The sequence below is a fragment of the Mytilus edulis genome, chromosome 3, assembly GCF_963676685.1.
Source record: "Mytilus edulis chromosome 3, xbMytEdul2.2, whole genome shotgun sequence".
Classification (NCBI taxonomy): domain Eukaryota; kingdom Metazoa; phylum Mollusca; class Bivalvia; order Mytilida; family Mytilidae; genus Mytilus; species Mytilus edulis.
Window position 1 is genome coordinate 74,483,486 of NC_092346.1, and position 1,151,321 is coordinate 75,634,806.

At 32.0% G+C, this 1,151,321-nt stretch overlaps 29 protein-coding genes and 5 long non-coding RNA genes across 66 annotated transcripts; 18 read left to right on the forward strand and 16 right to left on the reverse strand.

Moving 5' to 3' along the window:
* Positions 1-7,106: 7,106 nt before the first annotated feature.
* LOC139517432 (protein trachealess-like) lies at positions 7,107-70,933 on the forward strand. 6 transcript variants are annotated; one of them, XM_071308441.1, is made up of 12 exons: positions 7,107-7,557; positions 26,793-27,031; positions 33,682-33,752; positions 38,946-39,035; positions 46,357-46,447; positions 51,096-51,188; positions 55,853-55,962; positions 58,086-58,279; positions 65,799-65,905; positions 66,874-67,021; positions 67,624-67,733; positions 68,420-70,933. In XM_071308441.1, the coding sequence occupies exons 1-12, from the start codon at positions 7,466-7,468 to the stop codon at positions 69,664-69,666; spliced, it is 2,592 nt and encodes an 863-aa protein (XP_071164542.1). In that variant the 5' UTR covers positions 7,107-7,465; the 3' UTR covers positions 69,667-70,933. The 6 variants fall into 6 exon arrangements, with proteins under 6 accessions (XP_071164542.1, XP_071164544.1, XP_071164547.1 ...); XM_071308443.1 differs by lacking the exon at positions 7,107-7,557 and adding an exon at positions 12,757-12,915; XM_071308446.1 differs by lacking the exon at positions 7,107-7,557 and adding an exon at positions 17,380-17,451.
* Positions 70,934-87,803: 16,870 nt separating this feature from the next.
* On the forward strand, positions 87,804-101,202 carry LOC139517435 (uncharacterized). The gene is made up of 6 exons (XM_071308456.1): positions 87,804-88,143; positions 90,798-90,865; positions 94,926-95,157; positions 96,652-96,780; positions 97,193-97,299; positions 100,931-101,202. Exons 1-6 carry the CDS (start codon positions 87,911-87,913, stop codon positions 101,011-101,013), a joined length of 852 nt encoding a protein of 283 aa, XP_071164557.1. The 5' UTR covers positions 87,804-87,910; the 3' UTR covers positions 101,014-101,202.
* A 9,015-nt stretch (positions 101,203-110,217) lies between these two features.
* Positions 110,218-162,897, forward strand: LOC139517433 (uncharacterized). Of its 9 annotated transcripts, XM_071308447.1 has the most exons (31): positions 112,095-112,593; positions 117,825-117,910; positions 118,426-118,666; positions 120,200-120,328; positions 122,465-122,571; positions 123,224-123,316; positions 124,195-124,245; positions 124,754-124,881; positions 125,571-125,668; positions 126,574-126,689; positions 127,077-127,183; positions 127,623-127,706; positions 128,139-128,228; positions 129,854-129,989; positions 130,483-130,565; positions 132,217-132,255; positions 133,714-133,746; positions 135,328-135,388; positions 135,761-135,823; positions 136,820-136,959; positions 137,878-137,964; positions 139,902-139,985; positions 140,359-140,433; positions 140,984-141,714; positions 142,598-142,627; positions 144,111-144,154; positions 145,015-145,059; positions 159,896-160,010; positions 160,292-160,388; positions 160,686-160,797; positions 161,468-162,723. In XM_071308447.1, exons 1-31 carry the CDS (start codon positions 112,283-112,285, stop codon positions 161,626-161,628), a joined length of 3,777 nt encoding a protein of 1,258 aa, XP_071164548.1. In that variant the 5' UTR covers positions 112,095-112,282; the 3' UTR covers positions 161,629-162,723. The 9 variants fall into 9 exon arrangements, with proteins under 9 accessions (XP_071164554.1, XP_071164548.1, XP_071164549.1 ...); XM_071308448.1 differs by lacking the exon at positions 142,598-142,627 and having other exon boundaries at positions 161,468-162,897; XM_071308449.1 differs by lacking the exon at positions 145,015-145,059.
* Positions 162,898-179,088: 16,191 nt separating this feature from the next.
* LOC139517407 (uncharacterized) lies at positions 179,089-181,003 on the reverse strand. Its single transcript, XR_011663138.1, has 2 exons — positions 180,819-181,003; positions 179,089-179,304 (listed from the first exon to the last, which is right to left on the reverse strand). It is a non-coding gene; the product is annotated as an uncharacterized lncRNA (long non-coding RNA).
* A 5,692-nt stretch (positions 181,004-186,695) lies between these two features.
* Positions 186,696-188,840, forward strand: LOC139515415 (uncharacterized). Its single transcript, XM_071304987.1, has one exon. The coding sequence runs from the start codon at positions 186,696-186,698 to the stop codon at positions 188,838-188,840; it is 2,145 nt and encodes a 714-aa protein (XP_071161088.1).
* Positions 188,841-190,702: 1,862 nt separating this feature from the next.
* On the forward strand, positions 190,703-224,946 carry LOC139517408 (BTB/POZ domain-containing protein 7-like). 2 transcript variants are annotated; one of them, XM_071308393.1, is made up of 9 exons: positions 190,703-190,913; positions 193,907-193,941; positions 213,381-214,559; positions 215,249-215,457; positions 216,866-216,941; positions 217,346-217,656; positions 218,139-218,310; positions 219,698-220,062; positions 220,758-224,946. In XM_071308393.1, exons 3-9 carry the CDS (start codon positions 213,431-213,433, stop codon positions 220,908-220,910), a joined length of 2,415 nt encoding a protein of 804 aa, XP_071164494.1. In that variant the 5' UTR covers positions 190,703-190,913; positions 193,907-193,941; positions 213,381-213,430; the 3' UTR covers positions 220,911-224,946. The 2 variants fall into 2 exon arrangements, with proteins under 2 accessions (XP_071164494.1, XP_071164495.1); XM_071308394.1 differs by having other exon boundaries at positions 190,717-190,864.
* Positions 224,947-231,526: 6,580 nt separating this feature from the next.
* LOC139517436 (serine/threonine-protein phosphatase 5-like) lies at positions 231,527-249,688 on the forward strand. The gene is made up of 14 exons (XM_071308458.1): positions 231,527-231,695; positions 236,858-237,027; positions 238,501-238,572; positions 239,144-239,285; positions 239,555-239,676; positions 242,376-242,441; positions 243,225-243,323; positions 243,904-244,009; positions 246,069-246,129; positions 246,887-246,968; positions 247,766-247,853; positions 248,241-248,460; positions 248,835-248,916; positions 249,478-249,688. Exons 1-14 carry the CDS (start codon positions 231,563-231,565, stop codon positions 249,532-249,534), a joined length of 1,500 nt encoding a protein of 499 aa, XP_071164559.1. The 5' UTR covers positions 231,527-231,562; the 3' UTR covers positions 249,535-249,688.
* A 7,107-nt stretch (positions 249,689-256,795) lies between these two features.
* Positions 256,796-258,170, forward strand: LOC139515416 (alpha-2Db adrenergic receptor-like). Its single transcript, XM_071304988.1, has one exon. The coding sequence runs from the start codon at positions 256,796-256,798 to the stop codon at positions 258,044-258,046; it is 1,251 nt and encodes a 416-aa protein (XP_071161089.1). The 3' UTR covers positions 258,047-258,170.
* A 9,970-nt stretch (positions 258,171-268,140) lies between these two features.
* Positions 268,141-809,340, forward strand: LOC139517441 (alpha-2A adrenergic receptor-like). Its single transcript, XM_071308473.1, has 2 exons — positions 268,141-270,361; positions 809,025-809,340. The coding sequence occupies exon 1, from the start codon at positions 268,239-268,241 to the stop codon at positions 269,493-269,495; it is 1,257 nt and encodes a 418-aa protein (XP_071164574.1). The 5' UTR covers positions 268,141-268,238; the 3' UTR covers positions 269,496-270,361; positions 809,025-809,340.
* On the reverse strand, positions 274,266-374,071 carry LOC139517438 (myosin-I heavy chain-like). Of its 8 annotated transcripts, XM_071308460.1 has the most exons (44): positions 373,699-374,071; positions 371,328-371,434; positions 365,851-365,913; positions 355,512-355,655; positions 352,043-352,151; positions 343,831-344,405; positions 341,948-342,097; positions 336,567-336,659; positions 334,630-334,704; positions 332,824-332,874; positions 331,696-331,932; positions 330,870-331,009; positions 329,950-330,067; positions 329,190-329,345; positions 322,421-322,532; positions 322,177-322,283; positions 321,458-321,615; positions 321,157-321,198; positions 303,934-304,153; positions 301,090-301,893; positions 300,088-300,204; positions 299,233-299,454; positions 298,878-299,009; positions 297,422-297,651; positions 296,518-296,707; positions 296,175-296,269; positions 295,843-295,930; positions 295,090-295,497; positions 294,130-294,266; positions 292,295-292,309; positions 288,343-288,542; positions 287,380-287,505; positions 286,495-286,661; positions 285,923-285,999; positions 285,278-285,359; positions 284,934-285,015; positions 284,619-284,636; positions 283,702-283,799; positions 283,320-283,439; positions 282,987-283,054; positions 282,312-282,480; positions 280,867-280,950; positions 280,449-280,568; positions 274,266-278,699 (listed from the first exon to the last, which is right to left on the reverse strand). In XM_071308460.1, the coding sequence occupies exons 1-44, from the start codon at positions 373,736-373,738 to the stop codon at positions 278,541-278,543; spliced, it is 6,705 nt and encodes a 2,234-aa protein (XP_071164561.1). In that variant the 5' UTR covers positions 373,739-374,071; the 3' UTR covers positions 274,266-278,540. The 8 variants fall into 8 exon arrangements, with proteins under 8 accessions (XP_071164561.1, XP_071164565.1, XP_071164567.1 ...); XM_071308464.1 differs by lacking the exons at positions 292,295-292,309; positions 321,157-321,198 and adding an exon at positions 291,404-291,430; XM_071308466.1 differs by lacking the exon at positions 321,157-321,198.
* On the forward strand, positions 374,043-397,133 carry LOC139517437 (uncharacterized). Its single transcript, XM_071308459.1, has 7 exons — positions 374,043-374,298; positions 379,825-382,821; positions 383,817-383,960; positions 384,167-384,281; positions 387,668-387,786; positions 388,941-393,717; positions 394,304-397,133. The coding sequence occupies exons 1-7, from the start codon at positions 374,128-374,130 to the stop codon at positions 394,381-394,383; spliced, it is 8,403 nt and encodes a 2,800-aa protein (XP_071164560.1). The 5' UTR covers positions 374,043-374,127; the 3' UTR covers positions 394,384-397,133.
* On the reverse strand, positions 402,235-410,678 carry LOC139517410 (ankyrin-1-like). Of its 2 annotated transcripts, XM_071308396.1 has the most exons (3): positions 410,530-410,678; positions 403,928-405,760; positions 402,235-403,093 (listed from the first exon to the last, which is right to left on the reverse strand). In XM_071308396.1, the coding sequence occupies exons 1-2, from the start codon at positions 410,535-410,537 to the stop codon at positions 403,957-403,959; spliced, it is 1,812 nt and encodes a 603-aa protein (XP_071164497.1). In that variant the 5' UTR covers positions 410,538-410,678; the 3' UTR covers positions 402,235-403,093; positions 403,928-403,956. The 2 variants fall into 2 exon arrangements, with proteins under 2 accessions (XP_071164497.1, XP_071164496.1); XM_071308395.1 differs by lacking the exon at positions 402,235-403,093 and having other exon boundaries at positions 403,248-405,760.
* On the forward strand, positions 420,097-430,581 carry LOC139517411 (solute carrier family 25 member 45-like). Of its 3 annotated transcripts, none has more exons than XM_071308397.1 (6): positions 420,097-420,398; positions 425,674-425,736; positions 426,927-426,970; positions 428,291-428,371; positions 429,155-429,398; positions 430,034-430,581. In XM_071308397.1, the coding sequence occupies exons 2-6, from the start codon at positions 425,691-425,693 to the stop codon at positions 430,504-430,506; spliced, it is 888 nt and encodes a 295-aa protein (XP_071164498.1). In that variant the 5' UTR covers positions 420,097-420,398; positions 425,674-425,690; the 3' UTR covers positions 430,507-430,581. The 3 variants fall into 3 exon arrangements, with proteins under 3 accessions (XP_071164498.1, XP_071164499.1, XP_071164502.1); XM_071308398.1 differs by lacking the exon at positions 420,097-420,398 and adding an exon at positions 420,844-420,945; XM_071308401.1 differs by lacking the exons at positions 420,097-420,398; positions 425,674-425,736; positions 426,927-426,970; positions 428,291-428,371 and adding an exon at positions 428,823-428,955.
* Positions 446,596-474,654, reverse strand: LOC139517412 (lysosomal cobalamin transporter ABCD4-like). 2 transcript variants are annotated; one of them, XM_071308403.1, is made up of 17 exons: positions 474,530-474,654; positions 467,530-467,648; positions 463,046-463,173; positions 462,290-462,426; positions 461,586-461,702; positions 461,094-461,219; positions 460,177-460,322; positions 459,236-459,357; positions 458,728-458,819; positions 456,675-456,764; positions 454,611-454,726; positions 454,130-454,240; positions 452,853-452,944; positions 450,791-450,827; positions 450,486-450,585; positions 448,826-448,902; positions 446,596-448,177 (listed from the first exon to the last, which is right to left on the reverse strand). In XM_071308403.1, the coding sequence occupies exons 1-17, from the start codon at positions 474,571-474,573 to the stop codon at positions 447,972-447,974; spliced, it is 1,860 nt and encodes a 619-aa protein (XP_071164504.1). In that variant the 5' UTR covers positions 474,574-474,654; the 3' UTR covers positions 446,596-447,971. The 2 variants fall into 2 exon arrangements, with proteins under 2 accessions (XP_071164504.1, XP_071164503.1); XM_071308402.1 differs by having other exon boundaries at positions 447,845-448,177; positions 454,611-454,765.
* On the forward strand, positions 474,442-485,791 carry LOC139517413 (adipocyte plasma membrane-associated protein-like). 2 transcript variants are annotated; one of them, XM_071308404.1, is made up of 10 exons: positions 474,442-474,508; positions 476,495-476,587; positions 477,521-477,619; positions 479,356-479,471; positions 480,398-480,490; positions 481,269-481,385; positions 481,807-481,978; positions 482,656-482,790; positions 483,352-483,532; positions 484,471-485,791. In XM_071308404.1, the coding sequence occupies exons 2-10, from the start codon at positions 476,496-476,498 to the stop codon at positions 484,684-484,686; spliced, it is 1,221 nt and encodes a 406-aa protein (XP_071164505.1). In that variant the 5' UTR covers positions 474,442-474,508; position 476,495; the 3' UTR covers positions 484,687-485,791. The 2 variants fall into 2 exon arrangements, with proteins under 2 accessions (XP_071164505.1, XP_071164506.1); XM_071308405.1 differs by lacking the exon at positions 474,442-474,508 and adding an exon at positions 474,653-474,725.
* LOC139517414 (2-oxoisovalerate dehydrogenase subunit alpha, mitochondrial-like) lies at positions 490,837-504,384 on the reverse strand. Of its 2 annotated transcripts, none has more exons than XM_071308406.1 (9): positions 504,200-504,384; positions 498,623-498,763; positions 497,756-497,951; positions 496,748-496,909; positions 495,709-495,853; positions 495,129-495,190; positions 493,981-494,122; positions 492,320-492,488; positions 490,837-491,684 (listed from the first exon to the last, which is right to left on the reverse strand). In XM_071308406.1, the coding sequence occupies exons 1-9, from the start codon at positions 504,293-504,295 to the stop codon at positions 491,508-491,510; spliced, it is 1,290 nt and encodes a 429-aa protein (XP_071164507.1). In that variant the 5' UTR covers positions 504,296-504,384; the 3' UTR covers positions 490,837-491,507. The 2 variants fall into 2 exon arrangements, with proteins under 2 accessions (XP_071164507.1, XP_071164508.1); XM_071308407.1 differs by lacking the exon at positions 504,200-504,384 and adding an exon at positions 501,386-501,462.
* On the forward strand, positions 510,127-526,455 carry LOC139517415 (deubiquitinase DESI2-like). The gene is made up of 5 exons (XM_071308408.1): positions 510,127-510,651; positions 512,873-512,945; positions 519,389-519,482; positions 520,394-520,535; positions 521,191-526,455. Exons 1-5 carry the CDS (start codon positions 510,613-510,615, stop codon positions 521,428-521,430), a joined length of 588 nt encoding a protein of 195 aa, XP_071164509.1. The 5' UTR covers positions 510,127-510,612; the 3' UTR covers positions 521,431-526,455.
* Positions 538,056-546,682, reverse strand: LOC139517417 (mannan endo-1,4-beta-mannosidase). The gene is made up of 7 exons (XM_071308409.1): positions 546,588-546,682; positions 543,739-543,787; positions 542,195-542,383; positions 540,414-540,834; positions 539,750-539,903; positions 539,028-539,099; positions 538,056-538,613 (listed from the first exon to the last, which is right to left on the reverse strand). Exons 2-7 carry the CDS (start codon positions 543,776-543,778, stop codon positions 538,386-538,388), a joined length of 1,104 nt encoding a protein of 367 aa, XP_071164510.1. The 5' UTR covers positions 543,779-543,787; positions 546,588-546,682; the 3' UTR covers positions 538,056-538,385.
* On the reverse strand, positions 580,903-585,527 carry LOC139517418 (uncharacterized). The gene is made up of 2 exons (XM_071308410.1): positions 585,056-585,527; positions 580,903-581,515 (listed from the first exon to the last, which is right to left on the reverse strand). The coding sequence occupies exons 1-2, from the start codon at positions 585,435-585,437 to the stop codon at positions 580,917-580,919; spliced, it is 981 nt and encodes a 326-aa protein (XP_071164511.1). The 5' UTR covers positions 585,438-585,527; the 3' UTR covers positions 580,903-580,916.
* On the reverse strand, positions 626,487-640,218 carry LOC139514944 (uncharacterized). Its single transcript, XM_071304529.1, has 8 exons — positions 640,066-640,218; positions 635,909-636,088; positions 634,135-634,446; positions 632,819-632,873; positions 631,296-631,378; positions 629,106-629,201; positions 628,406-628,495; positions 626,487-627,006 (listed from the first exon to the last, which is right to left on the reverse strand). Exons 1-8 carry the CDS (start codon positions 640,091-640,093, stop codon positions 626,576-626,578), a joined length of 1,275 nt encoding a protein of 424 aa, XP_071160630.1. The 5' UTR covers positions 640,094-640,218; the 3' UTR covers positions 626,487-626,575.
* On the forward strand, positions 651,363-654,038 carry LOC139515419 (putative nuclease HARBI1). The gene is made up of 3 exons (XM_071304989.1): positions 651,363-651,587; positions 652,639-652,858; positions 653,527-654,038. Exons 1-3 carry the CDS (start codon positions 651,363-651,365, stop codon positions 654,036-654,038), a joined length of 957 nt encoding a protein of 318 aa, XP_071161090.1.
* Positions 659,197-660,840, reverse strand: LOC139514945 (uncharacterized). The gene is made up of 2 exons (XR_011662762.1): positions 660,513-660,840; positions 659,197-659,561 (listed from the first exon to the last, which is right to left on the reverse strand). It is a non-coding gene; the product is annotated as an uncharacterized lncRNA (long non-coding RNA).
* On the reverse strand, positions 681,250-757,335 carry LOC139517440 (uncharacterized). Of its 4 annotated transcripts, XM_071308468.1 has the most exons (15): positions 757,182-757,335; positions 748,869-748,961; positions 729,050-729,227; positions 727,323-727,628; positions 725,188-725,242; positions 724,208-724,290; positions 719,857-719,934; positions 719,025-719,120; positions 715,677-715,772; positions 714,032-714,085; positions 712,842-712,895; positions 706,532-706,585; positions 705,345-705,398; positions 704,151-704,204; positions 681,250-683,243 (listed from the first exon to the last, which is right to left on the reverse strand). In XM_071308468.1, exons 2-15 carry the CDS (start codon positions 748,935-748,937, stop codon positions 682,756-682,758), a joined length of 1,719 nt encoding a protein of 572 aa, XP_071164569.1. In that variant the 5' UTR covers positions 748,938-748,961; positions 757,182-757,335; the 3' UTR covers positions 681,250-682,755. The 4 variants fall into 4 exon arrangements, with proteins under 4 accessions (XP_071164569.1, XP_071164571.1, XP_071164573.1 ...); XM_071308470.1 differs by lacking the exons at positions 704,151-704,204; positions 705,345-705,398; positions 712,842-712,895 and having other exon boundaries at positions 748,869-748,947; positions 757,182-757,298; XM_071308469.1 differs by lacking the exons at positions 704,151-704,204; positions 705,345-705,398; positions 706,532-706,585 and having other exon boundaries at positions 682,671-683,243; positions 748,869-748,947; positions 757,182-757,298.
* On the reverse strand, positions 761,158-762,153 carry LOC139514946 (uncharacterized). The gene is made up of 3 exons (XR_011662763.1): positions 762,006-762,153; positions 761,511-761,611; positions 761,158-761,249 (listed from the first exon to the last, which is right to left on the reverse strand). It is a non-coding gene; the product is annotated as an uncharacterized lncRNA (long non-coding RNA).
* On the forward strand, positions 807,354-815,229 carry LOC139517442 (uncharacterized). The gene is made up of 3 exons (XM_071308474.1): positions 807,354-807,436; positions 811,941-811,993; positions 814,062-815,229. The coding sequence occupies exon 3, from the start codon at positions 814,151-814,153 to the stop codon at positions 815,075-815,077; it is 927 nt and encodes a 308-aa protein (XP_071164575.1). The 5' UTR covers positions 807,354-807,436; positions 811,941-811,993; positions 814,062-814,150; the 3' UTR covers positions 815,078-815,229.
* Positions 815,230-829,613: 14,384 nt separating this feature from the next.
* On the forward strand, positions 829,614-831,968 carry LOC139515421 (uncharacterized). The gene has a single exon (XM_071304990.1). The coding sequence runs from the start codon at positions 829,614-829,616 to the stop codon at positions 831,966-831,968; it is 2,355 nt and encodes a 784-aa protein (XP_071161091.1).
* A 667-nt stretch (positions 831,969-832,635) lies between these two features.
* On the reverse strand, positions 832,636-833,949 carry LOC139515422 (uncharacterized protein F54H12.2-like). Its single transcript, XM_071304991.1, has one exon. It carries the CDS (start codon positions 833,947-833,949, stop codon positions 832,636-832,638), a length of 1,314 nt encoding a protein of 437 aa, XP_071161092.1.
* An 833-nt stretch (positions 833,950-834,782) lies between these two features.
* Positions 834,783-835,919, reverse strand: LOC139515423 (uncharacterized). The gene has a single exon (XM_071304993.1). It carries the CDS (start codon positions 835,917-835,919, stop codon positions 834,783-834,785), a length of 1,137 nt encoding a protein of 378 aa, XP_071161094.1.
* Positions 835,920-848,813: 12,894 nt separating this feature from the next.
* On the reverse strand, positions 848,814-907,608 carry LOC139517443 (uncharacterized). 3 transcript variants are annotated; one of them, XM_071308475.1, is made up of 12 exons: positions 907,276-907,608; positions 881,640-881,838; positions 878,658-878,963; positions 870,614-870,668; positions 869,963-870,042; positions 868,879-868,959; positions 867,589-867,639; positions 866,565-866,615; positions 865,176-865,232; positions 864,437-864,535; positions 860,634-860,789; positions 848,814-849,403 (listed from the first exon to the last, which is right to left on the reverse strand). In XM_071308475.1, the coding sequence occupies exons 1-12, from the start codon at positions 907,321-907,323 to the stop codon at positions 848,928-848,930; spliced, it is 1,659 nt and encodes a 552-aa protein (XP_071164576.1). In that variant the 5' UTR covers positions 907,324-907,608; the 3' UTR covers positions 848,814-848,927. The 3 variants fall into 3 exon arrangements, with proteins under 3 accessions (XP_071164576.1, XP_071164577.1, XP_071164578.1); XM_071308476.1 differs by lacking the exon at positions 866,565-866,615; XM_071308477.1 differs by lacking the exon at positions 865,176-865,232.
* Positions 899,604-902,139, forward strand: LOC139517419 (uncharacterized). Its single transcript, XR_011663139.1, has 2 exons — positions 899,604-900,823; positions 901,819-902,139. It is a non-coding gene; the product is annotated as an uncharacterized lncRNA (long non-coding RNA).
* A 13,786-nt stretch (positions 907,609-921,394) lies between the features above and the next one.
* LOC139514947 (uncharacterized) lies at positions 921,395-939,353 on the forward strand. Its single transcript, XM_071304531.1, has 8 exons — positions 921,395-921,489; positions 921,756-921,858; positions 930,688-930,761; positions 931,258-931,299; positions 932,735-932,776; positions 934,310-934,418; positions 938,232-938,272; positions 938,819-939,353. The coding sequence occupies exons 6-8, from the start codon at positions 934,315-934,317 to the stop codon at positions 939,217-939,219; spliced, it is 546 nt and encodes a 181-aa protein (XP_071160632.1). The 5' UTR covers positions 921,395-921,489; positions 921,756-921,858; positions 930,688-930,761; positions 931,258-931,299; positions 932,735-932,776; positions 934,310-934,314; the 3' UTR covers positions 939,220-939,353.
* Positions 939,354-991,009: 51,656 nt separating this feature from the next.
* On the reverse strand, positions 991,010-1,092,120 carry LOC139517444 (uncharacterized). Its single transcript, XM_071308478.1, has 12 exons — positions 1,092,005-1,092,120; positions 1,066,686-1,066,869; positions 1,064,554-1,064,871; positions 1,061,205-1,061,256; positions 1,057,550-1,057,614; positions 1,056,518-1,056,601; positions 1,055,628-1,055,699; positions 1,036,252-1,036,515; positions 1,034,937-1,035,014; positions 1,033,840-1,033,914; positions 993,835-993,939; positions 991,010-991,526 (listed from the first exon to the last, which is right to left on the reverse strand). The coding sequence occupies exons 1-12, from the start codon at positions 1,092,029-1,092,031 to the stop codon at positions 991,057-991,059; spliced, it is 1,794 nt and encodes a 597-aa protein (XP_071164579.1). The 5' UTR covers positions 1,092,032-1,092,120; the 3' UTR covers positions 991,010-991,056.
* LOC139514948 (uncharacterized) lies at positions 1,004,653-1,005,767 on the reverse strand. Its single transcript, XR_011662764.1, has 2 exons — positions 1,005,137-1,005,767; positions 1,004,653-1,004,909 (listed from the first exon to the last, which is right to left on the reverse strand). It is a non-coding gene; the product is annotated as an uncharacterized lncRNA (long non-coding RNA).
* Positions 1,038,467-1,042,699, forward strand: LOC139517420 (uncharacterized). The gene has a single exon (XM_071308412.1). The coding sequence runs from the start codon at positions 1,039,134-1,039,136 to the stop codon at positions 1,040,022-1,040,024; it is 891 nt and encodes a 296-aa protein (XP_071164513.1). The 5' UTR covers positions 1,038,467-1,039,133; the 3' UTR covers positions 1,040,025-1,042,699.
* Positions 1,092,121-1,151,321: the final 59,201 nt, after the last annotated feature.

Below are 1,151,321 nucleotides of genomic sequence, written 5' to 3' on the forward strand. Positions count from 1 at the left end.
AGTGGCAGCTGAGGGTGAAACAAACAATTTTTTTTTCTCAGAATCAAAAACAAATTATTTTTTTCTCCAAAAACTGGAAACAAACTTTTTTTTCCAAAAAAAAACCATAGCCCCCCCCCCCCCCCCCCCCCAGAAAATCAAATGGTTGCTGCCTAATGACGATTTTGACTTTTACCGTTCAGGAGTTATGGTTCTTGAAAGATTGTAAAATGGCGTTTCCATTCACGTTGTTGCATTTATGAACCATTCAATCTAAGCTTTTCAAAGGAGTGGGTCCGGTAAGGACCGATTTTGGCCTCAAATTTCAGGTTCATCTTACGAAAGATTTTGACCACTTTTTAAACACTTAAGTGTCTATTTCATTTGAATCAATTAATTTATGTGAAAGATTTTAACTGATTAAGTCATTAAAAACAACCCGATTCAAGCTCAAATATGAAAAATCTACCAAATATGTCGGAAAATGTCACTTTTAGATGATTTTTGTCAAAAATGAAAGTGGCCGCATCCGTGTTCATCCTCAACCTTTATATATTATCGTAGAGTGGTTGTATCGGACACAAATTAAGGCTTAGTAAATAAGAACGTCTGCTTGCAATGATACTTGTATTGAACTCTGAAAAGCTAACGTCACAACAACGGTGACGTCGTGTACATGGAGAGCGGTAGCGGGTACACCTCATGTGCAATTCTTAACATTCTGGGGGCCCGCAAATGAATTTAATTACAATAAAATGAAAATAAATTATGAAAATTTAACTTTGAATTACTGTCTCTGAAAACTTTGAATAGCTTTAACTGTCTTTGATCATGAACACGAATAAAATAAAATTATTTCTGTAATAAAGCACGAATAGTTAACAGTCCATGAAATTAAACGATAGTCTCATTTGGTCCACATCTTTATCTTTTCCTTTGCATCGGTCTTCGCTCGTCTGGCGGGTAGTATTTCATCACACGGTCCTGTGTATTCATTAGATGTTAGTTCTAGAGGATATAACTTGCTAATAGGTCTAGACGTTTGACCATTTTTAGTCCGTAAAATAGCTGATCTGCTAAACCCATCTCGTCCTTGAATCAATTTGTCGATGATCCCTACATTCCAAGTTGTTCTTGAAGTTTCATCATGTATTAGAACTACCTCTCCAATATTAATGTTCTGTTTGTCCACTCCTTTAGTTCGATGTTGTTCTCTAAGTGATGTAAGGTATTCACGTTTCCACCTTGTCCAGAAATTGTCAATGATATGATTTTGAATCTGTAACAATTTATTAGCTGATGCGTGTGTTAAGTTTTTTGAATTTTCAATGTTTCCATCTAAAGTTCCGGTGTACGGTAAACTCGTAATTCTTCTTCCGTAGAGTAAATGTGAGGGTGTCTAATTTTCGTACTTTCTGCACTGTCCCCGAACCCGGATAAATTTAAACTTTCTGTGCCAATTATTGATAACTGTAATTTAGCGGCTAAGTCTTCTGTGATGAACGACCTCTGTGCGCCCTCATCAAAAAGAATGTTGGCATCTAAAGATTGTAGTCCTGAACTTACAGGATTAATTGCGGTTTTGAGCATGACATTCGTGTCCTGCTCGTATCCTGGACATGGAGAGCGGTAGCGGGTACACCTCATGTGCAATTCTTAACATATATGTTATGTATTATCATAAAATACAACTTACATTTCAATATTAAGGATGAACACGAATGCGGCCACTTTCGTTTCACACGAAGACTGTCTAAAATTTAACTAAAATGCAAGAATTTTGAAGATTTCAGTAATTTAGCATGACTTAATGGTGCTAGTACCCGATATATGTGCATTGTATTGTCAAAAACAGCCCATTTTTATTTAGCAGAAGCATTCTACTGTCCAATAAATAACTAAAAGCTTACATTTTAACAATTTTGTAAAACTGCTATATTTTGGGGCCAAAAAGGGGTCTTACTGGACCTACTCCTTTTAATATGTTGATACTGATGACAAAATGGAGGTCAAATTTGATATTGACGATTTTCACTTTCACCATTCATCAGTAAGGGTTCTTGTGATATTGCCAGGACACAAATAAATGTTAATAAATCCGGTTTGCTGTCGTTGTGACAGCCTCTTGTTTATATATGGAACTATTGTTTAATATTGTAAAACCACAGACACATTCTTCTGAATATTTTGGTCTGATTTTAATGTCATAGGTAAGATTTAGTTTAAATACATCTTCCTTAGTTTACACTTGAAACATATAAAACTGGTAGAATAAATGTTTGCATATCTTGCTGTTCCTACACTGAGCACATAAGGAGTACAGTAGTGGAGCAGGAACTACTTATCCTTCCAGTTTTCGTTGTATATTAGTTTATTTTACCTTGGTGCTGTCTGTCTTTCATGTGCGGTTTTGATCATGTCCCATTTGTATGTCCTTCCTTCCATCCCCTTTTTTCACCTTGGCAAATTAAATGTAAAAGTATAGCTATATTAATCTTAACATTTACATTATTAAAATTACAAACAGACAAGTCATATCTCTGTGTTAACAGTTTATGAGTATGCCCTTTGTATTCTCTCCCGTCAATCCCGTTTTCCTCTCTATTTAGTTTTCAACTGCATGTCAGACGACTTCTGAAAGCAGTTGTCAAAATATGACGAATGATACAATTTTCTTTCGTTTTTGGCATATTTATTTCAAAACTATTATAGATAGAGAGAAACATTGAAAGCCAAAACTTTCGGCAACACAAAATCTACAAATAGGTCAAATGTTCGCTGACTGTAGTAGACTATATAAGAGTGAGTGCTCTTGAATGACGTTTTTTGTCTACCCTTATTTTGTTTCTTAGACAAAATATATAGAAGACAGAGAAGAAATGTTAACAGAAAAAGAATGATCAGCAACGCACGATCAACAAAAAAGAAGATTTGTCTTCAATTCTATTCTAGACTACAATATTGGAGAGCTTCCATTGTTCAAGGTGCACTTAGAACTACGTAATCGATACATGCTCTTGTAATGCTTTACCTTTAATATTCAACATTGTATCTACCAACCGTACTGGAAACCCTATGATTTCTCTTCTATCTTGACCGACCAACACCTGTGAAGTTATCACTGAGAATCTGCTTATAGATTCAAAAACCTACCACGTTATGATCTTAGACTGCTGTAATAATAGTACCAAGCACCTCACATGAAACTACCACGTTCAGGGGCGGATCAAGCCATTTTAAAAAGGGGGGTTCCCAACCCAGGATAAAGGGGGGGTTCCAACTATATGTCCCCATTCAAATGCATTGATCGGCCAAAAAAAAGGGGGGGGGTTCCAACCCCCGGAACCCCCCTCTGGATCCGCAACTGACGTTATGACCTGAGACTATTTTGGTAGTTGTACCAAACACCTCACAGAAAACTTCCGCATTATAATCTAAGACTACTGTTAAAGTAGTACCAAGAACCTCATATGAAACTATCCCGCTATGATGTGAGACTACTGCATAGTAGTACCAAGCACCTCACATGAAACTACTGTGTTATGATCTGAGACTACTGTAATAGTAATACCAAGCACCTCACTCGAAACTACCGCGTTATCTGAGACTACTGTTATAATTATACCAAGCACCTCGGATAAAACTATCGCCCTATGATCTGAGACAACTGTAATAGTAGTGCCAAGCTCCTCACATGAAACTACCACGTTATCATCTGAGATTACTTTCATAGTTATACCTAGCACCTCACATGAAACTACCGCATTATCTGAGACTACTGTAATAGTAGTACTGAGCAAATCATACGAAACTACCCCGTTATGATCTGAGACTACTGTAATAGTAATACAAAGCACCTCACATGAAACTACCACGTTACGATCTTGGACTGCTGTTATAATAGTACCAAGTACATCACATGAAAGTATCACGTTGTGATGTGAGACAGCTGTACTAGTAGTACCAAACACCTCACATGAAACTACCTCGCTATGATCTGAGACTGTTGTCATAGTAATACTAAGCACCTCACAGAAACTACCGCCTTATGATCTGAGACAACTGTAATAGTAGTACCAAGCGCCTCACATGAAACTACCACGTTATGATCTGAAATAACTGTCATAGTAATACCAAGCACTTCACATGAAGCTACCTCGTTATCTGAGACTACTGTAATAGTAGTCCAAGCACCTCAAACGAAACTATCCCGTTATGATGTGAGACTATTGTGATAGTAATACCAGGCACCTCACATGAAACTACCACGTTATGATCTCAAACTGTTGTAATAATAGTACCAAGCACCTCACATAGAACTATCCCGTTATGATCTGAGACTACTGTAATAGTAATACTAAGCACCTCACATGAAAATGCCGCATTATGATCTGAGACTACTGTAATAGTAGTACCAAAAACCTCACATGAAAATACCGCGTTATCGGAGACTGCAGTAATAGTAGTACCAGCCACCTCGTATGAAACTATTCCGTTATGATCTTAGACTACTGTAATATTAGTACCAATAATTTCACATGAAACTACCGCATTATGATCTGAGACTACTGTAATGGTAGTACCAAAAACCTCACATGAAACTTATGCGTTATGACGTGAGACTACTATAATACTAGTACCCATCATCTCACATGAAACTACCGCGTTGTGATCTAAGACTACTGTTATAGTAGTACCAAAAACCTCATATGAAACTACTGCGTTCTGAATTTAGACTACTGTAATAGTAGAATCAAAAACCTTACATGGAACTACCGCATCATGATCTGAGACAACTGTCATAGTAATACCAAGCACCTCAAATGAAACTATCGTGTTATGATCTATAACAACTTTGGCAGTAGTACAAAGAACGTCTCATGAAACGACCATGTTATGATAAGAGAAAACTGTAATAGTGAGTACCAAACACCTAACATGAAACTACCGTGTTATGATCTGAGAAAACTGTAATAGTGAGAACCAAACACCTAAGATGAAACTACCGTGTAATGATCAGAAAAAACTGTAATAGTGAGTACCAAACACCTCACATGAAACTTTGCGTTATAAACTGCGACTACTGTAATAGTAGAATCAAAACCTCACATGAAACTACCGCGTTATGATCTGAGCCAACTGTAATATAGAGGGGGACAATAGCATGTTAACAACACCTCGATTTTGGAAAAAAACAGTCAACTACAAATGCAGAAATACTGATAACAGTTAACACAGTAGGTTGAAAACAATTAACAGTCTAAATTTATTTTAGATAACAGTTAACAACACCTTGAAAAAGGCCAAAACAGGTTAACAAAAAAATGTATCCCCCCTTATCCCCCCACGTAATAGTTAGTACCAAAAACGTCACATAAATTCCCGCGTTATGATCTAAGACTACTGTAATAGTAGTACCACTGAAGAACCTCACATGAAGAGACAACTGTAATAGTAGTAACAAGAACTTCACATGAAACTACCGCGTTATGATCTAAGACTACTGAAGTACGAAGAACCTCACATGAAACTACTGCGTTATGATCTGAGACTACTGTAATAGAAGTACCAAATACCTCACACAAAACTACCGCGTTATGATCTGAGACTTCTGTAATAGTGGTATCAAGAAAATCACATGAAACTATCGCGTTATAGTTTGAGACTATTGTAATAGTTGTACCAATAACCTCACATGAAACTATCGCGTTATGATCTGGGACTACTGTAATAGTAGTACCAAGAACTTCACATGAAACTACCGCGTTATGAACTGAAACTATTGTAATACTAGTACCAAGAATCTCAGATGAAACTACTGCGTTATGATCTGAGACTGTTGTAATAGTAGTACCAAGAAAATTGCATGAAACTACCGCGTTTTCGTCAATTCTGACCACAATTGCAAGACTTTTTTAAATGTCCCCATGTGTAATAAAATCTAGAACCAATATGATGAAAGTGTAATACAGATGGAAATTTCATAGAAATTCCACATATCGTGCATTTACGAATCTCCAAACATAAAACGACTAAACTATACACGATAATGGGGTAAATAATTTTGACGTGGCCCAAATTTGTGTCCGCGTTGATTCATTTTGAGCTGCCACAGACAACTTTCAATGGAATAGGATTTAAAATTAAAAAGTACTTTTCTATGTAGCTATGATTAGTGTGGCGTTCATTATCACTGAACTAGTATATATTTGTTTAGGGGCCAGCTGAAGGACGCCTCCGGGTGCGGGAATTTTTCGCTATATTGAAGACCTGTTGGTGACCTTCTGCTGTTGTTTTTTTTTTCTATGGTCGGGTTGTTGTCTCTTTGGGACATTCCCCATTTCCATTCTCAATTTTATGAATAAGTTGTTCTCAGATTAAACTGATTGGAATGAATTATATCATTCGTGTTAAATTCTAAATCTCCTTCGGCTTCCGGAAATTCTCTTATTATATATAATTTCGTATTTAAAACAACTCTCACTGCTGTGACGGCAACAAATTTAGATAAACACAACGCAGAGGGGTCTTACATTCAAATTTTTTCAAAGGAGTATATTAATTTTATTCAAAGTTATAACAAAAACTCACTTTTAAATCTTTGTACTTGATTCCTTCCAAACTGTTGAAATGACATTTGAATGTATTTTAATTGATGAAAGTTTAAGTAATACGATTTATACAAGATTCAGTTTTTCATTTATATGGATATTCAAATAAAATTATAATAAAATGTTAGCGGAGTTGCGATATTAGTTCAGGAGATTTATTTTCTTATTTCTATCCTCCATTTAAATTAATAAGTTATTTAGCATAAGAAAACCTACTGACAATATTACATAACAAACAGAAAAGAAACCCTACAAAGTGTTTTACGTAAATCGCTCGGTCTGAAAATGCGCATTAGGCTATCTTTGATTGAATTATCTTTATATATTGAACATACATAAATTATGAAACTAAAAATCGCATCATGCTCGGTTTAGCGTAGTAATTTAATTTAAAAGTTTTGAAGTGCATTGAATTCCTATATTTGGCTATTGTTTGACTTCAAATGCGTCAGTGGATATTTTAAAATTTCACTTATCATGCTGAAATATATACATAATTCTGTTTTTTTTGTTAATGCAGTAATAATAAATGTATACAAAATATCAATGCATTAGTTTGTATAAATTATCAGTTCTTGATAATTTGCAGAAATTTTCTACTGGCTGTTTTGGATTTGCTTTGCCCAATTAGAATTGTTCAATCAATCAATGTTAATCAAAATACTTCTACTTTTGCAAGACTTGTCTTAGACAATGACGGAAAGTCGACCAAAACCTTGACAGTGCGCATGACTAAGGAAACTTGTAAAACATTAGAACTGTTTTAATAAGTAGTTTATTACTCTTTTTTCATCGATGGGTTTACTTTATACCGTGTGTTACAAAATGCTACCTGTTTTCTTGTAGTATGCACGGTTGAACGGAAAATTTTCACCATGAATGAACAATCATTTTTTCAATGGGATTTGGTACGCCAGCCTCTTCAGGGTCAAGCCTTTGGCATGGGGGCATCCCTTCTTGATTTCAGGTAAGCTTAGCGATAAAAAAAAATATATCATTTATATTAAGAGAAAATATCAAATATGTGTTTTTGAATATTTTATGAGAAAGCAATACAAATAATGAAAAAATGAAAATAAAAATAAAAATAAACATAGTGTACGAAACCTGCATAATTGCATTCATGTTCGATAAAAAGTATTAATTAGCGAATACAGTTGTAAATTAAATCATCAACGTCAGAAAATATCCAATTCAAATTTCATATGCTATCAACATTTATGGCTAAATTCAAATTTGATTTTCAAGTTTCACATATACGCAACTGGACAATTAGAATATCAATTATACATTAATATATTTTATGTATGTTAAGCCCAGCGTAATTTTACTCTAGAAAATTGAAAAATCAAACTCCGATAGTAAATTATATTTTTACGAATAAAAATAAGGAGACTTTCATGCACCGTTACATAGAAAACTGTCTTAATAAAACTGAAAGTACAATAAATTTTTAACCTTAACTAATTAATAATCGCAAAGACATTAGTTACATTGTCGTCAATTTTTTCCCCCAGTTATTTAAAACGATTGTAATTCCGAAAAGAACAAAAAATAAAAGTGTTAATTTGAAAGAAAAAGAAATATCAAACAACCTTTTACTGAACTTAAGACGAAGCATATATGTGCAAACAGAAATCAAATATTTCGTTTATGTGTTTTTATTCGAATTGAATTACAAAATTACATAAATTACTATAAAATACCCCTTACTTCTATCCTAAAAACTGGAATATATCTTTTACAACTGACTTAAGTTTTAACCTATATAGTCACGTTATCTTGGTTTTAACCTAACTTTTCTCCATTTGATATAGAATTATACGGACACTTCAATTTTTAACTGAGATTTTATGTATTTATTTCATGAGTATCAAAAGCATTTTAGTAGAAAATAAAACTGTTCATTTATTTGCTTTTATTGATTGACAAAATGGCAGTACCGATTTGTTTAAAAAAAAATCAGGATCAAGCACTGATTTCAGATTTTATTTTTTATTAATTTCTAAATAATATACAAAAATCTGATATGTAACTTAATGATTAATGAATTAAACACATTCTTCATTACATACATTAATGCCTTTCAGTGGTGTTGGTGAACTATGCATCGTTTTGTGACAGATGCATGTTAAAAGAAATTTTCTCGTTTAAAAAATGTAAATAAAACAAATTCCAATTTAACCTCAAAGATTAAACAATAATCCCACAAAGATATCCTCCCTAATTATTCATGTGTCCTGTATGTGTAATATCATTCATCTTTAAGTCAAATTTATTTTTAATGAGACAAATACAACGTATATATTAGATATAACAATTTTTGGGGGTTGAACCGCCTTACATTAACATTAAAAACAAACGAACCGTATTTTACATGTAAAAGTTTCAGCCTCAATTTAATTCCTAGTATTCTAATTTCTATGTGTTGGCATTTTGTACATTTTACTACAAAGATTGTGGTTCACTGTTTTTTTATGTATTTAATCTGCAGTTTCTATAAGTTATTGACAAAGCATTTATTATAAACCATATAAACTTTAATAAAGCTAAATGAAATGGCGAAGTGCATGGCCATTTGGAAAAATGTTATTTTAGAGGCATATGAAAAACCCTGCTTGTTTTCAGAATAATTTTGACAGTTGGAGAAATTATGTTTTATATCTCATCAAAACGAATACTTCGAGAAGGTTTTAGCTGTTATATTGGTGACATCCAATTGGGGAGGGGGGGTTCCTTCCTACCCTTACTTTCTTAAAAACATATATAGAAACACTACAAGAAATTGAACTCTTTAGTTGGTTAAGAAGGTATAGGTTGTATCCGTTGTGACATCTGCTGGCGTGTTGCATGAGTGGTACCACAAGGAGAACAAAAACTACTTATCTCATCCATAGATGTATTACATCTATGTCTCATCTGAGCCATCTCAACACATTACTTTACTCCAGGGAATTGAATGGGATTTGTTTTAAATCTATATATACTATATATATGGTTTTCTGTGTATTGTTTTGTCCTTCCGCAACGGAGTTGCATAACGTTCTTGGACGGATTTGAACTGTCCTCTTTTTCTTCCCTTTCTAGTTTGCATGCTTAAATGAATTAGAATGTGAATTTTGTGTAGAAAAAATGAATTTCAAGAGTTTTTTTTAAATTCATTTTCATTTTTGATCGTTAAACATTTTTTTTTTTAATTATTATTGATTTTATTCTAACATGTATTGCCTAAAAATAATATATTATACATATGCGATCTGGATTTAAAGATTTTGTAATTAAATGATGATTCAGTCACTCCCTTGTAAAGCTATCTTAATAAACAGAATGAAACAAAGATAACAGTTGTCGTTAATTTAACCCCAAAAAAATATTATAGAAAATAGAAGAAAATGAAACAACCACCAAGGTATACAGACAGAAAAATTAAAGTATTATGTCAGTGATTTGTTTTTTACTTCTCTGGAATTACACCACTAGAAGCGTTCAACTCTAAAAATTTGAAAGCAGAAGATTTAAAAATATTAAGATATTTTAAAATTCATTCGTTGTATGCTTTCATAGAAATAGACATGGTTTATTAAACACGGACCTGAAAAAGAACAAAAACACAGTCGTTTGAAAAAAGTGCCGTTAGCTCACATTGGAAGCAGGATACCAGGCGAGAATATTGGTACTATGAGAAGTTCATTACTATATTGGACTTTAGAAACTATAGCAAAGGAATATCGTATTAGTTTAAATGTTCACGTGGTCTCTAATGCTGTTGTTAAATGTACAATTCAAGTTTTAAAAAGTTTGATAAGTGCATGTTTGGTTTGGTTTGGTTTTTTTTAGGTTTTTTTTTTTGCGGACCGGTTGAAAAAACGGATGATTGATTGTTATTCATTTCAGGACAATGTCAGAAAAATATCAGCTTTGCTATTTGAGGCTTTGAAACATCGGAAGGGAAAGGTTTTGTCGGAAGCTCCATTAGAGGGGCGGGCACCCTATACCTACCCAAATCTTAAGTCTGGTTGCATGCCGAGAACAAATAAGTTTGATATTTTCTAACTTTGATCTAATATTTTTTTTATATCTTTTCTACAAGATCACTAGCAAACCATTCACAACTATCTTTTATTCCACTTCTCCGTATATTGAAATTTTAACTAGATATCGCAGATTTTCACAATTCATTTCTTTCTTCAAAAAGCTCGTTTAATTTCGCCTGTAATAGAAATAGACATTAAGCAAAATAATTGTTATAATACATACTCTTTGTGAAGGAATTATATAGTATGTGTCAAACTAAATGAACATGATTCGAAGCATACTATTTCAAAACATCGAAGAATTAAACAAACGGTGCCCCCTTTTCAGAATATCTTTATAATGTGTTCTCAAAATTTTCACGTTTTGGTCCAACCTGAGCAAAGCCGAAGACTTTTCAAATGTTATCTGAATAACTTTATAGACATGCAGTGTCCGTTTGTTCTATGATAAAAAAAAATATCGAAATAATCAGTTTTCAATTTAACATTTTCAACTTGAAATTGTGAAATATGTGTTAATATCCATGTTACCGGTACTTTCTTATCCAGAGGTACCACCAAATTTGAACTCAAAATGTGTAACTTTATAAATTATGAAATCCTATAATAATTCAAGGATGCAACCAATCTTAGATACGTAAAAATGACACAAAGTTGCAAGTTTAAAAGATTTTGTCGAATTTTTAGTATATATAAAACGAATAAGGACATCTTCAAATAATACCAAATATCTATCGGAAAATTCAGTTATGTATCAAATATCTTCCAGATACATGTTTATTTATAATGCATGTCACTCGATGTAAAATTGGAAAGATTGGTAATAATATGGGAATTTATATACATGTATACTGCATGCAATACATAGCATTTGATAAGAGTTCCAATAACGAATTTTGGTACAAATTTTTAAATAATAGTCCAAGTAAGCCTTTAACAATAGAATTATAAAGTTTCCTCAACTGTCGGAGTTTGATCCCTCAGAGAAAATCACAGTCGCATGGGCATGTCTCTTTTTGTCATTTGATGTTCTACACCAGGGACTGTCTATACTAATATTAGTATATTAGTATAGAAAGTCACTGGCTACACTGCCGGTATTTTCGACTTCACATCTTCATTTTTGTCTATTATTTCATTTATTTTTCGTGCTCTTGTAAAAAAAAATTATTCTATTATGGTAGAAGTTTATATTAATGTCGCTGCCGCTTGCTTCTTTTATTTCCCACACAATATTACTTTTTTGATAGCAGTTTATATCTGCCGCCACCTCTGCTCTTATGTTTTTACACAATCTTACATTCTTGGCAGCAGTGTTTGTATTTGCCCTCACCCTCTATTCTAATTTGTTTTTACACATCTTACATTCGTGTAAGCAGTTTATATCTGCCGCCCCAAATTTTATTTTCAACATAATTTTGCATTCCTGGTAGCAGTTTATATCTGCCGCCCGCCCCTCTTCTATATTTTCAACACTCTCTCTTACATTCTTGTTAGCAGTTTATATCCGTCGCCCCTTTACTTTTATTTTCAACACAATCTTGGATTCCTTGTGGCAGTTTATATTTTGAATAAAAAAAGGGGGTCTAAGCCTCAAGTGTCCAAAGTTGACAAACCCCATCTGCTCTTTCACACGAAACAGTAACATCAAATGTGTGGAACACTAATCTTTCTCATGGCTAAACACAACAAATCTCAAAGGACAAGCATCCCTCGAATATTTTCTATAGTGTACGTTGCCACTAGACGTTAGACGTCAACGACCATGCACCTAACTAATCAGTTCAAACAGGTATATTTCGAAACTACCTTTTGTAAGATACATTACTTATTTCTTATTGTCATCGTATTCTATTTGAATTTTCGATAGGTACCAGGAGGTTACTTTGTAAAATTTCAGGTGCATATAGGTCCTGATTAGAAATATAGGTAAAAGATATCATTTGTTTTATATTTGATCAAATCGACAAGTAAGTTCGGTAACTCTAAATGAAAGTTTCCTTATTCATTCAAATCAGCCATTATTAATGTCAAAATTTTATATTATTCACAAATGATTCCTTCTCAAATAAATGTGCAGTATAATGTATCCAAACATAGGATGTGGCTTTGTTATGTAAAATAGTATATTCAATGAACATTTGGAATACCTGTACAGGTGAAATAACTTTCTTTAGCAGTCTTATCTCTTCAAAGATGTGTCTATTAAAATGTGCCACTTTTTCTTAAACCTTTTACCTGAGATAAGTGGATTAAACCGTCAAATTTTCGTGTTTTTCTGGTCATTAAAGGTAAGATTTCCTCGTAGTTTAAGTTTCATGCTCTGTAAATAATACCTCTTTAGATTGAGTATTTGTGTACGTGATCAGTGCATACTACAGTAACTTGTTGTATGTAATGCTATCAATATTTGTATGTTTATTTTTTGGTTTCGTGAAATCATTGTATTATTCTAATCAAACTATAAAGAAACAATTGAATTATTCATTTAGATTTTATATTATAAATAAATTGATTGAGCTATAAAAGTGTTTTAATATAAAGCAATGCATATTATATAATAAACGTTTCAAATTCTAGTATAAATACTGTCACTATAATGTATAATAATGTTTAATAATTCGTAATTCTAGTGTTTACTTGGCGTCCAGTGGCGAGTATTTCACACCTGTTGTGAAAACACATTTAGCATAAATCAAAAGGCTTGTCATTGCCAAAAAAAATTTGACTGGACTGGGATGCAGGAGGGAAAACTTATGAAGAGAATGAGAGCGTCGTTTGAGAACGACCCGAAATGTCGCCTTGCAACAAGGCATCGTTACGGACCCCGAAAATATTTCTCAATGCGTCTTTATTTTACAATTACTGTAATACTCTTCCAAAACAGACCTTTGTAATAAATGCACCAATTCCGATTGGATATCACTGCTTGCGTATTTATGTTTTCACAATTCAAAGCGAAGCCCCCCCCCCCTAATTCCGAAAAAGGTCTTCATTATGTTTTCATATAACAACGTGAAAGCCCTCTATTTTAGAAAAGGTATACTGGTGGACGGCATCAACTGAAAGGACCTGATAGGAAACGCAGACAATTGTTTTTACTTCATTAAATTATATTTTGCCAAAATCCCATGACTCAAACAGTAGCATTGGTCAATTGACAAACCACATTTAACGTCGTGGAAGTGAGCATGGGTGTTTTTATCGACAGGTTGTGGGTATTCCTATGGTCACCAGTTGCGCACCTTTGAATACAGAGTACTGTTATTAATCACAGTTTATGGCCAATCTCAGTAAAGACCCGTCAAAATTGCATTTGATTAATAATTTCAACGACACTGTTCGTTACCTTGATGATATGTTTTCGTTAAATAATCAAGATTTCTTAAATTTACTGTCGAAATTTACACAAAGGAACTTATCTTTAAATAAATAGAATATAAACGATAAGAACTGTTCTTTCCTAGATTTTGATATTTTAGTTTTAAACGGGAAACTCTACACTATAGTGTACGACAAAAGGAACGTTTCCTATTGTTATTTTTCCTTTTTTGGACGGTCATGTTCCTTTGGTACCCTATATTAACGGTGTTTATTTACCACAATTCGTTCCCATACTGTGGTGACGTTTTCGATTTCTATATATTACTGGTAAATGATTAAGGCTGGGATTTCTTTACCACAAGTTACTCAATTCAATTCAATTATTTTATTACTTTGAGCAAATAATGGTATTACACCAGTCATTTTTGGGGCCCTATATAGCTGTTCGGTGTGAGCCAAGGCTCCGTGTTGGAGACCGTACTCTGACCTTTATTGGTTTACTTTTATAAATTGTGACTTGGATGGAGAGTTGTCTCATGCATTGGCACTCATACCACATCTTCTTATATCTATTATTTTTATATGCATATATGCATATGCATGGCTCTCCCTACAATCTGTCGATACCTGCATCATGCCTGTATCTTGCCATTGCAAAAGGTCATGTTTTTCAGGAGCACTTTTCACTGCGGCCTAATTTTGCAATTCTATTGAACTTGTACTTTTAAACCGACTGTGAATACAATGTAACTGCATACTAGAACATCACTTATCATTTGAGCACTAATTTTATAAATGGAAATAGAATCTTTTTCTTTTACAAATATCTTTTTTCAAATCTGCTTGACAACAGTTCGTTACATTTGCACTTAAAACGAATAAAGTAACTAGACATATGCTGATCTTTGTTCTCTTTCGGTCCTAATAAAATTGAGAATGAAAATGGGGAATGTTTCAAAGAGACAATAATCCGACCAAAGACCACCACGGGGTATTCAACACAGAGAGAAAATCCCACACCCGGAGGCAGGCTTCTACGGGCCCCTTAACAAAAATGTGCACTAGTTCAGTGAAAATGGACGTCACACTTAACTCCAAAATATATAACTATCTAAAATTAAAAATCATACAAGACTGTCAAAAGCAAGAGGGTCCTGACTTGGCGGGATAGGCGCAAACTTGCGGCGGGTGGAACATGTTGTTTGAGAGCTCAACCCTCCCCCTATACATATATACAACCAATGTAAAAAAAAAATGCCATTAATGGAACTAAGTCAGTCATGGGTAACTGGTAATGGAGAACAAATTTCCCATTCGTAGTCTTTATTTCACACAACGTGCATGTTTCACTATGCAGGAAATGCATTTTCTGTAGTACATTTAAATTGTCAATAGCTATGCTTTAACCAAAATTTTCAGTTTGTTTTGATTGGTCGATAGATGCATTAAAATGATCAATCAACGTGTCAGATTTTCTGTATTTGAATGATTATGTTTTATCTCATTTCCATCAATTTCTCAAAAAAGACAATAAATTTGAAATTCTTTCAACATGATACATCCCAAATTATCATATTTGTCCTAATAATTTTATAAAGTTTGATGAATGACATGAGGATTTTTCAATTGTCGAATTTATTTTCGAGGTGTTGATGAGTTTGCACTTATTTACATTTCTTCTTTGCACTTCTTACTGAAATGAGAAGTGCAGTAACTGAAAACCAAAAGTACATTTATTTGAGTTGTTCTATTTCATTTACTGAAATAATCTTTGAGAGTATACATAGAACTAGTCATTTCAATTTTATCAATCAAATGTTTTTTAAAACGAACATGGGTTTTTATTAGTTGAAATTGGGATTGGAACTAGCTTTGAGTTAAAGTTCGGTTGCTTGTGTTTTCTCACCTTTATGTTGCTGTTTGTCATAATAATTACTGTTTTTTTTTAAATGTTTTCAAATAAAATCGGGCCTTGTTTTTCTCTTTAAAATTGTATCACATTTTGTTGTTCTTGGGATCTTTTATAACTTACCACGGTGAACTGTATAGTTGTTAATATTCGTGTCCTTTCGTGTTTTTTTTTATAGGTAAAGTTGTCTTTTTGACAAGCAAGCAACATCACATTATGTGTATATGCTGCACTGAAGAATTGTAAGATTTCACAATTTATTTCTTGCACACGTTTTGGTGTTTTTTTTCCATTATAACCTGACGTCATCGTGAACATGACTTTACGCTTAGTTTTTATATACATTATAAATATCAATACCTGAATATCAAAAAATATTTCCATACCACGAGAAGATACATGGGGATTTTTAAACGTATTTATTTGAATTTTATTATTCTGTCTATTACTTTACTGCTCAATCCTGAGAAATAATATGCAAATTTGTGTGTAATTTTCAATGTATAAATTATTTCCATAACCTCTTAAGGTGCACTTGTTGCAACATATGAATTTTATGATTGATTAGACCAATTTTGGTGATTTATACGTATGTCCCTGCTATAAAATCCTCAGCTTGCTGGCAACATATATAATTCTGGAAATTATGTTGCACGTTCAGTTTTTTTTCTTATTTAGACGTGGTTTTTGCATAGCAATCGATTAGCATGTTTAACATTTCTTTGCATTAATTTGCTTATACTGTTATCTCATCAAACATGTGAGATCTAGTTTGCAAAGCAAACACAAACGATAAGATGGCATAAGAACTTTGAGATTATGAAAATCAGTCTTGAAAATGTTGCAAAACAAACATTTTGCCAAAGAGATATATACTATATACCAATGCATGTCTTTGGGTTTGCACACTGAAACACTTTTGCTTTCACAGTGTGGCAGTTTTGATTTCATAATTGAATCGTTTATTCGGATAAAAATCGAACACTATAACACTTATGTAAGCCACCAGGAGTTTGCAGTGATTTATTACCAAGTAAAATTACTTCAAATGCAGATCCAATAGGGACTAGGCAGTGTGAGGCCGCGTAAAGATTGGCTTTAATCAGTGGCGGATCCAGAACTTTTCCTAAGGGGTGGGGGCCGCTGACTGGCCTAAAACGGGGGGGGGGGGGGGGGGCGCTCCAGTCATGCTTCAATGATTCCCTATATAACCAACAAATTTTTTCCCACGAAAGGGGGGCCCGGGCCCCCTAGCCCCCCCCCCCCCTATATCCGCCTATGTTAAATAATGATCTTTAAGCATGGGTTGTCCTCAGCTTAAATAATAAAGAATATTCCGATAATTTTACCTAAAAAAAATCGCATCGCTCCGTTCGGCAAAAAAATCAATTTGCGCCCCCTAACCCAAAATACTGTATCCGCCCCTGATTTTTTTTATATTTATCTAAGGTTTTGACTCCATTCCAAAAAAGTGCCTGTCCAAGAAATGTGAATTCGTTAAACCGGAAAAGTCCATTTTCCATCTTTGGTCAGGTGCTTATAAAATAAGTTTCCGGTTTCTAAATTGATGCAGAGATGTGTGTATCTAGTGAAGGTAAAATGAACTTCCTGAAATAAGCTTGATATGTATTGATTTTCTTTATTCTCCGGAATAAGCAGTTAAATGTGATGACATGTTTCAAATTTCTAAAAACTGTATTAAAGCAACAATTTAGAGCCCTAAAAAGTCCAGAGACATATAATACAAAGGCCAATAAGAACAATAAGGTTGAAGAATTCCCTACCATACCAAGTAGCCTGTAGCCCAGACTTAGAAGCTTTAAAGTCTGGTGCAAAACCACATATGTATTGCTAAATCAAATCATGTTTTTATCTATATACAAAAAAATAAAAATAAATGTTTTTGCAATTATTGTAAATATGTTTAGGGAATTTCTCGCTACATTGAAGACCTGTTGGTGACCTTCTGCTGTTGTTTTTTTTCTATCATAGGCGGATTTAGGGGGGGGGGCCCGGGCCCCCCCTTTTTGGGAAAAAAATTTGGTTGCTTATATAGGGAATCACTGAAGCGTGACTGGATTGGGCCCCCTCTTAGGTCAGTCAGTGGGCCCCCACTTATGAAAATTTCTGGATCCGCCACTGCTTCTTGTAATCTTCAACATATTGAAGTTAAGAAGTATTATGTAGATGTAGAGAGGGCCACCATGTATCATCAGTACAGCGGATATAGGTACTAACCAAGCAGGCATGATCGGTTTTGACCTCACACGGTAACAAAAATCTTTGTTTTGTTCACATAATATCAATGTGTACCTCAGTCTTAACATAATTGTTCTTTTAAGAAATGATTTGGTGATTTGGTCGTAAGTTGATGATTAGAGATGTCTCAGTATTTTCCCAAAACAAGAACGATTACTAAAAACATGTGCAAATACTTGTCAAAGAAGTTGGCACTCCTCTCATCCGATATAATTCTATATTCATTGCAACTCTTTTTCTGATAGAAGGCCACTGTGCGTGTGTAATAAGTATAGTTGTATCAATATATTGGCATTGAAATATTTCATGCATATGTTTTTTTCTTTATTTTATTACGAAAAAAAGCGTTGTGTACGCTGACCAAATAAATCCTTCTGTACGGTGCATAGTTAAGTTGCTGTACACCTTACATAAAAACAAAATTTTCATACTCTTTTATCACCCAAAAAGTTTCAAGGAATGAGTAATCACAGGTAGGTTTATGATTGGTTACTATTACTTTTGCCCTGTATTAGCTTTCTTTCAGGTAAAACATGTAAATGTCTCGACAATTGTATCGAAAATTGAAAGTTGGTGTTGACATTCACAACTATTTGCACATTTACAAGTTAATTGTTCTTATTAGAATATAAAAGTTGTCTTATAAATAGGAAAAAATCGATGAGAAAATTATTTTTGAGCAGGAATTTCAGATGTTGAGAAATGTACACTAAATGTTGATAAAACAAAACAAAGATTTTCGTTACCGTGTCAGTACAAAATCGATCATGCCCGCTTTGATTAGTACCTATATCCGCTGTACGATGATACACAGTGAGGGCTCATGATTTAAAAATCTCTGGTTAATAGCTAAATATTCAGACAAGACTCAGAAAACTGATTTAACAGTTGACAGGAAATGCTTGCAACTCATGACATCAATAAGTTTATTTAGCTCAGTACTGAAATATTGTAATCTTAATATTTATACTTTTTTGTCTGTGAAATTTCGTTTTTTTCATTCAAATTTAATAAACATATGAACCTGCCCTTTCAAGGTGTATTTTTGTCTTCTTAAAATGAATATATCTCAACTCTACTATGCATCTCATGTTGACATACAATAGGTAAAGTATAAAAAAATAATCTATATACTAACAAATTTCAACTTTTGGTGTCTGAAATTTTGGACTTTAAATCTTTACTTTTATGCCAGAAATTAGGTGAATTTGGGTAATTAATCCTCGGGAGGGTAAAATAAAAAGTCTGAATTAAGTATTTGTTGCTAAGAAAGCATTATTTTGAAGTAAGAATTCAGACAACCAATCAAAATAAGGAGTCCAGGTGGTGTAGCATATCTTTTTTGTAAGCTAGTGTGTTTAATATCTGTCTTATCATTTCCATTACTTTCAAAGTGGCATACATTAAAACATTTAACCATCCTGAATGTTAGTAGTTTATACATCCAGCCAAGGAACTGCAATAACAAAATATAAATATAGATATAAGTATATAAAGAAAAAAGACCAAGCAAGAAATAAAAATAATTGATTCTGGTTTTATTTATTTTTCAAGTTAAAGACCAACGAAAATGAATGAGAATAGATTTATGTCACAGTTTTATTTGAAATCCTTTTTCTTTTTTTCTGTCCTGTCTGTCCAAAATTTGAAACACTTCCCAAATTAAAGATTTGTATTATTTTTATTTACCTGATACATTTTGTCTGAAATTTCAAGTAAACAGACAGTAAATATGTAACAGTTACAGAAGAATTAGGCTTCAAATATTTTTATTTTCGCAGATTATTTTGTTTTTGCACATACAAAGTTATGCCCTAATAAAATAAGTTTTAAAAAAATAAAAATTTTGCATATATAAACCAGTGGATTGTGTAATATTAGGAAGTTTCATACTCTAAATGATCTGGGTAGGCTAGTATGAACAGAACAACCGTTGACAAGTTTTGTTTGAAATTTGAAATTGTGTGAAATGTTTTCTCTGTTTCGCTGTTTGTATTGATTGACACTGCGTGTTACTCCTTCTTTTCCAGTAAATACAGATTTTCTCTTTATTATTGAAATTTAAACAAAGATTATTGGAAAAGCATTTTGTACTATTATCTATTTCTTTACATTAATTTCATTTCATTAACAAAATTTACATTGCCAATTTAGCACTATGGATTTCTTCTGATTTTCATTTAATCAGTTAAAAAACTTTGATACTTGAATAAAAGATGCTGTCGTTTGAACTTGTCAAGGGTCCTTAAGAACATGTAATTCAATAAACAACAGTAACGACCCTGTGACATTGCAACAAGACCTAGTAAAACACAAGTGAGGCTTAACCACATTTATTGTCCGTCATTCTGTGATCCTCAAAGTGACAGACGAGTTAAAGAAGAGCTTTTCAGTTTGTTGTGAAGATTTGTCTCAGGTCGAATGCATCATCTATCCAATTTATCTTAGTCAGTGATGATAATCCAATTTTGGAATTGGAAGTGAAAACTTGAACCAGTCCTAATGATATTGACTTGTTCTTTGTTTTTATTCAGTTATCCTAAATTGAACAAAGCACATTATCAGCATCATTATTTTATACCATTCCGATTTGCCAAAAATGATTTCCCAGAATTTTATCATTATGGTTGATAAAGGTATACAGGTATATGTAGTTAACTAAACAGAGGATATAAATAGAAATATTTTATAAAAAAGGTGACTTTTTCATACTTTCTCTGTACTAATTCAAATTTAAACTTAAATTAAAAGTGCAGCTTTTAATTGCAGAAAAATAGGCATTATGCATACATGCATATTTGATTGATATTAAAACCCTAAAAAATAGTTCTTTGAATTCTATCTACAATTTAGCGATTGCACACAAATTGCAATTTATGTAAATAATTGATGAATTGGTACAAATATTAAAATCATGAGTTGAAAGTTAAAGTGAAATGAGACGAAAAGAATAAAGGTCTTATGTACTTGCATGTTTTATATGTCGACTACTTTCAAGACCTTAAAAAAGAACTCAAGCGAAAAGAAGAAGCAATCTTTTGATTTGATGTCTGACCACCATTGACTTTTGATGTCAACATTTATTACTTTTTTTTAACAAATGTAAGATCAGCATTAAACCTATATAAATAAATCTATGCTACAATATGTTATTCTCCCGTAATAAACATAATGTTTATTCTTATGCCCCATGATTAACTGACATTTTGCTTAATGGGTTGTATAGTACTTGTTACACTTATACAGAAATATTAAGCTTTACTTCATTTAGATCCGTCTAGCATCCTTTTTTTTCTATTTTTAATTGGTTTTAAGTTAAAGGGCCTGATCCGAATTCAAATTGTAGGTTCATGATTATGTAAGCTACACTTGATATCAGTTCACAGCTTGTGAAAGGCATATGCATGTAGGTGATTTTTTCTTTCAAGTATCTGATTGCAGTTGGGATGCAAAAAAAAAGTTGAGAAAGATAATGAGATTGATAAAATTAAGACTGATTTGATTTCCTGATGTTTGAATTTCAAATTATTCTAAAAGTGCACATGTATCTAAATATTAGTCTTTGTATATAAAAAAAACCATTTAAAACACAAGACAATTTACTCAATTTCCGATGTTCTGAAAATAGTTTCGTCTAATAAATCTATGTTGAAGAAGATGTTTACATTAGAGTGTATAATTTGAATTTATTTTTAAAAATCTTAACTTCTTAATGTATCAAACTGTTATTAAGGGTGTGGCTTGTCAAAGCCCAATGACAGAAACATTTATCTGTGTCCCTTTTGTCTTTTGTCCTTCTTTGTACATGCAATTATTTTGCTGTCATGCTAATTTTATGGCATTATATGCTAATTGTGTTTTGACCATATTAATGCAAATTTTGTGAATAAATACTAATGCTAATTATCTGCCTGAACAATTAAAACATTTATAACTTTCTTCATTTATAGTCTGTCTCTTTTTAAAACAATCTTTTTTTAGAAAGATTACATCAATTTTTTTTTTAAATTGTTTCAACTGTAACTTCAGTATATATCACAGTTTGAGTCATGTGATCGTATACTTTCATTGTGATCTTTAAAAAGTTTTTTTTAGTTGGTCTATGGTCTATTTACAATGTGATATTTCATGGCTTGCCCTAAAGAAATAATGATCCTGTTGTTTTAGGTATCATAAAAGCTGGATGTTAAAGTTCCTTTTAAAAAATGATAGGGCAAATTAAAAAAAAAAATGGTTAATCAAATGTATGTAACTGAAAAACACACTCATTGATTTGCATGTATAAATGTTAAAGCTGGGATAAGGGCATTGCAGTCAAGGTCCCCCCAAACAATCTACAGGACTGGTTAATTGTTGAATGCTGTTTGGTGATATATAGCTGTTTACTTTCACTACCTTTGGTCTCTGGTGGATAGTAATCCCATCGGCAATATTTCCATATCTCTTTATTTTTATATACATCTCTAAGCAATTCAATAAGTTTTTATCGACCTTTGTTTATATGATTATACATGTATGTACAAATTGTATCATCAGAAGGAGAGGATACCTCTCACTGCGAGGTTAGAGGTTACCGACAAAAGATGATAAACGCTGTGTACAGGAAGTAACATTTGACTTCTTTTTAACTACGTTTTTCATCTGGTGTGCCATTATTATGTCTTCTCCCTACCAGCCTGCAATCACCTAAGTGACTGTTTTAGAGTAGTTATTGAAGCAAATTTGTTTAATGTACATGTATATATGAAGTGATGTGACAAATTGGTATCATTTTACCAAGTGAATGTATGCAATGTAACCTTAATCCTGAACGATGTCCAAATTCTCAATAGTCACTTGAGAAAGATATATAAGTTTGATCCATTTATGTACAATAAAATACATTAACAAGGGTTTTAAGTGATAGATAAAGTCAATTTTATATACTTTCTGAGGCTTTTATGTATTGAATGAATAGTTGGTATGAAGGATTATTATTTCTGCTTTGGCATTCTATCTGTTAAAGGTATTTATGTAATTTAAAAGTTTTAATTAGTATTTTTATAGGTTCAAAGCCATACACTATGATGGTTTTATAGTGATTTTACCTTCATGAAAATCTCTGAAAAATAACAGACTTTACAATTAAGTAGTCTTTGTTTGCCATTTTTTAACAAAAGATCATGATGTACTCATTTTTATACCCAATAAAAGTTGATCAAATCTATTAAATGTAGATCTGTCATAATACACTTTGATATTTATTAACTCCTGATAGTTAACAGAATATGTGTAAAATGACAGATTATTCTGTCAAAACAATCAAAGTATCATTTGAAATATGGAAAAATACATAACTTTCTATTGATATCCATAACTCTTGAAAATCATCAAAATCACTGAGACCTTTTTGGTATGAGCTTGTACCCTATATTAAAGATTCCATTACATCATTGAAAAGTATAAAATATTGTATTATGTTCAAATTTGGAGGGGAGGGGTGGGGGGAGGTCTAAGATGTATCATTTATGCATATGCTTTTTATTTCTTTTTTAATAAAAGTTAAAAGATTTGAATAGTTACAGTAAAATGAATATCCTAGTATTTTGATTTTTAAAACCAGATTAGCAAATGCACAAATTGCCGTGGGTATTGAATAACTGTCATCAACTTTGAACTGATAAAAAAACTGTGTTTCCAATTCCATAAAAATAGTGCATGCCTACCCATTATAAGCATTAACATTTTAAATGTTTGGCAAATGCATCACAGGTTATAAAAAGCAAGATATTATATTTTTTTGTCAGAAAAGCTGACATGAGTTTTTTTGACAAATAACATTTAATTTTTTATGTTCTCTGTCTTTTCTTGTAAAAATGAGCTCTTAATTGTCTAACAACCACGTAATTTGTTTTGCATATGTAATTTTTTCCTACTACCACAACATCGCTTCATTTTTCAATCATTTTGACATTTACTACCTGAATTTTAATTACTTTGATATAGTAGAAAACATTACAGTTGTGTTTATATATGAATATTCATTGATGAATTTATAGAAATAATGATGGATTCATTTCAACAGCAATTTTTAGATATTGTCCCACTTTTCTAAATCATAGGTTATAATATTTTTGAAAAATCTTCTTTTTTTGTTGATTATGACTTAAAATAAGAATGATTGATATTAAAAATTTTATTGTGCATTTCAGCACGTTACTTTGTTTATTAACAGAATAAGAGGGCAATGGACTTTAGGTTATTGTAAAGTGTAAACTAGATTTAAATGTGAATTTTTTAAAAGTGCATTAAACATAAATTGTCCTTTTGTTATTAACAAATCTGTAATCAAAATTAAGTATTCATTTTACTGATACATGCATGTATCAGATGCAGTAAATATAAAGATGTTACCTTTATAATTATCTCATTAAAGGCGTCTTTCGGATATTTGTATTGGTTGGTTTCTGTCTCCTTGGCATTTACCTAACATCTCATTTTATTCCTATTTGAATATAAAAAAGATCTTTAAGCATGTTGTATAAAAAAATAATTAGATGTTGACTTTACTTGGTGAAGAAACTTGCAACAAAAGAAGTGCATATTGACATTAAATCTCCTTTTATTGCAAATAGATTTATTTATTTTTACCCGTTTAAATGCATTTGATATTTTCATTAGAACATGTTACATAATCTATATTGTAAAAATGGGAACAGACTTATGAATTGCTTAAAGTAAGGTGAGAGTCTTGTAGAAATATTTGTATATTTAAACTTAATGTAGCAGTTAGAGTTGTCATAATTGCCACCTTTTTGTAATGTTTGTGGGGGGGTAGGGTGTCCACAATTCCATCCGAAGTAGGGTATAAATAAACGTCTGGGATAGTAGATTGATAGTTATTTCAGTTCAAAAACTACAAATTGAATTTATGTATAGATGATGATATTTTTACAAGATATTATGAACATGGTTTATTCAATTGAAGGATAGGTCTCTATATATTTATTACTAACAATAGGAATATTCATACACTTTATATGTTGAATAGAATAAAGAATGGTATTTCAAAGCAAAATATAAGGATTGTTAATTTTTATGAATGATTTTGTGATAATTTTAAATTTAAATTGGGACTTTATTAGATGATGTTTTCTTCTATCTAAAATTTCATTTTCAGAATATTATTTATTCATCAAATTTATTGATATCAAAAGTTCAGATGTAATATTAAATTTCATTTTCCTTTTCTTTTGCAAATGAAGTAAAAATAATGATTAGAGTCAAAGTTAACAAGTGATAGACATACTGTTTGGATGTATTTAATGTTATTAACCCACGAGTTGACTTACTTAGGCTTTGATAATTGATTTGTGAGGCGAGTAATTCTCGTTGATACGAGGCTGATCTAATAATAACATTGTGATGAACACAGTCATAATACACTGGCCGGTGCAATCCCGCGAGTTTAAAGCCAATCTTCTGTCAATATTTTTCATTGTCTTTTATAATCCTTTATCAACATACAAACTATTGGAATAATTAAATTACTCAATTATTGAAATAGAGTGAAAATAAATTACTGTCTTGTTTTTAGCTATGGTAATCTAATAAAGCAAACAGAATTACGCTTCATGCTCATATTGCAGTGTACGGTAAATGCCCATCAACTTGGTAAAAGAAAATAACATTAGGGATACAGTAGAAAAAATATAATCGTTTTATTTCCTGCTTGCTGATTAAATGGGGAGGAAGAAATTGCCACAAGTTTTTTCAAGGGCTTTAGATTTCATTATTGTGTCTCTCTATGATTAGGCACTGTACTTCTTATTTTCTCGTAAAACTTTCAACGTTTTGATTGAAAAATCCCCAAGATGCTCTGAATTTAGTCATTTACAATAAAATAGTACTTATGATATTCTTCAGATTTGCAGCTAATCTTGGTCTTTATGTAGTAATGTTCAATCTTGTTTCATCGTTAATGATTTAATTCAGTCACCAATATGGAAATGTCACTTTTCTCTAGACGGGTTTCACTGGTGACATTTTTAGTGTTTTGAGAAGTACATCCAGATCTAGTCATATACCCAGAAATTCATTATATTATTTTTATAAGTTAAATGTCCTGTGATATAACTGCACTATTGAGTGAGTGCCAATCTATGTGAAAAAAGTAGTTTTAGTTGGCAGGTAAACCTAATGAAATCATAAAAACTTTCCCTATATCTCTCATGATATTCTGGGTTGAAATTGATTGATATTATTTATCTTTCACCCCAAATGTTTTAAGAATTGTCAGCTCCAGAACCGTAAACTTTCCTGGTTAACAGAAATTTTTCTTAAAACAATAAGTGATACAACCATACTTGTCATAATGTCCAAACAAATAAGTCAGAAGCACTTACCATGTAAAAGAAGGATGAAAGATACCACAGTCAAACTCATAGATTGAAAATAAAGTGACAACACCATGGCTAAAAACAAACAGTCAAATAATAGTACAGAAGACACAACATAGAAAACTAAAGACAAAAAATGGGGGTGATCTGAGGTGCTCCTAAATAATATATTTGAGGCAGGAGAATTTAAGATTGAGTTTGGGAACAGTCCTTTAAAATTTGATGTGTGTCAGGTTCATATATCTATAAAAGGCTTTACTATAAACACAAAACTGACATATTATATCTTTCTTTTCAGCATCCTGGAGTTAAGAAAAGAAAAATCACGAGATGCTGCCAGATCAAGGCGAGGAAAAGAAAATTATGAATTTTATGAACTTGCAAAGTTATTGCCATTGCCTGCTGCAATCACAAGTCAACTAGACAAAGCATCGATCATCCGTCTTTCTATAAGTTACCTCAAATTACGTGAATTTTCTAATCATGGGGATCCACCTTGGAACAGAGATGCTTTACCAAATAATAAAAATTTAAAAGGTAGGACAAAGTTAGCAGATACTAAAATTTTTTATTTACTGTTTTGACTGGACCAAAGACCTTGTCTGCTGTGTCACTGGTTTTGTACCATCACTCCTCCTAAATTTTAGTGAAATATCTTATTTCCCATAGCATTCAACAAATAGGACTAACATATGATGACAGGGACTTGATAAAAGGACCAAAGAAAATAACTGTAATTACTTATTTTGATGGGCAGCGTTTATTTAAATCAGTTATTATTCTGGCTCTTTATTTCTTTCAATAATAATTCTTATCTTCAACATTTCAACATTGAATTCTATGGGTTCTTCGATACAATTGGTTCCAAAGAGGCGAAACCTTATCAACATTTCAGACAAATGCTCTGGTCTCTCTCTTTTAAAATACACATGCGAAACTTTCCATTTGTTGATATGCTGCTGTAATATACAGGTGCAATTTTATATGAAACTGTTCAGTCGATATGATCTGTACTCAGACTTGTAATCTGTCCAGTAGAATTTTATCTGTACTCAGACTGCTGTTCTGGTCAATAGATATGATCTGTACTCAGGCTGCTGTTGTGGTCAGTAGAAATTATCTGTACTCAGATTAGGGTTCTGGTTAGTAGAAATTATCTGTTATTGATATGGTTTTGGGTTAGTAAAAATTGAAACATTCTTAGACTTGTTTTTGTCAGTAGAAATTATCTGTACTCAGTTGAAATTATCTATACTCAGATTAGGGTTCTGGTCAGTAAAATTTGATCTGTACTCAGACTTGTTTTATAACAGTAGACATTATCTGTACTCAGATTCAGGCTCTTGTCAGCAGAAATTATCTGTACTAAGATTAGGGTTCTGGTCAGTAGAAATTATCTGTACTAAAATTAGGGTTCTGGTCTGTGAAATTTGATCCGTACTCAGATTTGTTTCTAGTGAGTAAAATTGATATGTACTCAAACTGGTGTTCTGGTTAGTAGAAATTATCTGTACTCAGACTTATTTTGAGTTGATAAAAAATTATTTATACTTAGACTGGTCTTCTGGGCAGTAGAAATTATCTGTACTCAGACTTGTTAGTTGATAAAAATTATCTATACTCAGACTGGTCTGCTGGACAGTAGAAATTATCTGTACTCCGATTTGTTTCTGATCAGTAAAATTTATCTGTACTCAGATTGGTGTTCTTGTTAGTAGAAATTATCTGTACTCAGACTGGTGTTTAAGTCAGTAAACATTATCTGTACTCAAACTGGTGTTATGGTCAGTAGATATGATCTGTACTCAAACTTGTTTCTAGTTGGTAGTGTAGAAATGGGTAATGAATGTAAATTACTAAAGTACACAATGCAAAATAGGTGCTATGATTAATTTTGCCTTTAAAATAATTTCTGATTCTCTAGAGGCTTGAAAAATTTAATCATTTGTGCATTAAATGGGGCTGGATCCAGTGATAGTATATTTTCGTCACTGGACAAATGTTAGCACTCAGAAAATAATATTTGTAAAGTCTGGTTAATTACTTGACGTGTGAATCTTACAACATTTATCAACTTTAATTAAGGTCATTAATAGATAATAATTAAAGCTTTGAAGAAGAATAAATAAGCAAGTTTAATATGCTGACTTCATAAAGGTAATGCATGTTCATGACATGGCATTTGACTTCAGGTTTAAATCAAGTTATAAGCTCTTGAAAAGATATTTAAATACCATAGATTTTAGAGGCAAGAAGTAAAAATTCTTTTATTTGTGTGTCAATTAAAAAAAAAGAATCCACTTAGAATATACAATTCTATATAAATTTGAAAGAGGTTATTATTGATAACTTAAGTCTTTTTATTCATCAAGATATATAGATATTGAAGTATCATATAAAAGATAGCTGAATAGTAAAGTAGTATATCTATTTAACCAGGTGTTTTAATTCCCACCCACTTTTTATTAAATCGGTTAAATTTCGCCCAGCCATGTAATTTTTTACTTGCAATTACATTGTTTGTAGATGATGTTACCAAAATTCCTATCTGGTCTTTGATACCGTTTTTTGTTTGATTTATCACTCAAGCATGTTATCTGATATGCCAGCAATCTAAATGAAGCGTAACCAATAGGGTCAGAGGTTGAATGAAACAGAAAGATGCAAATGTTTCAAGTTGTATAGCCTTTGCAGTTTTTCTTTGACCCGTAGGTAATATCTTTGTTACTTGGCATTAATTTGGTTGACTTTATTGACAGATAAATCCTTATCATATGTTAACATTATCTTTCTAACTTTAGAATTCAAAAAGTCACTGAAATGGAAGCTGGACTTCTGTTGTAATAGACCTACGTCAGAGCATAACAGATATTTTAATTGTAGATATTTGCATAGAAATCATTTACATGTGATGTTTCTGGGAGATTATTTGATCCTACATTGTTTTATTAGTATTTCAAGATTAAGTTTCAAAGTATTTATTTAATCTATAGATGCAGTACACCTGTCTTTTCGCTTTTTTTTTGCAAATGCATGCATTTCACGAAAAAACAATTGTTTCTAAAGTATTGCATTTCTCCAAAAGATCATATAATCAGTTGCAATTCATATTAACTCATTTTAATCCCCCTCTTTTTCACTTAATTTAGAGTAAATGCTAAATGCAGAGTATATGCTAATGAGACAGCTACCCGATGACACAAATTAGCAAAAGACATCTTTACAGCAAACTAATAATGATCATGAACGACTTTTGCACCATACATGTACATTTTGTTAATACTAAATAAATGTCTTTTCAGTGTTGCTTTGAGATGTCCTTTATCCATTTTTCTGTACTAAACTTAAATAGAAATTTGTTAAGCAAATATTTTCAGAGTAATTAGATCTACTAACAAGTCAAAATCATCAAATGAACCCTTAAAAGAGTTATTGCTCATGAAAGATTTTTTGTTACAATTTTTGATAATTTTTTTTAGAAATCCTAAAAGATAGCTTGCATAATCTATAACAAAGAGGAATAGTTATAAATAGGGAAAATGTTCAGCACAATAAGATCTACAATATTTAGTTATTTCCCCTAAGTGGTAATTTTTGTCAAGAACTATTGTGGATTTTTAGAAAATTTGACCTACCAATTAAATCTATAAAAAGTCCCTAAATAAGATAAACAAATAAGTAAACATATGATGGCAAACGAAAGAGAAATGCATATCAAAATGATATACAGGAGCAATTCAGGCTGTGGAGAGCTTCTTGTTTCATGTATAATCTTTGCAAAATCTGTAAATTTTTTCACACTCTGCAGCTTGAAAAAAGCTTTGTGACCATGTGTTAAGGTTAAGTAGCATGTTATCTCTTTTTGGGGTCATATTTACCCATCTCTTTTATTCCGGAGCACCTGAGATCACCCCTAGTTTTTGGTGGGGTTCGTGTTGTTTATTCTTTAGTTTTCTATGTTGTGTCGTGTGTACTATTGTTTTTCTGTTTGTCTTTTTTATTTTTAGCCATGGCGTTGTCAGTTTGTTTTAGATTTATGAGTTTGACTGTCCCTTTGGTATCTTTCGTCCCTCTTTTATTCATTCCTACAATAGATATTTTATAATGAATAGATTCCATTCCAAGAAATTGAATAAAAATATATTTTACTGGTCTACATATGGGTTATACAAATGTACCTGTCAAAAGAAAAATTTGATGGAGGTCAAAATATTTTTATATTTATTAATATTAATTCAATAATCTCCATAAAAATTACAAATGTAACTGAATAAGTTTTTTACTGTATACTGTGTTTGCTTAATATATAAATGCTTAAATTGTCTTACAGAAATTTTTATCATTAAATCTTTCTATTTCTGATAGAGAGTATTTCAATTCTTCAATTTTTAAGGGGTAAACCCAGACATTTCACCATATAGCCTATGTTTGGTTATCAGATTTCTCTTTCTTTTAATAAGTAGATCAATAACAATTTATCCTTTTTTTGACATTTTTAGATATATTTACATACAATTATACATTTGTAATATGTAACCAGACTTGTGGTTTAAGTACTAGATAATAAATGCATTATTGATCTTTTTACAGATTTTGGTGTGATTTTTTATAATGAACCTGGTTTACCAACTACTTAATCATTATATGTGAATTGGAATGACATATTTGACCTAAAAGGAAAGGATAATTAAACTTATTAACACATATATTTTTTATGTGGAAAAGGAAACCACATGTGTTTTAATTGATCACATCCAGTAAAAATACTTTTTTAACTAAAAGTTAAATTTTCCAATTTATCGGTACCTCACTGTGATAGAGGTATGGTGAGTTTATTATAATTCTTTAGAATCAATTTCCATAGGATTGGAAGTATGTGTGTTCCGTTTTTTTGTTATAAATGGGAAAAGAAATATGTGGTAGATGTACATGACAACATTCACAATGATGTTACACTGAAAAATAATGTTTTATAGATGTGTTGATACTTTTATTTGATCTTTTTGATTTGTTTAAACTTTATCTAGAAACACTTATGTCAAAGAGGTTCTATTTTTTCTGAATGCAGAAGTTCATTGCAAATTCAGATTGGCCGTTTTTTACAGGGATGTTCATTGCATTTGAAACTCACTAAAATTATCATTTTTAACCGGATTTTTGTGACAAAAATGTCGGTTATTGATTTGGGGATGTACGGCGGGCGGGCGGTCGGGCGGGCGGTCATTCGGGCGGGCGGTCGGTCGGTCGGTCGGGCGGGCGGGCGGGAATCAAATGTTGTCCGTGCATTAACTCATGAACCGTTCAACCAAAGCTTTTAAAATTTTAATATGTTGTTACTGACAACTAAATGAAGGTCAAGTTCAATAATGGCGATTTTGACTTTTACCGTTCAGGAGTTATGGTTCTTGAAAGATTGAAAAATGGAGTTTCCAGTCGTGTCCCTGCATTTACGCATGAACTGTTCTTCCTAAGCTTTCCAAATTTTAATATGTTGTTACTGATGACAAAATGGAGATCAAGTCCAATAATGGCGATTTTGACTTTTACCGTTCAGGAGTTATGGTTCTTGAAAGATTGAAAAATGGAGTTTCCAGTCGTGTCCGTGCATTTACGCATGAACTGTTCTACCTAAGCTTCCCAAATTTTAATATGTTGTTACTGATGACAAAATGGAGGTCAAGTTTAATAATGACGATTTTGACTTTTACCGTTCAGGAGTTATGGTTCTTGAAAGATTGAAAAATGGTGTTTCCAGTCGTGTTCGTGCATTTACGCATGAACTGTTTTACCAAAGCTTCCCAAATTTTAATATGTTGTTACTGATGACAAAATAGAGGTCAAGTTCAATAATGACGATTTTGACTTTTACCGTTCAGGAGTTATGGTTCTTGAAAGATTGAAAAATGGTGTTTCCAGTCGTGTCCGTGCATTTTCTCATGAACCATTCAACCAAAGCTTTTGAAATTTTTATATGTTGTTACTGATGGCAAATTAGAGGTCAAGTTCAATAATGACGATTTTGACTTTTACCGTTCAGGAGTTATGGTTCTTGAAAGATTGTGAAATGGCGTTTCCATTCACGTTGTTGCATTTACTCATGAACCATTCAATCTAAGCTTTTCAAATTTTAAGATGTTGATACTGATGACAAAATGGAGGTCAAATTTGATATTGATGATTTTCACTTTCACCATTCATCAGTAATGGTTCTTGTGATATTGCCAGGACACAAATAAATATTAATAAATCCGGTTTGCTGTCGTTGTGACAGCCTCTTGTTCATATTATATTCATGCTGATTGAAAGTTGATTTTTAGTATGGATATTTATAAAAGGGTAATTTTAGATTTTCTCTGCATTTGATGGTTGATGCTTTGTTCCTGCTGTATTCTCCCTTTGTTGAAGACCCATTTGTGGCCTTTAGCTATTTTCTACTCTTTGGTCGGGTTGTTGTCTCTTTGCCACATTCTCCATTTCCATTCTTATTTATAATTGGAAGAATAATGGCCTTTTAAGAGTTAAAAAAAACATACATACATAACAAATCATATGATGGTTCATCAAATGAGTAAGTTTGGTATTAGTGTGATGTTTGGCCTCAGATTTAAGTCCATTGTTTCCAGATTATAAATGTATAAAGTAAATGAAAAGACATACAAGAAAGTGAAATACAACTTTTTTTTCAGACTTATTAAGCTTTTGAACTCACATTCAAAATGGGCCAAAGTTTTATGTTATTTGTGACGTCATGAAGACAATGCTATTACATTTTTTTTTTAACTAATAAACCTATTTCCTATCTCGTAATTGTTTTAGCTATGATTTATTGTGATATGGGTCAATAAGTCCTTATTTTATATTTGTGAGAAAATTATTGGCCATATTTGTGCTTATTGAAACTGTCCTTTCTTTTCACAACATAGTTGAGGGAACAGTTTATGGCTGACATTATATTAATCGCTGTGTTTTGACCAATAAACTCTTCTTGATGCACATTTATATATACTATAATCTAATTCAATATTTTGTATTGAGTTAAAATCACAGTCATTGGTACTTTGACTTCCATGATCTAACATGATAAAAAAAAGTCCTGTAAATAATTGCTTCATGAAAAAATTATTCACAAATAAACATAACAAAAACAGCTAAATTTATGAATTTTATATGTTGTTTTTTTCCATCAGGGCATGGCAGACGACGTAACTTGACCAGTGTAGATTTGATTGAAAGTCATCAGGGGACACATATATTACAGGTATTTATGTTTTTTGAGAAGAACATTTTTTCCTGGTACATATCAGTATGATAGTTGGACTGCAAAACTTTTAAGGATATTTTAAAAGTCCCTGTTAAACTTTTGGTCTATTTAGCCAGAGAATCTAAAATTTCATTCCATTATTTAAAATATTTGAGTACCAATTGCAAGTCACTTATAAAAAAGAAGATAACTCAAATTAACTTTTGTTCTTCCTTTTTTACTTTAGACCTTTCTGGATAAGTAAAGCATACTTTTTATGGCCCCGCAACAAAGTTGTCGATGCCATATAGTTTTACCCTTGTCCGTAATTCCATCTTTCCGTCTTTCTGTAATTCCGTCATTCTGCATTCCGCAACAAACCATTATACGACGTTTTTTTCTAAACGCCTTCAGATATTTGGCTGATTTTTTAGTATGTGAGTTAACCATGATAAGTTACAGATCAAGTTTAAGTTTCATTCCGCTCCACTAATTTTTGCAGAAAATTACGGGCTTTGGACTTTGAGAAATTGTTGAAAATCACAGTTATACAGACTTTTTTTCTAAACGCTTTCAGATATTGGGCTGATTTTTGGTATATGAGTTAACCATGATGAGTTACAGATCAAATTTAAGTTTTGTTATGCTCTACTAATTTTTGCAGAAAATTACGGGCTTTGGACTTTTGAGTAATTGTTGAAAATCACAGTTATACAGACTTTTTTTCTAAACGCCTTCAGATATTGGGCTGAATTTTGGTATGTGAGTTAACCATGACGAGTTGCAGATCAAGTTTAAGTTTCGTTCTGTTCCGCTAATTTTCGCTGAAATTTCAGGCTTTTGACTTTGATAAAGTATTGAAAATCACAGTTATATGGATTTTTTCTCTATTCCCCTCCAGTTTTTGAGCTGATTTTTGATATGTGAGGCTACCATCATGTTTGTGTCCACATGTGTTTATATTGAAATTGCAGATTTTTCAACTTTTTGGGACGGGGCCATTCGTGTTGCTTTGACACATCTAGTTTTTAAACTTTTATAAACTATGAATAATTCATTTCAAGAAATTTGCAATCTCACACTGTAACAAAAGTGCACATAAATTATTTTTTTTATTTTAAAGTATGAATTTTATTTCTATATATGTCTACCCATATTAGTGTTTTGAAAGACTAAAGTTTTGTCAAGTCTAGAAAGTTGAAAGCAAATTAGAACCCTCTTCATTGGATGGACACAGGAGCATGCACCACCCACTTTGGACATTTTGAGTCTAGATTTACCAATAATTAATATTTAAATTCATTCTGACAGTGACAAATGATTTTTGTAATAAATGGTGATTATCAATAATAAACACTAATTTGTACATTATATTTTGTGAAAAAACAACACTTTATGACAAGTTAAAATATCTTTTTCTTAAAATAATTCTGTTATTGTCACTTCATTAATGTAGATTTTATTTTAAACTATGATTTGATAATTAGTATTAACATTAAAAGTTCAATCTTAATTCATCTTATTGACTGCTTTTTACAGGATTTTTGGCCCCAGTATGTATAAAAGTCTTCCACTTACAGATCAACTGGTGCATAAATATTTATTTAACTTAACAAATTTGTCTCCAACTGCATTCATAAATCACCTTATATATTGTCAAAAAAACATTTATATACACATTTTGATAACTAGAAATAAATTATGATTTCTTCATTCAAGATTGATTGATAAGATATCGTTTGTTGCTTTATATCCAGTGGTAAATATTTCATGCATGTTTAGATTGAGATCAAATAAACAATAAATACAATGTGTAGGTCCTGAAATAAGGGGATAATGGACAAGAATTTTAGAATGCTACTGAATAATGGGGCCATATTGGATAGATCAGACATGCAACAGACCACTTATGGACCTTTCGGTAAAGTTTTTTAAATGCAGAAAATATGGACTCCCCATTTTGGCGAGGTTTTACTGCAGGTCAAAAGATAATGTTAAGTGATTGGTATTCCAATGGAGACTAGCTGTGCCCCTTTTATCATTTCTTTGTTTTTTATACAAATAACTTCATGTTTTTTCATAACTAAGGGATGACATCAAAAGTTCAATGTATGATAAAAAACTTAATTTACATAGTTTTTTCACTCCCCCCTCCCCCCCCCTTCTTAACTTAATTTGGGAAAAATTCATTTACCAATAGGGATATATGTAAAAATCGATTTAGATATACAAAACTTGCAGAATTTTAACACCCACCCCCAAACTATTTGATTTAAGTTTTTTATCCTACATCAATCTTTTGATGTCGTCCCTAACATTATCTTAAACATTATTTTTTTCTAAGTTGGTCAAAACTATTCTAAATTGTTCAAAAATTCATTGGATCTCAAAAATGGAAACTTTTATAGAAAATAACTGTAGGAATAAGTGGTATTTTCACACCCAGATTTTGCCAGTAACATTTATAAATCAAACAAATTTAGGAATGACCTCTAAATCTATCATTTTGACTTAGCTAAGACCCATTGACAAAAAATACACTACTATCTTTACTTTCATGATAAAAATAAGAGTGTATTAGAAGATTGTATCATATTTTTTACTTAACAAGACTGAAATGACTGCTACACTTCCTTCGTTTTCTGTAAAAATATATCAATACATTTTAACCTTGTTTAGTCATATATGAATTCCACATCTAAAATAACCCAGTAATTAAGCAATACATTTTAAGTATGAGAGAATAATAGCATTATTTGTTTGATGCAGTACTATTTGTAACATTACAATGTTAACAATGACATATTCTGCCATTTGATTTTATTGAATTTCCACAAAGAACAATTTTCATTTCCTGAGACAATATTAGAAGCAATGATCGTGCTAAAGACCAGTATAATCCATCCTAATCCAACAAAGATCCAGTCCAATAAAGGACAATAACCATCAGCTGACCTTACAATTTAAGGTCAATTTACAATATCAATGTCAATGGCACACGATTCATGTGTCATTTGATGGTAATTTAGAAAAAAATGGGTAATAATTATTTTGCATCATAACAAAATTAACAAAAGGTATGAATGCCATAACAGCGGTTGCTGATTTCACTCAATTCAATTGTGAGGATATATCACAAAAACTAAAATGGTTCTTGATTTGGTGTTATTGTAATTTCATGTATGATTTCATTCCTAATGACTTTTGTACATATTGTATTGGGTATTTTAATGTATTTATATGAGATTTATGGGTTATTATGTTAATTTCTTTCTAACTTTGATTGCCTATTAAAGTCCATCTATTGTCAACTGATAAAAGTGCAAATGATAAAAAGATTTACTACATATTTTTTGCCTATTTTCTATTGTTTGATTATCATAGAAGAACCGTGTTATCATAGGCGTATCCAAGGGGGGCCCTGGGGGGCCCGGGCCCCCCCTTTTGTGGGAAAAAATTGGTTGATTATATAGGGAATCATTGAAGCATGACTGGAGCGGGCCCCCCCTTAGGTCAGTCAGCGGGCCCCCCTTAGAAAAAGTTCAGGATCCGCCACTGGTTATATACATTACAATGAATAAGCTACGGGTATGTATTTTACCTGTTTTAACGAGACATTCTTTCATTTTGTCAATACCCTGCATCTGATGCCTCTTTTCTAGGAATTTTAAACAAAGCATCTCCTCCTAGCCAATTGAAATCATACTTTGTTTGCACATGCATTCTTATAATTTAAAGTTTACTTAAAAAAGTATGTCCAATGATTCATATTCAAATGAACATGGTCACTTCATCTTAAAGTAGCTCACAAGGGTAGAATAAATAATTGTCTGATAGCTTTGAAAGTATAGTATGAAAATTCTGATTTGGTGTAAAAGCTCAGAATACAGACAACTCTTTATAAGAGTTTTGGTTTTAAATAATAATTTTTTTACCAATTTTTGCATTTTTGAAAAACTAGAGAGAAATTTTATGGTAGCCAATGAGAAAACTATACTCTGAAAACCAAAGAACATGGATGGGTTCAACTGTAATTAAGTCACAATACAGTCTTCACCAGTGGCGGATCCAGAAATTTTCATAAGTGGGGGCCCACTGACTGACCTAAGAGGGGGCCCGCTCCAGTCATGCTTCAGTGATTCCCTATATAAGCAAACAAATTTTTTCCCAAAAAGGGCCCCCCCCCCCCCCTAAAGCCGTCTCTGTTCACCAAACTATAAACAAAACTCATACCATATTGTAAACTATAAAATGATAATAATACTAATGACAATATTTTTTTTTATTTAACGAGGGTAAGCACAGTTAGTTACAATTGCTTATCTTTCCTGAGTCCTTCAGGTGAAAGGTTTTTAGATGGAAAAATATAACAATTATTCAAATAGAGAAAATCAACATATTGATTTAAAGTATAACAGCAGATAGAGACCAAAGACTACACTAGATTACAAGCCCTTTAATCACACCCTATTGTTTGCTATCATTCCAGCAGATACATTAAGGTCTGTGATCTAAATTGTCACTCTAAACAATTGTTGATATTGTGTTCAGTAGATGTGTCTGTTCAAAGGGTTTTGCTATCATTTTTTGTACAGCAGATTTTGATCTGTTTTACCTATTGCATCTGTGGTTCTGATAGCCAGTTTTAGGGTATATCAAAACATATTTACTGGTAAATTCAATTATAATGGTGCATATATTTGTGTCTATAAAAATTAGATGTTTGAGTAACAAATCACTTCAATTCATTATGTCAAAGTGTAATGTTGGGTCATGCTTCTATCTGTCTGTTACTTATTTATAATCTGAAAACTTAATTAAAATGAATTTTATGGACATATGTAAAAAATGTCTGCTTATTATCAAGTGCCACTTAAATTTAAAAATGATAGTTGGAATATAAGGATCATTTTCTTCAACAAGGATCTCAAGATAACAAGAGTATGGTTGGTTTTATAGCTGAAGATACCAATTTTACTCAGGACTAACAAAACAAAATTAACACAAAAGGAAGCAAGAAGACATTTTAACTTGACGTTATGAATTAGTGGTTTCAATGGTAGCATGCAATAGAATGTTCATGTCTTTTATTGATAAAAATATTTTTCAATTTGCATACATACATATTACCATATTGTTTATCTGTCAAAAGCATGTCAATTTAATTTAACTGTAACTGTGCATATTAAATTTGCATATATTTGTTTTCAGTCTCTTGATGGTTTTGCCTTTGCTCTTGGAAGTGATGGAAGATTTTTGTACATATCAGAAACTGTCTCAATATACCTAGGGCTTTCACAAGTAAGTTTTCTTCATTTGGAGAACCTTTTACCATTAATCCGTAGAGCTTAACAAATTATATGAACTCTAGAAACGAAATGAATTACAGATACATAGAACAGAACAAATTTGATTCATATGAATTAATTACAACATTCCTTTAGAATAAAAAAAAACTTGACATACAACCATGTAACTAAATACAGTTGTTCTATTGGCCGACTATGAGGTTGTCATGGTTCTTTTAAGTGCATATAAACGAAGAAAATGTTTAGGACAGCCATGAAGTGATAAGGATAACAAAAAGGCATATTAATGTCGCCTCTATGAAATTTATAAACACATGGAACACATTTTGATTGCATACAGTATGGTTATAAAAAAAATACATGGTCAGTTTCCATATAAGGACATACAACAGATTAAGTGTTCTTTTAAGAAATTAGGGTTGATATTGATGCAGTGGCATGACAGCACTAAAGGGGGTCAATTTATGCCCCCCCCCCCACCCCCTTTCTGTATTAAAAGTAATGTTCTGTTTATGCAGAGTTGTTGAAGTCAAAACTGAAGTAAAAAAATATGATAGTACAGGTTAACAATGCAAGCATATAACAGAAACTAGCTATTAAGAATGTGTTTAATATGAATTTAATTAAAATCAGATATGATGTGTGGTATAAATCAAGATACACAATCCTAAAGTCATCTGCATATTCTAGATTTGTATATTACAAAACTAGAACCATTTGAATAGATGCCAGTACTGTAAACATTATGTCTTAATGCCAGCGAATAATGTTTAAATAAGATATTTATAAGCCAGTGACCTGTTTTACTTTCTGCCTTTTTGGCAATAGTAATAAATATTATTGGCACTGATATCAAGAATGTAACATACCATGTAAAGTGAATGTTGGGAAAAGTTTTACGGCCTTGTCATAATTCAATAAAAAACATTTGTATTGTTTAGTCTTTCTTTTTACCGAACATTTGAACCTTGATCCAAAACTTGTTAGGACAGTATAAGGACTCCTCTATACTTTATACTATAAGCAGCCCTCTACTTGTTAAGTTCCCTGACTTAGCGATTTATAGAAAAATTATTTAAAAACTTTCAATTTATAAGATAATTTATGCTTCACATCAAATATAACTACAACCATCTACTATGTAAAGGATCCACAGGAAGATTTACATTTCAAATTGTTTCTTAGAAAACCATTCATTTAATTCAAACTTGGTCTAAATCAATCACTATTGCAGAAATTAATACACAAAAACCCAACAGTAGTTGTTAATTTTTTTGACTATTGTCTTGCAATGAACCTCAAAAAATGTTCTTGTAGAGCTGCATTCGTTTACAATATTAAGATACGGATGCCAAGCATCAAAGATGTTGAATAAACTATTGACAAAAATAGGTTGACAAAATTTAAAATAAGAATTTTAGTTTTTTTTCAATCCAAGCAAAACTGAATTTAAAGAGATGTAATTGAAGATAGTTTTTGCTTATTTTTGTTTAAAAAATATTCTACTTCATAAATATGATCTCCACTAATTACTCTAGCTGACAATCGAATAATGTTTTTAAATTATAAAGAAGACATGATATACATTTTTTTAAACTGTATATGAAATTGTTTAAGTAAAGAAAATTAATTTTAACATTTGCATATAAATATAATTTTATAATAAATGAATTTTAACTTTTTTAGGATTAATGAATAGGTTGTGAACTTTCATACATATACTAACTGGATATGATGATCTGTCATATTAAATTGTTTCATTTTATTTTATGCTTAGAATGATGTTATTAATTCAGTACTATTTTCAAGATAATTTTGTCCCTGGATTTAAAGAAAAGCTTTGAAAAAAGAGATTTGTGGGGCAAATATGATCTGAAGGCATATTGGGCAATATAAATGATGATTTGAGAAGTCATATTTTCTTTGTTTTAAATCTGTAAATTTCAAGAAAAGATTTAAAATGACAAATATATGTCATTAAAAGCCCATTTTTATTTGTCATAATTCAAGCTAATAAGACATTCTAAATAGAATTTTCTTTATCTTTCATTAGATTTCAGTATAAAATTATAAAGAAATAATGATTGCTAGTAATATTCTAATATGGAATAACACCGTTATAGATTAAAGGGACCTCATCTGTGGATGTCATTAACAGAGATCCTATGTTTATCAATGTCAGTCTTGCGGCAATCTGTTTGCATACAAATTGATTCGGACTAAATTAACAAAACACCACAATCATCATTTTACAATCGTTCAGATAAGTCGTAATGATTACTATCAAAATAATTTGTACTAGAAGTTGCCTTTTACAGTTTTGCATCTTAACTAGACTTCTTCAATTATGGAGACAATTTTGTTATTGTCAGTAGTGACTGGATACCTGTCAGTGACAGAGAGGTCATCCCCTAATGACTGTTCCCTCAGGGCTATAAATAATATCCTGTCATTTACAATTCAACCTCAAATTAAAACAATCCTCAAATTACAATAATTAATTTTCTCCTTTTATATACAAACAGTTTGCTGTTGACAGTTAAAAGTTTATTTTTTTATTTCATCAAAAAGGCTAAGACAGTTCAGGACAGTTGTCTCATTGGCAATCATACCACATCTTCTTTTTTATAAGATATATTAAAGCAGTTTCAAAATGCAGGGAAAGAAAGGATGTTTGCAAGAAAAGCAGTTTTTTTATACTAAATTTTTGGAGACTACAGAACTTTGGGAGAATTTTAAGGATAGCTAATAAAGCAAATAAAAACAAGAAAATGCAATGTAACTAAAAAAAAAATAAAGCACAAGGAAATACTACATGTATACCAATTTTTGTTACAAACCATTACAAAATGTGTTTTTGTCAGCAGCATGGATTAAGGTTTTGGATGTTACCATATAGATAAGTGTAATATCCAGTTAATTTTGTTTAGAAATTGAAAGAATAGATTTGTTAACCAAACATAGAGAGACGCTGTTATCCCCCTATTAGATCTCTTTTCAATTGTTTTATTTGAGGGTAGATGTATCATTAAAATTAACACCTGGGGTCCCTATTTTCGTTATAATATCTCCGGTCTAGTTTCAGAAACTCAAGTTTAAATGTAAGTTGTTAAATTTTAGCTTGTATGTCAGTGAAGCAATTTTCATTCATTGAAAATAAAAACATTGGATGGAACTAAGAATTTTTTTTTTAAGTAAGTTATGGTTATTTTTCATCCATTAATCACAAATCCTTAACTCTTTATAAAATATATAATATATAATGATTTTATAATTAGACCAGAACCTTTAATATTACACATCTGAAGGACACATAGGTCATATACTGAAATAGCCCTCGTTTTTATGATCACTGTATCTTAAAGTAAAATATTATAAAACTAAAGTATGAACAAGTAAAAGGTGTGTTGCTTTTACATATTTCTTAACTCTGCTTGATCTTTTGCTTACAGAAAAGATGTATAGAAATTAATAAAAGAAAATTACAAAAGTGATAAATACCAGTTAGAGAAAATCATTCAGTTATAAAATTAGTAACTGGGGGTTAATATAAATCCAGACTGTATCGGTGTAATATTTGAAAAGCCCCTTACAGCCTTTGTAATAGAAAGAAATATTATTGAAATTATGCTTTTAAAATAAAGAAAAAAAAAGTTTGACTAAAGGTTATGTTCAAGTGTATTTTCAAGTTTCAAGTCAGTTAAAAATATTCTTACAGTGGTGTCAAATTCAGAAACATACAAGCATGTTTACCTGTTTATATACATATAGCTGAATTGTTTGGTTACTGTTTTTATTGCATTAACGATTTTTGTAAAATAAGTTTTTCTCTACAGAATAAGCTGATGATAATTCCCGCACAAAAAAGCAAACAAATTAGCCGAATCTGTATTGTAGATTTACAGTTCAGTATTTGGTTTTATAAGAAATTTTAACATTTTTCAAATTACACTGATCCATGTTTAATAAAGAGATGTGGAATGACTGCAAAATTTAATGAGACCATAGTCCATCAAAAGACAAAATTATGTGACTGTGAATACACCTTATTATTGACCATTACTGGACACAACAGGAGGGAGCAGAACCTTTTTTCGGGACGTCAGGATAGGGTGTTTTTTAGCTTGGGATTTCGGGATTGATCCTTTATGGATCCGGGAATTCTTTTTTCAAGAATTTTGGGATGTCAGATTTAAATTTCGGGATCAGGACCCCCCCGACCACCCCGTCAGTAAATGGATAGTTAACAAAAGTCAACAACAGTAAAAAAAAAAAAAAATTTACAGAAATCAGCCACTGTAATGGCCGTTCCTTTTGAATTAATGTAGATGTCTAGAATAAAGTAAAATTTCTTTTGCTTATTTGTATTATATTTGATATGTTTTTATTCATGTAATGAGGTTGGATTACTCAGGTTTGTGACTAATATGTGACTCAACTGACCAACAACTGTGAAGGCTCAAACAAACCAACATATTGACAGTTAGAATAGACCACTTTCGAGATATGTCCTGCATCTGAAAATTTCCATCAATTATGAACGCCTTTATTAAGTCATTGACCAGAAAGAGGAGACTACCTGTATCCATGCACTATTAACTTTCATCAAGCGTCTTCATGATCAGCTTTATGCAGAATATACTAGAAATAATGCTTGTTCTGTGGGTACTTGAGCACTATTCTCTTGAGCTATTCTCTTAGAATGTAATTTGTGCAATATAGCAACAAAACAGCTCACTCAACATGGGAAGGAAGTGACAATGCTCCTATTTGCACAAATAATATTCACTAAAACCAAATTTTTTGACGAAAATGCAACAAATTCGAAAGTGGTCTTTAAATGGACATGGTTCTACCTCAGGTCAGGACTTCAGAAAAAACACACATCTTAAATAGTACAGTAGACAGGAAATATTGTCCCGAGATTACTCACTTTACAGGGAACTAATTAAAACAACTTAAGCAGACACATGGGATATATTTTCTAAGACTTTCATAGCTAAAATGACATAACTATTAAAATTAAATTATGCCTTGTAGAATCTTATACTTGTGACCTGTCAGTCCTAATAAAATAAATGTCAGTAACATAAGATTTTGTATGATATATTTTAGTTTTTTTGCAGTATAAGATTAATCATCAAAGATGTAAAAGCAGGTTGCAAGATCACCATTTATACTTTCTCTCACCTTGCGTTTCGTGCCAAAAGAACTATCACCATCTCTTTGGGTTTGTCCCCTTAAACTTTTTTCTATTTACTTTCTATGAAAACCACAAACCATATTCATATAAATTGCTTGAAATATTCATTAGAATATCTTAATCAAACTTTGTGGTTAATTTTTTGTCTGTCTGCGATAAAAGTTGCAGGATGCTTAAGAAAAGGGATTCTTATTCAACAGGGACTGTGACAGCTTTAATGATGTGTATAAAGCATTATATTTTGGAAGGAAGGGGACCTGGATGCTTACTTAAATTGTACAAGTATATGGAAAACATATGTTACAAAGTTTCCATCTGTCTTATATCCCTTGTCCCTGACCTCATTTTCATGGTTCAGTGACTGCTTATTAAAATGTGCTTGTTGTTTTATCATGTGCATTTCTCATGTGTTGGTATATTGGATCCTCTCAAGATCTAGATGTCTTATAGACACAGTTCATCTGACCTCATCTTCCTTATATGGTGTCAATATAGCATTTATTGTATCATAGATAAACAGAAACTTTAACAGTGGATAGATCATTTTAGTTTGTCTCATAAAAGTTTCAGACATTGTCAACAATTGCAGGTTTGCTCTGCATTTTTTTCCTTTTCAAAAAGGTTCTCAAGTACTCATTTGCATAATTTATGATTTAAATGTAAAGGTTTGCTTTTAATTGTTTATTTATTCTTAGATTTTTTTTCTAAATGAGCACAACTGCCCTTGACATCCATCTAAATATTTGCATTTTACATTTGGTCAAATTAAAGTCAGCTTAGTAAACCAATTAGATTTAAGATGTTTTTGTTAGAAGACAAACTACTCTGTGGTGAAGACATTTATTTCCTCATATCTGTGTGTAAGATTTATTATGATTAACTAGATTTATTACAGTATAATTAATAAAATAATTAGTGTTTATAATTATTGCGGACAAGTTGACAAAGAAAACATATGTCAGATGAGTCTAAAATATGTCATGTAGTGTGTTAATATTGTCATGGTTATGAATGAAGTTGGACTTAACCAAGACTATATATAGCACATGTGTCTTATAATTAGATATACCTTACATCAACTTATTTACAAAGAACTTTATTTAAAGCCTTTTACCAAGGTTGTCCGACATGATAAGGTGTTTATAATACAGTGTAAAAGAAATATTGATTACATGCAGAATTCACTTCACTTTGTTGCCCTCTGTCTTTTCAGCACTGTCATATTGTTGATATATGTTTGTTCAAAAAGACTGATTTAAATTCAACCTTGTCACACAAGTTTTCATTATGCATTATGATTGTGCAATGCTATTAATTACTGTAACTGCAGAATTAAATTAGTGCAATTATTAATGCAAATCTTCAACAACGAACAATAGTAAATGATTAATTGAAGCAATGCCCATACATATTTTACCATAATGTTACTAACAAAAATAAAAATTCATTACGCTGTTTGTTATATGTTTTTAATTAACAAAAAGATTGCATTTTTATTTGAATCTGCAGTAGTTTATCTCATAAGTTACATTTGTGAACATTTGAATATCCATGTGGCACTGAAGACGAAAGACAAAATGTTCTATGCTGAAACAATTACACAAAGGCCATTTAGATAGATAATAACCAGGTTATGGTACATAAACTGGAATACTTGTAGTTAGTCCTCCTGTCATGTGAAAAATGTTTGTAAAACTCTCTGCCTATTATATGACTGATTAAATATGATTATAAGAATATTTGTTAGGATGAAACTTAAATTACCCAATAACAATTTTGCCTCATATAAAAAAATGCTTGGTGCGGTCTAGATGTCTTAACTTCAATATTGTATGTGTATTTGCCTTCTTCAAGCTCTAGTTCAAATAACTTATGATGGCAGTATACAGAAGAGTTTTTAAGAAGCGCTGATTCTAAACATATTCTTCAATATACAGAAGAAGAGCTTTCAATATTAGCTCTATCCATAACTTTTAATATAAATTTGTAAACAGAATTAAGAGCTTATCACAGATTAAATTTGTGATAAAAAATCTATGGATATTTTTTTATTTTTTGGAGATCATAAATGTGCTTCCATAAGTTATAATTTGTATTTTTCTAATTTCAGGTTGAGATGACTGGTAGCAGTATTTTTGACTATGTTCATCATGCAGACCACAATGAACTGGCTGAATATCTTGGATTAGGCTTTCAAAACGGTTAGTTTTAAATATACATGTATTTGAAAATATGAACTAGTTTATCACTTACACATAGCAGCCTATTTTTAAAGAGTACTATGGTAGAGTGGAAGGTTGAGAAAATTTATAAATTCTGGTGTCCTGAGAAAAAGAAAATATTTTGGCCTTCCTTTACTTTAGGGGTCCCGACATTACTGTTGAAAAATGGAGGGTCCCACAATATATGTACACATTTTTATGTTATTTCGAATAGACAGAAAAAATAATACAATCATTTCTTATAATTTAATTCTAAACTCCATTTTAAACCGTAGAAAACCTTGAAAAAACGTTGATGACATCACCATCACATGACTAAATTATGTCTATGGTCTGATAACAAAATAACATCGGCTAATCAGAAGACGCGTTTCATCCAAAATTAAATTATAGGCAAATGCATCTTAAAACAGCAAAAAGACTGGATAATTAATCTAAAAATTAAATACACTTAGAACAGGTATATAGGGAACTTATCTTTTTATAGAATTACATACCCCAAACTTTTATGGACCGGGACCCCTAAAGTAAAGTCCAAAAGTGTCGGGACCCATAAAGTAAAAGAAGGCGAATATTTTGATGATTATTTTGGTGTGAGTGCAATTAACATGACTTTTGTCTACAAAAGCTAATTATTTTTTTTTAAATTTCCTTATCATAGCGCCATTTGGAGCAATTGCTTCAAGTCTGTGCTATATCAATTGTCACCTTTGAAATTGAAGCCAAACTTGGTAACAATCCTTTTTAGTGTACCTTGTTTAAAATTTATTCCTTGAGTTCCTACTGATAAACCAACATGACCACTATTATTTAACAAAGGTCCATTCAGGTTAAACAGGCAAATGGAAGACTTTAATGATCTATTTTATAACATTTGTCCATTTTCAGTTTTTAGTTGTAAATAAGTGGTTACATATAAACTACAAATATTGTCTAGTTGGTTTCCTTAGACCTAATTATGACTAGGACTAACACAATTTCACAATATTTCACCAAATCACTGCTAGCTTTTTTTAGATCTTGAAATGATGTAATACAGGGCATGTACATGTATATTTGAAATGAGAAATTACGGATAGCATTCAGAATTTTTCCCAATGAATTGATTTTATCATGAATCATAAACTTACTAAGACTTATTAAAATTCCTAGAAGAAAAAAATGCATGTCCTTCATAAGCATCATATGGGTGATTTGCTTTTAACCAGTAAAATCACAGGTTATAATAGATTTTTTGAACCCCTGATTACTTTTTCTTAAATTGGTTTTAAGAAAAAGAATATTTTTTGTCAATCTAATTAAAATTAAATCCTTTAATTGCTCCTGTTCTGATATGTCGCGCATCACCTTGATGCGCGACATATCAGAACAGGAGCAGTTAAAGGATTTACTTTTAATTAGATTGATTTTTGTCGAGCCTTCGACTTTAGTCGAAAAAGCGAGACATAGCGATCCTACATTCCGTCGGCGTCGGCGTCGTCGGCGGCGTCAACAAATATTCACTCTGTGGTTAAAGTTTTTGAAATTTTAATAACTTTCTTAAAGTAAACTGGATTTCTACCAAACTTGGACAGTAGCTTGTTTATGTTCATAAGATAGTATGCAGAAGTAAATTTTGTAAAAATAAAATTCTATTTTTTCCGTATTTTACTTATAAATGGACTTAGTTTTTCTGCCATAACATTACATTCACTCTGTGGTTAATGTTTTTGAAATTTTAATAACTTTCTTAAACTATACTGTATTTGTACCAAACTTATACAGAAACTTGTTTATGATCATAAGATAGTATTCAGAAGGAAATTTTGGAAAAATAAAATTCCATTTTTTCCATATTTTACTTAAAAATGGACTTAGTTTTTCTGCCAGGAAACATTACATTCACTCTGTGGTTAAAGTTTTTGAAATTTTAATAACTTTCTTAAACTATCCTGGGTTTGTACCAAACTTGGACAGAAGCTTGTTTATGATCATAACATAGTATCCAGAAGTAAGTTTTGTTAACAAATAAATCCATTTTTTGTGCATTTTACTTTTAAATGGACTTAGATTTTCTGCCAGGAAACAACGCATTCACTCTGTGGTTAAAATTTTTAAAATTTTAATAACTTTCTTATACTATTTTGGACCTGTTCCAAACTTGGACAGAAGCTTGTTTATGATCAAAAGCTAGTATCTGTATTTTACTTATAAATGGACTTTTTAAAAAAGTTTTAAAAACATACTGTATTTTTACCAAACTTGGACAGTATCAAGAGGAATATTTTTATTGATTTTATTCCTCTTTTGTTGAGCCTGCAATTAACAGCATAAGTAGGCGAGACACTGGGTTCCGCGGAACCCTTAAGAATTTTTTGTATATATGGGGAACATGTAATATATTTTTTAAAATCAAATTTCAAGTTTCTAGTTTATTCCATGCTTTTTTTTTTAAATCTACCAAGTTTGAGTCTATAGTTTTACTATTGTTATTGCATGCTTTTGTCCAACTTAGATCCTGTTCTGTTGGATTGGTTTCCTCCAATTGTGGTGCAATATTAAAAGGGGTATATAAGTTTCTGTAATTTGATGATTTTCACATTTGTCTTTTCAAATTCATGTTTATCTTTTTACTAAAATAATAGTCGTTTTGTCACGCACTTCTTCATGTCAGCTCCGCTGTTCCACTGAAATACTGGGATATCTGAATGACAGTTAAAGTGCTATGCAATATTATTTGCAGAGAAAGCCCATGGGAATTTATTTTGAGAAAAAACAATAGAAGATCTAAAATTGATGCAGGAATTACATAAACACAACCAATTGAATGATTTTTAACTACAAAAACCAAGTGCATCAAAATGTTAGGAATATTTTTTCAATTTATAAATTTGAAATAATATTGTAGATCTGTTCTTCTTTTTATGGCAATTACAATTTTAGATATATAATAACGTATGACTAATTTTGGATGAATATTGTTTTTTATTTAGATGTATGTTAATTTAAAAATGGCCAATTAAGTATAAAAGTGACCACTATAAAATCTGTAATTCTTAAAAATTGACAAAATAAATGAATGTTTTGGTAGTAAAATTTGTAATTTTAAGAATGTGAACATGTTATAATGAGCAGACTGACATATACTGATCGGTTAAATATGAACATCAAAGGTTTGATAGTCAGGTAAAACAACAGGTATTTACAAACTCTTTGATTACTCTTATTCTATTTTCTTTGACAACTTCCTGGGATTATTCAGTACATTTGATGTCAATTTTGTCATTTTCTTAAAAAGAAACACACATTTGCTCATCTTCAAAAGGGACAAAATGTACATATATGTTTGTGTTATTAATCAGTAAAAGTTAGCTATTATGCTTCATTGAATTCATATTGTCGTTCTATATGACAAAGGATTAAATATTACAGGAAACATATAAAAAATTACTTCCGAGGAATTTATTGAGAAGCCTCAGAATTCTGACATAATGGTGTTGAACACCTGAGTAATAGAATTTATAATGTGTCCACTTCTTTTTATATTTTGACATAAATACATTTTGTGCTTGTTTTATGTTTCCTAGTCAATGAAATTGAATTTATTGTTGAAATAATTTGCTTGTAATGGATAAGAGGGGGAAGAGATAGAAATATAAAAGTACATCAAAATGCACGTTTTATGAATAATTATGTTATGCATAACTCACCTGTGTGTGGTGACTGATAATATTTAAAAATTTGAAAATAAAGCTGTCGAATGAAAATTATTCTTTTGTATATTATACAATTTCATTCAAATCAAAAGGAGGATTTTCCTGATATTAACAGTTTTTTTGTGTGGTGATTGTAAAATTTAATGTTGCATTTAGGGTTGTAATGTGAAATCAAATTTCAAGACGATTTCCTAACAGCCAGATCATAGTGAAGCTTATACATGTATTGATATCTAGCATGACAAAATGTCAAAGCTATGTCCTTACATTTGTGGACTGATGCACAAAGAATTATCATATTTCATTGAAATTTGTTTAAGCTCTGTGTGTTATCATGTTTGCAACTTCGGAGCATATTTAAATGTATAAGTCTGAATATTTACATCACCTTTTGAGATTTGTCTAATCTGTGCAATTAGTACATACATTCATATATAAGCCTGTCCTGTCTGCTATTTGCCTTGAGTACATCTTTGTAAATAATGATTCTTTGTTTTTCACCACTCTAAGAATGCAAATAGTGAATAAAGTTAGAAAACTGTAGCAATTGAAAGTCAATGTTACTAAATATTGAATCTGTAGCAAAATATCAACAATTTGATTGAAGTTCTTCATCTCAATGTCACACTTGGGTTTTTAAGGTGCAGGAAAAGTTACACCTCACTACAAGTTTGAGACAGACCCTTATGCTTACCAGACAACCATTTTTTTTTGTTTCAACATGAAGTTGACATCAGATTGTTTTAAATTATTGCAAGATAGATAAATAATGTTTTAATTAAGTTATACATTTGTAATTAAAAAGAGTTTTGGTCTATTTTGGATATAAACCTTCTCTGTATTATTATGGATCAGTGTAAACACATCACTTCTCAGTAAAGTCCAAATGTTCATTATTTCTATGGTTGAATGATGGTTTGTTTGTTTTTCAGTTGTCAGTAGTGTTCCATCACCAGGTTCTACATCAGATGAAGGATCAGCACCTTCTACACCTCGTCCAATGTCTCCATCCAATCCTGATAGAGGTAATATATTACTTATTCTGCCTTGAATTATTACATACATATATATTCAACCCTCTATATAAGAAAAATGTGGAACCACAGAAAGCTACATGACCTTATTAAATAGGTGAACATAGGTGAACTTAAGGTTTGAAATGCAAAAGTATTACTACAATAGGCAAATTACAGGTTTTAGAATAATATATCCGATCTTTATAGTAGTTTTGACTACTGTAAATTCAGAAATTATTTCATGCATTTATTATTGCTATTTCATAATTTTAGACTTAAATGTGCATTTTTGGCAATAATAGAGACATCGCAATAATTTCTGAATTAAGAGTATATGTAAACTCTGTTATGATTTAGAATCTTCTATACATGGATGCCATAAATAGATTGCCATTGTCCTTTTCTTCATACTATGTTCATAGGAGCTTCTTTGATTAAACTCTGTTAAAAAGAACAAAATATTATGGCCAAAGTGTTTTTAATGTTTTCTAGTAAATGAAAATTTACCAATTCATTAATGAAAAGCCATAAAAAAACTTTTAGCGACAGAATGTTCATTAGCAGTCCAACTCAACAGCACCTCTTTAAAGTGGAAATATTTACACTAATAAAAATGAGTGAGAAAGTACCATGGGCCAGTAAAATGATAAAATAAATGTCAAAGAAAAGCAGACAATATCATGGCCAAAAAGAAAATGAGGAATAGACAAAAATCAGTCAACAAAACAAATTACAAAAATCCTGACGATTAAACAGTACATACCCCATCCAATACAGGGAAATTCAAATATTTAATCAGAACTAGAAGAAGAAGCTAATTTTCCCAGCAAATAAATACAGAGCCCAAAATGAGATATAACCAGAACTTCACCTTACCTTGGGATATTGCACTCCTCTTTAAAGCATAGAGAGCTTACACATTTTCCTGGTAATGACCTTTTTTCTTTGAATTGTTTTACATTTGTCAATTTGGGGCCTTTTATAGCTGACTATTTGGTGGGGGCTTTGCTCATTATTAAAGGCTATACTGTGGCCTATAGTTGTTAAATTCTGTGTCATTTGGTCTCTTGTGGAGAGTTGTCTCATTTGCAATCATACCATATCTTCTTTTTTAGCTCACCTGGCCCGAAGGGCCAAGTGAGCTTTTCTCATCACTTGGCGTCCGGCGTCCGGCGTCCGTAGTCCGTCGTCGTCGTCCGTCGTCGTTAACTTTTACAAAAATCTTCTCCTCTGAAACTGCTGGGCCAAATCAAACCAAACTTGGCCACAATCATCATTGGGGTATCTAGTTTAAAAAATGTGTGGCGTGACCCGGTCAACCAACCAAGATGGCCGCCACGGCTAAAAATAGAACATAGGGGTAAAATGCAGTTTTTGGCTTATAACTCAAAAACCAAAGCATTTAGAGCAAATCTGACATGGGATAAAAATGTTTATCAGGTCAAGATCTATCTGCCCTGAAATTTTCAGATGAATCGGTCAATCGGTTGTTGGGTTGCTGCCCCTGAATTGGTAATTTTGAGGAAATTTTGCTGTTTTTGGTTATTATCTTGAATATTATTATAGATAGAGATAAACTGTAAACAGCAATAATGTTCAGCAAAGTAAGATCTACAAATAAGTCAACATGACCAAAACGGTCAGTTGACCCGTTTAGGAGTTATTGCCCTTTATAGTCAATTTTTAACCATTTTTCGTTAATTAAAGTAATCTTTTACAAAAATCTTCTCCTCTGAAACTACTGGGCCAAATTAATCCAAACTTGGCCACAATCATCTTTCGGGTATCTAGTTTAAAAAATGTGTGGCGTGACCTGGTCAACCAACCAAGATGGCCGCCACGGCTAAAAATAGAACAAAGGGGTAAAATGCAGTTTTTGGCTTATAACTCAAAAACCAAAGCATTTTGAGGAAATCTGACGGGATAAAAATCTTTATCAGGTCAAGATCTATCTGCCCTGAAATTTTCAGATGAATCAGTCAATCGGTTGTTGGGTTGCTGCCCCTGAATTGGTAATTTTGAGGAAATTTTGCTGTTTTTGGTTATTATCTTGAATATTATTATAGATAGAGATAAACTGTAACAGCAATAATGTTCAGCAAAGTAAGATCTACAAATAAGTCAACATGACCAAAATGGTCAGTTGACCCGTTTAGGAGTTATTGCCCTTTATAGTCAATTTTAACCATTTTTCATAAATTAAATTAATCTTTTACAAAAATGTTCTCCTCTGAAACTACTGGGCCAAATTAATCCAAACTTGGCCACAATCATCTTTGGGGTATCTAGTTTAAAAAATGTGTGGCGTGACCTGGTCGACCAACCAAGATGGCCGCCACCGCTAAAAATAGAACATAGGGGTAAAATGCAGTTTTTGGCTTATAACTCAAAAACCAAAGCATTTTGAGGAAATCTGACATGGGATAAAAATGTTTATCAGGTCAAGATCTATCTGCCCTGAAATTTTCAGATGAATCGGTCAATCGGTTGTTGGGTTGCTGCCCCTGAATTGGTAATTTTGAGGAAATTTTGCTGTTTTTGGTTATTATCTTGAATATTATTATAGATAGAGATAAACTGTAAACAGCAATAATGTTCAGCAAAGTAAGATCTACAAATAAGTCAACATGACCAAAACGGTCAGTTGACCCGTTTAGGAGTTATTGCCCTTTATAGTCAATTTTTAACCATTTTTCGTTAATTAAAGTAATCTTTTACAAAAATCTTCTCCTCTGAAACTACTGGGCCAAATTAATCCAAACTTGGCCACAATCATCTTTCGGGTATCTAGTTTAAAAAATGTGTGGCGTGACCTGGTCAACCAACCAAGATGGCCGCCACGGCTAAAAATAGAACAAAGGGGTAAAATGCAGTTTTTGGCTTATAACTCAAAAACCAAAGCATTTTGAGGAAATCTGACGGGATAAAAATCTTTATCAGGTCAAGATCTATCTGCCCTGAAATTTTCAGATGAATCAGTCAATCGGTTGTTGGGTTGCTGCCCCTGAATTGGTAATTTTGAGGAAATTTTGCTGTTTTTGGTTATTATCTTGAATATTATTATAGATAGAGATAAACTGTAACAGCAATAATGTTCAGCAAAGTAAGATCTACAAATAAGTCAACATGACCAAAATGGTCAGTTGACCCGTTTAGGAGTTATTGCCCTTTATAGTCAATTTTAACCATTTTTCATAAATTAAATTAATCTTTTACAAAAATGTTCTCCTCTGAAACTACTGGGCCAAATTAATCCAAACTTGGCCACAATCATCTTTGGGGTATCTAGTTTAAAAAATGTGTGGCGTGACCTGGTCGACCAACCAAGATGGCCGCCACCGCTAAAAATAGAACATAGGGGTAAAATGCAGTTTTTGGCTTATAACTCAAAAACCAAAGCATTTTGAGGAAATCTGACATGGGATAAAAATGTTTATCAGGTCAAGATCTATCTGCCCTGAAATTTTCAGATGAATCGGTCAATCGGTTGTTGGGTTGCTGCCCCTGAATTGGTAATTTTGAGGAAATTTTGCTGTTTTTAGTTATTATCTTGAATATTATTATAGATAGAGATAAATTGTAAACAGCAATAATGTTCAGCAAAGTAAGATCTACAAATAAGTCAACATGACCAAAATGGTCAGTTGACCCCTTTAGGAGTTATTGCCCTTTATAGTCAATCTTTAACCATTTTTCATAAATCAAAGTAATCTTTTACAAAATCTCCACTGAAACTACTAGGCCACAATCATCTTTGGGGTATCTAGTTTGAAAAATGTGTCCGATGACCTGGCCATTCAACCAAGATGGCCGCCACGGCTAAAAATAGAACATAGGGGTAAAATGCAGTTTTTGGCTTATAACTATGAATTCAAAGCATCTAGAGCAAATCTGACAAGAAGTTAAATTGTAATCAAGTCAATATCTATCTGCCCTGAATTTTTCAGATGAATTGGACAACTGGTTGTTGGGTTGCTGCCCTCCAATTGGTAATTTTTAAAGAAATTTTGCCGTTTTTGGTTATCTTGAATACTATTATAGATAGCGATAAACTGTAAACAGCAATAATGTTCAGCAAAGTAAGATCTACAAATAAGTCAACATGACCTAAATGGTCAATTGACCCCTTAAGGAGTTATTGCCCTTTATAGTCAATTTTTAACAATTTTCATTGATTTGGTAAATATATGTAAATTTTTACCAAATATAGTTCTCTGTTACTAATGGGCAAAGTTCATTATAGATATAATTGTAAGAAGCAAAATCGTTCAGTAAAGTAAGAACTTCAAACACATCACCATCACCAAAATACAATTTTGTCATGAATCCATTTGTGTCCTTTGTTTAATATGCACATAGACCAAGGTGAGCGACACAGGCTCTTTAGAGCCTCTAGTTATATTTTGAAAAAAGTAAAGACATGTCAAACGATAGGTTACAAACTAGTTAATGTACCAAGAGAGCAATAGTGAGAGGTATATCATGTTCCTTGTTCATTCATCCTTAACACTTCAATTGGGAAGTCTAGCTAAGTATCAAATTTTACTTTTTTATTCTCTTCCAATAAGATTTTTTATTTAGACATTTACTATCAGTTTTGGTCATTATAATTTTTGGGTAAGGGGAGATAAGTCATATTGATATTAATAACATTGAATATAATATAATTTCAGTTGCATATATGATACCTAATCCTGACAGACCACTAGAAAGAACATTTTGTTTGAGAATGAAATCTACACTGACAAAAAGAGGTGTTCATGTCAGAACTTCTGGATATAGGGTATTGATATATTTTATATGTTTTTGAGATATTCACCGCTGATAAATAAATTGTTGAATGTGTTGTAGAAAGATGCATGACTGCCAATGAGATAAATATTCACCAAAGATCAAAGGAGTATTTAAAAAAAAATTGGTCACTGTGCACCTTTTACAGTGAACAAACCCCATATAAAAGGCAGTGAGAAGACAAAATGTGAAACAATTCAAAAGAGAAGAGCATCACTGAAGAGACATTGACTGTTGAAATGTGCATCTGCATACCTGCCAACTTTTTAAAATGCCCATGGGGGTTTTGCGTGCAAGATGGCTGTCATAGTCCTAAAAAACCTTCAAGGGGGCCTGCAAATTCATTCTTATGTTGTTATTTTGGCTTCTTCATACTTTTACGAGCCTAAAGTCATTGTAAAAGTAATTGTTTTGTTTAAATTGTGGACAAAATTGCTCTTTCAAAATTTCAATTTGGGAGCCTCCATGGGGGAAATCCCCCGCAAATAGTGACAGTTGGCAGGTATGCATCTGGTGCAGAAAATTGGTACCATTTAAGTTATAACTGCTTGATTTCAGCTATAAACAGTAAATGGTAAAAAGAATTGGCAGCACCAACCAACTACAAACAACAAAATTACAGGGAAAACGTTTGTTGTATTTGTGTGACAATTTGATTTTTTAATTATTTTTTACTATAAACATGTATAGTCAGTTTAACCATGGAAGTAATATTTAGAAGGAATAACAACGTCGTCACTTCAAAGGTTTCATCTGCGTTACCGCCCATCTTTCAATAACTTGTTAATTGGTTCAATATCTGGCGTGGAAGTTGATTCTCCGCATGTGATCGATCAAATCACTGACACTTATCGGTCATTTTCGTGTTCACGGAGAACTACGAACAGATAAGATTTTGTCGTTTATACGTGCGAAGTAACCTGAATAGTTCATTCGTTACATTCCGTTGATGTACGCTGCCGAAAGAGTCATTCGTTCAATTTTTATTATAGTCCAATTTTTGCCTTTTTTTGGTTAGTTTGATCATAATAGTTTAAACCGACAGCTATCACATAGAACAAGATTGTGTCATTTCAATTTTAATATTTACAGACAGTTAAGAAAACATTTCCGTAAGTTAAGAAGATGATTGTAAAAAAAAATACATTTGGACCCCCTTTATTTAATACGAAAAATCTAAATCCTTCTTGTATTTATAGTCAATTAAAATATTCACAATTCTAAACGGTTCTATCCTTCAATTTAAGGTCTTGATACATAAACTAATTTGTGTAAAAATGAATTTACCGTAAGACAGATAGATTTAAGCCCATTTCGTCGGTTTGTTATAATTTTTGCTGTATAGCTAATTATATTAATACAAGCATTCCACAATAATATATATTTACGAAAATATTATCCCCATTTTAGTTGTCCAGTTTCAATAATGCAATCAATGACATTTATGACATATACATAAATTTAGAATACTTGAAAGTAAATATTCTTTTATTCAATCTCGATTAACTTTGCACATTTCAACAGTAAAAAAATCTATGCCTACATTTGCCTACACTATTTTGTTTAACATCATGTGAAACCTGATCGATTCAACGGTATTTATCTGTTTAACTCGGGATCCGCTTTTAACCGGAAAATACTTTTAGAACAGTTTAAAACAAAAGGTAAAAAGCAAAAATATGCTAAATTAAATACAATTTTCCATGTTAAACTGCTGTAGTTTGAACAATTCTCGTCCGTTTTTCAAGTTTTTTACATCATACGACTTCATCTGAAGGCAGAGGTTTTATATGATACAGCGCCACCTTCTTATTAATAAACCTCGGATTTCACACAGGTACTTTAAAATTACCGGACTCGATAAAACCACGTGACTGATAAGAAATTCCAGATGCCATTTTACAACCGCGGTAACGCAGATAGTAACCAAAGGGGTCTTACCGCTGAGACTATAATTGGATGAAATTGTATGACTTTAGTACAGAGCTCAGCATGCTATAAATACATGCTAATTAGTCGTTGTTATTCCTTCTAAATATTACTTCCATGGTTTAACATTTGACTAAAATCCATGGAATGCATAGACCTGCTTCAACTCTCTGGGTTTTTTTTCAGGTGGTATATGTAACTGCCCATTTTCGTCCCCAGATGTGTTTTAACCTGAACAGAAAATCTACAACACAGTATTTAGGATTGGTTGGCATTGCTATAGCACTACCACCTCCCACCATCACAGAACTCAGGATAGAAAGTGACACATTCATAATGAGGCTGTCTCCAAACTTAAAAATCATATACTGTGATACAATGTAAGTTGTAAGCAAAGGAACCATTATTGATGCATCTTCATCATTCATTTATTTTTTCTGTGCACATCTAATTATTAGCTCACCTGGCCCGAAGGGCCAAGTGAGCTTTTCTCATCACTTGGCGTCCGGCGTCCGTCGTCGTCGTCGTCCGTCGTCGTCGTCGTCCGTCGTCGTCGTCGTCCGTCGTCGTTAACTTTTACAAAAATCTTCTCCTCTGAAACTACTGGGACAAATCAAACCAAACTTGGCCACAATCATCATTGGGGTATCTAGTTTAAAAAATGTGTGGCGTGACCCGGTCAACCAACCAAGATGGCCGCCACTGCTAAAAATAGAACATAGGGGTAAAATGCAGTTTTTGGCTTATAACTCAAAAACCAAAGCATTTAGAGCAAATCTGACATGGGGTAAAAATGTTTATCAGGTCAAGATCTATCTGCCCTGAAATTTTCAGATGAATCGGTCAATCGGTTGTTGGGTTGCTGCCCCTGAATTGGTAATTTTGAGGAAATTTTGCTGTTTTTGGTTATTATCTTGAATATTATTATAGATAGAGATAAATTGTAAACAGCAATAATGTTCAGCAAAGTAAGATCTACAAATAAGTCAACATGACCAAAATGGTCAGTTGACCCGTTTAGGAGTTATTGCCCTTTATAGTAAATTTTTAACCATTTTTCGTTAATTAAAGTAATCTTTTACAAAAATCTTCTCCTTTGAAACTACTGGGCCAAATTAATCCAAACTTGGCCACAATCATCTTTGGGGTATCTAGTTTAAAAAATGTGTGGCGTGACCTGGTCAACCAACCAAGATGGCCGCCACGGCTAAAAATAGAACAAAGGGGTAAAATGCAGTTTTTGGCTTATAACTCAAAAACCAAAGCATTTTGAGGAAATCTGACATGGGATAAAAATGTTTATCAGGTCAAGATCTATCTGCCCTGAAATTTTCAGATGAATCGGTCAATCGGTTGTTGGGTTGCTGCCCCTGAATTGGTAATTTTGAGGAAATTTTGCTGTTTTTGGTTATTATCTTGAATATTATTATAGATAGAGATAAACTGTAAACAGCAATAATGTTCAACAAAGTAAGATCTACAAATAAGTCAACATGACCAAAATGGTCAGTTGACCCGTTTAGGAGTTATTGCCCTTTATAGTCAATTTTTAACCATTTTTCGTAAATTAAAGTAATCTTTTACAAAAATCTTCTCCTCTGAAACTACTGGGCCAAATTAATCCAAACTTGGCCACAATCATCTTTGGGGTTTCTAGTTTTAAAAATGTGTGGCGTGACCTGGTCAACCAACCAAGATGGCCGCCACCGCTAAAAATAGAACATAGGGGTAAAATGCAGTTTTTGGCTTATAACTCAAAAACCAAAGCATTTTGAGGAAATCTGACATGGGATAAAAATGTTTATCAGGTCAAGATCTATCTGCCCTGAAATTTTCAGATGAATCGGTCAATCGGTTGTTGGGTTGCTGCCCCTGAATTGGTAATTTTGAGGAAATTTTGCTGTTTTTGGTTATTATCTTGAATATTATTATAGATAGAGATAAATTGTAAACAGCAATAATGTTCAGCAAACTAAGATCTACAAATAAGTCAACATGACCAAAATGGTCAGTTGACCCGTTTAGGAGTTATTGCCCTTTATAGTCAATTTTTAACCATTTTTCGTAAATTAAAGTAATCCTTTACAAAAATCTTCTCCTCTGCAACTACTGGGCCAAATTAATCCAAACTTGGCCACAATCATCTTTGGGGTATCTAGTTCAAAAAATGTGTGGCGTGACCTGGTCAACCAACCAAGATGGCCGCCACCGCTAAAAATAGAACATAGGGGTAAAATGCAGTTTTTGGCTTATAACTCAAAAACCAAAGCATTTTGAGGAAATCTGACAGGGGATAAAAATGTTTATCAGGTCAAGATCTATCTGCCCTGAAATTTTCTGATGAATCGGTCAATCGGTTGTTGGGTTGCTGCCCCTGAATTGGTAATTTTGAGGAAATTTTGCTGTTTTTGGTTATTATCTTGAATATTATTATAGATAGAGATAAATTGTAAACAGCAATAATGTTCAGCAAAGTAAGATCTACAAATAAGTCAACATGACCAAAATGGTCAGTTGACCCGTTTAGGAGTTATTGCCCTTTATAGTAAATTTTTAACCATTTTTCGTTAATTAAAGTAATCTTTTACAAAAATCTTCTCCTTTGAAACTACTGGGCCAAATTAATCCAAACTTGGCCACAATCATCTTTGGGGTATCTAGTTTAAAAAATGTGTGGCGTGACCTGGTCAACCAACCAAGATGGCCGCCACGGCTAAAAATAGAACAAAGGGGTAAAATGCAGTTTTTGGCTTATAACTCAAAAACCAAAGCATTTTGAGGAAATCTGACATGGGATAAAAATGTTTATCAGGTCAAGATCTATCTGCCCTGAAATTTTCAGATGAATCGGTCAATCGGTTGTTGGGTTGCTGCCCCTGAATTGGTAATTTTGAGGAAATTTTGCTGTTTTTGGTTATTATCTTGAATATTATTATAGATAGAGATAAACTGTAAACAGCAATAATGTTCAACAAAGTAAGATCTACAAATAAGTCAACATGACCAAAATGGTCAGTTGACCCGTTTAGGAGTTATTGCCCTTTATAGTCAATTTTTAACCATTTTTCGTAAATTAAAGTAATCTTTTACAAAAATCTTCTCCTCTGAAACTACTGGGCCAAATTAATCCAAACTTGGCCACAATCATCTTTGGGGTTTCTAGTTTTAAAAATGTGTGGCGTGACCTGGTCAACCAACCAAGATGGCCGCCACCGCTAAAAATAGAACATAGGGGTAAAATGCAGTTTTTGGCTTATAACTCAAAAACCAAAGCATTTTGAGGAAATCTGACATGGGATAAAAATGTTTATCAGGTCAAGATCTATCTGCCCTGAAATTTTCAGATGAATCGGTCAATCGGTTGTTGGGTTGCTGCCCCTGAATTGGTAATTTTGAGGAAATTTTGCTGTTTTTGGTTATTATCTTGAATATTATTATAGATAGAGATAAATTGTAAACAGCAATAATGTTCAGCAAACTAAGATCTACAAATAAGTCAACATGACCAAAATGGTCAGTTGACCCGTTTAGGAGTTATTGCCCTTTATAGTCAATTTTTAACCATTTTTCGTAAATTAAAGTAATCCTTTACAAAAATCTTCTCCTCTGCAACTACTGGGCCAAATTAATCCAAACTTGGCCACAATCATTTTTGGGGTATCTAGTTCAAAAAATGTGTGGCGTGACCTGGTCAACCAACCAAGATGGCCGCCACCGCTAAAAATAGAACATAGGGGTAAAATGCAGTTTTTGGCTTATAACTCAAAAACCAAAGCATTTTGAGGAAATCTGACAGGGGATAAAAATGTTTATCAGGTCAAGATCTATCTGCCCTGAAATTTTCTGATGAATCGGTCAATCGGTTGTTGGGTTGCTGCCCCTGAATTGGTAATTTTGAGGAAATTTTGCTGTTTTTGGTTATTATCTTGAATATTATTATAGATAGAGATAAATTGTAAACAGCAATAATGTTCAGCAAAGTAAGATCTACAAATAAGTCAACATGACCAAAATGGTCAGTTGACCCGTTTAGGAGTTATTGCCCTTTATAGTAAATTTTTAACCATTTTTCGTTAATTAAAGTAATCTTTTACAAAAATCTTCTCCTTTGAAACTACTGGGCCAAATTAATCCAAACTTGGCCACAATCATCTTTGGGGTATCTAGTTTAAAAAATGTGTGGCGTGACCTGGTCAACCAACCAAGATGGCCGCCACGGCTAAAAATAGAACAAAGGGGTAAAATGCAGTTTTTGGCTTATAACTCAAAAACCAAAGCATTTTGAGGAAATCTGACATGGTATAAAAATGTTTATCAGGTCAAGATCTATCTGCCCTGAAATTTTCAGATGAATCGGTCAATCGGTTGTTGGGTTGCTGCCCCTGAATTGGTAATTTTGAGGAAATTTTGCTGTTTTTGGTTATTATCTTGAATATTATTATAGATAGAGATAAACTGTAAACAGCAATAATGTTCAACAAAGTAAGATCTACAAATAAGTCAACATGACCAAAATGGTCAGTTGACCCGTTTAGGAGTTATTGCCCTTTATAGTCAATTTTTAACCATTTTTCGTAAATTAAAGTAATCTTTTACAAAAATCTTCTCCTCTGAAACTACTGGGCCAAATTAATCCAAACTTGGCCACAATCATCTTTGGGGTTTGTAGTTTAAAAAATGTGTGGCGTGACCTGGTCAACCAACCAAGATGGCCGCCACCGCTAAAAATAGAACATAGGGGTAAAATGCAGTTTTTGGCTTATAACTCAAAAACCAAAGCATTTTGAGGAAATCTGACATGGGATAAAAATGTTTATCAGGTCAAGATCTATCTGCCCTGAAATTTTCAGATGAATCGGTCAATCGGTTGTTGGGTTGCTGCCCCTGAATTGGTAATTTTGAGGAAATTTTGCTGTTTTTGGTTATTATCTTGAATATTATTATAGATAGAGATAAACTGTAAACAGCAATAATGTTCAACAAAGTAAGATCTACAAATAAGTCAACATGACCAAAATGGTCAGTTGACCCGTTTAGGAGTTATTGCCCTTTATAGTCAATTTTTAACCATTTTTCGTAAATTAAAGTAATCTTTTACAAAAATCTTCTCCTCTGAAACTACTGGGCCAAATTAATCCAAACTTGGCCACAATCATCTTTGGGGTTTCTAGTTTAAAAAATGTGTGGCGTGACCTGGTCAACCAACCAAGATGGCCGCCACCGCTAAAAATAGAACATAGGGGTAAAATGCAGTTTTTGGCTTATAACTCAAAAACCAAAGCATTTTGAGGAAATCTGACATGGGATAAAAATGTTTATCAGGTCAAGATCTATCTGCCCTGAAATTTTCAGATGAATCGGTCAATCGGTTGTTGGGTTGCTGCCCCTGAATTGGTAATTTTGAGGAAATTTTGCTGTTTTTGGTTATTATCTTGAATATTATTATAGATAGAGATAAATTGTAAACAGCAATAATGTTCAGCAAACTACGATCTACAAATAAGTCAACATGACCAAAATGGTCAGTTGACCCGTTTAGGAGTTATTGCCCTTTATAGTCAATTTTTAACCATTTTTCGTAAATTAAAGTAATCCTTTACAAAAATCTTCTCCTCTGCAACTACTGGGCCAAATTAATCCAAACTTGGCCACAATCATCTTTGGGGTATCTAGTTCAAAAAATGTGTGGCGTGACCTGGTCAACCAACCAAGATGGCCGCCACCGCTAAAAATAGAACATAGGGGTAAAATGCAGTTTTTGGCTTATAACTCAAAAACCAAAGCATTTTGAGGAAATCTGACATGGGATAAAAATGTTTATCAGGTCAAGATCTATCTGCCCTGAAATTTTCTGATGAATCGGTCAATCGGTTGTTGGGTTGCTGCCCCTGAATTGGTAATTTTGAGGAAATTTTGCTGTTTTTGGTTATTATCTTGAATATTATTATAGATAGAGATAAATTGTAAACAGCAATAATGTTCAGCAAAGTAAGATCTACAAATAAGTCAACATGACCAAAATGGTCAGTTGACCCGTTTAGGAGTTATTGCCCTTTATAGTCAATTTTTAACCATTTTTCGTAAATTAAAGTAATCCTTTACAAAAATCTTCTCCTCTGCAACTACTGGGCCAAATTAATCCAAACTTGGCCACAATCATCTTTGGGGTATCTAGTTTAAAAAATGTGTGGCGTGACCTGGTCAACCAACCAAGATGGCCGCCACCGCTAAAAATAGAACATAGGGGTAAAATGCAGTTTTTGGCTTATAACTCAAAAACCAAAGCATTTTGAGGAAATCTGACATGGGATAAAAATGTTTATCAGGTCAAGATCTAACTGCCCTGAAATTTTCAGATGAATCGGTCAATCGGTTGTTGGGTTGCTGCCCCTGAATTGGTAATTTTGAGGAAATTTTGCTGTTTTTGGTTATTATCTTGAATATTATTATAGATAGAGATAAACTGTAAACAGCAATAATGTTCAGCAAAGTAAGATCTACAAATAAGTCAACATGACCAAAATGGTCAGTTGACCCCTTTAGGAGTTATTGCCCTTTATAGTCAATCTTTAACCATTTTTCATAAATCTAAGTAATCTTTTACAAAATCTCCACTGAAACTACTAGGCCACAATCATCTTTGGGTATCTAGTTTGAAAAATGTGTCCGATGACCTGGCCATTCAACCAAGATGGCCGCCACGGCTTAAAATAGAACATAGGGGTAAAATGCAGTTTTTGGCTTATAACTATGAAACCAAAGCATCTAGAGCAAATCTGACAAGAAGTTAAATTGTTAATCAAGTCAATATCTATCTGCCCTGAATTTTTCAGATGAATTGGACAACTGGTTGTTGGGTTGCTGCCCTCCAATTGGTAATTTTTAAAGAAATTTTGCCGTTTTTGGTTATCTTGAATACTATTATACATGTAGATAGCGATAAACTGTAAACAGCAATAATGTTCAGCAAAGTAAGATCTACAAATAAGTCAACATGACCTAAATGGTCAATTGACCCCTTAAGGAGTTATTGCCCTTTATAGTCAATTTTTAACAATTTTCATTAATTTGGTAAATTTATGTAAATTTTTACCAAATATAGTTCTCTGTTACTAATGGGCAAAGTTCATTATAGATATAATTGTAAGAAGCAAAATCGTTCAGTAAAGTAAGAACTTCAAACACATCACCATCACCAAAATACAATTTTGTCATGAATCCATTTGTGTCCTTTATTTAATATGCACATAGACCAAGGTGAGCGACACAGGCTCTTTAGAGCCTCTAGTTTATGGAAATTATGGCACTCCAAATGAAAAGAATTTGATGACAAGAATGTATTGTAAACTTTCGGAAGTTGTTTCTGCTTTTCTTTGCAGATTTTGATGAAATTTTAATAAATTGTTCATGCATTTCAAGAATTTCAACAGCACCTTTCGTGTAAAGCTTTAGTATACAGAATCATTGCAACATAACATGTTTGTAATAAGTTAGTCTATCAGTTACTATAAATATTTGACTGTGAACGTTATTCATAGATCTATGTTAGCTAAACCTGGTTACTTAGATACTCAAATAGGACAAGATATAGGTCAATTAAATTTATTTGATGTATAAAATGATTTCAAAAGAAACACATGCATCTGATTATGCTAATCTGACATTGACCTCATTTCAATGATTCATTGATCATGGTATGTTTTGTTATACATGTAGTAAGACCCTTAGTCTCAAAGACTTTCAACATAACATTCAGTCATAATTTTTAAAGCAGGTGTGACATTGTTGCATGTGCTGTCTAGTCATGCATTTTTGGGATGTTTATTTTTTTTTACCTCACTTACATATACAATGACTTTTTAAGAACATTCTTTTATCAGAAACTTTTGCTTGTTGCAGGATAACAGAGTTAACAGATTGGAATAGTGATGATGCCAATAACCGAATGTTCTATGATTTCTGTCACGCTGGAGATGTTATAAGAATACTCAAACATCATGAAGATTGTAAGTTCCCATCATCAGGTATTTTCAGGAGAAAATATCAATAAAAAAACTTTACACCATTAAATAGTTTTTCCAAAGTTGACCTACTGCTATACCATGAAACTTTTAATTCAATAACATCAGATATGTTTTATTGTGCTAGGTGAAAATATTTTTGGGGAAGCCTGTAAAAGGGTTAATTAGCCATTTACTCATTTAATGGGGAGGAGAAAATAGTATGTGTGCATTTTTTGCTACTAGCGTATATCATTAAAAATCCCCCAAGAAATTCTTACAAAAAACAATACTCTTATTAATATTTCTTATCTCACAATAGAAGACTCCATGAATTAGTCACAAGTCATTTTTATGCCCCATTTATGAGCATTATGTTTTCTGATCTGTGCGTCTATCCGTTCTTTTGTCCGTTCTTCCATCTGTCCTGCTTCAGGTTAAAGTTTTTGTTCGAGATAGTTTTTGATGAAGTTGGTGAAGTCCAATCAACTTGAAACTTAGTAAACACATTCCCTATGATATGATCTTTCTAATTTTAATGTCAAATTAGAGATTTTACCCCATTTTCACAGTCCACTGAACATAGAAAATGATAGTGCAGATGGGGCATCTGTGTACTTGGGACACATTCTTGTTAAAATATAAAATCTAATAATGTAGATCATAATTCCCAAGAATTATTTGTATTTGTGAGACACATATTCAGAATGCTATAATATAACATTTAGAAACAATCAAATGAGAGCTTTAAAAAAACACACACACAAAATGATGCTCAGAGCAAATTTATGTCACCTTTCCTTTAGTTTTATAAGGCTGTAAACCAAGGTGTATATTAAGTGAAGGAAATGCAACAATTTTGGATATTATATTTTTGTTAAAAGAAATCAATTGTTGATAGTATGTACCTAACAGCTCTCAGAATTATCAAATTTGTTAATGGAACTAATTTGAGTCTATATATGTTTTTACAGTAATGCGTAAAGGCCAAGTTCTAACAGATTACTTCAGATTTATGAATAAGAATGGTGGATATGTATGGGTACAAATGTGTGCTACCACATTGTTCAGTTCTAAAACATCTGACGATCATACTATTCTAGCCATTATATATGTACTAAGGTAAGACATAAATCATACATAATTTTTATCTAAAGACATTTATTTAAAAGATGCTAAAAAAGCTGTTCAAGAGTTGGTTGATCCTTATGTTGAAAACAAAAGGGCCTGAAATGATGTCATTTTCAATCAACACCATTGTTCTTTATTAGTTATAAATAAAGTTGAATTCTTTGATTCATCATTTTTACATCGCGCCAGCAAACCAATTAGACCTTGTTATTTCAGTAGATTAGATTTATTTCAAGTACATTTGTGTATTTATACTTACCAGTACCAGTGAGAAATGATCTTTGGGATTATCTCCCCTTTCTATGTGCAGTTGATTTGTTTGACTGGTACTATTATTATACTATCTCATAAAATTGTGACATGAGATATAAATATTTTAATTTTGTGTTGTGTTGTGTCTATTGGGTTATTATTATGATGTTTGTGGACAAAGGGAGATAATTAGAAATCTGTTTTAAATATTCTATCCATGTCTATGAAGTTGTTATGTTGCCTGACAGCATTACATTTAGAAATCTTTTAGATGTCACATTAGGAAATTTCTCATGTCATATTTTGTGTATTAAATTAGTAATATATATTGTTAATTATAGTGGAATACTTCATCGAGGCTGTGTAATGGATCAAAATCAAACATCAGGACCTATAGGACATATAGCCACAGATCAGTCGGAACATCAAAGTGAACATGGATCTGACATAGGTATGCAACAACTGTGAATATCAAAGTACTCTTCTTTTTCTCTCTTCTAAATCCTTCACTTGTTGTATTCATCGTTGTTAGTATTTTATTAAAAATCTATTCCCCTGAAAATGTCTTTCTGGACCAATTTGACAAGAGTCATATTAGGGTATCTACATTTACATAATTGTTTTGATTATTCAAGTCACAAAAAAAATATGGCAGACATGGCTAAATTTAGAACATAAGGGTAAATGCAAATAATTTTTTCAAAATAAATGATTTATTGTAATATTTATATGCACAAGCATAAATAAGGCCTTTGAAGAATGCCCGTTTCCACCTTTAGATATTTTTTAAACTTATTTTCTATAGCTTGTCTTTATTATGGTTTAAAAATCACAGTTATTTTAATTTTGTTTGTTCACGTTACACAGAACACAAAATCAATAATAATTTAAGGAGTAAAAATTATCCATAATAGCCAATCCTTTTGATGAACCAGTAACAAAAGTATACCTTTAGAACAAATTTTACCAGTCTGTTGCTTTGTTTACCATAGTTAATGAAGTACTCACTTAACAAATAAGCTGACCTCTAGTTACTGACAACATAGTCAGATGTAATGGTACATCAATGATAAATAGTACTTAAAAATTCAGAGTTAATAATGGTGTTCTTAAAATTTTATTTAATATTCATTTTAGGTGAAGCCAAGTCTGACACATTAACTTGCCACAAGTCTCCATCACATGACCCCTGGGATACAAGTGTGACCTCTTCTACATCCCAGCCAGTAGAAAACTTACAGAACTCACCTGATGAACTTGACAACATTGACCTTGATAAAGGTCAAACTGAACATTGTTTGACACCTGATGATTTGATTGACTGTCAAGAGGAAGCTGCTAGAATTATTTCAGACAATTTACATGACAAAATAAGTGTAAACAAAACAGATTTTAAATATTCTAGACGAAAAACTGAAAAGCCGAGAAAAAGAAAACGAGATTACAGTGTTGATCAGGATGATGTTGATGGACATTGTGCTATATTAATAAATAGTAACTTAAGTCATGAAGATAAAAGTGAACGATGTAGCTCCACATCAAATGTAAGTAATCACAACGAAGACTATGAAATGTCTGAAAATAGTGACAATACATTGTATTCTGTGACAGAAGATTTATCAAGACGATCTTCAAATACTCATATTCGGGAAGAAAACCATTCTGACTTAGGCTGGCAAAATTTGGATGACATAAACCACAATTCAGTAGCTAGTTCTGTAAAGGATTTGGAGGATGTAATGAATCGTCATTTACCCGTTACTGGTATTGATAATGGGATGAAGTCTCCAACTGATCTCACAGTGCAGTCAATAGGTGGTGCTATCAACAGACAAAGGTCTGCCATTCAATGGGCTGGAAATAGTCACGATAGTAGTACACTTCCAGCATCAAACTTATTACGAACTTTATATGCCAACCGGGAATCTGTTATCCGTAGTAACACCCGTCCATCATATGTGAATAACGATCCAGTGAACTTATTGACTCCACCTGAAAATGAGGGTCACAAAGACCATTTGACCTTACATATCCCACACATAGTCATTAGTAAAAGCTCAGCTTTGCCATCATATTCTGGCTCGTCTGTCTCATGTAGTCTGCAAGATACATTTGACATTACACCGCCATCATCTGTGTCACCAAATGATAAAATTCCCTCACATTTATATGATGGACACTATGAACATAATGTTGCCAGTTCAAGTTTGGCTGCACCAATCCCGGTGAAATCACAAGCATTTTCACTATCATTTGTTTCTCCTAGTCCAGACTATAATAATGGAACAAAAATACATCCCGCATCATATCAAGTTGGTGAGCATCCACAATTCATTTATGGAGGAAATAATTCCTCTGGAGTTATTTATGACTCTTGGTATTAAAAGTCACTAAAACTTCTTAAATTTATTTCTTCTTTTATTTTGAATTTGCCTTTGTCTTTAGTATACTCTTTACAAAATTGAAAGGTTGAGAGAGTAATAAAACAAATTCAGAAGAATAAAGTTGTTAGAAGATTTTTTAATTTCTAAGCAGTATTTAAATGTTTTGTAATATATTCGTTATTATAACTTAGTAAAACTGAGTTATACATTTTGTATGTAATACTTGTATTAAATTTTATGCATATTGATAGGGTTTGCTTAGAGACAACTAACTAGTAAGAATTTCAAATTGTTTATAGTCTGTAAATGCATTGAAACTTGTATTCATTAAAGTACTTTTAAAAATCGTACCTCAGGCCAAAAATGAAATTAAAATTATTTGATATTGCCGACATATCTACCTAAAAAAACACCAAAGCACCCAAACGGAAAATTCATGACACAACTCATTTCCAATTTTTATAAAATAGAAACATGTAACTTATGTTGTTGGCCACTCCAAAAATTAAAATCCCTACCTACCTACCTACCTACCTACCTACCCATCCCAACATGGCATTGATAGGTAACATCTATTTTTTTTTTATCAAGGATGGGTTAAATGCTTTAGAAGTCTACTTTTGCTTTGCTGTAGTTACACCAGGTCATTAAATTTACTAAATTCAGTTATGCAGACTGTTTCAGGTTGAACTCTGTTTTATTTAACCTGGTTTTTTTCCCCAAAAAAAAGAAAATTATTTCTTTGGTATAGAATGTAGGATGGATATGTCATAAGCTACAAACTGTGCAATTAAATGAGAACCATTTAACTAGTTTTTTTGAAATATTAATATGTTATTTCTGAAGACAAAATGGAGGTAAATTCTCTGTTGCTGTTCATTAGTTATGGTCCTTGATTGATTAACAAGTTGTGCTTTTAATATGTCCTTTCCATGCAATAACATAAGAATTGTAAAGTTAAACCAATCCCATCAAATTTTAAAACATTATTTCGAGGACAAGAGAGTTCAAATTTGATTCTGACAATTTTTAACTTATTGTTTTGGGAAGTTATGGTCCTCTGTCTACTGATTGCTTTGTTAGTGACACTCATAAAATATCATTTGTATTGTGTTTTTTAATATACTGTTTAGGAATTCAATCGAAGAGGATGTGAAATTATATATGTATTGCATCTGAACATGCTGAAGTGATTATCATTTATGACAAACAATCTGGTTTGAGAAAGTTATTACAAAAGGAATACAAAAAGAAGAGAAAAAGAAAATATGTATGGATTATGCAATATGATTATCTACCCAATCCAAGGAAATTCATTGATGTCAAGTTGGATTTACATCTAAAATTAACAACATTATAATTCTATTAAATTTATAACACATATAATTTTTTGATATGTTTGAATACACTGTTATCAACCTAGCTGTAGACTGTATATTTTAAAATTTCTTAAAGGTTTTGACCACCAAAAAATACAAAACCCTAGGATTCCATTATCTCCTGTATAAATTTTACATTTTGCGTTTTTTCTGTCAGATACCACAGTTTCAAAATATGTCCTTTATGAAAAATTATCAGCCAAGGTGACTGTTCTTGTAAAAACACAGAACACTAGGGTTAATTAGGTTAATTTGTATAATGCAGCTATTTTTTAGTTGATAAAGAAATAATTCATAATATAAATTTAAGCTACAAGTTATGAATGACTTTTGTAACAGTGAATTTAGTTTTACTTATTATTATGACTACCTTAGCTTTTAATTCATAAACTCAAACGAACTTAAAATATTTATCAAATAACCACAAACTCTTACATGGGAGACGCCACTTGCAGAGACAAGCGCACATTTTATTATTGATATGAGTATAATATTGTGGAAAGTTCATATAAACACATAGGTGTTAAGCAGCTTGTACATGTACTGGTTTCCCCATACTAGTGGTCTACAAATCTGAAAATAAATAATATAATTAAAAATATTATTTATTTGGCAAAATGCTACACTTTGACGGCAATGGCTCGAATGACTTTAAACCACCAGAGTTCACATTTGCATGAACTCAATATCCAAATCTAATCGACCTACTATAAACTTGCAACATTTTTACAGTTGTGATTTTTGTACAACTTTGATAAATACATATATAACTAGGTTATTCAAACAGAAATTGTAAATCACAACTAAGATTTAATCCAGCGTAATTACATGGAACTAAGAGAATTTCATGAACATGGCATTTTTCTGCTCTGTATTTAGTCTTCCTTGACATATAGTTGTAGGATAATTTTTTTATATGAATATAGTTACATATCATATTTTGAGCTTGATTTTATTTTATCTTCTTTTGATCTAATTATTTACTATTGATTGCTCAGTTTTTATACATATTAGTGCTGATATTTGATTGAATAATTGCAGATAACATATACATTTTCATCACTTTGACCAACCTTTACTTAATTATTACACCTGGACTTCAATATGAATATGATGAGTATATATCAATAAGATAACTACCCAACAACACATAAGTCGATAGATATTGAGATGTCATGTATATGGTCTGCATCAATTAACAAGTGACAATGCATTATGCCAAGCTGTTACTAATAATAACACAGAGTCTATTAATAAGTCTTCCTAAAACTATGTGGTATAAATGTTTCTCATTGTTAAAGACTGTAAGGTGACCTAGAGTTGTTAACTTCTATGTTATTTCTTCTCTTGTGGAGAGTTGTCTCATTGACAATTGTGCCACATCTTCTTTTTATTATATGGATTTGATTCTTCAGAAGGTTTCTTATAAAGCTTGCTGAGATGGTGACATTGTGGTATCCAGCCTCATTTAAGTTTGCCATTCTCTGTAATGTTCTACTTACTGTTTGTACAATAGATACAATGCATAAAATGAATACAGCCAATAGATGAATGAGCTTTTCCATTTTCTCTGATTTAACTCCTTTTGTCTTACATTTTAGCATTAAAACAATAAATTTCCTACTGTGGAAAGTTTTTGTATATTTCCATCATAAGATTAAAAGATAACTGATATAAACACCAAAACTCTTTAACTGATCAAACAATCAGGAAATTCTAACATTAATCTGTGTTGCCATATTTTAACAAATTATTGTTACTGATACCTTGAAATTTTATTTGATAGAAGTCTGCTCACAGCAGCACAGTTTTTCGTTATTTTTGCCATGAGAATAAAGGTAGAAACTAATATTGTTAAGCAATGAAAACCAAAGTAAATAACATGTTTATTTTAACAGTATTGTTGTTGTTTCTTACCAATATAATTGGTATTGTATGATTGTTATCATGTACCTCATTACGAGTCTAAAATGAATGTTATAGATTTGTTAGCTGAATGTCATTACAGTTTTAATGAATGTTGCTTTATTGTCATCAACATTAAAAAAATCCATTTAATTTTGAGTTTTGTTACTGGCCTTATTTTATTTATATTGCTGAACGATGTTGTGTTGATCATCCTAAATATGCATGAAATATTTGCTACTTGACCACAAGCAGGTGAAATTATCAGTCATATTTACTCTATATGGTTATCTCAAAAATTTGAGATTGCAGTCCAAAATTCAATGCAAATTCTTAAAATGTACATTAATTTATTGATCGTTTTCTTCTTTCTAAAATGCTTGTAGTTCTTCTAAATTAATTATGACTAGATACAAAGTATTTTTGTAAGATGATTTAAAAGAACTTATTATATATAGTGACTTGAAACTGTCAAATGATTTCTAAACTAATAACAGAAAACTACAGCCTCCAATGAACACATTATATTTATACAATGCAACAAGAATATTTGTGTTGAATGGAAACTGGTTCAAAATTTTGTCTTGCTGATACTTCATGCAGCACAGACTTTCTTCCTATCCTTCATAACAGACAAAAGTTAAAAACATTGGTTAGCAATTTTGATTTAGGGACAAAAACTCCAGTAAGAAGTAAATTGACACGTTGAATCATGTTGACTCATTTGTGTATCTTGTGTTACTGAATTTTAGTCCCTGAACAGCAAAGCTGAAGTGCAGTCTGTCTGTCTGTTTGTCTGTCTTGTCCATCCTTCTGCCAGTCTAGCAAACAATTGTGTTGAAAGATTGATTTAATATTTGGTGTATAGTTTTTGTCATGACAAATTGCCGATCAAGTTAAAAAAGAATTTCAGTTTGTGTGAATTTTTAGAAGTTTTGGTCCCTCAAGAAAATTCATTGGTAAAAGTTAAAACATGTATGTTATAATAAGAAGATGTATCTTATTGCCAATGTACATATTTGCTTAATGCTACAATGTTTCTTATTTCAGCAACTTCAACAAAAACTATTGTTTGTTTCTCAAGAAAATTTATCATTGATTTTTGTGTAAAACGATCTTTATATTTGGTATATGGAATCTCGAAAGGTCAGACAATGTCTATTTAACATCAACCTCATTTCATTGATCAGTTATCAAGGTTAAACTTACATTATTTATAGGTCTGTTTCACCAGGGAAGTAATATTGAGGTCCGTCTTTGATATAACTTTTCAGAAAAGACGGGATGAATCATTTTGAAATGATAGGCCCGGAAATTATATTCTTTTGCAAATTTCTAAGTATTTTATAAATTAGTTATTATATTGAAAACTATAATACAAAGCAAGAAATTTTCCATAAATGACTATATAACAATCGGATCTTCGTTACTTATACTTGCCAACCGGCGTCTGTTGTTGTCGTTCGTCGTCTATTGAGTTTTACAAACATCTTTCTTCAATAAATAAAGGCAGTGGCTATTTGACCGGCACCGGCTAAATAGCAAATTTGCTATTTGACCGGCACCGGCAAAATACGGTGCAAAATAGCAAATTTGCTATTTAGCCGGCACTGAATAAAACTTCATTGATGTAATAAGTAGAAAATAAAAAAGCTTAATAATAATTTAAAATCATTTTATCACAATATCAAGCATTAAAAATACAGTACAATAAAAAATAATAATATTGAAGATGTGTAAAATCTATGGTTTAAATATCCTGCCATGCTATAAAAATAGTGTTATGTAAAACTACACCGTACATCTTAAAAAAGACAATATTAAAAGTTGTTTGCTACGAATTTCAAAAGGACACATGATTTAACATTTACAATTGTTACAAAACCAATTCTTTGCCTTTGGAAGTTGTTTTAATCTAGCACAAGATAAATGTTGCCACTCCAAACAGGAACTTCACATTACACTGGCTTCCTTTGAATCTGCATCATGTGTGCATATGTTGCATATGTAGGTAGGGTTCTTTTTCTTCTCTTTATAAACGCTCTTAATAGCTTCTCATGCATCTTTTCGACAATAATTAAATCAATGTTTACAATAGCCCATTTGCCAATTACCGATTTGATTCTATTATGACACACTTTTTAAGACTTTTGTTTGTTTGTTTCTCTGTCCTATATTTTCTCCTATTTATCTGTTTATTTATTGCAACCCTGTCGTGTAATGTTGTCATATTAATGTTATAATTAACCACGTAATTAACACTGCCATTAAAGCGGGAGGTTTGGCATGCCACAAAACCAGGTTCAACCCACCATTTTTTCATAAAATGCCCTGATTTCTTTGGAACTTTTCTTATGAAATGGCACACAATTGCTTTTTCGGGTACTCTTTTTTTTGAAGACCGATGACAGTTTGGGTCAAACCTTTTGGCCTTCCACGTTTCTTCATATTTGGTGGAAGTAATATATGCGAAACACACGATCCACAAAGTTCAACTGGAATCCAATAGGTGTTCTTCTTGTTGAGCAGTATCTCGTTCTTCTTCTTGCGAAACTAGTTTTCGTGATTTTTCGAATATTTGAACATTATCAGTATCATTTTCTTTATTGTCTGTTACATTTATATCATCATCATGTAACAGAATTTGTGTCTCCCTGTGTTTTGTGCTTTGAGAAATTTTTCTCACTCTTTTTGGTGTACATATGATAGAGCACACTGATGACTGGCAGTGGCGGATCCAGAAATTTTCATAAGTGGGGCCCACTGACTGACCTAAGAGGGGGCCGCCCCAGTCACGCTTCAATGATTCCCTATATAAGCAACACATTTTTTTCCCAAAAAGGGGGGGAGGCCTGCACCCCCCCCCCCCTAAATCTGCCTCTGACTGGTATCATCAAATAATCTATGTGATGTCCTGACTGTGTTAATCTTCCAACGATCTGACACTGCTTCAACAAACAAATTTTCGTGATTAACTTCTCTTAGTTTGAGTATATGCCTACACGGGAGAAGCACACTTTGATGAAAGATACAAGAGTAACTTTTTGAATTGACCCTCATTTGGCCTTGGCTTGTTGTAGCTGTCCATATAATCTCTCTTTCTGCTCCAGTTTTACTTCAGACCTGAGTGAAAACTGTTTCAGGATATATGCCCAAGCATATGGTGTCACCAACTCTTGATATCTATATTCAGGTGAATCATTCCGGAGAATGCTGAAACAGTCCTCTTTTGAAATATACCACTGGTCTTGAGGTCTCGTTCTGTTCGCAAAGAATTTAAGGCGATCAGAAAGTGTTCAGCAAAATCTGGTAATGTGGAGTAGTGATGTAGTACAGATTTTTTATAAATATTTTTTAGTAAAAAATATATTTAGTAATGTTACATACAAATGTGTTTGCTGTTGTTTTTTTATTTGGGCGGGTTGTTGTCTCTTTGACACATTCCCCATTTCCATTCTCAATTTTATTTCATGCTTTTAAGTAATATTATAAAGTTATAAATTATTTATTTATGAACATCTTCAATAATTTTTTTTATTGTACTATATTTTTAATGCTTGATATTATGATAAAATGATTTTAAATTATTATTAATCTTTTTTATTCTCTATTAATCACATCAATGAACAGTTTTATTCAGTGCCGGCTAAATAGCAAATTTGCTATTTTGCCGGTGCCGGTCAAATAGCAAATTTGCTATTTAGCCGGTGCCGGTCAAATAGCCACTGCCATAAATAAATCATCTATGCCCATTGGGGTTTATCGAGTTTATCGTGTCTGGGACATTTTATTATGGGTTGTTTGTTACAAACATACCCGCATATGTTTTAGTTAAAGTCGGACGATCTTGAAGCGTATAAACTCTAATGTAAACCGACTTTGTAAATTGTGTCTGTACGTCTGGTGCACGCCGGCCTATACGCTAAGTGTGACACCGGCATAAGAATTTACCAGCTATGGCGTGTGATTAATAAAGTTTTTGAAATTAAAAAAAAAATTTAACCAAAGACACGGACATAACAAACTAAATGTGGAATAAACGCAACATAAGATGAAGGGAAAAAATAACTATATTGAACAAAAGCTCATCTCTTTTGTCTTTAATTTTGTTAGTTTCTTGTGTGAAACTGAAATATTTCGGAATAAATGGACGCAATTAGTTCTCATAGGAATGCATAAAACCTGTTGATAACCTTCATTGCCAAAACGTTAAAAAAGTTGTTTAGTAGAAAATTTACAGATTTTGTCATCTCATCGGTGCTCCGATAAGTATATCTAGCATATCTCCCGTATTGCTGATTATTTTGAAAACAATAACAGACCCCTAATCCCCCCTCCCCCCCCACAAAAAAAAATATATCAGCAAGACAAAATTTAAAACAATTGTCAACAACATAGCCAATATTGTCAGTAGGAGCTATTGACATTAAATTGATTTTACACATTTTTTTGCATTTTTCATGATCACTGTGCTTAAACGGCTGTGGGTAACTTAAGTTACCCACAGCCCAAGATGGAGCCGCCTTGCGTCGGTTAGATACTTTTCTTCTATAGAATAACAATACCACGAATGCATCAATTAAACAACTGAATTTAAAAGTTGTATTAATCGTTTATGGAAACCCCTAAACTGGAAAGGTGATTAAATTCTACAAAATAAACGATCACAGCACGATTTAAAAAAACACTTAGGCTGTCCGTAACTTCAAAACATCTTGTCCGTAACTTTTTTCATCATACCAATAGAGATGTCCGTAACTTTCAAAGAATCGACATACGCGGATGTAATGTTTAAACTGATGATAGAGATTGCATCGAATACATATTCACAAAACGAAGTAGATGTCTAGTATGATATAATTTATTGTATCGATGGAAGACAAAATTGGGGAAAATATGAAAAAAATCACGATAAATCCGCAAAACTCGGTCTCATTTTGTATAACGTCGGGGTACCCGAATCGCCTATTTCGGAGGGTTGTTTCCGATCATAGCAGATAAATTGTTGAAACATCAGTGTTCGTTTTTATTTTTGAACAAGTAGACTACACAAGTATTTTTTACACATACATGTAGCATGTATACACTTACTGATTTTCTGCCAGCAACGACAAGGGTAGCGTGAATCCGGGATTTTGGAGGGGAACCCAAATTGCCCAGGCATTCAGTGGATAGACTATACGAGACTTAAGTGCACAAACTTTTCCCGTCGTTTTGAAAAAGCCAAAAACACTTTTCTCTCATCCCCACAAAAACAAATCCCATCAGCATTGACAGTAAAATAAAAGGGGTGTCAATCTGGACACACTGGGACGTTGCGCACGGTGATATTGCGGCACCCTGGCCAAGATTTACAGTAAATGGGAAAACTTAAAAAAAAAGGACATTTTATATAAATGAATAAACCTAGTTTTACAGCTAGCTGCATATTTCATTTGTATGCAAGTTGCAATAAATCTCATTAAACTGAATAAAACTAAAAGACACAATAGGTAAAAGTCAGTGACAACAAAAGGAAAAGAGCAGTCAACATAGTGTAACAATTCGACATAACGTTAGTATATAAAAATATAAATAACTATACGTAGGACAACAGGGTAATTTAATAGTTTCACAACCCCTGATACCATACAAAGAGAGAAAAAAAATATATTAGGAAACATATTCAAAAAAATCATAACACTATAACTAACTGGTGGGATGTATAAATACCGAGCCGCGTCAGAGAGTATTCATCAAAATACACATAGAAAGAAACAGAGGTGAAGGTAAACCGCAAAAATATAATTAAACTCAATACATTAAAGAGTATGGAAAAGCCTTGGTCTGACAAGCGAAAAACGTCGATAAGACGCACATCAGTAAAAAAAAAGTTCAAACCATAACCAGGATGGTGTACCACAAACCCCACATAAAACTTCTGTGGTGTAAGTATGATGCGTTAATAAAATCACATTTGGTGGTGTTTTATGCTTTACTCTGGCATAAGTAATTGAATAAAGTTCAAGTTAATAATGTTCTATTCTTCATAAAGTGATAAACACATCCACATGGTATAGTAACAATAAAACAAGAGAGACAAGATAAACTAACATATCATACAAATACGGAATGCAATCCGCATAGCAATACACCAAAGACTGGTTAAGGAGAGATAACTCTCATAAAAGTATGTTAACTTTACCAAACGACTTGACATACCAAACTGACATATAACATCCCCCCGAACAAATAAACAAACCCCGTTTGTTTTCAATGGTCAAGGCGTTTGGTCATTTAAAATTGTTCAAAAATCAATTATTTTCATAAAAAATAAAGATGGCTTATTTATGTTTTCCAAGCTATTATTCATTCAATCAATATCAAATCTTTGACTATACTCAAAATAAAAACCACTTCCTACTGCATATTCCACAATACAATTGGTTATACAGAGCAAACTTTAATAAATGATGACACCAGCAGAGACCCTGGCTCTTATTAAATGGAAATACAATTAAAGCAACACAATGGCCATATACGCTGCCTCAAAAAATACAACCATAAAAAATAGGTTATTTCTGGTATTGTACACCAAATTTGTCATTACAAATGACAACACTGTAAATGCTCCTTAAAACGCAGTATTTTCCTTTTAATTGCATAAATGCAATATTTGCTATTAATCCAACTTCAAAAATGACTATATCATTTGAAAGCAAACGTTAAAATATATTTTTCTTCAACAAAATGAATTACTTAAATTCAAAACTTTCTCTACTAAATTAACTTCTCTTCTCAAATCGTAACTGATCCGTAACTAAAAAATATACAATTAAGAATAAAACTTCAACAAAAAATCAAAAACAGTAACTTTGAAGTAAAAATCTTTTAAAACTGCTATCATAGCAATATTTACGAAAATATTCTCTCGATATTTTGTATAAAACAAATTCTTATTACAGAGTAATACTTCAACAAATCTATTTACAAAATACTTTTTCCGATCAACTGACACCCATTGATTACATTGTCAATATTTGTTTCCTTTTCTCACAAAAATTTCACTATCAATTTATACACATATTATTACTGTTAAACGAAATTACAATTAAACACATTGTTCTTTTAAAGAATTTAGTCCTTGAAATAGTTCTTGTCAAAATTAACATGGTTTTAAATGCCATAAAACATAATTTATTAATGTTCATAAAAAATACACAATTAGTCAGCACATGGCGGTGGTTTGGATTGTACCATCTTCTTTGTATGTTCATTTAGCTGTTCAAATGGAATCCACAACGCATTTTGTGCCGGTTCACCTTTAAATTGCACACGGTATTCAGTTTTTCCATTTATTTTACGTTGAGACAAAATTCTCTTAACTTTATAATAAGTGTCTGATTGGGTCGTAAATTCATCGGACGAGTTTGTATCTAAAGTGGAAAGTTGAAAACGAATAGGACGTTTTCTAGTTCGTGTTGAACGTCTGACAACCGGTTGAGTCTGTGGTAACGGTGGGAGAGCTTCTGTATGTTCTGAATCACTGTCTGTAGAAGGATCATCTGATTCACGGTTAATTTCGGCTGTATGAACGTTTGATAAAAAATAGTCTGACGGTTCGGGTGCACGAACATATGCAATTTTTAGTCTATCCAAATGTGTGTCATATTTAAGAATTTTGCCGGAAGATGGTTCTTTAAGATTCACAATGTGAGGTGATTTTATAGCGTTTACGATAAAGGGTCCACTGTATTTTGGTTGAAACTTTCGTCCTGGGCCACTCGGATCTTTAAGCATATATACATAGTCTCCAACAGATAAATACAACGGATTAGTCTTTTTGTTATATCGATCCATCATAAGTTCTCCTGATCGTTGTGCATTTGTACGAATTTCTTTTCTAATTATTTCTAACTTTTTGGCCTGTTTTTCTACATAGTCACGATAATCGTCAGGTAAAGTTGAGAAATCGGTTTGATGTGACAAACAAAGCGGAAATTTAGGTCTTGTTCCGTATATAATCTCATAAGGCGAATATTTTGTAGAGGAATTTATTGAGGCGTTCATTGAAAACGTAATGGCAGGTAGCACACTGTCCCATTGCGTTCCTTTTTGAATGTATGGAGTTAGTCTCTCTCGGCTAACGTTCGATGAGTTCTCTCACATGCTCCTAAACAATGATGTATCATACTGGGCGTAAAATTTTGACGAATTTCAAGCAATTTACAAACTTCCTTAGTACAGTTTGAAATGAACTCACTTCCATTGTCAGATATAATTGTATCACAAACACCAAATTGACAAAACATATCAAAAAGAGCATATGAAACTGTCATTGCGTCACAGTTTGGAATAGGCACATTATATACAAATTTACTGAACATATCTATAGCTGATAAAATGTGTGTATACGATCTTTGTGATGTCGGTAAAGGTCCATAGAGGTCAACTTGCCATATTTGAAATGGTCCAGAAGGTGTACGGTACGATATAATTCCAGTTTTAGTATGAGCTTTTGTCATTTTTCTAGATTGACAGTCATGACAGGATTTGACATATTCGGTTACAAGAGATGGCAATTTGTCGAAATAAAAATGCTCACTTATTAAATCTATAGTGTTTTGTATGCCTCCATGGCCTCCCATAGGCGAATCGTGAAAAATTTCCATAATTGGTCTTATGAGTATTTTCGGTAAAGCTAACTGATATTTTGGCTTGTGGTCTCTAGTTCGGTTGCACTTAGCATTTCGGTTGTGAAAAAGCAAATTATTCATCAGTAAATAATCTGCAGAACGTAGTATAAGCCGTCGTGCATCTCGTTGTAAATGTGGCAAAACTCCATTTTCAAGATAGTCAATAATTTGTCGTAAGTTAACATCATTTCGTTGCAATTCTTTCACACTGTCTGGACTAAAATCACTTCGCTTAAATAGTTCTATGCTTCGTTTTACAAGTTCGTCGTCACTTGAAACTATCGGAACAGGTTTATTTTCAATCGATGTATCGTCCTCTGTCGATATATCATTATCATTTAGACTTTCATTTGTAAGTTCATTGTCACTTTTTTCACCTAATAAAATTTTCTGCACTGCATTTACAGAAATGTCATTTAAATTGGAAGCATTTGTGAATTTCAACCATTCACGCTCGTGCAAGTTCAATGCGGAATTGCAATCTATTTCGTCGTTTAATTGTTCATCTTGTGTCTTAACTTTCAAAGGGTCAAATTCATGTAAAACATTGTCTTGAGTATCGCAATTATGAGCACTTTCATTCATCAAATAAGTTCCATCTATGGCTTCCAACGGTTTTAACATACTAATATTGTCTATGTTGTTTAGTGCAAAACATTGATCTTCAGTAATACATTCAATTTCCACCTTTGCTACGTCCTGAGCATCGGCGGAATGTTTACATTTTTGTTGCAACGTCGGTTTCAAAAGCGCAGTTGTATCTTCACACGGAGAATCGAAGTAGTATAAACGGCCGCGAAGGTTACAAATATGATGTTAATTCTCTTTTAATTGTTGAAATTATAATTCTTAAAATTTTAAATCAAAAGTTACCCACATCTAAAAATAAAGTTACGGACAGTCTGCTTAGTTTCGATCAAAAAGTTACGGACATCTTATGCATTTTTTAAAGTTGACCTTGCGCCTTAGTGAACTCTATATTAACAAATTTATGGTAATTGTTAGTCATTTCTTTATTCAATTATCCTATAAATATTTACATTCTGCATGAAAAACGTCGCAAAAGGTACATTTTGTATGAATTAAATATCAACGAGTTTAGAGTCCGCCATCTTGTAACTTAAGTTACTCACAGCCGTTTAAGCACAGTAATGATACTACAGCAGACCATGGAAGTAAATAAATCATTGACAAGCTGTCAATAAAATACTTCCATGAGCAGACAAAGAAAACAGTAAACAGCAAAAATTGTGAGCAAGACAAGGTTTACAAATAATTCAACATTGACAGGAAATTGTCCATAAATGACAATGTTGTCCCCTTTTTATGTGTTGGGCAAGAACTATAGAAGATATTGAAACAGCAGTTTACAACCAAAAAAATCATAAAAAGATCTCAAATTCAAGATCTCTTCAGTTCTTCATAGAAAAAAGTAATTGCCCTTGAATGACGATTTAATCATTCTCTGGGTCAAATTTAAAAAAAACTTGGCCACAATCATCATTGGGGTATATAGTTTTAAAAATGTGTCCGATGACCCAGTCAACCAACCAAGATGGCCGCCAAAGCTAAAAAAAGAACATAGGTGTAAAATGTAGATTTTGGCTTGTGTCTCTGAAAACCTGACATGGGGTTAATTGGTTGATGATCAGGTCTATCTGCCAATAATGTTCAAACAAATCGGATAGCACGTTGTCAGTGGGTTGCTACCCCTGAATTGGTAATTTAAAGAATTTTGCAGTTTTGGTTATTATCTTGAATTTTATGATAGAGATAAACTGTAAGCAGCACTACAGTTCAGCAAAGTAAGATCTACAAATAAGTCAGCATAACTTAAATGGTCAATTAACCTCTTAAGAAGTTATTGTCCTAAATACTAAATTTTTAACAATTTTTTGTAAATTTTTGTAATCGGACGACAATCTTCTCCTGTGAAACTACTTAGACAAATTTTACCAAACTTGGTCACAATCATTATTATGGTATCTAGCTTAAAAAATGTGTCCGATGACCCAGCCTGCCAACCAACATGGCCGCCATGGTTAAAAATAGAACATATGGGCAAAATGCTGTTCTTGGCTTATATCTCGGAAACTAAAGCATTTTTTGCCATGAGTGAACCTTGTCCTTTGACAGGGATAAAATTTTCATGAAGGGTTAAAATTGGCCCTAAATTTTTAACGTTTTTTAAATCGGGTCAAACAATTACAAATTTCAAATAGAAATACATGTGATAATTCTATTAAGACTAAAATATACTTTTTTGACACCTTGCTTTAAATTTTTTGAAGCTATGACCCTTTTAATAATATACATTATTTGAATTTTAGGTAAATTTTGGTCAATTTGGTTTAAAATTTTAACTGTGTTTTGCATAATTAACCTTGGCCGCCATCCACGATCCAAAAAGTTTTTATGTTGATGAATTTTATATCACATTTGGAATCTTTTGGTTACAAAACATTTTGGATCGGCTTAGGTGGCGGCCTAATTTTTCCTAAAGCTTTTAAGTCTGAAAATTTCCCAAAATCATCATATTTTGACAAAATGTCCAAGATGGGCCTAATTTGGAGAATATTATGTACTTTTATGAAAAGAACTAATTTTTTTGAGCATTAAGACTTTTGAAATAAACCAAGGATTTGTATAGTACTATACAAATCCTTGAATAAACCCATTTACGAACCAAATTGTGAACTTTTTGGTGTTTTATGATAAAGTTGGTATTTTGAGCCAAAAGTGAACCTTGTCCATTGACAGGGATAAAATGTTCGTCAGGTTAAAATTTATCTGTTCTAAAATTTTCAGACGAATCAGACAAGCTGTTGTTGGGTTGTTGCCCTTGAATTACTAATTATATTGAAATTTTGCAGTTTTTGGTTTTTATCTTGAATATTATCATAGATAAAGATAAACTGTAAACAGCAATAATTCTCAGCAGAGTAAGACCTACGAGTAAGTCAACATGACGAAAATGGCCCATTAACCCCATAAGGAGTGTTTGCCTTTTAAAGTCAAAACAATTTTTCGTAAATTTTTGTAAACTTTTACAAAAGTCATCTCCTGAAACAACTGAGACAAATTTAACCAAACTTGGCCACAATTAGCATTAGGGTATATTAGGGTATCTAGTTTAAACAAGAGGCTCTCAAGAGCCTGAATCACTCACCTGAATTTTTTTAGCCCAATTCATTCTCAATCACGATTTATATTTTTAAGTTATAATAGTGTTTTTTTTTTGTTTTTTTGGGTCATATATGCAACCAAAAACTGCAAAATCTCCTTAAAATTACCAATTTCATGGCAGCAACCCAACAATGGTTTGTTTGATTTGTCTGAAAAATTTAGGGCTGGTAGATTTTGACCTGTTTTTTTTACCCTATGTCAGATTTGCTCTAAATGGTTTAGTTTTTCAGATATAAACCAAAAACTGCATTTGACCCCAATGCTGTAATTTTACCCATGGCAGCCATGTTTGTTGATGGATCAAAACTTCGGATACAATGTATAAACCAGATACCCTAAGGAACATTCATATTAAGTTTGAAGGTATTTGGCCCTGTAGTTTCAGAGGAGAAGATTTTTGTAATAGTTTACGACGACAGACGACGAAATTACCAATTTAGTGGCAGCAACCCAACAATGATTTGTCTTAAAATTTCAGTGCTGGTAGATTTTGACCTGTTTAACATTTTTACCTCATGTCAGATTTGCTCTAAATGCTTTAGTTTTTTGAGATATAAGCCAAAAACTGCATTTGACCCATATGTTCTATTTTTAGCCATGGCAGCAATGTTGTATGGTGGACCAAAACTTCGGATACAATTTATAAACTAGATACCCTAATGAATATTCATTGAAAGTGTGAAGGTATATGGCCCAGTAGTTTCAGAGGAGAACATTTTTTAAATAATTTACTACGACGACGGACGGCACGTGATGGCATAAGCTCACATTGTGCCCTTCCGGCCCGGTGAGCTAAAATGTGTCTGATGACCCTGCCTGCCTATCAACATGACAGACATGGCTAAACATAGAATATACTAGGGGGTAAATGGAGTTTTTGACTTTTATCTCTGAAACTAAAGCAAACGTATAACGGATACATTATTATATGTATCAATTGTAAATAGAAGTATCGGGTGAGCGACAAAGGCTCCTTGGAGCCTCTAGTTTGTTATTTCTGTCATTTACTGATAAATGGACTTGTAATTAATCTAATATTTAAGTATGCTAAAAAATCCGAGTTTTTAAAATCTCAATAACCTTTATCAAACATTCATGGAATTACAGAAAACATTTACAGAAGATTTTCACAACCATCAGGATCAAACATTTGATTATTCTCTCTCCATTTTACTTACAGATGGACGTGGTTCTTTTAATTGCACCCAAGATTCAAGCCAATAAATATTAGAAGATGTGGTATGGTAGAGACAACTCTTCATCCAAGTAATAATTTGTAAAGTAAACCATTATAGGTCAAAGTACGGTCTTCAACACTTAGCCTAGGCTCATACCGAACCGCAAGCTATAAAGGGCTCAAAAATGACTTATGTAAAACTATTTAAACGGGAAAACCAACAGTCTAATCTATATAAAAACGAGAAACGAGAAACACTTATGAACCACATCAACAAACGACAACCGCTGAACATCAGGTTCCTGACTTTATATGACAGGTGCAAACAAATGCAGCGGGTTTAAACGTTTTTCTAAATAGATACCAACCCTTCACCTTACCTGAAACATCAGTGTAACATCACAAAATAGATAGACACATTATAAAATATCGATTGAAATGGCTTAACTCAATCAAAAGACATATTAACACAAGTGAACATACACTGAACGAATAAATTTGATCGATGACACACTGTAAATACAAAATCAATAAAATAAGGGTGAGATGTTTTAAAATTTCAGAAAGAAAACCCATAAGATATCTTTATATACTATATAAGAAATGTTATATACTATACTATATAAGATAAATAAGATATCTTCTATACTTTATAAGAAATGTTATATACTATACTATATAAGATAAATAAGATATCTTCTATACTTTATGAGAAATCTTCTATTCTTTATGAGATGTCTCTTAAAGTTTATAACATATCTCCTAAAGTTAATAAGATATCTTAGAAATATTTTTATATAAGATATCTTATGTACTTTATAAGATTCTTTCTGCTTTATAAGATATGTCATATAATTTATAAGATATCTTATAGAGAAAACTATATGAGATATCTTATAAACTAAAAAAGACATATCATAAACTATATAAGACATCTCATAAACTATAAAATATATCTCATAAAACTAATTAAGATATCTTATAAACTATATAAGATATCTTATAAACTATATAAGATATCTTATAAACTATATAAGATATCTTATAAACTATAAAAGATATCTTATAAACTATATAAGAAATCTTATAAACTATATAAGATATCTTATAAACTATATAAGATATCTTATGAACTATATAAGATATCTTATAAACTATATAAGATAGCTTATAAACTATATAAGAAATCTTATAAACTATATAAGATATCTTATGAACTATATAAGATATCTTATGAACTATATAAGATATCTTATGAACTATATAAGATATCTTGTATCTTACAAAGTTTATGAGATATCTTGAAGTTATAATAAATAGTAAAACGGCTTGCCATAAATAAATTCAAAAAAGCACGTTTGTTAACAATCACTGTTTTCCATCGCGTTTTTGCTGTGCCGAAGTTCTTACGAGAGGTCTCGTAGTTAAGGTCACCGCATACGGTAAAATATGGGCGAAATAGAGTATGAGAAGACAATAATCAGCTAAATACAGTACATTTTTGAAGATTTTGATAAGATAACGCATTTTATTTCACTATAAAGTCCACTTATATTTGTTTAAGCTATAGAAGCACTTAACCATTCAGTTAAGTATGAAATTAATCAGAACGATAGTTGTATATGTGAGTGTATGCGAGTGGGAGAGGAGGTTTTTTATTTTTACTTTATGTGATTACATGCTTGTTATGAGCGGCCTATGATTAGGAAATTAAATATCTTTATCTTTATCTTTATCTTGTAATATTCAAGTATTATATGACATTAAACAATTGAGTATAAATTATATATTATTTCCTTATGACATTATACAAAGGATTTAAACTGCACCAGAAATAACTAATAATTCAAATGATTTTATGTATCAGAACATAGTTTATATCATTACTATCTCTATTTGGACCATTCTATCTTGTAACACATATGTATATGTATGGACATCTGGGTTCTTTCGACGTTTCTGCATCTTGGGCCATTGAAAATTACCAGTTTTCATTTTCGTGGGTATTTTTGTTGATAATTGGGTTGTCTGTATTATGGAAGACCAAGAATATTGTGCAAAACAGAATATATCAAGAGGAGATAAGAATTCACAGAAAGAAAGCATTGGGACAGAGTGAAACAGCAGAATGGCTCAACTTTATTATAAATAGATGGTAAGAAATATTCAAAATATTGAAAAGGGGCGGATTCAAAACCTCTGTAACTGTGGGGATGAATCCAAGATTTCAGAGCTGTTTAATATATATATGTATATAAGCAATTATGGGATATGCTGTGGGGCCGAGGGGGTTCAGGTCTTTTAATCTTTTTTTGACTTATTATTATATAACCTGTAAACCCCATTTGTATACTATTATTTAGAAATTGAAACAAGAAAAGTACATTTTTATTGTATTATGTTATAAAAACAAAGAGTTATTTGAATCAGGAATAATTTAGAATTTTGGAAAATTGATGTATAATGTAAACTAACCCAATTAAGGAGGGTAGCCATGTATGCATTGCTAAGATGGCTAAGGGGGAAATTACTATATGTCTTTACACGAAAAAAGACCCCCACTATGGTTTCTGGGGAGGTATTTTTTCTAAGAACTCACTTTTATCGGATTTACAATGGAAGATTATGTTTGCTTGATTTTTATTTCTTCTTCTTCTTCTTCTTCTTCTTCTTCTTCTTCAAATTCGTGTATAAAGGGGAAGTAACTCTGAATATATTTTTTTATCTAATAAGGCTGAGTTTACGTTTTAGTTTGCATAAGAACTGTTTATCTAAAGATGTGTGTGATAGGAATGATAAACCGTTCTACTTTATCACCTATTATTGTCATCAAACGTACATACAAGAGAACTGACTAGTTTAATCTGGGACGAATAAACTTTTTTACAAATTGAAATAAGATAAAGGAAATCAATAAGGTTGAAGTTCAATTTGCAACCTATCCACGACTCCCCCCCCCTTCAACATACAACAAACGCATTCGGAATAAGATAAAGATTTGTTTTTAATATTAAATCCTTATAGAATAATAACATGCATATTATGCAACTGCCGTCGTCATAAAGTTACACAGGAACATATATATACTGTTCCCAGAGTTACACAAGAACTTACACAAAAGTTTCCAGAGAAGTTCTACATTCAATTCTATGTAATGTAAAAAAAGAAGATGTGGTATGATTGTCAATGAGACAATTCTCATCAAAATGCCAAATGACACAGAAATTAACAGCTATAGGTCACCGTACGGCCTTCAACAATGAGCAATCCCCACACCACAAAGTCAGCTATAAAATGCAATGTTAAACAATTTAAACGAGAAAACTAAAGGCCTAATCAATGTACCTAAAAATCAATGAAAAACAAATATGTAATACAGCAACAAATTACAACAACTGAATTTCCGGCTCCTGGTCTGGCACAGGCACATACATACAAAACTAGTTTACTGGTGTGTGAATTATTCCCATCATGACACGTGTACAGGGAATTAAAACAGAAGTACAGTTAGGAACACATTTAATGTGGGCAGGGGGCCCGCCACCCCCCCCCCCCCCCCTTTTTGAGAAAAAAAAATTGGTTGATTATATAGGAAATCACTGAAGCGTGACGGGAGCGCCCCCCTCTTATGCAGACAGTGGGCCCCACTTATGTAAATTTCTAAATCCGCCACTGGTGTGCACTCATATAAATCATTTTTATCGAGCCTTCGACTTTAGTCGAAAAAGCGAGACTAAGCGATCCTACATTCCGTCGTCGTCGGCGTCCACAAATATTCACTCTGTGGTTAAAGTTTTTGAAATTTTAATAACTTTTTTTAAACTATACTGAATTTCTACCAAACTTGGACTGAAGCTTGTTTATGATCATAAGAAAGTATCCAGAAGTCAATTTTGTAAAAATAAAATTCCATTTTTTCCGTATTTTACTTATAAATGGACTTAGTTTTTTCTGCGAGGAAACATTACATTCACTCTGTGGTTAAAGTTTTTAAAATTTTAATAACTTTCATAAACTATCCTTGATTTGTACCAAACTTGGACAGAAGATTGTTTATGATCATAAGATAGTATCAAGAAGAAAATTTTGTAAAAATAAATTTCCACTTTTCCGTATTTTACTTATAAATGGACTTAGTTTTTTCTGCGAGGAAACATTACATTCACTCTGTGGTTAAAGTTTTTAAAATTTTAATAACTTTCATAAACTATCCTTGATTTGTACCAAACTTGGACAGAAGCTTGTTTATGATCATAAGATAGTATCAAGAAGAAAATTTTGTAAAAATAAATTTCCACTTTTCCGTATTTTACTTATAAATGGACTTATTTTTTTTGCCAGAAACAAAACATTCACTCTGTGGTTTAAGTTTTTAAAATTTTTATAATGTTCTTAAACTATCCTGAATTTCTACCAAACTTAGACAAAAGCTTGTTTCTGATCATAAGATATTATTCAGAAGTAAATTTTGTAAAAAAAAAATCACTTTTTCCGTATTTTACTTATAAATGGACTTAGTTTTTCTTCCAGTACAACATTACATACAGTCTGCAGTTAAAGTTTATAAAACATTTATTAGATTCATAAACTATCCTGGATTTTTTTACCAAACTTGGAAGCTTCTTTCAATCAAAAGACAGTATCGAGAGGGAAATGTTTATTGATGTTTTTCCTCATTTTTGTTGAGTCTGCGATTAACAGCAAAAGTAGGCGAGACACTGGGTTCCGTGGAACCCTTATGAATTTTTATTCAAGAGTTCCATATTTGAAATGCATTTGTGTACTAGTTAATCTATATTATACTTGTAGGTGGGTGTTTAATGCTGATGCTATTGAAAAAGAAGTAAAGAGAAAACTTGACCACATATTATATGCGAGTAAGCCTTTTGTTTTAGGTAACATCAATTATTTCAGATAGGGATTACAATCAGGCGGCGGCGACGTCGACGGCGTAAACTTATACCCTAGTCCCACTAGGCCCCGATCGCAAGTTACGATCTGTGAAAAAAATGCAAATTTTGATGATCGTAGTGCGATCGTGTAGATCGCAGTAAGGTCGTATCACGGTCGTGGTGAGGTCTGCAAGATCGTGAAGAGCGTGGCCAACTTTGAACATGTTCAAAACAATCGTGGTGCGGTCGTGGCGAAATCAGGTCGTAGTAGAAGCGTAGTGAGAGCGCACTAAGATCGTAGTAAGATCGCATAGGTCGCTGTACAATCGTAGCGAGAGCGTAGCGAAAGCGTGATTCTATTCGGAGAGACTGCGCTACGATCGTACAGCGACGTTATCACGACCTCACTACGACCATCACGTTCTCACTGCGACCCAACTACGCTTCCACTACGACTATACCACGCTGTTCACGACCATAGTACGAGTCTAGCACGCCCTTGCCGTCCTCATCGCGCTCTTCTTACGACCTGACTACGTTCACACTACGACCATCATTCTCATTGTCATTTTCACATAAAAATATATAAAAAAAGCTCCCTAGATTTTGTTTGTTTGAATGTAATTATCCATTTGCTCTAACGGCTCAACCATGCTTCTCATTTTTATATAGATTAGACCGTTGGTTTTCCCGTTTAAATGGTTTAACACTAGTAATATTTTGGGTCCTTTATAACGTGCTGATTGATGTGAGCCAAGGCTCCGTGTTGAAGGCCGTACCTTGGCCTATAACGGTTTACTTTTATAAATTGTTACTTGGATGGAGAGTTGTCTCATTGGCACTCATTCCACATCTTCCTATATATATATATTGATACATCTATGTCATCTCTGCTATCGTTCACTAAAATATCGTCATTGAGCTTCATGGACCAGCAATAGGTTGTAATTTAGGTTGGATTGGTCGGTCCGACATCTCTGCTTGATCAGGATTCGTTACCTTGCTCCCTCTGCCTCTACATCAACTCCTACCACCATGCCCACGTGTTCTGGTAGATTTTGGTGGCATGACTACTGTTTCCGAGAAATCTACGATTTAATCAGAAATAGAAGGAATTGAACTGTATTGATATGGAACACGATGTTGATGTTATTGCTGAGAACGTAGTAAGATCGCGCTATGAACGTAGTATAATCGTGGTAAGAACGTGTAATAATCGCAGTAAGATCGTGTTGCAATCGGATAACTCGTGGTATGGTCGTAGTGAGAACGTGAAAGCGTAGAAAGATCTTAATAAGCGTAGTGAGGTCGCAGAATAATCGCGGTGAGAACGTGGTATAATCGTAGCGGGGTCTTTGTAGAAGCGTAGAGAAAACGTAGTAGCATCGTGAAAGCAACGAAAATTTACATTTTCATGCCGCTCATACCGCGACCTCACCACGATCTAAATTTATTTTAGATCGCGGTGAGCGTGGTGCGATCGTGGTCTAGTGGGACTGGGGCTTAAATGTAAACTAAATGTATAATGTTAGAAGCTACCTAAGACCTTCTGTTACTGACTTAATGTCTATCATATGTTGATTTTCTTTGATCTCATTTTCATGGTTAAGTTATTGTTAGAAAAACAATTATTTCAAAAAGTGAAATACTAACTTATTAAGATGATAAACATTTTAGCAAAATGTTTTACTAATGATACTGACGATCCACCACAATTTAATATAACAGAACCATACAAATACACATAAAAAGATGTGGTATGATTGCCAACGAGACAATTCTCCTCAAGAGACCAAAATGACACAAAAATTACTACAGTTCACCGTACAGCCTTCAACAATGAGCAAAGCTCATACCGCATAGTCAGCTATAAAAAGCCCCAAAATGACAATGTAAAACAATTCAAACGAGAAATCTAACAACCTTATTCATTTACAAAAAAAACAAATATGTAACATAAAACCAAACGACCACTGAATTACAGGCTCCTTATACCATGCTCTCAGATATCATCTTCCATAATGGCATTTAAGAAAAAATACATGACAAAATTAACTTTTTATGTGTTGCTCTCCTAGCTACAAAATGTATCCAAAATATCCAAAATCAAAGATGGGGAACATATTCTATAATAATAATATGGTAAATATTGCAATTAGTGTCTCAGTTAACACAGTAAATAACACCATATACGAAAAGCATAGAACTCCTTTTGTCAAATAAAACGCTGTCAAACATCCACACATATTATCCACACTCATCTGTATCCACACTTGTTAAGATGATAAATATACTTGGTATATGGGTTCCTTCCCAGGCCTACATATCCGTCAGTTAGAGCCACCTGCGCGTGACCTCGGCCTCATTTCATGGACCAGTGGACAATGTCAAGTGAAGTCTGTATTTCAGATCATATTAGCAGAAGGTCAAATTTATGTGATGTATTGAACAATGTTTTGTTTTTTGTGGTTTGGTCTCTTTCTCACATGCACTTAATTTTGTTATTTTATCATTGTAAGGTGTACATCTATATGTATGACTGGCAGGTTTCATCTGACCCAGATCTCATTTTCATGGTCGTTGGGCATTGTATTGTTTTGTGATTTGGTCTATTTTCCACATACTATAAGCAGCAGGTCAAATTGACTTGGTGTATGGAATAATTATTAGGTGTTCGTGTATATCTTGCAGGTTTCATATGACCGTGACCTCATTTTCATGATTCACAGGTCGCGGTCTTTGTGGTTTTTGTCGATGATCATAAGAAAGTATCCAGAAGTAAATTTTGTAAAAATAAAATTCTATTTTTCCGTATTTTACTTATAAATGGACTTAGTTTTTCTGCGAGGAAACATTACATTCACTCTGTGGTTTAAGTTTTTAAAATTTTTATAATGTTCTTAAACTATCCTGGATTTCTACCAAACTTGGACAAAAGCTTGTTTCTGATCATAAGATATTATGCAGAAGTAAATTTTGTAAAAAAAAAATCCACTTTTTCCGTATTTTACTTATAAATGGACTTAGTTTTTCTTCCAGTTAACATTACATACAGTCTGCAGTTAAAGTTTATAAAACATTTATTAGATTCATAAACTATCCTGGATTTTTACCAAACTTGGAAGCTTCTTTCAATCAAAAAACAGTATCGAGAGGGAAATGTTTATTGATGTTTTTCCTCATTTTTGTTGAGTCTGCGATTAACAGCAAAAGTAGGCGAGACACTGGGTTCCACGGAACCCTTACGAATTTTTTTCAATTTATCAGTAACTAAACGCAATATATTTGGTATATTGAATGATTGAAAGGTTTACATGTCTGTAAGGCAGGGTTCATTACCTTGATCTCACTTTTATGGTTTACTGGTCAATGTTAAGATTTTGTGTTTTTATTTGTTTCTCATGTATAATTAGCGTTAGAACCACTTTATTTGGTGTCATGGAATGATTGTAAGATATACCTGTCTGTCTGGCATTGTTCAGCTGACCGTGACTTCATTTTTATGGATCGTTAATCGTGTAAAGTTTATGTGATCCTTCTAGTAAAACCTTAAATTTATATTACAGACTTCCCATATTAATTCAATCATTTTAAAGTATCACCGGAAAGACATTTCAGCGTGTGCACTCTTGATGCGTTATATATTTGTTATTATTTTAAGTTGCATATTTTTTGTTTTTCTTTTGGTCAACGTAGCATTTTAAAGAATGAGTATGAGTTCGGTCATATGATAATAGTTCTTTTTACTAGAGACCAACGTAATTTGTTTTTCATAACGGTTATAAGTTCTTATTCCTTTTATGCTGAATCTCATGTTTTAAGTTCAGTGAAATTGAATTGAGAAGTATTTTAATCATTGTTTTTGATAGGTAAAATAACATAAAATTAAAATACACAATCTCTTATAATAAGTTGTGGAAAAGATTGCATACAAGTTATGTAATTCCGCAATATTATCGTAAAAAATGTTGTTTTTAGATTTTTTTAATTTGTTTATGATAATATTTTAAAGATAAACTTCATTATAAAGAATCATATTTTACAGATAATCTTAATTTAGAAGTCTTCACTTTTGGTGATCACACTCCCTCCATTAAATATGTCAGAACCTTCGAGTACGTGGACGAAGTCCAAAACCCAGCTACATGGCGTAATATCAATAAGACACCCGAAGGACTTGGCAAACTGTCATCATATCAAATTGGTTGTGAAGTGGATACACAGAATCTATTTGACCAGTTCAAAATGGTTTTTGTTGCTAGAGTGGGCATAGGAATGTAAGAACAAGTTTATTTAAATTATCGTGTTGAATATTGCATTTTTTATAGTGTATCCAATTGACGAGATACATTTTTTTGCTCACTGTGTCCTTAGGGCCAGTGTACGTTAGCTGTAAATTTGTTATTATTTGGCATCCGTAGTCTGTTGTCAATTCGCGTTTACAAATTCTTTCCCTCTCATACTCAGGACTACTGGGCCATTGAAACAGGACTCAGTCGCAGCAATAATTGTAGAGAATCCTGTTTTAAAATTATCATGCCTTCAATCCGTCTAAAGATGTAACAAAGGAGTGAATACAAGTACATCTAATACATTCTATCTTACAGCTAGAACATATCTGACTGGGGGGGGAAAAAAATCATAATTTCTACCAAAACTGATAGACAACACTTCGTATGAGTTATAGGCTTTTAACGACGATTTTTAACACTATTTTGCATTAATAAAAGTCTTTACCTTGAAAAGTGACTACGGTAGATCGAGAGCAACTGAATGATAGCAACTTACAATAATACCAAGTAGAAATTCAAATGTTACTTTCATCATATAAGTATAAATCGTTTTTCACTTAAAATGAATTTACCCAGATTTCGTATTTTTATGACCGTCGAAGTTCCAGTAAAATTACAAAAGAATGTTAATAAATCAAACAAAGAGCTGGTATAAAGCAAAAAATATTGAATATGTAAGATATCGCAGCAACGACGATGCTTTAATTTAATCAATTATTTTTTTTATTTTTAGCTTGAAAACTATATTGAAAAGAGAGAAAATTTAAAAGCTAAATTCACCAGCAAGACAAAATCAACTAATAATTGATCAAAACTGACATGCCCTTGGATGACATTTTTTGGAAAAACTGTACACAAATGTTCTTGTTTAAAATGTCTGGTTTGCGATACAGCTTCTTTTAGGAGATCTAAATAGTTTGAATACACACAACTGCTGAAGTAAATAAGCCTTAGAGTTCTCAAGATAAACGTTTGATTTTTCAAACTTTGTCACATATTTAATCACTCCCATCTTGCCTACTTGCACCTTTTATTTAGGCGAATGTCTTTTAAAAGGCAAGGTTAATATATTAAGAAGAGATGGTTTTCTAAACTGATCTGCAGAGGTTGCTGTCTATCAGATACCTCAACCACGATGATGACTGAAGCTTTGGCATGGTACATAAAAAAACTAAATGAAACTTATTCCACTAGTTCTTAAACAAAATAAAATAAAATAAAATAGGACGTTTACTTAGTTTAGGGACAGTTGTATCTACATCAAACAGAACCTGTATTCCATAAAATAATAAATGTGTCTTTGACAAAAAATGTTTGTAATTGCATTTAAAAGAATTATTAAAATGAAAAAAAAATATCCAATGACATAACTAAATCATTTTTTTTGTAGTATATTTTGCTGCTATAATTCTCAACTGAATCTAGTATATACATATATATATCAGATTTAGTTGAGAATGTATATATATTTATTTACAGGGCCAGTTTAGGGTTTAATATAGCAGTTGAACAGCTGAAAATGTCTGGAATTCTACAGGTTGTTTTACACATGTCAAAAGACATTCCATTCCCTCACATATTAAAAGCTAGTTTGTCATTCATTGATAAGTAAGTATAAACATTAGTTATTGTCATAGTACCCCCCTACCAAACGAAAAGGTAAACTGTTTTATCCCTGTTACGAAATATGTTTTGTTCCTTTAAGACAAGTCCCTTTTCAATTTAATAATTTTCTAAATTTTTTTGTACAGAATAATGAAAAAATATTAGTAAAGAAAGACAATTTATTCTTGCAAGTCTAGCTTTCTTATGCAGTAACCTTTGACAATGGTACAACCTGTAAATGCTTCTATTTTGATTTCTATATTTTTAGTTTTGTTTTTAAATGGTGAGAAAAGGGGAACAAGCATATTATCTTGAGTTATTCATATAATTGAAGAAAAAAATTGTTTCAGATTTAAAATATGTAGTGTTTTTTTTTTTAAATTTATTTTTAACTGTACCCTTTACCTTTGTACAGACCCGAAGTGCAGTTTGAACTTAAAGTTCTAAACAACACAGTCAACCTTACATCGATACCAGTGTTAGAGAATTGGATATATGATAAAGTGGCTGAAATAACTAAAGGTGCATGTAACTCTTATGCTAAATTTTATTTATATATTGAAGATTCCAATAATAATAAATCCATTAGTCTGCGTTTAGTATGCATGGATATATCGAGAGTTATATCACGCTTTTGTTTACAAAATATGAAAAATAAAATTGAGAAAGGAAATGGAGAATGTGTCAAAGCGACAACAACCCGACCATAGAGCAGACAACAGCCGAGGGCCACATACGCAACTATTATCAGCACCCGCAGTGCGCATGCGCTAAATTTGATCGCAATCGATATCGATAAATTTACTATAGATTATTAAAGGAAATATTGAATTTTGGTTAGCTGACAGTAAACAAAAATAAATGTCTTTTTCATTGGCATCACATTAGAAAATACATTTTCTTAGCTTTCTAATGACATATTTTATAATTGAATCGGGATAGCAGAAGTTACGGCCATTTTCATTTTAAAAAAAGTGGTTCATTCCCTATTACTTCATACAATTCAAAATCAAAAACGTTTGCAAAGGAGTTTTCATATATGATTACATCTTTCACTATTTTTAGAAATAAATTCATTGGCATAAATATATATTCTTTGCTTTATAATCTTTCCAATGATATATATTTGATATTTTAGAAAATTTAATGAATCGGGGCCTTTTTTATCCAAAACTGGAGTTGTTGTCATTGTTTGAAGATTGCGAGAAAAATTCTAAGTCCATGGAAGTATTATATTGATATAGTACTTCCATGGTCCTACCAAGTAAATCGCTCGATCACAAGTCACAAAACAAAGTTTAATCTTTTTGCACATAAAATATTTATACATTTAATACAATGTTTTATATCATGAATTTAAAAATTCAGTAAATAAAGTAAAAGAAGTGTAACTTTTAATTTAAAAGAATTTTTTTGTCCAGCCGTCAGTTTTCTTTATTTTTGATAATATAAAATCTTTCACTACTACATTAACTCAGACTTTAAATTTGGATGTTTTTCGTGAAGCGTACTAAAAAAAATTGAAATCCCATCTAAAATGATTTTTTTTTGCAATTTTCTTACATATCTTTTTAAAAGTTTTTTTAAATAATTAGGCGGCCGTAACTAAACAATGTTGATACTTAAACATGCTCATCTGATTTACATAGAAGTAATAGATACATATTTTATATATATTATTTTCATGTTCTAAAAAGATCAATTAGTTTTGATGAAACAGGAAAAGTGTCATTATCTTAAATTTTTCAGATGCAGTAACACTTTCAGAAGATCTTTTGTAGTAGATGGATTTGGAATGAAATCTTAAACGTCAAATTTTCTTTCATCAATTTTATACCTTTTCACTGCTTTTGATTGGCAATATGAATCGCTGTACTATTTTACATGACATGTGATGTATACGGTAAACGGACAGAAAGTCACAGGACAAAAAGTCACAGGACATAAAGTCACAAATTTGGTAGGACAAAAAGTCACAAATTTGGTAGGACAAAAAGTCACAAATAATATGTTGACAATTTTTTTTTAATATATAAGAGAAATATCTTGAAATATTTCCTTTTTAATACATATACAGCTGTATTCATATTAAAAAGTTTAAGCAATGTGTTATTATATTTGAAAAATGAAGATTTATTTAATTGTAATCATGCAAAAGGAAGATTTCTGGGCACCATGAAGCAATTTAAGTGCCAAGTCACTCTGACATTTTGTTTTTTAAACAATTATTTATTCATCTTTGACATTTTTTTGATAAATTTTGTTAACCAAGTTGGTTTATATACAATAGTTCAAGAAAAATACAAAACTATTTTTGTAAAATAAGCTTTTTTTATTCAAAGAAAATAATCAGAAAAAATGAATTGTGACTTTTTGTCCTGTGACTTTTTGTCCGTAACTTTTTGTCTGTGACTTTTTGTCCTGTGACTTTCTGTCCTACATTCGATGTATACTAGTCTATTGCTTGTTTGATGTACATTTTCCTTTTATCATTTTAACTGTTACTGAGAAAAATAAATCGCATAGAACAAAATAAAATTAATTTTAATTTGTCTCTCTCCTTTCAGAAGTTTCTATCGGGAAGTATATTTAATTTTATACTTGAACATTTATGTAAAATTTGCATTTTATTTTAATTATTGTTCTGTTAAGGTAAAGTTTACGGAGAGCTGTCTCATTGGAACTCATACAACTCATCCCCTGAAATCTTCTTGCATTTATATTGTATATGTTTTTGTATCGAATGAATGAGATAGTTGGAATCGTTAAAATTTAATATTATACATGCAAACAGATGCCTGCGACCCCTGTTGTTTCGATTAGCATGTTTTCTAAAGATATCCGTGTGAAGTTCACAAATTTCATCATTCATTTGATCACCTGTTGTGAATTTCAGATAACACTGTCAAGTTCAGTCAAATCCGAGGTTTAAAATTTCCTATACATATCAGTAATATTATTTTCCGGGTAGGGTATCCCCCCTTTTTTTTTATATATATTATACTCGGAACATTATTGTAAACACTTTTTCTGTGGGACTTTCTTTACGGTTTTAGGAAAATTTGAGAATATCAGTATATAAATTCATTAGTATGTGCTTCGATTGGCTTATATCTATATAAAAAAAAGTAATCTAAGACTATATCATTATTGTAAGTGAGAGAACTTTCCATCCATCAACGAACATTTGAAGCGTGTATAAATATTGTTGAAACTGAGAAATATGTATTGATATAGTGTCCATTCTAAGATCACCTGCAAACTGATCTTTTATAGAAAAACTTTGTCACTTCGGAACATCCAAACTTTAGAAAAACAATCCAATTTGAAAAATGGTCTATTGTTTTATAGGTAGCCAGTTGATGTACTGTAGCGTGTTTTCCATTGTGATTTATAAACAAACTGCATCGTCGCGGGCAAAAGTACTATTAAACTGCATCGTCGCGGGCAAACGTACAATTAAGCATTTAGTGTTGAAGGCCAATTTTTCTCTCAGAAATCATGGCTGAAAAATTAGAGCAAATATTAATAAACAAACAATTCTGGGAGGTAACTGAAAATAAGAGTAAAATCAGAGACTGAATTTATTCTTTTAGTAAAAAAGCAAAATGTTGCAATGAGTTTGTGTTTGTGTATGTATATTCAAATTCTACGCTGTCTCATATTCGGGTTTACGTCGAAAGATATATATATATATGTTTGGTAATCATGATCTCATATTTGTCCTTTTTCGACTTTTTATTTTGTATGCATGGTTTGATATTCGGTAAAATCGAATTGTATATCTTTCGGGAAATAAAGTCAGTTTATAATCTTTATACAACTCGTATTCATGCCGCGGAACCTAGCATGCTACAGTGTCATATATTTATAATATTGTTTACTTAGGGTAGTCAAATTATTTACGAGTGTCAACATTGTCTTTACAAACTCAGCATGTTGTCTTGATAAGATATCACACACAGAAAAGACTGATCAGACGGATAAGAAATCAAAATCATGCGCGATAACTCGTACTGGCTTACACTGAGGACAATAGTTGGCCATGACCAATGGGTCTTCAATGTAGCGAGAAACTCCCGCACCCGTAGGTGTCCAAGCATTTCATATTAGAATACTAGTAGTAAATTATACATTGAACTTTACCTTTCAGACATGGTATATCCTGGAGAGTTATCTGTATCTTGTGCTGTTGAACAGTTACACGTGTGTCAGTCGTGTTGTCGAGAGAAATGATCGTGAAAGAATAACTAGCGTTGGTCAAGCATTTTTACTTCAAAAATCTATGAATCAATCTGCTGTAGTTTCAAAAGTTGGATAAATCAAAGTACTGAAGTACTGAACATCGGATGACCGCAAGTTCTATGAATCAATCTGCTGTAATTTCAAAAGTTGGAAAAATCAAAGTACTGAAGTACTGAACATCGGATGACCGCAAGCTCTTGTGGATGGCCACAAGCACTTGTCTCAGAAAAAAATCGCATCTCTATGCCTGAAAGTGTATATATTAATATTTGTATATTACAGTTACATGTATACATAATTTTCATCCATTTGTATATCATCATATTCTACTATATTAATAATAGTGCAGTGCAAGTGCATGGTGGACACTCTTCTGTAATAATTAGATTTTTCTAATAGATTGGATTTGAGTAGGCATTCATATTTTCTTGCCAAACGTTCAATGTCCTATTCAGAGTTATCGGTATTTGAGAGAGAGAAAAGACCAATAACTCTGCATTGGAGATTGCAAACGTTCTTGAGATATTCTTCCGCATGCGTTTACACACTTTCTGTACGTGTACATAGATATTAAAGATTTTTAACTTATATAATTTTATATATATTTCTAACGACAAAGTGTTTTCATATTATTAAGTTATGTTCGAGTATCCATTGAAAAAGTTAATTTATAACAAGCGATAATGAATGTTATTTTACACTCGATAATATCCGCGTATTTATCATGTTTGTAGATCGGTTATTATCCCAACACGAAAGTTACGTAATTGAAATCAAGGCGACAGCAATACACCGGAATGCCCTCTCACGGTCATCCGATGTAAAAATGATGTCTATCAATGATTCAATAATAAAACTGTGCACTTAATAAATGGAAAAAAAATGCAGTACTTTTAAGAAAATACAAAAGGCGACACACAATTAAGAAAAATCACGTTTTGTAACTATATTAGTCACATTCCAATACTAGTATATCATGATTTATATAAAACTTAATCTTAAAAAGTTGGACAGTCAAGCAAAATATATTTATGTTATTACTTGAAACAGTTCATATAATTTAAAAAAAATTATTTTTGTTGATTTTTTTTTTTATCAAAATTGATCTTGAAAGATCATTGAACGCATTATTTGGATCGTTAAAGACAAGACGTGACCAGACTTAATGATAAGAAAACAGGAATTGTGTAATTACGTAAGAACGTAAATCATGGCGGCTTTAATTTTTGTTTAATATATGCGAAAGCAAATTTACAGATCTAACATTGTTGGGTTGATGTTTAGACGAGTTGTATATATATATATATATATATATATATATATATATATATATATATATACAGAGAGAGAGAGAGAGAGAGAGAGAGAGAGAGAGAGAGAGAGAGAGAGAGAGAGAGAGAGAGAGAGATTCTATCACTGCATAGAGAGAGAGAGAGAGAGAGAGAGAGAGAGATTCTATCACTGCATAGAGAGAGAGAGAGAGAGAGAGAGAGAGAGAGAGAGAGAGATTCTATCACTGCATCGAGTGTGATACGATATTTATCCACTAGAGACTGTTAAATTTTCAAACTTAAAACGCGAGGCTCACCCCAACAATATTGGTTGCAAATTTTTTTGTTCTTCTCTCGCCGGGATTCAAACTTATGCTACTGTGACTGCATCTTATACTAATATTCAGGATCCTTCACAATATATAATTCAGCTGATCTGTAACTATTCCATCTACATGCCTTATATATCATATACTGTGTTATGACGCTAGATAAAAACTGATGAGGAAAGGTTACAACCGGTCACCGACAGCTCTTTTTTAAGACTTAGAGCCTAGGTGGTCGAGTGGTCTAGCGTGTCGGTCACAGTGCAATATGATTTGGTGCCACGATATCTCAGTAGCATGAGTTCGAATCCCGACGAGAAAAGAAGATATATAACTATGCATAAAAAGCAATGGGCATCAGATGAGACAATATTAACTTTTCAAACAAAATAAAACTTATGCAGAACGGACAAACACCCTTATATTGTTATATTGACAAGAGTGCACACGCTGAAATGTCTCGCCTTCTTTACTTTTCATTGATATTATGTTGATAGTCCTAAATATAAAGCTTTACTACAACTATCACATAAACTTAAGAAATAGAGGTCAAGGTCATATAAACCAAACAAGAAACACAATAGATATAGGAAGATGTGGTGTGAGTGCCAATGAGACAACTCTCTACCCAAATAACAATTTATTAAAGTAAACCATTATAGGTCAATGTACGGCCTTCAACACGGAGTATTGGCTCACACCGAACAAAAAGCTATAAAGGGCCCCATAATTACTAGTGTAAAACCATTCAAACGGGAAAACCAACTTTACAATCATTCAATACACTAAATATAGTTGACCTATTGCTTATAGTTTCTAAGAAACAGACTAACCAAGAAAACTAAACATTGACCAATGAACCGTGAAAATTAGGTCAAGGTCAAATAGAACATGCGAGACTGACATGTACATCATAAAATATTGCCATACACCAATTATAGTTGACCAATTACATGAGTATTAGAAAAAAAGACAAAAACTCAAAAACTTAATCTTGACCACTGAACCATGAAAATGAGTTCAAGGTCAGATGACACCTTGCAAGCTAGACATGAACACCTAACAATCATTATATACACCAACTATAGTAGACCTATTACATACAGTATAAGAAAAACAAGCAAACACAAATACGTAACTATATCCACTGAACCATGAAACCTTGGTCAAGGTCAGACGTAATCTGTCAGTTGGACATGTACACCTTACAGTCCTTCCATACACCAAATATACTAGACCAATTGCTTATAGTATCTGAGAAATGGACTAGACCATCAAAACTTAACCTTGTTCACTGATCCATGAAATGAGGTCGAGGTCAAGTGAGATGAGGATCTTGCAAGGTACGCACATACCAAATATAGTTATCCTACCACTCATAATAAGAGATAAATTAACATTACAAAAAAAAACCCTTTTATTTCAAGTAGTCACTGAACCATGAAAATGAGGCCAAGGACAATGGACATGTGACAAGCGGAAACTTCGTAACATGACGCATTTATATACACCGCCGGATCACTATCCCTAAGCTTTCTACGACAAAAGTCACGGGCTTGACAAAATCTAGTCGGTGTGATATTATAAAAAAAAAATCCAATCCAATGGCATTGAACCATTATAGCCCTTTGACAAACAAAAGTGAAGTGGTATAAGTCAAGTAAATCCAATCTGTTGATATACTGATTAAAAACATAAATAATCACTTGTTTAAAGGAAGGTTCGAGTTTTTTCTTGGATTTTTTGCAATAACGTATTATGCGGCAACAGATCTTTCATGATCCTTTTCACGATAATTCATTTGCGGTAACCGATTTGTCACGATCCGTATCATATTTTTTTTAAGTTTCTGAATAAATAACTTTCAGAACAATAATATTGAACTATATTTCGAGAAGAAAGGAAGTTTATGCATTAACAATTTGAAAAAAAATCATGTCAGAGTGGTTTACAATTTTTTTTATTTTTTTTATTTCGAAGAGCAATCTGCCTTTTTTAGTTTTGTAAACACTGTGTAGGCCTATATATAAGCATTGATTTTTCTCGGCAAGCAATTAGAATATTGAACCCGGCCATTTTGACAGACATATTTGCTTTTCCAATATTTTTCACAATAAGTTAATTAAATACGATTATTTACTGACAAATCATGTGTCGTCTCGATAATATTTCATCCACGATCCTATACAAGATCTTTCACGATCTGATCATCATCGTCGTCAGTTAATTTTTCGCGATCATTTCTCTCGATAATCCGAATGACACCAACCGGATAGAATCAGAGCACTGAAATAAGGTATACATTTTGTAGTTTGATTAATGAATGTATTTCATCATATTCAACAGAAATCAGCAAATTGTTAGACCATGCTTATCTAACCAACAATGCATAGTAATCTATTAAACAATGATTTTTTTTGTAGTACAATTGTAAGCACAAGCACATAGAAAGAAAAAAAAAATATTACAGTCATTGAATTTCCTTAAAATAGATCGGAAAGTAGCTCTTTACATCGTTTCCGTTTAATAACTTTTGAACCGTTACGCCAATCCTTTTTAATCCAATGTTTTCTTACTGATGACTAAATGGAAGACAAGTTCAATTTTAATAATTTTTCCCTTTTATATTCAGGAGTTATTGACCATGATAGAAAACGACACTTCATGATGTCATTTGATTTCTAAAACAAATACAGAAAATTGTGCTGTTAGTTTGAGACCTCATTACTTGTTTTAGTTTGTTTGGGTTTTTTATCTTTTGATGTGTTTTTTTTTGTCTTTGTTTTGTATTCATATTAATGTATGTATATTATGATATTTAATTTGTCTCAAGATCTCGAAACTTTGTAGAATTAAGTGAATTAATTTTGTTCATTTATCAGCAAATAATGTTAATTGTGTAAATATTTCACCTAAATAAGGTTCACGATTGCATTTTTTTTTTTATTTAGAAAGCAACTTATTTCTATGTTTAATGGATGTATTGCACTGTAGGTATAGTGTCCGGTTAGGATCATGGCCGTTTTTCGAGTGAATCGGTCCACTTTTTTCGAGTGTGGATCGTGTTTTTTTATAGTGTAGATCTTTTTTTTTTAAGTGTAGATCTTTTTTTTTTAAAGTGTAGATCTTTTTTTTTTATAATGTAGATCTTTTTTTTTTAAGTGTAGATCGTTTTTTTCGAGTGCTAAAACATGCGATAAGGTCAATTAACTGTTATTTCTTATAATAGTTTTTTTTACACAACTATGCATCTTATTTTGATGACTTTACATATTTTGCATCTTATTTTGATTACTTTTCATGTTTTGTGCAATAAAGAAGCACAACTTACTTGTATCTAACCAAAAAAATAAATGTCTAATATTGTCTGTGTTTTTTTGAGAGCAACAGTGAAACCGTACGGTTTTTTTTTCCACAAATGGTCCGGTTTTTTTTTAAAAGAAAATCTGAATAAGAAAAAATGTATTCTTGACTTTAAATATATATGGCTTTTTTCTGGTTTTAACTGTACTGAATTCAGGGAAGTACAATATCATAAATATACTCCTAATAAATCACCAAAACATATATTACTGCGTATTTCAAAATTTACCTGTTTTAATTCAATGCAAATTTTCCGTTAGGAAAACGTTCTACCTCAACTACCCAATGGTAAATTAGAAATTATTGGATCCTTTATAAAAACGGCAGGGGACACAAAATCTTTTCAACTTCATTTCATACCCAGCCTATATAGACTTAGTGAGGCACTGAATATACAAAAAGCTATAATAATAATAATAATAATAATAATACTTTAGGCAAAGTCTTGTGTTCATGTAAATTATTTGTGAAGTTTCAAAATATAGTAAAATCTCATGCAAGTTAGAGTTTTAGTTTTAAAACCACCAGGATTAATCCACCATTTACTACAATTAATTAAGAAAATAACTGTACCAAGTCAGGCATATGACAGTTATTATCCATTCACTTGATGTGTTTGAGCTTTTGATTTTGCCAATTCCTTTAAAAAAAAAAAAATAGGGAATTTCCGTTAAAAGTGTTCCTCTGAGTTCGATATGTTGTAATTTTACTTTTTAATTAAGAGCTAAACATGATTTTGTTTTATTTTACATTTTCAGGATGGACAGGATAAAAAAAGGAACAAATTAATATTGGATCAATCGACGAAGAAATAAAAAAGACTGATAATGAAATTTGAACTTTGTATATATATATATAATCAAGGATTCATTTTTAAAGTTCGTGAAACTTTTGATTATGAAATATGTTAAACCACTGTGGGCATCACATATCAAGTCTAGTGGAAGTTAATATGAAAATTGATTGTTCAACATTTTTGTGGGATATGATTGCTGTCAAACTTAACCATTGACTCCTTTTCAAGACTCTCACGTCAATCGTTTTGTGCTTTATATTAAAAACTGTCTAAAACAGACAAACAGATTGAATTTTAACAACTTTCAGTTAATTTTCTTTTCATGTTTTGATATCTCCCTTTTTAATTTGTGTTTATTTTTCAATAAGGAAAATGAGCATGAAGTAGTTTCTATGTATTTAGGAGTCATTTAGACCTTTGTATATTTAAGCATAATGTCAAAATGAGAATTCGGCTGGTTTTTTTTATGGGTTTTGGGAATACTATGATGGATTGGGACAAACATTTATTCATTCTAATCAGAAGACGGTATCCAGAGCAAAATATGTTTTTCTTTCAATTTTTGAATATTTTAGTGTGTTACTGATAAATGTTGTTTGTTTGAAGTGAACATTTAGATAATTTTAGGTTTAAGTTTGTCATACATCAATAAATTGTAGGTGTTACTATATATATATATATATATATATATATATATATATATATGTTCTACAAACCTTTATTGAATGTAATGAACCTTGGACAGAAGATCTTTTTGAGGAAGAATTGCATCTGAAGAAAAAAGGTTTTTTTATTCTATACTGACTACAGCAAACGTCGGAATAAAACAAACTCATCAAGGCTGTATAAGTTGGTACGCCATGCAGAAGTGCGTTTTGGTTGCATAAGACACAGCAGTAACGCTAGAATCAAAACAGTTAGAACTTCCGCAAGTTATCTACTCAATAATTTATGCTCTATATAGAAAGATTAGGAATATATATCTATTCCAGTAGATCTAAAGCTTGAGCTATTTGATTCTTTAATTGATCCTGTACTTTTATACGGGAGCGAAATTTGGGGATATGAAAAATTAGACATATTGGAAACGATACACTCGCAATTTTTAAAGAAGGTGCTCTCTGTCCAAACTTCATGGTGTACGGCGAAACAGGTAGATATCCACTAGACAAACATGTGAGACTATATACGTATACTTAATTTTTGGGTAAAACTACTTTCGTATGATTCTAAACTGTCTACTAGTATTATGTATATGTTACTGTATGAAATGACTCTGTTCAGGAAATATGCAATCAAAATGGTTATCAAATGTGAAATCTATACTGAATGATGTTGGCTTATCGTTTGTATGGGATAGCCAAGAAATTGTTAGTAAACATAGTATAAAATATTATGTTAAACAAATCTTACAAGACCAATTTGTACAAAAATTGCACAGTATTGCTGAAAGTGCCTCGAGAGAGGAACTTTACTTATCATTTAAAAGGGATTTCTGTCTTGAAGGCTGCTTGATGAAATTAAATAAACAACGCAGAGTACACTCGAGTAAACTGCGATGTTCAAATTTGAAATTCCCTATAGAAGCCGGTAGATGGTTAAATATACCTCGTGAGGACAGAATATGCACATTATATGTGACATGGGGGTGATAGGAAATTAATTTCATTATCTGCTAGTATGTTGTAACCCTAATATTGAAAGAATTAGAAAAATACATATACCACGATATTATTTTGTGAACCCAACAGAGAACAAGCTATTTGGTTTGCTATACTATTGTAATATAAAAGTGCTCAATAATGTCGCATTGTTTTTGCAAAAAATCATGAAGTATTTTTGATAAAAGAAACTGTTTAGTACTTACCTTATCTAAGTTGTGTGTTATAATCCAATTAACCATATGATGTGTATTTCTTTGGATCGTTTAAATCAAGTGTCATACAACCGTATGTGACGGTGTGTTTGATGGCTTATATCAAATTGACCTGTATATGTCATATATGTTTATTTCAATTTTGTTCTGTTATTATACCACTTCTGTCAAGCTGTATATTATGTATATCTGCCTGTTGTAACAGTGTAAACTGTCAGAGTGTACAATAAAATCTTGAATCTTGAATCTTGAATCAATAGCTTGAAAAGAATATAAATATATAGAAAAGTTCGTGAGCTGGGTATACTAAAAGAAAAAAAAGGAGATGTAAAAATTACATTCTGATTAAAAATTAAAAAAAAATATGCATTTACAAATACAATAGCTATAAACAAAAATACTTACCAGGCGAAATGAATCTTTATAAATTCTTTTAGAAAAAAAACCCAACATGTTTACGTTAAATGTCAGTGTTTGTCATTCAGACGCACTGAAACAAATCATGACCAACTGTACATAACTGAAAAAATCGCTGAACTAAACGCTTCTCGATATGAAATAGTTATCAAAGGATTATAACTTAATACGCCAGACGCGCGTTTCTTCTACATATTAAGACTTATCAGTGACGCTCAGATCAAAATAGTTATAAAGCCAAACAAGTATAAAGTTGAAGTGCACTGAGGACCCAAAACTCCAAAAAGTTGTGCAAAATACAGCTAAGGTAATCTATTCCTGGGATAAGAAAGCCCTAAGTTTTTCGAAAAATTCAAAGTTTTGTTAAAACGTTACTCTCCATGTACCGGTATCCCCTAGAGTGCAAATGACTTGGATGCAAAAAGTTATTGGTACCTTGTTTGTGCCTTAGACAATAAGAAAACCACATACTGTATAGTTGAGAAAACTACAAAAGAGGGGCGAAAGATACCAGAGGGGCAGTCAAACTCATAAATCGAAAATAAACTGATAACACCATGGATAAGAAAGAAAAAGACAAACAGACAAATAATAGTACACATGACACAACATAGAAAACTGAAGACTAAGCAACACGAATTCCACCAAAAACTGGGGGTGATCTCAGGTGCTCCGGAAGGGTAAGAAGATCCAAGTTAACACAGAAAACTAACGGTTTAATTTGATACAATTCAATTTACGATAACTAAATATGATAGACAGTAAACAACATCTAACACTGAATTCCAGGCTCACAACTTGAGACAGGCTCATACAGAATGTTGCGGCGCAAAATTCCCTTATACATGGGACAGCACAACATATGTACAAATGGCTCAATCAAAAATTAAAGATGGGTACGTAACTAAAAGCTAATTCAAAACCAGTGCATCGTGTAAGTTCTCCAAGACTAAAGTATCACTCAGTACACATGCATCCAACAGATTTATATTAAAACGACATAAACAGTCTGAGAAACGCATACCTTGTGCAATGACAAAATGTAAATAAACAATATCAACAGATTTAAGATCATGTAGGTACGTTTTAATTTAAAGTATAAAATCAATGTTTAAACTGGTATATGATATTTAAAGACTTTTTGTAGATGTTAAAATAAGGGCATTTGAAAAAATATGTGTATTCAAAGAATCTACGAGTCCACACGGATAGTATCTATAAATGTACGGGCTCTAAAACATAACCGACCATGATTACAAGTAAGTTATTTTATTACCACAAATTATTCAAAATGTGTACTTAGTTCTTTCGTAGATACAATATTTCAGTATTTGGATGGAAATTTGGAAATACATGTAGAATACTTATTGGCCTTAAATGCAGATTTGACTAATTTTCTGCATTTTTTAATTTTCACGAAAACTCAGTAGGCCTATATTAATGCAGGAACATATATACTAGATAAACTGTTCCTAGAGTAGAGTATCAATAAACTGTAAAAACAATGAGCAAGAAAAGATATACAAATAATTCGGCATTACCTAACAATTGCCCTTAAATGACGATTTTGTACCCATTTTAAGTGATTGGAAACTATAGAAGACATCGAGAAAACTGGGGGGAAAGGATTGATTGATTGTTGGTTGCTTAACGTCCAGTAGCATAAAAAGTTAAATGTAAGAAAAAACTAGACTGACCACTGAACTCCAGTATAGCAAAGTCGATATAGGAATCTCTCAGTGATATATTATTGTGTCTTAACGACACAATTGATGCCCCCGCAGATAAAAAGTGTTATTTATTAAAATTTTAAAATACTCACGCTCAAAGTTGAGCATGGGAGCACGCTCCTCTTATGCAAGTAATTTATACTAAACAAAATGACAAAGTTCCTTGGTTCAACTGGCTATCCCCCAAAAGAGAAAATATCAATAAAAATCAAAACCCGGACCACAGACACACCTTCATTATATGTACAAACAGACGGGAAAACTTCCTAGGATTCAAACTGTTGGAGAAGTTATGCGGAATAACTATATACCCATAATGGGATGGACGACACGGGGGGGGGGGGGGGGGGGGTTAACTTTTAATAATTTCCTATTATTGGGTATACGGGGATGTGCCAAAAATATGGGTCATAATTTTGCGAGATTTTATATAAAAATGACCCTCCTTTTTAATGACATCCTATATTGAAATGCATTTACGTTTGATAACTGTATATTGATTTGGGGTATGATCTACATATCATAAATAAATATGCTATTGAGAATCTTACATTATAAATGGTCAATTATTATATTAAATTAAATCAATTCATTTGAAAGTTCACCTTTCAAATAAGTTCCCAAATGAACCCCGGAAATTTGTCTCCTGATTTGATCTTCAATAAACGATGTCAATTCATATATAAAAACTTAAGGGTAGCTGGTATATTTATGAATTATGAGTAATGATGAGTTAGTGCTTATATAAGCATGGGTCATATTTTAAATATTGTATATAAGTATAGGTCATTCTTTCTTAAATATTTATATAACTTTAGGTACTGAATTTCAGTGAATGTTATATTAAAATGGGTACGTTTTTTTAGGCAAAATTTGAAAAATGGCACACCCCTACCAAAAAAATATCGAAGTTACCCCCCCGTGATGGACGGACGGACGGACAGGGATACTGAAAACAATATATGCCCCAACACTTTAAGTTGCGGTTGCACCGGCAAAAACCAACACTAACTTAACATAAAAAAACGGTGGGTTAAATCTACTGATGATTAATACTACATTTGTACTTTGAGAAAAAAAAATTATGGTTTTAATATTTCCAAACCCTTGATTGCAGTCACTTGGGAATCAAACATTTTTACTACACTAAAATTAAACTAAAGTTCAATTATTCGGAATAGAAGACGATAACAAATGACTGAATTTTTCTACTGGCGTGTCATTTTATGTTTCAAAAGTTTTATTCATCGTCCTTACATTTTTTACATATTTCTCACCTGTGTACGATTACAGGTAGAGACGTATATATTGAAGGTGAAGGACGTTACTGGAGAAAAGTTGAAGTTCTAAAGCAAAGGATGCAATCAAGGAAAAAGTTTACTGGTGGTAGTGCATGACATAAAAGACAAGTCACTGGTGGTCAAGTATTTATAAATTAATGAAGCTTTGAAAATATTTAGCAAACAAGTTTTAAAACAGCCATGCGACGACAGAACAAAAATCGTGAATCAGAGATTGTAAACACTGAGTCAAGGGACACAACTCTATCAAAACTTTTAGGTGTCTATATACTTGTTTGTTTTGTTGTTTCTGCATCTTGGGCCATTGGACATTATCAGTGTTCATTTTTGTGGGTATTTTTGTTGATCAGTGGATTGTTTGTATTATGGAAGACCAAATTAACGAATATTGTGCAAAACAGAATGTGCCAAGAGGAGATAAGAATTCACAGAAAGAGAGCACTGAGACAGAGTGAAACAGTAGAATGGTTCAACTTTCTTATAAATAGATGGTAAGGAAAATCTTATAGAAAATTTAAGTATTTTTTAACGTGTATACAATCCTAAATTTACACTAGCATACCAGATCAATTTGTATGTTTGTATTGGTATTTATATATGTTCTGCATGCATAGTCATGTTTGTACATTTTGTATTACTTGAATCATAATAAGCAAATAAGGCGCAAGCATATGAGCAAAAAAGTACAAAAACAAAATAATTGCGAAATTTGTGTGCTTAAATTATGTTGGTAGGCCAGTCTGCACAGTTAACCACTAGTCCGATGCCCCAGACTAGTAAAATTTCATTTTGACTAGTAAGTTTTTGAAAAACTTTGTTTGGCCAAATAACAAAAATGTCAGAATATTGGTCTTCGGACTAGTACACTGTAGTTGAAAAAGTTTTTGATGCAGACTGGTAGGCTGTAGCAGACTTCTGATCTATAAACCACTGTGAAGTTTCTTCATACAATTGTTTCAGTGTTGATAATGCAATTTAATGAGGGCATTGCCTAAACATTCAGATAAATTATACAAATTTTCCCATTTTAGCTGAAAAATTCTAATGTAAGGATACCCTAATTGCACATATTTTAACAGTTATTTCTCCTTTGTTTTTTTATGATCTTTTATGATCCAGACAACATTTGTACTTCTGTGTTTATTTTGTACATTATAGATGTATCGTTATTACTTTTTTTCTTTCTAAATATTTGAACAAACTTCTATCAGTTGTTTTGTAAATGTTATCAAAAACACTTTTTGTACCTTTTGGCATGGACTGGCTCCAGCTCATATGATATACTTTATTCCAAATCAAAGGCCCACAATAGTCAACATGAGATTAAAACAATACACAAACAAATATTAAAAAATATAATAGAGATTGGAACAAAAGAACAATATGTGAACTTAAGGAAAGAATTGCTTGATTGATAGAATATAAAACTGAGACAAATAAAAAAAATTTTCATACATGTACATTTGTATTATTAATGATGATTAATTTGTCTTGTACACATACATGAATATGTTTTATATTAACATGTATTTGCTTATTTTCAAATATGCTATGATTGATTATGTGTTGTTTTGTTTGATTTCAATTGGTTACATGTATTTGAGCTCTAAAAAAATCATTTTCTATGTTATGTTTGTACATTGTATATACATGTATAAACTAGATGTGTCAAAGTGTCACAAATGGCCCGTCTCAAAAGGTTGAAAAATGTGCAATTTCAATAACACATGTGGACACAAACATGATGGTAGTCTCACATATCACGAATCAGGTCAAAATCTGGAGACATATAGAAAAAGAGTCAGTACACCTGTGATTTTCAACAATTTTCAAAGTTGTAAACCCAAAATTTTGGCCAAAATTAGCATAGCGAAACGGAACTTAAACTTGATCTGTAACTAGTCATGGTTTGCTCACATACTAAAAATCAGCCCAATATCTAAAGGCATTTAGAAAAAAGGTCTGAATAACTGTGATTTTCAAAAATGTATCATAGTCCAAAGCCCGAAATTACAGCACAAAAATTGCAGAGCGGAAGGAAACTTAAACTTGATCTGTAACTTATCATGGGTAACTCACATACCATAAATCAGTCCTATATTTGAAAGCATTATTAAAAAAAAGTCTGTATAACTGTGATTTTCAACAATTTATCAAAGTCCATAGCCTCCTATTTCGGCATAATTTAGCCAAGCAGAACAAAACTTAAAATTGATCTGTAACTGATCATGGTTTACTCACATACCAAAAATCAGCCCAATATCTGAAAGCGTTTTAGAAAAAAATCCATATAACTGTGATTTTTAACAATTTATTAAAGTCTGATTTTAAAGCCCTTAATTTCGTCAAAAATTAGTGGAGCGGATCAAAACTTAAACTTGATCTGTAACTCATCATGGTAAACTCACATACATGCATGATTTGTCTTATTTTGACCGAAGCGATGCGAACACTCAATATGAGAGTTATTTCCCCTTATGCATTTGATATAAGTGATATGCATTTCTATCTTGTAAACCATAAGTGATAGTGACCTACATGTAGGATATTTTGATTTGAGGTCCTTGGTCCAAAAAAATTAAAATTAGCTCAAGGTCAAAGGTCAAGGTCATATTAAAAATTTTGGCTTATTTTCACTTATTTCCAAAAACTGTATAAGATATCGACAAATTATTTTTACTAAATTTTTAGTTGCCACATGTCGTAACATTGAATTTTGATTGCAAGGGTACGTTGAATGTAAAAGGGAGTTTTCTCCCCTCTTGTATGTAAAAATATGTGTATGGTGATATAACTCATTAACCAAATATAATTAAGACCTATGGCCTTTTGATTTGGGGTCCTTGGTTTATGACCTTGAAATTAATCTCAAGGTCATAGCTTAATTTGACATTCTAGATTTTGACCTTTGCTTTTACCTTATATGTATACATGATAAAGCCATGAGAATTTTTGCAATAGGTTTCAAACTATTTAACCTTGAAAAATAAACCGGAAGTGACCTTGTTTAAACTGGAAGTAGCTTTTTTTTGTACTTTATTAATATATAAGTATATAGAACCAGATATTTTTGGAATCAGTGTCAAGTAAATACTCAAATAGTATCGGAAGTAACAAATTATCTCCCTTTTTAAAAAAATATTGCATAGAAACCATATATTTTTGGAATCGGCATACATTAATAAGCTATCATTTGACGATTGTAATGACACTTTAAATCTAATTTCAATACTTTCATATTAAAATACATGGTTTTTGGTGGAAAGACCTTCAATTGTTCTCTGAACAATTGGCTTTTAATTTAAAGTTATGTTCCTTATAAAAGTACAAATAACATTATACATGTTATAAGAACATGAGCTCTTTAATACCACCCTTAGAAATTTCCTTGTCTGATGGTGCCTACCCGTGCCTTGTATGGTTGGGTAGGTAATTAGGGAAATCTGTGTTGGCCAACAATATAAGTTATAAAATTGAGAAAGGAAATGGTGAATATGTCAAAGCGACAACCACCCGACCATAGAGCAAACAACAGCCGAAGGCAACCAATGGGTCTTCAATGTAGCGAGGATTCCCGCACCCGTAGGTGTCCTTCAGCTGGCCCCTAAAATATGCATAATAGTACAGTGATAATGGACGTCATACTAAACTCCGAATTATACACAAGAAACTAAAATTTAAAATCATACAAGACTAACAAAGGCCAGAGGCTCCTGACTTGGGACAGGCGCAAAATTGCGGCGGGGTTAAACATGTTTATGAGATCTCAACCCTCCCCCTATACCTCTAGCCAATGTAGAAAAGTAAAAGAATAACAATACGCACATTAAAATTCAGTTCAAGAGAAGTCCGAGTCTGATGTCAAAAGATGTAACAAAAGAAAATAAATAAAATGACAATAATACATAAATAACAACAGACTACTAGCAGTTAACTGACAAGCCAGCTCCAGACCTCAATTAAACTGATTGAAAGATTATGTCTTCATCATATGAATATCAGGTACAATCCCTCCCGTTAGGGGTTTAGTATCATACTATCATAAAATATATGAGAAGAACATAACCCGTGTCATGCCAACAACTGTTTTTTTAGAAATAAATGTGTTTAGTTCCGATGCAAAGACCCTATCAGTGAATCAATGTTAAAGCCAAAATATGCAATCTTTAATGACCTGACAACAGTATCGTAACTATATCCCCTTTTAATAAGTCTATTTAAAGGTTTTGTTAGTTTCTGAGGAGAATACTGACATTTTTGTGCTTTATAAAGAATATTTCCATAAAATTTTGGATGTGAAATACCTGAACGTATAAGATGTCTGCATGTTGAGTTATATTTACGAATTATTTCCTTATACCGGTGATAAAATTTAGTAAATGTTTTGACCAGTTTGTGATATCGAAAACCCTGGTGTAATAATTTTTCAGTAATACATAAATTTCTCTCGCTAAAATCTAATACATTGTTACATACACGAGCTAATCGTACAAGTTGAGATATATAAACACCATAAGATGGTGACAAGGGAACGTCACCATCTAAAAATGGATAATTAACAATAGGAAATGAAAAATCATCTCTTTTATCATAAATTTTTGTATTAAGCTTCCCGTTTATGATATAGATATCAAGATCGAGGAAAGGGCAGTGGTCATTGTTATCATTAGCTTTATTTAAAGTAAGTTCTACAGGATAAATTTCTTTAGTATACATACTGAAGTCGTCATTATTTAGAGCCAATATATCATCCAAATATCTAAAAGTATTGTTAAATTTTTGTATCAAATGTTGTTTTGATGGGTCTTTGCTAATTTTAGTCATAAATTGTAACTCATAACAATACAAAAACAGGTCCGCAATAAGTGGTGCACAGTTTTTAGAAAAGAAAACTATCAATTGCATGAAAAAATCTTTAAAAAAAATCAAAAAGGCTTTTTGTAATATTTTTTTTCCCGATGGGCTGCTATACAGCTGAGTGTAGGCAGGCACCATTTAAGTTTGAATTTTGTGCCTTACTGACTGATATATAGCTACATTTGTACATGTAAATAACAAAACCAATCAAAGAATAGCAGCAGATACATATATACATTTACAAGCAATAAAGGTTAATTATTCCAACGTTAACATGTTTATTCATACAGTTATGTTTACTGTCTTTTTTGACATACTAATCACATGTGATCACTAGCTAATAGCCTTAATCATTTAATTTACGAAAAACATCTGAATGACTGTATAGTTTTGCCAAGGGATGTAAAAATGTAAAAGTGACATAATTATTACATGTTTATTTACATATTTTGTACATAAAGACAAACATATGAGAAATATATCATTATGGCCCCTGAACTTGACCACCCTGGATCTGCCAATGACACATGTCCCTCCAATATTTCCTTTTTACTGTGTTCTGCTTGAGGGTTCATTCGATATTTCCCCTTTTCTAGACTGTTCACATGCCATGTTTTCCTATGTTTTGAATCATGTTTTGAATCAATATATTTATAGTCCCCTGCCTGACCACCACCCTCGAAATAATGTCACTGTTCTCCATTCCTAAATACGAAATTAATCTGCACCAGTCCTTACATCTATAAGTTCTTAAATTATCTAGTTTTATAAATATACATTTATTTCGCTGCAGTCTTTGAGTTTTATATTTGAAGTGTTATACTTGCTATAAACATGTATATATACATGTACATTTTACTTTCAGGTGGGTGTTTAATGCTGATACAATAGAAGAAGTTGTCAAGAAGAGACTTGAAGACAGATTATATGCAATAAAACCTTCTTATTTAGGTAGCATCAATTTAGATCATATTATTGTATTGTTTTTTTCTATTTTCAAGGATTTATATATTACTTTAAATATCTGACAGTGTGGCATTTTTTCTGTTCACAAGTTTTAACAAACATAGCAATATCTGTTATTTTATGATATTGTAGAAAAAAAAACATGAATTGTGTAGTGACATATGAAAAAAATACATGTGGTTTTTTTTAAAAGAGAGGTGAAAGATAGCAAAGAGACATTAAACTAAAAAGTCAAGAATAAACTGACAATTCCATGGCTAATATAGAAAAAGACCTACAGAAAAACAAAAGTACTGATTCACAAACACAACATAGAAAAGTAAAGACTGAGCAACACAAACCCCACTCAAGACTTGGGTGATTGATCGGTATCAGCAGACAGCTGGATGTTGAACAGTCATTCATACATTTATCTTTAATGCTATTCAAGGGAGATAATTTCACTTTATTATTACTTTTAATATTTTCTAGTTTAGAGTTTTTCTAATTTTATTTTACAGATAAACTTAGTTTAGAAGTCTTTACTTTTGGTGACCACACTCCCTCCATAAAATATATCCGTACCTTCGAGTACATGGATGGAGTGCCAGGAGGCAGAAAACCAGTTTCATGGGTTAATATCAATACCCCACCCACAGGACTGGACAAAGTGTCATCATATCAGCTTGTATGTGAAGTTGATACACAGAATCTATTGGACCAGTTCCAGATGGTTTTTGCTGCAAGAGTGGGCAGAGGAAGGTAGAAAAGTTTATCTAAATTCTTATATTTAAGAATCAAATGCTTCTTTTTGTAACTTCATTGGGGTGTAAAAGCGTTGACTGAAGTACATTCTAAATATGTGTGCACGGTCAACGCTTTTATAACGCTATGAAGATACAAAAAGAGTCATTCAATACTTATTATTACATTTTTTAGCAAGGAACATGAAAACACGATTTTATCAAGTTTTTATTTAATTCACCTGTGCACTTTATTGTGGGACGTCGTGTCATCATGAATGACAAATTTTATTGTGTAATGGAATAGGCTATTTGCCAATTCCCATAATTGACCCTATCATTAGAGACCTTTATTTTTGTAGTCTCCCTTTATGAGGGACATTAATTTTTTATTTACAATGGAGAGCTAGCAGAAAGAGCACATTTACCTGTGCGTAATGTGAGTAATCTATAAGGTTTTCAAATCTTTTAATTACATTAATTTGTTGCTAAATTGCTGAATACTTTTCACATCAGAAATTATTTTTCATGAAAAATTAGTTAAACCGCCGATACATCACTTTCAATTCATGATGCAATATAAAAAAGAAGATGTGGTATGATTGCCAATGAGACAACTATCCACAAAAGACCAAAATGACACAGATATTAACAACTATAGGTCACCGTACGGCCTTCAACAATGAGCAAAGCCCATACCGCATAGGGCCATAAAAAAATAGGTTTGTTTGCCCAAATGCTACCTACCCAGAAAAAAGCTGCCTACTCAAATTCTTTTATTGTCCTGATTTGAAGAAGTTTTTTTTTAATCAGATAGGCATGAAGACTAATAAACACCCGATACTTCAATTTCTCTTTTTGAAAAAAAAAAGAAAATGCCTACCTACCTACCCACTGTCTCAACCTTTGGGTAGGGTTTGGGCAAACCAAAATATTTTTAATTGTGGCCTAGTCAGCTATGCAAGCCAATTTTGTCCAGTATGGAACCAGTCTACGATTGACAAAGGGAAGTAATTTGTTTAAAAAGTGTGTAATAATAGAATCAAATCGGTAATTGGCAATGGACTAACGTGAGATGGTAGTTAGCCAATCAGATTAGCGTATAATAATGAAACAGTAATCTAATGTAATTATTGAATATAATACTCCAGTTTTATTAATTATCCAATTCTGATAACTGTTAGTTTCTTGGTTTTAAGACAGTTTTTTTCAGAAGTTTGAACAATTTCATGAAATACAATTTATAGAAATGGTCAGATAGATAAGAACTGCTACTGAGTTAGTTCATTCATTTTAAGAGCGAGGAAATTACATTAAATTTAGATTATTTTATAAATAAGTTATACAATGGTGACATATGTGATCAATTGATACTACATTGCATCTTTGGAATAATTATAACCAGTTTTGAAAAATGAATAGATGAAACTCATCTTCATGCATCCAGGACTCTGACTGGACTGAGTGAAAATCCTGGTAATTTTGTTTGTAGTTTGCTTATATAATTCACACATGAACAAGTTACATTATTTAGATATATATTTGTTTACAGGGCCAGTTTAGGATTTAAGATAGCAGTAGAACAGCTGAGAATGTCTGGAATTCTACAGGTTGTTTTACACATGTCTAAAGACATTCCATTCCCTCATGTATTAAAAGCTAGTTTGTCATTCATTGACAAGTAAGTATAAACATTTTCAGACATCAATAACTTTGTTATCCTTCATGGAATGTTTTGAAATTTGGACGCAAGGTTTCATCACATTCAAGAAATAGCAATTATAGGAAAAATTCATTTAGAAATAAAAAATAACGACAAATTGATTGATTGATAGTTAATTTGGTGTTTAATGCCACTTACAGCGCTATAAGCTATTTCATGATGGCAAGTTTTTATTGGTGGAGTAAACCAGATCCAGAGAATGCCAACTGTGAGCAGGAAAGGTGTCAATCCTAGTCAATAATCAAATGCACCAACCACATGTGAGTTCCCCCACCCACCCGAATAAAAGACTTGTCAATGCCAATATTGGTATTACATAGTCATCCGAAGACAGATGGTTTCCAGATAATAACTTTAGTATAAGTAAATAGAAATCAATAAAATTTTAATACAATGTTGATAACCACAAAAGGAAGGTTGGGATTGTTTTGGGGGGTTATGGTCCCATTGGTTTAGGAATTCGGGGCCCAAAAGGGCCCAAAACATACATTTCTCTAGTTTCAGGACAATAAAATGTGTATAAGTATTTCAATTTCTCTGAAATTGTACCACAATGTTCATACCATCAAGTAGAAAGATTGGATTTATTTTAAGGGTTATGAAGCAAACAGTCTAGGAATTAAGGGCCAAAAAAGGGGCCAAAAACAAGCATATTTGAAGTTTTGGGACCATAACTTATGTTTAACTGTATGGAACTCTCTGACATTGTACCACAAGGTTCCAAAAACAAGCATATTTGAAGTTTTGGGACCATAACTTATGTTTAACTGTATGGAACTCTCTGACATTGTACCACAAGGTTCCATATAATGAAGGGAAGGCTTGGTGTCAGATTGGGGTTAATATCCCTGAACATTTAGGAATAAGGGGCCAACAAAGGGCCAAAAAGAAATATTTTTCTAGTTTACAGACAATAACTTGTGTTTAAGTGTATGGATCTCTCTGAAATTATGCTACAAGATTTCATACTACAAAGGAAAGGCTGGAATTGAGTTTTGGGGTTCTTGCTCCATGGGGATTTTAATAAGTGAGGGGCCAAAAAAGGGGCCCAAATAAGCATTTTTGTAGTTTTCAGTCAATAACTTGTGTTTAAGTGTATAAATCTCTCTGACATTATACCACAAGTTTCCATACTACAAAGGGATGGTTATAAGGGGTAATGGGTCAAATCATTAAGCAATTAGGGGAAAAAAAAGGGGGGGAAACAAGTGTTTTTTCTGGTTAAAGGACAATTTAGACAATTTAAAAGCAGTGTAAGGGAGGTAATCCAATTCCAATTAAAATATATAGAATTCTGTTATATATGTTTGATTACTTGATTACCTCCCTTACACTACTTGGAATATATGTTGAAGGAAGTGACAACTGTCTTGAGATGTGTTGCTGTAAATTTATTTTTAGAAGTTACTGTTTTTTATTAATTTTAGTGTTATTAATTTTAACCATGACTGTAAGTTATTTTATATTTTAATATGTTATGATGTATTTAAATCAGTAGTTATTGTTGCCATCTTGAATTGAGATTATTTTTTGAATAAGGGATTGGAGGAGGTGACAAAAAATAGAGAGGGGTGAGGGGTACAATTATTTTTCTCATTTCAGATTCAGAAATTCATAAGAAATTTTCTTCAAATATTTTTTTTTTGAGGGGATTTATATTCAACAGCATAGTGTTTCACTCAAAAGCCAAAAAAAATAATTTTAAGTTCATTAGACCACATTCTTTCTGTGTCAGCAACCTTTGCTGTGTCAACTATTTAATCACAATCAAAATTCAGAGCTGTATCAAGCTTGAATGTTGTGTCCATACTTGCCCCAACTGTTCAGGGTTCAACCTCTGTGGTCGTATAAAGCTGTGCCCTACGGAGCATCTGGTTTTCACTGTAAGCAGAATTGTAAAGGAGACATAGGGTTCCATAGAACCCTTTTACATATTTTTAGGTTTGTTGTTCTGGAGTTTTGATGGTGAATAAAAGGGGGAAAGGCTTTTCAGTTTTATTTTATGAATAAATTTTGATTAAAGATTTTTTATGGAGACTAGAAATATGAATATGTTATCCAGTTGTATATTCATTTTGTCATTTATCTTTATAGACCCGAGGTACAGTTCAATCTAAATGTTCTTAAAGCAGTGAACCTTACAGAGTTACCATTGTTAAAGAATTGGATATACGATCAGGTGATGGATGGATTGGCTAAAGGTAAACACTTACTGCTACATGTATATGACATTCAGGATATACATTAAGTTTTGTACAAGTGTCTGCAGCTACCATTTAAATAAATAGGAAATAAAAAAGAAAGGTTCTATTATTACTTGTAAAAAAATACAAGATTAACATAATTTATAGTACCGGTACTGTGGACTCATTATTATTCATTGGATACAAATTTTCGTGGGTACAGGTGAACCACGAATTCAAATATTTGCCGAATATCATAATTTCTCATATAAATATATTATATATTATAAACCAAGGGTTTTATTATTTACAGTCTAATTGTATTGTGTTTGTGTATGTAAATTCTATGCCAATCAATGTTCTTTTTCCTTATACTTGTATTCTCTATATGCCCCTTGTGGGCCCTTAATTGGAAATAAAATATATCTTATTTATTTTCAACAGGCTTTGTATTCAGGGAGTGACAAAACCACGAAATCAAATATCCACAAATATACAATTTTTCAGCAATCCACGAAAATTGATACCCACAAAAATAAATGAATCCCCAGTATATGCTGGAAAAAGCCTTCAGTCCTTCTCCTTTTGTTTAATAAATAGTTAACAATTTGTTACGACAATTATTTTTACAATGACAAACAAGTAAATAACATTGAATTTGTGGTTTCAGCCATGGTAGACCCTGGACAGATAAACATCCCTATATCTAGAGTTGGTGCTGTACAGTTAAAGAAACCAGGGGAAAACAAAGCACAGAAATTAGGTACATTGTCATTGTGTGGTTCAAAATGAACAAAAATAAGCATATTGGTAGACCATTATTCTGAAAACATATAAATTTTAGCAACAGTCTTTTACACCATAATATGTCTATTAGTTGGGGTATGTATTATCTACATCATTTTACTCCTATATTTAAATTGCCAGATTGGAGTGCTGATTATGGAGAGCAACAAGAAGAAATAAGTTGATCTAACAAAGTTTGTTTCTGCCATGTTTTTGTCCTGACAAAATAGAGCAATAGTATGATGCAATTTTAATAATTGGTAATATGAGAATTATCTGTGTGAATAAAAGGTGATGGTTTAAGGACACATTTATTTTTCTTTTTTTGTTGTTGTCTACGAATATAGTCCCTAGTGTGAACATTGTATAGCTTGCATTTTTTTTTATACACTTTCCCCATTTATTTCTTGATATTTATTGCATGAAATATTAAGTAGGGGGAGAAAATTTTATGTTTAAAAATTTGGGTGGTGAATCTTTATGTTTAATGGTGATTTGGTTCAGTTAAAAATGGTCAAAAAGAATTGCACTACGAAATGACTGTGTTCTCAGGCCTGATGCTGGGTAAACGTCAACTAGACAGCAACCAAAGAACATCTATAATGAAAGGACATATTTGTGTCATTTCAAGATCACTATTTTTCTGTTAACCAAGTTTTTTTTACATATGGTCAATTCTATTTCAATTTTACTTAGATCTATTTATACTACATATATTGACACTTCAAAAAAGGGTCTTCAAAAAAATTGATTTAGATTCAACTTATTAACACATTATCTATTTTTGCTGTACACAATGTTAATCAGATTAATTTGCTATGACGAAAAATATTGATTCTTTATTTTTTTCTACAGCGCAAGGAGTTCTGACGATTCATATTCTAGGAAAACCAATTAAGAATGGAGGTATTTTAGCATTTTCATAACATTATATAAAAATACCAATTCATAGTGAAAGTGTATTGATATGAAGTTAATGACTAATTAAATGAATCATAAAAGTTGTGTCTCTTAACAATTTTCATGTGTCTTGACAAGATCTATCACAATTGATAGATTTAAGTAAACTTTGGATTTTTGACATTTATTTCAAATTACAAATCCAGCCTTGAATTATTACCATAGTATATTTAGGTTTAACTGATCTGTACAAATATGTAATCTGCTGCTACCTTCAAGTGTACACTCTTTGTCTTATGTAAAAAATGAAGAATAGATTGAGGCTATTTTTGTCGAGCCTTCTACTTTTGATGTAAAAGCTAATTGTTTTCCTCATTTTTGTTGAGGCTGAATTTCTAAACAGCAAAATTAGGCGAGACACTGGGTTCCGTGGAACCCTTACAAATTTTAGATATATTTAGAAAATGAAAAAAGGAACCAAAACTAAATAATATGTATTTGTTTTTCAATATAGATACAGAAGATGTGCGTTACTCCACATTACGACTGGGAGAACAGAAACGTACGACACATGATGAGTTGGCCATTAATGAATGGGATGATATCTGTTCATTCTTTGTTTATAATCTCAAAAAAGAAAAGGTAAAGTAAAAGTACATGTACAATAACTTTTAGCCAAGATAAAATTAACATGACTGTTTTTCTTTTTCTTGGTTTTTAATAAATTTAGAAAGTTTTCATTTCTCTGTGTTGTTTGTTTGCTTTTAGTTGACTGGTATTTGAGGAAGATTTAAGAATGTATATAATGTTTTTCTTCAAACTGTTTCATCCATTGAGTATTTAGGTTTCTTAAGACAAGCACCAAATATTGACATCTACGACCCTACAGTATCATACCTTATTGAAGGCAGTTTGGTTGTCTATAATTGCTTACATCCACTTCATTTGAACTTTGGTGGATTGTTTTCTCATTGTCAAGAATACCACATTTCCTTATTTTTATATCTTTACCTAGAGATATCAATAGAAATGCACGTTACAGACACCCTTGTAGATTTCAAAAAAGAGTAGGCTAATGCGGTTACAAGGCAGCACTCACACCCGCAAAGTGGAAAGGGATTAATATAAGTTGCAAAAACTTGTTTTCCAATCCACTATAAATAAATATGTTTAAATTAAATGAAATGTCAAATATATTTAAGGTTATACTGATCTGACAACATTCAATACATCTATACTATGGCTGAGAGTAAAGAATTTTTCATTAAGGGGATACCTAGAAATGAAAAATTTAGTTTACTTATTTTGAAAATGACAATTTTATATTTCAGATAACATTAAAAAGTAAATGTCACAGACTGTTAAGTAATGTCACATTACAAGAACATGTTATAGAGTTGTCTTCCTTTCCATTTAATCTGCAACAAAAGTAAGTAAATATGTCACACTGCAACAACATGTAATAGATATAAAAAAAGAAGATGTGGTATAATTGCCAATGGGACAAATCTCCACAAGAGACCAAAATAACCCAGCAATTAACAACCATAGGTAACCCTACGGCCTTCAACAATGAGCAAAGCCCATACCTCATAGTCAGCTGTAAAAGGTACCGAAATGAAAATGTAAAACAATTCAAACGAGAAAACTAACGGCCTAATCAATGTAAATTGAACCGAAAACAAATATGTGACAGATAAAACAAATGACAAATAGAGTTGTCTTCCTTGCCATTTCATCTCCAACAAAAGTAAGTCAATATGTAATAGTTGCTAACTAATACTGATTTGCTTGCTGCCTAAAGTTGATAATTAAATCAGAAATGTCCACTGAATAGAGCAGATGGTATATTTGTATTTTACTTTGATTAATTATTATTGGATCTATATTACAGCTAGTGAGCATCCCTGGGTAACTTTCTCCCTGTAATTAATATAGCAGGTATTTCTTATGATTTATTGATTCATCTGTGATTGATATAGCTAAAGGTTTGACATATTCATGATATATCTGACAACTGCAGCAACTGATTGAAGTCTTTGTATAAAGCTTTGTACTTTTTGTCTTTACACCATTGTCCCAGGTTAGGAAGGTTTAAAGGTGTGCACAAACATTTTTATCCCCGACACATTTTGTAGGTGGATTAAAATATCAATGTAAAGGTCAGTCAGAAATAAAGGACTTACATTTACGTGAAATAAAGTCTGAATAGCTGACATTAATTAAATGCATAACACTGGTAATGGTCTTAATTTTATCTCGTCAGTTGATGTGACCTTAAATTGTAGTAAATATAAATTGATACACTCAAATACTTGATTGTTATGATTTCAGTATAAATACAACTGTAGAGAATACTGATGGTAGTACATATGAACTAAAGTTGCAGTATACACCACTTCCTCAGGTAGATCTAGAAAAACAACCAGATGTACAAACATCTGATAACAGTAAGTTTCTCTTATATTACTTAATAAGAACAACAAATTAGAGAACGTTTTAATTCACGAATCAAGAAAATTAAGAAAAAAAAAGTAATGAGTTTTCAATGTAATCATTTACTTCTGTATGAAAATGCATTATACATTTTTAAATACTGAATTGACCAATGGAATGAAATAAAACAGGTGCATTGTTCGAAAACATTGTATATAAAATTAACTGTTGGTTAATTTATTTGTGGATTGAAAAAAAATTATATACTCTCAGATACTTGATGTGTTGTTCTTACAAATTTTGCATACAAGCCATAACACAGACATAAAAAATAATATAATTTGAATATATACTGAATCAGCATGCCTTAATAATAATAATGTTGTAATTTGAATTTTCAGAATCAGGTGTAATGTATATATGTATCCATGGAGCCAGTAACTTGATAGCTTCAGACAGAAATGGGACCTCAGATCCTTACTGTGTGGCATTCTGTGACAGAAGAAGAGTAAGTTCTAGCCAAATATTTATATGTCTATTTAAGGAGGTACATAACATTACAGGGAGATAACTCTGTAAAATTCAGCTTCATGTTTTAATCACATTGTATTGTTTAGGAAATATTAAGCTTTTGATGATCAAAATCAGTGATTGTCAAACTGCTATGTATATATATCCAATGAAATTTTCCCCATAAAAAGTATGGTTTAATTCTTTTGAAATTTTTATAACTTTCCCCTAAATCACTACTTTTGTTCTATTTAGGGGTGTTAATGTCAAAGTTTTATAAGAAAATCTCAACAAAATCATGAAAACATTTTAATTTCTCTGCCTTGTATGTCTATTTATCAATGAAATACATTTTATCTTGCGTTTTTCCAAAGACTATTCTTTACAAAATGATTTTTTCAATTCTCTAAATCAATTTTAATAATGTTTTGTTGTAGTTGTTAACCACGCCTTTTGTAAAGAATACATTAACTCCAAGATGGGATTCGAGTGTGGAATTTTTTGTCAAAGATTTTACAAATGTAAGTACAACCTTGTTTACCTTTATTACAATCTTTACTTTTAATTTATTTAATCTATATTTGACTGGTTCCTTTAGAAATACTTTAGAAAAAATGACAGTGAAGTCTTTTTATCTATCTATTTCTTTACAAATAAAAGTTAGAATTTTCTTTAATAGTTGAAAAAGATTTTAATTTTTGTGGGACTTATTCTTTATAGTAAGAGTAAAAAACAATCAGATACTGCATTCATGTTGTTTTTATGGTCATTGGTAGCTCATTGCAAAAAAATTAAATATATTTAGAACTTTAACCTAAAAGTGCCTGAAATAGTAGCTAAATCAAAAAAGACACCATTGCCTATCAGAATGGGTGCCAAAGTTTCTATTAAAAATAAGAAAAAATTCTAAAATAATAGTTAGAAGAGTAAATTTGTATAATGGTTTATTTCAGGTTGCGTTGTCATTTTATGTTTTTGATTGGGATGGAACCAATATTATAGAAGATGATTTCTTAGGATCAGCTTTCTGTACAGTATCAGAGGTAATTAATATTTATTAAATATTCAGAAGGACATCATGTGTTTATTTGAGTTTACAATCAGTTTGCTACACCACAAGAAATGCACTGAGTGAAGATTTGTATTGTTTTATAACTGTTTGTACAACGATAAAATGATCTGTATCTATATGCATACATGTTTTGTTTCTCATACAGAACATTTTTTACCTGTATAGGCAGAACCTGTAGTGATAAGGATTAACATTCTTGTTCAATAATTTACCTATCGGCAGAACCTGCAGTGTTAAGGTCTAACATTCTTATTCAATTATTTACCTATCGGCAGAACCTGTAGTGATAAGGACTAACATTTCTATTCTGTTATTTACCTATCGGCAGAACCTGTAGTGTTAAGGCCTAACATTCTTATTGAATTATTTACCTATCGACAGAACTTGTAGTGATAAGGTCTAACATTCTTATTCAATTATTTACCTATAGGAAGAACCTGTAGTGTTAAGGTCTAACATTCTTATTCAATTATTTACCTATCGACAGAACCTGTAGTGGTAAGGCCTAACATTCTTATTGAATTATTTACCTATCGACAGAACCTGTAGTTATAAGGTCTAACATTCTTATTCAATTATTTACCTATCGACAGAACCTGTAGTGATAAGGCCTAACATTCTTATTCAATTATTTACCTATCGACAGAACCTGTAGTGATAAGGTCTAACATTCTTATTCAATTATTTACCTATAGGAAGAACCTGTAGTGTTAAGGTCTAACATTCTTATTCAATTATTTACCTATCGACAGAACCTGTAGTGGTAAGGCCTAACATTCTTATTGAATTATTTACCTATCGACAGAACCTGTAGTTATAAGGTCTAACATTCTTATTCAATTATTTACCTATCGACAGAACCTGTAGTGGTAAGGCCTAACATTCTTATTGAATTATTTACCTATCGACAGAACCTGTAGTGATAAGGCCTAACATTCTTATTCAATTATTTACCTATCGACAGAACCTGTAGTGATAAGGCCTAACATTCTTATTCAATTATTTACCTATCGACAGAACCTGCAGTGTTAAGGTCTAACATTCTTATTCAATTATTTACCTATCGACAGAACCTGCAGAGATAAAGTCTAACATTCTTATTCAATTATTTACCTATAGGAAGAACCTGTAGTGTTAAGGCCTGACAGTCTTATTCAATTATTTACCTATCGGAAGAACCTGCAGAGATAAGGTCTAACATTCTTATTCAATTATTTACCTATAGGCAGAACCTGTAGTGTTAAGGTCTAACATTCTTATTCAATTATTTACCTATCGGCAGAACCTGTAGTGATAAGGACTAACATTCTTATTCAATTATTTACCTATCGACAGAACTTGTAGTGATAAGGACTAACATTCTTATTCAATTATTTACCTATCGGCAGAACCTGTAGTGATAAGGACTAACATTCTTATTCAATTATTTACCTATCAACAGAACTTGTAGTGATAAGGACTAACATTCTTATTCAATTATTTACCTATCGGCAGAACCTGTAGTGATAAGGACTAACATTCTTATTCAATTATTTACCTATCGGCAGAACCTGTAGTGTTAAGGACTAACATTCTTATTCAATTATTTACCTATAGGAAGAACCTGCAGTGATAAGGAAACAGTTGACCTTGGGATACAACAAATCATCAGAAGGTTATGTAACAGATGCAGCTTATGGAAAGATTGTTGTCTCTTTAGTGTTCAGACCTGTAACTTCAGTGGAGAAATCAGGTATGCAACCTTTTCATTGGTATCCTTCAATAAAACAAATAAACACCTCTCATAACACATTTATTAAAGCAGGTAATTAATAAAAACTGAAATAATTTTGAAAAATGAAAACTTATGGAAGTTTCTGGTCTATAAACCAACAAAAGTAAGTAGGGTTAGCTATGCATGCATGGCTTAAGGTCTTCATTGGTAAGCATAGAAGTGCATATGAAACTAGCTAGTCCCCTTAGTCATGCATGCATGTCTAAATCATACTATAATAAGTCAGAGTAGTTTCAGAACCAAACAATTACTTAATGTTCCAAATTCAAAGAAATCTTTATTCCTTTTTTGGAGGTCAATTTAACAAATATTTATGATATTATGTAGTTATAATTTAAACAAGAATTTAAGCCAAATAGTTTTAAAATATGGCAGTCATTTATTTATTCCTCCATATCAAAGTGTTGTACCTAGAAGATTTATATTCCTCATCTGTATAATTATTTTACAGAGAGATACAGGGTAGCAAGCCTGAGTGACAGTGGCAAAAGAGATTACTTGTATAATGAAGATCTTGTATCCCCTTCGTCTGCTGTGAGTAGAATGGAATATAAGCTAGATACTTTGTGAAATATTTAAGTGTTGCCTTTATAGTACTGGTAGTAAGCTTTGTATATTCCTAAATTAGCTTAACTTTCTATTTACAAACTGTTTAGTTTAATTTTAGGTTTCTGAACTCATAGAGTCACTTGCTATTGTGTTCAAAGTAAGCTTTCAAAAAATATTGATGGCTAACATTCTCATAAAATTTGTGGTTATACAACATTAAGCCATCATTATTCTATCAATTAATCAATCACAATCAATCAATCACAATCAATCAATCAATCAAAATTGAAGTCACACAGAATTGTTTCACAGATATATTACAGAAGCACAAACTGTATGGCTTTACTATTAAATGTTAAGGTACAGCTGAAAATTATACTGCTGTGTTTGCTATAATATAATTTATTCAAATGGAATTATTACCAAAAATTCATTTAAGGGACTTTAAAAACCAGATTAAAGTCTTTTTATTTATTTAAACAAAAATTGATAACTACCAGTATTGTCAAGTCAACACTAACATGGCTTTTCATTATCTTAAATATTAAGTTGACTTTTTTCTTTAAAGGAAATGTTGTTATTAAGATATTTTTACATTGTTCTCAAAGTACATTTGTATTTCAAATAGCATCCATAATATTAGACGTAATTTGTTGATTGCATCTTGTTTACGAAATTTAAAGCATATATAAAACCTGAAAGAAATTCACTTTGTCTAGGATTCTGTATTCTTTTTCTGTAGTTTCTGAATACTATTTTCACTGTTGATTTTGAACTTATACAGGAAGAATTTTAACTCAAAATGATGAAATTCATTTTAACCAAGAAACAGACATATTTTATAGCAATTAATGTTCAGTTAATGTAGTTAAGATAATCTGCTAAAAAAGCAGGTTATTTAACATACTGCTGATGTTTTTAAATAACGTTTTGAATTGTTTTGTTTTGTTCTAGCCTTGGAGGTTTTATACAACAAATCAGTAATCAATTGTTATTATCCTTTTCCAAAAATTAATTTCTTTTCTTAAAATATGAAACTGACTGTAAGATTATGATTTGATATAAAATAGCTACACCCTTTGGACTCTTTTTTGGATAGAAATATATAAAAAATTTAAGCATTAGTCTGCAAATATTTACAATTTATTATAAAAAAAAATAAGTATGCATTACGTACATCCAGCTTATACCTCTCCTTTTCCAATTTTAATTCCTAAGTACATGTCATGGAGAACTAGTCAAATGTTTATGTCAGTATGATACCTCCAGGTTCTAACTTTTGTTATACATAACTATTTGTTTGTGCGTTGGTTAGTTCTTAACTTATTGCATGGTTATTCCCCTTTAATGCACGATTCACTTACTAAATATCTCACACAAATAGTAAAAAGAAAACACAATTGAAAATTCTTTACTATTGTCTCTCATTTGATAGGTCTGCAGGTTTGTTGATAACAAAAAAATGAAAAGATAAAAACATTTTTTGTCTGCAGATCCCCTTGTCTTGTTACATAATGTGTATGTAATAAAAATATGATCACTAAAAGATCTTTAAAAAGGCATTTTATTTTTGCATGAATAACATTGATATTTTTTATTCTGATCATATATTTATACTGCTATATTAATTATTCAGCCTACAACATCAAGATCATCCTTTCATCGGAATGACCAGGTATACAGTATTCACAATATCAATGTTTTCCTACATACTCTTAAATTGAACTTGTAAATTTCAGCCGTCTTAAATTTAACTTGTTACATGCAGCCATCTCTTAAATCTTTTCTATACATTCTTGTTAAATGATATAAACTAAGAAGTTGTGTTATTGTCTCAAAGTCAAGGAATTTTTCATTATGCAAATAAATAAAATGGTAATTAAACAATTAAATTTTTCAAACAAAGAATAGAAGCCAGAATTGAAAACATTGGTATATATGGTACATATAAAAATGAATAAATTCCACTTAGTAGATTATAATAATGACAGTTAGGTACTTTTATATAACCTTAAAATAATTCCATATTTAAAAAATATTGCCTTGCATGTGTATTCAGAATAGCATGGTTTATGGTACATTAAATATATATATATTTTTGTATGGAGACTAAAAAAGTGACATTTACCTATGTACACCATTGCAATTATTTAGCTTATGATTTTGTTTATGCTGCTTTTTAGCTTACATATTATATCTAAATAAAATGTGCTTTCACTTGGTCCTTATTGTCCATAACAAGACATCTTTGTAAAAATAGAAATTATATGGCATAATTTATTACCTCAGCAACTGTCAAACGTTGTTTTCAAATCTAAAGTTAACCTTGAATTTTTTTCTGCCTGACTGAAAAATTGCTAAAATCAGTCAGTAGTGGTAAATTCCTTTTAGCGACTGTTTTGGAACCTCACTCGTGGTATGTGCTTTGAAACAATGAGTTCTGTGAGTCAATGTTACTTATGAAACAGATTCTTTTGAAAATTTAGTTACACCTTGTAGATAATTGCAGCCTTAGCCAAAAATGTACCAATAGTAATTTGTAACATGTTACACGGCTGCTTACTATAAACATGGTTAAATGTCACTGTTTTAAATTGGTATTATAAAAGCTTTGATCATGCATTAAAAACCTTCATTGCTTTGATATATCTTTTGATGCAAATTATATTTTTCCATAGAAGTACTTTAATCAGAGTTATTTCCCTTGACTGTCATCTTGCAAGGCAAACTGGTTCATTTTCTTTTTTTATTAACGAAATTTAAACATGTTGATTGTTTGATAACTATAACTAGATCACAATTACAAGTTTTACAAGATTAAAACAAATCAAATGTTTGTTTTAAAGTCTATCAGTCAGTTTAACAAAAAATTAATTTGGTTTCTTTGTCTGGGAATATGTGCTTATCTCCTGTCAACATGGTGATAAAGGGAAATAACTCAAATTAAGTCAATGAAAATCCATCTTTTATATTCAAGTTTGAGATAATAATGTAAAATTTATTTTTGATTTATTTACAAATTATTCATTTTAAATCTCCATTTTATCACTATCATCAGTTAATATTCACTGTTATACTCATATTTGTTTGTCATTCATATCATGTTATCATTATCACACTTTTCCCTTCTAAGGAGGAGATAACTCCCACAGAGGTTCACGAAGAGGTAGGATATTGCATGTGCTAAGTGTTTGTTTAGTGTATAACATTGTAGATACCAATGCAGTTAGAAGAATGAACTTGTTGGACTGTAAGAACATGATGTTCAATATAGGTTTGACATTAGGAAGGTTGTTGATATGTCATTGGTGTTTTGTATGAATGTTATGTCTGAATTTGTAACATACTGCTTTGCATGTTGGGTAAATTGTAGGCATTCATTAAAGAATCCAACAGAGCTATTGTAATACTATCTATAGTTCCTATGTTCCAATAGATACAATTGTTAAGGCTTTTTGAGGATTTCATAGTACTGGTAGAGTTGTAGTGTTTAAGTAAAAATGAATTTAATGTATTATTGAATTCATTTGTTAGGAAACTGCTAGTCATGCATCATTTAAAAAATATTGTTTCAAATCTAAAATAAAGATATTTCAGTTTTTTCTAAACTTTTTAAGATAAATGATTTTAAAAGTTTTTTTTAAACCCTTTATTCCAAAATCCTATGTGAATCAAGTATGCCAAATAAAACAATCTATTGGGGAAAGGGTAAAATAAAATGTGTATAAGCATTACATTGAACCTAGTAATCATATATGTAATGGAAAAAAGAGGATGTCCAAATGATTTCAAATCAAAGGTCCATTGAAACAAAATGCTTTATACTAAATTAGATTTGAATTGTGAATGGAGAGCTTTGGCATAAGTTCAGGTAGAGATCATTTAGAATTACTTCAAGCTCAGCACATAGCTATCTTCAAACAAATTTTTACAGAAGATAGTTGTGGACAAATGAGTTTAGAGGATTTCTCTTAAAAATCTGGATGCATTTTAAACAAATCTGGTGCTGATCACATATTGTGTTATTTTGTATAAGCTCTCTCATGATAATGCTATCCTCTAACATTCTAACTGTGATTTAAAATATCTAATAACATGTGAACTTATGTATGACACATGTATAACACCTGTACAATACCTGTACAACACCTGTACAACACCTGTACAATACCTGTATAACTTTGTCTTTTCTATAATTGAGAATGCCTAAATTCATGTATATGAACAGAAGGAGATGTGAGACAGCAATCAAATAACATGAAAACATCTTGTGAAATTAAATGGTTCTGGAATTTACCTTTAGAAATATGTCTTATAAATATGCAAACTAAACATGATGGCTACTTTGAACTGTTAATATATATCTATCTATAACTAAACAATGATAGTGATCAGTTTAAAAAAAAAACGTTTGGAAGAAATGAAAAAAAAATATGTTTTTTAGAATATTTATGCTTCTTTGAATTGTGTTTGAATACCAACATAGTGAACTATGATCCTTTCAAGAATATTAAAATTTGAAGTGTTTGTGTCAGATCAACAGTTTTATTGTGTTTGACTAAATGTTTTGCATGTACTGATGTTACTGTTGTTTTTGTTGCTGGTACCATTTTGCTGTTATGTTTTGCATGAAGTGAATTTAATGCTGTACTTTGTGTTGGTACCTTTTAATGTTTTACTGATATTACTGTTGTATGTTGTTGTTGGTACCAGATAACACCCTTATATTTCATAATATTTGTTTCAGGGAGGTGGACCAAATCATCAGACATCGAAGAAAGTTACACTTGCTGAATTATACCCAACAAGTTAGTAAATATTGATTGATTTTTTTCAATGTATAGTATTCACTGACAGCACAAATAGTGTTATTAAAATTCATATATCTCATTTCTTTTTCTATGAAATGGATGGCTAAAATGTTGCATTTAAATGACATTATTACTGAAAAGTAAGTTGGCAATTTGTACATTTGCCCTTGCAGGCTCCCTTGATATTCTTGCTGATAAAGTCAGTATAAAAATGCCATTATTATGTATACATATATATTGAATATGAAATCATTTTCATAAAGTTGAAACAAAGTACTTAAATTAGTTTAATTTTTTTATTTAACAGCTTTGGTATAGATTGACTCATGTGTGATTTGTATGTTTTAGTCTCTCTTCTTTTATTTTCAGCTAAAACTATGGTAGATTTAACAATTCTTCAAGGAAGAGATTTGATTGCAATGGACAGAAATGGTATTATTCCACTATTTATACATATTGATAGTTTATTCCATATTTGATTGGTTGAGACTATCCCAAGTGTCAATGAACAAATCTTCATATTCTCCTCTTAGTATCATATTCCCCTCTCAGCATCATATTCCCCTCTGAAATGTCGGGACTACATCGTGCGACACTACGTGCGGTTAATGTACATAACGTTTTGAACTTTATTTTTAAATAGTGATAGCAGAATCATTATCGTGTTCAAATATTTTTCAGACGTTAAAACAAAAAGCTTAATAATTAACTTTTGATCTGTACTGTTTATCAGTGCATTTGTCGTGTTTAGTAATAAAAACAAGCTGATAAGAAAAAAGTTTATGCAAACTAATACTTTATGTTCAAGTAAACAAAGCATTGGCACAAAGCATAGGCACAAAGCATAGGCAGTAGAATAAAACATTTATTTCCCTTGGCTTTGGGAGATATGAAGATTTGCTCACCCTTGAAAATCATATTTCCATCGTGAAATAGAATATTCTTGGGTGAACAAATCTTCATATCTTCCTCAGGCACAGGAAATAAATGTATAATGTTCTACTGAGATTTTGCAAAACAGTTATTATTTTATAATCATACTTCAATAATCAGTCATATACTGCAATGATTTTATATATTCTGTCTGTTTGTCAAACTCTCAATCTTTTTGTATGAAATGAAAATGTTCATTGCATATCAATAGACATCTGTATAATGGATTGATTATATAATTGGTCCTGAGCTTGAAAGTATTGCAATCCTTTTAAACATGATCTTTCTTGGTATTTGGTATATTATATACAGGTTTTTTTCCAAATAATCTTCATTAGGTTTGTTCAGACCAAAAGTTTGACAAGATAAATATGTGAAATGTTTAAAATCAACAACATATCTTGCACACCTACTTCTGTATTATTTTAAAACTGATGTAGAATTTCTGTGTTTTCATATGAAAAATCTTTGCTTAATGAATTATTGTTGATTTAGGGTTTAGTGATCCCTTCTGTATAGTAAAAATGGGAGAGAAGAGATTACTGAAGACCACAGTAAAGAAGAAAACTTTATTTCCTAAGTGGAATGAGAGTACAACATTTGAATTCAATGATGAAAGCCAAATGATTGAAATTGTAAGTTATTTTGATAGATTTATTTAAAGGATTGTATAGCTTGTTCCTCTAAACAGGCATAACATTATAATGTAAGGTATTGGCCTAAAATATTACTTGAAGTTTAAAAAAGAAATTTTTCAGAGAGAAAATTGAAAAAAAATATTAAAAGTAAGGGAAATAAATCTATATTTATGATCAATCTACTTAGGAGAAATAGCTGTCCATAAAATAGAAGTAAGTTTGTCCACTCAAAGTAAATTATAGTTTGATTTCACATAGGCTACTGTTTAAAGATGATTTGTTTTTGCCTCACCTCAACAATCAAATAACACACACAAAAAAATATTTAGAGATGAACAAATAAATGTAAATAGTATACAAATGCTCATACAATATGTCAAGCTTAACATCTGGTACAATTGTAAATAAAGACATGCTATACAGCAACAAACAACAACCTTTGAATTAGAGGCTACTGACATGAGATAGGCAGATATAGAATAGAAATAAGGAGATGTGGCATGAGTGCCAATGAGACAACTCTCCATCAAAGTCATGATGTGTAAAAAGTTAACAATTAGGTCAAAGTATGGCCTTCAACACGGAGCCTTGGCTCACACTGAACATCAAGCTATAAAAGGCACCAAAAAGTCTCCTGTAAAACAATTCATACAGGAAACCCAATGGTCTTATCCATAAAAAAAACAAGAAACGAATAATACTAATGAACCACAGGCTCTTTCCTGACTTAAACATTTATGCGGGCATTAAACTCTCCTCTAACCTGGAACAGTGGTGTAACAGTACAACATAAGAACAATTTTTTTAAAATCAGTTGAGAATGGCTAAATTAATCAGATCAATAACAAAACACAAAAACAAATAAAACTTTGTCATACATGTACATGATATTTGATAATTTAATGAAATTTTTAGCTGCTGTATGATAAAGATTTTATATCAGACGATTTTCTGGGAAAAGCTATGCTATCTCTTGATAAACTGAGAGAAATTTCTTACAAGGTAATTATGACATTTTGTTTTAACCTGATTTAAAGCAGAGGAGCTTGTTTACTCCTGTTCATCCTTCCATCTACAAATGTATCTATATATTTATTTTATCATATTTGTTTAAAACAGTGGCAGATCCTGTCATGCTTCAGTGATTCCCTATATACTCAATCAAATTTTTCCCACAAAAGGGTGGGGGGTGGGTCCTGGGCCCCCATGGTTCCCTTGATCTGCCTATGTAAAAGCTCATTAGAAATTCTGTTTATATATTTGATATCATGCTGAATTCAAATAAAGTTTCCAATTTCTGTCAATGAATAAGAATGACAAAGTTCATTTAGTTTCCATGTTTGAGGATGTAAGATGCTTCATCACCATACTGAGGTTAATATGTTGGTTGGCAATGTTTTCCAGGAGATTAAAGAATCTTATATAATTTGGACCAAGCTTGAAGAAGTCAAGTCATAGTATACCATGTAATTCACAGGTTGTCGTTTGTTTATGTGTTACATATTTCTTTTTCGTTCATTATTTGTACATAAATAAGGCCGTTAGTATTCTTGTTTGAATTGTTTTACATTATCATTTCGGGGCCTATTGCAGCTGACCATGCAGTATTGGCTTTCCTCATTGTTGAAGGCTGTATGTTGACCTATAGTTGTTGATATCTGTGTCATTTTGGTCTCTTGTGGAGAGTTGTCTCATTGGCAATTATACCACATCTTTTTTTGTATTTTTACATGTATTATCTTTATTATATATAATTATGATAACACAATTTAAAAAAAATGTATTATTTTATTTATTTTATCAAAGTTTCTGTAATATATGTAAACAAGTTTGTGGGAATACATTTTTTTCTTTTTTGTTTTTTAAACTCTTTGTGTTGCAAAATGTAAAGGATCATAATTGACTGATTATTAAGTACTTACTGGTTGCATAAAATTTATACAATATAAACTTATATTAAATTAAGCATAAAAGAAGCAACTTTCCTACTGACTCATGTTTTATTTTGGATTTTTTTTCTCTGTTAAAATCATATAAATTGTCACAAAATTGTCACTTTTATTAAAAATGATAATTAAAGAGAAAAAATGTTGTTAAAATTGCTATAAAAACACAGAGGTTTGATTTGTTTATTTAATATTTTTATCTAAATTCACTTAGTTTAATTCCCATCTGGCCTTAGTATATTTTTTACCTTTTTTACCTGGAATTCACAGCTAAGGCGAAATGAGAACACACCTTAAGAAGTCAACATATTAGCAACAAAAATAGACTAAATTTGTATTATATATAATGCTCTAAATTGTCAAATGTCTATCTTGCATTGTTCGTTTTAAGGATAGATTTCCTCACAACTGTGAATCTCATAGGTTTCAAATTTGATATTTAGCAGTATATTGGCAATTTGTAATGTGTTATGTACTTTCAAATTTCTAGTTTGAATGGTAATGTTTTTCCACGTCTATGTGACATGTTAAGCTCACCTAGTTCATGCGTTATAACAATCTGGAATTTGTCCTTTTGTATGATGTTTTGGGAAATTTCTCATTGACTGGACATCACAATGCAGCATGATATTGGTTAGTTGTTTGGTGAAATAGTTACAGTTGGCTCACCTGGTTTGCTTTATAACATTATTTACTCATCATGTTTCTACCAAATTTCTTTGATTATTTATATAGCAGATATCATAGCAAACAATTGTTGTGAGTTGTATTTCCCTAACTCGGTTTCTATATATTTTAAACATCTCTATATATGTGTTTACTTAATCTACAAGAGCATGCATGTATATGTTAACTCAGATGCAGTTTCTTGTTGAACTGGCTAGCACAGATTAAGGTAATAAGTTTCTTATAACATAGGTTTATGTCTAGCTGCTCTTTTTACATCCCACCTAAAATATACTGTGTTGTAAGTTGTCCCCCTTGATATTACAGGACTCATCAGAATGGATAAAGTTACAAAGAACCAAATCTGGTATGCTACAGATCAAGTGCACTGTTACAACTAATGGTGTTCCTGTAAGTTTGTCAATCAATCATTATGTTTCTATTTAATTATTAGTTTTAAAAATGTTTCCAGTCTTTCTTAGTATACCTCTATTAGAATGATTTTTTTTTAGTGTTTAACATACAACATTATCATGGTTTATAATTGATTTTCAATTGTCAGCTAATAAAGAATTACAAAAGGACATTTTGCTGTGATTAACTAAGTGAAGAATGCTTGGGACAAAAGTCTCTTAAATTTATGATAGTGGATAACAAATTAAAAGTAAAGCTCTGTTATGGCCAGATGGATAACTTTCAACGATTTACCCTGGTAGGTAAAAATATGAAGTTCAATTTGTTTGTTTCTATAATATATCACATTATTGTTTTGTCTTTTTTAAAGATGAAAAGAGATAATGATACCAATTCAAATCCAGAAAGTGAGGTCTTTAAATCTGAAACTACTCCAGTATTACAGGTATCTATTGACTTTTGTTAAGTTCAAATGTTTAGATATTGATATTTTGATTTCAAAATATGCATTATACTATCAAAATGACACAAAGGCAAGACACATCTCTGTGTCGACTGTTTATTTTGTTTAGATTAATAAAATTGAGAAAAGAAATGGGGAATGTGTCAAAGAAACAACAACCCAACCATAGAACAGACAACAGCATAAGGTCACCAACAGGTCTTCAATGTAGCGAGAAATTCACGCACCTGGAGGCGTCCTTCAGCTGGCCCCTAAACATATATATATACTTGTTCAGTGATAATGAACGCCATACTAAACTCCAAATTGTACACAAGAAACTAAAATTAAAAATGATGCATGACTAACAATGGCCAGAGGCTCCTGACTTGGGACAGGCGCAAAAATGTGGCAGGGTTAAACATGTTTATGAGATCTTAAGAATGTGTTTTGTACTGACATTCTTATTATTCCTTATCTAAAATTAGCATGTTAAAATTTATCATTAAAAATATTTAGTAGTTTGATTGTTGTCATTGTATTATTTTTGTAGGCTGTGCCTAATAGATCTACAGAGGAACAAAACCACAAAATGAATGGTCAAGTCAGGAAAGATATGAAACCAGACATCTTACCACATGTTGATGAACTTGATTCCAGACATCCTATCAAGGAGGAAATTGTTGTAGTGAAACATGATTCTAAATTGTCATCTCAACCACCTCAAAGTCAGGAATTGCAAGCTAATGGAGCATCACCAGAATCTAAAAAGATAGATACTTCACTACAAAATGGTGACCATGAAAATACTGAGAGCCCTCCTAAACTGAGAAAAAGTCAGACTTCCCCTCATCAGAAAAGAGTAGAGGGAGAGAAACAAAGGTCATCAAAACAGCTTGGAAGTCCTGTTCCATCTGAACAAAGTAAGTCACCCACAGAAAGTAGAGGTAGAGTACAGGGAAGAGGTAGAAACTCCTCCCAACATGTTGAATCTCAGGTAGATGGTAGTCCATATCAGCCAGGTCATCCTCATTACATTCGTCACAGTAGTCCATCACGACGTAGTCATAGGACATCAAGAGAAACATTGATTGATAATCCACCAACAGGTCCCTCCGTAGACTCATACAGATCATCTCCATCAGGGCAGAGAAGTCGTAGAGGGAGAGAGAATTCACAGAAATCACCATTGATGAGGTCCCAGTCAGACATGACAGTTAACAGTAGACCAGGGTACACATCATTGATGCTTCCTGATAGAGATGGAATGAAGCATGGGGACTCGTAAGTTTTTTACTACTAGGAAAATATAAGTAATACTGTAAAAAAAATTGTAGACAGAAAGTATTGATATTTTTTAACTCATTTCACTTCCTTGTATAAGTTTTTCAATATTCAAGAAATATTTTCCATCCCAATTTGTATCCGCTACTTCTTAACCAATTTACCGAATTTTGTGAAACTTTCACAGAATCTTGCTCACATGATATTATTTTTTGCACTACTTATTTAATTTCTTCATCTGATTGATCTTTCGGGTTTACTTTGGCATGACATGAACTTAGCCATATCTGCACACTACATTGCATATTTGTGTTCTGTAGTGGAAAAAGGGGTATTATTACATAACTCTAGCTATTTCTGGTTTATTCCCCTTTAATAAAGTAGCAAAGGAAGAAAGAATTACTCTTGTCCATCTGCTTAAGTTGTACATTTATGTCTCTTCCTTGTTTAACCTTCTTTTACAGATTTGTAAACTACATCTTTAAAATCGCTGACTTATTAATGCCCACCTGAGTGACTTCAGTTAACTTTGATGTAACTTTTGTTGTTTATTAGTGATATTTCACAACTACTAGAAAAGTAAACAGGAGCAATAATTCAATTATTTAAAAGCAGAGAGACAGATTTTTTGTTTATAATAAAAATCATTGTAAAAATATGTCAAATCATTTGGAAAAACTCCAGTTGTATTAAACCTTCAGATTAATTGCTTTTGAAGCATGATTGCATTTAAGTTTATTAAGCTAATATTTATCTGTTTTATTAACATACTAAACATACCCATGGTTTCAGATTTATTCCAGTAGTAATGCTGCAAATGTTGGATTGGTGTGATAAATGTAACAATGTGATTTATAAAAATGCTAACATGATTTAATTTCAGAGGGGGTAATAACTTCTTAATTAATAGATGGTAAGAAGATATGTATTGAAATCGTCACCTTTGCAGATCTGCGTCACTGCATTCCACAAATTGTCTTATTACTAATACCTACTTACATTATAAATACATATATACCATCCCATGCATGCATATTCAGAGAAAGTCTTATAAAAACATAAAATTACTTATTTTGAAATTCATGTTCTTCTTCTTGAAATTCTTTTAATATCATATAATATTTTGTTTTCTCTAACTTTTATTAAAACAACTGTGAAAGTATTCCATAACACTTTTATTGTTGCCAACGACACAAATAACATAAAGACATCTAGAGATCACTTACATTCTTCAACAATAGACAGATGTTAATACAAAATACATTTTATATGTTTGATGGTTGAACAGCTAGACAATTACATTTTCTTATTATCTATGGTTAAAAAAAAACATTAATCTGATCACAAACTTTAATGATGCAGGTAGAAACAGAGAGACAATTTTATTTTACAGTTTTTAATGTGATATAAAAACTGCTGTAGTATAGTATGGTGTAACTTTGAAATACATACTGGTAAAAAAACACTCAAAACTAACAATACTTGTATGAAAAAATAATAATTCTTGAAATTAAATAAGACTATTCTTTTAAAGGCCTCAGGTCAGTAAAACAACCTATACATGTGTTTAAATATGTTGCAATTGTTTTTAATTTTAGACCTAAAATTTCAATGCAAAAAATCTATTTTAAAAGCTAGAAGTACCAAATTATCTACCTTTTTAGATTAAAGATATATAAAAACCTTATATTTTTGGAATCAGTGTAAAGTTAGCTATCATTTAATTAAACTAGAAGATTATCTCCCATATTTCAAATAAATTCAATAACAAAAAATATATTTGTTTCATAAGCTTATCTTTCTTTTAATGACTAAAGTGAGTTTTCAACCTTTGTTAAGTTTTTTTTTTTTAAATTAAGTTTATTCACTTTATTTCACATTATATGATCAATAAGTGTGAGTTTGTCAGTGGAAAGACCTTCAATTGTTCTCTGAATGATTGTTTTTTAATTTTATGAATAATGCTTTAAAACCCAGTATGTTTGCTTTTATGGAAAACTGTATTGTAATACCTTGCTTTAATGCTTTATGTTCATGTATTAGGGAAGAATTAAATTTGTTCGTACTTTGATATTTTTTAATGGTGATCAAGTGAAAAACCTTGGCATATCTTGCAGTTTTGTGCAGAATTTTCCATTTTCCATGAAAAGAAAAAAGTGCTTTGCAAAAAACAAAACCCAACAGCAATGGCCTCTTAAACTTAAATACATGGTAGCAATCCAGTTTTTCTCATAATTAGTAAAAAAAATTGTGACTCTGTAAAGATTTGGGATTAACATTTTGACTTTTAATTGGATTAACCTTATTGCCCATTGTTGGTTTATATTGTAATGTTTAAAACTGTAGCACATTTATTGTCTCTTAAGTTTATATTGATACCTATTTTTATGTTTTAGGATGAATTCATTTACATATAGAGAAAAGGATGACTCGTCTGATGGTATGTTAAACATTGGATTTATTAGAAGTTGATTTTAGAATTAAAGTACAGTGGAGTCATTAATTTTCATAGGTACCAATATTTTAACGATCTAGAAAAATTGTATTTTCATGGGTACTTTTCAGTAATACTGCATAAAACCCTGCAGAAAATTTGTAAATTGTTGAACACTAAAATTGATGTAATCTTCATGGAAAGTAATGAAATGTTAATGCTTTATGAATAATAATTAATCCACAGTATTTTTATGATTTATATATTATATATAATTTTTCTTTGCAGTATTTGATATGCATGATTATATTAATCCTGCTTCTGTTGTGAGGGAAAAGTTTCAAATTGCTGTTTACCCCACACTTTAATTAAGGGACCTCTATAGGCCCTCTTTTAAGACATGTCAATTTCATTCAAAAACAATTTTTATGGTGGGAAGTAAAAAGATTATATGTTTGAATGTTGAGTTGAAGGATAAACACAATAAAGGTACACTATATGGTAATGTAAATTAGGATTGAAATCTCAAATCTCACTGATCCTCCCATTTTTTCTTGTTTCTAAAGTTTGCTCAAATAAATTTTATGTTTTCCTACAATGTGCAAATAGTGTATATGATTTAATACGTTAGTTTCTGTTGTCTGACTATAATTTGACCTTTCCGTGTATCATTTACCGATGATGCAGAAAGTCATGTGATCATTTTCACGATTTGTATTATTTTACCAAGAAACACACAGAAAGGTTTTTTTAGATGAACAATTGTTTGTTCATTGAATGCATGCATGTGTAAAGTCTGATCACCTTTTGATTGAAAGAGTTATTACAAGAAAGATTCAGAGTTTTTTTTATTTCTATGCTTATAGTGACCTCTAGTCGAGAGCCCTCTATTATAAGTACAGAAATATCAGGCAAGTACGCTTGGCTTGTGTATATGTAGTGCTTACCCAGATTTATAGATGTGATACAGTTTGTACTCCAGAAATTAACCAAAATCATTACTGATAGTTTTAGATATATTTAAATCATATATGATTATTTCAGTGTATTTAGAATAGAATTATTAACTTTTTATTGCTCTCAGTGACATAAAATATAGTATGTCACCATTGTATGAAGTACAACAATTAATAGTAGATAAATATTATTAGTTACACAGTGTGCAATTGTCCTAATACGAAAATTTATCGGGTCAATATAATTCATATCGGGTGAGGCGAAGCCAAACCCGATATGAATTTTATTGACCCGATAAATTCCATATTAGGACAATTGAACACTGTGTAATGAATTTATCCTGATTTTGTTATATAACATATTATTATATTCAAATTCAATGTTAGGACAATATCAATAAATATATTTTAGATATTAAATAAAAAAATGTGAAAAATAAAAAATATTATGACTACAAAGCAACTCAATTGTTTTCTGTTTTTTTTATTAGGTCAATGGTATAAGGGAGATAATTCCAATTGACGTAATAAATAAGGGAGATAATTCCAAGTGATAAAAAATTGTACTGAAATTTATTAGAACAATATCAGCCAATCAAATTGCAAGAAATTACTCTAAATCAGGATAAATATCCATACTCAGTGTCTGTAGGCTAATTGTACAGTCACTTTATATTAACTTTAATATGCAGACACTTTTTGTACCAGAGATTAATTATAGATTTCTGTAAAAACTTATCTATGTATGTAAAGAGACTGTTTCTTGGAATTCTTATAATGTCCACTCTATGTACAACATATGAAATATCAGCCAAAATATATTGTTCTAAATATTGGTAAGTATTACAGTTTATAAAAAAGATGGAGATTTCAAAGTGATATTCACACTCGTAAGTAAATAACAAATTGACAATACCATGTCAAAAACATAAAGTGACAATAGGACCAACAACAGTATGCAAAACACAGTATACTCAACAAACATAAAGTGACAATAGGACCAACAACAGTATGCAAAACACAGTATACTCAACAAACATAAAGTGACAATAGGACCAACAACAGTATGCAAAACACAGTATACTCAACAAACATAAAGTAACAATAGGACCAACAACAGTATGCAAAACACAGTATACTCAACAAACATAAAGTGACAATAGGACCAACAACAGTATGCAAAACACAGTATACTCAACAAACATAAAGTAACAATAGGACCAACAACAGTATGCAAAACACAGTATACTCAACAAACATAAAGTGACAATAGGACCAACAACAGTGTGCAAAACACAGTATACTCAACAAACATAAAGTGACAATAGGACTATCGTAAAGTGGTTTTACTAAAAACTGCATGTAATAACAAAGACGTCTAAACTGTATGAATTTGTATTGAAGACTAAAGATACAATATTAACGTCATAAGAACACGACGTCCGATCTACAATGATGGCGCGTTACGTTAACGTTCTTCTGTGCGTAATTTCTAACATTCTCCGGCCCACGAAAAGTAAAAATTTTAAAAAACTTGTAAAATAATTAAAGTCTCTCGGTTAAAATAATAAAATGAAATTAACTTTAAAGTCCATCATTAAAATTAAAAACTTTTACCACAGTTCATAATATAATGTCACTTGGAATTTAACGTTCGATTATCTGTTCATGTTCTCCCTGTAGTCCAAGTCCTGATTCGTTCTACTGCTACACGTTTTGCCTTGCGATCTTTCGGTGTGTTTGAATCATGATCCTGTTCCTTTGTGTCGCATGTGTTGACTTCATTCGTACTTATTTCCAAAGGGTAAAGTTTCTTTATTGGCCTTGATGTTATTCCGTTTTTCGTTCTTAACATAACTGACCTTATGAGTCCATCTTGTCCAAAAACAAGTTCTTTTATAATAGCTAGTTGCCAATTAATCCTGGGAGTTTCGTCGTATATTTGAACGATGTCACCAACTTTGATATCCTGTTCATTATTACCGTTGATGCGATGAAATTCGCGTAAAGCGGTTAAATATTCCTTCTTCCATCTACACCAAAAATGCTTAATTATCTGGCATTGTACTGTATAAAGTTTGTTTGAGGAAGAATGCGTAAAGTCTTGTACAAGGTTGTCGTCGACGTGTTGGTTGCTAGGATACGGTAATGATACGATTTTCCTTCCATATAATAAATGAGATGGAGTCAGTGGGTCCTCGTCTATCGGATCTGTAGATATGTATGTCAACGGACGGTCATTTAGAATCGCCTCTACTTCTATTACTGTAGTATTAAGTACATCTAAACTCACAAAAGATCGTCCTAAAACTTTCTTGATACAATTTTTTGTTAATCCAATGAGTCTTTCCCAAAAACCGCCATACCAAGGCGCTCGCTTCGGTATGAACTTCCACTCTGTCCCTTGACTATTCAATGTTGCTTGAAGTGTTGGTGATGAAGTTAGCCTTTCAATTTCTTTCGCTGATGCTACGTATGTTGTCGCATTGTCAGATAACATGATTTTTGGGAGTGATTTCCTACTTGAGAATCTACGGAAAGCTAAAATAAACTGTTCTTCTGTTAAATCTGTAACTATTTCTAAGTGTACAGCTCTGGTGCTAGCGCACGTAAAAAGACATATGTATGCCTTACTGTCTTTTCCATTCTTATTCCTTACTTTTAACGCTCCAGTAAAATCTACACCAGTAACAGTAAAAGGAGGCGCTTCGCGCAGTCTGTCTTTTGGTAAAGGTGGTGCTTCTGGGGTACGGTAATGTTGTCCTGTAACTTTTTTACATGTGACGCATTTACGCAAAATAGTTTTCACGTTTTGACGGATTTGCGGTATCCAGTAAGATTGTCTCAATAATGTAACTGTGCCGTTAACTCCTGAATGTAAGCTTCGCTTATGTGCATCTTGTATTATCAAATTTGTGAGTTTGTCATGTGCTGGTAAAAGTATCGGATATTTCGCCATATCGCTAATCGGTGCATTGTGTATTCTTCCCGCACAACGAACTAATTTGTCCTCGTCCAAATATAATTTAAGTTGTTTGAACAGAGAATGTTTTGACTTTCCAGTTCTTTCTAAATCGACGTAAATATCCAAGTATCTGTTTTGTTGAATATCTTTTATCCACATTAATGCTGATCTGTCTATTTCATTCACGGTCAATTGACTAGTGGTCCTTTGTCTTGTCCTACAATTTTCAATAAATCTGATGATGTAGGCAGTAACATGTAGCAACTTATTGTAAGTGTCAATCCTTGAAATGTCTACTATTCCAGAAATATGGGCAATGTTAATAGAATTCCTGTCTGTGTTATCCTCGGTAGTTTGTGTATTTTCTGTGTCTTCTAAATTTATAAGAATTATTGTTTCATTGCCATTCCACTTAGGCCACAAGTTTTCTTCGTTAATCCATGTTGGTCCTTTAAACCAGAGGTCGCTGTCGGCAAATTTATCAAAGTCTACTCCACGCGATAAAAGGTCAGCTGGATTTGAGTTCGTTGGGCAATATTTCCATTGGTATTTCTCTGTAAGTTTCTTGATCTCTTGTACTCTGTTTCTTGTGAAGACGTTAAGCGGTTTTGTTGTGTTCATCCACTGCAAGACAATTTGACTGTCAGTCCATAAAAATGCGGTAGAAAAATGTATATTTTTTCCTATATAATCCAATAACCTTGCGCCAATTACTGCTCCCATTAACTCTAGCTTTGGTATTGTTATCTGTTTTAACGGAGCAACTCTGCTTTTTGCCATAACAAGCGAACTTTGTTTTTCTGTCACAATATATGCGCATGCTCCGTAAGCTTTAGCACTTGCATCAGTAAATATATGTAGAGTTGAGTTCGAAATATCTTCCTCTCCTTGAAGGTACATGCGGGGTATTTCCGTTTCTAGCGCCTTTTCTGTATTTTGAGCGATTTCTGTCCATTGTTTTGTAAATTCTGACGATAACGACTGGTCCCAATCTAGTCCATTCTTCCATAACTCCTGTAAAAACATTTTATTTCTCACTGTGATTGGGCTTAAAATTCCCAACGGGTCGTATATTCTAGATGTCTGTTTTAGTACATCTCGTTTTGTAACAGCTTTGTTTTTATTACCAAGTGCATCCTTTTTAGCAAATGTAATTGTGTCTTTCTCAGCATTCCATTTTAAACCAAGTACCTTGATAATTTTGTCATTGTCCACAACACTGTCTTTTCTTGCAAATTCCTGCAATATCTCACTATTTGAAGCCCATGATCTAAGATTAAATCCTGCGTTGGCAAATAATGGTCGAGTCTGGTTGTAGTAATTTATTAAATCGTTTTCTTCTGAAAAACTTGAAATAATGTTGTCGACGTACAGGTCATTTGTTAACCTCTCTGTCCAGGTGCACACGTTGTCTTTCAAATGTTTCAGCAAAACAGCATTCAAAATAAAAGGAGAGCATGTTGCACCGAAAAGAACGGATTTAAAACGGTAAGTTACTAACTGTCCTGTTGGGTCTGTTGGGTTGCTGTACCAATAAAATCTTGTAACGTCTCTGTCCTTTTCTTCTAGTCCCACATTAAGAAACGCTTTCTCAATGTCTGTTGTTACTGCATATTTATGTAGACGAAACCTGAGAAGTATTGCAGCTATGTCGTTCAGATTTGGTGGAATGTTTAGTAAACAATCATTCAGTGAAGGAATATCAGGTGTTTCACGGCAACTGCAGTCGTACACTATTCTTATTGGGGTAGTTGCAGAATCCTTTTTCACCGGGTGGTGTGGAATATAATGTACTTTTCTGTCTTGTGGAATTTTGTCGTCAACTTTTTCTATAAAGCCTCTTCTCTGCTGTTCTGCGATGATTTCTCCATATTTTGTTAACATGTTTGGATCTTTTCTTAATCTATTAACAACGTTTACTGTCCGTCGATATGCAATATGTCTATTCAAAGGTAGTGTTGGGTGGTCCTCTTTCCATGGAAGTTTTGCAAAATAGCGGTTGTCATAGTAACGGATCAAAGTTTTTTCATACACGTCCTGAAATTCCTGATTAAACTTAAAATAGGCGTCCATATTCTCGGTCCCAGTTGTTTCTATCTTCCAGAACTTTTCTAGATCAAACTCTTCTCGTTTGGTTGAAACAATTACATTCATCATTGATGCGTTTGTGTTCACTGAGTGGGTTCCTTTCAGAGGTCCTGAGAGTAGATATCCTAGTTTGGACCTTACTGCTGTAGGTCCCTCGCCTCTGATGTTCTCATCCTCAACTATGTTCCAATATTGGTCAGCTCCAATAAGTAATCCTATTTCAAATGATGCATCTTTATTTACGGCGTGAGCTAATCTTAAATGTTGTAAATACGGCATAGTTTTGGCAGTATGAATGTAAGTCGTCAATGGTGCGGCTATTTTTGGTACAATTAAAACATCTACTGAAATATGGTCGCCATAAATAGTCTGTAACTTAACTGTTGCAGTATCTAGTTGTTGAACTCTGCTGTTCTTGTCAGTGTCTCCAAATCCCGATAATGCTATTGCCTCTCTTCCTGTTGGTCTTATATCTAATGTATCTGCTACTTGCCTAGTTATAAACGACCTTTGGGCGCCTTCGTCGAAAAGTATATTGGTGTCAATTGTTTGTCCTCTGTAGTTTAGTGGTGCAATTGCGGTCTTCAACAAAACATTTGGGCGATCACGGCCTAGAGATGAATATAAAACTGTTGTCTCAGATTCCTCCGCGTTGTGTGTTTGTACTGTACATGTACTACTTGTACTTGCAGTTTCTTTGTCGTGGTCTTTGTTGCATAGGCTTGTGTGGTGACGTCTTTTACATTTTTTGCAGTTTGATTTTGATTTACAATCTGCTACACTGTGTCGCCCTAAACAATTAAAACACAGTCTTTCCTTTTTTACAATTGTCATGCGGTCGTTTGGATCAGTATATTTAGTACATTCTGATGAATAGTGGGGCACCTTGCAGTATGCACAGTTTATGGTATGAGATTTCTGTGTTGAATTGGTTGAATTATTTTTTGGCCAGATTTTACGTGATTTTGTATTTGTGTAGAACGTAGCTGTAGCGCTCGGACTCTCACCTGTTTCTGTACTGTTACCAGACTCTAAAATGGCCAGCTCCTTAAAGATAGATCTCCTAAGATCACCGAGAAACCAATCTGTTGAACCGTGTTCACGAGTCAGGTTTTTGCGTATTTCACTGGGCATTTTGTTGAGTATGACTGGTACTAATAACGAGCCGTATGAGTCTTGAGCCTGTCCGAGAGATTCAAGGCCACGTATGTATGTTTCTGTCCTGTCGTAGTAGCTTCTAAGGTGCGTAAGCGTATTCTTTGGTGCGGGTATGTCTAGTAATGCTTGCATGTACGACTGAATTATCTTATGCTTTTGTCCGAATCTTTCATGTATGAGTTCAATAGCTTTGTTGTAGTTTGTGTGCGTAAGAGCAAATCCGGCAATGGTGTATGACGCTTCTCCTTCTAGTAAAGATTTTAGGTAGTTGAACTTTTGAACGTCGGTTAGAGTGTTGTTGTTGTGAATTGCGGAATCAAAAGAATCCCAAAAGGATTGCCATTCAAGTACGTTTCCGTCAAATGTAGGTAAATTCAATTTCGGTAGTTTATGAAAGTTGCTGCTATTGACGCTTGAATTTGAACGTAAAGACGTGAAATTGAGGTCAGTATTTTGTGAGTCATCTCTTATGCTATATACAGGACCAACATTTTGAATGGGTTGCAGTATCTCATTGTGTGGCGAAAAACTTCTAGCGGCTGCATTTAAATTTGATGTTTGAGCTTGAATAAATTTACGAATTTTGCGTATTTTCGTCTCTAAATTAAATTTATACTCATCTGTGTCAAGTATCTCTTGCTCTATATCCTCCTCTTGTACACTATCCAAAATGTTCTTATCCAAATCCTTTAGAATATCTTGCTTTTCCTTCAATGTATCCAAAATTGTTTCTAACTCGTCCTCTTCCGGTTTATCTTCTGTTTCACTTCTCTCCTCAAATCTTCTTAAAATCCTAGAAACTGCGCTTCTGTGTCCCGCTCGAATAGATTTAAGCTTTGTAGTCATCTTCATCTGGTCACGGTACCAATATCGTAAAGTGGTTTTACTAAAAACTGCATGTAATAACAAAGACGTCTAAACTGTATGAATTTATATTGAAGACTAAAGATACAATATTAACGTCATAAGAACACGACGTCCGATCTACAATGATGGCGCGTTACGTTAACGTTCTTCTGTGCGTAATTTCTAACAAGGACCAACAACAGTATGCAAAACACAGTATACTCAACAAACATAAAGTGACAATAGGACCAACAACAGTATGCAAAACACAGTATACTCAACAAACATAAAGTGTCAATAGGACCAACAACAGTGTGCAAAACACAGTATACTCAACAAACATAAAGTGACAATAGGACCAACAACAGTGTGCAAAACACAGCATACTCAACAAACATAAAGTGACAATAGGACCAACAACAGTGTGCAAAACACAGTATACTCAACAAACATAAAGTGACAATAGGACCAACAACAGTATGCAAAACACAGTATACTCAACAAACATAAAGTGTCAATAGGACCAACAACAGTGTGCAAAACACAGTATACTCAACAAACATAAAGTGACAATAGGACCAACAACAGTGTGCAAAACACAGTATACTCAACAAACATAAAGTGACAATAGGACCAACAACAGTGTGCAAAACACAGTATACTCAACAAACATAAAGTGACAATAGGACCAACAACAGTGTGCAAAACACAGTATACTCAACAAACATAAAGTGACAATAGGACCAACAACAGTGTGCAAAACACAGTATACTCAACAAACATAAAGTGACAATAGGACCAACAACAGTATGCAAAACACAGTATACTCAACAAACATAAAGTAACAATAGGACCAACAACAGTATGCAAAACACAGTATACTCAACAAACATAAAGTGACAATAGGACCAACAACAGTGTGCAAAACACAGTATACTCAACAAACATAAAGTGACAATAGGACCAACAACAGTGTGCAAAACACAGTATACTCAACAAACATAAAGTGACAATAGGACCAACAACAGTGTGCAAAACACAGTATACTCAACAAACATAAACTGACAATAGGACCAACAACAGTGTGCAAAACACAGTATACTCAACAAACATAAAGTGACAATAGGACCAACAACAGTATGCAAAACACAGTATACTCAACAAACATAAAGTGACAATAGGACCAAGAACAGTGTGCAAAACACAGCATACTCAACAAACATAAAGTGACAATAGGACCAACAACAGCATGCAAAACACAGCATACTCAACAAACATAAAGTAACAATAGGTCCAACAACAGCATGCAAAACACAGCATACTCAACAAACATAAAGTGTCAATAGGACCAACAACAGTGTGCAAAACACAGTATACTCAACAAACATAAAGTGACAATAGGACCAACAACAGTGTTCAAAACACAGTATACTCAACAAACATAAAGTGACAATAGGACCAACAACAGTATGCAAAACACAGCATACTCAACAAACATAAAGTGTCAATAGGACCAACAACAGTGTGCAAAACACAGTATACTCAACAAACATAAAGTGACAATAGGACCAACAACAGTATGCAAAACACAGTATACTCAACAAACATAAAGTGACATTAGGACCAACAACAGTATGCAAAACACAGTATATTCAACAAACATAAAGTGACAATAGGACCAACAACAGTATGCAAAACACAGTATACTCAACAAACATAAAGTGACAATAGGACCAACAACAGTATGCAAAACACAGTATACTCAACAAACATAAAGTGACAATAGGACCAACAACAGTGTGCAAAACACAGCATACTCAACAAACATAAAGTGACAATAGGACCAACAACAGTGTGCAAAACACAGTATACTCAACAAACATAAAGTGACAATAGGACCAACAACAGTGTTCAAAACACAGTATACTCAACAAACATAAAGTGACAATAGGACAACAACAGTGTGCAAAACACAGTATACTCAACACACATAAAGTGATAATTAGACCAACAACAGTGTGCAAAACACAGTATACTCAACAAACATAAAGTGACAATAGGACCAACAACAGTATGCAAAACACAGTATACTCAACAAACATAAAGTGTCAATAGGACCAACAACAGTGTGCAAAACACAGTATACTCAACAAACATAAAGTGACAATAGGACCAACAACAGTATGCAAAACACAGTATACTCAACAAACATAAAGTGACATTAGGACCAACAACAGTATGCAAAACACAGTATATTCAACAAACATAAAGTGACAATAGGACCAACAACAGTATGCAAAACACAGTATACTCAACAAACATAAAGTGACAATAGGACCAACAACAGTATGCAAAACACAGTATACTCAACAAACATAAAGTGACAATAGGACCAACAACAGTGTGCAAAACACAGCATACTCAACAAACATAAAGTGACAATAGGACCAACAACAGTGTGCAAAGCACAGTATACTCAACAAACATAAAGTGACAATAGGACCAACAACAGTGTGCAAAACACAGCATACTCAACAAACATAAAGTGACAATAGGACCAACAACAGTGTGCAAAACACAGTATACTCAACAAACATAAAGTGACAATAGGACCAACAACAGTGTTCAAAACACAGTATACTCAACAAACAAAAAGTGACAATAGGACAACAACAGTGTGCAAAACACAGTATACTCAACACACATAAAGTGATAATTAGACCAACAACAGTGTGCAAAACACAGTATACTCAACAAACATAAAGTGACAATAGGACCAACAACAGTATGCAAAACACAGCATACTCAACAAACATAAAGTGACAACAGGACCAACAACAGTATGCAAAACACAGCATACTCAACAAACATAAAGTGACAATAGGACCAACAACAGTGTGCAAAACACAGTATACTCAACAAACATAAAGTGACAATAGGACCAACACCAGTGTGCAAAACACAGCATACTCAACAAACATAAAGTGACAATAAGACCAACAACAGTGTGCAAAACACTGCATACTCAACAAACATAAAGTGACAATTAAACCAACAACAGTGTGCAAAACACAGTATACTCAACAAATTATAAAGTGACAATAGGACCAACAACAGTGTGCAAAACCCAGTATACTCAACAAACATAAAGTGACAATAGGACCAACAACAGTGTGCAAAACACAGCATACTCAACAAACATAAAGTGACAATAGGACCAACAACAGTGTGCAAAACACAGTATACTCAACAAACATAAAGTGACAATAGGACAACAACAGTGTGCAAAACACAGTATACTCAACACACATAAAGTGATAATTAGACCAACAACAGTGTGCAAAACACAGTATACTCAACAAACATAAAGTGACAATAGGACCAACAACAGTATGCAAAACACAGTATACTCAACAAACATAAAGTGTCAATAGGACCAACAACAGTGTGCAAAACACAGTATACTCAACAAACATAAAGTGACAATAGGACCAACAACAGTATGCAAAACACAGTATACTCAACAAACATAAAGTGACATTAGGACCAACAACAGTATGCAAAACACAGCATACTCAACAAACATAAAGTGACAATAGGACCAACAACAGTGTGCAAAACACAGTATACTCAACAAACATAAAGTGACAATAGGACAACAACAGTGTGCAAAACACAGTATACTCAACACACATAAAGTGATAATTAGACCAACAACAGTGTGCAAAACACAGTATACTCAACAAACATAAAGTGACAATAGGACCAACAACAGTATGCAAAACACAGTATACTCAACAAACATAAAGTGTCAATAGGACCAACAACAGTGTGCAAAACACAGTATACTCAACAAACATAAAGTGACAATAGGACCAACAACAGTATGCAAAACACAGTATACTCAACAAACATAAAGTGACATTAGGACCAACAACAGTATGCAAAACACAGTATATTCAACAAACATAAAGTGACAATAGGACCAACAACAGTATGCAAAACACAGTATACTCAACAAACATAAAGTGACAATAGGACCAACAACAGTATGCAAAACACAGTATACTCAACAAACATAAAGTGACAATAGGACCAACAACAGTGTGCAAAACACAGCATACTCAACAAACATAAAGTGACAATAGGACCAACAACAGTGTGCAAAGCACAGTATACTCAACAAACATAAAGTGACAATAGGACCAACAACAGTGTGCAAAACACAGCATACTCAACAAACATAAAGTGACAATAGGACCAACAACAGTGTGCAAAACACAGTATACTCAACAAACATAAAGTGACAATAGGACCAACAACAGTGTTCAAAACACAGTATACTCAACAAACAAAAAGTGACAATAGGACAACAACAGTGTGCAAAACACAGTATACTCAACACACATAAAGTGATAATTAGACCAACAACAGTGTGCAAAACACAGTATACTCAACAAACATAAAGTGACAATAGGACCAACAACAGTATGCAAAACACAGCATACTCAACAAACATAAAGTGACAACAGGACCAACAACAGTATGCAAAACACAGCATACTCAACAAACATAAAGTGACAATAGGACCAACAACAGTGTGCAAAACACAGTATACTCAACAAACATAAAGTGACAATAGGACCAACACCAGTGTGCAAAACACAGCATACTCAACAAACATAAAGTGACAATAAGACCAACAACAGTGTGCAAAACACTGCATACTCAACAAACATAAAGTGACAATTAAACCAACAACAGTGTGCAAAACACAGTATACTCAACAAATTATAAAGTGACAATAGGACCAACAACAGTGTGCAAAACCCAGTATACTCAACAAACATAAAGTGACAATAGGACCAACAACAGTGTGCAAAACACAGCATACTCAACAAACATAAAGTGACAATAGGACCAACACCAGTGTGCAAAACACAGTATACGCAACAAACATAAAGTGACAACAGGACAAACAACAGTGTGCAAAACACAGCATACTCAACAAACATAAAGTGACAATAGGACCAACAACAGTATGCAAAACACAGTATACTCAACAAACATCAAGTGACAATAGGACCAACACCAGTGTGCAAAACACAGTATACTCAACATACATAAAGTGACAATAGGACCAACAACAGTGTGCAAAACACAGTATACTCAACAAACATAAAGTGACAATAGGACCAACAACAGTATGCAAAACACAGTATACTCAACAAACCTAAAGTGACAATAGGACCAACAACAGTGTGCAAAACACAGTATACTCAACAAACATAAAGTGACAATAGGACCAACAACAGTATGCAAAACACAGTATACTCAACAAACATAAAGTGACAATAGGACCAACAACAGTATACAAAACACAGTATACTCAACAAACATAAAGTAACAATAGGACCAACAACAGTATGCAAAACACAGTATACTCAACAAACATAAAGTGACAATAGGACCAACAACAGTATGCAAAACACAGTATACTCAACAAACATAAAGTGTCAATAGGACCAACAACAGTGTGCAAAACACAGTATACTCAACAAACATAAAGTGACAATAGGACCAACAACAGTGTGCAAAACACAGCATACTCAACAAACATAAAGTGACAAAAGGACCAACAACAGTGTGCAAAACACAGCATACTCAACAAACATAAAGTGACAATAGGACCAACAACAGTATGCAAAACACAGTATACTCAACAAACATAAAGTGTCAATAGGACCAACAACAGTGTGCAAAACACAGTATACTCAACAAACATAAAGTGACAATAGGACCAACAACAGTGTGCAAAACACAGCATACTCAACAAACATAAAGTGACAATAGGACCAACAACAGTGTGCAAAACACAGTATACTCAACAAACATAAAGTGACAATAGGACCAACAACAGTATGCAAAACACAGTATACTCAACAAACATAAAGTGTCAATAGGACCAACAACAGTGTGCAAAACACAGTATACTCAACAAACATAAAGTGACAATAGGACCAACAACAGTATGCAAAACACAGTATACTCAACAAACATAAAGTGACAATAGGACCAACAACAGTGTGCAAAACACAGCATACTCAACAAACATAAAGTAACAATAGGACCAACAACAGTATGCAAAACACAGTATACTCAACAAACATAAAGTGACAATAGGAACATCAACAGTATGCAAAACACAGCATACTCAACAAACATCAATATTACACCAAAAACAGGGTGATCTCAGGTTATATCAATATGTAGCAGTTCTTGCTCCACATGTTGCACCCATTGAGTTGCTCATGTAATTACAAACTATGATAAGTTTTAGTGATGTCACATTGAAGGAAAAGATAATGAGATTATGGTTACAACAATTGGAACCTACCCTTATACAAACAAAATAAAATTCCAAGCAAAGTTTGAATATTTTAACATTTAGTGTATAATTAATAATAAATACTGTGGATTCATTTATTTTCATTATGTTTAAGGGAAAACTTGTATGTTTTCGAGGATATTTAATTTCCTGTTTTGTTGAGGTCTGCATACAAGCCCATAGAAAATTTGTCATTTGTTGAACATTTAATTTCTGCTTAACCTGTACCAATGAAATCCGTGTAACAATGAATAATAATGAATGCACAGTATTTGTACCAATATTATAAGTACAATTAAGATAGACTAGTCGTATCAGGCACCCATAATGTGTCTGTCTTTGTATCAGTTCAAATGGTCAATTATACCTTGATTCAAGGTAGAATTGACCTTGATGTTTTAGCTTGCTCTGCTGTTAGGTGGCTACCCATGTCTGAATGAAATGGTGACTGTACTAATCTGTCTATAATGATTAATTTTGCTTAAAAGGTTCAATTAGGAGGGTTAAATTCAGAGCTTTACATTATAAGAAATTGAATGATGAATCAGAACATGAGGGTAACTATATATAGTGTCTTGTGAGTAGTTGCATGTGACTCTAGCCAGCACTGCTTGTCTACACTGCAAAAAGGGTAACTGACAGCTTTCAAAGTACACACAGTTTACACAAAACACCCCAAAGAGAGATAATTTTTGTTTGTTGGTAATTTGAAAATATATATTATTTGTCTCTGAAAAAAGCAGTGAGAAAAATACACAAAGGATATTGACAGTGTTTTTAAAATGAACCATAGTACACAGTTTACTTATTATTTCACACATGTTTAACTTTGAATGAATGAGACCAGTTTTTAAAGAAATGAAAATTCTTGTTAATTAAGAATTTTTATACAAAAATAATTAAGATAAAAGTAGATTCAACACCTTCATTGAGTGTAAAATAATGCTTCTCTTTTCAAGACAGTTACCTTTGTTAATTGAATTATAGAGAGTATAAAAATATTATTTAGCTTTACGACTAGTGGTAGAATCTGTTTCTATAATGAGATTAAGACAAATGTGTATACATAAATATGCAAATTGTATCTGTATTTTCTCTATATTGTGTAACTGGCATGGCCTAATGTTTTTATGATATCACAAAAGCACAGTTAGAGGAAGACTAACTGTAATCAAGCATACCACACATTGATTATGGAAAAAATATCAACAGTACAGGGAAAGTATAAATTTGATCTGAATAAAAACAAAATATACATTTGAAAAATTGCTGTCAATAAATTTGAAAAAAATTTGGCATATACACAACAATATTTAGTCTTGATTATGACTTGCTTTTTACTTTAGAGAGTAGTAGTCTTGTAGACCATGATAAAATGTACAGTATTAGTGGTGAAGTTCTGGAAGTCAGAGGTCTACCCAAATCTGTTAGTAATTTCTACTGTAAAGTTAGGCTTCAAAAGTAAGTATTATAAGTACAAAACCATATTTTACCAGTATCTTTGTCTGTATAGATTAATTTTGTTTTGTCAAGTTGTCTATAGCAAGGATTGGCAGTAGAAAATTGATTTCTTGTTTTACCACATCAGAAACCTCTGTTGTTCAGAAGAAAAGTACAGAAATTTATTGATCCAGAAATAGATCATGTGAAATACAGTTTTACTTCCTTGACCAAAGTCAACAGAAATAAATGATATGTTTATTAAAATAGAAAATACATGCTGTTTTATTATTACCTTGCAGTCCACATACAAAGTTTAAATTTGGTTCCAACAGTAGAGTGATAGGAAAATCAAATTTAGTCAAAGCTGACAAACCTGAAATTAATGCTATATTTGAGGTAAGATATAAATCAATTTAAATCCTAAATAATTTGTTAAATAACTGTAACCATTGTTCTTTGTCTGTTTTCTGTCTCCCTAATGAAAGATTTCAGTGAAAAGAGTTTATTATTATAAGAAAAAGTTGATGTAAGACTGCAATAACTGTTAGAGGTTCAAAAAGTCTACCATACACATTTTTAAATTCCTCACAAAGTTAAGTAGTCAGATATTGTTCTGTTTGAATAAACATTTCTAAATAGTGAATGATGAAATGAAGACACAAGATATTTGTATTGTTTGATTTTTATTTACAGGTCGATAGAGGAGCTGGTACCAGTGTAGATGCTTTAGTTATATTTGATATAAAAGATGGCAAGAAGCAGCATGTGTCACAACATTCCTTTACGATTGGTCTGCTGTTCATGGGTAGGTTACAAATGAATAAAAACTGTCATATTCCTGACTTGGTACAGGCATATTCTTTTATGTAGAAAATGGAAGAATAAACCTGGTTTTAAAGCTAGCTAAACCTCTCACTTGTATGATAGTCACATCAAATTCCATTATATTGACAACGATGTGTGAACAAAACAAACAAACATAATAGGTAAAAATGTCACATTGAGTGGAACCTGAAATGTAAGGTATGCATCTGTTTTACCATTTGTTTATATTATTGCCATGATGGTTATTTGTCCCTCTGCCACTTCAGCCTTGAAATGTTTTGCACAGTTAACATGTTTGAATCTTGCCATTTTAAATTTTTAACATTTGCATTTCACTATCAAATTTACATTCAATCAAGACATATTTGTGTCAACAGTTTAGTTTATCTGTTTAAAAACCGGGAAAAGGCAAGTTTCTTTTTTATCATTATCATTTTACTTTTATCATAATAATACCTATGCCATATGGTATTGTGTGGGCATTTTACAGTTCTTTGTAGTTCTTTCTTCTCTGTGTCAAAAATATACACCTTAAAAAGTGTCCTACACATGTATAAATATTTGACACATTTAGGCAACAGCATTCTAAGTTTGCATTTACATGGTTAACTGATTTATATCATATTTTTAACTACTATTCTGTTAAATAGATTACCAGGAAGGAGGGATTAGCAAATGGTTATCATTGGGTCGTACAGGAGTAGAAGTATTGGTGAACCTAAAGAAAGGAAATCCAAACCCAAGGTTGATGAGAAAACATAATAGGCATAGTATGAGGATGCCAGGAGAGAGAAAATATCAGCAAAATTAAGATGATTACAGAAAACCTTTGAGCTACTGAGACATTGTTTATTAGGAGCATTAGATTCTGTCTATCTGTTAATTTATTGTTTGATAATACACTTGTTTGCATATTTAAAAGTTATTTACCAATATGTTTGATACAGTAGGATTTAGTTTGGAAAGAGGTAGATGTATAACAGTGAAATTGTATTGAAAAATAGAAGTTTTTGTTGACATAAATGGGAGACAACTGTGCATGTTTATTTCCATGGTTATGATTAACATTACTTTATGTATACTATCTTTTCATCCATAGAGGGGGAATCAAAAGACCACAAACAATTTAGGATAAAAAGCTTATCAATTTAAGCATCTGGCAGGCCCAGGGCCCAAAGTAGAAAAGTTGGGAGTGGAACCAGTAAAAAGTCTAGATAAACCATAAATATAGCTCTATTATTTGTAATAAAAAGTTTTAACGTTATTGACCAAAGAAACCAAATCATTTGTTTAGGATAAAAATAGTTGACCAATTTGTTGTAGACCAAGTTTTTAGAAGTTTTTGCCTAAAGCTATGGCCCTTTTGGTTATATTACTTTACATATTTACCCATTATTGCTTGTATCAGCTTTTGCATGGTTCTGGGCATTTTTAAAGGATTTAAATCCTTCATCCTTTGTTCTGGGCATTTTGAAGAAATATTTATTTGCACTACAGCACTTTGCATTTTAAATTGGTATGAATCCTTAGCTTTGAGCTTTTCTGATTTAGTTGAATCCTGAAGTACTCCAGGAACATGTTCAAAACAGTGTTTTTACTTTGAAATTATTTCTGCCAAAAAAACAAATGTTTCCTTAACAGAACAATCTTGTTACATATTCTTTAATGTTTACTTACCAGTTACTATCTATAGGTTTATATCATCAATAAGAAAACAGAACCAAAGAATGATGGTTTTTTTCTAAATTAAGCTTAAGTTGTATGGAGTTTTGTATTCATTTCTAGAACAGATTATTTTCAGGTAACAATGTGCAATATTGCTATTTTGTCACATATAGCTATATAAAACTTACTCAGGGCATTTAAAAAAAAGTTACAGAATACTGTAAGTAAAGAAATAAGAAAATTTATCAAAATTATAAAAAAAAAATGACCACAAGTCAAGAATGTGAAATGTCCATATGTTAATGTTGTAAAATAGGATAATGAAGGCAAATTGTAGTTACTTTTGCACAAGAATCTACACTGTTAACTATTGATGAAATTATATTATATGTATATGTTAAATTGTTAAAAGAAATTTATGAAAAAATATTTATAAAATTGAGAAAGGAAATGGTGAATATGTCAAAGCGACAACCACCCGACCATAGAGCAAACAACAGCCGAAGGCAACCAATGGGTCTTCAATGTAGCGAGAATTCCCGCACCCGTAGGTGTCCTTCAGCTGGCCCCTAAAATATGCATAATAGTACAGTGATAATGGACGTCATACTAAACTCCGAATTATACACAATAATACACACCTGTATGTGATATTTCTTGTGCTCAATTGTTAATTAGTGGAACTGCTGAGTATAAGTTGAAGATGATTTGAAATTAAGTACAGGGGCATGCTGCATTGTTGGTTTGATTAAATGAAATGCAAATTACTATGTAAATTAAAAAAAAAAATGGTTCATGTTTGTAAGATGTATGGAAGACAATGAATAAAAAACCTTAATATTAATCAATAAGACCTGTCATTAAAGATGTTGATGCCCAGTGATAACATACCATCCACCTGTTTATTTTTATTTTTATATATGTGTCATATACATTGTATTAGTCTTAATCTGTTAAAAAGTTTCAGAAAACGAGTCTTGTGAATTACTATTACTAGAATTCAGTGGTAATTGTGCAACTACATGTAACATTATATACTTTTATATTGTATCCAATCTTTCATTAAATAATGTTAACCATATTTGAACAAAGGTGGATTGTGTTGATTCAGGTATATTAGCCAATTATCATCACCTGACCTCATTTACATGCCTCAGAAGTCTTGTTAAGTTTCGTTATAGCTTTTGGAATGAGGTTTGTTCCTCAGTACGGTAACACCTAGTACATGGTTAACAGGATTTGGTATGAGGATTGGTTGTAAGGAGTATATACACCTTATCACTATTTGTCTGCCATTACTGGATATCACACAGGTTCCCGTAAAATTTTGACGTCATAAAACAAAATATCGGACGCCACAATGGAAAAGTGATTGTGTATAACGTCAAAAGTTCAAGCTGCCAGGTCAGCCGGGATTAGCGATAAGGTGTATTGGGCCTTTTTGTCCTCATTTTACACTCCTCTTGTTAGGTTTAAGTGTTCAAATAGAGTTTGTCAGAATTTATCATGATAGGTTGGCAATGCTTTGTTTGTGAATTCGTTTTAAGAAGCATGTTTAACTGAGTACTTAAGTGTTTTTATGATTTTTGCTGAAAGAAACATTAGATGTTAACCAATGAGGATTTATAAGAATTGCTATTTTTTTCTTAAAGCAGATAAAACTGTTTTAGCAATGATTTGGATAAATAAATGAATGGCACATTTCTGAAGTAAAACAAAAATTCTATAGACTTTACATAATAGAACAAAATTATGTGTAGATATCAACAATACAAGTGCCGTGTGTTACTTTGAACATGCATATGTGCTAGTTTATCCATCACATTTAAAAGATTGCATTACAAAAGTGTTGCATAATTGATCGAAAATACCGGTATATTAGAATGCTCTCTATGTTTTGTTCTTTAAATGATAGGCAGCAATTACAGATATGCTTGACAATAGTTAGTGAAACTTGTTCTAAACAAAATCTATTAATAATAAACCTTAGTAAAAATTATATATCTCCCTCGTATAGAACAGCTAATAAGTAGTTTAATTCATCATATGTTATTTTAACTTAATTATGTAGTAACGATTTAGCTTGGATGTAAAATTGGTTCTAGAATGAATTTATAAATATGTTTTTGTATCTTTTTTATTTATCAACTGTTAAGTTTATTTTGCTATTTATTGTGTTTTATACAATATTAAGCCTCATATTTGCTTTGTTCTGTTTGTAAAAAGGTTAAGTTTTCATAGTTATGTCTGTTTCTCAGGTACTATTACCCAATATGGCCAATAGGTTAACTATATTTGGTGAATGAATGAGGCATTGTGTTCATGTCATCTAGTGGGTTCATCTGACCTTGGCTTCATATTTATGGACCCTAGGTAAATGTTTAATTTTCAGTCAGGTCTGTTTCTCAGATACTACAAGCAATAAGCTAACTTTAAATTCTCCCTCGCCCTGCTCGTCCGAATTTAAAGCATTTAATTTCTAATTCAATAGGCTATAAACAAGACAAACACAGATATAGGATTAGTTGCTCGCAGTAACATCTTATTTTCTCTTGCGATACAATATTTTATTTTACTGAATTGTACATATTTCTTCAATCGAAACATTATATAAACACATGACATAAAACATTGTTCCTCTTTCGCATCGTTTCTTTTCCCCTGGCTAATGCCTCCAACGCCTGTACGTACAATAAACATAGCAGCAACTGCACATATACCTATGTGACCAACTTCAATCCGACGTAACTGCGAGCACCTTCGATACTAATACATTTAAATCCCAAACTTTATATAGTACCTTTAAACCCCACCCATAAAAACCGCCAAAACTTTCCTCGTGCCTCCTGCACCTAACATCAAACTTATAAATAGTACATACTGTTACAAAACCAGTATCCGAACTAGTTATACTAGTTCCCATCTGTAAATATTAACTACAAATAGCAAACGGGAAAAACCCTATTTCAAACGAAATAAAATACATATATTTGGTGTATGTTATAAAAGTAAATGCAAGTGGGACACTTCAGTGTGGCCACTCTAGTTTTTTTAAAGCAACAGAAATTGTTTTTGAATTATTTAAACAAATTTTAGATTAAATTGAAAGTTAATTGTCAAACTGAGATGAAGTAAATATTTAGTAGTTCTCTTTTCACTAAAATTGGTACTATATGTGTATATCTTTCTTTTATAAATGGTAGTTCTGCTTTTTTATTTTGTTTGTGCCATAAGAAAACAATGTCTCACATATTATTATTATTTATATAGTATTATAACCTTTGCATGAATACATTATGTTATAAATCATTTTTGTTCATTATGTTATAAATCATTTTTGTCCTTAGTAAATTTGCTTACAGTCATTCATATTCCAATCATTAATGAATCTAATTTAACTTTACTGTAAGAATTCTCAAATGAGACTTTTTACATGTCCTTTTTACTGAAACAAGTTCAATTTACAGGATTCTTATATTTTACCTCGGTAGATCTGTAATGAGAGAAACAGTGAGGTTTGTGTATTAAAGCAGGAGAAATATTTCCTAAATTTTCTATATAATACATTTTTATTTTAAGAGGTGATCTTAAACACAATGGTGATAATTCACTATAATGTAATTTTGCTCCCATATCCCATCTTTGACACAAATTCTTTGCACATTTATTTATTTTTGTCCTGCCTATGATGAATGTTTCAGATTGTTAGACATTGTTATTCTAATTCAGTGACAGCTTTAATTTACTGTATTAAAGCAGGTTGAAACAGTATTCAGGCTATGAATGACTTATGGTCTGAAGTTTCTGTTCTACATGTGACAGTTGACCTTGACCTCATTTTCATGATTCAATGCTTGCTTAAAAATTGTTACAGTTTTTTAGGCTATTTTCACAGTTACTATGCGTGATAGAATAAACTATTTAAAATTTTCAAGATTTTGTAAGTTGCACATCTGCAGCAGTCACTTAACATTGACCTCACTTCATGTTTCAGTTATCAAAATAAAGTGTTTTACTTTTGAGTTATAGGTGAACTATATTAAGTTTGTGGTATAAGATGTCCATCTGACAGAAGACCTGTTTTCTCTGGTTTGTGATCAATGTGTAGGTTACTAAGCTTTGATGAAGTTTTAGTTACTATGAAGTCTACATTTGATCAATATATATTGATATCTTATTGAGGCTTAACCTTATTTATATTGCTCCATGACCAATGCTTTTTATGCCCCACCTACCATAGTAGAGGGGCATTATGTTTTCTGGACTGTGCGTCCGTTTATCTGTCCAGCTTCAGGTTAAAGTTTTTGGTCAAGGTAGTTTTTGATGAAGTTGAAGTTCAATCAACTTGAAACTTAGTACACATGTTCCTTATGAAATGATCGTTCTGATTTTAATGCCAAATTAGAGTTTTTATCCCAATTTCAAGGTCCACTGAACATAAAATGCGAGTGGGGCATCCGTGTACTGGGAACATTCTTGTTTTTCCAGCTTTAGTAGGTATGATTCTTAGTTATTATGAGTAGTCTTCATTGTAAGGTGTTCATGTCCATCTAACAGACATCATCAATGCTAATGTAAGTGTTTGTCCTTTGGATGGTTTCTCATATAATATGCATTAAAGGAAAGGATATTTGGTCTGTAAACATTTTGTATGATCTATCGGTATTATGTCTGTAAAAGGACATGCTCATTGATTAATGTCAATTTCTTTTTTCATTCATGTAATGACATTGATAGTTTATTATTTATTCAAATGCATTATTTGTAGGAATTTTCAATTTTGTTTAATTGAATAATTGATTTATTTTCTATACATGCATACATTAGTGAAAAGGTTGCTTTAAACAAACATTTAAACTAGCTTTGAGTATATTAAATCAACTGACACATATTTACACATATCATTTTTTTTTTTTAAGTTTTTAGTTAAAAGGTGGAAGTCATATAAATTCCTAGGATTTTTTCCTGGTGTTGTAAAGAAATATTCAACTAAAGATCGTCTTTAATAGACAACTGATGTCTGAAGCAATATTTGTACATTTACAAATTTTTTTCTATATTGTTACTTTTTATATATTTACATTGTGATATTGTTTTAACCTTTCCATTTTGTGGTTGTGCCTTTTCATACATAAATTTATATAAAAGTGATACCCATTTCATATTAGAATTATATATATTTATCAAAATAGTTTTTCTTCTTATAGCCTAAATAATTTATGCAAGCTATTAATTGGCATCTATTCACATTTGCAAACAAAAATGTATCTTGTCCTCAAACCAGTAGGCTTTTTAAACCAAAGTTTTGCCAAAACAACTTTAGAATAAGTTTTCTGCTTTTTTAGCTCACCTGGCCCAAAGGGCCAAGTGAGCTTTTCTCATCACTTGGCGTCCGTCGTCGTCATCATCGTCGTCGTCCGTCGTTAGCTTTTACAAAAATCTTCTCCTCTGAAACTACTTGGCCAATTTTTACCAAACTTGGCCACAATCATCATTGGGGTATCTACCTCTGAATTGGTAATTTTAAGGAAATTTTGCTGTTTTTGGTTATTATTTTGAATATTATCATAGATAGAGATAAAATGTAAACAGCAAAAATGTTCACTAAAGTAAGATCTACAAATAAGTCAACAGGACAAAAATGGTCTGTTGACCCCTTTAGGAGTTATTGCCCTTTATAGTCAATTTTTAACCATTTTTCGTAAATCTTAGCCATCTTTTACAAAAATCTTCTCCTCTGAAACTACTGGGCCAAATTAAACCAAACTTGACCACAATCATCATTGGGGTATCTAGTTTAAAAATTGTGTCCCGTGACCTGGCCAACCAACCGAGATGGCCACCATGGCTAAAAATAGAACATAGGGGTGAAATGTAGATTTTGGCTTATAACTCTGAAACGGCAGCCTTTAGAGCAAATCTGAAAGGGGTAAAATTGTTTATCAGGTCAAGATCTATCTTCCCTGAAATTTTCAGATGAATCTGACAACCTGTTGTTGGGTTGCTGCCCCTGAATTGGTAATTATAAGGAAATTTTACTGTTTTTGGTTATTATCTTGAATATTATATTATAGATAGAGATAAACTGTAAACATCAATAATGTTAAGCAAAGTAAGATTTACAAATAAGTCAACATGACGGAAATGGTCAATTGACCTCTAAGGAGTTATTGTCCTTTATAGTCAATTTTTAACAATTTTCATAAAATTTGTAAATTTTAACTAACATTTTCCACTGAAACTACTGGGCCAAGTTCATTATAGATAGAGATAATTGTAAGTAGCAAGAATGTTCAGAAAAGTAAGATGAACAAACACATCACCATCACCAAAACACAATTTTGTCATGAATCCATCTGCTTCCTTTGTTTAATATTCACATAGACCAAAGTGAGCGACACAGGCTCTTTAGAGCCTCTAGTTTTTCACATGAAGATGTCTTGCCATCTATTCATATATACCATTAACCCTTTTATCTACATTCAAAGATCTTTCAGTACTGTAAATTCAGAAATTTTTGCTTGCATTTATTATTGTGATTTCTGTCATTTTGGACTAAAATATTTCAAAATGGGAGTTTAAATTATTGCGTTTACAACTCGGTCGCATTTTCCCCAATAATAAAAACCTCTCAATAATTTCTGTATTTACAGTACCTGAAACTAAATGCAAGTCTGATAGCTTAAGAATACTTCATGATTTTTGTCGAGCGCCTGCGCCTGATCCGGTTGCAGCGGCTGTGTTAGCTAACTTCTTAAAAGCTTTATATTTTAGAAGGTGGAAGACCTGGATGCTTCATACTTTGTATATGGATGCCTCATGTTACGAAGTTTCCATCAGTCACATGTCCAATGTCCTTGACCTCATTTTCATGGTTCAGTGACTACTTGAAAAAAAGTTAAGATTTTTTGTAATGTTCAATTCTCACTTATTATAAGTAATAGGATAACTATATTTAGTATGTGCGTACCTTGCAAGGTCCTCATGCCCGTCAGACAGTTTTTACTTGACCTCGACCTCATTTCATGGATCAGTGAACAAGGTTAAGTTTTGGTGGTTAAGTCCATATCTCAGATACTATAAGCAATAGGTCTAGTATATTCGGTGTATGGAAGGACTGTAAGGTGTACATGTCCAACTGGTAGGTGTCATCTGACCTTGACCTCATTTTCAGGGTTCAGTGGTTATAGTTCAGTTTTTGTGTTTTGGTCCGTTTTTCTTATACTGTATGCAAAAGGTCTATATTTGATGTATGAAATGATTGTTAGGTGTACATGTCTAGCAGGCAGGTGTCATCTGACCTTGACCTCATTTTAATGGTTTATTGGTTATAGTAAAGTTTTTGTGTTTTGGTCTGTTTGTTTTATACTATATGCAATAGGTCTAGTACTATATTTGGTGTATGGAATGATTGTTAGGTGAAAATGTCTAGCTGGCAGGTGTCATCTGACCTTGACCTCATTTTAATGGTTTATTGGTTATAGTAAAGTTTTTGTGTTTTGGTCTGTTTGTTTTATACTATATGCAATAGGTCTAGTACTATATTTGGTGTATGGAATGATTGTTAGGTGTACATGTCTAGCTGGCAGGTGTCATCTAACCTTGACCTCATTTTCATGGTTCAGTGGTCAAAGTTAAGTTTTTGAGTTTTGGTCGTTTTTCTTATACTATATGCAATAGGTAAACTATAGTTGGTGTATGGAAGTACTTTATGATCTATATGTCAGTCGCACAGGTTTTATTTGACTTTGACCTCATTTTCAGGGTTAAGTTTTTGTGTTTTGGTCTGTTTTTTTAAAACTATAAGCAATAGGTCATATATTTGTTGTATGGAAGAATTGTTAGCTGTACATGCCTACCTGGCATGGTTCATCTGACCTTAACCTCATTTTCATGGTTCATTGGACAATGATTAGTTTTCTTGGTTAATGTTAAGTTTATGTGTTATGTGACAGTTGTAATAAAGCTTTATATTAAGGACTATCAATATAATATCAATGATAAGTAAAGAAGGCGAGACATTTCAGCGTGTGCACTCTTGTTATTCTATCTGCAGTTGAATCTGGAATGTTGATTCATAGAAATGGAAATTTCACAACAGAAAGAACTGAAATCATAACATCTTGTTACCCATAAATTACAGCAATAGTAAAATAAGCTTTAATTTTTCATGCAAATAATACAAAAGTGTTATTACAAGAAGAACCATCAGACAGTGGAACACAAAGAAGCACAAATCTTAAATCAAACCTTAAGCAAAAACAATGCATACCTCTTAAAAACAAACATGCTGAAAGTATTGCATGGCAATACATACTCCCCAACCGGTTAAAAATTCATCATACTGGAACAAAATGCTAACTTAATCTTTAACTTCTAATGGTGTAAAGTATATAACATATATTAATTCAATATCATCAAGCCCAACAAAAAAAGTGTGGAAATCTGATAAATTAAGTGAATTTTCAAAGTCCAAGGACCATCACTGCACAAAATCGTCAGATCAAAACAAAATTTGAAATTGATCTGTTTATACTTGTAATGATATAACTATTTACCAATTATGAAATCAGTATCTTCAAGCATGATGAAGAAAGTAGAAAACTGATTATTTGAATAAATTCTTTTAAGTCCAATGACCATAGCTCTGCACAACATCATCAGATCAAAACAATAAAACTCGAACTTGATCTGTCACTTGTCATGATAAAAACAATACACCAAATATCAAATCAATATCTTAAGCTAAAGATAGAGAAAAGAAAACAATTTCAAGATGTATGGATGAAATTACGGACATACAGATTGACAAGGGTAAATCTAAATGCCCCCTCTGTCTGCGACTAATAAACAAATATAATATTGTAGTATAATTAGTACTATAGTCACAGCCTCTGCTAAGGCAGGGGCATAAAAATAAGGTTACAATTGAAGTGCTACAGAATACCATAGAACTTCTGCATAACTAGTAGCACCTATTGTTTAAATAGGATACTCTACCAGGTGAAATAATATTGGAAGTTATCCTGCAGCAGGTGTTTGTAGTTTTGAAATTGGTGTGAAATATAAAGATGAAATATAATGCTCACTGTAGATTTAAAATTTTTGTTTTTTTTAATTATTGGATTATTGCCAACTGATCAACAAAATTTGAGATTCAATGCAGTAAAATTTGAAGTCTATTAATTTGCTTTACTACCACATTTCATAAATACATAATAATACAAACATCCCAAATAATTTCTGAATTTACCAAGGACAATAACTCCAATACATATATTTTGATATTCTTGTAAACTTTTCAAATATAAATGTGGTAAGAAATGTCAGTTTGAGAGCTCACTGACAAGACAGACACACAAATATATTTGACCAGATAGAAATTTTGTATGAGGATTACTTTATTTATTTCTGAAGAAATCGGAGTACCTCAACATCACAGTTGTCAATGGCTTGTTGTCGAGACAAGATCAATACCTGGTCTGGAGTTGGTTGCTGCATGTAATAGCATGAAGAAGGGTGTACTACAACTCAACATTATCAAGCTGTAGATGAAATATGTGTCTTTGGGACAGTAGGAATGAGGAGCAATTGCTAGACCTACTTTCATGTTGTGACCCAGGTGAAAAAGGTGGGCATTTTTTTCATCTAGTGAATTTCAGTTTCAATGAATAAACCAGTCATGTATGTAAATGAAATAAAGTATACAGGTATTCTATGCATTTAAGGGGATGATGATAATATAAAAAGTCACAAAACCAATTCTCTCTAATTTCAGAATGGATAGAAATCTAAAAAAAATTCTGTAGGAAACCTCTAAAACTTAAACCTTTACTAGCATGGGAGCCACTGGGAGGGACTTTATGCTATAGAAAGAGGGGCAAGGATGAAATTTGAAAAAAAATAGGCAGGACAGGAGTTTTGAGTAAAAAAAAAGGCAGGATGAGACACTTTCAAACAAAAAAGTCAGGACGACAATTTAGGTAAAATAAAGTCAGGATAAACTAAAAAAAAAAAGGCAGGACTGAACAGAGTGAAAAATAAAAAGGCAGGACAGAGATTACAGCTAAAAACCAGATGCTCCGCAGGGCGTAGCTTTATACGACCGCAGAGGTTGAACCCTGAACAGTTGGGGCAAGTATGGACACAACATTCAAGCTGGATTCAGCTCTAAATTTGGATTGTGATTAAATAGTTGACACAGCATAGGTTTCTGACACAGAATGAATGTGTTCTAATGAACTTAAAATTTTTGTTTTCTCTTAGAGCAATTCACTATGCTGTTGAATATTAATCCTCTCAAAAAAATGTTTGAAGAAATTTTCTTTTTTATTTATGAAATTTCAAATGAGAAAAATTGAACCCAATTTTTTTAATCACATCCCCCTTTCCCTTATTCCAAAACTAATCTCAATTAAAATTTCTAATGGAGTTTGCAACAATAACTACTCATTTAAATACATCATAAAATATTAAGATGTAAAAAAACTGCTTGTAAATATCACTGAATGGTAAAGATTATTTTAATTTATTACATTGGTTGCAATAAATTACATTGATTTCCCAGTTAAATAAAAACCGATAATTTCACATGTGAAATAAACGTGGTTATTTCACGCTCTGACGTCATACAACAGTAGGCGTTGTCAAGACGTCGATAACGTCGGATCAAAACAAATTGTAAATGCGTAGGAAAAACATATAGTCCCTTACATTTGCTACATTAATTTCATAAAAAAAAACCATTTGACAATGTAATAAAAAGTATAACTAATCGCCGTATTTGAATATCAAAAATAAGACAACTTGTGACCGAACGCCGCTATGGATTAAACTCGTGCTGCGCACTCGTTTAATCCATGCGTCGTTCGGTCACGCGTTGTCTTATTTTTTGATATTCAAATACGGCGATTAGTTATACTATAATTATCAGTTGGTAGTAAAAAGTGAATATACATTGTATATTGTATATAACAAAGATTTAAGTTGATTCTGGACAAAGAAAGATAACTCCAATTAAAAAAAAATCTTGCTATTGCACAATATTTTGCAATTAGATATTTCTTGCTTACTATTCTGGACAAAGAAAGATAACTCTAATTAAAAAAAAATTGCTATTTCACAATATTGTGCAATTAGATATTTCTTGCCATTGCGCAATACTGTGCAATTGAAAAGACTTGCTATTGCACAATACTTAATATAATAATTTTAGATCCTGATTTGGACCAACTTGAAAACTGGGCCCATAATAAACCAGATGCTCTGCAGGGCGTAGCTTTATACGACCGCAGAGGTTGAACCCTGAACGGTTGGGGCAAGTATGGACACAACATTCAAGCTGGATTCAGCTCTAAATTTGGATTGTGATTAAATAGTTGACACAGCATAGGTTTCTGACACAGAATGAATGTGTTCTAATGAACTTAAAATTTTTGTTTTCTCTTAGAGCAATTCACTATGCTGTTGAATATTAATCCTCTCAAAAAAATGTTTGAAGAAATTTTCTTTTTTATTTATGAAATTTCAAATGAGAAAAATTGAACCCAATTTTTTTAATCACATCCCCCTTTCCCTTATTCCAAAACTAATCTCAATTAAAATTTCTAATAGAGTTTGCAACAATAACTACTCATTTAAATACATCATAACATATTAAGATGTAAAAAAACTGCTTGTTATCACTGAATGGTAAAGATTATTTTAATTTATCAGTTGGTAGTAAAAAGTGAATATACATTGTATATTGTATATAACAAAGATTTAAGTTGATTCTGGACAAAGAAAGATAACTCCAATTAAAAAAAAATCTTGCTATTGCACAATATTTTGCAATTAGATATTTCTTGCTTACTATTCTGGACAAAGAAAGATAACTCTAATTAAAAAAAAATTTGCTATTTCACAATATTGTGCAATTAGATGATTCTTGCCATTGCGCAATACTGTGCAATTGAAAAGACTTGCTATTGCACAATACTTAATATAATAATTTTAGATCCTGATTTGGACCAACTTGAAAACTGGGCCCATAATAAAAAATCTAAGTACATTTTTGGATTCAGCATATCAAAGAACCCCAAGATTTCAATTTTTGTTAAAATCAGACTAAGTTTAATTTTGGACCCTTTGGACTTTAGTGTAGACCAATTTGAAAACAGGACCAAAAATGAAGAATCTACATACACAGTTAGATTTGGTATATCAAAGAACCCCATTTATTCAATTTTTGATGAAATCAAACAAAGTTTAATTTTGGACCCCGATTTGGACCAACTTGAAAACTGGGCCAATAATCAAGAATCTAAGTACATTTTTAGATTCAGCATATCAAAGAACCTAACTGATTCATTTTTTGTCAAAATCAAACTAAGTTTAATTTTGGACCCTTTGGACCTTAATGTAGACCAATTTGAAAACGGGACCAAAAGTTAAGAATCTACATACACAGTCATGACAGTTAGATTCGGCATATCAAAGAACCCCAATTATTCAATTTGGATGAAATCAAACAAAGTTTAATTTTGGACCCTTTTGGCCCCTTATTCTGTTGGGACCAAAACTCCCAAAATCAATACCAACCTTCCTTTTATGGTCATAAACCTTGTGTTTAAATTTCATAGATTTCTATTTACTTATACTAACGTTATGGTGCGAAAACCAAGAAAAATGCTTATTTGTGTCCCTTTTTGGCCCCTAATTCCTAAACTGTTGGGACCTAAACTCCCAAAATCAATACCAACCTTCCTTTTGTAGTCATTAACATTGTGTTTAAATTTCATTGATTTCTATTTACTTAAACTAAAGTTATTGTGCGAAAACCAAGAATAATGCTTATTTGGGCCCTTTTTTGGCCCCTTATTCCTAAACTGTTGAAACCAAAACTCCCAAAATCAATCCCAACCGTTTTTTTGTGTGGTCATAAACCTTGTGTCAACATTTCATAGATTTCTATTAATTTAAACTAAAGTTATAGTGCGAAAACCAAGAAAATGCTTATTTGGGCCCTTTTTGGCCCCTAATTCCTAAAATGTTGGGACCAAAACTCCCAAAATCAATACCAACCTTCCTTTTGTGGTCATAAACCTTGTGTCAAAATTTCATAGATTTCCATTCACTTTTACTAAAGTTAAAGTGCGAAAACTAAAAGTATTCGGACGACGACGACGAGGACGCAGACGACGACGCCAACGTGATAGCAATATACGACGAAATTTTTTCAAATTTTGCGGTCGTATAAAAATCTAAGTACATTTTTGGATTCAGCATATCAAAGAACCCCAAGATTTCAATTTTTGTTAAAATCAGACTAAGTTTAATTTTGGACCCTTTGGACTTTAGTGTAGACCAATTTGAAAACAGGACCAAAAATGAAGAATCTACATACACAGTTAGATTCGGTATATCAAAGAACCCCATTTATTCAATTTTTGATGAAATCAAACAAAGTTTAATTTTGGACCCCGATTTGGACCAACTTGAAAACTGGGCCAATAATCAAGAATCTAAGTACATTTTTAGATTCAGCATATCAAAGAACCTAACTGATTCATTTTTTGTCAAAATCAAACTAAGTTTAATTTTGGACCCTTTGGACCTTAATGTAGACCAATTTGAAAACGGGACCAAAAGTTAAGAATCTACATACACAGTCATGACAGTTAGATTCGGCATATCAAAGAACCCCAATTATTCAATTTGGATGAAATCAAACAAAGTTTAATTTTGGACCCTTTGGGCCCCTTATTCTGTTGGGACCAAAACTCCCAAAATCAATACCAACCTTCCTTTTATGGTCATAAACCTTGTGTTTAAATTTCATAGATTTCTATTTACTTATACTAACGTTATGGTGCGAAAACCAAGAAAAATGCTTATTTGGGTCCCTTTTTGGCCCCTAATTCCTAAACTGTTGGGACTTAAACTCCCAAAATCAATACCAACCTTTTGTAGTCATTAACATTGTGTCAAAATTTCATTGATTTCTATTTACTTTAACTAAAGTTATTGTGCGAAAACCAAGAATAATGCTTATTTGGGCCCTTTTTTGTCCCCTAATTCCTAAACTGTTGAAACCAAAACTCCCAAAATCAATCCAAACCGTTCTTTTGTGGTCATAAACCTTGTGTCAAAATTTCATAGATTTCTATTAACTTAAACTAAAGTTATAGTGCGAAAACCAAGAAAATGCTTATTTGGGCCCTTTTTGGCCCCTAATTCCTAAAATGTTGGGACCAAAACTCCCAAAATTAATACCAACCTTCCTTTTGTGGTCATAAACCTTGTGTTAAAATTTCATAGATTTCCATTCACTTTTACTAAAGTTAGAGTGCGAAAACTAAAAGTATTCGGACGACGACGACGACGCCAACGTGATAGCAATATACGACGAAAATTTTTTCAAATTTTGCGGTCGTATAAAAAATGCAGGACAAAATTTTTCATCCTAGCCCCCCCCATAAAAATCAAACGGTAGCTCCCTTATATCTATATACAATGCGAAACAAATGGTAATGACAGAAAGGACATCTATACAATAAATTTTTCCAAATTATTCTCAAAAAGTAATTAAAATTTGTTACAGAGGATAAAAAAACTATAATTTGCATACTTCCTTTAGGGTAGAGCCATACAAATTTGATCTTGGAGGACAGAAGTGACATACCAAAACAGGTTTCTTTCTTTGATTTAAATATATTTCAAAGGAGCACAACTCATTTAACCAGGTGCTCTGCAGGGCACAGCTTTATACTACCCCAGAAAGGTCTAACCCTGAACAGCTGGGGCAAGTATGGACACAACATATACAGCTCTGAATTTGGATTGTGATCAAATTTTTGATAAAATATGAGTTTCTGACACAAAACAAATGTCAAGATCTTACAAATCTATTGCGCAATATTGTGCAATTGAAGATTTCTTCTTCACTTGGAATTTGAGAAATTTGGAGAATAAAAAAAATCAAAACTACTACCCCCCCCTTTTTTTTTGCAATTAGTCCAAACCTGACATTTCTTTATACATAATTCACAAGTAGTGTAAGGGAGGTAAATCCGAACATACCCAACATTTTATGTTAAATGTTTTTGATTTACCTCCCTTACACTGCTTTTAAACTGTCCATGACCAGAAAAACCTAGTTTTTCTCGTTTTTTTGCCCGTTTCCAAAACATTTTGAGCCATAACTCCCCAAAGTCAATACTAACCATCCCTTCATGGTATGGAAACTTGTGGTATAATTTCAGAGATTCATGCACTTAAACACAAGTTATTGTTTGAAAACTACAAAAATGCTTATTTTGGACCCCCTTTTTGGCCCCTAATTCCAAAACTTTTGGAACTATAAATCTCAAAATCAATCCAAACCTTCCTCAAGTGGTATTGAACCTTCTGGTAAAAATCTATAGAGATCCATTCACTAAAACTAAAGTTATTATCCGGACACTAAATGTGTCTTCGGACGACGATGATGCAGACGACATGATAGCATTATACGATGCAAAAAAATCTTTGCAGTCGTATAAAAATAGCTGATTGAACTCTACTGAGACATAGCTGTTATAAACCTTTGATAGAAGTTTCATAAAATCTGTTAAAATTTTAGGGAATAGAGAGAATTCATATTTGATGGCTGGATGTCTGCAGCCTAGTATACTATGTCCACTGGACCACATTTCAGTACAGGATAATTTTACAATAATTCAGTGGTTTTCTGTTGCGAACAGAGAGGTGTTGCAAGGTCAGGGTAGAAATTGTGAGATTTAAAATCATGCAAATTCACATTGAAAGAAAAGAATAATCAGGCAGACTGAAATGTTGATCATAATTCATGGTGTCATTCCTATTGTTGTTTGTGCCTGCTACATGTATGTTATATCGGATATGTTCCTTACGTCGTAACTACAATCCCCTTCCCTTTCATGAATATGACCTACCGAATTAGACTATTTACCGGATTTGTAATCACTTAAGCAACACGACGGGTGCCACATGTGGAGCAGGATCTGCTTACCCTTCCGGAGCACCTGAGATCACCCCTAGTTTTTGGTGGGGTTCGTGTTGTTTATTCTTTAGTTTTCTATGTTGTGTCGTGTGTACTATTGTTTTTCTGTTTGTCTTTTTTATTTTTAGCCATGGCGTTGTCAGTTTGTTTTAGATTTATGAGTTTGACTGTCCCTTTGGTATCTTTCTTCCCTCTTTTATGCCACAAATTTATTTGGTACACAGCTTTAAACATCATATATGGATAAATCCCATTTGACAAGATTCAGTTTTGAAATACATGTACGTATGAAAGGAATAATTTCATAATTGTTAACTATCAATTAGAGCTTTAGAGATTTTCTGCTTTAGTTACATATACATGTATGATGATATATTTCAAATTTATTGTGGTGTCTACATTTTCTTCCAATGGTACCCTTAAGGCTTTAAATCAAATACAAATCCTGAGTTTGCTTGAGGATGTGAGGTTATGTTGATCACCAAAGACACTCATGTACCAATAGTATTGTACAAAAACTAATGGCTCTGCTTGATTGAACTGATTTACATGTCTGCACTATCTGTTTCATTCTTGTCAGTTTATGATAACAATGATAAGGAATTACAAGGGGTACTTTATTTATTCACAAAGCTATTTTAATAAAACATGTACAGTCATTCTGTTCAAATACAAAATGTCAATGTAAAGTTATTCCATTTCTTTGATCCTGATTTATCTTTTATTGGACTCTTCTAAGTAAGCATCAGTGTAGTATGTCACCCAACAAATGGGAGCACAAACAGCAATTGTTGTAAGGGCTCCTGTTATCACTTTCTCCTGAAACATAAATAAAATACACTTTACTAAGCAGTCAAAAACTTGTATTAAAAGGATATTTTATTCCTATTCTCTTGCATTTTGTTTACATTTTTCTAAGTTTCAAGTTGATTGGACTTCAACTTCATCAAACACTACCTCGACCAAAAACTTTAACCTGAAGTGGGACAGACGGACAGACAGATGCAGAGACCAAAAAACATAATCCCCATAAATGGGGCATAAAAATCTCTGTGTAGTGATATATTGGACATGTTTCTATTTTTAACAAGTGACTGAGCTTAACCATTTGTGGTGATTTTGAAAGAAGAGGAAAATAGACAGGCCCGTAGCCAGGAATTTCCAAGGGGGGGGTTCGTTGGACTCACAAACTCGACTTTAACAGTCACAATTCGAACAGAACATTGACTTTAAACAGTGCTTATTTTTTTTTCAGTGGGGGGGGGGGGGTTCGTCCGGGGGTTCGTCCGAAACCCCCTGGCTACGGGTATGATAGAATAAATTATTAAAATGTGTAATAAACTGTTATCACTGAGATATGTCTCGCTTTTTTTTAATTTCCTTAATGCAAATTTATGTTGAAATTAAAATAGCAACACAATAACATATAAGTTTTGCAAATATACAAAGTCAATGAACCATGACTGAAGGTACATGACTTAAAGTCATAAGAAACCTCAAATTAAAAAAAAATATGCATATGTTTTTTATAACTAAATGGATAGTTTTCATTATACAACTTATGTACATATACTTTTTTCTGAGGAAAATTCTTTAATTTGTCCACATTTAGAAGAAGTTTAATTATTTTTAATTGCTTGCTTCCAGGAAGCAATTCGCCGACATATTTTCCGTATGCATAGTGACCCGAGCGTAACCCTCCTCGTAAAAATCCGGTAACCGCAATACGGATGGATCTGTATTGAAATAAACAAATATCTGAGTATACATGTTAAACACGTGCTCAATACCCATGCTTTTTGTGATTTGTTTACTATAAAGTGACAATCGTTAAAACTCGGCTTCAAAACACGACATTTAATGAGCAGCCATATTTTTTAAATCATAACAAACAGAGAGAAAAAAAAAATTGACGATTATAGGATATATTTGCGAAAATAATGATAAAATCGTGTACAGAGGACTAAGTTTATGATATATACATGCATTGGTTCAAGAATTGGATAAAAATTATTTTTCACCACTCACACGTTTCATATGACTTTAACAATCTCCATGGAAATGAGATGTGCCAATGCTAATATAACTGCCATACCAAATACATATATACAAATACCATTGACTTATCATAAGTAGTCCCTTTGTTATGATGAACCTTAAAGCGTTTTTGAGTAAATGTTCGACATGTTGACGACGGACCAGATTGATGGACAGACGGACAACGGTTTATCGTAATACGTCCCGTAATCAGGCATATAAAAACAAGCTTGTTTTGTCCTTTCGACCTTGTGCACTTGTGGATAACTTATTAACTATTCAAAACCCCTACTTACAGCGAAAGAAATTCTATATCTGGGAGGTGCTTCCAACATAGTTCTTTTCTGCAACATCAGCTGTTTTTGAATTGCTGAACTTCTTAATAAACTGCGACTAACGTTGCCTAACATTTTGAGTTTTTTCCTAAAGGCAACCGGAAGTCAAGAACTGAACCTGTAAGGATCGCAGCAAATGAAACAGATGGTCTAATAGAAAGTACTGCTTTACTGTTCACTCGTGGCAACATCGGAATTGTAATTCTCTCTCCCAATAACACAATTCGAATTTTTCAATCGTTATAGTGGAAGCCGTTGTAATGATGACGCAAAGAAATATGATACATTGATCTTTTTAAACCATTTAAAACTTGCATCTTATCTTTGCCCCCGGCGAGGTTGTTGAGAAAAAAATCCAAGAAATGGGCAATTTCGAAATAAGAAAGTCGAGTGCACTTTTTAATGTTCGGGTGTGATTTAGTTGGCTATTCTGTATAAAGAAAAAAATATTTGATACCTAATCTCCCTTCAGATTCTTTTATATTTCATGATATATTAGGCTAGTCTACAGTTCCGGTCTACAGTTTGATTTAATAACATCAAACATTAACAGAACTAAAAATATTAAATATATGGGTCAAGTGAAATACCTTTTCTAATGAGTCACAACAGAAGGTGTGTTCGAATACCAATTTTTTACCAACAGTTCTTGACGACAGACTTTCCAATTGCATCTTTAAATGATGCACGACTTCAAAATAAGTACATTTTTTGTGTGTGTTATCTAGGGTTATTAGACTTCAACCTATGAAAATTTTTAGTCTTGCCCCTCCACGAAATTTTTATTAGATTTTCCATTAATATTTTTGGACTTTCCACTTGAAAACTGATTAGACAATACTTTTAAGTTAACTAAATGCAGAACAGAACATTTAATATCTGATGCTGAATAGCTAGTAGATACATTTGTCTTTTTTTTTTTAAATACACTCCCAAGAATACACCTGGCCAGGGACACGGACAGTCTATACTAGTATAGAAAGTCCGTGACCTGGCATATACTGATCGTATTAATGCTATGTGAATAAATTTATCAGTTTTCAGTGATGAATGTTTGAGCCTATTAAGGAAAAAGACACTTTCATGTTTTCTGCATTAATTATATAGACGCAGAAACACTTTTGTCAAGGATTTGTATATGCTTGTGTCAAGTATGCCATTGAATTTCTATACGTTTCTCAGATGTTTATGAAATACGTCGGTATGGTTGCAAATGAGACAACTATCAACCAAAATTTAAAGGTAAATAATTATTGACAACTGTGCGGCCTTTAACAATGAGAAATACCGCATAGCTGACTTTAAAAAGCCCAGACATGCTTGTTTTAGTGTTGAGTTTTTTTTTTTTTTTTTTTTTTTTGCAGTCGTCAGTTGATCAGTACTATTTTTTTCCTGTACGTTTTTAGAAAATAACTGTATTAACCCTGGGAACAGTATATCTATATGTTCCTGATTATAAACCTGAATACGCGTAGCTCATCTCTAGCCAAGGGTTTAAACTGAAGTTCACATGCATACGGATTCAATGAGGTCGACTGAATTATTCACTTGCAAGTGGATAACTCATCATTGATGTTTCCTAGTTTATAGTAGTCATCCCTATGAGACTAGACCACTTTTCCCCCATAGACCCAATGTTAAAGCCGCCATTTTGTTTGGTGGAGGGAATTTTCGACAAGGGTCAAGTGGTCATTTTTTTTAATTTAGTAATATAATTAGGGAAATGTTGTGTTTTCTTAATTGATAATTAATTATGTCTTAATTAATAATTAATTATGACAATTAATAATGTAATTACGTATAATGATTAATTTTTAATCAAATATTTCGTGATGACAAAGTCTAATTCATATTAAATTGATTAATTTCTACTCGGGTAAATAGGGTTTGACCCAATTAATTAATCCAGACAAAACCTTTTTTTTTCTTGTTGATGACCAGTTAAAGAATAAACAGTATGCCATCCTTTGTATTTCAAAACATGTACAGCGTATTCCAAAATATTTTCTTCAACTTTTACCTACTAAGTGAACCGTACATTCAATGTTTACATGAGTATAAATAGATGTTTGTGTAAATGTTATTTTCATTGACAGTGAACGTTTATTTATTTTTTGTTTTTTTTTGTTTTGTTTGTGAAAGTCGGGTGATATCGATTATTGTAAATTAGAGACATTTGTTTCAAATGAATATAATCAAAAAGTGATCATGTTTACATTTTGACCATGTTAAACTGACGCTATCAATAACTGGATTATACCGGTTTATACCAATACATAGATAAACAAATTTCAGACCGATTCTCGCAATGTATCTTTTTTTTTTAATTAAGACTTAATAAACAAAGAAAATACACACAATAGACCCTCACACACACACACACACAAAACACCGTATAATGTAATTTATAAAGAAGTATAAAAGAAATCGGTAGACCTGACCAAAACCGACACGATTTGTTGATGTTTTTACAGAGAGATCCCCCGTTACGATAATAACTGGTCACTAAAATTAATCCATGTGAAATAAATGATAATTATTAACGCTAATCAATTCCATGAATAAATATTTAACGTTATCCGATAATTTGGGTCAGTTGCTAGATGTTCTTGAATTTTTCTACCTTGACGAATACTGTTCCATTTCTCATGTTTGTCCAGATTTGCTTTTGCGGTAACTAATGCCCTGGCACAACATAGATCATCTTTATTTCTTATGGTAAGAATACATTGCTTAGTTTTCATAAATCGCTCAAGATCAACGTATTTTCCTTGATTTCTTGTTCCACCAACAGGGAGTTCAACGTGTGTCATCTCTATTTCAAGTGAATCATCCAAAACAAATTGTTCATACGACTGCAATACCCTCTCTATTTCACGTAGTAATGTTTCAACGGACAATTGAGATACTTTCATAAACGGTATTGTTATAGGAAAGTCCAGCTCAGGACATTGAACTGACAGTCGTATAAGATCTGTTGATTGCATAAACTCTGTTATGTTATTGATAATGGATCCAAACAAAAGTCGTAAAGTTTTCAAAATCTGTGGTAAATCCTGCACTTCTAATTCTTTGAATGATACTTTGTAACGAGTCGTTGTGGTGTTGAATTTAGGTATAGGCTGAGTTGACAATACACGTAGGTCATAAAACTGTTCCGGATTGTCTTTCCTTGTAATATGTCGCTTTAAGACTGGGTTTTCATCATTCATGGCTTTTCTTTTTGATCCTCCTCCAGTCTGGGTGTGTTTTTCTTCTGTGTGACGCTGTAGACTATCAACTCTTGAACACAATAGACCGCATGTGTTACATTGGAATAAAGACCCATCCCGATGTCTCAGCATGTGACGATCCAGATTATCCCTTCGGCCGAACGTTTTCTGACAAATTGTACATGGAAAAGTATCCTTATGTCCAAATTGTCGACGATGATTGATTAACATCCCAACTTTGGAAAATGATGCACCACATTGTTGACACTGAAATCTATTAGGCATCATTCTTTCCTTGTTGTTTAAATGTAAATGAATGGATTCTGAAAAAACAAATTATCTTAAATAGTAGTATGTTTACCCATAATGCCGTATTATCAAATATAAATATATAAATTGAAACACTGGATAGATATATCAGTATACAGCTGCCTTCGTGAGAGAACAGATGGACGATAAAACGTGTCCCGTATGTAAACTTCAATTTTCTAGAAAAGACGTTATGATTCGACATCATAGAAACAAACATGGAATCACTGAACCATATCCGCAGAGCAGTCATGAAGACCCGCCGCCGCCGCAGAGGGAAGGAACATCACCGCCGCCGCCGCCGCCGCCGCAGAGGGAAGGAACATCACTTCCACCGCCGCCGCCGCCGCCGCAAAGGGGGGATCAGCAGCTACCGCGTAATGAGGATATGCCTCCGCCGCCGCGTGATGAAGATACACCGCCGCCTCGAAAGGAGGAAACAGAACACTTTGTTTTTAAACATCCATTCACGATGACGGTGAGCGGACCAACATCATGTGGCAAAACATTTTTTGTGAAACAACTTCTTCAAAATTTAAGATTGATTCAGCCCACTATTCACAGAATACTATGGCTATACAGACGTTGGCAACCACTCTACGACGAAATACAAAAGACGGTTAGACCATATGTTGAATTTATACAAGGAATACCAGTTGATTTAGAGAAGGATAGTTATATAGACCCAAGTGTAAGAAATATGATAATTTTGGACGATTTAATGTCAACATCAGCAAAAGATCCTAGAATCACAGACTTGTTTACGGAAGGTAGCCATCATAGAAATCTATCAGTTGTAGTATTAAATCAAAATCTTTACTTCAGTAAAGATCCTACACAGAGAAGAAATTGTCACTACTTGGTATTATTTAACAACCCTGTCGATAAACAACAGATAATGACTTTAGGCAGACAAATGTATCCTGGAAAAGGACCATACTTTTTAGAAAAATTTGAAGAATCAACTAGTCAACCATTTGGCTATCTTCTTCTGGATTTAAAACCAACGACACCCGAAACGAACCGACTGCTTGGAAACGTTTTACAGCAACAATCAGCAAAGACCAAAAAAGTCATTCCTACTTCAAATGATATAAGAACAGTCCAACATTCACCCGTTCCTTATTCTTACGAAGACGGTCCTGGTGAACAGACGTATGAAAAATGCCCTCCTGTGACGATTGTGGAGTAGTGCTTGACAGCATGCACGATTTACAAAGACATATTAAACATTGGTGTCCAGAAAACGAATATTTGAAAAGGAAAAGAGACAACGAAGACCTAGGAAATGAAAGTCCTTAAAAAAAATCAACCTCAGAATGGATTAAATATGATAGTGTTTCAGACGATGGTAGTGAAGATGTTAATATGGACGATAATGAAGGATATAAAAGCCTATTACATGAAGCCATTGATACAGCGAAAGATACTTGGGATACAAAATATGACAAGTACGTGAAAGAAGGTATGAATGAGGAAGATGCAATTCAACGAAGCAATGAAAAAATAAGCCATATTGTTCAACGTCAATTTTTTAAACGCTATACTAAATTGTTGAAACTGATAGTTCCCCCTAGATGAAAGCAAAGTGCACTCTGACATTGTACAACAAATTCAGGATATTGCTGAAAACGATACAGATTACGAAACTCAAATTCGGCGTATTCTCATGAAAAAGCGACATCAATTTGATGAATTATTTGATGATGATTACTTTGAAATAAATACTGACACTGAGGATAATGACGATGAGGATGATGAAGAGGACACTGACGAAGATATACAAGAGGAAGACTAGTCCTTTATAACGTACTGTATAACACGCGTTTCATTATATCCATTTTGATATTTGTGTTGACAACATGTCTGCATGGGAGAAATATCTAAAGGAAATTTACTTCATTCCGTCAAATCCTGCCAGTTTTTCTGGACCAGACAAACTTTATAATTATGTACAAAAAGAAGGGAAGTACAAAATTAGTAAATATAAGATACGAAAATGGTTACAAAGCCAAGAACCATACAGTTTACAACGACCATTAAGGAGACCACAGAATAGAACGGAAATTGTTGTTGCTGGCATAGATGACCAATGGTCTGCTGACCTTATGGATATGGTGAAGTTTTCAAAACACAACAAAGAATATAAATACGTATTGGTAGTCATCGATGTGTTTTCAAAGTATTTATGGTTACGAAAACTTAAAGATAAAAAAGGCGAGTCCGTGGCAACTGCATTTCAAGACATATACATACTCGTGCACATGTTCCTCTGCATAAATGTGGAATTGAAGAAATCAAAAAGTTTCAAGCAGTGATGTCAGAATATCAAATACATGTTGTTTCAAAGGAACACTTCAATGGAATCATATTCCAAGGTCCAGAGGCAGAAAAAAAGATTTATTTGTATTTTAACGACGAACACTTTGATGTGATTACTAGTATGCCTGCTTTTTTATCCCGTAATTATTATTGCCACACATGCAAAAAGGGATACCAGCATAAAGAGGAACACCGTTGCAATAACATTTGCACATCATGCCATAAAATCCATGAGAAAAAAGATGACGACTGGATATACTGTAACGACTGTAATCGTCATTTTTATGGTGAAGAATGCTATAGACTACATGCACAGACTACAAGGAAAGGAAACTCAACATGCAAATCATACATTAGATGCAAGATTTGCAGTCAAACTATTAATAAGAAAATGCACAAAAAAGAACATATATGTGGTGAGATATATTGTAAGACTTGTAAAGATTTCTACGAAGTTGGACATCTCTGTTTCATGTTGCCGGTGGAAGGTGACAAATTTACAGAATACACTCTAAATGACGATATGGACACTGTAGATGAGGATGAAACCAAAAACCAAGTTTATATTTTCTTTGATTTCGAATGCACTCAAGACGATTTAGTTGAATGTGAAGACGGGTTTAAGCCAGAACGAGGCACCTCGAAATGCAAGAATTGTAAAAAATCTAAATGTGGAACTTATGAACACAAACCAAACTTATGCGTTGTACAACAAGTATGCTTAGAGTGTTTAAAAGAGGATCTGACACCACTTAGTGTATGTGAAAATTGTGGAAAGAATGAACTTATTTTCAGCGGAATGAATACGACATATGATTTTTGTCAATGGCTTTTTTCTGGAGAAAATAATGGAGCCACAGTGATCTGTCACAATTTCAAAGGATATGATTCGTTTCCCATTCTACAATACCTGTACCAAAACGGTGTTCTCCCAAAGATTGTTCCGAGTGGGGCAAAAAACATGTCTATCGAAGTCCCGTCATGCAACATACGTATGATTGACTCACTTAATTTTCTACCCATGGCGCTTTCAAAACTGCCTAAAATGTTTGGTATCAAAGAACTACAGAAAGGATACTTTCCACATCTGTATAACAGAAAAGAAAACCAGACAAGCGTTCTTAATCAGCTGCCAGATGTCAAGTTCTATAACCCAGACGCAATGAAATCAGAGGACAGAGAAAACTTTCTTGAATGGTATCAAACTAACGTGAAAGTCATGTTTGATTTCCAAAAGGAACTTTTGAAATACTGCCGATCTGATGTAGATATATTAAGACGATATTGTTTAAGGTTTCGAGAATTGTTTATGTCTATGACTAAATCAGCTACTGGAGATGGAGGTATTGATCCGTTTGAAACTTGTATTACTATAGCTTCTGCATGTAATTTGGTGTTTCGCACTAAATTCTTACGTGCTGATACTATCGGCATCATACCAGCCCAAGGATATCGTCCTGAAGAGAAACACTCTGTTAAAGCCATACAATGGATTAAATATATATCACAAACAAAGGGGGTGGATATTCAACACGCTCGAAACGGTAGAGAGAAGATAATTGACCAATACAGAGTAGATGGGTTTTATGAGAACAGCGAGGGTGAAAAGATAGTATTGGAATATCATGGGTGTTTTTGGCATGGATGTCCAACCTGTTACACACAGCATACCATCAACACTGTCAATAAGTTATCAATTGAGGATTTGTATCATCAAACTATGGAAAAGAAAACCTACATTGAAAAACAGGGTTACATATATACATGCATTTGGGAATGTGAGTTTGACAAACATATCAGGGAAGACGAAAACATTAAAAAGTTCATCGACTCCTTGGATATTGTTACTCCATTAGAGCCAAGAGATGCCTTTGCAGGAGGGAGGACAGAAGCCTTTAATTTATATCACGAATCGTCCTTTGATGAGTCTATCAAATACTACGATGTAACCTCGCTTTACCCGTACATAAACAAAACGGGCAAAGCTGTAATAGGGCATCCTAGAATAGTAACAGAAAACTTTGATGATCTAACGATGTATGAAGGACTAATCAAATGTAAAGTTTATCCACCTAGAGGCCTACAGACAATGTCATATATTTGTATGTTTGGTCGATTAAACCATCAATTAAAATTCTGATACGCCAATTAACTGACCAAACAACCATGGTCTAAAACTATAATCAATCAATATGAACATTTGACCAATGTCGACGCTACATAGTAATTAGCAATATAATTAATAGACTTAGTAATATTATCACTGGTCATAACTAATTATTAATTAAGGAAACACAACATTTCCTTTATTATATTACTAATTAGAAAAAAAATGACCACTTGACTCTTGTCGAAAATTCCCTCCACCAAACAAAATGGCGGCTTTAACATTGGGTCTATGGGGAAAAAGTGGTCTAGTCTCATAGGGATGACTATACTGTTTATTTTGACAACAATTGAACCTGAGTTACACTACTGCATCACATAGAATAATACATGGCAAAATCCGTATCGCATGCTGTATCACCACGAGAAACCAATATCAGTCCCGAGGGCCGAAGGTTGCTTATATAGGGAATCACTGAAGCGTGACGGGAGAGGGCCCCCTCTTAGGCAGTCAGTGGGCCCCCACTTAGGAAAATTTCTGGATCCGCCAATGAATATGTCATATGTCTCTGTACTTACTATACAAATCATTTGTTCTACCTAGGACTAGTATACTAATAGTTAGTATAATAGACCCAGGTAATACTGAGCTATTTGTTTACCAATACAGATGATTTTTTTTTAACAGCTTTAATGATACTTAATTAAAATATTATATTTTGAATACAATATTTATATTTTTTAATAGTCTAATATTTTTCTCGTTTTATAAACCTTTAACTTCGTAATATGACTGTTATTTTACCAGACGTATTTATAGTGTCACTGACTTTTTTGATTTTTTTCAATATTTTTTTTAAATTTTTTTGATTTTTAATAATTTTTTTGATTTTTTTGATTTTTAATATTTTTTTTAAAATATTTTTTACAGTTCTGCGAATTTTTAATGTAATTAAATCAAACTGTAGCCTGAATATATCATCTTCAATTTCCTAGGATACATATAATACTAGGCATCTGATAACCATCTGAATGATTGGCGGATCCGGGGGGGTCCGGGGGATGGAATTTCCCCCCTTTTTTGGACGATCAATGCATTTGAATGGGAGCATATAATTGGAATCCCCCTTTACTCTGGGTTGGGAACCCCCCTGTATGTATGTATATACTGGTAAATGCCTCCGATATCCGAAGAACCCCTCGAAAGCTGCGAGGGTACAGTGGCATCCATGTACACTCCCTAACGGGATTAATGGAGATGTGTCACTAACGTATATTTATACGACAATTATTTTTACAAGGACAATTAATCCCCACCCAACACAAAGGGAGTGCTAGGACACCGGGAAGTCTGTTATTATGGTGGAGGAAGCCGAAGTACTCGGAGAGAACCACCGGGCCACTCGGTGGAAACAGACAAACCAGAGAGATGTCAGAAGATTGATCTCCAGGTCAAAGTAGGGGACAACTTTGACCAACCGAGGCCCCCAAAGTACCCATTCTAGTTTAAACTCCGGTCTGGGTACCAGAGATGTGTGTGAGAGGGTGAAAATTACCCTTCTGATGTACTGATATTTTTAGCCCCCCGAGTGAGAATCGAACTCGGGACCTTCAGCACTGTAGCCATAGGTCTTAACCACTAGACCACGAACTCACACACTTTTAAAATGGCTGGATCCGCTCCTGACCATGAAAACATATAACACGATAAACGAATCGTAAGCATATGCATAAAATGAACACTTTCATGTCATGAATCATAAAATATGTGGAGATATATATATGTATTTATTAAAACTTGAAATATTGACACAAATAATGTAAGTTTTATTTGTTTTATTCCTTCTAATTATTTTTAAATGCATGTGAAAAAAGACAATAAACAAAAATATATTTACTGCTGATTACTTACAGGTTCCAGGGTGAGGCAGTGTCAAGGTAAAATAAGTTTTGGTAGCCAACTGCTGTGATCATTACCAAGGTTATTTATTCATGAATATCGTGATAAATACTTTCTGTTTTAAGGATATTTGGATAATACCGACGACTGAAAAACTGGTAGGGACTATTCTCAACATTTCAGATCAATACATGACAAAATAAAAAGGTAAACATTGTTGAAGGCGTCATCATGATCATGATATCAACTACAGGTATCATCCTCAAGATCTTTACATTAAAATACTATGAGGCAGGTGTTGTATGAAACTTGCGTTTCTGTATAAACGTTTTTTTTTTTTATATTTTATTATTTTATTTGAATATAAATCACAACTGGGCATGGTTCTATAACGGCTAACAGTTACTTGGCATCAGTTTAAACTTGAAGATAGCCTCTAAAGTCCATGTACAAAAAATGTTCAAAGTAAGGGAAAACATGTAAATATGGTATAATACTAATATGTTCGCCCTCGGTCTGTTCCCATATAAATATATTAATGTTGATAGTATGCAGGTTTTCTACGTACATGTACACCCCGTACCTATGCCAAGATTTATTTACAAACATACATACATGTACAGTGGAGGCCACAGGGTCAGTGATATCACACATTACCTGATTTCATCACATCTGCAATGTAACACAAATAGAATTATTCTTGTCAAGTCAGGAGCCTGTAATTCAGTGGTTGTCGTTTGTTTATGTGTTACATATTTGTTTTTCGTTCATTGTTTTATATAAATAAGGCCGTTAGTTTTCTCGTTTGAATTGTTTTACATTGTCTTATCGGGGCCTTTTATAGCTGACTATGCGGTATGGGCTTTTCTCATTGTTGAAGGCCGTACGGTGACCTATAGTTGTTAATATCTGTGTCATTTTGGTCTCTTGTGGACAGTTGTCTCATACCACATTTTCTTTTTTATATTGTAATTGTCCAAAGTGACAGAAAAAATGACAAGAGTTAATTAATACCTGTTATAAATGCAATCCAATGATAAACCATAATTTTGCCAATTTCCATTAAAAATATTACATCATGAGAAGAAATTTGTCTCATTTAAATCAAATTTATAGTAGATTGAAATAAATTTTGCTCTGCATCCTTGACAGCCTGTTATGCACAAAATCACCAGACATTTGAAGAACTCTCAAAACAGGCCAGAGGTTTGCCTAACTTTGGACACACATTACACAAAATATTAAGGATAAAACCATACATCATGTACAGAAGATATTATGAAATAAAACTAAAGTACATGTATGTTACTATTTTTTTCACACAATATTGTCTGATTATTGGTTTTTACTGTTAAATAAAATGAAGTCATAAGTCTTAGGTTCGCTGTTACACAAGACTGCACTGCACCTGACATATATCTAAAAATACATCATTTAGATAATTTTGAATGCCAAATGTATGTTTTGTTGTGTGTTTTGTCTACAAAAGACTCGCCAGGGATGATCAATTAAAAAGTAATAGAAATACCAAATAATGTATGAAGTTGAAGAGATTGCATTGATCATTCATTAGATGTATAAGAATTAATATCTATTTTTTCAAGCAATGATTGGTTTCGTTGTAAGACATGTATTTATTTAGAATTAACTTTCAGTGGATATGACTATTGATTGTTTTTCTTATAAGGTACAATTATGATTTTTATTTATTTTATAACCTATCTGTAATTCTGTCATATGGCAAGGAACAGTTGTACAGACTTTTGCAAATGCTTTAAAACATTATTGTCAGAGCCATGCAATGTAGTCGGTCAGGTACATTGTAATCAAGAATACACAATTGTTCTTGGTCTTATCAGTGTTCAAGTCCTTCACAAATTGCAGTAGTTTTCATGGGTCTCTGTACATGCTGTAAGGCGAGTCCATGCTCATGAAAATCTTTCTGAACTCATCATTCTCAAAACTGGTGAGTATTGAAATTACTTCAACTGGTTCCAAAAATATCATTTATGACCGCAAGAATTAATGGTAAAGCAGATTGATTAGTACTGTTAGTGCCTACAAAAAGCATTGTTTTAAGAAGTGAAAGATCACAATTTGTTTTTTGGTTCCAAAAATATCATTTATGACCGCAAGAATTAATGGTAAAGCAGGAAACAGGTGTCTAATGATTTGACTAGCTACAAAAAGTCGACAACCAACTACATTTTTGTACTGTGACACTTTTTGTCTGCTCTAAATTTAAACATTGTGACAATTGCAACTACTCAAACATGAAAAAGGTGGTTAGCCAGAACTTAACAAGTATTACTGTTTTTGCAAAGTGTGTTTTCCCATTGTAACATAGATATAATTGTTCTTGTACATGGAATTGTTTAAGTCTTCAGAAAAACCCCAGAAAAAGTCAAAATTGATAAGCTAAAGCTTGTACAAAAATTGAGGGATGTATTTTCAGATTCATTGCTCAACCAGTACCACTCCCTATTTACTGAATTCTTATATATCTTTACACAGAATGGCAATGTGTGAAATTTTATTCACAATTCTTTCAGGAACTACAAAGAAGGTCTTTTCTTAAATTTATGGTCCAGCTTGATGTGAGCACACTAGCCTATACCTAGTGATGCATTTTCATATCTATTGCTTATCAACTTTCTTTTAACCAACTCCTTAAACAGGGGGTTTACAATTTGAAATTGATAACTCAAGAGTTCAACTTTTTATTTTACATGTCTAAGTGCCAGAGGGAATACATTGAATTATATACTAAAATTGATTAGTACTGTTGGTACCTACAAAAGGATTGATTTATTACTGTTAGTGCCTACATAAAGCATTGTTTTAAGAAGTGAAAGATAACAATTTGTTTTATTGTAAACCTTGTGAAAACATGCATATGGATCATGTGTACACAACGTAGCAATAAATCTATATACCTAAGATACATGTACTACCAATCTGTGAACATCTCAGTTTCATGTATACACAACCAATCACTTTTGAATCTTGTTTAGATAAAATTTGAATGAAGTTTGATTACCATATGGTTTTAGTTATAAATATCATCAAAAATTAGTATAAGTATCATCCAGATTATGGCAGATCGCTACTGATGATTTGTCCAATTACCAACATTCAGCATTGATTGTACATGATTTACTTTTAGAGGATTTGCTTTATCTTTTTCTTTTTAATTTCAGACTGCTAGAGAGAGATGTTATCAAGACATTAAAAGGTTGGTATTATAATGTATAATATTTTGATAATCAAGTTAACTTTTATTAAAAGTATTATTATTGAAGATTTATATTATATAGATCAATTTTAATTGTCTAGAATTCTAGAAATATACTAAGCTACATGTAGTCAGTGGATTATTTTATTGGCTCACTCAGGGGTTAAAATTCATACGTCTTGTATTATACAATGGTATACAATTGTGTGCATGTAATTCATATACAAAAAAATATGTTAAATACTGTAGCTAGATAGGGAAACTAGTGCAACCAAGAAGAATTGGTGAAGTAGCTGGGTCTTTCCTTTAGAGTTTGATAATCTCTTTGAACAGATTAATAATACTAAAGGAAATTCCATCAAACTGTATTCATGCCAAAAGGTAAAAGTGGACAAAAAGTCAATGACAACATTTAAAGAAATTTGCACATAAGTGAAAACTTCCATGCAGTAAATGATTTCTTTATTAATATTTAAGAATGTTTATCAAAGTTATCTGCTATCAAACATGGCCATTATAATTAAAAAATTGAAATTTGAACAAAAAGTTTAATAAAAATTGCCCTGAACTTTTGATATATCTAAATTGAGTCGATATTTGGTTTAAAATAAATAGAATAATGAGTATTTATAAATTACATTTTAATATGGTATTATTCCAGTTGAATCAATTTTGACCTGATTAATATGATTGAATTTGAAAGTTTCAAGAAAATAAAATTTGTATTGACAATTTGACATAGGCACATCTCACATTTAAGGATATCATTTGGCTCTATCTGTTTTGTAGTAAAAAAAATCAGATTGTTCAGATTCACCTTTATATATAACCGCAAAAATTTGTGCGGTCGTATATTGGTGTCACGTTATCGTCGTCATCAGCGTCGTCCAAAGCAGATGGTTTCCGGATAATAACTTAAGTATAAGTAAATAGAAATCAATAAAATTTCAACACAATGTTTATAACCACAAAAGAGAGCTTTGGGTTGATTTTGGGGGTTATGGTCTCTAAGGTTTAGGAATAAGGGGCCCAAAACAAGTATTTATCTAGTGTCAGGACAATAAGTATTTCAATTGTTCTGAAATTGTACCACAATGTTTAATACCATAAGTAGAAGTTTGAGATATATTTTAAGGGTTATGGCAGTGTTTTCCCCAGAAATTTTGGATAGCATCACATTTGGCGTAAAAAAAAATGTATTTTTTTCAATGTAATTTGTCGCGTTGTGGCAATGCTCTATTTCCATTATGATATATGCGTTATTGTTTATTACAAAATGTATTATATTTTTTGTATGCTATAGGTCCTTATTTGGTGAATAAAATATTCTTTTTAACCCTATTCTTTGTGTCAATATTGTTGAATTCATGACTGAGAAATTAATACAATTAAACTATAACCATGATAATAAAATTAACGGTACCAATTTTCTTGCACCAGATGCGCATTTCGACTACATGTCTCTTCAGTGATGCTCGTGGCCAAAATATTTGAAATCCAAAGCTTATATAAAAGATGAAGAGCTATAATCCAAAAGGTCCAAAAAGTATAGCCAAATCCGTGAAAGGAATCAGAGTTTTGCATTAGGGAGATACATTCCTTAATTTATAACTATTTTTAATATTTTGTAACAGCAAATTTTAATAACACAAAAAAATTTGTATTTTCATGCCAGATAACAGTATTCTCAGTTTATGTTTTCTATATTCATTTATAGTTCCAGAATGTTTTTTTCCTCTTGGGCCAAATAAAAATATATGTGTGGTTCCAGTTACCCTACCCAGTTAAAAAAAAAATCTTTATCATGTCTATGAAGTATATTGGTTCATGGTATTCAATGAATCAGTCCCAGTTGTTTCTTTTTATCAAAATGATATATATTCTTAACAAAGTTATCTAACAAAAAGTCTGTTAATGCTTAGTTTTCTCTTTAGGTATCATTGTTTTCTGTCTACTGTGCCATTTGTGCAAATGTAGTTATTATCGTAAAATACAGATTTTTGTCATATCTGGTCCGGTTTCGACCAGTAGTTTACACTAAAATATTAAATGGCCGCTGAAAGCAATGAAAAATACGAAAATAAACAATGTTTGACAAGACATTTGGATTAAATATGGCGTTTTTAATGCATTAAATGGATGAAACATAAACTAAAGCCAATTTTGATCACTTTCTCAAGAAAGACCAAAACTTATTTAGCTCATAATCAAACTTTTCACTCTCGATTTACAAAAAGTGATAGGAAGAGAAAGAAAGTAAATTACTACTGTAATATTTTGCAGATCATGTGGTATTAATTATGTGACAAGTGACAGCTTGGGATATTCCTATTCAAACAGTTATTTCCCAAAGGGCAATTAACTCCTATTTGATCACTCTTAATTGTCTATTGTCCGACTTGAAGGGATTAAAGGTGATATATTTTTTATGATCATAAGCAGTAATTAGATGAAAGTTCAAAATTTCTGCTTGGGGAGAACACTGGAACTTATGGGCCAAACAGTCTAGGAATAAAGGGCCAATAAGGGGCCAAAAACAAGCATTTTTGTAGTTTCAAGACAATAAATTGGAGTTATCTTTCTTTGTCCAGAATGGTTGTTGAATCATCTAAAACCAATGCTTTATGAAATATTCTTTGAAAATTGGAGTTATCTTTCTTTGTCCAGAATAGTAGTTGAATCAACTTAAATCAATGCTACATTGTATATACATACAATGCAATATTCACTTTACTACCAACTGATAAATTAAGCATTCAGTTATTACAAGCACTTTGATTACCATTCTAGGGTTATGCCCCTTTACAAGTGGAAAAATTGAAGAATTTTTTAGTTTCTGTTCTCTTAAATTAAGTTTCTCAACTCAATTTAATGAAATGTGTATATAATGCTTATTACCTCTAAACTCAGTTTAAATTCAATTTTTGGCAGCTTCACTTTTACAGTTCTTGAGTTATGTCCTTTTATAACGTTATATGCTAGCGGGGGCATCATCTGCAGTTGTATAAAGCTGTGTCCTGCAGATCATCTGGTTACATATGTATATATACATATACATCAAAAGTGTTCAACAGCTGCTTAAGAAGTTATTGCACTTAGAAGATGTTCCCCAATTGCATGCTTTTGTGTCTATTATCTTAAAACCATAATAGATTGAGAGAAACTTAAAATAGCATAAATGATCAGCAAGACAAGACTAAATATTTAGGCAACTCCTCTATTAAAGGGAATTATCTGTCAAATTCATTTTTAACACATTTTTTTACCCTTATTAGGTCTTTCCACTTTTCTGTGGAAAGACCTATTGTTTTTCTTCTGATTATTTTTTTTTTCCTTCCGCCTAATTTTGTTCTTGCGATAAACATTTGTTTCGCAATATGTCGCTTTGATATTTGGTATATGATATCGAACAGTTTATGCGCTTTTGAAATTTACCCTGCGTAACCGAATACTTTTCTTTGTAGGAGTTATCTCCCCAAACACTGTTTTCCTTGTGCTCACAACTCCTTCGCAACCGTAAAAGATAACGACAAATTTATTTTACAAAATTGCTTGTTATATCCTTTGCATGATTTGTCCTATTTTGACCGAAGCAATATGACTGCTCCATATGAGAGTTATTTCCCTTTATGCATCTGATATAAGTGATATGCATTTCTATCTTATAAACCATAAGTGATAGAGACCTAAGATCTTTTGATTTGAGGTCCTTGGTCCAAAAAAATGAAAATTAGGTCAAGGTCAAAGGTCAAGGTCATATTCTAATATTTAAATTTGGCTTATTTTCACTTATATCCAAAGACCGTATAAGATATCAACAAATTATTTTGACTAAATTGTTAGTTGCAACATGTCGTAACACATAAATTTTTATTGCAAGGGCACGTTGAACGTAAAAGGGAGTTTTCTCCCCTCTTGTATTTAAAAATACGTGTTTGGTGATATAAGTCATTAACCAAATATAATTAAGACCTACGGTCTTTTGATTTGAGGTCCTTAGTTCATGACCTTGAAATTGATCTCAAGGTCATAGCTTAATTTGACGTTCTAGATTTTGACCTTTGCTTTTATTTTATATGTATACATGATAAAGCTATGAAACTTTTGGAAAAAGGTATCAAACCATTTAACCTTGAAAGAAACAACCGGAAGTGACCTTTTGTAAACCGGAAGTAGCTATTTTTTGTACTTTATTAATATAAAAGTATATAGAACCAGATATTTTTGGAATCAGTGTCAAGTAAATATTCAAATATAATCGCAAGGCCACAACAATTTAATTTCTTGTTCTACGGAAATTTGGGGCGAGCGAGCGATTTGAAAATTTTAATAAAAAAATATTTAATTTGCAAATTTTTGAGGCGAAGCTTGAAAAGTAAAGGCGAGCGATTATAATTTTTTTTTGTAAACATAAAATAGTAGGTTTTGACAATATTAAAGCTTGATTTATCACTTGTACTTTGACATTTCTTTAATTTCTAAGTATTTTTTCCCTGTTCACCAAGAAATAATTAAATCTGGGTTATGTATGTGTGACCGACAATGAGACAATTCTCCGTCCAAGTCATAATCAGTTAGGGGACAACCCCTTAATATTATAAATATCCCTTTTACATGTTTTATGAGGGATCAATATAAGTTATAATATATTTGTTTGTACAAAAGGCTCATATTTTCTCAAAGAACTATACATTTTGTATATCTATCTGGTATTAAATGGTCAAAACATGTCTAAGAATTTTGTAATATTCCTGGACTTTAAAACCATGTTAACACATTTACTTTAACAGTTTAATATTATTCAAAATAAGTGGACCTCTTTTAGAAAAGTTGTTTAAAATATGATGTAAGTCTCCTCTTTTTGAGTACAAAATTCTAAGTTTAAAAGGTTTTGTATAGAAGAACTATACAAATCCTTGGTATTTCTATTTTCTTTTCTACATCAGTAAAATGACCCCTTGTCTGAGGGAGGGTTGTTCTCAACCTGATAATAATAAACACAGGTCAAAGTACGGCCTTTTACACAGGGCTTTGATACAGACCAAACAGCAGGCTATAAAGGACCCCAAAATTATTAGCGTACACAATTCGAAGAGGAAAACCAACATTCTAATTTATATATCATGTATATCCAAACGGGAAAATACCAATGAACAACATCAACAAACGATAACTGCTGAACGACAGGCCCCTGAATCAATCAGGACAGGTGCATAAACATGCAGCGGCTAAGGATAGTTTTGTTTCGCCAGCATACAATATAATTGCAGTTGAAGGCAAATCCTTCAGAAGTTCTTTGTACTTTATTCTAAAAACGAACATTTTTTAATAGGGAATATAAGTAAGGGGGAAAGTAACCAATTTTTTGCTCTTTTTATATTTACAAAAAAAACGGTGCGGGAAATGGACATTGTTACATTTCCGGATGCGAGAAGCGGGAATATAAAAAAAATAAAAAAATTCTGTTTTGAAAAAAATAGGTGCGGGCGGGTCCGTCGAACAAGGAATCAAATTGGTGTGGCCCAAGTAACATTTTTCAAACCGGAAGTAACAAATTATCTCCATTATTTAAAAAAAATGAATGGAAACCAAATATTTTTGGAATCAGCGTACTAGGAGCTATCATTTGACGATTGAAATGACATTTTAAACTTAGTTTCACAACTTTCATATCAAAATACATTGTTTTGATGGAAAGACCTTCAATTGTTCTCTGAACCATTGGTTTTTAATTATCATATATGGTTTCTAACATACTAAAGTATACAGAGGTATTCAGAAGTCCTAAAATGACAATGAACAATGCAATGACTCATTTAAGGATAAGGATTTCATGTGCTTTTTAGACTAGAAGCCACCTATTATATATCTGCAAGACAAGATCTATTAATAATTCAATATGGCTAAAACTGACAGATGACTCTCTATTGGAGTTGCTGCCCTTAAATGATAGAAGTTGAAAGAAACACTGAAATATAATTATTTCATTAGTGATTTCAACAACAAATAGAAGTTTTTAACGACCTTGACTGGCTATACAGCCCTTGCACGGTCGGTAGTGATTACACCAATCATGGTTCTGTTTTGATAAGATTGATTTACCAATATTAATAATCAGTATGCCAGTAGTGCTACATTTGCATAGGTGCATTATACTACTGTAAATTTATATGCAAATATTTCACAAGAAACACAAATCAAGTGTTTATTTAATGTGTTCGTTCAGTGGATAAATGATTGTTAAAAACAATCTGAAGCATAGTAGTTGTAATCCCATGATGAATTAATTCTTGGAGGAATGTCAGCCAACGTGAACTGAGTCAGTATATTTTTAGGACAAAAAATAATGTTTTTAAAATCAGTACATTATCTCTTTCAAAAACATATTGAGTTGGATAAAATTTATATATTTTTTACCAAAATGCTTTTGATACATGACACAACTTGGGTATTCACATACTTTGGTATAGAAATAAGATGTGTTTTTATATGAAAAAGATATATGTATAGATAAAATTATATACTGGATTACAAATCTCGAAACAGTATAATTTTGGTTCATTCAAAAGTAAAAAGAAATTCTTGTGAAGTTTTAAATGTAATAGTATTATATTTCTAGTTTAATTATGTGATTTGTTCACAAGTCAGTATTAACTTGAGATGTGAAAGATAAATGCGAGGGTGTTTCATTACAACTTTAAAAAGTAAGATCCTGTTTCCTTTGATTAAAGTGTTTGACTTGTAAAGGGAGATAATCAGTGTATAAAGATAACACTGTGTGTAATAAAAGATAACACTGTGTGTAATAGATGGAGTATCTAGGCTGGAGATACCAGACAATTATACAAGATATCTTTATTACCTCATGTCTTTATTTGCTTTCAACTACATAATTGTAGAAAACTAGGAATTTATTTTTTCAAAGTATTTAAGGTTTTCCAACATTTGTCGAAATGAATACCAAGACAACCGCATTAATAATCTAAAAATATTTGTTTCAATGCATGCTAGCTAGTGTAAAACTAAAATGATGCATCCTTAAACTTTAAAGAAACTTATATTAAAGAATGTAAAGTTAATGCCAATAACAACTAATAAAAAAAATCATATATAAGACTTAAATATCAATCAGTGCACATTCAACTTCTAATGGATTTAGTTTAAAGACGTCATTAACAGTCAGAGAAAAACCTGACCATGTGCTACAATTGTACTTGCTATAGATCTTCAAGTTATAACATTCAGGTCATTCAAATATATATTTCATGATTATCATGACTATTGCAAGAAACTGCAGACATTTTTACATATATATATGAAATAATAGGTGAAACATTTATGACTTAAGACTGTAGTTGGGGGTCATGTATGTCTCTTTTACTGTCAGAAAAATGTCTTTCTAGTATGAAATATCCCCTATATAAATCTACCTGACTTTTTAAAGATAAGTAAATAGTATACTGAGTCTACTGTATGTTGAGTGATAATTGAGTAAGCTTAATTATTTTAGTCCTGTTATTTATTTTAATTAGCGTATTTGGATTAATAAAGGGATATTGATTTTTTCATTTAAACATGATTTTAATGTACACCCATTTCAGATAGACTGAATTATCTAATTGAATTACAGAATATATATATGTGTTTTTTTCTGTTTAATGATATCAGTGGGTGTTGTCAGAATTATTTTATTACATCATATACATTAGTGTATATTACATGCTTAATGGACATTCAATTAATGTAAAACCTTTTACAGTAATTAAGCTATCAACACTCATACTTGCCATGTACATGTATGAAGTTGTTATTAGTGACAAGAATTTTTCCTCTAAGTAATTTTCTCATTGCTTCACAAGTAGTCATTTGAGTAGGTTAGAGGTCAAATAAGGTGTAAATGAGAAATGTATAACATAAAAATATGACATAAAACTACAGGAAGTAGCATAAAAAGGTCGGAGATCCATTGCTAAAAGAGTAGGTAAAGTAATTGAAGATGTTGTTGTGGTTATTTTTAGAGTTCCTGAATTCTTAAAAACCTGCTAATTGGTTCTTTTATGTCCTTTTTTTTTAGATTGAACAATGATGAATGATTATGAAAGTTAAACTCCCCTACAGATCATCAAATTGGTCATTATTGATTCTAAATCTAAATTATTTTGTTATAAATCTGATAAAAAGAATGCATTGTATGTTGTCTGATACCAAGTTAGTCGAGGTGAAACCATTGGTTTTGTAACACTGCTGACTGATAAATTTACCCATAGTTTTAAAAGAAAAAAAAATGATAAACATTTAAAAATATAATTTTTTATTAAAGTTAAATGTAATTATTCTGAGAATTAGTTTTAAATAATTATAATTATAAAATTTCCAGTGTGTTTAGCTTTATTTTTAGGTATAACTGTTACATGAAGGAATTGAATAAGCTTAACTATATGGTCTGTCATTTTATTGTGAAAAGTAATAGATTATGACTGAATAATTTCAAATGTGACATGTCTATCAGAAATCCAATCTTATGTGTTGTCAAACATTGTTTTTGTTGATTTGTTAAAGTGTCGATAAACAATTAAGTTTTAAAGATATTAACTATCAGTTGTTATATTTGAGACTTGTAGTAGCCTATAGAATAACAGTATGAAGAATAAGAATATTAAAAATTGACTTGTTCGAACTTCGATCATAATAAATTTAAAATAATATTCCCAATTATTTTTAACATGTTTAACATACTAGTAGTCTCTTGATCAATTACTTCTTCCAACTAAACACTAATTCAGATCAAGTGTACTTCTTGTATTTCAATCGTAGATCTTTTCATGAGTTGGGGATAATGATATAAAGCTGATACTGTGAATCAAATGAAACATAGATGGCGACAAGAAGTTTGTCTCGCTCTCATGCAGTTAAGAATTAAGAAAGGATGGATCTTTTTTTTGAGAAATTAACAATAATTAATCCTGTCTTCAAGTATGAGAGAAACAGACATCGTTTTCTGTGGTCGTTTTGGAATCAAATCTTCTCTATAACCAGGAGCAGCCTATCAACTTAATCAAGATTTAATTTTTTGGCAGAAATTTATCTTTTGAAATATGTTAACTTTCTTTCATCATAAATACACAAATTTTTTTCTCCCTCTGTATATCAGATCTCATTTATTTCATGGCCAACTAACTTCTGTTTGGTAAACATTATTTATTTTTCACATAATAAATTAATTGGAATTGAGCTAAGATCTTTGTTTCTCTGGTCTGCTGTTTGGCAAGACTTCTTGTGGATATAAGTTTGTTTGGTAAACATCATATATTAGTTTTGGCACTGGAAAATTAATTGTCCTACATAATGATTGGTAAAACTTATTCTGTTTGTGTGGCTCTTTGATGAGGGTGGGAAACAAAAGGTTCTGTATTCTCCACTATATCAATAATATTGCTACCAATATTTAATTAGTATTGCTTGTAATTGAAATCTCTTGTACTTTTAACTTGTAACAATTTATGATTATGATTTAAGTAGAGTCATTTTTTAACTGTACATGCTTTTTTTATATAAATAAGGCCGTTAGTTTTTCCGTTGGAATTGTTTTACATTGTCTTATCAGGGCCTTTTATAGCTGACTATGCAGTATGGGCTTTGCTCATTGTTGAAGGCCATACAGTGACCTATAGTTGTTAATGTCTGTGTCATTTTGGTCTCTTGTGGACAGTTGTCTCATCGGCAATCATATCACATCTTCTTTTTTATATGACTTTATAAAGCATAATATTGCTATTTGTCAAATATTGAAATTAATAGATTCTGACAGTTTTTGAGTATTTATCCAAAAACAATATGAAGGACATTTATAACCAAACTTTTATGAGAAGTAAAACATGTTTTATTTTTTAGTAAAAAATTATATTAAATTTAAATTTTGTTCCAGATGTGCTTCCTTGCAAACTTTTCCAAACACGTGAATAACTGAAGATGTGTGGAATATATGTTTACATTTTTGTAACTTATTGTCTGCAAAAAACAAAGTAAAGTGATTGATAACATTAGGATCTTATTGATATGTATATATTGACATTTATTTTGTGAAGAGACACACATTATTAACACTTTTTAATATTCAAATACCAATAGTTTATATTGTTGTAGATGTAAGAAAAACACTTACAGGGTGGGTTGGTCATACCTATTTGTTATTGTTGGTTAAAAGTTTTTGGGAATACATGTAAGTAAAGAAGACATTGTACTTCCTTATCCTTTCACCTCAAGATTAATCTTATGACAAATGTTAATTGTCACTGAATGTATGATATTTTTGTCTCAATTTGACATTTATTACACAAGTAAATAATACCACAGATATTTGCTGAGGTCATTGTCTAGGAAAGTAACCTCAATATGAATGATATTTCATATAAGGAAATACAATGTTTTCTGGATGTGGTTAAGAGGTTTTCACATAGCTATAGTGGTAACCTGAACGTGACTTTTATCTGGAAACTGATTATTGTGCTTTAGTACAAAAAAAATTGAAACTAAGACAATTGTCATGCTTTTTCTTCATTCATAATGTAAACTATTTAAATTACGTTCCCAGAAAATAGGATTTTGAAATTGACAATTAGACGTACAAATTATCAATTACAGTAGATAGATATATTTTGATGGGTACCAATTTTTGTGGATAGAGGAAATCTTACATCTTCATGGATATTTGATTTCTTAGTACAAATGTATTGCAAAAGTATGCTTCAAGTCGAAAGAACAAAAGTATGCTTCAAGCCGATACAAACTTTGTATTTCATTGAACATTTGAAAGTACACAGAATCCATGAAAATTAGTATCCTCCCGATAACAATGAATCCACAGTATACAAACAGATAAACAATTTAGCAGGCTAAGCTAATTGATAAACCATTCCATAAAAAGGACACTCCAGATTTTGTTGTTCCTTAAACAATTCTTTTGGGAGTAATTAATTTTTACAGGTTTTAACTTCAATCCTAGTCTGGCAAAAGCCATACATACATTTTATATTATTGATGATTGCATCTATTAGCAGTTATTTTTTTATTAATGGAAGATACATGTAGGATTTGATGCACCTGGATAATTTATGAATTCTGAATATTTAGGACTTTGTATGATGAAAATCAACAAATCAAGTGATATAGGTTGCACTTTGTAAATACAGCTGTTTCTCAAATTAAACCATGCTTCTTTTGGGGAGATTTAGAATATTCATAGAAAATTAATTTTGTTTACTTACATACTGGTTCCGAGTTATGATCGCTGTGTTCCATCTCATAGAGACATAAATTGGGAATGTTACCAGTAAATATTCAGGTGCAATTTGTTTATATTGAAATCTGTGGTAACCTTTTATTCCAGGAAGGCGTAGTTAAGAAAATTAGTGTTAGTTTAAACTGTGAGAAGTTCAGGGCATATAAATGTTGAAAATATGCTGCACAGCCCTATATTTTAACCTTTAAAAAAAATTGTAGTGCATTTGAACTTTCAATTCTAGGATAAGATTTTATTCAAAACTTCATAGTAAAAGTGGTACAGTTTTAGCTGTAAAAGGAGTTCCTATGGGAAATTGCAATATTTACAGAAATGCAACCTACATGGCCATAACAATATGGGTGATTACTCTGAAATAAAATTCTTGAGATGGGGTATGATTCATATTGCCAATGAAACAATAATCTGTCATAATCCTTAAACACCACAGGACAAAAATGTTGGCAATTTAAAAGAGTTTGCTTTCATGAAACCTATAATAAGTATTGGGAGATTTTGAACTACTGAGAATTCATTTATGTTTGTGGGTACCAACATTTGTAGACTAAGGAGGAATTGTACTTCATACTTTCATGGATACTTGATTTTGCGGTTTTGATGGAAGTCTGCATACAACAAGCCAATATAAGTCGGCATACAACAAGCCAATATAAGTCGGCATACAACAAGCCAATATAAGTCGGCATACAACAAGCCAATATAAATAAACTGTACTTTGTTGAACATTTGAATTTGTGGCTAACCTATAGCAATGAAATCCATTGAATTTGTGGCTAACCTATAGCAATGAAATCCATTGAATTTGTGGCTAACCTATAGCAATGAAATCCATTGAATTGGTGGCTAACCTATAGCAATGAAATCCATTGAATTGGTAGCTAACCTATAGCAATGAGATCCATTGAATTTGTGGCTAACCTATAGCAATGAAATCCATTGAATTGGTGGCTAACCTATAGGGTGCTATAAACAGTTTCGTATAAAAAACTAGGGGTTATTCCCCGACTAAAAATAACCATGGAGGGAAACCCCTGTTTATTTACTCAATTGGTGAAAAAGTATCATGTTTTTTGTATTTGATTGTAAAAATTAGTTAATTAGCTTTGAATTAAAACAGGTTGAATGATTGAAATAATTTTAAAAATTATATTAACTTTACATGTTTTGAGGGGAGACAACACTGTAAACAACCTGTTTTTTTGGCAGTGAAAATTAAAAACTTATTTGCAGCCACTGTAGCTCTTTTCGGAGCAGGAAACCGTACCCTGAAACAAGATTTTTTTGAAAGGCCAGGTAAAAACCTACAAATTTCATACAGTTTTGATTATGTAAAATGTGCATGGATCATGTCTTCATGGGTGTGCACATGACCAGGTTTCAAGTTTTTTATGTTCAAATTAGACCTTTTTTCCCCCATGTTCATTGGATGGAATATTTTTAATATATTAAAAGTACACATTATTTTTATTTCATTATAAACTAGAGAACATTCTGATTCCAGTGATATCTAGTTTTATACAAGTATCTTTATTAATCAGTCCACCACTAAGGGTCACTTATGCATGGTCCCTCAAAATGTGACGTCATAGAAAAAAACTGTTGATTGCACCCTTAAAGGGACAAATATATATTATAGTGATGTTTTCGCATAGAAATGTGTTCGCGAATGGAGTAAAACAATTCTGAAAAATATTGTACGGCACGTATACTTTAATTTAAAAGCATCAGTTTGGTATATTTAATGCAAATATTACAGATTTGTACATAGCAACCAGAAATAAGAAAACCAGACTCTGCGCGAATATTGAAGTTTTTTTCAACTTTTTGTGACGTCATGATATTTTATTCAATCTCTCATATATTTGAAACCAAAAGTTGCACATGCAAAGTGTAGATTTTTTCTACTTTGACCTGTATTTCTGATCAGTGTGACATAAATTTTAATTCATTATAATATATATTTGGTACTATTTAAAGTCATAAAAGTACAAGTGCCATCCCTAAGAAAAAAACTATTTCCATATTTTTCTCAACTCAGCTATAACTAAGTTCACATAATACTAGGGACAAAATATATTTAAAGTAACTTTATTCATGCTTATTTCATAGTTTTTATTCTATTTATTCAAAAGAAACCCTATTTTATGATTTATTTTCTTTGTAAAACTGATGAAAATGAGATACAGGAAATGTTTGGATTTTGCTGGTTAAACTGTTTGCCACTGGCCAATATGCCAGTACTATGCGACATGAAAAAAGAGCTGTATTTTCACTATTCGTGGTCACAATCCTTAAAGTCAGACATCATTTTAATCGGTATAGTGTACAGATTCAGAAAAGCTAAGAAATTTTAATATATCGCATATAAAGTTTTGCCTTAAAGGGACAAATATATATTATAGTGATGTTTTCGCATAGAAATGTGTTCGCGAATGGAGTAAAACAATTCTGAAAAATATTGTACGGCACGTATACTTTAATTTAAAAGCATCAGTTTGGTATATTTAATGCAAATATTACAGATTTGTACATAGCAACCAGAAATAAGAAAACCAGACTCTGCGCGAATATTGAAGTTTTTTTCAACTTTTTGTGACGTCATGATATTTTATTCAATCTCTCATATATTTGAAACCAAAAGTTGCACATGCAAAGTGTAGATTTTTTCTACTTTGACCTGTATTTCTGATCAGTGTGACATAAATTTTAATTCATTATAATATATATTTGGTACTATTTAAAGTCATAAAAGTACAAGTGCCATCCCTAAGAAAAAAACTATTTCCATATTTTTCTCAACTCAGCTATAACTAAGTTCACATAATACTAGGGACAAAATATATTTAAAGTAACTTTATTCATGCTTATTTCATAGTTTTTATTCTATTTATTCAAAAGAAACCCTATTTTATGATTTATTTTCTTTGTAAAACTGATGAAAATGAGATACAGGAAATGTTTGGATTTTGCTGGTTAAACTGTTTGCCACTGGCCAATATGCCAGTACTATGCGACATGAAAAAAGAGCTGTATTTTCACTATTCGTGGTCACAATCCTTAAAGTCAGACATCATTTTAATCGGTATAGTGTACAGATTCAGAAAAGCTAAGAAATTTTAATATATCGCATATAAAGTTTTGCCTTAAGGGTGCTATAAACAGTTTCGTATAAAAAAACTAGGGGTTATTCCCCGACTAAAAATAACCATGGAGGGAAACCCCTGTTTATTTACTCAATTGGTGAAAAAGTATCATGTTTTTTGTATTTGATTGTAAAAATTAGTTAATTAGCTTTGAATTAAAACAGGTTGAATGATTGAAATAATTTTAAAAATTATATTAACTTTACATGTTTTGAGGGGAGACAACACTGTAAACAACCTGTTTTTTTGGCAGTGAAAATTAAAAACTTATTTGCAGCCACTGTAGCTCTTTTCGGAGCAGGAAACCGTACCCTGAAACAAGATTTTTTTGAAAGGCCAGGTAAAAACCTACAAATTTCATACAGTTTTGATTATGTAAAATGTGCATGGATCATGTCTTCATGGGTGTGCACATGACCAGGTTTCAAGTTTTTTATGTTCAAATTAGACCTTTTTTCCCCCATGTTCATTGGATGGAATATTTTTAATATATTAAAAGTACACATTATTTTTATTTCATTATAAACTAGAGAACATTCTGATTCCAGTGATATCTAGTTTTATACAAGTATCTTTATTAATCAGTCCACCACTAAGGGTCACTTATGCATGGTCCCTCAAAATGTGACGTCATAGAAAAAAACTGTTGATTGCACCCTTAAAGGGACAAATATATATTATAGTGATGTTTTCGCATAGAAATGTGTTCGCGAATGGAGTAAAACAATTCTGAAAAATATTGTACGGCACGTATACTTTAATTTAAAAGCATCAGTTTGGTATATTTAATGCAAATATTACAGATTTGTACATAGCAACCAGAAATAAGAAAACCAGACTCTGCGCGAATATTGAAGTTTTTTTCAACTTTTTGTGACGTCATGATATTTTATTCAATCTCTCATATATTTGAAACCAAAAGTTGCACATGCAAAGTGTAGATTTTTTCTACTTTGACCTGTATTTCTGATCAGTGTGACATAAATTTTAATTCATTATAATATATATTTGGTACTATTTAAAGTCATAAAAGTACAAGTGCCATCCCTAAGAAAAAAACTATTTCCATATTTTTCTCAACTCAGCTATAACTAAGTTCACATAATACTAGGGACAAAATATATTTAAAGTAACTTTATTCATGCTTATTTCATAGTTTTTATTCTATTTATTCAAAAGAAACCCTATTTTATGATTTATTTTCTTTGTAAAACTGATGAAAATGAGATACAGGAAATGTTTGGATTTTGCTGGTTAAACTGTTTGCCACTGGCCAATATGCCAGTACTATGCGACATGAAAAAAGAGCTGTATTTTCACTATTCGTGGTCACAATCCTTAAAGTCAGACATCATTTTAATCGGTATAGTGTACAGATTCAGAAAAGCTAAGAAATTTTAATATATCGCATATAAAGTTTTGCCTTAAGGGTGCTATAAACAGTTTCGTATAAAAAACTAGGGGTTATTCCCCGACTAAAAATAACCATGGAGGGAAACCCCTGTTTATTTACTCAATTGGTGAAAAAGTATCATGTTTTTTGTATTTGATTGTAAAAATTAGTTAATTAGCTTTGAATTAAAACAGGTTGAATGATTGAAATAATTTTAAAAATTATATTAACTTTACATGTTTTGAGGGGAGACAACACTGTAAACAACCTGTTTTTTTGGCAGTGAAAATTAAAAACTTATTTGCAGCCACTGTAGCTCTTTTCGGAGCAGGAAACCGTACCCTGAAACAAGATTTTTTTGAAAGGCCAGGTAAAAACCTACAAATTTCATACAGTTTTGATTATGTAAAATGTGCATGGATCATGTCTTCATGGGTGTGCACATGACCAGGTTTCAAGTTTTTTATGTTCAAATTAGACCTTTTTTCCCCCATGTTCATTGGATGGAATATTTTTAATATATTAAAAGTACACATTATTTTTATTTCATTATAAACTAGAGAACATTCTGATTCCAGTGATATCTAGTTTTATACAAGTATCTTTATTAATCAGTCCACCACTAAGGGTCACTTATGCATGGTCCCTCAAAATGTGACGTCATAGAAAAAAACTGTTGATTGCACCCTTAAAGGGACAAATATATATTATAGTGATGTTTTCGCATAGAAATGTGTTCGCGAATGGAGTAAAACAATTCTGAAAAATATTGTACGGCACGTATACTTTAATTTAAAAGCATCAGTTTGGTATATTTAATGCAAATATTACAGATTTGTACATAGCAACCAGAAATAAGAAAACCAGACTCTGCGCGAATATTGAAGTTTTTTTCAACTTTTTGTGACGTCATGATATTTTATTCAATCTCTCATATATTTGAAACCAAAAGTTGCACATGCAAAGTGTAGATTTTTTCTACTTTGACCTGTATTTCTGATCAGTGTGACATAAATTTTAATTCATTATAATATATATTTGGTACTATTTAAAGTCATAAAAGTACAAGTGCCATCCCTAAGAAAAAAACTATTTCCATATTTTTCTCAACTCAGCTATAACTAAGTTCACATAATACTAGGGACAAAATATATTTAAAGTAACTTTATTCATGCTTATTTCATAGTTTTTATTCTATTTATTCAAAAGAAACCCTATTTTATGATTTATTTTCTTTGTAAAACTGATGAAAATGAGATACAGGAAATGTTTGGATTTTGCTGGTTAAACTGTTTGCCACTGGCCAATATGCCAGTACTATGCGACATGAAAAAAGAGCTGTATTTTCACTATTCGTGGTCACAATCCTTAAAGTCAGACATCATTTTAATCGGTATAGTGTACAGATTCAGAAAAGCTAAGAAATTTTAATATATCGCATATAAAGTTTTGCCTTAAGGGTGCTATAAACAGTTTCGTATAAAAAACTAGGGGTTATTCCCCGACTAAAAATAACCATGGAGGGAAACCCCTGTTTATTTACTCAATTGGTGAAAAAGTATCATGTTTTTTGTATTTGATTGTAAAAATTAGTTAATTAGCTTTGAATTAAAACAGGTTGAATGATTGAAATAATTTTAAAAATTATATTAACTTTACATGTTTTGAGGGGAGACAACACTGTAAACAACCTGTTTTTTTGGCAGTGAAAATTAAAAACTTATTTGCAGCCACTGTAGCTCTTTTCGGAGCAGGAAACCGTACCCTGAAACAAGATTTTTTTGAAAGGCCAGGTAAAAACCTACAAATTTCATACAGTTTTGATTATGTAAAATGTGCATGGATCATGTCTTCATGGGTGTGCACATGACCAGGTTTCAAGTTTTTTATGTTCAAATTAGACCTTTTTTCCCCCATGTTCATTGGATGGAATATTTTTAATATATTAAAAGTACACATTATTTTTATTTCATTATAAACTAGAGAACATTCTGATTCCAGTGATATCTAGTTTTATACAAGTATCTTTATTAATCAGTCCACCACTAAGGGTCACTTATGCATGGTCCCTCAAAATGTGACGTCATAGAAAAAAACTGTTGATTGCACCCATAGCAATGAAATCCATTGAATTTGTGGCTAACCTATAGCAATGAAATCCATAAAACTTGGTATCCAAACAATAATAATGATTACTTGACAGTGGTTCTTCTACAACAGTTATGGTTACAATTTCCAATCATTTAAACAGTTTGATTTAATTAAACAAATTGCAGTTTGGTCAGAACTTTGAATGAACTGCAATAAAAGTACAGCAACACTTACTACCAAGTAACTGTAATTAGAATTATTACGCCAATAGTTGTAATTATATTTGATGTATAAAGTGATGTTCAATGAACCAAGGATTAATACAATATTACTACCTACATGACCTATATATGACCTTGTTTAAACTAAAGTTTAGGAATAGGAGATTTTACATTTGCGTATAATATTGTTATAAGTGTAAAATATTCAATTTAAGATTGGATATCTTTATTAAAAACTGCAATGTTGAAGATTTTAAAAGAGTTGTTGCAAATATAGTTGATATTATAATACTTGCTATGTGTGTTTTAATTATGATTACAATATAATGTTAAATGTGTCACATAAATTGTCAATGTACAAATATGTAATCGTAGAAGAAGAAAACTCCACCCTTGTAAATGTGTAAAAATATCTACTCAATAAGTGGTCACAGGATGACTTCTTATATCAAACACTTAAAGTTTGGCGCTAATATAATTGAATGATAAATGATCTTATAAACATGATAAAATAGATAGATTTAAAAGATATATATATACATGTACTTTGGTCTTAGCTATGATTTAAAAAAATCTTAAGACGTTACATACAAATGATTTTTTTCTAGTACATGAGATGAGTTCATAATATTAGTCATAAAAAATAAATTTATGATTTAATTATTTTTTTTAAGTCATTCATAATGTTGTACTGTTAGCGGTTATGCCCTTCATTATCTCCTTGAATCATACAGATATAGGACAGGGTTTATATTATAGAAATGTCTTGCAAATCGTGAGCATAGTAACTACCTGTACCAGAGAAAAAAATAAACACACAGTTAAGAAAAAAGTACATGTACATGGGTTCATAAAGCAAGAATAAAGAAAATGAATTTCACAATGAATGAAACAACAAAGCAAAATGATAAGTTACACTAAACACCTGATTGCATTGGAACATATTACAACAATAAGCAAACAAATCAAACATTACACTTCTCCACCTGTATACAGGTATGATTTTACATCATAAAATCTAGGTGCATCTTTTGTTATCTTTGTATATATGTATGTAAATTCAGTTATATGATGCAGTTTTCATTTTTTGTGTTTTAGAAATAACTTTCAGTTACTGAGACCTATGCAGTGGCTGATAGTTCATTCAACTATGACATATAATAGCTAGTTCTTGTAATTTGACTAGATAAGCTTTATACAAATTGTGACTTGGAAGGAGAGTTGTCTCATTGGCACTCATACCACATCTTCTTATATCTATTTATAATATAAATTATTTTTGCCTTTTTTAGATCAACAAAAAGACTGAAATGTGACAACAGTATATAGATAACCTCCAAGAATGGGGGCAAATTCTTCCTACATGGATTCAAGTGGGGCATCAGGGAAATCCCCACAGTTTCCAAGGATAGGCAATCAATATACTGTTTCTGAAACTGATATAAGCGTGAAAGAGAAAAGGAAAAAAGCTTCAAAGTTTGCAACATTAAGAAAGAAATTAATACGTTCTAGACGACATAGTCGTTCCTTGGATTATGGAAGAGCTCTAAGAGATATGATTTCATCGTGGTCTTTCAGGGATGTGAACTGTTTAATACAGGAATATGAGGCACTTGCAGCTCTAAAAGAGCTAGCTTTAGCAGCAAACTTAGCTAGACCCCCTGCAAACTCCTTCAGACAAGATCTGTCACATTTGTTTGATAGCAAATTATGTACAGATGTTGATTTAGTTTACCGTGGAGCATGTTTCCCAGCTCATAGAGCACTGTTGTCAGCTCGTAGTCCATACTTTAGGAACTTATTACGCTACCATCCTTTTGGATCACAGGTTCCTGTCAAGTTAAAAACAGTAGGAGTTGATGTATCTTTGTTTGCAATTTTATTAAGATATTTATACACAGATTCAATTAATTTAGAAGAATTACGGAAGGACCATAGAGAAATTTTAAGAAAATTAGCTGAGGAATTTGGTTTACCAAATCAACTTGAATTTGATTTACGGACTTTATTGGAATCTGGAGATTACTGTGATGCTTTATTGGTTTTCTCATGTGACAGTGAGTGCTCCGATTCTTTATCACATGACCTACCACCAGAGGGGGTGTGTAAAGCTAAAAGTTTGGAATTACCATGTCATAAATGTGTTTTAGCAGCTAGATCTCAATTTTTTCGTAATTTATTATTAAGGCGTGCTAGGTCAGGGGAGGAGTTGACAGAAAGAACATTGCAGACAACTTCATTGATTGTTCTAGATGAAAGTGTGATTCCTCGTAAATATGCCCGTGTGTTATTAAATGCTATTTATCAAGACAGCGTAGATTTATCGTTAATATTACGTGGAAGTGCTAGTATGTGTAGTTTAAGTGAAGCTCAGGCAATTGTTGCGGGTAAAGGACAGATGACATTAGTTGATGAAGCAATGGAAGTTTACCAGATAGGGCAGTTTCTTGATTTCCCTATATTGTCTCAAGGTCAGTTTTACCAGGAATATACAACTTGTCTTTCATTTAAATCAAAATAGAAATTTCAATGTAAATAATCAAATATACGTCTTGTTTGTCTTAAATGATTTTAAACTATAAAAGAAGCTTATATCTATCAAAGAATTTTATAAGAACCTGTATTCTGTAATAAGATATAAGAAGATGTGGTATGAGTGCCAATGTCAGAGACAACTCTCCATCAAAATAACAATTTATAAAAGTAAACCATTATAGATCAGGGTACAGCCTTCCACACAGAGCCTTAGCTCACACCAAACAGCAAGCTATAAAGGGCCCCAAAAATAAGTAATGTAAAACTATTCAAACGGGATTTACTTTATAATATTGTTGTAACAATATAACATTTATATTTTAAAAAGATGTTACAGGTTTAGAAGTATGAAAAAAGAAATGGTAGTATTTCTCATACATGTCATAGTAAATTTAGTCATGATAGTAACTTGAAATAAAACTTGAAAATATCTGATGATGAAGGAATGTACCATGAAGTCTATAAAGTCCATGAAGTCTAGCTAAATGTATTATATATTTATCCCCTGTTGATTGACAATGGTTTCTACTAAATGATGTATTATAGATTTCAATATTCATATTCTATAGAGGGATACTTGTTTTGTGCAGTAATGATGTATAATTTATTTGTTGATTGTATTTAGGTTGTGAAGATATTATTACAGAGCATATATCTGTAGACAATATACTCAGTATACTAAACTGGAGTTCAGAGCCACATGGGTCTGAATGGGTTCACAGACAGGCTATACAGTTCATGAGAGAAGAATTCTTACAGATAATACAATCACCAATATTTTATGAATTAACCAAAGAACAGTTGATAGATGTAGTGTGTTCAGATTTCCTGCAGGTAAAATTTGAGATATACATAGTATAATTATATACATTAAAACCTATTGACCATGACCATACTTTGTACAATACATGTACATGTATTAAAATTGGAGAATTGTTTTGACACCCATGGCAGTTGAAATCTAATTTTTCCGGCCACCTTATGATAATACTTTTTTCAATTAAGTACATCACATAATAATCCAGTTTTCAACGGTACTCATCGTCTGGTCAGGTCTGATAGGTCAAAAATATTCAAAATTGCTTGATTCACAAATGTTAAATAGTTAATTGACTTAAATGTATACTGCAGAAGGACATGCAGCACCAAGTTTTCATAGTCATGATAGTATTTAACTATAAGTTTAATCTGATTTCGTAACATTATAACATATAATGACAAGTGCTATTATTCCACTGTTTATACATATTGATAGTTTTACCAATATCTGATTGGTTGAGACTATCCCACGTGTCTTTGAACAAATCCTCATATTCCCTTCTGAGGATCATATTCCCCTCAGAAATGTTGGGATAACATTGTGTGACGTTACGCACGGTTAATGTACATAACGTTTTGAACTTCTCATTTTTCTTTAAAAAAAGCGATAGCAATAATCATTATCATGTTCAAATTTATTTCAGACCATAAAACAAAAAGACTAATAATTAACTTTTGATCTGTACTGTTTATCGATAAGTATATGGTGTTTAATTTAATAAAAACAAGCGGATAAGAAAAAAAAATGTATGCAAAATAATATTTTTTGATAGTAAACAAAGCATAGGCAGTGGAATAAAACATTCATTTCCCTTTGCTTCGGGGGATATGAAGATTTGCTCAGGCCACAATTAAAAATATTTTTGTTTGCCCAAACCCTACCTAAGGTTGAGACAGTGGGTAGGTAGGCCTTTTTCTTTTCTTTTTTTTTTTAAAGAAATTGAAGTATCAGATGTTTATTTGTCTTCATGCCTATCTGATTAAAAAAAAACTTCTTCAAATCAGGACAATAAATGAATTTGAGTAGGCAGCTTTTTTCTGGGTAGGTAGGGTTTGGGCAAACAAACCTATTCTTTTTTATGGCCTCACCCTCTAAAAATAATATTTCCCTCGGACAAAGTCATGAATATTCTTGGGTTAACAAATCTTCATATCTCCCTCAGGCACGGAAAATGTATACGATTCAACTTTTGTTTACCTGATAACACGTTCATTGGACTCTTGTTTGTGTCTATGGATAAAAGGAGATGTAGAGTAAGCATCAATGAGGCAACAACCTAACAATAAAATTTCCAATAATAATTATAAATAAAAGCCAGAATTTATTGTGAATATAATTGATTTATTCTGGTGTATGAAATGAGCACTTACATGTATCAAATAACAGCTGCAGGTCATTGTTGATATTTATACATATTTTCAGGCGGGAGAGCTGGACATTTTATCAGCAGTGTTAAAATGGGGTGAACATCACCTGGTTAAAAAGATTGAAGAGAGAGGTAAGTATTTAGGAGTTAATAAATGCTGTAACCTTCCATTGACTGAAAAAATAAAAAATGGATTGAAGAACTAAATAAATTACTACCTTACAATTAGATATTTAAGGTTCTTGTCTCAGAGTTGACAACTTTTAATGAGATAAAATTGACTGTCATAAAGTAAATAAGCAGAGGTAACACCAATATTGTTAAAGCCTGTTTAGTTCAAACTGTGTCAGTTTATCCTCAAATTGACCTGTTTAAAATTTTACATACTTAGTGTATACATCAATAGGAGTTCTTATTATGGTAGAAAGACATTTTGACTTTCAATATCTTGCAGCTCAAAATAAGAAAATGAAATTATTTCATGAAAACTTGTTATTTCACACAATTGACAGTCATTTAATCACTTTTTATTTCAGAACCAAATATACTCAGCCACACAGCACATAGTATCAGTAAAAAAGGAGTGAAGAAAAGAGATTTAAATGACAATGAATTGAGAGACATTTTATGTGATATAATTTCATTGGTCAGAATAGATCATGTGATACCATATAATAATGAAATTTTAAATAGTGCAATAAAAAGAGGACTTATAAGCTCTCCACCATTACATATGATGGGAGATGAAACTTGTCAAAGTTTACCTGTGTCAACATGGATACGCACCAAATGTCATGGAACGTTTACACGACCAAGACTATTTACTCCATATTTTGAAGAATCAAAGGTACATTATCAATGAAATCTCACCAGCAACAAAAAAAGTTGAAAAACAAAATAAAGCCCAGAGTAAAGAGTTGAATTTCTGTCTAGGTTGAACAAAGATTAACACAGTTACTTTTGAAGTGTAAAAAAAGTCTGGAACAAACTCTAAAATTTAAATTGTCTGAACTTTGATCGCCTTTTAAAAACAACGAAATAAGTTCCAATAATTTCTAGGAATGTTGAAGATGAAGAAACCATGAATATGTAATATATTCAGAATATCATAAAAGTATTTTCATGAGATTATTCTCATACATTCTTTAACAATGTTTGCTTTGAAGTTGATAAGGGAGATATAATCAAATAGTTTATTATGTCATATGAATCTTAGTAATAAAGAAGTGTGTAAAAAAACTATGTTTTTTTAGGGAAATTGATTTAACACCATTTTTTGGAGGGTGAAAGAAAATTGTTTATTTTTTATGCCTTTTTTTTCATTGCTAGGCTGTATTGGAAGAACAGATGTCACAGGATCAGGATCAAGACTCAGGTCGTGTACGAACAATACAAATGTCATCTATACCAGACACACTGTATATGGTAGAAGACAGACAGTCCTATATACCGTTCAGTTCAGGGAGTTCTACGGTTGATATTGTTGCTGGTACTATTCCTGGTAGGTCACTGTGAGAACCCCAGAACACAATCTTCAAGCTAGGATAAGATTATTATCAGTTGTTAAATTTACACTCTGAAAGAAGGGGATATACTGGTTTACCAGTCTCATTCAGTAATCCTTTCACTTTATTTTCTGTTTATTTCCTACCACTATCATCAATATTTGGTAACAAATTATTAAATTATTGTGCATCATTTTTGGTGTAATTCCTTCTTTTTTTCAATGCATTTTTCCTCTGATGCATCTGATGCAGCTTTGTTTCTTTCTGGTGTCTCATAATCTCAGTTAAATCAAGAATTATTAGCATAATTCCAAGTACAAAATAGTTGCATAAAAGAAACACACTTGAAATTTGAAATGATTCATAAAAAAATCAAATTTGTTGATTTTATAATGTGCATCAAAAAGCATTTGCTTGATTAATAACTTTTCAATGAATTTGTTTCAACAATGAGAGTGCCTTGTTTGTTTGTTGTTTTCACCTTTATGACTGATCATTTGGGACAAAATATACATGTCAAACACATTTTACCTTGGAAATCTAAGGAACGAAAGAGTATTGATTAAGATGAAAAACCATTAGAATTTAAATTAGTCAATTAAAGTTATGGTACATGATTCAGACTGAACTTAACTAGATAACAGCTAAAAGAAATGCCTTATCTCCTAGGAAATGTTTCATTTGCAAACAGTTATATAATTTATTTTGAGTTGTCTTTGTAAACATTATTGTGCTGTTTCTCAGCCATACTTTTATGAAATAATTAATTTTTCAATTTACTGGGTTATTATGCTTTCTACCTTAAAACTTTCACCAATCGCTGCCTTGACAGAAGCTTCTCTCAGAAGATGGCTTCCCTGATGATTGTGACACAAGTTGGAGAAACCTTATATCAAATATCAATAAAAACTTTTTAGTAGTTTTTTATGTCTTTATTCTATTAAGATGCACACAGTTTTGTTTATGGTTTAATACATTTATGGCCAGATAAAAATTGAATTTGGTACATTTTGGCATTGAAATACACGATTCACAAAATTCCTTCTTTAGACCCAAAATCATAAATTTTCAACATTTTTACGAGGTTGTAAGAATTCCTTACATTGTACGATGTCCATTCTAAAGTGTTTTTGTACATAGAACAGCATTTAATGTCAAAATAGTTTACTAGTCTGCCTTCAACTCTTTCAAATTCTTCAAAAAAAAATTTCCCTTATTTCAAATTCCATATTAAATTAAAAACAAGATTTCAACCAGAAAAAACAAAATACTGTTATCAATATTTAACAATCAATGAATTCAAACAAAAGCAGTACTGAATATTTCAGCCATTTAAATTACAGTTATAAATCGTAATCTGAAATATTTGTTTTTCTTTCACAGTGCCTGATCAGACAACAATGAAAATGATGATTAAAAGAGAAAAAGAATTCCAAGAGAGTAAATTGACTATAAGAGCATTATCTCTACCTTATTGTGATCGTCGTGTTGTGAATTATCAAATACAGTTACGTATAGTGAGAGAATTTGGACTACCTGATAGTACTATTGAAATATTACAAAATAGTCATTTTTACCATTCAAACAATGTCCGACATCATCATCATCCTCAGCCACCGACACCTGTAAGAACCAATCCATTGTTACCGATAAAACGTAGACAGAGCCCACCACTCAGCAGGAGGAGTAGACATGGTAGTCCGACAAAACCTATACAGATGGTATCACCTACAAGGTCCCTTAAACAGGTACTGACACAAAACACAATTTATATTACAAAACCTATACAGATGGTATCACCTACAAGGTCCCTTAAACAGGTACTGACACAAAACACAATTTATATAGATATAAGAAGATGTGGTATGAATGCCAATGAGACAACTCTCTCATCCATGTCATATAGTTTAGACCAAGAATATTTTCCTTCCATACACTTATGCCAATATCTTATTTCTTTATTTTGATTTCTTATTCAGCATTTATTTTTCCGTGCAGAATAACTTGCATATCTATTTTGCACTGATATTAAAATATTAATAGCACAAAATGAAATTAACTGTAAACTGTTGACAACAATCACACAAGGGCAATATAGAAAACAGAAAGATAAAAGCAAAACTAAAGAAAAACACAGAAAATAATCACTGTGCAAAAGATACCCGGTAACAACAGTTACCACACAATATAAAAATGTTGTTTCAGAGACCATCACAAATAAGATAAGACAACAATATAAAAATCAAAATGATGTTCTCAAAGAAAAAATAGTAAGTTCATCAGACAAAGTAATGATATCAAGAAAGCCCATGGTCAAATATCTCGCATTCACTGATTGTAACTGAATGAGGATTTATTGACCTTCAGTATAGAGTCTATGGACTAAGGTAGAACATCATTGAAATAAATATTAAACGAAATTATGTTCTTTTTTTATTTTCAGCCTGATATTAACCCATGTCATGAAAGTGTCTTAAGTGAAACCATGCCTGATATTGCTATGGCAACAGCATCTGTAAGTCAAGTTCACCTACAGGATGAATTTGAGTTGGACATAGGTGATGGAACTAGTCATCCAGGAACCATGTACATCTGACCTATATGTGTTCATAACATTTTATTTCATTCTTTCACTATACAAAACCGGGTTAAGACAGACTGCTGTTTTATTTATACCTTATGGATACACATACAAATTGGTTCTTTTTTAAATGAGTTGTATTAATACAGTACAGATCTAAAATTTGTATACAGTAGTCTCCATTTCCCTAAGGAAATTATCAGCACCTATCAAGTGCATTGTTAAATTCTCTTCAGTAATATTACAATGTCATATTGAGCAGAGTATTTACACAATAGGGGGTCATTATGAGAGGGGACTACTGTTTTATAAACTGGTAAAGTAAAACAACTGTTTAAGGAATCTCAGGTTTAGCTGTACTAAAATAATTTCTCAAAATAACATATATATTTATTTACAACTAGAAAAATATTTGTATCATTAAACGATATGAGGTATATTTTATGTTAGAGATATTTTTCTTGTATGATGAGTATTTTTGGTGTTTATCTTATATTAAGAGTGTAATAATTTACTAAAATATTGCAGTGTTCTCTTCAGATATTGGATAGCATTGTGGTGAAACTTGCTGCTATTTGTTATCACCCTGACATGATTGTGCTTTGAAACCAAATTAATAAGGTACAGTCTAATAGGATGATATCCCCTTTGCCTGTTCTGTGCTCCCCTCTACTCTTATGGTCATACCTTATGCATTGATGTTTTCTAAAGGAAAATAAATAAGAATACACAAATAGTTTTGTATCCATCAAACATTTTTATATGCTCCACCTAGGGGCATTATGTTTTTCGGTCCATGTGTTTGTTCATTCGTCCATCTGTCTGTCCCGCTTCAGGTTAAAGTTTTAAGTCAAGACAGTTTTTGATGAAGTTGAAGTCCTATCTTCTTTCCCTTCTAATAGAACTAAAATTAAAATCATAAGTAATGTAGGCTAGCCATTTTAGTGTGTCCACTGTTGTGTTATACCTGCAGCTAATGCATAATGAATTTTATGAATGTTGTACAAAAATGTATAATTTATAGGGGTATATTTTAAATGAATCGCTAATGCTGTAGATGAACTGAAGTATTACAGACTAGGGGAATAGCTCTGGTAGCATGGATGGAGGCGATTACATACGGACACATAAAAATACATCAGCTTCCATTTCTACATTTTCATCAGACAAAGAATGACGTCACAAACATAAATACAAGATACTGGCAAAAGGGGAACAACTCTCTATTTCACACAGAAACATAATCAGACCATACATACTGATACATAACAGAAGACCATTTAGGCCATCTTTAAAGTACAGTAGCACCACATTGCTTTAAAGGTCTGGCGAGAACACTGTTATTTTGTTATGAATGTTGTTTAGAAAAAGTTAACCTATATCAGGTTCTAAGTCTTAACGATAAATAGTAGTTATCGCATATTTGATAAATTATAATGAAATGTTTTTTTCAAAGTTATCAACCCATAAGCTAAAATGTACAATTTATTGGGAGATGTATTGATTAATTATGTAAATTACCAGTCTGGCTAAGTAAGGTAATTATACCGTTACACATAGTATTTACCAAATTTAAAGATTCATTGAAGAAGTTGTCCATTAACTTACATGTTTTCAATCTCATTTTAACTTACATTACTTGGCATTCTTGTGATAACTTATATGACAATCAGATTTGAAATACACTTGTTCAGTGATTTCTGTGTAAATTGTAACATATGTTAAGTGATTCTTATATATCTTTACACATATGTGCTCTTAATGAGTTTTATATATGTGAAGTCAATCTTATAGATTGATGTTGGCAATACTGTACATGAATTTTTCTCACTCTTTGGTTGAAAAAAATTGTTACCAGTGATTTCTTTCTCTTGTAATTTTTATTTTCTTTTCGGTCAATTCATCTCTGTACATTATCTATGTATGTGTAATATTTATGAGAATGAAGCTACATGATTCATGATGTTTTCTTGACTTGGTTATTGATGCATAGCTTTAACTTTAGCATTTCTTTTATTTTGGAAAAAATGATTATCACAAAATATCTGCTTTTTTTTTTCAAAACAGAAATTTGGAGTTGTAAACCTAGTGATCAATACCTCCATCGAGGTTATATTGATTAGTTAATTGTAGTTGATTCGTGTTATAGATAATTCACCTGAAACTTTATTTCTTTAACCATGTTAACTATTATATTATTTTAAAAATTAAGCTCCCTATTTCTGCTGATTTCATGGGTATAGTTAAAAAAAACACACATTCATTTGTCTAATAAAATTAGGCTTCAATTACATAGTAAGTTGTTTTATTTTTACACAATTGAACAGCAACATCAGTTATTAAAAATGTCAGAAACCGTTTTCTTATTTGCTCAATGTGAAATAACTGGAATGACGTATTAGGTATATGTGTTATGATTTGTTGTTTTTCTTCTTTAACTAATCAAACTTTATTGTTAAATTTTGTACATAATTATTTTAGTTTATATATTACATGTCATATTACTAATAGTGCTGATAGATTTATTTTATGTAGATCTTTTATGTCTTAAAGTACCAATATGTAGAGAATATTCATTTATTAACATGTTTCTGGTTTTTTTTTTAAACATTACATATTTTGAAGCATTAAAAAATGTACTATAATGGTTTATCAAAACCAAATCAACTTAAAAACAAGAAATACTTGTCACAATACACCTTATCGCTATTTGTCCGCCATTACTGGATATCACACAGGTTCCCGTAAAATTTTGATGTCATAAAACAAAATATCTGAAGCCACAATGGAAAAGTGATTGTTGTATGCATCAAAAGTTCAAGCGGTCGGGTCAGCCGGCCGATAAGGCTAATAGCGATAAGGTGTATTCAAGTATTGATAGAACTTTCCTTTTAAAATCTGTTTGACCAAGTCATTATTTTGGAAAAAGTTATGAAAATATTCTTGCATTTTTTAAAGGCAAAGAATAACAAAATTCAAAAACTGAATTATTTTCTACATATAAGTATGTTTTTTCAGACTTAGCAGCAAGCTGTGATTATTTTTATGGATATAAATTTTATTTTCATTGAATGTAATTAGCTGAAAATGGGTTTTTACAAAGTAGGTTTTTTTTAATATTTATCCTAATATAAGCCCTCAGATATAACATTGTCCTTGAACTGACTGTATATCTGTTTTTGCATTGTGAACAGAAACATTTATGAGAGATATAACATCAAATTTGTAAAGTGATATTTTCATTCTCTAGCACTGCCTTTCTGTCTCTGTGGTTAGCATCAGTTCAGTAGTCAGTGCTTTTGTAATCTTGTATTATTACAATGTATTCTGAATAATACTTAAACCATAAAATAATTAGCTTTGAGCTTTTCTTTCTATAGAAAAATACTGATTAAAAGATTTTTATCCCCTAGCTTAGATTGTGTTTAACATTGGTAGACTTGGGCTGTTTTCTGCTCTTTGGTTTGGTTGCAGTCTCTTAGACACTTTCCCCATTTCTATTCTCAATTTTAAATGTGATCTTACCCTAGATAATAGAATAAGAGTGTCTGTTATGCTGAATACAGTTGTTGTTTTTGCAATTTGGTGTCACTGGTCAAATTGTAGTATTTATTTTTTGTTCTGCTTGTAGATCATTTTTACCATCAGAAGAAATATAAACATATTGTTTGCACCGATAATGAAAGTGTTGAGGGGGAGGGGAGGGTAATTTATATACTCCTTGATAATAAAAGTGTAAGCATTCAGGTAGTAAGAAGTTGTTTTCTATTGATGCAAAACAGAAAATCTGTGACTGATTATCTTGTACTTTTATATTTCATAAACTCTTTTACTGCAAATTTGTTTAATTTAAATGGCTTCATTCATGTAATATTTCATAAACAAATGTACTTGGGCGACAATTGTTCATTTAGCAAATTACATCTTGTGTTCTTGTATTGTTGAAATTTTCATTCCTTGATTCATGACAGATTGTTATGTATTTTCATATTTTTTGTTGCAGTAACTGCTTTAATCTGTTTGAAACATAAAGAATAAATTATCACTGATATGTTTGTGTTAGTTTAATTTCTGGGATTTTGTTTATCTCCCTTTAACCAAGTTGATTAGCATGACTAAGGTGTGCTGTTTTTGACCTCATCAACAATGTATGAGTTCAGTAAGCACTTATGATCATTTAATGGTAATTGGTGTGCAGTTGTATTAGCATTGGCATTTATCATTTCCATGGACATTTTTTTATCTGGATCTTCAGTCATGATTGACTTAAAATGTTTGGATGGTTCACATGTTCAAGTACTGCCATTTTAATTACAACAATTGCATTTTGTTATAAAAATTACATGAAGGTGAAACATATGTCTCTGGATACCTGGCAACAGTTTATCTTTCTGTGCAGAAGACTATGAAATATCGACCAGATAAAAACTAAGTGAATTCCAAGACATTAATGACAGCATTTACTCAGAAATCTAGTTAATATCAAAAGAGATGTGGTATGAATACCACAACTAACCACAAGAGACCAAATGACACAGAAATTAACAACTATAGGTCACCATACAGACTTAAACAGTTACCAATGTTCATGCCGCTTAGTCAGCTATAAAAGGCCCTGAAATGAAAATGTAAAACAATTCAAACAACAAAACCAAAGGCCTAATTTATGTACAAAAATGAACGTAAAACAAATATGTAACACAGAAACAAACGACAACCACTGAATAACAGGCTCCTGACTCGGGACAGGCACATATAAACATAATCTGGCGGATTTGTTTAAGCACATTGACCATAGTGAGTATGCTTAAATTTGTTTCAGGATATTGACCATAGTGACTAGGTTATACGATTGTTTGATTGTTTAACTTCACTTTGAGGACACCCAGCTACATAAGTGGTAGAGAGTGGGAAAGCTGGTGATCCTGGATATAGAACCATCAACCTCTCATCAGGAAAACTAGTGCAGTTGACAAAAAGACTGAATATTTAAAAGCTTTTTATCGATTAGAAAATAGACAGGTAACCAATGGATTCAACATAAAATGTGAAGACGAAGTGAAACTTCTCGGTGTAACAATAGACTTTAAACTGGATTTCAACACTCACATCTCAAATATTTGCAAAAAAGCTGCACGACAACTAAACGTTCTAAAAAGAATTGGCACTCATCTCACCAGACTTTCAAAACTTACAATATACCACTCATTTATCATGTCAAACCTCAGCTACTGTCCTCTTACATGGCACTTCTGCAGTGAACAAAACACAAAGAAAATAGAAAAAATACAAGAAAGAGCACTCAGATTTATTTATGACGATTACACAAATTCTTACAATACACTTCTTGAACAATCTAAGCTACCAGCACTAAAAATCAGAAGATTGAGAACCATGGCATTAGAGACATATAAAATAATAAATAAATCAAGTCCAGAATTCCTACATAATTTAGTAAATATCAAAGAAAATTCATATAACTTCAGGTACAAAGGCATAGCAGATATACCACGGCCAAAAACAACAAGGTATGGTAAGAAAAGCTTTAGTTATGAGACAGCAAAACTCTGGAACTCCTTGCCAGATGGCCAGTTCAAAAATTTTATCTCCACCTGGTGTTTTTCAGAAAAATGTACATGCAGTTCTTGTAAATAATGTACTTACTTGCTGCCCCATAACTTGATCTCGAAGCCTGCTGTTTGTTTGCTTTTTTTTTTTATGTTTTATCTTTTTGCAGTTATTTTTATTTTTTATTTAACCATTTATTTCTTTTGCTTATGCATTACCTTTGCTATAGCTGCATGCAGTCTTTTGTTTGTGCTTAAAGTGTTTAAGTTTGCATGTGCTATTCTTATATAAATACTATGTGCTACTATATATGTGCTGATATTAGACATTTGTTTTAATATATCTTGCTTAGCTTTTATTCTGCATGTGCTATCTGTGTATTAATATATATATGTGATGTCTGTATGTTTGTGTTGTATGTGTATCTGATGTTATTACATGTATGTTTTGTTCAGTCGGTTAAAGAGCTCTTAAGAGCTCATGTTCTTTGTTATTATGTATATATGAAACCCCGACTTTAAATAAAGATTACTTTACTTTACTTTACTTTGTACCGAAGGTACGGATGGTTCTCTCTGGGCACACTAGCTCCTGTCGTGTTGCTCGTGTTAATGTAAGGTGATACTCTTAATCGGTAATAAGAGGACAGGTGTGTGGTTAACATAAGAATATATCCGACTTCATCTGTGAAACATATATTCCATAACGGTCAATCAATTCGTGATGGTGTCCATAACATTGACGAAAGGATGACCTCAACTTTGCCACTTTAAGCCCTCATCTTGTTAGCAGGAACATTCACCAGGAAAACCATAAAAAGAAAACCCAAGCTCTAGAATATCGCAGTCGTATCAACAAGGAGACATTTCATATGCGGGCACTGCTGGCATGTCGCTACATAGAAAAATGGAAAGCTCACAATGAGAGTCGGTTGATAACAACACTTTTCAACAAAAAAGATGATTGATATCAGCTTTCCCAGTCTATGAGGCAGACTTGACTCTGCTGCATCCTTAATCCAAAGTTCGAGGCGAAATCTTCTGTACCTAGTCAATAAACATTAAAGTACCATTTATATAGCGAAACGTGAAGTATGAAGTCTGCATAAACTACAATAAGGAATCAAATTGACCAAAAGAGGAGAACAGTGGGTTTCCATGGGAATTTCGATTGATTGTTGAAAAACGCCCAAACGTAACACATGTGTTGTCCAACAATTAATCAAGCTTTGATAATGTCAATTTTAGACAATTCTTTTGGAAGTAGGATTTATCTCTTTCTTAAACAAGTAAGTATGCTGGCCATCTTATTTTATGAAACAACACTTATTTTAATCGGTTAGTAAGTTTGTAAGGTGTAAAATAAGTTTAAAGGGTAGCAAAGTTCAATGTTTTATTTATACTATTGCAAAAGGAAGAGATGTTCATGGTATGTACTTCAACGGATCTTAGGAATATTATTTTTTTATAGAATCGACATCTGATGCCCAAGAGAGTAGGGATTTTATAGAAACTCTGCAGCCCGGTTTGCATTTAAAACTAATGTTAATAGCTTGGAAAGAGATTTCGTTGTAGATCCAGCATAATACCGTTATTAAACAGGACAATTTTGAAAGGTGTGGCATCCAATACAATGAAAAATTACCATAGATAGTTGAAACTCCAAAGTAAAATAAAATATACCTTTCATTATCCAGGATTTCCTCTTGGATAAATTTCTTTGATGGTACATATTAAGTTCCAACTGAATTATCAATACGTGATATTTTATCAGTTTATTAAGCAAAATATGTGATGTGATTTACACTCAAACTCGATATTGTTTTGGGCTTTTTCTAAGGGGAAAATTAAATATGTGTCACTATACAATTACGTATACTAACTTGTACCTGTTGTTAATGGTAATGTGTATCGCAATTACCTCGCAGCCTTCATCCATATTGAAAGAGCATCTAGTACGCCTGTTCTGTAACGACTCATTGAAATGTCAGCAGGCCAAAGGAAATAGAGTGACAGATATCATATATTTTCTTTATTATTAAGATTTATGACCCCTTTTGTAGCTATGTGTATTACAGAAATAACATCAAAACAGCAAAGATAAAGAATAATAGAAATATAACATTTATTACATATGCCAAAAGGAAACTCTGTTCAGTTATTTCATTAAGAGGGGCACTAGCTACGAGATATTTAAAAAAAATCAAAATAAAATTTAATGAAAGTGAAATAATATTTCTCTTTTAGCAGTCATAAGGTTCAATTTCGTCAAAATAAGCTTTCAAAACTCGATCATGAATTACATGTATCACTTACAAGGGAATAATCACACCTCATTAAAGAAATCATTAAATCTGTATTCATGTGACCTTAAATTTTTTGAAACTCCTTAGCTAGAGAACCTAGAAAAATCCAATTGCACGATTTTCCTTTATATATATATCTATATTTATGGCCAACGGAGATCTTCGAAGATCAACTCGATAGTTAATTAGACTGCTTCTAGATTAAAATACACACGAAACGAAACTACATATTCTCGAGCCAATGATTGAGATGGCCCAACGCCGTGCAGCACGCTTTATCAAGAGCAATTACTCAAGAGAGCCTGGAACAGTAACAACTCTTCTAGAAGAACTAAATCTAACACCACTAGAAATAAGAAGAAAAATAGCACCTATAACGCTCTTTCATAAAGCCATCCATTAAAGAGTTGCTATACCTATTCCAACGCACATTATAAAACCAAGAAGAACGTCGAGACTCCATCAACCAAACACTAAAAGATACGTACAAATCAGGCCAAACAAAGATATCTACAAATACAGCTTTTTCCCTAGGACCATCAGAGACTGGAATAAACTACCAGATGAACTATTAGAGATCGAGAGCAGTGAGGAATTCAAGACCAAACTCACCAAGCTCCTCTGTAGTGGATAGCAACACAGTCAATCGATACTAGTAGAAAATGTTTTTAGCACAATTTTGGAACCATTGGTTGTAAATATAGAAAGTTTATTGTCATGTTGAAGGACGTCAAAAGTTAAACTATACTTGAGTGATGGGTCGAAGTACCCTTTTCGAGTGACGACATAGAAGCTATGTCGTAGATGTAGATGTAGAATGCCCTGTAAATTGTTTATTTTAGACTTTTTGTAATTTGAATAAATGTTTTACATTGTTAAGAATAAATATGAGAATTTGAGTCAATTCTTTGAACATGAATTTGAAAGTTAGTGCCCCTTTAAACAAACCTAGAAAAATCCGATTGCACAAGTTCGCCGCTATCATTTATATCTATATTTATGTTCATATCGCTTATATGACCATCGGCAGTCTACGGAGGTAAACTTGATAGTTAATAAGATGGCGCCTTGGCTCAAATGCACACAAAACGATGATTCATATTATCGAGCCCATGCCTTTTAAATTGTTTTTTTAAAGACTTTTTTTGGCAAATTAAACTAAGGTTTTTGCAGAAATTCCACAGACTTTAATACATAGATTTTCGTTAGAAATAGAAAACATCAACTGCTCACTTGTTTGTCCATGATGTTTTAACGTTTATTTTTTTTTTTTAAGTCCTAAACAACCTTTATCATTCCACAAAACCTGGTGCTGTGTCATAAAAGTCAAGCGAACCCTAGAATGTGGTCCATATTTACATTTGTTTAACCCAATATCTTTATTTATAAATATGTTTTAAGGAAATCATTGCTAGCACTGCATGCTATCCTCTCAATATCAAGTATCAAAGGAGTAGGTTCAGTAAGACCCCTTTTTGGCCTCAAAATATAGCAGTTTTAGAAAATTGTGAAAATGTAATCGTTTAGATATTTATTTCAAAGTAGAATGCTTCTGCTACATAAATATGGGCTATTTTTGACAAAACAATGCACATATATCGGGTACTAGCATCATTAAGTCATGCTAAATTACTGAAATCTTCACAATTGTAGCATTTTAGTTAAATTTTAGACGGTTTCCGTCTGATATGAAAGTGGCCGCATTCGTGTTCATTCATAATATTGAAATGCAAGTTGTATTTGATGATAATACATAATATATATAAAGGTTGAGGATGAACACGGATGCGGCCACTTTCATTTTTGACTAAAATCATCTGAAAAGTGACGATTTTTGGCATATTTGATAGATTTTTCATATTTAAGCTTGAATCGGGGCGTTTTAAATGACTTATAAAGTTAAAACCTTCCCCATTAACTAATTGAATCAATTGAAAAAGACACTTTAAGTGTTTAGAAAGTGTCTAAAATCTTTCGTTAGATGAACTTGAAAATTGAGGCCGAAATCGGCCCTTACAGGACCTACTCCTTTTCAAATAATAGGGAAAGGCTGTGGATTTTAGATAAAATCTCTACCTGTTTAGCATTGAAAAACAAAAGGGCACATAACCTAAATCTGAAAGTGAAAAAAAATAAAAAAATACACGACCATTAAATTGATTGGTTAGTTTTTGAGGCCCCTCAATTGGGGGGTCTAGGTAGTCACATTTATATCGCAAATTTTTTGCCAATATAGTCACATAATCATTAATTATTTTTTTAAACAAAATAATCAAATAATTAAAAATACAGTCCTATTTTATCAAATAATCATGAAATATTTTGTCTGATAATTAAATTATCACTATAAAAAGGCAATGAAATCACAAAATAACAATAAAAAAACAACGAGGAGACTCGTTTTTAATACCGCTTTAAGCACTAATGTGCTAATTCGTGCTTTATATAAGTTGAGTAAGCAAGAGTGCCCTGAAAGAACCATTGATCTTCGGTAGGAAAACTGACAATCCGGGCTTTTTTGTCAGTTTATAGGATTGTGGATTCGGGCGCACCTGCCACGTGCGGATCGACTAGTAGAAGTGCACAATAATAGTTGATTGCAATATCAATCCACCGAATTTGTTTATCAAAAGGTTAAGAATTATGATGAGATAATCTAATGTATTTGTTGTTGATATAATCCGTGTAGTACTTTGCAGGAAGATTTTTTCATTTTCCGAGACCAAGAAAATTGTAAGCCTGCCCTCCATACAAAGTTTTGTAATGAGTTCTTTCCCTTTGATGTAACTCTTTCATGTTACTAAGCATGGATGCTGAAAATGTGGAAGAGAAGGAAAAAGAAGAGGAAATACTGAACAAACAATCACCAGAAGAACTTCAAGCAGAAGCAGAAAAGCTGAAAAATGCGGCAAACGAGTTTTTCAAAAGTAAAACAATATTCACAGTTATCCTTACGTATTCTTTGTCAGTTCTGTTTGTGCAAAAGATCAGATCACGAGTCAAAGCGAAATGAATCCCCAGTACTTTGGGATCTGTCACATCACGCTATTCTAAACAATACTAGTGTAAAATTATATTCCAGTAATGTAGCAGTATTTCTATATTTCGTATTTTACTGCTCTGGTATTATATAATGATCACCAGGTAGGTCAAAAATGAAGACTAAATTAAGGATGGTGGCAAGTAATTTTGATTTTCTTGTAAGTCTTCATTTAATGATTATTTAAAAGATGAATCTATTTATCAGACTTTTCTAATACTACACACAAACTTTACAAGTCTACACATCTAACTTATATAGGCTCAATTAGGCTTAAAATTATTATCTCCCTTGGCAAATATTTCAGTGATTTTTGGGGAAAGACGGCTTCAAGCCGTCAATCCCCTATGGGATTGACCAGAGTGACACTCCCTCACATCATTCATTTTGATTTTATACATGTTATAGTGTGGAAAACCCCCCAACAAATCTTACTTAGATTGAAGAGAAGGAGACCCAGAAATGAATAGTTTGACTTTAAACACTTTTTTACACATTTCCCTTCTGTTTCTCACAAAATTATCGTATCTTGAACTCTCCTTTACACTATTAACGCTTATTCTACAATCCGGAAAATAGTATGACGAGATATTCTAAATATATCCAACCTACATTGCATTTTATAGTGACGTCATTCTTGGAAGGTATCCGGTCGTTCCGGCCCCAAACCGATCCGGCCCCAAGTCAATCCGGCCCAAAGTCGATCCGGCCCAAGTCGATCCGGCCCACGTCGATCCGTCCCCAAGTCGATCCGGCCCCATAATAAAATATGAATAAAGTATATTCACTTGGAGGAATTTGTGACAAATTTGAACAGTATAAACGGAATTAGCGAAAAGTGTCGATGATGGATGACAACAGGTAGTAAGTGAAGTATTGGAGTATACTAGTTAAAGAACTATTTTTAATCGATACGAAACTGAGTGTTATTGTGTCTCTTTTTATAGCAGCTCTGAGGGGGGATAGGACCTTTATCTGGACTCCGGATTGGGTGTTTTTAAGCTCAGGATTTCGGGATTGACCCTTTCGGGATCTGGGAATTCTTTTTTTCGAATTTCGGGACCTCGGGATTTCGTGTTTTTAAGCCCGTGATTTCGGGATCAGGACCCCTCCTACACCCCCTCCCCCTCAGCTCTAACATATTTTAAAAAGTGAAGATATTTTCCATGTTTTACTCATCATAATGTCTTGTGTAACCAAATCATTAGTCTAGAATTGGTTTGTTTATTCAACAATTGTCTGATGATTGTGAACTAAGGTGATGTCACTCGTAATCACTTAATTCAATCAAATCCTGATTAATTAAAGTTACGTAATCAACAAGTTCTTTATAGTTTGATCTTTTGTTTGGTGTATATAATAATAATTAATTGTATTTATATAATCAGCAAATCAAACAACATTTCTCAATTTGAGAATTTTTAAGAACTTTAAAGAAAAACAATATTTGTGGTTATGTATCAGCTTGGGAATTGGCTTGTATCGTTGTGTATGTAACTATTTGTTATTACACAAGATGAAAGACTTGTTAGGATCACAGTCAATTGAAAGAAAATGCTAAATACTGCTGATTAATGTTGATGTTTGAATTCTTTATATACGTTTTAATATAATTATACCCAATAATCTTGAAAAGTTGTACTAAAAACATAATCAACCTAGTTGTTTTATACTCACATTATAATAAAAATCATAAACATTTATGAATTACAATTAATATATATCTTTATTTTTATTCCTTATAAATTTTTTTTTTATTGGGGCCGGATCGACTTTACATATGGGCCGGATCGACGTGGGGCCGGATCGACGTGGGCCGGATTGACTTGGGCCGGATCGACGTGGGGCCGGATCGACCCGAAAGCTTCTTGGAAGAAGCAGGGATATCCTTCACCAGTTCACTGGTTTAATATTTCAATCATTCTTAGAGATCGTGCACTAATTACAAATTTGTATTTGTTAAATCTAAACATAATATTGTTTACTGTAGATGATTTAAACATCAACATACAATACTTTAATTTGTAGGTCAACAACTTTCAAAATCAACAAAGATCGTGGGGTTACATGAGACAGGGGAAAGAAATGATTTTATTACTTTTTTCGAGTCCTACTAATCAGAGACAAGAAGCGTCAAAAAGCGACAAGAAGCGTCAAGAAGACTATTTAGCGACAAGAAAAAAATATTCTTCTTGTCGCTTCTTGTCGCTAAAATTCTTCTTGTCGCTAATTAGTCAGACCACTTTTTCTGTAAAAATTCTGAGAATCTTCCTCCAATTCAGGAGCACCTCAATTGATGAGTAATTATCCACTAAAATAAAAGTTAATGTATTTAAACACTTCAAATGTAACATTTCATTGGATTAGTAGTCTTCTATTAAAACTAAATTTTTGTGTACCTACATAATCATTGTAATGGTAAAAAAAAAAATAATAAAAATTTGCATTTTGTAGTTTAAACATATTTATTATTTACAAATATTTCAAAATTAAGATTTGGAAACAAGCTTCACACAGTTTACATCTCTCATATTGTTTGTTTTTATTAGTACCTGATTCCCTGTGATGAGAGTTATAACTCCGAACTTCATAAAATTCATTGGAAATTTAAAACTGAATAGATTTTTCAGTCCACACTTTCTAAAGAAAAAACCTAAAAATCCAAGAGAACTGTCACAAAAAATGGAAAATCGCCCGAGCCTGCAGTTCAGTAGTACACAATCAAGATTTCAGAAAATATTGTAGTTGTTGTGAAATGACAGAATTCAGTTGAGTTTTATAATTAGCTATCAACTTTAATCAAATGTTTAGATTTAGAAGATGCAGATCTCTTTCATTGGTCCAAATTGAATCCTAAACTAAGGAAATGAAATTACATAAACAACAATTGATTTCAATATTGTCAACCTTTCTACATGTTCTAGCTGTTCTCTTTTTCATTCTTCATATGAAAACTATCAAAAGATACCCCCCTCCCTTTCCAAAAACATAATTAAATAGAAACAAGGGCTGTCTTTCCCCTCAGAGCTATTCAGCTCTTTGATTGTATTTCTTGCTTATACATCATTTAGAAGCACAAGTTGAAACTTTGCAAACTTATCATGGAAGAGATGCAGATATAACTATGCATCTTTTTTTCAATCTGTAAGTAGTTTGAAAAAATAATCCCATCTGATTCCCTGACACAAATGCCTGATTCCATCCAAATTTTGGTAAAAAACGGGACCATTAATATTGTATTAATGGACTTGAAATATGAGTATGTGTAAATATTTTTGCCCCACAAGAATAAATGTGAATGACTTTTTTGTGGGATTTTCTCTGTTTAAACATTGGTCTACTGTATTTCTAACTCTTACATGTCTTAGTATTGCCACATGGTATTAATGAAAACATTGACCTTGAAGAGGAATGATTGCAGTATGAGTGGTAAAGGGGAAATTTACAATATCTTATTTTGATAGTTTCATTATCTAGTATTTCTTGTGTTCATAAATTTATAGAATTTTCATTGTACTTTTCTTTGCAAATTATTCAGTGCTTTTAATTATGTAAGGTGCATTTTACAGTTGTTGTTATAAATTACCTTTAAATGGTTGAAAAGTGGATATCTCATAGGGTAGCATACATGTAGTATACTTTGTTTTTAATTTTCCTTATAAAAGCATCGAAAAATATGTGTTTTTTTGTAAAAATTTTTTTTTTTTTTTTACCTCTTCAAAGAATGGAGGATTTTTCTTCATCTTAAACACATCTTTTTTGTACCCAAATATACAAAGTCATGTACATGTAACATACACTGAAACTGTTATATTAAAATTGATTAATTGGTGCATGGTGATTGCTTTACACTGCATCAGCACAAAAAGACTGTTTCACGGCTATAGATGAAACTCAAATAAACATAAATTAAAATGTTTTATTGCATTTTATGAGTTTGGACCAGGTAATAAACAAATTGTGCACATTGTCTCTCGTGATAATTGTGACCCAATTATTGATTAAATACATGTACATATCAATTATTGATTAAATACATGTACATATCAATTATTGATTAAATACATGTACATATCAATTATTGATTAAATACATATCAATATTGCTCTGTCAGACTAGAATAGACCATCCTTCAAGTCTATTATTTACAGTACAGATTGTACAATCATCATAATACATCTTTTCTAAAAAAATCTAGTTCATGCATAGTAACTTATCTTTGAGACAAAATTTTCAGAATAACTGTATGTAGTGTAGATCGAAAGTTACAAACAAATAAGTACATGTAGCTCCTGGCCAGTATGGTATAAGGTTTTAACCCATTTGTTGGTCAGTCTGTCATGTCTGTGCATCAGTCCTGTTCTTGTTATTAAAACTCAACTGAAATTTAAACCACACAACAGAATTTCATGAAACTTAGCAGTTGAAAGGGACATATTATGTAGATGTGCATATGGACAGGAAATTATGATTCTATTTATCTAGGAGTTGTGCCTCTTTGAACTTAAAATTTTGGCCTTGATATTCTGATGCATCAATTTGTTGACCCTCTGAAACCACACAATAGAATTTCATGAAACTTTGTAGAAAATAAGGACATAATACATGTATGTCACAAGAAATTATTGTCAGTTGACTTAGTTAGAGTTATGAGTCTTTGAACTTGGGAATCTAGTGAGATTTTTTTTGTCACTGTTAATGAGAAGACGTGGGGTATGTGAGTGCTCACAAATATTCTTTTATTCATATATGTGTATATTATACACATGTATGAATAAAAGAACACTAAATCTATTGAGAGGCATACTTAAATTGCGATAAAAGTTTTTAAAAATTTGCTCAGAAGTATCCAACTGTTTCTTTAATATGCCTGAGAAGTTTCAGACTGTTATTCCACATATTAGTGCAGAAATGAAATTTCTTGTGGGCATGTTAAAGTTTTTTTATTAGCTCATTCAGTCTAGTACCATGGTTATATCCCTATCAAGCTATACAAGTATTATTATATAAAAACATGTATTGTGTTGATAATAGTTTATACTATTATAGATGCAGACTATGTAAAGGCAATAGAATTGTACAGCCAAGCTATTGAAAAATGGCCTCGTTTAGCAGCATATTATGGGAACAGAAGCTTTGCTTACATCAAAACAGAAATGTTTGGTCTGGCTCTAACAGATGCTACGATGGCATTACAGTTGGACAGATCTTACATAAAGGTTGGTTGTTTTAATAGTGGATTATAAAAATGTCAATGTTATTTTTATCTTATTCATTGGTAAGAACAGCCAATGAATCTTTATTTTCCTAAGTTTTACAATGCTAACTTTCAGTGCTTTGATTACTTAAAATGAATATATGTCAAAACTAAGTATTGACTTGTTAAAAACTTTACATGACTTGTATCAAAAATGTCATAATTATGAATACATTTCTAAATTCTTAATTAGGGATTAAGACATAAATACTTGTAAAATTATTTTGATCACCTTTCAAAATGTAAGATTATAAGCCATTTCCTATTGTAGATAGATAAAGATGTTTTATATTCTTACATAATTGATTTTTTTACCATAAAAGTGTTAATTAAAGAAAAGGTATGTAAGGGATCATAGTTTAATTAGTGGAATTAAAAAATACCACCCCCAGTTATGTATTTTGATTGGTTAGATAAATTATAAAAGTCATAATACGAAAAGGGTGATTGTTTGAAAAGTGTAGTTTTTTTGGGGTGTTTGAGAACAGAATGATAGCTTTGAAAAAGTGATATACTAAAAAGTTATATACAATGAACAACTTTTTCTTAATTGAGGATAGTATCAAACCATGGTGACTTAGAGATGTTTAATTCAAAGATGACATGCAATGTAAATATGTACAATATATCTATTTGTGAATAATTAATTTATACAAACATTCAATTTTCAAGTTTCATTTACCATTAATTATAACAGTATTGCCGAAAAAGCTAACTATGCTCTACCAACAACCTCTGTGTGAGTTCTCCTGCAAATAAAATGATCAGAGCTGGGCAACAGAATTATATCTAGTATTCTAGCACCCCAATTTATAGACCGGTGGTGTCCAACAAAATTATATCTAGTATTCTAGTACCCCCATTTATAGACCGGTGGTGTCCAACAAAATTATATCTAGTATTCTAGTACCCCCATTTATAGACCGGTGGTGTCCAACAGAATTATATCTAGTATTCTAGTACCCCATTTATAGACCTGTTATATCTAGTATTCTAGTACCCCCATTTATAGACCTGTTATATGTAGTATTCTAGTACCCCCATTTATAGACCTGTGGTGTACAATCATTATAATAATAAAACTTCTAAGACACATTTTACCAGAAATAACTTACTGGAAAACTGCTTAACATTTGCAGGTCAATAAACAGATTTTAAGCTCTCAAAAAAACATTATCTGTTAGCTTATAGGTCTAGAGTGAGATATTGCTTTCATTTAGTTTCTGTTTGTAGGCCTCGATTATTTCAAAATTTTCTCCTCTAAAACTTAAGGGTCAGTAGGAAGTTAATCATTCATAGTCTGTTTCTAAATACATGTAATATCTAATAATGAATACAACTTAGGAGATTTGATTTGAAGTGACAGTAGGAAATGTTACATCAATGGTTGAAAAATTATGATATGTTTTCAAATTCATCTATTTATTTTTTTCAGGCTTACTACAGAAGGGCATCAGCTAACATGGCGCTGGGGAAGTTCAAACTTGCATTGAAAGATTTTGAAGCTGTAAGCATTATAATTTAACTTTTAAAAACTTGATCTTCAATTAATATTACTATATCAAGTGAGTAAATGGTGCTTAACATTCGATAATACTATGATGTACTCTAAGAGGTAAACATGGCCTCTACTTTGGAAATATATCAGCATGGCAGCAGAAGGGGACATTCGGTTTATATTCTATGGTCAAATGTTGATATAGCAAATCGCCCTTCTTTTAGGTTAGTCATTACATGGGTCAAGGTACCAATGGTAGAATTAGGTGTTCTTTTTCTTTTAAAGAGTTATGCCTTTGGGAAATATTGAATTTATGGAAAATGGTCTTGGTTAGCGCTCACACAGGTACAATTCTTGCCAGATTTTTATAAAACTTATAGTGTACTATTGGTGAAGCCCATGTGTGTCTGTTTGAAATGTAATTTATTTCTTTAATAAGATAATCAATGATCTATTTCAGCAGTCTATAAAATAGGTGCAACACGGGGGACAATGACATTCTTTTATTTTCTATACTTTCATGTCCTTTCCTTTTACTACTGTTTATAAATCAAAACACTGTTATGCATATTTTTTTCAGGTTGTTAAAGTAAAGCCAAGTGATAAAGATGCAAGGGCAAAGTTTAATGAATGTGGGAAAATAGTAAAAAGAATAGCCTTTGAGAAAGCCATTGCAGTAGAGGAAAAGCCAGTGTCAGAAACTATTGACTTGGAATCATTGAGTATGTATAATAAAAGTTGTTTTAGGTATATCATGACCAAAACTTTCCGTTTGATTGAAATTTTTCATTCTTTGTCTTTATACAATTTGTAGATTTTATTTATTTTCATATGTGAAAGACTATCAAAAGAATGTGTTTTTGTTCTTTGGTAACATATTTATATGCATAGAATATTTTTAGAGAACTGTTAGAATGAATAGCATTGTCTTCCAATGTTTTAGGATCTTCTCCAACTTTATATTAACACCTGTATTTTTTTTTATCTGTAGCAATTGAAGGAGACTACTCAGGACCAGTGTTAGAGGATGGAAAGGTTACACTTAAATTCGTACAAGATTTACTTGATACATTTAGAGACCAGAAGAAATTACACAGTAGATTTGCATTCCAGGTAAACTATGTATATATTTCAAAAAAATCTATAAAAGATCCTCAAAGATCCCAATCATACATAGTTGAATTATAATATTCCACTTAACCAAATTATAGTAAATTGAATTACCCCTCTTATTCCATTTAGTTATTTTAGTTTATAATAGAATATTTCTTTAGTCTGTAACTTGATGTCTCTATTTACCTCCAAACTTTAAAAACTAGTAAAAATCCGGTAGAAAAGTGTTTCTTACATTATTTATCTCTGAAAATGCACCCAAAACTATCATGTCTAGCAAGTTCAAGTACTGATGAGATTGGATCAAGATTTTTTTATTGTTATCTGTTAAAAAAATTCAGGGTACTGAATAGAATATGCATTTGCTTGATACTTAAGATGAAAATGAGGTAAAGGTAACAAAAATATTATGAAATACATCAAAACAATATAAAGAACTACATTTTAACCTTTACTTGTTGAGAGCTACTTTACATACCAGTGGTAATGCTTCAGAATTTACCTTTGATATAACTTACTTCAATTTATGAATGGTCTTTTACTATCTTGTTGTTATCAATGGTATATTTAGTTTTTGTTCATCATAAAATTCAGTTTTATTTCTAACATACAAATATCTCTCACCAGTATCGTGTAGTCATCTGTTCTCGATAGTAATCAGTTCTCGATAGCAATGCACATAGTTTAAAATAAAAGTAGTTTGCGAAATCGCACATGTTTTCTATTTGTCTGTATTTCAAGGACAGAATAGAAACTTGCTTCAAGCAAGCATTAACTAAAAATTTCAAGTTTTCAGACATTTTACAACAGTAAAAATAATATTTTCCGATTTTAGCCTACTTTTCCTTATTCCCAAAATAACCCCAATTTCATCCTCTCGGTTCACCAGCCCAGTAGTCAGCACTTCGGTGTTGACATGAATATCAATTATATGGTCATTTGATGGTCTTTTTTATAAATTTTCTGTTTACAAAACTTTGAATTTTTCGAAAAACTAAGGATTTTCTTACCCCAGGAGTAGATTACCTTAGCCGTATTTGGCACAACTTTTTGGAATTTTGGGTCCTCAATGCTCTTCAACTTAGTATTTGTTTGGCTTTTTAACTATTTTGATCTGAGCGTCACTGATGAGTCTTATGTAGACGAAACGCGTGCTGGCGTATAAAATTATAATCCTGGTACTTTTGATAACTATTTACACCACTGGGTCGATGCCACTGCTGGTGGACGTTTCGTCCCCGAGGGTATCACCAGCCCAGTAGTCAGCACTTCGGTGTTGACATGAATATCAATTATATGGTCTTTTTTTATAAATTTTCTGTTTACAAAACTTTGAATTTTTCGAAAAACTAAGGATTTTCTTACCCCAGGAGTAGATTACCTTAGCCGTATTTGGCACAACTTTTTGGAATTTTGGGTCCTCAATGCTCTTCAACTTTGTATTTGTTTGGCTTTTTAACTATTTTGATCTGAGCGTCACTGATGAGTCTTATGTAGACGAAACGCGTGCTGGCGTATAAAATTATAATCCTGGTACTTTTGATAACTATTTACACCACTGGGTTGATGCCACTGCTGGTGGACGTTTCGTCCCCGAGGGTATCACCAGCCCAGTAGTCAGCACTTCGGTGTTGACATGAATATCAATTATATGGTCTTTTTTATAAATTTTCTGTTTACAAAACTTTGAATTTTTCGAAAAACTAAGGATTTTCTTACCCCAGGAGTAGATTACCTTAGCCGTATTTGGCACAACTTTTTGGAATTTTGGGTCCTCAATGCTCTTCAACTTTGTATTTGTTTGGCTTTATAACTATTTTGATCTGAGCATCACTGATGAGTCTTATGTAGACGAAACGCGCGTCTGGCGTATAAAATTATAATCCTGGTACTTTTGATAACTATTCATAAATAGCACATTTTCAAATGTAAACAAAACTTAGCTTGAAAAAGAAGGTCAAGTCCACCTACGTTATACACAATTGTAAGATGTGGTGTGACGTTGCTATGGAAAAAAATCTATGCAGTTTGGGTCATATCTTATCAACTATAAAAATTAATTCAATTCAATTATCGGAAAAGTAATGCCTTTAAGTATTGTTACTGTGACAGAAAATATTAATAACAGCTATGACAACATCTTTTAACATATAAGAATTGGTTCAATAATTTAAAATCATCTAAAATTAATATTCAATGCATATTTTTGTCCTTGAGTGATAATTCCTAGGATATCCGTTAAAGATGCCTTAATTGATCAATAAAGCTATAATGCATTAAAAAAAAAATGTTTTCTAGCGACAAATGATAGTTAATTGATGCTTTTCTTCAATTTGCGTAATTTTAAATCTTCTATTAATATCAAACATGCTTACCATACTATACTTTTCACAACTATCGAGAACTGATGACGTATTGCACACAATGTCAAAATTGAGCACAACGACAGATGTTTTGATTTTTCTTGATTTACGCAAGAGAAAATCGTGAGGATAATAGGAAATGAATAAAAGTATCTACTTAATTAACACAACCAGCTTTGACTACATTTATTTGAAGAACTGGCCCTACCGAGCAAACGTTTCTTACATTATCGAGAACCGATAACACAAGGATACACAAACCTTTTGCTGCAACATTTATACTCCCTGCATTAGCTGCATTTACTTTAGATAATATTGTCTGTGATTTACTTTCAGATATTATTGCAAATTAAAGACCTATTTAAAAATCAACCTTCACTGGTAGATATAGATGTGCCAAAGGTAAGGTCAACACAAGGCAATTTTTTACATCGTTAATTTCATCTTGTTGTTCTCAAAATAATTTGATGGTTGCAAACTATGAAAGAAAGTCAATTATTTCTACAATACATTTAAGATAGCCAATAAAAATATAGAAATACAGGAATAGGATTAAACATTGTTTGTATTGTAGTATCTGTGTTTTGACACTAAGTTCATGGTCTACAATATTAATTAATAGTCTATATAAAATTCTATATTATAAACGCTCAATGTTGCCATACCACCTACTAGAAGATGCCCACAAAATTTCGGTACAAATTGACAAGTGTAGTAACATAGAGTTTAAAAATATAGCATCAGTACCTCAAATGAGCATGCATGAAAGCATACAAGACAAGTATAGTTAATAGTTGGATATTTTCTCAAAAATTGGTGTTTTCTGTGGAAAAAAGATTTTTTTGTTTCAAAGACAAAATTAAGAAGTATAAAACACTACATTTATAAAATACATTCACAAATATTTCCGACTTTGTATAATTTCAGAGGGGCTCGATGAAATCAGTCTCTAAACATAGACACAACTTAAAATAAACAATCAGCATATATAGATAGTTAACTCATAATCTAAAAACTTAAAAAAAGGAAATATTTGAATGCAGTTCTCTAAAGAAGTCCACTTTGGGATCACAAATTAACAATAGATATAAAGATAAAAAAAAATCTGTATACCAGCTTTATGTGTGTCCATAATTGGTCTTAATAGAAATGATTTATAAATAATGAAATGATTTCTATTTTCAGGGACAAAAGTTTACTATATGTGGTGATATACATGGGCAGTATTATGATCTACTTAATATATTTAAGTTAAATGGTTTACCGTCTGTAGATAATCCTTATGTATCCTTTACAACGTCAGCTTACACAAATCTACAATGATAAGTGGTATTATAGAGTTTGAATGAACTATACTAAACGTATAAAAAATCTACAACACTAAGTGGTACTATAGAGTTTGAATGAAATTATAATAAATGTGAAAAATGCTGTATGATGCTAAGTGGTATTATAGAGCTTGAATGAAATTATGATAAATGTAAAAAAAATCTGTTTAATCACAGGGACTGATCAAGGTTTTTTGAAAGGGGTTTAATTGAAGATAAAAGAATATATGATTTTTTAAACTATTTTATTCTAAAAAATGATAAACATTAAAAGGGTCGTTAGAACCTGCAAAACCCCTGAATCCATCACTGGATCATATTAAGCTGTTATCTGTTGTTAAGTTACTATCTCACTGCTATCTAGATGTTAAAACATAATTTAAGACACAACAATGAGGTTTGTAAGAAAATATAGCATTGAGAACTAAATTCATATTCTTAAAAATATATTACCTTTTTAAGGTAAAAGAGTCTTTTTACACATGTTATATGGGCTGTAAATTTATGTTAGTAAAATTTCCTTAACCTTTGACCAGTTATTTAATGGTGATTTTGTAGACCGAGGGTCATTCTCTGTAGAATGTATATTTGTTTTATTTAGTTTTAAGCTTTTGTATCCAGATAGTTTTTATATGGCCAGGGGTAAGTTTTTAGATAAAAATGTATAATTCAAATACATTTTACTTTTAGTTTTTGCGAGAAGTATTTGGAGGGGGTGAGGGATGTAGGATAGAATTTTGATGTATATGAAACAAGAAATCCTAGGAAATAACTTAATTTATCACAAGAACAATGTCAACTGAGCAAAAACACAAAACATCTAATAAAAAAAAATAATGTCAAAAACATGCAACACAAAAAATAAAAATATACATGAGAATGTTGATGATGATTAATAGATGGTGACATCCAGAGGCTGATATTACATGCATACCAGGACTTACTAAAAAATGTTATTGTGGTGGTGTGTACATGAATCCTACTTTGTACAAGTCTGAAACAATGAGCTTGATTTTTATGGAGCTAGTTCACAAGTTGATAGTTAGCAAGAAGATCAGAACACATTATTCTAATTCCAAGTGTACATGACTGCTCTTAGCCTCTTAGTCAACAGTGACCATGTTTGTTAAGAAGCAGCAATTACAAAATTTCCAGTCTTTGGTTTGACCCTGCATCTGATCTTTTAATCCTTTTTTGACAATTATTTAAAGCTTTTAATTGATGAAAGCTTGGGATTGATTTTGGAGGTTATGGTCCTTAAGGTTCGGAATTAGGGGCCCAAAGGGGCCAAAACAAGCATTTATCTAGTGTCAGGACAATAAATTGTGTATAAGTATTTCAATTGTTCTAAAATTGTACCACAATGTTTAATACCATAAGTAGAAGGTTGGGATATATTTTTAAGGGTTATGGGGCAAACAGTATAGGAATAAAGGACCAAAAACAAGCATTTTTGTAGTTTCAAGAAAATAAATTGGAGTTATCTTTCTTTGTCCAGAATGGTTGTTGAATCACCTAAAACCAATGCTTTATGAAATCTTCTTTGAGAATTGGAGTTATCTTTCTTTGTCCAGAATAGTAGTTGAATCAACTTCAATCAAGGCTATATACAATATACAATGCAATATTATTCACTTTACTACCAACTGATAAATTAAAGCAATCTTTACCATTCAGTGATTACAAGCACTTTGATTACCATTCTAGGGTTATGCCCCTTTACAAGTGGAAAAAAATGAAGATCTTTTTAGTTTCTGTTCTCTTAACTTAAGTTTGTCTCAACTAAATTTAATGAAATGTGTATATAATGCTTATTACCTCTAAACTCAGTTTAAGTTCCTTTATAACGGTATGTGCTAGCGAGGGCATCATCTGTCCCTTTGGACACATTCCCCATTTATTGTTTTAGAAGTTACTATAAAGTTAATTAATATTAATTTTAACCATGACTGTATGACATTTTATATTTATTTAAATATTTTATGAAGTATTTAAATGAGTAGTTATTGTTGCAAACTCCATTAGAAATATGAATTGAGATAATTTTTGAAATAAGGGAAAGGGTGCTCATCAAGGTGAAAAAAAAATGGGGGAGGGGGGGTCAATTTTTCTCATTTCAGATTACAGAAATTAAAAAGAAAATTTCTTCTTTTAGGATTAATATTCAACAGCATAGTGAATTGCTTAAAATCAAAAAAAGTATTTTAAGTTCATTAGACCACCCTTATTCTGTATCAGAAACATTTAAACACAATAAAAATTCAGAGCTGTATCCAGCTTGAATGTTGTGTTCATACTTGCCCCAACCGTTCAGGGTTAGACCTCTGCGGTCGTATAAAGCTGCACCCTGTGGGGCATCTGGTTATTGATGGAAGAAGCTAGGGTACCTTGGGAGAACCATTGACCTTTGGAAATAAACCTTGCAATCCTTTTCAATTAAATTCAGTCTAACATACCTCGCCATATAGGGGTTTGAAAACTTTATAGTTGAAAAATTATAATGATCACTCTAGATTAACTACTTAGACCTCATATGCTGTTGACTGTGTCTTTTATTTAAGATATTACTAAGATATGCTCAGTAAATGTTGTTTTTATGTTTTGTACCGTAATATCTCCTGTTTTTTAAAAATTGTGCAAATAAAGGAAATGTAGATACACTATTGTAATTAAAACTTTTATGGTATTATTTTATTTTTAGGGAATCATGAAAGTGCAACAATGAATCAGATGTATGGTTTTGAAGGAGAAGTCAAATCAAAATATCCTTTTCATTATAATACCCCCGCTTTAAAAAAGTGGGGGTATACTGTTTGACCTCTGTCTGTCTATCCATCTGTTAGTCCATCTGTCAGTCTGTCCGTCCCATGATTATTTTCTGTGCAGTTTTCTCAAGAACTACAATACAAGGATTTCTGAAATTTGGTTTCAGGGTTTATATAAGTCAGCTATACCGTGTGATGCATTTTCAGGTTCATCACTCAACAACTTCCTGTTTACTGAAAACTTGTATCATTTAACACATGATAGCCAAGTTGACAATTTTTGTCGCATTTTTTCTCAGTAACTACATTACATGTTTTTGTGAAATTTGGTTTCAGGGTTTATATAAGTCAGATGGGTTTTCAGATTTATCACTTGACAACTCCCTGTTTACCGAAATATTTCGACGGGGATATCATCAGTGAGCAGTAGCTCACAGTTTTACTGGTTTTTAAACAGCTTTACTGTAGACTAAGTTATGCCCTCCCTGAGGTCAGCAGCCGGGCATTTAATATACATATATGTCAATATACACCATGACTTTTAAGGAAAAATCGCTTCACACAATATTATAAGATCAAAAAAGGCAATTGACCATCATTACCTCATGATAATGACACTTTACAATACTGGAATATTATTTAACACTCTAAAATGAATGTATTTTGTAAAACAAATGATAAAATGTATGAATCAACAATACTATGAATTATATAATGTATGTAGTTAATAATGATAATCCTTAACACATACCACATACAGCAGTAAAATGGCTGACCTGTTTACTGAGATATTCAATTTGCTGCCTTTATGTCACTGTATAAATAATAAAATTTTAGTAAGTAATTAACAAAATTAACAAAAGATTGTTTATAGAAAACTTTAGTCACCTTTCAAAATTTGCTTCAAAGGTGTCGATATTCTGCTAAACATTTCAAATATGTTAACAGGCAAGATTCATGAGGGAGTTGCCATTCATTCTATCTATCATAAATATAAATAGTAGTCTGTCAATCCTATATCAAGGATTTGCTTGTGTCGCATATATATGATTACTAAAATGAATAGGAATAAAAGAGGATGTGGGGTTAACACCAAAGAAACAAATCTATGACTTATAACAATCAAAATGGTGCTCTGTTCAATTGCATTACTTTAATCAAGAAGGCTTTCACACATAAGTGAGATTTAGAAATGTTTATGACAGAAGAATGCTGAAAGTTAGACAGTTGATTTTGAATTTTGAATGACTCCAGACTTTTAGAGGATTGAATGTGGAATTAATTGTAAAGTAGCATTGTTCATTTGTATTCCAACTCATTTCTTGGGATATGTCTTTTATTGAAATACAGATTGATATGATCAAAGTCATGGAGACATCTAAAAAAAACAATAAATGAATAAAAATGGAAACAAACATATTTTCTAAGGGCTGAGATTACTCATATCAGTCATAGTGGAGACTTCAAATCTTGAATGAGTCTATTATAAAAAGTAGAACCAGTTTAAATGGTTTTTTTATTTTGATGGTATGTGAGTTAACTCATTAAGTTCTCACATTATTGATGAGCACATATAATAGGGTTAACCACCAATAAACATGAACACAGTAATTTATAATGTTTAATATTACAGTTAATGCATGGAGGATTGTTCAGGGATGAAAATGTAACATTAGATGATTTACGGAAAGTTGATCGTAACAGACAACCTCCAGAAAGTGGTAGGTGTTGCTGTTTTTAATATAGTTTAATGTTTATTATAAAGTTTGATTGCACTGTAACATGATATAAAGGTGTTTGTAATTCAATGTGTAATAAATAAGTTTTATTAATTTGCTAAAACTGTAACAGTATGATACATTAGGCTAAAGTAAATATTGGTTAACTAACTGATATAAGTTTTTTAAGATTGTTAGAATGGGCATTGCAGTTATGTTGCCAGTAACTTTGTTAGAATTGAAATAGTTGAGAGCATTAACAGAAACAAAAATTGAATGATTAGCTCTTTTAATTTGTGATTTTTGTGGAAAATACTGAATCTTTTCATTGATTATACAGGACAGATATAATGTAAGATATAAAATGTCATTTTTGATAAATATTTACAGGAGCAATGTGTGAACTGTTATGGTCTGATCCCCAGATGATGTGTGGGACAAGTGACAGTAAACGAGGGGTAGGGACCATGTTTGGACCAGACGTAACAAAGAAATTTCTTCAGAAAAATAAATTGGACTATATTGTACGGAGTCATGAAGTGAAACAAGATGGATACGAAGTGATACATGATGGCAAATGTATAACAGTCTTCTCTGCTCCTAATTACTGGTATGTCACCATTAATAATGTTTTAAAGCACCTGATATTCTAAATCACAAGTTGATGTGCACAACATTATTATTCTTCAATGTTTTTGATGTAATATGTTCTTCATAAAAAGATATAACAATTTCTATTTTGAACAGAACAAAAGCCCAAGAGATAACAGTACAATTGCTCCCTGACAAATGACAATAACTTTCATTCTAGATCATTTTCCATTGTTGTGCATATTAATTGAATTTGATAAAGAAAGCATTATTTATCTATAAATTTGTTGCTGTAATACATTTAAGCAATAAAGTTTACCATAGAAGCATACAGTTTCAATTTGCAAAGTTGTGTACACATTTATCCTAAAATTTTAAAAATTTCAATTTCAGTGATCAGATGGGAAATAAAGGAGCCTTTATCAATATCACCGGTGATGACCTGACCCCCAAATTTACATCATTTGAAGCAGTGGTAAGTGTGATGGTCTGAAAATTGACCATCAATTAAAAATTCACTAAATATAGTTAGTTTTTGCCAGTTATTTATGAGATGGTCATTTATATTTACGTTAGGATAGTATTGGATTGATAGAGAGGACTTAATGAATGAACAGCAAACTATATCAAATTGAACAGGAAAATGAATGGCATACTGTTCTTTAATTTGACCTCCTTTTGAAAACCATGATACATAAATGAGTCTTTTTAACAATTATTATTGTTTAGTCCTATTCCTCTTCAAAAATAGTCATCCTGTCTAAAAAGAATAGGAAATTCGATCATAGAAAAATATTTGATATTTTGAGAAATCATGAGCTCCACTTATGGCTTTGAAACTTTGAAAAGATACATTTATTATTCTATTGAGGTTAATAACACTAACCATCCCAAACAAAGATTCTCTTTTAAATTATCAAACACATACTTAACAATAAAGATTAAATATTCAATAATGAAAATTTCATATTCTTTATGTTTACATGTAGTATTAAGTATCTTAAATTCTATATATTTGTATATTTGTATATTTCAGCCACATCCCAATGTGAAACCCATGGCCTATGCAAACCCATTATTTGGATTATTTTGACAGATGGAAGACTGTAGTGATTCTCAGGAAACATGGACATTATTTTATCATATCTGTATCAAATACAGAGCAAAATATCACTGTCTCTCTGTTATTTTGTCTAAAGGCCCTTAAATAAATAAATATTCAGACTATTCCTGTAAGTCAATCAAAACACAGGTATTTTATACTAATTGGAGTTTCCAGACTTTTGAAGAAATGTATTTATATTTGTCCAAAAGTAGATGGGTAAGATTAGGTTTTAATTCTGCAAATATATTGATAAGTAGAGATTTACAAAGTGTATGGTTGAATTTCTCATGAGGGGTGCACAAACTCTCTGAAGTGAGTTTATACAGACACCCCCTTTTTAATAACTAGTTAAAGTTAGGGAAACTAGTTCAGTCAATCTATTCTTCAGAAATGATAAGTGAATTTTCCAAAAATCTTCCATCGGATTGGATATGTTCCTTACGTTGTAACTACAATCCCCTTCCCTTTTATGAATGTGACCTACTGAATTAGACTATTCACCGGATTTGTTATAACATGAGCAACACAACGGGTGCCACATGTGTAGCAGGATCTACTTACCCTTCTGGAGCACCTGAGAGTTTTTGGTGGGGTTTGTGTTGCTTATTCTTTAGTTTTCTATGTTGTGACGTGTGTACTATTGTTTGTCTACTTGTCTTTTTAATTTTTAGCCATGGCATGTCAGTTCAATTTCGATTTATGAGTTTGACTGTCCCTCTGGTATCTTTTGTCCTTCTTTTTACACACTTAGACAGACTTATATTCAGAATAGTTTGGTGGTGTATGTATAAAATCTAACAAACTGAAATTGACTAAATACATTGCATTTTTCAATTTTGGACTGAATAAAGTCACATAACTTTGTAGTATCAAAAGATAAGGAGCCCAGTTTTCATTTGATTGGTACTAATCATGTATACCTATTTGTTACTTTTGTTCAGCCATCCTTGTATCATCAGGTATTTTTGATGATTGACCATTTCACAGTGGTATTTCACCTTTGAAGTCTCTTGTAAAGTACAGTAGGAGTCCTATGATCCACACTTGATTGACTTTTCTGTGTCTAGATTCATTTTTCATGAATCAGCAGTTATGGTTCCGGTGATATAAAACACCAAAACTTTCAGTTTTTGTCAAGATTGCAACATTTTGATGTGAAACCAGTATACAGTGTGTTAGTGACTATGTTGTCAACATTAAGATTTAGTCTATACGTTGTTAAGTATTTAGTCGAGCATCCACCAGCTAGAACATTCAGACTAAGATACATGAACCTTTCTCAATAAAAAATCACCAATCTGGTTGAATGATGTACATCTGTCTATTTTTAAACACAGTATGTAAACCGTGAGATATTTTTTGGTTATTTGTGTCATTTCATTTTTTTTCAATTGAAAATGTATGTAGGATATATTGGAATGAATTGGTGAATTATCTTTAAAAAAAATAGGCTGATGTACATTATTAAGCCAGATTTTGGTTTAATTTTGGGGATAAGAAAAGATTTCAAATGCTCTTAAATTTCATATTTGATTTTGGTTTTTAAAACAGTGATTCAGTTGCCACTGTTGAGTCTTATAAAGAAGAAACACACGCCTGATACTAACTTATAAGCCTGGTAACTTTGAAAGGTTTGTACATACGATAAGTCCATCTCTAAATTGTCTAAAGTCTAGAAAAGTTGTGAAACAGAACTGTCAAAGAATTGCCATCAAAGCCAAATCCATAGAAAAAACCAACGAAAAACGTTAATATATGACATAAAAAGACCATTTATAAAGATCTTGACTGGACAGTAACATTAGTATGTGGGCGGATAATCTATAAGTTTTTTTTTAAGATCCCACCCCTTGTATGATCTTGTATACTTATACTCTGAATTACTGTTAAGATATAGTCAACATTATTCTATCTGTAGTTTATCTGGTTGCTCAGTTTTGGATTTTTGAACTTTTTTTTTACATTTACTAGGGAACAAGACATCATCCGCAAACCTAATATTTGAATAAAATACTTAAAAGGTGCAGCTTAAATGTGTTTTAGTTAATCATCTAACCTGGTCATTTATGCAATATAAGCCAAATATTGCCAGAAAGATTAATGATAAATGAGCTTAGAAATGGAAAATTACTAAATACTAAACTTGTTCAAAGGGTATCCACACGTCTCAATCTTCAAAATCGGTTATCTAAAAATACTACCATCGCTAACATTTTTAACAATAAAAATCGTGGTTACCCTTCTATCGATAAGTGTCATGCCAAAAAATGACTTACATGTCCCCGTCTTTCCACCAACAATACGGTAAGGTCCACGTTTAATGGTCGCACATTTTCCTTAAATTTTGAAACTGATATAACTTGAAAAACAAACAGTATTATTTATTTACTCACATGAAACAAACCGGGATGTGGTATTCAGTACGTAGGAGAAACTGGACGATATTTATCTAAACGCACTCAAGAACATCTGTATCGTTTTAAAAGACCCAATAAATTCAAAAGTATCATTTACCAACACCTTAAGAAGCACAACCATCCTTTTAAATATTTAGCAGTTCAACCTTTAGAAGTAGTAAATAAGCAGCCTGGTGAATCGCTTTCAAAGTTTGTACGATCACGGAAAATAATTGAATTAAATTGGATTAAAAAATTACAGACAGTTTACCCTCTCGGTCTAAATGATAATATCATGGGAATTGGTAATATATCTAGAACCAATTCCGTTAACATTTTGGATATAGTTTCTAAAACTGTTCGTAAAAAACGTTCTCACGGTCGTAGAACAAATCGCAATCAAAGAAAATTTCGGGCCAATCATACCAATATTTCGGACCTAATTTCCATTTCAAAAAACAACGGCAGACATTATCTGTTAACAAAACTCTGTTCGTTACAGGTTAACAGGTTAAATACAATTTTGGAGGATTGCAACACAATTTCATATAGCAGTCCTAAGTATGAAATTGTTCAAATTATTATGGCATATTGTTATTCTAAATTATTTCCCAAATTTGATCGCCCTAAAGATCATAAAAAACATTTTATTAAAATTAAGTATGTCAATAAAGGCTTTGATTTTGTAAATATTGCCGGTATATTTAACGACCATTCTGTTAAAGAACAAATTCCTGGATATTTTGACAATACTGAGCTACCTCTTATTTGTTATATTTACAAGAAATCTACCCGGAAATTTGTGTTTAATTATAGTCAAATGTGTAAAGATGTTAATATCAGTGAAAATACACCTACTTCATGTAATTGCAGTAATTCCGAATATATATATTTATGGACCCATTTCCCATGTTATAACAGGAGATCTTAACATCGTTCAAGACCGAGAGTTAAAATCATTCCTCAGTAAAGGACCTAAATATCGTCCCCCGTCAATTATTAATTGGAATGAGTGTCGTAATATCATCAACGACTCACTCCATACTTACTGTATGAAATGGATAAAACGGGAAAAAGCTGACAAAAAATCTTTGGACTCTTTTTTTAATTCAGTAATGAAGATAGTTGATATACGTATTCAACATTTTAAAGAACATTTTACTATAAACAATAACCACAATAAACCTATTTCTCGTATCAAACATAAACTAAAAGAACTAGCCAAGGAATTTGTTTTTGTCCCGGCAGATAAAGCTGCTAATAATATTATTATTGTTTGACGTAAATTTTACATTGAGGTTCTGAAAAAGGAAATCACCAATTCACCAACATTCCAACTGACTCCATTTTCAGAAAACGAAATCTGTAACAAACATAAACTTTTAGCCACCGCTTTACAAGCAGAGCCAAATACAATGAAAGTCCCAACTATGTATTGGCTTCCGAAGCTACACAAAACCCCTTACAAATATAGATTTATTTCGTCTTCAAGCCATTGTTCAACTACTAAATTGTCTATTCTTCTTACCAGCACACTTGGTACAATTAAAAACCTGATAATAAATTGTTCAAATAAGGCCTTCGAAAATAGTGGAATAAATTACTTTTGGAGTGTCAAGAACTCGTTGGAAGTACTTGATAAATTGCATGCTTATATTGGTGATTTTGAATCTGTTCAAAGTTTTGATTTTTCTACCCTGTATACCACATTGCCTCACATTCTCATTAAGAAAAAATTCACACACCTAATTAAATGGGCATTCAAAAAATCAGAATGTGAATATATATGTTCAAACTCTTTTAGGTCATTTTTTAGTAGCAATAAACAAAAAAAACTATGTTAATTGGACATGCTTTGATACTATATATGCCCTTGAATTTTTACTAGATAACATTTTTGTTCGCTTTTGGGATTCCGTATTTCGTCAGATTATCGGAATTCCAATGGGGACTAACTGTGCACCACTTATTGCGGACCTGTTTTTGTATTGTTATGAGTTACAATTTATGACAAAAATAAGCAAAGACCCATCGAAACAACATCTGATAAACAAATTTAATAATACTTTTAGATATTTGGATGATATTTTGGCTCTCAATAATGACGACTTCAGTATGTATATTAATGAAATTTATCCTGTTGAACTTACTTTAAATAAAGCTAATACTAACAATGACCACTGCCCTTTTCTCGATCTTGATATCTATATCACTTATGGAAAGCTGAATACTAAAATTTATGATAAAAGGGATGATTTTTCATTTCCTATCGTTAATTATCCGTTTTTAGATGGTGACGTTCCCTTGTCACCATCTTACGGTGTTTATATATCTCAACTTGTACGATTTGCTCGTGTATGTAACAATGTTTTAGATTTTAACGAGAGAAATTTATGTATTACTGAAAAATTATTACACCAGGGTTTTCGATATCACAAACTAGTCAAAACATTTACTAAATTTTATCATCGGCATAAAGACATCATTCGTAAATATAGCTCAACATGCAGACTTCTAATACGTTCAGGTATTTCACATCCAATTTTTTATGGTAATATTCTTTATAAAGCACAAAGGTGTCAGTATTCACCTCAGAAACTTACAAAACCTTTGAATAGACTTATTAAGAAGGGATATAATTACGATACTGTTGTCAAGTCATTAAAGATTGCATATTTTGGCGTTAATATTGAGTCACTGATAAGGTCTTTGCATCGGAACTAAACACATTATTTTTTTAAAAACAGTTGTTGGCATGACACGGGTTATGTTCTTCTCATATATGTTATGATGGTATGATACTAAACCCCTAACGGGAAGGATTGTGCCTGATGTTCATATGATGAAATCATAATCTTTCAGTCAGTTTAATTGAAGTCTGGAGCTGGCATGTCAGTTAACTGCTAGTAGTCTGTTGTTATTTATGTATTTTTGTCATTTTGTTTATTTTCTTTGGTTACATCTTCTGACATCAGACTCGGATTTCTCTTGAACTGAATTTTAATGTGCGTATTGTTATGCGTTTACTTTACTACATTGGTTAGAGGTATAGGGGGAGGGTTGAGATCTCACAAACATGTTTAACCCCGCCGCATTTTTGCGCCTGTCCCAAGTCAGGAGCCTCTGGCCTTTGTTAGTCTTGTATTATTTTAATTTTAGTTTCTTGTGTACAATTTGGAAATCAGTATGGCGTTCATTATCACTGGACTAGTATATATTTGTTTAGGGGCCAGCTGAAGGACGCCTCCGGGTGCGGGAATTTCTCGCTACATTGAAGACCTGTTGGTGACCCTCTGCTGTTGTTTTTTATTTGGTCGGGTTGTTGTCTCTTTGACACATTCCCCATTTCCATTCTCAATTTTATGAAAGATACCAAAATAATATTCAAATTCATATGTCGAAAACAACTCGCAAATTCATTGCAAAAGACGAAAACAACGTTACGACAACTGTACAGCATAGAAAACTAAAGAATGAGCAACACCAAACCCATCAGAAAATGATGTCAAAGGCTACAGAGAAAAGCCTCATGGTAAATGAAAATCCATCCATATAAAATTGATCGTTTAAATTTTATTTGCTTAATGTACTGCAATTTCAAGCACATCTTTTATGATTCAATGAAATACTAGCAGCTTCAAAAAGTATAATGGACAATATCGATTTTGAAATCCAAGTTTTGCCGAAATGGTATAATACATTTACATATCGATGAGTGGATTAGGCTCTTAAGAATTATCAGATCTCGAAATACATGTTTTCCCAAAATAAATCTATTACCCTACTTTTTAGAAACAAAACGGTTTACTATTCAAGTCCCATAAAGGATATTATTGAGCTGTTTATAACAGCTAAAGAATGCATCAGAACCAAATGTTCACTTATGATATAGATAAGGCGATGTGGTTAACAAACGCAACAGTAGTATACCGCTGTTCAAAAGTCATAAATGCATTGAGAAAAAAACAGCATGGTTACAAACTAAAACCAAGGTAAACACGTTAACTATCAGAGGAAAACAATGGAACAACAGAAACACTGAAGTGCCACAAAAACGAACGCTAACATACATAGAAACAAACTATTTGATAACAACTGCCACAGGACATTTAAGAAAAAAAGAATGGTTGGTTGAACCTTGTTTTTTTCGGAAGCCAAACCTCCCACTCATTATTACCCGGTTTGTTTATTCCTGGCTTGTTTTGGTTTTTTGTTCATATTAGTTTTTGATTACCTTCAACTATTGTGTCGTTTTTGACTGGTGCTTATTAACATACATTAAATACTAGTATCCAATTTTAGTTTAGTTAAATAATTTGCAAATTGTATTCTGTAACATTTTTAAATGGACTAAAGCTTGTGAAGCACGTTTCAAACAGGACAAGCTCTGGAGGTTTAGCTAGCTATGAAACCAGGTTCAATCCACCATTTTCTACATAATAGAATGTCTGTACCGAGTCAGGAATGTGACGGTTGTTATCCATTCATTTGATGTGCTTTATCTTTTGATTTTGCCATTTGACTAGCGACTTTCCGTTTTGAATTTTTCTCGGAGTTCAGTTTTTTGGTGATTTTACTTTTTTTAAAACAGATAACTACTTGGATTCATAGATACGAGTCTTGTATTTGCATACTTGTTTGTGAATTAGTATGACAATCCCGGATCTTGCATGATATTATTAATCCCTTTGTAAGGTATAAATGGCTAAATTTCATAACTAAATCTCCGGATGTTTTAAATCTTACCACTCTATATTCAAAATATAGTGTTTGAGTAGTAAACATCTAGGACGGTGTCTTTAGATCATGAAAAAAATAGCAATTATTTTGATTTACATTGAGTAAAGTTGGCAATGGAATTTGATAACACGACATCACGTCTGGAGGAACTAAACCATGCGCAAGCGCTACGAAACATTCCGATAGTCGTGTATCTTGGATTAGTTGGAATCACGGGATGTATTGGAAATTCTTTAGTGTTTTACATCTATGCATCAATTTATACAAAATTAAATTCAAGAATTTTCTTACTTTTTCTTGCTGCAATAGACTGGAGCACTTGTGTCATAGATATTCCGTTGGAAATAATTATTGTACTTAACGAATACAACTTTCAAGATACATTGCTATGTAAATTTTCCAGAACAGGAAACGCATTAACAACCCTTTATGCTGGTGGAGTATTGCTTGCAATTGCAGTTGACAGATATTTGAAAATTTGTCGCCCAGTGGGATTTCAAATTTCAAACAGGACGGCCAAATTACTCTGTATTGCGTTGTTTTTTGTTACACTTCTTCTCATATGGCCTGAATTTGTTATGAATGGTTTGCAAACTGTTGTGATCAAGGGTGAAGGATTAAATGGAACGGACTGTTCTGTCGGGGATGATTATCAAAAAACAGCATATCCGACGGTCTTCAAGTTTTTCATTTTTATTCTATTCACTGCATCGTTGTCAATAATGATTGTCATGTATTGTCTGATCGGGAGAAAAGTGAGATTCTTTGCCTACAAAAATGAAAGGCGTGGAAGCCTGTCTAAGACTAATACGTTGGATAGCACCGAAAACTTAGACGATGTTTCTAATTTAAATGGGTTACATCTAACTGAGAATTCTAACACCGCTGCAATGAACGAGTATGTTCATGTGTCAATGAGTAAAAGTAAAGATAATGTAAACACGACTTATAACAGCAATGACAGTATTGATGACTTAAAATCTATGGATTCACAAACATCTGAGATCGGGACAATTGAGAGAAAGAAACCATTCAAAATCCAACTATCTACTACCCAGCTGGATCAAATAAAACGCAGAAGAACGTTGGCGCGAAACACAACATATCTTATGTTTATTGTAACGTCTTCATTTATCATTGCAGGCATGCCTTACATGATTCTTATAATTCTGAGCAATACCATCGACAACTTTGTGTTGAATTTGAATCCAAGTGGTAGGGTCGTATATGGTTTCTTCTTGCGATCATATTTTCTTGGTGCTGCTGTGAATCCTATAATATATAGTATATTTGATAGGCGATTTAGACACGCATGTAGAGGAGTGGCGAGGAAATTTAAATTAAAGGTCTGCCGAACAGGGTAGCTTGATGTCTAGTAAGCATATTTCATTAAACATTTGACGTTTATGATATGATATGTCTTGTGTTACTTTCTTTGTAATGCAATATTAGTGATACTAGCATAATTAAATTGGTAGGATTAATTAAAACTTTGAGAAAATAACAATATACACATTACTTGAATATGACAGTGTTTTATTTTTGACTTAAATTTTAAATACATTGTGGATCTTCTTTACTCCTAATCTATAAAGACAAGATTTTGATAAATATCAACGATGAAACTAAATGAAACTAAATAAATTATATTAAAGTATCAATAAAGACGGAGTTGCACATGGGTATTAACATTTCTTTTTTTTTTTGCATTTTAATTTTCCATTAATTTTTCCACGAACATTGCTTAATTTGTTTCTTACACTTTTTATGACATCTGTATGTAAAATCTACAATAACTGATAGATATAGAGTGTACGAAGGTCTGAATTCCCTTTCAAAATATGCAATACTTTGAGCATACCAGCAGTAACTTCGAACTTTCTTTAAAGCGGTTATTTCATACGGAACTTCTGTTACCCAACAGTGTTTTTTTTTCTTTCTTTAATGCCTTTATCTTTCAGCTCTGTATATTCTGTGTATTAACTTTGATATAATTGACGGACGTGCATTTTCTGGTTTTATGTTGTCTTTCAACCGTTTCAACTTTTCTTCCACATATTTTCATTGTATTAAAACATACCTTATTACAGTGAAAACATGGATATTAACGTATTTCTGTTGAATACATGGAGAACTGCGATTACGCATTACGTGTAACGCATGTATTGCAGGACACGCTTATCCTGTTGACTAACCCGGTCTCAATCCATTTCTTGTTCATGCGATTCCCTCAGTTTTCCCTTGTTACCTTAGTAAGTCTTCTTAATCGATTTATAATTTGTCTTAATTTAACAACTGAACATTGTTAACTTCATTTAGGCGAAGTACATAAGCTTAAGAGTAGACACTTGGAGACATGAATGTAAAATAGAGCTGCTGTCCAGGTAAGATGGCTATTTAGAATCAACTGTTTATACCCACAATTTTTTTTCTTAAAATGCCCTGTACCAAGTCAGGAAAATGGCCATTGTTATATTATAGTTTTTTTTCTGTGTGTGTTACATTTTAATGTTGTGTTTCTGTTGTGTCGTAGTTCTCTTATATTTGATATGTTTCCCTAAGTTTTAGTTTGTAACCCGGATTTGTTTTTTCTTTATGGATTTATGAATTTCGAACAGCGGTATACTACTGTTGCCTTTATTTAGTATACAACTTATAAACGTTGATATAAACTAAGAACTTCAATACAGCGGCTATTGTTTTAGTGTACCTTTTGGACAGAGTCACATATTGCTCGTAGCGTTTCTACGTATATATACCACACTTGTGAGTCTTATGTTGACAAAAACGCGTTTGGAGAAACGAATTATTAGCCTTGTATACTTGATGAGTCTCCGGGAAAAAAGGAAATAAGGAATGGGAGTTAGATTTAACAAAATAAGTTATCACTCTTTGTACTGGTTGTCTACTCTCCTTTACGTTTGTTGTTTATCATTAAGAATGTAAAAGAATATGCGATTTATATCTTTTGATATTGTATGAAATAAAGGCAACAGTAGATTACCACTGTTCAATAGTCAGAAATCGAAAAAGCGAAAAAAAACATGGTCACACACCAAATCCGAGGTCAACACATCAACTATAAAAGGAAAACAAGGGAAAAACAGAAACACCGAACTGCCACAATAACAAACGCCATATAAACGGTCTATTTGAAAACAACTGCCATTTTCCTGACTTGGTATTGGACATTTTGAGAAAAAATGGTCGGGTAATTTTATGGTTAGCAAAACTTCATGCTGATATGGAAATGTTAAAACTACTTTTAAATTGACATTACATGACAGGAATACTAACGCAATAACACTCAGAACAGAAAAATACATAAATACATAATTTAATAGTGCATTACAACAAACCATGGATAACATTGGACCCCACCTCTCATGAATTTACAACAGTACATCAGCATACCTCAATAGAATTATGAACTGTGTGCTACACGAATGTATCAACGCCACAAGAAATGAAGTAAAATAGAATTATACAATTGGAATTGAGGTTTTATTGATGAAATATTTGATTTGTAATGATTTATATGCTTTACATGCTCTAATTGGGTCCACTTTATGGTATGATGCAATTTCTAGCAAATTAATACACTATTCGAGCACTAATGTCAAAAACGATTGAAAGTTAATTTGCAATAATTGCAAAATTTATGCGAATGTAGAGTTTAAATTGAGGTAAGTGTAGTTTACTGATGTTCAATTATCATAAATCGATACAAATGAAGGTAATATGGAAATGCATGAGCACTAGTAGAGTCGTTCATCATCCGTCATGCTAATCCACACTCGTTCAAAATGTCATCGACCAGGAATTGTTAAAAAAACGGTAAAAATTACAGATCTTGCAAAAATTCATCATTCCAAGTTGATCAATTTTGAAAATAAAGCCCGAAAAAAGGAGCGTATCAAAATATTTGCTGTCATGATTATGAATTAGCTTGAATGAACGAGTTTGCATCTATACATTATGAAACAAGATTAACTTGAAAATATAAGAGTCACAAATGTGACCTACCGAATTAGACTATTTACCCCTATTTGTGACATTTTTACCTATTGTTTTTGTTGTTTTGTTCACACATCGTTGTCAATATAATGGAATTTGATGCGACTGTCATAGAAGTAAGAGGTTTAGCTAGCTTTAAAAACAGGTTCAATCCACCATTTTCTACATAAGAAAATGCCTGTACCAAGTCAGGAATATGACAGTTGTTATCCATTCGTTTGATGTGTTTGAACTTTTGATTTTGCCATTTGATTGGGGACTTTCCTTTTTGAATTTTCCTTGGAGTTCAGTATTTTTATGATTTTACTTTTTGTTTATAATGGGTAAGTGGTAATTTGGAAATCATTGAAATTAGTTATTGCAACACATTTTTCTGTGTCTGTTAATGCTTGAAATAATTTTTAATGGTTTTCCAAAATCAAAATGAAAAGCTACGGGTTCTTATAGCTTAATATAGAGAACACTCTTCCGTTGTAGTACTTTCGTGCATCATTTATTTCATGCTGATATTTTTTCGTTTACCATGTTTACTGGAGATATTCTATACCCAACACAAACTGTATTATGAATTATAGAATCGTTTATTTGTTTAGTTGCACCCCCTGATATTATCAAGAATATATTTAAAAGCATTTTAGCCGAGATCATGAATTTTAAAGTCGGGCCAGGATTGGCCAGTCAATTAGGAAAATCGAATTATTTTTTTCTCTTTAACTCTTATATTTTCAACATTGATCCCTGATCCTTCACAGAAAGATTGCATACATTTTGGTGCAGTTTACCTACTGTAAGGGAATTGTTTTAAAGGATTGTTTCTAATTTTCAAACTTTAAGAAATTGATATTTTTTAAGAAAAAATATTAAAGACGGTACCAATTTTGTGTAATCAAATTTTCCTACATATTCATTAAAACTTTTACGTCAACTCTCTTGAATTTCTCCTTTTTTCTATACTTCGGAACTTTAATATTATTTCAAGCTAAAAGATAGTTTTAATCAACTTCCCTGGAGTCTTTAAATAACATTACTTAAACTTAATGTATTTGTATAAGTATTTGTACAATAACTGATTTCCAGCACTACCAAGAGCTCAGAATGTTATTTGCTAAAATACATAAATTTTCAAGTCTTATATGAAATGCATTAGACTTCCATATACCCATGTTTTGAATCACAGCTAAGCCTAATTGGACACTGCTGTTGAATTTTGAAACCATGGTTCTTTAACTGTGCAATCCGATCGTTTAATTTGTTTTGTTCTATTGAACATTGGTAATTTTAAGGTTCTTCAGAAACGTGTTTCTGTTGATATATATATATTAAAAAAAAGAACAACATGAGAATGACTTAACCAATATTTTTTTTAATGAAAAGGGATAACTTTAACTTTGAATAGTTTGGTGTTCAAATAGTGAAAAAGCACATTTCTACAATAACTATGAGAATATACAAGATTGCATTTATCTAATCTAAAAACTGTGACGAGGGCTTCTAAAAAAAACAGCGCGACTACATTGTATTTTTTGTTTGTTACATATTTTTTAAAGGAGATATTAGTTAAGTGTTTTAGGAAATCATTCCCAAGTCTAATTTATTGGTGGAAAAAACTTCCCTATCTCCCTTCACAACTTCCTCTGTGAATAGTCAGCATGACTGAACTAAACATTGGTCATCATTGCTTTCTGTTGCAAAACGAGTCGGACAGATTTACTACTGAATTATTGTTTCTCAAGCAACATGTGCCATCGTGTATCTTCCTTGCGATATGTTTTGTGATTGGTGTAACTGGGAATGCATTTGTACTCTATATATTCTACAAACAATTTAAGCAATCAAATTACAGAGTATATGTGCTATTCCTTTCTGGTATAGACATAGTTTTCTGTTTTACAGTGATACCGTTTTATGTTTTCAATATGATTTACTATTGGAACTTTAATATTGAGGAACTTTGGCGTAAGTCACTGAATATCGTCTGCAAGTTGGGATGCTTTATGACGATATTTTTGTCATTGGCATCGTTAATTATTTTGGTGATCATCGCTGTAGACAGATATATCGTTGTTCGGAAACCTTCGCAGAAAAAGATAGGAGAAGTTCACGCATTGAAAAGCTGCATTATCGCTTTGCTACTTTCGGGGACATTATCTTGGTACAGCTTCTTAATATATGGAGTAAAGGAACGATGGGACAGCGATATTCAAATTGTAATACAAAATGTATCACAGTGTACATCTGTTCACAAACTATCATATATTAACAACTACATACTTTTAGCGTGCTCATTATTGCAAGCATCGTTTTTCTCTTTGGCATACGGTGGTATATGGTCAAAAATTAAAATCCATGCCCAGAGGTCGTCGATTGGTTTCAGCAAACGTCGAAGGACAATCATGATATATATAGCTATTACAGCAGTCTTCTCCATTTCTACTATAATCTCTTTGAGCCTACGTATCGTTACAGAGACCGTTAATAAATATCTGAATTGTCAAAGTGGATATATAGAAGAGTCTGCTTTTATGTTGTTTTCTCTTTCACACTGTATAAATCATGTCTGTAATCCTATAATATATTACTGGCGTGACATGAGATTCAGGAACGGAGTTAAAAGAACGTTATGTTGTTGGTCCGAAGTTTTAAAAATGTCATCGAGACGGTCGGACACTAATTCTATCAAAAGTATAACATCTAAAACAGTAGGCAATAATTCGATAAGAAGATGTGCTTATAGTGCTGATTCCATGACAAAGGCTAGCATCGGTGAAGAATCTTCGACGAAAAAGGAAACATTTCATGCTGAATTGTCGAATGAAGAAAATTTCACTGAATGATAAACATTGTAAATGCTTAGCTAGGACATTATTATAATCTTTATATATTTGTGACAATTTTTCTTTTTTTTAATTCAAAAGAAAACTATTTGCTTTCCAGGTATTAACACTTATGTGACTACACCGTGTAAAAAAAATTTGGCATTGCACAAGGGCAACGTTTTATCAGTACATGTTTATTAATTCTTTAATTAAACTTGATGGAGGTGTACTGATTGATATTTGTTTATAGTTTGCAGTAACAAGTTTATTAGTTGAAATTAGGAATTGAAATAGCTTGGAATAACTGCAAACTCGAGTACTCTTAGAACAGTACTTTTTGTCTTTAGTTTTTGTGTTTATTGGAGATCTAATGAACTTACTCTATTTCATCTGACCTGTATAGTTCGTTGTTGTTGAGTGTTTTAGCACCACTGTCCCTTGCTAATCTCTCATAACCATATGAATCCCCGGCACATTCTTTGTTTGTCTTCTCAAAATCAGAAACTCGTCTAGCAGTATTTTTGTTGGTTGCAATATATTTTTGTCATTAGTGTAGTATAAATCAGACCGTTTGTTTCTCTCTTGAAATGTTTTACATTGTGCCATACTGGTGTTGTCATAAAAGTGTCTTTTTCAGAGGCAGAACAAATGACGAGAGAACAATGGAATAGTCAAGTTCATATGAAAAAGTCGACACAATCAATAGTAAATCAAAGCCGATGAGGATTATGATTATTTTTAAACAACACTTGTATACATTACAAAAATGTGTTAAATTGTGTCATTAGAAATATACATGTAAACACACGATTTGTATGTTCATTATCAAACAAGATGATTGCACAAGAAGCTTGTGAAAATGAAATTCAAAAATTTTGACCTTTGCTACAAATTGTTAACAAAGTTTGAAAACTATATACGTACAAAGGCTTAAGAACTTTCACGTCATAATTTGTTGAGAATACCACATAGTCCTAAGCATGTTACAATCTATTTCATCTATTTTTCACATCAACGTTTACGAGTACACCATCCAGATCCTCTTGTCAAGTGGACTTTGAATGTAGAAATTTTTTCTTTTCGTGAATAAAACAATTCAAAGTTGTATCTTTTGCACATTTTCATGTAGCCTTCTTGACATATTTGCATGCAATAGTCATATTACAACAATGTCCGTCTGAATTAGCTGAATAACTTTAAATTTCAAAAGTTTTTATTTGCTGTAGATAAATCGAAAGTTTGGGTACTTTGTTCCTGCATGCATACATATACGGACAATTTGCATAGTCTAGAGAGGTATACAGCCAACAGTGAGTTGAAGTTGGTCCTCCAGAAATTTATTTGCAAAGCTTAATTTTAAACCAGTTTCACACACATCACCCATAGCTTACTACGAATCACCATGGCAACAAACCATAATAAAATATTTTGAAACTCTGCATCTTTATTTGCTTCCATGAAATGGTACATATCATGATGTTATTGTATCGTCATAACATCAACAATGTTATGTGATTTATTTATATTTCTCAGTGATGTTATTCATGCTCTTCGACTTTGTACTTGTTTGACTTTATAACTATTTTGATCTGAGCGTCGCTCATGAGTCTTATGTAGACGAAACGCACATCTGGCGTACTAAATTATAATCCTGGTACCCTTGATATCTATTTACACCACTAGGTCGATGTCACTGCTGGTAGACGTTTCGTCCCCCGAGGGTATCAATAGCCAAGCAGTCTGCACTTCAGTGTTGACATTAAAATCAATTTTATGGTCATTTTTATAAATTTCCTGTTTACAAAACTTTGAACTTACCGAAAAACTTAGGATTTTCTTATCCCAGGCATAGATTACCATCGCCGTATTTGGCACAACTTTCGGTATTTGTTTTTGTTCTCTATCTATACTCTTCAATTTTGTACTTGTTTGGCTTTATAACTTTTTTGATCTGAGCGTCACTGATGAGTCTTATGTAGACAAAACGCGCGTCTTGCGTACTAAATTATAATCCTGGTACCTTTGATAACTAATTATGCATTTCCAAACATTATGTGCAAATTTGAAAAAGCTCTCAAAAACTTTGTTTTCTTTGATCAAAACTGGGCCTAAATGCCTTAAGTCCTTTAAAGGGGCACTAAAACAATAATTTGACTAAAATTCTCATATCCGATTTATAACCTACTAAAACGTATATTTGAATTGCAATAAGTCAGAAATAAACAGTTACCACTGCATGTACTCGTTAATATTTATCAGTATTTCGTGTATAATTTAGTTGCTGCTTAGTTATATACAAAAATTTGGGGGGGGGGGTCAAATTTTACACTGAAGTAAGGAATGATTGCTTTATTTAGCAGAAAAAGTCAATCCCTTTTGGCATGATATCCTGGTAAAAAAAGTTAAATGTTGAAAACAATACTGATATTCTGGACCAGTCAATATAGCTAAACCCAAACATCCAAATGGATGGCAAGATAATTTTAAAGGTGACATATATTAAAAATTGTATAATTTTTATTAATGATCTTGTGTCAGATAATAATACATTATTCTCATTTTAAAAATAATAAAAAAAAAGTATAATATCAATACTAATTTTATGGAGTATTATGGTATTTTAAGTGCTATTCCAAAATAGACGGAAAAGTATGATAGAAGGTAGATGTAAACTTGACTTAACTAAATAGATTAGAAGATAAAGTTAAAATAGAATCAAAATCTTGTAAATTTTTCTATGAATTATTTCTGGAGGATAACAAAGTATTATCCTTATCTTCCTGTTATAAATGGAAAATAGATTTAAATATGCAGATTGAAGATTGGAGTGTTATATATTCCATGCCATTCATTATAACCAGAAAATTGTTTTTACAAAATTTTCAATTTAAGATTGTCCATAAGATTCTACCATGTAATTCTTTTTTATTGAAATGTAAACTAAAAGAAACTGAACTATGTTCATTTTGTTCAGAAATTAGAGAAAATATTTTTTCATATTTTTTGGGAATGTAATGTAACACAAAACTTCTGGATATCCATTATAGATTGGATTAGAAATTATGACATCATCTTTTCTTTCAGTGCAAAGATGTTAATTTTAGGTGTGTCTAGGGATTTTGTCAGCTGTAAAATAGTTAATGATATCTTGTTGATATCTAAATACTATATATATAAATGTAGATGTAAGTGCATATTGCCCACAAAACATGGTGGGATTGAATATTCAAAATATTGGATTAATATAGAAAAATACTCTGTATGTTTCTTAACCCCTGCACAAACAATACAAATGGATCAGAAGCGGCAATTGATAGAAGCAGCATTTAATTAACAAAATCAATTGTAATATGTATATCTTATTATACCATTAGGGTGTGATCGATCTTACAAGTGTTACTTAACTCTTTACACTTTGTGTCTAATACTGTATTATGTTATTTCACATATTTCATCTTAAAAAATAAAACAATTACAAAAAAAACTTTCGAGATGACCACCGGAGACTGCCGATGGTTTAATATATGACCCGATATAAACATAAACATAATGTAAGTACATATCAACCTCGTTCAGTTGGATTTTTCTAGGTCTGTTTGATTTCATGTAATAGGTTGAATAAAAAGTTTACTATCGTTTATACCTGAATAAGACTGTTTGTTTGTGGATCGAATCAGTCAACGAAATGGTTCCCATTCGTTTCACTTCATTCTTTTCCTATTAATGACTGACCACGATTTATGTATGTGTAAATAGTTATCAGAGGTACCAATCTTAAGATATTTGGTTAAACTGAAGGTCACTTGCATACGGATTCAATGAGGTAGAATTCTATCCTTGCAAATTAATTCTTTGCTGATTTTGACAAAATTGAACCAAGTTGGTTGCTAAAGACGAATTTTTTTTCTCATTATTTCACTTTATTAGTGATTGAACTTAACAAAATCATATTCTTTTTTTTTCTAAATTATTCAAAAACGACGTTTTTGGTGACACCAATAGAACATTTTGAAAGAAGGTATTCACATATAAACAACATTGGAGTGATATTGCACAATCGCTGCTTCGACCAGATGTGCTTCTGTTTTTAATATAAAAATGATGAAAGTATATTCTAGTAGATATTCGTATGTTATTTCTGCTTTGAAATTTAATAATTGCATTATTATTTACCACTCAGAACATTCTTTTTAGAGATGTTAACACAATTTGAATAAATGTTTTATTATTACTAATGTATTTCGAGTGGTTTCATGACGGTTTTTTTTTAATTGTTTATTGTTGGTTACTTTATTGTTATTTTTTTTGTAACATGCGTATCAATTCTGACCTGTAACCTTATTCTAGCTACTTTTCTTAGTATATAAGTACTGGTTCAAATACGCACTTCTAACTGTGCAAATAGATCCTTGCTACAGTTCGGTAAAACTTGTTTTGAAAAGTGTTAGCACTTGACGAGACACGTTTTAGATATACATGTAAGTATACTGGTTCAGGAATTGGACCCTTTAGACAGTCACTTCACCGGATCTGGTTTCATATATCAATAATCCATTTGTAAGTTATAAGTAGATACATTTCGTAAGTAAATTCCGGATATTACAAATCTTAACACGTACTTCATATTGTAATATATAATTTGTAAGTAGTCCGGAAGTACTGAAAAATGTCTTCAGGTTAAACGAAAGAAACAATTATCGTGATTTACAGCGCACAAGGAGCAATGGAATTTGATAACACGTCATCACGTCTCGCCGAACTTAACCATGCCGATACGTTGCGACATATACCGATAGCCGTGTATCTTGGCTTAGTGGGAGTCACGGGATGTATTGGAAATTTAATAGTGTGTTATATCTATGGATCAGTCTATACCCAATCAAATTCCAGAATTTTCCTTCTTTGTCTAGCTGTAATAGACTTGTGCACTTGCGTCATAGATATCCCTTTGGAAATTATTACTGTACTTAACCAATATAATTTCCAAGAGTCGTTGCTATGCAAATTTTCAAGAACAGGAAATTCATTTACCACTCTTTATGGTAGTGGAGTATTGCTTGCAATTGGAGTCGACAGATATTTGAAAATATGTCGACCGACAGGATTTCAGATTTCGAACAGGACTGCCAAATTACTCTGTATTGTCTTGTTTTTTGGCACAGCTGTTCTTGTTTGGCCTGCATTTGTTATGTACGGTTTGAGAACCACCGTTATACAGGGTGAAGGACTGAATGGAACGGAGTGTTCGATATCAGATTTCTATCAAAATTCCGTTTATCCAACAGTTTTTCAGTTTTTAATTTTTACTTTGTTCGCTGCGGCGTTATGCATTATGATTGTTATGTATACTCTGATAGGGAGAAAAGTAAGATTCTTTGCTTTTAAACATGAACGACGACGTAGTCAGTCTAATACATTGGATAGCGACGATAACTTAGACGATGTTCCTAATCTTAAGAGATTACAGCGAGTAGAGAATTCTAACGCTGCAGAAAAGAACGAGTATGTTAACATGTCACAAAGTAACGGTAAAGACACCGTGTTCAAGGACAGTTGTAGCAATGTTAACACGGATACTTTGAAATCCCTGGATTCACATACCACTGAAATCGGGACAATTGAGAGAAAGAAACGATTTGTACACCAACCATCTACTACCCAACTGGATCAGATAAAACGCAGAAGAAAGCTAGCACGTAATACAACATATCTGATGTTCATTGTAACGTTTTCATTTATTATTGCAGGTCTGCCTCATTTAATTCTTATAATTCTGAACAGAATCATTGACAACTTCGTGTTAAATATGAATGCAGGTGGTAAGGTCGTTTATAGGTTTTTCTTGCGATCATATTTCCTCGGTGCAACTGCAAACCCAATTATATATAGTATATTTGATAGGAGATTTAGAAACGCGTGCAGAAGTGTAGCTAGGAAATTGAAATCAAAAGTGTGCAGAAGAGAGGAGCATGATGTATAATGAACATATTTAATTTTCGAACTGCTCGTTGTTCATGATTTGCTCTTTATCTATTGTACATTTAACATGCATTTAATACTTAGTCTAATGAAATAACTAGCCTATACATTGCTAAGATAAAAAAAAATCTATACCTTTTATGACGTTTCCTTGTGATATCTTTGTAAGTATGAAAACCTGATTCCAGGAAAAATTCTTTGAAGAGGTGTCAAATATGATTGTCCTACTTTGTGTCTGTATGTGCATCAATGAAATCAACATTTTTTAGAATAATAAATTCATCATTGATACCAGGCTCAAGATTATGTACGCCAGACGCACAGATTCATTAATAACACTCATTAATTACGCTCGAATAAGAAAAAATCATTGATCATTCCGTAAGGTTTTAACATATTTAGCTAATTTGAATGAGTTTACTTTTTGCCAATTTCAGAGGCCAAAAAATGGCGCGTATCAAACCTACTCTTGGTTTGGTTGTATTCAAATAGGTACGACTTTATGAATATAAAAAATATTAGCAAAAATTTAAGTACCATACTATTTCCAACAACCATTTTCGCAATTAGAATTCAATTCACAAATTTCGTGCTTTCGCACCGCTTTTCTGTATTTTCTTATAACCATATCATATGCACGCTATTGATTTAAAAGGACGTCGAAACATAAGGAACTATATGACCGAAATAGACATGAAAAGAATAATAAAATGCATTTTAGGTCAACTTTGTCAAAATAATTTCTGAATATGAAAACGGGACATTTAAGAAATGTACGTTTGAATCATGCAATTACGGAATACTGAGTTGAGGATTCCCTTGAAAAGAGACTAACGGTCCACCAGCAACGATATCGACAATATGCTAGTAAATGAAAATAACATTAAATAAACCAGAGTGTCTGGCGCGCTTTTCTGGATTTACCTACACCAGGAACACTCAATTCTTAACATTTGAAAGTAAAGAATAGCGTCGAAATGTGAGGAGCTGTATGACCAAAAGTAACTTAAAAAAAGAATGACACATTGTTTCTTAAAGGGGCTACAAGATATATAAAAAATCTTAAGTATGATTTTTTTTGTTCAATCATTAATGAAAGTGAAATAATATATCGCTTTTAGCAGCCAGTATGGTTCAATTTTGTCAGAATAAGCTAAGAAGCATTGATGATGAATTATTCACTTGCAAGTGAATAATTCGACCTCATTGAATCCGAATTCATGTGAATTTCTTATTTAACCTCTTAGCTAGAGATGGATTATGCATGATTGGTGTGTGTTAGCTAGGCTATTAAAAGAATAGAATGTCAACTTTGAAAGTAAAACAAAGGTAAATCATTTGATTGACTGGGTCGATCCACAAAAAATCATTCTTATACAGGTTAAAACGATTATTTACACATCTTTTTAATCTTTGAAATATGAAATTAAACAGACTTATAAAAATCCAAACGCACGAGTCTGATATGAATTTATCAACGGTGAATTTTGAATATATATATTATCATGTTGTCATGAGCTAATTATACAGTTGATAAAACAATCCACAACTGCATGATTCCATTTATAGATCATATTTGGTAGAAAATCATTAAAAAATATTTGTTGCACTCTTTTCCATTATACCAGGAACATATATATACTGTTCCCAGATTATACCAACTTAAATAAAGGTAACAGTAGTCATGATACCGCTGTTAAAAAGTCATAAATCTATTGCGGGACAACAAATCAGGGAAACACATCAATTATAAGAAGCGAAGCAACAGAAACACTACAGTGTAACAAAAAACAAACGACAATGCAACATACATAGAAACGAACTATTAGATAACAACTGCCATATTTCTGACTTGGTACAGGACATTTTAAGAAAAAATGGTGTTAAAATTGATTCACAATTTCATTAAGGTTTAATTGCTTTGAGTTATAATTGGGCAAGTCATAAATTTAAGTTGAGATGGTTCTGGATATTATAGATTATATTTTGAATTTGAGTTCTTCTTTTTAACGATTTTTAATTGCAGTTATTGCTTGCGGACCTGATATGTTTATTTTACAATTGTGAGAAATTTCTGGTCCTCCTTATCATTATTTCGTCTACATAAATCTCATTTCATAATTAAGTTTTGTTTTTTTTATATTTTTGTTATACCTTTACTCTTAAAACAGTGATATTAGAAATTGTGTTAAAAATTTTTGTTGCAGTTTATTATTTTTGGTGGTCTCAATTACAAAAATCGCGTTTTCTTCAGTAATAGGTGCTTTAGTTAATTTGTATTTTGACAAATTGTTATTGTCATTGCTTCACTGATTACGCTTGAGACAAATTTTCATATTAACTCTTTTGCAAAAAAATGATTATATTTTTGTTATACGTGTAGTGCTATCTCTCATTACTGAAATCAAGTGTATTGTTTAATGTCATGATATAATCAAGTTATGATTAAGATTTTCCCTTATGATGGAAGAAATAGTTATCAAAAGTACCAGGATTATAATTTTATAGGCCAGACGCGCGTTTCGTCTACATAAGACTCATCAGTGACGCTCAAATCAAAATAGTTAAAAAGCCAAACAAATACAAAGTTGAAGAGCATTGAGGACCCGAAATTCCAAAACATTGTGCCAAATACGGCCAAGGTAAGAAAGACTGTATAACTCCATCTGATGGAATCTACAATCCTGAACAAATCTTTTAATATTCCAGTATGTTGGTTGGTCTTGGATTTATTAAGAGTTCCAACAATATCTTATAACAATATTTCACATAAAAGTTTATCATACTATTTCCCAATATTTTATTTTCAAATTCAAATTCCTAGCAGGTAAATCTGCTAGATAAAACCGATTTGTTAACCAATGCATTGAAAAAAATAAAGCCACATTTCATTCATTGATCTCTGATGAATAATTCTTTAAATTCCCCTTTCTCAAAATCCCATTAAAAGATTTTTGAGCACTTGAAGTTGTATCGTGTGATCTGTAATACTTTGTCTAGTTCCATCTACTAATATACTATATGTTATTAGATTTATCTCATGCTGGTTGATCGAGAAGATAGTGACAATGGAGGGAAATGTTATGATCTGCCAATCTTTCTGGATTAGATTTTGTTCAAACATGGTCATTATATTTATTGGCAACATGTCTTATTTGTTTAATCTAACTTAATCAGATGATCAAGAATTAGATTTCCTATACCTATCATATCCATAACTTCCTATTTTGACTCTTACTTTTTCACTTTTCTGATTGCACCCCAACTTATTTTATTAAGGTTTCTATACAGAGGCAATCTAGTTGGCAGATTCATGTGCATATTGGTCAATATATAGTTATCAAAGGTACCAGGATTATAATTTAGTACGTCAGACGCGGTTTCGTCTGCATAAGACTCATCAGTGACGCTCATATCAAAATATTTATAAAGCCAAACAAGTACAAAGTTGAAGAGCATTGATGATCCGAAATTCCCAAAAGTTGTGCCAAATACGGCTAAGGTAATCTATGCCTGGAACTGTTTACTTGAAAGGGTTTCATTGATGTAGATAGCGAAGTTTATAACTGCAAGCCATTGAATTCTAATACAAGAGGCTGTCACAACGACAGCAAACCGGATTTATTAACATTTATTTGTGTCCTGGCAATATCACAAGAACCATAACTAATGAATGTGAAAGTGAAAATCGTCAATATCAAATTTGACCTCCATTTTGTAGTCAGTATCAACATATTAAAATTTGAAAAGCTTAGATTGAATGGTTCATTAGTAAATGCAACAACGTGAATGGAAACACCATTTTACGATCTTTCAAGAACCATAACTCCTGAACGGTAAAAGTCAAAATCGTCATTATTGAACTTGACCTCTATTTTGTCATCAGTAACAACATATAAAAATTTCAAAAGCTTTGGTTGAATAGTTTATGAGAAAATGCACGGACACGACTGGAAACACCATTTTTTAATCTTTCAAGAACCATAACTCCTGAACGGTAAAAGTCAAAATCGTCATTATTGAACTTGACCTCCATTTTGTCATCAGTAACAATATATTAAAATTTGGGAAGCTTTGGTAGAACAGTTCATGCATAAATGCACGGACACGACTGGAAACTCCATTTTTCAATCTTTCAAGAACCATAACTCCTGAACGGTAAAAGTCAAAATCGCCATTATTGAACTTGACCTTCATTTAGTTGTCAGTAACAACATATTAAAATTTTAAAAGCTTTGGTTGAACGGTTCATGAGTTAATGCATGGACAACATTGATTGCCGAGTGCCCACCCTCCCGGCCGCCCGCCCGACCTCCCGGCCGCCTGCCGAACATCCCCAAATCAATAACCGACATTTTTGTCACAAAAATCCGGTTAAAAATGAACTGATAACTGTGCTGATCATATCACCTTTCATCCCAAAATGTTAACTGTGTTTTCCCTGTGGCATTCTGGCAAGATTCGTTATTCATCATTATAAAAATATGATTCAAAGTGACTTATTTAGGCTTTTATCTCATCTTAAATGAAAAGAAAAGTTTTTGTTTTTTAATGAAAATAAGCAGTGTAATCTTTTGCCCAGGTTTGTAGGTTTTTCCCTAATACTGCATATCAAAATTTATTTGATAATATATATTATATATGCATAATATTTAACCAAACATGGCCCAGCCCAATCGATCTTAAATTCTTACTTAAAATATGTTGATAAATTGTTTTCTTTAGGTATACACCCTACTGCTCTCAACCATAATAAACTAAGTACTACTACTATATGAAAATAAATTTATTGACAAGATTGTTACATCACATTAGTAAAACATTGCACATTGTACACTATAAATGAAAGAGATTCAAAGCTTATAGAGATTACAATACAAAATGTTGACAAAGTATATGTAATACTTAAAATTTATCATTTAGCACTTAAAATTGTGTATATGATTAATACTTTATAAAAAAGGTCATGGGGTTTTATTCATTTTACATTAACACTTCATTCAAGTATCATGAGTCTTTTGTGACAACTAAAAAATGTCTATTTAAAGAATTAAATTCTGAAAAAAATTAGTGATGATCTCTTTATAACCCTCAAAGCCTGCAATCGGTACCTAAATAAAGATTAAGAAGTTCTAAGATTGCATCATTAACATCACCATAAAATTTGTTTATTTTTTTAAGACATATAGTATCAAGTAATTTTTGCTTCATTCACCTTCCTCAAATCTAAATTGAGTATTGAGTCAACAATAGTAATATCATATTCATCATTCCTCTAACTGACAAGAGTCTGACCAAATATACACATATCTATGTTTATATGTTGAAATCCCCAATATTTGAATAAATAATTAATGTTAATATCTATATGAATTCTTCTGATATGCAGACAAAAACAAATCATTTAAAATAAAATCCCTAATTCAAAAACAAAGAAATTATTCTACAAAGTTAAAAAAATTATGCAAGTGTAAAATTTGATAAATATGCATAAAAATTGCATAGATTGTGTAATAAAATGAACACATTAATAAATAATTACATACATATTGGTAAATAACAATACAAATATAACAAAAACATATCTAACTGAAATTTGTCTAAAACATGAGTCATGAATCCGAAAAAGGCAACCAGAAAATAGAGTTATATTTAGGTTCATTAAATAAAAAAAAGTGAAATGTTAAAAAAAATATAACAATAAAGACGGAAACTTTAATTAAATTGTTTTAAGGACTTCCTAATTGTTGATTATTTTCTCATTCCTCACTTCCTTGAACAATTTTGAACTGAGAAGAGTGCAAACCATTTTTGGTCCAAATAAAAGACAAAAGTCCTCCATTGTAAAAAAAAAATCAGATGTTGTATGAATGACAATGAGATAATTATCCAACAGAGATGTAAACAACTTATGGCCTTCAACATTGAGCAAAACCAATACTGTATAGTTAGCTATAAAATAGGCTCTAGACTGACAAAATGTGAAACAATTCAAAAGAGAAAATCAATGGTCTGATCTATGCTTAAATCAGTGAACAAAAAACAAACAGGACTAACAGCTACCAATGACGACCATTCAATCACAGCCTCCCTACTTGGGGTCCTCTTTTGAATTAAAGATAAGAAAACCTATACTTTTTGCTGATTCATATCATTTCCAAAATAATTTTATTATTTCTATTAATGGAAAACAATATATAATAAGAAAAAATCCCAATAAGCGATGGATTTAGATAATGTATTTTTTTTAAGGAAAAGATAGCTTTTCAACTGATGCCTGCTTAATCCCACTATACTTTTACAAATTCAATCTACTAACTGATTTTGAAAGATTAGAGAACAACATGTGTTTCCTTTACATAAATAAATACACTTAGCATTAGACTGACAGTCTGTAACCAGTTAATTAATATATCACCAAATACGGAGGGATAACTAACTTGACAATAGATATACAATAATTTAGTATAAACATAAATAGTTATCCTGTATAGACTAGATAGTAAATCATTATAAATATACAAGTATGTTATATATATATAGGTTTTTAATCTGTTCTTGTTGTTTTCTCTCCTTTAAAGAGAAATCTTTATATTTCTACAGCATGACTTAGTGTAACTTGATTCTAACACCTTTTACAGGTCACATGCAACATTTTTTTCAAAGTCAGATATGGAATGTGTTGATATACAATCAGCCAACTCCAGGTTTGATCTGTTCAATTTTGGGAAAACATTTTGGCTTGAGTTGTAAAGGATAAAAGACTTCTTGGAAAGAAAGGGTTTCCATGATCAAATAATCTACATTATGGTCCTGAAAGATGGAATCAATTGGAAATTTGAATTAAATCAGTATTTAGGATCAATCACAGTCAATTGTATCATATACACAATTACTGTTAAAACATTGTTTCAAGCCCCTTACATGTACATCTATATCTGCTGAACTTTATGGCACTATGTGTGATGGTACTGCACAATAAAATACAAGTCTTTTCACATTTGACCCTAATTTGATTCTATGTTTGCTACTCATGGCCCATATGACATCATTCAGGATATAAAACAGGTCTAACAATAAAAAAATATTGCATATGACCTTTAAACACTAGGATAGAGGTGGTTTATTAATTTCCATTTGTCGACAGGAGATAAACAAATGTTACGCACATAAGGAAAATCTAGTTCAAAAGTAAAAATCTGATCTTTTTTCAGTGCATTAGTAAGTTCTTGAAGATCTTTATAGATCCACTATATAAAGAATAATTTATGTAACAAACTAAAAATTAGAAAATTTTGTCATTCTAATTGCTGTTTTGTCTCCATACTCAATGACCAAACCTTCCTTGTGTTTATTTGTTCTTTGTACTCACATTAAAGCTCAGTGACTGTCAATAGGCTGTGACAATCATACACCATAAAATGATATCAAATCAGCAATTCAATCCAAATTTTGTAACTGATTTGAAAAAAACTCATAAATAACAGTATATAAAGGTTATCAGTCTCCCACAAAATAAGTTATATAAACTCAATGTCTGGAAAACTTGTTTTAAGTTTTCTTTTGCACATGTAGAAATTCTAATTTAAAAACTAAATAGTTTTTTGGTTGTTTTACAAAATCAATTATTCAGTGACCAGTCACATTTAATGATGTCAACATCAGGAAAAAGAAAAAGATTTTGGTTGCAAGTGGAACAGATATGTGGTAATCTGTAACCATGATAATTCCATGACAAGATAGCTTCAATAAAACTTTTAAAGGGGGAGGAACTAAAACTTATATAATTGGATTCTTTGGTTCAGTAACTTTCTTGTGAGCAGCAACCCATCTATCAAGGATATCATGAAAACTGAAGCCCTGGAATATCAGCTGGCAGATTTTATATCAACCCATAGGCACTGCTAAAATTTTGCTGAACAGAAATGGAACATTCACAATGGGAAAATTTAAATCATCTCTTGTAAGTTTTAAGTCGATCCCTCATTGTCAAATTTAGATGTAACTGAAGATACCAAGCAGACTTAACTTAATATGTGGATAAGAAATAAAATATTGTACCATGAGGTGAAGATGATTGTAATGAAAAATTGTGCTTTGCTCTTGTTTCATAAAAAATATAATGTTTGAAACTTTAACAATCTGTTGGGGGAAAAAAGGGAGGTGAAGAATGCAAAATCATCATTTCCTATTTAAAAAATAAGGAATTCTGCCTATAGTTCAAAATGAAGTATAAAGTATATAAAAACCTAATATAATGTATACAAAAAAAGTAATATGACACTTTTTGGAAAAGGGAATATGCTTGAATGATATCTACGAAAGCTTTAGTCAATTCTAAGCAAATACTTAGTAATTTATTAAATACTTTATATTATGAATTTTGAAGGCACTAAGAATTCTTTTCTTCAATATGCACAACAACTGAAAAATAAATTATTTCTTTTTGATTAAAAAGAAATACCATATGCCTTCTTTTTTAGCAATAAAATCTAGAATGTTTCTTTCTTATTCTCTTATTTCAAATAAAGTATCTATTTAATATAATACCAACATGACAATAAATGACATCAAAATGTAACTTTAATTATTTCAATATATTTCAATCTTAGTTTAAACAGGTTTCACTGTACAAAAAAAACAATAGTCATCACAAAATTTTATTAGAAATGACTTAGAAAGTAAAATATTGCACTTTGTTTATAGTCTAGAGTATTTCTTTTAAAACAACTAGACAAATAGTTTAACATAATTTATACATTTGATCACTTAACTCACATAAATATCCTGGTATAAAACCATATTACTCCCTAATTATTTCATTAAGGATCCTTGATCAATTTTTAGACTGATCAATTTATTAATATCAATATTTTTCTGTTATGATTTATTTGCAATTTTTGAAGAAACTATGCCCTTTAAAATCAAAGCTTGGAAGCCAAATTACACTTGATATTTGATTACAAAAGCTGATCTGCCATTTAGATTAAATACTGCTGCTTTTGCTAATCTTATATATATAGGTTGTATATATCTAAATAAAGTATTATACAAGTGTTTGTAAGGTTTCAAATGTATGGTCATCAATGTAGACAGAAGACACACGATTACTTTGGTATAGACTTTCTGGTCGAGCCCGTGGTATAACACATCTAGCTTGTAATTCATCTATGTAGTCTTTGATTAGATGAGCTATCTCATAAGCCTAAAATTATATAAAAAAAGAAGCTGAAATTCATCTATAGATGTCATAAGATAAAATAAATAAATGGGACACAGATGATTCTTCTGCTTGTATATCATATAAAGTTATAAAGGGACATAACTGAAGAACAGTAAAAGTAACCCAAATTTGAAACTTAGCAGAGTTTTATGGTAATAAGTATTGTGTATTAGTTTCATTTAATTTGGTTGATGCAAACTTAGTTTAGAGAACAGAAACGAAAAATTCAACATTTTTTCCATTTGTAAAGGGGCATAACTCTAGAAAATTAAGTGACAACCCATCAATTCAAACTTGATCTGTATTTTGTGGTAATGAGCATTGTGTACATGTTTCATAGCATTTGGTTAAGGCAAACAAAAGCTAGAGAATGGAAACAAAAAAATCATCAATTTCTCCATTTGTGAGAGGGCATAACTGTAGAATGGTTAAAAAGTAACATCACAGAAATACTAAACTTCGTGGAAAATTCAAAATGGAAAGTCCCTAGTCAAATGATAAAACGCATCAAACGAGTGGACAACAACTGTCATAATCCTGAATTGGTACAGGCATTTTTAATGTAGAAAATGGTGGAGTAAACCTGGTTTTATAGCGCTAAACCTCTCACTTGTACGACAGTCTCATCAATTTCCATTATATTGACAATGATGCGTAGACAAAATGTCACAAATAGGGGTACAAAAACAACATCGACCCCAAAAGTGACTCTCCAAATAATTCAAACTTGATCTGTATTTTGTGGTAATAAGCATTGTGTATAAGTTTCATCACATTTGGTTGAGGCAAACTCAAGTTAGAGAACAGAAACTAAAAAATTCAGCATTTTTTTCATTTGTAAAGGGGCACAACTCTAGAACAGTTAAAGTAACGCCCCAAACATTCATACTTGATCTTTTATTTGTATCTTTTGGTAAATTGCATTGTGTATAAGTTTAATAGCATTTGGTTGAGGCAAACTAAAGCTGGAGAATGGAAATGAAAAATCTGTAAATTTTTCGTTTGTAAAGTGGCATAACTCGAACGGTTAAAAGGACGCCACCATATTTCAAACTTGATCTGTGTTTTGTGGTAATAATCATTGTGTATAATTTCATAACATTTGGTCGAGGCAAAATTTAATTGTATGAAAATGGTATAAAGTCATTGTTTTCTATAACGGTGAACATTACAATTACTTTAATTTTTTTTTTATCAATGAGTTATTTCAGTACTCATATCTTACTATTTCTGGACAAAAGCAATTATCTTCATTATTCTCATTTCTTCTTTTTAGGTAAACATGAGCAGAACCATTCATAATATTTTAACAATTTAAATCATTGCTTTGATTAAACAAAAGCTTGTACACTTGTGTATCACACAGTATATCCTTTTTTTTAAAACTCCAGGTGGGGGATCTCCTTCTTAGGAAATTTCTAAATTGTGGTTTGTTTTGTATACATATATTGTTTCATCATGCAATTTAACCCTGGCAATTTTGGCTACTTTTTTTTATTCTAAAATAGTTGTCTTATAAACAATTGACATATCTTTTGTCTCAAATCCACAACAAATCATTAAATATATGTTTCTGTTTGGGCTTTTTCCCTTATATAAGTGTTTCAAGTAGAATCGCACTTTATTACTGTGTTACATAATTATGTCAAGATGTAATTTACGGAGAATGAAATGACAAATAAATATGTTTGGGTGTTTTTTCATTTACATGATTACTTTGTGATTACTAACCTGATTTGAATTAAACATGTACTTTGATCCTGTTGCCATGTGACCTACTACAATCATAATACTTTTTATAGCTGGACTGGAATGAACCACTTCCGTGAAATCATGGGATTCTAAAATATCCTGAAAAGTCCAATTTTTTTTTGTTAAACACTGTAGAAAATGTTTGTTTATTAAAGACTCTTTTACTGTAAGAAAAAAAAAACAGATTGTGAGAACTAGGTAATATTTTGATAAAAAGATGCATATTCTCATCACACTGTTTTAGTTAATATTCAAAATTAAATTAAATTAATCATGTTCTTTCACTTGGATCATTTTCAAGTTTAAATCAGTTTTCTTTACAACTTGTTTATTATTTAATATGACTAATTAAAATAAAACATAAAATCATTTCATATAATTTTCCATTCAAACTTACGAATGTTTTCATCTCCAGTAATGAAACACCTTTCTGGTTTATAGCTAGGAACAGTAACTTGGGTAGTGATGTTGTATAAGATTGCTGGAAAAAAAAAGATGATAAATAATTCTAATGCAATTATTTTGTATCAATGGTTCTGATTGGATGACAGTAAGCGTAAAATTCTCTATCTCCTGGTCTGTAACTAAGGAAGCCGACATTTTGAATTGCTGAATGTATTGACATGTAATTTCTACAATAATAAGCCAAAAAACTCACATGTTGCACCTAAAAATCTTCTTTTTATCTAATTTTATTACATTTTGAAGCGGCACAGAAGCCAGAAAATGCACAGTGTTTATGTTTGACACCAGAAGCATACCTATGACGTCACCTAGTGTAGGGACCAAAAAAGATAACATCTTTTCACGGAATTTTCTTTAATGAAGACCTTACACTGAAATAATGATTGAAATTTAATTACGAACTTGTTTTGCTACGCGACAGTAAAACTACCGATGGACGTCCGCAAAGCTTCAAATACAATACAGTTATCTCTTAAACATACTGCAATATATTTATGGGTCCAAAATTTTGGCTGAATTTCATACATTTTATTCATATTTTAAAAGCTGTGTCGAAGGTACATCAATACTTCAAAAAATTCCATTAAAATAATTATGATGTTAAAATGTCTCTCTTAAGAGTTTTGTGAACATGTGTAATTTGATGTTTCAAACTGCATTTTTGGTGGCAAACATCAAGTGTTTGCGCCCGCTGATACAGGATAATTTACAAATGCATCTTCAAATATGGACCACACCTGCCTTATTAATATTTATATGGTTATTCCATGAAACTTATGTTTGCCACCACAAATTTTAATTTTATATTACATGTACAAGTTATCATTAGAATGACACTATCATGACATGGATGATGGTGATAGTTACTATATATCATACCACAATGTTGCATAAATATGTTCCACGTTTAGGGTATATTTTGCATGTTTCAAAATGAACATTTTATGAGTATAAGATTAGAATAGTAATAACTGCACTGTATTTGGAGAGATGCCAGTAAACATACTTAACTAACATTTGAATTACCAATTGACAATGACAACTCTTCCACAGTACTAATGTTCTATTGAAAACTTACAGTAAGGACTTGCATAGTATCAGATGAACACAGACATAATGTGGTGTAACTTCACTTCATCAGCCTAATAAAAACCTTGTGTGAACCTATTTCTTTGATTGTATCCTTACATTTCAGTTTTATGTTAGAGTGATTGAAAAACTAACTAAAATAAACATTAGTTCCCAGCTGTAGGAAAAGCAATCGCATATAAATTTAAATGTATACTTACCTATATTAGCAGAAGGGAAGAATGTTGCAGACATAAATTATCAAATTAAAATCTAAGCAAGAACTTATTTCTGGACTAAAATACTCACCGAAACCTCGAATAATGTTGATCCAAACAATGGCCATGATTTGAGCATTTCTATAAAGGTGAGGATTGCCTGGTTTGGTGTCATATCTAAAAGATTTTGGTGAGCTGCAACTATATCTTCCACTTTTATATTGGCCCTCATGCTACGTGGTAAAATTCTTACTACAGAACTGAAATAGAAATTTAAAATTGCCCAGCATGTAAAATTTCAAGTATGAAAAGTGGGTTTATTGTATCAAAATGGTGCTACATAACTGTTTTTCTTTTTAATATTTTGAAAATTCCAGTACACAGCCTCTATTACTACAGCTGATTAAAAAAAAAATCAGCTTTTGTTTTATAAAGTTTTGTAGATCTTTGAAACAACAAAATATATTGTACAGATTTCCACAGAACCCTGTGTCTAGCCTGGCTTGCTGCTCTTAGTGCAGAAGTGTAATGTTCATCGCAAACCCTTATCAGTAAAATAATAGATTTTTTTTTCTTCAGATGGTATTTCTTGATTTGAAGGAGCTTATTTTCAAAATTAATCAGATTCTGCAAGTATGCAGCATTTGAACAAAAAAATTGATAATAATAAACCAGCTTATCAAGTCTGCAGTGAAGTATGACCGATTTTTTAACCATTGATGGAAGGTTTATAGCTAAACTGTGTAGTATGCATATCAAATATTACCTGTAGTCTATATCTGCCGTCTTTAGTTCATCCATCTCAGACTGAATCTTTAAGGCACAAAGATGAACCTTAATATAAAAGAAACAGAATGTCATGTATGTATGCTTATCGCAAACAGGAAGAAGTTTGATGGAACAAAGGAGGTTATATGAGCTCCTTGATGGAACTAAAAATTTGTCAAAAAGTATGAAGCTTATTGCAATAGACATATAGTTATTGAGAAAAATGTGACAGAAATATGCTTTCCACAGAAGGAAAGAGGTAAAAGTGTAAACTTGCCAGCCTTTCAAATGTATATTCTTTGAAGTTATGCACAATACAGATTTAACTTACAGCATCCTCTACAGTTAGTGGTACTCTCTGTTCAAACATATCTTCTATAAGTTGATGGAAGACAAGATCACATTCCACTGGGTCTAGTGGATTAATGTAGGGAGAAATAAACAATCGTTTCTGAAAAATACAAAATATTGAAACATCACAATCTTCTCAACACCGTGGCTTTATGCCCAGGATATAATCATTTTTGAAAGAATGATATGTTAAAACTTTATATTCTATTTTATGGATATTATATTTTGCAATTTCATCTTGAAAAAATGTACAAATATATATTATCTCAGACAGTACTGAGTTATGAATACTAATCTTTTTATGGTATGTCTGACATCACTGGAAAGTCTTTATATAACAGAGTATCCTTTTTGTATCTTACCTTGAAAATTAATCTATTATCCCTAACAGCACCTCTGGAAAGTCTTTCCCATTTACTTAAGGTATCTGATAATTTCTCATCCAAATTCATACAGCGTTCTGGAATCAATTCAGCATTTAGATACAAATATTATCACATGAAGTTGTACATTTTTTTTATTGAATTAAAGAAAGAAAATAATATTAAGTTTAAGTTGACTCACCGAATAAAAGTGTTAATCATTTTGAATAATGTTAATATGGCATTCTTTCTTTTTAAATGTTTCCTTTATCAATAAGAACTTAAATTGGGATGGAGAGTTGTATCATTGGCACTTATACAACATCTTTTTTTATTTTTTCATATCTGTTGGGTGCATAATAATCATTCCTATATATAAATACTAATGAATATAAATATTGCAGATTATAACTGAAATGCAAAAAGTTTCAAATTTGAGTACAATTCATATATTATGCATCAATTATTGAAGCGTCCCACATGATGTCCTAGAGTATAGAGAGTGTGGGTTTGATCTATTTGCAGGGTCAAACTAAAAGGTGAAAATTGGTAAATAATGGTCAAGTTTTGTTCCTGATTTATACTATACATGTACATGCATAAAACCTATATTATAAATTAATACAATTGATCACTATTTTCTCAAATTGCCTTTGATCCTTCCCCGATCATTTTCCATATCACACTTATCAAGTGATATTGTATTTTCAATAAGAAGAAAAAGAATGTATGACATTATAAGCCTAGGAAAATAGCAATAAAAAGATTATCAATGGTCTTTCCAACTTCAGGATTTTTTCTGGTCTAAATTTCATCTCAAGGCTGTCAACCTCTAATGATATAGTAGCCCTGAGGTACCTTCTTGTTTAAGAAACCATTGATAATCTTTAAATATACGTGATAGGGAAACCTCATACCTTTGATATCATACAAGTCTGTAAAACAAAAATGTATGTGACTTTATCAAGACTGATTGAAATTAATACTCATTACTGTCATCTAAACATGAATTGCATAATTGGTTTATGGAATATAGGAATAGATAAAACAGCAAATTCACCTGAAGAAAAGTGATATTAACATTGCCAAAGCAAAACATTGTCATTAAATAATACTTTTCTCTTACAATATAGACTAAAGTTGTCACTGTCTTTCAATTTAGTAAATATGTGGTTTAATTGACTTTTGAAAACAGATATTCACTTCTGTTATTATCTTATAAATAAACTCACCAGACCCACCAATCTGTTCATAGAGAGCAAAACAATCAGCATCAGACCTCATTCCAATCTTAGCTTTTACTGTTTTTATAACCTACAATTTAAAAAGAATAGAATCACATATTTATATCCATGTTATAAGAGAAGTTTTCAAAATACAAATATGAAGAAAGTCAATGTTTTTCATTTCTTTTATAAACTCATAGCTTTCGAGGATATTGTTACAGCAGCCTCCCATAATTGATACATATCATTTTCAAGACTTTTTTTTTATATACACTTTTAAACACTTAAGACCTAATAACCTTATATTATAGGAATATCTAAATGCCCTCCTCAGTTATCTCATATCTTACCTCTTCACAAGTTGCTGCAGAATCAAATTCTATACTCCTGTTCTCACCATTCATAAAATATACTCTGTCATATATCTGTCGCCTGTAAATATAAAATATATAGTAATTCATCTATCCCTTGTACATATACAATATCCCCTTATCATATATATATCTGAAGTCTGTAAACCTATACTTTACTTACTTATATATTGTATAACAAATGCTGCTAAAAATGTTCTCATCCGAACTTATAAGGAATTTTGAAACCTTTTGGTTTGTGCAATGTACCATAATTCTTAAAGGAAACCACCCATATACCCTGTTACAGATTGCATGGGTATCAAATGGAGTTTATCTGCAACTTGATTAAAAGGCTCTTATTTTTGTAGATCTTATTACTAAGCAGAATTTTCAAATCATTTACCCCAATGTTCTATCTCTAACTCCTAAATATCATACAGGAGAAGTTTGATACCAAATATTCAAAGTTTATGATGAGCAAGTGATGACCTCAGTTTAAATCATGCCAGATGAGCAAATAATCAGAAGTTTTTATGCAGTCATTGAACTATGAAAATGAGGTGAAAGATGACAGACATATGATAGTAGAAAATATCTGATCATGGATCATCAATATACAAATAAAACAAAAACTTTACAAACCTATCAATAAGACATTTTATTTCCTTCCTGGATGGTGGAAACTTTCTCTTCCTATGTTCCAAAGTTCTGTTGAAGCACTAAAAATGTAACAAAAGTTTTATAGCATATAATTGAGTGTTTTTAATATGTCTTCTGTTTACAATTTTTTTGCTATTCTTAAAAGAAATTCAAGCCATTCAAAATTAATTTCTGTTCATCTATGGTATATCAAGGAAAATAATAGACATTAATAAACTTGTTAAAATAAATGATTCTAGAATACTTGAAGAATTTAAAACTAGCAATGAATTTTCTTAAAATTCTGGTATTGTGAAAATCCTGAGTTACTGTATAACACAGATGATGCTGAAACTTATTGAGGATTCAAGTTCATGGCTCTACAACACTCAAAAAAAGTTTCCTTTCCCACTCAAAACAGTGTCAGAGTATATATATAGGAAACATGGAACAAAGATATGGACAGGGTGTTACTCACCTGATCAATTATCAATTATATAAATTGCCAAACATATGAAATACGTTTTTCAAATAAAAATAAATGCCTATCAAGCAGAATTCATTGTGTATTTTACCTTGTGACAAAACCTGGCATATCTTCCTTCTTCACTAGCAGCATCTAATGAACACTTCCTTAGATGACACTGTATATACTTCTGTACACGTGTATTGGATGGGAAGGTACAACTTGCAGTTACTGCCATTAACTGCCAGTTCCTCTTGTTTACTTGACTGTTAGGATCTGAACAATATAATCATAATTTTTTTTTGAAAAAAATGTTTGTAAGCAAAGATTTAATAAAGATGAAGTGTTACCCATGTTAAATATGTGTGTCCTCATAGTCTGCAAGTCTATCTTTCAAAAATATACTATGTGTTGATTGCAATATAATTGCCCATATAAGCTATTTATGTTTGGGGAAAAAAGATAAACCATTCTTGTGTTGGTCTTTTTTAAGTGTTTGTTTCTCATTTGGCCTTTGATTATTTAACTGTGGTCAATTCATTTATCATTCATAACGCTTCTTTTAAACTGAATGAAAAAACAAAGTTTCATGAAAATTGGTTAAATTGTTTTTAAGTTATTGTCCGACAGGTTGATAACAGTATACCATAATACCTCCTGTAAACAGATGTATAAAAAATAATTAATATACACATTAAATTAAGAAGATTTAGCATTATCTAAAATGCTGACTTATGCCATTGTTATTCCATAATTTAACATGTATTTGTGCATGTGTTGTTTCTTGTAGTGTGTGTGTGTGGATGGGTGGATGGATATAGAGGCACTATATTTAGAATTTGATTTTGTATTCTTTTTTAAATGAGTTTTAAGAATCGCATTGAACTAAACATAAATCTATTTCTTTGTGGCAAGATATTTTTAAAAAGTGCCTTCATATCCTCATACCATACAAACAAATAAATATAAACCAGTCCTTATCTGAGATTCTTACCAGGATGGTCTGTGGTCTGTTTGGCTAGTTGTAGATAGAATTCATTACACAGCTGATCATTGTCAAGACATGTATTCATCAAACTTTGTACTAAACTCATCAAGTCTGGCTTCTCATCACCTTTACCTAAATAATGTGTCAATAACTTTAACAACAATAATCAAAGATCCAACATAAAATAAAACTATCAAAGGACAAAACTTTTACATAGTAAATATTACTAAAGTGAGATCCCTAACTTGTCACAAGGCAAATAAACATCAGCTGCATTTTAGACCCATTGGTGGTCATTGGTCGTTATCTGCTCTATGGTTGGGTTGTTGTCTCTTTGACACATTCCCCATTTCCATTTCCAATTTTATCAGTTAAAGTATTTTTTTACTTTATTTTTTGCTGAATATTTCAAGTACTGTATAATTACAGAACATAAAATCATAGTAGATTTTTCTAGGGATATCTTTCTTGGCTTCTCTCTTTCATTTCTTAATATATCATCAAATTAAGGTACATTTTCATAGATTTCTCCATAGATACCTTACTTGGCTTCATTATAGATCACTTTGATAGATTCCTCTGTATATTGACAACTTACTTGGCTTCATTATGAAGCATTCTAATATATTCCTCTATAGAAAAATTATTTGTCATCTTTTTCTCTCCATAATATATCCTTACAGATACAAATATAATTTAATCAGTAGATTATTTTTCAGTTCATAATACTGTAAACTAACTCAATTTTGTTTTGCTCTTTCTAATCCGGTTGATGTGATATAATTTTACGATTTTCAAATTTACCTGATGTAACAAGATAAGGAAAGATTCAAGTGTTAATTTTGTGGGGGCTATTCAAATTTTTCTACTGATGAAATTAGCAAAAATAAATTGCGAGAAAATTATTCAGTTTACAGTATATCATAATTGATTGGAGCATTATTCATAAATTTTAATTGCATGACCTACCTGCCTCCTCTACCCCACAATACATAAGTATACAATGGAACATTCTGATAGCTTTCTCTTCCATCTGTGGATCAGTCAGAGAAACAGTCAGTGGATGTTTAATACAAGATTTACTGTAAGACCAGTAACTATCATCAAAGTTCCCACTCCCTCCTCCAATCGTTGATTTTCTCATTCTCTCCATCTTAGATTTGGTAAGTCTGAAAAAAAAGATAAATGCACACTTATTATTTAAACACAAACAAGTACTTTCCAAATGCTAATCTTTCACATATAAGTACAAATACCGGTAGCATTCCACAAAAAAAGTGCACCTCATATAATTTCAGCGAGTACAAAGATACAAAATTACACTTCTCCCTGGTTGTTTAAAGAACTATTGCTTCAATGTGTACTTAATGTTTGTCTATCGGGGAAATGTATTTTATTTATTGTACCTATAGTGACCGTTGATCTACTTTGGCCATATTGGTCTCTTTTAGTTGACATTGTATATTTGCTGTCTATTTTTGTAATTTTATCACACATCACATTCACAAATATTGACATAATGGTAGAAAAACTAGAAAGAGACTAAATGATATCGACTTAAGAAGATAACTGAGGCTGAAACTACCTAAACAAGAATGTGTCCAAAGCACACAGATGCTCCACTCCAACTATCATTTTCCATGTTCAATGGACCGTGAAATTGGATAAAAAATATAATTAGGCATTAAAATTAGAAAGATAATATCATAGGGAACATGTGTACTAAGTTGCAAGTTGATTGGACTCCAACTTCATCAAAAACTACCTTGACCAAAAACTTTAACCTGAAACATGCCCTTTCATTTTCTATGTTCAGGGGACCGTGAAATTGGGGTCAAAAGTTTAATTTGGCTTTAAAATTAGAAAGATCATATCATAAGGAACATGTGTACTAAGTTTCAAGTTGATTGGACCTCAACTTCATCAAAAACTACCTTGACCAAAAACTTTAACCTGAAGCGGGACAGACGGACGAACGAACGGACGAACAGACGTACGGACGAACGGACGTACGGACGAACGGACGCACAGACCAGAAAACATAATGCCTCTCTACTATCGTAGGTGGGGCATTAAAAGATATGTGTTTAAAGTGATTTAAAATTTAGACAAGACTCCCTGAAAACCAAACAAAACTATTTGAAGGGACCATATTGAGGGCAACATGTGTCTTTACTAACTTAGGGAAACCATAGACAATAGAAGAATACATATATCAACATCTAAACTTGGTGGAAAGGAGGGGGCTTAGGTTTTGTGTAAGACATTTGAATACTTAGTACATATTAATAACTAGAGGCTCTAAAGAGCCTGTGTTGCTCAGCTTGGTCAATGTGAATATTAAACAATGGACACAAATGGATTCATGACAAAATTGTGTTTTGGTGATGGTGATGTGTTTGTAGATCTTACTTTACTAAACATTGTTGCTGCTTACAATTATCTCTATCTATAACAGTACTTTCTGTGGAAAATGTTATTGAAAATCTTCAAATTTTAAGAAAATTGTTAAAAATTGACTATGAAGGGCAATAACTCCTTAGGGGGTCAATTGATTATTTTGGTCATACTGACTTATTTTTAGTTCTTACTTTGCTGTTTTGCTGTACATTATTGCTGTTTACAGTTTATCTCTATCTATAATAATATTCAAGATAATAAAAAAAAAACAGCAAAATTTCCTCAAAATTACCAATTCAGGGGTCAGATTTGCTCTTAATGCTTTGGTTTTTGAGTTATAAGCCAAAAACTGCATTTTACCCCATGTTCTATTTTTAGCCATGGCGGCCATCTTGGTTTGTTGGTTGAGTTACCGGACACATTTTTTTAACTAGATACCCCAATGATGATTATGGCTAAGTTTGGTTAAATTTGGCCCAGTAGTTTCAGAGGAGAAGATTTTTCTAAAAGATTACTAAGATTTACGAAAAATGGTTAAAAATTGACTATAAAGGGCAATAACTCCTAAAGTGGTCAACTGACCATTTTGGTCATGTTGACTTATTTGTACATCTTACTTTGCTGAACATTATTGCTGTTTAAAGTGTATCTCTATCTATAATAATATTCAAGATAATAACCAAAAACAGCAAAATTTCCATAAAATTACAATTTCAGGGGCAGCAACCCAACAACGGAATGTCCGATTCATCTGAAAATTTCAGGGCAGATAGATCTTGACCTGAAGAACAATATTACCCCATGTCAGATTTGCTCTAAATGCTTTGGTTTTTGAGTTATAAGCCAAAAACTGCATTTTACCCCTATGTTCTATTTTTAGCCATGGCGGCCATCTTGGTTGGTTGGCCGGGTCACCGGACACATTTTTTAAACTAGATACCCCAATGATGATTATGGCCAAGTTTGGTTAAATTTGGCCCAGTAGTTTCAGAGGAGAAGATTTTTGTAAAAGGTAACGACGCTGGACGACGACAGACGCCGGACGCCGGACGCCAAGTGATGAGAAAAACTCACTTGGCCCTTCGGGCCAGGTGAGCTAAAAAACTTCCTATAATTGTTCAAACAAAAATGCTTTTGCTTGATATTTAGAAAACAAATTCAGTAAGTATTTCTTTTTATTGAGATATATAATTCTTTTTTTCATTTATGTTCAAATTATTTTTTTGTGTTTTTGTTTAAAAAGGGGTGATTTATACAAAAACTAAGAGCCTCTCAGTCTTTTAAGTGTTCATCTATAAAGGCATTTTGTTCAATCTATTAATGTGTCCTACATCACATCAAATTTAGATTCAACCACTTCAATTCATAGTTATGGGAAAACCTAAAGTAAAATCACACCAAATAACAACCTCCACAGAGAAATAATTCCTTTTACTACAAGCAATCGTCATGTATCAGTTAATTCATAAATCCAATGCTAGCTTTAGATTTGATAAAAAGCAAATATATGTTTAGGTTTACAATTGATTTTTCTCTGTTTCATGGTTATATATAAGCAGATTTAACAAACTTTTATATGTAAGCTCTGTTGAACTGTTAGTATAAAAACAATGACACACACCACTCATACCTAAATATACCAGCCATACAATTCAACCTGTTCCAAATAAAGTAATATCATGCATGTTAATCAATAGTGATTGGTATCACAGTATAAACGTGATGGGGGAATCAGTAGTATAACTAAGCTGCATGACATTCACAGTATAAATGTGATGTGGAGGGGCTCAATGAGTAATACAACTAAGCTGCATGAAATAGACCTCTTTTGATTCTGTTTAAATTAGCAAAAAACTGCATTTTTCCAAAATATTATTATTTGGAAACTTCTAAATGAGTGAATGGGTCATTCATTATTCTCAATATAATTCATGCACAAAATCAGTTTATTTGGCTCCTATAAATCTTTTTAAATTATCATTTATCCAAAATTCAATATTTTTCTATTGATTATACAAACTTGGGACAATTATGTTTAGGAAAATAGCTCCAATAATTGGCCTATTAGGACTCTATAGTAAAAAAGATGTGTCTTCAGAGGGATTAAGTAATCAAACTGATTGAATACAAAAGAAGGATTAAAATCAAATATGTTGTTTTCAGTATACCATTGTAGTTTTTATAAAGATCATAAGTTAATATTAAAATGAAGAAGTATTCTGTGGGTTTTACATGCATTTAAAACAACAGAATTACAATTGTGACTATGCAGTTGGTAATTTCTAAACTATTAATAATTTTTGAAGATCTATAGGAGTCAAACTCTTGTCTTCAATTATATGCAATAATAAAGCTAAATTAAAATTTGTAAACATGTTTGTGTCTTCATTTTCTATACATTCAATATACATGATGGTATGAATCATACAGACAGGTTAGTAGGGACTTCCTGTATAACAAACATGTTAGTATGGTGTAGGGCCCTTTGCTACAGGTCATGCCTTGGTTTTACTACACTTACTTATCTTTAACAATACTGTAAAATATAAGGGTTACAACATTTCACAACATTCAACTGTTGAGCTATAAAAATAGATTCAATTATCTCTGTAACTGTTTAAGATTAACCGAAAGTAATCAGTAGTCCATCAGAGCAGAAGTAGGATATTTAGGCCACTTTTTTTAAAAGCTTTTCTAATTTGAAAATCAAAATATATCAAACAACATTCTGTTCCAAAGTAACAAGACAATAGTCAATCAAAAACATAAACTGTGGCTTATGCATCTGCTTCATGACTTAAAAGCTTTTCATGCAAAGCTGCAAAAAACTGACTAAATAAAGTCATATTGAAATTTAGGCATTAATATTTAGATAATGGGTCAAAGTCTTCCTTATATCTATCTTTTTAAATACTGCCATAAAATGTCTTCAACAAAATCATTAGTGTAGATGAAAATTTTTTTTTGGGTAATGCCTCAGCTCTGTCTGATTTAGTAAATAACTATGATTAAATTTACCCTTTTAAGGTGAAATATGCCAATTTCAAATTGTCAATAGTCTCGTAGTGACTTCAAAAGTGAATCTTTGTTCTTAAAATTGTCTATTTTTATATTTGCTGATTTGTTTATAAATAGAAGAACATAAGGTTTGAAGAATATCACTATTTTCTGGCAATTTTCAAGGCCAGAAAATTGTTTTTATCTAAACACCACCCCTTCCAATTATCAATTTACCAACTGGTAAGGATTAGTTCTACATATAAATACTTACAACCTCATATAATTAGTGTTTCTTAGGAGAACTATCACCCTCTTAGGTAAGGAGTAGCCATGAATGTAAATATCTTCCACATCGGATAAGGAGTAGTGATGGAAGGGAATACCTATCACAACTAGTTAGACGTGGTGGGTATATTGGCATGCTTATCAAATAGAAATATTACTGTACATAAGGTAAAGAACAGTTTTATAAGGGAACATTAATCACATAACATAAGGTATGAAATAATTGTAAATAAGATGCTTATACCTCAGATGAAAAGTTTTATTTGATTGGTAAGCCATTTAAGTACAGAATGCTTGGTTTGTAACTATCATAAAGAGAGGAAGAGGATGACAATGTTTTACCCTTCCTATAATGAGTAGATGTGGATGGGATTCACCATGGTAATACTTATCTTAACCCAAGTTCAGGTAAGAAGTATTGGAGATTGGAGAAGTACAATATTCAAAACAATGAACTGTTATACCTGAATACTAAAAGTCTGCATAAAAATCAAATACATTAAAAAACAACTAACTTCTATTTCTTACTGAGATAAGTCACTATGACAAATAGTTTCCATTGCTAAACATAATATATGTCATTCAATACGAATGATTATAACTAAATATAATTCCTAACTCAAAAACCTGTTCAATTTTTTATTAAAAGTTTCATAATTACTGCTTTAAACTTCACTTCATTTTCTATCACTAGCTAATTGAACATTTTATCTTGACAAGTATGATATGTGGTAGTCAAAGTCAAGTTACTTTTGTTTAAACTAATAGTAAATACCCTCTTCTTGTTTTGTGGTTAAGGAAGCAGTATTCGTTCCACCTAGAGATAATTTGAGTGTTATCAAATTTCAGTACCAAAAATGTTATTTAAGGTAACATACCTGAATTTTTAACTTAATCTAAACTGAATTTTATAGTTTATATAATAATCTTGCCTGCATAGCAACACTTTACAAATAAAAGTTATTCAGATTTTTGACCATCTACTCTAATATTTCAACAGGGTATAGATTTCCTCACTTTTTTCATTAGGCAAACAAAACTAGTATAAGATTTTATAAAAAATGTACAAACCTTCTAATAGACTGTCTAAGGAAGCCAGCGTTTCCATGACCAGTTGGTTTCTGTAGTAGGCGACTATCTGATAAAGCTCTTCTACATCGAACTATTTCCTCATATAATTTTAGTTTTTCTTCATCTGTCATCTTAGACTGAATGAACATAAATAGAAATATTCAGAATGCATTTTCTAAAAATTAATGAGTCTTATTTCCACTTGAATACTTAATATTATTTTGTATAAAAACAAATCTTTTGGAAAAAGGAAAGTGTGTGTCCCTGTTTTAGTTTACTTGTTTAATAAGTAAAAAGGAAACCAACAACAAAATTTATCATTAGATTTATCTCCCTTTAAATCTAGTCTTTTGAGACCAGGTGAGCCAACACACTAAAACCTTCATACCATTGTGTTTAGAGATTTCCAAATCTGGAATCACTACTAAACTCAAACAATATATACAGTCAAACCTGTATTAAGCCTTCACTCATGAGAGCAATCAAAAGTGACCACTCAAGAAAGGTGACCTTTAAAATGAGGTTCTAAAAATTATACAGACAAAACATTTTGGAGGTTTGAAAGAGAGTTTACTGACATGTATAACCCCACCACATTCTCTATGTATGTGCCTGTCCCAAATCAGGAGCCTGTAATTCAGTGGTTGCTGTTTGTTTATGTGTTACATATTTGTTTTTCTTCATTTTTTGTACATAAATAAGGCTGTTGGTTTTCTAGTTTGAATTGTTTTACATTGTTATTTCAGGGCCTTTTATAGCGGACTATGCAGTATGGGCTTTGCTCATTGTTGAAGGCCATATGGTGACCTATAGTAGTTAATTTCTGTGTCTTCTCATTGGCAATCATACCACATCTCCTTTTTTATATTTAAGGCAGGTGACAGGTGAAGCGAGGTGACTGTAAAGGCAGGTTTAAGTGTACATACAAATTTAAAGCAAATACATTTTCTGAGAACCTACCTTCTTTTTCAGACTTTCATATTCTGGATTGAGCCATGATGCATGATTTGGAGAATAACTGGCTATGAGAGAACCTATATCTTCCTTACATTCTGTCTCAAACATAAAACATCTCTGTTGACAGTTTACATCAGCCGTGTTCTTCAATTCTAATGTCACATAATTATCATTAGGGTCAATTGTTATGGACTCTATTTCAGTATAATTAAACTGATTTATCACATTTTTGTCTCTAGCTTTGATAAATTTAATTCCATCCATATTGATAGCAATTAAAGCATCTCCTGTATGAGACCACAATCCTTTGTGAACAATAGGGAACAAAGTACATCCGTACAATGGAAACTGTCTCACTGCTGTTAAATACCAAACTTGTGCTTCTAGTTCAGTCTTCCCTTTACCATAATGCTGCAAAATAAAATAGTAGGTTAGGTTTTTTCAGGATGTTCTGAATATATCACTTTATTGCATACACACATATTCTAGAAAGTTTGAAGTTCCCAGTATGGAATCTACTGGATTTTTTGCACAAGAAGGCTCTATCAAGAATGTAACCAATATTTGACAATGTTTCATTATCTGAAAAATGTGTGAGTCTTTAAAGATCATGACTAAGGTGAAAAAAAATGTCAGTTGCTTCATTTTTACACAATGTTGTAAATCTTGGTTAGTTGTGTCTAAGGGAGATAACCATGTTTTTTTTACAACAACATTTCTACTGATTTTTGAAACTGACATTATGTTAATACTTACACTATGGGAAGCAGCCACTTCTTCGTTCCAGTCACGTCCAGGCATAGCTAATATCCTCTTACTTAAGAACTGCTCTGCTTCTTTGTATCTAAGGTAAAATATAAGTAGGGGATTATTTTCTAACAAGTCTATAAGAATTTTTGATATAATCCTATCTTGATAGAACAATAATCATACATTTGAACTTGGCTGTATACAAGAACCATTGATGTTGCTGTTATGATCTTGAAAATGAATTTATAGCATTCTCTAGTGTGTTAACATTTAGATTTTGAAGACTTTACATCAAATGCAAATATATCAAACATAAAGTCTTTTCTTCAGATACTTACCTAAAATCTTTTCCTTCCTCATACTGTCCAAAGGTAACCCTAGCTTGTAAACCAGCTAACTGTAATGCTACCTTATCTGATACTGGAAACTCATCCTGCAAAAGTCATCAGTTATCATTATAAAGGAAATGTTACAAATTCAATAAGTAGTTTAACAGCTCCATTTTAGTTTTTTCAAAATTGAATTTGATATACTAAAACACATAATGCTCTTTATTTATAGAAGATCAGTTATTGAAAAATTCCCCATATTTTTTGTCTTACACAGTGAAAATAAAGTAATCAAAATTTTGAGAACAGCTGATATAAAATACTTTTGAAGCTATCAATGTCTGATAGTTACCCTAACAACTTTGGCCACACATTCAGCATACAGCAGCTGGTATTCAACTGGATCATTTGGAATGTCTTTAATATGTTTATACACACGCTTCCTGAATATAAGTCTGGCATCGGATCCTCCTAGAGCCATCTTTGGTCCCTTCTTAGATACAGTGTCATATTTAGATAATTGAGCAGATTTTCTTTCTTGTCTGAAAAAGTGTAAAATTATTCTTTTTATTGATAAAAAGATATTATACTGAAAAACAAAAGCAAAGATGAGTGTTGTATTTTCTCATGTACGAAGTAAATACCTTACATTCAGCAAGTATTGCAGTCTCTTTAAGGATGTTTGCTCCTCCATTTTTTGACTTTTTGCCAGTTTTTCGGAATCCTCTGGTTTTATCCATGTATTGTCATTAAAATATTTTGCCCACTAACCCCTACTTTTCTTTTTATAATTTTATTACATAAAGTTTAAAAAGCCATATTTCAAAATTTTATAAAAATCTTGTTACTTTTTCATAGTGTTAGAAACAATAAGGTGCCAATGTTAAATATATGAAAAATCTAGAGAGAATAATTTCCCGCCAAATTTTCAATGGCTTATATCTTTAAAACGAGCACACGGACCCTCCATTTTTTTCTACTTTTTTAGTTTCATTATTTATATACTATCAATTCATAATAGTCTTTTAAAAAGCTTGTTATTTTTTAACAGAGTAGCGAACATCCGGAATTAAGGAGGCAAACATTATTGGCTATTAACTTACAATTGTAAAGCATGCTAAACTTGATTTCTTGCTTTTATTACAATTTATATCTAGCTTTTTTGTTTTTTTACCCTGCTGTTACATTAACATATATCCAATATTTCATTTTAAACAGTTATATTCAAATCTACAAAGATTGATTATCAGACTTACAATTCCCATTGTGTCAAAACATCAGCAATATATTCATAACCTCTGATATATCTCTCATAGTCTGTTGTCATCTCAAACAACGCCCATCCTTCTACCGATCGTAAACCTATCTTCCTTGCCACACTATCTAGAACCTCTGCTGCTGTATCTATTGGCATCATACTGATAGCCTTCGTCTTACCATCCATAAAGTATACTTTACATATCAATGGGCTTAGCATCTGCATACTCTGTAAATAAAGTGATAAAAAATATATTTCACAAAGAAATGATTCCATAAGATAATGAAGTCTTCTTACTATTGACATTTAATCTTGCAATTTGTTTCAAGATGATTTCTTTTCTGTCGTGAAAATTTGCTAGGACATTGCATAAATTGAAATTATAACTAAGTTACCCATAACCAAAGGTGAAAATATCCAACCTCTTTGTTGAATATTATATTTAAGGTTTTATTTTTTTTTAAAGGAAATTATATGTAAAATAGGCTATGCATGTTTTAGTTCTATATGAAAAAAAAAATGTCTTTCCAACAATTCTAAACAATTATTTGTCCATTGTTAAAGACCCTGTGTTGAACTTTACATGTCTTATGATTTTTTTTTAGTTGCAGTCTATTTTTATACATGTCTTAATTCAAGATTAACGTAAAGGTAACCAAATTGCACCTATTTTGACAGTTTTTTCACCTCCATTTTTTTATGATAAAGACAAAAATGTCCATTCTGTGTTTAATTTGTAGCCGTATCCTTCTTTATTAAATTGGTACACCAATTTGATTTTTAATCCATATGGAATCATAGAAAAATTGGTATAAACTGACCTCCAAACCATCAATGATTCTGAAATGAGGAGTACCCAAATTGCATCTATGCTTAAATTCGCATCGTCAAAAGTCTAATAACAGAGCTTTTGATTAATTTCTTCAAATATTTTGAACAATTGGATATCAGTCCCTGCTTACTCTTCATTTAAAAAAAAAAAGATACTTGTAACATATTGTATTTGCTCATTTTAAAAAGATGACATTTTGGTGACGTAGCATGGCAATGTTTCAGTACATTTTGATTTTTCAGTAAACACTTCATCTGTTGATAAATACGGTGAATGTTTTGTGCATATCTAAATATGTTTACCTATGTTGAAAGATGTGCATAGTATCAAATCATAAAAATACAAATGGTTTAGTCTCTAGGATATCTTGCAAGATTTCCGCGGCTATTTTTGCTAAATAGGTGCAATTTGGGTATCGTTATGTTAAGTATTTTATCCTAAAAGGAATCATCAAAATAACTATTTCAAATTTGAGGTGGCACTGAGATTTATTAATGGACACACCTATACACAGTTATCCAAAGATTGAGTTAAATGCTGATAATCTGCAACTGACTTTAATGATAAACAGCTGTAACGTATAAAACACTTGAAAAAACTATTTTCTAAGAAGACTTATTACCATAATTTCAGCTGTAGATGGTGGTAGATTTCTGGCTTTAGCTCTGGGCATTGTTAGATGTTTATGACATTGTAGAGAGTATTTCCCTATCATACTATCACTACAATTCTTCTTCACAAATGACAGCAAATACTGAAAAATAAAAATAACATGTAACTTACACACACACATATGCATATACATGTAGATAAATGTAATAATTTTCAAAGTACTATGAGATACTTGTTTCTTTGTTTGGAAAAAAGTTTTTTAATATAATAATATATGGTTCAATCATTTTGTTCCTTACAATCAAATCCACTACCAACAGGTTCATAGAAAAATAACATTTGATAGTTTTCCTATGATTTCTTACCTTGTGCAAATTTTTACTTGGCGAGAATGAGGCTGTGATCAAACACATTAATGACCAAGCTTGGACTTGATAACTTTGTTCAGGACAATCTGTACATTGTCTCATCATCTGACAGTAAATCTCATCTCGTAACTCTACATGCTGTATTCCAGCACCTACATAATTCTGAACTACTTTCAAAACATCGTCTTTAGACTCATCCTTTATATATTTAGTTATATCCTGCAAAATATTATAGTATAAATTAATTTTTAAAATTACTTGACTAATTCAAATATCTTCACATATTCACAACATTTTTATTTCTTAGCAATATACTTTATAATAAATGAATGAAATTTTTATTTCCAGTAATGAATACAACCAACCTTTTCAGTCCTAAAACGAGTACAAAATAAAAGTTTGATTTCAAATTTTGCTAAAATATACCTTGTTAAATAATGTCTTCTGCAATCTTTTATTATAGAAAAAAACATGACACAATTTGAACAAGAATGTGTCCATAGTACACGGGTCATACTCACACTATCATTTTCTATGTTCAGTTGACCCTGAAATTGGGGTAAAAATTCTAATTTGGCATGAAATTAGAACGATCATATCATAGGAAAGATGTGTACTAAGTTTCATGTTGATTGGACTTCAACTTCATCAAAAACTAGCCTGAAGCGGGACAGACCAACGAACGAACGGACGTATGGATACACAGACCAGTAAAAACATAATGCCCATAAATGGGGCATAAAAATAGTCACTACCTTACTAATCAAGGACTTCTGCAATCTTTTACTAAGGCAAAACATAGTGCAATTTGAAGAATAAAACTTTAGTAAGAAATCTGTTCTTAATTTGTACCTTAAATGAAGTACATGCTAAATGTACACTCTCTAAGTCATGGATATGTACATGTGATGTTGGTATATTTCCATTCTTACAAAACTTCAGCATTTCCTCCTTGGTTAAATAGCCCTTCTGTAATATAAATATCGTAAGTTATCCTAATACAACAATATGTTTTTCTAAAATGTATTTTGAATTCTAATATGAAACTCTAATTTTGCTATGAAATCAAAGTCATTTTCTAATTAAAAAAAACATGTATGTATGTATGCTTAATGTCAGTTATATTTTGATCAATGCCCAAGATCAAATGGACAACTTGTTGGTGTTGCTTGCTAGGAAAAACAAGCAATCATTCTAAAAGTAAGTCTACATGTATCTGTTCATTTCTACATCATGAAATGGTTGGTTTTCTACATGATTTTTTGCTTTATCAAGTTGAACCTGGCTTATCGATCAGGAATGAACTACAAGAGTTCTGAATTTGTTGTATAACTCCACCAATTTGTAAGTAGTTTATAATTGTTGTATGTTCCTTCAATAACACCTATAGCCCTTATCAATGGATATCACTCAAGACTGCAGCAGTCAACAGCTGGTTTTTAGGTGTTGAATTTTTATTTTTTTAGCTCTTAGCAAATGTCCTGATGATGAACAGTAATAAAAGCAAAATTCCTATAAAACATTGCATTGCATATGTGTTTTTTTTATTTTATTTCATTCAGTGTTTTGTCCATGAACATCCATCATATATACATTGTTTCCTGTGAAAAAATAACGTTTAAATGTTTATGTGTGTTCATCAAAATATGTTACTGTGAAGAATTAACCTTTATTTTTTATATTTTCAAGTACACAAATGGATTGGTAATCAATAACATGTTTCTTTTAGGTTCTGACATAAACACTTTTTTATATCAAAGAAAGTATTTTACAATACATTTTTTTTTATATTTAAGAAAGAATTCAACAATACAAACACCACAAACAATAAATCTATAATAATATGATCAATACCTCTCCAGATCCAGGCCTCTTTCTCAAGCTTTTCATGATGGTCCCACCCACTTCTTTAGGATGATCATTGTAATACTTCTCAGCATACTCCATCATATCATAATACACATGTTCATCTTCTCCCAAATCTTTAACGGGTACTGCATGACCATTCATCTCTGGTTGTGATTCCATGTCAAAGTTCATTAAATTGTGTAAGTTCTTCTCTATGGTTGGTGACAGAGATTCTATGGCTGTCGGTGTTGTTGGTTCTTGGTTGATATGATCTGGAAGGGGAGGAGCTGGGATGGTTGGTGGTGGTGGTAGTACTGGTGGAACAGCTACAGAAGTTGGTCTTGGTGGTAGTGGGCGATTAATATTGGCAGCCCCTGGTGGTGGAGGAGGTGGTGGTACTCCCCCAGGACCTGGTGGTGGTGGCGGTGGTGGAGGTATTCCTGACCCTCCTGGTGGTGGCGGTGGTGGAGGTATTCCTGACCCACCAGGAGGGGGTGGTGGTGGTGGAACTCCTGATCCCATCAGTTCACCTGCTGTAGTCTCAAACTGTGACAAGAAATCCTCTATGCCTGCGATTTCTGCCATGTTTTCATCATAGGAGTCAGAGTTTGGAGGATGAGGTGGCTTTAGAGAGGCTGATGGTGGTCTTGGTGGTGAAGACTGGACTCCACTTCCTGGAGGAGGTGGAGGAGGCAATGGTATATTTTCATCCAAACCTTCACCAGATGCATTCATCATTGGAGGTGGAGGTAATGGGTCTTCTCCTTCCTCAATTGATCTGTCAAGGTCATTAAGTACATCTTCAGTTTCCTGGAAAAAGTACACAATAGAAACTCATCAATCAAAACAATATAAACTATAAATTAAAGCTTAAAAAGTTGAAAAAGTCATTGTTACAGGAAGCCCTGTGTCTGCAATTGCTGCTGCCAGTGTAAAAGTGTAATGTTGACTGTTACAAGTAAAGTGCAATCATCAGTAAAATAAAGTGAATCCAAATAAATTTTATTTTTCTTCAGATTCAATTTTTGGATCATGAAGAAGACTCAATAATTCATTAAAGTTTTACTAAGCTATTTTTGCCAAAAAAATACTTGGAAGTTCAAACTGCACTATCAAAACATTAAACCTAAGACTATGTAAATGTTAAGTGCACTAATACTAAGTCCATTTATCCGTGAATACAGAAAAATAATTTTTTTCCCTAAATATTGCTTTATTTATTCTATCCTATATGAACTGGGCTAAGAGTCTTGACACATAATTTGGTCTTTGGTAATGAGGAGTGAAGTATATATTGGATCTAAAATGTTTGTGTTCAGATAATGGCCGTAATAAGATTTCTAAATAGTTACTGGATATAACTTGACTTTTCAGATATCATAATTGAAATAAGTCAAGACAAAAGCTTTCATATGATAATGAAATCACTTCCATAAAATATAACTAAGATTAAGCTAGCAGTAAATGAAATGTCCTGAAAAATAATTTTGTACATATATCATGTATATAGAATTCATAAACAGTAATCACAGAGATATGTCTCCCCTTTTTGTAATTTTGATTATGCAAATGTTGAAATCAAAATAGCAATACTTTAACATCTTACACACGTTATGAAAATATTCAAAGTCAATGAACAATGAATGAGTTACATGGCTAAACAATCTCCATGTAAATGAGATGTGCCAATGCTTATACAACTGCATACCAAATACCATCATGACCATTGACTCATCATAAGTTGTTCCCAAATCTAAATACAAACATTATATCCTCTGGTACTGGCATGAAAATACGGATTTTTTGTTTCATTAAAATTTGCTGTTACAAAATGTTACAAATTATTATAAATTAAGAAATGTATCTCCTTCATGCAAAGCTCTGATTCCTTTCACGAATTTGGCTATACTTTTTTGAACTTTTGGATTATAGCTCTTCATCTTTTATATAAGCTTTGGATTTCACATATTTTGGCCACGAGCATCACTGAAGAGACATGTATTGTCGAAATGCGCATCTGGTGCAGAAAAAATGGTACTGTTATTGTTATAATAACTTTTTTCCAAGCAGACAGTACAAGAAAACAGTCCAAACAGTCTCATTATGACTAACTGCATTTAACTTGCAAACCACTCCATTGGCTCAAAGTTATTGACAAAAATTAAAATAGAACATTGATTTTTCTCACCTTCAAACTAAATCATTATGATTTATTAAGGTTAAAAATATTAAGATCTATGTCTTTTAAAACTTTACAAGGTTAAGGTTTATGTCTTTTAAAACTTTACAAGGTTAAGCAAAATCAATGGTTCGCTATAATGTGTATTCAGATATTGCAATAGTTTGGACATAAAAACTAGAAGAGTATCACAGATAAACAAAATATGGACAAAACGAGGGCAAACCTTGTATTTACGTGGTGTATGTTCCAAGTCAGCAATTTTTTGTTCTTCTCATTTTCCCCTCTTTCTATTAATAGGGTCTTAAAAGGAGGTATGTGCAGGAACGAAAAGGAAAATGACCATTTCATGATGAACTAAGAATAGGATGTTCACACTCTTATTGACCACCAAATCTTCTCTTTACCACTGCATACTTATCTTTTGACTGTTTTCATATAAAATTAATTGATTGAGTGTTGTTTGCTTAAGTCCATTGGCATATCAAGACCAATTCATTAAACATATTTTCTATCACTTAATTTGTTATCTGTCAAGCTATAAGGATGTGCATCAGTAAATACTGTCTTTAAGTTGCACACACCATGGGATAGTGAAGTTTGTCAGGAAATTTCAACACCTGCAAATTATATCTACTTTTTAAAACACAGGAATATTTATTAATTATTACCATATCTTCCTCTAATTTGTCTCCTAAATCTTCAAACTGTTTGTATATATCGTCTAGTACTTGATTGGATGATTTGGCCGAGTTCAAGTTGTTTTCTTCCTGGACAAGAAAACTAAACATATCATCTAGATCTAGGTTAGTGGGGGAGGCATGTGGCTTGTACTGTGTCCACATAGAACCTATAAGGTTTGTCAAGGAATCTAACTCTGCCTGAGATGATCTGAAAGTAAACAAATAGAATATTCATTATATTTTTGTTTCTAGTCTTGTCAAATTTGCAAAAAGTTTACAAAAATTATGGAGATGTCTAAAACAAAAAACAAACTAAAACAAATCCTTTGAACACAAATGAACGTTCCATAGCATATCCACTCATTCTAAAGTCTATTTTATCCTCTTTTTATTTTACTTTCCATAAACCTAATTTGTGTAAACACTTTTGAAGGGTTGGCCACAGAATAGGTTATGGCTAACCAAGTTTTAGTTTTTTTGTCAAGAATGCAAATTCTTTTATCGCTCTATTCTCTGTCAAGAGCAAATTGACTGATCTTACAGTACAAAAAGAACTCTGAATATAAAGAAAACCAAATTTTATAAAAAAAAAAATCAATACATATATATATATATATATATGGAATACAATGCATACATGCTGTGCATTTTTTTGAATTTAAACAAAATTTTCAATAATAAGATACTACAATAGTTACACTGTTTGGTTTTTTGGTTATTAGGTTAAAGTTTGTATTGTATTTCGTACTTTATTGGTGTGCAGGAACTTCAGTGTAACAGTTCTTAAGTGACCTCCCCCATCCCCCCAATTTTTTTTATAAATATTTTATGTAACAGATTAAAACAATTTAAGCTAAAAAAAAATAATCAGATATTCATTTTATCAGTAAATTGTTAAAAATTTCAAAAAGAGTTTGAAATGGGATAACTAGTAAGTTGAAAATACAGGAGATACTGTTTAGTTTTTGAATGATTAGTTTCCAACAAGGAAGTATAAATGTCTGACAAGAAAATAGGTACTGTCAAAGGTAATGGAAATAAATGTTAAGGACAGTTAAATCATCGTAGAAAATCAATGTGATCTTGTCAGGCTAATAGGTTTTGTTAGTTCAAAGGGTTATCTTATATACATTAGTGCTCAGGCTCTTACTGTTATAATAATGTCCATCACATCATCAAAACATTAGTAAATTAAGGAACTTTCCTAACTTTGATTAAGCCTAGCACACTTATCCAAAATTCAATCTTACATTAATCTTTATTTTGGGAACTAAACCGGACACTTTCATATATATTTTTGTCCTTTTGGCAAAGCTAGTCCTATTTTTTTACAGAATGATAAAAATAAAAGATTTGTCAAGACAGAGATAAGATTAGTCTGCTTGATGGTCTCTTTCATACAAATACAAATTTGTATGTGCATTTTTTTTACTCAAGTAACTGAAGAGCAAGTATAACAGACAGACAGACCCTTTTACCACATATTATTCACTGTGTGTGTATGATACACTGTGGGTGAAAACTCTAGGAAGCCTGACTATGAATAATTATGAAGTAAATTTTTGAAAGAAATATAAAAAGTATTACAAGTGATGCAGGAATCCAATTATGGTAAAGCTATATCATTTAATACCAAGCAGCACTCAACTTCAATTTCACCAACTGACAATTTACTATGATTGAATACCCATCTCTGACAAAGTAGTGTAAAAACAATATTCTGTAATTGCAATTTATTTCTCGGTCCTGTAATCTGAAATCAATTGTCATATTTAGAGAGAAAGAGATTTTTGATATACATTAAACCTAAAACCTTGCCGATAGTTGTACATGGCACTTTAATCTTGTTTTTAGACAATATAGCACATGACTGGAATATAACTTCTGGTAATCATCTGATAACCAATGTAAATTCAAATCATTCTCTCATAGAACACTATAATTAAGTTTTTTTTCTTCGATTCACTCCATAATATTGCTTAAAGCTGCGATTTTAACAAAGGATTTCTCTAAAGCTTACTCAATTCAAAACAAATAATAACAAATAAATATAAAGTATGCCTGAAACAAACAAAAAGATTGAAAAACATTGTAAAAATATCATCATGACAAAACTGAATACTTAGTAATCAAATTTAGACAGCCACTATTCTTTTGCTGTATTGATTTTAAGTACAAAATAATTTGACATTAAACAAGTGTCAAATGACTTGAGCACAACTTTACCACTTGGGACTACTCGCTGAAAGGACAAACCATTGTCAACCAAATGGATTTTTTTTATTTCATTCTGACGAAAGTGGACGTTTTGTCTGTTTCGATTAAATACAATAAACACTCATGAACTATCCATTTTATATTCAAACATATATTGTGTCATATCATTATCTTTTTTTAGAATAATTTTGAATACTTGGTGCTGTCGCAGATTTTTGATGGCTACTGATTAATTATTATTTTATAACTTTTATAAACACAAGACGATTTAGAGATCAACATATTGCATTGATTGATTGACTGTTGCAAGCTTTCATCCACTGGCATAACATATATTGTATTTCCATCCAGTGGCATAACATATATTGTATTTCCATCCAGTGGCATAACATATATTGTATTTCCATCCAGTGGCATAACATATATTGTATTTCCATCCGACTGAAGACTGTAGATGGCCCCACAGTTATCTTTCAATCATTTTTATGATAGGGTTGCTGTCTCATTGACATACATGTATATCTCATGTCTCCATTTATTTACAAGGAAAGGTTCTGTAATCTTATAATTTTCCCACTTGAAACAAAGCAACTTACCATGCAAATTTTATTCTCAAACTTTTGCTACTTTAATATTGACGCTACAAACTCAGATAACTAAGATGTTATTGGTCTGATGAAATTTCTTGAGTGACAACATTTCAATGCCACTTATCCTGCTAATTCCAAAACATTTTAATCCATTAGAAATGAGATTGATTACACTATATAACAAGAATTAGACAAGAAATCAGGCATCCGAAGACTCATCAGACTAAAACTCTTCTTAGTTATCTGTCTGAGAGTTTTGGTTCTTTCACTTTATTCATTGTTATTCTAAAACTGATAAAAGTACCCATATAAGGACAATCCCTTCTAAAAATAGTGATAGTCTACTTAATTTATTGGCTTGTAAGTAGATCTTGCCTTGTATTTTTAAGGTTTAAAATGTATTTATTATAATTTTCATCATATAAGACTAAATGCAAAAAAGAAAAATGGAAAAAATGTCATTAAAAGACAGTAACTTCAATAATGGAGCTGTCGAACAATTTCCACCATAAATCTTAATTGTAGATCTTATTTTGCTGATTATTTTAACTTATTTAGGTTTCCATCTATCTATTCTCAAACTTGTACTATATTATTACATTGGTAGCAATGAATTACATCTATCTATTATTTTTTGAAGATACATGATACAAAAGTGGTAAAAAACATCATCAAAGGGCAATGAATCTAATAAGGAGTTGATGCAACCTGGCAGATGTATCTGTATAACATGCCTTGCTGATTATTTTTGTATTCAAAAGTTTCTTTTTATCTATTATTGTTTTCAAGATAATAGGCAAAAATGAAAAGAAAAGGCAAAATTTGTCAATTAAGGACAATAACTCCCATAAGAGGTCGTCAGACAGTTTTGACCTATATGAACATTTTTTTGCTCATGTAAATTTTTCTTTATTTATAAAAGTTATTAAAGTATTACCCCTATGACACATTTTTTAATCTAGATACCCCAATGATAATTTTGGTCAAGTTTGGATAAATTTTGTCCTGTAGTTTCAAGGAAAAGATTTTTGTAAAAGTTAACAGATGACAACAACTGAAAGGAGCCATTTAAGCTGAAGAGTCTAGAACACTACAATTTTCAAGACATATTCTATGTTAAAGGGCTGTGTCTATTCTGTAAAAAAAAATCAGTTAACCAGAACCAAAAACAAACTCGATTTGATAGTCAGCATTATATAAGAGCCATAATTCTGCAAAGTAGACCAACCAGAAAAAAAATGTAAACTTAAGGGCATACGATACAGTAGAGATCCCTCGTTGATTTTTTCTTGAAAGTTTGGTACAAGGTCAATTTTAATGTGTACTTTCGAAATATGCAAAGAAAAATATACCTTCATGACTTACTTTTTCAGATAATTTGGTTTGAAATTTGAATCTTTGAGGTAAAAACCCAGAAATTCCATAAATAAGGACTTTTACGGAAAGTAACACATTTGAACGAACAGTCATAACTTAACCAGGTTTTTTGTGAAATGATCCCTAGATCTATGGCATCAACATAATGTAACAAATTTAAGGTTAAACTAAATTGTTATTTTCTGAATTTATATTACTATTAGTGAAATAAAGAAATTGACAACATTTTTGATTCTATTCAGAGGTGCAGAAAAAATTTGATCGTTGATTTTTCCTTTAAATTTTGACGAAGCGTTCTTTTAACATTACTTAATTGATTGCAAAAGAAAAACCTGGGGGTCCATGTGCTTGTTTTTTCAATAAAAGCAATAACCATTGATTTTTAATGGCAAACGGGACGTTTGCCAATAAGGCGCTAAACTACGTTAAAATAAGTTTTAATCGCAACAACGTCATGATAACTATCCCGCCGGTCACAACTACGCTGTCAAGTTCAGTGGTATAGTCAAGATTTTTTTTCGAAAGCAATGATATTAATCATCAAAATTTATAAAGCTGGTTATCCGTAATATAGCATAAAATATTTGCCATACCTTTATGAATTGTTATGATACTTGGATAGAAAAATTCGTAAGGGTTCCGCGGAACCCAGTGTCTCGCCTACTTTTGCTATTAATAGCAGACTCAACAAAAAAGCAGAAAAAAAATAAAAATAAAAATATTTCTTTCGATACTATCTTTAGATTGTAGGAAGCTTTTTCGAAGTTTGGTAAAATTCCAGAATAGTTTATGAATCTAATATTTTTTTTTAAATCTTTAACTGCAGACTGTATGTAATGTTAACTGGAAGAAAAACTAAGTCAAATTATTAGTAAAATACGGAAAAACAGGTACAAAATGTAACAAAATTTCCTTCTAGATACTATCCATTGATCATACACAAGCTTTGGTACAAATCCAGGTTAGTTTAAAAAGTTATTAAAATTTCAAAAACTTTTAACAACAGAGTGAATATTTGTGGACGCATCCGACGACGACGGCATGTAGGATCGCTGTGTCTCGCTTTTTCGACTAAAATCGAAGGCTAGACAAAAAGTATTCTAGTAAATTACTTTTAGAAAAGAAACGTTTGAAAACAAAAAAGTTAAATCTGATAAAAAAAAAAAATGTGCACAAGTCCTACAATTTATGTAGACAACACAGCTGAGTATAATAGTTTTAATAATTCAAAAGGCCCCGACATGACACAATGTGAAAACATTATAATCAGGACAAATGATGAAGATAAATGAAGTAAAGGTCACTATATGGCCTGCAACAAAACAAAAACAAAAGCCACACCGATTAGTTAAGAATTGAATGCTTCTTTTTGTAAATTTATTTAAGAATTGAATGCTCTTTATTGTGGGACCTTGTGTCATCATGAATGAAAAGTTGCATTGTGTAGTGCAATTGATTACGGAATATCACGAGATTGCTAGTTAGCCAATCAGAATAACGTATTATAATGAAACATACATCTAATGTAATTATTGGAGTGTAAAAGCGTTGACCGAAGTTATTTCTAAGAATGTGCGCACGGTCAACGCTTTTACAACCCTATAAAGTTACAAAAAGAAGCATTCAATACTTATAATTACATTTTTTAGCTATGATCATCATTATTCATGAAAACACGTATTTTAAATATTTTTTTATTTAATTCACCTGTGCACTTTATTGTTGGACCACGTGTTATCATGAATGAAAAGTTGTATTGAGCAATGCAACTGCTTACGGAATAACACGTGATATGCAGTTAGCCAATGAGAATAAAGTATTATAATGAAACATACATCTAATGTAATTATTCAGTTTTAAAAATCCCCGATATGAAAATGTGAAACGATTCAAATAAGAAAAACTATCGGCCTACTCTATAGGCATTATATGAAAACAAAACCATACCCACATTAAATCGGGTCAACTTAGGCACTACTCTGAACATATATAAAAAGTGAATATAAAGAGCGGTCTTGAACAAATTTATGTCGTAATTATTCAACATAGTCCATTACGGTGTAGTTTAACATTTTATTGGAAGTACAGTCGTCGGTATTAGAGCATGAAATTGCATGATTCTGTATCATTAGATAATTCTCTTTTATTATGGTACATATAATTAATGACGTAGAGAGCAACCATTTATTAAGACATTTTTTTTTCAGTTTTCGTTTTTCGACTCTATCAATCAATTTTTTTTTCAAAATTGAACAAATTGGACAATATAGCCTAAGGAACAGGAAACATCTGGATTCAGAATTTTTAATTAATTTTGTCACCTGCTTGACCACAACATTTCTTTATGGGGAAAAACATTACCCCCCTCCCTTTCTAACTTTGACGTTAAATGGCCGTTCCCTTACTTTTCTGAATAATACCTCCAATCTAGGAGTAGGTGCAACCACATTGTTTGTCTGTCCGTCCGGTGGTCCAAGAAATATTTTTTTCTTATCTAAGATACTACCTCACAGAGTAACTTCATATTTGTTGTCTTTGGTCAGCAGCTTAACATCATGAGCTGCAACGTGCGAACACTTTCCTGGTTAGTCAGATACCTAATTCCTGAGTGCCATTTTTTTCTCTCAATATGTACATAAGGATATACTTAGCACATCAACGGATGCTTTGTTCTATAATACCGTGCTTATGACTGTTTCTTTTTAACTGACAGTTCTTCTACATACACATACACTTGGTTAAATTCTAAATTGCCGTTTAACGTTTTCAAGAATGTACCTATTCAAAGTCAGAATCAGTAGGAGTCGTTTTCTTTATTTATTATGTTATTTTGTCATTTCGTTGATAGTCTGTTAAATTTATCAGTGAAATTCTCCGTACGATTAATAGTTTGCCAAATAGTGTAGATACTAAATATTTATCAAGACAGTACGTTGATACCTAAATTACTTATTGGGCTTTTTGTGTAGTTGGGTTTCTGTCTCAGCGACGTATTATTATTTACATACCTTTTATTCATTTCCTATATGAAATAAAACACATTTAAAATTTTGTATGTGGATTTGATTTTTTTTCTCATTTCAAGTTAATACTGTTTACTTCTTAACTTTTATTAATAATGAATAAATATAACAATTCTTGTGATATGGACAATTTTTTTAGCAGGTACTTTTTTCAAATCCGGCCAACCGGGTTTATGACGTCAATGAATTTTCCGCAAATGTGAATACATCTAAAGCGACGTCGCAAAATGTAATCGTTCTTATTAGAAACATCGCGAAATCACAACGTTCTGATTAACAACGTCGCGGAAACAACATGACAAGTTTCGACAACGTTATTATCTGCCCCTGCTACTGTATCGTATTCCCTTAATCTGTACCACAAGTATCATTATACACCAACGTACCAAAAATACTATCAATACCGGCACTTGGCTGCAGGCATAACAAAAAGTATGATTTCAAAATGACTAAAGATAGAAATGATTAAAAATTCAATATCAATGAGTTCATAAAAAATCTGAATTATTAAAAAGTTATTCCATACTTACCATTTTACATTAGATTTCCTAGCAATTTATAAAATTTTCCTTGCTATCTTAAGAATTAAAACCAAGTTTTATTCACATCTAATATCCATAATAGAGTGATTCCTTAAAAGCCTGAAACTTCGTCAAATAAAATAGGAACCTCACTGAATACTTTCTTTCAGAAGTATATATCCTAAATATGTCTGCAAAGCCACTATCTTACTACTAACTGAAATCCCTGTGGAAAATCACGACTTATTTAATTTTACTGGAAAAATCTTCTTTATGACATTGAGCTCATTTTCTCTCTATCATTTAGATCATTCTATTAATTGTACCATCCTCTCAAAACATTTTTCTCATCAGCACTGTGAAAATGAAAACATTTTATCAATAAATTTTAATTTGTTTTTCCAGAAGGGATCATGTATCTACTTTTTCAAATGATGCTTGAAAAAATATCCTTCTCAAAGATTTCAGCAAAACCCAATGAGGAATAGATTTAATAAATCCTACTAAAAGGTTCCAATAACAAATACGATACAAACAATTTCTACATGGGAAAAACTAATGGTCATATATACAACTTCTCAAACGGAAATTTTTATTCAATAATTATTTTATTCAATAATTATAAGTAAATAAAGAAAATTTCAAACAGCTTTTTAACAATTATAAAATACGATTTTCAACCTATTTTCCAAATTACCGGTATTGACAATTTATAATATAAAAGAGAAAAACCTCCCAGAATATGGATCGAGAATTTTATCTATTATTTTAACCTATTGATTTTTCTAGGTTTGATATAAGTCTTTGAAGAATGCATCTTCCATTGTTTCCAAATCCGCTTTATGCTTTCCTTACTATGGCTTTATAATACATGTACTACTGTATTCAATGTACTGTAACATGATACTTGAATAGAAACTAAGCATCAGTTTCATAACTATTTATGTAGGGTATTGTAGCATTTAAATTGCAGATCGAGAGACTCATTTCATACTATCATTAGGTTCATTAATAATAAATGATCACCATTTTAATGATTAGAAACAATCAACTGATAATTCTTGGCTGGTAGAATAAGTACTATGAGGGTCAGATCGCTGATGATACCTTGTATTTGCTTTAGAGTAGAAAGAAATACATATACCAAACATGACAGTGTGTATATTAGTACATTTTATTTTTGAAAGATAATTTAAAGTTGATGTGATCAGCAGAGATGCACTAATCCTAAAGCATAATGCCCAACTACAGTCATGAGGTTAAAAAAAAGAATGGAGGTTTTAATTCAAATATGATGCTTTTAAAACTAATTTCTGAATATACAGTATTATTTCATTATTAAACAAGAGGCTGTCACAACGACAGCAAACCAGATATATTAACATTTATTTGTGTCCTGCCAATATCACAAGAACCATAACTGATGAACGGTGAAAGTGAAAATCGTCAATATCAAATTTGACATCCATTTTGTCATCAGTTTCAACATATTAAAATTTGCAAAGCTTAGGTTGAACAGTTCATGCGTAAATGAACGGACACGACTGGAAATGCCATTTTTCAATCTTTCAAGAACCTAACTCCTGAACGGTAAAATCGTCATTATTGAACTTGACCTTCATTTTGTTGTCAGTAAAAACATATAAAAATTTTAAAAGCTTTGGTTAAACTGTTCATGAGTAAATGCACGAACAACATTTGGTTGCTGCCAGCCCAAATGCCCACCGTACATCCCCAAATCAATAACCGACATTTTTGTCACAAAAATCCTGTTAATGATTCACAAAACTCAATCTGTGATGGAAAATGTAAAGAAATATTATTAATTTACAAGAAAAAGTTAAAAAAATATTACACAAATTGTAAAAAAATCATCAGTCCTAAAGAGCTTTAGTTGTAGTTCTGCAGCTAATTTGGACCTTTACACAAAAGACTGCTTAGATAAACCAAAATACAAACCAAATGTGAACCAATAGGGATAATAAATATTACACACAAAAAAATCTGTTTTTTTCTGTTACAAGTCAATACTACCAAGCTTTGGGTAACCAAACAAGATAAGCTATGAAAGCTGTGATTTCAACAACTTGTTAACATATAGTGCATAGATTTTATCCTTCTCACTGTAGCAAGTTAAATTGATATGATGGAATGAAATGTAATTATAGAGTACTTGATAGACAATCTATTTCCATTATCTGATCCAGGATAATCATTCTGTTGGAGGGACAGATCCATTACTTAATCAATGCCACAAATTACAGCGCAAAATTGGTTTTAAAAAATAACACTCATCAGTCTATCGGTGGAATGTAGGAAAGCATTCAAATTTTATGAAGCGTAAATTCTACAATTCCCAAACTGATCAGCTTGACACTTTATGAAGATGGATTTTTAAGTTTGCTTCAAGTTATTCATAATTTCACGCTTAGTGATCAGTTTACAGAGCTACTAACCTGATATGTATGTTATTTAAACAAGGCAACAAAATCAAAGTTCTTCATAAATATCTAATGTCTAAATAAGAAAAGTTGGTCATTAATTTCAAAGATGATAGCAGATATGCTCCTTATGTCGCAACTACAATCCCTTTCCCTTTTTACAAATGTACCCTACCAAATTAGACTTATTACTGGGTTTGTACTAACATGAGCAACATTACAGGTGCCATGTGGAGCAAGATCTGCTAACCCTACTAGAGCACCTGAGATCACCTCCAGTTTATCGTGGGGTTCCTGTTGCATGTTGTGTTTTGTGTACTATTGTTTGTCTTTTTCTTTTTTAGCCATGATGATATCAGTTTATTTTAGATTTATGAGTTGGAATGTCCCTCGGGTATTTTTTGTCCCTCTTTTATCTGAATGCAGCCAGATTAAAATTGAGTGTAAAATTAGATTTTTTTAAGAATTTACTGACTACCCTTTATTCTAGATGTTTTATCCCTGTTAATATTATATCAAGCTGACAAACAATTAGAATTCTTTAATATTACCTAAGGAGTCGAAATTTGGTGCAGAAAACATGACTAAATATGTGCCCTGTCCTTTCTAAATAATTAAAACATAGATTCAATGACTTTTCCTTTATTACATTTTCCATCCTTTCCTCCCATCATTCAAGAATTTTAAAATTAAGAAGTAATTGCTCACCATGCCTTGTGAGAAAATACTATCCTTCAAATGAATAAAATGACCTGTACCACAAAGGCAAATAAATATAAGATAATTTAGATTTTCCCCATAAATACAAGCTTTATCTTTCAATATTAAAATGTTAGCCTTAATGTCAAAGGGGGAAACTTACAATTTATACCTCATAAAGTGATTGTATCATGCAAATTAACCTGTAAAACTTCTAGCAACAGCAATATCTAAATGTATTTTGGAATGAACAATATAACTAATCAATCAACAGGTTATGTTCAGCATTCACCACTGAATAACCAGATGCTCCACAGGGCACAACTTTATACGACCGCAGAGGTAGAACCCTGAACGGTTGGGGCTAGTATGGACATAACATTCAAGCTGGATACAGCTCTGAATTTGGATTGCGATTAAATAGTAGACACAACATAGGTTTCTGACACAGAATGAATGTGGTCTAATGAACTTAATTTTTTTTTTTGCTTTTGAGCAATTCACTGTTCCGTTGAATATTAATCCTCTCAAAAAAAATAATATTTGAAGAAATTCAGATTTAATTTCTGAAATCTGAAATGAGAAAAATTGAACCCCCCCTTTTTTCACCTTCCATTAAGTTTAGTTGAGACAAACTTAAGTTAAGAGAACAGAAACTAAAAAATTCTTCAATTTTTCCATTTGATAAATTTAAAGGGCATAGCCCTAGAATGTTAATCAAAGTGCTTGTTATCACTGAATGGTAAAGACTGCTTTAATTTATCAGTTGGTAGTAAAGTGAATATTGCATTGTATATTGTATAAACCATTGATTTAAGTTGATTCAACGACTATTCTGGACAAAGAAAGATAACTCCAATTTTCAAAGATTTCAAAAAGCATTGGTTTTAGGTGATTCAACAACCATTCTGGACAAAGAAAGATAACTCTAATTTATTGTCTTGAAACTACAAAAATGCTTGTTTTTGGCCCCTTTTTCCTAGACTGCTTGCCCCATAACCCACAAAATATATCCCAACCTTCTACTGATGGTATTCAGCATTGTGGTACAATTTCAGAACAATTAAAATACTTATACACAACTTTTTGTACTGACACTAGATAAATGCTTGTTTTTGGCCCCTTTTGGCCACTAATTCCTAAACCTTAGGGACCATAACCCCCAAAATGAATCCTAAGCTTCCTTTTGTGGTTATAAACATTGTGTTAAAATTTTATTGATTTCTATTTACTAATACTAAAGTTATTATCAGGAAAGCATCGGTCTTCAGAGGACGACGACCTGATACCAATATACGACCGCAAAAATTTTGCGGTTGTGTAAAAAGTGCTTTTAACATATTTACCAGTAGAAACAGAACAAAAAGTTAGCTGATTACATAAATTTACTACATTTTAAAATCTTTTATAATATACATAAACATTTTTAAAGAACATATCTCATTAGACACATGTGTAAATGTTTCATAAGACAAAAGCAAAAAATCATTGAATTCCAACTTAACTAAGCGACAAACTCATAAAACATAGGAGAGACAGCAGAAGACAAAATATAAAAGTGCAACACAAAACCCATAAACACTTGGGTTGAATTGAAGTGTTCTTAAAAGGAAAAAAGTTCCTGTATCTTCTACTAGTGACACCTGGTGATCAGACATTTGTACAAATCATTCTCCAGTTACAGTATCAAGAGTACAAAAGCACTTTAGAGATTCAGTGTCAAGAGAACAAGTGAACTCTAGGCACAGTATCGAAAGTACAAAAGAACTCTGCAGTCTTGAGTACATGTATCAAGAGTACATGTGTTAAAGTGGATGAACAATTGAGGGTAAAATTTATAGCATAGGGTAGGTGCTTTTTTATGTTGATCCAAGAAATTGCAGATTTATGGTATGTTATATCAGGGTAAACTGATCAATGGAAAATTTTCCAATACATCATAAATGTTTTATCCACATAAATTTGTTCCTTGTGATGGCATTTATTAACAATAATGGATCTTTATCAAAATATGTCATCAAATAATTTATATATTAATTTGTATATAATCAATAAGACTAATTGTAAATACTCAGTAGAATTTTGTGAGTAAACAAATATTTCATTATAGTAAATGTGACCATTATCCAGAATCAAACATTAAATCCAAATGTAATCATTGATGTAGAATGCTTGTAATGGAATATTATTAAATACATCATTCTAATATGGCATAAACTCCTTTTTTCAATATTCATAGGAAATAAATAACTTGTAATTTTTTAACCAATCAAAATTGCCATTTAAAGAAATAAATGGGAAATGCCATGTAAGAATAATTTGATATCTGCCTGAAATATATCACGGTAGTTAAAATACTCAGATGCATGAGTTAGTATGTACTGATGTACAGGAACACTAATATTAAGAAATTAACCAAAAATTTTGGACAACTGACCATTTTGAATCAATCAGTTTAAAGATGAGTATAATGTCATCAATTTTCTTAAGTGAATTCATTGTGTGATTGATGGATTGGTTGTTGGTGTTTTAAAGCCACTTTTAATCGTCACTTTTGGGCTATTTAGTGGTAGTCAGTTTTTATGGATGGAGGAAGTCTAAGAGCCTGGAGAAAACCACGACCTTTGATAGGAAAACTGACAATCCTAGTCAATTAATTCATAGTGTGAAGACAGAAGGGTTATGTACAACTGACAGGCCTCATTTTCAAGAGTTTTACCTATCTAAATAATTTAATTACTGCAGCAGGTAAAACATTAAGTATGTTAGCTCTAAGTTTACAATCATGATATTGAAATTGAAAATCCACAGGTTTTATTAAAAATATTTGTTCATTCATTGCCTTATTTGAATCAGACAATATGACAGACATATACACCAGTGTGTAAAAGAAGTTTGACTGTAAGAGTACAGATTCAGTTTTACTTCAATTGCTCCATTGACTGAAAAATGAACTTTAATATTCAGAGAAAGTTTGATTCCAGAAACAATTGTTTGTATTTTGTTAATATTAGTGGTCCACAGCACTTCATCAAAATTTCAATGTTAATTTCAAAAAGGTGTTCAACCTGTTTTCCAGAAACCACAAAATTAATATTTTCAACGATCAAGTGCAGTATTTTTGGAATGGTTGATGTGATTTATATAAAAACCGCATAAAATACAGCTTATCACAACAACAAAAAGTAAAACTGGAAATTTTCAAACAATCGAAACCACAACTCTCAGAAGGAAATGAAATTGAATCTGTGTTAAAAAGACTAAAACCGTCCAGAAAAAATATCAATCATTTTCTCATAAATGGTTCTCAATATTTTATCTAGACACCACAAAATTAGAAATTTACATAAAAATAACAATTCACATGTTGTAACACAAAGTTTACAAGCACTATAATATAAATATAAATCAGCCTTTTTTGTCCCTTCATTTTTTGCAGTAATTTCTTTACTGAGAATTTTCCAATATAGTGTTTCTGAACTGAATTATTGATACATAATTTTGATGGACATTTGTTTTAGTATGATTCTAAAGGATGATTATTGATAAAACCAGTATTGACAGGAGGATGCGATAGTCAAGTTATTAAAAAACAGTTCAGTGGAGAGTAAAAAACGTCAGCTTTATCTATGTCTTCAAAGTAATATTTTTGTTATATGCATTATATTCCCGTAAGAACCCATAATGAGGCTTGCAGTTCTATGTGTTCAAATATCAATCAAGAAGCTCCTGAAAAATCTGTAATCGCTTATGAAATCGTCAGCATAAAATCAGTGTGTCAGTTTTCCCCCTGCTTTCTATCTAAACTTATAATTATCTTCTTTATTAAAGAGAACAGCTTAAAACTAATATATATCAACATAGGAATTGAGAAAATAATATTCAAATGATCAGTGATTACACCAAAATTTGGAATAGGTTCATTATTGAAATGTCATCTCTAAATTCTGCTCAAAGTAATATAAATTTTATTGATTCTTCAGTGTTTTTAATATATAAAATTTTAAAATCAAATATAACATAAATGATTGCAATACAAAATGTCTGATTGGTTGAATTCAATTCATTTGTAACTTGTGATTGTGTAAAACTATTATATATAAAGTACATAGATTATGGAGACAATCATATTGTAAACTATAGTCAGATTCTATATAAGATGTGTAAGCCTGTTTTAGCTTTGATTTTTATTGAACTCTGGCTTTCGCATATGCCATTTGAATATCAGCCTAATAACCTCAGAAAAGACAGATATATTTAAATAAAATATTACTAGCTTCCATAGCTGTCTTTGGCCACAAACAATTTCATAATAGTAGTGGCCTTATTTTAATATGTGTGCAATCTTTCATAAACTTTAAGGGATCTGGGTTGTAAACTGAAGGAGGAGTTAATTATACAAAATAGGGACACATCCAGCAAAAAAGAATATCCATAGTAATGGCTGTCAATTATCAGGAACCTCACTAGTTTTGTCTAAATCATATCAGTGCTTTTGTACTTTCCAGAATCTAGTGTTAATGACTGATCTTGTGAAGTCTTGTGGAGGAGTGTTGGGAGGGGTGATTAAAGCTTGACATTTAAAATAGACATTATTATTGGAGACAGAGGGTAACATAAGATGGTTTTAAGTTAAAATAGACATTATTATTGGAGACTGAGGGTAACATAAGATGGTTTTAAGTTAAAATAGACATTATTATTGGAGACTGAGGGTCACATAAGATGGTTTTAAGTTAAAATAGACATTATTATTGGAGACTGAGGGTAACATAAGATGGTTTTAAGTTAAAATAGACATTATTATTGGAGACTGAGGGTAACATAAGATGGTTTTAAGTTAAAATAGACATTATTATTGGAGACTGAGGGTAACATAAGATGGTTTTAAGTTAAAATAGACATTATTATTGGAGACTGATGGTAACATAAGATGGTTTTAAGTTAAAATAGACATTATTATTGGAGACTGAGGGTCACATAAGATGGTTTTAAGTTAAAATAGACATTATTATTGGAGACTGAGGGTCACATAAGATGGTTTTAAGTTAAAATAGACATTATCATTGGAGACTGAGGGTAACATAAGATGGTTTTAAGTTAAAATAGACATTATTATTGGAGACTAAGGGTTACATAAGATGGTTTTAAGTTGTTGATTTGCTATATTATTGATGTTATATCCACACATTTATACATTTCCTCTCAAATAATGGATTTTACTTTTCACCCTAAGATACAATATACGATAAATAAAATGCATAATCTCTTTGATACTACTTTTAAATATGAAATTACATGTACATGAAAAGTTAACATAATCATTTATTCATATGAACATTTTCTTAATCATGATTATGATTATGTTAAAAGTGATATGATAGTGAAAGTGATTGAAAGTGATAAGGAATAATGAAATTTGTAATGACTGTAAAATCTGTCACAGATATGAAATTTTAGAATAAAAAATAATCGTGCAAAGAATATCTATAAAATAAATGCATTTTTAAAATATCTGAACAAACCAAAATACCTCGGGTTCCTGAAAACAGATTCAAATTGATTAATTATAATTTTTGGTAAGATTAAGAATTGACCATGATTCTCATCTTGTTGAAGGGTCTACTGATAAGTATATAGAATTTGAAGATTACTTATGCAAAATAAGTAATCCACCTCAAATAAACTTAACATACAGTAACCTAAAAATATACACAATCTTTTCCTAAAACAGGTTCCAATACATATGACAGGAAAATAAATGATGTTTCTTAATTATCAATTCTATTAAGGTGAATGGATATGAAAGATGTAAATTATTCTCCATTTCTAAATGTATTTTGTCCTGCTTTAGTATTAATGTGTAAAGGGAGATAATCATAGTTTAAAAGACAGCTAATTCATATTACTAAAACACAAAACATTACAACATAATAAAAAAGGAACTAAATACAATTATACATTTTACCCTACCACACAAACACCACTTCAAGTGTTGGTTCACTTGATAGAATTACATGTATCAAAAAGGTCAAATTCTAAATTCAGCAATTTATTGTTTGTGTTGGGTAAAACCTGACTTCAATACTAACAGAACATTTTTGTTCATTATGGAAAGGAAGCTTAATTTGAAAAGTTGTTGATAAATTAATGTTTTTAAAGTTTTACAACTTAAGAAATCTTCTTCCATTGAACCGTACACACCTGTAGTATCAGATTTTCTTTACCAGGCATTTTACATGATGAGCAGGAATGAAAAAAATTAGAAAAACAAAACAAAAAGAAAAGACACTTTAATTAGACACACAACATCACACGAAAGCACAACACATTTTTTACATACTTTAGTTGTCTGATTAATTCTGATCTAGTCATGTTACTGAAACTATATAATGATTCATATCAAAATAAACTACTTTATTCTTTAATTCTTTTTATATATGTAACAATTTCAAAATCTATAAAATATAAGTCTCAGAAAAAAAAGAACTTTATATCATTTGGATCAACACCTGACTACTGATTATAGAATGTAGTTGAATTGAAATTTAAATGAATACTTTATTAATGTGAAATGAATAAGCTGATTAAAAGTATGGAATGATCTCAATGACAAATGTTATAAAAGATGATGCAATACTAACTTGATCATATTTTCAATAGCTTCATTATCTGCAGCTTCTTTCTCCCTGTCTCGTTTTTCTCTTTCCATTTCTTCTTTTCGTTTTCGTTCTTCTTCTTTCCTCTTTAGTTCTTTCAAACGAGTAGCCAATTTTCTTGCCAGGAATCCTCTAACATGACGCTTATGAAAAGAAATTTTCAAGTCAAGTATTTGTACTTTAGAAATATCATATAGGTATTCATTCATCTGCAAGATAACTGAAAACAATAATGGGAAAATCCATCAATTTACTTAATAACCTGATCTAAGAAATTAAATATTCAAATTTACTCTAGAACTTTACTATTTAAAACTTAAAAATTTAAAACCTAAAAGGGGCACTAGCTGTCAAATGCATGTGAACTAATTTGACTTAAATTCTCATATTAGATTTATAACAATGCAAAACATTTGTCCAAACTATTAAAAAAATGTAAATTTGTTTCGTGTGTATTTTAGTACAATCATTGACTATGATTAATTTTGACCAAAATTTGCTTCCCAGTCGATTTGATGGCTTTCATTTGGTTTAACAGTCCAAACTTAAATCCATATTTTCAATCTGAAAAAACATGTCTGATAAACAAAACTTGCAGAGATATTTCACTTTTAATAGTGATTGAACAAAAAATAATATATTCTAGGGTTTTTATATATCTCGAAGCTAGTGCCCCTATAAGAGATTTTGCCTTAAAGACATACCTGAATAACAACAGCAGATCTTCTCTGTCTCTTGAACAGTAACCTAGATCTGCAGGCTCTGAAGTAGGCTTGTAATATCATTACTGCTTCTCTCATCCTTAGGTATTCTGTAATTATTATCAGTCAAGAAAGTTAGTTAAACATAGAAAAATAATCCTATATAAATCAAGTTGGATAAAAAAAAAAAAGGGTTTGCTTTTACACTAAAATTCACCTCTTGATGAATCAAATTTTTATGACTTACTATGTCTACATGCGAATCCCTTCCATGTCCTCTGTATAAGTATTGCTTTCTTTGTTATGAAAATGATTCTTCTCTCTTCCAGTGGTTCAAATACTGAATTCCTCATGAAAATCTGAAAATCATCATTTATGTTAGAATAGCACAAGTAGGTTTAATCAAAAATAACTTTTTTTATTTTTTGCAAACATCAAGATTTCATCTAAATATCGTCTCAATGGATCACTAAAAATCAAATTTGCCTTCTAATATTTCTTATTACAACTGACATAACTATAAAACATTAGCTACTTAGACCCCAAGGTCCACTTGGCTTTATGTATTATGGTTTGTTGTGTGCTAATAATATAATTTTCTGCATCAAAGTCACTATGATCTTAACATTTATTTTATTTTGGTACGTCTAGCACTTCTTAATATTCTGTAGCATGGCTTTGTGACAAAGTTCTCCCCCTACCTGTCATGACATTAATTATTCTTTGTTTAATATTCTTTAAGAAACATCTTTTGGGATAAAATATTTGGTCCTCTTTTTTGTCCATAGTTTTATTATTCTATTTTGGTATGTTTGTTTTTGCCTTTAAAACTTGATGATGGTTAATTTGTATTTTATTTCTGGGAGACCGAACAACACTGATAATTAACTCATGCACTATTGGCATATGTGAATTAATGTGTAGTTCAGTCACTTGTTCTTCGATTAGTTATTCTATAATTAACTGATCAAAAGAAGTAAAATTTTTTTTGAAAAAAGCAGAAAGAGTCATAGTAATGGACTATTTACATAGCTTTTGTTCCATTTAATTATTTGCATAAACTACATTTCTTGATCTATCTTTAGATTTTTCACTTATAAAACACATTCCTACTAGTTGTGTAATCTTTTTCTATTTATGTCTTAAATAACACTTGTGACCAGGGCTTCCAAAAAATATTTGAGCCAGCCGGACATTTCATATCTGATCCCGATTTTAATCCCTTAAGACTCAGTCAAAAAGGCAATTATGGTAATCAGATGGCCATTCCAATGATTGACATTACATTAAAAAAAAACTTTACTTTGATATGATATGATTTTGATGTTAAGATGTTACTGTTAAATTGGCAGTGCATCATTCAAAGTGTGTACATCAGCGTGCTCATATCTGCCTTAGACTTTTTATTTGTGCAAAATGACATTGTCAAAAACTTTACTTTCGTTTTCAACCGGATGTTGACTTGACAATGGTAAAACATGGACCATACACGGATACGTAAAATCTGTGTACGTTTACAAAGCACGACTGAGAGAAGAAGCTCTTTCCACGTTATTTCTTCAACAAAATACTTGAATTGAACGTTAGATACAGGTATCATTGATAATTTTAGCATTTTTAAAGAAATGTAGGATGTATTATTAAATTTCCCACCTATGCACATGCGCACACGTGTTCTAGTTTATACGACGTAGTTCTGACGATTTTTTTTATTTAAAACCTTTTAAAATTTTTCATCAAATCATGTTGATAACTAATTTCTAATAATTTTAATCTTTTGGACTAAATCAATTAGATACAAACCGCTGAAATGTAAGAAAATAATTGTGAATAAACCGATCAATTTATACGATGTCCGGTGTCATATGGTATTTTGAACCCCATGGTAAATTGACCCCCCCCCCCCCATGGTAAATTGAACCCCTCCTGTATGGAAAATTGAACCCCCATGGTAAATTGAACCCCCCTGTTTTTTTCATCCTAGATGAATATTAGAACATTTTACATTATTCTAAAGCTTATCATAGATTAAAAAATCATTCATACAAGAACATGAAGAAGGGGAGGTACATTGTCCATGCTTAATTAAAAGAAATATCTTTGTTTGGTATAAGTGCTCTGAAATCTTTACCAACAAAATGTCATTCAAAATACTTATTGACACATTTTAACTAGACCATACGTAGCTTGAATGCTTTAATTATTTGTAATTATAACATATGTATATATATATATATATAAGGGTAGTTTTGATTTTCCATGGTAAAAAAAGGGGGAGGGGGTCAAAATACCATGGCAAAGTAAAATTTTCAAAATATCTTTTCCAGCAAGTTAAATACATACAAACTACTTATTGGTGAATTCTAACTACATAAAAGAGTTAGAATTGCCAGATTTTTGGAAATTAAAGGCCTAGAGTAGGGGGGTTCAGTATACCACAGGGGGGTCAAAATACCATGGCAAAGTAAAATTTTCAAAATATCTTTTCCAGCACGTTAAATACATACAAACTACTTATTTGTGTATTCTTACTACATAAAAGAGTTCAAATTGCTAGAATTTCTGAAATTAAAGGCCTAGAGTAGGGGGTTCAATATACCGCAGGGGGGTCAAAATACCATGGCAAAGTAAAATTTTTAAAATATCTTTTCCAGCAAGTTTAATACATACAAACTACTTATTAGTGTATTCTTCCTACATAAAAGAGTTCAAATTGACAGAATTTCTGAAACTAAAGGCCTAGAGTAGGGGGTTCAATATACCGCAGGGGGGTCAAAATACCATGGCAAAGTAAAATTTTCAAAATATCTTTTCCAGCAAGTTTAATGCATACAAACTATTGGTGTATTCTAACTACATAAAAAAGTTCAAATTGCCAGAATTTCTGAAATTAAAGGCCTAGAGTAGGGGGTTCAATATACCGCAGGGGGGTCCAAATACCATGGCAAAGTAAAATTTTCAAAATATCTTTTCCAGCAAGTTTAATACATACAAACTACTTATTGGTGTATTCTTACTACATAAAAGAGTTCAAATTGCTAGAATTTCTGAAATTAAAGGCCTAGAGAAGGGGGTTCAATATACCGCAGGGGGGTCAAAATACCATGGCAAAGTAAAATTTTCAAAATATCTTTTCCAGGTAGTTTAATACATACAAACTACTTATTGGTGTATTCTTACTACATAAAAGAGTTCAAATTGCCAGAATTTCTGAAATTAAAGGCCTAGAGTAGGGGGTTCAATATATCGCAGGGGGGTCAAAATACCATGGCAAAGTAAAATTTTCAAAATATCTTTTCTAGCAAGTTTAATACATACAAACTACTTATTGGTGTATTCTAACTACATAAAAAAGTTCAAATTGCCAGAATTTCTGAAATTAAAGGCCTAGAGTAGGGGGTTCAATATACCACAGGGGGGTCCAAATACCATGGCAAAGTAAAATTTTCAAAATATCTTTTCCAGCAAGTTTAATACATACAAACTACTTATTGGTGTATTCTTACTACATAAAAGAGTTCAAATTGCTAGAATTTCTGAAATTAAAGGCCTAGAGAAGGGGGTTCAATATACCGCAGGGGGGTCAAAATACCATGGCAAAGTAAAATTTTCAAAATATCTTTTCCAGCAAGTTTAATACATACAAACTACTTATTGGTGTATTTTTACTACATAAAAGAGTTCAAATTGCCAGAATTTCTGAAATTAAAGGCCTAGAGTAGGGGGTTCAATATACCGCAGGGGGGTTCAAAATACCATGGCAAAGTAAAATTTTCAAAATATCTTTTCCAGCAAGTTTAATACATACAAACTACTTATTGGTGTATTTTTACTACATAAAAGAGTTCAAATTGCCAGAATTTCTGAAATTAAAGGCCTAGAGTAGGGGGTTCAATATACCGCAGGGGGGTTCAAAATACCATGGCAAAGTAAAATTTTCAAAATATCTTTTCCAGCAAGTTTAATACATACAAACTACTTATTGGTGTATTTTAACTATATAAAAAAGTTCAAATTGCCAGAATTTCTGAAATTAAAGGTCTAGAGTAGGGGGTTCAATATACCGCAGGGTAGTCCAAATACCATGGCAAAGAAAATTTTCAAAATATCTTTTCCAGCAAGTTTAATACATACAAACTACTTATTGGTGTATTCTTACTACATAAAAGAGTTCAAATTGCCAGAATTTCTGAAATTAAAGACCTAGAGTAGGGGGTTCAATATACAGCAGGGGGGTCAAAATACCATGGCAAAGTAAAATTTTCAAAATATCTTTTCTAGCAAGTTTAATACATACAAACTGCTTATTGGTGTATTCTAACTACATAAAAAAGTTAGAATTGCCAGAATTTTTTGAATTAAAGGTCTAGAGTAGCGGGTTCTATATACCGCAGGGGGGTCAAAATACCATGGCAAAGTAAAATTTTGCAAAATATCTTTTCCAACAAGTTTATACAAAGATAAAGATAAAGATAAAGATATTTTATTTTCTTATCATAGGGCTCATAACAAGCATGTAGTAAAGTAAAAATAAAAAGCCTTTCTCTCCCACTCGCATACACTCACACATACAACTATCGTTACCTCGCCATGGTATTTTGACCCCCCTGTGGTATATTGAACCCCTACTATAGACCTGGAATTTCAATTTCATATTTTAACTCCTTAACATAGTAATAATACTCCAATAAGTAGTTTGTATGTATTTAATATACTGGAAAAGATATTTTGAAAATTTTACTTAGCCATGGTATTTTGACCCCCCTGCGGTATATTGAACCCCCTTCTATAGACCTTGATTTTCAAAAATTCAAGCTATTCTAACTCCTTAACATACATTGTAGTTATAATACTCCAATAAGTAGTTTGTATGTACATGTATTTAATATACTGGAAAAGATATTTTGAAAATTTTACTTAGCCATGGTATTTTGACCCCCCTGCGGTAAATTGAAACCCCTACTATAGACCTTCAATTTCAAAAATTCAAGCTATTCTAAATCCTTAACATAGTTATAATACTCCAATAAGTAGTTTGTATGTATTTAATATACTGGAAAAGATATTTTGAAAATTTTACTTAGCCATGGTATTTTGACCCCCCTGCGGTAAATTGAAACCCCTACTATAGACCTTCAATTTCAAAAATTCAAGCTATTCTAAATCCTTAACATAGTTATAATACTCCAATAAGTAGTTTGTATGTATTTAATATACTGGAAAAGATATTTTGAAAATTTTACTTAGCCATGGTATTTTAACCCCCTGCAGTATATTGAACCCCCTACTATAGACCTTGAATTTCAAAAATTCAAGCTATTCTAACTCCTTAACATAGTTACAATACTCCAGTAAGTAGTTTGTTTGTATTTAATATACTGAAAAAGATATTTTGAAAATTTTACTTAGCCATGGTATTTTGACCCCCTGCGGTATATTGAACCCCCTACTATAGACCTTGAATTTTGAAAATTCAAGCTATTCTAACTCCTTAACATAGTTTTAATACTCCAAAAAGTAGTTTGTATGTATTTTATATACTGGAAAAGATATTTTGAAAATTTTACTTAGCCATGGTATTTTGACCCCCTGCGGTATATTGAACCCCCTACTATAGACCTTGAATTTCAATAATTCAAGCTATTCTAAATCCTTAACATAGTTATAATACTCCAATAAGTAGTTTGTATGTATTTAATATACTGGAAAAGATATTTTGAAAATTTTACTTAGCCATGGTATTTTGACCCCCTGCGGTATATTTAACCCCCTACTATAGACCTTGAATTTCAAAAATTCAAGCTATTCTAACTCCTTAACATAGTTACAATACTCCAGTAAGTAGTTTGTTTGTATTTAATATACTGAAAAAGATATTTTGAAAATTTTACTTAGCCATGATATTTTGAACCCCCTGCGGTATATTGAACCCCCTACTATAGACCTTGAATTTCTAAAATTCAAGCTATTCTAAATCCTTAACATAGTTATATTACTCCAATAAGTAGTTTGTGTGTATTTAATATACTGGAAAAGATATTTTGAAAATTTTACTTAGCCATGGTATTTTGAACCCCCTGCGGTATATTGAACCCCCTACTATAGACCTTGAATTTCAAAAATTCAAGCTATTCTAAATCCTTAACATAGTTATATTACTCCAATAAGTAGTTTGTATGTATTTAATATACTGGAAAAGATATTTTGAAAATTTTACTTAGCCATGGTATTTTGACCCCCCTGCGGTATATTGAACCCCCTACTATAGACCTTGAATTTCAAAAATTCAAGCTATTCTAACTCCTGAACATAGTTATAATACTCCAATAAGTGGTTTGTATGTGTTAAACATGCTGGAAAAGATATTTTGAAAATTTTGCTTAGCCATGGTATTTTGACCCCCCTGCGGTATATTGAACCCCCTACTTAAAACCACAAATTAAAAAAAATGATAGCCAATAAATTGTAAATTAGTTTATCTGCAATACTATTTATCAAAAACAGGGGGTTCAATATACCGCAGGGGGGTTCAAAATACCATATGTGAAAAATGACCCTGGGGTCAAAATACCATGCGGTATAATGACCCCGGGGTCATTTTACCGCATGGTATTTTGACCCCGGGTTCACTTTTTAGGGGGTTCAAAATACCATATGACACCGGTACTGAACATAGTCCACCTGTCACCTAAACAGGTAGATTTCAGCTGTCCAACTTCTAATTAGCCTTGATTAAACTTAGAAAGTATTGAAGTAGGTGTTGTTTTGATAGTAATTAATCATCATGTCACATTTATGACCGGAAATGTGTTGATTTTAAAGGCAAAAGGTTGGGTCAAAAAGATCGTGAATTATGTAAAAATGACCGAAAAAGCCTTAAAAACTAAAAAGTATATGACCGTTTCATGCTTTGCCCAGCCGGACTTTTACCGGACATTATACAAATGACCGGAATATATGACCGTTTTGGAAGCCCTGCTTGTGACACAACTAATGTAGATTGTGTATATTCTCACCTGATTTTTTCCAACTTGCCATTCTGTTTTTGGAAGATCTAATAAGTTTAATATTTTTGTTGAGAGAGTTTTTGGTTCATCTCCTGGACTCAAGTTTGGTGTTAAACACTTGTATTTCTCTAAAAAGTTTTCATGAGGCACATGGATAGGATATCCCTAAAATGAAAATGTACAATCCATACAAAATCAGGGTTAGGTAAGAGACTGGTGAGATTACTTCAGGCTTTTGGTAGGGTTAATGTTTCTCAATCTTCAGTTTTCTGTTGTGTTAAGTAGACTGTTGTCTGCTCTATGGTCGGGTTGTTGTCGCTTTGACACATTCCCCATTTGCTTTCTCAATTTTGTTGTTAGTTATTTTTTGAAATGGCATTATCATTCTTTATCGACTTTTGAGTTCAAATATTCTCCCGATGACATCTTCCGCCTCCATTGAACAATGTACAAAAATGCAAGACTGTTATTGTAAATTCAGGAAAAGCAGCAAAAATAATGCTATCAAAATTTAAAATGCAAGGTTTTTTTGTGCGACTCCTATGTAGTTGCAATTTTTTAAATAACAAAACCATCACAAAAATTTCTGGATCTACAGTATTTAAGTGTATTTTGATCTGACATGTTATATGTATAACAAGTATAATGATCTCTATATTGAATTGCAATACCGTTGAGTGGTGAGTGATAATAAATATTAGGCACACAAGAGTTTTTAATTTGTAGTTTAAATTTTAGTGGGAAGTGTTCCAGCTATAGTATAAGTTACCTCTCTTTTGATCCTTATAATATCCAACATTCCAGAATAGCTGAGCTGAGTAAGCACCTCTTTGTCATTATATACATTGGCTTTCTTATCTGTGTTAGATTTAAGGCACCTTACATACCTAATAAAACAAGATATACTTTTTTCATTTAAACACTCAATTAATTTACAATTTCAATCTCAAACGAACATATGTTGCCTTTATAATAAAAATGACTGCTATCAGTTTTGCTAAGTTTGCAGATTTTCTCAACTTTTATTTTTCACATTGAGAAGTTTTATAGCAAATGGAACATCTTAACATTTGAGTGACTTGTGTGTTGTTGAGGAAATTGAGATCAAGGTCATTGGGGTGTGTCTGTTATATTATTTTTTGTAAACTGTTTTGTTATAGATTAGACCATTAGTTTTCTGAATTGTTTCATATTTTTCATGTTGGGGCCTTTTATAGCCGACCATATGGTATGGGTTTTTCTCAATGTTGAAGGCTGTATGATTGCTATAATTGCTTACATCCACTTCATTTAAACTTTGGTGAATAAGCTGTCTCATTGGCAATCATTCAACATTTTCTTATTTTTATATTGAGGTCAGGTTAACCCTGAATGACAGACATGTAGACCTTGCAAGGAATCCATATACAAATATAGTCAATCTATAACTCACGATCAAGCAGTAACTAAACCATCAATATGAGGCCAAGAATAATGGATATTTGACTGACAAAACTTTGTAACATAAGGTATCTGCATACAAGGAATGAAGCATCCAGGTCTTTTACCGGCCAATTGTCGCAGGCAAGACCAAAAAAAGCCTAGATATGCATTTTAAAAGTCCCAAATTTTGTAATTAGAGTAATTAATATCAATGTCAAAGTTTATAAAGTCAAGTGCATGTATGAAACTAAGATACAAAATACAAACCAAGGATTTGTAGTGGTCAGAATATCAACAAGAGCATTCAGCTGATGTTTGAATGTATCACCCACAGTTGGTTTCTTACTGGTTGTCCTAGAAATAGTTTGTCTTCCTCCCATATCTTCTAATTTTACTCCAAGTAAATCCTACAACAGGAGAACAAAAATATTTCACTCTCTGCATAAAAAGAACGATTTTGACAATCTCAATCTTAACTTATTTCTATATAAGTTATGTTTTGGTAGGAAACTTGTATACAATGTAAATAGTAACTGTCTATAATTCATAACAGACAAGCAAAAATTTATTTATTATATAGTATAATTCCTAAAAGCATAAACATATAAATATTTCACTACTACATGTTAAGAATTAATCGTAGGTTACATTCCACTGTATTGTCCTGATTTTTCTATGTTTCTGTTAGGTAAGAATACATTGTACTACCGTCCCATTGAAATTTTTCTCACATTTGTATTTTGAAATGTAAAATAATATGTTTAACTACCAGTAAGTCAGGTAAACAGGTAACTTTGCTTCATTATCCTATCCATTTTGATGTTTCTAGTAATATACTTCTGCTTAGGCACATTGGCCTTTATTGATTGTTTTGTTTATTAACTAAGTGTTGTTGAAAAATTTAGATTTTAAAACTAACATATTTTTCATTTATATAAAAAGGGGAACAAAATAAATTGAAAAAAGGACGAATAATTCTATACAGACATTTTCATTTATCGGTATTTTCAATTTAATCTTTCCATAAAGAAACTTCATATAAAACACCATGTTTATCTATTCTAAAAAATATATAATAAAATAGTTATCTTACCTGAAATCTGGTTAAATCTTGAACAAAAACATTAACAGAATTATGCATCATCTCAAACAGCATGTCTTGTTGTGTGTCTTTGTTTTTATCTAGGAAGCCCTTGACTTTATATGTAACAGCACCAGCATAATGTTGTATACCAAACTCTATCTCCCACATCCGACGGTCTCCTTTGATATAGCAAGGATGGCTCTCAAAAGCTTCATGTTGCTTTGTTATATAGGATTTGTCAGTACCCTAAAAGGAAAGTAAATTAAAATATCTTTAATCTTTTTTCCAAGAACATACTTAATAGCACCTATCTAATGAGACAAGCCCTTTAAAACTGATTTTAGTTTGATCTTAAGTTGTGCAGTTATATTGGATTAGGGAGGGATTCAGTGCCCACAAACATGTTTAATCCAGTTACATTCTTTAGTGCTTGTCCAAATAAAGAGCCATCAATCCAGTGGTTGTTGTTGGTCACCATCTACAATAGCTGCTTACTGAAAGGTATTAGTTTAACTGATTATTAAAGGTCTGCAGTACATGTAGTGCACTTCTTTGGGGTTTTTGGTCTTGGAGGATAGCTGTCTCACTAGTAATCTTAAAATATATCTTTTGTTTGATATTGTACAATTTGCTATATAATTAATTTCAATAGCTTATTCTAAATTATTTTTAGAAAGTTAAGCCTTTTAAAATATGTTAGTTAACCAGTTTTCCAAACAGCAACTGAAATAAATAACAAAACCTCTAAAATGATAAATACAAAAATGTATACCTTATTTTCAAAGTGAATAAAATCCAAAAACATTTTAGCTTACATTCTGGTGGGGTTATTGTTTCTTTGACACATTCCCATTAATTCTATTTACAGAGCATTTAAGCAGCTCTTCCATTCAAGGAAAGGTTAGATCAGAAAAATAGTTCAATATATTAAATGACAAAAAAGTCATTTTCTTATGCAAAAACCTCATGTATGCTCATTCAACCTCTTTGCACAAATCATGGGGTTTCTGTGGTGTCCCATTTGCTCTCATTATGGCCAGTTACGTTTTAGACATTCAATGTTTGTTTCTTTCCCTAGATATTTTGATTAAAAATTCTAAATTCTGATAAATATTTGTCTAAATCTTATGATCTTACCTGAGGAAATCTACATTCTTCGTCTACGCTTTTTAAGATACATCTTGGGGACTGAAAAATAAAAATAAAACCTTCTAATTTATTATATATCATGCATACATAAAAGGAGTAGGTTCAGTAAGACCCCTTTTTGGCCCCAAAATATAGCAGTTTTACAAAATTGTTGAAATGTAAACCTTTAGTTATTTATTGGACAGTAGAATGCTTCTGCTACATAAATGTGGGCTGTTTTTGACAATACAATGCACATATATCCGGTACTAGCACCATTAAGTCATGCTAAATTGCTGAAATCCTCATAATTCTAGCATTTTAGTTAAATTTTAGACGGTTTTCGTGTAAAACGAAAGTGGCCGCATTCGTGTTCATCCTTAATATTGAAATGTAAGTTGTATTTTATGATAATACATAACATATATAAAGGTTGAGGATGAACACGGTGCGGCCACTTTCATTTTTACCAAAAACCATCAGAAAAGAGACATTTTTCGGCATATTAGGTAGATTTTTCATATTTGAGCTTGAATCGGATCGTTTTTAATGACTAAATCTGTTAAAATCTTTCACATAAACTAATTAATTCAAATAAAATAGACACTTAAGTGTTTAAAAAGTGGTCAAAATCTTTCGTCAGATGAACCTGAAATTTGAGGCCAAAATCCGTCCCTACCGGACCTACTCCTTTACACAATTCAGTGTAATCTTCATCCTTAAAACTAGTATTGTATTGTCCTACAGTGGTAAGGCAGGTTGATAATATTTTCACTGTTATTTGCCTGCAGCAGTATAGCTTTCAGGTTGAAAACACTTATCTGTTTTGATGTCATATTATATCCAGGTTTTTCAACAGGAATGTAATATCACCTTATCATACCAAGCATTATAGAAGATTGGCTGTAAAACTAAAAAAATCATGCAGATGCTATATCTTACATGAGATAGTTTCATATTAAGAAACCTTTCAAACCTATAAATTACGTACAGCGTATGTTTAGAAGTAATTCCAGGCTTATTTTTGGCTTTTAACTAGTCAGTAACTGCAAGTACTTTCAAATTGTACTTTCTTGTTAATTTGACCTGTTCATACAATTTTTTATGCTTTTTTGTTATTTAATGTTATTTTTTGATTTTTATTTTTAATATATATATATATACCAACTTTGATAAGTGTTTGATATGACTACAAATTTTCACTTCTATTCTCCTATTATGAACATAATATTTCCGTTCTCAATTTATACTGTATACCTTACAACAAAATTTTTCATTTAACCTGTGCACATTTTTCAATATGGAGGCATTTTGTTCAAGATTATGGTTGGTTTTTTTTATTGGAAATTGATTAACATCTAACCCCTTATTTTATTGATTTTGTATTTACATTGAGTCACAAATCAAATTTATTTGTTCAGTGTATGTTCACTTGTGTTAATATGTCTTTTGATTGAGTTAAGCCATTTCAATTGATATTTTATTGGAATTTTTTTTTAGTTGTGATGTTAAGGTGGTACCTAACACTACAGGGAGATAACTCTGTAAAATGAACTAAACATTTTAATTATGTTGCATTGTGAATGCAATATTAAGCTTCTCAATGATCAAAATTAGTGTTTGTCAAACAGCTATCTAACCAGTGTATTTTTTCTTTAATATAAAACAGTTGGTTTAAATTTTTTGAAATTTTTATATTTTTGTCAAAGGGTCAAATGGAATACTTCGTCAAAATTTTTAAAAAATTAAACAAGCCAAATTGATTTTAGTGAAGGTGTTGGGTACCACCTTAAATTCTATTCAATAAAAACCTACCTTTTCAATGAGCTCTAAACATGGTGAATTATCAGTGAATGTGATGTGTGCAAATTCTATTTCTTCTTCTTTATACTGAAAAGGAAATAGTAAACATGGTAAACATTGAAAAAAATAAAAAGGATGCTAAAATAGATGCTTTCAAAAAGCCTGTGTAACTCAACTGGATCTATGTGCATCTTAAGCAATAGTCATACTCTAATGCTGTAGACTAGAATGTAATTCATGAACTGTTGATTTTGTACTTTTTAAATAAAAATACACAAAAATTGGGTAATAAACATAGTTCAAGAGCAATATCTCGTATTTCAGATATTTGACTTATTTGATCATCTGATTTTGCTGATCATTGTTACAGTTTCTGCAAAAAATACAAAAATAAATGATAACAAGAATCTGTTCATAGTACATGGATGCCCCAATCATTTTCTATGTTCAGTTGACTGTGAAATTTGGGTAAAAGCTCTAATTTGGGAATAATATTGGAAAGATCATATCATAAGGAACATATTTCCTAAGTTAGAAGTTGATAGGACTTCAACTTCATCAAAAACTACCGTGACCAAAAACTTCTGAAGCAGGACAGACGGACGAATGAACAAACAAAAGGATTCTCAGAACAGAAAACATAATGCCGATAAATGGGACATAAAAATCAGAACTCCAATAAGCTATTTCTAGTTTTGACAGCCATGTAGGTTGGCATATACTAGGATCATCAGACTTATTTACAAGACACACCAAGGATTATTGTGGCCAAGTTTGGTTTAATCATGCCAGGTTTCAGTATCCTATAATATAGATACTACAAGGGGTTTGAAAATTATAGATCTGACATTATTTGTTAGGGATGGACGCAGTTATGAGTACAAATATTCTGTTTTTTTTTTGTAAGCATTTACTCATTTAGCTGCTTTGACTCAGATGACCTTGTATAAAAGAGAACAATTTTTTTTATCTATTACTTTAAAAATAATATATAGGGAAGTTCCTTTTTTTTCTTGAATTTGGGAAGCTAATAGGATTTTTTTTTTTACATCAACCAAGAAAAAATTCTAAAATTTAAACATTTGAGAACATAATAAAAGAATGTGATTACTGAAAAGCTTCTTAAATTCAACAGTTATACAAAGGAGAAGGTAACATTTTAAGGCTTATTTGGTAATAAATTCTGCACTTTAACAAGATTGAGAAAAGTTATCGTTTTGTTTAAAGAAAATGAAAGTACACGTCATAAGGAAGAAATGACAGTTTTAGCAGAAAATTCACAATATAATTATTTCAATCTCATTCCAAGACTATAAAGTTCATTAAAAGGAAACTATTTTAAACAATCTTTCACTGTTTTATTAAGTACATTAGATTCAGTTTCATTCTGCAAATAAAAAAAAAAAAATTAAATAGGCCAATTTTACCACCCAATAAGCTGAGAGGTTGTATTCAAATAAAACAGAAGGATGTGGTGAGAGGTTGAATAAGAAAGAATTTGCTGTCATTATGAACCTCAGTAATGAACAAAGACAGTGACTTAGAAACAATGTAGAATTCAAAGAGGAATAACTCTACTGTACCTAAGTTTTTGAACTTTTGACCTTTTCAATTAAACAGCTTTAGGAAGCTAGGAATTTCCTTTTTTTTGTCATGAATATTTCATACATTTATTTTCTTAATTATTCATAGTTTGTTACAAATATTTGAAAAAAAAAAAAAAACAATTTTGAGCTTAAATATTTCATAAGGAAATACATTTTTGAATACAGGTGTGCCAAAAAATATTGTTATTGATAATAAATTTTGTCTACTTTGACTTAAAGTATATTTGGTTATATTTATTTACATCATAAAACCACAGCCCTGTACAACCTGTGGTTTTTATTTGACAGTACATATTTTACATTTATCAGGAGATCAAAGTAACACCTTATCTCTTCACTTACTATTTCCTGTTCTATAGCAAACACATAATGATTGAAGAATCTGTGCAACTTTTCGTTGGTATAGTTGATGCAGAGCTGTTCAAAACTGTTTATCTGAAATGAGATAAAAGGTACACCTGCTTAATCAGTGCAATATAAATATAAATATGCTAAAGTATTAGCCAGAAATTCATGCATTTTGGTTATTACCATATCAATAACCTATAAATTAAATTAATATTCAATATACAACTAATATTTATGAAAAATGTTTATTAAAAAAACAAACACAATGTGTTACTGTTTAACTGTATCTGAAATGGAGGTGATAATAAGTTCTTGGTAAAAAAAGGTAAAGCTTAGGACTAATTTATTTTAATAAAATCTCAATAATCTTTAATGAGAATAATATATGACAATATACATGCAATTTATACATTAAAAACATTCTATGATAATTTAAAATTTGTAAAGTGATATATAGTACTATAATGTATAAGAAAACTTGACATATTTGGAATTTTTTGTTAAAACAGTACATTTGACATGTGTATAAACCATTTTGAGGGCCATATGAAAACACCGATAATCTTTGTCTTTGGAAGATTAATTTTGCCATGAAATATTCATTATAAATACTGTGAATGGTTGAAATAAGCTGAAAAAAATCAGTCCTGTGACTAAACTAAACTGCAAGTAAAATTTCAGCTAGAACTGGAATGATTTTCTATGGCTTCATTCACTTAACCACAAATTATGTTATAGTTCTGTACATTTCATACCCAATACATGTATATTAACCATCTGCACAATGCTGTAAGAGAAGCCCATGAATTAAATAAGTCCCTGTATAATGATCATGGTATTCAATCATAGTAGGTAGACTGTATAGTTTGGCTCTAAATATATTTAACTCCACAAATAAAAACTGATTGTCAAGAAATAGCACAATACATGTAGTGCTGAAAGTGGCATTAAAAACCAATGAATCAATCAACTTTACAACATCAGTTACTTTATAAAACCTGGTTTTACAAATTCTCAACCATTTGTCAACAAAAAAAAGCTTTTAAATCCTGAATCTGAACTTTCAACAGTAGTTGGTGCCTTTAAAAAGCAATCTTTAGTTGAGATGTGAAAAAGAGGTCCATGTCCATCATAAGTTACTTTAATATTACTTTGTTTTTGGTTTATGTTTAAACTAACAATTCTTGACTAATAATATATTGTGTTATATTTTGGTGTTTTAAGCATGACCCATATAGCTGTAATTTTCAAATAAAATTACTTACAAGTAGCAACTACTATTGAAAGTCATGTAAAAATCTCAAGTTAATTATTCTTTCATATGTTTACCAGACCACAGATGGAATACAGACATTATTTATATGCTGATGTCTAATTACCTTTGTTTCTTACAAAAAAAATACAGAAAATTTAAGAAAAATAGAAAATAACAAAAATGTCCATGTCTCCATTTCTGTCCCCTCTAGATATGATTTACATCAACATTGGTAAACTTACAACTTACTAAAACTTAAACATTGCTTTAACTAATTTTTATTTTTATATTTCACATGTAATCTGTCAGTTACTTAATTATACAGGTAAGATATATGATACCTGTAAACTGAAGTCAACTAATTAAATACAGAAACATACATGCTTTAGGGATAAAGTATGAGCTAAATTTCTGATAGTAAAACCCTGGTGCAAATTCTTTTCATTTTCAAGATTACTTCTGATGAGTGATAACTAAAACACATTTTCCAAAGAAGATCTGCTTACATAATTTTTGCAATTAGTAATTATTTAAATAAATAACGTATTAAAATAATTAAAAGTAAACAATTTCACAGTGATACCACACAAACCACTGCCCAATTTCTTGTTGTGAATAAATATTTTGTTCAGATACCTATCGTGGATAAAAATGTTTCCTTGCAGGTTTATCAATCATCTGATAAAACTGATATAAATTTTAACTTATCAGACTAGAACATTCTATTGGTATCATGCTGTGATTCTTGTGCTGAGTTAAGTACATTGTACATGAGAGTTCTGAATGAATCTCTATCTGTTCTTTCCTGTTACTACATCCTCTGATAATATTAAAACAATATCCAAAGGAAAGTGAAAGGCGGAAACCTGTATTACAAAGTTAAGAAACGTTGGCATATTTAGAACAATAATCCATGTCCAAAGACTGAGATAGAGTGACTTGACAAGAGGCTTTAAGGGGTCTTCACTGCATTATAGCCTTTTTGCACTGATCAAGTGTAAAGAAAGCATACATCAACCAATAAACCAAGGAGTTTAAACAGCTCACTTCACAACACTCAAATCATGTTTACATATAAATTTCATAGCAAAGATCATGAAGATAGATGCCCAAATATTGTTGGTCAAATAGAAGAAAGACCCCCCTCCTAAATCATCATGATTATGGCAAACTATCATTCTCCATTGCCAATAATATCTTGGTGTAAATAAGTTACAGTAACACCCCTTCAGCTTTATTCCCTCAATGTGTATCTTATACTGTAAAAGTACTTTAACTTATGGGGTACTCTTTGTCAATGGTTTTACAAAAATAAACAAATGTTGTCCAATTTCAGACATGGAAAGATTCCACTGTAGGTTTGATTACATGGATACGGTCATATATAAACCAACACACTATGAACTAAATACATATTTTTTAGTCCAACTTCTGACTGGATTTTACACATTTAATCTTAAAAAAAATCTAAATTGTATGACCGTTAACCTTGTTATTCTCATCAAAATAAGTTTTGTTCCATGAAGGTCTGATTATGTGGTGATGATATGGGATATTAAATGAAGTGTCATTTTTTTCATAATTCTCATACGGAAAAAAAACCCATTATTATTTCAAATTGAGATATATGAAATAATTTAGCATAGCTGAATCAGGTTTCCAAAAAAATTTTATTTCATTAAAAATATTGTAATTTTTTTAAAGTAATAATGACCGGTCCAACGATTTACAGAAAAGAGCGACGATTTACAGAAAAGAACCGAAAAGAACCGAAAAGGACCAAAAAGAACCGAAAAGGACCGAAAAGAACCGAAAAGAACATACATATGATTATTGATTATTATTTAAAGTTAAAACAATGTATATATCTATACACCAATGTCCCCCCCCCTCGTAATAAAGGAATGTATAATTCAAATTTAGATTGTACATTTATATGGACATGTAGTCTTACAAAAAAGTTAGATTTCTCTGTATCAGATTAAGGCATTTAAATATTTTTGAAAAAAAAAATCAAAGTGTCAATTCCGTTGTTTTCGAAAATAGAATTGTAAAAAACATTTGAAGAAATTTTCAATTCCTGCTACATGTAAACCTTGGCAAACTTTACGATGTTCTTGATTCGTTTCAATTTCTTAATTCAATTTACGGTATTAAACGATGGGCTACATGGGAATAAAATGAGATTAATCAATAAAAAAAATACATCATTATCTATATATATTATAAATTTTGTGCAAATCACAGTCATTTCATTTCGTCTTTCAAGAAATATACATAAATGAAAAGCGTACCCGCTTTCGGTATAATTGATAATTGTTTACTCTTTATATAGCCGCCATAATAGCGTATAGATTAAAGGGTGTGAAAAAGTTAATGGCCTGTTGATTTCTATTAATTTTATCTAATAAACCACTTATAAAAACAGATATGTAGATTAGTGGAATGATGTCAGATGGTGATAAATGTTGGCCTGTGGTGATACATGTATCTATAGAAAAACTTGTGCATGGAGATAACGGGGCTTTTCCTTAACGAATTCAAATCCTTGACAGGTTTAACGTGTCAAAGTAACAATCATGATGTGTTTCCATTTAATACACGTACACACACACGAAAAGAACGAAATATTCGTATTTATTCAATAACTCCTGTAAAGTTTTCCGTCATGTTTTAAACGATATTTTGTTTTATTTTGTTTTTGTCCGATTGTCCGAATGTCCGTGTTATAATATATATTCACTGATGAATGAACACATTCCTAAAAAAATATAAGGAACTGTTGTAATGTTCGAAATGAATTAGCGACCAAGATTGAACAAAATAATGGCACTTAGCTTATAAATATACTTCACGTAGAACGATTGTTTGACAGTAATGAATTAATATCTTTTATTTTCTTGTCTGTTCTATGTTTTTTATTCCATAAGATAGGCATCCGACCCTACCTATAATATTTTACATGTACAGTAAGTTATTATATGTAGTCCTGTCGCAGTATAAGGTTTCAAAACCTAAGAATAAACTTTTGTGAAAAATATCTTTTTATTTATAATAGACTTATATAATTTTGCAATTCTTAATTTTCTTCGATTACAAAAAACTTCGATCTCCTTTTCGGTTCTTTTCGGTCCTTTTCGGTTCTTTTTGGTCCTTTTCGGTCCTTTTCGGTTCTTTTCTGTAAATCGTCGCTCTTTTCTGTAAGTCGTCGAACCCATAATGACAAACAAATGAGTGAATGAACACCTTCTTTCACAATGAAGCACAAAAAAATATAAAACAATATATATGTTTAATAATATATCACAAATATTTGTTTCAGAAGTCTAATCAAATAGGTCCTTTTATTTTTCCATTCAGAAAACTAAAACCCATGAAGATGTATCTTTTGCTAAAACCATGAAAATTCCGTCAGATAAAAGTTCTTTCACAGTAAATGCAATTGAATCTAATTTCAAAAATGATAATGGCCAAGTTTGGTCCAATTTACCATTTGGTTTTTGAGTAATTTATTTTTTATTAAAATAAAGTGAGGCCAGAAGCTCACAACTGCAAATCACGCCATGTAAGCAAATTATCATCAAGTATTTTTAAGGACACTTTCCTATTATGCTACACAACATACTTGAAATGTGTAACCTTAAAATAAAGATGTCATACTTGACAATTTATGACCTAATTAATAACCTGATTGATGTGTTCACAACAAATTATGCGTAACTTTACTACAATTATAATGTACCAGTTGCTACTCATTCTGTACTTAAAAAGTTGTAAGACTACTCCCAGTGTAATGCCTTATGATCAGTATCTGGTCATGCTAGGGTCCAATAGGGAACAATACCCATACTTTTTGAAAATGAGTAATTTAACATGGTTATTTAACCCCTTTTGTGAGAAGTAGAATTTGACACAGATTTTGGATACTGAATAGCAAGGAAAATTTACTTTCAAACATAACAAAAGAAAAGATTAAATAATAACCTATAGTGTACAAATTGTGACTTGGATGGAGAGTTGTCTCATTGGCACTCATATCACATTTTCTTATTCTAAGAAATGTTTATATCTATTACTAATTTCTATAAACTGTGAAAAAAGTTACAATAAATAAATATACCTCAAAGTTCTCAAATCCAAATATATCTAAAACTCCTAAAAATCTTGATTCATGTTGCCCTGGGTTTGTACATTTATTGATAGCATCTACAAGCCAGGCAAACGATCTCGAGTATAAGGCTTTGGCCATTGCATGACGATTTTCACTCGCCTAAAACAAAAATAAGACATTATTTAACAATGAATAACAAGTTTTTTTCCAGCATGGGATTCAATATCCATATGATTACGTTGTTCCTGTGAGAAACGTAGAAACTTATCACTTTATTTATATGTTTAAGTTTAGTGTGACATCCATTTTCACTGAACTAGTGCACAATTATACTTAGGGGCCAACTGAGGACCACCTCTGGGTGCATGTTTCTCGCTGCCTTGAACACCCATTGGTGGCCTTCCACTGTTGTCTGCTTTTTGGTAGGGTTGTTGTCTCTTTGACATATTCCCCATTTCCATTCTCAATTCTTATTAATTTAGCTTTTATGAAGTGATTCATTTACAAGAATCAGATTCATAAGTCTGCAGGCTCTGTTAAGGGAGAAAATAAAAAGGAATGCTAGATAACAGCCTGAATCCTCCTTTAAAAGGTAAATTAAAAAAAATAAGATCATAATAACTATTCTACTTTAATTTTTAGATAAAGTAAATTAAAATAATCAAAATTCCACAAGAGTACACACACAGTTAAAATGAAATTATTTCAGGTTAACAAGTGTGTCTACAGTTATCACGCAAAGGCTAAGCTCATTATCAATGATCACAAAGCTCATAATCACTGATCTCTGAAAATGAGGTCAAGGTTAGATGAAGTCTGCTAGATAAACATATATACACCTTACATTATTTGTTTTTCAGATGTGGGGCTAGAAATCACAACCTCAGTGCAGATGAACTACTTAGTTCACATGCTTTCTGAGAACACCTATTGAAATGAGGTCAAGGTTAGAAGAACTCTGTCAGACTGACATGTACACCTTACCATCATTTTATACACCATATATATATTTGATGTATTACCTGGAATATCTGAGAAACTAATTACTTAATCGTGAAATCATAATATTGACAAGTGAATCTTCAACCGTGAAAAGGATGTAAATGTCAGAAGAATCCTGTCATTAGGACATGTACACCTTAAAAACAATCTGTACACTTACATGTATCAAGTTGGAATAACAGAAAAGAAAAGATGATGTGTATTAATTCTTGATACAAAATCACTAGACACACATGAATAAACAATAAAAAAACAAAGGAATAGTGCTGTTATTAATGCTGTTCTTCATCAAAGTCAGTGAAGCCTTCCTCTCAGAGCAAAACCTCTCACATCATATCAAGTTCAAGAATACTGTAGCACTGGTCTTGACCTATTTCCATACTTTATACATACATACATATATATCATAGAAATTGACCTTAACAAGGAAACTTAGCATGACTAGTGAATCAAATTGAACAATGTACAGACATGTGATGTACACCTTATATAGTTGAATTATTACCAACAATTTCTGAGAAACTGACCAAATCTCACAAGTATAGACACCAACTAAAGTATCATCAATTTCAGGTCAAGTTGATGGAAACCCTGTAGGAAAGACATACATAATTTTTAATATATAGATTAGGCTGTTGGTTATCTGTTTGAATGGTTCCGCACTAGTCATTTTTTGGGCCCTTTATAGCTTGCTGTTTGGTGTGAGCCAAGGCTCCCAGTTGAAGACAATACTTTGACCTATTATGGTTGACTTTTACAAATTGTGACTTGGATGGAAAGTTGTCTCATTGGCACTCAAACCACATCTTCTTATATGTATGTTCATTAGTCCAGTATTTTGAACACCAAATAAGTTAGTTTTAAGTGATATCAAGTAGTTTTATATATACCTCTTGCACTTTAAACGGAATGCTTGTGACTGTTCCCCGAACCTGAATTTGTCTATATAAAAGAGAATCTGTTAATGGTTCTGCTTCAAATCCTAATAACATACAAATCATGTCTAATATCTCCTTATCCTTAGATGTCAAATCACTTTTTTCTCCTTCTACATCTTCAAACGTTAAATTACCTAAATGCAATATTGCGGAAATCACAGAAAATATTCCATCCACCATCTGATCTGGAATTTTTAACACATTCATAGCTAAACGTAATCTATCAAACATTTTTGTATCATTAACGCCATTTAAGGTTGTACATCCACTCTGGCTTAAATAATAATAAGTATTTATTGGCTGAACAAAAAACTGTTCCCTGAATTCAGCACTTGCATCAGCACCAGCAATAAACTGATAAAAGACATGGTAGTTACGTTCATTTTTGGATTGGAATGTAATCCTGGACTGTTCCAGTAAGTAGTCTTGTACAATACATCCTTTAATTTGTTGAGAATCATCAAAACACACTTGCATAAATTTTCCAAAACGACTAGAGTTGTCATTTCTTACTGTTTTGGCATTACCTGCAAATGTAAAAAAAAACACCACGTAACAAATAACTCTTAATTTTTAAATGTGACCCAGACAATGAAATAATTTGTTGCTTCTAATAACCTCAAAACATGATCCTTGCAGCTGTTGTTTCAATTGCTTACTCTAGTATAGTAGTAAACCAAACATCAGAAAAGAAGATGTCAAAATAAAAACTGGAGTTAACCTTCAGTATCTGATCAACATTAATTGGAATTTTGAAATGTATAAAAAAAACAAGAAAGTGTCCAAAGTCCACGGAGCCCCACTCGCACTATCATTTTCCATGTTCAGTGGACTGTGAAATTGGGGTCAAAAATATAATTCGGCATTAAAATTAAAAAGATCATATCATAGGGAACATGTGCTCTAAGTTTCAAGTTGATTTGACTTCAACTTCATAAAAAACTACCTTGACCAAAAACTTTAACCTAAAGCGGGACATAAAAAGGTGCTAGATGTACATCAATGAGACAGTAAACCAACAACATAATTATCTTAAAGCCATATAGAGGTCAGCATACACTGTAACAGCGGAAAAGTATAATTGCAATTCTTAGGTTATTTTGTAAGGTTGTAATGGAAGAGTTTTTGGTTTTAGATGTGTGTCCATCAATGAACATCATTTAAACTCCCTGTCTGTTTTCAGGAAGCGATATATCTACCTAGGACTTCTTTCAGCTTTTATCTAGGAGTAGAACATCTGATTGGATGTATAGGATTTATTAGCCAAGGATAAATCTAGTGAAGACATCTAATTGGGTGTATAGAGTATAGACTATAGGATTCATTAACCCCGAAGAAATATATACCGTATAGCGGGTTATAAATTTTCTCGGATAGAACAAATACGCCAAAATAAATTCTGCCAATTTAAAAGGGCATATGCAAAGGTATTGATAAAAGTTTTGAATCCGCCAAAATAAAAACCGCCAAAATTTTTCGTATAAATTATTCAATGAAAATCGGAAATTTTACTTCCGCAAAAATAACCCGCTGAATATAACCAAGGACTTGTAAATGGCTTGATAACAAGTATTTATTGATCTAAGTACAAATTTACCAAATTATTTTGCTTTGGTTTATACAAGAGATTTGTTTATCCTAATCATTATAAAGGTAAATTGGGTGTATACACATGATACATATACATTATTTGTGTTTGTAACTATGTGTTGTTTATTATATTTGTAAAAGAATATTATATTACAATGATATTATATTATGCTTCTTGTGAGCCCATTTTATGGAAATAAAGCATCTTCTTCTTCTTCTATACACAGATTTTTCCACCATATTCTTTAATCTTATTTACAAAGGTTTTTCAATTAGATATTATCAAGTTTTTTCTTACCAAATGTTAAATCTTCCAATGGCCCTGAATTGAGTGATTACCAGCATTTATCAAACCAAGGATATGCATCACCAATAATTTGTTTAGGAATTGAACAAGGAATTATCAATCAAAAGATATGTTTATCAAGGTAATTTAGTGAGTTATATTGAGACAAACAAAGTACTTAACTAAAGTATAACTGTGTTTTATACTGTCAGTGTGAGTCTTATATCAAATCTTTTCAAAATCAGTTCATAATTTATTGATTACCAATCTATCAATTTGTATTGTTAAACAGCATCTTTATATGCTTGACCACTTGGGGAATGAGGCTGGCTTAATTCTAAACCAATAAGGACATTTTAGAAGAGGAAATAAGGACATTTGAGAAGAGGAAATAAGGACATTTTAGGAGAGGAACTTGTATAAGTGACTTGTTTTCCAATTCATGTATTGTATTGATGTTTGTATTTATTTACTTGTTTCTAAATAAAACATTGTTTACACTTATAAGGACATTTCATTATATATAATACATAATCATCTCTCAAATAGCATTTAAACGGATGTAAAGCTGAACTCTCACAACACTTCAGAAAGACTTAAAGGATCTTTTTGACTAGAAATATCTCTTTTATATCAATATAAACTCATTATCCTTATAGATGGCAAGTTTTTGACTCTTGATGAACCAAGTTCCTAGTTTATGAACTTGATCAAATTAATAATATCCTGATGCATATAAATATACAGGATGCTCTATTTTCAATAAATATCACATAATACTTTCCTGTATGACAATGATATCATAGGATAAGGAAATCAGCTGATTTTTTATACTTCATGGAATCATAAATTCTTCTTAATCATAAATATTGGTGTTGAGTGTTAATCTATTTTCAGTAAAAGTGTGGTGCACTTTAGAAGTTAGCCTTTTTTGGTTTTTTCTTGACACACTAGTCTAAAGATAGCAAATTTCAACCCTTTTTTTACAAGAAAGAACAAATTTGCATATTTTCATACACATTTTGAAAATATTTAATGTATACATGTAAGTACCACCAAGATATTTACCTAAAAGTTGTAGTAAATAAAGACAAACAATGTGGTTACTTAATTAGTTTGTACTCTCATGCCTTCTTAGTATTTGTAGGTCCAAAACTATGCAAAAAAAATAGATCAAAGACACATGACAATATTGCACAGAATGTTTAAAAAAAACAAACAATGGTGAATGCTCTATACTGACATTTAAATTTATGAAATATGAAATGTAAAAATTCCTCAAACAATTTCACAATAGCAGGTGCACAACTTCCAACATTTTTGCAATCTTTCTATTTAAAGTGAAGTTTCAGGGATCTGTAATGAAACCAAAAGGAGTAGTTGATTACACCTATTAAAGTACCCACTTTTCCGTGCACACCCAAAACCCACCCATTTGCATGACATCCCCTTACACCACAAGTCACTTTGGGACTTGACAAATTCAAATTTCAGAAAAAATTATTGCACCCTGTTCTTCAAACAAGATTTCAAATGGTAATAAAACATGATCAATTGCTAACAATGAAAATCTGTTCTGCAGTTAATGAGTAAATGTGTTAAAGTGTGGACTTGTTAGTATTTCCGGGGAGAGAAACTTCCTTCTTCATGCCTACAAGTGTAACATCCGGTCAGACAATATACACATCAATTTTTAATAATGTCAACATTACTGGTGTTCACTCCCAAACAACACGGGTCTACACTATGATCAGTTATTATTCCTCAATTAGCCTTTCAAAAAATAACCAAAATCAAAAGAATAGAAAATAAAGACAAATGTTGAGTATTAAATATATTTGTTTCAATTTCTATCTGTATTAAATTATAGTAAAGGATGAAGTACTCACCAAACTTTTCACCTTGCCTATATTAGAGTACCTTTTAAAACATGGGAACCTCCTCAGTTGTTGCCATTAAATCTCTTGTGTGTTTTTTTAATAATTTATTTTCAGAATTTGATTTTGATGACTTTATGGTTATCTCATTTGAAATCACAGAGAGCTTATCTGGACTTGGGGCTCATTTAGAAACGACATAAGTATGAATTTTGTCAATCATTGAGGACCATTTGTTGGCCTCTAGATGACTGATGAGTGATGTCCTTTTTTTCCTTCTAAACTGTGATGCATGATTTTTCTTTCCTATTTTCAATTCACTAATTTGGAATCATTACATTTCACAAAACAAACATTTATTTCCATGGTCTCGACAAGGATCGCGGTTTAAAGGGTAATAAACCTTATGATCTTTGTGTTTGAAACTGTATGATTACTTCTCTTTATTCGCACAGACTTCAATAAAATCAGTAAGATGTTCACAAGACATAAGTCAGAGTTCCAGTATATTTTTTTTAATTTCCCCCTGCAATTTACTTTTTAGGTTCAAACTTCTCTTGTTTAATAATAATGCCAGGTTGCAAAAACTACCAAAATAGATTAATTTAGATACATTGCCATTTTCATTTAGATATAACCACAGTATACATATATTTTGATACAAGATTTCTTTTTTTCAATTTTCGAAAGAAATTATTTTGAAGTCTAATATTTATTTCCACATATATATATATATATTTATGACAGCAAAGTGACAATAAAACTGACTATTGTTCGCTTAAGTGTCAATTTTTTGTTTTTTTCATCTATGAAAAGAATTTACATAAATCTGAAGGAATGAAATAATTAACTATGTTTGCAATTAAAAAGGACCATATACCACAACACTGTATTTTGGTTAACATTGAACTTTAAGCTGGGGTCACACATTCACGATTTTTACTGTCGTCCTTGACAGGACCATTCCCGATTAAAATTTGTCAAAAGTCTGATCAAGATCCTGTAAATCGTGGATGGAAATTCGATTTGTATCTTTCGCCAGGTAAAATTCGACCGAGTCTGTCACGACTGCGTCCCGATTCTACCGAATGTAATCCGACAGAGATCAGATATTGACAAGACAGTGAACCGACGCTGACGGAAGTTATCCGTTCGAAAACTGTCGGCATAATCGGGATGATCAGGTACTGTCGGAACGTAATCCTATCACGGTCCGTTCTATCGTATTGCAAACGGCTTTGTCTGGTCTCAGTCGTATTGTATTCTGTTATTGTCGGGACTTCTCCAGATCATTCCCGTTCCACAGGACACCGTCCCGAATACACAGAACATTGTTAGGAATTCGATCCGATACAGCAGAATCTGTCACGACATAGGCACGATTGTAATCCGACTAGACAAAATCGGCTGAGTTCCCCCGAATGTTACAGGACGCACCTAACTGTCGGGGTACTTTGCCGAACTATTCGGACCCTTCCCGACCAGTAGGAATCTGTTACGAACTAAAACGACTGCGTTCAGACAATAATAGGACATTCCAGATAGTTGAGGATACTAATCCGACTTTTTCACTTTTCGTGTCGTATCGCTGTCTGATCTCAAACGGGAGCAATAATCAGCAATGTGTGAACCCCGCATTACCCTTCAGCAATGAAAACGAAAATCAGAACTCAATAAACAAAACTGATCTACAGTAAATTACTTGCAAGAAAGGAAGAAAAATATACACATTTATAGATTAGTAAAAGTAGACTTAAAAGAGGTTAAACAGTCTGAGGATGTTGTGGCGGAAATTGTTATTATGTAAACTTAAGTAAAATATTGTGTTACAACTAACTGATATCTACTTTAAAGACAACTTACTATGAAACAGTGTGTAACATGTAAACTTGTATTTAATTTCAAACAAAATGATAAGGCATAAAACGTTCAATTAATCTTTTGATATACTGCCTTGTTCTGTTGATCAGTTGCTGTCTCACTGATTATACCCACAACCTCAAAAGCCCACAACCACCCCCTTTATTCATTTTGTCTTCTTGGAAGTGCTTAGTGGATAATCTCTCCCTATTCTTACAACTTTTTTTTTTTTACAAGAGAACCTCTTTTGGTAGTTTTATATATATATTACTTTTCAACATCATATAAACACAGCAAACATACATAAAATATCCAAAATATATGTAAATTGAGTAATTCATAAAGCTTTAATTGCATTTAACAAAATGTCATTTTTTTTAGATGACTGCTGTATTCAGTGTAAAATTTAGTACTTTATATATAAATGCACTTGTGAAATTAGCCAATATGCAAGTATAAGTAGCTGTTTTCATTTCCTTCCTGAACTCTTCGCCGAAAAACAATGTGTTTTTATTATTTGTATTGGATCAAACAGTGGCATGTTTTAACTGGGTCTAACTTCTTCTGTGACATCTATTAATGTGTATATGTCAATACACAAATCTGTCTATTTGCAACATCATAAAATCTTACAATTTACATGAATAACCAGGCCCATTATCATTGCTAGTCATTATTAAAGAGTGTCACACTTCAGGGGTAAGGATCTTTATAGGAATATGGTATCCAAGTGTATTCAGGAGGTCCTATCCTGTAATGGACAACTAAGAACTGTTAAAAATAGTGTTTTCTAATCAGTACCAAAGTGCAATTCCACCAAAACTTGAAAAACTCTATAAAGTTATAAATGATTGATCCATTTCAGATCATTTGCCCATTATTATTATTTTTAGTGTTTAAGGGTGGTTATTTTCTCTCTCTCTTTAAAATCAAGGTCAGAGATTGAATGTCAACCCCAGCTGATAGCATTACGACCAAAACTTATAGGCACCTGACCAAAGTAGGACTCTTGCATTGAATTCTCATCAAAATAGTTTAAATGATTTCCCATGAGAGTAAGTTGAATTCTATTCAATACAAAGTTGAAAGGTCAAAATCACTTAATAGCACTATAAAAAAATCTTAAAAAGTACTACAGAATGTCTAGTCTTAAGTTTGAGCAAACTTTTTTTGTAAACAGAATAAACACATTTTTTTATAATAAAGGTCATAGATCTATGTCATCTGATGTCAATGTTAAAAGAAATCATCCAAATTTTGTAGGACTAGGTGCCTGAGTGGTGTTAGTAGTCCATCTACAGCGATGACTAGCATGTCAACACAAGGTTGTGAGATAAAAACCTGCTCATGGAAGCAAATGCCATGCTTCATTCTTAATTGACTAGGATTCCAAGTTTTCAGCCTAAGGTGGGTGGTTCTCCCAGGGTAATTCAGCTTCAACCTCTACTAAAAGCTGACCATCATGATTTAACCCAGAGTGCAGAAAGTGGCGTAAAATACCAACAATCAATCAATCAATCAATGTGAATATAGATTAAAGCTTGACCATGATATAATTAGTGATGGGTGCAATCTAAATTTTGTAGTTGCATTAACAGTTGCATAGAGGAGTTTCAATTTCAATTTCTTTTAGATCATGTGTGATGTTTGATGGAAACGCCAATCAATATTCATTAAATAATTGATTAAATATTTAGTTGATTTTACTCTTTAAATCTTTTCATAGCAACATAAAATTATGTTGGTTGTCTGGTATATATTTCAAATATATATGTGCCCTTAGCATTATTCAGCCTTAAGTATAGATGAAATCTGTAATACAGTTTCGTCAGCAAAAGGAAAAATGTCTGCAAAACAAAACAAACTCACTGGCAATTTGACCCAGGTGAGTTAAAATTGTTTTGTGCTATTGCATAATTTTATCAGAGTGTTAACACTTATTTTCAAATATGGTTTAGTTTCATTGACTTTGATCTTTCCATGTTTCCTTACTTCTCAAATGTTACTTACAAAATGATGGAATTAAACAAAAGAATATTCAGAACACAATTCAGATAAAAGCCATATAGAATTCTATCAATATGCAGAAGTCATTAGGACTCTAGACTGCTCTCCTCCATAGGGATTTATTAATACACAGGAATTCAACATTTTTATTGTGTTGCTAATCTAGTTGAATTCATCAACTATTGGAACCAAAAAAGCAATGGAGACATAAATTCTGAGAGTATAAAAATTAATATAATAAAGCCCTAATTAGGACGGGTGATGAGTGACATTAAAAAGTTTACTGCTCAGTACTCATAGTAATAAAAATAATATTCTCATTTAAATTTATCTCCATTCACAACAATCATGCTCTTTGTTTCCATCAACTTATACAATTCTGATTTTATAAACAGGATGTTTTAAGGATCACACTTACACTTGAATTTGAATTTAATGTGTTTTTATGACCATGAACACAGAAAAGGTTGATTTCATATAAAAAAAACCTAGACAAGCTCTCTTTCCAAATCTTTTAAAAATTCAACTTTCAACTAAATATTACCGAAAGCTTCAAGAACTGTATTGGCTTCCAGAATTTGCTGCTCCACCCAGAACGATGTATGGTTTGTCACAGAACATAGATACTGTAGTATAAACTTTGTGGTCTCTGTCTGCAAATAAATAAAAACTGTTAAAAAAAACCAAATATTATTGCTAAGTATGTTGGCAGACAGCATATGTTAAAATACACATATGTTCATATACATCTAATAAATTATCCATAGCATGGCTCACTTTTTAAGAGTAATTTATCATAATCTTATTAAGTACATACTTAAGTTTAATAATTAGTTTCAAGTTCATGTTATAAAAAATTTATAGGCATAGCATGACAGAGTTGTTTTGGGAATTTTCTTAATCTGAAAAACTGACACTAAACATTAATATTTTAACACTTTTTGCAAAAACATAAATTTAATTTACATGTCTAACATATGCATGAACTTCATACAATTTAAATTTTTATCCCTTCAATTTTTAACTTTTCATCTTTTGCCTAATCTTAATATCTTGGCATAAAAACAACAAGAACTTCAACAAATCTTAATGACTGATAAAATCACAGACTGAGAGGAATTTTATAGTTGCATAAGGAATTATAGAATATGATAATGATAAAAACAAATGGTCATGCATATTTGATAAGATAATGGTTCCCTGAAGGATGAATAACTCTGGACAAATTACTCCACAAGTATTGATCCTCTATATATAACCATCTGTCTAACTATTTTAATGCATTACATTATTCTGGATATAAACATTGTTACACTTACTGCACGGGCTGGATAAATATTTGTATGACTTTCAATATTACTATATTGAAGTCGATAAATATTTCTTTAATAAATATTTCCTTATTGGAGATGTCACTTTTGTTAAGTTTAATGACTCTTTAGAGAACATACTTTTCCTTGTCTTTGATGATAATTTTCATTCATCCTCGTTTAGTCACAAAGTTATGAATATCGTGTCCCATATCAAATGATATCATACTACAAAAGCCAGAAAACCACTAAAGTTTTAAAAAAAAATGTAACATGCTTTGAAAATATCATGTTAAGGATAGAGCATGACATAATCATATTTGTAAAAATAAATTGAAAATGAAACATATGATTTAATTGATTGATTTAAGCCTTTAGTCATTACTGAGAAATTATTTAGAGGAATGACAACCTTCCAAATTGGGTCTATTTCATATTATATATATTTAACTGTTATAAAGTGTGATGCATATTTCACACCAAGACCACAATCGTATACAGGATATACTGTTTAAATTCAGATTTCCTCTAATTCTCACGAAGGTTATACTACCTTGGATTGAAATATATAATTACTTTCAAAGGAAATAATTAAGATATAATCAATTAAAAAAAATGCACAATAACAGAGATATGACTTCCTTAGAAAATTGTTGCAACCCATTTGAAGTGTAAAGTTTTATTTAGCACAGAAGTTTAATTTGAATTCATAGGTTAAGGTTATTAGCAAACTTCCATATAAACATTATGCAACCAATTATAATAAAATATCAATTAACTTTTTAAATTCAGCTGTACATGTGTATACACATGAAACTCACCAAATTTGTCCAGTCTAAAGCATAGTTAACTATAAATACAAATCCTTCAAATGGTATATCTAATACAATGTATAGGTCCTGTGTTCATTATTGTTACATTCAATTTCTAGATGTATCTTAGCCAAGATTTGTTAGTCTGACTTGACTTGTGTTGAGTTCACATATTTATCCAAAATGACATTGCTTCATATTTTTGATATAATAAAAAGTTGTTATGTGAATAAACACAAGCTCATGTATATGTTCCAGACCATACGAGTATTTGGACCGTACGCGTACAGTCCGGACCGTATACGTATACTCGTACGGTCCAGCTGACCATACATGTTTTGGTATCATATGGGTTAAATTAAAAAAAATAAACAATAACCAAAAATTTGTAGCTTTAGTTCTCCAAGATGCTATTTTTACATCAGATGGGTAAGTGAATAAGCGTACAATTGAAATTAAATGTTTGTTTAATTCTATATCTGAATCCCATTTTTGTACTCTCGCTCCAGTTGACACTAACTACCACAAGGAATGTTATGTTTTTTTTTTATTAATTTACATTTACATGTTTGCGGTCCATTCATGTTCCTTTGCATATGCATTTTTTTTTTAAAGTTCACAAATATTATAAAACAATTGAATGTCCTTGTACGTTTTGTTTACATACGTTAACCCCAATTTCAATGAGCATACTGGCCTTTAATTAATTACTGACATGCTAATTACAGGAGATTAACAGATTAACAGATTAAACTAGCGTGACCTTTTTAAAAAGTATAATATTAAGTTTTCATTTCAATATCAATTGAACTTTTTATATTAATTTGAGATATAAGATTTTTTTATCTGTTATTTACATTTGTATCTGATAAACTTGACCATCTTCTTATTATTAGTTGGACCGTACGCGTACGGTCCGACCGTATGCGTATTTTGAAAAAGTACGCATACGGTCCAGACCGTACGCGTACGGTCCAAATACTCATACGGTCTGGAACATATATACAAAATATAACACGGACTCTACCGTACTACAGACTCACCAGGCGTTGGTTCACTTTCGTTTGTAAAATATAACATTATACAATTATGGCCCCTTTGAAAAGGTTAATATCCAAAATTGTCAACACGAGAAGGTTGTTTCAATGAGGGCGCAGCCTGAAGTGAAATAACTTTTAAGGGTTGACAATTTGGGATATTCATCAATTCTAACGGGCCACAATTGTTTTATTATAACGAACTAATAGTAGAAGGACCTTTTGAACACTTACTATATTCTTTACATAACAAACAGTGAAACACTAGCTGACGTTTTCTATGTGTTATAGAATTTATCAACTATACAACAAAGGTAGAATCTTTTTTGTAAAATATTGATGGCCCTGAAAAGGACTGTTTATAAGATATATCATCAGCTGCTGGCACTCTATTCATACCGAAAGCATTATTTCCTCGTCTTTCAATTGGCTTCCAGTGTAATGTGAACGCTGCCATTTTGTTTACTTTACGTCTGTGACGTCATTTTCATGGGAGATAACTCAAGTGCAAATCAAGGAAATGAAAAGGTTATTCGCCGGTTAATAATAGGTTTATTCAATGCTGGTGTAAATTTTTAGGGTTATTCATCCTTCCTTGCAATTAAATGTAAATTACCTGAATTATTCCATGTTATGTGACGAGGTGTTTCCCAATAAAATTGTTTGTAATATATGTAAGGTATAATAAATACCAATATATACATTCAGATTACATGCAATAACCATTTCATTGTAAAGCATAGCTTGACAAACTCTTTCAAACTATCTTTGTCACTGACAACATTTAAAGTTTATTCACACTAGCTCAAAATGATATATTATTGCTTTACAATAATAAAATAAGAGCAGCTTACTTTTCCAGCTCCACTTTCACCACTTATGATACATGACTGGTTCACACCAGAGTTCTTTAAGTTCTGGAAGGCTTCCTCACTAACAGCGAACACATGTGGTTCCACTTGGCTTATCTTCTTTCCACTATATTCTTCTATGTCTTTCTAAAATGTTCATAAGATAAGATTGTATATTATGGATGGATGTAGTCTATTTTTTTTAAATAAGGACCAGAGTAAAACTTATTGCATGAATAATGGTAAATATCATCCAGAATAGATTTCTATATTGCACAAGCTTGCAAATTCAATCTAAATTCTACCAGGGATGATATTCACTAATATTCATGCCATTACCCTTTTATTGTACAGTAAAGCTAAAAAAACTGTAACAAATATATATTTTTGTCACTAAAGATGTCAATAATATGAAGTTTTTATTTGCAGTACAATATTGCACACAAACTTTCAGTTACGTACATGGGAAATTTTACATTGAGAAATAAACTAACTCATTTTCACATTTAGCCTTTTTCAGTCGATATCATGAAGTTTTACTCTATTTTGTTAAGGCAAACTTAGGTGAGAGAACGGAAACCAAATTTTGGGATATTCGGGACTAACAGAGACAGGACTGACATAGGTAACACTTTATACAGCAGGGGCATAATGATAATTTTCATCAATCTACTTTAACACATTATCGATATAGCCCACGTCCCCCAGTCCTATACAGTGAGGTTTAAAAAATGCAACTTTGCAAAATACTCCTTGCTTTGTATAAGCATAAAAAGAAAGGGATGTTAATGTTCTGTCCATGATATCATAGATGTACAAAGGTGCAATCAAAATAGTGGAAAATATGAAACTGGATATGTCATTCCACACAAATATCGTGTCAAGTACAGAATTTTATAATACTGAGGAATTCAGAATCCCTTTATTGTATTTTATGAACGTACTGACATTATGAATGAAATGTTATCTCTCTCCAATTTACTCTATAGTGCATTTCTCTATTACTGCGGTTTGCAAATCAATTTCCCTATAGACCATCTACATCAATACCATAACAGCTAAATGTTTGCATACTTAATACTTAAAGATTCTGATAACAATTGCATGTATTGAGCGATGTAATAGATGTGAAGCATAGAGTTTTCATTTCAAAAATTATCTGTGACACTTGTAAGAGAACATCAAATAATATTGGACCTCTGGGGGTTATAAATTACCCTTGTCTTTTGCAGTGTCACAAGTAGATATAAGAAGATGTGGTGTAAGCCCCAAATTATGAGACAACTCTCCATCCAAGTAAAAATTTGTAAAAGAAAAACCATTATAGGTCAAAGTACAGCCTTCAACACGGAGCCTTGGCTCACATTGAACAGCAAGCTATTATTAAAGGGCCAAAAAAAATTAGTAGTGTAAACCATTCAAACAGGAAACCCAATCAAGGTTCTTTTCATAAAAGTAAAATTTGTCAGGAGTATTCAGTACACCATTAATTTTAATCATAAGATTTCTTGCAAATAGAGTAGCTGTAGAGTTTGTATTTTATTGAGAATGCATGTTTTAGTATCAATTATTCATATATCCCACTCCATTCAGTATAATAAGAGAAATCTATCCATGCAAGAAATAGATAACAGGCCTCAACCATTAGGGAATAAATCGTAGTGAATTGTCTGAAAATTTGTACCTAAAAATACTTGCATGGGACATGCAGTTGATCGAGTACAATATATTAAGATACGAGAAAATGCATTATAGGAATATTCCCTATTTATACTTCAACATCTTACATTTGTCTTATGGTTTGTTTAAATGGTGATTGTTCCTTTAAAGGGTTTAAATAAAGCCCTTACTTGATTCCAAATTGTACAAAATAACACATCCTATAGCTATTCCAATAATGTTTACTATTTAATTGATCATTATTGCCTAAAACATACAATTTAAAATGGTATTCTGCAGATGAAAGACATCTGTCATTTATAATTCCTCTACTGATTTATAACATTAGCCTTGTCATATTTCATGTTAATCATTTGATCCTTAGTTTGATGACTGTTATCCTAGCTATAAAATCCTATGAAATCATATTATTTCTTGTCAGTTTCAGATGTCTTTTTCAGATTAGCTTGACAGAAACAAATGTCAAATTTAACATTCTATTCCATCAACCTGGATTAATTGGAACTGCATTATTTGCCTTATATGTAAATTACTTGGAACATAAGACTAGAAACAATGACTAACTTGCTTCGTAGCTCTGATATATTGCAAAATTACATTATTTGTGTTTTGTATGATGTATCCAACATTGTACCAAATACATGTTTCAGTGGTGGTTGTAGGTTTATATCTATCATAATTTGTTTTGTAAATAGTTTAGTTATAAATTAGGCCATTACTTTTCTCAATAATATTGTTTCACATTTTTTATGTTGATGCCTTATGTAAAAGATTATATGGTATGGGTATTCTCATTGTTGAAGGCTGTTTGGTTGCCCATAATTGTTTATATTACATCCACTTCATTTGAAATTCAGTGGATTGTAGGTTGTCTAAATGGCATTTATACCACATCTTCTTGTTTTTCATTCTTTTGTTAATTGTAATCTTGCTGTTAGAACCAGCATTTTAAAATTTGTTTCAGCAGGAACTATTCTTATGTAAAAATTAGCAGGGGGTTACAGATCCCTTGACTTCTAAAGCATACTGTAAACCAACTTATTTTCACGATTTTCGGATTTAGAAAAAATAACACCAAACATAAATCATTGCGAATATTTTAGAATTGTATCTTTGCTTATCAAGTTCATAGGAAAATCGTGAAGTTGAATAAAAAGGATAAAAGGCGGAAGAAAGTATCCGCAAAATATGTTGGTTTACAGTATTTTTGCCTCCAGAAAGACCTTCAGGCTGATTATATATTATAACTTTAATAAAATCTAATACTGTTAGGACCACATAAAATTGGCCAGACTGCTAATATATAACTTATACATGTACATTGGCTTATTTGTTTATATATCAGTTATACACTTCTCTGTTTTTTAATGTTCCCCCATAAATTTTGAATTACATGCTATTAATTATAATATCAATAACTGTTGATAACATAATTATTAATTGCATCATCAATACTGGTACCCTGAAGCAATCAATGTGATACCAGACTAAGATAAGAAATCAATGTGAGGCATACCAGTGGAGACATGAAAACTCTTGTCAACACAGATGGAGACATGTGACAAATAAATAATACATCATTAATGTCATTAGTTCTAACTAATAATTCAATACAAGAGAAATACAAATTAACAAAATCTATAATTGATTTGCAATAATTTTTTGAAAGTGTGTGCTTATTAACATTTTCATCTGAAAGACCATTCAGTTCATTATGATTAATATAATTTCCTTTTTAGTATTTTGATGCTAAAAGGGCACTGTCGTGAATATAGGCCAAGAGACATTAGAACGTTTTGTAATGTAATTGTTTCCCGCACTTTCGCGCACACTATTGTTAATGTAACGTAACGTTATTGTTACGTATATATATATTTCATCTTACGATCATAAAGCATCTGAACTAGCAAGACGTTATTTTCTTCCACAACAAAAGTGAATAACCCTCAAGATATTGGTGCCGTGACGAAAAACCACAACTAGAGATGAGTTCGAAACTCAAAACAGTACGAGCCGCACATAGACGAGCAGTAATAAAACTACTGAAAAAAGCAGACCCGACAGAAGAACCGCAACAAGATGTTGTCAACCTCAGATCCATGATGGAGCTTATCAAAACCAAGAAGAAGACATTGTCTGACCTCAATGAGAAGATTCTAGAATCTATTGAAGAAGAAGAAGACCTCGACGAAGAAATTGAAGAAGTTGACAGATACGAGTTAGAGATTCAAATTGGAATAACGAAAATTGAAAAGTTCATAAAAGAAGTAAGTGTTAGTCAGTCTAAAAATCAATCAGCTCTTAACCCTAATGCATCAGATTTTATATGCAATAACCCCAGCGTGCAAGAACATTCTAACCAGATAATTTTCAACTCAGAGCAAACAAGCCTAAGCCAGTCAAGCATGCCCACCTCCACAGTGTCAAGTCATTATAACAAATTGCCTAAACTCAACTTGCCAACTTTCGGCGGAAATCTATTGGAATGGTCAGCCTTTTGGGATTCCTATAATAATTCCGTACATGAAAATCCTTCATTGAGTGACGTGCAACGATTTAATTATTTAAAATCGCAACTTTATGGAGAAGCTAGCCAGTGTATTTCGGGAATGCAAATGACTAATACAAACTATAATCAAGCAATACAAATTCTTCACGAGAGATTTGGCCAACAACACAAAATAGTAAACGCATACATGCAAAATTTGCTAAATTTGCCTGCACCAACGCCCGGAATTAGGGGACTGAAATCGTTCAGTGACACAATAGAAAGTAATATACGTGAACTAGAAGGAATGGGTCGACATCAGGAATCGTACGGAAGCCTATTAATACCACTAATACTCAACAAGCTTCCATGTTTTGTCAGACAAAACATTACTCGAGACCACGGTAATGATGATTGGGATATTTCAAGTTTACGCAAAGCAATAAAGAAAGAAATTTGTATCCAAGAGGCCGCTAACGCCAATCCTATTGAAACCGATATTATCCCCACCGCATCGTTCGTGACAGAAACTACAAATAAAAGATGGAAGTCAACAGGGTCTAAAGATAGTAACAACAATAGTTCCGTTAAGACTAAAAGGCCGTGTTTGTTTTGTCAAAACCCGCATCACCCAAATGAATGTACAAAGATCACCGATATAAACGCCCGCACCCAAATCGTAAAGGAAAAACGAGTTTGCTTTAACTGTTTCGGTAATCACAAGGTTTCGGAATGCATGTCAAAATACAGTTGCCGAAATTGCAGTAAGAAACATCACAGTAGCATCTGCCGTAATAATTTACTAAATGAAAATAAAGCCGTAACAAAACCTGTCAACGAAGAGCTACAAAGTACTACAGATACAAAGAGCGCCGCTATGCATTCTGCAGTTACAGCACATACCGAAATTCTATTGAAAACCGCCGTAGCGCCCGTATGGTACCATGATGAAAGTGTTATGACTAACATTCTACTCGATGAAGGCGCCCAGAATTCATTTATTTCTCAAGAACTAGTAGAGAAACTCCATATCAAACCAACTGGTATAGTAAGCATGCAAATTTCTGCATTTGGCGGGAAAGAAGGTGATGTACGCAACCTGGAGAAAGCAACATTATCCATTGAGACCGAAAGAAAAGAAAGAATTTCAATGGAAGTAATTATTGTTCCAAAAATTGCCGCACCGATACATATGAAGAAACGGGTAAACATTAACAGCTTGTCCTATTTACGAGGATTACAACTTGCCCACCCAGTCATGCAGGATGAAAAGTTTTCCATTTCACTTCTCGTTGGAGCAGACTACTACTGGTCTTTAGTACAAGATGAAATTATTCGAGGTGACGGACCAACAGCTGTTAAATCTAAAATAGGCTATTTGCTATCAGGACCACTGAACACAGATATCAACACTCAACAATGGAACTCTACGATGATGAATGTCTTAGTTGCGCACAAACCCGAGGAGTGCGATTTACAGAAATTTTGGGAAATTGAGTCGAGCGGATTAGAGGCGGATTCTGATGAAAACACAAAAAATGTACAAAACCTAATGCTTGAGTACCAAAACTCTAGCATAACATTTAAGGAAAATAAATATGTCGCAAAACTACCATGGAAACCAGATCATCCCGAGTTACCCACTAATGAATATATAGCAAGAAGGAGGACCCAGAATATTATAGATAGGTTGGCTAAAGATCCGGATATGTTAAATCTATACGACAAGATTATCAAAGAACAGGAGATGAAAGACTTCATAGAAAAGGTACCCATTACAGAAATAGATCGCGAGCATGGAAGAATCCACTACATACCACACCATCCCGTTAAGAAAGATTCAAACACGACCCCTATTAGGATTGTATATGACTGCAGTTGCCATGGAAATCCAGATTTACCCAGCCTTAATGACTGCCTATCTTCAGGACCACCCATTTTAAATAAGTTGACAAGCATTCTTACAAGATTTAGATTAGGAAAATATGGCATCACAACGGACATAGAAAAAGCATTTTTACAAGTAAGACTTGACAATGAAGACCGAGACGCCACACGTTTCTTTTGGTTGTCCGATTCAAATGACCCAACAAGTGAGTTGATTATGTACAGATTCAAAGTTGTTCTTTTTGGAGCAACGTGTTCGCCGTTTATTTTAAACGCAACATTACTGAAACATTTATCCATGAATCCGAGCAAAGTAGCTTCAATTCTACAAGAAGATCTATATGTTGACAATATACTATCTAGCATGGACTCAGAAGAAGCCGCAATTAAATACTTCAATGAATCCAGAGAATTGCTAAAACAGGGAGGCTTCAATTTACGGTCATGGATGTCCAACAGCGACAAACTCAGAGATTTAGCCCTATCAGAAAAAGTATTGGATTCAGACAAGGAGACAAAAATATTGGGAATGCGCTGGGATGCAGAATCAGATACAATCAGCTTTGCCGAAACAAAACAATTAAAGATGGACACACAGTTGACAAAACGTGAACTTTTGAGACAGTCTTCCGCTATATATGACCCGTTAGGACTACTCGGACCGATAACAATTAGAGCAAAAACACTTATTCAAGACCTTTGGAAAAAAGGATATGCATGGGACGAGACACTACCAAAAGAAATTGAAAACGAATGGACCGATGTGAAGAATGACATCTTACAGATAACTACGAAACTTCAAATACAGAGATACTATTTTGCAAACGAGGACGAAGAAACTAGCGAGTCTACTCTACACATTTTTGTTGATGCAAGTCAGAAAGCATACGGAGCTTCCGTTTACTTAAGTAAAGGCACAGGGTCGACACTTGTTATCGCGAAGAACCGTGTTGCACCGTTAAAATTAATAACTCTACCAAAATTAGAATTAATGGCTGCAGTGATTGGAGCACGACTCGTAAAAGATGTAATCAAAAACTTAGGAATCAAAAGAGCAGTATTTTGGAGCGATAGCCAAATAGTTCTACATTGGCTCACCTCATCGAAATCATTAAACAAGTTTGTAAAAAATCGTGTTAGTGAAATTAAAGAACTAACTGAAACTCATGAATGGAAATATGTACCCACAGAAATGAACCCAGCTGACTTACAAACACGTGGATTGACTGCATCGCAATTTGAAGATTCGAGATTATGGATGAATGGACCCCAGTGGTTAACGGACGAGTGTAAATGGCCTACGTGGACAGGACATGTGGAAATAAGCACTCAGCTATCTAATATCACCGGACCAAAGACACACAGAAGTGACGATAATATACCAAGTGATCCGCAGCGAATATCACAAATCATAGACATGAACAGGTATTCTGATCTAAATAGACTTTTAACTGTAACTGGATACGTCTTGAAATTCGTTAAGAACTGCCAGAAAAAACGTCCATATCGACTACGGAGTTCACAAGGTGACAGGAACCTAAGAACAAGTCTAGCAAAAGAGGAAATTTCATTAGCTATGAATTTATGGATCAAAGATACACAGCAAGACAGGTTCAGGAAAGAGTTAGAACATATTTCGTTAAACCCGAAAGTTAAATCACTATCGCTTGTACAACAGTTACGTTTATATTTGGATGAAAATGGAATCATACGATGTAAAGGCAGAATACAAAATTCATCTATAGAAGAAAACGCGAAGTTTCCTATTTTACTACCAAAGAACCACAAACTTACAGATTTTGTCATTATGGACGCACATCTAAGAAATCTACATACAGGAGTCGGTCAGACAATAACACATATAAGGCAATCTTACTGGATACCAGCAATTCGACAAAGTGTGAACAGTGTCTTACGTAAATGCATACAGTGCCAAAAAATAATTGGTAAACCGTATAACAGCCCGGAACCACCACCACTACCAAAGGATCGAGTAAAAGACACCATACCATTTTGCACAACTGGGATAGATTTTGCCGGACCTATACACATCAAAGATACATCAACACAACCGCGAAAGGTATATATATGTTTATTCACATGTGCATGTATACGAGCTATACATTTGGAACTTGTACCTGATTTGTCATTGAACACTTTTATCCTAGCATTTAGACGTTTTATCAGTCGAAAAGGAACACCACAAACTATTTATTCTGATAACGCGCCTACATTTGTAGCCGCATCAAATGCACTTCAAAGTCAGCTGAATTTACATATCAACTGGAAATTCATTCCGAAAGGAGCGCCGTGGTATGGCGGATGGTGGGAACGTCTAATTGGCTTAACGAAAATGACATTAAAGAAAGTATTTGGTAAAGCACTCGTCAGCGAACAATCTTTGACAATAATACTCACTGAAATTGAAACTATTATAAACAATCGCCCACTTACATATATATCTTCAGATATAAGAGATCCCGAACCCTTGACGCCGTCTCATCTTTTACACGGGAGGATTATTACGACCACAGAGATGCACAACGACAAACACAACGCGAATATTCAAGAACTTGATACGATCACAGCCAACAAACTATTTGAGAGAAAAGGACTCTTATTAGACCATTTCGCAAAACGCTGGTCTAATGAATATCTTACCGGATTACGTGAATATCATCGAGCCTCTGGAAAACATACTGGACAAGTAAACATCGGTGATGTAGTTCAACTAGGAAGTGAATCGCCACGACTTTTATGGAGATTAGGAACAATAGAAGACGTCATCAAAGGAGGAGATGGACTTATTCGAGCAGCAAAAGTACGGACTTCTAGAGGACTAGTTACAACACGACCAATTGTGAAGTTATATCCATTAGAACTATAGTAACTGTTATAGGATTTTTGTGAAGGACAGTTAACGTAAAGTGAAATTACAAAAAACTTTCAATGTGAGCCATTTATAGAACTTTAAAGTTTTAATTATTTATCATTTAACATAATTTTATTTCTTATGCATTTTGAGGCCCCCAGAATGTCGTGAATATAGGCCAAGAGACATTAGAACGTTTTGTAATGTAATTGTTTCCCGCACTTTCGCGCACACTATTGTTAATGTAACGTAACGTTATTGTTACGTATATATATATTTCATCTTACGATCATAAAGCATCTGAACTAGCAAGACGTTATTTTCTTCCACAACAAAAGTGAATAACCCTCAAGATAGGCACCTTAATTTATTTCCTGTTTTCACAATTTAATTTTGTAAGCTTACACTTGATAACAAATTATACAATTACAATTTCTATTAAAGTCCATAAGCACTTGTAGTATTTAGTGGAACAAAGCAAACAAACCATTCAATCAGAGTATTTTTAATTTTGAAACTGGAGTAAAATCTGAATGAGAATAACACAAGTCTAACAACCTTATATTTTATGTATACAGACAGGATATGTATATATTGTTACAAGTACCCTTCTAACTTTTGTATACATGACCTATGTTTCAGATAAATGCACTTGATTTTATGTACCAGTATATTATTTTTTAACTAGACACTCCTGAAAGAACAATTTTTTAGTGAAACTTTATATATGTACTTTCCAATATGTTGGACAGTACAGCTACCCATGTTTGCTCTCCTACAATATTTCTGCATCATAAAATCATCTGTGCAAAATATAGATGTAAAAAGCTACCGAGAAGGCTTAACTGTATTTTCTGTAAACTTTTTTTACTTATACCCTACCAGATCTTGATCTTGCAGCAAAATAGATCAATATTTGTATTCCAACCCTAAATAGTACATGTACAGTATAATCATGAATAGAAAAGGCTACCTGTCATTTCGTTTGAGTTTTAAAAAAGACATAATACATGTACAAATGATTATAACTGATATGATAAAGGCCAAGTGTCTTGAAGTGAGGTAAACAAATATTTTTCAATGGTTCATTGCCATAAATACATGTTAAGATTTCATGATTCTAACCACAAATCACTCAAAAAGTTTACAAAATACACTTTGAGGTGAATTAGACCAATTTAGGTTCTAAAGATTTGGGATGAGATGGCAGATGGCCATATACATTTGTATGGAATTGTTAAAACCCTGTCCATTTAATGGTTTATTACTAAATAAATGAGGTTCATACACTGTCTACTACATTTGTATAAAGGACACAAAATACACAAGTTCTTGGTTCTCATGAATAACAAGACTTCTCAAATTGACATAAATATGACATATGTATGAAAATAATTCTTTATATGTCTCCTCACCTGTTCATATATTAACAACTGTTTATATGGGTTAACTGCTACCAATATAGACCCTGTAAAAGTCTTGTATCAGGTTAAGGAATATATCAAAAGTACAAATAAGCAAGTTTAAAGTATAACAGTCTGTAATTGACAATAAAAAATGCTAATTCATTGTTGATCATAATGTGTCAACATTTAATGTTCACTCACACAAAAACAACAATATGAATACTGATAAACATTTGGAGGAAATAGTAGGCAGATATGTCACCTTTTTTTTTTAAATTTAAATTTATATATTCAAGTTTAACAAATTAATTATTTTTTAATTCATGAATATTAATTTTTATTTTATCTCAACTATGTCTCTGATCTCAATGAGACTTTCAGATTTCTGATAGATCGATCATTGATTTAAAGTGGCTACTGACTATAAGTACAAATGTATTACCAAGTTACATTTTGTTCAAGAGCACAATTATTCATAATGCATTTTCCAAAGGGTACCAGTGCACATGGTGTTCCTTGTTTTATTTCTTTAAGACTACACGGTACACCAACTGGAAATGAATGGGTAGCAGTTTCTGTTACTAGAAATGTCAATGTTGAATACGAGACTAGAGTCAAAAAAGTATAAATGGTCATAGGGCGAAAGTTGACCCAAAAGTGCAGTTAAAAACAAGAATGTGTCCTCAGTACACGAATGCCCCACTCGCACTATCATTTTCTATGTTCAGTGGACCGTGAAATTGGGGTAAAATCTCTAATTTGGCATTAAAATTAGAAAGATCATATCATAGGGAACATGTGTACCAAGTTTGAAGTCGATTGGACTTCAACTTCATCAAAAACTACCTCGACCAAAAACTTTAACCTGAAGCGGGACAGACGGACGAACGAACGGACGAACGGACAAACAGACGGACGGACGAACGGACGCACAGACCAGAAAACATAATGCCCCTCTACTATCGTAGGTGGGGCATAACAATGTATATTTTTATCACTTACGCAAAAGGGCCATTTTGCTACTACATACAGCAATTGAATATATTTTCTATACTTTGTAAATTATGAATTTGTTTCTCTGGGATCTTATTAACCAAAATGAACAAGCTTTCGACTAAAGTTTTCCACTTCTTATAATATCATCCAATCAGAAGCTGCTCAAGATTATATCCTTAATAGTGTACCATCTTATGCAAAATGTAAACAAATAATTGGATGCACAAGAAGATTTCAATTATTTAGACCTTGAACTTCAGAAAACTGTGACAAAAACAGTATCATGCAGCATTGATGCAAATAACAATGTACCTTTTTGCATGATTTGGTCTTATATAATTTTTGCATATTTAAATAGACTGCCAAATGGAATAATCCGCTTATACAAATGAAGCTGTAAAATTTATCTGCCATCTGGTAACATGAAAAGACTGCCGAGTTGATTTACAAATAAAAGGACAGCATGAAAATAGCTATCAGCCTTATGACATTGATTTACCTGGTCAGGTAACAACATATGAGTCATAATGCCAATTTCCTGATAACCTAATTATTGATATTTTTGCAAAAGATTTGGTTTCTACCCTATAGAAAAAAGTTAAGTGACAAATAATTAAACTTCCACTTTGCAAGCGCTGTGATCAATTGTGTTCCAGATTTATGTCAAGGCTATAAACCATATTTATATGTTTTCTTTAAGCCTTGTAATAAAATGACTGACAGCAATAATTACCAAAAGGAAATACATGGACAAGAAAAGGCTGAACCTCAAGAGCAACAAACATCAGGAAATGAGCATTTCTATGACAAAACAAAATTATTCCATTTATATTCTTAGTCAATGGGCTCTAATGAAGCAAATGAAAATATTTAAGGAACAGTGTTACAATATAAATTCTAATGTCAATTTAAACATATTTATTTAATCCTTATGATAAACATAACCTTTGGGTCTAAAATGGTGATATCTAACTTTACTACACAGTCATATGAAAACATTATGTAGAAAGGAAAGCATCCTTTGTCATGTCTATTGTCATGAATAAATTCTGAATTTTAATCATATTAAGAAGCACCTGAGCACTTATCAATCTTTATAAACAATTTGATATTGCATGTCCCTAAGTACTTGCGTTCATTGGCATAGCATTGACTGTTACTATCTGTCCTGAATTTTAGCTCACCTAGGCTTTTCTAAATAAAACCCAAATAAGGGGTCCTAACAATGGTGTTTGCACAAAATGTTTTTGTAAATTGAAGCATTTGTCTAAATGATGTTTAAACATTATGCTTTTTTAAGAGAATAATTCTTGAGATTTTTTTTATAAACATCTCAACCTGTAGTACATACTTCAACTTCAACAATACACAGGGTGTTCCTAGGATCAGATTTATCAATTTTATGTTGCACTTACAGTATTTGAGCTTGATAAATTTTATCAAAAATAGAAAGAAAGAAAAAAGGTGAATGTAAAATTGTGCATCTTTTCTAATTAACATTATATGGCTTTATGCTTATTTATTTATTTAGATGCACCTGTTATTACATAGTAATTACTGTAATGTCATAATGTGACTCCTCCTTTACTTGTACTTGTGTTAATAATAAATACCAACAAGAAAAGAACAAAATTGTATTCATTAAGTATGAATAATGTTGAAATGGAGCTATTTGTTAGATTTATATCATTAATGTGTGCACATTTAAACATGTTGTCTCTCTGACAATTTTACCATATCTTTTAATCTTTATTGCAAATTATGTAATGGAACATTTATTTCAGAAGTCTTAAAGTAAACACTCTGAAGTAAGAGTAAGCTCAAAAATGGCACTATCTAAGTTGTAACAGGGGCCTTAGTTTCTAAGTGGGTTAACTAATTTAAAGAAAAGATAGCATACTCTACCATAAGGAAAAAGTTCAGGTTTACAATTTACACATTATTTTACATCCTGATATTAATAAAAGTTTTACTGTAAAAGGATAATAAAAAAATGTTTATATCCTTAAACAGGTCATGAGATTATAACTTTAGATTACCACAAATTTTAAAGCTTTATTCCTATACACTGTATATGTATATCATGTATATGTTTAACTTTTAAATATCATCAACAGTAGTTTTTCTTGACATATATTTTTTGATTTGAGAAAAAGAAAGACAGAGGGTATCATTAGAATCAAACATAACTTCCGAAATCCAGTCATTTATCTATAAATACAAAATGTACAATATAGAAATGAAAGTTCAGCTAAATAAAATGTAAATATATTGTGAAAAAATAAACACTGTAAAAAACAGATGCATGTAGGTGTGATCAAGTTCATATATGTACAAAAAAATTAAGGCTAAGATTACTGTATAATAATGGACAAACCAAAATGTTTAGGACCCAAATTAAGTCATTGCAGCAAATAGTTCAAAACCTTTTTTTTCAAAATAGAAACTTGTATCAAACTTAAACAGAATTTTGACTAGGAGTCTAGCCATAACAAAAGATTTGCTCCTGCTTCTGGTGATCTCTGACAACATAGTTTCACTGTCTGTACTATAGGAGTCATGAAATCTTGACAAATTTTAGTTCAGGATAAACAAAATAACTTTGATTTCAGGATTTAATTATTTTTATACACTTCATCTGTATCACATGTAAAATCTGTATTAGGCATTGAAAAGATATAATCAGATTATCTATTTAAACAGTGATGTACATCATAGATTATGTAGACATTGTGTTAAGTTACACTGGTTGACTTGTTACTAATTATATAAAGTCATACACTGGCAGTGTTAAAAAAGAGGGGTCTTGAAAAAAAAAAGTTTCGAATTCACTAGTTACACTGAATGTATAGCTTCCTTCTTTTAAAAAAAACTAATTTTTAGTTGTACATTTGTAGGCTAAAATTGTAGCTATTCATTTCTACAAATATGTTATGAATTTTGGTGTTTCTGTTCTTTAAAAGTTAAGAAGGGACTTATAAGTAATAGAATTACTTTAGAATTATACTGTATTCCTTATAATAGTACATTTGTGTAACTTTAATTTCTTTATGTGTCTGTGTCATCCACAATAAATACTTTTAAAGAACAGAAACACACTGTAATTAACTAATTACTCATTTGAACACATCAGTCTGACATACAGACCTATATATGCTACATGTACATACTTATTAAGGTCAACAAATTCAACTTGACACATTTAAGGGTCTTATAACAATTTATTGACTCTCAATTACAAATTCTTACAACTAATTACAATGTGACTGTCAAATAATAACACAGGTATTTATTGTGGATGACACAGACACATTAAGAAATTAAAGTTACACAAATGTACTATTATAAGGAATACAGTATATTTCTAAAGTAATTCTATTACTTATAAGTCCCTTCTTAACTTTTAAATGGACAATTTATTGTGTATGAAATATATGTATATAAACAAGCCTAAATTGAAAACAACGTTCAAACCTATATATATATATCTGTACACTGCAATGTGTTTAGCCTATTGTGAATACTCTCACAGATATGACTTGAACCAATATTTAGGATTTTTTTATGAATCAAGCAGGTGCTTTCCTGCTGACTTTATCAATCTTCATCAAGGAGGCCAACAGATGTTAAATTCTTTATGTTAGTGAACTTTACCATTGTAAACAACCTAGTAACATTTATATATACAAATATTCATCTCCATTTATTCAATCAGGAATGTTATAAACAAATTAATACTTTGCAGATATAAAACCTTTACACAATTATTTTTAGAGAGGATCAGAATAATCTGACAACTATTATAATAATTTAACCCAAGTTACATGTACGATCCCCCCCCCCTCAATTCCGTCCCACTATTTGATAGGGTTTACAAGTAAGGAGATGGATATGGGTTACAAGTAGAGGAGAAAGCATCATCTGGAATGATGTAGGAAAATACCCTAAGATTTTTTTAAATGCATTAACAAAAATCTGATTCTTTAAAACTTTTCTACTTTACAAAGCCATCCATGATTTTTTTTAGACTTTACATAAAAAAGTAGGATGTGAGGTAAAATTAAAGAGACATGAACTTAAGTAGAGGTGGCCTTCTTTGTTGAAAAACTTAAGACCTAATTAGTTGTACAGACCTTGTTAGGTGTCAGTATATTTGATACATACATGTACATTGTGAACTCAAATTTAGACTAAGAATCTTAGTAAGATGTAACTTATTTTTATATCAAGATAATTATAAAATTACGGTGAAGTGTGAAAGTCAGTCTTTTAATCCTATTGGACATGTTGGATGCAGATACATTAGACTTTCATCTTATGATATGCAATATATCAAACATCCAATATGAAACTGCAAAAAGCTTAATTCATTAATCATACATGTATCTACATGGTTGTTGTTGCTCATGGCTAGAAAGGGTATCATACAAAAGTTCCTGTTTAATTTGCTGACATGTTTGACATGAAACATTAAGATTTGAAAAGGATACATATATTTTATCTTCTTTGTATCTTGTCTTTAAATTGATATTAATCCCATTTTCATCAATATCACTAATAATAATCATATCACGCACACCATCCTCAGGCCTGGCCCCTGTAAGTAAAACAAGAAGTAACATGATGCATGGTTAAATCATAGATGTACACTGTAATTACATCTATGGTTAAATGATGGAAAACTTTGTGTTGTAAAAAAATATTTTGAGATCTTTAACCCACACTATGTTTGTTGCTTACTTTCAGAGTTTGTTTTGTTTTAAAAAAATAGTCAAAAAGGGTAATGGTTCTAACACATCTAGATATACTTATAGAAAGCTATTTCATGTTATCTTTTCTTCTTAATTCTCTTTGTGCATACTTGACAAATTCTTGCATACAAATATACAATGTATGTACTTAGTTCTAACATGTAAATGTCCCACAATCATTAAAGAAATAGCCTAGGAAACAATCAAATCAAGAAAAAATTCATTACATGAACCAAGAGATTAAATGATACAAAATGTACCAGTAAATCTGCCTTTAAAATATCTGCTGGTCTACATACATTACAAACATACTACCCACTTTAATAAATAAACCCCCAAATTAAGCATAAATGGTATGGGCCACGCTCATTGTTGAGGCGATATGGTGACCTATAGCTGTTAATTTCTGTGTCATTTGCTCTCTTGTGGAGATTTGTCTTATTGGCAATCATACCATATCTTCTTTTTAATATACATGCAAGTCTCCCATTGGTTGCACCAGAGGTACTATAAAATAATAGTTTCCACAACCTGGCGACAATAAACCTCATGTCACATCATCATCCAGGCCATTCATTAGGAGACGGTACCCGGTACTTTTACCCTCCTATGTTATTGACAAGTACCGCCTAAATGTAGCAATTTTTATATAAGATATTCATGGAATAAATTGAAAAGTACCACCTAGAAACGTGGAAAGTACCAGTCAACATAAAAGATAATAAAACCCCTGCAGATTCATCATGACATGATCTGGAGTGAGAGAGTAGGAACCTTTTTTTGTTTTTTTCAGGATTTTTTCTGACACACGCAAAGGCAGCAACCATTTGATTTTCCTGGGGGGGGGGGGGGGGTTTCACCCTCAGTGCCTAAGTAACTTATCATAGGATTTCCTGTCAACTTGTATCTGGGAAGCATATGATACTATTTCCTGCAAATTTATGTAACTCGTTACTGAAAACTATGATGATACATGTATTACAGATAACTAATTTAATAGTATGAACATGCACCAACAACCTTCATGGGGTCATCAGGTAACACCTGTCTTTTATTACAATGTAGGTATGGCTGGCAAGCTCTACTTTTTATTGTTGGAAATCCACAAAAAAAAAAAATACAATTTGCGATTACTTTCAAGGGCAATATAACACTTAGAAAGAGTAGACTCATAATTTTGGTAAATTTGACTTATCATGCTTATAAATATATATCTTATTTTGGTGATCGTTGATTTTGCTACAGTTTGATCTAAATGTATCTTTCTATCTCTTAAATTTCCACAAAAAAAAATGTGAAAAAAATCATCCTTCGATGACAGCAACCCCTAAAAGAGGTTGTCTGATAATATTGGTGACTGGTCAAGAAAATTTTCTGAATTTGCTGATAACTTTTTACAGTTTCTCTTTCACTCTCTCTATTTTCTATAGTTTCCACCAAAAAAAGAGTCTTCATTAGGGCATTCATCGTCTCTGTTCATACTGAGGAGTCGACTGATAATTTCTGGTGAATTTTAATACTAAGTGAGTCTTTCTCACCAAGACCTGATCTACTAAGGGAGCTACCATTTGATTTTTATGGGGGGGGCTAGGATGAAAAATTTTGTCCTTGCATTTTTTTTTAGCTGTAATCTCTGTCCTGCCTTTTTATTTTTCACTCTGTTCGGTCCTGCCTTTTTTTTTTAGTTTATCCTGACTTTTTTTTATTACCTAAATTGTATTCAAAACTCCTGTCCTGCCTATTTTTTCAAATTTCATCCTAGCCCCCCATAAAAATCAAATGGTAGCTCCCTAATAAGGGATGAAACAGTTGATTTATTTATGTCATTTTAAAATTAAATATGTCTTATTTTGTTCAACTCATATTATATTGTCATTATTGTAATATTGAAAAGAAAAAAAGACATGATATTGATAAAATCTATTCACAGAAAGCAAAGTCAAATTTTAATTGGAATGATATGTATGTAAATAAGAACAAACCAAACTCGGCAACACATGACATCTGCAGCAGTCTTTAAAAAAATTGGTTGTAATTCTTAATTAAATATTTTTAATGATTTTAAATTATAAATGGAATAAAAACGTCAACAATAATTGGCAATTCTTACCACGATGGGACATTCCAGGGCCACCTAAAGCCGAGGACATTGCTTGAATTCAATTAACAACGAGTGTATCTACTATCACTATTTACATCCTTTATTGAACAGCATCAATACACAACACTGACTCAGACAATGAGTCTACTGCTTTTAACTTCACCGCCACTCCCAGAAGGCCACATTTCTCTCGACCATTTGATGGTTGTTGTCAATCAAAAGATAGTTTTTATCATTGTTGATTACCTACTCATACCACAATGAAATGAAAAATAATGTAAACTGAAGATTCAATATAAATATTGCGAGAATATTCATTAAAATATATAATAACAATGAAATTTTACGACTTTGCAGTTTACGATAAGCGCATGCGCTCTACAAAATTATAACGAAGTGCGAGTACTTTCCATTTCAAGCAAATTATTTTGTTGTAAAATGGTATTTATGGGGAAAGGTAGAGGTCGAGGAGGGAGTCAATTTAGCAGCAAAGGTGGAGGCATATCTGCAACAACTCGCAAAGAGAAAAGACAACCAGATGATTACGATCGAGATCGTTCCCGCTCCCCTGTATCGAAGAGGCCTGTTTTGGAACGTCTTGGACCCCAGGTTCATAATTATATAAACATGATATATGCCCATTTCAAAAGCCAATTTTCCATTTCACAGCTGAGTATTTAAGTTGACAACAAATTTGAGTTTTCCCTGAATCAGTTATACTATACTCGTTGAACAGCTTTCCTGGTTTGAGATGTTGGTTACACTACTACAGTCGCCGTCAGCTGAAATTCGTAGCGGCTATCAGTATAAAGAATCTAGACTATCAATCGCATTCACTCAAGGTATAGTTTTTCACATTCCATTCATAAATTGCAAAAAGAAAAACCACTACTGACCTACCTTTTAAGTGATCATGCTGTAATAATCCTGACCATCACATTTTCCAGAATGTTTTCCATTGTAATTCCGCCATCTTCGTTTCTATGAGGATTATTTGTTTACATATGACATTCGTCACTTACACAGTTTCCTGAAATGTTCTTCTCATTGTTGTGATAAGGTTTCCCCCGCTCTATGCAAATTTTATGAAATTGAACTCCACGGAAACACTTCCGGTAAAAACAAAGGTGGATTCCACCATTCATGATTGTCTTGGAAAATGTGAAGGTCAGGATTATCACAGTGCAATCACTTAAAAGTTAGGTTAGTACTAGTGGTTTTTCTTTGTGTGATTTATGAATGGAATGTGAAAAACTATGTCATGAGTGAACATGGTTGATAGTTTAGATTAATTTTTACCGATAACTGCTACGAATTTCAGCTTACAGCGACTATAAGGCTTAGTCTAAGGTATCGGGCCCGTTCACCCTAGGTCCGTTCGCCCTAGGTCCGTTTGCCCTGGGTTGTTCCCACTACTTTAAAAAAAAAAATATCAATATAAAGGGCATTATATTTAATATCTTATTCAGATAATTCTATTGTACATGTATATATTCTTGGAATTTCTTAAAACACATTGAAAGCTTGAATTGTCAGACATAGTACTTCTCACTGATTGTTGAAATACTTGTCTTTGCAGGGCAGTAGCGTAATAGAGGCAAATGCCTCACTTTTGAAACGACGACCAAACTTTAGAAGTGTCATATTTTTTTTCTCAATTATGTATTTTACATTATCAATATGTGAGTTTCGAGTCTCAAATTATCTACCGGCACACTACATACAGCATTGGGGGGGGGGGGGGGGGGGTTCTAGGGGTTGGAACCCCCCTTTTTTTTGGCCGATCAATGCATTTGAATGGGGACATATAGTTGGAACCCCCCCTTTGTCCTGGGTTGGGAACCCCCCTTTTTAAAATGGGTGGATCCGCCCCTGTACAGTGTGTCCAATCTGCAGCAGCGATTGCAGCCTTAACCATAGTGGCGACGGTAAAAAAAATAAGTGTTCCAAAAAATCAAAATAAAAAAATTGAAACAAATCTTAATGTCTTTACAAAACTGGTCAAAGACGGGTTCTTTAAAGAGAAAAAAAGAGAAAAAAGGTCATTCATGAGTATAAACACCCCCTATAAATATGACTTATTACTTTCCTTGGTTTATTTTTGAATTGATAACGCTATAGTTACCAATGTTTACACTCAACTCACTGAACAACAAATGCTAATCGATAAAATAATTGATTGACCAAAAATATAATGATTATTTATAATTAATTTAAACAAAATCATGAAGCTCCTTTTCTATGGAAGTTTTTAAGTTCTTTTTCTGATTATACAATATATGATCAGCATTGTCTGTATGCTAGCATGTTCCATTGATTCTAGTGCGGTAGGTCGTGGGTTCGAACCTCAGTAGGTCAAACCAAAGACTTGAAAATTGGTAGAATAATGTGTCCAGGTAGGTTGACATGTCTTCCAGCGGAATTTATACATGTAACTTGTGACATTAGCATGTCAAAAATCCAGTTAAGTAACAATGTTGGTCTAGTCTTCTCTGTACCTATTCATTTGAAAACCTGAGAACGGGATACAATGGGTGGTGACAGGCTTTGTGGGTTTGCCATGCTCCATGTGCATAGGAATGATATAGTTGACAAAAAACGTGTGTTGAAGCTTCTTTTCGATAGTACAGGTCACAGAAGAATCAGAAAGTTTTGGTTGACCATCAGAGATAAGCTTTATACATAAAATATTATGTTCTTTTTTCTATATAGATCAAACTTCGAAAATAAAAACCATTCACAATGGAGATTTTCTGCGTTTCCAGTTTTCGACGTTTTTTCACTAAAAATCACTTATTTCACCTCAAAATTACTTCAATATGAATATTAATAGCTAAAGGACTACATAATAGTCTATTGAGATAAGGTTTCCTGTCTTCCACAAGCTTTAGGTCTAAAAATGCAACAATAAATAATATTTTTTCTTCTTTTCCAGTTTTCAGCCTTTTTTCTCTAAAAACCACATATTTCACCATTTGTTCACCCAAAATTACCTTTTCCGCAAATTATATCAATGTATAGTTTTAGTATGTTGTTAGTACAAGTCTATATTATAATTTGCAGTAAAAAAAGCTTCTGGTCCGAGTACACAGTTATTTCGAGGTGCATTTCTTTTAGACAATAAATGGAAATAAAAAAAGTCCCATCTGCGCTTTCTCCATAATATTCTTACACTTTTAGGACAAGTTATATCAAAATTATAGAGAACTTACAAATATGGACAATTTTATTTGAAGGGGGTCTTGAAATCTTTTGACAGCTTCCGAAATGCTATTTTATGCCCCACCTACGATAGTAGAGGGGCATTATGTTTTCTGGTCTGTGTGTCTGTTCGTTCGTCCGTCTGTCTGTCTGTTCGTTCGTTCGTCCGTCTGTCCCGCTTCAGGTTAAAGTTTTTGGTCAAGGTAGTTTTTGATGAAGTTGAAGTCCAATCAACTTGAAACTTAGTATACATGTGCCCTATGATCATGATGATATGATCTTTCTAATTTAAATGCCAAATTATAGTTTTGACCCCAATTTTACGGTCCACTAACATAGAAAATGATAGTGCGAGTGGGGCATCCGTGTACAGTGGACACATTCTTGTTTTACCTATTTCAACTGGACCAAATCACTACTTTACATTATAATTCATGAATCAAATTTTTTTACAGTGTAGTTTTATCCTCCTTCTTGCTACTTGAGGCATAAAAACATAAATTAATAAATTTGGAAGGGGTATAAAAAAAATGACAAGTAACACACTGTCCACACTAGGGACTATATTCGTGAACAACGAAAATCAAGGGACGATAAATGTGTACTCGGACCTTCTGTTGCAATTAGTTGGAGGTTGAGTGATGTTAGAGCTAAATTGACTAGCCTATTAATATTGAAACTTGTTTTGTTACTTACTAGGCTAGCTTATAAAAAAATAACCCTTTTCTGTTATATTTGATTTTTTTTTTTTTTATTATAAATACATTGACCTCTCCCATAGTAATGCTGAAATAAGCTTCTCCTGTTTCACAATGTTTCAGGCACCCGAACCCCCCCCCCCCCCCCCCTTAAAATAAAAACCGGCTCGCTTTGCTCGGCAATGCGCTACAGCCTTGTTTGATGGATTAATGATAAATACATTTTGTTTTGATAAACTAGTCAAATTGACAATCATAAAAACAAAGATGTACGGTGAGTCGGTTGGAATTGTAAATCATGAACAGGATTTACAAGGATTTACAAGCTCATTTATTATTTTATTCTGTAACTACTTTAACACATGTGATTTAGCAGTCTCCGAATTACTGCTTAACTCGACTGAATAGACTGGTTTGGTAACAAATACCTTGAACAATTATACTATTAGTATAAAAGTCCCAGCAAATAACCAATATCAAGATAAATTACACATTGTATTCCAGTATTTTACTATGTAAATCAAAAGGGAAACTTATAATTTTAACACATTCCTTTCAAATGGTAAACATTATGCAACTATACAATAATAAGAAAAAAATAAGAATCAGGGAGAATGGACCCTGGGCGAACATGGATCAGGACGAATGGACCTGGATTCCACTACTAACAGTAACACTAAAAATGATGAATATCTTTCATGCCATTTCTCAAATAAGCATCAAGAAGAAATAATTAGGGACAAGAAAGCAAATTTAGCATCTCTACATATAATCTAGTCATTCATACAATTGTATTTTTTATACGACTTTTTTGCAGTCTTATATTGGTATGATGTTGGCGTCGTCGTTGTCCAAGACACATTGGTTTCTGCACTATAACTTAGTTTAAGTTAATAGAAATCTATGAAATTTAAACACAAGGTTTATGAACACAAAAGGAAGGTTGGGATTGATTTTGGGAGTTTTGGTCCCAAAAGTTTAGGAATCAGGGGCCAAATAAGCATTTTTCTATGTTTTCGCACCATAACTTTAGTATAAGTAAATAAAAATCTATGAAATATAAACACAAGGTTTATGACCATAAAGAAAGGTTGGGATTGATTTTGGGAGTTTTGGTCCCAACGAATTAGGGGCCAAAAGGGTCCAAAATTAAACTTTGTTTGATTTCATCAAAAAATGAATTATTGGTGTTCTTTGATATGCCAAATCTAACTGTGTATTTAGATTCTTAATTTTTTGGTCCCATATTCAAATTGGTCTACATTAAGGTCCAAAGGGTCCAAAATTAAATAAAATTGAATTCTTGGGGTTCTTTGATATGCTGAATCTAAACATGTACTTAGATTTTTGATTATGGGCCCAGTTTTCAATTTGGTCCAAAATCGGGGTCCAAAATTATTATATTAATTAAGTATTGTGCAATAGCATGATATTTTCAATTGCACAGTATTGTGCAATAGCATGATATTTTCAATTGCACAGTATTGTGCAATAGCAAGAAATTTTCAATTGCACGGTATTGCGCAATAGCAAGAAATCTTTAATTGCACAGTATTGTCATGAAATAGCAAGAAATTTTCAATTGCACAGTTTTAATGAAATATTCTTTGAAAATTGGAATTATCTTTCTTTGTCCAGAATAGTAGTTGAATCAACTTAAATCATTGTTTTATACAAAATACAATGTATATTCACTTTTACTACCAACTAATAAATTAAAACAATATCTTTACCATTCACTGATTAAAAGCACTTTTTTTACATTTTAATATTTTATGATGTATTTAAATGAGTAGTTATTGTTGCAAACTCCATTAGAAATTTGAATAGAGATCAGTTTTGGAATAAGGGAAAGGGGGATGTGAAAAAAAAATTGGGGGGGGGGGGTCAATTTTTCTCATTTCAGATTTCATAAATAAAAAGAAAATTTCTTCAAATATTATTTTTGAGAGGATTAATATTCAACAGTATAGTGAATTGCTCAAAGGCAAAGTTCATTAGACCACATTCATTCTGTGTCAGAAACCTATTCTGTGTCAACTATTTAATCACAATCCAAATTTAGAGCTGAATCCAGCTTGAATGTTGTGTCCATACTTGCCCCCAACCGTTCAGGGTTCAACCTCTGCGGTCGTATAAAGCTGCACCCTGCAGAGCATCTGGTTAAGTTTAAAAGCAAAAAACAATAGTACATTATGACTTGAGCATGATTATGAAATTTTTGTTTTGTTTTCAGCGAGATGAGATGTCACCTTCACATGAGTCTCTAAGGATCACAGTTGGTAATGAAATATACAAAGAAGGGAAATCCAAAAGTCCACTCTCAAGTAGGCTTGGACCACCACCCAAAAAACATGAAACATATGATGACATGAAGCAGCATTCAGATGAAAGATATGATGAGTTGTATGGTGGTGGATCTGGTGATGATCGTGACAAAAGACAAACTAGGAGAGATAGGTATGAAAGTCCCCGCTCACCTCATAGAGGTTCTCATGATCATGGTCAATCTGATTCTTTTGACCGTGATTGGAAGCCCAGTTCTTATGATCGTGACCGAGATAGGCGATCATCATCACGTGACCGAGATAGAAAAGATCGTGAACGTGGAAGACATGACTCACATGATCGCCACAGTGATAGACGAGAATATAGTAGCGAGAGAAGAGAATATAGTAGTGAAAGAGATCGGCGAGATCATGGAAGTAGAGATAAGGTGGATAGATATGACGACCATTCACGAAGAAGTGATTCATATGATCATCAAAGACGTCATGAACATGAAAGAGACAAACCATCCTTTGTCAGAGAAGAATTTTCACAGGACCCACATTCTCAAAGTGAATCTATAAATAGATACAGAATTCCAGATTCTCATTCATCACATGCCTATTCAGGAGCTTACTCTTCCCCAAATCCATACAGTACTTTGCAGTCGCAACAGACCGCACCAGGATCTGGTGATACTAAACCATTAAAATCTATTTTGAAGAAGAGTGCTCCTGATCAACCAGCATTCACGTCAGACAAAAATGCACCATTCCCATCAACTCCATATGGAGCACCTAAGCAAATACATTCAATAGGGCAAACAGCTAGTGGTAAAAAAGGATACCAAAAAACATCACCAAAATCGTTATCTAGTCTACCAGGAATGTCCTCATATATGGATATTGAAGATGAGGAGAGATTTCTCTATGGTGATGATGGTGAGGACAAAGCTAAAAAAGAAGCTAAACTTAAAAACTACTATGACAGAAGAGAACCTAATGAACATACTCATTATCCTAAGGATGAAAGACCCTCTGAACCAGGGTTTAGGTCAGATGATAGATACCCTCCACGATTTGATCAACACAAATCTGATTATCCCCCAGAAAGAGATTACAGGGGGCATGGTACGCAACAACAGTTGCCTCCAAAAGAATCTGATCTCCTGAGTATGTTTACAAGTCAAAGAGGACAGACAAATCCCACAACTAGTGCATCTTTTTCAGGTCATCAGTCACAAAGCACATCCCCAGCAGAAAAGAAAGCCAAATATGATCCTACTATAGAAAACATACTGAAGTCTATTGGTTTTGATTTTGAAATGTCAAAGAGAATGCAGGAAAAGGCACATCCAACTCCAATGAAACCAAAAGAAGAAATTCATCAGTATGGTATTGATCAAGCATCAACATTTCTTGGAGGAGAACTGACTGATGATATTAAGAAAGAATTTTTCCCCATGAAAAATAAATTTGAAAAAGAATCAATGGTTGATGTTTTATTAAGAGAGGCGAAAATGACATCACCTACAAGTGACAAACTTAAATTAAGGATAGATACTGTGTCTTCTAGGGAAAGAAGGGACTCTGTACCTTCAGGTGACAGGGGTTATACAAGGGAGTCTTACAGTGATGATAGAAGTAGACATGCACCTGTAAGAGAGACGTATAGTGATGATAGAAGTAGACCTGCAGTTGTACCAGCCTCTCAGCAACCATCACCACCTTATGCAGTCCCAGCTAGCTCATATCCACCAGCGTCTACATATGCTGTGTCTACAGTGGCCAGTTCATATCCAGCAACAAGTACTCCAGTCTCAACAACACCATATGCAGTATCTGGGTTTTCCTCTTTTGCTCCCCAACCTGCAGCTTACACAGGGCCACCACCATATGGGATGCCTCCCACTGGTCATCCTGGTATGTGGGGACCCCCACCTGGTCAACCAAACTATGGAACTAGATTTATTCCTCCTTATAGTGGACCACCTCCAGGTTATCCTCCAGGATACCCACCTGGATATTCCCCATACAGACCTCCCCCACCTACTTCAACATCATATAAGGATTCCTTCAAATCAGTAGAAATATCCAAAGGGAAAGACACTTTTACATCAACAACAAAATCACTACCCAAGAAACAGTCTAATTTGAAGACTGTAGAACTGAAGAATATGGATGACCCTCCTAGAAGAAGTGAAACAAAGACTGTAACAGTCATAAGGAAAGTTAAAAAAGGAGAAAAGGGAAAATCAAAAGAGAATATAGTCAGTTCTACAACCACAAGTTCAAATAGAACTGTACTGCCACCTAAAACAAAAACTCTAGTGAAAAAGACTATAACTGAGAAATCAAGTCCAAAGGCTAGTAGTGAAAAACAGAAAATAACTATCACTAAAGTAATCCTTACATCAAAAGAGAAAGAGAAATTAATCAAAGACAAGGAACATGTTCAACAGAGATTGAAAATATTAGAACAGGAATTAGCTTCCTTACGTAAACAACAGAATGAACTAATGAGGAAGAGAAGAAGACAAAAGGATGGACATAAAGATCCAATACTAATGCAAAACAGCATTCTACAGGATGAAATCGCTAAACAAATTACCAAACTGAAACAGGAAGTAGAAGAGAAAACAAAACTTTTGAGTGAGGCTTCAGTTGAAGACACACCTTCAACCCCTAAAAGGTCTCGTGAATCATCAGCTTCTAGGCAATCACCATTGGCAACTGAATCATCTGCTAAAAAACCAAGAACAGACAAAAGATATAATGATCGCAGCAGAGAAAAACAAAAATTAGATACACCAAAAAGAAAAGATGACATTGGTTCAAGAGAAAAACTTAGACAAGATGATCGTCGATCTTCATCTGTAACTAAATCATCAACAGAAAAAAAAGAGAAACCAAAGGTAGAGGAACAAAAACCTAAGGCTGTAGCATCTGAATCAACACCAGAAAAGGTAAGTAGTAATGTTATGAATATTCTTTATGAGTCAGCCCAGCAGTACCAATTGTAAATTACAATGAATACATTTAAATTACTTATATTATGATAATAAAAGGAGAGGTTGTATTGAAAGACAAGTATTTACACCATTAATCATGTTAATATGATTTTAAAAAGCTGATCTTTTATTTAATTTCTAGAGTAAAGATATAGATGTAGATTTTCAATTAGATTATTGAGCATAGAATTTACAGCTGACTGCATTGAGTGTGTAGATAAAGGTTATATAATTGTTAGCTTGCTTGCTAGCTGAACTGTAAAATCATTATTAGGTTAGGTAAACTACCCTCCCATAACGACGGTGTGTGTAGATTAGTCTGACATATAACCAATCTATCTGTCTGTAGGACTAGACTACTAGGAAGGAGGCTAGTATACCTGTTAATAACTTCAGGATTCAGCTAGTTAGCAAGTTAAACAAAGATAGTACCTTTACCTACCATACTGGCTACACACTCAAAGCAATCGGCTGTAAATATCTTCAGATGTTAGGTTTTCTGAATAAATAGTAAATCTTTTCATAAACCAAATAAGTTATTTCAGTAGACCATTGTAGTGGATATTTTAGTATGATACATGATACTGCTCTGATATTTATAGGTGTTAGTATATTGGGGCTTACATTAAAGTAAAGGATATCAATATGTTAGTACATTGGGGCTTACATTAAAGTAAAGGATATCAATATGTTAGTATATTGGGGCTTATATTAAAAGTAAAGGATATCAATCCACATATATACATTTTTGGAAGCTCGTGTGATATGCCTAAGATTTTGCTATTTCATTTATTACTTTACACAGTTATGCAGTTATGGTAAAATATTAACATTTTTCATCTTGTATCAATTTGTAACATGATCAGATTTGGAATATTAGATACAGAAGGATTAAATCCATATACATAAATGTATGATTTTTGTTAAAGTCTTAACCAATATTATTTTAGGATACATACAAACCTATAAAACCAGTAAAGAAGATAAAGTATGAGTTCTTTGATCCAGGAAATCATTGGTGTCGTACCTGTAATGTGGTTTGCTCTAGTTTAACATCTTTAATGCAACATCTTCATGGAAAAAAACATCAAAATGTAAGTTACTCTTTTTTTTCACAATATTATTTTTTATCCATTAAAAGTCGAAGATTTATGTAGATTTGTAATAGTATGTAAACATTTTGATAAAAAGAAAGCAGATAGAATTTAAATAAATATGCAATTGTATTTTTCTTTTGCTATTATAAATAAATAATTATTATTAATTAAAAATGATTGCTGATTTGTATTATTTTTTCCAGTTGGTAAACAAGTATGACAGGCCATGGCTGCCAGAAGAATTGAAGACCCAAAAACCAAACAATGAGAAAACAGACAACAAGGAAGATATCAAAGTAGAAGTTACTCCAATAAAAGGTCTCACAGAATCTCCATTGTACAACCTCTGTACTGTCACCTACATAGTCAATGGTTGTGTGGGTGTCAGTATAACTGGGTTACATAATTGTGTAAACATTTGTCCTTATCTTGTGAACAGCAAAGAGAGCACAGACAGACTGACACCATAGACTTCTCACATTTGACATGACACCAGAGACATTCTTACAACTAAATATTAATAAAATATACTGAATAATAGTAAATGCAATTATTAATTGTTTATGAAGAAGTAAGAAGATCGTAAGAAAGACATCAGACCTTAAATTTTAATCATATTTGACATTCAGTTAGACAGACTTAAAAACTGCACATGAAGGTGGTACAAAATGTACGGTGGTACAAAATGTACATGTTTATATGTAAAGTAAAGATATTGAGCTCTCCTTATGATTATTTGTGTTCTTCTCTTTTTTCAAATATATTTATTTCATTAGCACATACCAGGGTCAGTTTGATCAAACATTGTTTTAGTGATAAACTAAAATTGAAGAAAATTCAAATGTTTAATTTTCAAGGAATTGGAAATTAATCCATAATTTGATTTTCACACATGGACCGACATATTGACATATATTGACCATATCAAGATTTAAATGGACTGTGCAAGTGTGCCTTTACAAAATTGGTATCAGAATACTGTAAATTCAGAAATTAAATTGCTTGCATTTATCAATCCGATTTTTGAAAAAATGGAAAAAAAAACGTGTGATTAATTATTGCAATTTCTGGAAATACTGCATACAGATATAGGTTTGAAATATCAGATTGCAGGTTCTTATCATTGCGCTACTCACCAAGTTGCATTATTTTTGTTAGTAAAAACCTTGCAGTAATTTCTGAATTTACAATATATTTTTTATATGTTGAACTTTGCAATTTGTCAAAAAAAGTACATGTTTATATAGTTGATCAATGTTTTATATTGGTAAATGAAAAACAGATTATTGCTTAAGGCTTCTTATTTTATTTTTGGATGAGTTTAAGTAGATTAAAGATCTTTAATTGGTTGCCAGATGGAAACACTCTCACTCAGATTTATACAAATTAAAAGAGGATTTAAATTAATTTATTGTAAATATATTTTTTTCAAATGTTCAGAAAAAAGGTCAATGAAATTTTCCCTCAAGATATTATTCATCAGCGCTTTATTTTTGTTTTCACATTATTGAAGGTTTTCATTTTGAACACTAATATTTAAATTAGTTAAAACTGCTATTCTGAGCTATTGTCAAAATAATAAACAATGAGATGTGACTGTGTCAACAGGATGTTAACAGCTGGTTGCATATTCATCAATATTTACATTTAATACTTCCCTTTAGTTTGTCTGAATGTTTTGTTAATCTAACGATGTCCAGTTTGCAGGGGGGGGATGTGTGAAGGCAAATGTGTTTGTCTGTAGGTCAATTGTTATGGCATTATATGAATTTTCTACACTTTATTCCAACATTGGTGCTTAATATTTAGAGACAATTACTATTTGTGTTTGAAAAAAGAATAAGATGAGTTAAAAGGGAACCAAATTTATTTTGGCAAAATATTTTTTTTTGAAAACTTCTACTAGAAACCAGTTCATATAGTAAGAACACAGAACTAATGAAATAAATGTTAAATAGTTGTAATACATGAACATATATGAATACAAATTCTTCAGATTATAGTCCATAAAGATATTCTTACTCAATTGATCTTAATGTAATACTTAAGAGTTACCCTAAGTATCACTTAGACCTATTTATCACCATTATTTACCTTTGAAAAAATTATCATATAATGTTGCCAGTATCTGAATTGATATTATACAGCTGTCTTGATTTTTTATGTAACATTGATTTGATCTTAGTAGTTTTAGTATATAATAATGGCCTACTGATAAAGTTTGCATTTGTCCCATTGGATCCAAAATATGGCAGAATAATAGTCATTGAAAATTTTACTCCTCCAGATTTTTTTGTTATTCCAGAAGATAAAATTTGAGGTTTATATGTGAAACATTAGTGTATAATGATGACTTAAGTGTCAAGTTTACACTTTGTTTTTTGGCAGTAAAGGTTCCCAATCAAGTCTCAGTGATATTGTTTGCCTTAAATTACAGGAGTAGCACAATAAAGGCTTTTTTCCCCTGGAGAAGAATCCCAATTTGAAAAAAAAATGGCTTCATATTATTCTCAAAATTAATTTTTTTTCCCAAACAGTGCAGTCTTAGTAGTAATTATGCATGAATACAAACTGAAAAATACTCATTTAAACATTGTTCATGCCTACAATGACTATATGTGCAGATTGAGGGTCTATGTATGTATCATCACTGACAATAAGGTGTCTTATTTCAAATGAGGGTTTACCTCTTGAAAGGTGGTCTGCAAATTGAAGTTCCAGTCAAATTCATGGTTTATTTAAATTTTCCCAATTTGATAAAAATGACGCGTATTTCCCCAATAAAATAGGGTAGAGGTAGTTTTGAAAAAAGCCAACAATATCACTGCAAGTATCAAAAGTTTAATCAGACAGTTTAATATAAAGTATTTCATTTATTTGCCCAACTAGGACAGTGTAATTATGTTTTCTTCTCTGTGCATTTGTATGTTCATCCCCCAATCCAGTTGTTTCAGTAAAGTTTTTGTTCATGGGTGTTTGCTATTGAACTTTCTTGTATGGTGTGAGCTTTTGAAATATATATTCCAAATAAGGGGGTTATACCCAGGTGTTGTTTTTTTTAAGACAAACTGAAAAATGATATAGTTTGTGGTCATAGTGTGCCAGTTTCGTATATTAATTATATTTGACTTGCAATGGTCAAAACACAGACTGTACATTTTGAGTTGAGTGTGTTATTCTAGTTTTAAACGGTTTCTTACATGTCAAAGGATTTTATTTGTGGATAGCTTAGGCTCAGCAGAGAAATTCTACAAGTTACATACTCATGTTACATATTTACTTTGTTATTAATTCCCATGGTCTAAATGAATGTTTTGGATCTCAACAATAAATATAAATAGTTATTGTATCATTATGTTAATTGAATAAGTATATAAAGACAGAATCTATCCAAATGGTGTTACAGCTTCCTGAATCAATCAGAAGTCATTTAAAGGGTCTTATAGAGTAGCCTGATTAACCATGTCAATCATTCAAATAAGTCCCTTATAAATATGAAGACCTGATTCAATCATTACAGTCATTCAAATGGTCCTTTAGAATACCTGACTCTAATCATAAGTCATCTAAATGGTCTCACAGAGTACAGACAGCAATTATGAATTTTATATTTCTGATTTCTATTTATTTTACATCATAGCATCCTATTTTCTTCATGGATATATATTGTATTAAAATTTAAATGAATGTGTTTTTAACTTCAGGACAAGAGTTCTTCATGGCTACCAAAGGTTATTATTGTACTTTGTGTAAAGAACATGCTGGAGATGATATCAGTGCTGAACATCACATCAAAACTGAAAACCATTATCTTAAGTATCAGGTAAGGCTGAACATACTTTAACTTCAGTTGCTTGATAACATGCTTATTACCCTGTGACTTTCATTATTAATTGCAATTGATGTTGCTAAACTCCAACATTTGTGCTTAATATTTAGCTACTATAACCCCTATGACTTTGATGTTACCAATGATGTTTAAGCAACTGAAGTTTAGTGTATGTACAGTTATCTATCAAAGGTAAGTTTAACATTTCAATCTCTATAGTAATTCTACTAGTTATAATTTAAGAAGATAAGAAAACACATTTATGTCTTCTTTGAAGGCACAGGTATGATGAAAATATTTTACATCTGTCTTTCTAAAAAAAGTTAATCAGTGAGCCACATTTTTATACGACCGCAATTTTTTTTATCAACTGATCCACAGGTAAATGAAGGCATATAATATTAGTTACACAATACGAGAATTTATCGGGTCAATAAAATTCTGTATTAGGACATTTGTTCACTGTAACAAATTTATCCTGATTTTTTTCTACTACATATTATAATATTAAAATTCAATAAAAGGACAAGATTAACAAAATACAGTTTAGATAATTAAACAAAAACTTTGAAAAATTAAGAATATTAGGACTATAAAGCAATTCAAATTTCATTTTTTTTTATTAGGTCAATGGTATAAGGGAGATAATTTCAATTGACAAAATAAATAAGGGAGATAATTCCAATTGACGTCATAATAAATTTTACTGAATTTATTAGGACAATATCAGCCAATCAAATTACGAGAAATAACTCTAAATTAGGATAACTTTAAATATCTATATTCTATATGTAAGGTTAATGGTCAAATTCATTGATTTTGTTGGGAATATATAAGGTTGTCCATAGTCAGAAATGTCTGTGATTGTTCTGTTGTCTACTTGTGCAACTATACGATTTTAAATAACAAAATGACGCAGGATTTTCTTCTATGTCACAATCTTTTTTATCAGTTAAGAATAAGAAGTGAGATCAAGAATCTTGGTCATTATGTTGCTTGTTTGCCTTTTTATTCCAACATTTTCATATATTATATTTAATTCAATATTTTGCACATTGTAAGAAATGAAAACTTGACAAAGAAGAAAACCAAAACTAATAAAATAATTATATCATCGATTAAATTTTTATCTGTGTTTCTATCTTTAGGATTACCTGAAAGAAAATCCATTTTATGAACAAAGATTTAATCTTGATAAGGCTGCTGGAATGTCACTAATGAAAGAAGAGGAGAAAAAAATACAAAAAAATTTACCAAAGAAAGAGGAAGTGAAAAAACCGGATGTATCTAAAAAAGTTGAAGAACCCAAGGAAAAGGATCCTGCTGCAGAAGCAAGAAAAGTAGAGCAAAAGAAAAAAATGCAAGCCATATGGGATAAACATATTAACAGTAAACAACAAGAGAAAACTACACAAAACGAAAAAGGAAAAAATGAAGAAGAAAAGGAGAAAGAGAAAGAGAAAGGAAAAATACAAATTAATATTCTTAACAAAACTGGATTCAAACCTAAACAAGCCACCCCTCCTCCAAAGAAAAATCCTGTTTTACCACCATGGAACCCTGTTTCAAAAGAACAAAAAAAGCAAGCAGCAAAAGTTGAACCAGTTAGAAAAGCTTCAGTAGAAATAATTGATGAACCGCCTTCCCTTGATGACTTTATTACTGTTGGTGAAAACCAAAAAATACCAGTTGTTTCAGAGAAAAGGAAAATGATTCTTGCACAAAGTTTGATTGATAAAGTGCAAGCGAAGAAACAAGAAACAGTAGATCAGGTTGAAAAAGAGGCTGTGGAGAAAAAAGAAAATGAGGCAGAGGAAAATAAAATTGTTGAAATAGATGAAAAGAAAGAAATAGAAAAAAAAGAAATTAAAAACATTATAAGTGAGGAAAAGAAAGATTTAGAAATGTTGGCAATTACAAGTGATGATTCCAAACCTGTTGAAGAGATCAAACCTCCACCTCCTCCATCTCAAAATCTATCTTTACCTATGGAAAAGAATGAGAAAATGGCTACAATCACTTCGGAGGAAATGTGTACATTGTTTTTCTCAGATGATAAACAAATTATTGTAGCAACTGATGAAAAGCAGATTGTGAAAACTAAAGCTGATGACTTGGTTGAAATTGATGCAAAAGCTAATGTCACATATATGTCTGATGAGGAAGATAGTAATAATAAGAGTATCATAAAGATAGAGGAGAAACAACCAGTTCCACTTGAACTTGCAAAGGATTCAGATGTTGTTGTCATTTCAATTGACTCACAGTCTGATGAGAGTTGTGATGAGGACACTACCAAGACAAGTAAAACGATAAAAAGTAAGACAAATGAACAGACAGACATGTCTGAAACAAAGGTAGAAAAAGTTACTGGAGAGGGAGCTGATGAAGAGACTGAAATTAAAACTGATCTTATAGCTTTGAAAGAAAATGATGAATCAGCAGAAATACAACATTTATCTGTGGTAATAGATGGAAAATCAACAAATGATAAATTGGACTCAACTTGTGTTGATACAGTTCAAGCATCTAAAATTGAAGTCTTATCCGTTAGTCAAAATGTTTCAAATAAAGGTCGCAGGAGACCTCAAAAAGCTGATGCAAAAAATATGACTGAAGTAACAATAATTGATGAAAACGAAGGAAACACAATTGAAGTAGTGTTGGGTGCAAAAGACACTACTGAGAAAAAACCTGAGAATGTAATAGAAGTAGTTCAGACACATAGAACATCTCAGATACCAGCACCAAAAGCAGCATCAAGAACAAGAGAGTTAAGTAATTTACATGATGTTAATCCAGAACAAATTGAGGAAATAAAAGATTCATCCAAAATTGAGACTAAAAGTATCAAGAAAAAAGTAAAACCAGAAAAACGTACACTTAAGAAAACTAGATCAGCTAGAAAGAAGTCCATGGATAAAAAAAAGGCTGAAAGGACTAAGTACGTCCCTAAAAGACACTTACAAGTTGATATCGTCTCTATATCAGACGATGAAGAACGAAATGCAAAATATGAAAATGTAGACAGTGCATCAGATTTTTCTGATCCAGAATTAGAAAATATTTCAAGTTCTTCGGAGAAATTTGTATCAGATATTAATGAACATTTAGAAAATGTCTCCAGTGACTCTGAAATAGATAACAATGATGATGATTTAGAAAATATATCGAGTGATGAAATGGAAAGTAATTTAATGATGGTCGATGAAGTTGGTGAAGTTGATGATTTTGCTGATTTTGACTTTAATGATGATGCAAATGTTCTTGACCAAGTTGGTGATTCTGATGAGGAAATGGAAGTTAAAGTTAACCATGGGAATAGCACAATGCAGAAAATGGAACTAGAAATTATTTCTGATACTGAAGATGGGGATTTCAACAAAGATGATGATGATAAAAAAGATGAACAAAATATCACTGACAAAACTAAGGAAGGTGAAAACATAGACATACCTATAGAAGATCAAGTAGATTCAAAACCCAGATCAGAAAATGTTGAAAATGTGGCTTCTGATAGTAAGATAACTGGAGAGGAGGAACAAAATAAGGAAATTGAAATAAAAACAAAACTACATGAAACTGGTAATGAAAGCAAGTCGACAGTTGAAGTGACTAAGGCTGGTGATGATTTGTCTGATAAAAATGATGATGTAGAAGAAATTCAGAGAGATTCTGAAACTCAAATCATTTTAAATAAAGATACAACATCAAAACATGAAATCCTATCTGAATCTGAAAACATTACAATTGATACATCACAAAGGGTTGAAGAGAGTAATGACACATCAGAAGAAATTTCTAAAACTGACATTTCATCTATGGATGATTCATTGCAAGAGGAGGACATTCCAGCTAAAACAACAAGAGGGCGTAAAAGGGGGAGAGGGCGTGGACGAGGTGGATCTAGGAGAGGTGCAAGAAGAGGAAGATCAGGTGCTAAAAAACAAAATGAAGTAGAGGAGAATATTAACACAGAGCAAGTAGAAGCTGAACAAATCCAGGAAGCTATGGATGTTTCTAGTAACAATCAAAATATGGAAAAAATAATTGACAATAAAGATCAGAATGAAACTGATGAAAAGACAGATGAAGCCGATTCAGATACTTCAAAGAGAACACCAAGAAGAGGAAGGTCAGCTGCTAAAACACAAACTGAAAGTAAAGAAGATGAGGAAAAAACAACATTATCTATTACTCCAGATGCTCCTGAAATTATGATAGATAATACTGTCATTTCACAAACTGAAATTCAAGAAAAACCTGTTGAGGTGATAATTGACCCAAGTAAGGAATCAGGTCCTGAAAAACTAACATGTAACAACAAGGAAGAAGAAGTAAGTAAAGTAGAGGAAGTGCTAATTGTGGAAGAAAGGGTTAACCAACAAAGTACAGAAGAAACGACTACTTCTACAATTCTGACAGAAAATGACTCAAAATCAGCGAACATGGAACAATCCGGCATTACATTACAAACAGAATTATTGGCTTGTGAGAAAGTAAATGTTGAAACTATGGAAACAGAAATGAATTTATCTGCTGATAATACAAGTGGAATTGAAAGTGCTCAAAAAGAAATTATAAGCTGTGATGAGAAAACGATTGAGTCTGAAGTCATTGATTTAGATAGTGATAATGAGACTGAAAATGAAAATAATATCCTCTCCGAGTCTGTACATACAGATGAAATTGATAGCATATCTGGTACAATGGATCAGACACAGGGTAAAGAAAATTCTGAACAAGAAACAAAACCTGCCCTTCTCTTACTAGAACATCAGAAAACATCAGAAATAGTTGATACTGTGCATGTGGCTAATGCAAAAAAGGACCAGCTTATCTCAGGATTTGAAGTGTTACAAGACGATGAAAACGACCAGAATGCAATTATTGTTTCAGCAAACGAAGAACAAATATCAACCGAAATAGCAATGGAAACAAGCACAGAATCTAATATTAGTGATAGTGACATTATACCTTTAGAAATGGATGAGCTAGTTCCTCTAGAAAGTTTAAGTGAATCAATAGAAGAAAGTACTAATGAAGTAGACAACACCAAATCTTTGGACTCTGAAGAAGTGCAAGAAAATGTTAGTATTCAACTTGAAGTAAAAAAAATAGAAATAGAGAAAACCTCAGACATTAACCAACCTGAAAAAAACATTGCTGATGGGCAGATGGTTTCATTATCTGATAACTCTGACATGACAAGTGAAAACAATCGGTCAAAGACACCAGTTTGTCTTGAATTAAACATTGACAATTTAGAAACATTCAATTTAAATATGAAATCTGATTTATCTGTATCAATTGACTCATTTGAAAGCAATAAAAATAGCAGTGTTTCTGATTTTGTTCATTTAGAATTAGGCAATATAGATCATTTACCAATCTTGCAAGAAGATCATACTAGAGACTCAGACAACGGAAGTTCTACTAGTGAAATTAAAATAGATGTTGTGCTTGAGGCAATTGACAGTTTGTGTCGATTTGAATCGCCTGAAAAAACTGTTGATTCCATGCAAAAAAAAAGTGAAGAAACTAATACTAAACAGGATGATACAGAAATTTTGACTGAAGAAAAAGAAGTGAAGGATGACATTGGTTCAAGCAGCCATGTGAATGTTGAAGGAAATAACCAATCAAGCAGCCATGTGAATGTTGAAGGAAGTAACCAATCAAGCAGCCAGGAGATTGTTGAAAAAGATGACCTTGGAAAGGATGTAGAAAAAGTTGACCTTGTAAAGGTTGTTGAAAAAGATGACCTTGGAAAGGATGTTGATATGAAGGATAGCAGTGAAAGTATTGAAATCAGTTTAACTGTACACACTAGTGAAAGTAGCTTAAATCAAGATTTAGCTGCAATGCCAACATTAGATGGAAATGAGACTGATAATGAAGAAATACATGATTTAGAACATGAGGGTGAGTATATTTTATGTAAATGTTGTTTTAAATTGATCAGGTTCTTTGAAAAATGGTAGAAATCATCAATTACATGTATTTTGGTCAAACCCAAAATGGAAAAAAGTAAATACATGTAGGTTCAAAATAATTACAGTGACCCGTTTTAAATTGTTCTTATCTCTGTCCGTTGGTCTATTGATACATGTAGTTGTTTCCATCGCAATTATACCAAATCCATATTTCTATATTCTTTTCATTTCATTTTATTATATCATATTAATTGTTCATTTTGAGGCCCTGATGTAACAAGGTTAATATTTTCATTAAGAGCTTTCCCTTAAAGGTTTCATTCACAGCGTGAATATACATATGTATCTAATGTTTTTGTATGCCTAAAAAAGTAATGTTTGGTTCACAGAGCAGTTTTTATTTTGTTTTAAATTGGTACATTTTGTAATGAGATTTTGTGCATTATTTTACAAGTATTTTAATTAAGTCTTCAGAGATAAAAAATACAATAATTATGATATGAAATTATGCATTGTCCTGAGTGATGGCCTGTTATATTCAAATGTTTGTACTCATTTTCAAAATGATATTTCAGATGCTGCCAGTGTAGGAAGCGGTATAAGCATGGATATGGGAAGTGATTTTGAAGTGTTAGATGAATGTGAGTCAGACTGACAAATTCTGGAAATTAAGTGATTCATATAGAAAAGTTATTTCAGATTTCATCGAAGTGGATTATAACTTCTCAGCAACTTAAAGATGTTTAGTGTAAATAAATTTTGAAAAAGTTCAGTTTTATCAAAACAGTGCTATGTTCATTTTGATTAGGATTATAGACCTTACAGACTTATCCAGAAGCTCGCTGCATGTTCCTGATTCTCTGTGGAAAATTATTGATTAGATCAATCATAGATATACAAGGAAATAAGTTGACTATATAGTATTTACTGTACATTAAAGTTTAAACAATCTCTTTAAATATCTTTAACAGGATACCAGAGAAAATTTTACTTTGTTGTAAATATTAACTTTTAACCTTTGTTGAGATAAAATGCATGTTACAGTACCCATTGCTTTAAAAAATAAATCCCATTTATATTTAAAAAAACATAGTATATTTTTCCATAAATAGAGTTCCCATACGACTCTCAAAATACCTTTTTCCTCACTATTATCAGCAAGTACTATCATGACTATGATCTTGATTATTTTTTTCATGTATGAATATTTACACCATTTTATTTATATATCCGTATTAATATTTGATCATATTCACATAAGTTACAATGCTTACAAAAGAATTTTCATTTTTCATATAAGTTGTAAATGTTTGTTTCCTGAGAATTTCAGTTTTTGTGATGTGTTACTAGCAGATAACTAAGTGAGAAATGTAATGTGCAGAAACTTGGGCTACTAAATATAATTCTATTGCTAATGTTAAGAATAATTCTTTAATGCAATGGGTATATACAAGTTTACTTGAAATATGTTGTTAATCGTTAAAGATGCTTGTTATTGTATGGAATTCTATGTAAAATGTAAGTAAACAAATTTGATCTACATAGTGTTCACATTAAAGTTAACAATGTTTTTAAAAATTTTGTTTGCCAAGTAAATTCATTCTTATTGTATACTTAATTGTGTTCTATGTTTATTTAAATCATAACCTTGTTTAATATCTATTGCACATTTGAAAAGACTAAAATCCCCCCCAAAAATCATCTTTTTTTGGTTATTTCATGGATTTATATTATTCAATATAAAACCTCCACAAAATGTTTTCTTTAAGAAACTGATTACAAAAGTTATTTATATCCTGAAACCATATTAAGAGACAAAACTATGAATTTTAACTCTACCAAAATAAAATTTCTTACAAAAATACAAAAGATACAGTGCATATATATTCATGACATGAAATCCCTACACCAATAGGAAAAAGGCAAAGGAACATAACTTTTATTCATGGTATTCCTCAAGAAGTTCTGCAGAGACATTGGATGCATGACAAAAAAAGTTGAACTCATAATGGCCTATTGCATGATAGGTTCTAGCACAAGTTCGAGCAAACATTCTTTGCTATAAATTTAGGGTGTTATATTTTTATCTTTTTCAATTTCAATGCCAGAAGCCCAATTGTATTAAACCAAACCATGAGATTAAATTTAAAGATATGCAATTATCTGCCCCTATTGTAAAAGCATGTGCAATTTGCAGAAATTTACACATTCAGGTTTGTTTAGTAGCTAGACGTCTACTTTTCCTGGGTACTGAAAATATTTTGCTGCATACAGGGCTTTTTATCACATTTACTTATTTATCTGTTTTAAATGCAGCAATAAGTATGGCAAATCCTGCACTTTATGTATCAATGAATACTACATAAAATTAGTTTAGGATTTAACAAGGGTTGTTGAAGTATAAGATGCATAGTAGAGTTAAAGGTATTTGTTCATTATGAATGGATGGTCTACTTGAAAAAAAACTTTGTTTTTAGCTTCAGTGCAATTCATTGCTACATTAAGAGATACATTCACTTTATAGGTTTTCATACATTTCATCCATCATCCAAAAGAATGTTAGTGTGAGTGACCTTTTACTATCACTTGGCTTCTGTTAGCAATTGTCTTAAGATTCTTTTCTTAAAACACAAGGTTTGGGGAAAAACCCTCAATGTTTTCTAGAAAAAAATCAACATGAGTTTTATGTGTGCAATTTTAAGGCCCATTCAGTCATAAGCACAATGCCTTTGGTGAAATTTTAAATCAACATTAGTCAATATTATGCATTAAAAGTATGTGAATGTTAAAGGCTCTTTGATGCCTCTAGAATGGAATAATTTTATGCCAGTAGAAAACATCCCATTCGAAATTCCTGCCTCAAAATCCTAAAAATTGAATGTTTTGTGTAGACAATTATCGTTCACCTCAAGACATTCAGTGCACGTATCATTGTTATACATGTTTACTTTTATTAAAAAATCATTCTGCACACTGACTTGTGGATTATTACAATCATACCATGATTGTTCATATCAAGAAATTTCATTAAAGTCTTATGGCAACAGGTGTTAACCTTAAGAAATAATACGGTGATGAATAATAACGATCATGCACATTCTTGTGCATTAGTCAATATTAAATACATCCATATATGTCACATTTATATAACTTGAATATTCTCGAGGGCTTCTATGATCTTCTATCAGAAATGATTAAAAACATATTATAAAAATGCCTTAAATCATATGCATGGAAAATCTTTACCCATGAAATTTCATACTGCGATTCAAGTGATGCATTTGAATGTTACGGAGTAATAGATGTTTAAAATATACCATACAGCTTACCTAGAGCAAGGATAAGTATTGGCACCATGCCTGTAATCCAATTCATTTGGTTTATCAATAAAATGTTTTAAAATGAGAGTTTTGTTTTGTAGATAATTATCATGCATGTTTTAACTTTCCTTTATAGCTACCTTTCGGTATTGGTGTATTTAAAGAATAGGGTAGAGACGTCACATAGATTCTTGTATAGGTCCTTTTTTTTGTTGCATTTCAGTGTTCTTTTGTTTTCCTCTTTTAGTTGATGTGTTTCCCTCGCTTTCAGTTTGTTGCAGAAATTTGTTTTCTCTCGATAGATTTATGACTTTTAATAGCGGTATACTACTGTTGCCTTTATTCCTTATTAGGATTAACTCGTGGTCATGTAATTTGCATTAACATGCCTTACGGATACATGCATTACTAGAAGATATAAATAACCACAAGGGTAGTCTTCTTTTTCTAGAGAGGGGCCTCGGTGACCAAGTAGTTCTACTTTAATCACTATCCAGTCAATACTGAGGTTGTTAGTTTTAACCCCGCTCGTTTGGTTGTACTCGACTCCAATCTTAATTGACTAGGATTATCAGTTTTCCTAGATCGAAAACCACCGTGCACTCCGGCTTCCAATACCAATAAGGCAGCAACCATTTGATTTTCGGGGGGGGGGGGGGGGGGGGCTATGGTTTTTTTTTCTGTAAAAACTTTTTACAAGTCGAAAAACAATTTTTTTCTTTCAATTTTAGCATTACATATAGTGGCAGCTGAGGGTGTAACAAACAATTTTTTTTTTTCAGAATTCGAAACAAATTATTTTTTCTCCAAAAACTGGAAACAAACAAACCATAGCCCCCCCCCCCCCCCCCCCCCCCAGAAAATCAAATGGTTGCTGCCAAAAACTGGCCGCCACGAAATAGCCCCAAAATGGCGCTTGAAAGTGGCGTTAAAACACCAACAATCTATCAATCTATCTACTTCCAGGGCTCTATGTGGCCGTGTGTCTACTTAATTAAACTACTGTATCACTAGTCTGTCAACACCTGTTGTGGGTTCGAATCCGGCAAATAGATACTAGGACTTTCGGTTTTCCTGCCGAAGGTCGGTGCATGGTTCTGTCTTGACACTCCGGCTTGAAGTCTTCATCCACTTTTAAACAAGAGTGCACACACTGAAATGTCTCGCCTTCTTTACTTACCATTGATATTATGTTGATAGTCCTAAATGATCCTAAATGTAAAGCTTTCTACAACTATTACATAAACTTAACGTGATCCAAGGAAATGAGGTCATATAAACCAAAGAGAAATACATGTACACCTTTCAATCATTCAATACACTACATATAGTTGACCTATTGCTTATAGCTTCGGAGAAACGGACTTAAGTTGTTAATGTCTGTGTCATTTTGGTCTCTTGTGGACAGTTGTCTCATTGGCAATCATACCACATCTTCTTTTTTATATTAACATTGAAAACAAAACATTACAATGAACCATGAAAATGAAGTCAATGTCAGATGAACCATACATGGCAGACGTGTACAGCTTACAACAAATAAAGTAAGTAAAAACCATGAAAATGAGTTCATGGTCAAACAAAATCTACGAGACTGACATGTGTATCCTAAAATATATCCGTACAACATATATAGTTGACCTTTTGCAAATAGTATAAGAAAGAAAGACAAAAACCCAAAAGCTTAACTTTGACCACTGAACCATGAAAATGAGGCCACGGTCAGATGATACCTGTCAGTTGGACATGTGCCCCTTACAATCATTCCATACACCAAATATAGTAGACCTATTGCATACCGTACAAGAAAACAAACAAAACACAAGAACTTTACTATAACCACTGAACCCTGAAAATGAGGTCAAGGTCAGATGGCACCTGCCAGTTGGCCATGTACACCTTGCAATCCTTGACCTTCTATACACCAAATATACTAGACCTATTGCTTATAGTATCTGAGATATGGACATGACCAATAAAACTTAACCTTGTTCACTGATCCATGAAACGAGGTCAAGTGAAAACTGTATGACTGGCATGCGGACCTTGCAAGGTACGCACGCATATACCAAATATAATTGTCCTATCACTCTCATAATAAGAGAGAACTTATGATTACTTTTTAGTCGCTGAAATGAGGTCAAGGACAATGAACATATGACAGAAATTTCGTAACATATGTACAAAGTATGAATCATCCAGCTCTTCCACCTTCTAAAATATAAAGCTGCCGCCTCCGGATCACTATCCCTATGACGAGCTTTCTCGGGCTCGACAAAAACTGACCGCCAACAATTTGGCACAAAAGTGTTGAAAGTGGCATTAAACACCAACCAATCTTCTACCATTTAGTGACCGCCTTCAACAAATTGAAGATTGTGTCGCAGGATAACTTACAAGACATGGATAATATATATATACAAAATTAAAAATTAAAAATAGAGGGAAAATGAAAATTACAGATGAACGATTTGTTTGATATGTGTTCTGGTCGATTATTGTTTTCAAAGGGGGAAAAGGATTCTTTTCAGTACTGTTTTGTGGGATGGAAATTGGAAACTTCGGATTTGAATGCCTTATTTGTCTTTTTTGTTTTTAGAAATCATTTATTAATCATAGGCATTGCAAACTTTTCGCGTTCTTTGTAAAGCATTACCAATAGTGAATCTTTCTTCTGTGCTATTTGAAAAATTCTGCTATTTGTTTATCCATTTGTAGTATAGTTGTTTAGCTGTTGTGCAATGTGAGTATGTAAACCTGTGCATACAATACTCACCTTTTTACCTGTTGTGCTATGCTTTGACCTTCTTTTTGGATACTGGACGATATTGGAATTGCATAGAAAATTCATGGAAGTTATTGTATTGTTTGTTTGATTATTTTTTTCTATCCTAGCAGTAATTCTGTTGATTTTGTCACAAAATTCGCCCGGACGGTTTATATGAAATCGTCCATGGACTGTTATTATGGAGAAACGCAATACAAGCTTTGTAATTGTGGTTTGTTATTTCCCAAGAGTTTCATGGGACCTTATTTCTAGACTCGATCATCTTTTCAAGATTTTAACATGTGCTGCTGAAATGCAGTTAAACGTATTCCCATATATATCATTGTCTTTTCGTAGTTATCAAAATTCCAAAAATCGAAGTGTTTAAAAGTTTCAACCGGTGAGAAGTTTAGAGGTCTTGTGCGGACCTTTTTGCATTTTACACTTTCAAAACTAACTCCTATAATTTTCACAATAACTGTTAAATATTAACCGATATTTCAGTTGCAATAACTGACATAATTAAAAACTAGAGGCTCTTAAGAGTCTGTGTCGCTCACCTTGGTCTATGTGCATATTAAACAAAGGACACAGATGGATTCATGACAAAGTTGTGTTTTGGTGATTGTGATGTTTTTAAAGTTCTTACTTTACTGCACGTTCTTGCTACTTACAATTATCTCTATCTATAATGAACTTTGCCTTCTTTGTTAAAAAAATTACAAATTTTAAAAATTGTCTATAAAGGGCAATAACTCTTTAAGGGGTCAACTGAACATTTTGGTCATGTTGACTTATTTGTAGATCTTACTTTGCTGAACATTATTGCTGTTTACAGTTTATCTATATCTATAACCATATTCAAGATAATAACCAAAAACAGCAAAATGTCTTTAAAAAATACCAATTGGGTGGTCAGCAACCCAACAACCGGTTGTCCAATTCATCTAAAAGTTTCAGATAGATATTGACGTGATTACCAAATTAACTCGTGTCAGATTTGCTCTAAATGCTTTGGTTTCAGAGTTATAAGCCAAAATCTACATTTTACCCCTATGTTCTGTTTTTTGCCATGTCGGCCATCTTGGTTCACAGATGGGTTCATCGGACACATTTTTTAAACTAGATACCCCAATGATGATTGTGGCCAAGTTTGGTTAAATTTGGCCCTGTAGTTTCAGAGAAGATTTTTGTAAAAGATTACAAAAATTTATGAAAAATTGATAAAAAATGACTATAAAGGGCAATAACTCCTGAAGAGGTCAACTGACCATTTTGGTCATGTTGACTCATTTATAGATATGACTTTGCTGAACATTATTGCTAATTACAGTTTATCTTTATCTATAATAGTATTCAAGATAATAACCAAAAACGACAAAATTTCTTTAAAATTACCAATTTAGGGGCAGCAACCCAACAACCGGTTGTCCGATTCATCTAAAAATTTCATAACAGATAAGACTTTACTTGATTAACAATTTTACCTCATGTCAGATTTGCTCTAAATGCTTTGGTTTCAGAGTTATAAGCCAAAATCTACATTTTACCCCTATGTTCTATTTTTAGCCATGGCGGCCATCTTGGTTGGTTGGCCGGGTCACCGGACACATTTATTATACTAGATACCCCAATGATGATTGTGGCCAAGTTTGGTTAAATTTGGCCCAGTAGTTTCAGAGAAGATTTTTGTAAAAGTTAACGACGACGGACGCCAAGTGATGAGAAAAGCTCACTTGGCCCTTTCGGCCAGGTGAGCTATAAAAGAGTAACTAGGTTCTTCTATAATGTTAAGGGTGGTTACGTCTTGTAATACTGATGATCCTTTTAGCAATTTACTATTTTTAGTTAGCTCATATAGTTTTTTGAAACAATGGTAAGTCTTGACCATCTTTTCCTCGTCTGTTTTCTATATATGCTTTAGTTAAATTTTAGCCAAAACTGTGGTTCGACCCCTAGGTTATATGTTGGACACGTCGTCCATGTAGTTGTCATCCTTTAATTGAAGGCATAAAAGGATCGCTGTTAATTTCTAAACGGTCAGGTTTTTTTCTCAAACTTCTAGCGATTCATAACAAACACAGTAGCACATAGTGTTTTCTATGAGCTTAGTCAAACAAGAAACATTGGTTTCAGTTGGATTTATTACCGCCTTTTTTGTGATATTGCATGTGAACAACAAGACACACATATGATTTTAATGTCCATAACGTGGAATGAATAAAGAAGACGAGTCGTTTACCAAAAGTAAAACTAAGGGGAGATTGAGAGACTTTCCAAAAGCGAGAAAGAATTTGCCACTTTATAATGATTGAACTAAGAATTTTTGTAATGTCAGTTTCTATGAGAAGAACGTATAAAGCTGTTTCCAGACCTGAAATTTATTCGATGTTTATTTTCCACCACTGAATGAAAAGTGAACATTTTATCATCTTTATTTGATTATCATATAACACGTACAGCATTAAAAGATATGTTCATTTTAAAAATTCAAAAGGTTATAAACTGCAAAAAAGCTTAACAAGTAAATATATCAGTAACAATAATATTTGCAGACATCTAAAAATTGGTACATGCTAGTATGGTTAAGCCACATTTGTAACAACAGCTGTTTATGATTTTTTTTTTAAAACATTGAAATATATTAGAAAAACATGCAATATGAAGTTGGACAGATGCTCCTGTTCTTAAAAATTTTCTTCTGAGAAAAATCTGTTAAACTTTAACCTTCAATATATTTTTTAAGTCACAACATTGAAATATTAAATACATCTCTGAAATATGAAGGAAATCAGTGTACTGTTAACACAGCTCCATTTTTTTTTTTAATTCATAACGCATCATAGTTCGATTTCTCCAAATAACGACGACTAGCTAGCTTAAATGTAGAATTGTGATAGTTCGGATATAAAAATTAGAAATTTGCTATATGATCGATACGGGACTAGTCTATTATTCATTGGTCCCAGTTATGCAAGTGTATAATACTTTGATACTACAAATGTAAGAAACTTGTGTTCTCTTTTAGAATATTGTGCATAACTCTATTAAAACGGATTTTTTTTTCTAGCTCCACCCAAAGTAACCAATGTGAGGGCTTCTCATTATTCAAGTTGGCATAACTGCCAACTCTCAAATTGGCAACAACTATCCCTACGTATAGTTTATATCAAATTTGAAACATTGTATTCAATGATGTTGCCAACCAACCATATATAAATCACAGTAACTAGATAAAACAAAAATACTGATACAATGGTAGTAGTCGCCAAAGGTGTCTGAAAAAAATTGGTCAATGGTGTATATAATTGTATAATTGTGTTCATTTTGTCCTTAATGACATACTTTTGACCTACTAGCTGCCACTGGAATAAAAAGAGAATTAAATATTTTCATATTTTAACTAATTCTGATCTTAAGCACACAGCTTCGTTTTTTTGGTCTTTTAATAGGTACTTCTTTTATTGTAAGATATGCCAGATTTTGATATTCAATAAACTGCTATCTTTTTGACGATTGAGCTTTTTGTAATTTGAGCAGTTTAAGGCTAATTACACCGATGATGAAGTGCACTATACTAGGGGAGCTTTTAATTTGCAAGTGTGTATAAGGTCCGACTATATATTCTTTTAAATGTTTGCTCATTTCTGTATAATACAATGTATATTGGAAGAACGCAAACCAAGTTCGTCCAGCTTTTATCCCTCCAATCTCAGAGGTTCAAACAAAGCTTTCACTTGTAGTTGGAAGTGCCATATACGGTAATACAGCTGAGCGGTATACGACACAGCATCTTGGAACATAAAGTTAATGTATTCGAGTAACTTACTAGGATACGCTTTGAGCAGTGTGCGATAGACCGCTTCATGTCGAACATATATTTCCCGAGTTGTGTTTTGTTTAGAAAAATTAAATGCACGATGGTCAGTCATCAAATTACATGTAACAACGAATTATTGCGATAACAAAAATGCAAATAAAGACCTTGAAAATGCACATTGTACAGTTGGATAAGCAAGCTGAAAACTTATGAAAATCAAGTAAAGTAAAGTTTCTTTTTAAGTATACTGCATGTTTCATAAGTTTAAACATGCATACATACATATACTAACGCGTCTAAGAAAAGTGTTGACTAGTCTATTTACTCGGTATCCAGTTCCCCAAATAGAATGAAAGTTTTGATTGATGTCGGTAGATTGAGCTTGTCTACTATTTTTGGAAGATTGGTCTGCCTTCCCAAACAGCTTCGTATACGATTTCGGCAGTACTCTGTCAAAGGACGCGGAACTGCAGCAAGGTTTCTAGTATAATCGACCATGTCCGGTTCTAACGCGGTCATTTTCTCTATGACAGGCATGTGATTTCTCAAAATATTTAAAGTTTCTTCACAGTAAGCAGCGACTAAATAACGAAGAACCTGCCTTTTCTTTTTGTGGACGGCATGTTCTATAGGATTACATGGTCCACAGTAGCTACTTAATGTTGAGTGTACATTGTACCTACAGTTTGCATTCAACAACAATTTAACAGATTCAATACTAAAGCCGTCAACAGCAAACCAAAGCGGCAATGTTCCGGCATCATCTTCAATGTCTGGATCAGCACCACGTTCTAGAAGCAAGGCAACAAGCTGTGGACAGTTGTAAAAAACAGCTTCATTGAGTGCCGTCATTCCATGTAAACCTTTAAAGTTCGTATCTGAACCAGCATCGAGCAAAAATCGTGCCGCCTTTATCTGCTTGCCGTTCACGGCTGATATCAATGGCGTTATGCCATCTCGATTTTGAGCATTAACATCAAATCCAGAATTTATTAGTTCCTGGCAGCATTCCATGCTACCTCCTGAAGCTGCGAAATGAAGAAGAGAATTTCCGTTTTTCGGTCGGACAACCAAATCAGCACCATTTGATATGAAGAAGCGGACAATACTGGCCTGGCCTTTAATGGCGGCATTATAGATCGGTGTGCAGCCTAGTGAGTCTTGAGCATCTATGTTTGCCCCGGCCTTCAGTAATACTTTACAACACTGAAGGTTACCTCTTTCTGCTGCTAGATGGAGGGCTGTTCTCTTGTTGTAGGCAGCCATATTTACATTACATTTTCTATTAACCAATAGATTTATTATTTCATCATGACCATTCAGGGATGCCATCATCAATGGTGTAAATTTACGTATATCTTGAGCATCTATTTCTGCTCCTCCATCTAGTAAAAGACAACAGACCTCAACGTCACCATGTTGTGCTGCAAAATGTAGGGCAGTGGCAGCACTATGACTCATTCGATTAACATCGCAATTGTGACGAAGAAGCAGTCTTAAAACTTCCACAAATCCCTTTTCAGCTGCACATATTAAAGGTGTGTTACCGAATGTATCTTCTTCCTCGAGATCAGCATTTGCATTTATAAGAAGACGGCAAACTTCTAAGTGACCATTTTCAGTTGCACAATGAAGTGCAGTTCTTTCATGGTAACCTCTACGCCTAACAGACGCGTTTTTCTCGAGTAAGTACTCAACTATTCCCAAATGACCATTTGTTGAGCCTAAAATTAGCGGTGTATCTGCACGTGAGTTACACATGTTTATGTCACATTTCGAATCTATTAGAAGACGGCATATTTCCAAATAACCATCATTTGAAGCATAATGCAACGGACTATTTCCTATGGAACCACCTGCAAGATTGACATCAGCATTCCATCTAATTAGGAGATCGACAGTTGCACTGTGTCCTCCTCTGGATGCGAGAGTTAAAGGTGTATATTCCTCGTTGTTGTGGACATTTGGTGGTATCCCAGTCTCTAAAATAGCAACAGCGCAGTCGATGTTACCACTACCACAAGCGAAAAACAAACCATCTTTTAAATCTGCTTGGCTGTATTGATGTTCTAGAAGAATTGCTCTCAGTAACTGGACATTGTTTCCGGTAATGGCATCAAGGAGGCTAAAAAAGAAAACATCAAAATTGATCAAACATTCAAATGAAAAATTTCAACAACTTATTTCTAATATATCAATGAAGGAGTGTTAATTGGGAGTTAATATGAATAAATGTAAATAGGAAGTTTTGTTTAAATCAACATACTTCTTTCAGCTAACTTGAACCCCTAATTAATCTAGTTATATGATCTCAATGTCACATGTATATACATCATTCTTGATTAAGCTATATTTAATCATTCGGGGAAGGGCATATAACCTCTTCTCTATCCCATTCTTTATTTCATAAGTTTTATATATTAAACAAATTCGTAAGGGTTCCGCGGAACCCAGTGTCTCGCCTACTTTTCCTGTTCATCACAAAAATGAGGAATAAAATTCATTAAAATATTCCTCTCGATACTATCTTTTGATTGTAAGAAGCTTTCGTCCAAGTTTGGTAAAAATCCAGGATAGTTTATGAATCTAATTAATGTTTTAAAAACTTTAAATGCATACTGTATGTAATGTTAACTGGAAGAAAAGTCCATTTATAAGTAAAATACGGAAAAACAGGTAAAAAAAAGTTAAACAAAATTTCCTTCTAGATACTAGCTTTTGATCATAAACAAGCTTCTGTACAGACCGTTTGGTTCAAATCCAGGATAGTTTAAGATAACTCGAATAATTCAAGCCCTTTCCGTGTCCGATTTTCTCCCACACGAGGGCTTGGCTTGAACTCCTTATGATCATTGGCCGCGTCGCCTGCTCTCTGTGAGAGAGAGCCAATCGGCGGCGATCAGGATAATGAGTCTGCGCAACTGTCTTGTAATTGTCTTATCAAACACGTGCTTTTAATTAACATAAATCCGATAATAATTTCTTAACATCAATTAACACCCGGAACTCGTCCTTCTTTAGCTGCCAACTTAACCCGAATAATCCAGTCGTTATATTCCGACTCACTATCGAACGTTACATTCGAGAGGACACTGACCGATAGAGGGCGCTGAATCATTCGAGTTACTGCCAACTTAGTAAAAAATTCCCATATTGCATAGCGGTGTGAATTTTCCGGTTGACGGTCTTTATCGAGGATGACGTGTTTATGTAGCCTTCGTAGATCAGCGGAATATAACGACTGAATTATTCGGGTTAAGTTTAAGAAAGTTATTAAAATTGAAAAAACTTTAACCACGGAGTGAATGTAATGTTTCCTGGCAGTAAAACTAAGTCCATTTATAGGACTTTATAAGAAAAAACAGAAGAATTTTTTTTTTCTTTCTAAAGATACTTCTGGATACTCTTTTATGGTCATAAACAAGCTTCTTTCCAAGTTTGGTACACATTCGTGATAGTTTAAGAAAGTTTTTATTATTTTAAAAACTTTAACCACAGACATGAGAGTGAATGTAATGTTTTCTGGCAAAAAAAAACTAAGTCCATTTATAAGTAAAATACGGAAAAACAGGAAATTTTATTTTACAAAATTTACTTCTGAATACTATCTAATGGTTACAAACAAGCTTCTGTCCAAGTTTGGTAGAAATCCAGGATAATTTAAGAAAGTTATTTGAATTTCAAAAACTTAAACTACAGTGAGAGTGAATATTTGTGGACGCCGCCGCCACTGACGATGGAATGTAGGATCGCTATGTCTCGCTTTTTCGACAAAAGTCGAAAGCCTCGACAAAAAGTAATTGTGTCTAATCTTATTTTACATAATAGTGTATTACACGTACAGGCATGACAAAGATAACATACATTCTTAATGTAATATACGTTGTGTGTAACTGTTACATATCGTTTGCTTTTTCAAATATTCTCGAATATTAATTCCACCAGAGACAAATATGTCTTTGATTCAATGTAGGACGTCGAATCGATGTTCAAAACAAAGTGAAGTATAAGAATCACGGAAATCTTTAAAATGTATCAAAATTTCGTATCATGTCGAAGATTAAAATTGTACATGCATGTATGTCTGTAGGCATTTAATCAGTCACTTTCCCGAAGACTAGTAATTTCGTCTTTTAAGTTAATCAGTATGAGAAATAAGATATAGACGTTAAGCACGATATTGCGTCTCAAATGGTAACGTCAAATTTTTACGTTTTACGGCGATTACCGATTATTTGGGATAAGTTTTGTATTTCGCTTGCAATTTTTGTTTTGCACCAATATGGATACTTCTTATAATGTTTGTTGTACTGAATATGCATTGAATATTTCCCAATGAAGGTAACGTAAGCAACAAACAACAAAATATATCGTATTTGGGTAATGCATATCTTTATGAAATGAGAAGATATATACGGTATGATGAGTGCCAATGAGACAACTCTCTACCAAAGATCAATTGACATAAAACATATTAAAGTGCAATGTTTTCCCATTTAGATCCGAAAAGGAGGAGGATATATATTTTGCTTTAATATAAAAAGTTTGTCGAGAATAACAAGTTAAACGGGTCTTGCTTATAAAATTCACTATACTTTCTTTATTAGCGGTACAATATTAGATTATGAAATGAAACGATTGTCAGAAAAAAGGTTAATTATAATTCATTTCATATGTTTACAAGCTTTGTATGATGTGGAGAGGTATATAGCCACGCTTTAGGCCCAATTTTATTTTCACTTTCAATTCTATACACATGAATCTTATTGCAGAGAAATAAAAAAAAAATCACAGTCAGTTTACGCTTCCCAAATTTGAAAAAAAAAATCGCAGTCAGTTTACGCTTCCCAAATTTGAAAATTTGATAAAGATGATTTGTTATCCTCAAGATTTGTGATACAAAACTTTTTCACAACTTAAGAACCTCATCTAAACGAACAAATCCAGTCATCGGATTTTTTTTTAATGATGCTTTGTGGTCTTGTTGATAGTATTTGACTATCAAGAAAATTCTATCTGAGGAACTATATACAGATGATCCACCATAAATAGCGTACCCCGAATCGACAACGTTGAAAACGTACGAAAATCGTCCAGTGGACAAACTTGCAAGACATTTCATTTCTTTTAAAACGAAGTCGTTTTGACTACGCAAGTTATCAAAAAATATGAAGCTGTTTTGTAAAGTTAAAGCACAATTACGGAAATGGACTATTTAGCATGCAACTAATCTAAATTTTTAATAAATAACGTCGCAAATGACAACTTTTTTGTAAAAAACGGCGAAATCCGACATTGGACATCTTGCAAGACATTTGCCAGAAGCCGTTGCATTTTTATATGTAGTGCGAGTGCTCCAAAAATTCGATTTTGATATGGTCTATGTATGAACATATGTGAGCCGAATTTACACAAACGAAATATCATATAATCTTATATTTCAAAACCTATAAATTTTGATAACTTAACATCTTCCAAAATCTGACCAATATGAACACTATTTGTTTTTGCCAAAAAATAGCGTTGGTCGTATCAGAAACACATATCCAGTAATATTGTTATACTTTATATATGGAGCATATCATTCATTCGAATTTTCGTGGATATAACACTATTTTGAAGAACACAAACACCCCTGCTAAAGTGATTATGCGTATAGTTGTTACGTCTGACACGCATATTTTTGACGTTTTGTCAATATGTTGTCCTTATTTTAGACTAAAGTAAAATATGATAAAACAATTTGTACTTTTTTCGGAATAGTATTTACCTGTCTAGTCTATGGATATAAGTTTTATATAACTTAACTGTTATGATTTTATAGAAAAGCTATTTATTAGTGTGGACTGGTTGATTACACGGTATTGACGCAATAACGTGCGTAACGTCATAGCAAGTGCAATGAGACAGCAAGCAAACATTAGAATACAAGTAGAAATGACACCTTTAATATGAAGATCGTATTTACTGCACAACTACTAGAATTTATAAATAAATCTTTAGAAAATTAAACGTGTCTTTTCTATGTGTTCACATGCATGTGATGTATTTGATCATTTTGGTAGGATGCCAAGTCTATTTTCAACAATCTTACTCTATTTCCATGTTGTAACACATGTAATATAAACTTAAAACTACAATCTTAAGTATGATCAATTGTATATGTATGTATAATACAAACATGTCGAAAGTCGATAACCATCACATAACCATTATACTTGAGAGCAAGCAGAAGTTCCATCATTTAAAAACAAACAGGAACAAAGTTCTCATGATTTTCGATAAAAAAAAAAATGCTGACTAAGAGAATTTATAAGATTTACAGATACATTAAGTGTTTACATTTTACTTTCACTTTCAATTTACTCCAGTCTTAACCAAAACAAATGAATCTTTGAAATATGACACCATATTAAACGTTGTATCGTGTTTACGATTAACAGAGTCACATTGAAAGGGGGGGGGGGGGGCTTTTTTGGTGGGAAAAATTTGGTGGATTATATACGGAATCACTGAAGTCTGACTAGAGCGAACTCCCTCTAAGGCAGTCAGTTGGTCCCCTCTAATACAAATTTCTGGATCCGCCACTGGCACTCACGGATTAATATTACAGTCTCATGTTGTCATGGTTGTTTGGAGAATAAAAATAGTTCTGCTACTTAATAATCACTTGTAGTTAAAAGAATGTACAAAAGAGGATTTATGCCATATTTACAAAGATTTTTCTAGGCCCTAAACAGTTTATAGATTAATAACTGCGATTATTAATACATACTCCTCTGACGGTAATGTTTATCGAGGTTCCTGATATTATAATGAGCTATGCTATTACCGTATTACAGAAGGAAACATTTCATCATATTCCTATTAACTTAAAAGAATCAAAATGCTTACCCGGACATTATCAGTCTGTGAACTGAAGCAAATACTCATTCTACAACACTGTCAAAGCATAAATCGTTGTTTATCTGTCACAAATTCAACCTGTTTACAACAGAACATATTTACTTCCGGTTGATAAGGGAGGTAACTGCTTTTCGCGCCAGAATGTATAAATTTACATTGATACTGTATTACATCTACTGTTGCTGCCGTCGTACTAAAGTTGAGGAAACTTAATAATCGGCTGGAAAGCGGATACACTTTTATTAGATTTATATAAACTAATATAGCTAAACATATTGATTGTTCCAGGTATACTTAAATCACGTGTACACACCAAGCAAGTAAGAATTGTCACGCCCAGTCGCCACGGTACATTTTAAAGGATGAGCAAATTTATTGAATTCAATACTGTTTACAACATCCCTATCATTGTATGGCGCGCAATCGGGGTCATAAATGTCGATTTAAGGCGCGGCCATGATACCCAGTTAAATTAATGTTAGCATGTATTTATTCAGGTAACACAATAATCTGAACCCCTTGCAGAAAGAAACAAACAAACAAACAAACACACTTAGAAATCAATCATTTTTACTAAGGGAGAAGACCGTTTACAATCTCTTTTTTTTTAAGCAATTGATTCATATTGTAAAACGGCGTTTTTAACCATTTGTATGTACCGTTTTATTTTTTAAAATGTGCCCCCCCCCCCTCCTGTGACCTCCGTTTGCCCCTCCCCCTATTTGTTTTTACCTTCCACTTACAACTGTTGAATGAAGCTGGGTGCTATCTATCCTTTCAATGGAGAAGAACGACAACTCGTTTTTTTTCTCTTTAATATTGTATTTACATAGATCTCTTCTAAAAAAAATCCACATGCTTGCAAGTTATCTGATATACTCTGAAACTACTAGTCCAATCGACCTAAGGATTTGCAGTCAGCAGGGCATACATGTATTAAAACTTCACAAAACAACGTTGTGCAGCTACCTCCCAAGAATTTCCGTAGAGAAAAGAAATTGCAATGCCGTAAAAATCTCTCTCTAGGTCCGTTAATATCAATGAAATCCTACACTAAAATGTCTGCTCCTATATTATATTAAAATTTGTGTTACAAGCTGCTATTGAGAAATGTACATTGTAAGAAAATAATCAATTATCGTGTTTTAAACTGAGTTACACAGGATAAATTAGACAGTGGCGGATCCAGAACTTTTCCTAAGGGGGGGGCTCCAATCATGCTTCAATGATTCCCTATATAATCAACCAAATTTTTCCCACGAAAGGGGGATCCGCCTATGTTAAATCCAAAGCATGCACTGCTCGTGAACTGTGATCGAAACGTCAACTTCCTACAATGACAAAAGAAATATACATCGTGTGTATTCCTTCGTTATATACACGTTGTCTGTCTAACGTCTCCACCTTAAAAGAAAGAAATATACTATAAAGTTTTCGCTTTTAAAAAAAAAACTTTCCTAACTAAATAAAAAATTTAACCATGCCAATAAATTGCCTCCGTTGAAATTCTGCAAATATCCCATAGAGCAAATTACATGGATGATTGATATTGACCATTTGGTATATGGCCGTGTTCTAAGCGACACGTACTGACATGAAGGTCATAAATTAATTTCTTGAATAAAATCAAATCTTTAGCCACTAATGACTGCCGTAGGAGGTCGACCGGAATTTTTAGCGAGGATTTCTTGGCATGTCATTATTAAAGTATATACTTAAGTCGATGTAAGGGTGGACAGACCATATAGCTCTTTGAGGTGGCATCTTAACTTGGGCAGATATGGCAATATAGCTTGAGGTGATATTTTCCTTAATGAATATGCCATAATCGAGATACAATTATAACTCACATAACAATGCAGACCCGTTGAGCCGTTTGTCGTGCCACATGTACTCATTGTGGAAATCAGGATAATGATGCCGATACCATATGCCTTATAATAGACAAGGAACATAACATGGTGATGTTAAGACAATTTGGTATCCTAAAAATATTTTAGAATATGCTTCAAAGATCGCTCCATTGCGCAAGTACATGAAACTGATAAGTGTCTTTAATTAAAATGGTCTGAACGTTAACTTAGCTAGGTTAATTTATGGAAAACTTGTTTTAAGTTTGGAGCAATAGATCTATATGAACTCATGGAGGAATCTCGAATTTAATAAAGAAACTAATATAATTAGCAATTTTGCCTTTATATTTTTTATTTTTTATTTTACAGTGAACTGGTATATTCTAAAAAGATATATGATCTGTTTGGATTCCCGTGATAGAAACGGGATACTTGTGGTGTATAAATCAATGACACCAAACTTTAATAAAACGCGACAAAACCCATATAAATGGATCAAATCCTTTATTTGCTTCGCTAGCGGAGGAGTCCGAATTGGGAAGCAAGTGAATGAAACACGTTGCATTTTAAAAACCTTAATCTTATCTATGAAAGATTTCTCAACATTTTTTTATTGTTCTTATTTTTATACAAAGATATAATATATACTATAGCGTAAGTTTGTCTATGTAGATAAAAAAAAATAATGGACGCTATAAAATATTAAATCTAATCAAAATAAAGCTATCAATCATCTCTTCACATACACATTTAAAAACACTACATGACTTGTATAGAGCATGTACATATTATACAAATAGACTCGATGTAAACATTGATCCTTGAAATAAACTATTTAAAGGTTATCAATTGAACACTGTAACAATATCTTTAAATGATGTTTACATATGAACTTAAATTGTTTTTTTTTTCATCATAAATTAAAATATACTAGTAACAAAAGATGTGTTCTTTTACAATTACAAACACTTGCGGGCTTAAAAATTAATTCCTATATAGAATTACGCAGTATACTGACCATGCTGACTGTCATGCATCCTGTCGAGACTTTTATTTTGACGGTGCATTTAAGCCGTTTATAATGATGTCTTTACACGCATTCATTTAATTATGTGCTGATCTATGAAACATGATTGATTCTTTATTAGTTATTATAAGATTTGATCTAGCTTTCAGTTATCATAGATTGGTACCTTGATTCCTTCATAGAAAAGAAAGATCGTGGGATATCTACCAATAACACAAAAAGCAACGGAACAGCGCTTGTATTGCCGTTCTTCATCTCAAAGTCACAGTAAGGCCTTCAACACGGATCAAAAGTTTGGAGCTGCAGATATAAATATATATATGATCGCTCAAAAAAATGATAACAAACTTGTGTTTTTCACGATATATATATGTATAAATTTTTTAAAAAATCGTCAAAACAATCGTCTTGCTCCGATCGGCGGTATATTCAATTATTGCAAATTACACCAACCCTTTCAAAAATTCTATCCCCGGCTCCTGATATGGTTACTTTTTGAAAAGTTTCATTTAAGTACTATAAGGGGGTTAAGAACAGATACAGCGTAAATATATATAACAAGGTCCATGTGAACCTAATGTATCCACACAAAGCTTTCAGATAAAGAGATGAAATAGAAGGTGCATTCGTCCATCATCTGAGAAGGATTTTAAGGAAGGTCTACAAAATTATTTCAATCATATCAAGTCAGAGCAACGGGATACAAGAGAAGAAGACGGACATAATTTCAAATACATATATACTGCCTTCTTTAGTATAAATATTGAAAACTGGATATAAATGATGAGCTGGAAGGTGTGAATATTTCTTGATGCCGAGTCAGACATGTGTATAATTAAAGTTTGTCATAATTCCATAATTCACTGCTTAATGTACATTTTTATGTCAGCTTAATATGTTTGTCTAAATAAAAAAAGAGCTTAAAAACTGACCTAAAAACATTCATTTGTTTTCGAAATTAATAAAGTGGGGTGTGGGTATATTTTCTTTTAAATATATACAATATTCTAAATCTATGAGAGCATTTGAATTTATTGTTGAATTAGAACAGGATTAAAAGGATTACCCTGGATAAATATATTAAATGAGATTAATTTGTCAAATTCTACTAGTACCATACTTAATCGATTAATCGTGTTATAAATTCTTAATCAGATCTTTAAAATGGTTGCAGTGTCAGATCACTGGACACAGTTTTAATAAAACAATACAAGATGGAAAATGTTTAGAGGAACAATAAATGGAATTCAGCCTTCAAGAATTTATATGAGGTATATATAGCAGCATAACATATGGGGTAGTGGACAAAACTTTAAAAATAATTTCAAAACCTAGTTTATACTTTTTGTGCAACTTTATGCTGAGTTCACACGTAATTCGAATTCGATTCGCATTAACTAATTCCGATTTAGTTTAATTCGCATTCAAAACGTTTTACGTCCTAACGTCAATTCTAATTCGAATTACAATGCGCGTCAAATTCGCTTTACTGTTCAAACGACGTTAACTTTTAATTCGTATTGACAAAAGCGTATTTCTAATGCGAATTAGATAATTCGAATCAATTCGAATTAATAAAGAGGAGTGTGTGAACGCGACTAGCGAATTCGATTCGAATTCAATCAGTCGAATTAAATGTACGTGTGAACGAGGCATCACATTTTGTACAAGTCTCTGAAAGAGTTGGCTAACATGCATTTTTACATGTCAATTTTTCAAATGCTTACACTACAGACTATAAGCTAGTCAATACATTTATTCTGTTTTGTTTTGTGAGTATATTTATCTGTCTATCATAATATTAACAAAGATAGGCAAAAGATACAAGAGGGACATTCAAACTCATTAGTCGAAAAGAAACTGGTTCAATAATAAATGGTTTACTTTTATAAATTGTTATTTGGATGGAGAACTGTCTCATTGACACTCATACCATATCTTCCTATATCTATTTACAACACCATAGTGAAAAGGAAAAGACAAACAAAAATACACAAACACAATATAGTAAACGAAAGACTAACTGCGGCAACACAAATCCCATCAAAAACTTGTGGTGTTCTCAGGTGCCCGGAAGGGTAAGCAAATCCTACCCACATGAGGCACCCGTCGTGTTGTTAGTACAAATCCTGTACTAAGTCTAATTCGGTAGGTCACATTCGGGAAAAGGGGGGCGGGATTGTAGTAACGACATTTAGAACATATCCGCTATCATCTGTAAAACAGATTATCCATAACGGTATAGCAATCTCCATGCAAGTAGATGTACAGTTTGCAGTTTACGCTAGCTTGTGGGTGCTGTGATGGACCTACTAGGTTTATTTTGCATTTGAGAATAAAATCTTTAAAGATTGATTTCCTTTGAAATATATGCAACATTTAAACAAATAAATAACCGAAAATAAATTGGATTCTAATTATTAAAAACAAATGTGTATTCCTTTGGGCGCACTACGTTTGCGCGCATTTGGGGATTAAAATATTTTACGTTTGCGCGCAGCTTTTGATTACATTTGCGCGCATTTATTTTACAGGTAATCTCAGGTAAAAATAATAATTCATATATATTAACACACTGATTAAATTATAAATGACTATACTTTATTGGTATTTTAATAATAAATATGACTATCAAATATTAATTTTGAAAATAGTTTGTTAATTCAAATTATATATTGTTCATATTGAATTCTAAAATCAATTTAAAACCCTGTTATATATATCTTAAGTTCAAGTTATGACAAATGGGCTATGTCACAGATTTCTTAAACTTTTGTCTACACCTTTGACTTGTTGAATTGTATATGAAAATCGAAAAAAAAATATGCGGCTTTATCTCCTTTTTCCCTTCCTAAGAAGAGACTTAGACTAACTTTAGGGGTACTGATACTTGTAAATAATTGAACAAATTAATAAATAATAAAGTATTATGACCTGTATTTACCTGAGTTTACCTGTCAAAAAAATGCGCGCAAATGTAAGCAAAAGCTGCGCGCAAATGTAATGGTAATGCGCGCAAACGTAATGCACCGATTCCTTGTATAGGCATTAGGCACAGACTCCATTTTCTTATTTCTTTTATTTTTGTTTAGTTATATTTAATTGTTTACTAATCTTTAGTATTTTCACTTATTTTGAGTGTTTTGTTCTTTTTCAAGTGATAGTACACTAACAGTTAGATAACCTCGTTCTTCTCTTTTCGTATAAGTTGAAAAATATTTACTAACAAAATTGATACAAATAAATATGGAATTGAAAGAAAAAAGGATCTACTCCGTAAACGATAGACGGCTATTAAAATTTGAAAAATCATCTATTTTGTCATTATTTTTTTTTAATTACTATATTGTAGATTTGTCTGTTGAAGATGGACTACTAAAAAGTGTAAATAATGGGGGACACTCAAAATTTACCGACTCTTCAAGACAAGAGACTTACATATATGTCCAAGATAACTCGCAGAACAAGAAAACTTACTCAGATTGAAAATGATATGTTGTCCCGAAAGAACGATGTTTATTCCAAATGTCTTGGTAAGGAAAAACAAAATTTGAACTATAGGACTTGGCAACGAGCCAAGCCATTTCGAGAATCACTTCTTCAGGCTCGTAGTATACAGAAATGTATGAAAAAACACAAAATATGTGACTGCTTCATAAATTCACCAGAATATAATTATGGGATGTATGGCGGACTCCGTCTGCGGTCTCTGAGACATGAAATAGAACAAACAATTAAAGAAGCACACCCTAGAATTCGGCGTCAGCGTAACGTGCAAAAATTACTTGCTGACGGAAAGGAAGACGGAAGACTGGTAGATTATGATAAAGTTCAGAAGACACTTGACAACATTATAAATAGACAATATCAAAAAAATCTTTTTGATTTGACGTGGAGCCCAACTGGATATGATTTTAAGGGAAACAACACCGGTCTTCGTTTACCACCATTGAAAATGTCAAGAGAAAAATCCAGAGAATTTCGTAGACCGAAGTCTGGAGGAGATCAAAATCGACATAAAACATTTATGATAGAACCATCAACTACAAGGTTTTAGTTACCTGTGATGGTGCAGGATACATTTAGACATGTAGAACCATAAACCATATTGTTAAGTTACCTCTGTCGGTGCATCATACATTAAGAAACTAAAGATTCATAGTTGGAATCACTTCTTACATCAAAATTCTTTATTTGTGAAGTGCAATTTATCAAACTTTTTATTATGAATTATGTAAAAACATATTTACAGTCATTCTGACAATAACATGTAATAATTTACTGGTCTTTGTGTCATATAATGCATTCGTTGACGATTTTGGCACTTATATTAGCTGATAGAAGTTAAGACTTGTGTCCAAATTCAACTGATGTACATATATGAAGACTGAAAACACCAAATTTATTTTAAACATCACCATTTCGCCTCGAGTTAAGACAAGATAATACATCCAGCAGAGAAAGTAAAATATCAAAGATAATATTTTTTCTAGATAAAACAGAGAATGACAACTACAAACAAGATTCACTATATTTTGGCCATGAAGGACACAGGTTATGTTCATTAAAAGGGAGTAATGTTTACGTGGACAAACATTTTGCTGATCCAAAAGGCACAAATTATTTTTGAGATGATATTTACAATATACGTATTTAAGGGACACTAGCTGTCAAATTCGTGGTCACCGATTTGACTCAAATTTTCATATTAGATTTATAACAATGTAAAACATTAACTGGTATGGGCTCGATAATATATAGCTTTGTTTTGTTTGTATTTTAGTCAAGATCGACGTTATCTAATTAACTATCGAGATGACACCTAAAACAACAGAGGGTCACATAACACGATATAAACATACATATACATAGATATATGAATGGTTTTACACTAGTAATTTCTGGGGCCCTTTATAGCTTGCTGTTCAGTGTGAGCAAAAGCTCCGTGTTGAAGGCTGTACCTTGACTTGTAATGGTTTACTTTTATAAATTGTTACTTGGATGCGGAGTTGTCTCATTGGAACTCATACCACATCTTCCTATATCTATATATGGACCTTGTGCAAATGGATTTTTCTATGTCTGTTTGATTTCAATTTTAAGGTTAAAAAATAAGATAATTTCCGATTTTACCTGTATAAGAATAATTTTTTTGTGGATAGAACCAACCAATCAAATGATTTACCTTAGCTTTGTTTCGCTTTCAATGTTGAAATTCTTTTCTTTTAACAGCCTAGCATACGTCAATCATGCATAATCCATCCCTAGCTAAGGGGTTACATTGAAGTACACATGAATACAGATTCAATGAGGTCGAATTATTCACTTGCAAGTGAATAATTCATTCTCGATTTTTTTTTTTTTCTTAGCTTATTTTGACAAAATTGAACCATACTGGCTGCTAATAGCGAATTATTATTTCACTATATATATATATTTCAATTTCATTAATAATTTAACAAAAAAGAATCATAAATTAATTTTCTTATGTATTTTGTAGCTAGTGCCCCTTTTAAGGTAAGCTAAGGGACGCTTTTTACTGTGTATCATATTTATATTTTCGTTTATTGTTTTGTACTTAAATTAGTTCGTAAATTTTCAATTTGAATTGTAAATACAAACGACTTTTATATAGCTTTCTATGCGGTATGGGTTTTGCTCAGGCATAGTTTAAGTTCGAACGATGACTTACTTAGTTGCTAACTTCTTATTCATTACTAATTTAGTACATTTGGCCTCTCTGGTTACCTGCATGTATCATTGGCAATCTTACCACATCTTCTTTTTTTTTATCTGTATATATATATAATTAGAAAGAGGAAAAATATTATGGTTTATACAGATTTGGTTTATGAAGATTTCAATTACAAAATATACCCAGGCTAGGCCTATCAGACATGTAAATGAAGAGTAAGAGTTGCGAGTATTTATTTAATTTGATTATTGAATTACTCGGCACACCAAAGATTTTCAATAAAATATTAAAGGGGCACTAGCTGTCAAATTCATTGTAACCGATTTGACTCAAATTCTCATATTTGGTTTATAACAATGTAAAACATTTATCCAAACTATCAAAAGTCTAAAATAAACAGTTTACAGAGCATGGGGTAGATAATATATAGGTTCGTTTCGTGTGTATTTTAGTCCAGACGCCATCTAATTAACTATCGATTTGACCTCAGATGACCATATAAGCGATGTAAACAAAAATAAAGATACGAATAGATTAAACCAACACGTGTAATTGCATTTTTATAGGTCTGTTTGATTTTATTTTATAGATAAAAAATAGATGTTTCTCATTGTTTTTAACCATATAAGAATGGTTTTATGTGCATCGAATTAGTAATCAAATGATTTACCGTAGTTTCACTTTCATTGTTGACATTCTTTTTCTTTAAATAACCAGTACACGTACAATGCATGCGTTGTCAATCTCTAGCTAGGGGTTAACTTGAAGTTCACATGAATACCAGTTAGAATGATGATGACGTTTTCACTTGCAAGTGAATCAGTCAAAAATTATGTTTAATCGCTTATTTCAACAAAATTAAAGGAAATTGATTGCTAAAAGCAAATTATTATTTCATTATTCCAATTTGATTAATGATTGATCTAAAAAAAATCATACTTTATTTTTTTATATATATCGTAGCTAGTGCCCCTTTAAAACATTGTGAGTGGTGATCGACGGTGCTTCCATCTTTCATGACATGCTATTTGGTTGGTTGCTTTGTTGGTTGAGAGATCATTGGTTGCGAACACATCATGTGTCACATTCTTCATATGTCAATTGTCAATATTGTTAACATGTATCACACATATCTAATGTAAACAATTAAATGAATGTGGAATGTATCGGTCAATTTATATGGGTTATAATTTTAATATCAGATTGTTATTATTGACACTTGTTAATCACAGGTACACAATACAACTAGATTCTCGACACATACAGTAAAGTATTTGTTACGGTAAGTAAGCCTCATCTAGGGTTTTTTTAATATGTGATTACATGCCCGTTTTTTAGGGATTATTTGACTAGGCCAAATATTTCATGATGATTTAGTTATTTGATAATTTGATTATTTGATTATCTTGTTTAAAAAAAAAATAATGATTGTGATTTGTCGGCAAAAAATTATGATTATGTGATTACTTGGACACCCGGGATTATGAAAAAACATTGGTGCAATTTTTTTTAAATTTGATAAATATACAGCATAAAATGACGTTATTTTCTAAATCCATGAACATTTGATAAATACGAGTTATTTGTAAAAATAAAACGTACAAATTTATTGAACATTTATATAATATAGAAATTACAAAGAATTCAGAACAGTTTGTATTTATCTTTTAAAATAAAAAAAGTTATGTATTTCTGTCGAAAGGAAAAATACGAAAATGGTTAGCTCCCTTTGTTATAGTTTTCTAGAGCTCTGAGAATAATGTGGATATATTATAAAAATTTGTTACAATTTCATAACTTCTAAGATACTTTTTGGATCAAATCGTGCCGTGAGTTTATATTTAATGCAATTCTATATATTTAAACAGAAGAAAACTTTATACATATCAATACACGTGAAAAGTACTCACAACACTAAGAGTGAAATTAAGGTTTATGTACCCTTCTGTAGCCATTTTTGTACGAACTATTCAAAGCATTGATTTCTATAAAAATCTTGATTTATTTGCCACAAAGTCCTCTTTTTCTATCAAATGCAATGAAACAGTAAAAAATAATTCTTTGCATCAAGTTTCCCCTTGGAACATGTACAAAATGGCCTATCTCTATTATTTATTATATCTTTAGTTTTGATACAATTGAGGTTTAAAAAATTCGTACAAAAATGGCTACAGAAGGGTACATAAACCTTAATCGACAGAACAACCGATCTCAAAATTAGAAAGGGTTTTGTCTAATCTTGACAAAAAGCTAAGTACTCCGCGAAGGATTGGGATCAGCTGAAACATGAATCTGGAAAACTTAAGAACGACATAGCGATCTATCTAAGCAATTTAAGGGGCTTCAAAACGATGTCAAAATTGAATCATCAAGAATCAACCCGGCAGATCAGTGATACATGTTTTCTCGGTTTTCAGAGTCTAAAAGCCAAAACTGACCTGCTTGATGACAAAATTAAGAAAATTAATGATTTATTAGCTTCAACACAAGAAAAGAGTGCATCTTTTCTCAGTCCATGACCGACATCCGCAACTTGGACGTTTGAACAAAGCAGAAAAAGAAGTAAACTGCCTCGACAAGACTAACAAAAGTTATGCCAATATCCTGACAACAAAAGAGGACCACATGGAGAGTCTATCTACAGTGGATGCATACTGCTCTAGTGAATTAGCACCGCCGGATTTGCATGGAATTATCAATGTTAGTACTACTAACAATACATAATCTGAAGCTATACATTCTACTTGTTCAGAAAATCAAGAAACAAGACACAATGAGAACAACGTTAACATCTTAAATGACAGTAACGACGTGATAATTAAAATGCCTACCAAATGCAATATTAAAAAAGCAAAGTCTTAAAAATAACTGTTCTTTGTCATAAGTTGAATCCAAAATGTTGCAAGATGAAAGCGATCAAATGATTCCAGTACACCCCCAACGGTGTACATGCCGTCCAATTCAATCGGCAATTTTCAGTGGTTTTGTCAAAAACTCTTTTCGCAAAGTTAAAGGGTTTTATATTGGAGGGATCCATAAATCGTCTTCTGAAACCGGAATGAGGACGTATTTATTAGAAAATGGCATTTGAGTAACTCATCTATGTTATTAATTTTGATAAGCAAATGAGAAGGACCGTTACAGCGGAAGTGAATATTGACGTCCAAGATGAATTTAAGATTCGTGATCAGTCTTTTTTATTGCAATAGCTGAACATTGGCTGCGGAAATCACAATTTCATTTTTTAAACACAGTTGATTCGAATTATCGAGCTTACGGGAAAAGTGTAGATGAGTATCATCCTGAATTGTACAACTGCAACTTTCGTGGTGGAGTTGCATTTTAGTGTCCATATTTGTGTCCGTTCATAGTAGAACTTGATAAATGGATTATGCAAGTAATCGAGTATATGGTATTAAATACAGTTTCCGGGTCAACCTAGTGTTTTTTCTAATATCTGTATACTTATCTGCTACAACATAGCCGTTTTATTTGTTTGTGGATGAATTGGAATATCTAATAGATATCTAACCAGGGGCGGATCCAGCCATTTAAAAAGGGGGGGGGGTTCCTAACCCAGGACAAAGGGGGGGTTCCAATTAAATGTCCCCATTCAAATGCATTGATCGTCCAAAAAAAGGGGGGGTTCCAACCCCCGGAACCCCCCTCTGGATCCGCGCCTGCTAACGTGCCTATACAAACCTTGGAACAGTTTTCTTATAAGGCGATTTCAATTACAAGATAGAAGGACCGCGATATAACAATGTGAATGACAGAACGAGTAACAGACTGAATACACACGACTTACGGGCGACTATCAGTGTCTCACTTTACACACAAACTTTTGCCAGTGGGCCTATGCATACCTTTCAGTCTTTCGATGGTGGTCCAAAACTGGTAAAGATCCCATGATAACCAAAAGAGAGAACGTTTGCTATACATCCGAAGTTTTTATTCCTGATGAAGATATATTCAACGTGTCGGACCATAAACTTATTATATGCACGATGAAAATTATCCGTAGGTCAGACAGGACGAATCAGAATCCACTTTTAACACAGTTAAGTGAAAAAGTTTCTTGGACGAAGGCGATTGAACTTAATTTAATCACGGACTATTCTTTTGACGTATCTCAAAATCTTTGGACTGTCTGTGCACCATCCTCACCTGCAACCACAGGAACTATTGAGTTTTACTACAAGACTATTGTCGATGCAATAATGACCGTCGATCATGATACAACACCACATAAAAACTTTGTCAAACATTGAACACTGTAAAAAATAATCATGCGTATATGAGAAAGCGTCGTGCGAATTGGATTGCAAACGGCAAAATACACAATAGAAACAACCCCTTTTTCAGAGCATACATGGACGCTAAAAGAGATTTCCGTAAGGAATTAGAAATCGCTTATAATAGTTATTTGAAGAACTGTGCACAAAAAAAATCGAAGAATATATAGACTCAGACCAAGGTTGAGTTCAATATCGTAGCCGCTACGTAGTGCTACGTAGATTTATGACTATTGAACGAGTAGCTAGCCTAGCTGCTATCAATATCTATGTAGCAGCTAGGCTAGCTACACGTTCAATAGTCATAAATCTACGTAGCCCTAAGAAGCCGCTACGGTATTGAACGCAACCCTTAGATACGTATGGTCAGTTCAAAAGTCGAAGAAAACAAAAGTTGTTTTGTCGTGAACTTCATGTGAATGGCCATACATAGTATAGAACATAATGATGAATGATATATGTGAGGCTTGTGCCGACCACTTTGAATCAATATTCGAAACCGACAGAAACTTTGTTCAATCCTGAAAGAGAACAAAGTATGAAACAAAAAAATGCTCTGGATATTCCGGAAACGTCTTTAGAGCAGTCAGTGGCGATATTTTTAAATACGGAGTTTGAATATGACGTTGAATATGACGTAATCTACGATGTTTGTAAAAAGTTAAAGAATAATAAATCTACTGGTTTGGATAAGGTTTCATACGAACGTGCGTGAAGTATGACAGAAAACCACTACAAAAACATGTGTGCGCCTTATTCAATCTGATTATTCAAAACTGTTTTAACTGTTGATTGGAAGTCAAATGTTATAATTACACTGTTCAAAGATGGGAATAAAGACATAACTGACCCAAATTTATTCCGAGGTATATCGCTAACAACCTGCTTATCGAAGATTTTCGAGAAATACTCGTACCTCATTTAAAAACTCTCAAACAAAACTTTTCTCATCTGACACAAATGGCTTATTATAAATTGTTATGCAGTACACATGCATCTTTTACTATGCATGAGATTATTAGACACTATATCGAACGCAACAGTAAAATCATCGTTGTTTTGATGGACAGTATGAAAGCATTTTATTCATTGTGGTATGACACTCTCCTACTAAAATTAAAAGAATATGATATTTGAGGAAAATGTTGGCTTCTGAATGACGACATGTATCGTGGCATGAAAAGCTCAATCTTATTCAATAATAAACTGTCGAGATGGTTTCGACTACATAACTTTTATCACCGACTTGCTTATTGAATTGAACAAAACGAGATACGGTACAATTCTCTATGACTTAAGAGTCGTATGTTCTGTACAAGCGAAAGATAGCTCTGATGTCTCCTACAACCCAAGGAATGCAAACCCTTATAAACAGTTGCCAGTCGTTTAGTGAGAGTTGGGCTTTCAAGTTTTCACCCAAAAAGAGTCATGTATTACTATATGGCAAGTGCCAAAGCAACACTATTGATAGATTCTTTCTATGTGGTTCAGAAATACCAATCGTTAAATCAACTAAACATTTCGGTATTCTCTTAGAGAGTAGCTTTAATTATATGGAACAAACGATGAATGCGTGTCATATATTACGTGCTACTACTATTTCCATTATGAACTCTACTGTTCATCCGGCTATCTTGAATACATCTACATGTTCGAAAATTGTAAACTAATTAGCTTATACGAGAGCATTTGATGGTTGAGAAATGTGGAACAATCTTATCAAATTAAATTTTTTATTGATTGAACGAGCCAACAGATTCGTATGTAAGGCAGTACAAGGCCTACCTAAAGGTCCAGATCAGACAAGTGTATCAGCCTTCTTGGGTGGCTCTGCATTGAGTGTTAGAGTGTTATATTGACAAATGCAAACATATATTTTTGGCCGATTATGTAGACTGAAATCCGCTCAACTACCAAAGCAGATAATGATGGCCAGACTGCTAGACTGCTAGTGATTATAAAGATAGTGTTATCTTTATAGAACAGTGAAAAAGTCAAAAAGACAACTTCGGATTCCATTATCTGTTAAATTAATGGTTTAACATACAAAATCAAACTATAAAATATTAATTTTAATATTAAGATTCCTTGCCTTTATCAGAAGTCTATTAATGGACTGGAATTCTGCTTATATATAAATGGTTCGTTGGTAATATAAATATGATTTTGCCGGTGCTGAACCAGCTCCAGAGTCTGAAAAATCTAAATGACGATAATCATTTTTAGTGGAACCAGATGGATAAACAATCATTTCTGTTTCAGAGTAGTCAATCACAGTTATGACAGAACACGTTATACACGATTATATAGCTGGAGCAATTGGAGGTATGTACAAATATTGTCGTAAAGTTCCATGGCCTTTGTTTGCTCACAGAATAAAAATACAAAACTACATGGCCTTTAATGACGATATTACCATTTTTCTGCGTTTTATCTCTCTTTATAGGAGTTATTGCCCTTAAATGAGGAATTTTTTTAAACCTCTTTCACGTTTTTTTTTAGCAACAACAAAAAAAAAAAGAAAAAAAGAAAATAGAAAGAAGCTTACCGAAGTAAATGATCAGCAAAACATAATTTTTTTGTCATTTATTATACGCGCGTCAAAATTTTGACGGGACGTATTATGGCATACAAATGTCCGGTGTCCGTCCGTCTGTCCGGCTTAAACATGTCGCACCGTAACTTGAGAACGACTTATCCAAATTTCATGAAACTTAATATAGTTGTTTCTTATGATGGTCAAATGATCAGTATACTTTTTGGTGAAAGTAAGGTTTAAACTTTTTGAGTTACGGCACTTTGTAACTAAAACAGGGGTGTGTTTTTTTTTCACATGTCGCACCGTATCTCAAAAATTTTCTTGATTATTGCTTAAAACTTTACACACTTCTTAGTTATATTAATCTTAATATCTGTATACTTTTTGGTGATGATTCAAAATTTCATTTTTGAGTTATTGAGTATTTTGTAAAAAAGGGGGAGGTTTTTTTTTACATGTCGTGCCGTATCTCAGAAACGATTTATGATTATTGCTTAAAACTGTGCACACTTCTTTGTTATACTAATTTAAAGATCTGTATACTTTTTGGTTTGATTCAAAATTTTATTTTAGTGATATTTGTAAAAAAAACAGGGTGGGGGGGGGGGAGGTTTCACATGTCCCGCCGTGTCTCCAAAACAATAAATGGTTATTGCTTAAAACTTCCTCAGAAACTATTTATGATTATTGCATAAAACTTCCACACAAGACGTCGGGCGTATCATGCGCTCATGGCGCAGCTGTTTATTCTATTCTAGTATACAATTTTGGAGAGTGTCCTCTATTAAATATGCACATAGATCACGGTGATCGACACATTCTCTTTAGAACCTCTAGTTTAAATTCCTGTTATTGCTTGCCTTAATCTTTGCAGTGATAACTATTTCCCGTTACCCGAGTTTTGCCACACAGTGTTATCAGACTTATCAGAATCAATTATGACAAGTGTCGGGTATAATGTAAACTTATTTTCCAGGAGCTTCTGGGCTTGTACTTGGACATCCATTTGACACAACAAAGGTATATTTAACTATACATTACATATTGAAGTATCAATATACTGCAAATGCAACCATCTGTACTTCGGACCTACTTTTACTCATTATGATACATGTATATAAAAATTTGAATTAAACAGTTTAAAAGCATGATTAAGTACCTGTCTTTGTAAGAATCATGCAGGTTCCTGTTGATGGAAGATTCATGACCCCTCTTCAATTGTCTTTATATTTTGTTTATGGAGAAGGTATGGTATGAAAGTAAATTTCATATATTATTTTTTCTTTTGAACCTTGGTTGTCATGGAAACCATCCTTACAAAATTTTGCCTAAATTCGTACATAAGTAGCCTTTGCAAATTGAAAAAGAAAGGATTTTAAGGAACCATTGAAATAAAGTTAATCAATACAAGCAATAAGTATTTTTACAGTGTTGACAAATAAAACCCCAAAATATTAAAAAATGTTAATATTTTGAATTTACAAAATAATTTGTTTCCTACTGTTGCCTTTATTTCCATTGCAACCATTTAAAAACGTGTTCAAATTCGAAAATGAAAAATTTCAAAGATTTCTCAATTTTAAATTTGTTTATCTCCCAAGACCAACAATACCATGACATGTCATTGACAAATTTTGAAAGACAACATTCTATATATTCATAAAAAAAATAGAAATTTGTGTGGTTTTTTCTTTAAAAAAATAATTTTCGTAAAAAATTGTCTATTTTTCACAAAAATCCAGATTGTCATACAGATGATCTTGAACAAAAATGTATATGTGCAATTCTGACACAAATTTGATCATTTTAAACGAGAATATATGATTAATGAAGACATACACAATGAAAACTCTGGGTTTGATGCATCCCCCCTTTTCTTATTGTGCTTTCTTGTGAACTAAGCATTTTAAGAATTAAGCACAACATTACATCTATAGATGAGGACAGTATATGTACCCCACCCATTTGCATTTACCTTATATGAAAGATTTCTCAGCAGTTTGAAGAAAATCCATAATTTTCAATTTTCAAAAGCGTCTTTTTCACCAATATTCAGGCAAAAATGTTGTTTTGACGGTTACCATGGCAATGCACATTATACAGGGAAAATAAAGACAGAATTTAACTTATATACCAAAGTTCTTATGAGATAGGGCAAAACAAAAAAATAATTCTATTACATGACTCTGCATGATTTTTACAAAAACAGGTACTTAATTTGCTAAATCACATCACTGTATTCATAGGTAACATTTATTCAGCCTATTTTGAAATTGCTTTTTATTTCACTGGGTTTTTTTTGTATTAGAAGTTAACCTATGATTAACGATTTTACTTTAGGTACAATTACAGACGCAACATCATGGCAGTAGATACAAAGGACTAGTGGATGCTGTAAAAAGCATAAGTCATCAAAGTTTGGTAGGTCTGAATCCTAATACATAATGATTGATTGCATTTGAAAACAAATATTTTTTTACAATTTTCATAAAAATGAATTTTGTACTGTCAAACTAAAGTTTATCTTTTTCTACATGGTTTCCATTTTATTTGAATCTTCTATTCAATATGTGTGAAAGTCATCTCTTCTTTTGATGTGAAATACGATACCAAAAAACAGTTGGCTAGGAGTCAAATGTAAAAGAAAACTTACAACTTAGTTAAATGAACGCACCCATTTCAAGCCCCATAAGGTCAAAGATACCATACAAATAAATAAAAAAAACATGTTTCAGCGCATTCACCATCTAACTTGACGAACAAGATTGAAGTTTAGGAAAATGACCAACCGAAGAGGTGCATAACAGCACTTTCCATTTAATCTCGTTGTTGATTATGGCTTAATTCGTTTCAGGTGCGGTTTTGGGTGGGGCACATCCTGCTAACGTTCGGCAACATTCTAGATCTGCTAAATAGAATTGCCATGTAAAGAGTATAAATTCCTGTTGTCACACAAATCTTAATGATAGCTTTAAACTGCATTTGGCGTGATGGAAACTGAGCAGGTAAATCAAGATAATACTTGATTCCAATAATCTACTACTATATCTTTTGTGTTATTATTTTAATGGTCTTTTAGATTGCGACATTGGCTGTCATTTAGCTTTAATTGTTTTACTTGTTTCTCTTTAGTATTAACTTTTAAGTGATAGTACTTTCAACCATTTGATATTGTTGTAAATATACTAGTACCTATTTTTTCAGAATAAAGGATTTTTTCGAGGAATGTCTTATCCCTTATTTTCTTATGGTGTAGTGAATTCCATATTTTTTGGTGTTTATGGTAATTCGTTGAAGTGGTTAGACAGACATGAATCTAACAAGAAATCGTCTTACCTCAACATATACCTGGCTGGTTGTATAGGTGGTGCAGCACAACTTGTAGCTCTTGTTCCTGTAGATTTAGTTAAAGTTGTACTGCAATCCCAGATTCCTCACGACACAACAGGTATGTAGAAAGGTATATGATATAATTATTACGAACATGTAGAGTATAAACAATAGTATATCATAGTACTGTCCTCATTACTCATAGAAACAGGGACCACACAAAGTCTTTGCCCCTTCAATCTAGTTAACCTCTTTCTGTACTTCTTTCATATAAAATATTATTTCCCTAGTTAAGAATTATATGATGAAGTGTAAAGGAAATAGTTAATAGCTCTAGAACATGAAGATCAAATTTATTACACATATTTCATGCTTGTTTATCCTTTTGTTCGCCTTATTAATCGAATTATAAGTAAAAGAAAATATCTAACTAAGCATTTACTTACACATTGAAAATGTCTTCAAAAGCTGATGTAAACGAGGGATAAGAAAAAAGAATGCTTCTCATACAATGGCAGCAATCAATTATCCAATGGATATAGAATCACCAACAAGTCCGTCAATTCTTGGTAGTTATTTTAGGTACTCCGACTTCTTTCACCAATTCCAACTGACCGCCGCCATATAGCCAAGAGGGATGTTCCAAAACATCAACAAGCAACTAATCAATAATTTCTTGGTTTTCAATATTCGTCTTTTCTACACATTTAATCAGTGAACTTTAAATCAATCAGATTTTTAATTTTTTTTCAGGACTCACAGTTGACAACGCAAGATATTTTAAAGGACCAACGGAATGTGCAATACACATTTATAAAACCTCTGGTATCTTAGGCTTTTATAAAGGGTTGATACCTAATGCATGGAGAGATATACCAAGTTATGGAATATATTCTCTTACTTATGAGTCTTTACGTCAGACCATGATACAGTATGGATGGACAGATTCCAAGGGAATAATAGCGGATTTAATTGCTGGTGGGTGTGCTGGAACATTGACATGGTTTTCTATCATGCCTTTTGATGTTATTAAAAGCAGATACCAGGCTGACTTAAAAAGAGAATACAAAGGGATATTGGACTGCGTCTACAAGAGTTACAGACAGGAGGGAATAACAGTATTTTATAGAGGATGTTTAGTCACATGTCTAAGGGCTTTTCCTGTAAATGCTGTAATTTTTCTTGTCTATTCTAAAACTTTAAGTTATTTGGAAACAAATTTTTAGAATTAAATTGATTAGTATATTAATATACAGTATCTGAGAAATGAACTTTATCACTAAATAAACCATGAAAATGAGGTCAATTAGGATTAACACTGCAAGACAGACATGTACACATAACAAGAACTACATTCATCAAATATAGCCTAAGTTACTGTTAATGTTTAATCTGGTTTTGAGTGCTATTCATTTGGCTTGGCTATGTACTTTTCCACCCGTCATTGTGTTATTGTTCTATGGTATTATTTTTGTTTTTTTGACTTTTATTTTTGATAATTGGCTTTGTCTATATGCCTTGTCGGTTTTCTTTGTTATATATGATGTGGCTATGTACTTATTCATCATGTCATTATGTTATTGTGCTATGGTGAATTTTTGTATCCTTGTCTTTCATTTTTTTCTTATGTGCTTTGTATATATGCCATTTTGTGTTTCTTTGTAACATAATTGTTTGTTTTCATAGTGATTAAGATTACAACACAATGTTGACATCTGTACCCCTATTTTTGACAATTTTACCGTTATGTCTGTTTGTTTTGTTCACACATCGTAGTCAATACAATGGAATGCGCCTGTCATACTAGTGAGAGGTTTAGTTGTAGCCATAAAACCAGGTTTAATCAACCATTTTCTAAATAAGAAAATGTCTGTAACAAGTCAGGAGTATGACAGCTCTGCATTCGTTTGATGTGTTTGATCTTTTGATTTTGCCTTTTGATTACAGACTTTCATTTTGAATTTTCCTCGGTGTTTGGTATTTTTTTTATTTTACTTTTTTCGACACATCATGTCATGCTCATTTTAGAGGTCATGCAATCTCCTCAAATGTTTTTTGTTTCCTTGATTTGTGTCGTATTAATCCATTTTTGAGATTTTGACACCGGAAAAGTACTGTTGCCTTATCTTCTACCGTCTAAACATTTTGTTCTCAGGCTTCACAAAAACCAAAGATGTATAAACTACATCATAAGCGACATAACAGACGCATGTTCAATATCATAGAACACAAACTGAAATGCTATGTACTCAAAATTTAAAAGACAATAATGTAGGATGCTAAGAAACGTTTCATGCCCAGAGAATAACAGACAAAACATACTTCCAGATGAATGGATATACAAATTTTGCTTTTTGATAGCAATACCAAAACTAACAGATATTTTTACAGATTTCATCATAACTAACTAATTCAGACTGTATTACAAGTATACTTATTATTCATAGTTTATAAGAAATTATTGTACACATACATGACGTCTTGGTCAAACATCACAACATAACACTTCTAAGGATTCAAAAATACTAGTACTGCCACCTACACGCATGTGTGTCGGTGAGAAAACATTGCCCCCTTTCAATTAACATATTCATGGATCTTTTCTTTCAAATTGTCAAATAATATGTCTAAATCTGCTACAAAATTTTTAGAACTTGTAAAAAATTAATATCTTGGCAGAATTAAGGAATTTGAGAGTGGCTTATAAAACTAAATGCAAGAAGTGCTACATATCTAAACCTATTATCTAGATTACCTTAAAGCCATACAGGTAAAAGTAAACTTAGTGTCAATACCTTATGTTAAAAGGATTATTAACTGTCAAGTTCATGTTCACCGATTCAACCCAAATATATTTTGATTTCAAAGTACAATGTATATCCATATTACAAAACGTCAATAGGAAACATTAATAATGCATGTGCTCACTATTAAGAATTAGCATTTAGTACATAATGTAAACTGGAAAAAAATCTAATGATCCAACGAGATGACAACGTAAGACGGGCGACGGTTATATAACTGGGAAAAACATAATTGTTAATATAAAAAGACAGATATTAAAGCACGCGCAATCTCACAATGATGGATTTACTAGGCCTGTAATATTTCATGTTACAGTTAAACTTGTACTTGTTAACCACTGTTTTACCTTTTTAGAATGATTTTCTTTTGAGGGCGGATCAGTCAACAAAATTGTAATTCTTTGTCACTTCCCCCGTTTACTTTTCTTGTTGACATTCTTTTCTTTTTACTGAATAAACTGCTTCAACATACTGACCCTCATGCTGTCAGAACGCATGCTCGACAAATGAGTTGATTTTTTTACTTAATTAATTGAGTTAATAATAATACAGCAGCGATATGTTTTCTGATCTTATTTTGACGAAATTAAACAAAACTGACTGCTAGTAGTGAAATGATATTTTTATTCCGCTTTTACTAATGGTATAGACTCCTATTCTATTTTTTGTCTAATTCATAGTTAATGTCAATTTAAAGGCTCAACTGCATTTGTACAAAAGTGATACATTAGTTCGTCAAAAGTGTTACATGGTATAACTTTGATCCCATGCATCCTTTTATTTTGTGACAATCTCGATTTGTAAACAATTATTATGTCGTCTTTGCTTTGAAAGTTTGCATCATTCTTCACATTACACTGAAATGATGTAATTTCAGAAATTATTGACTCTAGGTCATAGTGACCGAAATGCTACGATACACCCGATATACATCTCTGCATCAGTTCAAATAGTTATTGGTACGATTTAAAGAAGGCCAATAAAGCATGAACACGTAGTCACAGTCACATACTTTTACCCTGATTCGAACCTACTCCCAAGAATTTATCTCCGTTCAGGTTTAGATGATTCTCTTATTTCAAGTTGATAAGAGATTAACATAGACATATAACTCAAATTAAGTCAACTAAGCATGAAATGAAGGTCACAAGAAAAGATTCCATGACTTATTTTTGAAATAAAACTTAAAAATCACCTAGGGGGTAAAATTATTCACTGAACAAAGAAAAAATGCAAAATAAAAGAGAATCAGATGTACCTACAAACAAGTCATAACATTTTGGGATCAATTGTTACTGAAACCTGGCTATTGACAAACATAGAAACTCAGAAGTGCACACACACACACATGGTTTCACGTTTGAACCAATGGTTTTTCTTCAATAAAGATGTCCATTCAGGGTGTTTATAGTACGGTGACCAGACCCAATATTTTTTAGATTTAATCGTAATTTTAATCATTTAAAATTAATAAATGATGATTTATCATTGGATTCGGAAAAATTAGTACTATTGAAATATCGATGTCGTCAAAAAGAAATGTGGTAACAGTTTTGCATAAAATGAGTTCAAAGATCAAATTCTGTTTTTATTTTTTTCTTCCATACTTTCAAAATTTGAAAAAATATACAACAATTTAGGTTAAATTCTAGATACAGACATTTTCTTATATCAATTATCAATGAATTATCTCGAAAATGTTTTATAAAATGAATAAGAAATCGATTTATTCTGAAATTTGGCGTTTTTTCAAATATTTGTTCTATTAGAAAAAGATCAACACATTTTCTGTTAAAATTACAGTAGTTACCTTGCCGGCTAACATTCAACCTCATCAATAAATAAGGTAAGTACATGTGCAGCAGGCAATAGTTTACAAATTGTTTGTGTCCTAATTTTATAGTAACGAACACACAGAACAATTACAATTACAATTGTATATGATTGTTCTTCCACTCTTTCACATTCCCCTAAACTCCGTGTCAAAGTTTAAGGCATTGGGTATAGGCCTTCTCTTGAGTGCTGAACAAGTTACTACAGCTATGAACAGTGTTTTTTACAATTTCGGAATTAACAAACGTTCTGACTATGTAAAGCTCACATCAGGTGGAATCTTATGGGATTGTTCCAGTCAGGAATACTTCTCCGCTCTATGATCTGGTACACTGTAATGGAAGCTGTAGTCTCTGTGCGACTTTATAGAGATGTTCTTGTCGTAGCGGTCAAAACATATGCTACTATGTGCGCCATAGAAATTCATTAGGACATGTTTTTTTAATAGTAAGCTGCAAGGTCGCCGCTTGTTTTACCTTTCTTAGCATTAATAAATTGAACCTATGCCATACCATATCTTATGTAAGTTGTGAGTGATGGTATAAAGGGAGGTAGGAAAAGTGAACAAGAGACTTAAAAGATTCGAATTGCTTAAGAAAATCCGACTTGCATGATTTTCTCATGGTGTCGTCATTTTGAAAAGGGGATAATGGAATGGGTGCGACAACACATGTTCTATGATAAAATTATCTCTACAAATCAGTGCACGTCTAGTCACAAGTTATGGATTTATGCGACCTGTGATATTGGACTATAAAAACTCCTTGTGATGTTCAAGCCTTCCTCGACAACTGTGAGCAAAGAACCTCGAATATGTCTTGAAGCATGCATTTAAGAAGAGATATTAATAAGACATTGAGGGTGGGATTCCACACCAAAGGGATCAGTCATGGATCATTTAGATGGTTCACAATTGCAATAACATGTTCTTCAGCTCTTTTCATTGCTGTTGGTTTTTTTCTTCTTTTGAATTTGCATAATTTGCAGCAATTCCATCACTTTTCAGCATTACACGACTAATGGATTCTATGAAAATGTCTAGCAAGGGTCTATCTAACAAGCGCAGACTTTTGATTTTTTATGCCTACAGTGCCACCTAATTCCCTAGTGGCTTATAAACGGTCTTTTCTGTAGCCATGTCATATTACTGTTAAAATGTCCAGGAATCTGTCTAAAAAGCAAAGTAGCCATCTATAAAAGGTGATAGAATGTTCTCAGAAAATTGAAGCATATCGAGTATGTAAACTGGCATCCACCTTCGTGCCGTACGGTTGGTTACAAAAATATAATGATACATTTGAGATGACGATCTCAAGGAATAGACCAATTTCCCTCTCGTTCTGCTCTAACATTTGACAGCTAAATGTCTACTGCTTCAAGGAACATATCCCAGTATGTAAATGTTAGTAATACATCACATCCCAATTGCGTATATGTATATATAAGAGGCTGTATATGAGCTTCGAATAGCTCCGTCATATGAGCGTTATGACTTTTGTCTGGCTTGAATTGCTGAAATAGTGCTTTTGAGACAAATGAATTTGATAATATTGATTAATAAAGGTACAAATGTATGAAATATCATATAAATGTTAAATATTTTACATTTTGCGTTAAAAAAAATTATGAAATTAAATTGGAAGTACTCTATTAAATGCAAAGTATTCGTAGTGTTAAACTTAAAAAAAAAAACTCTTTAATAACGAATTAATTTGGCTTAACTTTATTTGAAATAGTTAAAATAACACGAATAAGGTGTAACAACAATGTATACAATAACAGAAATCATATCACGAATCTTATTTTACAATGTTGATCTCAAAACTTGTCTTAGTCGATTTTTCGTTCAAATAAACTAACGTACTTCAAATCCCATTTTACGAAAACTGCACCGTACGATTTTTTGACGACAAGTCAAAATGTTAAGTTTAACCTTTGAACTACCAATACTGTGATTTATAGCCGTATAGTCCGAATGACGATTAAACTCCTTAAATAAGCGACTTTTCCTTACTCGGTCACCGTACTATTAATACTATGGACTTTCATAACTTTTATTCATTATCAAAAATTGCATAGTTATGTTAAACAGTGTTATATTGTGTACATTTACAATACATTGTTTACTTAATAGTATGATGTTTGTCTTTAAATATAATGTCAATGCAATGCACATTTTTGTTTATAGGCAATTCTTGACAGGACAGTGTGTTTTATTAGATTAGGATGAAATATACATTTAGTGCAAAGTAACGTTTGTTATCTATATATCAAAATGCTTAAAACAGTAGAACTGTTGATTAAAATAAGTGTCATTCATGTATATAACATGACAGAAATATAAACATAACTATTACATCAAATGAGATACTTTACTTCTTTAACAGTTAAAAATCCATGAAAATAGTAACCCAAGAATGAAAGTATTTCCACATTATAATAACAAAATAACATACACATCCAATGTTTCCTATAGCTGTCGAAAAGGGCATTTTTTTTTACTGATATGGGACTGATTGACAAACATTTTGAGCACAATAAAGTAGACGAAAAGTGGACGAAAGATACCAGAGGGACAGTCAAACTCATAAATCGAAAATAAACGGACAACGCCTGGCTAAAAATGAAAGAAGTCAAACAGACAAACAATAGAACACATGACACAACATAGAAAACTAAAGAATAAGCAACACGAACCCCAAGCTTGGAGTCCCAGCTTTTTGTGCAATCATTAGCATCAAGGACTACACTTATATGTTACTCTAACTTAATCAAGATATGAAGGAAATGATAAAAATGGGATTTAAACAAAATATACCATTATTACTTCATATATGATATTTAAAAAAATCTTTTTGAAATATAATGACTTGGCTCATATAATCTTGATAGTTTAATCTATTAATTTTATTTAAAAATTAGTGTTCATTCACCAGGATAAACATAAACATTTGTGTGAAATTATCACGGCTTTCACGGTCAAGGGCATACGCTTGTTTTAAGGTTCACAAGTAAATCAGTACCAAACACCTTCAGGGTCTTAATGTTTACCACTCAAAGCCGAATGTACCTTTGCTCATAGTTTTCTGGAAAAATGCCAATTAAATTTGTATTTATGATTGAACTGTGTGCGCCGTTGGTACAAGACATGATCACTGATCCTGTGAATAATTAGATAGCTGATCAAACGTTGAAATAAAAATATCTGTCAGCGGTTTCTATATAGTTAATTAAAGAAAGCCTTTGTTAGATCGCAGCAAACCTCGATCAACCATGGGAAAAAGAGCAGTACGCTGTGCTCTCTCTCATTTTCTCTAATATGAAACACTAATATAAAGACGATCCAACTGCTTTTATAATAAGAAAAGTCAACTTATACAGAAAATAAGGAAATATCAACTTTTATCAAACAAATGAAACAAGTGAAATATGTTATCTGTGATGGGTTGTAATGTTCAAGAACCTTTGCCATCTAAATGTAATTCTATATGATGGAATTGTCGTAGTCTTTCTCTATGGCCAACACTAATAAGCGTTATTCCTAATTCTTTACATTTGAGATACATATTTTTTCGGCTTCTAAACCAAATTGACTGGTTGATTCATCTAAAGCTTAAACAAATAAAACTATCTTTTTGGATAACCTTTCACAGTTTTCGTTTGTATTGGTAAAGATAACCATTTACAGCAGTTTGCAAATAAAACCTTTTTTGGTACTATATATAACATAATATTCTGGTTTCATCTTCAAAATTCCTGATTTCATCTCCAAAATTCCTGATTGATTTAAAAAATGAAATTTACGTACTTCATATTGTTTTAATACATATTGTCTCTTTTTGCTATGACACGACATTATCAGATTAATAAAATAAGATTAATTGTTCGTTCACGAATGTTTATCTTTATTGATGGTAATAATTGTCAAAACGTATGATTTTCAATTCATACCAAAAAGTATGATAAATAAATTTTTTTTTACAACCCCAGTCAAGTTAACATTTAATCTAGCCCTGTATACTATCTAGAATTAGATGCTTAAATAATTCCTTTCCCCTTTAATCGATTTCTAAGTTTAGATACTAGTATAGTAAAAACTATTCGTAGTATTTAGCTAACTGACAGAAGAAGATTCATGTATAACCTAAATTTCAGGCTAATTTTGTATGTGTGGGGTTTTATTTTATTTTTAGAATTGTAGAAGGCGGTCAAGCGCTATGATAAAACTACTAATAATTTGACTAGCTAAATTTCCTTATAACTTCAAGTATATGACTTCAATTTAAGTCAATGAAATGTTCAGGCCTTTTTATATGCTGCTTTAGATCATGTATATTTTGGAACTTTTTGTCTTCAATACTCTTCAATTTTGTACGTGTTTTGGCTTTCAAACCTTTTTCTATCTGACCGTCACTGATTAGTCTTGTGTGGACAAAACGCGCGTCTGGTGTATGAAATTATAAACCTGGTACCTTTCGATAGCTATTTTTTGTGTGTTTCTCTGTCCTATATGTTCTCCCATTTTTTTGTATTGTAGTCCTGTCATGTAATGTTGTCATTTTAATGTTATACATTGTATTTAATATTGTCATAAAAGCGGGAGGTTTGGCTAGCCACAAAACCAGGTTAAACCCCCCATTTTTTGTCGAGCCTTCGACTTTAGTCGAAAAACCGAGACTAAGCGATCCTACATTCCGTCGTCGTCGGCGTCGTCGTCGGCGGCGTCCACAAATATTCACTCTGTGGTTAAAGTTTTTGAAATTTTAATAACTTTCTTAAACTATACTAAATTTCTACCAAACTTGGACAGAAGCTTGTTTATGATCATAAGAAAGTATCCAAAAGTAAATTTTGTAAAAATAAAATTCCATTTTTTTCCGTATTTTACTTATAAATGGACTTAGTTTTTCTGCGAGGAAACATTACATTCACTCTGTGGTTAAAGTTTTTAAAATTTTAATAACTTTCATAAACTATCCTTGATTTGTACCAAACTTGGACAGAAGCTTTTTTATGATCATAAGATAGTATCAAGAAGAAAATTTTGTAAAAATAAATTTCCACTTTTCCGTACTTTACTTATAAATGGACTTAGTTTTTTTGCCAGAAACAAAACATTCACTCTGTGGTTTAAGTTTTTAAAATTTTTATAATGTTCTTAAACTATCCTGGATTTCTACCAAACTTAGACAAAAGCTTGTTTCTGATCATAAGATATTATTCAGAAGTAAATTTTGTAAAAAAAAATCACTTTTTCCGTATTTTACTTATAAATGGACTTTTCTTCCAGTTAACATTACATACAGTCTGCAGTTAAAGTTCATAAAACATTTATTAGATTCATAAACTATCCTGGATTTTTTACCAAACTTGGAAGCTTCTTTCAATCAAAAGACAGTATCGAGAGAGAAATTTTTATTGATGTTTTTCCTCATTTTTGTTGAGTCTGCGATTAACAGCAAAAGTAGGCAGGACACTGGATTCCGTGGAACCCTTATGAATTTTTTCTTAAAATGTCCGGAACCAACTTTGTTATATTATAGTTAGTTTCTGTGTGTGCTACATTTTAGTGTTGTTTCTGTTGTGTAGTTCTCCTCTTATATTTGATTTGTTTCCCTCAGTTTTAATTTGAAACCCGGATTTGTTTTTTCTCTCAATCGATTAATGAATTTCGAACAACGGTATACTAATGTTGCCTTTCTTTTTTTTATGTTCAATTTAATGTTGTATATAAAATTAAGTATCAGCTACATTTAGTTGGTGATAGAATAATCTAACAAAAGATAACATCTGCATTTTCCCAGGTGACAATTCATCATACCTTTACAAAAAAATATGAAGAACAGTTAAATAATGTGATTTATATTTCCATACATAAATTATAAATTACTCCGGCTTCCTTCACTAATACAAACTGACCATCATGAAATAGCCTAAAAGTGGGGCTTAAAAGTGGCGTTGAACCATCAACAATCAATCAATCAATTATAAATGGTATAATTAAATCAATTATTTCAAAGGAATATTAAATGATCAGTACTGCCTATTTTTTTTTAACGAAAAAATGAGTGAATGGAATTGTAGGGCATATGTCAATAATGCTATTTCATTCTCACCAATTTCAGTCAGTTTCGGTATCCATGCCAACTCTATCCCAAAATGTTAGTTAGTCCTACAAACTCAAGCTATTTCTGAATTCTATCATCATCTGTAGAAACTGAAAAAAATGAATAATTGTACGATATCTAGAGGAATACTTATTATCTTTTGCACCTCTACTATCTTTTTTTAAAATGTTTAAACTCAACGTATAAATCAGGCAAAAAATGTTTTTGTAAATTTTCAAAATAAACGGAAGCAATGATTTCTCAACAAAGGTGTTTGTTGTTATGACAAGAAATTATTGTTTCAAATGGACCACCTATAGTTTTCATTACAACCAGTAGTAATATATACATACTGACAGAAGGTTCTTCGTCTTCTTCTGGAAACATAATTTGAAAAATATAAATAGATTATTTTTTGTATTTTGAAAATGTAATAAGAATTGTAAGATTTTTCATGAATGGTTGAGTTTGTTTTATTAAAAAAAAATTGTGGAGATAGAGTGGATTTTTTTTAACGACTACAATAAATTACATTAAATTACACCAAAAGAATCATCATCGGACATTGATAAAACAAATGCTTGATCAGTTATAAAATGAAAATACAAAGTATCACGAAACAAATCTGAATTGTACTTACACGATACACTCATCAACATCAGAGGTCAAACCCCAAATATCAAATAATTCAGAGTACAGACGGCGAGTAGTATATAATACATATCATAGAAGGAGAGATTAAATAATAAATATGCAAACATAATGAAGTACTTTGACATGGAAACTATGCATAACATTGAAAATCAACAAACCATAACGAATTGTACACGGCTAACTAGATGGTAATCGTAGTAGAAATGAGATATGCCAATATAATAAAACTACTGCCACATAACATTCACTTGTTATAAATGTACCCGTTTAAAATGACATTAACACAAAAAAAAATTAACTATGCAAAGGTTTCAAAGTCAATAAACCATGATAGAGGGTATGCCATATTTTATAAATGGCGATGTAGATGAAAACAATTTAAATTATCTTAACAAACCTGTAATTGATGACCACAAGTTTGCTAGAACTCTTGAAAAAAGAACTTTATCCACATCCACTGTCTCTAATTATCAGTATGTTTGGTATTCAGTTCTACATTAAACTTCAAATCTGAAAGAAACTACCAGGGATTTTTTTTTACTTTGCAAGTTAAATATAAAAGATATTTTTAGCTTTATTCTCTAAAGCCATATGCAATTATCTTTTTTTATCTGCTTTCATTGTATGTTCTTTTGTTTACTTTTTATTAGTTATTCATTTCATTTCATCAAAATTATAAAAATTGAAATGAGAAAGATACCAGAGTACATTCAAAAGCATACATCGAAAATAAACTGACAACAAAAGGGCTAAGAAGACTCACCAGACAAACAATAGTGCACAAACATAACATAGAAAACTAAAGACTGAGCAACACGAACCCCATCAAAAACTGGGAGTGTTCTCATGTGCTTCAGGAGGGTAGGCATATCCTGCTTCACATGTGATGTTGCTCATGTTAGTATATGGTATCGGATATGTTCCTTACGTCGTAACTACAATCCCTTTCCCTTTCATGAATGTGCCCTACCGAATTAGACTATTTACCGGATTTGTTATAACATAAGCAACACGACGAGTGCCACATGCGGAGCAGGATCTGCTTTCCCTTTCGGAGCATCTGAGATCACCACTAGTTTTTGGTTGGGTTCGTGTTGCTTATTCTTTAGTTTTCTATGTTGTGTCATGTGTTTTATTGTTTGTCTGTTTGTCTTCTTTCAATTTTAGCCAAGCATTGTCAGTTTATTTTCGATTTATGAGTTTGACTGTCCCTCTGGTCTCTTTCGTCCCTCTTTTAGTACAAACACGATAATAAGACTATTTCGGTAGATCCCATTCTTAAAATGGAGTTTTGTTTAACCCCATTACACTACATGTGATAGAAACCTCGTCAGTTCTTATGTTGCATCAGGTTTTTTTCTGCTTAACAAACACAAGTTGGAAAATGCAAGGATGTCTTTTTTGATGTAGTTAAAATTACCGTAAAACATTATCATTTAAATGAATATAACATTACATACCATAAAAATATATAAACTAGGTCATATGAGTCTTTCAATCTGTTTTGTTTTTTTCCTAGGGGAAATAGATTATGTTTTGGTTATGTTATGGGTTTCCTTAATTATAAAGATCAGTTGGATCATTGACAAGAATAAGATGGTGATTATTTTGCCAATCGTTTATGGTTTCTCCTCTTTTATCTGTTGTGTTGTATCCCCAGCTATGATATTGGCTGTTAAAATCTCCTACCATGAGAAAGTTACTGTCTGATATCTAGGGAGAGTTTCTTATCACTTGGACAGTAGAAGTTGACAATGTTATAAGAGCTTTGCCGGGTGGTGGCTTTAATTTCAAGATATTCTGCTTCCTCCATGTATGTTTTAATCTCTCTTGCATTTATGTTGTTTCTTACTAGGGTCATAACAACTCCTTTCTTTCTTTCTTTTCTGTCACTGCTAAAAACTTGATATCCTCTGACTTTATAAAAGATTTTCCTTCTTGCAAGTGTGTTTCCTGAATACAGCAGATGTTAATATTGTGTTCATGTAGCAAATGCTGCAGCTCATCTCTTGTTAGAAACCCCTTCTGCATTCCAGTGTTGCTTAGTCTTTAGTTTTCTATGTTGTGTCTTGTGTATTATTATTTGTCTGTTTGTCTTTTTCTTTTTTAGTCATGGCGTTGTCAGTTTATTTTCGATCTATGAGTTTGACTATCCCTTTCGTATCTTTCGCCCCTCCTTCAATCTTCTGATACAGTTTGATGTCATGCAAGACAAAAACTAAAGGTGTCTAAAATACATTACAAGTTGCATAACAAACTCATGTCTAAGGTAATATAGGAGGCACACCAAACTATAAAATGTTTTATGCCTAGAAAAAAACCAAACAAACAATGCTTCTTGATGAAAGGATATAAAAATTCTTATTATTGATAGCCATACAGAAACACAGACAGGTTTTCAAAATTTTATTATTATTAACCAATTCACACTGTATCCCATTATAAATATTATTCATAGACAGTAAATCTATTGGCAGTGGCTATTTGACCCGCAACGGCAAAATAGCAAATTTGCTATTTGACCGGCACCGGCAAAATAGCAAATTTGCTATTTAGCCGGCTCTGATAATAACTATATCTCACTGTAATTAAAATGATCAAAATCTTATATTTAAAAACTTTTGTTACTGTTACTCATATAAACACTTAAACTTTTAACTATCAACTTCAATATATTCTTAAAATTAAACTCTCCTTTAGAAAAAAACATTATGTACCTGTATATGACTTAGGGCAAATCTGAAATATTTGAAAATTCACGAAAACTAGTTTCGCAAGAAGAAGAACGAGATACAGCTCAACAAGAAGAACCCTACTGGATTCCAATTGTTGTGGGTGGCATGTTTCGCACATATTACTTCCACCAAATATCAAGAAACCTGGAAGGCCAAAAGGTTTGACCCAAACTGTCATGGGGGAACTGTCATCGATCAGTCTTCCAAAAAAGTGTACCCGTAAAAACCATATGGTAAAAACAGCAATTGTGTACCATTTCATAAGAAAAGTTCCAAAGAAATGGGATTTTTTTTATATTAGACTGGTTTGTTTAAAGCGATTTAGCAAAAAAATCTGTAAATAACAACATTTTAATAACAGAGGAACAAGTTGATTCAGCAAGACCTGAACTTTTAACTGCCTCTTGTTTGGACTCAATTGTAAATATTGATTTAATCAAAAAGTATTGTCAAAAAGATGCGTGGGAAAAAAAAGTAAAAACACAAAAATACTGAACTCCGAGGAAAATTCAAAAAGGAAAATCAAAAATCAAAAGGCAAAATCAAAAGTCCAAACACATCAAACGAATGGATATTCCTGACTTGGTACAGGCATTTTCTAATGTAGAAAATGGTGGATTGAACCTGGTTTTATAGCTAGCTAAACCTCTCACTTGTATGACAGTCGCATCAAATTCCATTACATTGTCAACGATGCATGAACAAAACAAACATACTCAAGCTATTAAGAGCGTGTTTAAAGAGAAGAAAAATTCTATCTTCATATGTAACATAATTTTTTTATGCACACATAATGCAGATTCAAAAGAAGCCAGTGTAATGTGTAGTGTCTGTTTGGAGTGGCAACATTTGGGCTAGACTAAAACAACTTCCAAAGGCAAAGAATTGGTTTTGTAACAATTGCAAATGTTAAATCATGATTCCATTTGAAATTTATAGCAAAGAACTTTTAATATTGTGACCGGTCTGTCATGTCTGTTTTATATATGATGTAGTTTTACCAAGGATTTGTATAGTCACTATATAGTTACTATACAAATCCTTGGTTTTACATAATACTATTTTTATCACACGGCAGGATATTTAACCATAGATTTTACACAGATTTGAAAATCAACTTTTTATGAATATTTAAAAAAAAAAATTTTTATAATGTATATACAAATGTGTTTTCATGCTTTTAATTAATATCATAAAGTTATAAATTATTTACTTATGAACATCTTCAATATTTTATTTTTGATTGTACTGTATTTTTAATGCTTGATATTGTCATGATTGTGATAAAATGATTTTAAAATTATAATTAAGATTTTTTATTCTCTACTAATCATGTCAATGAACAGTTTTATTCAATGCCGGCTAAATAGCAAATTTGCTATTTTGCCGGTGCCGGTCAAATAGCCACTGCCAAATCTATTTAAGTATTTATTGTAAACAGATAGACATCTTTGTCAAACAAAAACTGACATCACAACATGTACACTTTTGTTAATTAAGCAATAAATGCTGCCTTTTAACAACATGTATGTAAGTGTTTATAAATGAAGAAAAACTATGCTTTTTTCAACAATATGCTTATTTACCTGTTCTTTCAAATACTAAAAGAATGTGTTCAAATCTATATGGCAATTTCCCGATTTAAAAAAAAATGAATATCTTAAAGAAAATCGAGTGAAGCTTTAAAACCTAAGCAAGTATGTTCACATATTCAATGCCTGTCCCAAGTCAGGAGCCTGTAATTCAGTGGTTGTCATTTGTTTATGTGTTACATATTTGTTTTTCGTTCATTTGTTTACATAAATAAGGCCGCTAGTTTTCTCGTTTGAATTGTTTTACATTGTCTTATCGGGGCCTGTTATAGCTGACCATGCGGTATGGGCTTTGCTCATTGTTGAAGGCCGTACGGTGACCTATAGTTGTTAATGTCTGTGTCATTTTGGTCTTTTATGGATAGTTGTCTCATTGGCAATCATACCACATCTTCTTTTTTATAAGTTGGTGAAAATCTCAACTTGTGAACAATCATTTAGCATAAGTCATATTTGATTTCATAGTTTGCCTCATTCTGCATAATACTTTTTAATGATATTATGTCAGAAAGCATGGAGTATAGTCATAGTGACCTCAATGCTGGGATTTTCCATCAGATTAAACTCTTCATCAGTTAAGATTATAATCTTACTTAAAGGTACTAAGATATGTCTTTACCAAGATCAATAAATCATGACACTGAGGCTACAGTTATTGTGCCAAGAAACATTTGTCACCTTATTCTTGCAGCATAAAATAGCATCAGATGTACCTCCAAAGAAATTCATAGGATTATAAGCCTACTTGTTACTTGGACCTAGGTTGTTGATGCAGAGACAAACTCAGAAGTACACGGTTATACACACAAATGCATAGATGCAAGCATACTTTAACAGTTTTTCCTCAACTTTGTTGAGGCCAAAGATATACAAATTAAAAAATAAATACATAATTAATATCAAAATGCCCTATAAAATCAATATCAAAATGCCCATTAAGAGTATTTAATACTATGGACTTTCTTAATTTTTATCACCAATTACAATTAGAAAATTGTCATATTTTGTATATTTTCATACATTGTTTACTTTCAAAATCTGTTTCTCTTTGAACATGTTGAATGACAGTACAGTGTTATTTTTAGAAAAATTCAGTATTCTAATAATTAATGAAAATGTTGTATCTCCTTACTTTTTGCAAGAACTCTGAAAAAATGAGATCTATTTTGGTTACTGTATCACAAATCATAATAACAATAGGCACATCATTACAACAATAACATGCAATACAAGGGTATAGAAACCTGAGGAATGTTCTTAATGCCATACAATCATTCATTCATATTATAAGCCCATTAACTTAAATTCGTATCATTCATGTATATATAAAAAAAGAAATATGACTTTTATCATTACCTTGAGAAGAAAACCCTAACACTTGTTAATCCGTTACAATGGAAAAATAAGAATTAAAAAAAATCATAGTATAATCCAAGGACACAGTTATTTTCCTGATTTTAGTACAAATAGAGTCCTTGGATGGAGAGTTGTCTCATTGGCACTCATATCACATCTTCCTATATCTACTTGTTGTGTACAGTGTCTAACATGCATATTATTGTTTTGTCATACACTTCCCAATTTTAATTCTTTTTATTTTATGCATGAAATATTTAGTAGGGGGATAAAGTTTGGGTAATGAATTTTTTATGATAAGTCATGATTTGGTCCATTTAAACAAAAGGTCAAACATAAGAATGTTTGAAGTTGTCAAACTGAGTTATAGAATTGTCCATATTTGAGTTCCAACTGGTAGACTTTCCTATGATTTTGTTATTATATGTCCCAAAGGTATTAACTACATTGAAAAAATCTTTTTTAATATAGAGCAGGTGCAATTTTTTTTAATTTGAATTTGTTGTCTAAAAGAAATGTTGTAAAGTAACAAAAGTTACATCAACATCTCTTAGTGTTTCCTGCAGAGAGGACTCAGCTTAAATGCTGACACTTTTAAGGCACCTTTATCATGGTGGACTACTATTTTTGGAGCACAGTTAATTAAAAAAGATATAAAACATATAAAAGGTATAAATAAGGATTTCAACAGACACTTATTCATATATAATGTTTGAAAAAAATATAGATGTTAGTTTACTTATTTTATTTCAATTTGTATTAAAATAACATAGTTCACAGAATCCTGATAGTGTGACTGAGTCATCTTGTTTATTGACTACTGATTTTAAGCCAGATGTACATGAGGATTTGGGTGAACAAGGGTTGAAATCAAAACTATCTCTCAGCAGTTCTATATTCTTTAGTAAATCTGAATAAAACCAGAAAGAAAGCCATCGATAGATCCAACAAATCCCTTCACAGCCTTAATAGTTTAAATGGTTTTACTAAATGAAAATATTAATAATTTGCTGAATGTAATATATGGAATGAATGCCTGGTTCCCCTTTAAATATTATACATTTTAAAATCAGGAAAGGAACAAGGCACTTGGTCTTACTTGAAACTGATGCACAGCACTGATCATAAACTATGACAAGGAATATAAAAACACAACAGAAGATAGTTGGGCACCAAAATGTCTACAAAAAAGGGAAGGGAAGTCTTTAAAAAAATAGAACATGGCCTTATGCCCTCTCATTTTCTCCATCTGGAATCTCTGATCCGTAGACTACCCAATCTTATTGTTTCATGTTTCTCTTACAAAGATGTAATTATAATAAAAACAAATCAGTATATGCAGAGTATAAAGAATTATAAACTTTCAACAAAAAAGAACTTCAAGCGAGATTGCACTTCAAGAAACAGTATAATATGATCAATTATTGTTTCAATGACTGACTTTCCTTTAGCTAAATCCAGGAAAAGTATTTGAGAGATAAGAGATACATAAAATTAAAACAAATTGACTAAAATGATTGTCATTCAGAAACAAAAAACAAACACAGAACATCTATAATAAATTGAAATATAACATAACATAGTATAAATTATCCCTAAATGTCAAGATTTTACACATCAGTTTGTGTATATATATTATCTGTAATCGGTTGTAATGTCCAGGCACCTTTGCCATCTAAGTGTAATTCTATATGATGGAATTGTCGTAGACTTTCTCTGTGGCCCACACTAACAAGAGTTATTCCTAATTCTTTACATTTTAGATACATCTTCTGTTCGGCTTCTAGGCCTATTTGACTAGTGGCTTCGTCTAAAGCTGAAAAATTCCATAAAATTATCTGGTTAGATATCCATGAACAGCCTTAGTTTGTAGATACAACAGGCTTTCTTTAAGTGAAGGAAACTTTGTTATGTTACTATACAATACAAATACCAAAATCATAACATTGTTATCCAAATATTTTGATTGATTAAAACATGCTTATTAACCTGTATATTCTTGTCTCTAAAAGAATGTCACCAATTTATGATAATAATATCATTAATTCACAAGGTCTGTTTTCAAATATTCATTGAAATAATAGTCAAAACCTACGATTTTTTTTTCATAGTTAACAAGTACGACATTTCAGTCTTCCTACATAATCCCAATCAAACTAATATTTCATCTAGCTCTGCATTCTATATTGACAAAAATGCTACAATAAGCACGTTCTTCCTTTCAATCCTGTATATCAAGTTCTAGGTTTAAAAATAATAAAAGTTATCTAATATTTGTTATTAATATATTTGCAAAACTACATCTGAAAGAAAAAGATTATTCATGTATAACCCAAATTTCAAATTCATTTGTGTTTTTATTTTTTTTATTTTTTGGAAGACAAGATCACGAGAAATGGTAAAACCACCTATATTTAATGAAAATGTTAATGTTAGGTTTAATGTTGTATATTTAACAAATTACCTGCTACTTTTGGTTGGTGATAGAATAATCTAACAAAAGATAACCTCTGCATTTCTCCTGGTGATAATTCGTCATACCTGCACAAAAAAAGATATGGGGAATAGTATGATAACACTTTTATTTTCATATTATTAAAAAATCAATTCTATCAAGAGAATGTTAAAACTAAGGACTGTCTTCTTTAAGCAAAAAAATAATTAAAACAGTTAAAATACCACAGTCCCACTAGGCCACGATCGCACTACCATCTGTGCAAAAAATGCAAATTTTGATGATCCTAGTACGATCGTGTAGATCACAGTAAGGTCATATCACGGTCGTAATCAGCGTGGCCAACTTTAAACATGTTCAAAAAAATTGTGGTGCGGTCGTTGCGAAATCAGGTTTTAGAAGAAGCAAAGTGAGAGCGCACTAAGGTCGTTGTAAGATCGCAAAGGTCGCTGTACCATCGTAGGGAGAGCGTAGCGAAAGCGTGATTTTATTCGGAGAGACTGCACTACGATCTCACAGCGACGTTATTACGACCTCACAATGACCATCACGTTCTCACCGCGACCAAACTACGCTTCCACTACAACTATATCACGTTTACACCACGCTGTTCAAGACCATAGTACGATCTAGCACGCCCTTGCCGTCTTCATCACACTCTTCTTACGACCTGACTATGTTCATACTACGATCATCATTCTCATTGTCATTTTCACAAAAAATATATTATATATCTCCAGGTTTTGTTTGTCTGTATGTAGTTCTTGTCCATTTTCGCTAACAGCTCAACCATGCTTCTCGTTTATATAGACTAGACCGTTGGTTTTCCTGTTTCTTTGGTAATTTTTGGGGCCCTTTATAGCTTGCTGTTCGGTATGAGCCAAGGCTCTGTGTTGAAGGCCGAATCTTGGCCTATAATGGTTTACTTTTATAAATTGTTACTTTGATGGAGAGTTGTTTCATTGGCACTCATACCACATCTCCCTATATCTATTGACACATCAGTGCTCTGCTATCGTTCACTAAAATATCGTCATTTGAGTTTTATGGACCAGCAAAAGGTTGTAATTTAGGTTGGATTGGTCGGTCCGAAATCTCTGATCAGGATTCTTTACTATCAGAGCTCCCTCTGCCACTACATCCATCCCTACCACCACGACGTTCTAGAAGATTATGACTGTATTGTTTCCGAGAAACAAATGTTGACGTTATTACTGATAACGTAGTAAGATCGCGGAATGAACGTACTATAATGGCAGTAAAAGCGTGGTAAGATCGTTTTGCAATCGGATAACTTGTGGTATGGTTGTAGTGTGAACGTGATGAGCGTAGAAAGATCTTGATAAGCGTAGTGAGGTTGCAGAATAAGCGTGGTGAGATCGTGGTATAATCGTGGCGGGATGGTTTTAGAAGCGTAATGAGGACATAGTAGCATCGTGAAAGCAACGAAAATTTACATTTTCATGCCGCTCATACCGAGACCTCACCACAATCTGAATTTATTTAAGATCGCGGTGAGCGAAGTGCAATCGTGGTCTAGTGGGACTGGGGCTTAAGGTATGTGTCTTTAAGTAACCAAATGAAACAAAAAAAGTTTGCTAGGATAAAAGTTGAACTGTTGATAATGCATTCTGGTTAAACTACTTATATTTTGAAATTTCTTCCTTACCAATTCCAGTCTGTTTCTGTATCCATGCCAACCCTATTTAAAATGTTGGTTAGTCCTACAAACTCAAGGTATTGGTGAATCCTATCTTCATCAATAGACACTGAAAAGAAATAAAAAATACTTAGAAATCTTAATACTAATCTTATATATACTTTTAAACCAGACTGTATTGATTGGGCAAATAATTGTTTGTAAATTTATAAAGAGTGTTGTAAATTATCAAAGTCAAGTGATAGGACAATTTTTTTCTTGATGAAGTTTTTAGTCATCATAATACGAAGTTTATATAAAAAATGTAATCTTACCAACTGGAGGTTCTACATCTTCTATTGGAAATATTATCTAAAAAAATAGACACAAACTTTTTATGCATTTATTTGTTGTAAGATTATATATGTTTTTTTCTTTATCAGGAATTATTTTTTTAAACAACAAACCAGATGCTCCGCAGGGCGCAGCTTTATACCACCGCAGAGGTCGAACCCTGTATGGTTGGGGCTAGTATGGACACAGCATTCAAGCCGGATACAGCTCTGAATTTGGATTGTGATTAAATAGCTGACACAGCATAGGTTTCTGACACAGAATGGATGTGGTCTTATGAACTTAATTTTTTTTTTTTGCTTTTGAGTAATTCACTATGCTGTTGAATATTAATCCTCTAAAAGAAAAAATATTTGGAGAAATTTTCTTTTTATTTTCTGAAATCAGAAATGAGAAAAATTGAACCCCCCCCCCCCCTCTCACCAATTTTGTTTTTACCCCCCCCCCCCCCCCCCTTTCCCTTTTCCAAAAATGGTCTCAATTCAAATTTCTAATTGAGTTTGCATTCTAAAAAAATAAATGGGGAATGTGTCCAAAGGTACACAGATGATGCCCCCCCTAAGCATATACTGTTATAAAGGGACATAACTCAAGCAAGAACTGTAAAAGTGAAGCTGCCAAAAATTGAACTTCAACTGAGTTTAGAGGTAATAAGCATTATATACACATTTCATTAAATTTAGTTGACACAAACTTAAGTTAAGAGAACAGAAACTAAAAAATTCTTCAATTTTTCCATTTGTAAAGGGGCATAATCTTAGAATGGTAATTAAAGTGCTTGTAATCATTGAATGGTAAAGACTGCTTTAATTTATCAGTTGGAAGTAAAGTGAATACTGCATTGTATATTGTGTATAGCATTGATTTAAGTTGATTCAACTACTATTCTGGACAAAGAAAGATAGCTCCAATTTTCAAAGAAGATTATTGGTTATAGGTGATTCAACAACCATTCTGGACAAAGAAAGATAACTCCAATGTATTGTCTTTAAACTACAGAAATGCTTATTTTTGGCCCCTCTTTGGCCCTTTATTCCTAGACTGTTTGTCTCATAATCCACAAAATATATCCCAACCTTCTACTTATGGTATTAAACATTGTGGTACAATTTCAGAACAATTGAAATACTTATGCACAACTTATTGTCCTGACACTAGATAAATGGTTGTTTTGGGCCCCTAATTCCTAAACCTTACGGACCATAACCCCCAAAATCCATCCCAAGCTTCCTTTTGTGGTTATAAACATTGTGTTTAAATTTTATTGATTTCTATTGACTTATACTAAAGTGGTCGTATAAAAAGTGCATGTAAGTTTTCCACTCCCCATCCCCAAAATAAATCCATCCATTCTCAGTGGTATAATTATAATACAAAGTGCAAATAACAGGCTATTATTTGAACTTGGAATTATTTTTAATTATGGAATTTGCATAATTTCTTGTGTTTACAATTTTTAATAAATTCCATGTTTATTTAGTATTATAATCTTTTGAGCGGTTAATAACACTTTTCATACAATGTATTTTGGGTAGATAGTGTTGTGGGCGGCACAGTACATTCTATTGAAAATATACTATTTTCTTTGTAATAGAAAGTGTTGTGCGCAGCACAGAACATTTCAGTACAGAATAAACATGGAATTTTAAAAAAATTTCAATAACAAGAAATCAAACAAATTCCATAATTAAAAATAATTCCAAGTTCAAATAATAGCCTGTTAAATGCTTATAGCAATATGATAATGTAACTGCCTAGTAAATATCATTGACTTCCAATTAGTTGTACCCTTTAAACTGACAAAATCCAAACTTTAACAAGCCACAGGAAACAGCAGGACTAAAAATTGTCTTCTTAAATTGATGAAAGTGAATGTAATTCATACATTATAATACAGATATAAATGAAGTTGACACCTTGTCAGAAATGCACTGAAATTTAAAAGTATAAATTGGCTAAGAATTAGATAAAGTAAGAAACTGTATTGCTAATTTTTTGAAATTATGGAAAAATATATCTTAATATTTCCAATGCAAAAACTACCTGTTGTCTAAGTGATCCGTTAGTAAAATAAGGTTTTTGAGGCAAGAACAGCATATGATGTGGTCTCTCTGGTATATGGTACTTCACTTTACCTGCAATCATAATAGAAAATCTAATTCAATCTTTGATCTGATTAAAATACAGACATAGTGTCCACGATTTATTTGCAAAGACATGACAACACTTGTTCTACTTTTTATTCTGATAAATATAACATTAGCCAATGGAAGGTCACCCTTCAAACATAAATTCTGGAAATCAGATCATTTTTTAATCAGATTAATTAAAACATGAACATAACCTAAAAATATTTGTATCTTATGTCCAAACTATTTACAGAGAAAAAGAACACATTTTTCGTTTGTCCAAATTATTTTGGTAAAATCTTTTCATCATAAATCTATATAGCTATTCTATAAGCAATGAAAAGACTTGACTATAAAACTGACATTATTCTTGTTTTGGGCATCAGCTATATTTTACTTCTTTCCATCACTTATTTATATAACTATAAGAAAAAGGATGCTGACATCAAAATCTTAAGATTACTTAGATTTCTCGTGTCTTAGGTGAGAAAAAAAAACAACTAATGAACAAGTCAGATTTATTCCACCATTTTCTACACAAGGTAATGCCTGTACCAAGTCAGGACTATGACAGTTGTTTTCCATTTGTTTGAGATTTTGATTTTGCTAATTTGCTAATATTCTTTACAATCTTAGCAAAAATTCTAAATTGGAAAACAACTTTCATGAATACCTTTGTTGTTTGAAAGTTTCATAAAATTGTGATAAAATTTGGCAAAAATGCTGATTTTCTTTTTTTTTAATTTGGAGAAGATTAGTAGATCTAACCTTGATTATCACCTTACTTATAAACTATAGGATAGAAAAGAAAAAAATATGGTCAGCTTATTCATGAAACAAGATTCCTTCATAATAACACCTAAATATTAAAAACAAAGGAACAGTGGTTATATTGCTGTTTTTATAGGCAAACCTATCACTAAGGGCCCCAGGAAATCATTTAAGCTGGCTTGATGGAAATATTTAGTTTGAGTCCAATGTGCCAATGTTACACATGATTTTGAGTCAAGATGACTTTAATTTCCTATTTTTTTTTCTCTCACTAATTTCATCCTCTTACTTTAAGTTAAAATGTTAAAATAGACTTTTCTAACAAAAAGTTCAAATACTCTTGTTCCACATTAATGCTCTATAATATATTCCAAATCATACAATGTAAACATTAAAAACCTTTTGATAACTTCAACAAACCTGTAACTGATGGCCATAAATTAGCTAAAACTCTTAAAAGAGAGCTTTTACCACAGCCACTATCTCCTGTTATGAGTATATTGGTATTCAGTTCTACATTAAACTTCAAATCTAGAAAAATAAATTCCAGGATTATATTTTAGGTTTTAATATAAAGATAAAAGAAATTTGTAGCTTCATTGTTGTAAAGTCACAATAGGATTAAACTGCTTTTCAGGACTGTTTTGAATTGTATGTTCTTCTATTGACCTTTTGTAATTCAATAAATAAAAATAACAACAGAAAGATTTGGTGCTTAAAAAAAACCCTATAACACTGCAAATTTGTTCATGTAAACATTGTTATAATCTATATAGCCTTTCAAATTACAAACCATAAGTACTGGTCAATTTAAGAGTTAAACCTTGTATTCAAGTAAGGAAAATGCAAGTGGAAAATTAGATTTTGCAAATGGCTTATCATGAGGTTGACAGATACTTACTCCTACATAGAATATCTCTACATTGTGGCGGTCCATAAGTTAGGTTATCTACGGTAACTGCTTTCTGTCTTCTTGTCTCATTGACAGCAATTTGACGATCACTGTCATTGTCCTCGCTATTAACAAGAAGTGTGTTCAGATGAAATGCATTGTCCCTGTGTAGGTGAAAAGTAGACTATACTAGGCAGTGGAAAACATGCATTGACACCTGATCAACTCCTTTTTATTTTGGCATGTATAATAAAAAAGAAAGGAAGACCCAGCAAAGCTCTAGCATAGTTTGGGATATAAAACAACCTAGTAAACATGGATAAAAGTCAGTTACTTAAATCTATGCAAAATGATCACCTTTTTAACATCACGATTTTTTTTATGAAACAGTTACAGAAAAGTGCTTACCCAAAGTAGGAATCCCTATGCAAAAAATTTCATAACATCTCAACATCTCTTTTGAGTTTATCAACTAAATGATGCAAATCATCAGTTTATCACAGTATTAACAGCACATTTGGATATTATATTTTGCAGGAAGAAGAAAATTCTGCTTCATAAAGAAACTTAACATATCAAGATTCAGGCCAGAAATGGTGTTGATATCATGTTTCTCTGAACCTGAAATTATCAGAATGTATGCCACTTAGAGTCAACAAAATGAACTGTGCTTAAAAGGAGCATAAAGTTTAATTTTGAAATTATCATGTTAATTTATATTTTTCTAAAGAAATTAATATTCTTAATATCATTACTTAATTAAATTCTATCTAAAGAAGTTTATATTCTTAAGCCAGTTAGATATTTATACTGTAAAGTAAGATTATCTTTTAATGATTTTAAAGTGTTGATGGTACATCTGTAGTAATTTCTATAAAATTCTTCCACTACTAGTCTTGGCTTTGGACAACTTAGAGTTTGAAATATATTATAGACATCTGATTATGGGCTTGTTTGACCAACATTTATGTTTTTCTTTTATAATTCATAATTCATACGGGTCACTTATCAGTAGCAGAATCAGTATAGGACACAATTTCTTTAAAATCTCACATTTCTCAAGATTACAATTAATATTATGCAAAAGATTTTCCAATTGTTTTTAATCTTATTGGTATATTTTCCCTTTTCTGGAATTACATCAATTAAATCAAGAATGTGTCCATAGTACACAAATGCCCCACTCGCACCATCATTTCTATATGCTCAGTGGACCATGAAATTGGGGTCAAAATCTAATTTGGCATTTAAATTAGTAATAAGTTCCAAGTTGATTGGACTTCTCCTTCATCAAAAACTACCTTGACCAAATACTTTGGATTCGAGCCGAACAGACGAACAATGAACTTCTACTTTATCAAAAACTACCTTGATCAAAGAGTAACTAGTATGATCAATGTATGTAGAAACAAATCAATACATTGTGTGCTGGGAAGGAAATTTTAAGGTTAGTATTGTAGGGAACTGTGAACAAAATTATGACAACAAAAAGCATCATTAATACATTTTTAGATTATGAAAATAAAACAACATTGGACAATGAAAAAGATATTAACTACAAGCTATTTATATATATATATCCTAAAATATATTGCTGACAGAATAAATAACATCAAAATATTTTCTCTAGCAAGACATATGCATACCTGCCAACTTTTCAAAATGCCCATGGGGATTTTGCGAGCAAGATGGTTCTCATAGTCCTACAAAACCTTTAAACCTTCAAATATATTTTAATGTTGTTTTTTTCGCTTCTTTATACTTTTACAAGCTTATATCCATTGTAATTAATTGTTTTGCTTAAATTGTGGACACAATTGCTCTTTTAAAATTTCCATTTATGAGCCTACATGGGGGAAATCCCCCGCAAATAGTGACAGTTGGCAGGTATGCATATGGTATTACCTAAAACTTAAAAAATGTCCAAAGAAACAAACATTAAGCTGAAGATAAGCATGAACAATTGTACCCATTAAGTTCAAAGCATAATTCAGTATATAGAATTAGTTTGTCTGCACTTCCCATGATTAAAGCAGTAATATATTTATAAATACTTATTTCATTAGAACTTACTCTCTTGTTATAGATTCATTCTCTATGAAATGATAAGTTGTTTCTTTTTCTGCTTTGACTTTCCCTAGCTCTTCCATAATTTCACCAATTCTTAAATCAGATTAATAATTATACATTCAGTGGTAAACATATCTATGAGAGTTAGTTGAAAATCTTCTAAGTTTATAGGAAACTAGTCAAAACATAGCACACTGTCTCAATACTTGTCTCCTTAAGCACCATCTTTAAGTTTCAAATAATGTGAAAAAATAAAACTGATAAAAATTTATACATGTTCTACTTGTTTAACTTTATATAAGATTTAATTTGGTAGTTTTAATGCAACTGAAACAAGAATGAACAATGGTTTGTCTGATTTCTATTTTTTTATTTGAACACAGTTTTTTTTCCAGTTGGGTTTTCTCCCTCCTGATGTAAATATATAATTATTTATGATTTTTTTTAGTTGAAATAAATTATTAGCAAATATCCATAAAATAATTAGACTTGAATCGTTAAAACTCATAAAAAAATTAAAACATTGCATGATATACTTTAAACCTTTTAGCAGTACAAAGATGATTCTTATCAAACCAGAAATTACTTTACCTTATGGTAATTTGTTGAAAAAATTGGATTTTCATGAAATATGTTGCAAAAAACTGAAAAATGTAGATAGAAAGGTCCATATTCAATAACCTCTTCAATGCTGATACAACTAAAAAAATTATGAAGTAAATCCTGCAAAATTACTCTCAGTAGATTTTTTTAATGATTATCGCAGAAAAGTAGAACTTTCACAAAGCAGCGTTTAAGCCCTTTTGTTTTCTTATTTATATGGTTTTACAATAGTCATTTTTGGGGCCCTTTCTAGCTTGCTATTAGGTGTGAGCCAAAGCTCTGTGTTGAAGGCAGTACTTTGATCTATAATTGATTCCTTTTACAAATTGGATGGAGAGTTGTCTCATTGGCACTCATACCAAATATTCTTATAAATAAATATAATCTTGACAAATAGAACCTAAAAATATATCACTACCTGTTGATGTTTTACAGAACAAAACAAGATTACATGTTTAAAGATGCTGCTTATGATTTCTTACATATACCATAAACACATATTAAATAGCTAACTTTAAACTATTTCTTGAAAGTTTTGTGTTTCTGTCAAGCCTTCGACTTTAGTCGCAAAAGCAAGACAAAGCGATTCTACATTCCGTCACTTGTCGTTGGCGGCTTCCACAAATATTCACTTTGTGTTTAAGTTTTTGAAATTTTAATAACTTTCTTATAAACTATACTGGATTTCTACTAAACTTTGACAGAAGCTTTTTTATGATCATAAAAAAGTATCCAGAAGTAAATTTTGTAAATATAAAATTCCATTTTTTCCGTGCTTTACTTTTAAATGGACTTAGATTTTCTGCCAGGAAACAACACATTCACTCTGTGGTTAAACTTTTTAAAATTTGAATAACTTTCTTTAATACAATTTTGGATTTGTATCAAACTTGGACAGAAGCTTGTTTATGATCAAATGCTAGTATCTAGAAGGAAATTTTGTTTCCTCCAGTTAACTTTACATTCAGTCTGCAGTTAGAGTTTTTAAACATTTATTAGATTCATAAACTATCCTGGATTTTTACCAAACTTGGTTAGAAGCTTCTTACAATCAAAAGATACTATTAAGAGGAATATTTTAATTGATTCATTTCCTCATTTTTGTTGAGCCTGCGATTAACAGAAAATGTAGGCGAGACACTGGGTTCCGTGGAACTCTTACAAATTTTATTTTATATACTGGATGCATGTTCTGACAAACAATTAACTTAAGACATACAAATAAATCTATTAGCCTATTCCTTCAAATAGGTGAGTAATTAGATTTATTCAGCTTCTGAATCAATGATCTTTAATTGAAGCTAAAGATTCAGTTCCTGGATTATTAAAACTGGTAATAATATGATTAAGGCCTACAGTATAGATGAATTTTCCCAGCTTTCATAACAACTGATAACATAAAAATTCTCAATTATACATTATTTCAATTTAATAATGGATATTCTGTATGTACCTGTGTGCATTTCCAGCCATTCTTGCTACATCTGCAGCTAAATCTATTAGTTTGGTAAAGTTGTTGATTAAGTACATTATCACAAATGATGTCTGAAAATAAACATTAATAAATTAATAGAAAAATAAAAATACATGTACTGTTTTTAAACTTATATCAAGACTGTGTATAAACTTTTCCCCATATTACAACACCTTTGAAAAGGAAAAATATTAGCCTGACTTTCCATATGATTTAAAAAAAACCACTAATAATAGATACAGCAATAGTAATAGCTCAAGCAGTTAACAAGGCTTATGATTAAAACTATTAAACATGCTGACTACTTTTGTTTTGTGTGATGATAATGTTGGTTTTTTTTTACAGGAAATTGGAAATAATGTGATGCCAAATAATAAGTCATGAAAGTACCAAAAAGCATGAAGCTATTTTTGTCAGTGAAACATTTAAGTATTTATCAAAACATTCGAACTACAAAATAATAAATTTGCAGAAACCTTCTACTTACACTACTGATCTTGGCTGACAACTCAACTGAAGACATGCTATCAAATGATCCACCAAATATTGGAATGGCCAAGAGGAGATAACTCAGTATACTTCCAAAGTAATCAGACAAGTTGATAAAAACTGAAAAAGATAACTCGGTTCAATGTAAGAAAGGAGAAAAAGACTATCTTTGGCAGATAATATGAAATAAAATGTATAAATCAAACACTAAATTAGTCAACATAGTATAATTCAATGTAGTAATATTTTATAGAATTTTTTTTTATAAAATTTGTTTGCCAAAAGCTGTATCTTTTGTTTCAGAAGGTAACAAATTAAAAAATCTAAGAGTGTCAAATCATCATTTCATATGAGATACAATTGTGAAAACTGTTTCTCTTATTACTTTTGTAGGCAAACATATCTTTTTTTAAAGATCTCCGAAACTCTTTTTGTGTGACGTCATCAGGTATGGCTCTCTTTGACAACACAATACCAAAATCTTACATATCATAATCTAATTTAGACCAATGAAGAACTGAGAACTGAGAACATGGAAACTGTAATAACTGTGTGGGTAAGTTACAACTGGCTAAGAATTAGATATAATTTTTTTTTAACTAGCAATAAATAGGTCAAATTATATCAACTTAAACAAAATTATAAGCAATCTTTTAACTACTTATTACATAACTCACTATTTATAAACTATCAGCTCAATATTAGCAGTTGAGAAAAAGTAATCTTCAATTAATCTTTAAAGGGCTTCAATTAAATCAAAAGTAAATCAACATGCAGACAATGTTTATGAAGTCTAATGACCCTTTTGGTCTGCAAGCTAAAAATACATTTACAGATATGGGGATGTTTAATATTCTCATCATTAGATATATAAATGACTTTCCTGCCAAATTCTATTTTGATTGTTTTCAAAAATTTATGATTACTATCAACACTTACAATTTAGAGGATATTCCCTGAGAACAAGTTTCTGTGACATCTTGAGTAGACTGAGTAGTTGATTATTAGTTTTATTCTTTTCTATATGTCCTGATTTATAAAATGCTGCTGATTCTGAATACATCCTGATTTGCATATGTTTAAACCTGAAATGAAGAACATATAGTTAATTAGGATTAAAACATTTGATTAAGTAAGAACATAACCATCAATAGTCCATTTGCCAATTACTGATTTGATTCTGTTATGACACACTTTTAAAACACATTACTTCCCTTTGTCAATCGTAGACTGGATCTATACTGGACAAAATTGTTTTTTGCCAATGCAAAGCATGATCAATTGGAAGTGATGTATCAGCAGTTTAACTAATTTTTCAGGAAAAATAATCTCTGATGTCAAAAGTATTTAGCTTAATTAATGTAATTGAAAGATTTGAAATCATTAAAGATTACTTAAATTACACACAGGTAAATTTGGTCTTTTTGCTAGCTTTCCATTGTAAATAAAAATTAATATCCCTTTTAAGGGGGACAACTAAAAAAGGGATCACAGGGACAATTATGGGAATTTACAAATAGACTATTCCATATATAATTTAAAGAAGCGGACAACAAATGCAAAGATAAAGACAATCAAATTAATTGCAACATTTAAGAACTAGCAATATTACTTAAACATATCATAAATTTTCTGCTTTTTATTTATGAAATAGAGAATTAAGAAAGAAAAAAATGAGTTATTGGAATATATCCTGTGATTTCTATCATTTGAGCAAAAAGACCAGAAATAACATCTCTAAGCACATTTTTATTATTACAATTTTTTTAGAGAATGTGTCATAAATTAATTTATCAAAAAAGTGGCAGACTCTTTTTTGCATATCAGAAGCATAAAATGATAAGTTATAACTTTACCTGAAATTTCCTTCCTTCTCTTTCTTTTTGAAGACAAGATTAACAACTGGAGACATGAGTATTTTATTAATTATAGTGGCTACGATGAAGAAAGAAATTACTCCTACTGGTCCTAAATAAGTTGCACTGAAAAAGGAAAAAAGGAAAACTAAATAATAATGCTATTTACGACATGTTTTGTTTGAATTGTTTTACATTTGTCATTTCAGGGCCTTTTATAACTGACTATGCGGTAAAATACAGATTGCTGTTTCTTACTTTTAAAATTGTTTGACATTTAAATCTCATCCTAGACATTTTTCTGCCTTACTATTATGGTATTGGTTTTGCTCACTGTTGAAAGCTCCGGTCATGCTTCAGTGATTCCCTATATAATCCACCAAATCTCCCACACAACATGTACATACACGATATATACAATTGTTTCTCTTTTCATCAATGATGACGTATGATGTATATCAATTTAACCAGAAAAATTATGTATACAATTACCTTTGAACAGTTTTATATAGATAATATCCTATAGTAAATGGTGCTATAATCAATGGAGCAAATACTGTACTTAAGTAATAACAAAATCTCTCTACATCTTGGGTGATTCGTTGATCTCTGTAAAAATTATAAATATAGATTTTTCAATTTCATCTTGCATGTCTTGACACTAAATGCAACAAAATATTTCCTTCATCACAAAAAAAGTCTGCTTTTTACACTTATCTTTCAATAGTCAAAAAAGCAATACCCTGTGTTTAAGCCACTTTTAAAAGTAATTATGAAATTACTTTTGTTTCACAATACAATTACTAGTCTGTATAATTATCTTCTGGGCAGAACCAGTAACATTTCTCTAGTATTTTAATGCAGTCATAAGCAAATCAATTAATGCTATTTATTTCATTTCTAAATTCATTCATATCATTGTGAACCCAATGATATTTTTCCACAGATTCACCTGATAGTTATCTGTCCATTTAAACTTTTGGTAGTTCTTTTGTCCCATTGAACACATACAATAGCTATTGTTCTCTGTGTAGTTTATTCACTGGGACCTTTAAATTTCTTCAAAGAGAAATCTATCCCTCATTGATTAATTTATCTGAGTAAATAGTGCCAAAAGTTTAAATGGACAGTTAACTGTGGAAAAGTATGATTAGGTTCGCAATAATATGCTTTAAAATTTCCAACTGTATACTCACGGATTGTCTACTTTTCCAAAACAATTGATATTATAATATACTGCATCTTTAAAATACAACCTATGCAGAGAATATGTTATATTGGCTCTCCATATAATTTCTAATAATGATGTAATATATGATACAGTACTTTTTATCTGAAATAAGATAAAAGTCAAATATTTTTTTGGATAAATTATTATACAAGGCTGCTGATCTAATGTTTAAAACAAAATGAAATAAATGATAAATTGCTAACCCTTGTTTATCTGAAGAAAAAGATAATTACAATAAATTCATTTATAATTGCTCTACATTGACTGCTAAATGCTGCATGTGTCGCAGCAGCAAATACCTATTGTTACACCTAAATTTTGTCTTGGATTGGTTTAGAATTTATATCATTTTGACCATTAGCAGGCATCCCTCCACATAAACACTTCACCTGCTAACTTTCCAATTCTCCTCATCATCAGGGATTTTTAGAGCGATGACCAAATGATCCTTTTATATTATGATAAATGTTTTTAAACTACTTCTATAATGTTTGAATAAGTATGTAAGTGCTTAAATACCCTTTTAACTCAATGCCTGTTTTTAGTAGTTTAGTTTATATTAAAGGAATTTAAAAAAAATCAGGTCAACACCTCTCATGAGTGTAATCCTATAAACATATTTGAATACATATTGTTTTAAATAATAAATGTGCATTGTGTAAAACGAAATTAAATTGTGATGCAGCTTATATATATCAAAATATTCTTAGAAATTACTTACAAATGATATAGACAAAATGAGTATAGCTGCCAAAATTGTCACTTCTTTAAAATCATTACTATCTTTTGTTCCAAATACTTTGTAATACTTGGATGGAATATATCCTATATTGAATACCACAACTTCTTCTAAAAAAAAGCCATAAAAATCAGTACACAGTTTTATATGTACCTGTAATTCAAAATGATGTCATGAATTGTAACAAAAGACTAAACAGTAGGCATATGTAGAACATACATGATGTTAGAAACAGAAAAAAGAAACAAAAAACAAAGCTATGTATTTGATGTAACAAGCCTAAATTTTTTATTTTTTTTTAGAAATATGTCCTCACACCAAACTTAAAAAAGAATCTTCTTACACAAAGAAATGTAGAATTAAAGGCATTAGTGATGCATATTGCATGTGAAAACCACCTATGAATAACCATTTTTCTAATCAAAGTGCTTGTAAGCACAGAAGGGTAAAGATTGCATTAATTTATCAGTTGGAAGTAATTAAATATTACAGAAGTATGAAGTTGTATATTTTCAGCTAAAGTTAAAGTTGTCTTACTTAAGAGTCCAAGACTAAAGTTAAAGTTGTTGTCTTACTTAAGAGTCCAAGACTAAAGTTAAAGTTGTCTTACTTAAAATTCCAAGACTAAAGTTAAAGTTGTCTTACTTAAAATTCCAAGACTAAAGTTAAAGTTGTCTTACTTAAGAGTCCAAGACTAAAGTTAAAGTTGTTGTCTTACTTAAGAGTCCAAGACTAAAGTTAAAGTTGTCTTACTTAAGAGTCCAAGACTAAATTTAAAGTTGTCTTACTTAAGAGTCCAAGACTAAAGTTAAAGTTGTCTTACTTAAGAGTCCAAGACTAAAGTTAAAGTTGTCTTACTTAAAATTCCAAGACTAAAGTTAAAGTTGTCTTACTTAAGAGTCCAAGACTAAAGTTAAAGTTGTCTTACTTAAGAGTCCGAGACTAAAGTTAAAGTTGTCTTACTTAAGAGTCCGAGACTAAAGTTAAAGTTGTCTTACTTAAGAGTCCGAGACTAAAGTTAAAGTTGTCTTACTTAAGAGTCCGAGACTAAAGTTAAAGTTGTCTTACTTAAGAGTCCGAGACTAAAGTTAAAGTTGTCTTACTTAAGAGTCCGAGACTAAAGTTAAAGTTGTCTTACTTAAGAGTCCGAGACTAAAGTTAAAGTTGTCTTACTTAAAATTCCAAGACTAAAGTTAAAGTTGTCTTACTTAAAATTCCAAGACTAAAGTTAAAGTTGTCTTACTTAAGAGTCCAAGACTAAAGTTAAAGTTGTCTTACTTAAGAGTCCAAGACTAAAGTTAAAGTTGTCTTACTTAAAATTCCAAGACTAAAGTTAAAGTTGTCTTACTTAAGAGTCCAAGACTAAAGTTAAAGTTGTCTTACTTAAGAGTCCAAGACTAAAGTTAAAGTTGTCTTACTTAAGAGTCCAAGACTAAAGTTAAAGTTGTCTTACTTAAGAGTCCAAGACTAAAGTTAAAGTTGTCTTACTTAAGAGTCCAAGACTAAAGTTAAAGTTGTCTTACTTAAGAGTCCAAGACTAAAGTTAAAGTTGTCTTACTTAAAATTCCAAGACTAAAGTTAAAGTTGTCTTACTTAAGAGTCCAAGACTAAAGTTAAAGTTGTCTTACTTAAAATTCCAAGACTAAAGTTAAAGTTGTCTTACTTAAAATTCCAAGACTAAAGTTAAAGTTGTCTTACTTAAAATTCCAAGACTAAAGTTAAAGTTGTCTTACTTAAGAGTCCAAGACTAAAGTTAAAGTTGTCTTACTTAAAATTCCAAGACTAAAGTTAAAGTTGTAAAGTTGTCTTACTTAAAATTCCAAGACTAAAGTTAAAGTTGTCTTACTTAAGAGTCCAAGACTAAAGTTAAAGTTGTCTTACTTAAGAGTCCAAGACTAAAGTTAAAGTTGTCTTACTTAAAAGTCCAAGACTAAAGTTTAAGTTGTCTTACTTAAGAGTCCAAGACTAAAGTTTAAGTTGTCTTACTTAAGAGTCCAAGACTAAAGTTAAAGTTGTCTTACTTAAAAGTCCAAGACTAAAGTTAAAGTTGTCTTACTTAAAATTCCAAGACTAAAGTTAAAGTTGTCTTACTTAAAATTCCAAGACTAAAGTTAAAGTTGTCTTACTTTAGAGTCCAAGACTAAAGTTAAAGTTGTCTTACTTAAGAGTCCAAGACTAAAGTTAAAGTTGTCTTACTTAAGAGTCCAAGACTAAAGTTAAAGTTGTCTTACTTAAGAGTCCAAGACTAAAGTTAAAGTTGTCTTACTTAAAATTCCAAGACTAAAAAAATTCCAAGACTAAAGTTAAAGTTGTCTTACTTAAGAGTCCAAGACTAAAGTTAAAGTTGTCTTACTTAAGAGTCCAAGACTACTAAAGTTAAAGTTGTCTTACTTAAGAGTCCAAGACTAAAGTTAAAGTTGTCTTACTTAAGAGTCCAAGACTAAAGTTAAAGTTGTCTTACTTAAGATTCCAAGATAAAGTTGTCTTACTTAAGAGTCCAAGACTAAAGTTAAAGTTGTCTTACTTAAGAGTCCGAGACTAAAGTTAAAGTTGTCTTACTTAAGAGTCCGAGACTAAAGTTAAAGTTGTCTTACTTAAAAGTCCGAGACTAAAGTTAAAGTTGTCTTACTTAAAATTCCAAGACTAAAGTTAAAGTTGTCTTACTTAAAATTCCAAGACTAAAGTTAAAGTTGTCTTACTTAAGAGTCCAAGACTAAAGTTAAAGTTGTCTTACTTAAGAGTCCAAGACTAAAGTTAAAGTTGTCTTACTTAAAATTCCAAGACTAAAGTTAAAGTTGTCTTACTTAAGAGTCCAAGACTAAAGTTAAAGTTGTCTTACTTAAGAGTCCAAGACTAAAGTTAAAGTTGTCTTACTTAAAATTCCAAGACTAAAGTTAAAGTTGTCTTACTTGAGAGTCCAAGACTAAAGTTAAAGTTGTCTTACTTAAGAGTCCAAGACTAAAGTTAAAGTTGTCTTACTTAAAATTCCAAGACTAAAGTTAAAGTTGTCTTACTTAAGAGTCCAAGACTAAAGTTAAAGTTGTCTTACTTAAAATTCCAAGACTAAAGTTAAAGTTGTCTTACTTAAAATTCCAAGACTAAAGTTAAAGTTGTCTTACTTAAAATTCCAAGACTAAAGTTAAAGTTGTCTTACTTAAGAGTCCAAGACTAAAGTTAAAGTTGTCTTACTTTTACTTAAGAGTCCAAGACTAAAGTTAAAGTTGTCTTACTTAAGAGTCCAAGACTAAAGTTAAAGGTGTCTTACTTAAAATTCCAAGACTAAAGTTAAAGTTGTCTTACTTAAGAGTCCAAGACTAAAGTTAAAGTTGTCTTACTTAAGAGTCCAAGACTAAAGTTAAAGTTGTCTTACTTAAAATTCCAAGACTAAAGTTAAAGTTGTCTTACTTAAGAGTCCAAGACTAAAGTTAAAGTTGTCTTACTTAAGAGTCCAAGACTAAAGTTAAAGTTGTCTTACTTAAGAGTCCAAGACTAAAGTTAAAGTTGTCTTACTTAAGAGTCCAAGACTAAAGTTAAAGTTGTCTTACTTAAAATTCCAAGACTAAAGTTGAAGTTGTCTTACTTAAGAGTCCAAGACTAAAGTTAAAGTTGTCTTACTTAAAATTCCAAGACTAAAGTTAAAGTTGTCTTACTTAAAATTCCAAGACTAAAGTTAAAGTTGTCTTACTTGAGAGTCCAAGACTAAAGTTAAAGTTGTCTTACTTAAAATTCCAAGACTAAAGTTAAAGTTGTTAAGAGTCCAAGACTAAAGTTAAAGTTGTCTTACTTAAAATTCCAAGACTAAAGTTAAAGTTGTCTTACTTAAAATTCCAAGACTAAAGTTAAAGTTGTCTTACTTAAGATTCCAAGACTAAAGTTAAAGTTGTCTTACTTAAGAGTCCAAGACTAAAGTTAAAGTTGTCTTACTTAAGAGTCCAAGACTAAAGTTAAAGTTGTTAAGAGTCCAAGACTAAAGTTAAAGTTGTCTTACTTAAGAGTCCAAGACTAAAGTTAAAGTTGTCTTACTTAAGAGTCCAAGACTAAAGTTAAAGTTGTTAAGAGTCCAAGACTAAAGTTAAAGTTGTCTTACTTAAAATTCCAAGACTAAAGTTAAAGTTGTCTTACTTAAGAGTCCAAGACTAAAGTTAAAGTTGTCTTACTTAAAATTCCAAGACTAAAGTTAAAGTTGTCTTACTTAAAATTCCAAGACTAAAGTTAAAGTTGTCTTACTTAAGAGTCCAAGACTAAAGTTAAAGTTGTTAAGAGTCCAAGACTAAAGTTAAAGTTGTCTTACTTAAGAGTCCAAGACTAAAGTTAAAGTTGTCTTACTTAAGAGTCCAAGACTAAAGTTAAAGTTGTCTTACTTAAGAGTCCAAGACTAAAGTTAAAGTTGTCTTACTTAAAATTCCAAGACTAAAGTTAAAGTTGTCTTACTTAAGAGTCCAAGACTAAAGTTTAAGTTGTCTTACTTAAGAGTCCAAGACAAAGTAGCAAAATACAAAGTAGAACATTCCCACTGGTCCATTTGGGAAACACAACTGTTGCTAACTTCAAAAATCTTTTGAAGAACACCAAGTCAAATTCTAACCTACAATATAAAAACAAGATGTTAATGAGGAATTTATTCACGATTGATTATAACTCAGGTTTATAGATGTTGATTTGTGACAGTGTATAAAATGTCACTCAAGTTACAAGTAAATTAATATGAATTCTCTAGAAACTTGTGCCATGTTAAGTAATCAGCATCATCTTTATTTAGTATGTGTTTGCCATATTTATTATTTTAATGAAAGTCATCTTTAAATATGTTGCCAAGGTCTTAAATCAAGGTTATATTAAACATTTATAAATTGTATTCATTCAGATTTTGATGGAACATTCAGATTAACATCTTATGACATATTTTCCTGTAAAGCATAGGACTTTTAATATGCCCTTGAAAAATAACAATTTATTCTGAAATATACCATATATCACTTATATTTTCAAGGTGCATTACTCCCTAAAATTAGTTAACTTGTCCTGATTTTCAAATTCTGATCCGCATGACGGTATTGTTAAGGAAATTATTTTCATTAATTCCAATAAGAAATGTAAGAAGGTTAGTGTAGTATTTACATTGTTGATATTTCTCAGTTCAATATAAAAAAGAAGATGTGGTATGATTGCCAATGAGACAACTGTCCACAAAAGACCAAAATGACACAGAAATTAACAACTATAGGTCAACGTACGGCCTTCAACAATGAGTAAAGCCCATACCACAAGTCAGCTATATAAGGCCCCGAAATGACAATGTAAAACAATTCAAATGAAAAAACTAACGGCCTTATTTATATAAAAAAATTAACAAAAAACAAATATGTAACACATAAACAAGCGACAACCACTGAATTACAGGCTCCTGACTTGGGACAGGCACATATGTAAATGCTCTTTTGTTCCGACATTGGAAAGTTCCGGGCGGAAAGAACTAATTAGCTGAAAAGTTCCATAGGAACTTATTAACTAGTTACTTTGTTATTCCTCTGGTTTAAAAGGTCCACCAGAACAAAGTGACTAGTTGAAAAGTTCCAACGGAACATATCAACTAGTAAGAAAGTTCCTTTTTGCCAAATTAGTCAAAACCGTAACTAACAAAGTAGCCCAAAAGTTCCAATGGAACTTATGAACCAGTAACAAAGTTCCATTTGGAGAATTAATTCAAAGTAAAAGCGCAACATATTATATTTGAACCTTTCAAAGGGGAACTAAGATACTGATTACAAAAGTCAAAAGGAACTTATCAACTAACCACAAAGTTCCTCTTTGGCAAATTAGTCAAAACCAGAACTAGCAAACTAGCCTAAAAGTTCCAACAAAACTTATCAACCAGTCACAAAGTTCCATTTGGAAAATTGATGCAAAGTAAAATAACGGAATAAGTTATAATTTATTGTTATACATTAATCTGAAATTGATATTTTCAAAAGTACCCACATGAGGAGGGGGTATTCTTCCCTCTCTTGAGGGTACTATGAATACTAAATTTGCATGATAATGCAACTTATTGCGTTTTATGTGAGCTATGAAATACAACTTAAATTTTGCTAACTAGTTGTTCTGTCAACCAGAACTATTCAACTAGCTACATTGTTCCTGGACTTTTCAACTAGCTACTTTTTTCCAGATTTTTTCGACTGCACTCGCAATAAAACAACTAGTTGGAAAGTTTCATCGAACCAAATAACTAGTTGAAAAGTTCTGCCGGAACAAAGTAATTGACGGAACATAGTGGCTGTTACACATACATACATAATGTGGCAGGGTTAAATATGTTAGCAGGATCCCCCTCCTCCTAACCTAGGACAGTGATATAACAGTACAACATAAGAATGAACTATAAAAATCAGTTGAAAAAGGCTTAACTCATCAGATGGACAAAAATACAAGTGGACATTGCTGGGTAGTTCAAGTTTGTTAACATTATAAAAAACAAGATGTGGTATGATTGCCAATGAGATAACTGTCCACAAGAGACCAAAATGACACAGACATTAACAACTATAGGTCAATGTCTGGCCTTCAACAATGAGCAGAGCCCATACCGCATAGTCAGTTATAAAAGGCCCCGATATGACAATGTAAAACAATTCAAACGAGAAAACTAACAGCCTTATTTATGTACAAAACATGAACGAAAAACAAATATGTAACACTAAACAAACGACAACCACTGAATTACAGGCTCCTGACTTGGGACAGGCACATACATAATTTATGTGGCAGGGCTAAACATGTTAGCGGGATCCCAACCCTCCCCCTAACCTGGGACAGTGGTATAACAGAACAACATAAGAACGAACTATAAAAATCAGTCGAAAAAGGCTTAACTCATCAGATGGACAAAAATACAATTGGACGTGGCCGGGTACTTGTACATCCCGACAACAAAAAGACACTAGGAACAGATCTGAGAGTACTCGCAGTTATCTGACAGCTAGTTCAAAGCCACTAACCATGCTAACAACTAATAAAAAAAATCATGCATCTAAGACTAAACTATCAATCCGTACACATCCAACATCCAATGGATTTAGTGTAAAGACGTCATAAACAGTCGGAGAAAAAAATGACATTGTGCAATGCCAAGTTACAGGTATCGACAGATTGTAGATCCATGAATGTGTATATAACATACTAGTAATATTTTGTTTGCTTCTAATTTACTGATAACAAAATCAATATTTATACCAATAAAAACAATATTCAATGATCTTATTAAGGGCATATCCAATAGTTTCAGGGGAGGTAATAACAAACGTAAACGTCGTCTATTGTTTCCCGTAATTTAACGTTGTTTCAACAATGTCAAAATGAAATCACCATTGGAATTGCTGGAAAGGGAGGGTTCTTTCATCAAAGGAAAGGGCATGGCGGAAATTGGCAAAAAACTCATACAGAATATTAACAGAAATAGAACTCAAATCTTACAGATATTTTTGTCCTCTTGGTCTATCATAAAAGAACTGCATTGAATTATTTTGATCATTATAGACCATACTCACTTAAGTTTCCGTTTTATTGAAATTATCTTCAATACAGGCAGTAGGGAACAACGAGAACAAATGCGTAATGATTCATTATTGCATAAGAATGCAAATTGTAATTAATTCTTTAACAAACTTTTCAGAGATTTTGTCATTCAGAATAGAAAACTCAAAGTTTGGTTTTACTTGAGAAAGATGAAAAAAGGGTTTCTTGAGAAAAATAAAATAAGGCGTAAACTAACATTTATCATGCATATAGCTTTGCGTTGAAGTGCTATTATTGTACAATAGCTCTTTAAATGAATTGAATACGACCTTTAACTGGTAAACAATGTAAAACAAAAGATGACACAGAAAAAAAAATGAAATAGGAAACCACTGTCATATATACACTGACATACAAGTAGAAAATATCTGACGATTTTGGTGTATACTTATGTATGAGGACACAAATATAATTTAGCAAAAAAAAAACGGTGTAGGGTTAATGTAGGTCTTGACTTATTAGACACGCCCTCATAAAATCAGCGGGTTCATAATAGAATAGGAAAAAAAACAGCTATCGAAATACTATATTTCAAAATTGGGAAGCTTACCTCAAGATTTTAATCTTATTCAACTTTATTCTAGTACAGCATACGTTTTACCGCTAGCAAACTCTTTATCTTAATAATGTATCAATGATTTACTTCAGATCCACTTTTGCCTCCTCGTAAATATGCGTGATATATTTGCCACTGAAGCACGGGAGCAATCAATTTATTAGTTTCATATAGTGATGCATAATCATTAGGTCTCAACTGATAATTGTCTCAAACAGTTTTTCAGTTTTGGTATTTTATATTTATTTTTATTTTATTTTTAAACGAAAATTTTAGACTTTCTTCTTTCCGCATTTTTTTCTTTGAATTCATCTGTTTGAATAATCAATAATAATATAGTAGTCTATATCAGTGGTTACATTGTATGCAGCCAAACTAGGTGGAAGGCAGTACAACAGAAAACAATCTCCATTGCATGTGTACATATGCAATAACTCATATATTGAAGCGTAAAACAACGGCCCTTTCGTTTATTCTCAATGTATTGTCTTACTGATCTCTTTTGTTAAATAAATTTGTTTTTTTTCCATCTACAACTGCAAAAGGCGATACAGATGTGTTAAAATCAGCAATGTGACTTATTTGAAGATTCATGTGACCTTTGTTGTTGTTTAGAGATTTTATTCGATGTTCGTATATCCCTTCAACCATTTATTTAGATGGTTTTTTAACGTATAGATAGCGCAAAACTCTCACTGCACTATGCATCGGATATACAACATTTTTATTTCGACTAAACAAGGCTGCAAATTTATACATCTGAGCAGCTAAACGGCCACACCCAATTTTAGCAAAGATATACTGTCAGACGAGAGAAGTCCAGAGATGTGAATATTTCCATACCCAAATCAATCCTTTTGTTTTGAAAAAGATTTAAAAGGTATACATTAATACGACAGCAAACCAACGATCATATAATTCAAAACACTTAGAGTCAACATACAGATTTTTGTTATAGCTAAAAGCCTATAAAGAATAAAAAGCCCGAAATTGCAAAATGAAAAAAATAATACAGAGTCAGTGAGTTTTTAGACAAGTGTTTGGTTGCAAAATTTCACATGCTCTTTGTTAATTTGGATATATGTGAAATTAAAGACGGTGTAATTTCTACATAAGAAAATTCCTGTACCAAGTTAGGAATATGACAGTTGTTATCAATTCGTTTGATGTGTTTGAACTTTTGATTTTGCCTTTTGATTTTGGACTTTCCTTTTTGAATTTTCCTCGGAGTTCAGTGTTTTTGTGTTTCTACTTTTTATAAATCAGTATAAGCAAAACACTTCATTGTAAAGTAACTGTAAAATAAATAATGATTATGGCTGACAGACGTCAAATGGCATACTTAATGAATATTCAGAACAAAAACATCAAATGGAAATATAATATAAAAAATTAACCCTGCTTTGTACTATAGACCGAGACACAGAAACGGATTTCGAACGTGTAATACTTTTATTTTAAAAGAGGGATGAAAGATACCAGAGGGACAGCTATTTTAATAGTTTGTAATTCCACGGTTTGTATGTTTCACACCCGGGTTTCAAAATTTTGACGAACACAATAATAAAACTAACTGAATTGTTTTCTCGTCCAGATACTGGTTCATTTATAAATAAGAAGATGCGATATGAGTGCTATCGAGACAACTACCCAACAAAGTCACACCGTCGCACTGCCTTTGAAAAATTGGTGGGGAAATATAACGTTATTTTCGGAAACGTCTTTTAAATTTTTGGCGCAATTTGTGAGGCTCATGGAAGGAATAGAGTAAACAATATTATATTTCTCAATTTTTCTCAAAAACGAGTAAGGTGACAAATATTTTTCAAAACGTTATGATGTTCCATTTTTTTCAAAGAATAACATATCTTACTTCGGCCAAATCGACACCGTTAGAAATATTTAAAAAAAATCAAAAATGTGCATTTCAAATGTTCATTTCTTGCCGTTGTTTGGGTCCACCTTAACGTTTTTGGCTTTATTTGAGTAAGAATTAATGCTTTAAATGGTAAAGTTAGATTTTTCTTACCATCTTCAATTATTTTGCTTCAATTTGAGCCCAATTATTTAAGTATATATTGATAAAAAAATCATATTTAATTTTCTTAAATAAAAAACTTTTTTACTCCAAAATTGTAAAAATGTTCAATTTTCAGCAGCATTTTTTGCAAAAACAAAATCGACAACATATATTTTTTTTGGCAAAATTTGATTCTCTGTCAACTGAAGAATAAAATATCTTAAAGGGAAAAAATTCTCACCGTCAGAAATAAACTGTTGGATATGCCCTTAAAGTGTTGAATTGGTAACCTTTTAAAATAAGTTTATTAAAAGGAGAGATAAGTTGACAAGGATCATCTATAAATTTCTGGGCACTGTTAACAACATTTCCGTAAAAATGAGGATGTGCTATCCTGTTTAAAATAAGTTTTCTACAGGTACAACCAAACTTCAAAACCAAATCTTTAATTATATTTATGGAAAAATTTAGTAAAGGTTTTAAGTAATTTATGGTAACGATATCCCTGGTTTAATAATTTACCAGTAATACATAGATTGCGTCACAACAGACACGGGCATAGCAAACGAGCTATGAAATATAAACACTGTAAGATGGTGCCAAAGGCAGATCACTATCTAAAAATGGAAAATTTACAATAGGGAACTAAATATCGTCCCTTTTGTCGTAAATTTTAGTGTGGAGTTTCCCGTTCAAAACTGAAATATCTAAATCAAGGAAAGGACAGTTATTGCCGTTTAAATTTGATTTATTTAAAGTAAGTTCCTTAATCAGTTGTCAGTACATGTACTTAAAACTGTATGCATCATTTGATGCAGTAACATGAAATATGACTTTATCTACGTTGGACGTCAGAGTAATCTCGGACTAATAATAGAGGTGAGCCGAGTCTTCCACAAGACCACCAAGGAAGTCCATTAGCACTGGGGTCTGACAACTGCTAGTATGGTAGTCCTTAGAAAAGATTATTAGTATTATCATTTTTCAGCTAGATTCTACATCTCTTACTTTAAACTTATATAATACAAAAAAGGGGGGTGGTGTAGAAAGTTGGATCAAACTTATCTATGCTTGGGCTGACATTGTGTTTAAGAAATTATAGCTTGCATATTTGAGGTTAGTTTAAGTTCTAATTTAATTCATGAAGTACACATTTTTCGAAGCAACAGTTTAGTTTTAGCGTTCGTTCTCGTCAATGTACATGTGAATATAGAATGTTGGTAAATAGATATATCACAAACACCGGATAAAAATAAACACTTTTTGTATTGATCAGAAGACTGTACGAATGAATGTAAGTTTTCGAAGCTTTTACTTTGTTTTGTTCTTATGTCTAAATGCACTCCTTTCTGGTGACATGTCCTATAACAAATGTTTGACTCTTTCACAAGATCATGCCCGTTTGTGCTGCAACACCGGAAAAGGATAAATAAATGAGAATTATCTCCCCTTGGATAAAAAGTAATCAGCTTTGTTTTCACATAGATAGTTTCCTGAGCTACTAATTACAAGTGAATATCTTCCACAAATAAGATTAATAAGACGTACTTCCTTAATTTAAACATCTAGATAATATGCAACACCAAATCCTTATTTTGAGTTTGATATACAATGATATTCAAAAATTATAATACTATATGTAGTCAAATAGTAGACACTAGAGGTGAAAAATATTAGATAATTTATATTAAAAAATTCAGCACACATAAAAAATTAAAGGCGTCGCCAATTATGACACTGTGTATCATGTATATTATGTTGAACATGTTGAAATGAATAAAAAAAAGTAACATATAAATAAAGCTAATCTCAGTATTAAACTGGGTAGCTGCGAAAACGTAGCTCTATTGTCCTTTTTTTTTTTTGCCATAGACTATGGTCCGCAAATATCAAAAATCATCAAAAGGACCTTAAGAGCTACGTTTTCGCAGCTATAAACTGGGCAAACATACAAAACACGAAAAAGAAATCCAACTACTAGCTATGCGTTACATGCCAAGAGAAACGAACTCTTAAAGACCTTACCGTCTAGCAAGAGCAAGAGTCAAAGACTGTAGCCAACGTACACCCCACGGGGCGTACATTTATATTTATATTTTTTATATTTTCAAACTAAGTGTGTATAGACATATATATTCATTGTGAAGTGCTCCTTTGAAGGAGGGATTTCCTAATACAGATACAGCTAGCAAAATCAACAATTTATAACGAAGTATCACAAAGGAACTATGGCTGATAATATACTACAATAACAAACTGACCACATTTTATGAATTTTTTGGTGCGCCTATTTCTGTTGACCAGTCATACTTGTATGCAAAATACCCATAGTTTTTCTGTTAACCAGGCATACAGGTTTAATTATTACAACTAATAATGCCTGTGTGATGTTTAGATAATTATAGACATTCCCTTAAAATAACATATGACTCCAGGTTAATAACATATGAATTCTACGCCTGGTTTCCATGTGATTTGCAGACATCGAATTATGTACAGGAGCCTAGTAACCATGGTGACCTGACAACTTCTGAAAAAGCAAAAGAAACCTTTAAAAATGATTTAAATTTGCATTGGGTATTGCAAGTGCTTTCAAATTTGCTTTAAGGTGACCTGAGGTTATTTCTTAATGTGATATATTGTGACCTATGGGGGTACTCTAATGGAGCCCAATGTCTGTTTATAGTGTTTTTTCATATGTTTGTGTCTGTTTCTAAGTTGTTGATTTTTCTTTGATTAAAACTTTGATAAAGGAACACTCGAAATTGCTAATTACTGTTTGTAGTGTTTATTTAGAAGATGGAAGGTAAAAATATAAACCGGTCACATAAAAAAATGATCTCTCAAATCAGATGTCATTTTCCTCCCACAAAAGGGTAAAATATACCAAAAGTAGGTATTGTCATGTAAAGATATTTGTATTGCAACGATCTTTTCATACTTGATTGTAATAATATCGAGTTTGAACCCAATTTGATGAGAAACAACAAAGATACACTTGTTTTTCATTCACACGTCAAATTAATTCAGGCCAGGCAAACTGCGCGCGGAAATTTGATCAGGTCACACAACATCGCGTAAAAAACAATTCAGTAAGGAAAGTGTTAATGCAGAATTGTTATGTTTTGTTAATTTGTAAAAACAATTTGTGATAAAATTTCATATGTTCTATATGTATGTGCTTCAAATATTTTCCTTTTCTTGATTTACAAGCTTATTCAAAATAATTTTAGGATTTAGTGTTATAAAACATATTTTAATTGTGTTTTTTTTTTGGCAGAATGAGCAATGTAAGACAAAGAAGACCTATACATACCCCTCAAGATGATCAAGTGGAAGATGAGGATGAAAGGAGGAGCCGTGACTCTGGATTGTATGTCACTCATATTAATTTTGTATGCTCCACTACTAAGTGAATTTTTGTGAGATATTTATTTATAGAAGGGAGAAAAATTCATGAATGTTCATTATAAAATAAATAGGTCTTACTTCAGTCTTCTTTGATATGAAAACATCAACAAAGAGGGGGCAGGACCTTTGTTCGGGACGTGGGGATCGTTTATTTTTAAGCTCAGGATTTTGGGATTGATCCTTTCCAGATCTGGGATTTCTTTTCTTGAGTTTCAGGATGTCAGGATTTTAATTTTTTTAAATTCAGGATCCTCTGGATTTCATGTTTTTAAGCCCAGGTTTTTGGGATCAGGACCCCTCCAACCCCCCTTCATCAAAGGAAGACAATCTTCTAAAGAAATGGTCAGGAATTTAGCTTATAAAGGTTAAATACAGAAAAAAGTAAAATAAGTTTGTTTACAACAGTTTTACCGGAATTGTCAGTTTGAAATGCTTCTGAAATTGATTAGATCTTTCTAAAACTGTAATCAAACTGATGTGCAGCTGTTATTTGTCATTGTCTGTCTGTTAACACCACAGTATCTGGAGGATAAATCTTTTTCTAGTTGGATCATCATCATGTTTTAATATAATGTTCTTTATTACTTATAAAAGGTTTAAATTACAAATACAAATAAATACTATGAGCAAGCCTGTATCAATATTTTTTTCCCCTGAATTTCTTATTATTCAATTATCATATATTAATGGCTATTGCTAGTTTGGACAATTGATATAAGTGCTAAAAAAACTTCAAATTCTAATTTGTTATTGACTCAATACTGCATGGTGTCCTTTTTAAGCAGAAATGATATTGTCAAATAAAGATCTTGTCTACATATACCACCAAGCATTGTGTAACTATAGTAAAGTGTATGTAACTTATGATCACTTATGCTTTACGTTTTGCTTATAGCTGGACACATGCAGCCTTTGTTGGATTGTTAACAGCCCTGATTCTCACTCCTTTAATATTGATTATCATACCATCACCAATTGACCCTGTGGGTTACAGGTACGTCACATGTAGTTATCTGCATACTAGTTTTATTTCCCAAACTATGTTATATTATTCTGACGTAATGGCTTTATTTCTTTAAGAAGAGAATTAATCTATGTATCTATTGTTACATTTGGTAAAATTATTCAGTTGTAACCTAATAGATTCATCTTAGAAAACTTTTCATCATCTTCACTGGAATTGAGAATTGATAGATTATTTAATTTTTATACCCTGTCAAAATTAAGACGGGACGTATTATGGTATACAAATGCCCAGTGTCCGTCCATCTGTCCGTCCGTCTCTGTCCGGCAAAAACATGTCGCACCGTAACTTGAGAACGACTCATCCAAATTTCATGAAACTTAATATAGTTGTTTCTTATGATGGTCAATTGATCTGTATACATTTTGGTGAAAATAAGATTAAAACTTTTTGAGTTAAAGTCCTGTTGTAACTAAAACAGGGGTGTGTTTTCTTTCACATGTCGCACTGTATCTCAAAAACGATTCTTGATTATTGCTTTAAACTTTACACACTTCTTAGTTATATTAATCTTAATATCTGTATACTTTTTAGTGATGATTCAAAATTTCATTTTTAAGTTATTGAGTATTTTGTTAAAAAGGAGGAGTTTTTTTTTACATGTTGCGCTGTATCTCAAAAACGATTTATAATTATTGCTTTAAACTTTACAGACTTTTTTTTTTGTTATATTAATCTAAAGATCTTTATACCTTTTGGTGATGATTCAAAATTTTGTTTTTGAGTTATTGAGTATTTTGTAAAAAAGGGGAGTTTTTTTTACATGTCACGCCAGATCTCAAAAACAATTTATGATTATTGCTTAAAACTTTACAAACTTCTTTTTTATATTAATCTCAAGATCTGTATACTTTTCGGTTTTGATTCAAAATTTTTTTGTAAAAAAAAAAAAAAGAGGGGGGGGGGAGTCACATGTCCCGCCGTATCAAAAAAACAATATATGGTTATTGCTTAAAACTTTCTCAGAAACTATTTATGATTATTGCATAAAACTTCCACAGAGGACGTCGGGCGGATCATGCGCTCATGGCGCAGTTTATTAGTGTCTGGCGGAAAAGGAATCATTTCTCCATTCTAGGCAATTGTTGTCAATTCATTATTTTTAAGAACCTAATACTTCTTTGCAATAGCCCAATCTAGAACCTCATGCATGTAAAGAAGTGGATTGTAATATTCTAATAATAGGTTGATTCTGAGACAAGTGACTGTTTAAAGACTAATAGTGCTTTCTTTTAAAGGATAGTAAATGTGAATGATATAGTAGCTTTGTTCAGTGCTGGTTTCTATAATATTATATCTTGTGCATAGTCATGTTTTATTTATTCTGAAAAGATATTAAAGTATACAAACTGTTTATTGTTTTACTTCATTTTTCACCAATATTTTTTTGACGCCAAGTTTTCACTATAACACAGTACCACAGCAATCAAAACAAAGGACAAAAAGGTAATGACACAAAAACTAACAAGAAAAAAAATAAGCATTGCTACGCGACACAACATATTGTACAATTCATTTCGACACTTGAAACCTGGTGCTATCCAAAAATCCTGGGGAAAACACTGTTTACATATCACACAAGGGCTACTTTAGGAAAGATAACTCTGTATTATGATGTTCTGTCACTATGTAATTAGTTATATATATCTATAATACACAGACCAGTTTTTGACTCATATTTATTGTTTTTAAATATGTTTGCCTAGTTTTAAGCCAAGACCAGAACTAGTAGGGCCACTTGAACCTAACAACCACTTACAGAAAGCAGAACAAATCTATGATGGTCAAGTATTAGGACCAGAATCCATAGTTGTTGAAGGAGGTAATTCTAGATTCATTTCATGCATATCAAATGTTTATGTCAACTGATTAATGCGGTGAACATGCTTGTTTTCACCTATATTTTCTATCAGCTAGTATAATTATAACATGATCATTTTACATCTATATATATTTCTGTCATATGCAAGGATAATGTGGGGCCAAGTTTCCAACACTTGAAATAATTACTTTGTTGATCTGGTTAATTTTAGATGTAGGTCATGTAATCATAGTAATACAAGAAAATGATATGGTGGAATAATCAATAAAACATAAATTTTATAACAAAAGCAAAGAAAAGGTGTTTTTATTGGTGAATTTGGTGTTATATAATGTGAATTCTTTTATATTCGTTGGATACCAATTTTCATGGATTTAGTGGGTACAGGGAAACCACAAATTTATTGGTTCAACGAATTACAGATTTTCTAAAGGAAGATATGCAGACTTTGCCAAAACAATGAAAATTTAAATATCCACGAAAATGCAAGTCTTTCTCAATCCACTAAAATTGGTACCCACGAAAATAAATGAATTCACAGTTATTACATTAATATTGCATTTAAGCAAAGTTACCGTTGTCCATTTTGTTGTGAAGAAGAGTTAGAATAAATCTATTTTAAGATTTTGAAGTTGTTACAGTTAATATAACCACTATGAACATGAATGAAAGAACATGTGGTGTAAACGACTAAATGAAACACACACAAAAAATGTTCAACAATAGGCAACAGTTTATACAATATTCTTAGCACTTTTAAATTACAATAATTCTGAGACAATTGAGTAGTGAACAGATTTACCAGGAACTATTTATCTACAGGTCTGTCATTACACCAAAGTCCCTAAGTACCATAATGTAATAATAAAACTAGACACAACTAAGCCGGTAATAGCAGTGTGACATCATTGTATTCTATTTTCCAGAGCATATTTATACTGGCACTATGGATGGTAAAATTCTTCATATCTACAAAGGACAAGTTCAGGTTCTAGCAAAGTTTGGAAAAGATCCATGTGGTAAATAGACTTCTTGCTATGTTATTGAAGCCTATAACATTTTTATTTAAGAATATCAACTGAAACAAAAATTATGGAAGGGAATATATGCAAGATATATGATGTTTTTATGTGCAGGCATGAATGGAAGTAGATTTCAGTAACACAAGTTTGTAAATACTAAGAAAAAGTTTTGTCTGCTTTCATCAAAATTATTACAAAAGTCACTAAAATGAAACCACATTTTAGTTTTACAGTCAAGTCACTCAAGTGTCAAATGTATCTCTAAAAGTGTCTAGATCAAATGCTTTCTTTGAAATGCAGGCCAAACAGCATAGTTAATTTGGAAAAGATGATTACCGGTAAACGTTTGATGCAAAAGTTGATATTTCAAATGCCAAAATTTATTGTAAATTTGTTCTCATCCTGAACATGCATGAACTATTTGCCACTGGACAATGAGCAATCAATAACCAATAAATCAAATGCCAAACAGATGTCAAACTTTATTTGAAAACTTTGTCATCAATATTCTAGACGATTGGTCATCTTGGTATACTTGATCATTATAAGGGCATTATAACATCAATTTATAATGTTGTGCTGTCAAGAGAAAATAAGTGCTGCATGATGCTATGTATCTAGCAAGTCAGTCTGTATATGCTTGGTGCTTTTACTAACCACAATCTTGTCAACAATACACAGACCAAAAAATACCTTAGTCATTCTTAATCAAGCTTATGTCATATTATGAAAGATTTATGGAGAACATTTCTCTGCATCTTTATATTTTTTTCAGGAGGTTTTGATAATGAGCCAACTTGTGGTAGACCCCTAGGAATGAGATTAGATAAGAATGGCTACCTCTATGTTATAGACACATATCTAGGATTGTATCAGGTCAATGTTGCTACTGGTTTGTATCTTATTACGTAGAAAATTGTCAGCTGTGATTAAAAAGTGAAGGCACATTCATGATATGTTAAATTTTGGTTGAATAGTTTAAAGGTTTAGAAATTTTTGTACAATGTAGTAAAATTAGATAGATTTTATAATTTTGTTTTTATAGATAAATTTTATACTTTTTTTTAACAAAAAAATTACTTGAAACTTTTTTGTTTTAAAATTTCATTAGGGAACATATATTACATTATTGTAGTAAATAAACAATTTTGTAAGAAGTTTCGGTCAAAAAGGACTAACGAAATTGTTGATTTACTGAAATAAATATTTAATAAATTTTTATCAATATTGACCATATTATAAATGTCATTGGGGATTGTGAAGTTTGAGGCAGAAAGTAAGGAAGAAAACAATAATCTATTTTTTTTTTACAGGAGACTTTGTTTTGTTATGGCCTACCACTGCTGAGATAAATGGTAAGGTACCAAAGTTCCTGAATGATTTAACAATAGCTAGCAATGGCATGATATATATGACAGATTCAAGTACTAAATGGGACAGACGTCACAACAGATACTGCATCTTTGAAGGAGAAGCCTCAGGAAGGTCATAAATTAGAACTTTAGTCTTGACATGGTACAATATGAATCTTAAATATAAATTAAATGAGGTGTGACACATACTAACACAAGAATACCAGAAATAATATCTAGATGTTTGTAGGAGGTCTTTAATGATGGAAATTCATATAACACCTTACGATGGGCTTAACATGAATGGGTGCTCTTCAATTACATGATTTTGCGTTGGGTTAAAAATTTTGTAGCACTTAACTTTCGATTGATTACATCTGTCATTGAATGAACACATGATAATTCTTAAAAGTATGAAATTAGGGATGGTATTTTAATTATCACCTCTGTACTTTTCAAAAGATAGTCATATCATGAGTAGCATGTTACTGATACTAGTACTACTTTAATAGTGCAATGCTGATAGTAAACTCATGATACTTGTGCAGAATTTAAAAGTGTAGGAAAGATATAGATTACAGCTTATTTATGTGTTAAAATTTTATCAGCAAAGTAAATATTTTATCTCATCAAATAAAAGATACAAAATATTTATCTCAACAAGAAAAAATCAAACCATAGATTATTGTATCATGCAGTTATACAGGTCTATCACGGTCTATTTAACTAGATTTATTACGTTAATATTTGTATAAAATACCAGATTAGTTCTTGTTCTCTTCTGACTGACATTGAAATTTTTATTTACAGACTAATTTCATACAATCCAAATACTAATACCACCAAAGAGCTTGCATCAGGATTAGCTTTTGCAAATGGTGTACAGATTTCTAGAAATGAAGAATATTTACTGATTTGTGAAACAACATGGGCAAGAATATTTAAGTGAGATGATAATTAGTTCACTAGTTTTTTTATTCAAACCAAACGCTACTATAAATAGCTCAAATATATGAAATTGAATGATGATATTCTTAACTTTCCATGATGATGATTTCTTACAAAATAATAGGAATTTCTCATTTGAATTAAATATTACTTTGTTGAAAAGCAATAACATATTACTTTCATCTTCCTTGAATCCAAAAGCAACATAGGGAAAACCTCAAGTCACTTAGATAACCACATAAATTGGTACCCACCAATATACATGAATCCACAGTAAGCTCCTTAAAGCATCTCGTTTTACGTTATACCTTTTAGAATATTTAAACGACCACCATCACCAAAGACAAAAAGTGCACAAAAGATAGGTTATTGATGATTTTTCCCAAACTGATACTGTGAAAATTTTAAACAGGGTTGATTTAAACATTGCAGACAAAGTTGACATATTGTACAAAAAAAATCAAAATCAAAATATTTTAAAATATTCATTTTCTTACATCTTATCTATATTTTGATATTGCTTAGCCATATTAACAGTATGATTCCGATGTATTGAAGGTACCATCTGAAGGGGCCTAAGAAAGGGACAATGGAAGTATTTATGGACAATCTCCCAGGACTCCCAGACAATATCAGACTCAGTAGTGGTGGTGGCTATTGGATTGGAATAGCTACATTGAGGAGTAAAGGATATGAATTCATGGCCAATAAACCTTGGTTAAGAAAACTGATAGCAAAGGTATTTATTTGGTTTACTGAATCACTGTTACTGTGCCTTATTTCTAAGTTCCCCTTATTGTCCCTAAAACACAGATTTATTGATGAATGAGTATATTCTTAATACTTTTTTGGTTTCATATTCATATCAACTTGTACTTTTAATTTAAATATTTTTTTAAATATTTTTTTTGTTAGATTTGTAGGATTATTGTAAAATCTAAAAAAGGTCATGTTTGCATGTTGGCCAACATTAAAATAAAATGTTTATGATTGTGTTACATAGGTAAGTTGAAGCATCATATACTTAAACATAGTCTTTTTTCTCTTGTATAAAAAAGTTGGTCACTAATAGGTTGCTTTTGAAGCAATAACCTATGGATAAACCAGAATCAGTTAATTACTATTTTCTATTATTATACTTTTATTATCAAAATTTCTTATATTATCCATTCATTTTATTGGACACAAAGCATTTGTTTTTTATACCCCTGCTTTAAAAAAAGTTTGGGTATACTGTTTTGTTATACCCTGCTTTAAAAAAAAATTGGGGGTATACTGTTATACCTGTGTCTGTCTGTCAGTCCATCCGTGAGTCCATCCGTCTGACCCATGAAATTTTTTTTGTCAAATCTTTTTTCAAGAACAACATTACAAGGATTTCTGAAATTTTGTTTCAGGATTTATATGAGTCAGCTATACTGTGTGATGCATTTTCAGATTCATCACTCAACTGAACTTCCTGTTTACCAAACAATTACATCAATTTACATATGACATCCAAGTTGAAAATTTTCCTCACATTTTTCTCAGGAACTTTATTACAAGAATTTTTGAAATTTGGTTTCAGGGTTTATATAAGTCAGCTTGACTGTATGATAAATTTTCAGATTCATCACTAAAGAACTTTAGATTTATCTTATTCAATTATTATGATTTTATTTTCAATATGCTTTTCAGATTATATCACAAGAAACCATTATAAAGTTTGTACCAAAATATGGATTAATATTAGAAATCAATTCAGAAGGGGAGATAACTAGAAGCTTACATGACCCTACAGCAACAAAAGTACCTAGTGTGAGTGAGGTGGAAGATAAAGATGGTGTTTTGTATTTGGGGAGTTATTTCTTACCACATATGTCAAGGTTATATCTAGGGAGGCTGAAAACTTGAACCCAGCAAGATAATGTTCAGGATAACTAGATGGACTTCAGCAATTGAAGGATAACACGTTATTGTTGCTAAAAATTTGCATTCCTTGATTCTGCACTTTGAATTTGTGAAATGTAAATTTGTATCATCAAAAATAAGAATGGTTAATTTGCTGTGCTGAGAAAAGAGACATACATATCAAATGTAAATGTGTATCAATATAAAAAATAAAAAACAAAATATTGCATTTTTATATTTATGTATTTGTTGTTGAAACCATAAATTACAATTCCACTTTTGTCAAATGAATATAAATGTACATGTATATAGTAGGTGTATAGTATTATTCATGTTTTTATAATCACATCCAAGGAAAAAGAAGATATATGTTTATTTCAAGTTTGCATTTGTTCCAATTCTTTATTTCCAAGCTCTTATCAATTTAAAAAAAAAATCTTGGAGAAAGGTATAGAACCACTAATTCAGGCCCGGTCAGAAAGAACATACAAGAAAGTAGTACATATTTTAAACAAAATATTTCCTACACATAGCTGTATCTTTATCAATAGCTGGTATATTTGGTTAGTTGTGGTATCAAATGAAAGCTTGAAACTTGTGATCACTGTAGAAACCTTTTTAAAAGATTTATTTGAATAATAAAGAAGTTTATGAAGTTGTGATAGAAGGGCACATTTGACCTGTTGTTCAGATCAAATGTTTCTGTTTTTGTAATATCAAACTTTGGAACCAGTACACTCTTATATGCAATTAAAAGTTTGTTGATTTTTTCAGCACAAGTCAGTGTATGGTACAGCCATTACTGCTTCAAATTGCAGAATTTAACATAGAAAGCAATGGGGCTATGAATTAGTGGTTTTATACCTAAACACAATAATTTTGTTAATGCTAAAATTATGTCCACATGCCATCAGTTTTCAAGTTGAAACATAAAGTTCAAATAGATATTACCCATTTTGTAGTCTTATTTTTTATTTATCTCTTTAAAAAAAAGCTTGTATATAACAAATATCAACATAATGAAAACATATGTATTCAGACAACGTTTATTATTCAATTTCTTTAGTGCTGTAGATTGATTTGTGGAAGAAATGAAATGTTTTGTTTTGGCATCAAGTATAACATTTTAATGATGTAGAAATTTGTAAACATTATCAGCTGATTTATACTATTGATAAGAAAAAGCTGGTTTTTTTATATTCAAGATGGGGTGGTTTAATTTTTTCTCTCAGATCTTCATTGATCAAATTTCAATTTTACATTGTAATTGTTTAGTCATCCAAATTGCAAAAAAAGTGACCATACCTAAATATCAACAAAAACTTTCATCATTTAAAAGTAATTAGAGGAAGAGATGCACCTCATGCACTGTAATGTTTCTCTTCTCTTACAAGAAACTTGAATATGAAGGTTTACTAGATGCAATGATAAAATCTATATTATTTGTGTTTGATTTTAATGCAAATATGGGTATTTTCTTTATGTCCTCTATAAAGCATTTAGTAACAAATTGGGCATTTAATTTTGATTTATGTTTTTTATTAATTTAATGTGTTCACTGGATATAAATGTTCAGATTGTCTATTCACTGTTGTATGATGAACTCACTGTCAATAATAACTTCAAATTTTCTCTAGAACCGTGCAGGAAGCAAGAAGAAAATTATGTAGTAAGTAGATGTAACAAGTTATACCCCTGTACACCTAAACATAAAAATTTGCACAGCCCATTTTATTGTGGTCAAAGAACATAATAATTAACTTAGTATTGTGTAATAATTCATAAAAGTAATTGTAAATTAGAAATGCACAAAAAACATACTTTTTCTTTGCTGTACTGAAGACCCATTGGTGACCTTTGGCTGTTTTCTGCTGTTGTCATGGTGTTGTCTCTTAGACACATTCCCCATTTCCATTCTCAAATTTATAAAATGGATACAGCACAAAGCTCTAGAATGAAAATATGAGTGACAACGGCTAACTATATGGTCAAAGCTATATGCTGAAATTTTAATTCATTGTGACAGGTTCGGGTAGTCTTGAATATTGAGAGTAGTTCATTGTCTTTGACTGGAAGTTGCTTGTGTATTACAGAAATTAGCAAATTTTGAGGGATATAAGTAATTTATGTGTGGTACTTTTTAGTTTTAAATGGAGAAATTCATTCGATTTTACCATATGGAATAACTATTGTTTCTTAGTACAGAAGTTGACCCCACAAATAGACTCTTTTTTACTTTATAAAGGGAGATAACTCAAAAACATTCTGTTATACAATATAATGTACTGTATTTATATGTTTTCTTAGCTAGCAGGAAAAGAGTCACGGGGGGGGGTCTCTTCCTATATAAAGGTATATACATATGTGCCGCTGGAATGGGTCCCTTTTTTGATCCGTCAAATATATCAATGGGGTGCAATTTTACCGAGGAAATATATCAATAGGTAGTAATTGACCGATTGTGATATATCAGTATATGCATATAGGTACTATTTGAGCTGATAAATATATGAATGGGTTATGATTTTGCTGTGAAATATATGTATAGGTAGGGATTTCACAATTATTCAATATATGAATGGGGGGTGTTTTTAAAATCCCAGCTGCACACCTGTACCCAAAATCCCATGTTGAGACCCCCCCCGTGAAAAGAGTATAATGTCCCCATATTTATTTTTTTGTTATCTGAAAGCTTGTTTTAGAGCTATCTTTAAATATTTAATTACCATGTTTAGTATACTAGTATAAGAATAGTTCTTTTTCCATGCGGGAATTTCTCGCTACATTGAAGACCTGTTGGTGACCTTCTGCTGTTGTTTTTTTCTATGGTCGGGTTGTTGTCTCTTTGGCACATTCCCCATTTCCATTCTCAATTTTATAGTCCTTATATCATATAAAACTTTTGAAGTCTGTGACTTAAAAATAAGCATGGTGATCTAAATATGTTTGTCATAATTTTTTTTAAATGAACATTACATAAACTTTGGTTAGGCAAAGCATATAAAATTTCTTATTTTTTGGGTTTATTTTACTTTAAAAGTATCTCAATGTTTTTCCCTAGGAACATAGACGCCTCTGGGTGCGGGAATTTCTCGCTACATTGAAGACCTGTCGGTGACCTTCTGCTGTTGTTTTTTTTATGGTCGGGTTGTTGTCTCTTTGACACATTCCCCATTTCCATTCTCAATTTTATTACTTCAAAATCAAAAAAAATTAAACAGTTTTTTGACCCAATTAATAATTATTTCATTCAAAATATATGGTGAAATAAATTTTGAAGGAATAAGGAAATACACAGTAAACACAGACTAAGTTGTAGACCTGAAAAAAATTAAAAGGCCAATAATTGTATCTTTTCACTTATTTTGTGGTACCCATATGTTCATTGATAGAAAGACATTGATTATATATAGTTTCAATGTTCAATGTTTGTATCTTTTTGCTTCATGTATGATTTTTATTTATTTGTTTTATATGATTTAATAAATGAAATATGCTTAATTGAAAAAATTGTCACTTGTCTTTTAAAAAATATCACAAGTTATAATGGTCAGATCTCCTCTATAAAAATCAACAAAGCTTACATATATGCTGATAAACATTCTACGGGAAGTCTGAAATATTAACCAGTTAATTTGAATATTACAAATACACCATATGACTTTTAACAATAAAAAGGACTTATGCCTCATGAAAATTCAGGCAAGGAAGCTCTAAATTGTGAAATTCTTGACAAGCCGTGAATATTTAAATAAGAAAGGCCAACATTCTTACATCAATAACAAATGTTAAATAGACTGAAAAATTAAGACAGCGACATTCATTGTCAAATTTGTTTTTACTTGCAACAGGCACCTACATATGTGACAGGTTTAAATTGCTTCATTATCATGTCAACACTACCCGTTTTATCTTGATCATTGGACGAAGTATGTTATGTCACAAAGCTTATAGTGACCAATGAAATACAAATAAATTCAGCAACATTTTTATGCATATGGTCAAGGTTTATACACGCCACATGGTGTTACTGTATAACAATCAATTTCTAACCATCTGTGATTGAACAGATTTGGATGCAAAGCCAAGGTTATTCAAATTGTCATGGCAAACTAGAGTATATGGCCTTTAACATGAAAAGAGAGAAAATACCTTCATATAACAAATGGAATACAAACAAAGTAAGGATTGTGTATCAGTAGCATTTACACAGCATTATAAATGAATAAGCCTACCTGAACCAAGATTGGTGTAAAGAGTTAATGCATGAAAGTAGAGAAACACTTATTTTCAACAGAAGTTCCACAAATCTAAATGACAGAAGAAAACATCTCAAAATAAATTGACATTTTACACTATACATTGCATGGTATATTAGTTACTTGATATTTGGGGAAATGACAAGACAAGAAGAAAAATGTCTAAAATTAACAAGATGATCAGGAATAAATTGTTTTTTTTACATATAAAATGTCTTGTCTCATTGTTGACATCGTTGTCCTTTGGTTTATGAATAGTTGCTCATTGGTAATTATACTGTATATTGGCATATTTTTCTGTTATTTAATGAATGGTTATTATTTATTTTGAATTTATTGAACCATAAAATTAATTTTTGACTCTTTACATTGAATAATCCGCGAAGCGGATTATGTAAAATGTGAAGAGTCAAAAATTAATTTTATGGTTCAATAAATTCAAAATAAATTATTGCCATTCATTATAAATAAATTTCTATCAAAAATAAAGCTCAAAGAACTTTTTATATCATTTATATTAACAATAACAACGTACGCACATGTTGGCGTATGAATACACAACGTCAGAGTGGGCGTGTCGCCATCAAAATTGACAACATTGAAAATAAAACTAATAATTTTAACCAATCAGAAAACAGTAAATACACCAAATTTATTTATTAACAAAAATTGAAAAGTTTTTAGTGTCAAATTGTGTTTTACTTATAGACAGTAGATTTGTGACATGTCAAACATGTTTAACATCAATACATATTGTGTCTGTACTAAGTTAGGCTAGACTATCTGGACAATATCTAGTTTAATTACTTTGATACTTGTAATGCTTTCCAAGAGTCCATTTTTAATGTGGTCTCAATTAACTAAACTGTCCAATATTTTTGATAAATCTGTTATTTTTGGGATCGTTTAATGGTATGATGTCGTCGTCTGTGTCGTCATTGTCGTCCAAAGACACATTTGGTTTCCGTACCATTACATTAGTTTACGTGAATGGATCTTTTTGAAATTTTATAAGAAGGTTTAATACCACATAAGGAAGATTGGGATTGATTTTGGGGACGATGGTCATAACCGCTTAGGAATAAGGTTCCCAAAACGGGGCCCAAAAGAAGTATTTTTCTACTTTCAGGATAATTACTTGTGTATAAGTATTTCAAAAGGTTTTGATTCATTTTGGGGGTTATGGTGCCAACAGTTAAGGAATTAAAGGCCAAAAACAAGCATTTTTGTAGTTACGGACAATAACTTGAGTAAGTGTATGGATCTCTCTGACTTTGTACCACAAAGTTCCATATCACAAAAGGAAGGGTGGGATTGAGTTTGGGGGTTATTGCCCCATTCATACAGGAATAAGGGGCCAAAAAAGGTAAAAAAAACAAACATTTTTCTAGTTTCCAGACAATAACTTGTGTTTAAGTGTATGGATCTCTCAGAAATTGTACTACAAAGTTCCATACTACAAAGGAAAGGCTGGGATCGAGTGTGGAGGTAATTGCTCCAATGGAGGATTCAAAAAGTTTGATGGGGTTCAAATTTTTTTACGAGGTTCATTTTTTTTTTCCAAAATTTTTCAAATTTCAAATTTTTGAAAAGTTTCAAGAGGAAATTTTTAATTGCACAGTATTGCGCAATATATTTGTTAGATCTTGACATTTGTTTTCTGTCAGAAACCTGTTTCATGTAAAAAAAATGATCAGAATCCAAATTCAGACAGTATCAAGCTTGAATATTGTGTCCAAATTTGCCCCAACTGTTCAGGCTTCAACCTCTGCGGTCATATCAGGCTGCCCTCTGAGAAGCATTTTATTACGTATTATGTTAACTTTACAATCATTCTTTATTCATTTAGAGTTGAACAGTTCTTCCAGCCAAAAAAACAAACATAAAATGAATCCACAGTATATATATTCAAATTTATTGTCGTTTATTATCAATAATAGTACTCAATACAATCTTCACAATGGCACTCATTCCTCAACATTATTGAAAATATTCAATATCACTCAATAAGAACATTTTTTCAAAATTCTTGGTATATTTCCATTCTAGTTTAATCAGAATGAATAATGTGGAGTATTAAAAAATGACTATTTTACCTCATAAACGCAATAGAAGAAGAGAAGTATTTTAAGATCAAATAAAAACTAACAATGACAGTCTATACTCTTGCTTAAATTTTTTAAAGAATTGATAAAGTTATTAAGAAGGAGATAAAGAATAAATAAGGGTTTGTTACTATGTTACCCGTATCAACCAATTCAAACTTTTAAAACACTTACTTCTGGAAATAACTTTCAAACAAAGTATTTGAAATTCTGATTGTCATTTTTATTCTCATCAAGTCAAATGAGATTCCATAAGTTAAAACTGAAAATGCATACTTAAATCTATTATTTTATAAACACTGTTGCAAACATCAGTTAAAACATGGGGTATACTTTTCTTAAATACAATATATTTCAAAAACATAGTCTCTTTGCTTACAATAGTACACATTCATGGAAACTTGCAATTTTTTTAAAACAGCTTAAAATGAGATTCCTAAAAAGATTTTGAAACTGAACATCAAGTCATTGGTACATGATCATCAAAGGGATAATGTTCTTTATATTGTGTACAATGTGATTTCATAGATTCCATTTGTTTTTGTATTCGAGGTGGCATCTCATCATACACATCAGTAAATAACATTTCCGGATTGGGCTTCTTTCTCTTCTCTGCTCGAGCAAAGGCTTCCATTACCTGTTATAAAATAAAATGTGTATAATGTAATGCTTTGATTCATATGATTCCTTATTACCAGTGTCCTTCCAAATAAAATACAATTAGGGAATGTTGATAATCATAGTATCAAGATGATACTAAATGTTAATAATAAATCTTAGAAAAAAATGATGATTATTAGGGTAAAAATTATTGCATCAATATACCTTGAGGCTTAGGTCCTTTGGAGGACACTGTTTTTTTTACTATCAATTGGAGGTTTTGATATTTTCTGGTATATGATTCAGAGATTGATAAAGGTTCAACACCAAATAATAATTTGTCTGACTGCAAAAAGAAACCCCAACAATGAACAACTATAAATCATTTTCAAAATACTTTTCTTGTGATTGTGTTGTTGGGTTACTATACTGCACAAACAATAATATAAATTAATATAAAAAAAATAAACACAATATGATTCTGTCAATGAGACAGCTATCTGACCAAGTCTATATGATATATATGCAACTAAAGGTCACTGTAGAATGAGAAAAATCCATGCCATATATTCAGCTATTAAAAAAAATGTAAAAATATTCAAATGAGAAAACTTGTATATGGCTAAAATAAGTTGTTTAAATATATATTAAGGTTATGAATACCCAACATACTTTTTTCTTAGACTTTTCTTTCCATGCAGATTCTTGTTCATCATCCCACCAGCCCTGGATTTCCATATAGTTCCTTAACCTATGGATGGGAGATTGATCATCCCATGACAATATCTCCCCCTTTTTTCTGTAAACAGAGCTGTCATCTGATGTACTGTGATGTCCAATTCTAAAACAATAAAATATCAGTATTAAAATGTCCCATCGCACATTTTGTTGAAAGTCTCAAAGATAAAAAAAGTTTTACTACAAGTTTCACATAAAAATAAAAAATAAAAAAAAACTTTATCAATGATCCATGACAATATCGTCAAGGTGAGATAATACATGCCATACAGACATGACCACCTAACAATTATTCCATACAGTGTTCTCTTTAGGACCTTTTAGCATCATAATAATGTGATGCTATCTGAATTGATTTTCATATAGATTGTGTTACGAATGTGATGCTATAATTTTTAGAAACATGATTTTTTCAATTTTCCTTTTTTACCAGGATGCTATATGAAATATCTGGGGTGAACACTGATTCCATAGATTGACGTTTTGCCTATTGAATCAAAGACATACCAAATCAGGAAAACTTAACATTGTTTAATGAACCATGAAAATGAGATCGAGGTGATGTGATATTCAAGTCAAATGTACAATTTAAAATCATTTCATGCACAAAATATAGTTGACCTTGTGCTTATGGTATCTAAAAACACTCAATTTGGGGCCTTTTATAGCAGACTATGCGGTTTGGATTTAACTCATTGTTGAAGCCTGTACAGTGATTCATTGTTGTTAATTTTTGTGTCATTTGGTCTCTTGTGGAGAGTTGTCTCATGGACAATCATATCACATTTTAATAATAACCAGGACACCAGAACATTGACCAATGAATCATGGACATGAGGTTAAGGATAGATGAACCCTGCCATTCAGACATGTACACCTTACAATCATTCCATACACCACATATAGTTGACTAACTACATATAGTATCTGAAAGATGAAATAATCATGTAACTTAAATCTTTTTTACTGATCCATGAAAAGAAGTCAAGGTCAGATGAACCATGTCTAATGGACATGAAGATGTTGCATAGACAACAAACACCAATCATAGTTATCCATAATACATAATAAGTGAGAAATTCACATGCCAACAAAGTATCCATCTTTTTCAGCAGACCCTGAACCATGAAAAAAGGTTTAAGGACAATGGACATACGAGACAGAAACTTAGTAACATCAGGCCTTGCGGTCATAAACTTTGCTCAGTGCTTGGAGCACAAAATTCATGCTCGAAACATGAAATCCAGCATTTTGATTGGTTGATTTTGGAGTATGAGTACAAAAAACTGACTCGAAAGTTTTATGACTTCAAGGCCAGGCATCTGTATACAAAGTTTGAGTATCCAGGTCTGCTTAACTATTAAAACATAAAGCTGTATACATATAGTTTCTGCTGCCACCAGACTGTAATACCTTAGTCTTGCATTGTGCAACTAATGTCGCAGGTGAGACAACAATCCTAATCTCAGTAAGATATTTTGGAATATTCTACTTTAATTCACAAATGTTTAATAATTCAAGTAAATCAAATGAACTGTCTTGTCTACAAAAAAACTTTAGTCATGGCTACTTAGTAAAATGTTCATTCCTCCTACCTGTAAGTCATAGCCTCAATTAGAACAGGTCTGTTTTCTTTGACACACATTTCTCGTGCTGCCTTTGTTGCATTATATACTCCAAATACATCATTACCATCAACTCTTATTGTATCCATACCGTATCCTGCTCCACGAGAGGCTGAAAAATTAAATGACCTACTGTGTATTCATTTATTTTCGAGGGAATCAATTTTCTTGGATTAAGGAAAACATGCATTTTTTTAGGGTATTTGATTTCCTTGTTTTGCCAATCTCTTCATTAAAAGCCTATAGAAAATATGTAATTCATTGAAATTTTGAATTCATGGTTCACCTGCACCCACAAAATCCACCAAAATTGGTATTCAACAGTAATAATGATTCCTCAAATTACAATATATCATACATTTACATCAAATTTTCACATCAAAGACAAAAGTTATGTCAAAATTTTAAAAAAAATCATTTAATATTGTACTTTTAAACTCTGGTTTCTAAGATATGACACATACATTACATGTTATTTCTGGCTACACTAAATTGAGACATACATTCTAAATAAATCACAATTAATGTGTGTAAGAATACGTTCTTAAATAGTACAAGGACAGGACAGACTATAAAACAGGTACATTTTGCTTTCTTTTCAATGTCTGAAACTTTTGTGATTTCTTATTTCCTAATTTTCCCCTAATTGTTGCCACGGAAACATGGTCATTTTGAATATAAGGGAATTTGATAATTTGATATTTTTATGTGAAGTTACACATTGAGATGATGAGCAAGTGCCTGCAACAACTCACTTTATCCATATTACTGTAAATGACTAATTTATTATTAACAGATTTTTTTAGTTTAAACCCCAGCAGCACAAAGAGACTACTTGTGGGAAATGAATGCTGAACAAAGTCAGAAATATGACTGTTGTTGTCCATTTGTTTGATGTGTTTGAGCCTTTAAATTTGCCATTTGATTAGGGACTTTCCCTTTTGAATTCTCCATGGAGTTCAGCATTTTTGCGATTTTACTTTCTTTTAACTGAACAAGAAATTAAAAACTGGATGAGTGGGACATATGTTTCATATGTGAGGACAAAAACAATATGTCCCTCAGAATTTCAGACTTAAAATTATTTGTCACAGATTAACTAGTGAACAAGTAGTTACCTATACCATCTCCTCTATACTGGTCACTTGTAGGTGTTGATATGGCATAACCATTGTTTCTACTGGAAAATTAAAATATTCAAAATTAAAAGAATTGTTTGGACTTGTACCTTGACTGAGTGCCACTAGAGACCATATCAGTTAATCTTACATAAACATATACCTATCTTATAATCTTAATCTATAAAGTATTCATCTTGACCATGCAGACATTCATTCTAACCTTATTCATAGCACTGCCTATGGTGGTGGGTACAGATTATATGTGTATCAAGCGTAACTGACATCCTTAAAGGCACCAAAAAAATTCTGAGACAGAAGTAACTTCTTATATTCTAATATAGCAATTTTTTAAGTGTTAAGATAGACACTACATCCACAGACAGAGTGATTCCTATATCCCTTACCCAAAATGCATTCACAGTTGGTAAAAGAAAATATTTAATTTAAGATAAAGTGGGTAAAGTGCAGCTCTATTCTTTAAAACCAAGTATTTAATTTTAAAATCTTCCATGAACTTAAATAGATTTTGCTCAACACCTAAACTCATAGATTACTTAGCTTATTTATATTTACTTACCAAAAAAATATGATAGGACATTCTAGTGTGGCAGCAAAATTAAATGCAGCATGTGCATCACCTTCTGATGCTGCACCTTCTCCAAAGTAGCATATCACACATAACTTCTTATCTCCCCTTTTTAAGGCATAAGCAGAGCCAGCAGCTGAAATAAAGTAAACTGATTCAATAACTACACAATATTAATCTCAAAACAATTATACATTTTATTTCAAAATAAAACTCTGAAATGGCAGAATCAAAACCATAGACATTGAGAAGCTTGTCTTGTGGAACCTATCATAGCATCACATTTGTTATATAAAAAACTGCATTACTGTGGATTCATTCATTTTTCGTGAATATCAATTTTTGTGGATTTTGGAAAAAATGTAGATTTGTGGATATTTTATTTATTATTTTGCCAAAATCTGCATACAACCATTTGTTATTTTGTACATGGTTGAACATTTAAATTTGTGGTTTCCTTATACAGACGAAATCCACAAAAAATTGGTATCCACAAATAATAATGAATACACAGTATCATTAGACAGGTTAAAAGTCAAGCTCTCAAGAAACAAATTTCAATAAAAGTTCAAAGGAAAAAAGTTATAATAAATGTGAAGATGTGGACACAACAAGTGTTTATAAAATAAGATTCATTAGTTACTCTTCTGATCAAAAGTTTTAGAAGCCAACTATATCAAACATTTAAGAACAACTACACTAACAAAGGCTAGGGCTTAAACAAAACCAAGTTAAAGAAGTGTAACCATTTTTAAAATGATTGTGTAATGGTACTTAATATTTTCATTGTAAAAAAACAATCAAATGTTTGTCATACATTAGTTTATTAATGCTTTAGCCATATGATGATAATACCTGATGAGGGGCTGTTGGATTACAACCATTAAATACCACTGAAATTAGTCATCTTCAAAATTCAAATTTTAATTCAAATTTTAATTCAAATTTTAATTCAAATTTTAATTCTAAATTAAAATAAGTTAAGTCATGTAATAAAAAGAAAGAAAAAAAAACATCATGAACTTGTTACCTTGAGGCATTTGTGTTGCTAGTGTTGATGATATTGTCACAAAATTTAAATCTTTAGAACCGTAATGAACTGGCATCTGTCTACCTTTACCCAGGTCTTCACAGTTACCATAACACTGATTCATAAACTGGTCTAAAGTAAAACCTCGCCACATCATAACTCCTGCAAAACAAAGTAAATTGATTCATAAACGGGTCTAAAGTAAAACCTCGCCACATCATAACTCCTGCAAAACAAAGTAAATTGATTCATAAACTGGTCTGAAGTAAAACCTCGCCACATCATAACTCCTGCAAAACAAAGTAAATTGATTCATAAACGGGTCTAAAGTAAAACCTCGCCACATCATAACTCCTGCAAAACAAAGTAAATTGATTCATAAACTGGTCTGAAGTAAAACCTCGCCACATCATAAATCCTGCAAAACAAAGTAAATTGATTCATAAACTGGTCTAAAGTAAAACCTCGCCACATCATAACTCTTACAAAACAAAGTAAATTGATTCATAAACTGGTCTAAATTAAAACCTCGCCACATCATAACTCCTACAAAACAAAGTAAATTGATTCCTAAACTGGTCTAAAGTAAAACCTCGCCACATCATAACTCCTACAAAACAAAGTAAATTGATTCTTCACTATTGAATTCTGCTGAGATACATACACAGACACACTAAGGTCATGTTAAAAGCAAAGGCCATTATAGTAATACACTATAATTTAAGTGACAGTTTATATTAGATCTATTATCATCCTTAACATTATTGATCTACTGGTGATTAAAGAATTATGTCATAAAATTAAGGACTCTCAAAAACTATTTAATGAAGGCATAAAACTTTGCTCAGTGCTCGGAGCACAAAAATCATGCTTGAAACATGAAATCCAGCAATTTGATTGGTTGATTTTCGAGTCTGAGTACAAAAATCATGCTCGAAAGTTTTATGACCGTGAGGCCTGAAAGCTTTTTATTTCAAATAAAGACTGATAATCTTTTGTGTTAGTAACCTGCTTCCCTGTACTGTCCAAACACTACATCCTGGGGATCACAAGCAGCGGCTGATCCTATATGTGTACCCTCCTCCCCATAATTTGTCATGTAAAATGATATTCTTCCTTGACGCTGTGATTCATACAGAATACGATCCATGGTGTTCAGAAGAGTCATACTTTGATACATCTTACGCACTGTTGCTTCGTCTAACTATAAAAACATAAACCAACAACATTTCAATTTCATATAACTGTGGATTCATTTATTTTCTTGGATACCAATTTTCGTGGATTTAAATTTCATGGTTTTGGCAAAGTTTGCATACATTCCTTCAGAAAATTTGTTATTTGTTGAACATTTAAATTTGTGGTTCCCCTGTCCCAATGAAATCAAAGAAAATTAGTATCCAATGAATATTAATGAATCCACAGTATACCAACACCAAAACTAAAACTAAAGATTCTATGTAATTTCCTGCTATTCTTTGGTTTGTATCAAGTGGTAGTTTTTTTTTCTAATGTTAAAGTGAACAACAAAGAAAATATGCATAATGTACATGTAGTTCTGTGTTTCCTTTATGCAAATAAATCCAAACTGTATGGACTATATTACTAAGAATTTATATTCAAATTCATGCATTGAATGTACACCAATTTTTATGCATTTGGTTATTTCTATTTAGATTTTATAATGAGCAGTTTAAAAAAAAACTACCCATGGAACTATTTTAAAGTTAAATTTTATATTTTTTTATAAATCCCAATCCCTTTTCACTGGATTCTTAAAATAATTAATTGTGGAAAAAAACCAAGCTGTGTACATGGTTTAGGGAACAATTCCATCTTCCCATCGTCCTAAAAATAACTTTGTTTAAAACCAACCTTTGGATCTAAACCTCCTGGTATAATTTCTCCTTTAGCATTCATTACTCTGTATACTGGTATTCCTTTGAAGTCATCAGGTTTAATAAATTCTAACTTTGTAGAATACTCTGATCGGGATCCTGGAAACTGTGGTCGATCCTTAAAAAAACAAAAGTGAAAAAATTATTAATATCCTTTTTCAGGTATAGACCTGCAAATTATGCCAAAATAGGCAAAAAAAAATTTCGATCTATGTTAGACTCAGATCGACATCCGGTCTCTAATCGACATATATGCTCATCAAATCGACGTCCAAATCTAATTCACATTCTCAAATTGAAGTCAAATTGTTTGATCCTCTAATCGACGTCCAATGTGCTGTCATGTATTTTCAAAACGACGTCTAATTGATTGTAGTCTTCTCTAATCGATGTCCAATTTCAATTAATAAAAAAAATAATAAATTGCTGTACTTACACTTACATGTACTTGCATATTGATAAATGGCATGTGAGTACTATTATATGTAAATAAGAACCCAAATGAAAAAGAAAACAAAACGACATAAATATAGGGCAACACTTAATCTTCAACATGGACAAAATAAAGAAATAATGCCAACTGTTTTTAGAGTACCGGGGAATTATAATTTGGACTCTGTAAGATATTAAGATTGTTACAAATTCATTAGTTTTACACCTAGAGTGAAACATATACAAAATAAATTGGCATTATGTTTTTCACCATTGTTCCAGGTTAGGAGATGGGTAAGTGCTCACACCAGCCAAATATTTTATGTGCCTGTAGTCTAGTGGTTATCGTTGGTTTACGTCTGGCATATTTGTTTTTCAAAATTTTTTTGTTATGTTAGTTTTTAGTTCCAATTGTTTTATATGTTTAATGCCTTGGTCTTTAATTGCTGCCTTTATCATTGTTGAAGGACGTACGGTTGCCTACAGATAAAAGGGTATAAGTGCCAAGAAGACAACTCTCCATCCGAGTCACAGTTAATAAAAGAAAACCATTATCGGTCAAAATACGGTCTTAAACATAGAGCCTGTCTCACACCGAACAGCAAGCTATAAAGATAAAGGGCTATATAATTGCTTACATCCACTTCATTTGAACTCTGGTGTATAGTTGTTCGATTGAAAAACACAACACATCTCATTGTTTTTTTATAAGCTCTTAAATTACATAAAAATTGATATCACAACCTGTAAACATCGGTAATACATTTAAAAAAAATAATATATTTTATTTGTCACATATACATGTACTATGTTTAGGTTGTAAAAATAATGACTTCAAACTGTTTTTATTACTCTCTCAGACAATCCAAGTTTCAGTCCTGTTATAAATTTTTTTTGTCCCCATTTCGTCAGTTTTGTTCATTTTTTTAAATGTATTTTAGTATAATACGCACGACCCAAAATGTCTTTTAGGTTTGGATCTTTCCATAGGTCCATTAAAACGGACGTCAATTAAAGAAGCCTAAATTTGGACGTCGATCAGAGGAGCCAAAACATTGGACGTCGATTAGTGGGGGATACAATAGGCCTGTCTATTTGGAGTCTTATTTTATTGTGACGTCAGCTTTAGACATCGATAAGAGAATGGACGTCGATCTGAGTCTTACATATATGTCAGTTAATTTCATCAAAAAGTTATTCATGATCATAAAAAGGTACTCAGACAGGTGTCATGATCAGATGTGGTAAGATTGCACTAATTAAACAACCATCCATCAATATACTAGTATATATTTTCTTGAGCATAAAGTAATATTATGCATCTATTAGGTCATCAAACTATAACTTTTTTAAGCATAAACATGATAAAGAATTAATACATATTACATAAATATAACCATGGTCCAAAAAAGCTAGATATCTGGTCAGTTCACTCTAAATATGCATTCATAACCCTACATATTCGCCACTGATCACACTATATTTTTATTCAAATACCAGTTGAATATGTATATATTCTTTTTAGATGTCGATATCATCTTTAATCTCCACCGGGACTCAGACCAAGGACCGCTGTGTTACACAGCAGCAGTATACACACTGCCTTGTAACACAGAGGTCCAGGGATCGAGTTCTTCAACTCAGTCTGTATAACCGTTGCCTTGTTATACAGAGGTCCAGGGACTCAGTCTGTATAACCGCTGCCTTGTTATACAGAGGTCCAGGGACTCAGTCTGTATAACCGCTGCCTTGTTATACAGAGGTACCTGGTTCGAGTCCTGGTGGAGAAACAGATGATTTTGTATGTAAGTAGAATCATGATCTCTGGTTACACATGAATAAAAATTTATGAATTTTTTAAATGAAATTATTTTTTTTGTTATTAGATGATTTATAATTATTATAAATTGTGATTTATTTAAGATTATTGTTCATTGGTATTTTCAAAGCTAATTGGTATTATTGTTAAGTGTTTAGTTTCAAGTGAAATACAAGTAGATTAATAGCTTGGTACGTAGGAGTAAAAACAAATATGAACTGAAGATTTTATTAAAATGAAAAAAAAAATGAAAGATGAATATTTTCTACAGCTGAGTGTTTTGTGAGTTTGATAGTCAATTGGAATCTTCTGCATTTCGTTTACAAGTCTTTGAGACGAACTCATACCTACCAACTTTTCAAAAATCCCATGAGGGTTTAACGTGCAAGATTTCTCTCATAGTTTTTCAAAACCTTTAAGGGGGCCTTCAAATATATTTAAATGCTGTTTATTGGTTGTTTATACTTTTACAAACTTATAGCCATACACCTTATCTGATTTGTCCGCCATTAGAAGATATCACACAGGTTCCTGTAAAATTTTGACGTCATAAAACAAAATATCTGACGTCACAATGGAAAAGTGATTACATGTATATTGTATGCCTGAAAAGGTCAAGCGACCGGGATTTTAAATTTTTAAACTTTTTAATTTTAAAACTTATCCGGAATGGAATAAATAGCGATTAGGTGTATTGTTCATTTTATTGTTTTGTTTAAAATTGTAGGTATGGCAAACCAATGGGAGATAACTCCAAATTACCCTAAATAATTGTTCCCAGATGTGTGTAAATATAAAATCTTTGGGCGACCTCCGATTACAGCCTTCTATTAACTTGTTAAGTCTCAGAAGGTTCTGATTGCTTTTGATAGATATTATATGAATATACATGATTTAGTATATTATAATTTTCGGGAATACATGAAATATTTGAGGTACAAACAAGGGTTTGAAAGTTACATTCGTTTAAAAAAAATACAAGGGAACTTTATACAGCCATAAAATGTATTTTTTTATTAAGTTTAATATATCAATTAAATAATTGGGTCCAATAAATATATCTAGATAGCTGTGTTCATATCAAAATTATTTTTTATAAATAAGCCTCCTTTTTGTGTATACAGAGTTATTTCCCTTGCATGGACAACTTTTGGTTTAGTTTTGATTGGAAATCAGCGGTGATAGGTTGTTTTTTTTTGCATTATACAGCCAGTTTATTGCAATTTAAAGATAGTTCAACCACTTGTCATTGCACATGAGATAGTAAGGATACTGAATAATGTGGTTTAAAACAATCAATATATGTATTTTCAACATGTTCAACTAAAAACATACATAGGAATCCATGCAGTAGTGGCAGTTCACTTCGAATGCTATTCACATTCAATGCATTTTGAACTTCAGTCCTGAATGAGATTGGTTTACAGATTTCACTGTATTAATATTGTAACTGATATACAGATATGAATTTACTTTACTTTTATACATACATGTACAAGTATTTACAGTGATCTGACATAATTATTTTGTTTGAAATTTCTCGAATAAAAAATAATGTTATATTATTTTCATTGTTTTTCAGTGCAACAGGTATTTTAGTCCTGTAGAATAATTGTTAAAAGCTTGTTGTTTATTTTTATTCATAAGCATTTACTATACATGCTATATATAAGAATAAGAATATTTCATTAAATTGAATGTTAATGAAAAGGGAACATTCTAAAACTATCATGACTATACAAAGACAGATGACAATCATGACATATTTCAAAACAATTCTTGTCTCTCATGGTACAACTGATTTTTATAGTTCGTTCTTATGTTGTACTGTGACAGGTCAGGGGAAGGATTGGGCATGCGCTAACATGTTGAACCCCACCACATTCTGTATGTATGTGCCTGTCCAAAGTCAGGAGCCTGTAATTCAGTGGTTGTCGTTTGTTGATGTGTTAAATATTTGTTTTTCGTTCATTTTTTGGACATTAATTAAGCCGTTAGTTTTCTCGTTTGAATTGTTTTACATTTGTCATTTCGGAGCCTTTTATAGCTGACTTTGCAGTATGGGCTTTGCTCATTGTTGAAGGCCGTACGGTGACCTATAGTTATTAATTTCTGTGTCATTTGGTCTCTTGTGGAGAGTTGTCTCATTGGCAATCATACCACATCTTCTTTTTTATACACACACACAATTAAACATATACATTTGTATATATAAAGAGTAATATTCATATTTATATTTTGTTTCTTTACATTCAAATGTTTATAAGTTTTACTTTACATTTTCAATATACCAACTGATGCTCTGAAAAAAGGAATATATAAAGTTATCGTCATGTTATGTGACTTTGAACGATAGAATTTCATGAGAGTGGTTGACATTTTCATGCTTTATGCTTTTATTTTAACCAAAAAACTTAATATGGAGGATTAAAATTGACTAACAAGATGTAAAAGAAGCAATATAAACAAAACTATAACCCAAATGATTAAAAAAAAATATATTTTATTATTTTTTAAAGAGAGGAAACAGTTTTTCCAGAATAGTAAAAAATTTCCATTTTGAAAATTTGCTATTTCTCCGTTGTTATTATGTGTATTGATAAAAGTGTTTTGAAAATGTCTTCACAATGCCTTTAAAATGAGGTTAAGTTTTCTTAGATCAGTTGATTTTAAAAAAATCACTTTCCGTACCTAAAAATTGTGGACAAAATTGCTCTTTCAAAATTTCCATTTTGGAGCCTCCATGGGGGAAATACCCCACAAATAATGTCAGTTGGCAGGTATGCGAACTATCAACATGACACTATTAATTATTCACACTTTCACAGGGTGCGATCGTAAAAGTGAATTTGGGCGAACGGACCCGGATTCCTGTGTAAATGCACTGCATGACGACTAATGTACAGAATAGAATAGAATAGAATATTTTTATTTACCAAATTAGGGCCCCAGGAGGGCATATGATACAGACAATATTTTTATAAACAATAACATATGCAATACACACACAGTAAAGATATGTAACAAGTGTTATAAAAATAATAAAATAAAATAATATAACTCAGAAAATACACTCAACAAAATAGTAGCAATGTATTATTATTCAATGAATACTATGTTGAAAATGACTCAAGTGCACCCGGTAAGTGTATCTTCACTTTGAGAAGACAAACATGAGGCATTAGTAGATCTTAGTAGTTTGTGCGGAGAAATGTCAATATATAAAAAAAAAATACAAAAAAAAAAATACAAAAATACAAAATTATACAAAAAGAACCCAATAAAAAACAAAGTAACACGAACCACATTTTGGCATTTGGAAGACGTTGACAGTTGCTTAGCTTGAAAGCCTATTATCTGTGTTATTCTGGGAGACAGAAGACGTCTAAGCAAAGCCATTTCGTTTTCTTCTATAAAATATTTTGTCCTTCAAAGCAACTACATAGTAAACAATTGTTTAATGGAAAACTCTAGAGAACGTCGAAAAGGGATTACTAGTTTCAGACAAACGGCGTAATCTGTTATTTTAAAAATCTTAATCATTGAAATATGATCTGTGTTGAATATATAGAATGGACGTCACTCCGACCTTATGCAAATCAGAGACATATAATACAATTAATCAATCTCAATAGATATTTTAAATTTGAATTTGAATTTTATTTCGTACCTTATCTTATCTTATCGTATTTGAATGTTCCAAAATCAATATAAAAGTTTTAACGTAACGGTACCCAAATTGCACCGAGTACCCAAATTGCACCTATTAAGCCAAAATAGTAAAAATAATCTAACAAGATTTCCTAGAGACCGTAAACAATTTGTATTTTTATGATCTGATACTATGCACATCTTTCAACATAGGTAAAACTATTTAGATATGCACAAAACGTTCACAGTATTTATCAACAGGTGAAGTGTTTACTAAAAAACTAAAAATTTGTACTGAAACGTCGCCATGCGACGTCATCAAAACGTCATCTTTTTAAAATGATCAAATACAATATGTTACAAGTATCCATTTGAAAAAAAAATAAAGAGTAAGCATGGACTAATATCCAATTGTTCAAAATATTTGAAGAAATTAAACAAAAGCTCTGTTATTAGAATTTTGACAGTGCGAATTTAAGCATGGATGCAATTTGGGTACTCCTCATTTCAGAATCATTGATGGTTTGGAGGTCAGTTTAGACCAATTTTTCTTTGATTCCATATGGATTAAAAATGAAATTGATGTACTTCTATAATAAAGAAGGATACGGTTACAAAATAAACACAGAATGGAAATTTTTGTCTTTATCATAAAAAAACGTAGGTGAAAAAACTGTCAAAATAGGTGCAATTTGGGTACCGTCACGTTATACATATTATGAAACTAATGTAGATCACTGTAAGGCACTTAATATTCAAAGCTTTATTTATAGTCGGCATGTTACATAACAAATAAACATAAGCTCTCTGAGCTTTTATAACCGACAAATGCATACATTTACATAACAAACATACACAATACAAATATTAAAACATAAAAGACATAGAACATACATTTCATGCACATTTAGGCTACACTATTTAAATACTATATTCTATACATGCATAAGAATAAGCACTAAAAGCAAACATAAAAAATAAAGCACAGCATTCATAAATTATAAAAAGCTAAGCAAACATTCACAAAAAGCAGCACTATTATTTTCAAGCTGTAACATAAAATAAATAAAACTAAGCACATGCATTGCAATGGCATGAGTTGCCATTCCATGAGTTTATTAGACTCTTGAATTGGGTAAAAGATGTTTCAGTTCTAAAGTGGTTTGGCAACTCATTCCATAGTTTGGCAGCAGAATATCTGAAAGATTTCAAGCCATACCTTGTTGTTCTTACGTCAGGTATTTCAGCTAAATTTTGGTATCTGAAAGAATATTTTGTTTTTTTAATCTTTATAAGATCATGGAGGTACATTGGGTTTTCATGATTGACTGTTCTAAAGACCTCTATTGCCATGGTTCTTAGGCGTCTTACTTTAAGTGATGGCATTTTTGATTTTAAAAGTAAGTCTTCATATGTGCTATTGTGATCCTGGTAAATGAAGCGAAGTGCTCTTTCTTGTACTTTTTCAATTTTTGTAGTGTTGGCCTCGCTGCAGAAATGCCAGGACAATGAGCAGAAATTAAAGTTTGACATAATAAAGGAGTGATATATTGTTAGTTTTCCAAGTTTGTTTAAGTATTTGCCAAGTCTTTTTAAAACATTTAGTTGTCTGGATGCTTTTTTGCAGATGTTTGATATATGCGTGTTGAAATTTAGTTCAAAGTCAATGGTGATGCCTAATAGTTTGACCTCTTTTTCACATTTTATTTTGTTACCTGCTAGATCAAATGTAATGTTTTTGCCCATTGTTGTTTTGCCAATTGCCAAAGCTTGAAATTTTTCAGGGTTTGCCTTCATTTGATTGGAAGAAAACCATTCTATCAGAGCCAAACTGTCTTTTTCAAGTATGGAGATAACGGTGTTTATATCTCTATTTGCATAAGATAATGTGTTGTCATCAGCATAATTGTAAAATGAACTGTTTGTGGTGAAGTGAAATATGTCATTAATGAAGATGTTAAACAGTATAGGACCTAGAATAGAACCTTGTGGTACTCCTTTATATATGTTTTGCCAATTGCTCAGACTAGAGCCAACTCGAACACATTGTTTCCTGTTAGATAAGTAATTTTTAATGAGTTTTAATGAGGAAGTCGAAAGACCATATGCCTCAAGCTTAAGCAGTAGAAGATCGTGAGGGAGACAATCGAAAGCCTTAGATAGATCCATTAGAATTGAGCCAATAAACTTATTTTGATCAAGTGCCGTTTTCCAGTCTTCGATGATTCTGAGTAGAGTAGCTATATTCGCTGATTATGTATGCTTCTCGTTTGTATTCAGTCTCTAAAATCATCTCATCATAGGATTCTGACTCGGCATATTTTAAAGTCAAAGCCAGAGTCTTACAAGACAATATATCTAATATGAAGTAACCTGCAAGGATTTGCTTCGAAAAATTAATTTACTGTCAAATTTAATTATTCACATGTCTTGGAAAACGGCAAATTACTTTTTCCATAAAAAGCATGATCATAGAAAAATGGTCTTTGAAATGATGACAAATAGTTAAATCATCGAAAATACGTTAAGAACTTATCAAAAATTGAAACGGTAAAGAATGAAACTTCAAAAATATATTTTATGGAATATACCCGTACAATCTCCTTCCCTTTTCACGAATGTGACTAACCGAATTAGACTATTTACCGGATTTGTAATAACATGTGCAACGCGACAGGTGTCACATTTGGACTGCATGATCTGCTTGTATCTGCCTACCCTTCCGTAGTACCTGAGATCACTACCAGGTTTTTGGTGGGGTTCATGTTGCTTAGGCTTTATTTTTCTATGTTGTGTCTTGTCTGTTTGTCTTTTTCTTTTTTATTCATGCCGTTGTCAGTTTGTTTTCGATCTATGAGTTTGACTGTCCCTTTGGTATTTTTCGACCATCCTTTTAAACAGTCCCTGGTCATAATAAGGAAGCTCAAGTTGTACCTATTCACAAAAAAATACGGTAGAAAAAGGTTTTTATAGACCGGTAAAACTTATGTGTTACCGGCCATTTCTACTCTTTTTTTTTTTATGTCACTGAAGTACAATAAGTACGACAGTACTTTGATAATATTTTCAATCTATTTTTTGCAGCTTTTATATCAAGCATTTGATGTCGGTCAATTTTATTAAGAGTGATTGAAGAATGGAAATTAGCCCTATACCAAAATAAATACCTTGCAGCTATCCTGGTGGATTGTGAAAAGCTTTTGACTGCCTCCCTTATGACTGACTACAAATGAAACTAAAATAGTATGGTCTTTAAAAAAAAACTCACTTGATATGTTGTATGGTAATTTCACAACAACAAAAAATCAGTGGGTGAAAGAAAATCAAAATTTTAAGTGGTATGCATGACATATTTAAGGTGGTATGGGATAATGAATTAAAGATGATAGAATGTGTTCATACTTTGCCAAGGCGAAGTATATATTGTGATTCAAAAATATAATCCAAATGATAGGTCACCGAGTTTTTTCTCAAGCTACAGATTGTGAATAAATGACAACATGATTGTGTGCGGATTATACAGGAACAACCATCAGTTTGTGACTAGAAGATAAACTAAATGAAAGAATTGCAGAATATAATACGAGAAGATAGATTTTAGAAAATTATTTCAGAATTTCAAAACAAAGATGGTGTCACCGTACATTTTTTTCCTGAAGTTAATATTAAATAGTAAATTTTTATTAAGAATTGTTCTTTATATGATTATTCTGAGGCCAATACTTTGTCAAAGTCAGTCGGGAAATTCCGTACAAGATGTCATTTATGTTCTTGAGGAAGACGGCAATAATTTAATATTGTGGTTTTCTTCAAACAAAATGCAGGCTACCCAGAGAAATCTCAAGCTATCTCTCTTGTAAAAAACATGGTTTACTTTTATAAATTGTTACTTGGATGGAGAGTTGTCTCATTGGCACTCATACCACATCTTCCTATACCTATCTACATAATAAAAAAAATGTGTTTGGTTTGAACAGTATTTCTATATCGTGTGAGGATGAGGTAAAACTACTTGGACTTACATTTTTTCCCAATTGTTCATGATGTCAAATTTTGACTATGCATTTTTGTGTGGAACAAAATACAAGAACCGGCATAGACGAAAATACTAGAACGAGCTCTTCGTTATATTTATCAAGACCACGGGAACTCGTACGAAACACTCTAACTTGCAGATTTCAAACCTCAGTTACATCACTAAAAGCTCGTAGCCTAAATGCGCTCATTTGAATTCGGGATAACTTTGATATTACAATTAAAAACTGTTCTTTATCCATTCAAGAACTAGTTGTTATAAAACACAACATATATAATATCAAGTATGGGAACACTGCTGGGGTACCTAGACCAAGAACATCAAGTTATGGTATAAGATCTTTTAGTTTTTTAGCAACACAAGTGAAAAAATTCCCTTCCAAATGATATGATATCTTTTGACAACTTTAGGACTTATAAAAATTCCTGGTGTGTGGATCTAGAATGCATCTGCAGTGTGTCTCGTTTCCATCCACTGCTGTCTCATAGCCAATTTTTTTTTTTTTTCTGGCCGTTTGCTCTGCTTTTTATAATGCATTATTATACAGAGATGCTATTAAATGCCAGTGATAATTAAATAAATTTGTCTTATACTTTTTAGTTCGTTAGTATTTTATGATATTTTAGTGATTTGCTGGTTCACTCATTCAATGCACATAGAGGTGTTTGCCGCATGAGAATTGACCGCGGAGGTTCCGAAATCAAAATTAATTACATGCTTTTTTATTCTATTTATTAGTATTTGCATGAAGTTGCATGATTTTTATATGATACTCTGTTTATCTCAGTTATTAAGTATATGATCTTACTTACATAAATTTGAAAGCTAATACCCCTTTTAAAATTTGTCGTTTAGTTTCTTTTTATTAAACAAAATTGGATTTTCCATGCATAATTTATACAATATCCAACTTGAATATAACATTATATGTACCGACTCGGAGTGTGGTCATAGAATTTCGTCACGAGATTTTTCACTAGTATACATATTTCATATCAATATAAGCAGATTTGTCACATGCTTATGTTGTTGTATTTTTGTTGTCAGTGATCATTTCCATTTTCTCACGAGATAAAACACAAATATTATTTTCTGTTTAGAAATTTGCAATATATTTCAACCAAATTAAATTGTAAAATTTCCGGCATTACCAATGTTCATGATATGAAGAGAAAGAAATTTTTTAAAAATAAATGAAGACAAACCTATGACTCAATAAACAAACATGTTTTATATATTTTTTCGTCTTCAAGTTTAACGCCTTGTTTTATATAAAAACCCAACCAAATGCATTAAAAATATTCAGTCTTTGAAAACAAATATTTTATATGAAATATAATATATATAGCAAAAAATGTAGGTGGTGAATAATTTTTGCCATGTATTGAGCTTGAAAACAAGCCCGTTACCAATGATTTTTTATCATATCTTTGAAAATAAATGTATAATAAAATAATGCTTACATCAAAATACATTTGATCAATTATGCAAATTATTAAAATTTGGAATATTTTATCAAGTGTAAAGCAAGTTGCCCCAAATTAGAATTCCGAAGGACAATGAAGTGAAAAAGAAGAAACATTGACGGAAAATTGAGAAAAAAATCTATTGCTTTCATGCTGGGTATACGAACAAATGCTCCCCGCAACGACAAAAAGAAAACATTAGCCATCAGAACTGTAGAAATTTAAACATAATGTTCACATAGTAATGTTCGGAAAATTGTTTGTGTTTCTTAAAAAAATCAACCCGTATCCGCTAACGACAGCTGTCATACATTTTGTTCCTCTTGTGACTCTTTAAATTAATATTTATTGAGAGCAGACGTGCCTTTCCGTTTCTTGAATTGTTTCTGTATATGTTTACATCTGAATACACTGTCAATGATATTATTTTTTGACAAAAGAAACCATTGATGAGTCATCGATCATGAAGACAATAACACTTGTTATGACAGTCGTGTTAATTAGATTGTTATGAAGTCCTGATCAACAATTTTACCTGTTTGATATCTCCACGAATTACTGCAATGGCTCAGGAAGCTGTTCTTGTTAATGTTTATGACATGGTATGATTATTCAGAACTTCTTACTATTTTTTTTAAGCACTCCAAACTCATTTTCAATTATTTTTGTGTTTTTTGTAAATATATAAATAGGCCATGCAGCGCAAAACAGTATACAAGCTTCAGACAATGAAGGACTACTGAAAACCTAAAGAAGAAGAAGAAGAACAGATCAATGTCTATATAAATGAACATAAAACAATGAGATTTTGTGAAGGAAATATTTATTCTTTCATATATAAAAAATAGGTCACAGATGCAGTCAGGAGTCTACTTCGTCAAAATTATCTCCCCATTACGCCAGTTCATTTTCACAATCGTAGAAATGGAAGCCATTGTAGGGATGACGCCCTACCAATATTGCTCTTGGAAACCGATAAATTTATCCACATTGCACCATTACGATCCTTATATGTCAGTTGTATTTTAAAAGACAAATGTATCAACTAGCTAATGAGCATCAGTTAATAATCTTGTCTGCATTGATTCAACTTAAAACTATTGTCTGATCGGTTGTCAGGTGGAATTTTCGAAAATTCATAAACATTTAAAAAAATTCTAATTAAATATTTCGTGGAAGGGCAGACTAGTTTTTTTTAGTGTATGAAGACTATAAACCCTAGTAATCACACACAAAAAATTAGAATTTTTCGAAGATATGCATTTTCATCATCCAACTTGAAAGACTGTCGTCAAGTACTTTCAGTAAAAAAATAGCTATTCGAACACACCTTCTCTGTTTTTGTGACTCATTAGATAGGTATTTCACTTGACCCATATATTTCATCTTTTAGTACTGTGATTTTTTTGTGTTATAAAGTCAACCTGTAGCTTTAATATATAAAAATGATAGAATCTGAAGCGAGACGATGTATGAAATATTCTTATTTTGTACGATATCAAGACAAAATACTCAACTCAAACACGCCCTAACACAAAAAGGTGCACTCAATTTTCTCTTTTCGATACAATTGTTATCCATTTTTTGGAATTTTTTCTTCAGTCACATAATGGAAGGGCAGACACGAAAATTACTGAACTAATAGATTGATATGTTTTCCGTCCGTGGTAATTTTTTCATATAAATCGGAGGTTATGCATTTTCTTCATCCAACTTGAAAGATACCCATGTCGTCGACTTGATATCTACTTGTTCTGCTTAACTATGTACTACATAAATTGAAAACTTATGCAAATGGTGTTTTTAAAATAAAACACCTCGTAATTGAGAAGAAAATTGCAATTTTGTTTGTTTCTATTAACTTTTTAAAATTTTGTCACTATAGTAAACAATACAGTAATCATTTATCGCCTTCTCTAACAAAGAGCTTCGATTCTTTTGTTCTATTTCAACCTGGTTTCCGACTGAGATGCAAATACATATTATTATACTGATTAATATTATTTAAAATATCTTATACAGAAACAAATTATCATGTTGTGTTTGTTTACAAAATATGTAAACAAACTTTAAAAAACAATTGCCGTTGATGGTCTTGAATTGTGCTTACAAATGTACCTCAAGTTCTTTAGGGTGTGGTTTTAATATCTGATAGTTCAAACCAAATGAATACTTTGCCCTTTATGTTCACATTCTAAGAAAATATGTGGAATGATTGAACATGTTGAATATTGAAAATTTGGTTCAGGTTCAAAGGAATGCCTTTCAGAATCATTTAGGGAAGTTTTGTTGAAATCAGTCAACACTGCATCTTAAACTTATTTACAAGCTGAATTTAATTAAAAAACCAAACATGACAAGTGGTTAAAACTGTTTTTACATTAAGAAAATAAATGAATCTACTCTTAGATTGTCATCTTTACATAGAGATGAGGGGATTATACATGTACATTTATTTAGATTAATTAATTTACAACCTGAATTTAAATTAAAAAAACCAAACTGAACAAGTGGTAAAAAGTATTCATACAATTGTACATCAAGAAAATACATGACTCTTCTCTGACATGTAGATTATTATCTTTGCACAGAGATGAGGGGATTACAGAAAGATGCTCTGTCCGTATTTATCCATAGTTTCCTGTTCACCTTGTACACATTAATTCAAACATGTATTTTTTAATAGAGTGTTGAAAAAAGTATGACCTCTTAAAGTTAAACAATTGAATTGGTTTATCATTGCATTGGACATGTTGGAAGTTAGCAAATATTTTTGAAAAAGTTTTGAATCTTCTGTATAATTGTTATGTTCTTCTTTTTCAGTACTGGATAAATGAATACACTTCTTCCATAGGAATTGGTGTCTTTCATTCAGGGGTTGAAATCTATGGCATTGGTATGTATAATAACAAACAGTAAGAAGATACGTTATTTATTAACAGGAAAGTCTATGTTATTGGTGTGACTTAATCAATAACATTAATACAATATCTTATCATTGACCAACAAGTCTATGGAATTGCAAGAGATTGTTATGTATTAATTGCAAACTGCACTATTGTCATAATTGTAATAGTTACACATACTCACATACTCACAAAGTCTTAGGGCAAAATAGTGTTCTATCCTCTTGTACACAGTGAAATGTTGATGGTCAATAAAGAACATATTATTATCATTCCAGATTCCTTTTAAACTACTACATTATTACCAAGTAAACTTGACTTTGATCATGTGGATAGTCAACTTTGAATAAAATATTAAAAGCTGTGAATGTTAGAAACTTTGACTAGTGTCATCTTCCAATTTATAGTGATAGTTGACTTTACTCAATATCTGTACTATTTGAATCTATGTATTTGCTACACAGCAATATGGTTCATGTCATTACAAATATTTAACTAGGAAAACAATTATCTCCTTGTCAAAACAGTCCAGATTTGACCAAATTGTCATTAAGGTACAGTATTCGACAATCGATTGATACAATAACAATTGACTTTAAAACATCGATTGATACGATTGATCACGATTGATAATCAGTTTTCAATTCTATCAACTAACTAAAAAGTACAAGCCAAAGATCGTTACGATAGATACGATTGATTATATAATATCAACTCAATCAACTCTATACGAAATACAAACATTCGATAGTAATGATCAATATGATTGATCACGATTGATTACCAAATATCAACTCAATCAACTTAATACGAAATACAAACACTTGATCGTAACGATCGATACAATTGATCACGATTGATTACCAAAAATCAACTCAATCAACTCAATACTAAATACAAACACTCGATCGTAACGATCGATACGATTGATCACGATTGATTACCAAAAATCAACTCAATACTAAATACAAACACTCGATCGTGACGATCGATACGATTGATCACGATTGATTACCCAAAATCAACTCATTACGAAATACAAACACTTGATCGTAACGATCGATACAATTGATCACGATTGATTACCAAAAATCAACTCAATCAACTCAATACTAAATACAAACACTCGATCGTAACGATCGATACGATTGATCACGATTGATTACCAAAAATCAACTCAATCAACTCAATACGAAATACAAACACTCAATCGTAACGATCGATACGATTGATCACGATTGATTACCAAAAATCAACTCAATCAACTCAATACGAAATTACAAACACTTGATCGTAACGATTGATACTATTAATCACAATTGATTGTCAAATTTCAACTCAATCAACTTAATAAGAAATGCAACAACTTGATCGTTACCAATGGAAGGCTTTGGTGAAGCGTAATCCAAAAAGACTTGTGCATTCGACAACATAGGTGGAAATGAATATTATAAAACGGTTTTATATAATTATAACTGCAAATAGTATACTGAGTATGTATTTTTTGCAAAGATTTGTTAGTTTTCATATATACATATAAATAAGAAGATGTGGTATTAGTGCCATTGAGACAGCTCTCTATCGAAATAACAATGTATATATATAAAGTTAACAATTACAGGTTAAAGTACGGCCTTCAACACGCATTCATAATTTGGCTCACACCGAACTGCAAGCTATCAAGGGCCCCAAAATGACTAGTGAAAAACAATTTAAACAGGAAAAGCAGCAGCCTAATTTGTATACAAAATGAGAAACGAGAAACACTTATGAACCATAACAACAAACGACAACTATACTGAACAGCAGACTTCTGACCAAGGACATTTGCATACAATTGTATTTATACTGGTTATTATTTTTGTGAATTTTTTATTACAATATGTTGGAATAAAAGTTTTTCATAATTGTTGATGTTGTATAAATAATGATGTTACTAAACTTTTATATTAAAAATAGTTAAACAAATAAGTTGCATATGAATTTTATTAGATTGGATGTGTTTACTCATTATAGCAATGAAAGAAATTATATCTTTTTTTTTTGGTTATATATGCACTAGAATAGTTAAAACTGTTATGTAATTGTTTTTAAATCTCAAATTGCTGAAAATCCTGGGATCACTGCAAGCTTGTGTATCGCGCATGAATAGATTACAAAAGTAGTTTCGGAAACATGGTTTATCGAAGTGTAAACTTAGAGAGAAAATTTCTAATTGACCAATCCAATTCAAGTATTTATAGATATGCAAATCATATAAGAATTATTTATAAATAAATGTACTTGAAAACGAATTAAAATGTTTTATTAATTATAATTATCACAGTATGGTGTGGATGGGGTAACGGTTTACAGGTTAGAAACAATAAGGAATGCTGGAATATAGGTTAACACATAGAGAATATTAGAAAAAATAACGATTTAATTAACACTTGACAATGGAGTGCAAAATATAAAGAATAAATGCACAAATTAATGAATTTAGTAAAAATATACTAAGTGAAGAATGATTACCAATTTTAAACAAATAATAATAAATGGCAAATGCAGGATTCCTGCACATATTTTTTAACAGTAGTACAAAAATAATTTAGTTATTTTTGTGCAGATTTGTTTCAATTATATTTTACTATTACATGTACCACAAATATGAGATTTTAAAATAACTTTACACAGATTTAGGTGTAATTTTGAAAAATTATGGGGATTAATAGCGCTTTACACTTTTATTCTCCCTAAAAAAATTAAAAGATATGAGTTACATTTACTATTACGTTTTTGACTTTAAACGATTGATATTAACAAAAAATAATGAATAATAATAATGTATGGTTTTAAAGAGTTGTTTACTTGATTAAATTATTTTTACTGCTAATATTACTAAAAAAAAATAATACTTGTACGTATATTATGGAAACTTGTGAGTATTTCTAGTGAAAAAAATGCAACAAATTTAAAACTATTAAACAATCAAAAACTGAAAAACTGAAAAAAAATCATTCAGTTTAAAAGAAAAACAATAATTAATAAAGTGAAGTACACGAAACAGATATTGATTACTTATATGCATTATCAGTATTTAGGCACGTTTAATTAGTAAATATAGTAGTCAACAAAAGAAACGATACAACACAATCGTGACATCAATATACACGGTTTTAATCCTAGAAATGGCCCAAATGGTCCGAGACCACAATTATTTCGTAGTGCATTTCTTTTAGAACATAAATGAAAATAAAAAAATCCCACCTGCGCTTTTTCAAAGAAACTTTTACAGTGTGTTGTACTACTTTTGGGACAAATTATATCAAAATTATAGAAAACTTCACCGTCTCTAACTCAAAATATGGACAATTTTATGTTTAGGGCGTCTTGAAATCTTTTGACAGCTTCCGAAGTGCTAATTTAAAACCCTTTTCAGCTGAACCAAATCACTATTTTCCTTTAAAATTCTGGACCCAAATCTTTTTACAGTGTAATTTCACCCTCTACTTGCAATTTGAGGCATTAAACATGGGAGAAATAAATTTGGAAGGGGTATAAAAAATAATGGCAAGTAACCCACTGTCAACACTAGGGGCTATATTTGTGAACAACGAAAATCAAGGGACGACAATGGTGGTCTCAGGCATATCCTTGAAAAACAAAAGATAGAGTTGATTGAGTTGATCAACTCTTAATCGATCTTAACGATTGAATGCGATCGATACGATCGTGAGCCTTGAAATTAAAAAAAGATAGAGTTGATTGAGTTGATCAACTCTTAATCGATCGTAACGATTGAACACGATCGATACGATTGTGACCCCTGAAATATAAAAGATAGAGTTGATTGAGTTGATCAACTCTTAATCGATCGTAACGATTGAACACGATCGATACGATCGTGACACTTGAAATACAAAAGATAGAGTTGATTGAGTTGATCAACTCTTAATCGATTGTAACGATTGAACACGATCGATACGATCGTGAGCCTTGAAATACAAAAGATAGAGTTGATTGAGTTGATCAACTCTTAATCGATCTTAACGATTAAACACGATCGAGACGAATGTGACCCTTGAAATAAAAAAGATAGAGGTGATTGAGTTGATTAACTCTTAATCGATCGTAACGATTGAACACGATCGATACAATCGTGACCCTTGAAATACAAAAGATAGAGTTGATTGAGTTGATCAACTCTTAATCGATCGTAACGATTGAACACGATCGATACGATTGTGACCCTTGAAATACAAAAGATAGAGATGATTGAGATTCTTAATCGATAGTAACGATTGAATACGATCGATACGATCGTGAACCTTGAAATTAAAAAAAGATAGAGTTGATTGAGTTGATCAACTCTTAATCGATCGTAACGATTGAACACGATCGATACGATTCTGACCCTTGAAATATAAAAGATAGAGTTGACTGAGTTGATCAACTCTTAATCGATCGTAACGATTGAACACGATCGATACGATCGTGAGCCTTGAAATTAAAAAAAGATAGAGTTGATTGAGTTGATCAACTCTTAATCGATCGTAACGATTGAACACGATCGATACGATCGTGAGCCTTGAAATACAAAAGATAGAGTTGATTAAGTTGATCAACTCTTAATCGATCGTAACGATTGAACACGATCGATACGATCGTGACACTTGAAATACAAAAGGTAGAGTTGATTGAGTTGATCAACTCTTAATCGATCGTAACGATTGAACACGATCGATACGATCGTGAGCCTTGAAATTAAAAAAAGATAGAGTTGATTGAGTTGATCAACTCTTAATCGATCGTAACGATTGAACACGATCGAGACGAATGTGACCCTTGAAATAAAAAAGATAGAGGTGATTGAGTTGATTAACTCTTAATCGATCGTAACGATTGAACACGATCGATACGATTGTGACCCTTGAAATACAAAAGATAGAGATGATTGAGATTCTTAATCGATAGTAACGATTGAATACGATCGATACGATCGTGAACCTTGAAATTAAAAAAAGATAGAGTTGATTGAGTTGATCAACTCTTAATCGATCGTAACGATTGAACACGATCGATACGATTCTGACCCTTGAAATATAAAAGATAGAGTTGATTGAGTTGATCAACTCTTAATCGATCGTAACGATTGAACACGATCGATACGATCGTGAGCCTTGAAATTAAAAAAGGATAGAGTTGATTGAGTTGATCAACTCTTAATCGATCGTAACGATTGAACACGATCGATGAACACGATCGATACGATCGTGAGCCTTGAAATACAAAAGATAGAGTTGATTAAGTTGATCAACTCTTAATCGATCGTAACGATTGAACACGATCGATACGATCGTGACACTTGAAATACAAAAGGTAGAGTTGATTGAGTTGATCAACTCTTAATCGATCGATACGATCGTGAGCCTTGAAATTAAAAAAAGATAGAGTTGATTGAGTTGATCAACTCTTAATCGATCGTAACGATTGAACACGATCGATACGATCGTGAGCCTTGAAATACAAAAGATAGAGTTGATTGAGTTGATCAACTCTTAATCGATCGTAACGATTGAACACGATCGATACGATCGTAAGCCTTGAAATACAAAAGATAGAGTTGACTGAGTTGATCAACTCTTAATCGATCGTAACGATTGAATACAATTAACTTTAAAAATAAAGGGTTGATTGAATAGATTCACTAAATTGACTACAAATGATAGTAATAAACCGACAACAATTGATTGATCCTACAGCAGTAGTCAATTGATTTGAATTGACTATACAATAGATAGTAATTTTTGTAAACTGTCTATTCAATCGATTGTCGAATACTGTACCTGTCTCCAAATTGTTGCATACTTTTATTTGTTTACATGTTTATTCAGATATTCTAACATGTTTAATCTTCATTGTGTTTTCATACTTGTGCATTTATGTGTCAATGTTCAGATATGTGTGAAAAAATGTAGAAAAATAATATTTTGTAAATGCACACATATTGCATATTACAGACGATCCATGTAAATACATACATTACACATGCATACAACAGTCATGTAAATACCTTATGATCGAGATAAAGAATTTTGTCAGTGACCCATATTTTTGTTTTTACACAGTATCAATATGATTTCAAATGAGACATCTATAAGCCAGAGTTAAAATCAAGTGGCTGTAAGCATTGATAGGCAACCATTATGGCCTTCAACAATGAGAAAACCCGTACTGTAAAGTTAGCTATAAAAGGCATCAACATGAAAAATGTGACTACAGGAAACACCAACATAAAATTACAGTAAGCATTTGAGTAGTCTAAAAATTGTGATCATTTCCTTGGCATTTGAAAGACTAACATCCTTAAGAATAATTGATGGCTGTATTACTAAATATGCTAATGATACAGAATATGTAACTTATTCAATATTTATGGTTTTCATTTCAGAATATGCCTATGGTGGTCATCCATTTCCTTTTACTGGTGTATTTGATATTATACCAAAAGACTCTGAATCTCTTGGTGAACAATTTAAATTTAAGTAAGTACTAAACTATGTTAAAGTGAGATATAAAATGTTTATAAGATTTATTGAGTTTCACTGTGGTTCAGAAGACTCATGACATCAAAGTGAGTAGTGTTATCTCCCTTCAATCATACATCTAAGTTCTAAATTAAAGGTTTAAAATGACATTTATGTATATGGAATAGTAAGGATTTATAGGCTGCATTTCTGTAAATATCAACAATACAATTTCCCATAGCAACTCCTTTTACGGCTAAAACTGTACCACTTTTACTATGAAGTTTTGAAAAAAATTATATCCTAGGATGAAAAGTTCAAATGCACTACTAATTTTTTCAAAGGGAAACATATAGGGCTGTGCGGCATATTTTCAACATTTATATGCCCTGAACTTATAAGAGTTTAAATTAACAATCAATTTATTAACTACCCCTATCTTGACTGTAGGATTACCACATATTTCAATATAAACAATATGCATATGTATATTTACTAGTTACATTCCCAAGTTATGTCTCTATGAGATGAAACATAGAGTTCATAACTGGGAACCAGTATGTAAACAAAATTAATTATCAATGAGTATTCTATATCTCCCGAAAAGAGGCGCACCACATTCTTTATGTGCCTCTCAGATGCATGTTGTTCGGTGCTTGTTGTTTGTTCATGTGTTTCATATTTGATGTTTGTAAATTGTATTGCTATAAATTAGGCCAGTAGTTTTCTCAGTTGAATTGTTTCCTTATTTTCATGTCAGGACTTTTATAGTTGACTATAAAGTATCGTTTTTTCTCATTGTTGAAAGCCATACAGTTCTCTATAATCATTTAAATCCATTTCGTTGAACTTTGGAAGATAGTTATCTCATTGATAATCATACCACATCTCCTTATATTTGTAATTTTTATATAATTGTATTCTTGTAGACAAACAATAAAACTGGGTAGCACAGATTTTACTCCAGACGATGTTAAGAAGATTGTAGATCAACTGGGAAAAGATTTCCGAGGGGACCAATATCACTTACTAAATAAAAACTGTAATCACTTCACTACAGAAATCACAAAAGTAAGTCATACAGTAAATTATAGTAAGATGTAAATACATTACAATTGAAAAAAAACCCCATCTTTATTAGAAGCCTCTTTGATCATGCTGACACATATTGTCTTTCTCACATATGATCTGTAAAGGTTCTTAAGATTTACTGCTGAGTTAATATGTGTTATTCATACATTCTTTTATTGATTTTACAACTAAAGGCATATAAAGGGATATTGAGTATTTTCACATAGATGTGTGAGAAATATACCTTTAATAAAAATGAACAACATTTTCATAAACAGAACAACACTTAACAAAAGCTGCATGTCTTCTGAAATGACTTGAATAGTTCAAACTATTCCTCTTGCAACAAGGTTAAAGAAAGGATATATATGTATAGTGTCCTGTTTGTGCATATGTATCCACAACACCTGATTCAATAACTAAGTAATCACATTTTGATTTTCACCATGCATGGTACAATGTTCCCATATGCATGCATTAAGGATAAACCTTATAAGTAATCTCAAGGTCAGATTTAAAATTAAGGTCAAATGATATAAGGTGTTGCAAAAGAAAAACACACACATTCAGTTTAAAACAAATTTCCAATCAAGTTTCTATTTTAACATTTTTAAGCTGTATGTTTCATTATGTGAAATTATTACTGGTATTTTAGGTTTTATGTGGGAAGGAACTTCCAAGCTGGGTGAACAGACTTGCTCATATAAGTACATGTATACCATTCCTAGAAAGAGCCTTACCGAAAGAATGGTTAACACCTATGGCACTTCAGGAAGCTATTCATCAAGAAGAGTTTGACTTAAGTGGGGCGCAGCATCTACATGGTGGCAGAATGACAGATAGCCAAACAGATCAAGCTCATTCCTCTCAAAATCTACATAACAGAAGATTATAGATTGTAAAACATGTGTAGGCCTGGTTGCATATGTACAAATGTTGGCCTATTGTTATACAAATGTTGATATTGAAAGATTATTGAATATTTAACATAATACTGTAGCTGGAATAAGTTGTGGGTCTACATTGATTCTCATCTGCATCTACCTGTATTTCTATCAACAAGACTTCAAAGTTTTCCAAATTATATTTTAAATACAGACTACTGCATGACCAACTCTTTTGGAAAAATACAAACAATCCTGATAATGTCATTACACATAAGATAAAGGTTATTTGCAATTTGTGTGACATTTATCGTAGAATAATTATGCTCCCATGTTGTATGATAAATTTTGCAGTATTGATTATGATTAAAGAACTTACGAAGAAATATTAAACTTTTTATGCTATGTCATAGTTAAGTCCAGTCTTGTTTGAATTTACATATTTAATTTTAGATATGTAAAAAATAAATCTGCACCTAATTTTAATACATTTGCAAACGCTAAAGTATTACTGGATTGTGTCTCATTGATATTTGTTTATAATGATATTAAAAGAAATTTGTGATCTCTTATGAATTAAGATTGAAAACTTCATTGAGGGTATATGGGAGAAAGAAATACATTAGGAAAAATCTAAGTCATCGTTAGGAGGTCAATCTGTGTTGCATGATAATTGATAAATAAAATTTGGGATTCTATGAACAGCAAAGAACCTAATTTCATACAAATATGTACATCACAATCTAGCAACTACTTAACATTATAATCAATTTATGAGATAATTACAAAATGACTCAATTACAATCATTGGAATGATTTATTTTTCTTCTTTCTCTTGGGTTCTTATTTAAAAAAATGGAGCTGTATGCAAGTAATTACAAAGGTTTTCAAGTTGTCTGATAGGAGGTGGAAAAATCTATGTTTTGTGCTACCTTAAATGTTCTATTTGAATATCATGTTGTTTAATTGATAATCAGATCTTGTCGTTTCTTACTAGTCACTTTAAATAACATAAAATGTTAATGCAGTACATACATGTTAAAGATGAATATTTAGTTTTGTAGATTCTCTAAGAAATCATTGGTAATCATTAAATACATAAGTATTTGCATAAGATGAATATTTTAAGTTTGTAGATTCTCTGTCTCTATGAAATCAATCATTATTAAAAGAACAAGCACAATATAATATGAAGTCATATACTTGGTTGAAGGCTATATTGTTATAACTTCATAATATTTTCCTATTTACCTATCATGTAAGTTAGTTTGAAATTAAAGCTGTTTTTAACATAATACCTGTCTCATCTGTTTGAACTATGTCAGTGAGTTTGGAACTGTGGTTGGTTCAATGATCTAGTGATTGTCTGCTTACATTTGTTTGGTTGTTTCAAAATTGAACTTGTGTGATCCTCTTACTGGCGGTTTGTGTTAGTTTCACTGATAACATCATATTTCTTTCTTTAAAAAAGTTATAAGCAGACAGTTGTAGACAGTTCAGTAAGAAATAACACCTTTTTACCCTTGACTTCTGGATTAAGCTCCCATTTTTTGCTTTGGGTCAAATAACAGCTGTTGACCTTAAACCCACAACTATACAATGACATTATGCTGTTTGATTTTTGCATCTCAAAGCTTAATAAAAAGTATTTTTAATGTCAAAATTTATATTCTTTGCCAACATATAAAAATAGTACTGCTATTGTAAATAGGAATACTGGGTGATGCAATAAAATATCTGATCTAGAGGAACAAAAATATAAATGTGATAAATATTAATGACCAGTCAAATTCTACAGGGATATTTTAGATATATCAATATATCTATATATCTTGTAAATGTTTCAACTTGAATACGGGCAATGAACTTTATTCCTCCACACGGAAGAATAAGATATATTTTTATGAATAAAAGGAATAAGGCCAATGAAAAAGAAATATGTATATTATTTTTGTGTGCAATGAGGCCTTTTTATAGTATAATATATGTAGATTTTGGCAAAATCAGGGATTTGTTAAAAATTGCTGCACTCCTTATGTATTCATTACAGAAATATGTACAGATATTTATGAAATTCAGGTGTACAGGAATTGTTTTGTTTACCTGTTTTGTTCATTTTAATTGTGAGAAAACATGTACATGTAATATAAACAAAGTTGTTAATTTTTAAAAATGAACATGTATATATGCTTATTTTAAATCTTCATTTATATGTTTATATCCTCTACATAACTATGTCTGCAAGTATTTTCAGACAAAAATCATACACAAGTATAGAAAATTCAGCTTTCTATTCTATATTTTCATCACTGATATTTATCTTCTTATTGAGGGTAAATAATATGATATAAATATCTTGTTTTTTAAATATACTTATAAATGAATAAAATTTTCAAATCTTTTTTTTCATGCCAAAGTTTATGATTTTCTTTATAACTTGATGGTGTAATAAATTAACTCTTAATATTTCATTGTCAGAAATGTATTTAAAACTAATTTTGCACTGCTAAGGAGTATACAAAGGGTATTGCTATAGATCACTACAGAAAGATGCATGCTATCCAAGCCAATGTTAATCAGCTAATTTTTAAAGAAAATTATATGTGACTGATTAAAAGATTTATTTGTAGATGATAAATCTGTCATGTGTTACTAAATCAAAAATGTCGAATGGAATGTGGAAAAATATTGTAATTAAAATAAACTGCAGAGACACATTGAAGGATGTAGACCCTTTGTCAATCACTTCTGTAGTTCGCCAAAAAAAACTGAACAATGGCAGAATAAGTCTGATTGAAATTCTTACGTATTCTGTGAAATATTTGGAAATATTTGGATAACTGACCAGAATTTTAATTTTTTTGAATAATTTGTTCATAAATTCACTGGTCTGATTTTAACACTCATTTCAAATTACAGCAATTTTTGTTAAAGCATTATTACTCCATTACCAATAGGTTTGCAATTTACTTTTTACATTCCATTCATAAATTCTCAGAGTAAGTTATTTATTGCTTTTCTATTTTAAGAACTGAGTTGAAAGCAGGATTAAACCTATTATAATTTCATCTGATCATGTAGATAATTTAGTTGATTTCTTGCCATCACACTATTTTAATATAGGTTTGTACCATGTCCATGTTATGATAGTTTTATGTTTGGAAGAACAACAATATAAAATTATTGATTAATGTTTGATCCACAAGTTTTTGTTTGTTAGATTTTCAATGTGCAGGTGAATTTTTAGGCATCTTTGAGAAAAGGAGACACTTCCTATGTGAAGCAACTATTTAAAATCAAAATTTTGCAAAGTGATTCAATTTTGAATAATAGGCTTACCATCAATTCCATCATATTTTAAGTTACAGGTTATAAGAAGGACAACTGCTAATTGGATAGATATTTAGCTCTTAACTATGATTGACCATCCTACAAATTATATATGGAAAATGAACATCTGCCCTTAGTTATAACTATTTTACAGTTATAAATTTCAGTAAGCTATATGTTCGTCATAGTTATTATTGTGTATCAGTATCTGTTTGTGTACTAAGGAAATCATTCTCATGTTATTATATTGATACTTATTTTTGTTGATATTTTTGTATTTACATGTAATTTATTTTTGACCTATTGAAACTTGCTTCTATGAGAACAAGAAAATAAAACACAATCAGCATAAATTATTGCATTAAAGTTACGTTCTGGTTGTTTTGGTTTTCATGCACAACAAACAGGATCATGTGCAGATTTTCATTTCCAGCTTATTATTTAATAAGTTGCTAGAAAACCAAAGACCACATTTTTTTTATTTGGCCTTACTCAGAACTTGAATTAGAATATTACAGTTTTAGAATCTTAATGGTTTGAAAAGTCTGTATCAAATTAATTATTTAAAGACATTTTTAGGATTGAATATTATGATATACTTTAAAACATTGTGGAAGAAAATCTTCTCTTAAACCTTATCACCAGTTGCAATAAAATTTGACAGTCTGTAGGTGAAATAGAAGACAATTTTGCCAGTTAAAAATGGCAGATAAAGATAAAGTTTTAGGGTTGGTAGATAATAGGTAGATATATACAAATTTTAGCTTGGTAGAAGAAATTTGCCTTTTAAGGGTGGGTAGAAGAAATTTGTCCTTTTAGGGTGGGTAGAAGAAATTTGCCTAATTAAGGTGGGTAGAAGAAATTTGCCTAATTAGGGTGGGTAGAAGAAATTTGCAGATGTGAGTTTGATAGATAATTGCAAATTTGAGATGGATATGGGTGTTTGATAGAATCTTTCTTTATAAGGGAGACTTGGTTACTCTTCCTCCTAACATTTTCACAAATACCTGATATTGTTGAGATGAATATGAGTGTTTGAAAGAGTCTTTCCTTATAAGAGACACTTGGTTACTTTTCCTCCTAATATTTACACAAATGTCTGATATTTTATGCATTTGCTTTATTATGAGATTGGAGTTATGTGAGGCTGCTTTTTTGGGGTGAATGAACCACTAAAAAATCCTTGGAACTTAAAGGAAAAAGACAAATGATAAAGAAACAACATAAATCACATTTTAACATTCAGATAAAGGAATAGACAAACAAGTTAGAAATGCTGGACTTGAATTATAAAATTAATGTTTTCTATATATCAAAATTGGTTTAATATCCAAAATTAAAAACAAAAATACTGCAATTTAACTTTTATAGATCAAGTAAAATAAAAAGAAATATTGAGTTCACAAGAAACTTAAATATGTTATGCATGTAACATATGATGTATTTAAAACTTCTGCCTTGTTTAAAAATAAATACTTTGTTGCATAATATTGTTTGTTCATGATGCTATTACTTTTTTTATAAATACATGTACATGTTGTGTTGATAGCTTGAGGAGGACATGTGTAATAATTTTACACTGCCAAAATGTTTAGTTGTTTGTTCACTGTAATATGTTATTATTTATTAGCTTAAAAATATTCTTGAACTCCTGAACAATTCATGCAAGTATTAAATGCTTCAAGGACATCACCAACTATAAATTTCCAACGTTAATGAAAATAATTTTACACTTCAAAATCATACAATTTATGCATGGAACTTAGTAAAAAACTATAAAATTCTCCTATGATTTATAAACTTCAAATATTATTGTAATGATTTTTATTTTATGAAAACAGTCAGCCAGAAAATAAAGCAAAATAAAAAAAAAAGCACTAAGTTGCCTAAACATTGTATGATTAAGTATAGGAAAAGATAATAAAAATATTGATCTCGAGGTAGAAATGAACCATTTATGTTCAAAGCACCTTTTAAAAATTCAGAATTTAACAGTCCTCAACATTTATCTCAGCAATTGATTTTTTATGTGTACTTCTTTTTAGCAAGGATTTTTTCACTACTATCAGTACATTTGTTATTTCTGTTTCAGTAGCCTGACTATCAATTAATGTATAACATTTTTGAAATGTGTTCTTAAACTGTGCACTGGATGATTTAAATAAATGATTTATTGAAATATTGCTACAGTTATTTTTGTTACTGATTAGTTATAAACTATAAACGATTACAGGAAGCCATTGCCTCACTTGGTTATTTTTTTCCCTCCCATTTTAACAAACACCTGATATTGAGTCATTTGAGGCTGATTTATTTTGGGAAATGAACCACAAAAATTTGGAACTTAAAGCAATAAAACGAATGATAAAAAACCCCAATAGAAATCACATTTTAACATTTTGCATACAAATTGAACATACTGGATTTAATTACTGAAAATTGACAGAGCAGTATCATTCTTTGGCATCCAGCACAGTAATTTATCAGAAATCATCTTAGTATAAAAACAAGCCAAACAGATGATACTGATATCTGTATATAAGACAAATTTTTGTCATTTGTCATTTTTGAACAATAAAATATGTTTAAACTAAATATTTGATTAATCTTGAATGAAGTATGTGCAAGGCAAAAACTTATAAAAACCAACATACAAACCAAAGCATAAACCAATAGGGCATACACAAAACAACCAAACCTATCTGATGTCTACTCTGTCTGATGAAATTGCAACCTTAGTTTAATATTCACTACATACTTGGTATTAATTCACTGTTTTGTTAAATTCATGCAAACTTATTTCCATTGAGCGTATTAAACATTGTTGCAAATATTTGTAGAAATAGAAAAATTGATGCAAAGTTGAGCAAAATTCATTTGAAGAGCTTATTACTGTGGACATTTGATAATATTTGTTTTTTGCCCAGCCAAGCTGTGTCAATGTAATCAATCTGATTTTAAGATGATACAGAATTATTAATTCATGGCATATCATGAAACCAATGATATATAATTGACATTTAGAATATAAAATGTTTAGGTGTGTAATACAAACTTTAGACTTGCAATTTGTCCATAAATTAAAAAAGAAAAAAAGAAAGAGAAGTTAACGGCTTCTAAATTTAAAGTAAATAAAGGCAACAGTAGGATACCGCTGTTCAAAATTAATAAATCAATTGAGAAAAAAAAAACAAATCCGGGTTACAAACTGAAACTGAGGGAAACACATCAAATATAAGAGGAAAACTATGACACAACAGAAACACAACACTAAAATATAACACACGCAGAAACGATCTATAAAATAACAGTGGCCTTTTTCCTGACTTGGTACAGAACATTTTAAGAAAAAATTGGTAGGTTGAACCTGGTTTTGTGGCTAGCCGAATCTCCCACTTGTATGGCAATGTTAAATATAACATTGAAGTGACACCATCACATGACAGGAATACAGTACAAATAAATACAAGAACATTCAGGACAGAGAATTACGCAAATAAACAATACAATATAGTCCAACTCGACAACGAAACAACAGAAACACTGAAGTGAACAAAAAACAAACGACAATGCAACACAGACAGAAACAAACTATACGATAACAATTGTCATTTTCCTGACTTGGTACATTAACTTCATACTTGTTGATTGGCAGAACTGATACCAGCATGCATAGTTGAGTTCCTTTCCTTCTTTTATACACTATAATTTGACTTCAAAGACCTGTCATCCCTGATTTATGAGGTCATGTCAGGAATTATTTTTCTAATAATAATCTTTAATTTTTTCGGCCAAATGTCCTACACTTATTGCTTACAAAAATATTTTATTTTCTTCGATATTAATCGATTTATTCAGCAATGATTACAGAGGCCTCAAAGACAATTTTACATAATGAAATCGGTTTGTTAAAAAATGTGTTTGATGTATTGTAAAGCTTGGAAAAATATGATGATTCATTTAGTTGTAGACATCATTTGGTTGTTATGACATTGCCTTCATATACGAGCATTGGAATCACTTAGACATATCATTAGTAAATGCTTACCACTTAGCTTGAACCAGTTGAAAGAGAGTTTTGTACCTACCAAACTATACATGTCCCTCTTTCATTTTACATTTTTCTGCAATAAGCTGCAATACCGATGATTTATTGATGTGTAATTGACTAATTAACGCCCAGTGACAAATGCCCGCATGACCAGATTTTTGTGCATTGGTGTTATTCAGAACGAAATTTTTGTAAACTATAATCTTAGCTTCACAATCTATGAGATCTTATAAGTTTCAGATTGCTAGAATCTGCAACTATTGTTGTTTTCTTTTTTATATTAAAATTTAAAAGTCAGGGATGACGCATCTCTTCAAATGAAATCTGGAGCCGTGTATGCGTATTATTATTATTATTATTCACGATTGACTCATCCGTAAAAAAAAGAATCACAATTTTATTTCTCCTTAGTTCATTTAGGTAGATATCGGTTTTTCAAAGTTCAGTTTTTCCTTTTCTATTTTTCTCTTTTTCCTTTTCTATATCTACGTTGTTTTCTCTCGCTTCATGCTATATTTGAATCCAACCCGAGTTACTTGCTCCTTGCTTTTATCAGTAGTTCTTTTTGTGATGAGCAAATGACTGCAAGTTTTAAACGATACTGGCATGTTTTTTTTCTTCAAATTTGACGTTTACGAAATTATCTATAACCTCCTCAAGGTAAGTTAACAACCTCTGATGCGAGGTTGTCTTAGACGGATCTTGGTGTTCTGTAGATGCTTCCAAACTTTTTGGTTAACGTGTACCTAATTTTAATACATGACTTTTCAGACCCACGTGTCGTTCACTCTGAAATCGGTATCATATTTTTACATTCTGTACTTTTGCTATCAAGGCTGCATAAGTTCTCTGTTATATACAACTTTTTTCAGTCTTTAAATTAAATAATATTATCGGAAGTTTCCTTTTGATAACTTCTAACTTAATTAAGGATAAGCTGCTTTTAGATCACTTTTGTTAATCTATTCTTTTGTTGTCTTATGTATTGATCCTTCAGTATTGCGTTGAGACGATGATGGTAAAAAGAATCTAAACTCTTGTATTTTAAAATGAGAGTAGTTGTGGCTTGTATCATTGGTAAAAGTTATATCAATTTTACTGCACCAGACGCTAATTTCGACTATTAATGCCTCCTTTAAGATGCTCGAGGCAATATTATACGAATTGCATATCACTTTTATGAATGAGAGAAAATCTGTTCTTTAAAAGATTTAAAACGCATTGGGGACTAATTGCCTTTTCTAAATATATTATTTTAATCAATATTATAGTGGAGATTTTGTCAGTTTCAGCTACCAATTTGCAACTTTTGACGTTTTGAAAAAAGTTTTCAACGAGCAGGTATTTATGGATCTCAAAATAATTAAGACAACAAGTACAGATCTGAGGTACTGACAGCGAATTCAAAGCCAATTAAACGCAATATGGTTAAAATATCATGAATCTCAGACGAAAATATCAAACAGTGCTTCTGATTAATGTCTTCAAATTATCTTGTAATTGTTGTAAATACACACATTTCATGGCACAAGTTTGTTGAGATATTTTAATTTCAAAAGATATTTTTATTTCAAATCTTTTTTCCATATTACCTACTCAGATAGTAACTTCTTGAGTAACTTTTAAGAAACGCAATGTTATTTCGAAAAACATTTAAATGTAAATGTAATTACATTATATATATATGTTATAGTGAATTTGTATAATCAGTGATTATGTAGAATCCCTGAATTTTTCAGGGATTATGTAGAATCACTGGCTAGTTTAGGGATTATATATAATCACTAAAATTTTTAGGGATTATGTATAATCGCTAGAAAAAACGTCAGGGATTCTACATATAACTGAAATGAAGAAAAAGTTTTATTTTTAAAGAAAATGAATAAAATTGAAATTATTTATTCTATAAAATCACATAAAAACATCAGTATAAAGTAACATAAATTGTAAAATGTTAAGCACAATATATCAAAATGGTAACCCAATTTTTTTTAAATGTTAGGCACACTACATGAAAATGTGAAACACATTATATCAAAATAATTACATTAGATGTATGTTTCATTATAATACTTTATTCTGATTAGCTAACTGCACATCACGTGTTATTCTTTAAGCAATTGCATCATTCAATAAAACTTTTCGTTCATGATAACACGTGGTCCCACAAAAAAGTGCACAGGTGAATTAAATAAAAGAATTGTAAAATTATAAAATTCGTGTTTTCATGATCATAGCTAAAAAATGTAATTATAAGTATTGAATGCTTCTTTTTGTAACTTCATAGGATTGTAAAAGCGTTGCCCTTCGCACATTTTTAGAATGAAGCGCTTCCGCGCTTCATACAAAATGTACTTCGGTCAACGCTTTTACACCCCAATGAAGTTACAAAAAGAAGCATTCAAATCTTAAATAATATGCTTTACATCTGTTATTACCACAATATCCACATTTTAGAAAACCTTTTCCTGCACACATCGAATCTGATTTTAACGACACGCCTAAGTGAAATACAGTGTTCAGTAAAACATCTGAATGTACACCCCAACAAAATATGAGAATTTGCAACCTTGAATCGGTTCGAGCAAGAAAGATACCATGTTTTGTAGTCAGGCGATATCCTTTTTCAGACTTTTTTAAAACAATTGTCATTATGTTTTTCGGGTTTCCCTTTCCTTTTTTACCATGTGGACTTGCTATGAGAAATACACCAAATGCAAGCTTCCTTTAAAATTTGTTTCTATGTGTCAATCCTAAGTTCTGCCTGTTTTTTCTATATTTAGATGCCTAACGGTTTTCACAGTTTGAATGTCTTATTCATTTAAACAAAAACAAAAACACATAAAACAGATGTTCCATAATCTTCTTCACCATTTGCTTTACATGTATCACAAATAACATGCTTTGTGGATTTAAAAATAAAGCATAAATAAGGCCGTTAGTTTTCTCGTTTGAATTGTTTACATTGTCATTTCGGAGCCTTTTATAGCTGACTATGCGGTATGGGCTTTGCTCATTGTTGAAGGCCGTACGGTGACCTATAGATGTTAATTTATGTGTCATTTTGGTCTCTTGTTGACAGTTGTCTCATTGGCAATAACACCACATCTTCTTTTTACCTGAATATTCATTTGACGCTGGCTTTTAATGAACAAACAATACATGTAAAGCTATTGCTATAAAGGGAATGTTGATATTATTAATTTTGAGTCGTCAACTTTATCTCGAAACCCTGTGTTGGTTATATCTTTTAGATCATTTCATCTGTGTTTAAAAGCAAAATTATTTCATCTGGCAAGGAATTAATGAAAGAAAAAAATAGAATTTGTCTATATTATTTTTTTTTATCAAACAAAGGATCATTAAATTATTCATAATCCCTGAAATCATATTAGGGAATTTGTAGAATAATTATTAAAATGTTCAGTGATTATGTAAAATCACTGGTCATTTTCAGGGATTATATATAATTACTAATGATTTCAGTGATTCTACATATTCCCTGAAAAATCAGGGATTCTACATAATCCAGGATTATACAAATTCACTGTAACATATATATCACAAAAGTAAGAATAACTTTAAGAATTTAAGATTTTTTATTTACATTAGAAGGAAAAAATCTTTTATATCACAATATATCCCTAGGGTTATTTAAAACAGGCATGTATTACAGTATGAATTAAAGACCAAATTGAACTTGTCCATAGTCAGTTCTGGATCTCAAATGTTAAAGACCAAATCGTACTTGTCCATGGTCAGTTCTGGATCTCAAATGTTAAAGACCAAATTGAACGTGTCCATAGTCGGTTCTAGATTTTAGATGCTGCATTTCGCGTAGTTGATTATTCCAGCTGACACCAGTTCTGCTCCAAGTCCAGGCACCACAATAACCTTTTGTATAGGCCCATTCAAACATGGATTCAATCGACATGCCAGCACCGTGTTCTTGATTGAATTCACCAATTACCATAGGCTTATCAAGTCGAAAGTTGGAAAATGATTGCTGGAAGGAGAAGTTGACATATCCGATTACCATTACACCGTAAGAGCAGGCGAACACTTTCTGTTTAGAATAGACATTTCTGTTTAAAGGGAGTCTGCATTTAAGTGTTTTTAGTAAATGTTTTATCTGAGGAACTTGATTAAATATTTTTTTTTAAAGAGCATTCCTTGGAAAAGAAAAAAATAACAAATGCAACAACTACCCAGTGAATTGATACGTTGTATTCTTTACTTAACCTGTCGAGTTGGATAACATGTACGTCTTTCAAAAGGATGTTCAATACTTACTTTGAAAGGAGATTCGTTTCCAAAATGCTGATGCCAGTCATAGCTGTGCACTTGATAAAATGACAGTCCATCAACCTTCTTTGCGCCACGGTCTAACTTTTTATGTATATAATCACACAACATTACTTAGTGATCTGTGTTTAGTTTCTTGTATTTATTCATGGGAATTGTTTCATACACATTCGTTTGGCTATCAGACTGTCAATATAGTTTTGTTCTCCTATTTTACTTATATGAAAATAAACTTATATAAGAAAAATATTCTTATTTCTTATCCCATTTTTCTATTTCTTGTTTTCTTCACATTACTTTATTCTTGTAGTTATACATATCGAATTCGTTAGTAAAATTAGTTAATACAAAGATTGACTCTACTTGCAATTGTCTCCCTGTATATATGATTATCGTTTCAAGCAAAACTTCATAAAGGTGTAATGAGATTAACATTTCTTAACTAAATACGAACACTCTTAACTAAAATAAATTAAAACGGATGTGATTGATTTAGGTAACAGTAGTCTACCGATGTTCAAACCACATAAACTATTTAGGAGAAACAAATTAAAGCAAATTGAGGGAATCACAGAACTCTCAAACGAACAAACCAGGATGCGTTAAGAGGGTGACCCTCTCCTTCTATGCATATGTCATCCGCCATGCGCATCTATAATTGTTCAAAATGTACCAATCGAAAATTCGACACATTCGGTTAAACTATAGATAAGACGTCCATTTTTGTATCTCAAAATATAAGACTGCAAAACCATGTCGATAATAGGTTAAGACAGACATATCGTAGTGGTGATACAATTTGAGATGTTGACAATTAAAGTTAGGAAAGGTTGATGTTTTACAATAACTCTGTTGGGTCAGTATTTGTATGAGGAAAACACCCTAGCTATAATGTCATTATAGTGTGTAAATGCACGAGTATAACGTATCACTTGAATGAGAATATATAAAGTTGAATAAATTTTCTTATTTGCTAAAATCCGTCAATATATCAGTTTGACTAAAGACATTTATGATTAAGTCAAACACTATGATATGAGCAATAGTATTGTTTAAACCTCAAATTACATACACGAAGTCGTGATATTTTTGAATTTAGTAAATATTGGAAGAATTTTCGCAAACGCTTAATTTAATATACCATACCTTCAGCTAGAACACGACGTTTCCGGTCTGAACTTATCAGATTATATCTATACAGATGACCGGTATACAACACGTAGATTTCGTTATATCTTATCTATAATATTTATTATATATATACAACTCGTCTAAACATCAACCCAACAATGTTAGATCTGTAAATTTGCAAAAACTATGTTTTTGTTCTTTCCTCGCCGGGATTCGAACCCATGCTACTGAGATATCGTGACACCAAATCGCCTGCATTGTAGCCGTCCAGCTAGACCATACGACCACCTGGGCTTCATAAAAATGAAGCTTTCGGTGGCCGGGTGTTACCTTTCCACGTCAGTTTCAATCTAGCGTCGTACTACAGTACATGATATATAAGGCATGAAGATGTTATTTTTACAGATCAGCGAAATTATATATAGTAAAGGATCCTACAAATTAATGAAAGATACAGTCACAAAAAATAATTATATTTATAAGTACGTCTGAACCAGTGACAACTCTGCAACAGATTTATCTATTGGATCACCAGCAGTGATTGTGATACATGGCTGTGTACATTCTGTATATACAACTCGTCTAAACATCAACCAGCAATGTTAGATCTGTAAATTTGCTTTCGAAAATTTTTTGTTCTCGTCACCGGGATTCGAACCCATGTTACGGAGATATCGTGACACCAAATCACCTGCACTGTAACCGGCGCGCTAGACCACACTACCACTTTACATATCTTGAGTTCAAATACCAGCGAGGGAAGAAAAATTTGCATCCGCAAATTTGCAGATTTAAAATTGTAGGATTCAGTTCTAAAAACTTGTTTGACCCCGTCAAACGTTCATGTGCCTGATCCAAACCAGGAACAGTTAACAATGGTTGTTTTTAAGATAAGATATATCTTAATGTTTTATTTGTGAGATGGAATTTGTGCCGATAACAGTTCTTTTAAAGTATCTGTATATTATTCATGTTACACATTCTTATGCTAAAAATATAATATATTTGTTCCCCCTTAAAAAAAGAAGGGTAGGTAGATAAATACTACGGTGACCGTAATAATTTTGATAAATTACATAAGGTAATGTCTGTATCAAGTCAGGAATACAACAGTTGTTATCCATTCGAATTCGCTAGATGTGTTTGAGCTCTTGATTTTGTCATTTCATTACAATTTCAGCTTTGAATTTTCCTCGGAGTTTTATATTTTTGTTATTTTACTTTTTATGATCCTTCAGCATATTACAATGTTGTATGCATAACAGTTTTCAAAGGGATGTTCCTTTAATTTCATAATGGAACGCAATGTTTTCCAGGTTGACGTTTCATTTTAACATATTGATTTATAGTGGATTGGGAAACAAGTTATTACAACTTATATTAATCCCTTTCCACTTTGCGGGTGCGAGTGTTGCCTTGTAGCGATATTAGCCTGCTATTTTTCGAAATCTACAAGGGTGTCTTTTACGTGCAAGAGCTATTGCTCTCCCCTAAGCCGGGTCAGTCATTTATCGTTGCAGTTTTAACATGAGTAAAATTGTTAAGCTGATTTCTGGTAAAACGTTGCTAGTATGAAGCAAGTGCAGTGCTTTTTTTTTATATTCATGCATTTAAACCGGTTCTGGTAAGTTTGGTTGAACTTGAAAAAAAACCCACACACTTGGATTACATTTGTGTTCTATTGTTTCAAGTCATATCAAATCAAAACATTGCACTCGGCACTTCCAATTCAATCATATGTCTATTGAGATTTAACGTCATAAATTGGGAAATTTAAATGCACAACTGCTTTGTCTTAGTTGACAGCGCATAGTATAAAGGTATAACAAAACTAACGAACTCCAAAGCAGTGGAGGATCCAAAAGCGAAGTGGTATCCTGTTGTTGAAAGTCTATGAAACGGACAGAATCAAACGAGTGTAAAACAACTGTTATAGTCCTATTTTGGTACAGGCTTTTTTTTTGAAGAATGATGCATTAAACCTCCAATTAAAGCTAGCAAAACCTCTCACTTGCATGGAAGTTATGTATAGTTCCGTTAGTTTGACAACATTGGATGAGCAACTCTAACAGACATAATATGTTAATACAATAATTATTGGGATCCATCCACCAAAACTGTGTTATCATATAACTGACACAGACATACATCACAATTGACCAAAACAGTCAAATAAACATACAAATAAATTTAGCAAAAACGCCAAAAGAGGGACGAAAGATACCAAAGGGACAGTCAAACTCATAAATCTAAAACAAACTGACAACGCCATGGCTAAAAATAAAAAAGACAAACAGAAAAACAGTAGTACACACGACACAACATAGAAAACTAAAGAATAAACAACACGAACCCCACCAAAAACTAGGGGTGATCTCAGGTGCTCCGGAAGGGTAAGCAGATCCTGCTCCACATGTGGCACCCGTCGTGTTGCTTAAGTGATTACAAATCCGGTAAATAGTCTAATTCGGTAGGTCATATTCATGAAAGGGTAGGGGATTGTAGTTACGACGTAAGGAACATATCCGATATCATTTGTGAAACGGTTATTCCATAACGGTCAACCAACTCGTGATGGCGTCCGTAAAATTTACGAAGGGATGATTTCAACTTCACCATTTGGAACTCTTGGTTTAATAGCTTCCTTGTGAGCAGCAAACCTCTATCAAGAAAATCATGATAGGAAATGCAAGCACGGGAATATCGTATCAATTGGGAGATATATACCCCGTATGCAGGTGCTGCTGGAATGTTGCTACTTAGAAATGGAAAGTTCACAATTGGAAAGCTGAAATCATCTCTTTTGTCGTAAAGTTTTGTTTTCAACCGACCCTCATTGTCAATTTCTAGACACCTATTCTTTATTCTTCTCTTAACTGTCCGGCATCTCTCTTCTTTTGTAGTCTAATTCAGGTAAGCAACTTAATTTAAACAATTATGAGCATGTGTAGAAAACAATTTACAGTGAAAATTTCAATGCATCACCTGTTCATTCTGGCATTTTTGCAGTATTTAAAGATATGAATTATGACCAAAAAAAAAATCATCTAGTTTTGTTTACCGAGCGTTACACAATCTGCCTAAAAATTCGCGGAAAATTCAAAACGGGAAGTTCCTCTTCAAATAGCAATATGAAAAATCTCAAACACACTAAACGAATGGATAACAAAGATCTGTCATCTTCCTGGCTTTAACCTGATCATATAGATAGCTAAACTTCTTACCTGTATGACAGTTGCATACATTTCTATTATATTGACAACAATGTGTGAACAAAACAAATAAGTCAAAATGTTAAAAATAGGGGTACAACAGTCAACATAGTGTTATAATTTTAATAACCCCGTTAAAAGCCCTTAGACAACACATTTCGTTTAGAATTTACATAAATAAAGTCACAAGTTCTGTAACGTAGGGCAAGGAAAAAGCAGCTTAAATATTGAGATTAGTCACAATAAGTGTGGTGTAAATACACTAATTATGAAATAACGGGTAGTGTTAACAGGTTGATCTATTAAAAAGGGGCACATTCAAATTTTTTTGATAAATGATACATTCTACTGCCTTAAATTATGATATCAACCATTTGCAGCCATGGCAAAATTGAGAAAATGTCATTTCATCGTTCATATCTTTCAATGTTTGTAGGTTTGAAAAGGCAACACAACTAATAACTGATATTTAATGTATATACAGACCCATAGTTGACCTGCATATGCATTGTGACCTTTTTGCAACACCCAGTACCGCTCTGTTTAGAGTTCCCTTTGATTTTAATATTTACCTTCTTAAATGAGGATACAATATTTGAACTCAATAAATTATTGATGTCTTTAATACATATTTATATATATTCGTTTCTGAATGTATAAAAACTGTCTAACTGCATTTTGAAGGCTTACATGGTTGTAAAAACACAAATTACATGATACATATATTAAAATATGGAGATGTGGTATGATTACCAAAATTTTTCAAATGAAGTATATGTTTGTTTTCAAGCGACATTCATTACAAAAGCTTACCACAAGGAATTCATTATCCGATTTTTTTTATGAGATTTCATTATTCATTCCTTTTTATATACGCAGTCAATGAGTAACCAGTTCAGCACTTTATAAAAATCGGACATTTTATATAGAGTTTTAATTAAAGACCAAAATTAACTTGTCCGTGGTCAGTTCTAGATTTCAGATGCTGTATTCCGCGTAGTTGATTATTCCAGCTGACATCAGTCCTGCTCCAAGTCCAGGCCCCAGAATAACCTTTGGTATATGCCCATTCAAACATGGATTCACTCGACATGCCAGCCCCGTGTTCTTGATTGAATTCACCTATTACCATAGGCTTTTTAAGTCGGAAGTTGGAAAAGGAATGCTGGAAAAGAAAATTATTTGGCCTTTTTAAATTTGTGGTTGATTCGAGCGTCACTGATGAGTTTTTTGTAGACGAAACGCGCGTCTGGCGTATATACAAAATTTAGTCCTGGTATCTATGATGACTTTATTAACATATTGAATATCCTTGCTCCCAAAGACTAAGAACAGCCTTTTCTGTTCGTTCTGAAAATTTCTATCGAAAGCAGTGACAGTGTCATTGTTCCTCATTATTAAATTTTATCTGATGGTTTACAAAAAATGGTCCATGTTACAAGATATCTCTATTGGAAAGAAGATATCAAATAGTGCAGGCGACATATTATTGTATTCTTTTATAAACTGAATGAGTTTGATTCAAGACAAAAACATACTTTTGCAAACAACACAGTGAATTATGAATACTAGTACTTACTTTGAAAGGAGATTCATTCCCAAAATGATTTTGCCAGTCGTAGGTATGTACTTGATAAAATGACAGAGTACCCTGTTGAGTAATAATGGTTAAATCTTAAAATGATTTAAATGAATTATGTTTGTTGAAGGCAAGTTTTTGCTTTAATACAAAAAGAAGATGTGGTATGATTTCCGATGATGCAACTCTCCACAAGAGACCAAATGACACAGAAATTAACAATTATATGTCACCGTTCAGCCTTCAACAGTGAACAAAGCCATTTCGCATAGTCAACTATAAAAGTCCCTGAAATAACCAATGTAAAACAATGCAAACAATAAAACTATCGGCCTGATGAATACAAATAGAAATACATCTAACAAAAACACAGAGAGAATGTGGCCGGGTACTGTTATATCCCAACAACAAAAACACACTAATTACTGAGAGTACTCGCAGTTACTGACAGCTATTTCGTAGCCAATAACAACTAATGATAATATTAAAAAAATCATGCTTCTAGGACTAAATGTTAGAATGTTATAAATGATAAGTGTCGCATGTCAAATAATACGAAATATTACATGTTACATTTTTATAAAATCATATTAACAGAAATGTAAAGTAGCTATTTATAATCTTCAGACATATTCAAAATTGGAAAACAAGATCAGACAGTAAAAGTTTGAACCCGGAAAAGTTAACAATTTGTTCAGAAATTGGTATAATCAGGTATTTACGCTTTGTTTCCCTCCTGCCTTGACAAGACAGTGATCACTATACAAGTTATGAAACCCCATGGCATCAGTGTCAGCTTTCATGTTCCAGGATCCAACTGTAACCATTGCTCCTGGGTCAACTTCCTTGATAGCTGCTGCTTGCCAGTTCACAAATCTAAATTTTAAGCAAGTTTCATTACAAATAGTTTTTAATATTTTTTTTACAATTTTACACAATAATCAAGGTAATAATATATCATAAAAAATGGTACCGTTAATGTCATAAGTGTCTAAGAGCTAAAACATGTTCACTTAAGTGATGATTACACAGGTATAATCCGGTCCCTATCACAGGCATAACTTTTTCAACCAGTAGATTACTGTTGTGTCATCTTCTATAACACGAGCAACACGAGGGGTGCCACATTTGGAGCAGTACTACCCTCAATTTTTGGTGGGTTTCGTTTTGCTTAGTCTTTAGTTATCTATGTTGTGTCTTGTGTACTATTGTTTTTCTGTTTTATCTGTTTTTGAAATGGGCGTTATCAGTTTTATATATTTTATCTATGAGTCCCTCTTGTATCGTTCGTCACTCTTCCATACTTTGCCCTATTTTACTTACTCAACATTGATGTTCCCTTTAAAAAGAAAAGAAGTATCAATCAGAATTATATGTTTTATTAACCTGCCAATCTCCTGAGCACTATACAGATGTCCAGCCCATCCTGCTCCAGATCCTGATAAATGTCTTGTGTCAAAGCAAGGTTCGGAGCTGCTTTCTCCTGGTTTAATTTCACCCTCGGGTTCATTCATTATATCCCATCCACCTAAGGCCTTTTCATTTTTCAAAGCGTTAGCCATTGGTTTGAGAGCATGGTCTATGTATGACTGAAGTTTTCGTGTATCAACCATGAGTCCATTTAGACGATAATGTGTACTCTGTTTTACGGCACCGTTCCAGAGAGTAAAAAAGATTAAAATATTATGTCTCTGGGCAGCATGAAGATAAGCCCTCATGTCACTGATCAATGTATTGTCTATACCAGTTACGTAGCCATTGTTGTCAAACTCGGGTGTTGATTCCCCTTCAATATGCAGCCACACTCCTATTCATTTTAGATTTTCAAAATTAGTAAATCGTGAACCAAAGTTATATTAAACATTCTTCATATGTAAAGTAAAAAAAATTAAAAAAACATTGGCAATTTATATCATACCCCTCTTCCACATATTATAAAAGAGCACTTCAAAAGTAAATACCAACTTAACATATAAAAAAAGAAGATGTGGTATGATTGTCAATGAGACAACTGTCCACAAGAGACCAAAATGACATAGACATTAACAACTACAGGTCACTGTACAGCCTTCAACAATGAGCAAAGCCCATACCGCATAGTCAGCGATAAAAGGATTCGATATGACAATGTTAAACAATTCAAACAAGAAAACTAATGGCCTTATTTATATATAAAAAAATGGAACGCAAAACAAATATGTAACACATAAACAAACGACAACCACTGAATTACAGGCTCCTGACTTGGGACAGGTACATACATCAATAATGCGGCAGGGTTAAACATAGTTCCTTTCAAATAATTACAATTTACAAAAATATCTGGTAGCACAATATAAAGATTTTATACCTCCAATTCCCCAGTTTCAAAATGCTGTATCTTTCTTTGTAATGCATGAAAATTTATAAAAGTGGTATTTATGGATAGCTAACAGATTACTCTTTCAAATTAATGCAATGTTAGTACTATACAACAATTATGTAATCAATTATAATGTAAACTGTGTCTACAAAATTTTACAAGAAATTTCCACTTTCAATTGAAATTAGCTGCTCCATGGATATCCCGAGAGGGTTGATTTTTTTATATGTTGTTCCAAGAGCCATTATCTACAAAAGGGTGTCTCAGATTTTGTATAGAATGTATTGATAACATTTTACACCTAATCAAATATTATCTACTTTTATGTGGTAAGGATGTTTACACTAATTAGAGATTTATGAGAGAATGGAATACGATAGCGATAATTTAAGACACCATTTTGTAGCTCCTGCTGTGTTGATTAATATTTCGTTGAAATTTCCTATATAGTTATAAAGATGATAGAGCTAAATTCATTCTAGTGAACTGACCAAGATTTTGCAATTAATTGCATAATAATTGAATTTGTAATGAATGCATAACAAAATATTGCATTCATTTAGAGGATTAATCTTCTATCTATCTGTATATACCTCTTTTGTTAATTTAAATGCAGTCTTAAGAAAGTAACAGCATTTTAAAGGTTGGAGATAGGAAGTTAAAACATCTTTGTATTGTGCTACCTTAAGATTACAGCAATTGCATTGTTAAGTAAAATTAAAACAATATATATATTTAAACAAAACAGTTGGATGACATAGTTATTACCACCAACGATGATAACAGCACCCCCTATTCCACTTACTGACAGAATTTCCACCATGGCTCTGTATGTCACTCAGTGTCGATTCAAACGTTGATTTTCCTTTGCTGTACTGGTTATGGCCAAAGTCGCGTGCATAGTTGACCCACGCTTGATTGGCACCAGATAGAAATATGTGATGTCCGTTGTAATTAAGATTGGTCCCACTAACACTCAGTCTGGCTTGACATCCTTAAAAAATAGTAGCAAATAAAAGTTAGAAAAAGCTAGACAAAAAAATAAATAAATAGAAAAACTTTGAAAGTCGTGATGTAGATAGAGGAATTAGTTCTTCAATAATTATATATAAAACTGAAATCGTCTGATAAACACTTTTCTGTTTGTCCTTCTATGCCTTTTAAGTCTGTGCTTTTCGTTTGAATCTTATTTTGTAGAATAATTAATTAAATGAAGATAAGATTATTTGAAATCATTAAAAAAATTATCTTATTTAATTTTGACTAGATGGCTTAACGAATAATAATTGTAACTCAAGTCGTTCGTTTTGAAAAACAAAGCTGTAGAAGATATTAATTTCTATTGATATGTTATAACCAAATGTAGTCATTTTGGGGCCTTTAAAGCTTATTTTCTACAGTGTAATGGTTGTTAGTTAATACAGATAGTGTTCATGAGATTTGATAACCTGCTGAAACTATGTTGTAAAAAAACCCAGTTTGTTTCAACAATCTAAATCAGTTCACAGAACACACACCTTTCTTATAAATCTTGTATGAACTTTGCTTTAGTCGTTATCTATATATTGAAATGCTCAGCATTATAAACTAGATTTATTTTTGTGACCTTTAAAGGATATGCCTCTTCCAATATGATTTATATTGCAACTAGTTGTGTTAATTTCCTAAATAAAGTAACACAGCTATACTCTGTGCAATGTCAATGGTATCATGGAAATTGTTTTCCACAATAAGGGGAATAAGTTTCAGCAGGTTATTAAATACCATGAAAACTATCTGTATTAACTAACAACCATTAAACGGAAGGAAATAATCTTTAAAGTACCCCAAAATGACAACCTTAAAATAAGTGTGAAATTAGATTTACAATTTCAATAGCTATCAATGTATTAATTTATGTTGCAGTATGAAAACAATATTAGGGTAGTGTGAGAAAAATATAAACTTTTTTGTATTCGGCGTGAAACTGGGAAGAGCTCAGTAGAACCTCGCCCTTCCCCAGTTTCTCAGCCTCATTCATTTTTTATTTATATTTATTCAGACATTGACCTAATAATGTATATTCATTGGCACATAAAACACTGATCCAATTGTCATATTGTTTGCATAGAAGAAGAAAGCATTCGAGTGTTTTAATATGTATAAACAACACATATTAAAGTGAGAAATAAATGGCGGCTTGGATATATTTCTAGAAGGGAAATGTTTCCCCAAATTAGAGATTAAGACTTAAGGTTCGGATAAAAAAAGGAAAAATTTGCAGAGATAAATTAATCATTAATGATGCTTTACAAGTAAATGTCGGTTGGGGTCGCATCTATTAAAATGTTATATCATGTAATGGACAACCTGTTGATGCAAATAGTACAGCTAAAGCAGTCAACAACATTCTGCTAATCTACAATATAAAAATACAGGCAGGTATTACGCAAAATACAAAAAATTGTTAAAAAAGTATTTCGATGAAATGTTACAATTATCCATTCTTCATCCCTTACATGAAAAAAAAAGCAAGATATAAACATAAGAATGTATGTTATATATGAGAGCAAAATAAACCGTCTATGCATGCTTCCTAGTAAGGTTCCCTGTTTCTAACTACAATATTGTAGAGTGCTTTTTGTCTAAATTGTTAAACAAGAAAAGACACTGATAAATACTTTATTAATCCTTATTAAGAGTTTGATTCCTTATCCGGATTTAAGCTGGATTTTCGAGTTGTGTATTTGGTGCAGTCAGATAAATACCGTTAATACTATTTTAAAAACAAGGATATTAATCCAAAACATAACAAAATATCCACTCGTCCACTGTAGCCTAAATAAACTCAAACACTTCATAGTTTACACCATAAGAAAGAATTGAATCAGGATGTTATGTATACGTAATGGAATGACAGTTCGCATCACAGATCTAGAAAATGGTTAGTATCCAGTAACAATAATTTTCTATTATAGTAAAGTACTTCATACTTATGTAGTTGGTGACTACAAGTTTCAATATTCCCTAATTCAGTATACAATTTCTCTTTTCAAAATCCTAGATTCGCATTAGTTGTTATAGTGCTTGAAATAACATGAACGTTTAGTCAAATTTGAACGAGGAAGTAAAACATGTGTGGTAACATGCTTATTTTGGATAAAGAGAACCAACAAGTCAACTAATGAAGAGAAGGGTTAGTTTGACTGTGCAGGATGTATAGTTATAAATAATTAAAAAAAAACAACCCCAAAAAACACACACATCGCTTCAACTTTAAATCCAAAAATAAATTTTACCGTATTTTATAATGACACTCGTATGTTCCGTTCATACAACACTATCACATAATCCTCATTTGATACAGAGAAATTAATTTAGTTTGAAACCAGTTTTGCATTGTCAGTGAATGAGTTTGAATGTCCCTCTGGTATCTTTCGCCCGTCTTTAAGATATTACTGTATCCCCTCTATTTAGAAATATATGACTTATGCTTTAACTGAACACACAAAGAAACAAGTAAAACCATTTAAATTTTAAAACTAAAGACTAGCATAATGAATTCATTAATCAGACACTAGTCAACCGATGTTCAAATCAAATAAATAAGAAAAAAAAAATTAGGTTTCAAGAGCGTATGGTTAGCCTTGCTATGCATGTATCAATAGCCATGTGAATACACACTCAATGTAAATGTATAGATCCAAATGTGACACAATCGGTAAGATTTCAGATAAGACGACTATTCTGGTATTTAAAGATTTGATACTTCGAAGATATGTCGTTCTTGAATTGAGACACAGTCATATCGTATCGGTCAACCAGTTCGTGATGATGATACATAACCCTTTTTGTTTCCCATACCAACTCTGTCAGAGAAGGTTTTATTTACACCAGTAATGAAAACCTTCTATCATTTATGGGTAGACTTTACATAGATAAATTCAGCCGTATTTGACGTGAAACTGTACTTATGTGTCCCGTAATACTTTAAACCACACCATTATTTTATTTATTATTTTTATTGTAAGTCTGTTTTTTGTTATATCTACTTTACGTGAGTCTGCATTTATGTATGCCGTCATACGACAAAATTATTTTTATGTCTACCTGTGCGAATTTCAAACGCGCAATTTTACACCAGTAATGAAAACCTTCTTTCATTTATGGGTAGACTTTACATAGATAAATTCAGCCGTATAAGAAAAGCAAAATGAGAATGTTAAATTTGATGTATGCCTTTTTGTGCTACTTTGTTACATTTGTTGTTTATGTAGTGATATTAAGATGATAACACAATATTGACTGTTGTACCCCTATTTTTGACATTTTTACTCTTTGAGTATGTTTGTTTTGTTCATGCATCGTTGACAATGTAATGGAATTTGATGCGACTGTCATACAAGTGAGAGGTTTAGCTAGCTATAAAACCAGGTTCAATCCACCATTTTCTACATTAGAAAATGCCTGTACCAAGTCAGGAATATGACAGTTGTTATCCATTCGTTTGATGTGTTTGGACTTTTGATTTTGCCTTTTGATTTTTGATTTTCCTTTTTGAATTTTCCTCGGAGTTCAGTATTTTTGTGTTTTTACTTTTTATTGATACAACACACCCATGATAATAATGTGCGTTTAGTGAACATGCACGAACGAGAAAGAGAATATACAACCTCAGTTCTAAGTTCTTATGAAATGATTAAAGGTTTGTGTTTATGTCCTTTTAATACATCGTTTTGCCAAACATTCTTTAATGATATCAGTTTTGACGAACACAATTTAGTCATATGTTAAGATATCAGACACCTCAAAAACAACACATAAATTCTGTAAAATTTAGTAAATGTGATACTATTTGGATTGAGATTTGACAAGTGAGATACAAATTCCTGTACTTTTTCTTGGCATTAATACAATTGCACATTGTATGCATCACTAACAAATTAACGACTCATCATAAACAACAGGCTTAAAATAAGTTGCTTCAGACGTACTTTTCGTCTACAAACAGACTCATCAATATCGCAAAAATAATTTAAAAAAAATAATTAAAAGAGTAAATAATTTACGATGTTCAAGAGCATTTTAGGACCCAAAATTGCACAAGGTTGGGCTAATTAATGCTAAGGTAATATTTTCCGTGAGTAGAAAATCATTCAAAAGAAAAACATTTAAAAAAAACAATGTTGGTCAATACTTGAAAATTTGACATGTCTTACCTACTGCTAGAACATGAGCCTACAAAGTTTCTGGTCTAAGGTAATCAGATTATATATTTATAAATGACCGGTTTACCACACACACGAAATTCCATTAGAACTTATCTATAAACCATGTATGTTTAGATTTGATAAAAGGGGAACTTAAACAAAGATACAGGCTTTAAATTCTAAACATTAGCTTTTTGCATTAGACACACGTTGCGTCTAGGCAATATTCATTAGGAATAATATATGCATTATAAGTAAAAACACCACATTACAGACGTATGCCAAAAATTTTGATGATGCAAGAGCAGATCGTAAACATGTTCTATTTGAAACATATCAAAATCATGGGTTTTGGGGAGGTTTTCTTTCAGGTTTTTCCTATTCTTTAGATGCATAATTTCATTGCAAATTTGAATCTAGATTTGCCTGCTCATTTTTCAAATGCTAATTTCATTCTAGGCCATATTTCATTGGAACATATTTCGTTTAACATACCTGGATATTTATTTAGTTATCAAGTTTCGTTATAAATTTATATAGCAATATTGGTAGTAAATGTTTCAAGTTTCTCCTCTTTGGAGACGGAAAAAAAACTAATCGGAGTTTTAGACATAAGATAAAAAAAAATAAACATATCAAATAATTTTACCAGTCTCTGCGAGTAAGCTCAATGTATGTGATGCGCAATTACACAATTCATACTATGTAGTAATATGGTATTTACTGTGGAATCAAGATGTAGATTTCAAACACGTATTTGATAAAAAGTCATGAAAATTATAAACGCTATTGTCTGTTGCTATAACTTTCTACAGATAAAGAACTTATTTGTTTACAAATTTAGGAAAAAAAACCAGTTCAATTTACCTTATTTAGTTTTTCCAGATTGCGACCTTTTTGACTTTCTTTAATCTATGCTTCAGACTTTCGATACATTTAGCGTAGATTATCTTTAAAGACAGTGACCTGTTATTATTTATAATATAAAAACCGATTACCATTCTCTTTGTTGTATATTTGAAAATTTAATTGATTTAGGATTTAATCAATGTTTGGTTCTATAAGAGGAACTATAATGATGCTGGTATAATAACGGTGTTTGATGCCATTTTTGGCCATAAAAAGTAAGATAAAAAGTGAATTAAATTTAGTCTTTTATTACCGTGTGTGTTTATTCCCCATCAAAATAATTCCAACTGTTAACGTTGAATGTAATATGATATAAAGAACTACGAAGAACTTCTTAGGGCTAAACGTTAAGTGATATATGATAGTCATATTCCTAACGGTGGTTTCTTTATATTTCTGTTCTCTAATTTGAAGTGAAAACGAATATGAGCATTTTGTTCAAGAAAATAATTAAATTAAACCACAAATACAAACTTAATCGTCAAATGCCTGTGTGATTTCTCATGTTATCATGGTTTTGTAGCTAGCCAAACCTCTCACTTGTATGAAAGTCGCATACAGTTCCATTATATTGACAACAGTATGTAAGCAAAATAAGCAGACATAACAGGTAAAAACGTCAAAATGTTGATAATGCAGTTAACATTGTAATATAATCAATCATCATGCATAAACTGTTTCAACAAAGAAACACAAACTGGCATAAAGACAAAGAACATTAGCAAAAAAAAAGACAAGAACTGAAAATTGACAATAACACAACAATGGATGCATAAGTATCAATCAAAGTAATAAGTATATTATCAGAAATGGATAAACAGTAAAGATTAAAAATACGAAAGGACCAAAAAAAGGCGAACTTAAACAAGCTATTCAGGATATAAACAATGTCGGTACCCATATCTGTACTTCAAGACCATAATGTACTTTTTGTGAAGGTGATACGGAATACTTTTCAACAAGGTCTTGGTATCTTTAAATGTTTTTTTGGAATCAAGACCAGACGTTCTTTGACAAAACATTGGCTCATCATCTTTCTGCTCAGACACTGTCGACGTTTATTAATCTGATTAGCAGCTGCAAGTTTCCTGAATATTGAATGAGTTTGGAAATGCATATCTCATATGCAGGTAAAGTTGGTATGCTGATGCTAAAGGTGTAGAAAATTTAAGATTTAAAAATTAAAATCTTCTCGCTTGTCGTAGATGCTGGTATTGAAATGACCACTTGTGTCAAATTCGAAGTACATGTCTAAAAATAAAGCTGAGGAAGCCGTGCCTGTTGTTTGCTTCCTTTCTAGTTTTTTTGGGGATATGTTAATGGAAACCAATCAGAAAAGTGTTTAATGGAAAGAAATTCATCAATATTTCTGAATGTGACATAAAATGATCGGGCTTCTTTGATTTTTTGTTTTTGACAAGTGTCTGAAGTGTCTTAAAACCACGTCCCTTTGTTCTCATTATCTTCCGTTTGTAAGCCAAGGATATTTGTACAGTTTCTATACACAACAAACACATATATCTTAAATGATTTATGTAATTCAGATTATATGTACATATATATCTTTTTTGTCCTTAAAATCCTTTTAGGATTTATATAATCCTGCATTTTAGTCTGGCTGCATGTATTTCAGAAAAATACATTTGTTCTTTCATTTATTTCAAAGTTAAAACAGTCCAAAACAAATGGACCAGACATGTTTCATTGCCCTATAACACGATGCTATAAAGTTATTTTGATATTCATTTGATTTATACAATACCTAAGTAACAGAACCTTTGAAAATAGGGATATTTTTTCAACGAATTTGTCAACTTTTAATAAAAATACGCTCTATACTCTATTATTTCCCAAATTACAATAGCATGGTTTGTTTCCAATTTACAAATTGTAGTCTCTTTTTTATAGAAAAGAAAGAAAACTAAACATTTATTTTGAAACGAAAACGAAAAATAGATTTTTAGGAAAAATAGTTAGCAAAGTAAACAAAAAGGGTCAATGCACTAATTTTTTTGTTATGAAAGAAAAAAATGGATTAACAGTTCATTATTTATGAATTAAATTTCCAAAATTCTTTCTTCTGATGAATCATTTCTTTTAAAATTTCACAATTAACCAAATATTCTATGGGGTCAAAGAGTAAAAATAATAATAACTATCTCTTTATTTTAGTGAAATTTCCAGTTTTGGAATATCCATCCCCTATAATTGTGATCATTATAATTATAGTAATATGATATTTACATGGACGTTGTTTAAGCTTTAAATGGATAATCTTACGTCCTCAGGAAAATTGATGATATTGAACCCAAATTAGTGTTGAATTTTGAAATCATGCCTCAAAGCAGTTACAAGAGTTACCACTGTTTTCTTCATGTCAATATCCTATAGAATGTATAATAAAAAATATTTACTAATTCATGTCCCTTCTCATGTTAATAACACAGGGATCATATGTTCCTTTCGCCCTCAATTCCATTTTAGAAGTCCATGACATGTCCCTTTTTTTAAATGTTTATTCGCACGAATTTGGAGGTAGAGTAAATTTCCCCCTGAATTCCAAACTAAGGTTACTAGTAATTTCTTTTATAAATTAATTAGATTTTTACTTATATCTATACAATACTACAGCTTCCTATGTGTTCTTCGAAATAAGGTTTTACAGCACAATCTCATGGGCCATTTTCCATATCGTGTTTTCCATGTGGCTGAACTATTCATTGGAATTAAATCTTAGACCTTTCGTCTTTTTAGTTGTCTGACTTTTGGTGAGATACTTTTGTTTTAAAAAGCTTCAGTTTCTATTGATTTCCCAAGGAACCTTTACGTCAGTTAACTGTATAGATTTATATTGCATGCAGAATTAACCATATTCAATTAAAAAATCATTGGTATAACAGCATCGCCTACTGTTCAGTGCAATATTTTACTTAAGAAATATTTCATGGAAGCCATAGATTTGTTGAAAATTTACACACGGCCTGTACCGTGATATTAAAATTTTATTCTGAGCGTTAATAGGACAAATACGGTCATTAAAAAACTGAAGCGAAGGTGTGAATGACTTGTGTGTGGCTGTTATTTTTTACACCCTGTTAGATAAAGCTTAAACATTCATTTTAATAAATCTGTAGCTTGCATGAATTATTTCGTAAATAACCGCTAGAAAAAATGTGCTTTATCCTTTAATTCTCAAACCCAGCATTTCCCATTTTGAGTTTACATGTTTTTCACGTAAGCTTCCGTCAAATTCAAAGTTGACATTTCGTTACTAAGGTGCCGCCATGTTGCTGAAATCAGTAAATATGCGAAAAATGCAATACACTAGAAAATAATCAAAATCCAGTTTAATGTAATATTATACGAGTAGTTTTGATGGTTCACGTAACGGAAAAACCTTCAGCTTTAGCGTTTCATTTTTATGACGTAATGTTTTGAAATGACTTAAATGCGCAAGAAGCATCAGTGGAATTTCGCGGAATTTTAATTTATTTCTATTTTGTAGATTTCTCCGAGTTCTTGAGCGATAATTTGTTATGCATCAGATTATGAATAAGGGTTCTGTAGTCTTTTTTGCAATTTTTTAACAATAAAAACGGCATAGCGTTTGAAAATTGGTTCCGATTCATATGGATTTACGTAGGAGGTATATTGTAATATCTATTATTATGAATATTTCTGAGTCTGCGCTAAATAAAGATAGATCGAGAATTCTATCACGATGTTGTTTACAAATTGAAAGAACCCGTCATATTAGAATATACCGTTGTATACCATCAAACATGGTATATTTGTAATATGTTAATATATGAATACACATTTTGCATTTCTGAAATTTGAAAAATGTATTATCCAGAGGAAAGTTGAAAAATCGAAAGTTCTGACGCAATTAAGATAACAAATATATTTTTCCTGCAATTTTTGCACAGCAATTTGTTCTAGTTTCGTTTATTAAATTTTCAATATGCTATCATACAATCGTTCAACATGTTAATCCCCAATTATGATCGCGTTGCGTCAGATCTTACGGTATGTTCCCAGATTGATCAATAGCATACATAATTAGAGGTGACTATCAGTCCAAGATCGTACAATCCGACTGGAATTACTTTGCATAATTTAAATGCTAAATTTCTGGCTCTTATAATTATATAATATGTTGCAAAATATATGTTTGTTTTTATTGCGCACACTCTAATGTCAATTTGAATTATAAACAACTGTCAAGTGGAAATTTAACCCACGTTTTTCGTCAGAAAATGCCTGTCCCAAGTAAGAAATATGACATTTGTTTCATGTCGGTTCCGATGGTAGATATTGTTAAGAGTTTGGTTTTGTCTTGTATTAAAAACTTCCCCTGGTTCTTTTATTTATTTTTACCTTGGAGTTCTGTATTTTTAGAAAACCTTTCTATATTGAAAACCAATATATATAGTCATGACTGCATGTGAACAAAAATATAATCAACAACGCAAGACCTTAAAAACTTTTTGTTCTACAACTAATATTGTAGCTCCCCATTCAAAGATGCCCAGATACTATCTTGTCTGTTCTAGTTAGCCCTTAATGTTTTCTAAATTATAATCAAACTTGTCATTATCATATCCTTTCAATTCTTTAAGGTTTCGAAATGGAATAATTTGGTGAAAGATGTAAAAAACCCGGGGAAAGTTCATAATTCCACATACAAAAACATATCATTTAACAAATATGAGATATTGGCGAATCATAAGTCCTTCATAGCTTCAATGAACATTAACTTGAACAACAAATCGGAGGGCTTACTTTGTTTGTATTGGATATGTAAGCTTCATAAAATTCCGTACATTCACCGATACATTGCCTGGTCATTTGCATATTCGACTAAGTAGTTTTATTAACCATATGGGCTTCCAAAATTTTGTAATTACTAATTTGAAGAAAAAAATCTCACAAACAGGCATTGAAAATTTTATTGAAATGCAAGCTCCCAAAATGTCGTATGGCAACTTAATTTTTTTAGTAAATGGCAGTTAAATAAAACTTTAATCTTAAAAATCTTAATTTTTGTCAGCCAAATTTTTCTTTCAAACTGATGACGTAAGGAGAAAATACTCCGAGGATTCGAGTTCATTTGCAAAATATCTAACACACGGTTTGAGATAAAGGTCATTTATTCAGAAACCATAAAAACATAATACAACTGAATGTTATGAACAATTATGTAATAAACCAAAACTGAATTAAAAACCAATTCTTCAGAGAACAATTGAAGGTCTTTCCACCTCGATAATAAGAATGAAATTTAAAAAACGATGTTAGAAAATGTCACTCCTTGTTGATGTTATTTGGTTCTTCTAATTGATATAAAAAATAAGACTAATAGGCATATGCAGAAGACTTGAAATTATTTTTAGCAAAGGTCAAAATCTAGAATGTCAAATTGACCTTTGACCTTGACCTCAATTTCAAGGTCATAGGTCAGGGATCTCAAATCAAAAGACTCCAGGTCAATCATTTGTATGGTTGTGGAGAAATACTGATTTCAAATACATAAGGGGAGAAAACTCCTATAAGGGTTAACCAAAACACTTCGACTGAAATAGATTGAAGTTGCTCCTTTTTGTAAACAGCAATTTGGCAAACAAATCATATCATTTACTGTAACATTTTCTTTTGAATAACGATAACAAGCAAAATTCAAAATTTATAACATGACCTTGACCTTTGACCTTGATCTCAATTTCAAGGTCATAGGTCAGTGAACACAAAACGGAAGACCGGAGGTCAATCACTTGCATGGTTGTGGAGAAAAACTGATTTGAAATACATAAGGGGAGAAAACTCCTATAAGGGTTAACCAAAACACTTTGACTGAAATAGGTTGAAGTTGCGCCTTATTGTAAACAGTTATTTAGCAAACACATCATATCATTTACTGTCACAGTTTCTGTGGTATAACGATAACAAGCAAAATTCAAAATTTAGAACATAACCTTGACCTTTGACCTTGACCTCATTTTCCTTGAAATGGACCAAGGACTTCATATCAAAAGACTGTAGGCCTCTACGACTTATAACGTATGAATTGATCCAACAAATCGCCTATCTTAAATTTTCAAAGGGAAATAACTCCCTAAAGATGTCTTCCGATCACTAAAGTCAAAATAATTCAAATCATTCTCAAGAGTAGACGACCAATTTGGTGAAAACAGTTTGCTAAAATCTTTTACGGTTTTAGAGATATAGCGATAACAAGAAAAAGGGGATGCAGGGAGATAACTCCTATAAGAATAAGTGTTCGGTCACACAGGGTGAGTTTCGAAACCCCAATTACTGTACAACATTATTGGCCAAAAAATCCATTCTATATGTTGTAAGACAAAAAAGCATCTCAGACGGCAGAAGAAAAAAAAAAAAAAAAAAAAAAAAAATAATCAGAAGAAAAACAAAAGGTCTTTCCACGAAAAGTGGAAAGACCTAATAAATGACAATAACTTGCAAAGGTGGGGATTAAATACCGCCACCCTCAATAACTAAATTACAAAATGTATAAACAAACAAATATTGTACAATAAAAGATTGAAATCATCAGCATATGAAATTCAAAATTTTTACTTTAAAAAATAATACCTATAAATATAAATCTGTTAAAGAATCAAGAGAGTAGGTGGGTGGGAAATTAAAAATCTTCCCTTTTCTTGAGAAAACTAAAATGACGTCCGTTAGCATTCAGTGCAATTGCGAGAATGCTGGCTAATCTAAACACATGTAAAGAGATAACATGCGCCTAATCCTCATTGGTCAATTAAATATCATTAAACAATCATATTAGTAATAAATCTTGACCCTGATCGTGAGATGACCCCACTGATCTTTGCCTGTAATCAAAAACTTACAGACAACCCCATGCAAATTTACAGTTTCATATTACTCACATCATCAGTTTGAAAGAATAATTTCCTGACAAAAATGTTTTTAATGTACCATAAAATGATTTTTGTCGGCCAATTTTTCTTTCAAACTGATTACGTGAGAAGGAAATATTCCAAGGATTCGAGTTCATTTGCAAAATATCTAACACAAGGTTTGCGATAATGGTCGTCTATTCAGAAACCATAAAAACAGAATACAACTGAATGTTATGAACAATTATGTAATAAACCAAAACTGAATAAATGACAATAATTTGCAAAGGTAAGGAATAAATACCGCCACAATCCCCAAATCACAGAGTTGGGGAGCCGCCACCCGAGAAATCCTGGAGATAAATTATATAAGAGTTTAATTGATTAATATAAATGTTTGCTTTCTTTACATCCAATTGCAATCATTTCGTTCAAATTAAAGACGACATTAAAATGAAAAGAGAAAGAAAAAATATATGTATAATATAAAGCATTGCTCCATGTCTGGATATTAAGGTTATAAGATTATAAAAAAGCAGAGCAAGCCATGTTGACCTCTACCTTTTATGTTTGACAAGTACACATGCCAATGTAAGGCAAACTCTTTTGATTCCTCCCTACATTTCCATAGCATAATGAATAAAAATTACAACTTCTTATTGTATTCAACCTATAAAAGGTTATTAAATATATTGAGATAAAAAAAAATTGATAAAAAATAAAACCAATACCTTGATGTCATGTATTTGTGTACGGAATGCAGAATGTAAAACAAAAACATTAATTGAAGACAAAATACATATGCATACATGTTTATAGTTGCAGATATAAGATAAGCAAAACAGATTTAAAGAACAAAACAAATGAAAAAAATCTCACAAACAGGCATTGAAAATTTTATTGAAATGCAAGCTTCCAAAATGTCGTATGTCAACTTTATTTTTTTTTAGTAAATGGCAGTTAAATAAAACTTTGACTTTTCTGGATTAATCAAAAACTTAATTTTTGTCACAGAAATAAAGATGTATACAAATTTTTTTATTCCTAAAGCCATTATACAACAATTTTCAAGTTTGCATACGACATTTTGGAAGCTAATTTTACAAACAACTGAAATTTTCCTAACATGTCTTATTTCAAATGATATGATTGGTCTTACTGTAGGCAATTTTGCAATATCAAAGATTTCCGTCCGCAAAGACCATTTGTGTCAAAAAGTAGTTTTGGTAAAAAAAAGTCATACACTACATTTTGGAAGCCAAGCGACGTTTTTTCGATTCTTAAAAACTCTAAAAAGAACATCTGAATAATTTTAAATCTCGATCCTTTTCTGAAATAAGTTCTATCAAAATTTTAGATTTTTCAACCCTATATACCACCATTGCCCAAGTGAAATTGAAATATCGTCTACAAGAAATAATCTACAATGCTTTCCAACATAAAAATGGTACCATACGGCATGTTTTAGTAATAGTAAACAAAAAGAAAAAACACAGAGGAACAAGTGATCAGTTTTGTGGGGTTTCTTATTGACAACATATTTGTTGGATTTGTTGGACCTTTTCAACAAATTGTCGACATTCCTATGGGAACGAACCGTGCGTCTTTCCTTATTTTCTTATTAATTAGAGTTTCTTCAGACACTTGTAAAAAACAAGAAGATCAAAGAAGGCAGGTTATTTATTTTCACATTCAGATATATTGATGATGTTCTTTCCATTATCAAAATCGAAATTTTTCTGATTAGGTTCCATAAATATTTCAACAAGAACAAGATAAGATATTTAAAAAAAAACAATAGACACGGCTTCCTCCGCCTTATTTTAGACATATACCTTGAATTTTGCAAAGAAGATCATCTCATACTAGAATATATGACAAACGAACCGATTTAAACTTTAAAATAATCAATTTCCCCCACCTTCGTAGCAATATACCAACTTTACAGGCATATTGGATATACATTTCTCAACTTATTCGGTATTCAAGAGCGCTTGCAGCTCTCCCTAAAGATTTTGTAAAACGTCACCAGTGTCTGAGCAAAATGTAGATAAACCAAAAGTTTGTCAAAGAACAGCTCGTCCTTTTCTAACAAAGATTATCGGAAGGTACAAAGACCTTGTTGATAAATATTGCGTATCAACTGTTTTAAGAGATATCCATTTGACGTGGCTCTGTACTTATTATACATCATGTCATTGTGTTAGTGTTTTATTGTGAAAGTTTTTATATTCTTGTCTTTCATTTTTGCTTTTGTGCATTGTCTTTATGCTTCTTTGTGTTTTTTGTTACACATTTGTTTGTTTTTTATATTGATAAAGGTTATAACCTAATGTTGACTGCTGTACCCATATTTTTGATATTTTTACCTTTTATGTCTGTTTGTTTTGTTTACACATCCTTAGCAGTATAATGGAATTGTATGCGACTATCATACAAGTTAGAGATTTAGCTAGATAGAAAATCAGGTTTAATCCACCATTTTCTGTTATAGATAATGCATGTTTTAAGGTTTTTCTTTTCAAACACACCGAGGGGTGTCAGGATTGATCAAATGATAGACCGAAAGGGAGGTCTTTCTTTGGGCAACCCTGACAGCCCGAGGTGTTCTACGACAAGAAAATAGTTATCAGAGGTACCAGAATTATAATTTAGTACGCCAGACGCGCGTTTCGTCTACATAAGACTCATCAGTGACGCTCATATCAAAATATTTATAAAGCCAAACAAGTACAAAGTTGAAGAGCATTGAGGATCCAAAATCCATGAAGTTGTGCCAAATACGGCTAAGGTAATCTATGCCTGGGATAAGAAAATCCTTAGTTTTTCGAAAAATTCAAACTTTTGTAAACGGGAAATTTATAAAAATGACCACATTATTGATATTCATGTCAACACCGAAGTGTTGACTACTGGGCTGGTGATACCCTCGGGGAAGAAAAATCTGAAATATGCAATATCTGACTTATGCCTAGGTCACACATTCACGGATTTGAGCCCGGATTAGCTACGGATACTATCCGGCATCATACATGGCAATCTGTGTTTGTCCGTAGATATCCGTATAGTTGTCGTTGTCATACGTAGTAGATCGTAGTAGTACTTGTTTATCTTGACAATTTTTTGATCATGCGCAAAAATTTGACCATGGATCAAAAGACCGTAGTAACTCCTTACGAATAATTATAATGAATTCTAAGTATTATGTCTATAACGACGACAGACTGGCATACGGCTAGCTTCTGTATAAATACTTCATAACTATAGGACCCTATAGTTACTTATTCTGTGTCTTGCCGTTGAGGTTTACAAAATGATTATCCAACATGAATAATCAACAATTGCTGCTTGCAAATCATTGGCTGGAGTTGGATATTGATATGGCACAAAATGATAGGGCAGGATCGAGATACATGATGACAGACGTAGAGGTGACAGGAGGCAGAGTAGATGGTGATCTAGGGACTGACTTCCCTATCCATGGCCAGTTTGTGCCCCTCATGAATGTGTGACATAGGCATTATATACCGTCAATATATATATTTTTTTATAAATATTTGCAAAATTTTGCATCTTTTTTTTACCGACCGTTTTTTCTATAGCGTTCAGGCATTGATACGACCTACGGCTCATTTATAATGTGAAATAAAACTCAATAATTAATCTATATATAAATCTTAGAAATAATTATCATTACACAATCGAAAATATTACTGTATCATGAAGTAAGACACAAATGCATTGTTGCCATCCGATAACGGTGTATACAAAATACAAGACACTTTGTAAGTAATTTATTGTACTTACTTAGTTGATGGAAAGGGGAAAGGGGAGAACGTTGCTGTGTTGTGTTTGTTTTTTCTATTTGTAATGACATATCTATCGCGGAACAATTTTGATTGAATCGAATAAAATATTCAGAAACAAATTCCTTTGAATAGCAATACAATTGTTTAACAGATTATCAGTATATAAAGTTAAGAACTGACACGAAGGGAGCACGAGATCGCGATACATGTTCATGTAACCCGAAAATGTAGGTCGCATTATGGGTTCTCTTCAGTGTGAATCAATAAGATTTTCAAAATCTTACACACGAATATGTTATATCTGTTGTTTAAAAAAAAACTGTTATGAAAGTTTTACAACTTCAGCTCACATATATCATACTGTCTCTGTATTGTAGCGTTAGATTAACAAAACTTTACATTATTTTTTTCTAAAATTAAAATACGGGCACTGACGATTTTTTACTCCTATCAAAGATTGAACTGTGAAAAGTAAATTTCCAAATCGGCAACAAAAAACTATCAGACGAATATCATTTTGAAGTAAATTATAGTTTGCATTTTTATCGAGGAAAAGTCATTATTTTATACCTTCGAGCATATTTCATTAAAACATGGTATCGTCCAAGTTGATTCTTCGAAAGAATTACCTATCGCTCTGAAAGAAAATAACTCCATATAGGTATATAAACATAAGAAAATGTCTGTACCAAGTCAGGAACATGATAATGTTATTTTACTCTTTGAAAGTTGTTTGCAATATCTGTGTCACAAAAGACTATACAGATTTCAGATTTTTACTTGCAAACAGTAACATATAAGAGCCACTTATATAACAAGAAGTGCTTAGACTTCCAGGGCACCTATGTTAACAACAAGTTTTGCAGAGGATCGTGTTTGAGGTTTAATTTTGATTTTGCCATTTGATTAGGTAATTTCTGTTTTAAATTTAAAATCAAATTCAGAATTGTAAACGGTTGTTTTTTCTGCTTTTCTATATTTGGTACATGTAACATTATTGCAATCCAACTGTAGTCGGAATTAAAATACACTCCAAGGAAACAAATTATGAAATTATATTCTGACCTGTAATACATAATTTAGTTAGCTGTTAACTGGTTAACCATCTCTCGGAAACAGTTTATTACAGAGATTATAACTTCTATTCTAAATGGAAACAGATAAATGAACTTCATTTCCATAATTCATATAAACATAATTACATCTGTACCAAATTCACTGTTCATTCAATTATTTATTGTTGTCTCATTGATCTGAAATGTCCTTCATTTAAGATACAGTTACTAAGAATGACACCAAAATAATTGACACTCTTCAACATTCCTAACACATTTATACAATAAACATTATTAGAGGATATTTTGCAGAAAACAGCGACAATGTGCGACCAATTCCATTAAACGTGCAACACCTAACAGTTATTCATCAAAGAAAAAACTTCGTGACGACTTACAAAAAATATATTTAGCACTTTGAAAGTGAATTTAATTTTCGCAAAAAAACGTGTCTCAGGCGGTACAATATTAACCTAATTTAATGTACCCAAAATTGGCCACAAAGATTTGATATGGACAAGGGATTGAAATATACTAAGTACTACTTCAGTTCGTTAATATATAACAATGTCATAGCAAGGCAACACGGAATCGTGCTTTGCTATGAATCAAATTGCTGAGTTGTATTCGAAGTGCAATGTTATACAAGATACCAACTGTTTTATATTTGGTCATAAGTTACGTTTCACAAGCTAAGTCATCAATAAAGCAACAAGTCTATTGCGCATATGTCCGTTTATAATGCGACTTATCAACAAATTAAATGATCGCATAACACACATAGAACTTAATGGTTCTGATTCATAAACAAAACATTTATTTATGCCAGATTCTTGAAATTAATGATGGCCTTTATATTTATTTCTAAATAGTCGAAATTTTATCTCTTACACACGCTATAGAACCAGATTTAATCCACCATTTTCTACATTTGAAAATGCCTTAACAAGTCAGGAATATGACAGCTCTTGTCCATTCGGTTTTGGTACGTTTTGTTATTTGATTTTGCCATGTGATTATGGACTTTCCGAATTGATTTTCCTCTAAGTTCAGTATTTTTGTGATTTTACTTTTTGCTTGTTTATCCTAAATGTCTTCATTAACAATGAAATTATTATTCAATTCCAAACAGAATGTTTCTGAAATGATATGAGGTATTGACCCTATTACGTATGAAATAGGTAAGATGTATTTGAAAATATGCAAGAGTATTAAATCAGTGAAATATTCAAATAATATTATTGATGGAAAGGTAAATACACATTATAGACTTGAACATCATGACATTAATTTCATTTTATTACTTGTTAAGAATAAGATACTAATATATTTAGACATATATATCTTTTTTAAGGTCAGACGATCGGTTATCCTGATGAACGTGAATCACACAAATAATAACTCCCATTACAGTAAACACAAATTTGTTATGTCAAACTTTTGATTGAAATTTAAAAAAAAAAGCAAAAATAAAAAGACATTTTTGCTTGGTACTCTACTCCTTTAACTAAAGGCTGAAGCCAATGTGTCAGTAAACAATGCAATGTTGATTTCTTCAACTTATATTTGTCATATTGACATATCATTGTCACCTGATTCTGATATTGTACTTCGTGCTACAATGTATTCAATGTGTGTTTTTTTTGTTTTATGGTAGAAGTCTTTTCCAGCCTTTGTCCTGGAAGACCTGTTATAAGTTGATTTTTTTACGTCTTAGAAAAGAGACATTCACCAATCCGCTATTACAGATGCTTACACATTGATAAGATTTATCAACGCATTTTTACAACTTAAATAAAATTGAGAATGGAAATGGGGAATTTGTGAAAGAGACAACAACCCGATCAAAGAGTAGAAAACAGACCAATCTATCACACTACGGGTATCACTAGTGGAGCATATATGACTGCCATTTCTGGAGCATTTGAGTTCACTTCGGGATTTGGAAAGATTCGTAACGCTAAACCCTTAGTTTTCTGTTTTGTGCTTTATGGGCTGTTGTTTGTCCGTTCGTTGTTATTTTGTTTTGGGTTGTAGCGTTCTCTGTTTAAAGAAACTTTTTGTTTTTTTGCCAGTTTCGTATCATCTTTTGGTTTTGGTACACTACACTGCGTGTTTGATATCATGTATGAATTGGCACGTATTATATTCTGTGTAAATTTTTATACTGATAATATGATAGCATGAACATGCGTGGTGTATATCGTTTTTGTTATAATATCCGGAGAGAAATTCGATATACATTTAAGAATCAACTTATTCTACTTTATTTTCAGGAAGAAATAGAAAAACCCGTTAAATCTCCAACTGGTATCACTTGCATAAACGTGCTTATCAATTAATGTAATATGTTATACAGCCATGTGATTTGTAATTTGACAATACATACTAATTTCTTTGTAAACAGTGAATTAGATTACAATATTGTGACCTTGGCTATTATATTTCATACTGGCTCAAATTACTCTACAGTCAATTCCTAGTTGCTGTAGATATACCTTAGTACATGCTTAAACGTAAATTCATTAGAAACCATTTTACTATTACACAACAAAGAGAAACCAATGAAAGGTGTTATCAATAAATGGATTAAGAGTATAATTATCTAATTTAATTAAAAAAAAAAAACACGCAATATTTAGCTAGAAGAAACGAAATATTTCAATTTTGTGTTATATTCGACTTTCATTCTTGACTTATGACATATCATAATATTGATCAAAATAGACATCATGTGTTTGTAAATCGACATTCAATCGGTAAACTCGGAGAGGTCAAACTTTTGGGTAGCAAAAAACTTAAACAATTGACCAAATAAACAAGAAAAACAACCGTAAAACATTATAAGGACAGCTATAATAGTCTAGGGTCAATTTTGCCTAAGGATATTTTTTCTCTCAATTTTTTCTTTTGTCAGTGACAGAATTGCAATTAAGTTTATTATATGTGCAATTTTATAATTTACAAACATAAATTTTACAACAAAATCACAAATTCTATCATTTGAATTATACAAGAGTCAATGCATTGCACATAGTAACATTCTCAGCCTATGACTTTTATTTGTCGCAGATATCATGCAAGGCCGCACTCTCGTTCTGGCCCTTTTACACCATCTCATCGAATTAGAGATAAAGGATACTACAGATACAATTAAGTGGGTCTCATATCTTGACTTACATCTAGAAATTGACAATGAGGGTCGGTTGAAAACAAAACTTTTCGACAAAAAAGATGATTTCAGCTTTCCAATAGTGAACTTTCCATTTCTAAGTAGCAACATTCTAGCAGCACCTGAATACGGGATATATATCTCCCAATTGATACGATATTCCCGTGCTTGCATTCTCTATTATGATTTTCTTGATAGAGGGCTGCTGCTCACAAAGAAGCTATTAAACCCAGAGTTCCAAATGGTGAAGTTGAAATCACTTCCACGTAAATTTTACGGACGCCATCCGTGGAATAACCGTTTCACAAATGATATCGGATATGTTCCTTACGTCGTAACTACAATCCCCTTCCCTTTTATGACTATGACCTACCGAATTAGACTATTTATCGGATTTGTTATAACATAAGTAACACGACGGGTGCCACATGTGGAGCAGGATCTACTTACCCTTACGGAACACCCGAGATCACCCCTAGTGTTTGATGGGGTTCGTGTTGCTTATTCTTTAGTCTTCTATGTTGTGTCATGTGTTCTATTGTTTGTCTGTATGTCTTCTTTCCTTTTAAGCCAGGCGTAGACGGTTTATTTTCGATTTATGAGTTTGACTGCCCCTCTGGTATCTTTCGTCCCTCTTTTACACCACATTGGTTATTTCAAAGAATGTCTCGTCCTTTTTCTGTAAGTTCATCGGAAGATACAAAGACCTATTTGATTAATTTTCCGTATCAACTTCACAGATAATATACGATGGTCTTAAGGTATATATTCTGGGTACGGACGCGTCTTTTATTATATTGATAACGTAATGAAGTATTGTTTTATTTGTCTTTTTGAATAATATTTTTTTCCATGTAGTCTGTTTTTGGTTATACCAATATGACTTGGTTCGCTACTTAAACTCCTGTCCCTATAATATTGTGCTACGGTAGTTTTTGTATTCTGGTGTTTCATTTTTGTATGCGTGCTTTGTGTATATGCCTTTTTGTGTTTCTTTGTTTCATATTTGTTTCCTTTTTTTTGTGATTAAGATCATAACAGAAAACATTTTTACCTATTTGGTCTGTTTGTGTTGTTCACACATATTTGTGAATATAATGGCACCATATGCGAATGTTATAAAAGGGAGAGATTTAGTTAGCTATAATCATCTGTATAATAAATATTCCGTAACGGTGAACCAACTCGTGATGGTGTCCGTAAAATGTACGAAATGATGATTTCAGCTTCCCAATTCTTCACTATTGGGAAGCTGAAATCTCCTCTTTTGTCGTAAAGTTTTGTTTTCAACTGACCCTCTTAGTCAATTTCTAGATATCAAACCTAATCAAGTGGCAAAATTAAGTGCTCAAACACATCAAACGAAGGGATAACAACTGTCATATTCCTGACTTGGTTTTCTATGTAGTAAATTGTGAATTTAACCTTGTTTTATAGCGCTAAACCTCTCACTTTAATGACAGTCGAATCAAATTCCGTTATATTTACAACGATGCATGAACAAAACAGACATAATAAATAAAATGGTCAAAATATGGGTACAGCATTTATCACTGTGTTACAATCTAAAAAAAAACAGTTTTACAAAAAAAGCACAAAAGCATCTATCGAATTAAAAACACATTCATTGCTTCGCGTGTCTGACGTCAGAAAATTTATACATCACATAGGAAGAAATTTTGTCGTTCAATGTTTACACAACAATTTTATAATTTCACATGGTGAATAGTGGCATAACGGGTTAAAAAATCAAAAGTATGTTAGAATTAATTTTAGAAATAGACCGAGATTAAAAATTGTCCAGAAGTTCTGTAGAATTTCTAAGAATCCACAAACGAACCAACTTGTTTTACTCTCATCTCGTCTGCTTATATATTTGAACCTACGGACTCCCTTCAACGCAGTTGATGTAATTTGGAATGTTTACTTTCTTATTCCATTATTAATAACTTGATTTGTATTGTTTTTTTTACAGCAGTATTATATTTTTTTATCGCACCGCTTGTAAATTATCACGATGTGATTGGTAAAACGCCGTCACGTGTCGGAAAGGACTCGGCATATGGTCGCACCCCTATGGATTTTACTAACCCTCTATGGATCCGGGGGGGGGGGGGGTTAAGTAGCAAACCATATAACTTATAGTGTTCGCAAATTATCGTCAGCAGTGAGTCTAACAAGAAAAATTAAAGATCCAACAGTTTCAAATTTCCAAAAGCAATAAACTCAAAAATGAACAAAAGGATATCTCAAAACGGCATTATAATTGTTTATTTAAAGTTTAAAGTAAATACCTCAATGAACATTGTGAAAATATTTAACAGAAAAAGTTCAAATATTCTTTTAGAATCCCTGGTTGCCGGAATAAGTAAAATGCACAGACAATGGGATTACATAAAAATATTGCCAAATGAAAGTACATATCTTTAAATTACGAAAATCATTAAGATATATCTTTAGATAACTATCGAGAAGTTTCCTCGACTTGGCATATACACATTCTACATGAGTCTATTAACTGAAGTTAATAATATACCTAAAGTTTTGGCAACGATGATACTAAACATATCAATAAAACAACACTTTCATAACTATGCTTTATTTACAGAATGTGTGTAAAATACATATAGTTAATGCTTCATTCCGTTGTTGATGTATTTTTCCATATGTTCATCCTTTATTGGACACAGTTGTTTGATAACGTAGAGGGAATATTCAGTGACCATTTGTTCACTAAGGCACACTCTGTTAGCACATTTCATCATAAGGTTCATCTAAAAACATAAAAACATAAAAATGAAAAAAACTCTTCACAGTTACAACATGTGAATAGGACAGAATTACTAGAGATAAGTTATATCCCTTCTTAAATGTTTTAACTCCGATTTCTCAGTCGATTTTTGATGGACTTGCTTACGAGGGAGAACTTTTGGCAAAACACCAAAAAGTATTACTTTCATAACCAACTTAATTATTTCTTTTTATCAATTGAAAGACAATACGTAGCTTTTCATAGAAATAATTTTTTGATTTAGAACGTATTATATTTTAATTTTAAAAGTAGATACTTTAATTTGATTGTTCGAAGAAAAAAAACATACGATGAATGTTATTATGGTATACATCTTAAATTTGATTCATGTGTCCTTGAAGTACGCAGACAGATTGAAATTTCTAAAATGCCCATGCTGTTGATATCAGTTCATTGGAAAATTGGCACTGTATCTCCTTCCAGAAAAAATGAGCCATGAGAACTACATATAAAAATGATCAATGTTGAGCACATCGAGATCCTTGATTACTATTCATTTGCTTTCTTTGAAATACGTTAACAAAATATAGTTTCAATCGGCTTTGAACAGTTGGAGTTCTCTTTATGTTACTTAAGACAGGCCAGCTTACACTACATAAGTATGTCTTTTTGAAAGACAAATCTGATTTTGATATTTCCGGTCATTGACGGAAATCGCATCTTACCAAGTTTTGATTATAATAAGTATTCAATCAATTTTGTCACGATTGTTGATAATGTTGGCATTGTTAATTAGTACGAACGTCTTATAGAGAAAATCAGCTAATTGTTAAACATTAGAGTATATACAGTATTGTTTTGGCTGTAAACCAGTCTGTATTGTAAATTAGATATATATTGGATTTGGGTTTCTCATGATATTAACCTTTCTTTGTTTAAGCCTCACGTCGATCGACAATGCAAGCATTAATTCAAAATTACCGATAATTGTTGTTTTATCAACCAACTTAAGATCGTTTTTATTTTGATGCTCCAAAAATCGTCATGTTATTCAGATTCCCAAATTTTCGAGCAATTCTTATGAAGTTTATTTCAAAAACAAAAATGTCTTGCGTACTGAAATTGGTATGAAATTATCTTTACTTTAAACAAGACGTGCACAATTTCGTGTCCATATTGTGAATAAGAAGCTAACTATCTGTTGATTTAATGACACCACCGTATATAGAATCATTTGGGCATTAGAGTATAAAGTTACGACTTCATTTTAAGAGCCATAATAGCAGGGGGGAAAATGTAAGTACTAATAAGTGCAATTAACACAAACGAAGATTATAGGAATTAAACCCGGATCAAGTCATTTGAAAGGAGTAGAAATGACTTTTGGTATGTTGAAATCCTAGTTTTTAGTTCCAGAATCTAGCATGCATCAAAATGTTCAGTTTGGTTAACAACGCATATAACAAGGGATATCAGATCAATCGGTTAACGTTATTTTTTAATTGATGTACGAACATTGAAATTATCATAGATGCTTCAGAATGTGCTTCAGAATGTGAAACAGTGGATTTATGGTGACCAAAACATAAGTTGACGAGTATATGAGTTACAAGATATAACCAAACATGAGTTAGTTGTATAAGTTAACGTTTGAGGATTTTCACAAACTACAAATTTATGAGGTATATGGTTTTGCTGAGACTTTGTTGAAAGTTATTTAATACTTGTACTTTTGTCATTGGTGGGTAGTTTTCTCAAGGGCAATCCTACCACACATCACTAATGAGTTCTATACATAGTGCTTAATCAAAGTATACAAGAACTTACATCTTCGTTGAAGCAAATATTACACAGAAATAAGCAGGAGTCAATAGGATCAATTTCACCAAGATCTCTTTCTGGTAAAACAGGTGTCGCCATGGCAAAAGCCAAACCACAAAAGACAGCTAATAAAACCTCCTTCATCATATTTTCCTGAAAAATATATTTTTGTCTTAATCAGAGACATAGGCACAATAAATACAGACACGTTTAAATAAATAAAAAATATATATCTACAAATAATGACAAAATTATCAGAAACTTAATTAAAAAACATCAATATCACTATAACTATACGACACTATAACAAAAAAACAACAAAAAGGGAACTAAAGGGAATAGCATTTAATGAAACTATCAAATTAATAAATAACATTATTATATTGGTAGAACCTGAAATTGAATTCAGTTGAACATAGATATATAATCATTTTGAATTGTAGTTAACAACACCAGTTAAATATTTTAGCATAGAATCTATAAACTTGTAATGCTCAGTTCTATTCTACTTACACTTTCCTAAACATCAGCTGCAAATGACATAGGTTAATTTTAAGAAAACTACGCCAAAGAAATCAACATAATGAAAGTTGACAAAGACTTTGTTCCATGTTTTTTTTTCAGTGATAGGAAATATATTCGATGCAATATATATATAAATTGTATGATAGGAAGGTACCATTAGCCTTAAAGTTATGTTTTAAATTCACTAACGCATTAAACATTGGTTTCATCAGATTAGGCAACCATCACAGTACATTAACCTCGTTTTATGAAAGCATTTACAGGAGATAATGTACCTATTTTAGATTCTATCATGAATTCTTTCTAGTCATAAAATAATATTAGTTACATAGTGTGCTAGTGATCTAATACGGTATATATGGGGTCAGTTAATTCCATATGGGGTGAGAGCGAAGCTAGAATCCCTATTTGGAATTTACTGACCCCATATATACCGTATTACGTCACTAGCACACTAGGTAACAAATTTATCTTACCGACTATCTTAACGTGTGAAATTTAGACTAGTGACCTATCAAAATGAGCAAGTCTTCAATACAGTTAGCATAAACATGATTAAGGATCCTACAAAAACAGATGCCAACAATGACAACTTGTTAGATTTAAATGTGTTTTATGAATTTATTTCACTTTATCTTCACATTCTTCGTCTGTTGAAACCTTAAAAAATAATTCTCAGTACTGTTTTATTTTTCTAAAGGGACGTAACACCACTACTTACCGTGTATGAAATAAGCCCCGCCTCCTTATTACCTTATATGGAATATAAAGGGACGTAGTTCCACTACAAACCGTGTATGCAATAAGCCCCGCCTCCTAACTAACCTAATATTAAATATACACGGTTTCCACGAGGACGCTTTTAACCAATCATATTGCTAGAAATGTATAGGAGGTAAGATAATGTCTTTTACATGTATAACTCTTACAAAATTTGAGGAGAATGTTGCACAGCCTGTATGTAGCATGTTGACCTGTATTTGTTGTTATATTTTTTTGAAAATAGTAGCAATTAATACTTGATAAAATATTGAAATATTAATCATTCTTTTTTGGAGTTTCTGCAATTATACTTTAAAAAATTTGAATATACCTTTTTCTGTATTACCACAAGGACAGATTAACTTTATATATTCAGTATTATACAAATATTATGTTTTTCTTTTAATGTTATCATATTAAAGGTATACCTTATTTTCTTTTATCACAAGCTGATGAATGCTTCACAGAAAAAAATATGTCTGCCTTGAATACGTTTGTGGACTATCAAAAAGCGACTTATACCATTTTATTGATTTTTGGAATGATATTACATTTTGTCTTATTGTATTAGTTCATATGTAAGTTACGACTTTTATTTGATAAAGGTTTCAAAAGTCTTCTTTGTGTTTGAAACTTTTTTTTTTAAATATGTGTCATTTTGGTCTCTGAAGGATGGTTGTCTCATTTGCACATTTTGTTTTATCTTAATATCAAATTATAATTGGATACCGGTTTAACTTTCTTTACTTGAAGCAGATGTTGATCGAAAATCGTATTTCAAAAGTACAATGATTAAATATTCCCTTGATATATAAAAAGTTAAAAACACAGACTTATATTCTTTTTTTTGGAAACCATTATTTTGGAGGGTTGCTTCATTAGACGATATTTATATTAAGTTCAGGACAGAAAAGTTATAGATCTTGAAATAAAAGCAACACGTTGAACTAATTCTAATGATGAATTTAATACTAATTTGGAATGTAATACCTGAAAGAAAGTCTCATCCTTGAAAGGACTATTTGATCAATTATAGAAGAACGATTCGTTATAATGAGTCAATGGTACCAATTAATATAGAAAAATCATACTAATTATTCTACTAATCCATCCGTTAAGGAAGAAAATAAAACTATTTCTTGCTTCCTGACTCTTTTAAAAAAAGATATGATTGGTATCCCTTCCTTCCCGACTTCACGAACTACACATATCTTATAGATTATTATAGGGTCGAATCTGACCCAGTATAGAAACCAGAAACATGAGCGACAATACAAAACCGATATCAATAAAAACGGGCAAGGATAAAGATATATAATAAACAACAATATTGGTGATAAACAGATACATTCATTCTAATAATTAGCAACTTAACAATTAGTAACATGAACTGCGGTAAGCCTTGTTGTTTAGTACATAGAAGATGTAAAATGTTGAACATGTAAATTAAAATGTGATACATCCACTTAAATCTGAAGATTCAAATCAAAATCCATCACAAACATCTTCTTTATTGTAAAGTGTTATTGGTTGCTAAAAATTACAAGGTCTTTGTACAATAGAGTGGACATTGTCAAGGAAGACAGCAATTGTCGCAAAATCCAACAATGAAATATTTGAACAAAAGGAGAACAAAAAACTATGGAACACTTTTCCCAACTGAATAAGTCGTATAAAATAAACATAGTTGACTGTATTTCGAAAAATCATTCAAATTTATTAAAACAGTTGATCTCTTTAAAACACCAATCTTTCTTTCTTCAGGCTTTTTTGTTTGTTTGTTTGTTTGTTTTTTTGGTTTGGTTTTGGTCTCATTTACCATGACCTAAATCGCTTTATATTCCATGAAACACTAAATGGACATACCCATATTTTTCTATGAATTATTAATCCTATACTGAATATTATTTCAAAATAGAATAGATAAACAGATTCTGAAAGATGAATTCATTCCTCTGTGGAAATAATATCAATGTACAATAAATGACTTTGAAAAGGGGAAAAGTGTAACCATAAAGGAAGTTATCGTTTAATTGGTCAATGATAAAAGCTTTGATGAAATATTTATTTTGTTAAATTCTTTTTGTGCTAAATCTGGTAAAGTGATTCTCGTGAATAGATTAGAAAGACATAACACTTTGATTCATATATCAATTCGTGTTAATAAATGTTTTACAGCTTCAAATACGACCTATTGGAATCAAATATTTATTTGCTGTAGATAGTTTCATACGTAAATTGCATAAATTGTCGTAGTAAAAAGTAATCACAAATAATAAACCTAACAAAAAATGTTAGCTTTTTACAAGTGACAAGTGGAAAATTCTAAACCAACGACGATTAATTAAAAAAAAAAGAAGATTAAATGAGGCTTCTGAAAAGCAGCAAGGCGATGTTTTGATAAATTAAACTGAACGTTGTCATAAAGAACGAATTATTTACATATTAGGGAGTGACTGTGATCTTTACATACTAGGGAGTGACAATGATCCTTATATACCCCAAAAAGAATCAATCAAAACATTTCACTGACCACTTTGAGATACATAGCAGCTTTTCATAATCATAGTTAATAATTTCTACGACATTTGGTTTCTGGTGGAAACTTGTCTTATTGAAAATGATACTAACATATTTTTATATACTATTTAAATTTTAATGTTACATTAAATTATAAGTACTTATGTTATAAAACGTGTCTTCGTGTAGAAAATATTAAAACAAAAATACCGAACTTTAAGGAAAATCAGAAATGATTAGTCAAGTAACACATGGCAAAATCAAAAGCTAAAACATAACAAACAAATGAAAACGAAGCGAAGATAATATAGGAAATTCTATGATTTATGTTTGTGTTTTCTATCAAACTTATTTTTATAGAAGTTATTACATCAAAAGTTCTCAACAGTAAATTTGAAGACTCATTTTTACGAATGTTTTGAATTGATTGATTGTTATGGAATATCTGTGTCTTATCATGATCACAGATATGTTTAACTTGGCGTAACCACAATCCTGTCTTCTCCCCTGGTTTCTGGTAATCTTAGCGTTACAATTCTATCCTTCTTTAACACCTGAATCTTCCTCATTCTTTTTAGGGGAGATTCGTGTTGCTCAATCTTTATTTTTTATTAAATTTTTTGTGAAGTGTACGTTTGTGTGTTCTTCACTTTTCTATAGTTCATGATCGATTTTGTTATTTATCTTTCTTTAACGTATAGTTTTGTATTATCACCTCAAGTTTACCTGTTAATCTTTCACTCTTTCGTCACAATTCAAAGTATTATAATAGATGTGTGTGTGTTATTGTGTTATTAATTAACACTTTTTTCTTTAATAAACAGTTAATAAACAGTTAAAGTTGTCATAAATTACACTTATACTAAGGAATTCTCTCAATTGATAATTGATTGTTTTTGGATACTAAGGTCATATGTCAATTAAACTGTTGATAATGACGTTCATGTAACATGTATTCTTAAACACATTTAAATATCATTGCATTTACAAATCATATCCTTTTTCTTATTGTTCTTCCTGTCTCTAAAACAAATTATTAAATCATATCCGTACAGGTTGTCCTAGTGATCACAAGTAAAGCAGTGGAAAACCATTTTCAAGATATAAATTAGAATTAAGAACAAATTAGAATTAAGAACTGAAATATTTTCATTTTATTGTAATACAATTCACATCACACTTACAGCCTACAAGCTGGTGAACATATACCTGACAATACATGTTTGTCGACTATCAGACGAATATTATGTTTATACCAAGCTTAAAACAGTAGTTGTGTATGTGATAAGTGTCTGAATTGTCGTTTTTGAGAAACTATTTCGCTCAATTTTCATGAAATGTTTCATTAAAGCAAAATGTCCCCTAAGTTTCGACGAATGGCCTTTTGGTATTTGAATCATATAACTTTAAAATGGAAAAATGTTTTGTTTACACCAGTACTATGTACAATAGGTCAAATCTTCTTCAACCAATCACATTTTTACACAATAAAAAGGTTAATTAAAAGACTTCCTTTTAACTTTGACGTGTTATTTTAAGAAAAAAACAAATTTATATATCAACCATTTATTTTCAAATACACAATTAGAAATGTCATTCACAATTTTATAAATTACTTTTCTGTTCAAACTGAATGATTTTAAAAATAGTCAACAGTTTTTACTATTGCAAAAAGTAAAATCACAAAAATACTGAACTTAGAGGAAGATCAATTGGGAAAGTGCATAATCACATGGCAAAATCAAATAACAAAACGCATCAAAAACGAATGGACAAGAACTGTCATATTCCTGACTTGGTACAGACATTTTCAAATGTAGAAAATGGTGGATTAAACCTGGTTCTATAGCGATAACCCTCTCACTTTAATGACAGTCTCATCAATTTCCGATATTTTTACATTGATGCGTTAAATAAACAGACACAATAAATAAAATAGTCAAAATATGGGTACATCAGTCATCATCGTTTAACAATTTTAAAAGGAACAATTTAACAGAACACAAAAACATCTACTATCTACGAACACATTTATTGATTTGAGTGTCTGACGTCAGAAAATTTTATACGTCACATAAATTTGTCGTTCAATGTGCGTACAAACAATTTTAAAATTTTCATGGGAATGTTCAGTGCTGTTCTCTGATGACATTGAGAAACACACCTCATTATTTTGATTTTGAAATGATAAAGTATGTTTGGTTCAATACAAGGAATTACAACCAAAAACATAGTTGACTTTAATCTACAACACAGGAAAATATATTAACGTCTTGACAGTTATACAGTAATTTTTCAGACAATTATAGTTCATAGGTAGAAGCAATTCACAAATGAGAAGATACTATGAGAGCAATGGGCAAAAACGTCATGTCCGAAAAGAAAAATAATGAAAAGACAAAATGGCATTCATTAGTAATGAACAGAAAGATAAAGATGGAGAAATCCGAACCATTCTACAACCGATGTTAAAGTCAGATAGATTGCAAGGTAAGTAGTTCCCGCTCTATTTACAATGCAAGTCGTGATGCTAATGACTAGTGTCACTCAGGTGATAATTTGAGTGAAAAATTGAGGATAAGTCAGAAACTAAGAGAGAAGAATGGCATTCTGGCTAAGACTAATGATACATATTAGTGGTTGTACGTGACACAAATATTCCATAAGGATCAACCTAGTCCGAATACTGCCTGTTAAAGTTTCTTTAGTAACTTTCTTGCATAAAGTCCTTGTATATATCAATTCTCTACTAAGGAAAAAAATGTTAAGAACAGGGTATCAATGCTAATTGTAGAATCTAATGATGTTGCTATATTAAATGAAAGGTTCGGAATTGGTAAACTAAAATCGTATCTTTACAGTACAGTTTTGTTTTCTACGACCAATTACTTAGCAATTAAAAATAATAATTGCCATATGATTTTAGGCTATTCCCAACTAAGGTGTGGACCAAACACCTATATATATATTCCCTATGCACCATTTAAGTATGGTTTAAATTGGTATTATCTGCAATGAAGAATAATTGACAGAAGTAATTTATTTGATTTAGCCGTACAATAAATGGGTAAGTAATGATCAGAAAAATAACTCCCCCTGGATTTATCTTAAATCACTTATAGATTCTATGTGGAATAATTTGCCATGAAGGTATTATTTTAAATATAAGTTGGATTTGTCTCTCATTCATGATAGATCATGAGACAATAAAATTGGTCTTTGGCCAACATTTATTACCGGGATACCATTTGTTAAGTCTTTTACAGAACGTCGTTAGAGGACATATTAGTGAGCAAGCAAGTTCTATAACATCAAAATAAAAATAAAATTCTTCACAACAATATGATATGTATTCATTATTGTATCAACTCCTCCATGATAGAAAATGTACATTGAACTTAAGGCTCATCATGACCCTTCGGACAACATCCAGCAATTACAATATTGCATATACTAACCCTATTATTAAGAAAAGAATTACACTTCCATGACGTTATTGTGTAACTATACCAATTGTACAGCCTGAAAAAATATACATGGGATAAAAAGTAAGAACATTAAAAAAAATGTTCAAAAGGATAGCGTCCATGCCAAGAATAATTTCATAAAATTGAATAGTTTTTTCAACTAGGGTTTAATTTCATATTTATAAGACTGTAGTCTATTGGATATATAAGAAGGAAAAGTACAATTAAACGATCTAGTAAAATATGAGATAGGATTGATACAGCTATATATCATTATGTGGTTAAAAGTTTGAAATGATAGCTTTTATTCTTATTGTATACGTTCGTTTAAAATCAAAACAAAAACAAACATCACACGTAAGGTAAATAGATTTCTGTACATGTTGTAACCCGAGAACAGTTATAACTAAAATATTATCTTACGTGAAAGTATCTTAAATAGTGCGCATAATATTAATAATTGCATTTATAAATAAAAAAAAAAATATATTCCAGTTTATATGGAGCAGTCATCTTATGGATGTGTTTCCACATAAAAACAAGCTTCACCCCCTTAATGTAAAATTGTCCAAGTTTATCAGTTTTATAATGCATCTTTAGTGTTAATTAAAAGTTTTAAAGTCCCCTCCTTGGTGCCAATTTTTTTAATCATATCTTATACATCAGCATATTGTTTTTGCAATTTGATAACTTTATACAGATCTACATTTTAAACAAAACAACATAGGTGTGAAAGGGAATAAAGCATGTGAGATATTATTTCAAGATTTTCCCCCTCTCATTAATAGGTATTGTATTTGATATTATTCATTTTATATTGTATCATGTTAACCCAAATAATCAGTTTTAATCCGCTGTTCTACGTAGATATAGAGAAAAAAGCATTATTTCATCTACCAGGCATAAGGTCGGTTTTGTGTACACAACTCAGTTGAAGGAAGTAAACTACTTTGAGGCGCTGTGATTAGTAAAAGCACCAATGATATGTTTTTATAAAATCTAAAAATTGAAGTATGTATTCTATACAATTTTTGAAACATTTGAAAATATTTCTTGGAAAATTATTCGAATGTTCATATATTTTACGTATGACAAATGACATTTGCAATGGTTACTATATTATATTTAAGCAAATTTAGAAAAGGATAGTTATAACCACTATCGAGAATAAATAAATACTATACCGATGTTCCGTCATTAACTTCGAATGTAGGAAAGATCGATCACAGAGAGTGATTGAATTTGTTGGGGTAGTATCGTATGAAATAATTTTTTTTAAAGATAATGCTATTGATAGGAAATTTTGCTATTAAAAGTTAAAAAATCAGAGCTTATTTTAGTTTATAAAGATTAGGCAACACATTACTCATAGTGATCTTTTATAATGCATTTAAGTTTGCTGTTTTAAAGTGTAGTGAATCTGATTTAATCAGACAGCCATTATAACAATTCCATAGTCAAACCAATCAATGAACGGCGTTATGTAAGTTACACTTATTTTAATAGCGTGGTTAACTATGACCAGGCACCAATTCCGATAGTGAGCTATAATTGTTATAATGAATGATGCGGAGTCAAATATGTAAATGAGGCCTTCAAAGTTTAAAATATATATACATGTGTGCTGAATTACGAACACTACTGTGCTAATAATGAAAAACGGTTGCAACTTGATTTTAATGGCATACATTTGAAATATAAACATGTGTAAATATAATAAAGAAGATGTGGTATGATTGCCAATGCGACAACTGTCCACAAGAGACCTTAATGACACAGACATTAACAACTATAGGTCACCGTATGGCCTTCAACAATGAGCACAGCCAATACCGCATAGTCAGCTATAAAAGCCTCCGATATGACAATGTAAAACAATTCAAACAAGAAAACTAACGGCCTTATTTATATAAAGAAATGAACGAAAAACAAATATGTAACACATAAACAAACGACAACCACTGAATTACAGGCTCCTGACTTGGGACAGGCACGTACATAAATAATGTGTCGGGGTAAACATGTTAGCAAGTTAAGTATATTTTAATAATAAACATACATAGGAATTTATACCTAAAATGCCATTACCTCTTTTATTTATTAACTTACTAGATTTCAGTAACATTCAATTTGAAAATTTAAAAATGTCTTTCGAATGATGACACGAATCGGCTTTTTTTTGTGTGCATTAACACATCCTTTTCTCTTTTGAATAATGTGTATCTAAACAGAGAATGAAAATAAACTCATCATAGATACCAGGATTAAAATTTTATATTTACGCTAGACGCGCGTTTCGTCTACATAAGACTCATCAGAGACGCTCGAATAAAAAATATTTAAAAGGCCAAATAAAGTACGAAGTTGAAGAGCATTGAGGACCAAAAATTCCTCAAAGTTTTACCAAATACAGCTAAGGTAATCTATTCCCTAAATAGAAAAGCCTTAGTTTTTCAAAAATAAGCGCGAGACACTAATTGATATTTTAAATCTACGTTTTTTTTTGTTTTCATGAAAATATAATTCTGTGCATGTCAATTTACTTTTTTCTACCAATACATGTATACAAGTTCAATAAAATCTTACCTTTTCCTTTAACGAAGTGTAAAAAATCAGTGAGAATGATAATGAGATACAAGAGGTATAAATAAGATTTCTTTCCACGCCTACATTGATTTCTGTGACAAACTGTTAATGATTTCAATATTGTCGTCATAGAATATACCAAAGATCGCATAATCCAATCATCGAATTTCGTTGTTATGGTATGATAACAGTTTATTTTCTGGAATGATCAAAACAGTATCGGTATATAATAGAATTTCATTTGTATCTCATCTCCTATTTTAAACAAGTATCTATCATGCAATATTGTTTTAAATTTCACTGTGACTGTATGAACTAACTAAAACAAATTTACGTCATTTTTGAAAATTACAATACAAAATAAAAGGGGTGATACTTTTATTTCCAATATCGGCGTCATAGAATATACAAAAGATCGCATAATCAAATCATTGAATTTTGTTGTGTTGATAAGAAGTCAGTTTATTTCATGGAATGATTAAAACAGTATCGGTATAAAGTAGAATTATTTGTATCTCATCTTGTTTTTTAAACAAGTATCTACCATGCAATATTTTTTAAATTTCACTGTGACTGTATGAACTTACAAAAACAAATTGACGTTATTTTTGAAAATTACATTACAAAATAAAAGGGGTGATACTTTCATTTCCAATATCGTCGTCATAGAATATACCAAAGATCGCACAATCCAATCATTGAATTTCGTTGTTATCATTAGAAAACAGTTTATTTCCTGGAATGATCAAAACAGCATCGGAATATAGTAGAATTTGTTTTGTATCTTATCATTTTCTCAAACAAGTATCTGTATTTTTTTAAATTTCACTGTGACAGTATGAACTTACAAAAACAAATTTACGTTATTTTTGAAAAGTCCAAAACAAAATAAAAGGGGTGATACTTTTATTTCCAACCTTGTAAAATTACCAAACGGAAATCGGGACAATGCCTTCTCCTTTTCTAACTTTATTATTCATCGGAAGTTCATCTGGTGTTTGATCTCATACAAAAAGAATACTGCGGAAAAAACTAGTCTTTTCTGGTACTGAACTTTATGTTACAAGACGCACATGCTTAATTTTATACCACAATGACATAAATATCACAGTTGATTTTCACAACGAATGTAAAAATGTGCTCAACTTTAATGCTTATTCACAAAAAAGTAAAAATAATAAAAATAAAAAATAAATTCCGTACATTTTACAACATAATGAAAAATACCATCCAGAAAACAATAATGGGATGATTGCAATTAAGACGACTATCTAACAGAGTTCGTATACCGTCAGCCATTAAAGGCTCCGGCATGAACAAATGAGTAACATTTCAAGCAAGGAATCTAACGTCCTAGTTTATAACAATTAAATTGACAAAAAAAACCGACTATAACAGATATGAACCAACGACAACGGCAATTGCATTCAGGGATCCCTCCTGACTTGGGACAGGTGGCATACACTGAATATGGCGGAGTTCAACATCCTTATGAGCCCAAACTCTTCCAATAATTAGGGACAGTGGTGTAAAAAACACCATAAAAACAAACTGTTAAAAGTTTAAAGTGGTCTAAATAGTTATCAAAGGTACCAGGATTATAATTTAGTACGCCAGACGCGCGTTTCGTCTACATCAGACTCATCAGTGACACTCATATCAAAATATTTATAAATCCAAACAAGTACAAAGTTGAAGAGCATTGATGATCCAAAAGCCTCAATCGATTAGTACGAAGCCAAATAAAACATCTAACATAAAAATAGAAACACAACACCGACATAACAGTACTTAAATTTACTGAAATCGATTTTAAAATAATGACAAATAATAAATAAATCTTGAACTCCCAGACTAACGACATAAGAATACTTTGTATGGGTGCCAATGAGACAACTCTGCACCCAAGTCACAATTTGTAAAAGTAAAACATTATATGTCAAATTACGTCCTTTAACATGGAGCATTGGCTTACGCCGACAGCAATACCTAGATTTCATTATAATTCAGTAATTATCTTTTGGTTTTGGATTGTCACATTCTTAGTTTCTATAATCGAATGTTTCGTGTATTAAATTTGGTATTTAGAACCACTATAACTATACATTCATGTCATAGTGTATCAGGGCGCTCTTGATGAAATACACAAAAGGACAGATAAAAGTAAAGATATACAGACGGTGGCCGAGGTTATTATGACCATTGGTTGTTTAAATCAATAGAAGTACATGAACAGTATACGTACCTGATCGCCGGTTATCAACCTTTGGGTGTTGGAATATAATTCTGAGGTAAGTAAACATTTATGACAGTCAGTCATGAAAAAGTAATTACCGATTCCCAAATGGTTTTACATATAGCTTTGTCTTATTATATACAGATGCTTTAAATCCGTTATCTTAAATAAAGGTGTGACCGAAGTATTTCGATTTTAACCATTAATAATACATGTTATTAATAATAAATTTCTTTAGAATCTATAGTGGGACATATAAAGGTTTTCATTAACGTCATCATGTTTTCTTCTTTATAACAATTGTGATAATTTGTGTTTGTTACAAATAAAATTGAGAATGGAAATGGGGAATATGTCAAAGAGACAACAACCCGACCAAAAGAGCGAATAACAGCCGAAGGCCACCAACTGTTACAAAGTATGCTTTGATATTTCATCAACGTCATCAATTTCGGAAATGAAATCAAAATCATTGATATAGTTAACAGTGTATGAAATTGAATGGAAGTTATAGCAAATGAACTCAACTTCTTAGAAGATTCCTGTAAAATTCAAACCTATAACTTATACAATAACATGACAAATACCATACATTCTTTACATTGCAAAATCTGTTCGAAATAGTTTATCAACGTTTTATATATATGAACGCAACTCGTGTTTTGAACATAAATAATTTAAACCTCCTGTTTAAGATATTCTTTAACATTTTAATATTTATTGGAATAAGAATTAAAAACAATAAAAAAGATAATTAATTTACAGGTTTTGGTGACATTATTGCACAAAACTCATAACCTCGTACAAGTGAGTACAAAATAAAGTAACAATATGCCATGCAAACTGATATATTACTATCTGAGATTTATGTCATGGCATTTCATGACATTTCAACATTTCACATATTTGTCTATTGTTTCCGTTTTCACCCAGGATAAAACATAAAGACAACATGACGTTAATGGTAGTAAATACTACTTATGTTCTGTTTATAACAAAGAGCAAAACTTAAACCAGTAAAAGATCTACAATAATAAGTAAAATAACAAAAATATCGAACTCCGTAGAAAATTTAAATCAGAAAGTTTCATATCAGATTGTAAAATCAAGAGCTTAAACACGTCACACGAATAGAAACAAATAAAATAACAATACTGAACTCCGAGGAAAATTCTAAACGTAAAGTCCAAAATCAAACGATAAAATAAAAAACCCAAACATATCACACGAATAGGTAACATTCATCATCTTTCTGAATTGGTACATGCATTTTCTTATGTACAAAATGGTTATTTACGTCTAAATATCGTGTTAATTAAAGAATCAAGTTTAAGGCAAAGCATAACAAACAAACAATTTATGTGGAATTAATGGCCACAGTTCACTTTGAATGACGAGGTCTGACATGATAACAGAATGACGACATGATTGTTTTAACTGACAAATCTGTGCACCATTGGTAGCAATGGATGCTCAAGTTCCTCCAGGTTAAATTCTAAAGAGAACGAGGGCCATGATCCCCAAATACGTCGGGTCTTATTCGCATCACCCCCTGGTTTCAGGGGAGTAAAGATTAACAATTTAACAATTTATAGATCATAAAACAGTTAAGCTCGAACTGGTACCAATTCAGAACCGGCCACTCATGGTATACATGAGATGGTCTCAACAGAACTTCCTGCGGTAGCGCAGGAAAGTAAAAAACTAATATGATCCGACGTACAATACAGGAACGGATCATGACCCCTTAATCTTGCCACTTGAGTGTGTCTATACGCACTCATTAAATACCCCCCCTTTATTTTCTCTTAAAAACCATAAGAAATGCTATTCCAAATTAGACCTCCGGGAAACGGCGAATTTGTGGAGATGACAGGAAAGTTTCAATACCCCCCTGTATGTTGTTCAAGTATATATTATAACCAATATCGGATAAGTGAGTTCCGTCATATCTATACAAGTTCAACTCTTGAGCTCGGATATTGGGATGCTGAATAACACAGTGCCCATCATTCAAGACATAATTGTTAATGGCTGAGTTTACTCTTTTGCGAGATCTTTCAATAGCTTTTCCATCTGTAGCACCGTGCCAATACCTTCGCATTAGCATTTCGCTCCATACGATGCGAGTGTTAGGTAGAAGTAAATGTAGACGCAAAATATCCCTTTCAATATTTTGGATAAGTTCCAAGGTTTTAACTTTTACCAGATCATTGGAACCAAGCTGAATGACTATCATGGCGGGAGGAGAAAATTTTTCAACTGCGTGTAATACTTTGGCATTAAAATCATTCCACAACATACCCCTTTTTCCAAACCAGCGTATGTACACCCCTCTGCTTTGAAGACCAATGTTTGGGCCCCCGTGTCTCGTTTTTGCATTTGTCTGTGCCCAATATACAATTGAAGATCCGACGAACCAAATAGCTTTTGAACCTAAAAGGAGGTATATAATATGTATTATAATATTAAAACACTTCGTGAGCTGTAATAAAATTTAAAGACTCAGATACGAATATAGCGTAAATATGCAACGGAAGACCATCGGCCGCACTGCTTTATAATGTCGTCTTTAACACCGTTTTTTGCCATATCAGTTGCTCGTCCTATCCGAAAAGAATGAGAACGAATGTGAAACGGTAGTTCACAGAAACCCAAACATTTTTGAAGCAGAGAACAAAATTGGTATTTAGTTAAGGCCAAACCATTAAAATGTGTATATAATTTATTTGACCCATTAACACCGGAGAAGCGAACCTGCAAGTAAGATTGTAATAGCCTAATAGGACAGATATTCGAATCGGCATGGCTCTGAATGATCAGAGCTATGGAATTGTGCTTTTGATCGGTTTTTGAGCTGCATAATTTTACATGTAATTCGGTTTGGCCATTACTCTTATCAAAAGTGACATCTTCACATTTTAAAGCATGTCCGCTTTCGTCAGTACGACTGTTTATAGCCAACTCACTTACTCGAAGCATGGCAAAATACGCAAGAGAAAAAGCAGAAGAAAACAATAAAGTTTCATATTGAGAATTGCAAACGCTGCGTAGACTGTGAATTAAATGTTTTAACAAGTCGAACGATATCGGTGTTCGAACATCTAGTTTTTGCGGATTTTTCCTACGCAATCCTTCAATCATTTTGCTGATGATGAATGATTTTGTGTTGTCTGTTATATTGTTAATCTTGTGTGTGTGGGCCAATCCGGAGATGTAAGTAGAAACAGTCGACGCAGAGAAACCTTTGTACGACAGGTATGCTATGAATTGAGCTATTTCGTCGATAGGTACCGGCCAGATATCACGATAGTTATAAATAAAGCGAAACTTTTTAAAACATTCTACAGCTGTTTTATAAGTTTTCCAGGAGTTCGAAGCCATTGAACATTTAAGTAATAGGTCTGCCTCGTCTTTTAAACTTTCCATAGATGGACCGGAATCGTGTGTGGGTTTGCATCTGCTGTGGGGCATAGTTTCCGGAACTTCTGAAAATCACAACGAGAGAGGGAGTCAGCAAGAGAATTCAAATGACCTGGGATATGTTCAGCTTTAATCAATATGTTGCATTCCAGGCAGGCCAATACAAGTTTTCTGATTAGGGACATAACGCTTGTCGACTTTGAAGACTTTTTATTGATTATAGAGACTACACTCTGGTTATCTATGTGAAATAAAATTTTCTTGTTTTTTAACATGCCTCCCCAAATGTTCAAGGCAACTACTACTGGGAACAATTCTAGAAAGGTAATATCGGTTAAAATTCCAGAAATTATCCAATCGTGGGGCCAACTCGCCTGGGCCCATTTCCCTTCAAAATAAATACCAAAACCTTTTCCGACCCCACCTGCACTGTCAGTGAACAATTCGAGATCTGAGTTAGATGACCAGAATTTATCCAGAATTACGGTAGTACCGTTATAGTTGGATAGAAATAGTAACCAAATATTAAGGTCTTCTTTCATAGCCTTAGTTATTCTAGTTCTGTGATGGGGCCTACGCAAATTGCAAGTGGCGTCAATCAAACGACGACAGAACGCTCGACCCGGAACAATTACCTGACATGCAAAATTTAGTATACCAATCAAAGATTGTAAATCCCGAAGGGTGATTTTGGATCTACCTAAACAACAAGAAATTCTGGCTTTTAACTCAATAAGTTTGTCTTCGGGTAGACGCATTACCATGTTGATGGTGTCAAATTCTATACCAAGGAATATCAACACTTCCGTCGGCTCGACGTTTTTTCCTCTGCTAACGGAACCCCCCAGATTTTACAAGAATCTTGAAAACACTTTAGAGTGTCATGGCATTGTGAAGTTTGTGCTTCGCCTCCAAACAGAAAATCGTCCAAATAATGTAATATATTGTCGTTTTTTGACTGTTGCTGTACAACCCAATGCAAGGCGGTGGAAAAAGATTCAAATAGCGCCGAGCTAATACTGGCCCCCATTGGGAGGCATTTATCAAAGAAATACTGATTCTCAAATTTGAACCCCATCAGATCAAAATCACCGGGAGAGAGTCTTAGCAAACGAAAAGCCGATTTTACGTCGCACTTGGCCAAGAGTGTGTTCTTTTTCAATCTGTGAATCATATTGACAGCGTCGTCTATACTTGAGTATTTTACAGAACAGTACTGCTTGTCAATAAAGTCATTAACGGAGTGATTTATAGGAAAGGACAAATTGTGAATTAACCTGAATTCTGAACTAGATTTTTTAGGGATAACCGAGATCGGAGAAACCCGAAAGGTGGGGAATGGAGGTTCTGAAAAAGGACCGGCTACCCTACCCAGGTTAATTTCTTTAAAAATTTTGTCCCTAGCTATGGTGGCTTTCTCCCCAATCAGCTCTTTAGAATCAATATCCATAGGAAGTCTCGGACCGGAATATTTTAATTTAAACCCAGTTTCGAGACCTTGGATCAGGTCTCGCGCAACCTCTTGATACGGGTAGTTTTTGAGAGCTTTCTTTACTTCATCGACGTTTATTGGCGAATTACCTAGAGAATACAAATGTGTGTAACCTGCAAATTAAAACAAAAACAAACACAAATTAATTAACATGATAAACTATAGTAAATACAGTACAAGGAGAGATAACTCGCCCATTTCTAAAAAACAAGTTCAATATTGTACTGAAAGAAATCTACATATAATTTCTTGGAAAAATAATATTTACAAAACAAGGTAAAGAAAGCGGAATTAATTTCTGCAATCTAAATAGGGATGACTACCATTACATTTCGAGCATTTGTGCGTAAATTTGCAATTCTTGCCAAATCTACAAGTACCCTTGTTATTGAAATATCTGCATGTAAACACGCGGCGTTGTCCTACATTTTGACTCGATACCCCACTTGTTGATGAATGCCCACTATGTAATTGAAGGTTGTTGCCATTTGAAAGTCCTGTATTAAAAGAAGGACTAACGTTTGGAGTAGATACACATAGCAACCACAGTTCCATATCGACAACTCCCCATGAAGAAAAGGGGGAAAAAACTTTACGTAATCTAAACTGCTCATCGTAATGAACCCAGCCTCCAGTGTAACCTCTCGAGGCTGCCATTCTGACTGTTTGCATGTATTTGAAAAACTCCAGACCTTTGTTGGGCCATTTTTCGAGCAATACACTTCCATAAATCATGAAAGCGGAAGTCCAGACAAGAATACTTGTTATTGGACTTTTCTTTTGGTTAACTAATGATAAAACCCCCCCTTTTAATACCAGATCACCCTCTAAATTTTGCTCGTTTACAAGGTCCCGAGTGGATCTAAGAAGAATGTTCAGGTCAATGAACTCACCGTTCCATATTTTTTCCTTAATTTTGACCGGAATGTGAGATGAAATGGGATCAAAAACACTTGAAATGTGTGAAGGGGATTGGTCCACTTGTACATGTTGTAAACTAGTATCTAAAGACCCAGAACCCGACCCGTGAGAAACAAAATGATTCGAGACAGATAACATACCAAGGTTGTTGTTTGCTGGACTCATCCCGCTGGGGCCAGGTTGTGGATTGGGAGGTTTCCAAGCTCCCCTTGGTCTGTCCAGTGCGTCTCCCTCGTTACCATTTGGACTTTCTGTATCCATTTCATCTTGAATCCTGAAAGGAACGAATGGGGGTTCCTGATGTGCGTCTGATACAATGCTGATAACTGGACCACTAGCAATTGCCAAATTAGAAGAATCGGTCGCTGTACTAGAAACTTGTACGGTTCTTGTCGTGTTCTGTGATTTTGAAAGTGCTCCTCGTGTGGACGGCACTTTGCCTTTTCTATATTTCTTTGCTGGACCTGCAGGCTGCTGTGAAACTTTTTTGGGAACATTACGAGGCCTCTTTGGTGGTTTCATAACTGATTTGAAATCTATAAGTTGCGGATGTCGAAGATTTCTTGACGATTGTCTTTTGAAACTTTCACTTTCCTAGAGCGGCTAGTTCAATTGTGTAGTCTGTTTTTGTTGATATCCATTAGACGTGACTCTGTAATTATTTATCCCTCATTGTGTTATTGTTCTAATGATTTGTGTATTTCTTTTATACATATGACGTGGCTCTGTACTTATACAACTCGTCCTTATGCTATTGTGCTATTATAATTTTTTGTATTTTCGTCTTTCAATTTCTAAATGTACTTTGTCTATATTCCTTTTGTGTTTCTTTGTTACATATTTGTTTGTTTTTATAGCGATTAAGATTATAACACAATGTTGACTGGTGTACCCCTTATTTTGACATTTAACCTATTATGTCTGTTTCTTTGGTTCACACATTATCAATATAATTGAATAATTTGATGTGACTGTCATACAAATGAGAGTTAAGCTACCTATAAAACCAGGTTTGATGCACCATTTTCTACATAAGAAAATGCCTGTACCAAGTCAAGAATATGACAGTTGTTATCCATTTGTTTGATGTGTTTGAGCTTTTGATTTTTAACTTTTACAAGGGACTTTTTGTAATGAATTTTCATTGGTTTTCAGTATTTTTGTGATTTTACTTTTTAAACCCGGTTTTAAAGCTAGCTTATCATCTCACTTGTATGACATTTGCATAAATTCAATTACATTGATAACTATGTGTGAAAAAAACAAACAGACACAGTAAATGTCAAATAATAGAATTACAACAGTCTACATTATGTTTTAATCTTAATCACTATAACACCAACAAATATTTCAACAAAGATAAACAAAATTGCATTAAAAGATGATGCATATAAACTACTTATAAATATTTCTGTTTTTGCGTAAAAAAACAATTGTGAAATTTCTGTCAAGTATGCGAATGATAAGTAAAAGAATGTATAATTTTGTGTCAATACTTTGCAGCATTTCTACGTGTATGCGGAGACTTAACATAACTGCTGTCGTGTGATTATAAAAAGAATTGAGTTGTCGCCCATTTACTGGAAAAATATACATAGAAACGTTAATTAGTTTAAACATATTTATTTATCGTGGATTAGGAAACAAGTTTTGCAATTAATCCCTTTTCACTTTGCGGGTGCGAGTGCTGCCTTATAGCGGCATTAGCCTGCATTTGTTAAACAGCTATATTAGCCTGCATTTGTTAAACAGCTATTTAACAGTTCACACAATTATTTTGATCAAACAATCAAGATTATTCACTAAATAATATTCTATGATGCATTTTGGTTTATTGAGGACTAAATACACAAAGGATAAAAGTTGATCAGGATTATTTGGAGACCAGTTCCAATTCTTTTTAGTTTTAAAAGTTGTGCATATCGCTGTTATCAAACATATCTGTAAACGTATATATTAAGATTTCTTATTTATCTTGTAAGATATTTTATCCAATTTATAAGCTATCTATATGCCTCTTAAGTGAGGCCAAAATATTTTAAAATACAAATCATAATACAAATAATATGATTGATGGCATGATGCATGGTTTTTCAATATATATATATAGCATTATCATATACTTAGACTATATAACATATGATTTTTACTGTATGATAAAAGCATAAAATTAACGTAAATTCCATTTTGTTCGAATTGGTGCTTACCGGGCTGATATGAAAAGTTTATCACATGCTTCGATTGTTATTACATGCCTTTCCGTAACGTTATAGAATGGCATTCCGATGATACTCGGCAAATTCCGGAAAATACACCTCAATGCTACGTTTTTAGTGAAAAACATAACAAAGTAGTGTACAAAATAATTATTTGGATACTGGAAAGTATATTGTGTAAAAAAATAAAAAAAATAAAATGAAAAAAAAATGCACTTTTTAAAAGTTTCAAACATAATTTAGAAAGTTACTTTAAAAAAGTTGACTTTTCCAAACAGTGTTTATTATGTATATTTTTTTTGATTCGTCCATATATTTTTCTTTTCTGCTGAGGCATATGATAGAAAGATTTCATATGGAATGTACTTAATTTGGGGTTCGACGTCCGTAAACTTTTCACTCTTTGAACTTTTATTTGGGAACCACACGAAAGGCTAAATATATGAATCTGTTATTTTTCTCCATTGTTGAAGCATATGATAAAAAGATCATAACATGTCATTTTTCATATTGCATGTATTATTAGCCCTCGGTCAATATCTTGTTCATTTTAATATCGTATATATACTATTAGGGACAACTCATTTGTAAATATGATATCTTTTTATATCTGTAAGATATTTTACATACATTTATAAGATACCTTGAAAATTGAATAATTATAAAAATGACATATATTTAAGAGGTCTGGTAGGTTGCAAATAACATACAACGGTTTATATTTTTAACAGTTTTTACCAATTCTTCTCCACACAACAGTACGTTAAGTAAACCAGGTTAAACTCCCTTTTGTTTCTGATAATGTTATGTACAAAGTCAGGGAATGGCGATTGTTATCTTATTGTTCGTTAGTGTGTGTGTGTGTTGCATTGTCGATTTGTTTTTTGCTGCACTTCAGCGTTTCTGTTGTTTCGTTGTTTTCTTCTTATAGTTGATGTGTTCACCTCAGTTTCAGTTTGTAACACGGATTTGTTTTCTCCCAATGAATTTCGAACAGCGGTATACTACTGTTGCATTTATTTAGGTGTATCCAGAAAAGCGCTTCGGTCGCATGAAATTTATCCATTCGTTTGATGTGTGTGAGCTTTTTATATTGCCATTTGATTAGGGACTTCCTTTTAAATTTTCCTGAGATTTTACTTTTTATATAACGCGTTGTTTTTATTGCTTAGGTTAGGCCAAGGGATCATCTGGTTTTTGATTGAGACCAAACCATGCATTCGTCGTATGGGGTTGAATGTTGAAATAACACCATATGATTACTCTCAGTTTATAAGGCTTTTGTTTGTGTAAAAAAAAATGCACATGGTCATTCAAAAACAGTTGAATTTTTAAGCTGTGAAAGCGCCTTATAGATTTTTTTCAGTTCTTGGAGTCAAAGAGACGATGCGAACTTCAATACCGAAATTTAATATAATATAGGGAAAGTAATAAATGGAATTATGATGTTTTGTAATAACACGTAATTTTAGTTTTCATTTCCATGATAAAACTATTGTAAATGGAACAATAAGTTTCACAACCATTGACTGAGTTGTGAATTGCAGGATATTACCTATTTTGGTTCAGGACGGAAAAAAGCCATTTATAAATAACAATATACAGAACAACTTCCCGGATAACAGAAACAAAAAAGGAAATTTCAGAATGTAATTGTTTCCGACCATATATGCAATTGTCTGATTAAAACCACGGAATTAATACATTTCAATTGATTTTCAATACCAGTTTTGCATGATTTTAGGCAAAAAATTAAAACTATTTATGAAATATTATATTATGGCAATATCCAAATAGTTCAGAAACGATCAAGGTGATATAATAGATCTTGATATAGTAATCAAAGGACAAAAAGATAAACACATACAACAAATTAAAACCAATGTAAACACATCCCTGAGCTGATGTCATCAAGTTCTGCAGGTAGTGTATATGGGTACCAAAAATAACCACATGTAACACAACACATGGTTATTTGGAATAGTAGTTTATTAAAGCCCGTCTGGACCAGTGGCCATAACGGACGGTCTCCTCTATACAGTAAAATACATAAGTATATATACAGAATATAACCAATGTCAAGGTTTCTATTAATTTGATCATTATAGTCTTAAATCTAAAGATACATTTGTACAGGGATGAATATCTATTAAGTTGACTCTAATTGACATGTTTTGACCAACCTGGAGATTGATGGTCAAAGAATACACGTATGTCCCGTGTTTTAACTAATTGTTATTGTTAAATGTCACCACATGGTCTGCATGTAAATATGTTATATACAAGGTCATGATTTTCTTAATAGATATTCCCCTGTATTTATTTTATTCAATTTTATAAACATTTTGAGAATATATAATCATAAATATAAATGTATTATATATATATTTATATATATATTTTAAGCCCATCATATTGTCACATTCCTCCCTTTATAATGAACATCGTATCCCTATTTGTAAAATGAATTCCAACACGAGAAGGGAAAATAGTACTTGATTTTATTTTTGCAATATGGAACAAAGTATTTCTTTCATGAACATTTGCAGTGAAAACACGCAAAAAAAAAGATGAAACCAAAAGTTTCAAGCGCCCAAAGCCTTTAACCTTTGTAGAAAACAATTCGCATTTTCACAAAAACTAATGATGAGAATCATGAATACATATAGTTGTTAAGCAATAAAATGTAATGGCCGATGTTTTTGTTTGAAACAATTCACAAGAGAAAATCCACGGCCTGATTTTTGCCAAACTATGTTTTTTTTTTATCATCTACTAGTTTTATATACAGCATTAGCAAAACTGTAAATATTGCATCTTAAACAGAAAAAGCATTAGATTGTTCAACTTTTGATGAACTACACGTTTAATTCGTATTTCGATTTTGGTATGATCAAAATAACAAACATATTGATTTGCCAATTTTATTTCCAAATTTGCATTTTAACTGAGGTTTAAGCTATCCCATTACATTGACCATAGATGTTCTGTAGTGAACGTTTTTTTTAATTTTTGCTTTTGTTTACTCTAGTTTTCCGATATTATGTATTGCGAAGGGCACCATAGAAGGGGTTGTTAATGTTAATTTTTATCACTTTAATACAAGTAAGATTTTAAAACTCAAATAACAATATTTTATTAAAGAATATACAATATCGATTAAAGCATTTCATTCCGCATTGATTTTTGAAAATGTGTATAAATACAACCCTCTCCTCTATCCAAGTCACAATTTGTAACAAAAAACCATTATTGGTCAAATACGGCCTTCAACATAAGGTTCTTGATGTAAAGACATGAACAAAAAAGAAATGCAGCGAGTTTTACTGATTTAGCCTCGAACTCCACCTTATCCTTATATATGTGAAATGTTTTTGGTCAGAAGAACTAATTACAGTTCAAACTGGTCATCAGACATAATATTGATGATTTTTTTTAATTTCGAGTTTGCAAATATTAACAGATATACAAAAATACATACCCTTAAAATATTAAGGGTATATATTTTGTGTAAATTTAGAAGAAGACTTAATACAACGTGTTATGGAATTAAATTTGAAACCGTCATTTTAAACGAAAAATGAAAAACTCTATCATGCAAGGAGCTGTAATCGTTCATTCTTCTGTCTGGTAAAAAGTAAAATGACCAAAATACCAAACTCCAAGAAAATTCAAATCTGTTAGTTCCTTATCAAGTTGCAGTATCAAAAGCTCAAAAACATCAAAAGAATAGTCATATTTCTGACTGATACAGGCTTTTCCTTATGTAGGAAATTGTGGATTAAACCAGGTTTTTATAGCTAGCTATAAATCTCACTTGTACGACAATCACATACAATTCCAGTTATTGATAAATATGTGTGAATAAAACAAAAAGACATAATACTTAAAGGGGCACTAGCTACTAGATATATACAAAATATAAGATACTATTTGTTTTGCCAATTTAATAATAAAACGCAAATAGTGAAATAATAATTCGCTTTAGCAGCTGGTATGGTAAAATTTTGTCAAAATCAGTCAAAAAATATGATTTATTTACTTGCATGTGAGTAATTCGACCTCATTGAATCCGTATTCATGTAAACTTCAATTTGACCCCTTAGCTTCAGATAGATAACACGTGAATTGTATGCGTTAAGTTATTAAAAGGAAAAAGTAATATCACAAAAAAATGAACTCCGAGGAAAGTTTAAAACAAGTCCCTAAACAAATGCCAAAATCAAAGGATAAAACACATCAAACAAATGGACAACAACTGTCATATTCCTGACTTGGTACAGGCATTTTCAAATGTAGAAAATTGTCGATTGAACCTGGTTTTATAGCGCTAAACCTCTCACTTATATGACAATTGAATCAAATTCCGTTATTATTACAACGATGCTTGAACAAAACAGACACAATCGGTTAAATAGTCAAAAGAATGTCAACATTGAAAGTGAAACAAAGGTAAATCATTTGATTGACTGATTCGATCCACAAAAAAAAATCATTCTTATTCAGGTAAATAGATGGTAAACATTTATTTTTCATATATAATATGAAATTAAATAGACCTTGAAAAAATCCAACAGCACGAATTTGCTAAATCTATTTATATCTATAGTTATGTTTAGATCGCTTATATGATAATCGGATGACTTTAGAGGTCGACTCGATAGTTACTTAGATTGCATCTAGACTAAAATACACACGAAACGAAGCTACGTTTTTAGGCCAGTGCCCTGTTTATTGTTTATTTTAGACTTTCAATCGTTTGGATGAATGTTTTACATTGCTATTAATCAAATATAAGAATTTGATTAAAATCGATGAACATGAATTTGACAGCTAGTGCCCCTTTTAATAAAGTCAAAAATAATGGCACAGAAGACAATATTGTGTTATAATCTATATCCCATTAAAATCAAACAAACATGTCAATAAGGAAAAACAAATTGACAAAAAACAAAGATCATAGGCAAAAATGAGAGCGAAGAATAATAAAAATGACCACAACACACTGGCCGGATGCACAAGACCCGAGCCATGCTTAAATGCTATTACCAAATGACTAAATATTTAAGATTAATTGTTGTAAAAAAACAAACAAAGGACCACTGTCACACGTAATTAAGATTATAAACAATGTCTGTACCTTTAATCTCTGGTATTTTTCGCTCCTCTTCCATACTTCAAAGCCATGTGTTATTTGTAATATTGATATGGAATATTTATCAACAAGGTTTTGGTGTTCCGGGGAACTTGTTTTGAAAACGGGACGAGACGTTATTTGTAAATCAAAGCGACAAGAGAAACAGTTCACCAGGAGAGATAATAAGTCTGAGGAAATCTCATGAACTCTAAAGTGCGTCGACGACAGCATGAGCGTTGTTCTTTGGTTGCTTCCATTGTATTATCTAATAATATAGGTGATTTCCTTATGTATGTATGATAAAATCAACGTATGGTCATGAATCAGTATGACACTTTTGTCGGATTGAACAAGGTTAATAAAGCCGTGTTTTCCCTTTAATTAGGTCTTCGCAATTTTCTGTGGAAAGACCTATTGTTTTTCTTCTGATTAATTTTTGTTCCCGCCTAATTTTGTTCCGGCGATAAGTATTTGTTTCGCAATATGTCGCTTAGATATTTGGTATATGATATCGAACAGTTTATGCGCTTTTGAAATTTACCATGCGTAACCGAATACTTTTCTTTGTAGGAGTTATCTCCCCAAACACTTTTGTGTCCACTACTCCTTCGCAACCGTTAAGATAGTTTATGCCAAAGTAATATTTATCAGATATTTTATAGCCAAAAACAATATCTTTCAATGTGATAGGTTTTTCTATATTTACTTTTTGCAATACATTCTGATTTTTTCTCCAAAAATGTTTAAAAAAGAACATGACATAAAATAATGTTGATAATCTTCTTCAGTAAAGCATTTGTTACATAAATCATTGTCTGTTTCCTTCCATCTGAACAATAACGTTTAAGTAGGTAAAATACTCTGTAAAAGTTTCCATCGATACATCTTCAATTTATTTTCTCCTGAATAGTAAAAAATAAAGTTCTACATGTACAATGGTTTCAAATGAAATTCTGTCTGTAATGGTAATACATTTAACCATACATTTATATCAATCGGTTTCACAATGTTTTTTTTTTTACTTATTTGACAAAAAAGAAACGTCAATATAATTACCACTTATTGACAAGCATTGTCTTTTTACATTGACTATAATTCTCGTGGAATTCTCTGATCTAGCTTAAGACATTGTAGCCAATCTTTTGAAATTGCGTTTTTTGAGGGATGTCAACTAAGCGATCCAGTTAGGCCTATAATTGTTAATTTCTGTGTCGTTTGGTCTCTTGTGGAGAGTTCTCTTCAGGCATAGATTACCTTAGCCGTATTTGGCACAACTTTTTGGAATTTTGAATCGTCAATGCTTTTCAACTTTACGAAACGCGCGTACTCAATTATAATCCTTATAACTTTGATAACTATTTACACCACTGGGTCGATGCCACTGCTGGTGGACGTTTCGTCCCCGAGGGTATCACCAGCCCAGTAGTCAACATTTCGGTGTTGACATGAATATCAATAATGTGGTCATTTTTATAAATTTCCTGTTTACTAAACATTGAATTTTACAAAAAAACTAAGGATTTTCTTTTAAGACAGACAGACAGATACCATAAACTTATTGACATATAAACATGTCAGCCAGAGTTTGAGCTTGTTTTGCTATATCTATAAAAACAAGATTGACGAAAAAAGGTCATTTATTCAAAATCATAAAATGCAAAAAAATACAATTTGCAAATAAAACATTTGACATAAAAGTTCATAATTAATATGCAATTATAATACATAATTAATACGAAATTACATCAACTAAAATCATATCAATTGAATAAATGACAAATAATAGCAAAGGTGGGGAGAAAAATCTGCCCAACTAAAAAAAAAAAATCTATTAACAAAACTACTTGTAAAGATAAATAAAGGGAGGTTTACGGGTGGGAAATTTAAATTTCACGCAATGTTTTAGAATCACAAGTTATCAAGGCGAAAGTTAATGATAAAAGGAAGTGCACACATGGCACGTAAACTTGTGTTGACCCCGCAAGATCATTGACCAATAAGAAGTAAGGAATCCACTCACATGGTTTTCTACACGTGAAAAAGTGATACACAATTTAGACAATAAATCAAATAGCAATGTTATACAAATCTGACCTCAAGGTCACATCAGAGACATCGTAAAATTTACAATATAAAGTTCTCATTCTTTTTATCAGTTAAAGCTATAAAACTACAAAGTTAATCTTCCCTGCTGTCTTAAATTATTTTATTCCGCTTCTTAATTAGCAAATAAAATTGGTTTTAAGACAGACAGATACCATAAACTTATTGACATATAAACATGTCAGCCAGAGTTTGAGCTTGTTTTGCTATATCTATAAAAACAAGATTGACGAAAAAAGGTCATTTATTCAAAATCATAAAATGCAAAAAAATACAATTTGCAAATAAAACATTTGACATAAAAGTTCATAATTAATATGCAATGATAATACATAATTAATACGAAATTACATCAACTAAAATCATATCAATTGAATAAATGACAAATAATAGCAAAGGTGGGGAGAAAAATCTGCCACAAATACACTCTTACATTAAGAGTGGATCCCCCACCCGAGGGCTCTGGCGACATGTATCCAGTCTACAATTCATGTTATAAAAATCAATTATTTATCAATAAAAAATCAAAAAAATAAACCGATGAATGAGAGAGCCGACTTTAAAGAGGTGGTGAAATAAGACCTAGTAACTGGAGCTCCAGACTTAAATTGGAACAAAGGTCCAGTTGAGTGGCCAAATTGAGACAGATAGTGATGTACATGAATGACTGGACACGTAATATTATCTGCGCAAATCGGGATATAGATGGTTTTTGGATGCAGATCACTGTGTTTATAATATGTCATGGTTAAAGACATACCTTTCAAAGAACTATTTTCACGATCAAATGATATGTCGCCAACCTGAAGCACCTGCTTTGTATCGGAGCCGCCTTTGGTCGATATCTCACCTACTCGTAAAAAGGCATAAAAAGCAAGCAGAAACATAGCCTTAAGGGCTAATTGGTTGTCTACATTAACAATTACACACGGCAAAGAGTCAATTAATTTGATCAAGATGTCCTTAGTTATAGGTAGTCTAGGGTCATTCTTGCCTTTCAAATTCTGTACACCTTTCAGAATTTTATGAATAACAAACATATCTGTTGGATCAGGCCAGCTATTTGATTTGTGCACAAAACTCAAAGCCGATATATGGGTGGCGATAGTTGATGGACTATAATTTCGTAAGAATAAATTAGCAATAAAATGAGATAGGAGTATGTGGGAAGATGGAAATGGTCTGCATTCAGCATAATACGTCTCACAAAATTGTTAATAACTATTTATCATTCTAGAGTAAGATTTGTGTGTAGCATCTGATAAAGATGCTGTAAACAACTTAGCAACTACAGATTTAAAAATTGCACTGGAACTATTGTCTGTTTTGGAGACAACCATGGAGCAATCAGGCGCACTTTATGGAAAGAAAAACGAGAGAGGAGATCACAAACGACATTATGATTTCCTGGGATATGCTTAGCTCGAAAGTATATATTATGCTTTAAAGATGCTAGGACTAAACGTCTTACAAGTCTCATAATGACGCTGACCTTCGAAGAAGTTTTATTGATAATTTCAACTACTGCAGAATTGTCAGTGAAAAACAAAACCTTACGATTTTCTAAACATTTGCCCCATATTTTGACAGCTAGCACAATAGGAAAAAGTTCCTTAACGGTTATATGTTCAGGTTCAATTTCAGGAGGCCAACTACCTGTGAACCAGTCATTACCAAATACAGCTGCAAAGCCTCCATGTACTCCTGCGGCATCGGAATACAGTCTTAAAGTATCAGAGGACACCCAGTTGTCGAATAGAAAGCATAATTTCCCATTAAAATGTTCTATAAACTCGAACCAAGCCCTCATATCCGCTCTTGCTTCTGCATTTAAGGTGATACGGAATTGAGGATTAGTGTGACCTAAAGTGAGATTTATTAATCTTCGCAAAAAAGCTCGACCCGGTATGATAACACTGCATGCAAAATTTAATAAGCCAATTAAAGATTGCAAATCTCTTAGAGTCACACTTCGCCGTCGTTTGACGGAAACTAGCATATCATATATTTTCTCGATTTTATCAGAAGGCAACCTGGCTATCATTTCATTAGAATCAATTTCGATGCCATAAATGGTTAAAACCGTGGTAGGAAATCGGGTTTTTTCATGCTTGATTGGCACTCCAATCGTTTTACATAACTTCAAAAAGGAATGCAGTGCATAGTCACAAGCTTTACTACTTGCTTTACTAACAAAGACAAAATCATCTAGAAGATGGGAAACGTTAGAAATAACGAATGAACTGGTTAATATCCAATGAAGGGCATTTGAAAATCTGAGAAGGGGCTTTCAATTGCTACGGCGGTGTTTTTTTGTCCCTTCCAAAAAGATTGATAATAGTCGAAGTTCGAATGATATCCGGGAGTGGATATTAGTAAGATATACATATTGATGGTTATGTGTCGTATGTGAATGATTTTTAGTCTAAAAAATGTCACAAATGTCTACTGAAAACCAAAAAGAACAATCCGTTTTAAATAATGAAGACAAGATGGCCGACCAAAAAACTCAAGAGGAAACATACTCATCTGCAGTAAAAAAAAACTTTGTTATTGAGAGCGTGCTTTCTAGTGTTAAACCTGTATTCATATTAGAAAATGATATATTTGGATCAACAAAACCAAACAAAGAGCAGTTCATAACACATATAGAACTCTATAAAACAATTGATGCCAATATATGTCCAGGTAGCCATCTTAAAGCACTCCAAAGAGTTAGAGGTCTCTGGAGAATTTATTTCGATGATGATACTGACAGAGAATACATGATTTCAAAGGGGATGTGGGTTAGAGACAAAATAATCCCAGTGTACACACGCAACCCAAGAATCATGGTAAATGAAAATCCTAATCATCTAAAAGTACGTGTGAAAAATGTACCCTGCTCAGCTGAGGATGGACAAATTGAACGTGCACTAGAATACTATGGATGCACTGTGCACAAATCCTATCGTGAACGCCTTCGGGTAGATGGTGAGTTGACTAATTGTCAAACAGGGGACAGAATAGTTATATGTGACCCTGTTAGTGAACCATTGCCTAGATCTATGTTAATAGGCAAATATGTTGCTACTGTCTTGCATGCTAATCAGAACTCTTCAGAAAGTCACAAAATCGTATGCAGAAAGTGTCTACAGACAGGACACAAGGTAATGCAATGTCCTAATGATTGGATATGCCTACACTGCAAAAAACCTGGCCACAGGCAGGCTGACTGTCCTGAAGAGTTAAACACTTCCAACTCCTCTAGTGAAGAGGAATCAGATGCTAATGATGCCGACACAGAAGTCACTGAAGTCCCGCCTGCTCATGCACATGACGCACTTCAACCTTCCAACTCGGGTGACGTCCTTAGTATTATTCATGCCAAAGATAAAGCCCAATCAGTAAATAACCATTTACAAGATAAAATTCAGTGTGATCAAGAAATAGTGAACTGTGGGGAAAATGATGAGAAAAAAAAGCCGAAGCATAAAAAAAAGAAGAAAAATACGGAACCCGGTGGCAATATTGAACAATATTTCAAGGGACAGACCGTTAATACCAATACCCCCGCAGCAAAAAAAAATGGAAAAAGAAATGCCAGCACGCCAACAGAAGATAAACACAAAGAAGCTGTCCCTATTCAAAAGACTAAAACTTAGGGTCAGTTGTAAACGGAAATGTATTCATACCAATAAACCGAACACAAAATAATCAATGAAATCCAAGTGTAAATATTTGTATATATTTGTAATATTTAGCCTGTTTTTATATAACAAAAAAAATAAAAATAAAAATGAGTGTGATGTAATTAAGGATTACATACATTCACATGTGTATGAAAGTAATTCAGACAAATCTGAAACAAACAAAATGATGTATAATAAAAAACAAAAGTATGTCAATTTAAATCACTTTAATTATAATTGTACTAATCAAATACGAAACAGTTGTAGCTTGTACAATATTTTTTTCAATAGAAAAGAAAATATAATATTTATGCAGATAGATGTATTTGAACATTTTACAAACATTATTCACAAGAAAAAGAGAATAGAAATCTTGGAAAAAGTAAATCTATTAATAGTACCTATTCTGTTTCAAACAGGTAAATTCTTGTTTATGTCCCAGATATTGAACTCAACAATATATTACACAAAAAAGCTCACATCGTTTTATTCGTACAGTTGTCAATGTCTATTTTCCTTTTGTTCAGTACTATGCTATTACATCCTTCTATTTTTTCATGTTCAGTACATTTCAATTCTTTATACGCACTACTCAATTTCCTTTAATAGAACACTAAGTTTTACGAAATCACTATTCCAATATTCACACGATAAGATCCAATCACTCTTGTATCTCCAACCATGCATACACCGACGTTGTCTGGTGTCTAAAAATAGAAAACAACAGGTGTTACAAAATGAAAGAAATCAACTGTTTATTATATTGTCATTGACATGTCACAGCATGATTTTTAGAGACACATATTTCTCTGATGAGGTGTATTTGATTTTGATCAAATGTTCTGTAACAAATTCATTTGTAAATCTCTGGCTTGTATTATTATTTTTAACTTGTGTATTAATGAAAAATGAATATTGTATATTTTTGAAATATGTGTATACTTTAAAAAAAATTATAACTATGAGAATTCAAGAATGTAATTGTTAAGGCTCAATAAACATTCAAGTAAATAAAATTCTAAAAACAAAAGACTTATGACAAAAACAATTCACATATGTTCTTTAAATTGTCAAGGTCTCAGAGTAAAAGATAAAAGACACAGATTATACTTGTGGATGAAATATCAAAAATGTAATATTTTGTTTGTTCAGGAAAGTCATTTCACTGAAGATTTAGAGAAAGACTTAAATTCTGAAATTAAAGGTCAACAATATCATAGCTTTGGAACCTCACAGTCCAGAGGAGTTTCAATTTTTATTAATAATGATTTAGAATGCAAATTTATAAATATATTCAAAGACCAAGAGGGCAGGCTACTCTTAATAAATATTGAAATCGAAGACAGTATTTACACTTTAGTAAATGTCTATGCACCAAATATACCTAAAAACAGAAATATTTTCTTCAAAAAAGTTAAAGAAATAATTACAAAAAATAGTTTAGGAATGGTTATAATTGGAGGAGATATGAATGATACTTTAACAAAAATAGATAAAAAAAATAAAGTGTCAACACAAAAATTAAAACAAACAAAACCAGTTTTTAGCCTTAAATCTTTAATTAAAACTCAAAAGCTAAGTGATATTTGGAGAGAGATTCATGGCAAGGAAATACAATTCACTTGGCGACGTAAAAATAATTTAAATGAAGCATCTAGAATAGATTTTTTCTTAACCTGTCCTGAAATAAGAACTAAAATAGAATCTACTGATATTAGGCCAGCTATTATAACTCATACAGACCATCAGGCAATTTCTATAAAAATAAAAGGTCGATCAGACCAAAAAGGTAAAGGATACTTTAAAATTAATAATAGTATTTTAGAAAATGAAGAATATCAAAACCTTATTAAAATTCTGATCAAACAATATGAAAAGAAAATTTTACTCACCAATGATATTGGGGTCAAGTGGGATCTTTTTAAAACCGAGGTAAGAGACCATACCATAGCATTCTGTAAAAGAAAAGCACAAAATAATGTTAAAGATATACATATTTTAGAAAACAAATTGAAGAAATTAAATAAGGGTATAAACAAAAAATGTAAAATAGATGATATTAACTCTCTTAAAGAGGAAATTAATATTATAGAAGAAAAACTTGGTAAATTATATGATTCAAAAACAAAAGGAGCACAAATAAGATCCAGAATTAAATGGGTAGAAGAAGGCGAAAAAAACACTAAATTCTTCTTGGGACTAGAAAAAGCTAGGCAAACAAGAAAAACCATTACAGCGCTCAGAGACAAAGAAAGGGTGATACATACACATCCTACAGAAATACTTAATATTGAAAAAGAGTTTTATGAAGAAATCTATAAAAGTTCAAATCCCGATAAAAATTCTATTAAAGATTATGTTATGAATACAGAATGTGATCATGTCCTAACAGATAAAGAAAGCGATAGTATGGAAGGTTTATTAAGCACTCAAGAATGCACAGATTCTTTATTTAAAATGAAACTTAATAAAGCCCCTGGAATTGATGGGTTAAGTGTCGAATTTTATAGAACTTTTTGGGAACATCTTAAAGAGTTTGCAGTCAAAACTTTTAATCTTTCATTTGATAAAGGGGAGTTAACAAATTCACAAAAATTAGGAGTTATTTCCCTTTTACATAAAAAAAATGATCCTCTCAGTTTAGACAATTATAGACCTATAACATTATTGAATGTTGACACAAAATTAGTTGCTTATTCACTTGCTCAAAGGATAATTAAAGTATTACCACAAATTATTCATGGAGACCAAAATGGGTATGTTAAAAACAGATACATAGGATATAATATTAGACAAATTCAAGATGTCATAGATTATGCAGATAAATTTAATATAGAGGGTGCCTTATTATTTTTAGATTTTTCGAAAGCATTTGATTCATTAGAATGGGACTTTATGTTCTTTGCTTTACAAAAATTTGGATTTAAAAATTCTATGATGAGATGGATAAAACTTTTATACACTGACATAAAAAGTTCAGTTTTAAACAATGGGTGGATCTCTAAACCCATGAGTATATATCGTGGTATACGTCAAGGCTGCCCTTGCAGTGCGATAATTTTTGTTATTGCTGTTGAGATCCTTGCTTGTAAAATTAGGCAAGACCATAACCTAAAAGGATTTGAAATCAAGATAGATGGAAAAACCCACACTTTAAAAATAAGTCAATTAGCAGATGACACTACTCTTTTTCTCAAATCAAAACAAGATATTTCAAAAGCTCTTAACATGATTGAAAAATTTGGATCACTTTCAGGATTAAAACTTAACAGATCTAAAACAGAGGGTATTTGGCTAGGGAAGCAAAAACATTGTAAAGAAAAATATGAAAATATTAACTTTACAGAAAAACCAATTAAGAGTCTCGGGATATATTTTGGGCATAATAAAAAAGAGTGTCAAAAACTAAATTTTGATAAACAGCTAGAAAAGACTGTAAAAATTATATCAAACTGGAAAAAAAGAAACTTAACCATGATAGGAAGAATAACAGTTATTAAATCTTTAATTATTCCTATAATCACTTATTTGGCTACAGTGTCAACCTTAAGCAAAGAATACTTGGACAAATTAAAAAAAATCATATATGAATTTTTATGGAACAATAAGACAGAAAAAGTTAAACGCACCGTATTAAGCTATAACCAACTAGCTGGTGGATTAAAAATGGTAAATATAGATAAATATATAGAATCTATAAAGATAGGTTGGATAAAAAGATTAACTGCTGATAAATTTCTTAATTGGATGGTTATACCAAAGTTTTATCTTAATAAATTTGGTAGCAATCTACTTATCTTAAGGATGAATACTAATAATATATATTCTATACCGGGTACTAAAGAGCTACCAGAATTTTATCTTGATATGATTAAAGTATGGTTAAAAAATAAAAATAATAAAACTAAAAATCCAAATAATTACAGACTTATCCGTCAAGAAGTTATTTGGGGAAATCAATTAATTAAATTTCAAAAGAAAACACTCCTTTTTCAAAATTGGATAGACAGTAATATCATTCATATAAATGATATCATTGATGAAAATGGAGTTTTTTCAGAAAAAATTATTAGTTTAAAGTTAAAAAATAAATCAAACTGGATAGCTGAATTCTCAAGATTGAGAAAAGCAATTCCAAAAGAATGGTTAAAAATATTAAATGAAGAATGTTCAATAAAAACTAGTGTTTTAATAAATAACTCACTATATATAAGTGAAAAAAATAATTGCCAACATAAACTAGAAAAATTAGATTCAAAGAAAATTTATTCAATTTTAATAGAATATGATAAAGAAGTTCCAATAGGATATCATAAGTGGAATAGAATTTTGAAATGTGAAAACATACAAATTGAAGCTCAATATGTGCAAAAATTTATTCATAATTACTTAAAAGATAATAAACTGAAAATGTGCAGATGGAAATTATTACACTTTATTCTTCCAAACAAAGTCTTATTAAAACAATGGAAAATAAGCCATAACTCTACTTGTAATTTTTGTAACGTTACAGAAGACTATAAACATTTTTTTGTAACATGCCACTTTTTAGATGAGTTTTGGGGAGAAATATATAAGATACTTGAATTAGTTAAGATTGGTAGACACATTCTCACTGAAAAAAATTTAATCTGGGGATATGCCGTACTTTAACCTATAATGGTTTACTTTTTAAATTGTTATTTGTATGGAGAGTTGTCTCATTGGCACTCACACCACATCTTCCTATATCTATATAAAATTAATGATGAACATTATTATGAAATAAACTTTCTACTTACAGTTATTGTATTTACTATTCACAAAATACATTATTTGTCAGAATATAGAACACAAAATATCAACATATACAATGTTTTTAGGTCAGAATTTAAAATAGGATTATTATTACAAAAAAAATATATTAATATTGAAGGTAAAGGGATACTAGAAAAGATATATTCTTATATTTGACAGCATTATTGTCAGTATTGCAATATTTTATGTATTTTACAGAGCTCCTTGTACTTCAATTGTTTGATAGATGGTTTTTTTTTTCAATGAGTTTTGAAAGTGAAAGTACAAATGTACTTTTTCCTTAAATCTATATACTGTAACTTTATATTATACATAAGATATGCAAATTATGCTTAATACATTATGAGAACTAGATTCTTATGTAAACCTACCTTCCGTGGCTAATTCATTTAAATTTGGCAAGCACGTGGTGAAAGTAATTATAATCCACACAAAAAATGACAAATGAATTTACCGTTATACCGGACAACAGAGAAATACATTAAACCACAAATCAAATTCGGAACACGCTTAAATAACCCGTGATTCTGTTTTTATCCCCAACATCTATCAGATAGTTACAATATATAAATATAAAGTTCATATTCGAAGTTATAATTGTAAAATTATAGAGAATTAATGTATTTAATGATAAACAATGTATAATGACAAATAATATATAAACTAACAAAATTATAAAAATACTACCTGAAGATACCCTGGTCTTAAGGTACTAACAAACAGGGATCTTTACTGAAATAGCTGTACCAGTGAAGAAATCTGTTAACAGCATGTGATATATTGTTGTTGAATAAAAAAAAAAAAAAACAAAAAAAAAAAGAAAATTTTTCAAATAGCTGACACGATGAAGAAAGGCCCATGGGGAGACAAGTATCATAGTAGAATTTACCATTCCATGTAAAGCCTAAAAAATGGTAATCTTCTGGATTTATGGGCAATAAACGAAATGCATTTTCAACGTCCGCACGTGCCATCAGGGCTTTATGACCTTGACTTTGAACTAAATGAATGACATTTTCAATATTTTCATAAGATACCGAAGTATATTCAGCAGGGATTGACGAATTGACAGAATTTCCTTTAGGAAATGACAAATCATGTATAACACGGTATTGACCTTCTTCTTTTTTCGGTACGAGACCCAATGGGGAACAAATAAAATTAGGCAAGGACGGCGAATTAAAAGGACCTCTATACCGCCCTTTCTTAATTTCCTTTTCTATTTTTTCCGTCACAATTTCAGGTTTATCCAGCGCACTTTGATGATTTTTACAAGTCAGAAATGAAATGTTTTCACCATTAGCACCTAACTTAAAGCCCTTTGTAAATCCATTAATCAAAAATTCTCTTAGTTCCGGATCATAAAGCTCTAAGTATTTACTAAGCATAACCAGTTTAACTGGAGTTGGAAGGTTTACCACCTGTTGGTCGTTACTTACAGATGTCTGAAGCATGTTTTTGTCCACAGTGAACACATTGGTGTTTGAGTTTGCACGCTTTGCTTCCACACATACCAGTGTCGCAGTATCTCCAACAGAAAACGATTGGGTATTTACCTTGTTTCTGTTGGGTTTTACCGAGAAAGGACGACCTGCTGTTTTTTGAACCAGACGACTGAGAATGTTGCTGATAATTGCCTGAATGTTTTATAGCCGTAGCCAAACGGTATAATTCATCGTGCAAAATGACCCAATCTAACCTATGAACTACTCTCAGCTTTCTAAATTCTTCATCATAAAGTTTTACTGCCTGAATGCCACTCTCATAACCAAGTTTTCTCATATTATTTCCATATTTTATCAGATCTAACATCATGTGCGGATACTTAGTAAGATAAATTGATAAAGATATATCAAAGGCGTTATTCCACTGGTGCATGCTTGAAATTGCTTTTGGGTTTGAATTGGAAGTTGTCATGAGTTTGACACCAGTGGCAATTACATGAATTTCTTCAGTGGATTGAGTTTGTGGCAGTAAGGCAGCAAAATCTACATATTCATTATTGAAAATAATATTTCTAATTTTTTCATTTACATGATATGCTAAAGGCAATGAGTTCTTGATTAAATTTACAGAGCTAAATGTTATAGGAGTAGTACCTTTCCTCTGTGAGTCTAAATTATAGTTCAATGGTAGAGGCATCGAAGTGTTGTCTTGAAGCAAGCTGGTGTTAACTGGATGTACAACAGTGTTCATTACGGTTGATGAAGAACAAGGCATTGGTGGAATAACTAAGCTTGGGTTTCTCATTGTAGAGGTACTTGCTTGAGTTTGCTGTGCTGTTGGATTAACTAACTCAGCTAGTGACGGCTGATGTTGAGATGTTGGTTCTTGAGATGATGGTTCATTTCGCATACGGTTAAGTAAAGCCAAAGCAATTTCGTCTGCCGTAGGCATTTTTTCAGGAGGACTTGTGGAAGATTGTCCTGCATCTTCAACGGAAATGTTACTTTCTGTGATATTTAATACTGTTGGTGACCTTTTTTGTGTCCGTTTTCTCTTCTCAGGTATGACTACTGGATCTGGCACAGTTACCGAACTGGAGGATTTAACCGAAGCTGCTCTCCTCTTTGTTTGCTTTGCTCTAGGCATACTTAAGTACTAGAGAAAAGGAAAAGAAAAAGAAATTGTAACAAACCGCTGAATGTATCCAAAAAAATAATTTTAAATTTGTTTTAATAATGCATTAATAATGGTATGAAAATTAAAATTTAGATTTAAATTCCAGTGCAACCCAAAACTACATGTATCAACGTATTAGCAAACATAATAAATTGACAACATGAATTAAATATCATCAAATATCTAAAAAAACAAACCTACATGTATAAAATATAATACATGGCAATTATAACCTATGATACAGGTTACAATGCAAAAATTATTATGTTCCAAACCAATATCACCGTGACAATAATAACTGAAGTAGCATGAGTTTCATGACGAAGCATAGAAAATCAAATAAAACACTACATTAACACATATTTGACGAAGCAAATACACAGAGGGCATAAGTACAAGCAACCACGCCCTCCGCACCAGTTAAAATATCATCCACCTTACACCAAGCTAGTAAGGAAAATTGGTTTATTTGCAAAAACAAATAGACAGAGGTCATAAGTACAAGCAACCACGACCTCTGCACCAGTTAAAAAACGGTAACCTTACCCAAGTAAGCAAGGAAATTAGGTTTGAAAAATAAAATATTAGAAAATGATAATCAATAAATGAAATAAAATAAGTTTTGGGTTGCGACATATTTAAAAAAAAACAATTTTCATACCGTAAATACAAAGTAATGAGTAACATAATTATGCATACATTAAAATAAACCACGTCTCATACAGATGCCTAAGGCGGATCTGATACTATTAAATTTAAATTTCACGCAATGTTTTAGAATCACAAGTTATCAAGGCGAAAGTTAATGATAAAAGGAAGTGCACACATGGCACGTAAACTTGTGTTGACACCGCAAGATCATTGACCAATAAGAAGTAAGGAATCCACTCACATGGTTTTCTACACGTGAAAAAGTGATACACAATTTAGACAATAAATCAAATAGCAATGTTATACAAATCTGACCCCAAGGTCACATCAGAGACATCGTAAAATTTACAATATAAAGTTCTCATTCTTTTTATCAGTTAAAGCTATAAAACTACATAGTTAATCTTCCCTGCTGTCTTAAATTATTTTATTCCGCTTCTTAATTAGCAAATAAAATTGGTTATCTCAGGCATAGATTACCTTAGCCGTATTTGGCACAACTTTTTGGAATTTTGGATCGTCAATGCTCTTCAACTTTGTACTTGTTTGGCTTTATAAATATTTTGATATGAGCGTCACTGATGAGTCTTATGTAGACGAAATGCGCGTCTGGCGTACTAAATTATAATCCTGGTACCTTTGATAACTATTCTCATTGGAAGTCATAAATAAATAAAGGCAACAGTAGTATACCGATGTTCAAAACTCATATTTCGATAGAAAAAAACCCAAATCCGGGTCACAAACCAAAACCGAGGGAAACTCATTAAATATAAGAGAATGACGACACAACATTAAAATGTTACACACACAGAAACGAACTAAGCATTATACAAAATCTGATGAGAATAACAAATATAACATCAAAACTAAATATATGAACTTGGAATAGAAAAGTACCGTGACACGGCTAATAATAATGTAAATCCACACTCAAATATAAGAGGAAACAAACGACAAAAAAAAACCACAATGTAAAAATGTAACAAACGCAGAAACGAACTTTAAAATAACAATGACCATATTCCTGACTTGGTACAGGACATTTTTTAAAGAAAAAAATGGTGGGTTGAACCTGGTTTTGTGGCATGCTAAACCTCCCTCTTTTATGGTCATGTTAAATATAACATTAAAATGACAACACAACATTAATGGACTACAATACAAATAAATAGGAGAAAACAATTGACAAAGAAACACACAAGTAATAGCTAACAAAAGGCACCAGGTATAAAATTAAAATAATACGCCAGAAGTGCGTTTTGTCCACACAAGACTCACTAGTGACGCCCAGATACAAAAGTTTGAAAGCCAAAACAAGTACAAAGTTGAACAGCATCGAGGACCAAAAGTTCAAAAAATACATTTTTGTTTCCTTTTTATATTTACAAGTTTAATGTCTGTTCTATGGTCGGGTTGTTGTTTCTTTCACACATTCTCTATTTTCATTCTCAATTTTAATGAAGTGACATTCATTAACACACAATTCGTGAACGGACAAAAAGTATATAAACACCGTCCTGAACTTTAATATTAATAACACATAAATTCAGGAAGATGCAGTACCGGTGTTATATAGCCATTCTCCCCCATGCCAGTTTTCCCCCGGGGGTAGACTGGCATGATACAATGTTTCCCCCGGGGAAATTTTTGATCATAAGACAGACTGTTTGAGAATGTAGACAAACTAGGGGAATACAAAAAAGACTGGTGAAAATGAAGAAAAACTAGTGGACACATAGACAGAATGACGAACATGTAAACAGACTTGTGTAAATGTAATTTTACAAAATAGTATTTGTCAGCATAAACATCTACTTTTTTCTCTGTTGGGTTTGATTTTCGGACTTGTTTAAATATAGTGTAATCTTTAATATGGGAGAAAGACTGGCATGGCGAAAAAATTACTATATGTATACGTATTGCCAAATTTCCGCGGGGGAAGAATGGCAATGATACAAAAGGAGTAGGTCCGGTAAGACCCCTTTTTGGCCCCAAAGTATAGCAGTTTTACAAAATTGTTAAAATGTAAACTTTTAAATATATATTGGACAGTAGAATGCTTCTGCTACATAAATACTGTTTTTTTGGCAATACAATGCACATATATCGAGTACTAGCACCATTAAGTCACGCTAAATTACTGAAATCTTCACAATTCTATCATTTTGGCTAAATTTTAGACGGTTTTCGTGTAAAACGAAAGTGGCCGCATTCGTGATCATCCTTAATATTGAAATGTAAGTTGTATTTTATGATAATACATAACATATATAAAAATTTTGGATGAACACGGAAGCGGCAACTTTCATTGTTGACAAAAACTATCTAAAAAGTGACATTTTTCGACATATTTGGTAGATTTTTCATATTTGAGCTTGAATCGGGTCGTTTTCAATGACTAAATCAGTTAAAATCTTTCACATAAACTAATTGATTCAAATGAAATAGACACTTAAGTGTTTAAAAGGAGGTCAAATTCATTCGTCAGATGAACTTGGAATTTGAGGCCAAAATTGATCCTTACCGGACCTACTCCTTTCCCCTTGGGAAGAATTGGCTCATGCCAGTTTTTACCCCGGGTGAAAACTGGCATGGGAGAAGAATGGCTATATAGCTATCAAAAGTACCAGAATTATAATTTAGTACGCCAGACGCGCGTTTCGTGTACATAAGACTCATCAGTGACGCTCATATCAAAATAGTTATAAAGCCAAACAAGTACAAAGTTGAAGAGCATTAAGGATCCAAAATTAAAACATCGGACGTCGTTAACATCATTAAATGAAGGCAACAGTAGTATACCGCTGTTCATGGGGGAAGAATGGCTATATAGTCATCAAAAGTACCAGGATTATAATTATTTAGTACGCCAGATGCGCTTTTCGTCTACATAAGACTCATCTTTGACGCTCATATCAAAATAGTTATAAAGCCAAACAAGTACAAAGTTGAAGAGCATTAAGGATCCAAAATTAAAACACCGGACGTCGTTAACATCATTAAATAAAGGCAACAGTAGTATACCGCTGTTCATGGGGGAAGAATGGCTATATAGTCATCAAAAGTACCAGGATTATAATTTAGTACGCCAGACGCGCTTTTCGTCTACATAAGACTCATCAGTGACGCTCATATCAAAATAGTTATAAAGCCAAACAAGTACGAAGTTGAAGAGCCTTGAGGATTCAAATTAAAACATCGGACGTCGTTAACATCATTAAATAAAGGCAACAGTAGTATACTGCTGTTCGAAACTCATTAATCGATAAAAAAAACAAAAATCCGGGTTACAAACCCAAAAGCAAGAAAGAAGGCAGATAAAGGACACATATATAGTACCATTTCAAACTTTAATTACAAAATTGGTATTAAGTCAACAAAGAAAAATATGCAGTAATTAAACATGTTTGGCACACAACTTCTCAATTCAATTTTGATTAAACCTTGTCGTAAAACAATCATAATTTTTTAATGACTAGTATATATATATGTGTATGTACATAGCTTATATAATTTCAACTGATATTTCCCACTTCAAATATTAATTGTTGGTTAAAACACAACAATTGTTCTCAATTTCTTTTTCACCAATGTAATGTGTTATGGATTTATGACAGTAGGAGACAGTTTGTTCTAATTATTTATTTTGTTTTCAAGTTCAGTGTTACTTCCGACAAGAAAGAAGGAGGTTATCGGTCGGACAATACACAATGAAATAGTACAGTATATGTTGCAGGGGATACCAAAAACTCTAATTCTCTTACAACACTGGTTATTATCTCGGCATATTTACGGTTTGAAAGGTGAAAATAATGTGACATTTATTTTTAAGGATTTTCGCAATGATAAAAGAAAAATTCTTGTAAATATACAATATTAGGCCATATTTTTTGTATGAGCCTGAAAAACTGGTGAAAGGCGAGGTTCTACCGAGCCTTTCGCAAGTTTTGCGCCGAGTACAAAAAAAATGATATTTTTCTGACATTGACCTAATATTGTTTTTATACTGCAACTTAAATAAATAAATAGCTATCTAAATTGTAACATAGATTTCAAATTTATTATCATCCCTTAATGAACCCCTGACTGTGGAAAAAGTGTTCCATGATGATATTGATATTGTACAAAATATAGCTGTTTAACTATATTTAGGAAATAAACACAACTAGTTGCAGTATAAAAAGGATGTTTTGTATGTTTCAATGGAACAACAAACTAGCAATAAAAGAGAGACGAAAGATAACAAAGGGACAGTCAAACTCATAAATCGAAAATAAACTGACAATGCCATGGCTAAAAATTAAAAAGACAAACAGACAAACAATAGTACACATGCCACAACATAGAAAACTAAAAAATAAACAACACGAACCCCACCATGCTTATGTGATAACAATAAATGTTTACAAAAACTTGAAGCTGTAGAGACCACGATGCGACCTCTGTAATGAATACGCGCCATTTCCATTTGGAGGTTGGACTTGATTAGGGCGCTGGATATCATTCAATCTATCGCGTTGATGTATGTCATTTACATCATTGTCTGGGGTGTCATACACATGCTGATTGCCTTGTCTTTCCTTTGACAGACGTTGGTGTGACATCTCACTTAGTGTAGACGTATTCTGATATTCATTTACTGGAATTTGTATCTTAAAGTTAAGGTTATTTGTATGTATCGCAGTATCATCTATGACATCATATAAAGAGCATTCAGCATGTGGTACCATATTTATGTTTGCATTACTTGTACATGAATAATATTGTTGTCTTTCGTTGTTGTCCATAACAATATATTCTGATGAGCCCTCTGCCGTGTCGTATAATATTGAATGTATGCTTCGTCTGTCAACTTTCTTTGCCATCTTTAATTTTAAGCACTTTGTAACAATAATTAATGATAGTACAAGGACTCCGCTTCCAATTCCAATCGTCAATATATTAACCATGTCTGGAAAATACGCCATGAGGATAAATATAATTTTTGTGCACAGATATTTTATAGTTTCCAAACATTTAGATTCGAGCTCTACTGATTTTTTTTTGTCTTTTGTGTGTATGAAATGCTAAATGATTTGTCTCACTATAGTTTGCTGAATTAAATAGAACAACTCTGGAACATCTAAAAAAATAGAATATGCTCAGGTTTTCCTTTAAAATATTTATAATGTTTTGAAATTTTCCATAATCATATTATCTTTAATAATCAATGATAATTGACTATTTTCCACAATCCGTCAAGGGATAACATTTTATATTTCTTTTAAAAACTTCTGTTTAAGCAGCAATGGCATCTTGTATGTTTCAATTTTAAAAAAGCATTTAGTTCACGCAACTGTTCTAAATATTTTGTTTCCATACCTGAAATTTTCTCCTTGCTAAAACAAGCTTGAACCTTTTCACAACTGAAACACATTATAAATTGAGCTTTATTTACTAATCTGACGAAATAGTTTATTTACTTTATTTGAATTCAAAACCTTGAAAATAACAATGGGATAAATTTTTCAGCCATATGTGTATGAAAAAAATGTACAGCATGTTTTGGAAAGATTAATGTGATAAAAAAATGTATAGGACCGACTTCCATGCGTTCGTAGTTCTAGAATTATCTTACTCTGCTCCATGTTCACTAAAGGTCAGTAGTTTGAAAGAACATATAAAACGTTAGAAAATTAACACTTATTAATCTAATAAAACCTAAGAAGCTAAGTAAAAACGTCAATTCGCGAATTACTGCTTTTAACCAAGTTAGGAATATGACAAGTTTTTTTTTATTCGTTGTATGTATTTGGGTTTTGATTTTGGTATTAAGTAAAGGACTTTCCGTTTTGAATTTTCTTTGAAGTTAGGTAGACATTTAAACAATTTTAACGTTTCCATGAAAAGTCTTTACAGAATGCATTGTCTGAAGCATTTGAATCTGTCAGTTTAAAATCTAAATGAAACTCAACTCATTTTTGACAATACTGTTTCAAAAGTTTGAATTGTGAATATGACAGTTGTTATCCATTCGTTTGATGTGTTTGAGCTTTTGATTTTGCCTTTTAAATAGGGACTCACCTGTTTTGAATTTTCCTCGGTGTTTAGAATTTTTGTAATTTTACTTTTTGTAGATTTTTTCTACATCAAACTTAATAAAATAAGTTATACATATACTAATAAATTAGTGATACTTACGAATCTTTTGAGGTACAGTTGCAATTAGACTGACATCTTATATCTTGAAAGTTACTCTGGCATTCATCGCTGCAATTGGCTAGGTATTTTCCACTATGGCACTCTAAACAAAATAGAATAGTTCATGGAAGGATGTGTACGAAGTGTCTTTGAAAGATTGGTAAAATGTCCCAATCTATTATACTTTTAAAGACTTTTGAAAACGTATGCGAAGTGCTGCGAACAGAATTATATCAACACAGAATAAGGTTATTTTACGTGCTTTATCTTATATCAAAATTGTTTGTTTGTTATAACTTTGAATACGTTTTTCTATATTAAAACACTATATAAGCTTTTTAACATAGTTATGAGGAATACTATATAAACTATAGTACAACACTGAAGTACCATACTCGGAGATCAAGATTCAAAGATAACAGGGCGAAACATACCAACAATAAAAAAGATATTTGCTTTTGGATTGAACGTTTAAAAAAGTTAAGAAAAAACGGAATAGATAATGGGATAGAATAAAATCAAAGGATCAAGAGAAACGTAAACTCACCCTGTGGTTGAATAGAAATACATCCACTGACTTTGTCACATCTATGAAAACATAAATATCGCAAGTATTGTAAATGGACATAATAATCATTATAATGAATATTCTGATATCCCAGAAAAAAACCCAGGCATTTTAAGGTGAAATAATGTTTTCCTCAAGTCGCTACACTTAACCAAACTAGATCTTTTAATCAGACGTTAAAGTCTCTACATATCTGCTATAAATATGAGCCCAACTTACTTTTTTTTTTATCTTTTTTTTAATTTTTTTATCAGATTCCATTTTTTACAATTTGTTCCATGTGATATAGAGATATGTAACATTAAGTTTGTTGGAGAAAAAACGATATTGGACGTTATCATACGGAACTATTTTTCTGTGCTTTAACTAAAGATTGTTTTAAACGTATGTTAAATGTTATCATTTTAAACATTTAAGGGAAGAATAATCATAATTAATGTACACTTGCTATACGAATCGTTTTTTAAAAGCAAAGTAGTTTCTCACCTTTCGCCAAATATACAATTACAGGCAAAAATACACGCAACACCATAGAAGTTAGGTGCACAAATCTCTTTACAATTTTCTCCAAAAGTCCCAGCAGGACACTCTGATAAAGAAATCAAGTAATATTTAATAACTTTTATGCATTCTCTGCAATGAAGTTTCTCAATTACTTTTTCACGGCCATCAAGCTCTTGCTTTATTTTTTAGTTAAATAATAGCTATTTTATATAATATAAGTTTAATGTCAGTTGTTGTCTATAGTTATATCTTATTTGTACATTTTGTTTTGCTATTGTTTTGTACAGTTTAATCCTGTGCTGTCTTATTGTATCACTGTCCCCTGGTTTCGGTGGTTTGGGCAATGATCCCAATCATTTCTAGCTCAACCTTGTTATAGATTTGTCTATCCCTATTCGGGAACCTGTATTACAGCGGTTAGCGTCTAAAGCTGTGTGTTACATTTGTTTTTCGATTATAGTTTGTTACATAAAAAAAAACGTAATTTTTCTAGAAAAAATTGTTTAACATTTGATAAGTTGAGGCGTTTTAATAGCATGCTATGCGGCATGGATTTTGCCCAAAGTTGAAGTCGTATGTAGTAACCGTTAGTTGCTAATCGTTTTTCATAATGTTTGATTGTGATAGAGGGTTGTCACCCGGTTAACAGAAATAAATTTTGTATATGTTAAAAAAAAAATTTAAATGTAAAAATATCGTAGAAAAATATCAAAATCACGTTAAAATGTATAGCGCTGAAATATAATCAAAACATTTCCCATAGCCTGTACAGGATATTTTTAAAACATCATGGAAATATTTCTGAATTTTATTAACAATGTTTGTAAAATGTTTTAAAGGGGCATTATCTGTCAAATTCATGTTCACCGATTTTAATCAAATTCTCATATTTGGTTTACAACAATGTAAAGATGTATCCAAACTATTAAAAGTCTAAAATAAACAATAAGCAGGGGACGGGCATGAAAACACGTTGCTTCGATTCATGTGTATTTTAGTCTACAGGTCATATAATTAACTATCGAGTTGACCTATAAAGTCATCCGATGACCATATAAGCGATGTAAACATTAATATAGATATAAAAATAGATTAAGCAAACTCGTGCTGTAAGATTATTCTAGGTCTATTTAATTTCATATTATAGATGAAAAATAAATGTTTATCATCGTTTTTACCAGTAAGAATGATCCTTTATGGATCGAATCAGTCAATCAAATGGTTGACCTTTCTTTCATTTTCAATGTAGACATTCTTTTCCTTTAAATACCTTTACACAAACAATTCACGTGCTATCCGTCTTAAGTTTAGGGGTTAAATTGAAGTTCACATGAATACGGATTCAATGAGGTCAAATTATTCACTTGCAGGTGAAAAGTTCATAATCAATTTGTTTTTTAGCTTATTTTTGACAAAATTGAACAATACTGGCTGCTAAAAGCGAATTATTTTTTCACTTTTTGCATTTCATTAATGATTGAGCAAAAAGAATATATATTAGATTTTTATATATCTCGTAGCTAGGGCCCCTTTTAATATCTTTGTTTATAAAATGTCCTTAAAAAAATTTGAAACATAAGGATACAATTTTGTGAAAGTGTTCCAAACAAAATGTTATAATAATGTTCGTATTCTCAAAACATTATTTAAATGTTATATGAATGTCATTTTAAAAATGTTTCCCAACATCATTTTTCAAATGTTTTTATAAAATATTAAAAAAAACAATTTATTCATGTTTACATAAGAGGCGCAAAGGGGGAGGGGTGTCCTGGATCCCCTTATGGTTAATATAATTCCATCTTCTTCATTCCAACCGTGTGTAGTTTTGAGACTGTGGCCCCTTTTTTTTCAAAATCCTGAATCGAGTGACAAAAATATTGAAAAAATTATTATTGAATATTATAAATATAAAGTTGGACAATTAAATATTTTGTTTCTTAAATCTAACCTAATTGTCATTTCTAACATTTTAACTTGATTTTCGCACCGTCGATTTTTATTTGAATTCTAGCACCTGCAACTTGTTAGTATAACTGGAGTGCTTTATTTATATCTAGACAATTGGAAAATAACGACATTAAATGGTCAAAAATATCAAGCGAGGAAAACTGATTTCATTTTATCTCAAACAAACAAATATAAATAATAATGCAAATACTACACCAAGCTTGAACACATAAAGGTCGTGCAATATACGACTAAAATGATAATGAAACTATAAAATAACGTAGTTTATATATGTTTTAATATTACCTGTACATCTGTCATTTGCTTGATCATGAAAAAACCTCTGACAGCATGTCACATAAGTTGTGCCGTTTTCCCTGAAAAAAATGACAGCTACGCTCACAATTCTTCAGACTTTTCTGTAATGTCACTGTTGGAGAATTATTATAGTTAAATATCAACATTTAAAAAAATGTAAAACATCAAATTAAGTTCCCTGAGTTTGCAGTTACTGTGATCAATGTATTGAACTGTTTACCATAAACAATGACTAAATTCATAACCAATCGGTATATTCAAGTCATCTTATCAATTAATCTTTCGTGATTCTTTATGAACTTATTTTCAAATGGTTTTAACTAATAACTCATTTGTGCTAACATACATTTGTTATATGAAATGGTAATGTATAATATTTGAAGTGCAATGCAGACTCATTAAATAATTCTACCAGCTATATCAGTGATATTCCTTGTTTAATGGTACATGTACCAACACTCCATTTACCTTTCAGAGAACCTGCTTCAAGACTATTTGATATATGATAATATTGAACAGATAAGTATATGTATGCCATTACATGAATCGGTTTCATGCTAACTATGCTAGACGGTGTATTTCACAATCCTTCGTAACACAGGTAGACCCATACATGATTTCAAAGTTGCTAAGGGTGAAAGGACAACCATTTTGTGTCATAAGAAGCATGCATTTACATTAATTTATTAGTTTCTAATAGTATAGAGCCAGAACAAATATAATATATAAATTAAAAATTTTATTATCTGAGAAACAATAATTTATAATTACATTGTTATGAGATATATAAAACTTTTGACTTACTTTGTTTTCAAACACGCCCCAACATCATTGACTTGAAGTGCAGTAAATGTATTCAAGTATACAGATAGTTGTAAACAGTTAACAATTAGAATTCCAACATTGCAACTTAGTCCATTTCGGCTTAACATTATGCTGACAATGATTTTCTGGTGTTTTTTTTCAACAGTTCGGACTATATAATGTATAATCGAAATAAAATAAATGAATTTCCGGTTTAATTTTCAAAAAGCCTAATTAGTTGTGAGTTTCGTTAAAAAACAAACTTCCTTTCACATTGCACGTAATAGTTGATCAGGTTATTCGGAGTTTGTTGAATCAAATTAATTTCAAAAGTTTTAAAGTTAAAAAAGCCACCTCGCGATATGCGTTTGCGTTTCATTTTAACGAATTTTATTTATTTTTACAGCAAATGTTCAAGTGGTTAAAACCTTAGATAAAGTTTGTTATCATTAAAAGTTGTACTTCAGATAATACATAACATGCTACACTGATATACTAAACAAAGTGGTCAGTACGAAATACCACATCACCGACGGACACACTTTTCCGAGAGGAAAAAAAAGACAAACAGAAAAACATGGTCTAGATAACCTGACTTATATAATAATAAGAAGATGTGGGAAGATTGTCAATAAGACGAACAGCAAAGAACACACTTTACAAATCAGTTGAAAGAAAAACATCAACAAAAAAAAACCGGACGGGATGTAGCAGGGTCTATACCCATCCCTTATCCCTAACCGCTAACAGTTATTGCAGTTTCTGATAACTAGTCAAACCCAATCACACCTACTTAAATAATGTATCAAAAACTAAAAATCAACCATTACAGTTATTACATATCAAACATCTAATTGATTTAGTGCAAAGATGTCATTAACAGTCAGTTATAAATATGACCTTTTGAATTCCCCAAAAAATAGGTATCGACAGGTTGTTGTACCGTGAAACTAAATGATGTGTAACATTTAGTATAGTTTCAATTAACTGATAAAAAAATCAATATTCATACTCATGAAAACAATATTCAAAGTTTTGATGGCAATGGTTTACCCTACTTGTGATTTTTTTACCTTTACCAACTGATGCCTTTCAATCCTGCGTAACATCTATCTTAAGTCATGATTTTTCAAAATCTGCAAACATTCTAGTACGTTATCACTAGAAATTGTCCACAAGAATAAGAGAAAGAACTAAAACCATAGTTTGTAAATCTCTTCGATCCCAAAAGTAAGCTAAATGCATAACACCTGCCCTCCCAAGTCATACCATTGGCTGTTTTACGCAAACCATCATTAGTTGGTTGACTATTATAGAATATCTGTGTCACAGAGAAAAATAACGCGAATCTATATCTACCATATCGGACTTTGACCGACACAAACGTCTAGGTAGGGTTAGCATAAGAAAATTTATAACTAGAAAATCAATCAATCAAACAAGTGTCTTGATTCAATCTGTTAACAAATGTCGGCATATTCGCTCTTCTTAAATCAGTCTCATAAAGAACTTCTCCGTATTTTATAACCAGTCTGTCCAAACAGCCAACTATACCTACACAATAAATGTTAAAGATAATGGTATTATTTCCAAACAAGCATTACAAATGTCTAACTATAACCAGCAGTATAGTAGAAAGTTCAACATAAAAGTGATGAATTTCCCAGAAAACAATGATGAAAATTTAAGAGAGATCTTTAAAAGTAAAATTGTTAAAGACACTTTAAAGGTAAACATTCGACCTGATGAAATCCAGGCTATTCATAGGATACCAGGTAAACAAGGACAACATAGACCAGTCATTGTAAAACTCCTCAACTCTGAAGTGAAATACCGCATTATGAGAGAAAAGAAAAACATGCCTAAACAATGCACTTTTAGACTAGTCGATGATGTTACAAAATCCAACATGGAACTGATTACTAGACTTCGTGATAGTGATCAACTTGATAGTGCTTGGTATTTTAATTGTGCTGTATATGGGAAAACTGAAGCAGGTAGACGTTTGAAATTTGATATTTTTGATGACATTGCTAAGCGATTGAAAAACTAATTGAGGAACATATTTGACTATGACAGATACATTTCAACTGAAATTTAATTGTTTTAATATATGATATCTTACTTACACTCAAAACATACTAGTATTTATGGGAACTATGCACCCAAATTTTCATTATTTTTTTTTTTATTTTTTTTTTTTTTTTTGAGGGGGGGGGGGGGGGGGGGGGTTAGACTTAAAATTTTCATTTTAATGTTTTTTCAATGTGAAATTTATGATTAATAATGACCTTTCAATTATTATCTTTTGACAAGCATTCAATCCCTTGTTTCAACATATTTACTTTAAATTAAGCTTTTTGTTTATCTCTTGTACATTGTGTATATAAGAAATTTTTTTTTTTTTTATTTTTTTTTTGAATCAATTAAAATAGAAGGTCATTTTTGTTAGTGAAAATAACATGCATTTCAGAATTGTAGTATTTAATGCCATAAAAGCTGCAACACATCAAAGAGAACATCTATATGGATGTGGGTTATCTTAACAGTATAAATGTGAGAGAGAATGATTGTGTAAATGATTGTGCAAAAGTAGTTTATTTAAGTTTATTTCATTGTATTACATTGTTTTGCTTGCTCTTGTGTATAGACAAAAATATTGTATCTCAAGTCAATATAACATAATGGATAATCATATAAAAATTTTGTCAATGAATGTTAGGGGTCTTTTCTCTAGTGCTAAGAAAAGATCTGATGTCTTCAACTGGGCGAAATCAAAAAATAGTTCGATTGTGTGTTTTCAAGAGACACACAGTACAAGAGATATTGAAACTTTATGGGGGGATGAATGGGGTCATCAGTGTTACTTCAGTCATGGTGATAGTAGAAGTGCTGGGGTTTGTGTCATGTTCAGAGGGGGTTATGATTACGAAGTTCATGAATCTCTTATAGACCAACATGGACGATACATCATATTAGACGTGACTCTATACGATCAAAGGTTAACTTTGGTATGTTTATATGGTTATAACACAGATAAACCAGATTTTTTCTGTGATATCCTACAGAAAACTATGAGATTTTCGAATACAAGTTTCATCTTCTTGGGTGACTGGAATGTAGTGCAGGATAAGAATGAAGATACTTATAATGTAATACATGACAGAAACCCCAACTCCAGGAGAAAGATTGATGAAATTAAGGACACACTTTTGCTGTTAGACCCTTGGAGGACTTGTTATCCTAGTGATAGAAAATTTACATGGCGTCAGAAATCTCCCATTAAACAGAGCCGTCTTGATTATTATCTTGTATCTGAGGACCTTTTTACATTGATGGAATCAACAAAAATTATTCCTGGATACAGGACAGATCACTCTGCCATTATATTTACTTTTACAGCATCCTTAGCTAAGCGGGGCAAAGGATACTGGAAATTTAATTCTCAGCTTTTAAGAGAACCTGCATATGGAGATTTAGTTATAAACTGCATCAGAGACACTGTTTCTGAGTATTTCTCTGGGGGTGATTCCGAAGATTTTCTTCATGTTCAGTTATCTTGCAGTGATCAGCTATTTTTAGAGGTTCTAAAAATGAAGATTCGTAGTCTTACTATCTCCCACTGTATTAAAAAATCAAGGGAAGAAAAAGATGTTTTCAAGGGACTGGAGTTAGAAATCCAGTCTTTAGAAAACAGTGTAAATTTAAACCCTAGCGAAATTAATGTGACGTCACTCAATCAGAAAAAGTGTGAATTAGAGAAGCGACGACAGACATTAGTTGAGGGCCTTATTCTCCGTTCTCGTGTAAATTGGCATGAGAATGGAGAAAGATGCACTAACTATTTTTGTAAGTTAGAAAAGAAAGCCTTCTTAAATAAAACCATGACTGAACTCATTGATGACCAAGGTAATCAAATTTCTGATCAATCTAAAATATTGTTTGAACAGGAGCAGTTTTATAGGACACTTTATACATCTAAGTCATTCAGTAATGATGACAATCAATTTTTTAAACATGACATAAAACTCAGTGCAGAACAAAAACTTCTTTGTGAGGGAAACTTATCTTTTAGGGAATGTGGGGAAGCTTTAAAACAGATGCAAAATGGAAAGTCTCCAGGATCTGATGGATTTACAGTGGATTTTTTCAAATTTTTTTGGAAAGATATTGGTCCATTTGTCTTTAGATCTCTGCAATTCGGATATGAGTTGGGCCATTTTTCAGATTTTCAATACCAAAGTATTATTACTTGTATTCCTAAGGAAGGGAAAGATAGGAGGTACATGGGTAACTGGCGACCGATCAGCTTAATGAACACAGATATGAAAATTGCATCTGCAGTTCTTGCTGGTAGAGCTAAAAAGGTACTGTTCGCCATTATTAGTGACACACAAAAGGGCTTTATGAAAGGGAGATTCATAGGAGAGAACACTAGACTTCTATATGATTTAATGCACTATCTAGAAAAAAATGATATAGAAGGATTGTTATTACTAGTAGATTTCGAAAAAGCCTTTGATTCTATAGAATGGGATTTTTTAAAGCAGGCTTTGATTAGTTTTAATTTTGGTCCTTCTTTTTGTAAATGGTTTGATGTGCTTTATGCAGATGCAAAGAGCTGTGTCATTAATAATGGTAATATGTCCCAATTTTTCAACCTTGAAAGAGGCTGTCGCCAGGGGGACCCGTTATCTCCCTATTTGTTTATTATTGGGGTGGAATTACTTGCCATACAGCTAAAAGGGAATCCAAAAATAAAAGGGGTGAATATAAATGGGAATCTGCCACTCATTAGTCAGTATGCAGATGATACGTTTCTTACACTTGATGGAAGTGAAGATTCATTAAAAGAGACCCTTTCTTGTTTTGAAAAATTTCACAAAGTCTCAGGATTAAAGATAAATACAACTAAAACAAAAGTTGTTTGGATTGGAAGTAAGAGATATTCTGACTTGGTTTTATGTCCTGAAACAAATCTAAGCTGGTCCTGTTCAAACTTTAAGGTTTTAGGATTAAATTTCTCTTTGGATCTAGAGTGTATGCCCAGTTTGAATTTCAGAGCAAAAATCATTGATATTTCAAAATTATTGAAAAGTTGGCAGCATAGGAAGCTAACACTACTTGGCAAGGTTACTGTTATTAAGACTCTTGCACTTCCGAAATTGATTCATTTGCTTACATCTTTACCTAATATATGTCAATCCATGTTGAATGAAATCAACAGATTATTCTTTAATTTTATATGGGATGGAAAAACAGAAAAAATCAAACGTGATACACTGATTGCAGATAAAAAGGAGGGAGGTTTGAAAATGGTTCATTTACAATCTTTCAACTTTTATCTTAAAGTCGGTTGGGTGAGGCGATTTTTTTCAAATTTGAATGGGGACTGGCAAAATATTCTTAAGTTGATATTGAAAAAATTTGGGGGTGCAAGATCTTTTTCTTTACAAAACTTCAAATTTTTAGAGATTGGAAATCAACTCAGCAATCCTTTTTGGAAAGATGTTTTTCAAGCTTTACACTCATCTAAACCACATGTTAAAACTGATGTCAAGGAGTGTCTCTCGATGGATATCTTGAATTTTGTGAAAACAGAAGATTTCCCATTATATAACAGATGGGGAGTTGCCGGTGTGCAAAACCTCTGTCACATTTTTGACCATCAAAGAAGAGATTTTTTCACATTTGATCAGATTAAACAAAAAGTTCAGACAAATAATTATATGCACTTTTACAGTTTAATATCAAATATCCCTATGGAGGTAAAACAGTGTATTAGGGAAAACACTGATACTGACTTAGAAAATTTTACTCCGCAGGAAATTTTTTTGGAGAAAATTACTAGCAGTAAAAATATCAAATTCATATATAATAATCTTATTGTAAAATGTGCACATCCTCCAGTTATAAAATTTTCAAAATGGGAGGATGAGCTGCATTCTAACATTGAAGACTGGAAGAAATACTTTTGTATACTTCAGAAATGTTGTAGAGATACATATTTGTATAATTTCCAATATAAGTTTTTACATAGGACTATTCCTACAAATACATTTTTATATAAGATTAAAATCAAAGATACAAAGTTATGTTCTTTTTGTAGATGTGAAGATGAAACTATTGGACATTTATTTTATGATTGTCAAGTGACATCAAATTTTTTATATTTGTTTTGTGCTTGCCTGAAAAATTTCTATGTTAACATTGATTTTAACAAAAAAAACTTTTTTCTTGGTTTTGTAGAAGAAAGCTTATTTTTAAATTTTCTTGTAATTTTTGCCAAAAAATACATATATAAATGCAAGCTAGAAGAAAAGCTTCCAAATGCAATTGAATTAAAAAATAGACTGAGAAACTTTTATAACTTAGAGTTATATACAGCAAGAAAATACAACAAAGTTTTTGAACTTGAAAAACTTTGGGCCCCTATGCTAATTATTTATCCTGAATGGTAATCTAACAACCAAATTTATATCAATATATATATCTTTTTGACCTATTTATGGAACAGAGCAAACAACATGTAATATATGCATAGCACATGTAAACCTTCTTTTTTTTTTCTTCTATTTTAAAATAATCTATAGATATTTCTATATGAAGAGATTGTGAAAAAAGAGAGAAAGAGAGAATGAGAAAGAAGGAGAGAGAGAGTGTGAAAGAGAGAGAGAGAAAAAAAAAAGATTTTCAAAATATTTATTTTTTTAGTTTGTGTAAATCTTGAAAAAACAATAGTCTTTTGTTGTTATATATTTGAAACCCTGTAACACCCTAGTCAGGTGGTGCTGTAAGGGTGATGTTAAATCCTGACTATTGAAAAAATAAATAAAAAATAAAAAAAACTATACCTACACAAACCTATTCCGACTTGCATATTCAACAATAAACACGTTATATGGATCTCAGTATAGACGACTTCGAGAAAAAACTCCCGATTGAATCTGTGCAACTTTCAAATTGATATGAAATCTGTCTGTCTACGTTGTTAATGATGATATAAAGATTTTAAACAGATTTTGTTTGCAAAATAGGTTGAGTATAAGACCGAAGTAATGTAAGTCATGATATGAGAAAATGTGGTATGAGTGCCAATGATACAACTTAGCATCCAAGTCACACTCAAGAAGAGTAAACCATTATAGGTCAAAGTACGGTCTTCAAAACGGAGCCTCAATAGACAACTTTTGAGTTCGATGCATTTCCGTCAAAAACTTTGGTTTTAGTGAACATCATTCCTGCGTTTAGGGGCGTCGTCACTTCAGTTCTATTGTTGAGTGAGTGGTCGGAAAACTATAAAGCTATATTAAAAGAATTATTCAGCAAATTGAATTCTCAGAATTGTCTTTCAACACTGCTGTCATAAGGGAATTGTGATTAAGTACCTACAGAACAAATATCATTTCTAGTTTATCCTGCACACTGACGATCACTAAGACGCTTGACGAACGTTTATAGTACAGGGATACAGGCGATCCCCTCTTTCTGGTAAATGACGCCATTAAGGCGCGCTTAATTGACGCGTTTTTTTCTGGTGACTGACAAACTCGAAAGTGGTCTATTGGCTCACACCGAACAGCAAGCTATAATTGGCACAACAATTTACTAGTGAAAACCCATTCCAACGGGAAAACCAACGGTCTAATCTATATATATATATAAAAAAAAAAGAAACAAAATTGGTCCATTTGGTGAATTCACAACTTTTAGATGTAAAAAGTAAAATAACAACAGAAAAGACCCCGAAATCCGCAGAAAATTACAAACGGAAAGTCCGAAATCAAATGGCAAACGTCGATTATGCCAGACAAAAATAAGGTAGCAATACACAGTTAGAAGTTAAGTTTCGCATTATGGCCACTGTGATTTTTTAAATATGAAAGTTTTTGTACAATAAAATTGATTTTTAGATAAATAAAGAATAATATAGCCTTCTTAGCGGGTTTATATGAACATTTAGATTGTTTTTAACATGTTTTATATTGACAGTCCGTATTTTCCTTTCCGTACCGTCCATAAATTATTGTAGTGTTTATAAACAAAGATTTTGCACTCGATCTTTTCAATTCAATTTTATGGAAAAACGAGAAGAAATGCATATGATTTTTTTTGGACCCCTTGATAGATATAAACCTATGGATTCAGGAAAGATATCACTGTAATTGATTGAAATTTTCCTTTAGACCAAATTTTGGAGACTTTTGTGACATGTTCACCCCCCTTTTTTGCTATATTTTGTATCTAAGAAATGCAGATTGTTGCCATGGTTACACCCAAAAGGGATTATATTTCACCCTTATGACCATTAGAATTCAAATCTATGGAAGATTCTCTTTCTAAAAGTATATGCATGCATAACACACATATAAAGCCTTCTTTGTTAGACAGGAGGGGAAAGAGGGTGTTTAAAAATTATGAGTGTCAATTTTAAGTTTTTTTCGTAACTGTGTATCGCTACCTAAAACAGGATTTCAAAATGAATACGTACCGCTATGGGTTCGTTAATTCCATTCAGAATTAGAAAAATATGATGGTTAAATGAACACATATGTTAAATCCTACTTAAAAAAAACGAAATTACCAGACATTCTTAATATGTTTAGAGTTACAAGACGTATTTAAAAATGGCGTTTTATCGTTCATTTGGTCGATATTTCATTAGCACAAATTTCAAGATTTTATATTGCACCAATATTTAAATTTCCTGGTCTTCATCTTGTATTGTCGCACAGCCAGCTTCGGTGCTTGTACTTTTCAGTTTGCTTTGTAGTGGTTATTGAATCATGGATACACATTTCCTCTATGTAAATTTTGCTCATCGACTTAACTTAATCTGACGAAATATGATATTATGGCGAGTGTTGTTTGCTTGCAGTCATTAGAATTTGTCGCTAATGCTTTTGGGGTCGATATCATAAATGTGCTCAAACTCTCTAATCAAAATTGCCCACTTCAATGTTTCTTGTTTAGTGCTATGAATTTGACAAAACCGCTGAACACATTGCGTTAGTGAACATTATTTACCAGTTTGTTACTATTAAAATAAATAAATGATCTTGTAGATGTGCAAATTGTACGTATAAATAAATTTGCACTACTAATATTGAATAAAGGCAACAATAGTATACCGCTGTTCGACGCATTTAATACTTTGAATATGAATTTTAGCACAAATGTTTGAAAGCAGTCTAATCAAAGGTATATAGCAAAAATTACTATAATGCATAATAAACTATATGATTCAGTAAGTCCGATAAACTGATTCAGACAATTTTAGGTGCAGATTTTACAGTGACTTCTTAACTATCTTCAATTTTTGCTAGATTCTTTACAGCATTGCCATATTTTGTCTTCCGTTTACACACACACAGACACACATTGTAATTGTAAGGCGTATATTGCATGTTGTCTTCAAAATTACGTCTAGTTATTTTGGTTTGTGTTTTTGTAAGTTTTTTGAAATATTCCTTGTATTTAGATTACTACAGACAACGAAATATATCATGTGTGAGATAGTTTCTGAATTAAGCCACGGGACCTTTAAGTGCTAGCAATAAATGTTGATTCTTTACTGTCATGAATTTATAGTGTAATTAAGTGTTCCTGTAACTGAATATTTTCATGAAGCTAATTTGAACTAAACATAGGTTTGTTCCCTGCCAAATAAGGAATCGCATCAAGTTTGTTTATTGTTTATTTGTGTAACCTCAAAGTATTTTCTGTTTTATTGAATTTAGTCAATTCAGTACTCTTTGATACTACAGTGTTCTCTAGATGATCACTACTACTTGAGCCTGTAACGTCAAAGTTCTATATCATAACTCATATTTGGTTTATTGCATAATTATTTTAACAAAAATTATATGCAAACTAAACACTTATTTTAAATTGTCTTCATCAGTTTCTTCTCTGCCATTCATCCAATGCTATTCCGTTCATCATACTAATGTTTCTTTTCTGTTCAATCTTGTGCATTATTATTTGTTTCATATTAGATAAATGGATCCAATATGAATTGGGAAGTAACTTCAAAATGTTGATCGGTCACCAGCACTGAATTGGATATGATGATAGAGCCCCAACGTTAGTTTTCAGTAGGTTGTGTTTGAATTTTTTATTACACATGTATTCACCTACTTTTTTATACTTTCCAAAATCAGTTTAAATGTTTCTTTGTACGATTCTCGAATTGTTTTTTCGTTTTTATAATTGTAGTAATCCAAATCGATTTCCGAGTAAATAAAATTTGAATAAGCGCACACAGTTTTGATTGATGGATATTTAGTGATTTTCTTTGGCAACATAAGTACAGAGTTTATCTCTTTTTCATTCAGTCCATACATAGCAACTTCAGAAGGAAAATATATTCCTGAAACATAAAGAAATAAAAATTTACATTGTTTGATAACTTCTCGTAATGGAATCTTTTCCGTCGATGGAAATACATCCTTGAACGACTCAATAGTAACATCGTTGTGACCGAACTGCTTTGCAATAAATTTTAGGTGACCCTTATAGATGGCAAAATTGTAGTAGTCCTCGTCATTGTGCAGAATAATGATATCTGAAGAAAAAAATCAAACTATTATTTTTCTTTTACTAGAAATGTGCGTCTACACGTTTTGTTTTTGGTGTTTTTATAAGGTGTCCGTTGTATTGAAATTCGTGAACAAATTGTTTTTTGTAATAAAGAAATTTAAAATGTAAAATATTCATAGGGTCATGGAGGTTTCAAAGTATTACGTTCCTTGCAAATGTGCAGAATAAGTATAAGATTACACATTCAATCATATTTCAAAAAATTCAAAAAGATGTACGACGTTGTTACACAAAAAATCACCTTATTATATTTCTCTCCAAAAGAATATTTAATGAAGTTGACTGAGAAAATACTGTGATTTAATTTTTTCAACAGTACAACTATAGGGTAAATAAAATACCTCTTATTATACCTGTTATTTACTCTTTTTTGTTAGAAAGTTATTCATGGCGTTGTCAGTTTATTTTCGATTTATGAGTTTGACTGTCCCTTTGGTATCTTACGTCCCTCTTTTATTCGTTTGAAATGAATCTGCGTTTCTTTTATTTATTTTTAAAACAATTGATACTATACAAAAGTGATGACCGGTTTTTGTTTTATAAAAAGGTGTGAGAAATACCAAGGGGACATATTGACAACCCCATAGTAATGAAATAAAACCGACTAACAGACACGCAGGTCCACAAAACACTAAATATAACATAAAAGACAACTGAGCAGCACGAACCCCATCATACACAAAATAACGGGGATGACATTAATCAATGAACACATAAACAAATGAATAAACAAATAAACAAAAGTTTTAAACTTGAAAAACTGAGCACATGGTGTAGTTGCATTTAAATATGTTTTGATTTGAAACTCATTGACTTAGGCCGGGACACAAAACTAAGGGGCAAATGAAAAAGACGGGCATCGGGCTGCACTGAAAAAATAAAAGGCATGTATAATCCATAAAGCACTTCCAAGAAAACTACAGGTTAAAGAATTATTCCCTATAAAAAGATACTGGAGATACTGGATCTTATGTGTAATTTATTAGGTTAGCAGACCACACTGTTATTTATTTGTTGTAAGTCGCATTCGGTAACTTAATGAACAATATAAACGTTGACTGTATTTTGCCTATATCTGTAGTCACTTTTCTAACACCAACTCATGATATTGTGCGTAGAATATTTCGAGAACTGACTAAAAAAAGAACCATTTGTGTTAATTTCTTTCATGTAAGTTGCTAGATTCTATATACGATATGATTGTACGTGGATGTACTCTTTATGTTCGACCTTATTTATACTTGATGAGTTTCCGGGGTTAATAAAAAAGTTCTAGTTATTGACTGCATGTGAATATTCCCATGCGTCTTTAGCTGTTTCAGTGAGGCTGTTCATTTCGTTGACTCCTGTAGATAGTATTTTACCTGATAAAATTAACTGTTTTCCTCTGTTTACAAAATCGATTTTAGGTAGAACTGTGTCTCTTTTTTCATGTTCCCTTTGACAAAGTAGTTCTGAAACATAAATTACTGAAGACATTAAAAAAGCCTTTCTTGAGCAAAAGTTACAACCTTTGAATTGCATGGCAAACGTTAACTTTTGTTCAAATATGTTCACAACTAGATTAATTATATTTCATTTTCATTTACAATGTACAGTTTATATATGTTTTTGTGTGTTTCATTCGTATTCAATTATAAGATGTTTTTTGTTTCTTTGTGTTCACTTATATGTTTTTACCGATAAACATGAAGGTTATTCATGCTTATTGCTAAGCGTGTCTTGACGCGAACAGCTGATATCATGATCCTTTCTCACCTACAACGTTTGATTAAATGTTAAATTCCAAACATTTTATCCTTGAACATTATTTGTACAAAAAACACATTCATTCCAATATTGAAGATTCCTTTTGTTATTCCTAAACGTTTATTATGAATATTTTCTCCGAAAAAAACGTCAATATATGTCTGAAGATAGACAGATTTCTATTTGTTATAAATCATTTTCATTTTGTTTAAATGGAATACCTGTATGAGGTATTGTCGTAAAAACAAACAACATTATTTGATTTTGCTATTTGACAATGATCTTTATCATATCTCCGGTAAAAATGGTACGTACCTAGCCGACAGAATGCAACACTAATAATTACCATCAGATCAAACATTATAGTTACAATAATTAGAAACACTGCCATCCCATAAAATAATATTCCTTCTGAAAACAATGTTAAATATACAATGTATTAAGTTGCATTCCAACTGCTCTCTGTATCATACATTTGTATCATACTTGCTAAGAAGAATGGAAGAGGCCGAATGCACTAAATATGTGGTTTTGGTTATTTTTTTCATTGCAAAGGAAATTTCAGATAATTTACAATATTACCATAAAATAAAAGTCTAAACAAAGAATAAATAAATAACTAACAAAAATATTTACGACTAAAATTCAGTATACTTATGATCAATCAATTTTTTTTTAAATCGACTCTTAAACCAAGAGTTCCAAATAGTGAAGTTGAAATCATCCCTTCGTAAATTTTACGGACGCCATCACGAGTTGGTTGACCGTTATGGAATAACCGTTTCACAAATGATATCGGATATGTTCCTTACGTCGTAACTACAATCCCCTTCCCTTTCATGAATATGACCTACCGAATTAGACTATTTACCGGATTTGTAATCACATAAGCAACACGACGGGTGCCACATGTGGAGCAGGATCTGCTTACCCTTCCGGAGCACCTGAGATCACCCCTAGTTTTTGGTGGGGTTCGTGTTGTTTATTCTTTAGTTTTCTATGTTGTGTCGTGTGTACTATTGTTTTTCTGTTTGTCTTTTTCATTTTTAGCCATGGAGTTGTCAGTTTGTTTTAGATTTATGAGTTTGACTGTCCCTTTGGTATCTTTCGTCCCTCTTTTAAAACATATGATGTACTATGAGCACAAGGGTTTTTAACCCATGCCATTACCCCGGAGATTGTGGATAAATTATTCTTGTTGCATGACAAATATGTCGTTGTTCTAGCTGATAAATACTTTATTTGCATGTAAACAACAAACATTTGCAATGTTTCACAAAAGATCTTGAAATAAACAGCATAACTGGTAATCCTACATATTCTTCACAAAGGATGATTTTATACAAACTCACAAATCTGTCTTCCTTTTGATATCTATAGGAATCAAAGGTACCAGGATCATAACTTAGTATGCCAGACGCGCTTTTCGTCTAAATAAGACTCATCAGGGGCGCTCATATCAAAATAGTTATAAAGCCAAACCTATACAAAGTTGAAGAGCATTGAGGATCCAAAATTTCAAAAAGGTTGCGCCAAATACGGCTAGGTAATCTATTCCTGGGATAAGAAAGAACTTAGTTTTTCGAAAAATTCAAAGTTTTGTAAACAGGTAATTTATGAAAATGACCACGTTATTGATATTCATGTCAACACCGAAGTGTGGACTACTGGGCTTGTGATACTCTCGAGGACGAAACATCCACCAGCAGTGGCATCGACCCAGTGGTGTAAATAGTTACCAAAGGTGCCAGGGTTATAATTTAGTACGACAGACGCACGGTCCGTCTTAAGACTATTCAGTGGCGCTCAAAGGCAACAGTAGTATGTTTAAAAGTCATATATCGATTGAGGGGAAAAAACAAGGGAAGCACATCAACTATAAAAGAAATAACGTAACAACAGAAACAATTTAAAGCAACATGTTATCGCTAGCCAAACGCTTATATGGCAATGTTAAAAAGATATCGCATAAATGGCAACACTATGTGACAGAAAAAAACAGCACACGCAAACACGAAATTCCTCAGCACAGAGAAACACACAAATAAATAAGATAATAGTAGTTACATCATGTTCAAAACGGAATAACAACGTAGATCTTCCAAAAATGACAACACATTACATCAGAAATAGTGACGTATTTTTGTTACGAATAAATAATCTTGATATTCAAATAATTATTTCTACAATACAAGTCCAAACCATTATCATGATTATGACGGTATTGAAAGGCTATCTTAAGTAAATGCTATGATGACATCATGATTATTTGAACTAACACAATACTTGATCCATTGAAAATGAAATATAACATTGAGGCGCAAATGAAAGATTGGATTGTGAAAAAATTGGAGCAAATGCAATGAGCCTGTTAAGGGCTGAGCCAAATCATTTTTTAATGACAAAGGTTATATAATAATGAATCTTGGCAAGGTATAATTTATTGTTTCTATATTGGTTGAAAATATAACCAAAATAGAAAGAAAAATGTTGGATATGGTGTACCTGATTTTATATGTATTGTGTTTGTAAACCTGGAGATCTGTTTTGTTGAATTATGTTCTTCTTTAATGTCCATTCTCTTATGTCTGTAAAACAGTGTAGTATTCTGTTATGGATATTCCCCTTATATAATAAAAATTTCTATTTCTGTTTACAAATTAACGCAATGCATAAACGTGCAATTAGTTCTCAAATTAATTATGAACAAGCTTATACCAGCGTCACACATCAGCGTATATCTTCGACGTACGCCGGGCGTGGTAAAAAATCATGTACGCTGCTAATACGCTAGTAATTTTGGATGCATTCAACCTGTCAATCATATCTGTATCGTGTGTACAACGAGCTTTAACCGTGCAGAAGCGTACAAAAGCGTTTATCGGGCGTTCAAGTAAAGTATGTTGGGGTAAGTCTGGCGTAAGTCTGGCGTAAGTCTGGCGTAAGTCTAACGTAGATGGAATACACGCTACGAAGGAACAAAAATGTTCTGAACGCATATGAGACGCGTCCCGGTCGTATCTCGGACGATAATCCGTGCTTTCGGCGTCTCTGGGACGTTTTATTTAGGGTGTTTGTTACAAACATACACCCATATGTTTTAGTTAAGGTCGAACGATCTTGAAGCGTATACAACGTGCTCTAAACGTGTCTCAAAATTATCTATAGCGTTTTCAACGCGCTTGTAGCGTGTGTATTACGTGTGTGTAGCGTGCAGGTATACGCTAAACAAACGCTTGAGCTGGATGAAAATTTTTATGCTGCATATGAATATCCTGGAGTTGCAGCGTTCACCAAACGTATACGTGAAACTTATGCAACATATTATAATAAAAGTCCCTGAATTCAATTTAAAAGCAATTGATAGAATGATATGCGTCTTTGCGTATAATGAGCAATTGCTGGCAATAAAGATATGAAATGAAGTTATACTAATGATGTAGCGGGAAAATACTAAAAAAAAAACAAAGCAAAAAACGATCTATGATTTCACTATGATCATAAAAGGAACAAGCTAGTTTCGATTGATTTGAATTTTAACCATTGAATGTAAAACGACAGAAATATCTACTTCGAAAGTCATGAACACAACAGACTTCAAATGTATTATACAAAGCATCAACGTATGAGGAAACAATTACATTATCACACATACATATAAACAGGTGATTGCATATGAGACAAGTATTCACAAGAGACCAAACTACACAGAAATTAACAGCTATAGGTCACCGTACGCCCTTAAACAAGGAGCAAAGATATACCGCATAGTCAGCTATAAACGGCCTCAAAATGACAAATGTAATACAATCCAAACAAGAAAACTAACGCCTTTATTTATGTACACAATACTGAACGAAAAACAAATATGTAACACAGCAACAAACTGAATTATAGGCTCCTCACTTGGGACAGGCCCATAGAATGTTGCTTGTTAAATAATGTTAGTGAGCCCCTTTACATGAATGTTTTATCAAAGTTTGCAATGTTAGTACAACACAAATAACATGTTACATAATACAACTTACCCTGTCGTGGAAACTGTATATGTTTCTATCATTTCCCGTCTAGCACAATCATTATCTAGAAATTATATATGATGCAGAAACAAATTAAGTGAAGAAACTAGATTTAACCGCAATCAAATTTCTAATATGGCAACATAATTGTATTGGAAGTTCTTACAAATCTGTGTTTAATTTATTGACCATTGGGTTGCTCTCTGTATAGATTATGGAAACATTACGTCTAATTGTCTCCTTTTAATAGCTAAACACGCCTATATGTGCAACCCTTCTCTAGATAAGGGGCTTTATTGAAGGTCACATGAATACGGATCCACGTGGTCGAATCATTCACTTGCAAGTGAATGATTCATTATCGATGTTTCTTGTCTTATTTTGACAAAATTGGACCAAATTGGCTGCTAAGAGCGAATATTATTTTATTGTTTACCTTTCATAAATTATTGAACGATTAAAATATAATCTTTTATTTTGCTTACATGTATATCTCGAAGCTAATGCTCTTTTAAAAAATACATGTATCTGGTATACCGAAAAAGCATTTTTTTAGGAATCGAATTTAATGGAGTAGGTCCGATTTTGGCCTCCCATTTCAAGATCTTCTGATTTCGGATACTTTTTAAACACTAAAGTGTCTACTTAAGTCTATTCAATTAGTTGATGTCATAGATTTAAACTGATTTAGGCATTAAAGACGCTAACGATCAAGCTTAAACCTGAAAAATCTATCAATTAAATAATATATATACTCACTTTTCAGATTTTTTTTTACGGAAACCGTATACAATTTAACTTCAATGCTAAAACTGTGAGGATTGCTGTAATCTAGCATCCGATTCATGTGCGTTGTGTTGTCAAAAACAGCTCATATTTATGTAACAGAAGATTTTAACTTACAAATAAATAGCTAAAAGTTTACATTTAAATAATTTTGTAGAACTGCTATATTTTTTGGCCAAAAACTGTACCTACTTAAAAACACACCAAACAAAACTTGATATCATGCATTACCAACCAATAAAAAAATCGTAATGACATAATGGTTGCAAGAAAAGTATGCCATTCTACTCTAAAGTATGGAAGTAATTTTTGAATATTACTTCCATGTTCAAAGAAAGCGAGAGAGCTCGAGACAGTTAAGTTTTTCCTAATTTTATAATTGTTGTAAAAGCAGGTAAGATTAAAAACTTTACACGTTTTAATCTTATTTCAACAAATTATCCTCATTTCACAAGTTTACTTTTATTCAGTATCTAAAAAAATTACAGATATTTCGTGCTTGAAAACTTTTAACTTTATTAGTTACTTGACAGCTTTACCTGCATTCTGTCTATGGAGATCCATGCATGTCTTTTGTAGACAACTACAGTCTTCTTCAGATGACACACAAAAACGTTTATTTTTCGGTGGGACTGCAAAAACATAACCACTTGCAGTATCACAATTACATCTTTTATCACTAGTACTTGTTCCATTATCATATTGAACTTGACCTTTCTCTGAACACAATGACTTTAACATGCTGCACTGATGATCTCCATTGGACCAGAATACAAATGATTGGTATCTGTCTATCGGACAAGGTTCATAATCGATATACTGCCTAAAACCTCGTCTTACGGGATAATTCCCTAAAGTAGAACATTTCATATCATCAAAGTCGATGTTAAGAATTAAAAACTGCTCTTTGTCTGCTTTCCCAAGGCATATAGGGGGTAACAAAGTGGAATCTAGGTAAACTAATGTGGAGTAGTGAAGAATCATAAAATGTGTGGGTTTGGGCAAGGATCAACCTCGGTTTTGGTTGCAGTAATCCTGCTGAGTTACTTTTTACGAAGGTTACTTTCGTGTGTTCAACATTTACCTTTATATAGATAAATTTATTATTATATTAAATCAAATACATAATCACGTTATTTTTAATTTACTTTGTTAATTCATAATTCTACGGCTATTCTGATAAATTTGAGTAAATATTCACTTAAAAAGTTAAAATGACTGGTAGCCCTTTTCTTCATATACTGATGTGTTTTGCTTCAGGCATAACTTAATTGTGTTCATTAGGGACATTAATGACTGCACATAATTTATACATGCGTAACCAATCTCTAGCTAATGGGTTGAACTGAAGGTCACATGGATATGGATGCAATGATGTGAATAATAATAGTTCATCAGCAATGTTTTTTTGCTTGTTTTGACAAAATGAACAAAATGTCATATTTCGAAGCTAGTGTCCCTTTAACGACACAAATCGACAAAAGTTCACCGAATCAAATTATACCCTGAAACACAATATTCAAATTTTAAACTGATTGACCTTTCGATGAAGTAAAAACAGAGCACAGTAACAAGAATGATCAAAGTAAAAATCATAACAAAATTTGAAAAAAGGAAAATTATAACCTGTCTGCAGCGCATGCCGATTCTAATATATACCGTTAGAAAACCGGTTTAAATTCAAATGAAACAAGAATGTGTCCATAGAACACGGATGCCCTAATCGCACTGTCACTTTCTATGTTCAGTGGACAGTGAAATTTTAAAATTTGGCATTAAGATTAGAAAGGCCATATCATAAGAAACATGTGTACCAAGTTTTAAATTGATAGGACTTCAACTTTATCAAAAACTATCTTGACCAAAAACTTTTACTTCAATCGTGCCAGACGGACGAACGGACGCACAGACCAGATAATATAATGCCCATAAATGGGTCAAGAAAAGATTGATAAACGTTATTTGATTTCTTATGCTGTCAAATTCTTCATTCATGTTCGGGACAAGAACAAATTATCAATCAATGCAAAAGATAAATCCTACAATGCACATTAGAAATGAGTTAAATTATTGACTTGCAAGCATATTATACCTCATAGATGTTTATGGGTTTATTTTGACAAAATTGAACCATACTGACTGCTTAAATCGATACATTATTTCACAATTCCTGTTTTATAAATGCTCGATAAAACCAAAAATTATTTTGTGATGTTGCAACTTCGTAGCTAATCCCCCTTTAAATTTCCTTTTTAGATTTTGACGTACATCCTTTTACTAGTTATATTTAATTAGAATGCATAAATGTAATACCTTTAATCACCCATTCTCTATTTCGACATTCCGACTTGTATACTTCATCAGCGGCAGTTAATAAGCAATGGAACTGACTGGGATTCGGACATCGATTTGAAAGAAGCCTCTTTTCCGATCGTCCAGGACAACGAATTTCGTATACCAGTACTGCATCAGTAATACTCAAAAGAAATAGTGCTGAAACAAAAATTAGTTTGATACAAGTCATGTCTAAAGTTACAAAAGTTACTGAAACAAGATCATAGCATTTTGTTTTTATTTCAAGTAGATAATATTATGTTGAATTAATTTTTAAGCACATGCTTATATATGATAATACGATGTGATGTGATTGCCGATAAGATAACCTCCACCAGACACCAAATAACTAAGAAGGTTATTCCCAGACGGCTTACAACAATGAGCGAAACCTATACCGCATACCAAGCTAAACAAAAAGCTCCTGAAATTTTATAAATGTCTAACAATTCCAACGATAAAACTAACGGCTGCATTTATGTTAAAACCAATAAACGAAAAACCAAAATTTCTATGGGTTTGTTTATTTTATATTGGCTAGAGGTATAGGGGAGGGTTGAGATCTCACAAAACATGTTTAACACCGCCGCGTTTTAGTGCCTGTCCCTAATCAGGAACATTTTGCATTTGTTAGTCTTGTATCAGTTTTTAAAATTTTAGTTCAATTATGTTTTTTTGGAGTTGAGTACACGTGTGTTGTCCATTTCACTGAACTAGTACACATCTGGTTAAAGGGACCCCTCAAGCCGGCCACTGGTGAGTGATTTTGTCGCCATGTTGACTACCAAGTGATGGCCTTCGACTGTTTTCTGCCCTTTGGTCGGGTTGTTGTCTCTTTGACACATTCGCCATTTCCATTCTCAATTTTATGATACATTTGTTATCATCAATAACTAACAACCAATGATTTACTGACTGCAGAGTTTGGACAGTAACATACCAAATGTGGTAGGATTTTTAACATTATTGCAGGCGCATCAGTCCTCCCCAACCTATGACAGAGGTGTAACAGCACAAAATAAAACAAACTATAGAAATCAGTTGACAAGGGTTTTACTCATCAGATCGATGCAATGCACAAAAACAACTTAAATATAAAATTTCAGTCCTGATATCTATGATGAGATTATTTACAACCACTGGGTCGATGGCACTGCTGGTGGAGTTTTAATTCCTCGAGGGTATCACCAGCCAAGTAGTCAACACTTCTGTGCTGACTTGATTTATCATTGATATGTTCATAATTACAAATTAACTGTTAACAAAACAGTTACTTTGAATTTTTAAAATGCTAAGGCTTTTCTACCTCAGGAATAGATTACCTTAGCTGTATTTGGCAAAACTTTTAGAATTTTTTGCTCTTCAATGCTCTTCAACTTTGTAATTTATTTGTCTTTTTAACATTTTTTTTATTCTAGCGTCACTAATGAGTATTTTGTAGACGAAACGCGCGTCTGACGTAAATATAAAATTTCATTCCTAGTATCTGTGATGAGTTTATTTACAAAAACACATGTCACAAAGTTCAGACCTGAAATTGCGTGCTGTTAATGAAAACTAGCTTAAATCCATTTTTTACATAACCATTCATGTATCTTCGATTTTAATATCAAATTGTTTAAATCCAACTTCTCATAGATTTATAGGTGTTAGACGTCATTATAAAATAACATGACCTTGTGCCCTGACAAAGTAACAGTGTCGATAGATTGTACGACTGTGAATGTTTATATTTGAATAATAATGTTATTCAGGTTGGTTTTAACTTAAAAAAATAAAAAATAAAAATTTATAACGATTATAACTTAACTCAAAGATTTAATAAAAGATTCCCAACAAACCTCATGATCAGAGTGCAAGGTTTCAGTTTAAGTGGAAATAAGTAGACCGGATACAATTATTGCAACCACTTATGCAAATTTTCTGATTTAAATGGAAAACATATTCCACAATTAGCCCAAATTTCCGTTATTCAATAATGGGTGTAGTTAAAATAAGGTACATATTTTCTCTAAATTGTTTCGGGATAGTCGGTATTTAGGTTAACGCAGAAAATTTTAGTGTTTCTTTACATTTGTGATTACACTTTAGTTATGCTTGTTGTATTTTTCATCATTACTGAAATGAACTCTCAGGTGCTCACAAGATGTCCTTAAAGGGATATTTTACCAATTAAGGAAAAGCTTAGTCTGGAATTTCAATATTGGTGAAAATCTAAGTATCAGGATTGAAAGAAGTAAGCCATTCAGAAGACCAAACATTCAGCTCTTTCAGGTCTCGATTGATAATAGATTGAATCTGTTCTCCGTCGTTACCAGAATAACTGAATGAAGTGTCATCAGCAAATAGCCGACACAGTGATGTAAGTTTATCAATGATATCATATATATATATCTTCACTTAACATATTGCCTTTTAACCTTGTTTCGTCTCAAAATTCTAAGTTGACATTTTTTGGCTTCCATTTTATTAAGATTGTCCTCTGTGCTTACCTTTTTTCTAGTTTTCCTATCTCATCAGTTAATCTTTAAGACATTAGTCTCAAATCTCAGGGTGAGGAATGTCCAAAAAATAGTTGGTTATTAATTGCAAACTAACATGTAAAGCATCTCCTCTATACACGGGCATTCTTGCTAAACTGTGTAATTTGTTGTTTAAAAAAAATCAGGCTCATAAAGGGGAGAGTCAATAAACCTAAAAAGTCCTCTGTTTTTATGAATTCCTTTAATTTTAAGTTAAAATCACTGGCGAATGATTTGACTTGTAGCTATTACCAATGCTTTCTTCACAAATGTCATCTATAAGGTTTTCAGAAATCAAAAAGAAATCTAAATCAAAGAGAGCTAGAATTTCTGATACTTTGTCATAAAAGCAGGGAGTGTCAACATTTGGCCAATACCCATAAATCAGAGTAAATCTCTTGCCTTCAATATTAAGATCCAATACCACCAGATTGCAATCCACAGGTTTTATAATGTATTTTATAGTCAAAAAATTTCTAAACAGGAGAGCAACTCGTCGTTTATTTAATACAAATGCATTAAAAACACAATGCTATTCTATTTATCAAATCTTCATCTTGTTCTACAAAGTGTGTATCCTGTGTATCCTGGATACAATATATGTTTTAATATTTTGAATGAAGATAATGAAAATATCTCCCCGTTTTTTCCTCATGTGAAGTCCTTGACAATTATATGACATTATTTTTATATTTTTCCCTCCATCATGATATTTGCTCTTCAACTGTGATTATGATATTTGCAAAACAAAGAAAATCATAATTCATGCGAGACTGCTTTCATATTTTTTTTACTTCCTGAAATACTGCATATATGTAATAAATACCTTAAATCCATATTTTATAATGAATGCAAACTAATACATAGAATAAATAAAAAAATAAAAAAATTGCAACATTTAAAACATATTATTTGACAACAAAATAATGCTTATCTTAATACAAATTTACTTTTGTGTTCAAGGGAAGATAACTCACTTGTTTAACATAAAATTTAGGCCAGACTTAGTTTTGTACTACTCTGCATAATAATTGTGGTATAAAGATTTACACAACGGTACTAATATAAGATGGTATTATACAAGGATATCGTTATTAAATCGTGGGTGTTAGGTCTATTGATACGCAAAACTTTGAGAACTTTGAGATTTCTAAAGGTGTCACGAGTACGGGGTCTAGAACAGCATAACAATAGGCTGATTTTCACAATGAGTGATTGATGATTGCATGACGTCTAATGTAAAATATTTAGTGCATGTTCAGGACTAGAACAACTTCACAATGAATACAAGAGGTAGGTCTGTAATAGAGGCCGTCTGAGGTGAAAATCGCGACTACTTGGACCTCCATTGAATAAATAGAGAATATTGGACAGTGACAGACATTTTCCCTTGCAACAGGCCACCATTGGACCTCTCAAAGAGTTTTTGCAAAGTCTCTTAACTTAAAAAGATCTTGCTATTTTCTAAGCGCCTTCGACAAAAGCTTAAATTCATTTATTATAATGTAATCTTTGCAGTCTTAAAAAATGCTATAAAGTACGGTCTTTAAAACAGATTTATCTAAGGTTTTATAAAAACTTCTTTATGGTAAACTTAGTAAATTAATTACTCACGTATTAAGCCACGTTCCTTTATCAACATTTTTGAAATGCAAATTCCTTCAATAAAGATACAACAAAATTAACAATAGTTGTTTGTTTTCTTGTCTTTTCATCTTACTGCGTCGATCTCCATGGTTTGTTTATTACTGTATATCAAATGACTTAGAATGCTTGCTATTTAATTTTGAATGGATATAATTGGTAATCAAAGTTATGTTAAACGCTCCATTTACTTTTTTGAAAAGCATAAAAGAACACATAATTGTTTGTTTAACGTAGTATAACGATGTTAAAACTATGTTTCTGTTAAAACTATGCATTGTACGAAATCATTTGTCGTAAGCCTGAATTTTTTTAAAAACATCGACTAAATTAATGATGAAAGTATTTTTGTTTTTCTTGTGACATGAAAACAACTTCAATAATTGTATATCAAGATAAAACATTAATTGAGATTCCTTTAAACGTACTAACTGTGTCTTTTCTATTTGAATTTTATAATTAATGATAAGATGTTATAATAACTATTTGCATGATGCATTTTATATGATCTTATATCAGAAAGAAGAGTATTTCATTGTTGAGGTAAATAATGGTTAATGATCTTGACTGTTTATAGGAGCCTCTAACGGAACAAAATAAGCCAGTATCATAATACCATTAACGGTACCAATTTTCCTGCACCAGATGCGCATTTCGACAATACATGTCTCTTCAGTGATGCACGGGAGATACATTCCTTAATTTATAATAATTTCTAACATTTTGTAACATAAATTATCTACATGAATATGCGTAGATATGGATGTTTTAACGCCGAGAAGCCTAAGGGTGTAAAGGACACTAAAGGGTTCAATGACGTTACAGATATGAACCTAAATAGCGAATGTGTTCACGGTCTCAATCCAAATCGGCCGATTTTCAGGGAAATTCGGGCACTAAGTATCACATGAAAGCAACATTTTTTTCTCTTTTTTCTCATTCAAAATTTAAAAATGCGGATATTAGAAGTGCTTATATTGGATTTAGGGTACATTGGGAAACCTATCGGTATTTAGATAAAAGATGTTTATGAACAAGAGACTGAGAAATTATAACAAATCAAACGTGTCGCTAATTTTGCGAGCTAAACATCGTGCTAGGATGTATTTATTAATGATTATTCATTGTAATTGGCATCTTATTTCTTATTTGAAATTACTTTGAAATAAAGATGATTTTATTACCAATTTATGTTTGTGTTTTCGTTTTCAAATGGATTACTTACGGATTGTAACTAACTATGAGTTGTGCTAGTATTTTATATTAACAGACTATAACGGTTGACTAGTTTCGTTCTGATTGTTAATCACTTCTTCTATTTTCAAGTAATCACGTTGGATTTGATAGCACACTTTCTACTATTTTATTGTTCATATATCTGCTGGAGTGTTTTGTCTTTTTAAGCCTATGCTATATTTAATTGGGGAATGACGTTCAAACCAAACACACGTTTCATATATTTTCTTAACGATTTATTTGCGGTTTCATATTTTTTATTACTTGTATTGGAGAACTCCATGAATATTACAGGTTTTATGACAGAGTTCTGCATACAATGTAGTTATACGTTGATGAATAACCCTTGTACCTCATACGAGGGTTTTGCCTGATGCCTTATTACAATAAAACTATCCAGAACCTTACAATATTGTATTATTACTGATTCGACTGCATTTTGGTGCCTATGTAGGGTCAGAAGCAGGAAAGAAGATTGACCCAGAAACGTTAATATGTGACCAAACCCAACATTGCGAGAGAATATCAGACGAATTCTTGGGTTTGTAGGCTACTAAGATTATTTGAGAACTCCAGTCAGATTAGTAGACCACTCACTGAATTAATGCCGTCACTAACAGACAAGAAAGGAAGCAAATGTAAAATAAAGAAATAGACATCGTGAAACTGGGGACAAGATCAAGAGTCAGCCTTTGCCACCTTGAAGCAACTTCTCACATCAACACCTATATTAGGATATGCCGTTTCAACCTTACCGTTTGAGATGCTTCGGGAATTGGATTAATAGTCATAAACCAGCAGCGGCAAAGTGAAAAACGTGTCATTAGCTATGCTAGCAGAGGTCTTATGAAGGCAGAGAAGAATTAACCGCCCAATAAACTGGAGTTTATGGCATTGATGTTGACCATTACAGGTGTTTTAAAGTATTACCTGTTTGGACAGCAGTTTACAATATGGAAAGATAATAACCTGGACTGGGTTGCACAAACGTCATTTAAATTTAAGTGTCATTTAAATATACGTTAAACCTTAATTAAAATTAAGTAACCGTTATTCCTGTTGCACAAAGGTTTATTAGAGGTAAGTAACACTTAAAGGTTACTTAAATTTAAAAGTGGCAAAGGGGTAATTTTAAATATTTAAATATCGATTAAATATGGAAGACATGCTGCTTTTCGGTAACCTTGCTGGTAGTATAAGGCCACCATTGGCACCTAGAAAGTATAGAGAAATGCTACTCACCCTAAATGATTTGACAGACAAGCAGCTTCGTTCCAGATATAGATTTGGGAGACAATCTATCCAAAGGATAACTGATATTGTTCGTGATGATATTACACACCCGACCCAGAGAAGTCACGCACTAAGCGCAGAAATGCAGGTACTAAATGTAGATTTAAAAATTCTTGTAAACATGGTTTTGAAAAACAAGCACATTCTCCAATGTTTGTTTCTATTTTTTGTGTGTTTTACGAACATAACCATCATTTGCGACATCCTTTTTCTTAGAATAAAAACAGCTACACAAGATCATCTGCACACTGAGTATTAAATCCTTTCATAAATGCCGAAATCAAAAATATGTGTCAAACATTTCCCACCATCAACTTTGTTTACGTTTTTTCAAAGGGACGTAATACATTTTACGGGGTTCATTAAGGGATACACTTTCCTTTAAAATTAAACTTTTTGTAAAGTTATTGGGGGAGGGGAAGGGAAACCCGGAAACGGGTTATTATATCTATGAAATTCGTTACATATTCATGTGACATTAATAGTGATATCAAAGGGACACTCTGTTAAAAAACAATAATTATTTTTAACACATAACTTTAACATGCACAACTTTATACCTACTAGCTTTGTTATTATTTTAGAAATAATACGAATTAATATGAAGAGGGGCAGGACCTTTTTCAGACGTCGGGATCGGGTGTTTTTATGCTCGGGATTTCGGGATTGATCCTTTCGGGATCCGGGAATTCTTGTTTCGAATTTTAGGATGCCGGGATTTTATTTTTTTTTAATTCTGGACCTCGGGATTTCATTAGTTTAAGCCCGGAATTTCGGGCATAAGGACCTTCTATTAAGTATCCATATATATATATATGTATAATAATTAATAATTAACAATTATTCATTTAATCGCTTAACTAAGAAACGTTCCTGCATGTTTAATCTTGAAAATATTTTTGTATAAAGAGAATGTTTCGAACATCATACGGTTGTGTGCAAACGTGTCAAAAGACGAAAAGGACCCGATACTTGTACCTTATTTCGGGATTGAGGGTTAAACTCTTGCAATAAAATGCATGTATATAATTTTAAAATTTTGTATCTAAGCAGCATTTTAAGTGTATAATATATATTTGTTTAATGAACTGTTAACACGTAAGTTTACAAATAAACTCATCATAGAAAATGTTTTAACAGGTGCTTGTTGCTTTGAGGTTCTTTGCATCTGGTAGTTTCATGCAGGTCATAGGAGATACTGTGGGTATAGACAAATCAACAGTTAGTAGATGTGTTAACAAAGTATCAAAGCCCCAGTACATCAAATGGCCGTCAGAACAGAGGAAACGTGATATAAAGCAAGGTTTTTATGACAATGGAGGATTCACCGGAGTAATTGGTTGTATAGATGGCACCCATGTAAGAATTGCAGCACCCTCCAGCGATGAACCATCATTTGTCAACAGAAAGGGCTTTCATAGCATAAATGTGCAGGCCATTTGTGATAATGAGGGTATTTGTCAACATAAAATAATTTTTATATTCCATTGATGCCACGCATATAGAACTAAAAAAAAATTATCTAGTTATGTCCCTTTAGTGAAGGACGTGCTGTTAATGTGCTCTTGATATTGTTCTAGAATAGGACAGTTTTCATACATCTTCAAAGATCAAGAATTTGGTGAGATCATTCCATACATTCAACAACACCATATTGATAAAAAAGAATTTAAATACATTTACAGATATTACTTCATAAACATGACTGTATTGATTTTCAAAATCAGATCACTGTGAACTGTTTTCAGCGATTCACAACATATATAATATATCATGAACAATCTAACGGAACTTAGACCTAGCGATTTACTTGTTCACTCGAGTTTTATAGATAGCCAATTTGATCCTTTTGATGATCTTCTTTCGTCACAAAGACAAACTAACATTACAATAGATGTTCCTTCCAATACAAGCAACATAAGCAACGATACAATCATAACAGAATCGATAATAAAATTTATCCAAGAAGAACTTTTATCTTTACCTTAAGACAGCTTTGTGTCTAAATTAATTGATAAATGCCAAAACGCTCACTGTGAAATTGACGACATTCGCTACGCACTTCTGGAAATTGCAAAATGTCATCATAACTTTCCATATCTGAATGCAACTCTTAAAAAGCGTCTTTGTCCTAGAAAACCTAACGGTGAATCAGTTGAAAACAAACTTGGTAGCGATTGCTATGCGCTTTATTTAGCATCACTCGGAGAATATACGGAAGATTTAAGATTAACACTTAATACTCGTTCGCATACGCAAAGTGCCCGAAAAATGTCTACAGCAGATGAAAATAACCAAACACATTCCAGCGAATTTTCTCAGAACTTGTGTCTGAAAGAGACTCTCGTGCGCATAGAAAGAGAAATTAATACATTGAAAGGCGACTACACTCAGGAAATCGAATATCTTAATAAAACTGTATCTGTATTAGTACGAGAAAACAAACAACTGGTCAACGCTAACCAGAAAAACAATGACCGGTTACGGAACTTTCAGAATCAAATTTCATCCTTACGAGAAAACAACAAAAACTTAGCTAAAACAGTAAACAACATGAGTGTCGTTACACATGAAGCGGAAATGACATGCAAATCAAATAAATTAGCAATTGAAAAAAGTTCAGGAACTTTCCGAAACAAACTTGATGAATACGAAAACAGCATTCAACAGTTAACAACAGATGTAAACAAAATAAAAAACGACTTTAAAACAGTAAAACTAGACGTTAATGAACTACGTTCAAGCGTGAAATCTGAGTCATGTAGAATTAACCAGCTAAGTGATACAAGAGCGCAAGGCGTTGTAAGTCTGAAAACAAAGACAAACATCATGAGTGATAAACTGAAAGAATTTGACGATGAACTCAAAAAAGTAAATATTGATTGTTGTTCTCACGCGAAGTCAATTAGTGATTTGCGAAAGCGTATCATAAACACCGAGAAAGATGTCAAAGTCCTTGACAAGTCTACAAAATCGTACGCAGACATTCTAAAATCTAAATCTGAACAAGTTATAGCTTCGGCTGAAGCATTAGATAATTGCAATGTGATCGAATCCGATTTGAGTCAGTCCAAAGAGCCAATTCAAAGAATTCCATTAATGAACATTCCAATTCTCTAGTTGACTCACACACAAAACACGTCAGATCCTCTGATGTTACGAATCTGTCCGTTTTAGTCAAAGACATACATGCACACAGTAATATTGTTAATCCAGCTCCGTCTACTTCAATAGAAAATAAAATCAAGAACACCAACAACAATATAACTGGAAATGAACAAAATACAAATATACAAGTGCATTTTCCAACTTCCATGTGTAATCCCACAACCGTTGACAATTTTCGTGGATTTGTTAAAAAAACCAAGACACCGTGTATCCAGATTCTACGTAGGTGGTATCGACAAACACAATTCATGTGAAGAATCTATGCGTGAATATCTCGCTGCAAGAGGTGTTAATGTAACACATTTAAGATATTTTGATAAACAAAATCGACGAACAGCTTCTGCACAACTTAATATTGATGCTCAATGTGAAACCTTAATACGGGATCCGTCTTTTTGGCCAGAAGGCATTTTTCTAAAAGAATGGCTTCCATGGTCAGTTTTTCTATCTACAAAGACCGAACATCCATAAATGTCTTTAAACATAGCATGTTGGAACTGTCGCGGAATAATGTCCGCAGTACCATATCTACTAGAATTCTTAAATGATAATAAGATTGATATTATTTGTTTATCTGAACACTGGCTTAGAAAATCACAATTCCACTTCCTTAATTCAATCGATAAACAAAACTATTTAGTATTTGGAAAATGCGCTGATGAACACTGCCCTGAAAAATACAGTTATAGCGCCCGTGGAGGTGTTGCGATTATGGTCTCTAAAACTTTATCTCCGTATGTCACAGAATTAGTAATTGATAGCAATAGGATATGTGGTATCGAACTTAAACTTCCTAATTTACCTAGTATATTTTTTCTGTCTATATACTTACCAGCAATTACACAACCCAACGAAGCATTCGTTAATGAACTTGAATACTTAATGGACACATACAAATCGTATTCGAACCACGGGACGGTATATATTCTTGGTGATTTCAATTGCAAGATTGGTGGACCACGATATTCGTTTACTCAGGATCGTCGTAGTCAACTTCTTGAAAGTCTCCTTATTGACAATAACAGTATATCATTACATGTTCAGGACTTTGCCAAAGGTCCGGTATTTACATTTCAATCTTATGAGGATGGTCCTAAAACAGGGATAGATCACATAGTCACAAATAACGAAAATACACGAGATATTTACAATGTGTTTGTCCCAGACGAAAGCATATTTAACGTTTCTGATCACAAGCCTATCGCGTGTACTTTACTAATTGAACAATGTCGTGCTGATAGTGACAACTTATACGAAAGTGTTATGGCTGACAAAGTATCGTGGACCAAAGCGTTAGAAATGAATTCAGTTAATGACTATTCATTTGCAGTCTCACAATTTTTATGGTCTGTTCAAATGCCGTCACTACCAGCAACCAAAGAAGATATCGAGCTCTACTATAAGACTATTATAGTTGCTGTTCAAAAAGCTGACAAAGAAACACTCCCACATAAGCAATTTGTGAAACATATAAAGCCTTATTGGATGAAAGTCGTAGATCTATCACACAAAACAATGCTAAATAAGCGCAGTTTATGGATACTGAACGGAAAAGTTCACGATAGAAGCGATCAGTTCTTTGCTGATTACAAACATGCAAAACGGACTTTCAGAAATGAAATGGATAAAGCTTACAACGAACATATTATGAACATTGCCAACAGAATGGAAGAGTCTATCGACAATGATCAAAGATATGTATGGTCGGTCTTAATAAGCAGACGTAAACAGAAAACTTTTTGTCGTGAACTAAATTTAAATGGAATAACTCATACAAACGAAAGTGAAATATGCGAAGCATGGGCGGACCATTTTGAATCCATTTTTCAGTTTGATAGCAAATTAACAAATTCAGCAAACATAAATTTGGTAAAACATGAAGTGTATAAAATACGACAAACGCAGAAGGAAATCAAAGCTCCAATCAACCCATTTGAGTTTGAAGAAATTTCCAACATTTGTAAAAGTTTATGTAACAACAAATCTACAGGTTTAGACAACGTTTCATATGAGCATATACAATATGGTGGTAAAACATTGCAAAAACACTTATGCAATCTATTCAACCTAATAATACAAACACGTTATACTCCTCTAGATTGGAAAACAAGTGTAATTATACCGTTATTCAAAGGTGGAAATAAAAACAAAACTGATCCCAATTCGTACCGCGGTATATCGTTAACAAGTTGTATCGCCAAGATATTCGAAAAGTCTCTTTATCCTCGATTCGACTCCTTGCACATAAAGTTTCCACATCAATCTCAGATGGCATACCAAAAGGAATTATCAAGTATTCATGCTTCATGTAACTTACAAGAACCGATTCGTCATTATATTGAACGTAACAGTGATGTCATTGTTGTGCTGTTAGATAGCACGAAAGCTTTCGACACCGTATGGCATGATGCATTGTTATATAAACTGCATAAATATGGAGTTACCGGTGATTTATGGCTGCTCATAGATGAAATATACAGTGACATGCGTAGTTCTGTACTGTTCAATGGTAGGCTATCTCGTTGGTTTGAACTGAAACGAGGCGTTCGCCAAGGTGGCGTCTTATCAGCTCTGTTATATTTAGTATACATAAACGATCTTTTGTGCGACATTGAAGACTCTAAATTGGGATGCGTTCTTCTAGATATCAGTGTAAGCAGCTCTGTTCAAGCCGACGACATTGCGTTACTCTCAACAACAGAAAAAGGAATGCAACAACTTATTAACATTTGTCAGACATATAGCGAGAAGTGGGCATTCAAGTTTTCTCCGACTAAAAGCAACGTCTTACGTTATTCAAAGAAGAACAAGAATGTTACAAGCAATCTAACTTTGTATAATGACATCATACCACTCGTGACGTCTGCCAAACATGTCGGTATTCTTCTGAACTGTAAATTTAGATCAATGGACCAGACGTTGAATGCTTGTAGAGTGTTGCGATCAACTGCTCTTTCAGTTCTAAATTCTGGAATTCATCCATCAATTTTAAACCCTTTGACGTGTTCCAAGATAATACTTCAAATATGTTACAGCAAAGCTCTATATGGTTGTGAGTTATGGAACAATTTGACTCAAACAGAACTTACAATGTTAGAAAGATCTCACAGATTTGTGTGTAAAATTATTCAAGGGCTTCCAAAACGAACCCGTTCTGACAAGTGTACAAGTCTTCTAGGTTGGTTTTCAGTTGAAAGCATTATCAACAGATGTAAACTTTTATTTTTTGGTAGACTATGTAGGTTAAAGTCTTCTGCGTTACCAAAACGAATAATGATAAGCAGACTTATGGAATTCAAACATAAATGTGTTCCAGAACAACTTGGTTTTATACCTGACATCTATAAAGCAGCCGAAAAATATAACATTACAGATTATATTGTTAATTTTGCAAATACTGGTTCTTTCCCATCAAAAAAACTTTGGTCAATTATTGTAAATCAGAATATAAATGCAAGTGAAGAAACATGGTGGTCTTACCGAATTTCATGCGATAATGACTTTTATATGTTTAGACATATTCATTCTGCAATCAAACCGCATAAAGCATGGACAATTGCGAAACAGTTTCCCGAACTTCGTGTCTCCGCCAAGTATGTGATTGACTTATGTTCTATAGTACGCTACGAAGATGAACATTTACTTTGCGACAAATGTGGAAAGTTCTTCTTGAATATCGTTGAACACTTACTGGTATCCTGTGATTTTATACAAGACAAAAGAGATGATCTATGGCAAGACATTATTAACATTAATCCCATTCAGTTCAGTGTTTTTATGGACAGTCTTTCGGCACTCGAATTCACAACAACAATTCTCTCTTGCAATACGTCATATGAATTAGAAAATGATGAATTAACTTTTTTCTCTAAGACTTGTGTTCGTCACGTTGAAACAATCTGCAGAGATTTCTACAATCGATAGAAGATGTGTCCGTTACCGATATTATAGACAGTGCTAATTTTTTTTCTCATATTAACTTTAAACGGTGACTTTAATTCTTTGTTTTTTGTAATTTTCTGATTTATATATTTCATGTACACCAAATCTCTATAATAGAGGAAATAAAGTTATATATATCACATGAAAGCAACATTTTTTTCTCTTTTTTCTCATTCAAAATTTAAAAATGCGGATATTAGAAGTGCTTATATTGGATTTAGGGTACATTAGGAAACCTATCGGTATTTAGATAAAAGATGTTTATGAACAAGAGACTGAGAAATTATAACAAATCAAACGTGTCGCTAATTTTGCGAGCTAAACATCGTGCTAGGATGTATTTATTAATGATTATTCATTGTAATTGGCATCTTATTTCTTATTTGAAATTACTTTGAAATAAAGATGATTTTATTACCAATTTATGTTTGTGTTTTCGTTTTCAAATGGATTACTTACGGATTGTAACTAACTATGAGTTGTGCTAGTATTTTATATTAACAGACTATAACGGTTGACTAGTTTCGTTCTGATTGTTAATCACTTCTTCTATTTTCAAGTAATCACGTTGGATTTGATAGCACACTTTCTACTATTTTATTGTTCATATATCTGCTGGAGTGTTTTGTCTTTTTAAGCCTATGCTATATTTAATTGGGGAATGATGTTCAAACCGAACACACGTTTCATATATTTTCTTAACGATTTATTTGCGGTTTCATATTTTTTATTACTTGTATTGGAGAACTCCATGAATATTACAGGTTTTATGACAGAGTTCTGCATACAATGTAGTTATACGTTGATGAATAACCCTTGTACCTCATACGAGGGTTTTGCCTGATGCCTTATTACAATAAAACTATCCAGAACCTTACAATATTGTATTATTACTGATTCGACTGCATTTTGGTGCCTATGTAGGGTCAGAAGCAGGAAAGAAGATTGACCCAGAAACGTTAATATGTGACCAAACCCAACATTGCGAGAGAATATCAGACGAATTCTTGGGTTTGTAGGCTACTAAGATTATTTGAGAACTCCAGTCAGATTAGTAGACCACTCACTGAATTAATGCCGTCACTAACAGACAAGAAAGGAAGCAAATGTAAAATAAAGAAATAGACATCGTGAAACCGGGGACAAGATCAAGAGTCAGCCTTTGCCACCTTGAAGCAACTTCTCACATCAACACCTATATTAGGATATGCCGTTTCAACCTTACCGTTTGAGATGCTTCGGGAATTGGATTAATAGTCATAAACCAGCAGCGGCAAAGTGAAAAACGTGTCATTAGCTATGCTAGCAGAGGTCTTATGAAGGCAGAGAAGAATAAACCGCCCAATAAACTGGGGTTTATGGCATTGATGTTGGCCATTACAGGTGTTTTAAAGTATTACCTGTTTGGACAGCAGTTTACAATATGGAAAGATAATAACCTGGACTGGGTTGCACAAACGTCATTTAAATTTAAGTGTCATTTAAATATACGTTAAACCTTAATTAAAATTAAGTAACCGTTATTCCTGTTGCACAAAGGTTTATTAGAGGTAAGTAACACTTTTAAAGGTTACTTAAATTTAAAAGTGACAAAGGGGTAATTTTAAATATTTAAATATCGATTAAATATGGAAGACATGCTGCTTTTCGGCAACCTTGCTGGTAGTATAAGGCCACCATTGGCACCTAGAAAGTATAGAGAAATGCTACTCACCCTAAATGATTTGACAGACAAGCAGCTTCGTTCCAGATATAGATTTGGGAGACAATCTATCCAAAGGATAACTGATATTGTTCGTGATGATATTACACACCCGACCCAGAGAAGTCACGCACTAAGCGCAGAAATGCAGGTACTAAATGTAGATTTAAAAATTCTTGTAAACATGGTTTTGAAAAACAAGCACATTCTCCAATGTTTGTTTCTATTTTTTGTGTGTTTTACGAACATAACCATCATTTGCGACATCCTTTTTCTTAGAATAAAAACAGCTACACAAGATCATCTGCACACTGAGTATTAAATCCTTTCATAAATGCCGAAATCAAAAATATGTGTCAAACATTTCCCACCATCAACTTTGTTTACGTTTTTTCAAAGGGACGTAATACATTTTACGGGGTTCATTAAGGGATACACTTTCCTTTAAAATTAAACTTTTTGTAAAGTTATTGGGGGAGGGGAAGGGAAACCCGGAAACGGGTTATTATATCTATGAAATTCGTTACATATTCATGTGACATTAATAGTGATATCAAAGGGACACGCTGTTAAAAAACAATAATTATTTTTAACACATAACTTTAACATGCACAACTTTATACCTACTAGCTTTGTTATTATTTTAGAAATAATACGAATTAATATGAAGAGGGGGCAGGACCTTTTTCAGACGTCGGGATCGGGTGTTTTTATGCTCGGGATTTCGGGATTGATCCTTTCGGGATCCGGGAATTCTTGTTTCGAATTTTAGGATGCCGGGATTTTTTTTTTTTTTAATTCTGGACCTCGGGATTTCATTAGTTTAAGCCCGGAATTTCGGGCATAAGGACCTTCTATTAAGTATCCATATATATATATATATAATAATTAATAATTAACAATTATTCATTTAATCGCTTAACTAAGAAACGTTCCTGCATGTTTAATCTTGAAAATATTTTTGTATAAAGAGAATGTTTCGAACATTATACGGTTGTGTGCAAACGTGTCAAAAGACGAAAAGGACCCGATACTTGTACCTTATTTCGGGATTGAGGGTTAAATTCTTGCAATAAAATGCATGTATATAATTTTAAAATTTTGTATCTAAGCAGCATTTTAAGTGTATAATATATATTTGTTTAATGAACTGTTAACACGTAAGTTTACAAATAAACTCATCATAGAAAATGTTTTAACAGGTGCATGTTGCTTTGAGGTTCTTTGCATCTGGTAGTTTCATGCAGATCATAGGAGATACTGTGGGTATAGACAAATCAACAGTTAGTAGATGTGTTAACAAAGTATCAAAAGCCCTTGCTTCTAAATCTGACCAGTACATCAAATGGCCGTCAGAACAGAGGAAACGTGATATAAAGCAAGGTTTTTATGACAATGGAGGATTCACCGGAGTAATTGGTTGTATAGATGGCACCCTCCAGCGATGAACCATCATTTGTCAACAGAAAGGGCTTTCATAGCATAAATGTGCAGGCCATTTGTGATAATGAGGGTATTTATCAACATAAAATAATTTTTATATTCCATTGATGCCACGCATATAGAACTATAAACATGCAGCCGCAATGAATATATAACATTACTTCATCATTATTAGTTCCTAAAAAAATGTCAATATTTTTTTAAGTATATAAAAATATCATCGAGTGAATCCCATAAAAAATCAAATTCATCTTGAATTAGTTAAATATTCAAGCAGTGATCAGCATAGCAAAAAATCATGCAGATCGTTCGTCCATTTCACTGACAAATGCCAGAAAATAAACCCACTGTTTAACTTGACCGGTCAATTGTGATTTCGTGGACTTCTGGGTGTTTGGCTGTTTGAGCGTTCCTGATAAAGTAAAATCCAGACCAGCGCTTACAAAGAAAATTCTATGAAAAGTATAAGTTCTAACAAAACATTTGAAAAGGCAACTTCAAAACCTTTTAATGGTGGCATAAAATTCTCAATTCGGAATTTGCTATGAATTAAAATTATGTTGCTTTAAAAATCAATAAAAATCTAAGTTAGCTCATAAAAACTAAAAAAATAATTTTTTGATTTAGTATTTCTATTATTTTCGTAGGTAAATTTACAAACATTGTAGCGAGGTGGCCTGGAAGTTTCCATGACAGTCATATCATGAGATGTTCACAAATATCTGAACATTTGGAGCAAGCTCATAAATGTGTAGAAGATGGATTAATACTCGGTGACAGCGCATGTAGAAGTTTCCTGATGACGCCTTATATCAGACCGACAGAGCCGTACCGCGAGAGATTTAATACAGCTCACACGCACACAAGATGCTGCATTGAAAGAACCTTTGGGTGGTGGAAGAAACGATTTTATTGCTTACACGCAGAATTAAGACTGCAACCAGAGAAAGTATGTACCTTGATTATGGCCTGTGCAGTTTTGCACAATCTTGCAATAGAGATGAGAGAACCGATGGAGGATCCTGACGATGAAGTTCAAATGTTTTGGAACATCAACAAAGATTTCCAAGGACCAGACGAAGGACGTGTTGTGAGAGATCACATTGCCAGGACATTTTTTTGCATAACAATTTTATTATATTGTACTAAAGCACAATAAAGAATAAAAAAATAATCACAGATAACATGAACGATTAAAATTGTACATCATCTTTTTCTTTGTTTCATTGTTCATACATTTAATGCATCAAGAGTTAGTAGGGCGTCGATCTCTTGTATTTCCCACTGGTTCAGCCTTCTAATTTCAAGTTTACGTTTTTCATTTTCCAGTTTTATTTTCTCTATCTCAAGTTTAAATTTTTCTTTCTGGACTGTTAATACATCATATTGTTTCCTTGCTAGCATTTCCTGAGTTACAACATGTGAAGTCCTCGATGGGTTTTTCTTAGAGTATAGAGTGCTTGTGTATCTTGGTAAAGAAATTGTAGTAGCGGGAGTGCATGTAATAGTATCAGAGGTATCATTGTTTACTGACAAACAACTTTCTGGTTGAACTTCAACCTCACACGCTGAGAAAGATTCAACTGGAGATATATCTGGTGAAAAGATTGAGTCTGAAGTACCTGAAAATGTAAAGATTAAAAATGCATGAATTATACGGTATCGATTAGACATGAAGAGTGTAGTGTTTGAATATATTACAGAAAGAAAGTAAAATACTTAGTGTTTTAACCTGTCAAAAGATTTTATACTATGTCCAATCTTCAATAAAATGTTAATATGTCAATTAAAATTTTGATATATATAAATATATTGAATTGCCGTCAGTAAAATTAAAACACATCATGGGCCATAGTTCATTCTGATCATTAAAATCAAACCTCTCACCGTTTATTTGTGTATATTGTGGTTTACAGGCACGTGTTGACTTATTTGTAGATCTTATTTTGCTGAACATTATTGTTGTTTACAGTTTAGCTCTATCTATAATAGTATTCAAGATAATAACCAAAAATTTTGTCAAAAATTACCAATAAATTGGGGGGGGGGGGGGGGGGGGGGGGGGAGCAACCCAACAACCGGAGTCCAATTCATCTGAAAATTTCAGGGCAGATAGATATTGACTTGATAAACAATTTCACCACGGTCAATTTTGCTCTAAATGCTTTGATTTCAGAGTTATACGCCAAAATCTACATTTTACACCTATGTTCTATTTTAGCCAAGGCGGACATCTTGGTTGGTTGGTCGGGTCACAGGACACATATTTCAAACTATACACATGGAAAAAAGTATTGCAACACCTTGATTTTTTTAAACTTGAAAAATCAGCCTTTTTTTTGGATGAAATATAATAAAATATATGTATAATATTATTGAAACATAGTTTAGGTTAACATTGGCATTGAAACGAACAAAAAATGTTTGAAAAAAAATGATTTATATAACCACAATTTTAATAACAAAATGAAGTGTTTTTTGTACAAAAAAATGCATTTTACAACTTTTACTGTAGTCGAACTTTACAATGTCAGACATTTCAAAATTAATGTTCAGATGACTGTTCACATCATGGTTGTTCGTTATACGCCAAACAATTAGTACTTTGTGCGCAGCCTCCATTCAAACAGATAACCGCATCTTAACGTCTTCTGATTCCTGCCATAAATCGACTAATTTGTTGCTAAGGTAGCAGCAACAATTTCTGATGAAGGGCATTGTTTATTTCATGATGTGTTTGAACTGGGGTGTCCTTTCGCGCACTTTCCGCCCAATAGTGTCCCAAATATGCTCGATATGGTTCAAATCCGGGCTACGATCGGGCCAATGAAGATGAAACGAATTCCATTTGAACATTGGATCTTCCTCCACGATGCTAATTTCCAACTTTGGCGAGCTCTGCACTACGTGTGATACGGAAAACTGTGTGTCTGTTCGTTAGCAAAGGTCTCCGAAATGGTTTTGTCGCACGATAACCAGTAGCGATGAGTCGATCTCGAACAGTTCTTGTTAAAAGGCTCCTGTATGGCCACCACTCTCTTTTTAGGATTGTCTTGTATGCAATGGGTTTCCTTCTGACCAACCTTCATTATGCTTGATTTTCCCTAGCAAATGGTATAGGGGGTCTTCATTATCTTGGAAGGTCTTTAACAGCGTTTATTGACTGATTTTTATTCTCAAAACGACTTATAGTGGAATGGTGATGACCAACAATACGCGCAGTTGTTGCAGCGACATCCCTGCTTCTCTCATGCTGATAATCTGCCATCTTGCTGCAGTTAAAAGTTGTCAAGGACCCATTACAAGGTGTCAATCACACAACTTTAAAAACTTGGTTATTTTAAGTGTTGAAAACCATGAGGATGAAAACATCTGTTTTGCTGTTTACAGGTACAGTAGCTGCATATGCAGATAAAATCTTATCGAGTCGATATCTATTGATTAAACTCATGTGATACTTAAATAATGTTTAAATAGTTCTATTTTACCAAATTATATCACAAAAACATAAAGAGTGTTTTTTTAATTTCAATTTCAATTTGGTGTTGCAATACTTTTTTCCATGTGTATAGATACCCCAATGATGATTGTGACCAAGTTTGGTTAAATTTGACCCAGTAGTTTCAGAGGAGAAGATTTTTGTAAAAGTTGACAGACGACGCCGGACGACGACGATGACGACGACGGACGCAAAGTGATGAGAAAAGCTCACTTGGCCCTTCGGGCTAGGCGACCTAAACAGAAGGGCATGATGGGGGATCATCACATTGTTCTAGTTAAAAACAACCGAATAAGATGCCGAGCAAAACGAGCCATTTTTTGGGGGGTCTATACAATTTCTTTCCAAAAATGTGAGAAAGAAGTAGAGTGAAACCCCCATCCTTCATCTATATACCCCTATTACGTATTAATTTCTGACTGCAAGATGTTTTGAGGAGATGTACTGTATATTCAATGTTCAATGATTAGAGTAAAGTATAATTGCTAATGAGAGAACTAACCAGCAAGGTTCGAATACATTAGATGTATGCACTGATGGGCAACCGTGCGGCCTTTAATAATGATGAGAGAGAGAGAAAAAAATAAAATGCAAATGACTCGACATGGAAAATATGAAGCAATACATTCAACTTAGGAAACTGATGTTGTTCAGCATAATTGACAATAAAACAATGATTTAAGAAAATTGATTGAATGCACGACCTCTCGCAGTCTAAGCAACGATATGTTTGTTCTATGATAGGACTATTATATTTGACTCAGCAAAAAGGTAACTGCAAAATTACCACTTTTGTGTTGTAGCAATAAACTAATAATAGTGACCAACATCTGAATTATGTGTTAATGTTTATTGCATAGATTTCTTTCTATTGGCATAAATATTTTCCAGGACTACATTATTTTGAACTATGGCTACACAAATGATCCTTGAGTGACGAAAAGCATTAATATTTTGAAAAAACATGATATATATGCTCCATTTAATTTTTGCGTAGTAAAAAGGTGGGGTTGGAGGGGTCCTGATTCCGAATTCCCGTGCTTAAAGACACAAAATCCCGAGGTCCCGATTTTAAATAAACTTAATTCCCGACGATCCCAAATTAGAAAAAAAAATTCCCGGATCCCGAAAGGGTCAATCCTGAAATCCCGAGCTTAAAAACACACGATCCCAGTTGGACGGCAAACGTTTTAATGGCTTCTAAGGTCAAGACATTGGTCACGTGATAAAAGGTCGGAGTTTACGATTTTTTGGTAAACGTGCATGCCTCGTGGTTTTTGGTCTCGTATTGACTTATTTGTACACGTACATTAATAAAAATCAAAGTGGTCAATTCTAGATTGAATTAGCTTCCTTATTTTATATAATTATTATTTAAAAGTGTTGTTAAAATGTTATAAATTCACGAGTGAAGTGAAACTTTTTTTCTGAAAATTTGCGTAGGTCCACGGAAAATCCTTAATTATTCCTTAAATAGGTTTGGTAACGTGTTGAGGGGTATAAAATATGAAGTAAAACCATTTTTTGGTTCTGTATATACTCTATCAGATCACAAAAACCCCGGATACGCAATTGTGTCAGCTTATTCGTGGCGAAGCGGAGATCAAAGGGAGATAACTCGGTACGCGCATCGTTGGATATTGCAAGTTCACAACAGTAAATTCGAGTAAAATTAATGATTGCAGATATATTTCGACGACTTCTTGAATAACTTTTCAATATTCCATTATCCTCTACTGTTGTAACATTAAAATAGTCATGGAAAGGTTGAATATGACATTTTGTTCAAGTACTTACAGGTTATTGAACACTTCCAAAGAAGAAAATTATACATTTAACTGACTTTTCTCTGAAACTTGGACTTATTGTATATTCTCAAACACCTTTTGGTAGATAGAAGGATATAAGAAGGGTTTATCAGTCATTTGTCAGCAGAACCTGTGTTACAATAGAATTGAACTTTTCATTACATTAAAACAAAAATATGGAAAAAAGGAAATATGGTCTTCAAAATTGTGAACATTACCATTGAATGAAAATAAAATCAATTTGCAGTGGACAGAAGTACATGTACAATTTTTGTTTTATCATACCTGCTTTAAGATACAGTGGTGGATCCCAGGGGGTCTGGAGATTGGAACCTCCTCTTTTTATGGAATAGTAATGCATTTGAATGGGATCATATAGTTGGAACCCTCCTTTTTATCCTTGGTTGAGAATACCACCACCCATGTTTAAAATTGTCTGGATTCACCCTGAGATAAGAAACTATATAAGATGTACAAGTTCTATAGCTTGCATTAATCAAGAGAAAAAAATCTGAACACCCAAAGAACCAGAAAGGGATTTCAAACATAATAATCAACACAAAGATATAAACTGAAAAAAGCTGTATTGCAATCTGAGATCATGCAGATCTCATAATTTCTATTATTTGTATTATTTCAAGTTTTGCTTTATTTTGTTACCTTCTTACATTTGAATTCAAAAGTCCTGCAGTTAACCAACTGTTGAGTCCTTTCAATTAAATTATTGATTTAATAATAAGCTAAGCTGACCAGTAAATAAAGTTTGAAAATGCGTTGTTAAAATAAAATAGTGGTATTATGTCATAAAACATACTGAATCAACTTCAAATTTAATCCAAATTCATATTTTCCTGCCCTTAAATGCATAGTCAATTGAACTACAAAAACAAAAACCTGAGAATACTACAATGTATAACATAGAGATTGGTCACTTCCCATGTTATAGTAGTCTCAGACAAAAACAAAACTGACTTAGAAGTTTGTACTTACAGATAATAAATGACTACTGCTTTAAACAAAATAACAATTTAATATTGTACAAATTTACAAATATAACTAAATGAAATCAAATGAAATAATAATGTCAAATGTTTAATGAACTGTTCCTTCTTTATATTTAGCTTTGAAATCTGGATAACGATACTACGGAATTTTACGTATTTGGTTTTTGGTAACTACACAAAACTGGCCCAACATAAGCGGTGTACACATTACGGCTGCCCTATTGTCTAGACTCGACTCCATATATTGTAGGTTGCCCAACTATTGATGAAAAACATGGAACGTCGCACCGTCAACAGGTTTCACCACCATTTGTAATATATCTCCATACTTTACCAATCAAAACCACATACATCTAGCCCGAAACTGGAACCTATTGAAATACATACTGTACGTTAAAATACAATACTATACTCAAGAAATATACATAATTATGTTTATGTATTACACATGTCGCATAAATAATGACAAATACTTAGTACGACTACTTATGTTCAATCTATAGAAGATTACAGCATATTGAATAATGCATTACTTATACTCAAATAATTACGGCATATCGTATAATGCCTTACTTTACACAATACAAGCTACGGCATATCGTATAATGCCTTAGGCAGCAACCATTTGATTTTCGGGGGGGGGGGGGGGGGGGCTATTTTTTTTTTGGAAAAAAAAGTTTGTTTCCAGTTTTTGGAGAAAAAAATAATTTGTTTTTGATTCTGAGAAAAAAAATTGTTTGTTTCACCCTCAGCTGCCACTATATGTAATGCTAAAATTGAAAGAAAAAAATTGTTTTCAACTTGTCGCGAAAAAAATAGATTGTTTTTCGCCGCAGGCGAAAAAAAAAATTTGTCCAGAAAAAAAAACCATAGCCCCCCCCCCCCCCCCCCCCCCCCCCCCCAGAAAATCAAATGGTTGCTGCCTTACTTTACAAGTCACATAATTGACTTTATTGTATACTATCATTATACAATTACTACACACAATATACAGCTTTTAACGCTGAATATACATTTATGCTTAAACGTTGCATATTACTTTACATACTTATGGAGATACATACATCATTGCATTATCGTACACAAACGTTCCTAAAATACCAAACGATTTCGACACTCGAATATTTACTACAACCGAAATTATATAACCGTGTTAAACTTCCATTATAATGAACATTAATTAACTTGTGACATTTACAAAATAGCAATGTCAAAAATTACAATTACAATTTAAATAATTATTCTATATTTGCGTTGTTGCAGAAAACTGAACACTTTAGAACGAATAATGATTAAATAAATAAGAATAAATTGAGTCCTACCTCAGAAATCCAGTGTGTGTGTCCACGCCACATTGTAAACTAACTTTATACAAAACATATCTGGCCACACCTTGACTCGTTAAGGTGTTACCTGAGAGTGAATAGCCAGCTCATCAAATACAGGTATCACATGTTACTCAACCCGTTCGACAAGTTTACAGGTAAATGCCCAAGTAAATAGTGGACACTACCTAATTAATTAGATGTAAAATGTGGACATGTATTATACACTGAAGTCTGCAGAATATAGCATTTATAGGATACTGACGCTCTGCAAATCGAAATAGAATTAACAACCAAAATAACAACATATATGTGAGTAACCAAAGTCACCCTGTGACAAACATGTTAAATACAGTATGTTCAGATTTTTTTTTTTTAAAAGGACAACAATGAGATATTTATTATTCTGATATCAGAAATAATGTCATAGTATCAAATCAGAATTTCAGTTCTTAGAATTGAGATAATCAATTTAATCACATTATTTACTTTTATAAAAAAAAATCTCATGATATTATCTGGATTTACAATCATCATGATCATTGACTAAGCTTGTCAACATCTCACTTACTTTAAATGCTTTTAGAAGTTAACCTGTCAGTACTAAAATAAAGTATATATAGTGGTATAAGATAAGATATGTTATTCCAATTAAAGGGCCCATGAAGAGCAAAGTAATGTATTGCAATGATTTTTATAATTGACACAATAATGTTGATATAAATCAGATAAATATGAATTTAACCAAATCCATTCTTAGATATTAAACCACAGCCAGATCAGAGCCACACTTATATTAGAAAAAAGGCATAACAATTATATATTCTACATGTATTAACAGGCAAGTATTCTTAAAGTCTTAATTAAAACAATATCTGCACTTTATCAATGTTTATTGATAGTTTTCTGAGCTCAAAAAAATTATTTAAATTGCAACACTTTTCAATACCTCTAGGTTTTCTTGAATAAAAATCCAATTAAATTTGGCACTTGTGCTTATTTTTTCAACATTTTTATAACTTATTATTGTATTATCATTAAATTCTTTTCTTAAAAAGTTATAAAGGGGAAACTGACATTCAAATATATGGTATAATTGCCAATGAGATAACAGTCTAGAAACTTATCACCAGAGTCCAAGTGTCTGTTAGCAGTGACAGTTAAATTACAAGTCACTTTACATACATCAACAATGAATAAATTCCATTGTTTTCAGGCAAATGAGGAATATAAGAGTAACAATAGCTTTTGTCTTACTACATGGATAATAGAAATGATAATATAAATAAGGAAATATCAGAGACAAAAAGACAGGACTTATCCACTGGACCTTATGTAAAGTATTCCCTTACTAATCTTTATAGGAGCTGCTGTATACTTAGAAAAAATGATGTTGAGGACTTGGCCCCATCAATCAGCATTTTAGACATTACATTATTGTCAATTGCAATCTGCTCTATTTGTTCCAACCTATGATGAGTATCAAAATTTATACCTAGGGTGGAAATTAAACCCATGTATGTTCATTTACTCTATTGTTCTTTGTGTACATAAAATGTACATGTATATGAAATATATCAAATGCAAAAAAAAAAATTTGCTGTAATGAAAATATGGTTATTTGTAAACATCATTACACCCTCATTATTAAAAGTCCTAGTAAAGGAAGTCCTTGCGCCTAGCTATACGTGTTTCTTAGGCAAGATGTATTATATAACAATTGAAAGTATAACACGATAAGGGTTGTAAGTATATAGTAACATCAACGTGCAATTAAGGTAAACACACTATCAACCATAAACAATCTACCACGTGTTTGTCTGCTGTGCTTGAATTCAAAACGACCCATCAGGCTTATTTACACGTTTTTTTGCTAAAGCAGACAGTTAAATATGTCTGTTTACCTTGTGAGGTCTGTTAAGAATGGATTTGCTGTTATGACTTGTGAATTGCATGGAAATTTAATGATGAAACCATTGATTTTTACCGTAACTTTTGAATACACAACATTCCCAAGGTATCCCCACAAAACACATGGCTACTTTGTAACGATGGCTGGTAACGTATAGCCACTTTCTAACGGTAAATGTGATTGGATGATCTTCAAAGATCAATAATAAAATTGCTAATAAATGATTGGATACGAAATTGTGTCAGATTATAAATAGAGGAAAAAATGTAAACATTGAAATCCGCCATTTTGACGTAGGAAACAAACTAATTTTCAATCTTGGATTAAAGGACATTGCGCACAATGCCAGCATATCATGCATAACCAGTCATCTGCAAATATATCTTTCAATTGTTTTTTTACACTTACTTTTCTATGTTTTAGTTAATTTAATGTTTTAATTTACTACAGAACGGGACATCGTTCTCAAAGATGCCGTAGAAAAAAATATAGGGGGCGCTGTTTGTGGGCGTAAACATTTTACATACGGGTCCTTTTTGTGTCGACAAGTTGACCTTTATCTGTCAGATTCAGGCGTTTGCCGTCCAACTGATCCCAAAGACCCAATAAGGGTCCTATCCCCTCTCTAGTATGAAAATACTTTTAAAACAATAAAAAAAATCACATTTATCTCAGAACAGGTCGATTGTTTCTTTTAAAACTCAATGTTTAAATAACGTTTACCCAAATTATTAATTGTGTTTATGCAAGAGATATATCACTTTAGACATGTTAGAAATGATACTAAATATTCAAGTAAAATAGAACAATTGATAGTGGTGTGCTTTAAAAACACCCATAATTGTACCTCATTACTTCTGTGTGACGTCATGTTAAAAATTGAAACGCTAAAATACTTCAGTAAGAGGCAATAGTGCAGGAGAATTGAATTAAAAATAATAATATTTGTGAGAGTAAGAATATAGGGAAATATTGGATTATTACACAGAAACCGGTAAGGTTTTTTTTCTATTTCTGAAGTAAGCTAAAGTGAATATCCATTCGACTTTATTGACGGTTGCGAAATGTGCTTGGTCACAGTCATATGGTTTCATTTTGACTTATAATCAATAAATTGAGAGGTCAGAGAATAAGAAATCGTAAATATTGAAAAATTAGTAAATAGCGAATGACAATATTCATTCCACAAGCAGTGTGTGAGCGTCCTTATATATACAATTAATTTTATTATTATACAAATGTAGACTACCCTTCAAAAAAGGCCCCACAATTTATTTAAGGAATTTGTTTACAAATATTGATCAGCTGATGCGTAGTTGAGAGAATTAGAATGTGTATATCCTTTATTTTTAACTTTAAGAGCAATGCGATTAGAGAATTTAAAGAGAAAAGATAAGCACCTTCAGAAGGATCACTGAAGATTCACAACCATTCAGGCCAACGAAACTGGAACAATCCTTCATCATTTCAACTATTTTCTCTGTTTCATTTGACATTGGTTTAGGTGCCGGCCCACCACCTGTTTGCTTTGAATATTTATTTTTTCAGCATACTGTGTTTTTGCCTTTGATTGCATGTTCTGCCATTTGGTTTTAACTTCTTTGCCTGTACGGCAGTGTAACCCAAGAGCATTGATTTGACATGCTATGGTCTTCCAGACCCCGGTCTTCTGTGCATTTGTAATAGCGTTGGTCAATTTGCTTCTTATTATAGTTAAATTTTGTCTAACAAGTTGCCTAAGTAAGGAAATTTCTGATGAATCCCAGTTTGATGATCTTTTCTTTCTATCAGCGTCTACTTGGTTCTCCATTTTGATTCCGTACAAAATTCGCGAAAATGCACGTGAATAAGGGAACAACATCAAAACTGGATGCTACAGGTCACCGTTGGTTAGCAGAGGTTGTGAGGTCGTTGATACAAATTCGAATAACGAAACTAAATGGGTCTATCAATACCCACGCTACGTCATTTTTTAAAGACCATGAATTAGGTATTGAAAATTCACTTGGAAACTCAACATATACCCTCACGTCACTTACCAAAGAGGAAATCCTAGATAATCATAGGTCTGTTCTATGTTCCTCTGGAATTTTAACCAAAGATAAAAAGCTGGATCTTCCATCACTGTATTTGATACCTAGACTACATAAGTGTTCCTACAAACAACGGTATATTGCTGGGTCTTCCAAGTGATTCACGAACACTTTCTATATTATTAACATCTATTTTTATCAGAAATCAAAGCCGGACTCCAACATTAAGGTTTTTGTAAAACTGCCTATTTTAGAGGTGGCGTGAATCAGAAAAATTTCCAAAGATCTTTTAGAGTACCTACAACATAAGACTCTCATATTACAATAGTATTAAAACTCTTACTTTTCTACACTTTACACAAGTATTCCCCACTCCAAACTAAAAGACAAATTGAAAGAGTTGGTATTACTTTGTTTCATTAAAAAGAATGGCGAACGTAGATACAAGTATCTTGTCCACGTTCATTTGTATTTTTGTCCATCTGATGAGTTAAGCCTTTTTCAACGGATTTTTATAGTTCATTCTTATGTTGTACTGTTATACCACTGTCCCAGGTTAGGGGGAGGGTTGGGATCCCGCTAACATGTTTAACCCCGCCACATTATTTATGTATGTGCCTGTCCCAAGTCGGGAGCCTGTAATTCAGTGGTTGTCGTTTGTTTATGTGTTACATATTTGTTTTTCGTTCATTTTTTTACATAAATAAGGCCGTTAGTTTTCTCGTTTGAATTGTTTTACATTGTCTTATCGGGGCCTTTTATAGCTGACTATGCGGTATGGGCTTTGCTCATTGTTGAAAGCCGTACGGTGCGGTGACTTAAAGTTGTTCATGTCTGTGTCATTTTGGTCTTTTGTGGATAGTTGTCTCATTGGCAATCATACCACATCATCTTTTTTTATATTAAGGAGGGATAAATCCTTTTTTGTAAAGAATCACTCTGATTCTAACATAAAGTTCTCTGAAACTGACATTATCAAGGCTTGATTTCTTAATTGACAACATAATTGTTACGTTTATAGGACGTGTTTTTCAACAGACTGTCGAAATTCCAATGGGAACCAATTGTAATCTCTTCTTGCCAACTTGTTTCTTTGTTATTATGAGGCTGACTTCATACAGGACTTCATAGGAAGAAAGATAAGAAGTTGGCTATATCCTTAAGCTTTACGTTACGCTATATAGATGATGTTCTTTCACTAAATAATACAAAATTTGGTGACTATGTTGAACGAATCTATCCCATCGAACTAGAGATAAAGGATGCTACAGATTCAGTTAAATATGCCATATATCTTGACTTGCATCTAGAAATTGACAATGAGGTTCGGTTGAAAACAAAACTTTACGACAAAAGGGATGATTTCAGCTTCCCAATTGCGAACTTTACATTTCTATGTAACAACATTCCAACAGCGCCTGTATACGGAGTATATATTTCCCAATTGATTAGATATTCCAGGGCTTGTATTTCCTATCATTATTTTTCCTTGATAGAGGATTGCTGCTACCAAGGAAGCTATTGAATCATGAGTTCCAAATGGTGAAATCATCCCTTCGTAAATTTTACGGACGCCATCACGAGTTGGTTGACCGTTATGGAATGAACGTTTCACAGATGATATCGGATATGTTCCTTATGTCGTAACCACAATACCCGTCCCCTTTCACGAACGTGACCTACCGAAATGAAGTATCTAATGCTTAGTCTTTAGTTTTCTATGTTGTGTCTTCTGTACTATTATTTGTCTATTTGTCGTTTTATTTTAGCCATGGCTTTGTCAGTTTATTTTCAATCTACGAGTGTGGCTGTCCCTCTGGTATCTTTCGTCACTCTGTTAGCAGACTTAGCCAGCTATCACATTAGAAACAACACTAATGCAGATGGTCTAAGACGATTACAAATCGTTGATGATAAAGCAGACATGAGCATTGATTATGTACGTGCCATCTGTGATGCAATTGAACCAAAATATTTTGCAGAATCCCAATTGAGTTCACTATGAAGAAGACGACGTGTTGAATGGAAAAGCAACCACTGATATCATAGATTGGAATAAAGCTCAAAATAGAACAAGATGCTTTTACGTGGGATAGAGATGGTTGAAAGAGAATCAAGAAGACCCGATATTAAAGAAATAAGTTAACCATCTAATTCATCTTTGTGTTTTTGTTTTAAATATTAATAGATTACTTACGGATTGTAATTAATTATGATTCGTTCTAGTATTTGATATTCACAGACTTTGATTTAACGTATTTTCAAAACACATTTGGTGTATAAACTGGACAAAGTCACCAACAAACATATCATAAAAGGGATTTGTTCTTTTATTTGTTTGTGCGTGAATTGGTCTATTTTATACACCAATACATTTCCTAAAACAATATGGTCAAGTTGATTGAATTAAAATAAAATCGGTCGTTTTTAATAATCGTCTGAAGACAAATGTAGATATGTTTTTGCTTGAAAACTTCATCCGTAATTCATTATTTCATAATGATGCATGTCTTTATATCCTAATAATTGAGATTCAAAATAAGTTTGAGTATCACAAAACAAAAATAATAAACGAAATAGTAACAAGAACAAAAGCAAAAGTGTCACACACAAAAAGACAAATGTACACTTCACTCACCCGGTATAAAGTCCATATGCAATCGTTAATGGTGACGCATCTTGTAGTACCTTTACCTGATATAAGTCGGTATAGAATGGAATTGAAAAAAAAAGTTTTTTTTTTGATTCAGCGTTGCATAAAACATACAAACATAAGCTCTGAATATAAAAACATTTACTTACCTAAAAAAACTAAGCATTTTGCACATATAAAACATACAACTAAATAAAGCCATGCAACAATCAAATTGTACTAATCTATATTTATGTTTGCTCTACCTGGCATATTATACCATCACCAATTAGAAACAATTAATCAATAACTACATGTATTTATATAAAAAGAGCTGTCAAAAATATCTATCTATAGTAACCGTCAGGTCTGGTCTTGGGTACAAATATGTCAGAATCAGTTAGAATAGGACTGTCAAAATTTTCTAGGGTAGAACTGTCAGAATATTTGTTACTGTCTAAAACTGTTCTTGTGCATTTCAAAAACTGTTTTTAATGTGTAACTAGAAAATTTCTATATCAATTGTGTTACAGTATCTGATTTTAAGACAGGTAAGAACTGATAAAATATCTAAATTCCTATTCACTTCTCAACCACGCTAAAGAACTCCCATTATTCAATTATGGAATTTTGAATAGTAAAAAATGAATAATGGACGTACTTTAGTGCGGTTCTTCTTAAACGTAATGTAGATTCTAAAGAAGCTTATGAGTTTGTTCTACCCTATTTTATGTATTAAAAAAAAGTATTATTTTCTGACTGCATGATATCTGCATATAATCAACAACCAAACGACATATTCTCAATAGATGAATTTGCACTTACAAGCGTTATGCTTTGTCTTCGAAAATTCTTGTAAAAAAAACCCGGAATCCTTATTTGGTATCTATGTAATAATTAAGTAATAATTATTCAAATTCAGGTTTTTCCATGCGCAGGGTTTAATTCTAGTTAAAAAAATAAGGAAATCATTTCCAGTTTAATTTCCCGGAGTGAAATCCTGTTGTTGACCTCTTTTATAATTTATACATTGCAGTAAATTACTCAAAATTTTAAACCGAATATGTTTTGTATTGAAAAAAAAACCTTTTTGGTTATGCATATATTAATAGAGTCAACGACAGTGTATAGTCTAAAGGAAACTGATGTAGGAGTATGCTACACAACACTGTAAGTTTTACTACATGACTTAGTATCATAGGTTCATCCTTTCTGATTTGTTCAATATCGATCTAAATCTACATTTCGCATCTAACTTCAACAGTGTACCATGTAGATCAATTATATGGTCATTTTTATAAATTTACTGTTTGCAAAAACATGAAATATTCTAATTACTTAAGGATAACCTTAGCCGTATTTGGCACAACGTTTTTAAATTTCGGATCATCAATGCTCTTCATCTTTGTTTGGCTTTCTTTTCTATTTTGACCTGAGCGTCACTGATGAGTCTTATGTAGACGAAACAAGTGACTGGCGTATTTTATTATAAGCCTGGTACCTTTAATAATTTTAGCTTGTAGTAATGTTCTACTGTATTGTTTATTTATGTGTTTCTCTGTCCTATTTGTTCTTCCTGTTATTTGTATTGTAGTCCTGTTATGATGTAATGTTGTCATTTGAGTGTTATATATCTAACATTGTCATTAGAGTGTTATATATCTAACATTGCCATTAGAGTGTTATATATCTAACATTGCCATTAGAGTGTTATATATCTAACATTGCCATTAGAGCGGGAGGTTTGGCTAGCAACAAAATCAGGTTCAACCCACCATTTTTCTTCAAATGTCCTGCACCAAGTCAGAAAAATGGCTATTACTATCTTATACATGTAGTTCGTTTCTGTGTGTGTTGCATTTTTGTGTTTCTGTTGTGTTGTTGTTCTCCTCTTATATTTGATGTGTTTTCCTCAGTTTTAGTTTGTATCCCTGATTTGTTTTTTCTCAATCAATTTAAAAATTTCGAACAGCGGTATACTACTGTTGCCTTTATTTATACGCTGTAAAATATGATATGCGACGTAAAAGCATACAACTTTTTATGACAATGAGAACAAATAGATTGATGTGTTAATGTGCTCTGCTTATTAGTTTTTTTGCACTTTCTATTTTTTAGTCCGAATGGGACGAAACATCTGTATTGCTGTCAAGGTTATATTAATAATCCAAAGAAGGATGAATGCATGGGTGAGTGTAAATAAATAATATACCGTCTGCATTGATAATAAAACCGTAGATTGTGTTGAATCAACATGCATGTAGACATCCAAATTATCAACAACAACAAATACAAAACTAGTTAATACAAAATGCATAACTATTATATAATACTTCAATTGCATAACTTCACTTTGAAAGAGAAGATCAAATTCCTGCTTCAGAATTCAGTCAGATGCAACAATATATAATTTTATATTTTGATAGCAAAATAGTTTAAAAATTGCACAACTAAACTGTATGTTTCATGTAAGCAACATTAATTCTATGTTCAATGCATAATGACATACATCGTTAATTTCAGCATGCCTATTAGGAACATATGGTACTGACTGTAAATACCACTGCAATGAAGGCTATTATGGTGTTAGTTGTAACAGTTCATGTAATTGCTCCTTTCAAATGTAAGAAGTTACTATATGTACTTTACTTTGAATATTCAAAGCTTAAATTTGATTAGAATGAATATGACAGAATGTTTTAATTTCAAAAATGATTCCTAACTATTCTATTGATATTTAGTTCTGAAAGGAAAGGCATTCTTTTTTTTAATGAGCAATATTTTTATTGTTGCGTTTCTTATTGGCTACAATATTAAGCATACTCTACCAAATAAGAAACGAAACAATATCTTTTACATGAAATTTAAAAGAAATTTGCGTGCCCATAGTTGATACATGAAAACATGATTAGGGTAAAGTTAAAGTCATATGAAACCTCAAATAAAAAAAATAAGACATATGTTTTTTTTTATAACTAAATGGATAGTTTTCATTATAAAACTTATGTACATACACTTCTTTCTGAAGAAAATTCTTTAATTTATTCATATTTAGAAGAGGGTTTACTTTATTCTGTCCTTAAAATTAACTTGTATATGATTGTACAGGTAAAACACATGCTCAATATCCGCGTTTAATTGTTAATTGTTTACTATAAGGTGTCAATCGGTAAACTTCGGCTTCTAAACACGACATTAAAGTAGCTGCCATATTTTCACATCATAACAGACACAGAGAGAAAAAAAAACGGTTAAACGATATGGTTGCGTAAAAAATGATAAAATCGTGCACAGAAAACTATGATATATACATGCATTGGTTCAAGAATTGGATAAACATTATTTTTCACCGGTCACTCGTTTCTTATGACTGTCAGATCTCCGATAATTCAATTTAAACTCCTGATAGAGGGAACATGTGTCAAAATTTAGGAAGTTACACGTGCGCATCAACATGCCTGATATATAGTGGGATGTAAATGGTATATAAGACCGCCAACAGTTATAGTGAGTGCAGTCAGTAAATTGCTTCTCGAACCTGCTGCATTAAGCTAAGTCCATACACAGCTAAAAGGACCGTCGTCGATCGGCGTCTACAGGTCAGTTAATCACATAATGTAGTTCCACTCGACTTTATATGAAACCGGAACACAATTTCCAGACTCTTGCAACGGTACTAGCATTTGGTTCAACATTCTGACCAACCTAGGATCTCACAACAGCACAAGATCTCTACATGTTGGTACTTCACCTGAGAATCAAGACAACGACAGCAACAGAAAGAACATCAGACGTGCAAGGTTTCCGACATATATCAACAAAGACAGTCAGAAACCGCTTCCCTGACAACGGCCAGCACGCCTTATTATACCGCAAGTAAATTAGCACCGTGTGACTGTGTTAACGCCGTCACATGGTGACCCCTATGGATCCGTAGAGGGTTAATAGTAAATTTCCTAGTGGGTTCATAACGTCACGTCTACTGGGACCTGAATAACATCCATAGTTATAGGAGATTCGGCCTCCGGCCGCATCCCCTATGGATTTTACTAACCGTCTATGGATCTGTAAGGGGTCAGTAGGGAACCATATAACTTATAATATGTCCTTACGCAGGTCTGCGTCGCTGTCATCGACTTACATTGTTCCAATGGTGCACAAATGTATTTCCATAGTGAAGTTTTTCATTGGTACGACTGCGCTCGGTTGAACACTGGTCATGCTTATCACCAGGGTTGCGTTCAATATCGTAGCAGCTACGTAGTGCTACGTAGATTTTGAGTGTTGAACGTGTAGCTATAGACTAGCTGCTATATAGATATTGAAAGCAGCTACGTAGCTGCTACGATATTGAACTCAACCCAGATAATTTGAATAAACGCATGCGCAGTCTTCGGCTTTTGCGACAAACTCTCTAAGGACTTCAAGGCTCTTACGCAAGAATTTTGGAGCATTCTGCAGGATCGTAATTTTTTATTGATCCAGTATAAGCTAACAGATATTAACTTTGAAGTAACGTCATAGAGGATATGTGATACATTTTGACATTTTATAAATTAATTTAAAGTCCGATGAACCAGTGTGTCAAATTTCATGTAACATTGTGCTCATATTTGTATATCAAATGATGTTGAAAAAATTTATGTAAAATATTTATTTTCATTTAGCGTTTTTGTTTTTGAAGGTATACATCGAAAAATAAAAGTTTTTTTTTGGGATAAGGAGACAGTATTAAACGTTATCAGTATCAGTTCAGATGTCTGATTTCAAATGATGGCAGTCGAAAAAGTAAAACAAAACATAAGCAGTCGAAAAAGTAAAACAAAACATAATCAAAACTTAAATGTACAACAGCTTCTACAAACTTTAAACATAATTTGGAAAGCATGGTCACAATGTGCCCGCTACTACTGAAAGATAGCTAGCTGTTTGTGTTGAATATTGTAGCTCAAATAGAAAATAAGATACTACACTTCTAACTGCTTCCAAATTTACTGCCTACCATTGAAATCGACTAACCATTCTAAAAGATTTTGTTCCCTTGAATTGTCGAAATTGTTTAAATTGGTTTTCAAAATTATGAGAAAATGTCGTTTGAATATTTGTGTTGTTGAGTATATGACTTCATGACGTTCAATTAATGACACTCTTTTTATTCCTTTTTCAATAAAAACTTTATTGTATTTTATAACTGTTATGTACATTTTAAGTATTTATCGGAAAAGTAAAAGAACATATGAAGGGGTCGATGCATGCACAGTGGGTATCCCGATCAGAAATTAGCAGAGGGGCCAGAATCACGAGGAGCAATTAATTAACAGTTTTGAACGATGGGGAAGTAAAATCTGGATCTGATTCCCACGGAGCAACGCAATGCTCGGATGTGGATCAGAACACCTGGTGTATAATGACAGACCAAATTATTGTAAAAAAAAAGGTTAAAACCAAATATTAACACAAATCACTACATTTAAAAGTAACGAGTAACAAGAATAAAAAAAAAGGTTATATTGTCGAAGAATCGTAGTAAAGAAAACAGTCCGGTGCTAAATTGTTTTCAGTGATAAATTGTTAAAACATAACGGATGAATTTTCGACTACGAGAAAAGGAACAAATGTGGATATCGATTAAGCATACGAGTTTTAAAAATCAATGTTTTCTGTTGATGCAGGAGCTGCTGGAGTATAGCTTTACAATGAGAACACAGCTAAATAGAGCTGTACCTTCTTAATTTCTGCAATCTCTTTTTTTCTTAAAGTTTTGATGGAAAATTAGATATCAGTTTTGAATTATTTGGTACCGATTATTATAGGACATAATCTACAAACAGTAATGTACATATGAGATATTTATATTTTAATCAAATGTCAATTTTAGGTGTAATAGAAAATATGGTTGTAAATTAAAGTTAGATGCTGTTGAAGGTAGGGTTACTTTTGTATATTTATACATGCACCACTGAAGTCATATAATCTATATGAAATGAAATGCCTCGCTTACGTTTATATCGTAATATAGATTTTAAAAATGTACCTGAGTGTTAAGTTGGTATAAAGCTTCTAAGATGGAGAGGATTTTTTTTTTGGAGGGGGGGGGGAGGTGTTGATAATTATTACTTTGCAACACGATGCGGAGCTATAGTTTCAGTCGATAAACACGCCAACTTGAAATAATTACTTATCCCATTTAGATTCGGAGTGGTTGCTTTATGAAGTGACTTAGATACAGCAATAGCTATTGGTTAAAATGGGATAAAGAATTACAGTCTCTTCTCGTCTCCGATGCCGGATAATTAACTATGTGTATTTCAGTTCCGATCACTTTCATTAGTAATGATGTTCGTTTTATTATGCATATGTTACATACTATAATTCAATATTGAAATATCAAGTATTAATTAATACTAGCTTTGTTAATATGCAATATGCACGATTTGTTTAACTATGTTTACAAAAATTTATTATCTGCATTTTATAACTTCTGCCAATTTATTCACAACTCAAGAGAGGCACACCTTTCCAATACTAAATCAACATCCGCATGCACACATATTACCTTAAATTAGGATAGAGCAAAACAGTCCACAATTTTTTAGAGCTCAAACATGTTTCAAAATTAAAGTGGTCTCTTTCGTCACAGATTCAGACACTGCGATGGCCGCATATGTCAAATTGCCGGGGTAATGAAGTGTAAAAATGAGACGGAGGAAGACGTGTCTGTTGTTTCTTTAGTTTCTAGTTTTGGGAATATATTAATGCTGTTAAGTTCATTCATATATTTTTTTGTCGCTCTTGACACATGCTACATTTGCTTTGTTATTTGGAAAAACATAAGTAGTTTTTACAAATACCAAATGTTTACTAGTTGGGTAGACTGACCGTTAAAGTTTAATACTGAATAATGTGCTTTCTTAAAATATTTCGCTTTACATTAATTTTCTTGGTCATTAACAAAAAATTACTTGATGTTTACAAAATCCCTGTTTAAGTGCATTCTAATAACACTTTTGTATTCTAAGGTAGGAAGACGGAAGCCAGCACCGGCGTTGTAATTGGCTGTGTTGTAATACTTGTGTTGATATTGTTTGTTACAGTACCTGTAGTTTTATGGTATGTATGACAACCATATAGCTCTTTATTTATTTTTCACAAATTCCAGGACAGGATGAAATTAATCAAACAATTATTTGTTTTTTTATTTCAGCTAAACTAGTTCTGGTTCACCTAACATCTTCTCTTAAAATAAGAAAATAAATTACAAATAATATCGTTCTCCTTGTGCCGGTAATATTTAGAGTATGAATAAGTTCTTTGATCATTTGAGATATGAACTATTTTTGTGATGATAGTCAAGGAACAAACTAGATTACTTATGATCATTAGGATAGCTTTGAAATGTTTCACAATGAAATGAGTTTTCAAAAGTTCTAAGCATGTCAATTTACATCCTTTGTATCAGTACGTTTGTTTTTTATTGCAGGAAAACAAGCAGAAATATAACTTTCATACGCTTGAACATTAATAGTAAGTATAATTTATACCTATACTATGCAGTATGTCCAAAAAGGTCATGGGATGCCAAAACAAAAGAACGGAAATGTCCTCAAAAACTTAAAGGAGCTTTTTTTAAAATTAGTATTCGTATTAGTGTTTTATAGTTATGTATAGTTATTATAATACACAGATTTTTTTAAAAGGAAAGACAACAAACCATGCTCTTTTTATATGTCTATAAAAAATAAAACATTTTTGACTGCTGGTCAAGGGAAATAATTAAATGTCAAAAACATAAATTAATGTTATGGGCATATTATTATTATTTTTTTTATTAACAGCAAAGTAGAAAAAAATATGAAATAAAAGCATGTTTACGCCCTACATGTAAATATCATGTCTAAATAAGATATTATAAAATGCAACTTAAATGTAATAGAAATTGATAAGGTAAGACAATTCTTTGAATCGGTAATGCGTTTGTGATTTGTAGTTTGTAGTTTCATCATTGGAGAATTCATAGTAGAATAATCTGTTTCTTAGATAGAGATCAAACAAACGTTAGGGTATTCAATATATCTTTAAGAGTTCTGTATCAAACATAAGGTTAACCTCAAAAAGCACTTATAAAATATATGTGTGTTTGGCAAAAATGAGTTACCTATCGACCCCATAAACTCAAATCAAAATTAAAAAAAATATTGAATGTTAGTAATTATTTCAATGCGTTGCCAAACTTTTAACACCACATGTTTTTAGATTATGTAGGGGAAAAAGGGTAACAAATATGACAAAAAGACTATTTTCAGGTGTAAATGTTCTATATATTTTGAGTAAAATTAATATTGAAGAAATCACATACCAATGAATTGTGGGACTCTTTCAGTTACAGACAAGTAAACAGAGATTATTTCCCTAAAAATAAATTATTTCACAAATTAAATAAAAAATACAACAATAAAAAAACAATAAATGTTTATTTGAAAAAATTAGATTTATTTTAATTCACAGAATATTCTTTATAAGGTTAGGATAAACATAAATAAAGAAAAGAAAAAGAGTAAGAAAAAACAAGCATGCGAACTACATGTATTTATTGAATTAATCATAGTTTTATGATACAAACGTACAAAATCATTATAAAATATTTATGAGGAAAAGAGAACTAAGTTAACAAAAACAAAACATTACATCGAAAAACGAGGTTTGGTTTACCACAAACCCAGGTTCAACTCACTGTTTTTTTTCTTCTAAAAATAACCTGTACCAAGTCAGGAATATGGTAGTTGTTATCTAATAGTTCGTTTTGATGTATGTCATTATTTTATGTTGCACTTCAGTGTTTCTGTTGTTTTGTTGTTGTCCTCGGTTTTAAATTTAACCCAGATATGTTTTCTCTTTATAGATTTATGACTTTTAACAGCGGTATACTACATTTGCCTGTATTTATAAATCTGAAAATGATTTCAGATCCCCTTATATTTATTACTTGTCAATTAGGTTTGTATCCGTATTTTTTCCGATGTATTTTGATGGTAACATTTGAATAAATCATCTAAGAATACTTCTTTAACACATATTATCATTCTTTTCTTTCCAACAGGGGCACTTTTATTCTTTCAAGGTAAATCAAATTCATTAGAAATGACCACCGAGGACAATCATTATGCCTCCATCAGAATTTCGACAGTTGTAGAGAATTATAAAACTTCTCCTATGGAGACAAGTCGTATTCGATTTTTACGTCAGAATATTACCAATCAGCATCACCCTTTTCTGGTAGGTAATCACACGTCTACAAGATCAAATATGCATATATATTCTTTCTCCAAGCCAGAACTAAACAATTCAAGTCTTGACGAAGAGGTTTTTATTTGCAATATTGCATGTAAAACTCCTGAGAGTGCTGTGACTTCATTCAATGACCCAAGCCTAGAGCCAGAGGAAGTAACTCCCGGAGACAATACAGATGGATCTCAATGTGACAAGTATTCATTTCTGACTGATGAATCATTAAACGAGTTAAACAAAGATTCAATATGTTAGATGTTTTAGATCGTATTAGTAATGAATAACATGTCTGTGAAAATAATATAATAAAAGATGTTGAATCTCGATTTGTTTTACATTCGAAAACGTATTTACTTTTGGTATGTATAAAAAAGTGGTATGATTGCCAATGAGACAACTCTCCACAGGAAACCAAAATGACACAGACATTAACAACTACAGGTCATTCATAAACATATTTCGGTCGTAAATTTATAGACCTTATAGTTTTTCATAATACTTTCACTCAGTTGTTCAAGCTTGTTGTAATAATACATTTATCTCCATTAACAATTTTAGCCACGTTTACATGGCACGCATTTTCATATGTGACCTATAGCTGTGAACTTTACGTCGGAGAGTTGTCTAATTGGCAATCATACCACATCTGCATATTTTCATATGATATACATATTGATTTAAAACATGTTTTTAAAACTCAAATTTGTACGCACATACACATGCATATAGTTTTCTAATGGGTATAAACCTACATGACAGAACAACTGGAAGCAAAATTATATAAGCACAAATGCAAATAAATGGTGTACATTGGTTTGTGTTTTTTTGTGTGCATATGAAAGTAAAATTAGTTTGTTTATACATCTAACTACGAAAAAGCGGGTTGATCTTTGTGATATGTTCATCTGTCTGTACAAAAACTAAAAGCAAATAAAAACATCGCACCTGCGCCTTCGCGATAATGTTTTTAAAATGTGATCTATTTCTTATTGGACATATCATATTGAAATTATACAAAATTTCATTAGCTTTAAGTAGAAAAAAAATATGAACAATATTATGCTGAGGTTTCTTGAGTCAGTTTGAAAGCTTCAAACATACTTACATATTTTAACTTTTTCTATTTGACCAAATGACCTCTTTACATAAAAATTCATGACCCAAATATTTTCGGTTGTAAAGCCTCGGTCACACCTTACCGGATAGCACGAACGGACGCCTAACGGTTGAAAATAAAAGTTGTCCGTTGACAAAATAGTTATCCGTTGGGAGTCCGTTGATGTACTGAACGAATAAAACTGATGTGTAACGGATATACAACGTACGAGAAACGGAAACGTACCGGACAGAACGGATGTCGAACGTACATCCAACGGACTAGTACCGCATAAAACGGAAGCGTACCGGATAAAACGGAAAAATCAAAGGCGACAATAATAATACATGTATATCGCATAAATATTCAAAATGTTTCTGTGTAACTGGATTTGGTTTGTCCTTCAAAATTCCGCAAACGGGCAGTGTCTGGCCTGAATAAGAACTGCTTGATTGTTATGACGTGCCTATACTCTAAGATCGATTATGAATTCATGAACCTTAAGAAATCTGACATACCAATAATTGGCATTTCTCACGCGAAATTTTCAATTGGCATTTATCTGTTTCAGATCCGTTCATCATCCGTTTTATCCGTTATACGTCCGGTAGAAGTCCGTTTCTCATCCGTTCAACATTCGTTTTATCCGTTAAATGTCCGGTAGAAGTCCGTTGGTGAATTTATCTTCCACACCTCCAACGGATGTATAACGGACACGTAACGGATACAAAACGGAAACGAAACGGACGAGTACCGTACAACACGGACGCCCAACGGACGTTCAACGGACATTTTATCCGTTGGACGTCAGTTCAAAGTTTTGAACAAGCTCAAAATTTTCAACCGGACAGAACGGACGTCGACGGATAAAACGTACGCTTAACGGACATGCAACGGATATGGACGGACGTCTAACGGATAAGAATGGACGTCTAACGGACATGAACGGATTGAAAAAAAGTTATCTGTTAGGCGTCCGTTCGAGCTATCCGGTAAGGTGTGACCGAGGCTTTAATACAACCCTATCACCCCGTACTTGTGCTATTCGGGTATAAACAGGTAGAAATAAATAAGGTTCAGGCGTATTGAACATATTTGAAAGTAAAACACTGTACATACTTTGGAAAAACAATTGGCGACAATTGTGTCCTCAGGCCTAATCATATGTGTTTCAAGATGATAAACTAATTACTATAAAGGAGTACCACCTTATGTGGATAACCATGTAACGGTATATAATAGACATGGCCGTACTTTGGTTTACTTTTACAAATTGTGACTTGGATGGAGAGTTGTCTAATTAGCACTTATACCACATCTTCTTATATCTATAAAGAGTTTAAAGATTTTGATGTCTACTACGTCGAAGTTAGAACAGGAATAGAGATACTGACCCTTATCTTTTTTTTATATCACAGTCTCTACGAACAGGTTTATATAACTATACTACGCATGCTTTGATACTGAAATAAATACCGTATATAAATCGTGTGTCTGGATAATAACTGATAAATATTATATTATATATTTTACGACAAAAGAGATGATTTCATCTTATCAATTGTGAACTTTCATTTCTATGTAGCCACATTCCAACAGCGCCTGCATACGGAGTATATATCTTCCAATGATACGATATTCCCGAATGTCCAATCATGATTTCCTTCCAAGAGGCTTGCTGCTTACAAGGAAGCAATTAAACCAATAATTCCAAATGGTGCAGTTGAAAGCATCCTTTCGTAAATTTTATGGACGCCGTCACGAGTTAATTGACCGTTATGGAATATCCATATCACAATTCTTAGCGGATAATTTCCTAACGTCGTAACTAAAACCAAGTCCGTTTTTACGAATGAGACCTACCGAATTAGAATTGCTAACAGGTTTATCTTAAGGTTTTCCTCATTCTTTTTTTTAAAAGCTGATGAATGATTCAAAGAAAAAAAATATGTTTTCATTGAATACGTGTGTGAATTATATAAAAAGCGACTCATACCATTATATTGATTTTTAGCGAATAATATTACATTTTGTCTTATTGTATCATTAAATAGAAGATGTGGCATGATTGCCAATGAGACAACTCTTATTGTATTAGTTCATATATAAGTTACGACTTTTAAATGATAAAGGCTTCAAAAGTATTCCTCGTGTTTGAAAACCTTGTTTAAATATGAGTCATTTGGTCTCTGGACGATGGTTGTCTCATTTTCCACATTTTGTTTTATTTTAATATCAAATTATAATTGGATATACCTTTGTTAACGACAAGTAGCTGTTGATTTTACTTTCTCTTCATCGAAAAACGTATTTCAAAAGTATAATGATTAAATATGCCATAGATATATAAAAAAACACAAACACAAACTTATATTCTTTCTTTAGGAAACCATTATTTTGGAGGGCTGCTTCATTAGACGATATTTATAAGTTCAGGACAGCAAAATTATAGACCTTGAAATAATAGCAACAGGACTAATTCCAATGATGACTTGTACTAAGATGAGCATTACGACTGGTGACACATTTGGAGCAGAATCTCCACCCTTTCGGAATACCTGAGTTCACCCCAAGTTTTTGGTGGGGTTCATGTTGCTTAGTCTTCAGTTTTCTATGTTGTGTTGTGAACAATTTTTTGTCTTTTTCTTTTTGAGCCATGGCGTTGTCAGTTTATATTTAAATTAGGAGTTTACATGTCCCTCTGGTATCTTCCGCTCCTCTTTTGTTACAAAGAAATGGAAAGTTCACAAGTGTGAAGCTGAAATTATTTCTTTGGTCGTAAAATTTTGTTTTCAACCGAACTCATTGTCAATTTCTAGTTGTAAGTCATGATATATCAGACTGACTTAACTATATATGTTTTATACTTTTTTCGAGTTCGAAGGGATAGTTACGTTCAACAAAGTTGCCAAACTATTAATTATTAAGTGAAAGTACATTATCTAAATAGCGGAACGTGAAGTTAAAGGATAATGGCGTTGTCAGTTTATATTTAAATTAGGAGATTGCATGTTCCTCTGGTATCTTTCGCTTCTCTTTTGTTACAAAGAAATGGAAATGTTGTGTAAGATAAAATAAGAACAGGACGGATCTTCTTTTTTTTTAAATATCTTTCGTGAATGATGCCAGGTCTGTTATATTTCAATTTAACTTAAAAGCTGTGAACAGATGCGTGACACATGAATTTGTTTTTTGATTTGCATTGGAAATGCATAATTGGTTAAGAGTGACAAAAAGATGAGATAACACTCCTGAGAATGGTTTAAATTCTATTTAAAGGGCGAGTTGTCTTATCAAAAGAATGGAATTCGAAGAGAGTTTAGAGCATAATATTTTATTTTGTGATCAGTTTTTTTTATTTGAAAAAGAGGCGGAAGACATTAAAAGATTATAAGCTTAAGAAAAATGACAACACTATGACAAAATGACAAAAAAAAACACACACAACAGAAACAAGACAATGAATAGACGAACAAGCTCATAAAACACTACATTACATTAACATTACGGTAACATGAATTCCACTGACGAATAAACTCAGGTGCTCTGAAAAGGGTTGAGCGGTTCATATATTTGACACCTGTCGTGTAGTTCATGCAAGTAAAAATAAGGTGCTAAGCATGATTTGATATTATCACTATCAAACCAACAAATAGCAATTCAATAAGTGTACACACACAATGACATTGAAATAATTGTTTTTCATTTCAAGGCGAGTTTAAGACCATTGAATTATTTAGAATATCAAAGTTAAACAAACTATGTTTCAAAGATGATTATAAGTAAAACATTTTTTATTATATCCAGCCGAAAGTAATCAACAAGAAATTTTTCGTTGGTAAAAATAAAACTAACCAGATGCTCCACAGGGCGCAGCTTTATACGACCGCAGATGTCGAACACTGAACGGTTGGGGCAAGTATGAACACAACATTCAAGCTGGACAATAGTTGACACAGAATAGGTTTCTGACACAGAATGAATGTGGTCGAAAGAACTTATTTTTGTTTTGGCTTTTGAGCAATTTACAATGCTGTTGAATGTTAATCATCTCAAAAAAAAAATTGAAGAAATTTTCTTTTTAAATTCTGAAATCTGAAATGAGAAAAACAAATTGACCCCACCCCAATTTTTTTTTCACTTCCCCCTTTCCCTTATTCCAAAAATGATCTCAATTCAAATTTAACTTTGCAACAATAACTACTAATTTAAATACATCATAAAATATTAAAATATAAAATGTCATACAGTCATAGTAACTTCTAAAAAAATAAATGGGGAATGTGTCCAAAAGGACACAGATGATGCCTCCGCTAGCATATAACGTTATAAAGGGATATACATCAAGAACTGTAAAAGTGAAGCTGCCAAAAATTGATCTTAAACTGAGTTTAGAGGTAATAAGCATTATGTACACATTTCGTTAAATTTAGTTGAGACAAACGGAAACTAAAAAATCCTTTAATTTTTCCACTTTGTAAAGGGGCATAACCTTAGAATGGTAATCAAAGTACTTGTAATCACTGAATGGTAAGGATTGCTTTAATTTATCAGTTTGTAGAAAGTGAATATTGCATTGTATATTGTATATAGCATTTATTTAAGTTGATTCAACTTCTATTCTGGACAAAGAAAGATAACTCTAATTTATTGACTTGAAACTACAAAAACGTTTGTTTTTGGCCCTTTTTTGGCCCTTCATCCCTAAACTGTTTGCCCCATAACCCTTAAAATATATCTCAACCTTCTATTTATGGTATAAAACATTGTGGTACAATTTTAGAACAATTGAAATACTTATACACAACTTATTGTTCTGACACTAGATAAATTCTATTTTTGGGCCCTTCGGGCCCCTTACTCATAAACCTTAGGGACCATAACCCCCAAAATCAATTCCAAGCTTCCTTTTGTGGATAAAAACATTGTGTTAAAATTTTATTGATTTCTGTTTACTTTTGCTAAAGTTATTATCCGGAAACCATCCGTCTTCGGACGACGCTGATGACGACGACGACAACGACGCCGCCGACGACGACGTGATACCAATATATGGCCGCAAAATTTTTGCGGTCGTATAAAAACTTTTTCCGCTTTTGATGTTCAGTTCATCCAATGCTAAAAATGAAATATCATTAGGTATTTTGTCATAATTTCAGTAATGTAGTATGAATAATACAAGACAACTATATCATTGTTTGTTTTCTTATTCAAGACGACAGTAAATTCAAATTTAAGACATGGTACAAAAGCTACTTACCTTTATATATTATACAGAAAATTTAATAATATTGTTTTGTTTTATCATTGTGCTGAATATTTTCTAAACAAACTTTGTAAGTTTTTCCGTATTCCTTAACGACACCAGGATTCTTTTTATTGTATTCAAAAAAGTCTAAATCTACATCTTTCTGTTGAAGTGACAAGTGCCTATCGTTAGGCAAGTATTTGCAGTTTCTCACGATCTTGATGTGCTCTTTCGTTTCTTCTTCATTCAGGGCATCCTTTATACACAATTCTTTTAGTCCTAGCCGTCTTAACTTTGATGTATAAAAATTATCTGATATATAGGCAAAAACATAATTACATTTTTTAAGTACTGTTTCAATCTCAAAATCACTGTCATCCTCTTTCTTGTGGAAAATGTCCTCAAACATCTTGATATGTATACCGCTGTATCCCATTTCTTTTGATAACAATTCGAGATGAAACTTAAATGATTCCACTGCATTCTTTTTATTTTCTTCTTCTATGTGTAGAATAATGATGTCTGTTAAAGAGATAACAATTCAATCATGGTTATGGAAAACATTATTTATAAAAATTCTTCGCATGGTAGGAATAAAAATAAACGTTTTTGTAAGAACCATTTTTGAATGTAGCTGCAAAGGCAAATATGTTTGGAGTTTCATTCAAAGTTAAAAATATGAATGTTTCAAAACATATCAATATGTGATATTTAGTTTGTTTTCATAAATCTGAAGATTGTCAGTATATATTGGAGGTATTATATGATTTATAAGTCATCCCCCAGAACAAACATTACATAGTTTACAAAGACTTGATATTCTTAAATGATATACTAGTAATGTATTATGGAGAAGAAGGAATACTCGTATTTTGTACTTTGATCATATGGTTGATGGAAATGCTTAACATTTGTTGTGAACTTAATTGTTGTTCAATCTGTAAGACCTTTTATTAGAAATCGAGATGGAATAAACATCAGTCACATAAAAAAGGTAAATGAAATGGTTACAAATTACCAGGTATCCTGCAGTAGTTAACTTTTCAAAACTTCGTGTGGAATATGTTTAAATTAATAGTTAATAAATTTACAAAGGTCACGCTGATAATGACACAATAACTAAAGCATTTCTGTTTCAAAAGATTGACAAAAGTAGCTTTAGGTAAAACAATTGGGAATGTCTTCTTTTCAAACATATGCTCTTTAACAAAAAGTGTAACATTCTTTGGAGTCAAAATATAAACGAATTAATAGAAAGAAAACGGTATTTTTGGCTGTAAATCTATATACTTAAGAATACATCCATCGGCGATTTGTTCATAAAATTAGTATTAATAATCTTCTTATGTACCCAAGCCATATATCACCTTTAAAAAGAGGGTTCAATGTACTCGTTTTCACGCCAAGGATTAAAATAAAAAAATGCATCTTGCATCGATCAAGAGTGGTACAAATTTAGTATCCCATTGACGGTAGACTTTATGCGGAAAAATTAATGTTTACAAAAAATAAGCATTATGTGTATTTGTTGTGGTAATCAATGTGCTTTCCTCGCACAATTGGATGTTTTTCATGACCTTAAACAAGGCATTTATGTGTTTCCACTTTAAGCATGAAAAGCACTCTTTGATTAGACGATGTAGTTGATCTTTTATTTACGAAAGGTGTAAAGCAGTGTAAAGCATAGTCAATTCAAATATTTTGATATTACTGCTAGTAGTCCAGCAGATAGGTGAATAATTGTGCACTTTGTGTTAAAAGCATAAAATTTGGTAGAAACATAGTTTGAACCGTTCTAAACAAAATTAGATATAATTGCAAGCTTGATTTTATCCACTTCCGGTTTTATCATCAAAATGGCGGACATTTTTTCATTGCTAATTTTCATGATAAGCTGGTTTGCAGCTACGACTGCCTGTTTTTTACATATCATCTGTATCCTTTTGATGTCTAATCTTAGTTCTGTGTTAAGATGGCAGGCCTTATGCCATGTGGCATTGTTTTTTTTTTTGCATGGTACAAGGAAGACCACTGCCATCATATTGTGTATACAGATTGGTCATAGACGGTTAACATCGAAGTTCTTTGTATTTAACAAGATTTCCCGCCAAAGTAACATATCCGGAACCAATATTGATACACTTTAGGGGTGTAGGGCATTACAGCTATTCGTCTGTCATATTTTGACAAATTATACATTTAACATTGAGAATGGAAATTAGGAAGATGTCAAAGAGACAACAAACTGACCAAAGAGCAGACAACAGCTGATTGCAACAATTGTTGTTCAATGAAGCGAGAAATTCCCGCACCTGGAGGTGGTCCTCAGCTGGTCCGTATACAAAATTGTGTAATAGTTCAGTGAAAATGGATGTCACACTAAACTCCAAAACATATAAATGAACTTTAAATAAAGTCCAGCCAACCTCTACAACATTTGAGGAAGAACTACCTAGGCTTTGATCATCTGATGTCTCAATAAGTTTAAATCTTTTAGAGCTCATCTTTGAATTGTTATTTAGACTATTGATTTATAAAGTGTATGTCTATCTGCATTCAAATAATAATGAAACAATATTGTTCACCATATGAATTGAATTTTAATGGTCTCTAAATTATATATAAATATACTAAATAAATAAATGATTTGGAAAATACATTGAAGGTATAAAAAGTCATGAGAATTCCGAATGCAATTAGGTTATATCCGGGCACTCTGGTTCTAAACCTTGGTTCCATCTGGGTTTTCTGGTTCTGAACCTTGATTCTTTGGTTCGAAACCATGGTAACTGGTTCAACATCCGGGTTGTTTGGTTAAGGCAACCCAACTTCTTGGTTCCATCTGGGTTCTATTCTAGAATATTCTAATGTTCCCGTTGAACATAACAGAAGATAACCGCAAGTCTCCGAATAAAAAGGTAAAGTAGGTCAAAGACGCTAAAATTATTTTATAACATTAAACATTTTGGCATCGACGGTAAAGGAAACTATAAGGTATTTATCTTCTCATTTTAATTATTTTGATAAGGAAACTAGATAAAAATAAAGCATCGTATAGATTTTTAAAACAAACCGAAGTATACAGTACATCGAACATCCTTTTATTTAATTCAGTCATTTTGTTTTCTTTTGTTCCCTTTACTAATCCCTTATTTACGTAAATATGTCTAGACAGTGGCGGATCCAGAACTTTTCCTAAGGGGGGGGCCGCTCCATTTATGCTTCAATGATTCCCTATATAATCAACAAAATTTTTCCCACAATGGGGTGGGAGGGGGGGTTGGGGGGAGGGGGCGCCTATGCTAGAAGTTTTAAAACCACCCAATTAGGACATGTTGTTTATATGGCTAACGATATGTGCATCTAGTCACTTGACCAGTTGACGACTTGCATATATATTTGATTGCACATTTATTATCAAGTTCGACTGAATTTTTTTTAATGGCTTTTTAATAATGTCAGATTTTGAAAGAAATACATGTGATGTATATGTAAGAAATCTTTTTGTTCAAAACAGAATGTTAAAAGACATATAAAGGAAAGTTATGATCAATAAGTTGGTAAGCTTTCATTAGTTGGAAGAAAAGTTATAATAAAATATAATGAAATATATAATAATGTACAATAAATTTGTCAAATTTGATACTCATTCAGTCGTTGTGAAGGGCATGCATATAATCATTCGACCAAAAAAAAAGAAATCAAGATTAAGATTGAATATTTTTATAATAAAATTATGTGTACATGTGTTAATGACAGTGCTAGTGGGATGTGTATCACCAGCACAATAGTAAGAACTTCTGTGTTAGCGCCATGATTTAGGAACATAAAGAGTTACACGTACTAGTCCGTCTGTCCCGAACGTCCCATACAAACGGGTTCCGCACTTCTTACTTTAGTTTCCCTCAACCAAATACTACAAAACTTATACACAATATATGAAAGAAGCTGGTGCATGAGTGCCAATGAGAACTCTCCACAAGAGACTAAATGACACAGAAATTAACAATTATAAAATGTAGCCTAGGTCACCACACGGTCTTCAACAATGAGCAAGGTTCATACCGCAAGGTCAGCTATTAAAGCACCGACATGACAATGTAAAACAATTCAAACGAGAAAACAAACGGTCTAATTCATGTACAAAAAATAAACGAAAAACAAGATAGGCACGTGCATATAAAATGAGGCGCGGTTATAAATGTTAGAGGGATCACAACCCTACCCCTTATGGGGCATGAGTGCCAGTGAGAACTCTCCACAAAATACCAGATGACACAAACACTAACAACTATAGGTCATATACAGCTTTCAACAATGAGCAAAGTCAATACCGCATATAGTCATCAATAAAAGGCACTGAAATGACATTGTAAAACAATAATCAAACGAGAAAATAAACGAACAAATTTATGTACAAAAAATGAACCAAAAACAAGTATGTAACACATAAAAAACGACATTCATTGAATTACAGGCTCCTGACTTACCAGAAGCACATACATACCGAATAAGGAGGGGTTGAACATGTAAGCGGGATCCCCACCTTAACGCAAAATCAAATTTGAAATTTTTAAGTGTCACTTTTACCGTTCAAGAGTTATCATGTCCCTTTAAAAAATACAAGTACACACCCGTGATATCGCGGGTCCGTGACTGAATTAAAGTATATAACTATGCCTAAGCCTTATTTTAGTAATTAGTATTGTCATCTGATAAGTCGTGTCGATTATAAGATACACAGTTTTATCTGCTTTCAAATCTTTCTGTTTGAACCCGTCGACCTGGAACTTATCAGTTATTGGAAATATTAATTATTTGGAAAACAAAAGGTCCTGGCTATCCAGGAATGGAGTATTTTTTAATCAACAGCATTGTCCTATATTAGTTATCTTAGAAAGTCTTGCTGATTGCTGAATAAAACTACAATAGGCTCACGCTACCGGGCGACTTGGGCGAAGAAGTCGCCTTCCCGACCGTCACTTCGCTTTCCCCGACCCACAAAAGCGAAATTAAGTCGCCCTGTTCTTGACGATACTCGCTTTCAGTCGCTTCCGTCATTGGACATTTTCAATTTTTACCAAGTTGATGAAACATCATTTTTTTATTGATAATTAAAGAAATTCAGACATATTAAAAGGATTCATTATCTTTAGAAAAGAGGTTGAATCTTTGTCTTCGCAGTGTGTAGAAGGTTATTTGATAAAAATACAACTTTTTATCACTTCATGCATTTTCGCAAGTTCCGGTTCTTGTTACTCGAAAACGTACATCAACCTAAATTTCGGCGGCAAAATAAGTTTGTTACTTCATTTAAACGTGATAAAAGTTGCCTCCAGTAAATGTTTAATCCATTTATTGCATTAAAAACGTCATGTTCCTTTTCAAATAACTTGTCAAACATCGTTTATTTTTGTAAATTTTCTTGCATTCGTCCGCCATTGACCGATTTCTAAACTACGGATCTGAACCGGACCAGCTATGACCGAAATCCGTACTTTTACAATAATTACTACGGACGCACGGACGGAACAGCTGACAGAAGAATATTGATCCCAAAGGGGAAAATTACGCATTCCACACACATTAAGAGACTTTTGGTTACATCTAATTGATTGGTGTATATAATTCCCTATATTTTTTATGGATTGTTTCAAACTATTGATTAAAGTTGCTTAACTCTGAGACTATTATACTAATTTCAATATATTATGGCCCAGCTTAATAACTTTTATATTTTTTTTTATGAGAAACACTGAATTTCATACACAAGATAATTTTTAATTAAATTGTAATAATGATATATTATAATTTCTTTACATTTTTTAAAATATTTTTTTTTTAGTGCTAGATATTTAGTTGGAATAAGCTTCTCACAAGAACCTTAGTAAAACTTAAACAACTTTTAATTTCAAATGTTACTTTAATTGTATTTTTTTTTACTCAGATATGAATTGAACAATATAAAAAGAACATTATTTACATATGGCCCTTTATACTATTGTAAAATCCAAACATTGTAGCGCACCGCGCGAATGAGCACTTCTCTTTCAAATCTCACCACTTCTCCCTATCAGTTTCAAAAAGAGAAGTCACTTCTCCCTATAATTCTGAAGTAGTGTGAGCTTTAATAAATAAATAAATAAGGGAACAATTTGACAATGATCGAATTTAGTAGTGTCAGTCCTTTGATTATGACCGGTGTATATAGCAAAATCCTAAGTACACCGTTTGGTGGTGTGCCTGTCAAATGCGGAACGTACAGATAAGGTAATAGCTGAATATACTATTTGTATCGGTATCGGATTCGACCCGGAACTTGTTAATTATTGGCAATATTAATTATGCTGGAAACAAAAGAGTCTGGAGTGGTGTAATTTTTAATCTACACCATTGTCCTATATAAGTTATATATAGAGTTGAATTCTTTGATTTGTCGTTTTTACCCGATGACGGCTGACAAATTGGACCTCGTAATTTTAGTATTATAGATAAGAAGTGCTGACTCTTTCGTTTCCTTTCTCTTAAATAAGTCTGACTCAATCAAATGTTAGGAACCTTATACGCGATTCACATTACCCCATAACACAGATCTATGAAGCTCAATATTGGGTCCCGATGGCGTCACTGTTCATGATTTTTTAGATGTAAAAAGTTGTGGTACGAGTACCAATGATACAAATGTCAACCCGGAGCCTTGAGATAGGAAAACTGCTAAATCTAGTGTTTCCGTTCTTTAACTTTAATTTGCCTCAGCCAAATGTTTTGAAACTTATTCACAATGCTTATGGTCACAAAACGGTCAAAATTACGCGAATCCTGCAGCTATATGTGGACGTTTCCTATTTTTTTTCACAAGCAGGGGCATCTGTGATTAATAGACATATTCTACATTTATTTCAGTAATCAGCTTATTTACTTCCATTGAATTCTTTTTTAAATAGAATTAACTTGCACATTTTTTTTCAGGATCTCGGTGCAGTTTGGTAACAGACAGTGATATTTCAAGTTAAATGTGACCAACTTAACAAAGTGTTTCACTAGATTGAGCTCTCTGTCTTAGTGTACTTTAATGGTTCTTAGCATTGAGTTCACTCTATTGATATGCGTATATCTTCTGTGTGAATTTTTATGATGTAAAAGCAGACATTCCATACCTACATGTCCATGAAATGAAATCTAAGGTAAAATGATTGAAACATTTTGAATTATCTATCACAACTGGCAGCACACGATGCTACTGAAGCAGTAAATTTTCTTACTTGATATTCACGGAAATTAAAGGATTTAGTTTCATCTGAACCAAACATTCTTAAAAATTGAGAATGGAAATGTGGAATGTGTAAAAGAGACAGTAACAATGTCAAAAGAGCAGAAAGCAGTCAAAGGCCACTTATGAGTCCTCATAGCTGACTATGCGGTGTGGACTTTGCTCATTGTTGAAGGCCGTACGGTGACCTATAGTTGTTAATGTCTGTGTCATTTTGGTCTTTTATGGATAGTTGTTTCATTGGCAACCATACCACATCTTCTTTTTTATATCTTCAACAAAGCGAGAAAATCCCTCGACCAGAGGCGGGCTTCGGATGGCCCTTAACAAAATGTATACCAGTTCAAACTCCAAATTATAAAATAAACTTACAATTAAAAACATATAAGACTAACAAAAACCAGAGACTCCTGACTTGACGTCTTGAGGTAATCATACCAAGAGACACATCCAATATGCAAATGTCAAGAGTCAAAAAGTCATAGTCTGGTCAAGAGATCCTTGTAAAAAAAACCAAAGCGGATTTTGATAAAAGGGTCATGGTGGTACACAAAACTAACAATATATCTTATGTATCTAATATATCTTAGAAGATGTGGTACGAGTGCCAATCATGCAGTTAATTCTCCATTTAATTCAAACAAAATATACAAGTTTTACATTGAGGGCAAAGGTCAAGCTTACATGAAGTTTCTCGTGCCAATAGACTCATCATCTTATGACAATACATCTACATGCCACGTATTCAGAAGCAAGGTCAATTGAAAATTATATTTTGAGGTCAAGGTAATATACCGAGGAACACACTGCAACATGATGACACACCCATCATGCATACATGTAGGTCAGGAGTCAAAAAGTCAAAGTCTGATCAAATGTTCCATGTAAAAAATACACACAGCAGTCTTGCACGAAAGCTCATCATGGTACACGTAACAATGTCTTATGTCATGATGCACTACACATGCAAAATATAGAAAACCTAGCGCAGAGACAGAAACACAAGACATATAACTAAACTCAATTGAATGGTACTTGTATTGCAGGTCACTACAATTGCCTTCAACAAAGAATATAAACTCTCGCAACAATGCAAAGTTAACCCCGTCTTTTACTAAAGTTTGAGCAGGATTCTTTGCAACGATCATCTTAACACATATAATTGAGAATCGAGTCGTGCAGTTATGTCAAGAAATTAAAACGGTAAGATTAGACTATAAAACAGTAAAAACTAGCCTAAGGGTTTACCATTAATTTTTAACCCAACCATATGATAGTACTATGGTAAACTTATGGAAACACATGATACAGTCATGAAATTAAATATTTGAAATAGTATGACCAGAACAATACAACACAGAGTTGTAAACTAAAGAAACTGATGATACATACCCAATGCACAAATTAGGAACCGTAGTTTTCATTCAATTTTTTTTATCTAAAATGTACGCTTGGGTTAAACAATCGAAATTAACACTATATTTATATAAACGATCAATCTTGTAAATAAATAAATAAATACATGATTCTATTACATCCTTCTCCCTTTTTGCAAATTAAAAGTCGATATTTTTCTTGAATTTTAACAAGAAATTTTGACCGGAAATTGACCAAACGTCACCTAATTGCTGCTTGAACAATACTGAAAACCAATTAATGTGATTCAGATCAATTAAAACATCAGGTCTTGTAGTTAAAACTAAACAAAATTGAGAAAGAATTAAGAAAAGTTTAAATTTTAACATGCATCCGCCATTTTGGATTTAACCGGAAGTTAAGTATATTACCAGCTTGCCTTCATATCTTAAATTAAAGAGTATAGATAAAAGTATGCTTGAGCAAAATTTGGTGCTTTTAACACGAAGTGCACAATTCCTTCATATATTGCACCTATCTGCTGGACTATAATAGATTATAAAGATTGTGATTGAAAATTTTGATAAATCTTTCTTGAAATTTTGAGAATCACTTCTGGTTGACACTGGTGATTAAATATACCTCTTCAAAATATTCATGAATGCCATCGATTAGTGAAGAAAGAAAGGCGGTAGGTACTTTAAATCGCTGTAAAGTCAAACATCTTGACGACCAGGCTTTTTTGTTCGTAACACAGATGGTTGTAAAGTTTAGGTTTTAATCAAAACTAGAGGCCATAAAGAGTCTCTGTCGCTGAAATAAGTTTATATACAACTTCAAACATGGAAACCCTTGAACATTGTGGAATACAATAGAATTAATGACATAAAAATCTATTTATGGGTGATAATTTTTCCCATTTATAGTTTCTCTGAAGTATTTAGCTTTGCCCACAAAACGGAAAAGTGTTAACAGTTATCATTTTAGAGCAATCACTCCTATAAAGGTTCAACTAACACTTTATTTGTAGATCTTATCCTGCTATCTAAAGGGTCTTTCTATTTACTTTAGTTTTCAAGAAAACCGGCGAAAGCTAAAAATGTGGAAAAATCTTTATTTAAGACCAATACCTCACATTAAGAGTCAAATGACGTAGTCAACCATTTGACTTATATGTAGATCTTGATTTGCTGATAATGTTTGTTCATTTAAGTTGTTTTAACTATTATTATAGTTGTTTAATGTAGTCATATTCGAAAAACAAAATATGGCAAATATTGTCATTACAGGGCAAAAACTCGAAAAAGGATTCGCTCGATGATTTTGTTCATGATGTCTTATGTGTAGATCTAATCTTGGTTTAAAGTAAAATAAAATAAAAAAAGGTAATACATGTTATTAAAGGTCAATACTCAAATAAGACAATTTTGACCACTGAATCTTTATATATAAGAAGATGTGGTATGGTTGCTAATGAGACAACTCTCCTTCCAAGTCACATTTTGTAAAAGTAAACCAATATAGTTCAAAGTACGGTCTTCAACACGGAGCCTTGGTTCACAACAAACAGCAAGCTATTAACGCCCCTAAAATGTTTAAAACCATTCAAATGGGAAAACCACCGGTCCTATTAATATAAAAAAAAAGAGAAACGAGAAACACTTATAATTTGTTTTCTACCTGATGTTCAGTAGTTGTCGTGTTACCACATCACCGAACGACAACTACTGGACATCAGGTAAAAGAAAATAATTTTGTAGTAAGGTATACATTATAAATGGAGAACGGAAATGTTTTTTTACAAAATAGATAATTTTGTTGTTCATAGTACGAGAACAGAAGTACAAATCAATAGTCATACCAAACACTTATTATAGCTGGTATATATTAAAAAATAGAGAGATGAGATATAACACTGAAAAATTAAACATTCGATAACAAAAAAACAATTACTTATTGAATCAACAGGTCAAATTAACACGAAAGTACAATTGAGGGTACTCGCAGTTTCTGAAAGCTAGTTAAAAGCCAAATACAAAATAAAAAATCATGCATCAGAGACTAAAATCAACAAAAACACATTCCATGGATTTAGTATTTTAACGTCATAAACAGTCAAAGAATTGTTCAATGTAAAAAAAAAAATCAAAACAAATCGACCAGCTGTAAGAAAGTTAGTAGTTAACCTCTATATAGAAAAATATAATTACACCTCCCGTTTGAAAAGAATACACATGTAGTTAAGTTTTAGTTTGCCGATGACAAAATCGATATTTGTGCCAATGTTAACTATAATCAAAGATCTTATTACAAAATTTAATAAGTTTGTTTAAAGGTTCGATGAGTTTACACGGATCACATAGTGATTTTTGCACCTCTATGTTGATATGAATTATCATCGATATGGTCGTAATTATAAATTAAATCTTTACAAAACTTTTAATTTGTTTTTAATACTAAGGCTCGAACGGATGCCTAACGAATAACTTTTTTTCAATCCGTTCATGTCCGTTAGACGTCCGTCCATATCCGTTTCATGTCCGTTTAGCGTACTTTTTATCCGTCGACGTCCGTTCGATCCGGTGGAAAATATTGAACTTGTTCAAACTTTGAACGGACGTCCAACGGATGAAATGTCCGTTGAACGTCCGGTAGTCGTCCGTTTTGTACGGTAATCGTCGGTTTCGGTTCCGTTTTGTATCCGTTACGTGTCCGTTACACATCCGTTGGAGGTCTGGATGATAAATTCACCAACGGACTTCTACCGGACGTTTAACGGATAAAACGGATATTGAACGAATGAGAAACGGACTTCTACCGGACGTATAACGGATAAAACGGACGATTAACGAATCTTAAACAGATAAATGCCAATTAAAAATTCGCGTCTGAAATGCCAATATTGGTATGTCAGATTTCTCAAGGTTCATGAATTCTTATTATTCATAATCAATCTTAGAGTAAGGGCACGTCTTCACAATCTAGTAGCTCTTATTCAGGCCAGACGCTGTCCTTTGGTTGCATTTTGAAGAACAAACTAAAACCAGTTACACAGAAAGTCAAACACTTTGAATATTTATGCCATTTACATGTATAATTATTGTCGCCTTAAATTTTTCCGTATATCTTGTTCATCCGTTTTATCTGGTACTCTTCCGTCAGGTGTGCGTTTTATGCGGTACTCTTTCGTTGGATGTACGTTCGACATCCGTTCTGTCCGGTACGTTTCCGTTTCTGGTACGTTGCATATCCGGTGCGTGTCCGTTATGCATTCGATCCACGTCCGTTTTATTCGGTCAGTACATCAACGGACTCAAAACAGGTAACAATTTTGTTAACAGACAACTTTTATTTTCATCCGTTGGTCGTCCGTTCGTGCTATCCGGTAAGGTGTGTTCGAGGCCTCGCGGATAGCTCGAACGGATGCCTAACGGATAACTTTTTTTCAATCCGTTTATGTCCGTTAGACGTCTGTTCTCATCCGTTAGACGTCCGTCCATATCCGTTGCATGTCCGTTAAGCGTACATTTTATCCGTAGACGTCCGTTCTGTCCGGTTGAAAATTTTGAGCATGTTCAAAACTTTGAACGGACGTCCAACGGATAAATTTCCGTTGAACGTCCGGTAGGCGTCCGTTTTGTACGGTACTCGTCCGTTTCGTTTCCGTTTTGTATCCGTTAAGTGTCCGTTATACATCCGTTGGAGGTCTCGAAGATAAATTCACCAACGGACACTACCAGACATTTAACGGATAAACGGATGAGAAACGGACTTCTACCGGACGTATATCGTATAAGACGGATGATGAACGGATCTGAAACGGATTAATGCCGATTGAAAATATCGCATCAGAAATGCCAATTATTGGTATGTCCGATTTCTTAAGGTTCATGAAGTCTTATTATTCATAATCGATTTTAGAGTAAGGGCACGTCTTCACAATCAAGCAGCTCTTATTCAGGCCAGACACTGCCCTTTTGCGGCATTTTGAAGATCGAACCAAAACCAGTTACACAGAAACATTTTGAATATTTATGCGATTTACATGTATTATTATTGCCGCCTTTTATTTTTCCGTATATCTTGTTCATCCGTTTTATCCTGTACGCTTGCGTTAGGTTTCCGTTTTATGCGGTACTCTTCCGTTGGATGTACGTTCGACATCCCTTCTGTCCCTTACATTTCCGTTTCTTTTACGTTGTATATCCTGTGTGTGTCCGTTATGCATTCGTTACACATCCGTTTTATTCGGTCAGTACATCAGGTAATACGGTAGTATTTCCTGGCCCAAAAGGGATAATGACAGCCTTTTTAGAATTTTCACCACTTTTTAACACTGCAAAAAATACTACATTTACAGTTAACTGAAGTAATTTCATTTTACTATTCAGAAATGAATTTGAATATGTATCATGACCGTTTACTTTTTTTTGCTATTTTTAAAAACCTAACGCCACTAGTACTTTTAGGTCTTTTATGGTGCAGTGAATACAAAATTTAAAACAATTCCCAAAAATTCATTTACATCTGTATGTGAAATTATTTAATATTTTTCTACACCTGATTCATACCTCAGTTTAGAAAAGTATGTTCAGTTGAAACTGTATTTGTTGTCCAGTCACACTGTTTAGATACATGGACCTAAGTAGGGTACACAAAAGAGCAACCTAAATTCTGGAATGCAAATACTACCGTGCCACCTTAACCAAGACATAACAAACTTGAAACCAGTCATGACACCTATGATGCATAGACTTCTTACTTTGGAAAATATTACAATAAAGAATACTAGTCTGAACTCATTTCTTACCCCCCCCCCCAAAAAAAAATGAAACATTACCTCCCTACCCCATCTGGCAGATTTTCACTTTTTTTTATTTTACCATTTTTACTTAAGGAGTGAACAAAACCCAAATATATGATGTTTCAAATCAACACAGAAGTCAAACATGGTGATTCAGGAGGAATTATTGGATTGCCAACTCTATTTATGGTTTATCTGACTGAAAGAAACAGTTTGAGCACCAAATCATGAAAACTGATTTTAAAGTCCATTCCACATTTTACAGCATGCCTTATATTACTTTAAACATTTCCAGATTATGAGGGCAATACAACAAGAGTCTTTAGATTGCAGTTAACTATTGTTCCAAAATCTGTTTGACAATACATGTACTTGAATACATCTCTAAGTTGACTGTTTGTGTATTTCTCATGTATGCATTAAGTTAAATTATGTCCCCTTACATAATCAATTTGCCTTTATTGTGCTTTTCACTGTCAGAAAATCTTAACAACTAATGGTATTTGCATGGAAAAGGGATACACTATTTAATCTTGCTGATGTAACATCATAAATACATTCTTGTTCAAAAATAATATCTAGTCAATGTATAGAAACCCCTATTTCTATCTCTATTTCAGACCAATATGAGAGCTAAATCAATAAGTAAGGACCCCTTAACCACTATCTGGTGTCATGTTACATCAGAACTACAAATTAAACCTGAAGAAAACTAGTATAGCTGTACTTGTGTTGAAAAAAATAAGAAACAAGTGAAACTGCGAGCTACTGCTCACTGATGATACCCCCGCCGCAAGTGGATAACTTTAATAGCGTAAAAATTTGCAAGTGTTCGGTAAACAGGAAGTTGTTGAGTGATGAATCTGAAAACGCATTACACGGTATAGCTGACTTGTATAAATCCTGAAACCAAATTTCAGAAATCCTTGTATAGGAATTCCTGAGAAAAATGTGACGAAAATTTTCAACTTGGCTATCATATGTAAAATCATACAAGTGTTCGGTAAACAGGAAGTTGTCGAGTGATGAATCTGAAAACGCATCACACAGTATTGCAGACTTATATAAACCCTGAAACCAAATTTCAGAAATCCTTGTATTGTAGTTCCTGAGAAAATGTGACAAAAATTTTCAACTTGGTTATCATGTGTAAAATAATACAAGTGTTCGGTAAACAGGAAATTGTTGAGTGATGAATCTGAAAACGCATCACATGGTACAGATGACTTATATCAAGTCTGAAACCAAATATCAGAAATCCTGGTAGTGCAGTTCCTGAGAAAAATGTGACGAAATTTTTTTAACTTGGCTATCAGGTGTAAAAATGATACAAGTGTTCGGTAAACAGGAAGTTTTCGAGTGATGAATCTGAAAACGCATCACACAGTATAGCTGACTTATATCAAGCCTGAAAGCAAATTTCAGAAATCCTGGTAGTGTAGTTCCTGAGAAAAATGTGACAAAAAATATTCATGGGACGGACGGACTGACATGTGTCAGACACTGCGAAAAGTTAAAGCGAGCATTTATAATTAAAAATGTATTGCAAGTTACATAAAAATAATGAAGTTCTACTTTCAAGGTAAATTTTTACATTACTCACAGATCAGGCAAAATTTGCTGAATCAGCAACTTTCACTCTCAGGGGTGGAATTTAAGGCTTGTTTTTATCATAGTTGCCCTTAATCAACTTTTTATTGATTTGCATAGGTAAAAAAAAATCCTTTATTGATTTAGTGTAAAAATACATATCCCCCTTAAGGTGGCACGGTAGTATTTCCTGGCCCATAAGGGATAATGATAGCCTTTTTAGAATTTTCACCACTTTCTAACACTGCAAAAAATACTACATTTACAGTTAAGTGAAGTACTTTCATTTTACTATTCAGAAATGAATTTGAATATGTATCATGACCGTTTACTTTTTTGCTATTTTTAAAAACCTAACGCCACTAGTACTTTTAGGTCTTTTATGGTGCAGTGAATACAAAATTTAAAACAATTCCCAAAAATTCATTTACATCTGTATGTGAAATTATTTAATATTTTTCTACACCTGATTCATACCTCAGTTTAGAAAAGTATGTTCAGTTGAAACTGTATTTGTTGTCCAGTCACACTGTTTAGATACATGGACCTAAGTAGGGTACACAAAAGAGCAACCTAAATTCTGGAATGCAAATACTACCGTGCCACCTTAACCAAGACATAACAAACTTGAAACCAGTCATGACACCTATGATGCATAGACTTCTTACTTTGGAAAATATTACAATAAAGAATACTAGTCTGAACTCATTTCTTACCCCCCCCCCCCCCAAAAAAAAAATGAAACATTACCTCCCTACCCCATCTGGCAGATTTTCACTTTTTTTTATTTTACCATTTTTACTTAAGGAGTGAACAAAACCCAAATATATGATGTTTCAAATCAACACAGAAGTCAAACATGGTGATTCAGAAAGGAATTATTGGATTGCCAACTCTATTTATGGTTTATCTGACTGAAAGAAACAGTTTGAGCACCAAATCATGAAAACTGATTTTAAAGTCCATTCCACATTTTACAGCATGCCTTATATTACTTTAAACATTTCCAGATTATGAGGGCAATACAACAAGAGTCTTTAGATTGCAGTTAACTATTGTTCCAAAATCTGTTTGACAATACATGTACTTGAATACATCTCTAAGTTGACTGTTTGTGTATTTCTCATGTATGCATTAAGTTAAATTATGTCCCCTTACATAATCAATTTGCCTTTATTGTGCTTTTCACTGTCAGAAAATCTTAACAACTAATGGTATTTGCATGGAAAAGGGATAAACTATTTAATCTTGCTGATGTAACATCATAAATACATTCTTGTTCAAAAATAATATCTAGTCAATGTATAGAAACCCCTATTTCTATCTCTATTTCAGACCAATATGAGAGCTAAATCAATAAGTAAGGACCCCTTAACCACTATCTGGTGTCATGTTACATCAGAACTACAAATTAAACCTGAAGAAAACTAGTATAGCTGTACTTGTGTTGAAAAAAATAAGAAACAAGTGAAACTGCGAGCTACTGCTCACTGACGAGACCCCCGCCGCAAGTGGATAACTTTAATAGCGTAAAAATTTGCAAGTGTTCGGTAAACAGGAAGTTGTTGAGTGATGAATCTGAAAACGCATTACACGGTATAGCTGACTTGTATAAATCCTGAAACCAAATTTCAGAAATCCTTGTATAGGAATTCCTGAGAAAAATGTGACGAAAATTTTCAACTTGGCTATCATATGTAAAATCATACAAGTGTTCGGTAAACAGGAAGTTGTCGAGTGATGAATCTGAAAACGCATCACACAGTATTGCAGACTTATATAAACCCTGAAACCAAATTTCAGAAATCCTTGTATTGTAGTTCCTGAGAAAATGTGACAAAAATTTTCAACTTGGTTATCATGTGTAAAATAATACAAGTGTTCGGTAAACAGGAAATTGTTGAGTGATGAATCTGAAAACGCATCACATGGTACAGCTGACTTATATCAAGTCTGAAACCAAATATCAGAAATCCTGGTAGTGCAGTTCCTGAGAAAAATGTGACGAAATTTTTTTAACTTGGCTATCATCAGGTGTAAAAATGATACAAGTGTTCGGTAAACAGGAAGTTTTCGAGTGATGAATCTGAAAACGCATCACACAGTATAGCTGACTTATATCAAGCCTGAAAGCAAATTTCAGAAATCCTGGTAGTGTAGTTCCTGAGAAAAATGTGACAAAAAATATTCATGGGACGGACGGACTGACATGTGTCAGACACTGCGAAAAGTTAAAGCGAGCATTTATAATTAAAAATGTATTGCAAGTTACATAAAAATAATGAAGTTCTACTTTCAAGGTAAATTTTTACATTACTCACAGATCAGGCAAAATTTGCTGAATCAGCAACTTTCACTCTCAGGGGTGGAATTTAAGGCTTGTTTTTATCATAGTTGCCCTTAATCAACTTTTTATTGATTTGCATAGGTAAAAAAAAATCCTTTATTGATTTAGTGTAAAAATACATATCCCCCTTAAGGTGGCACGGTAGTATTTCCTGGCCCATAAGGGATAATGATAGCCTTTTTAGAATTTTCACCACTTTCTAACACTGCAAAAAATACTACATTTACAGTTAAGTGAAGTACTTTCATTTTACTATTCAGAAATGAATTTGAATATGTATCATGACCGTTTACTTTTTTGCTATTTTTAAAAACCTAACGCCACTAGTACTTTTAGGTCTTTTATGGTGCAGTGAATACAAAATTTAAAACAATTCCCAAAAATTCATTTACATCTGTATGTGAAATTATTTAATATTTTTCTACACCTGATTCATACCTCAGTTTAGAAAAGTATGTTCAGTTGAAACTGTATTTGTTGTCCAGTCACACTGTTTAGATACATGGACCTAAGTAGGGTACACAAAAGAGCAACCTAAATTCTGGAATGCAAATGCTACCGTGCCACCTTAACCAAGACATAACAAACTTGAAACCAGTCATGACACCTATGATGCATAGACTTCTTACTTTGGAAAATATTACAATAAAGAATACTAGTCTGAACTCATTTCTTACCCCCCCCCCCCCAAAAAAAAATGAAACATTACCTCCCTACCCCATCTGGCAGATTTTCACTTTTTTTTATTTTACCATTTTTACTTAAGGAGTGAACAAAACCCAAATATATGATGTTTCAAATCAACACAGAAGTCAAACATGGTGATTCAGGAGGAATTATTGGATTGCCAACTCTATTTATGGTTTATCTGACTGAAAGAAACAGTTTGAGCACCAAATCATGAAAACTGATTTTAAAGTCCATTCCACATTTTACAGCATGCCTTATATTACTTTAAACATTTCCAGATTATGAGGGCAATACAACAAGAGTCTTTAGATTGCAGTTAACTATTGTTCCAAAATCTGTTTGACAATACATGTACTTGAATACATCTCTAAGTTGACTGTTTGTGTATTTCTCATGTATGCATTAAGTTAAATTATGTCCCCTTACATAATCAATTTGCCTTTATTGTGCTTTTCACTGTCAGAAAATCTTAACAACTAATGGTATTTGCATGGAAAAGGGATAAACTATTTAATCTTGCTGATGTAACATCATAAATACATTCTTGTTCAAAAATAATATCTAGTCAATGTATAGAAACCCCTATTTCTATCTCTATTTCAGACCAATATGAGAGCTAAATCAATAAGTAAGGACCCCTTAACCACTATCTGGTGTCATGTTACATCAGAACTACAAATTAAACCTGAAGAAAACTAGTATAGCTGTACTTGTGTTGAAAAAAATAAGAAACAAGTGAAACTGCGAGCTACTGCTCACTGATGAGACCCCCGCCGCAAGTGGATAACTTTAATAGCGTAAAAATTTGCAAGTGTTCGGTAAACAGGAAGTTGTTGAGTGATGAATCTGAAAACGCATTACACGGTATAGCTGACTTGTATAAATCCTGAAACCAAATTTCAGAAATCCTTGTATAGGAATTCCTGAGAAAAATGTGACGAAAATTTTCAACTTGGCTATCATATGTAAAATCATACAAGTGTTCGGTAAACAGGAAGTTGTCGAGTGATGAATCTGAAAACGCATCACACAGTATTGCAGACTTATATAAACCCTGAAACCAAATTTCAGAAATCCTTGTATTGTAGTTCCTGAGAAAATGTGACAAAAATTTTCAACTTGGTTATCATGTGTAAAATAATACAAGTGTTCGGTAAACAGGAAATTGTTGAGTGATGAATCTGAAAACGCATCACATGGTACAGCTGACTTATATCAAGTCTGAAACCAAATATCAGAAATCCTGGTAGTGCAGTTCCTGAGAAAAATGTGACGAAATTTTTTTAACTTGGCTATCAGGTGTAAAAATGATACAAGTGTTCGGTAAACAGGAAGTTTTCGAGTGATGAATCTGAAAACGCATCACACAGTATAGCTGACTTATATCAAGCCTGAAAGCAAATTTCAGAAATCCTGGTAGTGTAGTTCCTGAGAAAAATGTGACAAAAAATATTCATGGGACGGACGGACTGACATGTGTCAGACACTGCGAAAAGTTAAAGCGAGCATTTATAATTAAAAATGTATTGCAAGTTACATAAAAATAATGAAGTTCTACTTTCAAGGTAAATTTTTACATTACTCACAGATCAGGCAAAATTTGCTGAATCAGCAACTTTCACTCTCAGGGGTGGAATTTAAGGCTTGTTTTTATCATAGTTGCCCTTAATCAACTTTTTATTGATTTGCATAGGTAAAAAAAAATCCTTTATTGATTTAGTGTAAAAATACATATCCCCCTTAAGGTGGCACGGTAGTATTTCCTGGCCCATAAGGGATAATGATAGCCTTTTTAGAATTTTCACCACTTTCTAACACTGCAAAAAATACTACATTTACAGTTAAGTGAAGTACTTTCATTTTACTATTCAGAAATGAATTTGAATATGTATCATGACCGTTTACTTTTTTGCTATTTTTAAAAACCTAACGCCACTAGTACTTTTATGTCTTTTATGGTGCAGTGAATACAAAATTTAAAAAAATTCTCAAAAATTCATTTACATCTGTATGTAAAATTATTTCATATTTTTCTACACCTGATTCATACCTAAAATTAGGAAAGTATGTTCAGTTGAAACTGTATTTTTTGTCCAATCACACTGTTTAGATACATTGACCTAAGTAGGGTACACAAAAGAGCAACCTAAATTCTGGAATGCAAATACTACCGTGCCACCATCAGCGGACTCCCAACGAATAGCCATTTTGCAACTTTTAATTTCATCCGTTAGGCGTTCGTTCGTGCTATCCGGTAAGGTGTGACCGAGGCTTAACAACCACTAGATCTATGAAAGTGCTGGTGGAGTTTTGTTCCCAAGCGTATCACCAGCCCAGTCGTCAGCACTTTGTGTTGACATGAATTATCATTGATATGGTCATAATTATAAAACTGTTTACAAAACTTTGAGTTTTTAATTACTAAGGCTTTCCTACCTCAAGAATAGAATACCTTAGATGATTTTGGCAAAACGTTTCTGAACTTTCCTTTATTTCGCCCTTTAACTTTTTTTTATTCGAGCGTTACTGATAAGTCTTTTGTAGACGAAACGCGTGTCTGGCGTTTATATAATTTTCTATCCTGGTATTATATCTATGATGAGTTTATTAGGTACAATAGCACCGTATAATATAGAATGTTTTAATAAGTACTCTACAGGTACAGCCAATCTTTGTATCTATGAAAGAATTTAGTAAAAGATTTAAGTAGTTTATGGAAACGAAATCCCCGACTTAATAGTTTACCAGTGTTGCATTTATTACATTCGTTAAAATCTATGACATCACTACACACATGGGCTTAACGAACGAGTAGGGATATATAAACACCGTATGATGTAGCCAAAGAAACATAGCCTTATAAAAAGTAAAAATCAACAATAGTGAACAAAAAACGTCTCTTTTTGTCGTAAATTTTAGAATGAAGTTTTCTTTTTGAAATTGAAATGTCTAAATCAAGAAAAGGACAACTACTGCTGTTTATGTTAGATTTAGTTAAAAGTAAGTTGTTCCTAATTTATATAACTGGCAGGTGAGCTAAATGAAGAAATTTACCTCTTATTTTTAGTGCTGATTGAAAAAGGGTCCATTTGAGATTTTTCTAAACGAATGTGGTGCTTAAAAGAATTTATCTCTAAAACTCTAACTCATATATTGTTTATAATATATTTAATTTTTCTAGCTTTTTTCTACATAGCATGTAAAACAGTTAAGTCGTCTTTGATTATTAAAATTGAGAATGGAAATGGAAATGGGGAAATTGAATATTGCCTGCTTTAACAAAAATGACGACAAAATCAAAAATATTTCAATGGTTTCGTATTTAAAAATTCTTTATTAAGACGATTAGGAGAAAAGAAATATCATTCTTACCTGCTTTTTCTGTTGGAGTAGACAAATCTTTTTCTGTTTTCTTAAGATTGGTTTCTATTATTATAAATATAACTAATTAATTAAAATTATATGATACATTTTAAAATAAAGTTGCATGTTATTGACGAACCATGCCATATTGTTAGCTCTTTATCAAGATCTACTATAGCTGTCAAAATCGAAGTCGAAATAAGAATAGTATATATGCAAACAAGGGGGAAACATTAACTATTCTTTAATTTCTGTCAAGGAATAGATCTTTTGGTACTTTTTTGATATTATATTCTTGAAGGACGGGATAAAAACATACATTTGACAATTTTTTTTGGGTCAACAGATTTGTTTTCTTGCTGCGAGCAGTTTTCATTGATTTCAATGTTAAAACAATAAATCAGTTAAAAAGGATTATTGCCAACAAGAATAATTTTCAACATCCATCCAGCTTACATATAATTGACAACAGGTTCTCTACAGGTACAGCCAAGTTTTATATCTATGAAATAATTTGGTAAAAGATTTAAGTAATTCATGGTAACGAAATCCCCGACTTAATAATTTACCAGTGATGCATTCATTACGTTCGTTAAAAAAATCTATGACATCACTACACACATGGGCATAACGAACGAGTAGGGATATATAAACACCGTATGATGGAGCGAAAAAACATCGCCTTATAAAAAAGGAAAATCAACAATAGTGAACGAAGATCGTCTCTTTTGTCGTAAATTATAGTATGTAGTTTCCCTTTAGAAACTGAAATGTCTAGATCAAGAAAAAAACGAAAACTACTGCTGTTTATGTTAGATTTAGTTAAAAGTAAGTTGTTCCTGATTTGTATAACTGGCAGGTGAGTTCAAATAAGAAATTTACATCTTATTTTTAGTGCTGATTGAAAAAGGGTCCATTAGAGATTTTTCTAAACAAATGCGGTGCTTAAAAAGAATTTATCTCTAAAAATCGAACTCATATATTGTTTATAATATATTTAATTTTTCTAGCTTTCTTCTACATAGCATGTAAAAATCAGTTTAGTCGTCTTTGATTATTAAAATTGAGAATGAAAATGGAAATGGGGAAATTGATTATTACCTCCTTTAACAAAAATGACGACAAAATCAAAAATATTTCAATGGTTTCGTATTTAAAAATTCGTTATTAAGACGATTAGGAGAAAAGAAATATCATTCTTACCTGCTTTTTCTGTTGGAGTAGACAAATCTTTTTCTGTTTTCTTAAGATTGGTTTCTATTATTATAAATATAACTAATTAATTAAAATTATATGATACATTTTAAAATAAAGTTGCATGTTATTGACGAACCATGCCATATTGTTAGCTCTTTATCAAGATCTACAATAGCTGTCAAAATAGAAGTCGAAATAAAATGAGTATATATGCTAACAAGGGGGAAACATTAACCATTCTTTAATTTCTGTCAAGGAATAGATCTTTTGGTACTTTTTTGATATTATATTCTTGAAGGACGGGATAAAAACATACATTTGACAATTTATTTTGGGTCAACAGATTTGTTTTCTTGCTGCGAGCAGTTTTCATTGATTTCAATGATAAAACAATAAATCATTTAAAAAGGATTATTGCCAAAAAGAATAATTTTCATCATCCATCCAGCTTACATAGAATTGACACCAGGTTCTCTACAGGTACAGCCAATTTTTGTATCTATGAAAGAATTTAGAAAAAGATTTAAGTATTTCATGGTAACGAAATCCCCGACTTAATAATTTACCAGTGATGCATTCAATAGGTTCGTTAAAATCTATGACATCACTACACACATGAGAATAACGAACGAGAAGGGATATATAAACACCGTATGATAGAGCGAAAAAACATCGCCTTATAAAAAAGGAAAATCAACAATAGTGAACGAAAATAATCTCTTTTGTCGTAAATTTTAGTATGGAGTTTCCCTTTAGAAACTGAAATGTCGAAATCAAGAAAAGGACAACTACTGCTGTTTATGTTAGATTTAGTTAAAAGTAAGTTGTTCCTAATTTGTATAACTGGCAGGTGAGCTAAAATAAGAAATTAACATCTTATTTTTAGCGCTGATTGAAAAAGGGTCCATTTGAGATTTGTCTAAACGAATGTGGTGCTTAAAAAGAATTTATCTCTAAAAATCGAACTCATATATTGTTTATGATATATTTAATTTTTCTAGCTTTCTTCTACATACCATGTAAAAATCAGTTGAGTCGTCTTTGATTATTAAAATTGAGAATGGAAATGGAAATGGGGAAATTGATTATTGCCTGCTTTAACAAAAATGAAGACAAAATCAAAATCTTTCAATGGTTTCGTAATTAAAAATTCTTTATTTAACCGTTTAGGAGAAAAGAAATGTCATTCTTACCTGCTTTTTCTGTTGGAGTAGACAAATCTGTTTCTGTTTTCTTCAGATTGGTTTCTATAATAGCAATTTTTGTTTATCAGATAATTGAATTTAATGAGGCTACTGGCGTATGTTGTTTTTGGATTATGTACACGTGTTTGTATTATAAATCAAAAGTGTTCGCTTACACAATCTTTCATTTTGGGAACGCCTCTTGTTAAGAATGATTACTATCACGTGCATTTTGTTCTTAAGAGTGTAAAGCACGTTATAACTTTCTCAAATAGCATCTGTTTAGCTTCATACAAACATTTTGTTATAACAAAAAATAATTTTTGACTTAGTCTATATTCTTAGTTTTTGTGCAATTTCAACCTGTGTAGTTATTATTTCCGGAGTATCATCGCAAACAAACATTTTGTTGACTTAAGAGTTTTTATAAGGAAGAAACATTAGCCGTATATAAAAGTGTGACGTTCATTGTCTTAATTACGAACCATCCTACCTGTTTGTTTGCTGCCAGTTTCTAGATTTAGTGCCATTCTAGTTTTTCATTTACTGACCAGTTTTCTAATCTACCATGCCAAGAGGGAATTCATAGAAAGGGACTCCAGCTAGAGGGCAGGGGGTCAAACGACGAAGAATGGCCGACCCTAAGGAGAAGGAACAACCTATAGCTAGTGTAGTTAATCCAAGATCATCTGGTGAGTCGGTTATAGATTTTAGTAGTGACCAAGAGCCCTCCCAAACGTCAACTGGGACAGAATCTAACATATTTAACGAAAACATTCAGTTTTCACAAAGCCTTTCCTGTCTTGAGGAAAGTTTGTTTGACCAAATCGAGTGTTATGTACCCATGAAACTAAAAGATAAGATTTGGAAACATGAATTTATCGACCTAACGTTGATTAAATCTCCTAGAGAACTGGCAAATTTTCCTGACCATGAAGGTGATTTGGTTGTAAAAGGGGGTCACATGCGGATTGAATCTTTACCATGTCGGGCTATACCAAATATACACACATGGACAAGCGCTTTCATGATTTATATGAGTATTTTGCTAGAGAAACAGAGTTCTTTGGCTCAATAATTGCTAAAGTACATGAGAGATATTCGTTTTGCAGCAAATAAATCACACGGTTGGGGAACATACGATGAGCAATTCAGACTCCACAAAGCACAAAGACCTCAGTCATCTTGGGCTGTCATAAACCAAGACTTATGGTCATTTTATATAACAACAGCTATGAGAGATCAAGGTCAAAGTAATGAAAGTAAAGTAGGTTTCAGTTCTCAAAGTGATCCTCTTTATTCCTTTCGTCAGGCCAACAAAATGTTCAGCCACCTAGAACATGCAATGCATACAACACAAAAAGGAAGCGGTGTAATTTTAACCCCTGCAGATTCAAACATGGATGCTCAGCATGCGGAGGTCAACACCCAGCTTATTTTTGTAAGAGACATTAAAATGGCAAAACAGAGAGACACATTTTCACTTGGTTTTTCCCCAGTGAAGGTTGAAAATTAAGAAATATATTTACATGATTATCCCCTTTTAGAAAATGCCTCGTATTTATTGTCCGGTTTCAAATTTGGTTTTTCTTTACATTACTCAGGACCTCGTTTACCTACAGATTCCAAAAACTTAAAAAGTGCTATTGAGAGACCAGATATACTTCTTCAAAAAATTAAGAAAGAAATAGATGCAGGGCGTGTTGCTGGTCCCTTTAAGTTTAGGCCTATTCCTACTTTACGAATCTCGCCATTGGGATTAGTTCCAAAGGGAAAGGACGGTCAGTTTAGAGTTATTGACCCCTTATCTTATCCCGAAAATTCATCCGTCAATGATTTTATTGATCCAAAGAAATGTTCAGTTGTCTACTCAAATATTGATGACGCTGTCGATGTTATAAAATTATACGGAAATAAAACATTAGCCAGCAAGTCCGATGTCCGCTCATCGTTTAGATTACTCTCTACCGATTGATTTTGATCTTCTTGGTTTCAAAATTAATCAAGAATTTTATTTTGATAAATCCCTCCCTTTTGGAGCCTCAATTAGCTGTGCTTTATTTGACAAGTTTGCGTCATTTCTACACTGGGCGGTTTCTGTAAGACAATCTGAGGTCGCCATTGTACACTATCTTGACGACTTTCTATTTTTGGGAAGGGGCGGAACTTGTCAATGTGCTGACCTGCTTCATACTTTCAAGGTTATTTGCAATGATCTGGGAATTCCTTTAGCGGATGAGAAAACAATCTCTCCCACGACTCGGCTTACATTCTTGGGTGTAGAAATTGACACTTCCGACATGACTCTCCGCTTACCTTCAGATGAATTGCTTCAAAAAATTTCCTTTGTTTTAAAATGCAAGAAGGTCACGCTAAGAGAAATGCAATCCCTTTTGGGTTCATTAAACTTTGCATGTCGTGTTGTCGCGCAGGGGAGAGCTTTTTGCAGAAGATTGATTGATTCAACGATTGGTTTGAATAAACCACATTACAGAATAAGAATAACTTCGAACATAAAAGCTGATCTTTTGATGTGGAAATCATTTTTGAAAAATTTTAACGGTGTTACTCTTATGCCAGATAGATTATGGACCTCTAACGAGGCGCTCGAATTTTACACAGACAATGACGAGGGGTCCACACTTGGTTTCGGCATATATTTTAAGGGTAAATGGGCTCACGGGTTATGGCCGAGAACGTGGCATAAGCGCGATTTATTGTCTAACATTACATTTTTAGAACTATTTCCAGTCATGGTAGCGATCATTCTGTTGGGGTCTGAACTTAGAAATAAAAAGGTGTTGTTTCATAATGACAACGAAGGAGCAGTGCAGATTATTAATAAGAAATCATCAAAATCATCAGATGTCATGATTTTAGTTAGACGTTTAGTTCTAGAAACATTACATCATAACATATTTATTAAAGCAGATCACGTCCCATGTAAGGTCAATACTATAGCTGATGCTATTTCTCGTTGCCAGTTGTCCCATTTCCGGAACCTAGCACCAAATGCATCTCTGACACCAACTCCAATTCCGAACCAAGTATGGATTCTATAACAGAGGAATCAGCTAGACTTTTTTCCGATTCGTTAGCCGGAAATACATGGAAAAGCTATTCAAGAGCGAGATCTGTTCTTGATTCATTCCAACTTCTATATACACTGGATAAAGTATGGCCAGTTCCTGTTGAACAGTTAGTACAATTCATCGCTTATTTATCATTGAAGCATTTTTCTCCAGCTACAGTTCGATTATATATAAGTGGCATTTCTTTTTCTCACAAGGAATGTAATTTAGAGGATACTACTAAGAATTTTGTGGTATCAAAAATGCTTGAAGGTTTACACAGAAATCACCCACAGAGAGACAATAGGGCCCCGGTAACATTACCATTATTACGACAGATTACAGACGCTCTCCCTAGTATTTGTTCATCTACTTATGAATCTTTATTATTTAATCTTCATTTATTTTGGCATTTTTCGCTATCAGCTATGTTACGTGTAAGTGAATTTACGACAAAAAAAATCTGATTCTAGTACCGAGGCACTGCAATTGTCGGATGTGGTCGTGTCAGATTGTCAATTAAAAATCAACATTAAGAAAAGTAAAACGGATCAGAGAGGTTATTCAACGTTTATTGTGATAAATAAATACAGAGATAACGCGAGCATTTGCCCTGTGTTAACCTTGAAGAAATATTTAGCTGCACGTCCTGCGGTTTCAGGCTGTTATCATTTATTTATGCATTTTGACGGGTCACCGCTAACCCGTTATCAACTGTCAGCTATGCTAAGAAAGTCAGTTAATTTTTGTAACATTCTAAACCCTAACCTTTTGAAATCGCATTCATTTAGAATTGGAGCCGCCACAGAGGCGAGCAAACGTGGTATTAATCACGAAGCTATTAAAAAATGGGTAAGGTGGTCATCAGGTGCATTTGAGCGTTACATCAGGATTCCTTGGTGAAAATAATTTTAAAATTTTCAATTTCTTTATATGTACATATAGAAAAGAAGTAAACAACATTATAACAAACTCCTTAAATAGTTTTCGGTTTGTAGGTCATGAGCTGCAGTCAACTGTTTGGATAAGCTGCTAACCGATCTGGTGGGAAAAACCTTAATTTGGATAGGCTTGGAGTACAAGTTAAATGGATAACTAAATCAGGAATGAAATGGAAAGATCTGGATTCATCTTTTGAAAATGAAATTAAAAAGTGGCCAGCCCATAATTATATATTTATACATCTAGGTGCAAATGATCTAGTTTTTATGAAATCAAAAGAGCTAATAGAGAACATCAAATGTTCAATTTTGAGAATAAAGGTTTTTGCACCTGACATCAGAATAATTTGGTCAGACATTTTACCAAGGCCCTATTGGCATGGAACATTAAGGCCAAAGTCAGTGGAAATAACTAGAAAAAGAGTCAATTCTGCCGTAAGATCATTTATAAAGACCGAAGGCCAATATATTTCGAGGTATACAGCTATCAAAACCTCTGAACAAAATTTATTTAGACATGACGGCTGCCACCTGTCACAAGTCGGTATTACCATTTTCCTAAATAACATTCAGGCTGCCATTGAAACTTTCGTACTCTGCTAAGGTTTTCCCACCAGATAATTGAGCGCAGAGATTGTTTGGCGGTGAATGGGGATTTATAAGACCCCGATTCATTTGGCGGTTCAGGGAGACAATAAACGGACTTGGAACTGTCCCCCTCTGGTACATATCTCTACCCTACCAGCTCTTTAGTGGAGGGTATCAAATAATTTCCTAGGGTTCACTCTTGTCATCAAGAGGAATCCCCTCCACTTCTGGTATCAGAAGGGAGGTGTCATCTCCGCAGTACACGTAATTCAGGTTGTTTGCATTTGAGAGACTGTTGTTTTCAGAGGTCTGTGTAAACATAGGGGGTTCTCCGTCCAGTCCACTCTTGCACGTAGGGGGGATGTTTTGACACTTATGTTATCATAGGGTCACCGATATGCTCTTTTCAATCCTTTGGCTATCAGTTCGTTTATCTCCATGGAACTGGTTAAACATTTTATCTGCGGCCTATCAAATATCCACACATACATATTTTGTACATATACTTGCTGTATTATTAGTAATAAATATTCTATATTCTTTCTACAATTTGTATTGCCTGTTTTTCATCGCCAGTAGTCTGTTTATTAATAATAAATATAACTAATTAATTAAAATTATATGATACATTTTAAAATAAAATTGCATGTTATTGACAAACCATGCCATATTGTTAGCTCTTTATCAAGATATACAATAGCTGTCAAAATCGAAGTCGAAATAAAATGAGTATATATGCTAACAAGGGGGAAACATTAACCATTCTTTAATTTCTGTCAAGGATAGCTCTTTTGGTACTTTTTTGATTTTATATTCTTGAAGGACGGGATAAAAACATACATTTGACTATTTTGTTTTGGGTCAACAGATTTGTTTTCTTGCTGCGAGCAGTTTTCATTGATTTCAATGTTAAAACAATAAATTATTTAAAAACATTTATTGCCAACAAGAATAATTTTCAACATCCATCTATCTTACATATAATTGACAACAGGTTCTCTACAAGTACAGCCAATTTTTGTATCTATGAAATAATTTGGTAAAAGATTTAAGTAATTCAGGGTAACGAAATCCCCGACTTAATAATTTACCAGTGATGCATTCATTTCGTTCGTTAAAATATATGACATTACTACACACATGGGCATAACGAACGAGTAGGGATATATAAACACCGTATGATGGAGCGAAAAAAACATCGCCTTATAAAAAAGGAAAATCAACAATAGTGAACGAAAATCGTCTCTTTTGTCGTAAGTTTTAGTATGGAGTTTCCCTTTAGAAACTGAAATGTCTAAATCAAGAAAAGGACAACTACTGCTATTTATGTTAGATTTAGTTAAAAGTAAGTTGTTCCTATTTTGTATAATTGGCAGTCGAGCTAAAATAAGAAATTTACATCTTATTTTTAGCGCTGATTGAAAAAGGGTCCATTTGAGATTTTTCTAAAGAATGTGGTGCTTAAAAAGAATTTATCTTAAAAATTCGAACTCATATATTGTTTATAATATATTCAATTTTTCTAGCTTTCTTCTACATAGCATGTAAAAATCAGTTAAGTCGTCTTTGATTATTAAAATTGAGAATGGAAATGGAAATGGGGAAATTGATTATTACCTCCTTTAACAAAAATGACGACAAAATCAAAAAAATTTAAATGGTTTCTTATTTAAAAATTCTTTATTAAACCGCTTAGGAGAAAAGAAATATCATTCGTACCTGCTTTTTCTGTTGGAGTAGACAAATCTTTTTCTGTTTTCTTCAGATTGGTTTCTATTATTATAAATATAACTAATTAATTAAAATTATATGATACATTTTAAAATAAAGTTGCATGTTATTGACGAACCATGCCATATTGTTAGCTCTTTATCAAGATCTACAATAGCTGTCAAAATAGAAGTCGAAATAAAATGAGTATATATGCTAACAAGGGGGAAACATTAACCATTCTTTAATTTCTGTCAAGGAATAGATCTTTTGGTACTTTTTTGATATTATATTCTTGAAGGACGGGATAAAAACATACATTTGACAATTTGTTTTGGGTCAACAGATTTGTTTTCTTGCTGCGAGCAGTTTTCATTGATTTCAATGTTAAAACAATAAATCAGTTAAAAAGGATTATTGCCAACAAGAATAATTTTCAACATCCATCCAGCTTACATATAATTGACAACAGGTTCTCTACAAGTACAGCCAATTTTTGTATCTGTGAAAGAATTTAGTAAAAGATTTAAGTAGTTGATGGTAACGAAATCCCCGACTTAATAATTTACCAGTGATGCATTCATTACGTTCGTTAAAATCTATGACATTACTACACACATGGGCATAACGAACGAGTAGGGATATATAATTACCGTATGATGGAGCGAAAAAACATCGCCTTATAAAAAAGGAAATTCAACAATAGTGAACGAAAATAATCTCTTTTGTCGTAAATTTAAGTGTGGAGTTTCCCTTTAGAAACTAAAATGTCAAAATCAAGAAAAGGACAACTATTGCTGTTTATGTTAGATTTAGTTAAAAGTAAGTTGTTCCTAATTTGTATAACTGGCAGGTGAGCTAAAATAAGAAATTTACATCTTATGTTTAGTGCTGATTGAAAAAGGGTCCATTTGAGATTTTTGTAAACGAATGTGGTGCTTAAAAAGAATTTATCTAAAAAAATCGAACTCATATATTGCTAATAATATATATTTAATTTTTCTAGCTTTCTTCTACATAGCATGTAAAAATCAGTTTAGTCGTCTTTGATTATTAAAATTGAGAATGGAAATGGAAATGGGGAAATTGATTATTGCCTACTTTAACAAAAATGACGACAAAATCAAAAATTTTAAAATGGTTTCGTATTTAAAAATTCTTTATTAAACCGTTTAGGAGATAAGAAATATCATTCTTACCTGCTTTTTCTGTTGGAGTAGACAAATTTGTTTCTGTTTTCATCAGATTGTTTTCTATAACAATATATATAACTAATTTATTAAAATTATATGATACATTTTAACATAAAGTTGCATGTTATTGACGAACCATGCCATATTGTTAGCTCTTTATCAAGATCTACAATAGCTGTCAAAATCGAAGTCGAAATAAGAATAGTATATATGCAAACAAGGGGGAAACATTAACTATTCTTTAATTTCTGTCAAGGAATAGATCTGTTGGTACTTTTTGATTTGATATGCTTGGAGGACGGGATAAATACATTCATTTCAATATTTTTTTTAGGTCAATTTTGCCAACAGGAATAATTTTCAACATCCAACTAGCTAACATATATATAATTGACAAACTTTTTGGAATAAATTTAATTGATATTTAGATATGCGTTAGAAAAAAATTCCTCGGTAACTTGAAACTTGAAATGTGTACCAATACATGTACAATCAGAGAAAATCATACCTACTTTTAAAAGAAAAATAGACATTTTTAATAGATCTACGTAATTGTAGTCACTCACAAATAAAAAGATATGTTGATCGATGTGAACATTATTGCAAAGTTTTGATTAAAAAATATCTTGCATTATGTTTAAGGAAAAAGGTAAAATAGTAATCAGCAATTGATGATGTGAGACAAAAAAAAGTATAGCAACGATAAAAATCTCTACCGATTATCATAATTTAACAACTTCAGTAAGGAAAATAAAACAGACACGACGATGATCAATTATACTTGGTGAGACGGAAATATAAATCAGAAATGAGGTTACTTGCGAGGGAATCATTTCGAAATCAAATAACGAGTTGCGTACAATTGGTTAACTCCTTGAAACTTTCTACATCCTGGACGCTGAATAGAAATGTAAAGTATAATTTATATGCTCACTTAAATTGGTTGGGTTCAACGTTAATGTATTTCCTTGATTATTTAAATCGTGATAGACGATACCTATCTTCATCGATCAATATGTATTCATATTTATTAAAATAATTATTAGAAAACCTTTAGAATGTTGTGAAATCTCATTCCATGCCACTGAAATTAATAAAACAGAAACTCCTAACGAGATAATTTAGGAAACTTTATAGACTTGTAACGAAACACAGTTATTGATGGACAAAATTTATATAAATTAAGGGATTTATTTAGAGCCAATAGCACCATTATCTAAAATCGATATGTGAAATTTTTATAAAGTTATCAACCGCATAAGGTCCGTGTCACGCGGCCCCTGTCTGACGTACATGATGATATTGCAACGAACACCTATAACAAACAAAGGTATCATATTACATATCAAAATTAAGAAATTCATATTCACTTTAATGTTTTTTTTTCAAACAGTCGCTGAACAATGAAATTGAGGCCAAGGACAATGGACATATGACAGACAAAAACATCGTTACATTATGTATCTGCATACTAGGTATGCATCATCCTGGTCGCCTGCTTTCTGCAAATAGTTTTTCACTCCGCCACCAGATAATTATCCCTATTTTTCGGATTCTGCAAATGTCGTCGGCGTGACGAACACGAATCAAATACCAAGTTTTATTCAGGTCGGTGTAATTGTCAGACTGTTTAGCGCCTACATAACTGTACCTTTGTGTTCTCTAATGCTTTGTTGGTCAATTTCAAGAATTGCCGGTGTACTAATACCAACATTTGGTTGCACAATGGTCTTCCTTGCAGCTGTTTCTTTGAAAGAAATATTCAAAGAATAATAATAGAAAAGAACATCTTTTAAAATACAGATTAGCAGATATGCTAAGTAAAGATAGTACCTTTTCAATAATTAATGAAGTTTAATGACCTAGCGTCTTCAACGATATTAAACCAAATAAAAGTTTTTGTTTGATAGCATGGTGTGAATAATTTCTTTTCTGCATAGATGTACCACTGTAATAAAACAGTGAATAAATATTACTGGTTCTAGTTTATTTGGTGCATTTTATATTTTCATTTTAGTACAGACAATTGATTTCTTTTTTAATTATTTAAAAGATATCGTCTCTCAGGTGGGTTGTATTTGAGAAGTAATAATATTTCAGTCAATAACGAAAGACAAACAGTCCTAAGAAAAAAATATTGTACATCAAAAATGACATTGAACAATGTTTCATTAGAAAGAAGACAAAAGACTACGGCTTGCTTTCTATTTTTTTTATTGTGGTATTTCTTTTCTTCGATTTATAGTATAATATTACCCATAATGTTGTGTAAATTTTATAGAATAAGTTAACGAAATGCGCTAGCTGTTCACGGTTTACCATTAAATGCTTCTGTATAATTACATGAATTATGCACAAGGAAACTCCTTACATATATAAATTGACAACGATTGAAAACAAAACTTACGACACAAGAGATGATTTCAGCTTTCCAATTGTGAACTTTCCATTTCTAAGTAGCAACATTCAAGCAGCACCTGCATACGGTGTATATATCTCCCAATTGATACGATATTCCCGTGCTTGCATTTCCTATCATGATATTTTTGATAGAGGGTTGTTGCTCACAAGGAAGCTATTAAATCAAGAGTTCCAAATGGTGAAGTTGAAATCATCTTCGTAAATTTTACGGACGCCATCACGAGTTCCAAATGGTGTTGGTTGACCGTTATGGAATAACCGTTTCACAAATGATATCGGATATGTTCCTTTCGTCGTAACTACAATCCCCTTCCCTTTCATTAATGTGTCCTACCGAATTAGACTATTTACCGGATTGGTTATCTCATAAGCAACACGACGGGTGCCACATGTGGAGCAGGATCTGCTTACCCTTCCGGAGCACCTGAGATCACCCTAGTTTTTGATGGGGTTCGTGTTGTTTATTCTTTAGTTTTCTATGTTTTGTCATGTGTACTATTGTTTGTCTGTTTGTCCTTTTCATTTTTAGCCATGGCGTTGTCAGCTTATTTTCGATTTATGAGGTGGCTGTCCGTCTGATATCTTTCTTCCCTCTTTTAAGGATGTTCGCTTATCATGTTTTGGAATTTTTGTCAGATTTTCGGAATCCGCTGGTTTTATCCATTTTAATGCCTTAAACAAATTTGCCCATCGACCCCAATTTTTCTTTTTATAAATCTTTTACGTGTATAGTAAAAAATCTTATACAATTTTATTTATTTTTTAATAGTTTTTGTGAACTCAAACTTGTCAATGATAAAGATATGTAAAATGGAGAGAGAAGATTTTTCCGCCAAAATTTCAATGGCTAATACCTCGTAATCAAGGACATTTAACTACATATGTGTTTTGCTCTTTTGATTCCTGTATTAATCATCTATCAATACATTTAGAAACTTAGAAGCGAACTCTCTTAATCTTTACTCAATTGTCTTTTGTTGACGGAAGAGAGACGAAAGATACCAGAGGGACAGTCAAACTCATAAATTGAAAATAAACTGACAACGCCATAGCTAAAAATGAAAAGGACGAACAGACAAACAATAGTACACATGACACAACATAGACAACTAAAGAATAAACAACACGAACCCCATCAAAAACTAGGGGTGATCTCAGGTGCTTCGGAAGGGTAAGCAGATCCTGCTCCACATGTGGCACCCGTCGTGTTGCTTATGTGATAAAAAATCCGGTAAATAGTCTAATTCGGTAGGTCACATTGATGAAAGGGAAGGGGATTGTAGTTACGACGTAAGGAACATATCCGATATCATTTGTGAAACTGTTATTCCATAACGGTCAACCAACACCATTTGGAACTCTTGATTTAATAGCTTCCTTGGGAGCAACAACCCTCTATAAAAAAAAATCATGATAGGAAATGCAAGCACGAGAAATCGTATCAATTGGGAGATATGTACACCGTATGCAGGTGCTGCTGGAATGTTGCTACTTAGAAATGGAAAGTTCATAATTGGAAAGCTGAAATCATCTCTTGTGTCGTAAAGTTTTGTTTTCAATCGACCCTCATTGTCAATTTATAGATGTTAGGAGTTTCCTTGTGCATAATTCATGTAATTATACAGAAGCATTAAATGGTAAACCGTAAACAGCTAGCGCATTTCGTTAACTTGTTCTACAAAATTTACACAACTCTATGGGTAATATTATACTATAAATCGAAGAAAAGAAATACCACAATAAAAAAAAAGAAAGCAAGCCGTAGTCTTTTATCCTTTTTCTAATAAAACATGAGCTGCTAGAATATGTAAAATTGAGAATGGAAATGGGGAATGCGTTAAAGAGACAACAACCCGACCATAGAGCAGACAACAGCCGAAGGCCATCAATGGGTATTCAATGAACCGAGAAACTCCCGCACGCGGAGGCATCCTTCAGTTGGCCCCTAAACATATATGTATACTAGTTCAGTGATAATGGACGTCATACTAAACTCCGATTCATACACAAGACACTAAAATTGAAAATCATACAAGACTAACAAAGGCCAGAGGCTCCTGTCAATATTTCTAGCTCCATTTTATCAGAAGAAATATATATAAGGTTGCTAACTGAACTAACCGGATGTTGATTTGATTTCACATATGCCAAAAAAGTTGCAGTTGTAAATGTATCAGATGTTTGACAAATATGTTAATCTTTCCAAGAAATAGCGTTATCATGATAGATTATGGTACATTGGGGTTCGTGTTGTTTATTCTTTAGATTCTATGTTGTGTCATGTGTACTACTGTTTGTCTGTTTGTCTTTTATATTTTTAGCCATGGCGTTGTCAGTTTATTTACGATTTATGAGTTTGACTGTCTCTCTGGTATCTTTTGTCCCTCTTTTGTGTCAAGAATATATGACAGGGTACTCTGTATTTTTGCAATTCAAAATATATGAAAAGGGTGGGGTAGTGAATGAAACAGCTGCTCATCCCTAACATAAATGAACTTAAATTGCCACAATTCATTGATTGACTTATCAAGTAAAAACAATTGAAACTTCAAATATCAAACCCTCATTCTAAGCTTACCTGTCTTTTGATTCATTTCCTGCTTTTTTGTTTTTTTGTAAACTCCTTGACTTGATTGAGTATACATGGTCAGATGTTCAAGCGGATAAATAAGTGCTGAAACGATTATTTCAATAGTTAAAAAATTCGAATAAAAAGCAACATAGCAAAATAAAGCAAAAAATGGATTTCTTGTTGTGAAAATAATTGAATATTTATCGGTTTCTGAGGACTTGTTAAATCTAAAGTGTTTCTAAACTACAAAACTAGTGAAATAAAGAGTAAGTGTCACCACAATCTAAACTGACTAATGAGAATGAAAACGTGGAGAAAAAGGGAAACAAATCATAAAAAAACACCTTAACATAAAATAAAATGTCAAATGGTATGACTTTCTCTTCTTGGGTTGCATATAAGCATTATACAAATCAGGGTAATTTTTTTTTTAAATTTGTTAAGCAATGATTTTATGAAATCACCAGATAAATTTATGACCCTGTCGAAAAAAAGTTCTGTTTTTTTAGGATTTAAGGCATGATTTGGTAAATATGTTAGGAGAAAAGATAGTTGTATTCGAGAAATTAAAGGCAGTGTTATTTTCCTTTTATATGTATTTGAAAAGCGTGGTATAAGTGCTGTATTGGTTTCTTTATCAGTCTTACTTTATTACGCCTTTTCAAAATTCTCCCTATACTGTTAATTAAAAACTCAACTTAAAGCCAAAAACTATTTTAATATTACAAGTGACTAACCTGAAAATACAGATGATAACAACATAAATAATCTTTGAAAAACTATAAAGCAAACATGATATTAATTAATTAAGGATTTATTTTTAGTTAGAAATACTTACAGGCAATTGAAAAGGCAGATGTCATCAATACGACAAATACTATTAAAGATTTCAATACAATCAAACCAGAAATATGTCCTGAAACAGAATTAATAAATCTTTTAAATAAGCAAGTAAAAGAATATCATTTTAATTCCGTTTTTTTTTAGTCCTATAATCATTATTGCAATTTAGGCAAAAAACACGTAACATAGCGCTTTTTTCTGATATTTACGGGAACTCCAACTGAATAGCAAAAAAATCATATATGTAACGTAAATAAAGACAACAGTAGTACAGTTGTGTTCAAAAGTCATAAACCGGTAGAGAGAAGGACAATGCGGGTTACAAATTAAAACCTTTGGAGACAAAGGAACAACAGGAACACCGAAGTGTAACAAATCAAACGCCAACACACATAGAAACGAACTATTTGATAATAACTGTCATATTCCTGACTTGGTATAGACAATTTTAAGAAAAAAAAACTGGTTTCATAAAACCAAACTTCCCGTCTTATGCAATGTTAAAAATTATCACTAATTTATAACACTACCAGACGGAAATACAGCACAAACACAAGCAAAAACATGCATCACAAAGAAACGCACAAACGAATAATATAGTAGTCGACACAACAAGCAAATCGCAGAACAACCACGAACATATTCTGTCAACGACAAACACTGCAGGATATCAAAAACAGTGACGCTCTCTCATAATTAACATGCAATTTCGATCTTTATACAATTATATTCAGAACAATCGTCCAAACAATTTTCATGACAATGATGTTATGGAGATGCAGTTTTATAATTACTTCAAACGATAATACATAACAGGTTATCGAATTGAAACCATAACAAAACATCAAAAATAAATACACGAATGCTGAATGTACAAAATAATGAGACACGTCGTATGTAAGTGCAAAATCACACTCTGAAAGACAGTCATATTCGGAAATATAACAATCAAGGTTTTGAAATGCAATTCTATGATTATTTGAAATGCAATTCTATGATTATCTATCGACAACAAACAATAAGACATAACAAATTATTCAACCGAAACCATAACAGAAACACCAACAATAAATACATATTGAATGTACAATATACAGAGATATATGTATGTTGTATAGCAATACAAATTCCTACTCGTATGATAGTCATCTTCGGACATAGATTACGTGCAGTTATTAGCAAACAGGCGGAATATATGGCAAACCACAACATAAGAAGTCTGGAACATCCATAATTACATTATATTTCAGGAAAAACATTTAGAGTTCTAAATCAAGTTCCACAAACTGGTTCATTAACATTGCCTTATTGGAAGTATAAGTCGATATAATGTAAATAACATTTTATAAAGTAAAAAAAAAATGTAATGCGTGTAACGATTCCAGAAACTAAATAAAATTATTTTAAAACGAAGATGTTTTTTATTCATAGTCTGCAATGTCGATTTTTGTTTAATTGATCATACTTGAATCAGTATTCGATTAAAAAACGTATTATTATATACTCCACTTGTGTCCTTTTTATTGCCTGGAAAGTCCAAGAAAATGTATCATTATTGTTTAGTCATATGAATAAGAAAAAGCCATATGATTGGCAATGAGACAACTTTCCACAAGAGACCAAAATGACGCAGACATTGACAACTGTAGGTCGCCGTATGGCTTCAACAACGAGCAAAGCCCATACCGCGTAGTTAGATCTGAAAGACCCCGAAATGACAAATGTAAATCAATTAGAAAAAGAAAAACTAATTTATGTACAAAATAATTAACGAACAACAAATACGTTACACAGCAACACACTATATACATGTGGCAGGGTTAAAAAAGGTTTTTATGGCCACACTCTCTCCTAGCCTATAGCATTGGACAGTCGTGTAACGGTTTAATATAAGAAACAATTTAAATCAGTTGAAAAAGGCATTAATTCATCAAATGGATGCAAACAGAAACACAAAAAGAGAGAATGTTTGTTGAAACTTTGTATGTTAGCAATGGACTGTTTAACAATATCAATATCAATCTTCTTTCAAAAATCGTTATCACTGAAGATAAAACTTTGATGTTCAGCAACTATGTCTTCAGGAAAAACATAATGCAGAGAAAATTGATAATTCATAACACTTGAAATAAATAAACCACAAATCTTAAGCGCAATAAGGGAATGAAAATACAGAAAATACATACAAAAATGAAGCTGTGTAAAGATTGTCGATGACATACCAAATACGTGAAAGACAGCAGAAATTAAACCGAATGATAAAAAAAAATACATTTAAAACTTTGTAATCAAACCAATAAACTAAAAGTAAATATATACATCATCAAACGACTACCCTTGAATAACAGAGAACTTGACTTTTGATAGGCACATGATAAATGTGACGGGGGTAAAAAAAGCTTAAGTTAAAATCAAACCCGCCCCAAACACCGAACAGTCCTGTAACAGCACAACATATACACAATCTAAAAATTAATTTTTGAAAGGATTGGCTCGTCTGATATACATAAAACACACACAGCGAACAAACAAAAATACTTAAAGACGTTTGTTTACTTTTTGTCAGATATTCCAAAAAAAGTTCAGTTAATTGTGCTATCAATTTATAACAAAGTATTTTGTATTGTTTTCTTTTTTGAAAGAAAGAAAGCAAAAAGCATTCTAACAACAAACAATATCAATCAGTACAAACCACATGGATAAAGTGTAAAAAAGTCATAAACAGTCTTAGAAAAAAATGTGATCTTGTGCAATGCAAAAATATAAATTGTGACAGAGTATATGACCGTTTATGATAACAGCTATGTTATGTTTTAATGTCTTGCTGATATAATCAATGTTTTACCCCGTCATATTTTTTGTTTTATATTCAAATCATGCCATTACTTTCTCCTTTGAATTGTTTTGCATTTGTCATTTTGGGGCTTTGTATTATGATAATATGGGTTTTGGTCATTGCTGTTGGCTATATGGTATCATATTGTTTCCAACCTGTTACGTCATACATTCTTTGTGGATAGTTGTCTCGATGGTAATCATACCACATCTTTTTAAATTTTATTTTGTACCATTACATAAATATTCATTATATTATTACAGCCGTATAATTGCCAAGCTGCTCAAATGAGCTCATCTTAAAGATCGTTACCAAATTTTTGGCTCTATAAACAACATAACCTCAAAAGTTAGGATGTGATATCCTCTTTATCATGAGTTTTCTACAAGTACAGCAAAATTCTGAAACAAGCTATGAAAGAGTTAAAGTAAATGCTATAAGTTTTTTTTGACGACGAAATCCTTGGTTTAATAATTTAAAAACACATATAACATTTATTAAAAAAAACACCGGCATAATTATAGCGAACAAGGTCTGAAATATAAACATAGTAATATGAACGTCTCGATACCGAAATAGGATTATAACATCGGGATAGAAACATTGTCCCTTTGACATAAATAAGCAACTTATGATATGCATGCACAACCCGTTACAGTTTTCCAAAGTAAAAAAACAACACTCCTTCGGTATTCAACAACTTGAAGCTGCTACTCAGACTTTATAAATTGTCAACAATATCTGAACAGAAAGTTAATGAACCAGGGTAACGTCAATGATACAGAGACCTTGCTGATAAATATTTTGTATCAACTTGACCAAATGATACATAATGGTTTTGTAGTATAGATTATATGAACAAACGTTTTTTAATCGTCTTAAAAACCTGTTATAGTGTTCTTTTTATTTGACATTTTATGTGTTTGTTAGTTTTTTTCATACCATTGTGTTAATGTAGTACAGTCCTTTATTGTTTTCTTGTCTTTCTTTTTGGCTTATTGGCTTTGTTTACATAGTGTCTCTATGCCATGTTGTTTTTCTTTGTTGCATAGTTGTTTGTTTTATAGTGAATAATATTATAACACAATGATGACTGCTACATGTAGACCCCGTATGTTTGACATTTTTACTCATCTGTTTGTTTTGCTTACATATTGTTGTCAATATAATGGAATTGAGTGCGGCTGTCCCGCAAATGAGATTTCATGCTAGCTATAAAATCAAGGAAATGCCTGTACCAACCAGAAATATGACAATTGTTCTCGATTTGTTTGACATGTTTGGTCTTTTGATTTTTTTGGAAGAAACTTTTAGTTTTGAATTTTGACATTTTGACATGCCACAAGGTAGGCATATAGAGTCAACCTGCCGCATTGAAACATCAACAATATAAAATATCACGATGCCGACCGGTGAACTTGAAAAGAGTTTTTTAATTGTTTTCCCTCGTTATGGTAGTGAACGCTTTAAGTTACGGATTTACCATTTTCAGATATGTATTCATACATACCTTCTTTTCCAGAGACAAAATTGTTTAGATTTGTCATGACAAATTTCCCATTATGGCTTGTATTATCGTCGGATGTCACTGTTCTGCAATAGTATATGTGAATAACATTTACTTATTTATAAAACAGAGATTAAACGTTGAGCTACAGACCAACCATTTATGAAATTAGAAATAATAATCTAGAATTGCAAAACGCTCCTATCTAGTTTCTCCAGCAAGGTGCAAAAGAGTCGTTTGTTTATTGATTTATCTTTTATTTCAAGTATATGCCAATTCGGTACATAACAAAGAGTATTGTCAATATTCGCATTAACAAGTCATCCTTAGATTTATTTTACTTGACATTAGTCTTAAAGCTTAAGTTTAATCTCCACAAAACTAATATGAAATATAATTATATGAACAATTTTGCCCATTTTGCACAAAAAAGTAAAGGAAAATGTGTTTAAAAAATACGTTTATTCCCAAACATTTTTTTCAATGGGTTAATATGTTTACAAGGAACGGGTTATCTTATGACGTATGTACAAAATGATGAGATGCATTCTGCTTTAGCGGTTGGAAGGCTACACAATGAGAAAAAAGAGATATATTATATTATTTTCTTTCCCCGCCTGCTCATTATATGTGCCTTTGGAATGAAAAACCTTAAAACATAGGTTTTCTAATGTACAAGAGTATTGATACTAACTCAGGGTCTTGAACCAAATACTACCATCAGCAGTGGTATCGACTCACATGTTGTAAAAGCTCATTAAATATCTTGATGATAACTTAAAATGCTCGTATTTGAGTTTGTGTTTAATGTCAATAAGCTTATAATGCCGCGCAGTCAATACATTTTTTGTACATCTCGATCTCTGTATGCATGAATTTGGAAATTGAAAACAAAATCATGTGCGCTTCCGTTCGTTTTATAAAACTTCAGAAAAAAATCGACTCTAGTTCGAAAATTTAAAAGAAAGTACTATCAAACTTACACAACATGGTAAGTACTGTTTCCGTGTAGTACTGTTATAGCTTGACATTCATAATCTGAAAATCAACAGGTAAAGATGATCATATTATCAATTGTAGATATTTTTTATATTATTATTATTATTATTATTATTATTTACAGTGCTTATATAGCGCTTATCTAAATAAATATTTACTCTAAGCGCTTTACAATGCATATAAAACAAACAATGGTACAAGTACATATATATATATATATATATATATATATATAAATAAACACAATTTAAAAAATTTATATATATCTTTGTGTCAATGGTTCAATAGAATCAAAATAGAGACTGTAAAAAATATAACTCAATATATAAAAATTAATTAAAATATAGATAAATCTAATGTTTTGTTTTAAAAAATAAAATCAACATGAGAGCTTCAATTTCAAGGAAATAAAAATGCAATAAAGAATAAGTAAGTATGAGAAATGACTAAAAAAAAGAGTAAAGAAAATAAAAATGCAATACAAAGTAGGTATGATACATTAAGATATAAACTGAGATCGAATAAAAGTCTAAGTACTGTCCGATTATTAATCATGTGGATAAGCCTGTCTAAAAAGATAAGTTTTAATGTTTTTCTTAAATTCATTCACAGTTTCCGTGTTTCGCAGTTCTTTCGGTAAGTCATTCCATAAAACGGCGACAGCTCTATCAAACCGTCTCTCTCCATATGTTTTTGTTCTTACTGTTGGTTTGACTAGTAGCATATTGTTTTCAGACCGAAGAGTTCTTGTTGGCTTGTAAATGTTAACTAGGTCTTGAAGGTATACGGGTGCCTCTTTTTCAGAGCTTTAAACACATAAAGCAACACTTCGTATTTGCAACGAAATGTTATTGACAGCCAATGAAGTTGTTTTAAAATTGGAGTAACATGTTCGTTTTTCTTTTTCCTTGTGATTAATTTTGCGGCGGTGTTCTGTACACGCTGTAATCGTTGAATTGCATTTGCCGGAAGTCCATATAATAATGCATTCCCATAGTCCAAGCGAGACGTCACTAAAGAGCAAACAAGTGTCTTTGCTGCATTCTCTGTAATGAATGGACGAATTTGACCGATATTTCTGATCTGGTAGAAACAAGATTTCGAGGGCGCACTAATCTGTTGGTCCATCGCCAATGTCTTGTCAAAATAAACACCAAGGTTCTTAACGCATGCTGAATCACTAACGATGTTTTTGCAAAAAGTGAGGTGACAGTCTGCGAACTCTTTTACTCGGTGTTTCGGAGATAAAAATTATTAACTCGGTTTTATCTTCGTTCAATTTCAGCTTATTTGTTATATATTCATATCGTTTTGACTGAAAGTTGTATCAATTCGTATTTTTTTGAATAAATAAAACTACAAAAACACTCTCAAGTCACAACTGCAGCAGGAACAATTGTAATGCTTGCCTTTAATTTATTAATAAACGTACACTGTAAGCAAACAATACATTCTCGAATCATTTTCAATTAGACAATACAGAATAAGCGCTGAATATAAAATGGTCTTGGTCTTTTTCTAGAAGTCTGTGTGTTAAAATAAAGTTTAATTTATTCCATTTACGGTTGGCTTTTGCAAACCTGCACATTGGCACAATATGCCACAATTTCCTTTATTCCTAATGATTAAAGGTATATGCGTTTGCACCTGTCCTAAGTCAGGAACCTGTAGTTCAGTGGTTGTCGTTTGTTGATGTGGTTCATAAGGGTTTCTCTTTTTTTTTAATATAGATTAGGCCGTTATTTTTTCCCCGTTTGAATGGTTTTACGCTAGTCATGTTAGTAGCTCTTTACAGTGTGTTGTTCGATGTGAGCCAAGGCTTCGTGTAAAGACCGTACTATGACTTATTTTGTCTTTATGTTTTGTATATTGTGTATTGTAAAACTCATATGCTTGATATTTTATTGAATAAAATAGTATTATATTATTATTATATCATGCACATAATGCTCCATTGTTATTTGCAGGATAAGTTTTGACTCATTATATTAAACAGTAAATATATCAATTGCATGTCTTTAGTTACTTATATTATAAATTGCTGGAATTTTTGAAGATACGTGTATAACCATTTTTAAAGCACTGATTTTGCTTTCTTTCATTAAGTTAAAGTGTTTACCTGGATTTAGGTGTTGATCTTTTTCACAACGTTTACTGTAACAACTGCAGTCTTCTTGTGATGGAATACATGCACTTTGATTTTGCGGTCTTATTACAAATGCATATCCTCTGTTGTAATCACAGCGACAAGCTTTGTCACTAGTTGTTGTTCCGTCGTTAACTTTAACTTGACCGTCTAATGAACATATTGACTTCAGATATGTGCATTTATAACGTTCATTTGATCTGAACAAAAAAGGTTGATAAGTGGAAACCGGACAAGTTTCGTAGTCGATGTACCGGCCTCTTAATACTGGATAGTTACCTGTATTCGTAGAAAACACCATGAAATTAGTATTTGTATTTTTGTTACTTTGGCATTTTCACGTAACAAAGATTGGCTAATCTTTTCCAACTATTACGAATTTTTATATACATTACGTCGCCTAGTTAATAAAATGAAGAAGCAGTTTTGTAAGGAAAATGTATAGTGCAAAATAAAAGATCCAGCATTTTCCAAACTTTAGGAAATTAAAAAATATATACATGAGTCCTCGATGCATTTTTTTAATTAGTTGTGAGTGACTTTGAACTAGCTGTCAGTTAATGTCTTTTTTGTAGTTGGGATATCCAAGTACCAGGCCACGTCCACGTTTTTGTTTGTGTGTTAAATGTATTTATATTGTATCCATCTGATGAGCTAAGCCTTTTTCAACTGATTTGTATAGTTCGTTCTTATGTTGTATTATTACACTACTGTTCCAGGTTAGGGGAGGGTTGGGATCCCACTTATATGTTTAACACCGCCACAGTCTGTTCGTATGTGCCTGTCCTAAGTCAGTAACCTGTAGTTCATCGATTGTCGTTTGTTTTTTGTTTTTTTTTTTTTTACATTAAACATATGTTATTAACAATCACCTGTTACATCCACCCTCAGTTGCGCAGAGAAGCAACTAAGGGGGCCCAATTTATACAGTCTCATTTGTCGGGGAAAACGCAAATGAGAAAAAAAACTCCCACTATAAATTATTAACATCATCCTTTATAAATATTATCTATCCTTGTACAAATGACATTATGTAAATGTACCTGCAACCATTATCGATCAATATATCTCACCATACGTTGTCGTTTGTTGATGTGTTACATATATGTTTTCGTTCATTTTTTTTTGTACATACAATAGGCTGTTTTCTCGTTGAACTGTTTTGCGTCTTGCGTATTAAATTATAATCCTGTAACATTTTACATAGTCATTGAGGCCTTTTAAAGCTGTCTATGCGATATGGGCTTTGTTCGTCGTTGTAGGCTGTACCGTGACCTCAGAAAGTTGTCATTTCTGTGTCTATTGGTCTCTTTGGGGATCATATTACATCTTTTTTTGTATGAACAACAATCCGCATTTGTATGCACCTGTCCTAAACCTGCAGTCTGTTGTTCAGTGGTTGGCAGTTGTGGGTTTGATTTATTAGTGTTTCTCGTAAATCGTTTTTATAAAAAAAAAATTAAGACAGCCGGTTTACCTGTTTGACTTGTTCAAAACTAGTCATTTTAGGGCATATCATAGCTTGCAGTTCGATTTTAGCCAGAGTTCCGTGTTGAAGTCATTACTTTGACCTAAGATAATGTTTTACATTTTACACATTGTGATTTGGATAGAGAGTTGTCTCATTGGTACTCATACCACATCTTCTTATTTATCATAAGTATTGCATATTAAATCTATTAGTTTTAGTCTTATTGTACCTAAAGATACCCATTCTGGTGGTCTGCATTCTTCTTTGTAGTTGTTAAACGTAATTCGATGTAACGCCAAACAGTGATATTCGTAATCATTGTAGCATTTTACTTTTGTGAATATGACTAGTTCAGCCATTTCAGGACATCTTTTAACATAGGTGTGACTTGTTCGGACATAAAATACCTGAAACAAATTCTACAAATGCAATACATTTATGTAGACACATTTATTTTGTATCAATTTGATTAATGGATTTTTGTGAAGAATCGAAACTAAATAAGCATTAATTTAATACTTGAACTTGTCTAGTCAAATTATGATTAAATTTGACATCTATTAAGTACCATTAACACAGTGTAGATACTATTCTGTACGCTATCCGGAAGTCGCGATTTTCGAAGCGAGGATTTCAAACTGCCTAACAGAACGGTTTTGTTTTGGCGCTTTTTCTCATCATTTGTTTACTCCTATATCTATAAAGTGCTTTGCACATCATAAATGTATGTATAACATCATAGATATGAGTAACTGTAACAAAAACATGCAGTAGAATATAAAATATACGTGTGCATCACACCAACTTCATAGCAAAAAGTGAAATCGATTGACAATTTTGCTCTCGTAGTACAAAGCAAATAATCTTTTATTGTAAATATTTGCATCAGTTTACAGTTAAATATATACTGTTTCAATATTCCTACCGTATTTAAGTAGAATGTTCGTATTTCTAATAAAAAATATGCTTTCCTTGAGGATCCCAAAATAAATTACTGTACGATCAGTCCAAAACTGACTGTATTCTAGAAGCGATTTCAGATTTTTTGTCTGTATGACCAGTCGTGATTTTGAAGAAAAAAAACAACAACAAATGGAAGTTTTTAACGACCTTGACTGAAAAACAACGGCAATTTGATGGTATATACGTGTCTATGTGATATTATGAGTGTGTCCATGGAACTATAACGTGTAATTTCTTTCATCGGACAATATAAATATATTTCTGATGATTTTTGTAGACGGCAAAATAATTATATTTTTGTTCCGTCAGTGTTACTTAAAATCAAATGCCTAAAAGGCAATACATGATTCGCTTGTGGACTTTGTATTAGTGTGTCGTTGCAGTTATCTGTTTTTAACTATTACATTTGTAAAAACTATTAACACCGTCTGCCGTTGACAAATTGGTGATAACATACATCAAGCCTGTCTCTTTTTAAATGACAAAAAAATAGATAGAGAAAGCTTTGTTTAAAAACTTTAGGTATTGAGGAAAGAATTAACGAAATTATACCCCACCACTTCTATAGTCTATGTTTTGGAAAAAAATAAACCCCCAGAAAACTAAATTATAGGTGCACAGGGGCATCATTTAATAACGAATATGAGGAGTTTTATTAATATATGGTAAGGTTTTGAAAGTTGCGTATAGTAAACGGGTACCACTCAATATTAAAGGTAGTGGAAAAGTCCTTATCATGGGAATAGAAAACCGATGAATTTTCGAAAATTCAAAACAAGAGGTGCCTAGTTAAAAAGATTCATTAAGTTATGACAAGTGTCTGAAGGAAGTTGTGGATATAAAATAGGTATGCCCAATATAAGGTTATGACAAAGTCCGTATTTTAAATATAGAAACATCAAAAATATTTTTACCAAAAATTCTAAATAGAAGGTCCATAATACATTAATTAATAAAAAATAGAGCAGTTTTAGAAAAGTGTCACGGTTGGAAATACCTGATGGGTGCCCCCATATAATGCAATGTTCAAGTCCGTATCTTATATAAAGAAACCCCATAAAAGATTTTTTAATAAAATTCGAAATACATTTCATTTTTAATATATAAATAAGGCCGTTAATTTTCTCGTTTAAATTGTTTTACATTGTCATTTCGGGGCCTTTTATAGCTGACTTTGTGGTATTAGCTTTGCTCATTGTTGAAGGCCATACGGTGATCTATATTTGTTAATGTCTGTGTCATTTTGATCTCTTGTAGACGGTTGTCTCATTGGCAATCTTATACCGAATCTTCTTTTTTTCTATATTATCATTTATGATACGGAATCCGAGAAAAAATAATGTTATAGTTATACCAGTGACGGATTCAAGAAAAATGGGATCCGGCTGTTTGAAACTTTTTTTTTTAAATTTTCAATGCATTTGTATGGGGACATATATTTGGAATCCTCTTTTCTCCTGGATTGGACCCCCTCTCCATTTAAAAATGTCTGGAAACCCCAATGTATATTAAGTGGTTTATGAGGAGATGCCCTTACAAAACCGGCGAAACATGTTGTACCGGTCCAACGGACGAACTGAAAGACGGACTTCATTATCACTATAAACCACCGCTTTACCAAGTGGTGTACAATTGAGTGTGAAAGAGACAGATCTACATCCAAAACAAAGTGAAGGAACTGTGATCAATTATAGGCTACAGTACGGCCTCGAATGTTTGTAAATGCATGCATTTTTATAAAACAATTACATCTGTGTGTTTGTACAATTTTAAGTATAACGGAGGACATTTCTGAAACTTAAATAAACAAACAAACCTTCCTCTTATTTCAGCAACATTCAAACATCCTTATACTTAATGTAGTAAGTCGAGTACACCCTATCAAGCTAAAACATGTTTGATAAGTTTTCAGGATGTGAATTTATTAAAATATATCTGTGTTATTAAGAAAAATGCAATCTTCTAATGTATCGTAAATAACTTTGAAATCACTACTAGAATACAGTGAAATAAAGACTGATCATACAGTTTCAAAATATACAAGCGAGACTGATCGTACAGTGAGAAATTCAAACAAGTGTAATTTTCTTATTTCTGGCTTCAAAGATCTGGCTGAAACTTTTACCACCACTTAAAATATACTTTATTTAGTAAATTAAGTCTGGTTTTTACGGTAATTTGTACAGTAAGGGTGCAAAAAGATTGTTTTCAGGTTCACCGACTGATTTACCGTAGTGATGCACTTGAAAATCTCTTGATTAAGGCAAAGATACGAATAATGAATGTGCTAAATTTAATTATAAACCATTTGTGAATATCGATGTCAGCTGAATTAATCATTAAGCAATGTACAGATGAACATCTTACCGTTTAATATAGTATATCCAACAAATTTAAAATGTGATTCAAAAAGTTCTCGCTTCGAAAATCGCGACTTCCGGATAGCGTACAGAATAGTATCTACACTGTGATTAAGATAACTTAATATAAAAAAAGAAGATGTGGTTTGATTTCCAATGAGACAACTATAATTCACAAAAGACCAAAATGACACAGACATTAATAACTATAGGTCACCGTACGGCCTTCAACCATGAGCAAAGCCCATACCGCATAGTCATCTATAAAAGGCCCAGATAAAACAATTCAAACGAGAAAACTAACGGCCGTTTTTTTTTTTTTTTTTTTTTTTTTTGTAATTATTTAATTTTTCAAGATGAAACATGTGAAATTACATAATACAGTATTAGACACAAGGTATATAGAGAATAATACATGGCAAAATCCGTATCATATGTCGTATCATCCCGAGACATCAATATCAGCCCGAGGGATGATATTGGTCGAGGGTGATACGGCATGTGATACGGATTTTGCCATGTATTATACGCTTTATCATATATTTCAACAGAAGAGTATTATATTATATGAACTGTTTTCTGATCCATAGCACTGGGTTACCTTCAGTTCTGCTTTTGTCTTGTTTCAAAGCCTTAAAATAACTGCTCAATTATTTATACGAAGCACCTGGGTTACCTTACAATCTGTTGTTTTGAAAATATTTTGTTTATTATTGTATTTATTTGAGTGTTTTGTATTTCTTATAGTTGCATTTAGTGTGCCAAAAAAATATGTTGTAAAAGCTTGATGTTTGTGACGTCACGTACAATATGAAAACTTGACGTTCGTGACGTTACATACCAAACAATGACGTCATTCAAAAAATTGAGTAATTTAAAAAAAAAAATTCTTAAGCAAAAAAAAACCCAAAAAACTAACTGTATGCAATAATAATAATAAAAAAAAAGGTATGCGATACGGGTTTTACCCTGCGATACGGGGTATGCGATACGGGTTTAGCTATGCGATACGGGGTATGCGATCCAGTAGGACAACCGGATGTGCCTTTTCAGCCAAAATGTGATTCGGCGGCGCTCAGTAGCCCTACGCCGAAAATTGGACTATTTTGCGTCGGCCGACGTTAACTGAAAAATGGCGCGCTTTTGTAATTTATTTTCTATCAAGTACTGCAAAATACTGACGGGAAAAAATGTTGATTTTAAGCACTTTTGTGTTAGAAAAATAAATAAATTTACATGTTATTTTTGTTCTCATACATTAAAATAACAGGAAACATATATTTTTTTTGTCTAAAGATAGAATTTCGGATTTTGATTGTCTGCACTGTGGAATTAAATAGTGATATTCAAAAGGGGTACAAAAAAAAAGCCTATCCTCCGATTGAATAATTTTTTTTACAGCTTATTCTAGTAAGTATTTGGAATCGAAATTCAATAAGAAAATGAGGGTCCAAGCCAGGGCGGAAATTTGTACCCCTTTTGAAGTAGGAGTCCTATTTTTTCAATGTTTTTCATTGCAAGTGCGGAAGGTGGTGGAATTATAATTAAGCGTATTGGTGTTTATATGAAGTATTCACTGCTCTGAAATGAAAAAGGTTATTCCCTGGTATATACATTCCTGAAATAAAACCGTATTTATTGATTTATTAATTTTTATAAAAAAAAAAAAAAATATGGAAAAAAGTGTGTGTTTTTTTTTTTTACCTTTTCTCGCTAACGTTACGGCTCGGCTTCAATTATAAGAAAATTCCAAAAATTGGTCGCCTCAATTCTTTTCATACATTCCTGTAATAATCATTGGTATGTATTGTATGCTGTATAAAAAATTTAAACGGTTCTATCGATTAGATATTGAGAAAAACAATATTTATTTTGAGGGTCCCTATCACGGAGAGACGACTTGGTTTTTTCACCATTATTGTTATTCATGTTTTGGCATTATTTTTTTCGCCTCAATTTTTTCCCAAATTTCAATTTTATGATCCTGAATACATGTGGTATGTCTGTTTTAAAATTTGAAAAATTCTATCGGACAGAAAAAATGAATTGACAACATGCATTTTATGTTTTGACCCGTCACAATACATTGGCAGCGGGCGGACACCATACACTCAAGTGGCTATTATTATATTTCAGCTCTTACTACTTGTTTATTTTTCAAAGATTGTCATCATATTATTTTTTTCAGTTTTTAATTCAGATTAAATCACAATAATTCGGCAATCTTTAAACAAACCGGAATTATTTGGTATTCGCACCGCAAGAGAACTGCATTATATATATATTTCATTTATTTCCGGCAAAACAATAATATTGGCCTCCATAATATTGTTAGAAAGAAAATGCCAATCGATTGCACTATCCTGAACCTCATCAATAAAAAGAACGCGTCACATCATTTGTCAACTGCGTTCATGGCATTATATTTATCTCCTGGTTGTACAACAGTCTTGTAATAAGCTCTCCGGCATTTTTCTTTACCTGTCTGGTTCTCGACTGTTACAACACGTTAACATATTAAAATCAGGCTACGACTTATTGAAAATCTGATTGTATATTGAAGATACCTTTAGAAATAATATTTTGAACAGATTAATTTAAAATTCACATATATTTAAAATGAGCTTTCATTTAAATGTGGGAGATTTTCCACCCCTCATTGACCCAGTTGACAAAATGGGCATCAAAAATTTTCTGAATAATTTTAAATTCTCCAACAAGTTAGCAAACAAAAATGTTGGTATTAAACCTGTTACAGTCAATACTAATAATGCTGTAACAGCAACTATCAGACAGTCTAAACAGAGTTTGAGACAAAAGCCAAAGACTAAAAATAAACGTCCTGTTTCTAATATTGGTACATGTGGTAGCAGCTCAAAATATGTTCCTAAAATCAACTTGAATTATTGCCTTGTTCCTGACTCGTTCACACTGTCTTTACAAAATTCCTTTGATGTATTATCTATTTCTGACAAGAAAGAAAACTGTCTTAGTGTTAAAATATCTAATACAGGAGAAATTCCTCATGGAAACAAAGATAAAATTCCAGCAGATTATAATAACAGACTCTGTAATACATCTGATAAAAGAACAAGTCTTCATATCCAAGCCTTTGGTAAATCTCTGACATACAATACTTTTCATAAAACTGTAGCAATAGCAAGCCTTAAATTATTTGTTGAAAAACACACTGGAATAAAAAAAAACCTACAACATTTTAGGTTAAAAAATGGTCTTTCATTATCTTTCATGAAGTCAGTCATCTGTGAAGATGGTCTGAAAATATATTTATATCAACCTGGATTGGGGGGTGTTAAAGGTTCAATTTATCACCCTGAAAAAGAATGTGGTCCATGCAGTATATATATGCAAAAAACACAGTAATTATTCATATCGCCACTTGTCTAAAAATGATAAACATTCTGACATTGTTTTAAATTATATTCAAGAAAATATGGTCTCATAGATAATGACTGCATTTGCAAGACTTGTTTTCTAAAATCAGATAGAGCAGTCAGTAGCAAGAGAAATGAGCAAGATGTACCGATTATTAAAAAGAAAAAGGTTCAATGTACATTACATTCTCTTGATATGTGCTCCCAAGACCTATCTATTTTACGCCAATCACCCATTTCTCTGGATAAAATTAATTCTGTTTTTGATACAAATATTACTGATAATGAAGAGATTTTTCTTTGTGATTCACATTTTTTGAAGGCTTCAAGGTTTGAATCTTCACATGACAAATGTAAAATCTATTGCTCTATTTTAAAGAGAAAATATAAATTGAGGGTTGACAAGATGGACAAATTGTGTTATTACTTTCAAGACAAAAATTTTACTCCTGTTGATCTATCTAAAAATTCAGATATATGCAAACAATGTTTTCCTCCATTACAAACTTTTTGGACAGTGATGCTTTTGTTGAGATATTAAGTCGTGAAAAGATTACAGACATTTTGACAAAAGCCACTAACAGCTCCCTTCCCATTTATTTTGATAACAGTAATACTAAATCTTTTGAAATCCTTGTTATTAAAATTTGCAACGATCTTCTGCAGAGAAAGGCACTTCTTATTTCACAAATTGTGCAGTTTTATAAAGATTTTGGGGGGGAATTTTATCTCGGACCAGTTGAGAAATCAAAACCGTATATTATGTAATAAATTAAACTTATTATTTGGTGATTCCATTGACTGTAAATATGACCCACATGGTACTATAATACTAATGAAAGGACTGAATATTGTTTCATGTCTTATTGACTCATTAGCTGAATTGAAGAAATTCAAAACATGTACTTCACATGATGAAAATAAACTTGAAGAGAATGTACAACTTAATGATGGAAATGTTTTGAAAAAAGCTGCAGAAATTATAAAATTAAAAATACAATCATCTTGTAAAAACATTAAAAATAATTCAAATAGAAACTTGTCAAATTTTAAATTTCACGACTTCATAGAGAATACTATTGACCCAATATTGTGGAATTTCTTGTGTTCCTTAATTAGACAGGAAACACAATTACAGCTTCCTTTTGGGGAGAATTCATTAAGTGAGGATTCTGTTCAGTTTTCTCAAATTTTTAATATTTGTTGTTGTTTAATTTTCAACAGAGATTCTAAATGTAATAAATTTCAAATATTAATAGCTGACATCATTGACAAGTTTATCAATTCCTCTACTGAATGCTTTAACCTTTTAAATAAATTTGGTATATGTGTTTCTAAGCAGACTTATGAGAGATATCAAACTCAAATTGTTGAAGAAAGGAAATCAAATTCAATAAATTCCTCAAAATGTCAATTTCAAATAGCATCTGTAGATAATATTAACAAAAGATCATCTTATGCTGCTGTTAAGTCTACAGATGCCCATCGTGGTTTTGATGGAACCTCTATTCAATTGGTTATACCTAAGCCATCAATAGAGTTATTGCCCGAGGAAAAGCAACAATATTTAAAAGGGCATATATATTTATATGGTAAAGATGAGTATCGTTCCATCAATTTATTTCCAGATAATGATTTTAAAGTTATTTCCCTTTACAAGTCAATTGCCATTTTAATGAATTATGGTTTACTTACATCTGAAAGAGATAATGATGGTATTTGCAATTCTGATATTGAAAAAGTTATGGAAAATTGCCTAACAAATACTGTTATGGATCAATCTCTGAGAGAAATATTGTCAGATCCTTATTATTTAAGTGATGAAAACTTTTCTAAAGTTTCAAAATTTTCTCCAGATGAGGACATTAACCATGAATTATATCTTTTTAATACTAGGAGAGAGTCAGATTTAGTAGATTTAGCTGCTGTTTCTTTTGCTACAGGATGCTGTATTTATATATATGAAATAAACACAAAAAATCCCTTGAACCCAAATCACTTACTCCTTAAAAAGAAAATAAATCCCATGTTTTTAACTAACCATTCTTTCCACATTATGGAGGTTGATGGAAAATACTGTCCTTTAATAAATCAAAGGTTATACTTTGATAGTGGTATTTTTCTCATGTCAAAAAATATTACTGATGTTTCAGATTTAAGGAAGTATAATGGTTTTCATAAAAAATTGTCAAGCATTGCAGCCATTTGCACAGAAGTAATGAAAGAATCAGAAATTCAGCAATTTGCTCGAAACAGAAAAAGAACACCAGAAGATCTTCATTTCTGTAATCAGCCTTTACTTAATTTAGATAGTTTTATTAATAAAGTTACTATAGAACCTTCTAATAGTAACAGACAAGAATCTAATTTAAAAAAAAAATTCATTGTAAATGATTTTGAAAAATCAGATTCTGAAATTGCAGTGGCCCAAAGCTGTGCTTCTACTTTACTTGAATATTGTTTTTGTAAATTGCCCTGTCCAAATAGCCATTCCCAATCCCCTGGTATTCAAGATTTTATAAGTAAAAAAAATAATAATACTGTAATTGAAAAATCTGAGGTGAAATATCTGTCTTTGTTGGACGAACAATGTGACAATAAAGATACTGTCAAACATTCTTTAGAGATATTGCATCAAAATTTAAATGTTGGTCGGGATATCAACCATTTAGTTGTTGTTGGTGATGGAAAGACATATGACCTGTTAGTAAAGCTAAAAGGGGAATATGGATCCGAACTTGATTGGGTCCTCCCTTTTCCAGGTGACTGGCACATATTAAAAAATTATCAGAGGATGATTATGAAGTTGTATCTTGATGCTGGTCTCAAAGATTTTATTGAAATTTTCCATCAAGGTGCAACTGCAAATTCAGTTATACAGGCTTTGAACTTTGATAAAACACATAATTTCTTGATGCAATTCTGGGAATCACTTTTTCGTTTTCAAATAGAAACTGTCATTAAATATTATCATTTTAACCATGACCAAAATGACCATCTTATTCATATTAAAAGAGTATCTGACATTTTATCAGATGATACACTTTCCCCCTTTAGAAAAAATACAAAAACAAATGAAATTTTTCCAAAATTTTTCATCTGAATATGAAGAATTATTAGATCAGCTTTGTGCAGAAAATGAAAACTGGAGATTTTGGAATACTTTCTTAAGTAAGCACTGCTTCACTTATATTTCATATTTCCTTGCTATACGTTCTGGTAACTGGGAACTTCGTAATTTTTGTATAAAAGAAGTTACCAAAATCACCCAAATCACTGAAAGCAAATATTATGCTCGACTTTTACCATATCATATAGCGGACTTGAAAATTTTTCCAGCTGGCATTATTAAAAAGTTTGAAGAGGGTGCTTTTGTAGTAAACATATCTGGGAGAAACATTCATAGTCAGGGGTTGGATGAAGCACACGAGAGTTGTATCAACCGTGAAGTAAAGGGTGCAATGACAACTTTTTCCTCCTCTGCTCTGTCAAAACTAGTTCATTATCTTCCTCATAGAGCTAAAGTATTAACAAATTTAAAAAATGAACTTTCATTCATTAAGCCAGACCTTCACAAAACTGCAGTTACTAGGACAACTTTTGAAGAAGAAAACATACTTTTATATATACATCATCTCAAGCAAAGCAATTTAGTGCAATTTGAGCATAAAACATTAGCACATTTTTTCAATGATAAAATAATTCTGACAAAATTACAAAAAGATGACTTATTATCATATGAAAATGTAGCCACTACTCATTTGATGACCTACATAAAATCTTGTATGACTGACTTTAAATTTAGACATAATAAAACCAAAAAAATGACCGGTTTTTCATTTGATCCAGGGTAGGTGATACAGACTGGAAAAACGAACCTTTATTAGGTATACAAAATAGCTGTATTTTGTACTAAATATATGTGATAAAAAAGGTTAATTAATACTTGTAAGATCGATTAAATCATAATGGTATAATAAGATATTAATATTACAATTGATTTTGTTAATTAAATGCTGCTTCTAACAATTGCCACTTCTGATTTAGTTCAGATCATAGTTATATATGCCTTCATGGAGATTTCAATGCCAGAACAGGCGAGGACTTAGATTTTACAGAAGTAACCTATGATGAATGTTCAGGAATGTTTGATTTGAATGATGTATCTTTAAACACGTTAGCAAGCTCAAATATTAATATTTCAAGAAAAAGTATGGATAAAAAGAAAAATAATTTTGGTAACATTTTCTTACATCTATGCAGAGCTAATAATTTATTTATTTGTAATGGTAGAATCGGGGATGACAAAGATAAAGGCCAATTTACATGTAAAAATGTCAGTGTGGTAGATAATGTTATTGGCTCTGCAAATTTTCTTACACTTCTTCAAAACTTTTCTATTCTTGAAACATCAAAATTATTTTCCGATGCTCACACTCCATTGTCACTTGCTATGTGCATATATGAAAATGAGAAAAGAAATCATTTTAAAAAGGGATGTTCACACCAACTGAAGAGGTTAAAAGATGGGACATCGAAAATCTGGATACCTTTATTGAAAATATAGATAAAACCCATACTGACATTATTCTAACTGAGTTTGAGTCTGTAAACATAGAAGATGTAAATCATGATTGTGTAAATAATATTGTTAAAAGAACTTGGGATATACTTGTTGATGCTTCTAAGACTACGTTTGGTACTTATATGAAATGTGATAAACAAAATAATGTTAAAATGAATACATCCAAGCCTTGGTTTGACGAAGATTGCAAGACTGCAAGCAAAAAATTCAAAAAATCTAAGAGAAAACTGAAACGTAATTTTTCACCAGATCTTTTCAATGAGACAAAATCTCTAGAAAAGCAATACAAAAGAACAGTGGATAAAAGTAAAAATAAACACCGCAAGAATATTAGAAATAAGATTAATAATTTGAAATAAAAAAATCCAAAGGAATACTGGAAAATTTTAAACAGTAACAAAAAATCCAAAACTCCAGATATCCCAATTACTGTTTAAATTGTTTGATTATTTCACAGATTTGAATAGCGGTGAAAATGAAGATAATGAAAATCCTTCGGAAAGCCAGGTTGATGTAGATAGTTTGAATGTACATATTAACTCTGTAATTACTCGTGAGGAAGTTGAAAATGGTTTGAAGGGTCTGAAAAATAATAAAGCATCTGCTAATGATAGAATTGTTAATGAATATCTGAAGCATTCTTTCAGTGTTATGTGTGATATTTTATGTAAAACTATTTAATGTAATTTTTGATACAGGTATTGTACCCGAAGAATGGTTATGGGGCGATATAATTCCAGTGTTTAAAAATAAAGGGGATAAATTTGATCCAAAGAATTTTAGACCTATCACCATAATAAGCTGCTTTGGGAAACTTCTGACATCTGTATTAAATAACAGATTAAATAAATATTCGAAAGAATATAGCTTAATATGCGAAAACCAAGGAGGCTTCCGGACAGGATACTCCACTACTGATTACTTATTTATTTTATATTCTTCCATTCAGACGATGAAAAACGAAAAAGAGGAAACTTTTTTGTGCTTTTATCGATTTTGCTAAAGCTTTTAATACCGTTTGGAGAAATGGCCTGTGGCAAAATTTACTATTAAATGATATAAATGGTAAAATGTATAATGTAATTTTTAATATGTATAGTAGTATTAAATCTCGTATTTCATTTAATGGTGATACTACCGAATACTTTCCATGTAATATAGGTGTTAGACACGAGCAAATTTATCTCCTTTTCTTTTTTCTTTGTATCTGAATGACTTAGAAGATTTTTTTCATAGAAATGATGTAATAGGTCTAAACACAGTGACAAATAAAATAGAAGAACAAATTAATATTTACTTGAAACTTTATGTATTACTTTATGCAGATGATACTGTTTTATTTTCTAAAACTACACAAGATCTTCAACAACAGCTAAATACATTTTATGAATACTGTGATATATGGAAACTGAAAGTTAATCCAACCAAAACAAAAATTGTTATTTTTCGTAATGGTAGATTGACAAACAAATTAAATTTTACACTTGCTGGTAATGATTTAGAAATTGTCAAGGATATTTCATATTTAGGCATTATTTTTTCCAAAACGGGTAGTTTTAAAAGAGTACAAATCAACTCATTAGTAAAGCCACCAAAGCTATGTATGAAGTTCTAAAAAAAGGCCGCTTACATAACCTGACAGTTAAATGTCAGTACGATCTTTTGGATAAAATTGTAAGGCCTATATTGCTAAATGGTTGTGAAATTTGGGGATTTAGTAATACTGATGAAATAGAAAGAGTGCATTTGAAGTTTTGTAAACTTTTGTTAAACTTGAAAACAATCAACCCCAAGCATTATGGTATATGGAGAGCTAGGCGCTTATCCTATGTCAGTATATGTGGAACACCGTATGGTATCTTTTTGGTCTAATATTGTAAAAAGTTCCGATAGTAAAATGACAAATATTCTATATAGATATATTTATAAACTTAACGTAGATGGTGGATTTACTTTCGAATGGTTGATTTGTATAAAAAATATCTTAAATAAATATGGATTTTCAAATATTTGGTTAAATCAGGATAACTATAGTTTTAATCCAAAATGGCTAAAGTTGAGCACTAAACACAGATTTTTTGACCAATTTCAGCAGACTTGGAAATCAAAAATAGAGAATTCTCCAAAAGCCTTATGTTACAAACTATTTAAAGAAAACTTTGAATTTGAAGAATATTTAGATTTATTACCTTATGAAGATAAAAAAAAAAACGTTATGTAGGTTTAGAACTGGAAATCATCGGTTACCTATAGAAACCGGTAGATGGCGTAGAATTATTCGACAGGAAAGGTACTGTGTACTTTGTAATTCTCATGAGATTGGTGATGCATTTCACTTTATTTTAAACTGTAAAGCTCTAACAGAAAGTAGAAGAGCTTTTCTTAAACCTTACTATGTAAGCCGAGTAAATATTTTGAAATTCGGCAGTTTATTTATTTAAAAAAATATTAGTGTATTGAAAAATTTGTGTAAATTAATTAGAATTATCAAAATAGAAGTATGTTCTCCAGGTTGATCAACAATCTCTCATTCTTGTTGCTCGCTTTTGTGCAAACTTGTCATGCGCAAAATCTGTATGTTATTATATGTAAACTTATCTTTCTTTGTACCATTAACTTGGTTTTTATAAGAAAGAAAAACAGAATCTTGATCCGTTTTTATTTTTTGTGTAGGGGTTAAGAAATATACAGAGTATTTTTCTATTTTAATCCAATACTTTAAATATTCTATCCCACCATGTTTTGTGGGCAATACACTCTTACATCTACATTTGTATATATAGTATTTAAGTAACAACAAGATATTATTAACTGTTTTACTGTTGACAGAATCCTCAGACACACCTAAAATGACCTCTTTTGCACTAAAAGGCATTAAGATTTCATAATTTCTAATCCAATCTATAATGGATAACCAGAAGTTTTGTGTTATATTATATTCCCAAAAAATATAGAAAATAGTTTCTCTAACTTCTGAACAAAATGTACATAGTTCAGTTTCTTTTAATTTACATTTATATAAAAAGGAATTACATGGTAAAATCCTATGAACAATCTTAAATTGAAAATTTTGTAAAAACGAATTTTTGGTTATAATGAAGGGCATGGAATAAATAGCATTTCAATCTTCAATCTGTAAATTTAAATTTATTTTCCACTTGTTACGGGAAGAAAGATAACACTTTGTTATCCTCCAGAAATAAATTATAGAAACATTTACAAGATTTTGGTTCTTTTTTTAACTTTATCTACTAATTTATTTTCAATATTATCAAGTTTGGAACTACCTTCTATCCTACATTTCCATATATTTGGAATAGCGCTTAAAATACCATAATACTCTACAAAGTTAGTATTGATATTATACTTTTTCTCAAATTCTTTATATGAGAATAATGTATTATTATCTGACACCAAATCATTGATAAAAAATATGCAGTTTTCAATATATTTACCCTTCAATATCATCTTGCCATCCATTTTGATGTTTGGATTTAGCCATATGGAATGGGCCAGAATATCGGTATTGTTTTCAACTTTCAACTTATTTTTCAATTTTGAACAATGAACCAGGATATCATGCCAAAATGGATTGACTTGTTTTTGCTAAATAAAGCAATCCTTCTTTACTTAAATGTAAAATTTTGTCTCCCCCAAATTTTTGTATATAGCTAAGCAGCAAAACTTTTCAGGGAGAATAATTTTGGGGGTCTAGTAATTTATACAGCCAAGACATGGTGGGGGGGGGGGGTGTAAGGAGGACAGTCAGAACTTGAACCAAAACCATATATACCTAATAGTTTGAACCTCCCAGAAAGGTTCCAAACAAGATTTTTTTCTGGTAAAAGTTGTACCCTTTTTTGACCCAATCCATATGGCCTCAGTTTTGTCAACATTACACCTACATGTAAGTCCAGCACATTCTGAAAATTTATCAAACAAATTTAGACATTGATTTTGAGACTTTTTGTCACCATCCAGGACAAGGGAAGAATCATCAGCATATTGACTCACTAGAAATTCCGAGTCATTAATTGGTACCCTAGCAACATCAGGGTCATTTTTAATAGCTGCACTGAGTAGTTCCAAAACTAAAATAAATAGATAAAGAGACAGAGTATCCCCTTGACGAACCCCTCTTTTCAATGAAAAAATTCTGAAATATATCCGTTGTTTAACACTGCACTAGAGGCATAACAGTAGCATGCCTTGATCCAACTTATAAATGTATGTTCAAAGCCATAAAACCGTGTCGAAAGCTTTTTCAAAATCGACTAAAAGTAAAAGCCCAGGAATGTCGTCTTCCACCATCTTTTCCATCAAATCATAAACAAATCGAGTACATTCGCCTATAAACCTACCTTTAAGAAATCCATTTTGTGTTTGACTAATTATGTTTACCAGCACCTTTTTTAGTCTATTTGCTAAACTTGTTGTAGCTATCTTATAGTCTACACACAAAAGTGTGATAGGTCGCCAGTTCTTTAAATAACATTTTGACTTACCCTCCTTTGGTATACAAGTAATGAGCCCCTGCCTTTGTGTGATAGAGAAATTTCCATATTCTAAAGCCTCATTTAAACATCTTACCAGTGGTATCTAAAATATCATTCCAAAAGAATTTATAGAACTCAACTGTAAATCCATCTATACCAGGTGATTTGGAGTTCTTCATAAGTTTAAGAGAAGACAAACATTCCTGCATTGTTAAAAGTCCCTTACAGGAACCTACCTCTTCCTCATTCGGTTTTGTAATAAAAGGATTATCATGTTGAAGAAATATATCCCTGTGAGTTTCAAGTAACAATGGTTTACAACTAGTATATAATTTTTTATAAAACTGTTTTTGCTCATTTCTGATAGTACTTGGATCTGTTATCTCAGTCTCGTCCTCCAAAATAAGTTTGGGAATAATTTTTTCTGTGTAATGTTTTTTTTTCGAAATTACAAAAATAGTTACTTCCCTTTTCCCCCTCTACTTGCCATCTTGTCTTAGTTCTTGTTATTATCCCTTTTACATTTTTTTCCCTCAATAGTTTTAATTCTAGTTCGATCCCTTCCCTTTCTTGTTATTCTCCAGAAGTTTCTCATCTAATAATGATATCTTATATAGTAGATCTTTTTCTTTTTTATTTCCTTCTTTTTTTCTGGAAAGCAAAAATGACATTGCAGATCCGCGGACTTTCATCTTAATCATATCCCCTAAAAGCTGATAGCTTATATTAAACTGAGTGTATATCCTCTGTCTCAATATCCATAAAAAAAAAAGATTAGACTCATATTCTTCAATGACAGTTTTAATGTCCCCTTTTACTTTCTCAATTAATTCAGTTTCCTTAAAAGACTGTTATTAAATTTCCATGTACCCTTCCCTCTTATCTGACTAGAAAACCTTAAATTAATCAAAACCGGAGAATGATCTGATCTATAACTTATCCCTATATCTGATGAAACCACAAATGCTTCTATATCTGAGGTAATCATGAAGTAGTCCAAACGACTTAGTTTATGATTTGGACCCCGCCATGACTACCTATTATCAAAAGGGTGCTGCTGGCGGCATATATCTAATAAGTCTAGTTCATACATTTCCTCATGAATCTTGGCTTTTGACTGGGAGTTATTTTCACTTCTATAATGTAATGTGTCCATGTCATAGTCTTGAACAACATTCCAAACAAATATGTAACACATAAACAAACGACAACCACAGAATTACAGGCTCCTGACTTGGTATAGCCTGATAGTTAACATAGTTTAAATGGAAACATTTAAGAAAAACGCATACAGATTATGCTATGATTACTAAAAATACACTTCCCTTTTTTATATATATAATTTTACCTATCAAAAGAAGTTAATCGAGAAAAGGGCATTGGACACAACAAATCTATAAAGTGTTATCGCTTTTTATATTTGAACACAAAATTAAGGGCATACGATACAGTTACAGGGGAGGTATTGACGTTGCTAACGTAAATTGTTACTTTCGCGACGTCAAATGATGTCTTGTCGGGAAAAGGTTCAGATTTCGACTGATTTTTATCATTCAAACTTATTTAACTTGAAAACGAGTTCATGAACCCCTCTTTTTTAAAATGCCATTTGGTTTGATAACGCTAAAAACAAAAAAGTTATGTCTTTCTTTCGAGAAGGAAAATACGGCCACAAATCCATATTTTGAGCAAAACACAAAATTTCGATCCCATTTTACTCAAAATGTAGCACATGAAGGTATTTATTTTTTATTACATATTTGATTTAATCAGGTAAACAATAGTCTATATGGAAATGTTTATCAAAATGTAAATACAGTATTTATTGATATTGTGTAAAAAAAAAAACCAGCAGAGAAGCTTCCTCTTTGTAATGTCACTATAGTATTCTAGAAAATAGTTTCAAAAGCGTATACAAAACGTCAACATTTAAAAACATGTGCACCATAGGTGAGTTCAAGGTCACTGATGAGTCTTATGTAGACGAAACGCGCGTCTGGCGTACTAAATTATAATCCTGATACCTTTGATAACTATTTGTAATGTTTTATTTGTGAGGCGTACTTGGTAGTGTTTTATATCTCGGTAATAAATGATAGAAATATGTGGAAAATAGCGTAGTAGATGGGTGTTATTATTAAATTAAACTTTCAGAATTTGTATACGCAATAGTAAACATGTTACACTATTATTAGACATTTTCACCATAAGCCAATATCGAAACCGAAACCATAAACCGAAACAACAAATAGTAGTGAGGTAAATAGTAAATGTTTATATTGTTTTAACTCAACCCTTTTATTCTTTTATATTGTTTAAAATTTAGATACACTAGATGTAGTATTACTTAAATTCAACAATTGATATGAATCTATTAAAAAAGCAAAGAAATATTCAACGAGTATTAAACACACTTATACAAGTAATTATAAACAATTAACGTCTGGATACAAAGGAGTACAAAAATGTAGGTCCTGTAAGACCCCTTTTTGCCCCAAAATATAGCAGTTTTACAAAATTGTTAAAATGTTAACTTTTAGTTTTTTATGAAAAGTAGAATCATGCTTCTGCTACTCATATTAATATGGGCTGTTTTTGACAATACAATGCACAATTAAGTCATGCTAAATTACTGAAATCTTCAGATTTTAACATGTTAGTTAAATTTTAGACGGTTTCCGCATTTGTGTTCATTCTTAATATTGAAACGTAAGTTGTATTTGATGCTAGTACATAACATATATAAAGATTGAGTAATGAACACGGATGCTGTCGCTTTCATTTTTGACAAAAAACATCTGAAAAAGTGACATTTCTTGGGCGCATTTGATAGATTTTTCGTATTAAAGCTTGAATCGGATCGTTTTTAATGACTTACTCAGTTTAAATCTTTCACAAAACTAATTGAATCAACTGAAATAAACAATGTTTAAAAAGTGTTCAAAATCTTTTATCAGATGAACCTGATATTCGAGGCCAAAATCGACCCTTACCGGACCTACTTTATTTAGTATGTCTATTTAGCATATAGCTAGTTTTGTCGTAGGGAAATAACTGTACATGAAATTTGGCTAATTCTCCAGCAAGCTTTCATATCCATGACAACATTGCCTTCAGATTAAGAATTGAAATCTATTAAGGGTGATTGGCCAGAATTGGAAGGAGCGGTAAGAGCTATTGATGGGACTGTACTACAAAACAAATTGCCAAACCGAAAACCAGGCTCTGTGTTATAGTGGACATCGGATTAAAAACTGTATTCATACGCAAGTCATAATAGACACCGGAAAGAACATAAGATACATAAAATCTGGTTTCCTAGGTCATAACAATGACGCGACGACTTGCAGATTAATGGATGCGATCGGTCCACATGCGATATCACTGTTTCCTCGTGATTGTTACTAATTGGAAAAACCACATATCCAGTTGAAAATCAATTTGCTACACCATATACTGTAAGGCAGCTATGCAATCAAAATGCCATTATCCGCGATCAACGAAAATTGGCAATGAAATGAAGTTTATGTAGACCATTCCTTAAGACGAATGAAAATTTATAAAAATAATAAACATATCTAGACATACTTGGAACGATATTGCATCTATTGTAAAACCATGTGCAGCTATTTCTTACGATGAAGCCTGCTTCATGATCAATTATACATCATAAATGAATTGTATCAACATCTTAAATTGCATGTTACTTGCATTAGTGTATTGATCAATTGAAGTCCAACTAGTGTATTCAAATTTCAAACAATGAAGTGCAGTAAAAATGTTGAGTTAATTAACAAATTAATCATTTGCCTCATTACTATTTTTGGTTTCGGTATTGGTAATGGTGTGGGTTTCAATATCGGTATCGGCTAGTGGTGAATATGTCTAGTTCCAAAATATATAGGTAAGGGTAGATAACTCTAAATTATTTGTTTTCAAAATTTAAGTTTTCAATGATTGATAACATTTGTCTTTTTGCCTTATCATAAAACATGCGTTTATTGGTTGGTACTGTTCTAAAAGTATTGTATATTAAAAGTTATAATGTTATTAGTAGTTGTCATTGTAGTGTATACTATAATATTTTAAACACGTATCTTTTCATATGATATCACAAATCTCACATTTGTGGTCTGTATTATCATAACCTGTGTTATTGTTATGTGCCTTCAGTGCACCATTAAGTCTCATATAATACGCTGAAACGGCGAAAAATACTAATTAATCTAGAGTAAAAATGTACACTCACAAGTAAGAAAATGCCAGACAATCCATAGTTATCCATTTTAAAAGTAACCATTTTCAGAAAACTGTACATGTGTTTTCAACTGCAACAGCATAGCTACAAATGAATTAAGCATATGAATAAAATAGATCGACTTTTGAACAATGAAAATATATCATTTGAATTCATTTGTTTATGTTCCCTATCCATTTTGTTCTGGAAATTTTAGTTCACTGTGATGAAAATCTATAGACATGCAACAAGTCGTCGACATACTCTCTTCCAACATCACAAGTGCTTTATCTTATTCAAATTTCCTAAGATAAAATACATTGCATATTAATCAATGATTTAGTAAACTCAAAGCAGCGTTATCAGGATTCAATTTTCTATGTTATATTGTGGAGTTTTAATGAATTTGTTTTATTTACAAAAAACAGTAGTAAAATTGTTGTGGAATAGAAAATTTAATCTGCTTTTTATATTATTTGAAACATTTGCCACTAACCAATGTATCTAACAATACATAAATGAATTCGCTCTAATTTTAAATTAAAATTTAGATATTTACTGAAAGAAAGTAATGCATAGACAAAAAAAATAAATATGTATGTCGATATCATATGTAATTTGTTTATTTACCACTCCTATACAAAGTTTTCTATGACTGTTCTCAACAACAGTTTTTGTGCTTAAGCATATGGCTCTCTTAATCATTGATATCAAACGTATTCTGTATCAAGTAAACATTGCTAAAGCCTCGGTCACACCTTACCGGATAAGACGAACGGACGCCTAACGGATGAAAATAAAAGTTGTCCGTTGACAAAATTGTTATCCGTTGGGCGTCCGTTAATGTACTGACTAACTCAAACGGACGCCTAACCATGCCTAACGAATGCATAACGGACATGCAACGGACGAGAAACGGAGACGTAACGGACAGAACGGATGTCGAACGTACATCCAACGGACGAGTACCACATAAAACGAACACCTAACCGAGGCGTTCCAGATAAAACGGATCAACAAGATATACGAAAAAATTAAAGGCGACAATAATAATACATGTAAATCGCATTAATATTGAAAATGTTTTGTGTAACTGGTTTTGGTTTCTTCTTCAAAATGCCGCTAAAGGGCAGTGTCTGATCTAAATAACAGCTGCTTGATTGTGCAGATGTGCCCTTACTCTAAGTTCGAATATGGTCCGAGACCACAATTATTTCGTAGTGCATTTCTTTTAGAACATAAATGAAAATTAAAAAAAATCCCACCTGCGCTTTTTCAAAGAAACTTTTACAGTGTGTTGTTCTACTTTTGGGACAAATTATATCAAAATTATAGAAAACTTCATCGGCTCTCACTCAAAATATGGACAGTTTTATGTTTAGGGCGTCTTGATATCTTTTAACGGTGTCATCCTGGTTTGCCCACTTTTAATTACATGTATATGTAAACATAGAGGGAATTGTTGTTTTAACAATTATAGTTTATTTCTGAATTAAAGTCATATTTTTTACCTTTTATTTTACCTGTAAATGTTCAAAAGAACATTATATTCTGTTATTAAATAAAAGAAAGTGGGCAAAACTTTCTAAATTTTATATAATATTTTTGGCAGGAAAATGTATTTTTATTCATACAAAAAATAGGAAAAATGTGCACTTGAAATGAAATTATTTTTCCAATTTATCAACAAATGATATATTGGTACATTCTGAAAAAAGGTAAAAAGTAAAAGAATGAAACTAAAGATTTATTAGAATAAATCTCATTGAATATCTTTAACTTTATTTAACTTATTTTTTTTTAAATTTTAATAAAATACACTGTTCTGAAACTTAATATAAAAAATATCCAATTTAGTCTAACAACTAGAATATAAATGCAACTGTTCAATAATCAAGCTATAAATATAACAAGACAAGACAAGACAAATACTTTATTAGAGTCTCACCTCAAAATTGACATACATTTATACATTTATAAAATTACAGTAATATTTAAAACAACATGAGCCACTCTAAAAAGAGTTATGAGAGACTATAAAATTTCTACAAAACACATTATTATCTACAATTATATAAAATACCTTTTCTTTTTAATAATACATCATAGCAGATTTTGGCTAAAAAGTAACACACATTTTCATCAGTGAATAAAAAATTGAATTTATCATCATCAGACAAATTAACAAAATCACAACTAAAAGAACTAGCATGTCTAAATAAAATAGCTCGTAAATCTGCATATACTGGGCAGTTAATTAAGACATGTTTCTCATCTTCAATAATGTTATTTTTCTTACATTGCTCATTAAAACATAATCTATTGTCAACCATAATGCCTTCATATCGGCCAGTTTCTATTCTCAGAGGTGCAACACCACATCTAAATTTAGCATATGCACTCTTATATTTTCCAGGCATATTAATACATAAATATTTTTCTCTATTAAAACATTGCTTAAACATTCTATACGTTCGCAATTTACTTCTTTCATTGTACATTAAGTCAGAGTACCACTTCTCTTTATATTTACAAAAATTTTCCTTTTCAATTTGTTTAATTGTATTTTTATCAATAGAAAAATCAGTATTACATAAAAACTCCATATCCATTTCTTTAAATTTCACATTGACTCACATTAACACAATTTACACAGTAATCTGCATCCAAGCTAGCATTTTCTTTACAAAAAAAACAAATAACAACAATAAAATATTTTTCGATTAATAATCATGATTGCTAACAACACCAGTTAGAACTTCAACCAGAAAGGCTACTTACTGACTATGAAACAGCAACCAACAACGCAACACGAACAGTGTGGCCAGGGGTTAATGTGAAAGTCTGCTACTTCAACTTCACCCAGTGTATTTGGCAATAGTCACAGAAATATGGACTACAGTCCTATTAAAGAGATGAAGACATAACTCAACTGCAACGAGGAGCCGCAGTACTACCTCTTGTTCCACCCCACCTTGTTGGAGAAGTTTGGCTAAACACTAAAGAAGACATTTAAGAAACTGAAAACATACTGGCTACAACTTCATTTATAGAATACATGACAGAGTTCAGGATTGAAAGCTACCGTTTTCTATGGAATCACTATTACACAGAAGGACCCCCACCACAAATCACTTGGAAGGATGGCACAACAAACTTAAGAAGAGACTCAAACATGCCCACGCAAACATCTACGAGATCATTGAGCTACTGAAAAAGACACAGGCACTTACAGAATGCAACATTATCCAGTATGCAGCAGGAGGAGCCCGCCCCCAAAAAGATGACGATACAGAGTATAAGAACCAGACTCCAACTACTGAAAGAAAGATTCCAACAAGGACTAATCAGCGTGGTAGATTACTCGGACGCAGCTGATGATCGATCCCATCTTCTCCATTTGAACTGGACAATGAAGTGAAGATTTGTGAATATCATGTTTTGTGACTTTTGGTGTGAATTTAAAAGATTGTATTTATCCTCATTTTACATATTACCTTATGCAATGCATTTATAAAATTGAGAATAATGAGAAAAAATATTTGATTTTTTTTAATAATTTTTTCTATACAAAAAAAACCAACCTGAATATGCAGAAAACACTTACTAACAATATACCTGACCATACCTAAGTTGGAACAGACTATACAATTGTATGCTCTTTAAACCTTTTGTCTTTTTTGTTTTCTTTACTAATAGATAATTGGTAGAATTAAAAGTGGGCAAACCAGGAGTAAACCCTTTTAACAGCTTCCGAAGTGCTAATTTTCAACCTTTTTCAGTTTCAGTGCAAATCACTCCTTTTTCCTTTAAATTCTAGACCCAATTTTTTTTACAGTGTTATTTCACCCCCTACTTGCAATTTGAGGCATTAAACATGAAGAAATAAATTTGGAAGGGTATAAAAATTAATGGCAAGTAACCCACTGTCAACACTAGGGACTATATTCGAAAATCAAGGGACGACAATTGTGGTCTCGGACCTAATATGAATAATAAAAATTCAAAAAGTTAACCTTAAGAAATTGAATTGGCATTTCTGACGAAAAATTTTCAATTGGCATTTATCCGTTTCAGATCCGTTCATCATCCGTTTTGTCCGTTATACGTCCGGAAGAAGTCCGTAACACATGCATTTAACATCCGTTTTATCCGTTAGACGTCCGGTAGAAGTCCGTTGATGAATTTATCTGCCAGACCTCCAACGGATGTATAACGGACACGTAACGCATACAAAACGGAAACGAAACGGACGAGTACCGTACAAAACGGACGTCCAACGGACATTTTATCCGTTGGACATCCGTTCAAAGTTTTGAACATGCTCAAAATTTTCCACTGATCAGAACGGACGTCGACGGATGAAACGTACACTTAACGGACATGCAACGGATATGGACGAACGCCTAACGAATAAGAACGGACGTCTAACGAACATGAACGGATTGAAAAAAAGTTATCCGTTAGGCGTCCGTTTGAGCCATCCGGTAAGGTGTGACCGAGGCTTAACGGACTTCGTTTTCATAATCGACGTTATCAACATTAATTTTTTATTCAGCTTTTTTCTATTCGTTGTTTTAAAACAATTTTTAACATGCTCTGAATATCCCATCACTATATGATTTTGATAAATTTTTTGGACTTGAATGAGGATTGCGAGTAAGTTAGTTCTTTTATAAAAATAGATATAGGAAGATATGGCGTGAGTGTAGTTTCAATAAGGAAAGAAGGTTCGTTCATTTCTGAATAAACTAATTGATGAATAGAATGGTTAAGCGACCTTTTTATTTACAAGAAAATTCGTCATACATATTGTTTATAGCATCTATAGTGATTATGGCAATGAATTGGCTTGTTTCATTGATTTATGTGCTTCCACATTAAAATGTCTGATTTATAAATCGTATGTTTTTGGAAAGGAACCAATCTTGTACAAAAACTTATATAACTACCTCAGCGACGTTTTCGTCTATATAACTCCATTTGCGATTATTCACCCCTTATTTCATTTATTTTATATTTATATTGTGTCATTTATCAAATTGTTTGTAGCTTACTGTTCGATATGAGCCAATGCTAAAGAGTACTGTAAATAAAACAAACATAGCTTCATTCAATACTGTATGTAGAATGTATAATTGTTATAAAACTGCTAAATAACATCTGATTATCTAAAATGGGCATTCACGAATAAATACCCCTTACCCCCCAAAAAATAAATAAAACAAAAAATTAAATAAAAATAAAAACAACTATAAAAGAATATATTATTATCATTAATTTTGTCGTTAATATAAATTAAATATATTCATTTTCTTTCTTTTAAGGAGATACGATTTTGAATCTACTACAAGGAAATCGAATCATTTGGATTTATTTTAGTATACATTAGATTATGATTTAAACTTTAAAAAGACTGAATCAAACACAATCAACATTTCAATTTCTGATTATAATATATAAGAAATAATTCTGGTCGTAAATTTATTTTCTGTAAAGTAAGTTTGATTGTTATTTATAATCATTCGCACTATTTTACGTTGCTGACCAATTTGCGCTTTGAACTTAATTTTGTTTTTATCTTACTGGTTTGTTTTTTCACATGTAAATGTAAATATTACTTGACCAATATTATGCATCTATGGTAGTATATGAGGTGGTTTGTTGAGCAGCGAAGGAATTAATGCAAATTGTTTAAAATTTCATATCATAAAATTCCTTGAAATAACTGTGTGAACATTCAGAGCAGACGTACATCAATACTGAATTCAAAATTCATACACACAAATGTATACTGAAAATATAATCAACTTAGAGACGAATGCATAAAAATATATAATTTTCCGATACAATTAAAAATAAGTGGACAACAAATACAATGGTATACCAAAAGAAAATATCTAAATAAACACAACATGTGTCCCGCATCTCTTGTCCCATACGCAGCAGAAGGAATGACAAAAGCCAAACATTTGAAATCTGGATGAATATACCAAACCGCAAGAGTCATATGACCAAATGGAGCATAATAGTACAAAGACATATAAAGGTAAAACTGTCAAGTAGATTAAATGCTTCATACAATGTAGAGGCTACACCTAAACAACAATAACTCAAGAGCAGCTTGTATTATTTTTGAAGCCGGCCCTGAATATCTATTTATAAGTTCTTGTTACTTTCTAATGAATTTGTGTTGAAAAAAGTCAACTTTCTCGTTTGTCATATATTCTGGTATTTAGATGACTGTTGTAGCCAATTCGGGGTAATATGTGTTAAATGAGGCAGAGGTAACTGTAATTATGGTGCCTGTAATCTAAAGTTGACGACAACTAAGGAAACCAGAAAAGTTTGTATCATTGTTGTTAAGAACAATTATAATTTATCTTCATGTAAAGTTAAACAATATAGTAAAAAAATGACGAAAACAAACACGAACAAATTACTGCATTACCAGTGGAAGACCACCAGACCACCCACCATCCGCTTCACTCCTTCGTTGATGCATTTAGCATTATAAATACATATACATTATATGTGTATTCACTGTAAACAATTTACGCTCCTGGATGTGTTTTGATCCTGAATTCTTAGTTAGAGTTGCGTCTTCAAAGAAAACGGTTCTAAATATGGGTATCTATCTTACATCCTATACATTTCTATGAATATGATTGGTTCGAAGCGTCCACGTAGAGACTGTGTATATTTCATATTAATTTAGTAGGAAGGCGGGGCTTATTTCATACACGGTTAGTAGTGTTGGTACGCCCCTTTATAATCCATATATGGTTAGAAGGGAGGTTGGGCTTATTTCATATACGGTTAGTAGTGGTGTTACGTCCCTTTATAAAACAAAACGATACTGAGCAAAAATCTTAAAGGTTTTAACAGAATTTGATGATTAAGATTGAAATAAATCCATAAAACACATTTAAAACTTACAAGTTGATACTGTTGGCATCTGTTTTTTGTAGGATCAATGGAAGTAGTTTCTAAATGCTACCAGTATTGAAGACTTGCTCATTTTGATAGGTCACGAGTCTAAATTTCACAAGTTAAGATAGTCGGTAAGATAAATTCGTTAGGCTAGTGTGTTAGTGGCGTAATACGGATATATATATATGGGGTCAGTCAATTCCATATGGGGATTCGAGCTTCGCTCTCGCCCCATATGGAATTTACTGACCCCATATTTACCGACGTATCAGGCCAATATCACACTGTGTAACTAATAATAGTATGATATCACGGAAAAATTGATTCAACGTTCTTAGTAAGTTACTGCACGTTTCAGCCAATTACAATTGTGTCAATTGGAAAAATTAACAAAATTAATGTTGTTCTCTGTTAATTTTGACTTGTCATGCCTCAGTGGCGGATCCAGGGGGGGTCCGGGGGTTGGAACCCCCCCCCCTTTTTTTTTTTTTTTTACCGCTCAAGGCATTTGAATGGGGACAAATATTTGGACACCCCCCCCCCCCCTTTGTCCTGGGTTGGGAACCCCTCCTTTTTAAAATGGCTGGATCCGCCCCTGTGCCTGGTCTTTTACCATCAAAATAATGTGTTGCCTAATCGATCACGATATATTTTGATTTTAAATCAACAGAGTTTTACTTTTCTCAAAAATATTTCTTTTTAATATTATATCATAATATATTGGAATATCAACATTATAGTACACAGTGTTATTTTTCTCTCTTATTGATTCACATAGGATTGTGTGTCGACTTTTGAGTTTTCTTTACAATTACGTCCCTTTTTCTGTAATGTGGTGCACAATATCGTGTAGGAGGTTGAATCGTTTGACAGACATATTTCTTTTTCCAAAGTTTTGAAAATGCAGAAGATTTTGCACAGATTTTGAAGTATCCGATCGCATTATTTGACCACTGTTAGTTATTCTTTCACGATAGTTTTTCGATATAACGAATGACACCTGGTTATGTAACGTGTTACGGCTTGCTCTTACAACAATGATTAAATTTACCAAATCAACAGATATTTCTTTATACTGTTCATATATATATTGAAAATGTTATTATCAGAATATAATTTTGATAATGCATAATTATATATAAACAAGAGAAATAACGATATTAAAACAAAAAATAATGATTCCAAAACAGAAAATGGATTAAACAAAGTCAATCAGTACATAAATGGTGAACAATGAAACAATCGGCAACACTACCGTTCTACAACATTTGTATTTATAAAAAAATGGCATGAACGAAAACAATTGAAATAAACACAAAATTTTTTTGAATATATTTGTCTTATATATTGTTATATTACATAAAATATGTTATTTACAAAATCATACTTTACCTGTCTAGGACAAATAATCGATATCCACCATAGATTACAATAATCAATTCAACTTCCTTCTTGCAAAAATAAATTTAAATGCTCGTGTTTAAATTGTATGCCCGACAGAGCTTTAAATATGTACAAATAGTTGTTAACCTGAATAATTTACTGAATTGTGTCAACGTTACAGCATTGTTTTTGGTAAATCAACCAAAGTTAAGCAGATATTAAGCAACTGAGCGGTAGTGGTCGACTGAGATTTTTTTCTCAGGTAAATGGCAATCGGTCCACCATTTTCGAGTGAAACTATACCATATACAATCCAGTCTATTTACTCATATTTCGCGGTTATATGAGTCAGACTTATATTCAACGCTGCCAAACATATTTGTCATGAAATTAATGTTCATGCAGATTTGGAAACAGATTACGTTAATTTCAAAATCAGGCGTTTTACATCTTTTGTGCCCCCTCCCGCACCGAGTACTATAAACAGATTGTCCGGGATCTTTAAAGATAATACAGTTATTTTGAAATAATTCATACATCACTATCAAAACCGTTTTTTTAAACAAATTACTCAATAATTTATTAATCTATAGTTTCATTAATTTCAATATGCAAAAAGGAGATATACTATAACTGCCAATGATAATTTACCATTATAAAAAAAAATCGTGATGACGTAATTTAAGCACTTAATGGCTACCGAAAATCCTTCAATAATGCGCAGACTCTATAAAAAAACATTCAGCTATAAAAGGCCCCGACATGTTTTAATGTGCAACAATTCAAACGAAAAACCAACGGTCTGATGATGAATTAAACAAATGATGAAAAAGATCAAACAGACAGCAACCATTCACCACGATAATACAGGCTACTAAAATGGGAAAAACACATACAAAAAAAAAAAAGAAGCGGGATTGAACGTGTTAATGACTGTTCAACCTTTTTCTTTTTCATTGTAAATTTCTGCTGAGACATGTTACAACAGCTTCGTAGTATTTTGGAACCATACCAGTCAATAAAATTAACGACATGAGACTCATATTCATTAATACTTCAAGTTGCTTGGTTTTTGAATTGTAAATCAGCTTTTGATTTCAAATATTTTGGCCACGAGCATCACTGAAGAAACATGTATTGTCGAAATGCGCATCTGGTGCAAGAAAATTGGTACCGTTAATTTTATTCCTTATGAATCTTTTGTAGCACACTTAAAGTCATAATAAAGAAACCTCAAATTAAAAAAAATATGCATATGTTTTTTATAACTAAATGGTTTTCATTTAACAACTTATGTCCATTGTGTAATCATACGTTTTTTGATTGAGTTAAGTCTGCCAATTGATATTTTATCATATGTTTTTCTATGTTGTGATGTTATGCTATTGTTTCAGAAAAAGGGAGAAGGTTTGGATCCATTAAAACGTTTAATCCCGCTGCAAATGTTTGTACCTGTCCTAATTCAGGAATCTGATGTACAGTAGTTGTCGTTTGTTTATGTAATATATACGTGTTTCTCGTTTCTCGTTTTGTATATATAGATTAGACCGTTGGTTTTCCCGTTTGAATGGTTTTACACTAGTAATTTTGGGGCCCTTTATAGCTTGTTGTTCGGTGTGAGCCAAGGCTCCGTGTTGAAGGCCGTACTTTAACCTATAATGGTTTACTTTTTAAATTGTTATTTGGATGGAGAGTTGTCTCATTGGCACTCACACCACATCTTCCTATATCTATATATTTTTAATTGCTTCCTTCCAGCAATTCGACCAAGAAGCAATTGGTCGACATATTTTCCGTATGCATAGTGACCTTATCGTAACCCTCCTCGTAAAAATCCGGTGATCGCAATACGCATGAATCTGTCATTATTTTTTTTTATTTGATTGTACATGTTAAGCACGTGCTCAATATCCATGCTTTTTGTGATTTGTTTACTATAAGGTGACAATCGGTAAACTTCGGCTTTAAAACACGGCATTTAATAAGCAGCCACATTTGTTAAATCATAACCGACAGAGAGAAAAAAAAATGTCGATTATACGACATATTTGCTTAAAAAATGAGAAAATCGTGACACAGAGGACTAAGTTTATGATATATATACATGCATTGGTTCGAGAATTGGATAAACATTTTTTTTCATCACTCACTCGTTTCATATGACTTTAAAGTTGAAATATAACAAAACTTTGTATTAAAAAATGAGACGGCACAATAACCAATTACTTATGAGTTTAAAAAACAAAACAAAACATCAATATGAAAAGAGAATTAAAATCGTGTCAACTGTAAAGAAAATAAGTGAGCAATAAAAAAACATCTATAACTAGAGATAGCCATGAGCGCTAGCATGGTTAAAATGACTAATATAGAAAAGGCCAACATAAACAACATGCATCCGCCGTGTAGAATAAGATGGTAATACGTAAGCTGCATGAATGTGTTAGTTCATAACGTGTGATCGAGAGCTACTGATATTACATTGCAAAGACACGTTGATCTTGTTGAAGACTGGCAGTTGCACCCTTTAAGACTTATATGTTATTTTGTCATTGAGTTTGTTTGAACATGCCCCCTTATCATGGTAAGATTATATTCTCGTATATCATTTAAACAACCACCACTTTAATTCTAATATGTTAGTTCGTCTATTCGTTTTCCCTTTAGTTATCTTGTATTAGAAGACAATTGAAATATGCATCTTCATAATGCTTGCTAAAATAAATACAAAAATGTTGAAAGCAAGCTACCGTGGCATGTTGTTACTTCAAGACCAAGTCTATCATATGCCAAGTCACATCCGGTGGAATCATCTTTACAATTTGTAAACATGTATTTAATTTCCATTTAAAAGTAAAAAGAATGATATCTATTTAACCTGTAAATGAAGTCGAAAGACCACGTTTTCTGTAAATAAGCACATTAAAACACGCTTAACAGAGATGTTAACAAATTAAACTATACAAATGAGGGACAATTTTTGCAGGAAATGTGTACATAAACAACATTATCATTTATTCAAAGTTTTTAATACCACGCTGAAAACATACTTTATTCAAATAATTATATATGGTGAGAGGTATAGATATATAGATCGATAAGGATTACATGTACAGGTACATTTGTACAAGGATAGATAATATTTATAGAGGTGGATGTTAATAATTTATAGTGGGAGTTTTTTTTTCTCATTTGCTTTTTCCCCGACAAATGAGTCTGTAAAAATGGGGCCCCCTTAGTTGTTCCCTGGTTAACTGAGGGTTGATGTAACAGGTGATTATTAATAAAATATGTTAAATATTAAAATAAAAAAAAAATACCACGCTGAAATACGTCCATTACCTTTTTTCGTTATCCTCTATTCAATAATGAATAATGAAATAGTTCAATATTCAATATTCAATGTTAAGTGATAAAGAACTTGAATATTTAAATAGTTTATGTTTCATTTTTCAAGTTGAAGCGGTGAATAGTGAAACTAAAAAAATGACACTATGGCTTTTCCCTATATCGTCGTTTTGGTGTTATCTAACTAACAAATATTCAAATTAATATCGATGTTTTTTTTATAAACACTCTTTAAATTTTATTTTGATTTATTAATCTGGATCCTAGTTTCGGAAGATACACTAGTGGGTTTACCTAACTGTTTTTAACAGAAATATCTTGGTTCAATGTTTGGACAACCTGAATACTAGTAATTGAATTTAGTTTAATTTAGCCTTACAATGCTTTAATCCCCCCAAAAAACCCAGAATAAAGCCAATTTTATACACATACCAATGCAAGTTTAGATGGAAATGCATACATAAAATCCTTATATCCTTAGAAATACAGACACTTTACAAAAATTCTTGTTATTGCACTGAACACAATATTTTGGGACTAAATTCAGTTCTATGCGTTCGTTTTTTTTTCGAGAGCAGTGCGGGCTTATTCGAGTGCGTCCGTGTTGTATCGAGTGATAATACAAGTTTCCTATAATTATAACAGGGTGGTTTTAAGGCTCGTATAACAACACTCTGTTTAGGGTTCTTCATACTTTATTAATATTCAGGAAATATAATAAATACAGCCCTGAAATAATAATAACAAATATATAATAAAGTTATTAACTATCACAGTTACATATGAAGTAATCACATATTGCATTTATAAAGGCTGACGTCATTTAATAAATGCAAAGTTAAAATATCATAGCCATAACGAACGTAAACGTAGTAATAAGTATATGATCTACATTTGAATATATTAACTATCAAACATTCTATTAACATATATCAAGGTACCATAGTATATCAATAATACGTATATCAATAGAGATCAAGATAAGCTTACCGATTTATGGAATCAGGCTATAACATCAACAGCACTACATTAGCATTATAACCAATGCTCTACTTCTAACATCAAATATATGTCTGTATGATCAATGGGTCCTACAAGCAATGTACAACACAATAAGTATTCAAATACACATTTCAGTTCCATATAATCAAAGCATTACAATGTTTTTAATAATCAATCACAATAGTAATATAAACTTGATTATCATATATTAAAATTACAGGCTATGACGTAGTATCAGTATAAAGCAATGTGACGTATAAGACTCATGACATAAGGGTCAAAGGTCATTCTCAGAATCATTCAAAAATCTACCTCCCTACTTGCAAACTACGCTTTCATATAACTCATACTCGGAATCATCTCTTTTACACACATTTACATAATATAGGGATATAGGGTTATACCTACCAAATAGGGCTTACAGCGTTCCATACAATTCATTCATCTCTCATTCTACTCAAAGTAAATAAAGTGCATTCTTACCTTATAAAGTGAATATACTAAATTCCATATGTCCAAAATACTGCAAATGACTATCAATGAAATATCATTCCATTCCAAACAATATAGAAATAACACAAACTAAAGTAAATATAAATTCTTCATTTTTCTCAAACAATACCCATTTCAAATCTGGGGGTATATCCCAATTAACCAATGAGAACACAGATAATTCTGACCCCAGAGAAATTCACCTGAGCTCTCTAACTAATGATATATAAATTGTGGCAGCAGTCCTTTTGCGCCAATAACTGTTTTACATGGGTATCATTTGCGCCAAATTTTGTTTTTCAAATGTATCAATTGCGCCAATATTCGGAACTCATTTGCGCCAATTTACCTGTACACATATTTATTATAAATATTAATGATTGATATATATTTATTCTTATTTTTTACTTTAAAAGTACCATATGTTCGGAGATATTTCACCATAAAGATGATCATCTGGAGAGAAATTATTTAAGACGCATTAGACAGTCAATGTGCAGAGAGAGAAAAGAACTTATTGCTTTGCTGAATATTTAATAAAGATATGCCAAAATAGAAGAAAATAGAAGCTTAATATTTGCTGATTATGTTTAAGCTACATATGTTGATGACACAGTGCTGTGTTCCCACCATGCGTATGGGCTTTTTTATTATTAGGTATTATTATGGACTGTCTTAAGCATTTCAGCCTCCAATGTGTGTGGGGTTTTTTTTACAATAAAGTGAAGTTACCAGCTACTATATACATTAAATTTGGCAGTACCCATGCAGCAGCTAAGAAGATATATTTCAGAAAAGGAAACATTTGTCGTGTAACCTGCCGGTTCCAAGTCCAAATAAAGTAGTAGGGAAGTCATTTTACTTCTAATTGACGCATTTGTATGTTTTATTTTTGGCGCAAACGATACCATGCAATTTTAAAACATGTGGCGCAAACGTAGCATTAGAGAAAAAAAGTTGTGGCGCAAAAGGACGCATTTTTGGCGCAAATGGATCTCTCCCTAAATTGTATAGGTAGAAACAGTTACCACTGTGCGGTCAAGCATAGCTGATTAATACTAAATACTCTAATGATTAAATAATACATAGATAAACTGGTCAATAAGTAATAATGATAAACTATACAGAGAAGTGATTAAAATAATAAAATCAATGAAAATCGTCTCTACCACATAATAATAATACTTTATTCCGAAAGCAATACAGCTTATAGGATACATATACACAATTTTACACCGATGTAAGAATTTCACAAGAAATATATAATATATATAAATTTAAGGTGTGCATGAAAGAACATATAATACATAATACATAATACATAATACATAATATAAAATACAAAATACGAGCGGAGAATGATATAATACTTAAATAAAGTGAGAACAAAAATATAATTTACTGCAATTAAATTCTAAGTTTTTCTGCAGATTTTAGAAATATACCTAAGTTATTCAATTCTTTGATATTTCTAACAGATAACAACTGGATAATATTTGGAACCTCGTATTTCCCCCGTTTCTAAGCCTCATACAAATAAATTTCATATTTCAAGACACTATACGTATATGGCCTAAATAATGGAAACTACAAAAAAAAAATAACGTCATTATCAAATTCCGCAAATAACAGAACACAAATGTTTTCCGTGTCGCAGATTTCAATGTTGAAAACAACCTTCTGATAGCCTATTTTCGTATGTTTCATATACAACTAAATTCATATCATAGAATTAGGCTTAATGCAAGATTCCGAGTAAAATAAAGTGAAAGAGTTACTTATCAATCTAAATATTTTATATGTGTCGCACAGATGGCAGATTTCATATTTCAAAGGTGCAAGGCATGATTCATTAAAAAAATTGAGATTTTGCCGTTACTTGGACACTCGTCGTCGTGGCCAGTAAATATTCCACAGATGCTTGGTCCGTTTCTGTGTGTGTTACGTTTCGGTGTTATGTCGTTGTTCTCCTCTTATATTTAATGCGTTTCCCTCGGTTTTAGTTTGATACCCCGATTTTGTTTTTTGTCCATGGATTTATGAGTTTTGAAACAGCGGTATACTACTGTTGCCTTTATTTTTCGTATAGTTTTGAAAAACCTTTTTACCCATTTCATCAATTTTGTATGAAAGTCACCTTCGAACGGATAAAAAACATTTCCAGTGCAAACATCTTTTTTTCTTTAGGTAATTTTAACTTTGAAAACCAACGACAAGAGTCCGGATCCAATGAATTCACTACTCACTCAGGCGCGTAGCTCCCTATACGCCAACACGCAAGTGCGTGCACATCGATTTGACATGAAAAATAAAGTTGCAAAATAAACATTTATAAATTAAATAAACTCATCATAGATACCAGGACTAAATTTCATAATGTTTAAAGGAAACACATATGTTGTCACTTTTTTGATTGATGAAATGTAATATATTGAATAGCGGCATTTGGTTTCAAAAAAGAAGTTCTCTTGGAGATCATAACAAAATCGGACAGTAACTTGTATCGTTTACAAGATTTGAATTTGTTATACTCAGTCTAAAACATGTAATTTCGGAGCACATTTTACAGAGTACGTTTTATCTGTTTGGAATGAGATGTACCAATCGGGATCCATTCGATATCGTTGAAAATATGACACGGCGATGTGTTCGAAAAACTACCAGAGACAATCACTCTGCAAACACGCCAAAACAGTATTGGAAAGTCTCATTATATTTTGCGTTTATAGACCATATGATAATGGAACTGGAGAGTGTAGTCGCGTCTGGTATTATCAGAAAATCGCTTCTTTGTGCAGTATCTGCTTCTTCGTGTTGTAGGAAATATAACAAACTAACAAATCTCAACATTGTCTGAGACATGAGACGTGGAGATCTATCAGTGTACTACGTCTGTTGAAATCAAATGTACGATCAACAATGCACAACTACTGGTTTTCATCGCTAGCATTACTGCATATTCATCGGGATTTCAATGTAAATATTGACATAAAAATAGAGAAGTCCTTTTGTGTCTAGACCCGAAGAGCAGATTTTGGACAATTTTGAGTAAATTCTGCATCAGAAAAATGTGTAGTTTATGTTTTCAATTAACCATGAATTACTCTATTCAGAAGCTTTATTAATAGTTTTACATTCATAAATTGTTTATAAGTCCTATCTACATGTAGCTCCTCTTTCAACTGTCCCATAACCGAAAACCGAAAAAAAACCCATTTTTCTGCATGAAAGAGTCCCAAAAATTTTTCGCCTCGCTCGGCTCGGCGGGAGTTGCTTGCACATTGTTTCTTTCTAGCTACGCCCCGGAATTGTTTGTGACATTTTGTAAGAAATCCATGTTTCATTATTTTTGGCTAGTGGCAAACATGACGGAGTGATACCAAATATTGGATCTGCTGAAAAATATACTTCTTGTACGAAAGCAAAAAGCTCATATTTATCGGGAACGATTCCATAAGAAACCCTTTTTCGGATAGGAAAAACATTTAGCGGCTAAATTGATATCCCTTCGATGCCTTCTGATAAAAAAAATTCTTTCGAAATAAGCCATATTTCAAAATACTTTAGTTGATAAAATTGAGAATGGAAATGGGGAATGTATCAAAGAGACAACAACCCGACCATAGAAAAAACAACAGAAGAAGGTCACCAACAGATCTTCAATGTAGCGAGAAATTCCCACACCCGGAAACGTCTTTCAGCTGGCCCCTCAACAAATAAATACTAGTTCAGTGATAATTAACGCCATACTAATTTCCAAATTGTACACAAGAAACTAAAATTAAAATAATACAAGACTAACAAAGGCCAGAGACTCCTGACTTAGGACAGGCGCAAAAATGCGGCGAGGTTAAACATGAGATCTCCCCCTCCCCCTATACCTCTAGCCAATGTAGAAAAGTAAACGTATATTAAAATTCAGTTCAAAAGAAGTCCGAGTCTGATGTCAGAAGATGTAACCAAAGAAAATAAACAAAATGTCAATAATACATAAATAACAACAGACAACTGACCTTCGTGTCATGCTCTATGCTCATTTTAACATGGGTAGGCATTATATTTGTCGATATTTTACACTGAGCGTTAGCGAGGTGTAAAATGTGGTCAAATATAATGCCTACCCATGTTAAAATGAGCATTGAGCATGACACGAAGGAACTATTTCGATTCTAATAGGACAAATACAGTATTTTTATAGGTCGAAGCGTACGAAAATACCGTAAAAATATTTGGCTTTTCAAGTTTCCTCCCTGAGGATTCTGTGCATTACATTTCATATTTGATAAGTTTAACAACTATGAGCAGGGTAAATATATGTTGTTTTATAAAAATATATAATAAAAATTTATGCTAGCTGCTTAAATGTATACATTATAAAGGATAACGATGGAAATAACTTTAATATACACAGTAAGACCGTGCGCATGTGTCAAACATATTTTTATGCTCATTAGAACACGGCTTTGTTTAGGTGTAATACCACCAAATCATGGTACGTCAGTAGGTCTAAAAAAATATTCCCTTGAATTTGACCGTTGTAGGTAATTAATCCTACATTTTATTGCAGTAAAACTATTTCTGTGTCATAAACATATGTCTGGGGTATTTCAAAACACCATTATTTTTTATTTGTGATTTCTATAGAAAATTTTGCAATCTTGAGGTTACATGGTGACTAAACCTTGTACACAGATAGAATAAGGGGAGAAATTTGATTGGTTAACTAACTTCCAATGATGGTTATTTTCTTATATGCAATGAAATGTTATGTGAAATTTTTTCTATAGAACTGGACAGGATAAAACTTCACTCATGCCAAGTATTTCTTTATTTGAAACATTCTGCACATTTTTTTGGAAAGTGCATATTTAACAAAGACTAATAGGGGAAAATTAATGGTGGTATTACACCTTTACAAAGCGTAATAAGGACGTCATATTAGAATAGCAGTTAACTGACATGCCAGCTCCAGACTTCCATTAAACTGATTGAAAGATTGTGATTTCATCATACGAATATCAGGCACAATCCTTCCCGTTAAGGGTTTAGTATCATATGTTTTTAAAATAACTTTGTTTAGTTCCGATGTATCTTTTGATTGTGCAACTTGGTTTTCACAATTCAATACTGTTTGACTAATATCAAGGTTACCAAAGTTTCAGCACCCAATACATGATACTCCATGACTGCCTTATGTTGATGATCAGTCTTATATGCAGTGGTTACCACATCATATGCATTTGTCGAAATAATATATGCAGCAGTCACAACACTATATGCGGTTTTATCCTGCAATTGTGTGTCTTACTATAAAGATAAAGCCCTACAGATTTCGTAATGCTGTGTATAGGTTCGCGTTGAACCATATCGAGTGCACCGCAGTCAATTTTATTTCAAATATATTACTATGAACAAATGAAGGGATAACGTGGTGCAATCAGTTATATATCGGAATTTTCAAGATATTGTTATTGATTACACAAACGTTACCAGCAAACTACCCTTTTTTTGGTTTCTTTTGTTTTCTATAATGTCGTGTCGCTCTTTAGGCGTTTATTTGTGCATTGAACTGTTGATGTCTCTTGTGAAACATAATTTTGTCTCCCGATTTCCTTTTAAAGATTTTTTTCTTTCTCTTTTTCTTTTATTAAACTGTCAGTATGATCAAAGTGCGAATCGGACACACGATTGATTTGTTGATCTGAATTCATATTTACGTAACTATATCAGTCTGAAATAAATTTTAAATCAACGCCGAAACATAAATATTATTAAAAAACACCTGTTGGAGTCCCCTAGTTTAAGAAGCAAGTTTTAGATTATCACTGTGTACACAGGATAACTTAGGGTTAGGTTGTGTATGGTCCTTCTATTGCGGCATAATCTATCACATTAAGAAGCAGTACGTTATTGCTTTTTTTTTTTTTTTTTTTTTTTTAACTACATAATAATTTTATTCATCAAATATTGATTGTTACATAAACCATCAAGATTCCAAGCTTCTCTTGACGTACCCTGTTACAATCCACTGACTACCCAGGGAATAGTCAGCTGATTAAATTAATTGACATACATTTTTTACAAATCTCTATATTAACAATTTAAAAATATTATTCATTGACTATGTGTCTTTTTATTGAAAGTAACATTGGACTTATTGCCTTATGTCCATTAAAATTGGTATCTACTCTCTTTGTGTATTCGTTAATAAAAATTCTGAATACGTCTATGTTTTTTGTTTTCTGTTCAGATACATAGTACGACTTGTATATTGAAAAACTAATAATTGTAGTCAAAAAATTTATCGGGTAATACTTGCTGTCTGTAATTTTGTATCCAAATATAATGATGCAAAAATGCGTGATATTTAAAGATAATATTTATTAATAAATTACAAGTAAAGCATTCGTGAATAATGGAAGAATTACACAGAAGTTAAAGAGAATATTTGTCATTTAATTGTAAAATTAAATGACAGAAAAATAAACGTAAATAAAATAAATTAAAGAAAGTTTAACTTGTTTATAGAACAATTTCCTAAAAATATAAATGTAAAGTATTTAATCTTTTAAGCATATTTGATAACGTTGTCTCAAAAATGTCCCCCAGCTAATTGATAAATGTGTCAGCTTCGAAGGCGTAAAGATAATTGTATATACTTTTAAAATTAATAGACTTTAACAATTAAGATTAAGTAATTATGCCTTTAACCGACGAAATCCATTGTTTATTAAAAGAGATCAGAGAAAGCTGTTGTAATGAGTAACAAACATATTACGTGTCAAATTAAGTCCAGTCTGCTATATAAAGTCGTGCAAAACTATTTGGTTCACTAGACTGTGAACCAGAATAAAATGTAGTTAGCAGACTGGATTGTCTTTTAAAGGTTAGTAAAAATGTTAGATTTGTTTAATAGTTTATCTTATAAATTTTAGCAGAAACGAGCTTAAAGAATTAAAAGATGTTTTCCAGTAAAGTAATTTTAATCACATTCACAAGTAAAATCGTGGTACAGTTTAAATAAATAAGAGGCAAAGTTTGAGATAAAATTTAGGTAAATGATTTGTATAAAATATTCTTAACATATAAAAAAGGAATTAACTTATTCGTATAGATAACTTTTGAAAATACAATTCTTAATTTGATATTTGATTGAATATTAAAAGTAAACGAAATAAGGGGAGATAACTGATTACACGACTGTTCATTTATGGCGCGTATACTATTGTCGGGTTTTGTATTATTGTTCGATTGATATCGCGAAATATTTGATGTATAACTATGATGGAAAAGTTATGTAATCTTTATTGTAACTATTGTAAATATATGACTAGACTGTGAACCAGAATAAAATGTAGTTAGCAGACTGGATTGTCTTTTAAAGGTCCCGTTGTCATGCCGAGTCCAAGCTAGTTCCCAAACAATGTAACATCTATGTGAGCAGTTCCCCGCAAAAAGAATCGATAAAACCATGAAAGAAAGACTACAGGTAGCAATAAACAGTTAGGAAAAAATACTAAAATTTGCCCTTATGAATTTTACCATCCCATTTTCATTGCTTTCTTGCAATATCAAGCTTACTGTTTGTGTCATATATGCGCATATGTATGTAATCAGAATCTTCCATAGATTTTATATCCAGTAAATAAAATGGTAAAATATAATTTCTTTTTGGTGTATCCATGGCAACAATCTGCATTTGTTTGTTATAAAATATTGCAAAAAGGGGGGGGAAAGATGTCACATATTTCCCCAAAATTTGGCTAAAAGTAGAATTTCAATCGCTTGAAGTAATACCTTTTCTGAAACTGTGCACATATATCATTCAGCTAATCCAATGAAAATCATATGTCTTTCATCTCATTTTTTTGTAAAATTGCGTCAAAAACTTCGCGTAGAAAAAGAGTGTTTGTAAACAGTACATTAATTTCTGGACCGATGGCCGGTCTAGCTATGAAAATACGGATTGTCAAACAGAAAACAGCCCATAAAACATGTAAAAAATCATCTTGATGAACTTATAAACCATCTTTGAAGGCTAAATTAGCACTCATCTGTCTAAAAATGAATTTTATTACACAATAACTTTCCTATTTTAAAAATCCACAGGGGCCAAAATGCGAAACTAAATTCCTAACTGTGTATTGCTACCTTAATAGTAAATATTTTTTTCAAATTCTCCCTTTCAACTTATTTTCTGAGTTCTGCTAGCTAATACGAGTAAAATGGCTTTTTATTTTTGAAAATTGGTTGAGTAATGAATATTTTATGAAGGTTAGCAGTTGACACTGAAACGCGACATAACTGATTACAAAGAAAGGTGCCAAGTCAAAGTGTAAAATCTTGTCTCTACCTCAATTTTTAGCCAAATCTTAAAAACTGTACCTCTACTGTCAGTTTTTTAATGTTGAATATCTTAATAAGATCTCTGATGATGCAACATTGTATAAAATTTAGCAATTTCAAGCATAAAAATGTTAATCTTTATGCTTATTGCATACCAAAGACTTGATTAAAAAACTTGGTGTAGGGAATCAATTTCTTACATCTGATTTAACTATACATTTAATATATGCCAAAATGTAACATGAAATCTTGATAAAAACAATAATTTGATATATTCGAAAGAAAAAAACCAACGCGTTCAATACTTAGGATACTGCATGCAGCCCAATCCATCAGAAGCAAGAGTTAAGCCGATAGAGTACAAATATAAGCCTTGTGTCAAAATGTCTAATTTTGGTTGCTAAGGACTGTAAACAATAAAATTGACATATATTGTCATTCTTAAACACTTAATTTACTCAGAAGTTGATTTAAAATCTAAATATCAATAGATTTGTGGCATGAAAAGTCTTAAATTATACAATTCTGAGCTTGGTAAGTATGCCATAAGGTAGCAATAAACAGTTAGGAAAAAATACTAAAATTTGCCCTTATGAATTTTACCATCCCATTTTCATTGCTTTCTTGCAATATCAAGCTTACTGTTTGTGTCATATATGCGCATATGTATGTAATCAGAATCTTCCATAGATTTTATATCCAGTAAATAAAATGGTAAAATATAATTTCTTTTTGGTGTATCCATGGCAACAATCTGCATTTGTTTGTTATAAAATATTGCAAAAAGGGGGGGGAAAGATGTCACATATTTCCCCAAAATTTGGCTAAAAGTAGAATTTAAATCGCTTGAAGTAATACCTTTTCTGAAACTGTGCACATATATCATTCAGCTAATCCAATGAAAATCATATGTCTTTCATCTCATTTTTTTGTAAAATTGCGTCAAAAACTTCGCGTAGAAAAAGAGTGTTTGTAAACAGTACATTAATTTCTGGACCGATGGCCGGTCTAGCTATGAAAATACGGATTGTCAAACAGAAAACAGCCCATAAAACATGTAAAAAATCATCTTGATGAACTTATAAACCATCTTTGAAGGCTAAATTAGCACTCATCTGTCTAAAAATGAATTTTATTACACAATAACTTTCCTATTTTAAAAATCCACAGGGGCCAAAATGCGAAACTAAATTCCTAACTGTGTATTGCTACCACAACACGAATCACAAAGACGGGACCAAGTTCCCGCATAATACAAATATCATGTGTTGTAATTTTATTGAAAAATGTAAAATTACTCTTTTTTAAAAGTTCGTTAAATTGTTGCCAAAATCTTGTTAAATAAGAGCAATTGAAAAAATAATGAGCATAGTCTTCTTCTAAGTTACAAAAATTGCAAAGACTGTTATTAGTTATTTTCCATTGTAATAAATGCTTTTTGGTTAGTACAATAAACTGTAGTAGTTTCCATCTGTATATTTTTAATTTTTTTTCAGTTAAGTATTTGAAAATAAAGTTATATAATGAATTCATATTTGATTCTTCTTGCAATGGTAAAATATTGAGCCATCTGTTTATCCCTATTGACGTTTCTTTTTTACTATTCACCAGAGAGTCATATAACATTTTATTTGAAAAAAATGTAGTCTCAAAATAACGATCTTTCCATGTGATCTTATTTCTCTGGATATTTACTTTACTTTGGACAGAATTTTCTTGTTTAACTATACATGTCAATCCAATTTTGTGGAATGGATTGTTTCAATTTATGAAATTCAGCAATCCAGTTTACTTTACACTTTAATTTGTTCAAAATATAATTTTCTGATAGTGACATAGTGTCATCTAGAATGTCATTCAAGTATATTATATCACTTTTAATCCAGTTTTCAAATATAATTGGTTTTTTATGAAATGCAATAAATTTATTTCCCCAAATTGTTTGTTTTCTTATATCAGCATATGTCACTGCTTGTTTTGTTTGCCCACCCCCTGTCAAAATCCAGGACTTTATTACTTCTCTATAAAATTCTGGAACATGTTTAAAATATTCTAAATGTTTTATATCATTTAAATTCATATTAAATATAACTAAAATATTATTAGACACTTTTAAATATTTACAAGGTATTAGCTTCCAGTTGGCAAATTTACCATTAACTAGTCTATATACCCATTATGCTTTAAGCGCTATAAAATAACTTTTAAAATCGACCATTTGTAGGCCTCCTTTTTCATAAGGAAGTGTTATCAGGTTTCTTTTTACTTTGTCTGGCTTCCCATCCCAAATATATTTAAAGCTTCTTGTTTCTATTTCTTTAAGATAGTTTTCAGGTGTTAAGCAGACACTTCCCAAAAACGTAAATAACGGCAAAATTAATGCTTTAATAATTATTATTTTCCCTAAAATTGAAAGATTCCTTTTTTCCCATGTCTTGAATAATTTCATCATTTTCTCTATTTTACAATTCCAATTTAATTTTTCGCATTCATCTTTATCATGTCCAAAAAACACCCCTAATGCTTTAATGGGTTTATCTCCCCAATTAATCCCCGCACTTTTATCTTTACATGATTTCAATTTCCCGATCCACAATCCTTCTGTTTTATTTCTATTTACCAATAGTCCTGAAAATGAGCCAAAAATTTCGATTATATTCATTGCAGATATAACATCGTTTTTATCTTTACAAAATAATGTTGTGTCATCTGCTAGTTGTGAAATTTTAATGCTGTGACTTTTCCCATCTAACTTAATAGTGATTCCTTTTACTTCGTTGCTTTTCCTTAACTTGAGAGCCATAATTTCAACAGCCAAAACAAACAATAATGCTGATAAAGGACAGCCTTGCCGGATTCCCCGTGAAAATTTCTGATACCCACCCATTGTTCATAACACATGTTTGAACATCTGTATACATAGTTTTAACCCACTTAATGAATGATTCATTAAACCCAAAATGTTTTAAAGTTCCAAACATAAAATCCCATTCTAAAGAATCAAATGCTTTTGTAAAATCCACAAATACAAGTGCTCCCTCTATTTTGTATGTTTCTGAGTAGTCTATTACATCTTGGATTTGCCTCAGATTAAACCCAATGAATCTATTTTTAACATAACCGGTTTGATCCTCGTTTATAATTTTTGGAAGTACCTTTTTTAAACGTTGTGCAAGAACATATGACAAAATTTTAAAATCTATATTAAGAAGTGATATTGGACGATAGTTTTCTAAAAGTAATGGATCCCCCTTTTTAAATATCAAACTTAATATACTAGTACGTTGTGAATATGAAAGACTGTTTCTGTCGTATCCTGTATTTAATACATTTACCAATAGTGATATAAGTTTATTCCAAAAACATCTATAAATTTCTACCGTAAGTCCATCAAGACCTGGAGATTTATTGAGAGACTAAATATTGATGACCAACGAAATAACATCATCATCCGTAACTTACCGGAAAGCGATAATGAAAACGTCATGAACAAAGTCAACGGACTTTTAAAGGACGGACTACGACTAAAAGACATACGTATTCAGTCAGTTGACCGTAAGAAAAGTATGCGCGAAAACAAACCGGGTGTCATTATAGTAAAATTGGAAAGTACGGAGGACAAGCGCAAAGTCATGGAAGTGAAGAGGAATCTAAAAGACACAAGAAATATCAGGGATGTCTTTATTGACCACGACCTACCAAAATCACAACGTATGTTAAACGCAAACCTACGGCACATTGTGAAAACGATCGGAAATGACAAGCTGGAAATCCACGGATCACGAATTCAATTGAAAAAGTTTAGCGATAATATTCACGATAACAGCAATACTAATGAAATGAATAATGGATACATGAACACTAGATACGGTAACGATAATCGCGATAATCGTGCAAATGGTCGCAGAGACTATACCCGTCGCAATAATGACTGGAATAGAGACCAACGTCACTCAAATGAGCGAAATGTTAGTAATAGCAACAGGAGTTATCGTTAGTGGCGTTGCGGGTTTTGGAATGTAAAAGGATGGAACATTTCTGAGATAACTAGGTCCGAAAATCACATTTTACGACAAACTTGTATAGAACAAGAACAATTAGACTTAATAGGAATCGCGGAGACGCATTTGACAGGAAACAACGGAATTGAAATGACTGGATATAAGTGGATAGGACATAACCGATCTGAGATACATGTAAGGGCGAAAAAAGGTTCCGGAGGCGTCGGGTTTCTAGTGCGGAGCATTTTAGCAACGCAATACAATATAGAAGTGATTGATTCATCGAAAGAGGGAATTTTATGGATAAACTTAGAACACAAGGATAGAAAAGATGGCTTTAAAGCGTGTGTTTGTTATCTACCACCGGTAAATTCGACAAGAAATGTTGATGCAAATGAGTTTTATGATGCTTTACTGAGCCAAGTTCATATGTACGGGAAAGATTCCTTATTTGTCTTATGTGGGGATTTCAACAGTCGTTGTTCAAACTTTGAGGATTATATACCTGGTGTTGACAAAATCCCGGAAAGAAATATAGTCGATTTTAAGAGTAATTTATACGGAGAACTATTATGTGAATATTTGATTAATTCAAGTTGTTGTATATTAAATGGACGAAATTGTGTTAAAAATAACTATACATATGTCTCTCAGCTTGGTTCATCTGTGGTGGATTACTGCATCGTTCCTTACGAATCTCTTAATCTGTTTGAAAATTTTGAAGTTATTACTATGTCAGAATTATTAGAAAAGCACAATTTATTAGAATATGCCGATCCACGCGTGTCGAAACCGGACCACTCAATGTTGATATGGAATATAAATATAGATAAAATTGTGAGAGGAAATATGAATGAAGAAATTAACACTTCTGAATATAAAAAGTACGATCTTAATAACATTCCCAGCTCATTCTTAGCAACACATTTACATAAAATAGAAGATTTAATTTCATCATTGGAAGTGCAAAGTGCAAATTGTTCTGAAATTGATCAAATTTATAGTGATTTTGTGAATTTATTGAAAGTCGAAATGACGGAAAATTTAAGCTACAAAGTGATTAAAATGTCATCCGGGTTATTAAACAACAAAAGACGACGAATTAAAAAACCGTGGTGGACAGATAAACTCACAAAACTATGGAATAATGTCTGTATCGCAGAGAAAGCCATGCTTGGAAGTAAATCTGATTCAAGAAAGCGTCAGTGTCGCATTGAATTCATTGATAAAAGGAAAACATTCGACCGTGAAGCACAGAGGGCGAAACGAACTCATTGGAGAAAACAAATGGTTGAAATAGACGACATGGAAACTACTAATCATAGCGAATTTTGGAAAAAATCGGACGTATTGGTGTTGGTACAGAACGAAGAAAACTTATACCTATGTCGGTTCAATTGCCAGACGGAAGCATAGCCCATGGTCGTGAAGCAGTGGTTACTGAATGGAAACGTTCGTATTGTAGTTTACTGAACCCAGAAACTGTCAATTTAGAATACGTAATGGACCAAAGACTTGATACCGAGATTGAAATGAATAATGAAATCACAAGTTTTGAAGTAGTGAACGCTGTGCGTAGCCTAAAGCGTAACAAAGCCGTTGGCGTGGACGAAATACCGGCCGAAATCCTAAAAGTCCCAAGTTTACTGAACTTTTTACACAAACTGTTCAACAAGTGTTTTTCGAGTGGATTCATCCCTACAACGTGGACAAAGGGAATTATAAACCCAATCCCGAAATCGTCAACATCAAATCCGAAAGACCCAATGAGCTACCGAGGTATAACGTTGGTACCAGTGTGCTATAAACTATACTGTCATATACTAAATAACAGGTTAGTAAAATGGCAGAACGAAAATGACATTCTTCATGACGGTCAAAACGGATTTCGAAAAGGGCGCAGTACAATTGATCACATCAAATCGTTAACATCAATAATAGAGACTAGGAAATTAAAACGTTTATCGACTTTCGTTGCATTTATTGATTTTCGTAAGGCATATGACGGGATAAACCGAGCGATGTTATTCCAGAAACTATTCGACCTTGGTATATGTGGGAATATTTATAACGCTATTTTGTCTCTGTATAAGTCCGTGGAATGCTGTGTTCGCATAAATGGACATAAGACAGACTGGTTCAACGTTCAATGTGGTCTTAAACAAGGCTGTTTGTTGTCGCCATTACTTTTCAACTTGTATATAAACGGATTAGCTACATATATCGATTCACTAGATATTGGAATTGACATCGATGGGGAAAAGGTGTCCATGTTACTTTATGCCGATGATTTAGTGTTGTTATCAAACACAGAAACAGAGCTACACACATTACTTGATGCATTAGATTTATGGTGTACCGATAACAAGATGACAATAAACGATAACAAGTCAAATATAGTTCACTTTCGACCAAATTCGTTCCCGAGAAGTCAAACAACCTTTCATTGCGGAAACCACATTTTGCAGACAGTAGAACGTTACACATATTTAGGCTTAGTTTTTACAGAACACTTGGACTATAACGTCATGGCAAAGTATATTGCAGCAGCAGCTAGTCGAGCACTTGGACTTGTAATATCGAAATACAAGGGACTAGGAGGTTTACCTTTTGGAACTTTTACAAAGCTGTACGACTCTATGGTTTGGAGTACTATTAGTTACGGTGCTGCAGTATGGGGAGATAAGTCATTCTCGTGTATAAATGCCGTTCAAAACAAAGCCATCCGTTTTTTCATGGGAGTTGGTCGTTATACCCCAAACGTTGCAGTAAATGGAGATTCGGGATGGACACCACCGTCTGTGAAACAATGGCGGGTAATCATAAACTATTGGAATCGGTTAAGATATATGGATGAAAATAGAATAAATAAGAAAATAGACAATTGGGCAGAGCAGAATTTCAGGCGTCATCGAGTGTGCAAAAACTCAAACTTTAGAATTTATAGTCTATTCGAATCATGTGGTATAGCGAACTGGTTTGATGACACTGATATTGATAAGCAGCAAGTTAACAATGCTATACACGTAAAACTTATGTCTGACTTTAAACAGAAATGGAATGAAGATCTGCATAAAGACACTTCTAGACGAAATGGACCAGGAGGTAACAAACTACGTACATATAGAACATTTAAACAGGATGTATATACAGAACTTTACCTAGATATGCTGATTATACCTTCACACAGAAGAGCTTACTCTCAGTTTCGCTGTGGTGTTGCCCCAATACGTGTAGAGACAGGACGCTACGAGAGTCTTCCAGTAGATCAAAGAACTTGTGTTGTTTGTGACAATAAAATTGAAAACGAGGAGCATGTATTGACTGAATGTCCGTTATACGACGATTTAAGAGACGAACTGTATAAGATTTTAAACTTTGAATACGAAAATTTTAGTCTATTGCCGAATTTTTTGAAACTTTCATTTATTTTAGCGAGTGATAATATTAATGTGATACAAAAAAGTGCCAAAACCTGCAAGCTTATTTTAGACCGTAGAAGACGTTTTTTATACCGATAATTGATGTAAATATGTTTTATCATTTAACTTTTGTTTTATAATTGCTTTTTGAAAATTTGTAAATATTAGTTCCTTTTAATCCGTCTCTCATAATTCTTTTAGAATGGCATTAATAATTTTAAAAAGGTTTACTTTTATAATGTGAAATGTTTATACTGTATTATTGATGGTGAGACGTTAATAAAATATTATTGTATTGTATTGTATTGTTTATTTAATTTCGAATCGAATTCTAAATTATTTAATTACGTTTACCATGCGGTAATTCCTACACCATCAAACTATTCAAATTTATTTACAATGCGTTTTAAAATACACATTACTTTCACGAGGTTTAATAGCGGAACAATTGGCTTAAGGTCACACCAGGTGAAAGGTAATTATTTTGTAGGTTGTATAGACAACTACTATGCATTATTGACTGAAATAATGAATATGTGTTTTAATTGTGTACCGATTGATGTAACTGTATTAAATATTTCTGAGTTTTATAAAATTGTAACTGTTGTAAATTTGTATAGTATGTTGAAACTTTAGTATAATCATAATTTATATACCATTAACTATGACATTTACAAATACAGTTAATCTATGTAGTCTCAACGTAAACGGAATTAATTCAAGAGAAAAAAGAAATAGAGTAATAGAATGGGTTACCGCTCAAAAAAGTGTCATAAGTTTTTTACAAGAAACACATTTTGATGAAATCATCGAAAGAGATATAAATAATAAAGCAGCATATGATGCGTTTTGTAGTCATGGTACTACGGCTAGTAGGGGTGTAGCTATATTAATTAAAAAATCATTAAGCTACGAACTAATTAATAAATTTATTGATAGGGACGGAAGATTGGTGCTTATCAATGTGCAAATGAATAACTCAATTTTTACATTTATTAATGTATATGCACCTAACTGTAAAACATCACGAAATTCTTTCTTTAAAAAAGTAGCGATAATTTAAAGGAACACGGTCTAGGAATAGCAATACTTGGGGGCGATTTTAACGAGACAATAAAACCAATTGATAGAAAATCTATACGTCCATGTAAATTTACTCAACCTGTACATGGTTTAAAAAACTTGATTAAATCTAACAAACTAACAGATATATGGAGAAACTTACATGAAAATAAACAGCAATTCACATGGAGAAGAAGAGATAAGTCACAAGCTAGTAGAATTGACATGATTTTTATTGGGTCAGATTTTTTACCACTGGTAGAATTTTGTAAAATCAAACCAGCTGTTATTCGGTCTACTGACCACCAAAGCGTATTTCTACAATTTAAGCCAGGGGTATCAGAAAGGGGCAATGGGTATTGGAAAATTAACAATTCAATTTTGCAAGATAAAGATTACCAAGAACTGATTAATACTTTGATTGATAAATATAATTTTGAAAAGGAAACATTAGATTGTAGGCTATTATGGGATGGGTTTAAAATCGCGGTAAGGGAAGTAACCACAAACTATTGTAAAAATAAAGCAAAGTTAACCAAGGGACGGAGATATACTCTGGAAAAAGATTTAGAAGAAAAAATAAAATTAAGAGATGAGACAAATATAGATGACGATAATATAGAAAAAGAAATTAATGGTATCGAAGAAGAGCTAAATAAGATATATGAAGAAAAAGCGAAGGGAGCTCAAGTGAGATCTAGGGGAAAATGGGTAGAGTTTGGTGAAAAAAATAATTCTTACTTCCTTGGGTTAGAAAAAAAAGACAAGTTAAAAAATCTATAAGTCAGCTAATGGGAGATGATGGGGAAATAATTTCGGATCAAGAGAAACTTTTAAACAAAATAAAAGATTATTATGAAAACTTGTATAACAAAAAAGGTTTAAATAAAGATTTAACAGAAAAATATATCACCGATACAAAATTAGAATATACCGTTGATGAAAATGACAAACTAATATGCGATGGGAAGATTACAGTAGAGGAATGCACATATGGTATCTTTAAAATGAAGCTTTTATTATTTTAATTGTAGTTGAAAATGATGTTAAGAATAAGAGCAGCACCAGAGGTCAATTTTGATAACCAAAGAAGGACGAGGATAAATCTATTGATAAAAAGAAATTCATAAAAACAATAAAACAAGACATACAACGAGCATAATAAGCCAATTGAATAAGTGCTTTTAAAAGAGACAACTGAAAAAATAAGAAACATTACTGTGATATAAGTATATGGGAGCTTTAAAATCAATTTTAAAGTGATTTTATTTTTTAAGTTTTGATAAGTGAAAAGTATTGTATTGAAAGGTTGAAAGGTTACTATAATAAAATATGTATTATTTTAAATTATCATTTGTTCTTTGGTTGTACTTTTGTTCACATGATGAAAACAATAGAAGGAATTAATAGTATTTATTTCAGTGATTGAACTATCATTTACCTGTCTGAATCAATTGTGCTACGTTTTGCTGTCCAATATTTTTAAGAAAGAGGAGGGCTATTCTTAAAAATATTGAACAGTTTAAGGTAACATCATGGTTTCTTATAGGTAAACGATAGTCAAATCACTGGAATAAGGAACGGGTAAAACAATAGAATGATGTCACAGCAATGTTTTCAATTTTTTTTACGTTCTGTTTGTTTTCAAATATTTCTTTAAAGCAATAAGAATCACTGGGGTAAAGCTGATGACCGTTACTGCAATCGCGGTCATCCCAAGATGTCGGACAAAAAATTAGGAAAGTTTCTGTATTGTCTGTTAAAGAGTTTCTATATCATTTTCTTTACAAATCAAACATTGAAACGATGTGAATTTATAAAAGAATCACTCGGAAACCACTTACTACTTCCGAGAAATGTGCATGAAACGGGAAATTCGATTTGAAAAAATCGTTAAGATGACCGTAAATCATAATCAAGATGACCGTAACAGAATCAGCGATTCATAACAAGGGTGACCGTAATTGGTTTTAAGATGACCGTAATTTGTAAATGATGACCGTAACTTTTAAAGGATGACCCTCAATTCTAAGAAATATCCGTATTTATATAACTACCTTTTTGTATCAAATGATTAATCATGTTGGTATAAACATATTAATATGAGAGTATTATCCTACAGGTAGAAGAAAATAAGACGTGCTTCAAATGGAAAGTTTATCATATGTATCTTTTTTTACGGTAGAGGGTTTAATTTTTAAAATGAAGTTGCAAAAAGACATGCAAATGAACAGATAGAGAAAACATGCTACACTAGCGCGATGAAATGACACCTTACAAGTATAATAAAAAAAAATGCGGTGCACAGCCTCCAACTGCACAGCCTCTAACTACACGTCAAAAGTTTTTTTTTATTTCTGGGATTCCTTTTAATGACATATAAAAAGTAAAATCACAAAAATGATAAATACACATTTTTAATGACATATGAAAAGAAAAATCACAAAAATGATAAATACACATTTTTAATGACATATTTAAAGAAAAATCACAAAAATGATAAATACACATTTTTAAAAATGCCAACGCATGTACACCCATTGATGTTATATCGTCTTCCGTTTTTTCGTGCAAATAAAATGACGGAAAATATATTTTAAATATCATAGGACTAAACTAGTGAAGGTGAGCTCCATCAAAGTAGATCCTTAAAATAGTCTTGTACGAATAGCGTATCACAAGGCGGAACGTTGTCAATTTGTATATATACAAGTATACAGATATTTTATTCATACAGTCATGATTCTACTTCGTCAAAATTATCTCCACATTACGCCAGCTCATGCTCACAATCGTAGAAAGGGACGCAATTGTAGGGATGACGCTCTGCCAATTTTGCTCTTGAAAACTGATAAATTTAACCACATAGCACCATTACGATCCTTAAGTGTCAGTTGTATTTTAAAAGACAAATGTATCTACTAGCTAATGAGCATCAGTTAATGATTTTGTCTGCATTGATTCAACTTAAAAATATTGTCTCATCGGATGTCAGCTGGATTTTTCGAAAATTCTTAAGCATTTAAAAAAAATCTAATTAAATATTTCGTGGAAGGGCAGACCAAAATTTTCAGTGGTTGAAAATTATAAACCCTAGTTATCACACACAAAAAAATCATATTTTTTCGAAGATATGCATTTTCATCATCCAAATAAAAGACTGTCGTCAAGTACTTTTAGAAAAAAAGCTATTCGAAAACACCTACTCTGTTTTTGTGATTCATTAGATAGGTATTTCAATTGACCCATATATTTCATCTTTTCGTACTGTCATTTTTTACGTTAAACAATCAACCTGTAGCTTTGATATATAAAAATGATAGAATCTGAAGTGAGATGCTATATTTATCAAATACTCTTGCTTTGTACGTTTTAAAGACAAAATATACACCTCAAACATGCCCTAACATAAAAAGGTGCACTCGATTTTCTCTTTTTGATAGAATCGTTACCTATTTTTTGGAATTATTTCTTGATTCACATAATGGAAGGGCAGACACGAAAATTTCTGAACTAAAAGATTAATATGTTCTCCGTCCGTGGTAAAAAAATTCGTAGGTTGTGCATTTTCTACATCCAACTTATAGATACCCATGTCGTCGACTTGATATCTTATTGTTTTGCATTGCTATGTAATAGATGAATTGATAAATCGCGGTCATCCCAAGATGTCGGACGAAAAATTAGGTAAGTTTCTGTATTGTCTGTTAAAGAGTTTCTATATCATTTTCTTTACAAATCAAACATTGAAACGATGTAAATTTATAAAAGAATCACTAGGAAACCACTTACTACTTCCGAGAAATGTGCATGAAACGGGAAATTCGATTTGAAAAAATCGTTAAGATGACCGTAAATCATAATCAAGATGACCGTAAATCACAATCAAGATGACCGTAAATCACAATCAAGATGACCGTAACAGAATCAGCGATTCATAACAAGGGTGACCGTAATTGGTTTTAAGATGACCGTAATTTGTGACATTTGTAAATGATGACCGTAACTTTTAAAGGACGACCCTCAATTCTAAGAAATATCCGTATTTATATAACTACCTTTTTGTATCAAATGATTAATCGTGTTGGTATAAACATATTGATATGAGAGTATTATCCTATAGGTAGAAGAAAATAAGACGTGCTTCAAATGGAAAGTTTATCATATGTATCTTTTTCACGGTAGAGGGTTTAATTTTTAAAATGAATTTGCAAAAAGACATGCAAATGAACAGATAGGGAAAACATGCTACACTAGCGCGATAAAATGACACCTTACAAGTATATGGAAAAAAATATGCGGTGCACAGCCTCCAACTGCACAGCATCGCACTGCACGTCAAAAGTTTTTTTTATTTCTGGGATTCCTTTTAATGACATATAAAAATTAAAATCACAAAAATGATAAATACACATTTTTAATGACATATGAAAAGAAAAATCACAAAAATGATAAATACACATTTTTAATGACATATGAAAAGAAAAATCACAAAAATGATAAATACACATTTTTAATGTCATATGAAAAGAAAAATAACAAAAATGATAAATACACATTTTTAAAAATGCCAACGCATGTACACCCATTGATGTTATATCGTCTTCCGTTTTTTCGTGCAAATAAAATGACGGAAAATATATTTTAAATATCATAGGACTAAACTAGTGAAGGTGAGCTCCATCAAAGTAGAACCTTAAAATAGTCTTGTACGAATAGCGTATCACAAGGCGGAACGTTGTCAATTTGTATATACAAGTATACAGATATTTTATTCATACAGTCATGATTCTACTTCGTCAAAATTATCTCCACATTACGCCAGCTCATGCTCACAATCGTAGAAATGGACGCCATTGTAGGGATGACGCTCTTCCAATTTTGCTCTTGAAAACTGATAAATTTAACCACATAGCACCATTACGATCCTTAAATGTCAGTTGTATTTTAAAAGACAAATGTATCTACTAGCTAATGAGCATCAGTTAATGATTTTGTCTGCATTGATTCAACTTAAAAATATTGTCTCATCGGATGTCTCAGCTGGATTTTTCGAAAATTCTTAAGCATTTAAAAAAAATCTAATTAAATATTTCGTGGAAGGGCAGACCAAAATTTTCAGTGGTTGAAAATTATAAACCCTAGTTATCACACACAAGAAAATCATATTTTTTCGAAGATATGCATTTTCATCATCCAAATAAAAGACTGTCGTCAAGTACTTTTAGAAAAAAGCTATTCAAAAACACCTACTCTGTTTTTGTGATTTATTAGATAGGTATTTCAATTGACCCATATATTTCATCTTTTCGTACTGTCATTTTTTACGTTAAACAATCAACCTGTAGCTTTGATATATAAAAATGATAGAATCTGAAGTGAGATGCTATATTTATCAAATACTCTTGCTTTGTACGTTTTAAAACAAAATATACACCTCAAACATGCCCTAACATAAAAAGGTGCACTCGATTTTCTCTTTTTGATAGAATCGTTACCTATTTTTTGGAATTATTTCTTGATTCAAATAATGGAAGGGCAGATACGAAAATTTCTGAACTAAAAGATTAATATGTTGGAGAGTCCGTGGTAAAAAAAAATCGTAGATTAGGCATTTTCTACATCCAACTTATAGATACCCATGTCGTCGACTTGATATCTTATTGTTTTGCATTGCTATGTAATAGTAAAATTGAAAACTTATGAAAATGGTGTTTTTAAAATAAAACACTTCGTAATTGAGAAGAAAATTGTCGTTTTATTTGTTTCTATAAACTTTTAAAAACTTTTGTTACTACTAGTATATCAAACATTACAGTAAAACATTAATCGTCTTCTCGATAAACAAAGAGCTTCGATTTTTTTGTTCTTTTTCAAGAGAGTCAACGCCTGCATATATATCAAGACAAATTAAGATTTTAATCTGCTTCCCCTGGAACCATACACATGGGCTGGATTACCGAATATTCATATGTATTATTAATGTTTGTTATGCTCCATTTATTGACGGTCATCAGCTTTACCCCAGTGAAGAATTAAACTAATTTTCTGATAACAGACAAACACGAACAGCAGTATTTTCTACGACGACAAGATTTCAAAACTTGAGAGTGTACATGTGTAACAAAATCAAACATTTCAATTTGAGGCATGCATGTTAAGGGAAATTCAAATGTCAAGTTCAAAGCGTACGACAATTCGCAGACTTCTGTTTCATATTTAACAATGTTTTGTTTTTTTGTTTTTACTGTTGAAATTAGTTGTTGTTTTATAATAGATAATTATTCACCTTAAGCGATGTATAATTATTGTTCAGCATTAAAGATTTTCTTATGAGAACCCGTCAAACTGTGATTTCAATATTACGACACGGGTCTCTAGTGATTTTAAATCGAAAATTAATGCAAAAAAAATGTTAGCTTTTTGTGTCTTGCAAAGCACAAAGTGAAACAATATACAGAACTAATTGCAGCACAAAGACAATAGCTGTTTAGTGTCTTTAAATATCAGCTGTATATGTACTCGGCTCGAAACGGGAGTAATTGCACGCTAAAGCTCGCATTACACCTTTTTCTTAGCCTCGTACAAATACAGCTGATATCTAAAGACACTAAACAGTTATTGTCTATGCACAACATTTTATCTTACCTCCTATACATTTCTAGGAATATGATTGGTTAAAAGCGTCCGCGTGGAGACCGTGTACATTTCATATTAGGTTAGTAGGGAGGCGGGTCTTATTTCATACACCTTTAGTAGTTGTGTTACGTCCCTTTATATTCCATATTAGGTTAGAAGTGAGGCGGGGCTTATATCTCACACAGTTAGTAGTGGTGTTACGTCATTTTCTAAACGCTAACAGTAGTGGAGACGTGCTCATTTTGATAGGTCACTAGTCTAAATTTCACACGTTAAGATAGTCGGTACGATAAATTCGTTACATAATGTACTAGTGAAGTAATACGCTCTCACCCCATATGAAATTAACTGACCCCATATGCATATATATCAAGACAAATTAAGATTTTAATCTGCTTCCCCTGGAACCATACACATGGGCTGGATTACCGAATATTCATATGTATTATTAAGGTTTGTTATGCTCCATTTATTGACGGTCATCAGCTTTACCCCAGTGAAGAATTAAACTAATTTTCTGATAACAGACAAACACGAACAGCAGTATTTTCTACGACGACAAGATTTCAAAACTTGAAAGTGTACATGTGTAACAAAATCAAACATTTCAATTTGAGGCATGCATGTTAAGGGAAATTCAAATGTCAAGTTCAAAGCGTACGACAATTCGCAGACTTCTGTTTCATATTTAACAATGTTTTGTTTTTTTGTTTTTACTGTTGAAATTAGTTGTTGTTTTATAATAGATAATTATTCACCTTAAGCGATGTATAATTATTGTTCAGCATTAAAGATTTTCTTATGAGAACCCGTCAAACTGTGATTTCAATATTACGACACGGGTATCTAGTGATTTTAAATCGAAAATTAATGCAAAAAAAATGTTAGCTTTTTGTGTCTTGCAAAGCACAAAGTGAAACAATATACAGAACTTATTGCAGCACAAAGACAATAGCTGTTTAGTGTCTTTAAATATCAGCTGTATGTGTACTCGGCTCGAAACGGGAGTAATTGCACGCTAAAGCTCGCATTACACCTGTTTCTTAGCCTCGTACAAATACAGCTGATATCTAAAGACACTAAACAGTTATTGTCTATGCACAACATTTTATCTTACCTCCTATACATTTCTAGGAATATGATTGGTTAAAAGCGTCCGCGTGGAGACCGTGTACATTTCATATTAGGTTAGTAGGGAGGCGGGTCTTATTTCATACACCTTTAGTAGTTGTGTTACGTCCCTTTATATTCCATATTAGGTTAGAAGTGAGGCGGGGCTTATATCTCACACAGTTAGTAGTGGTGTTACGTCATTTTCTAAACGCTAACAGTAGTGGACAGTGGGAAAGCCAGTGACATTGAAGAGCTACTTCCGGTGGTCACGCGGGAAAGGGGAGATAATCTAAAAATTTTGAGGTGGCGCTGTAACCAGCGTGTAAACAAAAACATAGCCTGTGCTTCAGACAACAAATTTATTAAAACAACTAAACATCCATCAGTATTTGAGGTTAATTTTTCATTAGAATAGATTTTGTCACACGATTGCCAAAATAGGTATTAAAATAAGTGCTGCGTTACTGAAATATGATAAATCAAAAGACGTCCTCCGTAGATTTCCAAAAAACCGCGGGTAATCCCCCTGTTTGCTAGGAACTGACACAAATGCATCCTAAAGCTTTTCATTGGTCGAGATATAAATAAATGTGACCCAGAAACATATGGGCACATGACTATGTATAGGATTCCCCGTCACTCTGAGTCTTGTTTACATAATAAATACTTCAACCGGAGGTCAAAATTCAACACTTTTCTAACGTTTTTGGAGTTATTTCGGCGCAAAATTAAGCAAATTATGTCATATTTTACAGTTTTTAACCACCAAACTGATTGAGACAATGAAGGGTGATGATGTTTCCAGGATTTTAAATATATTTTACTTAAAAATGATGATGGGTTGAAGGCTTTACACCGTCATTTGTTCATGTTGCTCAGACTGCTCAAACTCCTCCCAGTATTACATTTTCTGTAGTTATTTAATTATGCTGCAGTGTGTAACAGATGTATGTAGTACATTGAAACTAGGTTAATCTATGAACGAATTTGTCCATATAAATGACTTCAGTTGTCTGGAAGAACCCCCCTTTTTTCCCCCAACTTTTCAAAAATTTCAGCTGAAGGGGTAAGTCAAAAGTTATTGTCTGGATAAAAATCCTATGCATGTGCAAAGTGTAAGCACTCAGTTAATCTTTGTTTTAAGCCATTTTTGTAGGGTAATGGTTAGTCATTCTTTGATTCAGTAAATATTAATCTGAAATCAACTTGTCAATTAAAAAAAGTACCAATCAACAAATATTAATCTGATGCATCTATAATTTTCACTTGATTTTAAGTATTCGTTCTTGTTGTTTATATAAAAAAAAAATAAGCAAGTTGGAAGTTGACACTCACACATGTTTATAACTTGATGTCTGTCCTGTCCTTATCATGTATATCAAGCAACATGGTGTACACTAACCATTCATGTTTGAGTGTGTCTGGGCCGTGGGGCATGTTTAACTCTTGAGAACTTGAGATTAACATTCAATAGGAATGCACAATGCCTAGTACATCCAATTCTTAATACATGTCAGAGCTATATGACCATTTAAAGCATTAACAAAATGCTGTATCACTTCTAAGGTCTACTTTGAAATTTGCATGTGAAAGTCTCACTCTGATTTTGGGGATCCTGTTTTGTTGCATTGATATTAATGCTTGACCCACATTTTTATTTTACACCAATCTACAAGAAAACAAAGCTTGGACACAGGATCTATAGTTTAATCAGAATCATACCATTCCTATATCTGTGTGCTGATTTTTATGCAATATAATACTTTTTCACACATTTTTATCCATTCTTAAAAAGCACACAATTGCAATAATTTGCAAAATCATGTGATAACATATAGGAAAAGAGCACCAGGACATCTCATTCCTAATACTACACAAGGAGCAGGATCTACTTACTCTTCCAGAACACCTGATATCAATTGTATGTTGTGGGTTCAAGTTGCTCAGTTTTCTTTTTTCTAATTTGAATATTAGTTTAGACTTTTCATCAAAAAAGTATGAAAAAAAGAGAGACTACTGAAAATGATTTATTTAGGTGCAGGGGTTACCACACTTCAGAAAAACAGTGAAAAGTCGTCATGATAGGCCATTTGAGAGACCTCAAGGATACCTCACTATGTCTAGGAGAACTGAACGATTTAAAAACCTTTCTATTTCAGTCCTTCACATCTAATCAATCATTAAAGACCATCAAGTTTACTTTTTATATCTTTGATTTTTTTTATGTCTCAAATACTACAGTACATACATGTATATGCCTGATATCAGTGACGGATCCAGAACTTTTTCTAGGGGGCTGCTGACTGACTTAAGAGGGGCCCGCTCCAGTGATTCCCTATTTAATCAACCACAAAAGGGACCCCTATGAATATGCTAGCTTTGCATCTATGAATCTCAGGTTTTTCAATGACAATAAGTTTTATTGTATTGCAACAGCATTATTGTCTCATGTACATTTACCCCACGTTATCAATATAAAATGGTTGAGTGTTTCACATTGTATATTTAAAAATATAAAAATGTTTAGAAATAAACGTTTATTAAATGATAAATAAATACAGTCATAAAAATAATGTTAAAATGAAACATACGTATAAAATATTTTAAATAATTTAAGAGTATTATTGTTAAAAAGTCCAAGTTAAAAGTAAAATCAAGTCAAATAGTCCTCTGTCCCATACATGTAAATCCTCAAAATAGAAATCCTGCTCTTCTTATTCCTATTGTTATCTGAAAATATATAATATATGCAGATGATATTATCAAATGAAAATAATTTCGAACTTTTCTACAGTTGTTATATGAAATTATAATATATTTTAATTGTCTACAAATTTCTATGTGGTCCAAGAATGAGAAGGTTCACATTTAAATTGGAATTGAATGCTTTTTATTTGAATTTTACTAATGGAAAACTAATCAGATGTGAATAATTGCCAATGCAATGAGACAACTATCCCAAAATACTCATTTGGAGTGCATATATAGGCATTGTTTTGCTACATGAAAGCCTTTAAACATGAGAAAATCTCATAATGTATATACTATGATTGTTTTCAGATGTGTGTTATCATTTCATTTAAATTGAAATCTTTCTTATTTTAATCTTAAATAATCAAAAGGAGGTTTATATGATTCAACAAAAATAAAAAATTATTTTAGACTTTTGATGTAAATAATTGATATATTTTTACTGACTTTATATTATATGTCAAAGAAGGAGGTGGGGAATGTTGCAGGGGTCCTGATCCCAAAATCCCGGGCTAAAAACATGATCTTCTGAGGTCCCAAATTAAAAAAAAAAATCACGAAAGAAAATCCTGAGCTTAAAAACCCCCAATCTAAACGTCCCGAAAAAGTTCTGCCCTCCATCAAGAAAAGTTAATAATCATATACAGCAACACAAATTTTCTATTTATTTATTCATTTACTTCAATATCTTAAATCCATCAACATAATAACATATCAATCTTTTTAATAGGTATATTAAATAATGTTTAAATAAAGTATTACTTAATATGCAACATTAAATTATCTTACATGTATCTGTTATTTAAAAGGTAACTTTTCATTCAATCATTCATATCTTAAATTCTTCATACCAGTCATAGATATTAAATGTATCCACCACCAATAAAACCTGGCCACAACACCTAGCCAATACTGAATGTGGCAATAAAATTCAACAATAAATCACATAATGTTTTTTTTTTGCATGGAAGGAGGGACAGAATTTATACTGTCCTACTGGTTAATATTTCATATACCTGAAATCTTTAAAAGATATTTTACATAGATATAGGAAGATGTGGTGTTAGTGCCAATGAGACAACTCTCCATCCAAATAACAAATTATAAAAGTAAACCAATATAGGTCAATGTACGGCCTTCAACACGGAGCCTTGGCTCACACCGAACAACAAGCTAAAAAGGGCCCTAAAATTACTACTGTAAAACCATTCAAATGGGAAATGCCTATATGCACTATTCAGCAAAAATAATAGTTCTGTTGTTCAGATAAACAAGGGTCTGGATGGGGTGTTTTCCATTACTTTATCATTTATTCTTTACGCTCATTTGTCTCTATTTTTTTTTTATACTTTTTGTCCATCATTTCTCTTTTCTCAATATATAAATTAGCACATCAATAGTTCAAATAATATTATGACGTCTGGCTAGGATGTTTTATAATTTTTTTCTGGGATGCGTAGGAAGGCGTCCTAGATAAAAAAAATAAAATAGCCTTGTCAGACGTCATATTATTTTGACTAGCATGTCATTTGCTCTATTCCTTATTACAGTCAATTTTCTCTATTCTTTGTTCCTTTTGTCATAGTTCTCCAATTTTTTTTATACTTTTAGCCATAGTTCCCAGTGGCATATCCAGGGATAGGGTTCCGGGATTGGAATCTCCCCTTTTTATGGACAATCAATGCATTTGAAAGGGGACATTTAGTTGGAACCCCCCTTTATCCTGGGTAGGGAACCCCTTTTCAAAATGGCTGTATCCACCCCTGGTTCCCTATTTTGTGAACCCTCACCCTGTACTATCTGTAAGAAATGATGGATAGAGGTTTAGGATAAAATTAAACTATACTTATGTAGTTGTTATATTTTTCCTATAATTTTATTTTGTTTGTTTTTGTTTTTGTCACACACTTTTTGGGTTCAAAAATAATAATATAAAACCATTTAATTAACCTTTATACTATTCGAGACAACCAAACAAATCAGCACAAATGCTTAACACAACCGTAATAATTTAATTAAAATTATAAAGCTAACATTGACATGCCAAAATTCAAGTTTTAATCAAAATTGAAGTCTCGGGCTGAAAAGGGGCGTTTATTTCGTGTGGTCTGGGGGAATTTAATGGATTTCAGCATCCTAAAAGAGGCAAACATATAGCCATAACCCGATCTGATTAATGAATTATGTTATGGATAATGTTGATATCTTTCTACTAACCATTAAACGTAATAATAGTAGGATTTTGTGAGCTCAGAAACCTTAATCTGTTGAAAAATGGCGTCGATTTATGTGCTTCCTTTTCGCAGCCTCAGTTACAATTTTACAAGGAGTGATGGGTATTTATGCAAATATTTAGGGACTCCTATCATCATAGATACTATTTTTGGTCATTTTATATTTAAATAGCCAATAGGATGCGAATGTGTCAGTTATTTTCAGAAGCGGAAAACACCCGCCATATTTTTATCTTCCAAAATAACAACGTGTCTTGCCAGTTTCAGATGTTTGTTTCTTGTAAAATAAAATCTCCTAAGAAGAAAATATAGCATAGTCACCTGTAAAACTTACCTATATAACTAATTAATGATGAAATGACACAAGTTTAATTGTCTTTAATAGTAAATTTCTTGAAAAATCACACGTACACGATGTAAACAAATTACCGAGATGGCGCGATACTGTCGCCGTCTATGTAAAAATCGCGATTGTTGCCCTTGATTTTTTGGCCGTTACGTCATATGGAAGGAGGCGCAGAACTGATCTGTGGCTTTCCCACTGTGGAGACGTGCTCATTTTGATAGGTCACTAGTCTAAATTTCACACGTTAAGATAGTCGGTACGATAAATTCGTTACATAATGTACTAGTGAAGTAATACGCTCTCACCCCATATGAAATTAACTGACCCCATATATACCGTATTAGATCACTAGCACATCATGTAACTAATAATATGCAGTGGTCACAACATTATAAGCAGTCGTGACAACATGATATCGTGACTACATTATATGCAGTGGTCACAACACTATATGCGTTTGTAACAACACTATATACGTTTGTAACAACATTATATGCAGTTGCTGGAACATTATATTCAGTTGTCGGAACATTATATTCAGTGGTCACAACATAATTATTATATAGTCTTGACAACATTATTTGCGAACAAGAAAACCGTATATGCGGCCGTGAACAAATTATTTTCGGTCGTGACAAAATTATTTTCGGTCGTAACAACATTATGTGTAAAATTTAGATGATGATTGATGATGGTGATGGTGATGATTCAGATTCGGTAAACTTCTAAAGTTTTATGGGACATTGCCGAATCCGGTCACGAGTATAAGACAAAAATTGATAATGCACCACCAAAATTTAAAACGGAAAAGTTACTTTATTCATATAAATATGGGAATTGAATTGAGTGAAAATATATATCACCTGAGATTGTCTACAAAATGGACAGACAAGATTTATCAATTAAAGGGTAATAGTTAAACAAAAATATTGAACTCCTACGAAAATCAAAACGGAAAGTCATTTGTCCAATGGCAAATCAAACGTATCAAACGAATGAATAACAACGTTAACTGTCATTTTAATTCAGAGTTAGTGATGAAACTAAGAGTTGAGTGCATTATTTATGGTTCTGTTCCTGAGAGCAAATACTCAGAAATACTGGGGACATAAAATGAGTAATTAAAAGATAAAAAAAAAATAACCATTAAACATCAAATGGCAACTTAAATAATGGAACAAGTAAACGAGTTCATGAAACCCCCACTTTAAAAAAAAACCCATTCGGTCTGAATACGTATGAAATGTTTTTGTACCAAAAAAAAGTATTTTGTCCGGTTTATATTACAATCAATGGCAGTACATCTTTATATCTGATTGAATATAAAGTTTAGTTAGTCGATATTAAGAATTGAACAATGCACAATTATTGCGTGAATTTTTCTTGTTAACTGATTGGAAGATATTACGAGACTTGAATAATCCAAGTTTATTGATTGGTTAGGCCACTCCAAACCTAGTAAATGTCCTTCAATTCCGTAGAGTATCGGATTTGTCCTCTCTATTTTAGCAATTAGATTTTAACTGGCCATAATCATTGTGATATTGGTACACAGGTAACTTTTATCTATAATTAGTCGAATCTTCTGCATGGAGTTTCCTAAACAACAACATGAACCGATATTTATAGATTATCGTTGGTTATTTCAACGAGATTGATTTTCTCGATTGAGCTGGTACAGCGAAAGTGAGAAAAGCAATCGAGTTGAGATGACCAATGATAATCTGTTTATCGTAATTTTACCTATGACGACGTTGTCAATTTCAATGTCAATTTCGTTAGCAACGCCACGTGGTCTCCTTAGTTTCTAGCGATAATTTTTCCATCTCAAGCGAGAAGCATGATATGAAAATTATCACAAAAAAAGATCTTTTTTTGTGATAATTTTCATATCATGATTCTCGCTTGAGATGGAAAAATTATCGCTAGAAACTAAGGAGACCACGTGGCGTTGCTAACGAAATTGACATTGAAATTGACAACGTCGTCATAGGTAAAATTACGATAAACAGATTATCATTGGTCATCTCAACTCGATTGCTTTTCTCACTTTCGCTGTACCAGCTCAATCGAGAAAATCAATCTCGTTGAGATAACCAACGATAATCTATAACTCCATAACGTGTTACCTCACATGTGTGGTAAAATTTGTTGATTGATGCACGTGGCTAGTCTAGTAATTGAATTAATCTACAAAGCGAGAGCACTTTCCATTTTCATCAGCTAAGAGTCGTCTAGGCCTTTTTGAAAGGCTTATATATGCTTGTTGATGTTTAACACTTTATTTTTTTCTTTTCAAAATTTGGGTAGAGCGTTTTGTAAAGTATAGGTCTCTGCTTTCCAATTTTGTTCCTGTTTTAGTTTATCTAGATATTTTGAGAATTTTCACCTTTACCGTCAATTATGTCATTGATAAAAAATATACCTTCTTATATCCAATGCTTTGAAGATAAACTTTTGTTTTTATTCTTAATATATTGATTTTCCCATATAACTGGTTTACTTGTATCTATAGAGTTTTGGGGTGGTTTATTTTCGCTTCCCGTCTATTATAAGATAAGCACCATCACTTATTGTACAAGATTATATTTCATAGAACAATAATTGAAAGGCCTCATTACTACCAAACTGTATGAAATGATATATTTAGCTGACCATAGCTGACTATGCGGTATGGGCTTTGCTCATTGATAAAGGCCGTACGGTGACCTATAGTTGTAAATTTTTGTGTCATTTTGGTCTTTTGTGGATAGTTGTCTCATTGGCAATCATACCACATCTTCTTTTTTTATATTAGCATTATTTAAAGAATCATGGTTGACAGATGACACACATATTATGATGCCACCATTGCGGAAAATATATGGTTTAACGAAATCATAGTTAGAAGTCATGTAATGAACCAATTGTAATCAGACTTGAGAAATATAGTACGTTCATTACTAATCCTCTCCAGGAATTTTTGTTGACCCAAATGTCATAAATCATGACGGCTTCCACCTTCTTTCTCATTGTTGAAGCTTGTTTGGTTGCCTGGACTATACTTTCTCATATATAATTCATTTGAATTATGATGATAGTTGTCTTATTATCAATCATACCTTTTATATTACTAAATATCGAAAATATTGAGACAACATATGATCACACATTTTATCAGAAACAGATTTAATTTAATTCATACTTATATTGGCATTGATGGTGCAGAGATTAGTACGCTATGATCCTTTCTAAAAAAAAAATCATAGATCGTTACTTTAGGCAGATTGAATATTAGAGCAAGGTCAGCAGTACATGTAGAAGTACAGTGGAGATCACTTTTAATATCTCATCAAATCTGCCAGAATCTGTCATGAGAACGGTTCTAGGACAGTATAAAGAACTACTATCTTGACGATTGAGACATTTTTGTATATACGTTTCGTCATACCAAAACTAGGGAAATCGATTACTCTAACAATAGACGGAAAATTACATGGCTTTATGATATTCAAAAATCACCTTACAAGATAGATAAGTTTAGCTTAAAAAGTATTTGGTAAATATTTTGCAGGTGACTATTCACCCATATTAAAGTCGGTAGAACATCAAAAAGATCAAAGGACAAAAGAAAAAAGAATTGAAATGGTGAATGTTTTGAAGAGACAACAAACCGACTACGGTTAGCAGCTGAAGGGCACCAATCGTTCATCAACGCAGCGAAAATTTATACACCCGTATGTAGGCTTTTAGCTTGTCCCTTTTCAAAGCCATATACTAGTTCGGCGAAAAAGACGCCACAAGAACGTTTCTATAACATATAATTGAGAGAGAAAAAAACGCACAAGGCAAACAAAGGTTCCTGACTTTATGAAGGTTGCAGCATAAATGCGGCGGCGTTAGTCATGTTTTGTGAGATCTCAACCCTCCCCCTATACATCTTGCCCCTTGTGGAATAATTAAACAAAGCAATGCAAATGATAAAACTCAGTTTAAAAAACCATTTTGCTATTCATTTTACTACACAATTTATTTGGAATGCCTCGATAGAGATGTGGTTGCAGCATGCTCCTTGGCACCCTGACAGTTTGTTTTCAGCTAAATAAGTTTAGGGAACTTTCAGAGGTTAACATTAAGGTTATTGGTTAAATTTGAACTTGAAGTTATCGGAAAACATTTGCTAAACACATTTCCTTGTAAAGTTTGTACAGGAAATAAATTATTAATACATAATCAGGGAAATGATTATTTATTTTCGAATCAGAAAAAAATCTAGCCATGTTGAAGTTACAGAACGGATTGATGTTCTTTTGTTATATTGTATGTATTGTGCAGTTTTCCCTCAGTCTCAAAGATAATGATACTGGAGTTTGTCGTGTTCTACAGTAAGTTGATTAAAAAAACCAATGGTTTGATGACATATACACATCATATTTTAAATTTTCCATTTGCTGATTATAGATGAAATTTTGTGTTCAAAACTGTTTCAAATTAAATCAAACCATTGAATATTCTTTTACTAGATTGTAAATCTCTCAGTGGAAGCATTATTTCCTATTGCTAGAAGGTGTTTTATCAATCAACAAGGCCCTCTTATGTTTAATTTTCAAACGTGTGCTCTCAAAAAATCTTAACTTAAGTATAATTATGGAATAGCGTTATGTGGGCACGGAAATGTTTTATTTCATATGAATTGATACATTTGAAAATACATTTAAATCTTAAACGGTCATTTTGATCTCACCGTCATCTGAATAGATAAAAAAATCGGATAATTATTATTTTATCTAGGAATTCAATACGTTTTAGACTTTTAAAAGATTTCAGTATGTTGTTGTTTACAGGTAAATACCAGCTTCTTAAGAAACATATATATAGACTGGTCAGCAGCTATTAGTTGACTGCAAGCGAACTGTATAAACATTACTAAATTTACCTTACTGGATAATGACGTTTTACTTTAAAATTTGTTTACTAATGATAGTAAAGTAAATGAAAAAATGTGCTCTATTTGTAATATGTCGGCTTCTCTTTATTTTTTATATACATGTGTTCGAATTTTTCGATATAAACTTTCATTCATGTATACCTGAAATAGATTCAGAGTTATCGAACTTGTGCGGAAAGGTAACTACTCAAAACGTTTTGTTTGTAGTACGGATTGCACATGGTATTGTTTATAAGTAAATAATATAATCGATTGCTTTTTGAAATTATTTTATAGCGACGACGTCGGTACAACTTGGGAGCTGAAATGCTGTCAAAACTATAAACTACATCCTAACGCTCAAGAGTGCATTGGTAAATATCTTTTCACAATAAAATAAAATGTAACATGATAAAACAACAGAATAGCAATAATAATACGGATAAGATGCCATGAGTAAAAGTCTATAAATTTATACAAGATATGACGCGTTAAACATGACACGCGTTTCCACGTCATAAGAATGATGCGTGATTCTCGAATAAAAGTTCCGAATCAAGTACAAAGATGTAAAACATTCAAAACACGAATATAGTCCCTAGTGTAAACAGTGTATAACTTGCATGTTTTATTTGATACACTTTCCCGAGTTATTTCTTGATATTAAATGCATGAAATATTAAGTAGGGGGATGTAATTACATGTTTAAAATATTTGGGTGCTGAATCTTTATGTTAAGTAGTGATTTGGTCCAGTTCCAAAAGGTCAAATTTTATCACGTCTGAAGCTGTCAAACTGAATTTTACAACCCCTTAACACAGAATTGTCAATATTTTGAGTTAGAGCTGGTAGAAGTTTCTATAATTTTGATATTATTTGTCTCACTGGTAGTACACTACACTGTAAAAACCTTTTTGAGAAAGAGCAGGTGCGATTTTTTAAATTTTAATTTATTGTTTAAAAGAAATGCACTACAAAATAACTGTGTTCTCGGGCCACTTAGGTAATCTATGCCAGGAAGACAATGTGTGTTTTATTTTAGTATTCCAACATTTCATGAGTCTTATGTAGACGAAACGCACGTCTAGCGTACTTAATTATTATCCTGTTACTATTCATAAATACTACGTTCAATAAAATTACCGTATACCTGATATTGAATGTAAATTGTTAAATAATCCAGAGTTCTCTAAATAGTTTATACTACAAAACTTTACCCAAAGGAACTTACTTCAAATACATCTAACATAGACAGGAGTTGTACTTTACTAGATTTAGACCTTTCTAAAGGGAAACTTCATACTATTTACAACAAAAGATTCGTTTTTCTTTTATCATTTCCTATGATAAGTTTTCCTTTTCCTTCGGCTCCATCATAGGGGGAATATATATCCCTATTCGTTTGTTATGTCCGTGTGTGTTGAAGGCCGTACTTTGACCTATAATGGTTTACATTCACTAATTGTGACTATGATGGAAAGTTGTCTTTTTTGCACTCATACTGCATCGACTAAGTTGCTTTACAAATGTCGCAAAGATATAAGGTTTATAATTTGGCATACAAGACGTATGTATCGTTTACTTTGATAAAATTCTTTAATTTGACAATATTATTAGTCGCATTTTACGAAGGCATTCCTTGATCAAGATGATTATAAAGTGGCTGAGGTAAGTCGATTATACCTGTCCTCATAAATTATATATAATAAATCTACTCGGAAGTACATGTATATAAATAAACCATTTTCGTAAGCATATCAATTATAAGGTTTTAAGGTACTGGAACGGCTGAAATGTCAAGGTCAATCATAAGGTACTGTCCATATCAGTTTTAGGGTAGAATAGTCCTTATATGACGTGATGTGAAACATTTGTGAAAGTTAGAGGCAATTATATGAGAAAAGATTATTCAGTATATCCGGGTTCCGGTTTTTTCTTTGTTTTATTTAATTCCTAATCCAAATAATGTTTATTTGTTAAAAGACAAGCTTGTGCTGTGTAATATAACAAATTAGGATATTAACTTAATTATATTATCTTAAGTGTTTTACAGTTTGAGAAGCACTTATGCTTTTATTTATTACATGTATAAAAGAAGTCATCAATGATTTCGCATGTATCCATTCTAAAAGTTTTGCCCGGGAATGTTTTATACCTGGTTTAACCTGATTGAACAGCATATCATTTAAAACTTTGAATTTTTCGAAAAACTACGGATTTTCTCATCCCAGGAAAAGATAACCTCAGCCGTTTTTGGCACAACTTTTTGAAATTTTGTTCAAAATTGTTGCTGGTAACAGCTGTCTAATACTATCTAGGGTAAAGTTATTTTTTCCATAATCTGTTCTTAAGGTTGCTATGAGATTTACAATAACAATATTTTATTCGTTCGTCCGAAGCATACTACATGATTTTGTCTTCATCCGGAGCTCTCGAAACCAAACCATTGCAAGACACTGGTGTATTGGACCTCAACTCCCTCATTGAACAAACAGGATTTTTAAAAATGTCAAATTCAATAGAGGTCAACTTTACATGAGGGATTGTTGAGGTGTCTTAATCAATTGAAGTTATAACTGATCATTACTGCAACTGATTATTTTAGAGATTACTCATTTTAAACATTAATTGTTTTTTTATTTTTTTTATTTTAAATTTAATCAGATTGCCCTAATGGAACGTATGGTGTAAACTGTATGGCAAAGTGTGGCTTGAATTATTACGGTTTTAGATGTATGGGCAAATGTAACTGCTTTTACAATGAAACGTAGGTATTTGTCATGATTTGGTTTAACGCATTTTCCTAATTGCAAATAAGAAAAAAAATAATTGGGAAGTAATCATTTTCATATAGTATTATTGTCATTTTGTTTATTTACTATTGTAACATCTTCTGACATCAGACTCGGACTTCTCCTGAATTTTAATGTGCGCATTGTTATGCGTTTACTTTTCTACATTGGCTAGAGGTATAGGGGAGGGTTGAGATCTCATAAACATCTTTAACCCCGCTGCATTTTTGCGACTGTCCCAAGCCAGGAGCCTCTGGCCTTTGTTAGTCTTGTATTATATTAATTTTAGTTTCTTGTGTACACTTTGGAGTTAAGTATGACGTTCCTTATCACTGAACAAGTATATATTTGTTTCGGAGCCAGCTGAAGGACGCCTCCGGGTGCTATTTTTTGCTTCATGGAAGACCTGTTGGTGACCTTCTGCTGTTGTTTTTTTCTATGGTCGGGATGTTGTTTCTTTGACATATTCCCCATTTCCATTCTCAATTTTATGTTTCTAAAAGACAATTATCTGATGGACGTATAGAAAGGTAAACAAAATGAATACCAAATATACCTACCTGTATATAGTTTTGAACCTAAAATGGAAATTTTCTTTTTCAGAATTGTAGAAAATAAAAATTCCAACAATGCATATTTCTATATAATCTTTCGGGGACAACCTTATCGTCTTATTTTGTGCTAAAATTAACATCATTGTTTTCCTGCTTTTAGGTGTAATAAGGCCACCGGTTGTGAGGAAATGATTAAAATTAATGGTAGGTAGAATGCAAATCCTTGACTGTTTTTAATGTACTAGCTAACACTAATTTATCAAGCCGCAGATAAAATAACAGTAACTATTTGATTTTTGTTGACAACATCTTTCCAATCAAAATAATGCATTTATCACTTTAAAATATACAGAAAGTTGTATGGTTGATCCTCCAATGAAAAAAAACCAACTTCCTGAAAATATTTGCTGCAAATTTGGGGCGAACTTGCTGTAGACTTTCAGCGTACTCAGAGTCTGTATTTGTGGCATATTTGCTGCAAATGAGCTACAGGTCTGCTGAAAACAATTCACCATGCAAATGAGTGTTTACTGCAGAGCTACTGCGTGTTTTCTGCAATCCTGCAAGAACTATTTGTATTCAAGTTAATTTTTCTCTTGTGTGTTTACTGCAAAAAGTAAAATGACAAAAATACTGAACTCCGAGGAAAAATAATAAAAAGAAAGTCCGTGACCAAATGAAAAAAAAACCAACAAAAGCTCAAACACATCAAATGAATGGGTTATAACTGTGATATTTCTTACTTGGTACAGGCATTTGTTTTGTAAAAAAATTTATTTATTATACATGGTTTTAAAGTTAGCCAAACCTCTGACTTTTATGACTTGTATGCAAACTTGTAGGAGCTACATATGTTATATGCTTACCCTTCTGGAGCAACTGAGATCACTCCTAGTTTTTGGTGGGGTTCGTGTTGTTTATTCTTTAGTTTTCTATGTTGTGTCATGTGTACTATTGTTTTTCTGTTTTTCTGTTTGTCTTTTTCATTTTTAGCCATGGCTTTGTCAGTTTGTTTTAGATTTATGAATTTGACTGTCCCTTTGGTATCTTTCGTCCCTTTTTTATATGATTAAATAATGTCAAGTTATGTACACACCACATTATCTATATAAAACAGTAAATTCTTGAAAATGTTAGGTTACATACAAACAATCGATAATTCAAATTCTTAGTTGAAAAAAACTCACATAGCATCAGTAAATACCTTTTCATAATTAATTTATATGTCATACGAAACCGAAAATAAAAAAAAATGATGCATAGGTTTTTTTTATAACTAAATGGATAGATTTCATTATGAAACTTATATACACATATACATTTTTTAATGAATTGTCCACATTCAATAGTAGTTTATACTTTTTTTTAATTGCTTGCTTCCAGAAAGCAATTCGCCGAAATATTTTCCGTATGCAAGTGACCTAAGCATGATCCTCCTCGTAAACATTCGATAATCGCAATACTCATGGATCTGTCATTGAAATAAACTATTATCTGATTGTACATGTTATACACGTGCTCAATATCCATGCATCTTATTGTTTACTATAAGGTGACGATCGGTAAACTACGGCTTCAAAACAAGGCAATTACTAAGCTGTCATATTTGTTAAATCATAAGAGAGAGAGACAAAAGCAATTGACGATTATACGAGTTTTGTGCAAGAAATCACGGGTAGTAAGGTCGTCATATCGAGGAGCGTTTAGTACAGTGACTTTGTCATAGTTTGGATAAGTTTGACATGACGGTGTTAAGTCTTTTTGATGACAATCAATGCAAAAATGTAAACATTGAGATATTTTGTAAACGGAACTTCTGATCATTAATTCAAGCTGGTAAGTACCTTTGTATAAAGTAAATATGTTAATACACCATAAGTTGTATCATATGGTTAATGATTTAACACAGAAAAAAGCTTGCGTATGTCAAAACTTAAAACTTGCTAATTGGTTTATCGTGCATAAAAAAAGTTATTTTCTTACAGTCTGTTACATCACATATATCTTCGTGATATAACACTGCGGTCAATTATTCTGAAACATACCTACTTTTGCAATAAATTCAAAATTACTGAAATATCTGTGTCATGGTTTGGTTCATTCGTGTAATGGTTAAGTTCATGTTCGACATGGTTTAGTTATGTAATTCTTGTCGTCTATAATGATGAGTTACTATCAAAATTAACAAAAATCGTTCCTTTGAAACACAAAAGGATATGAAAACGCACATACAATGTAGTAATATGTTATAAGTAGATGCAATATGATTGCAAATGCGATAACTATCCACCTGAGATCAAATGACGTAGATTTTAGCAACTATCTGTCATCAAGAGGCCTTCAACATTTAACAATAAGGCAAAACCATATTTCTTTGCAAGATATAAAAGGCTCCGACAAAATTCAATGTATAGGATTTTAAGTTTTAAAACTGTTGTCCATGTCACGCGTAACTATTCGGTTTCGTAAATGATTGAAGACTTATAAAGTCCTCTTAATATCTTTTGGTTATTTTGTAGTTGGGTTACTGTACCATGGACCTATAATAAAATTGAGAATAGAAATGGTGAATGTGTCAAAGAGACAACAACCCGACCAAATAAAAAACAACAGCAGAAGGTCACCAACAGGTCTTCAATGTAGCGAGAAATTCCCGCACCCGGAGGCGTCCTTCAGCTGGCCCCTAAACAAATATATACTAGTTCAGTGATAATGAACGCCATACTAATTTCCAAATTGTACACAAGAAACTAATATAAAAATAATACAAGACTAACAAAGGCCAGAGGCTCCTGACTTGGGACAGTCGCAAAAATGCGGCGGGGTTAAACATGTTTGTGAGATCTCAACCCTCCCCCTATACCTCTAACCAATGTAGAAAAATAAACGCATAACAATACGCACATTAAAATTCAGTTCAAGAGAAGTCCGAGTCTGATGTCAGAAGATGTAACCAAAGAAAATAAACAAAATGACAATAATACATAAATAACAACAGACTACTAGCAGTTAACTGACATGCCAGCTCCAGACTTCAATTAAACTGACTGAAAGATTATGATTTCACCATATGAACATCAGGCACAATCCTTCCCGTTAGGGGTTTAGTATCATACCATCATAACATATATGAGAAGAACATAACCCGTGTCATGCCAACAACTGTTTTTAGAATAAATGTCTTTAGTTCCGACGCAAAGACCTTATCAGTGACTCAATATTCACGCCAAAATATGCAATCTTTAATGACTTGACAACAGTATTGTAATTATATCCCTTCTTAATCAGTCTATTTAAAGGTTTTGTAAGTTTCTTAGGTGAGTACTGACACCTTTGTGCTTTATAAAGAATATTTCCATAAAAAATTGGATGTGAAATACCTGAACGTATAAAAAGTCTGCATGTTGAGCTATATTTACGAATGATGTCTTTATACCGATGATAAAATTTAGTAATTAGTTTGTGATATCGAAAACCCTGGTGTAATAATTTTTCAGTAATACATAAATTTCTCTCGTTAAAATCTAAAACATTGTTACAAACACGAGCGAATCGTACAAGTTGAGATATATAAACACCGTAAGATGGTGACAAGGGAACGTCACCATCTAAAAACGGATAATTAACGATAGGAAATGAAAAATCATCCCCTTTATCATAAATTTTAGTATTCAGCTTTCCGTTAGTGATATAGATATCAAGATCGAGGAAAGGGCAGTGGTCATTATTAGTATTAGCTTTATTTAAAGTAAGTTCAGCAGGATAAATTTCATTAATATACATACTGAAGTCGTCATTATTGAGAGCCAAAATATCATCCAAATATCTAAAAGTATTATTAAATTTGTTTATCAGATGTTGTTTTGATGGGTCTTTGCTTATTTTTGTCATAAATTGTAACTCATAACAATACAAAAAGAGGTCCGCAATAAGTGGTGCACAGTTAGTACCCATTGGAATTCCGATAATCTGACGATATACGGAATCCCCAAAGCGAACAAAAATGTTATCTAGTAAAAATTCAAGGGCATATATAGTATCAAAGCATGTCCAATTAACATAGTTTTTTTGTTTATTGCTACTAAAAAATGACCTAAAAGAGTTTGAACGTATATATATTCTCATTCTGATTTTTTGAATGCTTATTTAATTAGGTGTGTGATTTTTTTCTTAATGAGAATGTGAGGCAATGTGGTATACAGGGTAGAAAAATCAAAACTTTGAACAGATTCAAAATCACCAATATGAGCATGCAATTTATCAAGTACTTCCAACGAGTTCTTGACACTCCAAAAGTAATTTATTCCACTATTTTCGAAGGCCTTATTTGAACAATTTATTATAAGGTTTTTAATTGTACCAAGTGTGCTGGTAAGAAGAATAGACAATTTAGTAGTTGAACAATGGCTTGAAGACGAAATAAATCTATATTTGTAAGGGGTTTTGTGTAGCTTTGGAAGCCAATACATAGTTGGGACTTTCATTGTATTTGGCTCTGCTTGTAAAGCGGTTGCTAAAAGTTTATGTTTGTTACAGATTTCAATTTCTGAAAATGGAGTCAATTGGAATGTTGGTGAATTGGTGATTTCCTTTTTCAGAACCTCAATGTAAAATTTACGTCAAACAATAATAATATTATTAGCAGCTTTATCGGCCGGGACAAAAACAAATTCCGTGGCTAGTTCTTTTAGTTTATGTTTGATACGAGAAATAGGTTTATTGTGGTTATTGTTAATAGTAAAATGTTCTTTAAAATGTTGAATACGTATATCAACTATCTTCATTACTGAATTAAAAAAAGAGTCCACAGATTTTTTGTCAGCTTTTTCCCGTTTTATCCATTTCATACAGTAAGTATGGAGTGAGTCGTGGATGATATTACTACACTCATTCCAATTAATAATTGACGGGGGACGATATTTAGGTCCTTTACTGAGGAATGATTTTAACTCTCGGTCTTGAACGATGTTAAGATCTCCTGTTATAACATGGGAAATGGGTCCATAAATATATGCGGAATTACTGCAATTACATGAAGTAGGTGTATTTTCACTGATATTAACATCTTTACACAATCGACTATAATTAAACACAAATTTCCGGGTAGATTTCTTGTAAATATAACAAATAAGAGGTAGCTGAGTATTGTCGAAATAACCAGGAATTTGTTCTTTAACAGAATGGTCGTTAAATATACCGGCAATATTTACAAAATCAAATCCCACATCTCCTTTTATTCATCATACTGGTTCAAAATTTAAAATAAAGAAAAAAAACCAACAAATGTATAGTTTTCTAGAAAAGAAAATGAAAATCAAGAATAGATTTTTGACTGGCTGCCACTTTTGAGTAGAAATATTGAGCTATTTGACTAGTGATGCCGCTCATGATATCCCCGGCAGAGTCAAGCATAGACATATGGAGAAAAGAGTATATGTGAAACTGAAGCAACGCTTTTTTTGTTGTTGTAAAATTATATAGAAAGCTAGTTTAAAAGAGCAGGGACTTTTAAATTTGTATTGTAGAAAACTTACGAAAAGTAACATGCCATGTTTAATTTACGTTTAGACGATTACACCTACTATGTCTGGTAAAACAGGCTTTTTTTCTTCTCAGGCAGTTAATATATAGTGTAACTTAGTTCAATAACAGGCGCCTTCAATCAAATTTTCAGTATTAAAGCCAAACACATATATATTCATTTCGATCTAAACCATGACAATCTTCACCAAAACCATCACGAATTTCTAGACTCTTAACCGAACCATGTCAATCGCTTAACCAAACCATAGCAATTTCGATATCTTGCTTATTCTGCGTTAATTTCGTGAAACAACAATTCCAATATAGATCGTTTGACCTCTAATACAGATTCAAGCATCTTATTTGCTTTTTATCTGTTTGTGTGAATGGAACTGAGGCAATAGTTTAGGGAAGCAACATAAATTAACCATGTCAGACTTATCCAAACTATGACAAAATCACTGTACTAAACGCTCCTCGATATGACGACCTTACTACCCGTGGAAATGATAAAATCGTGAACCACAGACTAAGTTTATGATATATACATGCGTTGGTTTAAGAATTGAATAAACATTATTGTTCACACGTCGCTCGTTTCATATGACTTTAAGTGTTTAAGTACGTGCATGCTCAAATGAATTGCGTGCATATAAATAGTTAAAGATAAAAAAGTTTATAGATTTGAAACTTATTTTCAAACAATATACGTATAGTGTCTTGAAATATGAAATTTATTTGTATGAGGCTTAGAAACGGGGAAAATGCGAGGTTCTACCAAGCATTTTCCCGTTTCGTGCCGAATACAAATATATTTCATACTTCAAGACACTATACGTATTTTGTTTCTAAACTGAAATCGGTAAAAAATATAAAAAAAATGTAATAAATATTGTTAAAAAAAAGTGTTTTGAATTTCCCTCTTGGGGTACCATTTTGGGGTATTTCCCTATGAGCATAGTCCAGGCGGTAAGACATTGAAATTTTAAGGAATAAGAAAGGGAAAAGGAACTTAATAAACAGCATTTGAAAAACATGGTATATAAATTACCAATTTGAAGACATAACAAGTTTAAATACATAAAAGTTTAACCATTGTTACTACACGTTGTCATGGTTGTGACGTGACGTGGTTGATGAAATACAGTAGTTCCGGTAAGTAAGCGGAGCTAATAGGTAAGTTGATGTCATTGACGTATAAAACCAACGTTTATACGTATAGCTCCATCTGTATAGTAAAATAGCTGATTGCAGTATAATATGCATTCATACAGCTAGTTGAATGTATATCGTCATCGAAAATTACAAAAAGGCATGCTCAGCCATTTGATGTAATTTTGGCAATGCTCTTCCAAACACATAGAATTGTCAAAGATAATACAATCTAGCGGCGAACATCCCTTATAAAAAATTATTCTATTTTTCCTGCTATCTTACTGCAAACATAAAAAGTTCTGAAAACTTGACACATGCTTGCAGCAAAATAATGCAATTTTGCAGGAGGTTTGCCGCTAACTGCAAACAGTTTTCAAAGAGTTCCTGAAAGGTTATTTACAAACTTGCAATAAACGTTAAAGTTTTATAAAGCCTATCTTATACATTCTAAAAATAGTAATAACATTTGTTTCAAATTTAGATACACACTTTGGTACCACAAAAAGCGTTATAACGTCAGTAATTGCAGTTCTAATAGTAGCTTTAGGAATAGGCGTTTTGATATTTCTCGTTTCAAGGTAAGAAAATTTTGATGTATTTCATTCCGTCATGTTAACTTAAAAATCTATCCGCGGCTACCGAAGGCTTTATTATAGTAGAGTATAGGCGGTCGAGTGGTCTAGCGCGTCGGGCACAGTGCAAGTCAACTTGTTGTCACGATATCTCAGTAGCATAAGTTGGAATTCTGTCCCGATTTTAAATCTGAAAATTTAACCCAAAAGTATGAGAGTTAGATTTTATGTTGACAAATTTGTATCCCTCAATGAGATTTGAAATCCAACATTTGACATACTAATCGCTTAACTGCTTGCCCAGCGCTCTATATCACTCGACCACATTCGCTATAACAAATATATACCTTCTATAGTCGTTGTATTACCTTGTCAAGTAAGTCGAATCTAGATAAAGATTTACGACATGTGTGTTAAGCGTGTGTATTTGTTATGTTATCTTTTTTAAATACACAATGAATTTTTATTTGGCAGCAATTTAACTCAATACTTTTCATGTGTCAATATACATAGAGAGAGTTGTCATTGGTTCAGACGTACTTGTAAATATATTTATTGTATCTTACATTAATTTGTAGGATCCTTTCCAATAGATAATTCAGCTAATCTGTAACAATACCATCTTCATGCCTCATATATCATGTACTGTAGTACGATGCTAGATTAAAACTGACGGGTGACACCCGACCTCCAAAATTTTTTATTTTTGTGAAGCCATGGTGGTCGAGTGATGTAGCGCGTCAATGCAGGCGATTCCGTGTCACGATATCTCAGTAGCATGAGTTCGAATCTCTGCGAGAGAAGAACAAATAATTTGCGAAAGTAAATTTACAGATCTAATATTGTTGGGTTGATGTTTAGACGAGTTTATATATATATATAAATATATATACAACTCGTCTAAACATCAACCCAACAATGTGAGATCTGAAAATTTGCTTTCGCAAATTTTTGGTTCTTCCCTCGCCGGGATTCGAACCCATGCTACTGTGATATCGTGACACCAAATCGCCTGCACTGCAGCCGTCCCGCTAGACCACACGACCACCTGGGCTCTCAAAAAAAGAGCTTTCGATGGGCATGTGTAACCTTTCCACGTCAGTTTTAATCTAGCTGCGTACTACAGTACATGATATATAAGGCATGAAGATGTTATTGTTACAGATCAGCTAAATTATCTATAGTAAAGGATTCTACAAATTAATGTAAGATACAGTCACAGAAAATAATTATATTCATAAGTACGTCTGAGTGAGTGACAACCCACAATCCACAACTGTAACAAGTTTTTAGTTGACAGTTTACTAAAATTGCAAAAAAGGGCAGCTAGAATTATTTTAAACGAACACAATATTCATAAACCATCCAGTGAACTATTTAAGGAATCTAAAATTATTCCTGTTACTAAGAGAATATCTTACCACAAATCATTATTAATGTTTAAATCAAAACACCAACTGGCACCAAAATATTTATCAAGTCTTATTGTGCCTACAAGTAGTAAACAATCATACAATACTCGACTTTCATCATCGGATAATTTTATTGTCCCTAAATCAAATACAGAATTATACAAATCAAGTTTTTCTTTTAGTGGTCCAAAAGTGTGTAATTCATTGTCCAGTTAAATTAAAAAATCAAAAAGTAGATCTACATTTAAAAACTCTTACAAGTCATTTTATTTTGAAAAGTGTTAAATTTTTAAGTTAAGCCACAATGTATACCATAGGTGTTTTTGTTGTTGTTGTTGTTATATTACTTTCTATACATCTATTCTTAACATGTGTGTAATAGTAGATTAATTATGTTTTATTCATATTGTTAACATTGTATGTATATTATAGAGAGCCTTATTGAAAATTGGTTTAATCCAAATAAGTTACTCTCTTTAAATAAAGCTATTATTATTATTATTATTATTATTATTATTATAACCCTACAATAGATGTATCCATCGGATCGCCATCAATGATGGTGATACATGGCTGTGTACATAATGTATATACAACTCGTCTAAACATCAACCCAACAATGTTAGATCTGTAAATTTGCTTTCGCAAATTTTTGGTTCTTCCCTCGCCGGGATTCGAACCCATGCTACTGTGATATCGTGACACCAAATCGCCTGCACTGAAGCCGTCCCGCTAGACCACACGACCACCTGGGCTCTCAAAAAAAGAGCTTTCGATGGGCATGTGTTACCTTTCCAAGTCAGTTGTGATCTAGCGGCGTACTACAGTACATGATATATAAGGCATGAAGATGTTATTGTTACAGATCAGCTAAATTATCTATAGTAAAGGATCCTACAAATTAATGCAAGATACAGTCACAGAAAATAATTATATTCATAAGAACGTCCGAGTCAGTGACAACCAGGGTTTCCGCTGGCGGTCGAATTTGCGAAAAAATAATAATTGTGGCGATTAAAATTCATCATTGGCGAAAGAATTTGGCGAAAGAAATATATATAACGATTTAATTCAGCCATCTTGTTTATTTACTTTTTTCGGGTTTCTCTGACTTTTCTGATCAGACAATACTCGGAATTCACCTTGAACTCGTTAAGATTTTGACAGAAAATCAATAATCAACTGATTGCATTCATAGCTATTGACATCAAAGGACGAATTAATAAAGGTGTTGATTGTATGATGTGACAAAATGATATGATTAAATGGCTTCTGTCACATGTCACAAAAGGGATTTATTGACAACTTTACGACGCACTTGTTTGAAGCAAAATTTTTACGCTTCCTCTCCTTCTTTTAATGATAGTGCAGAAAAGAAAATTGTTGTTATGACGAAAAATGTCCAAAAGCAAGAAAGGTCTCTGATTTATAACTTTATCATTTAACTTTCATGTAGATCATTGATTTGAGTGGGTACTTCAAAGTCGTTTCAGTTACACACGTGTTTCAAAGCATATAGTTTTACTTATGTACGATGGTCTAGAAAAGAAAACTGTTGTTATGAGAAAATCTATTCAAATACAGTCACAGAAAATAATTATATTCATAAGTACGTCTGAGTTAGTGACAACCCTACAACAGATGTATCCATCGGATCGCCACCAATGATGGTGATACATGGCTGTGTACATAATGTATATACAACTCGTCTAAACATCAACCCAACAATGTTAGATCTGTAAATTTGCTTTCGCAAATTTTTGGTTCTTCCCTCGCCGGGATTCGAACCCATGCTACTGTGATATCGTGACACCAAATCGCCTGCACTGAAGCCGTCCCGCTAGACCACATGTATATATCATGAACTGTATTACGCTAGATATAAACTGACGAGGAAAGGTAACACCCGGCCACCGAAAGCATTGTTTTGAAGCCGAGGTGGTAGAGTGCGTTGGATACTGTGCAGGCGATTTGGTGTCACAATATCTCACTAGCATGAGTATGAATCCCTGCGGGGGAAGAACAAAAAATAATTGCGAAATTAAATTTACAGATCATTGTTGGGCTGATGATGTTCAGACAAGTTGTATATATATAAGTCTGAAAATTACACCAACAGTGTTAGAATTAGATTTTTCTGCTGACAATTTTTTTTGTAAGTCCCTCAGCGGGATTCGAACTCACACCTTTGATTTACAACAGAACCAATCGCTGAGCCTCATAACGCTCTAGACCACTCGACTACATCCGCTATCTTGTATATAAAACAACCGTTTAAGTTAGGCTGTAAGTTTAAAAATCAGTACTGTAGGTGAATAATTGACACATACAAGTGCCCGGTCAAGGTAATTTGCGACCGTCAAATCTCCGTTGACGGTTACAGTTCTCTACAAAAGAATTACTGTTAATCCTAATCATTTGCATAAAAACAAGAAATAATACGTCAGAGCTTGCAAAAATGTACACATTTTTCAGAGTCATGCGATAAAATTTAGAGACACTCTTTAAATGATATAGGCGCATAAACGCTATATGCGTTTCCCTCGGTTTTAGTTTGTTACCCCGATTTTGATTTTTGTCCATGGATTTATGAGTTTTGAACAGCGGTATAGTACTGTTGCCTTTATTGCTTAACTTGCTACATATGATCTTATCAAAGCTGAAGTTTAGTTACTATTACGATTCAGTTGTGGATTGCATTACATCAAAAGTTTTTTTTTGTTTCGATTATATTGGAGTAATGGTATAATATTTTGCTCCTTGGATAGTTTCATTTGGATATCTGTACTCTCTCATGTATCAATCTGAGCATTTGATGGGATATGTTAATATGAATTTAATCCAATAAATGTGTTGGCAAGAAAATAAATTTATGCAATAATATATATTAAGAAATGAGGTTCCTTTTGTATTATATCGTTGTTGTAGTTCTGAATTGAACACTGTTTCTTTATCCCTTATTATATAATTATATAATGGGTTGGGGAGCCAGTGAGAAGCTATAACAAGAAAGATTAACAGACGTTTGTACACAATATGTTTGTACGATAATATTTTAAGTACAATTTGAAAGGACACAAACTTTTTTTTTATTTCAGGAAAAGTCGCCACAGATTAAAGATTATAAATCCTTTCAATTTCTTATTTACTAGTATGTTTTGCTTTTACTATTTGTATAACTATCGTATTTTGTCGATCTTTTTAATTCAATCAAATATCAAATGTGTTTCTTTTCATAATATTTCGTCTGAGCCAGTTTGAAGAATAGTACAAAGTTAATGCACATGAGACGACAACAGTTTGTTTGCATTTTAGTAACAGTATAGGATATTAAAATTGTATAAATATGTCATGTTTGGGTGTATGACTTGTAATTTTTGGTCAACAAGCTTTTCGATACTGTTTTTCGCCGTAAATAGATGAATCCAAATCAACTTATTTTTACAGAATTCTATATGATACGTTTTTTTTTTTATACCAGCTGCATTATCAAAACTACATTTTTCACTTCCATATATTAATACAGCTGACGTATAAACATCGCATAAATACAATAATAATCTTTCGTCTAAAAGTGGGTTTGTTTTGCGATACAATACGGATAAACATTTTTCTTAAGCAGAAATATTTAACAGCGTTTGATTGCCGATAGATCAAAAAATAATCTGACAGCGCAATGATTAAAAAAGAAAAAGACAAATAATAGTATACAAGACACAACATAGAAATCTAAAGACTAAGCAACACGAACCCCACAAGAAACTGGGGGAGATCTCAGGTGCTCCGGAACGGTGAGCAGATACTGCTTAACATGTGACACCCGTCGTATTGCTCATGTTATTACAAAGCCGGTAAATAGTTTAATACGGTAAGTAACACTCGTGAAAATGGAAGGGGATTGTACTTACAACATAAGTAACATATCCGATATCATCTGTGAAACCGATATTCTATAACGGTGTACCAACTCGTGATTACGTCCGTAAATTTACGAAGGGATTATTCCAACTTCACCATTCGAAACTCATTGTTTAACTGGAAATCATGTTAGTAAATACAAGCCCGGCAGTATCGAATTAATTGGGAGATACAATCTTCGGTTGCAGGCGCTAATAGAATGTTGCTACATATAAATGGAAAGTTCACAATTGGGAAGCTGAAATAATTTCTTTTGTCATAAAACTTGTTTTCAACGCACCATCATTGTCAATTTCCAAACCTAACTGTATCTTGTGTATCCTTTATCTCTATTTCGATGGGATAGATGCGTTCAACATAGTCACCAAATTTCGAATTATTTAGCGAGAGAACATCATTTATATAGTGGAAAGTAACGTCATAGGAGATTGCTAACTTCTTTTGTTTCTTTTAAAAAAAAAATTGTATGAAATCAGCCTCATAAGAATAAAGAAACAAGTCGGCAAGAAGAAGGAGCACAAATTGTTCCATGATAATTCCGATAGTTTGTTGAATAACATGTCATTGAAACATAACACATATGTTGTCAATAAAGAAATCAAGCATCTTGATAATGTTAGTTTCATAAAATTTATTGTTTGAATAAGAGTTATTCTTTACAAAGTAAAGACAAGATACATGTATCTATGTTGGCTCTTCTGTTTTTTTATAGAACAAAGCAATATCAATCCGTTTTGAATCATAGTCTTTTTCTGGATAATTTAACATTTATATTTATGTTTCCAAAAGCGAAAACTAAAATAACAGTAACAATACCGAACTCATAGGAAAATTCAAACCGGAAAGTCCGTAATCAAAAGACAAAATCAAACGATGAAAAAAACTGTCTTACTCCTGACTTGGTACAATAATTTTCTATATTCATATGGATAACATAACAACGTAAAAATAAATATTGTACACAGATAGATTTTTGATAGTGTTGTCACTATTGTAATCAGTATAAAAAAAAATGAGTAAAAATTTGGGAATTATGTACATTTTTAGTCAAATTGTTTCAAAGAAAATCTAGAGAAAGTGATAAAAAAAAAGGCTTTGTTTTACACCTTGTCAAAAGAAAATAGAAAATAGATGTAATTTTGAAATTGTTATTTACAAAATATAATGAAAGAAGAAGAACGTGAATTGGTGTAATGTTATGCCTGTACCTTTCTTTTGTTCTCTTGTACTGAATTTCACTTTTATTCGCCTTCACATTATAATACAGAACTAACTATTTCTTTCATTTGTTTTGGTTAAAGGAAAACAGCCTATATTTGTCCAAAGTCGACACAAAGCAAGTGATATAGACATTGAAGATGATGACCCATACTCAGAAATCAGAGAATCAATGATGGTTAGACCTATGACAATTTATGGAAGAAAACTTTCTATTAGGTCGTCGTACATTGATCCAGATGATCAGTATCATCATATAGAGTTAGCGACGTCATTACGAAGACCAAACCGAAAGGGTTCTACCACTGAGTACACAGATTACACGGAACCAATTGATGAGCCGTTCCTGCAACCGAAAAATAACATATATGAACAACTGATTATTGATGAATTGACAGAAACACCAAAGAACAGCGACAATGCAAAATATGCGCAAGTCGTAAAGAATCACAACGATGCCTGTTCCCCTCAAAAGGATTTGAACGCAACTGAACATTCCGACAAATTCAATTCGTTAACTGAAGTGGATGACACAGAGGATATATACACTGATAGCTACACTGAAAGAGAAACGACTGCATATTCAATGCAAATGCCTTTGAACTCATCTAATATTTCAGAAAAAACTGATTTTGTTACAGTAACTGACATTCAGATAGCCAGCAACAATACTACATATGCTACAGTAGTTAAGAATTCTGCCAATGAATGTTCCAGCAAATTGCATCTCAACACGTCAACTGGAATTCCCGACAAATCAAATTGTGTTAAGAATAATAATGAGGAAATAAATGAAAACCTTATTGAGTCCAAAGCTTACACTACAGGCAACGAAGGAGATATGACCACAGAGAGAGAATCTGAAAGAAAAATCAGAGGTCATGAATTTGAAGAGAATAACAGCAACACAAAAGTAGTACTGAATAAAACCATGAGTGATTATGGTGACACTCCTGTAGTGATCTCTGTTTCAGTAGGAAAACAAACGATTTGTATAGATTTGAAAGATTGTAATGTGACAAATAGCAATCCGAATAATGGTATTTTGGAAAATGCGATCACTAGCGTGAAACTGTCATCAAATGAAAGTAAAACATGAAGTAAGGCATTATCGTGAAGATAAACGACATACATGATATGTCGCATACGTTGAGATTGTAGAGACTTGCACATTAAATCCGAAGACTTTTTAAAGGGATCAAAATTTTTATTGTACATAAGCTTGCTTGTAATATATCCTTTATTTTTTTTTATATGCGTTGACAGGATTTTAATTGATTTCACTGTAGTGAACACATGCATGAATAAGGGCGTGGTGTCTTAACATGTCGATTATACGGTGATGCAGTTAAGCATCAACTCAATGACAACGTATCATTGTGGAAAAACAATTGGTATCTAGTTGCTTTATTGTATCTGTTTAAAAAGTTATCCTATATGTTAAATCTAAATTATTTTAGATTATGATACATCATACAACTTTTAGGTTTTAACCGTACGAAATTATTTGCGCAGAGATTCCAGATATACGTTAAAATGATAAAATTATAAGGAAAAATAAAAATAAAAATCATAAATGCATCATTTTAACGTATTTGTCAAGCGCCATCAGGAAACAAACATGTAAATAAGCCATGAAATTCATGTTTACTTCCTAACATATACCAATAAAATACTTACAGTTAATTTCTTCCCGGAAAACGTCAATTGCAAATATAATGGTACTTTTAAAATGTTTGTCATCAAAACTAAATTGTATGTTCAAGTATGAACAATTCAAACATTATTTCCTGTAGACATTGATATTGACCCAAATATATATCAAACATGGATGCATGTGAGCCTGTTCCATTAAAAAACTGTCGGCAAAAATGAGCATGTTTTTAAAAGTAATTGACATTGTACATGAATATCATTATAAATATAAGAAGATGTAGATTCTCACGATTTGTAGAAAGTTAACCATAGTAGGGTAAAGTACGGCCTTCAGTGAATAATTCTTGTGATTTATGATTCATTCTAGTAGGGTGTTTTTTACTTAACATATGAAGTACATATTGTCATTATTGGCTCTTTTTCTTTTCACCAACGAAAACCTGATCATATTAAATGAATGATTTACATTTTTTTTTATAAAGAATCATATTACGAAGACAAATATCAAAACCGATGTACTGTTACCAGTCTTTACAGTTTCTCGGAGTTTAATGGGACAGTACATAGAACAATTCATGTTAATAACAGTTGTGTATACTTACAAAGAAAGATCGCCATGATAAAGTAAAAGAATGATATATCATTTGATTTTTTTCCGTAGAACCGACTCAATGACTTATAGATGGTCATCCGTCATATATCGATTTCCCATTGGCATATTGAAAGTTTCAGAATATATACAGTAAATAAACTCATCATAGATACCAGAACTTAATTTTATATTTAATAACAATTTAACCTTGAGTAAGACAGATTTGAAACGTCAATTGCAAATATAATGGTACTTAATGTTTGTCATCAAAACTAAATTGTATGTTCAAGTATGAACAATTCAAACATTATTTCCTGTAGACATTGATATTGACCCAAATATATATCAAACATGGATGCATGTGAGCCTGTTCCATTAAAAATGTGTCGGCAAAAATGAGCATGTTTTTAAAAGTAATTGACATTGTACATGAATATCATTATAAATATAAGAAGATGTAGATTCTCACGATTTGTAGAAAGTTAACCATAGTAGGGTAAAGTACGGCCTTCAGTGAATAATTCTTGTGATTTATGATTCATTCCCATTGGCATATTGAAAGTTTCAGAATATATACAGTAAATAAACTCATCATAGATACCAGAACTTAATTTTATATTTAACAACAATTTAACCTTGAGTAAGACAGATTTGAAAATTTAAATGTGCTGTGAAGCCATTCACATCTTTATAGACAGTATTGACAATCGATTTTATTCATATTGATTAAAAAGGATTTTTTTTATTTCTTAATACCAGATTTCAGCTTTGCGTATTTGTTTTTCTTCAACTCTAGCCTTTCAGTAAATTAGAAGAATACTCCAATGTGGTAGATTCAGCAGAGTACAGAAAATTTGCTCATAGTCATTTCAGTGTTGTTCAGTAACTTTTCAGACATTTCAGTATGTTGTTCATGTGTACAGGTTATTAACAATTACTGAACAATCTGAACATAGTATGAACGGATCTTGAACACTACAAGCAATTTGTCTTAAAGGGAAATTCCGCGATTTTTTACTTATCACCTAATTATGTTCATCTTAACATAAAAAACACATTTGCAAAGTTTTAAATTTATATTCCTTATAATAACGGAGAAAATCAAGTATTTGTAACTTTTTTGGTTGAATTCTCGAGTGGGTCGTGACGTATTAGCCCGATTTATTGAATTCTGGGAAAAAATAAAATCTGTTTAACTCTTATAGCTTATCGACAATATACGTAATTAAAAGCGCACAGCTGACGAATGGTCGAAGTTATTAACCACAATATAAGAATGAACGAAAATGAATATGCATATACCGTTTTGTATTGATTGAATTAAAATCCTATAAAATTATCTCTAGTAAATGTTTTTGAATAAATTTAATTAATTATTGTTGAGATTTTTTTCATAAAATATTTATTGAAAATTTTTACTGATATTGAACTGAAAATATTTCAGTTCTATTTACCGTTATTGTTTTGATAATCATTTCAATGCAACTAATGTGTGAGCAGAGTGTGTATATTATTTTGTAAAGGTCACTGTATATTTCTCGGCTTGAGGTCAATTCGTTTACCTTGTAGGTATTTAGCCGCAGGTGTGAGTTCAAGCGTACACAGGTATAAATGTTGTTATTTGGAAAGGATAAACAGAAAGGATTAGAAAGAGTATGCTGTCACGATGTTAATACACTAAGATTTAATACACGATGAGAATAAAGATACAATAATTAAATTGTGTAAATTAATTGAAAATAAAATTCAGATTCGTAATTCCGAAAGTGTATAAAAATAAAAGGAAACAATTTTTGATTACTTTCCTAGCGGCAATTGGCGTAAAGATTCAAATATGAAGCAAACAATAGTAGCTTTAATCTTTAATAAAAACTAAATGCAATATTACCCAATTTGATATACCATTGTACATCTGTTTGATATCATTGACTTTACCGGAATTTCTTAACTTGTATTCAAATCTGGCTGTGTTTAAATGCTAATAAAACTATTGCAATTTTAAAGTTTTTAATTGACAAAAAATACAACATGCATGATTTTTTTTAGTTTCTTTTTAACATTTCATTTGACAATCATTTACACGAACTTTTTGTGAAAAGAATACCAATTATCTAAGCTAAGGCATTATTTCTTTTGAGGATTTTTTAGGTTTTTTTTTTTTTTTAAATTCTATGATAATATTTGTGCAATGTTGAACATGATAGCCGTCATTAATCCAAATAAGTAATACAGTAGTTGTAATAAAAGTTATATTTTAGTCATGCATAACTGATATTGACGAATTTAGAATAGTTCGTCCATACATCGTTGTTCTTGAAACAATCATTATTAGTATACATGTAAGTTTCCTGACGTATAAGAGCCATTGAGGATGAGCTCCAGAGAAAGCAGACTAGTAGCGTTTCGTTCGTTTGTTTGTTGGGAAAGGATAGGAAATGCAACCGCTTGTACAGATAAACGACAGAATTACCATACAAGCATTTATAGTCAACACAATCAGAAAGAGTTCCCATCGTTAGACGGGGAATATGAAGGCTTCCAAGAATGAACAAGTGACATGTCTAACTCTGAACAGTTAGAAAACGGACTATCGACATCGACCGCTTGTTCTTGATATTTGAAACTATATGCATATATATACGTATATGCTTATGATATAGTGATGAGTTCTTGCGTCTGACAAAAACTAAATCCCTTCATGGTTATATCTTGCCATACGTTTATATTGGTTTGTAAGGTGATTACTCAAAATCGTTATTTGAAAATCCTGTTTGTGAGATGTAGATTCATTTCAATACAGAAATTTCGTCTCAGATATATTTCACAAGTGTATAACACGGAGAAGCTCTGAAGGTCCATTACTCCCATTTTGTTTGGGTGTGAACCATCGATGTTTACAGCAATATCAAAGAATAAGATGATGATGGTAGAAAGAACTATGGGCGTCATGTGGCAAATATTACATGCATATCGGACAATGAGTTGTCAATCTGTATGAAAAGATTTCCAATACAACCATATTATTGAGAAGGAATGTTTACATGCTATACTCTCGTACTAGTATTACAGGGTTCCTGTGGCGTTCACCTTAGACACACATCTAGCTCAGTGTTTTAACGATGTTTAAAAAAAAAGACAGAACCAATTTAATGTCATATTTCCCTATTTTTTAAATATAACTAAAAGTCTTTTATCTGACAACAATACCCCTATTTAGCGGACAAGTAATTTATTCTTTTTTCTGTTATTGAATACCAAGAAAGAAAATAAATCCCGAAATTAATTTGAAACTTTGATACTCAAAAGTTTCCCAGCAAAATATTCACATCCCCTGGGGATAATTAGTGTTCGTCCAGTGGCATATATAACAATTGTGATGACGAATTCCTTCCTTTGTTCGATAACAATCTTATTGAAATATAAATCTGTGATTTTACTAGGTCCACAGCTTCAATGAACCAAAGCAAAAGTTATACATCGACCTGTATTTAAATCAAATTGGTTCTCTTCGTCTTCTGGTATACAATAGTCTATCGACATTCGATGATTACATACTGTTGGCATACGTGGACTAGTCTTTTACAACACTTTTACCCCTATTTATTCAAAATATATGTTTTTTTCTTATGTTCAATGTATACATGTATATATTTTAAATTGCGCTATAGTTCCGTAACTTTCTATCCAGTCGTATAAACGAATCGTCGGCAAGTGCGTACATTTTTTTAAATCAATATTTCTGGTTTGTTCCAATCTGTCCTTCACTATTGACAATGAGTATTTATTACATTTCCCAAATTCACCCTTGGAAAAAATATTTAAATAGATTTTAATTTCATCAAATCTTATTTTTTGGATATTATTTATATTTTTATGTCGAATAATATTCTTTACACCAGAAATGTTATTTATAAACAAGCGTATGAGTTTAGTAATGACAAGTAAGACAGATTTGTATATTATACATCTGATAGTTCAAAATGGAAAGTTATAAGTTATAAGTTATCAGCCGTGTACACTGATCAATACCTGCAGAAGTGAAACGATGCATGAACTTGCAAGCCCGACAGGAAATCGCTTGAATACCTGGACGTGTCACCTCTCACCCCTCACAATACCTTTGGAAGTAATACCTTTAGCCATGCTGGTGATCAGATGAGGGAAGATCAAAATATATTTGAAAAAGTTTATAACTTTAAAGAATTATGAACAAATTAGATTTTCGAAAACAATTTTCACGGAACACTTATTTATGATTTCAACTTTGACTTTTCACCTAATTCCAATATCAACAGTTTAAAAACAACAGACCATGGTAATTTAAAAAAAATAAGAATATTTTCCTTATCAAGTTAGTTAGTCGGATAAAACAACCGTACGATTGACAAGATATCGACACGCAATTACGACCACATCGGTTACTGTAGTTTTGTTTCTTTGTGGTTTATAGACATATCGTTTTTATTAATCGAGAAAGAACACAAAATGGCTGACCGCTGAGAATTGATACTCTAAATTTAAAATCGATAGTAGTATGAAATGGGGTCAGTCCCCCACCAAAACCCCACCGGAAGTCACGTCACAGCTAAGCCTCTTAACTATGACGTAGTATCCGGTCTATAATCTCTTAATCCCCTTAACTGGTACTTAACATCCTGGTTATAATCCTCTTAACTGAAGTGGATTAATCTCTTAATCCTCTTAACTGCTACTTAACATCCGGGTTATAATCCTCTTAACTGAAGTGGATTAATCTCTTAATCTTCTTAACTTGTACTTAACATCCTGGTTATAATCCTCTTAACTGAAGTGGATTAATCTCTTAATCTTCTTAACTTGTACTTAACATCCTGGTTAAAATCCGGTGGGGGAAAAAATTAACGGACATGTTTTTTAATCCCCTCTACCCTCCTACGTATTATCTTGTAAACGTGGTATACACGTTGAACTATCCACGTTTACATTCCTTAGTATATAATTCAATGTAAACTAGTATCAATCATTCATTCAATATGGAAAATTATAACCAACACATGATTGACCAACTGGTAAAAGTTATTCCACAAGATGTGTTACAGAAGTTACAGCAACTGTCAGCGCAGGATTTTAATGCAGTCTTACAATCAGTAAAGCAGCAAAATCCAACTGAAAAACAACTTGATCAATCTACTATGGGAAAAGATGGCAGTGTAACAAATGAAGATAATGTATCAAATTTTGAGTGTCAAACATGCGGTATGAGGTATGCAAGAAAAGATCATTTAATTCGACACCAACAGAACCATTCGAATATAAACTATGAATGTGAACATTGTGGTTTCACCACGAAAAGAAAAGATGTTTTAACTAAACATATGAAGAGAAAACATGATGTAAAGAAAAACGTACAGAAGGAAGACGACATACAACCCCCACGTAAACGCCAGAGGATAGAAGATGTTGGCCAACTTCCCGAGGAACGAGTACGCAATGCAAGAGAGAAAAGATCGTTAACAACAACAGCTCTGAACGATGGTGTGGAAAATATTCAATTACAACCCAGCAACAATGAAGAAAGATATGACTTGATGTTATTTTTCAAAGAAAAACAAGTGGATATTGCGCAAATATTAGAGGACAGACTACTTAAAAACAATATAAAGTTTTATATGAGTGTACATGTAAGAATGATTAAATATTCACCAGATGGCAAATACGCCGAAGCTGAACCGCATTTCAATACTAAAGTGAGTACCATTTTACAATCTGGTGCTAGTGAAATACCTCACGAGTTGAATAAAGGATTTCAAAAAATATTCATTTCTTTCGAAGAATTCATCAAGAATGGGAGTGGATGGCAACTTGAAGAGGTTTTACAACTTGATCTGTGCGTCACAAAGTACAAACCATTAAAAGGAGGTAGTTATTTAGAACTACCAACATCACTCAAAAGATCGAACTGTATACTCAACATTCAGAACTTGGACAACAAATGTTTTTTATGGACTGTTCTTTCCAGTATGCATAACTTTCAACAAAATCCAGAAAATGTAGAGAATTATGTTCCATTTGTTAACTCAGTTAACATGACTGGTATCGAGTATCCCACTCCGTTATCTCAAATATCACAATTCGAAAAACAGAATACCACTATTTCAGTTAACATTTTTGGATACGAAGAAGGAGAAATCTACCCGTTATACATCACAAAGAAAACCTTCTGTCATCATGTGAATATATTATATTTAAAAGAAAACAACAAAAGTCATTATGTACTGATAAACAACTTTAACAGGTTTTTATCGAGGACAAAGAAACATCGTGAGGAACATTTTTTTTGTTATCTTTGCTTGCAAGGATTTACTGATAAATGCAAACTAGAGAGGCATAAAGCAGACTGTGGAAAATTTGATTTTCAGAAAATTTTTTTTAATTTTTATTCAACAACAAATTGCACTTTCTGCTGTTAACAATATACCTCACCAGTCCAGCATACCAGTGAAGAGTCCCTGTTTGTTAATACCAGAAATCCAGGGTTGTTTTCTGGTAAGCATCAATATATTAAATCAACATCAGTATTATAATCTAACAGCTAAGTTATAAAATAATCAGCAATGAAATAATAAACAAGTAAATATCAGCGAGATTTATTTGTTTACCTATACATATAAATAGGAAAAAAAATACTATTTGGATATCATCTAGCAATATAAATGATTTTTGAGTATAGTTTCCGGAAACTTTCCATATTTTCTCCGTTAACGTGTGCATTGTTTTTCTATCGAATAACTTCCTGGTTTGAAACAAAATTGTCACACCGGTTTATGCGTCTTTAAAAATAGAACAAACAGATGTGGTATAGCATTATAACAGGTATGTCTAAATCAAAATTTATCAATAGTGTAAAGAAGATCAAGAGTAAGACTGGTTTCTTTTTCAAATCTTCTTTTTGTAACGGTAAATTGATATAAATAGCCTCGATATTAATCTTAACATGTGGCGGTGAACAGTAAAATTTATATTACTTCATCAGTTCCTGATGTGTAATTTTAAAAAATTTATATCTTTAATTAAGTTCTTTCATTTATTTTTGCTAGATCATATATTTCTCAAACAAACAAAAAATTATTTCAACAATTTGAAAGCTTTTTCTAGGAAACAATTACAATGTGTAGTCTTACATTTTGCCTGTAATTTGTAACTATACATAAATTCTGCTTTAAATACAGCATAAACATTTATAGCTTCTGTTTTCTGTTCAGACATGTAGTAAGCTTTATATATACAAAACATTATTAATGTAATCAAATAATTTATTTCATAATATTGTTCATCATTAATTTTATAACCAAATACTAGATTTTTCAATGTTAGAATATTATTATCAATATTCAGTTTTCCAAAAAGATTTTTAATTTTACTAAAGAAGTCATCAAGAAAATGACATTTCAGAAACATGTGATCATAATCTTCAGTGGTATTGCAAAAATTACAGTTTGAAGTATTGCAGATATTCCACTGTTTTAATAAAGTTTTACAAGGTAGAATAAAGTGTAACAATTTCCAACGAAACACTTTATACTTATTTTCTTTCAAATAATGGTGAACAAATTTCAATATATTACAGACTGAACTCTTAATATACTCAATATTTAACACTGTTTTCCATCGGTTAAAACCAACAGGAATTTGAATCTCATTCTGAATGAATGTGTTATAAATTTTTTTTGTTTCTAACTTGTCTAATGTTTCTGTATAATTACAATTTCTCTTAATAAATAAAACATAATCTGTTTTTACTTGAGTTTTCTTTGAATTTTCTTGTCTTAAAATGTTTATCCATTCTTTTGGTAAAGCTTTCTTCAATTGAGAAAATTCTGACAACCAATTACATTTAATATTGAGTTTTTGTAAAATATATTTCTCTGATATGTTACCATTTTCATCTATAATGTCATTTACATATATGATTTTGCTATTTATCCAGTTTTGAAATATAAGGCTTTTTTTTTTAATCTTGATAAATTGATTTCCCCAGATTACTTGTTGTCGAATAGTTCTAAAGTTTTCTGGTTGCTCTATTTTTTTGTTTTTTACCCATGCTTTTAATATATTCAAATAAAATTCTGGCAGCTTATTTAAACCAGGAATTGAGTTAATACCATCAATGTTCATATGAAAGATAAGGAAATTCTTGCCAAATTTATTAAAATAAAATAATGGTGTTACTTTCCAGTTGGCAAAATCTCCATATATTAATCTTTTAATCCACCCAATTTTTAAAGATTCTATGTATTTATCTATGTCAATCATTTTTAAACCACCATCTAGCAATTCATAGCTTAATACATTACGTTTAACTTTTTCTGTTTTGCTTTTCCATAAGAATTGAAATACAATTTTTTTAAATTTATCAATATATTCTTTTTCTATGTGAGAAACAGATGCTAAAAAAGTAATATTGGGTAGAATCAGTGATTTAATAACTGTTATTTTTCCCAATAAGGTTAGATTTCTTTTCTCCCAGTTTTTAATTATCTTCTCAGATTTTTCTAATTGTTTTTCAGCATTGAGCTTTTGACAATCATTTTTATTACAACCAAAAAAAACTCCTAAACATTTTACTGGTTTGTTTGTAAAGTTAATGTTTTCATATTTTTCTTTACAATGTTTGTGTTTTCCTAACCATATGCCTTCTGTTTTTGATCTGTTTAATTTAAGTCCTGATAATGTGCCAAAGATTTCAATCATATTTAAAACTTTTGAAATGTCTTTTTGTGATTTTAGAAAAAGTGTTGTATCGTCTGCAAGTTGGCTGACTTTTAATGAATGTGTTTTCCCATCTATCTTAATTTCAAAGCCTTTAATGTTATGGTCTTGCCTTATGTTACAGGCTAATATCTCTACTGCAATAACAAAAATTAATGCACTGCACGGACACCCTTGTCGTATACCGCGTTGAATGTTTATGGGTTCAGATATCCATCCATTATTTATTACTGAGCTTTTTATATCTGTATATAAAGTTTTAATCCATTTAAGCATAGAGTTTTGGAATCCAAATTTTTTTAAAGCTGAAAACATAAAATCCCATTCTAAAGAGTCAAATGCTTTAGAGAAATCTAAAAAAAGTAGTGCCCCCTCTATGTTAAATCTTTCTGCATAATCAATTATATCTTGGATTTGTCTAATATTATAACCTATATATCTATTTTTAACATACCCATTTTGATCCTTATGTATAATATTTGGAAGTATATTTTTAATGCGTTGAGCCAATGAATATGCAATTAATTTTGTATCAATATTTAATAAAGTTATGGGTCTATAATTATTTAAGCAAAGTGGATCATTCTTTTTATGTATTAGAGAAATAACTCCTAGTTTTTGAGAACTTGTTAACTCCCCTTTTTTATATGAATAATTAAATGTAGATACAGCAAATTCTTTTAAATCATTCCAAAAAGTCCTATAGAACTCAACACTAAGTCCATCAATTCCAGGTGATTTATTAAGTTTCATCTTGAATAACGAACTAGTACATTCTTCAATGGTTAACGTACCTTCCATTATCTCACTCTCTTGTTTATTTAATTTATGATCAATATTTATATCATTAATATATTTATCTATGGATTTTACATTTGGACATGTGCTATTATAAATATTTTGATAGAATTCTTTTTCTATTTGTAAAATTTTAGAAGACTCTGTATGTATATCTCCTTTTTCATCTTTTAAAGCAGTTATAGTCTTTCTGGTCTGTCTAGCTTTTTCTAGTCCCAAAAAAAATTTAGTATTTTTCTCTCCTTCTTCTACCCATTTAATCCTTGACCTTATTTGAGCTCCTTTACTTTTTATTTCATAAATTTTTCTTAGTTTACATTCATTATAAGTTAATTCTTCTTGATAATGTTTAATAACATCATCTTTACAGTTTCTGTTTATATTTTCATTTAATTTTTTTATCTTATTTTCCAATATATGTATTTCACTTTTATTTTTATTTGCATTTCTTTTACAGTATGCAACAGTATGTTCTCGAACTTCAATTTTGAACAGATCCCATTGATGGCCTATTTTATCAGTAAGTTTTGTTTTATTTTTATATTTCATGATAAGACCTTTTATTATATTTTTATACTCTGTATTATCTAAGATACTGTTATTAATTTTAAAATAACCTTTCCCTTTTGATTGTGATCTCCCTTTTACCTTTAAAGATATAGCTTGGTGATCTGTATGTGAAATAAGTGCAGGTCTTATATCTGTTGAATAAATATGTGACCTTATTTCTGGACAAACAAGAAAGTAGTCTATGCGTGAAGCTTCGTTTATCTTATTTTTCCGTCTCCATGTAAATTGTATATTATTTCTATGTATGTTTCTCCAAATATCTATCAGTTTGTGTGTTTTGATTAACCCCTTTAAACTGTTGACTGGTTTTTGTTTTCTTTTATTATTTCTGTTGTTTTTTTTGTTGTCAATATTAGATAATGTATCATTCATATCTCCCCCTACTATGACCATACCTAAACTGTTTTTCTGTATCATGTCATTTACTTTTTTGAAGAAAACATTCCTATTTTTAGGTAGATTTGGTGCATAAATATTAACTAGAGTATATATACTTTCTGAAATTTCTATGTTAATCAAAATTATGCGCCCCTCCTCATCTTGAAATTTATCAATTAATTGATAATCAGTGTGATCACTTATAAAAATAGATACCCCTCTTGATTGAGAATTTCCATAACTGTGATATGTATCACCTTTGAATTCATTTTTAAATTTTTCCTCTAAAGTAGAAGTAAAATGACTCTCTTGTACAAATAAAATATTACAATTCTGATACTTCATCCACATATGAAGCCTTTGTCTTTTATCTTTTGAACCAAGACCTTGGCAGTTTAATGAACATATATGTATTGTTTCACTCATTGTTTACCATAGATTTCTAGTTAAAAAAAGTAAAGTTTCTTATATATAATATAACCATAATTTGTTTACAACATGGTATATACAGCTAGCATTAATATTAATATACACATTGTACATAACATTGCCAATAGTGCTTACAATAATATTGCAAATAATCATTTTAACATTTATAGTATGATAACTACATTGTTTACTTTTTATTTCATTGTCTATTTTCAGACCGCATATGGCCTTGACATTACTCAGACACTGACCCAGATTCTGATTAGCAAATTGAAGTGGTATGTCTGAACACCAGATGTTATTAAAAGAAAAGTTAAACAATTTCAGTGATGGTTTTGTGATATACCATATTCCAAATATTAGCCAGAATAGAAATATATCATTATTGGATTTACCTGTGAATGTTAAAAAAACGTGGATGGCTATACATTTAGTGACATGTTCTAAAAATAGATTTGGATTTTCCTTTTCTATACATTGAAAACAAGTGTGAAGAATATTACCACTCTGGATTATAAACGTGGCATAAATGACTGATGGATTTTTTTTCACATGGAGAAAAAAATGTTGGATATAGATATGTGTATTTCTTGCAATTTCAATATCAATGATGTGGTTTTTACCAAAGATACATTCAAATTCTAATGTTCTATTTATAGCGTACCATACTAACAGGTGATTGTTTGAAACATAAACATTTTTTATGATAAACATATATTTGACATTCAAATAGTCATAATCTTTTGAAAGTATGCAATCTTGCATTGCATCACAATCATTTTTTTGTTTTTTTTTAATTAATAAAGTAAAAATAATAAATTCTATGTACATATATTTATATTTGAGCATTGTAGTGTTTTAATTATTTAACAATTGCATTGTAATGGATTTACATATCGTACTGGCCCTACGGTTTAAATGTCTTTTGTGCAGGACCTGTACGTTCTTGATACTCTTCTGTTGGGGTTGTTGCATTTCTCTTATCGGTTTTATTTCTTGGAGTTTGGTTCGTTCCTTGGAAATATTGGCTTATATCTCCTAGTGTTTTCTTTTGATTATTTGTCAGTTTTTTTTTCTTCTTTTTTTTGTGCGAACCATCTATTGGAGTGTTGGTGTTTATAGCTTCCAATCCTGAGTCATGATTGTTCATGTATGTATTGTCGTTGTCTGCACTTTTGTTGGTAGAAGTGTCTGTTTGATCATTACTGAGTGGAGCTATAGCTGATACTGTTTGACTGTCATTGGGGATTGGTTGCAGTATTGATTGTGATGTCTGCACCGAGTCTTCTGTTTCTGACTTATCCTCATCTGAATTGTCGTCTTCTGTGTCGTCACTTTCACTTAGATGCGAATTACACTCTGCTTGTCTGTGTCCTTGTTTGTTACAATGAAGACAAACCCAGTCATTTGGACACTGCGAAAATTTGTGACCTTTCTTTAGGCATTTATTGCATGAGATTTCAGCTTGATTGTGATTTTCTTGTCCTTGGTGAATAACTGTTGCTCTGTATTTACCAATAAGGACAGATCTCGGTAAAGCTTTACTTAAAGGAGCTACCATTGCGATTCTGTCTCCAGTTTGGCAATTTGATAACAGGCCATCTACTCGCAATCGTTCTCTGTACATTTTAATAACCTCGCATCCGTGGTATTCTAAGCTTCGTTCAATCTTTCCGTCCTCAGCGGAACAGGGCACATTTTTTACACGTACTTTCAGGTAAGTTGGTCTTTCATTAACAATTATCCTTGGGTTTCTACTGTAAACCTGGATATATTTATTCCGAATTGTTATGCCAGACGTAATGAGGGATTCTCTATCGATATCAGAATCAAAATAGATTCTCCACAAACCTCGAACACGCTGCAACCCTTTGAGATGACTGGCTGGGCATATTGTAGCGTCAATGGTTTTGTACAGTTCTATGTGTGTTAGAAACTGGTCTCTGCTTGGTTTAGTGTTGCCAAACAAGTCAGTTTCTAATATGAAAACTGGTTTTACATCCTCAACATCATAATTGTTTTTTGTGTTTTGTTTTTGCAATATAGAAGAGTAAGACTCGATGGTGTCCGCCATATTGTTTTTGTCATTGGTTTGGTTTACCTCTGAATTTTCAATTGTAGTATTTGTATTATTTGCTGAATTTGACATCTTACGACTGTAAAAGTTTCCAACTTCTATTACAACTTCGTCTGATTAAAAATTAGTTATCAAACCACATCTGATACACATTAAATCATACTTTTTGTGGGAGCCGTGACATAAAACCGCCTTAGCAATCAAGCCCCGGATGTCAATTTTCAGAAAATTACACTTCCCAAGGAGGGAGAAGTTCTGGAATTCAAAGAATATGCGAAAACCGCCCGAATTCCGTTTGTAATCTATGCTGATTTTGAGTGTTTAACAAGGAAAGTCGATACTTGTCATCCGAATCCAAACACGTCAAGTACAACTACATACCAACAAATGGAACCGTACAGTTTTGGATATCAAAGAGTGTCAATTGATAAGCGATACGACAAACCACCCGTCATATACCGTGGACCTGATGTTGTGGAGAACTTTATCCGTCATCTTCTTGAAGAGGAGAAAGAAATTAGAGACATACTTAGCCGCATCGAGCCAATGATAATAACTGAGTATGATAAATTAGACTACAAATATGCCAAAAAATGTTATGTATGTAAAAAAGCTTTCAGCAGCAAAAATTACAAAGTCAAGGAACACGATCACGTGACTGGGTCCATTCGTGGCATTTCTTGTAATAACTGCAATTTACAGATCAAAATACCGAAATTTATACCTGTTGTTATTCATAATTTGAAAGGATTTGATGCAAATCTCATCATGAGTAAAATAGGAAAGTTTAAGGAACAAGACATCACTGTTATTCCACACAACAAAGAAAAATATATGTCATTTTCTATAAGAAATCTCCGCTTTATCGATTCTTTGCAATTTTTAAACAGTTCACTGGCAACTTTAACAAAAAATCTAGCTGACGAAGGACAAAAACATTTCAATTACTTATCTAAAACTTTTCCGGATCCAGATGTATTTTCTCTATTGCTACGAAAAGGAGTATTCCCCTATGATTATGTCGATACCGAGCAGAAATTGGAAAAACCTTGTTTACCATCCAAAGAAGATTTTTTTAACAAATTAGGAGACACTCACATATCTGATGAAGATTATCAATTTGCGCAAACAGTGTGGGACAAACTGAAAGTAAAAACATTGGGGGAATACTCCGATGTGTATCTTAAAATGGATGTAGCTCTTTTGGCAGATGTTTTTGAAAAATTTAGAGACATTTCTTTACACGACTATGATTTGGATCCGTGTCATTATTTCACCACCCCCGGATTTAGTTGGAGTGCCATGCTGAAGAAAACTGGAATTGTACTCGATTTAATCACTGATATAGATATGATGCTGTTTGTAGAGAAGGGAATACGAGGCGGTGTATCTAGTATTTTTCATCGATATGCTAAAGCAAACAATCCATACTTATTCGATACGTATGAACCAACTGAACCTACTTCCTATTTATCTTATTTAGACGCAAATAACTTATATGGTTGGAGCATGTCTCAATGTCTTCCGTATGGTCATTTCAACTGGCTTACCGAGGAGGAGAAAATAAAATTAGATATCACAAAATTAAAAGCTGACGGTTCAGACGGATACATTTTCGAAGTTGACCTTGAATATCCTTCGTCACTTCATTCTTCTCATTCGGATTTTCCCTTAGCTCCAGAAAGAAAACATATTCAAGTAGAACATTTATCTCCATATTCAAAGGAATTATTACAAAATTTAACTGGAAAACAATGTTTAACAAAGATTGAAAAACTCGTTCCTAACCTATACGACAAGGAAAAATACATAGTGCATTATAGAAACTTACAACTATACGTAGAGTTAGGAATGAAGATCAAAAAGATACACAGAGTACTCAAGTTTAAACAAAGCCCCTGGTTGAAGAAGTACATAGACTTTAACACCGAAAAAAGGAAAATTGCAAAGAATGAATTTGAGAAATGTTTATATAAGCTGATGAATAATTCAATTTTTGGTCGGACTCTCCTCAATACACGCAAGCATAAAGATGTGAAACTTTGTCACACGGAAGAGAAACTTAATAAAGAAACAGCTAAACCATCCTACGCATCTTGCAAAATATTTAACGAACATTTGGTGGCAGTTGAGAAAAAACGTGTGAATGTTTTGATGAAACAACCAATATATGTAGGTTTTTGCATTTTAGACTTATCCAAGTTTTTGATGTACGATTTCCATTATAACCATATGAAATCTCTGTATGGTGATAAAATTCGTGTGTGTTTTTCTGATACTGATAGCTTTTTATATCACGTTGAAACGGAAGATGTGTATGAAGATATGCATCAATATCAAGATATGTACGATACGAGTGATTATCCACCAGAACATTTTTTACATGACACCGAAAATAAAAAAGTAATAGGCAAATTCAAGGATGAAACAAGTGGAACCCCAATAAGTGAATTTGTTGGACTGAGATCGAAGATGTATTCATTTTCTTTTGAAGGTGGAGAAAAGCATACTGCAAAAGGAGTCACAAAAACTGCATCCAGAAAACTTAAACATGAAATGTATAAAAATTGTCTTTTCGATAAAACTGTTACACGTTCTGAAATGAATATAATAAGAAGCGAAAACCATGTTTTATATTCCAAAACTATTAATAAAAAATCATTAGTTCCTTTTGATGATAAAAGATGGATTTTAAATGATGGTGTGACAACGAGAGCCTTTGGACATAAAGATAACATATAAACATTCATCATGTAAAACGTTTAAAGACATTTCAAATCTTCTTTGTTATTTTCTATTTGTTATAACTATTTCGTATTTGTGATATTATTTTGTTGAATTTTTTTTTTCTAAATCAAGATTTGTGGTGATTTAAATACTAATTTAACATATATTGAGGGATGTTATTATTTGTTCATTTGAGGGTTATTGTTTATATGTATTTAATTATAAATTTAAATATTCATGGGTTTTGTTTGTTTTGTTTTGTTTGTTTTGTTTTGTTTTGGTTTTTCTTTTTGTATTTATAACAAGAGAACGAAGTGGGGATTTTTTTGTATATCAAAATTTGTGGTGATTTAAATATGATTTTTACATATAGTGAGGGAGATTGTAGATGCATCATATTTTTTATTAAAACTAGTGTATATAGTTTTCGTTAGTATGTTTGAGGGTAATTGGGTTACTTTTTTCATGTATTGTATTTTTACATATATATTTTCTTTATTCCTGTTTTTTTTTTTTTGCATCCTGTCTGATTGAAATAAAACATAATGTATCAATGAACGCAGTTGTTTGTTTTCGTTTATTTGAATATATTTATTAGTAAAACACACATTACAAAAAAGATAGATGTACACAATAAAAACAAACAGTTATAGTCATGATAAGTTCAATTTACATGGGAATGTTAGTGTTCAATCTTTATTTGTCGATTCTCAGTTATTTCAAAGTATCCATAGTGTTCAGCTAAAATCAGTAAGGCAGCTGTTTCTGGTAATGGCGTACCGAACTGACATTCCAAACGTATTTTTCCCTGCTTCAGTAGTGAAAGATATTTGGTATCCGAAAAGAATGGTTCTAAGTTGAAGCATAGAAGTGTATATCCATTGTTGAATTCAGCCCGTGTTATTTCATTCCCCGTATCCAACATCCACTTTCCTCGTGTTTCGAACATTTTTACATAGGGGGAAACGTTCGTTGCACCACTATTCTCGTTGAAATCAAGTTTGAGTGGTATGCCATCAACTGGTATTCCGTCACAAAACAAAGTCACCTGTTTTAAATCATAATTCATAAAGTTGAATGGGTTTTTTGTATATGCTCCAGACATAGCAGTTGAAGAAACCAATCCGAGCACAATACTTTTCGGTTTCACATCTTGGAAAACATTTTCTACGATTAACGAGGTGCTTCCTTGCATGATTGTAAAATTTTTCATCATAGTTTTTGTGAAAGGATACTTAGCATTTGTTGTCTTTAAAGCTTCTGAATGAGCGACAATTATAGCTGGGTTAGGTCTGATCTTGCAAAGCTTGATCACGACATCTTCCAAAGAAATATGGTAGTTGGTATCAATTTCTCCAGACATCAAACAAAAACTTGGATCGTTGCGGTATAGTTTTAGTTTAAGGGATAACATATTTAACAGGTATCTATCCATCTCAAAGATATCGGAAAAAATTGGTCCCTCCATTTCTAATGTTTTTGAATTAGAAATAAATTTTCTGCGTTCATACAGTCCAGTGTTTGTCGATATTTCATCCATGTGACCATATCTATCTTTTAAGTATAAACTAGAAGATAATTGTGTACTCTTTGCGTCCTGGCCATACTGCAGTAACGTTTTCATCATACATTTATACGGGTAATACGTATTACTAGACGTTACCATTTGTCCCTGTATATAAACATCCAATTGCGACCAAAGCGACTGTAAAAATAAGTTCACAGGTCCTACCGTATCGCCATCTTGTAAATCCTCACCATTTGCTTTTTTCACTTTTAATTTCACGTATAGTTTTGATCTTTTAAGATCAATATAGTCCATACCATTGTTTGCACATAGATCGAATTCTATAGGATTGTAAGCGGTTATTTGACTAACAGGTCTGCATTCCTCGTATGTTATACTTTCAACACCTACTTGGTATGGGGGTATCTCAAAAATCTGTAACTCTGACGGTTGTGCTTCAATAAAATTCTCTTTTGTTAACAAGGACATTATGTTGAAAATATATCCCCTTTATGTTTTTTAACAGTTTTATCTTTTTTCGATTTCTTCGGCTTCTTTTCACCTCCTCTGCTTTGTGGCGAATGATGATATTTTCTCTTTCTGTCCGTTTTATTTATACTCTCATCGTCAATTTTTATCTCTTCTTTTGCTTGATTTACAATTTGTTCACTAGGTGACACTAAACGCACAACAAAATTGTTTTCTTTTTCTGCACGAATTGGATAAGATTTATTCGAAATTGGTATCATAAATGATCCCGATTGCGATCCTTTGTTATATCCAGATTTCATATGATTTACGTAAGCATTTGATTGACCACTAACTACATTCTGATAATATCTTGTCCATTGATTAACATTAGGAATGTACATTTTATCAGTATTTGTCATATCTGCGCTAAAATAAGCTTGGTATAAATTGTAGTGTAAACGACAAATTATTCTTCAAAAATGAAGCGTTTTCTCCGTGTTCGTCTTTTATAAGAAATTCTAAGACTTGAATTTCGTTTTTCTTTACTGGTAAATATATTGGAAAAGAAAAAATATAATTCCATGTACTCATATCCGTGGGAAATATTCTTCTCAAAAGTGAATATTGTATATTAGGGAAAACATTTACTCCACTGCATACATCACAAAATAAGTATAATTGATGATTGTTCTTTTTTGTAACTTTTTGATCAATGTAAAAATCTAATATCCCCAGTTTCCATTCACCTTGTAATTGTAAAACTTCATTTAAACACACTTTGAACTTAAACGGTGAATTATTAGGGTAATATGCATCTGATTGATCACTTCGAATGAAAATTATATGTTTCATTATGATAAAGATTGAATTTGTTCTGCTGGTATGTATTCGTCATACGAAGGAGGCCACCCTTGAAAACGAACCAAGTACTCAGTTTTTCCTCGTCTTTTTCTTTTCTTTATAATTTTTTCAATTATCCAAAGACTATTTTCATCTTTCTCTACTCTTTGGAGCTCACTATCATAAAAGGTCCCCCTTATAAATTCATCTCCTTTTATATTTGAAAGCCTGTAAAGATCAATATTTTGTTGTCTGAATCTTTGCACCACTTTGAATATCTCTTCCGTCCATCTTTGGCTATAGGATCGATCAAAAATATGAGCAATATTTGACAGTCGAACTAAAGACCCGATTTTGTATTTGAATTGTTTTTTCCTCCGTTTCTTTTTGTTTGTTTGTACTTTTATTTCTTTTGGTTTCTTCTCTGTTTTACTTAAATACATTTTCCCCCAGATATCACTTTCGTTGACAGAATTAACATCTTTAGGTGCAATGTTTTGTAAACTTCTATGTGGAGTACCATTATAGCTTTTTGCAAAATTTTGCAAGTTGTTAATATATCTGTGAGTTCTATTCTTTGTGAAAAAGCGAAAAATTTTATTCTTTATAGTTTGTAGGACCCTTTCAGCATAATTTGCATGAAGTTCATTTTGAGCCGAAAAATGTCGGACACCGTTACTTTTAAATAACGATTGTGTCTTTTTTGCTAGAAATTCTTGTCCCTTATCTGTTCGAATTTTTTCTGGTTTTACCTCAGTGAAAATCTTTTTAAATGCAGAGGTGACTTCGTCTCCCGTTTTATTTTTCAATGGTTGTAACCAAAGATAGCGTGAAAAACAATCAACAACAACTAATACGTATTTGAAATTTTCATTTTCTTTTGAAAATTGTTTTAGGTCCATTAAATCAGCATCCCACAAATTATTCATCCCCGTAGTGTAAACTCTTATTCTTTTAAAAGAACGACGAGGTGTTTTTTGTAAACTGTAATTATCTTGTGAATTTAACCACCGTCTTATTTTATATCTTCCAACTTTTTTGCCCTCTGCATTTACAATGTGATATAGTTTTTCGGCAGAAGCATATGAAGCTGGTCCTCCAACGTCATAATAGTATTTACTCAGGAGAGAATCTAGTTCCTCATTCATACTCAGGTTATTTTGATAAGATGTTACTTCTAACAACTACAAGAGTCTTATTAAAAGTAATCATAAGAATAGTTTTTATAGGTTTTTTTTATCAAATCAAAGTGTATAATATTGGGGTTGTACCTGAAAATGAAAAAAAAATATATATTATGTTTTTTTTGTACATTGAAAGTATTTTTGTTGTTGTTTTTTTTTTATTGTTTTTTTCTGCTGTTTTTTTTAATGATTTATTTTTTACATTAAAGTATATGGAACAACTCAAGTTAGTTTTTAGATTGTAACATGGAAATAAAATTTAAAGAAAAACCAAAAAACACTTTTTTATCAATCTTTATTTTGACATAGAAAATAACATATTTTATCAATTGTTCATTAGTAATGATGCTATAGTTTGAATCTTTTCCATTTTACTTTAGGTTTTTCTTCAAACAGTCTCGAGAGTTCCCTCCTAACAAAAAGTTTATTAATCTTCCTCTTCTTATTTTTCTCTGGTTCACTTTCAGCTAATTGTTCATTTTCCTCTGTTGTTTGTATATCAGATTGAACCAGTTGTTTTCTCATTCTATTTGAAATTAGTCCCATAGGTATGTGAATATTTTTAAGAAAATCATAAAATATTTCATGTCCACTTGGTAGTTGTTTGCATCCATAAGGAATGACAACATCCCGCAATAAGTCAACAATATGAGAGTTTGGTACAGTTTCGTTGTTGATCTTAACTTTTCCATGTTTGTTCCAACTTATTGTAGACTGACTCTGAAGAAATTGCAATAGTGTTTTTGCCTTTTCTCTGTATTTCACTGGTATGGTTAACTCGATCAAAGTGTTCAAATCATCTGAACTATCTTTTTCTGTTTTAATATCCTCCTGGGGTGAAATTTCTTCCTTAGCACTAGTTTGTTTATCGCTTTCAGTGTTTTCTGTTCGTATAATACTTTCATATCTATGTTTTGGCAGAAGAATCATTTCTTTCGTCATTTTGAAATTGTATCAAGTATTGGTTTAACAATGATAGAAATAATGTTACGATATTTAAGTAACAATTTTTTTCTTTGAATACGTGTTGTCTCTCTATCTGTTATTTTCCGAATAATGTTTTTATATCTCATGAGTTTCTTTTTATCTGATTGACTAAGCGGAAATACCCCACATAACACATTTAAAAAACATTCAACTAAAAGTTGAAATTGTTTATCGTTCATGGTTTTCAACAATGCAATTTTCTGTTCTTCCTCACATGAAATTAAAAGTGATAAAAAATGTACATGGGCTAAAACTTGTTTACTCATTTCGGAACGAAAATTACTGGATCTTCTCCTTTGAAAATTTTTGTTCTCAATAAATATTTTTTATCTGTGTGTGTTGACAAATCAATAATAATATATCCATATATTAAAGAAACTGCCTTTTCATAAGCTGAAATGAAATAGTCTAATTGACCTGGGAGAATCTGCCTTCCTAATACTGATAACTGGTGTTTGTCACGTTGGTTTTTAAGACAGATTATGTATGTCGCATTTAACGAAATAGTACGAATTTATTTTCCAGGAGGGAAAAGATTTTGCATCAAAAACAAAACTGATATGTTACAATGATGAGATTTAACGGTAAAAAGATTTAAAACATCACTAGAGTTTGCAGCTTGACACAATAAATCATCAAGACAAAGAATCATATGTTCTTTATTTTCTGACCATTTATCAATTTCCTCACTAGTTGGTAAACCTTCGTGAAAAGTTATGTTTTCAATTTTCCTCTCCATCTCTGAAAACAAATCCTGATATGCAGAGTAGCAATAAATGGTTTTCTTTGGTGTTTTTGTAAATAGGTATTCAGATTGAGCTAGTATTTTATATGTAAGCATGGTTTTTCCTGACTGAGTAGGTCCAACTATTTGTATACAACACGGTGACTGAAATGGTAAAAGCACTTTCTCCTGGTCTTCACACATTGTTTTTTTGTTTGTTTGTTTGTTGTCTACACCTTAATTGTCTTATGTCGTTGTGTTTATTTTTCGAGATATGTGTTTGTTTTATACACTGATGTTTCTAATTATTTTGGTTTATTTTATTTCACAAATAAATATACCACCAGAGAGTGAAACAAGAATCAAAATACATCACCATCAAGAAAGAAAAAAGAAACAAAATACATAACCAGAAAAAAGAAATGAAGTACACAATAAAATGCAACCAATGAAGTAAAATACGGAATCAACCCAATAATTCCGGAATGAAAAAGCAGATATCAACGAACGATTCCGGAAATGATCGGAAATTACTTTACATTCGGAAATAAACGAATGTTTCCGACTACTACCGGAAATAATTATACATTCGGAAATAAACGAATGTTTCCGAATACTACCGGAAATATATATACATACGGAAATATACGAATGAATACGAAAACTTATGAAATGATATAACATTTTATATCTTTACCAGAAAATAAATACACAACGAAAAATTCCACATCAATATAAATTTATTCAATGAAATATACATATATTTACACAAAATACAATATTACTGTGTGAAACGTCCTTCAAGTTTTAATTTCCTTTCCATTAAATTATAAACACTCACTTTCATTTTTTCTGATCGAAGCGTGTCCATGAACAACACATGAAGAATGAAAAAGTTTAAAACGACACTATTTTCCAAGGTCAATGTTCTCACATTCTCTCTGTATTTTCCTAGTATGTGACTGTATTTAAACTCACACAACGCCTGATCAAAATGTTTTTCGAGTTTATCTAGTTCACTATCCATCAAACATTCGTGTCTATGTTGTGATCCATGTTCCACTTTGCATCCCTGACAAAACTTCTTTGATAATTGTTGCACCATTTCATCCAATAATTCAGCAAAAGAAAACAGTAATATAGTTGAAAGCAGTCTTTTTTCCATACCAACTTTAATTGCCACCATTGTACTATCAGTGTTCGTCTATAAATGAATGAAGAAATAAGATGCTGTCCTTTAGATAACACAGTTTCGTCCAATTTTCTTTAGTGATCAGAATCTTTTTCCCTTTAACAACAAGCTGTATTCGAGTATGTTTTCCTCTTTTCTTCACCACCACTTTTGTTGTTTCATCAATTAAACACTCGATCTGTTTCTTTAATAAATCAGTATGCAAGTGATCAAAGTCACAACCGTACACCTCTTTGGATAAATCAACCTGTGCCTGTGCCATTGATATAACTGTGTGCTTTTATAGTTGTGGTAGCGGCTTAAATTGTTCATGATGATTCATTAAGAGATAAACGAAACGTATGGTGAACGTTTCGGTCACGTGGTTAGAAGGAGGGTTACTCGAACATTTTTTCCTCCCTTCTTTTTATGTGAATCTCATTTATATTTTATTTATAGAAGGGTTTGGTAAAATGTAACCGGTACAACCACTTAATAAACTAACCCATAGTTCTATACTCCCATTTTGTGTTGATAAATTAACAACTGCCGCAATAACAATTATGAAAACTATTATCATCTGACAAAAATACACGATCTCTGCTTTTGGTACATTCTGTCCGAAAAAACACCACTTTGTTTGAAGGTTTTCTGTGCTCATCCTCTCTAACATGTTAACTCAAAATGATTTTTTTTTAAATACACAAAATATATATATATGTCTATATTTTATAGTAGAATTTCATTAAGAAGATGTAATTTCCAATGTTCAATATGAAAACTTTTGTTATCATATTGTTGTTTTAGTTGAAATAATGTATGTTTATCAATTGAAAGTAATAAAATGTACACTCTAGTTTTCTTTTCTTCGAAAATAAACAAGTTGTGAACCTTTTGTAGATATTTCATATTCGTTGGAGAGGAAAAACGAACTGATCATGTACAACAATAATAGACTCTTTTTGAATGATTTGTTGGTCCTTAAAAGGACCGTTGTACACATGTAAATGATATACATGGATTTTTTTCTTATTGGTAGTTGACAGGATCCATAAACTTGTAGTCTGCTAACACTGCATCAAAGTAACATCCACAAAAATATAGATCTTCAATAAACTCTGGGTGGTGTTCAAAGTTGTATAGAATACAAACAATGTAACCGTTTTTCAGAAGCCATGTTTCTACTGGACACCGAGATAGTTCTTCATGATGAAGTTTATCAACCCTGTTCCTTATCAAATTTGCAGTCTTTTTGGGATCTCTTCGTGATCGTCTGATCTTCCCTGTTAGTTCTCTTTCTCTTAAAAGTGTATACATATTAAAATTTTGGAGATTCATACTGTTTGTTCTTATGAAATTACTATAATGATGTATGCTATATAGTAAACGTTTTTCTTAGTTTATAAACTTTTTACATTTAGATTATACGTTTACAAGATTAAACTTTAGGATGTTAACGTGCATGTCTCAACGTGTATGCCACGTTTACAAGATAATACGTAGGAGGGTAGGGGGGATTAAAAAACATGTCCGTTAATTTTTTCCCCCACCGGATTTTAACCAGGATGTTAAGTACAAGTTAAGAAGATTAAGAGATTAATCCACTTCAGTTAAGAGGATTATAACCAGGATGTTAAGTACAAGTTAAGAAGATTAAGAGATTAATCCACTTCAGTTAAGAGGATTATAACCCGGATGTTAAGTAGCAGTTAAGAGGATTAAGAGATTAATCCACTTCAGTTAAGAGGATTATAACCAGGATGTTAAGTACCAGTTAAGGGGATTAAGAGATTATAGACCGGATACTACGTCATAGTTAAGAGGCTTAGCTGTGACGTGACTTCCGGTGGGGTTTTGGTGGGGGACTGACCCCATTTCATACTACTATCGATGGTGATCGCTTATCTAGCGGAATAAAACTTTAATATCTATGAATTTGAGCATTTTTATACAGAATGAACATAATATCAATTTTTGATTTTTTTGCGAAGTTTCCCTTTAACAATAGTGCATTGATCGTGGTGGAGAAGTCTGATAATTTACTAAAAGACTAAAAAAGACCTATAATGATTTGTTGATCAGTTAGTTAAGAGCTGTTCATGTCAAAATAACCGTTTCGGATTATGACTTGTTAACTACATGTAGTGTACTTGCTTTTGAATAACTTCAAGTTCATTTGTATTGTGTCTGTAAACACAAACTCAGCTATAGTCATTGGCGACAAAATATCAAAAAGCAGGACAGACAATTTCCTCTAGTATTTTCCTATTCGTTTATTTAACATAATGGCAGTATGATGTTTAAATTGTTTCAATTGTTTTATCTATATTTTTTTATTAATATAATTTCGAAAGCAATTTGATTTGATTATTTATATATGGTATCATTTATCTGTTTTATCATATATATTTCTGTAAAATTACAATTTTTTTTCTTGTATTAAACATATTATCGAAATCATTTTCATGGTGTCACAAATTCACATACTTCATTATTTAAAAGTACTATACAATGATCGTTTATATCAGAAAACAACGTATATCTATATACTTATGAAATGAAAGTACAGAGTTCAAGTGTCCCCTGCGTTGCACATATTTAAACTAACTAAGATACAAGACCAATAACTAAATAAATTGCGTTTTGTGTAGCGCTAACGAAGTACTTTTTATAAATAAAATATTCCAAAGGGCATAACACTATTAAAAAAGGTCAATCGTCCACCATTATGGAAATTGTTCAAGATATATCTATAGTATGATTTTATAAAAATCTGGCAAAAATTGTAGCCTTGAGAGCACTAACGAGGCCATTGTCCATAAATTGAATATTTCCAGATTTAATATTTTATTAACTCTCGCCACTTGTAATAAATACAACAGAAAAACTACTATACAAAATCAAATCACACTTTTAAAAAGATCAAAGATAATCAACTTATCAAGGAAAATGAACAAATTCCTTTCGAAACTATCAAATCAATTGTGGAGCGAAACAAACTTGATAGATGGTAACTATAACTGATGGAGCTATGAAATTGCCGTAATGAAAACAAGGTACAATTGGTGCTTTTATTTTTAAAATTTTGACAATTGATTTTGGAATTTACCTATAAAATTTGCATGCAGTATCACAATAATATATCCTTTCCTCCTAAATTACAAAAATTGCTTTTGAATCTTATGTTTTCTCGTTTTGAAAATACTTCTAACTTTAAGATTAAGATTTTTAATCGGGAATGGTATAATATTTTATCATATGTTTAGTAGTAAATACAGTAGTTTTGCATATGTGATAAACAGCCTGCTGTTTAATCCATATCGCGCAACTTTGATGCGCACCCTTTATCGCATACCCTTTATCACACCCCTATCCTTTATCGCATACCCTTTATCACACCCCTACTTTTTTTTTTTTTTTTTTTTTTTTACATTAAGTCAGTTTTGTTATGTTTTTTTGCTTAAGAAAATTTTTCCTCAAAATAGGTAAAATTTTTGAATGACGTCATTGTTTGGTATGTGACGTCAGGAACGTCGAGTTTTCATATTGTATGTGACGTCACGAACGTCAAGTTTTCATATTTTTTGGCACACTAAATGCAACTATGAAAAATACAAAACACATAAATAAATACAATAATAAACAAAATATTTTTAAAACAACAGCACGCAAGTTGTAAGGTAACCCAGGTGCTTAGGATAAGTAATTGAGCAGTTCTTTTAAAGCCTTTGAAACAAGACAAAAGTAGAACTGAAGGTAACCCAGTGCTATGGATCAGAAATCAGTTCACATTCATATAGAAAATGATACATTAGAAAATGCCTGTACCAAGTCAGGAATATGACAGTTGTTATCCATTCGTTTGATGTGTTTGGACTTTTGATTTTGCCTTTTGATTTTTGATTTTCCTTTTTGAATTTTCCTCGGAGTTCAGTATTTTTGTGTTTTTACTTTTTTTTTCATATAATATAATACTCTTCTGTTGAAATATATGATAAAGTGTATAATACATGGCAAAATCCGTATCACATGCCGTATCACCCTCGACCAATATCATCCCTCGGGCCTAAAGGCCCTTGGGCTGATATTGATGTCTCGGGATGATACGACATATGATACGGATTTTGCCATGTATTATTCTCTATATATTTATTTCCTCTTCATTCTATTGATCTTTGATAATATGTTTATCAAAAGTAATTACGAGCAGAGTCTGAAATTGAACATTTTTTTTCTTTTTAGATTTTAAGGCGATTACCCAAAACTGTAAATAGAGGGGAACACCATTAACGGGCTAATATGAAATAAAATGTGTCCAAAGAAACTTTTTACGACCAAATAAAAATTATAATATATATATATCATTCAAAACATGTTTCAGCCGTGTGTTATTCCGGACCATTCAACTCGTTTATTCAGCGTCTTTTCCGAGGACAGTTGCAGTACTAAATGATCCATAATTGGTAGAACTATGTGTCATATTCTCTACCATCATTTTAATTTCATATTTTACGACTTAGGTCTATTTATTTTTATTTTTGTAACACAATGTAAACAAATCTTTAATTATCTTGTCGTTCGAAAACGTTTCCATTGTGTGTATGATTTTTGTAGTTGACTATGCTAAACCCTTATTTTAAGTGGGATTCTTGTTGCTCAGTCTATTTTTATATATGTTGTATTTGGTGTACTGTTGTTTGTCTTTTTGTCTTCTATTCCTTTTTTTAATGGGATTGTCATTTTATTTTCGCCTAAAAAGTTTGAAATTGCCTTTCGATTTTATTTCGCATCTCTTATTTTACTATTACTGTATGAGGAAACAGTCTAGTCATACTAGTCCCACAACTACATAAGTTAAAAGTACGACCAAGAAATATAATAAAACAAAGACGTATCACCGGGTTTGAAATTGCATTAGCAATACTAGTGGAGCAGTATCTGATTGCACTTCCGGAGCACATAAGAACACCCAGGGTTTTAGTGGGATTCCTGTTGATCAGTCATTATATGATTTTAATATGTTGTGTTTGTTGTACTGTTGTTTGTATTTGTTTTTTGTCAAGACGTTGTCACTCTATTTTCGACTAAAGATAGAATTGAGAATGGAAATGGGGAATGTGTCAAAGAGACTAAAGATGCGTTAAGTTAAAACTACGACCAAGAAATATAATAAAACAAAGATTATCACCGGGTTTGAAGTTGCATTAGCAATACGATGGATGCTACTAGTTGAACAGTATCTGATTACACTTCCGTAGCATATAAGATCACCACCGGTTTTTAGTAGGATTTTTGTCGCTCAGTCATTATTTTAATATGTTGTGTTTGGTGTACTGTTTGTATTTTTTGTCTTGGATTCGTTTTTTGTCATGACATTGTCACTTTATTTTCGACTAAAGAGTTTGAATGTGCCTTTTGTATTATTCGCCTCTCTTTTTTTTACCATTGCTGATGGAGAGGACACAATCTCATCATACCTGTACCACAACTCCATTAGTTAAAAATGTCACCATGAAATTTACAGATTTTATTTTAATTGTGGGTAAACTAATAACACATGATAGACGTTAGAGACGCACTCGAGTACTGGTCTGTGGCACCGTTAAAGTCCACAATTCCTCTAAAGTCCACAACACCGCTAAAGTCCACAACAATTTCCCGCTAAAGTCCACAACGCCGCTAAAGTCCACAAACTTTCCGCTAAAGTCCACAAAATGACCTCCGCTAAAGTCCACAAGAAAACGCCGTTAAAGTCCACAATAACAACTTCCGCTAAAGTCCACAAAAAAGCACCGTTAAAGTCCAAACATTTTTTTTTATTATCAAAAGATCAATTCGCTGGTTTTATACTCCCAATAGTATATATATCTAATAAAAAGCATGAACCCTTGTTTTTTCAAAGTATTTCTTACGAAAGCGTATTAGGGACATAGTAAACATAAAATTTGTAATGAAATATTTTTCAAAGTCGAAATTTTTACTTAATCTCGATTTTTTGACATTCTCAAATTTTTGGATTACGACTAAGTAAAAATTCAAAATTTGGATTTTTTTAAAACTCGAAATTTAGACTTTTCTCAAACGCAAAATTTCGCCTTTTCTCAAACTCAAAATTTCGACTTTACTTCAAATTAAAAAAATGACATTATAACGTACACGTGAGTGATTTTGATTAAAAAAAAACACAAAAAAAAACAGACATGCAAGATTTTTCATATATCGTTTTACTTTGTTTTAAAAATAATTTCAATATAAGCAAAAGGTAAATTAACAAAAATACTATGTTCAAAGTTAGCCACGCTCATCACGATCTTGAAGACCACACCACGACCGTGATACGACCTTACTGCGATCTACACGATCGTACTACGATCATCAAAATTTGCATTTTTTTCACAGATCGTAGTGCGATATTAATCATGCTCATACCGCGACCTCACCACGTTCTGATTTTTTTTAGATCGAGGTGAGCGTGGTGCAATCGTGGTCTAGTGGGACTGGACCTTTAAGCTGGGGTCACACATTCACGTTTTTTACTGCCGTCTCAGTTTGACAGGACCATTCCCGATTAAAATTTGTCAAAGGTCTGATCAAGATCCTGTGAATCGTGCATGGAAATTTAAACCTTAATTAAAATTTGTAAAACAAATAATTTAATCACGACAACAATCAGATCAGGAAGCGACGATATTCAACCGTTTCTAAGCGAATTAGTCCCGATAATCCCGTTCTGAATCCGCTTTTAACCCGATTTGTATTTTTCGCCAGGTAAAATTCGACCGAGTATGTCACGACTTCGTCCCCACTCTACCGAACGTAATCCGACAAAGATCAGACAGTGACAGACAGTGAACCAACGCTGACGGAAGATATCCGTTAGAAAACTGTCGGCATATTCGGGATGCTCTGGTACTGTCTGAACGTAATCCTATCACGGTCCGCTCTATCGCATTGCAAACGTCTTTGTCTGGTCTCTATCGTACTGTATTCTGTAATTGTCGGGACTCTGACGTTGGTATCATTGATTAATTTCGTATTAATAACGGGACTGTTTCGGAACGGTTTCGGCAACAAACGGTTCGCAATCGACAAGATCTGGATGCAATCTGGACTCAATCTGCAGAAAAACAACTATGAAAAATTACTCCGGATCATTCTCGTTCCACAAGGCACCGTCCAGAATACACAAGACATTGTTCGGAATTCGATCCGATACAGCAGAATCTGTTCCGACATAACCACGATTGTAATCTGACTAGACAAAATCGGCTGAGTTGTCTCGAATGTTACGGGACGCACCTAACTGTCGGGGTGCTGTGCCGAACTATTCGGACTCTACCCGACTCGTAAGCACCTGTTACGAACCAAAACGACTGCGTTCAGACAATGATAGGACATTCCAGATAATTAAGGATACTAATCCGACTTTTTCACTTTTCGTGTCGTATTGCTGTCTGATCTCAAACGGGAGCAATAAACGGCAATGTGTGAACCCCGCATAATGCGGGGTTCACACATTGCCGAGCAAAATGATCTCAAACGGGAGCAATAATCGGCAATGTGTGAACCCCGCATAATGCGGGGTTCACACATTGCCGATTATTGCTCCCGTTTGAGATCAGACAGCAATACGATATGAAAAGTGAAAAAGTCGGATTGGTATCCTCAATTATCTGGATTGTCATATCATTGTCTGAACGTATTCGTTTTAGTTCGTAACAGATTCCTACGGATCGGGAAGGGTCTGAATAGTTCGGCAAAGCATCCCGACAGTTAGGTGCGTCCCGTAACATTCGGGGCAACTCAGCCGATTTTGTTAATCGGATTACAATCGTGGCTATGTCGTGACAGATTCTGCTGTATCGGATCGAATACCGAACAATGTCTTGTGTATTCTGGACGGTGTCCTGTGGAACGGAAATGATCCGGAGTAATTTTTCATAGCTGTTTTTCTGCCGATTGAGTCCAGATTGCACCCAGATCTTGTCGATTGAGAACCGTTTTTTGCCGAAACCTTTCCGAAACAGTCCCGTTATTAACACGAAATTCGTCAATGATACCCACGTCAGAGTCCCGACAACTAAAGAATACAATACGACTGAGACCAGACAAAGCCGTTTGCAATGCGATAGAGCGGACCGTGATAGGATTACGTTCCGACAGTACCTGATCATCCCGAATATGCCGACAGTTTTCCAACAAATAACTTCCGTCAGCGTCGGTTCACTGTCTGGTCACTGTCTGATCTCAGTCGGATTACATTCGGTAGAGTCGGGACGCAGTCGTGACATACTCGGTCGAATTTTACCTGGCGAAAAATACAAATCGGATTAGAAGCGGATTCAGAACGGGATTATCGGGACTTATTCGCTTAGAAACGGTTGAATATCGGTGCTTCCTGATCTGATTGTTGTCGTGATCAAATTATTTTTTTTACAAATTTTAATTTAAGTTTGAATTTCCATCCACGATTCACAGGATCTTGATCAGACTTTTAATAAATTTTAATCGGGAATGGTCCTGTCAAGAACGGTAGTAAAAATCGTGAATGTGTGACCCCAGCTTAAGGGACATAGTAAGGTCGTTAGTTTAAGGCCCCACATAAGGGACATAGAAAGGTCGTTAGTTTAAGGCCCCACATAAGGGACATAATAAGGCCGTCTTATTGGAAATAATACCATATCTCAGTCTTTTAATATATAGTAGAAATAAAATTAGCCGTGAACTTCTTTTTTCAAAGTCGAAATTTTGGCATTTCAAATCTGTAAATTTCGACTTTAACTCGAAATTTAACTATTCAAATCTCGAAATTTTGACTTTAACTTGAAACTTTAACATTCTTAAATCTTGAATTTTATTCAAACTAAAAATTTCTGTCAACATGCATGTTCTTTCCGAATGAAACTCTTCAATATTATCCTTATCATATTTTTAGAACCAAACGAATTTCTGAAAATAAATTGCCAAAATGTCTGGATCCTCGGTTGCTTTTTAATTTGCGTCCATGTCTTCTCCTCATAAAATTGTAATACTAGTAGCTTTGTTTGATTACTAACAGCCTATGTTTAAATAGTGAGGAAACGACGAAATGTTCTGTTTTAAAAGTTTTTTGTTTTTGTTTTAAAAAAGTCGATATGTTGTCCACACGTACATTTGATTCGAATCGAAGGCTAATCGAATTCGCTAATCGTGTTCACACACTCTTCCTTTTTTTATTCATATTGATTTGAATTGACTAATTCGCACTAACCAATTCGCCTTAGAAATCCGTTTTTGTTGATACGAATTAAAAGTTAACGACGTTCGGACAGTAAAGCGAATTACGTGTGAACGCATTATAAGAAAAGTCAAAACTTGGAGTTTAAGAAAGTATTTTTTTGAGTTTGAAGTAAAGTCGAAATTTTGAGTTTGAGAAAAGTCGAATTTTGCGTTTGAGAAAAGTCGAAATGTCGAGTTTTAAAAAAAATCCAAATTTTGAATTTTTACTTAGTCGGAATTCAAAAATTTGAGAAGGTCAAAAATTCTAGATTAAGTCGAAATTTTTAAAATTTGGAATGTCAAAATTTCGACTTTGAAAAATATTTCATTACAAATTTTATGTTTACTATGTCCCTAATACGCTTTCGTAAGAAATACTTTGAAAAAACAAGGGTTCATGCTTTTTATTAGATATATATACTATTGGGAGTATAAAACCAGCGAATTGATCTTTTGATAATAAAAAAAAATGTTTGGACTTTAACGGTGCTTTTTTGTGGACTTTAGCGGAAGTTGTTATTGTGGACTTTAACGGCGTTTTCTTGTGGACTTTAGCGGAGGTCATTTTGTGGACTTTAGCGGAAAGTTTGTGGACTTTAGCGGCGTTGTGGACTTTAGCGGAAAATTGTTGTGGACTTTAGCGGTGTTGTGGACTTTAGAGGAATTGTGGACTTTAACGGTGCCACACTGGTCCTTTCTTGGCGAAAAAAATACAAACTTCAGATAAGAAACAACATATTATGTTCACAAATATATAAAACAGAGAAAAAATATTTTCGTCCTTCATTAATGTCTTGAGTGTCATATACATACTAGTACAACACCAACAGGTTTACAACTTTTCAAATATTTCTATTAATGTACCTTCATACAAATCTACATCCTTTGTCTTCCTGTATTTACAATAATCAAGATGAATTTCATGGTCCTTTTTATATAGTTTACCTTGTTCACAAGCACAAACAATTTTAACTTTAGGAAAATCATCTAAAGCTTTAATTGCAAATTGTACACTACTCTCAAATAACCCATATCTTTCAAGTTTCGCTGGTGAAAAATGGTCTGACATGTAGAAAAATATCAGTTTACATTTGTCCATGACATCTTGGAAGTGAATTTTATCATTGTTATTGCACCACACGAAAATGTCTTCAAAAAGGTTTATTTTAATGTAATTATAACCCCATGTGTCTGCTAGCATTTTCAGATGATCCTTGAAACTCTGTATACTGTCTGTAATATCGGTAATTTCCATATCGTTTGTTTTTTGCAAACATACATTATCTTCTACGTGTAAGATAATAATATCTGTAAATAAAAAGATACATATATCAAATATAATTATGTATTTATTCCTGTCACGATACTTATTCTAGAAAAATGTGCATGGCCCCGGTTATCGGTGTTAAATATTTTGCTTATTTCATTAATAATTAGTAATGGAATTTTAGTATGCCCGCGTCACACTGTCCCGATTTTTATATACGATGGACACCCGAATGCGAAAATTACAAGTTCGTACGAAGTTGGTCCCGATCTCGTTAAAATACCAAAAAGTGACCGAAGCGAGTACGATGAATAATGAAGTCTATACGATGGTGCCGAACTTATTTACGATAGCAAAAGATGGACATACGGTCGAAGGTTAACCGAAGACGGTAATTTAAGCTTCATATCTCAGCCGAAGCCTACACGATGGACCACGAAGGCTACACGATGGATTACGAAGGCTACACGATGGATTACGAAGGCTACACGACGGATTACGATGAGGGCACGATGGCCATACGATGTCTAAAAGACTTAGTTTATTATCCCCTCGCCTACTACATGTAAGTTGCGTATAGAAAAAAAATGTTATGGACACTCTAGAACCAAAATGCTCAAAACTTGGTATGGTGTTACTTGTTAAGAATATCTTTAGCGCTATAGACTTTAAAGTTAAAAGGTCAAGGTGGCAGTGGCAGTTGTAATATAAGGCAATATTACTCTTGTGGACACTCTATAACCAATATGCTTCAAAAGATTTTAACCACATTTGGTATATTCTTCCTCTTTGTAATGATCTGACATTTTTTACGTTCAAGGCCAAAGGTCAAGGTCATGCAGATGGACTTGTTTTTTTCTCCTTCAAATAGCATAATACACAGGAAATTGGTTGCTCATTTTTTTAACTGCTGGTTCTAAAGACAATATTAAAGGTTTTCAAGTTATTGTATATAGTTTATGTATCAAATATGCATATTCAATTTACCATTTTCTGCATGTGTCATTTACAAATATACAAATATAGTGTCCATATTTGTCCCCAATATGTTACATACGAGATGATGCCACGCTCGGCATTGCATTGTTTGAACTGTAAAATGTGTGCTCTAGTCTGAATAATCACCCATAATTATGCCCATGTTTACTGATCTATCTTAAAGGTAAGGTAATGGGTTCGTTGATCCTTTTTAGCTCACCTGGCCCGAAGGGTTAAGTGAGCTTATGCCATCACTTGGCGTCCGTCGTCGTCCGTCATCAGTCGTCGTCTGTCGTCGTAAACTATTTCAAGAATCTCCTCCTCTGAAACTACTAAGCCAAATACTTCCAAACTTTAACTGAATGTTCCTTAGGGTATTTAGTTTATAAATTGTATCCGAAGTTTTGATCTATCAACAAACATGGCCGCCATGGCTAAAAATAGAACATGGGGGTAAAATGCAGTTTTTGGCTTATATCTCAAAAACGAAAGCATTTAGAGCAAATCTGACTGGGTAAAAATGTTCATTAGGTCAAGATCTATTAGCCCTGAAATTTTCAGATGAATCAAACAACCCATTGTTGGGTTGCTGCCACTTAATTGGTTATTCTAAGGAAATTTTGCAGTTTTTGGTCATTATCTTGAATATTATTATAGATAAAGATAAACTGTAAACAGCAAAAATGATCAGCAAAGTAAGATCTACAAATAAATTTTATATGACAATTTTTCTATTTCGTCAGAAAACATGGCCGTCATGACTAAAAATAGAAAACAGGGTAAAAGGCAGTTTTTGGCTTATATCTCAAAAACTCCAGCTTTTAGAGCAAGAAAGACAAAAGTTAAAGTATATATTAGGTCAAGGTCTACCTGTCCTGAAATTTTCAGCCGAATTGGGTAACTGTTTTTTCATGTATAATGCCCCTGAATTGATGATTTTAAAGAAATTTTGCAGTTTTTGGTTATTATCTTGAATATTATTATAGATACAGATAAACTGTTAATAGCAAAAATGTTAAGCAAAGTAAGATCTACAAATAAGTCAATTTGACCAAAATTGTCAATTGACCCCTAAAGGGGTTATTGGCCTTTAATGACAATTTTTCACAATTTGTTCATCATATTTGCTAACTTTAAAAAATCTTCTTCTCTAAAACTACTCAACCAAATTCAACCAAACTTCAACTGAATGATAGGTAGCATGTATAAAAAAAAGTTTGTGATTTATTTACTATTTCGTCAAAAAACATGGCCGTCATGGCTAAAAATAGAACACAGGGTAAAATGCAGTATTGGCTTATATCTCAAACACTCCAGCATTTAGAGCAAATAAGACAAGAAGTTAAAGTATTTATTAGGTCAAGGTCTACCAGTCCGGACATTTTCAGCCGAATTGGGTAACTGGTTTTTCAGGTATAATGCCCCTGAATTGTATGGAAAGCCAACGGGGTCAAAATTCTTAATTCGTAACTTGTCAATTCGTTACTTGTAACTGTGTAATTTCTAAATTGTCAATTCGTAAATTGTTAATTTGTAACTTGTTACTGTGTAATTCATAATGCTTAATTCGTAAATTGTCAATTTGTAACATGCACCTTTGTAGTTTCAACATTCTCAATCGGTAAATTATCAGTTTGTTACTTGTAACTCTGCAATTTCATAATGCTTCATTCGTAAATTGTCGATTTGTAACTTGTATATTTGTATCAAAATTCAACATTCTTCATTTGTTTTGTTTTTTTATAATTTATTATTTTTCTTCATGAATCTACAAGTATCAACATATATTTATATTGTGGCACAATAAGCAAGCACATGAAATAGAAAAAAGCATTATAAGCATTCTATGAACTAACACTTAGAAATCTATGGATTGTATATAGTAATAACATTATCATTAATATAGTAATAGTAGTGCAGGAAATATATATGAGCATACATATGGTATGGTATAACAGTATACAGATAATTTCAAATGCTCATATACATACATGTTAAATTTAATTAATGACATTAGCCCAGGGGTTCCAGTACAAGTTGTGTTCTTCCACACTTAAGTATTTTGAAGAAATATGTTTCTCTAAAATCAAGTTTTCTTTTATGTAGTTTTGAAGACCTTTTATATTAGGTTTTATATCTTGCATCTTACATCTGTAAATAAAGTACTTCGTCAGTAAGATAACTTTATTTTTAATAAAGTTCAATTTACAATTTTCATAGAGGCCAAAAATGACAATTTTCAAATTAAGTGGAATTTCGATAAGAACCTTATCGAAAATCCATGAATTTAGATTGTGCCAAAATGTCGGCTACAATATGACAACCCCAAAGTAAATGTTCTATAGTTTCAGGCTCTTCCTTGCAAAATGTACACAAATTACAACTAACAAGCTTCATTTTAAAACGTAAAGCATTTGTCCCTAAAATATACTGAATAATTCTATATTGAAACCAACATAACCTAGTATTTTTTGAAACCTTGGTAACACACAAGTGTATTTTTTTCCAATTTTCTACAACTTTGTTAAGAATACCTTCCCATTTTTTTCTGCTACAAAATCTGTAGGTAAGATTCCTTGATTTAAAATAGTATACATGTCCTTTGAGCCCTTTTCGGACTTGAAGAAAATATCAATATTAAAAGGCATAATAGCCTGATGTTTTTTTTCTCTCTTTCAGTGTTGATTCCAATATCTTGTAGCCACTTTTTTAGTGCTAATATAAGTCCATAAACCTGTAGAAACATGGGTTTAAAATTATACATTATTTCAAAATTTTGATATGATAATATTTTTCCATGTTCATCTAACAGGTCATTTACAGTCCATACCCCATGGTTTGCCCAATTTTTTTATAGTAAACGCTGACATTATCAACTTTGATATGTTCGTTATGCCATATAGATGTAGAAATTACTTCCTCAAAAGAAAATGGATGTCTGAGTTTTGACATAGTTTTCCAGGCATGAAAAACTTCATCCCAAAATTTGTTTTTTGATTTTTTAGTAATTCCAAAATAAGCCAACTCTGTCAAATTTATATTTTGGGTGGAGGTAAATAATTGAATCCACTTAGATTTTGACTTTAATAATCTTCTAACCCAAGTTAGTTTTAAATCTTGTATAAAATTTCTCAAATTAATCATTTTAGGCCCCCTCGGAAGTATTCCTGACATAGAAGGTCCCGCTTGATCTTGTCAGGTTTATCATCCCAAATGAATGAATAAATTTTACTATTTAGTTGACTTAGCATATTATCATCTGGTCCTGGGATAGACAGGAACAGATGGTTAAATTTTGATATAGTAATTAATGACTTTATAATTGTTATTTTACCAAATGGGGTAAGTGACTGTTTTTACCATTTTTGTAATATTTTTTCTATTTCTTGTATTCGATGAGCATAATTTAGATTGAACATTCTATCTAAATCAACACAGAAGGTGATACCCAATAATTTGAAGGTACTGAAACCCCATTTCAGTCCCCACTTTACACATATTTTGTCTTGACTATGTTTTTTACTACCTATCCATATAACGTTTGTTTTGTCTAAGTTAATTTTCAGTCCAGATATCTCAGCATAGAACTGCAATATACGGAGAGATGCATCCAGCGAGGAGGGCGACCCATCTAAAATCAGTGATGTGTCGTCTGCATATTGAGACAAGATATACTCTGAATCGTCTATCGTAATACCATTTATCTCATCACTACCTCTTACCAAAATGCCTAATATTTCAGCACATAGTAAGAAAAGGTAAGGAGATAAAGGATCACCCTGTCTACAGCCTCTCTCCACACGGAAAAAGTCTGACAGACAGCATGAGGGTGACAGTAGATGTAATATCATTATAAAATGTTTTTATCCAGTTCATAATAGAATCTCCAAAATTAAAATACTTCAATGTTTCAAAAAGAAAGGCCCATGATATAGAGTCAAAGGCCTTCTCAAAATCAATGAGTTATAATATACCAGGGATATCATTTTCTTCTGTAAATTGTAAAATATCATATATAAGTCTACAGTTCTCCCCAATAAATCTACCCGGGATAAAGCCTGTTTGATCAGAATCAATAATTCTGTTTAGATCTGACTTTATCCTCTCAGCAATACAACTAGAAGCTAGTTTGTATGTTGAAACCAAAAGTGTAATTGGACGCCAATTTTTTAAGAACTGTTTTGACTTGCCTTCTTTATGAATACATGTGATAACTCCCTGCCTCTGTGTGACAGACATTTCCCCTATCTGATAAGAATAATTTATTGACCTCAAAACAAACTTTCCAATGTCTATCCAAAAAACTTTGAAAAATTCTGCAGTAAAACCATCTGACCCAGGACTTTTATTATTTTTCATCCTTTTCAAAGCTTGTGTTAATTCAGCAAAGGAAATGTTACCCTTCTAATGATTCTTTTTCAATATCATTTAATTCAGATGTCAAAGATTCTTCATTTGTTAATTGTCAATGTGTAATTTGTCGATTCGTGAATTGTCGATGTGTGAAATGTCGATGTGTTAAATGTCCTCGTTGTATTATGCTAACGATCATTATGACGACAGATGGCGCTCGGGTTCTTCTTCGGTGTATAATCCTCTGGTAAGTAGGAGCACCGCCATATGGAATATAAACCAACGGAGTTAAAATCAATTATGTACAGCGCATGCAAATAAAAGATAACAAATAAATAAATACATTGTTTGTTTTTTATGGCATGTATAACAGGGACTCGGTTTTATATTTAGGTAACCTCGTATAAACATATTTATTTAATGTACTGGTCACCAAACCTGCAATGAGGTATGTCACTTCCGTTATGAAGGTATGCATGGTATATAGATGTGTCGCTGGAAAGTGCTTCTTTATCAACTTCGCAAATAAAAATGTATATGACTGTCACTTGGCAAGAAATTTCTAATTAATATTTAACCGGGTCAAAACAAGACTAAAAACATGAAATATAAGACGGTGCTGGAAAAATACTAATATTGTCCTGGGCCCGCAAATTTTGGACTCAAGGTATAATGGCAGAAATGGTTTGACAACCATCATTCGTTAATATTATAATCTCAATATTGAAATTTCAGAAAAGAATGTAAATATCTAATGATATATTTAATACAAAAAACAAATGGACGAACAGTCTTTATTTATTTAGCACCTGAGTAATGAACATTAATCAGGAATCTGATGTACAGTAATTGTCGTTTGTTTATATAATTTATACGTGTTTCTCGGTTTTTTTTTATATATAGATTAGACTGTTGGTTTTCCCGTTTGAATGGTTTTACACTAGTAATTGTAGGGCCCTTAACAGCCTGTTGCTCGGTGTGAGACAAGGCTCCGTGTTAAAGGCCGTTTCTTGACCTATAATGGATTACTTTTATAATTTTTTATTTGGATGGAGAATTGTCTCGTTGGCGCTCGTACCACATCGTCCTATATCTATAAAAATGTTTAATGATATCATATAGGTACTTTGCAAAACAAACTGAATGAAAAATTATTTTAAATGAGTCACTTATTTAATGTATACTTTATATCAAAACTGTGTTGAATATGCAGTATTTTGTAATAAAATATAAAGGAAACAGAAAACTAACCGAGGCCCTAAAATTTGAGATATTATTGTCAACCGGAATGCGAGAAAACCGCGTACATTAGGAGAGTACAAATCCAGAGAAGTTGGTTGCGTCTCAAACACGCTCACCAATCTGAAACTACAAGACATACAGACTTAAGGTGTAACACCACTAATTCAGGCCCGGCCAGAAAGCACATACCAGAAAGTAGTACATATTTAACACAAAATAGTTCCTACGCATGAGTGTAACTTTCAAAATATGTAGAATATTTAGGTATTTTTGGTATCAAATGAAAGCTGAAGAACTGGTGATCATTGTAGAACACTTTTGGACTTTTAATTTTGAAAATTAAAAAAACTGCACCAAATTTTAAAAAGAGGGTACATTTTGTCTGTTTGTCAGACCTGAAGTACCTGTTTTGGTACATCTGAAGTTCCGGGAACCAGTTCTTTCTTATATGCAATGTAAGGTATGTTGATTTTTTCAGTACAATACACCATAAAGTGTTGCTTTGAAATGCAATGATTGCCACTTTATTTGAACTTAAAATAAAAGAGGTGTGCCTGCTTGAAATGGAGGAATTTAACATAGAAAGCAATGGGACCATGCATTAGTGGTGTACTTCCTTAACGCTCAAGTCAGAAGCTAATATTTCTGTACGAGGTGGTCGCAGTGATATAGAACCAGACAATTTGAAAAAAAGCTCGTCCAAACAAAACACTAAATTGCTGCCAAGGACCCGATTTAACTATAATCAGTCAAGAAATATTGTGAACAAACATGCAGATAAAAAATTTCACGAAACGTTCTGAGATCTCAACGAGTCAGTAAAATACAACAATATTCTAACTCATTTTTTTCCTAAAAACAGTATTCGAATAGAACCACATTGAAAAAGCGTAGTGCGTACACCGAGCGTTGACAGCCGTTCAGAAACTACCCTCGTGCATCGTCAATACATCGACGGCGCTCTCTCTACCGTTGTAGTAAAGCCGGTATTTGTATCCACAACGTTCTCCTACATATACAGATCTAAAATGATCATGGTACTAGATCGAAATATACTAGGAGGTGTCCCCTCTATATAGTGTTTTATGACCATGATCGTTAAACTATGAAACTATTAATTTTTTACTACACACTTTTCCTACATAAATTTGAGAATGGAGATGAGGAATGTGTCAAAGAGACAACAATCCGACCATAGAGCAGACAACAAACGAAGGCCGCCAATGGGTCTTCAATGCAACGAGAAACTCCCGCACCCGGAAAAGTCCTTCCGCTGGCTCCTAAACAAATATGTATACTAGTTCTGTAATACCGGACGTCATACTGAACTCCGAATTAAACAAAAGAAACAAAATTTAAAATAAAAATCATACAAGACTAACAAAGGCCAGTGTTTTTTGGAAATCTCAAACCCCCCTTCCTAATACTTCCACTTTTAAACAAATTGACGCCTTCTCACTCTGACTTGTCAGAGAAAAGATCTTGCCATATCGCCATTTGCTTGAAAGAGGCAATTATCTCTTATATGCTTACACTTATCATACCCCACGCAATGGAGTTTGGAGGGTGTAATTTTTTACCCGTCCGTGTACGTCATTCTCTCGGTCCTGTTTCTTGTCATCGCAACTCCTCTCAAACCGCACAACAGAGTTTCATGATAATAAGGACATACTAAGTATATTTGCATACCAACAAGAAATTACAATTCATTTTTTTTTCTCTAGAAGTTACGCCCCTTTGAACTTATGTGCTTCGGTATAGTACCTCTGCAACAGTTTATCGTCGCAACTCCTCTGAAACCACACCACAGAATTTCATGAAACCTTGTAGATAATAAGGACATACTATGTAGATGTATATATCGACAGGAAATTATGATTCATTTTTTTTTCTTATACAACTTTTTTTCTTAAAGTTATTTTATTTCTCTAGTGACAATGTGGGGACGTGGGCATGTGAGCGCGCTCACTTAGGTACTCTAATTTTATTACTCCACGAAAATATTTGCACATTATTTGGGGTGAGGCCAAGGGAGTATGTATTTGGTCATTTTTAGAGTAAAATGATAGCCTGGGATCCTGGCTGACTGCTCGACAGAAGAGGCAGGCGGAATACAACCTGGTTGTCAATAGGATATTAGGATTATATTGTTATGAATTCATTGCAAATGATTTTTATTTTATATTTGACATGCAAGTTTTAAAAAATTTAGCTTTATCGATTAAAATCGTAAAACATTTCAGTTGTTTAACGATTGACAACATGTGAGATTTAGTAAGGAGGTGTGGCACCAGGTGGGGTTCATATCGGGAGTACGGGGCATTCAGCAGCTGTTGAGATCGAGGGACTCGTGAGTATTTTAGTTTTTTGGTTGTACATTTTTATCAGGAAATCTAGAAGCTGCAATTTTTAAGCTTCTTGACCAGAAAAAATTCAGATGGCATATATATTAATACATAAAATTGAGAATGGAAATGGGGAATGTGTCAAAGAGACAACAACCCGACCATAGAACCGACAACACTGAGCAGAATAGAATATATATGTCAGCCCTTTCCTGTCAGAATAAAATGGTCCGATAATAGCATTTTATGATTAATAGAAATCGTTTCTTACTAGTACCTGGGTTTTCTAGTAATGATGTAGCCTTTTAAAGTCGACTTTATGGTATAAGGTTTTGCCATTGATGAAGGCCGTAGGTTGCCTATAGATGCTTACATCGACTTTATTTGTACTTCGCGTTGGTGGATGGTGGTCTCATTGGCAATCATACGGTTTATTAACCCATCTCCTTATTGTATTTACCTGAATAATCTAGTCGTAATATTCCACTGACCAACGACTATTACATTAACCCCGTAATTAGGAGAGATCAATTACGTTGAGGGACTGAAATAGTCGGGATGTTTTTTTTTATATAGTTTCCGTTATCGAACAAAAGTCCACGTCAGTAATCAAAGTAAAACTGGGATCCTGTAAATTTTTGTTTTTCTTTTTTTATACGCATTTGCTGTAATTAATGGATTAAAATCACTTAGGTATACATTCCACATGGAGGTACTCCGACTTACAAGAGGATTTTACACCGAAGAAGAACCCGAGCGCCATCTGTCGTCATAATGATCGTTAGCATAATACAACGAGGACATTTTAAAACACTTCGACACTTCACACATCGACAATTCACGAATCGACAAGTTACACATTGACAATTAACAAATGAAGAATGTTGAATTTTGATACAAATATACAAGTTACAAATCGACAATTTACGAATGAAGCATTATGAAATTGCACAGTTACAAGTAACAAACTGATAATTTACTGATTAAGAATGTTGAAACTATAAAGGTGCAAGTTACAAATTGACAATTTACGAATTAAGCATCATGAATTACACAGTAACAAGTTACAAATTAACAATTTACGAATTGACAATTTAGAAATTACACAATTACAAGTAACGAATTGACAAGTTACGAATTAAGAATTTTGACCCCGTTGGCTTTCCATAGAATTGATGATTTTAAAGACATTTTGCAATTTTTGGTTATTATCTTGAATATTATTATAGATACCGATAAACTGTTTATAGCAAAAATGTTAAGCAAAGTAAGATCTACAAATAAGTCAATTTGACCAAAATTGTCAATTGACCCCTTAAGGAGTTATTGCCCTTTAAAGACTTTTTTCACAATTTGTTCATCATGTTAACTTTAAAAAAAATCTTCTCCCTTGAAACTGCTGTATCAATTTCAGCCAAACTAAGGCTAAATGAGTTTCAGAGTATCTAGTATAAATTTTATATTTTATTTCCTTGTATGTCAAGAAACATAGCTCCTATGGCTAAAATAGAACATAGGAGAAAATGAGTTTTTTTTGCTTTTGAAGAAAATAGGACGATTTTAAGAACATTTAAATAAATTGAAAAGCCAAAATAATCATTGATGAGAGATTTAACCAAAAAAATTAAGGTGAGCGATTCAGGCTCTTGAGAGCCTCTTGCTATTCAAAAAGAGCTCTTTCCAGGAGAATATATTAATAGTATAGACAAAAGGAAGGATGTGGGGAAAGCAAAAACTGCGGCAAAATATGACATATAGAAAACAAAATGAGTATGGAGTTAACATTTGTGTGACAACAACTCAGACGATCATCGGGAAACACGAATGTAATACGATGTTCAAAGATGCATTCCCGGCGACATTACGATGTTGATGATGGTGATACGAACTCAATACGAACCCTCAACATCGGACGCACCTTCGGGGATTTTTTAACATGTTAAAAAATTTAGAACTCTTCCCGAAGTTGTCCCTGAAGACAAGAAAAAGTGTCCGATGGTTATACGATGGTTAAAGATGGCACTACGAATAGCCCGATCTGGATACGATCAGTCCCGATTTGAAAATTGCCATAATCGTGTTGCCATCGGCGTAAAAATCGGGACAGTGTGACGCGGGCAGTAGCAAAAATACCGATAAAAGATAAAGGAACCTAAAATAATAATACAATTTAATTTACAAAATAATGCTGATAATAAAACAATAAAAAAAGTCATGAACTCTTTCGAACGGACACATATATTATAACAGACATAATTTTATCTGAAACCTAATTTTAAATGTTGTGCATTTCTGATGTTCATATTATAATTTTTACTCTTCAGTACTAATTGAATTTTTAATTGGAATATACCTGTATGCTTCACTGCTTTAAGATATTGTTCACTCTTACTATACTCATCTGACTTTCTATCAACATCATTTGGTAGAGTGAGTGTTTCACAAACTGGCATTTTCTCTTTTTGTGTATCAATATCATTGAATTTCTCTGGTTTTGGAGATTGTGGGTCTGCAATAATTACACACAACTCGAAAAACATGCATTATGTAATAAAAATTCGTGTACACATACCTGTATAAATATACATGTCAATTTTTGGAAGGTCTATAATGTACACGATCGTGCGTTAACTTGTTTAAAAGTCACTGTACACATGGTTTGAAAAGAAACGAGTGTTCGACAGAGCCCCATGTTTCGCCTGTGATTGCCTATGGCAGTGTAAAAATGTAATGATGACTGAAAATAAAACTGAATCAATGTATCGTTATATTACAACAAATGAAATAAATAAAACCTTTTCTTAAGATGCTAGTTTTCGTCATGACGCAGTCTCTGTCTAAGTTTTGTACATTCCGTTATGTTTTGACAAAGCTGTTGTCGTCAAAATATTTTTTATACTTAGACTGCATATATTTTCACAGCTAAAATTAATGAGGACATTTGTTCGTAAAATACCACTTTCACTCCAAACGTTGTAGTTTTCAAAGTTAAGATTTAAACAAATCGGAACAAGTATACACTGTTACTTATATTTGCATAATAAAGCCACGGTAATACAATGTATGTGAGAGCGATAGCCTGTCATCTTTTTTACGTAATCGTTTAAGTGGTCTAGCGGGTCGGGTATAGTGCAATGCGATTTGGTACAAAGATATCTTAGTCGCATGAGTACGAATCCCAGCGTGGGAAGAACAAACGATTGCGACAAAAAATTCACAGATCTAACATTCAATTTGTTTTGCTGATGTTTATAGACTAATTATATATATTTCTCTAATTCTTCGTCAATTTATCTCTTTCTACACCCATTATATACAAAAAAAATAATCAACGTGTGGTTTGTTTGATCTCATTGGTTAAAATTCGATTAAGACGTCGAATTTTCTTGTTTTCCATTGAAATTCCTATTGTGACGGCATGAAAAAGGGCGACCATGCCTGATGACGTCACATAGATAGAACACATCTTTTTGCAAATCATTCAAAAAGAAGGGATAAGTTTGCCTGCATCATGTTAGAAAATCATTAGAGAAACAGATTCCACCACCAAATCTCGTGTAATACGGTATCTATCCACACCTTCATTGGATTTAGATTATGGGTTTATAACCAAAGCGAATGATGCGCGTTATATTACAATCATTAATAAAAGAAAAAGTTTTTCGTAAAAGTAGGTCAACAGAGATATATATATAGGACCGTTATTAGGATTGCCATCTTAAAATGTGTGTAAACTGAATACGGACAAATATTTTGCTTTATTATAACTTCCCATTAGATCTGTTTCAAGAATTCTCATAGTGAATAGATTGTGACAAGTTCCTTACACAAAGCAATAAAAGTGATTTAGACAGGACAGTAAAAAAAAATAAAACTCGTATTTGATATCAATTTTCTATGCACAATGATCGAAACGTCTTTTATACCTGCTTTTGATATGCTATTACGTTGAACATCTATACATAGGTAAATCATTACCGACAGATTGGCAGAAAACGTTTAACAATCATCATCAAATTCCCTATAGACCTTCATGTGAGTTTAAAGATTGAAAGAAAATCTAAGTCGTGATATATGCATATTCTAATGCAACAACGTTTGTAACGTTCATTTTGATTGGATAACGTCATTTTCTTACATGGCATCAATTGACAATTGATGCTATGGGACGTACGCGCAAGCGCAGACGGCATATGACAGATTTTAAATACATGTTTTAACGTTGTTTTCTGTCAGTTTCATTAGAATGGAGATAACAATATTGTATTTTAAGCTCCGACGGCATCAATTTGGGATTTGATGGTCGCAAATACCCGTTTACTGTCTCCGCTAACGCGTCGCCAGTAAACTTAATTTGCGACCATCAAATCCCCAATTGATGCCGTCGGAGCTTAAAATACAATACAGTTATCTCCTAAAAGGTGGCCAAGTTGAAGTATGGTTAAACGAACTTCTTTCAAGTACGCGAGGTATCTTCTTAAAGGGAACATGATAATGCTGAGTTTTTTTTTATCGAACTAAAAGGGATTTTAAACTGCATAGTTTCATGGAATTTTATGTATCTTTGTATGTCATAAGAGTATCAGGGAATGCTGATGACATCAAATATGTAACTTTTGTCATTTCTGAGTTATGGAAAATTTTCGGCAAAAAAACACGAAAGTATAAAACCTAATATAATATTGTTATAAAGTTCAACAAATTTGTTTTGAAATTATCATTTTTCGAAATTCTGCCTACGAAATTTCCTTACAATTAATTTGTTTGTCCCAAAACTTCGTTATATATTGGTACAACTATCATTAGTCTTTGAAAATGCTTGTATAGTTTAGTCAACTAAAGATTACCTTATCAAGTATGAATGCTTTGTCGTAAACAGTATGAGGAAAGTTGCTTTCCCAAGCTACCATATGTGCACAGGTATAAAAAATATGGTCAAATTCACAAAGATTCTGAACAAATTATTTTATTATAAATAACGGTAAAGTAAGAAGTTCCACATGATGGCATTTATGAGAGCCGTGATGTAGTGGTCCGAATACACAGTTATTTCGTAGTGCATTTCTTTTAGACAATAAATGTAAATAAAAAAAATCCCACCTGCGCTTTCTCAATAATATTTTTACAGTGTGTTGTACTACTTTTGGGACAAATTATATCAAAATTATAGAAAACTTCATCAGCTCTAACTCAAAATATGGACAATTTTGTGTTAAGGGGGTCTTGAAATCTTTTGACAGCTTCCGAAGTGCTAATTTTTGACCTTTTTCAGCTGGGCCTAATCACTACTTTACCTAAATATTTATGACCCAAATTTTTTTACAGTGTCATTTCACCCTCCAACTTGCTATATGAGGCATGAAACATGGAGAATTAAATTTGGAAGGGGTATAACAAAAACTGGCAAGTAACACACTGTCCACACTAAGGACTATATTCGTGAACAACGAAAATCAAAGGACGATAACTGTGTACTCGGACCTAGTGGTTAGTGGATCGGACTACTAACATAAAGGTTCCTGGTTCGATCCCCATATCGGGGAGAAAATTTAAGTATTAAATTTTCAGCTCTCCCTTGACACAATTTGCGAATCTTAGGGAAACGTTGATAGTCCGTCAGGAGGGGACGATAAATGACTGACCCGTGTTAAGAGCCATTATATCTTGCACTAAAAAAAGATACCCATGTAGATTTTTAAAAAGAGCAGACTAATGCCGCTACAAGGCAGCACTCGCATCTGCAAAGTGGAAAGTGATTAATATGAAATGCAATAAATTGTTTCCCAATCCACTGTAAATAAATATCTTTAAACTTACCCGGCCACATTCTGTATGTACATGCCTGTCCTAAATCAGGAGCCTATGGTTGGTAATCGTTTGTTTATGTGTTACACATTTATTTTTCGTTCATCTTTTGTACATAAATTAGGTTGTTAGTTATTTTTTCGTTTGCATTGTTTTACATTGTCATTTCGGCCCTTTTATAGCTGATTATGCTGTATGTGCTTTGTTCATTATTCAAGGCCGTACGGTGACCTATAGCTGTTAATTACTGTGTCATTTGGTCTCTTGTAGAGATGTATCATTGGCATTCATACCACATCTTCTTTTTTATATTTACAATCCTTATTAAAAAAAAGTTCTCATACTATTTACCAGCTAGTTGTAAGGATCCGATTTTATCAGTAACTGTTAGCAGTAAAATGTCAATACTTGTGTCTGGTTTCACTGTTTGTTCGGCAACAGTGGTATCTTCTGAAAAAAGAATTACTTTATAATTCAAGAGAAACAGTAAAAGTAAAATAGGCAAATACTGAGGTTCAAGAAAAATTCAAATTAGCAAGTCCTTTATCTAATGGCAATATCAAAAGCTCAAACATATCCAACGAATATACAATACATGGATCCCGTGTCTGAGCAGAACGTTGACGAACCAGGGTTTTGTCAAAGAGAGGTTCATCGAAAGATACCAGGACCTTATTGGTGAATTATATTCCGTATCAACTTAACAAATAGTATATGATGGTCTTCAAGTAATCCCTCGGCCCTAGCTTGTATGGCAAAACAGCCGTTGGACGCCAGAGTAATCTCGGACTAGGTAAACCACAAACATAAGGTGCTAATTCTTTTTACACCATATCCGGATTTCGGCAATTGATGTCTCTTCAGTGATATTAGGGATCGAACAGAATTTGGAAGGCCATATAATTTACCTCAATTTAGAATAAACTCTTGAATTTTTAAGAGTCGGTATAGGATGAACGGATTTTATAAACCAGAGGGAAAATATAATACAAGCCTTCCAAAAAATCATAAACAAGTCTAAATTGAAAACGTTCAATTTAAATATACGAAATTTTTCAATGAATGTTACAAACATATTGTAAATAAGAACCTTGTTTTACTTCTTTACTGTCTGATGATTTTTCATCTCTGTTTTCATCAACTACAACTGACATACACATTTAAATCTATTTTGAATAAAACATATTGAATGTTTGTGCTGTCTATTTGTTTTTCTTCTGTTGATTATTATGTAATTTAGAGGCGCTTGAAAAGAACAGTTGCCAAAAGACCAGCGAAAAAAAAACATATCACATTCATTTACTAAAATGTTTTTAACATATTGTATTTTTACATTTATAAGACATACTTCATACAGAAACTTTGGGGGAGAACGAAAAGAAGCTTGCATATTTATTAATTTAAGTTTCGTTATAAAGATTACTAAATAATAAGATTGTTGACTTAGTTGAACGCATCAATCGAAACGAACTTTAAGTAAAATATACCACAGATTCATCTAAGTCTGCCTCATCTAGATTAATTTACATCAATTGATAAGTTATGAAGCTAAAATGTCCAGCGTGCTGACTTCGTTTTTACTATATAGCTAAAAGTTTGCCTTTGTGAGGGAAAGTTGAGAAAAAAATAAAATGTTGTTATCCTTTCGTCAAATGAGTTTGTTAATATTGATACTAGTGATTAATCCCTTAAAACATGTCTAATAAAAACAACATATTCCTGAAAAAATGCGCACACAATTCTATAAATCAAAGTGCATGTTAGCACTGCGGATAAAGATTGCTTTAATAAATCATTGGGAATTAAAATTAAACATTGGATTGCAAAATATTGTTTGTAATTTATTCAACTACAATAATGGACAAAGTAGGATAACTTCAACTTAAAAAAATATACTTTTAATAGCAATGACAGTGTTGATTTTTTTTTTTAGAGCAGATAATTATAATTCTTGCACCCTGCACAAGTGAATTAATTTACTTCATCATTTTATAATTTGAAAATCTGAGCATATATTTAATTAATTAATTTCTGGAGATACGATGTTTAAAATATTATGATCAATGCACTATATTTTTTTAATTTCAAAAGAAGTGATAACCCTTGGAAGAATCATATATCAAGACAGTACCATTTGGTTATGATGAAATCTTTAAAAAAATACTAGGACAACTTCAAACAAAATATGCACGTAACATTGATTATAAAAATATTATTGGATATACAAAATTGAGATCATGCTATCACAAAAGAGCATTTTATTTCTGCGAAAAAAAATATACCTTACTTCTTTTAACTTGATTATTTCAACACTTGATCAAAAAAGAGTTTCAAAAGCACTATATAGATCAAATAAAACTACAAGCAATAGTTTGCTATCCAATCATATAATTTGATCTGAAAAATATTCGTTTGAAGGGTTCAATTTATGTTCTGTCCCTTCCTAACTAGAAAGTATAATGCATAGTAGCACTAGTACCTGGTATTGCTACTTTAATGTCGTGACCCTTTTCCAAATCCCTATGAGCAACTAAAATACAAAAAAGTAAGTTAGATTTATAAATATATATAAACTAAGTACAAGTAGGTATATTATTAGTAAATCTAGCAACACATATCATATGTATCCATATTTTTTTTCAATTTTTACATGGTGTTAACTGGTAGAAATGATGGTGAAATCAGAGATTGCCGATACAAAATTCACAAACAAAGATGTCGCGCCTATTTTCATATAATGACTTTATCTTATGTTAAAAATTCCACTACATATATATATCACTAAAACTTAACCATTGAAAAGGGAATACTCCATCTGAAAATTCAGTTAAAAATAAAAGGGTTGACTGTTGAGGAAGATAAGAAAAAAACTATTAAAATAAAACTTTAATAGCATATGTACGAGAAGTACATTCTCTCATGTTGTGCCCGAAATATGTACTTAGAATTGCAGAAATTCGAATATTTACCTGTCAATCGCAGGCTATAAAAAACTTAGAAAAACATATTATAATTTGAAAATCTGAGCATATATTTAATTGATAAATTTCTGGAGATACGATGTTTCAAATGTTATGATCAATGCACTATTTTTTTTGAATTTCAAAAGAAGTGATAACCCTTGGAAGAATCAGATATCACGACAGTACCATTTGGTTATGCTGCAATCTTTAAAAAAATACTAGGACAACTTCAAACAAAATATGTACGTAACATTGATTATGAAAATATTATTGGATATACAAAATTGAGATCATGCTATCATAAAAGAGCATTTTATTTCTGCGAAAAAAAAACTTTCTTCTTTTAACTTTATTATTTTAACACTTGATAAAAAGAGTTTCAAAAGCACCATATAGATCAAATAAAACTAGAAGCAATAGTTTGCTATCCAAGCATAAAGGTTGTCCTGAAAATATGCAAGATGTTTGAAGGGTTCAATTTATGTTCTGTCCCTTCCTAACTAGAAAGACTTTAAGTATAATGCATAGTAGTACTAGTACCTGGTATTGCTACTTTAATGTCATGACCCTTTTCCAAATCCCGATGAGCAACTAAAATACAAAAAAATTTACATGGTGTTTACTGGTAGAAATGATAGTGAAATCAGAGATTGCAGATATAAAATGCACATACAAAGATGTCTCGCCTATTTTCATATAATGACTTTATCTTATGTTAAAAATTCCACTACATATATATATCACTAATAATTAACTATTGAAAAGGGAATACTCCATCTGAAAATTCAGTAAAAAAATAAAAAGGTTGACAGTTGAGGAAGATAAGAAAAAAAATCTATTAAAATATAACTTTAATAGCATATATATGTACGAGAAGTACATTCTCTCATGTTGTGCCCGAAATATGTACTTAGAATTGCAATTAACCCGTTAATCGCAGACTAAAAAAAACCTGAGGAAAACATTTTATAAAAATTTTCCTCTCTATACTATCTTCTGACTGTAAGAAGCTTCTGTCCAAGTTTGGTAAAAATCAAGGATTGTTAATGAATCTAATAATGTTTTAAAACTGCAGATCGTATGTTATGTAACTGGAAGGAAAATCCATTTATTAGAAAAATACAGAAAAACAAGAACAAAATTTTAGCTAAATTTCATTTGCGGTACTAGCTTTATTTTATAAACAAGCTCTTCTCCAAGTTTGGTAAAACTCTAGGTTAGTTTACGAAAGTTATAAAGATTTTAAAAACTTTGACCAACAGAGTAAATTTAATGGTCAGTCCATTTATAAGTAAAACACTGAAAAGATTTTGTTCTTACAAAATGTATTTCTGGATACTATCTAATGATAATAAACAAGCTTCTGTCCAAGTTTGGTAGAAATTCAGGATAGTTTAAGAGAGTTATTAAAATTTTAAAAACTTTAACCAGAGTGAATATTTGTCGACGCCACTGACCACGTCGACGACGACGATCCAGACGACGAAATATATGATCGCTATGTCTCGCTTTTTCGACAAAAGTCGAAGGCTCTACAAAAATCATACTTTTTTGAGAATATAATGGAAATAAAAACAAAGAAGATGTGGTAAGATTGCCAATGAGACAACTCTCCACTATAGGTACCATACGGCTCAGACAATAAGCAAAGCCCAGGCCGCATGATCAGCAACAAAAGGCAAAGAAATGACAATGTAAAACAATTCAAACGAGAAAACTAACGGAATTATTTATGGAAAATTTATTTTCCTATATAACTGACAGTGGATGCCAATAATTTACTAAAACAGTTTTGACATAAAGTTTGCTGATAACAGTTATTTTACTTACCGTTAATAAAACTGTACATGACAAATATAATGTTACTTAAAATAATCCCAGAGAGCATAATTTGCAAATAGAAACGAATTCCTAAAAATAAAGAAACAAAATTTATAAGCTTAACAATATTTCTCCTAGTCAATAGGAAATTATATTGTGTATCTGGTTATTGTTTGTTACACGTGTAATGGTACATAAATTTATTATTGGTGCGTCAGCAGTTACTTGATAAAGACAGTTTCGATACATTCTGTGTCAGCTGTCAACAAACTTTAAAAAAAAAATTAACAAACATACCGAACTAAGAGGAAAATTCAAAACGGAAATTCACTAATCAAATGGCAAAATCAAATGCTCAAATTCATCAAACGAATGCCAACAACTGTCATATTCCTGACTTCTTGACACAGTCATTCTGAACTAATATGGAGATCGAAAATAAGAAAAACACAAATATCACTGCAATATGTATCATACATTAAATTTGATAGAATACTTGAAGAATGACGTAAGGCTATACACATATATTTACTGTTTCTTAATTTGTGGATTTGCCCACATACAAAGTGATGTATTTGGAGGGAATCACACAATAATAATGGAATAAAGGAGATTTGATAAACCCAAAGGAAGGTTGCACTGTACATGTTTAAAGGAGTGAAAATCAGGTGAGTTAAAATGATAAATAACAATGACTACCGAACTCCAAGGAAAATTCCAAACGGAACAAAGGACAAAAACACAATGGGAGAATGCATAAATGCCTAGTAACTCTAAAAGTATATAGAAAAATCATACAGAGGCTAATACACATAAGGCACAGAGCACACATATTTAACTTGAAATACACAGATATGTAACTATTATAAATTACTTGTTGTCATTCAAACTTTTGCCTTATGTCTATAAATATCTTTTGTGTTTGAGTCTTTTTAAGGGAATTCTTATCTAAGAGGGTCTGAACAGGGTCCGTAGTTTCTGTTTAGGTTTGTTTTGATTAAATTGTTAGGCTTTGCCAATTATTCCCTTAAAAGTAAATAAGTAAGTGTTAGCATTATATCATAAATTTAGTAAAGCAATTTTAAAATCTTACTGAAATAATCTGTTTTCCACATGTATATATCTAATACAGCGATTACATCAAAATCATCTATTGGAATTAATGTTGTCACGCTGAAAACATAACATATAATATACAAAGATTATTATTTTCTATATTCTTTTAAAATTATTTTGTATTTGTATGTCACCGCAGTGACACAATGTTTTTTTTACATGCAAAAGGTGTGGCATTTCCCGTATTTACGTCTCCATTCCGACAAGACGAGGCTGTGTATTTTTTAATCTCATACAAACAATCAGCTCCAAGATTTGAACTGTCCTCAGACTTCTGAGATACGAAGCGTTATACAAGATGTGCAAAACGAGTTCATAGTTGGTGCATTATCACTCCTTTGTATCATATTCCAAAACATGTGACACATTTTTTTATAGGGTTTGAAAGGAGTTCTTTGTGAAATTATCAGATTGTTTATGAAATCAGATATTGTAATAGATTTCAAACACGAATACAGGTAAAGATGATACCTAATGCCATTGGTTTTTTTTCTGTAGCCCACATTGAATATATTTACAAATTATCTTAAACAAAGAATGATCATTTACGCTTGTCACCTATTATCTATAATTTGAAGAAACTTAGCTGCTGGTAGTACACGTGTTCCTCCATACTAAGATCACTTACTTTATCGAATATACTGTCTGACTTGTATGCACTAATTCATCAACACATTCATATTCTGTAAGAAATTGAAGATTGACAATTATATGCAAAAGAAGAATAACAACAAAAGACATGTTTTTAAATAAAACATTTGAGGCCAGTGTTCAAGATATACTTCACATGATAACATAGGCAAATGCTAAAAGTGTACCAAACACCATAACATACGCAAGTGATAAAGGTGTACTACACGTCATAACATAGGCATACAATGAAGGTGTATAACACACCAAACAATCATTACACCATGCACTATACACTTTTTTTTCTTTTCCCTCTTCTCTTTCTCATTTATAACAAGATTTGCACTATTAAAAACCATTGTTGATAATTGTTTGTCTATTTTCAAGTTTGAATTTTTTTACCTTGTTACTATTGTCAAATATTAACACAGGTATATTGTGTGGCAAACATTTGTGGTAACGTTTAAAAAATTATAAACCATCAGTATTCACTCTTTTTTTGGGGAAGACGGCTTCAAGCCGTCAATCCCCAGTGGGGTTGACCAGAGTGACATTCCCTCACATCATTCATTTTGTTTTTATAGTGTGGAAAAACCCCTAACAAATCTTACTGAGAATGGTGAGATGGGGAGACACAAATGAATAAATTGACTTTAAACACTTTTTTACACATTTCCCTTCTGTTTCTCTCGAAATTATCGTATATTGAGCTCTCCTTTATATTATTCACGTTTCTTTTACAAACCGGAAAATCAGTATCACGATATATTCTAAATATATCCAACCTACATTATATTTTGTAGTGACGTCATTGTTGGAATGCCACACTACGCATAAGCAGGAATATCCTTCACTGGTTATTTAAATCATTCTCAAAAGATTGTGCACTTATTAAAAAATAGTATTTGTTAAATTTAAACATAATGATGTTTGCTGTAGATGATTCAAACATCAACATGCAATACTTTAATTTGTAGGTCAACAACTTTCAAAGGGACTACATATGTACATGAGATTGGGGAGAGAAACGATTTTTTCATTTTTTCCTGTAAAACTCTGTTTAGAGAATCTTCCTCCAATTCAGGAGCACCTCAATTTATGACCTAATTATCCACTTAAATAAACACTTTATTGACATTTAGTATATATGATAAGTAGTCTTCCATTAAAACAAAATTGTGTGTACCAACATAATCATTGTAATAGTAACAAATAAAGTTACAAATGTTGCATTTTGTAGTTTAAACCTATTTATTCATGAAATTTTACAAATATTTCAAAATGTAGGATTTGGAAACAAGCTTTACACAGTTTACATCTATCATATTGTTATTAGCTCACCTGGCCCGAAGGGCCAAGTGAGCTATTCCCATCACTTTGCGTCCGGCGTCCGTCGTCGTCGTCCGTCGTCCGTCGTCCGTCGTCCGTCGTCGTCGTCCGTCGTCGTTAACTTTTACAAAAATCTTCTCCTCTGAAACTACTGGGCCAAATCAAACCAAACTTGGCCACAATCATCATTGGGGTATCTAGTTTAAAAAATGTGTGGCGTGACCCGGTCAACCAACCAAGATGGCCGCCACGACTAAAAATAGAACATAGGGGTAAAATGCAGTTTTTGGCTTATAACTCAAAAACCAAAGCATTTAAAGCAAATCTGACATGGGGTAAAAATGTTTATCAGGTCAAGATCTATCTGCCCTGAAATTTTCAGATGAATCGGTCAATCGGTTGTTGGGTTGCTGCCCCTGAATTGGTAATTTTGAGGAAATTTTGCTGTTTTTGGTTATTATCTTGAATATTATTATAGATAGAGATAAACTGTAAACAGCAATAATGTTCAGCAAAGTAAGATCTACAAATAAGTCACATGACCAAAATGGTCAGTTGACCCGTTTAGGAGTTATTGCCCTTTATAGTCAATTTTTAACCATTTTTCGTTAATTAAAGTAATCTTTTACAAAAATCTTCTCCTCTGAAACTACTGGGCCAAATTAATCCAAACTTGGCCATAATCATCTTTGGGGTATCTAGTTTAAAAAATGTGTGGCGTGACCTGGTCAACCAACCAAGATGGCCGCCACGGCTAAAAATAGAACAAAGGGGTAAAATGCAGTTTTTGGCTTATAACTAAAAAACCAAAGCATTGTGAGGAAATCTGACAGAATAAAAATGTTTATTAGGTCAAGATCTATCTGCCCTGAAATTTTCAGATGAATCGGTCAATCGGTTGTTGGGTTGCTGCCCCTGAATTGGTAATTTTGAGGAAATTTTGCTGTTTTTGGTTATTATCTTGAATATTATTATAGATAGAGATAAACTGTAAACAGCAATAATGTTCAGCAAAGTAAGATCTACAAATAAGTCAACATGACCAAAATGGTCAGTTGACCCGTTTAGGAGTTATTGCCCTTTATAGTCAATTTTTAACCATTTTTCGTAAATTAAAGTAATCTTTTACAAAAATCTTCTCCTCTGAAACTACTGGGCCAAATTAATCCAAACTTGGCCACAATCATCTTTGGGGTATCTAGTTTAAAAAATGTGTGGCGTGACCTGGTCAACCAACCAAGATGGCCGCCACCGCTAAAAATAGAACATAGGGGTAAAATGCAGTTTTTGGCTTATAACTCAAAAACCAAAGCATTTTGAGGAAATCTGACATGGGATAAAAATGTTTATCAGGTCAAGATCTATCTGCCCTGAAATTTTCAGATGAATCGGTCAATCGGTTGTTGGGTTGCTGCCCCTGAATTGGTAATTTTGAGGAAATTTTGCTGTTTTTGGTTTATATCTTGAATATTATTATAGATAGAGATAAACTGTAAACAGCAATAATGTTCAGCAAAGTAAGATCTACAAATAAGTCAACATGACCAAAATGGTCAGTTGACCCGTTTAGGAGTTATTGCCCTTTATAGTCAATTTTAACCATTTTTCATAAATTAAATTAATCTTTTACAAAAATCTTCTCCTCTGAAACTACTGGGCCAAATTAATCCAAACTTGGCCACAATCATCTTTGGGGTATCTAGTTTAAAAAATGTGTGGCGTGACCTGGTCAACCAACCAAGATGGCCGCCACCGTTAAAAATAGAACATAGGGGTCAAATGCAGTTTTTGGCTTATAACTCAAAAACCAAAGCATTTTGAGGAAATCTGACATGGGGATAAAAATGTTTATCAGGTCAAGATCTATCTGCCCTGAAATTTTCAGATGAATCGGTCAATCGGTTGTTGGGTTGCTGCCCCTGAATTGGTAATTTTGAGGAAATTTTGCTGTTTTTGGTTATTATCTTGAATATTATTATAGATAGAGATAAATTGTAAACAGCAATAATGTTCAGCAAAGTAAGATCTACAAATAAGTCAGCATGACCAAAATGGTCAGTTGACCCCTTTAGGAGTTATTGCCCTTTATAGTCAATCTTTAACCATTTTTCATAAATCTAAGTAATCTTTTACAAAATCTCTACTGAAACTACTAGGCCACAATCATCTTTGGGGTATCTAGTTTGAAAAATGTGTCCGATGACCTGGCCATTCAACCAAGATGGCCGCCACGGCTAAAAATAGAACATAGGGGTAAAATGCAGTTTTTGGCTTATAACTATGAACTCAAAGCATCTAGAGCAAATCTGACAAGAAGTTAAATTGTTAATCAAGTCAATATCTATCTGCCCTGAATTTTTCAGATGAATTGGACAACTGGTTGTTGGGTTGCTGCCCTCCAATTGGTAATTTTTAAAGAAATTTTGTCGTTTTTGGTTATCTTGAATACTATTATAGATAGCGATAAACTGTAAACAGCAATAATGTTCAGCAAAGTAAAATCTACAAATAAGTCAACATGACCTAAATGGTCAATTGACCCCTTAAGGAGTTATTGCCCTTTATAGTCAATTTTTAACAATTTTCATTAATTTGGTAAATATATGTAAATTTTTACCAAATATAGTTCTCTGTTACTAATGGGCAAAGTTCATTATAGATATAATTGTAAGAAGCAAAATCGTTCAGTAAAGTAAGAACTTCAAACACATCACCATCACCAAAATACAATTTTGTCATGAATCCATTTGTGTCCTTTGTTAAATATGCACATAGACCAAGGTGAGCGACACAGGCTCTTTAGAGCCTCTAGTTTTTATCAGTACCTGTATCCCTGTGATGAGAGATGTAATTGGGAACTTTATCAATGGAAATTTAAAACTGAATAGATTTTTCAGTCCTAACTTTCTTAAGAAAAAAATTAAAAATCTTAAGAGTAGTGTCACAAAAAATGAAAATGGCCCTAGCCTGCAGTTCAGTCGTACACTATTAAGATTTCAAAAAATAAGTGTAGTTGTTGTTAAATGAAAGAATTCATCTAGTTGAATTTTAGATAATTAACTATCAACTTTAATTGAAAAAAATCAATGTTTAGATTTAGAAGATTCAGATCTCTTCCATTGGTCTAAATTGAATCCTAAACTTTAGAAACGAAATTACATTAAACAACAATTGATTCCAATAGTGTCAACCTTCCACACGTTCTAGCTGTTCTTTTTTCATTCTTTATATGAAGACTATCAAAAGGTATCCCCCCCAAAAAAAAAATTGAAATAGAAACAAGGACCGTCTTTCCCCTCAGAGCTATTCAGCTCTTTGATTTATGAGGTTAGCATACAAATATAAGGAGAATATATTTAAGATCTTAGAGGTAAACCTTAATTTGTGATTTTCACTTGAGCTCTACGTAACTATCTTTATATAGCTCACATTGATAACTTTATTTATACAGCGTGACACGGGAAATCCGTATTTTCAATATTTTCAATCGAGTATCAAAAAGTTAAAAAATTCTTAATTGATAAATTAAAACAGTTACTTATAAATTGATTACTATATAATCCTACATGTAAGATTAAAATATTTCTTAATATGATAAAAAAAACAATTATACCCAGCTTTTAATAAGATGAGTAAATATTGACACCGGCTTATTAGTAAGTTCTGTTAATTCAATTAGAAATTCCGCATTAGGAAAACTATTAACGTTTTGTAAAGTTATATAATTCAAAGAGGACAATAATGATATACAAAACCTCAATAAAAGATATATTGAACACCAAACATTCCCACAATTCGTGAACAAAGATTTAACAAACAATAGTGAGTAAACACATACAGTAGACATTACCAAAAAGACTTATTGAAGTTAAATCCAAAATAAGAACGACAATTCAATTTAAAATTTCCAAATATTAAATGAAAATTAAGCCAACCTTACAAAACCTTTAAAAGAAATAGATTATATTGTAACATAAATTGATTTTTTACTGTTGATATTTTAAAGAAATAATTTGCTATATGTTTAGAGAAAACCATGGTATTTTATATGCAATTTGATGTTGTACCATACTTTGATAATTAGATATGCAGTTCAACTAGAATCCAAAGGAAAGAAGCAGGAGCTTAGCTATAAAACAACATATTCATTTTCATGTTATTCCAAGACTGAAGCTCCACCCATTTACTGATAGATATTCGCCTCTGAACTATTTAGGAAACTGAAAAACATAAAAGGTCATAAAAATTCACTTGCATGTTTTCATTTTATAACTAAAAGCAATAAATCATGTATACCACATCGCAAGAAACCGGTTGTTATGTGGTTCCTGAATCTAAAAAAAAATTAAATACTATAAACAATGTAGTACCATTTCTTTTGCAAAATTTCAATTGAAATTTCGATTCGGTGTGTGTATGGGGGGGGGGGGGGGGGGGGGCAGGGAAAAGGAATCAATATAGGTCAGCAACACATTTTTGGACGATTCATTTAATTTCTAAAATTCATTTAATTTGAGAAAATAATGAATTTTATTAGCAATCAAATAGGAGCGTACACTATCTACGCTCCCTTCATTCAGCACTGTTTATAGTTTTATTAGTAAAATTGTGTTTTAATAAATAGTCTTATTATCGAATAAATAAAATAACACAAGTTTTAGCAGTTTGTACGAAAACTTTAAATATATAAATATACATTTTTTCAATGTGATGAACAACCGGTAAAATATAATTGATTTGAATGATATCTTACAAACTAACAAAAAATAAATTGTACCGTCATTAGAATAATTATTTATTCCTAATTGTTATTTGCTGAAAACCGAAGTTTTTTTTTTACTTTCTGAGGGCATACTGAAATTACCTGCGCATATGATCATACACTGGACACAAAACTTACTTGCGCGAGCTTCCATCTCTTTGGGTAAAACGGTAAGTTAACCATCATCGCTTTCGAACATTAGATCAAGCTGTTAATCCATGTATTTATATAACAATTTTTATATACCATGTGTCTTACTCATTAACATATTTAAACAAACTCATCCTTTGGGTTTGTTTGTTTAAATATTTTAACTCGTAAATACCATGGTATATATAGAACTCAAATATATAGTTTTTAACCTGTTTGAATGTTGTAATAAAATTGAGAATGAAAATGGGGAATGTGTCAAAGAGACAACAACCCGACCAAATAAAAAAACAGCAGCAGAAGGTCACCAACAGGTCTTCAATGTAGCGAGAAATTCCCGCACCCGGAGGCGTCCTTCAGCTGGCCCCTAAACAAATATATACTAGTTCAGTGATAATGAACGCCATACCTATTATAAATGGTTATTATAACTTTGAGTAAAGTTTGTTCTACAGAAGTATCTTTCAGGCAATCCACACAGAGTCACTCTTCATTAGTAAATTGTATAGAAGAGAATTAAAACTACTTTAACTAATAAGAATAAAGTAAAGAGTAACTACTAGTTTTATTAGCTAAAACAACTTGTAGGACAAACAGAGCTTTTCAGAAAATATAATTTCTACATCATGATGTTTATGAGTTTTATTAAAAGAATCTCACCAAACATATACCATTAGATGCATGTATCCTTTTCTGCAAAGTAAAAATGCAAAATAATGCAGTTCAAACGAATATATTAGTATATATTATACACAGCAAACTTTTGCAAAAGCACTATTTCTGTACCAAAAATATCTAGTAAAGGACTTTTTACTAATCTACTTTTAATATTCAGTACAATTATTGTAATTTTAGGTACATTTTTTTTTACAGAATCAGATGCATACTTGTACTACAGACACTTGATTACACTGTTACCTTTTTAGCATTTTGAAAGATTGTCTAATTCGAATCTCTTTTCAAACCTAGAATATTGGTATTTTTTCTGTACCTAAAACGTGTTGTTCAAATCAAGTACTGTAAAAGACAGGTACCTAAATATTAAAATATTTTTAATGTTAAGAAATAGTACATCAAATATTAAAAGAAATTTTCAGTACAACAGCTTTTTAGTACAGAAATAGTACCTATGCAAATTGAGCAGTGTATGCTCTCTGTTAATCTTAGTTATTCGATGTACACAAAATACCCTCATTAATAACTGGTTCAGTAGTTATCACAAAGATTCACCAATATATATCCAGTAGGCTTTTATTAACAGTTATGTTCCTTGGGTGATAATATCAATAAAATATTGGAACATATTTCTTCTTGAAATGGTTCAAGTATTAAAGTGAAAGCTAGACTGATGAACTAATACGATGAACATATTCGTCCCTTTATGCACAGATATATAAAAATCCTGCTTGTATTTTTAGAACTGTTAGTTCACGGTTAATCTTTCTTGCAATAACAACGTAAAAAATGAAGTAAACAAGAACTTTGATATAGACAAAACATGTCCATAGTCAACTCTACGGTGACTTTTGCCCATTTGACGTCCAAAATATTAATCAGTTAAAACAAAATAATCCAGTGTGTAGTTTGAGTTTTTTTCGTTAATAATCTGTAAATAACAATTCGTAATACGCAGTAATACAGTGTCTTTGTCATTTTGACGACAGATGTCTGATATTTGGTGCAGCATTCAACCAAACTTCATTACAACAACGGACATACAAATTGAAAACAAACGAAAAAATGAAGATTATAGATGTCAAAGTGTCATGTAACGTTTTAACTAAAAACAAAGTATACAAACCTTTATTCATCGTTTGGTTCGTTGGACACGTTTTTTGAAAGCATGTACACTCCTCTTCTGATGGTATGCAGAACACTTTGTTTCTTGGAATTGTATGGAAAGCATATTGTTTTGTATAATCACACTTGCATGTACGATCTGACAATTCATCGCCTTTCATGTGTTCTATTTGACCCTCTTCTGCGCAGTATGATTTGACAAAGTAGCATCGGTGGTTCACATTGGATAAGAAATTAAATGGTTGATATTTTTCAGCTTCACACTTTTCATAATCAATGTATTCCCCACGAAGCACAGGATGGAAACCTTCATAAAGAAACAATAAAAAAAAATGTTTTTAATAACTCAATGGTAATTTGAGAAGTGATCTATGAATTATAATGTAAATAAACTCAGCATAGATGCCAGGAATGAAATTTAATATTTACACCAGACGCGCATTGAATCGTCTACAAAAGACTCATTAGTGACGCTTGAATCAAAAATGTTATAAAAGGCCAAAAAAAAAGCACAAAGTTGAAGAGCATTGAGGACCAAAAATTCCTAAAAGTTTTTCTAAATACAGCTAAGGTAATCTATTTCTGAGGTAGAAAAGCCTTAGTTTTTTCTAAATTCAAAGTTTTGTTTACAGTTAATTTATAATTATGAACTTATCAATGATAACTCAAGTCAACACAGAAGTGCTGACTACTGGGCTGGTTATACCCTTGGGGAAATAAATTTTAACTAGCAGTGGCATTGACCCAGTGGTTGCAAATAAACTTATTATAGATACCAGGAATAAAGTTTTATATTTACGCCAGTAATTTGATTTGAAAGGTTGGAATTTTTTGTTTCATAATGTACCTTCTTCATCAATTAGAATACAGTCATTTATACCAGCTTACGGTGTTTATATATCTCAACTTGTACGATTCGCTCGTGTATGTAACACTGTTTTAGATTTTAACGAGAGAAATTTATGTATTACTGAAAAAATTATTACACCAGGGTTTTCGATATCACAAACTAGTCGAAACATTTACTAAATTTTATCATCGGTATAAAGACATCATTCGTAAATATAGCTCAACATGCAGACTTCTTATACTTTCAGGTATTTCACATCCAATTTTTTATGGAAATATTCTTTATAAATCACAAAGGTGTCAGTATTCACCTGAGAAACTTACAAAACCTTTGAATAGACTTATTAAGAAGGGATATAATTACGATACTGTTGGCAAGTCATTAAAGATTGCATATTTTGGCGATAATATTGAGTCACTGATAAGGTCTTTGCGTCGGAACTAAACACATTTATTCTAAAAACAGTTGTTGGCATGACACGGGTTATGTTCTTCTCATATATGTTATGATGGTATGATACGAGAACCCTAACGGGAAGGATTGTGCCTGATGTTCATATGATGAAATCATAATCTTTCAGTCAGTTTAATTGAAGTCTGGAGCTGTCATGTCAGTTAACTGCTAGTAGTCTGTTGTTATTTATGTATTATTGTCATTTTGTTTATTTTCTTTGGTTACATCTCCTGACATCAGACTCGGACTTCTCTTGAACTGAATTTTAATGTGCGTATTGTTATGCGTTTACTTTTCTACATTGGATAGAGGTATAGGGGGACTGTTGAGATCTCACAAACATGTTTAACCCCGCCGCATTTTTGCGCCTGTCCCAAGTCAGGAGCCTCTGGCCTTTGTTCGTCTTGTATTATTTTAATTTTAGTTTCTTGTGTACAATTTGGAAATTAGTATGGCGTTCATTATCACTGAACTAGATATAGGAAGATGTGGTGTGAGTGCCAATGAGACAACTCTCAGTATATATTTGTTTAGGGGCCAGCTGAAGGACGCCTCCGGGTGCGGGAATTTCTCGCTACATTGAAAACCTGTTGGTGACCTTCTGCTGTTTTTTTTTTATTTGGTCGGGTTGTTGTCTCTTTGACACATTCCCCATTTCCATTCTCAATTTTAGTCATACTTTAATCTATGTACTCTGAAATATAGTTCAAAATACTCATGTCATAAGTTTTATCAATTGGCTGGCTATTTTTTTTTTTATCTTATTAGAGTTCAATGCATATCGAAAACTGTCATGATTAACAAACCATGAGTCTAGAAAAAACACGAGTCATCCAACTGAAGAAAAATGGGTTTTTTTTGTAGTTGTTCTAGTTTCTACTTTATATGTATTAAAATTAACAGAACGAAAGACGAAAAGTTACATCAATACAATACAATATTTCGTTCTTTAATCACAACTTCCTGTTTGTAACAAATTCTATCAAATGGTTTCAGCCATGTTTGAATTTTTGTACATTTTGCTTGGAGATCAAGTGGGCTTTTTATAGTTTCCTTGCATCTATTATAGTTTTCGAGATAAAAGTCATTTAAAAAAAGTTTCAGTAACTCTTATGATGTTTCATCCAAACGTTCGGCTTTCTGCATTTTTACAGATTTTGTTTTGAAGCCCTAAACAGTCTTTTACTGTATTTGTGATAACACGCATACAAAGAAAACTAGTCAAAATCGTGGTTTAAAGGCCATCTCTCGACAACATGAACAAAGAGTCATCAAATGGTTTTGGTCGTGTTCGCATTTCGATAGATCTTGTAATGATAGTATATTTTTTTTCTGTTAACAGTACTTTTAAATTAATAATGGAATTAAAGAGATAACACTTTTACAGCCAAAATCTCAATAAAAAAATATCAAAATATACCATTCAAGGGCAAACAATCCAATGGATTTGGTCATATTGTCATGTATTTAAACACGTGTACACTGACGATCAGATATAATATTAAATGTATTTAGTTAATGAAACGATTGTGCTAACGAACACTAATTTTACGTACTGGTTCTCATATTGGAATCTTACTAAATCACACACACACAAAAACATATTTTGATGAAAAAATGACTAATTTTTCCTTTAAAATTTGTTATTTTCTTCTTTTGTTATCAATACAACGTGCATACCTTTAGAAACCCAGTCCCACGACTTGCAGTTCTTGTAATAACTTTGTTTTAAAGTGTCAGTATTATCCTTCAGTAAACAATGAAATGGGTTTTCCTCTGAACATTTACCACGCGTAAGCGTATCATTAACAAGTAGATATCGCTCAACAAACTGAGGGCACCTATCCTTGTATGCCATTACACACTGGATAAGAAACATCTGAAACAAAATACGAAAAACATCTATACATATAAACACTTTTAAGTAACTTATATACAAGAATTGTAACATCTGTTCAAAGTTTTGATGTTTCTACCCTGTATATCACAATGCCTCACATTCTCATTAAGAAAAAATTCACCCACCTAATCAAATGGGCATTTAAAAAGTCAGAATGTGAATATATATGTTCAAAAAATTTTAGGTCATTTTTCAATAGCAATAAACAAAAAAACTATGTCAATTCGACATGCTTTGATACTATATATGCCCTTGAATTTTTACTAGCCTAAGATAACATTTTTGATCGCCTTGAAGATTTCGTATATCGTCAGGTTATCGGAATTCCAATGAAGACTAACTGTGCACCACTTATTGCGGACCTATTTTTGTATTGCTATGAGTTACAATTCATGACAAAACTCAGCAAAGACCCATCGAAACAACATCAAATAAACAAATTTAATAATACTTTTAGATATTTAGATGATATTTTGGCTCTCAATAATGACGACTTCAGTATGTATACTAAAGAAATTTATCCTGTTGAACTTACTTTAAATAAAGCTAGTACTAACAATGACCACTGCTCTTTCCTCGATCTTGATATCTACATCACTAACGGTAAGCTTAATACTGAAATTTAGGATAAAAGAGATGATTTTTCATTTCCTATCGTTAATTATCCGATTTTAGATGGTGACGTTCCATTGTCACCATCTTACGGTGTTTATATATCTCAACTTGTACGATTCGCTCGTGTATGTAACAATGTTTTAGATTTTAACGAGAGAAATTTAATGAAAAATTATTACACCAGGGAAATCGATATCACAAACTGGTAAAAACATTTACTAAATTTTATCATCGATATAAGGACATCATTCGTAAATATAGCTCAAAATGCAGACTTTTTATACGTTCAGGTATTTCACATCCAATTTTTTATGGAAATATTCTTCATAAAGCACAAAATTGTCAGTATTCACATCAGAAACTAACAAAACCTTCAAATAGATTTATCAAGAAGGGGTATAGTTACGATACTGTTGTCAGGTCATTAAAGATTGCTTATATTGATTCACTTATAGGGTCTTTGCATCGGAACTAAACACATTTATTCAAAAACCAGTTGTTGGCATGACACGGGTTATTTTCCTCTCATATATGTTATGATGGTACATTTGTATTATATGATACTAAACCCCTAACGGGCAGGATTGTGCCTGATTTTCATATGATGAAATCATAATCTTTCAATCAGTTTAATTGAAGTCTGGAGCTGGCATGTCAGTTAACTGCTAGTAGTCTGTTGTTATTTATGTATTATTGTCATTTTGTTTATTTTCTTTGGTTACATCTTCTGACCTCAGACTCGGATTTCTCTTAAATTGAATTTTAAATGTGCGTTATTATGCATTTACTTTTCTACATTGGCTAGAGGTAAAGGGAGAGGGTTGAGATCTCATAAACATGTTGAACCCTCCGCATTTTTGCGCCTGTCCCAAGTCAGGAGCCTTTGGCCTTTGTTAGTCTTGTATTTTTTAAATTTTAGTTTCTTGTGTACAATTTGGAAATTAGTATGGCGTTCATTATCACTGAACTGGGGTCAGCTGGAGGACGCCTCCGGGTGCGGGAATTTCTCGCTACATTGAAGACCTGTTAGTAACCTTCTGCTGTTGTTGTTCCTATGATCGGGTTGTTGTCTCTTTGACACATTTCACATTTCCATTCTCAATTTTACCATAACGGTTTTCTGTTATTTCTATTTCTAAGAAGAAAAACAGACAAAAAAACATTAGACAATCAACCTTCGCCCAAACATAACGAAGAAATGAGCTGCGGCAAAACAAACCCGATCATCCACTGGAGTTACCTCGATTACCCTTATTATTCCTGCTCTTATATCTTCACCTGTCGTCTTTTAAAAAAAAACCACATTAACGAACAACTCCATGGTCTATGAAAGAAGTCAAATTATCAATTAACAGGAAGGAACAATTGCCGGTAAATTTGAATACTACTTACAATGTTGAATCGATTATAACGAAAGAGGGACGAAAGATACCAAAAGGGATAGTCAAATGAAGTTTCAAAACGTGAATTGTAAGTGTAAAGTTATTTTTAAAAATCAAAAGGATGTCTTCATTGAAAGCGAAACAAAGGTAAATCATTTGATTGACTGATTCGATCCACACATAAAAAACATTCTTATACAGGTAAAATCGATGATGCACATTTTTTTTTCATCTATAATATGAATTTAAAAAGACCTAGAATAATTCAACAGCACGAGTTTGCTCAATCTATTCACATCCATATTTATGTTAATATCACTGTCATCGGATGACTTTAGAGAGGGGGACAAGGGGTTTAACTGTTATGCTGTTATGGGGCAGTTTAATTCTTTTTTATCTGTTATTTTGAAAATATATTTGCTGTTAGCTGTTATTGTCATATTCTTTGTTAGCTGTTATGGGGCAATTTAATTCTTTGTTATCTGGGGTTTTTTTTAAATATTTTTGCTGTTAGCTGTTATTGTGATATTCTTTGTTAGCTGTTATGGGGCTTTTGTTTTTTTGTTATCTGTTATTGTGATTATGTATTTGTTGTTAACTGCTGTTATTGAAAATTGGAATGTTAGCATTTTTTTTTGACAGTCAATATTCGGTATAAATTGAAGATCATTGGACATTGTGATCTACCACTACTGATATGTTTGTCTCGTATTCAGAGAAGGATTCCATTAACATATGCCCATCACAGAAGTGAAGTCCAGGACAATTCAAGTATATCTTAGGATTATCCTTTGTAATAAATTCCATTTTTTTTTTTAATGTGTATTTAGGATTATCTTTTTTTTTTGTATGAGAATATTATGTTTCCCCTACGAACATATTAAATTAAAACAATTTTTCATATGACAAAAAGGAAAACATATGGCCAGGAATATCTGACAAGGATCTCAATTAAGGGCTAGGTCCTAACAACCACTTAACCTTTTATATAATATAGTACATAGACTCAGCTCTGTGATTCTTTTCAAAGCAGAACCAAATGCATTGTACAATGAAAGTTCCAACCATGTACTTGGGTCCGAAACTGCACATAACTCATTACAAACAAAGTTTTTTTTTTCGTTCCAAGCCATTGTTTCCCTACTAAACTATGTATTCTACTTGCTAGTACACTTGGTACAATCAAAAACCTGACAAAAAATTGTTCAAATAAGGCCTTTGAAAATAGTGGAATAAATTGCTTTTGGGGTGTCAAAATTCGTTCGAAGTACTTGATAAATTGCATGCTTATAATTGGTGCTTTTAATTTTTCTACCCTATATACCACTTTGCCTCATAGTCTTATTAAGAAAAAATTCACACACCTCATAAAATGGTCATTTAGAAAAAGTTAGAATATTCAAACTCTTTTTGGTCAATTCTTTTATTAGCAACAAATGCATGAAAGGGAGCTTCTGTCAATATATAAACATTAGACAAACGTTTCATGAGAACTGCTGAAAGCATTTTTGAGTTATTTTTGAATACTAGAAAATACCATCTTTTTCTAATAAATAAAATCCCTAAACTCAATAACATAAAATCTAAAATTAATAAAAATCGAAAGGGAGATTACAACAATAGATATAAAAATTTCAACAAAGTTTCATGAGAACTGCTGATAACATTTTTGTGTTAATGTCTGAAAATTGGAAAATCCCCCCTTTTTAATTAATAAAACACATTAACTCGGCAACGTAAAATCTAAAATTTATAAAAATTGAAAGTGACCTCATGTTAATAGATATAAACAATTCACCAAAATTCCTTTCTTTGTGAAAGCGTTTTTGAGATATTATCAGAAAACTGAAAAAAAACGACCAATTTTATTGAAAAAAAACCCATTACCCAGAAACTTAAAATCTAAAATTTATAAAAAAAAAATAACAAAAAGGGCTCAAACAATTTCTCAAAGTTTAATGCAAATTGGTTAAAGAGTTTCTGAGTTAACGAACGACATGTTGACAACAGACGGACAGCAGTATACCATAATACGTTCAGTAAACGAGCGTATAAGAAATATTATAATATATTGAGTAGTAATTTAAACACATTCTAGATAAAACAAGGTATTAAATAAAACTGAAAAATCAACATCAATTTTAGAAAACCTCCATTTCTTCTTACCTCTTAATTTCATGGTGTTAGTTCAATTATTTTTTAATTTGATGTAATTACCTTTTTTTTCTGTTTAGTTGGTTTTTTTCATATTCAACCTATTAATTATGTTTTACATACATATTGTGCATTATAACTTACCTTAGGAAATAAATTGCAAAACTTGATAGTATGGCTAAACCTTTTCATGATTTGTAAACATGAAAACTTAGAAACTAAGCTTACTCCATGCATGCATGGACGAAGGCAACTAACCCTAACTTAGTCCATGCTTGCATGGACTAACACAACAGACTTAGTCCATGCATGCATGGACGAAGGCAACCAAGGCTAACTTAGTCCATGCTTGCATGGACGAAGGCAACTAAAATGAACTTTTGTAAAGTTTAAAAAATTTATAAATGCAAAATATTTCAAAAAAATCGAAATTTTTCAAAAATTAAAAAAAAAAATTAAATATTTAAAAAATAATTCTTTTAAAATAAATGAAAAAAACATGAAAAATTAACAAAATTATTTTTTTCCAAAATGCTGAAAAAGTTCAAATTCCATTTTTTTTTTCAAAATTAAACAAAAAGAAGAAAAAAATGGTTAATTATCACTGTGTATCATCACCACCAGATATAGGTACCCTTGCATATAGGTATAAATGCCACATGAGAATATTCACGTCTGCCAAAAGATTAGAATGTGTTCACATTTTATTTAAATGATAAAAACTCTTCACTGAACGGATCAGTTGGAGCTGAAAATTTGTTTAACATAACCTGGACAGTAGCTGCAATTAGTTCCTGAAAGTTCCTAATCATTTAGTAGTGGTAAATGTTATTTTAGTTTATTGTTATTATATCTGTAATAAACATGTTTAATCAGTTTAATTGAGGTCTGGAGCTGGCATGTCAGTTAACTGCTAGTAGTCTGTTGTTATTTATGTATTATTGTCATTTTATTTATTTTCTTTTGTTACATCTTTTGACAACGGACTCGGACTTCTCTTGAACTGAATTTTAATGTGCGTATTGTTATTCTTTTACTTTTCTACATTGGCTAGAGGTATAGGGGGAGGGTTGAGATCTCATAAACATGTTTAACCCCGCCGCAATTTTGCGCCTGTCCCAAGTCAGGAGCCTCTGGCCTTTGTTAGTCTTGTATGATTTTAAATTTTAGTTTCTTGTGTATAATTCGGAGTTTAGTATGACATCCATTATCACTGTACTATTATGCATATTTTAGGGGCCAGCTGAAGGACACCTACGGGTGCGGGAATTCTCGCTACATTGAAAACCCATTGGTTGCCTTCGGCTGTTGTTTGCTCTATGGTCGGGTGGTTGTCGCTTTGACATATTCACCATTTCCTTTCTCAATTTTATTTGTTGCACTATGATTTTTGCCTTTGTCTCAATAGCAGCTAACTTTTTGTATATATTGTACATGTACATGCAAGTCGTCAAAACATCAACCCAAAAATATAAGATCTGTAAGTTTGCTTTCGCAATTTTTTTGTTCTTCCCATGCCGGAATTCTAACCCATGTTACTGAGATATTGTGACACCAAATCTGTACAATTTTTAAACACCAGAGAAGAGCAGATGATTTAAACACTTTTGTGTAATCCAGCATTATATAAGATGTTTTTGTGTCTAATGTTATAGTGCAGTTTGAGCACTCAAAAACATGTTCATTATGTCAACTGGTTGTGTTTGGTTGCTGTCTGCCATATTAAATGGATTTCCTTTTTTTTTTGTTTTTTGCTTAAATTTGTCTATTAGCTTTCTCTTTTGAAATTAAAAGAAAACAGTTCACAAATTAGGTGTGCTGGGCTTATTTTAATTAACCTTCATCAGAAACATACAAACAAAAATTTGACAGCAAATGATGTAGATACCATTATCTTGGGACTTAACAAGCCCATGTATAACGATGTTTAAATTAAGGCTTTTGCTTATTGTTGAAGACTTCAGGTGACCTGTACTTGTTTACATCAGTGCCCTATTATGCAGGGCTAGTAGTTGTCTCAATTGCAATCATTCCATGTATCCTTGCTTTTGTATCATTTAAAGACTTCAATTCTTAAATCATTTAAGTTAACACATTTTAATTTCAAAACATTCAACAGATATTTCGGAATAACAAATTTTGTAAACAACAGATATAATTGGTAACTGGTAATTATTTTACAGTCAATATGTTTTTATATTTATCAAGAGGCATCATAATCATGTTCATTAAATTCTTTCCTTGTCAGACTGTTACTGATCCGAAACCAGTGAAAATTGCAAGTAGCTTTTAGTTTCTAGTAGTACTATTTTGATAAGCTGTGTAATTTTTCGTCATTTCTTTTGATGTTCTGTCATAATCAGTCAGACTATTTCACCAAGATGTTTTCAAATTCTCCTAGTACTTCAAAGTGCTCTTTTTTCAATAATAATCTGAAATACACAAAATCAACAGGTTAGTAACTTCATAATGTACAAACTTTAACATGTCAGATTAATATGATTAAGAAAATGATGTGCAGCGCAGCCTTGTTATTTGACTGACCAGTTGGTGCATGTTTGGACACAATATTCAAGCTTGATAGACTGTCTGTATTTGGATTTTGATCAAAATTATGAGAAAAAAAAATCCCCCTCCCCCAATTTTTTTCAACCCCCTTTCAGTAATTACCCCAAAACTTAATCCCAGCCTTTTCCTTTGTGGTATGGTACTTTGAAGTACAATTTTAAAGAAATCCATACACTTAAACACAAAATATTGTCTGGAAATTAGAAAAATGCTTGTTTTTGACCCCCTATTTCCTGAACGTTTGAGGCAATTACCCCTTTAAACAATTCCAGTCTACCCTTTGTGATATGGAACCTTGAAGAACAATTTCAGAGAGATTAGTACACTGGCACACAAGTTAATGTCTGGAAACTACAAAAATGCTTCTTTTTTGCCCCTAATTTCTAAACTGTTGGTACCATCACCCCAAAAATCAACCCAACCTTCCTTTTTGGTATTAAACCTTGTGTAAAATTTCATGGATATCCATTCGCTTAAACTATATAATTATCGGTAAACCATATGTGTCGACATACATCGCTAACAACAACATCATACCATAATATGACTCAATTTTATTCTTCAAACTTATAAAGATCAGGACGCTGTTTTTTACTTTTTAATTGTTTAACATTTTACAATGGGGGGGGCTTTTATTTATAGCTTATTACAATATATATGGTAATTATTTTTGCTAAAGGCTGAAAGCAAACCACTGAACTGTCATTGTTCATAAAGATAGTTTTCATGGGCAATCTTAGCACATCTCTTCATTTTTACATGATGATCATTTTGAAAATCAGTCATTGTTATTTGTGGAAACCCTTCTTGGAATTTAGTGAAACTTGAATATATAACATAACCATTTTTATGATCAAAAATTTCAAAATATTTTCATTTCCTGTATCTACATGATCTAATTAATAAAGGATTTTAGTATTTTTGCAGTTAACATTAATCTGTAGCTTCTTTCTAGGGTTTAATATAAAACCAAGAGTGCACACGCTGAAATGTCTCGCCTTCTTTTGTAGTCCTTAAAATAAAGCTTTATTACAATTGAAACATAACCTTAACATTAACCAAAAAAAACTAAAAATTGACCACTAAACCATGAAAATGAGGCCAAGGACAGGCAAGGTGAGATGAACCATACAAGGCACACATCTATACAGCTAATAATTCTTCCATACAACTAATATATTTCCATACACCTAATATAGTTATTATAGCAGTAGACTTATTGCATAATAGTATTAGATAAAAAGACAAAAACTGACCATGAAAATGAGGTCAAGGGCAGATGACACATACCAGCTAGAAATGTACACCTAACAATCATTCTGTTATTATTTCCATACACCAAATATATTAGACCTATTGCAAATAGTATATGAAAAACAGAAAAAAAACCACAAAAACTCAACTATAATCACTGAACCATGGAAATGAGGTCAAGGTCAGATGACACCTGCCAGTTGGACATGTACACCTTACAGTCCTCCATACACCAAATATACTAGACATATTGCTTTTAGTATCTGAGATATGGACTTGACCCATACCTGCCAACTGTCACTATTTGCGGGGGATTTCCCCCATGGAGGCTCCCAAATTCAAATTTTGAAAGAGCAATTTTGTTTACAATTTTAAACAAAACAATTAGTTTTACGATGACTTTAAGCATAATAAAAATATGAAGAAGCCAAAAAACAACATTAAATGTATTTGAAGGCCCCCTTGAAGGTTTTTTTATAACTATGACAGCCATCTTGCACGCAAAACCCCCATGAGCATTTTGAAAAGTTGGCAGGTATGTTGACCACCAAAACCTAACCTTGTTCACTGATCCATGAAAGGAGGTCGAGGTCAAGTAAAAACTGTATGACAGCCATGAGGACCTTGCAAGGTACTCACATACCAAATATAGTTATCCTATTACTTATAATAAGAGAGAATTTCACTTTACAAACCAGATGCTCCGCAGGGCACAGCTTTATAGGACCACAGAGGTCGAACCCTGAACAGTTGGGGCAAGTATGGACACAACATTTAAGCTTGATACAGCTCTGAATTTGGATTGTGATTAAATAGTTGACACAAGATAGGTTTCTGACACAGAATGAATGTGGTCTAAGAACTTACACTTAATAAACTGTTATCACAGAGATATGTATCCCCTTTTTGTAATTTTGATTATGCAATGTTGAAATTAAATAGCAATATTTTAACATGTAAGTTATGCAAATATTCATGTAATTTTGATTATGCAATGTTGAAATTAAATAGCAATATTTTAACATGTAATTTATGCAAATATTCATGCAATTTTGATAATGCAATGTTGAAATTAAATAGCAATATTTTAACATGTAAGTTATGCAAATATTCAAAGTCTATGAACAATGACTGAAGGTACATGGCTAAACAATCTCCATGGAATGAGATGTGCCAATGATAAATATAATAAAACTGCATACCAATTACCATTGACTCATAATAAGTAGTTCCCTTTAAACGAACCTAAACACAAACATTAACTTTTAAACTATGTAAAAGTTTCAAAGTCAATGAACCATGATCAGGGGTGGGGCTATATAATCTCCATGAAAACAACACTTTCAAATGACAATAAATTTGCATACCAAATATCATTGACTTAACATTAGCAGTTCATCTTTAACTGGTATTATCACAAACTAATACATGTAAACTAAGCAAAAGTTTCAAAGTCAATAGACCATGACTGAGGGGGCAGGGCCAAATATTCTCCATGGAAATGAGATGTGCTAATGTTTATAAAACTGTACACCAATTAACATTGGCCTACCACTAATGGTTCCCCTTGAACTGTCCTTATCACAAACTAATACATATTAACTTAGCAAAATTATCAAAGTCTATAGACCATGACTAAGGAGGCGGAGTCAAAAAATCTCCATGAATATGAGATATGCCAATGCTTATACAACTGCATACCAAATATCATTGACCTACCACTAGTGGTTCACCATAAATTGACCTAATCACAAACTAATACATTGTTGATGCTGCCGCCGTCTCATTTTTTAACTCTGTCAAGGCGAGAAAAAAAATTATAAATTTTAAATTGGACATTTACCTATTATGGTCAAACATCCAAAATATAAATACATGGTCAGATTCAGCATATCATCATGATCATAGAACCCCAAGAATTCAATTTTTGATGAAATCAAATAATGTGCAATTTTAGACCCTTTAGACCTCAAGCATGTCAATGTGGATCAATTTGATATAAACCGGGCCCAAATATTAAAAATCTAAATACACGGTTAGATTCAGCATATTAAAGAACCCCATTTTTGTTGAAATCAAACAAAGTTTAATTTGAACCCCGATTTGGACCAACAGTCCATAATAAAAAATCTAAGTACATGTTTAGATTCAGCATCAAAGAAGTCCAAGAATTCAACTTTTGTTAAAATCAAACAAAGTTCAATTTTGGACCCTTTGTACCTTAATGTAGACCAATTTGAAAACAGAAAAAACATAGAAAAAAACTGTTGATTGCACCCTAAATACACGGTTAGATTTGACATTTATACAAGAACCCAAATAATTCATTTTTTGATGAAATCAAACAAAGTTTAATTTTGGACCCTTTGGACCCTCATTCCTTAACTGTTTGGGACCAAAACTCCCAAAATCAATAACAACCTTCCTTTTGTGGTCATAAACTTTGTGTTAAAATTTCATAGATTTCTATTCACTTATACTATTAAAGTTATTGTGCAAAAACCAAGAAAAATGCTTATTTGGGCCCTTTTTGGCCCCCAACTCCTAATCTGTTGGGACCAAAACTCCCAAAATCAATTTGAAACTTCCTTTTCTAGTCTTTAACCTTGTGTTTAAATTTCATAGGTTTCTATTTACAGGGGGGTACTCTTTTTCCTTCTCTCATCCTTTTTCTCCTTTCTCCTACCCCTCTTCTCCTTATTTTATTTTTTTTAATTTACCGGAAAAAGAGAGATATTTTATTTCTTCATATTTTATTTTTTTCTCCAACTTCTCCTTTTTCCCAACCTTCCTCTCCTTTCTCCTACCCCCTTTCTTCCACCCCTTTCTCCTACCTCCTTTCTCCCTGTCTCCCTTATCCCTGTCCTCCCCCTCATTTATATCTGATACTGATCATAACTCATGAATAAACATGGTATCTGGTCTCAGTTGGGCTGCTGTGTCAGGATTTGACTGTCAAAGTGATACAAAACTCTAGAATTCTTCTGTATATACAAATACACCGTGACAGTAGCTAATCAAGAAATTAATAAAAGGGGGAACGTCTAGTGCCTGTGGTCCTAGTGTAACAGTAGTCCAAATAATTATGACGTCTGGCAAGGCTATTTTTATTTTTTTTCTGGGACGCCCCAGAAAAAAAATAAAAATAGCCTTGCCAGACGTCATAATTAGTTGGAATAGTGAAACAGTAAATTTGGTTGTAAAATTTGTTCTCCAGACTTTTTTCCTAGTTAATTAAGTGCATGTCCATGATTTTACTAGGAATTAAAGTCCCAGGACAAATGTTTCTAGGAAAATCAGACAGTCCATAGCTAGTAATTTATGTTTGTAACTTGTTTTCCTAGGAAAATATGTCACAAGACTTGTTTTTCTAATAGTTTTTTTGTATCATAAAATATATTTAAAATAGAAGATTTTTTTTTTATAGATAAGATTGGAAAATAGAAGAAATTTTTTTCCAATAAAAATGAAGAATATTTCCTTAATAACCTAATTATTAAAAACATAAATATTCAGTTTCCTTTGCTTATAACATTTTTTATAATAAAAGACATGGACATTTTTAGTCCAAATAATTATGACGTCTTGATAGGCTATTATATTTTTTTTCTTTGACGCCTTACTTCGTCAAATTATGACGTCTTGTAAGTTGAAAGGCTTTTATATTTTTTTTCTTTGACGCCTTACTTAGTTCGTCGAAGTAAGGCTTCAAAGAAAAAAAATATAATAGCCTTTCAAGCTGTTATAATTATTTGGACTAGGACATTTTTACCTAGGAATTCAATACTAATGACATGGACATGATTTTCTAGGAAAATATGACATGGACATGATTTCCTAGGAAAATTAGTCTGGAGACAAAATTTATTTACAGCTAATTTCCTAATGCATGTAATGCAAAACTTTGGTTGGCTTGCCTTCTTTGTTTGTATAACTGTTTATACAAGCTTTGTTAATATGATTGACATGATGGTCATCTTTATATAATATATATAGGCATAGTTTAACATGTATATTTAATATTTGAATTTAATTGGATATTATCCTAATGAGTGTACAATTTAAATACAAAGCAAGCAAGCTAACTTAAGTCTTGCTCTACATGCTTTAGGAATTAGCTGTAACAGATTGATACACAACTCTTTCGTTTTGTCTATAACAATGTTAAAACATATTACATTCATATTCACTTTTAAAAATTAAAGGCATAGACATTTAAACCTAGGACTTCTAATGACATGGACATGACTTTGTGGGAAAATAATAGTCTGGGGACATAAATTTTATCAAAAATTTAACTATGTGACTCTTAAACATTACTAAAACATAAGATTTAAATTTGCAAATGCAAGTAATTGAATCTTTTATAGGATTTTATAGGACATGATTACCTAGGAAAATTTGTCTGGGGACATACATAACTAATATCGGACTAAATATATACTAGTAAATTCTGTAACCATGGACTTTTTATACTATATAGTAATATTTGTCCGCCCTGACATATTTTACCAGGACAAATTTATCACTCACACTTGTACTTGTTCGCCCTGGATCAATTTGCTCTGATTTTTTTTTTGTACTCCAGTTGCATAATGTTAATTATTTGAACCTTACATGTTAAAGTTCGTTGAAAAATTTGCTGAATTTTTGTATTGCCACAACCAATTTATTATTTCCCCTATTTGCTTAGTCACTGTCATGATAGTAGAACACTGGAGTACAATGTATTAATTTATCTTCATTGCTATTTTTTAACAAAATAATTTGTTTTTTAATACAAGTCTCAGAATATATGTGAGCCAAAATTTGTTCCTGTGAAAAAAGTTCCAGTGGAACTAATGTCACAGGAAATATGTTCTGGGAGAACTTTTTTCACAGACAATTTCTATATAATTTGTTCCATCTCTATGCAATAAGTTCCACACTTTACCTGGTGAAATAAGTTCTGGGTTGGTGAAATTTGTTCCTTATCTAGTGAAATAAGTTCCATGTTCGTGAGATTTGTTCCTCACCTGGTGAAATAAGTTCCTTGTCTATGAAATATGTTCCCCTGGTTAAACAAGTTTTCTTTTATACTGAGCACTTGTCATCAGTGAGTTTAAAGTCATTATAAAAAACATGTACTTAATTGATAAGGTAATATAGAAAAAGTTTAAACATCCAATTTGGATCATGTGGAGTAAAGCAAAAGTTAATAACATACTCAATTAATAATACTAAAAATGACACTTATGAACCAGGAAAGAGTAGAATAAGAAATAATAATAAAAGTCATTCAGGAAAAAAAATATTATAATAGTTAAAGATGAACATTTGTACGTTTTCAAAAAGGACAAAGTGACTGATCAATTATATTTAAAGACATAGAGAAACAAAAAACACACTCTCTTAAAAATGTGCAATGACCATAGCTAAGTACATGTATGATTAGAACACCCATGACAGATCAACAGGAAAGAAGGAGGTGGAATACCACATAAAAGATAAAAATAGATACAAATTATGAAACATTATCATCGCTTTTATTTCTTATTTTCATCCTAAAGTCATGCCTTCAGTTGCAAATGTACCCCATGCAAGCACAGTACGTATTTCCTGTGAAATAGGTTCCAGCAGAACATTTTCATTGACTTCTACATAAAATACCTTCTTTCAAAACTAATATCACACAAACCTATTTCACTTTTTTTTTATTTTAATATTGGAACAAAACTTATACATTGTCATGGTGCTGTAATTTTTGTTCCGGAACTTATTTCACACTTGGTTAAAAAATTAGTTCCGGAACAAATTTTATAGTGCTGGAACATATTTTCTGTGACATAAGTTCCGGTGGAACATATTTCCTATGAAATTTGTTCCCGTGGAACAAATGTCACGCCAGAACAAATTTTTTGTTACATATATACAAAATGTAATTTTAAACGAACTTGTAAATCCTTGTATTAAATTCCTGTTTTCGTGATTTACAGTTCGTACATCCATGACATCATTGTTTTTATTATTTCCAAGCTGACTACTAGCTTATAAATCAAAACAAAAAGTTTGTTTTTTTATTATTGATCCATCAAAAGACAATTATCACAAAAATCAGTGAGAATAATTTACATGTTATTGAACAATTAACTTTCCTAAAAACTTTTAAATATTTATGTTTTTTTTATAAATTTTAAGCTATACAATTCTTACTTGCATCTCTGAAATGTGCTTCTATGTGGTTTTGTTAGCAATTTCTGTACAGGTCTGCTAAAGGCTCAAATTGACATTTCACCCAATTTCACCATTTTCCCTCCAAAATTTGGGTTTTAAGGCAAAATTTTTATTTTTCCTTATTGGTGACCCTTGTATTTGCCAGGGACGCATATATGTATATATAAGTCCTTGTATTTGCTTAATATTTGAAGCTATATTTCAGCTTTGTACATTACAGATTTGGACCAGGTCACACCTGAGGTGTCACAGACAGTTTTTATTAGCTCACCTGACCTGAAAGGTCAAGTGAGCTTTTCTCATCACTTGGCGTCCGTCGTCCGTAAACTTTTACAAAAATCTTCTTCAAATTTAACCAAACTTGGCCACAATCATCCTTGGGGTATCTAGTTTAAAAAATGTGTCCGGTGACCTGGCCATTCAACCAAGATGGCCGCCATGGCTAAAAATAGAACACAGGGGTAAAATGTATATTTTGGCTTATATCTTTGAAACCAAAACATTTAGAGCAAATCTGACATGGGGTAAAATTGTTGATCAGGTCAAGATCTATCTGCCTTCCAATTTTCAGATGAATCGGACAACCCGTTGTTAGCTTGCTGCCCCTGAATTGGTTATTTTAAGGAAATTATGAAGTTTTTGGTTATTATCTTGAATACTGTTATAGATAGAGATAAACTGTAAACAGCAATAATGTTCATCAAAGTAAAACCTACAAATAAGTCAACAAGACCAAAATTGTCAGTCAACCCCTTAAGGAGTTATTGCCCTTTATAGTAATTTTTTAACAAATTTTCGTCAGTTTTTGTAACTTGTACAAAAATCTTCTTCTCTGAAACTACATTGCCAAATTAAACCAAACTTGGCCATAATTATCATTGTGGTATATAGTTTAAAAAATGTGTCCGATAACACCGCCTACGAAACAAAATGGCCGACATGGCTAAAATTGGAACATAGTGGTAAAATGCAGTTTTTGATTTATATCTTTAAAACTAAGACATTTAAGGCAAATCTTTCAAGATTTAAATGTCCATCAGAATAAGATTTATCCTCTCGCAAATTTTCAGATGAATCTGACAACTTGTTGTTGGGTTGCTGCCCTAAAATTGGTAATTTTAAGGAAATTTTGCAGTTTTTGGTTATTATCTTGAATACTATTATAGATAGAGATAAACTGTAAACAGCAATTTTGTTCAGCAAAGTAGGATCTACAAATAAGTTTAACATGATAAAAATTGTAAGAGTACCCCTTAAGGAGTTATTGCCCTTTATAGTCAATTTTGAACAACATTTTTCGTCATTTTTGTAACTTGTACAAAAATCTTCTTTTCTAAAACTATGGGCCATATTAAACTAAACATGGCCACAATCATTACTATGGTATCTATTTAAAAAAAGTGTCTAATGACCTGACCTACCAACCAAGATGACCGACATCAGTAAATACAGTAACAGGTGAGCTTGAGAGCCTCTAGTTTGATATCCCATAAAAATATGTCAGCACCTCTATTTTCCCTATCATTTCATTGAAAATGGTCCCTTTAACATGCTTGTACCTATTTAAAGTAAAATTTTGAGCTTTAATGGTCTGGAACCCCTATTTTTTTCGACAAATTTGAGGTACTCTTTGTAAAGATTAAAATAATACGGCATTCTGATAGAGACTTTGAATAAGTCTGAGCCATCTTAACTGTGTAAAATCAAAAGTAGCAGCACGAAATAAAGTTAAAATGAATATGAGTCCCCTGTATTATATTTTAAACACCGTTTTTTTGATGATCAAGTAATTCCTAAATGAATACTGGAAAATAGCTGTAGAATGCTCTCCGAACATAAAATTTGCATCAAATAATAAAAAGCTTCATTTTAATCAACATAGAAATATGTTTCGAATTTGATGATTTATTGGGTATATGATATTGCCTTCACTCAGTTATAAACTAGAAAAAAGTAATGTTTAGCTCACCTAGCCCAAAGGGCCTACTGAGCTTTTCCCATCACTTTGCATCCGGCGTTGTTACCTTTACAAAAATCTTCTAGAACTCTGAAACTACTGGGCCAAATTAAACCAAACTTGGCCACAATCATCATTGTGGTATCTTGTTAAAAAAATATGTCAGATGACCCGGCCAACCAGCCAAGATGGCCGCCATGGCTAAAAATAGAACATAGGGGTAAAATACAGTTTTTGGCTTATAACTCAAAAACCAAAGCATTTAGAGCATATATCTGAAGGGTATAATTGGTTTAATTGTTTAACAGGTGAAGATCTATCTGACCTGAAATTTTCAGATGAATCAGACAACCTATTGTTGGGTTGCTGCCCCTGATTTAGTAATTTTAAGGAAATTTTGCTGTTTTTGGTTTTTATCTTTAATATTATTATAGATAGAGATAAACTGTAAACAGTAATAATGTTCAGCAAAGAAAGATTTACAAATAAGTCAACATGACCGAAATGGTCAACTAGGTCAATTAATCCCCTATGGAGTTATTGTCCTTTATAGTCAATTTTTAACAATTTTCATAAAATTTGTAAATTTTTACTAACATTTTCCACTAAAACTACTGGGTCAAGTTCATTATATATAGAGATAATTTTAAGCAGCAAGAATGTTCAGTAAAGTAAGATGTACAAACACATCACCATCACTAAAACACAATTTTATCATGAATCCATCTGCTTCCTTTGTTTAATATTCACATACATGTAGACCAAGGTGAGCGACACAAGTTCTTTAGAGCCTCTAGTTTAAAGTCTAGAATACCTTTTTATACAACCATAAAATTTTTGCAATCATATAATTATATTGGTATCACATCGTCTTTGTGGTCAGCTGAGCATCGTTCTAAGACGGATGGTTTCCAGATAATAACTTTAGTATAAGTTAATCATGTTAATAGAAATGAATAGAATTTTAACACAATGTTTAAAACAACAAAAGGAAGCTTGGGATTGATATTGGGGGTTATGGTCCCTAAGGTTTAGGATAAGGGGACCAAAACAAGCATTTATCTAGTTTCAGGACAATAAGTTGTGTATAAGTATTTCAATTCCTCTGAAATTGTACCACAATGTTAAATATTATAAGAAGAAGGTTGGAATTTATTTTTAGGGTTATGGGGCAAACAGTCAAGAAAGATGGGCCAAACACAAGCATTTTTGTAGTTTTAAGTTAATGACTTGTGTAAAAGTGTATGATCTTTCTAAAATTATACCCCAATGCTCTATACTACTATGGGATGGTTAGGATTGGCTGAGGGTATAGATAAAACCATTTATGAATAAGGGGCAAAAAAGATGAAAAACAATTATTTTTCTGGTTAAAGGATAGTCAAGACAATTTGAAAGCTGTGTAAGGGAGGTAATCCAAAAGTTATATTTGAATTATTTCACACAACTTTTAAGGTGGTACCTAACACTACAGGGAGATAACTCTGTAAAGTCAGCTAAACGTTTTAATTACGTTGTGTTGTTAAAGGGATATTAAGCTTTTCAATGATTAAAATGAGTGTTTGTCAAACTGCTATATAACCAGTGTAATTTTTCTGATAAAACGGTTGGTTCAAAAACATTTAAATTTTTATATTTTTGTCAAACAGTCAAAGTAAATACTTTGTCAAAATTTTAAGAAAATTAAACGAGCCAAATTAATTTTAGTTCAAGTGTTGGGTACCACCTTAAAGATGTGATTTTGAAATTTACCAACATATATAACTTCAGTATTAATAAAATCCATTGGAAATTTGCCAATAACTTAAGTTTAATTAAAAAAAATGCCAATAGTTTTAGCATAAGTAAATATAAATCTTTGAAGTTTGAAACCACAAAAAGGAAGGTTTGGATTGATTTGGGGGTTAATTTATGGTCCCTTTGGTGTAGGAAAAAGGGGTATAAAAGGGGCCAAAATAATCAATTTTCTATTGTCCAGACAATAATTTGTAGAACAGTTTATAGAATTGCCTGAAGTTTCCACACCACAAAACTCCAAAGGATAGTAAGGGTTGGAATATTGGAGTTATGACTCAATCTGTTTATGAATTAGGAGCAACAAAAGGGGAAAAACAAGGGTTTCCTGGTTAATGGACAATTACTTTAGATTTGTTTCTTTTTGTTGGTGCCTTTTTTTGCTAGTTCTTTTATGAATTTTTATGCTCTACCTACAATAGTAGAGAAGCATTATGTTTTCTAGTCTGTGCGTCCTTTCGTCTGTTTGTTTGTCTGTCCATCCATTCTTCCCACTTCAGGTTATTGTTTTTGGTCAAGATAGTTTTTGATGAAGCTGAAGTCCAATCAACTTGAAACTTAGTACAAATGTTCCTTATGATACGATCTTTCTTATTTTAAAACAAAATTAAAGACTTTTGACCCCATTTTTATGGTTCACTGAACATAGAAATTAAAAGTGTTCCCTCAGTTTCAGGTTAAAGTTTTTTTTAGTCAAGGTAGTTTTTGATGAAGTTAAAGTCCAATCAATTTGAAACTTAGTACACATTTATCATTAAAAAAGCTGATTGTGTCGTTTCATATTAATTAAAATTTATTTACCTAATTTATAATTTCAGCTTTTCCATGCATTGTAAGATTTCCAGAATGTAGAACATGTAGTTCCTGATAAAAAAAAAACACCAAAAGATTGCTACGATAAAACTGTTGAGTAACTATTTGTAATACAGAATGCATCAAGATGGTGGTATGCTACATATATAATATTGATACTATGACAGATGAGAAAAGAAACTGGAGACATAACCAAATGCTGAAGTCAGCAAAGGTATGATTATAACTGTTACTGATGTTTGAAGAAGTGTGTCATTATAGCATCTACAAATATTTCAATCAAACATGGTTCAGTACTTCAGACTAGTTTTAATTTAAAAGAATTAAATGGCTACTAACATCCATTGATAATTACAGCTTATTAACCTCCTGTTAAAAAAAGAGGGGTGAAAAATACCATAGCAACATTCAAACTCATAAATCGAAAATAAACTGACAACGCCATGGCTAAAAATGAAAAAGACAAACAGACAATTAATAGTACACTAGAAACAACATTAAAAACTAAAAACCGAGCCACACAAACCCCACCAAAAACTGGGGGTAATCTCAGGGTCTCCAGAAGGGTAAGCAGATCCTGCTCCACATTTGGCACCCTTCGTGTTGCACATGTTATTACAAACTTGGTATATAGTCTATTTCGGTAGGTCACATTCATGAAAAGGAAAGGGGATTGTAGGTACGAAGTAAGAAACATCCGATATCATCTGTGAAATGGTTTATCCATAATGGTCAACCAACTGTGATGATTGGGTAACCTGTATTATATTCAGGGGTGAATTCAGACATTTCTAAAAGGGGGGGTTCAAACTATATGTCTCCATTCAAGAGCATTGATCTTCTCAAAAAAAGGGGGGTTCCAACCACCGGAACCCTCCCCTTGGATCCACCACTGATATTTGAGAAATTGCCACAATACATTTTGTTGATATCAAATTAAAGTTGAGAAGCTACGGTAATCTATATATGTTTATCTACTTTTCATTGTCTACTCTCACCTTGATTAGTAAATAAATAAAAATCATGTTGGAAGAAAAATTTAGTCATGTGTATATGTTTTAGGAACTAATTGTGGTATATTCTTCAGATTGAAACATGCAACAGAAAGTTCAATCATGACCATAAAGCAGGCAAGACATTTCAGTATGTACAATCTTGTAAAAATATGTCAAACTATGTCAAAGCATATTTTTTGTTTTGTTTTTTCAGATTAAGATATAAGGAGTAGATATTTTCCTGAAGATCTCATTTATGTCTCGAATGTGAAGGGAACAGAAGCTATCATGATGATTCTTTAAAGAAAAGATACAGAAACACAAGCTCCTGTAGACACTTATGAAAAAGAAGATGTTTTTGCAATGAATATGTGTGAATGTGATAAATTATGGCAAATCAACATGGTCAATTAACAACAATATGTTCTACAAATTTCCTAGATTTATAAGTTTCATAACATTTAGTTGAGGCAAACTAAAGTTAGATAACGGAAAACGAAAAAAATTGCAAATAAATATTGTTATTAAATACTCAGTTTTAGTTATTTTTATTTTGATATTAAAAAATATACTGTATTAGATAAAAACTAGTTATAACATTTAAAAAATTAGTAACCCTCATGTCTCCCTGCATTAGAAGTTGCATAATTTAGCATTTACAGATGAAATATAATTGTGAGTAAAGTTCAACATGTGAAATAGTCTGACTGGATATGACAGAACATCAAAAGAAATGACGAAAAATTACACATCTTATCAAAATAGTACTACTAGAAACTAAAAGCTACTTGCAATTTTCACTGGTTTTGAGATCAGTAACAGTCTGACAAGGAAAGAATTTAATGAACATGATTATGATGCCTCTTGATAAATATAAAAACATATTGACTGTAAAATAATTACCAGTTACCAATTATATCTGTTATTTACAAAATTTGTTATTTGGAAATATCTGTTGAATGTTTTGAAATTAAAATGTGTTAACTGAAATGATTAAAGAATTGAAGTCTTTAAATGATACAAAAGCAAGGATACATTGAATGATTGCAATTGAGACAACTACTAGCCCTGCATAGTAGGGCACTGATGTAAACAAGTACAGGTCACCTGAAGTCTTCAACAATGATCAAAAGCCTGAATTTAAAGATCGTTATACTTGGGCTTGTTAAGTCCCAATATAATAGTATCTACAAATTTTTGTTAATATGTTTGATGAAGGTTAATTAAAATAAGCCCAGCACACTTAATTTGTGAACTGTTTTTATTTAATTTCAAAAGAGAAAGCTAATAGACAAATTTAAACAAATAACAAACCAGATGCTCCGCAGGGCGTAGCTTTATACGACCGCAGAGGTTGAACCCTGAACGGTTAGGGCAAGTATGGACACAACATTCAAGCTGGATTCAGCTCTAAATTTGGATTGTGATTAAATAGTTGACACAGCATAGGTTTCTGACACAGAATGAATGTGTTCTAATGAACTTAAAATTTTTGTTTCTCTTAGAGCAATTCACTATGCTGTTGAATATTAATCCTCTCAAAAAAATGTTTGAAGAAATTTTCTTTTTTATTTATGAAATTTCAAATGAGAAAAATTGAACCCAATTTTTTTAATCACATCCCCCTTTCCCTTATTCCAAAACTAATCTCAATTAAAATTTCTAATGGAGTTTGCAACAATAACTACTCATTTAAATACATCATAAAATATTAAGATGTAAAAAAACTGCTTGTTATCACTGAATGGTAAAGATTATTTTAATTTATCAGTTGATAGTAAAAAGTGAATATACATACTATATTGTATATAACAAAGATTTAAGTTGATTCTGGACAAAGAAAGATAACTCCAATTAAAAAAAAATCTTGCTATTGCACAATATTTTGCAATTAGATATTTCTTGCTTACTATTCTGGACAAAGAAAGATAACTCTAATTAAAAAAAAAATTGATATTTCACAATATTGTGCAATTAGATATTTCTTGCCATTGCGCAATACTGTGCAATTGAAAAGACTTGCTATTGCACAATACTTAATATAATAATTTTAGATCCTGATTTGGACCAACTTGAAAACTGGGCCCATAATAAAAAAATCTAAGTACATTTTTGGATTCAGCATATCAAAGAACTTCAAGATTTCAATTTTTGTTAAAATCAGACTAAGTTTAATTTTGGACCCTTTGGACTTTAGTGTAGACCAATTTGAAAACAGGACCAAAAATGAAGAATCTACATACACAGTTAGATTTGGTATATCAAAGAACCCCATTTATTCAATTTTTGATGAAATCAAACAAAGTTTAATTTTGGACCCTGATTTGAACCAACTTGAAAACTGGGCCAATAATCAAGAATCTAAGTACATTTTTAGATTCAGCATATCAAAGAACCTAACTGATTCATTTTTTGTCAAAATCAAACTAAGTTTAATTTTGGACCCTTTGGACCTTAATGTAGACCAATTTGAAAACGGGACCAAAAGTTAAGAATCTACATACACAGTCATGCCAGTTAGATTCAGCATATCAAAGAACCCCAATTATTCAATTTTGATGAAATCAAACAAAAGTTTAATTTTGGACCCTTTGGGCCCCTTATTATGTTGGGACCAAAACTCCCAAAATCAAACCCAACCTTTCTTTTATGGTCATAAACCTTGTGTTTAAATTTCATAGATGTCTATTTACTTATACTAACGTTATGGTGCGAAAACCAAGAAAAATGCTTATTTGGGTCCCTTTTTGGCCCCTAATTCCTAAACTGTTGGGACCTAAACTCCCAAAATCAATACCAACCTTCCTTTTGTAGTCATTAACATTGTGTTTAAATTTCATTGATTTCTATTTACTTAAACTAATGTTATTGTGCGAAAACCAAGAATAATGCTTATTTGGGCCCTTTTTTGGCCCCTAATTCCTAAACTGTTGAGACCAAAACTCCCAAAATCAATCCCAACCGTTCTTTTGTGGTCATAAACCTTGTGTCGAAATTTCATAGATTTCTATTAACTTAAACTAAAGTTATAGTGCGAAAACCAAGAAAAATGCTTATTTGGGTCCCTTTTTGGCCCCTAATTCCTAAACTGTTGGGACCAAAACTCCCAAAATCAATACCAACCTTCCTTTTGTAGTCATTAACATTGTGTTTAAATTTCATTGATTTCTATTTACTTAAACTAATGTTATTGTGCGAAAACCAAGAATAATGCTTATTTGGGCCCTTTTTTGGCCCCTAATTCCTAAACTGTTGAGACCAAAACTCCCAAAATTAATCCCAACCGTTCTTTTGTGGTCATAAACCTTGTGTCAAAATTTCATAGATTTCTTTTAACTTAAACTAAAGTTATAGTGCGAAAACCAAGAAAATGCTTATTTGGGCCCTTTTTGGCCCCTAATTCCTAAAATGTTGGGACCAAAACTCCCAAAATCAATACCAACCTTCCTTTTGTGGTCATAAACCTTGTGTTAAAATTTCATAGATTTCCATTCACTTTTACTAAAGTTAGAGTGCGAAAACTAAAAGTATTCGGACGCCGGACGACGACGACGACGACGACGACGACGCCGACGCCAACGTGATAGCAATATACGACGAAAATTTTTTCAAAATTTGCGGTCGTATAAAAAAGGAAATCCATTTAATATGGCAGACAGCAACCAAACACAACCAGTGGACATAATGAACATGTTTTTGAATGCTCAAACTGCAATAATAACATTAGACACAAAAACATCTTATATAATGCTGGATTACACAAAAGTGTTTAAATCATCTGCTCTTCTCTGGTGTTTAAAAATTGTACAGATTTGGTGTCACAATATCTCAGTAGCATGGATTAGAATCCCGGCATGGGAAGAACAAAAAATTTGTGAAAGCAAATTTACAAATCTTACATTGTTGGGTTGATGATTTGACGACTAAATGCATGTACATGTACAATATATACAAAAAGTTAGCTGCTATTGAGACAAAGGCAAAAATCATAGTGCAACAAAACATGTTTATTACAGATATAATAACAACAAACTAAAATAACACTTACCACTACTAAATGATTAGGAACTTTCAGGAACTAATTGCAGCTACTGTCCAGGTTATGTTTAACAAATCACCTCCAACTGATCTGTTCAGTGAAGAGTTTTTACCATTGAAATGAAATGTGAACACATTCCAATCTTTTGGCAGACGTGAATATTCTCATGTGGCATTTATACCTATATCCAAGGGTACCTATATCTGGTGGTGATAATTAACCATTTTTTTCTTCTTTTTGTTTAATTTTGAAAAAAAAATGGAATTTAAACTTTTTGCAGCATTTTGGAAACAAATAATTTTGTAAATTTTTCATGTTTTTTTCATTTATTTTTATAAGAATTAAATTTTAAAAGAAATTTTTTTTTAAATATTTTTTTTTTTTTAATTTTGAGAAATTTGACTTTTTTGAAATATTTTGCATTTATAAATTTTTTAAACTTTAAAAAAGTTAATTTGAGTTGCCTTCGTCCATGCAAGCATGGACTAAGTTAGCCTTGGTTGCCTTCGTCCATGCATGCATGGACTAAGTCTGTTGTGTTAGTCCATGCAAGCATGGACTAAGTTAGGGTTAGTTGCCTTAGTGCATGCATGCATGGACTAAGTCTGTTGTGTTAGTCCATGCATGCATGGAGTAAGCTTAGTTTCTAAGTTTTCATGTTTACAAATCATGAAAAGGTTTAGCCATACTATCAAGTTTTGCAATTTATTTCCTAAGGTAAGTTATAATGCACAATATGTATGTAAAACATAATTAATAGGTTGAATATGAAAACTACCAACTAAACAGAAAAAAAGGTAATTACATCAAATTAAAAAATACTTGAACTAACACCATGAAATTAAGAGGTAAGAAGAAATGGAGGTTTTCTAGAATTGAAGTTGATTTCCAGTTTTATTTAATACCTTGTTATAAATAAATTAATACTAAAACATAATCATAGAAAATGAAATGCATTACAAAGGATTATATCCGTAATAAGAAATACTGATTTGTCAAAGACCGAATTATTTTAATATTCCAATTACTGTTATCTGATTTTGTCCATTTTAATTCCTTGTTATCTGTTATTAGCCAAATCAATTTGCTGTTTTGCTATTATTGGGATCCCCTGACCCCACCTTCTCTTTAGAGCTCGATAATTAATAAGATGGCGTCTCGACTCAAATACACGAAATGAAGCTACGTAATATCATGCCCGTGCCCTGTTCATTGTACAGTTTAGACATTTAATAGTTTGGATAAATGTTTTACATTGTTATAAATCAAATACGAGAATTTGATTTAAATCGGTGAACATGAATTTGACAGCTAGAGTCCTTTTAATGATGAATTTTCCCTACAAGGACTTGTGTTGAAGATGAAGTCAGAGATGAGCAACACAGGCTTTTAACTTTGAGAGCACATAACAGGAGAACATGCATTATTCATTTTCAGGATGAACTCGTCATATCCTATAGTAATCTGATCTTATTATAAACGAGTTTGTTTTATTTCCATGCGCTAATAATTCAAATTCAAACATATCGACTGTTCCACACTTTAAATTTAAAATACGCTATAATCTCCCCTTTTACAAACAAAGTTATACATATATGTAATCTATTAAAATAAGTAGTATACAAAACGTACCTGTACTATAAATTCCATGGCTGTGAAACACACGAAACGCGAATTCATTATCAACTTTTTGTAAGATGCATCCTTGACCTAGTTCTTTTGAACAGACTGCTCTATTTATATTCATAGAATTTCCATTTTTATTTTTAGATTTGAATTTATTTATACGCTATAAATACACAATTGCAATTAAGTTCTTTAAGTTTAGTTTTAAATTCTAATTTGTAACTTTAATTTTGTGGAAAATTGTTCCTGTGACGACTTGCATTGTACGAAAGTAAATTATAGATTTAGGTAGGCGTATAATGTAATTTGATACCAAAAAGAAACCAGATTAAATGCACTTCAATCTCATACTTCAAGGTACACATCACTAATAATAATGTATTAACCTAAATAGAAAAGAAATGTTAAAAGCATATACTTATTTGGTAAATGAACTATTTATAGAGTTCTCGACGCTATACATGACTACTGTTTACATCAATCGTCCTTTAGAAATCATAGGTTTATTAAAATGTGACATTTGCATACATTGAGACTTATACAAAGTTAAATATCCCAAAACAATATATTAGACAATTATGTAAATTAAGAATTTCTCACCACAATTTACACATTGAAAAAGGCAGATATAATAAAACGCCTTTGGATCAAACAATATGTAAACATTGTATGGATAACAAAATTGAAGATGAGTTTCATTTTATATGTGAATGCAACCTCTATCACGAGGAGAGAGATGACATTGTTAATATTATACCATGTTTTTGCAATTTAGATAATTTTGATATCAGTGGGAATAATTGCATAATATTGAAGTTTGAGTTCTGTCTCTTGCTTGTTATACGTGTCAAAATTGTTGGCTGTTATGTTTTATTGTTGTTTTGTATATGTTCTTTTATATGTGTTCACATGTTTCAGCGATGATCCTTTTGTACTGGATTTTATACTGAATAAAATTAGTTAGTTAGTTAGTTAGTTTACATTAATGTTTTATGAAGAGAATTGATATTCGAAGGAAATATGCAGGGAAGTCTTGATCACTTAGACAAAACTTTCTGAAATAATTACCTTTTTTTAATCGAATAATTTTAAGATATTCATGGTTTTAACTATTGAAGGGTCATTTTGTGTAAGGGTATTCATTACATATATGTTGCATATTGTTGTTTATTCTTTAGTTTTCTATGTTGTGTTATGTGTACTATTTTGTGTCTGTTTATTGTCGATTTATGAGTTTGACTGTTCCTCTGGTATCTTTTGTCCCTCTTTAGCATATTCAGTGTTGTGTCCTTGTCTCTCTTACATTTTTAACTGACAAGGGGTATTTTTTTATATTTATTCATTATTCATTGTTATTATATTTAAGGTATATATATATTTGTCCTGGAGAAAATCACCTATTGTTTACCTTCACATTACGTTAAAATAAGTTCACATCAAGTTCGTGACAAAAGACAAAAAAAAAATATATAATCAGAATTATTTGAAGAACCATTTGAATGATTAAGAAAACTTTTGTTGGTTAAGATGACCTTTCATTGTTTGGCGAGCGAAGAGTTGAAGAGTCATAAATGAGGACCTCATCAAGAGTAATTATTAGGGACTTTCAGTTTTGAATTTTCCTTGGAGTTTAGTATTTTTGTGATTTTACCTTTTATTTAACTCGTCACAGTTTTTAACACTCCCATTACAATTTAAAATCCTCTACATTCTTATAAGAAAACTAGATGTGTCAAAGCAACACAAATGATCTCGTTCCAACAAGTTGAAAAATCTGCAATTCCAATAACACATGTGGACACAAACATGATGGTAGTCTCACATTAATATGGTCATAATTATAAATTAAATGTTAACAAAACTCAGTTTAAAATGTGGAGGACTATAGAAAAAAAGTCTGTATAACTGTTAACAAAACCCAGCTCAAAATGTGGAGACCTATTGAAAAAAGTCTGTATGATGGTTTGTTGCGGAATGACGGAATGGCGGAGTTGCGGGGCCATAAAAATCAGATTACTCATAACTTGTTTTAAAAACGCTGTTTTTTTTCTTAAAACGACAGAATAATTAGTTGTATAACAACTAATAGAATCATAAGTCAGTTGAACTAGTCATACCATTTCAGATCATATCATTCTAGATGATTTAAGTCATGCTATTACCACTGTCAGTTTCAAAGACTGACATGGTATTGACAAACGGCAATTTGTGTACTTTGAGTACTAGTAATTTATTTATGATCGGTCCTATCTTAACCGGTGTATTTCTTGTTAGTATTAAAATAAGCATATACCACTAACCCTTCGAATAAATACTATATTCATACATATAAAGATCGAAATGAACAAAAAGGTCCATGTAACTATATTATTTTTATCATTGTCATTTTGCTTAAAGTTTCTTCTGTCACTTATTCTAACATCGCCAATAGACTTCTGTCACAGTTTTACTGTGCGTTTTTGATGTGTGTTTAATTATTCCACAAAACATGTCTGCAGGTCCACATGTATGTTAAGATCTCGCAAAACATGTTTACCATTTGTTTAACCCCGCTCCATGTTGACGAATGAAGTTTTTTTTAAATATTGGCTCTATTACACGCTTTGGAGTTTAGCTGAAAAAAATCAAAACAAACAATGAGCTTCTTGCAATATTTCCACCGAAATGCTTATTGAAATAAGCTGTTTTATCCATGATATTATGAATAAAACAACTTTCCCTTTTTCTTCCGTTGATAAGCCCCAAACATACCTGTTGATAATTATGTTAATGGCTTCTTAACGCTAGGTGCTGGTATCATAGGTGCTTCAGATTTACTTCTTGTTTTACATCTCACCAATATGCATCGTTCACAAATATTTTGAGGATAACTTGTCGTTAATTATATAAACCGCTTTCAGACCAGAACACCTCTTTATAAATCCTGATTATAAAGATTAGGCTAATCATTGTTCAATGTGATTACTGAGTTTTCTGTTTGCATGCTTTTGTATTTCTCATTGCATACAGAAAGCTCAGTAATCACATGACCAGAGTTATTTAAATGAGTAAAGTCACATGGTACAAAAAACAGGTTTGAAGCACAATCATGTCTAATGTTTTTGTTTTGAATGGAAGGCTGTTACACTACTCATACTTACTCCATTGAGTATTTTATATTAATTTAAATAGAAATAACATAGAGACCTAATGAGAAACTGTTTTGATCATAGGTTCAAAATTATGATTTTCATAGTCAGAGTTCGTATATATCATACATTAACACACATGACGAAAAAAATATTTTATTAGTAAAAATGAATTTTAAAGAATTAATTTCTGAAGATTTATAGAAATCAAACGGACTTATAACAAATATTCAAATTAATATCAGAAAAAATAAGTCAAAACACTCTTTGAATTTTAATTTTATATATTTATCTAGTTCCAAGTTTCGGAGGATATTTTTCCTATTTTAAACAGAAATTCCTTGGTTCAATGTATAGACGACCTGAATATAAAAACATATTTTTTTCAAAATTGAAATACTCTACGTGGTCTTTCTTTTTTAATTTTCAATGGACCTTTGCTATTCTTCATCCTTTGATAAATTATAATAGATAAAACAAGTCGATTGTGTCGCAATGACCATCAGGGTGTTACGGAGGACCCAAATGCCAAAATACGCGTGAACATTAAGATATAGCCAATTTTGAACAATGAAATGGATATTTTGAATAATGGAATGGACTGCTGCGACCCTGTAGCCCCCAGTTATAGATACACCTTATATCTCATTCGAAAGCTTATAACGAGAGAAACAAAAAGTAGTATAGTTAACATGTTCCGCAACGCATATTAGAGGAGGAACGAAGGATTTAAATATCGAAATACACGTGAACATTGAGAAATAGCTTATTTTTGATAATGGAATGGACTGCTAGGACCCTTCAGCCCTTAATTATAGATCTACCTTAAACCTCATTCGGAAGCTTATAAAGAGAGGAACAAATGGTATATAGTCAATTTATTTCGCAGAGTAACGAAGGACTTACATATCGAAATACGTGTGAACATTTTGAGGAGAATTTCTGCTGGGACCGGACCTAAAAATTCGAAAATATTGCACGCTCGTTGACGAGCGAAACGTGGGTGGTTGGGGTTGAAGGGGGGAAAATGGGGTGGATCGTGGGAAAATGTATATTTGTGGAAGAAAGAAAAAAAATGAACTATGAATAATGGACGTACTTCAGCGAGGTAAATATACGTATATGATGTGCAATTTCCCTTATATTATGTACAAATATCTTTATATGATGTGGTTGTGTCATTATATTATGTGCTTGTAATCTTATATCATGTGGTTTGGTTACCTTCATTATATGATGTCGAAATGTCATTATATGATGTGCTTTTGTCGTTGTTATGGTCAATGAACATTTTTTTTTCTTCTTGAAATTCAAATTGAAAAGAAAGTATTTACAAACTATATATTTAAGTTTTATCCGACCTTTATTTGAATATACAGATATCATTTGGGACAACATTCCAGACTATTTAAGTGACAAACTAGAAAATATGCAACTTGAAGCGGCTAGGATAGTTACTGGTGGTACTAAGTTATCGTCCATAAATAAATTATACGACGAAACAGGATGGGAGTTACTATCAGAAAGACGTAAAAAACACAAAATTATAAAATTTCATGAAATGTTTCACAATAAGACCCCTGATTATTTAAGCGACATTATCCCTCAACAATTGTTCAATATTCATAATTATGACACACGACGAACGAATGACACGCAACATATAAAGTGTAGAACTGCATTTTACCAGAAATCTTTTCTCCCCTCAGTTATTCGATCCTGGAATGCTATTCCGGACGATATCAGACTAAGTCCATCTAAGTTTACACTTAAAAGTTACCTTAATCAAAATGTAAGAAAAATGCCAAATTATTATTTTTATGGAGACAGGAAAGGACAAATACTTCATGCCAGACTTCGGATGGATTGTAGCAATCTGAACGAACATTTATTTAAGAGAAATCTTGTAGAAAGTAAAAACTGTACCTGTGGTAGAGTCGAGAGCAGTAAGCATTTTCTCCTCGAGTGTAATAATTACTCCCTTGTCCGAAAACGTACGATAGAAAAAAATCCCTTCCCATACAATATAGAAACACTCCTTTTTGGCTGCAATAACCTCAATCAAGAGGAAAATGTACTCGTGTTTAAACAAGTGCAACAATTTTTGGTAGATTCGAAGCGTTTTGGCTAATAGCGTCGTTCGTGCATGATAAAGATCGTAATTGGGTGAGACAGTCTTGACAAAGTCCTGTAAACACACTCCGCCGCCGGTACATATATATATAGGAAAGATCTGATGAAAAAAAAATCAACTTTTTTATTTGCAGTTATTTCCCTTTATCTTTTTTCTACAGGGAAACGGATTAATATAAGAGAAACCTTGTTTCCGAATCCTTTTGTAATATGTTATCACTGTATTTATATGTGTATGCCATGTACATGATTTTTTGAAATAAAATATGTTTAAAGTAATGAACATGATTACGATTTGAATGATTACTGTCTACGGCATATCTGATTCCGATCTGCTTCTGCGGAATTAATATAAACCCGGATGAAATATGTAGCTATCATTTGGAAAATGGTTGAGATTTAAAAAGAGAAAACCTTGACATGTTTGTTCCTCGATTGAAGATGAAAAAATCACACCAGATAGTATTGTGAATTACAAAGTTTAGTTTTGTTCGATGGGTCTTCAATCATAAACATACGGGGTTTACAATAGAATCATATTCAAAACAGTGTGGTCCTGGCCATTGATTGACGACCTAAATTATCCCATTGACTGGGACAGATTAGGTGAACGTTTGTCGGTAACAATCACTGCTCACTATGTACTTGTTAAAGGCACTGAATCTGTGGGGTCACCAAAGGTTCTCAACACCTAAATAAAGCAATTCGAAAAACTAATCCGGAATAATACGATGTGTTGATTTATATCAATAATAATATAAATCAAAACATAAAGGTTATTCCTGAATAATTTTTCGAATTATTTTATTATTAAAGGCGTTAAGAACCTTTGGTGACCCCACAGTTTAAATTCTATAAAAAGAAAGAAGTGAACAATGGTCGTTACCGACAAACGTTCACCTAATCTGTCCCAGTCAATGGGATAATTTAGGTCGTCAATTAATGGCCAGGACCACACTGTTTTGAATATGATTCTAATGAGCCTAGAGTTAAAGTTATCAATTCTTTTATGCCATGCTCTATGCTCATTGTACTCGGCTTATATCTGACAATATCTTTTACCTAGTGTTAGCGTTTTATTTTTTAAGAGAAGTAAATACATGAATTTCAAGAAAAACTATGTTCATTTTTTTGCAAAGTTTGCTCTATTGATCATTTTAGCTTTGGGTGTTTCTCTTTATATATCACTTTTCTACCCAAAAAAACCCACAAAAATGGACAAGCATCGGACATTGATAGGGTAATTAGTAATATAATGGACCGGTCTTTTGCAACCCCCATAAAGAAGGGATAGGAAGAGGTTAAGGGAGCCTTTAATTTTGAATTTGTTTTAACAGAATGGTGGTATTGAATTGTTTATAGTGAAGGATTTGCCGCCGTATAATGTTTTGGAGATGTGATCTTTGTCCTTAAATATTTTGTTGCCAGACAATAACTTTTTAGAAATTAGCGGCCAAAACGGGACCAAAAACAAACAATTCTTCGGGTTCTTTGATATGCTGAATCTAGCAATATATTTAGATTTCGGATATTGGATAATACAATAGGTAATTTCTTTAGACCACATTTATTATGTCTAACTGTTAAGGGTTCGACCCACGTCGTACTCCCCCTTCCCCCCGTAAAAAATAATAGTTTTGACTCGAAAGACGTCAATGTTTACGCCTCAGCTGTTAAAATCTAAATCCTGATTTTCAACAACTAATTTCTTCCGGTTTTAGCCACAATAACTTTCACCCATGAAGTTCTACATCCACTATTGACGTGCTATTTTAAACTGATAATGCATAAGAAATTTAACGCATTTTTTGTCATTACGAACAAAAGCATTCAAAAAGTTGTGTGAAATTGTCCTATTGCGGGTTTTTTTTTAAGGGGGGTAAGTTTATTTCCTTGGAAAGGGTTTTGATCGGGTCTTTTCCTATATCAAGGTGATGACTTGGGAAAAAATAATTCACTTGTTTTTAAATCTGTTCTTGTCTATACCATTTTGCTAAGAAAGTTGTCTCTATAGATAATTTATCAAGATAATAGGCAATAAGACAACAAAACTCATAAGGGCCAAAATTTCCCAAATGGGACCTTAAAATTTACCACAGAATATATTCAGACACATTGCACTATTTTTTTTAATCTATTGTAGTTTTAAATATTAACCCAAAATATTAAAAGTCACTGCTGTAATTCTTTTGTATTCTGTTGTATCATACGTATGAGTATTTTGAAAAAGTACGCATACGGTCCAGACCGTACATGTACTGTCCAAATACTCATACGGTCTGGAACATATATATATATTTTTATCCATTTGTATATCATTCTATTATACTGTTCTAATAATAGTGCAATGCAAGTTCATGGTGAAAACTCTTCTGTAATAATTCGAATTTTCGAATAAATTGGACTTTTTTAAAAAGTGGGATTCAGATTATCCCGCAAAAACGTTCTTGAGATATTCTTCCGCTTGCGTTAACACATTTGTTTTTGTACGTGTGCATAGATATTTGATATTATATAATAAATGGGTTTTTTTCCTTACTAAATGTATATATGCATATTTCTAACGACACAACCTTTTCAAATTTATTCAACATTTTCATATTTAATTCCCCCCTTTGTGCAATCACTCAAAAAATCAATGGTCAGTATTTAAGCCCATTTTACTAGAATCTGGAGTTGCATCTAAGTGGCATTCCTTTTATATTACGGGTAGCTGTCTAGTGACAGCGCTTTCGTGGTGTAAAAAGAAGATGTGATATGATTGCCAATGAGACAACTATCCACAAAAGACCAAAATAACACAAAAAATAACAAATATAGGTAGCCGTACGGCCTACATCAATGAGCAAAGTCCATACCGCTCAGTCAGCTATAAAATGCCACAATAAGACAATGTAAAACAATTCAAACGAGAAAAATAACGGCCTTATTTATGTAAACAAAAGAACGAAACGCAAATTTGTAACACATAAACAAACGACAACCACTGAATTACAGGCTCCTGACTAAGGACAGGCACATACACAGATAATGTGGCGGGGTTAAACATGTTAGCGAGATACCAACCATCCCCCTTCATAAAATCATGTTCGCATCAAGTGTGACTGATCGTGGGTTCGAATTCCAGCCGGTTCAAAATCAAAGAATTTAAAATTGGTATTAGCTGCTTCCCTGTTAAGCACGCGAAATTAATGAGTTGAAATAAAGACTTGTTCCGCTCGGAATAAGAATAATGTGCCCTGGTAAGGTGAAATGTATTTCTGTGAACTAGCATGTTAAAAATGTTGTTCTAGTACAAAACAGTCAGACGTTAAGCACGATATTGCGTCTCAAATGGTAACGTCAATTTCTTACGTTTTACGGCGATTAATGATTATTTGGGATAAGTTTTTTTATTTTGCTTGTAATTTTTGTTTTGCATATCAATATGGATACTTCTTAATGATTAGTTGTACTGAATATGCATGAAATATTTCCCACTGAAAGTAGCGTAAGCAACAAACAACAAAATATATCGTGTTTGGGTAATGCATCAATCTATATGAAATGAGAAGATATATACGGTATGATGAGTGCCAATGAGACAACTCTCTACCAGAGACCAATTGACATAAAACTTAATGAAATGCAATGTTTCCACATTTAGATCCGAAAAGGAGGAAGATATATATTTTGCTTTACTATAAAAAGTTTGTCGGGAATTACAAGTTAAACGGGTCTTGCTTATAAAATTCAAATTAAATAATACCGGTACAATTAGATTAAAAAATGAAACGATTGTCAGAAATAAACATGATAAAAGGTTATTTATAATTCATCTCATATACATTATTTACAAGCTTTGTATGATGTGGAGAGGTGTATATAGCCAATGGCCCGTTTTAGGCCCAATTTCATTTTTACTTTCAAGTTCTATACATATAAATCTTATTGCAGAGAAATAAAAAAAAAATCGAAATTTTACGCTTCCCAAATTTGAAAATTTGAAAAAGAGGATTTTTTTATCCTCTCGTGATACAAACTTTTTCACAACTTAAGAACATCATCTAAACGAACAACCCCAGTCTTCGGATTTTTTTTAATACTTTGTGGTCCTATTGATAGTATCTGACCATCAAGAAAATTCTGTCTCAGGAAATATACAGACGGCGATCCACCATAAATAGCGTACCCCGAACAGACAATTAACGTTGAAAACGTATGAAAATAGTCCAGTGGACAAACTTGCAAGACATTTCATTTCTTTGAAAACGAAGTCGTTTTGACTACGCAAATTATTAAAAACTATGTAGCTGTTTTGCAAAGTTAAAGCACAATTACGGAAAAGCACTATGTAGCATGCAACTAATCTAATTTTTCAATGAATAGCGTCGCAAATGCCAATTTATTTGTAAAAAGCGGCAAAATCCGACATTGGACATCTTGCAAGACATTTGCCAGAAGCCGTTGCATTTTTATGTGAAGTGTGAGTGCTGCAAAAATTTGATTCTGATATGGTCTGTGTATGTACATTTGTTAGCATAATTTTCACAAACGAAATATCATATAATCTTATATTTTAAAACCTATAAATTTTGATAACTTAACATTTTCCAAAATCTGACCATAATGTCCACTATTTGTTTTTACCAAAAAATAGCGTTGATCGTTACAGGAACGCATATTCAGTAATATTGTAATACTTTATATATACAGCATATCATTCAATCGAATTTTCGTGGATATAACACTGTTTTGAAGAACACAAACACCCCTGCTAAAGTTATTATGCGTATAGTCTGTTACGTCTGACACGCATATTTTTGACGTTTTGTCAATATGTTGTCCTTATTTTAGACTATAGTAAAGTATGATAAAAGAATTTTCACTTTTTTTCGAAATAGTATTTACCTGTCTAGTTTATGGATATAAGTTTTATACATCTTAACTGTTATGATTTTATAGAAAAGCTGTTTATTAGTGTGGACTTGTTGAATACACAGTATTGACGCAATAACGTGCGTAACGTCTCAGGAGCCTGAAATTCAGTGGTTGTCGTTTGTTGATGTGCTGCATAACGGTATTTGTTTTTCGTTCCTTTTTTGTACATAATTTATGCCGTTAGTTTTCTTCTTAAATTTGTTTTACTTATGTCATTTCGGAGCCTCTAATAGCTGACTATGCGGTATGGGCTTTGCTCATTGTAGAAGACCGTACGACGACCTATAATTATTAATTTCTGTGGCATATTGTGTCTTGTGGAGAGTTATCTCATTGGCAATCATACCACATCTTTTATTTATTTATATATATATATATATCAATTTTCCGATCGACGTCAGGCTTCTATTCAAAATCATGTAAGTGAAGCTTTGCAATAGATGCATTACAACATAATAAAAAGATGCACGCAAATAGTATGCACCGAGTTAACGATCATCCAATATCTCCTTTAATTCATTTTAAGGGGGGGGGGGGGGGGCGGTAGCCGAGTGGTCCAAACATCTAGCCTGTCAACACTTGGGTTGTGAATCCGAATCCGACACGTTGCAGGTAAAGACTCCAATCTTAATTGAATAGAATTATTAGTTTTTCCTACCGAAATTCGGTGGTTCTCTCCGTGAACTTTGGCTTCTTCCATCAGTATAAACTCACTGCCACGAAATAGCATGATAGCGTTGAAAGCGGCGTTTTACACCAATCACTCAATTAATAAGTTAATCAACCAATCATTCATACCGGAATAATCATGCAACCTTTTGTAGCTGTCGTTATGAATTTTGTTTTAATTGACTTTGAATTTATTGGTGTCTTTTGCAATGAATAGAAATAAGAAGAAATGGTATGCGTGCCAATGAGAAAAATCTACATCCAAATCATAATGCGAAAAAAGTAAACAATGATATGTCAACTTACAGCTTTTAACACGGAGCCTTTTGCTTTAACCGAACAGCAAGCTATAAATAGCCCTGTAATTTGTTTTATCATATTTTCGCCGCATCTGGGAAATTCTTCAACTAGCTCCTGTAATAATTGATTGTAATCTTCATCCGAAATGTTTGAAAATTTAACTTTAAATGTATGAAATTGAGAATGGAAATGTGGAATGTGTCAAAGAGACAACAACCCGACCATAGAAAAAAACCACAACAGAAGGGAACCAACAGGTCTTCAATGTAGCGAGGAATTCCCGCAACCGGAGCCGTCCTTCAGCTGGCCCCTCAACAAATATAGTACAAGTTCAGTGATTATGAACGCCATACTAATTTCCAAATTGTACACAAGAAACTAAAATAAAGATAATACAAGACTAACAAAGGCCAGAGGCTCCTGACTTGGGACAGGCGCAAAAACGCGGCGTGGTTAAACATGTTGATGAGATCTCACCCCTCCCGCTATATCTCTAGCAAATGTAGAAAAGTAAATGCATAACAATTCGCACATTTAAAATTCAGGTCAAGAGAAGTCCATAAACATGTTTATGCGATCTCAAACCTCCCCTATACCTCTAGCCAATGTAGAAAAGTGAACGCATCACAATACGCACATTTAAAATTCAGGCCAAGAGAAGTCCGTATGCTCATTATTGTAAACCCCGTATGTTCATTATTGTAGACCCATCGATTTTTTTTAATCTTAAATCGAGGCACCAACACGTCAAGGTTTTTCCCTTCTTTAATCGCAAATATTTTCAAAACGATAGCAACAGATCTAGATTTAAGCCGGGTTTATATTTATTCCACAGAAGCAGATCAAAATCAGTTTTGACGTAGAAAGTAATCATTATAATCGTAATCTTGTTCATTGGCCATAACGACGATGAAAGCACATCATATAATGACGTTTCGACATCATATAATAAAGTTAACCGAACCACATGATATAAGATTACAAGCACATAATATTCTGACACAACCACATCATATAAAGATGTTTGCACATAATATAAGGAAAAATACACATCATATGGTCCGAGACCACCATTATTTCGTAGTGCATTTCTTTTAGAAACTAAGGGGGCTCGCGGGTCTAAATCAACTTTTTTTTCTTACATAGGATTTTCCTATGTTTTTCTATGATTAAACCTTATCTTATACCTAATGGAAATATAAAATAAAAATATGGGGTCACCGTTCATTTAAGCTCACAATTTGCCTCCGAAAGAAGCTTACATTTTTGTTAATGTCCTTTTTTTCTGTTGAACTAATAGGAGAAATATTGGTAATATCGAAATAAAAATACCTAAATTACAGAAATCGCTAAAATTTTACAATTATTTAGTTTATGTACAGCTTGTTTGAAAACAATAATAAAAAATATAGGTCACCGATGAGTTAAACAAGATATTTCAATTTAAACGTCAAAAAAATACATTTTTGCACCAAAGGGAGATAATTTGGAGCTTTTTCAATGACATGAACATTTTAAAAGTCATCTGTGGCCAAACCAAATCGTTTTTGATTTTTGTGCCATATTATAAAGTAATAGCTAATTGTGTAATAAATAAAATTTGTAAATGAAAATAAAAAAAATCCCATCTGCGCTTTCTCAAAGAAATGTTTACAGTGTGTTATACTACACTTGGGACAAATTATATCAAAGTTATAGAAACCTACATTGGCTCTCACTCAAATATGGACAATTTTATTTTTGAAATCTTTTGACAGCTTCCGAAGTGCTAATTTTGAACCTTTTTCAGCTGGACCAAATCACTATTTTCCTTTAAAATTCTGGACCCAAATGTTTTAACAGTGTAATTTCACCCCCTACTTGCAAGTTAAGGCATTAAACATGGAGAAATAAATTTGGAAGGGGTATAAAAATTAATGGCAAGTAACCCACTGTCAACACTAGGTACTATATTCGTGAGCAACGAAAGTACGACAATTGTGGTCTCAGACCATATAAGGATGTTTGCACATCATATCAGTATATTTTCACATCATATAAGTATGTATGCACATCAAATGAGTATATTTGGACATAATTTAAAGATACTTGCACATAATATTTAAGCATATTTGCACGTCATATGAAGGTGTTTGCACATCATATAATCACAAGTTCACATCACAAAAAGGTAAATGAACATCATATAATGAAAATGGTCAGACCAAGACAATTTTTGGATATAATTTACGCATTATTTACGATCATCTTAACCGAAGACGGCTTTGTGAAACGACTGTAAAACCTCCGATTTATTTACGATGGACTTACGTCGACACAAAGACTTACGAAGGCTTTGTGAAACGGTACCCAGATTTGGACGTCCATTTGATGACAGACGTTGAGTCCAGGAAAAGACGTCGATTAGAGGCCGGACGTCGATCTGAGTCAAACATATATATATAATTACATTCTTGTTCATTTAATAACCACTATACATAATATTGAATTTATTGGTTACTTAAGGTCAAATACCGGGAAGTATTAACTCTAAAATTAAGAGCACACCACTTATTAATTATTGTTTCCGTAATATATAGATCAAAATAAAAAGTTATTTTTGAAAAGTTATATTGGACGATAGTCTCGTGCTTATCTATGATGAGTTTATTGTTCTTGTTTTGCATAACAAAATGTTACCGCTGTTGCTTGTACTTATCATAGAAACAACAAATATTTCAGCACTTTCTTTAGGCGCCACAGGGGTTTGTAAGAAAAAGCAGTAAGTATTTGTTTTTCCTCAGTTTTCTTTGCATGCTTTGTAATATGAACACACAGAAAAAACTTGTTCATATCTAATTTTTAGTGTGTTCTTAAAAAGAAAGCAAGAACGTATTTGTCATTTTGTGCATTTCATATATAATAAAGCTTCTCTGCTACTAAAGATGTTTACTTTGTCGTTTGTTAAATGTCCCCTTTGTTTGTTCCTAAACATTAATATGATGTTTTATCTTTTTCAGCAATAACAACATATGGTTTATAGAATGTTGTCAAGGATACAAGTTTAATCAGATCAACCAAACATGTGATGGTTAGTAAATTTAGCTTTCCATGATGAATTACATATGAATTAAATTTATTTCGATGCATAGTGAAAGTTCACATTCAATAACTTTGTTTCGTTTTGACATTTATTCACCATTTTGATAACTTGTTTTTCTTACATATGCATCTAATCTTTGAATATTATTAAAGTTATGTATATTAATATGTAAGAAAGGGAAAGTCAATCTCTTTTAAATTTGTTATCAGTGCAATGTTAAAAATAAATGCATGTCCTCCCTGTCCTTTTAACAGAATGTCCTGAAGGAAAACGTGGTAATAATTGTCAAGATGTCTGTGATGAAAACTTCTTTGGCTTACGCTGTAAAGGCAGATGCAGTTGTAAGCAAAACGAAACGTAAGTAGAAAGGAGGATGTATACAATGGATAAAAACGGTTTCATTTCAACAAAATCAACTTTTGAACAGGAAAGATAAAATAGTTGTTTCAAATTCATTAGAAACTTTTTTTCAAACTTTAGACTTAGGTAACAACTATTTCTTTTACCACTCCTCAGATTCAATGAGGACATTTTATAATTACATGTTACAAAAAAAATATTATATTCACGTGATACTCTTTCATTTAGATACAATACAGAATAATTTTATATTTGTTCAGTGAAGTTCTGTATTAATTCGGAAGCTGTCTGTGAGAAACTTGAATTGAACATTAGGATAAGTTTACATTTGTCTTTAGAGATGTCTGAATACTAGTTATCTGTCATGGAACAGTAGTAAAACAACATTTATATGATTATGTTTGATTAATTGGAAGTTGCGAAATGTCCATAAACATAAATACTTACTTAATGTATGGTCAGGACTTGAACCGTCAAACTCACATCAATCTATTCGAAAGATCATCCTAATATGGACAATTTAGTTGAAGGACAAGAAATGTATACTGTAACTTGGAAATGAAGACTCAATCTTATGGGAACCAACTATACCACTCTTCTTGTCGACTTGTTCCTTCATTCTTATTAGGCTGACTTAATACAAAATATTCTTAGTGAGAAAGATAAGAAGTAAGCATTTTTATATAAAGCAACAATCCAGCAGCGCCTGCAGACGAAGTTTATATCTCCAAATGGATACGATATAACTTCGCTTGTATTCCCTAACATGATTTTCTTGATAGAGGATTGCTACTCGCAAGGTAGTAACTAAACCAAGAGTTCCAAATGGTGAAGTTGAAATCGGCCTTTCGTAAACTTTACGGACGCCATCACAAATCGGTTGACCGTTACGGGATATCCGTTTCACAGATGATATCGGATATTTTTATAATATCGTAACTAAAATCCGTTACCGTTCCACGAATGTGACCTACCGAATAAGACTTATGATCGGGTTTGTAAAACCATGAGCAACACGGTGGGTACGTTTCCGCAAGCACCTCAGATCAACCACAGGTTTTGGTGGGGTTTGTGGTTTTCAGTCTTTAGGTTTCTATGTTTTGTCTTGTGTATTATTGTTTTTCTGTTTTCTTTTTCATTTTTAGCCATGCCGCTGTCCGTTTATTTTTTATCTATGAGTTTGCATGTCCCTCTGGTATCTTTGAGCTTTCTTTTAGAGAGGCTTACACAGTTTTCTTTACAGCAATTAATTCGTCCACGAGTAATACATGATTTCAAACATAAAGAACACTTGGCTGTGTTCCTTTCATATTCCTTGGATTTAAAGTTTCAGCCGTACATCGCTACATTTTTGTACAGCCTCAATCAGACACATTAGTGACAACTTCGTAATTTTGTAAAACATTTAATTAAAGCATTAGGCAGGAAAAAAAGTACCCGTTGTGGGGAAATTGAAAGCCTTTTAGACATTCTGAAATGGGAAGAAATATGCATGCGTGCATAAGATAAGAACAATGTGAAAAAAAATGGAGAGAGCTGATGCAGAGAAGAATTTACAAAAAAAAGAGCAAATAACTCGTAGTAAACATATCAATATTCGAATGAGCCATTTTCATGATGAAATTTTACCAATATTGACAAACAATGGTATAAATCACTGTTATCTAACATTATAACCAATCGCCAAGAAGTTCAAAGCCGTAGAACCTTTGCTGTTGAATTGAGGAAGAGTGCCTTTTACTAAAATACAACCAAAAATTAGAGTTGCTAAAATTCATTGGCATATGCATGGTAATTGTTATAACTACTTTTATGGCAGACCAAAAATCCTTGCAAATTCACATACCAGAGGTGCTTTAACTGACATTATCAAGAGCTTGATTTTTTTTTATTGACACAATATTTGTTACGTTCGGAGGACGTGTTTTTCAACAGACTGTCGACATTCCAATGGGAACCAATTGTGCCTCTCTTCTTGATGACTTGTTTCTTTATTATTATGAGGCTGACTTCATACAGGAACTTCTAAGAAAGAAAGAGAAGAAGTTATCAATATCCTTACTCTACTTTCCGCTATAAAGATGACGTTCTTTCACTAAATAATTCAAAATTTTGTGACTATGTTGAACGCATCTATCCCATAAAACTAGAGATACATGATTAAAAAAAATACAGTTTAGTCGGCCTCATATCTTGACTTACATTAAGAAATTGATAATGAGGATCGGTTGAAAACAAAACTTTACGACAGAAGAGATGATGTCAGCTTTCCAATTGGGAATTTTTCATTTCTAAATAGCAAAATTCCAGCAGCACCTGCATACGGGGTATATATCTCCAAATTGATACGAAATGCCCGTACTTGCATTTCTTATCACGATTTTGTTGATAGAGGATTGCTGCTTACAAGGAATCTATTAAACCAAAAGTTCCAAATGGTGAAGTGAAATCATCTCTTCGTAAATTTTACGGAAGCCATCACAAGTTGGTTGACCGTTATTGAATAACCGTTTCACAAATGATATTGGATATGTTCCCATCGTCGTAACTACAATCCCCTTCCCTTTCATGAATGTGACCTACGGACTGTTTATCGGACTTGCTATAACATAAACAACAAGACTGGTGCCACACATGGAGAAGGCTCTGCTTACCCTTCCGAAGCACCTGGGATCACCCCTAGGTTTTGGTGGGGTTCGTGTTGCTTATTCTTTAGTTTTCTATGTTGTGTCATGTGTTCTTTTGTTGGTCTTTATCATTTTTAGCCAGGAATTGTCAGTTTATTTTCGATTTATGAGTTTGACTGTCCCTCTTTTACAGAAGCTTTCGTAATTTTTGCTTATTGATATCTTTGTCTAGTTTAACCGCAAAGAAATAGGAATAATAAAAAAAATGTAACTATACGAGAAATATATGATTACAGTTGTCTATTCTAATGTCAGCCAACTGTCAGAAATGGTAGCCGGAATGAATAGTAGAAATTGATAAGTTCATCAAACTTTTGAAACATATGATATATTTACATAATTTTGTGTCCATTGTTCCCGCAATCATATAATATACGTCGGTGAAACGAAAGGAAGGCTAAACAAACGGATGTGCGGTCATAGATCAGACATTAACCTCAATGCTAACGACATTCTATACCAGCATTTCAATCAGCCCGATCATTCCATCGTTTCTATGACAGTTCGCATTATCGAAAAGATATACCATAGCTCTAACAATCCTAATCTTTCAACGACTCTCCGTAGACAAAAAGAAGACTACTGGATTAGACAATTGGGAACTGCAACACCGTATGGCTGCAATGACAAAATTGATGGTATAGGTATTCTATCTAGTCCTTCGTGTAACTCGGTAAATGTGATGAATATTTTCAACTCGACTCCTCGACGTAGACACAGTCATGGTCATCGTCATTATACATCACCCTCTCTGCATGATGTCTCTATTAATGACTTGCTGCCATTCATACAAAAACCGTTAGGTATTCATCACATTCGCACGAAACTTTATTCATTACCACTTTCAAAACTTCATTCTCTGTTCAATTTATGTTTGGAATCCACTGTTACAAACCCTCATTCAAACCAATACAAACTTCAAGCTATAATTTCGGATATCAAGTCACAGACTTTTCAAGCCAGTTCGCATTGGAAAAGATGAAAAAGAGAAAAGATCTTTTCTAAATCTTTCCTTTGCCAACAAAGGTCTCGATGTCGTCAACCTTGGCAATATCCTTCATCATAAATTAGTTCAATCGAAAATACCTCCTTATTTTAAAGACCAGTCTGTACCAATAATTTCTTATACCTATACCAAACCTATTGCAACTAAAATTTTCAATTACAAACGCGTTTTGCAGGATCTCGATATTGACGACTTCAAGTCTAAACCTCCTGATTGCACTTGTGCTAGTTCCCAATTCACATATAATCTTGCTGGCCACGTTATTACCGGTGACCTTAACATTGTTAATAACACTTCTCTACGAAACGTGTTATCGAAAGGTCCGAAATATCGTGAGCCTAAATCCATCAATTGGAAATACAACTTTAAAATTTTGATGGATTCAGTCGAGGATTATGCCAGGCAATGGGCTAAGCGCGAGAAGGAAGACGTAGACACTCTATCCGAATGGACAAAGGCAGTGAGGTCCTTAATACAAATCAGAATTAAGAAACTGAATGGGTCCATCAATGCCCATGCTACGTCAATTTTTATAGACCCAAATGTTGCTAAACACCTATCCGACCTCCATGATAAATATGTTGTTGTCCTCGCAGACAAAGCCCCAAATAACATCGTTTTTGTCTGTAAAAGTCATTACATTAATTGCTTGATAAACGAATTAGGTATAGACAATTCACTTGGAAACGCAACATATACCCTCACGACACTTACCAAAGAGGAAATCCTGGATAATCATAGGTCTGTTCTTTGTTCCTTTGGTATTTCAACCAAAGATGAAGAACTGGATCTTCCATTACTGTATTGGATACCTAAACTACATAAGTGTCCTTACAAACAGCGGTATATTGCTGGGTCTTCCAAGTGCTCCACAAAACCTCTTTCTAAATTATTAACATCCATTTTATCAGCAATCAAAGACGGGCTTCAAAGTTATTGTGAAACTGCCTATTCTAGAGGTGGCGTGAATCAGATGTGGATACTTAAAAATTCCAAAGATCTTTTAGAGTACATACAATCTAACTCTCTTTCATCTTGTAACAGTATTAAAACATTTGACTTCTCTACTCTTTACACAAGTATTCCACATTCCAAACTTAAAGACAAATTAAAAGAGTTGATATTACTTTGCTTCATAAAAAAGAATGGCCAACGTAGATACAAGTATCTTGTCTTAGGGAGGGATAAATCCTACTTTGTAAAGAATCACTCTGATTCAAACAAAAAATTCTCTGAAACCGATATTATCAAGATGCTTGATTTCTTGATTGACAACATATTTGTTACGTTCGGAGGACGTAATTTTCAACAGACTGTCGGCATCCCAATGGGAACAAACTGTGCCCCTCTACTTGCTGACTTGTTTCTTTATTATTATGAGGCTGAATTCATGCAGGAACTTCTTAGGAAGAAAGATAAGAAGTTAGCAATATCCTTTAACTCTACTTTCCGCTATATAGATGACGTTCTTTCACTAAACAATTCAAAATTTGGTGACTATGTGGGACGCATCTATCTCATCGAATTGGAGATAAAGGATACTACAGATACAGTTAAGTCAGCTTCATATCTTGACTTACATCTAGAAATTGACAATGAGGGTCGGTTGAAGACAAAACTTTACGACAAAAGAGATGATTTCAGCTTTCCAATTGTGAACTTTCCATTTCTAAGTAGCAACATTCCAGCAGCACCTGCATACGGGGTATATATCTCTCAATTGATACGATATTCCCGTGCTTGCATTTCCTATCATGATTTTCTTAATAGAGGGTTACTGCTCACAAGGAAGCTATTAAATCAAGAGTTCAAAATGGTGAAGTTGAAATCATCCCTTCGTAAATTTTACGGACGCCATCACGAGTTGGTTGACCGTTATTGAATAACCATTTCACAAATGATATCGGATATGTTCCTCACGTCGTAACTACAATCCCCTTCCCTTTCATGAATTTGACCTACCGAATTAGACTATTTACCGGATTTGTAATCACATAAGCAACACGACGGGTGCCGCATGTGGAGCAGGATCTGCTTACCCTTCCGGAGCATCTGAGATCACCCCTAGTTTTTGGTGGGGTTCGTGTTGTTTATTCTTTAGTTTTCTATGTTGTGTCATGTGTACTATTGTTTTTCTGTTTGTCTTTTTCATTTTTAGCCATGGCGTTGTCAGTTTGTGAGTTTGACTGTCCCTTTGGTATCTTTCGTCCCTCTTTTACAAAAAGTGCGGAGCTATTAAAAAACAATTATTTTCGGCTAGCCAAACCTCGTACTTTATGACAATGTTAGATATGCCGCTTAAATGACACCATTACATGACAGTAATACTGTACTGTGCACATATATGCAAGAACACTCATAATTTTAAATTATACTACAAATTATCATCTTTAGATAAAGAATAAAAGTTTCATACCTTTGTCTAGTAAAACGTTTTTCTGTTTATAAATGAGGAAATAATTTTAAATCAAAGGGTTTCAACACAACAGCTAAATTTAACCTTATATTAGTTTTGATTCTTTTTCATACAGTTCAACACGTATTTGGGTATTTACAAATCAATAGCTTTCTAGTTGTTATGTTATGAGCGTTCCAAAAAAAAAAATATTCTCGTTCAGAAAAGCACTTAAGATATACGAAACTTATTCATTAAACAAATCACTTTAATAACAAGAAAATTAGATTTGCATATAGAATTTGATTTCGAAACAAGAATAATGGTTAAGTTGTATGTTGGTTTGAGAGATTTGTATTATGGACTCTCATTTCCTATCTGTGGAATGAGGACTTCACCATACACAGTTGTACGCAGATAAGAATTCATTGATAGTTTTATCTCAGTCATAAGGTAATCACTTTCACATATCAAACCTCACATGGTTGCACGGCTTCAGTATAAATAAAGACATTTACCGTTTGACTTACTTTTTTTTAAAGGCATGCTAGTCTTGCTTTTAGAAAAAAAATCGTAAAGGATCCGCGGAACCCAGTATCTCGCCTTCTTTCGCTGTTAATCACAGGCTCAACAAAAATGAGGAAAAAAAATAATAAAAAATATTCATCTCGATAGTATGAATCTAATAATAGTTTTTAAACTTTAATTGCAGACTGTATGTTAAAAACTTAAGTCTCCATTTATAGTAAAACACAGAAAAACAGGGACGAAATTTTAACAAAATTTCCTTCTGATTACTATCTTTTGATCATAAACAAGCTTCTATCCAAGTTTGGAAAACAACCTGGATAGATTAAGAAAGTTATTGATATTTTAAAAACTTTAACCACAGAGTAAAAGTAACGTTCCGTGGCAGAAAAACTAATATTATTTCATTTATAAATAGAATACGGAAACAAAATGATTTGTTTTTATTTAATTTAATTCTGAATACTATCTTATGACCATAAACAAGCTTCTGTCTAAGTTTGGTAGAAATTCAGGATATTTCAGAAAGTTATTAAAATTACAAAAACTTTGACCACAAAGTGAATATTTGTGGACGACGCGGAATGAAGGCTCGCTATGTCTCGCTTTTTTCGACAAAAGTCGAAGGTCTCGAAAAAAATTACTTGCCGTCATAACCGTGGTTCCTTCATTCTATTTAATTTTTTCCTGATAACATGACTTTAAATACCGAATACGTTTGCTTCCCTGTTTACTAACAAATAATCAATTTGGTCATAGGCATACATAGATATTTTAATTTGGGAAAACATGGTTTATTTATGATATGATACTTTATTTAAATGGTTTTAAGTGATTGCGGGTACTTTATCAAAATTAGTACTTTGTGGTACGACTGTACAACTACCCACCACAATTCAAATGAAGTAGATGTAAGTAATCACAGGCAACCCTCAACAATAACAGATATCCAAAAGAGTAAATTCGGCTATATTTCTTTTTCTGTTTTCTCTTTTGTGTACTTCCGACTGTTTTTGTAAAGTTTGCTTTTTTGTTCTATTTCTTACTAGGTAAGGTTTAGATGTGTGTGCACTCAACAACACATTTAACGTCAATATCCTTATTGTGTCTGCCAGGAGCCTATAATTTAGGTTTTTTTGTTGCATGCTTTCTGTCATATTTGTCTCTAAAACTAATGTTTCAGCAACAATCGTTTCGTTTTGAGGGTTGTGTTTGAAGCCCCCGTTTTGGACACACGGAATGATGCTTTATGAAAGGAGATAATGTTGCAAAATATGCATGCAAAATATGCAGGACCGCCATGACCATCAGAATATGATAGATTGACATAGTTAACTGGAGAGAAAAACAATTGCTTGTAAAATTGAGATGGGATTTTTAAAAAATAAGACCCCGTTCACACTAGCAATTTGTAATCTTAATTAAGCTATTTAGTGTTTACATTTATTTATTCAGAACGATCTCTATCGGTCTAATCTGCAAGACTGCGTTCACACTACAACTAAAAATGCAATCGATCTGTTATTATTACCCGTAAAATTGTATACACTGTTTATAAATACAGATGACCAATCATTCTTTTATGTGTCGATGCATTGGTACATACACTAAAATCCTTACTGATGGCTGCTAAGTTTCTCTTGAATTGCAAGTTTAGATATTGAAACTGTTTTTGAAAAGAAAACAGTCTTCAGAAATAAAGGTAACACATATTTGGCAAATTTTCTACGAAGGGGTTCTCTTTACTTGCATGTACACAAAGGCCCTTTTAAAAGAGAAATATGGGTTTAACAAGGAACCACCGATATATACGAGGATACATATTTTGTCCGTATGCATGCGCATACATTATTTTCGATTCAATCGTACTAGTTAAAACCTACGATCGGTTCACTTGAGATCGATTCAAACTAAACTACCCTTTTACGGTTTATAGTTTAGACCAATGGAAGAACGATTTGACTTAAAACGTTCACGTTGGCTCCTAAATCGAAATAAAGTGAAGCGATCTAGCCTAAATCGATCTAAATGTCCTAGTGTGCTCGAGGTCTTATAACTCACATAGTATTTTCCGGTTCGTTTGCCTAGAAAAAAAAATAATTGACTAACAAAAACGATATATATTTTACATAAAAAATTGATACATATATGATCGAAAGGATCGATAAATTTGTATTAGATTGATTATACAAAGTGCAAAGCATTTTCAGATGTAACAAAGTACATGGTTGCATAATTATTGAGGACAATATTGAGGCACGAATACATCTGATTGCAGCTGAAGGTATTATAAATATGTAATTACACATAAATGTATTTTAAAAAAATACAATTGAAAAGTTCAAGTGTTTAAGTACACACTGAAACATGTAGTTTTGCAAGTGTGATAATCGATGACTAGTGATACTTAAAATGAAACACGATGCAAGTCAAAATGTTGCTCAGTCTCAAGTTTTGTCTTCTTTACTATTATAGTCTGTAAGTCTTTTTATTTGTAGCCATGGCGTTGACAGTTTGTTTTGAATCTGACCTTCCCTCTGTTATCTTTCATTCGTGAACTTGGAATATTGAAAATTATTCTTTATAACGGGAATAAGTTTCAAAAAAGCATTTTTGTAATCAGTGTGTTAGCAACAAATGGTTTAATAATTCTTCAACCAAATTTCGTTTTACTTGTATAATTCCTAACAAATAAATTGCTGATAAATTGTAAATAATGACACATTCCTTACCAATATATTGCTGATAAAAACACTGAGTTGACTTTAAATTATTTTCAGATCCATCCTCCATTTTAAAAGATGGATTGACAGATTCAACAGGTAAGAATGATCTAATATAAACCCCTGTAATATGTACACCATAAGTTAGTTTTTCAAATGATCTTAAAATAAAAGCAATAAATCTAATATCGTCCTCATTTATTCTGATGTTAGATTTTATCCCACATTGAAAAACACTTCATTTTTAGCTCACCTGGCCCAAAGGGCCAAGTGAGCTTTTCTCATGACTTGGCGTCCGTCGTCGTCGTTAACTTTTTTACATTTTGAATTTCTTCTAGAGATCCACGAAATGGAATGGGACCAAACATGGCACAAATGTTCCCATTGAGATGCTGACCAAGTGTTGTTACTTTATAGTCATCCAAGATGGCCGCCATCAGGGGACTTAGTTTAACATAGGACCCTATTGGAAATACATACAAATGTCTCCTTTTAAAGAACCACCGAATGGCATGAAACCAAACATAGCATGAATGTTCCGCATGAGGTGCTGACTAAGTGATGTTACTTTGTAGCTGATCCATCATCCAAAATAACCGCTAGCGGGGGAACTAGTTTACCATCGGCCCTATAGGAAATACATACAAATGTCTTCTTTAGGAAAACCACTGAATGGAATGAAACAAAACATAGCCTGAATGTTGCTACTGATGTGTTGACCAAGGGTTGTTACTTTGTAGCCGATCCTTAATTCAAGATGGCCGCCAGCGGGGAACTTAGTTTAACATTGGCCCTATGAGAAATACATACAAATACGCCTGTCCCAAGTCGGGAGCCTCTGGCCTTTGTTAGTCTTGTATTATTTTAATTTTGGTTTCTTGTGTACAATTCGGAAATTAGTATGGCGTTCATTATCACTGAACTAGTATATATTTGTTTAGGGGCCAGCTGAAGGACGCCTCCGGGTGCGGGAATTTCTCGCTACATTGAAGACCTGTTGGTGACCTTCTGCTGTTGTTTTTTTATTTGGTCGGGTTGTTGTCTCTTTGACACATTCCCCATTTCCATTCTCAATTTTAAATGTCTTCTTTAAGAGAACAATTGAATGGAATGAAACAAAACGAAGCACGACTGTTTCTTGTGAGATGTTGACCAAGTGTTAGTACTTTGTAGCTGATTCTCCCTCCAAAATGGCCGCCAGCGGGGAACTTATTTTAACACAGGATCCTATCGGAAATACATACAAATGTCTCCTTTGAGAGAACCACAGAATTAAATGCAAAATTAAACAACTTTATCCTCAATCATTATTTAAGAACCTGTTATGATTTTTATCTTATTTCATATGATTATTAAAAAAAACTAACATGAAGAGTGAGGTGAGAGACACAGGCTCCTGAGAGCCTCTAGTTACTTCGTTTAACGTTTTCTTTCAGATTATATATGAACGCTGCATAAAATATAAATAATGACACATTCCTTACCAATAACTTTTTGAGAGAATAAAAAGTGTTCACTTTTAAATTATTTTTAGAGTCAATTACCACCTTGAAAGATGTATTGACAGTACCAATAGGTAAGAATGGATTTTATTTCTTCTAATTACAATTACATGTGCAAATATGTTATATGTACCTCATAAGTTAGATTTTCCAAAGATTTACTAGACAGATCCAACATCCTCCCAATTTAGATTTAGCATTAAAATGATTTCATTACATTTCACAAATTAGTGTGTAAATAAGGATAAATATAACAGTCATCATTTCAATTTACCAGCGGTATTTTCTTTTAAAATATCCTGAAAATTAAACAAGCATGTAAGACATGAATTAAAAATGAGATAAAAGCTGGTGTTTAAAAATAATATCATTTAACGTTTAATAAATGACATATTATTTGAATATGCATCCCTTTATAGACAAAAAGTATCATTCGGTAATCTTCTAAAACAACACTTAAAGATGTCATGCATCCGTAGCGCTTTTCTGGATTTATCTTCATCCGGAAGGCTAAAAGCCGTAAATTTAAGCATTTTGATAAGTGCTTGGGTCTATTCATAGAACAACGAAAATAAAATGTAACATAGTACATAGTTTTATCATATGTTTAGTAGTAAATAAAGTAGTTTTGAATATTTAAAAAATAGCCTGCAGTTTAATCCATATCACTTTTGATGTGCAATCTTTATCGCATACCCTTTATCACACCCCTACTTTATTTATTTTATTTTGTTTACATAAAGTCAGTCTTCATTTATGAAAGCCTGAGAAATATTTTTTCTCAAATTGGTCGAACAGAATGGTCATTCTGACGTGCACAATTTATTGAATGACGTCATTGTTTGGTATGTGACGTCACGAACGTCAAGTTTATATATTTTTTGCACACTGAATGCAACTATGAAAAATACAAAACACACAAAAAAATACAATAATAAACAAAATATTTTTAAAACAATAGCACGCAAATTATTAGGTAACACAGGTGGTTCGGATAAGTAATTGAGCAATTCTTTGAAGGCTTTTAAAACACGACAAAATTAGAATTGAAGGTAACCTGGTGCTATGGACCAGAAAACAGTACATATAATATAATACTCTACTGTTGAAATATGTGATAAAGCGTTTAAAACATGACAAAATCCGTATCACATGCCGTATCACCCACGACCAATGTCATCCCTCTGGCCTAAAAGCTCTTGGGCTGATATTGCTATTTCAGGATGATACGACATATGAAACGGATTGTGTCATGTGTTATTCTCTATGTATTGCATCAAAGAATCTTTGATATCGGTTTTGGTATTGGTTGTTTGAACCCATGCAAAATGATAAAGATAAACAAAACACTAGGTTCTATACGCCACTGGTTGACTATTTGTTATATTTGACATATAGTCTTTCATCCAACAATCACAACATTGTCTACAGGTGAATATCCGCCATTTATTGTCTTCCAAACTCAACAACCGAACAAAAAATTATGAAACATTGAATGATTACAGATACAAAGCTTTAAATATGTTATTCAATAAAAAAAAAACTAAAGGCACATGATATTCTTCATTGTACTTTCTAATTTAAAATTTCATAAAAATCAATTATAGAAGATATGACTCATACATTGCAAGGTGATGATGGTGGAGACCCAACCAACAGTATAATTATTGCAGTGCTAGTAGCTGGTTTAGTAATCATCGTTTTAGTTATCATATGGTATGTAACTTTATAAAAGTCATCGCCGCGTGCTATCTCAGAACATGACTAATAATAGTTACAAACAAAACAAATTCTTTACAACAAAATAACAACACAAAAATTTATATAACGCACAAAAGAATATTCCATACATATTCAGTGTGAAAAATCGTTAAAATGTGACAAACAAGTAATTATAATTGATATTTCATTTTAACTGTTGGACAATCATGATGTTTTGTCTTATTTAATTTTATAGGTCAACATTCTATTTCTTAAAAGATGATAACGATAGTGTAACTAATCGCCGTATTTGAATATTAAAAATAAGACAATGCGTGACCGAACGACGCATGGATTAAACGAGTGCGCCGCTAATTCATAGCGGCGTTCGGTCACAAGATGTCTTATTTCTTATATTCAAATACGGCGATTAGCTATACTTTTTATTACATTGGCTTATGGCTTTTATTTTATGAAAAAAATGTAGAAAATGTAAGGAACTATATGTTTTTCCCTACGCATTAACAATTTGTTTTGATCCGACGTTATCAACGTCTTGACATTGCCTATTGTTGTATGACGTCAGTGAGTGAAATAACATCGTTTATTTTACATGTGAAATTATCGGTTTTTATTAACTGGGAAATTAATGTTATTCATTACAACCACTGTAATAAATAGCTTTAAAACACGGGGGGAAATTGATAGTGTTTAGAATACATAAATATGACGTTTATAGTAACTCTGTCTGAATTTAATAAGTTGTTATAGTTATTTCCTTCATAATGTTAAAACTTAGACGGCACAAAGTTGGGAAATGGTTTTAAAACATTGTTTATACGAATTGTTCTAAATCGCATAACTTATCTTGTCTTATCTTCTCTTTTCATTCAGTGCGACATTTTCACCCACGTTTTATTTTTGATTAAGCACATATTTTTCAAAGCTTTTGATATTGATCATATACAAATATCTCCATTTAATATTATTCTTGAAACGTTCTCGTCATGCTCATATTGTTGATGATGCATCCATATCACGCGACGTATGTTAAACACTTATCCAGGAATTACTTTTAGACCGATAATATACTCTTACGAAATACTCTTATCCTGGAAATTTCATTTTTTGAAATAAATATACTTAAAGTGATAGCAAGCGGTTCTGTTATCGTCTATATCCAAAGGTTTTATTACAGGAGAAAATATAAGATATATTTGGTCATCTAATAATGTAGAGGACATAGAAGCACAAATTCAATTGTTCAGAGAAAATTTAAACTCCAGAACCGGGGTTATGTTGCAGACGAAATTGATCCCATAATAACGACAACAATGAAAAGAACAAGGGATATAACACTACGGTACATAACTAGGAATAGAAGGAAATCACCACCTTTAGTTTCATAACAAAATTTAATCCTAGAGTACAACTGGGTAGAACTTTAAGAAAACACTGACACTTAATTTCGAATGATGGCACAGCAAACCAACTTTTTCAAAAACCACCCATTATTACATACAAGAAACACAAGAACTTAAAAGAATGTTTAACATCTTCTAAACTAAAATAGACTATAGAAGATTAAGCAATATCACAATATTCGCAAGTCAATTTAAAAACAAACAGAAAGATGATTCACCGAGTGTCGTGCCCCAGAATTTTCGTTTATTTTTATCATGTTCCTGTAAGGCTAGGGTACCTGATGAGGATAATGCCTGGGTAATATAAAACCTAAACCGAAACACCAGGTGGAAGTACATCATAAAATCAATTATTTCTTACAATTATCTATGCGTAACGTAACGGTACCCAAATTGCAACGAGTACCCAAATTGCACCTATTTAGCAATAATAGCAGCGGAAATCTTACAAGATCTCCTAGAGACTAAACAATTTGTATTTTTATGATTTGATACTATACATGTCTTTCAAAATAGGTAAATATACTTAGATATACACAAAACGTTCACAGTATTTATCAACACAGTTGAAGTGTTTACTGAAAAAGCAAAATGTACTGAAACGCCATGCGACGTCATCAAAACGTCATCTTTTTAAAATTAGAAAATACAATATGTTTCAAGTATTCATTTCTTAAAAAAAGAACAGTAAGCATGGACAAATATCCAATTGTTCAAAATATTTAAAAAAAAATAAACAAAAGCTCTGTACTCGACTTTTGACGATGCGAATTTAAGCATGGATGCAATTTGGGTACTCCTCATTACAGAATCATTGATGGTTTGGAGGTTAGTTCAGACCAATTTTTCTATTATTCCATATGAATTGAAAATCAAATTGGTGTATCTATACGGTAAAGAAGGATACGGCTACAAAATAAACACAAAGTGGAAACTTTTGTCTTAATCATAAAAAAACGTAGTTGAAAACACTGTCAAAATAGGTGCAATTTTGGGTACCGTCACGTTATACATGCGTGTATGATTTAACTATTGAAGGAATATTAAAATAGATACCTGCCTACATAGTTTGGTTCAAAACGAAACAAATAAAATTTAAATATATGAAAATAAACTAAATATGCATTTATTGAAGAGATAAAGAGATCTTACATTGATTCTCTGTAGCTATATATACTGTTACAAAAATAGAGAATTTTGTTAGTGATAATATTGAGATGTTTGAATTAATTAAGAACTCGTTCGTATTCGAACATCTCTGTGTAGATATGCTGTTAAAAGATAATTGTGTCTAAGAATAGTATTGAAATATTTGGATTGGTTAAGGACTCGATTTTATTTAAACATGGGTACCAATAAATACTTATTAAATAACTGTAAATCTTATTTAAAAGACATATTTAACAAATTTTGCTTTATTGAAAAAATATCACAGAATATGTTTGTTCCCTGGTTAAGGGTAATTGGATAAAGGGTAAACTTCCGGGTTAAGGGTAATTCCTGGAAAAGTGTATGACAGACGTATGGATATACCTGCCTGTCATCTTAATGTAGTTTAGGTTTTGAATCTTGTAAGATTGTCAAATAAATCAATAGCTGAATTGTGTTTAAGGCACCGATTAATAAAAGTTCTTCCTGTTTTTGAATTATTTATTTAAGGTCTGTTATATAATTGTAATTGTTGCACTTAATGAATGGCTGTTATTTATTTCGAATTTATTGAATAATCCGCAAAGATTATTATGTAAAATGTGAAGAGTCCAAAATTAATTTTATGGGTCTATAAATTCAAAATAAATTAAAGCCATTCATTTAAATAAATTTCGATAGAAAAAGGCTCAAAGAACTTTTTTATATTATTTATATTAACAATAACAACATACGTACACACATGCTGGCATATGAATACACAACGTCAGAGTGGGCGTTATGCCATAAAAATTGACAACATTGAAAATAAAACTAATACTTTTAACCAATCAGAAGACAGTAAATACAACAAAATTATTTATTTTTGTATATTAGTTATACAATGCAATACATAAGAAAAGTTGCATAACTTGCAATATTTTTTTTCATAGTTCACAAGTATTCATTTGTCCAATCAACATTTAATTAATATACACGAAGATTGTTGTGAATATAACAATGAAGACTTACTGTCTGCCTGCTTACATCGATCATTCAGTGTCTTTGTGAATTTAAAAACATCAAGTTTCCAAATTGGTTGACCTTCTTTATGATTTATTAAAGTCAGAGAAAGACTTGAACCAATTAGTTAACTCAAATCTGAGTTTTAAATAAAGCATTGTAAAAATGCACAAAATATGTTTCATTTTATATGAGGATGGATGTAATTTAAGAGCAGAACATTTATGAATGTAGTTACTGACATTTGTTTTAGGAAGGAAAAAGAAAAGATATGTAGACAAGTAAAAAATCCGCGTGAGTACAGACATATATATATATATATTATAGGTTTATGCATTGTATTGTTTATTAAATGTAGACCAGTTCTTATAATATTTATAAACAGAAGTACACAAGCTATCAGTAAAGTGAAAAGTATTTCTTAATAGACATTTTCACATTTAATTGTTTCATCTAAAGTTACAGTAGTATTCTTGATAAAAGAAATGGATATATTAACTACCGGTTCGAAGTGGAATTTGGAAGAAACAACATAGATTCTTACACGGAAATGCTGCCTTTTTTGGGGTTAAATTTTCAGTGATTTTATTTCTTAAAAGCAGAACAATGCAGTTTCTTGCTTAAAAAAAGATTTGTTTTACCTTTAAATGATATTCATCCACTTCTGGTGAATTTCAAAAACTGTAGTAGTCCATTGCCACTGTGGTATAGTGTAAGCAAATGAACTTAAAGGTTCTTTTTTCTTTTTCTTTTTTTTATATATTTAACAAATTTCCAAACAAAAACTAACATTCAGATTCGTAAATGATGTTTACATTTCGGTATATTGATCAATTTTAGAAGTGTCGTCAGTTAACGAGAGGAACAAAACAAGGCATGCAAACGAAGATGACGAAAGTACTTACTCTGAAATCAGAGAGTCGAAGATGGTCAGACCAATGACAACTTACGGGAGAAAGTTATCACAGTGTGAGCTGGACAACCAATATAACCATATGTCCTTTAAAGATACAAATGGGATGTCTCGCATCAACAACTACATATATAATACACCGACAAAGTACTCCGAACCAATTGATAGGATTGTAAATGATTGTGAAAACACAGAACAGGCAGACAGACCAAATGGGATATCTCGCATCAACAACTACATATATGATATGCCGACAAAGTACTCCGAACCATTTGATAGGATTGTAAATAATGGCGAAAAGACATCTGAAAATACAGATCAGGTCTGAAAGACCAAATGAAAGCTGAATAATCTGAATTTCATTATTAAATTACATTAGGTATACAATCAAATGGCTCTCCATTGTGATATGTAAAGAAAGAAAAATATGTGCATGTGTTTAGTATTAAAACATAATCTTGATGTTTTGAATTGCTTTTTTTAGCAGCGGCTACGGTTAAATGAAAATGTAACAATACTAAAAAAAAATCTTTGTTACATTGGAGAATTATTGCCGAAATGCAATGTTCGGTAAAAATCGATTTATTACCAATTTAAAAAAGTTATTGTGTCTACGGTTACATTTCTTTATTGTTACATCAATTCACTTCAATGTACTCTGGGACTAGTAATATGTATTAAATGAAACATGACAACATTATTTGAATTTTACAAAATTGCATACAATTTTTCAAATTTTATTTGCAATATTACAGTTTACAATTCCAATATGTTGGTTTTTGGGGAGTATATTTTTGTCCAAGTGAAACAAAGCAACCAACACAAACGAGTGATGCACTAATATGCACATCTGTATTTCATTCTGTACAATTCCATTGTGTACTATGTTTTTTTAAGTTAACGTAGTTTTCAAAGTCTGTCATGTTTCAGCTGAAAATTTTTTTTTTTACACTTGCGATCAAAGATTTGTATATAAAAATCCTTGTTGCGATGTTTATATTTTCGTACATTTTTTCTTGGAAGGACGTGTGAGGTTTCTATATGATTTCAGATCCAAAATAGGAAACAGTAGTATACCGCTGTTCGAAACTCATAAATCGATTGAGAAAAAACAAATCTGGGTTACAAACTAAAACAGAGGGAAACGCATCAAATATCAGAGAAGAATATTTTTATTATTGTTTCATTTTCATGTAACCGTATCCAGTCCATAGCCCTTTTTTTTAATTAAAAGTAATTGAAAACTTAACCCTCTAACGCAGAACTTACCCCCTCCCCCTATAGAGTTCAGATTTTCAAATTGTCATAGCTATTAAAACTTCTTTATATAGTTATTGTGTTGAGGTCTGTAATTCTTTATCTATTTTAAACCAATTACTGTTTTTTTTTTTTTGTTTTTTTTTTTTATCTCAGCCGCATCATTATGCAACCAATCAGAATGTATCATATCATGTGATAAGTAATTAATTCAAAATTATGTGTATTTTGACTAAAACTAATAGCTCTGCATCGTTATGCGAAGCAAAAATTAATAATGAATGATTCTTTTACGATAATGAAAACAGTGAGTATGGGAATTATGTTTGGTGTATATCTTTCATATAATATCGTTTTGATGCTTTTAGAAGTATAAAATGTTTAGAAGAATAAATATAAATTTCCAAACGCGTAAAAACTAAAAGAATACTGTTACACACCTAAGATCCATTGCATTTGGTTGACGCAATCAAAATTAGAGACTGGAAACCAACTCAGAGACATAGGGACGGACACGGGCAAAATGAATACCCCTCTGCTGTGGTGAGGGCATAACAATGCTACAAGAAACTTATTTTAGAGCAGCATGCGGATCAATGATTTGTGGATTTCCTTATTTTGAAAGGCATACATACTTTTGTTTTTTTTCTTTAACTTCAGGGGCTCTTATCATATCACTTACTTCTTATATGAAATACACCTAATTGTATGGCCAATTTATATTTTAACACCCAAAGTTGTACATTATACAAATATTTGTTTTCTTTTTCCTTTGAAAACTGCAGTTTGGTCCAGTATAGACACAGTTTTGGAGGTAAAACTGTTTTGTGCAAGAATCTATAGAATATTTTGGGCAGCAATAAATAACAAAGAAGCTAAATGCATTCAAGTATGGATTCACAATATGGCAACTAATTACATAACAAATAATTATGTAATAATTATGTCATAATGAAATTATCACAATTTGAAAGTTTATTCCTTTTTTCTTTTGATAACTCATTTATAAAATCTAAAGAAATATGAGTGGAATTATATCAGTTTAAAGATGTCTGATTGGGGATGAAAAATCTATGTATTGTGCTACCTTAATTTATCAATGTAATATATAACAACAAACCAGTGTATAGTTATTTGTATCACTACAATATGATAGTTATTACGGTGAGGTTGAACTTTCTGTCATTTATTCATCATCCACACACGAACTTGTCTCAGAAAAAAATATATCTCTGCACAATAACCTAACTTTCAGGTATAGAGATGTGATTGTTTTCTGTTTTTTTCTGAGACAAATGCTTTTGACCATCCACAAGAACTTGTGATCATCCGATTTTCAGTACTTCAGTACTTTAAATGTTCGTTTCACTATATTATGCTTAAAAAGGCAATTATCAGTCAGTAAGATCAAAAGAAAGTCTGATAAAATAACGATAATGTAACGTAATACCTGGTCTGTACGTCTATACCATCCACATTTTGATCTTTTCTTCAGAGAACCATGAACGGATTGAGACCTAATGTTGCAAAACCAATTCCATAGATATGTGTAACATCATCATTTCTAATGTGAATCTGAAACAGAGATGGGTCCGATTACTTTCAATGTAATTGATTAAATTACAATTACTTTGTCATGTGTACGATTAAATTAAATTAATGATTACATCATTTCTGAAAGTATCTGATTAAATTAATGATTACATTGGCAAAGTAATCATGATTACTTCTGATTACAATGAATTTAAAAACAAAACATTTTGAATGATGTGAATGAATAAACGTTCAATATAACTATAGCATTTTTGAGAAAGTATTTTATTTGGTTCAATTATAAAATGATAACTTCAAATTTAACTTCATCTATTTAAATAAACACCAAATTTAACTACATATATATATATGTTACAGTAAATAGGTGAAATTAGGAATTACACGTAATTACTAAACAATTCAGTAAATACCTGTAATTACTAATCAATTTAGGAATTACATGTATTTACTGATTGTTTCAGTGATTACAGGTATTTACTGATTTTTTTGGTCATGTTTACAGCTATTTACTAACTTGATATTTTGTATTAAATTTGAGACTAATTCAAGAAACCAAGTAAGAAAGTAACGGGTTAGGGATTGTAGGGATTACTTAAAGTTAAAGGAATCAAAGACTTTATGTTCTATAGTTTTGTTTATGAATTGAGACTGGAAAATGGTTGTTTTATAATTTTTGAAACTCGATAAAAAATCATTTGCACATTGCAAGACAATGATATAATCCAAATATGAGAAATACATTTGCAAGAAGTTTAAAGTCAACTTCGCCAGTTCTTTTTGATGATAGACATTCTATTATGCCAAATTTGATTGAAAGATCTTGATTTTTCATAATGAAAAATTAAATTCTGTATTTAAGGCATTCTTTGCATATCAATCAGACCAACCTTATATATGAAATGATTAAATTCCTCCGACTTCTCTTGTCAGATCTTTACGCTGAAGCTGACATTCTTCATCAACAGAATTATAATCAAAGTGCTGGATAGCACCTGTGAAGTTTGCAACGGTAGATTGTAATTTTTCAAATAGATTATAAATGTGTAGATTGCGTTTTTCCTACTTAAAAAAAACCCAACTTAATACAAGTTATATTTGTAACAGGATGCTGCTACAAAGTCTCCACCAAAACAAAGCTCTCAAAATTAGTCATTCCCACGATCGCCTGACATTGGCCATAGTCCAATACAAATTGGTCTGGTCTAGTAAAGAGACACAGCATCGAAAACTAAGGACAAAGCACAAGTCCTAATCAAATTGGACAATCAAAATCTTAAACACATCAAACAAATATCGTATTTACCTCCTTTTGGTTCAAAAATGTTTATTTTTTGGCATTAAAATTGAAATATGTTTGTCAACTCCTCAGTGACATATATCTTTTATAATATTTGTCAAATAAGCTGTACTGAAACTTATCAATTATAAAATTTAGAAATTTACAAAATTGGAAATCTTTTTGTTTTTCGATATTACCTCTATTTCTCCTATTAGTTCAACAGAAAAAAGTACTTTAACAAAAAAAATTCTATAAAGTGTACTAGGATAAAGTTTATTTATATAACAAAATAGCGAAATCCTATATTTAAAAAAGAAATATGGTTTTATACCCGCAAGCTCCATTAACATGCTTAATATAGCAAAAAAGTATGTAATATTTTAGGATGATCACTTTTTGATAATATTCACTGATCTTTTATCTCCGCTGACCATATTACAACATTGTTTTAACAGTTAGTAAATAGCTGTAAAAATTCATTAAAAAATTAGTAATTACTGGTAATAACTGGGCAGATTCAGGAATTACATGTATTTACTAAGTGCATCGGGAATTACATGTAATTCCTAAATTTTAGTAATTACAAGTAATTCCTAATTTCACCTATTTACTGTAACATATATATACATTACACTTTATCACCAATGATCTCTGAATTATTTTGAATATTTATATAATTATTTTGAATTATATAAATTTAATAAAGATCTATCATAAGAGTTTTTTGTTTGTCTTCTGACCTCTTTCATAATTTATAATAAGAATAAGAATAAGAATTGTATTAGTATAAAATCCAAACAATAGGATTGTTACTAAAATATACAACAAAAACAAACAAACAGACAGTGGCATATTAAATACAAAACGATAGTCATTAAACACTACAAACATGTAGCATTGAAAGAAAAACAAAAACATAGATTATTAGTATTAATTATAGTACTATTTTTGACAGCATGCCTCCTCTTTAAAATTATTATTCATAATTTATATGTATTCCAAGTTGCAGTTTATGGAAGTTTAAATATGGATGAAATAAAGTTACTGGTTAAAACTATGTTTTAATAGAAATGTTTAACCAAATTGTAAACAATATGCAAGTACTAAAAATCATTGCATTTTACATGTCCAGTCCAATTTTTTAAAATTCTAAACAACATATTTGTCCAACTTTTAATTTAGTTTGTGCTAATTAGATAAATTTTCATGTCTGATTTATCTTTTATCATATATATTTTCCTACAGCTATACTCAATTGGTAATTGCAATAAAAACAAACCTTAATTAGTCTCCTTCCTGTCAATTCAAAGTTGACAAAATCACAAAAATTAACAAAAGATTATAATTCAGGGTTAAAGAAAAGTATTACTTGAATATATAACAGTTATTATCAAATATTAATATGAAGATCATTATAAAACGATGAATATACATGCATGTACAATATCTTTTACCAAGATAAAAGGTATATAATTGTATTATATGTCTCTGCTTAGGCTAATGATGACTTTTCAATACTGTAACAGTTTATTTTTTACTGAGGTAGACATGCTTAAAGTAACCAAACCATTTTAGTATGTTAAAAATTTATCAAATATGAATAACAAAGAGGTTCATTTAATGACCAAAAACACAATTTTAGATTTTTTTTCCATTGTAATCAGAATGTAATCAAAAAGTAATCATAATTACAGGTTTTTTTTAAAAGTAATTGATTAAATTAAATTACATGTAATCAGATTTTTGGCTGATTAATGATTACACTGATTACTTGAAAAATTGTAATTACAGCTGATTAACGATTACAATTACAATTACCCCAACTCTGATCTGAAAATAGAAACCTGTAAAGGGTATGTTAAAAATGATTTTGAATTTCAAAACTATCAAATACATGTAACAAAATACTCTTTCTAAAATGCCGAAAACCCTAAGGAAAAAAGTAACTGAAGGAATATGGGAGTGAGCTCAAGATTAAAGGAGCTTGTTTTGTAGTGTGCAACAATTGTTTCTAACACAGTGCTATACATTATGATAACTGGACGGATGCAAAAAAGTGCAAATTGAAATGGACAAATGGTTATTATTCGTTTGCGACATGTTGAAACAACCGGAAAACTTGTGACGAGAAACTAAAACTAAATTGTAAAAAATATTTCAGTTCTCACGCAATTTCACGGAAATAATTGGCAGCTGAATCCTATTAACAATATATCCCCCTCTTTTTATTGTGTTGAATATTACTGTCACATACAAATAAAGTGATATCATGTCAGTTTGCGTTAGAACCAAACATATAACCAAAGGATATTTTCAAAATGTTCAGAAAGAATCAACATATGGTCATGCATTAGTTTCATTAATGACTCAGTTTAACATCTTATTAATACGAAATAAGCCACATGACTGCTACATTCCCCTTTGTGGCAACAGTAGAGCTTCTAGTTCAAGTTGTATCTTTTGCTTGTGTTAATTTTAAGTCGACATGTAATATGAAGCATTCATATGCAGTGTAACTGTTCTATTTATTCTATTTATTCATTTTGTTTGTCTTTCTCAGTTTTAATCAAACGAAAACACATTTTGACCTGATATTTTCTTTGTTTGGAAGGTGAAATTCGTGATCTTATACTTAAATGAATAAAAACACCGCATAGCAAAAAATAAAAAAAACACAATCTCTTTAACATACAAATAGAATGGTAATTTGGCAGCATTATTTTTCGCCTCACCCAAACCAACTGTTGTTCCTTGAAAACGTCTTCCGGGTAAATATGTACATAGTTGAACTACTAGCATCTCAAAAAATATGATCGAAATGTGAATTTCAAATTCAAGAGCCATGTAATGAAATAAATAATAACACTGTATAATACATAACATACCGGAGACAAAATAAGAAAAAGAAAAAATAGAAGGCAATACTCCCCTTTAAAAACTATTAAAAATAACTAAAAATATTCAACATCAATCATCTACTATGCCTTGAACGCAGGTACTAGCATATATACATAATTGTATATTAGTCAATTTAAGTAGGCGATATACAGAAAATTGAAATTATTGGGTATTTAAGGTCAAATACCGGGAAATGTTAACTTTGAAAATAAGAGCACACAATCAAGAAATGTTTCCGTAATAAATAGATCAAAATAAAAAGTTATTTTTTAAAAGTTATACTTGACGACAGTCTCAAGCTTATCTGTGACGAGTTTATTTAATTGTTCTTGTTTCGCATAACAAAATGTTACTGCAGCTGTTGCTTGTACTTATTACAGAAACAACAAATATTTCAGCACTTTCTATAGGCGCAGGGTTTTGTAAGAAAAAAACGTAAGTATTTGTTTTTCCTCAGCTAGTTTATTTTCATGCTTTGTTATATGAACACACAGATGAACCTATATACATCTATTTATTATTGTGTTCTGAAAAACACGTCAAGACTTATATATCTAACCATTTTGTGCATTTCATATATGATATAGTTTCACTGCTACTAAAGATGTTAACTTTGCCGTTTGTTGAATGTCCCCTTTATTTGCTGTTAAACATTAATATGATGTTTTAACATTTTCAGCTATAACAGCATATGGTTTATGGAATGTTGTAATGGATACAAGTTTAATCAGATCAATCAAACATGTGATGGTTAGTAAATTTAACTTCCAAATGTTCTATGATGAATAACATATGTAATACATTTATTTTAATGCATAGTTCAAATACAATAACTTTGTTAAGACTTATAAGTATAAGTCATGTTTATGTTGTTAAATTGTTACTATAAACTCAACTACAAGACAGTTATTTTTAGTTCAAGGCTTTTGATTGGCTGTTAATTAATTATGACATCATTGATTGTTTAACATTGTTACTGCCAGGTCTTGTGTCTTATCAAAGTTTATACAGAGTTTATACAACATTCTATATTTTATTACAACTTATGTATACTATTTACATTATTATCATCATTCGATATTTATACGTTTTCCAAGGATATAACTGTTCTCAGATTATTTGCAAAGTGGAATTAAAACATAAACACTCGGACATTGACCTTTCAGTGATCATGGTCGATCGCCGTGCACCTCGTTTCAGACGGAGGTCTAATTAGTGGAACAGTTCCGATCCAGCTAACTGGACTGCTAACGAATTGAAAGTTGAATTGGAAAGTATTAACATTTTTGTTCCTGTTTCTCTAGGAAAAAACATGCTTAAGAAAATTTACATGGATAACATCGCGCGTAGGAACATCGCCCCAGCTGACCAACAGATGACAGGCAACATCTCACAGACATCAGCATCATCAGACATTGCACCAATTACATCTACTTCTGATGCAAGTTCTAATTTGAACACAGACGCAATTGCCAGTTCTAATCAAGCTCCCGATCAAAGAGATTTAACCTCGGACAGCGGAAGTAATTTGGCTAGAAGCAGATCCGTGACAGAACCGCGGATGAATTTTGGGAGTGGAATGACCGGAACTACGTCATCCAATATGGCGGCGCACAGTGCCAATGTCAACAATGAAGTTATGACAGGGATGTTGAATTCCATGCAGTCCATGCAAGGAACGATGCTTGGTTTACAGCAACATATGCATTTAATCATTCAAGGTTATTAAAGTTATGCATGTTATGTATATACATGTAAAAAAGGAATAGTCAGTCTCTTATGAATTTGTTATCAGTGCAATGTTAATAATGAATGTATGACCTCCCTGTCCCTTTTACAGAATGTCCTGAAGGAAAACGTGGTTATAATTGTCAAGATGATTGCGATGATAACTTCTTTGGCTTACGCTGTACACACAGATGTAATTGCAAGGAAAATGAAACGTAAGTAGAGAGTAGACAATTGAATAAAACGGTTTCATTTAAAGAAAATTAACTTTTGACCAAGGAAGATAAAAGAGTGGTTACAAATTCACCCGAAAATACTTTTCAAACTTTAGACTTAGGTAACAACTATTTGTTTACCACTCCTCAGATGCAATGAGGACATTTTATAATTACATGTAATGCCTGTACCAAGTCAGGAATATGACAGTTCTTGTCCATTCGTTTTTGATGCGTTTTGTTATTTGATTTTGCCATGTGATTATGGACTTTCCTTATTGATTTTCCTCTGAGTTCAGTATTTTTGTGATTTTACTTTTTACATGAAAAAAGCATATTCACATGATACTTTTTTTATTTAGATACAATACAGATTTTTTTCGTATTTGTAATTCGGAAACTGTCTGTGAGAAACACGAATTGAACATTAGGATTAGTTTTCATATATCTTTAAAGTTGTCTGAATACTACTAATCTGTCATAGAAAAGTAGTAAAACAACATTTATATGTTTGATTAATTGGAAGTTGCTAAATGTCTATTAACATAAATACTTAATCAATGTATGGTCAAGACTTGAACCGTCAAACGCACATCAACCGATTTGGAAGATGGACAATTTAGGTGAAGGACCAGAAATGTATACTGCAACTTGAAAATGGAGACACATTCTCATGGGAACAAACTATGTCCCTCTTTCTGTCGACTTGTTCCTTCATTCTTATGAGGCTGACTTGACACAAAATATTCTAAGTAGGAAATGATATCAGATATGTTCCTAATATCGCAACTACAATCCGTTACCTGTCCACGAATGTGACCGACCGAATTAGACTTATAACCGGATTCGTAAAACCATGAGCAACACGGCGGTTTTGGCGGGGTTCGTGTTTTTCAGTCTTGAGTTTGATTTGTTGTGTGTTGTGTACTATTGTTTTTCTGTTTTCTTTTTCATTTTTAGCCATGGGCCATGGCGTTGTCTGTTTATAATTTTGATCTATGCATTTGCATGTCCTTCTGGTATTTTTGTGCTCTCCATTCAGAAAGGCTTCCACAGTTTTCTTCAAAGCAAACAAATATTTTAAAGCCTGTCATTTGTAGATGTCACATGCTATAAAACATTGTTTGAGGGATTCTTGTTGCTTAGTCCTTAGTTTTATAAGTATATCTTTATTAACAGATGATTGTCTTTTCGTCGTTTTCGGTATTAATTTGCAATGATGTCTTTGGCTGTTACTTGGATGCTCGATCGATATCTTCTGCCTCTTCTTCAATTAATTCCTCCATGAGTTGTACATGATTTTTAACATATAGAGAACTTGGCTGTTTTCCTTTCATATGCATTGGATTTAAAGTTTCATCCTTACATTGCTACATTTTTGTACATAGGTGACAACTTCGTAATTTTATAGAAAATTGAATTTAAGCATTCAGTAGGGAAAAAAAGTACCCGATGTGGGGAAATTGAAAACATGTTAGATATTCTGAAATATTGAAATGGGAAGAAAGTTGTCTGCGTGGATTAGATGAGAACAATGGAAAGAGCTGAAGTAGAGAAGAATTTAAAAAATAATAGCAAATAACTCGTAGTAAACAGATGAATATGCAAATGGGCAAACTTCATGATAAAATGTACAACTATTGACAATCAACGACTATAGGGTAAGAACTCCAGCAGAACACTTCGAACTAAATATTGGAGACATTGGATGGAATAAACCACTGTTATCTAACATTATTACCAATCGCCAAGAAGTTCAAAGCCGTAGAACCTTTGCTGTTGAATTGAGGAAGAGTGCCTTTCACTAAAATACCATACTTTTCCAAACATTGCGGGTCATCCTCGATTGAAAATACATAATTGAAACATTTGAAATCATACAAAAGCATTCCATACAGTTATACGTATGAGTTATACAGCCAAAAAATAGAGTTGCCAAAATTTATTCAATTTGGCATATGCATGGTACTTGTGATAACTACTTTGATGACAGACCAAACATCCTTGCAAATTCACATTCCAGAGGTGCTTGAGCTTATAGACGCTTTCTTAATTTTTGCTAACTGATATCTTTGTCCAGTTTAACAGCAAAGAAATACGAATAATCGTCACAAAAATTTTAATTATACGAGGGATAAATGATTACAGTTGTCAATTCTAGTGTCAGCCAACCGTCAGACTTGGCAGCGTGAATGAATAGTCCCTAGTAGAAATTGATACGTTCATCAACCTTTTGGAACATCTGGAATATTTATATAATTGTGTGTCCATTGTTCCCGCAATTATGTAATTTACAAAAGGGGCGGAGCTTCTACAAAGCATGTTTTCTTGGCTAGCCAAATCTTGCACTTTATGACAATGTTAGATATGCCGCTTAAATGACACCACTACATGACAGAAATAATGTACTGTACAAATACATGCAAGAACACTCATAATTTCGGATAAACCTATAAATTATCATCTTTAGATAAAGACTTAAAGTTTCATACCTTTGTCTAGTAAACAGAAAATGGTTTCTGTTCATAAATGAAGAAATAATTTTAAAACAAATGATTTCAACACAACAGCTTAATGTAACCTTAAATTCTTTTAGTTGTTTCTTTTTAATACAGTTCCACACGTATTCGGGTATTTACAAATCAATAGCGTTCTAGTTGTTATGTTTTGAGCGTTCCTAAAAAAATATTCCAATTCAGAAAAGCACGTAAGATACACGAAATTAATAAAAGTTATTCATTAAACAAATCACTTTAATAACAGGAGAATTAGATTTGCATGAAACCACATAGATCTCGAGTGGGGTGCTCATTTTCGCCACATCTTTCCATGTTTTCTACAGTTTATGTTCAGGTCTATATGCTGTTGAAGTAAACTGATATTTCTATATGAAGATAACTTCAAATGCAAAACATTCCCAAGCTTGAAAACGTGTTTGTTTGAAAATAATCATCTGTAAAGTTAGATTAAAGGGTGTTTGAAATTTCCTAAAGTTTTGTCGATGGGGGACACATATTCGCCGTTTTTACACATCTATTTGAAACCAAATAACTGCAGTTTTATATAATATGTATCAAATAAATTTCATAATAGATGAACAGCAGACATTTCAAAGGTGTAAAAAACAGAATTTTAGGCCAATCAGTCAAAAAATTACTAAAGAAAAAATCTTTAAAAATCCTGTTTTTCATTCAGGAAATTGACCGAAAATCTTAGTCCGTTTTTCGATCTTTTGAGGTAAGTGCTTTAATTTGGTTTAGGTTTAAAAAATAATAATATTTGTTATAAAATTATAATTTATCGGCATATTTCTTCAATTTCAGCCATCCTTTGAAGTGTTTACACCTCAAAATCATAAAACGGCGAAATTGTGTCCCCGGCGAATATGCCCCCCCCCCCCCCCACTCTTATAGAACTTGATTTCGATACAAGAAAAATGGTTCAGTTGTATGTTGGTTTGAGAGGTTTGTATTATTATAGGAAAAATATAACAACTACATAAACTTATAGTTCAATTTTATCCTAAACCTCTATCCATCATTTCTTAATGATTGTACAGGGTGAGGGTTCACCAAATAGGGAACCAGGGGTAGATACAGCTATTTTGTAAAGGGGGTTCCCTACCCAGGATAAAGGGGCTCTCATTTCCTATCTGTGGAATGAGGACTTCACCATACACAGCTGTACGCTGATAAGAATTCATTGATAGTTTTATCTCAGTTATGAGGTAATAACTCTCAAATATCAAACCTCACATGATAACAAGACTTCAGTACAAAAAATATACATTTACCGTTTGACTTATGAAAAATCGTACCGTGTAAACGCACATTTACTAGTTAAAAAGCACGTCTGCTCTTAGAAAAAAATTGTAAGGGTTCCGTGGAACCCAGTGTCTCGCCTACTTTTGTTGTTGATCACCGGCTCAACAAAAATAAAGGAAAAAATAATAAAAGTATTCGTCTTGGTACTATCTTTCGATTGTAAGAAGCTTCTGTCTAAGTTTGATAAAAATCAAGGATAGTTTATGAATCTAATAAATGTTTTTAAAACTTTAACTGCAGATTGTATGTAATGTTAACTGGAAGAAAAACTAAGTCCATTCATCAGTAAAACACATAAAAAAGGGGAACACAGTTTTTACAAAATTTCCTTCTGGATACTATCTTTTAATCATAAACAAGCTTCTGTCCAAGTTTGGTACACATCCTGGATAGTTTAAGAAAAACTTTAACCACAGAGTGAATGTAATGTTTCCTGGTAGAAAAACTAAGTTCATTTATAAGTGAAACATGAAAAAAAAAATGATTTTTGTTGTTACTAAATTTACTTCTGTATACTATCTTATGATCATAAACAAGTTTCTATCCAAATTTGGTAGAAATCCAGGATAGTGTAAGAAAGATATCAAAATTTCAAAAACTTTGACAACAGAGTGAATTTGTGTGGACGACGCCAAAAAAAGGCTCGCTATGTCTCGCTTTGTTCGACAAAAGTCGAAGGCTAGACAAAAAATACTTGTAGTTATAACCATGTTTCCTTCCTTCATTTTTTTTTCTGATAACATGACTTTAATAACCCACTATGTTTAATTCCCTATTTACATTACTTACAAAATTAAATAATCAATTTGTTCATAGGCATTCATAGATATTTTAATTTTGGAACTCATGGTTTATTTATGATTTGAAACTTTGTGGTACGACTGATCAACTACCCACCACAATTCAAATGAAGTAGATGTAAGGAACCACAGGCAACCCTCAACAATAACAAAATCCGAAAGAGTAAATTCGGCTATATTTCTTTTTCTGTTTACTCTTTCTTGTACTTCCGACTGATTTTGTTAATTTGTTATTTTGTTCTCCTTTGTAGTAGGTAAGGTTAAGAGGTGTGCGCACTCACCTACAAATTTAATGTCAATATCATTCTTGTGTCTGTCAGGAGCCTATAATTCAGGGCTTGTTGGTGCAAGCTTTCTATCATATTTGTCTCTAAAACTAATGTTTCAGCATCAATCTTTTTTCTTTTGTGTCTAAAGTATTTTGTTGACCTATTCGTTTTTTTTATCAATGAGTTAAGATATGAGTCACCCTTTTGCACACATGGAAAGATACTTTATGAAAGGAGATTATGTTTTGACTTGCCAACAATACAGTTAAATTATTCAGAGCAGCCATGACCATCAGACGATGATAGATTGACATATTAAACTGGAGAGAAAACAAATGCTTGGAAAATTGAGATGGATTGTTTTACAAAAAAGACCCCGTTCACAATAGCAATTTTGTAATCGATTTAAATAAAGCTAGTTAGCGTTCACATTATATTTAATCATAACGATCTCTATCGGTCTAATCTTCAAAATTGCGTTCACACTACAATTAAAAATGTAATCGATCTGATCTTATTAGCCGTAAAACTGTAAACACTGTTTATAAATAGAAATGATTAATCATTTTGTTTATGTGTTGATACATTGGTACACACACAAGAAACAAATATTGATGACTATTCAGTTTCTCTTGAATCACAAGTTTAAATATTGAAACTGGTTTTTGAAAGAAAGAAAAATCTTCAGAAGGAAAGAAGACACAGATTTGGCAAATTTGCTACGAAGGATTTCTTTTTACATGGATGTACACAGAAGCCCTTTTAAAGGAGAAATATAGATTTAACAACGAACCACCGATATATACAAGGATGAGTATTTTGTCTGTATACATTATTTTCGATTCAATCGTACTTGTTAAAACCTACGACCGGGTTCACTTTAGATCGATTTAAACTAAGCGACCTCTGTAGGTCTTAGTTAAGACCGATTAAAGAACGATTTGACTTGAAACTTTCACGTTGGCCTTTAAATCGATATAAAGTGAACAGATCTTAATCGATTTAAAGGTCCTGGTGTGCTCGGGGTCTTATAATTCTAATAGTATTTTCCGGTTCGTTTACCTAGAAAAAAACCAATTAACAAACAAAAACGATATATATTTTACATACAAAATAAATATCTATATGATCGAGAGGATCGATAAATTTGTATTAACTAGATGTGGCATTTTCAGATGTAACAAAGTACATGGTTGCAGAGTTATTGAGAACAATATGGAAGCACAAATACATCTAATTGCAGCTGAAGGTATTATAAATATATTCTTACAAATAAATGTTTTAAACAAAAAGAAACTGAAAGTTCAAGTGTTTAATAACAGATTGAAACGTGTAGTTTTGCAATTAGAACAATCGATGACGAATGATACTTAAAATGAATATAAGATGTAAGTCAAAATATTGCTTAGTCTTTAGTTTTCTAGGTTTTGTCTTCTTTACTATTATTTGTCTGTTTGTCTTTGTCTTTTTAGATGTTGACGTTGACAGTTTATTTTCAATCTATGCGTTTGACTGTCTATCTGGTATCTTTCGTCCCTCTTTCATTTGTTAATTTGTGATTTTGAACATTATTCGTTACACATTGATATGACAGGGCTATGAATCAATCAAATTAAGGTGATTACTCAAGAATTGAACTTAACAAAGAAAGAACACGACGGGTGCCGTATTCGGTGCAGGAAATGCCTACCCTTCCGGAGCACCTGATTTCACTCTTGGTTACTGTTGATGTAAATGTTATTTGGTCTTGTTTACTCCTTGCTTGTGATTGTTATTGTCTTATAACGAGAATAAGTTTTAATAAAACCAACACTTTAACAACTTAACACATTCCTTACCAATAAAATGTTGATAAAAAAGGGTTTGCTCCCAATTATTTTCAGATTCATCCTCCATTTTGAAAGATGGATTGACAGAACCAACAGGTAAGAATGTCATAATATAAACTCCTGCTATATTTACACCATAAGTTAGTTTTTGGAAACGATCTTAATATATAAGCAAAAAAACATCGTCCTCATTTATCCTTAGGTTATATTTTATCCCAAATACACCTTATCGCTAATCCCGGCTGACCCGGTCGCTGGAACTTTTGACGTCAACAACAATCACTTTTCCATTGTGGCGTCAGATATTTTGCTTCATGACGTCAAAATTCTACGGGAACCTGTGTGATATCCAGTAATGGCGGACAAATAGTGATAAGGTGTATTGAAAAACCATTCATTTTTAGCTCACCTAGCCCAAAGGGTTAAGTAAGTTAGCTTTTCCTATCACTTGGCGATCGTCGTCGTCCGTCTTCCGTTGTCGTCATTAATGTTTTACATTTTGAACTTCTTCTACAGAACCACTGAATGGAATGAAACCAAACATCGCATAAATGTTCCTTTTGATATGCTGACCAAGTGTTGTTACTTTGTAGCTGATCCATCATCAAAAATGACCGCCAGCGGGGGACTTAGTTAAACATAGGACCCTATTGAAAATACATACACAAATTTTCTTTTAGAGAACCACTGAATGGAATGAAACTCAACATAGCATGAATGTTGCTACTGAGGTGCTGACCAAGGGTTGTTACTTTGTAGCCGATCCATCACCCAATATGACCGCCAGCAGGGGACTTAGTTTAACATAGGATCCTGCGGGAAATACATACAAATGTCTTTTAGAGAACCACTGAAAGGAATGAAACCAAACATAACATGACTGTTCCTTCTAACATGAAGTTGACCGAGTGGTTAGTACTTTGTAGACAATTCATCATCAAAGCTGGCCGACAGCCGGGGACTTGGTATAACATAGGGCCCTATTGGAAATACATACAAATGTCTCCTTTTAGAGAACCACTGAATAGAATGAAACGGAACATAGCATGAATGTTGCTACTGAGGTGCTGACCAAGGGTTGTCACTTTGTACAGAGCTGATTTATTTTCCAGAATGGCCGTGAGCAGGGGGATTTAGTGTTTACTTTTGAATTATTTTTTAGAGTCATGAATGAGTCATCTTTTGAAAGATGTATTGACAGTAACAACATATAAGATGATTCATGCATTTTTTCATCAATCACAATTTCATGCGCACATATGTTATATGTACCTCATAAGTTAAATTTTCCAAGGATTCATAAGATAGATCTAACATTGTCCTAATTTATATAATTGATTTGATTTTTTCCCGAATTTGAAAAAAACATAGTTTTTCATTTCGTGAAAATGACAGTCAAGATGTTAAAGAACTTTTAGAAATTAATCGTTTGGTAATAGGTTAATGTGTGTCAGCTTCAAAATGATTTCTTAATATTTCGCATATGAATATTTAATAACATTAACGGTACCAATTTTCCTGCACCATTAAATTAGGATAAATCTAACAATCATCATGATATCAATTTAACCCATCGGTATTTCCTTTTTAAATTATCCTGAAAATTTGGCAAGCATTTTTAAGACATGAATTAAAAGAAATGTAAGCTTGTGCTTAAAAATAATATCATTAAACGTTTAATAAATGACATAACATTTTGAATATATATAGCCCTTTATGTACCAAAAGCATCATTCAGTATTCTTCTAAAACAACACTCAAAGATATCATGCATCCGTAGCACTTTTCTGGATTTCTCTTCATCAGGAAGGCTAAAAGCCGTAAATTTAAGCATTTTGATAAGTGTTTGGGGTCTATTCTTCAAACAACCAAACTAAAATGTCACATTTTACATAGTTATATTGCATCTTTGATATCTGTTTTTATATTGGTTGTTTGAACCCATGCAAAATGATGAGGAAAGAAAAAAAAAACTGGTTTCTATACGCCACTGGTGGACTATTTGTAACATTTGACTTATATTTTTTCATCAGGTGAATATCCGCCATTAGTTGTCTTTCCAAACTCGATTCAATTATATGTTGTAACGCAATCGTGTTAGAGCTAACTTTTAAGTAGTACATATATATGAAATAGTTGCATGAATTTGAGAATATCAAATGATTTTTAGCCCACCTGGACCGAAGGGCAAAGTGAGCTTTTCTCACCACTTGGCGTCCGTCGTCCGTCGTCGTCCGTCGTCCGTCGTCGTCCGTCGTCGTCGTCGTCCGTCGTCGTTAACTTTTTACATTTTGAACTTCTTCTAGAGAACCACTGAATGGAATGAAACCAAACATGGCATGAATGTTCCTTATGAGGTGCTGACCAAGTGTTGTTACTTTGTAGCCGATTCATCATCCAAGGTGGCCGCAATCGAGGGACTTAGTTTAACATAGGACCCTATGGGAAATGCATACAAATGACTTCTTTTAGAGAATCACTGAATGGAATGAAACCAAACATTGTATGAATGTTTCTTATGAGGTGCTGACCAAGTGTTGTTACTTTGAAGCCGATCCATTATCCAAGATGGCCGCCAGCGGGGGACTTAGTTTAACATAAGACCCTATGGGAAATGCATACAAATGACTCTTTTAGAGAACCCCTGAATTGAATGAAACCAAATATGGCATGAATGTTTCTTATGAGGTGCTGACCAAGTGTTGTTACTTTGTAGCCGATCCATCATCCAAGATGGCCCCCATCGGGGGACTTAGTTAAACATAGGACCCTATTGGAAATGCATACAAATGACTTCTTTTAGAGAACCACTGAATGGAATGAAACCAAACATGGCATGAATATTTCTTATGAGGTGCTGACCAAGTGTTGTTACTTTGTAGCCGATCCATTATCCAAGATGGCTGCCAGCGGGAGACTTAGTTTAACATAGGACCCTATGGGAAATGCATACAAATGTCTTCTTTTAGAGAACCACTGAATGGAATAAAACAAAACATAGCAAGAATGTTCCTTATGAGGTGCTGACCAAGTGTTGTTACTTTGTAGCCGATCCATCATCCAAGATGGCCGCCAGTTGGGGACTTTTGAATGAAATAAAACATAGCCTAAATGTTCCTTTCCTTGTGAAGTTGTGTTGTTACTTTTAGTCCAATTTTATATTTCTTTATATGATTTCAAAAACCCAAGTAGAATCAGGTGAGCGATACAGGCTCTTGAGAGCCTCTAGTTTGTCATGTCTTTATTTAGTAACTAATTGTTTCGCTTATTCAACAACCGAACAAAATATGATGCAAAGTTGCATGATTACAGATACAAAGCCTAAAATATGTTATTCAATAAAAAATAAACTAAAGGCACATGTTATTCTAAATAAAATATTGCACATAATTAAACATTTTCAAAACATTTTATAAAGTAAGTTAAAGCACAGATACTGAATTAAGTTGAAGCACAGATCCTGAAGTAAGTGAAAGCACATATCCTAAAGTAAGTTAAAGCACAGATCCAAATTTACATGATACACGTAAAACGTTCTTTTATATGAACTTCTAAACTGCTCTTATTAAAAGTAGACTACCTGGAAAATATCGTTATACAACCCAATTCATAACTTTACGGGTCTCATTCATGTTGAACGTAAAAGAGTCGCTCGTTTCTATGTCGGTGGTATTGACAAAACTGTTTCGTCAGAACAAGGAATGCGATATTTTCTACAACAAAGCGGAATTAGAGTGACATTTCTGAGATATTTTGACAAACAATCATTCAAAACAGCTTCCGCTCAACTCAATATCGATGCACGAGATGAACATATTATACACGACTCCAGTTTCTGGCCGAAGGGAATCTTTACTAGAGATTGGAAGCCTTGGGCTTCATTTATTCACGACAAAGGACACGCTTAATTATGGAACTAAACCTTGCTTGTTGGAACTGTCGTGGAATAATGTCTGGCGTTCCATATCTTATTGACTTCTTAAATACAAATAGAATTAATGCAATTGCTATTGCGGAACACTGGCTTCGGTCTTGTCAATTGATGTTTTTAGATACTATTGAACCGACTAATTATATTGGATACAGGAAAGGCGCTGACGACAATTGTCACCAATTATTCAACTTTAATATCATAGGCGGCGTCGCCTTTCTGGTATCGAAAAGGCTACAGTCTTTTATTGAAGTACTGGACATTCAGAGTAATAGAATAACGGGGATCGAATTAAATATTCCGGACACACCAAACATTTATCTCATATCTGTTTATCTACCAGCAGTAACACAAAGTTATGAATTAGTCTCGAAAGAAGTTGAAATTCTGATAGATGTCTATAACATTTATTCAACTATGGGAACTGTTGTCCTTATGAGAGATTTCAATTGTAAAATTGAAGGTCCAAGATACACGTTCGATTATGATAAACGAAGTGACAGTTTTCGATCATTTATGCAGGGATGTAATCTGCGTTCTCTACATCTGGAAACAAATGGAATTGGACCAGTTTGTACCTTTCAGTCCTACCAAGGAGGACCCAAAACCGCCATTGATCATATAACTGTTAGCATTGAAAATTTCTCCAAATTTTCAAACATCCAAGTCCCTAATGAACATATGTTTAATGTTTCAGACCATAAGCCAATTAGATGTTCGTTTGCCCTTTCAGACAATACAAACTATGTATCTAAAGACGACGATCTTACTGCTCAAAGGCGTATATCATGGACTAAATCTGTACAGAACGGTGCTATTGCCGATTATTCCTTTGCCGTGTCACAATTATTATGGGACATTAAATCACCAAGTGCTACTCCGGCTAATACTGAACAATACTACAGCGAAATAGTCAATGCTATTTTGAGAGCCGATATGGAAACTTTTCCCGGTAAACAGTACGTAAAACATTTAAAACCATACTGGACAATGACTGTGAAAGAATATCATACAATTATGAGATTACAACGTCGAACATGGATTGAGAATGGCAAATTTCATGACCGTAATGACAAATATTAAAGTGATTACAAAAGCGCTAAACTGAATTTTAGAAAACAGCTTGAGCTAGCATATGAAAACTACATTAGTGAAATAAATCGTAAAATCGAAGAATCTGTCGACTGTGATCAACGTTTTGTATGGTCTGTAATAAAAAGTGGACGCAAAAGTGTATCGCATTGTCAACAATTAAATATTAGCGGTATTCAACTAATTTCTTCAGACGAAATACGTGACGGTTGGGTGACTCATTTCCAATCTGTATTTAGTTTCGATAGCAACTTGATCAACCCTGTGAATGAAAAAGCTATCGATAATACTATCAACGACTTGTTAGAAACTGTCCGTACAAACACAAATGAAAAGATCGAGGAACTTACTTTCGACGAACTATATAAACTTTGTGACAATTTGCCGTGTAACAAATCTCCAGGGTTAGATGGAATCTGTTACGAACATTTGAAATACGGCGGAAAGCTACTTCAGCGTCATATTTGTAGTTTGTTTAATCTTGTATTGGAAACATGCTACACACCGATAAGCTGGAAAGACAGTTGTATCATACCTCTATTCAAAGGTGGAAACAAATCAAAGTCTGATCCGAATTCATATCGGGGAAATTCTCCTCTGTGTAGCATATCAAAACTGTTTGAAAAGGCATTATATACTCGTTTACCATCGCTTCATCACAACTTTCCACACCAATCACAAGTTGCCTACCAGAAGACATTATCTAGCACACATGCAAGTTTTAACATGCAAGAAGTCGTACACCATAACTTAGAGCGTCATAGCAATATTATCGTCACACTTCTGGCCAGCATGAAAGCTTTCGATACTCTATGGCACAAAGGACTATTAGTTAAGTTGTATATTTATGGAGTTCGGGGTTTAACTTGGCTGTTGATCTATGAAATGTACCAGAACATGCGAAGCTGTGTGCAATTTAGAGGAAAGTGTTCAAAATGGTTCAACCTAAAAAGAGACGTAAGACAAGGCGGGGTGCTGTCTGCTGTTTTTTATTTAGTTTTCATTAATGATCTTCTTAAACAATTAGATGAAAGTCCTTATGGAAGTATGCTATGTAATCTTCGCGTAAGCAGTACCGTATAAGCGGACGACATTGCTCTTATATCTACAACATATAGCGAAAATTGGGGATTCAGATTCTCATCAGCAAAAAGTGAAGTGCTGAAATTTTGTTCTTCAAAATGTGCTACCATAAGTCAACCATTGAAACTTTACGGAGCGGACATTCCAGTAGCAATATCAACCAAGCATGTTGGAATTTTATTAAATGCCGAATTTAAGAGCATGTCAAGAACTTTAAATGCATGTCGAATTTTGTGTGCAACTGCGTTATCCGTAATGAAATCCGGAATTCACCAATCCTTCCTTAATCCATTAACGTGCTCCAAAATAGTATTTCAGATGTGTTATCCAAAGGCAATGTTTGCTTGCGAGCTTTGGTATGGTCTTTCAAATACTGAATTAACAATGTTAGAACGTTCCCACAAATATATATGTAAAACAATTCAAGGGCTTCCTGAACGAAGACGATCCGACAAATGCACAAGCCTACTAGGTTGGCTTCCTGTGGAGTGCTATATTGACAAGTGTAAGTTACAATTTTTTGGAAGATTATGTAGAATGGAAAATAATTTATTACCAAAACGTATACTACTACTACGACTTTTAGAATTTAGAAACAAATGTTCCAAAAAGCAAGATGGTTTTGTACCAGATCTAATAAAAATAGCCGTTAAATATGATTTGATAAACTTTGTTGAAGATTTCGTGAAATCAGGCATCTTCCCAAGTAAAACTGTATGGAACAGATATATTTCCACTTCAATAGCGAAATCTGAAAACAACAGATGGCAACAAAGAATATCAGTTGACAGTGACTTTGAAGTTTTCCGTAAAATTCACAAACACATTGTACCACACAGAGCTTGGGTTATTGCTAAAACTAATCCTAACTTCAGAGAAGGAGCGAAGTTTATTGTTGACCTATGTTCCGTCATCCGATCAGAAGAGTCACCTCTCTTATGCGATAAATGTGGACAGTTTTTCAATAACATTATTGAACATATCATGTGTATGTGCGATCGTCTATCAGACTTAAGAGCGAAGCTTTGGGAGGACATAATAAGCACTAATACGATTGTGTTCAGTGTGTATCTAGACAATCTAACGTCATTCACATTCACAGCAACACTTTTGTCATGTTATACGGAATATGATTTAGATATATAATGATAACAGTATTTATTTATCAAAAACTTGTATTACACATGTTCAACGGATGTTCAGCGTTTTTTATAACAGTTAACTTACCTTCAGAAATATTATCATTTACTTTAAAGTGACATTCAACTGATTCAGTATTATCATTTACTTTAAAGTTTTATTCAACTGATTCAATCACTCTTATCAATATATGACATTTAAATCATTCAATCACTCTGATGTCTTGACCAATATGTAAATATTATTATTGTACAAAACTGTTTAATACATGCAAAATCTTCGATAAGAAGGAAATAAAGTTAATATATAGATACAATTAAGTCTACATAAAAGCAGTAAATCCAGAACAGAACGCTTGATCGAAATGAATGCACATGATAAAAGATCAAACTAAATGTCAACCGTGTTTCAAGCTTGACTGCATTCCGTTAGATTTCATGGCAAACGATATAAGAAAGTCCGCACTACTTGGGGGAATTCATAAAATTGAGCGATGTAGGGAAACCCAAGATAATGTAGACAAAATTTATGACAATTTGCAACTGTAATTTTAACCAAAACGAACCAAAAAATACCAAAAGTGGATATGATAGAGCAAATTAAAGACTTAAACACAGGAAATTACACAGTATTAGCCTGATAATTTAACGAATTAATGAAAGGATATGCAAAACAAAGAAGAAGGATTTTGTACAGTGTGACGGAAATCGAAGTGTTTAATCAGCTCTTAGATGAGAGTACAGTCAAGCGAGAGATGTTTATGATAAAAATCTCAGACGAACATAACGCACATACAAGAAAGCTATGGCAGTCGATATTGAAACAATGGTAACAACGATTCATAACGAATCCTGGGAAAAGCTCAGAAAGATAGTTCCTAGAAGTATGAAAGATATTCTGATGGAAGTCGTTGATGAATCTGGTTTTAACAAATGAACAGGACGTACTTTACAAATGGCTTACCGACATGGAAAACTTTACAACTGGGGAAAAACTGAATACAAAAACTACCATAATAACAGTCAAAAGTTCACAAACAATTATGGAAATATGAAATGGGAGATTAGTTGTTTATACTATAGTTGAGGATTTAAATTCTAATATTACGATTGATGAAATAACTAATATTGAAATGCATGCAAAATCGAAATCAGCAAGTGGACCCAACCAAATTCTGTACGGCGTTTTAAAGTACTCGATTATCATTCAAACATTACAACAACTCTTCCAACTAATATTTGACACCAGTATAATATCAACCATCCGGAGATAAGTCTTTTGTCGTGTACCAGCAAATTGTATAGTTCTTTTATCAACAAACGGCTCGTAAGTCATCTTGAAAATAATGATATTCTTGCCGACGAACAAAATGGGTTTAGAAAAAAAAAGATCATATGATGACCGATCATGACCATATATTTACTTTGAATAGGGTTATTAAAAATGATAAATCAGTATTTGTTTCATTCGTCGATCTTAAGAAATGTTTGTTTTTATTGGCAGAAACATGATTTTATACAAACTTAATTTGCTGAATAAAATTGTTCACGGTACAACTCTGTGAAAAGTATAAACCAAAGTTCTTAGTCATGTGTTCGTATTAACGACCAACAAACATCGTGGTTTTGCTGTAACATTGTTGTGAAACAGGGTTATAATGTATCGCCGACACTATTTTCCATATTTATATTGAAACGATCTTGTCCAAATAAATAAATTACCTTAATCTTGGGGTAGACTCACTTGCCAATAATGTAAACGTTAGAGAGTGTTTATAAACACAGTTAAATCTAAGTGTGTTCATTTTAGAAAACCGAAAAACAAAAGAAACTAATTTTAAATTTACAGTTGGAAAAAACAAACTGGAATTGGTTGAAACTTACAGATATTTAGGAATAACATTTATTTAGAACGGCAATGTCATAACCATTTTAGAAAATTTGTCAAAAGGAGGTAGAAGAGCACTTTGGCAGATCATATCCAAAATACACAACAATATAGACTTTGGATTTAATGCATACGAAAATATGTTTGTATAAACATAGAACGACAAAAATATGTGACGTATAAAACTTTCTGACGTCAGACACGCGAATCAATGAATGTGGTTGTAGATAGATGTTTTTGTGTTCTGTTGAATTTTTCCTTTTGAAATTGTTACACGATGATGACTGCTGTACCAATGGTTTGACTAATTTATTTGTTATGTCTGTTTGGTTCACGCATTATGGTAAATATTTAATACGGAATTTGATGAGACTGTGGCTTTACTTTTTTTGTGTTACTCGTGTGTAGTTCCTATTTTTGATTATGGCTCAAGTGTCTGGGGATATAGAAAATTTCAAACAATAGACACTATAAAAAACCGTACAATACGATATTTTCTTGGTGTTCCACCTTTTGCGCCTATTCTGGCCATACATTGGGATGGTGGATGGATCCCAAGCCAGTTCCGAAGATGGACAAACATGGTGAGGTATTGGAATAGACTACTTAAGTTTGAAGATGATAGTACATGTATAACGAAGCCGGCTTTTAATGCAGACTACTAGTATAACCGTTGTACCAACAATTGGTGAAGCGAATTGAATGAAATTTTCTTTAAACTTTATTTAGAACATAAATTCATAAATTCATAAATTCATAAACTGCTTTTAATTTAAAACTGTAGAAATAAACATTCAGCGCCTTTAAAGCTGATAAGGGGTCTGATATGAAAACAGCAATGTTTTGTTCTTTTTGATATCATGTACTTCAACAGAAGACATACAGACATAAAACTATGTTTAAAACTTTGAAAAAATGTAGAAATTGTTACAGTTATTAAATCAATTAGTAACAACCTTTCAAAGAAATTACAGTCGGATTTTTAAAACTTTTGTTGAAAAGAAAAATCTTAAACGTTAAGAATGAGTTGCATTTCTTATTACTGTGAAATAAATTAAAAATGTCTGATCAATGTCTGTTTTAGATCTCAAAGGTTTCACAGGTTTACAAAGACCCACAGTTACACAAAGACCAACAGTTACAAAAAGACCCATAGTTACACAAAGACAAGTCTCCGTTGCAATCATTGCTATTGTATCATCTGGTTGTACCGCGGTGTTCTTGACAATTGTTTTGATAGTTAAAAATGTACTATGTAAATTTCAATGTATCGGCCGTGGGATTAGCACCAATGAAGCCAATTTTGAGTTAAATGAACATTCAGCATCTCTCCAAGAACAATCTTTCGTTTGCCGGAGAAATTCCATTCCTGAATCTCACTACGAATCAATTGACGAATCAAAAATGTTAGAGATTTCAAACATAAAAACTAGAGTGAACGAATCGACTTTACGTAACTCTCACACTTCTAGATCAAGCACTGACAGCAACTTATCTTATACCAGTGGTGTGGCATCGGAGGATATTGAAGGTTATGTTCATCCATATAATACTCTGGAGGAAAATAGACAAAGTAAAGAATATCAGTACAATTCATGTATTGTAAAGACAAAAAAACGTGACACACTACTATGTTTCGTTATTGAGAATGATTCAATTTCCAATTTTCAAGATCAAACAATTGACTTATCAAGCATCATATATAAGGAGGACGAGTCGACTATACATAACTCTCACACTTCTAGATCCAGCAATGACAGCAGCTTATCTGTCGGTAGTGGTGTGGCATCGGCGGATATTGAATAATACTCTGGAGGAAAATTGGCAAAGTGAAGAATATCAGTACAATTCATGTAATGACAGTACAATCAAACGGATCAAACTGCAAAAATCAGCATAGAAAATATGGCGAGAAAATGGTAGTTATATTTGGTTTTTAATCGTGGACTTATCCAAACATGGTATTTTCTTTAATACGAGTGGATATTGTTTATATTTGACGTACAGTCACCGTGGCTGCAAAATTTTTAGAAGCCAGTGTGACTGTTTCATCTTGATCCCGTAGTTTTACATTAAATCGACATTACGGAACATTATATTTCTTACATACTGTACATGTTTTATTGCTTTTTAGGATATAAAAATAAGTTAATCTTAATAATTTATATTTTTTATATACGATCAAAACTAAACATTGGAACTCCAGATATGATAAATTATTGCGACAGTAGTTTACCGATGCTCATATCGATTAACAGAAGACAAATCACTGAAAACTGAGGGAATATTATAGACCCTAAGAAGAAAGAGACCTAGATAAACACTTGACTGGTGCATGTCTGGAGCGAATGAACCAAAAGAAGGATATCCGAATCGATCTTAGGTCAATTGTACCAAGAGTACGATTGAGCATTCATTCCTTTCCTTTTTCTAAATTCATCAACGAAGCATTTAAATAAGATTCGGTACTGCTGAGATGATGATATACTCGAGACCCAACAGTATATATTCATGGTAACAAACCGTTGCTAGTTAGAAAAAGTCACACTTAGTTATTTTTATGTTTGCAAAGCGTTTTTCCTGATAAACCTTCATTGGGATCACTCAAACTATTAATTCATAAACTCAGGGATGATAAATAGTTGAACACTTCAGTAACTATATTATTAATTTAAATCAACGGATGATACTCTCGGATATACTGACAGTCCACCTTTGATAAAAGTAACAATTAATCAATTTCGTGGGTTCAAATTGCTTTTCCTGATTTACCTTCATTTAGAACGTTATAATTGTAAATAAATTAAAGACAGGTATGAGAAAACTAAAGCACATCAGAATCTATACAAATAAGAGAGACAGACAGAACGAAAAAAGCGAAATCCATTGAATATTCAACATTGCCTAACGAAATTTAACCTTAGTTTCTAAATAACTCTATAATTATCAACTGAGAAAATAATGATTTAGGTAAGTCAATGGCATTGCTAGTTTGTTTTTGACCTATGAGTTTGATTATCCCTTGTTGTCTTTCAGCTTAATTTTATAAGATATGCCAGAAATAGGTTAACTCAATTTCCACAGCCTGACAATTCACAGATCAAAGCCTTCTTCAAACTATAACGTTACAATTATTTATTTCATAAAAAAATAAATGATTCGAGATTTCGCCGTAATACCATCTACAAACGTGGCTACGTATCTACATACATCATATAAAATGCAGATTGTATTAATGTATATATGTAAGGGATATAAGCCGATAACAGTCCATTCTGTTCAATATTTAACAGAATTGACTGTTAGAGGCTTATATCTGACTTAAAACATTGTTTAACACGTCGATAAAAGTTAAAATTAAAGAAAAAGCCAGCAAAGATTTATTTTCATCAAGTATGAAAATTGTTTTGTGAATAAACTTTCTTTACATTAAAATATATCCTACATGTTGGCCCCGTTAAACAATAACTAAACTTAAAACAAATAGACAAAAAGAAAGTACAGCTGAAGGTAAACAACATGTATTGCTACATGAAGAAATAGACACAGTCACAGGGTATGCGTATCATGAACGAAGAAAAAGATGTCGTTGCATGTATTAGTGATTGTGTTGTTTCAAACTTTGGATTAAAATCAAATGTGTAATTGGAATCTATTTAGATACAGTATTCAGTATGGATTACAAAAAGGATATAGACAAAGCAGCTTATAATGGTTAGTTTATATATATATATATTATATTTCAAAATGTAGTCCTCCTGTAGTAGTTTCTTGTTTCTTCTTTGGTTTTATTTTTACTAAGTGAATGAGAAAAGAAAAAGAATAGGATATGAAAACAGGTTCTTGTCGAACCATATCGAGTGCACCGCAGTCGATTTTATTACAAATATATATTAATTAATATGAACAAATGAAGAAATAGCAACATGCAATCAGTTATATTCTTTTATTGGAATTTTCAAGAGACTGTACCCAAACGGTACCACCTGGATACATCCTTCCCTTTCTGTTTTTTTTTCTTTCTGCAAGGTCGTGTCGCTCTTTTTTCGTTTATTTCTTAATTGAGTCCTTTGTGTTTTATAAATGTTACCAAAATATATTCTTGTCTCGATTTTCTTTTTAAAAAAATCTCTCATAAAACGATCACTGCAAAAAAGTGCGAATCGGAAACACGATTGGTTTGTTTGACAGATAAAATGCGGTAATGTCTTTCTTTATTCTACTTTCCATATTCATCGTGGTTCATTATGCCCGTGTCACACTGTCCCGATTTTTATATACGATGGACACCCGAATGCGAAAATTGTAAGTTCGTACGAAGTTGGTCCCGATCTCGTTAAAATACTTAAAAGTGACCGAAGAAAGTACGATGAATAACGAAGTCTATACGATGGTGCCGAAATTATATACGATAGCAAAAGATGGACATACGAAGGTTAACCGAAGACGGGTATTTAAGCTTCATATCTCAGCCGACGCCTACACGATGGATCACGAAGGCTATACGATGGATTACGATGAAGGCACAATGGCCATACGATGTCTAAAAGTGTACAGCTTACGATGCATTTAAATTATATGCCGAAGGCATCACGCGTTTAAATTGTTTGATTTAATATTGAATATATATTATATTGTACATTTCATTTCTGGTTTAATCATAAGACGTCAAAATGCGTTCTACCTGTTTTGAACTTTTTTACGATACGAACAGAATTTCGACAGCGTATCGGTTTTGTACAAGTCTGCCATGCATGGCGGGAAATCGATTTTTTGTCTAATTCTCATAAAACTTAGTTTATTTTCCCCTCGCCTACTACATGTAAGTTGCATGTAGATAAAATTGTTACGGACACTCTAGAACCAAAATGCTCAAAACTTGGTATGGTGTTACTCGTTAAGAATATCTTAAGCGCTATTGACTTTTAAGTTCAAAGGTCAAGGTCACAGTGGCAGTTGTAATACAAGGCAATATCACCCTTGTGGACACTCTTAAACCAATATGCTTCAAAAGATTTTAACCACATTTGGTATATTGTTCCAAATATTGTTGTAATGATCTGACATTTTTTACGTTCAATGCCAAAGGTCAAGGTCAAGCAGATGGACTTGTTTTTTTCTCCTTGAAATAGCATAATACACAGGAAATTGGTTGCTCATTTTTTACCTGCTGGTTCTTAAGACAATATTAAAGGTATTTCCAGTTACTGAATGTTTTGGTTGATTACTTAAACAAAGTTTATGTATCAAATATGCATATTCAATTTACTATTTTCTGCATGTGTCATATTCAAATATAGTGTCCATATTTATCCCCAATATGTTACATACGGGGAATGCCACGCTCGGCATTACCTTGTTTGAACTGTAAAATGTGTACACTAGTCTAAATAATCACCCATAATTATGCCCATGTTTACTGATACATCTTAAAGTTAAGGAAATGGGTTCGTTGATCCCTTTTATTCAAAAAGAGCTCTTTCCAGGAGAATATCATAATAATATAGACGAAAGGAAGGATGTGGGGATAGCAACAAATGCGGAAAATTATGACATATAGAAAACAAAATGGTTATGGAGTAAACATTCGTGTGACAACAACTTAGACGATACATAAAAAATCAGAATAATGAAGAAAAAGTTTGTTTTTCCTAAATACGTGTACCTGCATTGGTGGTGTACGAGGCGCGTTTATGATTTTCATTATATAACTTGATATGAAAAATTGACAAAAAATAATATTTTACTTGTAAAAGTAAATCATGAGCCTGTAATAGCTGCTCTTCTTGTTTCATTTGAATTGATAAAACAACGCTGTCGCCTTTCTTGTTCTCATAGAATCATATGACATGAGCTCCATGTTTTGTGAACGTTTTTCTTTACTGCCGTATTAGACTGAACAGTGCATATCGCGCATGACACTTTAAATGTATTTTAGCGCAAAAATTAACTCACATTTAGCTGGATTTATTGCCGTCGTAGTTCCATCTTGTCGCCTTCGTACTTTTATTCGATGGCAACACGACGGGATTACGAGGTCTTTACGAAGTCGTGTTGCCATCGTAAGGCTTTCGGGTAGCTTCGTGATTCATTCGTGTAGACATCATAATGTCAAAACTGCCCGATGGAAACGATGGAATCACGAAGGCAATACGATGTTCAAAGATGCATTCCCGATGACATTGCGATTTTGAGGATGATGATACGAACTCAATACGAACCCTCAACATCGGACGCACCTTCGGGGATTTTTTAACATGTTAAAAAATTAAGAACCTTTCCCGAAGTTGTCCCTGAAGGCTAGAAAAAATGGCCGAAGGTTCTACGATGGTTAAAGATGGAACTACGAATAGGCCGATCTGGATACGATCAGTCCCGATTTTGAAAATTTCCATAATCGTGTTGCCACCGGCGTAAAAATCGGGACAGTGTGACACGGGCATAAGCGAAGTGTAGCATTATATTCATATTTAAGCAATAATATCAGACTTAAAAAAACAATACTTCTAAATCAATTCAGAAACTTGAATATTATTAAAACTATTATAGTCCCCTAGTTCATGAAGGAAGTTCAAGATTCGCACTTTCTACACAGGATAAGGTTTAGTTTGTTCATGGCCTTTATATTGTAGCATGATCTATCAAATTTAAAAAGAATTACTTCATTGCTTTATTCATTTTTAATTGAAGTTGAAAATGATGTTAGAAAAAATAAGAGCAACACCAGAGGTCAATTTTGATAGCCTAAAGACGGATGAGGATAACCCTTTTGAAAAAAGAAATAAATTCATAAAATCCAAAGAACAAGACTTTCAACGAGCATAATCAACTTATTGAATTAGTCTTAATAGAGACAACCCCAAAACATGAGAAAATGGCTGTGACACAAGTATTGGATGTGTTAAAAATCAATTTGAAAGTGATTTTTTCCTCAAGAAATCGTTTTGAAGAGTGACAAAGTTATTGTATTGGAAAGTGACTTTAATAAAATGTTGTTTTTTTTAATTGTCATTTGTTCTTTGGTTATATTTAATGTTTACAAGATGAAAACAATTGGGGTAATTAATAGCTAGGTTTTTTATTTGAGTGATTTAACTATCATTTACCTGTAAGAATCAGTTATGCTACCTTAGCTGTCCAATATTTTTAAGAAAGAGGAGGGCTATTCTTAAAAATATTGGACAGCTAAAGGTGATATAATAGTTTCTTATAGGTAAATGATAGTCCAATCACTGAAATAAAGAACAGGTAAAACAATAGAATGACGTCACAACAATGTTTTAAGATTATAGAAGAGCCTCTCTATTGCACAACTAGTACTTCCTGTTGATGCTGTATGTGTGCATTAAGTGCATTTATGGAGACTTTTTTTACGAAATTATGTATATTAATTAATAAGTAATGATGACATGGCTTACTGGAGACTCATAAACCTTATATATATTCTAGTTAATAAAACGTATCTAAACAAGAAATAGCGACATGGGAGGTTATACAAAATGTAAGTGATGCGGAAAAGACAATTGTACGTGCTGCAAATTAAAGTCGCTATCATTGAAACCAAATTTGTCAGCATAGTCACAAAGAATAAATACAACATACTTATAACATCTAATTGCAATACGCTAAATTGTATTTATGTTCCAACGTGTGGAACTTGCAAGTTGCAATATGTTGGTGAAACATCAAAACCATTCAACATCCGACTGAATAACCATCGTTCATTTTATACAACAGAAAAAAAACCATTTCACACGGTCTAATAACAAGACATTTTTCAAGAAAAGGTATATATAAGAAGATGTGGTATGAGTTCCAATGAGAAAACTCTTCATCCAAGTCACATTTTGTTTAAAGAAAAACCATTACAGGTCAAAGTACGGTCTTAACACGGAACCCTGGATCATATCCAACAGTAAGCTATAATTAGGGCCGAAATGACTCGTGTAAAATCATTCAAACGCAAAAACCAACGGTCGAGTCTATATAAAAAATGAGAAACGAAAAATCATTTTGAAAACGTCATATTTCAAATCGTTAAGAAACAAAATTAGGCACACAAAGAAGGCAAAAGAAGGAGAGATTGTGGATGCACCAGTTACTGATGGACCCAATGAGAAAGACCAGAAAAGGTTATAAAAACAAATAAAAACAAAAATCTATATATATATGCTTGTCCATTTAACTATTAAACCGCTATACAGAATATTGAGTTTATTAATTATCTAAGGTCAAGTATTACAAGGAAATATTATAAATTACATTTGAAAAAAAAGCGGTCACACATATCAATATTATTGTTTTAAAGAAATATAAATTAGAATAAAAGCCATTTTAAAAAAGAGTTATATTTGACAGCAGTCTCAGTTTTATATGTGTTGAGTTTATCTAATTGTTCTGAATTCGTGTGACAAAATTTAACTGCGTTTGCCTGTATTAATTTTAAAAACAAAAAATATTTCAGCACTTTCTTTAGGCGCCACAGGGGTTTGTCCGAAAACGAACTAAGTATGTGTTTTACTCAGTTTATCTGTATGCTTTATCATATGAGCACACAGAAAAACCTTTATATATATTAGCGGCAATGAGTAGAATTAGGCACAAAACTCAAATCCTTGGCAATAAGCTAACGGTTAGGTATTAAGTCTATTGCCTAATTAATGTAAGGCATTGCTTTTAAATCCTAGGATTCAAACCAATGCCTTTAAGTAGTGCAGAATAATTTTGTGTATGGACGAATAAAATTCCAATTAGTTCGGTGTATCTCATCCATGCAGTAAGCATGTCATGAATATTACAAATTGACCATCCAATACTACCCTGTGGTTGGCGGTGTATCGGCTTCCTGTAAAAAAACAAGTTCTGGCCACATAAGCATGATATCAGATAAGATATGACCTTAGCTGTAAATGCACAACCTTTGTCACTTTTTATGTGACACATCAAATATTGTGAAAACATAAACCAAATTATATATTCAGTACAGTGATGCAGCATCTTACATCCTCAAACTTGGAAACTAAATTAACCTTGAACATTCAAATATGTATATCAGTGCCTTGTACTTGTATGATATTTGTCTTTATTTATTCATTAAAATATGAAATGTTCATATCCAATTTATCATCTCTAATTAGACTTTATTTACAAAATATAACATATTAGTAAAAAAAAAAACACTTTCAGGAAAAAAAAAGAGCAACAGTAAAAAGTGGGACACCAAAAATGAAAAAAAATATCTTTCCTTCAAAAAGTATTTCATGGTAGAATTTAACATCAAAATAACAAATACCAACTAATTGCAATACAAACAAAATATACCTTAACTTTATTGTTTTCAGACGCTCCCATTTCGCCTTAGTTAATTCTTGTGTACCTGAAAATTTGTACTAAGGCAAACTGGGATTAATTTTATATATAAATTTTGACAGCTAAGGCGGAATGAGAATAAGCCCCTTGATAAATATCCAATTATGTGGATATTTACCTATGGCGTTACCTTTTGTGTCGTTGATACATGTAACAAGGTAATGATTTTAGTCAGGAATATGGCACTTGTTATCTAATAGTTCGTTTCCATTTTTGTTGCATTGTCGTTTTTTTTTTGTTGCACTTCAGTGTACTGGTGTTTCTTTAATTTCCTCTTATAGTTGATGTGTTTCTCTCGGTTGTAGTTTGTAACACGGAATTGTTTTCTCTCAATCAATGTATGCCTCTTGAACAGCGGTAAATTCTGTTGGCTTTAATCAAAATTGGTATACTCTATAATTGCTTTATTTTCTAGTTTTTAAAGTTGAAACGTTGCAAAATGATCATTGTACTTTTGCCTTTTATATATTATCTTTGTTTTCCCTGATTCAAATTTAAGCCATAAAGATTCATTTGTTGTTTCTTAAATGCTTAAAACCCATATAAAGAAATGAAAAGACAAAATTGGTACTTAAAAAAATGTGCATATCCAGTAGAAAAGATGGAAAAGATGATGGGACTGGTATTTTTTTTAAAATATTTTCAATCATTTATTTCTGACCACACCCAATCGACTCAACCATTGCTGATCAATATCACAAATAAAAGTGATTAAGTTCTGTTGATAAATACATACCTAAACATTTTCGATTGTGAGACTTCTTATTTTCTACAACCAGTACAGTACCGGAAATAAGATACCATTCTGTCAAAACATTTTTGTGCTGTATTTGATGTTATTCCATCTATTACCACTGTTTGCGTACGGTCTGATAAGAAAGCCTGAATCCATTTTAGAGTGTTACCTTGAATGCCATAGTATTTTAGTTTATAGAGTAGACGTTTGTGGGGAACCTTATCAAAGGCCTTGGCAAAATCCATAATAATGAGGTCTGTTTGTATATTTTTGCTGTTGTTGTTATGAAGTTCTTGTATAAATTGGATAAGTTGTGATTCGCATGATCTGGATTTTCGGAAGCCATGTTGGAGGTCGTAAAGAATGTTATTTGCCTCTAAATAGTTCATGATGTTACTTGTCACTATATGTTCCATCAACTTACAACAAATACAAGTGAGTGAAATCGGTCTATAATTTTCAGCCTTGTATCGTTCACCCTTTTTAAATGCTGGTGCAACAATTGCATGTTTCCAGTCTTTTGGTGTTTTTCCTGATTTCAGAGATTTGGTAAATATGGTGGTAAGTATGGGTGCTATTTGTGCTTTTAGTTCTTTTAATACACGTCCACTGATGTTATCTGGACCACTTGCTTTGTGTGGATTTAGTTTATGTAGCAATTTTTCGATACCTGGTGTAGTGATGTTTATATCTGGCATACGTATATATACGTAGTTGACTACGTATTGACGACAAGCAATATTCCTACGACTTTTGCAATTTGGGAAATCTAAACTACTTGTCTTTAGAGATTTTCGGCGATTAAATATTTCATACATTTGTTCTTTAACATCTTAGCAAAAAGCTCAAGGGATAATAAACTACATAAGGATTCCTTATGTGCTCTACTTCCTATGTGCAACTTCAAAACTTTTGGGAAAATCGACGATCATTTAAGGTTTTTCTGGTCATATTTTTTGTAATCCAGAATGAAAAGTATGAAAAAACTGTCCAATAAGTTATAAATGATATAGTAGCCAGCTAGATGATAACAATGGCACGTATTTCAGCATGTATTGGGTAGCACACAAATCCAGGGTGCTCGCATAAGGCAGCTTAACTGCCTAAAAATCTTGCAAATAGGAGATTCGTATTGTGGATGATGGATCAACTTAACACTGTATAAGAATTTTACAAATAGTTTGTATCCGTGCCGCCATTGATTACTAGTATGTTCTAATTTAATATAAAACTTTACTATGTACGAACAAGTCTATGCAATCATATTACGTCATCTGGCTGGTTGTACTGGTTGATATTTAAATAACTGCAACAGTAATTTACCACTGTTTAAAAAACATAATTCAATTGATCAAAAATAATCCAAAATAACATCAACTATAAGAGGAAATTAAAGGGAACAACAGAAGCAATGAACTACAACAAAAACAAGCACCAACATACATAGATAAGAATTATAGTTATCCCGTACCATTGTAAACTCTTACCACTAAAAAACCTCGTTCCAATGCAAACTTGTACCAATGCTAACTCGTACCAACTTATTTAAATGCATTTAAATGGTGTTTAATCATGTTAATGATGAATGTATACTTTACTTTCACTCAATACCTCTTAAGTCTGTAAAATGTATATATATAATTTAAGTATGATGACCAATTTGTAGCTAATGTTCCTTGTCTATTGGATAGAAAATACCATGGCAGATGTAGATTATTAAAGTATTATCAGTTTCACTCCAAGAAAATATTAATTTTTCATGAATAAATCTTAGCAGTTTATCAAAATTATTTCCAAAATTAAATTCCTACTGTCTATAAATAACAATGAAATGTAACTGTTTCCTGTTAAGCGGTTCTCGAATTTTCCCACCAAAAAGCACATGGCTTTCAACAGTTGTAAACATACACTGTAAATCTAAGTGTTAACAAATAGAACACTGCTTGAACGCTTTTTTGTAACACTTTTTGAACGTGTAATGGTGTTCCAAATGTTTACACTAGTGTTAATCAATTGAATGTGTGGTGTTCAGTTTTTAATGCCTTTGTGTTTCATTTTTAAACACTTGATGTTAGAGACCTTAACATTAGTGTTCAACGATTTAACGTGTCCGAATGTTCAAAATCTTAATACGTCGACGCGTTCAACAGCCATGTAACACTTTTTAAACGCACTGAACATGTTCAAAACCAGAAATGTTAAGATCCAGAACACCAGATGTTAACATTCAGAACAGTTGACATAGGTGTTCAAAGTGATGGTGTTCAAATGTAGAACATGTTCTATTTTCAAGCGTACATAATGTTCCATAAATACTAAACTTAATTAAACTGTTATAAAAACTATATTGAATCAGGCAAAATATAACAATAAAACATATTTTAACAAGTAATTCTTTATATAATCAAATGAGCATATATGTAAGACATGTAAAAAAAAGTACACAAGAATACCTTATGATATCACAAGTAACAGTCAGTGAAATCACATACATAATGTTTTTAAATTGACTTCACATCACAAATAAGTATTTACCCCTACATGAAAAGATAGTTGCTACATCATGTGTATCCTAACCGAAAAAGCATGTCAAAGTGATAAGTAGATAGTTTATGATATAGATATTTGTCACAATGAAAGTTTAAAAGTTTGCAAATTCCAAGAGTTCTTGTACGCTCCACTTTTCAGTGCATCTTCACTTAAAGCTATCAACTAAGTGGCATTTTATGTGTTGTTATCAACTTCCAAATGTCAAAGTCATCCACAACAAGTAATGTCTATGAGCCTATATATCCTGCAAAATAAAATTTAAAATTAATAGAAGAGAGTTTTTTTTTTTATAAAACATCAAATTATGCAATGATTGTTATGCTTTAATTTCGATATATACTACGTCTAGAGTACAAATTGATATTCTATGGCACTGAAATGCAAGTTTTGACATTATAAATTACAAAAGTCGATTTCTTGACCTAAGGTATACAGATATAGAAATGATACACCCACATAAGCTATTAATAAACATATATTGTCATACCTTTTTTTATATCTTTTTTTTTCCAACACTTTATAGCATGCAGAAATGACCTTCATGGGATTATTGGCTACCGGTTCCTAATTCAAACATTTCAATCTAACGATTCCTGCAAATAAAAAAAACCAATGCATTTTCTAAGTCAACTGAAATGGTGTTCCAAATGTTTACACTAGTGTTCATCAATTGAATGTGTGGTGTTCAGTTTTTAATGCCTTTGTGTTTCACTTTTGAACACTTGATGTTAGAGTTATTTAACACTTAGTGTTCATCAATTTAATGTGCAGTGTTCAGTTTTTAATGCCGTTGTGTTTCATTTTTGAACACTTGATGTTAGAGTTATTTAACACTTAGTGTTCATCATTTGAATATGTGGTGTTCAGTTTTTAATGCCTTTGTGTTTCATTTTTGAACACTTCATGTTAGAGTTCTAAACACTTAGTGTTCATCAATTGAATGTGTGGTGTTCAGTTTTTAATGCCTTTGTGTTTCATTTTTGAACACTTGATGTTAGAGTTCTTAACACTTAGTGTTCAGCGATCTTCAGCTAATATACGTGGATAACTTGGCAACAATCATCATTTATTCTGTATAACAGACAGACGATCACAGACTGGTTATTCATCAGTTTAGGAAATCATTTGTTATGAACGTTTAATCTATATAAATCGTGTTCTTTAATTTGTCTTTTATTTTGTTGAATATTTGGATATAACAGTTATGAATATTTGACAAATATATATCTGACATGAGAAAATAACAAGGAAGCCATCGAACTACCTATGGAGATTATCCTAATTTGATACTCACTTCTTTCATGTTCATGTGGGATAGGAGTCCCTTCTCCAGTTCTCTTCCTTATGTGTATCCATTCTTCGTTAAACCGCCAAAATCACCAGCCGATATCTGTTTCCGGTATTTGGTACCCTGGTATATTTTTTTTAACGCGAGGTGTTCAAAATTTCGAGCGATTTGAACACTGATTGAACATGTAATGTTAATAAACTGAACGGATCATGAAATAAGATAAACATCGACATATTTTTATTACGATATTATCATAACAGGCCTAATTGATATGCATTATTTTGTCACTTGTAAGTACAACTAGTAATAATAATAAAATAAGTTCATAAACTATACATATATCCTGTATATGCCAGCTTGGAAGTTTAATATTTCCCAATTACTAAAATATTAGTAAAAAATTCAAATCATCATCCTGCGTATACATTCATATATTTTAAAGAATTTCTTTTTGAATTTGCCAATTAGAAGGATAGAAAATCGGACAAACGACTGTCTTCTTTTTTACATCAGAATTTGAACACTGGTGTTCACTGTGTCTGAACACACATGTTAGTAGTTTTAACACAAACGTTAAAACTTTGAACACGTCTCTAAGCATTAACATATGACGTTAAAATATTGAACATTCGGTGTACAAATTTTGAACGCGTCCGGACGCGTCAGGCGTCAGGTATATTTACAGTGTAGCATTCAATTTGTGATCATGGATTACAGCTTAGGTAATTCAATTTGGATATAGATATTCAACTTAAGGTACGGTTAAAGCAATGTTTTTACTTTCTTCTGGATTAAAACTAGTTTGAAAAATCAGTTTAAAAAATAAAGCTTAAAAACATTCGCTATTTTTGTCTAAGTTTTCATTAAAATCCAGTATAAAATTCAAGTAATTCAACTTTAATTTTATTAAGTTTACAACAAAAAAAAAACACCATAAAACATTCGTATTTTTTGAATATATTTTTAATGGTACGAGTTTACAGTGGTACGAGTTCTGAATGGGACGACTTTCCAGTGTTACGAGTTTATTTTGTTTACGGACTATAGATAAACAACTGCCATACCCCTGACTTAGTTCAGAACTTTAAGAAAACATCGTGGGTTGAATCTGGTTTTCTTAAAGCTGTATTTGACCGATACTGTATGCATTTTGGTTTTTCCTAAACTGTGTTTTACTTCCCTATGTGATGAATGTACTGTTTTAGACCGATTATTTAGTTTGTTCTATATGTTATGTTGTACAACTCTTAAAGGTTACGGATGGAAGGCGTTCAAAAATATGTTCAATTTTGTACGTCCTTGTTCCATGTCTGCAAAGTGTATGTCAGTGGGTTTAGTATGTATGTTTGTTGTTTTATTGTTGTAATTAGAGCAAACATCAGGCAGTTGATGTTTTTATATACAACTGATTTTTGTTATCCCCCCTCCCTCTGATTTCTTTACATAATTGACTAGTATGCATTTGTCCAATAGCCATTTTATGAATATACGTGGACAATGTTGATATTCAACTAAATGTCTTCGCGTAGGTTGTGCAGTCTTTATAAATGACATCTGGAGCATTCAAAAGTTCAAAAATAAACCCTAGTGACCTGCATTCAGAATCACGTTTTTGAATAGGTTTATCTGATTGAAGTTTTATCTGATTCCATGAAAAACTTGATTTAATTGACAAACAAGTCTTAAAGCCTTTATAGCTTGTTGTTCGGTGTGAGTCAAGGCTACGTGTTGAAGTTGTACCTTGACCTATGATGATTTACTTTTATAAATTGTTATAAGGATGGAGAGTTGTCTCATTGGCACTCATACCACATCTTCCTATATATATTAAGATAAATAAACAATTATTACAGACATCGCTTCGAGAATATATTACTTTTCATGACAATGGGTTGATCAAGGCTAAGTGTTTATCTGATTCCTACTACATACTATAAGATTGATGATCTGGTATTAATTTATATACCACTAAGAACACCATTTGATGTCAAGTGATTCAAACATACTTTTAGGAAAAAAAGAGAGAAAAAAATATGAAGATGTGTAGAACAGATTTATGTAAGCACTGCATATGTTACATAGTGGTAATGTAAGGCATATATGCTAAATGTGTATGCATTGCATTGAGTCTTTACTGCGGATAAATACTACTGATATTTATAAACAGAATTAAACAAGTTAAAAGAAAGTTAAAACAATATCTCTTAATGGAAATGTACACACTTAAATGCTTGATCTAGAGGATGAAACATATACACATTGATGAAGGGAATGCATATTTAAGTTATCGAGTCGAACGGAATTCTAGGAGTAACAACATAGATTCTTGCAGACCACACAATAATTTTCCATACAAGCAGAACAATGCCGTTTCTTCCTTTAAACAATGAATAGATCATGTATAGTTGAATTTCACTTACTTATTTTTGAAATTCAAATCGCATTAGATATGCCTTTAGCCTGTATGAATATATGTGACGTTACACATTTGCTAAAAAAGAAGCTCATATGGCACTTAATGAATTCCGAAAATTATAGTAGTTCATCGCCACTTTTTAGAGAGTACGCAAATGTACTTCAAGCTAAAAGGGTAAATTAACCTTTAACATATTTTCCATATCAAATATAACACTCAGATTCGAATATAATGTTTATTTTTAAGTATGTTGATTCATTTCAGACGTGTTGTCAGTTTGTGAGAGGCACAAAAGAGGGCATGCAAATGAAGACAACGAAAATGTTTACTCTGAAATTAGAGAGTCGAAGATGGTCAGACCAATGACAACTTACGGGAGAAAATTATCACAGTGTGATCTGCATTACCAATATAACCCTTGGCCCCTAAAAGACCCAAAATGGAATATCTCGCATTAACAACTACCTATATAATATCCTGACAAAGTACTCTGAACCAATTGATATGATTGGAACTGATTGGGAAAACACAGATCAGGCAGACAGACTAAATGAAAGCTGACTAATCTGAATTTCCTTATCAAACTTAATTTTGGTATAAAATCAAATGGCTCACCATTGTGTTCTGTAAAGAAATTAAAAAAAACCCATTTGCATGTGTTTAAAGTATTAAAAAGTAAAATCACAAAAATACTGAACCTAGCTATATAGAGGAAAACCAAGCTGGAAAGTCCACAATCACATGGCAAAATCAAATAACAAAACTATCAAAAACAAATGGACAAGAACTGTCACACTCCCGACTCGGCTTAGGCATCCTCAAATGCAGGAAACAGTGGACTAAACCCGGTTCCATAGCGCCAACTCTCTCACCCTTATGACAGTCTCTAAATAGTTTGCTTGATGTTTTGAATTGTTTGTTTTAAATCTACATAATTGAAAACTGAACCCTCTATCACAAAACTGAACCCCCTCCCTCTATAGACCTCAGATTTTCAAATTCTCATAGCTATTCAAACTACTTTATTTAGTTATTATGTTGAACCCAATGATTATTTAGCATTCATTACTGGAGGTTCATCTTTCCAGGGTGGTGGGGGTTGTTGTACAATTCCCAACTGATAATCGATCAAAGGTTCATTTTTCTATATTTTTGATTTCGACCAAAGTTCAATTTTCCGGGATTCAATTTTCTGTTAAACAATTCTCAAAATAAAGGTTCATAAAAAGTTGAGTCGTAGCCACCAGATTATTATTCCTAGAACATTTGGTGAAGGGGCAAAGGGTTTAGCTGTTATGCTGTTATTGGGCATTTTAATTCTTTATTATCTGTTATTCTGAAAATATATTTGCTGTTAGCTGCTATTGGTCTATACGGTTTTTTTTTGTTATCTGTTATTGTGATAATGTATTTGCTGTTAACTGTTGTTGAAAATTGACAGCCAATATTCGGTAAAAATTGAAGATCATTGGTCATTTGAGTCAACCACTACTAATATGTTGGTCCCGTATTCGGAGAAGGATTCCATTATCATATATACCCACCACAGAAGAAGGTCCAGGACAATTCCAGTATATCTTATCATCATGATTATCCTTTGAAATACATTCCATTTTTGGGGAGAATTTATTTAGAATTATCTTATTTTGTTGTATGAGGATAATCACAGTTCCTTGTTTCCCGTACGAACATATTAAATAAAAACAATTCTTAATATGACAAAAAGGAAAACATATGGCCAGGAATATCTGACAAGGATCTCAATTAAGGACTATAGGTCCTTATAACCAGTTTACCTTTATATTATATGGTACATATATAGACTCAGCTATTTTCAAAGCAGAACCAAATACATTGTACAACGAAAGTTCCCACCATGTACTGGGTTCAGAAGCTGCACATAACTCATTATAAACAAAGATTTATTTTGTCTTCAAGCCATTGTTCCCCTACTAAACTATGTATTCTACTTACTAGTAGACAGGTACAATCAAAAACCTGATAAAAATTGTTCAAATAAGGCCTTTGAAAATAGTGGAATAAATTACTTTTGGAGTGTCAAAATTGGTTCGAGGTACTTGATAAATTGTATGCTTATAATTGGTGCTTTTGATTTTTCTACCCTATATACAACTTTGCCTCGTACTCTTATTCACAAAAAATCACACACCTCATTAAATTGGCATTTAAAAAAGTCAGAATGCGAATATATATATTCAAACTCTTTTAGGTCATTTTTAGTAGCAACAAACGCAAGAACTATGTCAATTGGACCTTTACTTCGATACCATAACTGCCCTTGAATTTTTACTCGATATTATTTTTGTCTCTTTGCCATATTTCTCATTTCCATTCTAAATTTTATTACACACTATTTAAAATTACAAGCATGTGTGAGTGTATATAACTCTACAAAAATAAATGCTGAAAAAAGTGTTCTATAACAAAAAAAACAGCTACGCAATGAGTGCATGATACGCCCGTCACCTTTTTGAAACTTTCGATAACTCCTCAATGTCACTTCAGATATTAATATATATCATGTATATAAACAATAGATCAAAGTTTTGCATAAGAGTCCTAAAAACATTTTTGAGTTATTGTCCGAAAACAGGAAAATACCATATTTTTTAATGAATAAACCCCTTAACTGAATAACATAAAATCGGAAATTAATAAAAATCGGAAGGGCGCTTACAACAATAGATATAAACAATTCACCAAAATTCCTGGCACATTTGTGAAAGGATTTTTTATATATTATCAGAAAACTAAAAAACTAGAGGCTCTAAAGAGCCTGTGTCGCTCACCTTGGTATAGGTGAATTAAACAAAGGAAGCAGACAGTTCATGACAAAATTGTGTTTAGGTGATTGTGATGTGTTTGTACATCTTACTTTACTGAACATTCTTGCTGTAGTCCGTGTAGTTTCAGTGGAAAATGTTAGTAAAAATTTACAAATTTTATGAAAATTGTTAGACAATAACTTCTTAGGGGGTCAATTGACCATTTTGGTCATTTTTGCTGTACATTATTGCTGTTTACAGTTTATCTCTATCTATAATAATATTCAAGATAATAACCCAAAACAGCAAAATATCCTTAAAATTACCAACCTAGAGGCAGCAACCTAACAACGAGTTGTCCGATTCATCTAAAAATTTCAGGTCAGATAGATCTTGACCAGATAAACAATTTTACCTCTCGTCAGATTTGCTCTAAAGGCTTTGGTTTTTGAGTTATAAGCCAAAAACTGCATTTTCCCCCTATGTTCTATTTTTAGCCGTAGCGACCATCTTGGTTGGTTTGCCCGGTCACAAAACACAATTTTTAAACTAGATAGCCGAATAATGATACTGGCTATGTTTTATAAAATTTGGCCCAGTAGTTTCAGAGGAGAAGATTTTTGTAAAAGTTAACTAAGATTTACGAAAAATGGTTAAAAATTTACTATAAAGGGTAATAACTCCTAAAGGGGTCAACTGTCCTGTTGACTTATTTGTAAATCTTACTTTGCTGAACATTTTTGCTGTTTACAGTTTATCTCTATCTATAATAATATTCAAGATAATATCCAAAAACAGCAAAGTTTCCTTAAAATTACCAATTCAGGGGCAGCAACCGAACAACGGGTTGTCCCATTCATCTTAAAATTACAGGGCAGATAGATCTTGACCAGAAAAACAATTTTACACATTGTCAAGAGTTGCTCTAAATGCTTTGGTTTTTGAGTAATAACCAAAAACTGCATTTAACCTCCATGTTCTATTTTTAGCCGTGGCGGCCATCTTGTTTGTTTGGCCGAGTCAAAAAACACAATTTTTAAACTAGATACATCAATGATGATTGTGGCCAAGTTTGGATTAATTTGGCCAAGTAGTTTCAGAGGAGATGATTTTTGTAAAAGATCATGGAGATTTAAGAAAAAAGGTTAAAAATTTTCTATAAAGGGCAATAACTCCTAAAGGGGTCAACTGACTATTTTGGTCATATTGACTTATTTGTAAATCTTACTTTGCTGAACATTATTGCTGTTTACAGTTTATCTTCATCTATAATAATATTCAAGATAATAACCAATAAACTGTTATCACGGAGATATGTCTCGCCTTTTTGTAATTTTGGCAAAGAATTGTGCCAATTAATGCTAATACAATTGCAAACCAAATATCAATGACCTACCACAAGTGGATTCCCATAAATTGACATAATCACAAACTAATACATGTAATGTAAGCAAACCAATAAAATTCAATAGACCATGACTGAGGGGGCGGAGCCAAATAATCTCCATGGCAATGAGATGTGACAATGCTAATACATCTGCATACCAATTATCATTGATGTACCACAAGTGGATCTCCATAAACTGACCTAATCACAAAGTAATACATGTAAAGTAAGCAAACCATTCAAAGTCAATAGACCATGACTGAGGGGGCGGAGCCAAAAAATCTCCATTGCAATGAGATGTGGCAATGGTAATACATCTGCATACCAATTATAATTGACTTACCACAAGTGGATCTCAATAAACTGACCTAATCACAAACTAATACATGTAAAGTAAATAAACCATTCAAAGTCAATAGACCATGACTGAGGGGGCGAGCCAAATAATCTCCATGGCAATGAGATGTGGCAATGGTAATACATCTGCATACCAATTATCATTGACATACCACTAGTGGTTCCCCATATAACTGAGCTAATCACAAACTAATACATTGTTGACGCCATCGCTGGAAACAGCATACCTATGTCTTGCTTTTTGACTCCGTCAATGCGAGACAAAAACAGTAACATTTCCTTAAAATTACCAATTTAGGGGCAGCAACCCAACAATGGGTTGTCTGATTCATCTAAAAATTTCAGGGCAGATAGATCTTGACCTGATCAACAGTTTTACCCCTTTTTTTTGCTCTAAATGCTTTGGTTTTTGAGTTATAAGCCAAAAACTGCATTTTACCCCTATGTTCTATTTTTAGCCATGGTGACCATCTTGGTTGGTTGGCCGGGTCAAAAAACACAATTTTTAAACTAGATACATAAATGATGATTGTGGCCAAGTTTGGTTTAATTTGGCCTAGTAGTTTCAGAGGATAAGATTTTTGTAAAAGTTAACGCCGGACGACGGACGACAGACGACGGATGCCAAGTGATGAGAAAAGCTCACTTGGCCTTTTAGGCCAGGTGAGCTAAAAAACCACACACATTTTTATTGAATAAATTAAACCCCATTACCCGGTACTCAGAAACTTGAAATAAAAAAAATTGCTTAAAGGGTGTTTGAGGTAATGTCCGACATGTTGACGACGGACAAACAAGAATATTCCAAATATACATATCTATCTACATAATTCTTAAAACCATGTTCATAGAAAATGGAATTCATTACAAAGGATTATACGCGTAATAAGAAATACTGGATTTTTCAAGGACCCGCCTTATTTTAATGTTTCATTCACTGTTATCTGCTTTTGTCTATTTTAATTCCGTGTTATCTTTTATAAGCCAAATCAATTTGCTGTTTTGCTGTTAGTGGGAACCCCCTTGCCCCCCCCTCTTTGGTGAACAAAAAACAAACAAGTCAAAGTTATCTATCTTTAATAATTAAAAGAAAATACATATAGCACCTCTAAGTAAATGAGAGTTAAAAAAAAACTGGTTTTATAGAATGTCTTCAGGCCAGATGAGCTTAAAATCAATATCAAATGAAACTGAAGATAAATAGTTGGAGTTCTGTATTAACTAGATATTACACAATTACTTTTTTTCCTTCCTGAAGGAAAAAAGAATATCATACTTATAACTTTGTTTATGTGCATATACTTTAGACTAAATTTTTATGTTCAACGTCATTGAATTTTGAAGGTTCTTTTATTCTTGTTTTTAAACAAATCTTTAATATCAAACCTTTTTTTTGTGTGGAAGTACAAAATGTTCTGAATAAAGGACTTTCTTCCATCAGCTTCAGAATAGATTTAAAAGTCATTGCTTTTTTCAACCTTTCAAAACAAATGGAGGTTAAGCCTGAAAATATTGAAAGCATATAGATGCATAAGCTGACTGTTTTGTGATCTTTATGAGTAGCAAAATATAAGACTTTTCCAAGAAGAGGTAAAAAGGGGGAGGGAGAATAACAAAAATCAAAGAAAGTTGCAATTTGTTTACTCTGATCTTCAAATAGGACTCCATATATCAAGATTCATTCCCTTTATTATGAAGTAGCATTAATAAATGTTACATACATTGGTGTAATAATACCAAAAAATAAATAATGAATGATTATTTTACAATAATGAATACAGTAAGTATGTAAATCATGATTAGTGTATATCCTTAATATATTATTTTTTTGAAGAATAAACATATTTTCCAAACAATTAAAAAAAAATTAAGACTGCTGTCAAACACCTAGGATCCTTTATAATATTTAAAGCAGATATTACAGAGGTCATGAAAACATGTTTAAATAAGAGGTAAATATTTAAAATCAGCATATACTAGCAATTTGCAAAATAAATCGAACTTCAAAAACAGAACAAACCTGTATATTCAACATCATATGTCATTTGTATGTGAGTGCATGAGAATTAATAATCAGTATTTGTGATGTATGATATAAATGCTACTGAACACAGATGGGTAGCTTAAAAGATAACGACTAGATTAACTCTGCTAATTATAAATGTTGTTTGTGTTAAAGTTAGAGTGCACATGCTGAAATGTCTTGTGCTTAAATTTTCGGATCATGATTGAATTTATGGTGAAGGTTTTATTTAATGAAAAGGTTATACAACAAATATTACATAAAATTAATATTGTAAATGATCTATGTTAATGAGGTACAGTCAGATGAACATGCATACCTTAAATTATTCCATAAATCTAATATGATTACCTATTTGCTTCTCATTTCTCAAAAAATGAACTTATTTTTGCACTGCACAAGGTATTGTTTTTCTTTTTGTTTTGTATTGATCTGACAAAGTAATCCATTTTTATCTGATTTTTTAGTTAGTTTATACGTGGTGCTGCCCAAGATAAAATGAGGATTTGGTGCAGCCAAGCATGCTTTACTACGTTACATTCTGTTAGTGACAAGTGTTATTTGTGGGTTATTGTTTGTTGCTGTTCATCATATCTGTTGTTTGCTCATTGTTTTGAACATAAATCAGGCCATTTATTTTCTCGTTTGAATTGTTATGTATTTGTCATTTATTTTAAAGGTGGTATGGGTGTCTTCCTCCATCTTGGATTGTAAAAAACAGAAAACCTAAGGTCCAAAACTTTTATCAAGTTGGCAAAATTTGATGCAGGAATGCAGATATTTAATGTGAATTTTCATTTAAAAGAACCAATTTATAAGAATATGACTTATAAATATTAATATTTTTACAAGTGAAGATAATTTGTGGTTGTTTTGAAAAACTTTAAATTGGTATTTCAAGGGGAAATAACTCTAAAACTGTGTACAGTGACCCTATTTTTTCTTTTGATATTCTCAAAGCATTGTCTGAAAGCTATCTTTTCCTAATTTATTTTACAATTCTATCATTTTGTTTAGTAGTTAATAACATAATATTGTTTTTTCCAATATAACCCTTACAAAATAATATGTAATTTTGTCACAATCTGTAGCTTGAAAAAAATGTGCAGTTGTAACAAAACATTTGTCCCAGCGTGACAATTGTTCGGCCAGAACAAATTTCAAAAACTTCACAGGAAATATGTTCCACCGGAACTTATGTCACAGAAAAATAATGATCCAGAACTATATAATTTGTTTCGAAACTAATTTTTTAACCAAGTGTAAAATAAGTTCCAGAACAAAATCACAGCATCATGAGTTTTGTTTCAATAATAAATTTAAAAAAAAAGTGAAATAAGTTCCTGTGATATTAGTTTTGAACAAAGGTATTTTGTAGAAATCAATGAAAATGTTCTGCTTGAACATATTTTACAGAAAATAAGTTCTGTGCTTGCATGGGATACATTTACAATTGAAGGCATGACTGTAGGATAAGATATATATAAAAGAGAAGATAATGTATCGTAACTTGTATCTGTTTTATTGTTTATGTGGTATTCAACCTCCTTATTTCCTGTTGATCTGTCATGGGTGTTCAAATCATACATGTACTTAGCTATGGTCGTTGCACAGTTTTAAAAGAGTGTGTCTTTTGTTTCTTTTGTTTCTTTATATCTTTTAATATAATTGATCAGTCACTTTGTCCTTTTCACAAAAGTACAAATGTTCATCTTAAACTGTAATACTTTTTTTTTCGGAATGACTTTTATTATTATTTTGTATTTTTCTCTTTCCTGGTTCATAAGTGTCTTTTTTAGTATAATTAATTGAGTATATTATTAAACTTTTGCTTTACTCCACATGATCCAAATTGGATGTTTACACTTTTATTTATTTCATTATCAATATAATACATGTTTTTTATACATATTATAATGACTTTAAACTGGCTGATGACAAGTGCTCAGTATATAAGATAACTTGCTTAACCAGTGGAAAATGTTTCACAGACAAGGAACTTATTTCACCAGGTCAGGAACAAATCTCACAAACATGGAACTTATTTCACCAGGTAAGGAACAAGTTTCACTAACCGAGAACCTATTTCACCTGGTAAAGTGTGGAACTTATTTCATAGTGATGGAACAAATTATATAGAAATTGTCTGTAAAAAAAGTTCTCCCAGAACATATTTCTTGTGAAATTAGTTCCACTGGAACTTTTTTCACAGGAACAAATTTTGGCTCACACAGTGACCTATCATTTTTATTATATTTTTGAATATGTATTAATAGATTCTACATTTTGGAAAAGCATGAGCAAATTCTATCATTTTTATTTTAGACTCCCATACCACCTTAAGGCCTTTAATAGTGTACTTTGCAATTTGGGTTTTTTGCAAAGTTTGCTCATTGTTGAAAACCAAATGGTGAACTACAATTGATTATATCTTTGTCATTTGAACTCTGGTGAATAGTTGATATCAGTTGCAATCATACCACTTCTGATTTTTATATGAGGTCAAATGAACTCTGCCAGATAGCTATGTGCATGTGCTCAGTACAATCTGTCTATAAGATGAACATAGTTAACCTATTGCAATTATCTGAAAAACAAAATCAATCATAAAACATTGCATTGGCTAATGGATAATGACAAAAAGGTCAAGGTCAGATAAACCTTGAAATCCTGACATTCAGACTTGCACATCTCACAATCATTCCGTACACAAAAATAAATTGGACCTAATCCTTATAGTATAAGAGAAACTAACTAAATAAAAATAATTTGCTTTGCCCAGCGCAGCTGGATACAACTACAGAGGTCCAACCTGAACAGTTTTGGCAAAAATTGACACAATATTCATGCTTGATAAAGGTCTGAATTTAGATTGTAATAAAATAATTGACACATAATAGGTTATTGACACAGATTAACAGTGCAATACACTATGCTGTTGGGTATTGCCCCCCCTAATTATATTTGAAGAAATTTTTAATTTCTGAAATCAGAATTGAAAAAAAATGCCCCCTTCCTCAATTTCAACATTACATTGTACTTGAAGAACAGTTTGGGTTACCTCCCTTACAATGCTTATAAAATTGAGAAAAGAAATGGTGAATGTGTCAAAGCAACAACCACCCGACCATAGAGCAGCCGAAGGCCACCAATGGGTCTTCAATGTAGCGAGAATTCCTGCACCCATAGGTGTCCTTCAGCTGGCCCCTCAAAAATATACATACTAGTACATTGTACAGGTAGCAATAGACAGTTAGGAAAAATATTAAAATTTGCCCTCATAAATTTTACCATCCCCTTTTCATTGCTTTCTTGCAATACTAAGCTTACTGTTTGTGTCATATATGTGCATATGTATGTAATCAGAATCTTCTATAGATTTTATATCCAGTATATAAAATGGTAAAATATAATTTCTTTTGGGTGTATCCATGGCAACAATCTGCACTTATTTGCTATAAAATATTGCAAAAAGGGGGAAAGATGTCACATATTTCCCCTAAATTTGGCTAAAAGTAGAATTTCAATTGCTTGAAGTAATACCTATTCTGAAACTGTGTACATATATCATTCAGTAGATTCAATGAAAATCATATGTCTTTCATCTCATATTTTTGTAAAATTGCGTCATAAACTTCGTGTAGAAAAAAAGTATTTGTAAACATTACATTAATTTTTGGACCAATGGGCGGTCAAGCTATGAAAATACGGATTGTCAAACAGAAAATAGCCCATAAAACATGTTAAAAACAATCTTGATGCTCTTATAAACCATCTTTGAAGGCTAAATTAGTACTCAGCTGTCTAAAAATGAATTTTATTACACAATAACTTTCCTATTTGAAAAATCCACAGGGACCATAATGCGAAACTAAACTCCTAACTGTGTATTGCTACCACAGTGATAATGGCCGTCATACTAAACTTCGAATTACAATGTCTGAAGTTATTGTCCTTTAAACAGGAAACCCTTGTTTTTCCCCCTTTTAAGCCCCTAATTCTTAAACCTTTTTAGCCATAACTCCTCAAAGCCAATCATAACCATCCCTTTGTGGTATGGGAACTTGTGGTATAATTTCAGAGAGATCCATACACCTTTCCACAAGTTCTTGTCTAGAAAGTAGAAAAATGTTTTTTTGTGTCCCTTTTTGGCCCCTTTTTCCTAAATTGTTAGAACAATAACCCCTTAAATCAATCCCAATGTTCCGTTTGTGGTAATTAACCTTGTGTATAAATTTCAAAGATTTCTATTTACTTATACTAAAGTTATTGTCCGGAAACCAAATGCTTTTGGACGATGCTGAGATACCAGTATATGACATGGTCATATAAAAACCATTGTATTGACCAATTGTGATGAACCACGAAAATGTGGTGAAGGTTTAATGAAAGCTTTATACAATTAAGTACATTCTACATTACAGAATAACGGTTGTGTATATACAAGCACTTTTGTACCTTCTGCTAATATGGTAAATGTTCTTTTCTTCCAGTTTGAAAGAGTCTTTGTAGCATCCTAATATACACCTTGTCTTCAAGTTCTCCTTGTTTTGATTTTTTATAGTTGTAGTAGTTGATTGGAATCAATGAACGAAACTCATAAGGAATACACTCAGGTCCATCCACAGACACTGGAATAACACGAAACATCTTGTCTGTATCAGATAATGAATTCACTAAAAGACCTTCATTTTTAAAACGTTGTATCATTTCTGAACTACTTTTAGTAAAAAAAATAAATATGTATCTTGCCACATCAAAAAGGTTCTCATCACTGCTGATTTTACTAGCTTTAAATAACATTTCTCGACTAAAACCAATATTTATATCTAACTGCCACTCTTTATCTAACTCTTTAATATGCTCTAAAAATTCTTCTGCTTCTCCTTCATCTTCTGTTTCACATACTATTACAGCATCATAGATCTCTTTATCTACAAATATTAATAATAAGATAATTCAATTAAAGTTGCATTGGTTCTTAATTATTGATTACTAATTTATTCAACATTTTGTTGGTTGATAAACAGCTTTGTCCATCAGATGTGGTTATTACAAAACTTACAAGTATTGACATGTTAAGAGTTTAGATGATGAATGAATAACAAGACTAGAAATTGGACAGTGTTCAGTTTACAGTTTTTATGATTGATTTTTACATATATATAGGAAATAAAACATAGGTTAACACACAGGCACTCGTCTCAGAAATTCCCCCCCCCCCCCTATATACCTTTATATAACACATGTAGCTGCCAAAATGTAGCTCTTAAGGTCCTTTTGATGATTTTTGATATTTGCGGACCATAAATACTGGCAAAAAAAAAATCAAAGGACAATAGAGCTATGTTTTCGCAGCTAATAACACAAGGTGCTTAACTTGTGATTAAGAAAATGTCAGCCGATGGCAAAATTATATTATATGCTCATTTCTCAAATGTCAACACAACTAAAACCTGCTATGTCATAAATTTAAATTGATTGATCTTTACAATGGTGTATACACGCCTACTCTTGTCTGAATTATCTGTAGCAATTCTACCCAAGTGTGTCAATTGTGATTATTTCGTTGAACCCTGAACGATTGAGCAAGTATGGACACAACATTTTAGCTTAAAACAGCTCTTAATTTGCATTGTTATTGAAAATTTGATACAGCATGGGTTTGCGACCCAAAATAAATGTGATCAAAGAACTGAAAAATTTCAAATTGGACATTTTTCTATTTGATATTGTCCAATATCCAAAATCTAAGTACATTGCAAGAATCAGCATATCAAAGAACCCCAAGAATTCAATTTTTGATGAAATATTTCTTCTTTAAACCTTATCTGTTTTTAAACCTTATCTGTTGGAGGGAAAATCATGTTAATCTAATTAGATATGATGTTATATCTATTTTTTAAATCATATTCTAACATAATTAGTAGTTTTCAAATATTCCCAATATTTTTTTGTTTGTTTGTAGATAACTAACATGTACAACTTATCTAAACTTTAACTTTTTAACTTATAAAAATAAATTATTATCAAATGAATTTGCAAATCTTGAACTCCAAGTAGGATTAAGTAAAAATAAAAATTAACACAAACAAATTTATTTTTTTGATATACAGCACTCAGAAAATTATTTTATACAGAAAAATGCTTTGGTTCAGAGATACATGTATAAGTTAAAATCTGTATTTTACCCCTATGTTCTATTTTTAGCCATTGCAGCCATCTTGAATTGTTTGCTGGGTCATCAGACACATTTTTAAACTAGATACTCCAATGACTATTGTAGCCAAGTTTGGCTCAGTAGTTTCAGAGGAAATTATTTTGGTAAAAGTTAAAGACAAGTGATGAGAAAAGCTCACAGCTAATAATATCACTATAATAATCCTGATGTTACATCCTCCTAGTAATAAGACTTCTATATATACTTCCAATTTTTTAAACAAATTTGTGATTCTACTTTAACATTTTGTATTGGTTTTCAGTAATTTTGAGAAAGAAATCCACAAAAATGTTATGGGCAAACCCAATTTACTATTCTTCAAGTAACAAGAATGTGTCCATAGTACAAGGATGCCTCACTCACACTATCATTTTCTATGCTCAGTCCACAGTGAAAATGGGGTAAAATCTCTAATTTGTCATTAAAATTAGAAAGATCATTTCATAGATGCACTTAGGTTCAATTTGAATGGACTTCAACTTAATCAAAAACTTCCTTGACCACAACTTTAACCTGAAGCAGACAGATGGAGCATAAAAATGAGAATTTCTTCACTTCACTTGTCACAAATATATAAAGAACAGGTTTACAAAACAAAACAAAAATATTTTGCATGAGCTTTCGGTTATAAAGATATCATGCAGATTAAATTTAAACTGAATCTGATTCCCTTTTTACCAAGTCTGATTGAAGTCCCACTATTTAAATGTATTTAATCAGACATCAGACTATAATTTCTTTTACCATTAACAATATGACAGACTAAGTTGCTACTAGTATTTAGATTGACAGAGATGTAGCTTATGGGGGGGGGGGGGGAATCCCCTCAATGTATCAACAACAAAAAATATTGTACATTATGCCTTTTTTTAATACAACAAATTTATCAGTTACAAATTGAATGATTAGTTATTTCTGCAGTTTTAGTAAAGACCATTCCTAAACATTAAACAAGCAAACATAACATGTAGTTGTAATCACAAAATTAAACTACTGTTTGAATTTTTTTCTAACTGTTTTACCTGTATTTTTCAATGAAGGGCTTTCCTTCTGACTTGTTCCAATTTCTTCTTCAAATAGATTGTTTTCAGAAGCACATGTACTTGCATATGTGATTTCTGTCTTTTCTAAAATATAAAACTTATATTAATGCGAGTATGACTTAACTGTGCAGGATAATGAAATAGAACCAAATCTTCTTCAGACACTTTTTTAAAATAACCTTCCCTAAATAGATAAAGGCAGATGTGGTGTGAGTGCCAATGAGACAACTCTCCATCCAAATAACAATTTAAAAAAGTAAACCATTATAGGTTAAAGTACGGCCTTCAACACGGAGCCTTGGCTCACACGGAACAACAAGCTATAAAGGGCCCCAAAATTACTAGTATAAAACCATTCAAACGGGAAAACCAACGGTCTAATCTATATAAACAAAACGAGAAACGAGAAACACGTATATATTACATAAACAAACGACAACTACTGTACATCAGATTCCTGACTTAGGACAGGTGCAAACATTTGCAGCGGGATTAAACGTTTTAATGGATCCAAACCTTCTCCCTTTTTCCGAAACAATAGCATAACATCACAACATAGAAAAACATACAATAAAATATCAATTGGCAGACTTAACTCAATCAAAAAACGTATGATTACACAATGAACGAATAAATTTGATCTGCGATATCTGAATACAAATGCACAGTTAAATAAATATTAGAGACAAACATTCATGACCAAAAAGCTGACAAACAAATTCAAACACACTGAGAAATATTTAACCAATCAATGTTCACTATAGAAAAAAAACGGTTTTTTATAATCTTGAAGTTTATACAAATGTTGTAAGAATAAGTGAAAAATTGAGGATATTACAAATAATCAAAGCTGGTGTACAGACAAGATCCATATAAATAAAAAATAACAAAAAAAGCATTATAAACAGTATCAACAGGTCGAATTAACAAGAAAATACGATTTGAGAGTACTCGCAGTTACTGACAGTTCCCTAAAGTCCATTTCTATTTTGCAAAAGATTGAAACTATCTTTCCTATAAATTAGTTTTCATCATCCAGTTATACAATTATTCCATAGCAAATCAGCTGCTTTAACCATGGTAAGTATTGGGTTTACAGAAAGTTGATAAGTATGCTAAATCAAAATAAGGCGACATGGTATGATTGCCAATGAGACAACAATCCCACATGTGGAAACAGAATAGTACACTTTTCCTATTTTTTGATCATTTGAGAGACTGTCAAGCAGGGCTCTGACATTGGAAATGTTAGGACAAACAAGTTGCTTGATGAAAATTTGACGAACTAAAATGTTACCATATAACATTTCTGTTACAATTTTTGGTAATCAAAACATTCTATATGTGAATATGAACCAATCAAATAAAAAAAAAAATGACAAGTATGCATTTTAACACTTTCCTTAGATTGATGGAGCTAAGAGTAAAGGAGTATGTTCGATAAGGTCATAAAATGGCCCCCTTTTTTAGCATAAATTTCAAATTCGGATTTATTGACCAATATCACGATAAATTATAGCTAATACATTGACTAGATAGGATAAAAGTCATATTGATGAAAATTTTACGTTTCTGCGTTTCATTATGACGTCACAAGTTGTACTGATATTGATTTTTCACGAAAAAATCAATGAAAATGGGTAAATTTTCAAAGATTATTTGACAGGAAACATAGAGCGCATACGTCGACAACAAAGATCTTTTAAAATAATGTTTGTGAAGACATATAACATGTCTTGTATGAATATTAAGCTTGTCGACGACTGCGCTCTATGTTTCCTGGTCCTTTATTTGGTTGAAATCCAGCTGATTTTGTCAAATTTCACCAAAATCCCTTATCTTGACCTTTTTTGGATGTAAAAATCAACGTGTTAGAACTAGATATCATTGAGATGGGAGCCATCTCTGTGGGCCCCGCTGTCAATAACGTGGGGTAAATAAGTTGTATGGATAATCTGATATGAAGCATTATTTGAAGTTTGTTAAGAACAACGAACGGATGGACAGACCGACAGACTGACCTTAGACCTAGGATGCATACATTATGACACATTCTCTGGTGTTGGTTAATATATATGTTAAGTTGAAAATGTTTGTCAGGTATAAAGTATGAAATAATAACAGCTGTCCTCTCAAAATATAGTGTGGATCAAATTTGTTAGCAATGGACAGACCAACAGACAGACAGACCTTTGACCTAGGAAGTGGTACATACATCATGACACACCCTCTGGTGTTGGTTGAAATGGATGTCAAGTATAATATTTGAAATCATAACGGTTCTCAAGATATAGAGCGGACACAATCTTCACCACAGGACACACAGGGTTGTCAACTGAAACCAAAGTTTTTTTGACGTTGACCTTTGACCTAGGAAGTTGTACATACATCATGACATGCCCTCTGGTGGTGGTTAAAATGGATGTCAAGTATAAACTTTGAAATCATAACGGTTATTTAGATATGGAGCGGACACGATCTTCACCACAGGACACGGGGTTGTCTACTCGAAACCAAAGTTTTTGACCTTGACCTTTGACCTAGGAAGTTGTACATACATCATGACACGCCCTCTGGTGGTTGTTAAAATGGATGTCAAGTATAAACTTTGAAATCATTATGGTTATTTAGATATGGAGCGGACACAATCTTCACCACAGGACACGGGGTTGTCAACTGAAACCAAAGTTTTTGACCTTGACCTTTGACCTAGGAAGTTGTACATACAACATGACACACCCTCTGGTGTTGGTTAATAATCATGTTAAGTATTAAGTATGAAATCATAATGGTTCTTTAGATATGGAGCGGACACGAAAGTGTTACGGACGGACGGACGGACAGACGGACGGACGGACAGACTGATCACTATAGGGCGACCCGCCTTTGGCAGGGCCCTAATTAAACTGTGACAAAAACAGCTCTGTTTAACTTTCTCTCATGTCTTTAAGGCAACTTAAAACACTTATGGTCTTGTAACCATGAACTTTATAATTGGGGCCGAATATGGCACTTACCGAACTTACTCCTTTATCAAAATTGTCACACAACAAAAAATTTGTAAGGGTTCCGCGGAACCCAGTGTCTCGCCTACTTTTGCTGTAACTCCCAGGCTCAACAAAAATGAGGAAAACAATCAATAAAAATATTCCTCTTGATACTATCTTTTGATTGTAAGAAGCTTCTGTTCAAGTTTGGTAAAAATTTCAGGATAGTTTATGCATCGAATAAATGTTTTAAAACTTTAACTGCAGACTGTATGTAATGTTAACTGGAAGAAAAACTAAGTCCATTTATAAATAAAATACAGATACACAGGTACCAAATATTAACAAAATTTCCTTTCTAGATACTAGCTTTTGATCATAAACAAGCTTCTGTCCAAGTTTGGTACAAATTTAAAATAGTATAAGAAAGTCATTAATTTTTTTTTAAATTTAAGCACAGAGTGAATGTGTTGTTTCCTGGCAGAAAACCCAAGTCCATTTAAAAGTATAATACGGAAAAAATTTATTTATTTTTTTACAAAATTTACTTCTGGATAATATCTTATCATCATAAACAAGCTTCTGTCCAAGTTTGGTACAAACCCAGGATAGTTAAAGAAAGTTATTAAAATTTTATAAACTTTAACCACAGAGTGAATGTGCATGATGTTTCCCCGCAGAAAAACTAAGTCCATTTATAAATAAAATGCAGAAAAAATGGAATTTTATTTTTACAAAATTTACTTCTGGATACTATCTTCTGATCATGAACAAGCTTCTGTCCAAGTTTGGTAGAAATCCGGTATAGTTTAAGAAAGATATTCAAATTTTAAAACTTTAACCACAGAGTGAATGTAATGTTTCCCCGCAGAAAAACTAAGTCCATTTATAAATAAAATACAGAAAAAATGGAATTTTATTTTTACCAAATTTACTTCTGGATACTATCTTATGATCATAAACAAGCTTCTGTCCAAGTTTGGTACAAACCCAGGATAGTTTAAGAAAGTTATCAAATTTTCAAAAACTTTAACCACAGAGTGAATATTTGTGGCCGCCGCCGCCGCCGACGGAATGTAGGATCGCTTAGTCTCGCTTTTTCGAATAAAGTCGAAGGCTCGACAAAAATGACCAACACATATAGGGATGAATCATACTTTGTAAACTATAGGCTTTGTGTACATCTGACTGACACCTGCATCTTCAATGGTAACTCTTTTTGTCAAAATCATTATTGAATGGAAATATCGGTCCCGTTGACATATTTTTGGATTTTATCCTTCAAAAAATATTTCGTAAGATAATAATCAAATAAATGGGAAATGTGTCCATGGGACACAGATGCCCCACTTACATATCATATAAAGTTAAACAAGGCCATAATTAAAGGAGGGTATTAGAGCACAGTAGCCCAAATTTGTACTTGATCAAAGTTTTGTGGAAATAAGTATTGTGTATAAGTTTCAAAACATTTGATGGAGGCCACTTAAATTAGAAAACAAAAAACAAAAAAATCAGTAATTATTTCATTTTGTTAACAGGCATAACTCTGGAGCGGTTTTAAAAAAATGACCCAACCAAAATTCAAAATTGATCTTTGTCTTGTGGTAATAAGCATGTGTGTATGTTTCATAGCATTTGGTTGAGGCAAACTAAAATTAGAGAAAAGAAAAAAAATGATTCAGAATTTTTTTCAATTGTAAAGAGGCATAATTCAAGAATGATTAAACTGATGCCACCAAAATGCAAATCAAATATTACATAAGTTTAATAACATTTACTTGAGGCAAACTATATTTAGAAATGATTAATCTGCCAGACAGGCATATATACCTTATAATAATTCCATAAAACAAATATAGTTGACCTATAATATTGTTATTGTAGTTTAGAAAAAAGACCAATACACAAAAACTGAACTTTGACCACTAGACCATGAAAATGAGGTCAAGGTCAGATGAAATCTGCCAGTTGGACATGTACACCTAACAGTAAATATGGTAGATCTATTGACTATAGAATCTGATAATATGGACTTTGACCTAGAAAAGTAAACCATGAATGAGGTCAAGGTCAGATGAAAACTGTTTGACCGGCATGAGGACCTTGCAAGGTAAGCACATATTTATTAAAGATAATTTTCGTATTACTCAATATTAGAAAGAAATTAACAATACAAAAAATCCTAACCATTGATTTTATATTGATCATTGTTGATAGTCCTAAATATAAATCTTTAATAGGAGTAGCTCATATATATTTCAACATGATCCAAGAAAATCAGGTATGGTCAGATAAACCAAAGAGATATACATGTACACCTTACAATTATTAAAAAAAATAAACATAGTTGACCTATTGATTATAGTTCTAAGAAACAGTCTTTACCAAGAAAACTTAACATTGACCAATGAACCATGAATATGAGGTCAAGGTAAGATTAACGCTCAAGATAGACATGTGCACCTAAAAACCAATATATTCATTAAATATAGTTGACCTATTGCCAATAGTATCTAAGAAACAAACTTAGCCATGAAAACTTAACATTTACCAATTAACCAAGAAATTGAGGTCAAGGTCAGATGGTACCTGCTGGACAGACATATCCTCACAATCCTTTACTACAACAAATATAGTTGATCTATTTCTTATATTTAACGAAAAAACGACCAAAACACAAAAATGTAACACTGAGAAATGAACTACGAAAAATGAGGTCAAGGTTAAATAAAACCTGTGAAACTGATATGTACAGAATAAAATATTTCCATACAACAAATATAGTTGACCTATTGCATATATTGTAAACCAACTAATTTTTGCGAGTGATTTATTTACACGACTTTTGCAAGCAGAAAAATAATGCGAATATAAATCGTCACGAATATGTAAAACTTGGATTTTTTCGTACTTAACTACATCAAGTAAATTTGAGAATCGCAAAGTTAAATCGCTCCAAAAGAGGCAAGAAATAGCCAAACTCGAAATAAAGTATCCATGAAAATAAGTTGGTTTACAGCTAGTAGTATAAGAATAAAAGACCACAACTCAAAAACTTGACTTCGACCACTGAACCATGAAATTGAGGTCAAGGTCAGATGACACCTAGACATATACACTTTACAATTATTCCATATACTAAATATTGTAGACCAATTGCTTATAGTATCTGATATATGGATTTGACCACCAAAACTTAACCTTGTTCACTGATCAATGAGATGAGGTCGAGGTCAAATGAAATCTGTCTGACGGGTATGAGGACCTTGCAGGGTATGCACATTCTAAAAATTATCTTATTACTCATAATAAGGAAGAAATTAACATTACAAAAAATGTTAACCTTTTTTTTCAAGTAGTCACTGAACCATGAAAATGAGGTCAAGGACAATCAACATTAGGGATAGAAACTTCGTCATATAAGGAATCTATATACATAATATGGTGACAAGCATCAAGGTCTTGTAGCTTCCTTAATATAAAGCTTATAAGTTGTTAGCTAACGCTGCCGCTGGATCACTATACCCATGTCAAGCTTTCTGCTACAAAAATTGTAGGCTTGACAAAAATACTAAAGGGAGGCTATTTTTCCTAATATAAACAGGCAATCAAGTGTTATGAAAACTGCTCAAAGCATTTTTAAGTTGTTGACCAAAAACTGGAGAGAAAAAAAACTGAAAAAAAAAAAAAGACATGTCACATTCAAAATCAGATTATTAAATTTCTACAGTCGATTCATATCTATTTGTCTGACATAAATTTTATAATGGTTTCATGTGTATGAACCACAAGTATTCAATGATTTTTTTTACAGGCTCATAATTGTGTAGATTCTGGCAAAACCACAAAAGACAATATCAAGGACATTACAATATCAATAAACTCATCATAGATACCAGGATTAAAATTTCATATTTACGCCAGACTTTTCTGTAATATTAAACTCTCAAAAGATCGTGATGTGGTAGGAGAAGGTGTAACAGCTATTCGCAAGTCATTCACCCCTTTACTCCATAATGACGCCTTTTGACACATGTGTAGTACTTCAGTTGAAACACTTTGAACGTCACTTCAAATTGTCTGCATCAGACTTAACAAAAGGAGTAGGTCCGGTAAGGACTCATTTTGGCCTCAAATTTCAGTTTCATCTGACGAAAGATTTTGACCACTTTTTAAACACTTAAGTGTCTATTTCACTTGATTTAATTAGTTTATATGAAAGATTTTAACTGATTAAGTCATTAAAAACGATCCGATTGAAGCTCAAATATGAAAAATCTCTCAAATATGCCAAAAAACCTCACTTTTCAGATTGTTTTTGTCAAAAATGAAAGTGGCCGCATCCGTGTTCATCCACAACCTTTATATATGTTATGTATTATCATAAAATACAACTTACATTGCAATATTAAGGATGAACACGAATGCGGCCACTTTCGTTTTACACGGAAACTGTCTAAAATTTAACTAAAATGATAGAATTTTGAAGATTTCAGTAATTTAGCATGACTTAATGGTGCTACAACCCGATATATGTGTATTGTATTGTCAAAAACAGCCCATATTTATGTAGCAGAAGCATTCAACTGTCCAATAAATAACTAAAAGTTTACATTTTAACAATTTTGTAAAACTGTTATATTTTTGGGCAAAAAAGGGGCCTTACCGGACCTACTCCTTTGTATCCAATATGAAAAGGATAATCATAAGAATATCTGACTTAAATCTATTTGATGAAAAATTTGTTTTTTGCAGTGCATTATAACTTTAAAGCAAATTTTCAGCATTTTATTGAAAAATCCTATGCAAATCAAGTGTGCCAAAAAAAATTCCATTGAAGAAAGGGTTCAAACTAGCAATGAAAAAGCATTACAATAGATAACCAAAAACACCTTGCTCTTCAGTTAAAATAATGTTTTCACCATGATGCTTAAAATGAAAGAAAGTAGCATACCTATGTCTTGCTTTTTTTGCTCACATCCGTCACTTCAGTCAAAGGAATACAAGAATCTATTTCATAAATACAGCATGAGTATAACAGGATCATGGAACACAGTAGGGTATAAATGAATAAGACAGCTTTATAAAGTACATTTAAAGTTACAATACTTTAAGATGATTTTGGCTTAATGTTTTAATTTTAACATATTGATATATAGTTTATTTAAATATAAATGCGAGTGAAATATACTATTAGTATCTACATCATGCAATGTGCAAATTAGAAAGTCATGCAAATAGAACAAAGTGCTTGTATGCTCAGTTTGTATGATTTAATGAGAATATATATGATAGTTTTTATGAATGAAATTTTTTCAAACACATGAAAATGATTTGTGTAATTGGAGTCAACCTTTGAAAGACACAGTCAAACCCTGTTGTGTACCAAAAGCCTGATACATCTAATGAATATATATATGCTATGTCAATTTCCAGCTATTTAAGTTTTTTTATACAGTAGCATTTGATTAGACAAACATTTCAATTGACATGTTATACTAGTATGACATTATATTTTATATGATACAACTATAGACTAATTTCTAAATAAGATCTAAAAATTGTTTTTACACTGGTGTGTTCTGAACGAGAAACTGTGGAAGACATTTTAGTGGGTGTAAATAAATGAGGAATGTGTTTATAGAACAAACATGACGCCCCCACTTGCATATAACCTTATAAAGGGAGGAAACTCAGAACATTAAAAGTGATGCTACCAAAAGTTGAACTAGATCTGAGTTTTCGGGTAAAAGTTTAATTACGTTTGGATGAGGCAAACTCAAGTAACAAACACCAATTTAGGGACATACAGACATAGGTACAGATGGGCACGGGTAAACTTAATGCCCCGTCCTCTACGGCAATGGCTTAAAACAAGGATTTGACCATATCCACAGGTAATGACTCCAATTATACTGACAAGCTTCACAGCTATTCTACATTTCTGATTATGGTAAGTTTTATATACCTGATTTCTATCAGATGAAATAATCCATATATGAATAAGGACTGTATAGAATAATTTAAGACCAATAGCTTATATATTGGATTGTAGCACTGTTTTACCAGGTATTCAGATAACTTCTGTTTTTCTCATTGCATTTTAGATGTTACAAAGTATATTTCACCTCCTGTTAAATAAAGTTTATCTTTGTCATTTGATCTTGATATCTGATTATCTGAGTCATTGTTAGGAGCCGGAGAAAGACTGTATTTTCTGAAAAGAGATGTTTTTGTATGAGAAAATTTCTATTACTTTAACTTAGAATACATTAATCAACCTTATAAGAAATCTAAACATGAATCAAGAGTTGCTAGAATAGCTATTAAATTGACTTGTTCTTTTTAGTATTCATGAATGAGGTTTAAAACCATTTTGAGTATTTCTGATGCCAAATCATTTGGTTCCATCTTTTTCAAAAGTAGAGACCTTTTTACTTAAAATATGTCAGAGTGTGTGTTGAAAGAGGTAGTGGTCAATAGATCAGAAACTAATTATAGATTATTGCTATTTTACGAAATTTCCTTTTCATCTTACTGACTGATAATTTTGTTTCTCATCATGATCATGATGATATGAAAAATTATCACTAGAAACTTAGGGTGCACCAGTCTGTTGTCAATGAAATTAACAACAGCATCACAGGTAAAATAGCAATAAAAAGATTATCATTGGTTATCTCAACTACTACTACTGCTCACTGATGATACCACCACCGCAAGTGGATAATATTAATAGTGTAAAAATATGCAAGTGTTCGGTAAACAGGAAGTTGTCGAGTGATGAATCTGAAAACACATCACACGGTATAGCTGACTTATATAAATCCTGAAACCAAATTTCAGAAATCCTTGTATTGTAGTTCCTGAGAAAAATGTGACGAAAATTTTCAACTTGGCTATCATGTGTAAAATCATACAATTTTGGATATGGTTTCTAAAACTGTTCGTAAAAAACGTTCTCACAGTCGTAGAACAAATCGCAATCAAAGAAAATTTCGGGCCAATCATACCAATATTTCGGACCTAATTTCTATTTAAACAAGAGTGCACACGCTGAAATGTCTCGCCTTCTTTACTAATCATTGATATTATGTTGATAGACCTAAATATAAAGCTTTATTACAACTGTCACATAAACTCAACATTAACCAAGAAAACGAAACATTGATCAATGAACCATGAAAATGAGGTCAAGGTCAGATGAACCATGCCAGGCAGACATGTACAGTTAATAATTTTTCAATACAACAAATACAGTTGACTTATTGCTTATAAATTAAGACAAGAGTGGACACACAAAAATGTCTCGCCTATCTTGTATTTGCATTGAAAGTAAATGCAATCAGACAAACATTATATATTTTAATCTGTAAATAATGATATAATGTCGCTGCTGCTGATGCCTGTATGAACACTAGCGCTGCTGACAGTGCCGATGAAGACAACTATCAGAGTGTATTAATATTACCATTTGTATTTGTTCTATATAGAGGTATTATAGATAACTGTGGTTAAGATTGAAACAAGTGATATACAATTATATTGATAATGGTAACTAAAGATGGAGGTGAACAATGATAGTGTAATTGATAGATTTCAATAGAGGAAAAATATCTGAACACAAGCATTGGAAGTTAAGTGCTGAAAAGTAACATAGAATGGCATGTGATAAAGTTATGTTATGAAAACATTATGAATACTGAAAAGGAAAGTTATTATTATCAACTGTTACTGGATTAAAGGAATTTTCTTGATACCAGATCCACAAGAAATGCTGTTACCTTTTTGTGGTCTGTGATGGATATCTAAAGGAAAAATCATTTATTAAAAATGTTTATAAACAAAGATGTATTTTTCTTATATGGATATATGACAAACATTATAGTTTACAATACATATCATTATACTGAAGACAAATTACAACATTATTTAAAACTGTACATTATACATAGTAATATAAATATAATCAGTTCATAGTGGCATTTCTGGCAGCTGACTCAGTAGAGCATCTTCTTCCTCACTATCAGTGGTATCATCATCACCATCAACTTCACTATTAACCTATTAGGGATAATAATTAGAAACAAACTGGTCATATGTAAAATCTGTAATGCAATAAATCTCTTGGAACTATTTTGTTGTAACAATTTCATTCAATTTAATTGAGATACTTTAGTTATTTTACTTTTTTAAATATTTCTTTTTTACATGAATTTTTTAAATATTTTTTTTTATATGAATGATTCATTTCAATTGAACATGAGTAATTAAGCTAGAGAATATCATGCCTTTTCATCATTCTCACTTGGTTCCACATTACTTGTGCCAGTGCTGTAACTAGTAGATGGGGTATCTTCAGGCAATATTTCTTTCTGTTTAAAATTATAAATGTGAGATTATTTGTGGATCTTATATATATCAAATTAATTAATTGAAGTTCTTTATTCTTAATGAAATGATTGTAAAAAACAGTTTAAGTCCAAACATTAATAATTTGCGCATCTTTTATCAAAAAGTTAGTTTGGGTTTATTATTACATTATTGTAATATGCATCAGAAGAATAACTATTTTTGAATTTATTATAGCTATCAAAATTTTTAAATGTGAACATGCCTTTTGAGGGGTAATCAAATTGCCAGCTTCTAATGGTGTTGTATCTTGCGAATCTTGTTGTGAAAAAAATATTCATTAAAGCAATGAAAAATTGATATTAACTTTCTTATACCATAAATCTTAAAAAGATATCTGTAGGGGTAAACACATTTGTTAGATTTTGAATGTCTTATCTATTAATTGGACTATAAAATAAATCTTAAATCTTGTTAGTGTCTTTTCAAGAGAACAAGGTAATACATTGCTAATTGAAACATTACTTCACAGATTAAAAATGATATTTGTATTTAAATATTAATTGTTTTGGCTTTGTAATATTTTTATGCATTCAAATTGGTTTATATCATGTATATACTATGTTGTTATTGATAAATCTAGTTACATATTAAATACTTATTTCATCAAATAAAATTATTAAGTTATTAATTTCAATTTGTGAAGACTTGCCTTAAATTGTGGAAAATTTTCAAATGCTGTCATGAAATCTTGAAGTTGGTCAATTTCCTTTGGCAAGAGTTCTGAATTGTTTTCAATTTCATTCAGAGATTCTTCCATTAAGGGTAAGTTCATATTTCTATGAGCATCCTGCAACTCTTTTGATGATTTTTGAACCAGTTGCAGGGAACTATCAATATCTCCAATAATGAAGTTAGCAAATAAGGAGGAAAAAGACCTAATGGAAGCCTTCATTATCCTGGCAGATTTTGTAATATTTTTTACACAATCAGCTGTTTTGTTTGGGTTTTGTTTGCGACTGACTTTCAGTTCATTAATATTCCTGCTGAGATTTATTGCATTTGATTTGACCTTTTCTAAGGCTTTGTTTATTTTCCCCATTGTTTACTGAAAAAAAAGATGATGTTAATAAAGGAAAAATAATCATCTCTTTTTAATTTACATGAAAGAAGTTCAAGATGATGATATTACATATGGATAAACTTTATCTTTTTACAATAATTTGAAAAGATTAATTGGGAATTGAAAGTAATATCTATGTATAGTTTTCCTTAAAGGGAAGTAATGCATGTAAATTAAAAAGAGACAGTAAAAATTAATCATAATAATAAATAAACATTGATAGCTGTAAATGATTAACTTGAAAAAATAAACATTATATTTCAGAGATATATAATACTTAAATAGAACTTGTATACAAGTCATCATGTAGTGCCTGTGGATTGCATTGCTAGTACTATCACATTTCATGCAAATTCCAAATTGGACTATAAAATCATGATATGATACAAGGTAACAAAAAAGTCAAATCAATAGCTAAAAATCAATAGCTTATCATACAAAGCTTGATTTATATCTGTTTAAATAAACATATATCTTGGATAGTATGTTATATTTGTATTTCATAAATTGTATTGCTGTAAAATAGACCATTTGGATTGTTTTATTCATATGATAATAGGGCATTTTCCTCATGGTTGAAGGACGTACAGTGATCTAAGATTTCATATTGTCCTAAACAATATTTGATACTTTAAACGTTTGATATATATTTTATAGAAATCTGGCAAGAATTGTACATTTAAGAGCATTTACAAGATCCGAGACTGACAGACAGACAAACTTTGTTTGAATAATCTCTGACCTTGCATGTAACCCAGATGACAAAATAAGATTCTGTTTAATACACAACCCTTGAAATGCATTACGAATTAGCTATGGTACATATAAATGAAACAGGATGTACATATTTTTTTTTAATATATTCTGAATTGGAGGTCTATTTATATACCGCGGGCACTCCACGCGGTTTGTTAATTAAAGCTTTATTTCGAATGACAATTCGTGTTTTATTTTGAGAAATTACAAGATTTTAAAAATTAACATAATAAGTTACGTTATTGCTTATAATATTACCTGTCTAATTAACATGTGATATCAGGATCCTCAACTGAGAATGATACTTCATCAGAGGAGTGAAGATTTACAAAACATTCTTTGTATGTATCTTTCAGTAGATATTTAGTCCAAGATAAACTTAAATATTTTCCAGGGTGGATTCCATCTATATTCAAATTTGCATTTACTGAATACCTTGTTTTTTTTCCTTTTTTTTTCCTGCTTCTGAGAAAATACTGATTAAATGCTAAATTGTTTTTTGACAATCTTTGATTTAAAGTTTTTATTTCTTGATTTAAATAATTGATTTGTTTTGTAGCAATTTTATCATCCCATATATACAAATTTGAATCAAATTTTCCATGATTTTTATTCCATTTTTTAAATGAAATTGTAGGGCATTCCACAAATTTGATTTCTGCTTTATTTGGATATTTATTTACAATCCCTATTGCTCTATGATATTGTTCAATGACTCTATCTACTACTGAAAAGTTTTTGGATCGAATTTCAATGTATTTTCCAATTTTCGAACTAATGTCGCATGTTCCTGACCATACATACAAAATTATATGACCATGGCGTTTAATTGCCTTTTCAATACGTTGATCTACGATATCCACTAATTCTTTAGTCCTTGCAGATGATAAACACCACAATTCTAACGGAAATTCATAATCTAAACAATTATTCCTCAATGTAAATCCTTTACTGTCAGATACTAATATTGGAGTTTTAAGTTGCAGTCCCTCAGGTTTTTCAGGTTGTTCATTAAATATATTTCTTTAGTTTAAAAACACTCATCCTATTCCTTATGAATTTAGAATTATAAGATTATACTCACTTTAAAATTGTTTTTACTTTTAATGAGTAGATTTAAGAAGTGAACTAAAAATCATCATTAGGTCAGGATTAGGTAAATAAATTAAAAGTAGATGTGTATACATAATCAATCAATAAAATATAAAATAAAAAGACATTTTATTGTTGATCATATAATATTCTTTAACTTTACATAAATAAGTGTTAGTAATTTTTTTAAATTTCAACATGCTTATTGAATACATATTGTATACATATTACATCAAGTATGATACAAAATGCAACTATCCATAGAGTTTTAATTTTAAATTAACATTCGTGAGCACCTTTTAAAAAAAAAGTTTAATTGACCCCAATGTCACTTCTTTTTCTTCTGAATCTTGATTGGAAGGTCTGTTTTTAAGTTATGTTTTGATCCCTTAGAATGGACATTGATCAGCACAAATTGGCTATTTTTAAAAGGTCATAATGTTCTGTTTAATATTTTTTCCAACAAGTATTACAAAATATCAATAGTAAAAGGAAGACCCAGAAACAGATTGTTTATGGGATGCAAAAATGTTGACATAACCAACATTATATGGACAGACAAACATATGGACATAGCCATGACAATAGCCCCAACAGTGAGTTTTTCTCTTGAATGAGGCAAAAAGTAGTGATAGTATTGTAGAAAATATATATATATAAGGATATACAAAATTATTAGATAAATAAAATTAATTAAACTGACTTACATATACATATAAGGTTCAAGTTGATCCCTCAAGTACCTGAAGTTTGTTGCGATGTTTTATATCAGTTACAATGACCGAAAATGCAGATGATGTTCAACATTTCATAAAAATGCTCATATTGCCCGGGAAGTATTAAAATATCATGAAGAACTGTCAGAATACTATTTGCCAAGTTATAACTGATAGTGTTTCACCACCTAGTTATAATTCAAAATATAGTCTTATTGTGAAGTACAGCTTTGTATGTAGACATTTGTTAATATAAATAACTGCCAGAGATGTTATCTAGGTTGACATGAAGAACTGCCAGAGATGTAGGTTTGTAAACATATAGAACTGCCAGAATTGTTATCTATGAAGACATGAAAAACTGCTAGAGATGTTATCCATGTTGACATGAAGAACTGCTACAGATGTTATCTATGTAGACATGTAGAACTGCCAGAGATGTTATCTATGTAGACATGTAGAACTGTCAGAGATGTTATCTATGTAGACTTGAAGAACTGCCTGAGATGTTATCTATGTTGACATGAAGAACTGCCAGAGATGTAGGTTTGTAAACATGAAGAACCGCCAGATATGTTATCTATGTTGATATGAAGAACTGCCAGAGATGTCATCTATATTGACATGAAGAACTGTCACAATACTATTTGCCAAGTTATAACTGATAGTGTTTCACCACCTAGTTATAATTAAAAAAATCAGTCTTATTGGGAAGTACGGCTTTGTATGTAGAAATGAAGAACTGCCAGAGATGTTATGTTTGTAATCATGAAGAACAGCCAGAGATGTTATCTATGTTCACATTTAGAACTGCCAGAGTTGTTATCTTTGCAATCACGAAGAACGTCCAGAGATTGTATCTATGTAAACATGAAGAACTGCCAGAGATGTAATGTTTGTAATCATGAAGAACGAACAGAGATGTTATCAATGTTGATATGAAGAACTGCCAGAGATGTTATCTATGTCGACATGAAGAACGGCAAGATATGCTATATATGTAGACACGAAGAACTGCCAGAGATTTTATCTATGCAATCATGAAGAACGTTCAGAGATGGTATCTTTGTAAACATGAAGAACTGCCAGAGAAGTAATGTTTGTAATCATGAAGAACGAACAGAGATGTTATCTACGTTGATATGAAGAACTGCCAGAGATACTATTTTTGTAATCATGAAGAATTGTCAGAGATGTTATCTATGTTGACATGAAGAACTGCTAGAGATGTTATCTATGTAGACATTAAGAACTGCAAGAGATTTTATCTATGTTGATATGAAGAACTGCCAGAAAACTATTTGCCAAGTTATAACTGATAGTGTTTCACCACCTAGTTATAATTCAAAAAATAGTCTTATTGCGAAGTATGGCTTTGTATGTAGACATGAAGAACTGCCAGAGATGGTATTTTTGTTATCATGAATAACTGCCAGAGATGTTATCTATGTAGACATGAAGAACGTCCCAGAGATGTTATATATGTAGACATGAAAAACTGCTAGAGATGTTATCTATGTTGACATGAAGAATGACCAGAAATGTTATATATGTAGACATGTAGAACTGCCAGAGATGTTATATATGTAGACATGAAGAACTGCCAGAGATGTTATCTATGTTGACATGAAGAATTGCTGGTGATGTTATCTATGTTGAGATGAAGAATGGCCAGAGATGTTATATATGTAGACATAAAGAACTGCCTTAGATGTTATCTATGTTGACATGAAGAAATGCTAGTGATGTTATCTATGTTGATATGAAGAACTGCCAGAGATGTTATCTTTGCAATCACGAAGAACGTTCAGAGATGGTATCTATGTTGATATGAAGAACTGCCAGAGATACTATTTTTGTAATCATGAAGAATTGTCAGAGATGTTATCTATGTTGACATGATGAACTGCTAGAGATGTTATCTATGTTGACATGAAGAATGAACGGAAATGTTATATATGTAGACATGTAGAACTGCCAGAGATGTAATATATGTAGACATGAAGAACTGCCTGAGATAATATTGATGTTGATATGAAGAACTGCCAGGGATGTTATATATGTAGACATGAAGAACTGTCACAATACTATTTGCCAAGTTATAACTGATAGTGTTTCACCACCTAGTTATAATTAAAAAAATCAGTCTTATTGGGAAGTACGGCTTTGTATGTAGAAATGAAGAACTGCCAGAGATGTTATGTTTGTAATCATGAAGAACAGCCAGAGATGTTATCTATGTTCACATTTAGAACTGCCAGAGTTGTTATCTTTGCAATCACGAAGAACGTCCAGAGATTGTATCTATGTAAACATGAAGAACTGCCAGAGATGTAATGTTTGTAATCATGAAGAACGAACAGAGATGTTATCAATGTTGATATGAAGAACTGCCAGAGATGTTATCTATGTCGACATGAAGAACGGCAAGATATGCTATATATGTAGACATGAAGAACTGCCAGAGATTTTATCTATGCAATCATGAAGAACGTTCAGAGATGGTATCTTTGTAAACATGAAGAACTGCCAGAGAAGTAATGTTTGTAATCATGAAGAACGAACAGAGATGTTATCTACGTTGATATGAAGAACTGCCAGAGATACTATTTTTGTAATCATGAAGAATTGTCAGAGATGTTATCTATGTTGACATGAAGAACTGCTAGAGATGTTATCTATGTAGACATTAAGAACTGCAAGAGATTTTATCTATGTTGATATGAAGAACTGCCAGAAAACTATTTGCCAAGTTATAACTGATAGTGTTTCACCACCTAGTTATAATTCAAAAAATAGTCTTATTGCGAAGTATGGCTTTGTATGTAGACATGAAGAACTGCCAGAGATGGTATTTTTGTTATCATGAATAACTGCCAGAGATGTTATCTATGTAGACATGAAGAACGTCCCAGAGATGTTATATATGTAGACATGAAAAACTGCTAGAGATGTTATCTATGTTGACATGAAGAATGACCAGAAATGTTATATATGTAGACATGTAGAACTGCCAGAGATGTTATATATGTAGACATGAAGAACTGCCAGAGATGTTATCTATGTTGACATGAAGAATTGCTGGTGATGTTATCTATGTTGAGATGAAGAATGGCCAGAGATGTTATATATGTAGACATAAAGAACTGCCTTAGATGTTATCTATGTTGACATGAAGAAATGCTAGTGATGTTATCTATGTTGATATGAAGAACTGCCAGAGATGTTATCTTTGCAATCACGAAGAACGTTCAGAGATGGTATCTATGTTGATATGAAGAACTGCCAGAGATACTATTTTTGTAATCATGAAGAATTGTCAGAGATGTTATCTATGTTGACATGATGAACTGCTAGAGATGTTATCTATGTTGACATGAAGAATGAACGGAAATGTTATATATGTAGACATGTAGAACTGCCAGAGATGTAATATATGTAGACATGAAGAACTGCCTGAGATAATATTGATGTTGATATGAAGAACTGCCAGGGATGTTATATATGTAGACATGAAGAACTGCCAGAGATGTTATATATGTAGACATTAAGAACTGCAAGAGATTTTATATATGTTGATATGAAGAACTGCCAGAAAACTATTTGCCAAGTTATAACTGATAGTGTTTCACCACCTAGTTATAATTCAAAAAATAGTCTTATTGCGAAGTATAGCTTTGTATGTAGACATGAAGAACTGCCAGAGATGGTATTTTTGTTATCATGAATAACTGCCAGACATGTTATCTAGGTTGACATGAAGAACTGCCAGAAATGTTATCTATGTTGACACGAAGAACTGCCAGAGATGTTATCTATGTCGAAATGAAGAACTGCTAGAGATGTTATCTATGTTGTCATGAAGAACTGCCAGAGATGTAGGTTTGTAAACATGAAAAACGTCAGATATGTTATCTATGTTGATATGAAGAACTGCCAGAGATGTTATCTATATTGACATGAAGAACTGTCAGAAAACTATTTGCAAGTTATAACTGATAGTGTTTCACTACCTAGTTATAATTAAAAAAATAGTCTTATTGCGAAGTACGGCTTTGTATGTAGACATGAAGAACTGCCAGAGCTGGTATTTTTGTTATCATGAATAACTGCTAGAGATGTTATCTATGTAGACATGTAGAACTGCCAGAGATGTTATCTATGAAGACATGAAAAACTGCCAGAGATGTTATCTATGTAGACATGAAAAACTGCCAGAGATGTTATATATGTAGACATTAAGAACTGCAAGAGATTTTATATATGTTGATATGAAGAACTGCCAGAAAACTATTTGCCAAGTTATAACTGATAGTGTTTCACCACCTAGTTATAATTCAAAAAAATAGTCTTATTGCGAAGTACGGCTTTGTATGTAGACATGAAGAACTGCCAGAGATGGTATTTTTGTTATCATGAATAACTGCCAGACATGTTATCTAGGTTGACATGAAGAACTGCCAGAAATGTTATCTATGTAGACATGAAGAATGACCGGAAATGTTATATATGTAGACATGTAGAACTGCCAGAGATGTTATATATGTAGACATGTAGAACTGCCTGAGATGTTATTTATGTTGATATGAAGAACTGCCTGAGATGTTATTTATGTTGATGTGAAGAACTGCCTGATATGTGATCTATGTTGACATGAAGAACTGCTAGAGATGTTATCTATGTTGACATGAAGAATGACCGGAAATGTTATATATGTAGACATGTAGAACTGCCAGAGATGTTATATATGTAGACATGTAGAACTGCCTGAGATGTTATTTATGTTGATATGAAGAACTGCCTGATATGTGATCTATGTTGACATGAAGAACTGCTAGAGATGTTATCTATGTTGACATGAAGAACTGCTAGAGATGTTATCTATGTTGACATGAAGAATGACCGGAAATGTTATATATGTAGACATGTAGAACTGCCAGAGATGTTATATATGTAGACATGAAGAACTGCCTGAGATAATATTGATGTTGATATGAAGAACTGCCAGGGATGTTATATATGTAGACATGAAGAACTGCCAGAGATGTTATATATGTAGACATTAAGAACTGCAAGAGATTTTATATATGTTGATATGAAGAACTGCCAGAAAACTATTTGCCAAGTTATAACTGATAGTGTTTCACCACCTAGTTATAATTCAAAAAATAGTCTTATTGCGAAGTATAGCTTTGTATGTAGACATGAAGAACTGCCAGAGATGGTATTTTTGTTATCATGAATAACTGCCAGACATGTTATCTAGGTTGACATGAAGAACTGCCAGAAATGTTATCTATGTAGACATGAAGAATGACCGGAAATGTTATATATGTAGACATGTAGAACTGCCAGAGATGTTATATATGTAGACATGTAGAACTGCCTGAGATGTTATTTATGTTGATATGAAGAACTGCCTGAGATGTTATTTATGTTGATATGAAGAACTGCCTGATATGTGATCTATGTTGACATGAAGAACTGCTAGAGATGTTATCTATGTTGACATGAAGAATGACCGGAAATGTTATATATGTAGACATGTAGAACTGCCAGAGATGTTATATATGTAGACATGTAGAACTGCCTGAGATGTTATTTATGTTGATATGAAGAACTGCCTGATATGTGATCTATGTTGACATGAAGAACTGCTAGAGATGTTATCTATGTTGACATGAAGAACTGCTAGAGATGTTATCTATGTTGACATGAAGAATGACCGGAAATGTTATATATGTAGACATGTAGAACTGCCAGAGATGTTATATATGTAGACATGAAGAACTGCCTGAGATAATATTGATGTTGATATGAAGAACTGCCAGGGATGTTATATATGTAGACATGAAGAACTGCCAGAGATGTTATATATGTAGACATTAAGAACTGCAAGAGATTTTATATATGTTGATATGAAGAACTGCCAGAAAACTATTTGCCAAGTTATAACTGATAGTGTTTCACCACCTAGTTATAATTCAAAAAATAGTCTTATTGCGAAGTATAGCTTTGTATGTAGACATGAAGAACTGCCAGAGATGGTATTTTTGTTATCATGAATAACTGCCAGACATGTTATCTAGGTTGACATGAAGAACTGCCAGAAATGTTATCTATGTTGACACGAAGAACTGCCAGAGATGTTATCTATGTCGAAATGAAGAACTGCTAGAGATGTTATCTATGTTGTCATGAAGAACTGCCAGAGATGTAGGTTTGTAAACATGAAAAACGTCAGATATGTTATCTATGTTGATATGAAGAACTGCCAGAGATGTTATCTATATTGACATGAAGAACTGTCAGAAAACTATTTGCAAGTTATAACTGATAGTGTTTCACTACCTAGTTATAATTAAAAAAATAGTCTTATTGCGAAGTACGGCTTTGTATGTAGACATGAAGAACTGCCAGAGCTGGTATTTTTGTTATCATGAATAACTGCTAGAGATGTTATCTATGTAGACATGTAGAACTGCCAGAGATGTTATCTATGAAGACATGAAAAACTGCCAGAGATGTTATCTATGTAGACATGAAAAACTGCCAGAGATGTTATCTATGTAGACATGTAGAACTGCCAGAGATGTTATCTATGTAGACATGAAGAACTGCCTGAGATGTTATTTATGTTGATATGAAGAACTGCCTGAGATGTTATCTATGTTGATATGAAGAACTGCCAGAGATATTATCTATGTTGATATAAAGAACTGCCAGAGATGTAGGTTTGTAAACATGAAGAAACGTCAGATATGTTATCTATATTGACATGATGAACTGCCAGAGACATGAATTATATTCAGCAAATTATAATTGGAACTGCCAGAGACATGAATTATATTCGGCAAATTATAACTGATAGTGTTTCACCACCGAGTTATAATCTTTAAAAAAGTCGTATTGCCAAGTACGGTTACGTATGGAGACCCGAAGAACTGCCAGAGATGATATGTATGTTGATATGAAGAACTGCCAGAGATGCTATTTTTGTAAAAATCATGAAGAATTGTCAGAGATGTTATCTATGTAGACATGAAGAACTGCCAGAGAAGTTATCTATGTTGAAATGATGAACTGCCAGAGATGGTATCTATGTTGATATCTGTGTAGAGATGTAGAACTTCCAGTCTGATTTTTGTTTAGGAAGAAAATATTGCTAGAAATAATATGTTTGTAGAGATCAACAACTGCTAGAGATGTTATATGTGTATAGATGGAGAGGCCATTTAGATGATATTTGTATAAGTACTGTCATAGACAATATGTGTGATGAGATAGTGAACTGCTAGAGAAGCTGGTACTGCTTGTTCAAGTTATAACTGATAGTGTTTCACCACCTAGTTATAAATTGATAATTTTTTATTATAATCTTTTGCTTAGAAACTGGTATCAAAACTATCTAAAGCTATCCAAACTGGCTTGTGATAACTATAATATGCTTCTAATGTTCCAAATTGAATTCCTGCACAACAGTTTGTGAATATTAAGTCCAGAATTGTTTTCCCGTCTGTAGTAATGTGATTAATAATTTGAAAAAGCCCCTGAAGCTTCATATATTCTAATAACCTTTTCGTACTTTGTGATGGATTCTGAATATCACAGTTGAAGTCCCCGCCTATGACAATAACTTTTTTATGATCTAACGAAGAACATAGATTCTGCATTGCACTAAACAGATTGCCAACTGATTCTTTAGGACGGGAATATATACAAACAATTTGAAGAAATGGATTGATAATTTTCATAATCTCAATACTTTTAATGTTCATTTTGACTATGTCTGCTTTTAATGATTCTTTGAGATATGCAACAGTGCCATAACTTGTTCTCTTTTTAGAAAAGTCATTGCGATACAATTTAAATCCTGGTAGATTATAGTCAATGTCACTATCTTCTGAACACAATCTAGATTCTACAAACATATTTACATCAGTTTCTCTAAAGTTAAAATCAGCTCTAACATCCTCTATATGTAAGTGTAGTGATTGGCTGTTATGAAAGCATATGACAAATTTTGATTTATCTAAACAATACAAGGGAGTAAAGGAAAGCAACATATTTCTTTCTGTTCTGAGTCTTTCCATTTCTTCTTTTACCTCTTGAGATACTGTAATGTTGTTTTGATATACATTTTCCAGTATAAACATGTTTTCAGCCTTTTCAGCACGACTAAATGCAACATAATGCATATGACATTCTTTTCGTGTTGGCAACTGTATTACAACTTCAGTCAGAGTGTCACCTTGAGATCTATGTAAAGTTTTTGCAGCTGCTAATCTCAATGGAAACTGTTTTCTGGAAATTTTGATACTTTTGTACTTTCCTACAGGAAATTCTCTGGATATTTTTCTGATAGGAGTCCAATTTTTCTTTTTTTTCATGAAATCTTTTCTCAAATTTTTTCCAATTTCATCCTTATCAAATATTACCCATATAACATCTGGTTGGGAACACACACATTCAATATCTTTGATAACTCCAGCAGCTCCATTAACTAATCCATCAAACAGATCAATGTTAACTGTTAACTCTGTACGCATTCCAACAGCTATACCACATGTTTTGGACAGTCCCATTTCAAAATCCTTTGCTTTTCCTTTAATTTCTTCTTTTGTCTCTGCAGATATATCTCCTATTACTATGTCTTTGCATTTCACTATCACTTTATGGTTTTTGCACTCATTGTACAGTTTGTTATTATACATATCTACGCTTTTGTTGTGGTAAAGCAGATGAGTGGCAAATGTAGGATACTCTGGAATATCAGATTGTATTACTCTTGTCTTTAAAAAATTCACATCTTCAACAGTTTGGTTTCCTTCTCTTATTCTGTTAAGTATCTCTGCAAATGTTTTATCATTTTTCTGTCTCATTATATCTGTCAGTTCATAAAACATGAATTTTTCTTTCCACACATTTTGTGATAAAATTTCAGTAGAATTGCCAGAAGGTTGTTTAAAAATCCAGGAATCCATTACTGGCCTAAGTTGGAAAAGATCTCCAATAGTGATGATATTAATCCCTCCAAATGGTTTTGATACACCCATAATTTCTTGCATTCTCTGATTGATGAAACAAAATAATTTTGATCCACACATTGAAATTTCATCTATAATAATAAGTTGAAGATGTTCAAGTTGATGTCTAAATGTATTTAAAAGTTCATGTTTTAATGGACGATACTGAAATCCCTGGTTTGCTGGAACTCCAAATGCTGCATGCAATGTAACACCTCCTATCAAATACGCTGCTTTACCTGTTGGTGCAGCCAGAATAATGGACTTCTGATTTGGATTTTCTCCCTGTGTTGTATTGTAATATTTTATTAGTGCTTGGTATATGCATTTTGTAAGTCTTGTTTTTCCTACTCCTGCTCCACCACTTAAAAAAAGCATAAATTGTTTGTTATCAGATTTTGATATATTAAGCACATGAAAAAAAAACTCCATTTGTTTCCGGTTTAATGACCTACACATATTTCTAAATTCTGTATCAGTTAATCTGTTTCTCAATTTTTCTTCTTCTATATCTGTTCCTGTACACTGTAAATCATTGGCAATATCATATTGTGTGAAGATGTCTTCACCCATCTGATGAAGGTCTTCAGTTCTATATGCTGTGTTACAGGGGCAACTTCGTCAAATGCTTCTTCTTCTAACTCATTTTCAATAAGATGTTCAGCTTCTTCAATTTCTTCAGCATGATGTTCATATTGAGTTGCATTGCAGTCAGTACCTTCTTTTACACTATTGTATTTATCTTCATATGTGTCAAAGGGAATATATAATCCTTTCTTCTTTTCTCCAAGGTTGAAAAAGAAGAAGTTTTTCTCGATGGAAATTTTCAGGGTCTTTTGTCTTTGAATATCTTACATATCTGATGACTTTTTTCTTCTTTCTGTGTTTTAAAATTACTCCATTCCTATATTTTAAAGTTTTAGGATCATTTTCAGGGTCATATTCATCTTGACTTAAGGTTTCATCTTCCAAATTATCTTCAATGTCAGTTTCCTCAATTTCTTCTTCATTTTTCAATTTATCTGATTTTGCTTTCTTTTCTGATCTAAGGTCATACCATGCTGCAAAATCTGCCAAACATATAGTTTCTACCTTCTTGGGTCTTTGAGAATATCGTTTTATAATGTTGTCACATTGAACGTTCGTGCTGTTATCTGGCAATTTCTGTAACTCCTCATTTGGTTTTATAATAAATGGACGTTCTTCTGGGGGAGATGTATTTATGAAAATATGTCCACAGCTTGAATTTTTCAGCTTCATTTGTAAAACTATGTAAACAGCCTCCTGTGCAGATATTTCGACATGTTTTAAAAATTTGTTACCCATAGTTTTTACTTGATTGTTCATAGAGCTATTTTGCTTGTGAGCTTCCTCGCATGCTCTTCTTAAAAGGTTACTCATCCCTCTCTGTCCTTTACTAACATAGTTTACAATATTCATTAAGCATGCAAATGCATTGGTAACAAATTGTATGTCCATGTTAGCCATCCATGCTTGCAATACGGTATCATTGTACCCATTGATGCGAATGCATTCTGGATCTCTCTTTAAAAAAACCTTTGCTTCTTTTAAAGATGATCTAATGGCAAGAATATAGTCATCTTCGGTCATTTTGATGTCTTGCAAAAATTCTTCAAAAGTACAATCTAAGGACATTTGTTGTGCTAAACGTTTCTGAATAAGTTCATAGCCCTTTGCGTGTCTCTTCACTTCCTTAGGAGTCATATTTGATGGCAGTTTATCTAGAATGATAGTCTTTTTCATAGGTGGTAGTGGAAAATTGAAACGGCAGGTTTTTTTCTTTTTCTTTCTACATGTATGTGTATGCCTATGCATTTGCAATTTTACTAAGTCTAGTTGTCCATCCTGAACAGGCAAATTTCTATTTGTGGTGATATATTTAGATATAAAGTCTTCAATATCTTTGTTTTCGTTTATTTCTAAGAAGGGTGCATTCTCAATCCATAAAACTGAATGAACATGTGGTGAACCTCTTTGTTGGAATTCTATTCGATAAAAAAAATCTTTAACTTTCCCAAGAGGCATTACAGATGAGTTCAAAAAAGAATGGAACAATTTTTGTACTTTGTAATCAAAGTAGCGAGCAGTGGTGACTGGATCAGATCGCACCAATCTGCATTTAGTTTGCCAGGTCATGATATTTATATCTTCATCTGAATACTGCACTCCATCAATTATTTTTCCAAGTGACCTTAATAGTGGTTTCCATCTTGTTTCTGCTGATGACAGGGAAATAAACCAAGTTGGTAAACCTAATTGCCTAACCATTGCAAATAAATCTTTTTTGGCAGATTCCCAGTATGGTGGTGATCCTCGTAGTGTTCTAAATATTCTGTAACCATCATCTAACTTTACCAAAGTATCAACATTGCTTTCGTCTTTTAAATCTTTTGCTGTAATTTTCTTTCCTTTGGTTTTTACTCGTCGTAGTGACAACCAAACCTTATCTTGAATTTGTTTCATTTGAATTTTTTTGGCTTTGAAAAAGATATTAGTAATATTTTGTGCTGCTCTTCGATCATTTTGGCGTAGTTCAGACTTGCATATTTCGCTATATTTCACCGACACTGAACGTTCTTTGTTTGATGGACGTTTTTCACCACAAAATAAACCGGGAAATGACAATTCTTCAATAGCATCTCCAAAAGGGCTAACTGGTAAGTTACCTTCACTTGGTGCAAATGACAGTATATTTCTCTGACTATCTAAATTTTCTGGGTATAACATTGTGTCATAGACCCCATCACATTCCTGCTGTTTTTCCATATCATCTTTATTAACAAAATCATCATCATATTCACTCCATAGGTCATCTTCTTCTGTCATGTCTGTCTCTTGTTTCATTTCAGTTTTTTCTTTATTCTGTTTGTTTTTTTATTTCAGGTGATTTAACGGGATGAGGATGATTTGTTTCTGGATTTTTTTCAATAAATGTATCCCAATCTGTGTTTTCTAAACTTTTCATATGTTCAGTAAGCCATTTCTCATCAAGTCCATCTGTGACGTACTGTTTAAACAAAGGCTTAGTTAGAAGATATTTTGTTGCATCTATACATTTTTGTGGTCTTATATTCTGAAACATTACATGTGATTTGTATCTTAATCTTCTTTTCAATTTTACTGGTATTGTCTGTGACTCTGGCAGTCTTCTTGGAAGCATTTTAACAGTTGACATATTATCAGCTGGAACATTGACTACATTTCCTTGAATACCAAACTGACCTCCACTTGGAAGTTCACGCATTTGAAAAAATGTTGATACTGGTGCCACAAGCTTTTCTTCCAGAGAATTTAGCATCAAAACTTGTGGTTTTAATGGGAAATTTAGTTTATTATAAATTGCTAAATTTGGCAGTTTACCCTTCTTCAAAGATTTTAAACATGTGCGACAGACATACTCAAATTCATCAATACTATTTTTCTTTCGAACACACTGTGAAAATAAGGGTTCTTTCAAGTTTTCCAACTGGTTCAACAGATTCCTTAAACCACAGCTGGTCGCAAGATGTACATCTGTAAATGCAAGCTGTTGAAACCTCATTTTGAAATGCATCAATTAATTGATGTGAATCTAAAGCTTTGTTAATACTACTATTGCGTTTCCTGTCAATGTCATGCTCAAAGGCTTTAAAGGTTGGGTCACTTCTTCTTTTATTATTGTAATCTTTTTCAAATTTCACAAAAATTGGATCAGTTCTTCTACTTTTATTATGGTTTTTCTCAAATGCAACAAACTGTGGATTTGACCTTCTCTTCTTGTTGTGCTCCTTCTGATTTGCAACAAATTCTGGATTTGTCCATCTCTTTTTGTTGTGCTCCTTCTCAAATGCAACAAACTGTGGATCTGACCTTCTCTTTTTATTGTGCTCCTTCTCAAATGCAACAAACTGTGGATTTGACCTTCTCTTCTTGTTGTGCTCCTTCTCAAATGTAACAAACTCTGGATCAGTCCTTCTCTTTTTATTGTGCTCCTTCTCAAATGCAACAAACTCTGGATTTGACCTTCTCTTCTTGTTGTGCTCTTTCTGATTTGCAACAAATTCTGGATTTGTCCATCTCTTTTTGTTGTGCTCCTTCTCAAATGCAACAAACTGTGGATCTGACCTTCTCTTTTTATTGTGTTCCTTCTCAAATGTAATAAACTCTGGATCAGTCCTTCTCTTTTTATTGTGCTCCTTCTCAAATGCAACAAACTGTGGATCAGTCCTTCGCTTTTTATTGTGTTCCTTCTCAAATGCAACAAACTCTGGATCTGTCCTTCTCTTTTTGTTGTAGTCTACTTCAAAATGTTTAAATTTACTTTCTAATCTTCGATTTTGATGACTTATTCTTTCTTTTTCTGCATAATCTGTATTGGATCGTCTCATTTGCATGAATTTTCTCATATACTCCTTTTTCCTTATTTTCTTTTCTCCAAATGTTTCAGATTCTTGTTTTTTTGGTTGTCTTTGTTCCCTTTTTTCATCAAAATGTCCACAGGGTAATGTTTTATGTACTGTTGAAGTTGACAAAACAATATCATAATGATTACCATTTGTATGGGTTAGATAAATACCAGTTTCATCTGTTATAATATTTGGATTTAGGTAGTTTGCATCAAATTTGGTCCACTTATATGAGTTATTGCCAGTGTTGACATAGGTGAAAATATCAGTTCTTAATAAATAGACCACTTTCGAGTTCATCCGTCACCGGAAAAAACTCGTCAATTATACGAGCCTTTATCACCGTCATTTTTGCGTTTAGGGGCGTCGTCACTTCCTCCCAATGTTGAGCGAGTGGTTGGAAAACTATAATTCTATATTGTACGAATTATTCGGCAAATTGAATTCTCAAAATTGACAATCAACACTGCTGTCATTAGGGAATTGTCAGTAAGTACCTACAGAGCAACCATTATTTCTAGTTTATCCTGCACAAAGACGATCACTAAGACGCTTGATGAACGTAAATAGTGCAGGGATACAGGCGAGCCCCTCTATCTGGTAAGTGACGTCATAAAGGCGTGCATAATTGACGAGTTTTTGCCGGTGACGGATGAACTCGAAAGTGGTCTATTAGATGCTACAAAAATCTCAACTTCTGTTGCCCAACTTCCTGGAATATTTATTTGATTTTGCAGTACATAAGAAAAACATGTTTGACCATGTTGTAGAAGGGAATGAAGATTTGTCCCTAACTGATGGATACGATTAACTATTGCAGATCTTATTTTAATATGATTTGTCTCAGTTCCTGTAATAGCATAAGAAATGGCTCTGTAAAAGCAGTTTCCATCACCTATAATTTTCTGTAAGTCTTTAGGATTTCCAATTATGTTTGGCGCAGTTAAATCATACAATGGATATGATGATTTCTCAAACCTTAACCCTAAATTTGTGCATTGTTTCATTTGCCATGTCAAGTTTATCGGTTTAAATTTGAAGATTTCATGAATAACATCAACTGCAACAAGATCTTGATTTGAACCCATGCTACTTATGTTATCTGTGTGTGTTAAAGCTGAATTATGATATACATGTTTGGTTTTCTTTTCTATTTCATAATGGTTTGTTTCCAAATTATCATGTGTGTTTTTCCTGTGAAAAGGTTTTGATTCTAACTGCTTGGTGTTGTTTATAATTTGAGAAACACACTTTTTTTTATTTGTTTGTATGCTGTTTGATGCAGTTGTAGCATTCTCTGTTATCTTTTTTTCTAATGTTACTTTATCTGTCTTCTGAGTGATATTCTTGACTTCATCTGTCTTCTGAGTGTTATTCTTGACTTTATCTGTCTTCTGAGTGTTATTCTTGACTTTATCTGTCTTCTGAGTGTTATTCTTGACTTTATCTGTCTTCTGAGTGTTATTCTTGACTTCATCTGTCTTCTGAGTGTTATTCTTGACTTCATCTGTCTTCTGAGTGTTATTCTTGACTTTATCTGTCTTCTGAGTGTTATTCTTGACTTCATCTGTCTTCTGAGTGTTATTCTTGACTTCATCTGTCTTCTGAGTGTTATTCTTTACTTCATCTTCTGTTTCATTTTCTGTATTCAAGGTTTTTCCTGCATGTTGACAGATATGATTGGAACATTTTTGGTATGTTGAGAAAAGAATTGAACACATCTGGCAATATGAGCATTTATGAGATCTTAGTCTATTCTCTGTAGAATATTCCTTTTTACAAAGTTGGCATTTCAGTATCTCCTTGTTTAATTTCTGTTGTTTGCAATTATGTCTTTTCAATTTTTGTGCTGATGGGAAGGTTTTTCTACATAGTTGGCATATATTACATGCATGGTTTTGAAGACCTTTTCTAGTCTTGTAAGATTTACTGCATTCATTGCATATATACATATCTGTAAAACACAATGTATAAGGGACGACATCAAAAAATCAATGAAGGATAAAAAATAAAAAACTTAATTCAAATAAATTGAAGGGGAGGGGAGGGGGGGGGGGGGGGGGTTTGGGGGGAATTGCAGCAAGTTTTGTTTAATTGCCATCAATTTTATATATATATCCATATTGGTCAATCAATTGTTCCAAAATTAAGTTTAGAGGGGTAAGGGTGTCAGTGAAAAAAACTATATGAATTAATTTTTTTAATCCTTCATTGACCACTTGATGTCGTCACTAAATGACACATGTGCAAATCGCAACATAGAGTTGCTCACTATGTCATGCATATGATAGAGGGTGGTAATGGGTGTACCTTTGTGACGAATAACAGTAAAAATTCTTGCCAAAAACCATGAACAGTAGTTTTTGGTGCATGATGATAAAATATGCACTTTCTTTTAGACAATACAAAAATCAAATGTTTTTGACGTATCACGTTAATTTTTTTCAAAAATAACGGTAACGATAAGTATTTGAGACCTGTGACGATTCATGATGATATTTTTACCAATCACGGTAAAGTTTTAATCAATTTGATGCTAACGGTAGTTGAAATTGCCGTTTGACGCCTGACGGTAAAGGGCATTACTACCCTCATGATACTTACCTTTGTGTATCAGACATTTGATATAACTGTCGCTCACCTTGGTCTATGTGAATATTAAAGGAAGCAGATGGATTCATGACAAAATTGTGTTTTGGTGATGGTGATGTGTTTGTACATCTTACTTTACTGAACATTCTTGCTGCTTAAAATTATCTCTATCTATAATGAACTTGGCCCATTAGTTTCAGTGGAAAATATTAGTAAAAATTTACAAATTTTATGAAAATTGTTAAAAATTGACTATAAAGAACAATAACTCCTAAGGGGGTCAATTGACCATTTCGTTCATGTTGACTTATTTGTAAATCTTACTTTGCTGAACATTATTGTTGTTTACAGTTTATCTCTATCAATAATAATATTCAAGATAATGACCAAAAACAGCAAAATTTCCTTAAAACTAACAATTCAGGGTCAGCAACCCAACAACGGGTTGTCCGATTCATCTAAAAATTTTAGAGCAGATAAATGTTGACCTGATAAACAATTTTACCCCATGTCAGATTTGCTCTAAATGCTTTGGGTTTTGAGTTATAAGCCAAAAACTGCATTTTACCCCATGTTCTATTTTTAGCCATGGTGGCCATCTTGGTTGGATGGCCGGGTCAACGGACACATTTTTCAAACTATTAACCCAAAAGATGATTGTGGCCAAGTTTGGATTAATTTGGCCAAGGAGTTTCAGAGGAGAAGATTTTTGTAAAAGATTACTAAGATTTACGAAAAATGGTTAAAAATTGACTATAAAGGGCAATAACTCCTAAAGGGGTCAATTGACCATTTCAGTCATGTTGACTTATTTGTAAATCTTACTTTGGTGAACATTATTGCTGTTCATAGTTTATCTCTATCTATAATAATATTCAAGATAATAACCAAAAAGAGCAAGATTTCCTTAAAATTACTAATTCAGGGCCAGCAACCCAACAACGGGTTGTCTGATTCATATGAAAATTTCAGGGCAGATAGAACTTGAACTGATAAACAATTTTACCCCTGTCAGATTTGCTCTAAATGCTTTGGGTTTTGAGTTATAAGCCAAAAACTGCATTTTACCCCATGTTCTATTTTTAGCCATGGCAGCCATCTTGGTTTGATGGCCGGGTCACCGGACACATTTTTCAAACTACTAACCCAAAAGATGATTGTGGCCAAGTTTGGATTAATTTGGCCCAGTAGTTTCAGAGGAAAAAATTTTTGTAAAATATTACTAAGATTTACGAAAAATGGTTAAAAATTGACTATAAAGGGCAATAACTCCTAAAGGGGTCAACTGATCATTTCAGTCAAGTTGACTTATTTGTAAATCTTACTTTGCTGAACATTATTGCTGTTTACTGTTTATCTCTATCTATAATAATATTCAAGATAATAACCAAAAACAGCAAAATTTCCTTAAAATTACTAATTCAGGGGCAGCAACCCAATAATGGGTTATCCGATTCATTTGAAAATTTCAGGGCAGATAGATCTTCACCTGTTTAACAATTCTACCCCATGTCAGATTTGCTCTAAATGCTTTGGTTTTTGAGTTATAAGCCAAAAACTGCATTTTACCCCTATGTTCTATTTGTAGCCATGGCGGCCATCTTGGATGGTTGGCCAGGTCACTGGACACATTTTTTAAACTAGATACCCCAATGATGATTGTGGCCAAGTTTGGTTTAATTTGGCCCAGTAGTTTCAGAGGAGAAGATTTTTGTAAAAGTTAACGACGACGATGGACAACGGACGACGACGGACACCAAGTGATGAGAAAAGCTCACTTGGCCTTTTAGGCCAGGTGAGTTAAAAAGGTAATATGTAGTTAATGGCCATGTGTATTTAAAGGTGTACTAGCTGTCAAATTCATGTTCACCAATTTTAATCAAATTCTCATATCTGATTTAAAACAAAGTAAAATATTTATCTAAACTATTAAAAAGTTCTTTTCCTTTAAATAACTTTACACATACATTTCATGTGTTATCTATCTCAAGCTAAGGGGTTAAATTGAAGGTCACTTGAATACAAATTCAATGAAATTGAATTATTCACTTGCAAGTAAATAATTCATAATCATTTTTTTTAGCTTATTTTGACAAAATACTGGCTGCTAAAAGTGAATTATTATTTCACTTTTTGCATTTCATTATTGATTGATAAAAAAAATAATATATTAGATTTTTCATATATCTCGTAGCTAGTGCCCCTTTAATATGAATATTTATTATCACCAAATAGAAAGTAACTGTCTAGCCATATAGGGCAATAAATATTTGAAGAAGTTATTGGATAATTAACATTCTTTTGTTTTGCTGAGCCCTAAGCAAACAAGTGAAACTGTGAGAAACTGCTTACTAACTATGATACACCCTTTAAAATATTTTCTTAAACAGGAAAATCTTGAGTGGTGAATCTAAAAACACATCACATGGTAAACTCAAATTTCAGAAATCCTTGTATTGCAGTTCCTGAGAAAAATCTGACGAAACTTTTCAACTGGGCTTATATGTGTAAAATAATACAAGTATAAGGTAAACAGGAAGTTGTTGATTGATGAATCTGAAAACGCATCACAAGGTATAGCTAACTTATATAAACCCTGAAACCAAATTTCAGAAATCCTTGTAATGTAGTACCTCATAAAGATGTGATGAAAATATTCATGTGACGGACAAACAGACTGAAGGACAAATGAATTGATGGACAGAGTAATAGATGGGTGGATGGACTGACCAATGAACAGACAGAGATAAAACAGTATACCTGCACTTTTTTTAAAGTGGGGTATAATTGTTTATTGTAAAAGGACATTGTTACATAATATAATTAAGCCTAAATATATTATTTATTGATATTTCCCACATCTATTATTCTATATACTTTAATAGTAATATTATTATTTTATGCTTTTAATAAAAAAAAAAAAAATAACTAATTTAATCAATAAGAATACATTAAAAATTTATAATTGATGTTTCTGCAAAAATGATTTTAACAATATGTTAACTTACGTCATTTAATTTATATTTACTACCATCAAATCAAGATTATATTTAAAACCAAAGTATACTTATCTTAGATCATATGTATAAAACAATTCTGTAAATGTTATTCTTTAACTTTGTGGAAAGAAAATATTGTTCAATCTGTACACATTCAAACAATAAATTAAAGTGGTTGTGGTGAACTGTAGTACAGGACAAATGTTCATGCATGAGTGAGCTAATGCTTTGACATTTCCACACCTTCCAATGTTTCATTTAATTAGTGTTCAGTAATTATCACTTATGACACAAATGTATGATTTAATCATATTTCCATTAAAAAGATTCTTGTATTCAATATTCAAATTCATTTCTGATTAAAAATAAATAAATGAATATAAAAATGAATTACACCTTATAATTATTCAATACATGATATAATTGACTAGTCCCTTCTTGTAACTGATACACTGGATCAACTTTAAATTATTAACATTGACCAATGAACTATAAAAATAAGGTCAAAGTTAGATGACACCATGAAAATGAGGTCACAGTCAAATAAAACCTGAGCAACTGACATATAGATCATAAAATATTTCCATACACCAAATATAGTTGACCTATTGCATATATTATTAGAAAATAAGACCAAAACACAAAAGCTTAAATATAACCACTGAACCATCAAAATGAGGTCAAGGTCAGATGACACCTGCTTGCTAGTCATGTACACCTTACCATCATTCCATACACCAAATATACTTGACCTATTGCATACAAAATAAGAAAAACTGACCAAAACACAAAAACTTAAATATAACCACTGAACCATCAAAATGAGGTCAAGGTCAGATGACACCTGCCAGCTAGACATGTACACCTTACCATCATTCCATACACCAAATATAGTTGACCTATTGCATACAAAATAAGAAAAACTGACCAAAACACAAAAACTTAAATATAACCACTGAACCATGAAAATGAGGTCAAGGTCAGATGACACTTGCCCGCTAGACATGTACACCTTACAATCATTCCATACAACAAATATAGTAGACCTATTGCATAAAGTATGAGAAAAACAGACCAAAACACAAAAACTTAACTATAACCACTGAACCATGAAAATGAGGTCAAGGTCAGATGACACCTGCCAGTTGGACATGTACACCTTACAATCCTTCCATACACCAAATATACTAGCCCTATTGCTTATAGTATCTAAGATATGGACTTGACCACCAAAACTTAACCTTGTTCACTGATCCATGAAATGAGGTTGAGGTCAAGTGAAAACTGTCTGACGGGCATGAGGACCTTGCAAGGTACGCACATACCAAATATAGCTATCCTATTACTTATAATAAGAGAGAATTCAACATTACAAAAATTCTGAACTTTTTTTTCAAGTGGTCACTGAACCATGAAAATGAGGTCAAGGACATTGGACATGTGACTGACGGAAACTTCGTAACATGAGGCATCTATATACAAAGTATGAAGCATCCAGGTCTTTCACCTTCTAAAATATAAACCTTTTAAGAAGTTAGCTAACACCGCCGCCGCCGCCGTAACCGCCGCCGCTCGATCACTATCCCTATGTCGAGCTTTCTGCGACAAAAGTCGCAGGCTCGACAAAAAACAGACCAAAACACAAACTCTTAACACTTAGCAATGGACCGTGAAAATAAGGTCAAGGTCAAATAAAACGTGCGTAACAGACATATAGATCATAAAATATTTCCATTAACCAAATATAGTTGACCTAATCCATAAAGTATTAGAAAAATAGACCAAAACTCAAAAACTTAACTATGACCACTGAACCATGAAAATGAGGTCAAGGTCAGATGACACCTGTCAGCTTGACATGTACACCTTACAATCATTCCATACACCAAATATAGTAGTTATCCAATTACTTATAATAAGAGAGAATTTAACATTACAAAAAATCTTAACTTTTTTTTCAAGTAGTCACTGAACCATGAAAATGAGGTCAAGGACATTTGACATGTGACTGACGGAAAGTTCGTAACATAAGGCATCTATATACAAAGTATGAAGCATCCAGGTCTTCTACCTTTTAAAATATAAAGCTTTTAAGAAGTAAGCTAACGCCGCCGCCGCCGTAGCCGCCGCCGCCGTTTCAGCCGCCGCCGGATCACTATCCCTGTCGAGCTTTCTGCAACAAAAGTTGCAGGCTCGACAAAAAACAACAAAATTGATCGCCCTGAAGATTATAAAAAACATTTTATTAAAATTAAGTATGTCAATAAAGGCTTTGATTTTGTAAATATTGCCAGTATATTTAACGACCATTCTGTTAAAGAACAAATTCCTGGATATTTTGACAATACTGAGCTACCTCTTATTTGTTATATTTACAAGAAATCTACCCAGAAATTTGTGTTTAATTATAGTCAATTGTGTAAAGATGTTAATATCAGTGAAAATACACCTACTTCATGTAATTGCAGTAATTCCGAATATATTTTTGGACCCATTTCCCATGTTATAACAGGAGATCTTAACATCGTTCAAGACCGAGAGTTAAAATCATTCCTCAGTAAAGGACCTAAATATCGTCCCCCGTCAATTATTTATTGGAATGAGTGTAGTTATATCATCCACGACTCACTCCATACTTACTGTATGAAATGGATAAAATGGGAAAAAGCTGACAAAAAATCTTTGGACTCTTTTTTTAATTCAGTAATGAAAATAGTTGATATACATATTCAACATTTTAAAGAACATTTTACTATTAACAATAACCACAATAAACCTATTTCTCGTATCAAACATAAACTAAAAGAACTAGCCAAGGAATTTGTTTTTGTCCCGGCCGATAAAGCTGCTAATAATATTATTATTGTTTGACGTAAATTTTACATTGAGGTTCTGAAAAAGGAAATCACCAATTCACCAACATTCCAACTGACTCCATTTTCAGAAAACGAAATCTGTAACAAACATAAACTTTTAGCCACCGCTTTACAAGCAGAGCCAAATACAATGAAAGTCCCAACTATGTATTGGCTTCCGAAGCTACACAAAACCCCTTACAAATATAGATTTATTTCGTCTTCAAGCCATTGTTCAACTACTAAATTGTCTATTCTTCTTACCAGCACACTTGATACAATTAAAAACCTGATAATAAATTGTTCAAATAAGGCCTTCGAAAATAGTGGAATAAATTACTTTTGGAGTGTCAAGAACTCGTTGGAAGTACTTGATAAATTGCATGCTTATATTGGTGATTTTGAATCTGTTCAAAGTTTTGATTTTTCTACCCTGTATACCACATTGCATCACATTCTCATTAAGAAAAAATTCACACACCTAATTAAATGGGCATTCAAAAAATCAGAATGTGAATATATATGTTCAAACTCTTTTAGGTCATTTTTTAGTAGCAATAAACAAAAAAACTATGTTAATTGGACATGCTTTGATACTATATATGCCCTTGAATTTTTACTAGATAACATTTTTGTTCGCTTTGGGGATTCCGTATATCGCCAGATTATCAGAATTCCAATGGGGACTACCTGTGCACCACTTATTGCGGACCTGTTTTTGTATTGTTATGAGTTACAATTTATGACAAAAATAAGCAAAGACCCATCGAAACAACATCTGATAAACAAATTTAATAATACTTTTAGATATTTGGATGATATTTTGGCTCTCAATAATGACGACTTCAGTATGTATATTAATGAAATTTATCCTGTTGAACTTACTTTAAATAAACATGATAAAGCTAATACTAACAATGACCACTGCCCTTTTCTCGATCTTGATATCTATATCACTAACGGAAAGCTGAATACTAAAATTTATGATAAAAGGGATGATTTTTCATTTCCTATCGTTAATTATCCGTTTTTAGATGGTGACGTTCCCTTGTCACCATCTTACGGTGTTTATATATCTCAACTTGTACGATTCGCTCGTGTATGTAACAATGTTTTAGATTTTAATGAGAGAAATTTATGTATTACTGAAAAATTATTACACCAGGGTTTTCGATATCACAAACTAGTCAAAACATTTACTAAATTTTATCATCGGTATAAAGACATCATTTGTAAATATAGCTCAACATGCAGACTTCTAATACGTTCAGGTATTTCACATCCAATTTTTTATGGAAATATTCTTTATAAAGCTCAAAGGTGTCAGTATTCACCTCAGAAACTTACAAAACCTTTGAATAGACTTATTAAGAAGGGATATAATTACGATACTGTTGTCAAGTCATTAAAGATTGCATATTTTGGCGTTAATATTGAGTCACTGATAAGGTCTTTGCATCGGAACTAAACACATTTATTCTAAAAAAAGTTGTTGGCATGACACGGGTTATGTTCTTCTCATATATGTTATGATGGTATGATACTAAACCCCTAACGGGAAGGATTGTGCCTGATGTTCATATGATGAAATCATAATCTTTCAGTCAGTTTAATTGAAGTCTGGAGCTGGCATGTCAGTTAACTGCTAGTAGTCTGTTGTTATTTATGTATTATTGTCATTTTGTTTATTTTCTTTGGTTACATCTTCTGACATCAGACTGAATTTTAATGTGCGTATTGTTATGCGTTTACTTTTCTACATTGGTTAGAGGTATAGGGGGAGGGTTGAGATCTCACAAACATGTTTAACCCCGCCGCATTTTTGCGCCTGTCCCAAGTCAGGAGCCTCTGGCCTTTGTTAGTCTTGTATTATTTTAATTTTAGTTTCTTGTGTACAATTTGGATATTAGTATGGCGTTCATTATCACTGGACTAGTATATGTTTGTTTAGGGGCCAGCTGAAGGACGCCTCCGGGTGCGGGAATTTCTCGCTACATTGAAGACCTGTTGGTGACCTTCTGCTGTTGTTTTTTATTTGGTCGGGTTTCCATTCTCAATTTTATAAGTGTTCGGTAAACAGGAAGTTGTCAAGTGATCAATCTGAAAACGCATCACACGGTATAGCTGACTTAGATAAATCCTGAAACCAAATTTCAGAAATCCTTGTATTGTAGTTCCTGAGAAAAATGCGACGAAAAATATTCATGGGACGGACGGACTGAAGGACGGACGGACTGACAGACAGAGGTAAAACAGTATACCCCCCCTTTTTTAAAGCGGGGGTATAATTACTATAATCTTTGCCTTAAATTTCCATATAAATTATTCAAAAAAAGTAAAACAGGAGACGTACAATGCCATAAAACACAAAAGGTTTTCTTAAAGTATCATTGACAAGAACTTCATGAATCTTAAGGCAAGAAGCTGCAATAGATCATATAAGTCTAGACACTGTCACAGATTATAAAACTACATGTATTACATTGCTAAATCTAATTAAACTCTGTTTATAAATGAGTCTAATTCCTTAAGTGAATGATCTAACCTTGAAAAAGAAAACATGCAGTTTCTGTAAGGCTGTACATACATGCATGCAATTGGCTCACTAGTGTTGCAAAAAAAAAAAAACTAAAGGAAATATCTGACAAAAGTTATGAGATAAGGATGGCAGATTGTAACAGCCAATTAATAACAATGATTAATAAACATTTCTCAAGATAAATACATATTTATATCTGAAAATAACACCCTCACCATGCTGACCCTTTGGCCCAGGTGAGCTAAAAAGGTTACAACTTTATTTGTCCAACCACTCACAACATCTCAGAAGTTTGCACTTTATGGAACTCTGCATAAATAATCAGAACAGGGCAATTTTACAGTACTTTGCTTAACTTCAAAATGACTTTTTAAATGAAATTTCAAAAATTCTGTATTGGGCCTACAGGATTCAACTTTTTGATAAGGCTTTCAAAACTTTTTTATGCATGGTTTGCTATTTTTTTTCCCTTAATATAAAATTTATTTGCTTAACAAAGAATCAAGAATTTTTTAAATATTGTTACTTCAGTGATTACCTTGTTGTTCATTTGGTAAAGGCTTGGTATTTCCCATTATAACTTTCTTAACAGCAGACAAATGTTCACCATCATCTGAAAAAGTCTAAACTATTAGATTATTATTAAGTAAAGTCATATTTGCATCAGAAGTTATTCCATTTCATAAAGGGAAAACTTTATGTTTTTACCTTAGTATATAATTTATTTACTTGACAAGGAATTAAACAATTTTTAAATATTGTTACTTCAAATTACCTTGTTCATTTGATCGCTTGGTATTTTCCATTGTAACTTTAACATCAGACAAGTGTTCAACATCTTCTGAAAAAGTAAAGTAATATTTGCATCAGATGTAGATCCATTTCATAAAAGGAAAACTTTGATTTGATTTGTTAAATTTTAGCTGCATACTACCTGATCACCAAAAAAGATAGATCTAGAGGAACAGGAGTTGCAGACACCTAAGGTGAATGTAGTATACCACTCACTCCTCTGGTATGTAAAAATATTTTCTTCAGTATCATATGTATGAACATGACCTTTTATATAATGACAAATAAATAAACTGTTGACACAAAGATATGTCTCGCCTGCATGCATAAAATTCAGACCATGACATAGAGGGCAGGTCCTCAAAACAGTCTTCAAACTGATATGTGCTGAAAGAAATGCAACTTCATACTAATATCAGTACAGTTTCAATCAAACTATTTTTTAAAAGCAAAAAAGTTATCATTAAAAATTGATTTTTAATTTAACGTCATTGTACCATGACTTAGAACCAGCATCTTGATGTATTCGTCCAACAGATAGTGCATTTGGTAGATTTGCTGACATTCAATGTATTCTCTAGATATTATCGGTAGTCAAACCTACATGGGTATTTTTCCATGTCTTGATTCAGACAACACTTATTATATTTCGTTCCCCACAAATAAAAGTTCTTTCACAAATTCACAGTATCTATTCCGTAAATAATCATTGCCATGGCTTTATCAGTTTATTTTCAACTTATGAGTTTGAATTTTCCTTTGCAATCTTTCGCCTCCCCTTTTTTCTCTCTTTTACAGGTTTCAAAATCATAGGTAAAAATAAAAATAATTAATTGTTTGTACCAATGTGTTCGACAATTTCACCACCATCTTCATTTTTATTTTCCATAGATGAGACTAACTTTGGTTGCAACGATTCTTCTGAAAACAAAAGAAACAAAGTTAAAAGGCTGCACTGCAGTATACCGCTCACTCCTCTGGTACATCAAAATATTTTCTCCAGTATCATATGTATAAACATGCACTTTTATATATTAAAATGATATATAAATAAACTGTTGACACACAAATATATATATATATGTCTTTATCAAACTTTTTCATCAATTTAGCTGTTGGCAGATTCTCTCCAAAAGATCAAAAGTTCATAATAGATTATCATTGAATGGCATTTTCTTGTCTTATTTTTGACCTATTTTGTACATTCTGTTTATCATAAATGTATCACTTTCATTTAGAATAGGTTTCGAAAAGTTTTAAACGTGATACATAGTGACCTTTAATTTCAATAAATAAAATATATTTCAAAAGGTTTCTCATATCTTTAAAAATGCTATTGATCCTTATAGATCTGGAGCATTACATATGGTATGATGTCTTGAAGATATCATTCTTGTCTATTTATCATGTTCAATGTAGTTGGACTGCTGTCAATATATGGAGTACCTGATGCCTCTTTTTCAATATTCAAATAAAGAGAATCCTTAATTAAGGAGTTTATTTTGAGAGACTATTAATTCAGTTTAAAGCTGTTGTAAGCAACAAAAATTCAAAACAAAGTCGTCTTGGTTAAAGTGACACCATCAAAATTCAAACTTGATCTGTATTTTGTGGTTATAACCATTGTATATAGGTTTCAGTACATTTGGTTGAGGCAAACTAAAGTTAAAGACCTGAAACCAACTTTGAGACGTAAAGACGAACAGACAAGGATAAAACTGAATACCCTCTCTGCTACAGTGGGGGCATAAAAATTACAAGAAACTAATTTGGGAGCGGCATGCGGACCAATAATTTGTGGAAGTGGTAATTTTATTTTTTCATTGTAAGTCAACTTCTCAAAAACAGAAAGGGAAAAATCCAATTCATTCATATCCCGATCTGTTTCTGGTATCAACTTGAAGCAGTTATATCATATAAAAGTTATCTTGTTCGGCTCATTGGCAGTAAGTACAATCAAGAGTACATATTTGACACTTATATTTATAAAGCAAATAAGTTTTAGAACTGTCCTTTTAATCTTTATGTTTGGGATGAATATAATAGTTTTTCAAAAGTATGTTGAATTTTAAACAAGCACATTTTTTAACATCATCTCACCTTTCCTCAATTTTCATGATTTTCATCATTTAAATATTAATTCCATGCATAAAATTACCTTCTTTGAAAAGCGTTGCAGAGCTAAACTTATCCTCAATGATAACTGTATATGTTCCAACATCTTGTAGGTTTGCCTTTTCAATTTTAAGAGAATGAATATTCGCTTCTGACTGACAATCATATGACATGTCTGAAGTCTGAATCTGTTTGCCATCTTTCAGCCATGTTGCTCGACTTTTTTTCTTAGACACTGTACATTCAAACAATACAGAATTTGATTCTTCAAATTTGATGTTCTTTAACTCCTCAGTAATCTTCAGTTCTGCAAAATAACAATTCATAAAAGATTGCTATGTTATTGCAAAATGTCAACCACCACTGTGCAAAAAGGGAAAAAAGACAGAATTGTGTACACAGTATACATGTACATTCTTAAGTGTATATCAAACTTTTGTATTTTTTTCCTGTTATTCAACTGGCAAAACAATGTGTCTTTAAGTCATAATAGTCTTATAACTTTAGACGATTTGAAAAGATTGTACAATATGGTCAAATACACATAATCATGATATAAACAGCAAACAACTCTACCAAGCTATCTGCTATACAGCCTCAGAGGCATTGTGGCTTTTTGCAAAGTGTTCCCCAACTTTGCAAATTGAAAAGGGCAGGGTGCAAGTCAGAAAAAGGGCAATTTTACACATAAATGTCATTGAAAAAAGGGTAATTTTACGCATAAATGTCACTGAAAAAAGCAATTTTACACGTCAATTTTTTAAGCCTCATTACTTATTATAAGCACATAACTTGTATTATGCATTCTTGTAAATTCAAGTTTCAGTTAAAATGGAGTAATATATTTCAATACTTTTGGCACAATTTTATATGGTTTATTTCATTAATCTATGGTCATGATGCTGAGACCCTTTTAGGAAGCTGTTTTCTTCATATTATATAGTTGCTGTTTCAATAATAGTTTCACAAAGTGTGTAAACAGAAATTGTGAATATTTTATACTTCATTGTACTTGATAGATCAGTTAATGGAAGAAGAGATGTAAATTATAATTTTCAAAATATTTATTTTTAAAGTGTATTCAAGTGAAAATAATTTACACGAATATTCTAAAAGAGGGACAAAAGATACCAGAGGGTATACATTCAAACTCACAAATTGAAAACAAACTGACAACTCCTTGGCTAAAAATGAAAAAGACAAACAGACACACAACAGTACACATGACACAACATAGAAAACTAAAGAATAAGCAACACAAACCCCACCAAAAACTAGGGGTGATCTCAGGTGCTCCAGAAGGGTAAGCAGATCCTGCTCCACATGTGGCACCCGTCATGTTGTTTATGAGATAACACATCCGGTAAATAGTGTAATTCGGTAGGTCACATTCATTCCCTTATATGCATTTGCATTAAATAAATTTTATATATATTAATCCTTTTACGAAAAGAAACATAAATTTAAGGAATATATTGTGAACATGTGATAAATAAGGGGAAGTAACTCATTTTCTTAATTATACACAAATTATGTATGACCTAAAGCTTTAAGTAATTGGTGTTAATCAACAATGTGTTTGACACCAAAGCTGTCAGGAGAAGCCATGCACTTAATGGGTTACTTAATTTTACAGTTTGCACCAGTAGTTGAACTTCCTGTTCATGGAAGAATTACGAATTTACCGGTATTTCAAAGGCAGAAATTGCTGATTTTTCAGCGATTAAAATGGCAAGTCACCCGAGGGACGGCAAAAAAAAACATGGGCGTCAATAAAAAAGGATGGGTGCTGCGCCCTGTTCAAACTTTGTAGCTAGAACACTGAGTCAACTCTTGTTACTAATAAACTGTTATCACAGAGATATGTCTCACTTTTTGATTATTTTGTTTATGCAAATGTTGACATTAACATAGCAATACTTAAAACATGTTACATAAGTTAGTCAAATACAAAGTCAATGAACCATGACTGAGGTACATGGGTAAACAATCTCCATGTTAATGAGATGTGCCAATGCTAATAGTAATACAACTGCATACCAAATATCTTTGACTTATTATAAGTCATTCACTTTAAACAAACCTAAACAAAAACATTAACTTGTAAACCATACTGACCGACTTATGAAATGCAACAATAGATTATTCTTTTTAATTCTCATTTTCAAATATGCATTTTTTTGTAAAAAAACTTATGAACAGAAAGTTCTTTCATAACTCCAATGTTAAACTGTCTGTAAAAAACGCCAAATATGATTTGCATCATTATGTTAAATTAGATAAGGAATGCCGTGTTGACCTAGAATTTTGGTTACTTTTTCTGAGCAGCTGGAATGGTGTGAACATGTTTTACAGTAGACAATTTTACTCAAGTTATGATATGGAACTTTTTACTGATGCCTCATCAACAAAAGGATTTGGTGGATATTTCAAGGGAGAATGGTTTTATTCATCATGGCCATCAAACATTGCTTATCCTGACAAAACATTTTCAATGGCTTTTCTTGAATTATACCCCATTGTAGTATCCGCAATACTGTGGGGCTCACAGTGGACAACAAAACGCATTCTTTTCTGGTGTGACAATGAAGCTACAGTGGCTATAGTAAAAAAGGGCCGTTCAAAGTGTTTACAAATAATGAAATTAATGAGGAAAATTACATGGTGTGCTTGTAAATACAACTTTCATTTTAGTGCCAAACATGTTCCAGGATATCAGAATGATATAAGTGATGCTCTATCTCGTTTACAGATAGACAGATTCCGCAAACTAGCTCCCAGTGCAGCACAACATCCAATGAAGTGCCCAAGCAGCTCAGATGTAATGTGGTCCTAAATCAAGCAGTGAATGAACTTTGGAACAGTGCTATTGCTAATACTACAAGAACTGTTTATGATACTGGGTTCAGAAAATTTGAGACTTTTATGTTATTGAATGGTTTTCAATTTTCTAATTTACCTCCTATTTCTGAGGATATTTTAATTTATTTCATAGCCCACTGCTTTAAAATTCTGAGTTTACAATACTCTACCATTAAATTATATTTATGTGGAATTGGGTATAAATATGTACAGGGTAATCAAAATGATCCCTTACAATCTGCTCATAATACACCTTTAATCAGACTTGATTATGTTTTAAATTCTGTAAAAAGACTGCAAAAAACAAAAAATCACATAAGATTACCAATAACTTTCGAAATTTTGGAAAAAATTGTAAATTGTTTGAGAAAAGGTTTTTGTTCCAAGTTTACTGATTTAATGTTAAGAACTGCATGCATTGTCGCATTTTATGGATTTTTGAGATGTGGCGAGTTTACAGTGTCAAAGGCCTCACAGTTTGATCCACATATTAATTTATGTATTGAAGATGTTGTATTTCACTCAGACTTAGTAGTTTTGAAATTAAAACAATCAAAAACAGATCCTTTTAGAAAAGGCATAAATATACAGCTACATAAATTAGGTCAGCTTATCTGCCCTTACACAATTTTGTTAGAATATATACAAATAAGGAAAGAATTTTCTCCTACTAAGCAAACTGATCCACTTTTCATAACCATTGATAAGAAACCTTTGGAGAGACAATATTTCATCACTTGTATCAAAAAAGTACTGGATATATGTGGTTTCAACTCAAGTCATTATAATGGTCATAGTTTTAGAATTGGGGCAGCTACAAGTGCTGGTAAGGCAAAAATAGAAGATCACTTGATAAAAACATTAGGGCGCTGGACTTCAGATAGTTACATCAGATACATTAGGGTAACGCCAGCATCTATTAAAACAGCTCAAAGTAGGTTAGGTAGAATTTAAGGGCATGCTCATTTTCAAATATTCCATACGCATGTTTTTTACAGAGATTCTAGATGATATTGTTTTTGTTTGACAATTGATTTTGATATTGTGTATTATTATGTGATAACATTTATTATTTTTATTATTTTTTTTATTTTTTTTTTATTTCATGGCTTTATTGAAGGTACCCCCTCCCTAACCTCACAAATCCTTGGGGACACTCAGCTGTTACCATCTGTGTTATGGCCATTTATGAAATTTTATCACTGGTTGTTTCAAAAATTTCACTCATCCCCCAAGAATTTCTGGGGATAAACTGTCAAATTTCATACAAATTCATTCCAACACCAATTCAACATCAACACTACTAGGCTTCCTCATAGCCTCCTTACAGGCTTCCTCATTGTCTCATTATAGGCTTCCTCATAGCCTCATAGGCATGATAGCCTCTAGGAATGATAGCCTCATAGGCTTCCTGATAGCCTCATGCATTTATTTTGAACCATCGTTCCAATTGGATTGGTGTGATGTCAAGCCAGGGGTCTATACTTTGCTACTTTTCAGTATGCACATAGCTAGGCTCTTGGTTTAGGCATGGAGCAAAAAATTAAATTTTTTAGCTGAGTAGTTTCCCCAAGGGCCAAATTATAATTGTGATGTATATATATAAAATAAAAGTTGCAATTAAATTATGATTTATGTTTAATTCAAACATGGATACCAATGGCATTGCTACACAGTATTTCCCAGGAGTTTATTTACAAGATAGGTGATAGCAGGAAAAATTAGGTTGATAATAATGTGAGCACTAAATCCTTAATTTTACATATCATGAGTTCAAACAGTGTGTTCTGAAAGAAATCAGGGGTAATTAAATTATTTAAATTACTATGAAATTAATATGAACTCATTATGTGTGACTTTGAGGATTTTGTTCACTGACACATTTATTAGCAAAATTAAAATATAGAGCCGAAAGTTAGATCAGGATGGTTTAATTGTCAGGTCAAAGAATTTGCAAGAAGATATGAGGTTGGATGTTTGCCCAGGTGTTAACACACATTTCCCTATTACATAACAGATTACCACAGAAAAGATACAGTATAAACAAAAGACAATTAAAATAAGATTAGAACAGCATCACATCAAACAGAAATAAATTTACCCTAAAAAATATTTACAAAGAATCAGAACACAATGCAAACATGGAACAAATGACAATTAAACATATTCAGGATCATTTCTGAGAATTTTGTATAAATAGGTACTTATATGTTATATAAGTTATGTTTATACATAATTTGATTTTAATTACTCAGTAGTTATTATTTTAGGATTTTCCCAGGATGTGTATTTTCTTTGCTGTTGAGATGAAACAGATTTATTATCATATGTCAATCAGTTAGATATGAAGTTTATCACATGTTCTTAGCAGGAGGTCTAATTTCATCAGTTCCAATACAAATATACATGTCTTGTTAATTAGTGACCACTTGTGGCATTTGGCTTACTTTGTCCTTTGTTTCTTGATACATTAATCTGGGTGCAGTTTTAACTCCTCCCACTTAGGAGTATCCCATTAAGAAGTTGTGTATTAAAAACCTGTGTATGCTGCCTTGAGTATTCATTTATCTAAATGCAGATTAAGCAGTTATAGAATAATCTTGGCTAATAGTGCTAATAGTGTTTTAGCTAAAAACTTGCCTCCCACCGACCCCTCCTTTCACCTTCAATATTGCCATGACAGGGGAAGCAATCTCAGCATTATGTTTATTGATTTCAATTATGAAATTTTATCACTGGTTGTTTCAAAAATTTCACTCATCCCCCAAGAATTTCTGGGGATAAACTGTCAAATTTCATACAAATTCATTCCAACACCAATTCAACATCAACACTACTAGGCTTCCTCATAGCCTCCTTACAGGCTTCCTCATTGTCTCATTATAGGCTTCCTCATAGCCTCATAGGCATGATAGCCTCTAGGAATGATAGCCTCATAGGCTTCCTGATAGCCTCATGCATTTATTTTGAACCATCGTTCCAATTGGATTGGTGTGATGTCAAGCCAGGGGTCTATACTTTGCTACTTTTCAGTATGCACATAGCTAGGCTCTTGGTTTAGGCATGGAGCAAAAAATTAAATTTTTTAGCTGAGTAGTTTCCCCAAGGGCCAAATTATAATTGTGATGTATATATATAAAATAAAAGTTGCAATTAAATTATGATTTATGTTTAATTCAAACATGGATACCAATGGCATTGCTACACAGTATTTCCCAGGAGTTTATTTACAAGATAGGTGATAGCAGGAAAAATTAGGTTGATAATAATGTGAGCACTAAATCCTTAATTTTACATATCATGAGTTCAAACAGTGTGTTCTGAAAGAAATCAGGGGTAATTAAATTATTTAAATTACTATGGAATTAATATGAACTCATTATGTGTGACTTTGAGGATTTTGTTCACTGACACATTTATTAGCAAAATTAAAATATAGAGCCGAAAGTTAGATCAGGATGGTTTAATTGTCAGGTCAAAGAATTTGCAAGAAGATATGAGGTTGGATGTTTGCTCAGGTGTTAACACACATTTCCCTATTACATAACAGATTACCACAGAAAAGATACAGTATAAACAAAAGACAATTAAAATAAGATTAGAACAGCATCACATCAAACAGAAATAAATTTACCCTAAAAAATATTTACAAAGAATCAGAACACAATGCAAACATGGAACAAATGACAATTAAACATATTCAGGATCATTTCTGAGAATTTTGTATAAATCTGTGCAAAATGGCATTCAGCAATTTGATTAGAAGTTGATGTTGCATTGACACTACATGTTGTTATGGTCATTGATGGTCTTCAACAAATCTCATCAACTGGCATCATTATCGGAAGGACAGTAAGACAAGTATTTGACGTCAAATTGTCTGGTTGTAACACATTCACATTTTCCTGTTTGCAGTATTTTAGTGTGTTGAATCAGTTTTTTAGGTGTAATACCACCATTGATTTTCCCCTATTAGTCTTTGTTAAATTTGCACTCTTCAAAAAAATGTGGAGAATTTATCTTTGTTTTAAATAAAGAAATACTTGGCATGAGTAAAGTTTTATCCTGTCCAGTACTATGAAAAAATTCACATGACATTTCATTGCATATAAGAAAATAACCATCATTGGAAGTTAACCAATCAAATTTCTCCCCTTATTTTATCTGTGTACAAGGTTTAGTCACCATGTAACCTCAAGATTACAAAATTTTCATTAGAAATCCTAAGAAAAATAAATGGTGTTTTGAAATACCCAAGACATATGTTTATGACACAGAAATGTTTTCACTGCAATAAAATGTAGGATAAATTACCTACAACTGTCAAATTCAAGGGAATATTTTTTTCTACCTACTTTCGTATAAAACCAGATGTGACGTACCATGATTTGGTGGTATTACACCTAAATTTATTCCTCAGTCTTTTCAATATGTAACATGTCTTAACTGATTTAAGTGTGGCCAAGGATTGAAAGAACTGTTTCACAAAGAAAAAAAAATGAAAAAATCTTTTATTTCGAAATTCCGCTTTCTGAAATTTGTGCAATCCCAATAATCTTGTATGTACAATAACCACAGGTAAGTCAGATGTTGATTTTTTAGAAAGAGAAAGAAGATTGATAAGCATGAATAGTAGTTGTATGAGGATCGAGCACGATTTGGTAAAATAAATCTACAAAATGAGTGTTGTGTTTTTAAAGTCAGTCAGTATATCTAAAAGTTTCAGTGTCAATGAACAATGAAGAGGGGGTAGAGCTATATAATCTCCATGCAAACAATACTAAAATTCTTAAAAATTTCTATACCAAATACCATTGACCCTTCATTAATTTTTCATCTTAAACCATACCTGTCAACCTATGACAATGAAAATGCGGGTCATGACCCTCATTGAAGAATGACATCTTAAGTCATAACACATACAAACATTTTTTGAGGTTTGTGTTACACTGCCTTAATTTCTTTTCATATTCATTCCATGACATACAATGTGCCATTTAGTTTTTTTTCTGTACAAATTGAAGTTTTTAAACATCATGTTTTCTTAATTGCTATTTAGGGGCGTATGACATTTGCGCCGATTTTGAAAAATTTCATTCTTTCATTTGCGCCAATTTCATTTTTTCATTTGCGCTGATTTTATATTTTTTCCTAATTGGATTTACAGGTATAAATCAAGTGACATTGCAATTGGTAAATGGCTATCCCAGTATTTCGGGTTACCATTCCTTTCCCTAAATGAAATCGATGACTGCTTCACGTTTGACATTGTCTGACGCTCCGCTCCTTCTGATGACAAATGTCATACATTCTTAGACAACGTACAAGTACACCTTCCATAACGGTCAACCAATTCGTGATGGCGTCCTTAAATTAACCAAGGGATGAATTCAACTTCACCATTTGGAACTCTTGGTTTAATAGCTTCCTTGTGAGAAAATGCGAACTCTAGAAATGCCCCCACCAGTACGTATGCCAGACAAAGAAAAGATGGCCTTCGTTATCGACAATTACGCCAAATATAGAAGAGACGAAATCGTAAGAAAGGAATATGTTAGATGTGTTGCCTATACATACTCGGCAAGAACAGATTTATGATTTGAATGTATTCCGTTTTTATGGATTTGAATGCTGTACATATATTTTTAATTCGTCATTTTAGTATAAACAAAGTGCTTTTATCTTAAGTTTTTACTTCTTGATTTTAAGCAGGAGACAACATGCAGTTATATACATGTTATGATTGACAATTCATAACATATGTACAACTGGCTAACGGAAGAGGTCTTAAATGATAAATGAAAATAACATTATTGGGATGGAGAGTTGTCTCATTGGCACTCATACCGCATCTTCTTATATCATTTCACCTGTAATTTACCTGTAAAAAAATCGGCGCAAATGAAAAAAAAAATCGGCGCAAATGAAATGCAGATCGGCACAAATGCAAAACGCCGATATTTAGAGTATAGATGAAAAGATGAAAAAGGTAATTTAAAAAAAACATATTTTTTAATTGTTCTAAGATAGAAAATAAGAAAAAGTATTATTCTGCTATGTTTTAACAATCAATTCATTTTAGATTTAATCTTTAAAAAAACAACATTAGTTTAAAGCGTAAGGTGAAAAAAAGGGGAAGTAATTTAAATTGTTTTTAAAACAACTTTGAAATACACACATTATTTAAGACCTGCAGCTAAGGTAATGAGTGTTAACTAACAGTGTGTTTGACACCAAAGTTGTCAAATGTAGCCATGCACTGAAATGGGTCACCAATTTGAGTTTACACATGCAGCTAGCTGAACTTCTTGTCAAGAGAGAATTACAGATTTGACGGTATTTCAATGGAAAATCACTTATGAAATCAATCTGAAGGCTTAGGAATCCAGCTGAAAACGGGTCATTTTCAGAATTCCTTGGTTATTTCACTATCCAGCGGGTATCACGGATGACCCCTCAGATTTGTAAAAATCTCGAGTCAGTTGACAGGTATGCTTTAACTGATTTAATCACAAACTAATACATATGAATTAAGCAAAAGTTTCAAAGTCAATAGACCATGACTGAAGGAGTGGGGTCAAATTATAAGATTAAAAGAATGAAAAATGAGAAAAGCCCTGGATCGGATGGATATACAAATGAATTCCTAAAATTTGTTTGGATTGATATAGGTAAATTCATACATAGATCAATTAAATATGGCTATAATCAAGGGGAAATGTCTATTACCCAAAAACAAGGTATTATAACTTGCATACCAAAAGGTGACAAACCAAAACAATACATGAAGAATTGGAGGCCAATCAGTCTTTTAAATAATATTTATAAATTAGCATCAAGTTGCATTGCAGAAAGGATACAGTCAGTTTTAACAATCCTAATTAATAATGACCAGACAGGATTTATACCTGGTAGATTTATTGGTGAAAATACCAGACTAATATACGATTTACTACACTACACTGAATTGTCTCGCCTTCTATACTAAACAATGATATTATGTTGATAGTCCTAAGTATAAAGCTAAGTTTTAATACAACTGTGACATAATTACTTAACATTAACCAAGATAACTAAACAAAGACCAATGAACCTTGAAAATGAGGTCAAGGTCAGATGAACAATGCCAGGCAGACATGTACAGCTAACAATGCTTCTATACAACATATATAGTTGACCTATTACTTATAGTTTAAGAAAAATAGACCAAAACACAAAAACTTTACACTGTGCAATGAACCGTGAAAATGAGGTCAAGGTCAAATAAAACCTGCGCGACTGACATAAAGATCATAAAATATTTCCATTAACCAAATATAGATGACCTATGGCATATAGTATTAGATAAAAAGACCAAAACTCAAAAACTTAACTTTGACCACTGAACCATGAAAATGAGGTCAAGGTCACATGACATCAGCCCGCTAGACAGGTACACCTTACAATCATTCCATACAACAAATATAGTAGACCTATTGCATATAGTATGAGAAAAACAGACCAAAACACAAAAATTTAACTATAACCACTGAACCATGAAAATGAGGTCAAGGTCAAATGACAACGGCCAGTTGGACATGTACACCTTACAGTCCTTCCATACACCGAATATACTAGCCCTATTGCTTATAGTATCTGAGATATGGACTTGACCACCAAAACTTAACCTTGTTCACTGATCCATGAAATGAGGTCGAGGTCAAGTGAAAACTGTCTGACAGACATGAGGACCTTGCAAGGTACACACATATCAAATATAGTTATCCTATTACTTATAATAAGAGAGAATTCAATATTATAAAAAATCTGAACTTTTTTTTCAAGTGGTCACTGAACCATGAAAATTAGGTCAAGGACATTGGATATGTGACTGACGGAAATTTCGTAACATGAGGCATCTATATACAAAGTATGAAGCATCCAGGTCTTACACCTTCTAAAATATAAAGCTTTTAAGAAGTTAGCTAACGCCGCCGCCGTAGCCGCCGTAGCCGCCGCCGGATCACTATACCTATGTCGAGCTTTCTGCAACAAAAGTTGCAGGCTCGGTAAAAATGATATCCCAGGCATTCTCCTCCTCATTGACTTTGAAAAAGCTTTTGATACAATATCCTGGATTTTCATAGAACAAGTTCTTGATTTTTTCAACTTTGGAAATTCCATAAAACATTTGGTTAAAACTTTTTTTTACAAATACCAAATCAGCAATAACGCAGAATAACTTTCTATCAGATTTTTTTACAATTGAAAGAGGTTGCAGACAAGGGGATCCTCTATCCCCTTACATTTTCTTGTTATGTGCAGAAATTTTAGGAATATTGTTACGCCCCGGTGATTTGAAAGCTGGTATTTTTACTGTAGTCTCTGTTCCACACTTGATCAATACACGCAGATGTCCGTTGTTGTGTTCGGATTCCTATTTTACAGGAGAAATAGCTGACTTTGACCTTATATTATATGCTAACTTCTTTAAATCTATATATTGACTTTATTTGTGTGTAATTGTTTATTTTGTATTTGTTTATACTTAGTTTCAGTATAATGCGCCAAATGAAACATTACATGTTCTTGTTTATGAATAACCTGTGTATTACGTCACACGTTGTATAAAATATGGAACGCATGTTCTTACGTTGAGATTCTCTCCAAAAACCTCCATGCAGTTAGTAGTTTCTCTTAAACTAGAATTTTCTGCACCAAGTAAGAGCACTTGGTGATAATGCAGTGCACCAAGTAGATTTGCTGCACAAAGTAAAATTGCTTGGTGAAAATATCTAATGCTGATGTACTGTTTGCTCCGGTAAATAGCTTACCATGCACTGAGTATGCAGAGTATTTGAATACACATTGTGTTAACTTTTCTTTACTTATTGTCAGTTGTGTGGGACTTTTTCTGTCATTTTATATAAATTATGTTCCAAGCTATTTGTGTCGTTTATACTCTAAATGAAAAATAATCTTATTCAGATTGTCTCATACAACTGCCAAGGACGTAATTCAATTGAAAAGCGAAGAGATGTTTTAGACTATCTAAGAGCAAAAGATTGTAGCATGTATTGTCTTCAAGATACACACTTTTCTGAAAAAGATGAACAATTTGTTAAGAATCAATGGGGTTGAGAATGTGTCTTTAGTTCCTTTTCTTCAAATCAAAGAGGAGTGGCCTTTTTATTTAATAATAATTTTGAATATAAGATTTTACACAGTAAAAAAGATCAAAATGGTAATCTATTATGATTGAATATTAAAATTGAAGATAGCAATATTACTTTAATTACATTATATGGTCCAAATAGTGACAGCCCTGATTTTTATGATAAAGTTAGTGAAATAATTAAATAATTTGATAATCATACCGTCATTGTGACAGGAGATTATAACTTAGTGCAAAATCAAGACCTTGATACTTTTAATTACTTAAATATAATTAATCCAAAAGCCAAGGAAAAAGTTTTAGATATAAAGGACATTTACAACTTAACTGATCCCTTTAGAGAACTAAATCCAGAAAGTAGAAGATATACTTGGAGGAAACCAAACCCTATAAAACAGGCCAGACTCGATTTTTTTTTAGTTTCACAGAGCTTTTATCCAAATGAAGACTCACTACATGACTTAAAGATACAAAATTCCCTTGCGAAAATGGTGCAGGATATCTCAGGATAATCTTGAGAAAAATCACAGGGCAATCTTGAGATATCTTGATCCTGAGATAGGGTCAAACATGGGACGGTATTGGAACAAGGATATTCCAGGGATATCCAGGGACCATCCAGAACATAAATTTCCTAGTAGAAAATCCTGTGATAAACCTGTGCGCAAATTATCCTGATATCAGGATTTACAGATATGCTTACATTGAGTTGGCCCTGGGATAATCCTGGTATATCCTGTGAATATCCTGAGAATGTCCTTAGTTCTTACGTTGAGATTCTCTCCAAAAACCTCCATGCAGTTAGTTCTCTTAAACTAGAATTTGCTGCACCAAGTAAGAGCACTTGGTGATAATGCAGTGCACCAAGTAGATTTGCTGCACAAAGTAAAATTGCTTGGTGAAAATATTTAATGCTGATGTACTGTTTGCTTGGGTAGATAGCTAACCATGCACCGAGTATGCAGAGTATTTGAATGCAGCGCACCAAGTAGATTTCCCCGAGCTGCACCAAGTAATGCAGTGCACAAAGTAGGAGTACTTGGTGATAATATTTAATGCACCGAATATGCTGAGTATTTGAATGCAGTGCACTAAGTAGATTTTAATGCACCAAGTATGCAGAGAATTTAAATGCCGTGCACCAAGTAGATCTTCTTGCACCGAGCAATTGTTTTATTAATCTTAGTGCAAGTAATGCACCTTGCCGTATTACTTATTGTATATAATTATTAACGTATTTTGTTTAAATAGAAATAATACAATTAACGAACTTCCATTATGATTTTTATTATTACTTCCTTCACCGGAGGCCCACAAAAGTAACTACGGGTGTATATTCTGACCAGAAAACCCCGGAACGTTACAATATTACTTTGAAAAAACGAAAATATATAAGGTATTACTATTGAAGACTCAGAATTTTTGATATCACAATATGCTGATGACACCACACTTATCTTAGATGGTTCACCAGAATCCTTAGATGCATCACTTTGTGTTTTAGAACTATATACTGAATGGTCTGGTCTCAAGATGAATTTAGAGAAAACAAAGGTAGTCTGGATTGGGAAAAGGAAATATAGCCAAGATACAATGTGTGTAAAGTGGGGATTGGAGTGGGGTTCCAACAGATTTACGCTCTTGGGTATTAGATATTCAGTAGACTTACAAGAAATGGGAACACTAAATTTTGAACCCAAATTTAAAAAGATAGAAAGAACAACGAAAAGCTGGTCTAACAAATACTTATCCCCAATTGGAAAATTTTTATTTGGGATGGTAAACCAGACAAAATTAAAAGAGAAACAATTGCTCAAATATATGAACTGGGTGGACTTAACATGTTAAATCTAAAACAATACATCAAAGGATTAAAACTAACTTGGATAAGAAGAATATTAATCAAACAAACTAATAATTATTGTAAGTTACTAACTTGTACCGAAAAAATTGAATTAAATGAATTATTCTTGGTAGGTCCAAGAACACAAGTAAAAAATCCTTTCTGGCAGGAGGTTTTTAATGCTTGGACTGAACTACAAACAAAAGTAGCTATTAAGAAAGAATACGATTTTATCACATCTAATCTTTGGAATATTAAAGAAATTAAAATTGGTAATCAAATCCCTCTGTATAAAAAATGGACTGAAAAGGGTGTCTGGCTAATAAATGATTTAATTGATAATGATGGACATTTAAATGATGATTTTATAAGTTAACTTTCACGTAATAAAAATATATACCCAATCCATGCTACCTCAGATTAAGATTTTCTGTTCTTTTTTAAAATTATTATTAATAATATTATATGTTTATAGAAGGATTCAAAATATCAACTTTATGTACTTGTATCGATTTTGCTGATGTACTATGAACATATTTACTATTGTTAATATATATGTAGTTCTATCTTTGCCAATAAACACAATACAAAAAAAAAATTATTTATACATGTAAACTAAGCAAAATTTTCAAAGTCAATAGACCAGGACTATTTTTAGAAAATTTAAATATAAACCAAAATAAATCATTAAAAAAATCCTCTCCTTACAATTTTTTTAAAACTAATTACCCCCAAACTCAATCTCAGCCTTGCCCTTGTGTCATAGAACTTTCTTATAATTTCTAAGAGATCCATACACTTACACACAAGTTTTTGTTGGAAACTATGAAAACTTTACTTTTTGGCCCCTAAATCCTTAACTGTTGATGCCATAACCCCCAAAATCAATTTCAACCTACCTTTTTTGGTATTGATTTCATAGAGATCAATCCATTTTAACTTAGGTTATTGTTTGGAAACGAAATGTGTCTCAGGACGACGCTGGTGCTGATGCTGCTGACAAAGACATCATTTATTTTATGTAGGCAAACAAATGTTTGCGGTTGTATGAAAATTGGGTGTCTTTCACCTAATATTTACAAAGTTTATTCACACTATTCATGTGACATAAAACATTATAATAATTTCCAGACTAGGGTTTGGTATGGGTATGAAAATACTTTTCTCTTAAATCCTATGATTTCTCATAACTAATAACTTAGTTATTTTTATGATATATTATTATTTAAGGTAACACCATACCGAATGACGTTACACCACGAGTTACCGTTCCTGACGTTATTGAATAACGTTCAAACATACAAGCCAATGCAGCAGGTTTTGCAATCACAAAGTGAATTAAAAATAATACTATGTGACATTTTTAACGGAAACTTATTATAGATGCAGAGTGCAGAGAGTTTTGATGCAATATATAACGGTTAACTAATTTGCTTTATCGTTTTCCGGCAATTCTACTACTCATTGTTAATCTTTAAAAATGTATTACTTTACTTTTAAATATTCTGTTTCTTTGAAATTTAAGCACGATTTATCTATATATGTTCCGATGCATAATAGACTGTATTTTACATGTATTACTTTATTTTAATATTCTTGGTTTATTTTTGCAATACTTATTCTTCATGCACGCCGTATCGCTCCCTTTTTTGTTTTGAAACTAGGAATCTAATCTATAAAAACTTGGTATTATGTGTAAAAATACAGGCAATTGTACATCTATTAATTCGTGTTAAAGTGGTCGTTTAAAACACCGCTCAAACAAAATGGACAAAGGAAATTTATTTGGATGAAAATACGGATAGAATAAGACAAAAAAGCACAATACAAACAGACTTTGAAACTCATATAGACAATAGTTTGTTAGTATCGAATGTAAAAACAGGGTTTAATTTGGTAATTTTGCCGTATAACTTTCTCTGTGTTCCAGTGTAAACAGTCTCTGATATTCATTGGTTTGTACAGAGTAAATCCGATATAGTTTCGGAAACATTTTAAAAATAAAGTGCTAGATTTGTAATCCTATAGACCAATGCTACAGGTCCCTTTACAGTTTGATTAAAGCCAGCCCCAAGTATCCACTTGCGTCTATAAACGCAAGTTGATAGTCGGGACTGGCTCTAATCAGACTGGTTTCATTACAAATTTTTCTCTCGAAATTTACAAGCAAACGACTGACTAATTATTATTCAAACGACAGAAAGAGACTGAAATAGCTAATTCTTGAAATCATTTAGATTTTATATTTGTGTTAATTTACGCTTGCATGGGTATTCGGTGGGAGTGTGTTTTTTTTTTTTTTTAGTGATTAAAGTTGGAAATAATATACATGTACAAGTTCGGAGACAAAACGACTGGAAGAGAACTAACATAGTTGCCTTTTTAGGTCCTGAGCGACATATTGCTCACATACTAGGCGACGGGAAAAGCCCGAGGAGTTTCACAGTCTTATAAGGAGTTTTTAGAACAAGTATGCAACGTTCATGTAGATCTATATACATGTGAAAAAAAGAACTGTATGTATTTCTTTGTGTGGATAAATATACTATTTATATATAGATGTACATTTTATATTTCTGACAATGTACATAATTTTTATATTTGTGTATATCCTTCAATTTACACCCAAGGGTGACTAGAGATAGAAATATGGTCTCTTGGTCTTTTTTCGACCGGCAGTAAAATGCTTCCAAAGTGGGGCGTCCATTTGGCTGTGTAGGATGTATTATTTATTGTAAACTTGTTCTCGTCCTGAACATGCATAAAATATTTGCCACTGGACTTTAAGAAACCAGCAATCAATCCTACAATTTACAACCGTCACTTGAAACTTTAGTTGTTAAAATTTAGATCATTGACTCTTATTTTTTTCAAAGAAATCAACAAAGTTTTACGAACATTTCGGCACAAAGAATTATCTACGTTACTGCTTGCTCATTATGGAAGTTGGGTAACATGAGACTTTATTTGTAAACGTACAAATACAAAGAAAAAGTATATGGAATATGTAATATGTACAACAGTTTTCTGTTAGATTGATAAATGGAGATATGGGATATGCACTTAATAAGAAAGCAACATATGGACATTTAACGACATCAAAACCAAAGACATCAAGCAAATTGTGATTAATGCTAATTGGACGAGTATCTTTTTATTTCTAATTTGTAGCCAGTTTAGTGAACGTTAGGCCCCTAAATTGGAGAGTTTAAATAAGTATGTGGAGTATAATTATCACAGTTACATTTCAGTCTCTTAGTACATATTTGTTTAAGTCTTATAACTTTTGTTCTTCTGGAGAAAATTCAAACCATAATGAAATAAGGAAGTGAGGTAAAATTGCCAATTAATCAACTTTCCATCAAAGACAAAATGACGGAAATGTCAGCTTGCTTACATTGCTGCTTCATTTTCGATCTCCAAATTACCTTTCCATTATATGAACTGCATATTGATGATAATCAAAAATATGTTTTGTCGCCAAAATCCTAGTAGAGCATGTATCATCATATAGTTTCACCCATGTCCGGTTGATCGTCAATCCCATACTTCGTAGTCTTTTTGCTTCAGGTTTAAATTATGAACCTGGTGTTACTACTCATATTAAAGGTGCACAATGTGACATATCGTCTGGCAGAGGCGGATTTAGGGAGAGGTCCCAGGGAGCCCCCCCCCCCTTTTTTGGGGAAAAATTTTGTTGCTTTTATAGGAAATAATTGAAGCGTGACTTGAGCGGGCCCCTCTTAGGCAGTCAGTGGGCCCCCACTTACGAAAATTCCTGGATCCGCCACTGTCTGGATTTTCTGTATTTTTTGTTCATGGCAAATTGCTGGAATAGGCATTTTAATCAAATACAGAAGGCACGCAGAGTACATACTCCGGCTTACATCTCCAACATGTGGAATTTCAAGCTGGAACTTTTATATTTCGCAGTTTTTTTTACTTTAAAGAATGCATATATAATCTCAAGATTTGTTTTGTAAATAATTTTCCACAAATGACAGACTGTTGAACTTTGTGAAATTTTGCATACATTTTACAATGTTTGTCCAACTTGCTAAGCAACCAACTCGCATATAAAAATTTACACCACACAGAGTACACTATACGAATATACGTAGAAAGTCAAGAATATAAGTTTTGAATTTTTCTTTGAGTTTGTTATTTCATTTTTTAGAATGTATTTTTTCAGGATCATTATTTTCTCTCATAGATTTCACAACAAACAGAATGTTAAACCTTTTTTGACTGGTGCATCAAATGTGTCTTTTATAAACAACTGTTTTCAAAATTGTAATGTATCGTCCCGAAAATGCATGAACTATTTGCCACTGAACATTTAACGACCATCAAAAACTGAGCAACTGTTAACTGAATCAAATTTTTAAAGTATACTCTATATCTGCATGGGTGAAGCAATGATACCACCATTGGTGACATTGATGGAGTTAAAAAAAAACTCAGTAATTCACTGAATCACACGTAAAAATTTCATGTTATTTTCACGTGTACTTTACAAAAATATGAAGGTTTTTTCATGATTTTAATTAAATCTCAGAATAAAAATATTATTGGAATAATCTTATTTTAAAAATTTACGTAAATTTAACGTGTACCAAATTCTGGTGATTTATTCATGAATTATTATCATAAGATTCACGTGGAATCAACCAGTTCAAGCAAGTTTCAAGTATATGCTCGTTTGGTGTGAAAATCAGACGAGATTAATGTTAATTCATGTGAGTGACATTTCAATGTGCAGGACGAAATAAGTATCAGTAGAATTTTATATTGCATTACTAGGGAATTTAAGAAACCCCACACAGGAAATGAAAATAAAATAAACACCATTCAGATCCCAACACATATTTTATTTTCTATATCTCTGAGTAGGAATCACTTTACCTTCTGTATTCAAGAACGTCACACGTTTTCGGTCAAATTCTAAGGGTATCCATCAACTTTGAAGCCATTTATCTCAAAAACAAGGATGGTGACATATGATTTTCTATACGTGTATGCATTCAGCTTGCAATCCTTGATATTATGTTAGTTTTTTGAGAACATATAAGAACATAGCCATTCATTGGCAAATCTATAAAAGTAAGCCGAAAAATAGGCATTTGCCCTCTATACCTATGTAAATTTGTCTCCAAAATTGACGTTTTCTTGTGAAATTCCAAGAAAACAAAAATAGTGACCCCCATTTTTTACTACATATTCCAATGTAACTCGATTCAAAGAACACGTGTGCCAAAAAATTTGGAATCGGGAGATATGCCATTCGGTATCGTGTTACCTTAAAGACCTTAAGGCCAATAAGAAAATGCTAAAAGGGGTCCATATATTTGTTCTCTATCTATCCAACCACATTAAAGGTTTTCAGTCTGTCTCTCATTAATGCCAAGTTAGATTTTACATGTGCAGATGATGCTATAGAAGAGTGCAGGAAGCATCAAACTAAGATGGGACTTAAAAACAAAACATCACATGGATTTTAAAAAAGCCATTTAGAAAATATATACCTTTATAATAGGAACTATTGATGTCATAAACTTACCACTATATTCATGATATTGCTGGTTTAAACACGAATACATACAACTGGACATTCGTTCAACATATTCATACCCTGAAAAAGCAAGCATTAATCAATTTTAATTCAAACATAGCTTTTAATTAAAGTCAATTCTGTATCTTAACATAAATGTTTTGTTAGTTTGATTAATCTTTAAATGAATTATTCCAATATTATGCTAGTATCAGTAAATGAAATTGAATATTTTGGACAGGAATAGTGTTCTGTTCAATTTTCTTTCCATTTTCTGATCAATGTGTTTTTGACCTAAGATAAATATTTTTAACAGAAATATTGCTCCATGAATTTTCTTTTTGCATTCTGACATTTGCTTAGGATATGGTGGAAATACAAAATATCCCATGGTAAACGTTCAGAATTATTCAGTTTATTCTTGAACATAATATACTGCATGAACAACTACTTATACTTTTCCAAGGTTTACTCACACAATGCACAATAGCAGTTTCAGCAAGTGTATTTTTAAACTACACATACAAAGTGTACAGGGACAGTCTCAAAACCTGAATTATATAATTGTGTCTTTTACACTTGATACATGTACTTTTAAAATAAACATTTACACCAAAAGGCATCTGTTCTGTTAAATAGCAAATAGGTTGAAATATGTAACAGATTCTAGTCTTTATTACTTTGATCTTTGAATTATACAATGTCACATGGTAGTCTATTTACAGAGGGTCTATATGCAAGACAAAGATCACTACCTGTTTAAATGATTGAAAATTTCAAGGCGTTCCGAGAAACTTGATTCAGAGGATATCTGAATGGCCAATAGATGCTACCAAACCCCACCAATATTTAATGGTCAACATTGTTAAAGCAAGCAACAAACATATACAAATACTTACAAATGATGTATATGGTTGGCAACAGGATAATCAGAACAATAAAAGTTGTGATCAATAATTTGAGATTTTTCCTTCTTTGATTATCTAAAATGAATTAAAATTTATTGGTTTTATCAGCTCTTCAAACTTTTGCAATAAGTTTTTTGATTTTCAATTATTTTGCTTCCATCATTACTTAAGAGACAGACATTAATTGTCAAAATTAGCATCTGGTTAAAAATATTTTGGATCTGCTAATTGTATGATAAGCATAAGGTTGTTTTATAAGTCACTCTAGCATTGTACATCCAAATAAGGTCAAAATAAGAGATTTTGACGAAATTTGACAAAATTTGCCAGATTTCATCCAAATTTAGGACAAGGAAACATAGAGCGCAGGCGTCGACAAACTAGATATTCAAGTTTAACATGTAAAATGTCATTACAAACATTGTGTTCAAAGAACTTTTTTGTCGATGTATGCGCTCTATGTTTCCTGTCTAATAATCAATGCAAATTTTATCAATTTTCATTGATTTTTTGTGAAAAATAAAAATGAGTACTGTTTGTGACGTCATAAGTAGAATGCAGAAACGTAAATTCTCAACAGTAAAACTTATTTCTTATCTAGTCAATGTATTAGCTATGATTCATTATGATATGGGTCAATAAATACTAATTTTAAATTGAAGGTAAAAAAGAGGGCAATTTTAGGGCCTTATCGAAACCTACTCCTTTAATGCTATTTTTAAAGTACTGTAAAAATTATAAGTTATTAACTTTTAGGTTATGATAACAATGTATATTCTGTGTTGTTCAGTATGATAAAATAATTTGTAAGATCACAAGTTATCAGTATTGTGTTTAACACAATAGTTAACAGTTATATAAACCAACTCCTTTCCACCTGTAAATGAATTGTTTCCATATTTCCTTCAACATGAACATGTGTTCAATAAGAGTGTCTAGAATATATCAAAATTAATTTCAGTTTGATATATACCATAAATTGAGGGGAAGTATAAGATAAAACTTTAAATTATAAATACAAACCGAACAAAACTGTATTTATATCTGTATTGTTGATTTTCTTCTTGGGGATATCCGGATATTCTGTGCTGCAAACAGATAACATATTGATTTTTGATGAAAACCATTAGCGTTTTATAATTTATAATAAAAGAGTTCCAATGTCCCCTGCTTTGCACTTATTTAATATATCCAAAAGGCATAACTCATTTAAAAATAAATTGCTTCCATGAGCGCAGTTTGATACGACCGCAGATGTCCAACCCTGAAAAGCTGGAGCCAGAATGGACACAATATTCATGCTTGATACAGGTTTGAATTTGGATTGTAATTAAAAATTTGACACCTAAGAGGTTTCTGCCTCAGAATAACTGTAGTTAAAGAACTTAAAAATTGGTTATATGATTTGAATTTATTTTCAAATTTTTGCTTTTGTGCAATACACTATGCTGTTGCAAATTGACCCCCCCCCCCCCCCCCATTAATAAAAGTTTTTTGCTTTTGTGCAATACACTATCCTGTTGAATATTACCTCCCCCCCAAAAAATAAATGGGGAAATTTTATTTTTTATTTTTGAAATCTGAAATTAGAAAAAATAGCCTCCCCCCAATTCTTATTTACCTACCCCCCCCCCCCTCCCCCAAATTTTTGTTCACCTTCCCCTTTCCCTTATTCCAAAAAAAAATGCATTCCCTTAGGTTATAGTCATAATCTCAATTCAAATTCTAATAAAGTTTGCAACTAAAATAACCCTTTTAAATACATCATACAAGTCTTAAAATATAAAATGACATACTTAGTCATGACTAAAATTAATATTAATTAATAGTTATTTTTAAAAATAAATTGACAGATGATCACATCAAGACAATCATCATTTTCTTAAGACACAATTTACAAGCAGTGTAAGGGAAGTAATCAAACATTGTTGTTTTGAATTGGGATTGGATTACCTCCCTTAGACTGCTGTAAATTTTCTTAATTGCCCTTTAACCAGAAAAAAAACTTGTTTCCCCCCATTTTTGCCTCTTATTCCTCTATGGTTTGAGCCATAACCCCCCCCCCCCTTGTCAATCCTAACCATCCCTCTGTTGTATTGAAACTTGTGGTATAATTCCAGAGAGATTCATACACTTTAACACAAGTTGTTGTCTGAAAACTACAAAAAATGCTTATTTGGGCCCCTTTTTTAGCCCCTTATTCTAAACAGTTGGGACCATAACCCCTAAAATCAATCCCAACCTTCATTTAGTGGTTCTTAACTTTGTGTTAAAATTCTATTGATTTCTATTCACTCATACTAAATTTATTATCTGGAAACCATCTGTCTTCGGAGGACACTGACGACGACGACTACGAAGAAGACGCCAACAAAATACCTATAAACAACTTTTTTTTTAAATTCGATCGTACCATTTAGAACTTGTCTGAGATATTGCTGGTATAAACCTACAGTATAAGTTTTATAAAAATCTTGCAAGAACTGTTCTTGTGAGAGCGCTTACGAGGCCATTTCCCGTAAATTTAATATTTCAAAAGTCAAATATCTCTTCTAAAAAAGTTGATTGTCAACCATTTTAGAATTTGTGCTGGATATTGCTGCTATTAGCCTAAAGTATTAGTTTTATAAAAATCTGGCAAAAATTGTACCTATGAGAGCGCTAACAAGGACATTTTCCATAAATTTATATTTCCAAGGGACATAACTCTTTTAAAACAGATGTTTTTCCACCATTTTAGAACTTGTGCGAGATATTGATGATAATAACATATAGAATAAGTTTTATAAAAATCTGGCAAAAATTGTACCCTTGAGAGCGCTAACAATCCATAGATTTAGTATTTCTAAGGGCATAGCTCTTAAAAAAAAAAAGTGAAACGTCCACCATTTTAAAACTTGTCCAAGATATTAGTCATATTAACCTATAGTTTAGGTTTTATAAAAATCTGGCAAGAATTGTACCTGTGAGAGCAGAAACAAGAACAGACGGGCAAACGGACCAATGCCCAGAAAAATAGATGCCCAGTATTTCCATGTTCCTAGACACAATTGACACCTTCTAAAAAAGTTGAAAATCTACTATTTCAACAACAATTGTGGACACAAACATGCATGGATAGAATCCAGCTTTCAAGACAAATATTAGTTTGATAAAATTTAAGTGATCAATGAGTAGTTTAATTTTATACTATCAGCAAACAAGAAGTAGATGTACTGCAGATCTAACACGATAGCATATAGCAGAATGAAACATAAACTTGATCAGTAACTCATCATTGTAGACTCACATATATCAGCCCAATCTGAAGGTGATTAGAAAAATAAATGTGTGTAATAGTTTGTTATAGAATGACGGATAAGGGTAAAACAATATAGCCCAACAACTATGTTGCAGGGCCATAAAAAAAATAACAGGTTAAAGCAGTATTTAATGAATTTGGTTTGAGGTTTATTATGTTTCTCTATCTTCCTGCTAACAGTATTTTCAGATTTTTGTGTAGATTAATTACCATTGATTACTTTAACTAAGTTTTTCTATGTCAAACATAAATTGTGGTATTGATAAGTGAAAAGTACAGTTTCAGCCCCTTTTGGAAATGTTTGGGGAGGAAATTAAGAATCAGCTCTACTCTAACACTGTTAGGTTGATATATAACTTTTATGACATTTCCATTTCCTATTTATGTTTTATATAAGAATTCATTATATATGTATATATAAATCATTTGTAAATATAAGTATGCAATTTAGTTTATCAAAAAAAATGTGTTGCTCTTGTCATGCTAGTCTTGTTTGGTGACACCAGCATCTGAAAATTAAATATATCAAAGATATTTCTGCCTTATAATAATAAAATGTATACAAGAAAAAGAGAGAAATGAGAAATACCGTATCCCTTATTAATATTTGATAAATGCTAAAACTGAAATAATATCTTAAAGGGGCACTAGCTACGATATATAAAAAAAAATAAAGTATGATTTTTTAAGATCAATCATTAATCAAATTGGAATAATGAAATAATAATTTGCTTTTAGCAATCAATTTGCTTTAATTTTGTTAAAATAAGCGATTAAACATAATTTTTGACTCATTCACTTGCAAGTGAATTAGTCGACCTCATTGTAACCGGTATTCATGTGAACCACTGGGTAGATGCCACTGCTGGTGGAGATTTATTTCCCCGAGGGTATCACAAGCCCAGTAGTCAGCACTTCTGTGCTGACTTGAGTTATCATTGATATGTTCATAATTATAAATTAACTGTAAACAAAACTTTGAATTTTTGAAAAACTAAGGCTTTTTTACCTCAGGAATAGATTACCTTAGCTGTATTTGGCGGGACTTTTAGGAATTTTTGGTCCTCAATGCTCTTCAACTTCGTACTATATTTGGCCTTTAGAACATTCTTTGATTCGAGCGTCACTGATGAGTCTTTTGAAGACGAAACGTGTGTCTGGCTAAAATATATAATTTTAATCCTGGTATCTATGATGAGTTTATTGTTAATCACCCCTGCTAATTTAAACAAAAAAGTCCAAATTAATACACACCACATGATTTCAATGCCTATACATTTATTCAATTATACAATTATACTATGAGATAAAGTAATACAACAACGTGACCCATCCTGAAAGTTGCAATAGAAGATAGTAAGATATTTAGATACAAACCTGTTAATAACTGGGCAAGTTTCATTAACTTTGACTGTAGAACACATATAATCTGAAAAGAACCCCAAAAAAAGTTAATGAATGATGAATACATTACACTTATTCATGTTATTCCTAACTATTAAAATTCTAAACCTGACCACTTGTTTTTTTTTCCTCTTGTGCCAATTAAAAATATATGTGGTTTCAGTTACTCTACCTATACCCAACTCAGACTTGGGGTCAATTACATTGGAATGTAATTAATTGAATTACACATTACATTGCAAAAATGGTCAATTACACTAATTAATTACACATTACACAGTTTTTGAAATGTAATCAATTAAATTATAATTATTTTACTAAAGTAATTAATTAAATTACACATTACATTTCTTCATAACTTTTTTTAAACAATATATTTCATGAATATATAGCATGTGTCAAATATTCATCAAAGCTTACAACATAATTTTAGCATTGCATGTGATCATCATTAGTATTTTTTTAAGGTTTTGTCATTTAGTCTGCATCTCTCTGGTCTGAACACTTTGCTTTTGGGCAGGAGCTGATGTGGCAGGTATTACTCAATCATAAGATGTGTTGATGAAAGAGGGAATGTGTTCCTATTCACTTGCAAATACACTAAGTGGTATATTGACATCTCAGAAATGAAGCCATTTAATAAACATAATATAACAAAATAATAATAATAAACAAAAACAACCGCAGAGGTCAAACCCTGAACAGTTGGGCAGGTATTGACACAACATTCTAGCTTGATACAGCTCTGAATTTGGATTGTCAGTAAAAGATGACAGAGAATAGGTTTCTGACACAGAATGTATGCGGTCTAAGAACTTAAAAAATCTAAATTGGACATATACCTATTATCATGATTATGGTCCAATATCCAAAATTTAAATACATGGTTAAATTCAGCATATCAAAGGTCCATTAGAATTCAATTTTTGATGATATCAAATAAAGTTCAATTTTGGACCCTTTAGAACTCAATGTGGACCAATTGATACAGGGGCCAAAGTATCAAAAATCTAAATACATGGTTAGATTCAGCATATCATATAACCGCATATATTCAGTTTTTGTTAAAATCAAACAAAGTTTAATTTTGGACCCTTTTGACCTTAAAGTAGACCAATTTGAAAACAGGACCAAAAATTAAGAATCTAAACGCACGGTTAGATTGAGCATATTAAAGAACCCTAATAATTCAATTTTAAATGTTTAAATTTGTTTAATTTGGACCCTTTTGGACCCTAATTCCTAAACTGTTGAGACCAAAACTCCTAAAATCAATCCCTACCTTCCTTTTGTGGTCTATTTTCATAGATTTCTATTTACTTATACTAAAGGTATTGTGCAAAAACCAAGAAAAATGCTTATTTGTGCCCTTTTTTGGCCCCTAATTCCTAAACTAACTGTTAGGACCAAAACCCCCAAAATCGATTCAATATATATAGAATAAGCTGTTTATTTCTTTATATGCCCATGTCATATATCTAGGGCCTGTGATTTTAAAGATTTTTTTTCCATTTGTTACTGGGCATTACCCTAACCATCTATACTATTAAACGAGAAGACCTCATTTTGGGTGTCGCTTCTCTTCTTTCCACAATTAATTGATCAACACGCCTCTGTGTCCTATAGGTACAGTGCGTAGTGCCATTTGTCATCCATTCATATGATTATTCAGATTGACTTATTTTTGGAGAAAAACGAGAAAAAGGGCATCCGGATATTGTCCTGTCATTGAACGAAATTTTAAGTAAGATTAGACTTCCGGTTTGCGTTTTTCTGTATACTTTGACCGTACATATACAAAGAATAAAGTGTATTTTCAGAATTCTATCTGCTATCATTTTCAAGTTTACTATCCACGGCAGTCACAGAGTTTATTAAATAGAGAGGGTCTGTATACTATATCAATGACCACTATGGATCGATTAGTAAAGTAAATACATGTACACTATATAGTAATGAATGTTCATAATATACAGATAAGCGCTAAAAATATTCATGTGAACTTTTGATACCTTTTCTGAAATTCTCCAGTCATTAAATCTTTTACAAAAATCATTGATTACAAAAAAAGAAGATGTGGTATGATTGCCATGTTGAGACAACTCTCCACAAGAGACCAATATATGACACAGATATTAACAATTATAGGTTACCGTACGACCTTCAACAACGAGCAAAGCCCATACGACCTTCAACAACGAGCAAAGCCCATACTCAGCTTTAAAAGGCCCCGAACTGACAATGTAAAACAATTCAAACCAGAAAACTAGCGGCCTTATTTATGTACAAAAAAATGAACGAAAAACAAATATGTAACACATAAACAAACAACAACCACTGAATTACAGGCTCCTTACTTGAATGTTCATAACATACTAAATGTATGTTCATATTGAAATTGATAGAAAACCAAAAAATGGGAATATTGGAAATAAAGGAGGAGGGATAAAAAAAAGCATTTTCCTGTCCCCAATAACCTATGACTTATGATACTTTTGCTGAAATTCTCCAGTCATTAAATATTTTACAAAATTCTTCCAACAACACTTTACATACTTTAAACTACGCTTTGAATGCCCGCGCAGTGGCGGATCCAGAAATTTTCACAAGTAGGGGCCCACTGACTGACCTAAGAGGGGGCCCGCTCCAGTCACGCTTCAGTGATTCCCTATATAAGCAACCAAATTTTTTCCCAAAAAGGGGGGGCCCGGACCCCCTGCCCCCCCCCCCTAAATCCGCCTCTGCCGCGATTTCGCGGGTGTGTTCTAGTAACAGTAAAATGAAGACACCAAATATCAAACTTGATCTTGGTTTTGTGGTTAAAAGTATTGTATATAAGTTTTGAACATTTGGTTGAGGCAAACTGAAGTTAGAGCATGGAATTGAAAAAAATCGTGAGTGTTCCGCTGAACCAAGTATCTCGCCTAATTTTGCTGTTAATCGCAGCCCCAACAAAACTGAGGTAAAAATGAAGAAAAATATTCCTCTCTGTACTATCTTTTAATTGTAAGAAGCATCTGTCCAAGTTTGGTTTAAATCCAGGATAGTTTATGAATCAAATAAATATTTAAAAAAAAATTAACTACAGACTGTATGTAATGTTAACTGGAAGAAAAGCAAAGTGTCAACATATATGTATCACAATGTATCAGTATAGTTTAAAAAAAATAGTTTATCTTCACCTGGGTGCAAAAAAGGTTCTTGTATCATACATTGTACATCAATTTGTTATTTTGATACATATGCCAGTTATATTAAACAATGTAATACCAATGCCAATTTGCAAGTTATACATGTGTAACTAAAGCTAAATCTCAAATACCTGCATTTAAAACTTCACTTTTTTTTAAGCATTCTATCTTGTAGCAGGAACAATCTTCTTTTGATGGAACACAATAACATTTGTTAACTGGTGTGGAAATAAATGCATAGCCTTTGGTATAATCACAACGACAAGTTCTGTCATCTGTAGCAGATCCATTACGGAAAATAATCTGTCCTTCCTCCGTACAAGATGACTTTTCATACAAACATTCATTTCTTTCATAAGTAAACAATGGCCTTGGTTGGTATCTGCTTGACACACATGTCTTTGGAAATATAAATTTTGCTGTACTGTCTTGAAACACAGGATATTGTCCTATAAAAAATGTAAATATAAATAACTAAAATGAATATACAAGATTGCTTTCCTGTAGCAAAATGACCAAAGCCTCGTATACAGCTTATTTGTAACTGTAGTAAGCTGCTGATCAGAAACAGCTACACAGCATAATTGAACCAAACTGCATGTTACATGAAATGATGAAATATTATTTCAAAATTCAAACATGTTTTAATTTGATAAACAAAATTATGCACTGTGTACATGGTGTAAAGAGGAAGAAGTTTTAAAGAAACTGAAACTTTCATCTATACTATTAAATGAGAAGACCTCATTTTGTGTGTCACTTCTCTTCCTTCCACAATAAAATAATCTTTATGACCTTGTGTCCTATAGATACCATGCATTGTGACATTCTTCATCGGCTTATGATTATTTAGTTTGGGTTACTTTGGAAAGAACATGAAATAAAGGCGTCCAAGTATTGTGTCCGTCATTGGACAGACTATTATGTCATAGACAAGACTTCCGTTTAGGACTGTTTAAAATTACACATAATTTTCATAAAATATGTATGTTCTTTATATAATATATTAGTGATGACTGTGGATAATAGACTTGGAAATGATATTTATATTGTTTAAAATAGCAAATACACTTTATTTATAGTATATAGTATAAAATAAAACAGAAAACAAAAAATAAGGGACTTAAAAAAAAGGGGGAAGGGCTAAAAAAATTGTCCTGTCTCAAACTACCTATCAATTTTGATACTTTTCCTGAAATTCTCCAGTTATAAAATCTTTTACGAAATTTCATCCTATAACAGTTACCATACTTTTCAATTACACTCTAAATGCCTGCAATTTCGTGTCTAGTAGCTTTTAATAGAACAAAGGGGCTAAAAGCCATAACTTGTTTGTGTTATATCATAACAATAGGCTGTCAGAGTGACTGCTAACCTGATTTTCCTGCAGATGTCAATACTCTGATTAACTGAGCAATTATGGACACAACATTCAAGCTTAAAATGGCTTTGAATTTTGATTTTGATTGAATATTTGATACAGCATAGCTATATATAGGTTTGTGACACATAATGAATGTGGTCAAAGAACAGAAAAAATTGAAATAGGACATTTACAATTTGTGGTCAACTACGTAAAATCTAAGTACATTGTTAAAATCAGGATATCAAAGAACCCCAAGAATTCTATTTTGGATGAAATATTTATTAATTTAACATTTCTTTTCAAAGGGAAATAATTCAAACTTATTTCAATGAACCAGAAATGTAAACAGCAAAAATAGTTCTCTAAAATTTAAAAATATGATGTTATATCTATTTTAAAATTATGATCATATATATAGTTCCAAATGTTTTTTCTTGCATTTGTCGAAAAGTAATATAAATCTGCAACTTATCTATCAATGTCAACAAATTAATCTAGCAATTACCCCAAACTCAATCCTAGCCTCCCTTTGAGAGACCCTTGCAGTACAAATTCAGAGAGATCAATACACTAGCACACAAGTTTTTGTCAAAATATTACAAAAACACTTGTTTTTGGCCCCCTTTTGATCCCTAATTCCTAAAAGATGACCATTACATGATAGCATTATGCGAACACACTGTTTTAATGGTCATATAAAAAGATTAGTAAATAAAATTTGTATTGTATTGTAATATACATATATGTAATAAAAGGACAGACATCCTTGTTAATTGATCTAAAAAGAATTATTTTCTCTATAAACATGATAAAACATCTGAGAGAATTATTCTTTCAAACAATTCTGGAAAAATCTTTTCAAATTTCAAGTTTTCTATGTTCTAATTTCTTCTATACCTTCTTCAATACGTTCTGGTCCTATGCATATTTGCAGGAAGTCTTTAGATTGTACAATCTCAAGACAGTGATAATGCTTAGGAGCTCTTGGGCAAGTCTCATTTGCTATTAATCCTCTCGAAACAGCTGATGGACATCTACTGAATTTCTTTATTGCCACAGCATAGTGAACTACATGTAAGAACTGCAATAGAAAACAATAGCTCTTATAATTTTTTTATCCCATCAGATTTCTCTACTTTATGATCATGATGATTCAAGATATTAGACAATTGCTTGCACTTTAAACCTTGAAAGTTTAATATTTAAACATGGTTACTAAGTCATGTTGTTTGATTTGAAGGAGCAAAGAAACATTATGTCTATTCTGCCAAGTTTGGTTGAAATGTTGGGGGCACTAGCTGTCAAATTCATGTTCACCAATTTGACTCAAATTCTCATATTTTATTTATAACAATGTAAAACATTTTTCCAAACTATCAAAAGTATAAAATAAACAATTTACTGGCCATGGTCTCAATAAGATTTAGCTTCATTTCCTGTGAATTTTAGAAATGACGCCATCTAAGGCAGCAACCATTTGATTTTCTGGGGGGGGGCTATGGATTTTTTTGGAAAAAAAAGTTTGTTTCCAGTTTTGGGAGAAAAAAAATAATTTGTTTCTGATCCTGTGAGAAAAAAATGTTTGTTTCACCCTCAGCTGCCACTATATGTAATGCTAAAATTGAAAGGAAAAATTGTTTTTCGACTTCTCACAAAAAAAAAACGATTGTTTTTCGCCACAGGCGAAAAAATAAATTTGTCCAGAAAAAAATCCATAGCCCCCCCCCCCCCCCCCCAGAAAATCAAATGGTTGCTGCCTAATCAAATTTCAAGTTGACCTTCTATGACCATACATGTATAAGTGATGTAAACATAAACATAGATAAATAGATTAAGCAACTCGTGCAGTTGGATTTTGATAGGTCTACTAAATTTTGTATTATAGATTAAAAATTAATGTTTATCTTTGTTTTTTCCTAAATAAGAATGATTTTTGTGGATTGAATCCGTTAATCAAATTATTTACCTTTGTTTCACTTTCAATGTTGATATTCTTTTCCTTTAAATAACCATACACGGACAATGCATGCGTAATTATATCTCTTTATTTTTTGGATTTTTTTTTATAACATACTTGTTTTGCATAGGATTTTTTTAATAAAAAAGAGTTCATCAGGTTTCAAAGTATAAACTGCATTACAAAAACGAATATTTCATCAATAAAATTCCAGTCAGATATTCTTATGAATTTCCTTTTCATATTTGATACAAGTTTTTTTAAGTTTGATGCAAGCATTTTGTAGTCAAAGCGTTTCAACTGAAGTACTACACAGGCGTCAAAAAGCTTTGTTATGGAGTAAAGGGGGTGGCGTCAAAAAGCGTCATGATGGAGGAAAGGGTTAATGAGGTCAAATTATTCACTTGCAAGTAAATAACTCATTATCAGTTTTTATTAGCTTAATTTGACACAATTGAACCAATTTAGCTGCTAAAAGTGAATTATTATTTCACTATTTCACTTTCATTAACATGATTAATGATTGAACAAAAAAAAAATCATACTTTGGTTTTTTTATATATCTCGTAGCTAGTGCCCCTTTAATTGATCCTGATTTCGGAGAAGATGTTTTTAAAGTTTAGAACGTGGAAAGACATCAAATGATGGCAATTGGTACATAATATAATGTCCCAATGAAATATTGTTCGCCAGATTAACTCAGGGGCGAATCCAGCCATTTCAAAAAGGGGGGGTTCCAACTATATGCTTGTATGGGATTAGTGGTAGTACTTCGCTTTGTTGTGTAAATATAAAGACGTGTATAGATTTCAACTATTTACTATTCTACATAATGAAGACGTTATGATATACAAAGATGTAATAAACATGTGATGTTACAATACGTTACGTTAACAACAAGTAATTAAGTGTCTCTGTATTGCGGTTAATTCTTAACAATGCTCTCATTCAAATGCATTGATTGTCCCCTCATCATTTTCGATGTTCTGTTCTCGGTCACGTTATAGTTCCTCAGTAGCTCAAGCAAATTTTCTTTACATGGTAATGTTGTTTTATAGTGATTATCTCGATGTGATGTATTTGACTTGTATGTCACTTATATAATTAGTAGTGTTTGTCCTCACGCGTTAATCTTTTAGATTCCAATTTCCAAAATAGCTCCAGATCTGCCTCTTCCTTCTTGTGGTGTGCCAATAAATTCAAGGTAGAAGCAGCTGGTACTGTCGAGTCTTTTATTGTTGGCATTGGTCCAGACAATAAATATCCCAGTTTTGATGCAACTGCAGTGGGACCCATTCCTCGTAGTATATCGATGTCCCAGTAGTAATCTGCTCCAATCAACCAGAGACATATATACGTATATATGTCTCTGAATCAACATAGCTATTTCAAAATGTTCATCCTTACTCATAGGATGGACCAGAGACATATATATGTGTATATATGTCTCTGGATGGGCTAATTCTATACCTTGAAGATATGGCATCTTTAACGCTTCGTAATGGGAATGATTTGATAGCGGTGCGGCGATTGTTGGTTCTATGAGTACTTCCATTTCTAATTCACCTCCATGTTTAGTCTCCAAACGAACAACTGCTTTTTCTAGGTTTCTTACATTACTATTAGTTTCTCCAAAGGCAGCAAGATTGAGAGTACTCATTCCACATGGTTTTAATTGTAACTGTTTTGCTAGATCCTCGGTGATAAAAGATTTTTGTGACCCTTCGTCTAAAAGAATATTTGTTACAACAGAATTTTTACCTACTGAAACTTGTGATACAGCTGTTTTCAAGAGTACTTCGGTTTTCTGTTTAACGGTATTTTCATACGAGGTGTAAACTGTAGCTGTGTGTGTTTCTTCTTCATCATTTATAGTTCTAGTATTTACATCTGCACTGGATTGTGTTGTTGTTTGGTTCTCTGTGTGTTGTTTGTTATAACATAAGCTTGTGTGATGCTTTCTGTTGCAATTACGACATGTATATTAAGACGTACACTCTGAAATTTTGTGACTTCCAAAGCAGTTAAAACAAAGATTTTTCTGTTTGATAAACGCATAGCTCTTTTCATTCGTAGCTACTTTTGTGCACTCTGATGCAAAATGTGGTTCTGGGCAATAAACACATAATTTTACCTTATTTGTACTTTTTCTAATTTTCTCTGTATTGCTGTATGGCTGTATGGCTGTATGCTTGTGCTGTAGCTTTGGGTTGCTCCAATATGGAATGATGCGGTAGGTGTCAAAGTGTCTGACATTTTGAAATTTCCTGCTTCCTGAACATGCATCTCCTTTGATAAAGCTTCAATAGCGATATTATATTCCAACTATTTTTTCCATGTTCCTGTGTTCAGTTTTTCCTCATTTCGGGTAGTTTCCCGAAAATAATGGGAACAAGAAGGGATCCATATGTGTCTTACGTCTGACCTAGAGATTCAAGTCCCCTAGTATTGGCTTCTAATCTGTCGTAAAATGATTTAATGCTACTGAGGGTAAATGACGGACTTGATTTTCGATGTCATTGTCCGCAATTTTTTTCTTTGGTCCTGTTGATTAGTCTTGTGACAGCGCTTCTGTGTCCACCACGAATTGCTCTGAGTTTCTCCATTATAAGTCACGGCACCAATGTATAGGATTAGTGGTAGTACTTTGCTTTGTAGTGTAAATATAAAGAAGTGTATAGATTTCAACTGTTTACTATTCTACATGAAGACGTTATGATATACAAAGATGTAATAAACATGTGATGTTACAATATGTTACGTTAACAACAAGTAAGTGTCTCTGTATTGCGGTTAATTCATAACAATTCTCTCATTCAAATGCATTGATTGTTCAAAAAAAAATGGGGGGTTCCAACCTCAAGGAACCCCCCCCCCCTCTCCCTCCTGGATATGAAACTTTGTCAGGTCTTTAGGACAATATATTGCTGTGAAATACTGTTCCTGAAATTATTTACTAAGTATGTCTTTCATGTGGATTCATGATCATATGCAAAGAAAGTGTGAGTGTATCTAAAATGTTTGGAATATATGTTAACATTCTTGAAAAGTATGTGTATAACAGTGAAATGCTGCTTTATGTAGCGTGCACTTTTTTATATTTATAATTAGAAATATTTTTGTAAGGCAAGTATATAATACAACAAAAAAACATATATTTCATCATAAGCTAATTTGCATTTGTAAATGATTAAAGTCAAAGTCAAATGTTAATTGTACCATTTAGTACTTGTAAACATCTTAAGGTGGTTCTTAACACTACAGGGAGAGAACTGTAAAAATCAGCTGAATGTTTTAATCATTTCCTATTGTTAAGGAAATATTAAGCTACTCAATGATCAAACCTAGTGTTTATCAAACTTCTATATATCTCCAATGAATTTTTTCCAATAAAGTGTGTTGTTCAATTTTCTAGAAAGTTTTATATTTTTGTCACATACTTCAAAGGGACACTATCATGACCATGCATGGTCAAAGAAAAGATTTTGTCAAAATTTAACGAAAATTTAACGAGCCAAATTAATTTAAGTCAAATTGTTTGGTACCACATTAAATAGAAGTAAAATACTGGCAAGCACTTAAAATATGCCGGTAACTCAATAAAATAAAACATTTCATGATATCCTCCCTTTCGTAAGACAAAATTGCATGACAATCCATCTGAAGTATGATTTCAGTCCAGATCCCATGAATGCAGTCACTTTACATATATCTGCCATCTTTTCAGGTAGATTCATGGTATACCCCCATCTTGGATTGTACAATCATAGTACAAAATCGGTCTAGTTATTTGCTCAAATCTGCAAATTTGAAGACAGATTTGCAAAATACTGTACATGTATATTTATATAAAGGAAACTTGGTGATTTATTGTATCACTCAAAATATTTAAACAAACATCAGGTTGTTTGTTTTAAGAATCATTTTTTCAAATGAGCCATTAAAGGGGAGATAATTCTTTAAGTAAAAATTTATACTGGACTAATAGAGAAATTATTAATTTTTACTTGTAGCAAGAAAACATGTTCCGTGACACCATTTTTAAAATTTTTATTTTCTTAAAACATACATGTATATGTATAATAAAACCTATCTTCTCACAATTTATGTGTTTATTCATGAACAATCTAACCAAATTTAGGGAATTTTCAACGACTCATACATGTATATATATAGCTTGAAAAATAGCATGTGACCCATACTTTTTTTTTATATTTTTGAATATATGCATATATATAGTAAAATCTGCATTTTGGTAAATTATAAGAAAATTCTGTCTCAAAAATATATACTTATGATCTACCTTAAATGGGATATTGTACTGAGATAAAAATTATATGAAGATGCTTACTTGTAAATTTGACTTTAGGTAAACATGTAAAGTTATTCATTAAACCTCTAACTTCTGTTAAATTTTTGTGATTCTGAAATACAATGTATATCTATCATGATTGTCTCAGTATGATGGTTCAATTTTTATTGTTATTTTAACCAGACAGTTAACAAAAAGACCCTATTAATACTCAGAGCAGTGATCATTCGTTATTGCTCTCTAATAATTGCTAGTCTGGATCCACCAAGACTTCTCCCAGAAACTTTGAATTACTAGTATAAGAAGGTAAGTGAAATTTTGCAGTCTTATATAGTGAACACAAAATTAAAACAAAGGAAACTTTAATAAAATGCTCTGCAGAGCACAGCTTGATACAACCGCAGGGGTCAAACCCTGAACAGTTGGGGAAGTATCGACACAACATTCAAGCTTGATACAGCTCTAAATTTGGATTGTGATTAAATAGTTGATACCACATAGGTTTCTGACACAGAATGAATTTGGTCTAAGAACTTAAAAATTTTATTTTTAAATTGGAAATTTACCTTTTATGGTCCAATATCCAAAATCTAAATACATGGTTAAATTCAGCATATTAAAGAACCCCGAGAATTCAATTTTGTATGAAATCAAATAATGCTCAATTTTAGACCCTTCTGACCTCTCAATGTGGATCAATTTGACAACAAAGGCCCTTTGGACCCTTTGGACCTTAATGTAGACCAATTTGAAAACAGGACCAAAAATTAAGAATCTAAAAACATGGTTTAATTAGACTAAGATTCACATACAAAGAACCCCAATAATTCAATTTTTGATGAAATCAAACAAAGTTTAATTGTGGACCCTTTTGGCCTCTAATTCCTTAACTGTTGGGACCAGAATCCTTTAGTGGTTATAAACTTTGTGTTAAAAAAAATTTATTTACTTTTACTAAAGTTATTATCCAGAAATCATCCGTCTTTGGATGACGCTGCAGCGACGACGACAACTAGATACCAATATACGACCAAAATTTGTTTACTTTTTATATCACTGCACTCAATTCTTAGTAACATCCTTTCCCTGAAGTGATTTCTATAAACATTTTACCAGCTGATCAATTTGTGGGAGAAGAATTCAAACTGCAATTTCAATTATTTGAAAAACTGTTTTAGCCATTGCTAATTGTGAAACCCCAAAACCCACTAAATGAACCCAGGAAATGCATAGACTCATCACTCAATTATCACTCATAAATTTGGCTTGCTACTGCAATGGGACTCCTTTTTTAAAGTCCTAGATCTTCACCACATAACAATCATCATGATCATAATTCAAATTAAAAATATGTTCAGAGAACAATTGAAGGTCTTTCCACCTCCATAATACATTTTAATAAAGAATAAAATTTGAAAAACAATGTGGGAAAATGACATTCCTGGTTTATATAACTTTTTAATTCAAACTGATATTAAAAATTTAGAATTTTAGGTACATTGGACTTCTTCATAGGATTAGTATGAAATAGGTTACTTCCGGTTTAATTAAGGTTATTTCCAGTTAACCTGATAAAAGTTAAAATGTCTATAACCAAATGCAGGAGACCTAATTAGCAAAGGTCAAAATCTAGAATGTCGAATCGACCTTGACCTCTAACACAAATTTCAAAATTAATAATACAATCTTGACCTCAATTTCCTCCAAATGGACAAAGGACTTCATATTATAAGACTTTAGGCTTCTATGACTTATGATGTATGAATTTGTTCAACATATTACATGCATGATGTTTAATTTACAAAGTGAAATTACTCCCATAAGATGTGATAGAATCACTTCAATTAAACTTAACCAATACATTCAAAGAGTAGACAAACAATTTGATGAAAAATGTTTGATAATATCTTTATGGGTTTCGGAAATGGTGTTTCAAGGTATATCTTATAGTGTAAATTGGTACTTCAAACTGACTTTAAAAAGAAGATATTAGAAATTTTATCATCAAATAGGCTACTTCTGATTAAAAATATGTCACTTCCTGTTAACCTTTTAAAAGGTCAAATGTCTGTGAAACCGAATGCAGAAGAAGTTATAAATGGCTTTATAATGAACCAGTATGAATTTTTAACAAAGGTCAAAAGCTAGAACATCACATTGACCTATGACCTTGACCAATTTCAAGGTTATAGGTCAAGGATCTCAAATCGAAAGATACCAGGCCATAAACAGGTGTTGTTGAGGAGTAAAACTGATTTCAAATACAGAGAGAAAAACTCCTATAAAGGGTAACCGAATCATTTCGAATTAAATGGGTTGAAGTTGCACCATGTTGTAAATAATTATTTGGCATTTGCATAATACCATTAACTGTTACGGTTTCTTTGAAAACATAACAAGTAAAGCTTAAAATTTAGAACATGACCTTGACCTCAATTTCCTCCAAATGAACCAAGGACTTCATATCAAAAGACTGTAGGCCTCTATGACTTATGATGTTTTCATGTATCACTTGAGTATAATTTTTAAAGGGAAATAACTCCCTTAAGATATCATTGGATTACAGTAGGAACACTTAACCTAAACATCCTTAAGAGTAGATGAACATGATGAACAATCTGGTTAAAAAACAGTTTGTTGAAATCTTTTAGGTTTCAGAGAAATACAGATAACAAGAACTAGAGGCTCTCAAGAGCCTGTGTCGCTCACCTTGGTCTTTGTGCATATCAAACAATGGACACAGATAAATTCACGACAAAATTGTGTTTTGGTGATGGTGACGGGTATGTAGATCTAATGTACTGAACATTCTTGTTGCTACAATTATCTCTATTTATAATGATCATGGCCCAGTAATTACAGTGGAAAATATTTTTTTTAAATTTACCAAAATTTATGAAAAATGGTTAAAAATTAACTATAAAGGGCAATAACTCCTTAAGGGGTCAATTGACAATTTTGGTCATGCTGTCTTATTTGTAGATCTTATTTTGCTGAACATTATTGCTGTTTACAGTTTATCTCTATCTATATAAATATTCAAGATAATAACCCAAAACGGCAAAATTTCCCTAAAATTACCAATTCAGGGGCAGCAACCCAACAACGGGTTGTCCGATTTATCTGAAAATTTCATGGCAGATAGATCTTTACCTGATAAACAATTTTCATCACTGTCAGATTTGCTCTAAATGCTTTGGTTTTTGAGTTATAAGCCAAAAACTGCATTTTACCCCTATGTTCTATTTTTAGCCATGTGGCCATCTTGGTTGGTTGGCCAGGTCACCGGACACATTTTTTTAAACTAAATACCCTAATGATGATTGTGGCCAAGTTTTGAATAATTTGGCCCAGTAGTTTCAGAGGAGAAGATTTTTGTAAAAGATAACTAAGATTTACGAAAAATGGTTAAAAATTGACTATAAAGGGCAATAACTCCTAAAGGGGTCAACTGATCATTTTCGGTCATGTTGACATACTTGTAAATCTTACTTTTCTGAACATTATTGCTGTTTACAGTTTATCTCTATCTATAATAATATTCAAGATAATAACCATAAACAGCAAAATTTTCTTTAAAATTACCAATTCAGGGGCAGCAACCTAACAACAGAATGTAAGATTCATCTGAAAATTTCAGGACAGATAGATCTTGACCTAATACACAATTTTAACCCCTGTCAGATTTGCTCTAAATGCTTTGGTTTTTGAGTTATAAGCCAAAAACTGCATTTTACCCAAATGTTCTATTTTTAGCCATGGTGGCCATCTTGGTTAAATGGCCAGGTCACCGGACACATTTTTTAAACTAGATACCCCAATGATGATTGTGGCCAAGTTTGGTTTAATTTGGCCCAGTAGTTTCAGAGAAGAAGATTTTTGTAAAAGATTACTATAAAGTTTTAAGAAAAATGGTCAAAAATTGACTACAAAGGGCAATAACTCCTAAAGGGGTCAACTGACCATGTTGACTTATTTGTAGATCTTACTTTGCTGAACATTATTGCTGTTTACAGTTTATCTCTATCTATAATTGTATTCAAGATAATAACCAAAAAAAGCAAAATTTCCTTAAAATTACAAATTCAGGGGCAGCAACCCAACAACGTTACGGGTTGTCTGATTTATCTGAAAATTTCAGGACAGATAGATCTTCACCTGATAAACAATTGTAACTCATGTCAGATTTGCTCTAAATGCTTTGGTTTTTGAGTTATAAGCCAAAAACTGCATTTTACCCCTATGTTCTATTTTTAGCCATGGCGGCCATCTTGGTTGGTTGGCCAGGTCACCGGACACATTTTTTAAACTAGATACCCCAATGATGGTTTTGGCCAAGTTTGGTTTAATTTGGCCCAGTAGTTTCAGAGAAGAAGATTTTTGTAAAAGTTAACGACGACAGACGTAGGACGGACAACGACACCGGACGCCAAGTGATGAGAAAAGCTCACTTAGCCTTTTAGGCCAGGTGAGCTAAAAAGGGGATACAGGAAGACAACTCCTATAAAAATAGGTGTTCAGTCACACAGGGTAAGTTGGGAAATCCCAATCCCCATCACTGTACAACATTATTGACCAAAAATCCTTTTAGATAAATCGCTTAACAAAAAAGCATCTCCCCTGTAATGGCTGCGCCCATGAATGAAAATTTGTACCAACAGAAACTGAGATATTTGACAGTTAAGTGGATGTAGAGTCGTCAAAAGTTGTAGAGATGATTATTTTCAACGACTATATATAATATCCACACAAATATAAGGTCTCGATACTACACAGCTAAATGATCATGAGGATAAGGTGAACGCTACTTACAGAGTCAATATATCATATATCTTGAATGATGAATTAACATTTTTTGTGTCTTTAACACTATAAGAATCATAGTTCGTGTTGTATTAAACACAGTATTTTATCAGTGTAACGAAAAATAACGTTGATACAGGTCCAATTCCTAACAAACTGTTTACTACATGTATATACAAAACTATCGTACATGAAGACCCTGTGTAGAGCATAGTATATGTGTATTCTTTGACATTGCATTTATAAATTTTGTAAATATTTACATAAAAGGTGTTTCTAACTGAATATGGCATCACTAGAACAATTTGAGGAATTAAAATCCCTTATTTTGGGTGTGGATAAGAAGGTCACAGTTTTTTCGGAACAGTTAATTAAAGTCGAACGTAACCTTACAAGTATGATACATGAGGTTATAAAGCTGATGCTAAAGTCCTCAATGTTAAGTTTGAAACGTCGCAAAAAGAAATAAAAAGTTTTGGACATGATTTTACAGAGCTAGAAAGAGGTGTCCAAGGTATGGACTTACAGCTTTAGAATTAGAATTAGAAAATGAAAAGCTATTCAAACAAAAAATTGATTTGCAACAGCAAATTGATGAGCTTAAAGAAAAGGCCATTTTACTCAAAAAGCATGACAGGAAATATAATATACTTATTTATGGTATAGATGACAGCAATCCAGAGGAAAATGTCTATGCAACAACACATAAGCTATTCTCAGAAAAGTTGCTTAGAGATGCTCCAAAAGCCAATTCCATGCCGCTTGCTAACGCGCATAGAGTTCCAACACGTGGGAAGGGCCCAAAGCCTATTCTTGTTTGTTTTGTACATTTTGGGGATAAACAACTTGTTATGTCCAAAGCCTATAACTTGAAGGGAACAAAGATTCGCCTACTAGTAGACCTGCCAGTTTCTATGAAGGAGGAAAGATTCTTGTTATCTCATATGCATTCACAATTAGAACTAGAGGCTCTAAAGAGCCTGTGTCACTCACCTTGGTCTATGTGAATATTAAACAAAGGAAGCAGATGGATTCATGACAAAATTGTGTTTTGGTGATGGTGATGTGTTTGTACATCTTATTTTACTGAACAGTCTTGCTGCTTACAATTATATCTATCTATAATGAACTTGGTCCATTAGTTTCAGTGGAAAATGTTAATAAAAATTTACAAATTTTATGAAAATTGTTAAAAATTGACTATAAAGGACAATAACTCCTTAGGGGGTCAATTGACCATTTCGGTCATGTTGACTTATTTGTAGATCTTACTTTGCTGAACATTATTGCTGTTTACAGTTTATCTCTATCAATAATAATATTCAAGATAATAACCAAAAACAGCAAAATTTCCTTAAAATTACCGATTCAATGGGCAGCAACCCAACAAACGGTTGTCCGATTCATCTGAAAATTTCAGGGCAGATAGATCTTGAATTAATTAACAATTTAACCCCATGTCAGATTTGCTCTAAATGCTTTTGTTTTTGAGTTATAAGCCAAAAACTGCGTTTTACCCCTATGTTCTATTTTTAGCCGTGGCGGCCATTTTGATTTGATGGTCTGGTCACCGAACACATTTTTTAAACTAGATACCCCAAAGATGATTGTGGTCAAGTTTGGATTAATTTGGCCCAGTAGTTTCAGAGGAGAAGATTTTTTTGTAAAAGATAACTAAGATTTACGAAAAATGGTTAAAAATTGACTTATAATAAAGGGCAATAACTCCTAAAGGGGTCAACTAACCATTTCGGTCACGTTGACCTATTTGTAAATCTTACTTTGCTGAACATTATTGCTGTTTACAGTTTATCTCTATCTATAATAATATTCCAGATAATAACCAAAACAGCAAAATTTCCTTAAAATTACCAATTCAGGGGCAGCAACCCAACAACGGGTTGTCTGATTCATCTGAAAATTTCAGGGCAGATAGATCTTGACCTGATAAACAATTTCACCCTGTCAGATTTGCTCTAAATGCTTTGGTTTTTGAGTTATAAGCCAAAAACTGCATTTAATCACTATGTTCTATTTTTAGCCATGTTGGCCATCTTGGTTGGTTGGCTGGGTCACCGAACACATTTTTTAAACTAGATACCCCAATGATAATTGTGACCAAGTTTGGTTAAATTTGGCCCAGTAGTGGTGAGCTAAAAAGGGACAAAGTGCAAACACGTATGAGAGCAAAAGGGGCCCATATGACTTTAGAGACCTGTAAAAACAACACAGAAAATTGGTTGTTATGGGAATAACTGTTTATTGTCTGTAACATATATATACACTTAGAAAAATAAATATAGTTTATAAATACAAAATTTAATAATTAATTTAGCTTTGTGTTTACAGTGCATATATTTTCTTACATTAATCTTAATTAAAAAAAAAAGTACTATAATTTAAGTAAATCAATGATGCTGTAATGTTAGATCTCTTTTTGCAGGCTTTGATATGAACATTTTAAGTAAGTATAGAAAAGAAAAAAAAAGGTTTTTGTGTTCATTTTGGTTGCTTCTTTTTATTTAGCTTTTTGACTTTGCTTAACTTTTAGCGGAATAGTTCAATTTGCTTACTTTGCCATCTTAGTTTTGCTTTCTCTTTTTGTCGCATAAATGCATGCCTTAGCTTGTTATATATAGTTATATGCTACATGTATATGAATGCTTAATCTGTTGTTTTAGTTTTGCTTTTTTCATATGTTTAGTAAATGCATGTCATAGCTTGTTATAGATACTTATAGATATGCTACAATATGTAATATTATATGCTAAATTTGTTGATTCAGGTTTGCTTGTTTCATATTATATTAAGTAAATGTATGCTTGATGTAAAGCTTAGTCAATGGGCAGCATTATGGTTAAAACTTGTACATAGACAATTACAGAAATGTAAGACACAATTTTCTTAAACAGTCAATGGTTTACTTTTTTTAAATTGTTATTTGGATGGAGGGTTGTCTCATTGGCACTCACACCACACCTTTCTATATCAATAAGATTATTACTGAAATTCATGATTACAAATGTTTTGACGCAAGATATAAATCTTTTTACATCTCAACAGTGTAACGGTCAGAACATTGATAGTTTCAAGTAAAATACAATGAAGTTTATATCCTTTATTTATGTATTATTACCACTTAACTCTACATTTCAAAAACAAAAACTTTGGATTTAAACTATACATCAAGCCTAAATTTTTAGAGGAAATCACTGTCAGTTTATTAGTGAGCTGATATTATATGTTGATGATTCTTAGATCTCTCTTATCTATCTTTATAATGCCTTGTGTAAGCTTACATTGAGATGTGAATTACAGATGACACCATGCATTACTGATGGAGAATTTTAGGCAAGTTTGACCATATCAGATGAGAGAGCACAAAACAATGGACATTTTGTGGTAAAGTGCTTCTTGTGTGATCTCTTCTCTTTTGACATATTAATCCTGTTCATTATTCAAATTTATAATATAGTTTACCAATTTGAATAAATATTTTATGATAAAGGTGTCAAGATAATGACATGTATTACAAATAATGAAGTAGATCAATATACATTAAAGCTTACATATACTAAAAACAAATTTAAGTTATCTCCCCTTGACCACAAGTGTAAATTTGCATTAGAATATGAAATATCTTAGTCTTTTAAATGTGTTTCCCTTTAACTTGTTTTTGTTTATTTTCATGTATATATTTTATTATAAAATATGGAATTTTGTTACTAATTGGCACATATATGGTATATTTTTGAAGCAAATAGAGCATTATGTAAACAGTCCTGATATCTTAACTAAACCTTTCACTTCTTTGTGTTGGCAGTTATCCACTTTCAATTCTTTGAAGATTTATTATTGTAATGGAGGGTAAAAATATTACAATAATGTCTCATAATTGTCAAGGACTTCAAATGAGAGAAAAAAGGGGGGATATTTTTAATTCTCTGCATTCAACAGATTTTGATATATATTGTCTTAAAGACACACACTTTGTAGAACAAGATGAAACCCTGATAAGAAACCAGTGGAAAGGTCAATGTATTTTCAATTCTTACGCATCTAATCAACGAGGAGTTGCTATCCTGTTTAAAAATAATTTGGAATATAAAATACACCAAGTTAAAAAAGATGAGGATGGCAATTTGTTGGGATTGGATATTAATATTGAAGAAAAGAGATTTACTCTGATAAATGTGTATGTGCCAAATACTGATAATCCTTGCTTCTATGAAAAACTAACAGAAATCATAGACTTTTTTGATAATCAATTGTGTCTGATTTGTGGGGACTTTAATCTTGTTCAGAATTTTGACCTATATACCCATAACTATAAACATAAAAATAATCCAAAATCAAGGGATAAAAATAAATATAGAATAACCATACATTGTCTCCGCGAACCTGTATGTTTTATTGACGTCATAAATAAAACTCTACAGAAACGCATTGTCAACGTCATGAAGAAGGCGATATATGGTCAGTGACTGTATATCACATATGAATATACAGTCAATGCAATTTGACTGCTCAAATAGCAAAGCTGCAGTATATTTATAAAATATAAGACTCTTGTGGATCCATTTGATTTAGAGAGAGATACCCTGATCTTAAAAGATTTACATGGAGAAAAAATCAAAGCGCTGTAAGCACTGTAGGCAGTTAACCAAAAACCAAGGCAAACATAATTATGAAAATTGTGGCAATGTTGCTTCAATTTTTTTTTTAAAGATTTAAAAGAACAAACATTAACTCATTCACCCCCAAGACATTTTTGGAAAATCAGGCATTTTCGAAAATTTGCAAACATATGCAAATTATATGCAAATGAGCAAACTCCTGATGCTGTAACTGATGTTCATCTATTAAACTACTTATTGGGATTTGGTGGCGGATGGCATGGGTGGGGGGTGGGGTGGGAGGTGGAATATTTTCTCACGGGTTTGAACCCACCCCCAGTGAAAAATGGTAATTTTCCGTCTATTTTCCGATTTCAAAACGACCTTGAGAGGTCAACACTGACACGACTGTGTTTTTTTGTCATTCAAGTATTACCCTATAGTTACAGTAGTCCATTCATGCTAGCTGGGAGTATATTGGACTTCAGTGTCTTGCTTGGGAATTATTATTGTCAAGTCAGGTCTGCCTAAATGTCCGTTTTTATGGATTTTGGACAAAACGGTGACCTAGATTTTACAGACTAGATTCCTATTGGCCATATTATACCTCGTTGTGTTCCTATACCACTTATGCATGCATATATGATAATAGTTTTTACCAACAGTCACTTCCAGTTACGTAGTGGCCATCAAAAGATGCCCACCCCCATGGATTTTGGCTACTTTTCATGTTTTTCCGATTTTAAACTCTTAAACGGCTTTCAAAGTGCCATATTTTCATGAACAGACATCTGAGAAGAGTTGATGGACCATGAACTGCTTGGTTGAAGTCCCTGCTATCATGACAGTTCAGCTGGGGCAGTTCAAAAAAAGTATGGAGGGTCATACGGGCCATCAAAGAATGGTTGTCGCCATCACGCCTACAGGCGGGATTGGGGGTTAAAGGGTTAAACATTCTTAAATAATTGTACATTGATGTTCATTTAATGAATTAATCATTAAGGCAAATAATTCTTATTCTATCAAGGTTTTCAATAGCAACGTATATATCAAGTATATTTTTTTTTCGTGGTCATGAGTCTTGAGTCAGCAGTGATACAAATTTGCAATGATTGCAGTTCTTCTAGTTGATCGTAATTGTTCATATTAGTTGACTGCTAGTAGTTCAAGTTGACTTTAGTACGAGCTTGTAAAAGTATGAATGGACTTGCTTCCCTGATTTTGCATCATCTTTAAATCTCCAGTGATCACATAAACACAAATATGCTTAATTAGGATGATCAAAATAAAGAAATAATTCTAGATAAGAATCAAATGCTCCGCAGGGCGCAGCTTTATACGACCGCAGATATCGAACCCTGAACATTGGGGCAAGTATGGACACAACATTCAAGCTTGATACAGCTCTGAATTTGGATTGTGATTAAATAGTTGACACAACACAGGTTTCTGACACATAATGAATGTGGTCTAAGAACTTAAACTTAAAAACTTTAAATTCTAAATTTCACATTACCTATTATGGTCCAATATCCAAAATCTAAATACATGGTTAGATTCAACATATCAAAGAACCCCAAGAATTCAATTTTTGATGAAATCAAATAAAGTTCAATTTTGGACCCTTTAGACCTCAATGTGGACCAATCTGATAACCGGGCCCAAACATCAAAAATCTAAATACATGGTTCGATTAAGCATATATCAAAGAACCCCATACATACAATTTTTGTTGAAATCAAACAAAGTTTAATTTTGGACCGCAGTTTGGACCAACTTGAAAACTGGGACTATAATCATAATTTTAAATACAGGTTTAGATTCAGCATATTAAAGAACCCCAAGGATTTAATTTTTGTTGATATCAAACAAAGTTAAATTTTGGACCACGATTTGGACCAACTTGAAAACTGGGCCCATAATAAAAATTATAAGTACATGTTTAGATTCGGCATATCAAAGAATCCAAAGGATTCAATTTTTGTTGAAATCAAACTAAGTTTAATTTTGGACCACGATTTGGACCAACTTGAAAACTAGGCCCATAATCAAAAATCTAAGTACATGTTTAGATTCAGCATATCAAAAAACCCAAGAATTCAATTTTTGTTGAAATCAAACAAAGTTTAATTTTGGACCCCAATTTTGACCAACTTGAAAACTGGGCCAATAATCAAAAATCTAAGTACATGTTTAGATTCAGCATATCAAAGAACCCCAAGAATTCAATTTTTGTTAAAATCCAACTTAGTTTATTTTTAGACCCGTTGGACACCAATTTGAAAGTGGGACCAAAAATTAAGAATCTACATACACAGTTAGAATTGGCATATCAAAGAACCCCAATTATTCAATTTTTGATGAATTCAAACAAAGTTTAATTTTGGACCCTTTGGGCCCCTTATTCCTAAACTGTTGGGATCAAAACTCCCAAAATCGATCCCAACCTTCCTTTTATGGTTATAAACCTTGTGTTTAAATTTCATAGATTTCTATTTACTTATACTTAAGTTATTGTGCGAAAACCAAGAATAATGCTTATTTGGGCCTTTTTTTTGCCCCTAATTCCTAACCTTTTGGGACAAAAACTCCCAAAATCAATCCCAACCTTCCTTTAGTGGTCATAAACCTTCTGTGAAAATTTCATAGATTTCTATTTACTTAAACTAAAGTTATAGTGTGAAAACCAAGAAAATGCTTATTTGGGCCCTTTTTGGCCCCTAATTCCCAAACTGTTGGGACCAAAACTTCCAAAATCAATCTCAATCTTCCTTTTATGGTCATAAACCTTGTGTTTAAATTTCATAGATTTCTATTCACTTATACTAAAGTTATAGTGCGAAAACCAAAAGTCTTTGGACGATGACAGACGACAACGCCAACGTGATACCAATATACCACCACAATATTTTCAATTTTTGCGGTCGTATAAAAACAACATGTAATTGTCCAGCCTGCAACTTTTGTTGCAGAAAGCTAGATATAGGGATAGTGATCCGGGGGCGGCGACAGCAGCTACGGTGGCAGCGGTGGTGTTAGCTCACTTCTTAAAAGCTTTATATTCTAGAAGGTGAAAGACCTGGATGCTTCATACTTTGTATATAGATGCCTCATGTTACGAAGTTTCCGTCAGTCACATGTCCAATGTCCTTGACCTCAATTTCATGGTTCAGTGACCACTTGAAAAAAAAGTTCAGATTTTTTGTAATGTTGAATTCTCTCTTATCATCAGTAATAGGATAACTATATTTGGTATGTGCGTACCTTGCAAGGTCCTCATGCCTGTCAGACAGTTTTCACCTGACCTTGACCTCATTTCATGGCTCAGTGAAAAAGGTTAAGTTTTGGTGGTCAAGTCCATATCTCAGATACTATAAGCAATAGGGCTAGTTTATTCGGTGTATGGAAGGACTGTAAGGTGTACATGTCCAACTGGCAGGTGTCATCTGACCTTGACCTCATTTTCATGGTTCAGTGGTTATAGTTAAGTTTTTGTGTTTTGGTCTGTTTTTCTCATACTTTATGCAATAGGTCTACTATATTTGTTGTATGGAATGATTTTAGGTGAACATGTCTAACGGACAGATGTCATCTGACCTTGACCTCATTTTCATGGTTCAGTGGTCAAAGTTAAGTTTTTCAGTTTTGGTCTTTTTATCTGATACTATACGCCATAGGTCAACTATATTTAGTGTATGGAAATATTTTATGATTTATATATTAGTTGCGCAGGTTTTATTTGACCTTGACCTCATTTTCACGGTTCATTGCTCAGTGTTAAGTTTTTGTGTTTTGGTCTATTTTTCTTAAACTATAAGTATTAGGTCAACTATATTTGTTTTATGGAAGCATTGTTAGCTGTACATGTCAGCCTGGCATGATTCACCTGACCTTGACCTCATTTTCATGGTTCATTGGTCTTTGTTTAGTTATCTTGGTTAATGTAACGTTTATGTGACAGTTGTAATAAAGCTTTATACTTTGGATTATCAACATAATATCAATGATTAGTAAATTAGGCGAGACATTTTAGTGTGTGCACTCTTGTTTTTCTGAAGGGTTTCGACGCAATCTTATTTAAAAAATAAGTTCTCATCACTTGCTCCTCGATTTTTAAATGTCGCAGCACACAGCGGCGACATATAAAAAATCGAGGAGCAAGTGATGAGAACTTATTTTAATGAGATTTTTTAACTTGAGTATAACAAACAGCTGCCCCATAAGCACATGATGCGCTAGTCACATTTTCAAAGAATAAAGGAGTAGGTCCAGTAAGACCCTTTTTTGGCCCCAAAATAAAGTAGTTTTACAAAATTGTTTAAATGTGAACTTTTAGTTATTTATTGGAGTTAAGTAGAATGCTTCTGCTACATAAAAATGGGCTGTTTTTGACAATACAATGCACATATTTCAAGAACTAGAATCATTCAGTCATGCTAAATTGCTGAAATCTTCACAATTTTAGCAATCTAGTTAAATTTTAGACGGTTTCAGTCTTAAATGAAAGTGGCCACATTTGCGTTCATTCTTAATATTGAAATGTAAGTTGTATTTGATGATAATGCATAACATATATAAAGGTTGAGGATGAACACGGATGCTGCCACTTTCATTTTTGACAAAAACCATCTGAAAAGTTACATTTTTTGGCATATTTGATAGATTTTTCACATTAACTTGAATCGGAGTGTTTTCAATGACTAAATCAGTTAAAATCTTTCACATAAACTAATTGAATCAACTGAAATAGACACTTAAATGTTAATAGACCAGCGGTAGAATCAGAAAAAAAAATAATAAGTGTTTAAAAAGTGTCCAAAATCTTTTTGAAGACAAAATCGGCCCTTACCAGACCCCTTTCAATTACTTCTCGATGTAACATTAGAAAAATCAAAAGGGAGATTACATCAATAGATATAAACAATTCACCAGAGTTTCATGAGAATTGCTGAAAGCATTTTTGAGTTATTGTCTGAAAACTGGAAAAAGCCCCCATTTGTAACGAATAAAACTCCATAACTCAGATATGTAAAATCATAAATTTATAAAATTCTAAAAGGAGCTTACTTCAATAGATGTAAACAGTTCACCAAAATTCCTTGCTTAAGTTGGTGAAAGCATTCTTGCCTTATTGTCTGAAAACTGGAAAAACCCACCTTTTTTATGAATAAAACCCTCTATTAACTCAGAAACATAAAATCCAAAATTTATAAAAATAGAAAGGGAGCTCATGTCAATCAAAATTATTAATTCACCAAAATTTCTTGTAAGTTGCTGAAAGCATTCTTGATTTATTGTCCCAAAACTGGAAAATCACTTTTTTTTTTAAATGAATAAAACCCCATAACTGGGGAACATGAAACCTAAAATTTAGAAAAAAAATGAAAATGAAATCACGTCAATAGATATAATCAATTCACCAAACTTTTATGCAAATTGGTTAAAGTGTTTTAGAGTAAATGTCCGACATGTTGACAACAGATGGATATACAGACAGACAACCATAACACGTCCTGTAAATGGGCTTATAAAAAGTAATGTTTGTTGATGATTTAAAGTAACAACGCTTGAACAGGACTTTGTCAGGAAACTTTTGTTTCCTTCTGTTGGATTCAAATGTGAAAGTACATGAAGGACACTAGATGCCAAATAGTATGGAAAAAGGGATAAAAAAAGTGTTTGATGTTGATCAGACTGTTAGACACATTTTTTTAAAGAATAGTACAACTTTGAAGAAGCAACTAAGTAACTTTTGACTGTCGATGAGTAGACCAGAATAGTTTCAAACTATATAACTGCTTTTACAAACACTTTTATGACTCATATTAGTATTAAGCTAAGTGCTTGAACCAAAGGCAAAACAAACCTAGTTCCAACAGATATTAAATGACTCACTCACAGTAGGTAATTCACATTAAGGCATTAAATTATAAGAATTTCAAGACTTGTCAGGATTTAAATTTTTTGGGGGAGTATCAACAGTATTCTCCAATTAAGCTTGTACAAGTTATCTGGGTAAAGTGGTAACAATGCATTCCAATGTTTCAGATTCTTTCAGTTACCTGCCTATATAACTCTTATTCATTTAAAACTTTCATCACGAAATCTTGCACACCAACAATGCTATTTTTGCGATGGACAAAAGATCAAATTATGATTTTAAAAGCTTATAATAAAAGAAAGATATATTATTTTTTTCACAATTTTCATTACCATAATAAACAATGACAGATATTATAATTCTGCAGGAAACAAATGTTTGGTAGTTAAAGTTGAAATGGTCTTAAATTTTAGAATTTATAAAAAAAAAAAAAATCAAACCAAGGGGAGATAACAACTATATAAACTTAACCAAATGTAAATAAAATATTCACCACGAAATATTTGTCCTCAAAACTATAATATAAAACACCAGATGCTCCGCAGGGCGCAGCTTTATACGACCGCAGAGGTTGAACCCTGAACGGTTGGGGCAAGTATGGACACAATATTCAAGCTGGATTCAGCTCTAAATTTGGATTGTGATTAAATAGTTGACACAGCATACGTTTCTGACACAGAATTAATGTGGTCTAATTAAATTAAAATTTTTGCCTTTGAGCAATTCACTATGATGTTGAATATTAATCCTCTCAAAAAAATGTTTGAAGAAATTTTCTTTTTAGGCCACACCAATTTGATTCCTTGTTCGACGGACCCGCCCGCACCTATTTTTTTCAAAACATATTTTTTTTTTTTTTTATATATTGCGGCTTCCCGCATCCGGAAATGTAATCATGTCCATTTCCCGCACCGTTCTTTTTGTAAATATCATAAAAAGATATCAACATTTGTTTTAAAATCACAGTCTAACCTGTATATAACGACTTTAAACATAAAATCCCCCACCACAAGGTGTAAATATCTGTGAGAATATTTGTTTCAGCATGAAACCTATTTATCCAAACAGGGAGTGCTCCGATATAAATATAACGACGCGGAAATACCTGTAAAGAACAAACAATTGGTTTCTTTCCCCCTTACTTATATTCCCTATCAAAACATGTTTGCTGTTAGAATAAAGTACGAAGAACTTCTGAAGGATTTGCCTTCAACTGCAATTATATTGTATGCTGGCGAAACAAAACTATCTATAGTCACTGCATGTTTATGCACCTGTCCTGATTGATTCAGGGGCCTGTCGTTCAGCAGTTATCGTTTGTTGATGTTGTTCATAATTTGGTATTTTCCTGTTTGGATATATATATAAATTAGACCGTTGGTTTTCCTGTTCGAATTGTGTACGCTAATAATTTTGGGGTCCTTTATAGCTTGCTGTTTGATCTGTATCAAAGCCCTGTGTAAAAGGCCGTACTTTGACCTGTGTTTGTTATAATCAGGTTGAGAACAACCCTCCCTTAGATAAGGGGTCATTTTATTGATGTATACAAAATTCTTGGACATGTTTTGACCATTTAATACCAGATAGATATATAGTTCTTTGAGAAAATATGAGCTCTTTTATACAAACAAATATATTATAACTTATATTGATCCCTCATAAAACATGTAAAAGGGATATTTATAACATTAAGGGGTTGCCCCCAAACTGATTATGACTTGAATGGAGAATTGTCTCATTGTCAGTCACACACACATAGACCAGATTTAACTATATCTTGGTGAACAGGGAAAAATTACATTAGAAATTAAAGAAATGTCAACGTACAAGTGATAAATCAAGTTTTAATATTGTCAAAATTTACTTTTTAATGTTTACAAAAAAAAAATATAATCGCTCGCCTTTACTTTTCAAGCTTCGCCTCAAAAATTTGCAAATTAAATATTTTTTTATTAAAATTTTCAAATCGCTCGCTCGCCCCATATTTTGGAGTCCAAAAATCCGTAGAACAAGAAATTAAATTGGTGTGGCCTTATTTATGAAATCTGAAATGAAAAAAATTGACCCCCCCTAAATTTTTTTTTCACATCCCCCTTTCCCTTATTCCAAAACTGATCTCAATTCAAATTATAATGGAGTTTGCAACAATAACTACTCATTTAAATACATATTCAAATGTAAAAAAAGTGCTTGTTATGACTGAATGGTAGATTCTTTTAATTTATCAGTTGGTAGTAAAAGTGAATATACATTGTATATTGTATAAAACAATGATTTAAGTTGATTCAACTACTATTCTGGACAAAGAAAGATAACTCCAATTGAAAATTTCTTGCTATTGCGCAATACTGTGCACTTGAAAATATTTGCTATTGCACAATACTGTGCAATTGAAGATTTCTTGCTATTGCAAAATACTGTGCAATTGAAAATTACTTGCTATTTCACAATACTGTGCAATTGAAGATTTCTTGCTATTGCTGAATACTGTGCAATTGAAAATTTCTTGCTATTGCACAATACTTAATATAATAATTTTGGACCACGATTTGGACCAACTTGAAAACTAGGCCCATAATCAAAAATCTAAGTACATGTTTAGATTCAGCATATCAAAGAAGCCCAAGAATTCAATTTTTGTTAAAATCAAACTTAGTTTTATTTTGGACCCCGATTTGGACCAACTGGAAAACTGGGCCAATAATCAAAATCTAAGTACATTTTTAGATTCAGCATATCAAAGAACCCTCAGGATTCAATTTTTGTTAAAATCAAACTATGTTTAATTTTGGACCCTTTGGACCTTAATGTAGACCAATTTGAAAATGGGACCAAAAATTAAAAATCTACATACACAGTTAGATTCGGCATATAAAAAAAACCCAATTATTCAATTTTTGATGAAATCAAACAAAGTTTAATTTTGGACCCTGATTTGGACCAACTTGAAAACTGGGCCAATAATCAAAAATCTAAGTACATTTTTAGATTCAGCATATACAAGAACCCCAAGGGTTCAATTTTTGTTAAAATCAAACTAAGTTTAATTTTGGACCCTTTGGACCTTAATGTAGACCAATTTGAAAACGGGACCAAAAATTAAGAATCTACATACACAGTTAGATTCGGCATATCAAAGAACCCCAATTATTCAATTTCTGATGAAATCAAACAAAGTTTAATTTTGGACCCTTTGGGCCCCTTATTCCTAAACTGTTGGGACCAAAACTTCCAAAATCAATTTCTAACCTTCCTTTTATGGTCATAAACCTTGTGTTTAAATTTCATAGATTTATATTTACTTATACTAAAGTAATGGTGCGAAAAACCAAGAAAAATGATTATTTGGGCCCCTTTTTGGCCCCTTATTCCTAAACTGTTCGGACCTCAACTCCCAAAATCAATCCCAACCTTCCTTTTGTGGTCATAAACCTTGTGTTTAAATTACATTGATTTCTATTAACTTATACTACAGTTATTGTGCGAAAACCAAGAATAATGCTTATTTGGGCCCTTTTTTGGCCCCTAATTCCTAAACTGTTGAAACCAAAACTCCCAAAATCAATCCCAACCTTTCTTTTGTGGTCATAAACCTTGTCAAAATTTCATAGATTTCTATTTACTTAAACTAAAGTTATAGTGCGAAAACCAAGAAAATGCTTATTTGGGCCCTTTTTTGCCCCTAATTCCTAAAATGTTGGGACAAAAATTTCCAAAATCAATCCCAACCTTCCTTTTGTGGTCATAAACCTTGTGTTAAAATCTCATAGATTTCTATTCACTTTTACTAAAGTTAGAGAGATTTTCTATTTTTGCGGTCGTATAAAAATGGAGTGCACTGATCTTCTCAATGCCTTTGGTATCGATAGCGTGGAAAATTAATACGCAAACACACGTATGTAATCAGAGAGATAAAGCTATTAATAGGACTAGGTCATGCAATGTCGTCATACAAAACTAAAACATACAATGTATACTATATAACATATTTATAGACCTACATTGTATTCATGATTATTATCAGAGACATATATGTGTATATATGTCTCTGTTATTATCAAACCTTTAAATCTCAAGTTTATTTATATAATATCTATTGATTCAAATGTAGACATTATGTTAATATGTTTTATGGTGATCGACAATCTCACAGATTTTTTTTTCTTTTTGCTCTATCATCATGAGTATCAATTATCGATTAAAATTAAACAAGAAATAATCATGTTTAAACATGCCAAACTGTACCCTAGTTAAAAGTATTAATATCATGAATATGTTTACAAAATAATCTTCGTTTCACACTTAACAATCAATGAATGTGATTTTGCACTATTATCGTAAACAATGAAATCAAGGTTTAAATAAAAGATTGGCCACACCAGAGTGTATCTAATTTAAATAGTAATAAGTCTATGAATCATGGCTTGAATTATTACTATAAATAATAGAAACTGTATCAGTCCCACATGAATGTATGGTCAAAAAAGTTTGTCTCCTAACAAAAACGGGGAAATATAGAATTCGACCTCACTAATCTATAACAAATAAAAAGAACATGCATCTTGTCCATACCAAAGCAATGTTTCAAGACAGACAATGACAGAACAATTAGCAATGTTAAAACAGAACATGGATCATTGTCCATACCATAGCAAATTCCAGATAGCTCTTCATTTTCGAAAACAAATTTTATCTATGCTATCATGTTGTAGTCAAAATTTGTTATCATGTTATAGTCTTGATGACTTTGGTGTATAACGTGTGGGACCTCTCTACCATGCAGAGTATCGGTTCTTTGGTGTATAACAGACCAAGCGGGAAATCGAAAACGTTATTCCCTTTATTCCGCATCCTAAGAATATGTAATAAATAGAATGAATTATCTAAATACCACAAAGAACAAAAGGGTTATCAACGGCCTGTTAGTGTGACTTATTAACAGGATATATCATCATACAAATGTATATCAATATAAGAACGAAAAACCGAAATAGTTTTAATATTAATCTAGGTAAGCATGGTAAGAAAGTGAGTGCGGTTTGATTTATTATGTCTGTTTAGTTCACGCATCATTGTAAATATAACGGAATTTGATGAGACTGTCGTACAAAGTGAGAGGTTTAGCGCTATAAAACCACAATCCACCATTTTGTACATAAGAAAATGCCTGTACCAAGTCAGGAATATGACAGTTGTTGTCCATTCGTTTTTGATGTGTTTTGTCATTTGATTTTCCGATGTGAATAAAGACTTTCCGATTTGTTTTTCCTCTGAGTTCAGTATTTTTGTGATTTTACTTCTTTTTTTTTATAACTTAAGTGAGCAAACTCACATATTTTAATGAGTCCATATTGCCTTTGAAAAAAGAGGGGTACATGGATTCAGACCTTAAAAATAGACTGTTATCACAGAGATATGTCTCGCTTTTTTGTGAATTTGATAATGCAAAAGTTGAAATTAAAATAGCAACACTTTAACATGTAAGTTTTGCAAATATTCAAAGTCAATAAACCATGACTAAAGGAAGGTGGCTAAGCAATCTCCATGGAAATATAATGTGCCAAAGCTTAGCGTGACAGCTGCATACAAAATGCCATTGACTTATCATAAGCAGTTCCCTTTAAACAAACCTAAACACAAACTAATACATACATGTCAAGGCTTATGCCCGCGTCACACTGTCCCGATTTTTATATACGATGGACACCCGAATGCGAAAATTGTAAGTTCGTACGAAGTTGGTCCCGATCTCGTTAAAATACCAAAAAGTGACCGAAGCAAGTACGATGAATAACGAAATCTATACGATGGTGCCGAAACTATATACGATAGCAAAAGATGGACATACGAAGGTTAACCGAAGACGGGTATTTAAGCCTCATATCTCAGCCAAAGCCTACACCATGGATCACGAAGGCTACACGATGGATTACGAAGGCTACACGATAGATTACGATGATGGCGCGATGGCCATACGATGTCTAAAACATACGAACAGAATTTCGATAACATATCGTTTCTGTACAAGTCTGCCATGCATGGCGGGAAATCGATCTTTTTGTCTAATTCTTATGAAACTTAGTTTATTATCCCCTCGCCTACTACATGTAAGTTGCGTGTAGATAAAATTGTTCTGGACACTCTAGAACCAAAATGCTCAAAACTTGGTATGGTGTTACTCGTTAAGAATATCTTAAGCGCTATTGACTTTAAAGTTCAAAGGTTAAGGTCACAGTGGCAGTTGTAATACAAGGCAATATCACCCTTGTGGACACTCTAAAACCAATATGATTCAAAAGATTTTCACCACATTTGGTATATTGTTCCTCCTTGTAATGATCTGGCATTTTTTACGTTCAAGGCCAAAGGTCAAGGTCATCAAATGGACTTGTTTTTTCTCCTTGAAATAGCATAATACACAGGAAATTGGTTGCTCATTTTTTTACCTGCTGGTTCTAAAGACAATATTAAAGGTATTTCCAGTTACTGAATGTTTTGGTTGATTTCTAAAAAAATAGTTTATGTATCAAATATGCATATTCAATTTACCATTTTCTGCATATGTCATATACAAATATAGTGTCCATATTTGTCCCCAATATGTTACATACGAGGGGATGCCACGCTCGGCATTGCCTTGTTTAAACTGTAAAATGTGTGCACTAGACTGAATAATCACCCATAATTATGCCCATGTTTACTGATCTATCTTAAAGGTAAGGTAATGGGTTCGTTGATCCCTTTTATTCAAAAAGAGCTCTTTCCAGGAGAATATCATAGTAATATAGACAAAAGGAAGGATGTGAGAGAAGCAACAAATGCGGCAAAATATGACATATAGAAAACTAAATGGTTATGGAGTAAACATTCGTGTGACAACAACTCAGACGATACATATTAAATCAGAATAATGAAGAAAAAGTTGGTTTCCCTATATACGTGTACCTGCAGTGTTGGTGTACGAGGCGCGTTTGTGATTTTCATTATGTTACTATTGACAAAAAATAATATTTTACTTGTAAAAGTAAATCCTGAGCCTGTAATAGCTGCTCTTCTTGTTCCATTTGAATTAATAGAAACAACGCTGTCGCCTTTCTTGTCCTAATAGAATTATATGATATGAGCTCCATGTTTTGTGAACGTCTTTCTTAACTGTCGTATTAGACTGACCAGTGCATATCGCGCATGGCACTTTAAATGTATTTAAGCACGAAAATTAACTTACATTTAGCTGGATTTATTGCCGTCGTAGTTCCATCTTGTCGCCTTCGTACTTTAATTCGATGGCAACACGACGGGATTACGAGGTCTTCACGAAGTCGTGTTGCCATCGTAAGACCTTCGGGTAGCTTCGTGATTCATTCGTGTAGACATCGTAATGCCAAAACTGCCCGATGGAAACGATGGAAACACGAATGCAATACGATGTACAAAGATGCATTCCCGGTGACATTACGATTGTGAGGATGGTGATACGAACTCAATACGAACCCTCAACATCGGACGCACCTTCGGGGATTTTTTAACATGTTAAAAAATTTAGAACTCTTCCCGAAGTTGTCCCCGAAGGCTAGAAAAAGTGGTCGATGGTTCTACGATGGTTAAAGATGGCACTACGAATAGCCCGATCTGGATACGATCAGTCCCGATTTTGAAAATTTCCATTATCGTGTTGGCATCGGCGTAAAAATCGGGACAGTGTGACGCGGGCATTAGCAAAATTTCAAAGTCAATTAACGATAAATATCTTTAACCAATGAATTCAAAATACCAATATGTTTATTTAGATACAATTTAACAAATATATACTCAATAAGCTTCATGTATATCATTAAATAAAGAAATATAAAATGTATAGATTTAAACAAGGGAAATAACAATGACATAATAATCCTAACTAGCTGCCACACACCCCTAAGACAAACGATACATTTCATAAATATAGTCTGCACAAACAAATGTCTATTAAATTGCTGTGCAAGCCACACTTAACACGCAAAAGGCAAAAGTGATTAGTCATGTATTTACATTAAATCAAATATATATCAGTCGAAGTTAAATAACGAGACAGTTAGATTGTTCAAGTGAGACCACTGCAGCAATCTCCTACACATGTCTGGACCGGGCTCTCTCGTAGAGCTGTCATTGGGCTCCCCCTTATAATATTTCTAGTTGCGCCACTGACTAGATCTATACATGACAAATAAAAAGAAGTGTTTAAAAAAGTTATTAATCGATTGAGAGAAACAAATCCGTGTTACAAACTAAACCCGAGTGAAAAACACCAACTAAAGAGAAAAACAAAGAAACAGCAAACAGCAATCGTTAACACACATAGAAACGAATTATCTGATAACAACTACTATATTCCTGACTTAGTACAGGACATTTTGGGAAAAACATGATAGGTTAAACCTGCTGTAATGGCATGCCAAACTTCCCGCTTTATCACAAAGTTGAAATATCGCTTAAACAGAAATACATATATATTGACTTCATAGATATATTGTCTTTACATATTTTGAAGAATATATACGGTTTTTAAGGGGAAATGTGGCAATGGAATCGCACATCCTGTAGTTTTTCGACAAAACAAAGGATAAAGCCTGTTTATTTTTAATTTATTTACCCCTCCCCCTTTTCTGTTTTCCCCCTAAATAACAAACAAATATTGGCTTGTTCACCTCTGAAATCATTTTCGTACATTGCATCATCTTCAAATCTTCACTGAACACATGAACCCAGCAATGCTTGATCATGTTGGTCAAAATTAAGAAATAAGACCAGATAATAAAATAGAGATCACTGATTTGTACTATGGTATCCATTGAGGGCAAAACGTGCAGGTTACAAGAGCGCAATTATTTGTTTACATTTTCAAGTTTTTTTTACCCCAAGATGGTATTCAGAATAGTATTGAATATTGTAGTCTAAGAATAGTTCCTTTTGCCAAAGTAGTAATATTATCATATTTTCAAAATTTGGAAAAACTATAGCCTGTTTCAAAAACGTGTTTTTTTTCTTCAAGAAATGGTTTCATATAAAGCCATTCTTCAAAATTCGATGTAGCTTTTCCATATCAGAACGGTTTTGACGACAATATGATCAGTGCTGGATGACCTTCAAAAAATTAGGCCAGTAAATTAACATTATCTTCATGTCTCTTTGACCAGTACCGTATTTGGTGAAAAAATCAGTTCCAATGTTGGGCCTGATCGGCGTGCAAAAACTAGTTCTCCAAATTCAGAGAGTGATCATATATTGTTTTGAAGATACGATATCATCTAGATAGATGCTTGTGCGACTTTCGGCCCGGGCGCTTAATTTTCGGAATTTTTTTTCACTACCATATAGGTTACAAGAGCCCAATTATTTGTTTACATTTTCAAGTTTTTTACCCCTAAGATGGTACTCAGAATAGAATCCTATACGGCTTCTGATTGGTTGATACAGGATTGGAATTACATTTAATCGAAAGCTTATCCAATTAGGTTTAAACATTGCCGAAAATCATATTCACAGTTGACGAAGTATAGAAAATATCTTCCATTTCTGAACGTCGGAGCCATTAAAAATATGCCTTTTTCATTAAGCGAAAAAAGTAGACGATTTTTTTTCAACTGCATTTTAAGTCAATTTGAACCACATGACCCTATATATATTTTTTGGTTGTAATGCAACACTGGCATTTCTGGTAACAGAAAAGAGGGACGAAAGATACCAAAGGGACAGTCAAACTCATAAATCTAAAACAAACTGACAACGCCATGGCTAAAAATAAAAAAAGACAAACAGAAAAACAATAGTACACATGACACAACATAGAAAACTAAAGAATAAACAACACGAACCCCACCAAAAACTAGGGGTGATCTCAGGTGCTCCGGAAGGGTAAGCAGAAACTGCTACCCGTTTTTCCCTAGTTTGTGTAGTCTTCGAGAAAAAAATACGGAACACTAGTGGTACCCTATGGAAAATGCATTACGAATAATTGCGCTCTTTTAACCTATAGAGAAATGACACTTTTTTTTAATAAGGCTTTGAAAAATATCACAAATAGTCATTTTGATTGCAAAAAATGTTAAACAGTGAGAAACGGGGTCAAATGGACTTTTCATCAAGGCAGTGGCTATTCGTCCGGCTAGTCGGACAAATAGTCAAAAATGTCTATTCATCCGGCAAGCCGGACAAATAGTGTTTTTACCGTTTTTCGCTATTTGTCCGGCCAAATATAAATGATGAAAATATAACGTTTTAAAGGTTTTGAATGAAGCACGGGTTGTTTTAAAATATGTTGTCTAAGGCAACAACCATTTTCTTATCTGGGGGGGGGGGGGGGGCTGGGATTTTTATTATGTTCCTAAATTTTTTTTCAGAACCTTCCTCCGATAAATTTTTTTTTCTTATGAGAAGGAAAGCAAAATTTTTTTTCCTGTAATGTGGAACAGAAATACATTTTTTTCCCTCAAAACCATAAAATTTACATAGAATTCATTTTAATTTTTTAATTGATGTAAAATGTAAAGTGCATTGCTCTGTCTATATCCTGGCATTGGCTGTTGTCTCTGTTGGTTTTTTTTAGCCCACTTTCTACATTATGATATTCTCTGAGTTCGTCATACAGGTACCACAGTCCTTGAATTTTAATACTGCAATTGAAGTGGCCACCATTGCCATATGTAAGAGTGAGTAGCTCCAAATTATAAACATCCACTGTTTCCAACTATGATAATTGATATTCCATTGAAAAAAGAGGTATAAAAAATGATACAGAATGATACAAAGGAAAATACTACCAGTATACAAGTCTGTGTCATACACAATCAGGGCTACTTTAAAAGACTGCTTTAATATGATACTATATCTATCCCTGTTATAAAATGACCATATCATGTTTATAATAGTTGCAGTTTTAAGTATGTCTTAATCTAGTAGCATACATGCGGGAGATTTGGAATGCTTTTGAATATTTCTGGATCAAACACTATTACAGGAAAATTCAAAAAGTGATAAGGTATAAATATAAATCTTAGCTTAATCTGTAGACTGGACAGATGTTTATAATCTGCTGTTTCACTGTCTCAACTGTTGTTATTTACACTATTCTCAACTTCAGCAGTGCAAAAATTTTTTTCAAGCAGGTGACAGTATAATTTTTTTTTCAGCTACAGTGCAAAACATAATTTTTTTTTCGTTCAGCTAGGCCATCAAAATATTTTTTTCAAAAAAATCCCAGGCCCCCCCAGATAAGAAAATGATTGTTGCCTAACCTCGTTTTATGAGAAAAAAAACTCATTCTAATAAAAAAAAATAAACTAAACATTTGATTCAGATTTTTTTTTATTCTAATATTCTAAAGGAGCTTGGGTATTGGATTTCCTGTAAGGTAAATAGTCGGGCCAATCATTATTGGCTTCATCTATGATTTCAAAAGATCCTGAATTTATAGTTTCAGTGAAGTTTGGTTAAAGTAAGGTCCTCATATGATTATGCACGATTCTTCGGGATTTTAATTCATATGAAATTTGAGAAGGGCAAGCACGTGTAACCTGTCCTCAAAAGTAGGATTGTGTTTTCGATAAGATTTTTTTAGAAAAAAAATATATATAAGATACAACAGAAAAAGGGGGGATACCCAAACCCTGGTGTCTTATTCCCAGTCCGGGCATATCAGTATGTTCATAGATCTGCGTTGTAGTATAACTAAAAAATAAGGCATCCAAGCAAGCTTGATCTAGTATTTTTTCCGAATGCGTTTTGCCTCCATAAGCTAAATGGGGGTAAATCTCGAGTCAATTTCACCTTAATTTCAGGCTTATCATCCTCACAGTTTAAATAACATGTATACGTGATTGCTCTGGAATCACTCTTATATAATTTTGTTTAAAACAATCACATTCTCTCTGGTTTTCTCTATGACATCTTTAAATATGAATCACGATCTCTAATTCTCAACACGTCCATTGAATACGCGCGTGTGTTATCCGACACCGCGTGTGTTATCCAACACCTCATCCGGGACACTTTCCACGTCACATGACACTTTTATTGATATTGAATATTTGCGCATCCGCACACGGATGGCCGGACGAATAGAGATTTTTAACTATTCGTCTGGCTAGCCGGACGAATAGTCACTCCGTTTCATCAACGTGAACTCATGCTATAGTCTGTTTTCTATTTGTATTTATTTCTATATCTAAATCTAGGGGTGGCTCGAATGTCGACAAAGTATGAAGAGAATAGAATGTTTTTGTGATATCTACTGTTTTTTATTGGAGAAAGCATGTATTTATCTTGAATTTGAAGGTACATTGTGGTTTTTAACCATAATGACAGTGTCTCAGTTGCTGTTCTAGCAAAAAGCTAATTTCGTGAAAATTGGCATAAAGGGTCCCTAAGCAAATACCAACGATTTAGTTAAATTGCAAAGTAGAAAAATTAATCTTGGCATTGAATATTGTAGTCCAAGAATATTTCCTTTTGCCAAAGTAGTAATATTATCATATTTTCAAAATTTGGAAAAACTATAGCCTGTTTCAACAAGAGTGCACACACTGAAATGTCTCGCCTTCTATACTAATCATTGATATTATGTTGATAGTCCTAAGTATAAAGCTAAGCTTTATTACAACTGTCACATAAACTTAACATTAACCAAGATAACTAAACAAAGACCAATGAACCTTGAAAATGAGGTCAAGGTCAGATGAACCAAGCCAGGTAGACATGTACAGCTAACAATGCTTCTATACAACATATATAGTTGACCCATTACTTATAGTTTAAGAAAAATAGACCAAAACACAAAAACTTAACACTGTGCAATGAACCGTGAAAATGAGGTCACGGTCAAATAAAACCTGCACAACTGACATAAAGATCATAAAATATTTCCATACACCAAATATAGTTGACCTATGGTATACAGTATTAGATAAAAAGACCGAAACTCAAAAACTTAACTTTGACCATTGAACCATGAAAATGAGGTCAAGGTCACATGACATCTGCCCGATAGACATGTACACCTTACAATCATTCCATACAACAAATATAGTAGACCTATTGCATAAAGTATGAGAAAAATAGACCAAAACACAAAAATTTAACTATAACCACTGAACCATGAAAATGAGGTCAAGGTCAGATGACACCTGCCAGTTGGACATGTACACCTTACAGTCCTTCCATACACCGAATATACTAGCCCTATTGCTTATAGTAGCTGAGATATGGACTTGACCACCAAAACTTAACCTTGTTCACTGATCCATGAAATGAGGTAGAGGTCAAGTGAAAACTGTCTGACAGACATGAGGACCATGCAAGGTACGCACATATTAAATATAATTATCCTATTACTTATAATAAGAGAGAATTCAATATTACAAAAAATTTGAACTTTTTTTCAAGTGGTCACTGAACCATGAAAATGAGGTCAAGGCCATTGGACATGTGACTGACGGAAACTTCGTAACATGAAGCATCTATATACAAAGTATGAAGCATCCAGGTCTTCCACCTTCTAAAATATAAAGCTTTTAAGAAGTGAGCTAACACCGCTGCCGCCACCACCATAGTCGCCGCCGCCGGATCACTATCCCTATGTCGAGCTTTCTGTAACAAAAGTTGCAGGCTCGACAAAAACATGTTTTTTTTTCAAGAAATGGTTTCATATAAAGCCATTCTTCAAAATTCGATGTAGCTTTTCCATATCAGAACGGTTTTGACGACAATATGATCAGTGCTGGATGACCTTCAAAAAATTAGGCCAGTAAATTAACATTATCTTCATGTCTCTTTGACCAGTACCGTATTTGGTGAAAAAATCAGTTCCAATGTTGCGCCTGATCAATCTAATTAAAAACCGATCTCTCATCGCTCCTGTTTCTGATATGTCGCGTGGGAGATCTAACGAAACCCGCTTTGAGGTCACAGGTCACATGTGAGTGACCTTGTAGGTGTGTCTTTTTCAACCAATGAAATTGAGTCTTCCACGATCTTGGAAGTTTAACGTAAGGCAAAGGGATGTAACTCATTATATTTACGACGAAATCGTCAGTCATAATTATTCATAAACTTTTTTGATTGGCTTATTAATAGGTCATCAACTCATTTGCATATCTTTATAAATTCATGACTTTTAGTTCACTCACATGTGACCTCAAAGCCGGTTTCATTAGATCTCCCACGCAACATATTAGAAACAATAGCGATGAGTGATCGGTTTTTAATTAGATTGGGGCCTGATCGGCGTGCAAAAACTAGTTCTCCAAATTCAGAGAGTGATCATATATTGTTTTGAAGATACGATATCATCTAGATAGATGCTAGTGCGACTTTTGGCCCGGGCGCTTAATTTTCAGACTTTTTTTTCACTACCATATAGGTTACAAGAGCCCAATTATTTGTTTACATTTCAAGTTTTTTACCCCAAGATGGTACTCAGAATAGAATCCTATACGGCTTCTGATTGGTTGATACAGGATTGGAATTACATTTAATCGAAAGCTTATCCAATTAGGTTTAAACATTGCCGAAAATCATATTCACAGTTGACGAAGTATAGAAAATATCTTCCATTTCTGCACGTCGGAGCCATTAAAAATATGCCTTTTTCATTAAGCGAAAAAAGTAGACGATTTTTTTCAACTGCATTTTATGTCAATTTGAGCCACATGACCCTATATATTTTTTTGGTTGTAATGCAACACTGGCATTTCTAGTAACAGAAACTGCTACCCGTTTTTCCCTAGTTTGTGTAGTCTTCGAGAAAAAAAAATACGGAACACTAGTGGTACACTATGGAAAATGCATTACGAATAATTGCGCTCTTTTAACCTATAGAGAAATGACACTTTTTTTTAATAAGGCTTTGAAAAATATCACAAATAGTCATTTTGATTGCAAAAAATGTTAAACAGTGAGAAACGGGGTCAAATGGACTTTTCATCAACGTAAACTCATGCTATAGTCTGTTTCCTATTTGTATTTATTTCTATATCTAAATGTCGACAAAGTATGAAGAGAATAGAATGTTTTTGTGATATCTACTGTTTTTATCGGGGAAAGCATGTGTTTATCTTGAATTTGAAGGTACATTGTGGTTTTTAACCATAATGACAGTGTCTCAGTTGCTGTTCTAGCAAAAAGCTAATTTTGTGAAAATTGGCATAAAGGGTCCCTAAGCAAATACCAAAGATTTAGTTAAATTGCAAAGTAGAAAAATTAATTTTGGCATTGAATATTGTAGTCCAGTAAAATTAGATTTGTGGATGACGTTACTCAAAGAAACATGAGTTTAATTGAGAGACTTAGAAAAACTGACGAGTTTGAGTCTGTCTGGTACTTTAATTGTGGAATTTATGGTAGAACACCTGCAGGACTTCAGCTGAAATTTGGACTATATGATGACATTCATTACAGAGTACAGCAAGGGAAATAGATGTTACGTAATAAGAACTTAGACCTCACGGACAGTTTTGAGAATTCTATAGTTCATTGTTGATATTTGACTTAATATTTGTGCTTATCTCCCTTTCTTTGTATGAAAAAATCAGAGTTATCTCTCTTTTAACTATAGATCATGTATAGTATTGATTTTCTTTCTACAATACATATTGATGTTATTTTTTTTTTTGTACAGATAATCTTAATTTTTGTTGAACTATTATTTTGTTGGTGTCATATAAGGCAAACTGCATAAACTGACAAATCCCAACTACAATGTGGCAAAACATATTGAAATATTTTTTTTTTTTAACACTTTTTTTGTCTGTTAATTTTATTTTTTTCTATGAATTGAATGTCTGTAAAGTATTGAATTACACTGTTGGTCTATGTACGAGGCTTGGTAATACATGTATGTTGAGAATTTTTATACCACCATATCTAGATGTTTTGAGCAAATCTTTGCGTATATGTCTTTGTGTCTCATGTGAATGTATAATATGGATGATCATATGTAAAAATGCATGCCTATATGAAATGATGATGTACACATATTTCAAACCATTATGGGCACTTTAAAGATACTGTCTGTTAACTGTCAGGGTCTGGGTGATTTATCTAAAAGGAGGGATGTATTTAGTTTTCTAAAATCTGGAAACCATAACATTTATTGTCTTCAAGACACTCATTTCACAGTGGATAAAGAAAATAGTATAAGAACGTTATGGGGATATGAATGCTACTTTTCATCCTTTTCTTCAAATTCAAGAGGTGTAGCTATTATGTTTAAAAATAATTTTGAGTGGAAAGTCCTTAAAGAAAAAAGGGACATTGATGGAAACTACTTAGCTTTGGATTTGGTTGTAGATAAAGTTCGTTTTACTCTCATAACTATATATGGCCCAAATACTGACAGTCCATTTTTTTATGAGCATATTATGTCAATTATTGATGATTTTGAAAATGAGTGTTTTATTATCTGTGGAGATTTTAATCTTGTGTTAAATCCAAATTTAGATTGTTATAATTATTTACACATAAATAATCCTAATGCTAGAGACAAACTATTAGAATTGATTGACGATAGATCTCTAGTTGACCCCTATAGGGAACTTTTTCCTGACCTGTGTAGATACACTTGGAGAAAAAAAATCACCTTTCAAACAAGCTAGGCTTGATTTTTTCTTATTTTCTGAAAACATTTTGTCTTTTTTGAAAAATTGCTGTGTAGAACCCAGTTACCGATCGGATCATTCTAGAATTATTCTAGAACTTGAATTGAATCCATTCATTAGGGGGAAAGGTTTATGGAAGTTCAATAATTCTTTGTTGTATGATGCTGACTATGTTAATGTTATGAAGGAAAAAAATTTGGATGTAAAAAAACAGTATGCAGCCTTGGTATATAATTTTGACAATATTAATGAAGTGAATAATAATGATCTTCATTTTACAATTAATAGTCAGTTGTTTTTGGAAACTCTATTAATGGAGGTGAGGGGCAAAACTATCTCATACTCTAGCTTCAAAAAGAAGGAAAGAGAGAGAAGGGAAAAAACTTTAAAAGATGACATTAATATTTTAGAAGAAAATGTAAACTCAGGTTCTATACAGCAATTGGAAGACAAAAAAAATGAACTAGAAAAATTCAGAAAGGAAAAAATGCATGGTAAAATAGTTCGATCTAGAATACAGTGGATAGAAGAGGGAGAAAAACCCACAAGTTATTTTTGTGGACTTGAATCTAAGAATTTTACCAGCAAGATTATTCCAAAGGTTGAAAAAGAAAATGGTGATATTGTAACTAACCAAAAAGAAATACTTAAACAGGTTAAAATATTTTATGAAAATTTGTACAAAAACAGAGATGTTGAATGTTGTAAACCCAAAGATATTGAAAATAGTCTACAAAATGTAAATGTTAGAAAGTTATCTTTGGATGGACAAGATAAACTAGAAGGTGAAATATCAGTTCAGGAAGCTGGTGAAACTTTAAAAAGAATGAAAAGCAATAAAACGCCTGGATCAGATGGTTTTTCAAGTGAATTTTTTAAATTTTTCTGGCCTGACTTAAAAAATTTTGTTGTAAGATCCTTGAATGCAGGGTATGATAAAGGGGAACTTTCTGTTACTCAAAAACAGGGGATAATTACATGTCTTCCAAAGGGTAACAAACCTAGACATTTTTTTAAAAACTGGCGCCCTATATCTTTGCTTAATACTGTATATAAAATTGGCTCTGGGGTTATAGCAGGAAGATTTAGAACAGTTTTGACTAAACTTATTGATACTGATCAGACAGGTTTTATGAGTGGAAGATATATTGGGGAAAATCTAAGATTGATCTATGATATCATGGAATATACTGAAGATAATGATATACCAGGCCTTTTATTGCTGATAGATTTTGAAAAAGCCTTTGATTCCATTTCATGGGAATTTCTTTTAAATGTATTGAAATTTTTTAATTTTGGCGATTCTATTATAAATTGGGTGAAAGTGCTCTATCAAAACATTAATTCAGCAGTCATTCAGGGAGGGAATCTTTCAGACTTTTTCACTGTAGAACGGGGTTGTAGGCAAGGTGATCCATTATCGCCTTATCTTTTCATTCTTTGTGCTGAAATTTTAGCGTTAAAAATAAGAGATAACAAAAATATAAATGGAATCAAAGTTCTTGATGTTGAACACAAACTCTCGCAGTTTGCTGATGATACATCACTACTTTTAGATGGTAGTGAAGAATCTTTAAATGAGTCATTATTGGAACTAGATTGGTTTGCTAAAATTTCTGGTTTGAATATAAATTTTTCCAAAACTCATGTCATTTGGATTGGAAGTAAAAAGTACAGCACAGAGACACTTTGTACAAATCAAAATCTTACTTGGGGAAGCACATCCTTTAAATTATTGGGTGTTAATTTTGATGTTGATTTAGAAAAACTAGTTAAAATCAATTATGATGAAAATATTGTAAAAATAAAAAGACTAGTCAAACAATGGTCTAGACGTAACATTACTGTTATTGGTCGAATTACTGTTGTAAAGACACTTATGTTGCCGATTTTAAATCATTTAATATTGTCACTACCTAATCCAAGTGAAGATATTATTAAACAGATAAATGAACTGATGTATAAGTTTATTTGGAACTCACCAGTTCATAGAGTGAAAAAAGATGTAATACAAAAAGATTATTGTGATGGAGGCTTAAAAATTATTAATTTACATGCTTTTATAAATGCTTTGAAATGTACTTGGATTAGAAGAATTTGTAGAAATGATTGTAAATGGCGAAATATATTTTTGTCATATGTTGATAAAGATAGATTATTTAGTTGTGGTAATAGCTATGTAAAGCAACTACAGCAAAGTATTAAGAATAAATTTTGGAAAGATGTACTGGGTGCTTGGCAAATGGTAATTGAAAAAGAAATGAATTTGCACGACTGGGAATATTTTCTGTCCAGTCCAATTTGGATGAATAACCTATTCCAAATTGATAACAAACCAGTTTTTTTCAAAGACTGGCATAGTAAGGGTATTTTATATGTAAATGATATTGTGGGGGAGAATGGTACCTTTCTAAATTTTTATCAATTTTAGGAGTGTTTTCAGATGGATATAGACATCATGAAATATAATAGCATAATTTCTATGCTAACTAAGACTTCCAAAAAAATTAAAAGGGGAGATTATAAATTAGTATCTCCTTTCATACCATCAGTTATAAAGACCATTCTCAAAAGCAAAAAGGGATCTAAAGATATGTATTTGGTGCTAAACAAAAACAACACTGTTCCTACAGGAGTAAAAAGATGGGAAGCAATTTTAGTTTTAGAAAATCAAAACTGGAAAAAGATTTTTCAACTACCATTTGCTATTACAAAAAATACTAAGCTACAATGGCTTCAGTATAGAATTAATCATAAAATTCTGGCAACAAATACATTTTTAAACAAAATTGGGATTGTGCAAAACCCATATTGTACTTTTTGTAAGACTGAACTTGAATCAATTGAACATATACTGTGGGATTGCTATTATGTACAACAATTTATTGAGCAAACTGAAATGTGGTTTCTCCATAACGGTATTAGTATACCATTTACACAGGATATTTTTTTGTTTGGAAATTTATCACGAATGTACAAAGGTGACCCTCAAAACAATATTTTTCTCTGGATTAAACAATATATATATAATACACGATATTTTAAAGGAGAATTAAGTTTAACAGCATTGATTGAAAAAATAAAGCATCATTATATTTTGGAGAAGAAGATATCAGTTAAAAATAAATGTTTTGAAAAGTTTAATCAGGCTTGGTGCATTTACCAAGAGGCTTTACAGGATAATTTGGTGGATTAGCAACTATGAAAAAATTAGCAGACATCAAAATGATTTTTTTTTTTTTTTTTATATTGGTTTTTTGTTTTTTGTTTTTTGTTTTTTGTTTTTTGTTGCTTTTGTTTTTTTTTCTTTTTCTTAATCATCTTTTAATTCTTTTATTTATTAATTCTCTATATTTTTTTTTTTGTTGTATGTCCTTTTTAATAAGATACAATTATAAAATCCAAACAAAATGTTATTTTCAAGTTCTATACATTTTCTAATAGGTTGTATTATATTACATTTATATATATGAACTTATTGTTTGATAACTGTACTGTTGTATATTATAAATGTTGGATAAAAAAAATAAAAATAAAAAAAAAAAGAATATTGTAGTCCAAGAATAGTTCCTCTTGCCAAAGTAGTAATATTATCATATTTTCAAAATTTGGAAAAACTATAGCCTGTTTCAAAAACGTGTTTTTTTTTCAAGAAATAGTTTCATATAAAGCCATTCTTCAAAATTCGATGTAGCTTTTCCATATCAGAACGGTTTTGACGACAATATGATCAGTGCTGGATGACCTTCAAAAAATTAGGCCAGTAAATTAACATTATCTTCATGTCTCTTTGACCAGTACCGTATTTGGTGAAAAAATCAGTTCCAATTTTGAGCCTGATCGGCGTGCAAAAACTAGTTCTCCAAATTCAGAGAGTGATCAAGAAGTAGGGTGTGATCAGTTTTGTGCACCCCAAAAATTCCAGATTTACTCGAAACGTAATTACCTATGAAAAGATTGACCAGCAATCGTGGTCACCATGTGTTCTAATCATAGTATGATATGACCATATAAGGAAAACATGTCCAAATAAGTCAACACTTCATTTTTACTCAGAAACTGAGATAAACACACATGACCATATAAGGAAATAACTCAGAGTATCAAATGACCATATTAGGAAAATATGTCCAAATAAGGTCAACACTTTATTTTCACTCGAAAATCGAAATAAACACACATTTCCATATATGGAAGTATGATATGACCATATAAGGAAAATATGTTCAGACAATGTATGTCATTCAAAATCAACCTCTTGAAAGCGGTGGAGAGGGGAGGCAACTCGGAAAATGGGAGATAACTCTAGACGAACCGACATTGGTCTAGCATATCATTCTGTTTAATCATATATAGGAAGGAGGGATGTATGGCGTCCACAATAACGACGTGTCTAGTTTTAAACGTTTATTTATTCACAAACAAATTCATTGGTAAATGTTTTTCAATTCGGATTCGATCGTCTTTGGGTCTCGGGTGGTGAGTTCGTTCACGATATCTTCCAGTGTGTCTGTATTTGACGAAATGTATGCAGTACAATCCACAACTGTCACCGTCTTCGGGCTGCACTCGCACCCGACTGAACTTGTATCGGGGTCCGTTGGCGACCAACACGTCTCTGAAGCGAGATCGATACTTTTCTGGCGCTCGACTGAACGAATCGAAAAATTCGACGGGTCCCTCTCGTGGGAAGTGGAACGCCACCCAGTGAATGCCCTTGCCGTCGCAGTCGTCCGTGTTGACAACGAAACTGCGGGGCCTGTTCGAGACTTCATCGGCACAACACATGGTCGACAGCAGGTCTTCGAGATAACACTCCAGTTCGTATCCGTAGGTTCCCTCCATGCCGTCGTCTTCCGTTCTGCATCGTTTTGCGGATGGTTCGTCGCCACAGTCCCTCTCTTGATGGATCTCGAGTCCCCGGGCGTGCGCAAATACCAGTCCGCATGCGCGGCAAGCCATCAGGTCCGATTCGCTTCCGACGTATTCTTCCCTGAGTTCCATGGTGTTCGATTCGCTTCCGGTGGAATCGACGTCTTCGTCCTCGGCTTCGGTGATGTCCTCGACTCCGCTCAAGACGTCGCTACGTAATCTCAAGTGTTCGGGTGTAGCGGCCTTCAGATCCACCAGAAGGTATCCCAAGGGTCTCCTCGTGGCCTCTCGGAACGTTTGCATCAAGAGGTGTCTCTGACTCGGATACATCTGCATCTGCGACGGGCTGGCGATCGACTGGATTGTCGAAGAGGACCAGGTAGTGACAGTTTCTCCCCTGAGTCGGATCCTTCCCGAAATACAGGTTCTGATTCACAGACACCACCGACAGGTTCCGATGATGCGATCCTTCCGTGAACAAGTCGTTGATGCGACGGTCTTTGGCCGAGGTCGACATCAGGTCGTCCAGCACGAGTAAGTTTCTGGTCCGTGCATCGAAGAAGTGATCGGCTTCCAACTCGGTCGGGATACCGCGAACGAATTCCACGGTGGGCACCACCGTCTTTCGAATCTCGTCGTAGAGGGGTTGCCATCGTCGGTACAGCCTGACGATCCTCTCCGGCACCAGGTTGCACGTGGATCTTTGCAATGCTTCCTTCACGAAAAACGTCTTGCCGCCGGAGTTCGGACCGGAGACGATCATGGTGAACGGGTGTTGAAAACGAAAACTTTCTTGCGTCGCATTTTGCGGTGGCGGTGGCGGCGGTGGTTATAAACCATGGACGAGTTTTACTTATTCACCAATAGTGGAGACTGGCTCCAACTTTTTCCCCAGAATAGGGGAGGACAGTTCAGAATACGTTTACCTAGATCACACTTAATGAAAGGATCGTGGAAGTGTGCTCTGTTGGAGATGACCTTTGTACCGTCTACGCAGAGGATGTACGTGTGTTGCAATCTGGTAAGGGATGAATCTTACGTCAGAGACACGTACCTTCCACTGCTTCAATCCGTAGGCATCAGAAATGAAGAGACCACAGAGATAATTTTCGAGAGACCGCTCTACCTCGCATCGAGGGGAGGCGAGACGGAAATATTGGAAATCACCTTGAGAGACGATTGACTTCGCGTGTGCCGTTGCAAAGATGATCACGTGTTCTGCTTGCTTCATTTCCGACAAAAGTTATAAGAGGGAAAGTTCCACCCTTGAAGTGAGGATGGAGTGTCCTAGCTGTCAAAGAATGTTTTCGAGAAGAGACGTCATGTTGAGACATCATCGAAATAAGCATGGTACTGGCGTACCACCACCGACGCCACCACAAAATGCGACCTTCAAAAAATTAGGCCAGTAAATTAATATTATCTTCATGTCTCTTTGACCAGTACCGTATTTGGTGAAAAAATCAGTTCCAATGTTGGGCCTGATCGGCGTGCAAAAACTTGTTCTCCAAATTCAGAGAGTGATCATATATTGTTTTGAAGATACGATATCATCTAGATAGATGCTAGTGCGACTTTTGGCTCGGGCGCTTAATTTTCGGATTTTTTTTTCACTACCATATAGGTTACAAGAGCCCAATTATTTGTTTTCAAGTTTTTTACCCCAAGATGGTACTCAGAATAGAATCCTATACGGTTTCTGATTGGTTGATACAGGATTGGAATTACATTAAATAGAAAGCTTATCCAATTAGGTTTAAACATTGCCGAAAATCATATTCACAGTTGACGAAGTATAGAAAATATCTTCCATTTCTGCAAGTCGGAGCCATTAAAAATATGCCTTTTTTCATTAAGCGAAAAAAGTAGACGATTTTTTTCAACTGCATTTTAAGTCAATTTGAGCCCCATGACCCTATATATTTTTTTGGTTGTAATGCAACACTGGCATTTCTAGTAACAGAAAATGCTACCCGTTTTTCCCTAGCTTGTGTAATCTTCAAGAAAAAAAATACGGAACACTAGTGGTACCCCATGGAAAATGCATTACGAATAATTGCGCTCTTGTAACCTGCAAATTTGATATATAGGTATATAAACAAGATAAATAGACAGAAATTTAATCTGTTATGCAATGACATGCATAAATTATACATACGTAGATATATATTTGTATACCTACATTATTAACATGATAATACAAACCTTCAAATCTCTAAGTTTATATATATCATTTCATTTAAAGGAAGTGATTATATAAATATATGTTCTATCGTGATCAACAATCAATTAAAGTTTGTGTGCTCTATCAGTAGCGGATCTAGAGCAGTTGGGGGTCCAGGTGTTGGAACCCTCCTTTTTTGGGTCGATCAATGCATTTGAATGGGGACATATGATATTTAAAATGGCTTGATCCGCCTATGTCTATTATCGATTTCAATTTAATCACACTGTAAAAAGCCGAAATTACCTTTTTTTCTTTGCATGAACAATCACTCGCCATTCTAGAATAGTTAGACTTATTTCTTAATTTTTCTTGACAAATTCTGACTAAATATTCTAAATTGTATTAAATTTACTTGACATATTCTCTACATTCTGAATATGGTCCGAAAATGTTTTTGGACAAACTCTCGACATTTTAATACTGTCCTGAAACGTCAAAATCATAAAAAGTCCATCTTTTTTTTTGGGTATCAACATCAAAGAAAACGAAGAAAATTTACCGTTATTATACTGGATACCAAAACTTCAAAAAACTCCGTATAAACATCTTTCGAAAGTACTGGCTACTACTCTTTCTGCAGTTAAAGATGGCCTTCAAAAATATTGTGACGAAATATTATAGTCTACCAGTGGTGTTAATCAGAAGTGGATTCCCGTAAATTTTAAAGTTCTACAGCTAAATCTTAAATCACAATCTTTGCAATTTTGCAGAAACATAATGACTTTACACTGCTATTCCCAATGCTCAATTGAAAGATCGACTTCAACATATCATTTAACAAGTTTATTTCTTTTCAAATACGAATCGTCCTAGATACAAATTTCTTTTTTTTTGGAATATAATAATTCTTAATTTGTGAAGAGCCACACTGATCAATTCTACCAGGAAATATAAAGAAAAAGATATAATCAAAATGCTGGACTTTTTGATCGACAGTCACTGATGATAATATTTGTTGAGTTTGGAGGATTAATATTTCAACAGGCAATCGGTATTCCCATGGGTACTAATGCATCCCTACCGACTGATTTGTATTTGTACTTGTTTGTTGCAGAATTCATTCAGAACCTTTCTTAAAGACAAAAAGAAAAAGCATCTTGCAAAGTTCTTTAATTTTACTGTCAGATATATTGATGATCACTGAATAACCCCATATTTCACCCAGTACTTACGTCTCATATATCAAGTATCCCAGTGAACTTGAAATTAAGGATACTACTGATACTAGAAGGACTGCTTCATACCTTTATCTCTTAATTCCTCAATATTGCGACAGATGGACGACTGAAAGTCACACTAAAATCTATGACAAACGGGATGATTTCAACTTCCCAATTATCAATTTGTTTTTTCTCAGCAATAACATACCCTTTGCCCTCGTATAACATTACATTTACATTTACAAATCTCAGTTGATACGTTATGCTTTTGCATGTTTACACTATACTTTCTTCATATACAGATGTGCTGCTTACGCAGAAACTGCCCCAACAAAGTTATGAGGAGGAAAGATAAAAACTGACATTTTATGCACACCATTACGAATTGGTTGATCCATACGATGTGTTTGTGTCTAAACTAATTAAGGACATGATTTCCATGTTTTAGATTATGGTTTCTCTAATTCTTTGTCAATGTATCCCTTTCTAGACCCATTGTATAAACAAAATTTAATCAATGTGTGGTTCGTTTGATCTCAGTACTTCATTGGTTAAAATCCAATTATGACGTCGAATTTTCTTGCTTTCCTCTGAAATTCCTATTGTGACGGCATGAAAAAAGGCGACCATGCCTGATGACGTCACATAGAAAGAACACATCTTTTTGCAGATCATTCGAAAAGAAGCCTAACTTTGCCTGCATAATGTTAGAAAATCATTAGATAAACAGATTCCACCACCAAATCTCGTGTAATACGATATTTATCCACCCTCGACAGTTAAATTTTAAATATTTAAAACGCTCAGGCAAGCCTCACGTTTTAAATTTGAAAATTTAACTGTCTCAATACGTCGTTAGTTCTTTGTTCGAAGAGGTGAAATAATCATATTAGCGTGTGTACACTGTTTCGGAGCTAGACTGACTAATACCTTGTTTTTAATTTGTTCCTTATTCGTTTATCGTACATGTTTTATACGTTGAACTTTTCAAAAAAGATTTTCATTTTTTTTTCTTATCTCTGTTGTTAACTTAGAGGTGTAATAACCCTATAAGCGCGTATATACCCTTTTCAGCGCTTGACTGCTACTCTGCTAATTATTCGTTCCTTATTCCCTTATAATACGTTGGTTGTACGTTGCCCTTAAAAAAAAGTGATTTTCATTTTTGTTCGTGTCTCGGGTGGTAAATATGGGTTATTAGAGGTGAAATAAGCCTATTAGGGCGTATGTACCCGTTTCAGCGCTCGACTGATACCCTGTTACTTATTCGTTCCTTATTCGCTTATAATACGTTAAATATACGTTGCACCTTTAAAAATAAAAATATTAAATCAATTGTTGTGTTGTGTCTGGTGGTAATTATAGGTTCTTAGAGGTGAAATAACCCTAAAGGGCGTATGTACCCGTTTCAGCACTCGACTGATACCCTGTTTCTTATTCGTTCCTTATTCGCTTATAATACGTGTGTTATCTGCTGAACCCTTTTTAAACAAAATATATTCAATTGTTTTTTGTCTCTGGTTGTAACTATAGGTGCTTAGAGGTGAAATAATCCTATAAGCGCATATTTACCTGTTTCAGCGCTCGACTGATGTACCCTGTTCCTTATTCATTCCTTATTCACTTATAATACGTTTGTTATACTTTCCAAAATGTTTGTTCATGTCTCTGGTGCTTATATTGGTTCTTAGGGGTAAAATAACCCTATAAGCCCTATATATCTGACCGTGCAAAAGCTGTATAGCCAGTCAAAGTCGTTAAAAACTCCAATTTGTTGTATATGTTTCAGTGCTCGACTGATACCCTGTAACTTATTCGTGCCTTATTAGCTTATAATACGCTTGTTATACTTTTCACCTTTCAAAAAAAGATTTTCAAGTTTTGTGTTGTGTCTGGTGGTAACTATGGTTCTAAGAGGTGAAATAAACACACAACGCTTGACTGATACCCTGTTACTTATTTGTTCCTTATTCGCATATAATACTTTGTTATCCATTGCAACTTTTTTTACAAAATATATTCAATTGTTTTTTGTCTCTGGTGGTTTCTATAGGTGCTTAGAGGTGAAATAACCCTATAAGTGCGTATGTACCTATTTCAGCGCGCTCGACTAATACTCTATTACTTGTTCGTTCCTCATTCGCTTATAATACGTTTGTAATGTGTTTCATCTTTTTTAAACAAAATATATTCATTGTTGTTCGTTCTCTGGTGGTAATTATGGGTTATTTGTTTATTTAACAAGGTGCAACGAATAACAAACGTATTATAAGCGAATAAGTAACGAATAAGTAGCAGGGTAGCAGTCGAGCGCTCAAATAGGTACATAGGAGCCTATAGGGTAATTTCACCTCTATAAGAACACATAATGACGACCAGAGACACAAACAAAATTGAAAATATTTTTTTTGAAAGGTGCAACATATAACTTAAAATATTGGTTATGTATTGTTATATATAAACCAGCTTTTGTATATGATGTATATAAAATTTTGTATGATGATGCAAATCATGGTAAAATTAATTGGGTATCTAATGTGGGTGATTTTTTATTTAATCTTGGAATGAACCATATTTGGATTGATCAAAATAATATTGATATATCGTTTGATGTTATAAAGACACGCATTAAAGAACAATATCTACAAAAATGGTCAGCAGATATGTTTGTGACTGTGAGAAATTAAGTGTGTCGTATAGAAGTATAAAGTTTGATTTTTGTCTTGAGAATTATTTTAGCTACATTAATAATATTAAAATTCTTACAAAACTACAAATTGGTACATTGAAACTTAATGTTGAAGTAGGTCGCTTCTCTGATATACCAATAGAAATGCGTCTTTGTGTATGTTGTAGTATGCAATGTGTTGAGAATGAATTCCATTGTGTATTGGAATGTCCAGCATATAGGGCAATTAGAATTTTTTTTTGCCACGCTATTATTGTTCATGGCCTACTATTTTTAAACTATCTTGTTTGTTGAAAGCTAGTTCTAGATCTTTAACAATTAAGCTCTGTAACTATTTGAAGAGTGCATGGAAAGCTAGATCTGATATTATTGGTTAGCTACAACATGTATGTTATTATTGTATTGTTCTCTGTTACCAGTCTTTTGTCACATTATGTATATATTATGTATTGCCATAGCATGTTATATATGCTTTTGCAAATAAAATATTCATTCAACAAACATATTATAAGTGAATAAGTAACAGGGTATCAATCAAGCGCTGAAATATGTAAATACGCGTTTATAGGGTTATTTCACCTCTAAGCACCATAGTTACCACCAGAGACAAGAAAAAAAATTAAATATAATTTGTTTTAAAAAGTTGCAACGGATAACAAACGTATTATAAGCTAATAAGTAACAGGATATCTCACGAGCGCTGAAACGGGTACATACGCGTTAGTGTGTTTATTTAACCTCTGAGAACCCATAGTTACCACCAGAAACACCAAAACAATTATGTCGTTTTAAGGTGCAACGTATAACAAACATATTATAAGTGTATAAGGAACGAATAAGTAACATGGTATCAGTCGAGCGCTGAAACGAGTAATTACGCGCTGAAAGGGTTGTGTCACCTCTAAGAACCCATAAATATCACCAAAGACACGAAACAAATTGAAAATCTTTATTTTTAAAAGTGCAACGTATGGCATACCTAATATAGGCGAATAAGGAACGAATAAGTAACAGGGTATCAGTGGAGTGCTAATATGGTTACTTCTCCTCTCAGAACCCCTAATTACCAGTAGAGACACGAACAAAATTGATTTTTTTAAATGTACAACATATAACAATGTATTTATCAATGTTATAAAGAACACGTGTATTTGTTGTGACATTTGTCACATGACTAGATATACCGGTTTAAGGTATACTCTAGTGCGATGGGTATTTCACGAGCTAATATAAGCGGGAAGAATTGTAACGGTAAATCTGTGTGTAATTTATGTGTCATTCGATGCCTGCATTTCGGATAGTTCAGTCTGGTCATTTCAGTCTTCAATATGGCCGAACATACAGAAGAAAGTTTACTCTACAAGACGACTCGTTACCTGATAAAAGCAGTGATGGTGCAACTTACATGACACGTTCTCTCTATTCAAGTTGTACATGGACGGGAAAATGGATAGCCTTGAATCCAAGTTGGTACGTGAACAAGACGCGATGTCCAAGAAGATAAAAGAGGAAGTCTCTATCAAGTTCAAGCACGAAGGAAACCGAATTCAATTTAAGTTTAACGAAGAAATTGTGAATGATCTCAATAAGCTCTACAAGTCAATACCGTCAACAGAGGCACAGAGTATTTGTGTTGTTCTGGATTTGCTGGATTAAGTTAAAGGCTGTAATAAGCTTATACCGATTGCTGATTCTTCACCTGCAGGATGGTCAACTGTCCGTGAGTATGAGTCCAATGATATTGCTTCTGACAGTGAAGATGAGAAGAAAATTCGCCAGGCGGAGAGTCGAGCTATGCGCACGATGAAAGACAAGACAAAAGGGCGTCCCGCTCTGTATTCCAACAAACCCAGATTGCCACCAGCAGAAACCTATGCTAACCCTACCTACAATCAACAGTTTCAGAGGCAGCCCTTTTGTAACAGCGTCGCACGAGGTGAGCCGTTCCAGTGGGACATGTGCTTCTTTTGTAAGCATTTCGGGCATTGGAGAAAAAATTGCCCCCTAAAATCTGGATCCGTTGGTGCCGGATGGTCTGGAGTTGCCAATCACAAGGAAATCCGCAGATGCACCCAGAAATGTAAATGATGAGTATAATTTTACTGATATAGATTGTTTTGAATGTGAATATGAGTCACAGTATGAATTAGATAATTTCTTAACTCAAATTCATTATTTTGAAGAAATTAGTCATAATTTCATGTCATTTACGGGTGTTAAAGGAAGGTTAGCCAAGCATGTAAAATTTTGGGAAAGTATTGGAGCAAATTCCTTTGTTATTGACACAATAAGTAACGATTATGTCATTCAATTTATTGACCTGCCGGTAAAAATGTTTTTTAAGAATAACAAATCGGCAGTGATGAACGAATCATTTGTCAATCAGACTGTTTCTGAGTTAGTTTCTACAGGTTGTGTTGTTGAAGTACCATTTCAACCTCATGTTGTCAATCCCTTAAGCGTAGCGATTCAAAAATCTGGCAAAAAAACGGCTTATTCTTGACTTATCTGTTTTAAATAAATCAATCAAAAAAGACAAAATAAAATTTGAAGATTGGAAGATAGCAGTTCAGTATTTTCAGAGAGATTCGTACATGTAAAAATTTGATTTAAGTTCTTGATATTTTCATTTGGACATTTGTCCGCAGCAACAAACCTTTTTAGATGGAACAATAGATTTTATTCGATGCTAAAATGTACTGTCCAGGCGAGCTGATATCCCAAATAGTGTTTGGTTTTTTATTTATAAAAATTTTATGTTCGCTTGAGTTGACGAACAAGAACATTTATTATATAACATGTATTATAAGTGAATAAGGCTTTAATACGTAACCGGGTTTCAGTCAAGCGCTTAAAAGGGTGCATACGCGCTAACAGTTTTTTTTACCTCTAAGAACCCATAGTTACCACCAAATACAGGGAATTTTTGTTTAAATCTTTGTTAAAAAAGGTTCAAAGTATAACACATGTATTATAAGCGAATAAGTAACGAATAAGTAATGTTCAGAGTATAAGTGGAGCACTGAAACAGGAACATACACGTAAATAGGGTTAATACACCTCTTAGAACCCATAGTTAACACCAGAGATAAGAAAACAACATTTTTTTTAAAAGGTACAACGTATAAAATACGTACCATAAGAAAATAAGGAACGAATTAAAAACAAGGTATTATTCTGGTGCTGTCTAGAAATAATCCCTTCAAACAGGGTTTCCCCTGGGTCAATTATTTTTTTCGCCACCTCTTTCGTCAAAACAATATATTTTTCGCCACTTTATAATTTTTTTCGACAAGTAACATAAATATATTTTTCGTTTAAAATTTACCCTTTTTTCTAACCCCCTCCCCCCTCCCTTAAATAAGATGATTTGGTTTTGACCCATTCTGTCTATATTTATTCTCTCAAACTTATTTTAGAATCTACATTTTAATGAATAAACACTAAACATTTACTTTAAAACAACAGATTTTTTTTTTAACTTAAAAGGGAAAAATATTCATTGTATATTACACAACTTTTCTAAATGAGGGGGCCACAGTACTTTAAATAATAAAGAAGATAGAAGTCCTTGAATATAACAAATTTAATGGACATGTTTTGATCATATAATACCAGTATAGGTCCTAGGGAAAGTTTCTGTAAAAGAAAAATACTAATTTGCACTTTTGTACTAAGAAGTGTTTTTACAACAAAAGAAAAGCTTTTATCACATGAAATTGATCCCTCATTTCATGTGTAGTCATTACATTGAAGGGTTACTCTCATTCGAGGGGTTGTTCCCAACCTTTTAGATATATTCTTCATAACCACAGTTTTCTTTTTTTGACCATCGTAAATGAAAAAGTTGAGACGAAAAACTATGCTCGAATCACGTATGTCACTCAAACGACTTTAAAGTAGTCTCCTTCATCAATTACCTATATTAAACATGTTAAAGTCCAAGGATAATTAAAGTTTTAAATGGGAGATTTTTCTTGCTTTTGAACATTTTTCGTCACAACAACAGCTTTCTTTCCTAAACTTTCTTTAAAATGAGAGAAGACGTCAAAAGTTTGCCTCAAACACGTGCGTCGCAAATTGGTAAGTAAATTCTGTATGTGACATTTAGCGGAAACCATTTAACCATAAAATTTGTGAAACAATTCAATCCACACCTTTATTTATTAGTCCTTTGTTGTCGATAGCTATAAAATGCAATCAGCTGATTATTGATTTTCTGTCCAAATCTTAATGAGGTCAAGGTGAATTCTGAGTAATGTCTGATCGGGAAAAGTCCGAGAAACTCGAAAAAAAAGTAAATAAACAATTATTATTTTTTCGCAAATTGCAAAAATGGTGACCGCCAGCGGAAACCCTGCCTTCAATCATTCCAGGACCAATATAATTGTTTCCGTTCCGTATGTAATTTAGGCTTTATATAGAACACAAAATTGTAATAGTCATCTTATCTTTAAATAACTTGTCTAAAAATAACTAGAGGCTCTAAAGAGCCTGTGTCGCTCACCTTGGTCTATGTGCATATTAAACAAAGGACACAAATGGATTCATGACAAAATTGTATTTTGGTGATGGTGATGTGTTTGAAGTTCTTACTTTACTGAACATTCTTGCTTCTTACAATTATATCTATAATGAACTTTGCCCATTAGTAACAGAGAAAAATATTTGGTAAAAATTTACATAAATTTACCAAATTAATGAAAATTGTTAAAAATTGACTATAAAGGGCAATAACTCCTTAAGGGGTCAATTGACCATTTAGGTCAAGTGGACTTATTTGTAGATCTTACTTTGATGAACATTATCGCTGTTTACAGTTTATCGCTATCTATAATAGTATTCAAGATAATAACCAAAAACAGCAAAATTTCTTTAAAAATTACCAATTGGAGGGCAGCAACCCAACAACCGGTTGTCCTATTCATTTGAATATTTCAGGGCAGATATATATTGACTTGATTAACAATTTAACTTTTTGTCAGATTTCCTCTAAATGATTTGGGTTTCAGAGTTATAAGCAAAAAACTACATTTTACCCCTGTTCTATTTTTAGCCGTGGTGGCCATCTTGGTTGGATGGCCAGGTCATCGGACACATTTTTCAAACAAGGTACCTCAAAGATGATTGTGGCCAAGTTTGAATTAATTTGGCCCAGTAGTTTCAGAGGAGAAGATTTTTATAAAAGATAACTAAGATTTACGAAAAATGGTTAAAAATTGACTATAAAGGGCAATAACTCCTAAAGGGGTCAACTGACCATTTCGGTCACGTTGACTTATTTGTAAATCTTACTTTGATGAACATTATTGCTGTTTACAGTTTATCTCTATCTATAATAATATTCAAGATAATAACCAAAAACAGCAAAATTTCCTCAAAATTACCAATTCAGGGGCAGCAACCCAACAACAGGTCGACCGATTCATCTGAAAATTTCAGGGCAGATAGATCTTGACCTGATAAACATTTTTACTCCATGTCAGATTTCCTCTAAATGTTTTGGTTTTTGAGTTATAAGCCAAAAACTGCATTTTACCTCTATGTTCTATTTTTAGCCGTGGCGGCCATCTTGGTTGGTTGACCGGGTCACGCCACACATTTTTTAAACTAGATACCCCAAAGATGATTGTGGCCAACTTTGGATTAATTTGGCCTATTAGTTTCAGAGGAGAAGATTTTTGTAAAAGATTACTTAGATTTATGAAAAATGGTTAAAAATTGACTATAAAGGGCAATAACTCCTTAAGGGGTCAACTGACCATTTCGGTTATGTTGACTTATTTGTAAATCTAACTTTGCCGAACATTATTGCTGTTTACAGTTTATCTCTATCTATAATAATATTCAAGATAATAACCAAAAACAGCAAAATTTCCTCAAAATGACCAATTCAGGGGCAGCAACCCAACAACGGGTTGACCGATTCATCTGAAAATTTCAGGGCAGATAGATCTTGACCTGATAAACATATTTACCCCATGTCAGATTTCCTCTAAATGCTTTGGTTTTTGAGTTGTAAGCCAAAAACTGCATTTTACCCCTATGTACTATTTTTAGCCATGGCGGCCATCTTTGTTGGTTGACCGGGTCACACCACACATTTTTTAAACTAGATACCCCAATGATGATTGTGGCCAAGTTTGGTTCAATTTGGCCCAGTAGTTTCAGAGGAGAAGATTTTTGTAAAAGTTAACGACGACGGACGACGGACGACAGACGATGGACGACGACGGACGCCGGACGCAAAGTGATGGGAAAAGCTCACTTGGCCCTTCGGGCCAGGTGAGCTAAAAATGGGAAAAAATGGAATATCTTTAAGATGAACAATCGTAATTATTACCAGTACTATTAGCAGTAGCTTATTTCTCCGGACCAATTCTATCCAATTTTACCAATCTTCATTCTACATGCACCCATTCGTACGTACAACTGTACTATAACTAACAACAAATATTGTAGTATAACAAACAATAAATATTGTAGCAACAGAATCAATATTTGTTTCCAATCGTCAACAGGTCAATGTTGTATTTTTACATTGAAAACACTGATCTTTTGTGGTATAAAAAATAAAAATTTATTGCAAAAAACATAAAACCCTGACGGGTTAAAATGCAAACATAGTACATTGTATACACAAGTGAACAAGTGACAAGAAAAATAAATGAAAAATGGGGGGGGGGGAAGAAAAGCCTCCTGATGTCAGAGAAAAATACAGGACCATAATTTCATGCCTGGCTTTGTTTGGTGTGATAAACTTCTGAAAACTTTTGCTATTTTTGCAATCCTACAGATTGAAATAAAAAATCATAATTGTATGCCTAAAAAAAACATGTTTTGCTCTTTATGCTGATATCTGATATGCTCACACATACTTTTACCACACAAATGCTTTCAATAGTTCTATCTCTTTGAGTGCTTTTATGAATTATTTATTTTATCATTCTAAATTCAAGAAATAAAGATTGGAATTAATAATACATATAAAAATCCAATTTCATATGAACTTCTACCTTCAGATTGTCTTTTGCCTCTTCAAATTCCATTTCTGTTGATGCTGTAGCAATATTTCTTACCAAGTAAAGAATTTGAGATTTGTACAGCTGAACACCATTGTGGCTTGCATTCAACCAACGATCTCTCTCTGTTCTCTGTGAAAATCGCACAGGTACACAAAACTATCTAAAAATAAAGACAACATTGTAATCTTGTTGTGATGTTATGTTAATTGAAATAGAAATAGCATGTCATCTCTAGTTTTTATAAATTGTTATTTGGATAGAGAGTTGTCTCATTGGCACCCACACCACATCTTCCTATATCTATTTAAAATCAGTTATCGTAATTGCAATTTTTATGTAACATTTTTTTTCATTGGCTAAAAGTTACCTACAAATCCACAGTTGACCAGGCGTAACTAAGGATCAACAAATGTTTGATTTGAATTCTTTAATTACTTATTCTATAAATATTTTGAATGGTTAAATTCTACTTTCTAAAATAAAATTGAGAAAGGAAATGGGGAATGTATCAAAACAACAATAACCCAACCATAAAGCAGACAACAGCCGAAGGCCACCAATGGGTTTTCAATGTAGCGAGAAACTCCTGCACCCAGAGCGTATGTAATAAAGAAATTTAAGCCACAATTTTGCTTTGCTAGGTAAACTCAATTTCCAACAGTAAAATCTACGTTTTACCAAGGCCAAGCTTAACATACAACACATGTATCTCCTAATGAGTCATGCAACTAACTAAGTAATTAAGTATATCCAAGGATATATATGATTTCAAGAATGAATACCGGTAGTTCTATAAATTTTAATACCTGGAAAAAATGATATGATTGCATTGATTTCTTCTGTCGCATAATCGCACATAAAGAAACTTGGGTTCCATTCTGGATTCCACTGTCTTAACTGTATCAACACTTTCTTGATGGAATCGCTGTCTTCAGTTTCTGTGATAAAAGTTGCAACAGTCATATAGTTGACATTTGTTGGAACACAAATGAAATACAACGGTACAACATATTGAGTTGTCCTGTATGTTGCATCCATAAGACATATTTCCTGTCCATATTTGAGCAGCAACTGTTTCTGAAAATCTGATTGATGGATGAATAAAAACTTTTCCTCTATAACAGATACAGATCTCAATGTTTCATCATCCAACATGAGATCTTCTCCGTTATTATCACCCCCATCATCATTCTCTGGGCATAATGGAATATCTAAAATAAAATTAAATAAACAGCTGCGCCATGAGCGCATGATACGCTCGACGTCTTGTGTGGAAGTTTTATGCAATAATCATAAATAGTTCCTGAGAAAGTTTTAAGCAATAACCATATATTGTTTTTGAGACACGGCGGGACATGTGAAACCCCCAACCCTGTTTTTTTTTTACAAAAAACTAAATATCACTAAAATAAAATTTTGAATCAAAACCATAAAGTATACAGATCTTTAGATTAATATAACAAAGAAGTGTGTAAAGTTTTAAGCAATAATCATAAATTATTTTTGAGATACGGTGCGACATGTAAAAAAAACCTCCCCTGTTTAACAAAATACTCAATAACTTCAAAATAAAGTTTTGAATCATCACCAAAAAGTATACAGATATTAAGATTAATATAACTAAGAAGTGTTTAAAGTTTTAAGCCATAATCAAGAATTGTTTTTGAGATACGGTGCGACATATAAAAAAAACCTCCCCCTTTTTTACAAAATACTCAATAACTCAAAAACAAAATTTTGAATCATTACCAAAAAGAATACAGATATTAAGATTAATATAACTAAGAAGTGTTTAAAGTTTTAAGCCATAATCAAGAATCGTTTTTGAGATACGGTGCGACATGTAAAAAAAACACACCCCTGTTTTAGTTACAAAGTGCCGTAACTCAAAAAGTTTTAATCTTATTTTCACCAAAAAGTATACAGATCATTTGACCATCATAAGAAACAACTATATTAAGTTTCATGAAATTTGGATAAGTCGTTCTCAAGTTACGGTGCGACATGTTTACGCCGGACAGACAGATGGACGGACACCGGACATTTGTATACCATAATAGGGCGTATAAAAATTTGGAAGTTCATATTTTCTCCAAGATTTCTTTTTACTGACCTATTAAACTGATTCATTAGTAATGATATATCATTTAAACAGGTAGAGATGAGAACTGGAATATTAACCTAATACAGTATGTGGGTATTAAACTAGAGGCTCTAAAGAGCCTGTGTCGCTCATCTTGGTCTATGTGAATATTAAACAAAGGACACAGATGGATTCAAGACAAAATTGTGGTTTGGTGATGGTGATGTGTTTGTAGATCTTACTTTACTGAACAATCTTGCTGCTTACAATTATCTCTATCTATAATGAACTTGGCCCAGTAGTTACAGTGGAAAATGTTAGTAAAATTTTACAAATTTTGTGAAAATTGTTAAAGAATGACTAAATAAAGGCAATAACTCCTTAGGGGGTCAATTGACCATTTTGGTCATGTTGACTTTTGGTCATGTTGACTTCTTTTTAGGTCTTACTTTGCTGTACATTATGGCTGTTTACAGTTTATCTCTATCTATAATAATATTCAAGATAATAACCAAGAACAGCAAAATTTCCTTAAAATTACCAATTCAGGGGCAGCAACCCAACAAAAGGTTGTCCAATTCATCTGAAAATTTCAGGGCAGTTAGATCTTGACCTGATAAACAAATTTACCCCATGTCAGATTTGCTCTAAATGCTTTGGTTTTTAAGTTATAAGCCAATAACTGCATTTTACCCCTATGTTCTATTTTTAGATGTGGCGGCCATCTTGGTTAGTTGGCTGGGTCACCGGATACATTTTTTAAACTAGATACCCCAATAATGATTGTGGCCAAGTTTGGTTTAATTTGGCCCAGTAGTTTCAGGAGAAGATTTTTGTAAAAGTTAACGACGCAGGACGACGACGGGCGCAGGACAACGCCGGACGCCGGACGCAAAGTGATGGGAAAAGCTCACTTGGCCCTTCGGGCCAGGTGAGCTAAAAATGTATTTCATATTTGTGAAAATGTATTGATATCTGGTTACTATGAATCCTAAATATTCTATTTAAAAATGCATAATATTAAGATCTTTTTTCATTATTAAGCATTTTTTTACAGATTTTAAATGCAAAAGCATTAAAATACACAATTGTCAGAATTATCTCCCCTTTTTTAGCACATTTCTTTCATAGTATAAATCAATTGATTCGATTAATTATAATTAATGTTGTAAATATCATTTGACTTTTACTGTGGCATATTATGTTATTCAAATACTACATAAATGCTCTTAAAATGTAAATACAGTGAAACCTGGGTAAACCGAACCCTGATAAAACGGAATTTCAGTTTAAACCGAACAATTTTCAAAGTCCCGAAAAATTTCCCTATCAATTAACCTTAATCTAACCTGACAAAACCGAACCCTGTCAACACGGAATTCCGAACGCTTTTTGAAGGCTGGTTAGTAAATTTGTCTTTAAAAATTACCTGTCAAATCGATCAATAGCAATCAAAACAAAAAAGCATTTTTAATTATTTGCATGATTTAATTAAACAAACACAGGAAGACAGAGTATCCCCGAGTGTATTTGAGGTTAATTAACTGATGAGTTGTTATTACTAATTAGCATGTTTGTGTCCATGTCTAATGTGATTTTTTTTTTTTTAAAGAAACGTTAAACTGGTCAGCTACCCCCATGGCGGATAATGACAAGGAAGGAACTTTCAGATCAATTAAATGCACGTTACTTAAATAATTACGACCACAAAATGGTAACTGCCATTTTGTAGCTAAACTGTTTAATTAAATAATAGTTTTAAAGCTTTTCACTGGATTAAGAAGTCGTGCAACACAACAAGGTCAATGGCTTTCGATTGTCGGATTCCTGTTAGAGGCCCTATATATTTGATTCGGATGCTCCCAAAGACTTCCGTTAGCTATTCAGCATCGATAAATTCCGAGAATAAACTGGACCCCTGCTTTTGTTTCACTCTCATCGTGTGGCGAAGTATCAATCAGCCAGTTTAGTCCGAGAACTCGTGTTTACAATGTCAATTTCGATTCAACAACGAAATCGTCATTTGACAGTAACTGGGAATCAGAATTGGTCAGTCAATTAAGGGATGAGAAAATAATTATCGAAAGCAAAATCCATCCATGTGGGACATTTCAAAACGACGAGCGTGATTGACAGAGTGGCGTTTGATTTATTTACAAAAATGAAGCAATACTTCTATCTTCATCTACTTCTATTTTTTACATTTACATCTAAATCAACACAAAAATAAATTGTCGTCTGTTGTGTCACCTATTATCCCCTTGTCAGTAAGTGCCAAAATTATTTTGGTGTCGACTTCCGTTTACCTCTATAATCCAAACACCTGTGAAAACCGAACAAAACGCAAAATCCTGTTGGTGTTCGGTGGGGACAGGTTTCACTGTATTTTAAATTTAATCGTTAAAGATAAACATACCTTGATTAAGTTCATCATCATTGTCTTTCTTTACTCTAATGTAGAAATTATCCTTTGGATTTTCTAATTCCCATTTAGTTACTAGTTCGGAAACTACAGCCTGTTGATAATGAAATTATAGTATCAATCATATAGGAGGTCATTGCAATATATTGTAATGAAATGTTGACTCAGAAACAAAAAGAATGAAATTCAAATGCAATGTTATACAAATGCGGATGAAAAGAAGGTAAATATATATCGAAAGATATTTTTTATTCTTTTTAACTACATTTACATTTTATCAAACTTCTTTTTACAATGGGCTGTCATATTTCGACTTAGTACATGTATTTCCAGAAAAATATGGTGGGTAAATCTGGTTTTATAGTTTCATACACCACCACAGATGCCAAATACACAAATATACACATATAATATATAATATAAATTGATTCAATACCTGATCTACATTAGTATTGCGTAGTCTTAATAAAGCTAACGCCATATGGTTCTTGATGTCTTTGATTGATGGCCAGAATCTTTTATTCAATCTTGATGGAATATTCTGGCCATCAAACAAGGTCTGTTTTACATAAACCTCCAACAACAATTTCATTTGAAAAGTGTTTCCAACTTGATGCTGGACTACCATTAAAACAATATACTTTTTGAGGTCTTCGTCTATTGGTTGAATCAGTGAAGCATCCTTAAAAAAATAAGAACTTAAGAAGATTTTAAATAATGCATTAGGATAGAAGTTGGCAATGCATATATATATATTATAAATCTCCAATATGTTGGCCACAGTGGTCAGGTAGTCCAAAAAACTTTCTTTCTGATACAAATAGCTATATCTATATATATATCCTTTCAGGACAAGTGAGTTGAAAACTAATAGTATTGAATTGGCCACTTAACATTAGTTGGGAGATAAAAATAAGTATCTTTCCTCCAATTGAAAAAGAACACACACATTATATCTGGTTCAGACTCTGGCTTTCACAATTTCTAAGAATATGACATTTTTGTATAAGTTGTTTTAATACCCTATGATTAGTTTATAATAGAACAATTTCTAAAACTGTCATACTGGTCTAAATGGCACAATGAGTATCATGATACAAAACTAGTTACCTTTCCCATAAAGTGGTTTTCATGCTCACTGTCATCAGGTACACTGACAAAGAAGGTGTGTTCCTTTCTAATAATCTGGCCTGTTCTTATTTTTTGCTTTATGGAAAAACTGACAGCATCTTTTTCACTTCTTTTTCCACAGTCTGAAACCTATGGAGAACATAAAAAAAAAATATACATTAATTTAGCGGGATTGACTTCATGAACTTCATAAGAATAGATACTTGATTTAAACTTTTCAATAATTAAAAGAGTGACTGTATTATGCTGATAAATGTTTATCTGACATATATAAGAATGACTGGATACATGTATGAATGACGGGATTACATATATGAATGACTGGATTACATGTATGAATGACTGGATTACATGTATGACTGACTGGATTACATGTATAAATGACTGGATTACATGTATTAATGACGGGATTACATATATGAATGACTGGATTACATGTAGGAATGACTGGATTACATGTATGAACGACTGGATAACATATATATATGAATAACTGGATAACATATATGAATGACTGGATTACATATATGAATGACTGGATAAGCTAAAATGAATGACTGGATTTCATTTATGAATGAATGGATTACATATATGAATGACTGGATTACATATATTAATGACTGGATTACATATATGAATGACTGGATTACATGTATGAATGACTGGATTACATATATGAATGACTGGATTACATGTACAGCTGAACACCATTGTGGCTTGCATTCAACCAACGATCCCATGCCTGTTCATTACATATATGAATGACTGGATTACATGTATGAATGACTGGATAACATACATGAATTACTGGATTACATATAAGAATGACTGGATAAGCTGAAATGAATGACTGGCTTACATCTATGAATGACTGGATTACATATATGAATGACTGGATTACATGAATGAATGACTGGATTATATATATGAATGACTGGATAAGCTGAAATGAATGACTGGATAAGCTGAAATGAATGACTGGATTACATTTATGAATGACTGGATTACATATATGAATGACATGGATTACATATATGAATGACTGGATTACATGTATGAATGACTGGATAACATGTATGAATGACTGGATTACATGTATGAATGACTGGATTACATATATGAATGACTGGATTACATATATGAATGACTGGATTACATGTATGAATGACTGGATTACATATATGAATGACTGGATTACATATATGAATGACTGGATTACATGTATGAATGACTGGATTACACGTATGAATGACTGGGTTACATATATGAATAACTGGATTAGCTGAAATGAATGACTGGATTACATGTATGAATTACTGGATTACATATATGAATGACTGATAAGCTGAAATAAATGACTGTATTAAATGTATAAATGACTGGGTTACATGTATGAATGACTGGATAACATATATGAATGACTGATAAGCTGAAATAAATGACTCGATTACATATGTATAAATGACCGACAGGATTACATATATGAACAAATGGATTACATGTATGAATGGATTACCTTATAGTCAGGAAATCTGATGACATGTCTCACTCTAATTCCAGCAGAACAATCTTTCTTCTTTGTTGGCTGTAAAAGTTTTCTTGTTTTCTTATAATCATGCTCTCCCTGAAATAAATTCAAATTTGCATAAAAGCATTGCATATGTACTCATAGCTATTGGGAAAATTGATGCCAAATACACAAATATACACATATAATATATAGTATAAATTGATTCAATACCTGATCTACATTAGTATTGCGTAGTCTTAATAAAGCTAACGCCATATGGTTCTTGATGTCTTTGATTGATGGCCAGAATCTTTTATTCAATCTTGATGGAATATTCTGGCCATCAAACAAGGTCTGTTTTACATAAACCTCCAACAACAATTTCATTTGAAAAGTGTTTCCAACTTGATGCTGGACTACCATTAAAACAATATACTTTTTGAGGTCTTCGTCTATTGGTTGAATCAGTGAAGCATCCTTAAAAAAATAAGAACTTAAGAAGATTTTAAATAATGCATTAGGATAGAAGTTGGCAATGCATATATATATATATTATAAATTTCCAATATGTTGGCCACAGTGGTCAGGTAGTCCAAAAAACTTTCTTTCTGATACAAATAGCTATATCTATATATATATCCTTTCAGGACAAGTGAGTTGAAAACTAATAGTATTGAATTGGCCACTTAACATTAGTTGGGAGATAAAAATAAGTATCTTTCCTCCAATTGAAAAAGAACACACACATTATATCTGGTTCAGACTCTGGCTTTCACAATTTCTAAGAATATGACATTTTTGTATAAGTTGTTTTAATACCCTATGATTAGTTTATAATAGAACAATTTCTAAAACTGTCATACTGGTCTAAATGGCACAATGAGTATCATGATACAAAACTAGTTACCTTTCCCATAAAGTGGTTTTCATGCTCACTGTCATCAGGTACACTGACAAAGAAGGTGTGTTCCTTTCTAATAATCTGGCCTGTTCTTATTTTTTGCTTTATGGAAAAACTGACAGCATCTTTTTCACTTCTTTTTCCACAGTCTGAAACCTATGGAGAACATAAAAAAAAAATATACATTAATTTAGCGGGATTGACTTCATGAACTTCATAAGAATAGATACTTGATTTAAACTTTTCAATTATTAAAAGAGTGACTGTATTATGCTGATAAATGTTTATCTGACATATATAAGAATGACTGGATTACATGTATGAATGACGGGATTACATATATGAATGACTGGATTACATGTATGAATGACTGGATTACATGTATGACTGACTGGATTACATGTATGACTGACTAGATTACATGTATGACTGACTGGGTTACATGTACAAATGACTGGATTACATATACATGATATATGAATGACTGGATTACATATATGAATGACTGGATTACATGTATGAATGACTGGATAACATATATATGAATGACTGGATTACATATATTAATGACTGGATTAAATGTATGAATGACTGGATAACATATATGAATGACTGGATTACATATATGAATGACTGGATTACATATATGAATGACTGGATTACATTTATGAAAGAATGGATTACATGTATGAATGACTGGATTACATATATGAATGACTGGATTACATGTTTGAATGACTGGATAACATATATATATGAATGACTTGATTACATATATTAATGACTGGATAACATATATGAATGACTGGATTACATATATGAAAGACTGGATAAGCTGAAATGAATGACTGGATTACATGTATGAATGACTGGATTACATGAATGAATGACTAGATTACATGTATGAATGACTGGATTACATGTATGAATGACTGGATAACATGTATGAATGACTGGATTACATGTATGAATGACTGGATTACATATATGAATGACTGGATTACATGTATGAATGACTGGATTACATATATGAATGACTGGATTACATGTATGAATGACTGGATTACATATATGAATTACTGGATTACATATAAGAATGACTGGATAAGCTGAAATGAATGACTGCCTTACATCTATGAATGACTGGATTACATGTATGAATGACTGGATTACATGTATGAATGACTGGATTACATATATGAATGACTGGATAAGCTGAAATGAATGACTGGATAAGCTGAAATGAATGACTGGATTACATTTATGAATGACTGGATTACATATATGAATGACATGGATTACATATATGAATGACTGGATTACATGTATGAATGACTGGATTACATGTATGAATGACTGGATTACATATATGAATGACTGGATTACATGTATGAATGACTGGATTACATATATGAATGACTGGATTACATATATGAATGACTGGATTACATGTATGAATGACTGGATTACATATATGAATGACTGGATTACATGTATAAATGACTGGATTACATATATGAATGACTGGATTACATATATGAATGACTGGATTACATGTATGAATGACTGGATTACATGAATGAATGACTGGATTATATATATGAATGACTGGATAAGCTGAAATGAATGACTGGATAAGCTGAAATGAATGACTGGATTACATTTATGAATGACTGGATTACATATATGAATGACATGGATTACATATATGAATGACTGGATTACATGTATGAATGACTGGATTACATATATGAATGACTGGATTACATGTATGAATGACTGGATTACATGTATAAATGACTGGATTACATATATGAATGACTGGATTACATGTATGAATGACTGGATTACATATATGAATGACTGGATTACATGTATAAATGACTGGATTACATATATGAATGACTGGATTACATGTTTGAATGACTGGATTACATATATGAATGACTGGATTACATATATGAATGACTGGATTACATGTATGAATGACTGGATTACATGTATGAATGACTGGATTACATATATGAATGACTGGATTACATGTATGAATGACTGGATTACATATATAAATGACTGGATAACATATATGAATGACTGGATTACATGTATGAATGACTGGATTACATGTATGAATGACTGGATAACATATATGAATGACTGGATTACATGTATGAATGACTGGATTACATATATGAATGACTGGATTACATATATGAATGACTGGATTACATGTATGAATGACTGGATTACATGTATAAATGACTGGATTACATATATGAATGACTGGATTACATGTATGAATGACTGGATTACATATATGAATGACTGGATTACATGTATGAATGACTGGATTACATGTATAAATGACTGGATTACATATATGAATGACTGGATTACATGTATGAATGACTGGATTACATATATGAATGACTGGATTACATGTATGAATGACTGGATTACATGTATAAATGACTGGATTACATATATGAATGACTGGATTACATGTATGAATGACTGGATTACATATATGAATGACTGGATTACATGTATGAATGACTGGATTACATATATGAATGACTGGATTACATGTTTGAATGACTGGATTACATATATGAATTACTGGATTACATATATGAATGACTGGATTACATGTATGAATGACTGGATTACATGTATGAATGACTGGATTACATATATGAATGACTGGATTACATGTATGAATGACTGGATTACATATATAAATGACTGGATAACATATATGAATGACTGGATTACATGTATGAATGACTGGATTACATGTATGAATGACTGGATTACATATATGAATGACTGGATTACATGTATGAATGACTGGATTACATATATGAATGACTGGATTACATATATGAATGACTGGATTACATGTATGAATGACTGGATTACACGTATGAATGACTGGGTTACATATATGAATGACTGGATTACATGTATGAATGACTGGATAACATGTATGAATGACTGGATTACATGTATGAATGACTGGATTACATATATGAATGACTGGATTACATGTATGAATGACTGGATTACATATATGAATGACTGGATTACATGTATGAATGACTGGATTACATATATGAATTACTGGATTACATATAAGAATGACTGGATAAGCTGAAATGAATGACTGCCTTACATCTATGAATGACTGGATTACATGTATGAATGACTGGATTACATGTATGAATGACTGGATTACATATATGAATGACTGGATTACATATATGAAAGACTGGATAAGCTGAAATGAATGACTGGATTACATGTATGAATGACTGGATTACATGAATGAATGACTAGATTACATGTATGAATGACTGGATTACATGTATGAATGACTGGATAACATGTATGAATGACTGGATTACATGTATGAATGACTGGATTACATATATGAATGACTGGATTACATGTATGAATGACTGGATTACATATATGAATGACTGGATTACATGTATGAATGACTGGATTACATATATGAATTACTGGATTACATATAAGAATGACTGGATAAGCTGAAATGAATGACTGCCTTACATCTATGAATGACTGGATTACATGTATGAATGACTGGATTACATGTATGAATGACTGGATTACATATATGAATGACTGGATAAGCTGAAATGAATGACTGGATAAGCTGAAATGAATGACTGGATTACATTTATGAATGACTGGATTACATATATGAATGACATGGATTACATATATGAATGACTGGATTACATGTATGAATGACTGGATTACATGTATGAATGACTGGATTACATATATGAATGACTGGATTACATGTATGAATGACTGGATTACATATATGAATGACTGGATTACATATATGAATGACTGGATTACATGTATGAATGACTGGATTACATATATGAATGACTGGATTACATGTATAAATGACTGGATTACATATATGAATGACTGGATTACATATATGAATGACTGGATTACATGTATGAATGACTGGATTACATGAATGAATGACTGGATTATATATATGAATGACTGGATAAGCTGAAATGAATGACTGGATAAGCTGAAATGAATGACTGGATTACATTTATGAATGACTGGATTACATATATGAATGACATGGATTACATATATGAATGACTGGATTACATGTATGAATGACTGGATTACATATATGAATGACTGGATTACATGTATGAATGACTGGATTACATGTATGAATGACTGGATTACATATATGAATGACTGGATTACATGTATGAATGACTGGATTACATATATGAATGACTGGATTACATGTATAAATGACTGGATTACATATATGAATGACTGGATTACATGTTTGAATGACTGGATTACATATATGAATTACTGGATTACATATATGAATGACTGGATTACATGTATGAATGACTGGATTACATGTATGAATGACTGGATTACATATATGAATGACTGGATTACATGTATGAATGACTGGATTACATATATAAATGACTGGATAACATATATGAATGACTGGATTACATGTATGAATGACTGGATTACATGTATGAATGACTGGATTACATATATGAATGACTGGATTACATGTATGAATGACTGGATTACATATATGAATGACTGGATTACATATATGAATGACTGGATTACATGTATGAATGACTGGATTACATGTATAAATGACTGGATTACATATATGAATGACTGGATTACATGTATGAATGACTGGATTACATATATGAATGACTGGATTACATGTATGAATGACTGGATTACATGTATAAATGACTGGATTACATATATGAATGACTGGATTACATGTATGAATGACTGGATTACATATATGAATGACTGGATTACATGTATAAATGACTGGATTACATATATGAATGACTGGATTACATGTTTGAATGACTGGATTACATATATGAATTACTGGATTACATATATGAATGACTGGATTACATGTATGAATGACTGGATTACATGTATGAATGACTGGATTACATATATGAATGACTGGATTACATGTATGAATGACTGGATTACATATATAAATGACTGGATAACATATATGAATGACTGGATTACATGTATGAATGACTGGATTACATGTATGAATGACTGGATTACATATATGAATGACTGGATTACATGTATGAATGACTGGATTACATATATGAATGACTGGATAACATATATGAATGACTGGATTACATGTATGAATGACTGGATTACACGTATGAATGACTGGGTTACATATATGAATAACTGGATTAGCTGAAATGAATGACTGGATTACATGTATGAATTACTGGATTACATATATGAATGACTGATAAGCTGAAATAAATGACTGTATTAAATGTATAAATGACTGGGTTACATGTATGAATGACTGGATAACATATATGAATGACTGATAAGCTGAAATAAATGACTCGATTACATATGTATAAATGACCGACAGGATTACATATATGAACAAATGGATTACATGTATGAATGGATTACCTTATAGTCAGGAAATCTGATGACATGTCTCACTCTAATTCCAGCAGAACAATCTTTCTTCTTTGTTGGCTGTAAAAGTTTTCTTGTTTTCTTATAATCATGCTCTCCCTGAAATAAATTCAAATTTGCATAAAAGCATTGCATATGTACTCATAATTATTGGGAAAATTGTCAACATAAAAGGGATCTTCACTGGAAGCAACTTGTAAATCTATCTTTTTTATTTCATTCTTACCGCTTGGTGATCTTTCCCTTTCTTCCGTTCCTTTTCTTTTAAATGTGTGTCTTTCCCATGGTGACATGCCATTCTCTTCCTCCCAACAATAATGAATGGAACCCCATCATAAGGAATGTAAGGCACAGTTGACTTTTGAGTGTCCTCAAAACGAACTTCTGAGTGAAGTAAATCTGAAAAATTTGAATATACATGATGTTATAAGTTCTTTAATATAAAGCCAATAATTCATTTCTATTTAATTTATTTATATATTAAATACAGCAACATTGTTGATGTTGATGGGTTAAGTCTTTTTGTGCTTTGACCATGTGTTATTACAAAGAATTATAAATGCAAGGTATCCAATTTCATTGAACAACAAATTTGTTTTTCGTTTTTTTTTTATATACATAAATAAGGCTGTCAGTTTTCTTGATTGAATTGCTTTACATTGTCATTCAGGGGCCTTTTATAGATGACTACGCGGTATGGGCTTTGCTCATTGTTGAAGGCTGTACCTATAATTGTTAATTTCTGAGTTATTTTGGTCTCTTGAGGAGAGCTGTGTCATTGGCAATCATTCCACATCTTCTTTTTTATATTAATCATTTCACATCAAAACACTCCACATTATTTTCCGAGACATCAAGAATCATCGCATCAGACATTTTCAGTTCGACAAGATCAAAAGATTTTTTTTTAATTTTCAATATGAACATTAAGGTAATTACAAACACCATAGTAAATACACTACATTGGGTTATTAAAAGTCAAACTTAGCCGCCAGGAAACCTCACAGATAAGCGTGATAAATTTTTTTTACATTTATATAAACTGATAAAAGCTGTCATAACAAAAATGTACCAAAGTCCTCCTTCCCAAACATCTTATCTTTTTTGACTGTAACATATTTTGTTGACTTTGACACATAGGCGGATCCGGGGCCCCCCCCTTTTCGTGGGAAAAATTTGGTTGATTATTTAGGGAATCATTGAAGCATGACTGAACAGGAATGAACACATTGAACCTCATATGTGACACTACAAATATTAAAAAAAAGATATTAAATCTAATATGCATTTATCAAAAATGTTTTTTGTTCTTTTGAAAAGTGTGCAAAAAACAATAATAAATAATAAGCCCATAACATAATATTATAATGCTTTTTGCATCTAGAGGCATATTAACCTGCATGTTATGATTCTAAATTCTTATTAAATAATAGTGTTATGAACATTTCTAACTAAGTCTGTTTAACAACTAAGTCCAAATTTAGGTCAGATAATTACACATTTTAATAGCTATGTTTAGGTTTCATGTAGGATGTTTTGTCATTTTTATTTCACATGCAGTCGTGAAAAAAGGTTTGTTAATCCACATGTTTCGTGAAATCAGTGAAAAGATTATCATGCAAGAAATCTTTAATTGTTTGTTTATCATGAAATGGCAATTTTATTTCACATTCTTCTGTGCTGATACCCCCCTTTAGTAGGCCTTTACGTCCCTCTTAATAATTTACCTATACCCATCTAAAATTTATAAAGAATGAAATAATGTACATGTAATAATAAGTGATATTTATTTAGGTAAAGATATACACTAACATAATACAACCTTAAAATATATCAATTATGGTAGTAACATAGGTAGCACTAATGCCTTAACCAAAGGATGACCCATGCTCATGGAAGCAAACAAGCTGGATCTCCTGTAGTTGGTGATCGCAATACTGGTATAAAAATTTTGTACCAGTATTGTATTCCAGTATTGTACCAGTATTGTGCTTTTTTTAAATAAACAATATAGGTAATTAATCTTTTATTAAAGGTGTCACATATATGCATAATGAAATTAACATATAAATGACATGACAATTTTTTTAAGAATGATTGTGTTTAACTGATGATGCCATAGATGGTACACTGTGATTGTTATCAAATAAAGTTTTAAATCTTCTGATGTTTTTTCCTTAACCATTCTGTCTCAGCATTTTAACAAACTCTGTACTTTCTTCTATAGATGTTTTCTTTCAGCTCTCTCTTTCCAAAATTCATGTAGTATATTTTAGTGAATTTTATATTGACATTAATGCTGTTATAGCTTCTGTATCATCAGCATTGGTATTGTCTATTCAGATGTGATTTCTGCAACCCCTCCCCCTTCCTATATTGGTATTTAGGTATTCTGTCTCTGTGGACTTTCTCTAACGCTTACTAGATTACAAGCTATTTCAGATAGCATTTGTACAGCTCTCTTACTTTCAGAATGCTGGTCAAGTATAAGTATTTGTACCAGTAGATATACATGTATCTGCTACTAATTGCATTGTCCATGGTTCTGAATCAACTGCTTCAACCCTCAACATTCATGTAGACAAACTAGTTAATTTGATTATAACAAGGTTCCCCTATAAAGCAACTTTTTATAATTAATGAATAATATTGATATCTTTTGTTGTGAAAGATTAATAAGAAAATAAAGACAAACTAGTATCTCAATTGTTTGTAAAACAATTGAAAGGTCTTTCCTGTAAAAGTGATGTTTTCGTAATGTTCTTTGTTCGACCTTTCGTTTGATATACGACAAGCATACCTTCTGAAACATTTCGCTTTTTACATTTAATGACCTCATCCGCCTACATTATTGAGATCAGAAGTATGATATATGTAACACAGGGTAGATGAACTTTCATGTGATATGCAACAACGCCATGTTCTAAAAAGTTTGATTTTTGCACTTAATAACCCCATCCAACCAATTTTTGGAGGTTGGGAATTTAATATTTCAAATGTACACATCATGACCTTTCATTTGATATGCAACAACCCTATCTTCAAAGAAAATTTATTTTTTGCACTCAATGACCCCATCCAACCCATTTGTGGGAGACGTCATTTTGAAATTTTAAATGTACGCTTTATGTTCTTTCATTTGATATGCGACAACCTTACCATCTGAGAAATTTGAATGTTTGCACTAAATGACCCCACCCGTCCTCCTGGGATGAAAAGGGGGTTTTAAATTTTCATTTTTAAGTAGAGTTTATTAAGACCTTCAATTTAATATGTCAGATGACCCCATTTGACAAAGTGCAAAGAATGATGCAATATCAACTATATAAATAGAAGTTATGAAACTTACAAAGTCAATGCAAAACTTGAAAATTTCAAATTGATTTTTTGGTGTTTTTTTCCATGGAATGTTTTTGGTATTTGGTCAAACATATAACTATGTCAACCTCTTCAATTTCTAAAACATTTTAAGTGGTAAGCTCTTGTTGATTCAGAAATACATGCCTCCGCTCGCAAAACTTCAAACTGCATTATCTCTAAAACGACAATAGATATCTCAAATCTTTTGAATGATAAATGATCTGCATTTGAAGGACAACAATGCAGAAAAAAATTTGGGACAATTCCAAGGTTCATCAAGGTCAAAATGAATCATTACATATATGATGCAATACCAAATTTGAGAACCGGAAGTCGTAGAGACGTGAGACTACCACCATTCAATAAAGGACCACTTAACCTTTCAAATGTCACAAGGTCAAGGTCATAATACACCTTGAAGGTCAAGGTGAAATTTCATCATGACCTGACATTGACCTCAAATTGAAGGTCTTAAACTACTGATCAATTTTGCAGTTTATAATAGGTTGATATCTGTTACCATTAAAAAGATATAAACACAATTTTATACTTTTAAGAATCATCCCGTCGCAACTTTTGAACAGACAGTCGGACACTTTTGAGCTCAGTGTATAAAATGAAGAGCTCGTCAAGAGGAACATTTTATACGCTGTAAGTATGCAGCAAACTCTTATCGTTTTCTTAATATGCAAGCTTGAAATTGCAGCGTAATTTTTTTTTGCACTCTGTGACCTTTGACCTTGGGTGCAAATTGAAGGTCACACGAACTTAAGATTATTGGTGTAGGTCCCAAGTCTTTACGACTTCCAGTTCTCGAGATACAATTTTCAAAAAAATTGTGTATATTTTTTCAAGGGAAATAACTCCTTATAAGTGTTAACAACAAAATAATTGTATATGTTTGTGAACATTGCCATCTGATCTTGTACATGTTGCCGTTTTCAAATCGATTCTATCTTGAATACTTTTTGAGAAAAATGCAAAAAAAAGAAATTGCATCAAAGGGACATAACTCTCATAGGGGATGATGAAATCCTTAGCAGCCTCATATGGTTATACATTATGATGACGTCTACCTATTGTCCAGATAAGGTCATGATATCTTTAAAAACAACGAGGGGGGGCCATGTCGAAAAAAAACGATAAAAGGGAGATAACTTCTAAAGAGGATGATGAAATCCTTCACAGCCTCATCTGGTAATACTTCATAATGAGGTCTACCAATGGTCCATATTTGGTCTTGATAACTCCAAGAGAAACGAGGGGAGGCCATGTCAAACAAATGCTGGATGAAAAAAAAAAAAAAACATGCGAAAAACAATAAGGTCTTTCCTCGGGAAGAGGAAAGACCTTAACAAATGCATATGATCTTAGTACACAAAAAATGTATACATGTATTAAAATATCTGTCAAAATGTGTGATGGCATACATGTAAAATTAATGCTGAATTTACAGTGTTAGAGTCTAATTAAGGTCTTTCCCCTACGTGGGGAAAGACCTTACTGTTTTTAAGGTCTTTCCTCTCCGCGAGGAAAGACCTTATTGTTTTTCTCCTGTTTTTAAGGTCTTTCCTCTCCGTGAGGAAAGACCTTATTGTTTTTCTAATGTTTTTTTTTCTTTTTCTTCCAGCATTTGTTTGGCTCGCCCTCCTTCCGCTTCTATTGGAGTTATCAATACCAAAATTAAACCATCAATAGACCTCAACATGAACTTTTACCAGATGAACTTTTATGGGATTTCACCTTCCCCTTAAGAAGTTATCTCCCTTTTATTGATTTTTTTCAACATGGTCCCCCCATAATGTGTTAAAAGATATCATGACTTTATTTGGACAATAGGTAGATCTCATCATGATGTATTACCATATGAGGCTGCATAGGATTTCATCATCTACTTTCAGAGTTATATCCCCTTGAAGCAATTTCTTTTATTTGCATTTTTTTCAAAAAGTATTAGAGATAGAATTTAATTGAAAAGACAGCATGTATTAAAACAGATGGTAATGTTTATAAACATAAACAATTAATTTGTTATTAACCCTTATAAGGAGTTATTTCCCTTTAAAAATTAAAAATATTTTTTCAAAAATTTATATTCGAGAACCGGAAGTCATAGAGACTTTGAACCTTCACCAATAATCTTAAATTCATATGACCTTTAATATGCACCCAAGGTCAAAGGTCACCGAGTGCAAACAAAAATTACGTTGCAATTTCAAGCTTACATATTAGGAAAACGATAAGACTTTGCTGCATACATACAGCGTATAAAATGTTCTTCTCGACGAGCTCTACATTTTATACAATAAGCCCAAAGATGTTCGACCGTCTGTTCAAAAGTTACAACAAGATGATTCTTAAAAGTATAGTATTGTGTGAATATCTTTTTAAATCTAAAAGATATCAACCTACTATAAAAGGCAAAGATGATCAGTAATTCAAGACCTTCAATTTGAGGTCAATGTCAGGTCATGATGAAATTTCACCTTCACCTTCACAGTATACAATGACCTTGACCTTGTGATATTTGAAAGGTTAAGTGGTCCTGAGTTGAATGGTGCTAGTCCCATGTCTCTACGACTTCCGGTTCTTAAGTTTAGTATTGCATCATATATTTGATGATTAATTGTGACCTTGGTGAACTTTGAAATTATCCCAATTCTTTTTCTATAATGTTGTCCTTCAACTGTAGATCATTTATCATTTAACAGATTTGAGATATCTATTGTCGTTTTAGAGATAATGCAGTTTCAAGTTTTGCGAGCGGAGGCATGTATTTCTGAATCAACAAGAACTTACCACTTAAAATGTTTTAGAAATTGAAGAGGTTGACATAGTTATATGTTTGACCAAATACCAAAAACATTCCATTGAAAAAAAACACCAAAAAATCATTTTGAAATTTTCATGTTTTGCATTGACTTTGTAAGTTTCATAACTTCTATTTATATAGTTGATATTGCATCATTTTTGGCACTTTGTCAAATGGGGTCATCTGATATATCAAATTGTAGGTCTCAATAAATTCTACTTAAAAATGAAAAATTTAAACCTCTTTTTCATCCCAGGTGGACGGGTGGGGTCATTTAGTGCAAACATTCAAATTTCTCAGATGGTAAGGTTGTCGCATATCAAATGAAAGAACATAAAGCGTACATTTAAAATTTCAAATTGACGTTCCCCAAAAATTGGTTGGATGGGGTCATTGAGTGCAAAAAATAAATTTTCTTTTACTATAGGGTTGTTGTATATCAAATGAAAGGTCGTGATGTGTACATTTGAAATATCAAATTCCCGACCTCCAAAAATTAGTTGGATTGGGTTATTAAGTGCAAAAATCAAACTTTCTAAAACATGGCGTTGTCGCATATCAAATGAAAGCTCATCTACCCTGTGATACATATATCATATTTCCGGTCTCAAAAATGTAGGCGGATGAGGTCATTAAGTGTAAAAAGCGAAAAGTTTCAGAAGGTATGCTTGTCGTATATCAAACGAAAGGTCATACAAAGTACATTACGAAAACATCACTTTTACAGGAAAGACCTTTCAATTGTTTTACAAACAATTGAGATACTAGTTTTTTTTTTTTTTTTTTTTTTTTTTTTTCATCCAGCATTTGTTTAACATGGTCTCCCCTGGTTTCTATTGGAGTTATCAAGACCAAATATGGACCGTCGGTAGACCTCATCATGAAGTATTACCAGATGAGGCTGTGTAGGATTTCATCATCCCCTTTAGAAGTTATCTCCCTTTTATTGTTTTTTTTCGACATGGCCCCCCCTCGTTGTTTTTGAAGATATCATGATCTTATTTGGACAATAGTTAGATCTCATCATGATGTGTTACCATATGAGGCTGCTAAGGATTTCATCATTCCCTATGAGAGTTATGTCCCCTTGAAGCAATTTCTTTCTTTTACATTTTTCTCAAAAAGTATTCAAGATTGAATCCATTTGAAAACGGCAACATGTACAAGACCAGATGACAATGTTAATTAACATATATAATCATTTTGTTGTTAACCCTTATAAGGAGTTATTTCCCTTGAAAAAATATACACAATTTTTGAAAAATTGTATCTCGAGAACCGGAAGTCGTAAAGACTTGGGACCTACATCAATAATCTTAAGTTCATGTGACCTTTAATTTGCACCCAAGGTCAAAGGTCACTGAGTGCAAAAAAAAATTACGCTGCAATTTCAAGCTTTCATATTAAGAAAACGATAAGAGTTTGCTGCATACTTACAGCGTATAAAATGTTCCTCTCAACGAGCTCTACATTTTATACACTGACCTCAAAAGAGTCCGACTGTCTGTTCAAAAGTTACGACGGGATGATTCTTAAAAGTATAGTATTGTGTGTATATCTTTTTAAAGGTAACAGATATCAATCTACTATAAATTGCAAAGATGATTAGTAATTCAAGACCTTCAATTTGAGGTCAATGTCAGGTCATGATGAAATTTCACCTTGACCTTCACATTATACTATGACTTTGACCTTGTGACATTTAAAAGGTCAAGTGGTCCTGAGTTGAATGGTGGTAGTCCCATGTCTCTATGACTTCCGGTTCTCAAGTTTAGTATTGCATCATATATTTGATGATTAATTGTGACCTTGGTGAACTTTGAAATTGTCCCAATTTTTTTTCTATAATGTTGTCCTTTAATTGTAGATCATTTACCATTTAACAGATTTGAGATATCTATTCTCGTTTTAGAGATAATGCAGTTTGAAATTTTGCGAGCGGAGGCATGTATTTCTGAATCAACAAGAGCTTACCACTTAAAATGTTTTAGAAATTGAAGAGGTTAACATAGTTATATGTTTGACCAAATACCAAAAACATTCCATGTAAAAAAACTCCAAAAATTCAATTTGAAATTTTCAAGTTTTGCATTGACTTTGTAAGTTTCATAACTTCTATTTATATAGTTGATATTGCATCATTTTTGGCACTTTGTCAAATGGGGTCATCTGATATATCAAATTGAAGGTCTCAATAAACTCTACTTAAAAATGAAAATTGTAAGCCTGTTTTTCATCCCAGGCGGAAGGGTGGGGTCATTTAGTGCAAAAATTCAAATTTCTCAGATGGTAAGGTTGTCGCATATCAAATGAAAGAACATAAAGCGTACATTTCAAATTTCAAATTGACGTCCCCCAAAAATGGGTTGGATGGGGTCATTGAGTGCAAAAAATAAATTTTCTTTTACTATAGGGTTGTTGTATATCAATTGAAAGGTCATGATGTGTACATTTGAAATATAAAATTCCCAACCTCCAAAAATTGGTTGGATGGGGTCATTAAGTGCAAAAATCAAACTTTTTAGAACATGGCGTTGTCGCATATCGAATGAAAGCTCATCTACCCTGTGTTACATATATCATACTTCCGATCTCAAAAATGTAGGCGGATGAGGTCATTAAGTGTAAAAAGCGAAACGTTTCAGAAGGTATGCTTGTCGTATATCAAACGAAAGGTCGTACAAAGAACATTACGAAAACATCACTTTTACAGGAAAGACCTTTCAATTGTTTTACAAACAATTGAGATACTAGTTCTAATGTTTTTAAAGGGAAACTTCGCAAAAAAATCAAAAATTGATATTATGTTCATTCTGTATAAAAATGTTCAAATTCATAGATATTAAAGTTTTATTCCGCTAGATAAGCGATCACCATCGATTTTAAATTTAGAGTATCAATTCTCCGAGATCCGCCATCTTGTCTTCTTTCCCGATGAATAAAAACGATATGTCTATAAACCACAAAGAAACAAAACTACAGTAACCGATGTAGTCGTAATTGCGTGTCGATATCTTGTCAATCGTACGGTTGTTTAATACGACTAACTAACTTGATACGGAAAATATTCTTACTTTTTTTAAATTACCATGGTCTGTTGTTTTTAAACTGTGGATATTGGAATTAGGTGAAAAGTCAAAGTTGAAATCATAAATAAGTGTTCCGTGAAAATTGTTTTCGAAAATCTAATTTGTTCATAATTCTTTAAAGTAATAAACTTTTTTCAAATATATTTTGATCTTCCCTTATCTGATCACCAGCATGGGCGCATTACGTTTGCGCGCATTTGGGGATTAAAATGTTTTACGTTTGCGCGCAGCTTTTGATAACATTTGCGCGCATTCATTTTACAGGTAAATTCAGGTAAAAATTTAAATTAAATTACAATTGACTATACATATTTTTCATTTTCATAATAAACATGACTATCAATTATTAATTTTGAAAATATTTCTTAATTCAAATTGTAATTTGTTCATATAAAATTGTAAAACAAATTTTAAAGTGAGCATTATAAACTCCGTAGTATAGCTTAAGACATACATGTAACTTCATTGCGAATGTTTCAGAATAAAAAGTGTTTCAATGAATAGTGATCGTTTTTAAAATTAGTAAATAATTTAAGTTATTTTTTAAAGTTACACCAAGGCACAAACATGGATTTTCGGCACGTAACAACATGTGAAGTAATGAATTTATCAATTATACCTTTACCTTTTTTAAGATTATCTGTATAGATTTCTAGGATTTAGTGCTTGTGCAAAATAAAACGGAATTATCTTGCTCGAAATACCACTTCCACCTCATCGTTGGTGAGCAGGGTAAATAATTGAACAAATTATAAATAAATAAGTATTATTACCTGTATTTTACCTGGGTTTACCTGTCAAAAAAATGCGCGCAATTGTAATCAAAAGCTGCGCGCAAACGTAATGATTTTTGCGCGCAAATGTAGTGGTAATGCGCGCAAACGTAATGCACCGACCAGCATGGCTAAAGGTATTACTTCCAAAGGTATTGTGAGGGGTGTGAGGTGACACGTCCAGGTATTCAAGCGATTTCCTGTCGGGCTTGCAAGTTCATGCATCGTTTCACTTCTGCAGGTATTGATCAGTGTACACGGCTGATAACTTATAACTTATAACTTTCCATTTTGAACTATCAGATGTATAATATACAACTCTGTCTTACTTGTCATTACTAAACTCATACGCTTGTTTATAAATAACATTTCTGGTGTAAAGAATATAATTCATAATATATAAATAATACCCAAAAAATAAGATTTGATGAAATTAAAATCTATTTAAATATTTTTTCCAAGGGTGAATTTGGGAAAATGTAATATATAGTCATTGTCAATAGTGAAGGACAGATTGGAACAGACCAGAAATATTGATTTAAAAAAATGTACGCACTTGCCGACGATTCGTTTATACGACTGGATATAAAGTTACGGAACTATAGCGCAATTTAAAATATATACGTGTATACATTGAACATAAGAAAAAAACATATATTTTGAATAAATAGGGGTAAAAGTGTTGTAAATAGACTAGCCAACGTATGCCAACAGTATGTAATCATCGAATGTCGATAGACTACAGTTGTATACCAAAAGAAGAAGAGAACCAATTTGATTTAAATACAGGTCGATGTATAACTTTTGCTTTGGTTCATTGAAGCTGTGGACCTAGGAAAATCACAGATTTATATTTCAATAAGATTGTTCTCAAACAAAGGAAACTTTTGAGTATCAAAGTTTCAAATTAATTTCGGGATTTATTTTCTTTCTTGGTATTCAATAACCGAAAAAAGAATAAATTACTTGTTCGCTAAATAGGGATATTCTTGTCGGATAAAAGAATTTTAGTTATATTTAAAAAATAGGGAAATATGACATTAAATTGGTTCTGTCTTTTTTTAAACATCGTTAAAACGATGTGTGTCTAAGGTGAACGCCACAAGAACCCTGTAATACTAGTACGAGAGTATAGCATGTAAACATTCCTTCTCAATAATATGGTTGTATTGGAAAACTTTTCATACAGATTGACAACTCATTGTCCGATATGCATGTAATATTTGCCACATGACGCCCATAGTTCTTTCTACCATCATCACCTTATTCCTTGATATTGCTGTAAACATCGATGGTTCACACCCAAACAAAATGGGAGTAATGAACCTTCAGAGCTTCTCCGTGTTATACACTTGTGAAATATATAGACGAAATTTCTGTATTGAAATGAATCTACATCTCACAAACAGGATTTTCAAATAACGATTTTGAGTAATCACCTTACAAACCAATATAAACGTATGGCAAGATATAACCATGAAGGAATTTAGTTTTTGTCAGAACTCATCACTATATCATAAACGTATACGTATATATATGCATACAGTTTCAAATATCAAGAACAAGCGTTCGATGTCGATAGTCTGTTCTCTAACTGTTCAGAGTTAGACATGTCACTTGTTCATTCTTGGAAGCCTTCATATTCCCCGTCTAACGATGGGAACTCTTTCTGATTGTGTTGACTATAAATGCTTGTATGGTAATTCTGTCGTTTATCTGTACAAGCGGTTGCATTTCCTCTCCTTTCCCAACAAACAAACGAACGAAACGCAACTAGTCTGATTTCTCTGGAGCTCATCCTCAATGGCTCTTATACGTCAGGAAACTTACATGTATACTAATAATGATTGTTTCATGAACATGTATGAACGAACTATCATAAATTCGTCAATATCTGTAATGCATGACTAAAGTATAACTTTTATTACAACTACTGTATTACTTATTTGGATTAATGACGGCTATCATGTTCAACATTGCACAACTATTATCATAGAATTTTTAAAAAAATCCTCAAAAATCCTCAAAAGATATAATGCCTTAGCTTAGATAATTAGTATTCTTTTCACAAAAAGTTCGTGTAAATGATTGTCAAATGAATTTAATTATGTAAGAATAAAATGTTAAAAAGAAACTAAAAAAAAATTATGCATGTTGTATGTTGTATTTTTTTGTCAATTAAAAACTTTAAAATTGCAATAGTTTTATTAGCATTTAAACACAGCCAGATTTGAATACAAGTTAAGAAATTCCGGTAAAGTCAATGATATCAAACAGATGTACAATGGTATATCAAATTGGGTAATATTGCATTTAGTTTTTATTAAAGATTAAAACTACTATTTTTAGCTTCATATTTGAATCTTTACGCCAATTGCCGCTAAGAAAGTAATCAAAAATTGTTTCCTTTTATTTTTATACACTTTCGGAATTACGAATCTGAATTTTATTTTCAATTAATTTACACAATTTAATTATTGTATCTTTATTCTCATCGTGTATTTAATCTTAGTGTATTAACATCATGACAGCATATACTCTAATCCTTTCTATTTATCCTTTCCAAATAACAACATTTATACCTGTGTACGCTTGAACTCACACCTGCGGCTAAATAGCTACAAGGTAAACGAATTGACCTCAAGCCGAGAAATATACAGTGACCTTTACAAAATAATATACACACTCTGCTCACACATTAGTTGCATTGAAATGATTATCAAAACAATATCAGTAAAAATGTTCAATAAATATTTTATGAAAAAAATCTCAACAATAATTAATTAAATTTATTCAAAAACATTTACTAGAGATAATTTTATAGGAGTTTAATTCAATCAATACAAAACGGTATATATAAGCATATTCACTTTCGTTCATTCTTATATTGTGGTTTATAACTTCGACCATTCGTCAGCTGTGCGCTTTTAATTACGTATATTGTCGATAAGCTATAAGAGTTAAACAGATTTTATTTTTTCCCAGAATTCAATAAATCGGGCTAATACGTCACGACCCACTCGAGAATTCAACCAAAAAAGTTACAAATACTTGATTTTCTCCGTTATTAGAAGGAATATAAATTTAAAACTTTGCAAATGTGTTTTTTATGTTAAGATGAACATAATTAGATGATAAGTAAAAAATCGCGGAATTTCCCTTTAAGGTCTTTCCTCTACAAAGGAAAGACCTTATTGTTTTTCTTCCGTTTTTTCTTTTTTTTTTTTTTCTTCCAACATTTTTTTGACATGCCCGCCTCTTCTTTCTGATGAAGTTATTAAGACAAAATATGGACCATTGCTAGACCTCACCAAGATGTATTACCAAATGACCCTGTTAAGGATTTCATCATCCCCTTTAGAAGTTATTTCCCTTTTATTGATGTTTTTCAACATTGTCTCCCCTCGTTGGTTTTAAAGATATCATGACCTTAATTGGACATAATGTAGATCTCATCATGATGTATTACCATGTGAGGCTGAATAGGATTCCATCGTTCCCTATGAGAGTTATATCCCTTTGAAACAATTTCTTTCCTTTGCATTTTTCTCAAAAAAATATAAGAGATAGAATCGATTTGAAAACGGCAACATGTACAGGAACAGATTGCAATGTTAATGAACATGTACAATCATTTTGTTATTAACCTTTATAAGGAGTTATTCCCCTTGAAAAATTGTACATAATTTTAGAAAAATTGTATTTCGAGAACAAGAAGTCATAGAGACTTGGGACTTCACTAATATTCTTTAATTCATGTGACCTTCAATTTGCACCCAAGGTCAAAGGTCACTGAGTGCAAAAACAATTTACGCTGCAATTTCAAGCTTACATATCAGGAAAACGATAAGACTTTGCTGCATACATACAGCGTATAAAATGTTCCTCTCGACGAGCTCTACATTTTATATGATAAGTCCAAAAATGTCCGACTGTCTGTTCAAAAGTTACAACGGGATGATTCTTAAAAGTATAGTATTTTGTGTATATCTTTTTAAAGATAACAGATATCAACCTACTATAAACTGCAAAGATGATCAGTAATTCAGGACCGTCAATTTGAGGTCAATATCAGGTCATGATGAAATTTCACCTTGACCTTCACATTATACTATGACCTTGACCTTGTGATATTTGAAAGGTCAAGTGGTCCTGAATTGAATGGTGATAGTCCCATGTCTCTACGACTTCCGGTTCTCAAGTTTTGTATTGCATCATATATTTGATGATTAATTGTGACCTTGGTGAACTTTGAAATTGTCCCAATTCTTTTTCTATAATGTTGTCCTTCAACTGTAGATCATTTATCATTTAACAGATTTGAGATATCTATTGTCGTTTAAGAGATAATGCAGTTTGAAGTTTTGCAAGCGGAGGCATGTATTTCTGAATCAACAAGAGCTTACCACTTAAAATGTTTTAGAAATTGAAGAGGTTAATATAGTTATATGTTTGCCCAAATACCATAAACATTCCATTGAAAATAACGCCAAAAATTCAATTTGAAATTTTCAAGTTTTGCATTGACTTTGTAAGTTTCATAACTTCTATTTATATAGTTGATATTGCATCATTATTTGCACTTTGTCAAATGGGGTCATCTGATATATCAAATTGAAGGTCTTAATAAACTCTACTTAAAAATGAAAATTTAAAACCCCCTTTTCATCCCAGGGGGACGGGTGGGGTCATTAAGTGCAAACATTCAAATTTCTCAGATGGTAAGGTTGTCGCATATCAAATGAAAGATCATAAAGCGTACATTTTAAATTTCAAATTGACGTCTCCCATAAATGGGTTGGATGGAGTTATTGAGTGCAAAAAATAAATTTTCTTTTAAGATAGGGTTGTTGTATATCAAATGAAAGGTCATGATGTGTACATTTGAAATATCAAATTCCCGACCTCCAAAAATTAGTTGAATAGGGTTATTAAGTGCAAAAATCAAACTTTCTAGAACAAGGCGTTGTCGCATATCAATTGAAAGCTCATCTGCTCTATGTAACATATATCATATTTCCGATCTCAAAAATGTAGCCGGATGAGGTCATTAAGTGTTAAAAGAGAAAAATTTCAGAAGGTATGCTTGTCGTTTATAAAACGAAAGGTCGTACAAAGTACATTACGAAAACATCAATTTTACAGGAAAGACCTTTCAATTGTTTTACAAACAATTGAGATACTAGTTTTTTCCAACATTTTTTCTAAATGCCCTCCCCCCGTTTCTATTGATGTCATCAAGACCAAATATGGACCATGGGTAGACCTCATCATGAGGTATTAGCAGATGAGGCTGTGTAGGATTTCATCATCCCCTTTAGAAGTTATCTCCCTTTTAATGATTTTTTTCAACATGGCCCCCCCTCGTTGTTTTTTAAGATATTATGACCTTATTTGGACAATAGATACATCTCATCATGATGTATCACCATATGAGGCTGCTAAGGATTTCATTGTCCCCTATGAGAGTTATATCCCCTTGAAACAATTTCTTTCCTTTACATTTTTCTCAAAAAGCATTAGAGATAGAATCGATTTGAAAACGGCAACATGTACAGGAACAGATGGCACTGTTAATGAACATATACAATCATTTTGTTATTAACCCTTATAAGGAGTTATTCCCCCTTGAAAAATTGTACACAATTTTAGAAAAATTGTATTTCGAGAACCCAAAGTCGTAGAGACTTGGGACCTTCACCAATAATCTTTAATGCATGTGACCTTCAATATGC

What these genes read in the sequence shown, in the direction of transcription:
- LOC139517418 (XM_071308410.1), bottom strand. Translation starts at nt 585,437, where the DNA reads ATGAAACCACCAAAGAGGCCTCGTAATGTTCCCAAAAAAGTTTCACAG. An exon ending in TCCAGCAAACAACAACCTTG is followed by an intron (nt 581,516 to 585,055) that starts GTATGTTATCTG and finishes ACCTCCTTTTAG; the next exon opens with GTTCAAAAGCTATTTGGTTC.
- LOC139515422 (XM_071304991.1), bottom strand. Translation starts at nt 833,949, where the DNA reads ATGTCCTTGTTAACAAAAGAGAATTTTATTGAAGCACAACCGTCAGAG.
- LOC139517440 (XM_071308468.1), bottom strand. Translation starts at nt 748,937, where the DNA reads ATGTACAGTTTTCTGAAAATGGTTACTTTTAAAATGGATAACTATGGA. An exon ending in ACCAGAATGGGTATCTTTAG is followed by an intron (nt 727,629 to 729,049) that starts GTACAATAAGAC and finishes CTACGAATACAG; the next exon opens with GTAACTATCCAGTATTAAGA. An exon ending in AAGCATTAGAGAACACAAAG is followed by an intron (nt 714,086 to 715,676) that starts GTACAGTTATGT and finishes ATATTGTTATAG; the next exon opens with AAAACAATCTGATGAAAACA.
- LOC139514947 (XM_071304531.1), top strand. Translation starts at nt 934,315, where the DNA reads ATGACTCATACATTGCAAGGTGATGATGGTGGAGACCCAACCAACAGT. An exon ending in ATCGTTTTAGTTATCATATG is followed by an intron (nt 934,419 to 938,231) that starts GTATGTAACTTT and finishes CATTTGTTTTAG; the next exon opens with GAAGGAAAAAGAAAAGATAT. An exon ending in TAGACAAGTAAAAAATCCGC is followed by an intron (nt 938,273 to 938,818) that starts GTGAGTACAGAC and finishes GATCAATTTTAG; the next exon opens with AAGTGTCGTCAGTTAACGAG.
- LOC139517441 (XM_071308473.1), top strand. Translation starts at nt 268,239, where the DNA reads ATGGAATTTGATAACACGTCATCACGTCTCGCCGAACTTAACCATGCC.
- LOC139517437 (XM_071308459.1), top strand. Translation starts at nt 374,128, where the DNA reads ATGGTATTTATGGGGAAAGGTAGAGGTCGAGGAGGGAGTCAATTTAGC. An exon ending in ACCATTATCTTAAGTATCAG is followed by an intron (nt 387,787 to 388,940) that starts GTAAGGCTGAAC and finishes TTCTATCTTTAG; the next exon opens with GATTACCTGAAAGAAAATCC. An exon ending in ACATGATTTAGAACATGAGG is followed by an intron (nt 393,718 to 394,303) that starts GTGAGTATATTT and finishes ATGATATTTCAG; the next exon opens with ATGCTGCCAGTGTAGGAAGC.
- LOC139517442 (XM_071308474.1), top strand. Translation starts at nt 814,151, where the DNA reads ATGATGGTTAGACCTATGACAATTTATGGAAGAAAACTTTCTATTAGG.
- LOC139517414 (XM_071308406.1), bottom strand. Translation starts at nt 504,295, where the DNA reads ATGGCTTTGCTTAGACGTCTTCTGTCTCCCAGAATAACACAGATAATA. An exon ending in AGCAACACAAATGCCTCAAG is followed by an intron (nt 495,854 to 496,747) that starts GTAACAAGTTCA and finishes ACTTTATTTCAG; the next exon opens with CTGCTGGCTCTGCTTATGCC. An exon ending in ATTGAGGCTATGACTTACAG is followed by an intron (nt 492,489 to 493,980) that starts GTAGGAGGAATG and finishes TTATTGTTTTAG; the next exon opens with AATTGGACATCACAGTACAT.
- LOC139517443 (XM_071308475.1), bottom strand. Translation starts at nt 907,323, where the DNA reads ATGAATTCGCGTTTCGTGTGTTTCACAGCCATGGAATTTATAGTACAG. An exon ending in CCATGGAATTTATAGTACAG is followed by an intron (nt 881,839 to 907,275) that starts GTACGTTTTGTA and finishes ATTTTGTTTCAG; the next exon opens with ATGTTTCTTATCCAGTGTGT. An exon ending in CATGTACAGTTTTATTAACG is followed by an intron (nt 867,640 to 868,878) that starts GTAAGTAAAATA and finishes TTTGTATTTTAG; the next exon opens with TTGCTCATCGGGATTTGGAA.
- LOC139515419 (XM_071304989.1), top strand. Translation starts at nt 651,363, where the DNA reads ATGGAAGACATGCTGCTTTTCGGCAACCTTGCTGGTAGTATAAGGCCA. An exon ending in CACTAAGCGCAGAAATGCAG is followed by an intron (nt 651,588 to 652,638) that starts GTACTAAATGTA and finishes ATGTTTTAACAG; the next exon opens with GTGCATGTTGCTTTGAGGTT. An exon ending in ATTCACCGGAGTAATTGGTT is followed by an intron (nt 652,859 to 653,526) that starts GTATAGATGGCA and finishes TTATTTTCGTAG; the next exon opens with GTAAATTTACAAACATTGTA.
- LOC139517408 (XM_071308393.1), top strand. Translation starts at nt 213,431, where the DNA reads ATGGGGGCAAATTCTTCCTACATGGATTCAAGTGGGGCATCAGGGAAA. An exon ending in TAAAAAGATTGAAGAGAGAG is followed by an intron (nt 216,942 to 217,345) that starts GTAAGTATTTAG and finishes TTTTTATTTCAG; the next exon opens with AACCAAATATACTCAGCCAC. An exon ending in TGTTGCTGGTACTATTCCTG is followed by an intron (nt 218,311 to 219,697) that starts GTAGGTCACTGT and finishes TTTCTTTCACAG; the next exon opens with TGCCTGATCAGACAACAATG.
- LOC139517420 (XM_071308412.1), top strand. Translation starts at nt 1,039,134, where the DNA reads ATGTTATTGAATGGTTTTCAATTTTCTAATTTACCTCCTATTTCTGAG.
- LOC139517412 (XM_071308402.1), bottom strand. Translation starts at nt 474,573, where the DNA reads ATGTCACCAGAAAGGAGTGCATTTAGACATAAGAACAAAACAAA. An exon ending in CAGGGAATATCCTCTAAATT is followed by an intron (nt 459,358 to 460,176) that starts GTAAGTGTTGAT and finishes TATCTTTTTCAG; the next exon opens with TTTTTATCAACTTGTCTGAT. An exon ending in AGATGTAGAACCTCCAGTTG is followed by an intron (nt 450,586 to 450,790) that starts GTAAGATTACAT and finishes ATTTCTTTTCAG; the next exon opens with TGTCTATTGATGAAGATAGG.
- LOC139514944 (XM_071304529.1), bottom strand. Translation starts at nt 640,093, where the DNA reads ATGTTGATAAAGGAACGTGGCTTAATAC. An exon ending in TAGAGAATGGGTGATTAAAG is followed by an intron (nt 634,447 to 635,908) that starts GTATTACATTTA and finishes GTTCTACTTTAG; the next exon opens with GGAATTATCCCGTAAGACGA. An exon ending in TATACAGTTTCCACGACAGG is followed by an intron (nt 631,379 to 632,818) that starts GTAAGTTGTATT and finishes ACTGTTTTACAG; the next exon opens with ACATAAGAGAATGGACATTA.
- LOC139515416 (XM_071304988.1), top strand. Translation starts at nt 256,796, where the DNA reads ATGGAATTTGATAACACGACATCACGTCTGGAGGAACTAAACCATGCG.
- LOC139517438 (XM_071308460.1), bottom strand. Translation starts at nt 373,738, where the DNA reads ATGTCCTCGGCTTTAGGTGGCCCTGGAATGTCCCATCGTG. An exon ending in TTGGATTTGAGAACTTTGAG is followed by an intron (nt 336,660 to 341,947) that starts GTATATTTATTT and finishes ATCTCATTTCAG; the next exon opens with ATAAACAGTTTTGAACAGCT. An exon ending in ATAATAGATTAATTTTCAAG is followed by an intron (nt 283,440 to 283,701) that starts GTAAGATACAAA and finishes TGTATTTTTCAG; the next exon opens with AAACGATTGTTTATTTCTCC.
- LOC139517433 (XM_071308447.1), top strand. Translation starts at nt 112,283, where the DNA reads ATGCGACGACAGAACAAAAATCGTGAATCAGAGATTGTAAACACTGAG. An exon ending in CTTTCTGTACAGTATCAGAG is followed by an intron (nt 128,229 to 129,853) that starts GTAATTAATATT and finishes ATTTACCTATAG; the next exon opens with GAAGAACCTGCAGTGATAAG. An exon ending in TGAGAGAAATTTCTTACAAG is followed by an intron (nt 137,965 to 139,901) that starts GTAATTATGACA and finishes TTGATATTACAG; the next exon opens with GACTCATCAGAATGGATAAA.
- LOC139517436 (XM_071308458.1), top strand. Translation starts at nt 231,563, where the DNA reads ATGTTACTAAGCATGGATGCTGAAAATGTGGAAGAGAAGGAAAAAGAA. An exon ending in GAAGGAGAAGTCAAATCAAA is followed by an intron (nt 246,130 to 246,886) that starts ATATCCTTTTCA and finishes AACACATACCAC; the next exon opens with ATACAGCAGTAAAATGGCTG. An exon ending in TTACATCATTTGAAGCAGTG is followed by an intron (nt 248,917 to 249,477) that starts GTAAGTGTGATG and finishes TGTATATTTCAG; the next exon opens with CCACATCCCAATGTGAAACC.
- LOC139515415 (XM_071304987.1), top strand. Translation starts at nt 186,696, where the DNA reads ATGTCAGAATATCAAATACATGTTGTTTCAAAGGAACACTTCAATGGA.
- LOC139517413 (XM_071308404.1), top strand. Translation starts at nt 476,496, where the DNA reads ATGAGCAATGTAAGACAAAGAAGACCTATACATACCCCTCAAGATGAT. An exon ending in AGGAGCCGTGACTCTGGATT is followed by an intron (nt 476,588 to 477,520) that starts GTATGTCACTCA and finishes TTTTGCTTATAG; the next exon opens with CTGGACACATGCAGCCTTTG. An exon ending in TAAGAAAACTGATAGCAAAG is followed by an intron (nt 483,533 to 484,470) that starts GTATTTATTTGG and finishes TATGCTTTTCAG; the next exon opens with ATTATATCACAAGAAACCAT.
- LOC139515421 (XM_071304990.1), top strand. Translation starts at nt 829,614, where the DNA reads ATGGAACCGTACAGTTTTGGATATCAAAGAGTGTCAATTGATAAGCGA.
- LOC139517432 (XM_071308441.1), top strand. Translation starts at nt 7,466, where the DNA reads ATGAATGAACAATCATTTTTTCAATGGGATTTGGTACGCCAGCCTCTT. An exon ending in GCATCCCTTCTTGATTTCAG is followed by an intron (nt 7,558 to 26,792) that starts GTAAGCTTAGCG and finishes CTTTCTTTTCAG; the next exon opens with CATCCTGGAGTTAAGAAAAG. An exon ending in ATCATATACTGTGATACAAT is followed by an intron (nt 58,280 to 65,798) that starts GTAAGTTGTAAG and finishes TGCTTGTTGCAG; the next exon opens with GATAACAGAGTTAACAGATT.
- LOC139515423 (XM_071304993.1), bottom strand. Translation starts at nt 835,919, where the DNA reads ATGAATGAGGAACTAGATTCTCTCCTGAGTAAATACTATTATGACGTT.
- LOC139517435 (XM_071308456.1), top strand. Translation starts at nt 87,911, where the DNA reads ATGTATATGTATGGACATCTGGGTTCTTTCGACGTTTCTGCATCTTGG. An exon ending in AACTTTATTATAAATAGATG is followed by an intron (nt 88,144 to 90,797) that starts GTAAGAAATATT and finishes TTATACTTGTAG; the next exon opens with GTGGGTGTTTAATGCTGATG. An exon ending in TGACCACATATTATATGCGA is followed by an intron (nt 90,866 to 94,925) that starts GTAAGCCTTTTG and finishes CATATTTTACAG; the next exon opens with ATAATCTTAATTTAGAAGTC.
- LOC139517417 (XM_071308409.1), bottom strand. Translation starts at nt 543,778, where the DNA reads ATGTTGTTGACTGCTTTAGCTGTACTATTTGCATCAACAG. An exon ending in CCATGGTGGAAATTCTGTCA is followed by an intron (nt 540,835 to 542,194) that starts GTAAGTGGAATA and finishes TAAAATGAATAG; the next exon opens with GAGTGTGGCTGCATATTGAA. An exon ending in AGTGCTCAGGAGATTGGCAG is followed by an intron (nt 539,904 to 540,413) that starts GTTAATAAAACA and finishes CTTAAAATTTAG; the next exon opens with ATTTGTGAACTGGCAAGCAG.
- LOC139517415 (XM_071308408.1), top strand. Translation starts at nt 510,613, where the DNA reads ATGGCTCAGGAAGCTGTTCTTGTTAATGTTTATGACATG. An exon ending in GGTTGAAATCTATGGCATTG is followed by an intron (nt 512,946 to 519,388) that starts GTATGTATAATA and finishes TTTTCATTTCAG; the next exon opens with AATATGCCTATGGTGGTCAT. An exon ending in GGTGAACAATTTAAATTTAA is followed by an intron (nt 519,483 to 520,393) that starts GTAAGTACTAAA and finishes GTATTCTTGTAG; the next exon opens with ACAAACAATAAAACTGGGTA.
- LOC139517444 (XM_071308478.1), bottom strand. Translation starts at nt 1,092,031, where the DNA reads ATGAAGAGCTATCTGGAATTTGCTATG. An exon ending in GCTATCTGGAATTTGCTATG is followed by an intron (nt 1,066,870 to 1,092,004) that starts GTATGGACAATG and finishes TTTCTATTGCAG; the next exon opens with TTCTTACATGTAGTTCACTA. An exon ending in TATAAATACAGTTTTGTTCG is followed by an intron (nt 1,056,602 to 1,057,549) that starts GTTTGTATTTAT and finishes AATTCATTTTAG; the next exon opens with ATAATCAAAGAAGGAAAAAT.
- LOC139517411 (XM_071308397.1), top strand. Translation starts at nt 425,691, where the DNA reads ATGACAGAACACGTTATACACGATTATATAGCTGGAGCAATTGGAG. An exon ending in TATAGCTGGAGCAATTGGAG is followed by an intron (nt 425,737 to 426,926) that starts GTATGTACAAAT and finishes CTTATTTTCCAG; the next exon opens with GAGCTTCTGGGCTTGTACTT. An exon ending in GATTCCTCACGACACAACAG is followed by an intron (nt 429,399 to 430,033) that starts GTATGTAGAAAG and finishes ATTTTTTTTCAG; the next exon opens with GACTCACAGTTGACAACGCA.